Source organism: Sus scrofa, chromosome 15, assembly GCF_054392235.1.
Source record: "Sus scrofa isolate SSC_HxYL_T2T_F1_AM1 chromosome 15, Sscrofa_HxYL_maternal_Yorkshire_Landrace_v2.0, whole genome shotgun sequence".
NCBI lineage: Eukaryota > Metazoa > Chordata > Mammalia > Artiodactyla > Suidae > Sus > Sus scrofa.
This window is the reverse complement of record NC_139397.1, coordinates 136,150,243-137,303,675: the sequence shown is the minus strand read 5'-3', so window position 1 is coordinate 137,303,675 and position 1,153,433 is coordinate 136,150,243. Positions and strand designations below refer to the sequence as shown.

The following is a 1,153,433-nucleotide window of genomic DNA, read 5'->3' as shown; positions in this document are numbered from 1 at the left end:
TTCTTCTAGGAGTTTGATGGTGTCCTGTCGTATATTTAAGTCTTTCAGCCATTTGGAGTTTATTTTTGTGCATGGTGTGAGGGTGTGTTCTAGTTTCATTGCTTTGCATGCAGCTGTCCAGGTTTCCCAGCAATGCTTGCTGAATAGACTTTCTTTTTCCCATTTTATGTTCTTGCCTCCCTTGTCAAAGATTAATTGACCAGGTGTCAGGGTTTATTTCCAGGTTCTCTATTCTGTTCCATTGGTCTCTCTGTCTGTTTTGATACCAGTACCACACTGTTTTGATGACTGTGGCTTTGTAGTATTTCTTGAAGTCTGGGAGAGTGATGCCTCCTGCTTGGTTTTTGTTTCTCAGGATTGCTTTGGCGATTCTGGGTCTTTTGTGGTTCCATATAAATGTTTGGATTGTTTGTTCTAGTTCTGTGAAAAATGTCATGGGTAATTTGATAGGGTAATTTGCATTGAATCTGTAGATTGCTTTGGGTAGTATGGCCATTTTTAAAATATTGATTTTTCCAATCCATGAACATGGAATCCTTGAAACTTTTTAAACACATTTTAATTTCCTTTAAAAAACAAAGTAGGGGCCTTAGGCTCAAAGCCTAAAAACAGCATCAACCTAGTATCAGGAATCATTTCTTCATGTGTGGAATTTCATTTATTTATTTATTTATGTCTTTTTAGGGCCACATCCATAGCATATGAAAATTCCCAGGTTAAATGTCAGTCAGAGCTGCAGACAGACACAGCCACAGCCACAGCAACTTGGGATCTGAGCTGCATCTGCGACCTATACCACAGCTCACAGCAAAGCCAGATCCTTAACCCAATGAGCAAGGCCAGGGACTGAACCCGTGTCCTCATGGATACTAGTTGGGTTCGCTTACTGCTGAGCCACAATGGGAACTCCTGTGTGGAATTTATTTTTACAAGCATTTTTTATTTTTGGCAAATCATAAATGTTTTCCATTTATGCTAATGATTTAAAGCTTCTTATAAAAATGAATGTGTTTAATCTCTAAAAAGCGTATTGCAGAGTTCCCGTCGTGGCTCAGCAGTTAGCGAACTCAGCTGGTATCCATGAGAATGCAGGTTTGATCCCTGGCCTTGTTCAGTGGGTTAAAGATCTGGAGTTGCCATGAGCTGTGGTGTATGCTGCAGACACTGCTCAGATCCTATGTTGCTGTGGCTGTGGTGTGGGCCAGCAGCTGTAGGTCCAATTTGACCTGTAGCCTGGACACTTCCATAGGCCTTGGGTGTGGCCCTAAAAAAGATGAAAAAAAAAAAATAAAAATAAAAAGTAAAAAGCATATTCCTATAAAACTTAAAGTGAGGAAGCATAGAGGTGGTATTGGATAGCAGAAGGATTAAAGAAAATGATGCAATGTGGGTTTCCATCCTACCTGTAATATTCCCCAGCTAACTCCCTGGGCATGTTTCTTCACTTTGCTGAGCCTCCTGGCTCTCACCTGTAGAATGGAGACAAGTAAGGGGGGCCACTACATAATCTGGTTGTGAGAATTAAATTATTTATTTCTTGAAAAGCACTTAGAATACTGCTTAATAAATATTATTAATTATTACCTTTGTTAAGCTGTCTGAAACTTACTTTAAATCATTAGGAATTTATTTTAGAGATGGCTTAAGGTGGTAATTTTCAAAGTTGTATATGTTTAAGAATCACCCAGAGAGATAAAAAAACAGAGAGGTCCAAGCTCATGGAAATAGAACCAGGCCTTGGCATTTGCATTTTTACTAAGTTCCTTAAGGAATTCTGCTGCCCACAGAAGTCTGAGGACCACTAGGACTCCATCAGAGAAAATCTGATGGGTTTGGGGAGCTATCCTAAAATTCTTGGCTAACTACCCTGTTTTCCCAGGCTGCTGCTTGTTTTGCTGTCAGATATAGCCCTGGGAGAAAAGAAAAAAAAAGCCAATTAATATTTGTTGAATGAATAAAGGAATAAATGAACAAACATATAAGTAAATTAGTTCTAATTAGCTAGAGGATTATCAAATCTTTTCCTCAAATCAATTTTTAACTTTAATATCTTCCAACTATTATCCCAAAGGAGCTTTTTTTTTTACTTGATAATATGGTTTTGAATTTCATTGAGAGCTATAAAATTATAAAAATAATTAAAAAGCAAACTAATGCTGCAAGACTTTTACTATTAGGAAGAAAATATATTATAAAGCAACTATAAACAGTGTAGGAGTAGACCCAGAATTATAAAAGTGAATTAATAGGAAAGAATAGATACCACACAAACAAATTCATTTACATGCAAGTATTTGATATCTGATAAATATTGCATTCTGAATTCAAGGATTTTTTTTAAATACATGATGCTGGCATTGCTGTCCATGAAATATATATATGAAATAAAGAAAGAAAAATGAGAAATACTTATATCACACCAAGATGTATTCCAGCTATATTAAAAATTACATGTATTTCAAAATAAAATCATAGAACTAAAAGAAAATGTACATAAATATTGGCTAGAGAAGATCTTTCTAAATGTAAAAACAAATCTTTCATAAACAAAATAAAATAAATATATACCCCCTAAAAAACACAAGCAACATTTATACACACACACACACACACACACACACACATAAAACTAGGAAAAATATAAATTCTGGGAAAATGTTCATTATCACAGTCACTCAAAATTATGCCAATAAAAAGAAATCATTTTCAACTATCAAACTGACAAATGTTAAACCTTCAAAAATATTGGCAAAGAAATTGGAAGTCAAGAAACCTCAGTCATTACACTTCAGAGCATAAGTTTTCAGAGCACTTCTAGGAAAAAACTTGGCCAAAGTTTTGAAAAGTCTTAAAAAATGTGCAAACTCTTTCACCAGTAATTTCCTTTGTAGGACAGTAACATAAAGAAGCTACCTAAACCATATAAAGATTTTGATGACAAAATTTGTTTCTCTGGAAAAAAGAACACAGAAAAGAAAACAATTCAAAGGTCCAACGAGAAGTAATTGGCTAAGAAAATTACAACACATTTTTGAAATGAAACAATATAAAAATATATGTATTATAAACGTTGCTAGAGTATATATTGTCAAAAGAAAATATTCATAATATGTTTTTTCTGTGAAAATAAAATGCACATTTTGCAAGAAGGAACATGATACCACATTCAAAGGACATGCACTAAAATCTAAGCCGTGGTAAATTTTTGTTTTTGCCCTTATGAACAAACAATAAATCATTTTAATATAAATACTGTTAGGAGACTTTGGCTTTCATAATGCACTGAAGTTGATGTTTGTCTCTAAGGGACAGAGGCTGGCAAAACTAAACTCGCATTTACTAGTCTCTTTTCATTTAGTCTAATCAATTGGATTAAACTAATTTAAGTTTAAAAGGAAACTTTTAGATATGTTAGTTTTCTCTCCCCTGGAATAGAGGTAGAGAATGTTTATCCATCTCTACAGGATACAATACCAGATTTGATAGTGTGGTAGTTTTAGAATCAGAAGCAGCAGCCTGGAGTCCTGCCCTGGTCTAGATCAAGTCACAAAATCCCACTAAACTCTAGTTTCCTCTTGTGCAAAAATAGGGAAAATACTTGCCCTGCCTATAGGAGAGTTTTAAGTATTCAATACCCAATGAGACTGTGTATGTCCTGAAAGGGAACTTAAAGTCATTTACAGGCATCTTCCAATCAGAAGGACACTGTTTAATCCAATGAAGACATACACACTCAGATGGAAGTCTGAGCTTTGATGCCTCTACCAAAATTATCAACCAGCTTGATTCTGAAGGAAACCGACCTGTTATTAAAAGCCCTATACCATTCAACAATTAAAGCATTGTATAAAGATAAATCAAGGAGTCATGTTTCTTCTCCAAGAAACATACAATGTAAAAGGAATAATAAAACCTAATGATTTAAATCCCTATAAAATTAATGCATTGTATATGAAGAATTAGCATAAAACATACTGACATTTATGGAATTGTTTCCAAAATACATTGAAGGAATTCCTTGTTAGAGAAAACAGTGGTTTGGAATCGTTTCCTCATGTGACCCATAAAATGTCTTATACTCAGTACTTTTATTTAGTTGCTTTAACCACAATTGAGTTCATGTAAATCGGAGCTTAGCTCTCAGATATGTTTAATCTCTATTCCCACGCTGGAACCAGCTACTGAATTTGAGGGCTTTTAAAAGGATGCTTCAGTGATATGATTGGTTTGCCACCAAACGAAAACAGTAGAGAAGGTGCAGAAGATGAAGAATGGCTATCTTTTTAAACAAAATCTCTAAACTTGAAATGTGCTCGTGAACTTTTTGTAAAGAGTGCACAATTTTGCTAATGTTTTTAACCAGGTCAGTGGGATTGTTTGGGGGTTGTGTCAATTTAAGTGGCAGTTATTAGGCAGATTTGCTTATTCCTCTTAAAACAAAAAATCCTAAATTTCAATTTTCAAGACAAATGATAAATATAATTATTTCATATTTGAGGCGGAGAGACTCACTTTTTTTGCAAGTTGCCCTATAGGAATTACTATGTTTCTTTCACTTAAAAATACATACAATTTTTTTTCTTTTACTTTAAAATACACATAAAATTTACCACTTTAACAATTAAATATGTACAGTGTTTTGCAATCATCACTGGAATTGTTATCCATTTCCAGAATTTTAGTATTACCCTAAAAGAAAACCCCATTAAGAAGTCATTACCCATTATTGCATCCCCCAGCCTCTGGTAATTACTAATTTGCTTTCTTTCTCTATGCATTTGTCTATTGTAGATAGGAATTATTATCTTTTAATTAAGATATAATTGAATTATCACCTTGTATTAGTTTCAAGAGTACGACATAGTGATTCAATTTTTGTGTATATTGCAAAATGATCACAAGTCTAATTAACATCTGTACAACACATGATTACCTTTGTTTTTTTCTTGTGATGAGAACATTTAAGTTCTACTTAGCAACTTTGAAATATCTGATATGGCATTATTCACTATAACCACCATGCTATATTACATCCCAGGACTTAGCTATTAGAAACTGTTATTTTTAATCTAACTGTGCTGGATAGTCTTTGCCCTTCCAGATCCATCCTTTACGTCTCTCTGCTCAGCTCTGGACTTCAGAGAAGTGATGTCCATGGACTGCACTAATGGGCTAATGGGGAGCCCCTGCCCTCTGGCTTCTGGTTGGCTGTGGCTTTCTAGAAGCACTGCAAGAACTTCAGAGACTATGAGAGACATTTATTTCCTTAGCATCTTCCCTTCCTGAACATAAGTCAGACTCACAATGGCCATGCTCTTCTTTTCAGGGTCAAGGCTTCTGTCAGGTGCCCCTAGTCCCAGCAAAGTTCTCGCTCCAGATCCCGGTAGCCATTCTGCCCCTCCTTTCTCTCCTTAGAGATCTGCTATGTGGTAGTAGCTTCCTGGTGTTAGTTTCACCTTCCCTTTCGATGTCTTTGAACCCAGCCCACATGTTCATAAATGGGTCCTTCATTAAGAAACTATTCTTTGGTTAGCCCATTTAAGTAGGCTGTCTGTTTCCCTGTGGAACACTGACTGGTATGCCACTTTGACTGATGTACTAATTTGATTTATCACAAGCATTTTCTTTTTAATTACGAATATTGTTCACCTTTGAGAATCCATATCAAAAATACAGGGACTTAAGAAATGTATCATTTCTTCAAAGAAGGCAGATTATCAGCGAAACTGAGTGTGGGAAGACAGCAAACATAAAGAGTTTTTGTGTCAATTTATTCAAAGATGAAATCTGATTACAATTGTTTGGCTTCCTGTACTTTGTATGTTTTCTGTTTGTAGAGTATTTTTCCTTTAGTTCTTGATTTCGCTTCCAGTCCTGACTGAGCACTTTATCTTCTCACTGAGCCTGAACAATGTCCAGCACACACACATACACAATATATGCTGTATAAATATCAAAAAATAAATATATTTATATAAAACAAATTAATATAGAATATACACAATAAATATAATTGAACAAATGAAAAGGAATACATCATTGTGAGATATAAAAGCTATTGGGAACGACTATTTTGACTTATCTCAAAAGGAAAAAGCTATTTTAAAAAAGAAATAGCCACAGAAATATTTTTAAAAGATAAACATAACATTATAAATGCATTTTGGCCTGATCTATGCTTGGTCCATAGCATAGGATGTCTAAAATTGCTAGAGATATTATTAATGTTGATTATTTAGGACTCTTCCTTCAGTTTGAAGACTAGGATTTTAGAAAATTTATCTCTGAGATGAGGTCAAAACTTAGGCTGTGTCTGTAGTTATTGAAATTCCAGGCAGCATTCTGCAGTAGATAGTGTGTGGTTATTTATACTTGGACTGTATTTCAACTTGAGTAAACTCAAACTGGTGGATTTGCTCTTTCAGTGGAGAGGGACTAGGAATTATAACAGTTTTAAGAGAGTTTAGTCAACTTTAGTATTAAAAAGGGCATAGCAACTTTCATTTTGAGTATGTTATTAGTTTAGAAATGTCCTTGTGTTGCTTTATTTTGTTTTATTTTATTTTATTTTGATCTTTTTAATTTTGAAAAAAATGAGGATGCCAAATACTTTACGTATTAGCCAATGAATAGAAAAATCTTGTAAGAAAATTTTGTGTAAGGCATAACATCCTATAATCACCCCATAAAAATAAGAAATATTTACAAATGCCAGGTTTTCAGTGGTGCAATAAATATGGCAGTGACTTATATAAGTTATTCAGCATGACTGCTAGGGAAATAGACATGTAAGGATCTTAACAAGCTTTGTTATTCAACTCTGAATATTAATATGAGCTTTACAAAATTACTGAAAGAGAGAATCAACAAAACTGCATGGGCTTTCAACAGAGGTCAGTTGTAACTCATCCAGGTTTTCAGTTTAGACTCAAGAATCAGAGCAAAGCTTTACTGCCTCTCAAAGAATTTTCAATGAATTTATTTATAAGGCTGTGCTTCATAGACTTCAATATTACAAACCTGTGGAAGTGGCAGCTGTTTCTTCTCCCCAGACTGAGAGGGAAAATGTAAAGTAAAAAGAGGAATGGAATTCCCCCAATGGAAAGAGAAATTTACCACAAAGTTTGTCCAAAGAAGAACATCAGTGGATTCCGACACTAATGTGTTTCTAAACATAACTTTTACTCCATAAAACCTAACATATTGAAAAGATTAAATGAAAACTAAGTTAATGATGATGTCATTAAGCAGTTCATACTGAGGAACTATCTCAGTAGGTAAAACAAGGCTACATTAATGACTCAGTACAGAAATAAAATCAATTCTTAGGACATAAACTTGTTTTAACACCTTGAAAATTTAGGCCTAGTCCTTTTATAATTTGTTTTACACCCGTAGAAGGTAAGGGTTTATAGCTCTGAGGTCATAGTTTTACCAAGAAGTAAATTTCCTTATGATATCTAACTTGTGGATTATTAAAGCTTTGCTTGTTTTAATTTTTTAGGGCATTTGAAATAATTCATGCCACTTTGTTTCTCTATCCATGCCAAATTCCCCCAATGATGTACAAAGTATGAGCAAAATCAAAGACAAATTATGCCTTAGTTTCAAAAAACTGTATTAAGGAAAGTGTTCCATTATAATAGCAAATTAAATTATATGCATATAGCAGGTTATCTTTCATTAAACCATCAATAGAATTAGGGAAGGGAGTGAATAAAGTTTGAGATTGAGCAAATAAAAATTCTAGTCCCTAGATACATGAAGAACAAAGAGTTTGTCTCCAGCATAAACAGGCAAGGAGCAGATTATTTAAACTGTGGAATCCCCTCTGTATATGTGTGTTTTGATAAACTACAATGAATCTACCAAAAAATACATATAACATCGGTCCCTTTTCCCAGCAGTGTTCTACAATTGCAAACACAAAAAGCATGCAATGCATTGTTAAATGCTCAAGATAATAAAGTTAACTGATAGCATTTGGTGCTTCTCAGTTTATTAATTATCACTTTTATCTAAATCTTTCTTCCATGTCATGACAACTTATGCTTCTACCAGGGGACTCCTAAGAAGTTTCCATTGCAAATTGATTTCAGGTCCCATCAAGAAATCTTTCCTGAAATAAAAGGAAAAGGATGGAAGAGTATCTCTGTTTGATAACAAGAGTGAGGGAAGGAAAGGAAGAAGAGAGGGTGGAGGAGGCAAAGGAGTACAGGGGGTGGTCAAAGTGAGAGCAGGGCAAGTGGGAAATCTTTCCTGGTTAACAGAATAGAGGAGAGAAGTGAAAGGACGGACTTAAACAAATGTTTATATTTAAAATACCTTCATGCGATTGTTACTTTTTGATTAAAACAAACTGACACGCCCTACTGTACTCCACTGTTGGAACTCAATACTCAACCATGCAGGTTTTGTATTTGTACACATTTTAATTTTTAAACAGAGCTCACATCAACAACAGGAAGACTTAGATTTGGATCACTATGAAAAATAATACAGGAAACTAAAGTCACAGGTGTTTGTAACTTTTCTCACTATATAATTATATTTAGCATTCTCATAAAGATGACAAAAAATTTTAAAAAGTAAAGCCACTGTACCTTCTAACTAGATACACAAAAGTTATTTTCTTGTCAATATATAAATTTAATTTCATTGGCCTAATCTTAAGTATACAAGGCCTCCAAACAACTTGGAGGTCTTATCTAAGCTACCCTTTCCAAGAAAGAGACTCATCTTACAACCCCACTGTCTCTGCTCTAATGGCATCTTAGTCACTTCAGGTCAGTTTGGGAAGTGCTTTGTTCTGACCAAAAGTTTTTCCAAGATCTTTCCAAAGTAGAGAAGAAATAGAATTTTATGTAAAGAATGTCATTTCACATTTATTTTGCTTTAGCCTTTCTTTTAACTCAAAGTCATTGCTCCCTACACCATATCAGAAAGATTTCCTTTAAAAATACCTTTTGGAATAGGTTTCAGTTCAATAAGCAAGAAAGTCACCCTTTCTTTATGTTAAGATTCTGTGCTATATTCTCTGAAAGAGATACCAATGAAAACGATGGATTTACTGACTTGAACAGCTTATAGTCTAGAAAAAGAGGCAGAAACATACACACCAACACAACTTAAAAATGCGATGATAGTGGGGAGGAAAGATTGATTCCTATCTGATCAGCAGCATTATGAAAATTAGTTTTGAAAGTCATCGTGGATTTGGATAATTAAGTTGGCATTGATTGGCACACATTGATTAGCACAAACCTTTGGTCGTAAGCTTTGTCTTGCCAGTGTCTAAGGTCATATTTGTTATGGATCCTTACAAGTTCTGAGGCTTTCCATAACTGTTGCTATTCTTTCTTATAAAAGTTTAAAATCATCTGACCAATCCAGTGACTTAACGAGCCTGATGCACTATGTGGTTTTGGAGAATTGTGTTTAGTTGTTCAAAATGAAGAGGTTGAGTGAGCACCTCGGAATACATTTACAGGATGACTGGGTGGGATAAGTAACAATGATTAAACTGTACTTTTCAAATGCAGAGTTTGACATTTATATTGTCTGAAGTGAATAAAAACGGATCAAATTTCAAAAATATACAAAACTCATTGGAATGTTGACTTAATTTCCCTTCTGATATTTGGCTCAGTCTGGCAAAGGTGAGGATGACAAAAAAAAAAAAAAAATTCTGAGGTGCCCTTGGGGTATAAGATCAGTATTGTTTTCAGAAGGGAGCAAAAGTTCAGGCAAATGGCACTTGAAACCTGCCTGGAATGGTGTTTTCTTTACCACTCATTCATTTTGAATTGAAAAGTTTTGAAGCTCTTGAGCTAAGATGATAAACTAAAGGAATGGTTGAATTGAAATATACTGATTTTATTCATGTTTCCTAAATAAGATTCTTCCTACTTTAAGGAGTAAATATCCCTACTTTTAATACCAATCCCAAAAACTATTTGAAAATTCAATACACTGCTCCATGATAGGCTCACAAATATATAACACTAAGAATGGCAGCAACTCCACCATGGTTATAATATATTGGTGCCTTGATGATTCAAATGCGTGGTTGACCAGTAGCATCAGCATCACCTGGGGGCTTGCTAGAAATTCATCTTTCAGGCCTCAGCCCAGGCCTCTTGAATCAGTATCTGCATTTTACCAAGATCCCCAGGTGAATAGTACGCGCATTAAATTTTGAGAAGCACTGCCTAGAGTTTTGACTTAAAGGGAAAATAATAAAGAAAAATAACCCATCCTGCAGAAGTTTAGAGCTGGCATTAAAGAGAAACAGCACTACAAATGATTAAGGATCCATAGACTTTTTGCATCTGTGTTGTTTTGCCTTGGTATTCAAACGTGGCGATTTGATCAACAATCATTTCCATTAAAAGAAAAATTAAGGAGAAGAAGCACCATTTCTTTTTCCTCCACAGAGTCTTTATGGTTCTACGTCACTGTTTTTGAGAGGCCTGGGGCCTGCAGTTTGTCTCAGACAGAGACAAAGAAGAATAGCTTGCTGCTGACACAAACAAGAGAGCACAGCTCCATAATTCAACCACCACATGTCAGTTGATCCTTTTTAAACTCAACAGTGAAGATTGCACAGATCCTGATTCTCTCCCACCTGGCCCCGTGTGGACATTCAAAGGACTCAGATGAAAGTTGACGATAGGGGCAGCCAGGGCAGTGGTGAGTATCATGGCCCAGCAATTGTTAGCAGCTTCTTTCTGCTCACCATTATGGGTTCTTCCAATCCATCAAGGGTTTCCTTTGAACTTGGGCTCACAGACAAATCCCATGCCAGAGTAGTTAGTATCTCTAGATCTCGACTTTGCAGCACTTTGAGCAACGAGGTTAATGTGTGAGCTCATTCACCATGATTTGAGAGATATCAAAGCTATACACAGATGTGAGTAGGAGAAGAAGAAAGAAGCTTCCCCATAGTCTCTTTTTCCCAAACTGTCATAAGCTCCTGGGAAAGAAAATGAGATGCTGGGTCCACTTGAAGATACCCAGGGGAACTCAGCCAACGAACCAGATGTTAGGATGATATTTATTAAAGGCAGGGCCTAAGCATATGAGTTGGGGTCTTTTATCTTCTATAGCACTCATCTTACCCGTGAGTATAGCCATGTGTCTTTGTGTGTGATCGGATAAGATGTTATTAAAAAGCTCATATTTTGACAATGGCCATGACCATTCATGTGGCCTGAAGTCCATGGGTACCCAGATAAACTGCCTCTCGTGAGGAAATCTCAATCAGTCAAAATGAGGATATGGGTGGGTCACAAAGAATGAGCTCTCCTGTATAAATGTGGTGTGTAAATTAGTCTCCTTGTTGAAAGCGTGCAACAAAGGTGTTATGAAAGTTATGAAAGTGGGATTCTAAAGTTGTTCCCTCTGAGACTTGGAGCTAATATTTCATTTTTCTGGATTCCATTATTCTTAAAGTGATGAACTTCAAAGTAGGGTCTCACAGAGTACTATTCCTAGGTAATTAAGTGTTCATACCAGGAAAAGATGTGGGTGTTCACCATGTAAAAAGCTGTTCATGTTTAGCTGAGTCAGGAGCCGTGTCTTCTGGACAAAGCCAGGGGATGCTTCTGTGCAGGATCTCCAAGATTTGTGACAGGGCTGACATTTCCTGAGTCTGCGATCTTGGAGGCAGTCCATGTCCTTCCTTCACTTCTTCCTAGATAGAATTGTCCTAAAGAGCTTCAGTGTTAGGGAAGTCATTTACAAGTCTGGGGTTCTGGCCCCCTCATCTCCCCTGGCTTCCTAATGGTGTTTAGGTAAAAGCAATTAATTAGCTCACAGTAACAAGCCAACCTTGAATGTAGAATAGGTTGAAATATACATTAACCTAATGGAAAAAAGCTGCTCTTTATTATGATTCACTCCAAAATAAAATTTGTATAAAATTTACACCAGTGGCTTAAAATGGAATCAATTACTTGAAAGGGGAAAAAAGGCAAAAACAAAACAAAAAAACAACCTCTCCAGCTATTATTAGATGGTCAGTTTCATATGTTTCTGGGGTCTAACTTCTAAGAGCTTAAGTCTTGTATCCTTTTTTCTAAATAAATAATCGTGACATCCAGAAGCAGGACCTTTTTTATTGGGAAGATACTACAATTAGAAAATTGCATTCCTATGGTGTTTGCACTAAAGCGTGGTAACTGAATGTTAATATACCTTGAAAAAGTGCCAGTTCAGTATATAATGTGTCCTGCTAAAATGAATCATTGTAGTATAGTATTTTAAATTTTGAAGAATTCTGAGATCCAAAGAAGGCCAGGTTAAAAAGATAGCCGACTAAATTTCTAACATCTAGTGGCTTCTAAGAACTGAGCTAGAATTAAAAGGAAATAATAGATTTCCAATTTGGTTTTAACAGAAAATGATGCAAACATACTTTATCATTTTCAGAGTACTCTCTCAAACTGCAAACTATTGACCTTTCTCCCCTCCTTTTCAAAACTATCAGTAAACTTTTCTCTTTTTAAAATGACTCATCCAGTTGATGTCTACTTTGGGGGAAAATTGCTAAGTTATTTAACTTCAAAATGAGCTGTACCCCCACCTTTCTAAGGCGGTTCCTGGAATAAGTCTAATTTTGAGTCCTCATTCCTGGCTAGAGCTTATTATTACTAGAAGAATACGTGCTGACAGGCAGGGACAAAAAGGTCAGGGAGGAGGTCATTTTTAAACAGAAATATGATTTATATACTATAAAGCACTCTATTATTATTAGATAGGAATGGAAGTTCAGGGAAAGAATATGGGATTTGAAAAGTCTGTTATTTCTGGAAGTTCAGACAGATTTTAGGGGGAAATTGTGCCATGAATTTCTTTTTCATCAAGAATGAAGCTGCATGGTGAGCAGTGCAGACAAAATTAGAGACAGATATATAAACCAAAGTAATTTTATTACGTCTTAGGTTAAACTAGCTAAAATATTTGATTTTGCCTGGGTGGAGAGCGAGATTGCATTTATGCACACAAAAGTGACTGTTTTCTTAAATTAGTAATTATTGGTTTTGAAATGTGAAGTCTGCTGAACATGGTGTTTCAGGCAGCTAAGAGCCACTGCCTCTGCCGAGGCCAGTGTTTTGTATGTTTTCGTATTGTTTTAATTTTGTTTGTTTGGGGATGGGAAGGGGGATGGGGAAAGGGAGAGCAAGGAAACTTGACTAAAGCTTTGAGTCAACACTAGAATATGATAGATTTTTCAACAGTCAAAACCCGCTTTAGACATATATACTAAAGGCTAAAAAACAAAAGGAGGCTAATAAATTAAGATGACATCACAAACCACAAAACGGGCCCTGTTTCTTTCGTGAAGTTCAAGACATCTTATTGGCACAGGGAGGAGGGTTTTCTTGCCTGGAGCAGTGTCCCAAGTTCTTCAGTTTATCCATCTGCAACCGGTTGACTATGTTTCACGTTGGTGATGAATTATACTCCGTTTCCTCCATCTAATCCTTTTCATTTATTTATATTTTATGGAGGAAACATAAAAGGCTTCTTAGAAAAATCCAACTGTTTTTGATAAATCCTGTCATGTGCAAATAATGGAGCCTTGTCAGGGCCAAGCTTTTCTGGAAATTTATACCTTCTAATAATAATTAAAAGGGAAAAAAAGAAAATCAGAAACAAATAAGAACTATATTGAATTGGATTCAGAGCATGTTTGTGGCTTTGAATCAGTGGCAATAAAGCATTTTCTATCAAAAAATGTTTAAACATGGCAGTGTAACTAAAATCCATGTTCAGCTTGAATTTGGGATTTTTCAAATAGTGAAACCATGACTTCAATTTTGAAGCCTAAGGAAGAAAGAAAACATTTAGTTCTCAGCGAAGCATTATATGAATAGTCTGGATCTGGAACACTGGGCAGTAGGATGGCCCATAGCTTGGTGAAATAGATTGTAAAGAATCCACAGCAGGCTTTTAATTATTTCTAAAGAAGTAAAAAAATTTACATGAACAAAGACATACGTTTTAGCTATTCATGGATCATACTGATCTGGGTTTTGATTTTCTATGTATTTTTCTAAGATTTGAAAAATAAATTATATAAATATTTTTAAAATTAATAGCAATCATTAATGTCTACAAATTGAATATTCTGAGGAAAAAATGGCCAATTGTGTGTTGATTTCTTTTACTTCCTTAAATTTTTCTATTTTAAATCAATAGAAACTCTTCGGTGAGCTATGAAATTTCTGCTAACAGACTGCTTTGCTTTGAAATTCTAAGGAAATATCCCAGCTCTCTCTTCCCCATGCTCCCCAATTATATAGCGCATCTGTTTACGGTAAAAGTTCTCAATACTGAATAGTAATTAGAATTTTCTCAGAGCTTCTAAAATATTGATGTTTGACTCACCAGAAACCAGCTGAAACCAAATCTTTGGGGGTGTGGTCTTTGTCATCTCTGTTTTTAAGTCCCTCAGGGGATGCTAACCCACAACTAGGTTGAGCCCATTGCTCTGTGGAATTACCCCAGAATCCAATTAGAGTAAAATAGCACCCTGGGTCCAAAAACCTTACGCTTATTTAAATGGCCAGAATTCTACCCATTTTCCATCTTTGCAGGGAGTGGAAACAGGATAGGTGTTGGAATTCATAGAGTTCTGTGTTCAAATCCAGGCTCTGCTATTTATTTAAAATATGATCTTGATGAGTTCCCTTGTGGTGCAGTAAGTTAAGGATCCAGCATTGTCACTGTAGCAGTTCGGGTAACTGCTTTGGTTCAGGTTCAGTCCCTAGCCAGGGAACTTCTACATGCTCTGGGCATGGCCAAAAAATATGGTCTTGATTTTTCCTGTAAAGGAGTCTGCATAATATTTTTAGAGGGCTGTGGGGAGACAACTTAAGGACACTGAAGATGCTAGAGCAAAAGCCGGCTTTATCCATACTGTAAGTGGATTTGTTAGTGGAGAATCTAGCCCATGCAGGTGGTGAAAGATGTCACCTGCCTTTTTTGTTGAACTGGCCTTTGGGGGGCAAGTACAGTAGTAAAAGAGGAATTGCTTTGTGGCTGAAGAAAAAAAAATTAATTATTTGAAAAAGGAACTTATCTCTGGATATGCACATTTTATATCATAGGAGATAAGAGAGTCTTCAAGGCCACAGATATCAGGACTACAAAGGCAAATCCACATAAGCCCCGCCCTCCTCACCAGAGATCCTCTTTCCTCCTCAAGGAAACAATAGAGAAGTTTTTTGTTCGTTTGTTTTTTTCATTTTCTTATTATAGCCACACCCACAGCACATGAACATTCCTTGCTCCTCAGCTGGGGGGCGAATCCGAGCTGCAGCTGCACCACAGCCACGGCAACACCATATCTGAGATGCATCCATGCCGCAGCTTGCAGAAAAACCAGACCCTTAACCCTCTGAGCAAGGCCAGGGATCGAACCCCCATCTTCATGGAAACAATGTTGGGTCTTTAACTCACTTTACCCACTGAGCCACAATAAGAATTCCAAAAGAGAGAGATTTTAACTATCCCTCTACTTCTGTATGGGGCTATCCAAGAGATAGTCTATATTCACAACTATGATTGGAACCCTTTAGCCTCCCTGGGTAGCCGATGTCTTTTCTATGCCAAACAACTTGCAGAGGGCTGCTGTCTATAGCTGTTCCACAAACGTTGCTTCCTTCCATTCCCCAGCACTTTATCCTCCCCTTCATTATCTCAGTTTTGTAGATCAGTGTTTAGCATCTCAAGCTCTTGAAGTTTTCTTAGCATTCTTTTTACAACTCAATATGCCTTCCATGTGGTTGATTGCTCAGTGCAGTTTCATTGATTGTATTAATTCACAATTAATACATTTGCAGGGCTGCCTTACAAAGGACTGCAGACAGAGTGGCTTAAATAGCAGAAATTGATTATCTCACTGTTCTAGAGGACAGACGTCTGAGACAAAGGTGGCAGGAGGGTTGGTTCCTTGTGAGGGCGAGGAGGGAAAGGGCTGTTCAGACCCCTCTCCTTGGCTTATGGATGGACCCCTCCCTCCGTCTCTTCACACCATCTTCCCTCTATGCATGTCTGCATCCAGATTTCCTCTTATAAGGCCACCATCAGATTGGAATGAGGCCCACCCTAACAACCTCATTTTAGCATAGTTACATCTGTAAAAAGCCTGTCTCCAAATCCAGTCACATTCTGAAGAAATGGGGTTTAGGATATTTAACATAAAAATTTTGAGTCGGGTGGAAGGGGAACGCATACAGTTCAGCTCCTAACATTTACTAAATCACAGATGGAATGAATAAATGTTTGATGGGTAGAAAATGTATACAACTCCTTAAAAGGTCAGTCAAACTGGAGGCTTCTTAAAATCTCTGTACGCAAATAAATTTGTATATCCTTAAAAATTAAATTAGAACTTTTGTTTCAGAGGAAACTTATTTACTTCTGTGTTAAGAACTTCTGGAAGAATCGGAGTTCCCGTCATGGCTCAGTGGTTAACGAGTCTGACTAGGAACTGTGAGGTTTCGGTTCAATCCCTGGCCTTGCTCAGTGGGTTAACGATCCGGCGTTGCCATGAGCTGTGGTGTAGGTTGCAGACACGGCTCGGATTCCGTGTTCCTGTGGCTCTGGCGTAGGCCAGCGGCTACAACTTGGATGATTAGACCCCTAGCCGGGGAACCCTCATATGCCACGGGTGCGGCCCTAGAAAAGGCAAAAAGACAAAAAAAAAAAAAAAAAACCTTCTGAAAGTATCTCTATGAGATAAGCATATTCAGTAACCCTGAATTTTACTCATACATTTCTTTTTTTTTTTTCGAGGGCTGAACCCGCAGCAAATGGAAGTTCCCAGGCTAGGGGTTGAATCATAGGAGCTGCAACTGCCAACCTGCACCACAGCCATAGCAACACCAGATCAAAGCCGCGTCTTTGACCTACACCACAGCTCACAGCAATGCCTGATCCTTAACCCACTGAGCGAGGCCAGAGATCAAACCTGCATCTGCATAGTTTCATAACCCACTGAGCCACAACAGGAACTCCCTACACATAGAATTCTTAAAACATAAACATATCTATTTATTTTTTCCTGGAATAGTAAAGGCAAGACTAAGAGACCAAACACAAATATTGTGGATTGTTTTCCTCTTTGCTTAAATATTTTCTGACTAGGTCTTTTAGCAGCTCTGCATATTTTAAGATGAAGTTAACGATTTTGACATATTTAATCTCAGGTATTGTCTTCCTACTCTCTTTTGTAAGAATTCACTTTAAACTAGTTTTAAAAAGTTTTTGGACTCCCAATGCGAGCCCTGTAGGTCCCTGTCTTGGGGACTAGACTGTGGGTAGCATGCATCCAGAGGTGGCTAAGCTGGGAACAGTTTAAAGGTCCTGAGGTTTCCATTGTTTTGGGAAACATCACACAAACCAGAAGAGTGATAATTACAAGATAGATCAAGAATGAAAATACTAGACAACCCCATTCATTTCCAACATACCTGAGGAGATCCAGAACCTGGATTGTTCTGGTTTATGGCAAAGGCATGAGGTCTAGTCACTTATTCTTCCACTAACCATGGATAGTGAAGCCAAATAAATGAAAATAATTATGCCATATACAATACCTTTTCTCTAGAATCAGAATGACCATTGAAGACTGGCTTCATAGAATAGTGAATTTTTACAAGTGGATTATTGGGACTAATAGGTACATGGTAAGGAGGAAACACTTTTAAGTTTTATAGAGAAGATAAACAATTAGCAGAAGTATGAAACTTCTACTTGGAGTATTCACCAGGATGGACTATGCAAAATTTTAACTGTGTATGTGTGTATATATATATCAGTTTTGCATATAACCACAGTTAGCAAGACCATACAATTGTGATGAGGAGAAAAAAAAGAAAAAATTCTATTATCCATGTAGTTCATCACCTTACTTTCTAATATTTTGTCTTATTTTGTATTTTTTTCACATAATTTTTATTGGACTGTGAAATTTATAACAATGACACCTATATTGGAGTCTTCAGTGACAAAGTGCAATGAGATATTGGCACCATCAACACTGAATTTTACTAGAGCTCCATCAAAATGATCTTTTAAAATGTTAGCCATAATCATTTCAAACTAATTTTAAAGCTTAATTATAGTTTTCATTTGAGCCATATGCACAGCTCTGGATATGGAGAACCAGGAGCTGATTAGTAGTATTCCAAAAGTTATTACAAGTGAAGAACATGTTTTAAAATAATGATGACAATATCTCCAGGTTGGATATAAATCATTCTGAAGTATCTGAGTTTAGGTTAGAGTTAGCAAGGCTTGTTAGGAGGAAGGAGGGGGAAAAAATAAAATCAGCCACTATTGCTAAAATATATTTGAAAAGACACATTTTATTTTTTAATTGTATTTAATTATTTACTTTTTGGCCACACCCATGGCATGTGGAAGTTCCCAGGCCAGGGATCAAACCCATGCCACAACAGTGACCCAAGCTCCTGCACGGACTTCTGATCCTTAACTTGTTGTACCACAGGGGGACTGCAACACATTTTTAAAGGTATTCAATCTTCTGAAATTTTGGACCTCAACTTTTTAAATCTATGACATACCACTTCACTAGGAACTGTCCTTCATGTCCCTTCATCACTCAACGATGGATTCCATTATCCATTCTTCCACCTTTAATTATAAAACTGTGTTTGTCCAGCCACACTGGCTCACATGTACTCCTCTCCCATGCACCACTACCTCTACACGCTGTTTAGTCTCTAATTGATTTTGAAAGTCAGAATATTTTCAAGTTCCTTTACACTTGCTAAATTGTAATTCACATGAGGCAATTTGAAAACACATCTCAATAACTTCCAATGAAAAAGGAGACGCTGGCAGGGAATATAGGCACATGCTCTATACAAGAGGAGTTTAATAAGAGAATGTTTTTACTATTCACCTGGGGAACAATTCAAGAGGCATTCTGAGATTTGGAGACATGTATTCTACTTTAAGATTCCCTAACACTTAAAAAACGGGCAGCCTTTAGACTTGAGTTTGAGTAGCAGGCCAGGGCCTCCAGATGAGAGAATTTCCAACCAGGTAAAGTTCTCACCTTGGAAATTTGGAAATTGGGGTTCTGAACAGCAAAATAATCAAATAGATCTGCAAACCTCTCAGTGAACCCTAGCCAAGTCTTAGAGGAGTTTTCAGCAAACCTGGGCTGAGTTTGGAGAAATTCAAAGCAATTTTATGGTTGCAGATGGAAACCAGGCCCAACTCAGCAGTTTAAATGAACCTCAAACTCAAGGGCCATCTCAAGGGGTCTCAACCCAAGCAAACCAAAACAAAGTAATGATTCCCAGGGAACACTGGAAGCCCTCAGTGCATTGTCTTGGCAGAAGCCGAGCACAGGTTTATTTTGCATTATTCTAAAGTGGGAAGTGAGAAAATTAAGAAAGTTTCCCTAAATGAACTGTCAGGAAGGTATGCATGATTCAGAGGCAAAATGAGGAAACTTTCAGTCATTGTTCCCTTCCCACAAAGTTTTCAGAAAATAATTGAGAATTTTTAAGTACCACAACTCTATAAAGATGTTAACCATTAAGCATAGGCCGGAGTGGCTTTTCCTAAAGTGAATCATTATGGCCATAGCCCTTGGCATCTGGACCCAAACCTCATTTCAGGTGTTCTAGTTGACCACCAGGTTCCACAGGATATCAGGTCGATGCTTTGCATGCTTGGTGTAGCTGATCATCCTTCTTATTTTGAGAGCACCTGGAATCCAGAAAACTAGAAGAAGAATTCTTTGTCTTCTTCCTGAAGGCTTTCATAAATAACAGTGTCAGTAGTTCACAAGATAGGTCTGTGCGTGTGCGTGTGTGTGCGTGTGTGTGTGTCTGTGTCTGTGTCTGTGTCTGTGTCTGTGTCTGTGTGTCTGTCTGTCTGTCTTTCAGTAATGTCTTATGGAGCATTGAGGGACTAACTGTAGTCTGAAAAATAATTTTTATAATTGGACCGGGTTTTAATTCCCTGCAAAAGCCTACACAATTTTTATCTTGTTGACTCCTGGTTTCAAAAGTTATTAAATATCAGGAGTTTCTGTTGTGACTCAGCAGGTTCAGAACCCAATATAGTATAGTGAGGATGTGGGTTGGATCCCTGGCCTCACTCAGTGGGTTAAGAATCCTGCTTTGCTTCAAGCTGCAGTGTAGGTCACAGATGATACTCAGATCCAGTGTTGCTGTGGCTGTGGTGTAGACTGTCAGCAGCAGTTCCTATTTGACCCCTACCCCAGAAACTTCCTTGTGCTGCAGGTGCAATAGAAAAAAAAATCATTAAAGATAAAAAATATCCCAAATTGTTTATAAAAGGGAGAGAAGAAAAGTTATTATATCTCATATATACTGGAAACTGGGTATTTTCATTTGCTATCTACTTTCTAGAATTTTTGTGAGAGATGAATAAGAAGAATTCCAGTTCCACTGTACAGAGGGATCTTGCTCATTGCTAACTTTCCTCATTCTGTCCACCATCATCATCATCATCAACTTCTCCACTACTGCAATTTCTCTCCTATCAGGGCTCATTGCCATGAACACTGATGCCCTCAACTGCCTTTGGCAAAAAAGATACAGGCAGAATGCTTATTCCATGCCTCTACCTCCCAGTTTTCACTTCCAGGAGCGCTACCTGGTCTACCCACCAGGTGTTCATAAGCCTTCTCCTGTTCTTCTTACCTATTAACATTCTCCCGTATAGTCTCCATCAACCGTCCCCTTAGAGAAAATGGCTATCCAGCTTTACATATTCTGTGAAAGGTTTTTAGGAATAGAATGCATTTCACTTAAAAGATATACTAGAAAGAACATCATATTCAAATTTGTGCCATTTCATATGTTTGCCAGAGGTGAACGAACCATCCATCCACTTGCCTCAACTTTAAATTCCATAACTTTTAGTGTCTAAAATATGTATATGTGCACGAATAATGTTTTCTTTGTCTTTAAGAAGAATTTTGTATGCCTTTTTTGTTTTTCAGTATAATTATAAATGGGTTATTAAAATAATATGTGTAAATGATAATATTAATAAAATACTAATTTGTACCCCTAAAAAAATAAAATAAAATAAATACTCTGTGAAACATGATACCAACAAGTTATTTAATACAACAAGTGAAATTTGGAATTCTGAAGTTGGAACTCTAGCATTACTTTTTAAATCCTCTGTCCATGTCCCCACCCTCATGATTCTAAAATGTAGACAGGGTTAAAAAATACTGCCTCATGAAAATTAACATAACTCTATCCATACTACAAATATCTAGAGCTTCCTAATAATTGAGTATTTACACATGGATTAAAAAATGGTTTTGTCACAGTATATTTTCCTGCAGTGGGTTTTCCAACAGGGAAAGAAGGATGATATTTAACAGGCATCGCACATTTTTATGTCAAGTTCCTGTAGGCAATATTATTTGACAATCTGGTTTACTCTGAGACCTATCAAGTTGTCACCCAAGCAAGGAATTGACTCTGGATTGCCAGTGGTCCATAGATCATGGTGTGTGAGCCACTGACCTAGGAGTTTTGGTTTTATTTTTGTGCAAAGTAAACTGAACAGAAAGTTTTTCTCTCATTACCCAAATTGCTTAAAGGGCTATCTATAAGAAAATCTATCCAATAATCATTTAGTTAATTTTTCGGTAATCAAGGCACTAACACCCAGTGTCAGAAATACAGAGAGGAGTAAGCATTATTTCTTTTCTTATGTTCTTAGTAGAAAGAAAAACTCTCTCTACTAACAGGATCTCAATTTTGTTCAAATCACAATCTCTGACTTAGAAATCAGAAAGATAATTTCTGCAGAAGAGGAATATATATTCATGCAGATTATTGTGAAGCTTTCTTTCCCTGACCAGCTTCCAAGACTCCAAGACATACAGCCATATCAGCAAAGTTCAAATGGTAGCAAAATATTTAATCACTCTGTATCAACCCCCACATCATTCCAGGTCAAGCAGTTCACAAAGTGCTATTTGCCCTCTTGTCCATTTGTTTGTTTGTTTGTTTCAAGATGGTTTTATTGAATACTTACCAGGTGCCAAGCATTGCCCTGGGCTTTTCATTCATTATTTAACTCTCCTTACAACTATATGAGGCAGAAGTGACGATCACTTGCCTTTCTCAGGAGGGAAACTGAAGTACAAAGAGGACTGATCCCTTGTCAGTGGCCAAACTAGGGTCTGATCCTTGGAGTTCCTTTCTCTAGGATGTGTGTTCTCTAGAGCCTACAGCTTCTGTGCATGTTATCCTATTAGAGGTTCTAAGAAGCCCCACAGGAGAAAAAGTTGGTTAACATTGTTCAAACCTGTATTTGACCAATTTATCTTATTGTGTTTTTCTGTTAAGACAAACCTACTGACTCCCTCACCCCCACCCCACCCCACCCGAAGGGTCGTCTTCCTTACGGCAGAGTTTGGAATTACTGCTTTAATGCAGAACACTTGGTTTTCTGTTCTTTCATGTATTCATCCCTGTTGATCCCTTGTATACACTCTGGTGGTTTTAGACTGAAGATTCAAAAGCACAAGAAGACTTGTGGCAATAAACAGGATTTCTCAATTTTTAGGAAGCTGCAGCCAGAACCTGGCAGGGCCAAGTGGTAATGGAATGCATTTCCCAATGTAGGTTTGCATCTCAAGTGGACAGGGGCATGCTTGTTCCTGATGGCTATTCCAACTCTGAATCTACCTGACATCCATCCTCCTTGATGCCTTCTTTTTATATCCCAGCTGCTGTGTTCGTGCATTTGTGTGGAAAGTAACATAGCTGTAGCATGACCAGAAGTGAGTCCAAGACACCCTCCAAGCCTCCAAAAAATGCTAATAAGTTGGTTGCAACAGCATGGTCTCCAGTCAGCAAACAAAGTAGCTGAGGGTATTTGCAGGGAGAACCATTCCATACAGTGGTGATTCCACACACAATGATAAGCTAGCTCAATTTGATTCCAGCCTGAATGCTACCAAAGGATGAATTTGATCTCTGAAATCTACATCTGACATAGTTCTCATTCATGTTCCCCTCTCCGTCTTTACCACAATCTCTATCACAGTAACAACTCTGATCATTATCTGTCCATATGATTACAATAACTTCTTATTTGGTCTCCCACTTCTGGTGTCCCTCTGATCTATTTATTCTCAACAGCTCTGCAAATGGTTGTCACACTTTATTGTGCATAAAAATCATTGGAAGAATGTGTTTAAAGTGCAGATTTTGGAGTTCCCATTGTGGCTCAGCAGGTTAAGAACCCAACAGAGTGTCCATAAGGATGAGGGTTCAATCCCTGGTCTTGATTAATGGCTTAAGGACCCAGTGTTGCCCCAAGCTGCACCACAGATTGTGGATGTGGTTTGGATCCTGCATTGCAGTGGATGTGGTGCAGGCCTATACCTGCAGCTCTGATTAGACCTCTAGCCTGGGAACTTCCATATACCATAGGTGCAGCCATAAAAGGAAAAAAAAAAAAGAAAAGAAAATGCAGATTTCTAGCCCATTTTTATTTCCATTTATTTCCATTTAATCTAAACAATCTGTATTTCTTTGATTAGTCACCCCCATGTAATTTTTGTGCAGGTTTCCTTCACTCAGAAATTTTTCCAGGCCATTATCTAAAATAGAGTGGTGGGAGTTCCCATCATGGCTCAGCAGTAACAAACCCAACTAAAATCTATGAGGACATGGGTTCGACCCCTGGCATTGCTCAGCAAATTAAAGATCTGGCTTTGCTATGACTGTGGTATAGGCCAGCAGCTACAGCTCCGATTTGACCTCTACTGGGAATTCCCATATGCAGTGGGTGTGGCCCTTAAAAGACAAGAAAATTAAATTAAATTAAATACAGTGGTAATACATCATGATTTTTCTCCACAAATAAATGTATCTCTTTCTCCAAGAGGAAATAGGTATGGAGTTGGGATGAAGATGAGGAGGGACTTTAGACTCAGAAGACAAAATATAAAGGTCAAAGAGAATTTGTGGGTCTAGTGTAGATACCAGAATTTATTCTGTGTGTCTAGTGTAGAGGTCAGAACTTTTCTTAGAAAGTGGCTATGTAAACAAGTAAGATAAATTGAATTTAAAAGCTCAGGCTAAGGGTGGTGTAGAGCTCCTTGTCCAGGTGTGAAGTGAGATGAAGTAACTCTAACTTGGACAGAAACCTTTACTTTCTCCACCCTCTCTACTTAAAAAAAAAAAAAAAATATAGTACATCAAGCAATGTGATCCTGGCAGCAGTGATCAGGGAAAATATGAGATTTGGAGAAGCTACTTCTCTAAAAGAGAAAGCCACTTTTCAACAACATCAATGACAGAAACAGGGGCAGCAAGAAACAGATAGTCTCATGTTTTCCCTTCGTCTGTAGTCCTCTGTTTATATAATTGTGATTATTGTCTTTGGACTGAGTTGTATAATTCTTAGATTATTTTTAGACTACTGGGGCAAGTAGGGTAGAAGACTAGAGAAAGGAGTTGGATTCTCTGCTTATCTGAGAAATGGAGGCTTAAGTAATTACCTTGGATATTAAAAAGAGATATATAGCATTATTCACACTCCAAGCAATAAAGCAAACTATGTCCCTGATCATGCTATTTCCCTACTTAAAATCAGTGTTTCTCCTTTGCCTAGTCGGCATGGTCCTGATACCATAACGTGACATGAAAAGTTCTTCACAACTCTGTCAAAAAATAATTCCAGTTTCATCTGCCTCACTCTTAAGCTCATGAAATTTAGTCATATCCGAGGATACTATGGTTTTTGAATTGCTGAGTGTTTTCATATTTCCACATTTCTTTTCTCTTTGTTCTTCCCTTTATCTGGAAGTTACAACTATTCTTTCCCTGAAACAGATGTTTTATTAAATGGAAATTTCCTGTTCCTGAATTAATTTTCAGATGAGGAAACTTACTCAGAATGATGTGGTTTTTCTCCTATAGCCCAGAAGTTAATCAGAGATGGAGGTGTGGTTAGAAGCCTAGTTCCCTGATTCCAATCTTTTCCTTCATATGCCAGTGGCACCTTCATTCAAATTCTCATTGATGCCACTCTGATACAATTATTCATAACAATTTTTTTTACCTGTATCTTGGGTGACCTGCCAAAACTCACATCTCACCCAACTCACTGTGTGTTTGTTGTCACCGCAACTTAGGGATACTTATTCCCTTCAGCTCCTACTACCTTCCTCAGATCTTGGGCAGACCTGATTCTAAGTGTGATAAACTGACAGAATAGGTAAAACTGACCAGTTCCTTGATCACTTTATTGATAGGCTATTTATACTAAAAAGAGACTAGCCATTATTAGTATTCTGAATTTAGGATAGCTTTAATCTTTAATTATTTCCTTTACTTTGGAACAAAGAGATCATGAAGATGCTCCATTCCTGAGTAGGATAAAGTAAGAGCCCATGTCAGGACCATAGGGCACAGAAAACGTGGAAGGGAGTGGACATACCACGAACTTCACCCAAGTTTCACTCTATTTACTGAGCTACAGTTTCAATTTTAGAAAAGCCCTCTGTTGAAGTAAATTTTGTAAGAACATAAAAAACATAACTTCAGCTTGACAGGTTCATGGAGAGAAAGGAATCTGATTTTAGAATTTAGAATATGAGCATTCTAGCTTGCTGGATTGTCACTTTATTTATGCTCATGCTTAACTCTGCTATAGCTTCTGGGTATTTCTTATGTCATTAAACACCAATGGCACAGCCAGGAGAACAGAAAGTGAGACGCTGCATTGTTTACTTTTGTTGCCATTCAGCATTTCATCTAGCATCCCACAGGACACCTCTGGCTATATTCACAATTATGGCGACAGAAGTTTAAATAAATGCAGTAGGATCCCACTGGTTCACAGTGGAGTAAATCTGAAGGCATGGATGGAAAGTCTCTTGGAAGGTTCTTTTTCATAGATGTGAAAAGAAACCATTGGTATTTTTTTTCCTTTAGTTTTGTGGTAGGAACAAAGTTAGGGAGAAAAATCTACAGGCAAATATGCAAAGACTATTTCACTAAAACTTTGGCTAAGCTCCTTTCACTTTTTAATCCATCCAGTTAGAAGTTAGAAAACACAGATTCTTAAGTATAGCACAATACTAAATCTTCTATAATAAAATCCATTGGAAATTAGAGCTGTAAGGAGCCTTGTTAACTGAATCTAAGTTGTTGACTCTGTTAGTGAATCACTTGACCTAGAAAGATCTACATGTCTTTCTCAAGGTTGGTGGCATCCATAGGTCTGAAACCCAGGTATCCTCACTTGTTGCCCAGTGATTTTTGCACCATGCTTCTTGGCCTCCCCTCAACCTTATCAGTTGAATTTCTCCCTGGAGTCTGGAGAGACACAGAGCAAGGTTGGAGAGCAAGTGCAGGATAGAAAGTTTGCATGCACGACACATGTGTACAGGTAACATTTTCCTGGTTGCAGAACTGTGAGGTGAGAAGCTATTGTCTTCACAGCAGCCATGTGATCCAAGGGCCCTCCTCAGTTGGTTCAGATCTTCAGATGCAAGAAAAGACAGCCATAGCCAAGGTGCACTGCACATTGCCTCATCAAGATGAATGTTGGCCCCTGGAGATAATCAAGTCATGTACACTGCAACATAAACTACTGCAAACTGTTCTGCTTCTGGACAATAAGTGATTTGCTGGGGGAGGGGCATTGGAGTCTAAGTGAAGGGTGGTGGTCACATGGCCAGATTTACATGATCTGCCAGTCCATCTCCAAAGCCCTGGTGGCCTGTTCCCAGAAATATGTGGATGAGGCTTCCAAGATGGAAATCAAAGACATTCTCACCCAGTATGATGGATCTCTACTCGCTGATCCTCATCACTGTGATTCAAAAATATTTGTAGGTCCTGGTGCCTATGCTCATTACCAGGGATACTACTGATGATCCATCATGAGGATCAGGGGTCACTTTTATAATAAACAATCATTGTGGAATTTGAGATTTCGAAGAAAAAAATGCAAAGAGTTATCATTGTGTCCACAGTAAGGTAGATGTCTTGGATGATCCATTCAAGGAAGTTCACTTAGTCCAAGTTAATGAACCTATATGCTTCATGTACTTAGGAAACACTGGCTACGTATATTGAAGCAGTGTTTCTGGATCAGATATTCCAGTTTGAGCAAATGTGTCAAGAGCAAGAACCTTATTTGAGTTTTCTCTGATGGCTCCAATAGAGCTGCTGGTGACTCACCTTCTTTCTTGGATGCAGCAAAGCACAGCACAAAGAGATATGTACCAGTGGAATCCTCAGATATGTTATTGTATCCAGGAGAACTTTATTTGGTCTCACAAACTGGTTTTGCAGGAATATATACCCTCCTTTTAGATAAACTGAAGACTAGGTGTTGAAGTCAAGACCAGGAGCATCAGGAAAATGCAGTGGATACTGAAAGGGGGTTCATTGGTTTCTGGACTTTAATGAGAAGTGTTGAAGATGGTGGGTACATCTGGCGACTAAAGGGCAGTTACTGAGTAAAAACAAATAAATAAATAAAAGATCATAAATTGTCAACCTGAAGCCAGGCTAAGTGGGAACATCCAGACACGGAAGCCATGAGATGGGAATACAATGAGAGAGAAAGTTCAATCGTTCAAGTGTAGGTTTAAACCTACATGGATGAAAGGATGGCTGCAGCACATTTTTATCTACTCTTCCTGCCTTAGGTATGTGTGCAAAGGTACCTCCTCCACACTATAGGACTGATGCAAATGTTGAGAGATTCTAGGGGAGTTTCTATCATGGCTCACTAGAAATGAATCTGACTAGCATCCATGAGGATGCAGGTTCGATGCCTGGCCTTGTTCAGTGGGTGAAGAATCCGACATTGCTGTGAGCCATGGTGTAGGATGCAGATGCAGTCCATATCCCGAGTTACTGCAGCTGTGGTGGTTGGCCAGCAGCTACAGCTCTGACTTGACCCCTAGCCTGGGAACTTCCATATACCATATGCTGGAGGTGTGGCCCTAAAAAGACAAAAGAACAAAAAAACAAAGAGAGAGAGAGAGAGAGTCTCTCTGATTAATCTCTGATGGAATCAAATTTCTATTCCCTCCCACACTCCACACTAAACCTTATGGATTTCTCTCTTCATGATTATTTCAGCCTATTGGCCAAGTGGCATGATTGGAACTAAAGAGTGTCCATTGTTATTCATGACTTTGCAAGAATGACTATAAAAGAGAGTTGACTCAGCATTCTTAGCATTACCAAAGGAATTCATATGAAGCCAGATTATTTTTCTCTTCTTTATAATCTACTTTTCTCCTTTAAAAGGAATTTTGAAGTTTTAAATGATCTATTTTTTAAAATTTTATAGCCCCATTCAATAACATAGTTCTCCTCCCTACCTTCCCAAGAAACATAGTGAGTTAATAGTTCAAAACCTTACATACAATGAGATCTTGTCATTTTTAAGGTCACGGATTTCACACACAAATTATCAATCTAATTTTTGAGAAAATCACCCTTTAATTTCTTCCATAGGATGTTGTATATCTAGAGACCTTCCTCCAATGTTGCCTAATTTGAGTGTTGACTCACATGTTTTTAAACACAATGGGTGGACGGTTTCTGATTGGGTGTCATTTCCAGCTACAATGAGGACAGTTCAATACCCTAACTTCTCCCTTGTGTGTATCCCCTTGTATATTCAGCCACATGACCTTGGGTAGGACTAATCCATTCTTAGCTTGCATGATATGAGTACTGAGATACAGACTGAGCAGTGCAAATGAACCCAACATTTAAGGGCTTATTGACAGGAGGGCTCCTTATTCCATGTTTACTGTTCCCTGTCGAGCCATCTTGGAAGAGTGTACCATGAGTCATAAAGAGGAAAGGGCAAAGGGCAATAGTTGCACAAGTCCCAAAACTTCATTATAAGAAGAGTGATTCAAAATCCCATTGATCAGTGGTCAGCCCAATCACATTTTCAAGAAAAACTTGAAGAGTACTCTGAGTAGCTCCAATTCAATATTAATTCATTGCTTGGTGATTTTCATTTCTTGTTTATGTTCATTTTCTTCATCACTTTATAGTACTCAATTTCACCCTTTATTTCCCACATTGTTATTGTTAATGGAGTAATTGATGAAGTATGCTCTGCTCAAGTGATGTGCATTTTTTATAGCTGTCTTCTCAAGGCATGGTAAAAACCCTAAACAGCCTTGAAATTAAGTGTAATATATTTGCATCTTTATAGTTTTCATTTTAGCATCTGGAAATCATTTAGCCAGTTATTTATTTGAAAACTGTTCTTAGGGTTGTAAAATACCATGTACCAAAGCTGTGTCTGTACTGAGCTACCGAATTGAACCCAGGTTAGAAGCTATGATTGAATCCATCCAGGCTGCTGACCCAGTGGAGAAGAGCTGTTCCAGCACAAATTGGAACCTTCACTAATTCATGAAAGATAAGAATCACAATCTCTATCACCAGAATTTCAGTTTCATCATCCACCAGCATTAGCATGTAAACAGCACAGTGGTAAATGCCTTGCTGGTTTTCATTTGAATCCCAGTCATCATGAGGAGGGAATATTTTCTTCTACTTAGGGGAACACAAATATGAACAAGTTGAATTTGCTATGAGAGGGATATGTGATAGGTTTTCTACAAAAATAATCTCAAGGCACTGAGAAGGGAGTTGAGTGATATGACACAGTAATTGAAAATTTGGAGAAGATACAAGGAACACACAAGGTCAAACTTTTTGAAGACAAGAGATGCATATAAAATATATGAGAAAACCTTTGAAAAAATAATTGCTCAAATTTCAAAATAAAGTTCCAAGTCAAATGTCTTTTAGCATCCTGCCTGATAAACAAGTGTTCCATAAAACTCAGTTGCTTCCACATCACCTCTTATCCCTTCACCCACCCCTTCTTTCCTGCTTATATCATTCCTTTCTTTTTAATTTTTTTGGCAGATAGGCTTATTTTACAGTAATTTTTTGTAATTAGTGGAAAAGTTATTTGATATACAAAAATGAAGCTTATGTTCTGTTTCTCAGAAATGCCACGGCTGTATGTGCTGAGGTGTATTTTGTAGATTATAGCAACTCTTTATGGACCTCATCACACTCAAGGAAAAGTAAGTACAATGTCAGCTTTCACAATTAAAAAGGAATCTGGAAAGCTGGAAAGGTGTCAATGACAGGCTCATGGAAACCCCTGAAAAGATGAAACTAAAGAACTGGATGAGTTGTTAATCCAGACCCTGTCATCTTATAGCTGAAAAAAAACTGGGATGAAGAAAGGGGAAAACTTTTACTACAGCTGCTGTATCATCCTTCCTGATTCTGTGTTTCTAGAGTCCATACAACTTGAGAGCTAAACCTTCAAGCAAGTGAGTGTTGCACATGACAATTTCAGTTTCATACCTTGCCATGGTAGACACTCAATAAAATGTTAGCTCCCTGTAGAGGACAAACTCTTAGGTGACCCCCAATTATCTCCATTTCCTGATATTCTTGACCTAGGTAATCCTGTCCCTACTTTGGTATGTTAGACCTGCAATTACTTTTAACAACTGAGTAAAAGTGAGGAAGGTCACTTCCATTAAAAAATAAAAAGAGGAGTTCCCGTCGTGGCTCAGTGGTTAACTAATCCGACTAGGAACCATGAGGTTGCGGGTTCCGTCCCTGCCCTTGCTCAGTGGGTTAACGATCCGGCGTTGCCGTGAGCTGTGGTGTAGGTTGCAGACGCGGCTCGGATCCCACGTTGCTGTGGCTCTGGCGTAGGCCGGTGGCTACAGCTCTGATTCAACCCCTAGCCTGGGAACCTCCATATGCCGCGGGAGCAGCCCAAGAAATAGCAACAACAACAACAATAATGCCGAGGGAGCGGCCCAAGAAATAGCAACAACAACAGCAATAACAACAACAACAAAAGACAAAAAAAAATAAAAATAAAAATAAAATAAAAAGAATTCTCTGGTGGCTGGGGATTGCTACTGTTAAGGATCTGGCATTACTACTTTTATGACTCAGGTCACTGCTATGGTGTGGGTTTCATTCCTGGCCCAGGAACTTCCACCTGCTGTGGGCACACTCTGCACACCCTCCCCCCCAAAAAAATTTGTGTTAAGATTTTGGCTTGCACCTTGCTAGAAGACACTTTGCTGTCTTTGAGGAGGCAAGCTGCCATGCTTCAACTGCTTGATGGAGAGGCACACAGGACAAGGAATTGAAGGTGACCCCCAGGTGATAGCCAGCAAGAAACTGAGACCCTCAAGCCAATAACCTTCTAGGAACTGCAGCCTTCCAACAACGTAGAGTTTGTTAGTAAGTCATTATCAATTGAGCATTCAGATAAGATCCCAACCCTGAGCAACACCTTGATTACAATCTCATGAAACATGTTAAGCCAAAGGATCCCTTTGCCTTATTTCCAGCTTATTGAAATTATGAAAATGGTACATCATGTGTATTGTTTTAAGCTGGTAAATTGTATGATAATTTTTTACAGACCAATAGATAGCAGTAGATAATATACTCCATAATTTTCCCATTCTTCCCCAATCTCTGTGACCAGTTTTGCTTCTGGAGCCCTATTCTTTATCTCTTTTACTGTCTCCACCCTCTGCCATCATTTTGTTTCTGGATAACATATTCTTTGTACTTCTTAGTCCATCTTTCTTATTGTTTTGCTTCTGTCTTCTCCCTTGAATCCCAGCCACCAAGTTGAAGTCCTGGGCTCCTTTCTCCTTTCTCTTTTCTACTACTGGACCACCCTTAAGAAGATAGAATTTTCATTAACTCTATTCATTTTTTATAATGTATGGCCAACTTTGCTTGAACGGAAAGCTCAGATCTTGGACTCTACATAGAACAATATTGCTTAGTTCTCCTCTTCCCAACTTAGATTACCCTATTAATTCAGATATTTGTCTGATGATTAGTAGGTGGCTATGTTTCTCAATCTATATGCCCCACACTTTCCCTAGTTTTTCCTTCAGATGCATCCCCACTCCTGATCTGATCCACAGGGTTATATCACTGAAAGTATTTTCAACAGTGGTCTGTGTAAAACTGAAGCAAAGGCTTAGAAACAAAGCAAAGACCAGATCAGATTTTCTTACCCCTTCTTAAGTAATCTTTCTACAATATGTTTCTGCTTCCCTCAAAAGATAAAAAAGACCACAGTGCATCTGGCCCAGACAAAATAGAGATAATCAATGATGATTTTCAATGATGATTTTCACAATATACTTAGTATATTCACAATATTCACAGTATATTGCTACTTTTTTCATTTTCATTGGGGAGAGAAGAAAACATGCTTAATCTGTGTGCCACATACCAAAAATTATTTATTATGACAATATATTCTTGAGAGTGCTGTGAAAATTCCTTCAAGAGTAAATTTCCTTCTACCTAAGATATGTTCAAAGTTAGAAAATACTCCAAGTCACCTCAAGTATCCAGCATGATGCTTCTTACCCAGTAGGGATTTAACAAAGAGTTTAAAGTTAAAAGGTAAATCTAATCTTGCATTCTAAGATAAACAATCCATTAACAGAAATGGAAACTGTGCAAATAAAATTCAAGAGACAGGACAATTGGTATTTAGGTACATAATAAAATATATGAGCTGTAATGTTGGAGAATAATATTTGAAATCTTACCTTAAACTGTCTTACTTAATGGTTGGTGTTGATGTATCCACCTAACTCAAAACATAGGGCTACTTCCCCGAGTAAGTCAAACATTTGAAAACACAATATTAAAGTGCAAAAAGAACAGGGTAAAGTTATGTCTACCTCTAACTGGAAAATGATCAGTTTTGACAATCCTGCCTTGGACAAGATGACAATCATTTTATAATAAACTCACATATGTGTGAAATTTGATTTCAGCAACCATAATATGGTCACTTTAATTGTTGGGCAATCTTCATGGCCATTTCTCAAGTGATCAGTAATATTAATAGTTAATAGACTCTATGCATTTAGCAAGTATTAGATATTATGATAATTGTTTTTCATGAGTTATCTCATTTAATCCTTATAGCAACACAATTATGTAGAAATTATGGTTATACAATATAATAGATAAGAGAAACAAAATAAGAGAGTTTGCATTTCCCATTGCAGCTCAGTAGCCTAAGAACCTGACGTTGTCCCTCCATGAGAATGAAGTTTGGATCCCTGGCCTCTCTTACTAGGTTAAGATGTGGCATTGATGCAAGCTGTGGCATAGATGGCAGATGTGGCTTAGTGTTGCTGTGGCTGTGACATAGGCCAGCAGCTGCAGCTCTGATTCGACTCCTAGCCTGGGAACTTCTTTATGCACCAGGTGTGGTTGTAAAAAGAAAAAAAAATTAAAATTAAAAAAATAATAGAGTTTAAGAAATTTGCTTAAAGTCACATTGTTAATAAGGGGTGGGTTCAGGCTATAATTGAATCTGATTTGAGATTTTGTGCCCCTCACCACTGCAACATACAATCCCATGGCTAATCTGACTATAGTTCACAGGAACAAATTTCAGTCTATTGATTACCAAATCATATTAAATATGTTGAGCACTTATGATCAGGCCTTTGGAGGATAAAGTAATGAGCAAGATGTTCTCAGGAGACTTGCAGGTTACCATTCTAACTAGCTTATAGCTTCATTAGTGAAATTACAGGAGGAAATTAAAACCCCACGATTCTCTGAGAGCTGAGATTCCCTTTCAGAATCAACCGTTACATGCTTTATTTAGTGGATACCATCAGGGTCCTGCACATATCTCCTTATCACATAATGGTCCAGCACATGCCAAAAGTGTTCTACTGCAAGAACCCATGATTCTTGAGGGTTTTCTTATGGTCCTCACGTGTGCGGAGGGCAGACAGGAAATTCCAAGAAGTTCATGCTTCCTAGAGATGTGCTCAGCCAATGACTGATGGGATTGGAGGATAAGTCCTTCAGCTTCAGGTGGACTATCTCTGATGTGTAATCTACCATTATCTTCCAGAGTTCCCCAGAAAGACTAAGCCTCAGGTGCCCACAGCGACAACCTGCATAATGAAATAGATTTTACTGTTTTGCATCCTTCCCTGCCATACTTGCAGTTCTCTCCTAGCACTTCCTGGAATAAACTTCATATTACACTACTTGTAGTCAAGCCTTTAATTTAGAATCTACTTCTGGGGGAACACAACATAGGGGAATTTGTGAAGTAATATGATTTCAATAATATGGAAATTCAATGTCTTGTTCCACTTCTTCGTGCTTTCCCTGTTGAAAAACAGTGTTTTGCTCTGACTGGCATGTTTGAAAACTTCAGGTTTACATAAACTTTGTTGAATTATTTTGTGACAAAGAAAGTGAAATGCAATGGGGAATTCTTGATAGAAGAGAAGATTGAAATGTCTTTGGTGTGCTTCTCAAGCCTAATAAACCTATTCTAAGGCAGTCTCCAGCACCTGTCAGAAGTGAAGGTTCTGTGTCTTAACATATCAAGTAGAAACTGCAACCTACAGAGAAGAAATTCTTCCTCAAATATTTTCAAAAGGGATATGTCTAAGAGGAGTCAAGTAAAATGGAAACAAAATCAGGACAGTAGGTCAAAGAGTGGAGGAGGTTTTGCATAATGAAAAGGTCCCAAAAATGTAAGTTATGAAAATTGAATTCTCTCCCTCCTTTTGTCCCCCAATGCTGCATCACTCAATTCATTTTTCATCTGTTTATTTTCCTGCAAAATGATATTTGATTAGATTGATTTCCCTCTTAAAATTATTTTTGAATAAAATTATATATTAGCATATTAGTAGTTGCCTGGGGAAGGGATGAAGGGAAGTATGAATTACAATGGATAACAAGGAAACTTTTCCATTTCCTCATCTTCTTGATTATGGAGAAAGTTTCACTGGTGTATATACAACAAAACAATAAAACTGTGCATTTTAAATAACAGGAGGTGTCCAAAGAAAAGTACATGATTATTGAAAAAACTTTTAAAGAGTGTTAAGGGTAATTTCCCATTTCTCTTCATGTCCCAGTGTCCCCAAACCCGTTCCCAATAACTATTTTAAACTATTACTAAATATCTGTGTTGTTCTGAGTCTGGTTCTTGTTTTTCCTCCTTCTTTTCACATGTGGCATTATCAATTACTTTAATTTTTAATTCTATCTGACTATGAAACATATAAAGCCAGGCTAGAAATCACTTCTAAGCTCCAGACTAACAAATACCATTTCTCTCTAAGCTTTTCCGTTTGGATGTCTCATAGACAATTCTCATAGACAATTGGATGTCTGATAGACATGTAACGTCTCAAATTATTCTTAATATTTTCTTACTCACATCCTCCTACAGTCTCCTCCAGCTCTCTGTAAGTGGCACCATCCAACAATTTCTCAATTAAGAAAATTTTCTGTCATCTTTTAAAAATGTAAATCAAACATATCTCTCTCCCTGGCTAAAATCTCATAAGAGCTACTCATTCATGGTAATTGAAATAAAATCCAACTTCTCATGTTTTGTTAAGACCCATTGCTTTATGGCTACAATTCTCAAGTAATGTCTGCAGATGTTTGTAGATCCTTGGCCTTTAGGGGCAGTTTGACTCAAGCTAATTTTATGATACTGCTAAATTGTCTTTTTCTCTTTTCACTTTAACATTTGCATGGATGGTGAAAGGCAATATTAAATAAAACTGTTGTTAGTATGTATTACGACTGTGGAACCAACACATACTAGTAACCATTGCTTTTTTCTCTGTCATATGTTAGTAGTTAAAGAAAAAAAAAAGAAGGAAAAAAGCCAATTTCACATAAGAATATCCTTGATGAAGCACTTAAAATTATTCATTTTGTTTAAGTCACAGCTCTCAACCGTTTTTCAATACTGTGTAATTAGATAGGAAGTACCTATAAAACACATGTGCAATTGTTAGATTTGTGAGCTGAACTAACCACCTTTTTTCATGGGATACCATTTTTATTTGAAAAAATAACTGACAAAATATGCTTATTCAGACTTGAATGAGTTTTTCACCTACAGGAAAACAATTGACAACAGCTGCTGCCAATGTTAAATTCAATCTATGTGGTAAAAGATTCTGAGAGAGAATGGATACGTGTATATGTATGACTGGTTCACTTCATCATACAGTAGAAATTATCAGAACCTTGTGAATTGACTATACTCTAATAAAACCTAAAAAGGGTCAAAAAATAAATTCAAACTTTCAAAGAAGTATTAAAATTCTGTAAAACTTTTGTCCACCACCATGAGTTTTGATACTGAACCCAAGTTCACTCTGTTCACCGCACAACAGATTGAGACAGGTTGCTGGGGCAAGAAATAGCTACTTTAATTAGAAAGCTAGCAGACAGAGAAGATGGCAGACTAGTGTCTCAAAAAACCATCTTGCCTAAGTCATAATTCAGGCTCCTTTTATACAGAGGAAAGGGAAATGGGAGAAGCCAATGGTCACTCACTAACTGTCACTTGCTTGGAATGGCCCACTGCGATGCTGACCAGTGGCTGAGCAGGACCACTAAATGATGCTCACTAAGAGTTGCCTGCTTACAGTTTGACAGCTTCTCAATACTTAGAAAAACTTTTCTGAAGAAATGAGTGGGAATCTTAATAAAAATCATTTTATTTGTTAATATACAATGAAATGTGTCAACATCTGAAAGATCTGCATTATTCAGTGAACCAATATTTTCTAATTGCCAACTCATCATGTAAAAAATTATGCTGGGTGAAAGATCCATTCAAAGTGCAAGGAAGACTAATGCATTTAATGTAAAAGAGCATGAAAAAGTCATTGATATGATCTCAGTTAGTACACTTTGCAACTAGCCTTTTAGAAATTACCACCTGTTGAGTTTTGGTGTAGTATCAAAGAAATATAGCCACATTTTTAAAAAAATCTATTAGAGCAGTTCTCTATTTCCAACTAAATTTCTATGTGAAGCTGGATTTTCTTCATGGATTTCAACCGAAACAACATATCTCAACGGTTTGAATTTAGTAACACATATAAGAATATAACTGTCTTCTACTAGTTAGATAGTAAAGAAATTCCAAAATCTGTGATATCATTCTTCTCTTTGTTTAGTTTTAGAAAATTAGTCATTTAAAAAAAAAACTATTCTCTACATTGCCATGGATATTAGTGTTCTAGAGTGGTCCTAACAAATCAACGCAAACTTCGTAGCTTACAACAGAAATGTTTTTCTTCGAGTTCTGAAGACTGGATGACTGAAATCAAGGTGATGGCAGAGTGGGTTCCTTCTAGAGGCTCTAATGGATATTGCCTCTCTGTTAGCTTCCAGTAGCAGCCAGCAAGTCTTATTGTTCCATGGCTTACAGACCCATCACTCTGGTTTCAGCTTCTGTCTGCACATGGCCTTCTCTTCTCCTCTGTGTCTCTATGTACCTGCTTCCCCTTTTCTTCTCCTATAAGGTGGTGTCATTGGATTTAGAGCCTGTTATAATGCAAGATGACCTCATCTGGAGTTCCTTAAGTTAATTACATCTGCAAAAATTTTTTTTTCCCCAAAAAAATGCATTACATTCACAGATTCTGAAGTTGAGAGAATGGACTTACTATTTTGGGGAAGTCTCACCATTCAACTCACTATAACATGTACTGGGTTTATTATTGTTTACTGCATATGAAATAATAAGTACACATTTTTAAATGTCTCTATTTTAATAGTGTCATAAATAGCAATAGATATAACTCACATAAACAATGTGGGGATCCTCAGTGATTTTCAAGAGAGTAAGAGAGCCTCGAGACTAAAAGGACTGGAATATTCTGCTTTGTGTGGTCTTCACCCCATCTAAATGTTCTCCTCTCCCCAATACTCATATTTTCTCTGCTACTTTTTCGGGTCTTGGCACACTCCAAACCTTTTCTCCTTTGGAGCTTCCAGACTGGGATTTTGTAAACCTGTGCTCTAATCTCTGCAGTGTCGATGATATTTTTTCTCATGTTCTTCACCAGTGAATGAGAAAGATGGAGTTAAAGTACTCTGCCCGTGCTTTGGATCAAGAATTACATCGTTATTCTCCTCAGCTTTCAGTTGAAATGTCATCTTTTCTGGAAGATTTCACAAACCATCTTATATATAGTAATATCCTTTCATTCCATCTCACAGGATCTTGATTTTTTTCAAAGGTTTTATTAATACTCTATGTTTAGTCTACCTTTTTACTTTAAAAGGATTATTGTTAATATTCTTTAGTAGACTACAGCTTCATGAAAACATATACCATACCTGTCTTATTTAATATTGTATATATTCAGCTTAGCTCAGAGTAGTCAACCTGCTAGTATTATTTAAATGAATAAATAAGTGGACTGAGTTAATCTATACATAGCATAATCTATATATAGGCATATATGCATATAAAATACAGATTTTTAAAGGACAGAGTGGACCATACTATAAACTGATCAGTAATTTATCTTTTTCTTTTCCTGAGTATATGTTGGACAAGTTTTTATTTAAGTATAAATGAATTCTATTTTATCTTTTCTTAATGGCTCCACAGTTTATGGTGTGGTATACTATCTTATAAATTAACTATTCCCCAACTGATAGGCACCTAAATCTTTTTTTTTTTTGATGTTGTTCTTATAAACATCATCTTTTTACACATATCTTTGTGTGTACATGTTTGGAGGTAAGGTTTCCAAGTTAGAAGACTTTTGCATTTACATTTTTTTTATGGAAGATGCCAAATTAACTCCAGGATGGGTGAAAAAATGGACATTTTCACCAAAAAAACATATTGACTGGCTTAGATATTCTAAATTGACTAGATGTTAAGACTAGAGAAGTATCTAGACTGGTCTAACCAAGATTATTTCTCCCATTGGCCTATGATGGTGCTTAAAATGTTTATTCGATACTTGAAAGTGACTTTTATATGCATACTAACCTAAAATAATGGCAAATTACTGTGCCCTCACCAAGATAACCCATGAGTCTTTGAAAACACAAATGAGACAAATAAGTTAAAATTGAAAGAATATCAATATTGCTAATTATTAGAGAAATGCAAATCAAAATTACAATGAAGTACCACCTCATACCAGTCAGAATAGTTATCATTAACAATTCTACAAAAAATAAATACTAGAAAGGGTATATGGAAAAAGGAACCCTCCCACACTTTTGGTGAGAATGTAAATTGGTGCAGTCACTATGGAGAACAGTATGGAATTTCCTCCAAAAATAAGAGTTACCATATAATCCTGCAACCCCACTCTGGGCATGAAGCTGGGGAAAATTCAAATTTGAAAAGATATATGCTTCTCAGTATTTACAGTAGCACCATTTAGAAGAGTCAAGGCATGGAATCAACCTAAGTATCCATCAACAGAGGAATGGATAAATAAGATGTGGTACATAAACATCCAGTAACATATTTCTCAGCCATAAAAAATGAAAAAATGCTGTTTGCAGCAACATGGATGGACCTAGGGACTATCGTAGTAAATGAACAGACAGAGAAAGTAATATCATATTGATACTGTTTATACACGGAATCTAAACATATGGTACAAATGAACTTATTTACAAAACAGAAACAGACTCACACACATAGACAACAAACTTAGCTATGTGTGTGTATCTGTGTATCCCAAAGGGGATAATGGTACAGGATGAGTCATAAAAATTTATGAAGAGAAAGGAAAAAATGGTAGTCTTAAAAGGAAGGCAATTTGAATAGAACTTTAGGCTAATGTTCATCTATTTTTCAACTAGAGACAGTAGGACAACTGTGAGAAAGAGACCCTCGAGTGTCAGAAAGCCAGAATAAAGAAATATTGAAGATAAATACCTGAGGAGAAAATTCTAGCTTTGGAGTTATACAGCCATATCCCCTTCCCTGCTCAGTCTCTGACAATCTCCTGACTCTAAAAGAACAACTAATTCTTTCTGAGTCTTATCACTACTGTCAGAGCTGGATGCTCTAGCCTGCAAAGCCTTTTCTAATCCAGATCTAAATTATATATTGGGATATACATATAAGGTGGAGCAAGATGGTGGAGGAGTAAGAGTTAGCACTCACCTTCTCCCACAAACACATCAAAAAAACACATCTACATGTAAAACAACTTGAACAGAACATCAACTGAATGCTGGCAGAACTTAAACCTCCAAAAAGTCAAGAAACTCTTGACGTAACTGGGTAGAACAAAAGAGAAAGAGAGAGAGAGAAAAGTAATCAGGATGGGACTAGCATTCCTGAAAGGGAGCTGAGAAGGAGAAAAATGAACCCTCATCCTGGGAAGCCACCTAATTGATGGAAAGATCAGCTGAGTCAGAGGGACCTCAAAGTCACTGAGAAAAGCACAGCAGCTGGCCTGAGAAGAGCGAAGCAGAGTGAGAGCTGCACAGATCATCTGAACCACCAGCCTGGACACCACAGCCTGAGATGCTCAGGCAGGGGCTGGGAGCTGAGACTTAGACTCAGGAGTCAGTCCCAGGAAAGAACTGGGGCTGGTTGTGTGGGGACAGCATAGGGGGCTAAGGAGCAGTGAGCCACAGGTGGGGGAACAGTACACTATAGTCTGGGGAGTGAAACGCCAAGGCAGAGGGAACCCGGGAGAAGGTCAGGGCCCATAGGAGAGGCAAGGTGCCATTGTTGGGGAGGGGAGAGGAGGAGGGGTGGACCACCATGGCAAACTCCCTGCTCTGGAGCATGCGTGTGCACTCCCATGGGATCTCAGAGGGCAGGATGGCTCTGGTGCAGGTTCTGGGTGGAAAGAAGCCTCTTGCTCATGTAGGGAAGACGGGGCACTTCTTGAGCAGGCCATCAGTGGCCAGGCACCTCTTGTGTGGGCTAAGGGCACCAGGCAGCTAAGTGAGACGTGTGGCCTCTTGCACAATCTACAGGCAGCAGGGACAGACTGTGGCAGTCGTCTCAGAGGCCAGATGGAGGCATGGCTTGCTACCACTGGGGGCCTGTGGGCAGGCTCCACCTGCAACCCCAGTCACCTCAGGGGTTGGAAAAAAAGAAAAAAAGAGGGCACTGCAACCAAGCACCATACATTGTTGATTTCCCTGGGAACACACCCACTCTGCAGCTGCCACTGCCATACACTCTGGGTGATGCCCAGACATTTGGTCACTGTCCCTTCCCAAGACCCTACAACTAGGAGCAGCTGGTGCAGCACCACCTGTGTGGGCTAAGTGGGACAGGGTGCTTCTTGCATGGTCTGTAGGTGGTGGGGGCAAACCACCACAGTTATCTCTGACTCCAGAGTTGGGTGTGGCCCACTGCCACTGGGGATACCTGAACAAAAATCACTTGCAGCCTCAACCACCTTGTAGGGCACCACAGAGAAAGATATTGCAATGGAACACCACCTGTTGTTGCTCTCACTCCCCTAGGAGCACACCTGCCCTGCTACTTCCACTGCCAAATGCTCTGGGGCAGTGCCCAGATGCTTGGTTACTGTCCCTTCCCAGGAACCTGCTACTAGGAGCAGCTTATGAAGCACCTCCTGTGGGGGCTAAGCAGGGTGAGGTGTTTCTAGCATGGTCTACAGGAGGCAGGGGCAAACCACCACAGTTATCTTTGGCTCCAGAGGTGGGAGTGGCTCGCCACCACTAGGGGTCTGTAAACAGATACCACTTGCAGCCCCATTCACCTCAAGGACACCACAGAGGAGGGCATTGTGACCAAACACCAACTCTTGCTGTTCTCACACCCCTGGGAAGACACCCACCCTGCTGCTACCACTGCCAAATGCTCTGGGCAGTACCCACATACCTGATCTCTGTCATTTCCCAGGATCCTGCAATTAAGAGCAGCCTGTGCAGCACCTCCTATGTGGGCTAAGTGATACTGGGTGCTTCATGCAATGTCTACAAGTGGAGGGGGCAAACCACCACAGTTATCACTGACTCCAGAGGTGGTCGTGGTCTGCTACCACTAGGGGTCCCTGAACAGGCACCACCTACAGTTCCTGTAGGAGGACATTGCAATTGAACACTAGCTGTTGTTGCTCTCACTTCTCTGGGAACTCACGCACCCTGCTGCTGCTACTGCCAAATACTCTGGTCATTCTGTAGATCTGCCTGGAGCTCATTACCACATCCCATGGCCCTGCAAGTAGGAGTAGCCTGTGCCACCTTCTTGTAGGTCCTTGCTGCTGTTGAGAGCCCAACGACCAGGCACTGACTGCTGGCCCTACTCATTTCCTCCTTCTCCCTGAAAACACACTGAGCATTCTGGGAATAATAGCCTGCTTATACTGAAGAAAGAGACAGCAAATGTTCAAGCTCCCACACCAAAGATAAATAGTAATCCCCCCAAAAATACAAAGGAGTGCTCTTGCATAGAAGTAGCCTTACAAGACTACAGTTTGGTTTCCCCAAACTCACAGAAAAAGAAAAACACAAGCAAGATCAAGAAGCTAAGAAACCATTTCCAGTTAAAGAACAGGAGAATTCACCTAAAGCAGTCAACAATGAAACAGACCTCTGCAGTCTGACAGACATTGAATTCAAAAGGGAGATAGTGAAAATATTGAAGGAATTAAGGCTGAATATCAAAGAATTAAGAGAGGATATGAACAGTAATGAAGATTCCTTTAGAAAGGAAGTAGAAAATACAAGGAGGAGCCAAAAAAACTAGAAAATTCATTTGCAGAGATACAAACTGAGCTTAAGGCAATAAAGAGCAGAATGAGTAATGCAGAGGAATAAATTAATGATGTGGAGGATAGAATAATGGAAGTAACCCAATCAGAACAGCGGACAGAAAACCAAATGAAAAAACATGAAAGCATTATAAGAGATCTATGGGATAATATAAAGAGGGCCAATTTACACATAATAGGAATTCCAGGAGGAGAAGAAAAAGAAAAGGGGAATGAAAATATATTTGAAGAAATTATATCTGAAAATTTTCCAAATTTAAAGGAAACTGATATTAAATTACAGGAATAACAGAGGGCCCCAAATAAGTTGAACCCAAATAGGCCCACACCAAGAGATATTATAATAAAAATGACAAAAGCTAAAGATAAGGAGAGGATTCTAAAGGCAGCAGGAGAATAGCAACGCGTTAATTATAACGGAACCCCCATAAGGCTATGAGCTGATTTCTCTACAGAAACACTACAGGCTAGAAGGGAGTGGAAAGATACATTTAAAGTGCTGAAAGGAAAAAAAATGCAACCTATAATACTCTATCCAGCAAGAATATCATTTAAAATAGAAAGGGAAATAAAGAATTTCTCCAACAAACAAAAGCTAAAAGAGTATAGCAATACTAAACCTATTCTAAAAGAAATATTGAAAGGGCTTCTCTAAATCAAAAAAAAAAAAAAAAAAGTAAGAGGAATTAGGGTAGAGGAAACCACAATTGGAAAGCAATCACTTAAATAAGCCAGCATACAGATTTAAACATGAAGACGTTAAAAAAAATTTTTTTTAAAGATAACAAAATAATACAATATGGGGAAGGAAAGTAAGAAAATATAGATTCTTTTTTTTAATGATGTGTATCAGCTTATATGACTACCACACTAAAGCAAGCAAATATAGGAAGGGGTTAAGATACTTAAAAAACAGGGCAAACACAAATCAAAACCAAACATTACATTCATAAAAACTGAAAAGTACTCAAGCATAAAATAAATGGAAACCATCAAATGAAAAAAAGAAAAGAGAAACAGAATCAACTGGAAAACAGGGTTTAAAAAATGGCAATAAACACATATCTATCAATAACCACCTTAAATGTCAGTGGACTGAATATTCCAATCAAAAGACACAGAGTAGCAGATTGGATAAAAAAGCAAAAACCTTCAATCTGCTGTCTGTAAGAGACTCACCTTAGGCCAAAGGACATATATAGATTAAAAGTGAGGAGACGGGAAAAGATATTTCATGGCAATGGACAAGACAAGAAAGCAAGAGTTGCAATACTCGTATCAAACAAAATAGACTTTAAAATGAAGGCCATGAATGTTAATCTTATATTCTGCTACTTTGCTGAATTTGTTGATCAGTTCAGATAGCTTTTGGGTGGAGTCCTTATGGTTTTCTATATATAGTAACATGTCATCTGCATACAGTGACAGTTTTACCTCTTCTCTTCCTATTTGGGTACTTTTTATTTCTTTTGTTTTTCTGATTGCTGTGGCTAGGACTTCCAGTACTATGTTGGATAACAGTGGTGAGAGTGGACATCCTTGCCTTATTCCAGATTTTAGTTAAAAGTCTTTCAGCTTTTCTCCATTGAGTATTATATTTGCTGTGAGTTTGTCATAAATGCCTTTGATTATGTTAAGGTATGTTCCCTCTATACCCACTTTGGTAAGAGTTTTGATCATGAAGGGATGTTGGACTTTTTCAAATGCTTTCTCTGCATCTATTGAGATGATCATGTGGTTTTTGACTTTTCTTTTGTTAATGTGGTGTATGATGTTGATTAATTTGCATGTTGAACCATCCATGTGCACCTGGGATGAATCCCCCCTGGTCGTGGTGTATGATCTTTTTTATATGCTATTGGATTTGGATGGCTCAAATTTTGTTGGGAATTTTTGCATCTATATTATCAAAGATATTGGCCTATAGTTTTCTTTTTTGGTGGTATCTTTGTCTGGCTTTGGAATTAGGGTGATGGTGGCATCATAGAATGGCTTTGGGAATGTTCCTTCTTCTTCAACATTTTGGAAAAGTTTGAGGAGGATGGGGATAAGTTCCTCTTTGTATGTTTAGTAGATTTCACCTGTGAAGCCATCTGGTCCTGGACTTTAATTTGTAGGGAGTGTTTTTATGACATATTCAATTTCATTTTTAGTGATTGTTCGGTTCAGTTGGTCTATTTCTTCTTGATTGAGTTTTGGCAGGCTGTAAGCCTCTAGAAAGTTGTCCATTTCTTCTAGATTGTCAAATTTGTTAGCATGCAATTGTTCATAGTATTCTCTCTTGGTTTTTTGTATTTCTATAGTATCCGTTGTGACTTTTCCTTTTTCATTTCTGATTTTGTTTATTTGGGTTTTTTCTCTCTTCTTCTCAGTGAGTCTAGCCAGAGGTTTGTCAATTTTGTACCTTTTCAAAGAACCAGCTCTTGGTTTGAGTGATTTCTTCTATTGTTTTTTTAATCTCTATTTTATTGATTTCCTCTTTGATCGTTATGATTTCCTTCCTTCTGTTGACTTTAGGTTTTGCTTCTTCTTCTTTTTCTAATTCATTTAGGTGTTGGATTAAGTTGTTGATTTGAGATTAACATTCAGAAATCAGTCATATTTCTGTGTACTAACAATGAAATATTAGAAAAGGAATACACAAACACAATACCTTTTAAAATTGCACCCCAAAAAATCAAATACCTGGGAATACACCTGACCAAGGGGTAAAGGACTTATATGCCAAGAACTATAAAACATGAATCAAGGAAATTAAAGAAGATGTAAAGAAATGGAAAGATCTTCCATGCTCCTGGGTTAGAAAAATTAATATTGTCAAAAGGACTATACTACCCCAAGCAATCTACCGATTCAATGCAATCCCTATCAAATTACTCATGACATTTTTCACAGAACTAGAACAAACAATCCAAAAATTTCTGTGGAACCACAAAAGATCCATAATTGCCAAAGCAATTGTGAAGAACAAAAACCAACCAGGAGGCAAAACTCTCCCAGATTTCAGGCAATATTACAAAGCTGCAGTCATCAAGATGGTGTGGTATTGGTACGAAAAAAGACATATAGAGCAATGGAACAGAATAGAGAACCCAGACATAAACCCAGACACTTATGGTCAATTAATCTTTGACAAAGGAGGCAAGAACATAAAATGGGAAAAAGACAGTCTTTTCGGCAAGTATTGCTGGGAAACCTGGACAGTTGCATGCAAAGCAATGAAACTAGAACACACCCTCACACCATGCACAAAAATAAACTCAAAATGGCTGAAAGACTTAAATATAGGACAGGACACTATCAATCTCCTGGAAGATAACATAGGCAAATAGTCTCTGACATCAACCTTATGAATATTTTCTCAGGTCAGTCCCCCAAAGCAACAGAAATAAAAGCAAAAATAAACCAATGGGACCTAATTAAACTGACAGACTTTTGCACAGCAAAGGAAACCAAAAAGACAACTTACAGAATGGGAGAAAATAGTTTCAAATGATGCAACTGACAAGGGCTTTAACTCTAGAATATGCAAACAACTTATACAACTCAACAGCAAAAAAGCCAACAACCCAATTTAAAAATGGGCAAAAGACCTGAATAGACATTTTTCCAAGGTGATGTACAGATGGCCAACAAGCACATGAAAAAATGCTCAACATCACTGATTATTAGAGAAAGGTAAATCAAAACTTCCACAAGATACCACCTCACACCAGTCAGAATGGCCATAATTAATAAGGCCACAAATAACAAATGCTGGAGGGGGTGTGGAGAAAGGGAATCCTCCTGCACTGTTAGTGGGAATGTAAGCTGGTACAACCACTATGGAGAACTGTATGAAGGTACCTTATATAACTATACATAGAACTACCATATGACCCAGTTATCCCCCTCTTGGGCATATATCCAGACAAAACTTTACCTGAAAAATACACATGCACCTGCATGTTCATTGCAGCACTATTCACAATAGCCAAGACATGGAAACAATCCAAATGTCCATCGACAGATGATTGGATTTGGAAGATGTGGTATACATACACAATGGAATACTACTCAGCCATAAAAACGAACAAAATAATGCCATTTGCAGCAACATGGATGGAACTAGAGACTCTCATCCTGAGCAAAGCAAATCAAAAGAAAAAGACAAATACCGTATGATATTATTTATATCTGGAATCTTATATATGGAACAAAGGAAGCTTTCCACAGAAAAGAAAATCATGGATTTGGAGGACAGAGTTTTGGTTGCTAAGGGGGAGGGGAAGGGAGTGGGATGGATTGGGAGCTTGGGGTTAATACAAACGATTGCCTTTGGAATGGATAAGCAATGAGACCCTGCTTATCCATTCCCTGTGTAGCACTGGGAACTATGTCTAGTCACTTATGATAGGGCATGATAGTGTGAGAAAAAAGAATCTATACATGTATCTGTAATCTATACATGTATCTATACATGTATACATGCTATACAGTAGAAAACTGACAGAACACTGCAAAGCAGCTATAATGGAAAAAAAATCATTATATATATAAAATAAAGTAAAATATATACATATAAGCTGGGAATGGCAAACTACTTTTATTAGTTTCTTATTGCTGTTATAAAAATTATCAAAAATTTGTGCCTTAAAAAAACACAAAAATTTATTAATTAGCTGTTTTAGAGTTCATAAATTTGAAATCAAACTCATTGGGCTAAAATCAAGGTCTATATTTCTTCTAGAGGTTCTAGAGAGGACTTGCTTTCTTGCCTTTCCCAGCTTCTTGAAGCTACATGCCTCCTTGGCTCAGAATTATTTCTTCCATTTTCAATGCCAGCACAACAGCACCTTCAACTCTCTTTGACACTAACCCTCATGACTCCCCCTCCATTTATAAGGACTTTTGTGATTACATTGTGTGTCCAACTGAATAAACCTGTATAATCTTCCCACTTCATGATTGCTCAACTGCAGAGTCCATTTCCCATGTAAGGTAACCTTTTCCCAGGTTGCAGAGATCAGAATGTGAACATCTTTGGGAAGACAGATTATTCTACCTACTATACAACTTAAGTAAGGAATGTACTCTCTGATGGTACAGAGCTCACAGCCAGAATGTATGTTGTTTCCTCATAGCATTTTTTCAGCTATTGATTCCTGTGTAACAAATAACCCCACAGATAGCAGCGAAAATTTTCATATCTGCAAATTGAGCAGGACTTGGCCAAGACAGTTTCTCTGCTCCATTCAACATCAATCAACACTGCTCACATTATTTACTTCCAGCAATACTCACTCACATGGTATGCACATTGGTTCTGGCTGTTAGGTGGGAGTTTGATCAGAAATTGGGGCTGGGGTCCTCAGTTCCTTTCCATGTGGATTTGTCCATAGGCTGTTTTTTACTTTCTTCATGCAATGGTGGGTATGTCTCAAGGGCAAGAGGCTCAAGAAAAGCAGTCAGAAGCTATATGATATGATCTGGACTTGAGAGTCACATAACTTTACTTCTGCCATTAATTAAAAGGCCACATTCATTCAAGAGGAGGGAGTGCAGCTCCAGCTTCTTTTTAAGAGGAGTGTGAGTCCCTTCCTCTTAAAACTTGCGGGATAGGAATAATGTGGTAGTCATCTCTGGAAAATAGAATTTACAATGACAGTAGTCTAGAATCTTAATTAAACTCTTTTTGGTATAGCCATATAACAAATCCCTGAAAACTACACAACCTACAAACAATTGGAAGAGGTCTTTCTGACCTACCCTTCATTAAGTGTATTGAAAGACTATGCCTGCCTTTGGACTAAAAAAAACTCTTCTTTTGTTAGTAGATTAACAAATTCTCATACTAGTAATAAGAACCGACATTAAATATCCTCTACACAAAGGAAATCATGTTGATATTTCTTTATTTTAACTATATTGGCATTCACTCTTTTGTGCTAAATGTCTTAGTGTATAATCTATAGGGTAGAACAATGCAGGTCTTTTATGTACAACTCCAGGCTCATAACATCACTAGTTGCATCAAAACACAAGTGGACAATAAAAAAATCCAACCTGTCATCTAAATGTTTTGTCTTATCACTATACCAAACATCTGGATGATGGGATGCATTTGGTAAAGAAATGGGTTTTACTTTGCACCTAGATGATTAACCCTGGTTATGTACAGCTATGGAGTGGATTATGAAGCTGGAATAATTTCCAAATCTCAGCAAATCCATTTCCTTATTTTTAAACTTATTTGCATGGTTGCCTCTAGTTAGGTAGGTATTCATTCATAATATATCAAAATTAGCTTATTGCATCTTTTGGTCTCCCTCTACATCTGTGAAAGAAAAAGAAAAGGTTTCTCTACTCTCCTACCCATCCCATGGATGGTTGTATTGGGTGGGGCAAATGTGATTTTTTCCTAAATTATCTTAAGATATCCATTCTTCCTACCTTCCTTTTTAATGTCCCTTATTTTCTTCCTCTTACCTTTCATTGTAAGTTTTACTGAGCATTTACTAAGTGGGATGTTTACCCACACCTAACAGGATGCTGACAATGAGTAAAGATATGGCATCTGCCCTCACATTTTCTATGTTATTGTGGAGGAATGGTGGGATAGAGGCTAAGGGACAATGATCCAGAGGAATGAGGACAAAAGAGTGGTTATTTCTTTTTCCAATAGGAGATTAAGGTCAAAGAAGGCTTCACAGAGAAAGTGATATCTCAAATGTGCCTTGAGGGGATGAATGGGGATAGGCTGGATAAAGGAGACTGGATGGCATTTATTCCAGGCGGTAACTCAGGGAACAAAGGGACTCAGAAAAGGAGGGAGCAGGAAAGGTTCTTATCAGCTCAACAGAACACAGCAATGAAGATATCAGGCTTTGGGGATAAGTCAAAAAAAGGCTAAGGGGATATGTTGGGAAAAAAAAATAATTTGTGCCTGTATTCTGTCAGCAACTGGTGTCGTCACTTTGAAGCAGACAAATGACAAAGTCAACTTTGTGTTTTATGAAGTTGTTTTGGGGGCAGTGGAAAAGCTTTCTGAGAAGGGAGATTGGAAGCAGGAAGAAAGGAAACAATAAGATTTGTGAGACAATGTGACTTCTGCAGCATTTTAATTTAATTTCAAGTCAGTTACACATTGCTTTCCTTTATATAAACTGTATTAAATTTGTGTCCACAAGTCCGCAGCAGAACACTTAATTTGCCACAGAAATTTGTACATTTTGTAGTCATGTACTAGCCTGACATTTTTCGAGATGTAGCTTAAAAGGCAAGCATTTCCCATGGGTTATTTTAGTTCATATTATTTTTGCATCACATAAGCATTTGTGAAAAGAGAAAAGCTATTTAAATGTGTCCAGAGACAGTTTCATTGTAGAGATGAGCCTGTTCATTCTAATTGGAGAATATTTGTATGTTTGCCTGGTGAGGACCATTTAAACCAAATAAACTTGCAACCATGGCAATGGCAAGTGGACATTTTAAACTCACTTGAAATGGTAACAATCGGCAAATGCTTCTTGAGGTGTAACTATGTGCCAGACACCAAGAATGCAGTGGTGAAGGAAGATAGCACACATAAAGGCCCTGTGGTCAGAAAGGAGATGCCTTAGTCTCCTGTAGGCTGCTATAACTGCTCTATAGACTGGGTGGTTCTGAAGAACAGAAACATTTCTCACAGTTCTGAAGGTGAGAAGTCCAAGATCAAGGGACTGGCAGATTAGTTGTCTGATCAGAGCCTATTTCTGGGTTTTAGCTATCTGATCAGAGTCTGTTTCTGGGTTCATAGACGGCTATCTTCTGGCCATGTCCTTACATGCTGGAGAGAGAGATCTGGGCTCTTCCTCTCCCCATAAGGACACCAATCCCACAGTGAAGGCTCCTTCCTCAAGACCTCATCCAAACCTAAAAATTTCCAAAGGCCCCACTTCCAAATACCATCACACTGGAGATTAGGACCTCAATTTATGAATCTTAGGGGAACAAAAACATTCAGTGTAAAGCAGAAGACTAGCAAGGATCTGCTAAAGATTTATTTAGAAGTGAAAAGATCATGACTTAAACATCTTTTGTGATGGTTACATAGTAAATTTTCACTGAACAGCTGCTTAATTGAAAACAAGAAGAAAAATGTCCTCAGTGATAGGGAATAAAAGGCCTCAACTTTATCAGAAACAGAGAAGATAAACGGAGAAAAACCTCTCTCAAGAAGACAAAAGGGCTCTAGGGACAGAGGAATGGGAGGATTAAAAATAAAGAGTTGTTGCATTAAGATCCGGTTTGACTCAGAGGGCAATACGATGGAATGATTACTATTTAGGGTTCTCAACCGAACCCCACATGGGTTTAAATCTCGATTGAAATTTATAAGCTGAGTATTATGGCTTTAATTATACCTCCTAAATCCCCAAATTCATATTGAACCCCCATTATCTCAGAATGTGATCTTTTAGAAATAGGGTTGTTGTGTAAGTAACTAGGTGAGAGAGGGTCATACTGGAGTAGGGTGGCCTTAGCAAATCACCTTAGGCTGCCGTAACCAAGTACCACAGACTGGGTGACTTAAACAGTAGTCATTTATTTTCTCACAGTTCTGGAGGCTGGAGTTCAAGGTCAGAGTGCCAGCATGGTCAGGTTCTGGTGAGGCCTCTCTTCCTCGCTTTCAGCCAGCCACCTTCTTGCAGTGTCTTCACATGGTCTATTCTTAGTTCATAAGCATGGAGAAAGAGATATCTCTCTTCATTTTCTTATAAAGCCGCCAACACTACTGGATTGGGATCTGCCCTTATGACCTCGTTTATCCATAAGTACCTTTTAAAAGCCATGTCTCCAAATAAAATCACACTGGGGGTTTTGGCTTCAACATACAAATTTGGGGAACAAAATTCAGTGCACTGCAGCCCCTAATCTAATATGAATAATTTACTTATAAGAAGAGGACATTTGGACACAAACACATTTAGAAGGAAGACAATGTGAAGAGACATAGGGAGGAGATAACCACCTACAAGTCCCCTCAAAAAGTCCTGGACCAGCCCCTCCCCTCATAGCCCTTGGAAGGAACCGACCCTGCTGTTGCCTTGATTTCAGACTTCCTGCCTCCAGAACTGAGACACGAATTTCTGTTGTTTAAGCATTCAATTTGTGGTGTTTTGTTTACAGAAGCCCTCAAAAACCAATAAACTGAATAAACCTTAGACATTTCTATGTCTCAATTTTCTCACAAATAGGAAACCTTTTTAAGGCTGTTTTGATGATTAGATGTATTAATATATGTAAAACAGATTCATTACAGAAGCGGCTATAAAAAAGGGTCAGCTCTTATTTTAATTATACTTCCCCATAGCATAGAGACCTCTGTGTCTTAGAGTAAGCTATGTAAGAGTCTCCACCAGATGCCACTCAGTGGCTATAATCTCATTTATTCCCTCCATGCCCAAAGAAATTTACAGAATGCATTTATAGCACCAAACAAAGCAACACAGCTCAGTGGAAAACCTGCCAGATCTGGGATTGGAGAGTCATGACTGGAGTAACTTTGACTTGTTCATTTGTAGAAGGGGAATTAATTTCTTCCAGCATGTGGGCTTGTTGTGAAGACAAAATGAAGAGCACGGCACCTAGAAGATGTCTGACAACAAAAGTGATGTTGAGGAACTGACTCACAAGCCCTGATACCTTTTTGCATCATCCTCATGACCTGTCAGGCATTAATCACCTGAACCCAGGTGTCCAGCTCTCCAGACTTCCCAGGTGTGGCTTTCATGGTTACCAACACCGTAGGCTTTTGTGCAGCTGCAGCTCTTCTGCTGTTGTTGTTAGCCTCTCAGTTTTTCTCCTTGTCACCTGATGGCATTTGAGCAGCCATGAAAACAAGAGACCTGATGCTGATTTTAAGGTGTGATACTTTGTTGACTGATGGGCTTTGTTAAGTTCTTAGAGGTTCTGGATTTCTGGAATTAAATGAACTCATGCATTATTCTTCCATCTGCCTCCATGGTTCTCTCACTGGTGATGCTAACCTTTGACCTCAAGCTTCCTGGACTTCTAAGCACATTTGCTCACGTCTGAAGGACACCAGGAACTATGACTTAGGTGGCTAAACAAGGATTTTACACTTGCTGAGCAACTGCTATAATGGCCTTCTGGCTTTACACCCAATGATCATCATAGCATTTCCCCGTTCCATTCGGAAATGCAGATTTAGAAACTCACCCTTGTTCTTTTCTTTCTCTCCATTCCTAAGGTCATCTTTTATCCCTCTGTGCTCAGAGGGACAGTTATACCTTGTTTATGGGTGAGAAGGATTTATTTCCTAATCAGGTGTTATTTGAAAGGCAGACCTTCACAGAAATACAAAAGTCTACTTTCTCTATGTTTTTATTTACTGTTTTTCTTATTTATGAGGGTTTTTTTTTTTTAATTTTGGTAGTTATTGAGTTATTTTCTGCCTCACCTATCAGATGCTTTCCTTTTTTCCCAACTGTATATCAATACATCTCACATTTATTTGCAAGCACGAAGTTTTTTTATTTGATAAGTTAAAATATTTTGAAGTTTCCATAGTCTATTATTGGTGGATTACAATTTTAATAAAGGAGTTGGAAAAAGACACTGGAGCTATAATATTTGTCCATTTTCCTAGGAAGTCAATGAAAGGGTATTACTTCTTGAAAAATAATCTATGTCATTCCTGCCAGCTCTGATGGATGAAGAGTCCAACGGTGGAGTTTGCATGCCATGGACATACAGTAAATCCTAGTTGACAACTTCAGGCATGGACCTCCTTCCTCTTCAAACTTTTACAAAATGAGAGAAATGTTAATTTGGCACCTACCATTAAATAAAAACATTTCTTAAGTGAATTACCTTCTATTTTCCCCTATGTAACCCTGATTCTCCAACAAAAAATTCCCTTTGTACAAATTTTTAAAACACCTTCAATGCAATGGGTGGGGAAACCTGTGTATAGGCAAAACGTAATGTTTAAATTGGAGTAACTAATTTTATGGAAATACACATTGTGTTTAGGTCATTGACATGTTTTGGTCTCCTTTGACACTGATTTAAAATTTTCAAACTTTCAAAGTATTATAATTAACATATTTGAAAGTAAAAAAATACATTTGGGAGGAAAGGAAGTATGTAGGATAGAGGGGAGGAGAGAAGGGCATAAAACGAATAGAAAGAGAACAGCAAATTCACTCAATATAGAGTAAGAGTTATAGATACAGACGGATAGAAGACTTGAATATTCACTGTGATATTGGATTGAAATGGAAAGTATCACTATGAACACCTGCTTTTTAGTAGCTAAAGATAAAATGTAGATATATTAAAATATAGAAGCATATATATATTTTCCAGTTCTGTCTGCTGAGGATTCTAGAAGAAATGGCATAACAGAAAATGATGCTCTCCACTAAAAGAAACCAGGGGCCCTTTGAGAAAAGGCTCATTTACAGATGGAGAAAAATTAACTTGGAAATATTTTATAACCCAGAAGGAAGGAAGAGCTCAAAAATAATGGGAATATATAACCCCCCAACACACACACACATAGAAACACACACACACACATAAGAGCCAGCTTGAAGGCACAGCCAGATCTTGGACTACTTGAGCATACAAATAGATAATCATACTAAGTGTATTATAACCCATTGATTAAAATAGGAATTTATGAGTCCATAATAATGTAAAAAAATAAATTAATAAATGGATATATTAATGGAAGAGAAATGAAAGCCCTTTTTTCACAGCAGAATGTCAGTCAATTTAGAAGGGATGAGGAAGTTAGAAAACCTTTAATAGATATTAACGCTAATGTGTGAAGTTTATGGAGAAACCTGGACATCTTAAGCAAATAATCAAGCTTAATATCAGGAGCAAATCATCACTGACTTCCTTAGGATGTGATACCCCGAGTCAACAACATTTCTCTTATGTGTCCCTGCATTTTTGATGCATAGTCTGAATCTAATCAGGAAGGCAAAAGAGGCAAATTCAAATTGATGGATATTCTGCAAATGAATTAGATTTTAAAACTTTAAAATACCAACATCAAGAAGGGAGAAAAAGGCTGAGGGACTTATGAGAGAATACTTACTGAAGTATTTATGGATGAAGGGGAAGGGATATGATATCTTCAACTTATTCTCAAATGTTTTAGGAAAAAACATGTGTGTGTGTGTGTGTGTGTGTGTGTGTATGCTCACATATATGTAAATATATGTGTGTGTATATATATGAAGAGAGGGAGAATATGGTAAAACAAGGAGGTTAAATTTATCATAAATAATTGATAAACATGAGTATATAGAAATCCCTTGTAGTATTCTTACTTTTCTGTTTGAAATTATATCAAATTTTTTTTTTTTTTAGTTCTAGATTTAAAAAAAAAAAAATCACACGACATGAAGATATTTTTTCTTGAAAATGTCAGCAGGCTAGTTTGAACTCAGAAGTGATATTCCAGATGTTTCAAGCAGTAAGTTCAATGTCTGGCTGCAAAAATATTTAACTTCTCATGTGTAAGAGACCCCAACTGTAGTTTAGACAAGTTGCTATTACCAAGTATGCTGACATTCAAAACTCAAGAATTTGTATTTTTGAGACAAAGCAGCCTCATATATAATTGATTTTATTTATGAGACTTGCTCAAGTATAGGTAGTCTTTTATAGTAAGCTTTTCCTACTGGTAAACACTGGCATTGTTTAACTTCAGTCAGGGCCTTTCCGTCTCAGATCTTCCTCAAAATATTCCCCTTGGAAAAGTAATATAGTATAGGGTAAAAATTGCAGTATTCTGACACCTAACTGTAGAATAAGATGAGGAGCATCTGGTCACTGGCAAAGGTACTCGTCATTGTCAAAACATTGACACAAGACATGTGATGCATGCGCTACATTCCTGAGCCTCCACAATATCAGATTTAAGATGTAGCAATCCAAAGTAGAATTTGACACTTTCAAACATAGGTGAAAAAATTGAGAGACATATATCAAGCCAAAGGAAGGCAAAAAATGTAGTTACGCTTTTGAGTTGTGGAGATTCATAACTGTGGAATGTTGAACACATTAGCAGATTTTCATAGTTTAGAGGAATAAAAAGCAATTTGTACTGTTAGTGTCATGATACTGAGTTTATTTTAAAACCAATATATTTTTGTTTTCATCTCTCAGTATTTTTATCTCTATGCAAGTGTGTTCACTGAACTTACATAGAATATTAGAAATGAAATTTACATGGAATAAAATTCTCAGAGCATAGCAACATTCTATACTTTTTAGCATATATTCAGCAATGATAATGCTTAGTGTGTGTGGTGCTTTGCTGTTTACAATCCTTTTTCAAGTTTCAAGTGTTATTTTGTCCAAATTTGGCTAAATAATCTAGATGTGAGATTCATAGTGTTGTATGTGGTTGTGGTTTTATTTTTTTTGAATGAATTTAATACAATTTCTATAGCTATTCTGCCGTGGATAGATATTTGGGTAGTTTCCAATTTGAGGCTCTTATGCATGTCTGTTGGTGAACATATGAATGCATTTCTTAGGTTAGTATAATTGCTATGTCATTGGATATACATATTTAGTTTTTAAAAATGGTTGTACCAATTTGCACTCTGTGGCAGTGCATGAAAATCACAGTTGCTTGACCTCTTGTCAATACTTGGCCCTCTTGTCAATACTAGTCTTATCAAGCAGGAAGGAGTAGCTACAGGAAAACAAATGCTTCTATTGAGGTCAACCCAAAATCTACATAAAATAGAACATTATTTGTTTAAAGGCAACAAAGAGTAGCTGAAAAACAGGCACCATAAGAGCTAAGATTCCAGAGAGGGGAAAAGTGAGGAAATGTGAATTTATGATGTGTAACTGCTTTTGTTCCTGGGGGATCTGCAGATTCTTGGTGTGGGCAATGGGATGAGAATCCAGGATCTGTCCTGGGAAGAGAACAGGGAAATTACAAACAAGCAGAACTTTTTGTAATTTTATAAAGCTGGAAAGACAAAACTGGGAACCTTAAGGGCATCTAACACACAGGCCTTTTTTTTTTTACTTTAAAACGTTGACTGAATTCTAAGCTGTATGAGATAGGGGATGAAAAAGCTATGCTGGTCCATCCATGTTGCTGCAAAAGGCATTATTTCATTCCTTTTTATGGCTGAGTAATATTTCACTATATATATATCACATCTTTATCCATTCCTCTGTCAATGGGCATTTGGGTTGTTTCCAAGCCTTGGCTTTTGTGAATAGTGCTGCAATGATGAGTGAAGAAGTCAGCCAGAGAAAGACAAATATTTATATCACTTACATGTGGAATCCAGCACAAATGATACAAAATAACTCGTTTATAAAACAGAAACAAACTCACAGATTTCAAAACCAATTTTATGATTACTGTAGGGAAAACTGTGGCAGGGAGGGAGGAATTAGAAGGATGCTAATAATTCACACACACTACTGTATAAAGTAGATAATTAATGAGAACCTACTGTATAGCACAGGGAAATCTACTCAGTCTATGGGAAAAAAGAATGGGTGTGTGTATGTATATACACACACATACATACATATATATACACATGCATATACATGGACATAGCCTATATATATAGTATATTGCTGTGTAACTGAAAGTATTACAACATTGTAATTCAACTATACTCCAATATTTTTTTTTAAAGCTATGTTGGAAATATCTGAAAAGCAGAATGTTCCTCAATCCCATACTTTTGAGTAGACTAAGATTTGAGTGTAGACCCCACCAGGGATTGGGAATGCCTTGGGTCTCAGTCAAATTATCTGGAGGGCTATGTTCTAAGAACAGGAGCAAACCAGAGGTAGACTGAGTAATGACTTTACAAAACTAGCCTCAACTGTGTTCTTGATTGGAGAAAAATGATAAGCCCCACTTTTTTTGACTGGTAGAGAATGTATGAACCCATTCAAGAAGATGATCTCATAGGACATATCAAATATTTTTTTTCATGCAACTGCTCTGTAGAAATTCTTATTTCATCTATTTTTCCACCTTTCTCTCAATTTTCTTTAAAAATATATATATATATATATTGGGGGGGTATATTTTAGAACTGTGCCTGAGGCATATAGAAGTTCCCAGGCTAGGGGTTTAATCAGAGCTACAGTTGCTGGCCTATGCCACAGCTCATAGCAATGCTAGATCCTTAAACCACTGAGTGAGGCCAGGGATTGAACTCACAGCCTCATGGATCCTAGTTGGGTTTATTAACTGCTGAGCCCCAAAGAGAATTCCTTCTTAAAAATATTAATAGTTTTTTAAATCATCCTTGTCTGCTAATTCTAAGATCTGTATCACCTGTGCCTATATCTGTTGTCCCTTTTCCCCTTGGTCTTAGTCCTATCTCTTGGTAGGCCTGGATGTCCTTGATGGAATATTGAACATGACCCTCTGATCTCTTGAAGTTTAATTTTGTCATGCATTTTTTGAAATTATTAATTTAAACCAATTTAAGGTCTATATCTAAAAACCCTAGTATCTACTTCACTTGCAGCTCTGCTGTCTCTTGATTTGGATATGGAGGTGCTGTTCATTGTTATGTATGGTAATTTTGATTGAATGCCAGACAGTGCAAATGTTGGCTAAAGTGGATTTTTGCTGATGTTCTTCACGTAGTGATGAGTCACCCTATCCTACAGCTGAGTAGGTGGAGGTCAGCTAAATCCAATCAGGAACCGATGTAACCCAACACTGGTTGGCAGTCTTTTGCAGTTTACTTTTTTAACCCTCATTTCTTGAAGTGAAGCTTGCCAAGGGTCCCCATTGGAAAAGAGTGTTTTCTAGGACCTCTTTTCCTTGGCAGTCTGAATTCCAAATTTTGTTTACCAGGTGCTATTAAATTGCCAAAAACTTTCTTCACCTTTGCAGCTCCTTTTTACTTAGCTTCTTAACCACCGATGCTGTTCATTAGGGAACTGGCCAAAGCCTAACGGGGAGTAGAAAAACATGAGGATTACTTTTCTAGGTCTATTTATTTCTCCATGCTCTGGGTCCCTCAAAACCTTGATGCTTCATTGACCTGGACTTAAGTTTTTGTCTTCCAGCCGTATGATATTTTCAAAAGCTGCACTGGCTTTCTGCAACCAACGTTCACCTGGTTTTACAATCTCTTCCTAATATCAAAAAACTCTCCGAAAGAAAAAGAAGCATGTATAAATTGAGCTTATCTTAATGACTGTCATTTTTTCCTGGGATCTTCACCCTCAAATTCTGGCTGCCTCAGCAATTTTCCAATGCTTTCACACAGATTATGTTTATATACAGTCTATCTGACTTTGCCAGTTATTCTTTGTGCTAGACTGGTCTGCTACGAGCACATCAATCATGGTCAGAAACAGAAGTCTCCTCATGTTTGTGTTTTATTAAGACTGAGTTGTGTCATTACCTCCATTTTGCAAATGAGGTAAAAGATTGAATAAATATATTTGGTATATCCATAATTACACAGTTAGAAATGGTAAATCTTGGATCTTGGGTTCTGATTCCAACATCAGGGCTCTTTAACCCATTGCAATTCCTATTCTTTTACTAAATTAACATCTGATCAGGTGGTGAGTATATCGCCTGAGAGGTTCAAAAAGAAGAGGATACCTCTCCACTGTCACTGTAGTTTGATGTGTACTCATGAAATGCACACACTTACTTACCTCTCTCTTTCTATCTATATCTATATCTATCTACCTACCTATCTTTTTTATTGGATCATAATGCTTCTAGTTTGGCACTCTAATGGAGTAAATAATTGTATTACTAATATATGCTCTACATATTTAATACATTTAATCTTGTATCAATTAAAAACCTTCAAAAACAACCCAAACGCATTCATAACAACCCAACATTTATAAATATACATTTTTATAGATTCTTTCTAACAAATTTTAACATATGATTATAGTTTCTTTTCAAATAACATAATAAGAACTAATGTTTATTAATCACTTACTGGTTCCCCAATAATTTAGATATAATATACTTTGTATAAGATATATATTCTCATCCTCATTTTATAAAGGAGGAACCCAAATTTGAAAAATATTTTTAAAACATGCCTAAAAAGGCATATTTGTGATTTAATCAAGTCTGAGTCTGAACCACACAGTCTGAACCAGAGGTATGTCATTAAGTACCATGTAGCATTATATTCACATATACAGGGTTAAATACTCATATTTTTCCTTTGGATGTTAATTTCATCTATCAGTTTCCTGTTGCTATTAATGGAGCATGAAAGCGTTTATACAAATGAATGAATTGAGTGTGTATATATTATTGTTGCTGTGGTGGATACACCAAAGTCACAGAAACTTTCCATTTAGCTGATAAGAAAGAACATAAAGATAAGAAATAGCCCACTGCAAAATGCCATTAAGTACAGGTAAGAAATTTAGGCGTTTAGACAGAAGTAGAGCTGCCAGCCTGTTGTTGGCAATAACTACATGGAGGAGAGTGACTCTTGGAGCTCATCTTGAAGGTCAGAGCCTCAGATAAGGGAGGTAAAGGGCAAAGCATCCTGGTCAAAGGGATTGCAGAGGCATGAAGGTACCTGGTATTTCCAGGCATCCATGCTTAGGCGTCAAAATCTCTTTCTTGATTTCCTTTAAATGGGGTTAATATCTTTTAAATTTTTAACCTTTTACTATTTTAAAGAGAAAACTAAGTAGAGCTGTTCCTATAGAGCAATTTGAATAGAATAACCGCTGCAATACTTTGGCCGCAAATATCAGCCCCCCCACTGGTGTTTATCATTTCCTAACCACCCATTTATTAGCATTTTCGCATGCTCTAATAAGTACCAGTTCTCTTGAAATGCGCCTGTCTCAAGATATTGCCATAAATTAACAGATTATTTTCAGTGAACTAATATATCTCCTCCATACTTTGTCTGAGAGTATAGGATATGAAGTAGGTACAGGAAGAAAAGGAAGAAGTCACATGAGAGACATACAAACGCACAATAGCCAGACCATGTATAGCAATAAAACTCTGACCCGCAACCTTGGCAATCAACACAGAGCATCAAGGCTTGGTCACTGAATGCCAGCTTTTCTATTTTTTTGCCACTACTAGTTCAGGTCCAGTCCAAGGAAGCCAAATATGCCCCCTCCAGACTGGTCATATCCAGGTATCTACGTTCTCTAGGCTCTGCTTCCAGATACCCCATATCTGGTTGCCCCATTCCCACAACTGCCAATCAGAGCATATTAAAATTTCCCTTCTTTTTCCACTATAAAACTCTCCCACTCCCCTGAAAGCCTTTGAGTCTCTGCTCGACAGGAGCAATGACGGCTGACTCCCCTGGCTATAGCAAAATTGCCCCTGTTTGTTCTAAGTTGGGTGATCTTAGTTTATTTCCATGCAGGCTAATGGGAGGCAAACAAAATATTTAGTGGGACTTATAGGTGCTAAATACACTGTTCTGTGCTAGGTCTGGAGCAGAGTAATGAAAGAGCTAGAAATAGTTCCTATCCTCCTTACAATCAGGTAGGAGAGACAGGATTTTCTAAACACACACAAAAGGAAAGGTGAAAGATGGCAAATAAATAAAGTGATAAGATGGCACAAGATCTTGGCAAATTGGGGTAGTTAAACAAAGAAAGTATTTACATTGGGAGGGGAGAGGCTGCTTAGATAGGCTGGTCTGAAAAGATCTCTCCAAAATAAACTTTCAGCTAAGGCCAGGTGAAGAGAAATGGAGGACTAGCCTTGAATACAGCTGGTGAGGAAAAGAGGTGAGAATGACCAGGAGGAACTGTGTGTGTGTGGAGGGTTCCAGGTATGAGGGAGCATTTTGAAGCAAGTATCATTCCGTTTTACTGATGGGAAAAGTGAGACTCAGAAGAATTGACTTGTCCAGAGTTTCAAAGCTTGTGACTGATTTTCTGTCTAGGTTTTTCATCCAGTTCCTGCCCCCCAGGGCTCCTGGGGCAGTTCACCTGGGCAGAGGTTAATGAAGGGATTCTCACTGCTGAAGGGGCTTCCTAATGGCCGGAAAGTTCAAGAACATTGAACGCCAGAGGGAAGGGAAGACAAGGCAAAGGCTCTTAAAAGAGTAGAGGAAAAGTGATGAAAGATGAAGAAAGCAGCACTGTAGGCAAATGCCACAGACTTCAGGATTTTGCCTTAAGGCAGCTTTGAATGAATGAATAAGGAGAGAAAAAAATATATTAATGGAAGCCAGCGTCTGAACTTGCAGGGTAAGATTTGACTGAAGCATTTTCAGGTTTGACAAGCCTGATTCTTTTTTTTTTTTAGTGTGTTGGTGAGCATGAGGAAGTGGTAAAATGTTTTAAAAGTGGATTTAATTAAACCTGAAACCAGTATTAGATACTCCACTATTTCTGTTGTCATTACTTAATGCAAACAAGGTGATTTTCATCAAATTTGATAAATTTTATTTTTGGCTATTTTGACCAAGTTTCAGCAACTTGAGACAAAAAAAAAAAAAATCCAAAATAAAATTAATGGTTGCTCTTTTTTCGGGGGGCAAAAAGATATCCCTGTTGGTCTCAGAGGGTTGTGAGGAGCAAGCCACAGGAAGAGCCATGCCATTGTGAAAACAGAATTGCCCTACAGACACTTGCCAACTGGTCTTTTGGGGATGTTGCTGCCATTAGAGATATTTGAGGATATTAAAGTGCTGACAGGATCCATTAAGAGAGAAAACAAAAGACTCAGAGCGTTGCTAGATTCCCTGGGAGATGTAGCTTCCAAAATCCCAGCTGCAGACAGCCCTTATCCTCTATTTAGGGAGCTATTTTTAGTTTTCCTTAGTTGGTTCCTGGAACTTGAATCCATATCATTTATTTAACTTTCCTCCACTCCCCTCCCTCCACCTGAAGTTAAAAAATAACATACTCTACAATTTCTCTCTCTCTTTTTTTTACCTTGGTGTCATGCCTGTGACAAATCCATGTTCTGAGAATGTGTTTTGTTATCCGTTAAGGACCTGCTGCTGCCTCCTGGTTCCCCAAGCAGCCCTTATCATCAGTCTGATGCCAGCATCCGTTCTTTGATTCAGAAGCCCAGATCTCTGAGAATATCATGGGCTGAGAATCCAAGCCAAGACAATAATATTTAGGCAACACTAATGTGACCACAGGGTTTTCTGGAGTTGATTTTGTTGTTGTCTCTTAGTGGTATGTCCCAGGGATTCAGTGATTCACTGATCTCAGAGTTTCCTTGACTGTAACACCTCCTTCCAATTATAACTACCCAGTGGGGTCTGGTGTCTCACAAACCTGCTTAAGCACCCCTGAAAAGCAGCAGAAGGAAGAGTGACCCCATTCCTGGATAGGATAATCAGCAGCTGTCACCATGGTTTCCAGAAGTGTCCCCTGATGGACGTGAGGAGTTTTAAAGTCAAGCTTGAGGGGCCCTTCACCCCACTGATAAAGTATACACACAAGAGCAACATTTTTCCAGTGTGTTGCTGTATGGGTCTGAGTGCACTGTCAAACTCCAGGAGTGTGGGTGTGGGTGAGAGGTGGAACTTGAGGGTGAGAGAGCTCATCCTTTCCTGCCTGTGGAGAACGGTGTCTCTCTATGTGGTGGTTCTACCTTGTGTTACGTGAAGTGAAGTGGAAGTGGAATTACAACAGGATTAATTTTCATAATACCTGTGTACAAGTCCACTAAGAGCGGTTCATTTCTAGCCAATTCACACAGCATTACCTAACAATACTGTAAACTTTCTCCAAAGTTTATTATGAGGATAAAGTTTAAGAATATAAAAGTACATTGAAATATGAACTCTACAAAGTGTTAGACTGGGTATGGAATTGTGCAAATGCTTATGGGTATTCCTCAGAAAGAGTCAGGAGAAGTGGAAAAAGCTTGGTCCCCTTGAGTTGTAGAAAGTATCTAAGAGGCATACAAAGCAACTCTTGGAAGTATCAACACTCGAGCCATAAGACGTAGCTGCAAACCTGGGACTGCGAGCCTCTGCAGTCTTTTGTCTTTGAGGAATGGCAACACAATAGGAGCAGTCATTCCATTTAAGAGACCAGGAACTCTAGGTCATAAAGGTTAAGCATTTTGACCAAGTTTAAACAATTTAAAAATAGCATATCTCTATATAAGCAACAAATTGACAGAATTGGTAGCTTGATTCTTCTGAGTTGTAAATGTTTTTAGATTTCTCTGAGAACCATGGAACAAGTAGCTCTATTTGCTTCATGCTTTTCCTCGAGTATCAAAATGACCATCTTTCCTGACCTACCTTGATTTGACCACATTCCTATAGACAGAAGGTTTTAGTGACATGTATTACCTTTCTCTAGACTTCAAATCTTAGCATTGCTTTACATTCAATTACTGGATCCTATTGTGTCATGCTGGAGGGGATAAACATTGTTTCAACCAGCCCAGAATCTCTTTTTCTTTCTTTGATAACAAAAGCCCTCAGTTTTCCTTTTGGAAATTGCACCTCCACCTCCCAACGGAACTGTCAGTCATGATCTCAAGAATGACTGCTAACAGTATCCCAGGCCTAGGACACAATGGTGGGTTTGGCGTAGGTGTGTGACCTGAGTAAGGCCCACCAGAGTCTTTTGACGATCATTTTGAATGATCGAACAACGAAGATGCTCTCTCCTTCTGACTTGAGACCTTGCAGATACTTGAGTTTATTTTTGCAGCCACATGAAGGGGTTCTGCCTAGCAATAAAGCCAACTCTTAGGAGATAAAGAAAGAGAGAGGGTAGAGATAAAGAAGCTGAGGAGAAGGAGAGGGTAGAGATAAAGAAGCTGAGGAGAAGGAGAAAAGAGATGCTCTGATGATGTCATTTGCATTTTTTTTTTTTTTTGTCTTTTTAGCTATTTCTTGGGCCCCTCCCGAGGCATATGGAGGTTCCCAGGCTAGGGGTTGATTCGGAGCTGTGGGAACTCCATCATTTGCATTTCTGAAGGTAATCCTTTGAAACCTCTTTATCATCTTTCTGTCTATCTATCTATCCACCTATCTTTCTATCTAATTTTTAGGATCGTTTGAGTTGGGTCTTGTTAATGCAAACAAACACGTCTTAACTAAGATATATGCCCAACATAGCACACAATTATACATGTTAATTCTCAGAATAACACTGAATAACATATATTGAATATATATGATCTTTCAATTAATATTGCAAGATTTGTGCTACAATACTAAATAATATAACACCTAACACATACATGGCTGCTACTCATTACAGTGCATTGAATAAATGAACACAGCCTCATCAGTACAAAGATGATAGTTATAAGTTTCTTCAGAGTCTAGGAAGAGGCCATCTTCAACAATGGAAATTACTAAAAATAAGCCCATTATGTATAAAATAAAACACACCCAGAAATATGTTTTGAAAGTGTCAACTGATGAGACAAGGTCATGTACTGAATCCAGTTAAGAAGGCAGGGTTTTGTGCAAAAACCTGTTAGCGGTGAGACTGGATCGTAACATGATGACATGGTGGAGAAGGCTCCTGACTTGCTCCAACAGAAGAGAAATGAGCTAAATAAAAAAAGAGACAACAGCAGGCAGTGCTAACGTGTTTCCACATACTTTGCTAAAGTTGGAAAGAGAAATTCAACCAGTGTTCTCTGAAATAAAAGTGTATGTCCAGATTTCTCTAATTCCACACTTGCAAACAATCTTCCGCAGATACATGGGTTTAATCAGAGCCACCTTCTCGGGTTAGACCTGTACAGTTGTGCAAGATCTTCACTCTTAGGTGGGCCCTGAGCTTGGTTTAATGCTCTCCTGTAGCTGTCCTGAAATTCTTAATCATTTTGAAAAAAAGTTCCTGCACTTTCATTTTGCTCCAGGCCCCACCGATTATGTAGCTGGCCCTGTGGTTACGTTTCTTTCTCATTGAAAATGAATAAAATGAAATTTTATACTATCAATCAATCTTCACTGAATGTGCTTAATTACAGGTGGTTTTTATACCAAATATGAAAAAAATCATGTTATATTCACACCGTTTTTTTCTGAACCTTTAGGACTAAGAATCAGAATCCAGTGTGGCATCATTATATGTTCATATTATGGATTGTTACTATGTAGAAAGCTGTATGTAAAGAAGCTAAACCTTTAGTATCTATTTAGCTTCAAAGCAAAGTATAAATACATGTACTACCAGTTTATGATGAATATAGAGAGAAAAATTATCCCTTCAAAAATGCAGATCTATAGGAAATGGATATATTGTCATCCATAGCCTTATATCATTTTGTTATTTAAGGTTTTATAAATACAGCCTATTTCTTAGATCTGTGAAATATTTCCAGATTACTTTAGTCACACAAGAAGTATCCTTATAAGAACATGCTTCAGGATACCTCACATTTATAGACACCATTGTAATTTCCTTCTAAAAAATGAGCTAATAGAGAATCTATATCACAAAAGATATTTTTACCCAATACTGATTATTTTATTAAAGGCACTCTTCTTCATAGTTTTGTTATACAAAAATACAGTGAGCAAACCATCACATTTTCAGCTCAAGATGAGAACCTGACAACCAACCATAACTTCAACTATTGAAATGCATTTTTAAAGATGTTTATTCATTATTCAGTAAGCCACCTTGAATCAAACATGTAAAAGCCCAAGAAAAAATATATATAGAAGATATAACCAATATTACCACGAGATGGTAGACTTTATTTGTTATCCTAATTCCATTTTACATTTAGAAAATAAATATCAACATGAATATTTAATACATTTGCTATAACAGAGGTAAAAGGCCAATATTATTATTGTAAGAACATGAGGCTCAGAACTATTTAACTTTAATGTTGCTGTTGTTTTTATATTGCTGCACTATCTTTTTTCATTGGAATAAGCTTAAATGTTAGTAGATTGTTGCCAAAAGAGTGTGAGAAGTAACTTGATATCTCTTTTCAAATACTTTTCTTAAGGTCAATACCTTTGTTTAAAAACTAAATTCTCCATTTTTTGTGGATTTTTTTGGTCATCATGCATATTGTTCATTCCTTAGAATGGATTAGTTTGTGCATATATGAAAATAGTGCATCTTCAGCTTTTTAAAATATAGGCTAAAAATGAATATGCAACTCAAGATTTACCTCGGTTCACTTTCTAGCAATGCATTAATTCGACTGTATAATATTTAAATTATTAATGAAAATTTACTTATTCTGAAAGTGTTAAAAGGAGATATTAATATGTTCAAAGAACTCTGGAAATTTATGTTTTGTGTAAGGGAGTTCTTGTCATGGCTCAGTGGTAATGAACCTGACTAGAGTTCCTGAGGAGGCAGGTTCAATCCCTGGCCTCAATCGGTGGGTTAAGGATCTGGTGTTCCAGTGAGCTGTGGTGTAGGTTGCAGACACTGCTTGGATCTGGCATTGCTGTGGCTGTGGATTAGGTCAGCAGCTGCATCTCGGATTTGATCCCTAGCCTGGGAACTTCTGTATGCCACAGGTGTAGCCTTATAAAGTTAAAAAAGAAGAAGAAGAAGAAGAAGAAGAGGAGGCAATGAACTGATGCGCCATGTTTATTGTTTATTTGTTTGCTTGTGTTTGCATTTAAGAGGAGAGGAGTTTTACGTTTTAAGAGCTATCTTGGGGTGCCTTAAGAGAAGATGGTTTCTGTAGAGGATCAAGCAGTCTTAGCCACAGAGTCTTAGCCCATTAGACCCATGGTGAAGGAGGTGAAGAATTTTGAGACAGGGAGTTATATCAAAGAAAACTTTTAACCTGGTATAGATTTTCCAACTTGTTATATTGTTCTAATCATCGGGTTTAAAGGGACATAGATTTTTTTTTAACTTGCTTGTGGTTAAGAAAACATCATCATCCATTAATTTATGCAATATATATGTATATATACATAATCATTGAGTTCTTGTCCCACAGGATGCCAATGCTAATAGGGAGAAATAACTGCACTGCTGGCCAGAATAGTTCAATTCAAAAACCACCTTGAAGAAATATGATTTCAACAAGCTCTTGGAAATTCATGCTCACTAGCAGCATGAGTGTTCCATTGTATTCTATAGCATATCTGAGGACAAAATGGAATAAGCAGTTGTCTCATTTGTATTAAGAATATAAATACTTATTTTATAGTGTTATTACAAAAATAATAATCTAAAAAAAGCAGAATATGATAATCCATGAATTTAGCAAAATTTGTGCTTATATGTACATAGACATATATAAAGACATTTATATACATCAATCAAAAAAATATTGGGCAATCTCTGAATAGCAACATGTATTTTGGAGACCACATAATTGAAACTTATCAAAATTTCAGTCCTGCTGAGCCAATCCATGATTTTGAGAACCCAACGAATTTCATGAGAGCAAGTAGATTTCCAAAGTGAAGGGAACCAATCTTTGTTCAAATGTTACCTTAGGTCCATTCCTCAGTCTTATAAATAGAAGGAAGAATTTTTTTTTCACTTGCTAATGCCCAGAGCCTGGTGATGCCCTGCAGCACATGCAGAAAGACAGGAACCCACTTAAATTCATCACATGATAGGGACCCTAATTCAGGCTTTATGCAGAGACACATGGACCCTGAGCGAAGCCATAAAATTAGCATCTGTGCCATTCAAACAGCAGAGGAGCTGAGAAATAATTTTTATTCCCTGCTTTGTTGGGGAATAACTGATAGATAAAATTGTAAGATATTTAAAGTATGTTATATATGTGAATCATTCATATATATGTTATATATATAAATAAATACACGTATATATGTTGTGTGTATATGTGTGTTATATATATGATTCCTATATGAATTGTAAGATATTTAAAGTGTGCTATATATATAAATCATATGTATATATTACTATATATATGGATGAATCCTACCATCCCATTAACACTTCCATCACTCCATATATTTATCCCTCTTTTTTGGTGAGAACTTTCAAGTTCGACTCTCCTAACAAATTTCAGTTCTATAATATGGTGTTATCAACTGTAGTCACCATGGGAGACATCAAATCATAATAATTTATTCATCTTTCAATAGAAATTTTACATGTTTAACAAACTTTCAGTATGCCCCCCCACTCAACCTCCACTCTGGCAAACACTTTTATATTGTCCGTTTCTATGAGTTTGACTTAAAAAAAAATATTCCACAAATAAGTTATCCAATGCTTGTTTGTCTTTCTCTGCCTGGCGAATTTCATTTAGTATAATGTTCTCCATGTTTATCCATGCTCTTGAAAATGACAAGAATTTCTTCTCTTTTAAGGATAAATAATATTCCATTGTGGAATGTGTGTGTCTGTCTGTCTATCTGTGTGTGTGTGTGTGTGTGTGTGTGTGTGTGTGTGTGTGTGTGTGTGAGTGTCTGTGTCATTTTCTCTATCCTTTTATCTGTCAATGGACACCTAGGTTGGTTCCATTCCTTGGCTATAGTGCATAATGCTGCTACTAGCAAGTGAGTACAGACATCTCTTTGAGACAATTTCTTTTATTTGCACATATACCTAGAAGTATTGCTGGATCTTATGGTAGTTGTGGTTTAAAACTCTTGAGGAACCTCCATTCTATTTTCAGTTGTGGCTGTCCAGTTTAACTTCCCACCAACAGTGTACAATGTTCCCCTTCTCCATATCCTCTCCAACGTAGTTATCTCCAGCCTTTGTATTGCTTAGTTTATTTGTTTTTTAAAGTTTTATTGAAATATAATTGACTAAAATGTGATAACCTCTGCTGTACAACAGAGATTCAGTTATATATATAACAAAGGATACACATACACACTAGCTTTTTTGACAATAGCAATCTTAACAGGTGTGAAGCGCTATCTTATGGTAGTTTTGATTTGTAATTCCCTGATGATTAGATATGTAGAGCACATTTTCATGTACTTGTTGACCTATTGTATGTCTTCTTTGAAAAAATATCTGTTCATATTTTTGGCCAATATTTAATTGGATTATTTTTTCTATTAAGTTGTATTTTTTAATATACATATATGTGTATGTATATGTGTATACATACACATATATAATTTTCAAACATTTTCTACCTTTCCATAAGTTGCCTTTTCACTTTGTTAATGCTTTCTTTGGCTGTAGGAAGCTTTTCATTTGATATAGTCTCACCAGTCTGTCTTTTTTTCTGTTGCTTGTGCTTTTGTTGTCTTACCCATAAATTATTATCAAAATCAATGTCAAGAAGCTTTTCACTTATGTTTTTTTCTAGGTGTTTATTGGTTTTGGGTCTTATTTTCAAGTATTTAATTATGTTGAGTTGATACAAATGGCATAGGGGTTCAGTTTCATTCTTTTTCAAGTGGCTCTCCAGTTACCATCATTTGTTGAAGAAACTTATCCCTTCTTGGTACCTTTGTTAAAAATTATTTGGCTATATATGCATGGGTTTATTTCTGAATGATCTATTCTGCTCCACTGATATACATGTCTGTGTTTATGCCAATATCATCCTGTTTTATTATTAAACCTTGTGATATAGTTTAAAATAAGGAAGTGTGATGCCCCCAGCTTTATTCTTCTTTGTAGGATTGCTTTGGCTATTTTGGAGTCTTTTGTGGTTCCATACAAATTCTGGGATTATTTTTTCCATTCCTGTGGAAAAAGCTATTGGAATTTTGACAAAGATTGCATTAAATCTGTAGATTGTTTTGGGTAGTGTATAGATTTTAATAGTATTAATTCTTCCAATCCATGAACCCAGAATATCATTCTATTTATTTGTCTTTGGTTCAATGTCTTCCATTAGTGTATAACAGTTTTAAGTGTAAAGAATTTTACTTCCTTGGTTTAATTTATTATTAAATACATTATTCTTTTTGATGATATTCAAAGTGGGAATATTTTCAAATTTTTTTCTGATAGCTTATGGTTGGTATATAGAAACATAACTATCATAATATTTTATTTTGTATATTAAAATTTATAAATATTGAAATTATTTATTAGTTCCAGCAGGTTTATTTTTTTTTTTTTGGTGGAGTCCTTAGAGCTTTCTACATATAATATCATCTGCAAATTGAGACTATTTTACTTCTTACTTTCAGATTTGGAATTTTTTTAAATTTATTTTTGTTGATGTGGCTAGGACTTTCACTACTGCATTGAGTAACGGCTGTGAGAGCGGGCACCCTTGTCTTGTTCCTGATCTTAGAGGAAAAGTTTTTAGCATTTCACCATCAGGTACAATGTTAGCTATGGGCTTGTCATGTATGACCATTTTTAAATGTTTTATGATCCCTCTATACTCAATTTGTTGAACGTTCTTATAATAAAAAGATTATAAATTTTGTTAAATGCTTTTGCTGGATCTATTGATATAATCATACTATTTTTACACTTTATACCCATTGATGAATTTATAGATGTTGAATCATACTTTCATACTAGAAAAAAATCCCAACTGATCATGGTGTATATACTTTTGATGTATTGTTAAATTGGTTTGCTAATATATCGTTGAGGATTTTTACATCTATGCTCATCAGGGATATTGGCCTGTAATTTTCTTTCTTCCTTTCTTTCTTTCATACTGTCTTTGTCTGGCTTTGGTATTAAGATAATGCTAACTTCATAAAAGAAGCTTGGAAGTGTTCCTGACTCTTCAGTTTTTTGGAATAATTTTGAGAATGATTGGCATTAGTCTACTTTATATGTTTCTAAAATTTTCTTTGTTGGGAGGATTTTGATCAATAATTCAATACCCTTAATAGTAATTGGTTTGTTCAGATTTTCTCTTTTTTAATGATTTTTATTTTCTCCATTATAGTTGGTTGACAGTGTTCTGTCAATTTCTACTGTACAGCAAAGTGACCCGGTCACACACTCACACACACACACACATATGTATGTATATATATACATATACACACACATATATATATATATATGTATGTGTATATATATATATATATATACACACACACACACACATTCTTTTTCTCACATTATCCTTCAGCATGTTCCTTCGTAAGTGACTAGATATAGTTCCCTGTCCTACACAGCAGAATCTCATTGCTTATCAACACCAAATGCAATATTTTGCATCTATTAACCCCAGACTCCCAGTTCATCCCACCCCCTCCCCCCTTGGCAACCACAATTCTGTTCTCCAAGTCCATGATTTTCTTCTCTGTGGAAAGTTTCATTTCTGCTATATATTATATTCCAGATATGTGATATCATATGGTATTTGTCTTTCTCTTTCTGACTTACTTCACTCAGGATCAGAGTCTCTAGTTCCATCCATGTTGCTGCAAATGGCATTATTTTGTTCTTTTTAATGGCTAAGTAGTATTCCATTGTGTGTATATATACCATATCTTCCTAATCCAATCATCTGTTGATGCACATTTGGCCTGTTTCCATGTCTTGGCTATTGTGAATAGAGATGCAGTGAACATGCAGGTGCATGTGTCTTTTTTAAGGAAAGTTTTCTCCAGATATATGCCCAAGAATGGGATTGCTGGGTCATATGGCACTTCTATGTACAGATTTCTAAGGTACCTCCATACAGTTCTCCATAGTGGTTGTACCAATTTCCATTCCCACCAACAGTGTAGGAGGGTGGCCTTTTCTCCATACCCTCTCCAGCATTTGTTCTTTGTTGACTCCTAATGATGACCACTCTGACTGGTGTGAGGTGGTGCCTCATAGCAGCTTTGATTTGCATTTTTCTAATAATCAGTGATGTTAAGAATTGTTTCAAGTGCTTGTTGGTGATCTGTATATCTTCCTTGGAGAAATTTCTATTCATGTCTTTTGCCTGTTTTTCCTTTTTTTCTTTCTTTCTTTTTTTTTACTGTTGAGCTGTATAAGTTGTTTGTATTTTTCAGTGATTACCCCTTTTCAGTTGTATTGTTTGAAACTATTCTCTCCCATTCTGTAAGTTGTCTTTTTGTTTTTCTTATTTTTTGATGGTTGTTTGTTGTGCAAAAGATTGTCAGTTTGATTAGGTCCCATTGGTTTATTTTTGCTTTTATTTCTGTTGCTTTGGGGGACTGACCTGAGAAAATATTCATAAGGTTGATGTCAGAGACTATTTTGCCTATGTTCTCTTCCAGGAGTTTGATAGTGTCCTGTCCTATATTTAAGTCTTTCAGCCATTTTGAGTTTATTTTTGTGCATGGTGTGAGGGTGTGTTCTAGTTTCATTGCTTTGCATGCAACTGTCCAGGTTTCCCAGCAAAACTTGCTGAAAAGACTGTCTTTTTCCCATTTTATGTTCTTGCCTCCTTTGTCAAAGATTAATTGACCATAGGTGTCTGGGTTTATGTCTGGGTTCTCTATTCTGTTCCATTGGTCTGTATGTCTGTTTTCATACCAATACCACACCATCTTGATGACTGCAGCTTTGTAATATTGCCTGAAATCTGGGAGAGTTTTGCCTCCTGCTTGGTTTTTGTTCTTCACAATTGCTTTGGCAATTATGGATCTTTTGTGGTTCCACATAAATTTTTGGATTGTTTGTTCTAGTTCTGTGAAGAATGTCATGAGTAATTTGATAGGGATTGCATTGAATCTGTAGATTGCTTGGGGTAGTATAGCCCTTTTGACAATATTAATTTTTCCAACCTAGGAGCATGGAAGATCTTTCCATTTTTTACATCTTCTTTAATTTCCTTGATTCATGTTTTATAGTTCTTGGCATATAAGTCCTTTACCCCTTGGTCAGGTGTATTCCCAGGTATTTGATTTTTTGGGGTGCAATTTTAAAAGGTATTGTGTTTGTGCATTTCTTTTCTAATATTTCATTGTTAGTATACAGAAATGTGACTGATTTCTGAATGTTAATCTTACACCCTGCTACTTTGCTGAATTTGTTGTTCAGTTCAAGTAGCTTTTAGCTTGAGTCTTTATGGTTTTCTATATATAGTAACATGTCATCTTCATACAGTGACAGTTTAGCCTCTTCTCTTCCTATTTGGATTCTGTTTATTTCTCTTGATTATCTGATTGCTGTGGCTAGGACTTCCAGTACTATGTTGAACAACAGTGGTGAGAGTGGACATCCTTGTCTTATTCCAGAAAAACTTAAAGTCAGCAGAAGGAAGGAAATCATAATGACCAAAGAGGAAATCAATAAAATAGAGATTAAAAAAACAATAGAAGAAGTCACTCAAACCAAGAGCTGGTTCTTTGAAAAGGTACAAAATTGACAAACCTCTGGCTGGACTCACTGAGAAGAAGAGAGGAAAAAACCCAAATAAACAAAAGCAGAAATGAAAAAGGAAAAGTCACAACGGATACCATAGAAATACAAAAAGAAGGAGAGAATACTATGAACAATTGCATGCTAACAAATTTGACAATCTAGAAGAAATGGACAACTTTCTAGAGGCTTACAGCCTTCCAAAACTGAATCAAGAAGAAATAGACCAACTGAACCGATCAATCACTAAAAATGAAATTGAATATGTCATAAAAACAGTCCCTAAAAATTAAAGTCCAGGACCAGATGGCTTCACAGGTGAAATCTACCAAACATGCAAAGAGGAACTTATCCCCATCCTCCTCAAACTTTTCCAAAATGTTGAAGAAGAAGGAACATTCCCAAAGCCGTTCTATGATGCCACCATCACCCTAATTCCAAAGCCAGACAAAGATACCACCATAAAAAGAAAACTATAGGCCAATATCTTTGATAATATAGATGCAAAAATTCCCAACAAAATTTGAGCCATCCAAATCCAATAGCATATAAAAAAGATCATACACCACGACCAGGGGGGATTCATCCCAGGTGCACATGGATGGTTCAACATGCAAATCAATCAACACCATAAACCACATTAACAAAAGAAAAGTCAAAAACCACATGATCATCTCAATAGATGCAGAGAAAGCATTTGAAAAAGTCCAACATCCTTCATGATCAAAACTCTTACCAAAGTGGGTATAGAGGGAACATACCTTAACATAATCAAAGGCATTTATGACAAACCCACAGCAAATATAATACTCAGTGGAAAAAACCTGAAAGCCTTCCCACTAATATCTGTGATATGTCAATTTTGTTTATCTTTTCAAAAAATCAGCTTTGTTTCATTGATCTTTTCTATTGTCACTTTAGTCTCTATTTCATTTGTTTCTGCTCTGACCTTTGTTACTTCCTTCCTTCTGAAAACTTACTTTTTTCTTCTTTTTCTAATAACTTGAGGTGTAAATTTGCTTATTTGACTTTTTCCCTTTTTCTTAATGTAGTATTTAATATCCTTTTAGAACTGTTTTTGCTCCATCCCATAAGTTTTTGTTTATTGTGTTTCCGTTTTCATTTGTTTCAAAATATTTTCATTTCTCTTTAGATTTCTTCTTTGACCCTCTGGTTATACAGAAAGATAGTTTGTTTGTGTTTTTTGTTTGTTTGTTTGTTTTTGGGTTTTTTTTTTGTCTTTTTAAGGCTGCACTCATGGCCTATGGAGGTTCCCAGGCTAGGGGTCTCATCGGAGCTGTAGCCGCCGGACTATGCCACAGCCACAGCAATGCAGAAGCCGAGCTGTGTCTGTGACCTACACAACAACTCATGGCAATGCTAGATCCTCCCCCCATTGAGCGAGGCCAGGGACTAAACCTGCAACCTCATGGTTCCTAGTCAGATTCATTAACCACTGAGCCATGACGGGAACTCCCAGAAGCATGGTTTTTAATCTCCACATCTTTGTGAATTTTCCACTTTTCTTGTAATTGATTTCCACTGTCACATCCTCGTGGTAAGAAAAGATACTTGATATGATTTCAATATTCTTAAATGTATGAAGACGTGTTTTGACCTTTCATATAGTTTATCCTAGAGACTATTCCATGCGCTCTTGACAAGAAAGTGTATTCTGCTGCTGGGATAGAATGTTCTATAAATGTCTGTAAGGTCCATTTGATCTAATGGGTAGCTTAAGTCCAGCTTTATTGATCTTCTGTCCGATGATTTTTCCATTGTCAAAAGTGGGGTATTAAAGTCCCTCACTATTATTGTATTGCTGTCTAGTTCTCCCTTCAACTTTCTCTTATGCTCTTATGTTGAGTGCATAAATATTTATAATTGTTGTGTCCTCTTCATGAATGGCCCTTTATTTTTTATATAATGACCTTCTTTATCTCTTGTTGGCTTAAATTCTATTTTGTCTTGCCCTTAAATTTAAAGTGAACTTTTTTTTTGTAGGTGACACAAAGGTATTTTATTTGGTTGTTCTTTTGTTTGTTTGTTTTGATTTGATTTTTAATCCATTCAGCCACTCTGTCTTTTTTTTTTTTTTTTTTTTTTTTTGCTTTTTTTAGGGCCACACCCAAAACGTATGTAAGTTCCCAGGCTAGGGGTCAAAGTAGAGTTGCAGCTTCCAGCCTACACCACTACCACCGCAATGCAGGATATGAGCTGCAACCCACACCACAGATCATGGCAACACCAGATCCTTAACCCACTAAGTGAGGCCTGGGATGGAACCTACCTGATACTAGTTTGCTCTGCCACAGTGGGAACTCCCTTTCTCTCAAACTTTTGTATTGGCCAAGCTTCCTTCATTGTTTTCAATGACTCCCAAAAGCTGAGAGTGAGGTAAGACACATCAATGTCCTGAAGAGGAGTATTGCAGTCAGCATCTAGATGGAAGTTGACTAGAAACTGAATTGTAAGGCATCAACTCAGAAAATATGTAGTCAAGGCCCTTCCTGGGAGAAACTGAGAGCTGGGAAATTTTTGCCATGGTGGGGATGAGGGGATCTTATACTTGCTAAAAACTGTTTCTCTGTTTGCTTACAGTTAATGCGAGTTCCATTGGCTATTAGAACCAGACTATGTTGGGGCACATTCTTTGAATGGCTGCTACAAAAACTGAGTTGTCAGATGTGTATACAATTTCCTTCATTGAGATACTGGTGACTTGGTTTTAACATTGAAGTTGGCTAGAGGGAGGAGGCATGAGAGAGGTCCACCAGCTTCCCTGGTCATGGGAAAAACCTCATCCTGCCCAGAGATTTCTGCTAAATTTGCAGCTTTTAAAGCATACAGGTAAACCTCTTTCATGGAAATAACGGAAGGTGGGTGATTTTGCTCAGTGATTTTCTCACTGAGCTATGAGGGGAGAGCTGGTTAATAACTGCTTTGTTGCTTGCTGTAGTCTTGTGGGACTCATGAATGCAAGTGCCTTTGACTGTCAGAGTCAGGCCATCTGGGGATCAATTTCTGGAGCAGCAGCTGTAAAATCTGGGGTACAGGCTTGTGTACAAGCTCCTTCTGGGGAGATACCTGTGGCTTGAATGGATTGTAAAGAGAAGGCAGTAGGGTTCTCTGGCTTCTCTGGTCTCTCTGTAGGATCTCAGCTAGCCCCTAGTGCTTGTCATTTCAATGTGTGTGTTTTCTCATTTATCCATCGTGTAGGAGGTGCTCAGCTAGTTTCTGGATATCTTTTAGAGAAATTACTGTGTGTATATATACATTCCATGCATCCAAAGATGAAGAGAGCTCAGAAAACTCCTATGCTGTTGTCTTGGTCAACTCCTCCACTGGAATGATTCTTAAAGAGAATTAAATCATTACTGTTTAATTAACAACATCTAGTTAGATTTCCAACTCTGAGTTTCTTCTCTTCTCCGTGAAGTTTACCTTGATAAACCTAGGATGAACCAATTTTTTCCTTCAGTGAAGATAATTATGTACTTAAATTTATTTTAATTTAGACATTTGTTGAGTTCTTACCATATGCCAAGCACCACCTACAATCTATCTGCTACAATAGCTCTTCCTCATGTTCAGAGTCTATTCCTATCCATCTTTGTATTCAGTGTACCTGTTCAGTTGTTATATACCTTCTAGACTACGTAAATGTCTCTAAGTGAAGCTCAGATTTTGTATGCATTTTGTGTATATGTGTGTGTGTGTGTGTATATATATATATATATATATATATATATATATATATGCACTTTGATGTACACCTGAAACTAAGACAACGTTGTAAAGCAACTATATTTCAAAAAATTTTTTAAATAAAATAAACAAAATCAAACATGGATGTCAGGATAGTGAGCAGAATTTCTACTATTTTGGAATGAGTAGAATATAGAACTGACAGACACCAAACTTCCACATTTTTTTTTTTTTTGTCTTTTTAGGGCCACACCCTCGGCATATGGAAGTTCTCAGACTAGGAGTCCAATCGAAGCTACAGCTGCCAGCCTATGCCACAGCCACAGCCACAGCAACACCAGATCCGAGCTGCATCTGTGACCTACACCACAGCTCACAGCAACACTGGATCCTTAACCGTCTGAGTGATGTCAGGGACTGAACCCACAACCTCATGAATTCTAGTCAGATTTGTTTCCACTGTGCCACAACAGGACCTCCCAAACATCCACATTTAAAGAGAGTTGTAACTGGGAACAAGATATTCCTTTGTATAATTACTAAGAGGTTACCAAATAGGTTCTTTTGTCTACAACTATTTGATTCCTTCTCTTCCCTCACTCCTTAAAAAGGAGGAAATGGAAGGGACAAAGAAAGAGAGGGGGAAGGATCATAGAGTCACTAGTCATAAGCCAACTGACGTGTTTTTCTTCCCTTCTCTGAGGTGGAGGGGAGGCAGTTACTTCCTCATACAAAAGTCAAGTGGAAAGGACTCCTAAAGAATCACTTACACAGAGACTTTAAGAGATTACAAAAAGGGAGTGTTGACATCTCATGTCCCATTAGAGTTTTGTACATACATTTTACCTAAAGTAAACAGGAAATAGGGAGAAATGGTGGGGCCAAGAGTGTGTTCTAAGAAGAAAGACTTTGCATCTATTTTTTTTATGTGCATGGGTTTTATATGTCAAGCTGCACATACTTGTACTCAATAGAAATGATTGCCTGCTGCATGAGAATCCCAACAGCAAGATGAGATGCCTTGTACAGGGGCAGTGGACTGGAATATCTGAAATCAGAGAATTCAGGTGTCTCTGTTCCCTGTTAGTCTCCCTTTTATACCCAGAAACACACACACACACCCCTCACCAGCAATCTGTATACTTATAGCCTGCCAACTTCCAGTCAACACTGGCCAGGAAGCAGGTACATGCAAGACAGTATTAAAATGTGATCTCGATTTAATCTAAAAGATTCTATTCCTTTTTCTCAGAGCCCCAAACCAAAAGAGCTAAAAGTAGCAGGAGTAAAGCGAAGAAGCAGTCCTGACCCTATCCTCATTTCTCCATGCATCAGGTTCACTACGGCTGGGGCTTGGGACAAGCAAAAAAATAAATATAAGATAAATGTGAGATTGAAGTCTTTAATCAGACTAATCTGGCCCACCATTTCTTAATAACTGAAATTCACCAGAAATCTGTGGGACTAACTGAAAGTATCTTCAAGTTTCAGGAAAGAAGATCTAATAGATAAAATGAGGCAGCAAGAAAAATAAAGCATTTTTTATTTTAGAAACTCACTGACTTCAATTTATTCACATGAACAGGTTGCAAGCAAATCATAAATGTTTATTTGCTTCCCATTAACTAAGGTTCTGGACTACAAAGTGACAGAGGTCGTAAGGAGCTACCCTCCAAATTCAAGGAGATTAGAAGAGAGCAAAGGAGCCTAAAGAAGGTAACAAGTAAAAAGGTAAATTTAAGTAACCACTGCTCCCAAGGACTTTCATCATATGAATGACCTTCTGCTTCTTTCCTTTCAATTTCCATCTTTCAGTCCTTTTGGTCACTGTCTCACATGCACTCATCAAGGCATTCTTTTCTTTTCTTTCTTTTTTTTTTTTTTTGCCTGAAGCATATGGAAGTTCCCAGGCCAGGGATTGAACCTACACCACAGCAATGACCCAAGCCACGGAAGTGACAATACTGGATCCTTAACCTGGTGAGCCACCAGGAAACTCTATCAAGGCATTCCTAACTTCTAAAAGTATTTTACAATCAAATAATTTTTTAATCAGTAGAGATGATCTTGGGATGGAAATTAATAAGAAATGTTAATTATATTAAAAAAAAAGAAGGGCAGAGATGAAATGAAATAAGGTGGTTGGATGCATAGTTTTTCTATGAGTCTGTTGAGAAATTAAATTTTGATTGGAATTGAAATAATCAGAATGATCTTATTTTCATAGGTAAATAAATACTGGAAATTTAGCATGACTAAAATAGAACTTTTCTGTAAAACTTATTCTAAAGAAATTGGGAGTAGAGGAACTATAAAAGATAAAAACCAACTGATTTTAGTAGTTCACCATTAAATTTGGAGAAGCTGAAATGCTTTTAATCATATCAATATTTGATCAATAAGTGATCTGTTCTAAGGGAAGAGATGACACACCGGGGTATAATTTGAATGAGAACTTAATCATGCTATGAATGATTGTGTAAGAAAATAAGAAAATCCCATTGGACTCTTTCAGGGGAAAACTAACTCATTGTTTCTAAAGTAACTTTCAAGGGACACACATGTATGTTATCTCCTGGATGATACTGACTCATTGGATAATTTGGTCTCATGTCTTAATAAGACGGAATAATTCCCTTGGAGCAATAATGCACTTAAAACAGGTCAGAGATATGAATAACAGAAGAGGCAGTTACAAAACTTCAGAGTCAGCTTAGAGACTGTTTGAAAACCACTTCTGTCTCAGGAGACAGTTTTATTTTCATTAATAGCCAAATATACCTAAACAAATGAAGTCAAATGAATACTTCAATGAAGTCAGATAAATGTACGATAAACAAGGATATCAAAATCCTGCCCCCACGCTATAAAGGACATTAGCAGAACAGTACAGTGCAGTCAGAGATGTGGGCTAATGGCTGATTCATATTCTCGGTTTAAAAACAACTAATTTTTCTTCTGCATATCAATTTTGCACTTGGCATCACTCTGGGGCAACTCTTTCCACCCTGCTGATCACAGCTGGCCTCTTCATTCTTGATAATCCACCAAGACCACTATGAGTCCTATCCCCACACATGTACCCAGCATCAGCATTTATCCATGACTCTGAGAGATACTGAGAAATGGTTTTGCAGTATAGACACTGCCAAAGGAACTAAAAATAAAGATGTTTCATTTATATCTTCCTGCTCTCATTTCTACTTTCCTTCTCTCTTGCACAGACTTTATTGTATATTGACTACCTTGTGGATAGCCTATACTTCCTGTCTCTTGTTTGAAGGTATTAGGATCTGATATAGGGTCGTCTATAGGGTCTGAATTCCTCCAGATGTTCAACATAAAACTTTTAAAGCGAGGATCATGCAGACTCTTCCTGCCAGTTCTCTGACCTGATTCCCTTCTCTCTTTTCCCCTGGTTCTGAGAGTTAAAATGACCACCAGTCCTTTTTAAATTTTTTTTTTTTTTTTTGACTAGGAAGACTACAATGTAAAGGAGAAAGTTGGTAGGAAAATACAGATTCAGATAACAGGGATGTTTTTATTAGCCTTTGCATCATTTTGGGAAAACCGAAGGCCAAAGCTATAGAAACATCTATCATGAAAAGGAAGTGATTGATAAGTATGTTCTACCTTGCAGATTAAGTCTTTGAATGTTCATTGTTTCTCCCCACCACCTTCTCTTCCCCTAGTTTATAAAATAGGGTTATTGTAAACATGCCTTTGGAACTGTATATGCGACTATATGCCACAATATACAAAATTTTGACCCTGGATTTAGATAAAAATTACACTAAGTTATCTAAGGCAAGATTTACTGGTTTAAACTTATTTAGTTTAAATATAAGTGAGACAAAATTATGTCATTTGTGGCTTACCCATGTGGGCACCCTAATCTGTAATCTTGGAAGGGGGGAGCATTAGACAGACAGAGAGTTAATGGATCTTATTTAGTGCCTAGAACTGTTGTTGACCAGAGCATTTTGGTTTGAAGCGTTGTAAAAATATTAAGAATGGAGATAAGAATGTGATCTAGGTTGACCAGAACACTGAGCTGTAAAGAACCATAAACATTTATTGAGGCTAAGTTAATATCCCCTATTTTGAGTTAAAAGTTGAAGGACATCAGTAAGGATGCATTTGCAATGATTGATGTAAAAAGGGTTAGTTGATTGTGGATTTAATGTAATTCTGCGGCAATATCATTAATTCTGCAGCTGCATTAATAGATGTGGTGAATTACAAAGCATATTGAATAGGGAGGCAAAGCATCTGAATTTGAGCCCAAGCTCTGTGATCACTTGACCCTGGACAAAGCTGTGGTGCTTAGTTTTCACATCAATATAGTGAGAAAGTTGGAGTAAACATTCTCAGTTTACACTGAACCATGAATGTAGAGTTAGGGAGGCAAGATGAGCAAGAAAGGAAGAAATAAAACATTGATTCTATGGAAGGAGAGATTTGCACAGAGAAGTCAATGGGATATAAGATTACGCTGTACCTTGTTGATGTTAGCACTAAATCAGATAGGAATTAGGAAATCAAAAAATTATAAGTAGGGTAATAACATGATGCAAGTGTTGGCATGAGGGAATACGAAGCATGAATTTTGAAAGGCATTAAATAGAATAAAAGAATTAATTAAGTAGAAGTAAATTAAATAATACTCAGGAGAATTTTCCAGTAACCCAAACTTTGATATTCTCCATAATTGTAACAACAGCAATAGGAGCACACATGTACAGATTTGTCACCTTCTGGCCAGCATTGCTGTTAAGTATTTTACATGTACTATCTCATTTAAGATGCTAATGTGAGAATCTCAGTAGAAAATATTAAAACAGAAGGACTTGACAATTCAAAAGATAATGTAAAACCTAGGTGATTGTGATACAAAGTTGCGAGTATGAGTTCTGCTGCAATCATGACGCTATTAAGTTCAGCAAGCCAACCAGTTTGGGGAGAAAGATTTGGTGATAATATTTTGGCTATGCTGGATTTGAGAGAATTTCCCTAAGGAAATATAAAATACAGGAGTCACTATTTCTAAACTATGCTGTGTAGTGGTGCCCATTCACATCCTGAGAGCAGATTAAATTTCCAAAGGAGCAAAAATAGAGACAGAGAAACCTGATCAAGGGTTGGTATTTTAGGAGGAGATGATCATTGACTGGTGAAGTGGAAACAAAGAAAGATAAAAGGAAAAACAGAGGAGAATGGTCACAAACACTAAAAGAAAGAATTTCAAGAAGATTGAAGGAAATGGCTGGGGGAGAGATCAGCAGTGAAAAATGCTACAGAGGTCAAGGAGGTTTGCTTGAAGTCTAGAACAAAACAGCTGGATCTGGGTAGAAGAACTAAATTGAAATTCCTTCTTCACCATCTACCAAGATACTGACAGTAGGCACTGAACTTCACTTGTAAGTGAGTTGGGGCCACGCCATTACAGTGTTCAATAAAAAATGAATGAAATAACTCCAGAAGTTGAATGTTTTTATAGCTCAAAATCTTTCAAAATAGAAATGAAACTTATTTCCATTCAATATAATTATAAATATGGAACGGACACTGGTGACCACAAATCCAACTGCTATTCCCTACCACACCTGCCTTGTTCATGTTGGTACAGCCATGAGGTTATTAAGTTTTCCATCCTCCTCTGTTCAACCTTTGGTTTCATTAGGAAGTTGGCTCCACTGGCAGCCCCCAGGGAAATTTTCTAACACACTCATGGTGGTCCTACATTTTGGCTAATCACTGTTCCAGGCATGCATACATGAAACTGACAGATGTGGCCAGAGAGAAATAGAGAAACTGGTTAGGGGTCTTCTAGAAAAAGTTCTGCAAACTGATTAACACACACACACACACACACACACACACACACACACACACTCACACACACACACAAATCTGACTATGTCTTTCTTTCATAGATCTGGATGGGATGCCTGGCATGGCTGCAGCCATGTTATAACCATGAGGAAAGTAGCCTCTGAGAACAAATGGCTGAACAGAGAGCTGAAAGGAACCTGAGTCTTTGAGGACATTAGTGAGCCATTCATCATACTACAATGCATCTCCAGGATTTTCCTTTACTTAAGCTCTTAAGAGTTTTCTGTTCCTTGTAGTTAAATGCAATCCATTATAAAAATGCAAAGATCACTTCCTCGCATTTTCCCCTCTCACTCTTAATTTTCTATTATTATCTTTTATTCAGCTTTTTGTATTTCATTCCTGTGGAATTCTTTTTATAGAAAATATAACTGCTCTATAAAAGTCCAAATTCTAATTCCTAATTTTGTAATTATTGTGGCAATTGAATTCTTAGCTGATGAGGTTGGGTGGTGCCAGGGTGCAGGGAGGTAAAGAAAGTGTGTGAATACAGGAAAGGCCTATTATTTCCCAATTTTCCTCTCCATAGTCATGACATAGATTTAAAAGGCACTGTGTATAGCATTTTTTTTTTCAGGGGGATTACAATAAAAACCAAAATCTTTATATAAATTTCTCAAGCCTTTTGTTTGGGGCTTCTAGTTTATGGCTTTTCTCAGGCTTGGCACTTTCATTAACATGTGCAAGCAAAGCCCCTTTGTTCAAGACGGCTCTCTAATGAGAAAGAATAAGACTACGTATTGGGCATGAAAATTGTACATTTTTATGTGGTGGTTTATAGACTATTACTTCTAATTGAAATTTGAAGTTTGCCTTTGCAGTTAAGGTAAAAGTTGAAAATCACACACTAAGTCCCTCTCTGACATGTCAGACTCCAGACTGGAGGGAAAACTAGTCTTCGACAAAGGGTAGCACTTAGATATCAAAAGAAACATAGAGCTGGCGTTGTCCTCAAAGGTTAACTTTGAATGAAGTTCAGTGTCTATACAGAGGCCATCTGCTGAAGGTAAGGACACTTAGGGCTATTGGATATTTTTTGACAGTTCTGAAAATTAAAGTTGAGGGGAAAAATCTGTTAGGGAACTTGCCCATGTAATGGAGAAAATGTCTGTGTGAAGAGATCCAGTTTTCTGATTGTATTTTATTCCCAACCTCAGAACTCTGCTGTGCAATCTATAAGAATGCCACAGAACCAGCCTGGAGTGCTTATTTCAATCATTCTTAACGACACTGGATACAACTTATGGTAATTGGGCTTTATAAAGCAGTATTATATTTAAGAGTACTATGAAATCTGTTGTTTCAGTGCTACTACTTTATCTCATGCCCTCCCAGTAGGTCCCATATTGCCCACAGGAGGATGAAAATCAGTCTGGGGGGAAGGGGTGGGTAAAATCTTAGCTGTTAAATGATAAGGTATACAGTATGTCTGGGGTATTACAATCTCACAGGGGATGGAGTAATTAGGGGAAAAAACTGGAAAATGTGGGAGAATAATAATCAATTTAAAAAATCAGTACACTGAAGGGACAGTTTTCTTTACTCTGTAAAGAAAAAAGTACAACTGGTCCTTAGAATGTGGATCACAAGCTTCCAGATGTATGTCAGTGACACAGAACCCATTAAGTGCAATTTGATTTGGCAGAAACTTGTGACCATGCATCTTGTTAGAGTTTTTCAAAGTAGATTTGAGTGGAAACTTTCCCATTGTTTCCAATCGAAGTTAAGGGTTTGAGGTAACAATTACACTCTTTGTAGCTCCACAAGCCTATCCTGGGCCGGTGGGCCATGAAGATGCAGCCAGTCATCCCTTTTACAGTCATCTATTCTACAGTCCTCCGTTCATGCTACTGCCACATAATTAAATGACTCGGGGAGAGGAGGAATTCCAAGACCATTTTATGAGCGGTTGGCCCAGAAGAGAGTTCTGCAAATTTTCCCCAGATTGAAACAAGAGTTGCAGCCCTCAGGAGGACCCCTCTGGTGATGAAGCATATTCGCAGCTGAGGAAGGCTGGCATCTCACTTCCTGTACGGACTTCAGCTTGAGCCACACGCCTACTTTTTTGTCTATTTGAACAGGTAGAAAAGGAAATAAGAGAGACGAGAGGAAAAGAACAGAGAGAAAATTTGTCAGTGAAACATTCTGAATTCCCGCCTATCTTTTGCTTGAATTTTCCATTGGTCATTGAAATACTGTGGAAGATAGGCAAAAGAATTCTAAAAACGAGAGAACTGGAGTATGTCTACTGATGGAGGAAGCTAAGGGGATTTCCTAAGACATCACGACAGAACCTGTCTCCAATAGAGAACTTCAAAATAGAGATGCCTTCCAAAGGGCCTCTTAGATAATTCACTTTATGTTCCCCCAGAACAGACAGCAAGCATGTAGGTGACTGCCACCCAGAGGGACATTGTTAGCCACAGAAAGACCACAACAGCCACTTAATGAAAAAGAGTTTTGTCTTTCTAATCTTCCCCCTCATGCTTTTAACCATGAGGAGCTAAAAAAATAAGAGACAGAGAGAAGCAGAGGAAGTGCAACTACTATCTGTGCCCTCTCCAAATCCAGAGGCTGACAGGAGGTATGCCCCAAGGTGAATTCTAGCCTTAACCAGCCTCCTTAGCACCTGGACTTCACAAGCAAACTCTAAGCTCTGCCACAGAGATCATAAAGGGAGATTTGACCCGGGCACATTTGAAAACAAAAATTGAATAAAACATTAATACCTTTCCTCTTCATCTTTCTTTGCCTCTGCACCCCTGTTTAGACTGTCAAATAAACAGACCATTTAGTTCAATCTCCATAAAACTGAAAAGCAAATTTGACTCTCCACGGAAACTTTTAAATTTCAAAAAAGAAAAAATGCTTGGTTAGGATTTGGTTACTTTCCTCCATCTCTTTTGTAGTTTCTCTTTTAACACACTTGAAATCTTAGCTTATGATCAAAATCCTTTCCTGAGGATTTTTGTCCCACATGATGAGACAGAGTCAACCAATCACGAACTGCAAGGTCCTTGGTACAACCAGAAGGAGCCATTTTCATTCTTAAGTACTGATTCTCAGACTTGCCTGGCCTTCAGAATCCCATACGAACTTTGGAGGCTGTTATAAACATAGTTCCTAGAGGTGTTAGGGACTGAACAGTGTCCTGCTAAAATCCATGTGTTGAAGCCTAACCCACAATATGATTGTATTTGGACATGGGACCTGTAGGGAGGCAAGTGTGGTTAAATGCGGACATATGCTGGCAGGACTGAGGTCCATATTAGAAAAGGAAGGAGACATCAGAGATCCCTCTTTCTGCATAGGCAAAAGAGCAGGCATATGAGGACACAGCCAGGAGGCAGTCTACCTACTATTGGCCAAGAAGAAAGCCTTCTCAGAAACTGAAGGCACAGACATTTTCATCAGGAACTTCTAGCCCCCAGAACATGGGAAAGTAAATGTTGTTTAAAACACCCAGCCTGTGTTACGGCAACCTGAGCAGACCAAGACAAGGGCTCTCTTCTGAAGACACTAAATAACCAGATCTGAGATGAGTTCCAAGAATCTGTGTGTGAGGGTATGCATTGGGTGTGCGTGGGTGTGCTTTAAGCATTTGAAATGATTATTCTGATCTGATGAATTGGGAAGGCACTACATTTAAGGGATTTTTTTTCTTATGACTATTTCTGTGTGTACCTATTTCGTTTAGAGTTCTCCGTCCTTACTGTTTACGGAGATTTCTCCATTTTGACCAGTATCTATTAATCCACAACTATTCTCTGTGGAGAAAATGTAGCAGTGAATAAAAATAAAATAGAGAAGAGAGGAGTTCCCGTCATGGCTCAGTGGTTAACGAATCCAACTAGGAACCATGAGGCTGCAGGTCTGATCCCTGGCCTCACTTAGTGGGTTAAGGATCCAGCATTGCCATGAGCTCTGGGATAGGTCACAGAGGCAGCTCAGATCCCATGTTGCTTTGGCTCTGACGTAGGCTGGTGGCTACAGCTCTGATTTGACCGCTAACCTAGGAACCTCCATATGCTGTGGGTGCAGCCCTGAAAAGACAGACAGGAAGGAAGGAAGGAAGGAAGGAAGGAAGGAAGGGAAGAAAGAAAGGAAGAAATAAAGAAAGAAGAGAAGATTTCTCCTTCTAGAACCTGACATTCTAATGGAGATAAAGACAACATTGAATGACATACACTTATTACTTAATGTCTGGTAGTTGTTAAGTGAGGTAAAGAAAAAAAAACAGATCAGGAGTTACAGAATGAGGCAGGATGTAGGGAGGCTCTTTCTCTTGGAAGTCAAGTAAAGCATCTCTGAGAAATTAATAACTGGGCCAAGATGAAGTAAAAGAACCCATGGGAAAGTTCTTGAGGAATAGCATTTCAGGCAGAGGAAAAGCAAGTGCAAAATAGCTTGACATCATTTGCTATGGCTCAAGGGCTAGGATGGTGGAAGCCCAGGGACTGAGGGGGAGTTGCAGAATAAGCTTGGAAAGGAAGGCAGGGGCCAGATCTGGCTCTACCATGCCAAGGAAGGAGACTGGGGAGAGCAGAGCAGTAGAAAGTTATAATCTCATTTATTTCCCCATAGGAAGAAAGACTTTCTTGCTCTACAGGTATAAGAGAAAATTCTGGATATCCAGTTAGGAGGCTATTGTAATTAATACTGTGGCTTGATTCTTAAACACAGAATTTCAATAAAGGATGACTTTTAATTTAATTTAATTTAATTTAATTTTTTATTTTTATTTTTGTTTCCTTTTTAGGGCTGCACACACAGTTTATAGAAGTTCCTAGGCTAGGGGTCAAATTGGAGCTTCAGCTGCCAGCCTATGCCACAGTCACAGCAATGCCAGATCAGAGTTGCACCTGCAATCTACACTACAGTTCATGGCAATCCCAGATCATTAACCCACTGAGCGAGGCCAGGGATTGAACCTGAATCCTCATGGATACTAGTCAGATTCACTTCTGCTGTGCCACAATAGGAACTCCAATAATGAATTTTAATATGGCATACTCAGTAGGCATAACCAGGTCCAAAAGAATCAGGGAACCTGAGGCCTCAACGTCTAACATTACCTAGAGGATCCTTTTTTTTTTTTTTCTGTTTAGTTTAGGATTAAATTTGTAGTCTTTTTATAATTCTTCTCCTTCAGTAGAAGACCATAGATTTATGGCCATTTTTTTATGCAAGAAGGCACTTGGTTCTTCAGCCCTGCTTTCTTCTGCCATCAGAGAAACTGGCAAACAACTTTCATAACATGTTTTAGTAATAATGAGAGCAGAGGCATGAAACACATCCCCACCCAATTCGCATAAACTCCTTCAACATTTTCTAGGCACTTGTTTAGGTAGAGTGAGAAATAACTTCATTTGCATACAATGGAATTGCACTTTTAAATAATTTACCTATCTACAGGCAGAACTTACCAATGATCTCAAAAACAGAATTCCTAAATACCTGCCCTTGAAGGGTTCATATCGTTTGCACAGAACAGCATTAGTGAAGAAAGTGTTATTGTGTTTTAGACTGAGGTTTTAAAATGATTTAATTATAGCCGTAGAATGTTGGGTTTTATGTATCATATCGACAAATCCAAAACGGTACTTCTGAATTTAATGTTCTCTAAGGAGGCGTTAAGAGCATACCGCCTGCTCTTTCTTTTGGCAAAAGCTTCATGCTAGGTAAAAATGCTTCCAATGATATTTTCAAATGATTCTATTTTTGACCCTAATCCTTTCCTTTACTGTGGTTATGGCCCTGACTCCCTAAATTACAGGCTCTCCTGCCGTTTCAAAAAGCTAATTCACACCACCATGCACATTGGGAAGGTGGCGTATATAATATTCCACGAAGGGAGACCCAGTGAACATTAAACCCCGCACTAGTAACCAGTCATGAGTCAGGCTACAACTGACGCTACTCATTTTTCTTCACTGACAAGTTTTCATTATGTGGCTTTCCCAGAACAATTTAGAAATTGATCTGCAGCTGATGGAAGCCAGGATGAATTGGGCCCATAAGTGAACCCAAAGCTTCAGAGCAAAGTCAAACCAATGCCTGGCTCTGGCACCAAGTAAAAGGAAAGCAGACTCTCCACCCCTACGTTCTCACCTCTCCTCCCCCACTCCTGTACCCAGATCTTAGGCTCCTCAAAGAAGCTTGTCACTCTGGGGCTATACCCCCAGGCCTGGAGAGGCTTGTAGACTTTTCTTTCATCATCTGTTTACTTACCCTCTGCCTAAATAGGTCAGAGGTTCACACCCCTGAGAAAACAATTCCCTAGTTATGTGTCTACTGATATGAAAGAAAGGGGCTTTTGTCTTCTATAAAATTTTGTATATTGGTTTGGAAATCTAGGGCATTGATCTAAACTTGCTCTGTGTAGTTCTGGCTTACCTAACAGAGTGTGTCAGAGTGAGGTCCTACAATCCCGGGGACACTTTGGGTTCAGAGACATGTTATGGCTGCCAGGACAATTAAGGGGGATACAGGAGGCTGAAGCTAATAGACTTTAGGCAAGTAGGTGGTTGTTGGTTATGGCAGTAGTGGTACTGTGTGTGTTATGAGCTGGTCCTGAGGTAGAAAGCAAAGGAATTGTTTCGACTGAATAAACAAAAATAAACCTAAGTCTGCTGTACAAATAGGACTTTATTCAAGCTGGAATAGAGTACCCTTTTTTTCCCATTCCACTCACTTTTGTGAGTCAGTACCCACCCAATTCCCTGGAACAGGTGAAGACATCCCATTGTGTGTCTCCTCCTCTTATAACAATGATGACAGCAGCAATCATTTATTGATGAGTTATTGTGGGCGGGGAAAACAGAGGCTTTTTTGATGCAATTGTGATACTGCAACGGGTGAACTTTGGCTCAGCAAAAGGTCATACTCCTACATTGTGAGATCTATTGAAGTAATGAACGGGGAATTTCACTCTAAATTTTCTTGATATAAGAAATTCAAATTTACACACAATGGAAGTGTCTTGGAAGGGCTTCAGGGCTTCAGGGCAAACTGACAGGGTCCAGCCTTCAGAACAATCTATCCGGGCTGCCCTACCTCTCAGGCAGGTGTTCAGCCAGTGTCTACCAGCCTCTGTTGTGAGGAGCCTGGAGCCCACACACATCCAAAACCCTACCTGCCTCCAGACTCGGGAGCTTGGAAGACTGGTAGTAGCTATGAAGAAAGTAGCTCAGAACCATCTATAAATGACGCACCTTGGTGTGAGATCACCTGCTTTACACTTGTTTTGAGGCTTATGCTTGTTATATCACCATGTCCTTTTAATAAATACTTTTGTGGTTTAATCATGAACACTTAGTGTTCAGGCTCAAAAAACAGGGTCCCATGAAAAACTTCCATATCTGCCTGAAGAAGAGAGGTGGGTATGCTATAGGTGATCCTTCTGGCACTTACATTTACAGCAAGTATGTCAAGAAATTGAGGGCTAAGGAAGGATCTTTGTTTCCTTAACCAGCAGAAAATATGATAGATCAAGAAAATTAAAAATAAATTTAGGAATAAATTGCTAAAGAGTTTAATTTCAATGAGTTTTTAGTACCTTAAATACCCAACAACAGTATTTTATTTTAAACAGTAAAAGACATTTAAAGTCTAAGGACAATTTTTTTTTAAACTTCCTTCCTACCAAAAATCATGTATGTGTGGAATTCCCATCGTGGCTCAGTGGTTAATAAATCTGACTAAGAACCACGGGTTTCGGGTTCAATTCCTGGCCTTGCTCAGTGGGTTAAGGATCTGGCGTTGCCGTGAGCTGTGGTGTAGGTTGCAGACGTAGCTCGGATCCCGCGTTGCTGTGGCTCTGGTGTAGGCCAATGGTTACAGCTCCTATTAGACACCTAGCCTGGGAACCTCCATATGCCACAGGAGCAGCCCTAGAAATGGTGAAAAGACAAAAAAAAAAAAAAAAAAAATCATGTTTGTGTGATGTCCTGCATAGTAGGGCAAGATGGTTGACAATATGGTCTCACGGTGCCATTTGCAAGATCCACAGAACCTTCTCTTGGGGATGATTAAAAGGGAGGTGGAAGGTGAGCTGATCAAAGGCTCTGTAAGAGTGATGTGAACTAAAACCCACCAAGTCACTTTCATCTTCAACAAAACGTAATGTGAATGGTGCCAGTGAAATCTTTGCTTTCTTCTCAAAACTAGGGTTTTGAATATGGGCAAGTAAGATGCCTGCAGAACAGGACGGCTTTCAACCTAGCTTTAGCCTGCATGACTTGCTTGAGAAAACAGTCTTCCCTGAAGGAAACACTGCTCAGTAAAGATTTCTAAGGGGAATGAGTAAGTGAATGAATGAACCCAATGCCCTTCAAAGTAAGGTTTTATAAATGTGAAAGCTGATTTCAGTCTAAAGCAGAAGATAGCCTACAACCCTGTTATATTCATGTTTCAACCACCTCTGGTTATTGAGAATAAATATGTCCCTTAGGAGATTTGGAAGCCAAAGAGCACAATGTGTTTATTGCTCTTGAAGTCTGTTGCTAGTCATGGTGATGACAAATCTTACATAACATTCAATACTGACAATCTCCACTAGGTTGTTCTTTCAAAGCCTTTGCAACTTTCATCTAGTGAATCTTCAGGGACACTAGAAATGACCAAGAAAGACCCCAAACAAACAAGCATTTGGATGTCTTGAATCAAAACAATCAGTTTTGTTTCAAGTTTGATCAATTTCTTACCAATTCTTTCCTGGAAATGGAAAAGATTCCTTCTTGGAATATAAAATTAAGAAACTTTGGTTTAGTTGGGAAACTAATTATTACATCTCTTTATTTCTGGCTTATCTGTTTAGGCATTAATATTTGTCTTTTAATTGAAGAAGGGCATGGCTTGTTACATATATCTGAGTTAAATAACGTAACATTGTTGCTAAAGCCACTTCGGCTCCTGTCATAAATCCATATGTAGATCAAATATTTACAAACATTCGCAAAGGTAAAAACAACCAAACAGTAGAGCAAACTAAGGAAAAAAACAAAAACAAAAACAAAAAAACCTCACCATCTTGCTTTGGACATTATCTTTTCATTGCAAAGGAAAATAAGTTAGTGTGGTTGATCACATTGTCCAAATTAGTCATCAAATGAATGATCGATGTAAGAACATTTTGAAAAATACAGGAAACTTTAAAAATGAAAAATGATGTTATTAATATTAGTAGGTTTCTACTCAACTTGAGTTCCTTCGAAACTTTTAATTGTATATGATGTAAGATGTAAGACTGTATAAGATAAAAGATTTTGCTGGATTGTATTTCTAAGTGATTACCCATTTTTACTCTTAGGATGATCTGATTATGCGTGCAGAGCATCTAATGTAAACATCGAGCTCTTGGTTTTGCGTCTACAGAAGGGCAAGCAATGTTTCTTTAGAAAATGAATAGCAGAGAATGTTATGAGTGAAACCTCTAAGATGTGAGAAACATTTCTAGCATTTTTGCTCTTGATTTCTATTTCCACTTTTGTATAACAATGACAACAACAGCAAATGCTTTAATGAAAATAAATCTTTACAAGTGGTGCCTCAAAGCAAACTTTAATATTTACATCATGGCCTTTCAGCCAAATGTATTTTTTTCTAACATCATGGGTTAGAAATGTCCAACATTTAGCTCCACCTATAAAACTTAAAGATCTCTCAAACTCTCGGGTCACCCTATCTCCCTACAGTATTAATTGTGTCTTCAGTAAGTACACAGTAACAGAGGTTGGACTAGATCAGGTCAATAGTGCAATTAAAATGCATTGCTAGGAATTTATGTTCGAACAAAATTTCTTCCACTCCATTCTGGGGTCACTTCTGTTGGATTTGGTGTCAGAATTGTAAGAGCAGAAACTCCCTGCATATCTGCAGAGGCTGGGCTAGACAGCTTTTAAAGTTATACTTCAGCATTAATGGTTAAATAAAATACATTTCAGTCACCTATCCTGACCAACATACTTTCATAATGATAACATTTAGAAATATGTTTAGTGCTACTGTTTTTATATGACTGGAAGATAAAATTTTGTTTCAACTTATTTTCAATTAAAATGCTAAGAATAAAAAGTAATAATCAAAGTGTACTTTAATCAAAGTATATTAAAGATATTTTATGTACTTTACTAAGTATATTTTCACCAAAAATGTAAGATTTAAAACTAGAAAATTAGCTAATTTTATTATATTTTCCAAAATATTGTTTCCAAAAGTGTTCAAAGTATCTATAAAAATTAAGTGATAATAAATGAATTGTAATTAATTTGTACATCATGTAAAATGAGCATGTTTAAATGAAACAAATTTTAATTTTGAAACAATTAAATCTATTAAATATTTTTGTAAAAATAAAACTATTTACTCTTCTATGTCCCCCAGTTGCCAATGTAAAGAATTTATATCATGCTTTACTCATGTTTTATCTCAACCTAAATAGGTACAAACTTAAGTATAGTTGAAGTGCTTAATATTGCAAAATATTTCTTAGCCACTATGTTCAACTATCATAAATCTTGTGTGAATGCATGTGTTCTTCTGAATCCATGAGTTGGAATACAAAGAGAGGCAAGAAAATGGACACTCAGCAGCACCTGAAAAGAACAGCTCATAATGAGAGAAGCTAGTGCATTCTTGCTCTCTGAGTGGATTTGTTAAGTGAATGATTTTTTTTCTTTTATCCTACCTAAGTATTTCTACTGCTCAAATAGTCCCTGCACTCCAAGGCAGTGCCATCCTCCTGTGCCAGCAGGCATCTGGCAACCCACCTACCTCACAGCCTTTGGAAACAATAGCTAATCATCTTGCATTTTGAGGCATTTCCCTGTGGTCTAAAGAGAGTTTGTCGGAGTTCCGTCGTGGCTCAGTGATTAGCAAATCCGACTAAGAACCATGAGGTTGTGGGTTCGATCCCTGGCCTTGCTCAGTGGGTTAAGGATCTGGCGTTGCTATGAGCTGTGGTGTCGGTCTCAGACATGGCTCGGATCCCGTGTTGCTGTGGCTCTGGCATAGGCCGGTGGCTACAGCTCCTATTAGACCCCTCGCCTGGGAACCTCCATGTGCCGTGGGAGTAGCCCTAGAAAAGGCAAAAAGACAAAAATAAATAAATAAATAAATAAATAAAGAGATTTTGTCCCAAGAGTAGAAGTTTAGGTTACAGGTTGCTATGTGGCAGAGTTAAGTTCAAAACTACAAGTGACAGAAGCATCCATGGGTTTTTAACAAAGTTAAGATTTCTTGTGTTTGTGATGTTTAGATCCAAAAACGTGTGCATGCAGGACAGGATCCCAGCTTGCTTGATTCTAAGGCATGCATTAGATGTGAGCCTGGAGCTACTGAGAATCTTTGTGTGAAGCTTGCAGATAAAGCCAACTCAGCAGAAGGCAGTGAATGGATGGAAAAAAAAACCTGATTCCTGATGAAAACGTATGACACTCCAAATCCCATGGCCAGCTCTACACCTGAAATTTTCATTTGGTGAAACAGTATATAATTTTTATTTTCTGAAGCCATTTTTTTTTGGATAGGATTCTGTCATGCACAACAGTGAAGAGTCACAAGTGATAGAGCAAGAAGCCATTCTCTTTCCAGAACAGTAACCACCCACAAGTGTCACGCCAGCTCATACTTCCTTTAGTAGGATGGGAATGAATAGGTACTTGAGAGAAACCACTGGATTTAGCCTCAAATTCTGGGTCATCTCTTGTGGCAATGTTTTTCACCAACATGCCCCAGCTACCATCCTTGCTTTTGCCTTCTGGTTTCAATTGGCCTTTCTGTGGATCGCAAAGATCTCTTTGAACAACCAGAAGTGACTGACAAGAGGATTGTGAAGAGGTCTGAATATGCAAAGGAGCCTTGGAAGTGCTCTTCACAAGAGCATCATCGCTGCACCACGGACACATCCATTCATTACATGTGGAATTTGTTAAAAGAGATAAATACCTAATTCCAGAGCCCACTGTAGAAGAGAGTATTGCATTTCTGGAATCTAAACAACCACCATTAATGCTTAATTCCCATGATTTGAAAATCTTTTCTAATCTCATTTTTCTTTCCATCTCCAGGCGAGTAATTTTTTTCATGTATATTTAATCATTAACATAGCATCAATGTTGGTTGTAAGGTGATACCACAGAGAACCCTGCCTGGACGCTAATGGCTTAGTCAGAGGCTACACATTCCTAATGATTATGCATTCATTGGAAGCTTTCTTTGCACGGTAGCAAAGTCAATTTGAAATAAATCATAAACTTCACTTTAGTCAGTGTATCACATATCAAGATTTTTATAAGTACATGTTGACTTTTTGGTAAAGACCCAAGTCCCTAATCAGTCTTCCAAGAAAGAAAAAATAAAGAAAAAAAAAAAAAACTCACAAAAATACAGTGGGTGGAATCATGCCCTACACTAATAATCTATTTCAAAGAATACCTTCTTTCAGACTACACAAAAATATAGTGCTTACATTTTTACAAACCCACAGTTTATGTAGAAATTATTTTATGTTTAGATATCACTCACTAGTAACTGGTATTGAGCCAGCCTGAGAGCTACATAAACACCAGATTTTACACATTACACAGCTCACACAACATTTTGCTCTAAGCTGGTTAGTTAGTTATAAATCTACATGCAGTTTACAGTATAACTCCACCCAGATAGTTCCACTGCTCCTACCAATTTTTTTTTGTTTTATTTTTTGGCCAAGAAAAGCAGCAGAGGATATATATATATATATATCTCCAAAGAAATCAAATCATACATGTGCACTTTTGTAAACCAGGAATTCCTGTTTCTGTTACTGTAAATCACTGCCAGATGTCAAACAGCAAAATGTTCATTACTCCCCCAAATAATAGAGTTGATTAATGAGGCACATTTACATTGCAGAATCTTGGTCTCTGTCATAACCAGACAAGGTTTAAGAAGTTTTTCTAAAAAATCATGCAGATGGGGAAATAACTAACTATTATGCTTCAAAGGCAAAGTAAATATTAGGCATCTTGTGGCAGGATTTGGTCATCTAAGGGGTAATAACTTCCAAATGAAACTAGGCTTTCTTCTTAAAGAGAAGAAATGGCAGCCATGCCACAAGTCAGAAAGATAGATAGGTTTCTGGCCAGTCTAAAGGTTATAACTGCTCCGTATAGGAAATCTATTCTAGGGGAGTTTCAGGGCAAGGCACAAACTGTTAGAGGCAGTCTGATAGCCCTTCTCTAGTTACCCAAGTAATCAACTCTTGGGCTGGGGACTTGTGTGATGGTAGTATTTCTGCAGAAGTACTGTTCTAAAGAAAATTCCTTTTTCTGACGAATAGGTAGGTCATCTTCTTTGGGAAAGAAGGCATTTTTTCTTTCTTTTTTAGTGAGGTCACCCAGTTGTAAATGAAATCTGTTACCAGCTGCAGGCAACTCTCTCAAAGTGACAGTTTTCCCGTGCTAACCACCATTCTACCTTATGCGGATTCCCCTGCATGGTAATCCTTTCCAAAATGGACTAAACGGGAGTTCGCATTGTGGCTCAGTGGTAGTAAATCTAACTAGTATCCATGAGGACCTGGGTTCGATCCCTGTCCTTGTTCAGTGAGTTAAGGATCCAGTGTTGCCCTGAGCTGTGGTGAAGGTCACAGATATGGCTAGGATCTAACATTGCTTTGTCTGTGGTGTAGGCCAGCAGCTGCAGCTCCAATTTGACCCCTAGCCTGGGAACTTCCATATATGGCCCTAAAATGACAAAAAAAAAAAAAAAATGGACTGAACATATTTCTTGCCTCTTAGTTGTATTGTATTGCGTGGAGGTAAAGGGTGTGAAAAAATAACCCAGGGAGGAAACTTGACATTGGCAGCTAATCAGAAGTTTTTATTTTGTCAGTGAAGCTGAACTGGAATGACTCATTGACAGCTAGAGACTGGGCTTGTTCATAAAACCAGTTCAGAACCAGTGTAAGTCATGTTCACCCATAGGGACACTGTCACCTACATGCATCCATGCAATCCGTTCCTTCTTATTATTATTATTACAGTTGATTTACCGTGTTGTGCCAATCCATTTCTTGATCAAGCATTTTTTGATGTTACGCTAAGAAACTAAGGACACATATTTTCCAAGGCGTACATTTGTGTGTGTGTGTGTGCTTGTGTGTGTCTTCCAGTTTTTCAGTAGGCAATATGAAGTAAGCATGAAGAACGTTGACTTTGGCATCCATCACACACAAGTTGGATCCCCAAATCCATCACTCATTTGCAGTGTGGCCTTTGTCAAGTAATCTCAATTCTCTGAGTCTCAGCTTCCCTATCTGTCAAATGGAAATATTAAAGAGCACATCGGAGACTTATCTGAAGAATTAAATGCAGTATAGTAGAGGAGATCGTTAACACTGTGCTTCACACAGAGTAAGTGCCATCCCTCAATTAGCAGTAATGAGACTCATCCAACCAAAAGAGCTTCTCTTCACCAGGCACACCCAGCTGGAACTCCCTGATTTTCCACTTCATTGCTTCAGCTGGAGTTACATGGACTCCAAGGACTCCAAAGTGATTCTTGAGCTAGAATTCAGGTGCTGCCCCAGCCCCAGCCCCTGCTACCCCCTGTCCTCAGCGTGGGCTCTGCGGCTCCTCTTTGAGTTTAGGACAGGAGCCAAACACCCAACTCTTCTGAAAACACTAACCTAAGGAAACTATGACAAGCCAGCCCTGTTAGTAAAAGTCTGAAAACCAAGCACGAGAATTGTAGAGCATTGTCTAATAAGTTAGGTTATAAGATTCTGTGAGACTAAATATATAATAATGTATGTGAAAGCATATTGGAAGAAAGTTTTTCACAATAATGAGGACTAATAGTATTCATTTCTCTTTTAATCAATGCAACCTTGTGAAATTGAATCGGATAGCAATTTGCTGAGAATAACCTGATGTTAAACAGTTCCATTCTATGGTAGAAGCACATTTCCATGAAGAAGAGAAAGGGAGAAGGAAAGAGCCACGTCCCAAGAGCTCTTAACACAAAATGAATTACTATCCCCCACCTTATAAAGGGATTTCTGGTCTAAGATCTCCCAGCATCCAGAGAAAAGCAGGCTTAACATTTCTTATGAATGAAGTAACTGAAACCTAGGGTGATAAAGTGATTGTTCTAGAACATACACCAAGTCCAGGTCAAAGTTAAAACCCAAATCTAATGTTGATGGGAGAGTCTGCTCACTTACAGGGAAAAAATCATATTAGCTGCTGAATGTTAGCAACTGAAGACAATTTAGGGGAAAAAAGGAGGTTAGCTGGGCAAGGCTAAGCTTTTTTAACTCTCTAGAATACAGTTAGGACCTATAACTGAAATCCATGTTTTATCCCGTGTGGCTCACAACATGTTTTATTTTTAAAAGGAATATTTAATTGTATTTCTTCCTATAGAAACACACACCCTTTATTACCTTCTGGCTCTCAATCATTCATTCTCTCATTTTTCTAACTTTAAAAATATGCTCTATTAGAAATTCAATCTTCCATTGAACACACCCAAGAGCTCTTTTTTTCTTTTCTTTTTTCTTTTTTTTTCCTTTTTTAAATTTTTTTTTTTAATTTAATGGCTGCACCTGCAGCATACAGAAGTTCCAGGGCCAGGGACTGAATTTGAGCTGCAGCTGCAACTTCACCAGCCCTTTAACCCACTGCTCCAGGCCCAGGAACAAACCCGCATCTTCGAAGTGACTCGAGCCTCTACAGTCATATAGTTAACCCACTGTGCTGAGGTGAGAACCACCTCCTACACCAAGAGCTCATAAATAAGAGACAATGAGTTGTGCTTGAGGAACCTGATGATTTTCCCAAAGGGTCCTAGGATAAAAGTGTGCTCAAGTTTCAAGGAAGATTTCAAGGTTGCTAATGAGGAGTTCTTCCAGTTTAGACCCCCCCAAAAAAACCTAAAATCTGTGCATAGTCTAGAAATAGGCTCAAGAGACTTCCAAATTTTAGAGATTTGCATCTCTGACTCTAGAGAGGCAGCTTGGAGGCATTTGTTCAGTATGGACAATAGAAACACAGAAAGGGGACAGCAGTTCTTTAGGAGTATTGTTGATTGAAAGCCAAGGAAAAGGGCAAACTAGCATCTCTTATTGTTCTGTAGTGTTTAGGATTCCTTGGGTTCCCACCTGAGCTCATTTACTTAGTTATCCACTTAGAATTCTAACTTTCTCTTTTTGGGTCAGCTCAGGGACTCAAAGGACCCTGCTAAGATGCAACTTTGAGCATCTAAATATTGCATATGATGCAACACTGGCATTTTGCCATCCTCTCTATCTAACTATTCATCCCCCAAACTATGCTTTGCACTAATTAAGGCACTCAATTGCTAGAGGATTTTGTTTTGCTTTGTTTTTGAACAGTCATTGCTACAGTGGCATTCTGCAATGGGAGTATTAGAAGCTAGGTGCTGCCAGTTAAATGAATTATTCTATGTGTATGTGGCCAGGTCAACATGTGCAAAATGAAAAGACAAAGGGCCATCCATGCTGTCCATTTTTGCCATCTTTACAATGAATATTGATCACTACACATCAGTGCAGCTGGAGCAATTACTGGTAATCATGGAAATGGCTAAAATGAATTGACTGACTGTTGTTTCATCCTGTTTCCCAGCTGTGTAACCAGCTGCATAGCCACAGTCCAAGATAAATCCTGTTTATGGGGTCCTAAGGCTTTTTGATCATGAGAACACTTGTGAAAGGTTTTTAAGTAGGTACTTGAAGATTCCATAGCAGTTAGAGCACCTTTGAGGATGTCTAACTCCTAGAGGAAGTAACTATTCATTCACCAGGATCCCAGCCAATGACACTGCCACCACATGATAAACATAAAGGTCAAATCAGATTTAAAACAACTGGAAAATTCTCCAAATCATGTAACCATTTGAATTCTGGAAATGTTTCCCTCACCCTGTTGTCAGGTGGAATTTACAAATAAATCAATTTAAATAACAATAAAAATAATGGATTTTCTGTGCTATACAGTAGGACCTTGTCATTTATCCATTCTAAATGTAATAGTTTGAATCTAGTAAACCCAGGGAACTATATCCAATCTCCTGTGATAGTGATAGACCATGTTGGAAAATAATATTAAAAAAAAAGTGTGTGTGTATATATATATATATGTGTGTGTGTGTGTGTATGTGTGTGTGTGTGTATATATGTGTATATATATATGACTGAGTCACTTTGCTATTCAGCAGAAATTGACACAACATTGAAAATCAACTATAATCAAAATTAAATTAATGTCCTTTAAAATAATAATACATTTTAATTCATTTACTCACAGCAAATGTATACTTGTTAGTTTCTAAATTGATTGAAGGCAGAGACACACACACATATACACACACACACATATATGTATTAAGAAAAGCAGATGCCAGGAGTACCCATTGTGGCTCAGTGGAAATGAATCCAACTAGTATCCATGAGGATACGGGTTCAATACCTGGCCTTGCTTGGTGGGTTGGGGATCATGCATTGCCATGGGCTATAGTGTAGATTGCAGACGCGGCTTGGATCTTACGGTTGCTATGGCTGTGGCCTAGGCCAGCAGCTGTAGCTCCGATTTGATCCCTAGCCTGGGAATTTCCATATGACCCAGGTGCAGCCCTAAAAAGCAAAAAAACAAACAAACAAAACCCAAAAAAAAACAAAACAAAAAAAAACCAGATGTCACAATTTTTCACATCCACTGATATTGCTTATGACATGTGGGTGGCTGAACAATATTTACAGTCATGTGAATTGCTAGATGATACTCTTACCACTGACAAGTTCTGTTATTTATTAAAGAAATTTTGTTAGTTTAACATTGGTTCCACATGAACCGTAGTTTTGTATTTTCTGAGCCACCTTTTTCACTTGCATGAAAATAGGACATCCTTAGCCCAGTGGCAATGACTCTGACCTCTCTTATGTTTTCCATCTGCACTACATTCATCAAACTATAGTTTGGAATCGATGGGCTTTTTATGCAATTTAAGTAAGAGAGGGGAGGGAGGGAAGAACTAATAAGCCTCCCCTAGGGGGACCCAAAGAACTTCTAGCACCATCCCAGGGATTTGGGTCAGTGAAAGACCAAAGCTATACTGAAAACTTACCTTTGGACAAAGGCAACCTTTGGTTTGAAAATGGCTCTGCATCTGCTCTTCTTACCTCATGGAATTCTGAGTCTCTGAGGTTGTTATAGTTTGAAATGGATGCCTTCTATTCCCTCTGCACAGAGAAGAATATTCATACTGCCTCCCTCTCTGTCCTGGCAGGAAGTAGCTGGACTTTGGAAGAAACTCTGCTTGAGTAGACTGCCAAGATGGGAGAACAGGAATGATGACCTATTATCAGAACAACTTAACTAGGATCCTAGTGAATATTTTCCCTAACAGAAAATTGGGAAAATTCATGGAACACATGCCCTAATAACAGGACAGGATATTGGCAATCAGGACTGCCCTAAAAGTCAGAATTCTTCTTGAAAATCCAAAACACATGGCCCTAATAATAATAATCCAAATCAATTTCCAAATGGTGCCATGGTGGTTGCAAAATATTTGCAATTATGACACGTGGAAAACTTAGGTAAAAATAATTATTTGGGGCAAAATAATTTATATCACTATACTTAACATTGAATTTTTAAAATATATTAATGTATGAGTTCTTTTTTTAAGGACTTGACTTACCTATATGCTTTCTTTTTTTGGTGAAATATAATTGTAGTTTTCTACAATTCCTACTTTTCAAAGAATTAACATCTGCGTGCTCTGTGTTAAAAAAGATGGAAAAAATTTATTTTGACATGTGATGATCTCCCTTCAGCTAATTCCACCATTTGTCTTTGAACACTAGTGGTAATGAGGAGAAACAGTGTGAAAATAACACAACAATAGTAGGTAATTCAAAAGGCATGCATACTTGACTTGGCAATGTTTTGTTTTTATTTTTGTATATGGGTCTATCTGAAGTTATTGGCATTCTCATTATTTCAGATAGTATAATTAGATCACATTATAAAGAAGTAGCTCAGAATGAGCAATGTAATATTTCAGAACCTATTTTGTTTGCAATTTAATGCATCAGCACGAACTTTGGCATTGTTAGTACTATTCCAAGAAACACCAATAGACAAATTTTTGGAACCATCTCATTTTTCATTTTAGGTTCAATCTTCCCATTCCATCACTGTGTATCTTTCTTTTTTACTTAAGTTCTAAATCCTTGATACACTTATGGTTCACTCAACTCTCCTCTGACTTGCTAGATACACCCAACTAGCTAATAAATAGCCTACCCAGATTTACAACTTGATTTGCAAGGAGAAAGAGAACTGAAAATGAATGAAACAGTTTTTACATCCAGATCTTATACTAAAAAGAGCCAAGATTCAGTATTAGGATGCCTGAGTCAAAATCTTGGTTTTGGTGGTCGCTATTTCTGCGAGGTTGCACAAATCAACTTGATTCTTTGGATCTAAGATTTCTCATTAGTAAAATGAGTGGACTGAAAAAAGTTAGTGCTTCCCAAGGGGTCCCAGGTTTCCTCAAAATTGCCTTTGACTGCAAAACAATTCTCTATAGGAGAAGATGAGGATGTCAAGGTTAAATGGACAGAGTTTTAGTCTTTTCTTCCTGGTTTAGAAAGAGCAATCTTAACATTTATCTGTTGTTACATTAGTTGCATTGATATTCCTTGGAACGTTGTGGGGAGGGGGGCAGTGAGGGGGTGGAAAGAAGGGAGAAAGAGAATTGCCAACTAGACAAGTTTACAGTTCTGACATTGTAATCTGGTTAGTTGGGAAAGCCTGAAACCCTTGGGAGTATTTACAAAGCAGTGTAGGGTAAGTTAGACCCCTCATAACAGCTATGATCAGAGATCTTAGGGTGAATAATGTCAGATTTTATGGACAAATTAGATTTGGGAGAACTTGGTTAAACTGGAAACTTTGAAAATTTGTACAAATAAATAAATGGATAAGTGGACATGAGAGATAATTTTTATAAATCCAAATTCAAAATTTAAAATGAAGAACAGTAAGATAATATCAATGGTATTCTTTACATTTTAAATGAGTATTAAATGTAACACAATTGATTTTCATGGGTCTCTGCCTTGAGATAATGAGGCTTTCTGGCTGCTCTGGTGGCAATGTGGAGTGAAGCCAAGGGGGATGTTACAGAGAAAAGGAGGCTCCTGACCCCTCCTCTTCCAGCTCATGGGATTCTACACTGTCTTAGACATCCAAGTTTGATAATAAAATTGTATGACTATTGACCCTGTTTGAATGCTCTACTCTCTTTCAAAGGATTCTTTTTCTGTCATTTTGAAAAGCGCAGGAAACGTAAAGTGAACAGATATGTTTCGAATATCCATTTCCACCTCCTTATATATTTGCCACAAATCATTCTAGCCCTTTATAAAGGGATCCATTTTCATCGTGTTACCAGCATATTTCAAAAATAAAGACATGGCTTGAGGATTAAGAGACAGCTTCATTTTTTGGTCCTAAATCCTTCTGTTTCTCTTCATCATCCCAGAATGATCACAAGGTCTTCTGATAGAATATGAGAGCAAAAATAAAGCTGTTTGGCAATCACTTGACTCAATGTGTTTGAATAGCCCGGTAACCAAATGTTTTACAGATGCTTTGTTTAAAAACGTATATGTGTGTATGCCAGAGAAGAAGGATAAGAGAATGCAGAACAAGTCAGAGCTGTAAGAGAAGGTTCATTAGGGAATACAGGCAGACTGCTTCCTCCTCTCTCTACCTTCTTGTTCTTTTCTTTTACTGAGACTTGAGCTCTATCATTTCTTTTTGGCAATGAAACCCTTGGAGTTCTTTCTGGAAAAAAAAAAACAATGAAGGATGCTCGCCTTTCTACATAAATCTCTGGTGGAGTGAGGGGGTGCAGGTGGGATTTAAAAACAAGGTTGTGTTTTTTTCATTAAAAAGTAAACCTCATGGAAATATCTCTCTTCACTAGCTATGAATGTCTCTTCCTTTCTCTAATTTTATCCCTCTTCCATATAATCCTCTACCAAAAATAAAATTAAAAAAAGGTAGAATAAAGTGAGTTGTCCATCAGGAAAAGGAAATGGCAAAAAAAAAAATGAATGTTTTAAAGATAAAATAACTCTATTAAGTCTTCGGCTTAAATACTTGAAGACTTCCCATTGCTGTCTCAATTAAGTCTCAAGTCTATAACATTGCTTTACAAGTTCCTTTGTGTTCTGACCTCTCCTAACCTGTTCAAACCTAGCTCCTTGACAGGTCTCTTTCCAGACACTGCTTCTAGCCTTTGTTTGGAGATTTCCAATCTCTCTCTCCCTTCTTGGTCTGAATAAAAGTCATCCTCTACCTTGATCACCTGCCACCCATGTGTCCCTAGTCTTGTTTAGTTTCGACAAAGATATACCTTCCCCAAGGAAGGTTTCTCTCCTGTCTAAGAACCTCTAGCCCATCCCCCAATTAAAATTTCCATACACTCCATTATGATTATATGGGAAGTGGGTGTAATAGCATCACAATTCACACTCAGACAACAACACTCTAATTTCAAAACAGATTGCTACAACTCACTTTAATTTCTCTCTCTGTTACGAATTCTATCAAAGAACAGAAAATGCTATTTCTTCATTTCTAAGTAAAGTCAACGTGATGATTAGTTTTCTATTCAGTCTTGTAATCTCAGCCAGAGATATGTTCAGCTCAAGTCTGTGTCCACTCCCAGCCCTAAGGATTGTCTAAATTTGGAGAGGGATTTGCAGTAATAGTTCCAATTAGGACAGCTAACTCTTACCAGGCCCAAGTCAAAATCTTCTACATGTTTATTCAGCTCTTACAACAGCCTCCTGAGGTAGAATTATTATTATTTGCGTAGCTCATAGGAGGCTCAGCCTGGATTTGAATCCAGGTGCTCTGGGTCCAGAGCTCTTACAGACCCAGTTACATTATCTCCATGAAGCATGAGCTCCAAACCACCTGAACCAGAATCTCTCCTTTTAAGTAAGCATTGTAGGTGATCATTCAATATCAAATGAATAGAACAAAAGAAAAAGAAAGAAAAAAAGGGAAAAAAAATAAAGGAAGAGGATAAAGAATACAAAGAGCTAGAAACCTGCTAGGAAAAGGTTTTCTTAGCAGGTTTTCCCAAATATTTCTTATTAATCTGTCTGTCTTGTGTCTATACTCTATCTATTGGAGAAATATTCAGATTCAGTGAGGGACTGCCAATCATTACTTACATGTTAATACTTGCTGGAAAGACAGAGGGTATAAATCTATGCATGTTCAACTTCTGCATTGTTTAAGAAATTACGTTTTCTTCAAGTGCATAAATTGTCAGGTCTTGAGAGACTGGTGGAGGTGAAAAAAGCAGAAGCAGGGTTGGTTGGGTCTGACTCAGGGGACTGCCTGCTGGAGGTTTTCTGACTCCTATCTGGGAAGGTGTGAGAAGCTGTTAGGAGAGGAGACAGATATCCAGACAGCTGGAGAATTCAGGGTAGCTGTTGACTGCAGCGCACCTCAGGGAACACTGGAAAGTGAAGGAGTTGCTCCTTGCTGGCTGCTTCAACACTAACTTGCATGTGACCTTGAGCAACTTTCTGGGTGTCTTTTTTTTTTTTTTTTTTTTTTCCTCTTGTGTCCAATAGAGGCCATGTTCCAAGTAATCACTTAGGTCTTTACTAAGCTCAGTGCTCTATGCCTGTGATCTATGCCTCCTTGGGTTTCTAAGTGCCCACTCCCTTTTCAGGTTATGGCTCAGAGTTATTGCTAAATGTTTTTTTTTTCCCATTCTCTCCCAGGAAAAAAAGTCCTGCTGAGAGGATGAGGATAGGGGGTGGGGAGGGTCAACCTTCCACGTTATTTGAATTTGCTCTCCCTCAATTAGTTCTAGGCTTTCCTAATCCTCCAAAGAATAATTTCCACACATTCTATTAGCTCTTCTATATTGTTAGTTATTCACTTTAAAAGCTACTTTCAGACATGAATGCACAGTGGATAATTCCAAAATATCAAGACATGTGGCAACTCTGAGAATATTCTAGTTGTTTCTAGTGTGTTGATATTTCAATTAATAAAAGCCAACTGAACAAAGTAGGAAGTTCTTTTTTTCTCTTTTACATTGAGTTGTATTCAAGGAATTATTTCAAATGTTGAAGAAAAATGTAGTATAAAAAGAAGGTAATATTTCTCTTTTGTTTCTTGATTTTTTAAAGATACTGAATCAAATGATTCCCCATAATTAATAACTGCAAATAATTCCAATACCGGAATTTCTTCAATTCACTTTATTGAGTACCTGTGGATATTAGAGATTTTTTACTAAGCCATTATGTAAAAGATTTTTTAAAAAATAAGCAAAAATAACTAGTTAATATCGATACAGTCAATATAATGTCATTGCGGATTTTTGTTTTCAACAATAATCATTAATAAATCTGAACAAACATAGACTCTATGTCAACTGAGGTTGGAAACTAGTTATTGTCATGATAGACCTTTCAGATTCGGGATGCTAAGCCAGTTTCCTTTTATTTATTTTTTTCTTTCTTTCTTTTTTGGCTGCACCCACAGCATATGGAAGTTCCTGGGCTAGGGATTGGATCCCTGATGGAGCTGTGACCTACACTACAGCTGCAGCAATGCCAGATCCTTAACTCACTGAACAAGGCTGGGGATCTAACCAGTTACTCCACAGAGACCAGCAGATCATTAGCCCACTGTGCCACAGCAGGAACTCCCTCCCTTTATTTTTTTTTTTTTTTGCTCTTCAAATTAGAGTCAGCCATTTATGACATGCTATTACAATCTGAAAGCCAGATTTCTTCTGTTCCCACATATAAATCTATATCTGGCATTACTGTCTCAAACCCATTGAGGAGCTCTCAGATGAAATGGTAAGGTGGAGAAATAGTCAATTCTAACTCTCTTTTTGCTATGTATTCTGAACTGCTTATATCCTTTCCTTTATGGGCATGTGATTGTACTAGCTTCCCATGGAGAAGAGTATTGCGCTAGTATATAGGCAGCAATGTGATGAAGATACATTTTGGTTAAATTCTAGAGATTTCTAGTGTAAAATCTTTAAATTTCCATTTCATATTGTTGGTATTGAACTGTGGCCAAGATGGTCCATTTGCAAAGATGGCTGCAATTGTTCTTTCAAAGTCTTTCCATTTCTTGAAATTTAGATTTCCTTTATGACTTGCCTTGGCCAACAGAATGCAGCAGAAATGATATGTGGCTTTGAACCTAGACCTCCATAGACCTTGTGGCTTTCTCTTTTGCCCTCTTGGAATCCTGAAGTCAAGTTATGAAGAAGCCCAGTTACTCTCCTTCATTAAGAGAGACCACTTGGGGAGAATGCCTCAGCCAACAACCAGCCCCAATTGCCAAGCATGGCAGTGAGGCTGTCTTGGATGATCCAAGCTCATGTGTCTTTTATCCCTCCCCCTTTTGGAAAGGAGTTTTATTGTGTTTAGCCTGTCAATGTCTCACAAGATATATTGGCTGAGTGAGTGGCAGATCATTTGTCTTTTCATTTCACATGTCTTTGGATTAAGAGCAACCTCACCTCAGGGTCTGGACCCAAAGGGCCACAGAAGCAGCCAGACTTAAGGAAGTTAGCAAAATAATGAAATTCAAGCCGGGTGCTAACATTATAGGAGAGTTTTTGGGGGGACGGGGTCTTGAGAGAGGGTAGATGTGTTTTGTATGTGGAAGAAATATGAAGTGTTGTGATTTAAAAAAAGAGTGTGATAGATAATCTTATAGCCAGAAATTCTGCTCATCACCATTTTCAAACTCATTTCACTTGAGATGAAAACTTTTTCTCCACTCTTTGAAAGGTTGGCAGTAGGATGCTACAGAAGTGGTACTATAAGAATCCCAATCCTAGACCTCAAGATGCCTTGTAGTTTCTACTCTAACCTGGGTGGGATACTGACCTGACACCATCACAGACACAAGTTCTGTCTAGCCTAATGACAGATGAAAAACCATGATGAGTAGAGAAGGGCTATAGCAGCTAACACTCACTAGACAAAATAGGTGGCAGGCAAATCCAAAAAGGAAATGTGTGAGTGAATCACCTTGAATATGAAATTTAATAAATAACTTTAAACAGTCTACATATGGGTAATTGGATTTATTACAAACCTAATTCCTAATTAAAATTAACTGAATAAAGAAGAATATTTTTTGTCTCATGTACATATAAGAAGACCCTTGAGGATAATTTCCTCCTACTATTCTCACCCTGTGTAATCCTTTCTCCTTGCTTGTGAGCTAGATTTATTACATCTTTCTCAGAAAATAAATATGGCAGAAGTGATGGGAAGTAACTTCCGATAGCAGGTTATAAAAAGAAAAAAACTGTGACATTCCTGCTGGTGCATAGCAGTTAAGGATCTGGCATTGCCAATGATGCGGTGGTATAGGTTGCTGCTGCAGCTCTAATGTAACCCTTGGTCAGCTAACCTCCATATGCCATGGGTGTGGCAAAAAGCAAGGAAGGAAGGAAGGAAGGAAGGAAGGAAGGAAGGATGGAAAGAAAGAAAGAAAGAAAGAAAGAAAGAAAGAAAGAGGAAGAAAAAGAAAGAAGGAAGGAAGGAAGGATGGAAAGAAAGAAAGAAAGAAAGAAAGAAAGAAAGAAAGAAAGAAAGAAAGAAAGAAAGAAAGAAAGAAAGAAAGAAAAAGAAAGAAAGAAAGGAAGAAAGAAAGGAAGAAAGAGACAGAGAGACAGAGAGAAAGAAGGAAGGAAGGAAGGAAGGAAGGAAGGAAGAAAAGAAGGAAGGGAGGAAGGGCGGGAGGAAAGGAGAAAGAAAGAAAGAAATTGTAGCTCCTTTCTTTCTCTCTCTTTACCTCCTTCCTCCCTCCTTCCTCTCTCCCTCCCCAATACTCCCTCTCTCTGTTTCCCTCTGGGTTACTCATGGTGAGTGAAATGAGTTGTCCTACATGACACAAGGAGAATTTGAGGCCCCCAAGTCCAACCAAAGCCTTCCAATAACCACATGAGTGAGCTTGAAAACAGATTCTTCAGACTCTTTTGAGTCTTGAGATGACTGCAACCTCAGAAGACAGCTTGGTTGCAACATCACTGGGAACCTTGAAACAGAAGATTCTAACTAAGCATCAATATAGTTTTCTGACCCACATAAACTGTGAGTTAATGTTTGTTGTTTTAAGCTGCTTAATTTTGGGACAATTCATTGTGTATCAATGGATAACTAATATATACCTATTGTAATTTTTTTTTAGGGCTGCAGTTGTAGCATGCGGAAGTTCCCTGGCTACAGGTAGAATCAGAACTGCAGCTATCACCCCCTGCCACAGCCACAGCAACGCGGGGTACAAGCTGTGTCTGCAACCTATGCTGCAGCTCACAGCAATGCTGGATCCTTAACCTACTGAGCCAGGGATCCAACACACATCCTCATGGATTCTAGTCGGATTTGTTTCTGCTGAGCCACAATGGGAACTCACACGTATTGGAAGTTACATATCCATTCATTCAGCAGATCCTAATTTGAACATTTGCTGTGAGCTACTGTAAAGAGAATGATGAATATCGCTTTTCTTCATAATCTTTCTTATGGACAGAGAATAGACATTTTGGGCATGCAAAGCATCTTCATTGGATTATGTTGGAAAGTAGGAAAATTGACCTCCTCCTGGGTATACAGGGGAGGGGATTGAAGATTACAAGAACTCTCACTAATTCCTGTGTTTGATAATGCTATATGATGGCTGGTTTGATAAAGAGGAGCCTGTGGTATTACCTATAACTTTGCACTGAATGAATATTTGTGAAACTCTTGTATCTACATAAGAACATGTCAGCACAGAAAGCCAGGCTGAATGCGGCCAGGGAAACACAGTTAGAGTCTAGCAAAATAAACAAGACATATTCATAAATAACCATGAAATAAAATGCACTAGAGGAGGCTGTAGGAAAAAGGGATGCTTCTTTGAGAGGATATAAAGCTCTCAAAAAGTTTATAGAATTTTGAAAAAGAAAAGAGAGTTTAAGTGAATTTCAGAAAGCAGAAACAATTGAGTCCAAAGTCCAGTTTTTTGTTGTTTGTTGGTTTTCATTTTACTACTGCTGGTACTGGGTTGCATGTCACTCGGTGCCAAGCAGGGGGGGGGGTTGTGAAGCAGTGATATTTGACTGCACATATGTGAGATCAGCTGTGAGGAGAGGTGACTTCCATTTCCCTTCCCTTGTCACCTTCATTAGATTTTTGGCACTAGTGGCTCAAAATGCAGTCAAATTTTCATTAAAGGTGAAAATTCAATTTTTCAAATAAAACCTCTTTTTAAATCATGATATGTTATAGATGAAAATGAAAAGGCATGTATATACAGAAGGTTCCCTGCAATTAAAGACAGTAAAAATTGCCAGAACTCTTAGACAAGATCACAGAATGTTCAAAGCTAGGAGCAGTTAATATGATCTGTTCTTGAGTTTTAAAAGCTTAAAGGAGCTGAACATCTGTTAATATCTTCTGGCTGACTTTTAAGAGACCTTGTACAACTTCTAAAAGCAGATAATTCAATTGGGAACACAAAACATCTAAAACTCTAATAACAGCTTATCAAATAGATTGCAGACTGTTTATCTTAGTATTTTTTATATATTTTGAAATTATATTGTTAATTCGAAGAATGCTAAAAACGTGAAAATGGCTAGCATGGGTTAAGGAGAGAAAGTGTTATTTTGAAGCTATGCATAATGACAAAACCCAAAGTGATTCAACAAATAATATTTTGAATATGAAATATGATTAACTCAAATGTAATACAGAAGAAAACAAGTTATGCAATAATAGGCATAAATATTTATCATTATGTTAAAAAGTGGATATTTAATAGAAGATTTCTATTTGTTCCCAAAAATTATTGTTAAATTGATGATTCATTTTATAGTCGAAGACAATTAGTTTTGAATATGCATTTTTCACAAAAAATATTAAAAGGAAAATCACAGAAAATTTCCTAACCAAAATGTAAGTGGCAAAAAATATTCCAAGGATAATGATCTTTTGTCATATTATTTGCTTAGAATTGTTTCATATACATATATAATAAATATATATTAAGTAAATTATCTTTCAGTATCTGCAATGTAGTCAGTAGAGATACCTATTAGTAATCGCATCTAAGTACTTTTGATTTATTTTATGGAATGCTATTATAAAGGCAAATTATTCAAATGAGTATAATTATCTATGCTTGATTTATCCTTTGCAGGGCAGAGTTTTATTAATCTTGATTTTCTAAGTGTATTAGGCAAATTCTTAAAACTCAGATTAATAGAATTCTGGCTTCCAGAGAATCTATGAACACTCAAACACTCATTGTTAGAGCAGAAAGTATTTATAATGCCCACAAGTAGTGGTCAGCTAATGACCCTGGACTTAAGACTGAATTCAGCATCACTGAATTGAATGCAATTATAGTCTATCCTACATTACAGATGCCAATGACGAAGAGAGAGATGGATAACACAAAAACTTACACAGGTAGAGCATAGATTAGTAATGGTTAATTTTTTCCTTATCATTTCTGAGTTCCATTTTATGTAATAGTTTGTGAAATATTTGCATTAGTATCTACCAAATACCAAAGTTTGGTGGCAAAAAGACATTTTTTTTTTTTTCGTACACAGGCAGTAAGTACTCCCATTTGGAAGGAAAATAGAAACAAAACTAAAAACAAAAACACAAATAAAATTTGATTTAAGTAATATTTGATATCTACTTTACATAGTAATATATTTTCTTGTGACATGAAAATTGCAATTCTAGGAATAAAACTATATTTTGTAATGGCCTAAAATAGAGCATAATAGAATATGTTCTATTTTATGGAATAATACTTTTATTGGATTCAATTACTCATAACTTTGCTCATTTTTTCTTTTTTTTTATTAATCTTGGTCATTTTTAATGGAGAAGTAAATTGTGAATTTTGAAGTTCATTCTCACATATTTGAACAATCTCTTAGAGTGGAAAAAAATTGTATGGCACTGTAGATTGTTCTACCTAATTTTTAGAAGTGCTTCTATAAAAGTTTTTTTTTTTCCATTTCCGAAGTAATAATTTTTCTTTTGGGAGACTGACTCTACCTTACCCCCGAATAATTAAATGGGACATTTTAAAAAGATTTAATCAGTGTATCTTCATGCCCTGTCTACACATCCCTAAGCATGAGGGTCTATTAAAAAACAGTTATAAACATTATCAGAAGCCAGTCTGTTTTTCTGACATGTCAAGGGAAGCCACCATGGTCAGTGAGCTGGGACCTGCACAAGGGACAGCAGTTTAAAATGGCCTTATATAAGCACCTCTAAAGTTACTATTTTTACATAAAAGACCTGAAAGTAGGAGGCATCTGTAATATGACCTTATTCTTAGCACATGGAGGTAGCTTCATGGCAAGTTTTTGAAAGAATTACATTCCCTTCATTTCTTCAGCACCTCTTTTATCTTCTTTTAAGATGTTCTCTGCCTGACCTTCCCCACAAAGGAAAAGTCAGCCCAGGTTTCCTGGGAAATTAGGGTAAGGTCATGCAAAACCCAGCTAAAGGCTTGCTCAGAAAAAGCTCTTTTCAGAGCTGCCTACAAGCCACAGCCCATTGGTAATGGAACCAGAATAGAACCAGTCAAATCCATACTGCAAAAAAAAAAAAAAAAAAAAAGTGTTTTAGATGATTTTACCACTTCTCTTATCAATGACTACTCTGAAGATCTGGAAATTATGAATGCAGATATATCAACCATGAATGCTTTTTTCCCACACTCCACTTTTGTCTCTTCTATTTTCAGAACTTAATTCTCAAGTGTCATGTTAAATAATTAGTGAAAACACTATTATCTCAAATTCTGTGGCACCAGATCTGCAATTATCAAACAACTTCTAGTAACATACTGGTAGTAAGGCAGCAACAGAAGTCTGATAGTTTTTTCCCTTCTTTCCTAAAATATGAAGATCCTAGGACTCCAGACTCTTCTTAGTGATAAAAGCTATTATATATTATATATTCTGAATATCTGAGTGGAAAATAATTGTTTATAATACATTTCTATACACTAGCAAATTTCTCTTAAAATCAAATTTCAAAGATAAAGTTACTTTATTTGATCACATGTCTCATCAAACCACATTCTAGAAACCATAGTGTTCTAGAGAAAGGTTTCTGCCAAAGCAACTAAGTATTTGTTAGCTCAAACAATATACTCTATGTAAGAACTCATCTCCTATACTTCTCCATACAAGATGAGAATCAATTGGGGAGGGCTGCCTACATCTAGAAGCTGTGTGATTTTGGACGTGGCGTTACACCTCATGTGTGTCGGTTTTCTCATCTGTACAATGAGGATCATAATAGCATGCACCTTATGATGTTTGGGGGGGGATTAGGTCAGTTCATCTGTGTGCCCTCAATGAATGCCAGCTCTTACCTCTCCAAGTGTTTCTCATCCTACAAATGGACTTTCAGACTTCTTTTAGATCCCCCTTCCTCTGAAGTTCCTTTTTTTGGTTGGCCCACTAAACAAGTCCACTTATATCTTTCATTTATTGAAATTTAAATAATCCATAATTTGCTTAAATTATTTCTCCTTCCAGAGATATTTAAATAAGACACTTAAATTAAAAACTCCAAGTTTGGAGTTCCTGTCGTGGCTCAGTGGTTAACAAATCCAACTAGGAACCATGAGGTTGCAGGTTCGATCCCTGGCCTTGCTCAGTGGGTTAAGGATCCGGCGTTGCCGTGAGCTGTGGTGTAGGTCGCAGATGCGGCTCGGATCCCACGTTGCTGTGGCTCTGGTGTAGGCCAGCGGCTACAGCGCCGATTAGACCCCTAGCCTGGGAACCTCCATATGCTGCAGGAGCGGCCCAAGAAATGGCAAAAAAAAATACTCCAAGTTTATGTTAAAAACCTAAATTCGGGGCTTAGATTTTGCTCCTTAATCCAACTAACTGTGTGGTCCTGGGACAGTTAGTTAATTGAGTTTTTCATCTGAGCCTTAGATGTTTAATTTGTTAAAGAAGCCTAGTATTTATCTCATATTATCATGAGAAAATTAGCTGGAGCCTATCAAGTAAAGATGTATTTGTCAGTACTCTTTCAGTTGGCAGTGAGAAAACCTAGCTTCAACTGCCTTAGACAAAGAAAGGGATTTATCCATTCACTTTCGTGAAATGTCCATCGAAGAGCTGGCTTCAGAGACACCCGAACGAAGATGCTCAAATAATGTCCTCAGGGATTAGCTTCTCTGGTTTTTGTTTGTTTGTTTGTGTGTTTGTTTGTTTTGCCTTTTAGGGCTGCACCCACATCATATGGAAGTTCCCAGGCTAAGGAGTCAAAATTGGAGCTACAGCTGCCACCTGAACCTGCAGCCACAGCAACACTGTACACTGAGCCGCTTCTGTGGGCTACACCAGAGCTCACAGCAACACCATGTCCCCAACCTACTGATCGAGGCTAGGGATTGAATCCGCATCCTCATGGATACTAGTCGGATTTGTTTCCACTGTACCACAATGGGAACTCCAGCCTCTCTGATTTTTATCTCTGCTTTCCTTGAGTCAGCTCCATCCTTGGGTGGCTTCTCTTTGGAAGATGGCCCTCATCAGCTATAGGCAAGCATCCTCACAAATCCAAGTTTAATGAGGCAGCTGTCTTATCCTCCCAAGATTCTAATGAAGACTGTACTTCTACATCTTACACTTAAGTGAGGTTTGGGTCACATGTCCATCCCTGACTAAATGCCTGGAGACCAAGTAGCCAGGCTTCTGTGCACATTCTGACATGGGGTGAATGTCACTGGGAATGAGAGAACCTCATTCAATTTCATAAATAATTGGAATCACTATTCTTATTTTACAGAGGTACATATCATATATAGCACAATATATTGCATATATAATATATATTAATATACATCATATATAATGAGTATAGGTGGTATGTAGTATATGCCTCCTTTTAAAAAAATTTTTAAGAAAGATGCCACCTTTGTATATTGGTATCTGAGAGTAGTAACTGGATGGTTAAAGTGGAAGGAAAGTTTTACAGGCAAATTTTACATCTGGCACCACTGGTTTATTGGATCAAATACAAAACTCATATGAGTGTGGTTAATACTGAGTATTGCATTTGGTAATGCATTTTGTTCATTTTATGCCCTCTTTAAAGTGCATATCTGTGCATGTCACTTTCCAACTAGCACCGGGGGCTTTATAAACATTATAGCACCACTGTACAAAGCAGCTAAATGAGCATTTTGAAATTTAACTACAATACAGCTGGCCACAGATATAGAAATGGTTTAAAAAAAAAAAAAAGATAAGAGGAAGAAAAAAAGAAAAAGAAATAATAGGTCTGGTGTCTTTATTAGTGAGGCCAGGTAGAAACAGTGGTGCAGAGGAGCCGGCCTGATTATCAGTGATTGTTCGCTGAGTTTCTCCTTTTGTCAAGTACAACAGAGGATTTCTCTAGGGCATTCTGTGGAAACGTGTTTCACGTCTAAAGAAGGCCAGAAGGTTCTCATTAACAGTCATTCCTCAACTACCTAAGGAGAAAACAAAAAAGCCCCCGCCTTTCCCCACCAAGGACTCCTGATACGGCCTGAATGGCCAGCACCTCATTGGGGGTGGGGGAATTGCTAAGAATTCAACAGCCCAGGTGAGCATGAAGGGACCATTTCCTTATGAAAGCAAAGTCTGAGACAGAAACATTTGCAAGGACTCAATCTGTATGGCAATGGCTTTAAAGCCATGCTTCTTGCTATTTATACTAACATTTCTATTGCTCTTAAAAAAATACTCTTTGACCGTCTAAAATATAACAGGGAGAAGTGGTTTTGTTGTTAGAAGGCAGAGAGTTACTTGAGGGGTTTTCCTCTCTTGCTATCTCTGCTTCTCAGAAAGCAGAAAACTGCTAGCAGTTCCATTACAGTCCAGATTCAGAGAGCCTATCTTTGGCCCCACGGGCTACCACCTGAGGCCTGGTTATGAGCAGGCCAAGCATCATTTGTTCCACTATTCGCCTCGCAGCATTAGACACCCCAGAGGTCCCTGGTGGAAACCCCCCATCACACCCTCACCAACATCTTTCTCTTCTTTTGGCAGTAGCTCTGGCATGCAGACCCCTTTGATCCTCTGATGTGCTGACTCAAAGGAAAAGCTGGAGGAAAGCTCTGAGCTCATGGGGAGGGGAGCATGCCAGTCTTTTTGGAAGCAGGAGAGTGGTCCAGGCCCAACTTCAGTGAAAGCCCCTCAGACCTGGTCTGAGATGACCCCTGATAGCTGGGCAGGAAGTTCTCTACAACCCAAATTTTTTCAGAATCTTCCTTGGAGGCCAAGTAGTGGCATTAACGTACCCCCCAAACAGATAAGCTTTTCATTAGAGGGCTTCCTTGGAAAGCAAGTTTGACAAGTTCGATATTTATACTGGGACCGTGACGTTTACTGGCAAGTTCAAAGGCTTAATCCATTACTTCAAGCACCTGCAAGTGAAAAGATGTTTAGTTATATTTTCTCATGAGTGATGGAAATGCTCAAGAAGGCATGATTTTTTTTTTCTTTTTTTTCCCACCAAAAAGGCTTAGGTTAGGTAGGCAACTCTCAGGTTACCACAACTATTATACTGTGCAAAGCTGCAAAGTAGGGAAACATGTTCTTTGGTTCTCCCGCTATTTGGGGCTGTATTTCTCCCACTCTGCTGCATGTCTACTGACAGACTCAAAAACTTAAACCTATAAACATTTTATATATTCACACACACTCAACTGCGCACATGTGCACACATGTGCACCCACACACACACACTAAGAAAGTAAAGATGTTCACTCCCAAACATCCATGGTATTCTGCTTCTCCCTTTTCCTATAAAAATGTTGAAGAAGAGAATAAGACATGTCAATCATTTTAGAGTCGTGATATCACTCTCTCATATATTCATTGGGATTATTTGGATTTTAAGTCTTAAAAGAATCTGAAGAATTGACTTTCATACAGTTCATGGTGTAAAGAGGAGACTGAATAAGTGATAACAAAGGGGGGGCATTGCAGAGGGATTATAGCTAATCTGACACCAGCTATTTGTTGACTTTGAACAAATGATGTACTCCCTCTGGCCTCAGCTTCCTCATCTGCAAAATGAAGAGATTGTCATAGTGCTCCCCAGTTTTTCTAAACATATACCCTGAATGACAGAACAGAATGTTTAAGAGGCAGAGCTCCAAGAGGTCAATGCAATCAAGATTTTTCTTTAGAATCTTTTGTTGTTGTTGCAGAATCCAGCCAGGTATTTTGACCTACTCCATAAATACTTGGATACCAATAGAAAAATGTATTTTTCCTTCAAGATTTTCCAGCAAATTTGGTGCTGCAGGAAATCATGCCTTACTTAAATCCTATGGATTTATAGACCCCCCCCCCACTCGCCCCCAGGAGTTATTGGTTAGTCCTGGAGATCGCATAATCCAGTTTGGGAAGTAGTGGATTATTCTTGGATTTAGTATTCTCTGAGGTCTCACAGATCTGTGGTTTTGGGTAATGGGCAATTAAAATAGCACATGAACAGTTTTCAGATACCAGTTTCTGATAAGGGGCATGTTAGTACAGAGGGGAAGACTCTGAGGTCTTGGTCCCCCCAAGATCCCACTTTGGGCTTGAGGATACTCTGTTGGGTTTCCTCAAAGGGGCTAAGAATCCAGAGATCCCTGGACAAAGGGAATTTCCATGGGCTCTTTGGACTTGGGACTTGTTTTGGAGATGTACAGATACTGTAGCATAGCAATTCCCTTGGAACCATAATCTCTTGCCTTACAAAGTCCCAGACCACTTCATGCCTAGGTGCAGAGTCACTCCAGAACTGGATACCATTTGCAGAGAGCTCTAAAGCAGAGCTATCATGATCTTGATGCAGGTGGTTATCTGGGTATTTCAATGGGCCTGAGTTTCAGACACACTGAGTCAGGCCTGGCCTCTCTCCAGGAGATGGGGTTGGAGTTCATGCCAGTTTGTGAAGACTGACCCAGGACTCCGTTTTTGAAAGCAGGAGCTTTCACTGGAGAGACGTTGACAAGCTGCAGAACTCTCTTTGGGGCAATATGTAGCCAATACATCACGTTGACTATTGTCAATCCTTATTTTTCATGTATTGTTGCATGTTTAAGAGACAGAAAGCCTCAACCTATAAATCCACTGTCTTTATTATCATTATTGTTATTAAAAAGACTTTTTTTTAATTTTATTGGAGTATAGTGACTTAAACAATTATCCTTTTCCTTTTTTTTTTCTTTTTTTTTTTTTTTTGAAATGAGACCTTGCTGAAGCTTTGCTAATGTTCTGTTTATGTCAGTACTCTGTTTCAGAAAAAAGAAAACTTGTGTATCCTGTGGGACTTTCTCTCACGTCCCTGTTAACTCTAAATATTATGCAGCCACCTGTATAATATCCTTGGAACTCCTGACGGGCCTGTCCAACTCTATAAAGCACATAGAAATCAACTTTTGGAGACAGCCAGAAATGGTTCACCCAGTAATCAATTCTGTAGGGACATAGAAAAGTAGTAAATAAAAACCTTAAGTCAAGAGAGGCACATGATTAAGGAGATTAAGTTTCAAACATACAGGTTCTGGGCTTTCGTCTGAGTAGGGAGGAATAAACTTAAGGTGATGTATTTTCAAGATGTTGGGGCTTATATTTAACTCTGTAAGATAAATTATAAAGCAGTGAGTAGAATTGAAAAGCCTTGGTTCTTCAAATCTCCATTACACAAGACCATCAAACCTCTGTTAATATCATAAATTGAAAACTCTAGGGGCATGAAAATGGTTTGGGGGTGTTTAATATTTCATTAGTTTTATAAAGCTTGAATATTCAAATAGTCTTTGGACCCATGGAAAAAAATTGCTAGTGTGTTTTTGTTAAAATGCGTATTCTTGGACCTCAACGTTGATCGAGTGAATTTCTGGGAAGCCTAGGAACTGATACTTTTAACACATCCCCAGCTGATTTTTTAACCCTAAATTCTGAGATCCACTTCATTAGGAAATAGAAGCTTTCTGGATTTATGGAGAACGGTGATAACTGGATGACTTCTTCAGAAGAACACAAGTTAAATGTCTTCCAGGTGGGTACTAAATCAAGAATTAACCAAAAGATGGGCTTGGTAGGATAACAACAGGATGGAGGCAGACTCTATTAAACTGATTTTTGAATATGATTCAACTATGTGATTTCCTAAGCGGCCTTTGACAGAAACTTTACCCTATAAATGAACGATTGTGAAAACTGTAAAATAACCTTTAAAAATCTAAGAAACAGGATTGTGCTTCCAGCATCTGTATCCTGATTACATGTCAAATTAACCAGGTAATTGCTGTATCCTGAGTTCCTAAATAGAAAATTGCTCTTTGTACTTCAGATGGTTTAGTGCTATGTTTAATTGACCTTCTTTAATTAGGTTGGTTTGGTGATTCTTTCATTAAAAATACCAATATTGTGATTACTCCTTTTTACTCTTTTATAAGGAAACTTAACCTGGAACTGGCTACTGATAGAATTTGTTTAGAGTCAGCAAATAAAGAAATTAGAGAACCTCGTTTAGAACAAGTGTTTGTCAAACATGGAGAAGCGAAAGATCATTTTGGAAATCAAGAAGAAAATAACATCGCACAACAGAAAGTATTAGAGGCCCTAGTGCATTCCGAGCCCTGGGATTAATCTCTCTGTGGCAAGTCACATATCATTTCTGTGTGTCAATTTCTTACATAGGTCATGAAAATGACCTTATCTATGACAAGGTTGACCTATTAGTATTCAGTAACCAAAACCCCTTAGGCAACTGCAGCAGACCAGTCAGTTGAGAAGCATACTGCTGATATAAATTATTTCTCATGGTGACGAGAAGTAGTATACTGATGGCTGATCAAACATTGGTTTAAGGATGTGACACTGGTACTGAGATGAATCACTAGGAATTGAAAGAGGATCAGAGTTTAAGATATAGACCTGAGTGGGTAAGTTTTCCTGTCATAGTTACTGAGCTATTTGTACTCTAACACAGAGACCTATATCTTCAGCCCAAATCCAGTCCTTGAGCCCATTAGTCTAACTTGAAATGTTATTAAGAGTAAATTCTCTGTAACTTTATGTTGGTGATCTACAGCTTTCCCTACTAACTTTTATCATTGGGCATGCATCCATATGCTTCAGCTGTGCTTTTGTACTATTCTCAATGCCAAATAACCTTTGGTTCATGTTAGCTATTACCAGAAACGCCCCTTCCGTGTACGCATTGTGGATTTGAGACCCCAGACCGGGACCTAAGTTCAGCCCAAATGGACCTCTGACAACCCCTCGAACTACAAAAGTTCTGTTTCGGTGCCCAAAGAGTCCTGCTGCTGTGCCCCTGCCTACGTGGTCAGATTGGGTCAAGTTGACTTTACACCTTGTACAGAAAGTTGGGATCACTGTGTCTTCTCCTCAAGGGCCATTTCTACTATGAAAGCAGTTCTTAGCCCTGATCTTGCATACTCACCTATTCATTGCCAGTTTGTTATGATGCCCCAGCTGGTCTTATGGGTGAGGTTGTATTAGCCACATCACTCATACTCTAAGTATGGAGAGGAGAAAAAATCCTATCAAGATTATGAGTCATTAGTTGTCTTCTTTTCATACAGGTGGCATGTTGCACCTGGACAGTCTAGTTGCATTTACCTCTTGATGAACTGGGCCCCAAAGTTTGAATTTATTCTAGTGTGAGAGGGAGGGAATTAAAGAATTATTTCATATATTTTAGGGCCACAAGATATTAAAAAATTCTAAAAATAAATTCAAAATGTATTGATGTAAAACACTAACACATAAATGGTATCTATGCGTTTAATCTTTAGCCCAAGGAGATACAATATCTGCCCTGATAAGATTCATTTCTAGCTGGTGCCACAGACCCTTTTATTTTGATAATGGATAATGTTAATGAGTTGTTATGAGCATCTTGGGAAAAAAAGTCTCCTTGTTTATGAAAATATTTTGTACTGCTTTCACTTAAAAGCTGAAAAGCTCAATGAAAGTTTTTATTTACTAAAACAAGCTATTCTACCTACAACTATTCTACCTTAAGTTGTTAGTAATACTCACTCTTCAAGATTATTCAAATAGTGATAATTCTGGGCATGCATGACACTGTTTTTAATTCATCTATTCAGCCCAATTTCATGGGCATTTAAGGTAGTTTTCTCCTATGGTGGGGATCATGAAAAAACAGAGATGACAAAATAATCAAGAAATTTATAATCCATTTGGGAAGATCAGGCATAAAAATAAGTATTAAGTATTAATTATTAAGCATTAAGAAAGTATTAAATATTAGCATTAAGAAAGAATGAAATGAGTACCATAACAAGTTATGAGTTAATAAAAGTATGAGTTAATTGCAATGGGACTTCACAAGTAGAGCTAATTATGGGGTATTATTGAAGAACTTCTGACCTCATTGAAACTATTTTCCCTCAATGTTTAGGGTAATAGCAATGTCAGGTCTTAGCAGTTTTCCCATGGAAATATTGGACGTCACCTAGAATCTTGAAACCTGCCCTAGAATGGATATTACAAAGCCACAGTGGAAAGAACTTCTGTATGCTAAGCATTTCTTCATTCCAGCACAAACCAAAGAGCATTTTATCACAGAGATGTATGCAAACTCACAGATAAAAGAATCAAGTTCTTCAAAATGAAACAACAATTTTCCTCTTTCTTTCTTATATGAAATTTTAATTCTTTGTTTACTTATTTTTCTTTTTAGGGCTGCACCTGTGGCACATGGAATTTCCCAGGCTAAGTGTTGAATCGGAACTGCAGCAGCTGGCCTACTCCACAGCCACAGCAATGCTAGATCTGAGACACATCTGCAAGTTATGCTGCAGCTTGAGGCAACACCAGATCCTTAACCCACTGAGCAAGGCCAGAGATCAAACCTGTATCCTAACAGACACTATGTTGGGTTCAACACACTGAGCCACAACAGTTAACTCTGGAAAGTTTAAATTCTTCAGTGGATTTTGTCCTGAGGAGCACATCCATGTAGCTATAACCAATATGAGGAGGAAAAGTGAAGAATTAATTTAGAATTCCATATCCAAAATGCCCCCAAATCATTTATTGGTATATTTACAGGGGTTTCCCTAGAGTCCACTGAAAAGTACCTAGAACAAGGTGTTACCCAGCCTATCAGCGATAAATATCTTCTCTCTGAAGCTGATGATAAGGTAGGGTTACATGAGCAAAGAGCAAAGGCAAGGCTGTCCCTTCTTCAGTACTACAGAAGATGCACTGTTATGTCCTTTCAGACTGGGAGAAGGAAATGAAGTAGAGAATAGTTCTGATAAACCAGTTCTGCAAGAGTGCTATTATTATCAGAGTGCGATTTACTAAAGAGTTACCAGAGGATAGAAAATGTCCTGACTTGAAAAGTGAGGGAAAGATCACAGATAAGCTATCAGAGTCCTCCTTCAATTCATGCCTCAACTCTGGCCTTGCTAGCTGATTTACAACAAAATAGCTTATCTTGGTAAAGTCAGCCAAGGTAGCTCTATTCACTGGATCCAGCTCCTTGCTAGAGTTAATTCATTGTGTTGCTAGCTAGAAGTCCTTAAGAGGCAGTGAACTATGAACCTTAGTTGGAGGCCACTTTTTTGAATGCCTCTTCCTGGATTTTGTTCAACAAAATAAAGTGTAGAATAAAAATGTGCTGCTTATCTAGCTATAGTGTTTATATTCATCAGAGATGAAACAAGGGAATTATTGGCGAGCATGTAAGATTTCAGTATGAGACAGAAGAGTGGCTCAAACATACAGGAGGATTATACAAAATGGATTTTAAAGCCACAGGAAGTTCATTTTTTTTTTTAAAGTTAAATTTATCAAAGTTTCGCCTAGTATTTTTACCCTACTATCTTGGACATTGATACTAAAATGGGAAAGAACAAATTTATAGTGTGTATCTGAAGTGCCCAGCAACTATGCCAGATGAATTCATTTCCAAAGAAATCACAAACATAAATAAGTGGAGGGAATATATAAGATACCTCATTTCTCCACAAACACAGCCAATCGATCCAAGTCTAAATTCCCAATGAAATGTGTTTGTTAATTTTCTACGACAAAGTAGTGAAATGAATGAACAAAGTGGTGAAATCTTTGGGAGTATTTTATACTGTAGAACTTCACCTATTTTTGTTTTAATAACTCTTCAGGCAAAGAGCAATTTTTGCATGTGAGCTGGATAGGCAGGACCTTTGGCCTCCTGCTGGTATTTTCGGACTGAACCAGGCACCACAAGCAAACTCACCTTCAAGTCTGAAGGACAACCATGAACATTTCCATCATGGGCTCTTGTGCTCTGTTCTACTCCAAGCCCTGGGAAAAAATGCACACATCACAGAGGAAGACACAGAGTGCAAGTTGCACCAGAGCTGATGTAAAGCTTGGGTGTCACAGTAGTCCTACTTTAGGTTAAGAAAAAAAATCTGTGTGTGTATGTGTGTGTGTTTTGAGGGTGGTTATTCCAGTCTCAAGGCTTTTGCACTTGCTCTTCATGCTCAACATTTTTCAACAAGGAAATCCTGGCACTTTTTTTGGACCCATCTTCATTGTCTATGGCTGTCCTGTGCATTGCACAACATTGAGCTTCCTTGGTTCCGTCAGCTAATTACCAACAGGAGTGTCTCCTCCTCTGGTTTTCCCCAACCCATTCTTTGTGGCAACCAGTGTAAACATTCACACAATTGCAAATGGAACCCTGGGTAGAGGAATACAAATGCAGTTTGAGATTTGTGGTTTATGATGAACTTAGTCCAGCTTTTCACAGAATTCTGCCTTACCCCCTTCAGGTCTTTGCTCAGAAGACACCCTTCCTGTGAAGCTGTTCATGACCAGTGGTTCTCAAGTAGAGAATCTGCCTCTTTGCACTCTGCTTACCCGCACCCGACTTAATTTTTCTCCATCGTCCTTATCACCATCTAGTGTGCAATTTTTCCTTGTGTATTTTCTATCACAGTCCTATCACCATAATAGGTATTTAATAAATATTTGTAAAATTTTTTAAAATGTTAAATAGAGCAGGATAAGTTGTTTTTCCCTTGCTTCTTGAATTTCAATGTGAATCAAACTTGATAACAAATGGAGACATATGCTATTCCAAAATATCCTACTTGCTTATTAACCTGTGCCACACCACACATTGATCATCCTGGACAAGTCCATGCCCTGAGGCAGACAGCTGAGCTTCCTTTATTTCTCCTCTGCTTCATCAGGAGCTTTAGCCTCCCTCCAGGGTAGCAGGTTGAGAATGAATGACTGGCAAATATAAGGAAACAGATGGCGCACCCAAAGTACATTGATGCAAGGATATTTTCACAAAGGTATTGTTACCAGGCAGGGCAGGGAGTGGTTGCTGGGATTCCAAAGTTAAGAGTCACATGGAGGAGGCTAGTGTGAGGAAGCCTTGAACTTTGGCTAAGAATGAACCAGCCAGAGGTAACTTTTCAAGGAGGGAGCTAGTGCGAAAAATACCTTGACCTCATTATCTTCCCTCCCTCCATCTCCTGCTTTGGCTCCCCCTTGACTGTGGCATAGGCAAAGCTAGAGGGCTGGGGTGCTCGGTGATACAGTGCATGCAGAGAACAGGGTAGAAGCAGGTGGAGAAGTAAGCTTCCCTAGCAAGAGAAACTGGGGGGGGGGAAATGTGGAATGGCCGGAGAAGTTTCTAACAAACCACCTTTATGGACTCTGAAAAGAGCTGGAAATAGAATCCCAAATAAAAGACTACACTACAAAAACTTGCAGACTGAAACATGTTTACCAGTCCCCAGTAAGGTCAATTTCAGGTGGTTTGCACCACACTCTCTCTTTCAAGGTTGGTCATAGTGCTAGAATTCTATAAGTATAGATGTAAGAACTATAAAGTATTCCTTCCTTGGCACCCATGGGCAATTAGAATATGAGGGTTACTTTAAATGAAGTGAGTGAGATTCTTCTGGAAATAATTTTATTCTCCATTAAGAATGAGCCAAAAATCAATTATAAAAGTCAGGTCGATGGAACATATTTCAAAATCACTTACAGGAAAAAATATATTTTGGCCCATTAAATGGCAAGCACAATGGTCTCGCCTGTAGAGTAGCCACCAACGTGGTACTGAAAGTTGTAGAAGAGAGAGTCCCATGCCGCTTACATTAATATTATGCATGTACACACACACACACACACACACACACACACATACATATATATATATAATATACACACAGATGTACACACACATATATCATTTACATGTACATATATACATACATTAGGAAAACATTTACTTATCCTATAGCTCTGGATAGACAAGAAACTATAGCTATGTGTGCATGTTGTTGGGAGAAGAACTGATGAATTGAAAAAAAATGCTAAAATAGGCTGCTCTGCTGATTGTCAGAGAAATTGGAGTAGAATGTACACATCCACTAACAAACTAGCTAAAAATAGGTTATCAAAGACTTTAAAACACAAGGATCTCTGAGTCCTCTGTGGCCCATGGAAGCCTCTTCCCCATTTCAGCTTTGGCTGAGGGCATTCTGACTCCTCTGCTAAGTAGCTCCTGAATGTTTGGCACACCAGCTGGGTCCCAGTAGATGACTGGGTAAAGCCATGATTCTCTAGAACAGCTGGCATTGGCAACAAGCCCCTAAGGACAGAGTAGAAAGATCACTTTACCGGCCAGCACCCAATTCCTATAACCACTCTGTGACTAGGTGTTATGTCCCGTCTTTGGTATTAAGAAAGCAACTAAAAAGAAATTTATTGGTGAGATTTCTTGAGGGATGTTGAGGACCATGAGAGGCCAAGGGGAACACATGTGTAAAGATAGCATGTGGAGAGATTTCTCCCAGAGAGAACCAGAGTGGGTCTTTCCCTTTTCCCATTTGTCCACTGCTGTGTGCCAAAAAATGGCAGGAACCCAGCTGGGACTCAGCAAAGATTTCCTGGCTTCATGAGTAACCACAAAGCAGCAGATCCATTTCTTGATCAAGGGACCACTGCAGGCCTGGACAAGGAGGGTGCTGGCAGTCACTGTGATTGCTGGGGGCCAGCATGCATGTCTCTGTTGTCTGAGTATCACAAATGTAACCCATTTTCTAGTCTGAATGACTAAGGAGTCAGGTCGAGGGAATGGGCACGGGATTAGCGATCTATAAACTGACTATCCCACTTTCCTGTAAGGATGAAGGCTTATAATTACTTCATTTTATGTAAAGAAGCTAAATGAATGATATTTGTATCCCTTCTTTATAGGCTTGAAGTTCACATTAGCTAAACATAGGTCTTTTGAAAAATAACTCTTGTATTTACAAACAAGATCAAGAAAACTGTACTGCTATCTTATATTTTCATTTTCTCTCATCTCTTTAAGGGTCTGAGGATAGTTCATAAACAGACAACACTAAGAGATTAATACTAAGTGACTGGCCATTCTCCCAACAGTATTGGTTAAGAACAATTTTGGGGAAAACCCAGAGGAACTATGGGAAATGGAGTGGGGAGATGAATATTACTCCTTATTTATTAGAATAGAGATTCTGGAAAACAACCAAACACAAGAGAGAGGAGTCACGATTACACAGTATTTCTTGTTAGGCTGATTTCTTATTTTCTTTGGACCACCCTGACTTCACGCGGGCCTTGAGTGTGCCTTAGAAATAAGTACTCTCTGAAGATCCCTTCCGAGAAGGCTTTCCAGGCCTTACATTTTTCTAGAATGGGTGGGTTTGCTGCTTCACATGCTGGTTCTGTAGTTTTCATATGTGAGATCTCCATCTCAACCTAGCCTCCATTTCCTTCAGGCATGAAGGACCTAGCCCACCTGGCTCTAGGTCAAACAGTGGCATCCCCTGACACCTGAAGCCACTGTGTAGTGGATTCTACACTTTTCAACTCACCCCCCACGCCACCCACCTCAAGCTTGCCTTTCCCATCCTTCCATACCTCTGTAGAGCTGATAATTTCCAGGTGCACCTGCATTCTTCTGTCTCCTCCCATCCTCAGTCATTGATCCCTGACATTTAAAAAGTTTGCAGATCATTCTGGTGAGAAGGCTGACCTTTGGAGGGATGTCCCAGATGAAGCAATAGAAAAATTTAAAAAGGGACAGGAGAAAATGCTAACTGAAACCTAGGCAAAACAGCATCTCAAGGGAATTCTCAATTAATAAAAATTGAAATATGTACATTGATTCCAAAATCTATTGCTTTCATTCATCCTTTTGAAGACCTCAAACTGAGGTGTGTTTGTTTTTTTGTGTGTGTTCTGCTTTTTTTCATTTTCTCTGTGTCATTTTTCCTTAAGGCTATGTTTTCCTCCACCTCCTTTTCGATATGAGCTCTCAATTTCACTTCAGCTTTATTTAAACATTTTAAGGCAAATTGAGTGGATTTGTCTGTAAGTAATTCAAGTTACTTCCCCTATTGGAAGCTATGTTTCTGGCAGTGTACTGCCTGTGTTATAAGCATCCCAAGGCAAGCATACCTAGGAGCCCATTTCATTAATTGCATAGATTAAGAAGAGTTTCATTTATTCTGTCAGAGGCCAGAGCCAGTCATTAATTTATCAAGAGAATTAAATATACTCCTGGGGGAACAGTCCAAACATTATTTTTAATTCTGGCAGCAAGAATTGATAAAATGTCTATCATCCATGATGGCAACATCCTTTTTGATTTATGTATTTTATAGGGTGAAAATAAAACTGGCAAATAGTAGCACTTACTCTGAAATAGTCCACAAGAGAATATAGCAACATTAAGAACACTTCTGGAAAGGCACAGAAAATGCCATCAGTCAATCATAAGCCCCCAGAGATGGTTCAAAGGGCTTCACAACCCAATCATTTCTAAGTGAATTTGCTTACTTAAAATGGTCTTTGATGAAGGCTTATTAAAATGATGCAAATAGTTTGGATACTGGTCCTTTTTTATATTTCTATTTGGGGCAAGCCAGAAAGCCCTTTCACTAGCCAACACTGGTGCTTATCAGAATCCACACATATTAGTTTATGAATATTTCCTGTAAAGATATACTGAGGGCCTAACGAGTGTCAGGCACAGTGCTGGCTCTGAAATACAAGAGTGACAAGGCACACTCCATCACTATTCCCATGATGCCTCTGGTCCAGGGAACTAGACCACAAACAAAATGAGTTAAGATAATTATAAGTGATCCAAAGAAAATAATAGAACAGAAAGTAACTGGGAATGGTCACATCATATAGGATGGTTGGGGAGGGCATTTCTGAGAAGGCTAGACCTAATTTATAAGAAGGAGTCAGCCCTGAAACACCTTTGGAGAAACATTCCACTAAAGTGAATGATATATGTGGTGGTATTAAATTGGGAATGATTTGGGCGTATCCTATGAAAAGGAAGCAGGCCAACACGGACAGGTCATAGGTGAAAAGAGAAGAAAATGGTATGAGTCCAGGACAGAAAAGTAGAAAAGCAGAATAGACCCAAAGGAGGAGATGAGTTTCATTTCAATGAACTAGGCTGTCGCTGGAGGCTTGATCCCTCCGGCTATGACAGGCAGAATGGACTTTGACTGGATGAGAGAGAAAGCTGGGAGTCAAATTGAGAAGCAATTGCAGAATTTCAGCGAAAGATGAAAATGCTTTGGACTGAGATTTTGGTAAAGATAGAAATAGATAAATATTAGATGTAGTTTGGTAGTTGAACTGGCAGAATGCAGTAAAGGATTGGATGTGGGGAGAGTGATGGAAAGAAAGAGAGTGATGAGCTGACACTTTGGTTTTTGACTTAATACATAATCTTAAACTAGATTATGTTTCTGGTTGCTTTGGTGGCTGTTTAAACAAGGGGTATTGCAATAGAAGCAGATGTATGTTCTTTAGTAGTAAGCGACATGAAAGTGGAATATATTGACCCAAATAGTACCACGGGTTTGTTTTGTTTTGTTTTGTGTGTGTTTAATCGCCAACTTTGTAGTCATTACTAAATTGTAACTATTTACTCTAAGCTATTTTCTCAATATAGTAATACATTATTTTGACTTACACCAGTACCTGCATTCAAAATGAGGATAAACTCATCACTGGTAGGTATTATGGATTAGGCATGATTCTCCTGAAGAAAAATTTTTGAGCGATTAGAATAGAAAGCTTGACTTTTTGCCAAGGTGTGCTTGGATTTCTCTAGAATCCTTTCGTCTTTTCCAAGGTCAAGAGAAACCCATTTGGATGACATGGAACTAATGCCAAGTGCTGATTCTTATCCAAGATTAACATATCTTGTGTTCCATTCAGCAAAGTGATTTCTCCTTGAGATTTTACCTAACAAGAAAAAATTTTATTGCCTAATGAGCTAAATTAATGCCCTGCAAATGTAATGTGCCTCTGTGATATACAGAGTATTTTAGTTTTTATACACTTAGCAAAGCATTTATCCTATTATCACATAATCACCTCCAGCCTAAATAAAGAATCTGGAGCTTAATGCACAATGAATCCTATCTTTTAGCAGCTTTATTGCTATATCAGTTATTAATTTAAATTTGTGTCATTTTTAGTTAACAAGAAAGATAGCTTAAAGATTTGTTTGCATTAGATTATATTGAACATCCTGTACATTGGGGTATTTAACATTGCAAGAATAAGCTATAATATTATTATTGCAATCTAGACATTCTTATAGTGCGTTTAATCCTCCAGCATCCAAAAGTGCTTTGAAAACCATAAATACAGAGGACTCATTTAACGTTCAAGTGGTAAAGCAGTCTAGGAGATAGGTGTCTGAGTCACAGAAGTGGTGAGGCTCCCAGTAGTTAATGATCCATTAGCTTATGCTATGCTTTAGTCCATGACACCTCCGTTAAATATAGGGGAGATTAATTAGATTACACTTAGCAAGAACTTAGAGATCCATGATGAAGACCCAAAGACATACCAGGTAGGTCGAATCCTTTTTATTTTGGGTAAACCTACTTCCAGAAATGAACTGAAGAGTCCCTTTGCCAATCTCCTGCAACAGAGCATATGTTCTACAGACATCTCCTTATGAAATCTTCATGTACCTATGAATCTTCATAGGGAGAATGTTGAATTGCATTTTATAGATGAGGTGAGGGAGGCTTCCAGGGTTTCAGTATTTTCCCAGCTGATAATTTCAAAATCATTTCATATTTCTGGAGGGAGGTGGGAGGGAGCAAGCAGTACTTGGAGAATCAGAATTTTAACCCTAAGTAGGTGGCGAGTTATCTTGAGATATTACTTTCATTTTGATAGTTTATGTAATTTATTTTTCACTCTATCCTCAACCAAGAAACATACTTTCAGGCCAAAAATGGAGAGCCAATTTGTGCCAGTTTGAGGTGTCGACTCTGAATTGTACCCAAGCACATGCATAGTTTTCAATAAGTGTGGATATTGAGACGAAGTGTTGGGAAATATTTATAACAACTTGACAGAAATGTTACATGTGTCTTGACTCTGATATAATAAAGCAAATAGGTTTATATTCTTAAATTTTTGCTTTTATTTCCTTTTTGTTTATAATGGTCTCAATCCATGACAAAGCACGGGGATTGGGGAACTGATGTTTCATTATAGATAGTTTGAAAGATAGTGGGTGTGTGAGGAATGCATGAACAATGAGTGAACCCCAGCTGATGGGGACCTATCTCCGCCACTTGGGGGAACAGACGTCATAGAAGCAAACACACCCAAGGAAGAGGCTACTGCACACTAAAATGAGGTGGTTGGAAATCTAGACCAAGTGGAAAAAGTTTCTATGCACCCACAATTCGTGGAACACGGAATGTAAGCCCCCAAGCAGAGGCATAGCTGAATGAGAGAGACTCTGGCCATACAATAGTTTGTTGGAAAAGACTGAGGGTCATTCCAGCAGCCACCTACAGAATATGACTGACACCTCAGTGATCACCTGGAGTGATGACTTCAAGTCCAAATTGTGACTTCCTCTATCTTAAGCTGTTTTGTTTTGTTTTGTTTGTGAGGGTTTTGCTTTGTTTACTTTGTTTTGAGATTTGTTTTTTTGTTTGTTTGTTTGTTTTCTTCACTCCTTAAACACTAAGAATTTAGGACCAATACTTGGGGAAAAAAATCTTGGCTCAAAAAAATCTGAGTTAAGGAGTTTCCTGGTGGCCTTGCAGTTAAGATTTGATATTGTCACTGCTGTGGCTTAGGCTTGGATCCCTGGCCTAGGAACTTCCACATGCCAAGGATGTGGCCAAAAAAAAAAATCTGAGTTCATAATTTTGCTACCATGGCTTAGGAGAACTAAAAATAAAAATTAAGTTGAAATAATGTTATGTATTTCTTAGTTTGTTAGCCAGTGATATATACCCCAAACAAACATCAACTCAAAACAACCACGAAATGAGCTAAGGTATTAGTGACAGCAGGCCTAATAACTTTATGTCTCAACTTTATTTGTCCCAAGGGAATGTATCATCTTAAGAACCAAAGGCATCAGCTTTCTCCAGGGATGAAAGGAATGAGCTCCTAGACTGCCAGTGTTTTCACAGTGATTTAGACTCCATAAAGTCTAATGGTATCATTGATTCTATTTTTTAAATTAATTTATTCATTTATTTATTTTTGCTTTTTAGGGCCACACCTACAGTATATAGAGGTTCCCAGCCTAGGGGTCTAATCGGAGCTACAGCTGCCGGCCTACACCACAGCCACAGCAACATCAGATCCGAGCCACATCTGCAACCTATACCACAGCTTGTGGCAACACCAGATCCTTAACCCACTGAGTGAAGCTAGGGATGGAACCCGTAACCTCATGGTTCCTAGTCAGATTCGTTTCTGCTGTGCCTCTATGGGAACTCCTGATTCTATTTTCTTAACCCAGTCCTAATCTGTTACAGAATTCTGTCAACTTTTTATTTTATATGTTCCTAATATTTGTTCTTATTTTTATATGTCTATTTCAATCAAACTAATTAATCATTTCCTCCAACTTCAATTAGTAAAATACCTGATTTCCAAGATTCTAGTCTGTCTTATCGACTACACAACTTTTTTTTTTAGTAGCCTAAAACTAAAACATTCTTTAGATTATGACACTATACTGGTCAAAATCCATTGGTTATTTTATTTTATTTTATAAGTATGGTTTATTTACAATGTTGTGCCAATTTCTGCTGTGCGGAAAAGTGACCCAGTCACATACTTTTTCTCATATTATTTTCCATCATGTTCTATCACAAGAGATTGGATATAGTTCCCTATGCCATATAGTAGGACCTCATTGCTTATCCATTCTAAATGTAATCATTTGCAGCTACTAACCCAAACTCTCAGTCCATCCCACTCTCTCCCCTCACCCCCTTAGCAACCACAAATCCGTTTTCCATGTCTGTGAGTCTTTTTTCTATTTTGTAGATAGGTTCATTTGTGCCATATTTTAAATTCCACATACAAGTGGTATCATATGATATTTGTCCTTCTCTTTTTGATTTACTTCACTTAGTATAATTTCTAGTTGCATTCATGTTGCTGCAAATGGCATTAAATAATTATATTTTTATGGCTGAGTAGTGATCTATTGTATACACGCACCACATCTTCTTAACTCATTCATCTAACAATGGACATTTAGGCTGCTTTCATGTCTTGGCTATTGTGAATAGTGCTGCTTTGAACATTTAGGTGCTTGGGAGTGGGATTGCTAGATCATGTGGTAGTTCTATATTTAGTTTTCGGAGGTACCACCATACAGTTTTCCATAGTGGTTGTACCAATTTACATTCCCACTAACAATGTAGGAGGATTCCATTTTCTCCACACCTTCTCCAGCATTTCTTATTTGTAGACTTGTAATGATGGTCATTCTGATCAGTATGAGATGGTATCTTTTGCTAGTAAAATCAAAACTCCTGGATCTGAAAACCACCAGCCTTTACACTCCTATATCCTACTTTCCCTGCTCCCTAACCATCTCCCCCCATTAGTCAGGGCTGCCTGCTATTTTCCAAATGCATTAGGTTTAATCTTGCTTGGTTCCCTTTCTTGCCCAGCTTCCCCACTGAAACACCTTCCTCCTGCCTAGACAAATTCTCCCCCTTCTTAAACTCCAAGATTTTTACTGACTCCAAATATCTTCTGCTTTATCTGGATTTTTCCTCTTTATTCTCCACCATTATTGGTATTAATTCCTGCCTGATGCTTGACTGATTAACTCATTCCTCTTTGCCTGACGCTCTTTTGGTTTTAGAAAATTTGTCCTGGGAAACTCCTTAATCCAAGGTACTATTATTATGTTCTGGAGATCTTGTCCTCTGTTCATCATTAAACTGGAATCTCAGTAAAAGTAGGAGGTGTACCATGGTCTGGTTTTCTTGAGTTAACTTTTTTTTCCATGTGAAATGTCCTACTGTCCAGCTAGTCTGTTTGTTGAGAACTACTCTTTACATTTACCCTACACACGTATACCCAACACACCACTTATAATGAGAGGTTCAATTAAAGCCAAGAAGTTAATGAAATTTTTAATGGGAATTCCCCTTGTCTGTTCCACAAGTCTTCTACCCCTTAGTTAGACTGTGTCCGAGAAAGTTGGAGGAGGGATTTAGGGAGTTAGACAGAAATAGTCAATCCTTGCAGAAATCCTAGGGAGAAATTTTCAAATTTTCCAGTCCTAGTTGGGGGAATCCAGAATATTTTGGAAGTTCTAAAATCAACTTCAACTGGATCTTCAGGGGAAAAATTTCTGTGGCTTCTCTAGGCCAACTCCCTCTTTTCTTTGCTTTTCTTAAAAAAAAAAAAAAAAAAAAAAAGGCTACATCTGCAGTGTATGAAAGTTCCCAGGTGAAGCTAGCGGTCAAGTCAAATTGGAGCTGCAGCTGCCAGCCTATGCCACAGCCACAGCAATGTGGATCCAAGCTGCACTGGTGACCTACACCACAGCTCATAGCAATGCAGGATCCTTAACACACTCAGCAGGGCCAGGATCAAACCAGCATCCTCATGGATACTAGCTGGATTCATTTCTGCTGCACCACAATGTGAACTTCCAGAAACCCCCTCTTTTCTGCCTATTCTGTCCTTCCTAAGAGGCCAGTGGAAGACAATGGTAGTGGAAGACAACTGGGGAAAGGATATTGGAGAGGACTTGTGAGTAAGTCCTGGGAAGCATGTGTAAGCAACATAAGCTGAGATGCTCCCAGCAAGGTCTCTTTCCAGAATTAAGGAGAGTCTGATACATGCCCCACACTATCCCCATATGCCCACAGAGAACTTCTATAGCCAATGTATAAAATTCTAATATGCAAGATTTTTGAAAATATGTCTTAGTTTATAGCCAATGATCCTATTGTAATAAATGTTTCCCCTAAGCCATGGAGAAATATTTCTTGCCTTTCAAAGCTGGGCTACTTTTTATTCCTTAGATGCCTACCATCTTTAAGGGCATCAAGAGTTTTTAATTTACAAAAAAATAGTCATCTATCCCTATGTGGTCAGAATAGAAACTAGCATACATTGATCCTTGGATTAATAAAGTGTGTTGAGAGGAAAGTTTCTTGATAAGTAGGATCTTAGGGGGAAATTTAGAAATGATTCTAGATGAATAGGGCAGAGTGGGAACATTACTCAGAATTAATGTTCCCTTCAGAAATAAAACCAAAAAGATGTAAACATATATGAAAGAGACAGAGAGAGAGAGAGTTTTATTTTAAGGAATTTACTTAAATTAAGTGTGGGATCACAAGTCCAAAATCTCCAGCACAGTCTGGAAATTCAGCAAAAGTTAAAGTTACAGTCTTGAGTCCAAAGGCTGAAACTCAGATAAAATTTTTATGAGACAATATAGAAACAAACTTCTTGCACGGGATCTCTGTCTTTTAGGACTTTAACTGATTAGATGAGGCCCACTGACATTATGGAGAGTAATCTATTTAACTCAAAGGCAACAGACTAAAATATTAATCACATATAAAGGATAATTTCAAGGCAATATCTAGACTAGTGTTTGACCAAAGAACTGGCCACTATAGCCTATTAAGTTAACACATAAAATTAACCATCTCAGTGGACATATTTTTTAATGCCAAAGAATAAATTTTTATTAACTATAAGCAAAATATAAATTCAAGCATAAGTTGTATTTTATTTTATTTTATTTTTTAGGGCAAACTAATTTATATTTAAAAACCCACAGTATTGTAAGAGATGACAAAAATCCCTAAATTTCGTTAGTGCATATTATTAAAGTTGAATCATGTCTGAACGTAAAGGAGGATTAATTTAATTTTAATTTTTTAACTCTCCCCTCCAACAACAAAAGAGTCGTATGTGAGTCTAAATTTCCCCACTTTTCCTGGTCTAACACACAGACCAAAAGAGAAGGCATGATCTGCAGCGTTTGTAAAGCTAACAGAAAAATACTGCAGGGGAGGGTCTCAAAGCCACAGGGTAAGGTAAATACTAAGTTGTAATCTAATTAGCAAATGATAATAGAAGCCAATGGAAAACAGGCCACATGCTCAAGAACTACAATTCCCTTGGGAAATAAATGATTGATTGCTTGGAGGCAGGAAACAGATAGGGGAAAGCATGTTTTTGCCTTTGACCTGCAACAGAGAGCAGGGCTTCCATCCCAAGTGAAAGCATTTGTGAAAAACCAAATGCTTTACATTCCAGCAGTTTGTCATTTACAGAGAAGACAGGTAAAGTCCCCAAGCAGAACACCAAGTGATTCTTGATATTAAATTCCTAACTTGCATAAGCAATTTTGCTAGATGCAGAATTGCAATTAGTAAAGTGATTATTTTTATTAATGTGAAAATAAAAGGAATCATTTCTTAGGCCCCCGCCCATCTCACTGCCATCTGCTCATACAGAGACACACAAAACTTAAATTGTTTACCTTACTACTGCCACGTGACAGGCCAAGGACTGTTGGGGCAAGGAATGGCAACTTTATTCAGAAAGCAAGCAGAGAAGATGGTGGACTAGTGTCCTAAAGAATCATCTTCCTTGAGTTAGAATTCAGGTTTCCTTTTATACTAAAAAGGAGAGGGTGTGGTTTGGTTGTTGCTAAATTCTTGGTGTAAGAATTCTTTGTTCTTACAGCTGTCAAAGTAGGTCAGATCACAATGTCCCTGTAAACCTCCAACAAGACGCATTCTCTGTTCTGCAACTTTTTATTTCTATATACGAAAGGAAAAGTGTTATACCTTTAAAAGTCAAAGTCTTGAGGATGTCTATCCTGTATATTTCAGGCTATGGGCAACATAACTTGTAACAAATGCAGTAGAATACAAAGGTTAAATTAAAATAAACAGATACAATATGGAGCCAGCTTTATTCTTCTCTATTACAAATGTTAAGAGTAGCCATGGTTACCCATCACCCTGTCACTTTTTAGTAGCTATTTCTTAGAGGAAGCCTCCACTGTAATGTTTATGCTGTTCCAGAACCTTCACATCTCTGCCTCCAGAAGGAATGTCCTGTTCCCAGATAAGACTTCACCAGAAGGTCTCAACTCCTTTTCACAAAGAGAGAAAACAGAGGAAATTTTTTCAGACTGAACATGTGGACAACATTGCCACACAGTTTCAAGGAATTTCACTGTAAGATTATGGGATGATGGCAAAGGACAACCCTAGGAGTGTATCATTCTCAGGCCACAGTTTAGATAAAGCTATTTAATGTGAACCCACAAATATCATCTAGAAATGTCTATAAGTGAATAATATAGGAAAATTTGGACAGGCAACAAAGAGAACCTGAATAAAAGGGTAGAATTGAGGGCACAAACATGCTTAGAAAACAAATGAAAGAAGCCAGATAGTAGGGAGGGAAAAATAGAATGCTTCTCCTTTGCTCAGGCCACACGGATCTTTGCAACAAGACAATGGGACTGAGACCTAAACTTGCATTAAGGACAGGAGAAAATAAGCAAGAAGGGTTCTGAAGACTATTTCTATACCAACAGAAAGGGCTGTTTTATTTGCTATGGTCAGAAAAATAAAATTAAAAATTACACATGATTTAAAATGTGATAAAAATAAATTCTTAAAGTAGTCATTTCTAGAGTATTACTCCTTTCCTTTTAAATTTCCTTTCAATTACTTTCCATTACCCGTAGTTAACACTTCTCATAAATAAATATTCACTACATGTAGTCACAATAATCTGGAACTAGGTAAAATCTTTAGATCAGGTTTAAAAATGGGGGAGAATCATAGGTAATGAAAGCTGTAAAAATTCTCTCTGATCCACTGATTCCATGCTGGCAATTCTGTCCTAGGGAAAAAAATTAGTTAAAAATATATATACCTTTATGTTCCTTCATGTTCATCTTTCAAATACATACAAATCATATCCTTGGAAATACTCAACATATCCCCAATTAGGAAAAATTATGTTATTGTCATATAGTAAAATATTATACAGCCATTAAAATGGTATTTAGCAAGTTTTTTAAATTAAATGGGAAATAATTATAAAGATAATAATAAAGGACTGAAGAAAATAAAGCAAAATAGAGGAGTTCCCATTGTGGCTTAGTGGGTTATAAACGTGGATCACATCCATGAGGATGCAGATTTGATCCCTAGCCTAAGTGGGTAAGGATCCTGCTCGCCTGGAGATATGGTGTAGGTTGCAGATGTGGCTTCATTCTGCATTGCTGTGCCTGGGGCATAGGCCGGCAGCTGTAGCTCTGATTTGACTCCTAGCCTGGGAATTTCCATATGCCACCGGTGCAGCCCTAAAAAAAAAAAAAAAAAAGTTAAAAACTACATATTTTGATTTCAACTCTAAAAAGGCAGAAAATATCACTTATATGTGGAATCTAAAATATAGCAGAAATGAACTTATCTGCAAAACAGAAAAGGACATAGAGAACAGACTTGTGGTTGCCAAGAGGGAAGGGGGAGGGAGTGGGATGGATGGGGAGTTTGGGGTTAGTAGATGCAAACTATTACACTTAGAATGGATAAGTAATGAGACCCTTCTCTATTGCATAAGTAACTATATCCAATCTCTTGGGATAGAACATGGTGGAAGATAGTATGAGAAAAAGAATATATATGTATATATGAGACAAGAATATATATATATATACATATATATGTATGACTACATCACTATGGACTATGCTGCACATCAGAATTTGACATAACATTTTAAATCAACTATAATAAAAATAAATTAAAATAAAATAAAAAGACAGAAAAGGAAAATCGGGGTACAAGTTTCAAGAAGGTCAACAGTGAGTACATTTGGGCAACTTTCTTAGGAGTAGTATGATATTCTGAGTTATTATTATTAGAATTTTCTATATTTTTTCAAATATTCCATTTGGGAAGAAAAACACCAACAAACGAATAAAAGAAAGTAGAGGGGGGAAAAGGTAAACATGGTAATGAGAATACAGCTTTTTCCCAGGTAGGAAGAGAGACACCAAGTTACATGTAGGTAGATATCGACCCCCACATTTCATAGATTCCAAAAGTGCAAACAACTCCTATGCAGTCAAGATTGAATCACATATGGGAAAAGTCAAGGTTATCATATAGTCAGGCATCTAATACCTCTGTGACTTCATACTTTTTTTTTTTCCTCTGATGCCTCAGGTCAGATATCAATGAGGAGCCTTTCCAAGTGTAGTAGTTTGGAAAGAGAAATAACTGAAAAGCAAATCCAAGAATGAATAATGTGAAATAAACAGGCCCAGCTAATTTTTAAAACTTGCTATGTTCCTTACCCTAACTTAAGGCTCTGATAAGAAAGCTGCGGGGTCTTGACCAAGCTGTCCTTTGGAAGATATTAGCTTCACCCACATTTGGGGCAGTATTTCCATTCCTCATCATAGGGGATATGCCCCAGCATAGCCTTGAAGGAGAACTCCTCTGCTAAGATGCCAAAGCTGAACATGAATGGAAAGTGCATAGGACTGAGCCAAGGAAGGATGCCATAGGAACTTCTTTGTTCCTCAGGAGTCTTACAGAGTAAAATTATATGTGTATCAATTAAACAGATGCCAATGAACATAGCATTGGTTGTTAATCAAGGTTTCTCTTTCCTTTTCTCTCTCTTTCTACTGTACATGTGCAGTTATGTAGAGAAATGTCATTAATTTTGTGGGTGGCAGGAAACTGTTCCCATTATTATATGTGTATGCTTTGTAAGTTAACCATGTTCCTCCTGTATCATAAATGCATAATGATATCCTTCCCTAAATTTAGGAGCAATGCTATGTCTGTTGCTAATGTGTTCAATGTGTTTACTGGTATAAACAAAATGTCTCCATTTTAAAAAAGCAGAAATATTGAAACTGATTTGTCCTTGAAATGTAAAAACATGGTAGTAAAGATAAAAAGCAAAGGCAAAGAGAGAAGCAGAATTGTGTAGAATTTTGAATGAAATGGTATTAGCATCTTAACAAATCATACAATTTGGATCTGTGCTGTGCTGCAATTGAGGAAACTCCCCTTCAAAACCATAATCATATTTTTACCAAGTGAAGAGAAAACTATTTGGTTGTTCTCTCATACAGAATGAGGTATCAGTTCATTGCGAAGGTAAGAAGGTGATTAATAATTTTTAACACACTGAAGTTAAATTCAACACAGGACTCTTGTTAAATTGGGAAAGGAGAGGGCTGTAGAAAATTTTGTAGGTCATGATGAATGACACAGGTGCCTTTCAATAGATAACTTTCATTTCTTATTTGAAAAAAAAAAAAAGTTTATGCTTCGCTATAGTGTTATATAGTTCAATGGTCCCCAATCCTGGCTGAAAAATCAGAATCATCCAAGGAGTTTTCATTTTTTTAATATATGTTATTGAGGTTCCATCCCCAGAATTATGTTTTAGTAGGACCAGGGAGCTAAGGTAGGGCCAGAAAATCAACATTTTTTTCAAGTCTGATGCAGGCTGTACAGGGGCCACAGTTTGAGAAACAGGTAGAGAGTGGAGGTAGAAGATGGGCAAATATTGGGGTCACTTGGAAAAGTATTCTCCAACTACAAACTCCTAAACCTTTCTATTCTTTTCTGTTTCCTCCTTTCCTCACCCTTCTCCTCCCCCTCAGAAAGGAGAGGCTATTAAATCACCAAGATAGGAAGGGAGACAAGTCCTAAAATTACAAGAAGAGCTGGAACCAGCAGGGAAATGTCTCTGGGAAAAGTCAGAGACGGTGAACAAGAGGCATAGATGGAGAATTTGAATGGGAACTAGCTGGTGTCTCATCATCAAAACTAGAAAAGAAAATCTATTATAATATTATTGTTTGTGTAAAGTGTGTATATTTCGAAGGGGTGATGCTGGTGGAGTTGGGGGCAGTCCATGTCAAATGTCTAGTAAGAATGGGGAAATAGAGAAAAGCAAGAATTCCCTGGTGGCTTAGCAGGTTAAGGATCCAGCATTGTCAATGCTGTGGCACTGGTTACTGCTGTGGTGCAGATTTCATCCCTAGCACAGGAAATTTTGCATGCCACAGGCATGGCAAAAAAAAAAAAAAAAAAGAGAGAGAGAGAGAGAGAGAGAAACAACCTGACATCTAGCAGACAACAGTGATTTTTCAGAAATCTGGTGTAGGCCAAAAAAAAAAAAAAAAAAAAAAAAAAAACCAAAAAACAGGAGTTCCCGTCGTGGCGCAGCGGTTAACGAATCCGACTAGGAACCATGAGGTTGCAGGTTCGATCCCTGCCCCTGCTCAGTGGGTTAACGATCCGGCGTGGCCGTGAGCTGTGGTGTAGGTTGCAGACGTGGCTCAGATCCCGCGTTGCTGTGGCTCTGGCGTAGGCCAGTGGCTACAGCTCCGATTAGACCCCTAGCCTGGGAACCTCCATATGCCACGGGAGTGGCCCCAAAAAATAGCAAAAAGACAAAAAAACAAAAACAAACAAACAAACAAACAAAAAAAAAAAAACAAAAAACAGCCAGAAAATCATGAAGTAGTTTAGGCAACAAGCATACATACATTTATAATCTGTTTATTCATTCATTTATTTCATGTATTTATTGGACAGATATTTATTGAGCATCTGCTATAGCTGAGAATTCTTTGAGATACTGGGAATACTAAATAAACCACAGATGTTGTCTCTAAATTCATAACTCTTACAAGAGCATTTGTTTGAAAAGGATTTTTCCCCCAATTCTGGTAGATACATTGAGATATATAGTTTATTTATTTTTTTCTAGTTTAATTGAAATCTAATTGATATATATTGCATTGCATATGGTGTACAATGTATGGTTTGATATAAATATATATTGCAAAACAATTACCAAAATAAGTTTAGTTAACATCCATCACCTCACACACTTATAGATCTTTTTTTCTTGTGATGAGAACCTTTAAAATCCACTCTCTTAGCAACTTTCAAATATACATTATTGTTAAGTATAGCCATTATGCTGGCCTTTAAATCTGTAAGAACTCATTTATCTTATAATTGAAATTTTGTACCACTTGACCACATTAACTTTCATATAGGAGAGATTTGTATGATTGGAAGCAAGAAGAAAACACCTAGAAAGGAAAATCAAACATTGAAGATGCAAGAAAAAAAAAAAAAAAGAAAGAATGGAAGAAAAAAGTTCCTTTGAAGTGGAATGAGGTGGAATGGAGGAAAGAGGAAAAGGGAATTTAAACTTAGAGAGATAAACTGCACTTTCTCTGAGACAGAAAGTAACTGCACTTTCTCTGAGATGGAAAGCAAGGAAGAGAGAACATGCTTAAATAGAGTAGAAGTAAAGAAGAGCCATGACAGCATAGTAATTTCAAATATACACCCGTTAGACACACGGTTAGAGACATTACTGAATGTATAAGCCATATTAAAAAATAGACAATATTCAGCCACATATGTTATAGCCAAAGAACATATTGTCTAAATTTACCAATACTCAATTATTACCTGAATAATGAACAAATAAAAATTTGATTTTTTTTACTTTTGTTCATTATTAAGTAGTATTTACTTAATTCTTTGCTACCATTCTTAGTTCTCTCCCTCTGTCTCTTAAATATACATATACTATATATATACACATATATATTATTTATATTTATATGTGTGTGTGTGTATATATATATATATATATATATATATATGGCTTCCACCATTCTTACTGGTGAATTTTATATCAAAATGGAATTTGATGAACCTCCTACCATGACAAATTAGTCTTTAATTCCCCTGGTTAATTTAAAAGACTCAAACATTCATGGAATAGGCTTCAGGTTTATCACATAAGGTGCTTTTGGGGATCTATGTAGATTATATCAGTAATCCTGGGCCAAGAATCCCTGAGATGTTTTAGCTGGTTTGAGGATGGCATCTTGTGGCTCGTGGGAAGGGAAGTTCATTATCCAGGGAGTTATCTGAGTTAGATAGCCCCTCAGAACAGTCTCAGATCTGGATGCTACAATTAAAGGATCTCTCCCTCTTTCCCTACCATCCAACAAATTCTTGCTTGGTCAATCCAACCTGGTTGTCAAGGTCTCTAAAATAGTAGGTGTGTCCAAGAAATAATAAGGTCGGTGATACTCTGGTTCATTTGGTAGTTTGAAAAGAGATATTATAATGCTCTTAAAACTCATTCTATCCCCTCAGAAAAATAGCATTCATTTCAGTAGCTGCAGCTGGGCTCTGTCTTTGTAACGCTCTTTGGCATTCAGCAAGACGGCCATATTGTAGCTGCAAGCTATTATAACAACACACTGACTTCCAGATTTACAACTGTGTGCTTGTCATTTCCAGATGTAGTTTTACTAAGACAGTTGTGCAGGAAACATTGTGAGAAGCAGCAGATTTCCAGTAAAACATGCCTATAAACACTATGGTTTCTGGCAAAGGGGGGGGGTGAGGTTTATACCCAGATGCCTTAGAAAAATATAGTCTATTCTTGTTCCTACTTACCCTGAGGGTTTAAGTGTAATCTACAGGTTTTGTTTATGCTTTGCTTGTCCTTCCCTGACACTGGAACAACCTACCTAGACCCCTGTGTCCAGTAAATGTTTTGAGCATTAAGATAAATATTTTCTGTGTATATTTCCACTAACAGTTTAGGAATTTTCTAGTATAAATTCAGAATCTTAACTACAAAAGCAGTTACTGTGAGTATTTGGGATTGATCTCCATAATCTAGAAGCCTCTGAGCAGCACCTGGACAGGTTAATTGAAAAGCAGAAACCAAAACTTCCTGTGGGAAGTCATAGACCCATGAGTTCATGAATATTTCTCTACATCCCATTGAACATGCTCCCTGATTTTCCCTTAGCAGAAGACAACATGATTCAAAAGACATGTTTTGATAGGAAAAAAAAATTAGCACATATAGGTGTGGGTGGCAGTTTCTCAATGCCCCAAATGGGTCCATTCTTAATCAGCGATGGCAGTTATCTATGGAATACCAAGTTGGGGAAGAAACTGGTGTAACAGACCAATCCTTCAATAAAGCTGAGAAGCAGATAAACTTTATCTCTGATTCTATATCTATGATTCTTACTTTTCCCTTAAAAGAATCTCTTTCCTTTAGGGACCCACTGTAATTTTGCTGGCTATCAGGGCTCCCCTTAATTATGGCACTGCCATTAACTCTACTCAGTGTTGCATAATGATCTATCCTATTCTTATCTTCATCAATACTTCCTTGCCTTCAGCCATCCATCCATCCATCCATCCTCCTTCTTACTCATGCCTTTCCATATCTTCCTATTAATGAAAGGAATAACTTCTGCAGTGTTGATGGCCTAGGGATGTATTACATGGAACAATTGAGCTTGAAGAGATGCTCCTTACTTCCACAGAGTAAGCTTGGGACTCATGGAGAGTACAGATGTGCATATGCAGCAAAAAATAAAAAATAAAAATTTTTTAAAATAAACAAATTCTGGTTTACTCTACCAAAGCAGCTTCACTTCTTTGCAAAATATACTTTTGGGCTCATGTGAGATGCATAGTTACAAAGGGTTTATAAAAGAAAAAGAAAAAAGAGGACCACTACTTTAACCCAGCAAAATAAATCTATTTAAGGCGATGCCCTCTCAGTGATAAGAACAGGTTGGGATGCCTTATAAAAGTCTCTTAGTATCACATGTGTGTGACACATAGTGTTCCTGATTTTCTGTGAAAGCATTATCCTCATGGTTTAAACCTGGTTCTGAAGTACAGTCCAATCTCTATGCTTCCTTGGCAATCCAGATCTGAGCTCATGGTCCATGGAGAAAAAGACAGTGTAAAAAGCATAGAAAGCTGGTGAACAAGTGTATGCTTCCCATGGGGAAACACAGATTCAAGGCTCCACATGCAACTAGCTAGGCAACCTCCATCCCTAACTGTGCTCAGGGTAATGGAATATCCTGCTTAGACAGGTCTGTGTCACCTACCCACATTTGTACAAGAAGAATTACTATGGCATGAAGGAGAGCTTCATTATCCCCAAATGAGGGATGCTAGGAAGATATCTATACACATCCAGTATAGTAACAAAGCATGTCATTCATAGCAGATGGCGTTGACCCCTTATGCAAGCACAGAATCGGTATCCTATTCCCCAGAATCTATGAGTACAATATTTTCTCTGAGTTTAAAATAACATGGTGAAGAACAGATTTCTGTTGAGCACTGCTTCTTTCAAGAAATGGCCTCATTTCTCACTTCACGACTCCCATCTCCTTGGTCAGAAACTTCCAAGTAATGGGCCGGCAATAGAAACAAAGAATGGGCAATTGGCTATATCAAGCTTGGAACTGGAATTCTTATTTTTAAAACTTTGCTGAGGAAAGAGACTATCCATCAGGCAGAACTAATTAAATAAGAAGCATTATTATTAGAATTTTCATTTGCATTTCATAAGCCTTTAAAGTAAAATGATGCAAATATATTGACTAGAGTTGGCAGTTATTATGGAGAATTATTGCCCTGTGGATTGCAAAGTGATTGGCAATGACATATTCAACATAATAGGCTCGGAGCTGTATCATTTGTTAGTGGTGGAAACCTTTCCCCAAACCAAAGGATAGAGATATTTATTTAGCAGCCTATATGTAAACAGCTTCTTTCTCTACTTCTCTTTACTTAGAACCAGGTTTTCATTCCATGGTTATATTTTCATTAACGGACAATATTTCTTCGTAACTCATTCATTACGAAACAATGTACTCTTCCAAAAAGAAGAGGTCTTTGAGTTAATATAAATCAAAGATATGGAACTCACAATGTCAAAGCAACAACAAGAAAATAAACCTAGCCCACTCGGGTAATCTCCCTGGGGCTTTCACTAGCAAGACTGCCCCCTGAATGTAAAAGTGAATGGCTTATGAGGGGAGTCCTTGGTGGGTAGAACAAGGAGGAGGGAGAGAAGGAAAAAAAAAAAAAAAAAAAAAGAGGAAGGGGGAGAGGAGGAAACCAAAAAGGACAGTGGGCAAAAAGAAATAAAGGGTACCTGTGTTTTAAATATGTGGAGAGAGAAAACAATACAATCCGATCTGCATGCTTTATATCCATGTGTTCACGCTATTACATCACACAGGAGAGGTACAACCAAGCATGCGAGGGAGTGGTTAGGTCACCCCAATGAATACAAATAAAATATCTCTTTCTCCTAAAGAGGTGGAGCGTTTTATTAACTAGCATTTGGAGAGTGTTATTATTTTTTATGTCTAAGATTTTATGGATCCTGTTTTTCTGGAAGGCTCTGGAGGCAGTGACAAATGTTGCAAAGACTAACCTCTTATTCGTGTTTCTGAAACAAAGCAGGGAATTCACGGAAGAGATAAACAAATCCATTAACCTTCGGCTTTATCTATGAAGTTTAGATGTCAGCCTATTTTGTAAAATCCGCCACCCCTATTGTGGTTAAAAGAGTCCCAATGAACAGAAGGAAAATGTTTTATTATATGACAGTACATGGGCATCATGAATCTTTAGCATTATGGGTGCATTCATAAATCCTGGATGTTGTGAGGATAAATGAAGTAATATGCTTTTAAAATAAGCTCCTTAGATGCAGTAATAAACCGATGGAGATGGTACTATGGAAAAAGAGCTGAAAAATATCTAAAGGATTAGATTTTTAGAAAAAAATGAAAATTGATATTCTAAAAGCAATATTGAAAACATTTAATTTTGTATATAATGATGGGAGAGTATTTCACAATTTAATTAATTAGAGTACACAAAATTGCAATAGTCACTTAAAGTTTATATATAATAACATATCTAATAACTAAAGATATATAACTTGTAATATTTATATGCACATATGTATGTAAATACACACACATATAAACAATATATACATATGTAAATATTATGTACAATTTATTTTTTCTTTTTCAATCATTTCTCCTTTGTGCAAAAATACTACCAATTCATAGATGTGTGAGTGAAGGAAATTATCAATGACATTTGATATATTTGATATAAATCTTCTCAAAATTCCTTATCAAACTTTTAAATTTTCTTCTAATAGGAAAAACTCATATCACTATATACAGTCACAAAGTTCAGAATTTCTAATATATTTGTCAAAACGCTATGTAAAGAGAGACCAAGTTCATTTTCTACTAATTTTTTTTTAGAATTTTCTATTAGAAAAAAATAGAGAAAGCCTTGCTAACCTTCATCAAAGTACAGAGTCAGAAGATGGAGAGATTTCACATTGAATGAAGCTGCCCAGTGTTCCACCTTGTAAATATAACATTACATTTCATTGGTGATGGAATTATTTCAATTCGCCATGGCACTACTTTTCTGAAACTATCTATGGATCCATGTAGGTCAAGGGGAAGGAAAGTTAAGGGTCATCCTAAGTTTATACCATGTAGTGTTTTCGTTTTCTATCCAGCTAAGTACATCCAGGCTCCCTGTTGGGCAAGTCTTTTTTTCCCTTGTCTGTTATTTTCAGAAAAGAGACTGCATATGACAGTCTCAGAATCTCACCAGCCTGAACACAGATGGTAAAGATTACAGCACGCTGAGTATTGACCTTTAGAAGCTGCCTTTCTTCTCAAGGTTCTTCTTTTTGACAGTGAAACTGGCTTTTTCTCAATTAATTTCATTACCAAAACTTGTTTGGCCTTTTATTTTTCCTCTGGTGAGTGTTACCTAAAGTTATTAAAGTTCAGTGAGGTCTGATGGAGTTCTCAGGACAAACTATTATAAAGAGTTATCTTCCAGTCCTTTGGGATGCTGGCATGAAGAGCTCAGGCATAATGCAGCCATTGTTTACAGGCTGGCTTTCTTTATCAATAGGTACATAAGCTAATGAATTTCAACTGATTGCCTGAAATGAGCAATGAAATGGGGACCAGGAGAGAGGGGTCAGGGCAGCAAGCAACGGGGCCACCATAAACCACAAGAGAGGGGCATTTATGAACCGGTTGTAAATTGTCAGTATCATGCTACAAACAGAGCCTAGACTTTGATGATAAATAAAGAAGAAAGCTAAAACAATATGAACTGGGTTGCCCAAATTAAATAGAGGACACAACCTTACAGTTCGTAGATCCCCAAATGACATTCAGGTCTTAAATGGAAGAGATAAGATTGGAAAATTCGGAAGAGAGATTAGAGTACAAATATTTTCTTTATCACTGAGCTCAAGTAATAACACTATTAACCTGGCAAACTTACACATGCACTAGATTTTTACAATCATCAAAATGTAACAGTGGGTCCTATTTTACATCATAAAACCTGGGAGAGATATGAGAGTGTCTCCATTTTTCATGATGGAGAAGCTATTTGGCAGATTCTTTTCTGATAGAAAGTTTAGACCTATTAAGTTTTCAAGTTAAGAATCTGCTTCCAACTCTATTTGAAACAGTGATAAAATTGCTATAATAGTATCTTGGTACTATAAAAAATGTTGAATTGTGGCTCTTAGCCATTATCTGCATTGTTTTATTTTGCTCAAATAAAGTAAAGCTCAAACATTGATCTGAGATAAAAATTACCATTTTAATATGCACTTAAAATTTGGTATAATTTTAGAAGGCCTTACAGTTTAGACTTTTGATCTCAAATGAGCAGGTGATAAAAGTGTCATGTAAGATTTGCTTATATTTTACAATTTCATTAAAAGAGGATTAACTTTTCAGAGAAAATATGAGAAAAAAACTAATTAAAATTGAGAGCCTCCATAAATTTACCTTAGCAGTATCACATAACATTTTGTGAATGCAACAGAATGGTGGTAGCAAAGTGAATCATTCTAGGAAGTCTTAAAGAAATATAGGAAAATCCATTCTTATACAAGTCAGAGCAATTGCTCTGATTTATCAGGCATCCAGGGAAGCCATAGAAGAGAAACAAGGAGTTACTTCCATCAGTAGATGCTAAAAAAAACCAGAGGTGCCTAGGTTACCAAAGAAAAGTGAAAGCATTCCTTAATTTACTTTGACAGTTTTGCCCAAGACCATAAATCAGACCTATTCTTTTAAATGTTTCTCAAAAAATAAGGCTGACTACCAGCAGCTGAAACCATGAGCTATTTTAGAGATACAAAGCTAAGAAATTTTAGGTTTGAATGGGATCTTAGAAACAATATTATCTTGTCAAATACACTCATATTAACAATGAAAGAGACTAGTTCAACCAAGGGCACTAAACCATTCGGTAGGATTTAAATTGGAACCCAGATACATTGGTTCCTTCATGCATTCCCTGTTAGAAGTTTCTGTAGTACATGTTTGTTACCTGTCTAGCTTCAGTCCTCACTTCTCTGCCTGTTTGTTTTCATTTTAATTTTTTCCATCTGGAGACTCATGTGATTTTTAAAAGTCCAGTCCCACCCCTAGATTTGGAAGTGATCCCCAACTTGCTTAAGCCATTCCATCCATTTCATCTCACCAGCCATAGTGATGGGTTCAAGGATAGTCTCATGGCCCAATTTGGAATAGTGAAATTCAAGGAGCTGTGTGCTGGGGATTGAAGTGAAGTGTAGGAGGAACCTTCCAGACTCTTGCATGAACACAACTAGAAGGCAAGATGCCTTCCTGTTGCAAATAATAAGGAACAGCTAAGGAGATAACCTAATGGTACCTGCTGGTTGCCATTTTGCTACCATAAAGGAAGCTGTCCTGGGTTCAGAGCTGGTACAGAAAAGAAAACAGAAGTGGGAGGAATGAAGTGAAACTGACTTGGGACCCTGATGAAGCTGCAGCTAAAAATCCCCCTTACCTCTAGATTTTCCATTTTATGTAAACATATATATCTTTATACTATTTAGAACTGTTTTGAGGTGAGTTTTGTTTTCTGATCCCCAAGAATATTAACATACTAACATGTGCAGAAGTCCGTTCTTCATGTTGCCTGATTACATATTCTTGATCATACAGGCCAGCTCCTATTTGATCTGCTAGTAAAGTGTTTTAAAATGTTTGTTCTGAGTAATATTGACAGATTACAGAGATTATTAAACTTACTCTTTCAAGTGATAGGTTTTTCTCCTTTCATTAATACTAATCTAGGTCCAATTTTGTTTAGGAGAATGATGATGATGAATTCATCTAAATTTGTGCCTTTGAATAAAAGCAAAAAGGCCAATAAGCAAACACTCGTATATCTAGCGAAATCAGATTGTGACGGAATCATCTATTCTCCACTTCAAATCAGATTTAAAAAATAGATTGGGCAACTGGAATTAGTAGGAAGTGGGCCTCTGTGTCATGACAAGGAAATAAAAAACTCTTTCACATGGATCTCTGTCATTGAACACATCGTTTTTTCTTGTCTATCTCTTGACTCTCTTTCCAGGTTACATATGCTCTTATTGGTCACTCTATTGTTTGCAGCTACTGTGTTACTGCTCACCTAAATCACTTATCCTCACCCTTGACTGTCTATTAGAATCACCCAAGGAGTTTTCAACTGATGCTCAGGCCGTTATTCCAGTCCAATTAAATTGGAATCTTTGGAGGTGGGGGCCCAGATATCTGCCCAGGTGATCACTACCTATCACTAGACAAAAACAGACCTTGGACAGGGAGACCAGAGTTGTGGTTGCCAGTGGGGAGGGAGGATGAAGTGGGGTAGAGGGGTGTTTGGGGTTGGTAGATGCAAACTTTACATTTGGAATGGATAGGCAATGAGGTCCTACTTTATAGCACAGGGAACTATGCCCAGTCTCTTGGGGTAGAACATGATGGAAGATGGTATGAGAAAAAGAATGTACACACACACACACACACACACACACACACACACACACACACACATATGTATGTATGGCTGGGTCACTATTCTGTAAAATAAATTTTAAAAATTGCCAAATGCCAAAGGAAGAAAGAAGAAAGAAAGGAAAGAAGGAAGAAAAAGGAAGGGAGGAAGGAAGGAAGGAAGGAAGGAAGAAAAAGAAAAATCAATGGCTTCTCCAATTCTGGAAGAGGGAATCATGGAAAAGTCTAGGGAAAAAAAATTAGGGGAAAAGGCATGCTCTTCTTCAATTCTGAGTTAAAGGGATTTTTCTGCTCCCTTTTGTGGGTCTCATTTCACAGTATGCAGAGCCAACAAGCCAACACCCAGGTGCTGGCCTGGGTAAAAGATGCAATGGTAAGGGCCGCTTAAATCTTCCTGTGGATCAGAACTTTCAGTAAAGAGAAGAGACTTGCAGCTATGTAGATTTATTCTAGCTTCTCAGCAGTAGGAGGTACTAGAGTGATTTAAGCACAAACGCTGTCTCCTTCAGGACAATGTCCTACCTCCTTATAGATTTCTTCCTTTCTTTCTTTCTTTCTCTTTCTTTCTTTCTTTCTTTCTTTCTTTCTTTCTTTCTTTCTTTCTTTCTTTCTTTCTTTCTTTCTTTCTTTCTATTTTTGCTTTTTAGGGCCACGCTAGTAGCATGTGGAGATTCCCAGGCTAGGAGTCAAATAGGAGCTACAGTTGCCAGCCTACGCCTCAGCCACAGCAACATCAGATCCGAGCTGAGTCTGCAACCTCCACCACAGCTCACAGCAATGCCGGATCTTTAACTCACTGAGCGAGACCAGGAATCCAACCCGAAACCTCATGGTTCCTAGTCGGATTTGTTTCCACTGAACCACTATGGGAACTCCTCCTTATAGATTTCTCTGTGTATCTGCTCACCAGGGATCTAGTAGAGGAATCGGGATGGGTATATGGTCCTGCTCATCTCCATCACAACTGACCATGAGACGATTCTCATGTCCATTCTCCATGACATGCTTCCCTTGTTAGTAAGACAGATACATTCTTCCTGATACACAAGGTTGCTGTGGTTACCATGTTATTATTAGCCTTGCTCTTCTTTCTTAATCCACACCTCACCTTTCCACACCAGGACTGGTTTTCAAATACTTTGTATGCATGACCAAATTTATTTCGATAGGTAAAATATTATCATGATTACTTTTATGTCTTACTCTTCACTTTTTTTTTTCCTTTTCAGCAGTGAGATAAGGACTGTAGATTAATTTTTTATCTTCATGTTTTCTCACTTAAAATTTTTACCCATGACCTGGGTTACTTAGACCTTTGCTGATCTGCCTCATAGTTATTTTCCATAATCACTAATAAGTTCGGCATATTAAAATTGTAGACCATTCAACACTGCCATCGTGTTGAAATACATTTCTATATGTCAATATAGCCAGCTGAGTAAACATTAAAGCATAATTGAATTTTTCAGCAATGACATTTTAATTAAGAAATGTTCTTGGGCTTTGTAAGAGTTCAATATATTTCTTTGTAAGAATTTGCTCCCTCAGAATTTGCTTGAAAATTATAATGGAGCCTGCTACTGAAATAATTTGCCATTGTTTTACCCTAATCGTGTGGGTAAAACATCATTTAGGGTCGATGCAATCTGTATAATTTTGTTGGCCAAGGCTTGTTAATACAAAACAGCAAGCACAAAAATGGAGGCCACGAAGTAAGCCAATACAAGATATTTTATAAGCTTATTTTAGTTAATTTACCTGTCCATAAGTTTGACTTACATGTGTCTAACAGCAGGTGAATCTATTTTTAACCTGGAGTAAAACAACATTTTCCCTTTACTTATTGCTCTAGGGGAGGAAAAAAAAAAAAAAAAACCACTGCATGTTATTAAGACAGTTATATATGGTATTACAATAAGTAGATATTACAGTTGCATTGAGATGTTTTCAAATGAAAAAAAAACATGTTGGTACAATTCTCAGTATTTAATGGTTATGATTTCCATTTATGTTTACTTTGGAGTTCAAAGAAAGAAATCCATGAGTCTTTTTGATACCTACTAGACTTAATGCCACATTCTTTGAACTTATCCAAAACTTACTCCATAGTTATTGAAGTAAATATGGGTTGCTTGTTACACCTCAGCCTTTCTTTTTCCTCATGAATCAATGAGTGCTCAAGGAGATATCGACAGAAAGAATCAATAAATCAATTGCTACTTATCATGGACATATTTCTACATTTTCTATTTGGAGTTGTAGAAGATGCTAGGTTTATAAGATAGATTATCTTATGCCTTGGTCTTCTAGGATGAAATTCATACTGAAGGTGAGTGCCTAGAAAAATGAGTTCTTGCTCTCCTACGAATACTAGAGGAAAAAGAATTTAAGGCCTTGGTATGACAAATTGGATTTTGTTCTTAACAGCAGTAGCAATCTACAGACCTCTTTTTGTTGGAGTCAATTTTTTTCTATCCTGACTCTTTTAGGTATTTAAAAAAAAACCTTATCACACACACAGACTTATGTTCAACAGGTGTAAGCTTCCATTCTAAAAGGGACACCACTGGACCCCCAGCTACATGAAACACAACCAAGAGATTAGAGAAACACCCAAATCAAAGTCATCAGAAAGGTTCTTCTTTGTGTGTGTGTGTGTGAGTCTTTTTAGGGCCACACCTGCAGCATATGGAAGTTCCCAGGCCAGGGACTGAATCAGAGCCATAGCTGCAGGCATATGCCACAAGCATAGCAACTCCAAATCTGAGTTGCATCTGTGGCCTACACCTCAGCTCACAGCAATGCCAGATCCTTAACCCACTGAGCAAGAGCAGAGATTGAACCCGAGTCCTCAGAGATACTAGTCGTGTTCCTTACCACTGAGCTGCGACAGGAATTCCTGAAAAGGATCATTTTTGTTACTTTAATGGCTTCTTCAACTCTATGGCATGCTTTCCATAGATCCATAATTCCCAGTTTTAATGTGCTGCAGATCCTATAAGCTGGGTGTCCATTCCCAGTGGAGATCTAGTTCTGAGGCTAAAGAGTGTTAAAATGCCTCAAAATAGTTTCAGTCCAGAAGTAGACAGTTGTATATAACTTCCTTCTTAGTCCTTTGAATTAAAACCTATGATCAACATAAAAGTTTTATATTTTCTCACTTTATTTCTGTGGTTACTTATTATATTCTTTCTTTCATGTTGGTTTAATATATTAGGTAATTAAAATGATCACATAATCTTTTTGTCCTTTTCTCACCTCTCTTATTTCCTATAAACCCCTGAGCTCCATAATATCCTTTCCCAAACATTTACAGCAATTTCCAGTCTTTTCAATGGTTGGATTTGTCACCTGGCACCAGAATCCTTTAATAAGAATCTTTAGCCAGACATATAAGCCCAAATATAACACCACAGTAATAATCACATTGCCTGTTGAACTCGATAGAAAACTAAATATCATTACCCCTACATGTCTACATGTCTTATTGGACCTATGGTTAAATTACTTTCTCCTTTGACTACGTAGAAGTGATGACATAATTTAACTACTCCAAAAGTATTAGTCCTCTGTAATGAGACCAGTGAAGTACAGATGATAATTTGTACAACTCAGGTACCATAAAAAACATATTCATATCCTCAAATTTTGTGCCCATCAGAAATAAGATGCTCTCTCTTGGCCAATAGTTGGGGAAGGAAGATTCCCTGGGTTCCACCTCAGGCCCAGCTCTTCTCCTCTCTCATCCCTGTCCTCAGTTGTCCTCTCTGAGAGATGGGATTTCTTCTCTTTGCCCAAGACAGTGGAAAAGCTTGGGTATCAGAGGAGGAGGGGAGGCAGAGCCCAAAAGGAGAGAAGTAGATTGCCATGACACCCTGGATTGTTCTGAAGCAGCTCACCACAGTTTAATTTTTTTTTTTTTTCATTTTAGGGCCACACCGTGGCATATGAAGGTTCCCAGCCTGGGGGTCAAATCCAAGTTATAGCTGCCAGCTTATGCCACAGCCATAGCAACTTGGGATCCGAGCTGGGTCTGCAAACTATACCACAGCTCATGGCAACACTGCATACTTAACCCACTGAGTGAGGCCAGGAATCAAACTTGTGTCCTCATGGACAGTATATCTGGTTCTTGACCTACTGAGTCACAATGGGAACTCTTTTCTTTTTTTTTTTTTTTTTTTTTTTTTAAAGAAAAGGAGTCAGTTCGCTGAGAGAGGTAGCAGAGGGCCACCATTGTGTCAAAACAGCCTCTTGCTCTTGGAAAAATGGTGCCAGTCTCCAGCCAACAGACCAGGAAACATTGGACAAGAGAGTAGCAAGATTCAGGCAGGGAGAGCAGGCAGCATAGCCCTGCCCCCTGCCTCTCAGCAACCATGGTGCTGGTATGCGGGCTGTTGGCAAGAAGAGCAGGTGGGTACAGACATCTTTAAGGGTCTGGAGTATGGGTGCAAATCAGGTGTGACCTCCTTTTTAACCTGGAAGGTGTCACAAAATTTTCAGCTGATGTCCTCTTAGGCTACCTGAAGTTTCCTCTGTGGAGAGACCCTCCCTCCCCTGTCTTCAGAGCAGAGGGTCCCACACTCACCATGCTGGCTCTGCGATCTTCCTGAATTTTCTACAGCCTGGAGCTGAGGTCAGCAGCCCAAGTCAGGAGCAGAGCCCTGGGATGGGGCCCTGGCTGACCTGCAGGTCAAGTGATGCCCAGCCAGCATTGGTTGGAGGAGGCCTAAACAGAGGGCAGGCCTCGATCCCTTGTGTCCAGCACCTCTCTCCACTCCGGGAGTTGGCCGCATCCCTCCCACCGCTGTCTGTCTTCCAGGAGTGATTTGGGGAGTGTGGGGCAGCCCCACAAGTTTAAAAAAAAAAAGAGAAAGAAAGAATCTGGCCTTCCAGGTCACTTGCATTTTATTAAGATTTAACTAGGTTTACTTATTAAAGGAGTATGAGATACTGGATTTCACTAGTTTGTACAAAATCATATGTTGACTAGGAATTTCCAAATTAAACTACATGTTCTGCAGCTTATTCCTGACTGTGGCCCAGATGGCAAGTGAAATAGCACAATTGTTAGTGGCTTAATGGACCAGCATACATTCGTCCATTAAAAGAGTTCTAAGCAATAGCCTTGCCCTCATCCATTTATTGGCCATGTAAGGTGGAGTCTACGCAACTGCTAAAATATCTCATTTCATCTGAGAAAGCAATTCAGGAAAATTAAAACAATAAATTTATCAACTGAGATCAAAGTTCTCCTCATTATCTAAGCTCAGCCAATCTGATCCTTGGGACTAATCTTTTGGTTAGACTGGGGCCAATTACAAGCACCACAAACAAAGTTCTAAATGTTTCTTACGCTACTGTGATGTTCTTATATTTCTGGCCTCTCACTACTATCTGATTTGCAGGTGCTTCGAAATACTGCCCAGCCATTATTATGAACTGATATCCAGCTTATGACAGTCATTCAACTTATTCCTCCTGGAATCTGAGATTGACCCAAAGAGGGGTTGGATGATCATGATGGGAGAGACACTGCAGATTTAGCTTAAGGTAAATGCATCTGCCTAAGGACCGCACCAGTGCTGCACCTCAAGACACACAATTCTTAGAAAACTCATGAATATGTACCCCATAACTCTTTCAGTCTGCTTAAGGGAAGCTGTCCTCCTTGATATTTTTAGTCAGTCAGCTTACCCTAGGATAAAATTAAACAAGATTCTCTGTTTCATAGACCATATGTAGATTTTGCCTTTTTAAACTACACTTTCAGAGACAATCTATAAATGACTGAGCTTTTCATGCAAGTAAACGTCAGCGAGTTCTAGCTAAATGTGTCTATGAGCCATTCTTTGGCAACCGCAAATTGCGAATCAAGTGGTTCCTTTACTCAGTGTTATATGTGTTTGTTTGTTTGTTTGTTTTTATCTTTTTGCCTTTTCTAGGGCTGCTCCCACAGCACATGAAGGTTCCCAGGCTAGGGGTCAAATCAGAGCTATAGCCGCTGGCCTACGCCAGAGCCACAGCAACGCGGGATCCAAGCCGCATCTGCAACCTACACCACAGCTCATGGCAATGCTTGATCCTTAACCCACTGAGCAAGGCCAGGGATCAAACCCACAACCTCATGGTTCCTAGTGGGATTCGGTAACCACTGAGCCACGACAGGAACTCCCTGTTTTATGTGTTTTAAATGCATTGTCAGTTAATCCCTACAATGGCCTTTGAAACTAGATACTTTTTTTAATGGCTGTTTTCCATATGAGGAAACAGGCAGAGTACAGGTAAGTAACCTGCCCACGTTTACTCAGCTATGAGGTGAGGGAGCCATGAACACAAAGTGATTTGCCTCCTTTACTCGTTTTCACTGAGGAATAGTACAGTCGTCCCTCAGTAGCCGAGGGGACATTAGTTCCAGGACCTCCACCCCCTGCCATGTCCCACCACACCTCTGACACCAAGATCTGAGGATGCACAAGTCCCTTATATAGAATGGTGTAGTATGTGCAGTATCACCCACACAAGTCCTCTCATATTCCCATATACTTTAAATCATCTCTAGATTACTCTAATACCTAATAGGATGTAAATGCAAATGCTATGTAAATAGTTGCTGGACCATTGTAAATTCAAGTTTTGCTTTTGGGAACTTCAATTTTTTTCTTTCTTAGTATTTTCAATCTGTGCTTGATTGAATTTGTGGATGTAGAACCTATGGATAAGAAGACTGACAGTATACATGAAAAACAGACACATAACAAGTGCACAGCTTGATGATTCTTCACAAACTGAACGCGCATAAGCAAGACTCAGTTAGAGAAACATAACATTATCAGTACCCTCCGAGCAGCCCTATTGCCCCCTTTAAGTCCCTATCCATCCCCACCTATGCTTAAAAACTGATATGACTTCTGCTAGTACATTACCTTTGCTCTTTTGTAAATAGGTGGTAGTTTGAGTGTATGTGCTCTTTTCTGTTTGGGTTTTTGATTTTAGTTCAACATGCTTGTGAGATTCATTTGTATTTTGCATGTAGGTGTACATTCTTCACATTCATTGGTGTGTAACTCCGTTGAGTGAATAGATGAGAAGTTCCTCATCCATTCTACTGTTGACAGGCACATGAGAAGTTTCCCCTTTGGGTCTGGTAAACATAAGGACTCGATTTTCTTTCTCATATACATTTAAAAGTGGAATTGTTGCCTCCTAGGATCTCTGCATGTTCATCTATAGAAGATACTCTCCAACTTTTTCCAGAGAGGATGACTTCTTACATTCCCAAGAGTAGTATACCAGAGTTCCAGTTGCTTCATGGCCTTAACACTTAATATTGAATTTTTTTTTAATCTACCCTGTGATTATGTGTAGTTTTGTCATATTGTGACTTTAAGAGGTGTTTCCCTGATAATTAATAACTATAAGCAACTTTTCATATGTTCATTGGCCACTTAATAGCCTCTGTTTTTAGGAGTCTGTTCCAGTCTTTTACCTTTTTACGTATTAGGCAGCCTTTCTCTTATTAATTTGTTGAAGTGGTTTATATATTCAGGATGTGACTCATGGGCAAGTACCTGTTCTGAGAATAACGTCTACAATTTTTTGAGTTGCATTTTTACTCTCCTAATGGTATCTTTTGATAAACAAAAGTTCTTAATTAAAAAAAAAATCTTGGAGTTCCCGTCATGGCGCAGTGGTTAATGAATCTGACTAGGAACCACAAGCTTGCAGGTTCAATCCCTGGCCTTGCTCAGTGGGTTAAGGATCCAGCATTGCCGTGAGCTGTGGTGTAGGTCGCAGACGCAGCTCGGATCCTACTTTGCTGTGGCTCTGGCATAGGCCGGTGGCAACGGCTCTGATTAGACCCCTAGCCTGGGAACCTCCATGTGCCGCAGGAGTAGCCCTAAAAAAGGCAAAAAGACAAAAAAAAAAACTTTATTCTCTTTGTTTATGTTGGGTACTTTTGTGTCCTGTTTATGAAATCTTTGCCAATGCCAGGATCACAAGGATGTCCTTCTGTTTTTTTTCTAAAAACCTTGTTGTTTCTCTTTTTACATTTAGATCTGCAATCCATCTGGAATTGTGTTTTGTGTATGATTTGAAGTGAGGGCCAAGGAACACATTTTTAGCCCATATGGATAGCAAATTGACCCAGCATTGTTTATCGGAAAGCTCAGCCTTTCTTCTACACTCTAGCATCCTTTTGGTATAAATCAGATGTTGGTGTGTGTGGACTGATTTCTGGACTCTATTCTACACTATTAGTCAACTTGTCTTTCCTTGAACAAATATGGAAACGCCTTATTGATTTTACCTTGCTTATGTCTTGATCTCTCTTACTATATGTCCTCCAACTTGGTAGTTTCACAGTGCCTGGTCATCCTCAGCTCTTTTCATTTCCCTGCACATTTTTTTTTTCTTTTCTTTTTGGCTGCACCTGCAGCATGTGTAAGTTCTCTGCCCAGGGATCTAATCTGTGCTATATCAGCGACCCCAGCCATAGCAGTGACAACACCGGATCTTTAACACTATGTGCCATAAGGGAACCCCTCCAAATTCAGATTTCTATTTCTTTTAGAAGTTTTAATAAGCCTTTTAAAAAAGTCTTTTCTTAAAATTTAGTCCAAATTATTGTATTTATTGTGCTTAAAATATATTTTAATAAATTTTGGAGGGATAATTGAAATAGACCCATGAGGGTACAGATTCGATCCCTAGTACTCATAAGGACGCAGGTTCAATCCCTGACCTGCTTAGTGTGTTGGGACCAGCATTGCCTTGGGCTGTGGTGTAGGTTGCAGATAAGGCTCAGGTCCTATGTTGCTGTGCCTGTGGCATAGGCCGGCAGCTATAGCTCTGATTCAGCCCCTACCCTGGGAACTTCCATATGCTGTGGGTGCAGCCATAAAAAGCAAAAAAAAAATTATGTTAGTTTCAGGTATACTACATAATGATTTGACATTTGCACATATTATGAAATGATCACCATGGTAAGTTTAATAACCAGCCCCTATACAAAGTTATTAAAATATTATTGACCATATTCCTTATGTTATATATGTATGTATGCATATCCCCAGGCCTCATAACTTTTTGTTGTCTATACCATCTAATTCTTATACTAAAATGTTGTAATTTTTTAAATACAGCCTTTTATTTTATTGAATATTCTATGCTACATTTAAATTTTTAAAACTTTTTATATTATTGTAATTTAGTTTCTTCCACTTACTTAAAATTAATTTGCTATTTGTTTTGTAGTGCCTTGAAATGGAAGCTTAACCATTTATCTTAGTCTTCTCACCAGGTATATGCACGTTATGTGTATATTTTTTTCCTAAGCGTTCTTCGGGCTACATTCTTTTTTTTAATAATCTGCATACTTTAGTTTTATTTATCTTTTAATGATTTTTATTTTTTTCTATTATAGTCGGTTTACAGTGTTCTGTCAATTTTCTACTGTACAGCAAAGTGACCCAGTCACACACACACACACATATATATATATATATATATATACATTCTTTCCCTCAAATTATCCTCCATCATGAGCCATCACAAGTGACTAGATACAGTTCCCAGTGCTATACAGCAGGATCTCATTGATTATTTACTCCAAATGCAATAGTTTGCATCTATTAACCCCAGATTCCCATCCATCCCACTCCCTCCCCCTTCGCCTTGGCAACCACAGATCTGTTCTCCAAGTCCATGAGTTTCTTTTCTGTGGAAAGGTTCATTAGTGCTATATGTTAGATTCAAGATATGTGATATCATATGGTATTTGTCTTTCTCTTTCTGACTTTCTTCACTTAGCATGGGAGTCTCTACTTCTGTCCATCTTGCTACAAATGGCATTATTTTAAATGCCACACAATTTTAAATGTTTTCTTATTTTCACTTTTTCCTTCTTCATCTTATATTAATGTGAACATTTATTGTTTTATGTTTTATTTAATGTTCATGCATTGCAGATTTCTAATTATTTAGTTCTAGCCTACTCCCCAAATTTTCAGAAAATGTACCTTAAATAATCTCAAATTTTAAAAAATTAAAGCTTTACTTCTGACAAAGTATATGGTTAAATGTGTAAACGTTTTATGTACTCATGAAAAGAAGATGGGTTCGATCACATATGGAAGAATTAAGTCAACTTTTAAAATTTTTTGATCCTTTTTAATTATTCACATCTTCTATGTCTTTATTCATTTTACATCTTCCTGTTGTGTCAGCAAGTGAAAATGGTGTGTCATCTTCTACTTATCTTTTTCTGTAAGTTCTATGTATGTATTTAGAACCTCTGGCATTAGGTATATTCAAATTAGATTTATGAAATATTCCAAATGTCCCTTTTTACTGCTAGTAATTGCAAAATTTCTCTTCTTATCTCTGTTATTTAGTCTTGCCTTAAAATCTGCTTTTAGCTATGATGGTATAGGTGTTATAGCTCTATAACTGCAGGGATAACGTCTGATTTTGCTCAGCATCCTGTGTTCAGCCACTATTACAGTACCTGGTTCATGGATGGGTGTGCCAAATATTTGTAGGAGGAAGAAAAGTGTGAAGAAGGGAGTATATGGATCCATTGCTGTCTGTATCTGTGATCTTGTGTTAGGATTCTCTGGAGAAACAGAACCAATAGGATATAATAGTGTGTGTGTGTGTGTGTGTGTGTGATATGTGACATATGGATATACATGATTTAAAATTATTATCATAGATCTATATAAACACATTATATACATATATAAATCTGCTTGTATCTATATATAGATACATTTACATAAAGGGAGAAAGAGACCTATTGTAAGGAATTGGCTCACATGATTATAGAGGTTTTTAAGTCCAAAATCTGCTGGATAGGATGGCGCAGGGAAGATCCAGGGAAGAGTTGAAATTTGAGCCTGGGGTAGTCTGCTGATAGAATTTCCTCCTCCTCTGGGAAGCTCAGCCTTGTTTTTATTAGGGCCTTGACTGGTTGAATGAGACCCACCCAGATTTATGGAGGATTATCTGCATTTCTCAAATTCTACTGATTCAGAAGTTAATCTCATCTTAAAAATACACCAAAATATCTAGAATAATGTTTGATCAAATATCTGGCGGACATGATATAATTAACTATCACAGGTCCGCTGATAGATCTGACAGTAATTATATTCTCTTTAACGTTCTAGTCACCATGGAGGTCAAAATTTATCAGGGCTCTGGCAGAGGAAGAGGCACAGACCACAATTTGTAACTTGCCCTAATAACCACTCAGTTATGAAATTATGTTCACTCCTCATGGTCTCCCAAAAGATGAAATATTATTTCTACCAAAGTCAACATATGAAAAAGACTTAGAAAAGAAAATGTCGCCTTCTACTATATTATTTTATCAGCAGGGCATCTCCTGATTTTCACAAACTTGTCTGATTTTGCCTCCCATCTCTGTTTGCATGTACAGAAAGTCCTGCACTAGATATTCAAGAAAAGGAAGAGATCTAACATTCGGAGCTATAATTGCTTCATTTATTCAGAAATACTGTGGAAAGCAAAAATAAAAGTCATCCTCGTTGTATTTAAACCTCCATTGTTAAATGGACCGGCTTTAAAACTGTCCATTCTTTTAGATGAAGAGTAACAACATAGATTTTGCTACAAAATGATAAAAAAAAAGGGGCTTTTTAAATCAGCAGATTTACCTTAAGTAATCAACCATATTTTAGAAATCCAGGACAGGATAAACATTATTATAAAAATCCATTTAAAATGTATCAAAAGACAAATTAATTTTAAACTGTTTTCACTCGGTTGATACTAATCACTTTATTCAACTCATATCTGTTGAAAACCCTCAGGAAATTAAATTAGCAACTAACCACTTTCTGTTTTGCATTAACAAGGACTACTCAGTGACTACAATGTCCTCCTCACTGTTCTTTTCCTTTAAATCCAGATCAAAACTCACCTCTGGGCACTCCTAACTAATGACCCCCCTCCCTTCAACACATATCACGCACACTTAACTTAGATCTCATTGTGTCCTCTGAACATTAGCTTGTTTATGTGTTTCTTTTCAAGTGCATTTATGTCTTTTTCACATGTGTTGTTTCTTTTAATGCCACAGTTGTAAATTAGGTACTTGTGAAAGTACCGTTAACCTTTTAAATACCTCAAGGCTGTATTTAATATACCAAAGTAACAACAGACTGAATAGCTCCCTAGTGGTTTTAAAGAAGCCTAATTTATTATTAGGGAGTAGTTTAGGCACAGGAGAAATAGATTATATCCGAATTTTTCATGACTATAAATCAAAATTTCAAAGTGTCTTTAGTTGTTCTTGTACTCTCTCAAATGGCGTGATGATTTAATTTTAGGCTGGTACATCAAGGTTTCTCTGTAGTGGCACTGAAGACATTTTGGACATACCTTAGGTGGGAATGAACTGTTGTAGCCTTACAGGATGTCTAGCAGCACCTCTAGTTTCTACCCACTAGATGCCAGTAGCACCCCCTCCCCAGCTGCGACAACCAAAAATGTCTCCAGACATTGTCACATGTCGTCTGGGATCAGGGTGCAAAACTGACTCCTGGTGAGACCCACTGGACTAGATGGTACAGTTCTATCTTAATGAAACTCACAATTAACTATTTTACAGGAAAATTCTCATTAGAGATCAATACCATCAGCATTAATTAAGCCAAATTTCTTGGCAACTTAGAAGTTACCTGCTAAAAAGGTCTCATTCAAGGACATAGATTTGAATAATCCATGTACTTACTGGTTTAATGACATTAATACGGTCAAAGCCCCAGGTTCCAGCTAATCCAAAATCTCTCAGGCAATGCTCTGAGGCAGCCTAAATAGAGACAGCTGCTGAAGGCTTACAGCATACATAAGAGAATTGAGATAAAAGAGTTATCTATTCTTCTTGTCTTTGGGAGAGCACTCTCTGACCTCCAGGGGTAAAGACCACTCAGCCTATTGCCAAATGATGTTTCTGAGGAGGATTTTAAATGTTAATTCTACGGAAAATATTTTAAGATGCTAACTTCATCAAGAATTCCTGGAATGACCACTGTCATTAATGACTCATTCCTTGTCTATACTCGAGTCTCCATGCTGTATACCTGACAGAAGGCCATTTTTTTTCCCCTTAGAATTGTCTCTAAATGTTTGACTTATTTGACATTTGGTTTTGCTATTTAAATACTGGTTGCAACTCCCTTTATTTCTTACTTTAATTTGACAAACATTTATGGACATGGTAACTCCCACTGTCACACTAAATACATTGTCATGTGAGTACTAAGTTCATAAAGTCATACGCTTCATGGAATGCGTTTCTTTACATGCCCTGGAAACTAAGAAACTCAAAGAAAAAATATGAAAAGCATTTTCCTTTTCTGTTTTTTTGTTTGTTTGTTTGTTTTTGTTGTTGTTGTTCATTTGCTTTTTAGGGCCACACCTGAGGCATGTGGAAGTTCCTGGGCTAGGGTTTGAATGGAGCTGCAACTGCCAGCCTACCTCACAGCCACAGCAACGCAGGATCTGAGCTGCATCTGTGACCTATGCCACAGCTTGCAGCAATGAAAGATCCTTAACCAACTGAGCAAGGCCAGGGATCGAACCCTCATTCTCATGGATACTAGTCAGGTTCTTAAACTATTGAGCCACTACAGGAACTCCTGAAAAGTATTTTCTACATTTTGAAGAACTGTCCTATACAATAGGACAATGACAATGGATAGAAGTAGAGGAAAGCTATAATTCCAAATGATATTTTTGCCACAGCTGATGATAACATTTTATTGGATTATTCATGCAGTCCTTTATAGAAATGTCCTTATTTTATCAATTCAACTTTCCTGATGTTTATTAATCTTTTTCAAGAAAGTAATTTAGACAGGGTTGTCATAATACACAAAATATATTTGGCAAAGGTATTTTTGTATCCTCTTCATTATGAAGGATTCTGGGAGCAAGACCAGGAAGAATGTGAACAGCATTTCAGGAATGTTGTTTTCATAGGCTTTTAGGAAAATAGTGAGAATTCATTTTTCCACTTCCTTTGAGACTATCATTTAGCATTGTCACTCCTATTCTCCTTGACCTATTTAGGCAAGTTTCCACATGTCTCTACTTGAAAGGCCTCAGAAAAATGCTCTGTGGTGGCATTCCGCTCTAGTTTAGCTAAGCTTCCACAGTCATTGCTACCCACCTCAGTCTTGCCAAGAGCTCACCTCTTACCTGTACTTTGCTTTCTGTCTCTTCCTACCCTTTCCTTCCCACAGTTCTTAGCAGCGTATGTCCATCTACTCTGCTCTGAGCACCTCCTTTCTCAGCCATTATTTTCTTATTTTTTTTAATTCTGCTCTTCACTCTTAGGATTCTTATACATCAGGCTTATGCAGGCATGGGTCACTGGATGATTGGATCATTCATGGGTCATTGAATTGACCTTCGTCAATTCAGCTCTATTTCTCACAGCTTGTAGAGCACTCTACCTGACTGAAATCAAAAACATCATGAAGGATAGAGAGAGCTGGGATTTGCTTACTGCCTACAAAAAAAAGCCCCTCCAAACTAGAGGCTGAGGCACTGTCTGCCTTTTGGACTCAGCAGATGGAGACTTGAAGAGAGGGTTGTTCATGGCCTGCAACCCTTCCATGAGATGGGGAGATTAGAGAATCATAAAGAGAGGGAAGCCAATTTAACTCCTTACAAATCTTCTATTTCTTGGCTCATCCTAGTAAATATCATCTTATTTACATATTTCTACCTTCTGAACTAAGAGAGGTAAGTTGGACAAGCAAATTATCCTTCATCCCAGGAAGTCCCCCAAAGACTCTTGTTTTCCAAGAAAGACTGAGGAATCTTCTTTTAAACAGTCCTGGGGAGTATTATATGGCTTCCCCTTCCTGTTAGATCCATCTTCACCCATTTGAGTAGGTAACCAGATGTGCCTGTCACATATGGATGGGGACAATTTGTAACCAAGAGAGAAAAAGGGGAATAAAGCACAGAACACAGTTCTCCTATTAATTTGCACACATGCAGGTCTTGTCCAGATACCTTAAAAGTAATAGTTTCCCTTCCTGAAATCTCCAAGGCTATTGTGGTTGACCATGAGGTCAGAGGAAAGGCTAATTGCAACAGCAGCTGTCATCAACCCAAAGAGTTAGCTCAAGACTCAAGAGCAAAGAAAGGCCCACTGATTTTCCTAAACATTCCTCCAGGCACTCATAGAAATCTTGCAGTCATTGTTAAGGAAATTATGGATGGGTGAATCGCAAACATATTTAGATATGATTTTTCCTTCTTCTATTAAAAAAAATAGTCACTTAAATATGGATTTTCACATCATTTTAGATACATCTAACATTATTACTATGTACCAAAAAGTTATGCCTAAATTCAATACCTAGCACCAAAACACACCAAAGTCAGTATTATACCAGTTGACTGCCAAACCTATCTAAACTATTCGGGTTGCCAAATCAAGGGCTTGGCCTTAGTTACAGTGAGATAGCCAAGAATCTCTACCATCTCAACATGGCCTTACCAATGGACATCTATAACTATATTATAGCTGTATTTATTCTCTGCGTTATTATTTATCTGTAAATAAATACTACATACACTTTTTCTTGAATCAGGTAGGGAGATACTGTCGATTCTAAACTACTAATTACTCATTTAAATTATAATCTGAAAATTACATAGAAAATATAGGAAAAGGTCATGATGGAATGAGGACAAGAATTAGAATATATGAAAATATATGAAAATATGTATTCCCTTGGATAATGATGAAGCATTTTTTTTTAATATTTGGCATTTTAGGCTTCGGGAGTACTGATATTTTATATCTGAATTTTCTTTAATGTGATTGGTATATCACAATTTATTTTAGAAAAATTAAATGGTAACTTCCAGAAATGTGGGAGTTTGAGTTTAGCCCCACCATTTAAAGAAGATCAGGGAAAACTAACAAGGGTAATAGATTAAAAACCCTCTTTCCTGTTTCAGCTCAATTTCAAAGATGAAAAACATAAGTATCTCTAGTAAAACAGCATTTTGTAAAGGTTACATCTGGTTCTAAGTACAGCTATACTTGCCCTACTCACACCAGTGTGTGTGTGTGCAGGATAAATGGAGAGCAATGTATGAGAATTTTGCATTTTGGGCTGTTTTCTTATGTGTTCCACTGTGAATGAGGTATTGTATCTCTTAAGGCCAGTAAAATCCCTCCAGCAATGAGAAATAAGGCCCTTGAGAAGAGTGGGAGTCACGTGGCAGATGGTTATCCAATTAGCAGGTCTGGTCTGAAAGTACAGTTCTCCAAAAAGCCTGTACTTTTTACAGTGACCATTCTGATATCTATGAGACAACATTTCCAGAGGGTAGAGGGACTGGCTATTCCACAATTTGCTACCTGTAGCTCTCCCAGCATGTATGTAGAATTTTGCCCTAATAGTGTTAGCAAATGTCAATCTTCTATTAATCAGTGAATTAAAAACAGGCAACTAACTATTCTTACAACATCTGGCTTAAAGAGAATGTTATAATTGAGGCAAGATGGGGAAAAAAAAAAAACTTCAGTTGATCAGTTTATAATTACAAAAAACAATATAAATACTAATATCTGCTGTTAGCTCTCAGCTAATGCATACTTGCTTTGGGATCCCAAATTTTATTTTATTTTTCTCTGATCTCTTCACATCTATGACCCTTCAGGTTCTTTTTTTGTGTTCAGTATTCCTTTATATCTCTCCTCCAGGCCAAGTCCATTGGTCTTTTCACCCTTTTCTCCCTGAGAAAATTAAGCCCATTCTTTTTTAACATTAGAAAAGCAATTAGCATATGAGTGGCAGAGCCCCCAAACCGCAGCACTTTGTCTTGAGCCCCTGCATCACCCACTCTTACTTCTGCTTTACTCCCCTTTCACTTCCCTGCCCTAAAATATGTTTCCCTCCCCATTTTCATCTTCCAATCTCGTTCTGTGAATGTTCCATTCTTGTTCAATATAAGGACCTTTCTAATTTCTGCCTGCCCAGTGAGCTGTGGACAGAGCTCACTAGAGGACTGTGTTACAGGTGATCAGAAGATCTTGGTCCTCAGTGGTCCACTTGCCCAGGGCTTGAAAAAGACACTGGAATTTAGAGTAAACAAGAGATCACTGAGGGTTCCCTCAGGTCATTAAAAACATGTATTCCATACCATATGATACCACTTACACGTGGAATCTAAAGTATGGCACAAATGAACCTATCTACAAAACAGAAACAGACCCACAGACATAGAGAACAGACCTGTGTTTGCCAAGGGAGAGGGGGAGGGAGTGGGATGGACTGGGAGTTTGGGGTTAATAGATGCAGATTATTACATTTAGAATGGATAAGCAATGAGGTTCTACCACATGACACAGGGAACTATATCCAGCCTCTTGGGATAGAACATGATGAAAAATAATATAAGAAAGAGAAGTGTATAATATGTATGACTGGGTCACTTTCTGTACAGCAGAAATTGGAACAACACTGTAAAACAAAACTATAATAAGAAAAAAAGAGAAAAGCATTTATTTCATTTGTAATAAAACAACATTAAATATTAAATCCATAGATTACCCATGAACTTCAAGAAATCTGCAAAGAACTAGTCCTTCAAGAAACATCAAGGAGTTCCCATTATGGCTCAGTGGGTCAAGAACTTGACATATTTCTGTGAAGGTGAGGGTTCAATCTCTGGCCTTGCTCAGTGGATTATCTGGCATTGGCACAAACTTTGGTGTAGGTCTCAGATGCGGCTTGGATTCAGTAGTGGCTTAGGCCTCAGCCGCAGCTCTGATTCAACCCCTAGCCCAGGAACATCCAAATGCTGTAGATACAGTCATAAAAAGGAAAGAGAGAAAGAAAGAAAGAAAGAAAGAAAGAAAGAAAGAAAGAAAGAAAGAAAGAAAGAAAGAAAGAAAGAAAGAAAGAAAGAAAGGAAGGAAGGAAGGAAGGAAGGAAGGAAGGAAGAAAGAAAGAAAGAAAGAAAGAAAGAAAGAAAGAAAGAAAAAGCAAGCAAGCAAGCGAGGGAGGAAGGAAGAAGGGAGTGGGAGGGAGGAAGGGAGGAAGGAAGGAAGGGAAAGAGAAGAAGGAAAGCAGGAAAGAAAGAAAGGAGAAAGGAAGAGAGAAAGAGGGAGGGTGGAAGGAAGGAAGGAAGAAAGGGAGGAGGAAGCAAGGAAGAAATAAAGGATCCACATTAACATTACTGCTTGTCACCAGAGAGAGGATCAGACTGTATTTTGTATTCTGTGTACCAGGCCTTCTCCCCTCTACACTGGGGTCTCTACTTCTCACCCAGTGTCACTTTTCTGGCACTTTCTGGAAGCAGGCATTTTCATCATTCTCCATTTCATAAACAACTTATTTTATTTATTATAGAAGAAAGAAATAATCTATGTAGAACATCATCTGTCATTACTGCAGAATGAGCTGTCTACTCTCACTGGCTAGACAGAGAGTTGGACACTGGCCCATGCTGTCAAATCACAGAGCTTCTCAGGGGTCAAAAACCTGTGGTGGTTTTCTTGGCCTCAGTTGTTTTCTGGAGGCAAATTTTACAATTTGGAGAAGGGTAGGCCCTCCTATGATTGGGCTCCCCTGGAGTTTTTAACTCTCAGACTTGTATTCACCAAACCTCCAGGAAGTAGTCAATTATAGCTCAGATTTTCTTTCTCAACCCTGGTGCCCACTGCAGTTTCCTCTTCTCTTGAGTCTCTGTCCCAGGAAGGCTTGCCTCCTCTATTCCCTTTCTGCCTCTCTAATCTCAGGGGCAATGATTTCCCCCATGTTGGCTCCTCATTTATGCATCCAAGAAGAGTTGTCGATTTTTCAGTCTCTTCAACCTTTTTTTTGTTTGTTTTTTGGGGGTTTTTTTAGAGCCCCACATATGGCGTATGGAAGTTCCCAGGCTAGATCAAATTGGAGCTACAGCTGCCAGCCTACACCACAGCCACAGCAACACAGGATCTGAGCCATGCCTTTGACCTACACCACAGCTCACGACAATGCTGTATACTTCACCCACTGAGGGAAGCCAGGGACTGAACTCACGTCCTCATGGCTACTAGTCAGGTTCATTACCACAGAGCCCCAGTGGGAACTCCTGGTCTGTTCAGCTTTTTATCTGCTGTTAGGACGGATGGTGATGTCCACGCTCTTTACATTTTAAAGCTTAAACAGGAAGTTTGCAGTCGTTTTCTGTGTACTTACTCAATACTCTTCAGGTGAAGTGGACAGAGATCTCTTTCCTGCCCCTTTCTGACACCCTCTCCCCCACTGAATTAATATTTCTCTTCATTAAAATTATCTTTGAGGTAGGAGTGAACTCCATCTCTAAATATACATTCATCAATCACTGACGTTCCTTTATGTTTCTCTATTTCAGTGGGAAAACACTAGAATTTTTAGCATTTTTATCTGCCAAACTCAGCAAATCGTAAAGCATTTCATGAAGAATTCAATTAATGGGCCAATATGTTACAATAATTACTCTACAGATAACAGATAAACACTTCTCTTAAACATATATACTTCATGAGCTATTGCAGTTCATGTTGTTTAGTGTAACTTGTAACATAGTATTAACGTAGTGGGATATTTGGTGAGCATTCAACATTTGTTTTACATGTAATGACCTCAGAATTCCCAGAATGGAACCAATTCTTCACATCTTCTTTACATAATGTTATATTTACAACAGGATATCACTCATATTTAAATATTTATAGAAGACCTTAAATTGGTATTTATAACTTCAAAACACTGACATAGAAAAATTTTTTATAAACATACACAGGTACGTGATTTGGAAAAATCCTTAAAGTCCCAAACAGAATATATATATGGCTCAGTGGGTTAAGAATTGTTAATTCCGTGTAATTGTTACCTTTATTTTCACTAAAGTCATGGTTTTCCCTGAGAGAAGAGTTATTTTTTCTTCCAGGATCATTTTTTTCCCCATGGCCTTGGGGCTAAAGGAGCCTCAGTCATATAGAAACTCACACCATGTGACAAGTCACCATGGATTAGGGACCTCGGTTGTCTTCCCTATAGATTGTGGAGAATGTCTAGATTTCTATGTATTTCTTGAGTTTCAGTGGACTCTTTCCTGGATTCCTTCTGCCACAGCAGTTATATTCGTTATATTGGTGCCGCTCTTCACTTGCAGCATATTTTTGAAAGAGTTCCCTCACCTGCAACCAAGATGGAGTGCTCTTTCTTTTAAACCAGGTTGTCCTTACCTCAAATGATTAAAAACAGTAATAATGTAGTTACATATATGACATGACCCAGTAATCCCACACCTGGGTATTTACTCTCGAGAAATGAGAACTTATGTTCTCAACTTAACGTGTATGAGAATGTTGATAGTAGTTCTATTTATAATCACCAAAAATGTGGAAAAAAATATCCACCCACTGATGAATGGATAAACGAACAGGATGCCATACAATGGAAAACAACTCAACAAACTAGGAATACACACAACCACTTGGATGAATTTCAAGTTTGTTATGCTGAGTGAAAAAAGCCACTCTCAAAAGATTGCGTATCTTATGATTCCATTTAGATTAGAAGCTCTTACAAAGAGGCAATCATCGTGATGGAGAAAAGATCTGTGGTTGCCAGGGGCTTGGGATGGGGGGAGTTTGACTATAAAGGGAAAGCAGCACTGAGTTCTGGGGTCATGGAATGGTTCTGTACCCTGACTGTAGTGAGGGTTACATGAGTTTATACATGTGTTAAAATTCACAGAACCATACACCAGAAAAATCATTTTACTCTATTTTAATTTTAAAATGAAATTAAATCAAGCAAGATATACATGAATAAATAAATAATGATATTAAGATAAATTATCAGATCATGATGTATCATTGATTCGGAAATAACCTCAAGACAGGAAAATGTAATGATTAAGATTTCAGTTTCACAATCAGTCATTAGAACTTTTTCTGCTACTTAAGAGATTTGTGATGTTGGGCGAGACACCGACCTATCGGAAGGCTCATGTCCTCATGTGTTAAGTCTAGACAGTAGGACTTCTCACCTCAAAACATTGTTGTAAGGGTAAATACTAATGCAGACTACTTAACTATTATGAGTTATAATTAGACTGCGAATATTGTGGTACAAATGCTTGTATATGTCTCTCTAGTGCTTCTGATAAAGAAAATCTGTCTATTGCCCCCCAAAATAACACGCCTACACAGATATATGACCACCGGTATCAACCCCATCACCATTGTCATACACAGCACGCTCAGGCTAGGCTAGAAGCTCAGATTTCTAGAGAAAGAAAATGCTAATTACTACAAAGCAACAAATTGAGAACTTCTGTCTAAAGAATGCTACAAACAGTCCTAAGCTATTTTGGAAGCTTAAAAAAAAAAATACTGTCGGTGAAGCAGTGACTACTTAGAAATCCAGCATCTTCACTCCCACAAGAAAGACATCAGGGTCTTTGTCCTTGACTTGCCTTTCTCCCTCTGCAATCACTCCTTTAACACTCTCATCTAATCTGTCAGTCTCAGTGATTGCATCGAGGCAGCGGATGGCTCTCAAATCTATATTTACAATCTTGGGCTCTCTCCTGGGTTTCAAGATTGGATTTCTAACTCCTGTTGGAGTTAGATTATCCGAATGGTGATCTCTAAGGTATTATCTGAGCCTCAGCTCATTCATTTTCTCCTGCAAAGCTTCCTCTCTTTCTGTTTTTCCAATTCTGTTAATGGTGATACTAGTTTCTCGGGGAATTTGCCCCAAATTGCCCCTTTTGCCTTTGTCTCAATCCACGAGCAAGACTTTGCCCTGTTACCTCTATTTTTTTTTTTAAGGGGGGAGGGCTGCACCTGTAGCTTATGGAAGTTTCCAGCCCGGGAATTGAATCCGAGCCACCACAACACTGGGTCCCTGGATCTTTTAATCCACTATGCAGGGGCCTGGAATTGAACCTGCATCTCCTCAGAGAACCGAGCCTCCATAGTCAGATTCTTAACCTCCTGGGCCACAGCAGGAACTCCTCAAATTTAAACAATAGCAATGATCTATGAAGAAAGTTTTCCTCACCAATGCACCGTATACTCAACTGCCCTATTAATTCAAAATACTGTATATAGTCCCTGTATAACTTCTGTCTTTGATGTATAAAACCTTCACTAATCGCCTAAAGAAAGAATTCTGAACAACGGGGCCTGACATAAATATCACCTTGATTCCTCACTCTATCGCTTTAGCCAAGTAGGTAGTTTCATATATCCATTTCACACGTTTTTAATTCCGTGACTTTGTTAGTTTTATTTATTTTACAATATAATATATTTGTTAATATACGAGTCTTTTTGTCTGGAATGGCCAGCACCATCACATGCTCTACATTTCTTTAATTCTGGCTTAAAAGCTTTACCTCTCTCCTCATATTGGGAGTGATTTTAGACTCCTTTGAGCTGACATAGCACATTTGTTATTATACTTTTATGAAATGTATTACTTTCTGCCATTCATTAAGAGTATTTATGAGTATATATTACATCCAGAGAGAGTAAAATATATGTCTAAGTCGAAGTGCTGAAGTGGCTAGACTTACACCTTTATTATTAGGAGGTGCTCAATATGTATGTTCTACTGAAGAAAAATGAATGAGCATTATTTCACTCAGAATAACAGGGTCATGTTTCCTTAGCTCTCCTCTACCCCCTAGCCTCATAGATCTACTGTAATTTCCTACCTGGCCACCAATGGCCAGAGTGATCCAGACTGGTTTGATTGGCAGTTAAACAGCTCTTTCTGACACCTATTCTTTGGAAAGATATTCAAAGCCGTCCTAATATAGGGCTTCAGTTGAAAGCCCAATGGGGAGTTCCCGTTGTGATTCAGTAGGTTAAGAACCCAACCAGCATCCATGAGGATGCAGGTTCAATCCCTGGCCTTGCTCAGTGGGTTAAGGGTCTGGCATTTCCACAAGCTGCGACATAGGTCTCAGATGTGTCTCAGATAGGGCACTGCTGTGGTTGTGGAGTAGGCCGGCAGCTACAGCTCTGACTCCTAGACCCCTCACCTGGGAACTTCCCATATGCTGCGGGTGTGGTACTAAAAGAACAGAAAAAAAGAAAGAAAGAGAGAAAGAGAGGAAAGAAAGAGAGAGAGAAAAGAAAGAAAGAAAGAAAGAAAGATAGAAAGAAAGAAAGAAAGAAAGAAAGAAAGAAAGAAAGAAAGAAAGAAAGAAAGAAAGAAAGAAAGGAAGGAAGGAAGGAAGGAAGGAAGGAAGGAAGGAAGGAAGGAAGGAAGAAAGAAAGAAAGAAAGAAAGAAAGAAAGAAAGAAAGAAAGAAAGAAAGAGAAACCCCAATCATTAGGACTACATTTTAGTATTCCATGCTGTTCCACTTGCTTACTCAGAGCCCAGATATTCAGCACTTATGATTACAATATTTTCAGTACATAGCTGTTTCACCTACAAAAGTATATTTTTGCCCTTGGAAAGAGTGTTGTTGCTATAACGTGGAGGGAAGCCAAAGAAGAGTTAATGAATAAAGTGTCTTTAGGTTCAACCAGGATCTTTAGGGCCGATTATCATTTCTTTGGATCCTGGAATTTGGGTTTGTTCCTATGGCAGTGAGGTTTGAGATGCTCTGTTACCAGGAAGAGAAAATGTAATAATTAGCGTTTGTGCTCCTTAAATCTGAAGGTTTCCAGAATTTTGTAAGTCAATAAATTATCTTTGCTCCATTTATTTAGATAGCTAAAACAGATTTGCTAATTTTTAAGACACAATTTCATTTTCAATACTCCTTATTGACAGATCACATTCCTAGATTTTCAGGTTCCTACCTTGGCTCCTCACCCCCTCAATGGAGGCCCAGCAAATTTTAGAAAATGAAGAATCTGGGTCTATGTCTATTTGGATTCAGATTCTGGGATTATTCCTTTGCCTAGCCACAAACAGTTTAGTCATTTAGGCACACACTGCAAAGCCCTTGCATGGCTAAGCATATGCTAAGTTCAGATTTCTTCACACCAGCTGGTCACCAACCAGCAATAAAAGTGTTCAGCCACTATACTCAAATTTATGTTAAATTTGCATTGGAAAAATTATGCAGGATGACTCCCTTTCTAACAAAAACCTATCTAAGCCTCAGGGACACTCAGTTCCCCCCAAACTTTATACATGTTAGCAGCACAATGAGAGAACTGGTCTAAGGGAAATATCAGGGAGGAAGGAATAATTGCTGAGCGCTGGTGAGTAATAAAGGTGACAGACTGTGTCGAGGAGCTCAAGTAAACATCCACCCCACCCATCAAGACTCCTGCCTTGTCTCTTCCTCCATCCTCACTGGTTTCCATCAACTACACCCCAAGGCTCCACCATCCATGGGAGTCATTTCACCCTTCCTGGGGGAAGCAGATACACTTCTGAGCTATTCAATGCTGTATTTCTCTTTCTATGAATAGCACACACAGGACTCTTGAATGTACATGGTTCCAGCCATGAGTAATTAAGTCTAGTGGGAAGGAAGGCTTCGGGGAGGTGAATCCATCTGGCACAGGAACAAGGCTGTCTGGTTTCAGCAGAGCTTTCGTGGCAATGTTGTGTGGTACCCTGGAATCCAATTTCCCCGCTCTGGTCTAGGTTGTATCGTGAGCCAACTTGTTGATCTTATACACGTCACTCTTACAGTCCCAAGCCACCTCTCTGTCACCTTGCAGAATGCAGTCAATGTTTCCCACCCATTTCCCAGGGTGCTAGAAAAGTGGCCACTTGGATGAAAAGTCAACGAGGACCATGACTGAGCTGGCTTTCAAACGCTCCCCTCTTTCTTTTTAAAGTTTTGGTATAAGGTCCCTTTATTCAACACCTGGCCAAAATATGCCACACAGGGAGCACCTGAACTTGAACTTGCATCATCCCAACAGATGTTTTTCTTGGAACTGAGCCACTGATAAAACTTAATTCCTTTCAACAAGCTTTTATTGAGCAACTACAATGTGCTGAGTACCTAGTCAATCATTAAAATGTGGGCTGTCTAAAGGCAGCATTTTATTTTTCTCAGTGGGGAATTTCATAAAATCCGCAAAGTGTTTCCAACATTGAGTGAAGTGAACATAAAGGAAGCATGGCTAAGAGGTTTCTTCTCACAGCAAAATATTAAGAGAGCATGTGGATCCATGTGCCACTTTGCAGTCACTTTGGGAAGCCAAAGTGATTTCACTTACAACATAAGGAAGCACCACGGCAGCTTCAAAAATATAGTTCTTCAGGGTCACCAATATTTCACTTTCCTGTAGTAAATGGTTATATTTGAGTTTGAAACTTGAATACATTGGTGGGAATGCACCTGAATTTCAAAAATGTAGCTGGAGGGATGGGAGAGAGAAGTAACAGCAGGGATATTTTATCTTCCTGAACACAAAGCTGTTGTCCAAAATTAGGCCTTAACAACTATTGGCCAGGTAACCTAATGATGTAGGGTTTATTAAGATGGTGATTTAAAAGATTTTAGAGGGAAGTGATGGGAAAATAAGACTGTTTCTTCGGGATTATGACGATGTCTTTTCCAGGCATCTCTTGAACCACTGCTGCAGGAGAGGAAGAAAACCTCAGTCTCCCAAAGCTAAAGGGAAGTTAGCAACCACTGCTTCTGAAAAGAATGTGCTCTTTCATATGTGCAAAGACGCTATGATTAAGGATGTGGGCTTGGGAATCAGAATGCCCAGTGTAAACACCAGTGTCTACTACGTCTTGACCGTATGAATCTGTGCAAGTCACTTACTTGTCCAGGGCCTCTGTTTTCACACCCATGAAACAGGGATATCAATAATAACCACATTATAGAGTACCGAACTGATTTAAGGAAGGTAATGCAGGTAAACGTTTAAAACACTGTTTGGTATATTGATAAGTGCTTAATAAATGGTATCTATTGTCATTTTACATGCTTTAAGAAACTAGTTTCCCTTCCATCTAGCCATTTGGGATTAAGTACCATTTGCCAGTCTTCATATTACACAGTTCAAATATTTTGTAATTTACAGGTCAAATTTTAGATCTGTATTCAGTAAAACATGTTGCCTAAGGAACTACTGCAAAGTCCTCTCATTATTCCTAAATTCCCTAATGACCTTCCTTCTCTCTCTCTTTCTACCTTTTCTCCTTCACTCCCTTCCTTCCTTCCTCCCCACCTTCTTCCTTCTTTAGCTTAGTCTCTTTTTTTTAGCTCTAGATAAGACATTTTCACAAAATTGTAAAATCTGTTTGAAGATAATTCTAATCTATTAACTAAACTTGAATTAGTCACATGTTAAATATTAAAGTCTCTATGTGCAATTGCCAAAAATAGCCAAATAGTTATTTTTCTGTTTTTAATTAAAAATAAGCCCTTCCATTTATATCATATATATAAGAATGGCAACTATGAAAAACTTATGCAACCAAGTAGGAGAATCACATAGACCAAAAAAAATCTAGTTATTTAAATAATTTTACCTGACTTTCTCCAAAAAATAGCAGTTGACTTTGAAAAAGAAGGGCTTTCATTATATTTTAAAAGCATTTGCTCATTTTCCATTTATAAATGTACAAGGTAATGAATTACTACAGTTTACAGAATTACATATTTGAAAGGTTCAGAAACAGAACAAGCATTTAAATATAAAGCAATTTTTAAATATCTGTGCAGGATGCTTTTCAAAAATTTAACTTGGGGGGACTTTTTGCATATGTGTATAAACAAAAAATAACACACTTTAAACATTTTGCTTGGAAAAGATGAGCGTGAGGCACAAGGTGATACTGAAAGAAATATTGAATAACATCTTGACCCAGTGGAGTGCAGACATGATTTACAGGCTGTGAAACACAGATTGCCATTAAACCTTCTTCCTCTTTGGGCTCTGCTGAGTTAGAACAAGGATTCCAAGCTTTGCGCTGGTTCCCTGCCTCCTTACCCCCTCAATCTTTGACTTTACTAACATCCCTCCCTCCTGTTCCCTCATTTCCTTTTCTCACCCTCCTTAAAAAGATTTAGTAGAGTTTAAGGCAAGACTGTAGCTATTCAGGCTGCAAAAGTTGAGGCTAGCTCAGTCTAGGATATGGGTTGTTAACCTTTCCAGGAGATCCCAAGGTGGTTTAAGTATTTACACAGTGGCTCAGTGAGCACATATCCAGGGGAATAATTGGTGGAGTACCTTGAAAGTTTAAGGTCTGCTAACATATAATTCTATGGAGACACTTGACCATAGGCATCCTTTTGGTCAACATGTCCTCATATGTGGCAGAAATAGGAGCTAAAAGGTGAGGATTAGGAGTCCCTAAGAAAAGGAAACCTACTTCTTATAGACATTCATAGAGAATTGGGTTACTAATGGGTAAGCTAGCCTTCTGCAGAAAGTATAAAGTTTTTAGTTTTATAGATGGACTCTGCATAAAGAGTTTAAATGTTAGCCTGCTTTGATCAATGAGCATATGATAACCATTTATTCCATGAAGAGAGTGAGCTGGCCTGTAGGAAGAAGGACAGCTGAGAAAACTTAGAAATGCCTTCCAGGAGCTTGAAGAGTGTGAGAAAGACAGCTGAGCACAGGTTTCTCATCTTCGGGTCACAAGAGCAACTCACAGTGCCCAATGGAGCAGATCCGCTCTGAAAGGATTGATGGAATGAATGGATGAGTGAATAGATATGATGTTGAGATAGTGAAGAAGTAGACTTCAGTGATGGTGGAAGAGGTAATGAGGAGAGGAAGAATTCTTTATGGAATGAGAGATCATCAGAAATTATTTAATGGTGGGGGATGAACTTTAAAGAGGTGTTTCAATAAATAAAAAAGGGGGAAGGAAGATGTGATTAACCAAAGGGACAGGCATGAGTAAACGTATGGAAAATTTGAAAGGAGAAGCGTGTTGATTGAAATGAACAGAGCATAGAGCAGGTGGTGAGGAATCAGGCTAGAAGGGTAGATTAGGTCCTGATGGTAGAAGTCCTTGACGAAAGTGTTAGTAGAAATTATTCTGATTGCAATGGGAACTAATAAATGCTATTGAGGTGTGGAGCAAAGATGACCAATGGTGGGTATTGTCATAAACCAGCTTAGAACAAACAGATAAGTTCTGTTATGGAAGAGAATAAAGTAAAAAGACAATTTAGCAGAATAATGTATAGGCTCTAGCACTCTTCTAAATGCACCTGAAGTGGGTAGGCTAATCATGAGAAGAGAAAGAAATTCTTGCACAAGTTTTCCAGTATCAGTGTCTAGCAAGATTATAATAAAATATTATAGCTTTCTTATACCTAGCCTTTTTATACCTTTCCACACATGAACCATTAAAAGAAATCACTATTACTAATGTTTCCCTTATAGATGATGAATCTACTATTCTGAGAATTTTAGCAACTTCCTAAAAACATAGGTGGAGAATTTGAGAATTACATTTCAAATGTATTTGATTGAAAATCATGTGAGTTCATCCCCTGGGAAATGACGTAAGTGAGATATGAAGCCCAGGATGGGGAGAAAGTTGTGAGGAGAGCAGTTTTGTGATCAAGGTTTTACACATAGAGCTTAAGTTACACACTGTCGTTGGATTTGGAGCACTCTGGCATATAATTAGAAATTCAGTGCAGAAAATCATGAGAGACTAGGATGCATATTTTTGTGTCTTTTGCATAGAAGCATGAAAGTTGAATCTCTGAGTATTGTAAAAGTTGCTCAGAAAGAATGAGTTAAGAGAATTTGTATGGATTCTTTCAATTAAAAAAGCAATGAGGAATATTAAATTAAAGAGAATGATGGATAGTTAGAGAAGTAGGGGCTGAAGCAAGAGAGTATAAAGTCCTATATGAGAATAGTTTCAAAGAGGGACCACATGCTTAACAGTGTCAAATGCTATAGGAGGTCATGTACAAAAAAATTCAAGTGGAGCTGCTGAATATAACACTTAGTAGGTCACTGATGAGATTTGTGTGGGTTGTTTCTGTGGAATGGTGGGACAGAACTGGGTTTCAAGAGGTTAGTTAATAAGTGGAAGATGAGTAATTTAAAAAGGTAAATGAGTATGACTTTTGAAAATGAAAATTAAAAAATAATACATGAAATATGATTTTTGGAAAAATTACCATACAGATATATATAAAATAAATCTTAAAAATCCCCATTCACCAACCACTCAATCCCACTTATTCCCCATGGTTACTGGTTAATGACAGATTGTGAAACTTTCATAGCAATTTAATTCATTTTTATGTCTATGCATATATGAACTCTCACATACATGTGTGTACATATTTCAGTATATGCATATAGTGAATGCTCACCTAATATTAATGTGCTTTTCTATATTTTCCCTTCCTTTGTAGTTAGGTTGGGGTCATGTAATAAGTTTTGGCCAAGGGATTAGTTCTCTTCTAGTAGATACAATTAAGAACCACTGTAACTCCCTTAATTTTCTTAGTCCCTGCAACCTGGAGTCTTTCTTGCCTCCCAAAATTGAACTGGAGGCAGGAAGAAAGGATTAAGAACTTCCTGTCAAGAAACAGGAAACTCTGGAATAAGAGCTTCAAAATCCAAAGTCGAAAGGATCTCCAAATATGTGAGTTATTGTTAGATTTTAGTTGATGAATCTTTCTGATGATGCCGTTTGAGGCTACAAGGCAGCAGTAACCATCAAGCCAGAAGTACCTGTAGGCATCACCCCCTCACCTACAAACTTTGCTACTTTGGCGAATGTTCATGGGGAGGGGTCCCACTCCATGGCAGGATGACAGATATGAGTGATGTGGGGAGAGAGGCTTTAGAGATTCCTGAAAGTAGACAAATTCTAAAGTATTTGTTACAGGCACCACTCACTCAAGACTGATGTGTATGTCTTGTTCTTCTTTCCTGTACACTTTCTTTTCTTCAGATGATACAAGGAAAAGCCCATAGTCTTTCCATTTGAATCAACACCTTAGAAAATATGAAGTGAACTTTCTTTTTAGAGAAAGTGTGTTTTCCATACTCAGGGCAGTAGCAGAAAGAACCAAGTGCGAGTGGGAAGCACAAGGCTAAGTTGGAGCCAATGAGCTGTGGGTATGTTGAATTTTCTGATATTTTGAAACCAAAATCCAAAATCCAAAAATCTAATGGATTTTTAAAAAATCAATTGTTTACTTTTTCTTTTTTTTTTTCTTTCCCATAAAACATGTTTTCACACATGATGGTCAGCTTTTTTGCACTGGCAGAAGTAGCATCAGATCCCTGAAATCATCCCATTAAGTTTCATTCTCATAATCTAGATTTATGCCAATGAAACTGGGTCATTCTTGAGGCGACTGAAGGTATTCTTGGCCTCAGCGTTACCTAAACAGTCAGCATATGTGCAAACAGGTCACAGACATTTTTCTGACCCATTGAGTACAACCATAATAACAACAATAGTTAACAGCTACCATTTACGGAATTCTGTGAAACATGTAATTAAATTATTTGTATTGTTTCATATTCAGTAAAACTTTATAAGTTAGGAATTGTCAACATATTTTACTGTTAAGGAAACTGTAGCTTAGAGAATTCAAGAGACTCATGCCATGCCATTGTAACTAAGTACAGCAAAGGCAAGATTTAAGTCACAATTCAGATCCATCTGGCCCTGAGACTCTGTTCTTTATTCTGCACCATCAAGGCAGACACATTAAAGCTGTTCTTCCAAAAAGGAGAAGATGGAGCTCACACGGACAGAGGCAGAGTTCTCTTCCTTTTTCTCCAACATAGCTGTTGTCCAGAGATCCATATGCCCATGAGACCCAAGCATAATTGCTCTTCCTTTCCATCTCCTCACCTCTCTTCAGCAACTCATACTCCCCATGAGGACGGGTTAATAGGCTGCCATGCAGCCATCAGGGAAGAGATCTTGTAAAGAATCGTGGGAGGTACACAAGCTGTTCTGTTTTCTCTGTAGAAAAGAGGGCACTGAGCCCTGAGAAGATTAAAAGGATAAATGGAAGATTGATAAAGCAATCAGTGGTGGTGGAGAGAAGAGACTTGTAAATAAGCAGGAACTCACATGTGGTCCCAGAATTCAATTAAACATGAACAACTCCTGGAAATTTCCTTCTGCGACAGTGGGTTAAAGATCTGGCCTTACTGCAGGGCAACCCATGGGGCCAGTTTGACCCCATGGGGTTCAAACTTTCCACAAGCCTCTGTTGTGGTGGCGAAAGAAAAAAAAAAAAAAAAGCAAAAAACAAATAAACAAAAAACCATAAACAACTTCTTTGAATTGGAAGCCTGGGCCAAGATTCTCCATAGTAGAAAGCCAAGTTCATTTTAGATTTCTGGATACAAATATAACACCTAATCACTATGGTAATAAAATGTGGCTCCAAATTAAGGTTTTGGCCATTTTAGGAATTGAAGTACTGAATCTGGGTAACTGTTTTTTTTGTTTTGTTTTGTTTTGTCTTTTTAGGTCTGCACCCACAGCAGATTCTGTGGAACTGTTAATAGCTTTTTGTACTGTTCTCTTTCCTTCATTCAAAACCAAATCCTTAAAGTGAAAAAAAGAACAGTAACTGAAAATTTTCTTCAGTGAATTAGTTTATCAGATAATCCATTATGCTTCTGAGATTTTCAAGTTGTTTAATAAAATTATATTATTCTAGGATGTTTAACATATGCTTATACACAACTGACTTACGCAGTTAATGCAGGACGCGAGGTACAAAACATTTACTCTTTGTAAATCCTCTACAATGAATGAAAACTTCAGAAACAATTAGGTGTGGTTGACATTTGCATTTTAAGGATTTTTCAAAGATTAGAGACATTAAGCCTCACAAGTATATCAAAATGACAGCCTTACCCTAACTTAAACCATCTTGCCCATTTGCAATAAAATCTCCATCATCTGGGGCCTAGAAAATGTGTTGAGCTCATAGACTAAACATTCAGCAGTTGTGTGCACTCAGAGCTTTATGACTTTTTGGGTGCCTTTGTGGAATCATCCTGGAATCAATTTATCTTCATGCTTCAAAGAGTCCTAATTCAGAAGTACTCCAAATGTTTGGGACTATTTTAAGATTATTTTTCTTCTAGAAGTTGAAACATAAACTGAAATGAATGCTTTCCTGATAATTTTATACTGTTTTAACTAACTGTTAAAGTTCACCTTATGTTTAAACCACAGCTTTCAGGCTTAAATACATTTTTACTCCATGATTATTCTATTTTTGAAAACCTACCCTCATAATACTTATTCACACCTCTTTTTCCTGTATGCCACAATAGGAATGGTCAAGCAGTTAGAGAATGGGTTGAATTTTCCATTGGTTGTTATTATAAAAAAAATAGCTATTGCTTTTGTTTTGTTTCAAAGAGAAAAAAAAAGTGGACCATGCTGAAAACTTGAGGTGTGGTAGGAGTATGTTCAGTCATGATGAATTGTTTTGTTTTGTTTGATCAACTCAAACTGTTATTTGGCTTATATTTTCAAACATGTCCAGCCAATCATTCTTTATTGTGTTTTGCAGCATCTTGCCCTTCCAGAATCTTTCCTTTACCTGATATTGGCAACGTCACTGCTCACTCTGGCCCATAAGGATGTCTCCAGTGCTTTTTATACAAGTAGCTATGAGCATTTTGGTCTTCCTTTCTCATTTTTGGGGAGGCATTCCTATTATGGCATCTAACTGAGTTAGCTACCTCTCAGCAGCATCATTTATCCAATTGGGCCAGTATGGAAATCCTATTTAGAAAATTTAAATTATACAGAATGGGGAATTCTCTTTGTGGCTCAGCAGAAACAAATCTGACTAGTATCCATGAGGACACAGGTTCGATCCCAGGTCTCACTCAGTGGATTAAGGATCTGGAGTTGCTGTGGCTGTGGTATAGGCTGGCAACTACAGGTCCAATTCGACCCCCAGCCTGGGAACCTCCACATGCCACATGTATGGCCCTAAAAAGACCAAAAAAAAAAAAGAATAAATAAAATAAATTAAATTATACAGTATAAATTAGTTTTCCGCTAACACATCAGTATTTTGAAACTCCTAAAACCATTCTCATTTAAACGGAGAGATAACTATGTCTTTCTTCCTTTTTCTCCTCTCCCTTCTTTCCTTCTTTCTCTTCCTTCTCGTGAAATGTTATTTATTTTCAAGGAGTGAAGACCAACCATGAAGCACCTTGTCTTGCCTGATGAGCTGAAGTTGTTTTTCTTCTGATTAAAATATTTATGAAAAGCTATGCTGTAAGAAAGATATTGTAGAGAGTTCCCATTGCTCCTCACTGGGTTAAGAACCGAACTAGTATCCATGAGGATGCAGGTTCGATCCCTGGCCTAACTCAGTGGGTGAAGGATCTGGTGTTGCAGGAAACTGTGGTGTAGGTCACAGACATGGCTTAGATCCCATGTTTCTATAGCTGAGGCATAGGTGTCAGCTTCTATTTGAATTCAACCCTTAGCCTGGGAACTTCCATATGCCACATATGTGGTCCTAAAAAGCCAAAAAAAAAAAAAAAAGGAAGAAAGAAAGAAAGAAAGAAAGAAAGAAAGAAAGAAAGAAAGAAAGAAAGAAAGAAAATATTCTAGATAGATAAAAAGCCTGGTATTCATTTTCGATGAAAATTAAGCATTGTGAAGGTACTGGTATTTTATTTGGACATAGCTATCTGGAGCATTCAAAGGCTTGCCAAAGAAAAAATGGTAAGAACAAAAGAGAAATAAATGCACTAGAAGAGGGTGTAGCTACTGGTTTCCTAGAAGTCAAGGGGAATGGCAGCCTCCGGCTGAAACTAAACTGAGCTAAATCTTAGCTTTAATTTATTCCTTTGTCCCAGTATCATCATGGCCTCCTATTGCTATCTGAAACGAGAGTCAAAGTATTCAGTATAAGCCAGTGAGAGTGATGGGGAAAGAAAGGGAAGAGATTTATAACTTTTGTGGTTTAAGTATGACAGTAAATACTATTTTCATGCATCACTATACCCAGAATTAACTAATTATCATTACCAGTGACAGGTGCTCACATATAGATGGATATATCTATATATAGATATGGTGTATGTGTATATGTACACACATATGTATATAAATGCATATACATACACACATATAACATATACAGATTCTAAAAGGAATTGTATTAATTAATGCATATTTCAGTTTTTAACAAACAATACTATTTAAGTATGTGAAGTACTCTTTAACTTACCTTTAGTAATACATTAATATTTACAAGGACATAATTTTTAATATAGTCCATCACAAGGATATTCGTAATGTCTCTAATTCTCTTTTGTCAGCCCATTTAGTAGGTTTTGGTTATTTCCAAATATTACACAAATCTGCAGTGAGCATTGTTTTACAAAAAGGTTGTGAACTTGATCCCAATTTCCATGGATTAAATCTCTCAAAGAAGAATAACTAGATGATGTGAGTTTTTAAATTGCCAAATCACTTTCCAAAAGCTTTGGAAAATAATTTATTTCCCACGTTTCAGATTTTCTCTTACCCTTCAACTTTATCTCTCTTACATTCCAATAACTTGGAAAATATCATCTAGCCTCACTTTGGATTTGAAAAAGATCATATATTTTTCAATTTGCAGTCACGTTTTCTAGCAAAATTAAGCATTCACATTTTTCACATTTGCATTTATGTTTATCAACATTTTTGATATATTAAAGCCTTTTATATAGTAAGACCATTAACACTTTCTGATCATGTATATTGCAAATATTTTCCAGCTTTTATTTTGCATTTTAAATGTATTCAAGGTGTACCTTTCTCCAAAATGTTATGTCTTTATCATTAAATATACCAATATTTTCTTCTAAGCCTTCCATCTTTAATGTTACTTACAAAATCTTCCTGGATGGATTATTTAGAACCTAATTTTTATCACATTTAAAGAGTTTTTTATATTAGAATAAGATAAATTATTGTCAGGAAATCACTTTTCCCAAGAAAAAAGGTAATCTATATTCTATACTGATTTTCATTCACTAATAACAATTTCTGTGAAAACCAGAAGGAAACTATTCCTTTGTCTACTAAAAGGCAACATTTTGATCCAGGAAGAAACAGCCTCATTTATTTCCTTACATATAGTATATACATTTGGGAATATAAAATGTAGTAACACAAAATAGAACATTTTAGGGAAAAGTGAATTTGAAGGAGCCTGGTCACTTAGAGCAGGAAGGATTAGGAACCATGCTCAATAGCTATCTTATAAATTATATACTATCTCTCCAGAGCTGCCTGGGACCCTTTTATGTTGGAAAAAATACTATGTGTGGTGACCAAGCCACATCTGAAGGATGGTTCCAATCTTCCACAGTGGGGCTGGAAAACTAAACAACATTATTAAAGAGATCAGGTCTTTTGCAAGTAGCTCATACTGAAAATGCCCATGGCAGAGAGAGGGGAAAGGAGAACACTGGAGAGCTCAGCCACACTTTGGAAAAGTGCCCCCGCAAGTACAGACACAGACATGTTCCACTCTGTCTTACAGCTGTACAGACACTCCCCGCTTCCCCCTCCTCCCCACCTGTCTTCTTCACCTCTTCTCTCCTCTCCATTCTCCCTTTTAATGTCTAATTTAGACAGACTGTTTCAAGCTTTATGAGGCAGTTTCTTTCCAACTTATAATGTGATGTGGGACACTATTTCAAAACCTGATGCTTCATGATAAAGTGAGTGCACTAAGAGATATATAAAACAACCTGATTTTCACAGAGGAGAGATTATGAACCCAGAAGAAACCAGCTCTCAGCTTGTCTCTTTGCTCTAATTCCGTAGGCCAGCTACGAGGTCTCAGCATCCTTGACTTTGTCTTGAGCTACATGATGGGGGCAAATAGCATCAAGAAACACTAAGTAGAGTCAGAAGTCTCCTCTCTGTATATGCCCTTCAACCTCAGGCATGCTTCCCTGAAAAGATGAACACGAATGAATCAAAGGATGACTTCGTTTCTTCAGCTTATGCAGTTTAGGATCCTCTAGTAGTGACATTAAAATGAGAAAGAAAAAGCTAGGTCTGTTTATGAAAGGATTGTCTCTGTGGTGCTAACATAATGCTGGCTTCATAAAAGTCAATAGACATATTCTAAGTCTATCACATTTGATCAGATGAGTGTCTGGTGAAATTAGAGCAAGGTCTCTTTAAAATCAAACTAGCAGTCACCTTCATATGAGGCACCAATGACTTACTGGATATCAGGTGGGGTCAACTTGGCTACAACTATCAGAATCCATGATGCATTTATTAGTCAGCCCCCAAAACCAAGCCACTGGCCCAGACAACGTGTCTGCAGAGAGTGTATGGCATTTGATACCAGTGTTTCCATAAGAGGGATATTTTAACTCCCACATCCAGTTCATATGAGGCTCAAAACAGCAACCACTGCCCTTTTTATGTTATTTATTTATTTATTTAATCAAGAAAAATGTACCATTTATCCAACCTCAGTCCTTGACCCCTAGCTCTTACCATTCAACTTTGGAATGAAGCTCAGGAAAGGCTAGATTTCATGGAGGGCAAGAAGAAAGGAGAAGATAAAGATACAGGAAAGTGAAGGAAATGTAGGTATCAGGACTAAGGTGAGTGGGAAGGGTGAGATTTAGGGGTAAAGTCAAACTCAGAGATGTGGTTGAGGTCAGAGGTCAAGTGGGGCTTTGGAAGGAAGATTCCAGACATACCTATAGTTTCAGATGAGCCTCATCCAATGTCCCGCTCTGTCGTGAGTACTTGCGAATTTCATGACTTTGGAATTTTTGATCCAGGTGCCTGCATCACTAACACTGAGTTTCAATTATGTAGGCAAAGACAGGTCACCCATTTGCTAGTAAACAGGATGTCTACATGTCATAAAAATGTCATAAGGAACAGGGAATATAGTAACAGTTACCATGTCTTGGTTTTTGTTGGAGTTTTAAATTTTGCTTCTGAGCAGAATACAAATGAATAGCTAAATCCCATAGTCTCTCCTTCCACTGACTCTCTCCCTCAAAGTGCAATTAAATCTTCCCCATATGTGGTTATTACAAAAACCTAATTCATGCTATTATTTGTACTGTGTAGCACCTTCTTTCTAAGGACCTTTAATTCTTTTGTAAACTCCCTTCCCCCATTAGGAAGTGATGAAATGTTATGTAAATTTACTCGGATTTATCACAGAATGTGGCTGCCAGAGCATATAATCTTCAACTTCTCTAGTGCTGAAGGGAAATAAATCATTCTAAATATACCAATGACATTTGACTAAAGAATAAAACTCATGTTACCTAACAGACTATTTAAACTGTTGTCTCAAAAATTCTTATAGCCTGGTAACCTGAATGTCAAATTTCAGACCCCGGTATAATTTTTTAACACAAAATAGAAACCTGTGAAAAAGTAGGGGTGTGACAGATTGAAATAAAACATGTTCTTATGTTAGTACTTTTGACATTCTCTTCCCATTAATAACTTGTAGAAAACTCTTAAAATTCTCTTGTTGGAAGTTCCCGTCGTGGCACAGTGGTTAACGAATCCAACTAGGAACCATGAGGTTGCAGGTTCGATCCCTGGCCTTGCTTGGTGGGTCAAGGATCCAGCGTTGCCATGACCTCTGGTGTAGGTTGCAGATGCACCTTGGATCCCGCATTGCTGTGGCTCTGGCATAGGCCGGCGGCTACATCTCTGATTAGACCCCTAGCCTGGGAATCTCCATATGCCACGGGAGTGGCCCTAGAAAAGGCAAAAAGATAAAAAAAAAAAAAATTCTCTTGTTGAATCAATGTAAAGCTACGGAATATAATGAAATGACAAAAGCACCATATTATGGAGCAAAACTAGACAGTTTACAAACCAAAAAATATGATCATATAAGAAACAACAAATAGTAGACTTCATATTTATATTTTGTCTTCATTGTAATAGTAAGCATAAGATTTAGGTAAAGGCAGGAGTTTTACATAAAGTCTTAGTTGATGTTACACAAGAGGAAATAAAGTTATGATACTGAATTTATTTGCAAAGGTATGGTCTTTTCTCAGTAAACAGAAAGTTTTACTTTTTTTAAATTTTATGGCTGAACACACAGGCATATAAAAGTTCCCAGGCAGGGGATTGAACTCAAGCCACAGCTGCTACCTAAGCCGCAGCTGCGGCAACACTGGATCCTTCAACCCACTCTGCTGGGCTGAGAATCTAACCTGCACCTCCACAGGGACCCAAGCTGCTGCAGTCAGATTTTTAACCCACTGGCAGGAACTCCAACAGCAAACATTTTTGTGTGAATGCAATTTTGTGTTTACAAAGTACTAAAGAGATCTGAAGGATTTTGCCTTCCCTCACTTTCATTCATCCCAGAGAACATATTTTCAGTCTAACTAGTGATTTTCTTTTCACCACATAGGAGGATCATAGGAGGATCATAGGATGTAAGACTGTCGTGATGGCCCAACCCGTAAAATAAATCTTTTGATTTGACATTTCTCCATTTTCACCAATGGAAAGCAGAAAAGTGATCTCAAAGTTAAATCTGAATCATTCTTAATGTATATCAACTCAAACAAGGAAGCCAGCTTAACAATTAATTTGTACTTAAACTTTTTATGACAATAGTGGCTACAGATTTAAATATATCTTTGTAAGTACTCATGCTTTGCTGTAATAATTTCAGATGTCATTCCATAATATATCACCTTGTGGCCTGATTTATAGGCTATAAAAGTGATGGAATATATGTGATATAATGGACTCTGTTTTCCTTCAATAGACTGGGGGGGATTTAAATGTTGACTTTTATAGTTCTTCTAGTGTCAGTGTGCTCAGTGGAGAATTATTCTCATAATGGAAAGTAAAGAAGCATGTCTTATCTCAGGAAATAGTAGTAGAGAAAAAATAATATAGCTGTTGCTTCTTTTTATCACCAATTAATTCCAAAGCAGATGCCATGTGGTACATTTGCATTTCTTACAGTACTGGCAATGAAAAGTGTTTATGAAAGATATCCCTTTTATAGTTACAAAGGCCAATAGAACAGGTGCATTTGAGCCAAATTAAAAAAAAAAAAGAAGAAGAAATCGCAGTTCACATAAGGACTATAGTATTATCCAAGGGAAAGGAAATATGGCTGCTGTTAAGAAAAAACTGAAACTTAACAGTTTCAACTTGTGTTCAAACATTAAAAAAACAGCTATACACGCATATATTTAAATATTATATATGACATAGACAAGATGTTAGAGTAACCTCACAGTATAAAAGTAAAATTAAAATTAGCCTTTTTTTTAATCCTAATGCACCTAATTTTTCTCTATTTCTATGTTGTCTAACCATTATTCCAATAATTTATAAAATTTAAACCATAAATCTGATTTCTTGTTATAATCTCCTTTTATGTAGGACTGAACCAAAATCTGTACTTAGAACAATGGGTCAGTCTTGCATGTAGAACATTCCAGTTTCCAATTACCCATAGCAATGATTTAATTTATATCTGGATTTTTCCTACCACCTATTTTTTCAGGGCTGCTTCAAGTGGTCCCTAGCTAACATTCATTTGAAACACATAGATTGATCTTAATATGGACCTACATCAGAGATAATTAGAAGACAAACTTGAAATAAAAAGTACACTATATAATGCATTCCAAACCCACAGTAGAGCTCCTTAGACTAACATGACATTTAGAAGGACAAGATGTGGGTGGTAATAGCCCAGGGATTAGAGCCAAACAGAAATGCTCTCAGAACCTAAACACACAATGTATTTCGTTGTGTGTAACTTTATATATAGTATTTGTGTCTAAGCCACAGGGTAAGATAGGAATCATAATAGGTACCCATAGAATAGTCATAATAACTAAATGAAATAATGAACATAAAATATTTAGCTTAGTGATGGACAGCAAACAATAGAGGAAACCCCTATAAATAAGTATGATTTTTATTTTTTTTATCTTTTTACTAAAAGTTTTTTTCCTAGTTTTGGTTGGTGAAAGGTTAAGTATTCCCATTATGGTGGTTTTGGTCATTTCAGTATTTAACTGCAAGAGGGATTTGTGTACACTGAATAAATAAAATCGTGTATTTAATAAATATCAATATCTTTTCAAGTACATACCAATGCAACTTTAATAAAAATAAAATTTAATTTAAACATATTAGTTGAATATGTGATAGTTATACTTTTAAAACCCATTGCTGAGAACGATCTAATTCTACAACATTGCTGTGAAGTCCAAAACACTTCCCACTATTCAAAAAAAAAAAAAAAAAAAAAACCCTCCAAAGTGAAAAATTTGGAAAGCATTGGTATTAAAAGTTGACGCTGTTTTAAATATGACAAGAGTTTTGCTTTATCAAGTAAGTATTTGGCTCACAGAAAATACCATTATTTCCTCATCCTACATGTATGGCAGACATTAGTTTATCAAATGCTCCATTTAGTTCTCATGGAGTCTAGTCTGACTCAGTATCCTTCTCAAGAAAGTGCTTCAAGCAGCTACTAAATGTCATGTGCAGCTGACATAAAAGATATAACCTATTTTCTCACCATGAGGTGTCTTTCCAAGATCTTACTAATTTATACAGCAACATTTTTTAAAGTAATATCATATGGTATTTGTCTTTCTCTTTCTGACTTACTTCACTCAGTAAGAGTCCCTAGTTCCATCCATGTCACTTATATCTGGAATCTAATGTATGGCACAAATGAACCTTTCCACAGAAAAGAAAATCATGGACTAGGAGAATAGACTTGTGGTTGCCAAAGGTGAGGGGGAGGGAGTGGGGTGGATTGGGAGCTTAGGGTTAATAGGTGCAGACTATTGCATTTGGAATGGATTAGCAATGAGATCCTGCTGTGTAGCCCTGGGAACTATGTCTACTCACTTATGATGGAGCATGATAATGTGTGAAAATAGAATGTGTACATGTATATGTAACTGGGTCACCATGCTGTACAGTAGAAAAAAATTGCATTGGGGAAATAATTTTAAAAGTTAAATTAAAAAATGATAATTTATTTAAAATTTTAAGTCTTTTATTAAATCTTTAAAGGTTTAAATCTCTTTTATTATATACACCAAAGATTGTGTTTAGCTATCTTTAAAACCAAAGTTACTGCTTCTATATTGTTAAAAATGTATTGAATATTCTCCAATATACAATAATGTTACATAGCACTTTTAAGAGGTAATTAATGAAATGGAAATCTATATCTATATCTTTGTTCCCTAAAGAGGATATTTATTATATAAATTATATAAAATTTCCCATTTCCAATCTTTAACAGCAAACAAAAATCACCTGCCCAAACTTTTGAGTTATTAAAAAAATCAGAAATCAGGTTGCCTGTATCTTATAGGCATATATATTGATACATACATAAACTGTAGAGTAGATAAATATATAAATAATTTCTGTGTGTTTTGAATAACCAATTAGAAAATAAAATAGGGAAAATCCATTAACAACTTCAAATCAGACTAGACCTATATGAACGATAAAATTTAAGTATATATTAAAGAAGATATGAAGAAATGGAGAAAGGAGTCATATTCCTGAAGACAAAAAGTGGATATTATGAACATTCTAATTATTTTCAAATAATGTATAACATGAATACAATTTCAAGTGAATAGAAAGAAGACTGATAGTAGATCACATTGTAGAAACGGGCACTAGCAGAGATGAAAAATTAAACTAGTCTCAAAGTTTATTTACGTAAACATATGGGCAATTGCTATGAAATTGGGAAAGGAAAATAAAAAGGCTTTTATTAACCAGATATTTTAAAGCTATAATATTTAAACAATCTCTTACTGTGGCAAGACCAGATCAACAAATCAATGAAATAGAATAGATAGCCCAGAAAACACACACACACTCACACACACACAATTGTGAATATGAAAATTTCTCATGTGAATATGTAAAAACTGCAAGCACATGTTAGCATATAAAACCCATATATTGCCTGATGGGAGGGGGAGGGAGTGGGAGGGATCAGGAGCTTGGGCTTATCAGACACAATTACACAATAGAATACTACTCAGCCATAAAAAAGGATGACATAATGCCATTTGCAGCAACATGGATGGAACTAGAGAAGCTCATCCTGAGTGAAATGAGCCAGAAAGACAAAGGCAAATACCATATGATATCACTTATAACTGGAATCTAATATCCAGCACAAATGAACATCTCCTCAGAAAAGAAAAACATGGACTTGGAGAAGAGACTTGTGGTTGCCTGATGGGAGGGGGAGGGAGTGGGAGGGATCGGGAGCTTGGGCTTATCAGACACAACCTAGAATAGATTTACAAGGAGATCCTGCTGAATAGCATTGAGAACTATGTCTAGATACTCATGTTGCAACAGAAGAAAGGGTGGGGGAAAAAGTGTAATTGCAATGTATACATGTAAGGATAACCTGCCCCCCTTGCTGTACAGTGGGAAAAAAAAATATATATATATATATATATTAACAAAAATTTCTATCTAGTCATAAAATTTGTTTATAAATTTATAGACATTTATGTCTATTTATAAAATTTTCACATGGTTAAATAAAACCATTATATGATTTAATCAAAAAAAAAATAGATTTACAAGGAGATCTGCTGAATAGCATTGAGAACTATGTCAAGATACTCATGTTGCAACAGAACAAAGAGTGGGGGAAAAAATGTAATTGTAATGTATACATGTAAGGATAACCTGACCCCCTTGCTGTACAGTGGGGAAAAAAAAAAAAAAAAACCATATATTATATGTGCATTTAACATGTATAGCCATATTCTTAGAGATCATTTATAGAAGTGTGCATATAGATACAAATCAAGTTTTGGAGTTCCCGTCATGGTTCAGTGGTTAAAGAATCCGACTAGGAACCATGGGGTTGTGGGTTCAGTCCCTGGCCTTGCTCAGTGGGTTGAGGATCCCGCGTTGCTGTGAGCTGTGGCGTAGGTGGCAGACGCAGCTTCGATCTGGTGTTGCTGTGGCTCTGGCATAGGCCGGTGGCTACAGCTCGGATTAGACCCCTAGCCTGGGAACCTCCATATGCCGCGGGAGCGGCCCAAGAAATAGCAAAAAGACAAAAAAATAATAATAATAATAATAAATAAATAAATAAATAAAGTTTTATGGTAAATATATAACAACAACATACTAAATATTGGTTAAAATGATCTACTTAATAGATGTTATGAACATTAAGTTATATGAAAATAAAAACTGTTTAGAATTCTAACACTGTTTTCTAAAGAAAATTCTAGATAAATGCATAATTAAACCATACAAATTTTACATATAATTATGTATTTATTCATCTAGGTAAAGAAATATTGGATAAATGTAGAAGTAATTAAAATAATTCAAAAGAAAAATTAATTATATAAAATATGTCATAAACTTTTAAAAATACAAACAATAAATGTTATGTCTTTAATTTAGAGAGTTCACTACCAAGAGCTCAAAAAATAAATGGTAAAAAATCAAACAAACAAAATAAACCGGCATAGATAATTCTCAGAGGTAGGTATATAAATAACTAAAAACATATGACAAACATGAAACTCATTATTAATTTAAAAGTCAGATACTAATTTTTTTCCAGTCATATTAGCAAAGATTTGGAAAATAGTCGTTAATACTAATAAATAGTCACTGACATTGATATCTTCCTATGACAGAGATGAAAGAACTGATGCTAATTTCTAGGAATCTCCATGGCAAAATACAGCTAAGAATCTTAGATATATTTAATAGCATACTCTGAAGTATGTACCTGAGCCAGTATAACTACTTTAAGGTGTATATCCTAAAAGATGTGAACAATATTTATATATAAGGACATTTACCATATCTTTATATATATGTAAGAATTTGCAAAAAATTCTAGAAATGTTGTTATAGAAAAAATATTACAAAAACGTATTTGAAGGCTGCTAATGCTATGAAGAACCACTTAGGATAAAATGTCAATCCAAGTGAAGTTCATATAAAATTATATATAATTTACTACCGTGAAAATGGAATGTTATCCCTCTATACCTAATAAAGGAAAATGACCAGGAGTAAACTTATAAAATTGAAGAGCAATCACTACTCTTCAGCAGGGTGTTGATAGTTTTTTGTATGTTCTTTACATGTGTTCCTTTTTTCTAAAATTTCCACAGTAAAGTTTATTATGCTTTTATTTAAAAGTAGTAAAATACATACAAAAATTTCAAAAAAAAATTCATCTAGCAAACAAGATGATTCCTCATTTGAGGATCTAACAATCCAATGTGGAACCATTCACATGATGGGAGAAATGAAAGGGAGGTCACATGTCTGCACTGTTTTGAGAGGTGTGAAGACGTACGTTTCATAGGAGAGGCAAGACTTGACCTAGGTTCACTATATGGACCACAAAGAAAGGGTATTGTATGGAGGGGGAATACTCTTCACAAGGTACAGAGACACAGGCAGAGATGTTAAATTTGAATAGAGGGTAGATCGGTGCTGAGAAAATGTACAAAAAAAGAACTGGTGCATAGGACTACAGGAAACTTTATAGATAAAAGATTCAAACAGGAGGGAGTTGGAACAGGCTGCTCTAGTTTCCATCTTCTATAGAGAGTTGGCTGGTGGGTGAAAACAAAGAGAACCAATGAGACTTGAAAGGGTTGTTATGATTATTCTAAGAAATGGGGACAGAAGTCTTTCCAAGCACAGATGAAAGGAGTGCAAGAGAAGGCCAGGATTCCTGGGGGCCCCTTCTTAGCAGCTGGTGTAGCAAGCTCTGCTGACTCACCATTACTTACTACTTTGATGATTTTAAGGGAACCAGTTGATCTTTCATCACACCTGGAAGACCTGTAAGTCAATTCATATTTACCAAGCTGCTACCAAATGGCTACATTGTAACAGATGCCTTCATTCCACATCAGTTGTCATTTTTTTAATTGAGGTATAGTTGATTTACAATGTTGTATTAGTTTCAGATATACAGCAAAGTGATTCAGTTATATATATACATATATCCATTCCTTCTCAGATTAGTTTCCCATGTAGGTTATTACAGAATATTGAGTAGAATTCCTTGTGCTATACAGTAGGCCCTTGTTAATTATCTATTTTATGTGGAGCAGTATGTATCTGCTAATCCCAGACTCCTAATTTATCCCTCTTTCACTTCCCCTTTGGTAACCATTAGTTTGTTTTCTATGTCTGAGTCTGTTTGTTTTGTAAATAAGTTCATTTGTATCATTTTTAATTACACATATAAAGTATATCATGTGATATTTGTCTTCTCTGACTTACTTTACGCAGTGTGATAATCTCTAGGTCCTTCCATGTGGTTGCAAATGGCATTTCATTCTTTCTTTTTCTTAATACAGCTGAGTAGTATTTCACAGTATATGTATTTTCATCACAAATATTCAAGAATATCAACTACTGTAAAGTCCCTGTTTAGAAAACAAACATGTCTAGAAGCACGCCACATGGTCTCCAGTTCATATCGTCAATGACCACATAAACGGAAAATGCAAACACTGATTCAGAAGTCAACTTCTTATTCTCAAGATAAGAAAGTAGTTTGTGTTCTTTTCAACTTGTTATAACTTTCCTATTATGAGTCAAACCCATGATTAATTAGTTATGACAGTGGGCAGGTGGGCAGTAGCCATTAATTATCATTTCAAGTGCATTAATCTTGCTCTTGTAATTGGCACACTGTTAATGTCACACCTAGAATGTATTTCATATTCCTTTCCTATCGCTAAAAACCCTTGAAACTATGCCAGTTCTTTGGGAATCATTGCATGTCTTTCTCTACATTTCCTTAAAATCAGACTAATTGAGAGGGAAAAGGAATTAGTCCCTGTTTTAAATAATCCTTATTTCTCCTATTTTCTATTCGGGTGGAAAATTATGCATTTCAATCTGCTTGGAGAAGAGTAGAGGCACTTCTCACAGAGCAAGATGCTAAGGATCAAGAAGACGACTTTCTGCTTAAGCTATTGGTGCTGATCTAATGGACTGGAATAAAGGCCCCAGGAACTGTGAGGGTAATTAATCCCAGAGCCTTGGGCTTAAAAAAAGAAAAAGGAAAAAAATAAGAAGCTGCCCTTCAGTGAAAGAACGTTTCTCCATTCTGTAAACAATACTTGCTATTGGTTGAACACACCAGGCAGTCTCATGTCTCTGTTTCCAAGCAGGTGCTATACACATACTTTTAAATATACCTTGATGATGTAACTCAAGATCACCTGCTCTCAGAGCTCCCATAACACTTTGCACCTAAGTCCTTCATTATGTCAAATCTCATTGAGATCGGCTTGATGAGTACCTTATCAATACATACCATGTACAAGATAGTAGAGTGAAGAGGTTCAGGGGGAAGGCTCAAGGGTCAGAAACCAGGGGACATACCTGATTCTGTCACTTACCAATATTTTTTAAAACCTGTATTTCTTAGAAATGTCATTGACATTTTTCATAATGTTGGAACCATTGTAGTGGCAATCTACTGTTGGTGTCATGATGAAACTCTAATATTCAGGGAAAAAAATCACTCATGCATGTATTTTCCCAACATATTTATGTACTTGAATTTTTTTTCCTAACATTTCTTTTCTCCATTGTATTTCAACAAAAAAAGAATCAAACCAACACCTCAATGACAGGGTTATGCCAAGGGTATACAGGAGCCAAGTTAAAGAACTCCAAATGGACAAAGCTAGAATAATTTGAGAAATAAAATCAAGTTGTATTTGATAATAACTCAAGCATAAATAGATATCCATGAGTCCACATTGATATAAATTACTGCATAAACAGCTAAGAAATAATAGAGGTACCTTCCATACAAAAGAGTTTCAAATTATTTACGTAGATACTCTGCCCACCAGGAGGTAAGAGTAATACCCCATATCTTTAGTGTGGACTGCACATAGTGACAACCTTCCAAAGAGGACAGTGTGGGAAGGGAACTAAAGAAAATGACTTTAAAGTGGAGAAACCTGTCACACCTCAGCCAGACAATCAACATCAACAGCAGTAACTCTGTTACTGCTGTATATATAGCAGCAGTATATATATACTGTATATATATATATATACAGTATATATATATACAGTATATATACAGCAGTATATATTGTTAGTATATAGCCTTGACCTCATGTGACGAGAGGGACACTTGAGCTTTGTGGTGTTCCTCCTCAAAACCCATAGGAACAGCCTACTCATGATAAAAACATCAGACAAAAGCAGTTGAGGGGTAGTCTTCAAAACACCTGACAAGTACTCTTCAAAACCGACATGGTCAACAAAAACAAAGGAAATGTGAAAAACTGTCATTGCCAAGAAAAGTCTATGGAGACATGATGACTAGATAAATTCAGTGTCCTCTGTGGGATCCTGGAACAGAAAAGGGACATTAGATAAATCTAAGGAAGTCTACATAAAATGCCAACTCTAATTGATGATGTATATTCATATTAGCTCATTAATTGTGACATATTAGCTCATTAATTAGCTCATTACCATATGCAACCTGTTAATAACAGGAAAAATTGGGTCTGAGGTAGATGGGAACCCTACAATTTTTGCAATTTTTCTGTAAATATAATTCTTTAAAATAAAATGTAAAGGCCTTTATTTAGTTTTGAAAATTACATTAAAATTATCTAAATAACTAAACTTCCTTCTATCAAATTCCCAGCCCTGAGAGTTTTATTAAAATTTCTCATGAATGGTTACATGCATTCACATAGAGAATAAATCCTACTTTTTATCTTTTGACTTGAAATCAGGTTTGCTGATATTTCAACCAGTAAGTACATGTTCAAAAACAAGCAAAAATGACCAAATATTTTTGTACATTCTGACCTCAAACACCATGGTCTGGAGTCTGACCTGAGTCTATAAGTTTAATGCCTCTAGTAGGAGTTATTCTCCAGAGCACTATAAATATAGATGACTGCACAGTGAACGGAATATTTTAAAAAGCTGGTCTAACTACACATCTAAAATAGACTGTAAGATTGCAAGTATAAATGTAGCTTGACTACGGTCTCTAAGGTGCAAAAGAGGAGAGAGACACTAAAAACGATGGAATAATGAGACATATTGAGATTACATTCTTGGCTAATAACTTTTCCTTTTGTCTGATACTCTCCCTCCTGGTGTTTGAAGGGCACAGGGAGTGAAATTTAATTGAAAACAGGAATTCCTAATGTGATTTAAATTCTCAATAGATGGATGAGTTTATCAGGAAAAATGTACTAATCTTTTATGTTACTAAACATAAGAAAAAAGTAAACCCCAGGTAGACCATGTGTAAGTCTTTTATGTTCTTAGAGAGCTACAACAATGCATAACTGAAGTCGAGATGATGGAGAGGGATTTCCTCTGTTGCTCTTGGGCCAGCTTCCAGTGGACAAACTAAGACGGAGATCAGGAGTTCTCATTGTGGCTCAGCAGTAACAAAACCAAATAGAATCCATGAGGATTCAGGTTCAATGCCTGGCCTCACTCAGTGGGTTAAGGATCTGGCATCGCCGTGAGCTGTGTAGGTCACAGACAAGGCTTGAATCCCGTGTTGCTGTGGTTACAGTATAGACCAGCAGCTGCAGCTCCAATTAGACCCCTATCCTGGGAACTTCCATATGCTGGGGGTACAGCCCTAAAAAAGGCCAAAAAAAAAAAAAAAACCAGAGATTATAAACCAGCTCATTTGCCATTTATATAATAGGATAGATGATGGGTTCAGTTTAATTTATGAATACATTTTCAAGTTTTTTTTTTTTAAGTAGAGGAGAAAATTAACATGAGATTCCTATATTTCTCAAACAAATTACATATGGAAGTTCTCTGAGAAAGTTTGAACATAGAAAAGCCACTCAGTTAACCCTAGTTTAAAAGTACATTTTTCATGTACTTTCCCCAGATAGTGGTAAGGTGGAATACCAAATGATATAGATACTATGGCATAACATGTTTTGAGATAGAAGGTATCCATAAATATAAATCCCATTTAAATTTCATTTACTGGGAGTTCTAGCAGTCTAAGGCATGTCCTTCCATCCAGAAGCAAGTGGTGGCTCATAGAGAGAACGATATTCAAAGGAATATAATGGTGTTTTCATACATGCTTGAAACTTACCCACTGATTCCTTGGCAATAGTATCTGATCATAGACTTAACACTTCAAAATTAAAAAAACAGAGCACTTTAACTCTCTCCCACTCTTTTGATTGCCTGATTCCGCTTCAATTTTCAGGTCTACATTTAAAATCAATTGCTCCAGCAAGCCTTTTTTGAACTTCAAAACTATGGAGATTTACCCTTTAACTACCCCCCACACACACCAAGGCATACAGTAATGCCTTTTGAAATTCAGAAATTTCAAGTTCAATGTTTGACTCCTTAAAACCATAAATTGTAATAATTCTGCTACTTGCCATGGTGATGATACCAGACCAGCCTTCTCACTATAAACAATCACAAAATTGGACGACTTCCAAGGCAACTCTTTCCATATATTAAACAACTAGCAACATAGGATTGTGATCTTTCAGAAAAGGAAAAAAATACAAGATTTGTACCATATTTGTTTGCCCAGCTTTCTTCCAAGGAATACATTCCAAACTGCTGCACACAGAGGTGGACCCCAGACGGGGCTGAGAATGTTGGAATTGGAGCACAGTGTTGATGAAGGAGATGGAAACGGTGGAGCATGGTTATTATGGAAGAAAGAGCTAAGGAGAAGGTATAACCCATGAGCTGCATGAGAGTTTCCTTTGAATTCTTGGCTGGGTGTTGAGCTATGCCTACATAGATAGGGACTGAATCCATAAGGCCAAGGAGAGAGTGTTTTCTATAGGGCTGAGAGCTTAATGGAAATATGAAAGTTTGTGTAAGACTGGAAGACAATGGAGGTCTGGACCCACTAGTGTGTACAAGAGACTCAATATTGTTAAGGGTTAAAATATTAATTCTCACCAAATGGATCTGTAGATTTAATGCAATCCCAACCAAAAACCCAGCAGGAGTTTTTATTAAATTGGCAAGTTAATTCCAAAACTCATATGGAAGTACAAAGGACTTAGAAAAGCCGAAGCAATCTGGAAAAAGGAGGGAAAATGGAGGACTTATACCACCTAGTTACAAGATTTGCCATAAAATTACAATGGTTTTGGCATGTGGATAGGCCAATAGAACAATAGAAGAACATAGAGTTCGGAAATAGATTCACAAATATAAAAATTGATTTTCACAAGGTTTCAGGGCATTTAACACTGAAAAAAATGTTTTTAATCAAACGATATTGGAATGACTAGATAAATGAATAGAAAAGTATGAATGTCAATCTCTACTTCACATCAAACACCAATTTTTTTAAAGTTGCATCATAGACCTAGATATAAAAAAAACTTCCTGAAAAGACAAGAGACTCTCTTTAAAATCTTATGTTAAGAAAAAAAAAAGGGGGGGGGAGAGAAAAATTACTACTTATAATAAAATAAAGATTGTATGGACTTCTCCAAAATTAAACAATTCTCCACATCAAAAACAAAAGCAGTATTAGGAAAACATAAAAGGCCTCATACTGAGAGAAACACTTACAATATATATATATATATATATATCTAGCAAATGACTTGATTTTGTTTAAAAAGGAAAGAAAAGCCTTATCCTTTGCAATGGGTTTTATGGAGAGATCTGATGATTCCACTTCTTTAAGGTTTGTTTAAATGACCTCCACTTCCTAGTACCTTTGGTCCACAAGATTCTCATCCCATTGAGGATTATGAGCACCAATTTCAAAACAGACGTGCAGTAGTGATTTAACTTTCAAATTAGCATAATCTCATTAAACAGCACATAAAAGTTCATAACTAATGGCATTTATTTTGATTATTGACAAAGCAAATGGGATTCTTGAGGAATAATTAAACTGATAGGACATGTTCTGATTGGTCAAGAGGTCAACAGTTATAATAAATGAAAAATTGCAATAGTTTACAAAATGACATTCTCTGGAATCAAAAGTGATCATCCTCATTACTTTGATGAGATTTTAAATGAAAGCTTAAGCAACTGGTAATGATGAAACATTTTTATATAAATCATTTGATAATGTGAAAAAAAGAATATATATGTGTGTGCGTGTGTGTGTGTGTGACAGGGTCACTTTGCTTTAAGTAGAAAGTTGATGGAACACTGTAAACCAACTATAATGGAAAAAAGAAAACTCATTAAAAAATAAATTTAAAAAAGAAAAAAATTATATTTACATATGTTTGTCTAAAAGAACTGTTTAAAATTTGGTCTGGTTTATGTTAGTTTAGTTTTTAAGAGGCTTGATCTTCAAATATTGCATTTTTTATTAAAGTGATAATAATCTTGATGGAGTTTATTGTAAAAAAAAATCTAATAGACTATTCCATCAGTATTGAAGACCTGAACTAAATGTCAGATTTTTATTACTTTGAATATTGATGGCATGTCCTATGAATTGTTTATCATGGGGATCAAGAATACCTTAATTATTTATGCTAATTTTTAATCTTATTTTTCATGGGACCTTTACATACCCATTATGTCATAACCTTATGCATTAAATAAGAAAAGTAAGAAAAGTATGAAAATATAAATCTTATTTATGAAGAAACTGAGACACAAAGGTTATCTGAGCTATCTAAAGCTATAGAACTATTTAATGACAAAAAGCAGGAATAGGGCGTGAATTTTCACGTGCCCAGTCTTTCCACCAGATCGTGGTTTTCAGTGCTTCTAGAGTAACAACCCCATGCCAATAGTAATTTCTGTAAAATCAGTGGCTCCACAAGTGAGATTAAAGTCATTTTGGTTGAATACATTCTTTGTTTTCTTTAATTTCAAAATGACTTCAATTCTTATGTCATTTTCCAAGCATGTTTGTTGAGAGTTATTGTATTTAATTTTCTTCATCACCATAATCATCTCAGGAATAAGAAAGGCATAAAAGGTACACCATGACCCAAGTCCTTATCTAGCCTTCTAGTCTCATTTCTCGCCATTCTTTGCCCAACAAGCAAAGAGCTTGTAATACTTGGTACAAGCTCCATGTTGTTTCCAATCAGTGGGCTTAAAGGCAGGTTTTTTTCCTGTCAACGGTGCACCCCTTTATTCTACCTACCTGTCTTATGTCTTCATATGATTAACTCCTGCTCTATCTATGAGGGCACAGTCCACAAACCAAGCTATAATAAGTATGAAATACATATCACACAAATATGAGAAAGAAGTGCAGGGAATATTTAACAAAACCACAATGGTAGGAGCTATTGATATGCATCTGCATAAGAATGGTGAACCAAATAGGAAAAGAATAGTAGGATGTAGGAGTACACATTAAATAAAATTGAATAGATGCCTATCAATGGTTCATTATCTACGGGAAATTAAAAATAAGAAAAAGGAAAATTAAAAGTGCTTCATGGCAGGAATCTTGATTCTTGGCAAAGGAGGATATTAAGTTTGGTTTGGGCTTATTGTAGGCATTAGTGCTGGTTACCAAATATCTCTCACTTTCTTTATTCTGGAACATAGTTGTATTGTGCTCCCCTCTCTCTGGAAGTCAGGTGACACTTTGGCCCGTGAAATGCATTCCACTTCTGGGTGGAAACTTAATGACAAGATACATAGTTCTTGTTTCCTGGAAACAGAATCATATTAGCCTTGAATCCCTGCATGGCTTGATATGAGAGAATCAAACTCGTTACATCACTGAGATTTGAGAGTGCATTTTTTTCCCCACAAGTTATCCTGACTAGCAATGGCTTTGTAGTCATTAAAATGATGCTAGAGGCAGGATGGTTGAAAATTCAATATAAATTATTTGAAAAACAAGTAAAGGGATCTTGTTCTCCCTTAAGCTTGTTTCTGGTGTCTTTATAACCTGTGTGCACATATATCAGTTGCTCAGTGGAATGGAACAAGGCAATGCTTTGACAATCTAGAAGCATTCTTTTCATTTTTTAAATTTATTTTTTATTGTTATTTCCCCCAACACACTTTTTTTTCCCACTGTACAGCATGGGGACCCAGTTACACATACATGTAACATAATTTTTTCTCCCATTGTTGTGCTCCATTGTAAGTATCTAGAGATATTCTCAGTGCTACACAGCAGGACCTCATTGTTAATCCATTCCAAAAGCAATAGTCTGCATCCGTTAACCCCAAGCTCCCAATCCCTCCCACTCCCTCCCCCTCCCCTGGGCAACCACAAGTCTATTCTCCAAGTCTATGATTTTCTTTTCTGTGGAAAGGTTCATTTGTGCTGTATTTTAGATATCAGATATGACTGATATCCTATGGTATTTGTCTTTCTCTTTCTGATTTACCTCACTCAGTATGAGAGTCTCTAGTTTCATCTACGTTGCTGCAAATGGCATTCTTTTATTCTTTTTTATGGCTGAGTAGTAGTCCATTGTGTATATACACCACATGTTCCTAATCCAATCGTCTGTCGATGGACATTTGGAAAAAAAAAAAAAAGATGTAATTTTTAGAAGGAAGCAGTTTTGAAAGCTCTTTTATGAATGTAACTCTTCAACAAAGACCTTCTGGGTGGGAGAGTGGATGACCACAGTCTCTTCAATTCTCCTCTACCACTTCCCAAAATGGGAAGAAAATTTTGTAGTATGGGAGAGACCTGCAGAAATTTGGTCACCTTCAGTATTATGTTTGTGAGGGAGTGTGTGCAAGTGGCTCCGTAGCATTGCTTGTCTTCTCTTTTCCTTTCCTTTTCCTCCTTTTTAAACTTTACTCTACCATCTCTCCTTTCCAGAAAATGAGGAAAAGGGATAGGATTTCTTCAGTAGCAGAAAGCTTTGGACTCTGCTCCAAACACACACTTATTGCAATAATGGCTTGGTAAACCTGCAGAGAGCAAAAACCAACACTCAACACTTTCTTTTTTCTTGTCCCAGGCTAGGTAGAAATGCTCTGACCCATCTGGTTATAGCCATTATTATTCTATTCTCAGGCCATGACCTCTGGATGAGGAGAGAATTCATATCACAAGGTCAAGAGGGAAGTGTACTGGAACTTTTCACACTCTCTAGGCACTTGGTAGGTCACAGGGAGAGGTTTTTCTATCCTGTGTGTTCTGTACATAAATCTCAGAAGTTTTCCCCCATAATTTGTAGTACACTGACTTCTGCTATTGGAGAACTTATTTCCAAAATGTGTATAAATATTACCTGAATAATTGATGAAAATTGTTCTGGCCTCCCCCTAGGAAATTCATTTGTAGTTTTGAGGTGAGTCCTAGTAATCAACAATTTAATCAGTACCACTCTCTTTCCCAGAGAGACTCTGAGATAGTGATATGAAAATACCTCATTTGAAACATTCTAGGTTAGAGAATTGGGTTTATTGTTTTACATATAAATTATTTTCATTATGCTTTATCATAAAGCTCGACTTGTTCCCAGAGGAAATATATAGACATGAAGTGAACAACATGTGTACTCAACTACTTTAATTGAAAGAGTGGCATGCAAATTTCAGTGCTATTAACAAAACCAAAATGGGTTTGCTTTTCTAGATAACCGAATATGTTAAAACTTCAGTACTTTCCTTCTATGGCTTAATTCTATAAATTCTTCATCATTTTCATTTTATAGGTACTAGAATGTATTATGAATTCCTTTACAGTAAGAGGAATGACTTAATGTTTTAGTTTTAGGGTTTTTTTTTTTTTTAATTCTAGCACAAAGCATAAAAACCAGCATAAAATTGGTGAAAAATAAAAACGTGACCTATTAAACTAAATTGACATTGATCTTTTCCATAGAGGAAAGTCTTTTGTTTATTTATGGTAGTTACCTCAATATGACAAAAGCTTTTTTAAGCATGCCACATTTCAAAGATGGACCACTTTCCCTAGAATACACATATTTTTTTTTGAATGATACATATGAAACTTATTAAGGAGAAGTCAAATACCAAAGGTCAGTTGCTCTGTTTTTGCAGTTACAGTAGTTTTCAGACAGACACTTCTGCTCCTGTTCTAAAAACTGTGACTAAGAGCTGTCTGTCTGGATGATACCAGTCAATAAGAGTAATATTGATCTCTATGATACCCATCTAGATTTCCTAGCATTGTCTTTCTGTTTATCAGTTCTCTCATTAGACATGAATTTTGAATCTGCTGTATGTAAGAGATAAAAATATGGGGGAAAAGAGTCCCAAAATAAAGTTTCCCCCTAGAGATAACAGGATATAAACAAAAATAATCATTACACAAACCAGAAAGTGTAGTTCTCACTTTCAAGATGGCCTCCAATGGGCTCTACTTCTTGGTTTTTGCAACTTTCTACAGTGTTCTTCCATACTGAACAGTGGCTGTCTGTACTACCAATAAGTTAAAGAGGAGGTATCAATATGTGACTTCTGAGGCTTAGCCATAAAGGGCACTGCAGTTCTGCCTTGCTCTTGGACCACTTGCTCTGGAGGAAGCCAGTTGTATGTTGTAAAGACACTCAAACAGCCCTATATAAAGGTCATGGAGAAAGAAATTGAGGCTCCTGTCAACAGCCAGCATGGATCAGCCAGGCACATGAGGGAGCCATTGTGGAAACCAATCCTCTAGATCCAGGCAAGTCTACTCCTTAATGGCAATTTCCTGAGAGACTCCAAGACAGAACCATCTTAGGCCTCTCCTGAATCCCTGACTCATAGAGACGGTGAGATGATAAATTTTGTCATTTTAAGTTAGTAGGTTTTGAGATAATGCTTTACAGCAAATGATAACTAAGTAATTAGCATAAACTCTTCCAAGAAAAATCCAGTGTTATGGAAGTTATGAGGAAATGTTTCATGGAGGAGATAACATTTGAGTGAGAAACCTTGTAAAATGATAGAATTTAGAAATGCAGAGATGAGATAGAAAGCTATTCTAGGTAGCAGGAGGAATACATGTAAATCCTGAGAGACAGTGACATGTAAAGAGCATTAGACAAATATCAAGTGGTCCTGTTTGATTCTAACATTCATCCCTCCATGTGTCTCAATGTTGTGGGCTTTGTGGGACTGAGTCTAGAGGTAGGGCTCTTTCTTATTCGAAGCCAAGAGCATTTTGAATATGTGTAGCTGAGCGTAAAACTGAGCAGCATAAGCTTGGCAAGTCAGAAAATGTAGAACAAAATAGGTCATCAAAGCAAGAGATAAGGCAAGACTTGGAAAAGCTCAGGGACAAGGGAGCAAGGAATACAGAAGAGGGTTGATTCAGAATGAAAACGCTGTTGCATATGGATGAGTTTCTCACATAAGCATACTACATCTGACTTGACATGCATGCAGACTAATCCTATTGAAAGCATCAAGGAAGATTATAAATATAGACACAAATATCACAAACAAAAACTAAATGCAGCAGTGTATATAAAACAAATAGGCTTTATTTAAGGAATATGAGAGTAGCTTAACAACAGAAAATTTGTGAGTGCAATTCACTATAGTACTGGATAGAAGGAAAATACATTAATTGCTGCAGAAAAAAAAACTTGATAAAATTATTATGTTAAGAACCCTTAGAAAACCAGAAATAGAAATTTTTTTAACCTGAAGAATAAGTAGAGCTTCTATGCAAACTCTGGAAAATATAATTGTGAGGAGATACTAAATTTATGGAATTAGATAAGTGTATCAGCTTACACTTATTAATAGATAAATCCCAGATTATCAGAATTTTAAGAAGTGAAAGCTTATTCCTCCATTATATCACAGATTAACTGGCTGGTTAGCTGGATCCCCACTTGGCCAATAGGAGCTTTTTCCATGTCAAGATTCTTCCTATGTTTAGACTCTGCCATCCTTTAGGTCTTTAAATTTTCTCCTGTGGAAGTGGAAGGAGAATGGAAGACCACGTGTGGGAGGTTTCTATGGAGGTTCCCGGAAGTGGCATATGCCCACACTGCTTTGACTGACGGTTTCCATTGGCACACTTAACTAAAAGAAGTTGGGAAATTTAGACTTCTGGAAGAAAATAAAATACCAGAGGAAAGGGAAAAATGTGTTTTGTTAACATTTAGCACTTGCTGAGGGTTATTTAGCATTTACCAAACGTCTATTCCATTGTTCTCACACACACAATACATTTTACCATTCTCCCAAACAAAACAAACCAAAAGTCCTACCTTGTGGGAAATTCGGTTCAAAATCGGGATTCTATTCTAAGAGATAGGCATTCCTCTGCATTAGGTCATGCAGCAATTTATGAATTAAAAAGACAACTCATATGTTTCCTTCCATCCTCACCTCCCTTGTCAGTATGGAGGAATGTGAATAGAATAACTGCAATAAACAAGTCCATTCAGAAAAGGGAAAATGGGAGGCACGTACCAGTCACTTCTTCAAAACAACAATCAAATCACTCTGGGCAGGTATAAGAAGTTCCTCTGCCATACAGTGGAGTAGTTGCTTGCTTAGACTCCAGTTCTGCTCTTTGGGGGACTACGAGTGATTCTTTTTTCTTTGTCCTTAGCCCTACTAGAGATTCTTTCTTCTCCTTCATCTTCTACATTAAATCTGAAATGTTTAGCAAGTATATAACTCATGAGGACAATATAGAAATCGGTCCTGTTTCCTGCTTATGCAACTCTGAGGCTCAAAGTAAATGTTAAGTTCAAATGGTCAAAGGCATTTTTAGTCTAGTCTTGCAATTTGATTACCTCAAAAAAAAGGGGGTAGGGGAAATATTTGTCAGTGTTTTACAAAGCTGAACATGTACTTATCATAGGACCTAGTAATTGAACTCTTGAATATTACTTCAGAGAAATAAAAACATAGGTTCACTCAAAAGCCTGTAAACAAATGTTCATAACAGGTTTATTCAAAATAGCTAGTAACTGGATATGACCCAGATATACTTCAATAGGTAAATGATTAAACAAGCCGTGTGGCACCTTAACACTTTGGAAGATTATTCAGCAATAAAAAGGAACAAATATTGATACATGCACAATAAAGATGGATCTTGTATCAAATACCTATTGCTTCTATAACAAAGTACCATCAACTTAGTGACTTACAATAGTGCTAATTTATGAGTTCCAGCTATGGCCCAGTGGGTTAAGATTCTAACTACAGTGGCTCAGGTTGCTGCAGAGGTGCAGGTTGGCTCCCTGGCCCTGCGCATTGAGTTAAAGGACCTGACATTGCTGCAACTGTAACGTAGGTTGCAGCTGTGGCTCGAATTCAGTCCTTGGTCCAGAAACTTCAATGTGCCATGGGTGTGGCCATAAAAAAAGTAGAAATTTGTTATCTTACAGTTTGGGCGATCTGAAGGCTAAAACCAGAATGTTAGCTAAGTGACATTCCCTCTGGAGGTTTCAGGAAGAACCCATTTCTTTGTCTTTTTCAGCTTCTGGAAATTTCCTGCATTAGTTGGCTCATGGCCACCTCCTCTTTTCATTCCAATCACTGGCTTCCATTTTATATAGACTATTTCTCTTTGGTCCTTTTACCCCCTTTTCTAAGGACCACTGTGTGTATTTTGTCTCCCTACCTAGACTATGGATAAACCATTACCAATATAATTATTCTCATCCTTATCAGCCTTGTCATCACCATCATCATGATAGCAGCAGCAGTGGTAATAGAGGCTCTTTGTGCTTTTCTTTTACAGAGTATCTCATTTAATTCTCACAAGAAGCCTTTGGTTCATGGATTGTTGTCATCTCTACTTTACAAATAACACTCTGAAATGATAAATAACTTACTTAAAATCTTATAGAAAGTGGAGCTGGAATTTGAAATTGATCAGTCTGAATTCAGTGCTCATGTGCTGGAATGCTGGTGACACAGCCTCAAAAGAGGTCAATGTAGTATATTATTTAAATAATAAAACCATTTAAAAGTTCCCAGTATTATGCCAAGCACTTAGCAGACACTCAATGCACATTAGTTTTTTCCATGACTGTCTGTCTGTCTGTCTCTGTCTTTCTGTTTCTGTCTCTCTCAGGAATAGAAACAATTACTATTAAAACAAACAAAAACTTGCCACAGTTCCGCACTCTAGGGATATGTGAAATTCAAAGGCAGGTGCTTTGAGATGGAAAAGTTTTTCATGTGTAATTTGGATATGCAAGTACAGAGTACAGAGCCTGATTTGTGATGGGGATTCCATGTTAAATATATCTGTATAGTAAAGTAGTGGAATTTGGAATTTAGGAGCTCCAGATGGCAACCAAGGAGTGTGGGATGGGGCCCCAGTAGAATATCCCAGTAAAAGAGCTGTGTACAATTCTTAAACAATGGATGGAGGGCCATGAAAGATGCAATGACCTCTAAGGAGGAAAAAGGGCAGAGAGAAAACTCAGGTAATCAGAATAACCAAGGAGCATTTGGGGGGAGTTAATGTCTATGATTCAAGGCTGTTTTCTCCAATTCTGAAGAATCAGAATGTTTCCTTGCTGCACCCTGCCATTGGTGACACTGAAACCTTAGTGAAATTAGTCATGCTAGAAAGTCAGTGTTTTCCCCAAGTGTGAAAGAGAATGGGTAGCATTCCTGAACAGGGTAAAATGTATTGCAGAAAATAATTTCCCAGAGCTGAGTTAAAATCAGGGCCCTGGTGACAGCAAAAGATTAGGATGCTCTACAGTCTGTTCTGGAGTAGACCAAGTTCAAACTTGTACTGATTACTGCGTGACAGGTCAATAAATCAGGACACAAGTTTATTTGGAAAGCTGGCCGGCTGAGAAGATGGTGGTCTAGGGTCCTAAAAGAACCATCTTACCTGAATTGGAGTTCAGGGTTCTTATATGCTAATAAGGGAGGGGGTGTGGCTGGTTATTGCAAACTTCTTGGTGCAAGAATGCTTAGTTCTTGCAACTATCCAGGCAGGTCTGGCGTCAATGTCCTGTGAACCTCTACCAAGATAAATGTTATTCTCTGTTTTGCAAATTTTATCTCTATATGAAATGAAAAAGTGTTGTACCTTTAAAGGTCAGAGTTATAGTGTATATTTCAGGCTACAGGCAACATTTTTTCTACAAAAGGTGCCAGGCCAGCATGACTAAGCATAGATAATAGAGCACAAATGTTAAAGAAATAGATGCAATACGGAGTCAGGTTTGTTCTCTGTTACAGACACAGATGCCCTCATTTTCAATCAAACTAGAGCAAAGTGATGTTTTATATCAGAATGAAAGGGGAAGCCACTCCTGCTAGTTCTCTGGAAAAAGACTCCTAGGAGGAATTATACGAGATTACCCCCATGCTGTCCCTTCACATTGCCCACTGAGGGGCCACCATGCAAGACATGTACCAGAAAAGCTTGGAGAACTGACAGGTCTTGGTCTTTGGCAGCCTTGAAGGAAGTTGAGTGAATGATTTTTGTCAAGATAAGTCCCCCAGGAATCATGAACCTAATTCTACACTGTGTCTAAATGGCTTCTTCCCGAATGCAGTGGCAGCATTTTCTCCTCTTTCTTCATCTCATCCTTTAGGGCAGCTCGTAAGTGAGGCAGCTTATTGAGATTTAGTAGAATGGAACCATGAATATCAATAAGACCCTTGATCCTTCTCAGTGAAGGCAAGTGAGCTGGGGCTGCCTCTCAGCTCTTTGAGAGACAAGAGGCTATTATGACCATGCACTTTTTAACCTGTTCTGGAGAGACAGCAATCACACCCTGCCATAATTCCATTAGTTAATGAATACTTTAAGAATGTGTCTATCGTAAAAATACACTTAAAAATTAGTCAATCAATTATCTCTTCTGTTAATGTTTCCTCCTGTTTTTTAATCGTCTTCATTTAACTGAGACCATACGGGAAAGATGTGATTAATTCTTAGATTTAAAATCTTCAAGTGATTGTGTAGATAGATTGAGAAAGGAAAGAACAATTTATGGTTCTTTTTTTTTTTTCTTTTTATGTCCACACCTTGAAGTCCCCAGGCTAGGGGGAGAATGAGAGTTGCAGCTGCAGGCCTATGCCACAGTCACAGCAACACCAGATCTAAGCTGCATCTGCAACCTACCTCGAAACTTGTGGCAATGCAGAATCCTTAACCAACTGAGCGAGGCCGGGGATCAAATCAGCATCCTTACAGATACTATGTGGGGTTTTTAACCTTCTGAGTCACAACAGTAATTCCAACTCCTGATTCTTAACATGAGGCAAGTATGTCAGTTTTGAATACCTTTGTCCATAGCAGAACAATCATTTTTTCAGTTTTTCTTGTTGAGCTTAGACTCTGCCTCAGAATCCTACTTGACACAGGAAACCTGGGAAGCACTATAAATCAGTCAATTCTCATAGGTGGATGTCATTAGGTAACTTTCATTTAATAGAAAAAGAACCTGATTTAGGATGGGGAAACCTGACTTATAATGCCTTTCATTTCTTTCAATATCTAGCTGCAAATTTAGGCAAATTACTTAATCTTACTTGGCCTATAGTTCTTGTCTTTAAATGGAAAAACTTTGGTGGCATTATGTCATATAAACATCTGACTTCTGCAAATTCAACTGTGTATATTCTACACATAATAAGAACAATAATAATAATGTTTCTACAAGAAAAATCTCAACTGAATATACACTACTTCTAGTGCTCAACCAAAGAAATAATGACTTTTTTCAATGTAGTAGAAAAAACAAGTCAGCTTGGCTTCATGAGGAAAGTGAAATAAACACAAAATCAGCTATGCTATTTTCATGAACTTTTAAAGAGATTTTTAGAGGGCAATTTTGACTCTACACAATTTTTTTTCCTTATATGCTGATTATAGATACAATCCCATTTAAGGAATGACTGGATTCTAGTAAATGCCAGAGCTAATGAGTGGTTGTGAGGTTGGATGAAGAAGAGTGCTACCCAAATATAAAGCTACAGTATGATGATGATGGTGGTGGTGGTAATAGGAAGCCCTGTGTACTATGTGTGTCCAAAAGAACATTAACATTTTGATAATGAGAAACCGTTATCTACACACTACTAAAAACTGTTTTGTTTGGTTTTCCTTTGTGTTAATAAAATGATCTATCTCCCTATGGATTCTCTCACATTCTTATACATCCATGTCATCCTGGAGAATCTTTGCAGTAGAGTCTTACCTCAATTCAATTGGTTCAGATCATGCTGGTGGGATTTAAAGGTGACACCATGGGAGAGTGAGAAGGAATTGGAGGTGGCTATGGGCTTCCAAAGACTTGAGTGTGGTACTTGATGGTAACTGGAAGAAGATGGAGCTATCATACAAGTAAGAAGACTCAGACAGGCTAACACAAGCAGCACAAGCAGTGAGAAGAGAAGAGTAGATTAATGTAGGAGTCGTTCAACAATGTAGGAGTAGTGATCAACAATGGATGGCACTGTGTAAAATTCAGTCAATGGTAGAGCTTAAAAAAATCAGGTTCTCATTTGGACATTGCTGAAACATCAACCAGATCACATCTCCAAGATGACAGAAGAGATCTTACATTTGGTTGCCATGAGGTAGTGAGATCTAGAAAGAAAACTAGAAAGAAAACCCTAATATTGAACTAAAGGATGGAATCTTCCAAAAAGCAGTGGCACAGAAAGAATCAGAAGGCCTAGAACTGTCCCTGGGATAGAATTAGGCAATATATTGGACTGATGAAGGGCCCATCTCAGAAAGATTTAAGTTTGCTCTTCACCAGAAAGCAACGACGGACTAAGAAAGAAGTCCATTCTCACTGTCAGGGTTTCAAAACTGAGACTAACCAAAATGGACATTAATCTAACATGCCAAAAGATTGGGGGACGGAAGTCAGAAAATGGTTAGTTATTAGTCACTAACTTCTATGTTCCTACATATAGAATGAAGATTATTTACAATTGAAATGTTGGTCGTGTGGCTTTGGGTTCCTCAGGCAAACCACACATCTAGCTCTGGGATGTAGAGAAGAAATTCCTCAATAATCAAAGGTGCAAAAGACAGCGAAGGCAATGCTGACCCGATCACAAGGGTTTCCTCTGTTCTGGTGACAAAGAGAAATTGTGATTTCCAGTCATTTTCAAGCTTTCTTACTTCTAAAGCACTGACTGGCTGCCATCCAAATGCCTGTCCAAAGGGTAGAAACCAATATTAGGAAGGAGAGAAATTAAGGAGTATTAGACAAATAAATTTCTGGAATTTTAACAGAGATGCATAATGCAAGATTTGAAAATGGAAAGCTATCTCCAGTTCCCTGAAACTGCTGTCTTTTATTTGAAGATGGATACTCTATAGAAGAAAAGTATGTGTGTGTGTGTGTGTGTGTGTGTGTGTGTGTGTGTGTGTACATGTATGCTATTTTGTTTTGTTTTGTTTGGCTATGTTGTTGATTTAAAACATGGTATTCTGAGTACTTTCTTTTTAATGCAGGGCTCAAAAAAATTGATAGACGTAAACAAATCACATTTCCCAGCATTCTTTTTTATTTTCAAGCCATTTTTCAGGCTTAGTTTTTCATTATCGTATTAGAGAATTTCAAGTAGAATTGTTACTGCAAAGGAGGGTTTATAACATTTGACATTTTTACACACACACACACACACACACACACACACACACGGACACACACACACTTTCTCTCTCTTTTTCCTCCTTCTCAGCTTTTGTAATTTCCATTGCAAAAAAAAATGAGAGAGATTTGGCAGAAACCCCAACTTCATCTCGGTGGTGATCTATTAAATTTATGCCCTGATGAAAACGTGTGAAATCATTTTTTGAAATTCAAATTTTATTAGGCCATTTTTAAAGTGTATTTTTCCTTTTATCTTTCTGAAATCCAGCCTCTCTTTCCCCTCTTTCAATGATTCTCCTAATACCACCTTTGAAAATACTACTCACAGATTTCATAGAATATGTTTTCCGATTTGCATGAATACGTCTAATGCAGAAGAGCTACAGCCTATAGGGAATATCAAAAAAATTTCTCTTTGAAGACCAGTTTTAATGTATCATTTAATAATTCATTTAAAAATTGTGCTAAAAGAGAGTCAATGTTCTCCCTGTCTTCTCCTGTGCGTTTGAGATTCCTACATATACTAAGTGCTGTTTTCACGTATTCAGGAAATCTATGTATTTCATAGATTGAGTTACATATATTTCACTTAAGTAGACATGTAAAGGTGTGTAAATGGACACACAAAAGAACAGAAAAACAACCACATAGACCATGCACACGAAATCCGTTTCTTCAAATGCTTACCGTTCATTGCACTCAACATTTAGAGCTGTGATGACTTTTTTAGAAGATAATTTATTTTATTTTATTTTATTTTATTTTATTTTATATTTATCTTTTTTATTTTTGTCTTTTTAGGGCCACACGCATGGCATATGGAGGTTTCCAGGTGCTAGGGTTCAAACTGGAGCTGTAGCCAGCAGCCTACGCCACAGCCACAGCAACGTGGGATCCGAGCCTTGTCTGCAACCTACACCACAGCTCACAGCCATGCTGGATCCTTAACCACCTGAGCAAGGCCAGGGATCGAACCTGCATCCTCATGGATACTAGTCAGATTCATTTCTGCTGAGCCACGATAGGAACTGGGTGTTATCAGGTATCAGGACCATCTTCAATGATATGATAAAAGCTAAAAATGAATAACAATGATAAATCAACTTGGCCATCATTTTGTTTCTTCTAAAAATAATACTAGTAAAATAAATGATTTTCTCTACAATATCCAGAAGAGATATTTATTTATCTAATGTTTACTTCAATGATTTTTAAACCATATAAGGAGACTATTAAAAATGCACGTAATTGGGACATTATTCTGATGTAGTCTGGCCTACTTAGGGTTTAGACATCCACATTTTAACAAGTGTCCCAGGTGATCATTCAGACTATCCTTGAATAACAATTTGAGAAGCCAAGCTTCTCTTGAATGTGGCAGGAAATACACCTTCAGTAACTTTAAGTTTTGTTTTCATAGAATATTTTCTTACTTCTCAGACATAGTCCCATTACCCCACAAGGATAGAACTCCAAGGAAACTTAACCAAAAATAGATGAAAATGAAGGGTGCGGTATATAAAATATTTTTCTGAAGACTATACCCAGTTTTCTTTTGGTCTCTGCCATCTGATAGCTTTTAGATCTTGTTCTTTTTTAAGATCTCCAAATTAGCATTTTTAAAAAATAAAATATTTCAAAGCTAGTTGATTTAATGGAGTTCTCTAGGATAAAAAAAAATTTTTAAATGCTCTTATTGTTTCTAACTGTCAGAGAACATGAAAATAACCTCAATTTTACTTAAAACTTTTAACTCATTTTTAAAAAAGATTTTCTACATTCATTAGCAGGTGATTGCTATGCAAAGCTCATAAAAAAAAGGAAATATTTATGCTAATTTTTACTTATTCTGCTGCATATCAGAAAGTTTGCATGCTACATTTCTACTGTATATTTGAGCAAGTGTATGAAACAATAATAATGAAATAAAAACAAATGGTAGTCATAGTAGGGTGGTGGGGGTGGTAATTAATATTTTCATGGAACAGTTACTATGTTCAAAGCGTCGTGCTAAACACTTCATGTAACTTATCTAAAGTATTTATCACAACAGTCTCATAAAGAAGGGAAAGATTTATTGCAGCTTACTGATTAGGAAACTGAGGCTTAGGTAAACTTGCCCATGGTGGAAGAGATGGCAAAGACACCAAATGGGCAGGAACCTCAGGACTGCCTCTTCCAATGTCCATTTTTTAAACACATAGTGGCCCAGCATTAAATAATTTAGAGTCAGCACTAAAATAATTGTTGACATTTAAACTCTGTTTCTTACGATATTTACAGACATTAAAACAAATCTCTTCTGCTAATAAAAATCTACTAACAGTGGTTCGTGATTCTGAATCCACTCCATCTTTGAACCCATGTGAATATCCCCAAACCATATTATGGAAATTGTAGTTAAGCATCTTTAAAAAATATATTTTTTAAAATGTTCCTGAGAAAAGGACTTAATCAGACAGGATGGGGCAACTGTCTCCCTTGCTTATCTTCACGTCACTGGTTGACACGCCTCCCAACTGACATCACCGAGGTCCTCAGGTTGGGATGGGAAGACAACTTGAGAAACAGGTAGCCATGGGGAAAGCCTCTCACCTCCATAGCAAAGCCAAAGTCCTCTTTTCATAATGGAGCCAAATCTTAAAATGCAAACACTGCAGAATCCCAAAATATGGACTCAAGTAATTGTTAGATAACCCCTGGGAATAGGTGTCAATGGTTTAAGGGCAAGAGAATTTGACTGGGTGGAAGGAGAGAAAAAGCACATGAAAGTACATGGAAACATAGCATTTTCCTAGTTTACGAAGTAACAGAGCCCCCTTTGCTTGACCTCTGAGAGCAGTTTCTGTCATGTCATCTTCATAAAAGTATTCAAGACTTGTATGTTGCCAGCTCAGTCCCTTGGATTTTACTGGAGATTTTAAATGAAATGGATGTATATTTCTGTACACTTTGTACTTAGATCTTTTCCTCAGGATCATAGGACTCTTTTTAATCATAATATCAGTGCCTCTCTATGAGATACAACCCAGTGAATACCTGTGTTGACTAAAAGATGGACGTGTTTGTCTTTTACTTATTTTTTAATCAAATGAGAACTACAGAATGGTGAAAAACATTGTCCTTTCTGCTCATGCTTCTGGTCTCTCAGAATATTTAAAATATCTTATCCCATCTTTCCAGTGCAATTATCATTCCTCATCTAATACTTTCACTCTTATTTCTTTACCTTGACTTGTGCTAACTTACAGCTGATACCAAACCCAAGTTCGCTTTGCTCAATGCACAATAGGCCGATAAATCTGGAGATGAGTTTAATCAGAAAGCTAGCAGACTGAGATGACAGCTAGTGTCTCAAAAATCCATCTTCCCTCTGTAGGAATTCAGGCTCCTTTTACGCAGAGGAAGAGGAGGGGGAGGGGCCAATGGTCACTCTCTAACATTGGGGGAAGAGTCCACTACCTTTCTTGAGGGAAGAGCCCACTGCCGTGCTGACCAATGGCTGAGCAGAACCACTAAAGGCCACACACTAATGGTTGCTTGCTTACATAACTGCTTTTCCTAAATTATTCAATCTTTGGAAATTTGAGTGTGTAGGTGTATGTACGTGTTTATGTACATGCAAATATAATTTTCACAAAAATGCAGTTATCTGACAAGGCAAGTCCAAGCAGAAAATAAAACGATGATGTGAGACAAATGGAAAATACTTAGTCACATAGAGAAATATGTATCTAGAAGTTACCATGGAGATTTTATAGATATGTTACAATGTAATGGGCAAGACAAGATATAGGCTGGCATATAGACAGACACGTCTACCATTGGAATTCTTTCCTGTTTTTCTCCAGTGTATCGAAGGACATATGCTATTTGGTACACTTTAGGTTTTACAAATGATTGTAAGGTAATTGTATTATTTCATATTTATGTACTAAAATGAAGTGATGTTAATAATGTGAGGCCAATCTTTAAACTTTATCCTTAACCATCACTTTCTCATCACTGATTGTAATATGGGTGGCCACATATAATATAGATTATAATTTTATCAGGGTGACAATAAAGATAAAGCTTGCTCTGTGTGTCTCAAGATTTTCTTCTTTTCTCCTTTGGGGCTCATTTGTAACTTTCCTATTAAGCTGTGGCACTTTATGCCTCAGAGAAGAATGAGAATACTGATATTTGGATGGTTTCATTTTCTATCATTTCACATAAATTGAACTCATTTTCACAATCTCTGAAGAATATGCTTTTAATATGTGTGTCATACTTTTACTTGTATCACAGTTCAAGAGAGCTGCCTTTAGACCTACAGAGTAAATCTACAGTAAAGCCTTGTTTTATACTTACCTTATCACTCTGGATTGACGCATTATTGTATAGCTGGGAAAATACATAATCTAATTTTGCCCACTACAATCTAATTAATTAAGTTTAATCTTTCCAGTAATATAACATGCAAGGCTCATAATCATGTGAGTTTTTGTCTTGAAGGCCCCCTGCCCTGTCATCTCTGGAACCCCAGCTCCACTTGGAGACCCCTCCCAAGTCATAGGAGGGTCCTAGTCAAGAAGAGACTTTTCTAAAGCTGCCAGTCACGGCATCACTGTTTCAGCCCATCTCTTGCTCATGACCTTGGCTGAATTTCCTGAATTCCACTGAATTTTTCACTGCTCCATAGGATCTGTTCTCTCCTACCACCGATAAGGTGATCATTTCCTTTTTCGATTTTATTTTTATTAAACTGCAGTTGATTTATACTGCTGCGTCAATTTCTGCTGTTCAGCATGGTGACCTCAGTAACACACATGGATATATACACATTCTTTTTCTCATACTATCTTCCATCATGTTCTATCTCAAGAGATTGGATATAGTTCCCTGTGATGTAGTAGGACCTCAGACCATTCCTTGATCTACCAGTGGTGAGATTCTTTCTTCATAACTGACTTCAGCGGCTTATTTGAATGAGCCTATCAAACTCCTGAAGGTGGAAGGTATGGAGGTGAAGATGAGGAGTGGCAGAAGGGAGCACAAAACCCTTCTCTCACCAGAATTCAAATTATTCCATTCAGTTCTCCTATTAACATCAAAATCCTTCTTTCCTTTCTTGTTCTTTCATTTTGGGGAATGTATTGCTCTTCTCTCTGCCTTTATCACCAATGACCACAAGAGTCATGGAACCCACTCATGTAGCTGTATATTACCAGAGTCCCACTGGCAGGGTTTCCTTGCTGGCAGAAGGCAATTTGAGATGAAAAAAACAAACAGTGTCATTTGTAATGGTTTGTGAAGTAAGCTAAAAGGAATTAATGTATGTCGTAAAGTTCCATACATAGCTATTCAATAAGCATGAAATAAACACTCTTCATAATTAAATCATCTTTTCAACATGAAGATTTAATTCCCTTTAAAAATTTAGTTTAGGGAGTTTCCATGCGGCTCAGTGCTAACAAACCCAACTAGTATCCATGAGGATGCAGGTTCAATCCTTGGCCTTGCTCAGTGGGTTAAGGATCTGGCATTGCAGTGAGCTGCAGTGAAGGTCATAGATGAGGCTCTGATCTGGTGTTGCTGTGGCTGTGGCATAAACTGGTACCTACAGCTCCAATTTGACCCCTAACCTGGAAAGGGGTCTTATTCTGTGGGTGTGGGCCTAAAGAGACCAAAAAAAAAAATTAAAATAAAAATCTAGTTTATTCTTTCAGAAGTCAACATTTTAGAAAAGCCCGATAGACTAGAATAGGGATGTTACAGGACTTTATAAAGAAACCCTAAAGAAATGTATTGTACTTTTTCTCCCATAAGCTTCAGCATAAATTTTTGTAGCTTTTATAAGGGAAACCTTGCTGTTCACACAATTATTTTCCAACATGAGCAATATAGCATAGGGGAATCAATCTAGGATTTAGACTTAGAAGAGTTCAAATTCTACCTTTACCACATCCTAGTTGCTTTATTCTGGCAGCTACCTTAAATTTTTTGAGTCTTTGCAGAGGTGACTGTAAAACCTGTGTCACAGGATTATAGTAAAGATCAGAGGAGATGATATACATGTAAAGCCCTATAAATATTGTGTTTCATTGTTACTATCATGAACACTGTGTTGTTTTTATCATGACTGTCACCTTGATTTCTCTATCCAATTCTGAAAAGTTAGGTTGTTCTGTGAAATCTTTAAGTAAATATATATGTTTAACTCGATGGGATATAAAATCTGTTTATCATTGCAATTAGTTTTGACATCTGGGAAGAGATTATAAACTCCTTAAGAAGGAGAGGGAGAAAAAAAAAGCTGGAAAGAAAAGAAGGAAAGAAAGAGGGAATAAGGCAGAGAACCAAGAATGAAGGAATCAACTTATATTAACTGGTTAATCATATGCCAGGGCAAGTTGAGAAGACTTTTAAATATGTTCTCAATAACCTGAAAGATCAGGATTTTACCTTTTGTGACTCTTGTACTGGAGGAAAAATAATTTCCTCTTTGCCCTTCTGAGTTTTTAGCTGAATACCCTGTAATACAAGAAAGAGAAACAAGAGAACAAACACATGGGGGATGCCCAGGGCAAAATGAGCAGCTCCCCAAGAAGATGGCTTAAAATTTAGACTTAACTACCATCTCCTTAGGGAAAGGGAGGAGGAATTTAGGCTTCTGGGGGGGAGTGAGTGGTTTTAGGAAAGATAAATGGGCCCGTAGAAGAATAGATAGGAGGAGATATGACAGTTGGTGACAAAGTGTGTGTCTGGGCATTGACATCTGACTCCTCTTCTATAACACGTCAGTTCTCCCTGGTTGATGAAACTCCTGGGGAAGGGATTTACAACAGTTGCATTTCTTTTGGAGGATTTGACTGTAGGCAAGTAAGGAAAATTCAGAGAGAGCCTCTCCCTGCATTTACTGTATTTCATATGCTTAAAGCTCAAAACAATCAACACACCAATGCGACCCATTTTGCTATGGCCTATCCTGAACTCCTACCCTCATATTTTGGGGTGGTATATTCTGCTACTCTTCATGAAGCAGGAGATAGATGGGTCCCAGAACTGTAATCTGCTTTCTGTGGACAGAAAACTTCAAGATAAAGATTATGGCAGGAGCAAGGAGGAGCTGTGTCCTACTTGGATAAAAGATAGAGACCACCTATTTCTCATTCTTGAGGTCAAGGAGACCTGCAGAACCACACACTCGCAGAAAGGTTCCTTGGGGGTCAGAGAAGGGAGGGGCACCAGACCAACTTCACAGAGACCCTTGAGCTAGAATCCATGTACACACAGGGGAGAGCCCTGAGTCAGGCCAAATGTGTACTCAAGGCCAGATGAAGCAAGATGATGGGCCAAAGGAAGCCCAGAAGGACTGCCCTCATACAAGTGATTTAAAGGACCTCCAGAGCATGTGTCACTCCCTTCCTCTCTTGTTCTTTCTGTGTGTCTGGTTCTGGCTCTATCTCTCTGTCCCCTCCCCCCATGCCTGGAGCCTGCCTGTGCTTTCTCCACACCTATATTCTCTCTTCTCTCTCTTAATAAACATTTACTTGCCTCACTACCCTCAGTCTTTTTGCCTAATTCTTTCTCCAAAGGAGCAAGTTCTAGAGACCTACATCAGATGGTTAGGGTTGAGTGATATCACCCCACAGCCACCCAAGAATATTCACTGGTAAAGAAACTGAAATTAAGAAGGTCATCTGCCCAGGACAAAAGCTAGAAATCAAGCCCCACATGACTCAATCCATAAAATCTTCTGATGCCCACTCTAGTTAGTGAATTGGGTATATGGAGAAATCACACAAAGGAATGAAGAGATCTTTTAAGGAGAGCATGGATCTTGGCTTCCCTCTTTGTCCTCAAGAAACTATATGAAATATTGAGTGAAAAAACATCACCGAGTCCTCTCCTATTTTACCCTTCTGACATTTATGGGGAGACTTTCCCCCCAAGGATTTTCGATGGTAAATTTCCCATGCCATCTTCCTCTCCACCACCCTCTACCTCTTCACTGAGCAATCCACATATAACTTAGATGCTTCAAGTAATAGGTGGTGATTGCTGGGCTACTGTCCCCAGCCTTAGAAGTCCTGAATATGAACAGCTATTTTATTTCTATAGCACTTCTTTTTAGCCATTTTTGCATACTGCAGACATATTAACTTCTGAAACACTCTGAAACACATAGATCTACATTACTTATATTCAAATTGAGATACATTACATACATTTTTAAGTACAAAGATCTATACATGGGTAACGAGGTTCCAAAAAAGGATCTTATTCCATGCATCTTTGTAGGCATTCCCTGTTCATCTATGAACAAGACAGCAAATGGACGTACATTGACACTTTCAAAAATGAAGCTCAGAGGACGTTCTGGAGACATCTTTAAACTTTAAATGAAAGTGTTAAGGAGGAAAGATGGCATGTGGTAGGAGGAAAAGTGTACCGTGTCACTCTGGAGATACTGATCAGGTATCAGTGATGTGGATGAGGGAGGGACCATGTCTGCAAGGCCACCGTTGCATCCCTAGGGCCTGGCCTGGGACCAATGCCATCAGAAGTGTGTGTTCCCATTTGAATGAACCAGTGAGTGGATAATAGTCTGACCTATGCTGAGGACCAACAAAATAAATTCATTGAGGATGGAGATTTCTTCCTCTGCTTCAGGACAATAACTTTCCATGTGTTAGTGCAGCTAGGACCACAGCAAGGAAAGAGATACCAATGTCCAGAAAGCTGCAAAGGCACTGAAGGGGCTACAGAAACTTCCCAAGGATTCTCAATGTGTAGCAGGCAGAGAGCCATATGGGGGCAAAGAGGGAAATTGTAATGGCTTTCCAAGAATACCCATGAATCATCAAAGTGACTCTGCTATCATAACCGAGGGACTTGGAGCTTGGGTTCCAGAATTATAAAGGTACACCCAGAGCCAATGTCTATTCTTAATGAGAAGTATAAACACTCTATTTTGCATCTTTCAGGCTTGTGTGTCCTGGGAAGCAAGTACATACATATTTAATTCAGTTAAAAATTACTTCCCATTGGCAGATGTTGGAATATTAGCTTCAGAGCAGAGAAGAAGCATTAAAATATTCACTAAATACATCAATATGTTGAACCGTCTGTGGGTTTTAAAATTGTATTGTGTATTCCATTATGGAAATATGCATGTGGTTTGTTAGGTGAGCAAGGCAAAAACACAAAGCCATATGTACACACTGTGTTTACAACTGTGCTAAAATGTACAGTTAGAGGACTTGAGAGAGAGAGAGAATGACCACATGATCATTAATAAGGATGTAAATATTTGGTATTTTTAAGTTTACAGGACATTTTCCCTGTAAATTTCTATACGGTAAAATTCCTCGTAAAGAAAGTGGTCGTCCCATCAAAGCATCCATACCATGTGTAGCCAGATGGAGATATTCTGTGTTCCATTCCCACGATAACACAGAAGGACCATAATTTAGGTTATTCAGTCTATAATGGCTCTACCACTAAAAATAAATGATTTACCAACAGGCATACAGACCGAGGAAAAAAGCATTAATAAACTTTACAATGAGCTTCCCTAGACAAGTTTTATTGTTTTGCATTTAGGTTATACTAAGTCAGTTGTCAACTAGACACATAGGTTCAATTTAGAAAAATTATTAAGTATATTATTTCACAATAATCATTCTTGTTTTTCATTCAGACTCAGTGGATTTCACATCTTTCCCCTGATGGTCATTTCCTTTGAATAAAAGAACTGGGAAAGTTTCTGAGATTCCAGTCTGGAGAGAAGACGAAAAGGGCTGAGTAGAAACACAATTAACAGTGGTACTTTGCATATTTCATCACTTTTCAGTAAACAGATGTTCTGTTAGCTGGCCAGACTACAAGTGCCAGAATCATATGAGGAACATAATTACCGAAAGCCTTTATGATAAATAAAATCCAGCTCTCATCTGCAAAGACTCCTCCAGAAGCTTCATACATGTGTGATCTTCACCCTTTTTTTATTCTTCCCCTAACTCTTCATTCCATCACCCTGTACTATCCTCTCTCTTAGGTAGAAGATTCAGAAGAGGGAGAATAATATTAGAAGTAAAGGAACTGAGACATTAGATCAGCAGAGTGTTTTTCCTGGAAACCCTTCCAAGTTCTGTCTGGAGACATCAGGTTCTAACATACTGAGAAGGGTAGGTACTTTTGATAAATAGTTTCCATTTGGGATTTAGTGGACAAGACAATGGAGTCATTTGCAGACACCAGTCATGGGTAGATTCAACTTTACATGTGACTGTCTCACCTGCCATTTTGGACAAGGTGATCAGAGTTTGGAACAGAAGACAAGATAAGAGAAGAGGGGCCCCTTCTCCTTTGCCTATCCTCATCCTCAAAGCTGTGCCTTAGGGGAGGGGTGGTGGGCCAGGTGCTAATGGGAGAGGGGTATTAAGGAAAGAGTGGAGGTAAATAGGAATTCAAGTATATCCTTGTTCAAGGCAATCAGCAGAAATTGCCTCTTAAATCTCAATCTTTCAGTTACCATTAGTTCAGGAGATTCAAACCAAGTCACAGCTATCTCAATCACTAAGCCATATGTGTTTCTACAGCATTAGCACTAACTCCTCCCAGCAAAAGAAATCTCACCCATCTTTTTTTTTTTTTTTTTTTTTTGTCTTTTTGCCATTTCTTGGGCCGCTCCTGCGGCATATGGATGTTCCCAGGCTAGGGGTCTAATCAGAGTTGTAGCCACCGGCCTACACCAGAGCCACAGCAACACGGGATCCAAGCAGTGTCTGCAACCTACACCACAGCTCACGGCAATGCCGGATCCTTAACCCACTGAGCAAGGCCAGGGATTGAACCCGCAACTTCATGGTTCCTAGTCGGATTTGTTAGCCACTGAGCAATGACGGGAACTCCAACCTCACCCATCTTGATGTTTAAATACTCTTTCTGTTATTACAGGATCACAAAATTCTGTGGATGTATTCAAAAGTCATATCCCTACACTTTTCACTTCTTCTAAGCCTTTTTAGGGAACTCTTTCCCAAGAATGACCCTACGCATTCAATTATTTCACCCGACATGCAGTCCCCCAATCCTTTGTTCAGTTTTGCTCAGTTTGTGCCACTAAGTGGCTGTACTGCTGATGCCTGAACCACTTCCTGACAGATTACACCCAGCGCTACCACCTCTTCTCAGGTGGCAGTCTCAGAATTCCCCAGTCTGGCAGGCTTCAGACTGATCAAATTATGTGATTAATTGCAACTTTCCAGTCTGACAATTCTTTGCAGACTGTGGAGGGAGAGGTTGCTTGAGAAAATGCCTATGGGGAATCAAGCTGTTCACAAGCCATTGCTAAGGGATGATGGTTCCATAAAGAATGGCTGCAAGGAAGAAATCCCGTTGTTAGTCCAGAAGGCCAGTGTCACATCCTATTGGTTACACCAGATGCAGTTCATTCAGGCCCCTTTTGCAAGAGGCCTTGGCTAGAAGCTATGATACCTTGGAATTGATAGCAAAATTAAACCATTTGGCTCAGGAAGCCGACGCATGCCTGATAACTTAGGCTGAGTGTACTAGTGAAACTATCAAACAATCATGATCAATAATGCATATTGGATTTGTTGAACCATAAAAAGAAAATACTTTTCAATTTTGAAAGACTTTCTCAGAATAGCTTCCAACATCTACGGTTTTCCCTAAAACCTTCTTCCACCTGTAGCCATCACAGCTTTATGGCAAAGGCACTATTTACCTCTTTTGAATTCAGAGACTAAGCTACCAGGATTATCATCCAGCCTGTCTCATTGCAATTTCTCCTTGACTAGAAGGTCTAGCTAAATGCATGAAACATCCTGCATGAAACCTACCTTATTTTACAGACAATGCCCCCTCCTACCACCTTTCCTTTTTTACAGTTCTGGACTTCAGGTGTTACCTTAATGAGATGCACCTAGTGTAGGTCTTCGCATCCCCTACTGTCTCCTCAATCCCAGTCTCATAATTTCAAGAGCAAATATGAGCATATTGACAGCATATAACTTTAAACAACTCTTACAAATTGTGTTATTGCACTATAATGACCTCTAATTTGTTGTCAGAAGAGTTTCTCTTAGAGTTCCCATCATGGCCCTGTGGTAACGAAACTGACTAGTATTCGTGAGGAGGTGGGTTTGATCCCTGGCCTTGCTCAGTGGGTTAAAGATGTGTTGCCGTGAGCTATGGTGTTGGTCCCAGGTATGGCTTGGATCTAGCATGGCTGTGGCTGTGGCTGACAGTTGCAGCTCTGATTTGACCCCTAGCCTGGGAACTTCCATATGCCATGGATGTTGCCCCCCCGCCAAAAAAAGACAAAAACAAAAGAGTGGCTCTTAAAATCCACAGTCACTTTTTTAAATTGTAGTATTCTTCCCTGGATTCTAAAAGAGAATATTTTGAATTAAGACTAGAAGGCATTTCTTACTATGCTTGCTTTACATTGTTTATAAGAAATGGTATGTTGATAATAACTACCTGTATTGCTGCGGTGTGACAAATTTAGAGTTTATTCACAAACTGGGGCATAATATTTCAGGATTGATTAGTAATATATATTGTTGGCTTAAGGGAAAAACTTCAGGTAGACATGCTGTATATTTGCCATTTTTCTCTTAAATTTTTTCATAAAGAATTAATTTTAAATGTTTTATTCATTTACAAGATCAGAGGAACAGGACACCAACTACAGCTAGAGGGACAATTTCTGCCACTAACTGCTCTTGTAACTAAAGATTTATTGCTTGTAAATAAAGTTTTATTGGAACACAATCATGGTCATTTGTTTACATGTTGCCTATGGCTGCTTTTGTGCTATAGCAAACATTGGATAATTGTGACAGAGATTGCATGGCTCATAAAGCCTTCATATTCGCTATTATGACTCTTTACAGAAAATAAAAGAGTCTGCTTTCTGATCTAAAAAGAAACAATACTACCTTCTTGACTCCTATCTCCATAGACCCCAAGGCTAAGGCCATTTAATCCTTCCTGTTGGCTCAGTCTTGCCTGGTCCTTAGTGAAATACCTTTCACTGAAAAGCTTAGGTGTATCAGCATCAGGTTATCATCTTTACACTCTCAAACTGGTCCTCAAAGAGGTTCTCAGATATGACTTCAGCAGACCTTACTCCCCCAGCTATTGTAACTGGCATCTGTCCATTTTCTGTAACCAAGTTGATACTTTGTATTCTGATTCCAAACTTGTGATATTAACATCTCCCACTTTCCACTGTCTCTTTCTCCCAGTCTTCCATATACCAGCCACCTATCTGAAACCCAGGAGATAATCTACCCCAATTCTTGTGGTTACCAACTACTGCTTCATTTAGAACCACTTCAAAGCCCATGGTTTCAAATAACAATTGTTATGAGCACTCATGTATCCATCTGAGCACTGCTTTGGACTGGGCCTAGTCATGGGTCTGTAGGTCAACAAGGCACTCCGATTCAGCATGTGTTTGGATGGGAGCGGTTTAACTGGTTAGCTCTACTCCACATTTCTCCCAACCTCCTCTGAGAGTCAGCAGGCTAATCTGGGCATAGCATTGCCCTTCTAATCGCATAATCGCAGGAAAACAAGCTCACCCACACAAGTGTTTTTCAAGCCTCTCCTTGCTTATGTCTGTTACAACCCATCGCCCAAAGCAAGTCTCCAGGCCAAACCCAGAGTCAAAGAGTAGGAGCAAATCTCCACCCACATAAAACAGTCTACAATGTTACCTGGCAAAGGGCATGAATAGTGACCATTAACGTAACCTACCAAAAGGATGGTCTCAGGAGAAGAGTAAATGGCCCATCTGTCCAATATCTCCATCAACCTGATTCAGAGCTGAACAAAATCACCAGCATATCATACCATGGTACACTCCTAAGAAATAAATGCTGGGTGCCATTCCAGATCTTCTGACTCCTAATTCCAAGCCATGCATGAGAGAATTACATCTTAACCCAAATTCTACCAACAGCAATGGCATTCTTGAAATATGCACATCTTTTAGAAGGTGCTCTATTCATTGAAGTTCACCTGTGCATCCTTATCTCATAGCACATATAATTGGAATGATGACAGTAAGGCATCAGATCAGGCTGAGCTGATGATATTGAACAAATCAATATATGCTGTTAGCAACCACTATCTTCTTTATTTTTTAATTTCGAGATAATTGTGGACCCACATGCAGGTGTAAGAAATAATTCAGAAGGATACTACATACCCTTCACCCCCAGTGGTGATGTCTTTAAAATCTATAGTATAATATCACAAACAGGGTACAGACATTGATGGAATCCATCAACTTTATTCAGATTTTACCACTTTTTTTATGCACTTGTGAATATGTGTGTGTGTGGTTTTATATATTTTTATCAAGTGTAGATGTATGTAGCTATCACTGTAGTCAAGATGTCAAGATACAGAACAGTTCTATCAAGCATCTATTTTTAACTAGTCTAAGATCAGTGAATTCTGTGAAAGCGCTGAGAATCAACCTCAGCGTGGGATTTTTTTTGAACAGTCTCAACATTTGGTTCATGTCATCCAGGCATAGCCTCTGTCAGACACAGGATATTTGTCTCTTTTTTTAAACAGGTAATTGCCAGTTAAATGAGTCACATAACTACTCTCCTCTCAAGTGACCATGGAATGCTTATACAGTGTGTATCTCCTTACAAATCTAATAAGAGCTGTGTAAAATGAATTAAAAAGTGTTTCACTGAAATGCTATCTCAAGGAAACCCGGCCTCTGCCCATTAGAGTTGAAGTTGTGAAAGAATCTGAAACATATTGACGAGTAAGCCTCATTTAGGTATTTACTAAAATGATATTGCTTCAATTTTTCCTGCTGCTGATCTCATCAGAAATGATTTTTTGGCCATGCTAGTTGTCTTGGCTCCAAACTGTCAATTAATGAATTACTATAACAAATGACTTGGGTCTCTGACTCTTATAGCCATGTCATAAATGGAAGATTTGACAATGGGCTTGATGAGCATGGGATTTCATGGTACCCATTACCAGAGAAGGTGCTAGGTTTCTTTGCTCAGACTCCACATCTGACTTTTGTGAGTAAAGACTTCAGAAAAATGTGATCTTGACAGAAGCATTTGTGGATTTGTTGCTTTGTGTCCATTTAGCACACTGCGTTAGGATTTGGGGGATATACCATACCCACAACCCTATACAGTACATTTGTGTACTGAGGATAATCGCAACACAGTAAGGCCAGAAGGGCCTTCATGTAGTCAAGGAGTTTACAGTATTTTTTGAACATTAGAATTTTTTATTCAGGCATTCCTGTTGTGGCTCAGCAGAAACAAATCCAACTAGTATCCATGAGGATGCGAGTTGGATCCCTGGCCTTGGGTATCCAGCGTTGCTGCGAGCTGTGGTGTAGGTTGAAGACATGGATATCCCACGTTGCTGTGCCTGTGGTATAGGCCAGCAGCTGTAGCTCTGATTCAATCCCTAGCCTTGGAACTTCCGTATGCCACAGGTGCAGCCCTTAAAAAAAAAAAAAAAAAAAAAAAAAAAAAAAAAAAAAAGAATTTTTGTTCAAATGCATCCTTTAAAATATTTTTTAAAAGCTGTACATGGTATGAAAACTATGGAGAATACTATGGAGGTTCCTCAGAAAAATGAATACAGACCCACCATATGATCCAGCAACCCCACTCCTGGGCATGTATCTAGATAAAACTACAATTTAAAAAGATATATGCACCTGTATATTTGCAGCAGCACTATTCACAGTAGCCAAGACATGTAGACAACCCAAATGTCTATTAACATATGAGTGGATTAAGAAGATGTAGTACATATATACAGTGGAATACTTCTCAGCCATTAAAAAGAATGAACTAATGCAATTTGCAGCAACATGGAGGCAACTAGAGACTCTCATACTGAGTAAAGTAAGTCAGAAAGAGAAAAACAAATACCATAGATATCACTAATATGTGGAATCTAAAATACGGTACAAATGAACTTATCTACAAAATAGAAACAGACTCACAGGCATAGAGAACAGATTGTGGTTTCCAAAGGAGAGGCAGGAGAGAGTGAGATGGACTGAGAGTTTGGGATTAGTAAATGCAAACTATTACTTTTAGAATGGATAAGCAATGAGATCCCTAAAGTATGGCATAGGGAACTACATCCAGTCTCTTAGGATAGACCACAATGGATGAATGTATATATATGTGTGTGTGTATATATACATGTATACACACACACACACATATATGTGACTCGGTCATTTTACTGTACAGTAGAAATTGGCACAACATTGTAATCAACTACACTTTAATTTTTTTTAAAAGACATGAGAAAAGGAAAATAATGCTGTACAAGAACATAGAGTCAATAGTCCTATAAGCCTTAGTATAAAAATGGCAAGCTGACTTAGAATTAAGCTTTCTTGAGTCTGCTAAATCCCCCGTGTCCAATTTCTTTTTACTCTTACATTGTTCTTTAGTCTTTGGTCTGCATGTTTTTATGCCTTAAAAAATTCTCATTCTTGTCATTTTAAAGTTCTGGGAAGAAGCAGACAAATAATTATGTTTACTCTGCCATGATTTACCAAAAAGTCCATGTAATCTTATTTTCAGTCTCTAAATCCTGAAGACTTCCTCTGTATTAGGCACCCATTTCATCCCTTCAGAATCCCCTTGAGTCATCTCCCCCATATTTAAAGTCTCCTCGAAACATCACTTGGAACACCCACACCATAATTCAGTCTCAGCACTTTATAGATGTAGACTCGAAGTCAAGTAACTAAAGTGAATTGCCTGAGTCTGCAAACAGGGCAGTAGACAGATATGGATCCATGACCCACATCCCCTTCATTCTACACAGGTCCTCTACTTTACCGCATTGCCTTTATTTAATTCAGGAAACAGTGAAACAACTGCACACATTAGGAGAGCTTCTGTTTAAGCTATTGCTTCGTCATTTATTCTTTCATTAAACAATGGACACCTGCTCTGTATGGATATGGTGCTTGAAGCTGAAGGTAAAATAATAAATATACACGCGCATGACCTCTTCCTTCCTGGGGTCCACATTCAAGGATGCAGAGGTCATTGTCTAGCAGTTTGCCAGCCAGACTCAGGCAGAATATGTGCTTTACTTGGCCTGTTCTTTGTTTTATACATGTATACTTTTATTGTCAATATTCTAAAGTTGAGAGAATTATATTAAAGGCAAGCTGACAGCTTTGCTTCTCTTGAGGATTATCCGTCTGGAAGGACGAAGCTTTTAGACTCACCTGACTTCAGTAGACTGGAGTGAAATGTAGCAGCCCCTTTTTCTCTGAGCATATACCCTCTTTGCAGCCCAGTTCCCATCAGTCCTTTTCCCTTTTTGATATTACCTGCTCTACTGCAGCAGAAATTGGAGATTGCAACTTTTTCCCTAGTCGTTTTCAAATTCTGCCTGGAATCTTAGGCGTTCTGATGAAGATCTCAGCTGGTCAGGTCACAGGGGTTCATCAGTCAGACCCAATGAATTCTAACAGAAGACTGCTTTACTTATTAGGTACTCATCTAAGACTTCTTTTTCACTGACTCTTGGAAGAAGATGTAACTGAGTTCCACTTTCTCACAGTAACTGCTTTAGTAGATTAGCGTACACAGGAATCACTATAAAAATAGGAAAAGAATCAAACTTCAGTATTCGATGCAGGCTTCTAGGAAGGAATATGGCTGGAAATAAACCCATAAATAGGCTTGAAAGGAGACAAAAAATTGAGAATGGGGAAAAACAGCATAAATAATGATGGAGCAGAAGTAACAAGAAGCATATTTCATAAGAAAGTGTTTGATAAATATATGAAGCTACTCTGAGTATACTAATATATGTTAATAATGTATAAATAATGTCTAGGTACAAAGATATCTTTCAAAACATAATAAGAACATTAAGAAAACCTCACCAATTTTATTTCTTTGTCAGCCAGAGATGTGGTCTGTCAAACACTTCCTTGAATAACTGTTTTGGTTTGTATGGAAGTGCAATAAATGGGGACTCATTTTCTAAGGAGATTGGTGAAAGGATGCATATCGTTGGGAATATGATTTTTTTTCATTGAAATACAAACTTAGTAAAGATCTGGTGAATAATCAGTTGATTTTAACTAAGATGAATATTTGCATTAACACTAGTACATAACCACTCTTGTTAGAAGAAATGAGATACCATCTATATTTTATATTTAAAAAACAAAGGTCTTCAGATATTTTAAAGATTAAGGACTATTTGGTTGAGCGTTGCTTTGACATGTAAATATTATTTTCTGCTTTTAGACTTTTAGCATTTAAACTGTAAGGTCTCACATAGAGACAATTTCTTATCCTATTATTGGCTTGATTTTTAAATATTGAAATCTACCTGAATAGCAGTTTGTCCTTTTAATACTTCTTTTCATTATTTCCAGGGCCTTGCATAGAACTATAAAAGATTTTTAGGGAGTTCCCGTCGTGGCGCAGTGGTTAATGAATCCGACTAGGAACCATGAGGTTGCAGGTTCGATTCCTGGCCTTGCTCAGTGAGTTAAGGATCCAGCGTTGCCATGAGCTGTAGTGTGGGTTGCAGACGCGGCTTGGATCCCACGTTGGCATGGCGGTGGCGTAGGCCAGTGGCTACAGCTCTGATTAGACCTCTAGCCTAGGAATCTCCACAGGCCATGGGTGCTGCCCTAGAAAAGACAAAAAAGACTAAATAAATAAATAAAATAAAATAAAAGATTTTTTAATCATCCTCAACTCAAAAAGTCCGTAATCACAATACCTTCTTCTACCTTTCCACCCGGGGAGCTATACAGAAATACAGCTAGGGTGTATTTCATGGATTCACAGGCGTTTCTATGGTGATTTATGCTTTTAACCATTTACCAAGAAGTTCACATGGAGATAACTCATGTAATTATGAGCCTCAAAACAAACTTCCAAACAAAAGATAGTATCTCTGTTTTATTTATTTATTTGTTTTTGTTTTTTTTTGTCTTTTTAGGGCCGCACCCACGGCATATGGAGGTTCCCAGGCTAGGGGTCACATTGGAGCTGTTGCTGCCGGCCTACACCACAGCCACAGCAACCCTGTTTCTGAGCCGTGTCTGCAACTTACACCACAGCTCACAGCAATGCTGGGGATTCTTAACACACTGAGCAAGGCCAGGGATTAAACCTGCGTTCTCGTGGATACTGGTTGGATTTGTATCTGCTTAGCCATGATGAGAACTCCGGTATCTCTGTTTTATAAATGCAAAATTAAATTTCACAGGGACTAAATAACTTGTTCGAAGTCCATTTGCTGACTGAGATTAGGGGTCTTAATTTTCCTTGCTAAGTAGATGTTTAAAGTGTAACATTCCTATGAGGTTGTGAAAAGGACAAAATGAGATAACAAGTAAGGTTTAATATAGAAATTAGTACCTGGTAGGGGCTTAATAATTGCTTAGAGTAAGTCATAATTAGTACAAAGATTTGAATTTGGTTATTGAAAATATCAAATTTGATTATCTGTCCTGTTTCTTATCCTTTGATGTTACATATATGTTATAGAATCTGGGCGTGTGTTTAGATTGAGCATGACCCCAAATTGCAGTCAGCCGTGACTTGTGGTTTACCAAGTTTCCCGGAAACTGATGGTTACAAATCAGACCACAGGACACTTGATGCGCATAATTTGTTTTACCTCACCAAAGTCCTCCAAAATTTGTTCATTCCCAAAAAGACATAAAATAATAAAAAATAGACTTTCAGGCTATAAATGATCATCTAACCAAAAATCCTTTGCATGGCTGAATCCCTTCAATGCCATTTCTACCAAATGGCCATACATTTTGTGCAAGGTCATCTCAGAAAATGGGACACTCACTGTCACCTGGGACTGCCCCCCTATCATGAATGGTTCTGAGTGTAGAAAGATGTTTATTAAATTGGGTAAATATCGTTTCACCAAGCTCCCATCCATTTATGCAAGTTGGAATAAATTACACTCCTCTTCCTAATGACATTCTTTGAAGCTTGAAGCAGTTATACTGACAGTCATTCCCTCAAGCAAATTATCCTCAAGTCTTTCAGTTATTCCTCTTTAGACCTGAGAAAAAGAACCTCGACTTTCTGATCATTCTTCTCTAATGCCCTTGAATATATCCTTGTTACTTTTTATATTAAATGCCCAATTTGAGGGCAGCCCCATAAGAGCCACCTTTCTTGAGCCAAAGTCAGCTGTATACTTTGATTAAGGCAGCCTGATCATGGCTACTGCTAACCCCCATCATGCTTACCTAAGTCACCTCACACGTGTAAACTCTAATCCCCTTTCTCCATATCTTTAACACTGACAGTTCCAGGGGCCGTCTCTCTACTCTTTTACTCATATGATGAAGACTTAAAGATACAAGGCATCACAGATAATTCACTAGTCTAGAGGTTACAAAGTAGCCCAACAGGTACAATAGATTCACTCTGTGCAGACATTTAAAAGCAAGTTGAAGCCCATCTCCAGGAGTGACATGCATTGACACCTACAATAGCGCAGAAAGACAATGTATAATTCTGACTGGCTGCAGTCACCTGGAGTGAAGTCTTTGCTACGTATTTCAACAGAGGATGCTTGTTCCAGGTCCTTAACTGATTTTCGCTACCTGCTGGCTCCCTGAACGAGTAAGCAAATCGAGAGTGGTTTCAACTGTCTTCTCACTACTCCCAAGTCTTGGCTTCTAGCTTCACTTCTCTACTTAAATTTTCTTTCCAAGACCGCACCCAGTCCTGTAGCTGAAACATCATCTTGTGTTTCAATAACTAGCCACTCAAACCCCAGAACAGTCCTCTGAGTTGCTCTTTTTACTTGGCAATTTTTCGTTCTGTTCCTTTCCTGTTCCTCTTTTCTGTACAGCTCTTCCTCCTCACTCACATCTTACTCTTGTTCAACTGAAAAAAAGAAAAAAGCCCAACATAACTGTTGAGAATTATGTTTGATTCAGCATATAAACTGAGAACTTAAACCTGGAAGGTGGCCTCTCAGATATTGCACTCTGAAGGTCTACTCTGAAGAGGGCAGGGAAGAGCCAGGATATACAGAGTTTTTTTTTCAGCAAAAACTGAGAAGTCAAAACATCAAAAGATTACTGTTAATTAAAGAAAAATAGATATCTCAAGTTAGTGAATTCAGAACTTTTTGATGTATGGGGGAATGCAAGAGGCTGGGCTTCTTGAAGTCATCTCTTCAAAATGCACCTTAGCTGTCTAGGACTAGTATCCTGCTCTTGCATTTGTGTTTTCTACCTTGAATCCTCTGAGGGTACACAGCTGGCACAGCTGCAGTGGCTGATAGCTCGATGGCTGCAACATCCTTTTGTATACTGATATGGCAGGTGACATTCTCTGTCCAGACTCTGTTCATTCTCAGAACAGTCTTCTGGATCTTCATCTGCTTGTCATGTCATCTCTACTCATCCAGAACAGCCCTTTGGGATCCTCATCCGTCCTGCCATCTGTATCTGGACCTCTGCTCTGCATCTCTTATTGGCCCTCCAGAATGATGTCCCCAGTTTCACATCCGCCCTTGTCATGTCTGTGTCTGTGACTCTGCTTTACATTTCTTCCTTCCCAGGAAAGAAGTTCCAAATTTCCTCTCCTAGCTTCCTTCATATCACTCTCTTCCTCACTCAATACTAGCTTCTATTTTTGTTCTTGAACCCAGTGGCTTTCAAGGTTGGATCCCAGACCAACAGCATGAGCATCTGTTGGAAACTTGTTAGAAATGCAAATTTTTGTGCCCTGCTACAGACAAAAGGAATCCAAAACTCTGGGGGTGGGGCTCAGCCATCTGGATTTAACCAGACTCCCAGGTGATTCTGATGTGAGCTAAACTTTGAGACCCACTGTTCTCCAATCCACCTGTTCTCAGCTTTGGCTGACATTTGAATAACTGAGGAGGGTTTTTTTTTAAAAAAATATCCATGTCTGGGCATCACCCCAAGCCTATTAAACCAAGTTCTCTGGATGTGGGGCCCAATTATATGCATTTTTTAAAAAGCTCCCCTGGTAATTCTAATTACCGAGTTGACTTTAATCTGCCAAGATGTTTCCTGTTATTAGCCACTTACTTGGTCCTCTGTCTGGAAAACTTTTCCCTGTGTTTCATGTGCCTTGTACCTTTTTATTCTTTAGGTCACAATAAAATTGTAACCTTCCCAGAGATGCCTTCCCTGGCCATTCTTACTCCACGAGCATTTTCTTCTTTAATATTTTCTCAATCCTGCTAATCTCTAATTTAAACTGTTTTGTTTAATCATTCATTTGCTCATAGCCTCCACCAGACTATCAGCTCCTAGGAGAACACTGATTTATTTTCAAGGATGAATCCCCAGCTCCCTGGAACAGGGCTGGGCACCTGGTATGGCTCAGTAAATATTTACTGTGTAAAAGAACAGACAACAGAGAAACACAACATGCTGTTTATTCCAAACACTTTCCATGGTCCGGTCTCCCCTAAAATGTTGTTCTACTTTCATTACCTTTTCTCTTATGATTAGCAACATTCCCACAAAGGGCCAGAACATCTGCTTCCATTCTTTACCTCCTGCAAGCTCTCATTTTCCTGAAATCACGTAATTCCTTGGAATATTACTTCCTTATTCACTTTTTTAAAAAAAAGTACCATGAATATTTGCTTCTACTGTAAGTTCCTGAAGCACGTAGACCAAGTTTGAGGTCTCTTTGTCTTTGTTCCATGGTATGCATGGGGTTCACTGCTGGGTACACACGAGTGGAGCTTTCTGAAGTGAATTGACCTGAGGAAGGAAAAAGCTTTCAGTCAATAGTTTTAAAAGCCAAGAGACCACTGAAGAGAGAGAGAGAAAACAGAGGCAAGAACCTCTGGTTCAATATAGAGATTGAAACTTAAAAAAAAAAAAAAAAAAAAAAAAACGCATATGAGGGCTGGGGCTTCTAATGCATGTTTGTGTATTGGGAATTCTGTTTCCAGTTGCCCCCTCTTTCTAGTCCCAAATTTGGGGAGACCTAGGTCTGTACAGAAATCCCCATCTCTCCCCCAGTCAGCCCTTCCCTTTCTCTCCTAAACCGCACTGAACTCGGAGGCTAGCATTCACATCAGGGAATGCTGGGAAGCCACAGGCAGCCTTTCATGGCAAGTAAGCTGCTACAGAAACTCCCCTTTTATGATGTTACATTATCTATATGGGAGCAATCAAAGAGATCAGCTGGAAATCCCCCAACACTGAGCAGGAACTGAGGGGCTCACACACTGTTCCTTGAAATGTCTTGCTGGGAGACCAGTAGGGCTCTTCAGCATGAATTAACATGCCAATCCTAAGAGATTGATCTGTTCCTCCTGAGAAGGGAATGCCTGCTGCCTTCAGCTGGACAGAGCCTGAGAGAGGACAAAACCCTCAAATGATGATCTAATACGCTGGAATTAGGATGGCTTTCATCTTCCATTAGTCCAGGGAGAGCATCTTCTTTTGGTGTACCTTAGATTTCCTAATGAACCAGAGATAGAATTATTTAGACGTATTTACTCATAGGCATACATTTTCATGTTTGAAGATCTAGGTTGGCCCCAAGAAAATTGTTAAAGGTTTGGTAGCATTTTAACTCTTTTGACTTCCCCTTCTTTCTATAATCTGAAAACTCAGAGGGTTGCTTAGCTTTCAAAAATAATCAGTGATGTGTTTTTGCATTTCTTTCCCTTCATCTGTACTCTTTCACTAGCTCTCCCCTTCTTCCTTTAAAATTCCCTTCTCCATCCAAGAAATCAACACTCCACAGCACTGCCTACAGATTGTCAGCATTTTTTCATCATTCATGCCTGCCCTCTCCTATAATCTCCCAAACTTTAGAACTTTCTTTTCATCACCTCCCTGGGTCAGGTTCTTCAAAGCAAGGATATTTGCTAGAACTAACTTCACAAACTAATTTGCACTCTGTTGATGATCTAATGTGTTACATTTCCCAAGTAATGGATTTGCTTTTAAAAAGGTGTCAAACTATAACTCTAGGGCTAAAAAACAGGAATTTCTAGCAGTTCTGGAGATCAGGGAAACATAGGGAAGTTTCAGGCAGAGGGGAAGACAAGCCATGGGGTTGTGGTCTCAGTCACAACACTGGGGGCCACCTCACAGAATAGACCTAATTAGCATAATCCAATTTACCATGCTCCATGCACAGGACCAATGCATAATTCTTCATGCACTCCTGGAGCTGGAGTCACTGCCCAGACTGACATGCACTGTCTGAGGACTGGTCATAGTAGAATGAGAAAGGACAGATCTTTCTGGGTTCACAGAGAGAAAATTTATAAGAAAAGGAGAAAGAGAAAACTACCAGTTTGGAAACCTAAGAGATATACTTAGTCTACATTATGGATGCACTTGTTAAAAAAATCTATTGAAATAATTTATAGGGAGTGACTTCAGGCAGAGTTCAGTTCATTTGAACATATATTTATTGACTGTCAATGCAAAATTAATAATGATACTTATAAATGACTAGTCAGTAACACTGAATTAGCAGTTACTTTGTATTATGCACTCCACTAAGCATTTTACATGGATTATTTCAATTAGTTATGTCATCCATTTTTTTGTTTGGTAGGTGGTGGTATGCTAGCTCACTGGCTCTCTAGGAAGGAAAAAATGCCTTAATTTGTAGCTTTTGCTGATTGCCATTGTGGAAGTTGTCCCAAGATGGATGATTGCAAGATACCAACAGCTTGCAAAATTTCTGAATATATAACAATTGGACTACAAAATTCCTAACTATAACTTTTGGCTCTCATCATTAGTAAAAGCTGGTCCAGAACATCATGGGTGGAAGATATTTCATTTCTCTCTATGTTAGGGTGACCGATTCATCCCAGTTTGTGTTGAAGTTTCCTGATTTTACTATTGAAAGAACTGCATCTAGGAAACCTCATCAATCCCAGGCAACCTAGGATTGTTGATCACCCTATCCTCTGTATATATGAGGACTGAGACTTAGAGAATTTAGGAAATTTGTCCAAGATCACACAAGCAATAAGCAGCAGAACTGTCATCAGGACCCTGAAGTCCCAGGACAGAAAGTCTGTGAGCATCGCTGCAAAACAGGTCATGTCTTACATTCTTTAGTGGAAAAGATCAGCCACGAGTGTGTAACCCATGAGACAACACACACACAAATACACACATTTCATAGAAAATGGATAAACTAGGGTGCTCAGTGACAGAGTTAAGGTATATTTTATGTATACGAAAAAGTGAAATACAGGCTGCTTATTTTGCCTAACTCAAAGGCTGAGCTCAGATTCAGTGTACTGAGGTCCCCCAAAAGGAAATTTCCATCATCTTCTAGAACCTGCACTACCATAATTCCATACAAATCCTCCACATTACACGATGACCACTGATGCAGCCAGGCCCCATTTTTCAGCACATACCCACAGCAGTACAATCAATGCTACAACTTTTAACAGCATAGGACATTCCGCATGAGGAAATTTGCCTGTAATGATACACTGTTGAATATAAGCTTCATTAACTATAAGGCAATCCTTCAGTTTAGGAAATTATTTAAATGATTATTCTTAATGAGGATCAGGATATTTATATGAAAAGTAGGGATTTTTCCCTCCTAAATTAAAACTCATGACATTTGGTATATCCTTTAATGACAATAGCCTTCAAGAATAAGTCTCATGCATGATAGGGTTAATGTTCCATGGTTTGATAAGTAAAATAAAGTTTTGTTTGGAAACTTCAAATTTTGCTCTTTCATTTCTGATATAGGTTTTAATAGATGTCATCTGCAAAAATTCAAATGATTTGTTTATATTAGAGAGATCATCACTTTTAACGTAACAGATACTTTTCACTGGATAAAATAAATTACCTACTGCATAGAGATGAGTGACTCTGATTTTGCAAAATGCCATCCTATTCTGAAAGCATTAGTAGAGTATAAAATGACATTCATTCGCAAGCAGTGTTCCAGAGGATTTGGTTCAGTAATAATATACACGTATGAAAAATAGGGATTCTCAACACCCATCAGCTATCTTAATTATCTTAAAAGCTTTTAAGAAACTCTTCCCAAATATTATTCTTTTTAAAAAAAAATTACACACTAACCTCATTAACTTTGAAAAACAACTATATGGCAAGTGGGGCCGTGTGTGTGTGTGTGTCTGTGTGTGTGTGTGTGTGTGATAAAAAGGGAAGAAACAGGGATGTTTAAGTTGAGGGTCACAACATAGTAACCAGAGATAGATTTAAATTTTATTTCACAGAGGACTTTATGTCCCTGAGGTCTATTTCATGCTAAAATTGCATGAATCTACTAGTGCAAAGGGGATTTCGAAAAAATCTTATAAAATACTGAATCTAACCCATGGAGAAAAACATCATCGGTCCCAAATGGTTAGCAAACGAATGTAGGTGAGGGACCTGAGGGTGAGAAGAAAACCTGGGAAGAAACCCCTGTCATAAATCAACAATGAATGTTTTGCATAAAGAAGACATCTATTATTTTTGTTTGTTTGTTTGTTTGGCCTAGGGGCCCAGAATTTAAATTGATGTCACTGATCTTATACACTTGATTTCAGAAAACATGGAAAAATTGGAAAGCACAAGATATTGTCACCTTAAAAGGAAACTTCACAGTCCTATTTCTAGGATGGTTTAGAATCAGCTTTACCTGTAAGCTACAAACAACTGGATGTTCTAGAATCAGGGATGATGACCTGAGTCCTGATTTGGGAGTTAAGGTTTCTGTAGCTCCAAATTTTGTGCCATATTTTTCTGAGAAAATTATTGAACTATCTTCATAAATTTCTTATTAAAGAAATGCAAAAAACATAAGAACCTCTGGTAGAATCCGCAGCATAAGATTGTGTCATAGAAGTCAATATTTATGTATCCTAATTAAGTATTTGATTACTTAGAAGATGTACAGTGTAGTTATAATGAACCCTAGTCATATTTTCGCTATATTTTGAACTTAGGCTAAAAAAACCTTACTGATTAAAGAAGATGGAATTAAACTAAATCTGAGAAATTCCAAAATAATTATTTAAATATACTTATTATATATTGTAATGATATTCTCAAATCGCACCAATAACATGTTCTCAGAGACCATGTACTAAGTTTGTTTTTTAGAATAACAGAGTTGTCCTTTGGTCAGAAGCAATCTCTAGACAACATGATTTTAAGGAAGTTATTAAGATAACCCTGAGCCCACGAATGCCCTATTACCTTTCTGGGCTGGCAATTTTACCACTGCAGATCCATTTGTCTATCCCATCTTCCTTTGTTTCATCTAAACATACATATCCCAAGGAAAAAAAAAAATCATTGCTTTAACCTCCATCATTCGTTTACTGTAACCATAACAAAATCATGGAAGCCTCCCATGACCTCTCATATTTTGAAAGAGAAGAGGGAAGGGATTTTGAATACAAGGGCAAACAAAGGTTCCACTGAGAAGATGAAATAATTATGAAAGTAGAAGCCAGAAATGCTAAAGATGGGTCTCACATCCTTCATCAGCATTTATATGTCATTTATAATTAACAGAAAAGTACATCAAAAATAAGAGCACAGACACACATAAAAAATGATATCTTTAATATGTTGGGGCAATACAAGTGCCAGCCTAGAAATCTATATGCAGATAAAGTATCATTCAAGATAAGAAAAAATAACAAGATTTTGAGATCCAACAAGGTTAACAAAGTTACTGTTGATAGACTGATGCCATAAGATAAACTAAAATACAAATGCAAGAAGAAAGGAATGGAAGAAATAAGAAATCTAAGAAATAAGAAATCTACTAAGGCTGATAAATGTTTTTACACATAAACAATCCTTATTAAAATAAGTAAAATTCAGTAAGTGTTTTAGAATTCAGAAGGAAGAAAGAGGATATAATAAATAATGGTGCCTCAAGTAATGGATTACCATGTAAATGCAATAAATTTTTATTATAAAGAGTCATTATTATAATATAATGACAAAAACAATGGTTTTCCTGAGAATTAATAATAAAATGGAACTAAAACATAAGTCAATAATAAATGAAGGAGGGAAGGAGTATTTGGAGAAAAAAAATCTAGGGTTCTTGACTTGTTTGGAAGAAGTATAATAAAGACATACATTAACTTTGGAGTTTGCTAAATACATATGTTAAACATTTAAGAATGTTTTTCCTCTTCTTCCTCTTTTTTGGAAAAATTCCTCTCCCTTCCTTTGCTGAGCAATACAAGCCTAGAGCCATGAGATGGAATAGAGCAAGTAAATGTCTGCTCCAGAGCCAAGGCAGCCACAGTGACCTAGAGTGGAACTTGGAGCCCAAAGAGGGTGATGAGGACATTCGTGGAGGATGGTGGCCTGGCAAGGGTGGGATCTGGAGGGATATGCCTGCAGGAGGTAGCCTTGTGTGAGGTTTTGAAGAACAGCAGAGTTATAAGGGTCTCCTCATGGGGTTGGGGGTAAGAGATGACGTGGCAGTGGGTGCTGAGACCTGAGCAAGTGTCAGAGTTCAAGTGTAATGAGGACAATGTCAGTGCGGGGGAGGGGATGCTCCATTTGGGGATTGCAGCCCATGTGATTGATTGAGAGGGTGTCTGTGTGAGTGAGCAGCCTAGCATTGAGTGTTGAACCCAAGCAAGGGTGGAGGGCCTCTATCCAGCAGGAACATCACTGGATGGGGTCATGAAGCTGAAAAGGAGGGATGTCCATGCAAAGTCCCAAGAGGCTTTTCTAAACCTGGGCAGGATGAGAAGTGCACCTTCCCACTGGCGTATCCCACATCATACATACCTTTTCTACAAGCACATACACACTCACACACACACCCACTACAAATAATCACTAATTTCGGTCTTTTTTATTGGCAAGCCTCACTGAAATTTCAAGGAACACGTGATTTGCCTTATTTGAAGTGGCTCAAAAAGAAGGCTATCCATCCTTACCAAAGCATGAGTCTAGTTTATCTTTGATGCTGAAATCTGGTGCAGATTGTACAAGAAAAAAGCATAATTTAATTTTATCACACACATAGATGCAAAAAATCTAATTAGGAGGAAGTTCCCATGTGGCACAGCAGGTTAAGGATCCAGCATTGCCATAGCTGTGGCACAGGACACAACTGCGGTGCCCACTCAACCCCTAGCCCGAGAACTTCCACATGCCAGGAGTGTAGCCAAAAAGAAAATCTAATGAGGAAACCAAATTTAACAATTGCCAAAAACATATTGTGCTATGATCAACTAGTAACTATTCAAAAAACACAAAAATGACATTACATGGCATTAATGAAATTCAGTACATAAAAAACTAGAAAGCAAGAAACATACCAACATTTCAACAGTCACAGGGAAAACAATTGTTCAATACTCGCACTTCAAGTTATTCATAGAAAGACACTTACTTTTCCTGATAAATTTTATCTATGTCGAACAGTGCTTAATGGCGGAAATACAGAAGCAGTTCTTATAAAGTCAGGAATAAGATAAGGATGACTAGTGCTACCTCCACGAGTCACCGTTTTCCTGGCAGTCCTTGCCAGAATAAATATAAGGAAAAGAAAACAAGCATGAGCATTTTTATAGGCAAACAAATAACTGTCTATAAAGAAAATGCAAAAGAAATTAAAACAAAGGATTAAAATTTAATAAGATTGTTCATCAGGGTTACTTGAATTAATATGAGCATGGAAAAACTAATATCTTAGCAATCATTTAAAACTTAAAAAAATGTATACAGTTAAATAATATCAACAAAAACAATAAGCTACCTAGGAATAAATCAATAAAAGAGGAGCAAGAGTAGAGAAATGTACAAAATATAATTGGAAATCCCCAAAGAAGCACTGATTAAATAGGAAGGTGTACCATGTTTGTGGATGGTCATAAGATGTCAATTTTCCCCCATATTAGTCTACATATTTATGTAGTCTGTAAAAATATCAAACATGTTTTCAATAGAAAAACTATTATTCAAACCCATATTAAAGAGTAACAGTCTAACCACAGCCTGCTGCCAATACAATTGAAAAGTGTGAACAGGAGTTCCCGTCGTGGCGCAGTGGTTAACGAATCCGACTAGGAACCATGAGGTTGCGGGTTCGATCCCTGCCCTTGCTCAGTGGGTTAATGATCCGGCGTTGCCGTGAGCTGTGGTGTAGGTTGCAGACGCGGCTCGGATCCCGCGTTGCTGTGGCTCTGGTGTAGGCCGGTGGCTACAGCTCCGATTCAACCCCTGGCCTGGGAACCTCCATATGCCGCGGGAGCGGCCCAAGAAATAGCAACAACAACAACAAAAGATAAAAGACAAAAATACAAAAAAAAAAAAAAAAAAAAAGTGTGAACAAGGATGTGGTGTTTATTTTACCAGAGAGAAAGAACTGTTATAAAAGGGTAGTACTTGGACCCTTATGCAAATGGTTCTCTTTGGAAGGGGATGGGCAATGGAGCCCTGCCGTGCAGCACAGGGAACTATGTGTGACTGGGTTACTTTGCTGTACAACAGAACTTGAAGAAACATTGTAAATCAACTATACTTTAATAAAAAAAAAATAAAAGGATAGTACTGGGACCCTTGAAAACACAGGTTTGAAATGCACAGGTCCACTTATATGTAGCATTTTGTCACTAAATATGGTATTACACAATCTTTGGTTGGTTGGTAAAAACTGTGGATGCAGAAATGTCCACAGAAAGAACAGACTATAAAGTTATGTGCTGTTAGTCAGTGCCCTAACCTCTTGCATTGTTCAAGAGTCAACTATAATTACAGTAGCATGATATTAACACAGGACTAGATAAAGGACTTAGCACAGCAGAATTGAAAGCCCATAGAAAGACTAAATGTATAAGGGGATTTAGTATATGATAAACATCATGACACATTGTCAAAGGAGGGTATTTCGCCAGTTTTTTTTTTTACAGAAAAAAAGAAAACTTAAATTAAATTCCTAACTAATATTATATTCTCAGATTAATTCCAGGGGATAATAGACCAAAACATTAAAAAAAAAACTTTACTGTCATTAGAGAAATATTTAATTGACTTTCTTTACAAACTCTGAAAGAAGAGTATTTATTACCCAAAAACATAACTCAGATAAAAATAGGTAATTAGGACTACATTAAAATATAAACATTCTTCCCATTAAAGATACAATAAGCAAAACAGAACAACCAGCAAAAAACTGAAAGAAAGTATTCACAATGAGTAAAATGAAGCAATAGTGCCCAAATTTGAAAATAATCCTATAACCCGCAAGAAAAATACAAGCAATCATGTAGGAAAGTGGACAAGAGATTTATATAAGTAATCACAGAAAAGGCAGTTCAAAAATAATCTGCAAAAAGTGGAATAACATCACAATACATAAAAATCATGTATTGTTTTGGATTTTCGTTTCATAACTATTTGGTAATTTTTTTTAAGTATGAAAATACTGGAAGTTAATTATTATATGGAGGAACAGTCATGACTGCTGCCAGAGTAAATAGTTACTCTCTCTTTGGAGAACAATTTGGCAATACTCAGTCAGTTAAAAATGAGTTTGGTCCAGGACCCACATAACCGCACTTCTGGATAAACATTACAGGAAAATTCTTACAACCGTATATCAAGAGACTTGTCAAGAATATTCCTTGAAGCCTTGCTTATAATGGCTATCAGAATGGAAACAACTTAAATATCCATCAGTAAGAAAACCTATACATACATTGTAGAATGTAGGAGAAAAACTACACAATGGTTAAAGCGAATATGTTAGAGCTACAAGTTCCATTCACAGATCTCAAAAACATCATGTTTCGTGGGGGAAATAATGCAAGATGAAGACTGTTAAATCCAGTATATTATCATGGATATAAAACAAACACAATTAAGTAGCTATTCACACACACAATAATGAATCGGAAACATAAACAGTATTTGAAAGTGGTAGTTTCTGGGGAAGGAGAGGTGCATAGGTGCAAGTTTTGTTTTGTTTTTTTCTTTAATATATTTCCTTTAAAATATATCATAAGCAATAATGGCTATATTTTAATTTTTTTAACATGTTACTGGGACACAAGAAATTTAATGCTATTCTCATACTTTTTGGTACTTTACCAAGTTACTAATTAAAAAAAAGTTTAAATGTCATTTCTCCTTCCATTCCCTTATGTTGGTAGGTATTAAAATGATGCATATGAATAAAGAGTCATGGGTAGCTTAATGGTATATTTCTTATGGAGATTCTCTATTAATTCACAACTAAACTTCAGTTTCGAAAACATGGGATGAAATCAATAAATGGCAGTTATCCAGAGACTATATGAAGTGGTTGAGAAATTAGTGTTCCAAGAAAATGCCTCTGGTGAAAAGAAATCAATTTGCATCTTCAATTTGTAACACCTTCAAATGATCTAAATATTGTCTTTTAAGATGAGAGTCCTAAATGAAAGTCATAAATTACCGATATCAGAAAGGAGTGACATGGTCTAGGAAATATGTCAGTGGAAATAGTTACAAGGTTAAATAATTAAGCAGATTTTGCTGATTCATGTTATTTTATGTTGTGGGCAAATGGCAAACATTTGCTTTGGACAAAATGTGTATCGTTTTCTCATTTCTTTAATCTGATTCTGTAGGTGGTCAGCTCGAATTACTAAACCTGGCCCTGGTAGTTTAGTCCCTTTTAAGCCAAGTAAAACAGAAGAATAGCTAAATTGACGAAAAGTAATTGACTATAGTATGTTCACAACATTTCGCACTTTCCAAGAGTTATAATAGCTATATTGTTCATTGGAATATATTCATGTGGATCAGGCCAGAGAGAAATAAGAGATCTTTCACTGGAAGCAAGGCACTGGAAATGTATTAACATCAAAACCAGGAGCGGAAGACATTCCCCAAAAATATGTTCTTGCAGCTGGTGAGTACAACTGTTCCTGTTGGCATTCCTCATTGCTTGTAATTCCAAATACTGTTAGGATTAGAAACGGTTTAAAGGTTTGAGAGTTGGAGTTCCCGTCATAGTGCAGTAGCAACGAATCTGACTAGGGACCATGAGGTTGAGGGTTTGATCCCTGGCCTTGCTCAGCGGGTTAAGGATCTGGCATTGCTGGGAGCTATGGTGTAGGCTGCCGATGTGGCCCAGATACTGCATTGCTGTGGTTGTGGTGTAGGCCGGGTGCTGTAGCTCCGATTTGACCCCGAGCCTAGGAACCTCCATGTGCTGCGTGTGCGGCCCTAGCAAGCAAAAAAAAAATGGTTTGAGAGCCTTGGTCCTAGCAGATTTGGTGGTGAGGGAGCCTTTTTAATTTAAAATGAATAAATAAATAAAGGGAAGGAACAATAAATGATTACAAGATGAGGGAAAAAAAGGGCACCTAAAAATGGTTATTAATTTGCCGTGTTGAGTTGTGAGAGCATCTATATGTCTCCATATCTGAATGTACTGGGAAAAAGAAATGTTCCACTCAAACAACTCGTGCAAATTTGCTAAGAAGTCATTAGCAGTGGGTCCCCCCAAGAACTAATCCAGTCTTTAAGGAGCTATCTTAATGTGTTGCTCACTCTTTCAATCACTGGTAATTTTTCACCTTTTCAATGGATATTGCCAGAGTCAGAGCCAGTGGAATATTTGCTCAGAGTACTGAAGAAACAATCAGTAATTAAGGCAATGTAACAGTTAACCTCAGTTAAAAGGAATCTCCAGGACAAAGTGGGTTTTCTGATTTGCAGCAGTCAACTTCTTCTACACTTTGAGATTTTAGTCAAATTTGAATAGCCTATGTCACCGGCAGCAGACTTCATGTGGCTCAGGATTTGTTTCTGAGCCTTCCTGTCACTAATCAGTTATACAAACCTTTCTGTGCACTTCGTTCCAAGCTATGAGAAAGCTTCTCCATCTGGAAAGAAGTCTTATTTTTGGTTAATTCATTTCATTTTATTTTTTAAAATTATCCTATTATAGTCTCTAGGCTACATATATTTTCAACTCTGTGAATTATTTACTGGAGAATTTCAGCAAAAGGAGAAACAAAGAAACATGTAAAATTGTCATACCATTACTGAGAAAGTTTCCAGAAAGAAAGAAAACTATCACTCCTAAAATCCCATTAAACCTGAAAAGTCCAAATGCCACTGTAACATCACATAAGAGGAGATGGAAGTCCCTACACAACTTATGTTTCCACCAAGCCTTTTCCAAAGTCCAGAACCCTCCATCCTCTTAATCACCCCTTTGTGTTTCCATAATGCAAGGAAAGCCCTAGTGTTGTCGATATTGCTATCTGCAATGACTGTACAGTAGGACTAATAGTTGATGGTTGCATTAACAGATGGATTACCACTGGGTTTATTCAGTTATGTTAAGTCAGGCTAAAGACTTGGACCAAACATAGAGCCATGTTAATTTGCCATTTTAATGATAAAATCAGGTTAGTTTCCCAGTGACTGAAACTGATTTATGCTGCACAGAGTTATTTGCCCCTCAGCTATCATCAAAGGGGTGTAGCAAACTTTACCCTTTGCCCACCCTAACCCAAATCAACCAGTTTTATTTTAAACAGTTTATCTATATAGAGAGAGGGTGGTCTTCTCTCCAATGCTAATGAACAATTCATTCTGGCAAGAAAGACCAACACAAACAACCCTTAGGTAAAGTTACCGCTTCCTAATGAACAGCGCCCTTGGGCTCCAGGCTGCTGTGCCAAATAAATGACTCCACAAGCCCCAAAGCTCATTATTGGACTGAAATAGGCCCTGCCTCAGGCATCTGTGGCCCTATTCAGATCATTAAGAATCTTCTGTTGCTTATTGCTTTCTCCCTTTTCTATGTAAAAGGCCAGTGAGACACTGGTTTTCATCTTACCCCACACCTGCAAGTCTATTTCTTATTCCAGATTTTACCATCCCCTACTCTCTACCTTGTGTTCCCTACTTTTTTCAACCCAGAAAAAAATTAAGACATTCTCTTAGGTCAGTGACCCTACTTTTTAGGTTCACTAGTAGACCTCTACCACCTGGGGACTTAACCTTTTTATTGTCTCACAAAGCCCACCACAGAGGATTACAACCTTGTTGGGAATTTGCTCCTTTCATGTCTGGGCACCCACAAACCTGACATGAGTTTAATAAGAAAATGCAGAGTTGAGTCAAAATTGTTTTGCAGAATGTGGAAGGGTGTATTTAAAATACTTCCCATCTCTAATTCACAATATGTTACTGAGCAAGTTCCCAGGAGAGTAGCACAGAGTCCAAATTTTGGACATGGCTTATACATTAGCAAATAACTTAACTTGTAAAATATTTTATTTTTCTCTATAATGAATATGTAAGCTTTTAGAACCTGCCTTTTTTTTAATTTGGTGCTAATGAAATAATCTTTTATTTTAAGCAAGATATTAATTCTTGTTATTCCACCTATTAATATTTTTGTACATCCGCAGACATCATGACAAACAAATCTGTGTTTCCAGTTGCCAGAATTCTTGTTTCTGGAATTATGATTACTGGAACATAATTGATGCTGAAGCTTTCTCATCAAGGTGTTGCTTTCCTTACATTTGTTCTAAATATCATGACATTGCACTAAACATCTGTTAAGAAGCAATGTTGCAGTTTTCTTTAGAATATTTTTTTCTGGTAAGAAAAGTGATTATTTGAGGAAACATTTCAAAGAAATATTTGACAATAGAAAGCTGAAAGAAGGAGGTAATTAGAGGAGAAAGCATGACTCAATGCTGGCATTTTTTCATCTAACGAAGTTAAAAGGATGTTAAAGATAGAGAGGAGAAGCTAGAGAGAAAAAAAGTTGAAGAGTTCTTCTCTTTAGTAAAAACTAATTGTAGAAGAGTAAGGAAATGGAGGTACAATATTATATCTACCTTATGATAACCCTGCTAGGAACTTTCTACACTCATTCATTAAGCAAGGCTTTGCTGAACAGTTTGAGAGTAAGAAATACAATAAATGTAAAGGGAAATAAGACGTGATTCTTCTACCCTTAAAGAGCTCTTTGATCTGTTTGAAAAAGGAAATAGGTTTGCTTAGAATGAGAGAACTAGAAAGGCAAACTCAAAAGACATAGGTGAATTTTTCTAGTTATTGAGAGAAAAGCTTTGATCAAGTTGAACTTCATGCTGGCCATCAGGGAGGGATTTAGGGTAAGCTGGTAAAGGAAGAGTGTTACTGGTAAAAATACCAAAATAAATTGTATTTGTTTTGTCTTTGAAAAGCTTTCCAAACTGTCTTTAAAAACCCTTGTTGGGAGTTCCTTTTGTGGCTTAGTGGGTTAAGGACCTGATGTTGTCTCTGTAGGATGCAAGTTTGATCCCTGGCCTCGCTCCATGTGGTTAAGGATCCAGCATTGCCACAAGCTGCTAGTACTCCTACACCACAACCTGGCATCACTGTGTTTTCAGCAGGAGAGGGTCTAGTTCCTGGCAGTACCTAACTTGTCCTACCTACCCTCCAGGGAACATGCTCCCTGGTGCTAAATGGAAGGTGATGTCTCCTTGGGCTCCCTCCCCAAGCCAGCAAAGGTTATCATTTTGTCATAAGCATGTTATAATCCAAGGAGCCTCAAGCAGCCAGAAGAAGAGTGCAGGAGGTGACCATGCCCAGTGTCACCTGGAAAGAGAGGCCTGGATGAGCCTCCTGGGCAGCCCCCCTATAAGCCCTTTTGTGAGGGAATTCCCTCTGTGATTCAGTGGGTTCAGGACCCAATGTTGTCCCTGTGAGGATGCGTGTTTGATCTCTGACCTTGCTCAGTGGGTTAAGGATCAGAATTGCTGCAAGTTACAGTGTAGGTTGCAGATGCAGCTCAGATCTGGTGTGCCTGTGGCTGTAGTATATGCTGGCAGCTGCAGCTCTAATTCAACCCCCTAGCCTGGGAATTTCTGTATGTTAAAGGTGTGACCATAAAAAAAAGCCCTGACGAAAGCTCTTCTTTTTATACTGGTTAAAAGCAATATTTGAAGAGCTACCTGGGTTTTTGCCCCAGATCCACTACTTACTAACTTAATGAAATTGGGGAAGTTGCTAAATTTCTCTGTACCTCGATTTCCACATCTGTTGTATATAATCAGAAGGCTTGTTCTGAGAATTAAAATTCCCATGAAGACTTTAGAACACTACTTGACACATAATATACATTTCACAAATTTCGGTGATGATGATAAAAATGATGGTATCACTTATTTTGTCAATAAATACTCATTGGGTGCCTATGTATCTATCACAACTCAGATTTTCCAGCATTTATTATATTACTTGTATTATGTTTAATGTTACCCCTTTAAATAAAAAGATATCTACTTTAGGAGTTCCCGTCGTGGCGCAGTGGTTAACGAATCCGACTAGGAACCATGAGGTTGCGGGTTCGGTCCCTGCCCTTGCTCAGTGGGTTAACGATCCGGCGTTGCCGTGAGCTGTGGTGTAGGTTGCAGACGCGGCTCGGATCCCGCGTTGCTGTGGCTCTGGCGTAGGCCGGTGGCTACAGCTCCGATTCGACCCCTAGCCTGGGAACCTCCATATGCCGCGGGAGCGGCCCAAGAAATAGCAACAACGACAACAACAAAAAAGACAAAAGACAAAAAAAAAAAAAAAAAAAAAGATATCTACTTTATATATAACATATAGTTTTATATATATGTATAGTCTTATATATAATATATATAAATCACATATATAATACATATGAAACTATATATTATTATATTTTATATAGAAATATATATTGTTTTATATATAGTACATATACAAATTTCCTATGTATTACATATACAATAATATATACTATAACTTTACTATATATACATAGTGACATTTTAATTACATGTTCGTATAAATAAGTTTACAAAAAGAAAAAAATATGCCAGGTCATGAGATACAACTTCATAGAGTTCAGGGCTATAAATTTTGGAGTCAGAATGGCCAGTTAATAAGCTTTGGAGTCACCTTGGCCGAGGTGCTTCTTTTGCAGCTTTGAATAAGCTGTAGAATCTCTGTAACCTCAACAGTTTCCTCATCTGGAAATTGAGCTAATAATGATACATAATTCAGAGCATTATTTGTGATTAAATAATTCCTCTCATATACCTGGAGAAGGATATTCGTATTTAATAGGGATTGGGGTTATATAAATAAGAGCAATAACCTTTCCATGACAAACCCTGAATACAATACTCGTTATTTTGAAGAAGTGAATCTTTAGTTCTAAGGCTGAGAAGCAGAAATGGACTAGATCAATGGAATTGGTCAGGATATCTTGGTTTTCCCTCCCCAGAAAAATATTCAGTAGTGACGATAATGGCACATATTGTTTGATAGGCACTATTCTAAGGACTCGTATACATTGACATATTTATCTCACAGCAGTAATCAGGTGCTATTATTTTCTCCATTAGATGAGGAAATTGAAGCTCAGAGAGTTGAGATAGATGATCAAAGTCACAGAGCTGCTAGGTACTAGAGCTGAACTTTGGACGCAGTAATTCTGCTCTGGAGTTCATGCTTTTAACCACTGTGTTCTGCTGCCTTACGTCACTGGCCAGTATTTTGTTGGTGCCATTTTCAGTAGAGTAAAAAGCAAAAGGAAGAGAATTTGGCCAAGAGGTTTTTGTGGAGTCTGTCTCATTTTCCCGGGTAGTCATCTTCATCCACAAGTCAAGCCAGCTTGGATAGGATGAGCCACAAATGTATGTGCTCTTTGCTTTGCTGGAAAGATTTCCGAATAGCAGCAGAATTCCCTCAGCCCATTGACTGATAGCAAGCATGCGGGTCCACTTCTAGAACGTGGGCACAAAGGCCAGAAAACATACGCCCCATGACCACCATGCCTGATTTCAATTCACTGAATAGCCTAGTAATGTCACCTCTATGAAATCATAGCTTCCAAACAGACAGTTTCCAACAGAAACTGGAAAATATTATAACAGATGCTGATATCTACATGTTAAGAGAGGCAACATGTGTCTGAAAAATATTTACTTTTTTTGTTGGTTAATTTTGGCAACCGGTATATTTTTGCCTCTCAGTATCATGAATTTTACTATAAAAAGGATCTCCTTCAAACTTCCTGGAATTAGCTATTTACTGAGCATTGCTGGTAAATGCAGATGGGATGTAAAGATTGAGCTAGGAATTGAAACAATTCTAACTTTCCCGCAATTATGTCAAAATGCATTTGTCCACAAAAAGACGATCTGCTAAACAAAACAAAACAAAAAACACTCAATATTTTTACCTTGCTTAGCAAATGAGTCAGCTGAGAGAAGACATTTTCAGTTCCAAAACAAAAAACATAGTGCCAAAGCTGTGGATCATTTCTTTTAGTTTCCATGTGATTTTACTTGCATGCAACTCCCACTTGAATCTTAGTTAAGATTTCAGAGAGAAAATTGTATCAATTAAATATCCAACCACAAACAAAATTCTATCAAGAATAATAACATATATATACCTATTTGTCCAAATTGCTTATTTTTGTTTAATATAAATGTTTAAAAAGGAAAAAAAAAGAAGGAAAGAAAGAAAAAAGTTAGTCTTATGGTATGAGCAGAAAAATTAGGTAATTATGGAAGAGAGGAGGAAACTCTCAACTCTGATAAGGGGTTGCATTAGAAAGGTACAAAGTTCCAAACAGGACTAGATATTTTGAACTTGGCTGGCCAAGCAGGACGTAAGGAGTTAAATTACATCAGAAAGCATGGTTGATGACAGGGAGCGCTCAGAGGAAGGGGCACTCTGGCCTGAGATGAGATGGGGCGAGCTCAGCTGATGCCTTTACTGCAAGGACGTTGCTGTAAGTAGGGCAGGCGTGGAGAAGCCAGGGTTGCAAATGATTGCTAACACACTGTGTGTGCATATAAGATAGTGAAAAAGAGCAAAGGTTTTTTCAGTTAAAGACATGGTTGTACAGGTGAGTTGTTACAGGAACACACACACACATATATGTTTATTATACCTTTGTATACATTTACACATGTAAAAGATTTTCATTTCTATAATACTTGCTTCATACTGATAGGATATTCCACTGAAGCAAGTTTTGTAAATTTTAGAAGTATCGACTGGTGATCTACTCCAAGCTTATGCACCAGTTTTCCCAGTAGGCAAAGCTCAATGTTGAAAATCACACAGGAATATGCCCGGTCTTCTCCCCAGGCCCCCTTGTTGCCCTCAACGATGAGCAGCTGAAGAGGGAAGCACTACTTTCTCTCTGGTTTCTAGGAGATGGAAAGTAACAGGGCCAAGACTTCAGGAGCAAATTCCCATTTTATCTTCTGTGCCACTTTCATCCCTCTCATTTCATATTTTCCACTATGTCCTCTCTCTAATTGGTAAACATCACCTGCATTAGGTTAATATTCCTGTAACAGTTCTGTGTTTATATCTACAGTTGAAAGAAAATCATGTTCCAGAAACCTTCAGTAAAAATGCCTATCTTTTAAAGACTCAGTACCTCCAGAGACACAGATCTGAGTTGGATTATGTTTTAGAAGAACTCTACTTCCTGTAAAATCTTGGAAGTCTGTCGTTAGAGGAAATGTGGAAGAGTTCAGTTTGTTTCAAAATTGTACACAATTATTTTCCTCCCTCCCTCCCTCTAATTTGTGTTATCTGTTGTAAATAGAAACTGCTATTTTCCAAAATGTAAGCTATTTTAAGAAAAGAATATTTTTAACTTGGCTCTCTCTTCTCTAAACTTGAAGTGAGCCCAACTGTGACAACGATAGCACCCTCCATTGGCATCATCTCCCCTCTGTTGGCAAGTGTTTCCCCAGATGAAGGCTTTTCTCTCCATGGGATATGCATAGGAGTATACAGTTAATTTAATATTCAAAGGATATGCAGTTTCTATTAAGCATTATTATTTTTATAATAGAGACGCGGTCTAGATAAAACTCAGATTACACCAAAGCTTGCCAAAATTTGAAAAGGTTTTGCCTGGCAATTGGAATCTGCTATTTAAGGAAGAAGCCCATATGTGATATGGGAAAGAGTGTGAATGAGACTTAAAAGGACATGTTTGTATAATTACCCAATCATAAATACGGATTTAGTATTCTCCGTTGGGTGCTTCCATCTCCATTTCTACATCAAAGGAAGTAGTTCAAGTAGATGTTTCTGAGTATCTTATTTAGCTCTAAATGTCTATGATAAAGGGCAGGAAAAAATGTAATTTCATCCTCCTTTGAGGGATTAATATTAGAGGTATAAAAAAGCATTTTTAATGGTAGAATGTCTTTAGCATGAACAAATATTATCCAAGGATGTTTTCAAATTTCCTCCATTTCTGAAAAAATATGATGTAGGATTCTATGTTTTAGGGTTTAAATGAGTCCTTCTTGAATGCAGAGAATGAATTAGATGAATGGTTCCTAGAAATTCAGAAGCCAATATAATTTTTTTAAATGAAGGTACAAAGCATTACTTTTTTTTCTTTTGGTCAAAGATACTAAAATATAAAATCAACAATCAATAAAAATATCATGATGGAAATTCCTTTAAAGCAAGAACATTTTAGCATAAAATTTAGGAAGCACATAATTATAGGATAAAGAGGAATAATTTATGCTGAATACATTATGAAAGAACTCATTCATTTTTCTAATTTATTTCATTTGGCCATTAATTCTGAAAACATTATTATGGACCAGCACAGATCAGAGGATTGGCTTTTGAAAAACTGGTGGATTAGATGACCTCTCAATTTCTATCTCTTAATCCCATCATTTCCTTAAATCGGTTTAATTATCCTGCAAAAATAGATCCCCAGCAGTGGCTTTTGCAATTTCTTCTTGATTTGAGCATTTTTTCTGTCCTTTAGTTTCAGTTTATTCTATTTGACTGAACACTGTCATCGACTCACTGTGAAGTTAATCATTTAGATATCGTCTGTTAAATAACATCTCATGATTCATGATTGGCAAATAGGCTGTGGCTGGCAGAACCATTTGTTGCTGGCTTTTCCTTTTGCTGTAGATACTTATTTAAGTAAAATCTTTCTTTTCAGCCATGCTCATTCCTGCTGTTTACTTGTGTCCCATATTTTTCAGAATAGAGTTTATTTGGATAACAAGTATAAGCCACTTTTGCCTTTGCTCTGTCATTTCTCTAATGCTTAGGAGGAAAAAAAAAAAGACATAATCTAACAAATAAAATAATAAAATAAAAACACTGAAAATCCAAAAATTTCCTTGCTTTATTGGTGTTTCCAAATTCCATTAAAATTGTGTAATGACCGCTAACTTCTGTGAAATGATCTTTATAGAACAACAACGGGGCAGTCGGGATCTTCTTGAAGTTGAGTCCCTGTTCTCTGTTGATGAATTGGAGGGGATCATACCACATGACTGCTAAGTTTGTTAAGAGTGTCTTGCAGAGGCTATCAGGAATCTGTGTCTGTAAGGAATCCGAGACCAGTTGCATGCCATTGACAAATGCTATTTGCAGACACAGATGCAATGTGTCAGCTTTTTGGAGCCCTAAGCTTTGGGCTGAATGTTTGGGGACGGACTTAGCACACCAAATATTTCCCTCCCATCACCCCCAAAGAGAAAATACATAGAATCAAAAGGTTATATAAGAAAAGATACAAAGTCATATTTTAAGCAGGCCCTAAATGACTTTAAGTAGAGAACTATTTATTGTTCTCAGAAAATCCACCTCACAGCTGGAAGCCAGGACGGAGGGATTCAGGGGGACCAAACTTTCAACTTATAGTTCCAGAGGTTGTGCTGGTTCCAGAGGTTATCCAGAGAGTAGAGGACTGTACATATGGTTTGTTTACACAGCCAGACTTATAAATGGTGATCATCAATTCTGCCCATGTTTCATGGAACAGAACTCAGTCACTTGGCCTTACTCAAATGCGAGGAGCAAGTCTGGGACATGCAGATTCTAGTAGGACAGCCATGTCCTGACAATAGCTCTTCACTAGGAAGGGGAAATCTCCAGGGCAGCTGGCTGTGTGTACCAGAGGGAGTTTGCAGGAACACTTGCCAGCTTCAAAAATTAAAACTGGAAAAGGACCAATTAAGAAGTTTGCCAAAATATTTGACATATGGAATTGTCTAGGTTCCAAAATAAAATCTTAAGGGACCACCAAATTATATAAATGCTAACATTCATTGACCAAATATTCCAATTTCCTCACATTTTCATTGCTCACATTCATAAGAAAATAAAGTGAAAATATAAAGTATCATGCATCCAATTTCTCTAGACTTACCTTCTTAAGGGAGTGTTTTTTAATACCCAGTTGTCATAACCTCTATGTCCCTCTGTGCCTTTTAAGTTTTAACACTTTCTCCTGAATTTGTAAGGCCTCAGATATCCCTGTGCACCTTCCTATACAAGCCTGAACATACTATCCCTATACCTAGATGTCCTGTACTGATCTGGGGGCAACTGGCTGAGAACAAGGACCACACCTCTCCATCATTCATCTTAACTCTCCTTCATAGAGCCCAGGCTGCTATATTGACCTCATTTTGATCTTTCCATGCCCTAGCTCTTCAGTTAATCTTATTAGCTTCCCTATTCACATTCCGAATAACTTACTTCTAACAGACAGAGGAGTTACACTTTCACAGGTGATTCTTAATTTTAATGGGTTTAAAACTCTCCAACATAAGGAATGGAGAGTAGCTCACTAGCTCAGGTAGAATAGCAAGGCAGAGGTTCAAGAAAGACTCAGAATTACCACCCGGGGCACAGGGCTCTGGCCGCCTTGACCTTGATGACAGTGACACATGGAGCTTGCTTTTTATAGATCTTTATTTTTTACATGAATTTACATGATAAACTATGCTGCATCTCCCACTCCATATTCTTTTATTCAGAAAAGAACAGCTACATATCTGAATGCATCTTTTTATAGCTCTGAAGTGGTTTTGTCTCCCTTCTACAGGGACAAACTTCTTCCTTTTACCTCTGCCCCACTTTTGAATTTTATAACCATGTTACAATTTTGGTACCACTTTACAATTTACAAAGCACTTTTATTGTCTTGGATGCTCATAACTGATTTGTAGCTTGTGTTTATATTTTGAACCATCCTCCTTATGGTAGAGGTTTATGAAAAGTAAGGGAAGTAAAGAAAAAAAAAGAAAATAGAATGATTATTTGTGAAATAACTGCTGATCGATTAGCTACGTTTAGACCCCCCAAATCAACATAATCTGCTGTTAAATCCAATAAGGCTCATAACTTCTTACTTTCTATCTGGGACACTAGGAACTTGTTCTTGGCTGCTGTCATTAGCACCTTCCTCCTATGGAACTTCAAGCAACTTTCAGCAAAATTGCTACCTCGGTAGTGGATTGCATGTACTGGAATATGGAGACATGATGACAATTCTATTTTCTAAATGTTTAGAAGACAGACTCCATTCAGAACACATCCTCTTCTGTCACGCTCCTTCTAGTTTGAAAGCAGTTGTAAAAACAGGAGCACTGACACAGCAATGAGATCTAACTACATGCCAATTAGAATGGCCCAAATCCAGAACACTGACAATATCAAATACCGGTGAGGATATGGAACAATTGGCATTCTCATACATTGCTTGTGGGATACAAAATGATACAGCCACTTTGGAATACAGTATATCATTTCCTACAAAACTAATCATGCTCTTTTTATATGACCCAGCAATCATGCCCCTTGGTCTTTACCCCAAAAGGAATTGGAATCTTCTACCCACACAAAAACTTGCAGAAGGATGTTTATAAGCAGTTTTATTCATAATTGTCAAAATTTGGCAACAATCCTTCAGTGGGTGAATGGATAAATAAACTGTGTTACATCTAGACAATGGAATATTATCCAGCAGTAAAAATAAATGAGCTTTCAAGCCATGAAAAGACACAGAAGAAGCCTACATGCATATTACTGAATAAAAGAAGCCAATATGAAAACCCCATATATTCCAATTATGTGATATTCTAGAAAAGGTAAAACTATGGAGACAATAAAAAGATCAGTGCTTGCTAGGGGTTCAGGGTTTGGCGAGATGAACAGACAGAACACAGAGGAGTTTTGGGGCAGTGAAAACACTCTGCATGATATTATAAGGATAGATATATGCCATTATACGTCTGTCCAAACCCATAGAAGGTACAATGCGAAAAGTGAACCCAAACTGTCAACTACAGACTTTAAGTGATTATGATATGTCAATATAGGTTCATATTTGGTTAAATGTATCATTTGGTTAAGTGTATCAAAATGTATCATTTTGTTGAGTGATACTCATACTGGGGAAAGTTGTCCGTGTGTGGGCAGATAATGTATGTATTTTCCTTTTAATTTTGTTTTAAACCTAAAACTGCTCTTAAAAAAAAAAATGAAGTCTTAAAAACAAAAATGGAGACAGAAGCGCTAAGAGACAGCAAATCTATAGGGAAAAGATTCTGAAGGAGAGAACTGTCAGTGCTCCTGACCCCCACCTCCATTCAACCACTATCCCTCCCTCGATAAAAAAGAAAGATACAGGAGTTCCTGTCGTGGCTTAGTGGTTAACGAATCCGACTAGGAACCGTGAGGTTGTGGGTTCAATCCCTGGCCTTGCTCAGTGGGTTAAGGATCCAGCATTGCGGTGAGCTGTGGTGTAGGTTGCAGACATGGCTCGGATCCCATGTTGCTGTGGCTGTGGCATAGGCTTCAGTGAGACCCCTAGCCTGGGAACCTCCATATGCCATGGGTGCCTGTGCAGCCCTAGAGAAGACAAAAGACAAAAACAAAAACAAAAACAAACAAACAAAAAAAAAACAGACAGATACAGTTCTTAGAAAAAACCCTTGATAAGAGGCCTAAAGGGTTCAGGCACAAAGAGGAGGTGTGTGAGAAGGGTTACTGAGTGGGAGAGAGAGAGAACATATTTATGCTAAGATTTTAGACAATAATAAGTGATACTTTAGACTCTGTCCATTTGGCTTTTTAAGATCAACATTAAGAAAGGATCGTAAATGAGAGTTCCTGTTGTGGCTCAGTGGTGCCAAACCTGACTAGGACCCATGAGGTTGTGGGTTCAATCTCTGGCCTCACTCAGTGGGTTAAGGACCCCTTGCTGACATGAGCTATGGTTTAGGTCTCAGACGTGGCTTGGATCTCATGTGGCTGTGGCGTAGGCCAGCAGCTGCAGCTGTGATTTGACCCCAGCCTGGGAACTTCCATATGCCATGGATGGGGCCCTAAAAAGAAAAAAATAAGAAAGTGTCATAAAAGTTAAAGGTTCTCTAGGCTGGAGTTGTATTTTATTGTTTTATCTTTCTATCTGTTAAGACAATATATTGTATGCATACTAGGTACCCAGTAAATACTTGCTTAATGAAAAAATAAATTCAACCTTGTGTCCCTCACCCTACCTCCAACACAAACATCTTGAAGTAGTAGGTGCTTATGAAATATTTCAACTTTCTAATCAACCTTTTATGCATATGCCCTTCTGTACTTAAGGTCTTACTATTTGCAACAACTCAGGATTTCTGAGAATATCGATGGTGATGGTGTTTAGACTATCATGATACACAGAATAGGAAACATATTTCACTTGGTATCTATATTTCCTGGTATGAGCACCTTCTCCAACTTATTTCTGTAGCCAATACTGCAAATAGGCCTAAGGTGATTTAATAAAATCAAGACCCAGGATTATATCTGTCCTGAGAGCAGTCTATCTTGGGGTCTCTGACGATCTCTATTTAAGAATTCTGGAACTAATTTGCCTTTGTCTGTATCAAGGGGTATGGATCACTGCAAAGCTTCCATCCTGTCCTTACCTCAATGTCCTGCTGTCTTCTCCATGTTCTTCTCTTCCGATGTCCCCAGTGTAAAGAAGGAGCTCTCCCTTCTTGCAATGCTTTCTAGCTTTCTGTTTATTTGTATTCACAGTCACTATGAATTTCAAGTAAAAAAGGCTGAAGCATATTTTTGGTGTTTTGGGGTCAAGGTGAAGAGTAGAGTAAATGCAAAATGTTAATGAGATGACCTTTCAGAAAGCCTGATGGAGTGCACAATAAATTCTAGATTATTTTCACGTCGGTTGAAGATCAGTTAGCCCTTTGTTTAGTAACCTGAACAGACATAAAACTTCATTCTTGCCACCTCATGATTTTTTTAGCCATTAGCTGTGGTCTGATTATTGAACTTACTTGACATTATGCCTTGTCCTGATATTTTCATTGATTTTTTTTTTCAAATAAGTCAGAAGCTCTTTCCATATTTTCATTACAGTAGGTCTGAAGAATAAGAACATACTTTTGAGAAATATCAATATTCATAGAATGTTCTAATAGAGCAGTACTATCTTTTTTTAATTTCTATAGATTTTTTAAAAAAGGAAGTCAAAGTAATAGAGCAGTATTGAATTTAGGGAAATTTGTGTATTTTTAAAAACCAAGCTGATAATCAAATAAGAAGTAGTTTTGACCTGAGAAAGAAAATTCATGAGTGAGTAGCCTTGAGATAAATTATTTTAAAAATGTGTATCATTACCCATCACGTAAGTATATGACATAATAAAAAAATGACAAAATCCTTTTTGTTACATTGCTGATGTAGGGCAGAATAATTACCGTAATTTTGGAAAGTATTTTGGGATAAGGAAAAAAAATCACAATTTTTATACATTATGTCAAATTATAGTGAACACTAGACACTTGAAGAAGAAAATAAATTATACAACAAATACATCAAAGGAAGGAGTCCTTGGCCTTGGCAAATATTGATTGCTTAGGAACTGACTATGAATTTGAGACTCAAAAAAACAAAAAACAAAAAACAAAAACAAACAAACAAACAAAAAAAAACACAAGAAGGAGCTGTTCTGAACCAATCAGGCTGTTCCCCTGGACCCCTCCGTATAAAGCCTATACACCCTTGAAGGAGATAGAAGGAAATCTAGAACATGGGACTTGTTAGATTCTAAAGTCACTGTTGACTTTTCCTGATAGTTATGTCCAGTCTCACCCATCGATGAGCTAGTCCGTAGCATTTTAGAACTGGAGGATGACAAAACTTATTTCCTTGTGATAATTTCTTTTCCCACTCCCTCAATATTGAGTATTAATAGAAAAAAAATTCTAAAATATATTTTTTTAAAAATTAACAAATTGCCATTTTTTTCCTACCTTATAATGTATAACATTTTCCTCCAAGCCATCATCTTTTCTTGTCCCTCATCCTGCTAGCCTCTTTCTCTACTGGATTCACAATTTCTAAGAGTACCTTGATATCAGGTATAGGTCCATGGCAGCCCATAGTTCCCAACAATGTATTGGTAGAAAAACACATGCTTCTCAGATGGACCCACACTCACACAAGCGTAGTGCTTCTTCACATGTCAGCTAACATCTTTATTACAGTAAAATATATCATCTGCTTTATCCTTACTCTTCTGTCCATTAATTTCTAATACTTTTATTAAACCTTCCAAAAATGAAGATACTTATTCATGTATCTGTAGCCATGTCAGTATAATACAGAGAAAATGCAATGTTTTAAGCCTGTCTATTCTAGGCTTTTTGTCAATTCATGGATAAGCGACATGTCTTTACTCATTTGAAGTGGTCAAGACCACTATAATTTTGACCACAAATTTAAGGATAATGTTTGACAATTCAGGGTTTGTACATTCCTTAGATGGCAAATCTTGGAAATAGGAAGCAGCCAGTCTTGAAGAACCATTAGCCACTCACCTTCCTCTTGCTTACACGGACATAAAATAAGCATCTCTTGCTTAGACCAAATTAAAATGACACCACATCTTTGGATGCTATATAATTGGTGAGAGAAAAAGGACAGATGGAAAAAAAGATGTGAGGATGGAGAAAGAGGGGAAAAAAAGGTAATTGAGAGAGAAACTGAGTATCGCAATTCTACCCACAGATTGGTACCCAATAGCATGCCTTTCAATACAAAAGGGGAGAATTGGTTGGGAAGGAATAACAAAGGGAACACAAATAGCTGAAGAGAAGCTGAACACAAATAGACTTTCCAAATGTGTAAGTTACCTAACAGAATGTTACATTTTTATACTTTCTATTAAAGATCACAGATGTGTGTATGTCTGGCTGGAATAACATAGGGGATTCATTTAGTGAAATCATTTTCTCTCCCTCTTAAAAAGTCTATAGTAATTCCATACTTCATCTAAAAGCCTAGCTGCCTATTGATTTCAAGGCTTGCTTCTAGGGAAGCCCTTTGTGTGATTTGAGGGCTGATGAAGAATCCATATGTCATGACAGTTCAGATACCAGGGAAAAAAAGGCAAGAGGCTGACTGTAATTCATCCTCTACTATAATTATTGGTGAGTTTACAGTTGGCACACCAGACCAAATGATATAGTTTGTAAACACAGTGAGTTATGGTCCTGATCTCAGGCCCTGGGGCCAATCCAGTTTGTATTACAAGTTGACATTTTCAAATCCTTTAGAATTTAGCCTTTGATTGCCCCATAGAAGTTTAAAAAAAAAGAAAGAAAAAAATTATAAAACTTTTGGAACTCATTGATTAGCCACACTAAAATAAACACACAACTTTCTGAATCAGAGGAAACATTATTAAAAGCAGTTTATTATTTCCACTAAAGAAAAATGGAAAACTTTTAAAATTTAAAAGTATTTAAAAAGAACACACACTACTGAGTCTTGCTTTGACTTGCTAGGCATGAATCAGAGTCCTGGGCTTTCAGATCCTTCTCCTCCCACAGAAAGTGAGGGAAACTGCTGGGGCTCAAATGGGACATAAAGGCTTGTGCTTTTGCCCAGGATGGGACCCAATCTTCTCTATGCTGTGATTCTGTGTTATAGTTACATAGGAAAATGGAGCCCAAGCCCAGGCAAGGAAAACTTGTCCTCAAAGTGTCCTGGCTAGAACAAAGATGGGCAGTAGGGTTTCTCTAAATCTGGAAAACATATTGCTAAAATCATCAGCTTGACTACATTAATATGCACAAGTACCACCTAAGAACTTGCTGAAGTGTGTATACCCAGACTATCCCCTGAAATTCTGATTCAGTAGAATTTGGGTGGGGCCCAAGGATCCACATTTGTTTTAAGCTTTGCTAGCAATTCCTATGCTGATGATTCACGAATCAAACTTTGAAAAAAATTCTTGAAAAGACCATTTTGCTGTGTACCATTCAAAACCAAATGGTATATGGAAGCTTCTATATGGAAAATGCTATTTAATCTTTTATTTATTCATCACCAACCAGGAGCCTACCCATATGCAAATTAGCATAAAAGACTTGCGCAAATGATGGGGAATCATTATTGTCTTAAAATAATTTTTAAACGTTTTAGACTATTTTAAAATATTTAGAAACACTTAAGCTAACCAAGTATAGTTAAGAAAAATGGCTCCATTAATTTAATAAAATTACCAGTATTTTCTAGTAAAATAGGAAGTGATGTTTGCTTAGTTGTGGCTTTCTTTAGGGTATGAATCAAAGGTCATTCTTTTTTTTTAATCGTTTTGCACATGGGGAATTTTTATATTTATTTTTAAATTTCAGGTGAACAGGTCCATTTGCCTATTAGCTCATTTCTGTATATGGGCATAAGTGCATATCTGTTTTTAGGTTTGTAGCTATTGCATGACTGATCTTAATGTTTGTGAGTCTTAATACTAGGAGCAGAAGGAGGAGGAAGAGAAGGTGGGAGAGAAGGTGGTAGAGGAAGAGGAAGAACAGAAGGAAGAGGAAATGTATACCCAATTAATATCCTCCCACTTAATTAACCTTCGGCTCCATTACGACACCTAATGATCTCTGCCTCTTGATATACATGTCCCCCTGTAATTTCTTCCCTTGATGTTTAAGGATTGGCTTGGGCGACAAATAGAACATGGCAGAAGGGATGAGATGGTGCTTCTGAGGCTAAATCATAAAAGACACTGTGACTTCTGCCTTACTCCTTCTGAGAGAGATAGGAGAAGCCAGCTGCAGTGTCTTGAGGGCACTTAGGCAGCCCTATGGAGAAGACCATATGACAAGAAACAAAGAGCTCCAGACAGCTTCCATGTGAGTTAGTCTTCTAACTTGTTAGAAGGGGGCACCCAGACACTGTTAGCCAGTAACCCTAGCTAGCACATTCACTGCAACCCTAAGAGAGACCTCCCAGCCAGAACCACCCAACTAAGCTGCTTTCAGTTCCCTGAAACTTAGAATGTCTGTGGTACAATAAATGTTCCTTGCTTTAGGCTGAGTGTGGGGTAATTATTTTTGTGTAGCAATTTTCACCCATAGTTGCTATGTAACATGTCTGTGGCAGAACTCTCAAACCATCTGCCACTTGACCTTGTGATGATCTAGTGTCTAGAAAAGAAAAAAAAGAAGGAAACTCACCTTCACAAAGTTAAGCATATTCGTTTATTACTAGTGTTTAGCATTCTTTAAAGTGCTAAGAACAGAGATTTTTGGGGGGGTTTGTTTTTTGTTTTTTGTTTGTCTTTTCTACCATTTCTTGGGCCGTGCCTGTGGCATATGGAGGTTCCCAGGCTAGGGGTAGAATCAGAGCTGTAGCCGCCGGCCTACACCAGAGCCACAGCAATGCGGGATCCAAGCCGCGTCTGCAACCTACACCACAGCTCACGGCAACGCCGGATCGTTAACCCACTGAGCAAGGGCAGGGATCGAACCCGCAACCTCATGGTTCCTAGTCTGATTTGTTAATCACTGAGCCACGACGGGAACTCCACAGAGATGATTAATAAATGAATTCTCTTTTGTACCATCTTACATAGAAAAGGTCAACATTTATCAAATGAGAATACTTATTTAAAGTTGAAGGCAAAAATACCATTGATACTACTTTATTGTATTAATCACAAATCTAACCATACAAAGTCCCAGAATCAAAAAAATATGTATTTATTTGTTCCATTTTCAATCCTATCTTTGCCACATTATTGAGTAAAGAGAAAAGACAATAAACAAAAGATAGTCCTTTACATTTCAATCTTAGAATTATGCTCAAATTAATCACTTTTAATAAGCTCACTTTAAGAAACAGTTAAAATATTTACCACATCATCTTAGTCTCTACTTTGAAAATACAGAACAGATAATATCCCAAAATAACAAAAAATATTATAACCTTTTGTTTCACTTTCATAACTTCAGATATCCACATCCAAATACTCTAAATTATAAATTTAGATTGTTATCTAAATATCTCTAAATTAACATAACTATTCTTATTAATATCTCTAAATGTATTTTTGATTTACAAAAGAGATGGGAGTTTTCTATAATCTTGATTGCCTTCACTGAATCTTCAAAATTAGTTTGAGGTGTCACTAACAATAATTCAAATAAAAATATAGTTTTAATTTTGAAACAAGTAGTATGTTACTAATGTATAGCCATGAAATGTATATAAAAATGTTTTTCAATACTGATAATATTGTTAAGAAGAAATTGAACCTCATCCAGAGAGTCAAATTCATGAATGTAACTGCTACCTAAAAACTGAAATGACTCTAAGTATTGTAAAAAGGTAAGATCAGATCTGGCAAAAGTTTGAGGTAGGTTGAGTCCCTTATACATCCTTCCCCTCCTTTTATTCATATACCTGTAAGCTTATTTTTCAAAATCTCTTCCCTCAAAACATATTTTTCCTCGTATCTCAGGAGCTACTGTTCTAGTAGAAAAAGATAACCTAGTAACGTAAGTAACCTTAAGTAACCTGTGCTCTATCCTATTATCGTGCACAAATAAACTTTAAGGTGCACACTAGACACTAACTGCTCCAAATTAAGGACAATTAAGGGGGAAAAATATCCTTGTGGCCTTATCATTTATAACACATAGGCCATTTCCTATTTTATCTGAATAAGTACAGGCCTATTACAATGTGCTTGCCCAATTATGTTTTCCAATTTTATGATGTAAAATGAATATTCACTAGTCATATTGATATTTTAGCCTAACAGTGGGAGGAAGATTTCTATAAGAATGTTTTAAGGTTAACAATAGATTTTTGATGATGGGGTTATCTATGCTAGTTTCTACAACTCTTGTATACAACCCCTTATTAGGTGCTCAAGGAGAACATTGAAATAAACCAAGAAAGCCATTATGTGTGTTTGTGTGTGTGTGTGTGTGTGTGTGTGTGTGTGTGTGTATACATTTAATAATTTTGATAGGTAGTAGCAAACAACTTGTTTTAAAATTGTTGTTACTAAATAGGTTCAGTTCAATGTATAAGTAAATAAATAAAATTGTGCTTTAGCACTATTAAGTGTTGAATAGCATAGAAAATTCCACATATTCTCGTGAAATTTCAAGGGCAACATAGTCAAACTGTGGAATTATTATTAAATTATTTTATAAATCAATTTTGGCCAAGACTGAAGCACACACTCAGATGTCACTTAAAAATCATTAAGGACTTCCCATCTTATTTGTAACAAATCCAAACACCTTTCTGTGGCCTCCAAAGCTCTACATGATCTGGCCCCATCCCAATCATCTACCTCCTCCGGTACCATTTTCTCTGCTATGCATTATGGTCCAGCCACAGTATTCTTTTTTCTGTTCCTAGAACACATTCTTCCCTGAGGACATTTTACATTTGCTGGTTTTAACAAGGTGCTGTTGCTGCCTTTATTTGCGGGATTTGCAATCTCTAATTGTATGTTGCTCAGAATTCAAAATACAAATCAAGTGGAGACTATTCAAAACATATTTTAAAAAAGAACAAAACTATTGTTTCTCAACATCTATTGGCAGAAAATCAAGTTTCCATCACACTTTTACAGGAAAACACATAAGTGATCTGGAAGGCAGAGTAATGGAAATCACTCAATCAGAACAGCAATAAGAAAAATAAATTTTTAAAAATGAGAATAGTATAAGGGACTTTTGGAAAAATATCAAACATGCCAATATTCATATTATAGGCATTACAGAAAATTTTCAGGCCAGAAAGAAGTGTCATTATGTTTAAAGGGCTAAAAAGGTAAAATCTGCAACTTAGGATACTCTATCCAGCAAGATTATCATTCAAAATTGAAGAAAAGATAAGGAATTTCTCTAACAAGCAAAAACTACTTCACCAATACTAAATCTACCCCAAAAGAAATGTTGAAGAGGCTTCTATAAGTGGAAAGGAAGTAAGAATCTATAAAGTAGGGAATATCCACCTGGATTATACATACAAAATACATGGCATCTATATATATATATATATATATATATATATATATATATATATATATGTCAGCATGTTAATTAAAAGACCAAAAATTATAAAATCAAGTGCATCTATAATAATCAGTAAGGGAATAAACATGAAGATCTAAAGTACTACATCACAAGGGAGTAAAAAATTTTAATATTTTAGAATGTGTTTGAACATAAAGACTACCTGTTTAAAACAAATAGATAAAAGTAGACATATATGAACACCATGGTAAACATATATCAAAAGCCTGCAATAAAGGAATTCCCATCATGGCTCAGCATAATCTGGCTAGCATCAATGAGGATGTAGGTTTGATCCCTGGCCTTGCTCAGTGGGTTAAAGGATCCCACATTGCTGTGAGCTTTGGTGGAGGTCACAGATGTAGCTTGGATCTGGTGTTGCTGTGGCTGTGGTGTAGGCCAGCAGCTGTACATCCAATTCAACCCCTAGCCTGGGAACCTCCATATGCCATGGTTGCAGTCCTAAAAGACAAAAAAAAAAAAAAAGAAAAAGAAAAAGAAAAAGAAAAAAAAAAAGATAAACAAAACAGGAGAGAAAGAAACACAAGTAAATCACTAAAGAAAATTATCAGGTCACAAGGGAAGAAAGTAAAAGAAAAAGGAAAGGACAGGTAAGAAGTCAAAAACATCTGAAAAACAAGTAATAAAGTAGCAATAAATACATACATTTTAGCTATTACTTTAAATGTCAGTGAACTAATGCTCCAATCAAAAGACATAGAGTGGCTTGTTGGATTAAAAAATAAGATACATTTATATGCTACTTACAGGGGACTCACTTCAAAACTAAAGCACATATAGACTGAAAGTGAGGGTAAAGAAAAAGATATTTCATGCAAATAGAAATGACAAGAAAGCAGGGATAGCAATACTCTTATCAGACAAAATATACTTTGAAACCAAGTTTATAACAAAAGATGAAAAATTGCATTATAAAATGATAAAAAGATCAGTAAAATAGAGGATATTACATTTGATAACATATATATATATATATATATATATATATGTATGTGTGTGTGTGTATCCCAAATGGGAGCATCTAAATATATAAATCAAATGTAACAGATAAAAGGAGAAATTGGCAATAATACAATAATAGTAGATTTAACACCCAACTGGACATATCATTCAGACAGAAAATCAGTAAGACAAGATTGGTCTTAAATGACACAATAGATCAATTGGACTTGATAGATATCTATGGGAAATTCCACCCCAAACCAGGAGAATACACATCCTTTTAAAGTACATGTGGAGCATTCTCCAGAATACATCACATGCTAGGCTACAAAACAAGTCTCAATAAATTTTAAGGGACAGAAATTATACTAAGCAATTTTTCTGATCACGAGTGTTATGAAACTAGAAATCAGCTAGAGGAAAAAAAATGACAAGGGCACAAATATGTGGAAACTAAACAACATGCTACTAAAAAAACAATGAGTCAAAGAGGAAATCAGAAAATACCTTGAGGCAAATGAAAACGTAAACACGACTTTTCAAAATCTACGAGGTGCAATGAAAGAAGTTTGAAGAGAAAAGATAAAAGCAATTCAGGTTTACTGCAAAAAAAAAAAAAAAAAAAAAAGAAAGAAAGAAAGAAAAATCTCAAATTAACAAACTAATATTCCATCTGAAGGAATTAGGGAAAAAAATTCCAAAGTCATCAGAAAGAATGAAATAATGAAGATCAGAGAAGAAATAAATAAAATAGAGACCATAAAAAAGTAATAGAGGAGTTCCCATCGTGGCTCAGTGGTTAACGAATCCAACTAGGAACCATGAGGTTGTGGGTTCGATCCCTGGCCTTGCTCAGTGGGTTAAGGATCCAGCGTTGCCGCGAGCTGTGGTGTAGGTTGCAGACGCGGCTGGGATCCCGCATTGTTGTGGCTTTGGTGTAGGCCAGCAGCTACAGCTCTGATTGGACCCCTAGCCTGGGAACCTCCATATGCTGCAGGAGCGGCGCTAGAAAAGGCCAAAAAAAGACCAAAAAAAAAAAAAAAAAGTAATAGAAAAGATGAATGAAAGTAAGAATGGCTCTTTGAAAAGATAAATAAAACTGATAAAACTTCAGCCAGGCTCACCAAAAAGAAAAGTAATAAGGACCCAAATAAACAAAATAAGAAACGAAAGAGGAGAAGCAACCACCAATACCAGAGAGATACGAAAATCATAAGAGAGTGCTAGGAACAGTTACATGTCAGTAAATTGGACAACCTAGGATAAATGGACACATTTCTAGAAATAATCTTCTAAGACTTAATCAGGAAGAAATAGACAATCTGAACAGCATGCTCAGTCACAGTGAAATTGAATTTCTAATAAAAAACACTCTCAACAAAAAAAGTCCAGAACCAAATGGCTTTATAGGGTAATTATATCAAACATATGAAGAAGAGATAATATCTATCCTTCTCAAACTATTCCCCAAAAACAGAAGAGTATGGAACGCTCTTAGCTCACTCTTTCTATAAACTAATACTGCTCTAAAAAGGAATTCTATTAATTAAAATAAATAATTGGAAAAGAAAAAAAATATGCTCTCTCAAGGTGACTTGCTAAAAATTAGGGTAAACATATAGAATGTTAAAAGGGAGTTTGAAATTTTGTAGGAAGCTTATGTTCCCCAAAGAGGTGAATGAAATACATCTAAAACCCTTGGAGGTAAGCACAAAAGCAGAAAATTAAGTAAAATAAAATGTCTGTTTCCATATTACTCAATGTCTAAAATATGTTTTTGATGAAGCTTACACTATCTAAGCATATTTTACAGATATTACCTTAATTTATTAATATATACTTAAGGTTTTTTTTGTTTTTTTTGTTTTTTTTTTTGCCTTTTTAGGACCACACCTACAGCATATGGAGATTCCTAGGCCAGGGGTCAAATCAGAGCTGTAGCTGCTGGCTTATGCCACAGTCACGGCAAATCCAGATTCAAGCCACTTCTGCAACCTACACCACAGGTCACGGCAATGACAGATCCTTAACCCACTGAGTGAGGCCAGGAATTGAACCTGTGTCCTCATGGATGCTAGTCAGATTTGTTTCCGCTCCTACTTCAGTATTTAAATGAGTTATCTGAAGATACATTAATACTTACACTCCATAGGGCTTTCAAATAGTATTCCTAAATCCCATGTAAGGAGGTAATACCACTCCATTTTGTAAAGAAGAAAATGAATATTCGAAGATATTAAGGCATTTCCTTAAGGTCACCAGATAGTGGGTTTCAAATTTGGGTCAATCTAACTCAAAATATACATTTCTTTCTTTAAAGAATTAATGAAAATTTCAGAAGCTATGAAAGCCAGGTTGCAGAAAAATATTTTGGAGCAGATAGGGTTCCTCCAAATATACCAAATTCTGTCTTGTAGAGGTTGTGTCAGGAAGTAGGAATGAATTCCAGAGAATAAGCTAAGGCTGATTGCAGGTCGTAGAAAAATGATAGTATCATAATAGAATTAATTTCCTGCTCTAGAAAACTAAAGTCCTTTTCAAGATTTAGCTGCCTATTTGATAAGGCTGATAGTTTTCCCCTAATAGCCATTCTACCCTTCTTCCTTTTAGGAAAACAACCATCCACTCTTCCTCATGGATATGGCCCTTCTCCCAGAGGCTACATTTCCTGGACTTCTCTGTACCGCCTATTGCAATATGACAGAGGTCTGGGCAATGGATGAGTGGAATTGGTGTGTGAAACTTGTGGGTTATGTTCTTAAAAAATAAAAAAGTTTACATACTTTTTCCATCTTTCCTCTGTTCAGTGTGTGATGGATATAGACGTGGTGGGAGTAAGCCAGCTTTGACCATCCTCATGAGGACCACACACTGCAAGATGAGATGGACACCCAACACTGCAGAAGCAGCCTCAGGCCTGGTGGACTTATAAAGCAGAGATGTTGCACCTCCCTGGACCAATTTCCAACTGAGTCTGTACATGAGAAAGAAAGAAATCCTTCAGCCTACCTTCATGTAGTCTTTCTCAAAGCAGCTAAAACAATACTAAAATGAATACCTCCTAACTTCCACTTTTGTCACATTTACGTGTTTATTATACTTAAATGTTTATTCTAATCACCAATTTACTGAACTATATTAATTCCTTTTTTTTTATATGGATGAACAGGATGAATATTTGGGGCCAGAATACAGGTTAATTAGGCAATTTAGATCCCAGGACTATAGACTTCAGTTTATTTATTACTCTTCACATCATCTACTTGAAATAATGAACGTCAGTTAAAATTTAAGAGAAACTCAATACCACATTTTACACGCAGAATCTGTAGAGTGAATAGCACATCATTGTCTTGGTGTCGTTGTTGACTGTTAAGTTGAATAAGAATTAGCTGAATTTATATTTGGCCTGTTTCTACCAACCTCTAACTTACTGAAAACCATTCTACTCAATATCTCCAACCAAATCAGTGGGAAAAATAATTCTGAAATGATTGTTCAGTTCTGAAATATCCTGTGGCATATTTCCCTGTGCTTATACATTTCTAATGACATCAGTTTGAATGATAAAAAAGACCTTTCTGTCCCCCAAACTGTAAAAATTGTTAATTAAAAAAAATGCTCTGAAAGAGCCTGAGAGAGATTGGAGGTGAGAAAGAAGTAACCAGGGGGGGTTGGAATTGGTTTATTGGACCCCAGTTCATGCTGGAGTGGGAATACTCATCACAGCTGTAATTAAAGGATAACTTACTTAAAATAGTCTCATGCTAAATCTGACCAGAACAGTTATACCTTCAGACTCTCTGTTTCCTCTCAGCATAAAGGCTGAAAGTTTGCATTTAATTCAACTGTTCCCAAGTGGGACACTTGTGGAAGTTTTAAATAATGAATATGTCCTAATTTTCTTGCATGGGTAAAATAAGTATACTTAGATACATTTTGATAAATTACTTTAAATATTTTTGGAATAATGTACCAAATAAGTCAGCAAATTGGAATTCATTTTTCCTCTTGTTAATGTGCCTTTGAATGATTGGCAATGATACTCATATGTATTCAAATCAATATTAGACATTAGCTAGGAGAGACTTCCATGTCTTACTCACTTAATTTTTTTTTTCAAGATGAGAGAAGGCAGAGTCCTATGAAAAAGTTACTTGCAGTACCTTTCTTTTAGATCTCTTCTAGTTGGTTAAGTGTTTTAACTATCTGAGCAATTTAGACTCTAAGTCAATATTTCAATCTGGATTATCTCCCTTCATCTTCCCACATTCCCTATTCCCACCCAAGTTTAATCTTTTCGCCATCTAGAATCCCTAAACCTGGCTTCCTGAAAAGAATTTTTTTTATCTTTTCAATCTAACTGAAGTCTCTTCGTTTGATCTAGAACAATACCTTAACCTAGATTCCTTAACTTCAGCATCATAACTAGATGTGTTCTTTCTGGCTCCCAGATTCTACTAATCTAAAATTACTGTAGTATTTTGAGAATTGGGGAATATTGTAGAAACACCACATTTATAGCACATTTCCCTTTCTATGTTAAAGTAACTAAACTTGTACACTTTTCAATTAGAGACACACCAAAATGAAGGTGAGGTGCAGTGTTGTATAGTAGATGCTGTCACTAACACTTCTACACCCCTCTGTGCCTTAGGTTTTCTTTTTCAAAAAATAGTGTGTAGATACAAAGTAACATTTATAAATAACTGAAAGGTATGAGAATGATATAGCATCCATTTGCATACCTCTTCTCAACCTAGTGCAAGAAAAAGAAATGACCTGTGAAATCCCTATGTGCCCTACCACAATCCCTTCTTCTCCCTCCTCTAAGAAGTTAGGTTAGTCTTAATTTTGTGGTTATCATTACCGTCAGGTCTCAGGTTTGCTATTGTTATTGTTTTTTTTTTTTTAACTTGTAAAATGAATATAATACAAGTGACCACTTAATAGGGTTGTTAATACTCATGATTGAATGGATACAGATGACACACTTAGAATCTTGCTTGGCAGAGAAATCAATAAGCATAGCCATGTGGTAACATGATGATAATGATGAATAAAATTTATATTGTCTTTCACACCGACCGTTGTTTCTATCCATTATTTTGTTCAACAAAATTATAGACTATTTGTGTTTTTTGTGGTACACTGAAAATAATGTTTTGTTTTGTTTTGTTTTGGGCTGTGCCCATGGCTTGTGGAAGTTCCTGGGTCAGGGATCAAACCCCAGTGACAATGCCAAATCCTTAACCATTATGCTATTAGGGGATTTGCAGGAGGTTTTTTTTGTTTTTGTTTTTGTTTTTGTTTTAAGGTAAAAAACTACTATAGTAAATGAAAGATTCCCATAAGTATCCACATATTTCTGGGAAAGAAGTCTCAGGATTCACAGAATCTTAGGGAAAAAAATGCCTTATGAGTATCAGACTTTATGAAAAAATTGGATCCTATGGAAAGTTTTTATTCATCAGAATTTTTTAAAACATTTCAGAATTTGTGAACTATAAGTTCTTATGAATACCTGAGGTGGTATTTTAAATATGTGAAAAATATTCATGTACCTGTGGTTAAGATTTCATTGCATTTACTCTCCTTTGTGTTTACCTGGAAAACAATCATTTTCAAGGATGGGGATAAGTCTCATAAATTTGAAATTAAACACACAAATCAAAGTATTCAAAGTAATCATAATCACCTACTCATATATTAATTTGACAAAGCTAAATTAAATTATTTCAAGAGGCTATGGAATATAAAAGTATACAGAGGCAAGCACAACTGTATTCAATAATTAATCTTTTGTCGGAAAAAGTTACGCTTTTGGGCACAAGTCAGAGAATAATGATACAAGAGGCATCAAAATGTCATTTGTAATCAATTTCAACACCTCAGGATAAAAATCACATCAAGGCATCTTAGAGGATACTGACTTTAAAAAAAAAAACAAACTTAAATACCTCAGCAAAATTTACACTCAGAAAACTACACACATCATAAGTATAAAGCTCAATAAATTTTCAGAAGGTGAATACATTTAAGTTATCATTCACTCTGATCAAGAAACAGACATCCTCAGCATTGCGATGACTGCCTTTCAATATGTTTTTGATCAACTCCCTCTCCCTGAGCAAGAGGGTGAAAATCAAAATTTATGTCTATAAAGAAAGGTTTAGTCAACTAATTCCTTAGCTTACCAGCTGATACATTTAATCAATCATAACTGATTTCCTACTGAAATAAGGCTGATGGCCTTTCACTAGGTTATTACATTGACCAGTAAGTTAGATCAAATACACAGTGGTGATCAATTTTGATTGATTTCTGTTCCCAGGGAATCAGCTGGTAAGAGGTATAGCGAATCAGCTCTGTCAATGGCTTGAGGATGTGGTTTTGTATCTAGAATGAAGTCAAAATACAATTTGGTGCCTTGGCCAAAGAGCAAATATTTTGCTGCCATTTCTCAAGGAGTTTTGATTGGTTGTGTTTCTTTTTCTCTCTCTAAAATGAAGAGATTTGTTTTAATGGGCAATTACTTTTGAAAAAACAAGCTGTTCCTCTTTTTCATCAAATTTACTTTTTAAAAAGAATGCTTTGTAAAATAGTATCAACTCAAATAAAAATCTGATTATTGTGAATGTGTTTCATCTCAGATAAAACTTTAAAAAATCCATTTAAAATATTTGGATTGGAGTTCCCATTGTGGCTCAGCAGGTTAAGAACCCAACATAGTGTCTATGAAGATTCGGGTTCAATCCCTGGCTTCGCTCAGTGGGTTAAGGATCTGGCATTGCAGCAAGCTGCAGCATAGGTTGCAAATGCAGCTAGGACCTGGTATTGCCATAGCTGTAGTGTAGGCCTGCAGCTGCAGCTCTGATTAGCCCCCTAACCCAAGGAATTTCACAGGATGCCGGTGCAGCTGTAAAATGAAAAAAAAAAATTAACCTTAAATATGGCTTATGTTTTGTGTGGCATGTGAACTCTATTGAAAATCAACTTTGAGAAAATCTTTCATTAAGCCATCTTGAGTGGATGAAATATTTTGGTATTGCCTTGTAGACATTCTCTAGCACAAAAAGAACTGGTGGTGAAGGGTCTCATGTGTAAATGAAAGTTGTATTTAAACATCTTTATATTCTAGCTCTGATTTCAAAAAGTATTGGCTGTTCATTTGCCTCCGTTCAAGAGAAGAATAATAATTAGCTTATTTTGACTGAAAAAGGATTTCACATTCAGTGGTGTCCCTGGAAATAGAACTTTTTTGTGCTGGTTGAATTTTAAAGAGAGAGTAATGTAGGTTCAGGAAATCAAAAGTAATATTCTTTTTTTGAAAGTATTATAGTGGGTAGGCAGAGATAGACATAGAGATAGATGATAGATAGATAGATAGGTAGGTAGGTAGATAGATAGATAGATAGATAGATAGATAGATAGATAGATAGATAGATAGGTAGGTAGGTAGGTAGATAGAGGCACAGAGAGAGAAATATAAGACTGGTTAAAATTAATGCATTCCTTTGTTATCTCTCTCCAATCATATTAAACAGTAGACAATTCCTCTATTACCAAGCACATGACATGACCTTCATTAGTGAATAGTTTTCTTCTCATGACAGACATTTAAAAATTCAATAATCTGTACAGCATACAGATGTGTAGTGTGGGAAATTGATGCAAACTTTAAAAAAGGATTAGATTTTTTTTGTATCCTAAGTCCTTTTATTTCTTTTTTTAAATTACACAATAAGTTTTATTACATTTATAGTTGTACAATGATCATCACAACCAAGTTTTATAGCATTTCCATCCTAAACCCCCAGCGCATCCCCCCACCGCCCACCCCTCAACAGTCTCATTTGAAAACCATAATTTTTTGAAAGTCTGTGAGTCAGTATCTGTTTTGCAATGAAATTCATTGTGCCCATTTTTTAGATTCCAAGTGTAAGTTACAGGATTTGATGTTGGTGCGTCACTGTCTGGCTGACTTCACTTAGTATGATAATTTAGGTCCATCCATGTTGCTGCAAATGCCATTATTTCTTTCTTTTTAATGACTGAGTGATATTCCATTGTGTATATGTACCACATCTTCTTTATCCACTCCTCTGTTGATGGACATTTAGGTTGCTTCCATGTCTAGGCTATTGTATAAAGTACTGCAATGAACATTGGAGTATATGTATCTTTTCAAGTCATGGTTTTCTCTGGATAGATGCCCAGGAGTGGGATTGCTGGATCAAATGGTAATTCTATTTTCAGTTTTCTGAGGAATCTCTATACTGTTTTTCACAGTGGTTGCACCAATTTACAATCCCACCAACAGTGTACTAGGGTTCCTTTTTCTCCACACCCCCTCCAGCACTTATTGTTTGTAGACTTTTTGATGATGGCCATTCTGGTTGGTGTAAGGTGATATCTCATAGTGGTTTTGATTTGCATTTCTCTAATAATGAGTGAGGCTGAACATCTTTTCATGTGTTTTTTGGCCATCTGTATGTCTTCTTTGGAGAACCATCTGTTTAGATTTCTGTCCATTTATTGATGGGGTTGTTTTTTTGGTATTGAGCTACATAAGGTTTTATAACTTTTAAAGATTAATCCCTTGTCAGACAAAGATAGCACAAAAAAATAAAATTATAGGCCAATTTTCACTGATGAACATAGATGCAATAATCCTCAACAAAATACTAGCAAACCGAATCCAAGAATACATCAAAAAGATTGTACATCATGGTCAAGTGGGATTTATCCCAAGGATGCAAGAATTCTTCAATATCCACAAATCAATCAGTGTGATATACCACATTAACCAACTGAAGAATAAAAACAATATGATCCTCTCAATAGATGCATTGAAAAGCCTTTGACAAAATCCATCCCTCATTTCTAATAAAACTCCTTCAGAAAGTGGGCATATAGGGAACCTAACTCAACATAATAAAGACTGTATATGACAAACCCACAGCTAACATCATTCTCAATGGTGAAAAGCTGAAAGAATTCTCACTGAGATCAGTAACAAGATGTGGATGTCCACTCTCACCACTACTATCCTACATAGTTTTGGAAGACCTAGCCATGGCAATCAGAGAAGAAAAAGAAATAAAGGAATCCAAATTGGAAAGTAAGAAGAAAAACCATCACTATTTACAGATGACATGATACTATACCTAGAGAACCCTAAAGACTCTACCAGAAAACTGTTAGAACTCATCAATGAATTTGGCAAAGTTGCAGGATACAAAATTAATACACAGAAATGGGCTGCATTTCTATATACTAATGATGAAAGATAAGAAAGAGAAATTAGGGAAATGATTCCATTTACCAATGCATCAAAAAGAATAAAATACATAGGAATAAACGTACCTAAAGAGACAAAAGACCTATACTCTGAAAACTATAAGACACTGATGAAAGAAATCAAAGATGACACAAACAGATGGAAAGACCTATCATGCTCTTGGACTGGAAGAAACAATATTATCAAAATGACTATACAACCCAAGGCAATCTACAGATTCAATGCAACCCCTATGAAACTACCAAGGACATTTTTCATGGAACTCAAACAAAATATTTTAAAGTTTGTTTGGAAGCACAAAAGACCCAAAATATCCAAAGACATCCTGAAAAGGAAAAATGGAGCTGGAGGAATCAAGCTCCTGGATTTCAGACTATACTACAAAGCCACAGTCATCAAAACCATATGGTACTGGCACAAAGACAGAAATAAGTGGAACAGGATAGAAAGCCCAGAATTAAACCCACACACCTACAGTCAACTAATCTATAACAAAGGAGGCAAGATTATACAATGGAGAAAAGACAGCTTGTTCAATAAGTGGTGCTGGGAAAATTGGACAGCCAGATGTAAAAGAATGAAATTAGGAGAAATTGATGGGAATACAATCATAGTAGGAGACTTTAACACCCCACACACATCAATGGACAGATCCTCTAGACAGAAAATCAATAAGGCAACAGAGATCCTAAAGGACCCAACAGAAAAGTTAGACTTAATTGACATTTTCAGGACATTACATCCAAAAAAATCAGAATATACATTATTCTCAAGTGCACATGGAACATTCTCAAGAATTGATATTGGGCACAAAGCTAATCTCAACAAATTTAAGAGTATAGAAATCATTTTAAGTATCTCCTCTGACCACAATGGCATGAAACTAGAAATCAATCACAGGAAAAGAAGTTAGAAAAAACCTACAACATGGAGACTAAACAAAATGCTACTAAAAAACCAATGGGTCAATGAGGAAATCAAGAAGGAAATTAAAAAATACCTTGAGACAAATGATAATAAAGACACAACCACTCAAAATCCATGGGATACTGCAAAAGCAGTGCTCAGAGGGAAGTTCATAGCAATACCGGCCTTCCTTGAAAAAGAAGAAAAATCTCAATTCAACAACTTAAGCCACCACCTAAATGAATTAAAAAAAGAAGAATAAGCAAAACCTAAAGTCAATAGAAGGAAGGAAATCATAAAGATCAAAGAGGAAATCAATAAAACAGAGATTCAAAAAAAAAAAAAATAGACAAAATCAATCAAACCAAGAGCTGGTTCTTTGAAAAGATAAGCAGAATTGACAAACCTCTGGCTAGACTCACTGAAAAGAAGAGAGAAAAAACCCAAATAAACAAAATCAGAAATGAAAAAGGAAAAGTCACAACGGATACTACAGAAATACAAAAAACCATGAAAGACTACTATGAACAATTACATGCCAACAAATTCAACAACCTAGAAGAAACGGACAACTTTCTAGAGACTTACAGCCTGCCAAAACTGAATCAAGAAGAAATAGATCAACTGTACAGATCAATCACTAGAAATGAAATTGAATATGTCATAAAAACACTCCCTACAAATAAAAGTCCAGGACCAGATGGCTTCACAGGAGAAATCTACCAAACATACAAAAAGGAATTTATACCCATCCTCCTTAAACTTTTTCAAAAGGTAGAAAAAAAAGGAACATTCCCAAAGACATTCTATGATGCCACCATCACCCTAATTCCAAAACCAGACACAGATGCTACCAAAAAAGAAAACTACCAACCAATATCTTTGATGAATTTAGACACAAAAATTCTCAATAAAATTTTAGTCATCCAAATCCAACAACATATCAAAAAGATCATACACCACGACCTGGTGGGATTCACCAGGTTCACAAGGATGGTACAACATATATAAATCAATCAATGTCATACACCACATTAACAAAAGAAAAGTCAAAAACCACATGATCATCTCAATAGATGCATAAAAAGCATTTGACAAAGTCCAACAGCCATTTCATGATCAAAACATTTACCAAAGTGAGTATAGAGGGAACGTTCTTTAACATAATAAAAGCCATTCATGACAAACCCACAGCAAATATAATACTCAGTGGAGAAAAGCTGAGAGCCTTCCCACTAAAATCTGGAACAAGACAAGGATGTCCATTCTCACCAGTTATTCAGCATAGTTTTGGAGGTCCTAGCCACAGCAATCAGACAATCAAAAGAAATAAACGGCATCCAAATAGGAAGTGAAGAGGTAAAACTGTCACTCTATGCAGATGACATGATACTATATATAGAAAACCCTAAGGACTCAACCCAAAAACTACTTGAACTGATCAACAAATTCAGGTAGCAGTATATACAATTAGCATTCAGAAATCAGTCACATTTCTGTATACTAAAAAGAAAGTAGATGCAGAATGTTGCCTTCAGGATGGATTAGCAATGGGATCCTGCTGGGTAGCACTGGGAACTCTGTCTAGTCACTTATGATGGAACACTTAATGTGAGAAAAAAAAATATACACATGTACGTGTAACTGGGTCACCATGCTGTACAGTAGAAAAATATATATATATATATATATGTAAATGATAAAAAAAGAATGAAATTAGAACGCTTCCTAACACCATACACAAAAATAAACTGAAGATGGATTAAAGACCTAAATATAAGACCAGATACTATAAAATTCTTAGAGGAAAACATAGGCCAAACACTCTCCAACATAAACTATAGCAGTATCTTCTCAGATCTACCTCCTAGAGTAATGACAATAAAAACAAAAATAAACAAATGGGACTTAATTAAACTTAAAAGTTTCTGCACAGCAAGGGAAACCCGAAAAACAAAAGGACAACCCACAGAAATGAAGAAAATATTTGCAAAAGAAGGATTAGCTATTTTAAATATTAAAATATGGACATGTGTATATTGATACAATGTGATACATCTATTATATACTATGTAAATGTACATGGTTTGGGGAGGCCTTCATTCTTTATTTTTTTTTATTTAGAACTTACACATGGGAGTTCCCCTGTAGTGCATCAATAATGAACCCGCCTAGTGTCCACGGGGATTCAGGTTCAATCTCTGGCCTTGCTCAGTGGGTCAAGGATCCAGCATTGCCGTGAGCTATGGTGTAAGTCACAGACCAGCTTGGATTCTACATTGCTATGGCTGTGGTTTAGGCTGGCAGCTGCAGCTCTGACTTGACTCCTAGCCAGGGAACTTGCGTATACCACGGGTACAACCTTAAAAATTTTTTTTAAAAAAGAAGAACTTAATGTACTCAGTTTATCAAAATTAAACACCACCAAAATTTTGCCAATGAGCAGTGAATCCTATCCCCCCTCTAGATGTCATGCCACCTCTCAGAGAAAATAAATTTCCCATGAAATCATACCACACATACACCAAAAATCAATGTGGTGGGTATAGGTTTCAGTGCACAAGATGACATACAATAAATGTTGCCTTTCTTTATTTCCTTGGAATCCACTAAATTTCAGCTTCTAGCTTCCAGCCTGCTATGGAATTCAAATTAAATCATTCTCAAGTACTAAGAAGCCCCTCTCACTCTCATTCATACCCCTTTGCCTCTTGGAGGTGCAATGGTCTTTCAAAGAATCTCAGGCACTGAAGAGACTCCTTTGTCAGTAAGTCATTAATCTCTTCTGGTTACCTCTAAGTTAGCCATTGATAAGGCCTTTTCTTATCTGTGTCTTCCAATGTCTATTCCATACTTCAGGGTACAGGGATATTTGTTAAAGCTAACAGCATTTTCTGACAATTTTCTGCCTCCCAAAGTCACTGTTTGTGGTCAGAATATGCGTTTCCAATACTTACAGGACACATAAACTTCACTTCTTCCACAGGAGTCTTTTTTTAATGAAATGTATGCACATGTTATGACTCTTCCACCATTTTATTAATCATTTAAAATCAGACATGGCACTGAGAAAATATCCTTAACATTAGATTGTACTGTTCTCCTATTGATTTTCAACCTGCTTCCTAGATAATACATTCATGATGTTTCACTTATTTTTTTCTTTTTGAAAAACACTAACACCCATAAATCCAAATTCAATGTAAATGGAGCCATTATTTACTCATTTTCTAGAGCATCCATATATAAGTGAAATAATTCATGTTTTTTGGGGGGGTTGTTCAGCTTTTGTTTTTTGGGGGTGTTTTTGTTGTTTTCTGGAGTTTTTTTCAGTTTTGGTCTTGGATTTCTTGGTTTGGAAAATATGAGTACTCTTATCAATCAACTCTATTTCTGGCAATGCTGTGGCTATTTGTCATCATCCAGATACTGTCAGTTTGGGTGTCCTGATCCACTCTGGGGACAGCTAACGAACACTTTTGGGCATGTTGTGAGAGGCCTGGGACAAGCACCATGGTAATTCATTTCTATCTAAATTACTCCAATTTGGGCAAGAATCCTGAATTGCACTGATTTCCCATAAAACTTGTTCATTTTGATGAATACTGGTTTATCTTGATGCAAGATATTAGAGGAACAGAAAATAAACACAGATACACATGTATAAATTTCCCTAACCTTGTAGTTTGAACCAAACAGTTGCTTTTTATTCTTCTCGTTGATTCAGTTAGTAATTAATACTATGTTCCACAATAAATGTCACTTGCATAATTTTAACATTCAACAATATTAATATTCCCTTTCTTAGAAACAAAAATGAACCAAAGAACCTTTTAACAGCTGTTTGAAGCATATTCTGCAATCAGATTGGGCATTTGTGCTGTAAACAATAAAATAGAGAATTATTCTTTAAATCAGCAGCTCTGTTGGTATTCACAATCTGATAAATTATACTGGAAAAAAGTAGGTATGTTATAAACTGACCTATTGAAGAATTTATCTTAATATAAACCTCTACCAAATATTCCTTTTTCTCAATTTCTCCCCTCGTTAATTACTATTGTATTTGAAGTCTGTAATTTATTTATTTATTTTTTGTCTTTTTTTTTTTTTTTCTATTTCTTTGGGCCGCTCCCGCGGCATATGGAGGTTCCCAGGCTAGGGGTCGAATCAGAGCTGTAGTCACTGGCCTACACCAGAGCCACAGCAACACAGGATCCGAGCCGCATCTGCAACCTACACCACAGCTCACGGCAACGCCGGATCCTTAACCCACTGAGCAAGGGCAGGGACCGAACCCGCAACCTCATGGTTCCTAGTCGGATTCGTTAACCACTGCGCCACGACGGGAACTCCTGAAGTCTGTAATTTAAAATAGCTGTTTTTTTTTTTTTTAAACATTTGTCATTTGGAATAATAGAATCTTACAAGAAAAATAGCCAAATAGGCTTATTGTTTGCTAGTTATGAATGTAAATAAAAATATTAAGCTAAATTTATTCAGCACAGGAAAGTGAGGGAAATGTTTAAACATCACTTACACATTGAAAAACTGTTTAACAGGCATCTACTGAAAAAGTGCAAGATATGGTAGAGACACTGAGAGGCACAATACAAAAATTTCTTCTCACATAACTTATGCTCTAGCTTAAAAAATAAGACATAAATATCAAACAGTTATAGAATAATCTTTAACTTAAAAAAATAATGAGCTATAAATATGAAAAATGCCTAAGATAAAGATGCAGCTAAATGTCAAATAAATGACATATATAATAAATTCTAAAAATTCAGAAATGGCTCAGGAAATTAAAATAATTCATGAAAGTCTTTATTTTTCATATATTTTTCAAGAGTCATAACACTAAAGATAGAAAATGACATGCTGGAGCTCTCCAGTTCTGGCTCATATGAGCCAGTCATCAGCAACTCTTCCCAACTCTGTGCTCAGCGATGTGTTAACTGCATGAAACTGTCCACATGGGAAGTATTTACACCATAGAAATTGGCAGCCTCTACACATTAGGACTTGATTTTTCTCAGAAAAACAGTTGATAAGCATTTGCCAACACATCATGGTATGTAAGGAACATTTTCAAAATCTAATTCAGATTTTCAATTTCTATTTAAAATATTTTTTTATAGTTGAAGGGACTGAGGCCAAAGAGTTAAAATAACTAGAGTAAGTCAAATTGTAAGTAATTCTGATCTTCAGGATGACAGCTAAGTGTTCTTCCCACTTTGTAGCTCTGTTGTCATAATGACAAAATCCTTTTTTATTGATGATTTAACCCCTGTACTGGCAAGAATTGTTTGCACCTTGAATGGCCAGTGTATCAGAAGGCTAAGTCCAATGAAAAATATTAACCATGGGAAAAGCCCAGTGAAATCTGTTTTACTTATCTATTTTTTACAAGTACCCCAAGATTCGATGACTTACCATGTATTTTGCTCACAATTTTGTCTGTTGGGAATTTGGGAAGAGTGAAGCTGAGAAGTTCTCATCTGGGATTTCCCAAGGGACTGCAGTCAAATTTCAGCTTGGACTGAAACTATGGGAAGTCTTAACTTTTTGGCTGCCTGGAGATGCCTCATGGACTGCTTGCTGAGAGTCAGCTGGTGCTGTCTATTGGAGCTTCTGTATTTAGTTTCTTCAATGCAGCAGTCTCAGGCTAGTCAGACTTCTTTTTTTTTTCCCCCTTTGGCTGCCCTCAGAATATGGAGTTCCCAGACCAGGCATCAGATCTGAGCCGCAGCTGTGATCTATGCCACAGCTTCAGCAACTCCCAATCCTTAACCCACCGTGCCAGGCTGGGGATGGACCTTTGAACCAGTTTCCCAGCACTCCAGAGATGCCACCAATCCCATTGTGCTACAGCGGGAATTCTTAATCATACTTCTTACATGGCAGTTAATGTACTTCATGAACAAGTTTTAGAGTGAACAAAGTGGAAGCCTTTCCTGGCCTAGGCTTGAAAGTTACATACTGCCCTTCCTACCATGTTCACTAGTGGTTGAAGCAATTAAGAGCTCACCCAGATTCCAGGAAAAGGGACACTGATATCACTTCTCTATTGGAGATGTCTCAAATAATTTTGTGGCCAACTTTTGGAAACCTGAACCAGAAATCAAATTGATTTCTTTGCCAAGATCCTAATAAATAAAGCCTTGGTTTCTGTAATGTGTTATTCTAGTTTTTCCCCTGGCTATTGACAAAGAAAAAAGGTAACCAAGATTTCTAAATCTTAAGTACAACCCAACAAAAACTCTGCCTGGAACTTTTTTTCCTCATTCTCTCATGCTCTTTATGAAATATTTTGGCTACCATAAATAATATTTAAGGAAGGAATTCAATGAAGTATAAGATATTCTTCTTGTTAATTAAAAAAAAAAATTTGGCCATGCCCATGCATAAGTTCCCAGGCCAGGGATCGAACATGCACCCAGAGCAGTGACCCAAACCACTGCAGTGACATGGGATCCTTAACCCACTCTGCCACAAGAGAACTCCCAAGATATCATTCTTGAACTTGAGAAACAATATAGTCAGGGAGATGTAATATTCTTTCACACCTTCAATCTTTCATTTAAGAATCAGTTTTACTGAACACCTCCCAGAGTCAAGTTTAGTACCAGGCACTTGGAAAACAAAGAAAACCAGATACTGTCACTGACTTTAATAAGTGCCAAATCTGCTGGGAACACAAACCACACACACATATGTGATGCAATCAAATAATTGATAAACAGAGTTATGAAGAAATTTCTGTAGAGTCCCAAGACAGCCATGCATTCTTCATGGTAGGGAGTATTTGTAGAATTTCAAAGCTGATATTGGAAATACAAAGTATGGATATTTGAGAAATATATCCCAAAATGCCTGTCCCTGTGTTTTCATATTTTCATTTAATATGCACATACCTACAACAGAGGTGTTGACACAGCACAGAATGATCAAATATCATTTACCTTATTTAGGATAAGATATAACTTTATAGCTTCTTTATTCTATCCACTTAACCATCTTTTTCTTTATTTCTGTTTTCTAGACAGAAGAAAAGTAGAAAAGGCCTCTACAAATGTTTCTGGAATGAAGGAGTATGACTACATAGTATGAACAAAAGCAGTGTCTACAAAGGCTAAAGCCAAATTTAAGAAATTATCAAAAAGCAACTAAGAAAAAGTGGATGTCAAAAAATTGGAAAGCATGACTCTTCAAGAATGAATTACAATGTGAATAATACGTGGAGTTAAAGAAGCACTGATGCTTCCAATGTGATTACTAGGACATGAATCAAATGGATCCAAAGCTTTCTAAGCACATGCCAGATCATCTTAATCACTAAGATAAGGTTTGAAACCAAAGGAAACAGGAATTTTAATAACTGTAAGAATAACTATAATAATATGACAAGTAGTTAAAATGCAGAGCTGATAACATAAAGGTGTCATTTTAATGGGATTCATCTATGTTTGAAGCAACTATGGTTAGATTAACCAAATATCTGAGAAATTTCACAAAAGTGACTGAAGAAGCTACATACTGTGACTTGATACTTAGGAAAGTCTGGCTAGGGTGGCCCTTTTGTTCATGCAATTTGATTCTTTGTTGTTCTTACAGTTTTCCTTTACAATGGATCCTCCATATACAGAACTACCAACTTACTTGAGTTGTCAAACCTCAGAACTGATTTAGCAATCTTTACAACTCCCTTTACAGAACTGTTCATTTTCTCTAACATGTGTTCCAGGAAGCCTGGCCCCTCCTCCCATTTAGCCTTCCACATCAAGTCACTGAATCTGATTCTCTTCCCCCACTGGACCCCAGATCAATGTGTTCATTTCTAAGACTTGGGAGCATCCACAAAGTGCTAGGAAATAGAGCGCCAACCACTCAAGAGACTTGCACTTACTTGACTGCAGCGTATTGAGAAGAGGTAATGTTAGACTTAGGTGATTTTCAATCTAATATTCTCTGCTGTTAGTTCTGCATCATGCAATTCTGCTACTGTCCTATGTACTGAAGAAAGCCTTCATATCCACCAGAATAAGTTATGTGATGCTACAGTAACAAACAATTCCCAAATCCAAGTGACCTAAAACAACAGAAACATATTTCTCACTCTTGCTCCATCAGTCTCTTAGATTGGCGGCAGCATCTCTGCCTCATGTCACTCCCAGTCAGGGACTCAAGATGAGAGAAGCTCCTCATATAGGATGCCACCGTGGCATGGGGGAAAGTACATGGTTTACCTCATACAGTCTCACCAAAGCTCTGCCCAGAAGTAAACCTTTCACTCCCAGTCTCTTTCTGCATCACGTTCCAGGGGCCAAAGCACATTTCATGGTATAAGAGATGGGCAATCCCACAGGAGAAATTGAAATGCTGGTAACATCCTTAAAGATTGCCACACCTTATGTATCTACAATTCATAAATAAAGACTAACTCTAAAACAAAACATTTTCGCTAGCTTTGCATCATAAAAAAAAAAATCTACAATTAAATACAATTGTCTTGTGTCTTATGTGTTTATCTCTGATTTAGATAGCACCAATATCTACTATAAAATTGGTACCAAAAACATATTTTAAAAAATCAGGAATAGGACTATTTCATAAGTGCAGTGTGCCTAAACTGTATCTGCAGGAGAAAGCTTATCCTCATTCATTTTACAAGGTTCGATTTATCTCTGAGGCTCCCTTGATTGTTACTGAACCTGGGGTGATACCCAGCCCATCACAAACAGAGCTGGCTAGGAGCTTTCTAAAGCTAATTTCTGCCTGGGGGCTTTGCAGTTTAATCATTCCTGTTCCTGTTAGACTTCCTGGGGTATTATACTGTAGTCATTCTGAGCCTGCCTGCCCTGAGTTATTTAAATTTTTTTCTCTATCCAAGAAACTGCTGAGGAAGGTCAACCTAATCTCCACCTCTCTTCAACAGGACAGATTCTCTACAAATTGAGATTTGTAAACTTCAATGGATCATGTTCTCCATTTCCTCCCCCACTGAAACGCATTCCCTTCTCTGCTGATCAAGAAAGAGCAGAAAAGGGGTGGAAGAAAATTAGAAGCATAATTCTAGGAAGAATGCCTATGCTTCCTGACTCCAGTACACAAATATTTTCCTTTTACCTGCCCTATTTAGCCATGTTTTCTAGTTTTGTTTTTGTTTGTGTGTGTATGTGTGTGTGTGTGTGTGTGTGTTTGTTTAATCTAGTTGCTGTTTGAGTAATTAAGCCTCATTCACAAATGTGTTACATGATGGCACTGATTCCATCAAAAGGTGTCATATTCACTAATGATAGAAATACAGATTATGCACTAATTCTACATAGATGCTGTTTGTTGATGCAATTATATAACTTTAAACTATAATTTTCCTTTTTATATACTCACAATAGTTTCAGAGACATTTCTTTGAGGGAGTTTTTTTTTAATTGACAGTTTCTCTTCCAACTTAAATGTTAACTTTCTGTGACTATTACATGTGTTTTCTTAGCTAATGCTCTTTGACAGAAAAAATAGACCCTCTTATTTTTAAAACTGAGAAACTTAATCCACTTCACTCTATAATTTTACCAGTGAGAATATTAAGGTACTGAAAGGTTTTTTACACAAAGGGAAGAATTCTTGGGAAATCTTTGTAAACTAAAAACAGTCACTAGGTAAAAGAAAGGACAGTAATAATAGCATTATATATTTTTAATCACCTCCTACTTTATGTTTAAAAATTTATATCTGTACTTTCTTTATAATACAAAGAATAGCTAAAATATAGATTAACTGAATGGGTTTTAAATTAACATATACAATACGATCATTTTGTAGGTACTACCCAGGGTCTGTGTTAAGAAAGATTCTTAAGATTTACAACAGGATTCTGTGATTGATTAGTTATGTCTTCCTTAGTTCAGGGAATGAGAGAAATAGGACACATGCCATTCCTTGTTGGGGCTGATGTAACTCAAAATAAAAGCAACCAGACAAGCTTGGTAATGAATAGTATAGTTTAATTTTGATCATGACACTATGAAGAGTCACCATAACACTTGGTTAGCTCTCTACATTCCACTATCCTATGAATGTGGTGGGTGATTTGTTTCAAGGGAGTTTTTTTTTAAAGGTGTTTTTGAAAGTCAGAATAAGAGAAATAAAATAAATTAATGGCCACCATGCACTGATTAGACAAGGGAAGTATAGTGGAAGTGGTTATTATCTAATGATTTCCTGCAATCTTTGGGGACTGCCAAAGAAGGATATTGCTCAGGAACAATTTGAAAAGTGTTTCTGAGAGCAGCTAGCCAGAGTAGACCCCCATGTAATTTATTCCTGGAAGGTCTACATTTAAAGTTATATGCCAAATAAAAAGAACATTGTAATTTACAGGGGGGAAGTCCTAAGGGGTAGCCTTCGAGGACTGCTCTGAAGCATGGCTATTTTTTTCTAGTCTGTAAGTAATGAGGACAGTGGAAATTGTTGCAGAGGAAACAAAAAGAATTTACAAAGCATGTGTTTAAAATTGCCTGGATGTAGAGACAGTGAAAAGATAATGAATTTTTGGCAATCAAGGACACACAAGTTAACTAAGGAAGAACCCAGCAAAAAATAACTTAGAATTTATTGTCCACAATTGCTACCAGGAAAATTTCCTCATACCCCGAATAAGTAAAAGAAATCTAGGAATATATCATAATATCAAACATCATATTTTTGATATGATGTTTACAATTAATAAAGCTTCTACTTGTCTGAAACAAATGTCTTCATGGCATGAAGTTCAATATGGTTGTTTAGACTTGGAATATGAGTCAGGAATCCCAAATTTGAATCCTAAATTTGTCACCAACTAGCTATGTAACTTGGAACAAGTCATGTGACATCTCCTTTACTTAATTTTCATCACTTTGATGAAGGGATGTTTTTGGATTAAGTAATCTCTGAAATACATTCAGACTCTAAAACACATCATGGGGTGATATAAAGTATATGAACACCCACCTAAACATAGCACAACCGGTCAGGGACAGCACTTGGAGGGAGAGGGGACACATGAAGACAAGATTAAGACAGATGTAAATTTCCTTTTTTTTTTAGTGCCTCACCCAAGGCATATAGAAATTCTCAGGCTAGGGGTTAAAGTGGAGCTATAGCTGCCAGCCTACACCACAGCCACAGCAACACTAGATCCAAACCACATCAGCAAACTACACCACAGCTCGCAGCAATACCATGGAACAAGGCCAGGGATCACACCTGTACCCTCGTGGATACTGGTTGGGTTTGTTACTGCTAAGCCACAACTGGAACTCCCAAGGCAGATGTAAACTTGCTACTCTTTACCTTCATGGATTGGCAGTTTGGAGAAGACAGGCTGCTGGCTTATGCCTTTTCTGGGCCCCGCTTGACAGCTTTCAAGCATGCTCCTGGTAGGGATCATGGAGAAGGGAGACTTGGAGCAAGAAGGGCATGAGGAACTAGGAAAGGAGAACCACATATTCTATTTAAGGTCCTCCTGCACACAGTTGCTTCTAAGGAAGGAGAACATTTGCATTGTTCTAAAGTGAAAATAAGGCACCACTCCTCAAAGTGAAGGAGCTACTAAAGTATGGCTGCCCGTGCCTGTGGAAACATCTTAGAATCTCCTGTCAGGCTTCGGATCCTGACACTGATCTTCAGACTTCATTTCTCAATCATTGGAAAATCTGCTAAAACTTACCAGGAGGAGGGTATTACATCCGTGCAGGCTACTGGGGGCAGAAAAAATTTAAAAATCACTTCACATGGTTAGAAGACTCTTAGCCTGGATAGGAAATTGAGGATGAAAAGAAAGAAGGGATACAAGAAGATACATAAACAATAATCAATAGCATTTAGAGATGGACTCAAAAGGTACAGAACATGGAATCTCCTTTACTTAATTTTGATCAGGAAGCTGGAGGATTTTCACATAAAGACATGGAATAATATTTCCATATAAAACATGTAGAATATGAGAGTACAAAATCACCCCTTTCCAGGAAACTAATATCCTGAAATGCTCACATAGTTCACGCCCAAACCTTTTCCACCTCAATCCCCAGGTGTTTTCTAGAACAGCACTTTATATTTCCTTTATCAGAACCTATAATTGTATCCCTCACTTCTTAAAATGTGCTTAGAATCTGTGTTCTGCAATAGAATGTAGGCTCTACAAGGGCAAAGGCCTCATCTTTTTTGTTCAAACATGCCTGGTGCATAATATGGGCTCAATAAATATTTATTGGATGAACTAAAAGGTGAATTAATGTTCCATTATGGAAGAGCAACATGGTCAAAGAAAGTGAGAAATGTTGTTATACTATATAACTTCCTTGTAGTATATGAACAAATAATTTTCTTAATGATCATATTTATGTGTTTTTTATGTCTTTTTGTATGTTTTGGTGGGGTAAAGCTAGCATATATCTTAATGCTAGTGCTTATAATGAGGATATAATGCTTTATAAATTGATTATATTTTTCACAAAAATAATAATAGAAGCTTTACAGTAAAAATCCTAATGTGGGTATCATGTCTGAATTAAAGAGACTGTGTATTAGTTTCGTATTGCTGCTATAATAAATTACCACAAACTTAATAGCTTGAAACAACATACATGTATTACCCTACAGGGTTGGATATGTTAGGTTCTAAAATCAAGTTGTTGACATGGCTGTATTCCTTCTGGGGCCTCTAGAGAAGAATCCATTTCTTGCCTTTTTCATCTTCTAGAAACTGCATTTCTTGACTGTGGTTCCCTTCTGGCAATGACATTGTTCTGATTTCCCTGTCTGTCATCACAGCTCCTTCTCCGACTCTTACTCTCCTCCCACTCTCTTATAAAGACGCTTGTGACCATGTTGGGTGCATCAGGGTAATCTAGGATCATCTCCCCATCTCAAGACCTTCCATCGCATCTGCAAAGTCCCTTTGGCCATGCAAGAAGACATATTTACAGGTTCAAAAGACTTCTTTCAGGGTGGAGTGTACTCTTTTTCTGCCTACCAGAGGAAATTCTGATGAAAACTGATGAATTTAACACAAGTGATAGATTAGTTGCAAGAATGTCCTCAATTCTTTACCACTCCCTTTTCACTTTGTAGTTCAAAGCCCCTTTTCACTTTGTAGTTCCTCCTGCTAATATGCCCTTGCTACCTGTACCTGGGTTGCTCTTACAACTTATATTGGAGAATAGAATATGGTAGAAGTGATGATGCGCCATTTGGAAGCACAAGACTTGCATGCTTCCAGTTTTGCTCTTGGAAACCCCATCATCAGAACCATCCTAAGACCAAGGCTCAGAGAACATCCATAGTACCTTCATCCTCATCACTTCAGCCAACGGCCAGTCAAAATCCAGATGTAAGAATGAAACCAGCCTACACCAGCCAGACTCTAGCCAAGTCTGGAAATACATGAGTGAGCCCAGCTGGGGCCAGCTGAACCTGGCTCAGATCAGCAGAATTATTCAGTTGACTCAGGGGATATCAGAAATACTAAATATGATTTTAAGACACTGAGTTTAGAGTGTCTGGTGGTTTGCCACATAGAAATACCTAAATGATACCAATATTTGTCTCTGCTTCTTCCAAAAACCCAATACAATGAAAATAAAGAATTTTTGATGTCTTTTTTTTTCTCACTAACCCACAGGAAAAAATTAAAAGGGACAGAATAAAGACACAACATTTTGGAAGCTGAAAAACCCAAGGACAAATATCAGTGGTCTAAACCAACTTAAAACAGCAAAACAGAGAAACTAGAATAGAAAATAGAAAACAGAAATAGAAAATAGCAATAGAAAAAAATGATAATCAACACAATTTGCAGTGTAAATCTCTGAAATGATCAATAATTGACAGTATTGGGGCCCCTGGAGGGTGGGTATTTGTGAGAGAGAAAGAGAGAGCTGGTATAATGTGAAACAGGATAATTTATGGAAAGTCTCTTTGAGAAGCAGTTAGAATTGTAGACACAATCTCATCTTTTCCCACAGACCACCCAGCGAAACAGAGTGAAGTCCTATTCTATGGAGATGGTAAAAAGAGTCTCCAAAACAGGTAACACCAAGCTCAGCTGAAGAGCTTGATAAATACAGAAAAAAAATAGGGAACTAGGAGAAATTTTACACTTTGCATGTTGAGACTTCCAACTCTCTTTTTTCCATTCAGCTCTTGAAACTCTGACAGTCAGTCATTCCAAAGAGAGCACCAGAAGATTCTTCCCAGGTAAGTTTGACCAATGGAAAGGACAAAGATACTGAACCTGGGCTTCTCAAATGGGATACCCCATGCAGCCAACTCACCCTAAAGTGAAGCTCACAACTGATGAAAGGGGGGACAGACCTGCTAATCCATTTCTTCTTGCACCAACCTTGATGCAGTCAGATACCAAAGAGGTTAGATTTCCAAAGAAATTCTCTAACCCACAGGACAGAGACCAGGACAGAAAATGAGAAAAGAAAAATGACCTGGATAAGGCAGACTATGCTGGGAAGTTGTTTTTCTGTTTTGTTTGTTTGTTTGTTTTTTAGTATTTAGAATAAAAAATAAAAATAGCATATTTATGAATGTGTTTCTTTTTTCTAGAACTGATTCCCCAGAAGACCTAAAAAGAACATATAAGAACAAAAGGAAGGATTTTTTGAAAAAAAATCATGTTAATTATTAATTCCATTTTAGAGGTTGGTAAAGATGATACACTCATTTAAAAAATCAAAAGCAGGACACTTAAAAATCAGAGAATAAAGAGAATTTGAAGAATTCAAAATATGCTCAAATAAATTTAACATCTTAGTAAAATAGTTGAATGACTAAGTATTGGAAATATCCCACAAAGTAGAACTAAGAGTGAAAGATAGGGGGAAAAAAGGGGAATAAAAGATAATAAAATATAGGACAGGACAGGAGATTTGGGGAATTGGCTCAGGCGATTCAATATTCATGTAGACATCCAGAATGAAAGAATGAAAATAAGGGAAGAAATCATCAGAGAATGAATGTAAGATCATTTCTGCATGATTAAGAGGCCCAGTGAGTGGGTGCTCAGCACAATGGAAGAAAAAGGACTTACATCACTACCCAACATTATGAAGTTTCTTTGAAGATTGTATTCTAAAAGCTTCCATAAAAATCTAAAGATGTTCTATTAAATGAATGAGAAATTAGAATGCCTTCATGCTTGTCATGGCCATATGGGAAGCTAAGAGTCAGAGGTCTTCAAAATTCCTAGGGACTTATTTGCATCACTGTCCCAGCTCTCTATTGCTGCATGAGAAACCATCACAACCCGCTCCCCGCCGCCCAAGTCATGTGTTTTGCTCACACATGTGCAATTTCAATAAGGCTCAGCAGGGATGGCTTGGCTGCTCCTTGGGGTGGCTGGACGGGCCAGGAGGATCTGGTTCCAAGTGGGCTCAACTGTGTGGCTAGTGATTTGGTGCTGGTTACACATTCCCTTCCATGTGGGTATCTCCATGGGGTTTGTGTGTCCTCATAACATCCTGCCTAGGTTCCAACAGCCAAGTGTACCACAGGGAAGAAAAAACAAAGCAAAACAAACAAAAAATAACAAGTGAAGGACTCCCACTGTGGTGTAGTGGGTTGAGAATCTGACTGCAGCAGATCTGGTTGCTGCAAGGTGTAGGTTTGATCCCTGGCTTGGAGCAGTGGGTTAAAAATCTGATGTTGCCACAGCTATGGTGTAGGTCAAATGGTGTATGGTGTGATTTGTATTTAATCCCTGGCCCCAGGAACATGCATATGCCTTGGGTATAGCCATTTAAAAAAAAAAAAGTGACACCTGTATATTCTGTGTGTCCTGGCTTTACAGGTCACATAGTGTTACTTCCCCCATTGTTATAAATCTGACCAGATTCAAGGTCAGGGAACAGTGACCCCTGTGAGAAAAATGTCATAGTCACATTCTAAGAGCTTATGAGATGGGTTGTTTCTATTATTTGGGGAAATTAAACCTGACAATATCAACCTAACATTCCACGCCCAAAGAAAAAAGAGTTGAGTGAAGACAGTTTTCAGGCATTGTAGAGTCAATTTACCTCCCATGTACTCACTCTCAAGAAGCTCTAGGAAAATGTACTTTCCCATGATATGAGAGTAGGACAACCAGGACACTGACTGAAACCCAGAAAAGCAGGGATCTGACTCCATGAAGAGATGAAGAACTCTCACGATGATCGCAGAAAGGCAGCTGTGTACCTCCCAGGAAAACAAACCAGCTTAGATCAGAGCAGAGCAGAGTAGAAGGCTCCGGAAATAATGGCTCCAAAAATACAAAATCTTACAATGCAATATTTTTTATTGTATTAAGGGAAATTTAGTCAATTAGGGGAGAATTTGAAGCTAAAAAAGATGGGCATGTAGAAAACTAAGGAAATAAGACAGTCAACTTCAGGTAAAATAAAGAGTTTTGCATGAGAGGAAAAGTTGCCATGGTGTACTACATGGTTTCATTGAGAATAGTTTATAAGGTCATGAAAATGTCAACCTTAAATACTTATAGAACCAAAATTGTACTGTCATTCTATTGGGAGGAGATGTATGGTTGGAGTGTGTAGGTGTATCTGAGTAGGTACAGGGAGGGGGGATTAAAGAGAGCTAAATCACTATCCTCTGTAGCAGGAGATTAAAAAGTATTTCTAAAGTTTATAAAAATCAGAAAAAAATTTAAAAATAAAAATCAAGGAGTTCCCATCGTGGCACAGTGGTTAACGAATCCGACTAGGAGCCATGAGGTTGCGGGTTCGATCCCTGGCCTTGCTCAGTGGGTTAAGGATCTGGCATTGCCGTGAGCTGTGGTGTAGTTCACAGACGCAGCTTGGATCCTGCATTGTTGTGGCTTGATGTAGGCCAGCGGCAACAACACCTATTAGACCCCTAGTCTGGGAACCTCCATATGCTGCAGGTGCAGCCCTAGAAAAGACAAAAAAAAAAAGACAGAAAATAAAAAATTGAATTTTTTTTTTTTTTAAATCAAGAAGTTGTGAAGATCCCATTGTGGCTCAGTGGGTTAAGAACGCAAGTAGTATCCTTGAGGATGCGGGTTCAATCCCTGGCTTCACTCAGTGGGTTGATGATCCTACATTGCTACCAGCTGTGGTATAAGTCACAGGCATGCCTCTGCTCTGGCATTGCTGTGGCTGTGATGTAGATTGGCAGCTGCAGCGGCTCCAATTAGACACCTAGGCTGAGAACTTCCATATGTCACAGGAGTGGCCCTATAAAGAAAAAAAAAAAAAATCAAGAAGTTTTAAGTATGTTTTTTAGAGATATTATTGATATATAAATGTATAAAAGGACCTGGGAGTGGTTGCCTCTGGGAAAAGGGTATCCTGTTTCCAGCAGAAATAGGCATGGAGAAGGTGGACAGGGGAACAAAGAAAATACAATTTTCACAAATCTTATAAAACTATGTGACTATTAAGAACAAGGAATAGGAGTTCCCGTAGGGGTGCAGCAGAAACACATCTGACTAGGAACCATGAGGTTGAGAGTTTGATCCCTGGCCTCTTTCAGTGGGTTAAGGATCCGGCATTGCCGTGAGTTGTGGTGTAGGTTGAAGATGTGGCTCAGAACCTGCACTGCTATGGCTGTGGCGTAGGCCAGCAGCTGTAGGTCAGACTGGACCCCTAGCCTTGGAACCTCCATATGCCAAGAGTACAGCCCTAAAAAGCAAAAAAATGTGCAGTTTCCTGGTGGCTCAGCAGGTTAGGATGGGGCATTGTCACTGTTGTGGTGCATGGTTCAATCCCCGGCCTGGAAACTTCTACATGCCCTGAGCACAGCAAAAAAAAAAAAAAAAAAAAAAAAAAAAAAGAGTAGAGAAACCTACTTATCTACTTGGTTTGGACAGCAGGTGGTAGTCTCCAGTCCCTGCAACCACTGTCATGTTTGTAGCCAGCGTCTCTGTGAGGGAAGAGCATCACTCCTCCTCTCCAATCACAGAAGCCTTGGCCTCTTCCTGAAGATGCAGGGGTTCTATCCAGCTGCCTTGTGCACCCAAGGCCGGAGGAGGGAGGAGGGGCTGCCCCAAAGATACCCACATCTGCTTGTTCCTGCCTCCATGGCCCTGGAGGAGAGACTTTCCCCTTTAAACACAACCTTTGATAAATGGGGAGAAAGAACTATCACATCCAGAAAACTCATCAAGCTTCCTGGGAAATATGAATGTAAATAAAATATTGATTAAAAGCTAAAAGGATTTTAATTAGGTTACTTAGTTTAATAGTTTAATTTGGCAGAAACAGACAACTTGGACAAGGTTCTTTGTGTAAGCACATTTTAAATCACTAATTAAAATTTCAGATGGCAGTCTGAGATTAGCAAAAGGATCTTCAAAGGCAAGCAGGATGCCCATTTATTTTATTTTAAAACTCAAAGCAATGCTAAGATGTTACTTTGAGACCTTTATAGAAAATAATGTGAAATCTTGGCTATGCTGTAACCCACTTTGACCTACACACCATCTGTGATTAATTTACATTGACCAGAAAGCTTAATTTGCTAGGCCCACATCGCATATATTGTATTTCTATTGAAAAATCACCTGTGTTTATAATAGGATAAATAAAAATTGGTCTTTCAGAGAAACAGTCTTATTACCTAAGAAAAATGGACTCTTAAACATGTAAAACTCATGGTGGAGTAAAATGCTATTTTTCAGTCTGATTCAGCTAGTGCATAAACCATTTTGAAGTGAAACAGCCAAAGAAGCTCTATTTTGTGTCTCTGTTAGGTAATTATATATCAATATACTGAATGTCATGCCTCAAGGTCGAAGCTAAGTCTGTGCCTAAGGCACATAGCATATATCAGTAGAGGATAGTGACTACAAGGACAGACTCTGGAGCCACATTGCTTGGATCAAATCTTGGGTTGTCACTTAGTCACATGACCTTGAGCTACTGAGATAGAATTCCTATGCCTTAGTTATCCTATTTATGATGTAGGATTTATAACAATCATACTACTTTGCCAAGTTGCTATGAGGATGAAAAAAGAATACATTTAAGCACTTAACCGATGATGCTATGGATTGCAGTCAGGATAAATATTAATCTTATAAATGTAAAAACTCATGTAATCAGTGTGGTGAACTTGCAGAAAGTTAAACTGTATTTTTTTTGGCTTTTTAGGGCTCCACCCACGGTATATGGAGGTTCCCAGGCTAGGTGTCAAATTGGAGCTGTAGCCGCCAGCCTATGCCACAGCCACAGCAATACAGGATTCAAGCCATGTCTATGGCCTACACCACAGCTTATGGCAACGCCAGATCTTTAACCCACTGAGCGAGGCCAGGGATCAAACCTGCATCCTCATGAATACTAGTCAGATTCATTTCCGCTGAGCCACAACAGGAACTCCTACAACTGTATTTTTAATAGGAGACGACCAAAGATAACACCATGGGCTCTGCTTTAAGATAGATTCAGATTTAAATCCTAAAGCTTGCATTCACTAGCTCCGTGTACCTTGAGCAAGTTACTAAACCTCTCTGTGCTTCATTCTCCTCTTGTATAAATGAGGATAACCACACTTAACTCAGACGGTTGTTGAGGAACCCATGATATAATGATGTCAAAGGCCTATACAAAGTTTGACCCATAAGAATCGCCCAGAAAATGTTAAGTCACAGTTCCTTCTCTTCTGCAATTAAATATAACTGGAAAATCCATAGCTGGTGACTTACCATATAGCAATGTATAAAAGTGATGCCTCAGGAAGTGGTTGCTTCCATTAATTTAAATTCTCCAGGAAGAACTTCAATAGTGTACTGATTTTATAATAGCTACTCAAACACAGGAGGGCCTAAGTATGCTCTGATACAATGCAAGCCCATCACTGATCTTCTGCTGGGTAGATAGCGTTTTTTCACTCACTGGAAGATTCATCAACATATCAAAGATGCTGATATTTACATAAAAGTCACTGTGGCTTTTGTACAAGTCCTGAAACTGTGGGCATGACATTCACTTTCTTTTAGACAACTTCAGAAAAAGTGCTGAAGTTACATTTAGACTTCTTGTCTATTCATGACCTCAGTCCAGACATTTGAGTGACAACAAGTGAAGATATAAGATTGAAATTCTTCCAGGAAGTCAGCTTCCAGACAAATTTTCCAATATCCGTCTCTGATACCACAAGTGAATGGAGGTGAAAACATCAGTTCTAAGAGATTGGTTAACACACTCTCGATGACTAGTGTCGGTAAATAAGACAACCATATGTCACTATCATTAGCTATTTTTAAATGTTTCTACAGAAAGAACAACCATGTTGGTGATTAAAAATCAGGGAAAGTGAGGGGGGAAACCTGTCTGTAAATGTTTCAAAGAACTGAGATACTTAATCTGGTCCGCATTATCTTATTTATTTTTATTTATTTATTTATTTACTTTTGTCTTTTTGCCTTTTCTAGGGCCGCTCCCGAGGCATATGGAGGTTCCCAGGCTAGGGGTCTAATCGGAGCTGTAGTCACCGGCCTATGCCAGAGCCATATCTGTAACCTACATCACAGCTTACGGCAAAGCCAGATCCTTAACCTACTGAGCAAGGCCTGGGATTGAACCCTCAACCTCATGGTTCCTAGTCAGATTCATTAACCACTGTGCCACAACGGGAACTCCAGTCCACATTATCTTAATCTATAGTGTTGATAGGGATGGGATAGGCACAGGTAGTTGTAGCAGTCCCAGCAAGGGACCATAGATAAAGAGGGAAACCTAAGGGAATTCGGGAGATCATTGTAAATTAATAACTGCTCAAGAGGACCATCAGAACAAGGCAGACTTGCCAGACTAATGGAGGCATGAGCTATGCATCAGGTCATTGGGTGGGGGGTGAGTTGAGGTCTGCATTCAGGTTCAGACCAGGTTCAGGGCAGGAGTTTGAGGACTGCCTTCTTTGGATTTGAATAAGCACCTTGACAGTCTTAGGCTGATCTTATAGGGTCAAATACTCTCTTACAGATACCAAAGAGCAGCTACTACTTGAAGAAGAGGGAGAGGTGATCTTTTTCCTCCCCTACGCCTCTTGCATGGTAAAACTTTGGTCAGGGCAGAGCCTCCTTGCCTGCACACTTGCATCTCTCACAACCATCCTGTTTCTTGCCTATCACTTTTCACTGAATTACTTCTGCATGGAGGCATCATGTACCTGAACCTCAGTAAGTCCAGGCACCAGGTGAATGATTCTAAATTAAAAACAGCGGGATCAAGTCCCAGTCTGGGTTCTGGCTAGGTTCAGGCCATTAGTGCTCTCAGTTTCAGTGTCATAAGGAATTTAAATATGGTTCAGAGTACATCTATTTTGGTATAGCTAAAAGTTTCTCTTCATCATTCAAAATTATCCATTTCTCTTCGGAAGCTCTTGTCTCATCAGACTGTTGGGACAAGCCACCTTCTCAGAGTTTTATTTTCCTCATCAATTAAGTCACTTTCTATGGAAGTCACCATTTAATCCTTAGAAAACACAGCTTCTGTTGGAACCTTGTAATCTTTTCCCATGGCTTTCTGTGTCTAGAGTCTTTGCCCACTGCTCAATCAATAAACATGTATTTCTGAACCTGTGAAATGTGCCTAGTTCACTGTTAGCAACAACAGAAAGGAAGAGAAATATAAGAAAGATCCATGACCTCATGGAATAGATATTATAGTCAGGGAGGCAAGAGCAACATATTAGATATAATGAGACAAAAATATAAGGCAGTATAAATTGTTGACTTAAAAAATGCATCACCTGAAAGTTGAGAGTTGAGTTTTATTTGGGGTAACCCTGAGAAAACACTCTGAGGAGGTGAGGTGGTAGTTAGGATATATGAGTTTTTGCAACAAAGAGAAGGTAATAGGAACAAAAGATTTACAGAAAACCAGTTTCCATTGGAAGATGTAAAGATCTGGGCTTACAGGAGTCACTCCTTTGATAAGCATCCTCAGCTGTGGGCCAGTCTTCTTTATTTCTTCCCTGAGTTCCCTCAGGGCTCACTGTCCCACCCTTGGGAGTGGCTGTTCTCACAGATGACCTGACATCTTTTGTTCACTTAACTACAGCCCAGAAGGCAATATTTCAGATGGTTCTGAAATACTGTCCCCAAGAGGAAAGGAGGAATATCAAGATATATGTCCTAAAGGTGAAGGAGGAGGGGCATGTAGCCATGCACACATTTTACAGAAGTTTGCTGCTGGTCTCATGAAGGTCACTACTAGTCACAGACATCAAGTCATCATTGACAGATGTTAATGTTTTTCTAGATATGAGGAGATGCAGGAATTGGGCTCATAAAATCTTCTAAAAATATCCATTTGAAGATCTGTTCTTATAGTTTTCCTAGATCACAGACTACCTCACTCCTGGTCTCCACCCTGAGCTCTGCTCAGGTGGTGCTGTGGGTCAGCAGGTGCAATGGTTCATGTTTTACTCCATGTAGAGGCTGACAGCAAAACTTCAGTTCACGAAGTTAATGTTAACCTGTATTAATTTATATTTCCCTTCAGCATGGAATGTTCAATTGTGTAGTTTAGGTTTGTGAAGATAACCCATTAAAATAGACCTAGGAGGGGTTCAGGCTAGGGTTCATATCCTTCCTAGGATATGATTCTAGGTCCCTTCATTCTGTCCTCCACATGTATCTTGTGTGACTCTACAGTAACACAATGGAAATCGCTTGTCATACACACACATCTTTTTCATTATTGTGTAAACATGCCCATACCTCAAAATCCAGCTTCTTTTTGTGATGAAAAATATAATTACCTCTTTTTCCATAGTTTGGTAAAGTAGATCCTGTGGGGCAAAACAATTGGTGGCCAGGTTTAATGACACAAGGCAATCACTGGCCTCAAAGGCTTCTTCTCAGACAAAAGCTGTGTCCTATTAGTATTCAGTAAATCCTTGAAAAAGCCACCAGGCAGCTCTTTATCTGTCATTATCGGCTGTTCTTTGATGAAACCACTATCTTAGAAAATGCATCTGCCTTCCTTGGGAGATTGTTAAGCACTGAAGAGTGAACAAACCTGCAATTTCTGGGCTTTGTGGCTTTGCTCTGAATAGCAACCAATGTCGAAAGGTGTGTGTGCCATCTCTGTTCACCCTGATCTCCAAATAAGAAGGTTATATCACCAATGTCAAAGCCACTTTTTGTTCACTGTGTAAAAATTCACGAAATGCAATGTATGTCTTAATGGATGCTCCCCATTTTTCCCATAAAACTGCAAAAAAATTAAAAGAATAGTAAAATAATAAATAAAAATAAGCCTTTAATTCCAGCTAGACAAGATTACAATGAAATTTTAACACAGGCTTCATTTTAGATCATTTCAGATCAACTTATTGGAATATTTTAGATGGTGAAATAGTGGTTTAATGGTTCCTAGACCTGAAGTTGTTCTTCAGTGCTCTAACAGATATTCTGTAATATTATCCTTTACATCCACTCTAAATTTCTTTCTTGAGTCCCCTTTTGTTTCAGGGTCTTTGGACTACATTGTAGTAAGTGTCAATGGCTGCCCCAATGTTGTAGGTTTTTAGATTCATGTTTCCACTATGAATTTAATTATATTTATTTAAGTATAAAAATGAACAAATAGCTCTTCCCCATCTCCCCCAACTATACCTTTATTTCACTTTAACCAATTATAGGATCTGACATATAAAAAGGATCAGAAACACTACTTCAAAGTCTAGATGGGAAGGTAACTTATGTCTTGCATAACATGCATTTACATAGTAATGTCAGATCAAGGAAACAGTGTTGACTCAAACACTGCTGGGGACCGCACAAGAAAGGCATGCAGGCAGCCTTTTTATCAGGAGCCACAAGCTCAAACAATAACAGACACTCACTAAGAATTTGCTATGTGCCAGGAATTTTTCCTAGGACTCTGCATGTAGTGAATTCCATTCATCTTCATATGCATTTATGAGGTAAGTATCATTGCTACCATTATATCAAAGATGGAAAAACTAAAACAAAGAGAATATATCCCCAGGTTTGCAAAAGTAGTAAATGATGGCAGTGGGATTTGCTGCCATGTCCTTTGATTTGGAGTCAACTTTATTAACCACTACCCTGCTCTGAGATGCAAGCTCTCTATGGCTAATGTGAAGTCATAGGAATGAACTAAGTGGACACGCCATGCTTGTTGCCATGTAAGGAACAAGGACCTGGTATTGTAGCATCTTCCCAAATTGCAAAAGAAACCTGAAATTTGGATTGTTTATATGTGGTTTCTTGATTTCTAAATGTTATATACTGATTTTTTTTTAAATAAGAATTCCTGCTGTGGCTCAGCAGGTTAAAAGCCCAACATAGTGTCTGTAAGGATGTGGGTTCAATCCCTGGCCTAGCTCAGGATCTGGCATTGCAGCAAGCTGCAATATAGCTTGAAGATGCAGCTCCAATCCAGTGTTGCTGTGGCTATGGCGTAGGCTGGCAGCTACAGCTCCAATTCCATCCCTAGCCTGTGAACTTCTATATGTTGCAGGTATGGCAGTAAAAAGAAAACAAAAACAATGTTTTTGAACACTATTTTGGAAAATACAACACTCTTCTAAGGACCACAAGTTTCAATCTCTCCTTTAACACATAGTGTGGCCAATTGTAGTACAAGGCAGATGGCTTGAAAAATGTTCATTTATTTTAAGAGCAAAATTTCAGAATTGCTGAGCTAAGGCCCACGTAGCTTATCTTGGCCAATGTTCCATCCCAAGTCAGAATTTCCTGAATCTATCAGCTCATTTCATTCCATACCCACTAAAATTGTTAGAAAAATCTTTCTGCTATTATATCAAAATAGTCCTTCTGCTGTTTGATTTCAGTGATCTTCATTTTGCCCTCTGGAGATACACTGCTAAGACAAATCTTTCTTCTACAAAATACTCTTAGGTTTTTGAAGGCAGCTAACATAATTCCTTCATTTTCTGTTTCAAATTCCACAATCACACATCCTTCAATATTTTCTGTGACATGGTTTCAAAAACTTTAGTCTTTAAATAAAGGCAAACAATAACCTTTATCAAGCTTTTTCTTTTTTTCTTTTTAGGGCTGCACCCATGACATATGGAAGTTCCCAGGCTAGGGGTCGAACTGGAGTACAGCTGCTGGCCTACATCACAACCATAGCGATGCAGGATCTGAGCCATGTCTGTGACCTAGAACCACAGCTCATGGCAACACTGTATCCTTAACACACTGAGCAAGGCCAGGAATCGAACCCACATGCTCATGGATACTAGTCAGGTTTGTTACCATTGAGCCACAGCAGGAACTCTCTATAAAGCATCTATTCTATGTTGTTCTGATGGTGTCTAAACTTTTTTTTTTTGATTCACAATCCCCCACCTATCATAAAAGCATTTGGAGTTTATACTACCATGTATCTGTTACTTTATACATATGTAATGCAGATATGTAATTTATATGTATATATGTATACTTCTAACATATTTATTACTTTATAAATTTTATAGGTATAGCTATTATTTGCTAATATCTTAATAAACATTCAATTCAGAGTTTCTCAGTCTTGGCACTATGGATATTTTGGGCCAGATAATTTTTTGCTGGAGGGGGCTGTCCTGTACACGGTAGGGTGACTAGCAGCAGCATCCCTGGCCTCTACCTGCTAGATACCAATGGCATCTCCGAGTTTTGACAACCAAGAATATCTCTCAACATTCCCAATATTGCTTCAGGGCCAAAGTCAGAACTATTGATTTAAGGCAAGATTTCTCACTCACAGTTACAGATATAAATCCATATTTCAGTCTTCTTAGCAATTCTGAACTTGTCAGCCAGCTTCTTGCAGATTTATTTCGATGATGATTGCTTTCATCTTTTAAGTTAGCTAATGAGGAGTTTGTACTGAGGACAGAAGCACATGCTCTTCTGTCTTGTTTCCATTTCTTTGTCTAGCATTTCAAGTTCTTCTTATGATCTGGTGCCTCTTTCAGATAGTTTTCTCATGTTACCTCCCAAATCCACTTCCCTGAGCCCATTTTAATTGAAGAATGTCACAGCCCACTAAAAGGGTATGAGAGTGTGGTCACTGGGTAGAACTCATGCTCTAATCCCATGGATGGTACAAGGCATGTGACACATGATGACCTGATTTCTGGCCCTAGGGAGTGGGCCAGCAGCAATCTGTGGAATAAATATCACTTAAGTTAAATGAATGTCTTGCTTTACCTAAAATATAAATGTTAATAGTGGCTCTATGGTTTTACCTTGACCCCAAAGTATTATTTTGCCTCCTTGGTATGCACTGATCCCACTTTGGACACAGTTACAGAACTTCCAAGGACATTCACTTATTTAACTCAGATTGGAAATATCCCACTCAAATGAAGAGCCGATGCTAGAACACAAAGTCCTTCTAATTAGTGCCAAGATAAGAAAAGCTTTTACAGCCTCTATTTGCACTTTGACCTCCTATTTTGGTATTTGGGTGTCTCAGTGACAGGTTGGTTCATACTGTGCTTGCAGGGTGTTAGAGTTTCTTAGCTTGTTTTTTTCCATTTATAAAACACCCTTAACCTTTAAGCCAGAAATTATATCATCAGAATCCTTCTCTTTTTATTAAGATCTTTTCAAATTTGTGTTTATGGTTGCATTGGATTTCTGTTCCTTTCACCTGCCTCCTGTTTACACCCCTTCCCTCTGGTTATAGATTCTTTCTGTAACCCCTCCCCTTTCTGTTCACATGCTGGACTCCAGAGGAGCCACATAACATAGATCAGGTTGGACCAATTAGTTGTCCTTGGAACATGAGTCTTGAAGGGGCCCAAAGATGAAAACTATTGTAGGTTACACATCACTGAGCTGCATGCTGATGAGACTGTCCATTCTTTCCTGCTACAGAGAGTCCCATTTTCCCTGACCACATCCTTTCTGAGGCCCGTTATTCTGCATTCTTTTGGCTTTGTAAGCTGTGTCAAAGATAGAGTGTCTCTTGCTTAAGAACACTGGTGGACCTAGAAATTTTTGGATTAGGTGAAGTTAGTCAGACAGTGAAAGATAAATATCATATCACTTATAAGTGGAATCTTAAAAAAGGATACAAATGATTTTGTCAAAGGCTTTTTCTGCATCTATTGAGAGGCTCATGTGGTTTTTATTCTTCAGTTGGTTAATGTGGTGTATCACACTGATTGATTTGTGGATGTAGAAGAACTCTTGCATCCCTGGGATAAATCCCACTTGATCATGATGTACAATCCTTTTAATGTATTGTTGGATGCGGTTTGCTAGTATTTTGTCGAGGATTTGTGTATCTATATTCATCAGTGAAATTGGCCTGTAATTTTCTTTATCTTAGTCTGGTTTTGTTATGAGGGTGATGGGGGCCTCACATAATGAGTTTGGGAGTATCCCTTCCTCTGCAATTTTTTGAAATAGTTTCAGAAGGAGAGGGGTTAGCTCTTCTCTAAATGTTTGATAGAATTTGCCTGTGAAGCCATCTGGCCCTGGACTTTTGTTTGTTGGAAGTTTTTTAATCACAGATTCAATTTTGGTTCTTGTGATTGGTCCATTCATCTTTTCTATTTCATCTTGGTTTAATCTTGGAAGATTGTACTTTTCTAAGAATTTGTCCATTCCTTCTAGGTTTTCCATTTTGTTGGCATATAGTTGCATATAGTAGTCTCTTACGATCCTTTGTTTTCCTGATAAGTCTGGCTAAGGGTTTATCAACTTTGTTGATCTTTTCAAAGAAAGAGCTTCTACAAACAAAAGTGCTGGAGAGGGTGCGGAGAAAAAGGAACCCTATTACACTGTTGGTGGGATCGTAAATTGGTGCAACCACTGTGGAAAACAGGATGGAGATTCCTCAGAAAACTAAACATAGAACTACCATTTGATCCAGCAATCCCAGTTCTGGGCATCTATCCAGAGAAAACCGTGTCTCAAAAAGACACATGTACTCCAATGTTCATTGCAGCACTATTTGCAATAGCCAAGACATGGAAACGACCTAAATGCCCATCAACAGAGGAGTGGATCAAGAAGATGTGGTACATATACACAATGGAATATTACTCAACTATTAAAAGGAATGAAATACTGGCATTTTTAGCAACATGGATGGACCTAGAAATTATCATGCTAAGTGAACGCAGTCAGACAATGAGACACCAGCATCAAATGCTTTCACTGACATGTAGAATCTGAAAAAAAGGACAGAAGGAATTTCCTTGCAGAACAGACACTGACTCACAGTCTTTGAAAAACTTATGGTTTCCAAAGGAGACAGTTCGGGGAATGGGGGATGCACTGGGGTTGTGGGATGGAAAGCCTATAAAATTGGATTGTGATGATCATTGTACAACTGTAAATGTAATAAATTCATTGAGTAATTAAAAAAGACTATAAAAAATGAACTTATGTGCAGAATAGAAACAGACTCACCACATATATTTGGAGTTCCTGTTGTGGCTCAGTGGGTTACAAACCCAACTAGTATTCATAAGGATAAAAGTTCAATCCCTGGCCTCACTCAGTGGGATTAAGGATCCGGCCTTGCCTTTAGTTGCAATCTAGATCACAAGACAGGGCTCAGATCCCACCATTGCTATGGCTGTGTAGGTCTGCAGCTGCAGCTCTGATTAGACCCCTAGCCTGGGAATTTCTGTATGCCTCAAGTGTGGCCCTAAAAAAGCAAAAACAAACAAACAAACAAAAACCTTATGTTTATCAAAGGGAAGAGTTGGAGCAGGGGTAGTATAGTGTTGGATTAGGGGTTTGGGATTGGCATATGCACACTGTGGTATATGAAATGATTGGCCAACAGGGACCTGCTGTATAGCACAGAGACTCCACCCTTATTCTATGATAAGCTATGTGGAGAAAAAAATCTGAAAGAGAATGGATATGTGCACATGTACATCTGAATTACTTTGCTCTACAGCAGAAATTATCACATATTGTAAATCAACTATACTTCAATAAAACTTGAAACAATGAAAAAAAAAGAAAACTTGGGTACAAGCTTTAAGTAAATTAACTCTCTCTAGTTTTGTGCTCTCTCAAAACGTGATACCTATATTGCTGGATCAGGATCTGTATAACTGTATCTGATCCCTTAGATTTTTACATTCTGGCAATGAATGAAATTTCAAAACAATTATAATAGCTCACATTTATTGGGTATTTTATGTAAAGGACTATTTTATGATTCTTTGAAAATACTTTATTTTGGAATAAATTTAGATTTATAGAAAATTTGCAGGTGTTCCCGTCATGGCTCAGCAGAAACGAATCTGACTAGCATCCATGAAGATGCAGGTTCCATCCCTGGCCTTGCTCAGTGGGTTAAGGATCTGGCATTGCTGTGAGCTGTGGTGTAGGTCACAGATGCGGCTTGGATCTAGCATTGCTGTGGCTGTGGCATAGGCCAGTAGCTACAGCTCTGATTCAACCCCTAGCTTGGGAACCTCCATATGCCGCGGGTATAGCTGTAAAAAGACAAAAAGACAAAAAAAAGTTGCAAAGATAGTACAAAGTGTTTCATAATACCCTTCCTCAATTTCTTCTAATATTAACATCTTACATAACCATGTGAATTTGCAAAACTAAGAAAATAACATTACTGCATTGCTACTAAGTAGGCTAACGTCTTGATTTGGAATTTTCCAGTTTTTCCACCACCAGTGTCCTCTTTCTGTTCCCAGATACAAACCAGCTTCCAACTTGCATTTAGAATTGCTTTATTTTTGCTGACTTTTTTCATTCTTACAGTTACCTATAAGATGGGGCGCCATCATTTTCCCTATTATAAAACAAACAGTTAAATCACTCAGTATGTGTCAAAACTATGATCTGAACCCAGTAGCCTGCTACCAGAGCCTTTGTTCTTATTTAATACTTCTGCTGTGCTGCTCCTTACAAAAGAAGAAGAAGGAGAAAGAAGAGAAGGAGAAGGGGAAAAGATACATAGCATTTCTTGCTATCTTGCCCAAAATTTAGCTTTTAAATGGGTTCAGTTTGTGTGCTTTGTTCTTCGTGGACTTCTGCCAGTCGCAGGAGTTACTACAGCCCTTCAGTATGTGCATAAATCATCTCTTGAATAATTCCTTTTTCAGTTCTGCAGAGATTAGTGTCAAAACTCAGAATGCTCTAGTATACAGAATAGACATGTGTTGAAAATCAAATTATTTGCCCATCTACATTTTTCTGGAACAGAGCTTTTCAAACCTTAATGTGTAGGTGGGTCACAGGATGTCTGGTTCAACCTCAGATTCTGCAGGTCGGAGGTGAGGACTGTAAATCTGTATTTCCAAGAGGTACTCAGGTGCTGTTCAAGCTGCTGGTCTGCAGAGGACACTTCGGGTGAGGGAGCTCCAGACCTCTTCTCCTCCGCCTTTCTCCAGATTGACCATGTTTCTCTTTTCATGCCGCACCTGTCCTGGGCTCCGAAGAAGGAATAGTTTCCAGCTCTTCTGGCAGAGACTTTTTATCTAGCTCAGATACCAATTTTATTTAAATACAGTTCATTAAGTCCATAACATTTGGATTCCTTTCTACTTATAGGAGTAATTGAAGCAAAGCATCTGTTTATTACTTCTATTATTCTGTTCTCTGTCATTGGTTAGTGATCCTTCTAATCATCTTCCCCAATCTTCATTATCCAAATCCAACCAAAGGATTTTTTTTTTTTAGCTCAGATTTATTTATTTATGGCTTTAGTTTTTTCAAATTTATTCCTCTTCAGAGTTTCAGTTATGATTTTATTTTAAACTTTACTAGAGGATAGTTGATTTATAATGTGTCAGTTTCAGATGTACAGTAAAGTGATGCAGTTACATACACATATATATTATATATGTATATTCATATTATCCATTCCTTTTCAAATTCTTTTCCATATGGGTTATTACAGAATATTGAGTAGAGTAGAAGCTTGTTAATGGTTATAAGCATTTCAACAAGCCTTCATTTATGCTAAAAATTAACTTATTTGTCACCGAAATTGCTGAGTTGTAACTCATTTATTTTTAAATTTGTTTTAGGCCCCACATCTTCCTTCTATCTTATGTGTATGGTGTTTAAAAATCTGTAGGTCATCACTGTATGCAGATGACATGATACTATACATAGAAAACCCTAAGGACTCAACCCCAAAACTATTTGAACTGATTAATAAATTCAGCAAAGTAGCAGGATATAAGATGAACATTCAGAAGTCAGTTGCATTTCTGTATACCAGCAATGAAACATTAGAAAAGGAATACAAAAATATAATACCTTTTAAAATTGCACCTCACAAAATCAAATACCTCGGAATACACCTGACCAAGGAGGTAAAGGACCTATATGCCGAGAACTATAAAACTTTAATCAAAGAAATCAAAGAAGATGTAAAGAAATGGAAAGATATTCCATGTTCCTGGACTGGGAAAATCAATATTGTAAAAATGGCCATACTACCCAAAGCAATCTACAGATTCAATGCAATCCCTATCAAATTACCCATGACATTTTTCACAGAACTAGAACAAACAATCCAAACATTTATATGGAACCACAAAAGACCCAGAATCACCAAAGCAATCCTGAAAAACAAAAACCAAGCAGGAGGCATAACTCTCCCAGACTTCAAGAAATACTACAAAACCACAGTCATCAAAACAGTGTGGTACTGGTATCAAAACAGACAGACAGACCAATGGAACAGAATAGAGAATCCGGAAATAAACCCTGGAACCTATGGTCAGTTAATCTTTGACAAGGGAGGCAAGAACATAAAGTGGGAAAAGGAAAGTCTATTCAGCAAGCATTGCTGGGAAACCTGGACAGCTGCATGCAAAGCAATGAAACTAGAACACACCCTCACACCATGCACAAAAATAAACTCCAAATGGCTGAAAGACTTAAATATACGACAGGACACCATCAAACTCCTAGAAGAAAACATAGGCAAAACACTCTCTGACATCAACATCATGAATATTTTCTCAGGTCAGTCTCCCAAAGCAATAGAAATTAGAGCAAAAATAAACCCATGGGACCTCATCAAACTGAAAAGCTTTTGCACAGCAAAGGAAACCAAAAAGAAAACAAAAAGACAGCTTACAGAATGGGAGAAAATAGTTTCAAATGATGCAACCGACAAGGGCTTAATCTCTAGAATATATAAACTTATACAACTTATACAAATATATAAACTTATACAACCCAACAGCAAAAAAGCCAATCAATCAATGCAAAAATGGGCAAAAGACCTGAATAGACATTTCTCCAAAGAAGATATACAGATGGCCAACAAACACATGAAAAAATGCTCAACATCGCTGATTATAAGAGAAATGCAAATCAAAACTACCATGAGATATCACCTCACACCAGTCAGAATGGCCATCACTAAGAAGTCCACAAATAACAAGTGCTGGAGGGGCTGTGGAGAAAAGGGAACCCTCCTGCACTGTTGGTGGGAATGTCAACTGGTACAGCCACTATGGAGAACAGTTTGGAGATACCTTAGAAATCTATCCATAGAACTTCCATATGACCCCGCAATCCCACTCTTGGGCATCTATCCGGACAAAACTCTACTTAAAAGAGACACGTGCACCCGCATGTTCATTGCAGCACTATTCACAATAGCCAGGACATGGAAACAACCCAAATGTCCATCAACAGATGATTGGATTCGGAAGAAGTGGTATATATACACAATGGAATACTACTCAGCCATAAAAAAGAATGACATAATGCCATTTGCTGCAACATGGATGGAACTAGAGAATCTCATCCTGAGTGAAATGAGCCAGAAAGACAAAGACAAATACCATATGATATCACTTATAACTGGAATCTAATATCCAGCACAAATGAACATCTCCTCAGAAAAGAAAATCATGGACTTGGAGAAGAGACTTGTGGCTGCCTGATGGGAGAGGGAGGGAGTGGGAGGGATCGGGAGCTTGGGCTTATCAGACACGACTTAGAATAGATTTACAAGGAGATCCTGCTGAATAGCATTGAGAACTTTGTCTAGATACTCATATTGCAACAGAAGAAAGGGTGGGGGAAAAAATGTAATTGTAATGTATACATGTAAGGATAACCTGATCCCCTTGCTGTACAGTGGGGAAAAAAAAAAAAAATCTGTAGGTCAGGGAGTTCCCATTGTGGCACAACAGAAACAAGTATGACTAGTATCCATGAGGATGTGGATTCGATCCCAGGCCTTGCTCAGTGGGTCGGTATCCAGCGTTGCCATGAGCTGAGGTGTAGGTCCAGATGCAGTTTGGATCTTGTGTTGCTGTGGCCGTGGCTTAGGCTGGCAGCTGTAGCCCTGATTCAACCGCTAGCCTGAGAACTTCCATATGCCATGGGTGCAGCCCTAAAAAGCAAAATAAATAAATAAATAAATAAAATCTGTAGGTCAAAAGTTTTTCATGTAGCCACATTATTTTTTTTACCACCTTCCTCTCTAGGTACCTCCAGATTTCTCCATCATTGAAAACATTTGCAGTTTAGTAAAGTCGTGTCCTTTTCTCTTCCTTTGTTCCTGGTTTGTTTATTTTAAGAATTTTCATCTCCCATTACTTAAGACATTCTAACAAATTGAGGCATATATTTTATATATTTTCTTGAAACCTTTTGAAACCTGCTTTCATAAAGCCCAGGTCTGAATCTGATATATTCATTATATTATTTGATAATTAGCAACTCTAAGATGAGGTCACTTCTTTCTTCCAGGTTTCTTATTATTCAGCCCCCCAGCACCCCCAACATGTCCTTCTTTGTAGGTTAGAATTAAATCCAGACTAGCGGTTCTTGCCACTGTTTCCTTTACTTTCTGGAAGATGAAAGTGCCAGCTTTTCCTCTGGGCTAAGCATTTGCATACTTTAGATTTTTTCTTTTCCCTTTTTTTTTTTTTTTTAGTGGAAGAAATGAAAAATCTCAGGCCACGCTCTGCAGAGCTGACCTGAGCATGGATAGAGACTAGCAAATGTGCTGGAAAAGCGCTCTCGCTGCAAAGGTTGGGCTGAAGGGGAAGGTGTCACACTCAGCTCTGGGAGAGTAAGGCTCTCAGCAAATAGGCCGTCACTCTGGGACAGTCATGCTGTCAACTTTCAGAGCGGCAGAGGCTGCTGGTGTGTATTCTGTCACAGTTACACTGTTCTATTAACAGTTCTTCCGATCAAACTGCCACCAGGATTTGGGGTCCAAGGATTTGCTGTTTATAAATAATGAACCAACCCCTGAGGCTGGAGCTTTCTGGAAAGTAGTGGGTTTCAAACCAGTAGGATACTGTGAAGAGAAGTGACAGGTGCATGATTTGAGGGAACAACTGATATCAACTCATTTCCCTCCTGCTAAACATATAAACTGCCAATGGATATTGTGCAGAGGACTGTAGGTGAACAGATGCCCTGATTCCAGTAGCACCTACTGAGTTTGTTGTGTAGCTAGAGAAGAACTGTCTACCTGGAGAAGGGGCTTGGAAGGAAAATGGCACCTGGGGAGAGGACTGTCAGTCATAGGGAGACTCATGCATTGGTGATTTCTGGTTTCCTCCTGATTACTCAAGTATTGGTAATCCATGGCCGTGCTGGTGACACTGTGGTGAGGAGTAGCAACATATTGGGTCTGAGGGCTATACGGAAGTGGAGAAAGCAGTGTGTCAAAGGAAAGGAGGTGTGAGAGAGAAGCAACCCATAGATGTATTGCTCTTTGTACTGTGGACAGCTAGAAATCTTGAGCAACCCAAGCCCCACATCCTTTTAAATAGCCTCTTTCTCACATCCGCCACCCCCGCAGATAAACCAAGTCTTTTCCTCTGCCCGTTTCTGTCACTGTCCCTACCCAGCACTTTAGCCCTAAGTATTTAAATAACTTAATTTATTTCAAATGCATGCATAAACTTGTCCTAAAGCACATCCATACTTCTGCTGTCCATTTCTCCTGTGTGTGTGTATGTATCAATCTCACAGTTTTAAAAAAAAATTTACCTGCGAAAATATTGACCTAATCATGGGTCTATTATAGATTATTTACAGACTGTGTTTTGGTTATCTCATGGTGCATTAAAATTACCACAAAACATTGTGGTTTAGAGCAGAAATCATTTATTTTCTCATGAGACTGGGACTCAGGTGGACTTCAGTGAGACAATACACTTGCTTCATGTGATATCAACCAAGGTTATTCAATCATCTGCTTTCAGCTAGAGGCTAAGCCAAACTGGACAGTCCAAAACGGCTTCACTTGCATGTCTGTTTTTGTTGGTATTTCAGCACAGGGTTTCTCTTTCCCTCTCTGTGAGGCTACATGGGCTTCCTCACTGCAGGAAGATCTCAGAGTCGTTGAAATGTGTTCCAGCTTTTCATTGCTATACAAGAAGACCACCATTTATAATCACTTCTCATTGTGTAGGGTCTCTCATATGGTTGCCACCAATTATCTGATAGGGTGAGGTTATCTTGAGTTCTGACTGAGCTGAATGCCCAAAAAGCTCATGCACATGACTGGCAGCTGATACTGGCAGCTCAGCTGTAACTGTCAACTGGAGTGCCTACATATGGTCTCTCTGTGTGATGGTGGTCTCTCAGAAGGAGAATTCCAAGAGCGAGAACTCCATGGGGCACAGACAAAATGTTGTTAAGCTTCTTATGACTTAATCTCAAGGTTATACAGCATCATTGTGGCTATTTTCTATTAGTCATGAACAAGACACAGGGCCTGTCCTGCTTCTAGCAAAAGGAACTCCACAAAGACATGAATATTGGAAGGGATGGCTCATGGCATAAAAGGATAGCTTTGGTGATGGGCAACAGAGTTCTTATATGGTGGTTTGCTTTCAAGAAGCAGATATCTAAGAAGAGCGTATATATAGAAGCTACAAGAGTTTCCACTATGGCACAGTGAGTTAATGATCCAGCATTATCTCTGTAGCAGTAGGGGTTTCATTTCAGGTCCACTGTTGCTTAAGGAACCAACATTCCCACAGCTGTGGCATAGGTCGCAGCTGCATCTTGGATTCAATCCCTTGCCTGTGAACTTCTATATGCCATGGATGGGGCCAAAAAAATACACATAGAAGCTGCAGATTTCTTAAGACTTGGTCGCCAAGTTAAAGGGTATGACTTCTGCTGCATTCTACTGGATAGTTACATAGCCCACACTTAAGGGCAGTGGGGGCATAGACCTCAAACTATGCTAAAACAATTAGGTATAGGTTGAAGAAAGTCACGGAAATATTTCTGGCATTCTCATACTAATTCTTTAATTGAAATAAAAAAGGATACATTATAAAATATATAACATTTATATAAAAAATACTAATATTGACTTACACCTCTGGACTTTCCTCATTAAAGTTCTATGGTCACTAGAAATTTTCCGAATTGGGGGATTTGATCACAGTGTCATACTTTATGGATAACTATAATTTTGTTGCTTATTTAACTTTAAGAGAACTTTCCAAATTTTGATTTTGAGGGGTTTGTGGCCTATAAACCAAACATTATTTAAAAACCATTGCTAATGGACACATTATATTGATCACATGCCTCAACTCATTTTGTTAACAGTAAAAATCCTAGAAATAAAGTGAATATGGCAATGAAACTGAATAATTATGAACTGACCTCTGTCCTTAGAAATGTAAGGTGCCAGTTTTGATTATTTTTATACAAAGTTTTTTTTCCTATTCACACTCTTTAATAAGACTCTGTTTAATGCTTCTTAATTAAGTTAAAATGTTCCCTCTAATATAAAATCTCCCAGAAACTGAAAACTTGATTCTTATTAGAGATTCTTTAGAGATTTTCCTCCTTCCACACATACCCAAAATATGCTGCAAGGCATATTTTTTTAAACAAGGGTGAAATGGAGACATGGAATGAAATAAGCAGTCTTAAAGTAATATTCATTCACACAATTTATTGAATATTAACCAAGTATTGGACATTAAGTTAGAAGTTAGATATAATATCAAATATATTTCCTTCTTTATTTTATTATGATTTAATTTTTTGCATTTGATGTTTTAATACATCTGTAATATGCATTAGCATAAAGTACAAAATATGTTTCTTTCACTGCTTATTTGAAATACTACCATGGTCATGGGCTAAATGATTATAAGTACATGACGCAAAATCTGGGCTTAATGATTTTATTCCCTTAATCTTGTTCTTTCACTCTTCCAATTACCTTAGCTTTAAAATATGGTTCAGTTTGGAGTTTTCGTTGTTTTAACTTGTGGTAGAGAGAAAGGCATGATGGTGATTAAAATTTGCAGTCTGAGTTCAACCTCTCTTAGTTTGACTCTAAGCCCTATTACTTACTGTGTTACTTTAGACCAGCAACTTAACCTCTTCTAATGTTAATTTAATAATCTACAAAATAGTAATGATAATATTTGCAGCATAGGATTTAATGACAATGTGTTTGCATTAGTTAGAGAATGATAGATACTATAAAAACTAAAAACCTCCATGGCTTAAAACAGTCAAAAGTTATTTCTGGTTCCTATAAAGTCCAGTGGGTATTCTATTTGGGCTGGTAACTTTTTACAGGGCTATTCAGGCTTTTCTTTGGAAGAGAAAATAACAGAGGTGGTCTTGTGTGGGAGACAAACACTAGCTCTTACAGTGATGATTATCACTTAAATTCACCTGTCATTGGCTAGAATGTGTCCCATGGTCCCACATAACTATGCAGGAATCTAGGAAATATAGTCTACTTGAGGGCTCAGAAGGTAAAGGAAAAGGACTTGGAGAGCTACTAAATCAGTCACTGCAAAAATATGTAAATTCCCTATCAAAATATCTGACACAAAAGTACTTAATAAATACTAATCCTTATAGTTATTATGATAGACATTTGATATAGTCCATCCCTTAGTCCTAGACCATTAAATAGATGAGAGTAATAAAATGTGACAAGGGTTGTTATGTGAGAGAAAAGCCTGCTAAGGCAACCCATGGTCATGTGCAGAGGGAGTCAGAAAGGGTTGCATTTTGATGGAAGTGAAACTGAGCAGGACCCTTCAGGGTCTTTGTGGAGACAGATCTTCCCCTCACCCTGCTGTGTCCTCTGCCTCATATTTGTAGAAAAACTTTAACCTCCTGTTCCAAAAAGCAGTTTTAGTCACAGAAGTGATAAGATGCAGAAACAAAGGTAAGCAGTCAAACAACACAAAATAGTAATAGTTTAGCCATAAAAAAATCAAGGGCCTTTAGTTTCTCATCAAAGGTTATAGAGAATGCCCTGAGCCATATCCTTAAGTTGTTTTGCAGATACTAAAAACCCTGCCAGGTGGAAGGTGCTAATCACATGATGACCACGAACATGTAGTTCCTACAGATGGAAATTGAAGATTCATAACATTGACCCTTGTGACCTCACCTGGTTACCTCATCACCACGAATCAGAAAATTGTGCAAGAGCTAATCACACACCCTAGGACCCTCTCCCTCACTTTGTCTTTTAAAATCCTTCTCTAGGAGTTCCCGTCGGGGCGCAGTGGTTAACGAATCCGACTAGGAACCATGAGGTTGCGGGTTCGGTCCCTGCCCTTGCTCAGTGGGTTAACGATCCGGCATTGCCGTGAGCTGTGGTGTAGGTTGCAGACGCGGCTCGGATCTGGCGTTGCTGTGGCTCTGGCGTAGGCCGGTGGCTACAGCTCCGATTCAACCCCTAGCCTGGGAACCTCCATATGCCGCAGGAGCAGCCCAAGAAATAACAACAACAACAACAAAAGACAAAAAGACAAAAAAATTAAAAAAAAAATAAAATAAAATAAAATAAAATCCTTCTCTAAAAGCCATCAGGATTTTGGGTCTTTTGAGTATGAGCTGCCTGTTCTTCTTGCTTGGCATCCTGTGATAAATGCTGTACTTTCCTCACCACAACCTGTTGTCAACAGGTTAACTTTGATACAAGCCAGGTGAACAGATTCAAGTTTGCTTCAGTAATGGAAGTAACAATTAAACATATACTAGAAGGCCTGTTAAAAGTAAGGCCCTGTTATCAAAGATCTAGAAAGGAGAGAGAATATGATGAACTTGAAGAATTTAGGTAAGTTAGATGAGGCCCTGGTAGAGTATGGAGGCGAAAGTTTTGATAAAACACTTGTGATAAAGAGAGGACCAGTCATAAGGGTACAAGAAAACATGTAAAGTTGTTTTGACTTTATCCTGAAATCAGTGAGATGTCGTTTGAGCCTGGAGGAAAGAGGAAATTTTTGGGAATGGATGATGAGAACATGAAGTAGATTATGAGATGGAAAAATGGGTTCCATCACCAGTATTTTAAAAGTCAAAACTGACAAATTATAGGAAAACATTGTGGGTTCTTAAGCATGATAAAGTCAAAATGATAACTTTTTGACAATGGGATGTGATTATATTGACTTCAAAATGGATGAGCATGAGCAAAACTAAGCACATTAACTAAGAAGTTGTTGGAATTTGTCCAAGGGTGCTGTTTTGAAAATCTGGACTATGAAAATAGATAAAATGAGAGGCAAAAAAGACAAAAAAAATTCCAAATAATAACTACAAGACCAAATCCTTCATTAAAATTTGTTATATCAAAGTATGCATTTAAAATCTCAATTTGTAGATGTTAACTGTGTTTTTTGTTTGTTTGTTTTGTTGGGGTTTTGTTTTGTTTGTTTGTTTTTATCTTTTTTGGCTGCCCAGCAGTGTACGAAGTTTCAGGGCCAAGGATCGAATCTGAGTCAGAGCTTTGATCTGCACCTGAGCTGCATCAATGGTGGACACTTTAACCCACCTGGCCAGGCCAGGGATCAAACAAGCAACTCGAAAGACAAGCCATATCATTAATCCACTGCACTGCAGTGGAGCTCCTCAACTGTGTATTTTGATCAATTCCTTAAAACCATATTTACTCCATAATAATTTCTTCAGCATCTACTATATGCCTGGTACTGTATAGGTGCTTAAAGTTGAAAATTTAATAAAATACCAGTCATATTCTCAAAGAGTCCAAAGTCTGGTGGGGGAATCTGGTGAATACATAATTAGAATGCAAGTTTGCAAGTGCTAGAGCATACTTTTACAAGAACACTGGAGAATTTGCTTTATTCTTCAGTAACATACTGAGAAACATTTCAGAGCAGCAGGACATATGAATTGGATTTTGAATTAAGACTTAGCAAGGAAGAGGAGAGAAACGAGAGGCTATTCTGGGAAGAAGGAACAGCATGCACAAATGCTTAGAGATGAAGGACAGATTAGTCCTCAAGTATTCATGGAGTGTTTAGAAAGGACTTTGCATTTCCCTGCACCATTTGAAATTCAGCATCTCAATGTGGCTTTTTTCAGACAATGGATTATGGATGCAACTAGAGCTTCTCATACTAATTGAAGTAAGTCAGAAAAAGAAAGACAAATACCATATGACATCACTTATAGGTGGAATATAAAATATATCTGGTCACTTGTAATAGAACATGATAGAGGATAATGTTAGAAAAAGAATGTGTGTGTGTGTGTGTGTGTGTGTGTATGTGTATGAATGTATGAATGTATGACTGGGTCACTTTGCTGTACAGCTGAAATTGACAGAACACTATAAATCAACTTTAATAGAAACAAAATAAAAATCTTAAAAATAATAAAATAAAATAAAATAAGGCACAAATGAACTTATCTACAAAACAGAAACAGATTCACAGGCATAGAGAATAGACTGCTGGTTACCAATTTGGAGGGGAGAGGTAGTGGAATAAACTGGGAGTTTGAAGTTGGTAGAAGCAAACTGTTACATTTAAAATGGATAAGCATTAAGGTCCTACTGTATGGCACTAAGAACTACACACAATCTTATGGGGTAGAACATGATGGAGGGTAATACAAAATGAAAGAATATGTGTGTGTGTGTGTGTGTGTGTGTACACACACACATATGACTGGGTCACTTTGGTGTATGGCAGAAATTGACACAATGCTATAATCAACAATATTTTTTTAAATAAGTATTTTGAAAATTAAAACATTAAGAAAGTAGCTACTGTCAAATCACTTGACAATACTAATTTTCATTAAGAGAACAACTGAACTAGTGCTATAGAATTTCAAACTGGCGACAAAAAATTTATTTTTTTCTAGGGAAAATAATCCAATAATAAATGTTACAAACTTAAAAATGATAGGGACTACTTCTGGGCAGAAGACTTGAAAAGCCAATCCCTGATTCTAGATCCCTTTTCCTCTTCCCCAAGGACTGGTGATCCAGTAGATAGGGAAGGCTCCATAGCTTGGGTGTCTGGATGAGAAATATGTTTGAGCACAGTCTTCTGTAACTCTAAGATGGACATGTAGAATGTGTGAGAAATAAAATTTTAACATTTTAACCCACTGCAATTTGGGGTGTGCTTCTTCCCACAGCATGGCCCAGCCATTCTGGACTAATAGAGAAAACAGAAACTGGAAGTAAAGTCCTATGAAAACAAAACGTTGAATTATATGCCAATGGCTCCTGTTCAGGCTCTGAGTGATAAGAAAGCTGTTACTGAAGGCAAGAAGAAGACAAGGTAATGCAGGAGTAGAAACTTTAGCAAAATTGTCCCCAAAGCTGCAGTAATTTGGGCAGAAAAATTTGTATTTAACACATTCGTAGCTCTAAAGGAAGAGATTGGGAAACTGTTGGCTTGTACTGCTTACTGTTGGCTTGTACTGCTTACTGTTGGTACCATTTGGCAAGGTGTATCACAAGAGAAGGCTGATCTCCAAAAATAACTGGCAAATTTGCCATCAGATGCATTAAAAGATGTTTAGAATATAAAGCAGCCACTGGTTTTAATTTCTTAACAGTAAAAATAAAACATAAAGATCTTAGAGCAGGAAAGACCAATCAAATGTATTATTTCCACAGAGGTAAATTCGAAAATATAACCATCCTGCCAATTAATAAAATAACTGAAAGAATTAGAGTCTCAGATTAAAAATCTTACTAAGAATGTAGTGTCCAGGAGTTCCTGTTGTGGGGCAGTGGAAACAAATCTGACTAGTAACCATAAGGTTGCAGGTTCCATCCCTGGCCTTGCTCAGTGGGTTAAGGATCCAGCGTTGTGGTGAGCTGTGGTGTAGGCCACAGATGTGGCTCAGATCCTGCGTTGCTGTGGCTGTGGTGTAGGCTGGCTGCTGTAGCGCTGACTCAATCCTTAGCCTGGGAAATTCCATATGCCATGGGTGCAGCCTTAAAACCGAAAGAAAGAGAGGGAGAGAGAGAGAGAGAAAAAAAGGAAGGAAGGAAGGAAGGAAGGAAGAAAGGAAAGAAGGAAGGAAGGAAGGAGAAAAAAGAAATGTGGTGTCCATTCAATCTGTTCAAATGAACAAAATGACTCAAGGGAATAAAAAAGTTTGTGGAAGGGTGGGCCTAAAGTTAAACCACTCAGATAATTAGTACCGGTAAACATTATCAGAATAGTTACAGTGTAATAACTTTTTAAAGTCTTATTTATAAGCCTGAATATTTTATATTTGACATTTTAAAAATCCCTCACAAAGAAAAAGAATATCAAAGTAATAACACTTCAATTGCTTCTCAATAAAATAAATTAGTAAAGTTCAAAAGCCTTAAATGTGGTTAATTTGTTTAAACAGTTAAATAAATACACAAGAAAAATAGGTCAGATTAAAAGATTAAAAAATTCATATGTAATATTATATGATCTTTTTAACTCTTCAGAGATCTTGAGTAACACATTTGCTCACAATGATATAAAACATAATTTGGATTCAGCCGACAAACCAAAACATGAATTTGGCAAGATCACCCATTACAGATTTGGTGTCCTGTTGCTTTGGAAATACTCTGAATTTATGAAAGAAGGCTGTTGTGTCTAAGATTTGGCACTTACCTGTGAAAGAGGAAAGAGACTTTGTTGAGTTTGGGTAGGACATACCCTGACCCTAGAGAAGGGCTTTTTAATATGAGTGCTTTATTATGAAATCATGGGTATTGGCAGAATTCTATCCAAATGGCTTGTTTATGTTCTTTTCTATCAGACAGAAGTTCTTTCTCCATGGGAGAACTGAAAATAGGGTATTGACAAATTACGAAAATGATAATGAAGAATCCTTTACAGTTTTTTGGGTTTTTTTTTTGGAAGTGTGAGAAAACAATATCTGATTTGTTATCTGAAAAGCACAGATTTATGCTTCTTTTCATTTTCTTTGGATCATAGGCTTTCTAGGATCCTTTAGAGACTTGTCTTTATATTCCAACTTTGCTCTTTTAGGTGAAGAATGCTGAAGAATAAGTCTTATTTATGGCATTACTCAAAAGCTTCATTCTCTGGGTTATAATATCTTAGGTACATTTTTTTGTTGTATTGTGAATACACTCTTTTAAAATTTCCAATTTACCTGAAAATAGGTTGTGCTTGATTCACTGACTCGAAAGTGAGCATTAGAATGTTAACACCATGGGGTTTCTGCAGGGGAGCTCGGCAGCCTCAGCCCAGATGAAGCACCATGCAGAAAGAAATTGAAAATATGTGTGTGTCTGTGTGTGTGTGTGTCTCTGTGTGTGATTTGTGTTTAAGGGAAGGACAATGTTCCCATTTTGAGCCAAAAGAGGCATAGAGCTGATATCTACTGAGGAAACCAGGAAAGGCTCTCTGGGAAAATGCCTCATCAAGGCTGAAGCTCTGCAATGTGGAGAACTGGCTTCTCGCTTGTTCTAAGGGTGGCATGGTGCTATGTTTAAAGCTCAAATTTAAAAATCATGTAAAACATGTACACAGGCTCACCACACAGTAAGAGTTCAATAAATATGATCTGTTTACAGTAACCCCAATTCTAACACATATTTCATGTAGGTTAACACACCAAGGGATAATGGGGCTCTGAAACCTGCCTCTCACCTGATGCCATAGATACAGGTACACACCATAGATAAATTAGTATATGGAGACACTAGAATCAAATGCTTGATCAGTTAGTGAGTTCAACCTTCATGCTTTGTACATGCCACTAGAGCAGGAGGCAGTAGCTTACCAGGCGGAAAGAAGGCCGTGAGGGCTTTGATGTAGGAGAAACAATTATTGTAAGCAATTACAGATGCAAGACACTACATAGAAGAAGTCAACATGAGAAGATGACCCTACTAAAGTTGACCTCAGGTGCTAGTGACATTCAGGCTGAAGCTGGTTAGTGACAGGTGCCGGACACATGACTAGCACATGATAAAGGATGCCAGGGACTGTTCAGACTCTGCCAGGAACCCCAAAATTCTCAAGGACCGTGGAGAAGGAGAAAACTGCAATGTTGGTCTAACTTCAGGGAGATAAAGTATTGGATTCATATAAGAAAGATGTTTTCATTCCAGGGAGACAAATGGAACTAAGGTAATGCCAGAAATCTGATGGCATTCAAACTAAATGACAAGAATCTAGACAGGGATGAAGAGCCTTTCAGTCTAGGAAGAGGAATGAACTCAAATCTATCACCAGTGCTACACAGACAGCTGTAACTTATTTAGCCACAAGTGACTTTTTTTTTTTTACTTCTTTTTCCCCCCTTCAATTTCCATGACTTTCAGTGAGACAGGCTTTTAAACTTCCAGAATAAATATAGATATCATTATGTCAGGAGAAGCCAAAACCTTTCCACACCTCTCCCTAGTCTCATACAACTTCTTGCTCTGTCTCCTTCTGACTTTCCACTATGCCCTTATTTTGGCCAGTATATAACAGACAACACCTCAGATTCAAATGTGCTTACCATTCGCTTCAAATTAAGATGTCATTGAACATTTAGTGTCTTCTAAGGGGCCAAGACAGTTCATGCTAATATGTTCATGGCATAAGTCCTGGGCAGGATGCTTGTGTTTTAATAAGGATTACAGTGGGCAATGCCTCCCCCAGTGGAATAGATCCAATGGTAAATGTTAGATATTTGGGGGCATGTATTTCTTTTTATGCACCTTAAATTTCAACATGCAGCCATAAATCTACTCTACTTATGCTTAGAACTATGGCCACAGCCATAGAGATATGCCTCATGGTTTTGTCCTGGACTTCCATAAATGATCCTCCAGACTTGTTCTGGATGTTGATCTCTTCGGGGAATCTAACGGTCAGGGCTTTGTGTGGTCTCTTAGATGCTGCCATTCAGAGTAACCTTGTGTCTTTATACTCTAGTCTTGTGCTCAGACTGTTCTCCACAGCCATGCCATCAATTCTGGTGTTAAAGTAATTCTTGGGAACATAGGCACTGGAAGCGAGGCCAAGCCAAATGTTGATCTTAGCAGACAGGTGTAAAAACAGGAAAGACTCTTGCAAGTTTAAATTAGCATTTTTAACACCACGTGAGGTTTTATTTTATTGAAATAAGATCCAGATTCCTTGGCATAGCCTATATAAGGCTCTTCAAAATATTGCATACCTATTTCCCCAGCATCATTCTTAACCAGCCTCCCCTGTTCAGGTACACTCAATTCCTCATCTCTCTTTAGACATGAATATCCCTTCATAAGCTGTTCTGTGCCTTAGCCATGCTGTTCTCCATGCCTAGAGTAGATTTTATCTTACTTTCTGGAAAATTTTCATTCCTTCTGTAGATTTAAATTAATGTCTCTTTCTTTTTACAGACTTTTCTTGCTCTGTCCTCACTTACCCCATCACCTGAGCTTCCACTATCTTTTTCATAGCTTGATTACATTACTCAGAAAAATGCATTATAGGTCTTTACATGAAAGTCTATCCTGCTGCCCTTTGTGCTCCTAGTGGGAAGGAATTATGCTTTATTCAGCTTTGTGTCCTTTGCACCTAATACAGTGTTACCTGCCCTAGAAAAGGAACACTGCATTTGTGAATTGAATGACTAAAAGTAAAGTTATATATATATAACTAAAATCTTTATATATACATATATATATGTTATATATATGTAACAACTTGTTTTCTATGTAGGTGTGTGTATATACTTATATGTATATAACAATTCATTTTCTATGTATGTATATGAAATAGTTTTGATGATAGGAAACATCTGTCTTGACACGTGAGGTAAGGTACTACACAGGGCATGAGAAAGAAAAGAATAGTTCTGCCATAAAATATCCTTGTTAAAAATAGTCACAATGTATTAAAAACTGTGACAAAGTTCATTTTTAAAACTACCTTTACTACAAATTACTATTTGCCTCTGGATTAAGAGACACAATCTCTAAAAGATGATTATCAGTTATTGAGCAATCAGAATTTTTAAGTTACATTCATTCCACAAGTTGGGAGATGCCTGAGTAGGTAGAATCTGTTGAGTTCTGAATAAATTTGGCATTTCCTTATTTTCTGACATTAAGGTGCTGAAATATGCTGTCAGGCATTAACATGTTTATTGATGGTAACTTGGCTTGGCAGATAGAAACTCCAGTGTGAGTTACACTTTTATGATTACATTTTCATTACTGAACACAGATCTCTATCTAAGGCACTTTACTGCTTTGAGTTATTAGTCATATGCTGGTAAGATTCATCAGTGCTATTATCCTTGTTCAATTACAACAGTGGAAATTTACTTGCAAATCCATTTGGTAAATAGTCTAGTCCATGTCCACAATCCCAAGGTGACAAGTGAACCCATGTAAAAGAGTTACTTAAACATAATGTTGTATATAATAGAATTTAAAAGTCATTTACATATGCTACAATTTTTGAAAGGTGTTTTAAGTGTATAGTATATAGAAATATATATTAACTACAACAAATAATATAATTTATATCCAAGTAAGAAGTATTGTTTTGCTATCCTTATATGTTCAACAACATATTTCAAAATTTTAAACCATTTATAATAAAAAAATGTAGATCAAATCTGTAAATTTTGTTTGGTCATTTTGGCTAAAAGAGGATTTCTGTCATCTTGAATATAATTAATGAAAATAGTTTGATCAAAAATAAAAAGGTTTGGGGAGTTCCTGTCATGGCTCAGGGGAAACAAATCTGACTAGTAACCATGAGGATGCAGGTTCAATCCCTGTCCTCACTCAGTGGGTTAAGGATCTGGTGTTGCCACGAGCTGCAGTGTAGGTCGCAGATGTGGCTCAGATATAGTGTTGCTGTGGCTGTGGCATAGGGTCTGCATCTACAGCTCCAATTTGGCCCCTAGCCTGAGCCTCCATACGCTGCAGGTGGGGTCCTAAATAAATAATTAATTAATTTTTAAAAATAAAAAAGTTTGAAAGTGGGATCCTTACCCTCAACTCCCCCCCCAAAATTGAAAAGCAAAGTGACTCTTTAATTACACTCGCAGTGTTTAGCAAAACTGCTTCTTGTTGTTGTTGTTAGTGGACTTATAAAGACATCATAAAGATTTCTTAAAGACATAGCATCACTAACAAAGGCCTTGAAGTGGCTCATCAAGGAAAACTAAGCTCCGGCTTTCGAAATGTATTTTAATAAAAGGATACATCCATCTTTCTCTGATGTTGTCCTTACACTATTCTCTGTTTGAATGTTTAATTAGATCATAAAGTTCACTGAATTTTGACATCAGAATATTGGCATCAGAATGATTCTGATCATTGGAATGAGAGGTTTTCAATCCAGATTTTTTTCTTTTCCTCCAAACTACAAAAGGTATTTTAGCAAAGAAAGACAAGCCCAATCAAACTACTTCTAATATGGAATCTCTCCTTCCTGTTTCACAGTTCCACATGAAAAGAAACATTGTATACACTAAGATTATCTGTTCATAGCAAAGAAAAAAAATTCCTTCTCCTATGCCAAGATCGAGTTGTAACCACCAATTAGAGGCCAAGTACACAGAGCACCCCTCTGGGTCAGCTAAAGCCTCTCAACCACTGCTCATTGCAGTTGATTGTAATAATTAGTGCCGTAGCATAAATACGAAAATGAAGGGGTTGCACTAGGTGAGCTCTAAGGTCTCTTCTGGATTTAGAATCCAGAAGTTGGTTAGCCTGAAATTGCTAATGTGTTTCTGAATGTACCAAATTTATGCCTGGGGGCGATCTGTTCATTTGAAAGATGGGCACTTTTTTATTATTATTAATTTGACTGAGAAATATAAGCTTAAATCCAAACTAAATCCTGGTTAAACACTTATGATAATTGGTGATTCTACAGCATTTTGCCTTTCCTAAGAGCTGTCATATACTCCTCATTGCATTTTACTGGAAATAATATTGTGAAGTTCTATGACAGGATTTTCTCACATCTTTGGCAAATTTATAGAAAATTTTGTATCACTGTATCATTCTTAGTTTTCGTGTTTGTCAAAGATACTATGTACTCTCTGAGAGAGAGGGGAGAGGAAAGGACCTAAATTTACTTGAGTCTGGAGGCCCCCAAAGGCAAGAACTATCTCTAATTTATTTATCATTGTATCCTTCACATCTGACCCAGTGTCTTATCAAGGTTATGCTTCAGTGAAGAAAAAATGTAGATATGTAATATAAGAAAGTTAAGAAAAGTAAAGAAGATTAAGAGAGAAGTAGTAGCAGCAGGATATTCCAGAAACAGAGGAAATCCCTCAGGAGGTGCCACTTGAGAGAACAGAGTCAAAAGTGATATTGGGGAACAGTTTTCTAGATATAAAGAAAAGACAACACAGGACTCTGAAGTGAGAGTGTGTTCAGTGTGTTTGAAGGATTACAAGGACGCCTGTGGCTGAATAGAAAGAGAAAGGCATAGATGCTGAAGACATGACAGCTTTGGAGGTAGCAGTTGGAAAGACAGATGCCTCACTTAGGGTATTTATTAGGCAACACAAATCCACTTTCACATACAACTCTGAAGAAGTAAAAATGGAAAAAAAAATAAAACAAGTAAACTTGGGTATCTTGCCACTAATGTAGCTTAGAAACTCTAAATTTTATGCATTCTTATTTTCTCCTTAATGTGAACTTGAGCTGAATCCATTTCACAGTTCTCTAAGAAAATTATCTTTTCCTCAAATCCATGCTACTCACTCTGAGTTAAGATTCCAAAATCTTACCACTCAATATTTCTGTTTTTTTTAATTTTTTCTCACCAATGGCTGTGAACTTCCTTCTAAAGGTAGTATATCAAAGACCTCTCAATGTAAGCTAAAATTTTCCAAAAGATGTTTCACTGAATGCTATTTCTACCTACATCCATTTGACTATTCATGTATTCATTCTTATAGTTGAGCTAGAAGGTAGGAATGAAAAGAGGAATTAATATATAGTCCTTAGCTCAAGTTACTAGAGTCTAATGAGGAAGACAGTCACATAAAAGAGTATTTAAATTTATTATGATAAATGCAATAACAGGTATAGGCATGATTACAAAAACTTAGAGAAGAGGGTACTTAATGACAACTATTATCTAAAGAGCCAGATTCTCCTTATTTTGAAGTAATATAACCATACAAAGATCAAAAGAGTGTTCTAAAACCAAGCAACAGCAACTGGTTTCTCTACAATCATATTGGATTTTGAATTTTGTAGTTCCCATTGTGGCGCAGTGGGTTAAGAACCTGACATAGTGTCTGTGAGGATTTGGGTTCAATCCCTGGCCTTATTCAGTGGGTTAAGGATCTAGCATTGTTGCAAGCTGTGATGTAGGTTGCAAATGCAGCTCAGATCTGGTGTTGCTAGGGCCGAGGCCTAGGCCAGCAGCTGTAGCTCCAGTTGGACCCCTAGTCAGGGAACTTCCATATGCTGCAGGTACAGCCATAAAAAGAAAAAAAAACTAACCTTAGAAGAACTGTGTTTTAATACTTTTTAGAACTTTGCCTCTTATTGGTAATTCTACTCAAAATAAAAAGGAAAAATAAGGTGCCAGTGTGCCCTTCTAGAAATTCCAAGATAATATTGAAAAGCAAATTGAAATGCAATTTAGAAGAAGGAAGGAGTTCTAATCAGCACCCTACCAAGAAAAGGAAGAAACTGGGCTCAGACTCCAACCCCAGGTACCTCTCAGATTTCCCATGGAACTGGTTGGTCTCCATATTAATTCTGAGTTGGCTTGTTCTGGTATACAATACCCAGTTCTCTCAGAGACTCCTATTCTAACCATTTGTTTGAACTGCTGAATCCTTAAATAGTTGCCTTATTGATACATGCCTTAGTTGATGAAAAATACAGTGGGTTTTTTTTATTTTGTTTTTGAACATCATAAATAATGGCACCACAAAAATAGAAGTCAGAATGAGGCAAAAATTAAGTGAAGCTTTGCTAAGAAAACAGATTTTCTTTCTAATAAAAACCCAGGCCATTTTTAGTATGTGTGGGATGGGTGAATTGTCTCCTACCTTATAAAAGCATAGATCGAAAGCATTCTGCCAGAGTTTGTTCTTTCCTCGAAATATCTTGGAAGAGAGGGTTGTATCATACCACCTCTTTTCTCAGCCAATAAAAAGACATGAAGAGACTATTTTAGAGAGAAGTCGTTGAATACTAGCTATTTTCCATGTAGTCAGTGTCTCATGCCTGTGCCCTAAATCTCAGTGTACACAGACAAATGTAAGAATATTTGCCTTTTGCATCCTAGTCCAACAGGGACTATTTATTCTCTGTGACTCCCCAAAGCTTGAATATATGGATGAAAAGTTTATATGGCACTTGAAAATATTTTCAGCCAAAATCTTATAAGATAACCCAACTGCCTGCATGTTTTGGTTTTTATCTTACCCACTCATGGCGCAAGATGTAACTAAAAGTGGAAACTTTAGCACCTGTAGCCAAGGTTCGAACCATTAAATTAAAAAAAAAATTACTAGAGTAATCCTTAATAATTAAGTAAAAATTCTTTGAGAATTTTTTGTTTGACATAATAAAACAAGGTATTCAATTTATTTTCCACTTCACTTTATAGTAGACTTATAAACGGCTGGAAAAAACATAACCCAAAAAGTACATGTAATGAAATTAAAAAAGAAAATCTTTTCTTAAAAAAAAGAATATGCCAGTCCTTTAAAGCAGAATTTCTTAAACTCTGCACTTTTGTCATTTGGAGCCAGATAATTCTTTGTTCTGGGAAGCTGTCCTCTGCATTGTAAGATATTTAGCATCGTCCCTGGACTCTACCTATGAATGCCAGTAGCAACCCATTGGCTGTGACAACCAAAATGTCTCTAGACATTGTGGAATCTCCTAAAGTGGGGAAAACTATCCGGGTTAAGAACCACACTGCTTTCAAACATTGGTCAACTGTTTTAACTTGAGATGATAGATGAAGAGAGTGCAGGACGCTGTCGGTAATTCTCCTCTATAAGGGACTGGAAAGAGAGAACCTCCTTGTATGGTCTAGAGGCTGTGTGTTGCAAGCTTCCAGGGAGTGTCAGTCACAGGGATCCGATAAGAAACACTCCCTGGAGCCAAGCAAAACTCTGGCTAGGACACCACAATCCTTCTTCAAGATTGTCACTGAGGCCATGGGGAAGGGGAAAATAGAAACATTGTGCTGTTGAAAGCCAAGGGTAACATAACAAGTAGCAACAGTGTGCATCCACCTTCTGGAGCAACAGGCAAGTGGTACGTTGCTCACACCAATGGCTATTTTGGGAACATGAGGGTCCACAGAAAAGCAACACTCTCTCAAAGACAGATAACAAGATGGCTGAGAGCAGTCATGGGGTTGGTGCCCACTTGGCATAACTTCATGAAGGTTCTCATCCTCCCTGGCCAAGACTTCACCAACCTCTTGACTGATCTCTTCCATAGGCTGGCTTTTGTCCAACCTTCCTCCACACAACTGTCAGAATGTTCCTTGGCAAACACAATCCTGAAATTATCTCTGCCCTGCTTCAAAAGCTTTGATGTTGCCCTTGAGATAAAGTTCAAGCTCCTTAGAGTGGCCTGGATGCTGACTTCATCCATTGACACACTCTGTCCTATACATCAAGTCCCAAATCCAAACTGGAATGTGTTCCTTCCACTCTCTCAATCCTGGCTTATGCAGCCCTTTCCTGTTATTGTCACTTCAACATATGCATTCAGCATGTATTTTCCACTGAAAAAGGTCAGGAAAGAAGAAAACCTTTTTTCTGTGTTTCTTCTCCCTTCTCCTCCTCCTTCTCTCTCCCTTCCCCTCCTGCTCCTCTTCCTCCTCCTCCTTCCTTTACTCTTTTTCTCCCTCCTTTCCCTGTCGCTCTTTGTAAGCATTTCCTTGTATCATTACAGCTCTTATCTAACAATTCAAAGCTTATACTCTCTCTTCTGTTATCTTGCATAATCCCTCTCCCTTTCCCTCAGCTTTAGTTCTCTTCCCACACCTCTGACTACTTCTTCTTGGTCTTCTCCAATGACAAGCCTTCTCCCTCCTTAAATGTCTGCCTTCAGCAGTGTTCCACCATTGGCACTTTTCTCTTTTCACTCTCCAAACACTTGCTGGGTAATTACTCTGATGGACTAAACTGGCACTTTGGTGAGAGTGACCCACATTTGTGCTTCTGTCCTCAGCCCACCGTCTGAACACCAGATACAGTCTAGTTTCTACAAAGCAATTCCCCTGAATTCACTCATAGCCCTAATTCACCACACCCTCAGCTTACCTCATTTCCCACAGATTTTTCCCTGTCTCAGTGAAATGCCAACCGTCTTCATCAGAAACCTGGAATTTCCCCAGCCTGCTTATTTCAGCTGATAACTTAATCCAGTTGATTCTATACACTCGAGATCTCCCTTGGCTTTCTTGTTTTACTGACTATATCCAGCATCTGTTCGGTAGGATGTTTTAAGTATTTACTACCAATGTTCTGTGCTCCCAGTCTCATTCTATCCAATCTGATTTTCACCTCACTGCTGACAGTTTTGTCATGTCTCTTCTCTGTCTAAAATCCTTCAAGGGTTTCCCATTAATTGCCCACAAGAAGCTCAAGCTTCTTGACATGGTATACCAGGAAAGTGGGTACATCATTATATCTAGACTACAACAAAACAAATGTCTACCATGACAGCCACCATCAAATGGATATATCTGGGGTTGAGCAAAGGTCATGTATAAATTCAGAGGGAACAACACCAGTGCATCACAAATGGCCCCTACCTTCCTCTCCAGCTTATCAGTTGCCATGAAGCCTGTTCTTCTGTGCACCTCACAGTCCAGCTATGCAAACTCCCTGCAGACTATGGGTGCAATATGGCCTCTTGCCACCATGGCTTTTCTATCTCTAGAATATCCTTTTCTCTCTCAACCTTTCAACACTTTCGTCTTGAATACTCTTCTCTCCTCTGATCTCCTGGCAAATATGCACATTTCCTTTGATACTCTACTCAAACAGAACTTCCTTCATGAAGATTTGCCTGACTTGTTTCATCAGATACACTAGATTCCTCTCTCTTTTCATCTTGTGCACTGCACCCTGTAAAGGCAATATCATTACACTGTAATTCCTCATTTCAAATGTATTATTTCTTTTACTTCTTCATTTGCTGGATTGTTAGAGTAAGCCACTTTGAGGAAGAACTCTATCTTGTTGATTCCCAACACATGCTATTTCACCTAGACAGTAAAGACATTCCAAAATAATTTTTTAAAAAGAATGAGGAGTTCCCCATGTGGCTTAGTGGTAACAAACCCTACTAGTATCCATGAAGATGGAGGTTTGATCCCTGGCCTTTATCCTTGGATTTAGTATCCAGCATTGCCATGAGCTGTGGTGTAGGTCTCAGATGCAGCTTGGATCCTATGTTGCTATGGCTGTCGTGTAGGCCAGCAGCTGCAGCTCTGATTCAACCATTAGCCTGGGAACTTCCATGTGCCACACATGTGGCCCTAGAAAGCAAAAAATAAAAATAAAAAATAAAAATAAAATAAAAAAGAATGAGAAAGCAAATGAATGGGTGAATTATAAGAATGTACCCGACATTTTAAGGTTTATTAAAGCTCTTCATTTGCTGACTCTAAATCAATTTTCAAAGCTGCTCTCTTACTATTTGTAGATAAGGAACAAAATGCAAGTCTCTCAAGAGAGGTGATACATTGTCTTTGATTTAAAATAAGCCAAGTGAAAAATGTATAACTCCACTTTGATGCCGACAGCATCTTAAGAGCAAGTTTTGATAGGGGTAAAATACATAATGAGCATGATATCCCTGAAGGGCAAAGGGAAAAGTAGTAGAAGGAAAAGGGACTCAGTAAAGAAAAGCACTGGGATCAGGTACTTTTCAACTACTTCAAAATTTTTACCAAGGGATAAATAAACATTTTTTTTTCATTTCTCCATCACTGTAATTATAGTCAAAGAAATAAGGAACATGCACAAGTTACCCAAACTTGCTCTCTCAAATGACAGATTTAAATGGGAAAATGTCAAACAATCACTTTTCCTTAAATTATCTTATTTAATCCTTTAAAAGAATCAAAATCATAAAGTCAACAGGAAACCAAACAGAGGCTGTAGCTGCTGTAAAGACAATGCCACTAAAACATTTATAAAGTTTCTATTTATATTTCTATTCTAAGCATCACAGTGAGATTTGCTTTCATGAAAGGCTATGCATTGAATATAGGTATGAAGGTATCAATGCCTATAACTAAAATAGAACACTTAAAGCAAATCAGTGTTGTGACCTGATAACAAAAGTTTTATCGTGTCCCTAAAATTCCATCTCTACAAGTAATTGGCTTCACAGGGGCTAACCACTTGGATGACTCAAATTTTATTTAACTCAAAGATTACTTATCATGTAGACATGACCTTTAGCTAGACTTAAAGGAAAATTTTCAGATAGATCAGCAATTGGCACAAATTATCAATAAAAAGAATTTTAAAATATTCATCTTGGAAAAAAATATTTAAACCAGGATGTTGAGGTGACTTCTGCTCTGGCTTAGAAAAAGAGAATACCAGTTTGGTTTGTCCCATGCCTGGATTCTATGGTCTAGGCCATGCACACATGCCTTCATTGGCAGAGTTTGTATAACAGCATGGTGCCTGAGACAGACACGGTCCCACACAGAAGGTGGAGAAAAGATTGAGAAACAGAAGGACAAGGTCCAACTTTATTTGGGGCCAAATATTGCAAGGCTTTGGCAGAGTAACGCCTGCTTTGCTCTGCTTTTTGAGAACATGGGAGGCGAGGTCTCCCACCCCTTCTGTACCACCATCTGCCTAGACCCTGCTATGGGAGCCATACATGACAGTCGTCTCTGAAAAACTGCAGTATTTTGACTTTTGATATCTGCTATGTAATGGTATGGGGAAAATATTGCCAAAAATGTAACTGTTTGTATATTATTTTTTTAAAAAAGGCCAGCTGGGGAATGAGTTTATAATGGGAATGTCATTAGTATAAATTGCAAGATTAAAAACAAAGCACCATAATAACCCATCCATTAACTGGAAATAGATGAAATGTGTAGAGTTAAGTAGGGTGAGCAGGATATACAAGATCAACCTTATTTGTATATTGCTTAGCAGAAAACAATATGTTCCATCTAATAGTTGCTGATTGCTTCTCCTAAACATAGACCATGAGCAGAAGCTGATAAGTGATTGCTCTTTAACCACAGCTTCAAGCAAAAATTTTCATACAATGCAGTTGGCCTTTTAGGTATTTACTGCTATTGTGTTTTCAAATATACATTCTATCACTCTACTGCAATTGATTTAGCCCTTGGGCCTTTTGAGGTGACCATTGTGTCTATGGTTGAAAAGAAAAAAGCATGGCTCATATTAGTGTTCAGAACCAGGAAATCCTGACTCCAGAGTTTGGGATAATAAGAATGCTACTATTACAAGGTTAGCAAACCAAATGTTGGTAAGCTTCACAATTTGGCAGTTAGAAGAAGCACCTGTATTTCATTACCTAACCCCAGAAACCCCACAGGAAGTTTTGAAAATCAGGCACGTGAGGAAAAAAGAGAGCCATCCTGGTCTTTTTGAGAGAAATTTTACTGTCTTTGATGGAAAATACAAATAACAAGAAATCCTTGCTCAGCCCTTCAAGGCTCTATGCATTATTACTTCTGGACTCACACTATGTAATGATAAATTCGAATTCGAAGACCCAGCCTTGTAAGAATCACTGAAAGGGCATAGTTTTTTTCTGTTACTGCCTCAAGTTTCTCAGCAGTTCAAATTCTTAGGTTCCAAAGAAAGTCTGCCTTCCTCTTTTTGGACAAGTTGAATAGATACAAAAGCAGAATTTTAAAAATGTAATTAAATGTGGTTCAAGTTCTAACCCCTCTGCTTGAAGTTTATATGATCTCCACTTCTCACAATCATTGGATCCTGATCTGAAATGGAAATAATGATATCGCATGCCTCACATTGGTATTGTGAGAATTGGTGTGATGCTATAAATTAAAGGTGTTTAATTGTGAGTCCAAAAATTACCTAGCTAGCTAGCTAGCTTAGTTTAAATGCTAGTTTTCATTATCCTTACTCTACAGTTAGGATGAAATCCAGATACCAGTAGTCTTGTAATGATCAACAGAGGAATATCTTACTCTACTCTTTTAGTAAACATAAATGAATTTCACCAGCAAAATACCCACTAAGCTATGGGATAAATGGTAGAACCAGAATGGACCCAACTAGAGCATTCTCCTTCTTGCCAGCACACTCTCATAAGACATTTAATTCATGGAGCAGAAGAGGTAAGATCAGGTGATCAAGCCCACTCTCCACTGCCATCCCACTCTGTGCCCTACCCCCCAGGGAAGGAAGAGCTATATCCAATGCACCACGTTATAATGACTCTTTTGTATTCTACCAGCATCCCTTTTCCTGAAGGAGGTAGGAGGAGAGTAGAGGAAGAGAGATAGGAGAGGGAGAAAGAGCACTCAAAGAGCTTATTTTAGTCACAGATGCTCCTTATAAGAATTAGGCATAAGATGATCTTTTGAATGGCTTCCTTTAAACACTATTCAAAACGTTGGCAGAGTCTGGAACAACAGTTCTGACCTTAGTTCCTCTCCCGGAGGCCGGATACCTTTCCCAGACATTGAACCACTAATGGGAAATTAAAGGCAATAAAACAACAGCTGGAATCCCATAACTGACAAGGTTTATATTGTACTCAAAGCAATTCACACTTAAAGAATTTCCTTTCCAATCATCAGGCTTGTTTCGTTCTCTTCAGTGTTCAAGTTGATGGACCCTCTCCTGGTGAAGTGGTTTTCTCTTTGTTTAGCTGAACAAAGCTGTTATCATCATAATCTCCACGCACAGTTCTGCCTCAGAAAATCTGAAGAGCTCTGCCCTCTTCTTTACCCCTGAATGGCAGGTTTGGCCAGAGGAAGGGAAGGAATTTGAGTGCCTACTGTATGAACAATATGTATTTGAGGCTCCTGAGCAGTGCTATTTTTTCTCTTTTGCCCAATGTTGTGGGAATTATTTTTCCAATTTCATGAGTAACTGAAGTTCACAGGAGTCTCAGGGATAACAATTTCTATCTCTTCATGAAAGTACTCATGTGAAGTCAGAGTCTGGAGCAGGAAAATAAGAGTGAGTTACTATGTTCAACTGGAGGAGAAACCAATCAATTCATATCAAATGGTAGGAAAATAGTAATAACACCTAAGATTTACCAGGACCACCTCATATAGCCACTATCATACTAAATGAATTACATGAATTAGGTTATTTAATTTAAAAAAAAAAGACTCAAAAGTCCTTTTTATTATTATAATTCTTCTTTCACAGAGAAGGAAAGTGGAACTTAGAAAGGTTAAATAATTCATTTTGGGCTTTGGGCAGGAAATGAAACAACCAGGATTCAAACCTGGACAGTCTAACTCGAGTGTGAGAGTTCTGAATGACGTTTGAAATCTAAATAAAATCATATGCATGTGTGCACATATAGATCCAAGGTCATTATCTGCCACTATCACTCCTATTATAATATATTGGCACTCCTATTATAATAGCCACCTTGTTGGGAATACCGGTGGAAATGTGTTGTACTATTGAATGTCATCTGCAAAATGTGTCACATCTGAAAAAAATGTTAAGATCTCTGCCTAATGGGAAAAATGGGTGGATAAACAGATGGTCACAATACCATCTGTCTGGTAAGTACTGTGATGGTAGGAGCATGTGCAGGAGATCATGAGACAGCCAAGATAAGAGTACCCCTCAGGAAAGTTTTTTTAAAGGAGAAAGCACTTGAGCTGTATCTTAGAGGAAGAGGAAGAGCTCACCAGGCACATAATGAGCAGGAAAGCAGCAAGACAGAGAAAGGAATAAAAGACAAGGAATATGTCGAGGCAATGGGGGTGGGAAGGAAAAAGTCTGAGTAAGTAAGGTGGGCATAGAGGAAATTAAAGGTGAATGACAGTTGTCCTTTGTTTTTGTTTTTGCTCAGCTGAATGATAATAATTTTAACATACAGAGTGATTTGAAACTATTTAAGAATTTAAATCTGGGGAGAGATGTGATCCAAGTTGCATTTCTGCAAAATTACTCTGGACAAAACATGGAGGATAAATGGATAGAGGGAGAAACAGAAGACTGGACAATCAATAAAGAGGTAATGATTCTGACTGACCTGTAACAACTATTGCAGATGAGAGAGACTACTGGTCTGAGCTAAACTGCTAGGAAGGAGATAATGGGGAGGAGGTCCATTTAAAAACAAAACCACAGGGATTTCCTATTGTGGCTCAGTGGAAACAAATCTGATTAGTATCCATGAGGATGCGGGTTCAATCACTGGCCTTGCTTAGTGGATTAAGGATCCAACATTGCTGTTAGCTATGGTGTAGATCACAGACCTGGCTCAAATCCTGCATTGCTGTGGCTGTGGCATAGGCTGACAGCTGTAGCTCCAATCCAAACTGTAGCCTGGGAACTTTATATGCAATAGATGTGGCCCTAAAAAGCAAAAAAAAAGAAAGGAAGGAATAAAAATACAGAAAGAAAGGTAGAGAAAGAAAGAAAGAGAGAGAGAGAGAGAGAAAGGAAGGAAGGAAGGGAAGGAAAGGAAAGAAAGGAAAGAAAGAAAGAAAGGAAGGAAAGGAAGGAAAGAAAGAAAGAAAGAAAGAAAGAAAGAAAGAAAGAAAGAAAGAAAGAAAAGAAAGGAAGCAAGGAAGGAAGGAAGAAAGAGAAGGGAGGGAGGGAGGAAAACCTTAGAATGTGGATCTGATAGAACGAGATGGCCTTTTGGTTTGGTGGATGGAGAAGGACGAATCAAAGATGACCATGAGTTGGCTTACCTGAGCAACTACGTGGACTGTGGAGATATTTCTATAGGAAATCAGTGAGAAAGAGAAGAATTTGGACTGGGGAAAATGTTTTCATTTTAAGAAGACAATAAGATGCCCATGTAGAGAATCTGAAATATAGGCAGAAGAACATTCTAGAATCTATGAAGAAGATTCTAGAAGAAGGAAAGTACAAAACACAGAGTTTTAGGTGTCACTGATATGTAACTGATAATTTTGAGAGTAGCTAATTCTCAGACAATATAAGGATGGTAGTGGAAGAAAGTTGAAAATGACTCTGGATACATAAAATATAAAAGGGGTACTTTGAGACAAAGAAGTCAGTTAAAGAGCCTGGAACTAAGTAATTTGAGAGGTATGAAGAAAACCACCCAGGTGGTTTTACCTTAGGAAAGACCTTAGGTAAATCAAGAGAGGAAAAATTTTCAAGCTGAAAATGGTCAACTGTGTCAAAAACCCAAACTACAGACTCAAGAAAATCCCTATCAAATTATCAAAGGCACTTTTCACAGAACTTGAAATTTTTTTTTTAATTTGTATGGAAACACAAAATACTTTCAATAGCCAAAATAATCTTGAGAAAGAAAACCAGAGCGGGAGGACTCAGGCTCCCTTCAGACTATATGACAAAGCTATTGGATCAAAACAGTATGATATTAACACACAAAAAAAACACATAGATCAAAGGAACAGGATAGAAAGCCCATGTCAATTAATCTACAACAAAGGAGGCAAGAATATACAGCAGTGTAAAGACAGTTCTCAATAACCAGTGCTGGGAAAACTGGACAGTTACATGTAAAGGAATGAAATTAAACATTCTCTAACACCATATGTAAAAATAAACAAAATAGGTTAAAGACCTAAATGTAAGACCAACAAGGGATTGATTTCCAAAATTTTTTTTTTTTTTTGTCTTTTTGCTATTTCTTGGGCCGCTCCTGTGGCATATGGAGGCTCCCAGGCTAGGGGTCCAATCGGAGCTGTAGTCTCCGGCCTACGCCAGAGCCACAGCAACGTGGGATCCGAGCCGCGTCTGCAACCTACACCACAGCTCACGGCAACGCTGGATGGTTAACCCACTGAGCAAGGGCAGGGACCGAACCCGAAACCTCATGGTTCCTAGTTGGATTCGTTAACCACTGCGCCACGACGGGAACTCCTGATTTCCAAAATTTTAAACAGTTTATTCAGATCACCATAAAAAAAAAAAACTATAAATGGGCAAAAGTTCTAAATAGACTTTTTTCCAAAGAAGACATACATATGGCCAACAGGCACATGAAAAAATGCTCAATGCCACTAATTATTAGAGAAATGTAAATCAAAACTACAATGAGGTATCATCTCACATTAGTTCAAAAGGCCATCATTAAAAGACTACAAACAATAAATGCTGGAGAGGGTGTAGAGAAAAAGGAACCTTTGTACACATTTGTTGGGTATGTAAATTGGTGCAACCATTATGGAAAATAGTATGGAGGTTCCTTAAAAAACTGAAAATAGAGTCACTGTATGATCCAGCAATCACACTCCTGGGCATGTATATGGAAAAGACAAAAGCTATAATTTAAAAAGATAGATGCACCCTAATGTTCATAAGTAGCACTATTTATAATACCCATGACATGAAAGCAACCTAAATATCAATGAACATATGAATGGACAAAGAGGTGGTACATATATACGAGGGAATATCACTTGGCCAGAAAAAGGAATGAAATAATGCCATTTGCAGCATAGATAGCCCTAGAGATTATTATGGTAAGTAAAGTAAGTCAGAAAGAGAAATAAGGATACAATACATAATCACTTATATGTGGAATCTATGAAAATTGATACAAATGAATTAATTTATAAAACACAAATAGATTCATGTCACCTTAGCTTTTAAATTAGAAACATCAAAGAAATCAACTAAATGAGTGCAAGACCCAAATTCTTTAAATTCTCTCACTTTCATCAATTTCTTGATCTTTCCTTAATAGCCATTATTCTATATTTAGGATTCTATTAAAACTTCTGTGGTTCTAATTTGTTCATGAAGTGTCATTGTCACTGTGCTCCAATCTTACCTGATGCCTCTCTAGTCCTCCCACACAATTCATCTCAGCCTTGTCATCACTTCTTCCCAGAAGTTTTTGTTTGTTTTGTTTCAGCACTCTTTTCTTTTTAATGGCATTAGATATGCTAATATATTATATACAATCAGCTTATTTAGTGTAGTTAAGAAAATAATACATCTTTTAAAAAAGACCATTTTTTAAATTAAAGTAGAATTGATCCAGAGGGTTGTGTTAAAAAACAAATTATGTGTTAGGTAGAAACAAAAAGAGCATTTTATTAATGTAAATTAAAAACTTTAATCATATACAGTGTAGACTCGAAACAGGCCTATATTGGGACTACTTGGTTGCTCTTACTTGATCTGGTTACCAGCAGAGCAAGACAATGTGACTGTATATATTCGCTTCAGGTACCACTCTGTTGATTCCTTAAGATTTCATAAATTTAAGACCTTAGAACAATCAAAGCATCATTTGAAAAGAATTACTTTACACTATGGAATAAATTCTACACATACAACTAACTCATCTTAAACATAAATAAGTACCTTAGCTTACAAACAATATTCAGAAGTGATGGTGTCTTCATGCACCCGCATGTTCATTGCAGCACTATTCACAATAGCCAGGACATGGAAACAATCCAAATGTCCATCGACAGATGATTGGATTCAGAAGATGTGGTATATATACACAATGGAATACTACTCAGCCATAAAAAAGAATGACATCATGCTATTTGCAGCAACATGGATGGAACTAGAGAATCTCATACTGAGTGAAATGAGCCAGAAAGACAAAGACAAATACCATATGATATCACTTATAACTGGAATCTAACATCCAGCACAAATGAACATCTCCTCAGAAAAGAAAATCATGGACTTGGAGAAGAGACTTGTGGCTGCCTGATGGGAGGGGGACGGAGTGGGAGGGATCGGGAGCTTGGGGTTATCGGACACAACTTAGAATAGATTTACAAGGAGATCCTGCGGAATAGCATTGAGAACTCTGTCTAGATACTCATGTTGCAACAGAAGAAAGGGTGGGGGAAAAATGTAATTGTAATGTATACATGTAAGGATAACCTGACCCCCTTGCTGTACAGTGGGAAAATAAATATATATATATATAAAAGAAGTGATGGTGTCTTGATTGCATTTTTCTCCATAGTGATTTAAGGGTGATGTTAAAACCTGTAGACAGTGCTCAGGATGACATTTCAACCTGGCCCTAGATTTCCTCTTCTTTTCCTCTCCTGAAGAGTCTGATCCTCAATGTCCCAAGCCAGACCAAGCCATACTGACAGCATCTGGTATTTAACATGATATTCTTATTGTCGAGATTTCTCAGATTCTTCATATATAAGCTTTGGGGTTTAAACCTTAATACATGGGCCAATAGAAGCCATAATACCTATAAGGAAATAACTTGTTTTTCTTAATCCTTTTCCAAGTTGCTTGTTCATTAATCCACACAGAAAAGCCACGATTGCCTACTATCGTTTAAATCCTTATGAATGTCTCCTGTTCCGTGATGGGGAAAGTTTTTGTAGCTCTACGACTTTGGGTTAGAAAAAGAATGTTCTGAGCTTACCAGTGCAGAGAAGATCATTTTCCATTAATCAAAATCCTCTCCTCTGTGCCTATTTCCTGCTTCATACTTCAAAGGAATCCTACGAAAAACTAAAAAGTTTGTTCATTCATTCTTTTGACAAACACTTACTAAGCATGATTTGAGGGCACAAAGTCAAACAAGACAACTTTCACTTCTTTTAAGGAGCCTGTCTTCTAGCTGGGGAAAAAGACAAGGGGTCAATAATTGCAAGACAAATGCACATGCTACTAATCAAGATTGTACAGGTTAAAAGGCAAGCCCAAAGAGGGGTATCTACTTTAGAGAAAGGGTTCAGAGAAAGATTCTAAGAGGAGCCAGTGTTCTCCCTGATAATTGAAGGCTGGGATGGGGTTTCCTAGAAAATATGGAAGGATGGCCTCACTGAAAAAGAGGAGAGTAGGTGTAAAGTCAGAGGTTTGAACAGCATGTCATTGTGAGGAAGGCATGGAAGGAAGTAGGATTTTACATACTATGTTTTGATTAGTTTAGAATGCTTGAAACTTGCATAAGGAGACTGCATTCATAAATAAGTTGTGTAAGTATTAAAAGGAAAAATAAAATGCAGTCACACAAAGAGCAACTGCATGACACATTTGAAGAAATCTGTTATTACTGGAGAGACTAACACCTGCCAGGAAGAAGTAGGGCTGAGCCAGGAACACCAAGCTAGAGTCACCTCATGCAAGGAGGCCTTAAATGCCAACAAAGGAGTCTTTAAATAGTCTCTGAAGTTTTCAAGAAGACAGTGAAAGATTTGAAAGAGGAAGTTCCATGGTCTAATGTGACTTTTTAAAAAAAATTACTTTGAAAAAAAAAAGCATGAATAGAATAGGACAGGGCTGGTGTTTGAAACAAAAGAAACAAAAGGTGATAATCCAGGAGAATGATGTTAAGAACCTCAGTTATAATGGGAGACAGTGGAGGTAGAGGCAAGTGAGCTGATAAGAAGGATAAAGAGGTCAAGACCACAGAATTGTGATGGATTCAATATGGTGGTATGGCTAGGAGGGAAGGTAGGAGAAAGGTCCCTCTAGTTTATACAACTGACTACTGTTCGTCACCAAGAAGGGACTCAGAGCGATGGAACAATTTTGGAAAAAAGAAGAGTTTTGGAGGAATTTAATTTTATGTCCTATAGTATATCCAAGTAGATATTCTGGAGAGAAGAGTCTGGTGCTCAGTAGACAGAGCTGAATGCTTTCCTTAACCATTCATTAGCCTCACAGCTCATTAGATTATATTTCTTAGAAGTCAGAATAGAGCCCAAAATTAAGGGATATAGGAAAAGGTATCCAAATTCAATACATTTTCATTGTCCATCCTTATAAGTATTCCCCTTTTAGCTAACAGAATGTGGAAAAATTAGCTGCATTCAGATTGGGATTCCCTCTAAAACAAACAAAAACAGTCAATATTTCTACAGGAGTCAAACCAGTTGTTTTGGTATCATATAATCAAAACACTGACTGATTTAATTGTTCACTCAGGCAATACTTGTTTGGGCTCTGAGTAGATGACTGATAGCAATGCACCTACACAGAAGTTTCTAAACAAGGGTAACAACAATGGTATCCTTCTGGGGGATATGATGGCAAATTGACTAGTATCAAACCAATCCACATATTAGGTAAATATCACTAGCGTTTATAGGGATTAAGAATAACTAAATGCATTTGGTGGAAGGGAGATTAAAGCGGTCCTTGAGGACAAAGACAAGGAGAGGTAACATCTGCTCTTAATCATGAGTTGGTGGTGAGTTGTGTTCCAAAGGACACAAAATCTGGTTGAAGGACAGCTCCTCCATTTGCAGAATGTTGCATTAAGGAAACAATAACCCAGAAGACAGTAAAACTGGGCAATGTCCATATTGCATATTTCAACGAAAAGAAATGTAGGAGCCTCTGAAACAAGATTGTGTAATATGATTATTTTAATCACTTTCCCATTAGTCCCATAATGGCTTGGTTTAAGACTAAAAAGGCTTCTAGAAATGCTTATTGTTTAGAGACAGAAGATTAAGGGTGAAACAGCCAACTATTATTAACTTTCATTTGCTTATTCAACAACTGGGGGCATTTAATATGTACCAGGTGCTAAAGCTACAATACTATGTGAATCAGTTTCACTATGTCTGGTATCTTGGCAGAGAGACATCCCACTTACTAGGAGGTCTGGCCCAACTTGGCTTTCAAGACTGCGTAAGTCCAGAGTGTTACTCCAATTCTATGGAAAATAAAACTAAGAGTTGTGAAATAAATTGCCAACATTATGAAGCTAAGAGTTGTCATAGCCAGGGCTGGACTCTAAGCCCCAGGCTTTTTGCAATGCAAATGGCTTTCAGAGTCAAAGTGGTCTCATGGAACAATTTAAGGTATTAAAATGATAAAATTTTATTCAACAGGAAACAATCAACAGGATGGATTAAAATGTTTGATGCATTTTGTAGCATGGAATACTATGCATCAATGAAAATGAATGATCTATAAACGCACACAGCAACATAGAGGGGAGATGTGAAGAAGTAAATACTGTAAATTCCATTTACATAAAGTTAAATAACAGACAAAATTAATCAGTGGTGATACAAATCAAAATAGCAGCTACCTTTGGAGAGTGATATTGACTATGAAAGAACATGAGTAGCCCTCTTACACGTGATAAATGCACCTTCTCTTGATCAAGATGATAGTTACATAAATATATAAAAAATCCTTGAGTTGTGTGTTTAAGATTGATGCCCTTTTGGTATGTTATATCCCAATTTAAAAATAATAAGTATGAGCAGGAAAGAACTTGGTGAACTGGAGTGTATGTCAGGCAGTGTCTTTAAAACAGTTTCAGAAAAAAAAAAAAATAACCACAAGGTCTTGACAATTTAACTTGCATTGTTTCCTCATGCTCATTGCCCTCTCTGTGTTGTCCTAATTCATACTAGTGCAACTGCAGTCCATGTCAACTGGTCTGTTTGTGCCCCCAGGTCTACCCACACAGTGCTATTGGTTCTCCTTCCTAACTGTTGACTCTGCCATTAACTCCTTAATATGGACACCTTCAGTGGTTCTCCATTTCCTATAAAATAAAGTCCACAATCATTAGCATGGGTATGGGGCCTTTTGCAATCTGTTTCCAGCCAAGTACTCCCGTATCATTTCTTACCTATCACCCTATTCACCTTCCTTCTTTCCTTCCTTGTTTCCCTCCTTCAATACATTTTTACTGAATGCCTATTTAGGTAAGACACTGCTAGATGGTAGAGAAATGAAAATGAATGAGAAAGAATCTTATCACTGTATTACAGACCAAAGAAGCAAAGATTTCCAAATAGAATTACAACACTAATGAGAGGTATGAAGGAGAGAGATGAAAGGCATCATGGAGTCCAGAAGAGGCATGTTAGGGTCAGTCTGGAACATTTTTTGCAGAGCTGATTGAAGATGCTGAGTATTGAAAAAGGAAGAGAAATAGACTTGGTAGATGGAGATAGGTGTGTGGAGGGTTATGACATTCTAGGCAGGCTGAGGTTTTAAGGAAGATAGAGAATGAGGATATCTAGAAAATGAAAATAGTAATAATAATTTTTAAAAAGCATTTATGGTTTAACAATGGAGAACGGGTGTGGCAATGACTGCATCAGGAAATGCAGGCAGGCAACCAGCTCATCAAGGTCCTTGTTTGCCATGCTAAGGAGTTTGGATTTCATCCTAATGGAAAGTGGAGCTCCCAGACACACCCTGCACTACAGCCACGCCAAGCTCTGCAAACTTCCACAGCCACTCCAGGCACTTTCACAACTTTCTGCTATTGTTCGTTTTGTTTCCTCAGCTCCAAAGCCAGCCCCACCTGGCCAAAGTGCATCCATTGTTCTCAACTGTATACTTGACAACATGGAATTTCTTTTACTGAACTTGGCATGGACGCTATGCCATCAGCCCCCATTAAGAAATAACGTGAGACCAAACCCATGAAGCTTGTTATTCTGTTGACTACAGTGATGTGGTTCAAAAGACTTGTTTGTCATGTTTCACAAGGATTCTCTTTGTGTGAGAACCAAGGGAAGGTCTCCCAGTACCAGGGATAGTTGAGGTCCCCCATGAGCTGCTTTGCATTTGTCTTAATCACACTCATTCCTTTTAGAAGAATGAATCAAAGCCGCATCTGTGACCCTACATATAATAATGTTACTCTTTATGGACTAACATCATCAGGGCATTATTTTATTTTCTTCCTCTATTTTTTTTCAGTATCTTGATTTCCTCCCTTACCTTTTCAAAGATTGTGAGATTCACCTGAACCCATTTTTTGGAACAATTTGGAGTACAAACAACTAGATGAATAAATAAAAGAAAAAAAGTTCTTTAATATTCTTTAATGCCCCCTTTTGTAAAGCCAGCCCAGATAATTCCACACAGGCTTACTCAGTGCCTGCCTGGAAGTCCTACAACTCTTTGTTCACATCTTTATCCCAGTCCTCTCACAGTACTTTACAAGCAATCTCATACAGGTTCGTTTTTCCCACCCCTTCAGGAGCTCCTTCAGGTTGGGACAAAAAGTTTTAATTTCCTATTATTTTCCCAGAGTCTAGTGCTGTACAATGAAAGGACACATTTAATCCTTGGTGTCTGAATAAATGAATGGACAAGTATTGATAAAAGGAAAGAAACTTGAACTTAATTGCTATAAGATCAGGGGAGAGGGTAAAAGAATACTAACAGCACAGTGGACAGGAACCCTCAAGATGAATCACTTTGTAAAAATACCTAGACATCTAAATAGTCTCAAGTCCAAAGAGTGGGCCAATGATCAAAGTTATCATTTTGGATGTGGAAAAAAAGAATGCAAGAGAGAAGTCAGTTACACTTGTTTGGGCAGGAGATAAAACAGGGCTAGATGTGGGGCACCTGTCCATAGGAACAGAGTCATGCAAAAGATGTTTATCAAGTTCCTACAGAATTATTGCACTGGAGGCTGTGATTAGGTACTGTAAAAGCAGAGAAAAATAACAACCTTGAAGGGATATGAACCCTTAATCCTCTGACTAAGGGCTGCTATATGAGTTTAAAAAAAAAAAACAAAAAAAACAGGATTTGGAAACTCACTTATAAAAAATTATGAAAATATTTATTGGGTGCTTTAACTCTGCAGTCGAAGTGACTCATAGTAATAAGCATTCCATGTATTGTTCAGTGCATCATCGTTTACCCAGGGTTTTCATGGGCACGCCCCCCCCCCCCCCCCGGGGACACAAAATCATTCTTTGGGGGCAAAAGGGCAGATGGTTTCTTCGTCTGTGGTAGATTAGAGGACTGAGTCTCAGGCAGGCCAAGGTATTTGCACAAGTTCACACACATGGTTGGTGGTTAGTGCAACCAGAAGGGAGGTTTTCTGACTCACAGTCTATAGCACAATATTAGGTTTATTTTTGCTGTCTCAGCAAACTCTAGACAATGCCTGATATCAGCTTACCCAGAAGAGCGAAACTCTTCTGGGAGTTTCACTGAGTAGTAGGACTTCCTGGAGCCTCAGGGATAAAGTTCAAATTCATCAGCATGGCATTTGAGGCCTTTCCCAGTCTAACTTCACCTGCCCAGGCAACATCATTCCCTAAAACCTTCCCCAATGCACCTGTACCTGCTGTTCCCTTCTGGAAGTTTGACTTGAACTGCCAGTCCTTCTCCAGAATTATAAAATATCAGTCAGGTTCTCTCCTGACTCAAACATTTTTAAATCAACACAAACTTTATCTCCATTCCATAAAGCTATCTACATTTGGTTTATATGCAAAATGTTTGATAAACCTATACATTAATTTTTCTGATAACTTAGCCTGAGAGAAAGATTGAAACTCCAGAAAGAGGTGCCATGTGATTTATCCTCTGGCTTTGAATTTACATCAACCCCTGTGAATGAACCCTAAGTTGAGAGATAGCAATTTTATTTTAACATTCTCTACCATCTCCTCCAAGTAAGTTTAAGTCATTATATAGCCAAAGAGCAACACAGTAATATACAGAGATGAGACAGTGTCTCAATTACTTTGTTACATGTTTAATGCTCCTCATTTTGGCAAACCAAGGTTCTAATGAAAGGATGATTTTTATCTCATTCTAAGTTCAGGTCATCCCATTTGTACTATTTGGTTTCTCAGCATGTATGAACAAAACAGTCCTATAACTGCTTAGTGATATAAAAACAAAATCCACTGGCAATTTTCAAATTTAAGCATCACTTGCTACCAAGTAAATACCAATAACTGCTGATTCTAAAGAGTGTCACATAAATCTTTCTTGCTACTGAGGAAAAAAAAAATTCCAGCAGGACTAGAATAGCATTCTAGAAAATGACACCATGTGGTGTCTCAAAACTTATTTTTCTTCACATCTTTGTTCCTAGAAAATAATTTTCTCTACCTTTTTTCCCTTCTCTAAAATTGCTCTTTCAAAGTTGGTTGGGAGAAATGCATCCATTTTTTTCATCACCATTATAGCATTAAAGCATTAAACCATTACAGCAGCTGAGGTATTTAGGGGAACAGGACCGCAATTCACTCTGAAAGGCATCACAAAAATAAGATGGATTGATGTACAGATAGAGAAATATATAGAGGGATAGACATGTGATAAAGAAAATGTAATAAAATGATAAGGGTAGAATCTAGATGGAAAGTATTCAGGTGTCCACTGAAAAATTATTTCATAATTTTCTATAGTTTAAAATTTTTTCATAATAAAATGTTGGGGGAAAAGGCATTAAAAGAGTCATTTACCCACTCTCCTAGTTCATTTGACAGCACCCACCCTCTACTGTGCTACAGGATCTGTTCTCCACTGATGTGCAAATGGACGAGCCTTCATGTTGCAAGGGTGTAATTAGGGAGCCAGTTTAGAAATTTGGCAGTCAGTGTTAAAAGGAAACATTTCTACTTTGTGCTGTGCTCATCAAAAGACAAGATGAAACACACTCTTTTGTCATGATATTTTTGCATTGTAACCTGATGAAGTTTAAATTCAGCCAGCTCCAACATGCTTTTCAGGCTAAATTCTACTCACTATCAACAAAGCTCACCTTTGCAATAAAGAGAAACTAAAAAGAAGAGAAATGCATATATATATATGCATTTCTACGCTATATATATATATATATATAGCGTAGAAACACACACACACATACATATAAATCCTTGGTAATAAAAGTATAAATAGAAACAAACAAATGACAACAAATCCCATACCAATCAGAACAATCAAGAATGAAAGGAGGATATTAAGGACCAAAAGATAAAACTAAATGTGGATACTGTTTAGTCCATATAGCTTCATATAATATGAAAGGAGGTTATTGTAAACATTCATATGATATATTACAGGATACTGAATATGAAACATATTCATATAGTTTCTAGCAATGCATCATCTTCATTAAAGCTGAAATTATTCTCCTTGCCCTGAATTTCATTTATGAAAGAGCAGGTGACATCTAGTTTGATGCATAAGCCAGTGAGGGAAAGGAAATTTTTTTCTACTTTAATTCCAGGGCCAATTATTGGTAATGTAAGAACCCACTACCTATCTAGTTACCTTTCTGAAAGGGATATGCTTCCCCTGGCTATCTGAAAATGCTTATTGTTATCAAAGACAGTGTCTAGACAAGCAATTGACCTTCCCCTTATCGTGACCTACAGTTGTCATTGTCATTTCTCCATCTTTACCTTTGGCAGAAATTCTGTATATAATAAGCATATCACATTTAAAAAATTGGAAAGAGGGTAACACACCATTCCTCTTTTCTCTTTTTAGTCTTAAACATTATTTGGAATTGATGTATTTATATTCCTTAAACATAGAATAGTTTCCATTTTCCTTTTTTTTTTTTCAAATATCATTTAAAAAAAAAAAAAACTTGGACAAATGTTCTACAAATGTCCTCCAAGAAAAGAAAAATATGAAAAAACAAATCAAACTTGGCCAGCTTCATGGTCATATGTTAAAATGTCATAGATATTTTGTTTGATGTTTTGGCCTAATTTTATTTCTTTGATAAACTTTAATGATTTGTCAGTCATAGATGTCAGAATTGCTTTAGAATTTGGACTGTGTATTTTAAAAAGGAATCAAAATTTCTTAGTATCATAGAGATTTCTTTGTATCATATCATAATTTCATTGTATCATTGAAGGTGAATTTAATAAACATATTTCCCTTAGATATTCATTCTATGTATTACATTATTTATTAAATATTGATTTTAGAAGTTTACTAAATGGTCTGTTCAAGGCAATTCTCAAGTATTTATCTTCAAATTTACTAAATATCAAATATAATAATATTTCCATCTAAAATATTTTAACTTTGGTTAGCTCTGTCTTCCTCTTTATGAAATCCCTTTGTGTTTTTTTTTTTCCCCATATTAGTTTCCTTCTAAGAGCTAAATTCCAGATGGTGAATTCGTTTCTTAGGTGTTCACTTTGTCATGAACAGAACTTTCACAGGGAGTATACTTCTGATAACAACATTAATAAAATTCTGGGTTAGGTCGTTATAGTTTCTTTGGTGGTATCTCAAAGGGAAACAAAAAATGGCAAAGCATGTATTTTATTATTTGTATGACATTTTCCTGGGTCTGTCTGTCTGTCTTCCTGTCTGCTGGCTATCTCTCTCCTCTCCCCCTACCTCTTTTTCTTTCCTTCCCCACCCCCCCTTTTTTTTCAGGTAGGGGTCGAATCAGAGCTTCAGCTGCTAGCCTACACCACAGTCACAGCAACCCAGGATCTGAGGCACTTCTTTGACCTACACCACAGCTCACAGCAATGCTGGATCCTTAACCCACTGAGCAAGGCCAGGGATCAAACTTGCATCCTCATGGATATTTGCCAGGTTTGTTACTGCTGAGACACAATGGGAATTCTTCTCTCCCTTTCTTAATCTGATCCTCTCACTTTCTCTTAATAATTTTTGAACCATCTGATAAAGATTGTAGCTGAAGTATAAGCCAGAAGAGTGCTCCCATGGTGAAAAGATGTGCCAAACATTCACATTTGCCCATTCATTATGCCATTTTGCTTATGTATTTTCTCCAATTACCAGGAAAAATCACACAGAGGCTTGAATAATCTTAGAAACTGCATAAAATTCTCACTATGTTGCTAGTGTGGACAGGCAAAGAGTACAACCTACAATTTGATAGAGACCAATGCTTTAGTCTTACGTGATATGTAAATAATCAGACATTTCTTTTTTTTCTAAGATGTCGAACAATTTTTTTGGAAAGTGGGTTGCAAAGAATAGTTTCTTTGCTACTGTTTACCCTTGATTCTTAGAAAATATGCCCCTATTTTCTCAAGAATAGGTGGAAGGAGGAGGAGAATTACTATCATGAAGATCATGAAGAGTATTTGAATAACTCTTGATTATATTTTGAGGGCTTTTGAACAGAGCACTCCATGGACACTCCAAGAAATTTTTGAGACTGACATGTCATATAAAGGGGTAAAGTGATGAAGATCTGATGACTCATTCACAGCTTACATGGGGATAACAATAGCCTAGAAACATAACAGATGCTTTTACAATTGATAATTGAATTCAGATTTGGCATTATTATTGCAACCTTAAATAATTGAGAAACAGGCATTGTGATTATTTTAACACCTTTTTCATGCCACATATATAGGATATCCACTCTTTACAATATATCCTGAAGAACAATTTGAAAATGGGGTTGACATCGGTGGTAGTTACCTACCCCTCTGCATCACTGTATCCATGGCAATATGACATTGGCTGCTGAATGTATGTGTGTGAACTGTGAACAGAAAGGCTCACTGGTTCCCTCCTCTCTCCTTAATGAGCTATTAGAAGATCATGACCAAGGCCACTGGCAGACTAAACAAGGACTGAGGAACTGGCTGTAGGTGGCACCATCTGCAGCAATCTGAAACCACCCTTTAACAATCTGCTAGGCAATTACAGAGCTGGATGGGGTACACTTGCAACAGTTCAAGTCATGAAAATAGAATAAAGGAAAATAATATCTATTTTTTTAATCTGCTTGGCAGTGGTTTAAAGTAAATCTTTATTTCAAATACTTTTAGAACTAACCATCCATTTGGAATGTCTTTTTATTTTTATTTATTTATTTATTTATTTATTTATTTATTTATTTTATTTAGAGCCCAAGAAGTGATGGCATCACTTAGGCCAATTTAAGCTTATGTAAATTACGGGAAGTTCAGAAGCCTATCATCCCCATTAGTGTTTACATTTTCTTGTACCGCAAAATAAAGAGATATCAAGATATTCCCAACTTCTTGGGGGTCATTTTGGAGTTAGGGAGCCAAGACTTCTCCAGTTTTATCCTTGTTTTTCATCCTCTACCCAATTTTGACTTCCATCTTGTTGTTGGCGGGGGAAGAGGGGAATACACTGTGGTCTTAGAACCTCTCAAGAATTTGTAACTTGGAGGGTGGATCTCTAGATGTATTTTTTAAAGCCTAAGGAGGGGAAATTTTCCACATGTCTTTGACATACATTATGAATATGGGAGGGGTTTGTCATGGGTTGATATCTCTTTACACAGTATTATGAACATAGGGTGTGGTTTTTTTTAATATATTCCCTAAGTTTCAAAAAAGTTGAACTAGTGGTATGAGATCATAAGAAGAAGAGTCAGAAATTCTTCCAAGACCAGTGAAGTGATGAGTAACTGTAGCTTCGTCAGCCACATTTTCACATCTAAAAAAACAGATGCCAGCAATGGGACAAGAAGTAACAGTGCCAGATGAGCAGGGCTGGCCCCGGAGGTGCATAACCAGGCAGAGATGTGACTGGTTCCTGTTGATCACATCTCTAGTGGATGCTGCAGGGTATACAGAGCAAGAGGAATTCAGGCTGCTGCAGAAATATTCTCCTAGAGTCCATCCCACTGTGAAGAAAGAAAATAAATTTTCTCTCCCCCTCTCAACTTAGAAATCTTAACCAAGAAAGTAGAAATTCTCTCTGAGATTTTTAGCTTCTCTCTGGATATGTGAATCCAAAGTCATCAACCAAGAGGAGAAGCACCTCAAATCATGGTTAATGATGAACATCAAGGTGGGGGAGTTGACAGAGCAGCTCAAGTCTTGGCTTTTCCTTCCCATTGGAGAGTAAACTCCAGGAAGGCAAGATTGAATCTGTTTTGCTCAGTGCTTCATCCATGATATATAATGCAGTTCTTAATATGAAATGGGTTCTTAACCATATATGATGAATTAACAAAGTGAAGGGTAAATTAATGGTCCCAACACTGAATGTGTAATCTTCAGCACCTCAGCATCCCTCAGTTCCTTCATCTGATGGACAAGGATTGGGCTTCTTGGATCTCTGAAGGCTCTCACAAGGACACGTGATTCTACTTTGCTTGCCGGCAATTGTAGGCAAGAAGGGATGGAGTGAACATGGGGAAAGGGAGTGAAAGAATGAAAAGAGGAAGAGAAAAAAAGAGGAGGTTTTTCTCAGAAGACCACTGGCTCCAAGTACAAGATGTGATGATTGTATTCACAGGGAAATTCTCATATCCTCTTCTCTGCTCATCATTCCTCCAGTGTTACACTACTTACTACCAAGTTGGATCCCAGGGTTTCACTTCAACAACAAACTGTACTAGAGGGAGGACCCATGTCTCTGTCTTTAGGATGAAGTTCCATCTCCTCTATGGTTCTTTCTGGGATTGGCCCAGTTCTTTCTTATTATCTCCCCTAAGCATGTAGATGTGTCTACCCTTGCTAAACCATTCAGCATCTGCTTCCTCTTTGTCCCTGATGCCCACTGGGAGCCTCTCTAGGCACCAACACAGCCACCCTCCATCTGCTCTACTTTGGTGGATGACAAAGCTGTAAAATAAAATTCAATTAAGTAGTAGTGTTACTTAAAGGATCTCAATATTGATAGTATCAATTTTACATTTATTGGAACATTTTCCTTGGTGAGAAAAGGGGGAGGGATGATTGATTAACCACCTTGGAAGGAGTTGCACTGTGGCTGAAACCTATAAGAGTCGGAACCAGTCAGAACTTGTTTTCAAATCCAAGAACAATTTACCAGATGTGTGACCTAGGCAAGGTACTTAATCTTTGTGAACCTCAGGTTCCTCACCTGCAAATCTGGGGCAATATGAACTTCCTATATAATTGCTCTGTACAATTATGACAACGACTAGCATTAGTCTCCACGTAATGTGTACTCAATTCCTAACATCAATTCTTACCTCCTAAAAATAAAGAACAACTGTTTCAAAATCCTTCTCTTGTCCTGTGACTCTATAGGGCTCCCATAAAAGCAGAAATATTGAGAATTGGAGTGATTGCAAGAACATCCATGATGGCTATTGAACTAATAATGTGGCCAACAGATAAAAAGAGAAAAGAAATTGAGTTATTTAACCCCTTAAAATTTATAAGATTTCTTATAATGTCTCTAAGTATGATCTCCACAATCAAACCTCAAAAGAGTCCACCTACAGCATATCAAACTCTTTTATACAGTTTCTTATATTCAATTAATGGTTAGCCAGTGTAAACGTTAGATACCATGTTCGGTACTTATTGGAGTCATTTCTTTCAGGAATAACTAAAAATATTATAATTGTTGCTCCAAAGTGTTCAAAGGGAGAAACCTAAGATGACGCATGGGCAAGAGATTATGATATCATGTATTAATGGCTATAATAAAATTATGAGAAAAGTATCACTGAAGGGTAATTAATTTAACCTTTCAAATTCTCCATTTCGATGACAGTTGTAAATGTGAGTGCATTATGACAAAAATAACTTATAGAAACAACATGCAGAAATGCATTTGGAAATGATAAAATCTGAGCCAGCCTGATTAATGGCCATCTGGCTGGTCAATAATTTTGGGTCAATACTAAATAAAACAGGATGCTAGAGATCAATGAGAGTTAAGAATGTGATTATGTCTAAATCACCCTTCTTCAGAGAGCTATACCAAGATCCACTAATTAATCTTTATTATATCATGTTGATTGTAATAAGTATCATTATCCCCAAATAATGTTTTCAAATACCTGAGCTTAGGAACCTTCACAGAAGATGTCATAGACCATGAGACCTGAGTACTTCTTCAGACAAAAATTGGTGATCAGCTCTTGATATTATATTTTAGCATGCACCTTCAAGCAAGGGCATAGCCAGCAGAATTACGATGTGTCCAGGATCCCAGCTCCATTATTTAGCAACTGTGTGACTTTGGATGAGTCACTTAACTTCTCTCATCTTGAATTTCTTCATTTATTCAAAGGTGTTGATACATTTCTCCAAAAGGCTGTTTTCATGTTGGAATGAGCTAATGCTTAGGAATCCTTGGAAAATAATAAAAGCTGAATAAATAGCAGCTATCCTTGTTGTTGATGATATACTTATTTTTTGAAACACTGGTATTATCTGGGTAATTATCAAAAGATAGGACCAGAGTTCTCATCATGGCACAGCAGAAACGAATCCGACTAGGAACCATGAGGTTGCAGATTTGATCCCTCGCCTTGCTCAGTGGGTTAAGGATCTGGCATTGCCATAAGCTGTGGTGTAGGTCACAGACACAGCTCGGATCTGGTGTTGCTGTGGTTCTGGCGTAGGCCAGCAGCAACAGCTCTGATTGGACTCCTAGCCTGGGAACCTCCATATGCCTGCCACGGGTGTGGCCCTAAAAGAAGGCAAAAAAAAAAAAAGATAGGACCAGTTGGGAGAGGATCAGAGTGCATTTTGGAACAACAACAAAAAAACTAACATGACTTGAGTACTTGCCATGTGGTAGGCATCGTGCTAAGCACTGTTTCTTTGGGGTTTTAAATAGTTCTTCTATGAATTCCTCATAAGAACACTGTAGTGGAGCAACCAGAGCTAGTGTCCAAACCTGAACTCTTTCCTCTAGAATATGGCAGCATCCGCTGCACTGGGGTAGGTCCTGCTGAGAGGGTGGTCCCTACTATAGCGGTAGAAAGTACAGGAGAAGCCAGAGCAGTGGTTCTAAAAACTACATGCTGGCAGGCAGAAAGTCTAGCTCCAGGAAGTCCTTCAATGAAGAGGAGATGCCAGATATTGAGCTGGAGTTTGAAGGCGAGGCTCCAGGAGAAGAATGCAAAAGCAACAGAATAGATCCTTCATCCCAAAAGGAGAAGACTAAGAAAAAGGTGACAATAGACACACATAGAACTACATACAAATCCAGGGAAGGAGGCAATGCATCTTATGATAAACACATATATCAGAATTGAGAGCCCAGAACATTGGCCAATTAACTGTATATCATTAAAGGCCCATGAGAGCAGGATCCTGCCTTCCCTCTGACACCTTCTTACCTTCCCCCAGTTCTTGAATAGATCATATTTCCTTCTGGCTTAGCCCTCTACAATCATAAGGCTATCTCCATTGAAAACTCTCTCTGATCTTCCTGGAAGAGCCAATGCCTCCTCCCCAGTGCAGCAACCTACTTAAGGGGGCTCTCCCAAATCACTCTTATTCTAAGTGATTTATTAATATCTTTATAGAATCATCACTTACAGAAATTGTCTTGCTGATTCCCCTCCATCCTCACGCTCCATGTGAACCCCCAGCCCCAGCGCAAGAGAGTAGAGATTGTGTCTGTCCCATCCAGCATCACCAGCACAGTCCTGGTACATGGAGAGGCTCAGTAAATATTTGTCATGAATGTAGAGTTCCGATGAAAGCTTCCATGCTTAAGGCTCAGTCTTCTTTCCTCCCTCCATATCCTACCATTCTGTGGTCACTAAGGTCACCCCAGGACTCTCAGGAACTAGGAGTCCTAGAACATATGGTGAGACCTCCTTAATCTTGCTCCCCTCTTGATATCAGGATTGTTCTTTGAGGCAGGGCTTCAAAGATAGCTATCAGCTCTGGGGAGAAGAGGATGCAATGCCCAAAAACTGGTCAGCACTGCCACTTGGAAACTATCCAGGGGCCATATTGAAGGATTACAGCCTCAATTCCTGTTTCTCACAGTGGCAGACAGCCAGTTTGCAGCTATAAACAAGGGATAGCATGCGTGTGCCCTGTACTTTATTTTACTCTTTTTTTTTTTTTTTTTCCAGTGGAAGATTTTAAATTAAATGCCTCTAAACCTAAAATCGCAAGATCATAGAGCACAAAGAGACCTTGGTATGGCCTAGTGCAGCCTCCTGCTCAATTTATATTTTGGCCATCTACTTTCATGAACTATAATAATGACTTATTTCGAACAACAGAGGAGTGGAGACCTTCTCCTGCACTCTGGCCCAGAGAGAAGGAGTTGCTGATGGCTGTTCTGGGAGTGGAGGTGAAAAGGTCACTTCAATAGCAAAGCAACAAAGCAAGAGAAAATAGGAGCCGACTGTCAGGTTGTAGAAAGAGAGAGGAAGCAGGACAGACCTGTGGGCAAGCCCTGGAGGGAATGTTTAGAAAACTTGTAAAACCAGCTGCTTCCCTTGGCCACCCCCACTACCCTCCAGGCAGGCTCTGGGGTCTGAATCCAGAGGTAAAGTAAGAATAATAGAACAGTCTAGCCAGGGAGAAAAAGTCGGGTGTGGAACTAGCAGGCGTTTTTCCAGACTAAATCTATTATTATACCTGGTACCTCTTGGAAGATGCTCTTTGTGAAACTCACCTTTGCACGACCAGGAACTTGCCGATGACTCATTTCCTGCCAAAGAAAGTGCAAAGCGGTAGGTCTCAGAAGTTTGTGAATTGTCTGTCAAATAAGTCATATCTAGTAGCCAATGTTTCCTTGATGACTATAATTCTTCAGCCTGTGGATATATAATAAATTATGTTATAATCACAGATTTGACTTAAAATTAGATGATTACTTAAGGCATAATACAGAAAAGCATACTTTTGTTTTTTTCTTTTTGCTGTAGCTGGCAAGTACAGCTTTAGGCAGTTTATATGAGATGCAATACAATGTCCATAAGACTTTGAATTCCTTTGATGGTAATGACATAATTATTCCTAATTATTAGCATTGACATTAGCTCGCATTCATTGATCGCCATGCACCAGACACTGTATTTTACTCTTTACACACATAAAACCACACAAGAATTCAATAAGGGTGACAGTATAACTATCATTATTTTACAAATGAGAAAACTGAGACTTGGAGAAACTAAGTAACTGGGTCAAGGTCCCATAACTAATAGATGGAAGGACTGGAATAGAGACCCTGTTTATCACCACTTATACTGAAACCCATTCATCTCCTTGCCATAGCCATCACCCATTAGGAAACTGGAATTCTAGGCACAGTACACGTACAAGTTCAGAAGCACTTCGAAGCTCAGTACAGGAAGAAGGAATTCCATGTGATGGAAGAGTAATATGTGAAGAAGAGTCACTGGGAAGTAGAAATCTGAAGAGAAAATCATGAGCCAGGTTTTGCAGAGATGATATACAACATGAAAGATGTTTGATTTTTACCCCAAAGGCAACTGAGATACTTTGTCTTTTGTGCTTTGCACAAGGAAGTGCGATATTTTAATCTTGGAAAAGTTGCTCATTGGAAAGGAGGAAAAGTGGATGCAGGAAATAGAGTGATAAAAATGTTGAAGTGGTCCAGCAAAGAGATGGTGGGAGTCTAAATTAAGACAGTGGCTATGGGAACGGAGAAGCAGTGTACACAACGTATTTGAAGAAGGTAAATTCAACCAAGCTTCATGACTGGCTGGATATAAGAAAGTGGGAAAGAAAAGAATCAAGGCTAACTCTCAGGTTTTCTTTCACTTTAGATAAAAAGGGGAACAAGAGAGGCATTTAAAGTGAGGCGCTATTTTGCAGCAAATCGAAGTATGAAGCTGATAGGTTCTACTTGGGACGTATGAGTTTTACACGTTTTCCCTCCAGATCACTGAAGACAGAAAAAAAGTGTGATCTAAAATTAGTATAGCAAAAGTGGGGAGCCCTTTATACGAACATGAATAATTATGATATCAATAGGTATAATTTGCATTCTATTTTCAGAAAATGCCCATGTCTCTGTAAATGCCTGTAGTTTTTAAAAACCAGATGAGAAAGTAAACCTATGGAAAACAAAACACCCTTGTAATATAAGTAAACAACTTGTTCTAACTTAAATGAAAACAAGTGAAAGGTTAAAAATAATCCTGCTGTGCACCCCTCAAAGAGCCTCAGCAAGCAAAATGCATTTTGTCATAGTGGGGTGGCAGTGAAGTGTTCAAAAGCACCATAAAAGTGGAATTCTCCAAAAAGTAATGCAGGTGTCTAGGTCAAATGCAAATAAAGAAGTATGCAAATTGAGTTATACTTGACTACAAAATCAGATGCTTAAAAACATTTCAGGAAAGTGAAGTTTTAAGTCTCACAAAATTCACCCCATCGGTATTATAACACATTTCCCATTTGGGCAATTCATTCAGTGTACTAAATGCGTGATGGGGCTCCAGTTAAGTAGATTTAGAAGCTGATTATGCTGCATTAAATGTATTCACTTCAATTTTAGCAAGATTTTTTTCCTTTAAAAGGATTACTAAATGAAGAAAAGTAGAAAATAAGACGGAAACTAAAATACCCTTTGGTGATGCTATAACAAGATAAGAAAATCCAGTGACATCCTGATATAAGAAACAACCTAAATCTGATTTAAATCACCAAAGAATACATTTCAATGTTGTTAATTGCTCTCACTCTGTACTTGACACCTATTGTACACATGAGTTCACCCCCTGAGTGGGTATTTATCTTGAAATACCTATTTTTGTATGTTTTCCCCTTTTAAAATACATAATATGTTCATCGATTAAGAAAAAAATATATAACAGGAAGGATAGCTTTTGCAGGTGTTTAAGAAGCGTTGGCTCCAGGCTTAGCTCTGATATTAGGAAGGGAAGTCATCACGCTGGCTGTGCCTTCATTAATTTCCTGATTTCTAAAATGAGGATGTTGGCTTACATTATGTGATCTCTCACTCCTTTCCAGCTCCAAAATCATACGATTTTGGAAAAAGCTTGTTAGATACTATCATTTGATGGTGACTTCGATTGGCTTGTATTTAAAGTTGAAAAAAAAGATAATGTGATGATAGGCATTATGAAATATTTATATGAATTTATTCATAAATTTATCATCAGAGATGAACTATATTGTACACTAGTCAAAGTTACCTAATATTCAGTAGCTTGTAATCAAGTCAGTTCCACTTATTTCAGAATGAACCCAGAAAAGAAGCTGCAGAAGAAGATGACTGACAAGAAAAGAGAAGAATTTCAACCATATATCAATAATGTGGTTGATATATGGCATGATATATACCATTATTTTATGTGGCATGAATAGCTCAGCCAGTGAATTTTCCGAGGGCCCTTTTCATGTAGCATTTTTTTTTAAATTATGAAGTAAAACATCATGCTTCCTTCAATAGGACTCCTTTCAATCAGCTTGCATAAATGGATGATGGTTAAAAAAATTGTCAGTGGTCTATAATTTTAAAAATGAATATTAATCTCTATAGCAATGATGATATTTCAGAGTATACTATATCCTCTTTTATACCAATCCTTGAATTTAATAAAAAAAAGCAGTTATAGGGAGTGGTCTATTGGTTAGGATTCAGTGCTTTCACCACTGCAACCAGGGTTCAATCCCTGGTCTGGGAACTGAGATCCCTCATCAAGCCCACTGTATGCCACAGTCAAAAAAATTAAAATTAAAAAATTAAAAACACAAAAGTAAATAAATAAAAAGACAGTATAATATATGCAAAATGATTTCTAAACCATAGACCAAATGAGTAACTTGCCCATCTTTTACATTGTTCATAACCAGCCAAGATTCAGCTGGGTTTTTTTCCGTTCTTCAAATGTTTTCCAGGCACTTTTCCAGGCATTATGCTATTGATAGTTCCAATGTGCATTGGTCATTTCCCCTCTTTCCTTTTCTTCGTTCTTTTCTTCTAGAACCATCTAACAGCCCTTCAATGTGTCTCACCTTTTTCTCTCATATTTTATGATGCCTCATCTTTTTTGTTCTATATTTTGGAATTTTTGTTTTTTAAACATTTTCTTCCAATCTTTCTGTTGACTTCCTGCAGTTTTGGCAAGTGTACTTTAACCACCCAAGATCTCTTTCTTGTTTTCTGATAACTCCTTTTAAATAGCATTCCTATTTTATTTTGCAGACATAAAATGTCCTTGAGATTTTTGGAAATAATAATAAATATGTTTATGTTCTCCTCTGTTCCTGAATTACCTCATTTCCCTTTCGATAAATCCTTCTATTTGTGTGGATTATTTACTCAAAGACCTGATGACCTTTGATTATCTTTTCACATTTAAAAATCAATCAACAGAGGTTCTCACGTGGGTCAGTGGCGTAAGGATCCGGCATTGTGACTGCTATGGCTCAGGTCACTGTCCTGATGTCTGTTTGCTCTCTGGCCCAAGAATGAATGCCCTGGGTGTGGCCAAAAAGAAAGAAAAAAATCAAGCAGCAGGAAGTCTTTCCGAGGACTCCGTAGGCTTGGATGAACTTTATTCACTGAAAGCTTTCATGCAGCATAAGTGGGCCTTAGCTTACCCTTTTACTACAGGCACCATCCCACAGACGCTAGAATGTGGAGGTTTTTCCATAGGTGACTGGCATCCACTCTATTTCCACTATTTTCTAACAATATTTTCCAGTGCTACAGAGAAAAAAATAATTGTGTTTTACTCAATTTTTTTTTAAGGGCCATATGTGTGGCATATGGAAGTTCCCAGGCTAGGTGTCAAATTGGTGCCGCAGTTGCCAGCCACAGCAATGCAGGATCTGAGCCATGTCTGTGATCTACACAACACCTCATGGCCTACACCACAGATTACACTGGATCCTTAACCGACTGAATAAGGCCTGGGATTGAACCTCATGGATACTAGTCAGGTTCATTACCGCTGAGCCACAATGGGAACTCCCTACACATCGTTTTGACTGGGGAATAAAAACTTAACAGTCAGGTGCTTTTCAAATAGGAATAAGAAAGAAGGTGTCAACTCTTAATACACGGTCCTATAATTCATACCTCTGATTTCTGTCCTGCTTCTCACTTGCATCTGCTGGTCCAGGCTGATCGACTTCCTCTACAACCATGGCAATCTTACTGTTGACATTCAAAGTTGACGTTCTGCTCTAGTTTTCACGTTGATTTTTTTTTTTGGGGGGGGGTGCTTTTTAGGGCCACACTTGTGGCATATGGAAGTTCCCAAGCTAGGGGTTGAACTGGAGATGCAGCTGCCAGCCACAGCCATAGCTACAGCAAGGCCAGATGTTTAACCCACTGAGTGAGGCCAGGGATCGATCCCACATGCTCATGGATACTAGTTGGGTTTGTAACTTGCTGAGCCACAAGGGGAACTCTCACGAAATATTCTTAACATATGTGTTTTATCTTCTAAGCATTGGTTGAAATCTGTGGTTAGATGGTATCTGCTCTTTGCTTTTAGCACTGACCTTTTTTATAAAACTCGTATTTATTTTAATGGGCACAGGCTAGTTATTAAGACTGATTCTGTTTAAGGTAAAATTTCCTTCAATAAGCCCATACCCCACAGGTTCTATGGGGCTTCATGTAAGTGCTGCCTTTAGGAAACGGGTCCCAACACTTAAGTTTGCAATCTGCTGTGTGCAGTGAAGGGAGTGGGTTGTTTCCTGATTCAAGTCTTGTGCTTCCTATTGAAATTCCAACTAATTTCTGCTAACATTTTTAAGGTAAGCTTATTCTCAGGTTATTTGTAGTACAAAGATGATTGACACACCCTGTGATCAGTGTAAGACATCTTCTCTAAGTGATTTTCTATTCCTTCTTCAAAATGAAATCTTCTGGTATCAAAAAAAAAAAAAAAAAAAAAAAAAAAAAGAATTTCCAGAAGTCAAATGTGCAATCTTATTTAAAGCAAAACATACGTTGTACTGTGCACTTTTATTTAAGATTCGGTTTTCTTTCCTTTGTTAGGTTATTAGATAGAACTCTTTAACTTAGTGATTGCTTTTGAGTTGATAGTATATATATTTAACGTTTCACAGACTATATCCATGTGATATTATATAGCACTTCACATGTATATAAAAACCTTACAGTAGCATAATTCCATTTCTCCCTCCTGACTTGAGTTATTGCTGTCATGTATTTTACTTTCATATATGTTATCAATTGAGATAACATTATTGTTTTTGCTTAAAGCATTAATCTCTTTAAAAAAGATCTAGATAATATGAAAATAATTCTATTCTATTTTTTCCTTTGTAGTTACTCATTTTGTACTTTCCACTTCTTTGCACAGATCCATATTTTCATAGCTGGTAAAATGTTCTTTCTACTCTGTGGACTTATTTTAACATTTCTTTTACTGCAATTCTGCCGTTGATAATTATTTTTAAAAATTTATATATGAAAAATAAATTTTTATTTCAGTTTTGTATTTGAAGACATTTTCACTCAGTTTAAAATTACAGATTGACAGTATTTTTTCCCTTTAAAGATGTTCTTCTACTATTTTCTTGCTCATACTGTTTCCAATGCTAATCCTTCTGTAATTCTTATCCTTTGTTCTTTTGTACATTATGCATCTTCTTCCTCTGGGTATTAAGAAAATTTTTCTCATTATCATTAATTTTGAGTAATTTGATTGTTATATGCCTTGAGGTAGGCTTTGTTTATATATCTTGTGCTAGGAATCCACTGACCTTCTTGGATCTGTGGGCTTATCATTTTTACCAAACTTGGAAAATTCTCAGACATTATTTCTTCAAATGTATTTTCTGCCTGCTCACAACTTCATATATTCCAAATTACAAATATATCAGATGGCTGGAAGTTGCCCAGTAGCTCATTCTCACCAATGCTCTTTTTCTGTTTTCTTTTTCTTTCTTTATCTTTTTATTTTTCTGCCTCATTTGGACAGTTTCTATTACTACGGCTTCAAGTTCATTGATTTTTCTCTTATAATTTCTAATCTGCCATTAGCACTCTTCAGTATAATTTCACCTCAGATGTTATAGTTTCCAACTCCAAATGTTTTATTTGGATCTTTGTTGTATTTTCCATGTCTTATTTTTTTTGAATATATGGAATACAGATATAACAACTCTTTATGTCCTTACTGCTAATTCTAACACTTGTGTCAGTGCTGGTTGGTTTTGATTGATTGATATTCCTGCTTCTTTCATGGTCATTCATTTTTAAATGGATACTAAATATTATGAACATTACCTTGTTATAGCCAGATGATTTTGTATTATTATAAATAGTCTAGAGCTTTGTTCTAGGATGCAGTTATTTGAAAGTAGTTTGATCCTTTGTGCCTTGCATTTAAGATTTTATTATATGTTATCAGAGCTGTGCCCAGTCTAGGACTAATTTTTCCCATTGCTATAGCAAGATTCCCCTAAACACTCTGCCCAAAGCCTATGAATCTTGAGGTTTTCTGGCCTGGCTGATAGGAACAATTAATAGCCCCAGCTTTGTTTGATTGCAGAGAACTATCATTCTAATTCTTTCACATGATTCTTTTCCCACTTTTGGTATTTTCTTCACATGCATGTGCATATCCCTACTCAGTTGAATGCTAGAGAAGAACCATCTGCAACTTCGTGGTTTTCTGTCTACATAGTTCTTGGCAATACTATGTCGTGTTAACTCTAGCTACTTTAATTTCTCCAGACTCTCAAGTCTGTCTCCCTAGCTCAGGTGGTCAGACTCTGCCTGGACCCCCCTTCCATGCACTGTGAACTGGAAACTCTCTCCTGACAGTAAGTGCAGCAATCATAGGACTCACATTTCTTCCTGGTTCTAAGGGATCACTGAACTTCACTGCCTGTGGTCCAGTGTCCCACAAAGCATTGCATCATATATTGCATCCATTTGTTTGTTGTTCCAGGGAGGGTGGTAAATTGGATCTCTGCTACTCCATCCTGAGCTATTGAATTATGTCTCTCATTGTGCCTGGAGGACAAGGAAGCTGCCAGAAGGAATGGCAGTGTGGTACATAGCACAAAAGCATCAGAAGTTGGGGATATAAAGGAATAAAAAGAGCTGTGATAAAGAATGATTTTAAATTAAGCTCATATATATGTATAACAAATGATCTGAGAAGTGTCGGCAGAGGGGAGAACTTGGCAAAAATACAAGGTTTAAGGAATCCTCAAGTTCCTGGAATCCCAGAAGAATAGGCATTCACGATCTAAAATAGATTTCTTTGTGCAAAATAAGAAGACATGTTTCTTGGTGATAGCACTTTCAGAATACAAAACATGATAGATAATGATAGATAGATTAGATAGACAGATTAGATAAAACAGTTAAATTTATAGAGCACTTGGCTAGACTGCATTAAAAGTGTTTAACAAGTATTAACTCATTTTAGTCTTTTCAAAACCCTTATGATGTAGATACTAACACTACCTTTACTGTATAGATAAGAAATCTGAAGCAAAGAGATTAAAATTCTGCTTAAACCGACATGGCTATTGAACACAAACACCCAAGGTTTTGAACTCATGTAGCACAGCTCCAGAGCCTGGATTCTTATTCTTACCCCCCATCAAACACACACACACACACACATACTCACTCTAGACAGATAGAAATAAAGACATATAATTTCTATGTTTAGAAGAAGCAGTTAAATTTTTACAACACATCCTAGATATCCTGCAGTAGGATAATATTATTCTGCTTTTGGTCACTCAGCCTCTACTTTCTATCCCTTTGTGGAATCTTTACTTTTGAGAAATGGACATGTTGATAAGGTTTGAAGTGAGAAAGACTCAGAAATCTCAGAGGAGATGATTCAAAATGCAGCAGTAAGTGGACATATAAGGAGCATATTTTCTAGAAGGCAAGGTCAAGATTGACTGAAAACGTCTTTATAAAGTGTGTTCAGAAATTTTATGTCACAGTGATTTTCATTGTTTTAGAGTTCTAAGACCCTATCATTTTTATTTGACTTTTGCAAGTGCTAATTTCAGAGGACTGTGAGGCAATGAAAGTCATAAAAATATTAAAATTTTACTAAGAAATTGGGGGCAGTCAATTATTGAGATTGGGATCACTGGATTATTTATTAAGTAATTTATTGGGATAAATTATTTATTAAAATATGAACATCTTGAGGAATTGATTGCAATGCAATTTGTTGATTTAAATAATAACCCATATCTGTAGATGGAGGAATACACTTTAAATATGACTTTTATCACACTAACATACTTCTTGCTGTATGTCACTCTGGCTGTCCTTTTATAGGGTAGAGGAGGACAAGGATGAAATCAAGAAGATCCCTTGGGGGTCACTGCAATAATCTGGGCTAGACATGCTGCTGGCAGATAGATGGGGAGAAGTCATTAGATACCAGAGGATTTTATAATATATTCAAAGCAGAGTGTTAGAGAAAGAGAGAGACTGAGTGTTACTACTCAAAGTGTTTGCCTTGAGAATCTATAATGATTCAGCTCTCATTCACTGAGGTAGAGAAGATGAGAAAGAGTGGCAAGTGCCCAGAACACACAAGATTTTTAAACTTAATAATGACAGTGTTTCTCAGAGTTCTCTGGTGGTGCAACAGGTTAAGTATTTGGCACTGTCACTGCTGTGGCTTAGGTTGCAGCTGTGGTGCTGGTTTGATGTCTGGCCTGAGAACTTATGCATGCCATGGGTGCAGCAAAAAAAAAAAAAAAAAAAAAAAAAGATTTTTCTCCTTCTGAATAAGTCTGTACTAATGAGCACTAAGCATGGAATAGAGGGTGCATAGCGGTTTAGCTGTAGCAGTGACTGCTTCCCGAACTCTCTGAGTGCCCCCAGGCTGGTCTTCCAGCTTCTTCTCTTCTATTTCCATTCACTCCCTCACTCCCATGGTAATACCATGACATCTCAGAGAACTAAATGCCAAATCTGCATTGACGATTCCCAAAGTTGGTCTTCTGCTAAGACCTTTCCTTGACTCATATCAAAATGTCTTCTTAGACTTCCAATTGGATGCCCAATGAAAATCCCACCCTTGGCTCGTACAGAGCTAAATTCCTGAGCATCTGTCTAAACCCACCTTCCCTCATTTTCTCTACCTCGGTGAGAAAGCTGAATCCTTATAGATTTTCAAGACAAACCCTCTCTTTCACACTCCACATGGAATATATTTAAAAAATCTATTGCTTTTGGAATGGATTAGCAATGAGATCCTGCTGTGTAGCACTGAGAACTATGTCTAGTCACTTATGATGGAGCAGGACAATGTGAGAAAACAGAATGTATACATGTATGTGTAACTGGGTCACCATGCTATACAGTAGGAAAAAAACTGCATTGGGGAAATAACAATAAATTTTTTTTTAAAAAAATTAAAAAAATAAATAAAATAAAATAAAATAAAATAAAATAAAAATAAAATAAAATAAAATAAATCCTCTGGTATCCAGCAACATCTCTAGCCTGGATTATTTCAATGACCCTTGAGTGATCTCCTTTATTTCATCCTTACCCTCCTATAGCCTATAAAAGAACAAGCAGAGTGATCCTGTTATAAAAATGTCAGATTATAGCCATTTGCTGCTCAAAACTCCCAGTGCCTTTCCTCTTACTTAGAGCAAGTGTAAATTTCCTCAACATGGCCTACAAAGCATTAAAAAATGGACCTTCTATCCCCTTTTATATCATCTATAAAATAATGTCTCCAGTAGGATCTAAGGTGAACTACTGAAAGCCACAAGTAATTTTAAATTTTCTAGGAGCCATGTTTTTTAAAAAAATAAAATAAAAGAAACAAAATAAATTGACTTTAATAATCTATTTCATTTCACACAGTATATCCAAATTATAGTCAACACTCCATGTCTCTAGGTTCTGTATCCAAGAATTCAATCAACCACAGATTGAAAATATTCAGGGCAAAAAAAGTTCCAGAAGGTTCCAAAAAGCAAAACTTGAATTTTCAGTGGCTGGCATTTATTTACATAGCATTTACATTGTATTTACAACTATTTACATAGCATTTACATTGTATTAGCTATTATAAGTAATCTAGAGATGATTTGAAGTATATAGGAGGGTATGGATAGGTCATATGCAAATCCTATGCCATTTAATATGAGATTTGTGCATCTCAGGATTTTGGTAGCCTCTGGGATCCTAGAACCAATTCTCAATGGATAGCAAAATGACTATATTATATTTTTAACATGTAATAAATTAAAAACTACATATGACATTTTTATGTTCCTCTTGTCATACAGCCTCTGAAATCCAGTGTGTGTTTTAGGCTCACAATTCACCTCCATTCTGATTAACCACATTTTAAGTGTCTGATAGCCACATGGGGCCAAGGGCTATCCTATTAGACAGTGCAGTTCTACAACTCTTCCTCCTCATTCACTGTGCTCCCATTACACCTCACTTGCTCATGTTCCTAAAGTATTTGTTTCAATCGCTTATTTTTTATTTAGCTTTGATGACTTTAATTTTAGGAAACAAAATTTCAATGTCTGATGTTCAGGCAGGGTGGTCATGAGAAGAGCTTACAGGTAGGTTTTCCAGCCGAAGCCCAAGGGCCAAAAGCCTGATTACCCCCCTGGACTGGATGGAGAGAGGTGATGGTAAATGTAAAAGGAGGACAAGGTTTATTATTGCAAAGAGGTCTTGACCCAACCATAAGAGGAATTTGGGGAGATTCTTGGGCACTTTCAACACTGTTTACAATTCATGTTATCAGGAACGCCTCTTAATTAAAAACATGAGTGCTTCATGGTGTAAGGAAAATGGGGAGCTTGGAAGGACTGTCTGTGACAGGTCTTGAATGGAATGGAACATTGAAGAAAAGAAGTAAAATAAAACTAGGGAAAGGAAAGGGAAGCAAATAGATTCTTGCGTGACAAAGGAGTCCGGAGGACTAAGAAAACAGAAATTTGAGGAAAGAACAGAGAAGCCACTTGATCTGGGTTGGAAGTGGGGAGTAGAGAAGAATGTAGGGCAGGAGATGTTATGTCAGGACCAGGAAGATTTCCATGGAACAGATGCACTAAAATGAATACTGGGTTTACGAGGATCATTGAGTTGTTTGAGAGCTCACAATTAAATAATACAAGGGGGAGAAACAACTTTTATTACCTATTTTCTCTGTGATAGGTACTTTTGCCTATAATATCCCCTTTTATCTTCACAACAGCATTAACAAAATAAATGGTATTCATGCTATTTTCCAGATAAGGACCCAGACTCAGAAAAATTGAACTCCTTGCCCAGTGCCTTAGGCCACTGGGGCTACTATAGACTGGGTGGCTTATAAACCACAGAAATGTATTTCTCACACATCCAGAGGCTATGAAGTCCAAGATCAGGACTTCTTGTTATGGCTCAGCAGTAATGAACCTGACTAGTGTCCATGATGACACGGGTTCAATCCCTGGCCTTGCTCAGTGGGTTGAGGGATCCTGTGTTGCTATGAGCTGTGGTGTGTCACAAATGCAGCTTGGATCACACATTGCTGAGGCTGAGGTGTAGGCCATCTGCTACAGTTCTGATTTGACCCCTAACCTGGGAACTTCCGTATGTTTGGGAACTTCCATATGCCATGGGTACGGCCCTAAAAAAAGAGAGAAAGAAAAAGAAAAAAAAGAATGTCCAAGATCAAAATGCCAGCAGATTTGGTGAGGTTCTGCTTCCTAGTTCATAGACGGGCCATCTCTCAGCTGTGTCTTTACATGGAAGAAGAGGTGTGGGAGCTCTCTGGGGGGGGGGGGGTCATTTCAAACAGCAATAAGAATCACCTCTCAAAGGCTCCACCTCTGAATACCATCACCTTGGGGATTAAGTTTCAATACATGCATTCTGAGAGGATACAAACATTCAGCCTCTAGGACCCAGGATCATAGAGCAATTAAATGATAGATCCAGGAAAAGAATAAAGTATGCATCTAAACGTAGGTCCTACAAATATGCTATAGATACACCCCTTGCTCCCTGCCCTTATGGGAAGTCACTTCCTTTTCCAGATAAATCCCCTCACTACATCTGTTCCACACTGGAAATATTTCCTCAGTTCTAAAGCCTTATTTTTGCATCTTTTTTTACACTTAATATTATGCTTGAGGTAAGCAATCAATAAACATTTAGTGAATAAGTGAGAAAAGAAGAACCCCTGAGCACAGGTATATCTTCTTTGTCCAAACTGCAAGATTTGACAGCAAGAGTCTGTAAATAGAAATAATATTCATAACAAAAATCTGCATAGGAATTCAGGAATTTTGACCTCTTTAAGGCAGCGTCCCCTCGAAGGGCACTATGTGCTCATCAGCAAAGTGAAGTCTGCGGATTCTGAAAAAATTGAACATATGCATGAAAAACGTTTCTAATTTTTGTATTATTAAGATTTTATAAGATATGTAATGATTCTTTGGCGTACTTTGTTACAATGCTCATTATAAAATCTGCAAAAAAGGATTAAAATAAATCTCAGATGTCAACACAATCTCCTGGGCAATTCTTCACTAGACCAAATGATGCCATCCACGACTGCATTATCTATGAAACCGAGGATGGTTAATGAGGCCCATCTATTGTGATAGAACCTGGGCTGTGCTGAAAGACTTTTTCTCTCTTCACAGCCCAGGACTGTACCCACCCATGCCAGCAAAGAGGGTCTGGATTTATAGTTAAAGGCAACAGTAAAAAAGAGCCAGTATGGTCTGGGCTAGAAGATTTCAAGCTTAAAACTGTCCTTGGGTTGTATGGACAATCTTCATGGACCAACATCATCTTCAGGAGGGCAAGGCTCTTCCTCCTTCCTGCTCATCGATATTTTCCAGGGCAGTCCTTGGCACACATAAATGTACATAGGTAGGTATACACCTATACACAAACAATAAGCATATATATGCTAATATCATTAAAACTAAATGTTAACATTTTGTTTATGTCACCAAAAGCCATCACATGTACCCCCTGCCCCAATCATGCCCCTACCTGAGCATTATGTGTGTCTTTCTTTGGAAAACATTAAACAGTGTGATTTCTAATACCATTTCTAGCTCCTGTAGTCAGTGACTTGTTTATTCTGTTACTTTCAGCCTCCTACTATGGTTTCAGATGTCTCTAAATAGCATTCCAGTTATTTGTGTTTTTCAACTATAATTATTTTCTCAACAAGGATTTTTTTAATCCCTATGTAGTTCTTAAAGAAAAAAAAGCAACTTTGAAATGTAATTTCTCTTTCTGTGTCTAAAAAATTATTTAACAAGTAAAGGTGCAAATATGAAGGCAGAATGATTCAATCACAGCCAAAAAGAACATTAATTTTAGTTTTGCTCTTACTCCTCTGAGTGAATCTGGGAAACTTTTTGTTGCTATTGGTGAAATGTTCATTTGTTTGCCTTCCTGGTCCTCAGTTGCTCACAATTATATTTAGAAAATTGGTTCTTGGGTGAGCCCAAGGGTTTTGTTTTTGTTTTTCAAACTCTGAGTTTCTAGAATCCTAGGAATGCTATCCCAACCAGATGCATGTTGGGGTGTCTGTCTTTAAACATCATAGCTAGAGGAGTTTCCACTGTGGCTCAGCAGGTTAAAAACTCGACATAGTGTCTGTGAGGACCCTGGTTCAATCCCTGGCCCTCGCTCAGTGGGTTAAGGATCAGGTATTGCCACAAGCTGCTGCTTTGATCACAGCTGTGGCTCAGATCTGGCATTGCTATGGCTGTAGTGTAAGCCTATAGCTGCAGCTCTGATTTGACCCCTAACCCAGGAACTTCCATATACTGCAGGTATGGCTGCAAAAAGAAAAAACAGGCACAGCTAGAGACGGACAATGAATCTGACAGCCATGAATACTGGCAGAGTATGGCAGATTCCATTTCTTCCTTGATATGTGAATGTACCTATACAAGGGTGAGTAATCCTTGATTAATACATCACATGATTAGGAGTACAGATGGGTAAGTCCTGCTCTGACTATATATGATAGTTATGGGGTCTTAAAGTCACTTTATCTCTTCAATTAACCACAGAATGGAGAAATAATACCTCTTCCTGTAAGAGTGAGAGCCCTGGATAAAATATCAGTGTAAGGTGTTTGCAACCATACCTGCACACTGCAGAACCCAGTTGATAGCTTTTAATGGTGTCCTTATCAGAGAGCATCTAAAGGCAAAGGATAGAACAGAACCTGCAAGGAATCTACATCACAGGAATAGAGACCTACCAAAGAAGAGACTTGGTCCAAATTAAACAAATGGCTCCTCACGTCCTCTTCAGATTAAATTGTTGTTCAATTTGCTAAGATTTACATTATTGTTCACAAGTCTGAACCCCAACTAGTTGTTTTCATATCAGGTCAGGTGGTAGAAAAATAGAGAACTTTGAATCCAATAGATACACAGAAAACTCCACTGGTCTTTACCATTCACCTTGTCTTCTCCATAAAGCAAAGTGTCTGGGGACAAAGGGCATGCTTGGTTCCACATTAAGAAAACTACCCATATTGCAGTTTATTTCCTAAATAAAGAGCATGGTTGCTTTTGTATAGTCATAGTCTCAAAGGCAAATTCTTTGCTTGAGAGGTTGAATGGGCTATTTCCCTACATGCCTGATTACATGCTGTGCATCTCTAAGCATATTGACAACTTCATTACATTGAGTGCAGTAATACATATCAACAGCTCATCCCCATTCTGAATTATAAAATGCAGTTATTTTAGAAAGCCAGGTATAAGCAAACTTATCTGCTTCTCATTCTTCAGGGATTGGACTAGGTCCAATATTAAGCTACATGCAGAGCAGCATCTTAAATTTAAACACTTCCTAAAATTGTCTTTTCAACAATATGCATCCACCTAAAAGATTAAAACTCTCTTTTTCTTCCTAAAAGAAAAGAAAAGAAAAAAACCCAAAACACATAATTACATTCTAATTTAAAACTCTAATTGAGTGATCTCGTATTCGTAAGATGTTCCACTTTCCTTTAGGGACAATAATCCTATTAGTCACACAAGCTGTCTAATCATTTAAGGGCAAGGCTTCTTCAAGCCATATACCTTTGTTGCAAAGCAAATGAGAAAGTGCAATCCTATCTTTTTCTTCCAAGTGCATCTCAATTACGTAGTCATAAAAATGACAATCAAGTACTCAGGCTGAAAAAAAATAGCTTCTTGACTAAAGCAAGACTAAGGACAACTGAGTTAGGACTGTCTGTAATTTTTAAGGCACGGTAGTCCTCTTGATCTAAATAGAAATATTGGTAAAAACAAAAACAGAAACAAAAAATAAACATCAACAAAAGCCATGGCACTCATGATTAAAGAATACATAAACATGGTTAGGAAAGTAGAAAAGTGAATGTTTTAACATACTGGCTTTGCAATCTGGGAGACCTACATTTGATCTTTGGTAAGTAACCTAATTTATGAGCCTCACTGTCTATAAAATAAGAGTAATAATAATATCTGTGAAAAGGCTGGAGTGAGGATTAATGAAATAATACATAAGAAATACATATAAGTACTTTGACCTATTCAAAGTAATCAATAGATAATCAATATAATCATCATTGGTATGACCAGGGAATCATTTTGCAAGCATGAAATATACTACATTTGATCTTTTCTTGCTCTCCTGGCATTCTTGGGATACTTATCATGTTCCAGGCCACACAGATTATCTCAACCAGTCATCATAACATCCACTTGGGGTAGGCAGCATTATACCTGTTTCAATGATAAAGAAATTGAGGCTGAGAGAATAAGAATTATGCTGAAAGTCATCTGACCACAAAGAGATGGAGACAGCCTGAAACCAGGTCTCCAAATGCCTAGCCCATGCTTACCCTATGACAAAAAGTTAATGTGCACACAGACATACACACAGACACACACAGACAGAGACACAGACACACACACACACATCTGTTTGTGAAAGAGTTTGAAGATTTTTTGGGGGGTACTCATAGGCTTACACAAGCTTAGCATAGTAGTTTCTTCATTTAATCCTCAAAACAGTCTTGTGAAATTGTATCATTATCGCTACATCATAAATGAGAAATTCAAAGTCAGAGCATGGTAATAGGAATAGTCAAAAGCTAGTAAGTGGTGGATTCGCTATTAAAACCAAGATTTGGTTGATGCCAAAGTCTGTATTATTTCTCTACTGCAGAAGCTTCAGTGAATAGCAAAGGTTTTTTAGAAATCCTTCATTAAAATGCATAAAAACTTTACTTTTTAGCCTCCTAAGTTATATAAGATTTTACTTTCCCTTGGAAAATGAGCTGCCTCGTGGTGAAAATTTTCTTGCTGAATAAAAGTGATGAGAACTGGCTCTCTTTGAGCTGGGTGAAAAGGATGAATATGGGCATCCTGCTGGCTTATTTCTTGTGTATTAAGGCATCCAACAAAGGGGAAAGGTCCTATTTGATTTTGGCAGAATGTGGAATCCATGCTGCTCATTTGTAAGCTTCCTTCCTGTAGCAGCTCTCCTCCATACAGCGAGGTCACAGTGTCCGCGATCCAGATGCTCACGACCTTCAAGGTGAACTTTAATATACCACATATTTCAACTACGGAATTTCAGATGAAGGCTGCTCTTGGCTTTGTATTTCCAAGCAGCTCATAGATCTTTGTCTGAAAGCACTGGGTATAGCAATGAGCTTACAATGGCATCTCAATAAATGCCTGCAGAACCAAAAAGTAAGGCAGGAGCTTCTCTGGTTGACATTCTAACAGAGTGGGCAATACTGCCTAAAAGGCTACCCTTTGGAACACCTTCAAGGAACCATAACTGGACTTTTATTGCCCAAAAAAGTACAATCAAAAATATGAACTATCATCAGTTCTGAACCAGTATCTTGGTGGCTGATAGACCAAAGCCATCTTTCAGAGATTTCCACAACCCATAATGTTTTTAAAAAAACAGATTTTGTGGAGGATAAACTGAGATGGAAATATGCAGATTAGCACAAACCCATAAAACTATTATTTTTTATCAGAATAAACTATCCATTAGAGGTACAGAGAACAAAAAAAGCCAAAATGAGCTAAATATCCATGTATGAATTGCCTGTCTAAAGTTCTAGTTTCACTATATATATATATATATATATATATATATATCTCCTACTTTGCAAATATAAAGATTTTAACACTGAAAATTATCATTTTGATTTTTTAAAGCAACCTAAAGATCTTAACTAAAAGGCACTATCTTGCTTCTAAATGTAAAGAAAGCTTGTCAAAGGAAACAAAGCTAATTATGAAACAGTATGGCAAAAAAAATCCATCTTAACTAAAAATAGGTTGTTTAAATGGAAGAAATTAAAGTTTTCAAAGCTTCAATTTTCCAATTCCTAATTCACAGTAGAATTCTTAGCAGTCCTGGTAGCTTCCTCCCAAAATACCACAAAAAATTACTTGCTTAAATACATGCACAAACACACATCACATCTAGGTGTATTGAGAGAATATAAAAGTTCTGAAATGTGTAAATAAGAAACTCAGTGATAGAGAAAAATATTTAAATATATAGAAAAGCAAGGGTACCTCTGACACATAACTACTCATTCCTACTGACAATGATTTCCATTTTAACAGCCTCTGGCTCTGTTTACATGGTAGGTCACTGCCCTTGTTTGGGTGTTTATCACAGGAGTAGCCTCTGGTCTCTCTTTCCTCCAGCTGGTCCATCAGCCTACCACAAGGGATATAGTTCATAAGATGTAGCTTGTTCACAAGAGTCAAGTTGCTGATGGTGGTCTTCACTTCAAAAGCTTTCCATCAGTTTCCTTTGCTGAGAGAAGTATATCCCATCTCTATTTGTGTGATTTTTATGGACCTTTAAAAGACTAATAACAGTATATCTCAGTCTCCTCGATGTAGCCTAGAAAATGCAGACAGTGCATTCCGACGAGAAGCTGTTTTCACTATATGAAGCCCAGAGATATCCTCCAGTGGTCCTTGTTTCTGTCCAAGGGATATAAATTGTGATTAGGCTGTTGAATGTGAGAGCAGAGGCATACAATCCATGGCTGGGTGGTATTCCATCTACATTTCATTAATTTACAGGAATCATCTGTGGAGCTGTTAAAATGGGTTCTGACTCTTCTCCCGAAGGCTCTGACTTGCAGAGTCTTGAATAAGAGCCAGGAACCAGTATTTTGAAGAGTCCCCAGTCATTCTGATGCAACCAAACAGTAAATCCACCTTTGGAATCACCTAGAATTGATTCTCTTCATTTTACAGCTGTAAAAATTGAGGCCCAGAGCAGTAAACTGATTTGAAAATGACCATGCAGGAAGTTTCTACAAACCAGGGTTGGAACCCAGGTCTCCCACCTCCTAGTTTCTCCCCTTCCTGTGAGGTTGCCTACACTAGAGCAATAGAGGGTCTCATGCAGTTCCCAGTGTAGCTTCCTATAGCTCTTCACTGATTCCACCAGGAATCTGTTCCTGCAAATCCACATGTTTATGAGAAGAAGATTTCACAGAAAATCCTACCATAGGTCAATGCAAGAAAGTCATTTCACAAAAGGCATTATTTTCTGGCTCATCTAATTCATCAATGTACTCTGCCTCATTTACACTATCTGTACAGTGGGAATGGACTTAACTCTAATCAAATGGAAGATTAGCATTGTCTAAAGCATGGACCAAGATAAGAAATGCACTCTCACCACTTGAATTACTCTACGACAGACTTCCTGTAAATAACAATATATGTCTGCCTTTTTGTTATAGCATAAGCATCAAAGACCAAACGGAAAGCTCAGATCATCAGTTCATAATTTAGCATCCTCCTGAGAAAAGTTTATGCATGTCATATAAATGCCTCGCAAGTTGACATTTATGTTTTGGGCCAGCTGAGATATATTTACTCTTAACTTGAGCTGAAATGTATACTTAGAAATGAATTTGATCCACCTGTTATGAGATTCTTTCTCTCGCTAACCTTAAAAAAAAAAAAAAAAACTTGACATCTTTGATAGATTCATTAATTCATTCTGGATGAAACTACATAGTTTTATGTGCTCAAACAGAAACTTCTTAAATACTCCTCTGCTTGACTTAACTAATTTTATGTAGCTCCATTTACTTCCATGAAATAGTGTAAGTACCAAGGGAATTGGATTCATGGTCTGTTTCACAATAAGAAAATGTGCTTAGTAGGGGAAAAAGTCTTTAAAGACATTTCCAGCACTGGCTTACAAAATTATTGCTCTTCTCACAAATAGGTCAACTTATTCTAGTAAGACTTAATTATTCATTCATCCATTTGACAAATATATATTGAGTCCTTACATAGGCTAGAAACTGTTGGACTCTGGGCCATAACAATGAGGAAAAACAGATTTCCCTCATTTAATGAGTAAATAGGCACTTCCAAGGGGATGTAAACATTAATCATATAATCACAGAGAAGTCCATCATACTAGGGGAGTGCAGGTTGGGCTGGGCTCAGTGAAGCCTGGCAAAGCTTCTGAGACACAAGGACAAACCAGTTGAGACCAGAAGGGTAAGCAGTTTCGAACTAAGGGGAGAAAGGACAGAAAGTGTATGCATGACGGTAGGAACATCATGACCAAGGAATATACAGCTTAGTTTAAAAAAAAAAATTAAGAGCCCCTCACTCTACGCACAAGGTGTTTGTTTGTTTGTTTTAAGCCAGCCTTGAGTCTTGCACCAACAAGACCTAAGTCCTTGATCATGCGGTAGCCGTGGTTTATTGGGCAAAGAATTTGATGAGAAGAAGAAGACCTGGGGAAGCTGCTTTAATCTCCATGGTTCTGAGCCTTCGCATCTGCGAAGTGATGTTAATAAAGCTGACTGCCTAGGGTCATGGGAGGATTAAATCAGATCAGGTGTGTGGAGATTTATAAACTGAGAAGTAATATACAAAATGGAGGATTATAAAAGATTACAGTGACTAATTCTTGAAGTATATAAACGATTCTCTGGTAAAAATAAAACTGAGTATCATTAAGGGAACTCTGTAATCTGTTACATAGCAAGCATATTATTTTCCCATGGTGCCATAACAACTAGAATACTAGTTCTCCAAGCTTTAATCTAAAGTCTGTTGAAGACTTACTCGAGGGACGAGTCTTGCTCAAAATGAACCTTACTCCAAAACCTGGCTTCAGCACCAAGTAGCTATGTAACATCTGCCCAGCCCTAACAGTCTACCCTCTAAAGATCAGAGAGCTCTGAGAACACAGGTTTTGCCTAACACCACAGGGGAGACCAAAAAAATTTCTTGAAGCTTCTCATCCATAAGTCTGTGGAGCAACTGGCAAAATTCTGCTGTTATCCTCACACAGAATCTCTTCATTCCATGGTCTTGCCCAGGCCACAGTAGGACCCGAGGGAAATTATATTGCACAAGAATGTTTTTAACAAAGTTATGGTGTGGCTATACAATTAACATCAAGGAAATTCTTGACTAATTAATTTAATTAGGGATTGAAAATTTCAGAAAGAGTGGTAGATGGAAGGTAGAAGAAAAGAAAGTTGATACATCCAAAGAACAGCATGTGGCTTCAGGGCTTTCAGGGAAAGGCAGTGGCCAATCTGGTCAGAAATTCAATAAAGGGAAATTATCATGTTATTGTTGCAGTTATATTAGCTCAGTCTAGATAGGGTGAAAAGACCCTTTAGTGAAAATAGATGCCTAAAGTGGTACAGAGGGTTAGAAATGCTTGTTGCTGGAAAGAATGAATTTCTGTCCTTGTTTATTTTCTCTAGGAGCCCATTACTGTCCTCAGAAAGTGGGTTTTTTAGGAATCAGAGTGGTAATGCTTAACTTCTACAAAAACTTCAAAAGGAGTAGCACTGGCCTGTGTGTGCCAGACACTGTGTCACCAGGAGGAACCAGCCATTGATTAGGCAGTCTGAGCCACATTTCTCCAGGCTCCTCTGAAGTGTTCTGGGAAAGTCAGAACAGTGTACTGCCCCATGACCATTATTAAAGCATCCAAAGAAATGTGGTGGATGTTTCTTCTTTTTGTGAATGGATGGAAGAAAGAAGCATGGGGTTACCTCATCTTAGCTCAAACTTAAGTTGTATTAGCAGACACAGTTGCATCTCAATCTGATTTGAAAGCTATGATGATTCCAAGGCAAAGCCAATTCCGTGTCTTTCAGTCCTGGGTTGAAGAACATCAGGTTCTTATTTATTCAGTTTTTCTATCACCCGTGGCTTACTACGTGTGTGTGTGTGCACTTGCGTGTGTGTGTGCACTTGCATGTGCGTGTGTATAAATCTTATTGTCGGGCTTCACCATCTTTGCCAGAGAGACTGTTTCCAGGTACCTGTAATATGGTTCTTCATTATAGCACAGGTCAACTTCCCAGCTCTTCTTTAGAAAATTCTAGAATTTCTTAAGTATAGCAACAAATGTAATGAAGCTAAAACTTTTCATTTCATAGGGAAATTTAGACTATTTCAAAGAGGAAATTTTTCCTTTCTGTGAGCAGGGAAGCTTTGAGTGGCCATTCCTGACACTGTATTTGGCATTAATACTGTATACATTTCCCATTTAGCTTTCCCAGGAAAAAACTGTGTAGCCCCCTCCAAGTTACTCATGCTAGAAAATTTAATGTACTCCTTATTTCTGCATTCTTTTGATTTTTATATGCAATCAGTTTACCATCTCTATCAACTATGTATTCAAAGTGACTCCCCAGTCCACTCCTTTCTTCCAATTACTATGTCCGATTTCTTAGTATGGACTCTTTTGATCTCTTTCTGAACTCTTGCAATGGCTTTTTAACAGACTGCATGCCTCTGATCTCACTTTTCCAACCCATCCTTTACACTTTCCCCAGGTTTATCTTTTAAAGCAGAGTTTTGATCATGTTACTATTTTAAAAACTATTTGACAAGTCCAAATGTCCATGGCCATGGTACAAAGACAAAAATCCTTCAAGGCTTTCATTAATCTGACCCCAATTCAGCTTTGTAATACATCACCTCTTCCATACATCTTAGAGAACAACAGAGAAGGTTATTTGCCATTTTCCATGGATCCCACCTTTTCCCCCCACAATTCTGGTTTTTGTTCACTGTTCCTTTAGCCCAAAATGTAACTTTAAGTTCATCATTGCTCTCCATTACTACCATGAAAAATATAGTTTCATTCTCCAAATTTCAACTCAGATGGCAAAAGCTCTGTGAAACTTTTCCTATTATTCTCAGTTGTAATGAATTTCTTCTTCATCTGATTTCATTTTCCTTGTACATCTATTTTGCACTCATTTCATTACACTTTATTGTTTGAACAGGTTCTCAATTATATTAAGAGCTTCGTAATGGTCCGGAATGTCTCCCACATTTTTTCTATTCTCTAAGAAGTATCTAGATAATAGTAAATACTCAGTTATGAAGAATTAAGAAAATAGGAAAGTCTGATAATTTGATATGTCACATTAGTAGGACAGATAATTAAACAATAAAATAACCAAAAGATTTTCCAAAGATGTTGAAATTCTTAATTTTAAAAACTTTTAGAAATTAAGAATGAAAGAATGCTTTTACAGGGAATTCCCTAGTGGTGCAGTAGGTTAAGGATCCAGTATTGTCACTGCTGCTGCCATTCAATCCCTGGCCCCAGAACTCCTGCACGCTGTGTATACAGCCAAAAAAGAAAAAAAGAAAAAGTAAATAATGTTTCACATCTTAAAAGATTCTATCTTGAAACTTTTAGGTTCCCACTGTGGCAGAGTGGGTTAAGAATACGATGACAGCAGCAGCAGTTCAGGTCTCTGCAGAGGTACAGGTGTGATCCTTAGGCCAGTTCAGTGGGTTAAAGGATCCCATGTTGTTGCAGCTGCAGCACAGGTCTCAGCTGTGGCTTGAATTCAGTCCCTGGCCTGGGAACTTCCACACCATGGGTGACACCATTTAAAAAATTTTTTTAAAAAGAGTCTATCTTAAATAGGCAGTTAATAGTAACATTAATTTTTAAAAATTAACAATTAAAATGTTGGCTCAATGTGGTTTACTGTCTTACTTCCTGAGAACATATTGAAATGAAAATAATTTTATAATAAAATTCAAGCCCACAAAGAAGTTCTCCTAGAAATTCATTAATTTCTAGAGCAACGAAAGCATAGAGATGGAGAAATGGCATCTGTGAAGCAAGAAAGAGACTAGGAGTTTCTGTTTTGGCTCAGTAAGTTAAGAACCCCTCATAATGTCTGTGAGGATGTGGCTTGATCCCTGGCCTCACTCAATGAGTTAAGGATCTGGCTTTGCCACAAGTGGCAGCATACGTTGCAGATTCTGCTCAGATCTGGCATTGCTGTGGCTGTGGTGTAGGCCTGTACCTCCAGCTCCAATTCAACCCCTAGCCTGGGAACTTCCATATGCTGCAGTGGTGGCCCTAAAAAGAAAAAAATAAATTAATTAAGAACAAACAAATAAACAAATAAATAAGAAAGAAAAGGGACTAAAAGATGAAAATACTTGAATAGAAATACACAATGAGGAACTGTCATTCTACTCTTCAGAATTTCAGAAAGACCTGAGACTTAGAAATACTAGGTATGATAGAGGGAAGAACAAGAAATGAGACTGATAACAAGAGGGCATGGTTAAAAGTTTGTATACTTAATTTCACGCCTACCCTCTGTGCAAAACTCCTGGAAATCTGTCTAATGCCTCAAAATATAAAGACCAAAAAGATATGAAAGCTGGAGAAATTGAAAGGTCCTAATTTCTGACAATGCAGGATTCCACAGTTTCATGAAAACTCCCCATCCCACTCACTCTACAATAAAGTCTACCAGTCACAAAGCCCCACTCATATGCAAAAAATTGCCAAGGAGCTTTTTGCTGTCACATTCCTTAAACTTAGAGAACTAAGGATCAACCTACAATGGGAAAAATATGAAAAGGAAAGATGGCCAGGATAAACAAAGAGAAAGACTACACCTAAAAAAGAAATCAATTTTGGAGAAAAAAATGTTAACACTGTGACAAGGGGTCCCCTTAACTCTGTAATAAAATCAATACTCTCCGTTAATATCCTTCATTAATACTGATTTTTTTAAAATCCAGTCAATGCAATAAAAAATGGAAATAACACATCCATTGAGGATAAGTGAAGGGTGAAATAATTTATAGATTATAATATTTATAAATATAAGATAAAAGATTTAACAAAATAACATTCAAAAATTATAAGTATTGAGGTGCAGATACAAAATAAACAAACATATCAGCAGCATTCATTAAGCACTTCCTATGTGCTAGGCATTCTGCTACAAGTTTTATATGTATATCACACCAGAATGTTCTATTAATAAACACACTATGAGATAGAAAGCTTAATTTATAATAGCAAACAAAAATACAATATAGTAAGAAATAAATTTTTAAAATATTCACAATATTTGATGAAAAAAAAACTTTGGTGATTCATTTTACATGTCAACTTGGAGAGCATTTTGGGTGAGATTAGCATTTTAATACCATATGATATCGCTTATATTTGGAATCTAGCATACAGCACAAATGAACCTTTCCACAGAAAAGAAAATTATGGACTTGAAGAATAGACTTGTGGTTGCCAAGGGGGAGGGGGAGGGAGTGGGATTGATTGGGAGCTTGGGGTTAATAGATGCAAACTATTGCTTTTGGAATGGATTAGCAATGAGATCCTGCTGTGTAGCACTGAGACCTATGTCTAGTCACTTATGATGGAGCATGATAATGTGAGAAAAAAGAAATGTATACACATATGTGTAACTGCGTCACCATTCTGTACTGTAGAAAAAAAAAATTGTATTGGGGAAATAACAATAAAAATAATTTAAAAAATTTAATTGGTAATCTTTGAATAGAAGATTGACCTTCATTATGTAGTTAGGTCTTGTCCAATCAGTTTTGAGTAGAACAGAAAGATCAGCCTCTCTGAGAAACAAAGACTTCTCCATCAGGATGCCTTCAGGTTTCATCTACGCCATTGGCTCTCCTTGGAGTCTAGTTTGCTTTCAGATTGGAACTGGAACATGGGCTCTTCCTGGGTCTTCAGACTGGCAGCCCACACTCCATATTTAGACTTGCCAGTCTCCACAATCTCATGTGTCAATTCCTTAAAATAAATCTCTTTCAACATATTTACACATCCTATTGGTTCTGTTTCCCAGGAGAACCCTGAATAATACATTTGAGTAAGACCCTTCAATAGATAGAAATACTTACATTTACCAGAATGGAAAGACAAAATTTTACAAGTAATCACTCTTTCTAACACAATGGACTTAGTTCTCACTAATACCTTGATATGATGACTCTGACAGCAAAATTATCTTAAGTGCATATTTAAAAAATAATAGGTAAGAATATTTAGAAACATTTGAAAAAAAGATGAAGATTGTGAATGTCTTACCAAAAGCAAAAGCTGACTCTAAGACTACTGTAATTGAAAATGTGTCCTCGTGGTGCACAATTAGAATGATGGAGAAAAAGAGAATAAACTTTTTTTTGTTTGTTTTCTTTTTTGCTTTTCAGGGCCGCAGCCAAAGCATATGGAAGTTTCCAGGCTAGTGGTATGAGCTGTAGCCACCGGCCTATGCCACAGCCATAGCAATCCCTAACCAAGCTGCATCTGCAAACCATACCACAGCTCACAGCAATGCTGGATTCTTAACCCACTGATCAAGGCCAGGGATCAGACTCCCATCCTCATGGATACTAGTTGGATTTGTTTCTGCTGAGCCAAGATGGGAACTCCCTGAATAAACTTTCTAAGTAGACAAAATTTCCATTTGTCTTTTCACATAGCAAGCATTCTAGGTTTTTGTTTTGTTTTAATAATAAATGAACAGAATAGAGAGAACGAAAACCAAATTATGGCATCTATGAGATGTTAACTTACAGGAAAAGAATGAAAGGATTAATTACTCAACAAATGACCTTGGCAAAGTAGACCAAGCATTTTTTGTATGGATGTTGTTTTATTTGGTTTTTATCAAGTACATCTCAAAAATTCCACTAGACTGGAAACACTCCATCAGCCCTCCCAGTAAGCTCAGATGATTCAAAAATGTAGGATGGGACATGAACTTTGTCTACTGCACTGTGCCAAGAGAAAAAAGGATCGATATACTCAGCAAACTTATATAAAGACCTCCTATGAACCAGCATGAAAATCATTACTACTCGACTAGACTAAATAAAAACATACACAGTAAAGAAGAAATTATTGAACCCTGGCCAAAACTGTAGTCTAGATAATTACATTTACATTTGATAGACAACAGCAGAAAGAGAAGAAGATGAAATACAGATTCCTGAAGGGATGCAGTGGGTGGCAGTATACTGAGACTTGCTTCTTCATCAGAGAGGAAGGAGCCTCGGATGAGGGCCAGAGAAGCCTGAGATTTTAAGACGGTTTTGGTCCAGGCCTAGGTCCAACCAGCCCGAGGCTGGACCCTATGGAAGAAAGGGCTGTGGATTTGACTGCATTATCATGGATACAAATAAATTAACATCAGTTCTCTCCAACCCACTGCTGCGTCTCATCAAAACAGTATAGCTAGATAAGTAAAGCCATTCTCCTAACAACAAGAGAGAATTGTAAGTATGTGAAATTCAGAATCCAGTGGGATGGGTGAGTAGCTCCAAGGAGCCACAGTGGAGAGACAAGATACCCCAAGGGGTTCTTGAGTTATGGGTCTCCTGAGTGGGGCTTCTGTGTGGGGGCCACTGATGGCGTGAAGCCAAGTTTGTGCATGATGTGAGTTGAGTCAGTGTTGCTGCAGTGGGGGTGGGGGCATGAGGGAAGGCCTGAGCAGGAGTTTGCAGCTAGCTAAGGAAGAAGCCCTGTGCCCTCCTCTGTATATTACAGGGAGGAAAGGGAAAGATGAAGGACCCAGTCCTGCCATTTGAAGACAAAGGACTTCGCCTCCCATTTACTTAGTGACAATATTAGTCACTAAGTAAACACCTTTTTTTGTTGTTGTCTTTTTTTTTTTTTTTTAAGGACCTAACCCAAGGCATATGGAGCTTCCCAGGCTAGGGGTTGAATCAGAGCTGTCGCTGCTGGCCTACACCACAGCCACAGCATCGTGGGCTCCAAGCCACGCCTGCGACATACAACACAGCTCACAGCAACACCGGATCCTTAACCCACTGAGTGAGGCCAGGGAGAGAACCTGTGTCCTCATGGATACTAGTCAGATTCATTTCCACTGAGTCACAGTGGGAACTTCTAATGAAACCTTAATCAGGCTCCAGAAAAATGTTAGGACTCAGAGGGCCTTTGAGTTAAAACAAAGGCAAATAATAAATCAAGGGATGGAGGGTAAGATGAAGCAGGCACCTCCTAGAAGATTTTCCACGTGTGGAGCAAGGTAAGAACAAGAACAATTACAATTAACAAGCTTTGTTTCCTTGCTGTTGTTTCACATCCCTCAGTGAATTCAAGACTTCACTTTGTCAGGCACATACCACGTGCTTGAAGGAGGTTGGTAGATTTGTGCAGCGGACTCTTGCAAACCTGGTACCAATCTCAGAGGCGGAGCTCTAAACAGCGCAGCAGGCTACTCCATTTAAGAGCACACGAATAAAGAAAGAGTAGTTGGTTTCAGGCGCTTCAGCAGAAGAAATACTCATGTAAGTGCTGGCATTTTTAGGCTAATGTCCAAGATGGTGCTGACTCCAGAAAAGATTTTATTTCAGGTTCGTCCCAGCAGCTTCTCCGAATCCTTTCTGCCTGATCTTTTATACAAGCATGAGGGAAAGATGAAATGTAGAGGGATGTCTTCGCCAGTTTAAAACAACATTTTCTCTTCAGAGTGATAATGGAAAACAGGCCATCTTGAGAGAACACTCAAAGTGATCTATTGGCTGTTTTCTGGTTTGGTTTGTTTTTGTTTGTTTGTTTGTCTTTTAAGATTTCTTCACAAGCTATGTTTAATCAAATCCAAACTTGACAGCTAGCAAACTCACTTACTTCAGTGGATTTCCTTTTTATAATAACTTAATGAATATTTATGAAATCTATCAAAAAATACTGACCATTTCCTTCTATTACTTATCAATAGAATATGCTATTTTCAAGTTCTGTGGACAATTTATATCCATTAGTTTAAAGGGGCTATGGTGGTTTTTTTAAGTTTTTCCTTTTTTATTTTTCCTTGGGTAACAAAAGAAAAATTTCAACTCGATGTCTTTAAAGCTATTTCTATACATGTTCAGAAAGATGGATCGCTCTAAAGCTAGCCAGAATGGTTTGTAAATAGCATCTTAAGCAATCAGTCTGGATTCTGTGATCTATCTGGCAAGGCAGAAAAAGCTTTATCAAGATGAAGGGATGTGGCAGACTATGCTGTTCTGCCCTGCTGTTCAGAGACGTGTTTATTGAGCAGAAATGCATGGACTTATGGAATATAGGGCTAGACCAGGGCTTAGTTAGAGACTCTCTACCCTTCATTTTATAAAAGATAGGACCATGACCTCGAAAGGGGAAGCGATTTTTCCAGAACCCATGGAAAATTAGAGAAAAAGCCAGAACAAAAATCTGTGTCTTTGGGAGAAGTTATTTGGGACAAATATAACTGACAAAATATTTATAGCTAGGCTATATAAAGAATTACAGGAAATCAATAAGAAAATAAACAAGCTAATTAAAATAGGAACAAGTGGAGTTCCTGCTGTGACACAGTGGGTTAAGGATCCAGCATTGTCTTGGCAATAGCCCAGGTCAATGCTGAGGCAAAGGTTTGATCTCTGGGCCAGTGCAGTGGGTTAAGCATCTGGTGTTGCTGCAGCTGTGGTGTAGGTAGCAGCTGCAGCCCAGATTCAGTCCCTAGTCCTAGAACTTCCAATGAACAAGATATTTTATAGTTAGGATGGAATTCTGCTAGTTACAGAAATTTAGTGAAAAAGACTTAAGCCAATATGGGCTGGTTTTCCTTACAAAATCAAGGTCAGAAAGGAAGCCAGTTGGGTGAGCAAAGCCACCTGAGATCATCAAGGCTTCAGCTTCTTTCCTGTTGAGTAGATCTTCTCCTTACAATATCACAGACTACTTCCCTTTCTCCAGACATTGAGCATGTATTCCAGAAAAACAAACAAACAACAACAGCAACAACAACCACAAAAAAAAAAGAAGGGAACTTTGTCTGAAAGTTCCTGTGGCTTACATTTACCTCCCACTGGCCAGAGGTGGGATCATGTGACCACCTCCAGCCTTGAGAGAAAATAGGAAATAAGTTTAACTGGATATGTTGATATCTAAATAAAATAAAAATACGTTGGTAAAGAAGTGAAGAATGGATAGGAATGAGACAAGGAACAGTGCCTTCCAAAGAAAAACCAAAGCAATACACAGAATAGGGAAACTTAATGGCCAATACATTTAAGGCATTTTTCAAAATCTCACTAGTATTTAGTACAAAAAGATAAAAATAAGATAGCACTTCCTACTCAACCAGAATGATAATGTCATTTGTTCACAAAAATCACAGTAAAAAAGAACTTCCAGATGCTGAAAATCAAAGCATACCTTTATACTGTATTTTGGAACATACCCATGTACTGTAACATTGGAGAACTATTTGCAAATATCTCATAAATTTTTACTAAACTAAAAATGGCACTTCTAGGTTCATGAGTTAGAGAAGGTTTGTGTGCTCAAGGAGACGTGTATAGCTATTCTTTGTAGCATTTGTTGTACAGGAAAAATACTAGCAAGAACCCAATTTCCTCTACAAGGGTATGAATAACAACTCATTGATGTGTTCCTGCAATGAATGGGTTAGATCTACAGGGATTAGAAGGGATGGATTCTTGGGCTTATTCTCCATTGTTGTTCTGACTCTCGTTCTTGCATCACCAGCCATTATTTAGGTGCTCCCCAAGTCTATCAGTTGCCATAAAAATCTCTTTGGCCTCACCATCAATTTCCACAAAAAATTTTCTCCCACTAGAATTTTTTTTAATATATTTTTTTATTTTCCCACTGTACAGCAAGGGGGTCAGGTTATCCTTACATGTATACATTATAATTACATTTTTCCCCCACCCTTTCTTCTGTTGCAACATGAGTATCTAGACATAGTTCTCAACTGTCGTTGGAGGCCATTGGCCTACTCCCCTTTTGTATGCCCTTCTTAGCACCTCTTATTACTTTTTCACTGTCTCCAAGATTGTCCCACTTAAGTTCCAAATTATTTGTCTATACGCAGTGCTTCATCACCCTGCCATGTCCAAGTCTTAATGCACACAGACACACACAGACACACACACACACACCTTCAGAAGATTTAGTGCCTTTGAAGATCCATGTCAGTTAGATTGTTGGGCAGTAACTCTAAGTATTCAACAAAGTATTTTACCCACGAAAACAGTTCTCTTCTTCAGAAAAATAAAAAGTATTTGCCATCTCATTACCAATCGATGTTACTTATCTTAAAATTGATCCCTCCTCAACTCATAATGATTATCATTAAATTGGTGGTGCATCAAACAATCAGTGACATCTTAGTACCCAGGAAATGTTTAAAAAATGAGAAATTCAAATAATTGTTGAAAATGATAAAAATAAATGGTGACAAAAATATATGATATGTTGATAGTAAATGATAGCTATGGTATGAAGCTACCCTTATGATGGCCCATCCACTTTTGCAGGTTGGAATGATAAAATCATGGAAAAAAAGTATTTGTGACAAATGATATAACCCAGCTGGAAATGCTTGCCTTTGCTATAAAGAAGATATTTAAAACATCCAAATAGTAATGAATAACCCTCTCTCATAGTCAGAGATGTATTTACTTAAAACACATATTTTGTAAGCAGAAAGGCATATAACAACCACGTGGCTAATAATTTACACAATCTGTAAATCATAGTTAAACCTAGGCATTTACTTTGTTATAAAGAAATATGGCAATTTATGTAATGATTGAGAAGAATTATGTGTTAAAGAAAAGGGAGCTTCATGTTTTGATTATGTAGGCAAGTACTGAAATTAAAGTGGTCCACACTGATTTATGGCTAAGCATTCTATGGCTGTGTAGTCAGACCTAGGAAATGTACATTTGCTTTATTTATACCCAAGCATTTTCAAAGTGCTGTCACTAGCCCTAAAGAAGATGTACTATTGAGTTATTTATTACAAATCCATCCCCAAATCAGTAGGAACTAGAGGTACAAATGGTTTTAAATTCTAAAATGTGAATATGGCTTTTGGCCATATTTGAGCCTAAATGTCTCAAATGGCAAAAAAATATCCCATGCTATGCTACCTTGCCAAAACTGACACTACTTTTCTCTGAAGCTCTCTCTGGCACTCATTCACCTGCATGTATGTCTAATGGTGACCATGACACAGCTGGCACAGCATAGTCAGAAGAACAGAATCATTGTACCTTCATAATTTCCAGCACTACCATAATGATTCTGAGTAAAGTATGTACTTAGTCACATTTATTACAAACAGTGTAGAAAATGAGACTGGATTGTAGCGTGGCAAGGGGAAGTGAGGGCAATGGGGTCATGATAATGTAAGTGGACAGGGCCCCTACAAATGTAACAATGTAAATCTAAAAATTCTAGACATAATAAAAATTTTTAATCTATTTTGTAAGCCTTATAACCTATCTTGTCATCTCCTAAGGGCTGAGTATCAACATTATAAGAACTTATGATAGGATGATTGTACACTATGAAAGGATGGATTTAACCACATATTTGCAATTTATATACTATTTAATTTTATTTTTTTTCTATTTTAAAAGTAATGGAAGATAACATGCAATAATAAGTAACTAAATCATGTAGATAGTGGTCTTTCTTTCTTTCTTTCTTTCTTTTTCTTTCTTCTACCTTCCTTCCTCTCTTCCTTCCTTCCCCCTCCTTCCTTCCTCCTTTCTTTCTTTCTTCCTTCCTTTCTTTCTTTTGTCCTTATTTTTCTGGGCCACAGGTGTGACATATGGAAGTTCCCAAGCTAGGGGTTGAATCAGAGCTACAGCTGCTGGTCTGCACCACAGCCACAGCAACGCCAGATCTGAGCTACATCTGCAAACTTCATCACAGTTCACAGCAACACAGGATCCTTAACCCACTGAGCAGGGCCAGGTATCAAACCCGCATCCTCATGGATACTAGTTTGGTTGGTTTGGGAGAACTCCTCATGTAGGTAGTTTAACATAATATATAAAAAAGTATAGGATGCTTGGAGCTCCCGTCGTAGCTCAGCAGTAATGAACCTGACTAGTAATCATTAAGATGAGTGTTCGACCCCTTGACCGGTTGCTGGGTTAAGGATCCAGCATTGCTGTAAGCTGTGGTGTAGGCCACAGATGTGACTCAGATCACAGATGTGGCCCTAAAAAGCCAAAAAAGAAAATAAAGAAGGAAATAGTATAGGATGCTATAAATTTATAATTTGATCCATAATATAGATCGGTGTAGTTCAATAAAGCTTTCTATAATAATGGGAATATTCTATATCTGTGTTTTTCAATATGGCAGACAATAGAAACATGTAACTATTGAGCAAGTGAAATGTGGCTAGTGTGACCTAGGAAACAAATTTTTAATTTATTTAATCTTAATTAATTTAAACTTAAATAGTCATATATGGTTAATGGCTACCAAACTGGGCAATGCCAGTCTAGGCTATAAACATTTGCTATAATTGAGCATTAAATCCATGTCTGCTTCCTGTTACCTTAGGGAAAGAGTAAGGTGAATTGAGCAAAACTAGCTGGTGAAAGAAAATATCCTTGTTACTCAGGAGAAGCAGTTTCTTCTTCATTCCCAATATCTAATACAAATAGATTTCATAGACCTTATTCATACAGTGAATAATTCCTTGATGCAGTAGTTTGACTGAGGATACAGGAATGTTATACACATTGCTACTTTTCTAGAGTCCTAATCATCACAGCAGAATTAATACTAAAGCATGATTTGGTTATGATAATTTCATGGGAAATTAAAATATGTGCTTTGGAAATCTGACTTATAACAGGAATGAAATTGAAACCATCTAAAGGAATAAAAGATCATATAGAGTTAGACTTCTCTCTCTCCTACATAGACACACAGACATACACACTCGACACTGACACACAACAGCATCTCTGAAACAATGGGGAAAAAAACTATATTTCATACTATGTACTCATAGATGGGAAATACCTTATTAAAATTATGTATTTGATTAATAATGTCAAGCAAAAAAGCTCATTATGAAATTTTAAGTGAAGAAAGAAGAGCACAAAATTGTGTAAATGGTAAAATTTGTACTTCATAAAACTGAAATATACATAAAATCAATATTATATATTATGCATAAAATTAGGCTGGAAGCAAATACTTCAATATATAGAAACTAGTTTTTATTATCTTTTCAGCTATACTCATGGCATATGGAAATTCCTGGGCCAGGGATGGAATCTGAGACTGAGCTGCAAACTACACCACAGCTACAGCAAAGCCCAGTCCTTAACCCATTGCACCAAAGTGGGAACTCCTAAAAATAAGTTCTTCCTTAGTGGTAGGGTCATCATTGATAATGGTTTTTATTGTATTTTAATAATTTTATTTTTTAATTACTCAGTGAATTTACTACATTTATAGATGTACAATGATCATCACAATCCAATTTTATAGGATTTCCATCCCACACCATCAGTGCATCCCCCAACCCTCCAATCTGTCTCCTTTGGAAACCATAAGTTTTTCAAAGTCTGTGAGTCAGTATCTGTTCTTCAAAGAAGTTCATTCTGGAGTTCCCGTCGTGGCGCAGTGGTTAACGAATCCGACTAGGAACCATGAGATTGTGGGTTCGATCCCTGCCCTTGCTTAGTGGGTTAACGATCCGGCATTGCCGTGAGCTGTGGTGTAGATTGCAGACGCGGCTCGGATCTTGCGTTGCTGTGGCTCTGGCGTAGGCCGGTGGCTACAGCTCCGATTCGACCCCTAGCCTGGGAACCTCCATATGCCGTGGAAGCGGCCCAAGTAATGGCAAAAAGACAAAAAAAAAAAAAAAAGAAGTTCATTCTGTCCTTTTTTCAGATTCCACATATCAGTGATAGCATTTGATGTTGGTGTCTCATTGTATGGCTAACTTCACTTAGCATGATAATTTCTAGGTCCATCCATGTTGCTAAAAATGCCAGTATTTCATTCCTTTTAATGGCTGAGTAATATTCCATTGTATATATGTACCACATCTCCTTGATCCACTCCTCTGTCGATGGACATTTAGGTTGTTTCCATGTTTTGGCTATTGCAAATAGTGCTGCAATGATCACGGAGTACATGTGTCTTTTCAAGTCATGGTTTTCTCTGGATAGATGCCCAGGAGTGGGATTGCTGGATCAAATCAATAAAATTAGAAATGAAAAAGGAGAAGTAACAACGGATATCACAGAAGTACAAAGGATCATAAGAGACTACTACACACAACTATATGCCAATAAAATGGAAAACGTAGAAGAAATGGACAAATTCTTAGAAAAGTACAATCTTCCAAGACTAAACCAAAATGAAATAGAAAAGATGAAAGGACCAATCACAAGCACTGAAATTGAAACTGTGATTAAAAAACTTCCAACAAACAAAAGTCTGGGACCAGAAGACTTCACAGGTGAATTCTATCAAACATTTAGAGAAGAGCTAACACCTATCCTTATGAAACTATTCCAAAAAATCACAGAGGAAGGGACATTCCCAAACTCATTCTATGAGGCCACCATCACCCTCATACCAAAACCAGACAAAGATACCACAAAAAAAGAAAATTACAGGCCAATTTCACTGATGAACATCGATGCAAAAATCCTCAACAAAATAATATCAAACTGCGTCCAACAATACATTAAGAGGATTATACATCATGATGAAGTGGGATTTATGCCAGGGATGCAAGAATTCTTCAGTATCTGCAAATCAATCAGTGTGATACACCACATTAACAAACTGAAGAACAAATACCATATGATCCTCTCAATAGATGCAGAAAAAGTCTTTGACAAAAATCCAACACCTATTTCCAATAAAAACCATTCAGAAAGTGGCATGGAGGGAACCTACCTCAACATAATAAAGGCTATATATGACAAACCCACAGCCAACATCATTCTCAATATAAAAGCTGAAAGAATTCCTGCTGAGATCAGGATCAGTAGTGTCTGCTCTCACCACTACTTTTCAACATAGTTTTGGAAGTCCTAGCCACAGCAATCAGAGAAGTAAAAGAGATAAAAGGAATCCAAATTGGAAAGGAAGAAGTAAAACTATCACTATTTACAGGTGACATGTTACTATACCTAGAGAACCCTAAAGACTCTACTAGAAAACTGTTAGAGCTCATCCATGAATTTGGCAATGTCACAGGATACAAAATTAATACACAGAAATCAACAGAATTTCTATATACTAACAACAAAAGATCAGAAAGAGAAATTAGGGAAGCAATCCCATTTACCATCACATCCAAAAGAATAAAATACCTGGGAGTAAACCTACTAAAGAGACAAAAGACCTGTACTCTGAAAACTGTAAGATGCTGATGAAAGAAATCAAAGATGACACAAATAGAGGGAAAGACATACCATGCTCTTGGATTGGAAGGAACAATATTATCAAAATGACTACAAGGCAATCTACAGATTCAATGCAATCCCTATCAAATTACCAAGGACATTTTTCACAGAACTCGAACAAAATATTTTAAAGTTTGTTTGGAAGTACAGAAGACCCAGAATAGGCAAAGACATCCTGAAAAAGAAAAATGGAGCTAGAAGAATCAGGCTCCTGGACTTAAGACTATACTCCAAAGCAAAAGTCATCAAAACCATATGGCACTGGCACAAAGACAGACATATGGATCAGTGGAACAGAATAGAAAGCCCAGAATTAAACCCACACACTTACAGTCAACTAATCTATGACAAAGGAGGCAAGAATATACAATGGAGAAAGGACAGCTTGTTCAATAAGTGGTGCTGGGAAAACTGGACAGCCACAGGTAAAAGAATGAAATTAGAACACTCCCTAACACCATACACAAAAATAAACTCAGAATGGATTAAAGACCTAGATATAAGACCAGATACTGTAAAACTCTTAGAGGAAAACAACTCTTAGAGGCCAAACACTCTCCAACATAAATAACAGCAACATCTTCTCAGATCTGCCTCTTTGAGTGATGTCAGTAAAAGCAAAAATAAATAAATGGGACTTAATCAAACTTAAAAGTTTCTGCCCAGCAAAGGAAATCCTAAACAAAATGAAAAGACAACCCACAGAATGGGAGAAAATACTTGTAAATGAATCGACTGACAAGGGATTAATCTCCAAAATTTATAAACACTACTTAATACCAAAAAAAAAGAACCCCATTAAAAAATGGGCAGAAGATCTAAACAGACAATTCTCCAAAGAAGACATACGGATGGCTAAAAAAAAAAAAAAAAAACCACGAGAAAAGATGTTCAGCATCACTCATTATTAGAGAAATGCAAATCAAAACCACTATGAGATACCACCTTACACCAGCCCAAATGGCCATCATCAAAAAGTGCTAGAGAGGGTATGGAGAAAAAGGAACCATATTACACTGTTGGCAGGATTGTAAATTGGTGCAACTACTGTGGAAAACAGTACGGAGATTCCTCAGAAAACTAAAAATTGTAATATTTTAAAATGTATGTAATAAAGTATTATCAGTACAAGTAAATAAATTCAATAATAAAACAATAAATACTTGCCTATACCTGGCTACAATTTTATGCAACCAATATGAAAATTAACCATGATAATTTTTGAATTATATATGAAATCCTCTATATATGAAATCTAATACTCAAGGATGTGATTTAATAACAATGGCACATACATGGATATCCTAATTATTTAGACTTCATGAGGGGCATTATCCTTCTTCTTAAATGTAAAATTATGAGATGGAGTCCCTTTGGCTTCTTACTCTGCCAGGCTCTGTAATAGATATACTTACTTTTTTGATAAAACAGAAAAGATAAATGAGTATAATCTGTATTTCATGGGTGAGAGAGGGATTAAAAGAGATGAATTAAGAAAAGTATATAGTTGGGTGACAAGCGTATATGGAGACTCAGTAGATATTAATCGCTCTTCCCTCTCTGTTTTTCCATGTAAATTGGAAAGTTTTCCACATAAACCTGTTAAGCGTACTTATAAATACCTGATTTGCCACAGACAGCAAATATTCCTAAGAATATTATAATTACCTCTCTTTAATCATTTTAAGACAACTCTTTCATTAGGATCTATTTCTCTAAGACTTACTTAGAATAATTTTGGCTCTGGGCTCTACTGCTACCCATAAAGATAGGCCCACATCCAATTATTTAGATGTTTCTTGGAATGATCTGGCACCTTGTCCTGTAGAGCCAACTACTTCTCTCATCAAACAGAAGTACTGAAGGAATCTTCCTCCAAGAAATTCTTTCTTGGATCCCAAGCCTTGTAATAACTTTAAAAATAAGTAAACTATTTCCTAAGTTAAAAAAAAAGATAAGTAGAAAAAATTGTATTGGGGAAATAACTATTAAAAAATAATAATTACAAAACATTAAAAAAGATAGGAATATAAAGCTATCATGGGGCAAACTTTACATGCTAATTTAACACGTTTTGTTGTTGTTTTAGGTGGGTTTTTTTTGCAAAATATTAAGGGGTTGTTTTTTTTGTTTTGTTTTGTTTTCTGTTTGTTTGCTTTTCCTTTTTAGGTCCACACTCATGGCATATGGACATTCCCGGGCTAGAGCCCAGTCAGAGCTACAGCTTCTGGCTATACCACATCTGTGACCTACACCACATTGGCTCACGCCGATACCAGATTCCTGACCCACTGAGCAAGGCCAGGGATCAAACTTTATGGATAGTGTCAGATTCATTTCCAATGTGCAACAATGGGAACTCCTGCAGGAATTTTAATGAAAGTTATCTAAATCCCTTGCGTATATCCAAATTGTTTATCCAGAGTTCAATGAAGAGATAATTGGAAGTTGGGAAAAGACAGGCAGAGGGAGAAAAAGGAGAAGCAAGAGATAACAGATTAAAAGGCAACCTACAAGGTGATGTTTTTTGTGTGCATTGTGTCACATCTCCTTAATGAAAGCTTGATAGCAAGGATTGCTGACTTAATTGTGGAAGAAAGTGGGAGACGCCACACTTGTCCGAAGAGTTGGAGAAATACACTCCTTTAAAGTTGTATAGACCCTCTGTTCTCACCAACTGTGACTGGTTGCAAAATACAAATTTATTCTCCATAGCAGGAGTAATTTCATTATGGAGCCATATGTATGCAGCTGAATAACCCATTTGACTTTTCCTCATTTTATTTCAAACATATCGATGGATATGTCAGAAACAATCATATGTAAAATGGTAAAATAATTAGATGGAAAGTTACTACCAATTTTAAAGATTTAAAAATCATTTTTTTAACTAAAATAAAGCAAAATACACATGTAAGGAAACATGCTTTACTTGTAATAAGGTTCAGCTTTGTTAAAATATATTTTTTATAATACAAATGACCATTTACAAATGAAATGACTTATATTAAAAACTTAAGATGTGTTTATGCTAAGAAAATGTGCTATAAATATCATATCCTATATACCACATGAAAAAGGAGGAGGATCTGTTAAGTGGACATGTGGTTATGATTGGGGCAGTTCTGCATGTCCCACTTGTGACTATCCTTCTCCTCTTTCAAGATACTCCCTTTAAAGTCAGTCTTAAGACTTGCTTTGATGGATAAAATCTAAACAAAGCCCATGTGGGCAACTTCCAGGTAGGTGTTTTAAGAACCAATCAATGCTTTGCTACCTCCCTTCTTTCCTTGTGCCAGGATGACCAGGGTTGCTCCAGGTAAGGAAGGGTTTATAGTCTGGTTCCCAGAAAAGGAACAACATAGGATCAAGCCCATCGCTAACCCACATGATGATGTAGTATGAATGAGGACTAAATGCCCTTTTAAACCAGAGGGATGTGCAGCTTAACCTAAGTCATCCTGATTAATGCTGACAATGAAACGTTTTTAACTTTACATGCGGTTGTCTTCATACTGTGCAGAAACAACCAATATCCATTGGTCACTTTCCTGGTCAGTCATTTATTAACCAAATATTAAGCACGGCTCTGTGCTAGATCCTGGGGAGATTGCAGTAGACATGACCAATTCTCTACTTTTAGGGAATTTGCATTCGAGGAGGAAGAGGTGAACACTACACATGTAAAGGCTTTAAAAAAAATCATTTCAGATTATAAAATGTCCTATAAGGAAAATGAATGGGAGTAGAGAAGAAAATCTAGAAAGAAGATGACTGCTAGGCTCAGGTTTAAATAACCAGAAAGAGCCCACTATAGAAATAATCAAGGAAGTTATAAGCCAAGCAAAGGAAACAACATGTACAAAACCAGCAAGTTTGATCTCCTTGAGGGACAGAAAGAATACCTGTCCAGGTAGAGTTCAGTGGAGGCAGGGAGGCAGGAATTGAGGTTGGGGACCTAGACAACTTCTGGGGCCACCTCTGACATTTATGGGTCCAGGAAAAGACTGCAGCTGGAAATCTTGGGTCCCAAACAGAGCCCCCTTTTTCTTTTCTGTCTCCATTCTACAAAAGACCTTATCATATATGCGGATACCCCAGTGCACATGTCAACAGACTTCTTTCAAATTCTCTCTTTTTTTTTTTTTTTTGTTCTTTTAGGGCCATACCCATGGCATATGGAGTTTCCCAGGCTAGGGGTAGAATAGGAGCAGTCGCCATTGGCCTACACCACAGCCACAGCAACACAAGATCCAAGCCACATCTGCAACCTACACTACAGCTCCTGCAACACTGGATCCTTAACCCACTGAGCATGGCCAGGGATGGAACCCACAACCTCACGGTTCCTAATCAGATTTTCTTCCACTGTGCCACGACGGGAACTTCCTTTATTTCAAATTTTTAACACTTGACACCCCCTAGGCCTAAGAACACTCACAATGCAGGCTCAGTCTACAGAAAATGAACCTGCATAGACCTGGGGAGTGAGCTCTGTGTCATCAGGGCAAAGGTTTCTAGAAGCACAGCCTAGATTAGGAAGGATGCCTGCGCTCTGCGTAGCCACACCTCCTTGCCCAGAAGACCACTTACCCATCAGTGAAAGCTCTGGGTAGACAAAGGCTAGAGTGGGCCCTTCATGTCAGATCCAGTGGTGTTACTGACAAGGACTATATCCGGTTGAGACTATGGTAAAGTTTCAAGAGTTTGCTATATGAAAATAACAAATGACAATGTTCCAGGCTCTGAGAAGGAACTGACACAATCCTTTCTCCCAAAGCAACACACTTAATTTGCAGAAATCCCCCCCAAATGAGAAACATATATTTAATAGTTAGGCCAAACTGGAGAAAGTGGCCAGTCATTTATTCTCTCTGGTATAAAGGACCAGAACACTGAGAATCATGGGAAGGTATACCTATCAAGAGAATGGTTCAGAGAAATATCAGGCTGTCATCAGATGTGGAAATTCCCCGTCACTAAGACATCAAAGGATTATAAATTCAAATGGCTACTGGGTCTAGTAAGCAACTTGCATCAGTGAAATAAGATGTAACTGCTACTGAGTTCCAGATGCTGAAGCATGGGTATGGGTAGATATTCTAAATTTTTCAAGAGAAGCCAGGTGTCCACATGTATGTTAAGTTTCCCAAATTAAGAAATGTAGGGAGAAAAATCAAAGGAATTTTAAACTCTGGGCAGTACACATATACAGGACTATGGACTGGATTATAACTATAGGTGATAGATTTAAAACTTTGGCCAAAGATCAAAATCCAGATGAGGGAATATTCAGGCATGAGTTGAGTGGCCAAAATAGATTTTACTATTGTTTTCAAGAATGAGATTCCCAAAATTTATATTTATATGCCATATTTCTCTTTTATTTCCTAAATTTCTATTACACTTTCTGACTTCTTTCTAATAGCCAGGGCATCTATAAACCTGGGTTCTCTTTCTCAGCCATCACTCCTGGAAGCTCTAGGATATAGCCTGTCCTCGAAGTCTCTGCTGCATGGACTAAACTCATCTGTAGGCAAAATAAATTCATGTGGACTTAGAAGTTTTCCTGCCTTCAAAACCCATCACCAGATGGCAGAGGTTTATAATTAGTAATTTGGATTAAGAAATCATCTTTAAGGGAGGAAAAAATGTGGAATCAGATCCATACTAAGTCGCAAGGTCTTTGACCAAGAGCACATTGCCAGAAGGAAGTTAAACGAAAACTTAGGAAGCCTGAATGTTAATATATATAATGATCAACACCTTATGTTTCTATCATGTTTTCTCAATTTCAAAGCATGTTCACCTATTTTCTACTTTATCTCATTCCCTCAAATCTTTATCACTTAATCATGAGATTTTAGTGTCCTCTAGTTCTAGTAAGGAGAGAGCAAGAATGGATAAACAGCAAGGTCCAAGGTCCTGCGTTTAGTATAAAGAAACATATTCACTATCCTGTTACAAATCATAATGGAAAAATAATATATGTTTATATAGATATTAATATATATTATTTATAATATATTAATTTACAATGGAAATTAACACAACTTAGTAAATCAACTATACTTCAATAAAATCAATTTTTAAAAATAGCTTCGACCTTCTTTGTAAAGTTTAAGAGAAGAAACTTCATAGCTTAATGTTTTTCTTATTTAATCTGCACTCATATATGAATATACTGTAACTCAAAGATTGTTATGGACTGAATTGTGTCCCCTCCAAAAAGCATATGTAGAAGACCTAAACTCCATGTGACTACATTTGGAAACAGAGCCTTTAAGGAGGTAATTAAGGCTAGATGAGGTCATAAGTATGGGGACTTAATCCAATATAACTGGTGTCCTTATAAGAAGAGAGAGAGATGCCAGGACGTGCATGCCTAGAGGAAAGTTCTAGTAAGGAGAGAGCAAGAAGTTTGCAAGCCAAGGGAAGAAGCCTTGAGAGAAACCAAACCTGCTGACACCTTGATCTTGGGCTTCTAAGCTCCAAAACTGTGAAAAACAAAATTCTGTTACTTAAGCTACTTTAAAGTATTTTTTATGGCAGTCATAGAAGACTAATACAAGGATATTAAGTGTAAATTTGATTTCCTCGTTTTCTTGAATGCAATCTCTTTCTAGAGTATAGGTTCAATCCATGTTTATTGAGCAACCATCATTCAATGGAACTGACTACACAGTGACCCAAATTAACTGTTAGGATGGCCTGAAACACTAGAGCAGTTATTTCTCAATTCAGTTATCTATGAATTGTGATCATATCTGCACCTTATCTCCTTATTCTGAAATATGGTCACATTGCTTTAGACTCTATTAGCAATTAAATCAAAACAGATCCTGTGCTGAACCAATTAATTGTTAAGAAATCAACTAAATCTATCTCAAAATAATTATTGGATCTGTGCAGACTAAAATTAATCATATTCTATGGAACTTTACTATAAATCCTATTACAGCTTCATAAAATTAGAAATTGTAAAATATACCTTATTAAGCTATTTTTCCCTGCAAGTTTTTATCATCATAGTTCTTCTGTGAAAGCACTAAAATCATAATGAGTTCTCTGCCTCGTCTCTAATGTGCTCATCATAATAGAGTGAACAATTGAGGGCTCAAAAACCTGAGTGCATAAGACAAGGCAAGTTCATAGAGAAATTCATTGTGTAAGAGACTCATTTGTGGAAGAATTAGGGCATATATGGAAGATTTGGAATAAGAAAGAGAACAAAAAATTCACAGATGTCACTTGAAGTCAGCATAATATTGAAAGACAATCCTAAACTATACCGAAATGAATAATAGGGAAAAGATAAGAAATTTCTACATTTTACTTCTCTCACAAAACAACCTTAAAATTATCTTTTCTTTAAAAAAAAAGCATATATTGGCATATTTCTAGTTCTGGCTTTGACAAAGAATAAAATATCATATTTGACTTTCCACTATAAATAAATATAAAGTTGGGCAAAAATATGTGAAGCCATTGTTCTTATGCATTGAAAAATAGAGAATGCAGGTCTGTAATCTTTGAGAGGAAATATACACAGAAGGTGAGTAACACATTCATCTGAGCTTTCTGCCAGGGACCACATTCCAAATTGTGGTACAAGGAAATGAAGCCAAACAGGTAACAGCAGTCTTCTTACTCTGAGAAAGCCAAGACTACTGTTTTGAGGCTATTGAGGCAACTGGAATTTATGAAGCAGAATATCAGAGAGGAAAAATTAAACAGAAAGGAAGCTCCAAGTATCCAAGTATATGTGTCCCCTTCTACCTTTGGCTAATTACTAAGTTGCACATAGACTGTGTGAGTCTATGAGACCTACTAAGGGCTGTGAGCAGAAGGGACATTTTTGGCTCATATGGTACAGGGAAATCTTAGAGTTCCAACCACCCACAGATGAAGTAGTCTTATAAAGATTATAGTCATTCGGAGTTCCTGTTGTGGCTCAGCATTAACAAACCCAACTAGAATCCATGAGGACGTGGGTTCAATCCCTGTCCTTGCTCAGTGGGTTAAGGTTCCAGTGTTGCCATGAGCTGTGATGTTATGTAGGTCACAGATGCGGCTCAGATCCCACATTGCTGTGGCTGTGGCATAGGCTGGCAGCTGCAGCTCCAATTCAGCCCCTAGCCTTGGAACTTCCATAGCCACAGGTGCCGCCATAAAAAGCAAAAAAAGAAAAAAAGAAGAGATAAAAGACTATAGTCATTCACCTGAAACACTACAAAGAACAAGCTTTAGCAATAAAATCCATGCTCTGCAGTAAAGTTTCCATTACAACAGGATCAAGATGATTGTATAATAAATTGACTGACAAAATAAAGCAACACTCTCTAAAGATAACGAAGTTCAGAATTTCCATGAAATATCATCAACAATTCCTAGCATTCAATAAAAAAAAAATACCAAATACATAAAGAAGCTTGAAAATATGACCCATAACTGGAAAAAAAACATCTGGATGGTAATGTTAACATAAATGTTAATATATGTATGTATGTATCTGGTCTTTTTTATTAGTAGTCAGTTAGTCACTGTATGTGAGATTTCCATAGAGGAGAGGTTATGTGTGAGTGTGTGTGGCAACAGGGGTTATATGGTAAATTCCTGTACTTTCCATCCAATTTTGGTATGAACATAAAACTGCTCTAAAAACTATTATTTATTAATTTTAATAAAGGGGCACCATAAAAATGAATGATCAAGTCACAACCTAGGAAAATATTTATATATTTATGTGTAATATGCTATGTATGTAATGTTTGCATATACATAGACATATGTATTTTACATGCACATGACAAAGGTCTTGTGCCAATAGTATGTAAAGAACGCTACAACTGAATAATAAACAGACAAAGCCAAAAATGGTCCAGGGACTTAAACAGACACTTCATAAAGGAAGACACACAGGTGGCCAATAAGCACATGAAACACTGCCCATCATCATCACTCATATGAGAGAAAAACCTGCAATGAGACATGATTTCCATCAAACTGTCTAGAACTAAAATGATTGACAATAACAAGTATTGTCAAAAATATGAGTTGTTGGGGAGTTTCCACTGTGGTACAGCAAGTTAAGGATCCCACATTGTCTCTGTGGCAGTTCAGGTCCCTGCTGAGGCATGGGTTGGATCCACCACCAGGCACAGGGATTAAGGATTCAGTGTTGCCACAACTGTGGCATAGGTCACAGCTGCAGCTCAAATTCAGTCACGGGCCTGGGAAATTCCATGTGCTGTGGGTGCAGCCAAAAAAACAAAATATGTTGTTGGAAGTATAAAATGTTACAATATCTTTGGATAACAGTTTGGCAATATTTTTCATAAATTTATAGTTACACTTACCCTAAGACTAAATAATTCTACTCCTAGGTATTTATACAAGAGTAATAGAAACATGTTCATCCAAGATTTGTAGAAGAATCTTCACTGAAGCTGTAGTCATAATAGGGCAGAAATAGCAACAACACACACATTCACATCAAGAGTAGAAATGACCAGCAAATTGGACTATATTCATACAATGGAAAATGACCAGAGGAAGATGGAGCAGGCTCATGCTGGCTCAGAAGAGCTCACTGTGCAATTTTCAGGAATTTTTCAAAATGACTGATGACATGTTGGTAGCTTGAAATTTGCTGCTTTCAGAGTGTTTACATCAGGCTACCATTCAGAATTTCTTGTTTTGTTTGTCTTAGGGATTTTGTTTTGGGGATTTTTTGAAATCTAGCTTAAACATTTAAACATTTATCAATGCATCACTAAATACAACACAAAAATAAAGAAAGTAACAAACAACTAGAATTCTAAAAATATGGTTGAATATCAAAAGCTCTATGCTGAGTAAATAAAGCCAGACATAGAAGAGCACCAATTTTATTCATATGGTATCCATAGAAAAAGCTCCAGAACAGGAAAATTTAATCTATGGTAAAAAAAATTAGAACACTGGTTGTCTCCAGAGTCAGTTCAGGAACTCTCTGGGATAATGAAAGTGTGCCATTTATTTATTTATTTATTTATTTATTTAGGTCTCTTTAGGGCTGCATTGGCAGCATATGGAAGGTTCCAGCCTAGGGGTCAAATCGGAGCAGTAGCTGCTGGCCTATGCCACAGCCATAGCAACATGGGATCTGCGCTGTGTCTGCCACCTACACCACAGCTCATGGCAGTGCCAGATCCTTAACCCACTGGCCAGGGACTGAACCTGTGTCCTTGTGGTTACTAGTCAGATTCGTTTCCACTGAACCACTATGGAAACTCCAAATGTGTTATTCTTGATGTCAATCTTAGCTATACAGAGATATACATTTCTCAAAATTCTTTGATAACATTCCTCTCACTTTTATTGTGAACCTAAACTGCTCGAAAATAATTGTCTTTAAAAACACATTGAAGGATTGTAAATTGTTGCAACCACTGTGGAAAGCAGTACGGAGGTTCCTCAGAAAACTAAAAATAGAACTAACGTTTGATCCAGCAATCCCACTCCTGGGCATCTACCCAGAGAAAACCACGACTCGCAAAGACACATGTACTCCGTGATCACTGCAGCACTATTTGCAGTAGCCAAAACATGGAAACAACCTAAATGTCCATCGACAGAGGAGTGGATCAAGAAGATGTGGTACATATACACAATGGAATATTACTCAGCCATTAAAAAGAATGAAATACTGGCATTTTTAGCAACATGGATGGAACTAGAAACTATCATGCTAAGTGAGATCAGTCATACAATGAGAAACCAACATCAAATGCTTTCACTGACATGTGGAATCTGAAAAAAGGACAGACTGAACTTCTTTGCAGAACAGATGCTGACTCACAGACATTGAAAAACTTATGGTCTCTAAAGGAGACAGTTTGGGGGGTGGGGAGATGTGCTTGGGCTGTGGGATGGAAATCCTGTGAAATCAGTTTGCTATGATCATTATACAACTACAGATGCGATAAATTCATTTGAGTAATAAAAAAAGAAAAAAAAGAAAAACACATTGAGCCCCAAAACAACAACAAAAAAACCCCAACACATTGAAAAGATTCTTATGTGAGAAAAAGAATGTGTGTGTATATATGTATATGTATATATACATGTGTGTCTGTGTATGACTGAGTCACTTTGCTGTAAAGCCGAAATTACAGAACATTATATATCAACTATAATAGAAAAAATAAAAATCTTTAAAAAAAAGAAAAGGCACCTGTGCAGTTTGCTGTACACAAACTATATCTCAATAAAATATAATGCACAAAAGTATATGCTGGAATTCAATAAACTATAAATAAAACAGATCAACAATAAACTGAATAAAACAGCCAAGGCAGTGACTTACTTACGAAGTAGCATTCACCTACTATTTCTACTGCTGCTGCTGCTATTATCACTACTCTTGCTATGATTCCACTGTATTGGATATGATAAATCATGTCTGATGGCACAGATTTCCTCATATAAGATTTAAAAAGAAAAGTATGGACCAATAAGCCAGCTGACCTATGTGACTCTTACCAATATATTAGCATATTTTTTTGTTTTTCACAGTACCATCTTTAGTCTAAAACTTGACACATTGTGTAATATGCAGACTGCCTTTACAGGCCAAAGTCATGAAATGAGAATTTGGAACAATGAGAAAATTTTGGTCTTTTTTTTTTTTTTGCTTTTTTAAATCTAATTGTTTAGAATATATCTCACTGAAATTCATATCAAAACAATTTTTCATTTCTCCTGTCTAACAGCACACGGTTTATACCTCAATCTAGCATTCCTTTTATTTTGCTCTGTTTTATGGGCACTTTATAACCTATTTTATATCTCCATGAAATCAGTTGCACCTTCAGGGCAAGGACAATGACCCGTTCTTACTTGTGTCTCCAAGCACACATAACATACGGGTTTATACAGGATTCAGGGGCCACTCAATGCCTGATAAATTGACTTGATTTCTTTGCAGAAACATTGTCTATGACATCAGTAACATTTCTGCATAGCAGAGGCTTTAGCCATCACTTTATATGGTATCAACTAATGCAGGCTTATCAAATAGAACATAAACCTCTATTTCTTCCCAAGTATATTCTAGTAAACTTCCACCATTCTTGGATATCAAAGACAGCAACAACAAGAAATGAACAGTTCCTATTTTCAGGGGAATCAGAGAAAGGAAAGAAGAGGAGAGAAGATTTTGACTAACCTTAGTCAAGAAACTGCTATGTGCTAGACATTATGTGCATCAGCATTTTTAATTTTCACAGCAAGCCCGTTAGTAGTCTAATTTGGATGTGAGCAAAACTGAGTTTCTGATAGTCTCCTGCTCATGCTTACAAAGCTGTTAGGTCAAAGAAACCTGTTCTCTCTGTAACTTCATGTTATTTTCACTACGAAAAAGAACTTCACAAAAACATACCGATAAAAGTTTGTTACCCTGATCGCATTAATGCTACCAATGCTACAGGCTTTAGTAGAATGGCAAATGTTTAAGTTTCTAATTACAGTTATGTCAAGGTGTTTTCGAGCTTCTGTTGAAGAGGAAAAATAAAAATGAGATTTTTTTTACCATCTAATAACTATAATGCAAAACAAAAATTGTATACATATAAAAACATTAATGGAAAGGAGAAAAATCAAGCAGAGAAAAAAAGAACATTTCCTGAATAAGGTAAAATATCAGAAGAAAAATGAATAAATATCTAGATAACATATTCCTTTCTATTATATCTATGATTCTAGTTAATCACAATTGATTAGAGTTCCCTTGTGGCACTGAGCATGTTATGGATCCAGCGTTGTCACTGCAGCAGCTCAGGTCACTGCTGTGGCACAAGTTCGATTCTGACCCAGGAATTTCCACACACTGTGGACGTGGCCAAAAAAAAAAAAAATGCATATGATAAATTTAAATTGCATATTTTATCAGATTTTTGTTTCTTTTCCTAGAAAATAATTAACTATTTGCTTTTATTTTATATATGTATATACCATCTTTATTTTTGAAGAAATAGCAAACCATCTGGAAACTATTAAATGTTGAATGAATAATTATTATTAAATTACACTTGATATTATTGATGACTTCATTTATTTTGACAGTTTATCTCAGAACAGAAGAGTTTACTATATTTATAAATTTCTTGGCTAGACAATTTGTATTCTGCATATGTTCCAGACCACGAAGAAATGATGTTTATACCCTTAACTAAATGCATACACCATTAAAAATTCTCCTTATACATATCCAATGTCAGTCACTGTTTCAGAAAGGATATCTTCCTTATAGCTAAGGTAAAAACACTCTGTATCCTATTTCTTTTAGCAATTTATCACTTAAATTGAAAAGAAAAAGAAAAAAACATTGTATTTGTTTTGCCATTTAGCTCTTTTCAATTTCCTTCACCATATGTTATGCAGTATTTTGCAGCAAACACTGTGTCTGCTGCCGTATAGAGCTGCATTGCAAATGACGGAAGGCAGGAGAAATCCTAAACTCTATTATCCTCAAGTTCAAATCCTCGTTCTTGACCAGCATATCTAGTTTTACTACTTGTGTATTGAATTGCCTCCTAATAAGACATTAAAAAACTTTCCCCTTATCATCACTCTCTCTCTCTCTCTCTCTCTCTCTCTGTCTACAAGGTGACCTCATTGAGAGAAGTGAATTGTACAGACCAGGAAAAAAAAATGGTGTTTGTAATCTACACATGCTAGGCTCTGATTTTATCAGCATGCTTTGCAGCAGATATCCAGGTAGGCTTCCAACTGGTACAATTGTTACAGAGCAGGGAAAGTTGTCACGTGCAGCTGTGATGTGTCTTCCCTATTTCAGCTCTCCTTCCAAAAAAAATTCAATTCACATCTCACTTCAACATGAACCAAGGGCTTTGTTTGCCATGTTAGTCTGTGCAAAGAAAATGGTATTAGATTGGTGTATCAAGACATCTTTTTCACTTTTGGAAAAGCTTTGCTATTTTCTTATAGCATCTTCAGCTAAAAGTGTCAAAAAAGTATGACATTGGTTTACTCATTTACACCTTCAGCCTAATATTTTTTTTTTCTTGAGGAACAAATAAGGGTATTTAACAACCATAAACATTCATTTTATATTAACTTTCCCCAATGCTGATGGGACTGTGGTTTGAGAGGATGTCTATCAAAGTTTCCTTGACTATTTAAGAGATAAAGTTGAGAATGAGAAAAAATAAGCCAATTCCATAGTGCAGTACTTCTTGATCCCTTTTTCTCCTTCAGTTACTTTTATTAATAAGGTGAATATATATGTAAAAAATGAATCATAGAAGTTCCCACTGTGGTGTGGTAGGTTAAGAATCTGATCGCAGAGGCTCTGTTCGCTGCAGAGATGTGGGTTCAATCCCCAGCTGGGCCCAGCCAGTTAGAGAATCCCACATTGCTGGAGCTGTGGCTCTGATTCAATAAAGTCATAAAAAAAAATCTAATCATAAGATAAACTTATATTGATGCAAGTTCCTTCTGGAGAGGGGGGTACGTTAACTTTGAAATTTACATGTACTGGAGGGTTGCCAGAAGAAAATACAGGATGACCAGTTAATTTTGAATTTCAGATAATCAAGAAATAAATTTGAGCATATGTCTCAAATATTCCATGGAAGTACTTATATTCATTTTCACTAGAATTAAAATAGAGCTCCAGTTTTAGGAGCAGAGAGTTTGGAAGCAGGATCTAGGAGTAAAAGTTGGAAGGGTTTCTTGACCAGAGAGAACTTTTTATAGGACATCACTACAAATAAGGTTGGCAAGGAAATGGCAGCTAAGTCAACCAATGCAGTTTGGAGAAGGTCAAATCCTTGTATCAAGGTAATCCTGACCCTGTGTCTCTCTTTGGTAAAACATTGGGTACCTCACTATATTCTGAGGTTGGTCTTGAGAAATTTATTGACTTAAAATGATTTAAGTTATGATGCATGGGAAGATAAAGGGCATTTGAAAAATTCTCTGTCTCTATTCAGGTCCTTCAATAGTCAGACATATGCAAGTATGACACCAGTGAGAACCCCACTGTCACAGAGAGAGAATCCATTAGACACATGCGATAGTTAGCTACGTTATCCCAAAGTTCCCTAACTGCTGAATGTGTCTTCAGGGCCAGCTGGTTAATAGGGCAATTTAGAAGAGTAAGGTACAAAACGAGTGACATCCAGCACAGATGAGTTGGAAATATGGGGCTATGACAGTAACGTGCACCTTGAGAGACATAAAGTAACGTGCACGTCATTCCCATACACTTTTTGATCACTAAAGCAGTACATGATGCTTGGTTTCTGCTGATGCACTCGTCTGTTCCAAGATGATAATTGATTAATAAAACCTTCATTTATAAAAGATTAGTTTTAGAATAGAGTCATCCTTTCCTAAAAGAGGAACAAATTATCACTGTAGTTGAAGTGAGACACAACCAAGTTCATCAAGTTCCCCTTAGATAAAGCTAGAAATAGGACCACGAAAGCCAAATCAAGATGTCCAATGGAAGGGAGCCTGTAGTCCTTAAATAAGGGTGGTGACAAAAGCAAGGAGGGTGAAAGAAAGTAGCATTTGTGTCACTGTTTTTCCAAACACTATCTCTTTTAATCCTTGTAACCCATTTCTGCCTCATTTCAAAGTCCCTGCCCTTTCTTTGGCATCATGCCATGCATTATTCATTCACTCATTTATTCACTTAACAATGGTGTATAAGATAGTCCAATTTTCACATAGATTAAGTATTCACACACAGACACATTCACATGCACATCTTTAACCTTCTACTTTTTGATAACAACCATTTATTGAAATAGCATGCTATAGTATCATAGCAACAACTGATATTGCATTTACAGGCATGATGTATTTACCTCTGGCTTGAAAAGGTACCTTTTCTTAATGACACAGTTTGGACAGGGGCTGAGAAATATTGGCCAAGAGAGGACTTCCACTGTTTCCAGATACGCATTTCCAAAGAGCATAATTAGTTCTCTGCCTAAGTATGATTTTTCCCATGAGATGCTAACCTTGCTTAGCCTAAAGGACATTTGATGTAGAGGGTACCCAGGGTTATCAACTGCTAATTTATCCTGCCACGTGGGATCATACATTATATTGACTCCAATGAGAAAACTGAATTTGGATAAGAATAATCTATCTTAGAAACGGGTGCTATCATCATGGCCGAGGAGAAAAGAGGAGTCAGCTTCTTTCTTTCTTTCTTTCTTTTTTGCCCGCCTTCCCGGTACGGCAATGGGAAATCACTTTTGTCTTACTTATGTGTTAGTTTTCTTTGGCTTCCATGGCAAATTGCCACAAACTGGGTGGCTTAAAAACAGCAAGTTATTGTTTGGAGTTCTGGAGGCTAGAAGTCTGAGGTCAAAGTGTTAGCAGTCCTGATTTCTTCTGAGGGCTGTGGGAAAAAAGTCTGTTCCATCCTTCTCTCTTCCCTTCTGGTGGTTGGCTAGAAAACTTCTGTAATCCTTGACTTGTAGAATTCTACCTTCATCATCACATGGCATTTTCTCCATGTCCAGGACTATCTCCAAATTCTCCCTTTTTATAAGGAAACCAGTCATATTGGATTAAAGCCTGCCATAATGACCTAACTTTACCCAATGACTTTTTCTCCAAATAAAGTTATATCTGGGGTACTGAGTCTTAGGACTTCAACATAAGAAACTTGCCTAGGGTGTGGGGAGGGGACGTACAATTCAACTCATCGTACTTGTGAAGGCTGGCTGATTTGTAAGCGTGGAATAGTGTTTATAGACAGCCTCCCTGACTGTGCCTGGAATTAGCAAACCAGAGGGCAGTGCTTAATTAGAGATGCCTACCATGAAACATATTGAATTGTTTCAATATGTGTGACACCATTGCCTATCTCAGCCCTTTCAAAGGGGGTCATGAAAGTATTAACATGGTAAGTTAATCAAAGTATTAACATGGTAAGTTAATCAAATATACACTCATCTATATTTGGAAATGACTATTATTCTTTTAAATCGAAGTGTAATTGATTTACAATGTTATTTTAGTTTCAGGGGTACAACTCAGTGATTCAGGCATAAGTATACATGCTCTTTTAAGATTCATTTCCATTATAGGTTATTATAAGACACTGAATATAGTTCTCTGTGCTATGCATTAGGCCCTGTTTATCTATTTTGTATATAGTAGTGTGTATCTGTTAATCTGAAACTAGTTTATCCCTCCCTCCCACACACTATTCCTTTGGTAACCATACACCTAATTTTTTCTATGACAATTACTATTTTTTTAGTGATTTTATTTTTTCCATTATAGCTGGTTTACATGTTCTGTCAATTTTATACTGTATAGCAAAGTGACCCATGACCCAGTTGTACATACACACACATATATTTTTTTCTCACATTATCCTCCATTATAAGCGATTAGATATCATTCCCTGTCCTATATAGCAGGATCTCATAGCTTATCCACACCAAATGCAATAGTTTGCATTTATTAACCTCAGATTTCCAGACCATCCTACTCCCTCCCCCTCTCCCTTGGCAACCACAAGACTGTTCTCCAAGTCCATGAGTTTCTTTTCTGCAAAAAGTTTCATTTATGCTATATATTAGATTCCAGATATAAATGATATCATATGGTATTTGTCTTTCTCTTTCTAACTTACTTCACTTCAGGATGAGAGTCTCTAGTTCCATCTATGTTGCTGCAAATGGCATTATTTTGTTCTTTTTCATGGCCGAGTAGTATTCCATTGTGTATATATACCACATCTTCCTAATCCAATCATCTATCAGTGGACATTTGGGTTGATTCCATGTCTTGGCTATTGTGAATAGTACTGCAATGAACATGTGGGTGCATGTGGTCGTTTTTAAGTAGAGTTTTGTCCAGATATATATCCAAGAGTGGGATTGCTGGGTCATATGGTAGTTCCATATTCAGTTTTCTTAGGTACCTCCATACTGTTTTCCATAGCGGCTGTACCGATTTACATTCCCACCAAAAGTGATGGAGGGTACCCTTCTCTCCGCACCCTTTCCAGCATTTGTTACTTGTTGACTTGTTAACGATGGCCATTCTGACATGTGTGAAGTGGTACCTCATAGCAGTTTTGATTTGCATTTCTCTGATAATTAGTGATGTTGAGCATTTTTTCATGTGCCTGATGGCCATCTGTTTATCTTCTTTGGAGAAATGTCTATTTAGGTCTTTTGCCAATTTTTCCATTGGGTTATTGGGGGTTTTTTTGTTGTTGGATTGTATAAATTGTTTGTACATTTTAGAGATTAAGCCTTTGTCAGTTCCATCGTTTGAAACTATTTTCTCCCATTCCATAGGTTGTCTTTTTGTTTTGTTTTGGTTTTTTTTATGGTTTCCTTTGCTGTGCAAAAGTTTGTCAGTTTTATTAGATCCCATTGGTTTATTTTTGCTTTTGTTTCTATTTCCTTGGAATATGACAATTATTCTTAAAATGAAAGCAATGTGAGCTTGTATCCTTGATTCCAGGACTGGATGACAGAGGTATAAAACCAGGCTTACAAGGAAGAAAGGAAGATGACCTCTTGGTGTCAAGATATAAGATAGGCAGACACCCCTATGAATCCTACCTCTGCTATTTACTAGTTCTACATCTTTATAAAATTATTTTACCTCTTGGAGCCTCACTTATGAAAGGAGACCTACATGAAAACAGCTGACACAAAGACACACCCCATTTGAAGCTCTTAGCACACTAACTGCTTATGTGATGATCAATGCTTTGGAGAGCACTAAATGCTCAGTTCCCCACCCAAAAAGTACCCTTTGTTCTAACACTGTAGGTGTTACTTACTTCTCTCATTCTGTACATCATAGTTCATTACAGCTATTTTTTTTCTTGTCTGTCTCTCTGTCTCCTTCATTAGAAAATGCACACACATAACCCAATACATAACCCACAACAGGAGCTCAAAAATTATAGGTGCTAAATAAATGAGCTTGGGGAATATTTGCAATAACCATGTCGCTACCCCCTTAAAACAAGCAAACAAATGATAACAACAATACACAACAGTCTAACAAAAGAGACGCAGCTCACAGAATAAGTTGAAATAAAGTTGGTTGTTACTGTTGTTGTTGTTTTATAGTCTATTGCAATGGCCATAGTGTAGAAGCCCAAGAGGGTAGCAGGAAGTAAAAGAAAAGTCAGAAGGATAAATGATGCACAAAGAAAGAAACCGGCACTGAATAAATGAGAGTTGGCTTGATAGAGAGCAGATCTGACAAAGAACGATGACTCTGCCTGAAGGAATGATCCAAGAGGCTGTACCAAGGGAGACAAAGGCAACTAAAATGGAGGGGGTGGGGGTCGGGGAAAAGCAAGCACTTTCCACAACTGAACACACTGATTAGTATTTTCCCTGCACTTTTTCTTGAAATTGGGTAGACGCAACCTAGCTCACTTCTTACAAAAAGTACACAGAAAACTTTTAAATATGTTCTGTCTGGGAAGCTTGCTTTCCTTGTCCAAAATCAGAAAGGTAAGTGCTTTGACAGCAAAGGTGAGAGAGCAGAGAAGATTCAGCACAGCCTCGTGAACCAAGAGAATTTGGGATTGGCAGAGTCCCAGCTCTTCAATCACTCAAACCCTTTTCTTAACTGAAACCCTTGGATAATGCCACTGATTTATGATACATCCCCTCTACTGAATTTTGAGAAGAATGTGACACTTGGACGTCTGATGGTGGAGTTCACCTCCAGCATCTCCTCACCCTTTACTGATTTCCCTTGGTTTTTCTACAGGTCAGCATGAGTGACATTCTGCATGTTTAGGGCAGAGGCTTCTGCTGAAGGTCAGGTTTTTAATTTCACAGTGTTCAGCCTGATCGCTTCGCTGTGTAAACTTTGACTAAATACAGTGTACGTTGTTACTGTTGAAAATATATTGCTCATGGATGTATAATGTAGAAAATCCCCATGTAAATTTCTCTATAGCTTGAAGTGTTGAAACTGTAGCCCAGTTTATCAAAACCACAGCTGCCTTCCTTGGGGTTTCAGAAGGCTCATAACAATTTTTTTCTTTATGAACTTGTGAGAACACCCTCAGGAAAACAGCTGCGTTATTGCCAAGATGAAGAAATCTCAGATGAGTGTGAAGTATTGTAATTTAAATAAGAGCACTATTTTCAGGCCTTTTCATTTTAAGATCATTTCTTCATTATTTGATTTTTCCCTAAATAAGTTATCCAGGAAAATAAGAAAGCAATTACTCCAGGGACTGCAGGCACTATAGCAGGCAAATTAAGGGTTTTAATTGAGACTATCAAGTGTTGTAGTACATGATTAATAGAAATGTGACACCAGTATTTACATATGTTAAATATTTACCATATTCCCTTTGTTTTATTTAAATATGGAACCATAAGCAAATGAAAAATAACAGATTTTGTTGATTTTCTTTACAGCAGTCCCTTTTATTGGCAGGGAATAGCTTCCAAGAAACTCTATAGATGCCTGAAACCATGGACAGTACTAAAACCTGTTTGTACTATGTGTTTGCCTGTATTAATGGGAGGGTCCCATGTACAGAGAAGATACAGTGGACAAAGGGACAAGGGACAATCCCAGGCAGAAGGAGCAAGATGGCAGGAGATTTCATCACACAACTCAGAACAGCCCACAATTTAAAATTCATGAATTGCTTATTTCTGGAATTTTCCATTGAATATGTTTGGACCATACTTGACCACAGGTAACTGAAACCAAAGAAAGTGAAACCATGAATAAGAAGGAGATATTGCCTTTTCCTCAAATATGGTCTCTCACCCAAGCCACTCAGGCCACTCATCGTGACTATTAGTGTTTTACTTATGCTACTGTTTGCATACCAGACAAATTTTATACGCAAATATAAATATACCATTGCTCACATTTCAAGCCATACAATAATAAAGAATCCTTGTTTTATATTATATTATTTTATTTTATTTGTCTTTTTATGGCCACACGGGCAGCGTATGGAAGTTCCCAGGCTAAGGGTCAAGTCAAAGCTACAGCTGCTGGCCTACACCACAGCCACAGCCATGCAGGATCTGCAACCTACACTACAGCTCACGGCAATGCCTGAACCTTAACCTGCTGAGCAAGGCCAGGGATCAAACCCAGTTCCTAGTTACTAGTCGGGTTTGTTAACTACTGAGCCACGACAGGAACTCCAAGAAGCCTTCTTTTAAATAAGAAATTTTATCTCAAATTGAGTTGTCCACTGAATATGACTTATTCAGACCAGCCTGAAAAATTTCGTTGATCTAACTACTCATGTCTAATAAGAAGAGTGCACTGAAAAAAACATATATATTTTATGTTGCGTGTCTTTTTAATTAAAAATTTAAGTGCTAGTACTTACACCTTGAATCTTAATAAGCCCACTCATTCCATGAAACTTTTATTCAGTGAATATTGGGATATAAATGAGCAAAACCCAACTCAAATGTTCAATTCTCAAATTTTTTTTTATTTTTTTAAAAATGCATTTTTATGTAATTAAATATTTGTGCACAGATAAGGCTTGAGAAATTTAGAATCCAGTATAAAAAAATATTATCAAAGCGCTCCCTAATTCTCTCCCTCAGCCTTTCTGTCTCCCTTCCTTTTTCTTTCAGTTCTTCTAATTTTGCCTTGGACTGCTTTCTCCCCTGCAAACAAATTCTTCCAAGTGACCATGGGGGAGAAAAGCCACATGTAACCGCTGCGCACAATTGTTTAATCACAAATAAGTCAGCCTCCTCTTTCACAGTTTCTGTGTGTCTCAGGCATCTGACAAACCTCTAAATAGCTTTGCTTGGGGTGGATGCCAACTCTACACAGATCCTCCTGTCCAGAGAGCTGGGGTATCTTGCTTGGCCAGGTTTCTACATGTGTCTTATGGCCGGGAGAAGAGTGGGGAGAAAGGATTATGGCCCCCAGAACTACACAAATGGAAGAAGTTGTGATCTAGAAAAAGAAGGGAAACCAGAAAGAAAAATGCTGTTTGCTATTGTGTATCATTATGGTGATAAAGAGGTGGGGAGAAAGAATAGAATTAAAAGAAGAAAAAAAAGGAGGAGAGGAGGAAGAAGGAAGAAGAAGAGAAGGGGGTGGGGGAGGAGGAGGAGGAAAAGGAGGGACATAATATGGACAAAGAGGAATTACTGACATATCACCAAACTGTCTGATCAATGTTCAGAAGCACATCTCAGAAACAGGCCTTTATCAGAGTTCCTGATGTGGCTCAGGGGGTTAAGAACCTGATGTCCTCTCCAGGAGGCTGTGGGTTCAATCCAGGGACTCACTCAGTGGGTTGGGGATCCTGCATGGCCACAAGCTGTGGCTTGGTTTGCAAATATGGATTAGATCCGATGTTGCTGTGGCTGTGGCATAAGCCAACAACTGGAGCTCCGATTCAACCCCTAGCCTGGGAATTTACATATGCCATGAGTGCAAGCATAAAAAGAAAAAGAAAAAAGAAAAAAGACCCTTATCAATAGAAAAAAATAAAAGGATATTGAAAACTTTGTTGTAAGACCTAGCATCTAGTTGCCTGATGGGGTTATTTTTAGCTTTCTGGGAAGTCAGGAGTAAGTGCTTTACTTCAGAGGGACAAAAAGGTTTTATTCTGATTTATTTGCATCCACACAAATACAATTCTTTTTTTTTTTTTTCTCATTTTCTTAGGGCTGCACCTACAGCATATGAAGTTCCTGGGTCAGAGATTTAATTGGAGCTCCAGCTGCTGGCCATACCCATAGCCACGGCAATACCAGATCCAAGCCACATCTCTGACCTATGCCACAGTTTGTGGCAACACCAGATCCTTAACCCACTGAGTGAGGCCAGAGATTGAACCTCCATCCTCACAGCATTCTTAACCTGCTGAGCCACAATGGGAACTCCACACAAATACAATTCTATTAAAACAAATTTAAAAACACCAGGGTTTTCATGGAAAAAAAATATTCCATTGCTTAAAACGTAGGACCTTTAGAGTTTCTGCTGTGGCACAGTGGGTTAAGGATCTGGCATTGTCTTTGTGGCAGCGCAGTTCAATTCTCAGCCCAGCACAGTGGGTTAAGGATCTGGCAGTGCCACAAGCTGTGGTGTAGATTGCAGCTGTGGCTCAGATTCAATCCCTAGCCCAGGAATTTTCACATGTTGCAAGTGCAGCCAAAATATATATGTATACACACACATATATATACACACACACACCTTCATTAAACTATACTTTTCCTTTCCTCCTCCTCCATCATCATCATCACCTGTAACATTCATTGGATGTTCACCAGGTACCCAGGCACTGTGCTTAGCACAACACTTCCACCATCCCATTTAATCCTGACAATAATCCTATGTTGTAGGTAGTGTTATTCCCCATTTACGGACAAGGAAACTGACGTTTAGAAAGATTAGTTTGAACTAGATTCCCAGTTGAATGTATCACATGTGCAATTAACAAAATCATTTTCCTCAAGAAAAACAAAATAACAAACAAACCAAAAGACCAGGCAAACAAAGAAACCCCCCAGGGATAGTCTTAACATCTTTTAGATGCAATACATGAAAAAGAAATCCCTTATATCTTTAACCACATCTGTTTCTGATATTTTGGTAACTTCATGCATCTTCCTGAATGTCCTTATTCAAATTGTTTCTCTACTTCCTGTTCCCTCATATACAAAAAGCTCTCCTCTAAAACTATAGAGAAAGAAAAACTCTTGCATTCTACCATCCTAAACAGTAGCCAGGTGATAGGGAATCATACAACGGCTGTGAAAATACGGTCCAAAGCAAACATATATAAAATTTTGATAATAAAATGTAAAATTTGAATCCAAAAGAATCTACTATTAGAGATTGTGACTATGAGACTCAGAGAGATAAAGCAACATGCCAGAGATTGTATATGTGCTAAGTTGAACTGCCTGACCTGGAGCTTAGGTCTCCTGGCTCCCTATTTAGGCTCTTGCTGCCTTGTGAAGTATGCACACTTACAAAGCAGTGTGTAAAGCATTTCTGTGTATTTAAAAAAATAACAATACCATGAACCATGAACTCACCACCTCAGTTAACAAGTAAGTCCCTGTGTGTTCCCCCTTGGCCATCTTTTCTACAGTATCCCCAGAGGTAACCATTATTTTTAATTTTAGGTGATTTATTAGTACTATAGTCTATAGTAACAGCTATATGACTCTCCAAACAATACATTATCAAGCTCTGTCTGCTTTGGGAGAGCGTTTATGTAAATCTCCATGTAGGACACTGTCTGTACATTTCATTTTCTCCCTAGTCAGTGAATGTCTTTAAGAAGTGGAATTCTGGAGTTCCCATCATGGTTCAGTGGTTAACGAATCTGACCAGGAACCATGAGGTTGTGGGTTTGATCCCTGGCCTTGCTCAGTGGGTTAAGGATCCAGTGTTGCCGTGAGCTGTGCTGTAGGTTGCAGAAGAGGCTCGGATCCCACGTTGCTGTGGCTCTGGCTACAGCTCCGATTAGACTCCTAGCCTGGGAACCTCCATATGCCGTGGGAGTGGCCCAAGAAATGGCAAAAAGACAGAAAAAAAAAAAAGGTGGAATCCCATGGAGTTCTTTGGTGGTGCAGCAGTTTAAGGATCCAGTGTTGTCACTGATGTGGTGTGAGTTCACTCCCTGGCTCAGAACTTCTGCATACCATGGATGCAGCCAAAAAAAAAAAAAAAAAAAAAAAAAAACCGAATTGGAATTTCCTTTGTCCAATGTCAGCAACGGCTACCTAGAAAATAAATGCCAATATCTTTTGGAAGATCTGACCTCACTTTCTTTATTAGTCTTACCTGCCATTTCTCAGTTTCAGCTGCTTATGTCCTGTCCAAAGTGAAACTCCACACTTTGGTTTGTTCAGCTTAGGACATTCTCTCTCTTACTGCCATTTGTGCTGGTCAGGTGAAGCCCAAAAACACTGTCCCTGGGCTTTGTGACTGGATAAGGGGTAGCCAATGAGCACATCAGGGAAGAGGTGGCATTGGTATGGGAAGTAATCCTTCACCTCCTGAATTTCCTGTCCCTCGATTAGAATCTATCTTATGGAGTGTGGAAACGTCCACCTGTATTGTGGCTTACTTGGCTCTTATCTTCTCTACTAGACTAGATACATAAAAGAGTCCAAAGTATGGACACCACCTGAAAAGAGTGTTTCCAAGACACAAACTTCTGGGAAGAGGTGGGGTGGCTAGTTCACCTGGGATGAATTAAGGCTTTGAGAGGCTGGCCTCGCCTAGGTCATGTGGTATACTTGAGTCAAAATTTTCAGGTCCTATGTGCATGAAATCTATGTGAACTCTGAATTGATTTTTTCATCACTTCTGTGGCCATCAGATATTTAGCTGGGAACCTGGATGCCAGAACAAGGACTACATATCCCAGCCTCCCTTGCACAATGTGTATCATGTGACCACATTTGGAATAATGGCATGTGAGCACAAATGAAGTGTAAGACTTCTGAGCCATGAGGTTAAAATCGAGTCTCCTTTTCCTCCTTCTGATGACTAGATAAGTGCTGACCAAAGATGAGGAACATCTTGAAGGAACTTGGACTTCTGAGGACTAAGTTCTACGACAGAACTTTCACATGAGCCTGGATTTTAAGATGAATAATAAATTAATTTTTATCTTACTTAAATATTTCTTCATTTGGCCTTTCTTATAGCACCCAATCTTATATCCTAGCTAATACAGGCCCTCAGAGGCTGAGCTACAGATTACTTTTCCTCAAACAAGAGCCTGTGATTATATGCATGTGGGTACAGGTTACTCTTGGGGCCTGCATTTAATGCAGTGTCTATGATGTGGCATTGTCACCCTGGGGCCTTGAGGGATGTGGTCTCATTGTCCCCTACCAGTTACAGAAGGAATAAATGTTCTTATCATGGGTATTTGGTATTATATTACAAAAAGTCATTTAAAAAATAAACAGTGACCTTTGTGCTATAATTCCTTTGGTTTGAAACTATTAAGAATTCATTTATGATTAGAACATATCACTAACTGGGGGACAGCCACTAATGAATAGGAAGCTGAATTCACAAACTGTGAAGATTATATTTGGGTGGATAACCACAGCTGTGATATTGAGGTTTTATTTTGTAATTACATCTAAATTCTTCAAGATTAATTTCAAACTCACTCCTTTCCCTTTTTCTCATGTTGTTTTTCTCAACTTGCAGTCCTAGTTTAGTGGCTGGCACAGCCGTGATTTTAATCCATTCAGTCTTCCTGTTGAATCTGGGAGAAGTGTGGGATGCCCATCCTGAGATGAATAGAGAGAAAGAGGAAAAACCTGTTTCTGTGTCAGCCTGCAGTGACGCAAGATGGAAAGAAAACACTTCCTCTCCTCCCTGTGGCAAAACTAAATGAGAGACTGCACTGCTCTTTAAGGAAGCCAAGCAGACTTTGGATATAAACCAAGAAACTTCAGATGGTCCCCCGCGCCCATACCACCACCTGGCCACACTCAGTTTGGATGTGATGGGTTATATCTTCAGTAGAATGGGTGGTATAAAGAGAAGGGGGGTCCTCCCAGATCCCTGTAAACCAGCTTTGCCCCTCCATCTATTAAATATAGAACTTCCATTAAAGTAGGCTGGCCACTCTCATCCTTGACCCAAATATTAGCCCCACATTAACAAAGCCTTGAGCAAGTGACCCTATGCCAAGAGCATAGTGATAATAAAAGCTTATATTTGTTGAGCAGTTCCCATGTGCCAGGCAGTTCACATACATCTTTCCCACTAATCCTCAGAATGACCCTCTGAGAAGGACATTATATTCCTCATTAACAAGAACCTGAGTCTTCAAGAAGTAACTTTACATAACTTTCCCAAAGGCATGCACCGACAAGTGGCAGAGCCAAGAGTTGACCAAGACAATCTGCACGGTCTAGTGTAGCAGGTGCATTCATTTTTATCTAACCAGTGTTTATAGAGGACTTCCATGCACTGAACACTCTATCATGCAGTTTTATATCTTCACCCAGTGAATTTTATCAGTAACCCTATCATTTCCCCATTTACAGATAAGGAAACTGAGGTAGGGAGAAGTCAAGTAATTTTTCCAAGACTGGAAGTTAAGAGGACAGATTTTGAGTCAGGTTAAGACTTGAAAGACAAAGGACATATCTTAAATATGGGATATCTCTAAGCACGGCCCCAAGTGCAGTGAAGACCTACTATTAGCCACTGTTTACAGGATCTAAAAATACATGTGCACAAGGGTGGTGTGAATTCCCCAAGTGAAGAGGACAAGGGGGAAGCTGGATGGATGGGAACAGTTTCTGGTATTTGGGAAACCAAGCACTCTCGATAGACTGTGGTGGTTTTTAAGAGAATAAAATAATATTACTTGAGTACTTATTGTTTGCCAAGCACTTTGTGTCTTTCTCAAAATATTGTAAGATAGAAATTAGAATCATCTTCATTTTACAGAGCTTAGAGAGAACCAAGAATCTCTCCCAAGACCTTTCAACTCCTTGTGGTGGTGCTGGAGCTGAGAACCACATCCGTTGAAGCTGGAAGCCTTGCTTACACTACCGTGCCATAATGTCTCGTTACAATGAGAGGAGAGCTCTTTCTGGGGCATACCTGGTAACCAAAGCAATGTTACCTCCAGTTAAAATGACCTAAATTGAGTTACCTTTTTTTGAGTAAATAACATCCCCCACAAGCTATCCAGGCAATTGTCATAGACACTGGGCATCCCAATATCTTGCTTAATTCTCCTGCCCAGATCTCAGCTCAGCACCTTGTGTGTGGTGAGTCTGACATCTTCATTCTGACTCTGCTTAGACAGATCATGCATTTAACCTTCTGATTTTAGCTCACCGCCCTTCCTGAGACAGATTTTTTTTCTTTCAGCAACACCATTAAATGAAATTTTCAAGTTTGTTACTACCAAGTTAGGACTCAAAAAAAAGGTGGTTTGACAGAATGAAAAAAAGCATAGAGTAAAACTCATCAGGCTGTTCCAAAAGCCGAGAAAGAAAAAGAAAAGGCCAAGACTAGCTGAGCACACTATAAAAAAAATCACCAGATTGTAAGCAACGGCATGAACAGAGACCAATGGCAGAGATGAGCGATCGGGCCCTGGCCCAGGCCCACACATACATAGGGACTTGAAAAATGACAGGAGTTAGTTCTCTATATAGTGGCGAGAGTGGCTGGTCAAAACTTAGTCAAATCAGATACCTATATGACAAATAAAATTAGATACCTATAATATATCACACACAACAATAAAATCCAAATTGACCAAAGTCTGAAATGTAAAAAGTAAAGCTTTAAAACTTTTAGAAGAAAAAAGAAGAGGTTATCTTTATGATGAGGAAATCTGAAAAAAAAACATCTTAAGACCCCAAGTGTACAGACCCTGTAGGAGGAAATTAGAAATCTGACTACAGTTAAGTTAAAAACTTCTATTAACAAAATGAAAAGACAAAGAAAAGACAACCTGGAGAGTTATGTGCATCCCACATACATAGCAAATGATTAGTAACCAGAACATATAAATAAGGCTCATAAATCAAAATGAAAAATAAATCAATAGCCAAATGGAAATGTAGTCAATATTTATGGGTTTGGCAAGTCACAGAAAAGGAAATATGAATGGCCACTAGATGTAATAAAATAAGCTCAACTTGACTATGACCAAGGACATTAAAGTTTAAACAAAAACAAAATGCCATTTTATACTCATTAGAATGGCAAACCTAGAAAGTCTGAAAATTTGAAGTACTATAGGCATGTGCGAAGATGGGAAATTTCAAAACTGTCAATTGGGATATAAATTGAAATTGCCATTTTGAGAACAATTTACCTATATCTACTAATAGATGGATGCACATAACCAAGCTCCCTGCATACAACCATTTCCTTCTGAGACATACATCCTAATGAAATGTTTGCAATATGCTTAAGAAAAGCTCTTCTCTATAGCATTGGGTTTAATAATAGAGAAAAGTGAGAAACAACATAAATGACTATCAATAGAAGCCTGGATAAATAAACTGTACTACATTCACCAATGGAATAATACACAATAGTGGAGATAAATGAACCAAAGCTGCATCAACTGAAATTAATCTTGAAACAAAATGTGGAAATGCAAATTGTGGAATGCTACATTTCTGGGTTTTTTTAAATTAAAGACATTCAAAACTACATTAGATATTATTTTTAAGCACAGGTATACATGTAAAAATACCAAGATTTGGATGGGAATACATGTGCCAACTTCAGAAGAGGAGTTATTCTTACAGAAGGAAGAAAAAAGGGTGGGATTTGGGAAGGATTAAAAATGATGTTAATTCCATAGGTATTTATTTTATAAAAAAAAAACAAATCTATAAAATGGTAACCTTTCCCAGATCTAGGAGGCTGATGTTGACAAATTATACATATACACATAATATATAAATATACATTATGCATAACATATGTGCATATTTATAATTTATTTGTACTTGTATATGTATTTAAATAATATGTATATATGTGTGTGTATACATATGTGTATGTATAATATGTATATGTATGTGTACACACATATACATATTATATATACATGAAGTAATCTCTGGACAGGCTTTGGGCCAGCTAGTCCTGAGCAGTACGTTATGCCTACCTCTCCCTGCCTGTGTATACTAAGCCAGTTATTTCACTAGAATGACCTCAGTTTCTACTTATTAATAAACATTTCAAAGGTGGTTTTAAAGAAGAGTAAATTAATATATATACCCACAGATTAAAAATATGTATACAGCATATTAGCATTAGCAAAATACCCAGCACAGAGTAGATATCAATAAAACACTACTATTTTTATTTCTTCAACAAATATCTACATCTTGTGGATTGCCAAGCCTGTAAAACTAAACTATCTGGAGTCAAATTATAATGTCTTATCAATAGCATTAACATCAGGAGCAACAGAACTGAATGGTGTCCTTTTAACAATATATAGATATGATTCCAAAGTGGTTCTCATTTGGAAATCCCTTCAAAAAGTATTCTGGAGAGGGCAGTGGTGGCCAGTAGTACTTCTTATAATGGCGGGAGTGTTTTCTGTGTTGCCCAAACAATAGGTACTAGACATACCTGGGCTATTAAGCACTTCAAATGTGACTAACGAGTGTGAAAAAGTGAATTTTTAAATCTGATTTCACTTTAATTAATGTAAATTTAAATAGCCACTTGTGGCTGGTAAACATTGGATAGTGAAGGTCTGAAGTAATAAAATGCATTTTTCAGCCAGGACTTATTGGACATCCCCTCTATACGGAGCACCTTGTTGGACCATGTGGGAGAAACACCAGGCTGTCAGTGCCCTTCAATGTATAATCTGTGGAAGGAAAATAGACATACACGAGACATTCAAATGACAACAATAGGCAGCAGTAACTGAACTAAAATGAGTGGAAACTAAGGGGATGTGGCAAATATTTGTTGGATCACCCCGACAGCTATAATGAAAGAGGGCTCCTGGTGATGGCAGGCTGTAATCAAGATTTAAGAGATGAATACATCTTGTAGGAGTGAATACTGCTGACACCCAGTAGAGCTTAAGTAGAACCCAGGCTGCAATGACTAAACAGCTCAAGATATTCCTGGTTTTGAAGATGTGCCTCTGAATCCAGCTGGACCTCATATGAATTTCCTTGATCTTGCTCCTTGCCATTGCATGCCCCGCACCTTACTCCCAGCAACTCTGAGCTACTTTTGGTGCACCTGCCTGTTCCCACCTGCATGCATTAACGGATGGTGCCTCTTCTCAGAGTGCCCTCCTCCACGGCATCGCTTCTACTAATCCTTATGACTCAGCTCCAGAATTGTTTCTCTAAGAGGCCCCTCCTGGCCCTCCACACCAACCCCAGGCATGTTAGATGCCTCATTCATTTCCAAAAGACTCCATGTATGTTTCTGACACTGATCTCATTTTATTGTTAAGCCCATCCTCCCTAAGTGATCCAGAGTTTCTTTGAAGCAGGGACTACATCACATTCAATTTTTTTTTTTGTCTGTGGCACTGATCATATTCTGCATGAATAAAGGAATGACTTTATCATATAAGTAATGAAGATTCCCCAAAGATTTTTGAACATGGATATAGCAGCATCTTTGTGATTTTTTTGGGAAACACAATTTATTAATAATATTCAGTCTGGGTATTTTTGCCTTAAATGAAGCATCATCTTTTGGAATCGGTGATAACAAAGTAACGGGGACATTTTGAAAAAATATTAATATGCATTTCTACCTCTAATTTTTATATGACTTTCTCTATCATGACCTTCTCCCTGTTAGTCCATATGGCTTGCACTTTAGCTTCTGTCACATCTTGTTCAGATGTCACTTTTAAAGCAAAGCCCAGCACTACACCTCTAGCCCTTGCTATCATCCTTCTCTGCCTTATTCTCCTTCATACCACATATTGTCACCTTCTATATTTTATTCATTTGGTTTATAATCTGTCACTTCCCAGTAAAATGACTGCTTCTTGGAAGCAGGAAGTTCATCTATTTCCTTTGCAGTGGTATCCTTAGCATCTAGAACAGTATCAGATACATAGCTGGGGTGGGGGATGTATTTAAATCCTGATCATTGAAAGAGAAAGAAATAATTAATTTTCTGTTTCTGGCATTTAAAATAAGATTTTGCAGGAAGACAACAGACTCTGAAGCCAGACATTGTTGAGAAATATTTCTCTAAATTGAAGCATTGTTTGCAAATTAAGAACTAGACCTAGAGGACTTGGCCTTCCAAGAGAATCTTCTAGAGTATATCTAAGATGCCCCTCCCACCCATGACAACCAGGTCATAGGCTCGCTTGCCAGAATCAGAGGAATACATGCTACAGAGCAAAGACAAGCCCAACCAGCCTTTTGCAAGTCACAGGAACTGAGGCAGTAATGAGACAGAAGGTTCCAATCTCCTCTCTCCCAATTTGAACTCAGAGAAGACAATATACTTTAGGTAAATAGATTATTAAAAAGCCAAGAGCAAAGGACTCTAGAAAAGATTCTATTACAGATTATCACTGCTCCAACCTGATTAGAAGTAGTAAGGAGAGGTGGTAACATCAAAGATAATTGGTAATCCCAATATAGTAATCACAAGAATGGCCAGTGGATAATATTCTTGGGCATCTTTTGATTCTGGTGAAGGGTAGGAAGGACCTAGAATTTCCTGTCAGTTCATAAGGGATGGTGAAAAAGAGGTTGAGTTGAGAAGCTATAGTTCTTTCTGATGATGAGGGAAGTGAAGATCCCATGTCAGTACTGGATCAGGACTGGAAGGGACATGTGGCTGAGATCAAAGAAGACTACAAAGAATGAGGCAAAGCTGAAAGAAGGGCTACTGCACCCAACAGGATAACACATATTACGTTATGCCAACCAGGGATGCTGGGAGGGACCAGCTAGAGAAGAACAACACCGCTCAGAGAGCAGAGGAGCAGCGGGATTCTTCCTGGCCCTTAGAACCTCATCATTCTGCTTTCTTGAGATCACATAAGCCATCCTGAGGGCTGTTGGGGAGCAAAGTTTGGAAACTGGGAGAGATCATTTTTGCCCACAGGCTGAGAAACCTAATGGCATACTTTCAATTGCTGTATCAGACTCAGGTTACTAAATTGATCCATGTCCACAACTTGGGAGGGTTGTCATAAGGAAAAATAGATCAGTTATAGATGTAAGGAAGAAACTGCATCATTTTTGCACATCTGAGTACACTGTGAGTACCAATCTGACAAAATAATCTGTACACAGCCAGAGCTCCCTGCAGGGTAAATGCAAGCTGGCGGGCAAAAATCCAGAGAATTTCCACAAAGTCAGGTTCTTCTTGGCACCAGGCACACCTTCTAGGTATACCACCAACTTGTGTAGCAACTGTTCTGGCCCATGCTAGCAAAGCATGGAAGGATCTTGAGACAGTTTCCTTGGAGATTTTAGAATCACACACTCTAATTTACATTTCTATTCCATTATTCTGTGCACTAGTGGCTTCTCCAAATATGATTTTATTTCTTCCTTACAGAAGAGCCTGCAGCTGTCACCAACACTATATGACAGATAAAGAAACCGAGCCGTGGGCTCTAAAGTCGCAGGGCTGTGTCTGACTTCTAGACAGCACAGAATTCTCAAACCATCCCATACAGTGTAATTTACTGGCTGTTCTCATTTTAGAAATTAGGGAGTTTCTCCCAATTCCTCACAAAGAACGTCTCTCCCATTACTGATCTGGGAATCTCTCATTCCATCCTGCTGAGCCCCCTTGAATGGGCAGGTGCCCCCTCCTCAAGCAGGTGCAGTCAAATGAAAGGCAGTGTTCACTGCCACTTAATGAGTAGCCCCATGCTACAACCGATCCACACTCTGGTTTGAATTTTTAATTCCGTCTCATAAAATAGTACCATAAATCATCCTGTGCTCCATTTAGAGTTGCATTTTCCAAAACCATCTCTGATGTAATTAAGGAGAAACTACCCAGGCCTCTAAATCAGTGCTTCAAGATAGAGAGGGGCAATGAAAATTCTGCGGCTCACTTTTCCTTTCCTCTGTCTCTCACATCCATTCATCCTGGCTATGACAAACTATCATCCCCAAACTTTCATTCACAAAATATTTATGAGCCATTTGTGAACCTTAAGCCACTGAGAAACATAATGCTGCATGACAAAAATGAGTTATAGGAAAGTGTACAAAGTCTTACTTTAATATAATCCATCCGGCCCCAGGTCTGCAGATTAATAACCTGAGTCTGACTCCAATATGAGATTCAGACCAGATGAGACATTCTAAAATCCCGTGGCTGTGCCCAGAGACCTTGCAACCTAACCTAATTCGCCTGTTGCCTACATTTTCAAAATCAAATAAATACATAAATAACAAGTAAATCCAAAAAAGATTTCCTCAGCTCCAGGGAGCACTTTTACTGCACATACAAAGCAAACCAATTTGAATGTTTCCCAAACATGCAGGTGTTAAATACTCATGCTTGGCAGGAATAATTATTCGCTGTATTCCCTGGATCTTCTTATTTTGCTGAATTTAATTTGTTTTCAAGTCTTAGAGGGAGTGAAAATATAAAAAGTACACCAAAACAGTGGAAAAACTGCGACAGTAAATGAGAGATTTATCACCAGGCTTGTTATGAATATTGTTCAGGCAGCATAACATTGAAAAACAGCAAAAGGATTCGCTCCTGATTCTCTCCCTCCCTCTCTGCAGCTGGTAGAAAAATATGAACCTGAAACAATGAAGTATGGGATGAGGTTGGGAGCAGAGTTGCTGTTCATTGCTCTTGAGCCAAAGTCAATGACATTCTTGAGAAAAGAAGTGACGTGTGACTTCTTTACTGTCTCCTGTCTCCAGTAAAGTCTCTGGAATGAATGATAACAAAGGCAAGTGTGGCTGAAGAAGGCCTCACACAGCCCTGGGGACCCCAGGTTGTGGTCTGGAGGAGCCAGGTAAGGTGGCAGCAGCCGTGGTAAATTTGGAAATATTTCCTTGAGACAGCAGTTCTCAAACTAGCTGTGCATTAGAACTGCCTGTGGAATTTTAAAACCTGCTAATGCCATACACCAACCCAGGACTGACTGAATCAGAACCTCTGCAAGTGGCATGGGAGCCCCCCCTTGGTTGTAAAATGCACTTCCAATGAGCCTAATGCTTTGGCCGGGCTGGGGACCACTGTGTTGTGGTTGGCTCTATCAGTCCCTTGCAAGTGACAGCTGACTGACTGTTCCTGGACCCTTGGTGGAGATGAGAAACTGCTAACTTGAAGCCTGAGGCCCTATTTAGCACATAGTCGTGCTAAATTTGACATGTATTATGCTTAAAATCAAAATGATAGTTTTAAAAATAGGATATATGACATAAAAATTTAAATTTCTAATTTTCTCTGAAAAAAAAAAACATTCCAGACATCCCATATGGCACACTCGGCTGGACCTAAGTGGTGCTGATCCCCTTACACAGAGCTGGTCGCTTCAGTTCGCCTCAGTCTCCATCACACCCTTCTGTGTATCATCCCAGACCACCTCTCTCACTAATACTACCTGCATGGCTTCTTAGCTCTTCTTCTTTAAGACTGTCATTATAGACCCATGGAATTGTCAGGAATCACAATCCTAAGACTCAATTTTTTCTTAATAAGTAAATGGAGGTTTAGAAAATGCAAACTGCTTCTTCGTTCTATTTTTTCTTAAGCTATGTCATACTTTCTCAAATTCCCATTTACCTAAGCCAAACTTGCGGTGAAATTTGTTTTTGCAGATTGGCCTATTAATATTTAATGATGTTTCTCTTTGAATTTTAAAGTAGTAATTAAATTGAACTGTTCAGAAAGAGCATATTAATTCCAATTTTTTTTAACTATGAAAGAGAATAAATCTTGCTCAAAACCAAGGCACAGTAAAAAGGGAACATTAATTCTGTAGGATGAGCCAAGATTTTTTTATTAAATATTTATTTCAATAATGAGAAATAAATTGAGACAACAGCCACTATAGAAACATAGAATATATTTAAGAAACATATCCATTCCCTAACTTTCTTAGCATCTTGACAGGCACTTCTCAATTTCTGACTTTATTTATATGTGTTTATACTCTTCTGTTTTATGATAAATTCACCCAGGACAGAATCTTTATTTTTTTTTATCTTCTGAATGTACAATAGCATCAGAATTTTACATATAACTAGTATCCACTAAATATGGATAAGTACTAATAAACATACAAAGTGGACCCCAGAAGGTAAATGAAAGTACTATTCAGAGTAAAGAAACTAGAGATAACATGGACAAACCATGTGGGTTTGCAACCGTGTTCTCTGTATAGTTTACTAGGAACTTAACAAAAAGCAGGCTTAGAAGTCCAACAACATCAGTACCTTGGTGAGCGCAAATCTGTGACAGCATCTAGAGAGGCAAAAACAGATCCATTCTCCCCTCTGCCATGACGTCCCCGATGAAAGGAAAACTCAGACACCTTGAACTTCCACTCTATTCCAGGCACTACAAGTAAATACAGGGGTCTCATTTGGGTTGTTACAACAACCCTAACGATCACAAGAGAGGCATTTTATTCTACAAGTTGAATAACTGCCCCAAATGCATGCAACTGATTGGTACGATAGCTCAGAGCTTCTCAAGCTTCTCCTGTCACTTGGAACTCACAGCAAAATGTGGATTTTGATTCCATAGTTCTTTCTAACAGAGCCCCTGTAGAAATAAGCTGCCGCCCATTTCTACCATTTGAATGGAAGAGTGGAACCAGAATGAAAATACAAGGGCCCTGAAAGTTCATCTTCAGATGGTGGGTTCTTTGAAGTTTTCCTAGTACAATGAATTGTATCATAGTTGCTCAAAACTGCCACATAATGCAAACTCTGTCTCCCACTCTGCCTTAGAATTTGCCAGATCCTATCTCAGTAGGCAGCTTCACCACCTCCTTCCTTTTCTTTTACTTAGCATCTCTTGTGCATGTTCCCAGCCAAAAGCGAGTTGGAATTCCGGGCCCTCAGTGAACCATTGCTCATTTGCACAGTTGGGGGAAAAAAAATATTCTAGAGCATGACCTCTGCTCCAGGCATTGTGCCAGGCTCTAGAATGCAGACATAAGCCAACAAAGCTGCTCCCTAAACCAACTCAAAATTGCAATCCAGGTATAAAACATTACAGGAAGAGTTTGCTTTAGGGGTACCATCAATGAAGAGTTAATAATGACCAGAAATGGTTAGAACCCATTTCTCAAAAGGGACATCCTAGTTGAGACCTAGGGGTAAGAATTAGGTGAAGAGGAAGCTAAAATTGAGTGTGACAATTTTTATGTGCTATCTTGACTGGAACATGAGGTGCCCAGATATTTGATCAAAACTTATTCCAAGTGTGTCTTCAACAGTGTCTTCAGATGACATAAACAACTGACTGAGTAAAGTGACCACCCTCCCTATGTGGCTGCCCTCATTGATTCCACTGAAGGCTTGAATGGAAAAAAAAAAAAAAATGGCTGCCCCTGCTGCCAATGAAAGAATTTCTCTCTCTGACTGGTAGAGTTGGGTCGTCTGTCTTTCATGCTTTTGGACTTTTCCTGGATCTCAAGCCTGTAGCTTTCAGGCTGAAGCTTATGCTATTGGCCCTGAAACTTATGCTATTGTCTCCAGCTTGCCAACTGTGGATATTGGGATTTCTCAACCCCCATGAATCATGTGAGCCAATTCCTCATAATGGATCACTTTACTCACACACATGCACAGGTGCACATTCTGTTTCTCTGGAGAATACTGAGTAATACCTTGAGTAAAGGGAAAGGGGTTGGGGAGGGGAGGAAATTAGATGGAGGAATCCCAGGTACTGTCCAGTCCTGTTGCTGTCTAGAGGATGAGTAGGGAACAAACAGGCTGTGAGGACATGTAAGGAGGACAGACCAGGTAGAGTGAAACAGAGCTTGCCTCAAGGCTCTGTGTCTTATTTCACCCATATGTTCCTATTTCCCATGGGAAGAAAAAAAGAAAAAAAACACAAACAATGATAGACTAAATGTCAGAAGAAGAAGACAATGGGGAAACATCTAAATTTTCATTAATTTTATTAATTATTTATCCTGGTCAGGAACACCGTAGGTTTTGCCTTCATTCATTCAACCAATATTTATCAAGTGCCTGTTGTGGGCAAAGCATCATGCAAAGTATCTGAGAGGAGACACTAGTGAACAAAGTGCCTACCTTCAAGGACAGTCACAGGGAGAGAAATGCAGGCAATAAACACATAGGCAACACTATATGTTCTATGTGCTCATTCCCATGAGAACATTTAAAGCAGGGAATGTGGACATGGCACTGGGGTAGAATGTGAGCACCACTTCATGGAGGGTGTCAGGGAAGGGCTCAGTGAAGAGAGGAGGGGTGAGCAGTGACTTCTAGGAGGGAGCATAGCAGGTGTGTTCGAAGAGCAGCAAGGAGTCCGGTGTGGCCAGAGCAGCGTGAGGAGGGGAGAATGGAAGGAGAAAAGACCTGGAGGTGTCTGAGGTCTTACCACGAGAGCTTTGTCAGCTGGTATAAGGATTTCGACTTTTACATTGAAAGAGATGGGAAACTTAAGCAGAAAAAGGACATCCTCTGAATTATCTTGATGTTAACAAGATCACTCAGGCTGCTGGGTGAAGTATATAGTGTAAGGAAACAAGCGTATAAGCAGAAAGACCCATGAGGAGTTTACTGCAATAATCCCCTTGAGAGGCAAAGGCGGCTGGGACAGAGAAGGTATTGCTATACGTGATGAGAAGGGGTCAAATCCTGGATACTTGTATTTGTATTGTATTAAAATATATATACAACATACTATTTATCATTTTAACCATTCATCCAGTAAGCAATTGAGTGGGCATTAAATACATTCCAAAAGTTCTGTAACCATCATCACTATCTATACCCCAAACTTTTTCAGCATCCCCAGCAAAAATGCTTAAAAAATAACTCTCTCTGTGCCCCTCCTCCTGGCCCCTGGAAACCTTTCTACCTTTTGGCTCCATAAATTTGCCTTTTTGACTCCATAAATTCCATTTAATTTTATATAAGTGGAATCATACCTGTCCTCTGTGTCTGCTTTATTTCACTAAGCATAATATTTTCCAGGCCAATTCATGTTGTAGCACATATCAAAACTGGGGTCTTTTATGGCTGAATAATATTCCATTGTATGTATATCCTGCACTGTTTCTGTATTCTTTTGCTGTCGATGATCACTTGGGTTGTCTCTACCTTCTGGCTGTTGTGAATAATGATGTTATGAACATCAAAGCACAAATATCTGTTCAAGTCCCTGATTTTAATTCTTTTTGATATACACTTAATAGTAGAATTGCTACATCATATAGTCCTATGTTGACCCTTTTGAGAAACTGCCAACTATTTCTCAAAGCAGCTGCACCATTTTACATGCCCACCAATATTACACACTACTCAAAAGCATTTTCCAATAGCCAAAGACACGTTTTGAAGCACACTGGGTCACTTCAGCTAGAAAGTAAGCACCTCTTGGTGAGTGAGCACCTCTCTCTAGGCTCAACACAGCACATATTCAGCCCACTAAAAGCATGGGTAGATTGGCCATTCATCTTTCCACTGCAGTTGGCTCACTGCCACAATACCTACCAGATGAAAAATAAATGGTTTGATATTAAGGATTGTCAACTCATATATAATCCCAAAGGGTTAACTCTGCACTAAGCCTACTTGATTTAAAAAAAAAAAAAAAACTATAATCAAACCATAAAGAACAAAGAAGCATGTTCATGGAGAACTCCTGCTGACCCCAAAGGAAAGAATGCCCCAACCATTCTGCCTGCCCACAAGCAGGGAAAAGGGAGGAGGAATCATTAGAAGGAGAACAACTCTCTCCAGTGTCCTTGACTGAAGCAGAGTGACTGATGCTGTCGGCAGTTAGACTGAATGAATTGCGTGCTTGGGTACCACCCAAATCAAGGCAGGTGGAGAAGTTTCCACTGGACATTGTTCTGTGTCCTAATGAGACCACTGAGAGAGCAGCTAGGCTGGGTGGGTCAATAGACTCCATTTTGCCAATGTATTATGGGGCATTAGCGGACAGGCCCCAGGCATCTTAGGGTCATTGTTCTGGGCAAACAGCCAAAACTGGAGGGTGTTCCACTGATGCAAAGGGCTACAGAGAGTCAGCAGGCAGCCCAAGGGCAAATAAAGACGTCATGGTGTCGGGTCAGAGAGAGTGTAGAGACAAGGAGGCCATAGGGCACACACGCTATGCGGTCTGGTCCTCAAGAGGTCAACGAAGGGGTGGACGGGCAGGCCGGAGGGCAGGCAGCAGCAGCAGGAAACCAGCTCAAGAGCCCCAGGTGCGGAGGTCAATCACAAGACCCTCAAGAAATTTCGGGGTGTGATAAGGGACTGAGATTCTAGAGGAACGAGCATGTTGTAAATGGAAACACACGCCCTTGTCAAAGAAGGGACCGCTTGAACAGTTTCCTGACTCTGCTTTCTCGTCTCTTCCATACTGTGCGTGGTGTCAAATGCCAGTTCCAGATGGTCTTTCCTGAGGCCTGCAGGTGGGAGTGGGCAACTGGCAGCCAGCTGAGGTGGGTGTGCAGCTCTTCCAACCCTGCCACCCCCCTCAATGTCCACACTGGAGGGAAAGCTGAGGGCAGGGGTGGTGTGGTGCACTGCCCCCCCCATGCCTGCCTCTCCCCTCTTACTTGTCCCATTATTATTAACATCCTTTTCATCATTATTAGCTTATTGAATGCTCACTGCAATATACAATATACTTTGTTCTTTGCATCCATTGTTTTATTGCATCCATTGTAAAAACAAAGTAGATACTCTTACTATCGTTTTACAGGTGAACATCCTTGAATCAAAGAGTGTGATAAACCAGTCCAAAGTTAATACAGTTGGGAAAATGCAGAGCAGGGATTAGAGCCCATTTCAGGCAACTCGAAACCCCTTGGACGTGCAATGGGGGCAGCCGCAGAAAACACAGTTGGTTTCACATTCTGCTGTCACCATTCAAGATGCTTAATAATTTTTTAACAAAAAGCCCACATTTTTATTTTGCCTAAGGTCTCACCATGTATATACCTGGTGCTGTTCAGACCCTGTACTATTTACTGCACCTCACTGCCCTCCCACCAACACCTACTCCCATCCTTTTATAAAATTCTGTCGAGTTGTTTTTCCAAGGCGATTTAATACCATTTAACACATCATCAATTTTTTTTTTTTTTTTTGCCAGAAGGAAAACAGGGGAAGATACTGACTCGAGCCAGAAGATGACTACAGTTTTGCGTAAGTAGTTTGAAAAGTTGAAGGCACTGCATAGGTGTAAAGAATTATGAATGAAACCTTAACCAAAGATTCCTGCACTTCAGGATGTTTCCTGACATCTCTGCAAATGTTTGAAAATTACAGACTTTCAGCCAATCACCCAGATAGTTTCAAGAGGGAAGAAAATACATCTAGTAACTATCAAAATCCCTATGGTAGCCTCTCTTTTTAGTCTGCATTGGACCACCTCTGCAGGCCTCCAGTGTAAAACCCCCCAAGGTCAGAGCCAATCCTTTTCCTGGCCAGCTCTGGCCCTAAGGAGGAACATTAATTTGCTGGCCTGGGCCACCCTGTCATGCAGACATCCTCTGCCTTTCTCCCACACCACTGTTTATCAAACGGCTTAGTGGAGCACTCTCTGAGCAAGGCCACAGAACCTAAAATTAAGCATGAGTCCAGGCGGCAGGGGATGGGGGGTCACCTGAGAGCTGCGAGCGAACTTTCTGGCTTCTTTATCGAGTTGGTTAAGAGGGCTAACTTCAGCAATTCCTGCTTGAATCAAAACATTTATTGCCTGGGAAATAAGTCACCGGGTGAGGACACAGGGACAGAGCAGAATAGAGCTTCTTGGATGGATGGCTGTGGTTTCTGAGCACAGGCATCCAGGTTCGTTCTTGTTGATGCGAGTCCAAGGAAATGCCTCTCTCCCTGTCTAAACTCACTGAAAGCAGGCTGGTGCTCAGATCTCTCTCACCTACCTTCCTGTTTCCCAAAATATTAAAGGCCATTCTAATTCTTTCAACACTGCTGACCAAGAGCATTTGTCAAGTGCTGAGTCAGCACTTACAGAAAATTAGGGCTTCATCTTCAGGGCCAGTACACCCGTCTGGACGAAGCCAGGACTTGGGCGAACATGTATTAAGTCATGAAACTAATGATTAAAAAAAACCTGGCTGGCGTTGAAATATATGATTTTTATTGTAGGAAAGACTCCATATGAAGTATCTCCATTCTACTCACGTCCACATACACCTAATAAAGCTGAAGACAGAGGCGATTATGGAGTTACTTTGCGTCATAAATTTATTCCCCTGAACTATCTGTATATGGCAGGGAAAAGGGCATTTGTGGTAAGAAAGAAGTAGTATCTCTTCTACATTAGTCAGATAACCCTGATTTTTATTCCTCACTTGTTTTTATTTTTTATATATTATTACATACTTAATAGACTTTATTTTTATGGCTGTTTTAGATTTACAGAAATTAAGTTAGTTCAGAGATTTCCAATTTATCCCCACACACAGTTACCCCTATATTTACCACCTTATGTCAGTAGGGGCATTTGTTATGACTGATGAACTGATGATGGTGTGTTATTATCAGCTAAAGCCCATGCTTTATTTAGATTACCGTAGTTGTTCCTACTGTCCTAGTCCTAGTCCCAGATCTCATCCAGGACACCATGTTATGTTTCATCTTCATGTCTCCTCAGACTCCTCTTCACTAGGACAGTTTCTCAGACTTTTCCTTGTTTTTGATGACCTTGACAATTCTGGGGAGTACTGGTCAGTACATGGTAGAATTCTTCTCTGTTGGAATTTGTGGTGTTTTTCTCATGATCAGACTGGGGTTATGAGATTCCGAGTGGAAGGCTGTAGATAAAAAGTGCCATTTTCATCCTATCATATCAAGGGATACGCTATCCACATGGCTTATCACAGTGGGTGTTGACCTTGATCAATCACCTGGCTGAGGTAGTATTTGTCAGATTTCTCCACTGTAAAGTTACTCTCTTTTTCCCCTCCCTTTCCATACTCTACTCTTTAGGAGAAAATCTCTGTACACAACCCACACTTAAAGAATGATGATAAATCAAACTTATGGTTCTCAAATGGGAAACCGTGGCGGGGGAGGGATAAGTCACGAGGGTGGGGAAAACATACACACACTACCGTGTATGGAATAGACAACTAACAAGGATCTGCTGCAGGGCGCAGGGAAATCTACCCAATATTCTGTAATAACATTTATGGGAGAAAAGAATAGACGTGTATAGGCATAACGGATTCACTTTGCTGTACACCTGAAACTAATACAACATTATGAGTCAACTATACTCCAATGAAATTTTTTTGTAAAAAAAGAATGATGAGTTATGCCTCCCTACTCCTTTAGGGTATATACCTGCATAAATTCTTGTGCTCAGGACACTTGTCTCTTCTCCCCCACTTATTAATTTAGCCAATTTATTTATAATTCACGGATATGTACTTATTCTTTGAGTTATAATCTCAAAGAACTAAGGTAGTGTTAACAATGATATTTTTGGTCAGTTATTCCAGCTTCTGGCCATTGGATGTTTTAGCCTGTTCTTGCGCCCCTCTGATATACTGTGTGTGTGTGTGTGTGTGTGTGTGTGTGTGTGTGTGTGTGTGTGTGTGTGTGTGTTAGCACTTCCTTATATTCAGAATCTATAAGAAGACTTAGGCTTATCTTGTACATGTCCTGACCCAATCCTAGAATCAGTCATGAAAGTCTTGGTTCCTTATGTTAGAGAATGATGTTAGAAACAAACACCTGGATGATAGGTGTGCTCATTGACACTGGGCTATGCTTTCTTTATGCCTCCTTAGTTGACAGAGCAAAAAAAAAAATGTGCATATATTAATCTGTGTGTATATACACAGCTATAAATATTTTTATAAAGAACCATCTGTAACTACATTAGTAATTTGCTTTCTCTGTATTTATATACATGAAGAAATTTCCTCCCATCCCAAATCGAAAATTAAAACACCCTTAAAATTATACTTGGAGTGAGCACCTCCTTGTATCAGGAATGGTATGACAATATATGCCCTTCGACAGCTCCCAGTTTAATGGAAGATAGATTTATATGCACATAGTTTCCAGAAAAAGTTGCAATTTGAGAATCTCAATGAGAAACATACAGATTGCTGAAAAAGTGCACAGGGAACCAGGTCAAGTAGGAGGGTGCTATATATACATGTGCATGAGGCTAAGGAGACCAGACTTCGTTCTGTAGGTGAATGAAGATGATTGCAACATTTAGCACAAGGCTAAGACTGCACAAACCCAAGCCAAGGAGACTGTGTCCAGTTTCCTGGGGACTGAAGCATCAGGTCAGTCCCCAGGAAATGATCTAATGGAAGAGAGACATTGGGGCTAAAAATCGTGAAGTCTCCTTCCACATATACTGTTAGTGTTGATGCTGTGGGAATGCTGAGGATGATGCTGATGTGTGAAAGCAGTTGTTTAGTTAGCACTTATTATGTGTCAAGTGTTATTTAACTCTAGGAAATAGGCATTATGATGAATGCCATTTAGTAGATGAAGAACTGAGTTTCAGAAGTTAAGGTCCATTAATATATAACAAATATTAAGATTAAAATATTTATATATTATATATTTAATTACACTAATAATTATTAACATTTCATAGAATTTAATAATGTCACACAACTGGAAAGTGACTGATGCAACTTTAAAACACATCTGCCTGATTCCTCACCATAACTCACTTTAACCATCACCTGGTGTCAGGAAAGGTTGAGTTTCTGATATCCAAGTTATTTCTAAAAAAAATGCAGGATGCAGCAAGTTGCAGGGTTTTATTTTTTATTCCTAAGGGGAAAAAATTGTTGGAAGCTTGGTGGTGGCCTGCCTAGCTTAAAAGGCTTTTGTTGCACTATTCACAATATTCAAGACATGGAAGCAACCTAAGTGTCCATCAGCAGATGAATGGATGAAGAAGATGTAGTATATGTGTGTTTGTGTGTGTATATGTACACCATAGTACATCAATCAGCCATAAAAAAATAAATTTTACCATTTGCAGCAACATGGATTGACCTAGAAAATATCATACTAAGTGAAGTAAGCCAGAGAAAGACGAATATTTTATCATATTGCTTATTTGCACAATCTAAAAAATAATACAAATGAGCTTATAAAGCAGAAATAGACTCACAAACATCAAAAACAAACTTATGCAGACTATTGCCTATGGAATGGATTAGCAATGAGATCCTGCTGTGTAGCACCGGGAACTATGTCTAGTCACTCATGATGGAGCATGATAATGGGAGAAAAAAGAATGTATGCATGTATGTGTAACTGGGTCACCATGCTGTACAGTAGAAAAAAAATTAATGTATTGGGGAAATAAAAAAAATTAAAAAAAGAAAACAAACTTAAGGTTTCCAAAGGGGAAAGGGGAAGAGGGATAAATTAGGAGTATGGCATTAACAGAGATACATTATATATAAAATAGACAAACAATAAGGATGTACTATATAGTACAGGGAATTACATTCAATATCTTGCAACAACCCATAATGGAAAAGAATCTTTTAAAAATAACCATATATATATGCATACATGAATCACTTTGTTATGCACCTGAAATAACACCATTTAAATCAACTATACTTCAATTAATAAAAAGAACAATGGCTTTTGGAGAACCATAAACAAGATGAAGACAGGTGTTCTCTCAATCTGAAATAGGTTCACCATGACCAAATATTTCTATAAAATGTTTGAGCTAAACCGTTTCCGTCTTTCATAATGAGGAGAAATGGGCAGATAAATCAGCTATGAGTCTATAGCCCAGTCCTCAGAGGTGATGTGTCAACCTGGGCTCCCTCCTCTCACTGCTGGGATTTATGAGAGGCAAGCAGGTCTCACCATCCATCACATATGTCTTCAGTGGAATTCTGGGTAAGACCAAGCAAAGCCTCTGGGGGTTCAGAATTACAATCCTACCACTTTGTCTACAGAATATTAGGACCAGCTAGGGAAATACCCAGAAGAGAAGTGAAAAATCCAATAGACCTCATCAAGGCTTAGTAGTATAAGGGGGTCAAATCTTCAGAAAATACTTGCTATTTTGGTTTTTGCATTTACCTGGAAGTGTGTTGCATCCTACAGACCCACTCAGAGACTAGCATCAGTCTCCTCTTCAGCTAATCGGGTTCTTTGCTGAATTCACAAGGATAGAGTCTGAGTTCAATCACTCTGAACAGTCTTACGGACAAGCGAGAGTACAAAGCACATTTAGAATGCAGACTGTAAACCTAGGCACAAAGACTGTATATTCACTAATGAAGTCAGTTTCTTCAGGCTAAGCATGTGCCTCCTTTGTGATTAATAAAAGCAGAAATCCAACCCCTCTGTCTGCATAGCATAGAGCTCCTTATGCATAAGGAAGGCTTATGACTTGCAAACTGGCTTCATATTTATTAGTATATGTATTTAAGCCCTATCAAATACCTTGCTCCCCAGGAAAGAATGTAGGATGAATATAATGCCTGTGGTTTTGTCTGAGGCCACCACGATGAAGCAGGCCTGCTCACCACACAGGGCAGCTGTAAATAATGCATGCATTGGGTTTTGTATGCCAATCACATACAAATGTGAAGGAACTTAAACAGCCACTTATTTTAAATTAGCATGTTCTTAACCTCAGTATATTATGAGAAGGGAGGCTCTAGGGACTGTGGGAAAGTAATGTGTCTCTTGATAAGTGAGCAATGGGGTGACTGAAGAAAGTGGACTCACTGAACACAAACCAAATCAGGGAAACCCAGTAAAGTTCTCAAACCCTTCTGTGGGTCAAGTCTTTAAAAGTTTTTTTTGTTTCTGTAAAAAAAAAAATGATACAGCCATAATTGATGCAATGAACTGTAAAGTAAGTTCAGGGTCAGGAATCTGGGTAAGCAAGTTCAAGGTCACACATAAGTTATGCCACAGCTCCTAACCTGACTGGCCCTGATTTAATAAGACCTCATAGTCACATCCTCCCATGCACTTAACTTGCAATTGCCGGCTTGAAGAGACAAGGCAATTAGTGGCAGAGTTGAGTGAGAGAATTACTTCATTCCAAACACATCTGGGGAAGAGGAAAGGTCTTGCACCCCAGGATGTAGCCAGGCAGAGAGGTGCCCACCACAGGGAAGAATGAAAAATAGTCTTGATTTATAGACTTGCAGTAACCTGATTTGAAAAGTTAAGGCATGTCATTTGAAAAAGCTTTGCATTGCCTCATCTCTCAAAGTAAGTTGGGAATTTTAGGAGAGAGGTTTCTGGCACTTTCCACTGAACTAAATCATAAGGTGTTTCATAATTCTGTGTCAGTCGATTGTACGACTGAGCAGCTTTTACTTTTTCGAAACACATACAGCACATAACTCTGCCCCCTGACACGCTTATCTGCTTTGCAGCCAGCATCAAAAACTTAGTGTTCACCTGGACCCAAGATTCTCACAAATGACTGGTATTTGGACTTCTCAGAGAAGGACTTGGGCCGGGCATCTACTTCAGAGTACATGATTTCTATATTCTGATCTGGGATGTTTTTGTTCAAATTTTCTCTTTCATGTAAACATTCTGATACATCAGTGCTCTAAAGGAATGCCAGTTAGATCACTCAGATTGCATAGAATTCTACTTGGCTCCCTTACAATTCATTATTTGTTAACAAAGTTCAAGGCCATAAGGATTTACGAACAGTGCACAGTGTTGACTCATTTCCCAGGTATGAGAGGAAGAAGGACCTATTGCTCTTTTCTATTGTTTCCCAAACCATAACCCACATTTAGTTATTTTTCCCACTTGGTGCATTAGTGGGAAGATGGTCCTGCACTGGAGTTGGTCCTTAAGCATCAGAACTGGCTCAGGATCTCACATTCCTTTCCCACACTTGGAGGATGTCATTGACATTTGAGAAGAGACCCCTCCTTCCTACACAGGGTACTCTTTTCTAGTACCTACCTTCTATTTAACTAAACCTGATGGCCATTGGAGACCTTTGCTTCAGGCCAGGTAATTTGCTTTTGGTCTGCCTCTTCCAAGTTTAAGCAGAGCTACCAATTGTTCTTTCCTCCATATCCAAAGACTCTAAGCCAGCCCTTCCCTACTCATGTGTCTACCACCAGCTTCCTAACCTCTTTTAATGTAAGTTTGTTTTAAAAATGACAAGGACACCCTTCCAAAAGGTTCAAGCAGAAAGGAAAGATATTGACTAGTAGAATCCAACATTAAAACCACAACCAAAAATTTAGTGTTCAGCTGGACCCATAATCAACTATGACCTGGTATTTGAAGGCAACCTTTTTTTTTTTTTTTTTTTTTTTTTTTTTGGCTGCACTTGCAGCATGTACAATCTCCCAAGCCAGGGATTGAACCTGTGCCACAGGAGTGACACCAGATCCTTAACCCACTGAGCCACTAGGGAACACCCCTATCTACTGTTTCTGATTATCTTGGATGTAAAGTTGATTCTGTCTCACAATATTTCTCCATTTGATAGGGAATATTACAGCACATAACATCTGAGTTTTATATCATGTGGTTTCTGCAGTTAAATGGATTCATTTCAACTCCATGGAACTCAGATTTAGAAATCCTTGTGAAATAATTCTTGGATATAACCAGATTCCACACCAGCTAAGAGGTTTAGCTGTGTAGAATAGCACCTAGGATAAAAGGGAAATATTGAAAGACATATAGTAAATGTCTTTTTTCCCTAAAGCAAAGTTTAGATATTAAGTATTAGTGCTTTATTTCCAGAAAAAATATTGGGGAGCATCTGTTGCAATTAGTCAAGCTTGCATAGTTATTTGAGGAACCCTTCTAGTCTCTGGAGAAAAAGTCTTTACCTTCTAATCCTTGATTTATTTTTTAAAAAATCACCAACCTATAGCTGGAATCCTAGGGTCTTAGAAAATTGCTATAAGTTGTAAATTATTACTATAGGTAAAACTTGGATTTTTTAAATGGCATATAGAAACTTTTTTTTTTCACTTTTTAGGGCCACACCTGTGGTGCATATGGAAGTTCCCAGGCTAGGGGTTGAACTAGAGATGCAGCTGCTGCCCACAGCCACAGCCACAGCAATACCAGATCTGAGATGCATCTGTGACCTACACCACAGCTCATGGCAACGCCGGATCCCTGACACCCACTGAGTGAGGCCAGGGATGGGATCAATCCTTCATTCTCATGGATGTTAGTCAAATTCGTTTCTACTGTGCCACAAAGAAACTCTTTTTTAATCTCAGGATAATCATATATAAGGAAGAAAGCTGTGATGAATTATGTTTGTTCCAATTCTTTGGGTATAAAAAGGCAAAGCACAACTGGAAAAAAAAAAAGGATAAACAGGAAAGAGGAAATGTATTTTTAAATAACAGAGCGTATCATGAAACTCAAAACCAAGAATGAGCCTGTGTGGGGGTCTCTTTAAAACACTGCAACCATGTGGATGGGTAAGGAGAGGAAACACTGCATAGACAATATCATGAATAACCGCTAAGCCAGTTCAATTTAGCCCATGTTTATTAAACACTTTTTTACGTGCAGGACATCTCACTACTCAGCTTTTCACGCTTGTCAATATACATGTTCCATCAACACACTTAAATGAATTAACCCTTTGAAAATTAAATTTGGTGTACCACTAAAAAATAATACTGATACATATTAAGTTTGATTTGCAGCTCACTGTGCCATCATGAAACAAAATGGCAAGTAATAAAAATGTTGAATGAGCACATGTCTTCCTATCATTTTTAGTAACTGTCAGTTACGTTCAAAAAGGGAGAGGTCTATAGTTCACAAAAAATATGTATTATTCAATAATGGAGTTGTCCCCACATAGTATTAAGAAATTGATTCTAGCCCGTTAAGTCAGCTTAGACTGTATTGAGAGAAAAACCCATCCCAGGGGAATACACTTTTGAGTGTGCCCATTATAAAACATAGATAAGATTATGGATGAGATGTCCAATGAGACCAGGCTGCCACTGTTTTCCGAAATATGGTCCTGCCCTCACCTGCCTTAGGTCTTGGCTCAAATTATTAAAGTAGATTTTTTGTCTTAGTTTTTAAATTCCATTTTAAGTACAGTGTTATGTCACAGTTAAAACTGTAACTAACTTGACTTAAAGGATATGGAAATAAGACCATCTTTCTTTTTTGAGTGGGAGGGATCGGGAGCTTGGGTTTATCAGTCACAACCTAGAATAGATTTACAAGGAGATCCCGCTGAATAGCATTGAGAACTATGTCTAGATACTCATGTTGCAACAGAAGAAAGGGTGGGGGAAAAACTGTAATTGTAATGTATACATGTAAGGATAACCTGACCCCCTTGCTGTACAGTGGGAAAATAAAATTTAAAAAAAAAAAAAAGGAAAAAAAAAAAATTTTATAATACTTAAATAGTATTTTTTTCAACTTTAGATAAGTGTGAAGTATCAAGTGGCATATTTACTATATAAGAAAATATAATAGTATAAACGCTTAATCATATCTTTATGATGTGATAGAATGGATATGCATTGTTCAAGTAGGCCTTGTGCAGAAATAAAATATTAAAGAGCATTATTTGGAATAATACATTAGATCATATCAATTCTTCTAGGTCAGGATAATGATTCCTTAAGGTTGTAATTAATTTTCACTACTTTCACAATCCTTCAATTGACTAATATGTGTAGATTCAAGAAGTACAAGTGTTTTTCAGTTTTTTTTGGTTAAAGTATAGTTGATTTACAATGTTGTGCCAATTTCTGCTGTACAGTATAGTGACCCAGTCATACATGTATATATATAAAGTCTTTTTCTCATATTATCTTCTATCATTGTTCTATCCCAAGAGACTGGATGTAGTTTCCTGTGCTATACAATAGGGCCTCATTGCTTAACAATCCTACTTATAATAGTTTCCATCTACTAACTCCAAACTCCCATCGCACTCCCTCACCCCTCCCCCTCGACAACCTTAAGTCTGTTCTCTATGTCTGCGAGTCTGTTTGTGTTTTGTAGATAGGTTCATTTGTGCCATATTTTAGATTTCACATATAAGTGATATCATAAGGTATTTGTCTTTCTCTTTCTGACTTTACTTAGTATGAGACTCTCTAGTTGCATCCATGTTGCTGCAAATAGCATTATTCCCCTCTTTTTTTGGCTGAGTAGTATTCCATTGTGTATATGTACTACATCTTCTTAATCTATTCATCTGTCAGTGGGCATTTAGGTTGTTTCTATATCTGGGCTATTGCAAAGAGTGATGTTATGAATACACGGGTGGATGTATCTTTTTAAATTGTAGGTTTGTCTGGATATATGCCTGGGAGTGGGATTGCTGGATCCTATTACAGTTCTATATTTAGTTTTCTGAAGAACATCCATACAGTTTTCTTTAGTGGTGTATCAATTTATATTCCCACCAACAGTGTAGGAGGGTTCCCTTTTCTCCATAACCTCTCCAGCATTTGTTATTTGCAGACTTATTAATGATGGCCATTCTGACCAGGGTGAGATGTTACCTCATTGTAGTTTTGACTTGCATTTCCCTAATAATTAGTGATGCTGAGCATTTTTAATGTACTACTGCCTATCTGTATATCCAAGAAAGACGTCTTTATTTAAAGTGGCAGTGTCCAATATTCCCATATTAGAAGGCACTGTAGTTTGTTTTCAATGTGCAGTTGACTTCTTGGTTATTTGTTTAGGAAAATTATTTCTTCTAGGAAAAAATAGGCTGATTAAGTGTCTTTGATATTCTTTAAGCTTGATACAGCAAGTCCTAGGCTATTCCAACCACACAAGCTAATACATATAAAATAGAAGAATGAATGAACACATGAAAGGTTCTATAAAAACTTTAAATCTTACCCTCTGTTATGCGAAATTATGCATGCTTATGCTTTTTTACCCATTAGTTGAGGAAGCCCAACTCTCAGCACTACATTTAAGAATGGAAAAGTTCAAACTTGATTTCACCTTTGTCAATCATTTTATTTCCTAAATTCTCTAAGAATTTACAGTGTAGGGTATAAAAAAATAGAAAATAAATATGACACAAGATAATCTAGCTGATGTAAGAGAGGCAAAGGTGACATGTTATGATGGTTCCAAGAAGATGGAGATCATTTCAACAGTGAGAGAGGGCATGGGCAGAGAGAAAGATGGAAAAACCAGAGGAGACTTCATGGAACAAGTCAGTTTTGACACTGTCCATTAAGGATGGGTTGCATTTGGATGTGTGTCTATGTATGCTACCCAAGGAAGAGAAACAGCATGAGTAAAGGCAGGAACAGGAAGAGCAGGAATGTTGTTTCAAAGGGACTACGTGATGCATAAAAAGAAAAAGTGAGAAGCTGTTGGGATGTTAGCTTGGAAACTAATGTCATTTAGAGGAATCTGGAAAGTATCCTATCATTAATCTGGGCCCACAGAAGAGGTAGACAAAAGAGGAAGGTGCTTGTGTGTGTTGTGGGTGGGGTGAATCCGTCAACCTGTATTAGGAGTATAAGCAAAGGGAAATAAAGACTGAAGTGGAGACAGTGGCCTTACACAGACTTGACAAGTCTTGGCTGTTGGCAGGACATGTAGGGCAAAGGAGAGAAAAGTCGAGGTATCTGAGAACCAGGGGGATGGTGGTGCCATTGACTAAAGCAAAGAGCGTATGAAGATTAAACAGTAGAAGGGAGCAAAGTGGGATTCGCAGCAGTGATGTCAAATAAATATGTTTCTCTTTACATCTGCTTCCCAGTTCAGCATCTGAGAGAGTGGCACACAAAAGAGGTTAATGACTGTTTACTGAATTGACATGAATCTAGACTAGACATTCAAAGTATACGGTGACAGTGGTGGAAAGTGAAAGTCCTAGAGCCAAGACTAAAATTTGACGTCGTTATCAGGAAAGACAACTGTGCCATTTTATAGACTATCTCCTGGAGCCACGTTCAGCTATCATCATGGAAAATTCTCATCAGTTGGGAAGAGACTATCATTCACTGGGTGGCTGCCCTGAGTGAAGCATTTAGGTATTCTATAATCTATATCTCACTACATCATCCCAGTTCTGTTTCACCTAAGAGGTAATGGGGTTTGGTTATCTAAAAGCTTTCAAATAGCAGGAAACAGCAAATCCTGCCCCAGGCAATGTTTCAACACCTTTACAAATATTAAACCTTTACTTCTCATAACTCCAGTGGCAGATATTATTATCATGTCCTTTTGAGGAATGAGGAAACTCTGGCAAAGAAAGTGAAGTCATTAGAGTAAGGCCATAGAGCAAGCAGGAATCAGAGCCAGGACTTGAACCCAATCAGGCTGGTGCTTGAACCCATGAGCTGAACTGTTGCTTTACACAGTCTCTGTGGATTACAGTGGCATGGTGTGGTTGAAACTCAAGTCCACCTGCTGCCACAACTCGTGTTTTCCTTCCCCTTTTGCCCAGAAGAAACTGGAGCTTCCCTCTGAGAAGTAACGAAAAATGATCATTGAATGATTAGCCCAGGATCGAAAGGAAACTAACCACGATGTCTGTGACTCACAATTCCTAACACCCAATTTAGGTTCATATTATTCTTCAACCAAAGGGTTAACAGTTAACAGACTATAATCATTAGATAGTATTTATTTCAGAAATGTTTTTCAAAGAATGTAAGCATGTATTTTAGTTATTTATAACAAAGGAAAACATTACACTTAAAAAAAATCTTTGGAACAGAGGTGAATACTTGATAAACATAATTAGTAATTTTTCTCTGGCTTTTATAAGTCAAACTTTTATGATAAATTTCTGAAAAAAAAAGGTACCATTACTTAACCACATTCAGATTTCTAGGTACAGCATATTATCATGAATCCCCCAATCATCCTTTAGAAACACTACAATATAGGGTTTTATTGTAACTGTCTTTTGAGGTTGCAAATTGTTAACATCTGTCTCTTAGTATTTTTTTGTACAATACTCTAAATACTCTAATCTCTGGTTATCCTGCTAATAACTGTAATTTTCTAGTCAGCTGCTATCTCTCAAGGTAGTTTAAAGGTCATTTTTTTACAATACATAAAGAAGCGTGTGAAGAAAGTGGACGTGATTTATTTTTTTACCAAGTTGCACTCATGTTTGGATTTGGTTTCATATCTAAGCAGCACAGTCTCTGCCTAGCTTTTTTGCTTCAATCTTTTATTGGGTCCCAGCATGACTAATTTCAGCATCTTTCATTACATTCTACTTGTTACCTGATGTTATTCCTAATAGATAAGGGAAAACAGTATTTTCAGAAGCATAATTAAAGGATACATTTATATTGTGCTTTTTCTATTCAAAGTACTGGTTAATCCATAAGTTATCCCTGCACATTAAAAGCATGCCACTCTCTCCCCCAGAGAGGCACGTTCCTGAAAACTCATAAGCAAGGTTTGGAGATTTACATCCACTTTATTTTCTGGAACACCAGAGGTGCTCCAGAAATTATGAAAGCCAGATATATTTGCTGTAAATGCACACATTTTCATTTATTAAAAGTGTCAATCAAAATATAAGAAAAGTGAAAACATAAGCTATAGTGAACAGATGGCGAGTTACTTGGTATTTGTTTGTTTATGTGTTTTGTATCACCAGCATCCATTACTTTCTTGTAGGGAAAAAAAAAAAAAAAAAAAAAAAAAGCCTGGATTTCCTTTGAGTAAAATCCATCCTCACTCCATACTTTGCCTGCAGAGCATAACCAATTAGATTGATGTAGTGATCAGTTCAGGGACAAATCTATGACCCAGACTTGGTCAACAAGATGCAGCATCAGGGGTCTGCAAGAGCTCTTTTGGAAAGGAACATGCATCTCATTTCCAGTTGGGTTGCTCAGCAGGGAGGACATTGGTATGGACTAGTGATGTCCAAGTGGCTACCATGGGGAAAAATTCAGCCTGAAAATGCAGTCAAAGCAGGGAGAAATTAGATTCAAGAAACCAAGACAGTATCCTCACGCTGTCATGCGTGGCCCTGGATCCAGCCCCACCAGTCATTCCATGAAATGGGTTCATTTCACTTGATAATAAATGGTACTCGATTAGTGTATAAGCACCATCAAAGTTTACAGACATTAATAAGGATCTGATTTTACTATAGCAGATGGTAAGTGTAAAAGAAATTTTAATGGGATATTCTAAATGAAAATAACTGGATAGTATTAAGAAAGAAAGGCTTCAGGCAAGATATTATAAATGATGCTTTGACTAGCATCAATTATTTATAAAATAATAGCTTATATCCTGGCATACAGGAGTTTATATAAGAGTTTGTTATGAACTGGCTTATGCCCACCCCCAGAATTTATGAGTTTCCGTCCTAACCCCCACTACCTCCGAATGTGATCTTGCTTGGAAATAAGGTTGTTACAGATTTTATCTCTAAATTAAGAGGAGGTCCTGCTGGAATATGGCGGGATCCTAATCCCTTTTGACTAAAGTCCTAGAAAAAAAGGTGGAAATCTGGACACAGACAAACAAGGAAAGAATGCCAAGATGAAAGCAGAAATAGGATGATGGTTTTACAAGCCAAGGAATACAAAGATTGCCAGCAAAGCACCAATGCTAAGGGAGCCTCAGAAGAAACCAGCACTGCTCACATCTTGAGCTCAGACTTCTAGCCTCCGGAATTGTAAAATAATGAACATTTGTTATTTAAGCCCCTAATTTGTAGTACTTTGTTACAGAGGCCCCAATAATCTAATATACTGTCTAAGGGTAATAAACAGATAAAGAATAAAAAATTCTATGGATTAAAAAAAAATCCATAATGAGGAGTTCCCATCATGGCTCAGGTGGTTAACGAACCCAACTAGCATCCATGAGGAAATAGGTTCAGTCCCCGGCCTCAGTCAGTGGGTTAAGGATCCGGTGTTGTCGTGAGCTGTGGTGTAGGCCACAGACGCGGCTGAGATCCTGCGTTGCTGTGGCTCTGGCATAGGCTGGTGGCTATAGCTCCAAGTTGAGCCCTAGCCTGGGAACCTCCATATGCCGCAGGTACAGCCCTAAAAGACAAAAAAAAAAAAAAAAAAAAAAAAAAAAATCCTTAATGACATAGGAAAGGACTGATAAAAATCTGCATAATATAGCATAGTTTTATATTTTAGATCAGCAGTAGATTAAAATTTTAGTTGAAGGTAGTGGGTGAAGTTGATCAATAACTCATAATTAAATTTTTAGTTTTATTTGAAAAATAATTTTCATATCAACTTAAGAGAAAGAAAATGCCAGATCAATTTCTTACAACTACCATGATAACAACTAAAATACCTTAAAGAAAAGTCACCATTATTATTGAACAGATCCAGAATGGAAATACAAAAGGCAAAAGATAAGAGAGCTGACTAAACAGCTGTTCCAAGAGTTCATAGAAATTTTAAGGACTAGATTAGGAATATGATTGCATAGTGGAGATTAAGGAATATACATATATATATGAGAACCAGCATAAAGGAAGCAACTTGAAAATCTGCAGGAGAATGAATTACCAACATGAAGGTTTGGTTGACAAGAATTTTGTTTTTGTTTTATTGATGATTTCAAAACTATATGGTTGGAGAATTATAAATTGATAAAGACAGTGTCAGTGAGAGCTTGGGAAGAATTGCGGCATAGAGTGGCACATTCTGTGAAAGCTTACGTCATCTCATACTTTTAAAGTGTCATAATCTGGTAGACATCTCAACCAAGTGACAAAATTTAATACCCCCAAAAGTGGTATGGCAGACATTACGTGTCTCCTCATATGATACGCTGAGAAAACAAAATATTGCCTGTTTGTGTTTTTCCAAAATTATTCAACCTGCATCAAGTTGTGAGGAAACAGTCAGGCAAATATAAACTGTTGGACCTTCTATAAAGCCTGGACTTCTCAAAAATATTAATCTCATGCAAGTCAAACAAGTTGGGAATTAATCTAGATTAGAGGAGTCTAGAGAGATATGACAGTAACATAGATGTATGATCCTCCGGTAGATCCTGAATCAGAAAAAAATCAGTCCTAAAAACATTATTAGACTAACATGAATATTGACTCTGTATCAGATGAACATTAGATCAGCTTTAATTTTTTTAATATGGTTAACAGCATCATTGTTATGTTGATTATTTATTTATTTATTTATGTATTGTCTTTTTGCCATTTCTTGGGCCGTTCCCAAGGCATATGGAGGTTCCCAGGCTAGGGGTCGAATGAGAGCTGTAGCCACCAGCCTACGCCAGAGCCACAGCAACGCCGGATCCAAGCTGCGTCTGCAACCTACACCACAGCTCATGGCAACGCTGGATCCTTAACCCACTGAGCAAGGCCAGGGATAGAACCCGCAACCTCATGGTTCCTAGTCAGATTCGTTAACCACTGAGCCACAACGGGAACTCCTATGTTGATTATTTAAAAGATAAATGCTAGTATTTACAAGTGATGTGTCTGAGATACCTGCCACTTTCTTTCAAGTGATTCACCAAAGAAAAAAAATGTGTGTGTGCAGGAGGATGTGTACACAAACACAAAGACACACATACACTGGTTATGATGTTGGCATTCTGCCCAGATCCCCTTGGATGCCTTTTATCATTTCTGTGTGTCCATCCACCAACTTTCCTTTCTTTCTAACATCCCACACTGAAGGCTTTGTGATTTCAAGAAACCTGTGTATAGGGTGAGATTGAATTTGCCCTGAAATCACACTCTTACTTAGCATCTTACTGCTCCCCTAACTTTCCTTTTTCCCAGATGAGCATGTTTTTAACAAGTCCCTTTCCCAGGAATCCTCATCTCAGGGTCAGTTGCAGGGGCATCCAATCTAAGATACATAGATATAAGAGCTAGGTGAGAGAGAGAGGGGACAGAGACAGGAACAGATGATATAACATGTGATCTGTAGTGAATTTTGGTGAGTTTATTCTATTATTCTCTCAACTTTTCTGTAGGTTCGATACTAGGGAGAAAGCACTTAGAGCAGCTGGCCTGAGATCCATTTCTCCTTCCACTATTAAGAGGTACAATCCCAGAGAAAAGGTGGGTGAGCTGGTCTTCTCTCTATATAACATGGTAATAACTGGAACTCCCGGTAAATATACTACTGGAAGCAGCATCCATAGCTATGGGGTCTTCTTCGCAGGATGTGACTAATTCACGGCTATTTAATGTAAATGCACGTAGGATCTCTGGATTGATAGGACATAGATCCCTAGGAAAAGTCCCATAAGGTGACCATCTGGGCTACAAAACTGAAGTATTTCACAACCCAGATGGTCTCTGCTGTGTGAGGTAGCCTGTGTGCCTTGGTTAGACCTCATCTAATGGGGGTCAGAGTGTGTGGGTGTGGGGGAAGGAAGGACCTGGGGGGCTGCACTCAGTGTCCCCTACCTCTCATGTGGATCCCCTGTTCCTCAGGTTGCTTGTCTCAAAAATTATTAATAAAGATCCACTCTGGGAGAAGTCCTTACTTGTGAAAAATCTAATTTGACCATCTGATCCTTTGTGTCCGTTCCACTATTTTTCCAGCTAAAATATTCTCAGACAGCACAAGGTGTCAGTTTCCTAATTTTTCCATTGTAGGATCTGAACTAGATCTCTAAGTTCCTCTTCCAAGTTTGAATAACAAAGTATACAAATGCCAAAGGTTGATCTTTAAAAAAACAGATGTTATTTTTTAGAGAAGTGTTAGGTTCGTGGCAAAATTTAACCAGGAGATGCCAAGAGTTTCTATATCTCCCCTACCCCCACTCATGCATAGCCACTCCATCATCAATCTCACTCACCAGAGTGGTGCTTTGTCACAATGAGGAGCCTCCATTGACACATCATTATCACCCAGCGTCCATAGTTTACAGTAGGGTTCATTCTTGGTGGTTTATAGTTTATGGGTTTGGACAAATGTATGATGACACGTGTTCACCATTTCAGTATCACACAGAGTAGTTTCAATGCTCTGAAAAAACCTCTGTGTTCTTGCTATTCATCCCACCCTTCCCCCTCACCACTTCGGAACCACTGATCTTTTTACAGTCTCCAAACTTTTGCTTTTTTCACAGTGTCATATAACTGGAATCATACAACATGTAGCCTTTGCAGATTGACTTCTTTACTGAGTGATATACATTTTAAGATTCCTCTGGAGTTCCTGCTATGATGGTACAGTGGGTTAAGATCCAGCATTGCCACAGTTGTGGTGTAGGTCACAGCTTCGGCTTGGATTTGATCCCTGGCTCAGGAACTTCCCTATGGTGTGGGGGCAACTTAAAAAAAAAAAAAAAAAAGATTCCTCCATGTCTTTTCAAAGCCCAATAGCTCATTTCTTTTTAGAACTGAAAAAATGTTTCATTATCTGGATGTACATCAGTTTATTTGCCTGTCGCCTACTGAATGGCAACTTGGCTGGTTTGGACTTTCAATGGGTGTATCATGTTGACTCTAGATCTAAGGCTGTACTATTATTTCTGTCTGTTTTATCAAGTGAGGCCATGGAGATGTGAGTGACAAGGAACACATCCCAGTGTTGGGTCACCAGCATCTGGGCGTCCGGAGTTAAGGGTGCAGCTACAGCAGCAATGGCACAATGGCGTCTTGGTCACTGAGCTGCCTCCTCTGTAGCCACAATGATGGCCTCTGACATCCACTCCTCCCCAACAATCTTCTAAGCCCTTAATTTCCTGGTTTAAATTCTTTTCTCCTTTAATATCTAAAGTGATTTCTGGAGTTCCCGTCGTGGCTCAGTGGTTAACGAATCCGACTAGGAACCATGAGGTTGCGGGTTCGGTCCCTGCCCTTGCTCAGTGGGTTAACGATCCGGCATTGCCGTGAGCTGTGGTGTAGGTTGCAGACGAGGCTCGGATCCCACGTTGCTGTGGCTCTGGCGTAGGCCGGTGGCTGCAGTTCCGATTAGACCCCTAGCCTGGGAACCTCCATATGCCGTGGGAGCGGCCCAAGAAATAGCTAAAAAGACAAAAAAAAAAAAAAACGTGATTTCTATTCCATGTACTGAACTCTGAGTAATGTTAGATTGTTACTAACACAGCTAATTTATTTTGGTTTGGAGAGTTTTTTTTTTTTTTTTTCTCAGCTTCATGATTTGTGTGCATTGATATTTTGCCTACCTTTAATATTTTTTTAAAAATTAGAGTGAAATAATAGGCAATAATAGACACATCTCCTGGACAAGACAGAAAAAAAAAAATATGGGAGATAATCTGCCATGTTTCATAGCCTATGGGCTTTACTTAATGTACACAGCTTTTTTAGATAACTTCATGCGATTGCTGTTTTTCCCTTCCGCATGCAAGTTTAAATAATTAAATTTTTATTAAGAAATACAGCTAATGAAGTAGGGTTTTATCCCAGGGAAAAAAAAATGGTTTGAAGATTATTTGAATATTTTTTTGATCAGCAGATATCACTGCAAACTAATCCAGAATCTAAAATTGTTTAATGCCATATGTGTCATTGATTTCCATCTTGCCAATTAAATAAAGGTTACCGCCTGGGTGCTTCAAAGATTGCCTCTCTCCCTGGGCACCATCACAGTGATTCAGCTCAGCCAGGGCAGTCCTGCTGGCAGTCTGCAAATTCCCTCCACAGGCCCTGAACAGCAGAATGCCTTCTGGAAAAACTTCCCTAAGGGAGTGACAAAACTGGCATTAACTAGAATTCCTATTGGATGGCCATTCATTGCTTATTAGCAAGGCACTTGTTTTCTGTTTTCCTAAAGCACCAAGAATGAATTCAACAAAGCTTTAAAAGCATCTACAATTTGCCAGGCAGCAGGATACTAAGAAAAATAAGATATAAATCCCTGTTCCCGTCCTCCACAAGGTCTGACTTTGAACAGATGCGGCATATCAAGTTGTAGCACCTTGTGGTCAGTTCTGTGGAGTGAGTGCTGTGGGGAGGCATGGGGAGAAGAAGTGTCCAATCCCATTGTGCAAAGGGAAAGAGCTGAGTTGCCAAGTGGAGAGCAAAGTGACATCTAAATACATTCGTGAAGAATAAATAGTGCTTGTCCAGGCCAGAGTGGAGGAAGGATGGAGAGGAAGCGTAAAGGAACATCTCAGGAATAAAAAACAGTATGAGCCAAGGCAGGAAGATGAGAAGGCCAAGCTTGTTCAGTAAATCACCAAACATTAGCTGAACTGGCATGGATGGTGGTTAGGAAAACGTGATGGTTAATTTTAGGTGTCAACTTGATTGGGCTAGGAAGGCCCCAGATATTTGGTTAAATATTATTCCAAGTGTTTCTGTGATAGTAGATGTGATTACCATTTAAAGCAGATGGTTCTCTCTGACATAGGGGCCCCTCACCTACTGGGTGAAGGCCTGAGCAGAACAAAACGGTTGACCTGCCCTCAGATTGAAACATTGGTTCTTCATGGGTCTCAAGCCTGCCAGATTCCAATTCAGACTATGCCATTAGCTCTCCTGAGTCTCCAGGGCTTATCAAGTGCAGATCTGGAGACTTGTCGGACTCCATAGTCACATGAGCTGATTCCCTATAATAAATCTCTTTCCATATCTGTATCTGTATCTTTATCTATCATCTCTCTGTCATCTCTCTCTCTCTAACACACACAGACACACACACACAGACACACACACACACATTCTAGTGCTTCTGCTCTCTAGAGAACCCTGACTAATAAAAAGGGTGGCAGAAGATAAGGTTGTAACCGTAAACATGACCAGAATTTAAAGAAACTGTAGGTTGTTCTACACATATTAGAAACAGCTACTATTTCTTTTAAATATCACAGTGGTTGTTATTGACAAGCTATCATTTTTCTCTTTATTTCTTGGGGTGGCCAAGAGACTCCACAGAGTGCTTCCCAGGTCTCAGCTCATTCATTTCTGATGCCCCCTTTACAAGGGAGGCACAATCATTAATCTCAATGTTCAGAAGCTGAAATGAGGCACATAATAGGCATAAAGTCACATTAGTAAGTGACAGAGCCCTGAATGGAAGCCAGAAGATCCCACTTCCAAAGCTTTCACTCTGTCCCTGTTTCATTGATGATCTGATAATGGCTTTAATTCTATAGGTGTTATTGAGCACTAGGATATATATATATATATACACACACACACACACACATATATATACACACACACATATATATATATAAGATATATATGATATATATATATATATAAGATATATATATATATAAGATTTGCCATTTTGGAAAGATGATTATGTTGGTGGACTCAAGAGCAAATCTGGGAAGGGAGAGTTACAGACCATGGGAGAAATCTGAGATGAGCCATAGCGATAAGGATCCAGGCTAAAGGAGTAGTGCTAGGGATGGGGAGTAGGTGATGATCCAGGAAAACTGTTTCTAAAACAGCATCACCAGGATTGGGTAACCAGGCAGATGGTGGGAAAGAGGGAAAAGGAAGTAAAATCCAACTTGATTAGGAATCGGTGACTGATTACCTGAGATAGGAAGCATGCTGAGGGGAGGGAAGAAGACAAATCCCAGGGACTTGGAAACTGAATTGTATAAATTTGGAAGTTACATTAGTTTGCTATGGTTTCCCTAACAAAGTACCACAGTTGGTGGCTTATTTGTTGAGTTGTGGTAACCAAGTGCATTCCTTGGCTTGTGGTTTCATCCCTGCAACTCTATTTTTACCCTCCTTTCTATATCTGTTGATCATCTCTTATCTCTTCCTCCTTCTCCTCCTTCTTTGCCTTCTTCTTCTTTTTTTCTTTTAGAGCCACACCTTCAGCATATGGACATTCCCAGGCTAAGGATCAAATCAGAGCTGCATCTGCCATCCTGCACCACAGCCACAGCAATGCCAGACCTGAGCTGCATCTGTGACCTACACTGCAGCTTGTGGCAGCACCAGATCCTTAACCCACTGAGCGAGGCCAAGGACTGAACCTATATCCCCATAGATTGAGTGGGGTTCTTAGCCCACTAAGCCACACCAGGAACTCCCTTCCTCCATCTTTCTGATAAAGACATCTGTAAAGGCATTTACAGCCCACCGAAATAATCAAGGTTACCTCCTCCCCCATCATATTTTTACTTAATCACATCTGCAAAGACTTTTTTTTTCCCCAAATAAAGTAGCTTTAGAGTTTCCAGGGACTAGAATCTGATACATTTGTGTGGCCACTATTCAGTCTACTATAGGCATCATGAGACTATGAAAGGTCAGGAAGGAAGGAGATGCAATGCCAATAGTACATGATGGCAGAAAGGCATCTGGGTGGAGAGGCAGAAGCCCCATGAGTACAAATCCCATGTTAACACAGCTTATATGAACCTAAGTGGGCTCGGCACTGTGGAGCTCATCTCCTCATCTCTCAAATGATGGAGCTGACCACAGGTATCTTCTCTTGAGTTGAAAATGTTAAGTGTAAGAGTCATCTAATAAATGTGCAAAGTCAGTTGGAGGCTTTAGCTGTTTTCAACATATTATTTTACTTATTTTAAGCTGGAAAGATAAATCCAAGACAAAACTGTCCACGATCTTTTCATTTTACCAAATCAATGTTTTCATTTGTATGGCACTTCCCAGTCCTTGAGCAAGTGTGAACTCAATGTGTAAACACTGGCCACAGTTTTGTAGGTAGAACTTCATAATCTCTATTGTCATTTAAAATGTCCCTATGATGATTTTTCCTATTCTGCTGCAATTCTTTCTTCTAAACTTTCCCACTCCCTACCCGGCCAAGTTGCCACATTGTGCAACGAAAGGAGATGCATTCTGTGAGTGGTGCCCCCCTGGAGTTGTGCAAGGACAGCCATCAGGAGAGCAATGGGAATCTGCCTCCTAGAAGGATGCACACTTGTATTCCACTGTTCCGATTCCAACAGCATCAATACTAAAAGGTTTCACTTAAACTTCTTTTTCATTCTAAATTTAGATTCTCATTCCCATCAAGGTGAAAATGCTTAATTTCTCATAGAGATTTTATTTTATTTTATTTTTTTGGCCGTGCCCAAGGCATGTGGAAGTTCCCCAGCCAGAGATTGAAACCAAGCCACAGCAGAAATCCAAGCCACCACAGTGACAATGCTGGATCTTTAACCCACTATACCACAAGAGAACTCCCTTAAAGCTTTTAATTTAGATAAAGCTTAAAATAATGCATGAGAGAGTTAATATGTCCCATAGTGAACTTGTTTAGATTTTCACTTAGATGATACCTCAACTATTCCTGCCCTAAGGATGAAATCCTCTTCAAACATACCTCCAATAAGCCACACTGACATCATTTTCCATGGCATAGAGTAACTGCTGTGATTAAGTCCTGATGTCACTCATCTCTACTCTGCATAGAAATTCTGAGTATAATATGATCCTGTCCCACTTTTCTTTAAAAAATAGAAATCTTAATATAACTCTACAACTTCTGAGAAATTCTTGGAAATCTATTTATTCTATTTGGTCTTTGCATTTTTTTCCAAGAGGACTTTACCCTTAAATAACCTCACAGTTCATCGGCACATGCTTATACTCACGTATTTTTCATTCTCTCTCTCTCTCTCTCTCTCTCTCACACACACACACACACACACACACACACACATACACACACACTCTTCCTAAGGAAACATGGTTGAACTATCAAAGTGTACTTTAATCAATTTTCATTCAGTATGTATTAAATTTTGAAATGGTACCAAAGGGCATGAAACTAAAAGAATCAATCATCCTTTATCATGTCCCTTCAGGATGAATTTAACTTGAAATGGTCATTCTTGTTTCTTTCCTATGGTAGAAAAAAAAATAGCTCATAGGTGCTAGCTGAAATCTAGGATGTTGAATACCTGCTGTGAAGGAGTAAGGTGTTCTCTGTCAGGGGTATAAGGATATTAAAGGTTCATAATTCACACCAATGCATAGATAGTGGTGAAAATATGGTGGGTAACTTAGCACCTGTGACACTGAGCACAGATTAAACTTGTGCTTTGGTTCATGTCTACAGTTAGCTGCTATTCTGTCTCTTTGTTCACATTGGAGGAAGCTGCCTGGATGTGTGTGGCTTTAGGCAAGTTATTTAACCTCTCAGTGCCTCAGTTCCTTCCACTGTGGATGAGAATGGGGCTACCTGTGCCTTCCTTAAACAGATGTGGAGAGAATCAAATCAAAGGATGCATGTGAAATACAGGATAATGCTGATGCCTAGCAAGAGCTCAAGACATCTTAGCTACTCCCTCCAACTCTTCATTTTCTAGAATGCTTTAGTCATGCTGTTCTACCAGGGATTCCTAGAGGACAGTTTGCAGGGAATCCCCATCAGTCTGCAAGATCCCTCTCCCCTTGATCTAATTTCCAGCTCCCCTGCTCCACCGTGTAGCAGCATCGTGAAAACGCTACCGTGCCCCAGTGGGGCCAGGTTGTGACACACAAGCCTTCGGGGTTGGAAGTCCAGTTACAGCCTGGAGTCAACTGATAAAGCTGGCTTTGGCCACTTTGGTGTTAAGCACGAAACCCTGGATGACACGGAGGAACTAGTTTAGGAAAAAGTGGTAGGTACCAACCTCCCACTGAGTTGAATGAAACCAGTGCATTTGAACCTCCAGATAAGCCTGTAATCAAGAGCTGGTTGGCACCATGCTGTCTGCCAGCTTCCCAAATGACACCCTGACCTTTTTGTTTTCATTTTCTATTTATCTGTTATTATCTTTTGATGCTGTGATGCCAACACAACAGATCTCCGTGGCAGATTTTTCTTCCATTGCAAAAAGGATCAAATGACAGGAATTAAAACTGTGAAAAATGTCTTACTTTAAAATGACCTTAGTAACATTAAAAAAATGGTTTCTGTCATCATAGAACTCCATGCTGGAAAAGTCCTTAAATCTTCAAATGCATTGGTTTCTTTTCTTAAATGAGTAAACAGGTCTAGAAAAGTAAAGCGTATTTTCTCCAGGGGGACTCTTAATTACCCAACTCTGGGTAATTCTTTGAGAATTTGATTATATGACTCGCAATCTACATTGATTCAATTAGCTACAGAAGTGATCAAGTTAACTATGTAATCTACACAACTGGCCAATTTTTACCAAATTATAACCAGCTCTTACATTGCATAATGCTCTACAGTTTTCATACGTTATCTAAACTACTCTTCACAGCAGCCCTCTGATAAAGATATGCTAATACACCTCTATTATGATAGGACATTCAGACTCAGAAAGTATGGTTTATTCACAAGCGGTTCTATTAACCGGGAAGCGGCAGGACTGAAACTTGAACCCAAGCCTTCTGATTCCCCATTCCACTCTCCTCCAAAAGAAATTTCTCTGGGAGCAAAGTGTAGCTTGTCATTGGGAATTACTCTAATGATCTAAGAACTAGACCAAATGGGAATGGAACACGTGCTGGGAAAATATGATAAGAGGCAGGACACCAGGGATGGAGAAAGGCTTCAGATAGATTTAGTCAGAAAATATAAGCTTTAACTCCTTACCAATATTTTTGTGACCCAGGCTTGCTTATACATGCAAAAATTTGGTATGAAAAAGGTATTGATTGGAGTTCCCGTCGTGGCGCAGTGGTTAACGAATCCAACTAGGAACCATGAGGTTGCGGGTTCAATCCCTGACCTTGCTCAGTGGGTTAAGGATCCGGCGTTGCCATGAGCTGTGGTGTAGGTTGCAAACTCGGCTCGGATCCTGCATTGCTGTGGCCCTGGTGTAGGCCGGCGGCTATAGCTCCAATTCGACCCCTAGCCTGGGAACCTCCATATGCCTTGGTAGTGGCCCTAGAAAAGGCAAAAAGACAAAAAAAAAAAAAAAAAAAGGTATTGATTTTGTTTTCTGAGATTAATCAAACTATCCCAAACTAACTCATGCATATAAACATCTGAAGCCTGAATCAATCATAAAAACCCCTCTTTTCCCCAAAAAATATATTTTGAGGATTTCCAAGAACTTTACCTTCCCCTATCCTGAAGTATCACTAGTTTTTGCAGAAGCAAAACACGTGTCATAAACGAGGAGGATCTTTTTATGAGAAGCACTAAACACTGACAGTCATTTGCTCAAACGATACTTACCTTTTAATAACAGTGGTGCCATAAAAAGGAGATTTCACACAGGTGTTTGTTGGAGGTATTAAGTTCCAGTACAGAATTAAATTTACTATCCCTAGAAAATTGGCAGGACCCATCTGCCTTTGGTATTAACATATCTTTTTAGACATTGTTTAAAAAAAGATATATAATCATAAACAGTGGCAACTGCGAGCTACATGATATTCTTGCCTATATCACAGCACAGTTTTTCAAATCTGGAAAGATGTTTGCTCTTTTACATTTTAAATAAATTGGCTAGTTTAACTAGCTGTACTTTAAAAATGTTAATAGCCAAGGAATCTGCAGTGAAGCTGACTCCATTCTATAGTAGCAGACTATAAACAGCCTGGTCTGATGGGCTATAATTGGTCACAGGGGAACAGATGAGGAAGTGAGGATGGTGGAGGGCTCCCCACCTCCCCCGCCCAGCACACTTCTGTTAGAACAACTTCAAGTTCATACGCACAGGGCCACTCCCAGAAGCCTGTTCTTCTTCATGGATTATGCACTTCGTCCCTAGAAAAGAGTCTTGGAGTATCATCTTGATTCTTAAGGGGCAAGGAAACATGGCAAAGGACGGAAAAAAGGGAAGATGAGGGCAATAACTCCTTTATCACTCAGCTGTCTTAGTGGTGAGTGTAGAAAATAGATCCTGGTGGAAGCATTTGTGTGAATGCCTGTGCATTTGTGTGCGCGTGCATGCGCACATATGCATGTGTGTACATGTACAGTGCTCTGTTTGTGTCTGTTCATTTTCTAATTATTTCAGTTTTAAAGGAAGACCCCAACACACAAATTACCTCTTGATTCTATATTGTGTGTGTGTGTGTGTGTGTGTGTGTGTGTGTGTGAAAGAGAGGTTATTACTCTCAAAATACATTGTAGTTTGCTTGGACAGATACGTACTGGAACCCAAACCTGTAGATGGAAACGTAAAATCCTAAACTCCCTCCTGAACTGTTCTAGAACTTGGTTTTTCTCCATCAAACATGATTAGCACCCCTGACAACAGCCAGTTTCCTTACTGACAGATTTCCATTGGGGCACATGGAGATGGCTCTTAAAGAGAGAGACAAAAAATTGGTATCCGCTTTTAAACTTAAAAGGGATAGTCTCCCATAACAGGAACAATACATCACAATTGACCAAGGGTCTGTCATGTGCTGGTAGTGAGTCAGGATCTTTACATGCATTCTTCCTCATCCTTAAACCAGTCCTGCAATTCACTCATTACCCCAGTGGTTTAAGTGGTTTAGCCAGGGTCACACGGAAAGGACTGACTGAGGAATTGAATAGCCATCTCTCCAGGTCCAAAGCCCAAGCCATTTCCTCAGGAAGGGTTGCCAGCTCTTACGAACACCCTATGGGGCTACTTTTAATCTATTTTTACATGTTTTTAACTTCACAAGAAATACGTGGTACTTACAGAAAAGTTAGAAAATACAGATTAACAAAGACAAAAAGACAGAAAAAAAATTACCCCAAATCTCAATGAACTGATACTCTAGAGTTATTTCCATCTGATCTTAACTCCCACATATTCTAGATAGGTATGTATTTTTCAAGCAAAAAATGGGAAGATAAATATTTCTTGGTGGGGTTTTCTTGTTCCTCTTTCTTTTTTTTTTTTTTTCTTTTTCTTTTCCTTTCTTTCTTTCTTTTTTTTTTTTTTTTTTTGCTTAATATATATATATTTTTTTCTTTCTGCGGCCAAATAGTTGCGGTACATGGAAGTTCCCAGGCTAGGGGTCAAATCGGAGCTGCAGTGGCAGGCCTATACCATACCCACGGCAGCACCAGATCTGAGCTGCCTCCATGACCTATGCTGTAGCTTGTGGCAATGCCAGATCCTTAACCCACTGAGCAAGGCCAGGGATTGAGCACACATCCTCACAGAGACAACACCAGATCCTTAACCCTCTGAGCCACAACAGGAACTCCTTACTTAATAGATTCTGAATAGAATGTGATCCTTTGTTAGCTAGACATCACCTTTGTTATAGCAATTGGGTGAATTAGTATCAGTTTGTATTACCTTTGCATGTTATCATAAAGTACAAAGTCCTACCTATAAGGTGCTACTTGAACATTTATCAGGGCTGTACAGGATAACCTAGTTTGAATGCAATATAATATACTTCACCAATTCCCTGTTGTTGAACATTTTAAGTAGCTCAGCATTTTTTTTTACTATTTTAACAATGTTGTAATGAATATAAATATATACAGCCATGTGCATTTATAAAGTAATTTTTCAGAATAAAAATTTACCAGAGTAATTACTCAGTTAAATACTCTTCAGCATATTTTCAAGGTTTGTGGAATATATGACTTAATTGCAGTATCGTTGAAATCCAGTAATATTTTAGCAGTGAGCCCTGTTTCATTTCAATACAAATGAAACTCTTTTCAGGCTAGACAGAGTGACCTGTAGAATAATGGCACTCAGAAGCTGCATACTCGCCACCTTCATGCCTGTGCAAGAAACATTATTTGTCTTAGGTTTGGAAGTCCAGAGAAAAACAACAAGTAAATATGCTGAATTTGTATTTCTTTGACTATCAGACAAGCTAACAATTTTACATATATATAGGTATAGTCATATACACATTTTTATGTGTGCGTGAATTGCTATGACCTATTTTAAGTAAGTAAGTTCTCAAAAGTCAATTCAAAACTACATATTTGGCACTTATATGAGAACAGTACCTCTCATTAGGTCATTCAGCCAACATTCGCTGAGGGTTTATCAAGACTGAGAGTCACCCCAGCACACCAATGGTTTAAAGTCTCTGGACTGGTCACTGTCTGTGCTGAACCAGTAGTTAAATATTCTAAATATCACACCAGTGCTTACAATATGCTAAGCTCCCGTCTGACACTGGGATATAACAGCAAAGAAATCTTTATATCAAATTTTAAATCTCTGTGTTTATGGTACTTATATTGTGGTCTACAAATATATGTATAAAATATATAGTATCTATTGTGAGTATAACGAAGGTCAAAGGAGGCTTAACGCCCTTACAACTCACGTAGAGATACAGCACTCAACATATGCAACAGTTACAAGGGAAGCTTATATTCAGCTTTGGGACACATTAATCTTATTATAAAAATATGGATACCCTGATATGTCCACACCCTGCCCCAGATCTGCCACACTTTCCATGTATTCCTCCCAGTCTTTACCTGGTGGCTGAAATGCCACATTTTCCTTCCTGGGAAGCAAAAATCTTTCCTGATGAGTTTTGGGCAGCATATTATGCCACCCCCAGCCCTGCTGGCGATGGAGGAGGACAAGGCCCCTCCAATCTGCTCGTTTCTTTCAGGCACCCTAATTGGAAGTCCTGCCTAGAACACATGGCCAGAGAGAGGAGCCAAGAGAAGAACAAAGGAAGCCGCTCCCATGAGCTCCTTCCCAATCTGGTCAAGGCTTTTGGGCTCAGCGGGGAGCATCGATGGTGCAAAATGCTAACTGGTGAAGGGTTGGCTGGCGAGCCCTGCCCATGCAAGAAAGGCTGACTAATGAAAATAGAGGTTGTGAAATAAGATAAAATGGAAGAGAGAAAATTATGGGAGAAGAAAATCCCCATTCTGGGACCTCTCGCCTTCTGTTTTTCTAAAATTAAAAATGCTGCAAGAAGGTAACGTTTTCTTCCCTTAAAAAAAAAAAAGAAAGAAAGAAATACATTGAGGACACATTACACTGGCATTGTGGGAAGAACATCAAGGGAGAAATGACAAGCCATAAATTTTTAGCCAAGCTCTAACTCAAGCTTCTTGCGTGGTCTCAAGACACAAATTTACGTATGTGGTACAAATCTTACTTGATATCTTAGATATGTCACTTCTTAACTCTTCCAAGACCAGAAAAACAGGAGTCAGTGAGGCATTTGATGTGGGACTATTTTTACCTAATTATTTAAGAATAAAAGTGGTCAAAAACCTCTCCTACAGGTAATGCACAGGTAAAAAGCCTGATAGGGCAGGAGGAGAAACAGAAACCAGCTTGCAAATGTTTTATGAAGAGGCATGCTTTTCCCAAGGTAATAGATCCTCAGATGTTTTACTGCATATTGTCTTCTAGTTAGATCCCAAAACCCACGGTCCTCACAAAAGACACATTCTTCCATCATCACTATTGAAAGCACATGTGGGGAGTTCCTGACGTGGCTCAGCAGTAACGAACCTGAATAGGATCCATGAGGATGCAGGTTCGATCCCTGGCCTTGCTCAGTGGGTTGGGGATCGGGCATTGCCATGAGCTGTGGTAGAGGTCACAGATGTGGCTCGGATTCTGTGTTGCTGTGGCTGTGGCCTAGACCAGCAGCTGTAGTTCTGATTTGACCCCTAGCCTGGGACCTTCCATATGCTGCAAGTGTGGACCTAAAAAGCAAAAAAAAAAAAAAAAAAAAAAAAAAGCGCATGTAGCATATGTGCATAAGCAATGGTCCTAGTCATTAGTCATTCATATATGACAGAGAAATAGATCTGTTTTAATGTGAGGTTTGGGGAGGGGCGGAGGTTATGTTATTGTGTATCCTGTTTTCATTCTTTCATCCTTTTTCTTCCTCTGTCCTCCCCTTAACCCTCCTTATCCTCATCCTCATGCTAGTCATCCTCCTCCTTTTCCTACCCCTCCATTCCTCAGCTCTGTCATAATTTCCTTGGGATAGGCTTCCTTGCCTGTCCCTACTAGGTCAACTTGCCCTATTAAAAGTTGTCATGGTCTCATGTACATCTCCTCCATTGAAAATAGAAAATTTTTTGTGTTTTTCAAAAATTACTCCCACTAGACTCTAAGTTTTCTGAGGAAGAGACTGTGTCTTAGTTGTTGTTGTTTGTTTGTTTCCAGTAACCTACCATAATTTCTCCAGTAACTAGCCAAACTGTAAGGCATCGAGTGGGTACCAAGTAACACAAACTAAATGGATGGATGAATGGATGGGTGAAAGGGGGAGGGATTTAGTGTAGAGGCATCATTAGGGTCAAGTTGAGGTTAAAATGAAAATAAGGCTTTGTCTCCTGTTGCACAAAGTAGAAAGAGACGAGCAAATGTATTTAGGAGGGGTTCTAACACATTAATTACAGCAAGTAGCTACATCCAACATCAGAACTCAGGTTTCCAGATGTGCTCATATTAAGAATAATTTGGAAATCTTAACCTCCAGTTCAAGACAAATTAGTTTAGGAACTGTGAACAAAAAAGAAGAGGATCCAAAAATTGATCAAACCTTAAAAACAGAATTAATACAGAAAGACCCTTTTTAATCTTGGGCACATTCTTTTTCCTTTCTTTCTCTCTCTCTCTCTCTTTCTCTCTTTTTTTTTTTTTTTCCTCCACACCCATAGCATATAGAAGTTCCCAGGCCAGGGATTGAATCCAAGAGTCAGCTGCAACATATGCCACAGCTGCAGCAGCAATACTAGATCCTTAACTCACTCTGCCGTAGTGGGAACTCCTTGAAAACATTTTTAATTGTATGGAAATGGTAGGTAACTAAGTCTGAGAAGGGTTTATTTGCAAGTGATGATGGGTGAAGGTATAGCTCAAATGAATTCATTCAACAGCTCTAAAAGGTGGCCATTATTTAAAAAAAAAAAAAAAAAAGAAGAAAAATAATCTCTGCCAAAAGATTTCCTTTTCTTTCTCTCCTGAACAATATCTCAAAAATAATTAAATGCCTGCAAATATGAAAAGGAAACCAATGAACTTCTAGCTAGTAGCAGTCAAAAGTGAAAAGAAACAGAGAAGAGGAGGGGAGTATCTAAAACTCTCCAAGTATCTAAAATCTGCCAGCAACAGCAAAAATGAAAATGAAACCTTGCCTTTTTGAAGTTCCTTATTACCAATTGAAAGGTAAGAAGGCTGGTTCTATGTGCCTTAGGAAATAAAGACTTAATGTATGTCTTTATTGAAGACTCTGCTGTTCTGAAGGGAAGGAAGATGGATAGCTCTTCCTAAGCCCTTTTGTCATGTCATATCCAAGTCCTGTCACCTAAACCTGATACACAATTAAACAATTGGCTAGGGTGTTGTCTTGACAGATTATTTGCCACGCTGGAAATGAAGAGAGATTTGCTGCACCATTCACCTCTCTTGCTGGAAATGTTCCTAATGAGCAGCATTACCAGCAGGAATTAGTCTTGTGTTTGGGAACATTTCTCTAAGTGGGAAAGAGAAAGTCAAGTTTAAAGCAAAACTGCACAAATTAAAGGACTAAAAAGGTATGGTAAAATAAAAGAAGGGTACTAAAAGGGAATTAAATGGTCTTGTCCTTCATCTGGAAATCATTTCAAATTAATTAGATCACTATAAAATCCATGAGTGGATTTTTTTTTATTAATATTTGAACGTGTTTGTTCATTTAGATATTTTAAGGAATTTGACTTGGTACCCCCATTTAAACCTTTTATTCAAAGCAACCATCTCTAAAAGCTGGTACTTCTTTGATGTGATGAAGGGCTTCATCAACACACATTAATGAGGCTTGAAGCCCGGAACAAATAACATTTGCTTTCCCTATCTCCAACTTCAGCAGAGGTGATAGTGTCATAGGATAAGTTCTCCTTTGTTTTATGTCAGTGTATGTGCATGGTATGGAAGCAGTTATTATTCTCAAATGATCATTTGGGTTTTCATCCCTACAAAGAACTGCAAAACAAGATTTTTGCACAAGTAGTAGTATCTGGGGACACACCAGGGCATCCACAGCCATACCTGTTCAGAGATAGAAATACAGGATGTACTGTACACATATCAACATGCACATGCCTTTGTGAACCTAGATGGATATTATGCAAACATGAATGTATAGATGTGCGTCCACAGGTATGTAAGCGTGTGATTTTGTCTCAGCCTTTAGAATTATGTCCCGTTCAGATATTCTCTTCTCATTAGCAAAGAGGGCTATCAGAGAAAAGACTGCCTACATTCTACATGTATAGTTTTAAAACTTTATATTGTACCTAAGGTTGATCTGCAGTACTGGTTCAATGTATTGATTTCTAAGGCCCAGGATTTGGCATTGGGACAACTCCCCAGTGATCCCAGTGCCTTGTGACCTGCCATTAACTCCGGCCTAGTGACCAAGACAGGTTTAGATAAACTTGCAGTCAGGGAGTTTGCCTCTAGAAAAGAGATTAGCAAACTCCAATCTGCTGCCTGTTTTTGTTCAGCCTGAATGCTAAGAATTTTTTTTTTTTTTACATTTTTAAATGATTGAAAGAAATCAAAAGGAGGATAATATTTAGTGGCACATGAAAGTGATATGAAATTCAAGGCTCAGTGTCCATAAATAATGTTCTATCAGAAAAGAGCCATACTCTTTCTTTATGTACTGTGTATGGCTGTTTTCATGCTACCACACCAGAGCTAAGTAGTTGCAACAGAGAAACATGTGACACACAAAGCCTAAAGCATGTATTCTCTGACCTCTTATAGGAAAGATGTGCTATCTGTCCTAGAGCCCCACTCCTGCTCTGTCAGTGCCTTGATAACCATCCAAAGCACACTTCTCTACCTCTCCTGGTCTCCCCTTCTTCTTGAAAGAAGAACTGACATGCATCTCACCATCTTCAGCGGTTTACTCATTGTGAGTCTTGAATCTTCCCATGAAATTCAAGTATCATTCCCATTTAAAAAAAAAAAAGATGGTGCCACTGAAACAACAGTATGAAAGAATGGATGCTTTATGGTATAGAGCCCTCCCCATTCCCACAGTTATTTAAGGAAATTTAGGGACTTCCAAACTTTCAGAAGTTTCAGAGAACAAATTAGGATTCCTTGAAATATTAATTTCAAAGTTTATCTAAAAATTGCAATCAATGATTGATTGCCTCTATCTAATCCTCTACTCTGCTAGATATGTCAGTCTAATAGAGAACAGATTTGGGATTGCCGAAGGGGAGGGGTAGATGGAGGAGAAATGGATTGGGAGTTTATTAGCAGATGCAAATGATTATATAGAGGAAGGATAAACACCCAGGTCTTACCGTATAGCCCAGGAAACTATAGTCACCAACCTGTGATAAACCATAATGAAAAAGGATATGTGATAGATAGATAGATAGATAGATAGATAGATAGATAGATAGATAACAGATAGACAAATAGATGTATGTATGTATAACTGAATTACTTTTCTTTATAGTAGAAATTAATACAACATTGTCAATCAATTATGCTTCAATAAAATACCTTTTAAAAAAAGAGTAAGTCTAGAGAGGTATCTTCTCCTGTGGCTTCTACCCAGGAGATATACCTAAAAGCCATTTCTGGGCCCAGTCCAGAAACAATACTCATATAAAAGAAATCTGAGTGCCCTGGATCTTTCTTTTATAGTGATGACCAACAGTGGTGATGAGAGCAGTATTTGTGTGATTACTCCTTTAATGTCTACTTCTTTCCAGGATTTCTCAGTTGGGTTTCCTCATCTGGACCACAGAGCCCAGACAATTCATTACAAATTATTTTCTCAATGACACCAGGGGATATAACCTCAGGCGATTGTGGGAACTGGTTTTTCCAGTCTACATGGGGTTGTTACAGCATGTCTTAAGTCCATAGACAGGTAATCATCTGGAGAAGATGGACCTGAAGTGGGGGAAGAAAGGTTAAGACAGAAGTTACCAAACTGTCCTGCAGCTCAAATTGATCTTTCACCACTTCCAAGCCTCAAATCTTGAGGATGGGGTGTTCTGTCCTTTGAAGTCTTCAGGGGCATGTAACCTATGCAGTCACTCAGGGTCCCCTGCCCTGGAAGACCTCATACTTGGTTTAATGCTCTGCTATTGCCATCTTGAAATTCTTAACAATATTTGACTGAGAGGCTCCATATTTTCATTTTACAGTCGGGCCTCAGAAATTATGTACCCAGTTGTACCTACTAGAGGTAGGTTCCTCTCATCATGAACCTATAGCTGGAGAAACAGAAGAAGAATATCCATCAGGAGAAACTGAGGGTCCAGCTGTTGCCCTACACCAATCCGGTGAGCCAGATGGTAAATGACAAGTATGTGTGAACCGCAATGGCACTCCACGATTAACCCTGACCTCTCCAGCAAAAAGAAGTATGATCACTCCACTTCCACCATCTAAATCTCCCTCAAAGTATCTCCAATAGTCCACACTAACTCAGAACTACATAGGGAAAGGAATTGTTCAAAATGTAGTATGAGCTTAGCTCAGTTGACACATTACAAACCCACTATATATACCCACTGCATGTATGTATGTGTGTGTGTATATACACACATATGTGTGTGTATATATATGAAAATGTATGTATTTGTGAGTAAAACACATTGACATATAAGCAATGTTATGCTTATATGGTACTATGGTTTTATGCTTATATGGTGCTATGGTACTTAGTTAAGAGGACTGGGGCTTTTTATTTTAATCCCATTATGTTAACCAGGAGCAGCCCCTCTTTCAATCTCCTCTGTAATAGATTACCCCAAGTGATGGAAGAGAGTAAATGGACTCCTTCAGGGGCTTTCGGCTACAAAGAAAAAAGTTGTGTTAGGTCTTATTTTATCTTGAGAAACTGGTGTTCTGCTGTATAATAGGGTTGTATTCATTTTAATGTCAAAATGATGCTTTCAATTACTTATGAGTAAAATCAATTAACTCTTTCCCTTATCCTCAAGCACAGCTGGTGTTTCAAAAAGATGCACTCCCACACTTGGCACCTTGACAATGATGGAGATGCAGAGTAGTCAAGTCTACTAAACAATAACTATGTATCAGATGCTACACTAAACATTTTAAGTGGATTCCCTCATTTTCATGACATCTTCATTTTGTTAAATGGAAATAAGCCGACTAAGATGAAGAGATGTTAGGTTTCTCTTCTGAGGTTAAAAGACTGAGGTCACACATGACAAGGGTGATCACAAAGCTGGGGTGGCAAGAGTCTACATTTGTAGTCACTATTCAACATTGTCTCCCTCAAAGGATGCTAAGAATAAGAAGCCCAGGAAAGAGATTCAACTGAAATGGAATCTGCAATATGTGTGTGACAGAAAGCTGATCCACAAAGAATTTCTTTTAAAATATATATGCAGAAAACTTGAAACATTTGAGCTTGGTGAATGGGTAGTTACCGAAAATGGCAGGTGGGCAGGAGGGAAATGAAATGATAGCTATTCAGGTTGAGATGAAGGAACAGAGAAAAGGAGAGGTGAGAGGAATTCATTGTGCATTTTGAATGAGTGTGTTACATGTGATATGTCTGTGTGCCTTTCCTCAGTTGCAAATGAGAGGTTTGGCTAACCAGTACTTGCAGCAGAATCAAGATGTTTTGAATGTGTACCGTTAAAAGAAGAGGCAACCACTCCCGTCTTCCCAGAAAATGAAATGTACAGAAACTCTGGAAATAGTGGGGTCAAACTCTGGCTCCCCACAAAGTCAAAGCCAAGGGTAAGGTGAGAATGCAAATGAAGTGCTTTGAGCATAAGGCTCTGGACAAGTAAAGAGGCCCCCTCCACAGCAGCCCTCCCAGATCCTCGGAGCCAGAACCAAGGTATTCTGACCTTCCACTCTCTGAACACTCTTTAGCTCAGCTTCCTTCAGTGTAGTTGATATACAGTCATCCCCTTCCCACTGCACAGCAGGCCCTACAGCCTTAGAAGGTTAGGAGAGTTAGGTTCAAAGTGAAATAAATCGTTGCAACACTCATGACATCCAACACACTCCTTTGCTCACAGAAAACATTTCGAAAAATACGTGTTAATCACTGGACAGTTATGCTTCTCACCACAAACAAGGGTGGTAGGCAAAAATCACTTCCAACGAAAACCATTCTTAAAAACATTTTGAAATCAATGTGTAAAAGGTGATTAAAAGCCTTTGCATGATGAGAAAACATGTTTCTTCTGTAAAAGAAAACTTGCCAGGTTTAACTCAAAACCAGGATTAGTCATTTAAAAGCATGATCCTTTTTTTTTTCTTTTCTTCACCATTCTGATCATTCCCCAGGGGGTAGAAACTGTTCTATCATCTTCCCGTCTCTGTTCAGCATGTTTTATCACTGTGACTCACACAGAGAATGTCCTCTTAGAGACGGATTTACTTTGGTCTAAAAAGAGAAAATCTGCAAGACTGTGACGTTTCTGGCTGACTCATATGGATTTTTTTTTCCTGCTTTTTATTTTTTTAAAATTACCCAGTGATTCTAACTGTATTGTTTTAGTATATTTTTTCCTCAGTTGAATACTGACTATTATAAACTCAACAACCCTTCATGATTTTGTTCTTTGTCCTGATACCCTCCAGTCCATAGTATAATTACCAACATAGGGAGTTCCCGTCATGGTGCAGCGGAAACAAATCTAACTGGGAACCATGAGGTTGCGGATTTGACCCCTGGACTAACTGAGTGGGTTAAGGATCTGGTGTTGCTGTGGCTGTGGTGTAGGCCAGCAGCTGTAGCTCCGATTGGATCCCTAGCCTGGGAACCTCCATATGCCTTGGGTGCAGCCCTAAAAAGACAAAAGACAAATAATAATAATTATCAACATAATTTTCTTATATATCATGTTCAGCAAATATACTGTATATATAGTTTGAGCCCTGCAGTGGAAAGTAAGTATGAATAAATCTTTTAGGTAGCCTGATATGCTCCTTTGTGCTAATGTTTTTACCTAAATAAAAGAGCATCATTGCTGCATTGGTCAATTCTAGATGCTTATAGTAAACGTAGTTGGTTTCTGCAATTTGCAAATTGAGTCCCCCTCAGAAGTATTTCTTCAGTATGCACAATACATTCTTTCTTGGATTCTTATTCTGTCTCCCAATTTTCAAACTTTGTTCTTTGATTTTGTTCTCCCAATTTTCAAATTTTATTCTCACCTGATAGGGCACCAATTCTGTGACATCTTCCCAGACATCCACACGACCAGAAAGAGAAAGATGTGATGGCTACCATTGCTAATATTGTTCTTCCCCATGTGGACCTCTGATTTGACTGCCTGGGAGCAGAATTCTAAAACAGTCCAGGAACCTGGAATCTTCCCACTTCCTCCTCCTGCATGTCCACCCCTCTTGCAACATCTACCGCTACTCACGTTTGGGGCACACTCTGGCCCCACTGTGCCTCATGGGAAAGCGAAATACGAGATGCCTGGGCTTAAAACAATGGCAGATTGCCCCTTTTAATCTCCATCTGAATTTATTGCCCAGATTAGAAATTTTACCAACAGTAAGGTTTCATTAATTTCAGTTCTTTATACCTTTGTAGAGTCACCATTTTCAGTCACAGGCTAACCTAAAAAGCGATTTTTGTGAGCCGATCAAATGGACTCTAAGGAGAAAATCCGTAACACTTGGATGTCAGGTTAATAAACCTGAAGAGGATTATTTTTAAATTCCATCAAGATGCGGAGAGTTTGCTAACTAGAACCCATTTATAATTGTAGTATTTACATATTTTTCATAATTAAAATTCCATTATCAGCGTCGCTGTCTGAAATATTAACCCATGATTGTTTCACATTAGAAACACTGAATGAAGGACTTCCTGTGTGACTCAGCAGGTTAAGTATCTGGCATTGTCACTGCTGTGGCTTGGGTCTCAGCTGTAGTGCAAGTTGGATCTCTGACTTGGTAACTTCTACAGACCATAGGGGTGGCCAAAAAAAACCCCCAAAAAAACAAAAAACTGAATGAAAATGTAAGGAGACATTTTAGCTTCTTTCATTAAAAAAAAAAAATAAGGTGACATCTGGAAGTGTTCTTAATAATAAGGTTACAATGATAAAATTATATTTTATGAAACTTTTTTAAGAAATCAAATTGTTTTCGACAACAAAATGTATTTGTTTGAATAATATTCTTCTATAAAAATGAAATTTGGAAGAGGAAAAAAGGCACAGATTGATGACATAATATACTGAAGTGTGGGGGGAGGTGTTAAGGGGGAGAAGAAAGATGGGAAAAAGGAAAACAAAATAAAACACACGAGAGCATTAACTCTAAAATTCAAGCACATGGATTTCCAGCCATTTTATCTGGATTTTATTCCCCACCTTCTATGTGGCCCTCAATACAAGGCAACCACAAGATTCATTTTTTGCCATGACTCAAATAACTAGTTTACTCAAAAATATTTCTAACCAATATAATTTTCCAGGTAACTTTTTAACTTTTCTTTTACTTAAAAACCTTTGAAAAACATATTGTATAGTTTTTAATCCATGTATATCAATGCAATGTGTGGAATATATTTAAGCTTTGATTTCAGTGATTTGATTTCTTCTACTAGGTATTAAGGTCCTTGGCAATAAGGCCGTTTCATATACCTTTATGCCCTAAGAAATTGTATTGCAGTGAGTGGGTGTTTCAAATCATTCCCTGGCTTAGTTTGAGAAGCCTTAAATTGTAATCCTAGTTGATTATCAAACAATGTAAACATCTTTAAATACATAGTCATGGATAAACAAGAACAGTTACATTAGTATCTTCAATAGAAATAGGACTCCCCAAAATATCATCTGAATATTATTTTTAATTATACCTTTAATAGTAGGCTTTTTGTTATTATTTCCCCTTTCTGTTAATATCATCAAGGAAAATCTTTATTTATAGATTCTAAAGATGAGACTTTCAGGCTAAGCATTGCCATGCCTAGTATCCACAACACCTAGCATCCTTGTTCAGCTTAGGGAAGGTGTCAATAAATGTCCTTAGTTAAAAATATTTACTGCACATCATATTGTATATATATTGCCTTAGACAAAAGTAATTATATAGGATTGTAAATCTATATCATTTCTTAAACAATCTGGTGCTTTTATCTTCATCTCTAGCAAAGATCTATCTACATGACAGCAAACTTGGGTTTTTCTTTGCATACAGTTCAAAAGGCTCATTGGCAGGTGGATAAAGTATGGGGAGGGTTGGGATATGGGGAATCAACACCCTTTAAGAAAATAATACAGTGATGTATAAATTCAGATATTCTGCCAGCCAACTCAAAGTCCCTTAAATCTAACACCCAAACAGAAAAGCCTTGTTTGAACGGTCCACGGGAGGCTATGGATTCTGTTCTCTGGCACCAAGCTGTAAAGGCATTCCCCTTTACATGCTTTCAGATGGTCACCTTCAAAGAGAAAGAGGGAGGGAGACCATGGGAGGGGGAGAGTGGGAGGATGATAATATAAAGTCTTGCTTTGACAAGAAAAATTCCTTCCTGCAAACAGTGGAGGTAGAACATTCCCCCTGTATAACCAGCATGGTTACATAACATTCCTGAAACAGACGAACCATGAATTCCAATGAAAGTTTCATTCTTTCAGAATGCCATAAGTACTAGAAGTTAATTTATGGACTCGCCTGAAGTGCAGATGCTCAATCTGAGACCTCTGACAGCCTCGCAATTTGAAAAGCGAAGTTGGATCCCAGTGCTCTTGAAGATGGAGAGGCAGCTGAGAACCACCTTTTCTGATTGTCTGATCAAGATTCCACTTGAATGGAGATAACCAGCTTACTGGTTATTGTGTCTAATGAGTAAATGTGCGAGCCTCCCACTTTAAAAGAGTTGTGTGCATTTATTTTCTACAGATGAAGGGATGGGGTAGAAGATTTTCTAATTTAGCCTCATCTTTTACACATTTTTAGACAAAGCAGTGAAAAACAACTTTTACAAACTGGCTAATGGATTCTATTTTCTCTTTTCTTTTCCATTTTTGGCAGGGAGGTTGGTAGAATAGTGCAGGGGGTTCTTTGTGAGCTTTCTCTGCCCATTAACAGTTATTTAACAAAAATACTCCAATTTGCATTTGATATCTTTATGTTATTGACATCCATACTCTTCAGAGCTGTCTAGCTATTTGAGACTGGCTTTTATCTTTTCCTGGTATTTGGAGGCTAAAATGGACAATGACAGCAGTCCCAGCCTTACTGGAGCTCATCAAACTGTCTCATTCAAAGTGATGCCTGAGTTGGATTAAACCCAAGGACTCGGCTCCCGGCATTAACCCATCAGATGTTGCAGCCCCTCAGCCTCTTTCATCATTAGGGTAGGATAAATAGGCACGCTCTGTCACCGCCTCCATGCCTAGGAAATCACGCCAGGAGAACGCGGCTGCTTCAACGGGACCGAGCTTTAATCACACCAGGCAAAACATGACAGTTTGGAAATGAACTCAGGAGGATAAACTTGGAAAGGAGATTAAAATAGCCTGGGCGTTTATCAACAGATTCTACAATATTAGGCAAGCAGATTCCCCAGACTCCTAGGGAGAAGCCTCGTGGTGGGTGCCCTCCATGCACTTCCTTTAGAAATGAACAACGAAGGGTTTACACAGGCACACACAAAAAGTAACAGTGGTAAGTAGCTAATAGGGTTACAGGTAACAATCATGCACGTTTCAGGGAGAACAAACACTCCGATAAAGACAGCATTGGCAGATGCCCCAACAGAATTTAAAATACTTTCTGCTCCAAGTCTGCACATGTCCAGATAAATCATGATGCACTTGAGCTCCACTGGGCTACTTTTTTTTTTTCCTGGCTGTAATAAGCATGCTTGATTGTCAGGGCCTGCTGTTCTTAGGGCCAAATCAAAACTACGATATTAACTTCTTTCAAGGATGCAGCCACCAAAGCAATAGAAGAATGCAAATAAATCAATTCTGCATGCTTAAGCCCATCTCCCTTTCATGCAAGCCTGGTGATAGAGAGGGATTCTTTTTCACCCCAACTCTGCCTTATCATTTTGAGGTATGAAAAATAGATTGTGTCACAGTAATGAAGCACAGGAAAAGGGAGCTTGTTATAAGCTGATTACAGTTTAGATTGAAGGACTGGTTCTCATTAGCTCTTTTAGATTGGACAGCATCCTTGAGCTGGAGTAATTACTGAGAGTAATTTTTGAAAGGGAGGGTGGGGCAGCTGGTGCAAGGAGAGACTCAGACAGTTGCGTGGGGGTAGAGGGAGGACCTGCAGCCTGCCAGGGGTTGTTATTACCCCCAATGCTAGGGCTGCATGAAGCAGCTGTGCCTGGTGACTTTCTTGTTAGGCTCCCCAACAATGAGAAGAGAGCGCACTTTGCATGGAGGAATGAATACAGCATAAGCGGTAAGAGGTCTATTTAAAGTTCAAGTGGGCAGGGTGACTCCCCGGAGCTATGCCATCAACACATAGAAGCTCAGTTTTCATCCCATAATAAATGTGATGAAGGCAGGTTTCATTGCTAGTTAGAGAAGCAGACTTTAAAAGCAGATGCTGGAGTTCCCGTCGTGGCGCAGTGGTTAACGAATCCGACTAGGAACCATGAGGTTGTGGGTTCGGTCCCTGCCCTTGCTCAGTGGGTTAAGGATCCGGCGTTGCCGTGAGCTGTGATGTAGGTTGCAGACGCGGCTCGGATCCCGCGTTGCTATGGCTCTGGCGTAGGCCAGTGGCTGCGGCTCTGAGTCGACCCCTAGCCTGGGAACCTCCATATGCCGCAGGAGCGGCCCAAAGAAATAGCAAAAAGACAAAAAAAAAAAAAAAATAATAAAAGCAGATGCTAAAGGATGGGCAAGGTAAAATGACCCACTTTCTGGCTTCGTTAAGTGGGTTTGAGAGCTTGACCATTTCCCCTGGTCCAAATGGGATGAAATATGCAACTTTCCCCGTCCTGGAGGCATCTTGAGCAAATCGCTCCATGTGTTGTTCCAAATGTGAGGTTTTGATTCAGCATTTTCTTTGGTATAGAAGTTTCAGGTGGAGGAAATGGGTTGTTTGTTTCTTTGTCTGCTTTTTGACAGGGGAGACTAGGAATTTGGAGGCTTGCTTTCTAGCTCTAGATCTGCCACTAACTAGACCTGTGGCGACCTTAAATAAACTATTAGGTTTCTCCATGTGCCTGGGATATAAAAGAAGCAAGTTCAGTGTTTCCTAATGCTCCTTACATCATTGACTTCTCTGATTCCAATTATTGCCTCTTTGAGCTAATTTATGGAGAATGAGATAAAGAGTACAGAAAAGAATGAAAAGTGTCTTTTCTTCTAAATCATTGGGCACATTCTGCATGAGACCAAAATGGACATTTCATATCCTAAAAATAAGAGATCTGGGTTGCACTTTGATGGGAAAATAAAGAACATTTACTGAGACCCTAATATGAAAAGACTTTTATGCCTTGATCACTCTATATCCCTGTAATTGGCAGATGAAGTCTGAACCCCAGAAATGCTGTGTCACAAGGCTCGGAAGTGGGAGACACCCAACACAGCACAATGTATGAGGTTGCCTACAAGTCTGAGCAGTAAGACCATGGGATAGTGAACTGAGTCAGTGGAAAGCACAAGAGGAACCAATGGCCACTTTTTTTTTTTTTTTTTTTTTTTTTTTTTGTCTTTTTGCAATTTCTTGGGCCACTCCCGCGGCATATGGAGGCTCCCAGGCTAGGGGTCTAATCAGAGCTGTAGCCACTGGCCTACGCCAGAGCCACAGCAACGCTGGATCCGAGCCGAGTCTGCAACCTACACCACAGCTCATGGCAACGCCGGATTGTTAACCCACTGAGCAAGGGCAGGGACCAAACCCGCAACCTCATGGTTCCTAGTCGGATTCGTTAACCACTGCACCATGACAGGAACTCCTAATGGCCATTTTTATGGAGTGATTTGAGCAGCATGCAAAAGTCTTTCTCTAAAAACCTCTTAAACTCTCAGAATGTTGCCTTCATTCCCTCCACTAAAGCCCTTCCTTTGCATTAACAAATACCCCATATCCAGAAAGCCCTGATTAAAGTACAGACACGTTACCTTGTAGGAATACATTCATTAAGCCATTAGTAAAAATTAACAGTCTTCATAAAATTAACAGATTGAATGTACGTGATTAACCACTTGCCATTCAGTAGCAAGCAGATACCGAGGGGAAAACATAAAGTTTCTCCTTCAGAGACAAGATCCAGAAAAGTCTGGAACTCTGGACACTGCTGCAAGGGGTAAGGCCAAGTATATATGCCATTTAGGGTTCCTGGGCAGGTAGACAGCAGCAGGGGCACTGGAGACCTTAGAATGACTTGCAGGGGTGACGAGAAACAGGTCAGAAAGGGCAGATGAAGATGGATAAAGGAAGGGGTTTCTGTGGTGGGAGAGAGGGAATGGGGGAGGCACCAAATGACAAAACCACATTCTATCATTTGACTATAAGAATTAGGAGGGTTTGAATAACACACACACTACTGTATAGAGTAGATGATGAACAAGAACCTACTATATGGCACAGGAACATCTACTCACTAGTTTGTATGTGGAGTTCCCATCGTGGCTCAGTGGAAATGAATCTGAATAGCATCCATGAAGATGCAAGTTCCATCCCTGGCCTCATTCAGTGGATTAAGGATCTGGTGTTGCCATGAGCTGTGGTATAGGTCACAGACATGGCTCGGATCTGGCGTTGCTGTGGCTGTGGTGTAGGCCGGCAGCTACAGCTCTGATTCGACCCCTAGCCTGGGAACCTCCAGATGCCATGGGTATGGCTCTAAAAAAATAGTTTGTACTAAGCTATATGGGAAAAAGAATGGATATATATTACATATATGTGTACACACGCACACACAAACACATACATATACACATATATATTCACTTTGCTATACACCTGAACCTAATACAACATTGTAAGTCCACTTGACTCCAATAAAACTAATTTTTTAAAAAAAGCAATGTGAGGAACTCTCAAGGTTCAAGATTTAAATTCTAGGATAAATTAAAAACATAATTCAGTCCAGTGATTTTCAAATGGAAGTAACTGAAAACCATTCCTACATCCAAACCTTGGAAATAGATGAGGCCCACTTTTATCTGTCTTGTATGGGGTTTCTATTGAATATATTGTTTGAAGAAAGGCATCAGATGTTAAGGAGGGAAGAAAGAAATAGAAGGAAGGAAGCAGGGAGGGAAGAGGAAAATACAGGAAGGAAAGGGAGAAAAGGCAGTTTAGAAAGAAAGGATCTAATCTAGAGGTTGGCAAACTTTGTCAATGAAAGGCCAGATAGTAAACATTTGAGGATTTACAGTCCATTGGTCTCTGTGGCAACTATTCAGCACTAAATAAACAAATGGATGTGGCTATGTTCCAATCCAACTTTATCTACAAACCAGGCAGTGGCTGACCCCTGACTCTAGGCCAAGTTTCCTATGTCTTGAAAGATAAAGAAAAAGAGGCCCAACAGAGTTAAGTCATTGCCCAAAGCCACTCTGGTCTTATTCTCCAAAGTCAGTGTTTGTCCTTCGGAATCTCAATAGACCTACTTGAGTTTAAAGTATCAATTACACATTGAAAGAAAGGTGCTCACAGACACTGGAAAATGCAGATCTGAGTTCAGCCTTTCACTCCAGAGTCAGTCTCCTTGGCATTAAAATGAGGAGCCTGAAAACATCAAGAGAAGCTGTGGACCTGGACCAAGTCACTTAGGAAGAGCCAGGAGGGGTCCACACTGAAAGACATGGGGGAAGGCCTGGTGTGTGATGCCCAGGAGAAAGGGAAACTGGTTTACACACACACACACACACACACAGATACACCCACACAAACACATACTAATAGACCCACACATAGACACAAAGATACATACATATAGACACATACATGGACACATACATAGCGACATACACACGGAGAGACACACACAGGTTATGTACATTTCCTCACTGTTCAACTCTCATGGAATACTGTGAGCACCAGTGAATAGAAATGAAGAAGCTAAGGATCAGAGCTTTAAGAAATTTCTCACATGCACATGATTGGGAAGTGACAGAACTGGGGTTTGAAAGAGCTACATTTCATCTTTTGATTTTGTTGTTCCTGTAAGAAAAATGATAGAAGAGTCTATGGACAACTATAGCCACAGTTTGTCATCATACTTCTCTTTAAAGGTTGTAATATTACCATCCTGATATAAGAAGGGAGGACACAGTTTAAATAATTTTACATCTTAATTGTCACAGAATTGTATCATTATCTCCAACTTTACAACCCAACCCAAGTCCCTCAACCTTTTAACTCAGTTCGGTCTTTCACACACACACACACACACACACACACACACACACACACACACACGAGTCTTTTTTCTGTCTCTCTCTTGCTTTCTCTCTCTCCTCACACATATGGGTGTGTAGCATGTCTCATAAAAAAACCTCTCACCTAGGCAAATGCAGCTGCCTCTACTCCCAGCTCCTCTCCTTGTTGGCTTGAAAGCACAATGTTCTTGCTCAAATGCTGCCCTGCTCTCCTTTTGTCTTCAGCATAACATCAGTGCAGCCTCCAGGTCCTACCTCTTTGGTCCCTCCTTACATTCCAGGTGTCCTCTTTTCCCACCTGCCCATTCTCTCCACCCTTCAGTGACATGTACAGGGGCTTTCCATACCTCAACCCCCAACCCAAGCTTACAACAAGGTCTTTAAAGGTGTTGTTCCCTTTCCTGTAAAGCTCTTCATACTTGTAAGCTTATCCATCTCCTCTGGCCCATCTACATCCTATTCACTCTTCAGATCTCAAGACAAAAGAGGTGACATGCCCTCCTGATTCCCAGGCAAGGTCATTCCTCAATGTGACATATCACACAGCCACCAACAGCACTTCCAGGATTGAAATTACACATGCACTAACAAAATGATTTATTTCTGAGACTCCCATGAGACCGAAAGTTCCAGAAAAGCAAGACCATGTTTGTTTTTTTCTAACCCTTCATTTGATGCAGGGTCTGACATAAAGGAGGCAACCGAAAGCCATATGTTAATTAAATTAATAAAAACCCCTCTCAACCTAGAAATGCTTATCACCACTGTTAAGATCCTCTTCATCAAATTCTGAGCTATGTACAAAATACTTTTAGAAGTTCCCATTGTGGCTCAGCAGGTTATAAACCCAACAAGTATCCATGAGGATGAGTGTTCGATCCCTGGCCTCACTCAGTGGGTTAAGGTTCCCGCAACACCATGAGCTGTGGTGTAGGTTGCAGGTACGACTTGGATCTGGCATTGCTGTGGCTGTAGCATAGGCCAGCAGCTGCAGCTCTGATTGGACTCCTAGCCTGGGAACTTCCATACGTCACAGGTGCAGCCCTAAAAGCAAAAATAAATAAATAATAAATAAATAAATAAATAAATAAATAAATAAAATACTTTTAAAAATGCATCCTCCCTTAGTCTCAAGGTGGTTAATACATAAAAGTAAATAGAAATACAATAATAAACTTCAGGTAAAATTTCTGTAAAGCTTTCTCTATAATTTTTCATACAATAACAATACAAAAAGATGAAATTTAGATATTTGACATAAAAAATTCCTGAGAGAGTTAACTTTTTTCTTTTTTCTGTATGGATTCACTACATGTTTCCTAGGAGAGTTCAAACTGTTGTGCACAAAAGGAATTTGGGGGTGTACAGTCTCTCAAGTTGTACAAGGAGCCACAAATCCAAGGTCAGAGATGGATCAGAGAAACTCAAATAAGAACTTTCTCCACCAACAGCCCCTAGAGCTATGGGTCCAGTCAGACCCACTCCACCCTTTGACCCTGTGGTAAGGCAGGCCCTGGAGCTACATCTTAAATAGCTGTGCTCACTGGAACTTTCTGCAGAGACAACTGAATGGAATTACTGTTTAGCATTGTGCAAACATACAGCCTCACTTTATAAGTTTACATACACTGTCTTGAAAATGATTAATTTTAGTAACTGCCTTTCTAAACACCTACACCTGAAATTAAAAAACCAATTAAAATACTAGAGCGAAGGCATACTCAACTCATTCTCCAATGAGCAGATGGGCCCGATCGTACTCAGCCACGGACTGTATGAAGCAACAGATTGTGCATCTTTTCACAAATCCTCAAATTAGAAATTGCATAGCATCATGAATTGCAAGATGGAGTCTGTTTTCCTGGGAAGGAGATTTTGTGCTGACCAGATGCCAGCCCCTAAGTCTCCATCTTTCTGATGGGGCCCTTTGCAAAGAAAAAGTGCTTTATAATCTATTTAATTAGCGATTGCTCACAACCATTCTAGCGATTCAGATGACGGTTATTTGTATTTTATGACTGTGATTAACATGCTCAAAGCATGCCCTGAACCAAGGTCTCGGTGTCTGATTTCACACTCCCTCAAGGAGAGGCAGTGAGCAAGGGCAGGACCCTTCTGGAGAGGAGCATCCCACTTCTGCCTAGGACTACACCACCCAGCCACAGTATTAGCAGTGGGCACCTGAATTCCCATTGGCATTTGCAAAACATGGGTGCACAAGATCTCGGCTTTGACTGCCTGCTAATCCCATCAATTAATAAGCAGGAGATAGCACCTGTCCAGGTATCTCTGTTCTGGCCAAAGGAGGAGACACACCTGGTCCAGCAGAGAATAGGGAACTTGCTGAAAGAGCTGGAAAGCTCAGTTTCAGGGAGTAGCCTCTCTTGGTCCCTGACTCAGACATTCTTCTATAGGCTTCCCAAGTTGAGGGACAACTGGAAGATCTAGAATACTTGCCAATACATAAAATGTGACATTATTCAGTGCAAGGGAATTTAGAAGTTAAAAGCAATGCATTAAGTTTACATGAATTAACATGGAAAAAGCCCCGAAACAAAAGTTGAGTAAAAATACAACTTGCAAAACTATACATGATAGTATGATACCATTTGTGTAAAAAAATCATGTGCACACACATGAAAATTATATTTCCTATGTATATAAATATATATATGCAAATCATAAAAAGTGACTTTTGCACACATTAGTTTGAATTCACTCAAGAAATATTTAGAGCAATTTTAGCGGAAAAGTAGATACATACCTTAGGAAATCTATTTTTTCTGAGTAGTTTGGGAATAAGTTAACTGGCTAAATATCAGCTATTGTTTTAGGCATATATACATCCAAATATACATAAGAACATATACAATGTACATGTAAATACAATTCTATATACTATTATGTGTAGTACATTTTTATATACTGTATGTAATTATTGTAAGAGCTAAAAGGATATATGCTAAATATATCATTGTGTTTGTATATGGGGGAAGGATAGGAGCTGATTGCCAAAGAGACCATCCATATAATTAATGCTCAATGAAATTATGAAAAGAAAAAAATAGAATAGAGCAAAAATAGTAGCTAACATTCAAAATATTTTGCATGTTTTAATTCCTTTAATCATGTTACCAAGCCAAACTTGGGTCCCCTTGCCTATCTGCAGTAAAGCCGATCTACTGACTTTGGGTTGTGGAGAGGGAAAGTGCAGCATTTATTGCAGGGCTCCAAGCAAGGGGTCCTGGCAGCTAATACTCAAAAGGCCCACACTCTCCAATGACTTTCAGGGACAGGTTTTTAAAAACACAGAAACAGGGCGAGGGAGAATGCTGCAGGGTGCATGATCAGCTTCTGGCCATTCTTCTGATTGGTTGGTGGTGAGGTAATCAGCAATCAGCATCATCAACCTTCTTGTTCCAACTGGTCTAGGGTCTGTCTCCTTGTGGTCAGCCTTCTTGGCCAGGAGGGGATTTCAGTATCTGCCAAATAGCTCAAAGGCTATAACTCAGAAGAACTATACCCCTTGAGGAGGCTAAAGGTCCCTGACTTTGTTGAAAGGCTAAACTAGTATTATTTGTCTTGCTTGGCTGTTTTCCTTTATTTCAGCATTTTCTCACTTCTTGGATTAAATTTCCTTTTTGGAACTCAGGAGAAGCTTAGGAGGCTAGTTTTTCTACAAACAAGAGGCAGGTGGAGGACACAGAGAGGACCCATTGGGGCCCTGCTTGGTTAAAAATCACACAGCCTGCAGGATGCAGGTGCTACCATTATATTCATTTTGCAGAAGAGATGGTCAAGGTCAAGGGGTTACATTTCCTAAGATAGATAATACGTGGAGGATCCAAGACTAGACCCTGGTAGCCTGCTTCAAGCTCTGTGTTTAATCACTGTGATCTGAAAGTCCCCTGAGACTCTGCACCGACTCTCCGGAGGCCCTGCCAGGTCTCTTAGGAGACAGACCACCCCATCATCTGAGAGTAAAGATGTGGGAATGTTTGCATCATGGGACTTGACTCTTTTTCTGGTGAAAGTCCCAGAGATGTTTATAGATAACTGCTTTCAACCAGTTTCACTGTCACATAGGAAGTCAGAATTAAAGCACGGTTAACAAGGCCGAGAAAGGCCAGTCTTCTAACATTTGGGGGACTACCTTCTCCTAAAATAGTGCATCAAGGTTCATGAATTACTGAATGTTTTCAAGACAAAAACAAAATTAAACTAGTACTTTTTTGTTTCAATGCATTTCAAATTTGATTCTGAAGATATTGACCTGACTTATGTATTTGTTTTTTTTTTTCCCCCTCAAGGGGAAGGTTGAAATTTACAAGATGCAGAGGCATAAATTTGATCTGTAATACAAAATGTAATTTTTTTTCTAACTCAAAGATGTAAGCAAAATAAGATTTCCTCCTTTGTTTTTCATTTTTGTGGATAGGTTTTAGCTCAAAGTCAATTAGCTTCATGGCAAATATGCATGTATTTCATGCCTCTCCCCAAACTCCAAAAACTTGATATAAATAAAATTTTTTAGAAAGCAAATTAAACCTCAAAAGATGAAGAGAATAGGTAAGATGACAACGATGGATGACAGACTATATTAAAAGTTTGGAGGAACAAAAGCAGATCCAACAGAGGAATAGGTAACTGTTGCTTAGAAAATGCAGAATAAAAGCAGGTCCATTCAGCCTGCTAGGGGGTTTGGGATTTCAGCCAGGGGCTCACAGCAGGAAGATGGGTTGAAAGGCTGCACATGAGTTTGAAACTATGGCACTCCCCTCCTGGTCCACAAAGCCAGGTCCCTGCCAGATCCCAACAAGTTAATTATGGTAGAGGCTCAGGATTAGGTGCAGCAAGCACAGTGAGGGTGGGGTGGAATGGAGGGTAGGATTCAGGTCAAAACAGGAGACAAAATGAAAATCTACACTGGATGGTAGGAAGCTGTCCCCATCCCTCAGTCCAACATCTCTCAAGGAGAATTCTTCTCTGGAGAAAAGGAAGCACCCTTTGACAAACATCTCTAAGAACTGCAAGTGTGGGACAGGTGGTACCTCACTGCAAAGTCACCCTCCAGCAGTGGACAAGTTCCAAGAAGCACAGAGAGCTCTCCCTAAGCTTTTACCTTCATATTTTGATATGAATAGAAAACTAGGGGTCACCAAACATTAGTGAAATACCTTCATCCTGAGAAAGAGGGGCTAAATCAAATCAACTACTATAACCACAAAGCCAAAATGGTTAAGGAAGGTGAAGGAACTGCAAAAATAAACAAATCTCCCAGAGAGATAAGAGAAAGTACTGCACCAATGAAAGACAAATTGCCAATCAGAGGGGAAGTAACAGTTCTTGAAAGTTAAAAATAAAATAGCCAAAGGAAAAGGTTTATAGAAAAATTAGAAGCGAAGAACCTTTCCAGAAATTAGAGCAAAAGCTAGGAAACAAAATGAAAATGAGAAAGTGTATCAAATCCAAGAAATCCAATAATAGTTGTTCCAGAAACAAAGAAAAAAAGGAATAAATTTTAAGGAAGAAATTATCAAAGAACTAATACAAATTTCCCAGGCTGAAAGATACACATCTCCAAACTGTATGGATACAATCCAATGACTAAAAAGCCTTGCATTGAGGCATAGCCCATGACATTTTAGAAAGCTAGGAGCAAGAAGTTCTTGGTTTTGTTTTTGTTTTAAAGCAAATCATATATCATATAGTAAGAATGAAAATGACTTCTCAACAATAGCAGTGGGTGTTCTCGTCGTGGCGCAGTGGTTAACGAATCCGACTAGGAACCATGAGGTTGCGGGTTCAGTCCCTGCCCTTGCTTAGTGAGTTAACAATCCGGCGTTGCCGTGAGCTGTGGTGTAGGTTGCAGACTCGGCTCAGATCCAGCGTTGCTGTGGCTCTGGCGTAGGCCAGTGGCTACAGCTCTGATTCGACCCCTAGCCTGGGAACCTCCATATGCCGCGAGAGTGGCCCAAAGAAATAGCAAGAAGACAAAACAAACAAACAAACAAAAAAAAACAACAGCAGTGGAATCTGGGATCTGAAAGATAATGGGAAAAGGTTTTCAGAATTCACAAAAATGCCTATTTATTATACTATGTATACAAATGTGTATATTTATATATAATACAATATAATATAATATATATGTATATGTTTCTATAGCTACTTTTCTCTGTAAAATTTTATGATGCTAAAGTGAGTAACTATTTACAGTCTACCTAGTACATTACCTAGCACCTGCTGTGCCACTGTGTTTGTTAAGTAGGTATATGTATGGTGCACCCAGGGAGTGAAATCTCTGGTGGGAAGTGGAAGCGATATGGTTAAGAATTTTAAACTTATTTTTATGGGCAAATGACGGGTGTTGAAGGATCTGACAATCTTGACAACGATCTCTCTCCAAATCCCTTCTGCTACCCTGACATTGACTCAGATGTCCAATAGCAAAGTGAGCCTAAGGTGTCAGCCTAACTGGGGCACTGTTGAGAGTGAAAGGAAACCACTGATAACTACACCATGACAGCAGGATACACAAGGCTGTCCTAAGCCGCTAATGCGTTGTTCCCTCTTAAATTTGCTTTTTCTAAACACTTATCCCACATTGTTAGTGGAAACCTCATCCTTTAGTTAGTTCCTCGAGCCAAAAAGCATGGAGTCATTCTTCACTCTCCTCTTCCCAATGCCTCCCACATCCAATGCCTCTGCTAATCCAACCAGCTCTACCTCCAAAATACGCCCCAAGCTCCACCACTCTTCACCCTCCCCACCGTGGTCACTACTTCCTTTCAGCCCAGCCCTTCTTCCATCTACTCTCATTCCAGCAGCCAGAGAGGCTCTTCCTATGTCTGATGATCTCAGACCTTGTCACTCCCCTACTCCAAACCCTCCCCAAGGCTCCCATCTCTCAGAGTGAAAGTCAAAGTCTTTGATGGGCTCAACACTTTGGGGGCTCCATCATCTATCCCCACACACACCCCTGTCCCTCCAGCCACGTTGCCCCAGTTACTCCTGCTCACTCCCCTTCTCACTGCTCTTATTTCTAGAGCATGTAACAAGCACTTCCATCTAAGGGGCTTTGTATTTTTTGTTTTCTCTACCTGCAATCTTCACTCTCAGATGTCTGGAAGAGCCACTCCTAATTCCAGTATTTTATTGTTTTTATTTTTTAATTCAGACATTGCATTCTTATATTGCATGTTTTCACTGCAACACAATCACATCTTACACAAACTACCTGTTTATTTTGCTCATCATGTTCCTCCCCAGCGAGATGTCAGCTCTATGGGGACTGTGAATTTTGACTATTTTGTTCACTGCTGGGTACCTGCAACTAGGACTGCTTCTCATTAAAAATTCATTAAGTGAATAAAATAAGGATGTAAACATATTGTTTTAAATATGAAGTTAATAGTAGAGGACACAGCTAGAAGAGTTAAAGGTGGTTGCTAATGGGAGGGAGGATGAGGGTGAGCAGGGGTTGGCTGTTTTGATAGCAAGCATTTTTATATTAGACCCTTAAAAACCAATTCTTCATTTGCCTTTCTTTATGGTAAATTAATTTTTTCTTTTTTTCTTTTTTCTTTCTTTTTTTTTTTTTATTTTTGGCTTTTTAGGGCCGCACCTGCGTCATATGAAAGTTTCCAGACTAGGGGTCGAATTGGAGCTGCAGCTGCTGGCCTACACCACAACCACAGCAACACAGGATCCAAGCTGTGTCTATGACCTATACCTCAGCTCACAGAAACACAAAATCCTTAACCCACTGAGCAAGGCCAGGGATCAAACCCACATCCTCAGGGATACTAGTGAGCCACACTGGGAACTCCATATAGTAAATTAACTTTGTAAACAAAAGTGGATTAAGTCTTGGTAGCCTAAATGTCTGGACTTTGTGTCAGCAATGCCCAGATGTTCATTTCTTCAATTCCTCCCACTTCCCTGAACCCATAAGGCACACAGCCTTGCTCCCTGGTGCCTACAGAGGAGACACCGTGTGTATCTTCCCTCACCTGCCCACCCACCTGAGTGTTTCCATCATAAAACACCACTGTTGCTGCCCAAGAACGTCTCAGTTTGCTGGGGCTGCCATCACAAATTACCACAGATTGGATGGCTCAAACAATCCAAATGTATTTTCTTCATAGTCCCAGAGGCTGGAAGTCAGAGACCAAAGTGTCAGGAGGGTTGGTTTCTCCTGAGGCCTCTCACCTTGGCGTGAAGAAGAAGGCCACCTTCTTCCTGTGTGTTCACATGGTCTTGCCTCAGTATTCGTGTCCTAATCTCCTCTTCTTATAAAGACACTGGCTGCACTGGATTAGGGCCTGCCCATGTGGGCCCTTGTTTTACCTCAGTTACCCCTAGAAAGGCCCTATGTCCAAATACAGTCACATTCTGAGGTACCGGGGATTAGAATTTCAACATATGAATTTCAGCCCCCATAACAGAGAGCAACCCAGAGAAAGTCTCCAAGTTTCATACTGAAAAGAGATGACGAGGAGAAACAGGGGGTATAAAGCTATGATCGGGGTTTCTTTTTACCAAAATGCACCTAACCTACCTGAACCCCTTAAAGAGACAGGGAAAGAATTCATTGCATTGTTCAGGAAATGCTCCTCCAGAGACCTTGGAACATCCTTTTGCGGAGAGCTTCTGCGGAGGAGGGTTGGATTGGGAGTTTGGGATTAGCAGATGCAGACGATTTGTATAGAGAACGGATAAACAAGGTCTTAATGTCGAGCACAGAGAACTATATTCCACATCATGTGAAAAATCATAATGGAAAACAATATGAAAAAGAATAAACATATGAGAAATACATGTGAAGAATATGAAAAAGAATGTATATAATATTCAGTTATATATAACTGAATTACTTTGCGGTACAGTAGAAATTAATACATTATCAATCCAATCCAATAATTTACAATAATCTTTTTTAAAACAGAACTTCTGATCTAAAGGAGAACAAAGGAAAGGTTACTTGTTCAGGGTTTCTGACAATATGATAAACTAAAATTCTATATTAAAATGATCACTTCTCTTGACCACTGTTGATTGGTAATCGGGCAAGAACAGGTCTGAAGAGGAGGTAAGTCTGTCACCTACTGAAAAGGTGAAAGTAACTATCCTGCTGCCACCTAACTCTGCGGCTTTTTATTTTTTATTTTTTGGCAACTAACCACTGGCATAACTAATAGCAGGTCTTCAAAATACGATTTCACAGGAGCCCAGGCATTTAATTTTCTCCCTACCCCTGTGTTAGCTCTGAATCTTCCCCCCAGGCCATTTGGTGAGGTGTAGAATTAAGGACAGCCAGTGAGGAGAAATTCCCCTGGAAGAACACTGACAGACCTAGGGTTGGGGAATAATGAAAATCAAACTCGGCCCCCCAAAAAAATGGCTTTTCAGTATATTGAAAAGAGGATTGAATCCACCACGGACCAAGAAATCCCCTCATCAAATCCAATCTTGATTTTTACCTACAAACTGATTAGTCCCACCTGTCACTCAGCCGCTTTATCTCCCAGGTTCAGTGTATGCGCAATTTTGCTGGGGTTTGTCAATTTGGTGTCCGTCCACCAAGACCAGAATATCATTAGAGGTGGTGAGAATCCAAAAGAGAGCCACTTAAATGCATGTTATTAGGGCGATTAGCAGATATTTAAATCACATTTCTAAAAGCCTCAACTTCTCGAGGAAATTATAGCTCTACAGCAACAATGCAAAGACAATTATGAAGCCCTGGCTCTTAATAAAACAATTTTATTTTTATAGACTTCAAAGAAGGTAAAACTCAATATGGAAATATCAGTAACTTGAAGAGTCCAGAGCCAAAGTATTAATCTATCTTTGTATACTTGAGTATCCTGACAGTGAAACAGATTCAGAACAAGTCCTCATGAGCAGATGAATTGCACTGGAAAAAATAAAATAATATAATGGCTTTATGTTTTTCATTAGTATTGTACCTTTCAAAACATGCTTTCACATCTCACTTATGTTTTATCATAATATTTTTCTCTAGTTTGTTCTGCTGATACTGATTATCTTGATTTATGAACACAGCTAGAAAAGCAGGACGAGCCAAATGCCTTTCCATATTAAACACTATGTATGTAAAACCACTGGGTGAGGAAAATAGATTTTTCCAACCAAAGCGCTGATTATAGTCTTGGTTTCATAAAACAGTAAGGAATATAATGACCTCCCGGTTATCCTCTGTTGACAAGATATAATCAACATTTTCTTTTTTTTTGGTCTCCGGCAAAGCATTTATAAACGGTCACCCTATTTTAAATAAGTTATTATGAAAGGAGAAATATTTATAGAACATTCCATTAGGAGAGAAAGTTATACCCATAACATTAAAGCTTGTTTTTCTGCACATCACATAGGGCTACCTCCAGCCCAGTCTCTCCCTTATGTTTTGAAGATACGATGTGCACTTCATACACGGATCTCTCCATAATGCACACTTGCTGATTCCATTTTCAACGCAATAGAAAGTAGCCATCCATGAATGTTATGGATGGCACTGAAAGATGGCATTCACTAAAGATGGCACTGAGTATCCAGGCTCATATTAAGAAAAGCATATTCTATATACATGAATTTTTTTTTCTTGAAAATTCCATTCAAAGGAAGACATGTATCTTTTTATTTATTTATTTATTTATTTTGGCTACATCCATGGCATGTGGAAGTTCTTGGGACAGGGACAGGGATTAAACCCATGTCACAGTGGTGACCTGAGCCACCACAGTGATAATGCCAGATACTTAACCCACTGCACTGCACAGGAACTCCAGAGATGTATCTTATTTTTAACTTGAGGACGAGTACAATGATTCAATATCAATTACCAACATTTAAGTGGTTATGATATGCTAAGCACTGTACATTTTTTGTACAAACTGAACGTCACTATGGCCCCATTTTACTGATGAGAAACTGAGGAATGAGAAACATTTGGAATGCTTTGATTAAAAATATGAGAACACGACTAATATGGCTGACACAAATATATCCCATTTTTCTTCACATAAAAAGCAGTGAAAATATAAATCAGTCTAGAGCTGGTGCATCGTTTCAATAACATCAAGCACCTACTATCTTTATGTCTCAGCATCCCAGTGTATCGGAATATTGCTGCAGGGTTGTTTAAGAGATGGCAGTTACAGGGCTTAGAATCACATTTTCTGTTTACGTCCATCGAAGCTGTTTAGGAAAATGGAAACCTCTATAAGTACTTTAAATGGAAAAGGAATTTCAGTACAGGGAATGTGGTGCTTATGGAATTGCTGGGATGGTGTTCTACAAGAGTGGAAGTCCATGTCGACCATTGCTTGTTCAGAGTTTGCAGCTAGCTTTTTGGATTAGGAAGCTACAGGATTCACGGGAAATAACTGATCATGATTGCACTGATCAACATCAAAGCAGGTGATTCTAAAGCAAATGACCAGAAACCACTGAAAAAATCTTTCCTCTGCTAAAGTCCATGAATCTGTTCACTGCTGCCAAAGGGCCAATGAAATGGCTTCTTCTTCTCTTCTGATTTCCAGATCTCATGTAAGCACTGTACACTGATACTCTGCGGGCAGAAAATCTGAGAAAAGTAGTTTTCAGGCTCCCAGGCCCTGAAGTACACAAAGGGCATAGAGGGAGAAAATGGTATTGAGTTACCACTAGGCAACCACGCATCAGGCTTCAAGAAACAAGAAAGCAAGAAGATCACCCATGACCTCCATCTCTTTACCAGGAAAGCAAAAGCTTCTGCTTATATCCCATTTTCCAGAACTGGGTGACCTTGTGCCCTTTGGCTGCAAGGGAATCAGAAAAAAACATGCCATGTCGGTGGTCCCTTAGTTGGTATATTAAGAATATACAAATTATGGGAGTTCCCATGGTGGCTCAGCGGTAATGAACCCAACTAGTATCCATGAAGATGTAGGCTCGATCCCTAGTCTTGCTCAGTGGGTTAGAGGATCCAGTGTTGCTACTGGGTGTGGTATAGGTCACAGACATGGCTTGGATCTGGCATTGCTGCAGCTGTGGTATAGGCAGGAAGCTGCAGCTCTGTTTGGACCCCTAACCTAGGAACTGCCATATACCACAGGTGTGGCCCTAAGCAAAAAAAAAATAAATAAAATCAAAAAAAAAAAAAAGAATATACAAATTACATCCTTCTGAATAAGGAGGCACGAGCCATCCACAAAATTTGGCAAATAACTCCCTCAGTATCTGAGCTCCTACTCTGGGGGAGGTGAAAACCCCAGGGCTGTCTTGACTGAAAGCACAGTTTCAATACAGTTACACAAAATTTATTACCCACAGATCCCAAAAATGGGGGTGGGAAGGCAAGGGTGCAATGATCTTGGGGAAGGGCGGTTCTCTATCCCAAGTCAGGTGATCAGGGGAACCCGAGCAGGGTAGCAAGCATCTGTTACTTATAAATTAGTTGGGGTTGCAGTGACTTTTTCTTGAGCTCAACTCTAAGCAGTTATTTTATTATTTTATTTTATTTTATTTTATTTTGCTTGTTAGGGCCACACCCACGACATATGGAAGTTCCCAGGCTAAGGGTCGAATCAGAGCTACATCTGCCAGCTTACACCACAGCCACAGCAACTTGGGATCTGAGCTGCATGTGTGACCTACACCACAGCTCATGGCCATGCCGGGTCCTTAACCCACTGAGCAAGGCCAGGGATCCAACCCTCATCCTCATGGATACTAGTTGGATTTGTTTCTGCTAAGCCACGACGGGAACACCCTTAGCAGTTATTTTAAAAGGTATCCCAGGAAGAGCAAAACAGGAACTTGTGAAAGGAATCCAAAGCTCAAGTTCTTCACGTAAACATCCAGACTCTGGGGGCTGAGCATACTGTAAAATGCCTAGGTAGCAACTCAGAATGGCTGTTTTCTCATCACGCACACACTCAGCTTTTCTTGCTTTATAATGAAGGCAAGAAAGGACTTCACAAACAATCTTAAATGATAGGTGGCAGATTGAGATGACAGATGTATAATTTTTTTTAATTGACAAAAGAACTTTTGCAAATATAGACAAATAAAAGGCAAAAATCAGGAGTCACAATAGAAAAATGGGCAAATGCATAAAAATCAAATTACAGAAGAAGTCCATAAAAGGCACTGTAAGTCGTTAGAAAATTATAAATTTAAAACTACCATGAGATACCACCTCACACCAGTCAGAAAGGCCATCATTAATAAATCCACAAATAACAAGTGCTGGAGGGGCTGTGGAGAAAAGGGAACCCTCCTGCACTGCTGGTGGGAATGTAAACTGGTACAGCCACTATGGAGAACAGTTTGGAGATACCTTAGAAATCTATACATAGAACTTCCATATGACCCCACAATCCCACTCTTGGGCATCTATCCGGACAAAACTCTACCTAAAAGAGACACATGCACCCACATGTTCACTGCAGCACTATTCACAACCAGGACATGGAAACAACCCAAATGTCCATCAACAGATGATTGGATTCGGAAGATGTGGTACATATACACAGTGGAATACTACTCAGCCATAAAAAAGAATGACATAATGCCATTTGCAGCAACATGGATGGAACTAGAGAATCTCATCCTGAGTGAAATGAGCCAGAAAGACAAAGACAAATACCATATGATATCACTTATAACTGGAATCTAATATCCAGCACAAATGAACCTCTCCTCAGAAAAGAAAATCATGGACTTGGAGAAAAGACTTGTGGCTGCCTGATGGGAGAGGGAGGGAGTGGGAGGGATCGGGATCTTGGGCTTATGAAACACAACTTAGAATAGATTTACAAGGAGATCCTGCTGAGTCGCATTGAGAACTTTGTCTAGATACTCATGTTGTAACAGAAGAAAGGGTGGGGAAAAAATGTAATCGTAATGTATACATATAAGGATAACTTGATCCCCTTTCTGTAGAGTGGGAAAATAAAATAAATAAATAAATAAATAAATAAATAAATAAATAAAATTTAAGATCTATGATATTGTAGTGGAGATAGAGACTTGTGAAGTAATGCTATGCAGCAATCTGACACTACTTGATTGAATTAAGTGAAGATTTACTTTTTGACCCAGCAATTCTGCCTCCAACTATATATTTTAAGGATCTTATCAAGTAGGTACACAAATGATCAAGTATAAATATGCTTACTAAAGCTCTGTTAATGGTGATGGAAACTGGAAGAAATGGACTGGTAGGTGAACACCATGGTGGATCAGTTGGAAGTAACAGGGATGGCTCCAATATACAGTATAAAGTGAAAAATAAGTGAGAAACAGACTGATATCTAGAATTCAATGCCGTTTGTAAAAATTAAAAATAAATGTAAGCAAAACACAGGATATGAGATGATAACAGACTAGAATGAATGGCTATGGTGAGGTAAATGGGTAAGGGAATGGAGAGAAAAATAAATAAATAAAACAGGGACAGAGTCTTGCTTGGACCAAGGATGATAATGAACCATGAAGTGAGGGTGATGTGATGTACTTAATGCTGGGCAAATGAGGTTAACAAAAAAGTCCAAACACTTAATACAAACACCCATCCATGCCCTCATAGAGATGCGTCACCCAAGGCATTCTAATCTAACGCACAGTTTCTGAGAGTCGTCTATACACAAAGCCATCTTGGTGAATACGGCTCCTTTCAAAGATGAGCTCCATCCACAATGGCATGCTGGGAAACTCCAGAAGCCACTTGCCATCCACCAGACAATTCTCAAAGTTTCTATGGGAGACAGATCAGCACAAGAAAAGACCAATGGACCAGAAGCCAGAAGACACAGACTCTTCATGGTCGATATCTTTTTGTTGAAAATACTTAAGCGGCTCTTCTTATCAGATCATGAGTTGAGGTATTCCAAACTCCAGTGGGCAGCCATCAGTCAGAAGGATTTTTCTACAAAATCCTTTAATTTTCTAACAGTAAGTAAGAGATAATCGGATATTAACTGCATAGGTTTCTCAGCCCACTACTCATGAGGTTTCTTTCTTTTAGTTACAAAAGTGATAGCGAAGCTCTCCCTCACCCTCAATTAGGAGAAAGAGAAACCTGTCAAATTCTGTGGACCAGCCTATTCACCACTTCCCTGGGGGTCAGTGGAAACAGACTCCCTCTTTTATTGCAGGGATGACTGTCAGTGATGATATCTAAGAACAACTCTTTTCTCATTGTAGATGCTGGGAGGTGGGTGCCCTCTATTCTCAAACAGAAATATTTAATGTAGCCAGAATGCATAATTGATCACGACACAGGACAAGAGAGAAACATTTTACTGAACACACCCTGCCTTTATCCCCTCCCCTTCCTCACCCCTACTGCCCATATCTCTAGAGACCCAAAGGCCATTCCTGGCACCAAATGATCTAGTAGCAATTTATCAAGCTCCTCTTTTTCACAGATGAAGGCATGATTGCCACCTGACAAGAGGACAGCAGAAGCAGGGTTTCCCAAGGATTTCCTAGCAAATCCATAAAACTTAGTTCTCCTATGACTTTAAATGAATTCCTTAACATTCTTAAATGCCCACTGACTTAAATTTTTTTGGAAATATTTCTAAGCACAAAGAGTTGCATTGAGGAAGTTCCCGTTGTGGCTCAGTGGGTTACGAACCTGACTAGTATCCATGAGGATTCAGGTTCAATCTCTGGCTTCACTCACTGGGTTAAGGATCTGGTGTTGCCACAAGTTGCAGCATAGGTTGTGGATGCAGCTGGGATATGGTGTTGCTGTGGCTGTGGTGTAGGCTAACAGCTGCAGCTCTGATTCCACCACCCATAGCCTGGGAACTTCCATATGCTCTGAGTGCAGTCCTGAAAAGCAAAAAAAAAAAAAAAGAGGGTTGCCTTGAGAGTTCATAAAGGTACTTAATGAGAGGAGTCAAACAGACTGGAGTCTTTGTGTCACCTGAAGCCTTGCGTCTGAATTAAAGCCAGCCCTCACTTCCCCCAAGTTATACCATTCACTGGACTAGTGTGCAAAGTGCATTGGAAAAAAGAGGACATAAATCCACTAAAATGCAACTGTTACAACCTACGTATTTTTCAGCCTCCTTTCAAATACAGAAACCCATATCCAGTACCATCATCTTCATATTACACTGGAGTCACGTTATACATTAATTGTATATATGCAAATGCAGGTCTATATGTTTACTCTGTTTTTTGCACCTTAAAGATAAGCTATAATTGCATCTTACTATTGGCTTCTTCTGTTTATTAAATATTTGTGTAAGCAATACTGGGATGTTGCACATACAAACACACGGTAATTAAAATATGTGCTGTATTTTATGACCAATTTAGCAGTACTTGAGAGTAATTTTGACTATTATAAGGTCTGCCCCCTGTACTGAATTCAGAACCTAAATCCTATTTAAAACAAGTCTCTGCTAAACTTGGTAGACACGTGAGTGGGCTCTGAGTCTGATAGACTAGGTTAAGATTCTTGTTCCATGCCATACTGCACAACATTAGGCAAGTTATTTAGCCTCTCCGGGTCTCAGTTCTATCATGTATAAGAGTCATTAAAATGATTCCTGACAACCTGCAAACAATGAGTATTAGCTGTTGGGGCTGCCGCTGCAAATACTGCTACTATTATTATTCTCATTACTGCTACTTTCGTACTATTCACTGATACCTAGCAATGTTTAAATCACTCCAGACATCTTCTTGGAATCTCTAATCATGTTTCTGTATAAGCATGTGGCTTTTCTGTTCCAGTTTATCGTCCATAGCTGTTTTTTACAAGTTCTGTAAGTAGGAGGCACAGTAAAAATCAGAAGCATTGTTCTTTAAGGACTCTGTCCTGGGCATTGAATCAGAAGACATTGCTGTTACTTAAGAAGAGAATAACAAAGAGTAAAACCCTCCTCATGTCCTCATTTTCACTTTGATGTACCACAAATAAAAAATGAGCTGACACTCCGAAAATACGAAGACACCATATTGTTGTCACTCTGCATCCTGGCACATCTGATCCTCCTCATGCTGCTCGGGCTGTTGAAGCCTTTGAAGTTAGAAAATACCAGTGCCTGAACTCCCAGCACTGATAATTAAGACATAGTGTGGCAAATCAAAAGAGACTTGCCACCTAGTATCTACATTCCCTTCCCAGAGGGCGGGGGGAGAGGGAGGGGAAAAGAAGAAGAAGGAAAGCAAGCTTAGAGTTGTGATTCATAAATCAATTGGTTCTGCCTTTCGGTAGGAAAAGACTAGCCACTTCTATATTATGACTCTATCCCATCCTGCATCCCCCAAATCAATTTTTCTTTCATTTTTATGGTTTATGATCTTTGAGTTTCTTTTTCTTAAGACTAATTTTTCTTCTCAGAAAGGAGAGGAATGCTGTCTCTTAAAAAAAAAAAATCTTATCATTTGTCTTCCTGTTTGGAGAAAATGGATGCACTTTTATGTCATTCTTCTCTGTCATAAGCAATTGCTCTTGTGTCATAAATTTAAAACAGGTTGTGCTTCTGAGGCCCCATTCAAATCTGAGCAGGGGACATGTGGGATATAAAGGTTTATTAGTATAAATGGATAAATAATGAATGTTGAGTCCCAGGAACCTTGTGTTCCAGCTAGTTGGCTCCAATAACATGTCATAATATATTAAAAAAATCAAGCAGGCAATATCTTCACAAAGATAAATTGATCTAAACTCTAATTGGAAAGGCATAGAAAGCATATTGCCATGTTCATTTCTTTACAATAAATAATTTGGGTCTATGAATTCAACAGTGATTTATTTGTAAGTATATCATAATCATCAAAATGGGTGATAGACTTTTTTGGGAAAACTTGCTGTTGAATCTATTCAGAAATTAAAACCTGTTAACTCCATAGAAAATCTGTCTGCATATTAACTTAAGTGATATTTCCCTGTTGTTCTTCTGGTCTCTGACCTTTCTTGTTCTCCTCAATATCATTTAAATGGAAAGATTTGCCACAAATTGCATCATGCTGCAAAAGAGATTCAGAGTTATATTTAAAGTCAAAGAAAAATCTAACCTGACAAACAAAATTAAATCCTACCTCCTTTTTTTCCAAAGAAATTTTTCATGAAAAGTTGAAAAAGTCAAGATAAAATTTTTCAAATTTCAGATTACTAAAATTATGGGACTACCAACCAATTGACAAAATCATAAAGGAGGAGTAAATATTGAAAATATGTATTAGGGAGTTCCCATAGTGGCTCAGTGGTTAATGAACCTACTAGTATTCCTGAGGACACAGGTTGGATCCCTGGCCTTGCTCCGTGGGTTAAGGATCCAGGGTTTTGGTGAGCTATAGTGTAGGTGGAAGATCCTGCGTGGCTGTGGCTGTGGCAGAGGCCAGAAACTACAGCTCAGATTCAACCCTTAAGCCTGGGAACTTCCATATGCTGTGGGTGTGGCCCTAAAAAGACAATAAATAAATGAATAAATGAATGAATAAATAAATAAATAAATAAATAAATGAAATATGTTTAGTATTCATTGGGTAAGATCTAAAATGATGCAGTTGTTTTCATAATTTTTTGTGTGCGCCAGATCTAGGATTAGTAAAAGGGAAAGAACAACTCCAAGGAAATAAAATGTAGATTCATTCAGAGTCCTGAGATGCTTTTTTGACCAAGGAGAAGGCAGAAATGATTGGTGTGGGTGGGACGGGAGGGAGAAGAGGGAAGCCGCAGAGGAATGAGTAAGCTTCCAGGAGTCCACAGGGTCAAAAGCCGTGATTGAACATGTGGTCTTCCTAGTCTGGGTGACATGTAATACTTGAATGTGTTTAATCATGAAAGGGAGATGACTGAAGAATTCCAGGCTTGAAATGAATTCCAGACCTTCATTGTCTATATATCATCATTCTTGGTAAAGAGGGGAAGGTGATATATGGCTCTAGGGACACCTTAACCCCAAAGAGTTAGACAGTGGTGGTGGGAATGGGCTTCCTACAAAATGGAGGTTACTTGAGTGACTTGAAGACTGGGACAAGCGTGAAGCTATGTTTATAATTATTGCTATCACTACTCTTCACTGAACATTGCTGTACCCTCTCACAGCTTATAATGCTAATATATTATGTATTATAATACAATTATGTATAATATATATGTGTATATATATACTTATATAGTGTGTGTGTATATACATACACACATACACAAATGTATATAATGCTAATATATTAGTATTATATGCTAATATAATATATAATACTAATATATTATGTATTATAATATAATTGTGTATAATATATGTGTATATATATACATATATAGTGTGTGTGTGTATACATACACATACACACATGTGTATAATGCTAATATATTAGTATTATATGCTAATATAATATATAATACTAATATATTATGTATTGTAATATAATTGTGTATAATATATATGTGTATATACATATATATATAGTGTGTGTGTGTATACATACATACACACATACACACACACACATATATATATACTCATTACACCTTCCCAGAGTCTTCAAAGATGATAATACTATTATCAACCCCATCACGAATGATCTGAAGACCCAAGGTAACGATGTGCTAACAATGACACAGGCACCGGTAGCAGACTCAAGAATAGACTCCAGTCCTTCCAGTATCCAATCCCATATTTCATGACATGACAAACCACACAACCTTTGAGAAAAACATCACTCATGAGAGAAACTGTGAGAAGAAACACTTGGTTTGGTGGAAGGATGCTGGAGAAATGAGGAAGGAGAAAATGGGGGCAATTTCTTTAATGACCACTTGGTATGTTCCAGGCCGTCTGAGATACTTTACAGTACTGACTCACCCATGATCATAACAATTGTGTAAGGTAAGAGCTATTAGTAGCCCCATTCTAGAGGTACAAAAACTGAGGCCTAAGGAGGTGAGTTAACTTACCCCAGGACCTGGTAAACTGGCTAGAGTTTATGGTTTTAACCAGAGAGATCTGCTGCCTTTGTGGGTAATGACTTTGTTATTGGAAAGACTGAATGAGGGGCTATAAGCCAAATGTTTAGGACAGCCCTTGGGAACTAGTGTTTAAAAGAATGTAAGGGTATTACCAACTACACAGAGGAGACACTTGGCAGACTTAGGTTTGAGTAAAAACTCATGCTTGATGCTACACTGTAAGATGAAAGTTGAGCAATGTTTGATGAGATGTTAAAGAGCATTCCTCCAGAGTTCCCGTCATGGCTCAGTGGTAACAAACCAAACCCGCATCCATGAGGACAGGTTTGATTCCTGGCCTCACTCAGTGGGTTAAGGATCTGGCATTGCTATGAGCTGTGGTGTAGGTGGCAGACACAGCTCAGATCCAGAGTTGCTGTGGCATAGGCTGGCAGCTGCAGCCCCAATGTGACCCCTTGCCTGGGGATATCCATATGCCACATATGCATCCCTAAAAAGGAAAAGAAAAAAAAAAGCGTCCCTCACACAGAGATGCCTTCAGGTAAGGGATTGCCTTAGTTCTTTTTCCTCTTAGTTCCCAGTTCATCCTTGCTTTAATCCAAATCTAGAACGACTTTTTCCAGTGTCCTGAAATAATTTCATTGCTCAAATTTTACCAAATTGCCAGGCTCTGACCATATAAAAACCAATTGACTATAGCTTCAACCTTCAAGCAATGGCCTTTGTAGAAAATGATTACAGATACGTAAAGCTATAATAATAACCACGTCATATATACTAAGGGCAAAAATTAAAACTTACCCAAGCAAGAGAAGGGGCACATAAGAGGAATTTTTTGTTGTCTAAAAGGATGATTTTTCCCAAGGAGGTGAACTTTGTAGAGCTTAGAAGAGAAAGAGGATGGGTGAAGAAATGAGTGTAGAAGCCAGACAGCCCAAGAAAATCACACAGGCTGGCAGATATGCGGTGTGATTGGGGAAACATGCATGATTTGTTATTGCTTGAGAATCCTATTGAGGAGGAAGCATAATGAAACAGGAAGATCAAACTTAAGCAGGCATCAGAATGCATGAGAAGGCATGAGGGTGCTAGACAGGTGCCCTGTCATGAAGACTGCATATACCACGTGAAGCCTCATAGGAGAGGGATGAAGGGGGTAAGGACATCAGATCTGTATTTTAGAGCATAATCCTCCTGAAAGTGTGGTTGAAAAATCTAGGAGGAAAAATTAGATGTAAGAGTCTATCTCCAGGTGAGAAATACTGAGACTTGACCTAGGACAGTGTTAGTAGAGGATGGAGAAAACACAAGAATAGTTCAAAAGTTAAACAGGAAGACAAATTGAAAGGAATATTGGATTTGGGAGTGACTCTTACTAGATTCCTGGCATGGTGAGTTTGTTCGTAGGGTCACTGATGCAGGTAGCAAGTACAGGTAGGAGAAGAGGTTTGAGAATGGACGGAAGGGGGTTGATAATAAGACTTTAGGACAGATTGAGTTTAAAATACAGATGAGGCATCCTAGTGGGGATGTCTAGTAGACAGTAGATCATCTGAGCAGAGAACAGGTGTTCAAAATTAGTTTTTCTTGATGCATTTATCTCCCTTGAGATACCAGTTGTGTTGAATGTATTTTTCCTACTGAAATCCAAAGGACCCTGGCAATTCTTTTCTGACTATATCACATCCTACATTTCTGAGCCAGTTACTAGGCTGCTTCTGAAGGTCAAAAATTTATCACCAGTCAATGCATTGCCCTCCCAGTCATTCATCCTGTGTTTACTCTCCCCATTCCCACTCCTAGTCAGGGTCTGCTTCCCGTCTTTATATATCAGTGCCTCTCCCCAGAACAGTGGCCACAGCAGCTTCACCTGGGAACTTGTTAGAAATGGAAATTCTTAGTTCCCACCCAAATCTACTGAATCAGAAAGTCTGGGAATTGGACCAAGAAACCTGTGTTTTAATAAGCCCCTGGTGACTCTGATGCCTGCTTAAGTTTCAGAAACCCTGCCATAGATCATCTTTTCTATAACCTAATGAATTTAGATTCTTCCAGTTATGCCTGCTCAAATCAGTCATCCACTCATCTATGAAGGAGCAATTATTGTTTTAAAATGTAAATATGTTAAGTCTACTCCTGATCCATACGTAATTTCTGGATACTAAGTTGGTAAGAGCGATATTGAAACACTATTTTGTTTTTAAGCTGTTTTCAGAAGCTTCCATTCATCAATTTGAGTAAACAAACAAGGAGTAAAGACAAGAGCATGTAGGACTGAATGAGGGAAAAAAAAAGAGGAAAAAAGGGGGGATGAAAGAAGAAGGGGGAGAATAAAGAAAAAGAGGAGAGTGAGTAAAAGAAAAATGAAGAGCTCAGTGGAATGTGTAAAGGAAGAAGGAAGTGGGAAAAGACAGGAGAGAAATAAGGCACACAAGGACAATGATGCAAAATCTCCAGATTCTGCAATCTGTTGTCTCTTGTTAAGCAACTTTCAATAGGAATATAAGTGAAAAACAATTTTAGAGACAGGTTTTGTTTCATATAACCCTCATTTATAATCCTGCTATCAGCTTTCTTCACTTGGCAAGCTGGCTATCTTGCATGTCCCCTTAAGATCCACATCTTACCTTCCTCCATTCTGTGCTATGCCCTGGAAGAAGGATGCATAGACTAAGTCAACAGATCCCTCCTGGATGAATTTGGCTTCTAAATGAATTTGGCTTATGGCAGAACATTGGATGATGGAAGAAAAGCAAGACCAGATTATCAATTTCCTTGCTTATTCCCTGCTGTGTGGCATAAACTAGTATCCTTCAGCCTAATGCCACAGTTCCTATTAGATGTTTCTTCTATGGTTCTCTCTCCCTCTCTCTCTCTCTCCCATCTCAATTTCTTGCTCTCACTCTTGTTCTCTTTCTCTTCTTGTCCCTTCAGACTTAGATGTCATAACCCCAAGTCTACCCTTTGGACAACTGCATGTTTTCCTTGGGCTTTCTCAACACTCTGATCACACTGCTGCAAAAAAAAAGTCCCTTTATTAAACTCTCTTCAAATACTCTGCTTGAGCATACCACCTTTTTCTGGCCAAAAAGGACTACTAAACTTGGCTTTAGATTTCATACTCTCTTAATTTTCCCCTATTTCACCACTCACCCCATCTTACTACCCTTTGCGGGCTTCATCTCCTCTTCACAACATCTAAATCTTAGAGTGCCCTTGGACTCACATCTCAGACTTGTTCTTTTTCCTGTGTACCCTCAGTTCCTGCATGATCTCATTCTCATGACTTTAAATAACATCTACAGGGTAACCACCAAATTGATATCTCCAACTCTTACCTTTCCCGCTGAATTCCAAACTCAGCAGTCCACTTGAAATAATAATAGGTAAATCTATATTAATTTGCCCAAATTATGCCCCCCACTCCCTTCCGTTCTACCTTAGTCATTTCCATCTCTACCGTTCATAGGGTTGCTCAAGCCAAAGTCTCAGGAGTCACATTAGACTCCTTTTTGGTGCCCACCCAGCAAATCCAGACAGTACCAAGTACTGTCAACTCGACCTTCAGGATGTACCCTGACACCAAGGACTTCTCCCTCCTGCACCAGGAGTGTCCTGGATCAGCCACTTTGATCCCTCACCTCCCTACCCAGTGATCTCCAACCAGGTCTCCATCCTTCTGAAACCAGATTGAATCTCAGGCACAAATCACAGTCACTCTCCCACTCACAAGCTTTCAAAGATTTCCTAGCACAGCCAAATGCAACCCAAACATTTCTACCAAGACTCCTAAAGCTCTCTGTCTCCTGGCCTTTGTCCAACTCTCCAACTACTTGGCATTTTTCCAGTCACTCTGACTTTTTACTGTCCAGTACAGTAGCCACTAGCCATATGTTCCTCTTGAGCACTTGAAATGTGGATAAGGAAACTGAAGAACTAAATGACTTATTTTATTTAATTGCTGTTGCATTTAAATTTAAAAATAGATACTAATTAATTTTATTTTTATAAAAGTTGATTTTTTAATTGACGTATAGTTGATTTACAGTATCATTTTAGTTTCAGTTATACAAATGTATATATCTTTTTAAAATATTATTTTCCCTCATAGTTTACAAAATATTGAGTATAGTCCCCTGTACTATACAGTAGGTCCTTGTCGGTTATCTGTTGTATAAATAGTAGTGTGTATATGTTAATCCCAAACTCCTAACTTATCCCTTCTTGGCCTTTTCCCCTTTGGTAACCACACATTTATCCATGATCAGAAAACCTTAAAGTATGTCTAGACAACATATATAAATCTTCTTTATCAATTATAAATTTTATGAAATCAAAGTGCAGATCAATTATTTCCAATAATAATTTAGCTTCTAAGTTGAGATGTGCTTTATGTATAAAATGCCCACCAGTTTTGGAAATAATTATGAAAAGAAAAAAATTTTTAAATATTACATTCATAATATTTACATTGATTATATGTTTAAATGATAAAATATATAATTAAAATCAATTTCATTTGTTTGCTTTCACTTTTAATTTTATTTTTACGTTTTATTGTGCTTCCTAAAAAAATTTAAATTGCATATGTGGCTCTCATTATATTTCTAGTGGGCGGCACTGCTCTGAGACATCAAACTCAGTCTTGCTTCCAGGGTATTTATACCTCTTGTTTCCTCTATCTGGAACACTCTTCCAGACCCACATCTTTGCATGGTTCATCATCACCCATTTGTAATTTTTATTCCAGTCTCTGCTCAAATATCAGCTACTCACATAGCCTTTCTTCAACGACACTGTGTAAAACCATCCTCTCTCTCTTACCCTGCTTTAATTTTTCTATACCACTATTTCTATCCTGTTTATTCTCTGACTTCCATATGAGAAAGTAAGCCTCTTAATGGCTGGGACTACCTTTTCTTGTTCAGTGTTCTATTCTCAGGGTCTAGAAAAAAAGAATATATACGGATTCATGGGAACTGAATATTTGTTGAAGAATGAACGCATGCATGAATGAAATAAGCCACTAACATCCCACTGTGGCATAGCAGGAATAATTTGTGTGTATATACTCTATTACTCTTACCTGGTTGCAGCATTAAACATCTCTACCACGTTGGAACTTAACTGAACATGAAACAGTTCTCTCACAGGAATTCAGGAGCCTTGAGATGCCAGTACAAACATGCTACTTGATTAGGGCCAGCATGAGAAGAACGCAGGTGATGACAGGGCAGATGGGAAGGACACTGGCCATTCTCCAAATATCCTTTTACAGGTACACCCAAGAGCCACAATCCAACACTTAACTCAATGTATTGTTCCGATTGAAGAATGTTATCATTTTTCACTTATTCTCTTTCAAGGAAGAGATTTCAAAGGAGTATAAAATCTTCAAAAGGGAAAAATACTATATGAAAGAGATAAACCTGAAGCCTCCTAAAATGCCTTTTGCCTGAGATTCCTTAAAAGCACACCTGAAGTGTTGGGCAGGACAGCCATGATTCAAAGCACATGTTATTTCTTCAACTTTCAAGAGTCTGTAGCAAATAATTCTAAGAAAGGAAATTAGAGTATCATAAACATATTCTAGGCTCTCCCCAATGTAAAATATGTAGAAGGTTTATCATTTGTATGCTGCTGGGAAGGACTGTAAAATTTTTACTTAGATTTTCAACAGAAATATCCTTTCAGGTACTAAGAAATCCTCTCTCTTCAAATTTGAAGGGATATATATATATATCATGAAAGCCAAGGAATTTAAAATTTTCCTCTCAAATAGCATCAATTTTCAGCTTCTAAACAATAAAGACTAAGTTAACAATAGCATCACCACAAATGTCAAAGAACATACTTTTGCTCACAGTTTAGGAATTTCAAAATTGATGGTAGGGTAAATGCATCAACATAGCAAAGTGGAAATAAGATGCATTCTTACCTTGCCTTCCAGAAGTCGTATCACTTTCTATAATTGTAAGGTTATCATCATGGATAACTGTTAAAGAATTTTAGCAGGCTCCAACAATAAATCTTCAGTGGTGGGAGGAAAAGATGGGGAGGGGAAGGTCTTCCCCCAGAAGGTCACAAAACCGAGAATGTGTGTGAAGACAGCTGTCCACCTAGTTGATGGCCAGAGTCTAAAACCAATCCTGAATGATGATTTCCATCCTCTTTGTGGACACGTGAGTAACAGGTCCTGAGGGGGCGGGGATGGAGAATCACATCAACCATCATTTCTTGTCCCCATTACGCCAGGCCTGACGTTGCTGAGTTGTTTATTTTCCTCATCTACTTCCTACGTTATGAGTTAGTGAAGTCAGTTTAACTTATGTGTGACCAGGAAGAAATATCTTGGCAAGTTTGGGGGCATGTCGTTTCTGCATGTTTATGAATATTAAAGCCTCACATTTGTGACCTTTGTCTGAAGGTCTTAATCACATTCAGGCTCTCCACTGTATCAGGGATAAAAGTGGTGAGTTTGGTGAATTTTAGAGGGGAAGGGTTATAATTTTACCATTACCCTAATTTTTAGGCATGTAGAGTTAGAAGGATTGTAGAAGATAAGCTTCTGGAAATTAGTTTGCTGAGAGTTGCCATGGCTTTGAGCAACAACACTGATTCCAGATTCAAATCATGGTGGGCAGAGGCTGCCAGTCTGATTGTCCCTGAATTGTCTCAGACCCTCTTGAAAAGTGTACAAGGTGGGTGGGGTAGGGGTGTTTTGCTCTCTGTGGCACAAACATTCAGGCACATGAAATAAATCCAATCTCAAACCACTAATAGATACACGAGTTTTCAGGATTCTGATATACACCCCATTACAATCCCTTCTAGAGAGTCTTTAAAATCAAAAGGATGTTTATTTAGAAATGAAAAAAAAAAGGACAAAAAAAGTGTACTTTGATTCCCTTAAGATTCATTTTTTCTTAACCTGGAAATTGCTTTAACACCCATTTTTTAGGATCACCCTGCTCTTGTCCTCCAAGATTCTAGGCTGGAGTGTGTCCCTTTTACATGAACTGATGTGATAGTGGTTAAATCTGACAACACTTTCTCTCCATAAGAAAATATTCATAACTGTTTCCTATGCCAGTGATTCATTTCAATTTTAGTATCAAATAGATTTTACTTTACACCTCTGTTTGTCAAATGCATGTGCTGGTCTTCCTCTAAATGTAAAATCCAGTCAGGGGAATGAAAGAGATAACACCTCTTTTATTACAGTTTGGGAAAACAATAAAAATCATTTTGGATATTGAAATATCCTATGAAGCACTTGAGTATATTTCACTCTGTGCTTGGAAAAAGGCAGACAATATATTCAAAGAAACAGATGTCATCTAAAGACAGTTAAAGCTATGATGCCTCCGTTGTCACCAGCATGTTTGCAGATACTAAACTGAATCAGTGAACCACAGATAAATAAGCCCCGAGAAAACTAATTGCCTAGAAAAGAATTTCCACTTGCTTTGTCATTAGCTACTCGAAACTCCCTACAACTGCAGCTTATCTGAAATCTAAATTCCAGAATCAAGATCAGACAGGTAATGAAACCAAGGCCAAGGTTTGTGTCTGTCTTCTCATAGACCTCTATCAGGGCAGCCAGGACTCAGAAGAAACCTCCCAGATGCTGAGCAAATGATAATATGCAGTATGTTTCAGAGAGCTGTTCTTCCCTACAGAGAGGTCTAGTTCAAAGTTGTTCAAAATGTAACATGGTTATGAATCACCTGGGACCTTGATAAAATGCACATGCCGATTCAGCAGGTCTAGAGCTGAGCCTGAAAATCTGTATTTCTATCCACTTTCCAAATGATGCCCATGCAGCTGGTTCAGGGGCAACATATTTAATAGTGAAAATTCACTAGGCTAATCACTTCTCTTGGAAGTCAGAAAAACTTGTTACAATCCTTACTCTTCCAGTAATCCACTCTGATCTCAGGGAAATTTTCTGCTCCATCAGGGTTTCAGTTTCTCCTCTGTGCAGAAGAGGTACTAAGGTTAAAGAGAGCGTGTTGATGTGAAATCTTGAAGACAGTTACAATATGACAGTTGATATGAAACTTGTCCTGTGACCAGGTTTGGCTGAACATATTTCAGGGCATAAAAGACATCTGCAGAGTGAAGAAATGAGTCTTAAAGTCTGAGCATCAAAAGTAAACACAGAAATAAATAGGTCCTCGGAGTTCCCACTGTGGCTCAGTGGAAACGAATCCGACTAGTATCCATGAGGATGTGGGGTCTATCCCTGGCCTAGATCAGTGGGTCAGCGATCCAGCGTTGCCATCAATTGTGGTGTAGGTCGCAGACGAGACTCAGATCCAGCGTTGCTGTGACATAGGCCATCAGAAGCAGGTCCGATATGACCCTAGCCTGGGAACTTCCATATGCCCCAGGTGCAGCCCTAAAAAAAAAAAAAAAAAAAAAAAAAAAAAAAAAAAAAGAGAAAAGAGAAAGAAAAGAAATAGGAAGGCAGAACCACAAACAAGAGAATAAGAAGAAAGCATAAGTAAAAGAAAAAAAAGTTCCTGTTGTGGCTCAGCAGTAACAAACCCAACTAGTATCCATAAGGATGGATGCGGGTTCAAACCCTGGCCTAACTCAGTGGGTTAAGGATCCAACTTGACATGATCTATGGTGTAGGTTGTAGATGCTGCTCAGATCTGGCATTGTGGGGCTACGGCATAGGCCAGAAGCTGCAGCTCTGATTCAACCCCTAGTCTGGGAACTTCCATATGCCACAGGTGCAGCTCTAAAAAGAAAGGGAAAAAAAAAAGATAAGTGCCACAAACAAACAAACAACAACAACAACAAAAAAGTCAGTCAAAGAAAAGACTCAGGACAGAGGAATGAAAGATAATGTGAAGGTACCATATTCTTTAACATCTGAAGAATGGTGACCACAGCGATTTACAAGGACAGATACTTGGAGAGGTGGAGAAAAGGATGATGTAGCATATTTAGAAAAAGGAAAGATAAGGAAAGCTTTGGATGAGATACAAAAAAAAATTATTTAAAGTAGATAATAAAAATAATTGAATCACCTCTTTCTCCAAAATGCTGGATGAATTTTAATGAGACTGAGGAATATCTCCTGCCCTAACGAGGCACCTTGGATGAATTTTTAATGCCGTTTTTTCCTTGGTCTTTGGACATTGTTTTAAGAACCAGGAACACACGTACAGAACACCTTCGGGTCATCATCCCACCACATATTGCCACCAACAGGAGATGAATTAAGTTGCCAAGAATTTCCAGATGCCCTCACGGTTAGCATTGAGGCTCTATGGATTAGGTCCTTCCAAGAAAGTCTACTTTTGTATCCCCAAACCCTCCTTTGTGAATTCCTAGCAGAAATCTGGAGGCAAAAGAGACGGATAAAAAGGTTTTTTTAATTTATTTTTTTATAAGTCACTAACTAATGAACTATGATATCAGCAAAGCTGGAAAATGCTGCCCTGTGGGATTAACAGTGACTTATACTGGTAGTGTTCTTGAACTTTTCCAAGGCTACAGCTACTGATGATTCACTTCTGGGAATACCCAGGGTAACTATTTTAGACCTGTGAACTATCACACCTTCTCAATGTCAGCAGGCACCAGCATCAAATACCTTTCCAAAAGGCTGGAAGATTGCATTTTATTTTTGGAAGAGACCATTCTAGCCCCAAACAGTAACCCTCTCTCTGAGCCCGCCCAGGGCCCTGGCTTCTTCCAGATAAAGGCACTATCTGCTTAAGACTAACTTTACCTGTGAATCAGCTATTCCTGTGCCAGAGGCTGCATCTGAAATCTAACTGGCTCTTTCGACTTATCTTCAGATGGAAACAAAGGATCCCATTTACAAGATTTCCAACCCAGGGAGAGTCCGTTAGAGCCCTTGCAACACAATCAGGGTAAACAACCACGTAGGGGAGATGTAGTTTTATTCACAGACAGCAGTCACAAAAAGTAACCTGGCCCTCTAAATTTACCAAGATTCACTCAGGATTCTTCTGCAGTACCCACAGACTTTTATCTCTCTGACAACCAAACCCAAGAGGTTTGCCAGAATAGAATTCCAGTGTAAGGAGAAAGAAGCTAAAGAATTATGCATTAATAACACCCTTACCCACAGGCAGAACATATTTTCATCTGAACACATCACGAACTGGAGATCTTAGGTTATTAAAGGTGAAAGAGGCTAATAGTCTTTGGGATGGCTCTCTTGGGACACCTATTTGCATAATGAAGCTAATACATGGCAACCCAACTCAGCAGTTCTTTGGGATCAGCTCCTTGTAGTCACACATGATATTTTTAATTCACTAACTAAATTACTTTGTGAAAGGGTTGTTCATAGCTAATCTCAAAACTAAGTACAAATAATTCATGACCATATTTACCAATAAAGAAGCAGCCTAATTGGTAAAGATGTATGGTTTAATTAATCTGCCTTTTGGAAAATCCCAAATTAATGCATAAAAATCAATATTGATAAAGATTTAAACACTGCTGAGGTCATCTGAATAATCTAAACTTAGAACCCAAGCCTCTGCCTTGATGGCCAAAGCCAGGACAACCAAATCAGGGGACCAGCTTCTGCCAAGAGTTATCCTATATCAAGAGGAAAAAAAGCTAAAATGTTGGCCATTATTTTAATTTTCTATTTAGTGGTTGCAGGCCCATTTTATTTAAAATGTTTAAATTATGGAACCCAGACTGCAGGAAAAAGTTTAGCATAAAAGATAGGTAGAAGTCAATCAATGACTGTTTTAAGAGAGAGAAATGTAGTTATTTACTACATAGGAACAATTTAATATTTTGAAGTTAATTCATTGGGTAACCTTCTCCAGTGTTTTTATTGTGAAATAATATTGCTGTAAAAAACAACTTGTGTTAGAGTTTCCATCGTAGCTCAGCAGAAACAGATCTGACTAGGATCCATGAGGACGCACGTTCAATCCCTGGCCTCGCTTAGTGGGTTAAGGATCTGTCATTACTATGAGCTGTGCTGTAGGACACAGATGTGGCTTGGATCTGACATTGCTGTGGCCCTGGCGTAGGCTGGTGGCTACAGCTCTGATTCGACCCACAGCCTAGGAACCTCCATATGCCCTGGGTGTGGACCTAAAAAGACAAAAATAAATAAATAAATAAATAAATAACAACTTGTATCAAGAGAGGATTAATGGGTAGAGCACAGAGGATTTAGAGGGCAGTGAAAATCCTTTGTATGATATTATGATGGTGGATATATGTCATTGTACCTTTGTTTAAACCATAGAATACACACCAACAAGACTGAACCCTAAGGTAAATATGGGCTTTGGGTGATTATGATGGTTAATACAGGTTGACCAATGATAACAAATGCAGCACTCTGGTGGGAGGTGCTGATGATGGGGGAGGCTATGCACATGTGGGGCGGGATGTCCATGAGAAATCTTTGTACTTCCCTCATGAACCTAAACCTACTTTAAAAGTCTTCACATAAATAAACTCTTGGTTTGATCTATACCTAAAACTGCATAAATAATAACACTAATCATAATTCACATTGACTGAATATTTATTATGTGCCAGACACTCTGCTAAGTCCTTTATGTGGATTAATTCACTTATTTCTTACAACCTCTCTGTATCATAAATGCTAATAATAGATCCACTCTATGGATCAGCACAGAGAGGGTGAAACAACTTGCCCATGATCACACAGCTAGTAAGTGGCTAAGCTGGGATTTAAATCCAGACCTTGAATCACCACATCTGCTGGGAGGTCCTGCTACAATAGTGGTGCTTTGGTTCTCCTAGTGCTTTGCTTTTTTTACATGTGCTTGTTGTATAGACATTGGGATGTGTTTATATTAATCTATATTTACATATCTCTATAAACAATAAAAATGTACTGGGGATGTACTGTGTGCCTTTTAATGCGTTAGGAGAAAGATGTAAGAAGATTAACAAAGAGGGCCTCCTTCCCTAAATACCTCTTCATCCACCTGGACACTCTGGAATTCTTACCTCAAATTTTACTGGGTAACTGTCTCATCAGTTGTTAACTTGTGAAGAGGGTTATTTTAATTCTTCATCTCTTAAGTTTAAATTTAGCTTCTTTTTTCCTTCATGAATAACTTTCTAATCCAACACACCTCATAGTTCATCTCAAATTTGGGGGAACCAGGGGAAGTAAAGCAGCCATAGTATGCCATGCTAAGTTTCAGATGAAGACACTTAAAATCAGATTGATGCTGTGGAGAAGAGAGAGAGAATGTATGAAAATGGAAAAGTTTTAGGGATCCAGTCATAAGACAAGAGAAAGTGGAAAGGGTTTGGAAAAGGAGTAGGAAACTGAATAAATGTGGTTCAGTGGTGGAGCTGCTTAGAATCCAATGAGGCAACTTAAGGGGCAGAGATGAAACAGATTAAATGATTGGAGGTTATAACATTAATTCTTCCTCCCCCTGAACATGGGCTGGACTTTGTGACTCACTTCCAAGGAACAGAGCATGGAAAGGAAAAATAGTAAATCCACAGTAGAGTAACCTGGCAAGCACAAGCTTCACCAGTTGATCAGGTGATATCACCAGTGATCAAACATGTTGACAGCATGCAGGGCTTACATGCTGTGATCAGAAGCACACTTCACTTTCATGTTATCTTCCCCTAAATCCACAACCCAGTCTGATCAGACTGGGGGACATTCTACAAAGTACCTGACCAGTATTCTTCAAAACTGTCAAGGTCATGAAAAACAAGGGAAGACTTCAGAACTATCACTGATTGAAGAACACTAAGACGACATCATGACTCACGGCAATGTGGAACCATAGATTGGACTGGGGGAAAGGAAATAGGACATCGGTTTGAAAAAAATGGTGAAATCCAAATAAAGTGTGTAGTTTAGTTAACAATGACATGCTGACATTCATTTCTTAGTTTAGACAAATGTACTGTGGTTATATAAGGCGCATACCATAGAAGGAAACGGGATAAAGAATATTGGGGAACTAACCCTGCTGTTCTTGCAACTTTTATTGGTAATTTATAATTATTTCAAACTCTAAAAAGTTAATTTAAAAGTAATTGTGGGTTATAGTTTTATCTTATTAAAATGACATTAGAACATTTTTTTCAATGAATATTTTAAAGAATATATGTAATTCTCTTGGTATAAGGAAAATGGGGAAAATGAAGATCTGAGGGCTGAGCTTCAAAAGCATCTTGTGTTTAACAAGATAAGTAATTATTAGTTACATAGAGGTGGCTTGATGAATAGAAATATTGAAGCACATGGTCAGCAAGGAAAAAAAGCTATGGATAATGGTAAAGGCATTGAAAGATGATGGCTTCTATGTTAGCTATGTTCTGCTTTTCAATGGTCAATTGAGTACATGCTCTAGGCAGCCATTCCTCAGGTCAGCATCCATAAAGTAAAAATCTATGACCAAGGGAATGAAGATGGGAAGAGTAAAGTGTGGATTAGTGGACAACTCTAGGAAATAAGGAGCGAGAATAAAAATATGGAAACCAATGACCCCGACACTGGTAAGCTCCTAAGGCTATAAAGTAGCCAAAGAAACAAAAGGTGGAAGGAGACACTTTACAAAGTTGGTTCAAGGCTGTTTCCTCCAGGAGACTGGATCATGAACAAGTTTTGCCTTTAATCCTTTGTCTCCTCTCCTCCCTTCGCCAGTTTAGAGGCAGAAATGGTGGATCCTGGGTGAGGGAGATCCCAATTCTACCACTGACTGGGGTTTTGATATTAGGAAATGACCTTAATCTCTGCAGATCTCACTTTCTTCAAGTGAGAAATGAGGAAATTGTACCTTATCGTTTCAGAGGTCTACACCAGGCAGTAAACGTTTTAAGAAAGGATGATCATGGATTACTTTTTGCACACAAGCTCCCGCTTTGCAAGCCTTGATTACCATATCCGATGGCATGTAAGTCAGAATGCACAGAGTCCACACATGCAGCTGGGCTGTGTGCAAACCTCTGCCCCATCAACCCAATTAGGGTCTGCCACTTTGTTAGCAGCTGCGGAAATGAGCGTCAAGGCCACGCAGCTACTTCTGGTGTTCTGCTCACTTTGGGGCTTTAAAAGTATTTCATGAAACATATGTTCCTCTTTTTTTTTGCTTCTGTTTGGAATTAAAATCACAAAAATATGGGCCATTGCTATAGAGATAACATGAATATCCCAATGAAAATAGAGACGCAAATTCTCTAGAGGTATTAATGATCAATTCATGGGCACTAAACACTGAAATGGGAGTATGAAAGGTGAACTCTGCACCCTAGCTGCTCTCTCACGGGGAAGAAAGAAAGGAAGAGGGATAGAGAAGGGAGGGTGGCTTTAAGAAAGAGTAGGCTATAGACTAGACAGCAACAGTATATAAAATTATTTTTAAAAAATGAAATTGGCCAAAGAAAAACAGTTCATGTTGGACATGGAAATGAATGAACCATTTTAGGTTTTACAAAGGACGAGGAGGGTCATCTGAGGAGAATTTGGAGAAAGAAGAAAAGGACCTAGTCCTTCCAGTTTGCCCAGGACTTGCCCAGTTTGAGCACTGCAAGTTCTTCATGTTGGGGAAAGCATTCGTCCCAAGCAAAGGAGGATGGTGGGTCACCTCAGAAAGAGACTATAATCAAATAATAACATTGTTTTATTTTAAGATGACTCTCACATTGAGATGGTTGAATTTCCCTTCCTATATTTAGTTAGAAGCCAATTAGTTTTGCGCTACATTTATTTTAAACTGTGTAGAAACTGTGGACTCCCAAATAAGGAGCACAGAGAATGGGTATATACATATACATGAGAGAGTGTGTGTGTGTATATATAAAACAAGAATATATACGTGTGTGTGTACATATACATATATATATATATATATATATATATATATAACAAGAATATATATACATTTCTTGTTCCTAAGAAAATGCAATTATCTCTGCCTTATTCAACAGCACCTCATATTGTATTGGCCAGCAAGTAACTTAGACTTATGAGCCATCTGATTTTATGACTGGGTCTAGTTTTTAAGTTTAAAAGAAGTACAAAATGCTTGGAAACTATTTCAAAGCATCACACATGTAAGAAAATAAGCCTATGCTAACTACTGATCTGTTCACATAGAAATACCACCAGAGCTAAACCCCCCTTTTTTTTTTTTTTTGCAGTAATCCTAATTTTTGGCATGTACAGATCAGCTATGATATGGACAGTTCACTTCCTATCTGAAGGCAAAAATCTGCATTAAAACACAGATGTGGCAAAAGTGTCAGTGAATTGGGTCATTAGGATTATGTCCATAATACTAAAATGAGGAAGACTTAAATTTACAAATGGAGATACCTAACATATTATTAACGAGTAATACAAAATCACAGATACTCAACTCCTATTTAAGGTCATCTTCTGTGTCAAGCAGAATGACTTTCAAATTGAAAAAGGTAGGTACTGAGCACAAGATGCTAGAGACTCTAAAGATAGTTAAAAATAAAGATCTCTCTGCTTAGAATGCCTAAAAACTCTCCGTCCAAATAAGCTGTACCACCAAGCTAGCAAAAATAAATAAATAAATAAAACAGCAAAAACACTTCATACTTAATTTACTACAAAAGCAAGATGTTCCAGTGAATGAGATATGAGCAAATACCCCAATGTTTCAAAATAGATAAATGAAGTTATAAACTAGAAACTATATCAAGTTTAGCTTTACGTTGACCCTAGCAATTCTGGAATAAAGCTGAAAGCAAGGACCCAGCATGGACAACCAACTAGATATGCCAAAGTAATTTCCCTTTAAAAAAAGAAGAGCTCGTAGGCAAGAGGGTCAAAGAAATACTACTCAAAGCACATATTCTGATTTCGACATGTTTAAAATATTTTGTTTCTGGTTTGTTTTACAAAGTTCCTCTCTATATCTTTAGCAACAGGAACACTACACACACACACACACACACACACACACACACACACACACACACATACACACACAGGATGAGCTTCAAGTAGCATGATTGGACTCAGTGTCGAACCTAAAGTCTGTTGATCAATGGATCAAAAACAGACTCATAAGGCACAGAAGGACTCTGCAATAGACATGGTCTTGTATTTTTCTTAATTACAAGTTAAGAGATATCCTTATTGAGTTTGTGTAAGATACACATCTGGTGATGAAATTAGTTTTCAAAATAACTTGAGAAGCTAGAATTAATGGTTGTGGCGGCTTCTATGAAAGTCCTTTACTTGGGTCTCAAAAAACAGCTGCATCAGAGAAGTACAGCAGTTGCCTGATATGACCAAGAGATTGTTTATAAAAATGCTTGGGAATTTGATTTGATATCAATCTCTTTATGAACCAATGGGATGGTGTGGTTGCACAGAAAAGCTAATGATGGCCTAGCCTGCACTAGTTAGAAGAATCCTGTTCAAAACAAAGAAGCCAGTGTTTCTGCAGTGAGTCCTCAGTTAATCCTTGTCACTGCATTTTAAGAGAAAGCCTTTGATTAACCAAGATTTATCTAGAACAGTGAGACCAGAACTGTGGACTGTCTAGAAAGCAAGTTAAAGGAGTAATTATTGGAGGAAAGAAAGATATCTAGAGACAGAGTACAGTAAAGGCATGATCATTATTTTCAAATATTTGAAATTCCATTGTAAAGAAGGGGGACTGAACTTACTCCACAAAGCTCCAGAAGACAAAAGTCAGATCAACAGACTGAACATTTGAATAGGCAAAATTGAGCTCAACGCAAAAGGGAACTTTCTAGTAATTATAGCTTTTTAATAAAAAGAATGAAAGAGAAGTATTGCCAAGAGTATGAAAATATGAATATTTTTATATAATTGGAACGGGGGTGGAAATTGGATCATTCTTTCTGGAGAGACAATTTGGCAGTGTATTCAAAAAACTTAAAAGCCTATATCCTTTAATTCAGAAATTCCACTTATAGACATTTACCTGCATAATTATAAATTGCTGGGAAAAGCTTAAAGGAAAATTAATTGCAGATTTTTGTAGTAGTGTACATTTTGAGATAACCTAAATAGCCATTATATGCATGTGTGTGTGTATATACATATATACACACACACTCCACACATATGTACATATAGAATATATATTATACACACACATATAAGGGAATGCTAAGTTGCTATTTTAAAAGCACACAGCAAAAAAAATTTGTAGAACCAGAAATATTTATAATATTAGTTACAAAATAGATTTCAAACTTTTAAACCCAGAAACATAAAGAGAAAAAATTAAATGAAAGATGTTGAAATAACATTGCTACTTGTAAGATAAACTTTTTTCCTATGTTTTACTGTTTTTTTCCAATCTGTATAAAACAAAAGTACCATGTATATTTTGCAACAGAAACAAACAAACAAACAAACAAAAAGCAATGAAGGCACAGAACATGCATTCTTAGATCCCCAGTACCTGATTCACAGTAAGAAAGCTACACATCTTTTGTGGAATAAATGAATAAATTAATTCAATGTTATAAATATTTTATGGCATGAATTCTCTAAAAGAGTTAATAGCTTCCCATTAATGGAAATATTTAAGCAGAGTCTGAATGACTCTCAACATATTTGGAAGGCACTCTTATTTTGATTTAGATTAGTGGTTCCCAAAAAGAGGCAACTTAGAAAATGAAAGTGTTCCCCCATTTTTACAGAATACAAATTTCCAGTCCCCACCTCAGACTTACTAGATCAAAATCTGCAGGAGTTGCTAAAATTTGCCTCAGTTTAGCGGGTGGACTTTGGAGATTATGTTCATTCATCAGGAAAGCCAACCTGTGATCCTGAGCTGATGGCTATAAGGCAGGATCCTGTAGAGGTTACCCAGGGCCTTCGTGCTGGCTGTTCCCTGGCCTGAAACACTCTTCCCCCGATTTGCAGAGCTCAAGTTCCTCTGCATCTCTATTCATACATTGCCTCCCAACACAGGCTCCCACATGTGGCAGATTTTCCAAGGGTTCCCATCCATATACACCTGCTCTATTTTTTTGCCTCAGCACATAGCACTTTCTACATTATAATTCACTTAATTATTATTTTTTTTTAAATTTATGGTCTATCGCTCCCCACTAGAAACTAAACTCCATGAAGAAAAGAATTTTTGTCGTTTCAGTCACTTAAGGACCCCAGAAGAGTGCCTGGCACATACTAGGTGTCCAATGAATATTTGTAAATGAACAAAAAAATGAATGGATGGATGGCTAGGGTTCTAATCATAGGTGCTTGGCTGCTGCTTTGTGAACAGGTGATATTTCATACGAGTCAGTCCCAGGAGTTTGTAAACTGTTTTTAGAAAGGGCCAGAAAGATGTATCTTGGGCTTTGTGGGTCACGTGGTCTCTGTCACACCTGTGCAACTTGGCCATTGTAGCACAAAGGCAGCCAAAGATAATAAGTAAATAAGAGTAGGGATGTGTTCCAATTAATCTCTGTTTAAGACAGATTTTATCCATGGGTTATAGTTTGCTGACCCCCATTCTAACCACATTCCTGGAAACCTCATTAAGTCAAAATTCTCTAAGGGAGCTGATTATCTGGCTCTGCTCACTCTAGGCGCAAAGATCTTGGTGCTACAGGGCAGGGATCTTGGTGAAAGTATATGTTTTTACTCACACTGGAAGGTGTTCTTTAACTTGGTCTTTATGAAAACATCAGAAGTTTCTATAGATGATGACAAAATCCACATCCCATGGGGAAATTGATGAAATTTCACATCATTAAAAAGTATACAGTGGATTTTGATAGGAATCTCTGATTCTTCCTCGCTAGTTTTATCGGTGATCATCCCGAGCTATTCTTCTCTGATCCTGTCTGCTCTCCAGAGTCCCTGTTTTTGCCTCGTGCCCTGGGCTGCTTCTTCCTTTGGGAAGTCTATTACTTTGAGGTCACAGTGTCTCCAACAAATATTTGAAAAATGATTTTCCCTCAGTGGGTTCCTGCAGAGACCCTTAATTCCTTTCACTATGCCCTGCTCACTACAGGTGTGTGAGGCTGCAGCATTCTGTCAAATCATTGCAAGGATTTCATCATGCGTCGTGGAGGTCAAGGGCATGGGAAGTGTTCAGCATCCCCTTACACAGAGTGGAAGGCTGGGAAGAGAGAGCACTTGGCAGCGGATGGACTTTAAACCCCCAAAGCATGAAGAGCCTCTGTCTGCATCATCAGATCTTAAAACATCCCCCTGCCCCCAATTCAGCAGACACATCATGCTGCCTGGCAATCCCTATATATTTCAGGCAACAGACTCCTCATAGAGAGAAGCCCAGAACACAGCCATTTAATAACATTGCACCCAATATCAGTATGACAACCAGATATTTGGATGAAAAATGAAAGGATTCAGAAGCTTGTGGATATTGTCCTTATAGAACCACACTAATCGCTTGTTGTAAAAGAGCACAGCATTTTATACTGTGCTAAGTTTGTGTCAATTAAGACTTTCAGGAAAGATGGCCCTTCCATTTCTAATAACAGGGCAACAATTCTCTGCATTAACCTGTGGCACCAGATAACTAGAGGTAAGAGCTGAGCAAGGGCAGTGTCCTGGTTCAGCTGCTGCAGGTCACGTTTACGGCCTGTGGGGGGGAGGTCAAACAAATTGAGATATTTAGGCCAGCCCAAAATATTTTTTTTTTTTTTTTTTTTTTTTTTTAGGGCCGCACTGCGGTATATGGAAGTTTCCAGCCTAGGAATTGAATTGGAGCCGCAGCTGCCAGCCTATGCAGTCACAGCAACACCAGATACTTAACCCACTGAGTGGGACCAGGGAAAGAAAGCCTCATCCTCATGGATACTAGTCGGGTTTCTTACCAGTGAGCCACAGTGGGAACTCCCAGCCCTCATTTTCAACATCATCTCACTATCAGAATGAATCTATTAATTTTGTGGCAGAAAAGATTGTCCTTCTCATCTTGGAACCAAAATGGAGGAGACCAGAGAAACACATATTCATATTACCCCCCCAAATGCCATCCTCCAATCTCTCTTAAAGACTTTGACCTTGGAGTTCCTGCCGTGGTGCAGCGGAAACAAATCTGACTAGGAACCATGAGGTTCCGGGTTCTAACCTTGGCCTTGCTCAGGAGTTAAGGAGCTGGCGTTGCTGTGAGCTGTGGTGTAGGTCGCAGATGTGACTTGAATCTGGCATTGCAGCATATGGAGGTTCCCAGGTTAGGGGTGAAATTGGAGCCACAGCCATAGCAATGCCAGATCCGAGCCGCTTCTGCGACCTACGCCACAGCTCACGGCAACGCCAGATCCTTAACCCACTGAGTGAGGCCAGGAATTGAACTTGTATTGTCACGGATGCTAGTCAGATTCGTTTCTGCTGAGCCATGATGGGAATTCCAGGAACATTTTCTTGACTGTTTCTGTCTCTTCTAGAGTGCTCATCCTTGGAACCTGGGAGTAGTAGAGGGAACTCTTCCATCCTTCCTCCACCCAGCATCAGGCACCTGTCTCTGGGTCTCCACCCTGCTTTTTCTTTCCGAAGGGAGAAGTAGCTGATCTTACTGACTTTGTCTTGACCACTGATGAGCCACCTCACTGGTATTCAAAGTCACTGCTCCACACGGGCTCCGATCCTGTGCTTTCTGTCCACCCATTATAAGCCTGAGGACCCAGGGCCAGTGTGGGATTGTGAAATACACACATTATCACCATCCCCTGTCCTGGCACAGAGCTCCCCACATCTTTTAACTTTCTTAGGTGATAAGAAGCATCATGGTGTCTTGTTATGTGACGGAGGTGACTTTTGGACCCCACCTAAAGATGGGGCTGGTCGCCAAAGGAACCTACATGTGATTGGAGGCTTGCAAATTTTAGTCCCATCTCCTGAGGTCTGGGGAAAGAAGGGCTAGAAATTGAGTTATCGCCAATAGCCAATGATATAATAAATTGGACCAATCAATGTAATGAAGCCTTCATTAAAACCAAACCAAATAAAACAAAACAAAAGCTGGCTTTTGAGGGCTTCTAGGCTGGGGGACCAGAAGGCATCCATGTACAACTGTGTTCGGTCCCAAACTCCACAGGGACAGGAACTCTTTTGTTTAGGACCTCACCCTAAGTATCTTTTTTTTCTGGGGGTTGATTTGTATCTTTTGTAATAAACAGGTGATCTAGTGAGTAAACTGGTTTCCTGAGTCTGTGAGTCACTCTAGAAAATTAATCAAACCCAAGGAGGGGATTGGGGTACTCTTTAACTTATAGCTAGTTGCTCAAAACATAGATAACAACCTGGATTTGTGATTGGCATCTGAAGCAGAGGGCAGTCTTGTGAGACTAAGCTCTTAACCTGTGATCTGATGATGTCTCTGGGTAGAGAGAGTCAGAATTGTGTTTAATTGTAGGCCACCTCTAGACAGTGTCCAAGAATTCCTTAGTGGTGCCAGGAAAAAACCCACAAGTCAGGATTGGGGTACAGAATCCTTAGCCAGCCTCCCAACTCGTCTGCTGTTCCAGCATCTCTGCTGGTGACTAGGTGGCTGAGTGAGGAGAAGCTATCAGTGCAGGACCAGTTCCCAAACTACAGGGCAGGGAGTGAGTGGGCTCCCTTGCCTATCATTCTTTGTTTGGAATCCTAAATAAGAAGCAGGCTCCCAGCCTCCAGCACCTACACAACGTTACTTAGTAAATGAAGGTTTTACTTGCCTGAATTCCTCCCTCTTATTGTGTTTCCTAACAGTTATTCATAACAAAATACTGCACAGATTCCAAGCCGGCAGGGTACCACTGTGGACTATCATGTCGACACAATCAAATCTGTTCTCTCATCTTAAGTGTGTTCCTTTACTTACTCTTATAAAGACTCATTCATTAATTAATGTCAGAATACACATCATTCTATTATTATTCTAAGGGATATATCCATATGTTTACTTGTCCCCTAAGTGTGTTGTCTCAAAAGCATAGATTAATTTTGCAACTACTATACATATTTCTATGGTGATTAATTAGAATATATTCATCCAAACCATTTCTCATCCAGTTTTCTGTAGGTAAGATTGATATGTGAAAACAAACAGCCTTTTGTTCCAATTAGGTAGCAGCATTTTATATCCATTTATAGATGAACTAAAAATAATACTCGCAATTGCAAGCAAAAGGCACCCTCTTGGTTCATATTTCCAACACACACACTTTCAAAAAAATAGCAGGCACTCATGATGGAAGAGATGTGAATGCTACTGCTGACACCAAAGCCTCCAGTTACCCCAGGATTTGAGTGCTGACTGGTTCCTGATTTATTTTAGGCAAATTAGGCAGCATAATGAGTAAAACAAATACTTTGAGGATCAGATTTAAATGAACAAATCTAAAGGCATTCAGGTATACGTCTGATTTCCATGGTGATTTCTTCAATTGTGGTAAAGTCTTGGCAGCTGCAAGCATCAGTTAATGATATGGAGTTCCAACAATAACAGAGTCCTGCTCAGAATGGATTTACAGAAAATTTGGCCAGTCTGATCCAAAGCTACCAAATTGGCAAATTTACTCAAAGTCGATGGTGTCGATTACACTTCACAAGACAATGATGAGAAAAAAATCTGGTGTATAGAAACATATTGTCTTTGGGGGTTTAAGAAAGAAAAATTAATTTCTTGGCCATTACTTGTCCAACTGGATATAAGGACCCACATGTCCATCGTGTTAACAGTTTAAAATATGTTTTCACAAACATCATCTCATAAAATTGTCACAACAACCCTGTGAAGCAGGAGACGCTGACTTTAACAGACAAAGAAACGGAAGTACTAAACAATTAAATAACTTCCCTAAAGTCACACAGAAATGATCCAAACAACTGTAAAAACAGCTGAAGCTATAAAATAAATAAATTTAAATGACTATTCATCAAAGTCGGTCAGATTGTGGTACAAGCTCTTTCTTTATGACCCTAATAGACAACTCATTCACTAGCAGAGTTTCCCTCGTGGGAGGTGACCAGTCGGTGGCCTGTGGGATATGGCAAACCACCAGGTGATGGAGGGCACGCTAAGGACCAGACACTCCTGGATGACAAATGCTGACATCTTCTTCCTCATAGCCGGCTGGGCATGAATTCATCTGGAGCCACTCCTGAAACACATATATTTTCTTTCTCGGGTTTCCAGGGATTCAAAGATGTGCTTTCAACAAAACAACTTGGACGTTCCTTTGGGTGCAAAGGTTTAAAGATTCCGCATTGCCACAGCCATGGCACAGGCTGCAAATGTGGCGTGTGTTCGATCCCTGACCTGGGAACTTCCCTTGCCAAGGACATAGCTAAAAAAAGAGAAAAGGAGGAAAGATTTCAAAACAAAACAGGCAGTTCCCGTATAGCTCAGGAGAAACGAATCTGACTAGCATCCATGAGGATGCAGGTTCAATTCCTGGCCTCGCTCAGTGGGTTAAGGATCCAGCATTGCCATGAGCTGTGGTGCAGGTCACAGACACAGCTTGGATCTCACGTTGCTGTGGCTGAGGTGTAGGCCAGCGACTACAGCTCTCATTCCACCCCTAGCCTGGGAACCTCCATATGCCATGGGTGCAGCCCTAAAAACAAAACAACCTTACACAAAAATGTTCAGCATTGTTAAATTCTATATCTTGCATTCTCTCTCACCTCTCTCTCTTTCTAAACACATTTGTCAAGGCACAGGAACAAAAGCCATTCCGAAAAGTACCTGAACAATATTTTACAATTAAAAAATGAATTTTGAATTTGAAGACAAGGATCCAAGGTATCACTTGTCCTAAGAATGCCAAGGCACCTAAAGACAGAAAAGCCAGTTTCCTACTGATCCAAAGGGTGACTTTTGGAACCACAGAAGCTCAGGCTGGAAGAGGTTCTAGACCCTCTAATCCAAACCTCTCATTTTCCCAAGGAGGAAGTCCCAGTGATAAGAAGGTCACGCAATGAATTAGCACCTGACCACAATGTAAAAACAAACACCTCCTGACCTCTGTCTAGGGCTTCTCTGCTATAATTTCATAGTGAAAAGGTGCCTGGTCACCTAAGCAACAATTCTTAGAATCAGTCAGCTCCAAGCTACCTGGATGTTTTCCCCTCCCTATGAACAGGGACCAAGAAATATCTTCTCACTTCCTGCCTCTGAACTTTTTCAGAGGAAAATAAACTGGTCAAAGCAAAGGAGAGGAAGAAGCTATGTGCCTATTTCGCCAGCTCCATCTCGGGCATTAAAATTGTATTATCTTGAGGTCAAGACATCTTTTTTTTTTTCTTTTTTAAAAATATTTTTTATTAAAGTATAGTTCATTTACAATGTTCTGTCAATTTCTGTTGTACAGCAAAGTGACCAGTCACACATACATATACATTTTTTTTCTCATATTATTTTCTACCTTGTTCTAGAAAATATGATATAAGTGAATGGATATAGTTCCCTGTGCTATACAGCAGGACCTCAAGACACCTTAAATCTAACCCTGGCACTAGAATCTTCAAACATTTGACATAAGGTCATGACTTCCCAATTAGCTTCTGTAAGATATTGAAGGCCAAATAAAACTAGTGAAGGTTAAGGGATTAGTTTAAGCAGAAAGTAGACCAGGGTAAAGGTAGTCTTTTTTTTTTTTTTTCTGTCTTTTTGCCTTTTCTAGGGCTGCTCCTGCAACATATGGAGGTTCCCAGTCTAGCGGTCGAATCGGAGCTGCAGCTGCCGGCCTACGCCAGAGCCACAGCAATGCAGGATCCAAGCCGCATCTGCAACCTACTCCACAGCTCACACCAACACCAGGTCCTTAACCCACTGAGGAAGGCCAGGGATTGAACCTGTAACCTCATAGTTCCTAGTCAGATTCGTTAACCACTGCGTCACGAAGGGAACTCCAAGGTAGTCTCATTTTAAAAGTTTGCATAAAGGCACATGTCTTCAACAGATACCATTTATTCCTGGGCTGTGGCATCCCTCCGAATAGTTTGAAAGATCTTAGAGAAAACAGGATTTATTCATTTCTTTTCTAACACATCAGTGTGAGACCTCAGCGTAGGTGCTCAATAATTTCCTTTTGAATGAAGGTGAAAAAAAAATAATATATTCTCCTTTCAGCCTTTAGGAAGTAGCCCTCTTTTAAATGGCAAATAATTTAAGAAACATGGGCTGCCTAAATCACTGAAGAGAGAAGCAAAACTTTTTTGTACAATAATAGCTATAGTCAATCTTCAGAATTATTAAATCGAATCTTCTTGTATCATATGAAAGGAGACAAAGTCCAGTGAGGTGAACCTCTGTGCTGCATTTGTACACACCCCAAGACAGAACCATGTGAACCATCAACTTCCAAGAAGTCTCAAGAATCCCAGTTCTGTGAGCCATTGCATCACGGAGGGAGGTCTTGGTCACTGGACCAGTTGTCTAGGCACAGAGAAGAGACCATCAAGACCAACATGCTATGCCTCACTCTCCCATCCCCTTGATTGCCGATCTCCTTCTTTATCCTGGTCTGTACAATGAATTGGACCATCCTCATCGCCTTTCCCCTCTCTTTCAAACCTTTCAAATTTCCCTTGGAATACTCCTCTCTACTCTCCATCTTTTCTTACAATGTTCTCTTCACTCGTCTTACTAAAACCTCTAAGCCCTCTAAGTACTGCTCGGAAGACTGCTCGCATGGAGGCTTTTACTTTTCTTGCTCATGCATCAGAGCATCCTTCCTCACGCTCATTGCCACTTCTAGTCCAACACTCTCATCTACTTCCTCCCAAAACTACTGCTCTCTTAAAACTTGTATCCTGCAACTACGTCACCCTTGCAGTGTAATTGTTGTGGTCACCAACCACCTCGTCACTCTCCTCATTTGTAGACAACTTTAGCCCCTAGCTCTGTCTTCCTCTGCACCCCACTACAGTCATTATTGCTATGACTCATCATGAACGTGAAGGAACCTTGACTTCCTGACTCTCAGATCCTAGATCTCCTCCTACCCAAGGATATGTCATCAGACCTCAAAGAACACAAACTTCAGCACAGGAAACAACAAGCTCTCCTAGCTCCCTAGTTATGATATGGTGAGTATTATCATGGAAGGAACATAAAGTACTAAAGAAACAATGCTAGGAGTTTCATTAATTTCTTCTCAGGGAGTTGAGGAAGTGTGTATGAGAATAGCTAACATGTGATAGACCTTGAAAGATGAATATCAGTGACAAGATGGACAATGGCAGAGGGAACAGCACAAGCAAAGCCATCAAACAATCTCAAGTTCAGAAAACAGCAAATAGCCCGATATGGCGAAGAAATCAAGTTGTATTGGGAAGAGTGGAAAAAGATGGTAAAGGTTCCAGACAAGGCCAGATTAAGAAGTGTAATAAATAACAAACCAAGAAATGTTAAAGGAAGTGTTTTAAATACCCAGCCAAGAAATACTGAAGGAAGGGTATTAAATACCAAGCCAAGAAATATTGAAGGTTTGAAGAGGAATTATATGGGCAGATCTGTGATTCTGAGCTAATGAATGCAGACTGTAATGAGTAGTTCATAAGTCGTAGAAACAAAGTACATTTGGATTACGGACAAGGGAGAGGTTAATTCCAATTCAGCATCTAATTCTTGGCAGAAGCTGAAGTCCAAAATGCAATTTAAAAAAAAAAAAAAAAAGCTGCTCTTATTGCTAGTAATAACATTTTAATTTGGTCAGCTTTCAGTGCTAACAGTGGAAGCCAGGTTGGTGAGGTTCAGAATGATGAAAACCAAACATTGGGCCTTTCCAAGGGTACTTCCCAGTAGCATTTGGCTGTAGGTGCCCATGGCTCTCACCCAGGCACCAGAAGTCCCCTGGACATGGGAAGGCTCAAATCCAGAACAGACTGGGAATTCCCTAAGGACCACGGAAAACCTTTGAAAGTTTTTAAGACCTGAATCTGAACCAACTGACTTCACTTGTTTCTCACCATAGTGGGAGGCCTGTACCCTCTCTCAAGACCCAAATAAGTCCTCAGAGACAATATCAAGATACCAAATAATCTGTCAGCTGAGGGGTTTGGGCAGAATGAGTATTTGCTGCTCTCCAATTATTGATCTGTGATGAATTTATGAGTCTCCATTTTGTGACCAAGGGGACTTGCATGCCCCACTGAAATCAAAGTCAAAGACTTGGCACAATTTTGTCCTTACCTTTTGTACCTGAACTCCTAAAAACAAAATACAATTCGATATTTTTATGGTTTGCAAATGAAAACATAAGCCTCAGAAACTGATAATTCTGACTGAACTGGGATTCAGTTCAAATATTTATTTTTATTTCACTGAAATGTTCAGTCTGACTAATAAATGGGATAAATACCTTGATTAAGCAGGATCCATCCTTGTCTTTAATGTTTTGAGTGGTGGATTCAGTGATAACCCTTCAGTGACTCAAAAGGAATGATGAGTAATTTTGTTGCAACTCGTTTTTATGACAGGATTGAATTTCTGGTGTCAGTTTTTCCTTGAAAGAAGTCTGTGCTCTTATGGCCTCAGATGTTAATACTTATTTCCCTGTTAGGAAAGTGTATCATGATGCCCACAGCGATCTCTCACATTTCCCTGAGATGGCCTCAAGAATCATTGGGAACTAATTTGAAACTAGATCATACAAATACATCTAACTCCTTTTGGGAGTTCTCACTGTGGCTCAGTGGGTTAAGAACACAATATAGTGTCTGAAAAGATGCAGATTCAATCCTTGACGTCGTTCAGTGGGTTAAGGATTTGGCACTGGGGCAAGCTGCAATGTAGGTCACAGATGTGGCTTGGATCCTGTATTGCTGTGACGGTGGCGTAGACCTCAGCTGCAGCTCTGATTCAATCCCTAGCCTGGGAACTTCCATGTACTGCAGGTGCAACTTTAAAAAGAAAAAAAAAGAAAAAAAACAAAACAAAACACTTTGTCTTATAAGTCCAAATATGAACAAGAACTTTTTTATAGAAATTACAAAATGGCTACTGAAGTAATATTTCTACTCAGTGAATAATACCACTAATAACTTAGTATTAATCTGATAAATAAATTACTATGTATATTTCTACAGGTGTTAGTAGTACACTTTGCTTTGGATTAGCAATCACTACAGTCTATATGCTTGTAGATTTATTTAAATCAACTCTGTTTCAATGAAACCTGTAAAGGAATGTGCACATTTTCTCATTTTGAAGCTCTCAAAAAATAATCTCTTCTGGGATGAGATGCAATTATGTATATCTTGAATTACAGTTAATTGAGACCTGGCATTAGATTATAAGGGAAGATACAACACAAGCGAACTGAATTTCCATAGGGACTTGGTGTTTGCTTACAGACTTCCAGTCTGTCAGTCTGAAAATTCAGACACTTCAGATTCAAAGCCTTTTGGACCCTTACAGTATTTGCCTTTGGACAAAATTTAGCACATTTCCATGCATACTGGTCTGTGGGAAATCCGGAAGTGAGTTCTCCCATCAGGCCATGGGGCTGCTCTGCAGCTGTCACAACGTGGCATGTCTGACAGTCATTGTTGGCCAGAAATGCCAGCTCATGTCGGCTTTATCTCCAATCCACCTCAGTATAAATGGATGTTTGCAAGGCCTCGAGACCATACGAGTCACCTCAGGCGGAATAATAATTGTTCTTGTAGCAGCAGCTAAGCTATTTCATGGACATATTGGGTTTGCAGAAAAGTGAATCAATTTTAAAAAGTGTGTGTAGCATTAGATAAAGCCCAAGTCCCCATGATCTAATCTGATGGTTTAGTTTGTTTTTCAAAAATGAGGTACCCAGAGATATTGGTGCTCTATTTTAAGCAGACGGAGAGTTTAATAGGAAGGTGCTGACAAGCAGCTGAAAGGTCATCAGTAGACACTACTGTGCATCTAACTGAATTGAAAGTTTGTATCATGCCACTGCATCTGCTGTAAATAGGTTTTTGTTGTTGTTGTTTGTTCCAGAGGATTTTGGGACAAAACTCCAGCTCTGCTTCCCTGAAGTTAAGCACCTGTTATAATCAAGGGGCTGTAGTTATCTAATTTTTTCTTGTTATGTATTTCCTCTTTGGAGTATAAATATCGCACTTACCCTTGGAACTGAGCACTAAACTAAGAATACATAGCACAAACTGGAAGAAAGAAGGGACAGTGATTCTCTGAAGCAGTATTATGGTAACTGTCAGCAGCTACGGGAGTCAAGGGTTATAAATAAAACAGAAAAGATATGATCTGTTTTGTTTCTGGAAACATTCCTGGGGGCAAAGGGAACCAAATAGGCCTTGTCAGATAGAGAAAGATTAAAAAGTCCAAGGAGCTTCCCGTCAAGGATTATCGATGGAAGTTGCATGGAAAACTTATTCCTGTTATGTAAAAAGAAACTGAATCAGGGGAAATAGAAACAGAAAAAAAAAAAAAAAAAAAAAAAAAAAGAATGGTGGAACTTCATCTCTAATTGGTCTCTCTGCTCCAATTCCTCCTCTTTAGTATTTCCAGAGTTGGCTTCCTGAAGCACAGAGCTGAACATATTACCATTCTGTTTAAAAATATTTAGTGACTCTCCATTGTCTATAAAATTCCATAATTTGGGATTCAAAACCCTCCACTACCCGTCTCCAATCTATTATACCAACCTCATCTCTCACCCTGCCCCCAGTAGTCTTTCCAACTCTCTCTTAAACATCCCTATTCCCTGCCCACATCCTCCCTCTCTCAAAAGCCCCCTCTGCATCCGCTCCAGATGGTGAGATTCAAGACGGCAGAGAACGTGTCTTCAGTCTGGACCATGACTAAAAGCCTTACCAGGTGCAAAGCACTGTGCTAAAAGACACGCTTTCATTTTCTTGTTTAATACTGATAGAAACCCTGTGAGGCAGCCCATTCGATACAGTAAGACTGCAGTAGAGAGAGTTTAATGAACTTATCCAAGGTCACACAGATGGAGCGAGGCCAGCTTATCTTAGTTCAAGAGCCTGTGTTCAGAATCTCTTCAATGAACTCATGTTACATCTATTCTTATAATCAGCTCTCCTACATCAGGCACAATTTTTAGGCACAACAGAGCAAACAATGGTCAACAAAATGTGGTTAAACCAAAGGCTCCCTAGGTAATATAAAGAAAAGAATAAAATTAAAGAGAGAAAAAATGCAATGTTGACTTCAGAGAAAGGACATGTAGTAAAAAGGGAAATATGATCTCAGCAAATCCAGGTTTTTTAACAGGAGATATACAAGCGGCTCTCTTGCCTCTTGCCCCTTTACTGTTTGTTCATCTATGTTTTTCTCATAACTTAATCATAAAAATGATCACTAGGTAACATTTAACCTAACTCCTGATTTTTGCTTACTACATGTAAACGATGCCTTGCCTAACCTACTTATTCCTTTCTTGGATTAGAATTATGAATGACAAATTAAGTAAAGAATGCAGGATTAAGTAGTTAAAGAATAACTACTCTCTGCCCCTAGCTTCCCCTTGGTAAATTTGCAAGTGGACCACGCAGGCAAGAGAGCATCCAAAGGAGGATCATGAGAAATCAACAGGTCTACATGCAATGGAAAAATGAAGGACCTGAACTCCTAATTTAATGATTGAGATTTTTTTCCGTTTTAAAATTGCCACGGATGGGAGTTCCCACCCATGTGGTGCAGTGGATTAAGAATCCAACTGCAAAGGCCTGGGTCACTGTGGAGGCACAGGTGCAATCCCCAGCCTGGAACAATGGGTTAAAGATCCAGCATTGCTGCAACTGCAATTTTGGTCACAGTTATGGCTTGGATTCTATCCCTGGCCTGGGAACTTCCATTGCCATGGATGCAGCCATTAAAAAAGAAAAAATTGTCATGGCTGAGCAGAATCTTCAGAGTTGGTATTGGGACATGAGTCCACCCTCTCCCAAGATTTCTGCTTTTTTGATTAAAGCAACTTTCCTTTCTACCAACATTTGCTTCTCAATTATAGGCTTTTGAGCGATGAGCAGCTGAACCTGAGTTTAGTAACAGATACTATCCTGTGGGTTAGGAAGGACATCACATCAGAAGGAGAGATAACTTGCTATAACTAGACTAAAGACTAAGAACACTGGCTCTGGAAGAAGTTGAGGAGCATTATGAGTGAGGCTTCAAACTCAACTGCAGGGGAAATCAACTTTCAATGCAAGGCTTCAACTATTTACTGAATCTGCACTCAATTAGGTCTTGAGGGGAGCACAATAAACCTAAAGACTAGTGAGTGAAGGGTTGTGAAGCTGAAGACTTACTATGTAAAATAAAATCAAAGAGGACAAGTTGAGTGTGACAAGAATCCTTCAAGACTGTGGTGATACCAAGACAAAAAGTCCAGTGACAATACAATGCAAGTGACCTGGGCCAGCTAAATTGATAGAAAGGAGCTGGGTGCTGGCTAGGGAGGGGAGGGCTGGATCTTGGAGTGAGGACAGGAGCTGAGCAGAACAGAACACAGAGAATTTGCGTAGGTAAAGAGAAGTGAGAGGAACTTCATCAAATGTTAAAGACCATGAGTCAGGATCTCCTGGGGGTAGGTCTGTCACAACACTTCCTAAACCGTATGCCAGAAAACATGAATCCAGCCAGATGTTCAATGGAGAAAAGAGTCAGTGGCTTAAGTAAAGTCTTGGACAGGCTGAACTCTACAGGCTTCTTCCACAAACTCAGGGTATTTATCAGCATGTCGACAGCTCAGCAAAGCCCCACAGTAGCAGCCATACTAGTACTAGTAATACTAGTAGTAGTAGCAGCAGCAGCAGCTTCATTTATTGAGTTCTTACTAAGCACCAGCCACTGTGCTAAGACTATACTCAGGCCCTCTACATGTACCATTCCATCTTGATATGTGCTTCACCACCCCAATTTAACAATTAAGGGAACTAAGGTTTGAATAATAGACTACTCACCCAGCATCGTACAGCTAGATAAGTAGTAGGACTTAGACTCTAAATCAAGCACTTTGACCCCAGAATACACGTCATTAAATGCCACATTATGACTGCATCCCACTCAGCATTTCTATTTAAATTTTTAATGCAATCTTTTGAACTGTTACATATCTGCCTACTATCTTGTTTCCTGTAACTTTTCTTTGACCTAATAAACCTCCCATTCAAGTCAGTATTTGCATGAAAGCTGTACAGTGAGAGGTGTCCTGTCTGGGTGTTATGTTTGGTTATAATTTTGGTCTAGTTCTTTTCTTAGATAAAAACAAACAAAAAGCCATCCTGATTTACTTACTGAGCAACATCTTACAAATTTGAGACATAACGTGCTTCAGAAGACCTGATTTTCACTTACAGAGCAAATCAGCCGAGTCAAATGATATGTCCCCTGGTTTGCTTTCCACCAACTTTCTGCCTTTACTGACGAAAACCAAATGCAAAATAGCCCATGGTTGGTAGATCTGTTACTACTCTATTTCATCTTCCTGCCAGAAAGCATCCTAAATTAACTAAGAAAATATCTATGGCATTGCCTTAGCAACATTTTTTTTTGTTTGTCTTTTTAGGGCAGCACCTGCAGCATATGGAGGTTCCCAGGCTAGGGATCAAGTCAGAGCTACAGCTGCCAGCCTACGCCACAGTCATGGCAACGCCAAATCCTTAACCCACTGAGCAAGGCCAGGAATCGAACCTTCATCTTCATGGATGCTAGTCAGATTTGTTTCCACTGAGCCATGATGGGAACTCTGCAATATTTTTGTAGGTGTGTTATGTTTCACCATTAAACTGTTTAAAAATATGTCAACAGATCAAAAATAACCCTTTGTGCTGACCAAGGGGGTATTCTTTCAAAAAATCCTTTCCAGGAGGACACTGCCTCTTAGGCAACTGGTCACCAAGCAGATCATATTGAGGGCTTACAGAGCTCTCTCCTTGTGAATTCCAAGGCAGATGAAAAATGTTTAATGACATCACGACCAATGGTGGAGTATGCATTTTTGAATTTGAATTGCACATCTGAAATTAATAGTGATTCAGAAAAGGTTTTTTTTTTCCTAGGACAAGCTAGAATTTCCAAAGGAGGACAAGGGAAGGAAGGAAGTAGATTTCTGTCATGGCTTTGCCCGTGACCCCGCCAGGTAACCTGCAACAGAAAACTCAATAGCAGCCACTGCAAGATGAATGTCTTCAAGGAGGCAGGTCAGGAGGGGACAGCTGGGTGGTCTGCAGTCAGGGAGGGGAGAACCCAGTGTTCCCAGCTCTTCTTGCCTGCTCTGAACTTCTCTTCCCCTTATTCCCACACCAGGTGCTCTTTAGCTAAGACCTCAAGGTGTCTGCCATTCCCCAAGTCTTCATCTAGTTGGATAATTTAAAATACAGCACCTCCATCAGCTTCATAATTGATTCCTGATTGATGGAAAGCACTGCCTTTCTGCATTTGCCCAACACGTCACTAAAAAAATCAAGCAGCCAATTTTCCAGGGCCTGCCAAAAGAATGATTAACTTAGTGAACCCCCTGAGTTTCTCTTTCCTGTTGACAGCTGGTTTTCTTAACAAGTTAGTACCTGCTGAGGTGGGTTGGATTTTCTCTGATCCACCAGAGCTGATTTCTTTCAAAGCACACCCAACGGCCCCACACTTTGATTATTTGTAAACCACCACCATGTAGTTAAATAGGCGCTCAATGAGTAAATAGAGGAAGGAATTGCAGCTCTGCACAGGGAGCATGAAATACAACTTGCTAAGTTGCAGTCTCTTTTTCCCAGGCAAGACACACGGTGTAATTTTTTTTTTCCTTTTGATTACATGATGTCAGCACATACTCCATCGCCTCCTGTACAAACTGACACTTGACAGGCCTTTTCCAATGTATTCCAAGCCTGCACCCAGCACAGTTATTGTTTCCAAGCTTCGAGGAGCAGTCATAAGAATGGGAGTGACTCTGGTTTGATTACCAGGCTGGAAAGCTTTGAGGGAGCCCAGAGCTGCTCTCTTTATAGAAGCCTTCAAGTCAAAAGCCGCTACTTAATTGTCTTTAGAAATGTCCCACCTTTGGGGAGCAGTAACCACATGGTTCTTAATGGTTTCAAAAAAAAAAAAAAAAAAAAAAAGGAATATGTATTCAATCACTGTGGATCCAGAGCCTAACAGATAATGCTGGTCTCAACCAATCACGTTTTTATTTATTTTTATTTTATTTTATTTTTTTTTTTAATTTTCCCACTGTACAGCAAGGGGATCAAGTTATCCTTACATGTATACATTACAATTACGTTTTTTCCCCCACCCTTTCTTCTGTTGCAACATGAGTATCTAGACAAAGTTCTCAATGCTATTCAGCAGGATCTCCTTGTAAATCTATTCTAAGTTGTGTCTGATAATCCCAAGCTCCCGATCCCTCCCACTCCCTCCCCCTCTCCCTCCCATCAGGCAGCCACAAGTCTCTTCTCCAAGTCCATGATTTTCTTTTCTGAGGAGATGTTCATTTGTGCTGGATATTAGATTCCAGTTATAAGTGATATCATATGGTATTTGTCTTTGTCTTTCTGGCTCACGTTTTTAAATATGACATTGGTTGAGGTTAATCTGTGAGCAAGAGAGCTTCCTTCCTGCCCAAGGGTTTGAGGAAGCTTTAGAGAAACTCAAGTATCCAATGCTACTGGACCCTAGTTACCTTTTTTATTACTACTTATGAGGAGTGTGTGTGTGTGTGTGTGTGAGTGAAACAGTAGGAAGGGTTGCAGAATAGCAGAGAAGAGAAAGGCACAGTGTCTGCAGAGGAGAATTTATGAAAGAGCCCTGTTCTAAGTTAGAATATTCTGTCCCACTTCTTAGCAATCCTTCTCCTACTCCCCAGAAATTTTTTTTTCTGCTTTTTAGGACTGCACCTGTGGTGGCATATGGAAGTTCCCAGACTAGGGGTCCAATCGGAGCTACAGCTGCCAACCTATACCACAGCCATAGCAATGCCAGATCTGAGCCGCATCTGCAACCTACACCACAGCTCATGGCAACACTGGATCCTTAACCCACTGAGCAGGGCCAGGGATCGAACCCACATCCTCGTGGATACTAGTCAGTTTCGTTACTACTGAGCCACAATGGGAACTCCATCCAAGGCAATTCTCATAACTGGTGAGGCCCAGGACTAATCTTTATTACTCAGAGAATCTGGCCTGTTTGAAAATCCACAAAATGGACACTTTATAAGCAGCATCTAAATGAGGGTATACCCTAGCATATACCACCAAGAAACACATCCCAGCAAGAAAGTGATGGTAACTACTTCGTGGTTATTTACTACTTCTCGGAATGCAAACTTATTTCTTAAGTTGACATCTTTCCAGGTCAGGACTCAGCCAAGCTCAAAGCAGAGGAAATGTTTTAATTCTGGTGACCAGCTGTCACACCAGAAGGGAAGGCACAACTGTCCATGATGCAAGAGTGTCTGGGTCATCTTCCCAAGAGGTGGGGGTCGCTTTGTCAGTGACATCACACAGAGAGCTCAAGCCACCTACGGAAACTCCCCAAGGCTGCAGTGCCTCAGCATGAAGGGATAGGTCAGCATGGACTTTAGGGCTGGGCACAGCCAAGCTTAACTCCATATTCCCTCATTGACTCTGTGATGTCAATCAGGCCCACACCTACAAAATGAGTTTGAAAATGCTTGGGCAGGGAGTTCCCATCATAGCTCAATGATTAACAAGCCCAACTAGTATCTATAAGGATGGGGGTTCAATCCCTGGCCCCACTCAGTGGGTTAAGGATCTGGCGTTGCCATGAACTGTGGTGTAGGTTACGGATGCAGCTTGGATCCAGCATTGCTGTGGCTGTGGCTGTGGCACAGGCCAGCAGCTGTAGCTCCAATTCAAACTGGAGACTTCCATATGCCCTGGGTATGGCCTTAAAAAGACAAAAAAAAAAAAAAAAGAAAGAAAGAAAGAAAATGCTTGTTAGAATGAATGATCTAGACTACGACAGTCTAAAACATGAGAATTCAAACATGCAATTGTCTCCACCTAGGAAACAGGCACCTGAGAGTAATCATGTTTACAAAACAGAGGTTGCCTTATCAGTGGAGACTCAGGAGGGGACAACATCCTAATTCCTGTTGACAAGATTCAGTCGTCAGGGAACAGCAATTCCCCTGCTCCAGAGAAGTTCTAGAGAAGACTTTACCACCTGCCACTGAAATGCCAGCTCAAATGCCAGCTCTTTATGGAAGATCAGGGCAACCATGAGAGTTCCTTCAGTTGCAACCAGAGATAGATTTACTATGAAATTAATAAAGCTTAAGCTTCAGGGCCCTTTAACAGTCATGGCCCATTTCAATGCCTTATACCCAACTGAGAACTTATTTATATTCTTTTTCTTTTTTATCCTGATTTATTTTTAAATTTTTATTTATTTATTTTTTGTCTTATTTGGGCCGCACCCATGGCATATGGAAGTTCCCAGGCTAGATCTAATCAGAGCTGTAGCTGCCGGCCTACGCCAGGGCCACAGCAACTTGGGATCCAAGCCTTGTCTATGACCTACACCACAGCTCACAGCAACGCTAGATCCTTAACCCGCTGAGCGAGGCCAGGGATTGAACGCACAACCTCATTGTTCCTAGTCGGATTTGTTAACCACTACACCACGAGGGAAACTCCTGAATTTTTTTAAAATTATAGTTGATTTATGTGTCAATTTCTGCTGTATAGCCTAGTGATCCAGACAAACATATATCTATGTTCTTTTTCTCATACTATCTTCCATCATATTCTATCCCAAGAGATTGGATATAGTTCTCTGTGCTGTACAGTAGAACCTCATTGCTTATCCATTCTAAATGTAATAGTTTGCATCTACAAACCCCAAACTCCCCCTCCAGCCCACTTCCTTTCCCCTCCCTTGGCTAACAAGTCTGTTCTCTATGTCTGTGAGTCTGTAGAGGGCCTCCCAAATTGTATAGGTTGTGGACCTTCAAAACTATGGATCTATTCCTGGACTCACCCTAAGGATAGTGTCTTCATTATTTTACAGCTAAAGAAACTGAATACCTGTGGTGGTCAGGAATAAGACCTGACCATCTTAATCCAGCCACAAGCTTCAGCTTCTACTTCAGCTGCATATCTTATACTTGCCTGATCTCCAACCTGCATCACAGCTCCCACCTCTGGCCACACTCCAGACTGTGCAACCTAATTAGCAAACAGCAAAGTGGGGTCATATCCATGGTCATTTCCCACATCTTACCAATAGCTCCAAGCAGAAACTCATATTTTCATCAGTTTAAAGAGTAAGTAATTTTCATTTAATATAAAAATGTTTCCCAGACTAAAGCAAACCCTGATGACTATACAGTTATAAATTATCATATTAATAAAAAAAAAGAGTCTGAATTATCTCCTCCCAAGATTTAATGAATTCAGCTGCTTAATGACTACCCCAATGCATGGCCTTCCCCCATTCCACGTTCCCATTGTAACAGTGGAATCAAATCGTGTGGCTGTTGGAAGAGTGAGTCTCATGTCATCTTTCCAGGATGGTATTTATTTGCCAAAAAGAAGATTTAAAAAAAGAGAGAGAGACTAAGTTGTCTTTGATCAGTGAGAATTAGTTGCAAATGCTCAATAAAAATAAAAGCTGGATTTGACTCTTAGTATGTTTAGGACTTAATGATGCAATTGCACAAATTTAGAATTTATAAGGTTGCTTTGTTCAGTTCCTTCAGCTCAGTTCCCATGTAAATGTTTGCTCTCAGGGCAAAAACATGAAGCATCTGGATGGAATCTATTCTGGCTTCAGGAAGACACACTGCCAACCCTATAGAAAAACTGTCCATCTTTAAATTAAATTCAAATCCGAGCAGCTTGCACCCCAACCAAAGTCTGTTTCTCTATCTCTTTATAAATGGCATGATTTAAATCATCTGTGTGCGGCGATTCTTTTTCTTCCCCACTCTTCTTTCCAGTCTTTTGGAGTAAATGTGGTACTCGCCAACGTAAGGAATTGATAGTTTGTTGTCATTTTACATGGGCTTGGCATTCTGGATCAGTAATGGCAGACACAAGGAAACATATTTGATAACTGTTCTTAAGGAATAAAGACAGAATATTAAAACAGGATTCAAAAGAGGTGATCTTACCCCAAATCTAATAACTCTGAAGCTTGATATTTTTGAGTAACTAGCTGTCATGTCATCCAACCTCCTTCTGAATATTTAGGAAGGCTTCTTCTCATCCATGCTTGCCCTCATTCCACACACAATTCCATACTATTCAGGGAGCAGGGACGAATTAGTTCACTAATGTCCATTAATTCCATTGGGCACTTGGAAATGCTAGCCATCCAGTCCTGGGCAAAATCGTAACACGAAGCGTGGACTACATGCCACCATCTTCCTTTTTCTTTATGGCATTTGTCTTTCACTTCTTCACTAGTAAAAATGCCCAGGTCTCCCTTTGCCAAATGATTACACAGAGTGGCCTAGCATAGCTGCAGAATCAGTTGCATTAGGCAGTGTCTTCTGTCTAAGCTGTTTCCTCGTGCTTTCCTCCCCGTCAACATCTCTCTGTACAGTGGCTGATTTCACAAGGTCATCACCTAAAAAGGGCCTCTCACTTACATTCAGTTTTGCTAGTGGGATGGGTTTATCCCAGTTCTGTTATCATCACCATTCCACATTTAATGACGGATTCCAATGGAATATGCTGATACTTTTAAATAAAGTTTTGTTTTGATTTCTAACAGGGGCCCATGATAGTAATAGTGCCTTAGCCCAAATAAGTGATTCCAGGATGGAAATGCCAAATAGTGATGGGAAGAAGGATGCCTAGTAGGGTCCCAAAAGACTGAAAATCACTGGCATTTCTCAAATCACACCTCCCAGCGGACTCCCGCTGTCTAAACTCTTCACATAATGGAACTATTAGGACTACAGGCATATGATGTTATTATTTAATTAGAGCTGAAATTTCCAGACAGTTTTCCAGGGTATCTGTGGTTCCGCAGCGCTCAAGAATCTTGAGCAGCAGTGTCAGAAACAACCTGGGAAGAAGATGGGGAGTTGCAGTGTGGGGCTCTGAGCACCCCTACTCCAGCATCACGCTAGAAGGTCTGCTTCTGCTTTATAATTTGAAGTTTATCACACGTCATCTATACAGAAGTATCCTGATAAACCGCAGAGATTACCCTACTTAACTAGGCTAATGAAATTCATGAAGAATAAGAGGAAAGAAGAATTCCTCTCTCTCTCTCCAGTCAGTATAGTCCCTCTGTTTTGCACTGGTTCTAGGAGTGATCTTATGCTAGAGAGACAGTCTACTTTCTCAAAGGTAATAGGACAGAGCTTTTAGAAACCCTTTATCTACAAGGCATTCCTGTTACCCTCTGGAAAGCCACAGGGGATGTGCTTTCATCTATAGGTATATAGAACTATACTTTTTAGCTGAAGATAGAAAAATCAGACACTTAGACCAATTAGAGCATCTAATGTCAAAATTTAATCATGAGAGACATAGAACAATCCTGCTCATTACAGGATATACATGACCCTCAAGAAGGTACGAACAGAAACATCATTTTAAGATCAATTTTTAAAAATAATCTTGGATTTAAAAAATAAAAAAAAAGGAGTTCCCATCATGGCTCAGAGGTTAACCAAAGTGACTAGCATCCATGAGAATGCAGGTTCAACCCTGGCCTTGCTCAGTGGGTTAAGGATCTGGCGTTGCCGTTGCCGGGAGCTATGGTGTAGGTCAGCCAAGGCTCAGATCTGGAGATGCTATGGCTCTGGCGTAGGCCAGTAGCTACAGCTCCGATTAGACCCCCAGCCTGGGAACCTCCATATGCCACAGGTGCGGCCCTAAAAAGACAAACAAAAAAAAAATTGTTTTTTAAAATTGTCTTGGTAGAGGTCCTGTGAAATTGCTGTTGCCCCCATGAGATCCAGACTATATCTCTGACACTTACACAAAGTGGAGTCAATGCCAAGTCACCCAAATGGTAAATATGGTTATTTACCATATTTACCCCCAGCTTATGTACAATGGATGCTAAGTATAAACACCAATGAAGGAGGGAAGTCATTTGACCATTTGACAATATTGCTGTCTAAGGTCTCTGGACCAATGTCATCACTGAATTTAAAAATAACCTGGTTTGACAGGATCCATGTTAAAGAGACAACACATCTTATTTTCTCAGTTGTGGAACTTGGAAGCACGGAGGTGGAGAGGCTCAGGATAAAACTGTGCAAGCTGCTTCTGTGGTAGAGAGCGTTGATTCCCCTCCCATTTGTGTGGGTGCAACATACTCTGGAACATGTTTTTTAGCACATTCCGCCTACTCCCCATCCTTGCCTCCTTCTTTAGGAAATAGACTCTTCTAGTGGTCCCGAACGGGTTGAAAATGCAGGCTCGGGTATGGGCATTATTTCCTAGCATGAGAGAACAAATGAAGAAAAATGCAAAAAAAAAAAAATGTTTTAAAGACGCTGTAGCATCTCCAAACAGAAAAGAAAATAACAGTAAATTACCGTTTAGCCGGCTTGCAAACAATGAGAGACACCAAAAGCATTTTGCACGTTTTGCATTCTTTTTTAAGAAAGAGACAAACGACAAATAAACAAGCTGTCATCAGTGATGTATTTCAATATCCATAGCGCCTAAGGCGCTATGGCAATTGGGTCCCATCTTCTGAGTTTTCCAGGTTCTTGATTATCCTGGGATGAGTCAGTGTTCAGAGTCTTGGACCTCAGGTTCCTATAGCCCTCAGATTCAATCTATGCAGAACAATTTCCAGGTTTCTTTTATTAGTCTTTGAAATCTGGAAGTCCCCATAGATAAGTATGGATAATGATAACCTTCTGATATGTACGTTGCTCACTCCCATGGATTTTACCGATCATACCATCAACCAAATATCTAAGGGCTGTTCTTTCCTCTCCTGCAGACCAGTCTACCACCTGACGCTAGGAGCATTGGGTAGTAGGTGCTGAGAATCTCTTCTTCCTAGAACACCCAATGGAAGAGGAGTAATTCCTCACAGAGAAATCTAGGTGTTAGGGGGAGGGGAGAGCCGCTGACTAAGCTCTGGGCACCTTGGAACCACACTTATACCTTCACAGCCCTTGGTATCTCCCCCTTTAGAGTTCACTCCTGGAGAGTAGGGTTCTGTAATAGTTATCCGATTTTTATTATTGAAGGGGAGAGCTGGTTTTCCATTCTTAAATTTGACATTCTTCTATCTTTATGATCAACTGAAGGTATTTTCCTGAAAGTAACCTATCATTTGAAATGTATTTAGAATTACACTTCATGTTACAGTTTTTCCTTGACTTCATCCAGTTTTTCCTTTAACTGGATGGGATTCATCACTCGCACTCACTTAGAATAGAGGTAACTAACATGTGTATACTTCCAAAGTCTTCTTTCAAATACATTTAAGAGTTCCTTTTATGAGCCATTATAGGCTGGGCTCTAGACTCTGAGATTTGTACACTGAAGGTTTATTGGGAAACACACTCACCAGTAACACTGGTGAGGGGAGAGGAAAGCAGAACTCAGCAGAGGGAAAAAGTTGAAATGGGATCTAGTTACAGGAGCCACTTCAGCCAATCTTATCATATGAGCAGTCTTATGAGTAGCTCTGGTGGAGGAATGGCCCTTCAGATTTTGTTCCACCTAAGGCAGAGGTCCTGGTTTTTTACCCTTCTCATTCATTCTATGAGTGTTGGCTGCCTCCATAGAGGGAGGGTAACCCTGGACAAAGTGACTTCCCTCAAATGGAGAACAATTTCTGAAGAGAGATTCAGCTACAGGCTGGCTGTCACTGGCCAACCTTCCCACCAGCTGGGGAATAAACCCTCAGTCCTAAAGGGACATCTGGGGGGCATAACACAGCAACCACGATATTCTATTCCTTGTGCACCATTCGCCTCTTACAGAGAGCTCATCCTGGGTGAAATGACTCTTCCAGATTGGACCGGTCTCTTTTCCTAAAGAAACTTACAAGGTGAAGGTTAAGGGGACAAAGCATAGCCCCCACCACTGCAGCTGGTTTTTAATCTGCAGCTGATATCTCATTTCCCTCCTTTGCCTCTTTCGCTCTTGGTAACTTAGTTGGGGGACCAAGACTCTCATCTTTGAGGGGTCTGAGCTCCTATTAACATGCCCTTCTCATGCATGCCATCAAGATGGTTAAAGGTGTGCCAACTCATGCCCCAGTGGATCATCCAGTGCCAAAGGAAATCTTCCATGCTGTCACTATGTAACAGTAGTCTTGCCTCTCTAAATAATCAGGGTCAGTTATCCTCACTGGCCTGGTGATTCTGTGTCTTGTCTGCTGGTCTTTCAGCACAAAGATCGTAAAAGTGATGGATTCACAGCCATAGAGTTTAATGGGACACTCATTGTCCCCCAGTGGAAATGCTTCCCCTCTCTGATTCAGGAATTTTAAGACCCACAGAGCCTAGAGTTACGGGAGCAACAAATTCACCAAGGGATCATTGATTATGATGATAGCAGGGCCACTCCTACTTCTACTCCTGTTTCCTGGACCAAGTGTTCCTTTGTTTGGGACATAGCACTATATATTTGATATTTTAAAGTGTATACAGTTGGGAATTCCTGTTGTGGCGCAGCAGAAATGAATCTGACTAGTGTCCATGAGGATGTGGGTACAATCCCCTGGCTTCACTCAGTGGGCTGGGGATCCAACATTGGCGTGAACTATGGGTCGCAGATAATTGCCAGCTATCTGATTAGTATCTACCTTGTTTTCGTCTATTGTATATGAGCAACAAGCAATGCCCTTGTTGGCTGACAACTTACCCTGCCCCAGGGAACACCAAGTTTTCTTTACCATATCCATAGCTCTTTTAATGTCTGGGCCCTGGTTCCACTTGGACCTTGTTCCTCATTATATGTACTGCACCCACTTTATTTCTGCCAGTTAAGCACCATCAGCTGGCTCCTATTTTTACAGAATCATATCATCTACATTGCTATCAGGGAGCCCAATTGCATGACGGCAACTCTCTAAATTAGTGCCAACCTACAAAGGACAGCCCCCTCTGTACTTCTGAAGAATGTTGGTGCCTTCTCATTAGCCCAGCTCATTGTTGTGGTAAATGAAGTATCCTCAGACCCTCCCACTGAACATGGTCAATTAGTGGGGTTTCTGGCCATATGTAGTAAATTCATTACAGCAGGCTCAATTCCCTAAGACTTTTGATCTCTTCCTCTACACAAAAGTGCTGGCATTTCTACTTCATTTAATTTGATCCAACACTTTTCCATGTTTTCCAGGGTTGACCCAGTGTTAGATTAACAACATCCTCTGGGATCTTGCCAATATTAAATCCTGTTTCACAGGAGAGTGTTCCCATCGTAATAAACTCTCTTTCATCTAATTTTAAATGATTCCTTTATTGAGCTATCACCCTAAAAATCCAGTCCTATATATGCTCTTCCAAGCAATGGGTTCATATCCTCCCTGGGCATCTTAGCTTGGGCTGCTGTCACAAAATTCCATAGATGGGGAGGCTTAAACAACAGAGATCTCTTTTCTGACAGTTCTGGAGAATAGTAAGTTCAAGACCAGGCACCATAAAATTCTGTTCCTGTCTTGCAGATGTTTGCTTCTCTGTGTGTCCTCATGTGGTCAAGATGGGGGACACTGGTGTCTTTCTCTCTTACAAGGTCAGCATCTTTATCAGAGTAGGACCTCATCCTTATGACTTCATTTAATTTCTATCACCACTTCATGGGCTGGATCTCCAAGTACAGTCACATTGAGGGTTAGGGCCTCAACATATGGATTTCAAGGGGCCAAAAACACTCAGTTCACAACCATAGGTTCTTGCCCAAGGATTAAATATTGCATTTGAGAAAGTGCTACCATATTGTGTAAATGTTATTCAAATATTTGTTCTGTTCTGCTATGGTATAATAAGAAAAACTTTTGATCTCTGTCCCTGGTTCTGGCTCCTAAAATCCTTGTAATTTCTTGAGTGATGGATTATTTTTCAATATTCATAAGAAACACTTTTTGAGCACACCTGAATTTATGTCAGTGTGGTGATGGCTTAGGGTCAGGCCCTAGATAGCATCAAGATGGGGCTATTTACTAGAAAGAGCAAATAGTTAGATTGGAGCTTTCAACCCTACACACCAGTTTCTGAGAAGAGGAAAGATTATGGGAGCTGGAGATGAAGCTCAATTAAAACCTCTTGAACAATGAGATTTAATGAGCTTCTGGGTTGATAAACACATCCGGGTGCTGAGAGGGTGTGCCCAGAGAGTTCATGAAAGATCCAAGCCTCCTACACTGTTGATGAGAATGTAAATCAGTGCAACCATTAAAGAAAACAGTATGGAGATTCCTCAGAAAACTAAAAATAGAATTACCATATGATACAGTAATCCCACCTAAGGGACTATATCCAGACAAAATTATAATTCAAAAAGATGCATGTACCCCTACCCTATGTTCACTGCAGCACCATTCACAATAGCCAAGACATAGAAACAACCTAAATGTCCATGGACAGATGAATGGATTAAGAAGATAATGGTACCTATATACAACAGAAAACCACTCGGCCATAAAAAAAAATAATGAAATAATGCCATTTGTGGCAACATGGATGCAACTAGAGATTATCATATTAAGTGAAATAAGTCAGAAAGAGAAAGACAAATACCATATGATATCAGTTATATGTGGAATCTAAAGCATGGCACAAATGAACCTGTTAAACAGAAACAGACTAATAGACATAGAGAACAAATTTGTGGTTGTGGGGTGTGGGGAAGGAGAGGGATGGACTGGGAGTTTGGGGTTAGTAGATGGAAACTATTATAATTAGAATGGATAAAAAATAAGGTCCTACTATATAGCACAGAGAACTATAACCAGTCTCCTGGGATAGACCATATTGTAAAATAGTATAAAAATAATTTAAACAATATAATGTAAAAGAATATATATATTCTTTTTTATATCACACATCTATCAGATATGTATATGTGTGTGTATATATATATGTCTGTGCATATATATATATATATATGATTTTGCTGTATAGCAGAAATTGGCACAACATTGGAAATCAACTGCATTTTTTTTTTTTTTTGACTTTTGTCTTTTTTGTTGTTGTTGTTGTTGTTGTTGTTGTTGTTGCTATTTCTTGGGCCGCTCCCGCGGCATATGGAGGTTCCCAGGCTAGGGGTTGAATCGGAGCTGTAGCCACCGGCCTACGCCAGAGCCACAGCAACGCGGGATCCGAGCCGCGTCTGCAACCTACACCACAGCTCACGGCAACACCGGATCGTTAACCCAGTGAGCAAGGGCAGGGACCGAACCCGCAACCTCATGGTTCCTAGTCGGATTCGTTAACCACTGCGCCACAACGGGAACTCCTCCTGTATTTTTTTATTATAAATAAATAAATAAGCTCCAAGTACCCCCTTCAACCAATACCTTGCCCTATATACCTCTTCTATCTGGCTGTTCCTAAAGTTCCACTCTTTTATAATAAATTGGTAAATGGAAGTAAATGTTTCTCTGAGATCTATGAGCCATTCTAGAAAATTACTGAACCCAAGGAAGGCATGGTCGTACCTCTGAAACTAGCTGGTAGGTGAAAAGTGCAGGAGACAACCAGGGCTTGTGATTAGCATATGAATCAGAGACAGTCTTGTGGGATTCAGCCCTTAACCTGTGGGGTCTGCACTAATTCGAGGTAGTTAGTGTCAGAATTGAGATAAATTTGTAGGATACCCAGTCAGTGTCCACTGAGAACTGGAGAACTGCTTGACATGGGAAAAACCCCATACATCTCTTTGGGGGCAACCTGCCTGTCATTGTTGGTCAATACGGGTGTACAAAGTGGGAGTCAGAAGTATTGAGAATAGAGGAGGAGTAGAGCAGAGGAGTAGAGGAGAAAAACAGAATTTCCATTATACCTTTCTTCTCCTCCAATCCAGTTCCACACATTGTCTTCTGGTCCTGCTAGTATATGTTGAATAGTTCTTACAGATTTTTAGGTTATAGACCCTTTCTCCTTTGGCAGGCGCAGCACATTCCCAGCTGGCTTATGTAGTTATTTGGACCAATAGCCAGAAGAGGAGGTGAAAGTAGAGGGAGGGGTTGCTTGTTGTCTTGCAGGCCAAATCCTCTGTAACATATTCAAGTGGGAAGAATCGGCCTTTACCAAGGAGAAACAGTCCACTCCTACAGGCCCACAGTGATTTTATCAACTAGATATATTCACTCCAGAGCCCTGATGCTGACACAGAAGGCCAGTCATAGCTGAGAACCCAACATTCTTTGGAGCCTTGCTACTCTTACAATTAAGTTCTCGGCTAAACTTAAGTTCTTTATTCCCTTGGCTATAGATGCGATGAGAATCCCTTTATGTGTTGCCAAGGAGAGGATTATGGACTGCACTGCATCCTCTCAAAATTCATGTGATGCAATCCTCACCCCTAGTACCTCAGAATGTGGCTGTATTAGGAGACAGAATCTTGAAAGAGATTAAAATGATAACAATTAGAGTGGACCCTAATTCAAAATGACTGTTGTCCTTATAAGAAGTGTGGACACAGACATGCACCAAGGGAAAATGGCATGTGAGTATGGAGAAGACCTTCTACATGTCAAGCAGAGAGACCTGGAATAGGTTCTTTGCTTGCAGAAGGAACCAACCCTGCTGAAACCTTGGTTTTTGACCTCTAGCCTCTCAGAAATTAAATTGATCTTGTTTAAGCCACCCAGTCTGTGGTGCTTTGTTATAGCAGACATAGAAAACTAATACACAGGCCCTCTGGTTTTCACACTCCACTTTCTGTTTGCAATGAATCATTCTTAGCCTTTGAGCATCCTTCTCTACTGCATCAGTAGCCCCCAGCAATAGTCATCCAATATCAGAGTCCCTATAATTACTACTTTCCTTAGACCTCACAAATGCAATTGCTCCTGCTGATAGGTAATCAAACTCCAAAATCCCATTTCACAGTCTTTCTAGGACCACTTCTGTTGTCAACTGTCATAGATCAGGTTCAACAGGGAAAAGGTTATGAAACCCTAAGATTTGCCTGCAGGGTGTTTACTGCGGCGTATACTTGGGAACCACACCTATGAGGAATGAGGAAAGAAATGAGGCAGAGGAGGAAGTTAAACCATGATGCAGTTACAATAGGAGCTTCTAGAACTGAAGATTTGCAGAACTGTGTTGAAGAATTGAGACAAAGGAGCCAGACCTTTGTACACCCACATTGACTAAGAGTGAAAGCAGGCTGCCCCCAAGGAGCAGTACCACCTTGAGAGAAACAGCTTTGTTTATTCAGAGTAATTTCTGGAGAGCGAATCAACTGTGGTCAGTCAGCAGCTTTGGTCTTGGGGTGGGAATGAAGATCCTGGCTGGTGCCTTAGTGGTATATCACTGTTTCTGCTAGTGTACTTTACGGGCTAATCCACGTTTCTTACCCCATTTTCCAAAGAAAAGTGTCCATTTCACTGTGCTTTCCTATAATGGAGCCTTATGCCTCATAGGAAATACCCATCAATTATAGGAATTAGGATCACGAAGGCCTCTGCATTCTTCTAGAAAAAGGAAAATAAATGACTTCTACTCTTCCTTAAGGAGACACACTTCCAGCTCCAGATCTCAAAGATGGTCATAGGAATCTTGATACAGAAGGAAGAGGGAGAGGGAGAGGACCTATTTTCTATGGGTCTCACTGCTACCTCTTTATAAATTTTCATGAGGAAATATGGAACCATATTTCTGATTTTCTTACAATAACGTAGTACGACTAGGAGATTGGGACCTTTAGCAGCTGCCTTGCTTACCCATTCTAACCTAGATCTGGACCCTCACCACACAGTGGGGTTATTTTGCTATGTGTTTGGTTTCTGATGCCTTATATTACTCACATCTAGTCATGCTTACTCTTTTCCTTCCATAATACTCAAAAAAATAACTAGGGCAAGTGAGAAATATCAAAACTTGTCCATGTTTAGGAATTAAGAGATATCAGAGTTTCTTTGAAGCACTGAACATTTTTCTTCATTCCCAAGATAGGGCACAGCTCCCTTAATACTTCCTAGAATTATCAGACCCCCCTCAAACAAAAACAACAAAACATTCTCCAAAGTTGTTTCAGGATACAGTCACTCATTTCTTACAAGGCTTGACAATATCTTAAATTGTCCACATTCCACACTTTCCTTGGACATGAGAGAACACGTAATGATGAAAATCCAGTCATGGTCCTGCAATCCCAAATTCCTCTACCCCTTGACCCAGTTCCATTATTTTTGACTCATTCAGTTCCACCATAGGAAGCAGAATATTCAGTTTGTCTCACTATCTCAATTATTCTGAAGAATTATAATTTATTTTATTGTGGATATTTCACTGGGAAAAATATGTGGTACAAACAATTAAGTAAATTGTTAGACCCTAAAAGTAGGGTCAGTTTTTATAACTTAGGGAAGAACAATAAGAATTACATGATTTCATTTTAATATGCTTAAATGGTAATCAATTATAATATCTAATAAAATAAAATTATTTCACTATTGTTTTGTGCTCTTAATAGGCTACACTTAATAGAAAAATGCTTCATTCCAGCTCCTTTGGAGTCTGTGGCAAAGTACAAAATGTTTCTTACAAGTATTTGTGAAATCATTTGATCTACAAATTGTCAGGGAAAATATCTTATCATATCTATTGCTGCTGGAAGCAAAGTTTTTTTTTAAAGTTATTGAAAATGTGTTTCTTCTTGAGAAACAGTACAAATATAAAAATGAAATAAAACTGCACTGTGTGCACAGAATACACAGAATTACTTGTTCATTTATCAAACATTTCATAAAATACAACACTGCACCAGGCATGAGTGAACCAAAAACATAAAAAGATGCCAGTGACTCATTTGCTGACTTCTAGAAGCTCACCATCTGGTGCAGGGAGAAGGTACATTGATTATAACAGGGGCTGCTGTTTTAGTTATAAACCTCTTGACGAGGAGTAGAAAAAGCGAATAGCATTACTCTATCTTAGAAACTCTCTCATTTTAGTTTCCATCCGATCCCCAATACAACCCCCAGAAATAGGCATTAATATTGGTATTATATTTACCTGACACCATGTAGCCAGTAAATGGCTTAAATCTATTTCTCCAAAGTCTTTGCTCGTTGTGTAATACTAGAAGTTGGCAAACTCTCGCTCCTAGGTCAAAAATGGTCTGCTGCCTGGTTTTATAAATAAAGTTTTATTGGAACACAGCTGTGTCCATTTACACATTATCTGTGGTTACTATCACTCTATAACAGCAAAGTTAGGGAGCCATGACAGAAACAATGTCACCTACCAAGCTGAAAATATTTACTAACTGGCCCTTCCTAGAAAGTATTTGCCTACTTCTATACTATGTCATTCCACTGTGGTTCTCAATCAGGGGTAATTTTGCCCCCAGGAGATATATGGCAACATCTGGAGGCATTTTAGCTGTTTTGACATGGGGGTGCTACTGGCATCTTAGTAGATTGAGGCCACAGATGCTGCTAAACATCCTACAATGTGCAAAACAATCCTCCATAGCAAAGAATTAATTATTCAGCTCAAAATGTCAGTAGTGCCGGGATTGAGAAACATTCCCATCACAAATCCGCTATGTAATGAAATTTTCATGGTCCCATTACATAACTACATGAAATATACAATTTTAATGGCATTTTTAATACATGCTATTATAGCAATGAGTGGAACATTGACTAGAATTTTCAAAATATTAGTTTCCTCCAAAAAATAAATTTGCAGGCTCTAAGTTTGATCTTATTGCATTATGGAAATAAAATCCACAAAATAGACTATCTAAAGATTTCCTTGTAAAGATGGCTGATTGAACACAATCACCTATTTTAACATCCTCTCAAAAGTCAAGTGAAATGACAGTAAAATATCTTTATGCAGTTGTAACCCTACAAGAATGGGAAGGATATAAGAGGAGATCTTGGCAAGACTTTGAAGCTGAGGAGCAAATGAAACAGTGGTAAATGACAGCAGACCTAGGAAATGGAATCCTAAAATGGCAGTGGGAAAGCTGAGAACCCGGTAACTTGGCAACCATGTGCAGCTTGACTAAATCTGTTGCAACAATGAGAGGAAAGAGAAAAATAATCCATCCTCTTTTCTTCAATTATATAAAAGCAGTAAACAGTCATTTGAAAGACTTTTGTTTCTACTGTGATTGGCCCTCATACAGTCTTCATGAGCTAATAGATAACCAGATGTTTCCCTAGCAATAGGTAAGGATTACAGGAGATATTTCTACTATCTGTAATATTCCAACAAGCATTGGTTGAGCAAATACCGTGAGTCAAACACCCTACTAGGTACTGGAGAGGTTAAAATGAAAAAAGAAAAATGTACCTCCCTCCTTTTAGGAGCTGCCTCCCCAGGAGAAATGATTGACAGGTAAGCAATTACCATGGAAGGTTATGAGCTATAATAGATATAGGGTTAATTTATATATGGAAGTGTCTACTCTGGCCAGAAGTGGTCATTAAAATGGACCTTAAAGGATAAGTAGGACTTGGCAGGGGAAGAAAAGGTTGCGAGGGAAAGGGCAATTCAGGAAGCAAAAAAAAGCACATGCAAAAGTCTAAAATTCAACTGAGAACTTTGGGGTATTACCAAATATGTATGAGGAGTGTGAAAATGGAGTGAATAATGCTAGGAAAGCAAGTTAGAACCAAAGAGCAAAAATCTTTTTTGGTCATAAAAAGAATTTGGGGCTTATGTTAAGGGGCCGCACAGTGACCCTTACAGCATTTTTCTTTAGTGCAATACAAAAGACAAAACCTAAAGTCCAGCTCTCAATTTCTACATCCTAATGTTACAATTTCTTTATAACTGTCCTAAAATAGAAGATTCTAGAGTGAAATATTTAGTTCCTCTCTAATAACTGCTTTAATAGCCAAAATGATGTAAATTTTGAGAATGCAAATGAAATTATCTGTGGTTTTATTTCTGGTAATCATGTTACAGTTGAACTATTAGAAAAAATTCCCATGAAAGAACATAAAATTGGTGGCCACTTATATATCTTACATTTTTGAACTTATATATTTGACCACGCTGAGCTTCACATGTAAGTCTTTAACAAAACTTTGTGCTCTTCCATGTACTCAAAAATATAACACAGGTTTTTAAAGCAGACCAACAGGAACAAGTATGGATAGAAAACAGTCTGCAAGTTTTCCCCAGAGCTCTCAAAACCAGGAACTTTTTCTATTGATGAGGTATCGTTATTCAGCTATGATACTAGAAAACAGATGACCTCTAGTCAAAATTTCAAATTTTTTTGCTTTGCAAAAGGCACCATTAAGATAATTAAAAGGCAAGCTATAGACTGTGAGAATATATTTGCAATATATTAGCAAAAGGCATATCTGATAAAGGACTATTTTCTAAAACATACAAATAAATATAAAACTAAACAGTAAGAAAATGAATACCTCAACTTAAAAATGGTGCAAAAGATCTAAACAGACACCTCACCCACAGATGACAAACAAGCACATTAAAAGGTGTACAACATTATTTGCCACTCAGGAACTGCAAATTAAAACAACAATGAGATACCACTACACATCAGTTAGAATGGTCAAAATCTAAAAAAACTGACAGTTTCAGCTGCTGACAAGGATGTGGAGCAACAGGAACTCTCTTTTATTGCCAATGGGAATGCAGCATGTTATAGCTGGTTTGGAAGAAAGGAGGCAGTTTATTACAAAACCAAAATAGACTCATATGATCCAGCAGATTCCTAGATATTTACCCGATTTAGTTGAAAAATCTATGTCCACAGAGAAACTTACATAAGAATGATTACAGTAGCTTTATTCATAATTACCCCAAACTGGAGGCAACCAAGACATCCTTCAGTAAATAAATGGATAAACAAACTGTGGTACATCCTTATGATGGAATATTATTCAGCAATAAAAAAGAAATGAGCTATTATACCATTAAGAAACATGGAAGAATCCTAAATGCATACTATAAGTGAATGAAATCAGTCTGTAAAGGCTACATATTGTGTGATTCTAACCATATGACATTACAGAAACAGTATTATGGTAAAACTATGGATAGAGTAAAAAGATGAGTGGTTGTCATGGATTTTGGTGGGAGGCAGGAAAAGGAGGGATGAAAAGGTGGAATACAGGATTTTATGGTGATGAAACTACTGTCTATGATACTTTAATGGTGAATATAAATGTTATGCTTTAGTTAATATATACTTAATAACATATCAGTGTTGACTCATTAATTATAACATATGCACCACATCAATGCAAGATGTTAACAACAGAGGAAATGGGGCAGGGTGGGGTAGTGTTTACAGGATTATTCCACACTATCTGCTCAAGCCTTCTGTAGATCTGAAAATATTCTTTAAAAAAAATTCTATTAGTTTTTGAAAAATGTAAAAGGAACTGAAAGAATAATCTGGTTAAGGAATAATTATTTTTAGCTTTAATACAACTCCAAGCTGACTGCTTACTGAAAAGTGTGATTTGTCCTAAAAATAGTTTGAACCACCTCATGCAAGACCACCTCAAAGTCTCCAGCAAAGGTCTTAGACTGATGGACCATTGCCAAATGTGAGCCCCATCTATGTTCTGGTAACCGTACTATATCAGTTTTCTATGACTGTGTAACAAATTAGAACAAATTTAGTGACTGAAAACTACACACATTTATTAGGTTATAGTTTTTGTGGATCAGGAATCCAGCATGGCTTAGATGAGTCCTCTGCTCAGGATCTCACAAGCTACAATCAAGATGTTGACTGGGCTGCTTTTCATCCGGAGGCTTGACAGGGGAAGAATCTTCTTCCAAGTTTGTTCAGATTGTTGGCAGAGTTTATGTGACTGAGGGCCCTGGATGTCTGCTGGCTATTTGTGGAGGCTGCCCTCAGATCCTAAAAGGAGGGCCACACCTCCCTGCCATGTGCCTTCTTCAACATCTGCTTACTCCATCAAGACACCCAGAACTCTTCAGTCTGCTAAGAAGGAGTCACGTAGCACAATGAAATCAGAGGGGTGATATTCCATCCCGTTTGCCATATTGTGTTGGTTAGAAACAAGTCACAGATCCCACACACACTAAGGAAAAGGAACTGCACAAAAGCCTGGATACTAGAAGGCAGGAGTTCACTGGAAGTCCCTTAGGGTCTGTCTGCCACACATGTCTACTGGAGGGCAGCAAGAATAACAAAACACACTGGAACTCAGCCTTGTGGAGATGTTTCCCATCGGTGAAAAATAGTGCTCTGCCCATTGGATAAAATTTCGACTGAATGGATGGGATTATCTGTGAATTTGTACCTTCAGGCTTTACTGAAACATAACTGATATGCAAAATATGCAGGTATTTGCACTTCTAAGCTGCACTGCAGGCTTGTTATGTTTATTTTTTTCTTTGAAGGATAATAATAACATCAAACACGTATATACCATGTCTTATGTGTCAGATACTGTTCTATGGCTCAATTAATCATTGCTTAAAAAAATTTACAGAAATGAATGAAAGCACAGAGCAGCTTCAGGGCTAGTAAGCCACAGAGCCACGATACAAACCAGGGACGCCACCCTATCTCTTCATTATTTATAGGTGATATAAAAGAGTGAAGCAAAGGGTGGAAGAAACTCTCCGCAAGGTCATAATATTTGAAAAGAAAAAAACAAGTTATTGGAAAAATTATTGTTCTATCACATCTAAAGCCCACTCTCCCCAGGACAACTCTTTACCATCTGGTTCATTCACAGATTTTAATGAATGCTACTAGATCAAATTTTAGAGTGCTATAGTCCATCTGCTATAACTGAGGCTGTGGAAATAATAACTTTTACATTCTGCTAGTCAATAACCAAGACTTATTGCTTAATTGCTATCTCTAATCTACAAGCCGTAATCATTGATGTCTCCATGACAACAAACCTAATTTTAAAAAGTGAGATATTGGCCATACATATACGGATATGGATATAGCCAATTTCCGACATGTGAATTTACTAAGTGTGTAGTTCTATAAGGTTTGGTACTAAATGTATATGCAATGGAAGGAATAAAAATGAACATGGATTCTTTCTGCCCCCAAGGAGTTTATAATCCAGTTGGAGAGGCAGGCCTTTAATGAACACAATAAAAGACAGAAGGAAATAAGCACTACTAATAGAGGAATAAGCAATCTGGTATGGGAGCACGAAAGAAGCAGGGATGGGTGTTTCAGAGTAAGTCAGATGTCAAACTTGCTCCCAAGGCTTACCTCACCACAACCTTCTCGGTGATCTAAAAACGTCAACTTTTAAAAGTCCCATTGTTAATTTAGAGAATGAAGAAGAAAACACTCAAGAGGCCATGAAAACCATGGGCAACTGCTGGAGCCAGAGGAAGAAGGATCAGACACTGCATAAGCCTCCCACTGGATTTGCTTGTTATTCATCTGTAAGGAAGGTTCTTTGAAAGACTGAGACTTCCTTCTTCATGTTGAAAACTGAAGAGAAAGGAGAGGAGACCAGAATTTCAAGGGGAAAGAAAATGAGCCAGAGTTTGCAAAGTCTTGAATTTAGCATAATAACCATTAACAGGTTCAGACCTCCAGGATAAATTTTATGCTGTGTTCCCACAGTAAGATCTCTGAATTTATCTAAATTCAAGGAAATAATCAATTTCCAAATACTCTTGGTAACTGAAAATTGCAGCAGGCATTTAGGGCAATGCTCAAGGTGTACTGGAGACACATGGAAATCCTGTAGGAATGCAGATTCTGATTCAACAAATCTGGGGTTAGGAGATAATGAATTTTGAATAAGCTCCCAGGACATACTGCTGATTCATGGGCTACACATTGAATAGCAAAGATTTAAAAAAACAAAAAACAAACCAACCCCCCCCCCCAAACTTTCTGTATATTCTAAGCACACAGCCTGTTGACTGCAAATGCGCAGTTGTAACCCAGGTCTCTTGCAGACCTTAGAATGGACAGAATGGACTGGTGAGAAGAGAAGAATTTTGAAAGTGGATTTCAACTAGTGACTTACCCTGAAGAAAACTATATTCTACTCCTCTGCTGACACAAAATATTCTTATTTGACATGAAATATTCTTCAAGAAATATGTATACATTTGTAGTAAGTTTTTCAGCCTATTTCAAATATTTAGTTTTTTGGTTTGATTGTGTTTTTGTTTTTTTTGTCTTTTTAGGGCCACCCCTGTGGCATATGGAGGTTCCCAGGCTAGGGGTGGAATCAGGAGCTGTAGCCGCTGCCTACATCACAGCCACAGCAACGCCAGATCCGAGCTGTGTCTGTTACCTACTCCACAGCTCACGGCAATGCTAGATCCTTAACCCACTGAGCGAGGCCAGGGATCGAACCTACGTCCTAATGGATACTAGTCGGATTCGTTTCCACTGAGCCACAACGGGAACTCCTCAAGAATTTAGTTTTAATTCTATCTTTGTTCATGTGAATCTTTACCATCAATCTCTTAATAAAAAAGACCTTGTTCTTGATTTTAATTAGAATAGATCTAGATTTTGGGAAATGTTAACCTTACGAAAAATTTGAGAAACACTTTAAGAAAAAGAATATTAAATTTTAAATACAGAAGTTTCCATCATGGCACAGCGGAAACGAATCCAACTAGGAATTATGAGGTTGCAGGTTTGATCCCTGGCCTCGCTCAGTGGGGTTAAGGATCCGGCGTTGCTGTGAGCTGTGGTGTAAGCCAGCAGCTAAAGCTCTGATTTGACCCCTATCCTGGGAACCTCCATGTGCAGCAGGTATGGCCCTAAAAAGAAAAAAGAAAAAAAAAAACGGAAAATAAAATATGTAACTATTTTAAAAAGAAAAATAGAAAAATGGTACTTTTCCAAAAATATACAGAGAAATGCAAAGAAAATATATCCAAAAAATCATACGCATTGTCTTTTTTAAAGGTATTAGTTTGCTGGTCATAGGCAGCCTCTGATTTAGAAATGGTCTCTGGAAAGGCAGGTGTTTAGAACTCAGAACAGTACATCTGCTACATATTTAGTTTCTCAGGGCAGCCCTCAAGAAGTCTGTTTCTTTCTCAATACATATTCCATAATCTTCCAAAATGCAAAATCTGTATTAACAACTTTCTAACATCACAATACATGGAATTCCTCTGCTCTAAAATGTCTAGAACATTTCTAACAAGACCTGGGTATTCCAGATCCCCAGAGACCTCCCAGGCCCCCACCTTCACCGCACAGAGGGTGTGTGCAACCCCTCCAGCCCCAAGTCAAGAGCAGCAGCAATTCTAGACTCGGCTCAGGAAGAAAACAGGATAAAGGGTAGGGGAGCGAATGAGGACTTTCCACACCTCGCGTCCCTCAGACGAGTAGCCTCAGTTCCAAGCTAAAGTCTCCAGGAGTCCTCTTCTTCCCGAAGAAAGCCCCAGAAGGCAGTCTGTCTCTTTCTCCTCTTGTCAGCCTGGCCCCCTCTCCTTCCATGGCCAGTGGGAGGCATAACATCACCTTCCAGTTATTCCAGCCTCTTTCTTTTCGTCACATCTGCTGTGTAACAGCGGTCTGGGCAGTTTTTAAACATAGCTGTCATGGTACTTGCAAGGAAAAGGATTGGAATGGAAAGGTTCTTTTTTATGCACAGAGGTCCTGGGTAGGGTGTATTAAAGAGAAGAGTGAGGTTTTTCTCTTGTATAGATAAATATATACGCAGCCTCAGACATAGCTCTTCTAGGTATAGAATCATAGAACTCAAAGCCAGATGCTAGGAGGGGTGTGGATAGGGGTGGAGAATATAGGGATGAACTGATGGGTTGGGCCTGGGGAAGCTCCCGAGGGTATAAGCATAAGGGCAGGGTAGCAATTATATAGGAGAGGCGGGGTGGGGGTTCTCCTTACTCCTCACCTCCAACCTGTACTACCCACCAGATATTTCCCTTGACCCTGTGGACCAGCCTGGGGAAGAAGCATAGGGAGGAATGCAGAACAAGAACAGGGTTGCAGGCAGGCCTGCAGGGGGTCAGCAATAGAGATTAGAAACTGAGATCAGCCAAAGCAGCAGCAGTAAAAAGAACGGGGTTTGTGCAATGACTTGATTAAGGAGGCTCTTACCAGGGGCTGGACCAACATCAGGAATGAAAACAGCAGGTGTATAGAAGGTCACATCAGGCAGGGTTGCAAGTGAGAAAGTTTTGGGATTTGACTCCTGCTCCTTGAGGTTCAGAAGACCCTGTAAAGATTTCCTCTCCCCAGTGAAGTATGTTACCTTTGAAATCTTTCCTTCTTGCCTGACTCTATCCCCCTGTGCTTGAAACACAAACATCCCAGAGTTCCATGAACACGTTACCTAGCTAAAGTTCTTGAATCTGGACCAGCCGCAAATCTGCAGACAATTTCGCCAAGAGGGGGAGCATTCAAACAACTCTGTCTATCTTTGTTTGTTTTTGAAAAGAGCCCCAAGGTGGAAGCCCCCAGGGAAAAAGCAATCCTGACAGGGCTCTAGAATTCACACTTCCAACCCTAGGATCCAACACTTTTGTTTCATTTCCTATGCACCCTCTCTCCACTCACTTTAATTAAGGGAAAGCAATTTCTCAACTCTTATCCAAAGAATAACTTGATGTATTTCCCAGCACTATAGTTGTGTCGATTAAATTCTCATTTATTACAGGCTCCTTCCTTGTGTAGCCCCTAAGTCCCACAATCTAGGACCTGTGATAGAAACTCCCAGGGGCCTCCAGGGAGCCCCCAGAATCCAGACATTCACAAATCAGCCATGGGAGGCCCAGAATCCACAGACATTCACAAATCAGCCACAACCTCTTTGCAAAGAACAACAGCGACTCACAGCATTTTCCATGTCCACTGTCACCTTCTTTGGTGACCACCGTGTTTCCCATGCACCACACGTGGGCACGGAACACAGCGCAAGTTTCCGAGACCAAGTTTCTTTGGGCTTCACAGAAGAAACCATTAGTGTGTGTGTGCGTGTGTGTGTGTGTGTGGTGGCCTTTCCACCTCCCCACACAGACCCTACACCACTGTGTAAATTGATAGCCGGGCTTGTTATCCCCAGGCCATCTGTCTGAACATAATCGAGTGTAGTCTTTATATCCTCGGGCCACACCAGCCTGGGTGTAAAAATGAGGTTAGTATTTATCTAACTCTACCCTGACCTATTAAAACAGGCCCTCCAGTCTCTTCATACCTCCAAACTCTTCTGAGAGTACTCATAAGGTCTATTATTGTGATATTAAACACAGCCCCCTCTGCTAGAATATGGAATCTATCCCTTTCCTCCTCTCGTTCCATCTTCCTGCACTAATATCCACCAACAAAGTCTTCAGACCTGTAATGGATGATGCAAGTGCCTCCCTATGCTTGGATTACTGGGAAGGATCACAGTGCCAAAGCCATGTCCTAGTGTCACCTGCACCTGCACCAGTGATGTACTGACACCACTTTTCAGGAAGCATGGGATTTAATCTGATAGGCTGGGGACATTCCTAAGAGGGTGACATTGTTGCCCTTGCTTCTGGTATCGGCACTGTCCCCCTGGTGTCAAAGTTACCAGTACTATTGTTATCACTGTTTAACTGTAGTATTGGTGAGGCTGGCTGTGCCCCCTAACCTCTTTTGCCACGTTGCAATCACCCATGGTTAGATCAAAGAACTCCAACTAGCACTCTCCCCAGCTCCCAGGCCTGCTTTCCCCACATATCTGTCTTTGCAGGCCCCCAGCACAGATTCATGGCAAGAAGCCCCCTAAAGGCAATTTGAACTAGAGACACAATGATAAATTAGGAGTATGAGATTAACAGATACAAACTACTGTACATAAAATAGATAAGCAACAAGGACTTACTGTATAACAGGAGGAACATTTTTCAATATCTTATAATGACCTATAATGGCAAATAATCTGGAAAAAAATTATATAACTGAATCACTTTTCTGTACACCTGAAACTAACACAATTTTGTAAGTTAACTCTAATTCAATTAAAAAAAATTTAAGTCACAAAGCTTTAACCATTCATTCATTTATTCATCTGACACTTATCAAGAGCCTATTGTCTGCCTGGACCAGTTCCAGGGCTGGATTCAGAGTGATGCAGTGTAAACCCCTGCATCCAGAGCTTGTAATCTGGGGGCAAGTCAGGTAAACAATGAAGGCAGTGGGAAGAGGGTTAGGATGAGAGAGGACCAGATTCATGGGAGAGCCCAGTACAGTGGCTCAGGGCAGGGTTCTGCAAGCAGACTCTGTAAGAGCTAATTCTGGTCCCATCACTCACTTGCTATGTGATCCAGGTAATTTACTTTATCTTACTATACCTTGCTGTCCTCATCTGAAAAATTCTATCAACAACTGGGGGCTGCCGGAAGTACTGAGTAGGGCACACCTGCATAGGAATTAACACTAAGCTTTTAACTTTGTTGAGTGACCTAAACTAATCCCTCTCACTTAGAAATGCATAGTTTTCATGGCCATTTTAAACATATTAACAATTAGTATTAGTGTGTAATCTGCAACATTTGTATGATTATCTATAGTTTTGAAGACAAAGTATTAAAAATGAGCATAAAAATCATGACCCAATTTGGGAGGTGATTATAAATTCAGAAAAGTTATTGCCTTAAAAAATGATACCTGTCATTTAAGAAAGCTTCAGTACAAAGAGAATCCAATATCATCCCTCTGTTTTTTCAACATGATAAAAAGGGACCTGATAGGTTTTAGATGGTTGGTGAAGAAGAATTCAATCTGATCTTTTCTGTGTGTGTATATCAACAAAATTGTTTTGTTGTCTGCTTTGGGGGCTGTCCAGACAGCTGTGATGTTATTGAGCAGACATAGAGTTCCATGATGACAAAGTAATTACAGCCCCTATGACCGTAGAAATCCATGTTTTACAGCAACTCATTTACTCCATACTCATGATTTATTGCATGTGTGTGCGTCTGTATGTGTGCACATATAAGTTGGCCATGACACGATGATGCTTGGTAATTAATTTGCCAACATAGTTTTATGTAATGTAATCCAGCCGTACTAAATACACCACATTCAATAAAAAGAAAGTGCTTAAACAGAACTCCGTTCTGAAAAGCCATTTGGTGTGATGGTGAAACATCAGGAAACCAAAGCAGAAATGTGAAGCAGGAAGCCGAAATCTAAAACAGTGCTACAAATCCCAAAGAGGCAGCCTGTTTGAGCTGTGAAGACTTCCCACCCCAAACTGCAGTATTCTTGCACTACATAAAACTGAACGGTCTTCCGGGAACCTGAAGAGAAAGAAATGGACGAAATTTCTTATTCTTTCAGATGGCCTGCAAATTCATGCATGAAATATTAGAGGAGATCGCTTGGGCTGGAGACATTTGAAGTTCTGGGAGTGTTTCTATTTTGAGCCTCACTTCTCAGAAGTGACATCATTGCTGGTATAACCCACCTTAACGTGGGGAGCTGGCAGTTAGCATCTCAGCTCATGAGTGAAATTGTTTTTGTTTAGTTTGTATGAAAGAGAAATTGATCCGCTTTTTGTCTTTCAAAATAATACCAGTGCTGTGCTTTCTTGAGTGGAACATCGCAGAACAGACCATTTTTCTCCTTTTAATTAATTGCTGCTGAATTTTTTATTACTTAGATAAGTTCTTTTTTTTAATGACATTTGAGATTGAAAATAATCAAAGCACTGTCTGTACATGGAGCAAACAGTTGCAGTTCTGGCAGTCTACACAACTGCTGCCTGAAAAATCTTCCGGTGATGAAAAGATCTCCAGATAAAGACAGACAAATTCACCCCTCTTTTTCCCACACCTGCCCACCAGTGTCCCCACATACCTCAGCCCACCCTCTGCACACCTGTCCTCCTACAGGAAATAGCAACAATTGTGGAAGATGATCTGTTCTCCCTTCCACTATTTAGTTCTTAGTTTACAAAGGTTGTCCAGAGGATAGTATGCAAAAAAATCTAAAGCAACAGATCCCACCTCCCTGTTGATGTCATTGCGAATCTCCTAGAGAATTTTTTTCACGATTTCTCCCCCCTGACCTTATTGATTTCTTGTCTTCTGCTGACTTGCATTCCTTCATACATTGATCTGAAACTATTTTTCTGTGTCCATTGCCTTCAAATCACTCTGCACACGCTTTAGACCACATGTCCAATATCTTCTCTCTATATACATTTATATACATAACGCCAACCAAGATACATCAATACTCCCACTATATCATGCCACTATTGCAGAAATTTAAAATCCAGAAAGTATACAGATAATTACATCAATCCCTTCAAAATCACTTTGGTAATCAGAAAACAATAAATAATAGGTAAACATGTTTACTTCAGGAAATTTGAAGCTTACCAGTATTAAAAGAATTTCATTTTTAATAGATGGTATATTTCCTTCCAGGCTTTTTTCTGAAAGAGGTGAATAGACAAATCATTTTGTCAAGTTCTTACACCAAATATAGCCCCATGCAATGAACAGGGGTTGCAACAATTCTACAATTATGTCTGGAAGAATTTTGTATACTTAAAATATTCAGTCTTTCCCCTTAGAAATATGTCTAGATTTTTTTTAATTCTAAGCATTTAAAAATGTTTTCTATTCTGATTGGAATTTTTTCCATTTTTTTAGACTAGTTATGTCTGGTGCATTGGAAAGCTTTTATGTTTTATGTACTATTAATTTAGTACTAAACTCTACAGTCCTAATAGCTTTCAGTCAAGCCCACATTCTTGCAAGATGAGAAAAAGAATCTTTCATGGAGATTTAAAAAATGCAAGAGAAGACAGAGGCAAAGAAAACATAATGTCAGAGGTGGTTGGTTGGAGAGCTTCCTTAGTCTGTGTGTATATAGATGGAGAAAAAGAAAAGTCAAATAACATTTCTGACCCTCTGTCTTTGCATGTCTTCCAATGTTTATTTACACTGTGTGAGTGGGTCACATAAAAAGTTCTCAATGAATGTTTGTTAAAGTAGTAAATAAAACTACAATGTAGAGTTTGAATAAAGGAGAAGAAAGTTTCCATACTGTAGACATGAAAGTACTGGTTTCATATTTACATGAAAGAGTAATAGGAGTTCCCATTGTGGCTCAGCAGAAACGAATCTGACTAGCATCCATGAGGACACAGGTTCAATCCCTGGCCTCTGTCAGTGGGTTAAGGATACGGTATTGCTGTGAGCTGTAGCGTAGGTTACAGACACGGCTCAGATCTGGTGTTGCTGTGGCTGTGGTGTAGACCAGCGGCTATAGCCCCATTCAACCCCTAGCTTGGGAACCTCCATATGCCATGTGTGCAGCACTAAAAATATTTTTAAAAAGAAAAAAGAAAGAGTGATAAAGGGGAAGAGAGCCTCATAAAAGGCAAAGGCATGCTCAATTCATCAAATGAGGGCATTAAAACATCAATTCCATCTGGTGTAATCGACAGAATTTGGATTTTAGATGTTGACATACATCAATTCAGGACACGAAGATAAGATAAATTCACATTTTGAATTAAGAAGTTCAACTCAAACAAACCTGCCGAAACTGCGGGTTCTGGGGCTAGAGGTTACTAGGAAAGAGGGTGAAGCTCTCTGACGTGACCACGTCAAATTCCTAACTCAGGTTTATTTAGACTGTTCAGTGGTGGGGAGTGTGTGTGCGTGTGTGTTTCACAAGCTTAAAGAAAAGTCCCCAGGAACCTCTTTCAAATTAATTTGTGCATTAACCTGTGTAGGAAGCTTTCTTTATTTGATAAAAGAAAGGAGGCAAAAGAGACATCATATCAACTTGTGAAGTTTTGACAAATTTCTAACTGTGCCTGAGGAATTTCCACTATCTCTTCCAATCCGCAAAGGATTTGTGATCCTTTTCAGTGTGCCTGAGATTATACAGACAAATTACTTAAGAGCCCAGGGAGATTATCTCTAATTGGCATAAAAAGGATATGGCATTAAAAACAAAACTCCCTGAAACTCTGACAGTGTTTAGTGCCCAAAGGGTGAGGCAGTTCCCAGTGTAGGAACACTGTGGAAAAAAACACACTGGCTGTGACAGAAGATGGCCTTTTGAGGTCTGATTTAGACTAGAGGAGCTTTACTTCCCTTGCACTGTGTCCCAGAGCTGTCATACACGCTGAATGAGGGCAAATGATAGACTCACCTTGGCAGCCCCACATCCTAATACTTGCCTTTATTACAGCTAATTAATCCTTACTGTTTATGAAATATAAATACCAACGCCCACTAAAAATCAACATGAAATATTTGCTGTTTGGGTTAATGCAGAGATTAGAGATTGAAGACATCTGGGGAGCAGAGGAGGTACAGGGAGATGAGGTTCACACTTATCAGATAGGTAGGACTGGGGAGCAGTAAATTTCACTAGGTATTTAGTGAATGCTTATAACCCCAAGGCACTGGGTTGATGGACAGGTGTCGAATTCTCTGCTCTCAATGGGTTTTCAATCCTATGGCCAAAATCATACAGATTTATCATAAAACTGCATAAAAATGACATGGAAAAGGAAATAAAAAATCCTAGGACACGAAGTTCCCATCACGTCTCAGCAGTTAACAAACCCTTCTAGCATCCATGAGGATGCAGGTTCGGTCCCTGGCCTCGCTCAGTGGATTAAGGATCTGGTATTGTCTTGAGCTGTGGTGTAGGTCGCAGACACGGCTCAGATCCCACATTGCTGTGGCTGTGGTGTAGGTCAGCGGCTACAGCTCTGATTGGACCCCTAGTCTGGGAACCTCCATATGCCATGGGTGAGGCCCCCCCCCCAAAAAAAAATCACAGGATGGGAGTTCCCATTGTGGCTCATCAGGTTAACAACCTGAAATAGGATGCTGTTTCGATCCCTGGCCTCGCTCAGTGGGTTAAGGATCCTGCATTGCCATGCGCTGCATTGCCATGAGTGTAGGTCACAGATGTGTGGCTGGGATCTGGTGTTACTGTGGCTGTGGTGGAGGCTGGCAGCTGCAGCTGTGATTCAACCCCTAGCCTGGGAATTTCCACATGCCACAGGTGTGCTCCCCCTCCAAAAAAGAAAAAGAAAAATCCTAGGGAAAAAAATCAACAAGGTCAGGTAAGGGATTAAAAATCATCCAAACCAAACCTTTTATTTTGTAGTTGAGGAAATTAAGGCCAAGAGAGATTAAGCATCTTACCTGTGGCCACACAGAAGGCCAGATAATCTGGCCCAGAACTCAGATCCTATGTTCTTACCAGTATACCAGACTGCTTTACAGGATATATTAGCAAAAAACAAAGAAAAAAATCAATTTAGCAGTACAGGAGAAAGAGAAATGATTCTGTAACACAGTAGGGTTAAAAAGTTTTACTGAATAAATAAGTTTAAAACAAACAAAAAAGCAAGCAAGTAAACAACAATGACAAGAACTAAGACTTGAAAGAGAGGTTAAAATTTCAAAGGTAAAAAGGAAGGAAAGTGGCTGGGGAAGAGCATGAGCACAGACTTAAATGGGGAGACAGAACCACGCTCCAGACCCAGTGGAGCCGGAGAGGATCTCATATAAGGGAGTGGGAGTAGACAAATGCAGCATTTTCCCTCTCAAGTCCCCCAGAACAAACTTTGGTTTCAGAATTCTTTTCCAGGTTTAAGACCAACAATATCTGATCAATCCAATCCCTGTGTTATTCTCCAAACACTCGTGTTCCTTCCTAAATCCTTGTCTTTACTTGTGCTGATCTTTCCAAGACACATTCTACCTGACTTTCAAGGTGAGATGGAAAGTCCACTTCCTCTAGAATGTCCTCAATCCTTGGGCTCATGTACAGCTCTGGTTTCTGAACTCTGTAAAGTACTGGCTGAAATACTCATGCAATTGTGTAGATTGTAAGCTTTAAGCAGAGAGATATCATATGGGCATGCTCACAAAAACAGTAGGAATGTCATAAGCCCTTAATAATGCCTTATTGGCCAAATAACAAATGGAAGTCATTTTCCAATAGACTTTGCCCCTGTCATTAAGTCCTTGTCCCTTATCCGCAGATCTTCACCTGCACTGCAAAATGATAATGGTGATGATGATGGTGATAATTATGATGATGATAATGACGATGAGGAACATGGTGGTTATGGTGGTGACAATGATGATGATAACGGTGATGATGAGGATGATGGTGGTGGTGATGATGATGTGAAGTCATGATAATGATGATGGTAATGGTGATGAGAATGACAATAATGATGGTAATGGTGAGGGTGAGGATGAGGATGGTGATGGTGGTGATGATGATGGTTATGAGGATGACAATGATCATGAGGGTGATGGTGGTGATGACAATGATGACAATGGTGATGATGAGGATAATGGTGGTGGGAATGGTGATGATGGTGGTGATGATATGAGGGTCATGATGATGATGATGGTGATAGTTATGATGATAATGATAATGAGGGTTATGGTGGTGACAGTGATGATGGTGATGGTGGTGGTGGTGGTGATGATGGTAATGGTGATGAGAATGACAATGATGGTAATGGTGAGGATGAGGATGGTTATGGTTATGAGGATGACAATGATCATGAGGGTGATGGTGGTGATGACAATGATGACAATGGTGATGATGAGGATAATGGTGATGGTGATGGTGGTGATGATGATGATGTGAGGGTCATGATGATGATGATGGTAATGGTGATGAGAATGACAATAATGATGGTAATGGAACGATGAGGATGGTGTTGGTGATGGTGGTGGTTATGAGGATGACAATGATCATGAGGGTGATGGTGGTGATGACAATGATGATAATGGTGATGATGAGGATAATGGTGATGGGAATGGTGGTGATGACGATGATGTGAGGGTCATGATGATGATGATGGTGATAGTTATGATGATAATGATAATGAGGGTTATGGTGGTGACAGTGATGATGGTGATGGTGGTGGTGGTGGTGATGGTAATGGTGAGGATGAGGATGGTGATGGTGATGGTTATGAGGATGACAATGATCATGAGGGTGATGGTGGTGATGACAATGATGACAATGGTGATGAGGATAATGGTGGTGGGAATGGTGATGATGGTGGTGATGATGATGATGACATTAATGACAATAGCAGCTAACATTTCTTGAGTATTTTTCCAGATGTCATACACTCTTCAAAGCACCAATGCGTATTACTTGTTTAACACTAAATCCTATGAGCTATGCACTGGTATATCACCATTTTATAGTAGAAGACAATTAGCACCAAACACTGATCATCAAAGCCAAAAAAAATCTATGCAGAAAATTTCCTTTCATGGCTGTCACACATAGACTGATTTGTATTTTAAATAGATTCAGATTTTCACAGGATAATTGGGGTTAAATACCCCTTTCTTATTTAAACAATTACTTCATACTTAACTTTGTTCCTTTCACATGAAAGTAGGCGGGATACTTAAAAAATTTAACAACCCACAAGGTAAGGATATCAGCTTTTTGTCAGCCTCTAGATGCCTGACTCTCCTTTATGTGTGGCAGCGGTTCCATCAGATTATCATTCCGTCTCATGACTCACCACCTACCCTGCTCCCCAGTAATTGGATCTGAGCATGTGTTGCCTTCTCTTCCTTTTCATAGCCCTAGTGCCTGCAAGCTGTGCACATTTTGCTCAGCTCCTCCAGCACCTCCGTATAATGGAGGTCCCAGCCAATGAGCTGGGGAATTGCCTACAACAGGAGCACGCCTGGTTAGGGAAAACCTGTCAAATTTTGAAGTTCATTATGAAATAACATATTGCTGCCACACACCTCAACCAAGATCGCAACAGCTCTGCTGGAAAGGAAACTGACACTTTGCTTGCCATGAACCTACCTCCTCGCCTAACTCTCCAGGATTCAGAAATCATGGCAGACTCGGACTTTCCACAGTGGCACTATGGGTCGGTGGCATCTCTGCAGTACCAGGATAAAGGTTCAATTCCTGGCCCAGCACAGTGGATTAAAGGATCAGGCATTGCCACACCTGTGATGTCGGTCACAACTGTGACAAAGATCTGATTCCTGGCTGGGAACTTCCATATTCCAAAAGTGTGGCCTTAAAAAAAAAAAAAAAAAAAAAAAAGCAAATTGATACCAAAGTTCAAAGTTTTAATTCTTTGTTTAACAGAGTCTTTTCTAAGCAATATTTTATTTAATCATTGCATCCCAGGAATGGGATTGGCATGGATTCTATTACATCAGATGCTTTTGTAAAAATTTTATCATTGAGGAAATAGTTTGGACTCTTTGGCATCACATCCACACCTGTTTGCATCACTGCTCTCTTTTCTTGGAAAATGTGTATCCTGATAAGAAGATGAAACAAAGCAAATGCTTTGTGGCAATGTGAAATGACAAAACCTGGCACCAAAAAAGAAAGACCCCTTTTCCCTCTCATGAGGAAACAATGCCATTCTTAAATGTTTCTGTATTAAGATTCTATTAGATTCTTAGCTTCTAAATTAGAATCTATTATAATATTAGAGAATATAATATTACACTATGTCAACCATACCTGTATCTCCACATTTGGGGGGGGGAATTTATTTTATATTTTTATGAAGAATGATAATCTCTATTTCTTTCATTTAAGAGAGACATTAGCAAAATGTAACAATGTTATGTTTGGGAATTCTTTTAACATTTTAAGCCCCAGACTGGCAAGAACAAAGAATCACTTTGCTAACTAATGTATTAAATATGTTGTCTATTTATATAGTAATTGTTTGATGGAAAATTCATCTCTTTTGTTCCTTCCTATCTTTTCTTTCCTCTTGTCCATGCAGTGTATTTATGAATTATGCATGTGAACATAATTAAAAGTAACAATTGGTGAATTGTACTCCATGGACATTGTTCCGTGTTTCAAGTCTTATTTAGACTGAACCAAATTTATGCAAAGAGAGGAGCTTATAATTAAATTCATAGCCATCCTTCCTGGGAAGGTTTCCTTTCTGTAAAACGCTGCTTGCTAGAGGCTGTTTTTCTGACCAAAAGCTTTGCATACCATTTTTTAAGAAATCAGTAGACAATTTAGCAGCAGCCCCTAACCCCTTCCTAAAAATGAAGATTTCCTCCAATTGGTTATCCATCTTCCTTTATCCCTAACAGCTTGGTGAGTCTGCAGACCATGTAGAAATGTTATGAATCAGCTTCTACAGTGGTTCTGTTATTTGGCAACCAGGAACAGATACAATATGGCAAATGGTGGAAAGAAATCAATTCCTCAAATGTTCTCCTTTGATAATTCTCAGGAGCTCTCACAGCAATTTTTCATCTTTTGTTTGCTTGTTTTTCTGTTTTAAATACAAGAATCCTGGAAAAGGACAAAGACAGTTGAGGTACTTAGAAAGATATTGCTCTAGTCACAGGAATATTTATTCTTTAAAGGGGAAAAAAAGATTACCATAAACCTTAGTCCAACTCCAAACATCCTTCTTCCCCATTCACTCAAAGTAATTCCTTCTTTAGGAAAATACCTTTTATTCAGTGACTCTGTTTTTTTTTTTTTCTTTTGGGGGCTGCACCTGTGGCATATGGAAATTCCCAGGCGAAGGGCTGAATTGGAGCTGCAGCTGAGGCCTATGCCACAGCCCCAGCAACAATGGATCTGAGCCACATCTGCAACGTAAGCCACAGCTTGCAGCAACTCTGGATCCTTCACACACTGAGTGAGGCCAGGGATCGAACTTGATCTTCTAGGAGATGACAGCAGGTCCTTAAACCACTGAGCCATAATGGGAATTCTATTTTTAAGTTAGGGTCAAAACCCCTATATGTGTCATGTGTAACCTCCTAGAGAATCATCGGCACTCCATCATCTGTTACAGCTAGAATATTCTGTTTGGAACCTGTCCCCATATTTTACTAGCACATACCTGGGACACTCCTAGCAATCTCTTTTTCTGCACTTATTTCCCTGAAACAAAAAGCTCTTCTGTAAAGACACTCCAAGATGATTTTGTAGAAAGGAATGGCCTACTTCTCTTCATTGTTAATAGACATTTCTGATTCTAAGTCGATCTTTCTGCAATGTGACAACAGCATGGGATAGACAGGCTGGAAGCAACTTTGGATTTGCTCTTTGACTCATGGGAGAACGTGATGTACAATCACTGCAGCCAGCCTGCTTTTAAAAAAATGTGGTTTGATACGCTCTCCTCTTCCTCCTCTGGCTCTTCTCTTCTCCTGTGATTTGAAAAATGTCATGTTTAAAAGCTTTAGCTGGCCCATAGTGTCACCAGCTTGATCCATCATCATCTTCTCAGCTCATCTTTCTCTCTATTAAAAATAAGATATTTATATTTCTGGAAGAAATGGGGGAAACCCAGGCCTGATAAATGACTTCCTGTTGTCATTATTGCCGGGTAGTATATTATTGGATGGAGTTCAGCTGTGATCTAGTGTTATTGCCTTCTGTTAGGCTGACTGGAAACAATCATTCATAACCACGTACTGCAAAGTTTATTTTTAAGAACTGAACTGTTAATTAAAGAGAAGAATAATGAAGACAGGAAGCAGGCATAGGAAGGTGGTGACAGATGTCACTGGATGCAGGTGTTAAAATCTATTGAGAAGATACATGGATTCTCTTCAGTTAACCCACATCTCTGAATAGTTGAGTGAAGTCAATTATTATAGATCTTAGAGGAGAGAAGTAGTTGTTTGGAATAAGCACTGCCTCTATTTACTACAGAAAACCCTTGGTGATGGGAAAGTGGCCCCTTTACAAACCTGCCAAAGAATTTCCCACCAGAGCATGGAGTGTGGCCATGTTGTGGACCTTTGAAATGTCCAACAGTTCAGGAGATGACCTCAGGAGATACCCTGAATCACACAGTAAGCATTATTTTTATTTTTAGTCTTTCTTCCTTTATCTAAGGGTTTGGGTTTGGTGTGGCTGGCTTAAGTTTTCTTTCTTTCTCTTTCCTTCCTTCCTTGCTTCCTTCCTTCCTTGTCTTTTGTCTTTTTTTAGGCCCGCACCCATGGCATATGGATGTTCCCAGGCTAGGGGTTGAATCAGCCAGACTACACCACAACATCAGCAACTTGGGATCTGAGCCGTGTCTGCAACCCATACAACAGCTCACAGCAACACTGGATCCTTAACCCACTGAGCAAGGCAAGGGATGGAACCCACATCCTCATGGATTCTGGTCGGGTTTGTTAACCACTGAGCCATGACGGAAACTCCTTGAGTATTTCTTTAACACTACCCATCATGTACTCATCTTCTCTTTTAATCAGGAAAGAGAACACTCTGAACCTTCTATCAGTACTTGCAGAGAATTTAGGAGGATCAGTTTACATGACTGGAAGCAAAACTGGTGTTTCGTGTATGGTGGTCATATGAAGTTTCATTTTTAAGATAAACCAGCTTTGGTTTTTAAAAAAAATGTCAATTTAATCAAACTATCAGGTAAGTAGTAGCAGACAGATAATCGAAGAAGAAAAGTTGTAGCATGAGTATTTGGAAAGAATCGTTATGGTTTTGCACAAGTGACCGAGGTTTGGGAAATGCTGGTTTAGCAAGGATTTGTGTCAAAAAAATCACAGAAAAGGCTGAAATAAGTCCTTAGTGTAGTGATAAAGGTATCAGAAAAAAAAGAGATACGTACATAAAATCAGCATTAAGCCCTCAAAAAAACTTGTCTGATGTTTTGAGGGCTATTTTTAGGCCATCTTTCAATATTTGTTATCAACTAAACATATTAGATTCTCTTATCCTAGAAAAAATAGTGTCCAGCAAAATTAAGTAAAAAAGGAGTTAACAATATCTGACTCCTTGCCTTGCATGCATTCCATTCAAAGTGACTCATGCTGAAACTTACAAAAATAAGCGTATTTTGGCTGGAAACGAAGGTCAGAAGTCAGAGATTTATTTTAAGCTTACTGGACAAGAGAACTACAGCCTGATAGATGTCTGTTCTTTTGCTTTGAAAGGCCCTGATTTGATAATAGGATTTCTTCTTTCCTTACAGAGCCATCCCCTCACTAGACTCTCTAGCCTCTGAGACCTCAGAGGTCATATTCGCTGCCATAGCTCCAGAGACTAATCCAGTGTCTTGCCCATAGCAGGCACTCAGAAGTACTGAATGAGCAAATGAATGAATGAATGAATGAACAGAAAAATGCACTTAATGTCTTCATAGAGAAACTAGCCAGTGAGAGATCTCAGAGAAAAGAAAAGAGTGTCTCCTCTTCCAGGAAACAGTCACCGAACTACTTAAGTCAAGTTTGTTTTTGTTCCCCCCATGGTTACCCTTAAAAGTGAAGGTCACAGTCGATGCAGTTCAGCCCTCTGCTTTATAGGCAAGGCACGAGTTTTGTTCATCTCTCTGTGAAGCTGAAAAGATTATAATGAAAATGCCTAAAGAAAGAAAGGGAGGGACCATGGTAAATAGTTTTCTCTGACAACTGGTATCAGCATTTTCTCATAGCCTTGCATTTATTCCGACTAAAATGACAAATGTATTACAATGAATAGATGAGATCTTTCTGTCTGGATATGGCATAAAAATAAAACAATACTGTACTGATTTTTCTGTCTGAGTATTGTCCTCCTTGCACAATTGCTGAACACTGGCAGAGCTGTTAACACCATTGACGGGAAACAAAAGCAAAACTTGGGAGAGATTCGACAGCCTGGAGCTTATGAATGTCTGGGATTTACAGCGCAGCTTGGTGCCACTGACTGACTCTCCTGGCTTCAGTATCCTGCCAGCTACCATGGGAGCTTTCTTCTTTGCATGAAAGTGCACCTTTTCCTCAAGGTCACACATTTATAGTTTCTTAAAGAGATTCCTACCAGTCATGGGACTTCTTTCAGTTCGAGGAGCCTCCTGGGTGTTTTGAAGCATAGCTTCTTGAAAGCTGACCTGGACTCTGCGCCCCAACCCCCACCCCAGAATAGAGAGACATGGACTCTTTGGAACTGAAGGACCCCCAACCCAGCCTCCCACCACAGAGTCCCTTCTACCTTCCTTCCAGAGCCCAATGGTGTGCCACTGAAAAGCTGTCACCAGCTTTCAGAAAACATCAACCCTTATCAAGCATGTTTAAACACATTCTGAGCAGGCATGAGGCTAGTGAAATCACATCTCTATCTTCCAGCACTCTGGAGAGACAGCAAGTTTAAAATATGCCCTGGCCTGTGCCCTCATTTGAGTTTTTTTAATATGAGCACAGTAACGTCTCCCATTCTGGAAGTGATCAGAAAGTTTCCAATCATCCCTCACTGCTCCACGAACCACTGGCAGGCGGGAGCGTCATCTCCTGATGAATCATTCAAGTCGAACCTGGAGAGCCCTCCTGGCCAAATAAGCCAAGGCCAAGTTCTCTCTGAATACTCTGTGTCTGTAATCAGTCATATCACGGAAGAGGAAGTGATGCCTTCGTTCTGTAGATGATTTGAGAATGTGCCTCAGTCATCCTTCTCCTGGGTTTCCTCAGTCTCCAGTTTATATCCTTTGGCCCCAGTGCAAGGAGATCATAACTGAAGATCTGTGATGCTTTTTCAAAGGAGCCCACGTAAGAAAGAGGAAACTCACAGGCATAGTGGACTAAAGGTGAACTGGCTGAACTACCCATGCAAGACGACCCAACAAAGCAAGGATCCCGATTCAAGAGAGCATAGTGTCCTGAAAAGAGCGCAGACATTGGTGTCAAACAGATTTGGATTTGAGTCCAAGATTTCCCACCTTACCGAAACAACATAATTTGGCTGAACCTCCCTCTACTTTCTCACCTGCAGGTAGGAGGAAGGGATATGTTTCAGGAGAAAGAGACACGATGCGCCCGAGTTATCTTGTCCATAAACACCAACTATGAGCAAGGTGCTGTATGAGTTTTTAATCTGCGAGAAAGAGTATTTACTTGAAGAGGTTTATTTTGTTTGACTCTGTTTTCATATTTTGTTCTGCTTGATTCTGCCTTTAGGACTGAAGGTTCTAGCTCTTCAATTAATTCCACTAGAATTAAATTTCATTTTAACTGCTATGTTACCAGCTACTAGAACATTTCTTAATGTGTGGCAGTAGCTCAATAAATAGGTGTTGGTATATCCATTTAATCCTCAACATTTTGAGCGCATTAAGAACACAAACACTCTTCTTTCTTCTAGAATCAGCTCTTTAATTAAACTCTCTCAGAGTGCCTCGTCTCTTTAAGGTTCTGTCCAGGATCCCCATGAGATTGTAATCCGTTGACAGCAAGAATGTCTCATGTTTCCTTAGACACCGCCTAGCTCAGCACATAACACATAGGCAGTAGATGTTAATATTGACCCTGGCAAATGCTTCTTGTGAGAAACCTCTATGGATTTGATAGAAACCTCCTCCCAGTCTTATTTTTGCCACAGCACTTGGTTATTCTTACCTGCCATTAATCCCAGCCCATACATTTTCATTCAAATCTCTCTACTTATTGGCTGCTATAATTTATGAAATTTCCAATTTGGTTGATAAACACACGCCCTCATAAAACTAAATAGGACTTTAAAAAGTCTTAATGAAAATTAGGATTCCTTTACAAAGGCAAATAGTAAGCTACTTTTGGTACAAAGTACCTCTCTCTTTAGGTTTTTAGAATGACTATCAGTATTTTTATTTTTTGCAAGGTGGATCAATTATCCTCAACACTCTGGAAGAAATAACAGTGCCTCTGAAAACTTAATTTTGCCCCTTCTGATTTGGTTGGGAAGCCAACGGAATGGCTATTTAAAGTGTACATTCTCCCATAATTTATCTTTCTCTTAATGTTGCAGGATAAAGCTGTGATGATCAATCACTTAGGGATGAATCCACCTTTTTCGCTCTGACTGAATATGAGGAAATAGCAATGAGCATGCATCAAATATTGACTAGAGAGATAAGAACTGTGTTCTGTGGAAAAAAAAAACACTTTCAATATTAAGCTCATGACATATTTAGGACATCTATTTTATCATTATTTGGCTGTACAAATCCCTTTCTAAACGATGCTTAGAATATCAGGAAATCATTTGGTGTATTTATCACAAAAGTATACTGGGATAACCTATTCATGCACTTTTTCGCACAGTTCTTGAGACAGTCTCTCATGTGGAGAAGACAGCATTTCCAACCTCTTTCGTCCCACAGAGATGAATATAAATCCAGATGAATCTTGTCAGAATCTCCTCAGCTTTCTTCCCCGCATTTTGCATCCTAGCCTAGGCCCTCTCAACTCTGCTTCAGGGGAAGCCCTGGCACTCCTCAAGGACATGTGGGCAACACACATGAAGGGCAGCGCCTGGGAGGGAAAACTCTGTTGGATGGAGGGGAGGCGTAATTGTTCTCATCTTACTTAAGAAGTCTTCTGTTTCCTCTCCTAGGGCTGAAATAGAAGAAGAGCTCTGCTGCGTTTCACTTCAGCGTAGGATAAACTCAACGCAAAAGCCAAGTGGGACCAGGTCAGGATAGGAAGTAGGGTCCTAGGGGTCAATATCAGGCAACTGGCAAACTCTTTCCGAGAGTTAAAAACTCAGAGTTAGTGGTGGTTACATTCAAATAAAAGTCTATAGAGAACTTCTGCTTCTAGACAAAATGGAATAACAAGGATTAAATTTATCTCCCCCCCCTCCAAAAAAAACAACCAAGAATGCTGGACCAAAAAACATGAAACAACATTTTTCAAGACACTGGGTATTAATTTACAAAGGATAGTGATCCCCTAGTGACAGGATACAGATGAGATGAGCCCCCTGAAAGACTTTCCAGGCTGTATTATAGAGAAGAATGTTGGTGGAGTCCAGCAGACTCTCTGCATTGAGGAAACAGAGCAGAGAGTTTGGGGAACTAAGGCAGCCAGAAGTCACACGTGGAATACTGGAGAGGAGTTGCAGAGAGAAAACTCAGGAGATCTGAAGAGGATTCTCCTTAAGTAATCAGAAAAGTAATGAGCAGTCATGCATGTGATAAGCTACCCAGTATCAGAAGAAGAACTGCTGAAATAATCAGAAGTAACAGGATCTTGTGTGCTCACAAAGGACAGGAAGAGAGTCTCATCCTGTCATCTAGACTCTAAACCTTGTAACTCACATATCATTAGTAAGAGCACCCAGAAGTTTGTTGCCTCAATGGTGGGAAAATTAGCTGTAGACTAAGTAATACACTGGTAACACCTAACAAGTTTAAAAAGAAAGATTTGAAAAAAATCAGCCTGTTACCAACTAACTTAATAGTGTCCCATAACAAAGTTCAAAAATAATTATAATTACACAAAAATATCCACACCCAACAGAGTGAAATTCATAATACCATCATCCAATACAAAAGAAAAAAAAGAAAAAAATACCAGGCATGCAAAGAAGTAGGAAAATAAAACCCATGATAGGAGAAAAATCATTCAATCAAAACAAACCCAAAGTTGATGTGGATGTTAGATTAGCAAACAAGGACATTAAAACTATTAAAGTTACTATAACAATAAGCCTCATGTTTCAAAAGGTAAGTCAAAAAAGAAAGGTATTTTTTAAAAAACTCAAATTCAACTTCTACAGATGAAAGTTACAATATCTGAGGTGAAAAACATACCTAATGAGACTGATGGCAGATTAAACACTGCAGAAGAAGAGATTAATGAATTTGAAGACTTAACAATAGGGAAAATGTTTAAATAAAACAATTTTAAAAATACACACAGATTCAGAGAACTTGGGACAATTTCAGGCCATCTAATATATGTAAAACTGGATTCACTGAGAGAGAAAAGAGAAACATGGGAACAGATTAAACATCTGAATGAGTGACAGGCCAAAATGTCCCCAAACTTCCCACAAACCCACAGATGCAAGCTCAATGAACTCTATGAAAAAAATTTGAATATAACCATACCAAGGCAAATCATATTTAAATTACTCAAAATGAGAGATAAAGAAATCTTAAAAGCAGGTAGGGAATGAGAGTAGATTTCTTATCAAACATAATGTGAGAGGACAGGAGAGCAATATCTTCAAAGTTGTGAAGAAAAAAATTGTCACCCTAAATTTCTATATCCAACAATACCATTTTTCAAAAATGAAGATGAAATGAAAGCATTTCTAGACATACAGAAGCTGAAAGACTTCATCTGTAGCAGATCCTCAATACAAGAAATATTAAAGGAAGTCCTCCAGGAAGAAGGAAAAATCATATCTAATGGAAATATGAATCGACACAAATATAGAGCAATGGAAATGGTAAACATATGGATAAATATACAAGAAATATTTCCTTATGCTTTAAATCTCTTCAGACTATTTAACCAAAAATTATAAAAATGTAGTGTAACACACAAATGAAACATATGACAACAAAGGCATAAAGACCAAGAAAAGAAAAATGCAAGTATTTTAATGTAATGTTCTTATACTGTATGTGAAATGGTGTAATGTTACTTGAAGGTAGACTGTGATAAAATGTATATCATAAACTCTAAAGAAACGACTAAAGTGATGAAACACTAATTATATATAATAATTACAGCTAAAATGAAATGGAATCATAGAAATCTCAATAATTCAAAAGAAAGCAGAAAAAGAGGGAAAGAGAAACAAAGAATAGAACTTGCAAATGAAAAACAAGACAAATAGACAATACTTGCCGTATCAAAAATCACGCTGCATGTAAATTATCTAAATGCACCAATTAAAAGGAAGAGATTGTCCGACTGCATAGAAAAGCAAGACCCAACTAAACACTGCCTACTAAACAGGACCCTACTAAAAACAGGAAACACACATAAAATATAAAGTGGCAAACAAAAGCAAAAGAATGGAAACAGATGTACCATATTTACATGAATCGAAGGAAAGTTGAGGTATCTATGTTAGTGGCAGACAAAGGAAATTTCACAATAAAGTATATAACCATGAATAAAGATGGTCATTTGATCCTGATAATGATATCAATTCATCATGAGGACATAAAAACTTCAAAATTTTATGAAGCTAATGATGAAGTTCCAAAATACATGAAAGAAAAACTGAGAAATCTGAAATAATAGCCAAATATGTAAGTATAATAGAAGATTTCAATACTCTTTTTTTTTTTTTTTTTTTTTTGGCTTTTTGTCTTTTTAGGGCCACACCCGTGGCATATGGAAGTTCCCAGGCTCGGGGTCTAATTGGAGCTGTAGCTGCTGGCCTACACCAGGGCCACAGCAATGTCAGATCCAAGCTGCATCTATGACCTACACCACAGCTCACGGCTCCTTAACCCACTAAGCAAGGTCAGGGAGCGAACCCACAATGGTCTTGGTTCCTAGTCGGATTTGTTTCTGCTGTGCCATGATGGGAACTCCCCTCAATACTCTTCTTTTAATAACAAGTACATAAAAATCAGAAAAGTTATAGAAGACCTGAGCAAAACTATCAGCTTGACTTAATTGACATTTATAGAATACTTTAACCCAACAAGAGCATAATACATTCTTTTCAAGTATGCATGGAACATTTACCAAGATAGACCATATTCTGGCTCATAATACAAGGCTTAATAAGTTTAAAAGTAGTCAAGTCATACAAAAACATGTGTTTTTTCCTATGATAAAATTAAACTTAGAAATTAATGACAGAAAGCTATCTGGAAAATCCCTCAAATATTTAGAGATAGAGTAACACACTTCTAATAACCCATGGGTCAAAGAGAAAATCCAATGGGAAGTTAGAAAATATTTCGATGTGAATAAAATAAAAATATACCATCAAAATATGTGGGATCTGAGTCCCATGGTGGCTTAGTAGGTTAAGAATCTGGCTTTGTCAGGGCCATGGCTCTGTTTATTGCTGTGACATGGGTTTGATCCCTGGCCTCGGACCTTCCACATGCCACAGGCATGGCCAGAAAGATAATTGTGGGATTATGCTAAAGCAGTACATGGAGGAAATTCTACAGAACCAAATACCTATGTTATATATAAAAAAAGAAATGTCTCAAATGCCAGTTTACCATAAGACACTAGGAAAAAAAGAGCAAATTGAAACCAAAGTAAGCAAAAGAGAAAAAGTAATAAAGATCAGAAAGGTAATCAATGAAATAGAAAAAAGAAAAAAGAAAAAATCAAAAAGTACCTAAAGCTGGTACTTTTGGAAGATCAACAAATTGATAAACTTCTAGATAAACAATCATGAAAAAAATCAGGAATAAGAAAAGCGACCATTATTATAGATTCTATTGATATTGAGAGGATAAAAAGGAATGTCATGACTAACTCTATGATAATAAATGTGACACTTAGATACAATGGACACATCCCTTAAACAATACAAATTACCAAATCTCAAACAAGAAGAAATAGCATGAGTAGCCTTATATTGCTTTTGTAAATGAAACAGGTAATGAAAAACCTTTCCACATAGAAAACATCAGGTTCAGATGGCTTCACTAGTGAGTTATACCAAACCTTTAATGAAGAGATAACACCAATTCTATGCACTCTTCCATACAACCACAGCAAAGGAAATTCTCCCCAACTCATTCTATGAACATTATCCTGATGTTAAAACTAGACAAAGACATTAAAGAAAATATAACTATAGACTGGTAGCTCTAGTAAACACAGACAAAAACATTCTAAATAAGCAAGATTGTAGGAAATTTATGCCCATAGTCTTAAAAGGATAACACATTATGATCAAGTGAAACTTCCCCAAGAATGAAAGGTTGTTTTAACATTTAAAAATTAGTTAATGTAATCTGCCAGATTAATAAACTAAAACAAATTAAACAAAAGTATATTATCTCTATAGATGCAGAAAGATCATTTAAAAATTCAGTATTTATACTTAATGGTGAAATACTGAATGTTTTCTCCTTACAAACAGGAATAAGGCAAGGATATTTGCTTCCATCACTTCTTTGCAGCATTGTAGTGGGAGCTTTAGCCAACCCAATCAGGCAAGAAAAAGAAATGAACAGTATCTAGATTGAAAAGGCATAAGTAAAATGATATTTATTTACAGGAGACGATCATCTATACGACAATCTGATGTAAGCCGCAAAAAAAGCTACTAGAACTAGTAACTGAGTTTTACAAGATGACAAGTTAGTTAATAAGTATAGAAAGTCAATAGTATTCCTTTATGGAACAACAAAAAATCAGAAATTAAAATAAACATAAATGCCATTTACAATATCTTCAAAAATATTAAGTATTTAGGAACAAATTTGACAAAAATTGTGCAAGATCTGTGTACTGAAAACTATAAGACATTGTTAAGCCAAAGTAAAGAAAACGTAAGTAAATGGGAAAATATCCCATCTCCATGGGTCAAAAGAGTCAGTATAAGATCCCCTCAGTTTGATCTATTGATTCAATGCAATCCCAATCAACATTTCAGCAGGATCTATGCAGATCTTGACATTTGGATTCTAAAATCCAAATGGAGGAGTTCCCTAGTAGCCTAGCAGTTTAGGATCTGGCTTTGTCACTGCTATAGCTAAGGTCACTGCTCTGACATAGGTTTGATCCCTGGCTTGGGAAATTTTGCATGCCATAGGTCCAACCAAAAAATAAATAAATAAATAAAAAGTAGGGGGAGAAAACAAGAAACAAGAGCCGGAAAAGAGGTGAAAGAGGTGGCCTTAAAATACCAGGTCACAGTTGACTGTGGGTCCAAATATATCTTTGTCTTTCCATTGGTTGGGGTTCTAACATTTAAGGGCTGGCACTTCCTAATTTTAAAACTTATTTCAGTGTTACAGTAATCAAGACAATTCAGCATTCGCATAAAGATAGAGAAGTAACAGAATACAAAGAAGAGAAACAACAGACATTTAAAAAAATAGATCCACCTGTACAGACATAATTAATTTTCAACAAAGGTGCAATGACAATTCAGTGGAGACTGGATAGTCTTTTCAACAAATAGTGCTGAAACAAGGGGATAAACATATGCAAAAAAATGAACCATAATCAGTACCACACACCATATATTAAAATCAAACTCAAAACGAATTCTAAACTAAATGTGAAGCCTAAAACTCTAAACCTTCTAGAAGAAAACATGGTAGAAAATCTTCGTAATCTTGGGTTAAGCAAAGATTCCTTAGATCCAACACCAAGACCATGATCCATGAAAAAATATTGATAAATCAGACTTCATCAAAATTAAAAACTTCTGCACTTCAAAAGACATTATTAGAAAACAAATACATAAGCCGCAAAATAAGAAAAACATCTGAAAATCTTACACTTGATAAATAAAGGACTTCTATTAAGAAAAAAAAACCCAAAACTTAATAATAAGAGAACAAACCAACCCTTAGCCCCCCTTAAAAGAAATAAAAGCAGGCCAAAATTTTGGATAGTTTCTTTACCAAGAAAATAAACAGATGGCAAATAAACACATAAAAAGATGTTCTACATCATATGTTATCAGGGAAATGTAAATTAAAACAGCAATGAGATACCATGACACACTACTGAAATGGCCAAAATCTGGAATACTAGCACCAAATGCTGATTGACAATGTGGAGCAACAGGACCTCTTATTCTTTGCTGGTGGAAAAGCAAAATGATACAGCCACTCTGGGGGACATTTTGGCAATTTCTTACAAAAATAAACATACCCTTACCACATGATCCAGCAATCACACTCCCTGGTACCAACCCAAAGAAGTTGAAAATCTGTAAGTGAACAGACTAATGATATTCAGACAATGGAATCTTTCTTAGCATTTAAAAAGAAATGTACTATCAAGCCATGGAAAGATCTGGAAGAAACTTAAATGTGCATTACTAAAGAAACAATCTGAAAGGGAATCATATTGTATAATTTCAACTATAGAACATTCTGGAAAAGATAACAATGGAGACAATAAAAAGGTCAGTAGTTGCCAAGGATTAGGGATGGTGGAGAGGGATAAAGTTGGAGCACAGAGGATTTTTAAGGCGGTGAAATTATTCTGTATGATACTATAATGGTGGATATATTTCATAATCCATTTGTCAAAACCCACGGAATATATTACATGAAGAGTAAACCCTAATGTAAATTATGGACTTCTGCAATACTGACATGCCCATGTAGATTTCGTTGATTATAACAAGTGTACCGCTCTGGTGTGGAATACTGTTTTATAGGTTTTATAAACATATAGCAATTGCCATATAGCTATGCATGTGTAAGGGAAGAGGGTATGTGGAAACTCTGTTTTTTCCACTTGGTTTTTCTATGAATCTAAAACTGCTCTAAAAAATATATGTGCTTTAAAAGAGAATCACATTTTCATTAAGCAAGTGGGAGATAGCATGAGTCAGAATAAGGAATCCTTTCTGTACCACTTAAGGGTCCTCTACAGAAATATAACCAATAGGATGGAGATACACACACACACACACACACACACACACACACACACACACACACACACACACACACACACACACACACACATATACTTTATTATATGGAATTGATTATGGGTCTGAAAACTCCCAATATCTGCATTCAGCAAGCTGAAGACCCAGGACATCTGATATATAGCTCCAGACCAAGTTAAAAGACCTGAGAACCAGGTGAGCCAGCAGTATAAATTGTAGTCCAAAAGCTTACAGGCCTGACACTAAAAAAGATCCAGTGTTTCAGCTCAAATCTGAACACTAGAAAAGACCAATGTCCCAGCTCATAGAGTCAGGCTGGAGGAGCTCGTTTCTAATCAGTCTTTCTATTGAACTTAGGTCTTCAGTTGACTGGATGAAGCCCACCCTTATTAGGGAGGGCAATCTGTTTTAACCAGTCAACTGATTCAGATATTAATCCCACCCAGAAACATCCTCACAGACAGACACAGGATAATATTTGTCCAAATGTCTGGGCACCATGTGGCCCAATCGAATTGACACAAGAAGTTAACCATCATACTGTATTTCAATAAATAATCTCCCCTTCTCATGTGAAGGCCCTAAGAGATCCACATTTTCATTAATGTACACTCTTTATGACATGGTGGTTTTGGTTGAGCTCTAAACCCAATGCTGAGAACAGAATAAGGAGAATCCTTCAGCCTGGGCTGGAGGCCAGCCTAGGACCAAGGAGTCAACTGGATCTCTGCTTCTTCCCCTTTCTTAGTAATGTCAGTAAACTTTAAGCAACTTAGACAGTTTCTCATCTCATTACACCCACCCCACAGTAGCACTCATCTCCTTTAATTTGTCCTGTTTTTATAGGTTTTATAAACATATAGCAATTGCCAACTGTAATGTCCATCATTAATCAATGGAAACTCATTGATACTATTAAATTTACTATAAGGTCAAAACAAAAAGAGTCCATTACAAATACATAATGATATACTCTAGGAGCTATAAATTTGAAGAAAGTATGGTCAGGATAGAGCCCACTAAATGTTATTTTAGGGTCCACTCATCTCTCTGCCTAATTTCTGCTGTTTGCTAATGTTTTCTCTCTGAAAGTTGCCCTCTTCTTCTTATCTCCAAAGTCCTAGATGTGCAGGGATAACAAAGGTGCACCAAGACCCTTTGCAACCAGTGTCTCCCCAGTGAACATCTTGGCTTTGCCTGCAAATTACTCACTCTACACTCCATGCTGCAGAAACCACAGAAAAAGCCATTCATGTGTTTAAAGACATTAAGTAAGGGCAATTATGGGAAGAATGAGGTATAAGGAACATTCTGGAACGATTACCACCATGGGGGTTATATCTCATCGTTGGTACAAATTGTTTATTAACCACATTTCTGATTCTCAGATCCAATGGAGTATGGCCAACTCGAGATTCTTAATGTGCAATCCTTGGTCTCCCTGCCGGGGCTTGCTTTGTCTTGCGCACTAGCCAGTTCTGGCCAATTCTTCTTCCCATGAGAGCAAGACGCCTAGGCAGGTATGTAGTTCTAACACAGAGATTCCTGGGTGCCTGTGCAAACAAGATAATGGCCTCCCTGGTGTGTAGCTTCATCCTTGGTTACTTATAGGAGACTGCCCCTCTTTCTTGTCCTTAGCCTGACAGGCCACCTCATCTTCCCTCAGAAACTAATGATTGTACTAGTAAGCATAACTTTCTCATTTCATTGCCTGGTTTTCACCTCTTAGCTTAATTGGTACTAATCACCTCTGGTTCATTTACCAAAGAATGTTCTAATGTGTCCAGCGACTTTCTGTTACTTCTTTTAAATGTTAATGCGCACTATACCTGTACAATCACTCTGGAAATCTATTTGGCAGTATATACAAAGCTAAATTTTTGCATGCTCTAGGCTTAGCCTTTCGATTCCTAGGTATATACCCATCACAAATGCTCATACATGTTTCAGCAAAAGAAATAAAAAATAATGTTCATAGCTACACTCTTGGTAGTTTCCAAAAAAAGCAAAACAAAACAAAACAAAACAACAACAACAAAACAGGAAACAAACCAAATGTTCCCCTGCAATGGAAGAGATAAATTATGGTATGCTCATAAAATGGAATTATTATATACAAAGAGAAAGAACAAACTAAAATTATACACAACAGGCATAAATCTCACAAACAATACTGAGTGAAAGAAGCCTGACATAAAAGACTATATGGAGTTCAACTCCATTTTATTATGTGTAAAAAAGGCAGTCCTAAGGCATGATGTTAGAAGCCATGGTAGCTGTTACGTTGAGAAGAGGGATTTTCTAGTGACTAGAAAGGGTATGGAGGCACCTCCAGGATGCTGATGAGCTCTATTCTTAGTCTCAGTGCTTGTTCCATAGGTGTGTTTATTTAGTGAATTGTCATTGAACTATGTCTTTATGATGTATGCACTTTTCACTATTATTTTATACATCAGTGAATTACTTGAATACCAATACAAATTAATGATATGCTTACATAAATTTTTACCAGTGCACTATATCAGATATATTGATATCAAAACACACATAATTCTCATCAAGGAAAGAGGGTTAAGGGTCACAGGGGATGAGGCACCTTTTCCAAAATGTCATCTATTAATTTTGTTTTACAGAAGAAAACTCCGGAATCCAGACCCTGGAGAGAATAAAAACTGGCTTTTTCAAGGTTAACAATCTATGCAGTAGTAAAGTTGACTAGAAACTAGATAACCATGACTCAGTCTGGCTTTCTTTGGCCACACAACATTCCTTTGGATAAAAAAAGTGTTGACGTTTCAGCTCATTTTATTATTCTTCCACTAGCTATATAAAAATTCAAAGAAATTTGCACAATGAAAAAAACTCCTGGTTGTGACACTTCCAGATTGTGAGTATTTCAGTGCCCTGGGCAGGTGTCTGGGCCACCTATAAAGATTAAGTGTTCAATCCTGGTTGAAAAATCCAAGATTCCTATTTGGACACTGCTCCTTACACGTACAACATCTTTCTCATTCTCTACTATATACAATACCTGCATCAATCACCTGAACTTAAAGACACTGGGTACAATTAACATCAGTCATCGTTAATTCAGGGGTCATTGGATACAATTTATATCAGGCTATTAGGTACCCAGCAACATTTCCATTGTTTAGCCCTAATAATTGTATTAGACTTGCCCCAAACTACCCAGACTCTCTTATTAAGCTTCCTAATAACCACAAGATAATTTATTTACAAGACTGCTGACTGGAATCACTGAAATTATCAGCCTTGCTTCTTATCCCAAGAGCTCATCTATTCAACAGATAAACCTATGTCACTCCACATACAGGCTCAGAGCCAGACATATTCTGAATGGGGTGGGAATAGAGAGGTGGAACAAAGATGAATAGTCCTAAAATCCAGCATTCGACACTTGATGTGCCATAATGGTCCTACTGACCTCTTTCTGAAATCATATTTCCTATTTTTTTAGCCAAAATCTTGAACAAATTCCTTAATATCTCTAAGCCTCAATTATTTTTCAGCTGGAAAATGGGAATAACAACTTTACCCCATTTGACTCTTAAAGAAATCCATGAAAAAAACCCCTATATAAAGCAATTAGAGGAGTTCCCGCTGTGGCACTATGGGTTAAGAATCTTACTGCCGAGGCTCAGATCACTGCAAAGGTGAGGGTTTGATCCATGGCCTGGCACAGTGGGTTAAAGGATCAGGTGTTGCAGCGTCTGTGGTGTGTGTTGCAGCTGTGGCTCAGATTCAGTCCCTTGCTCAGGAGCTATCTATGTCATGGGTACAGCCATAAAATGGAAAAAAAAAATTAGAACAATGCCTGGAAAAGAGTAAGAATCAGTCAAGTTTAGCTATAATTATCAGGATAATTATTATGCTTGTTCTAATATCCCTGTTGTCTTGGCTATGGGTTTATTAGCTGTCTTAGGGCAGGTTCTCCCAGAAACAGAATCTGACGTAAGGTTTCAAATGCAAGAGCCTTATTAAAGGACGGTTCCTTAGGAGAAACCAAGCAGGAATTAGTTGGGGTGGGATGAGACAGGGGAAAAAGTCAAAGAAGAAGGAGTCCAGCTTCAGTCTGATCTCAGACGGAGCCATGGAGTGCAAAGTGTACCTCAGAGTTTGTCGCATCTCAAGGCAAAGTCACTGGGCTTTCCGTACTCCACACCTGTTGTCACTGGTTAAAGTACAAGAGGGGATTTGTACCTGTCCCTGGGAGGTACAGCTTCTGAGAACTTGAGGCTTTCCAGTGGGATGAAGCAACTCCAGGAGCCTAAAGGCAATCCTCAGAAGGTTTTAGCAGAAAAGCATGGGCTCACAAAACTGGTAAAAGAGATTTAAGGGGCTTTGGCAGGTGACAATAGTGTCTGCTACACCTTCCTCCGACTGAATTAGTGCAACTTGTCACTGACCGTTTCATGCTTGGTGTCTGCCCATCCGAACCTACCAATCTGACCACCTGGTGCCTAGTCCATCCCTGTTTATCTTGAGAGCCAGGTGTTCAGACCCAGGCCTCTACGTGCCAGTCCCCATGAGAATGAATCCCAGGCCACTTTCCATTTTGAAAATTCCTGCATCTCCCTAATCTTGATAATCTACCTGGCTTACCTCAGCCAAGTTCCAGCCTGACCTCTCTTCCAGCAGGAAGGAAATTGGCATCACACCTCTCTTAAGTTTCAAGTCCAGAATTCTAAGAATTACCCAGAATTTTTCTCAGAGTTGATCTATTTACTTTCATCGATACATGTGTAGATAGCTTTTTTTTTTTAATTTGTGAACTCTAAAGGCGGCCAAGTTCGAGGACACGAGCAGTCACAAAAATAAAAGAATTGAAAACTAAATATCATTATTTGTAGAACCAGGGAAATAACTTGTAAACTACATAAATACACTGGGAGAAAATGTACGATATCAAACTTGGCACATGCAAACAATGAAAAATGAATCAAACCTATACAAAAAAATCAATTCTCCTCCCCATAATTTATGTCAGTATTTTACATATAATAAAATCCTGCCTAAGCAAATAACTGATAAAGCAATAAAGCTGTCAGATGCAATAAACGGACCGTTTGCCTGGACTATCTAGAAACACTCCCATTCAGAAGCAAATACCCTGTTATATGAAGCTACGTGAAGAAAACATTTATCTATTGTGTGATAAACCTGACAAGTGCCTAAATCAGCTGCCTAAGAAGACTCTCTGGAAATGCACCTCCACCAAGGCTGATATTTAATTATATCACCCTGAGTGTGAGATATAATTGCACCTATTATGTGATAGGAGCAGAAAAGGGGGAGTAGAAATTAACTTCCATTGAACAACAAAGTAATTACCCATTATTGAAGATAAGGCAGGGCATCTCCATTGTATTTTAAGACTGAATTCATTCGTCAGTGTTTCTGTTGCTCTCTCTACATCAATGACCTAAAAAGAAGGTCAACCCAGCAAGCATAATAACCACAGCAGAAACTTTCTGATATCTGGAAACATACACTAGCCAGAGCACCAAAGATATCAGCCTCGAGTTGTTATGGTTCTCCTTGTCCTGGACATTCCTCTTGTGTTTACCACCTGAACCCAAACAGTTGCCCATTTGGAATGCTTAGAATTATTCTTGACTAGTCTCTCATCTCTTATATCCACAAGTATATCTTGAAGATACTGCAGGTTCAGTTTCAGGCCACCACAATAAAGCAAATATTGTAATAAAACCAGTCACACGATGTTTTTGGTTTCCCAGTACCTATAAAAGTTATGTTTACACTATACCATAGTCTAAGTGCCCAATAACATTATGTCTAAAAAACCAATGTGCATACCTTAATTAAAAGGCACTATATTGCTGAAAAAAATGCCAGCTATCATCGGAGCCTTCAGTGAGTCATAATCTTTTTGCCGTAGTCACTGGTCACACATCACCATAACAAATAATATCATGAGAATTTCCAAAATGGGGCACAGAAATACAAAGTCAATGCTTCTGGAAGAAAATGGTGTCAGTAGATTTGCTCATTTGTGGCAGGGCTGCCACAATCCTTCAGTTTGTAAAAAGTATAGTATCTGCAAAGCACAATAAAACAAGGGGTGCCTATACTTGGATGTTACTTCTTTTTTTTTTTTTTCCCCTTAGAGCTGCACTTGCAGCATATGAAAGATCCCAGGATAGGGGTCAAATGGAAGCTACAGCCACTGGCCTTCGCCAGAGCCACAGCAACACCATATCTGAGCCTTGTCTTCAACCTACACACCATAGCTCACGGCAACCTCAGGTTGTTAACCCACTTAGCAGGGCCAGGGATCAAACCTGCAACCTCATGGTTAACTGGTTTCCATTGTGTCACAACAGGAATTCCCTGGATGTTACTTCTTAACAATTCTATGTCACAAACTCCTATCTCCCCCATTCTGTTTCCACTGTCTTATTTCAGGTTCTGGCCATTTCTTGCCAGGCCTGTTGTATTTGCCTCTTGCTGGATCTTGCCATTCCCCAGGCTGTCAGTTTTCCATGCTACTGGCAGAACACTGATGTCAATGCAAACGTCTAAAATGAAGAGCTAATTCTGGCACTTTCCTGCTTTAAAGATGGCCTAAATTCAACAACAGAGGATTCAGAAGAAGCAGCCAGACAAGAAAGGACATTCTCGAGCATCCCACATACAGAAAGTTAAAGAACACGTAGGTAGTGTCTAGGGGGGTGCACTCAGGTGGTATATTAGTGTCCTATTGCTGCAGAAACAAATGACCAGAAACTTAGTGGCTTATAATTTTGCATATAATATATAAACACAAGTTTATCATCTTATAATTCTGGAAGTCAGAAATCTGAAATCGATCTTTTTTTTCTCCCTTTTTAGGGCCATGCCCATGGCATAAGGAAATTCCCAGGCTAAGGGGTGGAAGAGAAGCTGCAGCTGCCAGCCTATGCCACAGCCACAGCCACACCAGATCTGAGCCCCACCTACAATCTATGCCAAAGCTTGTAGCAACTCTGGATCCTTAAGCCACTGAGTGAGGCCAGGGATCAAACCGGCGTCCTCAAGGAGACTCTGTTGGATTCTTAACTTGCTGAGCCACAATGCGAACTCCTGAAATCCATCTCTAGGGGTTAAAATTAAGGTGTCAGCAGAGCCATGTTTCTTCTGAAGACTCAAGGGAAGAACCCCTTCTTTGTTTTTCCAGTCTTTTGAGACGCCCTCTATTCCTTTGATCACAGATCACATCAACATCTGCTTCTGTCATCACATCTCAACCTCTGGCTCTTCTGTGCCCCCCTTCACCTGTAAGGACACTTGTAAGTAGGTTGGACCCTCCCTAGATAATCCAGGATAATCTCTGCATCTAAAGATCTTTGCCTTAATTACATCTGCAAAACCTCTTTTACCTTGTAAGGCAGAAGGGGTTCACAGGTTCTGGAAATTAGGATGCAGGCATCCCAATTGGTGAGGGGGTGGGAGAGGGGCATGGGGAAGGAAGGGAGCATTATCTGCAGGTGGTAAGATCACAAAGAAGCTCAATAAATGATGGCTGTTAAAGTCAAAACAGAGTTTACCTTTATAGGGGTAAAAGGGTTGTCGTTAGAAAGAAGCATGCAGAGCAGTTCCCATCGTGGCTCAGCAGTTAACAAACCCAATTAGCATCCATGAGGACTCGAGTTTGATCCCTGGCCTTGCTCAGTGGGTTAAGGATCTGGTGTTGCCGTGAACTGTGGTGTAGGTCACAGATGTGGCTTGGATCCCAAGTTTCTGTGGCTGTAGCATAGTCTGGCAGCTACAACTCCAATTGGACCCCTAGCCTGGGAACCTCCATATGCCAAGGTTGAGGCCCTAGAAAGACAAAAAAAGAAAAAAAAGAAGCATGCAGAAACAAGTCTTCTGGGGCTGGAAGTTTTCATTCTCCTGAACCAGGTGGTAGTTATGCAAATATTCACTTTAAAAGAATATTTTAAGCCTGTACATTTACATTTTATACATGTTAAATAGATTTTTTTCATATTTTAAAAAAATGTTAAAGAAAAACCTGCCTAGAAATCCCTATTGTATTATTCTGGATATTTGGTCCTCACAATACGGCCCCAGATTCTCTTTCCAGCCTCATCTAGAGATGAGGCACCTAGAGACACTTCTTGCCCCACTTCCAACTCTTGTCCCCTCCCCCACCTCACATTCTACCTTCCAGCCTCAGTGACTACAGGATGTTGTTTTATACCTTTGTGTCTTTGCACATGCAATTCTCTCTGCTTCATCTGTTCTTGTTTTTTTTTTTTTTTTCCCCCAACCATTTTTGGCTTGCTGAATATTATCGCATTCATCAAAGCTTGGGCCAAATGCCACACCCCATGTTAAGCCCTCCCTGGCTCCTCTGCTCCCCACCCTTCCAGAGATTCAGCTGGTTCATTCGCTGTGCTGCTACCAAATTTTGTCCATAATCCATCATAGCACTTGCCATGTGTTATTGTGAATTGATATTTATGTCTCCATCTTCTCAGCAAATCTCCAAGCAACTTTAGGGCATCTATTTCTTAGCAAAGTGCTTGGTATACATTCTGTACTTAATAAATAGGCTTTTTGAAAAAATACGATCTGGTCTACTGTATGAAAAAGGCTAAAAGAAGATGGGGTGGGGCAGATGGAGGTTGAGAAAATGGAGAGAAGCCAGGTTCACAAAGTCATATTCTAAGTCACCAAGTTAAAGGTAGGGAACTGTAGTTTTAAAAATAGGCTTATATCCAAAGTGTACAGACACTTCATATACAGGTGATTATTTGCAGTAGTTAAGTTTTCAAAGTCACCAGGAATACTGAACCATTGCTGTAACCAAGAGAAACAGGGGCCATATTGCAAGGATCAGGTATTCAGAATAATATAATAGAGAACTTTAATCAGATTTAAAATTTTTTAATGTGAAGTAAACATTATATTAAAAATGCATAAAAGAGTACTGAACCATTGCTTCTAGGGGAAATGCAACTTCTGGTAGCATTATTTTCATCCACTAGTCAATACCTAGCCTTGCTGTAGGTATGTTTCTGCTTAAAGATACCTTGTTTAATGTATATTGTTGGCCAACAGCTCTATAACTCATTCCTGACCAAAGTTTACCTAATATGCCTATTTTCTTCATTAGATACATCACAGCCTGCATGTGCTTGATTTGAAAATTAATAAAACAGAAAACTCACTTGAAATGGAGTTAGGTGGCCAGAAGGCAGAGCTCTCATGCCCTATCACTGGATGCCAATTAAAGACCCAACAGGAAGAGAAACACCTTTGCATCTCCAACAGGAAGAAGGTTACTACTTTACTGCCCAGCAGTCGGAAAGAATTTCTCTTTGCCTGGCAATGGCCCAACCAATAAGAGACTGTCACAACTCAGCCGATGAAAAGCCACTACACTTCAAACTCCCAGTTTCCTCCAGTGGACACTTTCTTTATATCAGCCCTTCTCAACCCCCTCTTCACCACATGAGAGCATTCCTCTCCTTTGTCCTGCAGACTTGCCTGTGATCTTCCATAGACTGCACATGCCCAGTTGCAATTCATTGCTGTTTCCAAATACACCCATTTTGCTGGCAAAATAACTGGCTGTTTTATTGTTTTAGGTCAAGCTTAGGAACACTTAGCACTTCAGCACTATGTTTGGAACTATTTTCAAAAGCAAAATCATTAATAAAAAGCACAAAAGTGAAGAAAACATGGCACTACACATATGCCCCCAAAGGATTCTTGTTGACAGTAAAACTAAAAGAAGGCAGAGTGTCTCCGCACCTCACTCAGTATCAGCTGGGAATAAGCAGGTCTGGAGACTGAAATATGCTGCCCCTCTGCCACTGCTCACCTCCACAAATGACCACCGTTGTGCTACTGAGTATTGGTGTGGGGATTACAAATACATTTTACCAAGATGAATAAAGAAACTACAAATAGTGAGAGTCAACCATTATCTTATTTCAATTTCACTATCATCCTCACTCTCCAGGAGTGAAAACTAAGATTTCAGAGTATGGACTCGCCTAAGGTCCCATGGCTGATACACATAAGCAACAGGGTTTAAATCTCTGCAGCTCTTCCTGGGGCCAAGGCTTGTGCTGCGCCCCTAGAGGCCAGCTGTAGTCCTGCAAAGTGGCTTTTGAAGTGTGAGTCTTTTAGGGACTACAGGCTTGAGGGCAGTGTTTTCTATGGTATCTGTTGTTCAGTTGTTATCTGATCTCCTAAGTATTTAGTTTGTCTTGCTTCTTGAAGGAAATCTACTGGAACATTGTCATTGCAGTTACCTTCCTTTGCCAATTTTTAGTTTGCTTTCATGTCATTAATAGATTACTAAAAGAAATGACTCTCTTACTTATCATAAGATGTTCTGAAAAGATAAATTTTAAAATATTCAAGAACCGGACACCTGAGAGTTTATTAATCATTCTTCATTATTAATTAATAGAAACTCAGTTAAGATTTACTGTTCCCCCTCAGTACCGTCTATTGACTTTATTGACCTTGGATCTTTAAAAATCATACGAGTTTTTTTTTCTTCAAGTTCTCATACTTCTAGGGATATGGAACTCACAAAAAGGGAGCATGCTGATCCATAGAAAACATTCTGTGTGAATTGCCAGCCCTGGAATATGAAAGGCTTCAAGATCCTTCTGTATGCATATCTCCAGCTCTGGCCCACTTTCCATTTAGCCAGAAATCAATGGGAATTAAGCAATTTCATTATTGATTTATGATGCAAAAAATGCATAATATATATTTCGGTATAAGTGTTCATCACAAGATACTCATTTTATGAAACATAACAGTCTTAAGCCAAGATGACCACGGATCGTAACTCCTGCCTAAGTAACCATTTGACCAGAAATTCTGGTTTGGACTTAATTTCCAATAAAAACTATGCTGTCAACCTCCCTTTACTAATGTTCTCTTTAATGTGATCATGATTATGATATTCATACAATCAAATTCTAGAATTACACATAATGGCAACCGAATAATTCTGTAATGACTAGTAAGAATATGGCTGTTCCAAGATGTTGAAATAAAGTTGAATGTTGGTCAAGTGAATCCATCTTCAAACCCCTCCCATGTTAAATCTTAGTCCCTGCTTTCACTTCTTAAGGAAAGGATCTAAGAAGGGAAAATATATTTAGCAGCTAGTTACTGTGCTTAAACCTTTCACACTTTTTAAAGTAAATGTTTCCTTATATTACTATTAAACCATATTCATCAATAGCTACTCATCTTAGGTAGCCCTCAAAAATCACCAATGAGACAAGAGATGATTTTATTTCATCCTTGTTCTTATAAAAACCAAATGGCTTCATTTTCTTACCAACTGAAATTCTCCCTGCCCTCCCCAATTGACTCAAGAATTCCAAAGCCATCTTAAATTGCTCTGATGAGTCAGTACCTGAGTTTTCATAATTTGATTACAAACTTGCTTTTACTCTGGATGCTATCGTAGTTTAAGAAAATATTTAAAATGTTTATATAATCAGCAATGAACACAGAGAATACAAGAAGTCATTAATGACAAGTTATTTTATGTGAGGGATTGCAGGAGGGTAGATTCAGAGCTTAAGAAAAAGTATGTTCCTGTAACTTTCCTCTAAATGAGCACATTAAAGTCAGAGAAAGAACAATGCTTTCACCATAATTCATAGTTTTCTGAAAGCTAAATGACCTTTTAAAAAATTCTTGGCCTCAAGATGTGATAAAAATGGAAGGGCTATGAATACCTACAATGCAGTAATGAATTGTAAATGGCTTAGTAATCCACCTCCAGTGCGCACAGATCCTGTCCAAAAAAGCATCTGTTCATACATCCGAACCATCCAACAAGAGCTCCTTCTACTGGTATCTGAATTCCATATCAAATTGAAAAACTATTCTGGCTATTTTTTTTTAAAAAAAAAGCCTTTCCTAGAATGACCTTCCTACATTTCTTTGTTGTTTCCTGTAGCTAATTTAAAATTCATTCTAACATATCCAACAGTATGTTGTAGATCAAAATAAATACATTATATTAGTCAGGCTCCTCCATTAACTTTACATTTTAAGAAAAAATATCGAACGCTGAAGTCTTTTTGCTCTTTCTGAGCAGGAGTGTCTGATGCTCTCAGACTGTGCTTTGAATGGAGAATCCAGACCCTTCCAGCCCATTACGTACCTTGTGTGTCACTCCTGTTTTGGTACCTGCCTCCACAACAGACACATTCAGGTGGTCAAGTCCATACTGGAGAGGTAGAACTCAGTGGCATTCTGGCGCATGAACTCCAAGCCTCAATGCAAAAAAAAAAAAAAAAAAAAAAAAGGAGTGAGACATATGAGAATAAGAGTCCTTCAGACAGGAGCCTTGGTTTTCCACTTCAAGGTTTGGAAGGCTTCAGTTCTTCATCCCTGCCCCTCTCCAGTTATTGTGATGATTACATGAAATCACCTTGAGATGTTTTCACATGCGAAGCCAGGGCCTGGGTAACAGCATTATTTTAAGCTCCCCAGGTGATCCAGGATGGAGGAGCAGTGAGTTAAAATGTCTCTCCTGTTGGCATTTGATCTACAAATACACAGCCACGGCACATCATGTATTTAGACAGAAATTTTTCTTTAACCTCAGTCACTCAGACACAGGACATGTGCTTCAGGAACAGAGGAGGAGCCTGTGAAGGGAAACCTGTTGACCTCACATATGGGTAGGCAGAATTGGCAGGGGCTCATTTGCCCTGCAAATATCCCTGTGACCCAGGCAAGATGCTGGCCCTGGAGGGGCAGCCTTGCAATTATGAACAAGACAGGTTCCAATCAGTGACTCCACCAAGTACCAAATGAAGCAAGGTTGGGGAAAAACAGTGTTCCACCAGTGGACGGATCACATATTCTGATCCTTTCTCAACGTGTCATCTGGGAGTGGATATGGCTCCTTTTGAACTAAGCAAACCACCTGGTGCTTGGTCAACTAAGGGGCTGACACTGAGATGAGGAGAGGAAGTTAAAGACGCAAGAGAGATATTGGATTTATGAGAATTTAACACTTGTAATTCATTACTTATTACATGTTTTATAATCTGAAAATTATCATGTATAGTAGTATAATCTACAACCTGAAAAATAAGTTATTGAAATGACTCTAGGAGTTTGCGTCGTGGTGCAGTGGTTAACAAATCCAACTAGGAACCATGAGGTTGCAGGTTCAATCCCTGGCCTTGCTCAGTGGGTTAAGGATCCCGCGTTGCCGTGAGCTGTGGTGTAGGTTGCAGACGCGGCTTGGATCCCACATTGCTGTGGCTCTGGTGTGGGCTGGTGGCTACAGCTCCGATTAGACCCCTAGCCTGGGAACTCCATGTGCCATGGGAGCGGCCCTAGGAAAAAGCAAAAAGACAAAAAAAAAAAAAAAAAAAAAGAAAAGAAAAGAAATGACTCTAGATGCTTCTATCACCAAAATATATACAGAACATATCTGAAGATCTTCATCCATTTAGCAATACATATTGTGGGGCCTTCTGGCTATGTATAAAAAAGCCCCAAGCATCAGCTGAATGCTAAATGGGTGAGACTCAAAGAAAGAAGTCAGTCTGTATTGTGTTCCTCCTTGGGATTGTGTTAAGATTTATTTGTTCCCTAATAATGGGCATGTTGTTTGTTTCCAGTTTTTTGCTGTTACAAATAGATATATAATATTTTACATATTTTAAATATAAATATACTTATATATATTATAATTTATATGCATATATATGTATAAATATATATGTATGCATATTTATGCATATGTGCTAGTGTTTCTAGCAAGTGAGATTTCAGTGTTGTAGGATGGTGCGTCTTAATTTTAATGCACAGGTATACAAATCACTAGGGATCTTGTTAAAACACAGATTCTGATTCAATAGGTCCAAAATGTGACCTGAAAATCTGCATTTCTACAAAGTTCTCAGGATGCCAATGCTGCTGGTTATGGACAACGCTTTGAGTAACAAGTTTATAGGATACACTTTCCTTGATTTTGACAGTTATTAAAATGAGGAACAGAGGTAAAGATTAATAGGGAAAAGTTGAAGACAGAAGAAGAATTATATTAACTTCATACACTATGTATTGTTGGCATTTGTAATGCACATATTACTTCAATAATTAAAAATAGAAATTTAACCCAGTAAGCAACAATTTCAATAATTAGAGAATGAAAATATTTTTTTCCTCCTTCCAGTAGAATAGCCAGTATAGGTTACTTCCATTCTCTCAAATATAAATGAGTTTTCCAGTATTATTGTAAAATTTCTAGAGAGATGCTCATTTTTACTTTTTTCTGTTTCTCCTTTTTTTTTTTTTTTTTTTTTTAAGGGCTGCACCTGCAGCATATGGAAGTTCCCAGGCTAGGGGTCAAATCAGAGCTGCAGCTGTTGGCCTATGCTATAGCCACACAAAGCAATGCAGGATCGGATACACGTCTGCCAGCTACGCCACAGTTCATGGCAACGCCAGATCCCTAATCCACTGCACCACACCAAGAACTCCTCTGCCTCTACTTTAAACTGACCTCTTTGGATTTTTTTTTTCCAACCTTCTGTCTTAGTGGCCCCACCCTGCCTGCAGCCAATTATTGCCTCATAAAGACTCCTTATAAATGGTTTCCAATTCTTTGTAAAATGCAAAAAACTCAGAAGCCTGTGGGCGCCTCCCTGTTGTGGAGTAACTAATAGAATTTCCTGCCTGAGAAGTGCAACTACTTTCAGGACATCTGAGAGTCAGGTATGCCATGAAATAACCTCTGGATGGTCAACTCCATTTCTCTGCAAAATCGTTCCATGACCTAGCCTGCAGAAAGTTGGTCCCAGCAAATTCCAGATGTTACATTCATCTTAATCGACGGACTAAACTTTATTCCATGTTTCCATGTGTTCTTTTTTTATTTTTTGAAATCTGTATTTACGAGTTTTTCATTGTAGTGTTTGGAAACCAGAGAAGTTTCAGATAGGTGGGAAAAGTCTCAGTGGATAGGTAGGTGAAAAGTACTATCTGGTTTTTAGAAAGAAAAATCTATAAGAAACGTAAGAACCTAAAAAGGAATTTTAAATCATTTTGGTATTATAGGCAATGTAGACTAATGTTAATGACTGTACCAACAGAAATAAATATTGGGATCATCAACTAATTTGAAAATCGAGTTAATACCCTGACTGGTATTAGATAATCTAGAGAGTATAATTCCAACTAGTTTTCTGTTTTGTTTTAGGTTAGTCATAATTTTTCTGCAAACTTGGAAACCCGCCACTCAAAATAGTCTTTGGCTACTTATACGTAAGTCAAATCCAAATGGATGATATAAATGCTCCCCCGCTTCCTAGTCTCCAGCAAGCAAAAAGGGAGATGAAGTTGTCAAACGTCAGCAGTGTAAAACTCTGAGATTAGCTGTTTTATTTCAAGATCAGTTGGCATTTTTTCGGTTGAAACTTGGAAGACTCCAAGGAGAGTTAACATTTTATGGTTTATAAACTATAAACTAGAACATAGGGATTTATTGGAACCATAGATCTCACTTTTGATCTTTTGCAAAGACAGCATCCCAGCGTTTCTTTGGGCCGAGGATCAGAATCAGTTTCCTGGTTACAAAGACCCACTTACTGAGGCAAAAAGCAGGGCATGTTTGCCATTATAAGCTGAGAAGATGGCAAATACTAAGGGGGGTGTGTGTGTGTGTGTGTGTGTGTGTGTGTTATAAGAAGTTTAAATATAACTTGCAGGTGTTTTAAACCTAAAATAATCCAGGAGGAGGGTACCTATTATTTCTCCTAAGGCTTTCTGCTTGGTAGTGTGTAACATGCTGATATCAGAACCCAGAGGGAGATACCCAGCACCAGTCAGGAAGGTGCCATTATGATACATATCACTGATAGATTGAGGCTGACTTGTGATCCAGTGGGCTTGGTTTGACAGTCTTAAGTAGTCATATGCTATTTGCTACCCTGTTTTACTCTTATTTTTACCCTCTCATCACAGATTGTACTCATTCTGGCAATGTGATAACAGTTGACCAATTATTCCCTAAGAGTATATACACAGCAACCTTTGCAGATTCACTGGAAGACTGAAATTGGGTTTCAACCTAAGGTATTGTATGCTGGAGTAGCTGAAATAAACTGAAACCATTAGGGCTATTTGCAAACTAAGTGGATGTGTCTTTGTTAAAATCTGATGTTTATTTTTAATATGGTTGCCTGCCCTTCTCTATTTGAACAGCTCATTACACCTTAAATATAAACCACATGCGCACTATAGCATTTATGTAATTTTCTGGGGCAAAGAATTTGGGCTGTGATCCAACACTAAAATATATTACTTTAATATTTATTTGCATCTGTTTGGTATTGTCATGATCCATACAAGACTGAATCATTTGCTTTCCTTTAAAAAAATAAAAAGGGAAGAAAACTCTCTGTTCATAGACTACTTCTAGTCAAGTGGATTTGAAAAGCTTCATTTAAGATTCAGTTCCTTTTTTGCAGATATTATATCATAAGCATTGATGAAGAATAATGTAATGAATGATGAGCTTTGAACAATACTATGGCTGATTTGGTAAAGCTATGTTTTTGGCTTAAACAATAGGATGTTTGATCAAATCAACCACAGAGAAGGAAATGGTATTGCAAAAGATGAGTTGCTAATTGAGACAGACAATGAACTGTGCATTAGAAACAGCTGCAGGGAAATGGATCCTATTGCATTTTTACATGTTAATATGCTGAATTTCCACATTAGACAGCCACAATTGTGAGTCCCAGCACATCCAGGTGTCTTTACATCTGTGCAGTATATTTAGAAAGGAAGAAAAATCAGATGGAAAATATGTTATATTCATAGTATTCCTTATTTTAGGTTTTTCTCTTAATAATTTTATTATCATTATATGGCAGGCAGATGAGGGCAGCTTTTTGGTGATGAAATTATTTAAAAGTTTGGATGTCATGGTTCACTCCTTTGTTCCATGCAAAAGGATGTGCGCCCTGCTTCTATGGTAAAAATTCACATTTAACTTTAGACAGTATGTTGAAAGAAGCCAGTCAATAAGCATTATTTCTCTGTAGAAGTTACTTGTATCATGCAAGGTAATGCTGAGTAACAAATTGACCCCAAATCTCAATGACTCCAAACCTATACAGATTTATATGGTGCTGCTATAAATATCTGTGCTCTCCCAAATCCATATATTGAAGCCCTAATCCCCAGTGTCATTTGAGGTCTTTGGGAGAAAATTAGGTCATGGGGGTGGAGCTTTCACGAATGGCATCACTACCCTGACAAGAAGAGACACAGGAGAGGTGATCTCCCTTTCAACCAGGTAAGGATAGAGAAAGCAGATGGGTCACCTGTGAACCGAGAATAAGTTCCTCACCAGACACGAAAGCCGCTGGCACCTGCATCTTAAACTTGCCAGCCACCAGAACTGTGAGACATAAACATTTGTTATTCAGGCCACCCAGTCTGTGTATTTGCTACTGCCGCTCAAGCTGCCTAATGCGGTTGCTCACACTCTGCACGTAACATAGGTCAGCAGGAGGCGTTTTTTCGTGATCACTGAGGGTGATGATTTGATAACATTTCACCATCTCATAACATCACCATGTCAACACCAGACATTCAGGATTGCCACATCAGGGGAAGGGAGCAGAGCAAACTCACAGCCACCCTCAGTCCCTTCAATTAGCCAGGATCACTTTTATTCACAGGTCATTGACCAGAATTGGTCATATGATGCCATGCCAACTACAAGAGAGGCTAGGAATGAGAGGGAGCCATCAGCATTTGGTGACTACTATATATTTGGTGATTCTTGTCACTACGAGAGAACATTTTTCATCAGTGACTAGAGGGCTAACAAGCCCAAATCCAGGATCTCCTTCAACAGGATATATTGTGTTGGAAGTCAATGGCAACTCTTTAAACATTGCCAAATACTGTTTATCTATTAAATCCAGTTTTTAATTTGCTATGAAACTGTTACTATTTATGACAAACCCTGATGTGAATTTACACATTGTTCACGAAAATTATTTTCAAATGGATACTTCTCTTGGATTTTGTGGTTTATATTTTTTCAAATTCCTTTTAAATATATATTTAGTGAGCTTTTTGGTGCCGAGAGAAACAAACCATAAAACTAGTGAAAACATTGATAATTCCCATGAATGGTCTCCAAAGATGGAGGACTTATTACAAACTATTTTCATAAGAGGAAACTATGCATGCATTGATATCAATGCTCACTTTGGAAATAACTAATTGAACTCATTCTCTTTATATAAAGCTGAAAGCAAGTTATAAAGCCTCATTTATCAGTGGGCTTGGTGGGAAAGGCTCAACAAATCCCAAAGGCCAGTTTACTATACCTTGATCCAACGAAGGGCTTGAGCTCCAGGGGAGACTTGAGGAATTCTAGGCTGAAATGGAGTAAAGTGAAGGGGGGAAAGCATGTGACTGTCTGAAATGAGCCTATGAAAGCACATGGGATCGACATAACTCAAGGCATTAGCCTAGGCTCAAAAGTTCCTTAATCAGCAAAAATGAAACGAGATTAATCGGAGAACTTATGTTAAAACAAAAGGAAGAGTTCTTGTCCTGGTGCAGCAGAAGTGAATCCGACTAGGAACAATGAGGTTGCAGGTTGGATCCCTGGCCTCGCTCATTGGGTTAAGGATCTGGCATTGCCATGAGCTGTGGTGTAGGTCACAGACATGGCTCGGATCTGGTGTCACTGTGGCCCTGGTGTAGGCTGGTGGCTACAGCTCCGACTGGACCCCTAGTCTGGGAACCTCCATATGCCACAGGTGCGACCCTAAAAAGACAAAAGACAAAAAAAAAAAAAAAAAAGAAGAAGAAGAAGAAAGAAAAGAGATGTCAAACTGTAGGACAAAGATATGCATGTCACAGCTTAAGTGTAAATGTCCACCCTCATGTTTACACAGGGAAGATGAGTTTAGAATAAGGATTTTGTTTTCATGTCACTTCTTTAGGCAAATGACTAGTTATTTTAAGGGAAAAGAACTCCTCGCCTTCAAAAATGTTTTAGTGCCATGGAGAAAATGTAAATTGTGTTTGAATTTCCATAACCTCTATATTTTATGGCAAGGACCCAGATCCTATTAACAGTTTTCTCTTTCAACACCTGTTATCAAATCACAACATTTTAGTTAAACTGGCAAAAGATTCTGTTTCACCATGAGAGTGTAAATGAACTTTGATTTAGAATTATTTGGCTAATTATTATCCCATACTGTGGGCATTAATAGATGCTTAGTTTTCTGGTGTGACCCAAACACATGGATCATATCTTTAAGCAATATATTAAAGTAAGTTGTATACATTTCTATTATTATTATTTTCCTTTTTCAGCTGTATTTGAGGCATATGGAAGTTCCTGGGAAGTTCCACAGCTGTGGCAATGCCGGACAATTAACCCACTGCTCAGGACGTGGGATCAAACCCACTCTGCCTCAGAGACAATGCCAGACCCACTTTTTTTTTTATTAGAAGTATAGCTGATTTACAATGTTGTGCCAGCATTGTATAGTGAAGTGACCCAGTCATACAAGTACATAAATCCCTTCCATCATAGTCTGCTCCAAGAGACTGAATATAGTTCCTTGTGCTACAGAGTAGGACCACATTGCTTATCCATTCTAAATGTAATGATTTGTATCTACTAACCCCAAACTCCCAGTCCATCCCACGCCCTCCTCCCTCCCCCTTGGTAACCACAAGTCTGTTCTCTACGTCTGTGAATCTGTTTCTTTTTGTAGACAACATGAGATTCTTAACCTGCTGCACCACAGCAGGAACTCCAGGTTGTGTACATTTCTATCTCTACCACTGGAACATAAATGTTTCCAGGACAAGGTTAAATATGTGTACCTTGAATAAAGGTTGTCCTCAGTGAATGCTTATCGAATACACTGTATACATAGTCCAAAGGTAAATAAGAAATTGTTTGATTGATGCACCAAGCCTAAGTTTTGGTTCAGAATCTCTTGGTGGTAGAGGACTTTCAACCATCTGTAGTTGGAAGGAAAATGAATACCTCAAGCCAGAGACCATTAAGCAAATTTCTGAATTTTGGAGGGAAATAGTCCTTAGAGAGTTTTCAGTAAAATGAGGACAGAACATCTACCTGCCCAGATAAACATGAACATTAAATACTAATTTAACAATTTAGAACTCAGTGTTTGATTCTCTACATGTTCTTCATGATGGAAAATAATGTCCAGGAGTTCCTATCACGGCTCAGTAGAAACAAATTTAACTAGTATCCATAAGGACCGTAAGTTCAAACCCTGCCCTTGGTCAGTGGGTTAAGGATCTGGCATTGCCGTGAGCTGTGGTGTAAGTAGCAGAAGCAGCTCAGATCTGGCATTGCTGTGGCTGCCATGTAGGCCGGCAGTTACAGCTCTGATTCAACCCCTAGCCTGGGAACTTCCATATGCCCATAGGCTGCGGATGCAGCCCTAAAAAGACAAAGAAAAAAAAAAAAAGAAAATAGTGTCTAGTAACTAGGGTGTATGTTTTCCTTACCAGAAAGTATAAAAGTCACAAATTAAGAAATATGGCCAAAAAAAAAAAAAAAAAAAGATGCCCAATAAGAAATGATTACCAAAGAAAAATCCTGTGACAGTTCTGGTATCTAAATTTCAACAATTCTAAATCATCTAAACCAAATTAATACCAGAGACAGCCGTGTCATATGCTAAGAGACTTCGATAGAAATTAGGAGACCAGTTAGGAAACTTTCCAATGATCCAGACCAGAGGTGATGCTGTCTGGGCCACAGTGGTCACAGTGCCCACGGTGAGAAGGAGGTGGACTCAAGGAACTCCAGTGAAGGTAAACCCAAGCGTAGTTTCTGATGACTGGAATGTGGGACTGAAGAGAAAGCAGGGAGGTGAGGCTTTTGACTTGGTGAAGTCAGATGGGAAGACTACAAGAGAAGCAGATTTGCAGAGTACCTCCGGAATTCAGCTGAAATATGTTAAACCTAAGAGTTGAGCTGCCTAGTAGAGAGGTTCTTCTAAGGAGAGATGTATACCAGGCACGTGGATACACTTCACAAAATAATCACTGTAATCACAGTAACCCTAAAAGAGAACCTGAGTTTTCAGGTGAACAGAAGTTCAGAGGAATAAGACAACCTGTCCAAAGACAATACAGCCAGAAAGTGTCCGATATCATATACACATAATGTGCAACCACTTTTTTTTTCTTTCTAGGGCCACACCGGTGGGATATGGAGGTTCCCAGGCTAGGGGTCGAATCAGAGCTACAGCTGCTGGCCTATACTACAGCCACAGCAATGGCCAGATGCAAACTGCATCTGCAACCTACACCACAGCTCAGGGCAATGCAGATCCTTAACCCACTGAGTGAGGCTTGGAGTCAAACCCACAACCTCATGGTTCCTAGTCGGATCTATTTCTGCTGCACCATGATGGGAACTCCCACAACTACATTTTATCTATGTGAGCTATACATTTCATTTGAGATTCATTTATAGTTTGATGATTTCACACATGTATGTCTCACATATGCAACTAGATGGCAAGGCCCTCAAAAATAGGGACAGCTCCTTATTCTATTCCATATCCCAACGATGGCTAATATACCACCTTCTCAGCTGCAAATCCCCCGTAACAACTGATTTTACTCTGAGTAACTACACACTGTAGAAAGACAAATTTGAAGGCTGGAGGAAAACAGAAATCCTGTCCTCTACCCCTGACCTAGGTAGAATTTTCTTGTCACTAGCCAAACACACATGTATCCTAGAAGAAGAAAAGGAGAAAATGTGACCTTAACTCTGTTATGAAACCTCTCTGTTAGGGCTCCCTTCTGGGTCCAGGTGTTATCCATCAGCTCTCTGCTGTCACCTGTAAATAGCTACTTATTAAACTGTCCTCCAATCACCCCGTTTGAGAGTACTTAGTGTTTCCTGCAGGGCTCTGCCTGAAACAGGGAGGATTCCAAGGAGAGGGCCAACCTACAGGAGTCAGGTCTGCAGAGGGCCCCAGAGAGGGAACTGGGGAAACATACGCCCCATGATAATGCTCCTCCCTTCAACCCCAATTCTGTCACTGTTCTCCATAAACACAACCAGAATCTATAGGGCAAGGGAGTCCATTGATGGAGAAAGGTAGAGAGAGTACCAGGAGGGCCAAGGGGACATACCTTTCTGCCTGTAGTCGTCCTCATGTAGAAACAGAAAAGCATCCATTTCCCCCTCTCTCCACCCCCCGGCCCATGCACCTTCCTTCCCACGCCCCAGCTGAAGGGGTGGGTACTACAGGCTAAAACATTAACAGGGAGTCAGAACATGAGGCCCTGATCTCCTCACTAACTGAACACAGTCATGTAACTCCCTTGTCTGTATGAAAAAACCTGGACCTCCCTGTTCCCATCTGGGGTTCTGTGAAATCTGTCCTTTGAGGCTCCCCTGTAGAGCTGTGCTGCCCAAAGCAGCTCCGGAACACCCAAAATGTGACTGTAGCAACAGCAGAACTAAAAATTTCATCTTAAAAATGTTCATGAATGTACGTCTTCTGGTGAAAATGTTTATCTTTTACACTTTTAATTCGTTTAAATTACATGGTCATCTGAAGCTTGTGGCTTCCATACCTGACGGATACACAACATTTCCATCAATGCAGAAATTTCCACTGGAAGTGCTGCTCCAGAGACAACATAGTCAAAATAGAGATTACCTCCTGACCAGCTGATGCTATACTTTTTAAGGGAATGGCATTCTCTATGCTCCTTTATTCTACACCCCATCATCCTGCACTTGAAAATATTGGGAGAAACCTTTTTTATTTTTATTATTTTAATTTTTTATCTTTTTAGGGCTGTACCCACAGCATATGGAAGTTCCCAGGTTAGGGGTCAAATTGGAGCTGTAGCTGCAGGGCCTACACCACAGCCACAGCAACGCTAGATCCGAGCTGTGTCTGTGACCTACACCACAGCTCACGGCAATGCTGGATGTTCAACCACTGAGCGAGGCCAGGGATCGAACCTACCTCCTCAAAGATACGAGTTGGGTTTCTTACTGCTGAGCCATGATGAGAACTCCAGCAACTTCTTTTTTAAAAAACACTTGGAGTTCCCGTCATGGCTCAGCAGGTTAAGAACCTGACATAGTGTCTATGAGGATGCGGGTTTGATCCCTGGCCTTGCTCAGTGGGTTGAGGATTCGGCATTGCCACAAGCCATGGTGCAGTTTGCAGATGTGCCTCAGATCTGGCATCGCTGCAGTTGGCAGCTGCACTTCTGATTTGATCCCTAGCCTGGGAACTTCCTATGCCACAGGTGTGGCCCTAAAAAGCCAAAAAAAAAAAAAAAAGTAAATAATAATAATAATAAATATGTAAAATAAAAACTCTTAAGTCCCTATCAGCCAGCTTAAATTAAATGCACATGAATAATCGAACCCCTAGGAACCCTTCTCCAGCCACATCCTTCTCCCTCCTTCCCAAGGAGTAACCACCATCTTGGCTTGGTGTTTATCATTTCCAGTCATGCTTTTAACTTTTACTATATGTGTACCCATAAACAAAGACAGAATTCTTCGAGTGGGCCAAAACCCATAATGTGCCCTTCAGATGACTGGATTCCTAACGGGGAGAGAGTTTACATCCTTATAAAACATGGATGTTTCCCCAAACCAGATGATTTCTGAGACATGTTTCTAAGTAGCCTACCAGGCTCAGATTGTAAAGTCTGTCTCTGGAGGAAACAGCAAGCTTGCATTTATTTAAACTCACATATGAAAATCATTCTGAGGGATTGCAGAGGCATAGAAGGGCATAGTTCCAAGCAAGGAATACCACAACTGTCTTCACAAGCAAAATAAATCTGAAGAACTGAGGAAACCATCTGATAAGTTCGATAAAGGTTGTCCAGAGGCAAACATGTGAAGTCACTCCCTGTTTTCTTTGGACACCCAGATTCTCTAATGAATTGCCACTGTCCCATCCTGTTCCCCTCCCCGACCTCATAGATTCTGTCTTAGGCACCACAACTGCCCTCAGTTTTCTTCCTCGTCTGAAAAGCTCTAGTAAATCAGCCACGTATTCTACTGGGTTCCCCAGAAGCCGATGCTGCGATAAAGACATTGGTGCGCATGCTCTATTAAGGAGGTACTCCCCCCGAGAAGCCACTGAAAGAGTGAGGAAGCAGGCTGTGGGCAAGGAGGACGTCTGATTCCTCGGAGGAATTCTGGAGAATAAGTTACTCCTCAGAATTGCCTCCATCCTCTTTGAAGCTGGGCGTTGGCTTTTAAATTCAGACCCCCGGACGTCCTTGGCTAAAGGCCACCTGGCAGTAGGGTGGGAGGAGGCCTTCACGGCCCTGCAGTTCCGGCTCTCTGCAGGGTTGGGCCATTGCAACAAAGACACATCAAAGTCAGGGGAGGAAAGAACACAAAGGGTTAAAGTGACCATAGGCAGTCGGGCTCAGCTCTAGCCATGTCCACCACACCACAACACCTGGCAGGGTTGATGCATCATTGTGTTTCAGTGGTGATCTAATCCTTGAGCTAATGGGATGACTTTAGAATTTCAGAAGTTACCATTTACAGTTGAGAGATCTTTTAATACTTGTACTTCCCCAAAGCTCCCCACTTCAGCTATGAAAATGGACTTTAAACAGTCACTGGATGCCATTGCGAGCTAAAGAGCTTAAGTAAGAATTGTTTGGCTTGGCTCTTTTTTGCCTATAACTGCATGGGATTTGATTTCATGTATGAAGCCAGTATTTGTCCAATTATATCCTGAACTAATCTTAGTGTGACACTTGGCTTTGGACTTTAGGGCTATTTCCCAGTGACGGAACAGTACAAAGCCCCCTCTCTCTGCCTCCATGGGCACTCTCAGGACAAGGGGGCAGCTCAGGTCAGACTGGCTTCAGTATTCTTCACATGTTATCCTAAACATCTTGTGGCATCAGGAGCCCAGTGACCCAGTAAAATGCAAACTCAATCTGTAAAGGATAAACCCTCCGTACGAAACCCAATGTTTCAACCCTATGTTTCAACCGTATGTCCCCTAGGAAAGGGACCTCAGATAAGAAAAAGAAATTGGTAGAATGAGATCCTCACTAGGGAGCATCCCTACCTACATGGGATGGGTAGCCTGGCAGCTTTTAGCGATTGCAAAATAGGGTGAGGCCAAGTGGGAGGATCACAGCAAGAAAGTTGCAACCAAATCCTTCTGGGAAATGTCTATGCAAATTCACAAGCTGGATTACACTGCATGGGCGCTTCCAACATTCGTAAATGGACTGATGGCCTGCTGTGACCAGGTGCCATCTTATGAAATGGGTACACATCTGCCCTCTAAGAAATATTTTGTCACAGACCCAATAAACACTTCTCGGTATGGCAGAGAAAAATGCCTCCAGGGACTTGAAGCAGAACCTCTGAGTCATAATTCTGCCGATAGTCAGCCCCAAATACTCTCAGCCTCATTAAAGCATTGTGTCCTGAACTGAACTGGGAAGAGTCTAGGAACAAGTGCCTATAAGGAGTATAAATAATACTATAGCAGGGTGGAGGGTGAAAGAGGGAGAGGGTTTGAAAACCAGAAGTTTGAAAAACAAGCCTAGCTCCAGCTCTACTGCCCTATACTTTATTCTGTATTCTCTGAAATATTTTTTAGCCTTCATTGGTTTTAATTTATAACTTCAAGTCTTTTCAAACATTGAAAGTGGATAGAACATTAAGTTACCAATACCTAGGCACCCACCATCACTACTAAATCTGTGTCTCTGTTCCTTATTTATGGTGTCATTCATTAGAAATATTGGTTAGAATGTAATCTTTTTTCCCTATGGTTTATGTTTTTTGAATCTTAAGAAATCCTTCCCTATCATAATATTATAAAAATACTTTCCCATATTTCCTCCTAAATGCTTAACAGTTTTTCTTCTCACATTTTGGTGTTGAATCCATCTGGAATTTATTTCTGTATGTTAGAAAGGGATCTAACTTTATTTTTTCTAGATGGGTGGTATTTTTTTTTTTTTTGAATAGTCTATCCTTCTCCACTGATCTTTAATGCCACCTGCATTGTATACTTTATTCCATGTATAAGTAAGTCTGTTACCAGGTCTTCTATTTCTGTTCCTGGTCAATTTGTCTATTTCAATGTGTCATTACCACATTTCTTATGTTTCTAGACTTGCATATAAGTTTTACGTCAAAGTCAAAAATTTCCCTCCTTTTCTTCTTAAGATTCTGATGGCCATTTTGGCTCTTTGCTTTTCCAAAGAAACATTTTATGATGAATTTGTGAAATCCTATGGTCAGTTTGGTTGGAGTTTCATTGTAATTATATATCAATGTGGTAGAGAACAGCTATCCTTACTGTACTGATTCTATCTCTAAAGAAATAAGGTATACTTTTCTCCATTTGTTTAGTTTCTCTCTTATTTTTTTGACCATATTAAGACTTTAGGTTCAGAATATTCACCACCCTTTGTTAGATTTATTCATAAGCACGTTTTTGTTGGTGTTGTTGCTGTTGCTAATGGCACCTTCTTTTTAATTTACATTTTCTACGTATTTGTTGTTCATGCAGAGAATACTATTGCTTTTTGCATATTAATCATGTAACCAGCAACCTTATTGAACTCTTTTGCCAACTCAAGTAGTGTACAGAAATATTGGGTCTCCTATATGATAATATTGAAGATAATACTGTTTATTCCTTTCCAATATTTATGCTTTATTTTTCATATCTTACCACATTACCTAGGACCATTGACCTAGGTCAATGCAAAGTAAAAATAATGATAATAATCACAGCTTTCTTCTCTTGACTTTATTAGGATACAACCAAAAGTTCACCATGAAGAAAGATATTTGCTAAAGATTTTTGATACGTGCCCTTTATCAATTTCAGAAATCTCATGCCTCAGGTTTCCACTACAGATGCAAGAAGAAGGCATCCTCGCGCTTTCTGTCTGTCTGAATGTGGCAGCCCAGATTGAATGGAGGAATACAGAGGGAAATAAGAAATTAAAAAAAAAAAAATTTTGCCTACTCATATTATACTAAGAGGATTTTCTAATAAACACAGCTTTAATTTTATCAAATGCTTTTTATATTAATTCATTGGAATAATCATAACATTTTTCTCCTTTAGAGTGTTATTGTGTTGTATTATAATGATAGATTTGTTGAGGTTAAAACTTTCCTGTATTTATGGGCTACAGTCTTCTTTGTCATGATGATTAATTTTGCACATGCACTGCTGATTTTAATTCACCAGATTTTGTTATTTTTGTATTTATATTTTAAGTAAGATTTGACCTACATTTTTTTCTTTATTGCTCTTGACTGATTTTGTGATAAAGTAATATTGCCTCTTAAAATAGTTGTGGAGTTTTGCCTCTTTTTCTGAAAGAGTTTGTGTAATTATTACTTTTCTTGAGATTTTGGTAAAAATTACCAGAAAACCACCTAGGCCTAAGGAAATTTGGGCCTAGAAGTTTTTTGATATCTTTAATACCTACAGATTTATTTAAACTCCCCATTTCTTCTTTAGTTAATTACGGAAAATTATATTTTCCTGAGAAATTCCCAATTTGGTCTACATTTTATAATTTATTATAATAAAGTCATTCTACATTATTATGTTATATTTCTTTAATCTCCAATTATATTTTAATTTTCATTATTAATATTATTTATTAATGTAATATAATATGTGGTTCTACTTCCATATTGGTTTTATTTATTGTTATTCTTATCTATTGTTAGTCTTTCAAAGAACCAACTTTTGGTTTTATTGATTGTCTTTTACATGCTTTTGTTCAAATGTATTATTTCCTATTCTTAAAGTTTCCTTCATTCTACTTACTTTGTGTTTATTCTGGTTTTGTTTTTCTTCAAACTCTTTTATATGGAATTAGATCGTGAGTTTTTTGTCTTTCCTATATAATATGGGCATTTAATGCTGAACATTTACCTCTGAGTGCTGCTTTAGCTGCATCTCACTAACTCTTATGTGAATATTTTCACTCCCATTCGGGTCTCAATATTTTCACATTTTCTGATGTCTAATTTCATTTTTTACTTACAAATTACTTAAAACTGCTGTTTTTCCTTTGTTTCCAAATATAGAGGAAAAAGGGTTGATTTTATTTCTCTTTAATTCTATTTTTATTTCATGTGACCAGAGTAAATATCTATAAAATGATGTTTTGATATTTGTGGCCTAATACATGATCAATTTTCATAAAATTTCCATGCATACCTCTAACGACTGTAGATTCTTAAATATAGAATTTTAAGTTCTACATATAGTCCCCATTACTTCAAGCTTGTTAATTGCATTGTTTGAAAATTCTACATTTTTCCTAATAAGTATTTGCTAAACATATTAGTCCTGATTTTTTTAAAAAAGTATTAAAATCTCATGTGTTAATGTATTTGCCAAACCATACCTGTAATTCTGCTGACTTTCAGTCTATATACCAACTTCAAGCATCAAAATCGGTTCACATCATTTATTAGTGCTTTCAAGTACACGAACGTTGCCCTTTCTTTCTTGTGAACTCAACTACACACGTGTAATATTTAAAAAGATTTTATCTAACTTTACCAAGTGGTTTTACCAAAAGGTTTTTCAAGATTTGTTTGTTTATTTGTTTTGCTAACTTGCCATACATTCAGAAGCAGAATGTAACTGAAGCGAAGGAGACAAGAAGAGAAGGGACAAAGGAAGGAAGGAAGGAAAGAAGGAAGGAAGGAAGAAGGGACGGGGAAGGGAGGGAAAGGACAGAAGGGGGAAAGAGAGAGGGAGGAAGGAAGGAAAAGAAAAAAGACATTCTAAAGATTTTTTTTCTGTATATTCCTCTAGGTTATCTATTGTCTAGGTATTTTAAAAATTCCATTGTCAGCCTACAGTGAGGAAATGTATGTGGGAGTAGGCTTTCCAGTTCCTTTTTATCAGTTTTCTTCTCTCTGTGCTGGAACAGAGAACCACTCCCCATCGCAATGCTGGGGGAACAATTTCAATCACACAATAAAAGCACATGTTGGGGACCATCTCCTGTGCCTTCTAACCTAATTAGTTCATATTTGAGGCTTTCAATGAAAAAAAAAAAAAACCACTTAGGAAGCTTCTGCTGAGTTTTTCTTCTCATGTATACTAATTATTATAGCAACAATCACATAATCAACCTCTTGGGCTGTGAGAAAAAACAAAGGTGTGAGTGGCTAATTGCAAATGCAAGTGGTCTGTTGCTTGTGCAATCAGCAGATCTCCAGCATATTAAATTTGGTGCCCAGCCATAGCATAAACATTACAAGTGGCAGAGGTTGTCCTTCTAAAACTGACCTCACAAAGCACTTGCAATTTTCCCCAACTCTTCAACCTTTTGCAGCTCTTTTTAAAAATATACAATAGTTCAATATAAAAAAATTAATAACTCAATCAAAAAATGGGTAGAAGATCTAAATAGACATTTCTCCAAAGACATACAGATGGCCAAAAAGCACATGAAAAGGTGCTCAATTATTAGAGAAATGCAAATCAAAACTACAATGAGGTATCACCTCATGTCAGCTGCAATGGCCATCATCAAAAATTTTACAAACAATAAATGCTGGAGACAGTGTGGAGAAAATTGAACCCTATTTCACCATTGGTGGGAATGTAAATTGGTACAACCACTGTGGAGAACAGCAGGAGATTCCTCAGAAAACTAAATATAGAATTACCATACGAACCAGCAATCCCACTCCTAGGGCATCTATCCAGAGAAAACCATAATTTGAAAAGATACATGCACTTGAAGTTTCATTTCAGCAATATTTACAATAGCCACGACATGGAAGCAACCTAAACATCCATCAACAGAGGAATGGATAAAGAAAATGTGGTACATATATACAATGGAATGTAATGCCTTTTGCAGCAACATGGATGGATGTAGAGATTATCATAGTAAGTGAAGTAAGACAGAGAAACACAAATGTCATGATATCACTTATATGTGGAATTTTAAAAAATGATACAAATGAACCTATTTACAAAACAGAAAAAGATTCACAGACTTAGGAAATTTATGGTCGCCAAAAGGGAAAGTTGAGGGGGATGGGTAAATTAGGAGTTTGGGATTAACATATACTCACTACTATATATAAAATAGATAATTAACAAGGACCTACTACATAGCACAGGAACTTTATTCAACATTTTGTAATAACCTATATGGGAAAAGAATTGAAAAGGAATGGATACATGTATCTATATAGCTGAACCACTTTGCTGTACACCTGAAACTAATGTGTACAGCAAAGCGATTCAGCTATACAGATAACACAACATTGTAAATCAAGTATACTTCAATATAAAATAAAAATTAAATTGGTAAAAAATAAAAATAAAAAGCACAAATGAACAACAACAAAAATCACTGTCTTTGGCACATTTAATGATTTCATTCCATCTACTTTCCAAGCTGTGCCCATTGGGTCCTCCAAATCAGAAGTTTTAAAATGAAAATGAATTGGTAATAAATAAGGTTTGTATCTAGTGGTAACATTTTAATGCTATAATGCAAGTCAATTATATCTTTCAAGAAAGTAAGAGCTGTTTTCAGTGTCATCTGCTATATTTATTGCACAGAATCTAAAATGGAAAACAGTAGTTAGCTGTAAACACTGAGCTAATGGTCTTCTTTCTATTCTAGATCTAATGAGGCTCAAAACCTGCACAATGGGAAATAATTTAACAACAGTATTTATATAGATGATAAGTCTGGTTCTCTGACCCATATGGTGATGTACAGCAATGTTGCAAAGTAGATATCTTCCAGATGGACATTAAAACCTCAGCCCCATTCATTCCAGTTTCTCCACTGGGAGCTGACAAATGGAGAGGGCAAGGCTGGTTTATTTTTTAAACTGACCCGAAGAGTCCTTAGATTAGTTAATCGGTTTTGACCTCCTCTAAAAGAACCTTTGGAAGTTACCTCTAGGATACAATTTTCAAAAAGGCGACATATCGTGACAATGTTTAACTGGGTTCTAAAAATTACTGTGGTACTCTAGGATTGGTGATCAGAACATTTGCATATAAGCCCGGGCTCTCCTGTATGACTGTGAAAAAGGACTAAGCTTCATGAAGCCTCAGTTTCTACATCTGTAAAATAATGAGAGTAATCCATAGCTTACTCCCCTGAAAGGATGAGTGCTTTGTAAATTCTAAAGTTCCTAAAATAATCTGCTGCTATTTTTATCATTTATGGGGATGATTTAGCTCTGAAACAAATCATGGATTGCTGAGCCCATGCCTCAGTGAATTCTGCCATCATGTGTTTACAATGAACTTTTGGCCTGTGACATGCTTTGACTCCTTGGCTAATGACTCCAACAGCCACATGTGAAGGGTCCTCTTTTGAGTGCTATGTGGGTGTGTTTTCCTCATATTTTCTGCAGATGTTTCAGCTGAGTGTCAAAGTCAGGCCTCTTGGAGCCAGCCATGGGGGAAGAGCTGTCATTTTCCATGACCCAGGATCTCCTAAGTCAAGCCCCTTTCTTTTCCTACCCAACTTCAACTTCCAGTAAAGTTCAGAGTTTCATAGAGAGAGAAGTGTCTTGCCCAAAGGCAAAATGGTATTAAATAGCCCACTAAGGACCTTGCTCATCAGTCCTGTTTTTTGTGGGGCCCATCTTTTGTTTTGAGCTCGAAGGCATCTTTGATTTCATATTGTCTCCAGCAGTTTCACGAGATCAAATTCATCAAACGCATCCCGGATGATTGGGGCTGACAGTTTAAATGTCAGTTTTAAGAATCGACATCCAAAACGACTTCATATTAAGATAAAATTGCAATCTATTCATTCAATTATCTGCCCTTTTCATCTTTACTACCACACACACAAAACCATTAGGTCCTCATATTAGAAACAAAAGTCTCTTAAGAAACCAAGTAAGAAACAATGCCTTTTCAGGGTGGTCAACACTTAACGCCAAAGGGATGAATCATTAATACAATTCAGGTATCACTAGAAGTATTTAATGTTCCTAATTACTGCCCCTGGAATCACACCAGGTAGGACAGGAACTGGGCCCAAGACAAATCCACCAGCACATTAAATGTTTCCTCTATCGAAAACGCATGTCATGGGTTGAGATGACTTTTAGGAAGTCATATAATAGGATACAAAGACAATATGATGAATTAATTTTCATATTTTCATCCCTATAGTCTACTTTCCACCCACAAACAGCTTGTAAACATCTTGGCATAATACCAGTCTGGTTTTGTACTTTTTATAAAGTAATGTATCAAATAAATAATCCTGTTCCAGCTCCCTGCAAAAATCCATGCCCTGATATACTCAGAAGAGTTTATGGCTGTTAATCCCGTGTCTCTGTTTGCCCTTGGATATTTCCACGGCGATTCTCCTTCTACTTATGGGGAAATAACCCATTTTATTGTGCTTACTGCCACATGATCAATTTACAGAATCAGTTACTGACCAAGTACATCACATTTTAGTTATTTCCTTCAAATCTCACTTCCTTTCAATGGAATAGGATGGTCCCTAAGGAGAAAATTCCTTTTTTTTTTCTTCCCATGTCACAAAGCAAAAATAGCATAGAAATAAAGAGAAATTTACCTTACTGCTTTATGTAAGAGGATGGCTGATATTAACGCATGTTTTTTTCTTTTTAGAGCTGCACCTGCAGTATATGTAAGTTGAATTGGAGCTTCAGCTGCCAGCCTATGCCACAGCCATAGCAATGCCAAATCTGATCTGTGTCTGTGACCAACACCACAGCTCATGGCAACACTGGATCCTAAACCCACTGAGCGAAGCCAGGGATCAAACCCATATCCTCATGGAAACTAGTTGGGTTCTCAACTCATTGAGCCACAATGGAAACTCCAGATGTTGTTAATGCTTTGAAATGTTTCTAAGAGGTGGCAAACACACGTCTCACACCTGTGCCCAAGTACCCACAGACTCAGTGAATACTGATCTGGGGTTAGAGATGGATCAGACAGAATACAGGAAATGTAGGGCAGAAGAGATAGTTCCTCTGCTTAGGCAGAGACCAGTTTAAAGGCACACGGTTAAGGTGAAGCTCAACACAGACCCACATTAGTAAGCAAGTCCTCTCTGAAGGTATTTGGGAAGAAGACAGTCTCAGCTGCAGGCAGAGGTATCAAGCAAGGTGAGTTCGAAACCTAGTTGTAAGCCAGAGGTGCCATGCAGAGGGTCAAAAGAAATTTCTAGAGTCAAAATCCAGGGCAGATGGGACACAAATGAGAGAAAACTGGGATCCCAGTCTCTGAGATGGAAGTTTTTAGAAAAAAAAAACAAAAAATTATATCCCATCCCCTTCAGCAGTATCCATGCTGTCCAGAAGGCATGGGAGGGCTTATTAATCTTGGGAACAGGTAAACTGGGGTTTGCTTTAAGTATGGCTCCTTTGGAAAGATAGATAAGAGAGCTGCATTAAAGTTTTCAAAAACGTTCTTTGAATTATCCCTCACTTTCTCCCAAATCTCTTCTTTCGGCAGCTGTCCCTATTACCTTTCTCCCCAGACTTGCCCAGCTTGCCTTTACTATCTCCTTTTCTCTATGTACTGTCTTTACTCTTCTTCCCCCCATAAAGATTCTCCTAGTGCATCTCCTCCATCACCCGTTTTTTCTAGAAAAGTGAGCTTAACTCAATTAACCCTCTTCACTCACTCCATTTTCCTTCTCAGAAAAACAAAGGCTTGTGCGACCTTGACAAAATGAAATACCAACTAGTTAGCCAAAAACCACTGTCTCTCAATTATATTTTTAGGGACAATTTATTCCATCAAGGTACATCTTTTTCAAGAAGCTTTCTTTCATTTCTTCATCCACTCCCTGACTTCCTTGCTCACTCTCTCAAAAATTCATTTGACAAATATTAAGGTTTTGTTTGCAGAGGAACTGTGTTAGATGGTGAAAAAGTAAAACGACTAAGACACAGTGCCCATCTTCAGAAAGTCACAGTCCTTTGGGGAAGGGGGACATCTAAATAAATTCCAGCTGAGTGTACTCTAAATAAGTACAGAGTCATATGGAAGCATAAAAGAAAAAGCCATGATTTGCCTGAACAATAGGGAAGGTTTCAAAGCAAAAATATATTTGGGATGGTCCTTGGGGAGATGATTAGAAATTCTTCAAACAAACAAAAATGCCAAATAGCAACCATCAAGCTTGTTTGCTCCAGAAGTTGTGTTGAGCCCTTTCCATGGATCAATGTGGATCATCTCATTTAATCCACATGATAGTCCCAATGAGACTGATATTTTTTTTCTTTATCTAACAGATCATGAAATGGGCAAAGAAGAGTCAGTTGCCCAAAGGAGATGTCAGACAGAGAAACATGCATGCAAGGCACTGTCTGTGAAAAACCAGAAATTACTTGGGGAATGATCAGTCATTTCATGTGCTTAGGATGCAATAGGAAAGAAATTCTATGAGAAAAAAGTTAAATAAATGAGACCAGGACCATATCTGGAAAAGTCTTACTAGAGTTTGAAGTAATGCATTAGGCAGCATGGAATACTTAATAATTTCCCCTTTCTTTCCCCATAATGTTTATGGTATAGAGAAGAGATGTATGCCCCTACCGAGGTCCTCTCTTGCTCTCTCCTTGCTCTGCTAATTAACTGCCATTGTGGGATGTGTGGACTGAACATAGATGCCCTGCCTCTTTGGGGTAGATGTGCTTGACTTCAGCTACAATAGTTATTACTTGGGTAACTCAAGGTTTCTCATGGCTGAAATAGAATAAGATTCTGACAATGATGAAGAATTACAGTCCAAGGGATGGCTTTAGCCATAGGAAAACTTCCTCACTCCCTACATCCTGTTCAGAAAGAAGTTCTGTTGAATGGGGATTACGGTAAAGTTCTGGTTCTAAGGAATGCCTTCCCCTAAAATCATTTGGGACATCCCCAAGAGAGGAGAAGCCACTCAATATCCAGAAGCCTCGCTCAGCCCTTTTCCCCATGCATGCTGGACCTTCCAATGCCATCACCCAAGTGCTGAGCAGAAGGAGCACCTCATCTTCCTGGTGGGCTTTGACCTTGACTTACAAAAGGCTTTCAGTTGGCTCTTGCTGGAGTACACATATTGAACTGCTCAAATCCTTCAACACAAGAAATTTAGGTATGCCAAGCAAAGACCATGACTTCTTCGTTGTCTATGATAATACTTAAAAAGATGTCAACAGAAACAATTTTAGTTAAATTGAGCCTTCCGAAGGTTCTCCTCCAAAGCAGTGATGGGACTGATGTGAATGCCTATGATTCGGGTAGGATGAGGCAGAGAAGTCTGAGGTTAAAAAAGAATAAAACACAAGGAAACAACTGCAGCACCAGGTAGAAGGTGCCACGTGACAAAGGAGAACTCAGAGGAGAGAGCACCTCTCTTTGCTGAACATTTTCCCTCATAATTGTGTAATAAATAGAAAACTGAGCTCTGTTTGATATCATTTCTGCTTCATCTTCACAAATAGAAAATATAAAGGTAAAGCAAAGTAAATGAATAATCCACAAATTGAAAAGCCTTGACCTGACTATATTCTTGCTTCCCAGTGTAGGTGGACAAATACAGATGCTGTCACATTCACATCATGATAGCTCTGTACTGATGAACAATTTGTATTTTCCTCGTTCTTTTCTCATCGGCTAAAATAGAGCCCGGCCCAAAGCAGAGAAGCCTGACAATAAACATTTCTGGGAATTCTCATGGGTTGGCAAATATATGCGGTTTTTTGGTTTGGTTGGGTTTTTTTGTTTTTTGTTTTTTTGTTTTTTTGTTTTTTTTTTTTTTGGCTTTTTGGCTGTTTGCTATTTCTTTGAGCCGCCCCTGCAGCATATGGAGGTTCCCAGGCTAGGGGTCGAATCGGAGCTGTAGCCGCCAGCCTACACCAGAGCCACAGCCACGCGGGATCCGAGCCGCGTCTGCAACCTACACCACAGCTCAGGGCAACACCGGATCCTTAACCCACTGAGCGAGGCCAGGGACCAAACCCGCAACCTCATGGTTCCTACTCGGATTCGTTAACCACTGTGCCATGATGGGAACTCCATTATGTGTGTTTTTTAAAATCCCTGTCAATCATTTTATGCTGGCCATTTTTTTCCTCTTCTGCTCTACTTCCTCCCCTTGAGTCCCTGCTAAAAATCATACAGCTAATAAGTGGTAAAGCCAAACCATGACTCAAATCCAATTCTGTCTGTCTTTGTATCTAATACTCCTAATCAGACTGGATTCTCATTATCTACTCCCAAGAAAGAATGGATCTTGGTCAAATTAATGAGTAATGACCCAAAGACATTAACCATATCCTTATGAATTTGGGGGCCCTAAATTGAATATGCTACTATTCAACTAGGAAAAGAAAGGGAAAGGCAGTTTGCAACCAAAACACCATTTCATTCACTTATGCCTGCATTTCATTTATGTATTTATTCAATTGATTTTATTCATATATATATATATATATTCATATATATAAATACATATAAGTAATATATATACATATATATAAGCAATATATATACATATATATACATATATATATACATATATATACATATAAGCAATATATATATATATTTATTTTACATCTGTGAGCCAGATATTGCTTGAAGCTGCTCACATGCTGGGGAATGGGGCAGCCTAGCCCCACCTCCCATATTCTTGGAGCCTACAATGGAATAGAAATTAGTATCTTCCAGAAAGCTTCCTTTCCCTAATCCATCCTGCAGATCACCAGACTAACGTTTCCCCTTGGCTCCAAAATCATCAGTGATTTGACAAAAGCAGCGCAATTCTTTTCCTTATCTTTCAAGGGCCCTGGTATGATCCTAATCTAACTAGCTATCTCTAAGGCTATTACTGAAATAATCATGCCACTTTAAACATGATGCAGTAGAAAGCCCACTAGACAAGGAGAAAGGAGAAATGTAGATTTGAATCTCATCTCTGCCACTATTAACTCTGGAAACTTAAACGAATAAGTTAATTTCTTTGAGCCCCAGGTACTGCATGTCTTAAATTAGAAGAGGGAATAGATTCAGATTCAACAGAGTTAAGGACTATTCATTGAACACCTAATATGTATCTGAATTTCACAAGGTATTTCCCCATATTACAATATTTACTTTATTTAAACCTCAGTTTAATAATGAGCAAAATGTAGACAAAAGATATTGACTTGAGGAAAGTTACATATCTCCTAATTCCATAGGTTTGGTTTGAACAAAGCTGTCTTGATTCCACTTTAAGACTGGAATGATGACCAGTCAGATGACTACAAGGGACTTTTCCAGCTCAAAATTTTGACCAGTCAGATGACCAATGACCAAAATTTTGACCAATGATGAGTAATCAGATGACTACAAGGGACTTTTCCAGCTCAAAATTTTGTTCCTGTCACCTTTGACATTTTATCTCTACTTCTCATCTACTCAGCACCAATCCTTTAGCCAAAGTTGATTTCTCACTGTTTCGAAAACATACTTTCCAGTGCTTATGGAATCCCCTTTTCCTCCTATCACCCTTTACATGTCTATGTAATTGAGCAAGATGACTTTTTCCCTTATTCCTTACAATCAGTAGATATATACTCATATACATTATTCATGAGATCTAAGATATTTCATGTTTAAGCACACCTAAGTATCATGGGTATAAATTAACCATTACATATCAAAATACCCTAGGTGTTTTATATCATGCAATGTGTTTCAAGTCCCATTATAAGCAAACATAACAAAAGTCCAAGAGTCTATAAAAGGGGCAATTTTTTTTCTTTTCTTTTTTTTTTTTTTTTCTCTCTCCAGGGCTGCACCCATGGCATATGGAGGTTCCCAGGCTAGGCGTCGAATCAGAGCTACAGCTGCTGGCCTATGCCACAGCCACAGCAATGCTGGATCCTCAACCTTCTGAGCGAGGCCAGGGATGGAACCTACAACTTCATGGTTACTAGTCGGATTCATTTCCTCTATGCCACAATGGGAACTCCAGGGGTAAATTGTAAATAAGGGAATTTTTCAGATAAACCTGACAAAAACAGATATTCCAGAGATTAAAACAGAATGGTATTTATACCTGTCCCCATCTCTGGCATCAGAAGTCAGAACATCGAGGATATAAAAATTCTGTGCATGCCAGATGGTTGGGCCATGGAAAGGAGGATTCTTTGTTTCCCAGATGCATATGCTGAGACCTAATTGATTGTTCAACAGATGAGGGAAATAAGACAAGAATCTCAAATTAGCCAAGAAGAGCTCGATTTCATTGCAGCTTATCTCTGATTTTAGTGGAACTCACACCTGAAAAGTTCCAAACCCCTAAGGAATATTGGGAAGACAGGGAAAGAACAGGTGAAAGGGAAAGTTCCTCTTATGGCTGCTATTGACCATAAAAGTAGAATTGTTTTAAAAGCCCACTTGTCATAAATGCATCATTTAAGTAAATCCACACAGTTTGAGAAGGAAAGTAGAAACCAGAGATGGTGCTAAGAATTCCAAGTCTTCTCCTTCTGTAGTTAGATTTAGTCAAGACCTTTCTAGAACAAGAAGCATAAAAAATCTCTGTTATTTTGTCAAGATTCATCTTAAACACTAACTGCTCTGTGAAATGTGTGTTGATTACTCAACCTTAAATGGCTCTGATCATTCTTATCATTCCTTTCTTTCACCACCACCCTTTCCCTGATGTATTATGGCTATCTTTATCTTTAGTCCTAAAATTCTTTGCTACTTTTATGCCTGGGTTTTCAAGGACTAGTAAGTCCAGATCCTTTGTCCAAAGAGCTCCTCAAGACATTGGCTTCTTCTGTCTTGAATTCCATACATGCTCTGTCATGATCTTTTAAGATGTATGCCCATCTATAAAATCTAAATCACCTTGAAACTCACCCAGGAGTTCTTTGAAGAGATTCCTTCCATTCTTGAACCTGTGTGCTACTCACATGAATTCAGATTTAGTCTCTCCCTTACTCTGGAATTCAGAATGGGATTCAAAATAGCCAACATGGTATTATTTTTCTGGCTTGGCATTAACAGTTTTAAGTTAGAACCACACCAGAGCATCATAGCATGCATGGAACGAACTCAATTGTCTTGTCCTTTAAATGTGGATGGAATTGCTCTGCCCATCAATGACTAAGAGGCTAGCAGAGAGTCTCTCTGCTCTATAACTGCATGTCTGTCTTAGTTTTGTCCCCACTGCCAGACCATGCAAGGGCCCAAGGTGGGCACTTTCTAGCACTCATCTGGAGAAGTAGAAGTGACTCACACATGTAACTCTCCCTATGAAAATAGCCTCTTGCCTGTGGACAAAACAAAACAAACAAAAAAAATGTCTGTCATTCACCAAGGTCAAAGTACCATGTGCCTATCCTAAAGCCCCTCATCCAGGTCATAGTAGTTCAATGCCAGCTATACAACTAAAAAAACTCACCTGGGCTAATACAAACCTCAAATCACCAATGCTAAAAGACTCTGCCCTCACACTAAGTCTATGTCCAAAATCCATATATCCTGGCCCACCAAAAGCCTTGCTACAAGTATAATTTGCTCCCCCCAATTTCGCTCTTTGATATTAATTTCTTGGTTCCACTTACCAATGAAAAAATTATTGGAGGATTTTGAAATTATTACCTGAAAACTCCAGCCTCATTTCTCCTGCCCGCCACTTAGTAGCAAAAGCCCCATGCAGCACAATGCAACCCAAAGTGAATGCTTTATGCAGGGACCTCCCTGGGTTTCTAGGAAGAAGGGCTGAATCATGCCAGTTATTCTTTCCAAATTCACTAATCCATAAGTCCCCCATATTCACTGATGGGGAGTGGATTATGAGGTAAAGAGAAGCCAGGAGACATAGCTGATGGAAGAAAACATCACAAGTAGAGGCAAACCATCCCTCCCTTCACAGTATGCAGCAGTGACACAGTATTACCTCACTAGCAACACCTTAAAAAAAATCTCATTTAATGGATGTTCCGAATACATGTAGTTATTGGCATGAAACTGAAGTGGAAAGAAACCTGGGTGTTTTTCCTTTGCTCTTTTACGGCCACCCTAAGAGAAAACCTTTATATGTGTGAAATTTGCAAACCCTCCTGAAATATACATTAATTCCTAACACCCCCCCACACACACCCACCCAGCACACAGGCTTAGTCAAGGGATGAGATATTTTATTGATTCTAAGAGGTTTAATTAGGGAGTTCTTTCAAATTAAGTTCACAATCAGTCATTTCTCACTCTGGCTCAGGACATGTTTCCGACCAGCTGTTTCAACTGCTTTTTCCCACGTGGACTAGTAGGAAATACCAAAAGAGGTTTTTGTCCTGGAAACATCACGGTACTGATTTTCCAGGTGGCTGTCCCAAGGCTTAGCCAAGGCCAGGCTTCCCCCATATCTGCATAATTGCAAAATGTTAAATTGGAAAGGATAACACAAACCATCTAGGATAATGCTGTCATTTTTGCTCAGTTTAAAAAACAAATCTGCTGAAAACAAGTGATTATTTTCAGGCTCCTTCAATAGCTGCAATGGTACAATCCAGGCTGGAATGCACACCATGTGAGCCCGGGAAGAGGAATCTCTTTGCTTTGATGTCTTCTTCATAGCTCTTGGACCAAGCAAGGGCCACCATTTTGATTGCTCTGTTCTAGTGGCTGCAATGTCATACACTAAGAAAAATAGGAACATGAGCTAAAACAATTATGGTTCCACCCAAAGCGCCGTGCATATTTTTGTTAGGGCCAGAGATGGTGAGGTGCAGACATTCTTCATCCAAAGTTGTTTGACCTCTGCGTGATTGAAAGTAACATCTGGTCTCCAGGCTTCCAGCGGTGTTTCCCCTATCAAGAGGTAGCCAATTGCAGACAGATGTGACATTTCCTCAACACGCTGTGTTGACATCACTGACATACACCATATTTGAACAACAGGCAGCCAAGCTTCTCAACACCTTTAAATCCAGAGCAAATTCAGTCTAAGATGGCGGCAGAGCTATCCCCTGTGTGGACTTTTCCAGAGAGGAAGAATGAGTCCAGATCCCATGCTGACCACTCTCCACATTTTTTCTGCTCCACATCCTGTCACTTAAGACCCAATGCATTCTTTTTTTTATACAATCAATGTGAATCACAGAACACAGTACTAAAGTTGTGAACAAGTATCTGGCCTACAAAAAAACAAAGGATACATTTTCAATTTCAGCCACCCACAAAAGCCCTCAAATGAACACTCTCTTCTACAGCTGTCATGTCCTGACTTTATTCTTTTTTTTTTTTTTTGTCTTTTTGTCTCTTTAGGACTGCACCCACAGCATATGGAGGTTCCCAGGCTAGGGGTTGAATCGGAGCTGTAGCTGCTGGCCTACACCAGAGCCACAGCAATGCCAGATCTGAGCCGCATCTTTGACCTACACCACAGCTCATGGCAACACCAGATCCTTAACCCACTGTGTGAGGCCGGAGATCGAACCCACATCCTCATGGATGCTAGTAGGGTTCGTTAACTGCTGAGCCACAATGAGAACTCAGTGACTACATTCTTACTCTACACCCCTAGCCTCTCCATATTTCATTCTCTCCTACCTACCACTCTGTAGCCTGGCTATTCTATCCTTGATGAGGTTGGCAGGCATAGACTATTACCTCCAACTGCCCTAAGAAGAAACTTTCATCCAGAAAGGGAATGTAACTGGCCAGACGTCACCTAAGTAGTTTGTGGTAAACTAGGATTAGAACTTGGGACCTAATTCTAATTTCTGTTCATTCCAAGAGATCGAAGAGAAAAGTCATACAAACACTCAAGAGTAACTAACATACCATGAAAATGTGGCTATTATTATTATTTATATTGTCAGTGTTATTATTAATGACAGCAGCTAGGATTATCTTCTCAATCATCTTTTCACAGAAAAGTGGCTGAAGTGGCTCCTTACTTTATGAATCACGTGACATCAAGGGCATTGCTTAGATTTTCTTCTAGAACATTTCTCCATCTTGACTTTCCTCACTTCCCCACTTTTACCTATAAATGGTATTTATTGAGAGCTTATAATGTTCTAGGTACTATTTAAAGTGAGTTAACTCATTTGATCATTATAGGAGGTAGAAATTGGTATTCTACTTATTTATAGGTGAGGAAAATCATGCACAACTAGTTAGAAATACAGACAGGATTTATACCCAGACAGGTGCCCCGGCCTATGCTAGGAATCCCTGTACTGTGCTCCCTCAAGTCATACACTCGTCATACACTCAGATCTAAAGGGTCAGGTTCAATAGTTGCTAAATTAATTGAAAAAGTTAAGACATATTACAGAATGGGAGAAAATAGTGGCAAATGATGCAACAGACAAGGGCTTAATCTCTAAAATATACAAGTAACTTATACAACTTAACAGCAAATAGCTAACAACCCAACTGAAAAATGAGCAAAAGACCTAAATAGACATTTCTCCAGAGAAGATATACGGACGGCCAACAAGCACATGAGAAAATGCTCAATATCACTGATTATTAGGGAAATGCAAATCAAAACTACTATGAGGCACCACCTCACACCAGTCAGAATGGTCATCATTAAGAAGTCCACAAATAGCAAATGCTGTAGAGGGTGTGGAGAAAAGGGAACCCTCCTACACTGTTGGTGGGAATGTCAGCTGATACAACCACTATGGAGAACAGTATAGAGGTACCTTAGAAATCTATACACAGAACTACCATATGACCCAGCAATCCCACTCTTGGGCATATATCTGGACAAAACTTTCCTTGAAAAAGACACATGCACACACACACATGTTCATTGCAGCACTATTCACAATAGCCAAGATATGGAATCAACCTAAATGTCCATTGACAGATGATTGCATCAGGAAGATGTGGTATGTGTGTATATGCGTGTGTGTGTATACACACACACACACACACACACACACACACACACACACACACGCAATGGAATACTACTCAGTCATAAAAAAGAACAAAATAATGCCATTGCAGCAACATGGATGGAACTAGAGACTCTCTTACTAAGTGAAGTCAGAAAGAGAAAGACAAATACCATATAATGTCATTTATATCTAGAATCTAAAATACTACACAAATGAACCTTTCCACAGAAAAGAAAATCATGAACTTGGAGAATAGACTTGTGGTTGCCAAGGGGGAGGGGGAAGTAGTGGGATGGACTGGGAGTTAATAGATGCAGACTGTTGCCTTTGGAACTGATGGGCAATGAGATCCTGATGTATAGCACTGGGAACTATGTCTAATCACTTCTGATAAATCTATACATGTATGTGTAACCAATTCAATACACTGTATAGAAGAAAATTGACAGAACATTGTAAACCAGTTATAATAAAAAAAAAATAGGCAAAGCAGGAAGTCATTAAAAATAAATACATACCTACAGTTACTCTATGAATTTATTTAAAGTTAAAACAGCCTTTTTTATTTTTCTTTTTTGCTTTTCAGGGCCACACCTGTGGCATATGGAGGTTCCCAGGCTAGGGGTCAAATCAGAGCTGTAGCTGCTGGCCTACACCACAGCCACAGCAACACGGGATCTGAGCCATGTCTGCAGTCTACACCACAGCTCACGGCAATGCTGGATCCTTAACACATTTAGTGAGGCCAGGGATTGAACTCTCACCCTCAGGGATACTAGCCCAGTTCTTTGCTGCTAAGCCACAACAGGAACTTCAAAACAACATTTTTTAGCAACTAATACTTTCAAATCTTTCAAAACCATTGAACTTAGCTTTCCAAAAACCAAGTAAATTTTTTTTGTTGTTGGAGGCTCATACCTCTTTGGTCCACATAATTATAACTGTAAGTTTTAAGGGGCATAAACAGGCTTTTCAAAGAAACACAATTGGCTCTCGGAAAATATGGAAATAAACACTGAACACTCAGCTGACCACAGGTATCACTGCAAACGTTTGCAAGAAGGAACAGAAACCATTAGTTAGCCTAGTAGGTTGAGTCAATGGGGCTTAGTTAATGTAGCTTCTGCTGTATCTAATGCTAATATGCTATTATGCTATTAGATATGCTATTATGTGGCATATCTAAGTGGCATACGATATCTAAATCCTGCTATTTCTAAATGAAAATTAATAAAAACAAGGGCTCATGTAAGTATCCTAACTATTGGTTTAAATAGAAAATGTTACATTAATTTAACAAAGAAGTAGATCAAAGGAAGAACATAAGAAGCTTAGGAACTGTCTAATTATAGGAAGAAGAGAAGAGAGGAGGCAGAAGCAATTCTGAGGGTTTGTGTTTGGTGTCTAGAAGAATAAACCCTAGTATGAGGTGGAGAACATTTGGTGGAGATGGGATGGGACTGTCAGAATTTGAAATGAACAGAGCAGCAATGAGAAAATATCAGGACACTTGGACTGAGTGTTCAATCTTGGAACCAAAGTCAAGGTTGGAGAGCCTAGCTGAGGCTATAGATTTGGGTAAGTTCTCTAAGGAAAAGAAAGGGGGAAAGGGAGAACAGATTTTTGAAGTAATACAGAATCATTACAAAGTGTTGACAGCTATGAATTTGGTCTCAACAGCTATGAATTAGGGGTCCAGGGAAAGCAGTAGAGGAGTGGTCCACAGCTTCCTGCCTTGGCAGCTGGCACTCCTTCAAGAACCTAGAGCACAAAATGAAGCCACTTTCTTTCAACAGTTCTAATGGCAAGTGACTCTAGAAATGCCCTTGTTCCTTTTTCTAGCATCTTCTTTGTGTGATGACTCCGAGACCTTGAGGAATGTAAATTCAATCCAAGGGATCAGTTGTGGATATTAGCGTTTGGGGACGTGAGTGTAAAAATATACATATAAATAAAATTCAATGAGATCCTGCTATATATAGCACAGGGAGCTACATCTAGTCACCTGCGATGGAACATGATGGAGGATAATGTGAGAAAAAGAACATATATATATAAACACACATATATATGTACAACTGGGTCACTTTGCTGTACAGTAGAAATTGACAGAACGCTGTAAATCAACTATAATAAAAATAATAAAAATCTTTAAAAAAAAAAACCCATGAAACTCAAAATAACAACAATTGCTTAGCCATCAAAGAAGCCCAATTTTCATTGAACTTCCAAAGGACAGAGTTACTAAAAGGTTCACGTATGAAAATTAAGCCAATTGTCCTGACAATGAAGGAACCAGGCAGGTTAAACTGATATAGGTGGGATTAGAATGAGACTCTTGCCACACAAGGGAGATGGGTCACTTTTTACAGTGCTGCCATTGAACATGGCAGTGCCTCCACGTGCTGAGGAACTGGGTATGTTTATGCATTGTCAGTAAAACCTTCTAGCTAACCAGCAAGCTAGTCTTTTCTCCTCTAGAAAAGAGATGTGTTTATAGTTCAAGGACCACTGTCACAGTCCTTCAATAGTGTTCTCTTCACCCTTGGAGGTGGGGGAGGGAAGCAGTCTCACCTCCCTGCAGAATTACACTCCACTGTCAAAGTTACCATCTTCCCCTGTGCCCAGTATTTCTGGTGTTACTGCCTTTTAATAATATTATCACACTCATAGCTAGGTCTTTCAGCTACACTATATGCCTTAAAAAAAAAATCTCTCCAACCTCCTCATCCCAGCCCTAGAGAAGAGTGAGTTCCTGCATCTCAGTCTCCAAGGCAACTTCCATTATAGTCTGAAAATGAGGGATACTCTTTCGGGCAAAAGACTCATTCTCTGTTTTGGTATTTCCATGGCTCTCCATGCTTCTGGCTAGAGAAAACAGATCCAGTTCCTTTCTGGGAATACGTTGAATCCTTCTCACTAAAACATTACTGTGGTTTAGTTGCATGCATCAGAACTTTGGCTAGATCAGAAGAAGCAACCAAACAAATTAATATTTCATGGTTAAATTGTACACTTTTCTTTCTTCATAGATATTTCCACAGCAAACCTCAAAGCCCTCTACTTAACTGATCATCTGCTGTTTACTCCAGCCCTTTTCATTCTTACTTTGCACTTTTCAATTTTTGCACTTCTACTAAGTAAGAAGCCTAACAGGGAATTTCAGCACTGGAGGAAAGAAATGACCCACATTCCCCAGAGAGTGGAGATTTGGCAGGACTCAGCGACCATCCATAAATTCACTGACAGCGTTCCTAAGATATCTGCTCAGGGTCACACGTACTGGTACCACTGTTAAATCCGACATCATGTTTGCAGGTTTTAAAGTTTAGTGACATTTCTCTTTAGACGTACTAATTTCCTTGCTAGATAGCAACTTAAAGAAAAAAAGTCAACGCTTAAAGTAACATTATTTACACTACCCATTTTGGAAAATGAGAAAGTGATTTAGGAGTTCCCGTTGTGGTTCACTGGTTAACGAATCCGACTAGGAACCATGAGGTTGCAGGTTTGATCCCTGGCCTTGCTCAGTGGGTTAAGGATCCGGCATTGCCATGAGCTGTGGTATAGGTCGCAGACGTGGCTCAGATCCTGCGTTGCTGTGGCTCTGGTGTACACCAGTGGCTACAGCTCCTATTAGACCCCTAGCCTGGGAACCTCCATATGCAGCAGGTGCAGCCCTAGAAAAGACAAAAAAAAAAAAAGGAAAAAAAGAAAGTGATTTAAGGGAGGTATAGCACTCAGGGGTAGAGCATTTGACTGCAGAAAGTGATTTTTAAAAATTAAAATCATCCACAGTCTTTTTCCTTCCTGATGTAGTTGTCATCAACATCTGGTTACATTCGCTTGTCTTTTTCCTCCTATTTTATATATTTGGCTCTTTTTGCACAAACTTGTGATATTCCTGTGTTTTCAGTCATATATATGAATTACTTGATGAATGTGTTACGGAGAACATTTCCCATCCTAATAAAAGTTATCGACATTATTTTGGTAGCTACGTGATATTCCAATGCAAATATTTGTCATTTGTTTAACCCCTCCCTATTACATGACACTCAGGTTACTTTCATTCCTCATATATACACACCACTGTAATTACCAGCTTGAGGATAAATAACTCATCACACACATCCATCAGCTGCTTGATCTCAGACAAGTTACTTAAACAATCTGTAAGTCGTCTATTCCTTCCTCTCTACAATGGGAATAATAATAACCTTTCATTCCTAGGATGGCCTAGGGAATTAAGTTCATATTTGCAAAGTTCTAATAATAGTCCCTGGAACCTAGTAAGGAACACAGAAATTTTTATGAATAAATAAGTAAATTTTCAATTCTTATTGTTGGTACAAGCCAACCAAATACCAACTCAGTGAACCCCTACCCTGTGCAGGGGGTTATGAGAAAGAAAAGAAAAGAAGGTGATTTTCTCTAAAAGACAGTAAGAAGGTCATGTTATCTTTCTCCCTTTAGTGAAGCATTTGAGGACCTGACATAGAACACAGAGCAGATGCTCTTTCTACATCAACACAAAATAAATATGACTTGATCTTCTCGGAAGAAATATTCTTTCTACAAATCAATAGCTAAATAAGTGTATGATTAGTATCTATCATGAGACCATGAAATTTTACCTTAGTTAAATTAGATCACTGTAGAAAAATTCTTGTCTGTTCTCAAAAGAAGAACAGGATTTTACAAGCTTTCATTATTTTATTGCATGTACGTTTGAAATTCATATTATGATGTATCTTTGTCGACAGAATAAGTGCAGGCAGGAAGAACAACCATCTAAAATCTAATTAGGTGTAAACACAAATATCATTTTTGTGACTATCTTTCAGTGTCTATTCAGACAGATTTTCCTTTTGTACTTAACAAACATAGCTTATATTCAGCACTACACATATTATTGCTGCAACAACAAACACTACACAGCATTTTAACTTAACATAATATAAATATCTTTCCATATTGATAAATGTACAGTTATGTAATTTTGTGGAAATTCATGTAATGAATGCACCATAACTGGCTTAAATGAACCCCTGCTTTGCACAGTTATAAACTTCTCACTGTTGTAAACAAGGCTATAATAAAACATCTTGTGGTAGATATGTTTGTACACCTGCCCAATTCTTTCCCTTAGGATAAATGCCTCAAAACAAACTTGCTTATCCAATCACAAGTGTATTTCAAGACATTTGCCAATTTCCCTCAGAGTATAAACTCCCACCTGCAGAGCAGGAGAGTATCTGTTTTTGCTGCATCTTTGTCAGTGCTACGTTTCACTCTTATAATTTTCTACAGTATGATAACTAAAATGTGGTCTCTCATATATACATGTATTTACATTTCATTGATTATTAATAAAGTTTAACCTTTTAAAACAGTAGATGCAAACTATAGCATTTGGAGTGGATAAGCAATGAGATCCTGCTGTATAGCACAGGGAACTATATCTAATCACTGGTGATGGAACAGGATGGAGGATAATGTGAGAAAAAGAATGTCTATATATAAGTATGACTGGGTCATTTTGCCGTACAGCAGAAATTGACAGAACACTGTAAATCAACTATAATAGAAAAAAATCTTAAAAAAGAATGTATATATAGATATAGATATATGTATAACTGGGTACTGCTATAGAGTAGAAATTGACAAAATATTATAAATCAACTATAATAACAAATTTAAAAAATAAAATATAGTTTATATTTAAAAGGTATAGAGAGTCTAAGAGTAAGGGGCTGAAGACTGAAGACATTTGTAATGTAGTATTTCCTAAAGTTATTTGGGTTGTGAACCCCTCTGGATTTGATGAAAACCACTGGATGGGGCACAGACATTCACAAAATGTTACATACCATTTCCTAAATCTCCTATAGTTCACCTACCAGCTTAATGATGTCCACAGAGGTGTCTGCCTTAAATCAGCCTTCGATGAGAAATCACAGATTCAGCATGCTCCACCCTACTTCACTGGAATGCATCCAGTCGGTTTCTGTTTTCCAGTAGCAGTGCATAGAATTACAACTAATTCTACCAGCAACTTCTCCAGTCATGCTATTATTTAAACAAAGTCTCGACACGAGGAAGGTAAGCCAACTGGAAGGCTCCAGCTTTGGTAATGGATGCTGTGGGTAGATGAGCTATTTTTCTTCGAGGCATTTGAGGCTGTGAGGTCTAAGAGGGGAGCCCAGGACACGGCAAAAGAGCGCTGAGGTGGAATCATTAATCCTCAGATAAGTCACATGCAGCTCCAAGAGCTATTAGGCCTTACAGATTATATAAAGCTTATGGGGAGAAAATGAATACAGGAGGTCTCCTCTGAGAAAATCTGCTGTAAAAGAGCCAATCTCAAAGAAATACATTAGGGGATAATTATTAACTTTTCTTAACAGATTTTTCATTTGACAATGGGTTTTTATTATAGGTCTCCTCTAAACAGTACCTAAGAGCATTTAAAAATAATTCCATTTTCAGAAATGTGATTTACCACCCACTTATTGTGTAAAATGTCTTGTTCTCCTGAGACTAAAGATGTTCTATGCCAATAAACTATTTTAATACATCATCTGGGGCTCCTTGGGAGACCACAAGGCTTGATAGATAGCAGGAGTAATCCACTGTGTTATTACAGAGGCTGTGCTCAGAAGGATAATCAATAGATCGGTGTCAACCTGAGGAGCAGAGAGGGACCATCACCAGTGAATTTCTTCTTGACTTTGACTTGAGAGTATCGGTATTCCATGTTTCTGCCAGTGATCTGCATGATGGAATAGTTAGTATAACAGTAAGCTTTCCAGGTGACATATATCTAGTGTGGCTGGCATTTTGCATTGGAAGATTAAATGCCCTTGTGTATTTGAAGAGTGTTCAGAAATAGAGAGAACTGAACATGAAAAGGAGAAATCAAGGACAGTGTCGCTGGGGAGAAACAACGTAAGCCTCTGACTGAAGAAACAGAAAGGACAGAAGACCTACCCGTGTTAAAAAAAAAAACACAGCACCCAAAGGTGCTGAAGAATCAGACTGAAGATTGGATGGCCTGGGTCCAAAAACTGTGCTTCAATTTTAAGAAGAAACTTCATTTATTAATTAAATAATACCTATTGAGCACGTACATGAGCCAGCCCCTATGATGCTGAGATATGTAAATACAGGCATCATTATCCTATCTTTCCAACAGATCATTTTTTGATAATGGAAGCTATTTTACTACAGGCTAAAATCCAGTAAGTTTTTTCTCAGTTGTGGAGGAAGCATGAAGATTTTGGAAAACTGTTAAGGTAGAGGCACAGAACAAAGGGGGTTAAAACATAAGACTTCCATTGAAATATAACGTAACGGGGGTGTTTCAGCCTTAAGAGTAATCTAATGGAGGTAACCAGCTTTTTCCCATTTATTCAGGGTGAAAATTCTTTTCAGCGGGTCTAAACACTGCACGATGGTGTAAGTAAAGACAATGCTTGGGACAGTCAAAGATAAAAGGGGATTTTAGTGGATAATATGGGAAATCTCCTTTGTAAAACTCTGAAAATTCAATAATCCCTTTTGGCTAGGGCCTCTGTGAAACAGAAGGATATGGTTCGTGGCCTCCCATATCCCTTCTAATTGATTCTGTCTTGAAGAGCTCTACTTCACGAATGCTTTTCAGATCCTCAAATTGAAAACGAACCCATCATCTGGACAAGAATAAACATTTTTTGGACTTGTTCAACTCTTAGGCATTTATCTCCTTATTGAATTACAGTTTATCTCAACCGCTGTCTACGTGGTCCTAAAACTCTAGCTGATATATGAGAAGGAGGGCTCTAAACTGAAGTAATACAACTATTACATTTGAGAGTTGGTGGATATTTCTCATTCTATAAACACAACTTCATTCCATAGATGCTCTTCTTAACCTTTCCAAGTGTTTCTTTCTAGTGGCTGTTTTCTAATTTAAAAGGTAATATGTATTCACTAAGGGTTTAGAAATTTTATTTAGAGAATTTAGAAAACTCAGGTAAATAAAAGCCTAAAATATGAATTGCCTCAAATCCAATACTCAAAGATAGTCAGTATTCACATTTTTAATTCATGGAGCCCATGATTTCAGCATTTATGTGTTGCTTCTGTGAAACACACTTTCATATGCAGGGCATTCCCATGGGCTGACGCAGATTTGGATAACTGAGCGGCCGCATGCAAAAAAAATAGCCTTTGGTTTATTCATATTCCCATAGTAATTGCATCAATTTCTCAAATTTGAGGCAGGCCAACAAAGTTAAATGTGGGTAGAAATGTGGCATGGCGGTTACGAGTCCAGGTTAGACTCCCTGAGTTCAAATCTACCCTGTCACGCACTGGTGATCTCAACCAAGAGAGTTAACATTTAAGTTTGTTTCCTCATCATTAAAACAGCTAATAAGATTGCCTGTCTTGGAGTTCCTGCTGTGGGACATTGGGTTAAGAATCAAACTGCAGTGGCGCAGGTTGCTGCAGAAGGGTAGGTTCGATCCCCAGCCCAGCAGAGTGGGTTAAAGGATTTGGCGTACTGTGGTGTACTGTGGAGTAGGTCTCAGCTGTGGCTCAGATTCAGTCCCTGGCCCAGGAACTTCCATGTGCAGCAGCTGTAGCCATACAATTTTTAAAAATTAAAAATTAAAATAAAAAGATTGCCACTCATGGCTCAGTGGATAATGAACCTGACTAGGAGCCACGGGGATGGGGGTTTGATCCCTGGCCTCACTCAGTAGGTCAAGGATCCGTTATTGCTGTGAGCTGTGGTGTAAGTTGCAGACTTGGTTCTGGCGTTGCTACGGCTATGGGGTAGGCCAGCAGCTGTAGCTCTGATTGGACCCCTAGCCTGGGAACCTCCATATGCTATGGGTGCAGCCCTAAAAAAAGAAATAAATAAAAATTAAAATTAAAAAAAGATTGCCTTTCTCATGAGCTTGTTATGAGAATTAAATGAATATTCATAAAACATGCCCAGTACAATGACTGCCACACAGAAGGGGCTCAATAAATATTAGGTTTTTCTATTATTATCATTATTATTATTATTATCCTCCTCCAAGTGAGACCCACTGCTCTGTGTGTAGCCTGCTTTTGCAGATGTTAAATATAGTGATCATATGTCCATATTAATGAAGGTTATTCTAAAATATAACTTTTAAATGTCTGCATAATATTCCATCATTTGCATTTATTACCGGTTCTTTCACAATTCCCTCTATAAGATATTTAGGCTGTTTATAACTTTCCACTTGTCTAAACAGTCATGTAGAATTCAAGGATCATGGAGCTGGCAAGAGTTCAAAGCTCTGAGATGTGCGGCTGAACTGCCCTCCAGAAAACCTGGTCATCTTCCAGCCTCACCAGTAGTGTATAGAAGTCCCAGGTCAGTTTGGGGGTCATGCCTTTCATTCCCCAAAGCCCCGTCTACCTTCACTTAAACCTCAGGATGGTAATGCAAAATTCAGTTATTTCTCTGGTTATTGAGATCCACCTGTCTGGTATTTCAAACTCAAGCTTCAAGAAACTGAGATTAACTCCTTCTGACTTCCTGCCTCTCAAGATCAACAATGCCATCAGCAGTATATGCTTGAAATTCACCTGGTCGTTTATTCTTTTTACTCTCCTACCTTCTGTGTCAAACAAAACCCAAAGTCCTGTGGGGTTTTTTTCTTGAGTATATTTTTTTTGTCCTGCTTTTCCTTCCACATCCATGGCCAGTGATCTGATGGCTGGCCTCTCTCTCTCTCTAGCTAATACCATTTCAATAATGACCCAGAAAATCTCTTTCCTTCCCATCTCTCTCTCTGCAGCTGCTTCCACCTTGTTGCCATGTAAATCTGCTCATACCAGTCTGCAATAAAATTTCTCCAGAGGCTTCACACTCACTACGGAATAAAGCCCACACCTCCCAGTATGACACTAACATCATTTAGGGTCTGTCCACATTCTGCTCTGGTCCCTCTGCTCTCTCAGGAAAATTTTGTCCCCAACTGCACTCTGCATGAGCCACCTACATGTATTAGCATCTATGGCTTCCTTTACCTATACGATCCCTTGGGAATCATTTTCCTTCCATCTGTTTTTTCAAGATTCAGCACATCATCTCTTCCATGAACCTTTCCCTGGTTCCTGGTTCCAAACACCTTTCTTTTCTCTAAATTCTTGGAGTTTCTGTCATGGTACAGCAGTTAACGAACCCGATTATTATGAGGACATGGGTTCGACCCCTGGCCCTGCGGGTTAAGGATCCGGCGTTGCTGTGAGCTGTGGTGTAGGTTGCAGACATGGCTCAGATCCCACATTGCTGTGGCTGTGGTGTAGGCTGGCAGCTCCAGCTCCAACTGGACCCCTAGCCTGGGAACCTCCATATGCCACAGGTGCAGCCCTAAAAAGACAAAAATGAAAATAAAAAATTAAAAATAAAAAAATTCTCATATCTCCTCATTTATTTGGGATGGTGCGGTAGGCAGAATAATGCTCCCCCCATAAAGATGGGCACATTCTAATCCCTATAATTTAGGAATATGTTATGTTATATAGCAAAGGGGAATTAAGGTTGCAGGTAAAATTATAGGTTGCTACTCAGCTGACCTAAGATAAGGAGATGATCCTGAATTAGCTGGAGGGCCCAGTATAATCACCAGAGTCTTTAAATGTGGAAGAGGAAGGAAGAAAAGTCAGTGTCAGAGCAATACAATATAAGAAAAATCTGATCAGCCGTTGCTGGCTTTGAAGTTGGAAGGAGGACACTAGCCAAGGGCTGCAGGCAGCTTCTGGAAGGTAGAAAAGGCAAGAAAACAGGTTCTCCCCTGCAGCCTCCAGAAAGGAACACAGCTTTGCTGATACCTTGATTTTAACCCAGTGAGACACATTTTTGGACTTCTGACCTTCAGAAATATAAAATAATAAATTTGTAGGAGATTAAGGAGTACAAACTACTATGTTTAAAATACATAAGCTACAGAGTTCCCGCCGTGCCACAGAATCTGACTGTAGCAGCTTGGGTTGCTGCAGAGGTGCAGGTTCAATCCCCGGCCTGGTGCCATGGGTTAAAGGATCTGGCATTGCTGTAGCTGTGGCATAGGTCGCAGCTATAGCCAGCTTGGATGCAATCCCTGGCCTGGGAACTTCTGTATGCCCCAGATGTGGCAGTTAAAAAAAAAAAAAAAAAAAAAAAAAAAAAAAAAAAAAAAGCTACAAGGATATAATGTACAGCAGGCAGAATATAGCTGATATTTTATAATAAATGGAGTATAACCTTTAAAAGTTATGAATTACAATGCTGTGGACCTGAAACATATAATATTATAAATCAACTGCACCTGAATAAAAAAGACAATAGGAGTTCCCGTCGTGACTCAGTGGTTAACGAATCCGACTAGGAAACATGAAGTTGCAGTTTCGATCCCTGGCCTCACTTAGCTGGTTAAGGATCCAGCAGTTGCCATGAGCTGTGGTGTAGGTTGCAGACTTGGCTCTTATCTGGAATTGCTATGGCTCTGGCGTAGGCCATCGGCTACAGCTCTGATTAGACCCCTGGCCTGGGAACCTCCATATGCTGCAGGCGCGGCCCTGAAAAGACAAAAAAAAAAATAAATAAAATAAAATAAAATAAAATAAAAAAAAAAGACAATATACATGTGTTGTTCTTCGACATTAAGTGTGTGGTGATTTGTTACAGCAGCAATAGGAAACTAATACAAGAGGCATTATATTTTGATAGAAAGAGTATATTTGGGGTAAATGCACCTGGAATTAGACCCCAGGTCTGGTACTGACTAATAATGTGATACTGGACATGTTTTTTGTGTTGGTTTTGGTTTTGGTTTTAACATCTTTGTACCTTAGTTTTCTTATCTATAAAACCTAGGGAAAGATGTTTACATCATAGGGCTACTGCAAGGATTAAATTACAATTCTTTATGTATTTAATGACTAAGATAATGTGCCTGGCACATAAAAGCACTCACTAAATCTTTAAAAATGAGTCCCTCTATACTCTCACTATTGCCTTTAACACATTCATTCCTTAATAGATTGGGAATTTGTCTTCTCTTTGCCAATATATTAAGAGTAATTAATGTGAAAAAATTTTAACTTTTTTATATCAAGTCCTAAGCACACAGTAAGCCAGGTGAATGGAAGTAAAGAAGGAATGAATGAAGGAAGGGAGAGGATGGGTGGAAGGATAGAGTGAAATTTGAATAAATTTATCAATTTTTCCAGTAATATTTTCTACTATATCACTCCAAAGTATGCCGCCAATCTGAGTATAAAAGAAAAATTGTCTTATGAAATTCTTCCTAAGATAAGAGAAATAAAAGTAAATACGTTTTGCTGTATCATATAATTAAATTTTAGCTCTTTGTGAATGTTCTCCATCAATGATACATTTTTGAATTGTAAATAGCTTATGATAGTCAAAATAAACAGCAAAAATAAGTCACAAATTGATACAAATAATTTTCTATTTTCTAAGGTGTTGACTGAGCAAAATGGAACCTCACTGAGATCCAATGAAGACGAACTCCCTAGGAAGCCATAAATGACCCAAGGCATCTTGTGGGTTTACAAAAAGAACTCACAGAGCAAAAAAAGACGCTGTTGTTTCACTGCCGTGTTTCTTCAAAGTATTGTTTCAAAACATCATCTCAGAAACCAGTTACATGTTAACACAGAAGTTTTACAATATGGTTAATGGCAAAAAGGAAAGAAGGGGAAATGAAAATAAAAGAAGACTACCATTTCATTTGCTCTGCTCTATCCCAAGACCGTGCGGGGTGCTTTCATGCACATCTCATGTAATTAAGGAAATCTGAAGTTTCTCTTCGTGGACTCTAAAGTAATCCACTGGGTTGTGAGTGAAGGATATCAGACTGTGCTGACAATGAACTGGTCTCAATGCTGGAATACAGACTTAAGCCCCAAGTTTAAGGAATTCAGCTCTTGTTGAATTAATGACATATTTTTAGCCCAGCAGGATTTGTTTTTTAATTTTTTATTCTGGAATGAATCAAACTCAATTTCCTGAGGTGTAACCTTCCAGTTTAACCTGCAAGGAATAAAAGTTAAAAAAAAAAAAAAAAAAAGTAGCTCCTTCTTTTGAAAAGGAAACAGACCAGCCCTGATCAACCATGACACAGTGCATTTTGAAAGTAGCAGATGGGGCTCCTCTCTCACCACTGATTTCTCACAAGCAAAGGAACAACTTGTCTACCACCATCACAGAGCATCTAGTAGGCATCTAATGGAATGGAGAATTATGCAAAAAGAATTCCACAGACACAATCCCCTGTCTTCTTCACTTTCTTAACTCATGTAAAATCAGCTCCCTTTGACTACAGATTTCCAGAGGAGTCTGCTGGTGCCTGATACACACAGTTTATGACTGAAAAATCTGTGTTCAGCCACAAATCCTAAGAGCAGACTATCAGGTTGCCAAAACTCGTCACTCTAGGCTTTACTGTCATTGTTGCTGTTGTTGCCACTGCTGCTGTTGTTAAGCATTCTGCTTGCTCGATCGAGAATTATATTCTTGAATGTGAATTTAATACAACTAACTACCAAGACCATCTTTATCTCATTTCATTTTTCATCAATATCTCAGTACAAAAGTAAGCAAATTTAATGCACTCACTAGAAATAGTCTTTCAAGAAGAGTTATCACTTATGTCCCCACAACTTCATAAAAGTACCAAAGTAAAGATTCCGATATTATTTATTTAGCTCCGACTATTCAGTCCTAGCCACCATGCCATATAACATCTCATTTAGCATGCACAATAATCCTATCAAGTAATTATAATTATTGCCTTCGTAGATAAAGACACTGAGACTTAAGGAGGCTATAAAACATGCCCAGGTATGTGTGAGTAAATAGTAGTCATGACTGGAATCTAGCTCTGATTTAAGTGTTTTGCTCTACTATTACTTAATGCTCACTTATATTCCCCCAACACACACCCCCTATAACAAATTCAAAGCTACAATTATTCTCCTCATCGCCATTTCAACTGCTCTCTGCTATGCTTTAAACATCTATTTTATCTACAGATAAAATGCGCTAGTTGTATGACTGAAACCCACTGGACTGACACAGAGTTACTTTTAACAGAATGAGAGCAAGCTTATTTCCAAAACATTCACTGGGCAGATTGAAAATTTCAAAGAAGACAGACCCATTTATGTAAAAGTTACTAATGTGTCACATACCCACAGGGAGACATGTGCTAATGATTGCCTTTTTTTTTGTTCAAGTCACTCAAAAACAGAACAAGGCTCAAGCAGTATAAGGAAACCAACCACTAACCCAAAAGTGCTATATATGTGCATTTCCGTAGTGATTGTACATTGGGCAGAGAAATTACCAATTACATCCGCACTGGGGAGCAGTGTGCCATGCTGGTTAAGAACATCATAGGCTTTGGAAATTCTGACTCCTGCATTTATTAGCTGTGAGAGTTAGGTGAGTCACAGGATCTCAGTTCCCTCATCTCTCAAATGTTAATAATAAGAGTAGTAATAAGAGTTAATAATAGTAAAACTCATATAGTCATTTGAGGCGTGAATGAAACATTATATAAGCTTAGCACAGTGAAGGAGAAATGGGAAGCACTAAATACATAGACACATAAAAACAGTATTTTCTTGTTTATTTTTGTCTCCAGAAAGTGAATAAAAGATACTAAACTTGGTCTCCTATCAAGTGAACTATCTAATCCATTGAAGCATTGTTCCCTGATTCCGCCAAGCCATTTTTAAGACTTCGAGTAATTCACAGGCAAAGAAATACCACCAACAAAAATGATGATAGATACTAAACATTCCCCCTGTGCTTTCAAGAAATCTTATAGGGTAAAGGACCACAACGGTTGCATGTTTTCCTAGAGGTCATCATCAACCATTTTTATGGAAGGTCAGAAACGGAAAAAATTTTGTGTGTGTTTTCCACCCCCAAGGAAAAAAAGACAAAATGAATTTCCATAGAAATGATTTTTCTAGTATGTCTATTGTAATATGAGAAAATTATATCTGATGTTTTTATTATATTCTAAACTAGGAAATCCCATGATAAATGGAATTTTTATTGAGTCCCTATTGCACAACACTAGCCACTGTGACATGTGGTATCTCATTTAGACTCTCAATAATGTTCCCATCGCTTCAGCACCACAAAAAATAAAGGAGAAACTCAAACACTGCAGCACCCACCTTTGTCATGTCTACTTTAAGGTCTGTGAGCAGACATCTAGGAAAAATGAAAAATGCCAAATTCAGGGTTTAAAAGATCATGATTTCTGGGTTCTAACTCAATACTTTCCTTCCCTCAAAGTAGCATTTTCTTACTGCTATAGCATGAGAAAATCTGGTTCAAACAGCTTACTCACAAAGGCAGAGGGTGTGTAAGCCATGTATGCAGACTCATATGGCTTCACCACAGACCTAAAAAAGAAACACACCTACAGTCAAAAGATCTCAGTCCAAGAAGGGTTTTCCAAAGTTCCTATGGGAATCCAGAGGAAGTTTCTTTACAAAACTCATATTATTTTCTCTAAATCCAGGGGCATTTGGCATGTCATCTGATAGGGATTGACGGTAAGCTACCTAGCACCATGTATGTTAAAATGCTTTAATTTCCTGGAGGAATGAGTTTCAAGTTCATGATTCTAGGAGCCCCACTTTGTGGAATTTCTCTGCTTCTTGTAAAAGAGTCAATCACCAGACCACAACCAAAGAGCGAATATTTTGATGATGCCTCAGATCCTCAGAACCACCATCTTTTGTGGGACTCTCTACTGGGAAGCGTATTTTGTAGTAAGAACACCTATCAGCAGACCAGGAAGAAAAGAGAGTGAACTTATCTTCATTTATAACACATTACATCAGCACAAAAGGTATTTCATTAACCAACTTCCCTTTGCTGTTCCTTTTAAGGTTCTCTAAATCCAGACAGTCTGTTTCTTTCATTCTTGAAGCTTTAGCTAATAATTTCTTATCCAAAGTGCTCTAGATGGTAAAAAATGCATTTTCATATGATCAGTTTGGGAGTGAGTCACATTAGCTAAGTGTTTATTAATCTGGACCAGAAAAAAACATATTTGGCCCAGAAAACCCATACTTTCAGAAAATAAGTAAACATCTACCTCAGTAATAAAGTTCCTACAATGCTTTCATATCTTGGTTGGCAAAATAATTACTATTTCTATATTGAAATCCCAAAGTAAAATGAGAAAGAATGAGAGAGGGAGAAGAAGGAGGAGGATGGGGAGAAGGAGAAGAAAAAGAAAAAGAAGAAGGAGAAGAAGAAGTGGGGAGGGGGATGAGGAATAAAAAGGGTGGAAGGGGTGCAGGGGGAGGAGAGGGAGAAGGGAGAGGAAGAGGAGAAAAGGAAGGAAGGAAGGGAAGGAGTTTAATGTTTAAATAGTGTAAACCACACGCTGTGGTCACTCAATATATATATAATTAGTTTTAGATTGTTATCAGAAATATTACTAATAGTAACAGTAATAGCACTAATAGTTATTAGTAGTATGACCATTATTAGTACTAATGCTTTTTTTTAGTACATGCATTAGCCAGGCACTACTCCAAGCACTTTATAAGTATTAATTCATTTAATCTCAGAATAACCATAGGATGGTGGGTTCTATTTTCATCTCCTTTTACAAACAAGAAAACTTTAAATAACTTGCCCAAGACTACCTAACTAGTAAGGTACCGAGCCAGGATTTGGACCCAAGCAGTATGGTTCCAGAATCCATGCTATAATGACTATATTTTCTGAAAACTTAACTCCAACTGGCTTAAACAATAAAGAAAAGCATTGGAAATCCAGAGGTAGAATAGGTTCCAAAGGTGATCAATATTTTTATTTCAAATGGACCCAAGTTCTTTTGATCTATCCATTCTGCCATATGCATTGTTGGTGTCATCTTAAGACAGGTTCCTCTGTGGTTAAAAGTTGCCCCTGTTTGTTAGAAAAAGAGAACAGAGAAGGTACTTGGCACTCAACATTCATTGTAATATAAACCCCCATTGCAGATAACTGGGCCAACTCAGGACTCACACCCAACTCTACACCAAAAAAACCACTAAAGTGAATAGTGACATAAACTGAGAGTCATCTGAGATGGAATGATATTTTAAAAGTTAATCAAAGACTCCACTATAATATTTTGGCTTAGGAATGCTATAGGTGAAGCCTCCAGAGAGACCAATTTTTATATTCTGTCTTCAGAATAATCTAAGCCATAACGATTTCATCATAAACTTTATGAATTAGAACATCTCTAGGTTAACCTCCAGTTCTGGCATTCTATGGTCTTATGAATTCATTCAATTTCTATTAACATTTCTCAGAGGGAAAATGTTCCTAGAGAAATATTTTCATATATCAGAAGTTTTCTCATAAAGCATAATTAAGTTTGCATCAGTTGCCATCTTGGTGACTTAGATGGGAAAATATGATGGAAGAAAGGGAGACCTGAAGCCCCAACTATGCTATTTTTCACTATCTTAGGAAAAGACATTTTTCATCATACCCCAATGCTCTAGTTAGGTTTGTCCACATGTTAAGTGCAAGATAAACCTGAGGCAGACCTGATGTCTGGGCCTGTAAGAGATGCTACACCTGAGAAACTGATCTTTGATTCAGCTGGTCTGACAGAGTACACTCAGGAAGGTTCCCAGGTTGCTTTTGTACCATCAGTTGCCACCCAGGCAGACCGAGTCTCCATACCATCAGCAAAGTGCTTGAGGATACGATGCACCCCAGTAATGGAAAAGGGGCAGTCCTCACCAATGCAAGAACGCTAACTCTATGCAGGTGGTATTGGCAGCTGCCATACCTTCCTATGGATACTTAGAGACCTGGAAAGCCTTCATCTGGGAGCACACCTTATTGTCTCCTGCTTTTGTATCAATCTTCAGTTTCCATACCCTTTGTCACTAAGGAAACATTACATTCTATAACTGTGTCCACTGGCCTCTTATCATCAATCAGAACACTGTCCCATGGAGACACTCTTGCAGTTACACAGGAAATTGAACAAGAGCAGTTTGAGAGTCATTAACTGTCTTTAAAGTCTCCATGTACTGAACCTAGAAATGGCTGAAAGGCAATTTTTCTGAGGTGTCCTATGTGGTTGTGCTGGCATCTGGGAACACCCTGAAATGATTGAAGAGATACACTTATATTAAGCATCCAAAGCATTGATGAGAATACATCTGCCTTGGCAGTCAAAGTAATTCTCTACTGAGTTGAGTTTCTTAGAACGTTGCTGCTCAAAAGAATGGTCCATGTACTAGCAGCATCCGCCAAAATCTAGTATCTGTGTTCCTGCCCCAGACCTACTGATTAAGAATCTAAATTTTAGCAAGATCTGCAAGTGTTTCCTACACGCACTAAAGTTTGGGTAGCTACCACTGCTTTAAAGGACTGCCTTCTTTGGCTCATGACAATTTACTCCCTTCCATTTCTTCATTGAATAGGAAATTCATGTTGGGTCATTCAAATACCACTTGCAAACACCCATCCTTTGGGCCATATCTTCAGAATAACATACTAAAGGAGACAGACATACACAAATAATCCACTCCCATAAGAACATGTGGTACCTCTAAGATTCTAGATATTCTCACCTTACAAACCACTGATTTATATAATTTTTTGTCTTTTTTTTTTTTTTTTAAGGGCTGCACCCACAGCATATGGAGGTTCCCAGCCTACGGGTCTAATCTGAGCTGTAGCTGCTGGCCTGCACCACAGCCATAGCAACACCAGATCTGAGCCACTTCTGCAACCCTGCACCACAGCTCACAGCAACACCGGATCCTTAACCCACTGAGCGAGGCCAGGGATCAAACCCACAACCTCATGGGTCCTAGTTGGATTCGTTTCCACTGTGCCACAATGGGAACTGCCTATATAATTATTATATAAATAATATATATTACCAGAATTAAGTCTCAAATGTTCTCTTTAAAAACTATATGAAAGGAGTTCCCATCGTGGCTCAGGGATTAACGAATCTGACTAGCATCCATGAAAACGCAGGTTCGATCCCTGGCCTTGCTCCGTGGTTTAAGGATCCGGCGTTGCCATGAGCTGCTGTGTAGGTCACAGATGTGGCTCGGATCCTGTGCTGCTGTGGCTGTGGCATAGGCCAGCGGCTATAGCTCCAATTCAACCCCTAGCCTGGGAACCTCGGTATGCTGCGAGTGTGACCCTAAAAAGCAAAATAAACAAACAAACAAACAAAAAAACTATGTGAAACATAAAGCTATCTAATTTAACTAAATGGAACTATTTACCCTGAAGAGACTTGAGAAGCAAACAGGTGAGACTAGTCAAAGGAGAGGGGACTAACTCTCTAGAGAAAACAAAAGACAGAAACAGTGTTAAAGGGAAGATGTGATGAGGAGGCAGATTAGATTTCAACTTCATTTAAGGCAGAAGTCCTTGACAGAACTATCCATGGTATTGAAGACGCAGCTCTGAAAAGTATTATCAAAACCACATTGAGAATGAAATTCATTTTTCGACCATGGCCTAGATGATATCTGGCTTCTGCATCTCTGCCTCTTCTCCTCCTTGTTCACCACATCCTCCTCCCATCACCCCAGCTCTGCTCTTTCTCTGACACACGTATCAAGGTCATTCCACCAAGGGATTTCACACCTGCTGCCATCTCAATGTGAATGATCAACCCCAGCCATTTCCCTGAGTGGCTTCTCACCCCAGGCAGGTCCCTGCTCAAATGCCCCTTCTTCTATGAGGGTACTGCCGAACATTCTATCTAGAATAATCCCCCTCTTTCATCTCTTTCTCCATCAATTGGTCATGCCGAGGTAATGCAAATCTCAAATTCTCAGTTCTTACAAAAACCAATGATTTCTCTTGCTCATATTGTATATGGATTCCTAGTTGTCTGAAGGCTGGCTGTGCCTCTGCTCAGGTCTGTGGCTCTGGTCCACAGGCTTGTTCACACTACAGAGTAGAAGAACAAGAGTCTTAGCTAAACCACATGATCACTGTAAAGGTTTCTGCCCTAAATTAGGGAAATCTGAGTAAGGGGGCTGGATTTTATCAATGTCAATGTCTTGGTTGTGCATTATACGATATTTTGCAAGATGTTACCATTGGGGAAAGCTGGATAAAAGGTCCATAGGATCATATGGTATTATTTCTTACAACTTCATGTGAAACTACACCCATCTCAAAATTAAAAGTGTAGTTTTTAAAAAGTATCTGCCTTATCAGATATGGCACATATCACATCTAATCACATTTCACTGGCCAAAACAAAGCATATGGACAGGCAGCAAAATATGCCTGCCCACAAGGAGGTCCAGGAAACTTCACAGCTATGAATGAGGATGTTATAGTTTATGTAACATTCAGCATCCCATGTGGAAAACAGAAACCACATTAGGTTTCTCAGAAAAGACAACCTAATATAATGAATTGTGATGTTAAAATAATTCTTGAAAACTAAAAAAAGTAGAAGGAGAAAACTGAGGCAACAAGAACTAGTAACTGCAATAAGCAGCTACAACACTTAGGTTGGGGAACAACGGGAGGAAGAAGTTGATTAGAAGAAATAACAAGCTCGGAAGGGTAGAGGCTCCCTCGGAAAAGACAGGGCAGGAGTTCCAGTCATGGTGCAATGGAAAAGAATCTGACTAGGAACCATGAGGTTGTGGGTTCGATCCCTTGCCTCACTCAGCGGGTTAAGGATCCAGGGTTGCCGTGAGCTGTGGTGTAGGTCACAGACACAGCGTGGATCTGCTGTTGCTGTGGCTGTGGTGCAGGCCAGCAGCTGCAGCTCTGATTAGACCCCTAGCCTGGGAACTTCCATATACCATGGGTGTGGCCCTAAAAAAAGACAAAAAAAGGGAAAAGAAAGAAAGAGAGAGAGAGAAAGAGAGAGAGAAAGGAAGGAAGGAAGGAAGGAAAGAAGGAAAGAATGAACGAACGAGCGAGCAGGGCAATGCCCAGATGACACATCTACCCCAAGAATTTGGAAGATGTGCTACAGCCTCATTTCTATAACTGGTCACAAGGTTTTAGTTGGTATTTACTATTTCCTTCTTTTATTACCCCTTCCCTGTTCCTTTTCCGTCAGCCAGAATCTCAAGGGTTTGGGATTTTTTTCTTGGTATGGTGACCCAGGTTTCATTAAGGGCCTGATTCTACCTTGGTATTGGTTGCTATGGTTTTCCTTTCACTTTTACTGGAGAACATGGAAGGACCAAGAGGTGCCCCAGATAATCCTATAGGATCCAGTCTGTTGCTCCCTGCTTCCTTAGGTCTTATAGCAGCAACACAATGTCCCTTGATAACTGGGATGGATTACCCCAGCCAACAGGATATACCATTCTTGGCCAAAATAGCTAGTCTCAACTTCCAATTCAATAAAACGGACGCTATATTCCCTTGCAGAAGCACGCCTCCCTTGAGAACAAAGGCCACCACAGAGCTCAACATTCTGGGGATTGAAAGTAAAAATGCTGTAAAAAGTTTATCAACAATAATGGAGGAACCATTCTTGCTTCTCCCCTTGATTCTGGGACCCATATACTTTGGTGTGGGGAAGAACAGTACCATATACTCATCACCGATTTACCCTCTGAGGTGTTTTCCCCACTGGAGAATTAACTCAGTCTTCTGTTGGTCATTATACCATGCTTGCAGGCCAGGCTGCTTCTGAGGGGTGGAGTATGTGATAAGTCTTTGATGGTGGAGTTAATAACCCCAACCTCCCTCCCTACCACAGTGGACCTTACTTCTAGGTCACTGGGCCCATGTGACTGCACGTCTCTATTCCAATTATATTTTAGGCAACTGGAGAAAAAAAAAAAACATGGGAGGTTTCATTGACCCACTTGGCCAAATTGTGAGGAAAGACTTGGGCCAAAACCTCATTTATTGCTTGATACTGCAAGCCCTTAGTTGAGTGGCAGATCATAGAATTCTTTGGGGTCCCCAAGGAATTAGCAGCAATTTAGAGACAGTATCTATTAATCTCCTATTTTATGAGTATTTCCCTTTCTCCAATATTTCCCTCCTCCCATCTCCTTTCCCATAGTCACTCTGGCAAACAAAGGGTTAGGTGAGTGTTTGAAAATAATAACACAAGGAGTTCCTGTGGTGGCTCAGCATGTTAATGACATGACATTGTCTCTGTGAGGATGCTGGTTTGAGCCCTGGTCTCACTCAGTGGGTTAAGGATCCAGCATTGCTGCAAGCTACTGCTTAGATCACAGATGCAGCTCAGATCCAGTGTTCCCATGGTTATGGTCTAAACTGCAGTTGCAACTCTGATTGACCTCTAGCCCGGGAACTTCCATATGCCACAGGTGCAGCCATTTAGAAAGAAAGAAAGAAAGAAAGAAAGAAAGAAAGAAAGAAAGAAAGAAAGAAAGAAAGAAAGAAAGAAAGAGAGAAAGAAAAAGTAATACCACAAACTTTACCAAACTCTCTAGTCTTCTTTATTTTTCTGGATAGCACTCATCACTACCTGAAATTAATCCTATATTAATTTGTTTATTTTGTGTATCACTGGGAGCTGTGTCTAGTCACTTATGAGAGAGCATGATAATGTAAGAAAAAAATATACATGTATGTGTAACTGGGTCACCATGCTGTACGGTGGAAAAAATAATTGTATTGGGGAAATAAAAATTTTTTTAAATTAGCAAAAAAAAAAAAAAAGAAATGTGTAAAGCCTATGGTCTAGAAATTTAACCTCTAGAAATGTGTTCATAAAAATACTTTGATTTGAATAAAAAAAATTTTTTTTGTCTTTTACTTTTAGGGTCTCACCACGGCATATGGAGGTTCCCAGGCTAGGGATCTAAATGGAGCTACAACTGCCAGTGGCCTATGCCACGGCCACAGCAACGCAGAATCCAAGCCGTGTCTGCGACCTACACCACAGCTCAAGGTAATACTGGATCCTTAACCCACTGAGCGAAGCCAGGGATGGAACCCGAGCGCTAGTTGGATTTGTTAACCACTGAGCCATGACAGGAACTTCAGATGTGAGTAAAAGTAGTATTTACAGAACTATTTATTTAGAGCACATAATTTGGAAAAATAAAGTAACCTAAACATGCAATTGATGTTATTTATCCATTCAACAAAAGTGAGTGCCCATGAGGTACCAGAATAGGACTAGGTACAAGAAACACTATCCTCAACCAAACCCATATGATCTCTCAAGATGTCAAGAGACAATTTTCCTTTTTAATTTTGTAATGGTGCAGCAAATATCCTAATGTTAGCTTATAGATACTTCACTAATAATAGCAATAATAATGAGGGTACTTTACATTTGCATATAGCACTTCTAACTTTTCAAAGTAATTCTCCAGCTATTATATTTCTTAAAATTGGGTCATATTAAACTGCACTTGAACTTCATTATTAGATATTTTCTGAGAAGAGAGTTGAGAGATTGTTGGCCCTTTTACATTAATTATGGACATACAAGATGAATTAATCAAATTCTGCTGTATTTGCTATTAGGGTCAATTGGGTGGGGGGGGGGGAAGCCACTCTGCAGGGTTTAGAGTAGGATGCAACAGAGAAGATTATGCAAAAACAAAAGTTCTTTAAATGGTTTAAGTTTTAAATAAATCCTAAACCCATTGTCTTTATGAGGCATCATTAATAGTCTAAGAAAACACCACTATTTTGCAAAATCGAGTCCATTAGCAGAAGGAGATTTACAGTGAAGCTCAGGGCCCCTCACGTGCATGCGCCCCCTCAAGGCATTGGGAGGGGACTCAACATGGTATTCAATGGCCATATGTTTTTTTAAAATTGATAAAAAATAGTTTAGTGCGATCCATTTAGACTGTCACTACTTTCCATCAAACTTGCCCGCTTTCACAGTTTTCTTTCATTAGGTTGTGCAGCAACGGACACAGGCAAGGCTATCTATGGTACATGCAGGGTCCCAGCAAAATATTTTCATTGGGCCTTTGTCTATATAAGGAATTTTGTTAAAAATAGATTATAAAAAGCAAGGGCCTATGTGAGATAGAACAGTTAGAACAAGATCTACAAAGAGCCAATCCATAGACCTACCTCCACAGCTCAAAGCCTATGGGTTAACAGTGGACCCTCAGTAGCTCAGAACTCCAAACTCATCTTATGTCAAATGTGACTGAGAGTCACCCCAAATCAGTCTGCTAGCACTATTCTGGTGGCCCGATAGCACAAGATGCCATGAAATAAATGCTGCACTGGCTAATGAGTATAATTCACTCACCAAGATGCTCTAAATCCGAGTCCCACAGCTCTGTGGGACATCTTGTCAATCCCATGAAACAGAAGGTTAGAGAGCAACCCAGTGGTTGAAAGGAGGTTCAGGGTCCATGTGCGCCCAGGTCCAGTGTTAAGGTGTCCCAACCAATCTTGGAGAAACTGGACAACACTGAGGAAGGCACTTCAAAGTGCATGCCTCCCACTCCACGATAGCCAATGCCTGACTCCCTGGAGTCTAAGGGTAATACTAACCACAGCGTTTTCAAGATATACTCCAAGGGGTGTTGACTTACAGGATACCTTTAGTTAGGGTTTATTGACATATATTTATTTGGTTTGCAATTATTCCACACATATTAAAATTATTGCTAGCCATGCCAATGCAGAAATGGCTTCCAGAAATACTCCTACCACCTGCTGTGCCAACTCATCCTGTGTCACGACACAAAGATGTAGGGCCAGAGGTCATGTCATGCTATGACACTGGCACCAGAAGGATGTGGGTAGTGGGTAGTGGCAAGAAACAAAAGTCAAAAGTAGGGAGCCAGAAGTTAGTCTACGGAGAAATTTTTTTTTCAAATTGTTAACAGCTCACGGGTGAAAGGAATATTGATAGAGACATTTTCCCAAATTTAATAAGTTTAAGTCATTTGCATAAAATTACCAATAAAAAGTATGAGCTTCTAAACCATTAGTACTAAATTAGCTAAAGAAGAGACTGAGTTACCTTTTTGTTTTTTATACAGAAAATATTACAAACTCATTATCAAAAAACAAGATGACCAAAGAGTTTGCCACCAAAAATATAAGAAAAAGTACTAGAGAAGTATGTTTAGCAAGTCTACTAAGAAACCTATGTTTCTGGACTTTGTGATTTTTATGGCAGTCAACTTTAAAAATTTGTAACTTACTGTGATTTCATCTCTCAATCTAAATTTACTTTCATATCTAACTTTGTATTCATTTTTTAAAGAAAGTCTTAAAATTATGTAAACTTCCAGGCTTACAAAACCTAAATCTATCCCTATTTATAGGGTCACCTCTTAACATATTTCAAAATAGCCTAATTGTCAATTGAAATTTGCCATTGGCTATTAAAAAAAAGACTTGGATTTATGATTCCTCTGGGAATGAACTACAGTATTTACTTCCCAAAAGGAGCCATTCACACTTAGACTCAAATACATACATATATTCTTATCAAATGAGACTTTCACCAGATGCAAACACGCAAGCAAATATTGTCTAACCCTCTTCATGCTGACTGTTAGGAGACTGAGTCCCATCATGCTTGTTGAAGTTCCTAGTTCAGAAAATTCATTTAATTCCTAAGCACAGTTGCCATTAATTTCATCTTTCTTTTCTGACCAGCTCCTACGTTCATGAAATCCTCTTGGGAGGAGTTCCTCAAGTACTGAAGACTGTTTCGGCCAGCTGTGCAGGGCTGGGCTGAGGGCCAATGGGTGTAAATATGAGGAGCAAGGTCACTAGGTCAGCAGATCTGGCTGGGTTCTGCTCAGGCTGCATCCTCTGAGGGGTGGTTCTACACTCCATGGCTGGGGAAACGGATTCCCACAGCCACATATGCTTCCATATGACCCCAAACATACCCCAGTGGAATAGGAGCATTTCAGTTTAGGATGGCCACTTTCAATTCAGCAGAAGGAGAGACACGCAGGAGACCAGGGGAGATATTCTCATACCTCCCCTGGTCTCTCTAAAGCTGAAACGTTTTAAAGCTGATCTTACATAATCCGATTTTAACGCAGTTTCCGTGGGATAAGGCAGGAGCAACACAAGGTGCTTCCTGTTAGAGTCAATATGGAAAGAATGAGTTACGACCAGTAACTTACTCTAGACTCAGCTTCCACAAGTAAAACATGCTCTTACTCCCCAGATTCCTGCTAGCCTGGGCAGTTACCGTGAGATGGGCTAACAAAAACAAAATCAAAATCTCAGTGACCTAGCAAAATAAAAATAATGGTCTAACCTGGACAAAGTCCTGTCTGAATGCTTGTGTGACCTGAGTCCAAATGCGGACTCAGGAACCCAGGTTGCTTCAATGACAGGGCTCTGCATTCTTGTTGCCCTGGGAGCAAACCCCTGGCAGATGCGAGGGTTGAGAAAAGGAGGACCATGTAGGACTTTCTGTACATACCGGGACTGCAGGTGGAGTTTATGCCCACGCTGGACTGGCCAGAAATCAATCCGGTGGTTTCATTTAACTGCAGTAGAGACAGGGCAATCTCACTTAACTGTGCAAAGAAATGAAAGGAGATAGGTTTGGTGTCACTGGTAGTGTCAAAATAAACCAGCTAAACCTTGAATTTCAAGGTCAGTTCTCCATACAACAACAACAACAAAAAAAAAAAAAAAAAAAAATTGCATGCTGAGAAAATTTTAAACAGCATCTCCACTTGTTGCTGGCAATCATTTATTTGATGTTATGCTTTAATTAATATAGACATGTTAGAATCTGATTTCTATGACTCTTGTGTTTAAGTCAATTGATTGAACATCTCTTTTCTCTTATTTGGTTTTAGGCTGATATGTGCTACATGGATTGAAGCTAGTAAGAGTCAATATTTAAAATTCGGAAACATGGCCTCTTTTATCAATCCATCATCTCTTCCTTGCCTTCTGGTTAGATCACTGATAGCCTCCGTGATGGCCCCTGTGATAATTTTTTTTTTCATTTTTTAAAGTTTTATTGAAGTATAGTTGATTGACAAGGTTCTGATAAGTTCTGCTGTATAGCTAAGTGATTCAGTTATACATGTACACATATCCATTCTTTCAGATTCTTTCCCCACATAGACTGTCACAGAATATTGGGTAGAGTTCCTTGTGCTGTATAGCAGGTCCCCATTGGACAATCATTCCATGTGCCTCAGCGTGCATATGCCAGGCTCAAACCCCCAAACCCTCCCTACCCACCGCCCAGCCCCCTTTGGTAACCATAATTTTTTTTTTAAAGTCTGTGAGTCTGTTTCCGTTTGGCAAGTTGGTTCATTTACATCCTCTTTTTTAGATTCCACACATAAGTGATATCATGATGTTTGCCTTTCATTGTCTAACTTCCCTGTGATATTTTATTTCAGTCCAATCTCTTTGCCACAGGAGTTTTACAAAGCACTTGCAGTTAATACGATAAACTAATTTAAACTAAGGAGTTAAGTCGGTGCTTAATGGCTTCAAATATTATCACGATCCTGTTCTGATTTGCCTTTTCGCCAGCTTTTTGCTTTTTGCTTTTTTGTCTTTTTAGGGCCGCACCCACAGCCTATGGACGTTCCCAGGCTAGGGGTCGCATCACAGCTGTAGCTGCCCACCTACGCCACAGCGACGGCAATGCCAGATCCGAGCCACGTCTTCGACCTACACCACAGCTCTCAGCAACGCCAGATCCTTAACCCACTGAATGCGGCCAGGGATCAAACCCACAATCTCATGGTTCCTAGTCAGAGTCACTTCTGCTCTGCCACGACAGGAACTCCTAGCCAGCTTTTTTAATGCTTTCATCCAAGCTTTTATTTCCTTTTGAGGTCAGCCTCCTAAGATGTAGGGAGCTAAATGGGTAAAATCCTCTTCTCACCAAGGTTAGGCCTCTTTATATAGCTAACTCTACAGTTCTTCTTAGAGATTCATAATGTACAAAATCCTATTTCAGGTCGAGGGAAATCTTTCAATAAAGACATCAATTTTTCTTTTGTTCATTCCAGTTTTCCCAAACTATTCTGACCACAGGAGTTTTTCTTCACATTATTTTTTGTTTGGGTTTTTCTGTTTCTTTTTCTTTTTGCATAACTTGGACACAACTCATGAAATATTTCTAATGGAGGAAATATAAAGCCAACAAAGGCCCGATAAGGGCAATAGTTGAGGCAGGGGATTTGCACTTGGCCTTGTAAGCCATCCTCACTCTCTTGGTGATCACTGGCTTCAGCTTCTCATCCTCTCATGGCCCAGTCCCACGTGTGTTTGCTGAGCTCCTAATTCTGTGTTTTATCCATCAAAATCAGCATATCCCCAGTGACAGATAAAAAATAAATAAATATGAATCTCAACAATCAGCCCCCTCATGGGAATTCCAATCTCTTCCCCATTGAAATTAGAGAAAATTCACAGCATCACTGTTTTTCTTTAGTCTCTTTCACATCAAAAAAATTTAAATCAAATTTCAAATTTTCCCACTTTGGGCTTTGCACTTAAAAAGAAAAGGAGAACTTTGTCCTCTCAGAGGGAAGGACTTTAAGAAAAAAATAAACCAAATAAATCCAATAAGCACCCCACCAGCTGACCCCCTTCTTGTCTAGTATTTACCCACTGGGGGAAAAAAAAATAAACTCTCCATTTGACTCTCCCTTGCTGACAGTCTCTTCTAACTGTATCACAAATTGAACTTGAAGATAAATAAATGAATCACACCAGCTGCTACAAGATAGGAAATGCAAAGATGTATGAGTAGGACATTTCTGAGAGGAAACGTCAGCATCAACTGATCTGAAAATACCAAAGTCAGTGTTTTTGATGTGGTCCTACTATAAATGGGGAAATAAGAGGGTTTTCAGCAATGGTGAGTGATGGCCACATCAAAATGAAAACCTGAAACTGTGAAGCTGTTGGTTAAAACCATACAGCAAAAAGAAATGTAGGATAACCTTGACCAACTCTGTCCCATGTCCATCTCCTAGGAAGAATCCACAAAAATCAACAATCTGGAGAGAAAAACACAGTACCAACCCAGTTGCTGGAGTTACTGAAATGACCAGAAAGGTCACCTGTGTGCTGATGAGTGGTGGTTTCTCACCTCTAGGTATTTCCCATTGATGGGACAGGATGCCTACAGCCAGATGAGGTTTGAGCAGGATGCTGAACGCTGGTCCCCCCGCCTCTCTGCTTACTCAAGGTGTACATATATATCTCACCTCTCCCAGGGGACTCTAAACTCATCAGCAGCTGGGAGTATTTTTAGATTCCTTTATATTCCTCACAACATTTGGGAGACTGCTTTAAACTTGGCAGACATTCAAAGAGGGCAAGGTACAGATCATGGGTCGGAAGCCATGACTTTCTGGTCCTTGTCATATTATTAGTAACCATGTAACCCTAGGCAAGTCACAACTTCGAGCATCAGTCTCTTCATCTGTATAACTGATAGAATTTTTAAAAGTAGCCCTTCCATCATAGAGTTGTTAAAAGAATGGGGTGCAGAGCCAGATGGGCAGTAAAGAGCAGGCATGTAGGACTTCAGAACTCGCTCCTAGTTTCAACTCCAGAAATTCTGCTTTTACTAGTTATATTGGAATTTCACGGAAAATTATGTTTAAAGAAAAAATGGTGATGCTTAGAAATATTTGAAAAACATTATTGTGTGAGAATATGCTTGATAAATGGACAAGCATTATAACTTATCTTTAAAGTATTGTATTGAAATATAATTTGCATAAAGGACATGCATACCTCAAGTGTATACTAACAATTTCTATATATGTCTACACACATCATGTATAGACCACCAAGAAAAAGATAGTAAATATTTTCTTCATCTGGAAAGTTTCTTCACCCTTTCTCCATTGAATAGTCTCCCTTCCAGTACACAGACCCACCCCAGACAACCAATTATCTAATTTCTATCACCATTCATCACTATTACCTATACTAGAGCCTCATATGAATGGAATCATATATTATGTACCTTTCTGTATCTGGCTTCTTTCTCTCAACGTAGTATCTAAGAGATGCATCCATGTTGTTACATATAATTGAAGTTAATTTTTTTCATTGCTGCATGGGTTTTCATGTGGCTATGTCACTATTCCTTTATCCATTCCATGTAGAGAATCTATCTGTGTAACTGTCTCCAGTTTGGAGCTACTATGAATAAAGCTGTTATCAGTATCAGTGTTCAAGCTCCTTTGTGGTCCTCTCTTTTATCTTCTGTTGGATAAATACTTATGAATAGAATTGCTAGGTGTAAGTGCACATCTAACTTTACAAGACACTGTCAATAAATTTCCCCAAGTGGCTTCACTCTTTTAAATTCCCACCAGCTAAATATGAGTGTGTCAGCTTTTCACTAGCACTTGGTGATGTCAGTATGTATTTTAAATACTAACAATAGGTTCAAAATAGTATCAAAATTAAAAAAATACCTTATGGTCTTAATTTCCACTTCCTTGATGTTAAACACCTTTTCATATACATATTTGTCATTCTAATATCTTTTCTGGGGTTTTTAAGTTTTTGACCTTTTTTAAAAAAAATTGGGTTGTCTTTTTATCACTGGTTCCTAAAGGTTCTTTACATATTCTGAATAAGCACTTTTTGCTAGCTAAATGTATTATGAATATTCTCTCCCTGTGTGTGGCTTTTCATTTTTTTAATTGTGTCTTTGAAGTGCAGAAAGTTCTTAAATTTTATGAAGTCTCATTTAAAAAAATACTTGCCTATATAAGCGCTTAAAGACATTCTCTTTCTTCCAGAAGCACTACAAATTTACCTTGCACACATAGGGCTGTCCCAAAAAAGGTATATTTTCATTTATTAATCCCTTATTTGATCTTAATGTAATTGAGATTGAGGAATACCACTTGGACAACTTGATTTAAGACTTAGAATCTTAGGTATCAATAAAGAAGATCTAAGTTGAATCTCATATCATTTGTCCACCTAGTAATTTGTAAAAGAATTTGAAATAGGATACTTTTGACATGAAAAGGGCCAAGAGCCAATAATAATGCCAAGACAAGAGGCAACCACCAAGACTGTCTCTGGCAAATTCAGATGCACAGTCACTCTAGATCCAGGTCTCCTGACTCCAGGGTAAGAATCTGTGGATACTGTCCATTAATAGTGACTCAGTTAACAAGTTCTCCTTCTGCAGCAAGCCTGTGTTTACTGCAACCACTAAAACACTACTGAGGTGTCAAAAACAAGTGAAGACTGAATTCATCTGTCTTCTCTCTCGGGTCAGGAACAAGGGGCATCAGATGTGATTTAAAAACCAAGACTTGCAACTTTTGCATTCTTCAAGACTGACCTTTGAGACTGAACAAAGAATGTTCAACCCTGGGGTTCTATAACTCCTTTGGGGAGCTCTTCTAAAAAGATATATTGTTACCACACTAGTTTGCATCACCATTTGGTTTAATTATTATTCGTAATTGAGAAATAATTAGATAAAACGATGATGTAAGCCCCACTGGAAAATAGACATCTCTTAAGAACTCTAATGTTTTCTGTCACTTAAAAGGAAGGGGATATGACTTAGTGGAGGAAAAAACTAATTAGAAAAGCAGACACATCTCCCTCTCCTCATATTTCAGGCAAGCTGGCAAGTGCTCAAAAATGATCAGAGAGTGGCCTATTTCTCAAGGCCCCCAGGAGAGCATGATAATTTAAATCATCATCTCAGGAAAGCGCCTTGAGCACTTGTCCTGGCCTTTGTATGATCTTTGGTCGGCGAGAGAGTTTGGCTGTCCAGACTGGCATGGCCACGGAAAATATTGGCTAGAGGAAAACCAGGGTCACACCCACACCAAAGTGAATCCAGCCAGGTTAGGATTCCTGCCAAGAGAAACACATTTGAGCAAAATGAGGAGACAGAAATGTTTAAAACACTGCTGCCCCTCTCCCCACCCCCCCAGCAATATGAAAACAAGACTCTCCAGGTTCACAAATCGGCTTTCAGGGAAGTTTGACAACACAAGGAGATGAGAGAGGGAAGTGATAAGATGTTCAGATGTGGGCCTAGCAACTTCAAAACCCTATGCAAATCTCTCTAATACCCTCTGTCCAGAATTAGATCATTTTATTTTAAAAGCTGGAGTAACCATAACAAGAAAAAAATAATCAACTAACTTCTCAAGAAAAAAATAAATGAACAAAACCCACAATTTTATAAAGATGACATCTCAATGAAAGTTTTATTTAAATATCCCCACTTGGAAAATGTAAATGTTTATTAATAAATCATAACGTGGTCATAGGAAGATGAAAAATGGGAGGGCTTGGAATAAAGAACTAGGATTGCAAATATGCTAAGATGCTCTTAACGCATTCTCCCAGATGGTCCTATTAGCCTTCCATCCCTTGACAATTAGACAAAAAGTAAATTAAGCTCTCCAAGATTCAGTTCTTGGCTACAAACCAGAAAATGTGTTAATGATCTTAGACCAGCATTTTTACAGCAGAAAACTCTAAGGTCAACTAATCTAAGCACAAATATTAATCCCAAGTTTACGAGTTCTAAGAACTTCAAGTACAACCTGATCCTGAATCGTCATCCTTTCTTCTTCACTTTCCCCCTCATCCTTTCACTTATGAAAATACTAACTCCCCAGACTTGTTCCAAGGTTAATGGCAACACTTGGCTATAGGATGTGGGGTGCACTTTTCAAACTTTTCAAAAATATCTACTGAATTACCACAAAATAAAGATCCCCTGTGCTTGGAGGTATGACAGGTAAAGAATGGTGTGGAAAAGGCGAGCTATTGTGGGGAAAGGTTTTTTTGTGATTCTAGGTGAGCTGGAGGATTAGACAGGGGGCAAAGAAGAGGAAGAGCTCTTTTGGCAGAAGCACTGAGATATGCACACAGCCAACAAACACAAGAGAGTGAGAGGGAAGTGGGATGGAGAATTGGGAGCAGGCATGCACAGAGAACCTGAAGGTCCAGACCGTGAGGTGTCTTATACATCATACGGTGCCTGAGCTTTCACTAGATGGTGAGGACTCCTTGGAAAATCACCAGGACTGTCAGGTCACCATGAGCACAGGTCCCATCCTACAAAAGTGCCTGAGTAGAGCATCCGTTTCATTTGGCTTTTTGAAGGGAAGATGAATGGGCCTCTACTGGGGGAGAAGGGGACACTTCACATGATTGTTGGAAGTTTTTATGTGAATGGTAAAGAGGCAGACCAGAAGCACTGGACCAGATTTTCCAAATTTATTCAAGCTTTGTATTGTAGATCAGACCAGGGGTCATTTTTAACAAGGTGAATAAGTGTAAATCTTTGCCTTGTTTGACATGATCTAATTAATCTCTATAGTGGTCACTATTTTGATTGCTGTGACTTTCAAATCACCATCCATTTCTCCTCCCATGCTGAATAACCACTCCACCCCCGCAAAAAAATGCTCTGATTGGTAGTGTTGCCAATTTCCATGGTGTAAATACTCCTACCACAGGTGATTTCAAGCTTCCAAAAGGGAAGTCACCAAAAGTAGAGTTAAAAAGAGATGCAATTGTAGTGTATACTTGTAAGGATAACTTGATCCCCTTGCTGTACAGTGGGGAAAAAAAAAAAAAGAGATGCACAAGTAGTTACAGTTGTGGCGCGGCAGAACTGAATCTGACTAGTATCCATGAGAATGCAGCCCTGGCCTCACTCAGTGGGTGAAGGATCTGGCGCTGCCGTGAGCTGTGGTGTAGATCACAGATGTGGCTCGGATCCAGAGTTGCTGGGGCTGTGGTGTAGGCTGGCAGCTACAGTTCCAATTAGACCCCTAGCCTGGGAACCTCCATATGCCGCAGGTGAGGCCTTAAAAAGACAAAAAAAAAAAAAAAAAGCACCAAAATTTACCCTTGTGAAATCTTCTCTAAAATCCAACTCTAGCTCACCATTGCACCAGCTCCTAATTTTTCCATCTCTGAAATGTATCTCTTACATCCCATCTTAGGTTCAGTCTCCTTGAGCAGCTCAATCAACTGGCCTGAGTTTCTCCTTCTCCCAGGAAGCATCTGGAAACAAGAAGAGCACACTAACCTATTTACTTTCTCATTTCACACCTCTACTGGTCACAAGAAGGTTGGGAAATAAAACTATCAATCCATTTAAATCCACCTCCTCCTTCTAAAGTAACAAGTAAAACCCCTTGTCTAGCTAAGGATGGGTTAACATTATTAGGTTCAAAACAGAAAACAGTATGTTGTCTTTTCTGTAATACACCAGATGTGAAAATTTTACTCAAAAAGTCTTTTGGACATTTTTGAAATCCTTTTATTCGTAAAAATTCTGTTTACAGTTTTAAATGTTTATGCTCCTCAGTATAGAGTGTTTGGAAACAGTATGGTATTTTTTTTTCTCTTCAGTAATTTTTTTGTAATTAGTGTCATAGATTCTTTGAAAATCAAGAGAAACATATTTTAAGAGTGTTTTTGTTCTTTCTTTGTTGAAACACGGTTGACTGTTTATTATCATAATTTTGATTGCTATTGAACCACCTCATGTGATGTATTTTTTACTGCGTGAGCTATTATTCGGCTTACACGCGTGATTTGTGCATTAATACCATTCAAGTTTATGCAATAACAATCAGAAATTATGATAATAAACATTGAACCACATTTCAACAAAATACGATAAACTCGTGAGGTTTTTTAATCTTTTCATTAACAAAGCATCTTATGCTTCAGTGACACTTTAATTACCATGAAATTACCCAAGAAAATATGTAATTATTTCTAGTAATTGACAGTGACTCTATATGTAACACTTCTTTATGTTAAAATAATTGCTAAAAACGTGACCTTTTCTCCCAGACACACGGCTTAATTGATTGCATTCTGTTTTTCAAATAAAAAATTAATAAAAATACTGTCACTAAAGCACCTAAGTGATTCCAGTTTAACTGAGGTCTGTTTTAGGGATCTCTAAAACAATTTTTGATAATGCCAGTATTAATGAACTTATCTTAATAAATTTAGGATAATTATTTCAATTTCTCAGTGTACCCAATATAGTCTTACATTTTCTTTCCCAGAAAGGCTTTGCCAGTCATTTCAAAACCTCATGTATATTGCAAAGAAGAACATTCCCTAAGCGGATATTCAAAAGATCAAAAAATCCTTTGCTTATATATGAACATTCATTTAAAGAAAAAGGAAAAGCTCCTCTCTCAATAACTAAAGCCACTCTTGGGATAAAATCATTTTGATCCCTTCTAGCTTTAAAATTTCAATACTTTATGAGTCTATAAAATCTCTTCCTAACTTAGACACATCCTTTAAACCAAAAAACCAACAGTTCAAATGTGTCCATCTCTCTGCTTCCTGTTTTCCTCCTCACAGTTTGGTCTAGTGAGAGTCTTAACTTAAGAACCAGATATTACACAATTCCTTCTACAAACCTCCGCTTTTTTTTTTTTTTTTTTTCCTTTCTTCCTACTGCTCCTTCCCTTCTCCAAATCAGGACAGAACACCTACCAAATAGGCCTTTGTCATCACACACTGTCCCTTTTGAAACTGACCAACGTGGGAGATTTTTTTTTTTTTAACCAACAACAAGATATAACCATGACCCACACAAGAGCAGAGTCTCAATGTAGTTTAATTTGAACAGAAATCAAGAGAGATTTCCACAGAAGAGTGAGGGACAGGTTTTTCTTTTTAAACGGGTCACTGCAGAACACAGCCATCCTCTCATATGTTTCTATCCTCTTTGTAAAATCACCTTCAGGGTCATTCTCCTACTGAAATTTGAGAACATGCACCAATCTAAAACCACAGTAATAAACGCCTGACCCTGCTGCTATATGATCTCTAGAAGGATTAGCATGGAAGGCTATTTTGGGAACTATGGAGAGAGACCTAAAGATTTGGTGAAGCCACTTAAAGGGAAAATGGGAAGGAGCAGAGGATAAGGCCAGCAATGGTCCTCGGCTCCTTGGCTGTTATTCAACCAGAGTTGCTCTGAATTCATCTGTTGTACACATTGGGTTTTCTGGTGGGTTATAATTTGAAGAAAGCCTTCATTCTCCCTCCGTTTATAGATTAGAAAGCGGCATTTTTGTGACTACAACTGACTTACCCTGAGTCTAACACCTGCTGAATGGCAGTGCCAGGTCTAGAGTACAGCACAAATGACTCTCAGTCCAGTGCTCCTTTTTCTAAAAGACATCTCTATCCTGAGACAGAAAAGTGCCCCAGTGTTCTGATTAACAGTCTCTGGACTGCTCTTCAGAGCTTGAAAATCACCACCTTTCCTCAGGGAGATAAACTCCACCAGGGAGAGATCTAAGGCAAGAAGCATCACTGAACAAAAATATTGGCCCTGAAGCAGGATTCATTCCGCTTAACATAATATGCCGAGGCATGTAATATAATCCTTCCTCTCTTCAGCCAGGCTCCAGACAATTAGCCAGCCATGCCCTTGGGAGACTGTTACTCTGCACATGCGATGTCTAGGTACAGAGTAGGGCTGACTGCTCATTATGCAGACACTCGCTGTTTCATTGGCTGAACGCTTCAGCACCATGTCTTCAACACAGTGGGTTTAATAGGACAACAGCAATTGCTTGCATCTCCAGTTTACCTTCTGGTTTAATCCTCTCCTAGAAATGCTAGGTGGCTCCTTTCTTCCTATCCCATTCTCTGGAGAATTCATCTTCCCCTGCCCCTTGCTGATGGAGGTTTTTATTCCGTGGAATGGGAAGCCTGAAAGCATAATGCTTTCAGCATAATTTTTCCTGTGTTTGTTTTCCACTTGTCTCAATAAATTTCAAGTTTGACCGCAAGAAAGGCCTTTTTATTTTTCTATGAGCTCAAGAGGGTCTCATCACTCAACGAATCCCGTGAGCTTTTACATTCTCAGCACTGTGTCCTTCTTTTGACCCTAAACTTTCTCACTGCCAGGAAAGAAAGCCTTTCATGAGAACTGACAAAGCGCTACAAGCTGAGCTGGACAGCGAGACAAGCAATGAACAAGGCAGATGACAACTGGAGGAAACTGCGACTTCCTCATCAAAAATCATTTGTTTAATATCAAACCTAGGAGTCTACCGCAAGTTAACAGACTTGCTCCCTTACCTCCAGGAGATATATAGTTTCTTAGGACCCCAGAACAAGAGCGGCACTTACAGAACTCAAGATGACTTTATTTCTCTTAGCATTAGTCACGCCCTCCTCCCACCCCACCCTGTACCTGGCAAGGAAGGATCCTTAGCTACTTTCAGCCCAACATCAGGAAAAGCCTATTAGGTGGAGTAAAAACACTTCTGCCCTTCTGCTACTTTTTCTAGTTGGACTTCCACATAAGAGACCCTTAGAGGAGCAAAAAAGGAAGGAGGTGGGGACCAAAGGCAAAAAGGAGAAAACCAACCTGCTCTGAGCACCCAGTGGCTGGCAAGCATCTCTCAATCACTGATTGAGTATAGGGTACCATCCACTGACAACTCACCAAGTGACCAAGGAAAGATGCTTAACCTGCTGAGCTGAGCACCACTTCCTCATCTTTAAAACTGGATCAAAAACAGCCCCTCCCTGCATGGCATTATTGTTGACATTTAAGCAAGATAAGGAATGTCAAATGATTGACCCAGTGCTGATCCAAGTTTTCCATTTGGTAAAGGTCAGCCAATTAATATTTTGTGTCTCTTAATTCTTTAATAACTTGGGAAGAGAGAGTTAGTCCCATTTCATAGGGGAGCAAAATATGGCAGAGACTCTAAAGGAGCTTGTACAAAACCACAGAAGCTTTGCTATATATGGCACCCTATCTCCATTGTAGGTAGCAGCCTCCCCAAAGAATTTCAGACTCATGATATTTTTAGCAGAAAAGGGATGTAGTTATATCTAAATCTACCCTTGGGTTGTGAGGTCTAACAGGTCATGAGCTCTAACTCTCCCCTTGGCAAGAGGAGACAGCTCAGCCTGGACATCCAAGAAACACAGGAGAAGACCAAGTCTTTTCTCATCCAAGGACCTTCCCATCCAAGGACTTGGTGGAGCAAAGTCCTGTCAGTACCTGTGAAATTCCAAACTCCCCGTAAAGGGAGCCAACAAGTTGCAATTATATCTCCTTCAATTTTCCACCTAGCATGAACACAGACAAGGTCCAGGCCAGCAGACTTCAAATAATACCTAAGTTATTGTTTCAGATATTGTGGTTTAGTTATTTTGGTCAAGCAAAGATAAGCTGCAATATGTACATCCCCAGTTCATTGTAAACAAAGAAAATCCATCAAAAATGGAATTATCTCAAGAGAAATCCTCTCCAGGCTTTCATTACTGACTACACAGGATAAAAATCTTTCAGCTTGCTGATGGCCGGGTATCCCCATACACAGTTACAGCGAGGCGACAGTTTTGTTCAGGTGAAGGTTTATAGAGCTCTGAAGCACGCCCATCGAAATAGTGGTTGTTAAATATGTGTGTGGGTCTCTGAAGCCCTTCAGTGTCACCCAGCTTAGCGTCCAGCCCCAGTGTGGTGCTGGAGAGAGAAAATGTTTTTAAAACATCACTCCCAGACAGATACTTGAGCTCTTGACAACTGAATGGACATTTATCAGGCAACTGCTTCCATTTTTAAAGCCCTGAGTTAGAAAGCGAGAAACCTGGCTTCTGTCTAGCCTTACATACCCAGTATGGGGCCTTGGGATAAAGACCTAACCTCTCGGTGACTCTCTAGACATCTGTAAAGTAGGAATAGTGGCTGTCCTTCTTATCACTCAGGGTTTATATTTGTAAGGGTTCTCCAGGAAAAATAAAACTAGTAGGTTAAGGAGATCTATCTATCTATCTATCTATCTATCTATCTGTCTGTCTGTCTGTCTATCATCTAACGATCAGTCATCTATCTACAGAAGGAGAGAAAGATTAAGGAATTGGTTCATACAAGTGTGGGGATCAGCAAGTTCAGAATCTGTAGGCAGGTGAGCAGTCTAGAAAGTTGGATGACTGTTGATGTCTCAGTTTTGAGTCCAAATCCCATAGCGCAACAGGCTAGAAACTCAGACTGAATTTCTACATCGCAGTCTTAAGGCAGAATTACTTCTCTGAAAAACCTCAGGCCAATGTGCTCTTGAGACCTGCCAACTGATGATATGAGACCCACCCTGGTTATGGAGAGAGTAATCTGCTTTACTTAAAGTTAACAGATTATAAATTTCACCATATCCACAAATACCTTCACTGCAACATCTAGATTAGGGTTTGACCAAAAACTGGGCACCATAACCTAGCCAATTTAATACATACAATTAATCATCACAAGGTTACTTTAAAGTTCACATCCAATGAGGTGATAGAGAGGAAAGGAATTTCAAAGATGTGAAGAGCTGCAAAAACCATTAGGCTTTTATTTGAATAAGCATTTAACTTCTGGGTCACCTAAGGCTTTCAGGAATGTGGAGATGAGTAAGTCAGAGACCTCCCTCAAACTGCTTACCATCGAAACGAGATGCCAAGGTTAATGCAGGGGAAGTAAAAGGCTACTGAGATGCCCAAGGAAGTACTGAAGGAACAGAGTGAAAACAGAGAAGCCTGTGGTCAGAGTGGTTTTGAAGGGCCAAACGATCCCACAGAGCCTCTTTAAAACAACCTCCTTCCCCTGAAAGGACTTTCCAGTCACGCACCTCATCCATATCCAAACTAGGTCCCTTTGCTCTCTTTTTTAGTTTGTGACATACTGCAATACATGATTATTCATTTACTTTCATGTCTTACCATGTAACAGTGTTCTCACCCAAAGTGAAATTCATTGAGAGCAAGGAGGTCCTATTTGTTGTTGTTACCATGATCTCCCAACATTTAATACAGTGCTTAACACATGATGGATGTGCAAACCGAAATACACAAAGAATAAAAAAACTGTACCATAAACAACTATCTATGCACTATTTTCTTTTTTTTGTTTTTTTTTAAATTGTTATTTCCCCAATATATTTTTTTTCTATTGTATAGCACGGTGACCCAGTTACACATACATCTACACATTCTATTTTCGTACATTATCATGCTCCATCATAAGTGACTAGACATAGTTCCCAGTGGTATACAGCAGGATCTCATTGCTAATCCATTCCAAAGGCAATAGTTTGCATCTGTTAACCCTAAGCTCCCAATTCACCCCACTCCCCACCCCCGCCACCCCTTGGCAACCACAGTTCTATTCTTAAAATTCATGATTTTCTCTTCTGTGGAAAGGTTCGTTTGTGCCATATATTAGATTCCAGATGAAAGTGTTATCATATGGTATTTGTCTTTCTCTTTCTGATTTACTTCACTCAGGATGAGAGTCTCTAGTTCCATACATGTTGCTGCAAATAGCATTATTTCATTCTTTTTATGGCTGAGTAGTATTCCATTGTGTATATATACCACATCTTCCGAATCCAATCATCTGTCATGGACATTTGCATTGTTTCCATGTCTTGGCTATTGTGAATAGTACTGCAATAAACATGCAGGTGCATGTGTCTTTTTTAAGGGAAGTTTTATCTGGATATATGCCCAAGAGTGGGGTTGCTGGGTCATATGGTAGTTCTATGTATAGATTTCCAAGGTACCTCCATACTGTTCTCCATAGTGGTTGTACCAGCTTACATTCCCACCAACAGTGTAGCAGGGTTCCCTTTTCTCCACACTCCCTCCAGCAATTTTATTTGTGGATTTCTTAATGATGGCCATTCTAACTGGTGTGAGGTGGTATCTCTTGGTAGTTTTGATTTGCATTTCTCTAATAATCAGTGATGTTGAGCATTGTTTCAAGTGCTTGTTGGCCATCTGTTTATCTTCCTCAGAGAAATGTCTCTTCAGGTCCTTTGCCCATTTTTCAATTGGGTCGTTGGCTTGTTTGCTGTTGAGTCGTATAAATTGTATGTTTTAGAGATTAGGCCCTTGTCAGTTGCATCATTTGAAACTATTTTCTCCCATTCTGTAAGTTGTCTTTTTGTTTTCTTTTTGGTGTCCTTTGCTGTACAAAAAGCCTGTCAGTTTGATTAGGTACCATTGGTTTATTTCTGCTTTTATTTCTGTTGCTTTGGGAAACTGACCTGAAAAATATTCATAGGGTTGATGTCAGAGAATGTTTTGCCTATGTTGTCTTCCAAGAGTTTGATAGTGTCTTGTCTTATATTTAAATCTTTCAGCCATTCTGATTTTATTTTCATGCATGGTGTGAGGGTGTGTTCTAGTCTCACTGATTTGTGTGCAGTTGTCCAGGTTTCCCAGCAATACTTGCTGAAAAGACTGTCTTTTTCCATTTTATGTTCTTGCCTCCTTTGTCAAAGATTAATTTACCATAGTTGTCTGGGTTTATTTCTGGGTTCTCTATTCTGTTCCATTGGTCTGTCTGTCTGTTTTGGTACCAGTACCACACTGTCTTGATGACTGTGTATGTACTACTTTGTTAATGCTTTGCTATTTTTTGCAAGATCCCTTTCTTTCTCTCATTTCTTTATCTCTCCTGTTTTATTGCTAAATTATTTGCAGCTAAGTGGTTGATGTCATAATACTTTATTGCTTAAATATTTTAGCATACATCTCCTAAAAATAGGTATATGTCCTATATAACCTCAGTGCCAGTAGCCAGCTGAAGAAAACCAGCAATAATTCTCTACTCTCCTTCAATATCCAGTCAAGTTTCCCTAACTGACATTTAAAGCTCTTTTATTTTTACTAACCAGTATCTGATTAAGATCCTGGAAACAGTTCCCAAATCACATAGACATGCACACACCTTAACAACAAAAAAATTTTTTTCTGCATTAAGAGCTTAAAAAGACAATTCAGTTGGCTTGCAGAATGTTCACTATTCTGGACTTGTCTGCTTGTTTCCTTATGCTGTCCTTTAACTTGTTCCTCCAGCTCTTGTATCTCCTGGAAACTAAAAGTTAGGCCTAAAAGTGTGGTTAGATTAAGGTTAAACATGTTTTCTGAAGGATGATAGAAGAAAGGGATATGAACGACTGGGTCACTGTGCTGTACAGCAGAAACTGGCACAACATTGCAAATCAACTAGACCTTTAAAAACTTTTTTTATTAAAGTATAATTGATTTACTATGTTCCTTCAATTTCTGCAGTATAGCAAGTGACCCAGTCATGCATAGATATAGATACATGTATGTATGTGTGTATATACACATATATGCACATATATATACAAACACACATTCTTCTTTTTTCATACCATCTTCAATCATGTTCTAACTCAAGAACATGTTCCCTGTGCTGTACAGTAGAACCCCACTGCTAAATGTATTAACTAACCCCAAACTCCCCATCCATCCTATCCCCTCCCCCCTGCCCCTGGAAACCACAAGTCTGCTCACCATGTCTGTGATCTGTACTTTAATAATTGTTTTTAAGAGTTCCCGTCGTGGCGCAGTGGTTAACGAATCTGACTAGGAACCATGAGGTTGCGGGTTCGGTCCCTGCCCTTGCTCAGTGGGTTAAGGATCCGGCGTTGCCGTGAGCTGTGGTGTAGGTTGCAGACGCGGCTCGGATCCCGCGTTGCTGTGGCTCTGGCGTAGGCCGGTGGCTACAGCTCTGATTCAACCCCTAGCCTGGGAACTTCCATATGCCGCAGGAGCGGCCCAAGAAATAGCAACAACAACAACAACAAAAAGACAAAAGGCAAAAAAAAAAATAATAATAATAATAATAATTGTTTTTAATTTTAAAAAAACATGTATTCCGAGAACAATTGATAAGCAATGCTTCTTACTTCATGTTGCATCCTATCAGGAGACACACGTGTCAGTACCTCCACCATCTGGAATGCCACGATTCATCACATGATCAAGACTGACCCCCTGATCTGTCTGTTATACACTGCTGCATTTCCCCCTGTGTATGAGAGGAACTCGATTCAAGCCAATTTTTGAAAATTTATTTATAATTGAAATCCAAGTTAAATTCCTTTCCCTGGGACTTAACACTATTCAAAAAGCTAGTTTATTTGTAGAGCTTCTTTATTCCTTTCCTTTTGGAGGTGGGATGGCTGCACTGGGGGAGCAGGAGAAGGGGTGTCTTCAATTACCTTTGCAGAAAATGTTGCTTAGCTTAAATTCAAGTCTTCATGAATTTTAAAATAAAAGCACCCCCCTCCATATATTTTAAAAGACAGCCTTTTGTACAAACCTTTGACTGTAGCATTTTTCACTCAGCATTAATTACATATATCAACTTTTCATCCTGCCTGTAAACTGATATTATTTATTAAACTCACAAGAAAAGACACGATTAATCTTTATGATTCATTGTTTCTCCTGCAAAGAACTAAAGCATACAGAGAGTTGAAATTTCTTTCCCCCTATTGGGGCTATATAATTGGGTTAAATCAGTGCTGCTCAAATCAGGGTACTGCTGGGGGTATGTGGCACTGTGCTGGGGGTGCTCAATCAACACAGAACCTCTTTCTGAAGCATCATTTTTCCTTAATGGTGACTAATTTAAAACATCTTGATATACCAAAATAAACTCTTATATGTTATAGAATAAAATACAAGATTCACATGAATTTATAGAACATAAGACCACTTCAAGTAAGCCACCAGTCGGTACCCTCTACGCTTCCTACGACTCCCCACGGACAGTTTGCCCACACACTCCCAGATCACGGATGAACACAGCCCTCTGGTCTTTGAAATTAATTTTAGGTTAATTAAAGCACACAGCCAAACTGCCAGCAAACATTTATTTTTTTTAAATGTTTTTTATGTTTTCCATTGTAGTTGGTTTACAGCGTCGGGTCAATATTCTACTCTACAGCAAAGTGACCCAGTCACACATAGCATATATACATTCTTTTTCTCACATTATCCTTCCACCAAGCTCCATCAGAAGTAACTAGATATAGTTCCCAGGGCTATACAGCAGGATCTTTTTGCTTATCCATTCCAAAAGCACTAGTTTGCATCTATTCACCCCAGATTCCCAGTCCATCCCACTCCCTCCCCCTCCCCTAGGCAACCACAAGTCCGTTCTTCAAGTCCAGCAAACATTTAAATAAATGAAAGTGAACTTCTTCTGAAAAGATTTAATCTCAACAGCCACTCCCTCCAACCCCACCCTCTGTCAGATTAACCAAGTTCATTGGTTTAGGGGAGCCCACTCATGTTTAATGATTACAGCTCAGTAAACTCACCTTCCTGTGCACCCATGCCTGCCCAGGCAAGACACCACTGGTGCTCAGGTCCATGTCTTCCTTTCTCCTACACCCTGTCCTCTCCTTAAACATTTATAAAGGACTTACAGTGAGCCCCCCGTCACCTTTCCAAGCACTTAACGAGTGATGACCCTCTTCTCCTCAACCCTAACAAAGTGGGTACTGACATCATCACCCACATTTCTGATGAGGAGCGTGAAGCACAAAAGAGGTGACTTGCCCAACACAGCTAGGGATCACTGGGGTCGGGGTCTTACATCAGGTGGCCTGGCATTTTAACAAGAGTACCCAGACCAGAGCATTGCCCTTAAGATTTCAAATGATGTGTCTGATGATTCTGTTGATATGACAAGAAAATGTGGGATCATCTTCCATCCCTCCTCCAGTCTTAAATTCAAGCGATCAGTAATATCACTAATACCTCCTTTCCATTCCCCCTGCTCCTGGTCCAGGTCAGGACTTTATTTGGACACTGCCAGAGCTTCTTCATAGGCATTTCTGTCTTCTCTTCCTCCTCCAATCTGTCCTTCACACGCTTGTCCTCCAAGGCACAGCTCTGATCATGCCATTCTCAACCACCCTAACCTCCTACAGCTCCTCTTTGCAGTGATTATTTGCAAAATAAAATCTACATTCTGTTAGCGTCATTCAAGACCCTAACCTGGCTTTCCAGCTTTACGTCCCCCCTATGCTACGTACCTTACCCTAAACTCAGACTAGACCAGTGACTCTCAAACATTTTAGTCTCAGGACCCCTTTATGCATGTAAAGACTCTTGAAGACCCCCCAGATTATTGCTTTCCTTTACAAAAAACACCATTCTCAATATTGTTGACAGTGCTGTTTTGAGAAATAGCCAGTACACCCTCTCAGAGAAAGTGGTTAAGTGGATTGTATCTATCAGTATTTACCACACTACAAATTAAACAGAAAATTTTAAAACATTTTAGCACAAAGCTTTAAATAAAAATGAATGTACTACATGCTAAAATAAATAACATGTATTTAGAAAAAACTATACTAAATATTAAAGACTATTTTATGAAATAAAATTAGATTAAGTGAAAAGAGCAGTGTTGTCTTACACCTTTACAAATCTCCCTATTAGGTGGTTTAATAGTGGACAGATAGGTTCTCATATCTGCTTCTGCATGCAATCTCTTGAAATGTCACACAACATATAACTTCTAGAAAACTCCATTGTATGTTCACAAGAGAATAAAAGTGAAATAGGCAAATAGCATTTTAGTATTAGCATGAAAATACTGTGGGTACCCCCCAGGGTCCTTGGACCACACATTTATCCACTGCTTTGGATAAATTTCATCTTGCTTTGATATCAGTTCATCCTATGTTTGTGACATGTCTTCTCTGTAGCATGCTCTTCCCCCTTAATTTCTTCTTACTAAAACTCAACCCATCCATCAATGTTCAAAGTGTCACTTTTTGATGACCTTTAGTAGTACTTTGATTATACCTTGACTTGCACTTAAAATCCTCGATCACTTGGGCAGCAATTGATGAGTACCTACAATGTTCTAAATGAGATGTAGACAGTGTCCACCCTTTCTGGATCACATTTTCCCTCCCTAACCCACTCCCCCTACATTAAGATTTACCTTCAGCCCTGCCCTCCTCAAGCTGACAACCAAAGCAATACCTGTGGTAGAATCTGAGGCACACCAGTATAGCAAGAAGGAGATTGTTTTTTCAGACTCAGAAGAGCTCTCCATAGCTCTCAAATTACACCACATAAACCATTTGATTCTGCCATTACTTAAGATCTGTCCTATACTTAAACCACACTAAAATAGGTCCAGTTCTCTTTAGTAAGCAGAAAATTAAAATCAATTTATCTGATAAATGTTCATAAGCATAAATTGAACTGCTCTAGCCCTTGTCCAAATACACCATGAATATTCAATTTGACAAATAAGTATTACATCAATTGTTGAAGAGTTTGAATCCCAGAGGAGCAGGATGACCTTCCAGTCCCACAAGTCTTCAATGTTCCATGTTTCAAATGAGCATTAAGTATCTGAGGAAGGAGACCCAAGTCAAGTACCGATCTCTGTAGTAGTGATGTAACCGTAGTCATGACCCTGGACTTTTCTGGAACTCAGTTTCTTCCATTAGACTCGAAGCCTCTTGAAACCAGAAACCATGCCTTTTTAATCTCTGCACATCACAGTGCAGCACACACTGCAGCACATCGCAAGTGATCTCCGATTTTTGTTAAACAAATGGCTCCACAGGGAAGAGTTATGTTAGGTGAAAACCAAAGTCCTCCTCAGTTAGAAGCACACCTTGCATGGGGCCTGCGTGTCACAACCCTCATTACATATTTGCTGTGCACATGAATAAACAATTGAACAGTATATAAACTCGATTCTACTATGACAAAGACGTTGCTCCAGGCACCATAGCGCCCCAGTAATGACTAAGATATGCTTCCAGTCCTCACAGAACTCAAAATTTAACCCTATATTAGTTAAGATAAAAAGCCATGGAGCAAACAGAGTCACTAAATTTCATGATTCCTTATCGGACTTGAAACACGAGGATTTTTGAAATTCCACCTCTGACTGGCAAAATCACCTTTATTTCTGCTCTTAATAGACACATAACTAAAGGCAGGAGCTAAGGGGACATCAAAGCAGTGTCATCACAGCCCCTTAATTGATTTGAAGGTGCTTGTGTAACTGTTCAAGGCAAAATGATGCTCTCACTGATGGGAGATATAGAATGTACAATTTGCATCTCATCAGGAAAAAAAAACTCCTTGGTTTCCTCTACAAAACACTAATGTTCTCAAGATTGCTGACTGTGCTATTTTGAGAAATAGCCAGCATGCCCTCCGCACAGTTAGAGAGTAAGAGGAAATATTGCCTCCCCAGGTGTCAAATTTCCTTTCTGTAATGGAAGGATGTGTGGGACAGCATTTCAAACACAGTCACAAAGGAAAAAGGAGGCTGACAAGTAAGATGGATGAATGAGAGGGAAAACATGTGTTGAGAAGGAAACTGTCAAGAGTAGATCCCGCTTGTGCATCACAAGTGTCCTAATTAAAAATGCCCATCATAAGAGCCTTTGGGGAAGAGAGAAAAAAAAGGAAGCCCATTTTTCTGCAACACAAGAGATCTCAGAGAAAAAGCAGGCCTCTGGAGCTCAAATGAACTGCAGTATTCACATTGGTGGCTATATCCTGGCACCTAGGATATTAACTGCTTCTACAATTCAACCTGGGAAATTTGCATCTTCATCAAGGATGCCTTTGCTTTGAAAGTATCACCAATTCAGATGGAATATAGCAGTTGGAGACATCGGGGTATCACTATGCAATTTGGGGCTCAGTTTTTCCAACTCCTCATCAATAATGATTTCTTTTTTGCCCATAATTGGCATCCTAAGCCTTCTAATGCTTACAGTGACATTAGTCAATTCCCTAGATGCACTAGCCCAAATTAAATAAAGGACTGCAGGGAAATTTATCTATAGAACATGAATCTTTAATGAGCCTTCATCCCTATAACTCTTACCGTAGATAGAGACTTGCAGAAACAGAATCTAGTCACCCATGAAGTCGGGGTGGACTTGAATGGATAAATGAGCATTCCTGATCCTCTTTTGCTTTTTGTATTCCATAAAGTGACTGGATTAGGTAAAAATCATTGAGGTCTTTTCTGCTCTGACCTTCAGACTTTCTCACTTTTCTCAAGTGTCCATCCTCTTTCCTAGGAAGAGGTTAGGGGCCACTGTGAATATGTAGTGGGTTTGTGGCTCAGCGGTAATGAACCCAACTAGGATCCATGAAGATGCAGGTTAGATCCCTGGCTTCACTCAGTGGGTTAAGGATCCAGCATTGCCATGAGCTGTGCAGTATGTAGGTAGCAGACACAGCCTAGATCCTGAGTTGTTGTGGCTGTGGTGTAGGCCAGCAGCCACAGCTGCAATTTGACCCCTAGCCTGGGAATTTCCATGTGCTGCATGTGAGGCCCTACAAAGCAAAAAAAATCAGCAGGTTTGTGATGAGAGGAATGATGGAACGATGGTAGTGAAGAGCACAGCTCTCCTTTAGATGGCCCACATTTAATCTCACCTCTACCACTTACTAGCTGCGTGACTTTGGCCAAGTTATCTAAGCTTTCTGTTTCTCAGTTTCTTCATTGCTTATAGAGGGATAATAATAGTGCCTGTATTTCATGGTTGCTAAGGTTAAATGAAATGATCAACACAAAATGCTTGTTGTAATACCTACTACAGAGGGAGCATGGACAAACAGTTGCTGATGTGATGTGTATTATGCATCTAGTGGTGGGAGAGGATAATTTCTCTGCAGAACCTACAATCTGTGGTTAGAGGCAGACCTTCCACAGTTGAGTGATTTCTGAAGGTATGAAGGAGAAGAGAACTTCTTCCTATAAAACAAGTAAATATTACTTGCTAACGTCAAATTTTCTTTTATAGTATAAAAAAAGGAGGGCAATAATACTCAAGTCTGCATTCATGGTCATGTAAATGACTTTTAGCTATTTATCAAATTATTGAAAACAGACTTAACTGAATAGGAGTACTTGATGGAGGGAGGGAGGGAGAACAAAAAGATAAAGGACAGAGCAAGGGAAAGACAGATGAATAAAAGACCATCTTCTGTTACTTGTACTACTGCTTGATTTCAATCTCACTTCCGTGTCCACTGTTCACATTTAATTTGTATCTAGATAGTAAGTACCTTCTTCAATATGGTTCAGGAGGAATGCAAATGGAGACTCAATGAGGGGAAGCTAAATGTGGCTCATATATATACTTGATTTGGTCATGTTTAAAATTTCAGTTTCATTAAAAGAAGTCCCAGAGTTCCAGCTATGGTTCAGCGGAAATGAACGTGACTCGTATCCATGAGGATGTGGGTTCAATCCCTGGCTCCTCTCAATGGGCTCAAGATCCAGCATTGCTGTGAGCTGTGGTATAGGTCACAGACAGGCTCAGAGCCCATGTTGCTGTGGTTGTAGTGTAGGCCGGCAGCTGTAGCTCTGATTCGATTCCTAGCCTAGGAACTTCCACATACCACACATGCAGCCCTAAAAAAAAAAAAAATAAAAAAAAATAATAATAATAATAAAGAAAGAAAGAAAAAGAAAAGGAAAGAAAAGAGAGAGAGAGAAGTACCATCCTAGATCCCAAGAAAAATGTTTCCATTGGCAACAGTCACACTTGGAATTTTCCCCATATTCTAAGAAATTCCTAGTATTAAATGCAGCTGAGTCATTCACAGAGTATCCCTGAAGGTCTGACTCCGCCAGCAGCCCTTGCTTTAACCCTAAGAACATTAGGCCAAAGCCAAAGTCTCAAGAAAGACCTTAAAACTGACCAGAATGCTCTATCCAACAACGTCTTCAGAATTTGACAGTGTCACCCCACACTCAGATTTCAGCCCAACTCAAGCCAGACTATATTCAACAGCCTAGTGAGTTATATCGTCACCTGACTGCCAGTTCACCTTTGCAAATATCTTGATAAACTATACCTGACAGGCATGAAGTTCTGATGAGAAAGGCCAGATACAGATCATAATCTCATTAAATAAAAAGCATATCTGCATTAGTATTTTTTCAATTAGCAAAATTAACTCATCAGTCCTACTGAACTATAATACTATAAATACTATAGTATTTATTTATAGTATTTATTTATGTATTTTACTGACGCAGAAACATCCTAACACACAACCTAGAATTATATAGCAAACCAGATAAAAACAAGGGAAGAAGAAAGGAAGGGAGAGAGATGGAAGATGTAGGGGCAGAAGTCTAGTTCTAAAATTAATCCAAACAAAAAGAAAGCAACCCAAGAAATAGCAAAACCTGGCTATAGTCTGGGTGAGATTGCATGAGCCTTTGTGTGTCAGATTCATTCAGATGTCATCACTTGACTTTTCTGTTGTCTTATTGACTAAATTAGGCCAAGTACACAACCAATCTTTGTAAAATAAGCTGATGACCCCTTTTAGGGATAAAGACGCTTCATCCTGGAAAACAAGTTTCAGTTATGCTGTGCAATACAGTATATTCTACAAAGTGGTCATTCAGTGATAATCTCCTGATTGGTTTAGCTACTCGAAATGTGGGAAAAAATTGTACTGATAAATAGTCCAATTATTACTTCTTAAATCAAAGCTACATGTGAAATCTGCCACCTAAATGAATGTAAGCATTATTGAAAATGTTTATGTTTCAGAATACATAAAAAAGGAAGAGCTAATCACTTCTAAGAAAAAAAAATTGTGGCTCTTCTTTCAGTTGATACTCCATACAAAGACAAAAACATTAAATATAACTAAATATAACGGCTTTCAAAGGGAATGCCTTTGTAAGTTCTATTAAATGATGTACACGAATGATGGAAAGAAGAGACCTACATTCCCTCATGTTATCTATTGAAGAGCCTGCACTGTTAAACTGGGCATTTTTAATCAGTGTTTAATCATCATTAATCATCAGAACGTATATATTCTTCTGTTAATATTAAATTAACAGAAATTTTCTATATCCTGGGGTAGAGAGAAAGGAATCACTGGCCTCTTTCATCAAATATATATTTAAGACTTTTGCTGAAATTTAATAGATACAACATGAAAAACAGAGGTATTTGTATACGAATAAACTCTAAGTGCAAGAAGTAGCAAAGCCAAGCATTTCAGGTGCTTTTTACACCCTTTAAAAGAGTCACATTGTACCAGTAGACGCTAATATGCAATAGCTACCAAAAACAAAATAAAAACTCAATAAGTTTTCAGGAAAATTCCTTCAAATGTACAAGTAATCCTGCTAAACAGAAAAAGAAGGTGGAGAGCAATCAATGAGAAAATAAGAAAAATGAAGCAAAATGAAATGGAAAAAAAGAACGTAGGAATTATTAAAGTGGAATTAAACATAAAAATGATGAGGAGTACCCTAGTTGGTCAGTGGGTTAAGGATCTGGTGTTGCCACTGCTGTGGCACAGGGTTCAATCCCTAGCCCAGAAACTTCCACATGTTGTAGGCAAGGCAAAAAAAAAAAAAAAAATTTACTCTGGAAGACTGGCAAAGATACAACATATATATAATTAATGTTTGAAGAGATTAGAAAATCTGAAACTGAAACTTTTTAATGGTCTAAGAGAAGAAAATATTCCTGAAATAAAATAGAACCAAATGTATAGACTACATGATATTCAAAAAGGGATGACAGTAAATTAACAATGCAGACTTGCCCTGATTAAGTTACCAGACTCCTCTGGGGATATTGTCAAGAACATCAAATCAACTATGAACATAAAAAAAAAAAATTACCAGGTTGATCTCCGGTTTTCCTGCAGTCATGCTCAGTACTAGAAGACAGTGGTAAAGTGTCTACAAAGATCTGAGAGAAAGGAAGTGCGATCCAATAATTTCATACTTGGCTAAGGTACCATGAAACTAGAAAGGTCAAAGATATACATCCTCATATATCCCAAAATTCAGGGAGTTCCCGTCGTGGCGCAGTGGTTAACGAATCCGACTAGGAACCATGAGGTTGCGGGTTCGGTCCCTGCCCTTGCTCAGTGGGTTAACGATCCGGCGTTGCCGTGAGCTGTGGTGTAGGTTGCAGATGCGGCTCGGATCCTGCATTGCTGTGGCTCTGGCGTAGGCTGGTGGCTACAGCTCCGATTAGATCCCTAGCCTGGGAACCTCCATATGCCGCGGGAGCGGCCCAAGAAATAGCAACAACAACAACAACAACAAAAGACAAAAGACAAAAAGACAAAAAAAAAAAAAAAAAATTCATGTAATACAGGATCCATGGATGCTGCTTGGAGAAAATAATGATTTGAAGGTGAGTCTCAGCTAATTTAGACATGAATGAAGAAACCACAGTAAGAAGACTGATTCTGAGCACTGAATAATTAACTATATAATCAAAACTAAATAACTTTGAGCAGAGAATATAAAAGTTATAAACAATGGCAGTGTAGAAATATTTTTCCTTAAAAAATTGAGAGTTAGGAGTTCCATTCATGTCTCAGCAGAAATGAATCTGACTAGTATCCATGAGGATGCAGGTTCGATCCTTGGCCTCATTCAGTGGGTTAAGGATCTGGTATTGCATGAGCTGTGTTGTAGGTCACAGACACAGCTCTGATCCTGTGTTGCTATGGCTGTGGTGTAGGCCGGAGGCAACAGCTCCAATTGGACCCCTAGCCTGGGAATATCCACATGCTGTGGGTAAGGCCCTAAAAAGACAAAAAAAAAAAAAAAAAAATTGAGAGATAGATAAAAAGAAAGGAGGAGGCAGACCCAGAAATAAACCCAGACGCCTATGGTCAATTAATCTTTGACAAAGGAGTCAAGAACATAAAATGGGAAAAGACAATCTTTTCAGAAAGTGGTGCTGGGAAAACTGAACAGCCACATGTAAATCAATGAAACTGGAACACACCCTCATACCATGTACAAAAATAAACTCGAAATGGCTTAAAGACTTAAACATAAGAGAAGACACCATCAAATTCAGAGATGAGAACATAGGCAAAACATTCTCTGACATCAACCTTACAAATGTTTTCTCAGGTTAGTCTCCCAAGGCAACAAAAATAAAGCAAAAATAAACCAGTGGGACCTAATCAAACTGACAAGCTTTTGCACAGCAAAGGAAACCATTAAAAAATAAAAAGACAACTTATGCAATGGGAGAAAATAGTTTCAAATGATGCAAATGACAAGGGCTTAATCTCTAAAATATACAAACAGCTTATATAACTCAACAGCAAAAAAACCAACAACCCAATTTAAAACTGGGCAAAAAACCTAAACAGACATTTCTCCAAAGAAGATATACAGATGGTCAACAAGCACATGAAAAAATGCTCCACATCACTGACTATTAGAGAAATGCAAATCAAAACTACCATGAGATACCACCTCACAACAGTTAGAATGGCCATCATTAGTAAGTCCACAAATAAATAATGATGGAGTGGGGGATATAAATTGGTACAAAAACTATGTAAAACTCTATGGGGATATAAATTGGTACAAAAACTATGGTACCTCATAAAACTAAATATAAAACTACCATATGACCCAGCATATATAAGCATGTATGTCTGGGAACATATCCAGACAAAACTTTCCTTGAGAAAGACATATGCACCCATATGTTCATAGCAGCACTATTCTCCACAGCCAAGACATGGAATCAACCCAATGTCCACTGACAGATGAATGGATTAAGAAGATGTGGTATATATACACAATGGAATACTACTCAGCCACAAAAAAGAACAAAATAATGCCATTTGCAGCAACATGGATAGAATTAGAGATTCTCATACTAAGTGAAATAAGTCAGAAAGACAAATACCATATGATATCACTTATATCTGTAATCTAATATATGGCACAAATGAACCTTTCCACAGAAAAGAAAATCATGGACATGGAGAAGAAACTTATGGTTGCCAAGGGGGAGGGGAAGAGGGAGGGAGTGGGATGGACTGGGAGTCTGGGGTTTATAGATGCAAACCATTGCACTTGGAGTGGATAAATGATGAGATCTTCCTGTATAGCACTGGCAAATATCTAGTCACTTGTGATAGAGCATGATAATATCAGAAAAAGGAATGTATATGTGTATGTGTGACTGAGTCACTTGGCTCGACAGTAGAAAAAAAATTTTTTTAAATCAGCAGGCAAAACTAGAAAAAAAAAAAGGAAGAGGCAGGAAAACAGTTTAAACATGCTGATCTGCTTTCAGATTTGGAGGTTAGAAGATGCTGTTCAAAACAGAACAAATACAGGCTGAAGTATAATATTTTAAAGTACAAAATAACCTCCAGAGAAAATAAGAATAATTATATAAACAACACAAATTGGGTGGTGGAAGAGAAGGAAGAAAGATTGGAAAAATTATTAACATTAATTTCTTCATCTATTATAGATAAATAATATTTAAAGATAAGTAAATAAGTTATAAAATATTTTAAGTCAGAAGAAAATCAACATTAAGAATTTAAAAATGAGCAAAAAACCTGCTTTTAAGACTAGCAATAAAAATATGTACGACCAATTATAAAAAATATGAAAACAGTACAGGCCAACCAATAAGAGATGTAAAATAAATCAGCAAATGAGCATTAAAAATAAAAATACCCCAAGCATAGTTCATAATAGCAAAGGACAAAAAATAAATGGCTATCAAAAGGGAATTGGTTAAATTAACTTTTGAAATATCCACATAAAGGAATAGTACACAATTATTTGAAGACACCTCACTTCTGTGGAAAAAACTTCCAAGGTCTGTGGTAAAGGAAAGAAAAAGCAAGGTGTCAATAGTGTGCATGGGATTTTTCCACTTAAGTAAATAAAAAAAGATGTTCAGTGTACACACAACACACTCTCCACACATACGTCAATACTTTTTTAGGTAGGGAAAGTTTTGCAGAAGCAAGTGTTCATAGTGATATTTCATTCTCGGGTGGAAGACTGGTGGTCTAGAGTTGAAGACGTCTAACTTTTTATTTCTTTTAGTACATTCATCACCACTTTGACAAAAATAAAAGAAAACTAGTTCAAGAAAATGCATATGGGAGTTCCCATTGTGGCTCAGTGGTTAACGAATCCGACTAGGAACCATGAGGTTGCGGGTTCCATCCCTGGCCTCGCTCAGTGGGTTAAGGATCTGGCGTTGCCGTGAGCTGTGGTGTGGGTCGCAGACGCAGCTCGGATCCCACGTTGCTGTGGCTCTGGTGTAGGCCGGTGGCTACAGCTCTGATTAGACCCCTAGCCTGGGAACCTCCATATGCCACAGGGGCGGCCCAAGAAATGGCAAAAAAAGAAAAAAAAAAAAAACATATGTGTACATATATTCATATAATTATATATATATATATGTATATATATGTAAACACATACTTCTTAATGGAGTCTAAAAGACTCCTGAGTGTTTAATTAAGGAAGCATCGCAAACTAAAGGAACAAATAATAAATTAGCCAATGAATTTTGCCAAAAAAAAAAAAAAAAAATCAGGTTAAATATCTCACCTCATGGAAAAATTCCAGATGGACAAAAGATAAATATAAAAATTAAAACAAAACTAGAAGAAAAATTTAAGGAATTTTTTTAACACCTATCCAGTGGGGAATGATTTTCCAAATATTATAAAAGGCAAGAAAAATGTAAAGAAACATCTGCAAGAATATGACAGTCAAATGGGTTCATATGCATAATACTTTAAAAACCCTTATAAACTTGTGGGAAACAATATATTTATCTCAAAGAAAAATGGTCAGTAGAATAAAAATTGATACATCTATATATTTTTATTGAGTACCAATTGTGGGAATTTAAAGGTGAGCTAACAGCTCTCATGGGAGTTTACAGTCTAGTGAATGAAGAACATTCTAGAAATAGATGGATGCTCATCTCATAATTAATTGGTCAAAATTGACTGACCTGATAATTATAAAAGGATACACAACTGCTTACTTTTATTAGCATTCTAAGCATTTTTAAGCCAGCTGCTACTCAGTACCACTGAGAATATTGTTTATAATATCAACGGATATACATTATCAATGCACCCTCAGTCTGTGCTATGTGCTGAGCCACAGAAGTGCATCATCTCATTTTGTCCTCTCAGCTCCAGGATGTTGTTGCCATTAGTATTCCTCCCATTTTGCAAATGGGAAGACTGAGGGGCTTAAGAATTTATGCAATTTATCCAAACTCACCCATTTGGTAAAGGCTAAGGCTTGATGTAAGGCCCCTCTAACCTCAAAATTCATGCAACAAAGTGGTAACATTTACAAGGAGCAAAGTTGCTCAGAGACATCTACATGCTCCATAGACACAAGCTAGCTCTCTATAAAACAAGAATGTCTGCTTTAGCAGCATAGATAGGATTAATGTACAATTTTTTTTACTTTCTATGGTATATCTTCACTTAAAATATACAAATATTTATGTCCGCGTGTGTTTTCATCTTTGTTGGTTTCATTTTGCCTCTCTTAAGTCATTATTGCTGCAGTTTGATTAAATGAAATGATTGCCCTTGAACTCTCTCTATATTCCAAGGCAGTGGAGCAGGAAGAAACATATGGCACCAGTGCCAGGGCAGCACAATTTTAGGCCTCCTCAGGAATTATGTGGCCGTGGTGGTGATTGCTATCAACAGCTTTGTGACTCCTAATTTAGAGTAGCGGATTCATGGCCTTAAAATGCAAACCTGTGGGTCAGCCAGGCAATCTTTCCTGTATTCAGAGTCCAGCTTTCCAGCACACAGCATCTGCATTTCCCTTTCCCATGACCACTGCACTCAGGAGAATTTGGACCAACTCAGCATGCAAGGACAATAGGACAGGCATTTGCTCTGTAAATAGCAGGCAGCAGGATTACTAGAACAACTGACTGTGTATAAAAAGAAAGGAAAAAGAGAGGGTATATATGCATGTGCACATGTTCTTTCCATACACAAAACAGGAAACTATTCATTTCATGATCATTTACAAGAGCTTGCATCCAGTGCATGACTAAATGATGACATTTTGCAGTTGCAAATGTATGAGTTTGAAAAACAGAATTTCACCTCCACATCAAAATACTTACATTGGAATTTTGCCTCCATTAAAATATAAAGTGCCCACAAAAATTCTCATGCCTGTGGATCTGACATCTCCTTCCAGTTTGTTGAATTTATTTTTTCTGGACAGCTTTTCTGCAGACACTTACATTGTGTGAGGCTCATCTACATTCTAGCAAACTTGTAGCTGATTATCCTAAGCTCATGCAGAACCAGTTTCCAGAAATGGTTTGTGTGACCTTGTGGAAATAAGGGTAGGACAATGATTTTTCTAAACCTTTTATTATACTGATATGGAAAAAAACAAAAAACAAACCTCATTTAGGGATTAAAAACTATGCCCTCTCCTAGAAAAAATACAAAGTCCTATTTTAGATAATGCTATTAAACGTATCAATGGTTATCTCTTTTCTTGGACATGCTATACTCTGTAAGCCTTGAATCCTGATAGAAAGTGTTACTACACTTATTTTTCATTATATATACATGACTTTTTTTTGTTGCTCTTTTTAGGGATGCACTCGAGGCATATAGAATTTCCCAGGCCAGGGATCAAATCAAAGCTGTAGCTGCAAGGCCTACACCACAGCCACAGCAACACCAGATCGGAGCCGTGTCTTGCAGCCTCTCCCACAGCTTACGCAACCCCAGATCCTTAACCCACTGAGCGAGTCCAGGGATCGAACCTGAGTCTTCATGGATACTAGTTGGGTTCATTACCACTGAGCCACGACAGGAACTCCTGCATGACTTTTTTCCCTTTTTTCTTAAGGCCACACCCATAGCCCATGGGAGTTCCAAGTCCAGGGATCCAATCCAAACTGCAGCTGAATTTCATTGTGCTGTACACAATGGGCACCCTGCTTTTATGAGAAGGCAGGAATTGCCAGTCAGGATGGCATCACCACATCCAAGCTTCCTCCTTCCTCACCCTGCCCTGTAACTGCTCAACTCACTCTCCCAGATCAGAATATTGCATTAGAAATAAGTGTTTTCCCACGGTCACGTTCTCATGGGCTGTGGCCAGAAAGCACAAGAAGAAGGTGACACACCACCTGACTTTGAGTAAAGAAGGGAGGGAGTGTCAGTATGGATGCTGTGTGGACATCAGAGAACATGAGGAAGGACAGACTGTTGAAGACCACAGTCAGGAAGGTCCAAACACTGTCCCTCACCAACTCCAACTCCGTAACCCTTGAACCCTAGGTCAGTCTCATGTTACCCCTGTTTCAAATCTCTCAGAGGATCCCTCACCCTCAGAATAAGTGCCAAGGGCCTTCATATAGCACAGGTGGGCATCCGTGCCCCTGGCTCAGCCCTATGTTTCTTGTCCCTCCTTGACGCTTTGTGCAATACAGAGAAAATAAGCTCTTTGGGGACCCCACATACCCCAAGTAGTTTTCACTCCTGAACCTTTGGGCAGGTGCTTCTACCTGCCTCGACTCTCCTTCCCCACATTTCCCAGGTGAACATCTAATCCTTTAGTACCCTCCCAGAAGGCTTCCTCCCCTTCTCTTCACCTCCGAAATACTTCGCATATGGGTCTCTCATTCTAGTTGGGTTAATTTATTATCTTTTCCTGTTTATTCATGTGTTTCCCTGAAGCACTGTGAGGTCCTCGAACTCTGAGACTGAGTCTTATTCCCCCACCAAATCTACCTGTCCTGAAGCCTTGCATTGCCTCTGGCACATACTAGGAGCTTAATTAATATGGGCTAAATAAGTGAATTCTCTTGAAAGGCTGATCTTGAAAGAGAAAAACTGAAACATATAAAATTAATCTAATTATGTCTTTATTTTGTTACCTTGAGCAAGTGACTTTTCCATCAAAGTCCCAAGTTCCTCACCTTCACAATGAGAGTGAGACATGATTATTGAATGAGTTAGTGCCTAGAAAGTGGCTTAGCCAAGTTTCTAAACAAGAATTCAGTGAATGTTAGGTGTTATTATTAACTCAATAATTAAAGTGAAGTCAATCCTCTGACGTCTAATATTTCTATTTTTTAAGAGTTAAATTTGCAGAATTATTTGGTGTTTGCTCTGGGTGGAGAATTTTTCTGGCTTCCTTGGGAGGGTTGGGTTGTGTTACTCTTTGATCTGAATTATGCTGATCCTCTCCTCAATTTTTCTCCTCTCTGTGTGAAAAGAAATAGCCAGTAATTCAGGTACCCAGTAATTCAGGGCTGGGTGACTCACACACATGTAGAGTCAGCAGGGACTCCAATTTAGAACCATATCAGCAGACCTCATCCTCTGTAAATATTTCACAAATTGACGGACGTGGCTGTTTCCACTATTCCAAATTACCATGTGTGTCCATCACTCAAATCTGTTGCCATTCACAAATAAGCTTCATGACGTTCTCCTTGCAAAAAAGGAGCCGTGAATCCAAATGTCTCCATGCAGCAGTTTCAGTCGTTCTCACGCCCATCAAGGCTCGGTGAGGGAAGGAAGGGTTTATCATTTGGTGGCAGGAGTAAATTCTGCCTAATCCCAGAGGTCAGCAATGCCTTAAAGCACACTCAAAACTCAAGGTTGAATCTCCAAACGTCAAAAGTTAGTTTCCAAGGGCAGAAATCTGATTTCATTTCTTATAAGACCGCAAACACGCTTATTTCCCTAAAGGTCTTGGAGATTTGCTTGTACTGTGAGTGGAGCTGGAAATAAAGTTAAGTTTAACACCCTGCTAATTCTAGACCACCCTGGTGCTCAAGGCAGGGTGGCCCCCTCCTGACACCACAAATATGCCATGCTCATTTCCATCTTCTTGCTTTGACTCACACTTCCTCCTTCCTCTGTAACAACCAACTAACTGGTCTCATGGTTCAAATCCTGGCTCTGCTGTTCATGAGCTCAGAAACCTTGGAAAATGTACTTAACTTTCCCTAAACCTCAACTTCTTCATCTATAAAATGGGGATAAAAATAGTATCCATCTCAGAGAGTTGTTATAATAAACTAGATAATGGTTTAATTTTTAGCCCAGTTCCTAGCATTCCATGGCACATACTGCATGACGAATAGACATTAATGCTGTTATTCTGCCTCTCTCACCCATCAAAAACCACGCAGTTCACTCTATATCTTTCCTAGAGAGTTCCTCTGTTCACTGTCCTCTCTCTTGTGTGGGTTTCACTTTTCACGTGATTATACTATGGTAAGTACTCTTTATACCATAGTTCATGATGACATATAATATATATAGCACATGATTGTGTATATAAAATATAACATGTATAATACACATAACATACATAATGCATATGTACCACAGTGTGTTTCTATATGGATTCTAACAAATATTAAAATCATAAAATAAATGGAATATTAATAAGCTGTAATATATAACATAAAATGATATAAATAAACACATATAAATTAGGAGATATATGTGTATGTATATATATATATATACATACACATAACATATACATAATATCACACACACATATACATAAAATCACACATTTAGCACTCTTCGCACTATGGTACCTGTCATACCCAGTTCTCTTTCTAGGCACAGAGTAGAATCACACATTCCCACCCCCCGATGCTCTGGATGAGGGGAGCCCATGGGGAGTAGTTCCTGCCCATGAGTTGTGAATAGACACAATATATCACACTTTCAGGCCACGGCATTTAATTGCTGATAAGAGACCCTCTAGAGCTCTTTTCCTCGGCCCGAGTCATTGGTCCTGGAAGCATTTGTTGAAACAAGGCCCCACCAACCGAGAGCTGAATGACTGCAATGAGCAGAATCCCCTGATTTCTACGCTGTGTCTGTAGTTTAATGAGAAAACTTATTTTAAGTTTCTGAGACTGGAAGGGAGGTGATTTGCTACTGCAGCTCAGATATAGATGTAGATAGAAATAGAGATCTATGATGGGTTCATCATCTTAACTAGTTAGGAAAACTCTTTTAAGGAAAAGGAGCAAAGACTTACCCTTCTCTGTACCCTACAGCACCAATCACAGACTGGGACTCAGTCAGTACCTTCTATTTGACTTGGGCCAACCCAGTAGTTTCAATATTACAGCTAGGATCCGAAAGAAGAATGCTCCCTGACACTAATCTCTAGGCATGACAATAAAAATGTGTTGAACTAGTCATTTAAAAAAACCCTTTAGTAAGACCCTGAAGTCAATACTCAGTTATCAGACCTTAAGAATAGCTGATAAACAAACCCCAGAAACCAAGTTTAACAGCTGGAAATAAGACTGACGGAGGTCATGTGACTCAGGGAAGCATAGTCTTAAGATGGTATTATTAGGTAAGAAGACATGATATTCCCCATTTAGGAGTGGTTTTAAGGACAAGACTGTTCAGACATCATTTTGTGAAATCAGTTGGTCATGAGGACATCTGCCCACGAAAATGACAATTTGCTTATTCGTCCAATGATATTCCTGACGCCAGTCAGATTCCTACAAAATAATTTTGTTTGGCTCAAAGAGATCATGGCTCTCCTGGAAGAAAACCACATGACGATTTGCAGAGAAAGTAGAGGGTTTTACATAACCCAGAGAACAATTCACTTTGTTTAGATGAATTGGGTGCTATTGTAAGCCTGGAAATGTCCAAACTTATCAATAGCCAATTTTAAATTGGGAGGAGAAGCCACGTAACAAGCCTTAGTGAATGGATAGCAGACATCTGCAAACACTATAAGAGAAGGAAGACAGCCAGATGATTGAGGAGCATTCAAGTGTATTTCAAATGAAAAAAACCACATACATAAGGTTCTTCTCTAAAGATTCTCACATTTTGCTGATAATCCAAATCAACAAGCATATTTTTAAGAATACAGATTTCCAGGCAGCATCTCCGACTTACTTATTTAGAATCTCCTAGGATAAAGTGGAGATTGAGAATATGTATTATTAATAATATTGCCAAGTTGAGTTTGGTGATTAATTGGATCTGGAGACCTCAACTCTACTCAGTTTTCCTAGAAAAGAACCATTCCTTCTGCAGCTGAGGATGTTCTGAGTCCCAGAGAGAAAATCAAGGTGCTGCCCATCCTAAATAGAAAGGCACCTGGAAACCTGGGACAATGACAGGAGACCAGCAGGAACCATTCCAACTTTCCCTCCTGCCATTTGAGACTCAAGAACCAAGAGGAAGTTGGAGCTCCAAGGAAATCCGGGTGGTCCCCAGCATAGTTTTAATTACATAATTCAGTTTCCAGGTGTTTTCCTGAGAGACAGAGCCTCTGTGTGGTTACTGACAAACCTGAGAGTCTTTCGGCCTTCTGTCTTGTCATTTTACCTGCATAAAAAGAAACTTCAAGGAAATGTAAATAATGAATATCTTTTCTTAAAAATCAGTGTAAATATTTCATAGACTGTAGAGTAAATAATAAATACATTTGGAAAAAAACAATATAAATATTTGATTATTTGTAGAGCAACTGTTAAGCCCTAGAATTACGTACAAATGTTCCAAAAATCCAATAAACCCTAGTTACACAAAATGACCCCAACATCATCCTGGGCACAGTTTTCGTCAATTCCTGTGTTTGTTTCTTAGCCAGACAAGTGTTAAATCAAGATGTCACAGTCTGTAACAGCCTGCCTGTGAATCATCTGAAATTCTGGTAACTCCCCAGCTCTTGTGCCTTCTGATGCTACTTGGTATGCATCTTGAAATAATAAAGTGTCCTCTTGCCTATGAAAGAAATGCAGGAATACCAGGCCATGCAGCGGCTGCTTTTAAGGCAGAGTTTCTAATCCTGCAATGGTTGCTTGCACAGAAACGCTGGACAATAAACATTCAATGCCTCTTGCAAAACAAGCAGGTAAAATTTTCTGACACCCAACAGTGCATCAAATCTCTGCACAGGAAGCTTCAACCAGGTGAACTTTCTTCCGATTAACAGGGATGTGTTTTATATTCATAAAATAAACAATCCATCCTACTTAGGACTCCTGGTCTTTAATACACAGGTTTGTCTGTATTCTTCTCCACCTCTATTATTTCCTGTCATACATGCTCAGCCGCAGCTCTCTTGGGAAATTGTTCTCACGGAACCCTGCACATGCCTGTATTGCATCTGTCCCAGGAAAGAAAAATACTTGTTTCTATTATTTATTTGCCTCTGTATCCCAGAATCTAGAAGGTGCCAGCACATAGCCAACTCTAAAGATATTTGTTGAAATAATGAATTCATGTCTATCTGTCTCCCCTAAGGACCAGATACACTATTTTTATTCACTGTGTCCTCAAAGACAAGATAGAGTCCCTCACACAGAGTAAGTAGTTAGTAAAGAGATGCTGGGTGGCTAAATAGACTCTATGCGGTAATGTGTCTGTATGCGGTGAAGGCAAATGCAGTATGTGAGAGCAAGAAGAGAGGAGAAATAGGGCATGTGAGAAACTACAGCTTCACTTTTCTTATTGAAGCATATCCTTGGGGAAGGTTAATAAGTACACGCTTTAACGAAGGTTTATGAGGGGGATAAAAAGTATATTTTCTTCAAAAACAAATCCCCATAAGATTTTTTAAAAAAATGCTTCTGGTTACACTCATATCGTATTATAGGGCACATACCTCTAAGAAACTCAAAGCATAACCAAAGTTAGCACATTAAAGTTTGCATCAAACTACCCTTGTATGGTTGATGGAGGCCATTTATTCACCCCATTTTCCCCTCAGAGGAAGCAAAGGCAAATTAAAGGAAAACATCTAATGATTTGCCCAGAGGCACACAAAGATGCAGCCGTGGATCCAGTTTCCTCTCCATGGCTCTTGAGAGGACATGGCTCAAGAGGTTTAAGTGGGCAAGTCTGGCATTAAGAACTACCAGCTCTCTATAATCCACCAAGCAATAAAAGTTCATGAAGTTTGAGCACCATCTAGGACTTGACAGCGAGACATATGCAAAGGAAAAATAAGAGAGGGTTCCTGTCCTCGTGGAAGAATCTAGTTGAGGACATGAGATAAACACCCAGGAAACACTTAAATCCCAACACGTAGCATTGAATGGCAGGTGTAATTGAGTGGAAGAAATAATCTATCATTTAGGGTTCTTTTGTTGCCTGCAACAGTGACTGAAGCAGAAAAGACAAATAATGCAGGTGGAGGGAGAGCCAGAGGACAGGAATAGGGTGGGAGGAGCAGGAAGCCTCAAAGTGCCTCATGAAAGGAGCTTCCTGAAAGCCTAGTCTGGCCACCACTGCTAGAATGAATGAACAACTGCCAACCATTCCTTTCTTTCTATAATCCTGTTCATGATCCAAAGTCCCAGTAGAGACAGCCCCACTGGCTGAGTATAGAATAATACTGTCCCCTTGGCTATATCTAATCTTGTCCCCCTTGGCCGTATCGGGAAAACAATAATAAGCATAGGGTGGAAGAAGCCCTTGAGCACCTCTTAGCCTCTCGTGCAGGAGGGCAAAGGCCTTTGACTTATCATTCTGTGACTTCACCCAAACAACAATCTCCCCAAAAGGCATGGAGGTGCTATCTGGAGGGACGATGGGTCCCCAGTAGATGGAAATTCTCTTTATCAACAATTCCTGTGAAAGGAATTCAATAAATGGGGAAATCCCTGGACATGACTCAGCAAAAAATCATGAAAAAAGTGGGACTTGAGATTGGTCTAAAAGCACTTATTTAAATGGTGACCATGTAAAAAGCAAGATGAAACCCATGACTAATGCCCCAAGAGGTGAGGATGGGAAGGGGGAAATATCACCATCAAAAAAGTTTAGGAGTTCCCATGGTGGCGCAGTGGTTAACGAACCCGACTAGGAACCATGAGGTTGCAGGTTCGATCCCTGGCCTTGCTCAGTGGTTAAGGATCCAGTGTTGCCGTGAGCTGTGGTGTAGGTTGCAGACGAGGCTCGGATCCCACGTTGCTGTGGCTCTGGCGTAGGCCGGTGGCTACAGCTCCAATTAGACCCCTACCCTGGGAATCTCCATATGCTGCGGGAGCGGCCCTAGAAAAGGTAAAAAGACAAACAAACAAACAAAAAAAAAGTTTAAAAAGTCCACTGAAATTAAGTGAAAATAATAATAAACTATACAATTTAAAAAAAGCAATCCTACTTCAATACAGGCAGGAGAATACCCACTAATGAAGAAATCTACCAAATTAGTAGAGAGGTTAAAAGTCAGGTGGCTTTAAGCTCTAGCAAGGATATTAACAGCGGTAATACTAAAGGGACCCTCTGGGCAGCGTTGAATGAGTCTACAGATCTGTGCTGTGGACAGGATTGTTCAAACATGACCTACCACTTATGGGTGAAGACAGTTTTCAGATAGGTTCAAGAAGGAGTAGCATAATGGAGTTCCTCAGGTTCATGGGTTTGGTTTTTTTGTTTGGTTGGTTTTTAAGGTCTTTTTAGAGCCACGCTCATGGCATATGGAAGTTCCCAGGCTAGGTGTCAAATGGAGCGGCAGCTGCAGGCCTACACCACAGCCACAGCAACACTGGATCTGAGCCACATCTGTGACCTACACCATAGCTTGGGGCAATTCTGGATCCTTAACCAACTGAGTGAGACCAGGGATCGAACCTGCATCCTCACGGATATTACTCAGGTATTTAACTTGCTAATCTACAATGGGAACTCCAGGTTCATGGTTTTTTTGGTTTTTTTTTTTTTTCCCAACAGTTTTAGGTAGTTGTAATCAAGTAATGCATTCTATTTTGATATCTCTTAAGCAAGTAGTAAATTTTCCTTTTAGAGCAACTGACTACAGTTGAAGTCCCATGTTGTAGTAATAATGCTATAATTTATATGTGCATAATATTTTATTTCCCTATTTTTCACAAATGTTGTCAATTGAGCCTGTCCAAACTTCTAAGGCATACTTACAATCTCTGCCTCTCTTCTCATCTTATGGAAAAGAAAAGCTCAGAGAGGTAAGAGACTTATCCCAGATAAAACTGTCAAGGTCATCTGGCTGACTTTGTACATTTTTTTTTCCAAGTCACATTTAATAAAGAGACAGCAAAACATCGCACCCATGAAAAACATGAGTAACCCATGTTCTTTTTCTTAACATTTATGCTAAGTCAAATAACCTAATAAACATATATTTTTAAGGATAATGATCATGTTTCTCTGACTATGATAATAATAACAATATTAATAATAATAGAAGCTCTTTTATTAGGAGAAAGAGCCATGGAATCTTTCATTAGTTAACAAATATTTTACCCAGTATTTTGCAAACTCTCCTCCAAGACAAGCCAGGGCCCATGGAGCTAGACGAAGCCATCAGTGTTGGACTGGATCAAGAAATGGGGAAGACGCAGGGCTGGCCTGTGACAACAGCTTTAGCAGAAAGACACCCAAAGGAATCCGGAGCAAGGCTGGACACTAGAAGTGAGGAGGCTTTGGAACCAAAGTTTCAGGCTGAAGAAACAGAAAAGGTAGGAAAAAACCAGCAAGTATGAGGACAGAAGCAGAGGCTCCAACAGAAGGAAGGAGAAGGAAAGCCAGAGGATGAAGCATTTCCCCAGGGCTTATGCTAAAGCACCCAGAGCCTCACCCCAGGATAAGAGACAGATGTTAAGTAAAGGGGTTAAGCTGACTCCCAGATCTGCAAGAAAGGAGGACAAAGAAAGCCCAAGAAATGATCCCCCTCCAAGAGCTCCTGATTAAGCTGGAAGGACAAAACATCAACATTCGAAGGTACAGTTAATGTCATAGGACAGGAATCCAATACCAAACAAAAGTTACTATGAGAACAGGAGTTTGGGGAAGAAAGAGAACACTCTAAGTGAGGGCAGCCTCTGAAAATATCACCAAGGAAGGACACAGATCTTGAGAAAAGTGCTTGCAGCTCATATGTCTTGCCAATTTGCTTTGAAACTTAATGCAGATTTTTTTTTTTTTTTTTTTTTGTCTTTTTTAGGGCTGCTTCCACAGCATATGGAGGTTCCCAGGCTAGGGGTCTAAGCGGAGCCACGTCTGCAACCCACACCACAGCTCACAGCAATGCCGGATCCTTTAACCCACTGAGCAAGGCCAGGGATCAAACCACAACCTCATGGTTCCTAGTCAGATTTGTTAACCACTGTGCCACGATGGGAACTTCTTCAATGCAGATTTAAATTTTACTTCTCAGTTTATCGCTCTTAGGGAGTGTAACCCTTGCTCTTTTTATTTATTTTTTCTCTTCCTACATTGAATGATTTCTCTGAAAGTCTTTCAAAATACCAGATTGGGATGCCTTTGTTTTATCTAATCTCAACAGACTTATGTTGGGTGGGCTCTGCCCTGTGTTTGGCATTAGACAAAGTGCTGGACTTGAGTGAATAAGGACAAAAATTAATAAGACACAGAATCCTATCCTCAAGAAACTCAGTAATTCAGGAAATTCAGACACACACACTCTAAACTCTCAGAAAGCATGATGGGTAAAGGCTACAAAAGGAATCAATGTAAAAGCTAAGAGCAATGAATTGTAGCATTAGGAGGAAGGATTTTTTTAATATGTTTATTATATGTTTATTCAACAACTATTCTGAGTGCTGCCCAAGTGCTGAACACCGTGAGGAATACTGGGAATCTTAAGAGGCCGTAGCTCATTCTTAGGAGTGATTTATATTTGAAGTTGGGAAAGAAGTCCATCTGAGTGAGAACCAGAGGGAAACATTTTGGTCATCCTAAGACTACATCAAAAGGATAACAGGTTGCTGCAGAATAGATCTAATTTGGTATCATAGTGATGGAGGAAAAGGGGATTCATCTACATCTCAATCTATGAACTGTTCCCACTATCCCTCTCAAACCACATATGATTCCTTTTCAAACTCAAGAATCTCCTGAAGCAAAAGGAGCAATCCTAAATATCTGTCCTGTAGACAAGAATCCCTATATTATTCATCAAAAGGGACACTTGCTATAGCAGGAAGAGTCTCCACAGGGAGAAGATGAGACCCAGTCCGAAGGGTCTTCCTTGCACCACCCATATTATGTTTTGGGGCAGGCAAGCTCAGAGGCAATGCCCTGATGGGAGCCAAGGTGGATGCCCTACCTTGCTATAGACTATTCCACATTTTTAGCCTGCATCAGACTTAGAGTTTCTGAAGAACAAAAAAATCTGCCACTCAAATCATGTCTGGCCACTGACTATAATGTGCCTGTCTTAGTTCATTCAGCTGTAACAAAATGCCACAGTCTAGTAAACAGTAGATACTTATTTCTCAGTTCTGGGAGGCTAGGAAGTCCAAGATCAAGGCGTGAACATAGGTTTGTTCTAGTGAAGTCCCTCCTCTTGGTTCATAGCAAAGGTTTTCTCACTCCGTCCTCACAAGGTGGAAGGATGTGAGAGTTCTATGCATCTCTTTTGCAGGGGCACTAATCTCTTTCATGAGCAGTCCATCCTTATGACCTAATCACCCCAATGCCCACACCTACTAATACTATCCCCTCTGGGATTAGGATTTCAATACGCAAATTTAGGAGATGGCACAAATATTCTGACCAGAGCACTACCCCATAAAGTTACTGGGAAGATGCATGCGTTAATAAGTTAGGGGATTGAGAACTACCTGCTACATAGGTAGCATTGTGTAAATCATAGCAGTAATGGTAGTATCAGTAGTTTCCCCAAATATTTCATGCAACTGATTTTCAAATTACTAGCAAGCCAGGCGAGAATAGGAAAATCGATTAAATGATTGGACTTGGAACATGGAGAATGTGTAATTGACTGAAAAATACCAATTTTTAAAAACTCAGAACCAACCATGTTCATCTCCCTGGTGATAAAAACAATGCAGTCATGCCCTCCTAGTCTTATAGAATGGCCTATGCCATGTGTATATGTATGTGTGCACATGTGTGTGTGAGAGAGTTCAACTAGTCAAAACAAGCTTATACCAATAATCCTTGGTAAACATAGATGCAAAAATACTTGCAAATTATTAGCAAACCAAAGTCAACAATACATTAGAAGGATCACATGATCAAGTGGGATTTTTTTCCCAGGTACCCAAGGATAGTTTAACATCCACAAATCAATAAATGTTATTGCCACATTAACAAAATGAAGAATAAAAATCATATGATTATCTCAGTAGTTGCTGGAAAAGTATCTGACAAAATTCAACATCCCTTTACAATAAAAATGCTCAACAAAATGGGTATAGAGAGGAAATATCTCAACATAATAAAGGCCATATATGACAATCCCAGTGCTAACATCACACTCAGTGGTAAAAAGCTAAAAGCTTTTCCTCTAAGAGCAAGAGAACAAGAGAAGGGTATCCATTCTTAGCACTTATATTCAAAATAATATCAGAAGACCTGGCCAGAGTAATTAGGCAAGAGAAAGAAATAAAAGGCACTCAAATTGGAAAGGAAGAAGTACAATTTTCACTGTTTGCAAAGGACAAGATATTATATAGAGAGAACCCTAAAGTCTACACACACACATATACACAACTGTAAGAAAAAATAAATTCAGCAAACTTGCAAGATAAAAAAATTAATATACAAAAACCCATTGTGTTTTTACACACTAATAATAAACTATCAGAAATATAAATTAAGAGGAGTTCCCATTGTGGCTCAGCAGAAATGAACTTGACTAGTATCCATGAGAATGCAAGTTCAATCCCTAGCCTCGCTCAGTAGGTTAAGGATCAGGCATTGCCGTTAGCTGTGGTGTAGGTTGCAGATGTGGCTCAGATCTGGTGTTGCTGTGGCTGTGGCATAGGCCAGCAACTGCAGCTCTGATTTGACCCCTAGCCTGGAAACTTCCAGGTACTGCAGGTGCTGCCCTAAAAAGAGAAAGGAAAAAAATGAAAGAAAGAGAAAAAAACGCAACAAAGGAGCCACGAATATACAATGGGGAAAGGACAGTCTCTTCAATAAATAGTACTGGGGAAACTGGACAGCTACATGCAAAAGAATGAAACGAGATCATTATATTACACCATAAACAAGAAGTAACTCAAAGTGGATTAAAGACTTGAATGTGAGATCTGAAATCATGAAACTCCTAGGAAAAAACATGGGCAATAAGATCCTTGACATTGGTCCCAGAGATGATTTTTAGATTTGATACTAAAGGCAAAAAGCAAAAAACAAAAAGCAAAAAACAAACAAAAAAACAAAAAACAAAAAAAAGGAAAGAAAAGAAAAAATAAACAAATAAAAACAAACAAGTGAGATTATGTCAAACTAAAAGCTTCTGGACAGCAAATGAAATCAACAAAATGAAAAGGCAACCTACTGAAAAGGAGAAAATACTTGCAAATCACATAACTAATAAAAGGTTAATACGAAAAATATAAATTATTCACACAACTTAATAGTAAAAAACAAACAATCCAAATTAAAAATGAGCAGAAGATCTGAACACTCATTTTTTCCAAAGACATACAGATGGCCAACAGACACATGAAAAGATGTTCAACATCACTCATCATCAGGGAAGTACAAATCAAAACCACACAAAACATCACCTCACACCTGTCAGAATGACCATTATAAAAAGAAATGTTGGAGAGGATGTGGAGAAAAGGGAACCCTTGTGCATTGCTTGTGGGAATGTAAACCGATGCGGCCACTATGGAAAAATATGTGGAGGCTCTTCAAAAAGTTAAAAATGGAACTACCATATGATCCCGCAATGCCACTTGTGGTATTTATGAGAAGAAAATGAAAACACTAACTCATAAGGATATAGTCACCATTTTTGTTACAGCATTATTTACAATAGCCTAGCCCTGGAAACAACCTAAGTGAATGGATAAAAAAATGTGATATAGAAATACAATGAAGTGGAGTTCCCGTCGTGGCGCAGTGGTTAACGAATCCGACTAGGAACCATGAGGTTGCGGGTTCGGTCCCTGCCCTTGCTCAGTGGGTTGACGATCTGGCGTTGCCATGAGCTGTGGTGTAGGTTGCAGACGCGGCTCGGATCTGGTGTTGCTGTGGCTCTGGTGTAGGCCGGTGGCTACAGCTCCGATTAGACCCCTAGCCTGGGAACCTCCATATGCCGCAGGAGCGGCCCAAGAAATAGCAAAAAGACAAAAAAAAAAAAAAAAGAAAAAAAAAGAAATACAATGAAGTACTATTCAGTCACAACAAAGAATGAAATCTCTCCATTTACAATTACATAGATGGGCCATAAGGCCATTACGCTAAGGGAGGTAAGTCAGAGAGAAAGACAAATGCCATTGATCTCTCTCATATGTGGAATTTAAGACAAAAACTAAGGCAACAGAGACAGAGAGAAGATGAGTGTTGCCAGAGTCAGGGGGATAAGGAGTGGTCAAAATGGGTGAAGAGGGTCAAAAGGCACAAGCTTCTAGTTATAAAATATATAAATCATGGGGTGTAAGGTACAGCATGATGACGATAGTAAACTATAGTCAGCAATACTGTATTGCATGTTTGAAAGTTGCTGAAAGAGAAGATCTTAAAAGTTGGAGAAAAAATTGCAACTGTGTATGGTGATGGATGTTAACTAGACTTCTTGTGATGATGACTTTGCAAAGCATACAAATATTGAATCGTGTTGTAAGCTGAAACAAATATAATGTCCATTACACCTCAGGTAAACAAACAAACCAACAAACAGGTCCTACGGGCACCTATAAAAGCAGCCTTAAGTGTCTTTTTAAAAATTATAGTCAGTTGTATGTTTTCTCCAAAATGTGCATCATGCAATTCATCTCTTCATTTATCCCACCATTCTAATGTTTACCTAAGTCTCGGAGTTGCCTTCTTATTCTGAAATTCTAAAGTCAGGATGATATTTTGAGCATGTCTTCTGATATATTTGCCTTGTAAATAATCAATTCCACTCTCCTTACAATGATCTCATTGTTATTGCTTAAAGAAAGAGGAAGGCATAAACCCCCAGCTAAAGCAAAGACTGTAATACAGGGGCAGCTCTTGCCAAATGAAAAGGGAAACTACGAAGCCCTCTCATCACTGGGGAGAAGATCCTGAGAGGAGAGAGAGAAGGGAGAGACAAAAGATCAGATGCAGGCGAGGAGCTTTGCTCTTCCTCCCACCTTGGGGTGGCTGTAAGTAGTGGAAGCTCCCAGACTGGGTTGGGTGATCCTTAGGGAGAGGTCCTGCCCCCTGTTTCACTCCTATAGAAAGACTAGCTTCTTGAAGAAGATAAGATATGGGCATAAAGCCAGACGAGTGAGGTGGGTATCCATGCAGTTGTCTGTGGCTATGCGTGGCATCTGGGAGCCCAAATATCTCAGCAAACTCTGGTGGGGAGGGATTCTATTGGGGACTCCTGGACCAACACAGGATGAATGAGAGGGTCCATAAGCCATGGCATGAGCGTGGTCTTCAGCAACAGGCACCAACATGACACCCCAAAACCAGATGAGTCCCGTCATATGCAATAGGCACTAGAACAGAATGCCAGTGATCAGAGGGAATGAAGGACCTCTCGGAGGTGTGCCCCACCAGGAATAAGGAGAGGAAGAGACCCCTTATGAGGGAGAAAGACGCCTCTGCCTGGGAGTTTGAACCTCCAGAGAGCTATTGGAAAGAAAGGATTAGAATTGCCATAGATTAGATCATCTTTTTTTTTAAATTTTATTGGAGTATAGTTCACTTACAAAGTTGTGTTAATTTCACGTGTACATACAGCAAAGTAAATCAATTAAATATGTACATATATCCATGAGTGATGAAATTAAGTTCCCCATTCTGCCATCAACAAAGTAAGAATGAGGCTAACTGTGAAAAAATATTTTTCAACATATCTGTTGAAACAGGCCATGTACAGTCCAAAGTTACACTGACAGGGTATCTAGATTTTTCTGAGGCAGACAATATACTTATACATAGTCTTCCATTGTCCACATAGTCTTTTTTTTAATTATTATTATTATTTGTCTTTTTAGGGCTGCACCCACGGCTTATGGAGGTTCCCAGGCTAGGGGTCAAATCGGAGCGATAGCCACCAGCCTACGCCACAGCCACAGCAACACCAGGTCTGAGCTGCATCTGCGACCTACACCACAGCTCATGGCAACGCAGGATCCTTAACCCACTGTTCGAGGCCAGGGATCAAACCTGCATCCTCATGGATGCTAGTCAGATTTGTTTCTGCTGAGCCACGACAGGAACTCCTGTCTACACAGTCATGATTTTCATTTGGAAAATTAAGAGTATTATCCATATCCAGAGGATATTGCCATTTCAGAAATGCTTAATTTTTTTAAGAAAATAATCATTATGTTCTTCTCAACTAAAAGGAAATATTGCTAAATATGTAGAAAGCATAATGTAGGCTTCTCACAGTTAAGAGAAACTTCTTCTCCAACAAAAAGTTACACCTACTTGCTTTGGAGAAAGACAGTTTTTCTTTTGGTCTTCATTCAAATAAAATCTTCATTATTGCACAGACACTATTCCTGACCTACAAAGGGAAGGCAAGGGCCCGATATAAATATTATACCCAAAAGAAAACGAGGAAGAAAGAAAATTATTTTAGGATCAAAAATTAAAATGCCCACAAAAGCAAGGAGAACAGAATAGGACTTAAAATCAAAATTTGGGGAGTTACCCATCATGGCTCAGTGGTTAACGAACCCAGCTAATAACCATGAGATTGCAGGTACGATCCCTGGCCTCGCTCAGTGGGTTCAGGATCCTGTGTTGCGTGAGCTGTGGTGTAGCTCGCAGACGCGGCTTGGATCCTGTGTTGCTATGGCTGTGGCATAGGCCGGCAGCTAAGCTCCGATTGGACCCCTAGCCTAGGAACTTCCATATGCCACGGGTGGCGCCCTAAAAAAAAAAAAAAAAAAAAAAAAAAGACAAAAATGACAATTTGGGGCACAAAAAAGTATATTCGAGGGCCCCACTCCTTTTCTAGACAAATATTACACAATCTCTGCTGCACACTCTGCAAATTTTCCCCAAATTCCAGAGAAGTCTCGCTTTTATCCAGCCTGGGTATAAGTCTACTAACTATATTACACACTTATCAAATTGGAACGAAAAATAAATAACCTATTTACCTTAGGTCAGCATGAAAACCTGAAAGTATCATTGTAAACACATGACTAATTATCACAGTAAACACATGACAAATAATTCCCCCTAGTAATGGAAAATACACAAAATAAAGTAAAACAGAGGTGATACTTCACAGTTCGGATTGTTATGATCATTATACCAAAAAAAAAAAAAATCAAAGGGCAATTTGCAGCAATGTGTATGGACCTAGAGATATCAAACTAAGTAAATCAGACAGAGAAAGACATATATCATATGTTATCACTTATACATGGAATCTAAAAAATGATACAAATGGACTTATTTACAAAACAAAAATAGACTCACAGACTTTGAAAAAAGTTACCACAGGGGAAGGCAGGGGGAAAGGATGGATTAAGGATTTTGGACTGGCATATACACACTATTGTACATGGAATGAATGGTTAACAGGGACCTGCTGTATAGCACAGGAAACTCTACTCAATATTCTGTGATAATGTACATGGGAAAAGAATCTGAAAAAGAATGGATATGTGATTGTATAACTGAATCACTGTTGTACGGCAGATATTATCACAACATTGCAAATCAAGGATGCTTCAATAAAACTTTAAAAATGAAAAACACCAAGGGGCAAATATTTTTGATGATAATACGCAATTCTGATGAGGTTTCAGTGATGCTAGTACCCTCTCTGCTGAGAGCCTACAGCCTTTTGGTAAGCAATATGGTAACATATAACCAGAGCCACAGAGACGTCCCCAGTCTTTGAACTGCAACACTACCAACCAAGTTCTGAGCATTAACCTAAAAAAGGAATTCAGGAAAAGCAAATAGCTACATGCACAAAAATATTTACTGCAGTCTGGTCTATACTACCAAAGCAACCAACAAAAAACTCAAAAATTGGAAACAACTAAATGTCCAAAATAGGCTTATGATCCACTAACATAATATTCCACTTCTTTGAAATTACATATAATGCAAACCATCTGCAAATATGGGGCTAAGTTTACTATGTAATGTTAAATGGAAAAATAGGATATCAATTTTTAGTACCTACCCACTGTCACAAATATGCTGGAAACATTTGCCCACAATATGAAAATAATAAAACTAGTTTTATTCTGATAGTAGGTTTCCTTTTTTTTTTCTTGCTTAAAAACTCCTTGATTTTATTTTTGTGCACATAATAAACAAATGAGCTATTCTCTCTCTTCAAACATGTATTTTTTAAGAAAGTCCTTTCAAAAGTCAATGTGGCTCTGATGTAAATCCAGATGGTAATATTACAATACATTTAAAGAATCCTTTCTTTGCAGACATTTTAGAGATTAAAAAATAAAAGGAAATAAAAAGGCTAAAGTGAGGAATAGCTTCTGAAAGAAGTCTGTCTCACCAATAACCATTTCTTCAACAAAGAGAACAACACAGGAATCCAGGTGAGAGAATTTTATTTTATTTTTTAATTAATTTATTTATTATTATTATTATTATTTTGTATTTTTACCATTTCTTGGGCCGTTCCCGTGGCATATGGACGTTCTCAGGCTAGGGGTCTAATAGGAGCTGTAGCCGCTGGCCTATACCAGAGCCACAGCAAAGTGGGATCCTTAACTCACTGAGCAAGGCCAGGGATCGAACTTGCAACCTCATAGTTCCTAGTCGGATTCGTTAACCACTGAGCCACGACGGGAACTCCCAAGGTGCGAGAATTTTAAAATTTTGTTTCGTTTTTTTCCTGCCTGAACGTTTTTCTCTTTTAACTATGAAGGCGAGAGAGAAAACAAAATAAAACAAAAAGCAAACAAACAAACAAACAAAAAATCCAACCTCTGGCTACCTGTTCTATGGAGCCAACTGCCAAATATTAGCAGAAAAGAAAACAGCAGCTTTGACAAGAATTAGCAATTAAATAAGCTTCTCACACCTACGAAATTAATGCCCTCACCAAAAATACCCATAGGAGCTTTCAAAGTTAAAGCTCAAAGTGACTTGCGGGCAGCCATGCATGGGACAGTGCCCAGATTTGAAGGTTAAAGGGTTTTCTAAGGAGAGAATGGAAACCAAACTCAATTAAGTAGAGATGGATAGCAAATTGAATTTAGTGCTCAAAGGTGCATTATACTTGGGAGTTGTATTTCTTTAAACAGTCAGCATGGTGGAGCACGCAAGGCACTCAACAGGCACGAGAAAACTGGGCACTAATTGTGGCTCTGCCCTTAACTACGCGATGGCTTTAGAGAGGAAAAATCACAGCTTGGCTTCTCCTTCTTCTTGTTTTTCCTTTTTTAATCTGAAAATTGATGGAATTACATTAGATTGCCCAGGTCTGCTTATAGGACAGCGCCGTCCTGGGATTGTAGATCATGCCCAAAAGAGTTGTCATCGAATGAATATTTCATGGAGAATGAATATTTCACGGTCCATTGCCGACACCCTCCAGCCCCAAAGCACCAGCATTACGCCTCTATTCAAGAGTCAGGTTTACTGGCTCATTGCAATGAGGGAGATGCCACCCTAAGGAGAACCATGGGGCAGGCATCTCAATGAAAGGATTTTAGGATGAGCTTGTAGGACAATTAGAATTTATCAGTAATGTTAATAAGAAAGGCTTAAAGAAACAGGGTATTGTTTCAAATTGGGTGCAATCCAAGAACAGAAGCAATTCTATCATTGGGTAATATCTTCATAACTGTTTTCTAGGAGACAGGAGGAACTGAGTGAGACTAAAGCTATAATTGGTAAAGCAGCAGCCGTCACTTGCGTCAGTCCAAAAAGAGGAATGTTGGCCATTTTGGTTTGAACAGGGCTCTGGTTTTTGACGGTGTTCAGACAAGTTTACACAGTGGTTTTGTTTTTGTCTTGCTCCATCCAGGATCAGAGAGTGGTATTGTCTGATACTGATATTCTGTGAAATTGTTTATGTCCAACAGAACTCCATGGTCTAGCTGTTAGAGCCAGACAGCTTCAAGCTGACAGCAGTCAGGGGCTGCACTTTTCTTTCTCACCATGAAGAAAATAATTAACTCCAGGGATAAGTAATTAGCTCAGAAGCAAGAAAAGGAGGCCCCAGGCTGGAAGCTATCGAAAAGCAGAGAGTCAATCCATAAAGCTAAAGATCTAGGAAAATGAGCCAGAAAACAAGTAAAAGGTATTGACTTGGAAAAAAAAAAAAAAAAGACAGACTTATGAGCAGGTGACACAGGATAGCTGTGCAAACTCACTCCTAGAATGCAAAGCCTCCACAGCCGCTCCTTTTCTTCCCTTCAGAGTTCACTGCTAGGACAGATGCTTAAAGAAACTAAGCTGGGTTAGACATCATAATATCTCAAGTATTTCCTAGCTCTGTAGTTTTATGAAAGTTGGCTCCGAATAGTATTTTTTCTTAAAAACAAAATTCATTCATGTTTAAAAATAACAACTGTTGGACTTTTTCATAGTTAATTTTATTAAAAATGGAATTAAGCCATCAGATGATGTGTTTTGTTCAGTTTCTCAGTAATCTCGGGGTTAATGGATGCAAACTATTGCTTTGGGAATGGATTAGCAATGAGATCCTACTGTGTAGCACTGAGAACTATGTCTAGTTACTTATGACGGAGCGTGATAATGGGAGAAAAAAGAATGTATACATGTATGTGTAACTGGGTCACCGTGCTCTACAGTAGAAAAAAAATTGTACTGGGGAAATAACAATAAAAAAAATCTATGCATGGTTTGGGGAACTATCATTTATATGTTGAAAACTATAAAAACATAGAAATAATATTTAGGAGGAAACAGGTTTATACAGGTGGAAAGAATACATATCTCAGATTATATGGAACCTTTCTGGTTTCAGAGAGTGAGTTTCAATTTTCAAATAGTATATAGGCTCATACCAGACCATGGATTTTGTTTCTTGTTTTGTTTTGTTCGTTTTCTTTTTTTGCTGCCCCATGGCATATGGAGTTTCTGGGCCCAGGATTATATCCAAGCCACAGTTGCAACCTATGCTGCCGTTGCGGTAACACTGGATCCTGCAGGGCTGGGGATCGAACCTGTGTCCTGGCACTGGAGAGATGCCATTGATCCCATTGTGCCACAGTGGGAACCCCAGTTGTTGTTGTCTTTTAAATATCCTTCTATTGAAAAAACTTGTCTCGACAATGCAGATCTATTTAGTGATGCTAAAATCTTCTGTCCATAATGGTTAATTGGTTACACATTCTGGTAGGCATCTCTAAGATAGAAGTTTGGGTCATACTGAAGTGTTTAAACAGCACATGTGAGGCACACAGCCTCTCGGTCCTCCATCTCTGGATTTCCTGGGGTATACACTCAGAACAGGATGGATATTAGATTTCCAGGGGCTACCAGTATCCAAGGAGGCCCCCAAACGATTTTTGGAAGTTGCAGCAGAATTCGTGGGCTTCAGAATGATAAAATAGTGATGCTGGTGTTAGTTCCAGTAATTGACTTTGCAGTATCAGAGGCAGGGCACCCCCTGCAGAAGGCATCAATAACTTGGTTCCTCTAGGGGAAGTCTTGCCGGTGCCTGGGTGGATCCGTGACCTTGGGCAGATGGAGCACTATTTGAATATACCCAATCAGGAAAATAAAAACAATAAAAGAAAGGCAATTTGCTAAATGAAATCAACATGAACTGAACTTACTGCAACAGTTCATCAGAACCTATGAGGATCACACAGGCAGTTATTAACCATCTCCACAACTCTCAAAGATACTGCAACCCTCTCTTAAAAAAAAAAAAAGAAAAAGAAAAAGAAAAAAAAATTGCTTCTCAAAACTATGTACTAGAACAAGTAAACAGAAATGTAGTTGGCCCCCATTAATTTCAGCATTTCAAGTCTTTGCTCCTGGTCTCTGCTTTAGGGGGTGTGTGTGTGTGTGTGTGTGTGTGTGTGTGTGTGTGTGTGTGTGTGTGTGTGTGTGTACATATATGTTTATAATCTTACACCTATTGTAATATTCATCTGTTAATGAAAAGCAAAAGAATATTTTCTCCTCTCAGGAAAAACTTCTTTCTGTAAGACCTTTACTGAACAGAGTTCTAGTGGAAAGAACAAATCATGCAATTATGGACCAGTTAGATTTTCTTAGGATTCAGGTTCCATTACTATTATTTGTACCTCAAAAGGAACCCCAAGATTCATCCTGTCTCCCCAGTTCCCAGTGATGGGGACACCGAACTTTATGAAAATTGCCAAAGTTGGAAGGCAGTCAGAGGGCTGATGTGAGGCTCTCAGAAGAGGCCTGCCTACACTGCAGGCCCTATACCCAAGGGTGTATTCCCTTTTAAACTGGGATGTGAGGCCAGAGTCACCTCCACTGAGAAGCTCACATAGGTCACTGTTTCAGGCAGTGGTTCTCACACTTTGCCACATGTTAGAACCACCAGAAAGCTGGGAAAAAATCCAGATGCCAGACCCCACATCAAAGCCTTTAAATTAAAATCTCTGCTAGTGGGCCCAAGCCACCATACTTTTTCAAGACCCCTCATGTGCCAACAAGCTTGAGAACCACTGGTTGAGGGTAAAGGACAAAACAAACAAACAAAAAATAAAGGTCAGTAAACATTTCATTGCTGTGACGTGGCCAGAATGGAGCCAAACTAATCCCCAATGACTCCTTAGAGTCAGTCACTCCCAAGAACGAGGGAGAAGATAAAAGGACCCTCTGCAGTTTGAATAGAGGCCCACTTGCTGCTCTAAGTTTGTGCAGGATGCCATATTCATCCATGTGGGTGGAGCAGGGTTGGGGTGAATCCTCCTCACCAAGCTTAAAAAAGAACACACCGCATGGAAGTGGAGGGCGAGGGGCGGGTGGCGATCCCTCTAGGTCTCTCCGCACCTGAGCAGAAATGATTTCAACCTCTTACAACCACAGCTGATCAAGATCCATAAAACCTCCTTTGGGGACAGAGACAGAGGCCACGATTAGGACACTCTTTGTCAGTTGTTCTGGGTCCTCCCAAGCATTCACCAGCCTTTGCTGATACGGTTTGCCTGCTCTCCTTGGGTACCAGACACCTGGGAGCAGAGTCCCAGTGACAAATGGTCTTTGACTTCAGAGAACCAGGTGTGTGGATGCAGCCAGGATGCAGAAATGGGTGGCTGCTATTTTCTCTGACATCCCAAGAAAAGGTTTACCAGGCATTCCAGCCAGCTGGTAAAATTCAATTAAGAGTTGGGTATTCTGCTCAGTGTTAAACTTATGCACATTATGAAAGGAAAGTTGCTAACCAATTTGCTTTAATACCTTGCTGTGCAGTGACAATCCCAAAGTCTATAGAATCTTATACCATATGACCCTAGCCAATAGGGTTCATATCTACATGTCAGTTTTTGAGGCTCCCACTCTTCCTGTTTGGATGATATAAACAAAAAATGGATTTTACAAACCCATTCCTCCAGTGATGGAGATGCAGATTGCTTCCGACTCTCACTGATACAGCTAGCAAACAGGAAGCATCCTTATGTTTATCTCTTGTGAGTATTTGCAAGAGTATCTGGGGTGTGCTCTCAGGAGTGAAACTTCTCAGGTGCACAGTGATCACAGGGTTAAGTTTACTAATCATTAGCAGTTTACTCTGCAAGACTGCTTGCTAGACCAGTTTATATTCCTCCCAATTGTGCATGAGTAAGAACAGGGCTGTACATGCTCTGTGACCAAGCAAAAATGAATAACTAAAAATAATTTAGAGTCTCTTATTTTTTAATTGCCATGGTTCTACCTAAACCCCTTTTAGCTCAAGCCAACTTTCTTAAGAATTGTTGCAATTATTTTTATTCCTACTAAAAATAGATTGATTATGTATTACCCTGGCTAGTTAATACCACATTCCAAATCCCAGTTATGATTTTAAATATGACTTCATTCTGTATATAATTCATCAGGTATAAAAGCTACCATGTGTATTTTTGTTTTCTATATCACAATAACTCAAAATTAATATGAAAGTTAAAACATACCTATTCCCTACCACATATGAACAAATAAATACATCACTTGGCAAGTGGTCTGTTCAAGAACCACCTTAAGAAATGTCAGTTCCACTAAAAAGCACGTTGGAGTTTAAAAGGGGGCAGGGGCGGGAGAGAAGAATATAGAATAGAAAGAAACTATACCCAACATTCAAACCACCAAGAATGTGCTGGCCAGATTCAGACTGTTGGCAGGAAAAGATTTTTATAATTTCTTTTCCATAATTTAGCCTAGCTGGATAATTACATTTAGAAAAATACGAGAGTAACCACAGATGTATATGTAATGGACTAAAAAAAAAAAATGTAGATCTATCTCTCATGGAAATAAAAGGAGCAATAGAGGCTCTCATTATCAACTTTAGAACTGAAGTTGTCTTCACTCCAACCAAAAGAACAATTAAAATCAGCCAGGCAGGCACAGACTGCCAGTCTTATACACTTGTCACTTCAAGCTAGCTTGACAGTTGTGCACCCACTCTCGTTGACAATTAAATACATTTCTAAGGAACAGATCAACCTCGACAGGTGTGGGTTGCAAAGTTTTTCTCTCCAAACCAGTTTCACCCAACCCAGAGTTCGGATCTTTGTTCCAAGCAGCAGCTTTGGCTAAAACCATCCATGGTTCTCCATAAATAGTTAAAACAGTCCGGGAAGGCAGTATGCTGAAAATAAAAAGAACACAGGCTTCGAGGCCATCTGGGTGACAGTTGCACTAGTTATAGGATCCTGGGAAAGTTACTTAACGTCTTCTCCTGGAGGCTCCAAAGGAGACTCTGTTTCCTTGCCTTTTCCAGCTTCTAAAGGCAACCACTATATTCCTTGGCCTGTGTAATGATATCACCCTCACCTCTGCTACTGTCATCTTATCTCCTTCTCTTACCCTCTTGGCCCCCTTTTACTTATAAGGACCTTTGTGATTACTTTAGGCCCACTCAGATAATCCAGAACAATCTCCCCATCTCAAGATTCTTAATCTAACCATTTCTGCTAAATGCTCTTGCCCTATATTCACAAGTTCCAGCGATTAGGACCTGGCTTTTTGGGGGCCACTATTCTGCCAGTCACATTAGTTATATGACATTTGGCAAGATGTGATTTTTTTTTTCTTCACTTTCTAGGGCTGCACTGGCGGCACATGGAGGTTCCCAGGCTAGGGGTCTAATTGGAGCTACAGCTGCTGGCCTATGCCACAGCCACAGCAACGAAGGATCTGAGCCATGGCTTTGACCTACACCACAGCTCATGACAACTCCAGATCCCCAACCCACTGAGTGAGGCCAGGGATTGAACCCACAACCTCATGGTTCCTAGTCGGAGTCGCCTACACTGCACCATGACAGGAATTCCGCGAGGTATGATCTTGATGGACCTCAGTTTTCTTATCTGTCAAATGGGAATGTTCAATTATTTTAAGGATTAAATCAAATAATGGCTGAGGAGTACTCAGCCAGAAGCCCGCTCACAGAGCATGTGTTCCATAACTGCAACCCATAATAACACTAAGAACAAAAACAAAACAACAGCAGCAAGAATGAAGCAAGGGGCCCACGAGTTTTATAATTCAAATTGTTTTAATGTTTTCCATTTCCTATGCTTGAAAGACATCTTTATGATCATATTGAAACAATATGCCACTTGATTTTTTTAAAGCTATGATCAGAACAGGAGTTTATGTCATAAGACAGAAGGATTACTTGGAACATTTGTTAACTGGTTAAAAAGAGAGCATAACAGAGCAGATTGCGTGAAACATACCTTTCAAAAGAAAGATAAAAATTATGTAATTGACAATAGATATCAAAAGCCTTAAAGCTGTGCATTTCCAATGGCGCAGAGAGCAAACATCCAGGAATACATCCAAAGGATATGGACCAACAGCCAGCCACACGGGTGCTCCCAGAGGCATTGTTTACAACAGGAGAAAAAGAAGTGTGAAAAGCAAAAAAAAAAACAAACAAACAAAAAAAAAAACTCTTTCAATACATCAAACCTATATTTGCTTTTAAAAGGAAGAAAAAGAAAAGAGAGCAGAAACATACCAAAATATTAAAAGTGTTGAATAATGGTAAATTATGAGTCATTTTTATTTTTTTCTCCATTTACTCCGCTTTATAGTCTAAATTTTCTTCAGTTTTCTACTTTGCCTTAGGCCAAATCCAACCTCACTCATTTGTCTGTAGAGTTTGTTGGTTTTACATTGCAACCTGAAATGAGCAAGTTCATTTAGGGGTTCTGCTTGGCCAGGCCTGCCCATAGATGAGCCAGCTGGTCCTCGAACCTGAAGAGTCAGGCAAGAGGTAGAGTTTTCCCAGTTCTCAGGGGTCCATGAGCTACTTTCAAGCCAGATATAAGCAAGCAGAAGCCAGAGAAAGGCTGAGAGGTTCCAGCTCATCAAAAAGGTGAAAAAAAAATTGTTTTAATTCTGAGTTGGGTATAGATAGAACTTGAGTGGTTAATTAGAGGCCTCTAAAATAAAGGATCTCTCAATAAAAGCCTGACTATTTAGTCTACATCAAATTATTGATATGAGCATTCATTCTCCACACCTACATTTACACATGGAGCCCATACCTTCTGCTGTGTCAAAAACATTGACCTGAGATTATATCAGGGACATGGTAAGTGGGGGCGCAAAGGATAAAGGGGAAATATTTTTCCTGATGTTATAGTCCAACAAAAGCCCTGCAAATAATATGATCTTCATGCAGCACCTCAAGTAAGTACACCTGTGCCCTAGACTTGCTCTGCCATTAATTAACTATGTGACCTTGAGCAGATCAATTATCCTCTCAGAATTTATTTTTGGAGAAGATCAAACTAGAATTAATGGTTTTCTAACTATTATTCTGGGAAACAGCAGGGGGATGAAACAAGGGATAAATGGAAAAATCCTCACTCTTTCCCGTCTTGCTTAAAACCAGAGCAATTAGATTTTTTATCTCTTTTATTCATCTACACTTCCTCATAAGATCTCATTTAAAGAAAGTGTTCCACTGTCTTTATAAAGCAATTTGAAAATTCCTTGATTAGATGATTTCTAACCCATTTCCAAATTATAACTATCTACCTAGAAAGACCTCAGGTAGTGGCCAAAATTTGGGAAACAAAGGATTCAGGGACCAGATGCCTGAAGCTTGAGGACAAAGATGTCAGCCATGTAACACAGGACAAATGCAGGCAAACACCCACTGGGAAGCTAGGGAGCCAGTGAATCTGGTTCTACAGCCCATCTTTCTACGTTTCCAGGTAAACTCCTACTACCCATGTTTCTTAAGTGCTGGGTTTGCTTCATTGTTGTTCAATAGGCCAGATCAAATGGGGCAAATGCTAAATTATAATTATACTCTACCCCCAAAGCTTGAAATGGACAGAGAAAGACTGGACCACATACATATGTCCATCCCGCTGTCATTTCTCACTTTGTTCATTACAAAGAGTATGGGGAAGAAAGTGCCAAAAAAGGGCAGGGAAGCATCTTTATCTGTTCAGATATATTGATGAGAATAAAAGCCAGCACTCATCCTTATTACCCTTCTTTTCCACTCTCTGAAAGCCTGTAAACCTACCCCGCTCCCCATCAAGTTAACAATAATGGCTTCCATTTCTTCAGCGCCACCTAAGGGCCAGGTGCAGTACTAAATGCTCTCCATACATAAAATTTCACTTGACTCTCGCCATGTTTACTAGGTATTATTAACTAGTTTCAAAGACTCAAGAAATGTAACTAACTTGCTCAGACCTAGACACAGAAGAATTCAAAATTCAAACCTTGACATTCTTGGCTGCAAAGCCTGTTTTCTTAATGTGGACAGACCTTAGAGTTTACTGCAGAAGCCGCTAGCGGGATAAGACTAGGGAATCCACATAGCAGACAAATATCTATTAATTTGCCCCTACGAGCTAATCATTCTTTGTAACAAACACATTTTGAGTAATAACAGAATACATAATTTCTTTCTTCAAAATGTCTTCTGAAGGTCATGACTTTTAGCAGAAGTAACTATTTGCTATTTAGGTCTGGTTTTAATTTGGATAATAGTCTGATGGAGCATAGATATTTATGACATTTATTAAAAGCTTTTATTACTAATTTTGCCCAGAAAAAAATTCTAATGGAGATATATTGGAGAATTTCCATAAAATTAATGTCCAGACTTAATGGATGTCTAAGGTATCATTATTAACGGGAATGTTCCATATACTAGGATCCTTTGATTAGAGATTAGATACAGTTAGACCAGAACTTATTTAAAACTGGACACATGCCAAAGTATCCAGAAATTCAATTTAAACACATTCTAGAGGCTAATGTTCTATTTAGGTTGTGTCTTTACGATGCCAAATGAAAAGCTGCAGTTACAAAAAAATCAATTGATTTGGTCAGCTGCTGGATGATCAAAAGACCATATCATGCTCAGTTAGACTCCTGCTGATGCCTACATGAAGCCAGTCCTTTGAATCAACATGAATTTTCCATCTGGAGAAACTGACCGCTACCCATCCAGAAGGACATTCTTACTGGAATAGCAGCCCAGGTCACACAACTCTTGATTGGCCCAGTCTACACTGAAGGACTCAGTGAGATTTTCTGTCTTTCCCAAGACCTCCAACCCACACGGTGAGAGGAAATCCCCTCAGTGAGGGGAAATCCAAGGGCTCCTGCTTCCATCCTGCAAGAGTCACATCAAAAGCCTTGGCGGGCAGAGACATCGTGCTACACCTTCCACCAACACTGAAATTCTGAGAGGTCATCCACCTTCACAGATTGAGATTCCTCCAATTAGCACTGGCTTTAAAGGCCATGAACATGGTCACATGGCTGTTTTTTGCTTTAGTTTCCTCAGCCCTGCTCAACATTCTTTAGCAACTAAAAACATCTTGACTATAGCTGGAAATATCAGACACAGGGAGAAGCTCAGTGTTTCTGACCCAATTAGCAGAATTCCGTTTCAGTGCTCTGACTAATCTGCGGTAATGTTCTGGGTTGGCAGGCATCTCTATAAAGCTTTATAAGCAAAGCAGAGGGCAAGCCACTATATCCCAGGGTCAGGAAGTGATGCTGCCTTTGTTAAAACTTGCCCTGAAGACTCTCATCTTGCAGAGCCTAGTTTCTTCTTATCTTCCTAACCCAGGAGCAACAAACCAGGGGTCCATAAGCCTATTTGGTTTGCTTCACAAAGCAGTGGTCCAGACAATCTTTAGAACAAATTAACAATGAGAAAATGCACTAGTTGCTAGTTTTCAAAAATTAGGAGAATTTATAGAATCTACGGATTCCAGGCTTCTCAAAAATTCAGGATAGTCCTTCGAAGCATATTCCTCAAGGCTGCAAAAGTGCTCAGTTTACCATCTCCATCCCTCAACATCATCTCCAGATGCTCTGAGGTTGGATCAGATAGACTTAACTCACCTGGTTTGTTACTAATTAGCTGCTGTGCCCAGTGAGCATTTGGTTTTGCAACTCAAGAAACTGGATGCAGGAGTTCCTGTTGTGGCTCAGCAAGTGAACAACCTGACATGGTGTCCGTCATGAGGATACAGGTTTGATCCCCAGCCTTGCTCAGTGGGTTAAGGATCTGATATTGCCACAAACTGTGGCATAGGTCACAGATGTGGTTTGGATCTGGTGTTGCTTGACTGTGGCATAGGCCTCAGCTCCAGCTCCGATTCAATCCCTAGCCCAGGAATTTCCATACGCCGCACGTGCAGCCCTAAAAAGAAAAAAGAAGAAAAAAAAAAAAAATAAGTGGATGCAATATCAGAGACCATCTTCTCCAAATACCTTCTTCTATAAATGAGAATTGGAGATCCAGAGAAGGGAACTGACTTGTCCCAAACTACACATCTTACTCGTAGCAGAACTGGGAGTAGATTCCAGATCTTCCCTTAATCCATCAATTTCACCTCCAAATAAATATCAACCATAGGAGTTCCCGTCGTGGCGCAGTGGTTAACAAATCCGACTAGGAACCATGAGGTTGCGGGTTCGGTCCCTGCCCTTGCTCAGTGGGTTAACGATCTGGCGTTGCGGTGAGCTGTGATATAGCTTGCAGATGCGGCTCGGATCCTGCGTTGCTGTGGCTCTGGTGTAGGCCGGCGGCTACAGCTCCGATTAGACCCCTAGCCTGGGAACCTCCATATGCCGTGGAAGCGGCCCAAAGAAATAGCAAAAAAAGACAAATAAATAAATAAATAAAATTAAAAAATAAATAAATAAATAAAAATCAACTGTAACTGATGCTCTAGCCAGTAACATGCAAAACAGCTAAGGCATATTGAGCCCTTACCTTAAAACTGGCTGACACTATGCTAGTCTCCTTTTATATGTGATCTCATTGTATTCTCACAACGGTGCCATGCATTAGATGTTCATGTTAACCTTGTTTTACAGATAAGGAGTCTATGGCTTGGAGAGATTAAGAAACCACCCAATGTCACACAGTAAGGGGCAGACCCATGAGCGAATATCCCACACCCAGCCTCTTAGAACTAGCACGTAACACAACCTCACATTCCTCTATGCTCTGATTCACTTGCTCATTTGACAAACTGGCGATCCCTTACGATGAGCTCTGCACTATTCTAGGAGCTGGGGCTACAGCAGTGAAAATCCCAAGTGGCTACCCTCATGGAATTTGACGTTCATGACAGTTGTCTGACTGCAGATATCAAGATCAATCATTTCAATTTATGCCATCTCACAGTGCCATATATTTTTTTAATTTCTTGTTGTTTGTTGTCATTGTTGTTTCTTTTTATAACACAAGGTAGTTTTGCAACTTGGAGCAGGTTGCTCACAGAAGTTAGGTTTCTACCCATGGAAATCGAGTTTGGAATATCATCTACTTTGTGGATTATGTTTCAAAGACATTGTTCACAGATCCTTGACAAAGACATGCCCAGGTTATAAAAGCAAGAGGGTGTTCAAAGATTTACATGTCAAAGGGGTAGAGAGAGGATGTATAACTGCAAGTTTTCTAAAGCACAGACTGTAAGAACAGGATGATTAGGGTCCTAGAGTCAAGAAGAAACCTGTCACTGAGGGAAAGGTTAAGGTAGCCTTGGTCAAACACAGAGTGGGGATGTTTGAGCTGAAAGTTATAGGGATGGAAAATTTTTCCATTCTTCCCTTCTAAGTTCTTTGGCTGGTCTTGTAGTGGGGAGGGAGAAGGGCCCTCCCAGAACAAAGGGAAGGCAACATGCAACATTGGCACCTCCCTGAGTGTGCAGTTCTGTAACAATGTAACAAAACAATGTAACAACCTGTGCATGTGCAGTTCTGTAATAATGTAAACCTGAACCCATGGGCGCAAGCTCATCTATAACTGTCTACTCAGAAATCACAGAATGTATGTTACCTTATAAGGGGAACAAAGGGACCAAAGCGTAAAAGAAAAAATAGCGGAGGGTATATAAGACAGCACTCCGCTGCATTTGGGGGCTCAGCCTTTGGATGTGAATCTGCTGAGCCAGTGCTGGCACAAATAAATGCTGCTTCCCAGCAAAAAGGCCTTGGTGTCCTGTCTCCCTGTGCATAAGTCCTGCAACAGTCTAATAATTCAGTGGACATAATCTCAATGCCATATAGTTTCATAGGTGTAAAATTTTTCTGCCTGTAAGTTCCACTAGGTTCGTGCATTTTTCTTCTCTTAATCTGCCTACAACATCATCCAGCTCAGGAACTGGCCTCTTTAGGTGTTGTTTAAATTAAATTGATCTGAATACAAGTGGACACGTAACAGAAAAGCCAATAGAGGAAGGGGCTGAGTTTCCATTCCCCCAGGGATTTGGATGGAAGGCCAGGAGGCACACCTCTAGTTCCTGTCTGCTCCTCCGTAAACAAGAATTTGCCTAACTGGCCCACAGTACTTGCTCTGAAACCTACATATTCACAGGCCTCCCTCCCTATTTCTCTAGCCAGCCTTCCCCTTTGCTGCAGAATCTTATAATCTGGTCTGTGAAATGAAAATGTGAATTGTTCTATGCCTCTTAGAAGCCAATTCTGCTTTCTTCAACAGGAAATTCAGACCCCTTCCCCTTGGGCCTACATCCAGTCAATGTGCAGATGGATGCAATGATACCAGCTCAGAGTAACTAGGAGCAGCCATGCACAATTTGATTAGAAGAGGGTGCCTGATTACATCCTAACCAGAAGAGAGCTCTTTGCCCAGGAAGTAGACGGACTTCCAACACCCTCGCTGTGATGAGACCATCTGATCCCTCGTGGAGAAACACCTCCTGGGCCCTCAGCTGACAGCTGCTGTCAGCCCCCAAAGCAATCGCTGAGCCTGCAGACTGCCCTGCCCTGGCCATGAGCACTCTTGGTATGGGAGCCAAAGCCAGACACATGGAAGGAAGGAGAAAAATGTTTCTTTAGTCAAGTTACAGGCTACACAAACCATGAATTTCCTAACCCAACTAAAACATATCTGCAGTACCAATTGAGCAAACATGCAAAAGGCATCAGAAAAAGAAGCCACCTGATTAGTTATCCAACTCAAAAAAGACTCCGAACAACAGCTTATCTTCTAAATCACTGATTCATTAATTAATTCATCAATCATCCATTCAAAAGCAAACAAGCACACAAGGAGTGAGTACCTAGTGTGCTCCGGGCACGTGTCTATCCTCTTAACACCCCAAGGTCTTTAATAAATCTGTTATCCTTTAAGTTAATATTTTTAAACATTCTAAAAAGTGTTTACCTGGGTAGAAAGAGTTTAGGCTTGGGATTATATAGACTTAAATTTTATTCAATCTGACTGTTGGGTTTTTATTTTCAATCATTCTCCAGACCCACAACGTTTATTCTCTGCCAGTCTCTGTAAGATTCAGAATTATAACTTTACATCTTTGCATTGTCCTGAGATTAAGTTAGAGCTTATGTAAAAAGCCTGCACAGTGCTTCCTACCCAGGAAAGAACTCAATCAGTGGAGGGTTTGATTTTTAATCTATTACATTACTAGACATCATTTTTTAAATTGTTCCCCCACCCCCACGAAGGAAGAATCGGCCGTATTTTTTAAATGTGTATGTTAACAAAGTGTTGGTATCCACCTGTTTCACTGAAGGCAGAATATTCAACAGAAGCTATAAACAAGGCATGCAGAGGAGAAGTGTTTGATTCTACTTTTTATTTTATGATTGTTAATAATTATATATTAGAGAAAATAATGCAATGTAACATAAAATGCACTTGACATTGAGAAAAAATACTTAAAACCAAGAATACTTAAAAGCAAGAATAATTTAAAGATTTCAAGAGGATATTATTGAAAATATGGAACTAATGAAGAATATACATACACATATTTTCATGCACAATGTATAGGAATTAAAAGGTGCAACAGGAGTTTCCATTTTGAGGATGCAGGTTCAATCCCTGGCCTCACTCAATGGGTTCGTTGCAGATGCAGCTTGGATCCCACATTGCCATGGCTATGACACAGGCCAGCAGCTGAAGCTCTGATTCAACCCCCAGCCCAGGAACTTCCATATGCCACAGGTGTATCAGTAAAAAGAAAAAAGTGCAATAAAGATTCATCAAATCTAGGAGAATTTCAGCATAAAGAAAACAAGATATAGATACCATCAAGAACCAAATGAGCAAAATATAACGACTATGAAAATCAGGGCTTTTTAATTTTCACTACTAGAAAAACCAAAAAAGAAAGAAGTAAAAAAAAAAAAAACCACCAAAATGTCAGAAGTAAAAATCTAATCTAAACGGCATAGGTTGAGTTCTATCAAGAAACTAAATTTTCAAGAAAAAAAAATACTTTTAAAATAAGTTTCTTAAAAGAAACAACAAATCATACACTAATTTCAGATTTGATTTGATGGCATAATTGTGCATGAGATGATATGAGATTCTTCTAACCCTCCATTTCTACCGGCTTTTAAATTCCTGTGCAAAATTAAATTCAGTTATCGATTCTGCTACTTGTTCAGCTTCTTGTGGGATGGCTGGTATACATGTGTAAAATGCAAATGCAAATAAATTCAGTGTCTTTAAATTATTCAGACACGGATGTATTTTCCATTATTCAAAGCAATTTCCTGTTGCCTTTTCTATAACATGTAGATTTAAATGTGGTATTCAGAGTTGTCTTCAGTTTGAATTAAAAGCCAGTATCTGCCTTTTTTCCATACAAAAAGCAGGTGCTGATATGAAAACATATCTGATAAGGAGTGTCACAGCATAAAGTCCCTGAGGTAGCCTCTGGCAGTTTGAAACATGATAGATTTTCCATAAAGACTTTATTACTTGATATTTTTGCTTTTCTTTTAAGGTTATGTTGGTTGCAAGTAACAGAAAGTGAATGCTTTTCAAAGACGAAGCAATATCTCAGGAATTTCAAGGAAGAGTTGAACAAGCAAGACTAAGAAAAGTCAGGAAATAGCAATATTTCGGGGACCATCTAGAAAAGTTCAGGAATTTTCTCTCTAAAAATTATATTCTCAGTGTGGATGATGTTGCTTTCAAAGTGTACCCATTCAGAAAGGAGATGGAAATTGAGAAAGAAAAGTGAGGACTTATTTAAGAGAGAAATACACATCTCGTCTTGAGAGGTGAGCAGAGAGGGGAGCAGCTGCTCTGCATTTTTCTGCCATAGTGCTTATAAGGGGCATCCAGTTGCAAGGGCATAATATTCACTGGGAAGGTGGAGTTTGAGGGTCTTATTCCTTAATTTTCATTCCGGCTCCACCTTCCCAAAGGAAGGAGGGATTTTTGTCCTTATTTAGATTTTATCTTAAGTGTCATGGCATCGGTGCATGATGGGTACTTCTTATCTGCGTAGCTAATTTTATTATAATTTTATTATAATGAGGGCATAATGAGCAATGGGTTTTTTCTGATGCTAGAGATTCCCGCCCTTTTGCACCTTTCTTTGTCTGCTTCCAGGGCACTTACCACCCCCAAATGTGTGTTTTCCTGTCAGTCTGGAGGTTCCTGCTTTTCTTTGTCCGCCCATGGACCTCACATTTGCATGATGCATGGCTTCCTTCCATATTATCCCATGCTCCCCTTTTCTGCTTATACCTCATTATTTGCTTGCTCTAAAAAGGGGGGGGGGTGAAAATTGATTCCCAGGGAAGGGAGCAAAAAAAAAATCTTGCTCTTTTATATACAAAGCACAATTATACAAAAAAAAACATACACAGATATACAATTAATCTATGGTATGAAATTTCATGGGGGTGGGAGTCATTAGGGGGAAATGTCTACAAATTTTCCTTAAAAGGTGGAGAAACATTGCTCAAGTACACCCATCAGCATGGAGATCAGCACAAGCATTTTCCATTTCTGTGATTCTCAGGTTTCCACTCCAAGTCTTCAAGGCCCAGAGTGGGTTAATAAGTCAAGGACAGAGGGTTAAGACCATGTATTACAGACATCATCATTGGGAACCCATTTGTGTTCCAAAGGCAATGTGAAAAGAAAACAGAACTGAGCAGGCACCTGAAAAGGTGTCTAATAGCAAATCGTGGTCCCCCATACTCCTCTTCCCTGCATCTTTCTCTTTGATGCTACCTCTAAAGGCCATGTCCTCTCCTTGATGCTCTTAACTAAGGCTTCCCTGAGTTTGAGACTGAATGTTTGTGTCCCACCAAAAGTCCTAAGTGAAATCTAATCCCCAATGTGTTGGCATGTGGAGGCGGACCCTTTGGGAGGTGATTAGGTCATAAGGGTGGAGCCCCCATGAATGGAATGAGTGCCTTTGTAAGGGGCTAGAGAAACCTGAGTTTTCCCCTTCCACCATATAAGGACACAGGGAGAAGTTGGCCATGAATGAACCAGGGAGCAGGAACTCATCAGATACTAAATCTGCAGGCATCTTGATCTTGGAGCTTCCAGCCTCTGGAACTGTGAGACATACATTTGTTGTTTATAGCCACCCAGTATATAGTATTTTTGGTTATAGCAGCCTAAACTAGGACAGAAATTGGTACTGAGAAGTGGAGTACTGCTGTAATAAATACCTGGAAATGTGGAAGTGATTTTGAAACAGGTCATGGGTAGAGGCTGCAAGAGTTCTGAGGTACATCTGAGAAAGAGCTGGCCTTGCTATGAATGGACTGAGGTCCCTGGCCAAGGTGCCTCTCTTTTATGAAGTCTTCTCCAGCCCTACAGGGAACTTCTCTCAAATTCTCTGAGACTCATCACTGGGGTCACATACTTGTCTGTTGGAGTACATAAGCTTTGACTATCATTTACTTTTGCAAATGATATGACCCCCCTAAATGAACAGTGGTGAAACTGTGTTAGAAACCTCATCCAGAAAGAGTCCCCCCATGTTGAGATCCTTTAGTCTAGAGTTTTGATTCCCATAAGAGATTCTAACAGTCACTGTATACTTTGTATCTTCATGTGAAGAATCAGATTCTTTCTCTAGCTAATTCAGTTATGGACACACAGCACATCCAAATAGCATTTTAACTCAGGACTTTGGAGGGGGGGAAGCATACTTTTAGGAGTTTTTCAATTTCATCAGTATATGCAAAGAACCAACTTTTGGTTGGTTGATTCTCTTGTAGTTCATTAATTTCGGATCTAATCCTTATTATTTCCTTCCTTCTACTGTCTTTCCTTTTAATTTGCTTGTCATTTTTAAGCTCTCTGAGATGTAAGATAAAACTTTAGATTATCAGCCTTTCCTCTTTTCAGACATGTTCAATTAAGGCCATATATTTTCCTCAAAGCACTTCTTTAATTTTATCCCACAAGTTTTATTATGTTGTATTTTCATTAGTACTCAGTGAAGGAAACATTTTTAATTTTTATTGTGATTTCTTCTTTGACCCATGGGTTATTTAGAAATGCACTGCTTAATTTCCAAATATTTGAGGGTTTTCTAGTTATCTTTTAGCATTTATTTCTAGCTCGTTTCCACTATGGTTGGAAAATATACTGCACATGGTTTCAATCTTTTGAAATTTTTGAGGCTTGCTTTATGACCTGGTATATGGGTCAATACTGATATACAAATATTCGGTGTATATTTGAAAGGAATTTGTGTTATATAGTTATTGAGTGCAGAGTTTTATAAATTTCGATGCAGTCAAACTGGTAGATAACACTGGTCAACTCTTCTATATCCTCACATTTTTTTATCTGCAGGTCTAACTGCTGTGTTAGTATAAACTGTATTAGATTAACTGCTTATTCTAACAGAACTGGCTGTCTATTACAAGAAATCCAACTAACTGTAGATCTGTCAATATCTCCTTTTACTTCAGCAATATTTTGCTTTATATCTTTTCAAGCTTATGTTATTAGGTTATTATTATATGCTGTTGAATTATTCTCTTAAACAGGATTAAATGTTCCCATTTATCTCTGGTAATATTTCCTACTTTAACATCTATTTTGTCTGATTTTATATAGAAATACCAGCTTACATTTGGTTAATGCTGGTGTAGAACACCTTCTTCCAACATTTTACTTTCAGACTTTCAGTGTCCTTCTACTAGTTTAAGTATGACTCTTGTGAACAGCATGTAATACGGCCTGGTAGGATAGGTGCCAGGAGTTAAAATTAAGTCAATTTAAAGAAAAAAATTTAAAGAGGTACATTTCCTGCACACCTGAGTGTATGAAATAATATCCATACTCACTGTACCTACATGTAGATATGTGTGGGGGGCGAGTACCTGGCCCAGGAACAAGGAACTTGGGACTAATTATAAGAGCAAAGTGGTTAAGAGCACAGACTCCTTCCTGATTCTTCTAGCTTCTTGCCAGGACACCTGCTTCATAACCTATTTGCTAAAACGAGAGAAAGTTGTAGCCCTGAGTGCTAGGGGATGGGGGAAGCAGAGATGGTTGTATCCCAAACTAGAGAAACCTATTTGCCTAAAGTAATGTGCACACAGGAGTAAAGAAATTTATAAAAGGAGCAAGTGGCCCTGATACCAGTTTCTTAGTAGAAAACAGTGGTTATAATCCAGGCCCATGGAAGTTTTATTTATAAACCTCCTACCAGACACTTGCGTGAGATTTTAAACTCAAGGGGATTCCATTTACAGTTATTACAATGTGAATAGTGCAGCCTGGAATTAAACTCTGAGCTTTTCTTACATTTTCCACACCAATCACTAGGGTGACCAAACCTCCTGAAATAAATGGTACAACAAACTTCAGAAAATCCTTTATCCTCAAGAAATGATTTGGTGTAGAAACCACCAGAAAGTGAAAATTGTTCCGTCACATCCTACTTAGTTCAAATGACCTAGAGAGACCACGGAGCTAAGCAGTGGCAGGCCACATTCTCTTTTTTTTTTTTTATGATAACAACAACAACAAAAAAAATAGACCGATCCATATAAGGACTTGATTTGTCAAAATATTATACCAAGAAATATTTGAATGCAATAAGTATGTCAATGCAGCTGCATGATTAAATGTTATAACCTCTGAAGTCAAGAAATTCAAATTTATAGTTGCCACATTAAGCATAGATGTTAAAGCATTAAAGTTAACACCATATACAGTCATATAAAATATTGCATGTGCAAAGGGTCTGAGTTACGTTCATACTGGGAACCATAATTTAGAATTTCCTGACTTCTGAACATGTAACACATCACAGTAATTGATCTAGCTCCTTGGAGCTAATATAAAATATCTTGTTAACATGTTTTCTATCCAATTCTTTCATCATTTACCTTTTTGGCTCTTGGAGAAACAATCCATCATGCTCAAATCTTTTCACACACCTGCACTAAGCTAATATAGCAATAGAAAAGCCAGTGCAACCTGGAGTGAGTGAAAAGATTTGTAAATCATGTAGGAATGCTTTCAATGTGGACACTTAGTCTGGATAACGCAAGATGATACTTTGCCTTGGGGTTTAGAGTTTCATATACTATGTCTTGTCACAGAAGTAACCTCACATTCTGCTGGATACATGGGGTACAGGATATCAAGGTAGCTTATGCATGCAGAATATCTATAGACTGTTAGCTCATAAAGCTGATGTAGAAGAGAAAGGTAGGAGGGCCTACTCCGTGATGGAACATGAATCTTAATTTCCTGGCTCAGCAAGAGAATCACACAACAATGCACTGAATGTTCTCATCCCCCTGAAATTCAAATGTTGGAATCCTAACCCCCTAATGTAATGATATTAAAAATGAAGATTTTGCTGGAGTTTCCATTGTGGCTCAGTGGTAATGAACCTGACTAGTATCCATGAGGATGTGGGTTTGATTCCTGGCCTCACTCAGTGGGTTAACAATCCGGCATTGCTGTGAGCTGTGAAATAAATAGGTTGCAGACGAGTCTGGGATCCTGCATTGTGGCTGTGATGTAGGCCAGCAGCCTGAGTCCTGATTCAACCCCTAAGCCTGGGAATGTCCATATGCCACAGGTGAGGCCCTAAAAAGAAAAAAAAAAAGTGAAGACTTTGGGAGGTAATTAGGTCATGAGGGAAGAGCCCTCACAAATGAGATTAGTGCCCTTACAAAAGGGACCCTAGATAGCGCTCTACCTCTCTTTCTGAAAAGACAGCTTTCTAACCCTCTCTGCATGTAGGGACACAGAGGGAAGTCGGAGGTCTGAACCTGGAAGAGGTTCCCTCCCTGATCCTGCTGGCACCCTGACCTCAGACCTCCAGCCTCTAGAACTGTGAGAAAAAAATAAAAATCTATCGTTCATACCAGCCTATGGTACTTTGTTACAGCAGCCTAAACTGACTACGACACACAATGTCTAAGGCAGTTCGCTACCCAGTGCTGGGGCTCTGGCTATTTCTCCTCAACTGAACCCCTGACCTATATTTGTTTGACTGCATTTCAAACTCCCTATGTACTAACCCACTTTTCAGTGCTTAGCTCCTGCTGCCTAGCTCCAAGGCAGACTAAGAAAACCAACAGCCAACCAAAGCCATCATCATGTTGCAGGTGCTGCTTCAAACACCTTAGAAATATTGACTCACTGAACTCAGAACAGCAGACATTGGCAAACCATGGCCCATGGGCAAAATGTGGCCAGTCACCTCTTTTGGTAAATAAACACATTCATTGACATGTTGTCTATGGCCACCTTCATGGGCCGACAGCAAAGTTGAGTAGTTGCAGCATTTATGGCCGGCAAAGCCGACAGTATGTACCATCTAGAAAGTCTGTTCACCTTGAAGTAGAGAATTCCCCACAGTGTGGTCAAAAAACCTGATTCTCTGAGTCACATGTGGATAAAGTTAGAATTGTTGTTGACAGAATTCTTGGTTTGGGGAGAAAGTTTAAATAAGGGCTCAATTTACATTTATGCATTTATTTACTATTTACACATTAGGATGTGCCTTTTATCACCATAGAGCTGGTATTGGGATTCCTTTTCAGTACAAGTCCTAGTCGCTGACTTTCATCTTTTGATATTCATTTGCTCACTCATTTGACCTTGTCCAGAATTTCCTTCATGCAGTTTTCAACCACAAATTCAGTAGTGGCTACCAGCAAACCGAACGGAGGAGGACAACAGTGGCATGCCAGCAGGTAGGCTTGTTTACTGCAGTCTGCTTGTAACTAAAGGGAGGATGCACTGGATGCATCTCGTAAATCTCCATGGACAAAACGCTCACATATGGAATTCCAGTACCCTCTTCCCAAAAACGAACATGTGCTTCCCTGGCATGGAACAGAAGGGAGATTCCTCTGGCCCCTCCCAGCGTTTCCCCTTCTGTCCAGAAGCTACTCCCCAGGAGAGCCACGGGGGTCATCCCACAAGCACATATTGGCCACATCTTCACGTGGCCAAAACATCTGGAAGGAAAAATGCACTTAATCATTCAGATTATTTTCCCCTGAAGCAACGCCAAACATCTGTCTAACTAGCAACAGCTGTGTATTCATTGTGGGGGCTGCCATAACAAATACTATTGGCTGGGTGGCTTAAACAACCAAAACTTATTGTTGCATAGTTCTGGTGGTGGAAGCCCTAGATCAGGGCGCCAGCATGCCAGCATGGCTGGGTTCTGGTACAAATCATCTTCCTGGCTGGCAGATGGCCGCCCTTTCGCTGTATCATCACATGGCGGGGAGAGAGAGAAAGAGAGAAGGAGGGAGGGGGCTCTTTAATATCTCTACTTACAAAAGCACTGATCCTATTATGAGGATCAGCCCCTCATGACCTCATCTAAACCTGATTACCTTCCGAAGGCTCCAGCTCCAAATCCCAACATATGGGGGAGGAGGGATTCAACAGATGAATTTTGACAGAACATGAGTCAGGCCATACCAAGCTTTATCTCCAGCATTAAATAGGCCAGACCTTTGTTGCCCCAAAGGGGTACCCTGGGCAAAGGCTCAATGAATCACAACCAGAGACTCCATCCCCTGGCTCCTTCCTAGTCCTCATGGGTGCTAACCACATCCTCCTAGGAGCTCCCTCTGAGGCAACCATACCAGGGCAATGCCCCTGTTGGTGCCACAGGCTTTGTGCATTTGAGAGCTCGTGCTGGGCTCAGTGTAAATCTAGATTGGCTGAGCCAGGATGAAAGTGTTCCAGATACTTCCTGGCATTCTGGTGGCAGAGGCTTGGGAAACAAGCAGCTTGGAATTCCAGCGTAAAGGCAGGATCACATGACTAGATACCATTCTAGTTGATGTTATTGCTATTGTAGAGTAACAATCTGCCCCAAAACTCACTGGCTTACCACTAAGCATTTATCATTGCCCAGCTGGGCAATTTAGGCGACTTGGGGCAGAGGTGGTTGATTTCTTCTGGCCTTGTTCATATGTCTGCAACCAGGTGGCAGGTGCAGAGTGTGGGAGAGGCGGAGATGGGACGGCCACTCCTGGAGAGCCTCAGCCACAGGTCTGACAGTTGCCCCGTTGTCATTTGGGATGATGGGCCATGTAGTTTCCATCTTCCGCCCCTAACCCAGACCAATTTTCAAGGTGATTCCAAGAAAGAAAAGAAGCACATACATCTTTGGAGGCTTCAGTTCAGTACTGGCTCAATGAGAAGCAGGCCACCTCTATTAGGCAAAGCCGGTCACAGGACCCAACCAAATTCAAGTGTGGAAAGGAACTCTACCTCTTACTAGGAGAAGCTGCAAGTGGCATAGCAAACAGTATGGATACAAGAAGCGAAGAGGCAGCATGGCCATTTCTACAATCTACCCATGGAGTGCGATCTGGGAAAGACTGGCTACTCAATCATGAATGAGCTCCAGATAGTCATTCACTTCCTTTCCTCCATTCACTTTTCCTCACTAAGAAATGAGCACGGAATACTGAACAGTGGAGGAAAAATAGGAGCCGAGGAGAGCAAGAGCTGGAAGAACAGCATTTTCCTTGTTACCCTGACATCCAGGAACTGTGTCACTTTGAGCCAATCACTTTCCTCCTTTGAGTCACTGATGATTTTTCATCCTGAAAAGAAGTATGTTATTTAATCTTAAAGTACCTTATCAATTGGTGATCCTATATGCAAATCAAATCCTCCCCTGCAGACTTTTCCAATTAGTCACCTACCTATTGTGTGGCTGGTACAGAGATGTTACTTCCCTAGCACCTTCATTGAGAAGAGCCCTGAAAAGTAATTGATTAACTTATCTTAGGTCCACCTCTACCACTGAAATTATGTGATCGAAACAATTAGACTTCTTTTTCTTTCTTTTTTTTTTTTTTTGCTTTCTAGGGCTGCACGCCTGGCATAGCAAAGTTCCCAGGCTACGGGTCTAATCAGAGCTACAGCTGCAGGCCCACACCATAGCAACAAAAGATCTGAGCCACGTCTGAAACCTACATCACAGCTCTTGGCAACACCGGATTGTTAACCCACTGAGTGAGGCCAGGGATTGAACCTGCCTCCTCATGGATCCTAGTCGGGTTCGTTACTGCTGAGCCACAATGGGAACTCTCTAAACAATTAGATTTCTAAAAGACAACCCTGAGAGATTTGATGGATAGGATTTTCTTCTGTATCTCTTCCACCTGCATCCACGCCAGCAGGAAATGAGTTTCTTCACTTTTTCAGCCCAGAGGATGAAGGATGGGGTCTTGGGAAGGGGTAGCACATTGTGTTCCACCCTCTTCTCAGGAGCTGAAGCCTGCCCCTCTGTGTCCTCATTTTCTCTCCTCTGACTTGTGAAAAACATCTTGGAAGAAATATGACATATTGTCCAGGGTGTAATTATTACCTTAAATTTGAAAATTAAATAGGTGTGTGAGAAATACAATCTCCTCCCCTGAAAGTATGAGCATTTGCTATAAGACATTTTCCCAAACAGACATAAGCATCCTTATCTTACCTTTCATTAAAGCATAAACTTCTTCAGATTGACTCCAGAACTTCCTAAAGCCTTGCATTCTCTAATCCCTACTACTGTACCTGGCATGTAGTACATGCTCATTAAATACTTTATGAATTTAAGTCTATTGGGGAGATGGGGGGGGAATTTACTTACTATATTAAGATTGTGTTTGCATGTTGCCAAAACATTTCTTTGAAAATGAAAACTCCAATCGTTTCAATGCCAAATTATGCCACACAGTCACACATCTGGGAAACATTTGGAGCATTTTTCTTTCCCCCTGAATGTTTTGGTGTCCTATAGAGGCAAGCCTCAGGAAATAGCTGTGGGTGTCTGTGGTGAGGGGAGTGTACAATGTGGGAGGTAGTATTTTCAAAGTGGGTCTGGGAGAGTTTGCTGGTAGACTCAAATTGGAAATTGGTTCACTTCTGTATGCTGACTGCCACGTAAATGTGTGCTAACTTTTTATTTTATCACATAAGGCAATTAACAGCAAAAGTCGCCATGATGCTCATTCCCCTTAGTTAATCATTCACCCGATAATTCAACAGGATTTAAAGTTTAAGAAAATCATCTGACAGTCATGCAATGGAATAGTACTCATCTATTCAAAATAAAACAAGAGAGCTTTGAAGCCATGTGGAAAAAAAAATATTTATAATGAGTGCTTAAACTAGGAGAAAAAAAAAAAAAACCCAGAAGATAAAATATCCTATACATCAACAATACAAATAGCTAAAATACAGATGAGTAATGGGTGGCCTCTTATAGAATATACCCGGTCCAGTTCTACCCTGCATGACTAACAGGTACTGACCTCTTTCCACCAGCACTGTAACTTCATATGGGGGTGGTTTCATATGGTTCACGTGTATCTCCTGCAAATCTAAGTAGTTTATTAATACATTTATTCAATACAATTGTGAGCTTGCTCCAAGCCAGGCACTAGTTCGTGGTGTCTGTCACTGAAGGGCTCTCATAACCTAATGACGTAGGGAGACAAGCCAATAAAATAATTCCTAAATATAAATTTAGTATTTTTATCTATTATTTTTGGATTTTTTTTTTAATTAAAAAAAAATGTTATGGGTCTTTTCAGCAGTCTTAGGTGCCCTAGCTCCAATGCCCCTAGGGCAGAAGGCAAGACAGAGGAGAACATTTGAAATGAGAAGGCAGCAAAGGACTATAGAGACAGGAGTCCTTGTTTCCTAAGGGACAGTCAGTACTTTTGGTTACACACTTTCTGAATATGATTCCTTGCCACTCACAACCATTAAAGTAAGATTCCCCCCAAACCATGCATCTCTGGAGATTCCCCCTACACCATGTATCTCTGTAATATATATATATTACATATATAAATAATGTAAATATACATTATTTATATATGTAATATAAAAAAATTACAAATCAAACAGCTAATTCCTAAAACCATATATGAATCCTTTGGACTTCTTTATCATCCTATCCCAATCAAATAATTCTTTTTTTTTTTTCAGCATACAGAGGAAAACTGGATTGGTGTACTTGTTCCTTTTTCGAATTAAATAGTATGTATTTTCTAAATTAAATTTTGTAATACAAAATCAGTGGTACACACTGACCCACCCAGGGGGGCAGGCTTGGCGTCTATCGTCCTATTGTTCTCCACCAATTGAAAGTTATAGAGGACTCAGAGACCCCAGATTTATACTTAGGGAGCCTGTAGCCTACCACATCTGGAGATTGCAAGGTCCCCATGGCTGGAGATGGTGGGGGATTCATGAGAATTGACTCTACAAGGGGCTGTCAGGTCTATAAACTGGGCATGGACATGAGATTCACATCTTCCACCAGCTCCCCAGACGTCACTGATGACCAAGCTCATTCCTCAAAGTGGGAGAGTCATGGCCAACAGATTCAGGGGGTTCAGATTCAAGGAAAATCCCCCAGTGAGGAAACTCATCTCCCTCACCTTATTTTTTTAAATAATTTTATATAAGCTAGGGCTACTTAAATTGATTTCAAAGGCCCCCAGAAGGGATTAGCTTGACGAGTGTGTGGAAGAAGGCTGGAGCTGTAGTACAGAGTAGGAATAGTCTTATGTGATTGAATTTACCCATGATCTCTAATATTACTTACTACTGATTGTCCTGTGCTAACTCCTTCTTCTTCCCTGTAGTTGCCCGGCTAAGTCACTGCACAGGGCCACCCCCCAAAAAAAACAGGACCCAAAATCTCTTTGTCACATCCCAAGTTGACCTGGATAGTCCCATTTTAGGCCATGATAAAAAAAAAAAAAAACATGCGAAAATAATATAGCCATTTGAGGAATGGAAAAGTCATTCAAGGACAAAAAAGAGGTAAAAAGAACTTATGAGGAATCACTATATCATGGGTAAGAAAACAACTGGCACACTTCAAAATGGAAAACAAAATAGTATTGAAGAAAACTCAAATTTTCCATAACTTCAATGGCGCTTCATTTTCCAAATGTGTGCTCCTTTAAATGATTAAGGTTTTTAACAATCCAGAATAAAAGGAGCAAAGAGTAAAAGAAAATAAATCTTTCCATATTCGAAATTTGCAATGTTGAAACTAGCCAACAAAAACATGGGATCACTTGGAACCAGTTCTTGGCCATAATTAAATTAGAATGTGTTTAAATTCTTAACAGCATGGCATTTTACACTGAGTTTGAAATATACACCTAAACACTCTAGCCATCATGAGTTATTAATATAAAGTACCCAATAACTGGAGAAATATTGCAGCATATTACCACTCCTCCCTGGCTAATGAAACCAATCATCCTCTCGCGTTTTAGCCACACAAACCAGAATCACACTCCTTGTAGCTTGAAAGGTTTCAGAAAGCACTGAAGCAGCTAAAGGGCAGCCTTTTGCCTGACAAAACAATCCTGAAATAAACTGTGGGGTTGATTTTACTGAAGTGTGTGTGTTTTCTTTTTAAGCTATCTACCTGTCCACTTCTTCGTACAGAATAAAAATGAGATCCCATGAGGCATGAACAGCATGACCACAGTCTACTCGTTGTTACAGGGGAGCCTCTGGAGGAGAGGAAGGTCACACTTTAGAAAGCTAAACCTGCCTGTTTAGCTATTGAGCTTATTTTGATAACAACTGGCTGGACTGCATATATTCCATAGTCCTTAGCAATAGGTTATAGAAGTCTGCTGAATTCTGGTAAGAAAGAGTATAGGCCATCAAGCAACAGTACGACCAAACTTTTAATTAAAATTAGGGCTGGCTAAACCCTTTAACTAGCAGGATTCATGGGCCAGCAGTGGGACTCAAGGTTTTGGCAAGAACCATGGTCTCTCCTCACTAGACATTTTGGCACAGACCCAGAGCAGCTCTGCCAAATGTGCTTCAATGTGCCCTACCCATTGGACTAATGAGCCTCCTAACCATTAGGCCAGGCCCTATAAAGCAACCTTCATAAAAATAGGGGCCGGAGAGTGACAGCGTCAAAATGGACAAAATAGTGCCAATACGATAAGAATAGGAGATTATTGACGGTTTTTCCACCATAGAGAAAATGTTAATTAATCTTGGCATCCTCTTACAAGCCAAGTAAACTAGTAGAGAAGAAGAGACACCATATATGGAGTAGATTTTAGGATCCAGGATGGAATTTCATGCCAAATACACATTTGAGATAATAAATAAGAAGGCAATTTGATTGACCAAAGACTTCCTAATGACCAAACCCAGATCATGGTACATTTTGGCCAAGGCCCCCTTGGGAATCCCAGAGTCCAAGAGAAGCCAGGGAACAGCAGAAACTTGGTGGGGGTGAGGGGGGCAGTAGCACAGAAGAGGAAGAAGATGGGGTGAGCTGCATTCAGAGTGTGTCCAAGTTAGAACAGCAGGATCTGTGGGCCACCAGGTCTCAGGAATGAGCACAGAGCTGGGTGACCAAGGCCAAACTGAGAAATCAGAATCCAGAAGACAAGGTCCAGAGCAGACATGGGGGAGCAAAATGGAAGATGGAAATGAGCCCATGGCAACTGCTGACACTGGAGCTATAGGTTAAAGGCTCGTTTTTATTGGGTGTCAGGAGCTCAGGCTGGGTTAAGTTGACCTCCTTTGAAGATATAGGGATAGTGACAGATTTAGGTTAAGTTTTGAAGGGTTCTTGTAATTACAAAATAATAAAAATAGCAACCATTACTACCACTTATTGAGCATTACTCTATACTAGATAACAACTTAGGGGCTTTTACTTACACTATAGTAGAATCAATATTAATAAACAACATCAACAGTAATAACCATTAATTGAGCACTTATATATGTCTAGAACTGTGCTAAGTACTCTAAAAATATTCTTTTTACTAAATCCAATACTGCTGTAATATTGTCCTTTAGTTATTATTTTTACTTTACAAATGAAAAAAACTGAGGCTCAGAGAATTTTAGGAATTTGTCCAAGTTCACACAGCTTGTAGGAGCAGAGCCAGCGTTTGAACAGACTTTTTGTGTGAATACAAAGACCAAACTATTTCCAAAGGTTTAGTGACAGTATAGACCAAAGGTTAAGTGACAGTGAAGTCTATAGACAGTATAGACAGGATAGACCAAGCCTGACTGGTAACACAAGGAATGTGTCAAGGGAAACCCATTAAGCTCAACAGTTTGGAGGTCATGAAAGCAATCACCCTCATAACCATTCACTTGTTCCAAGTGACCCAGTAACAGAATACCTACTTGGGCATGAATGACTGCAAATGATGATCATGATCAAGAAGAACAAAGTAGAGGAAAGGATGATGCTGCTGATGATGGTGACTTGATGATGAATGTTGTGATGCTGGTGACAGCAACACCCACCTTGGCCTTGCTCATCCCCACGTTGAGGCAGAGCTATATGGTCAGGCTTGGAGAATACTTCGGGTGATATTAACCAGTGCCTTGCCACCTACGTCCACCTAATAATATTTAAAACCCCTTTAAGAGTGCCATGAGTGAACCCTAAAAAGCAAAAAAAAAAAAAAAAAAAAAAAAAAAAAAAAAAAAAAAAAAGTTCATAGAACTTTCAATGGTTAAAGACAAAGCTTAAGGATATAGCCTTAAGACAGGTAAGAGTGTTCTAAATTTACTTAAGGTATATTAAAATATATTTAAAAAAAAATCTCTAGGAAGTGCTTTACATAAAGACATGAAGATAAAGAGGATAAGGAAGTGGGACAGAAGTAAGCTGACCTGGAGTTCCTGTTGTGGCACAGCAGAAATGAATCTGACTAGTATCCATGAGGATGTGGGTTCGACTCCTGGCCTTGCTCAGTGGGTCAGGGATCTGGTGTTGCTGTGGCTGTGGTGAAGGCAGGCAGCTGTAGCTGTGGCCCTAAAAAGAGAGAGGGAGAGAGAGAGAAAGAAAGGAAGGAAAGGAAAGGAAAGGAAGGGAAAGGAAAGGAAAGGAAAGGAAGGAAAAGAAGGAAGGAAGAAAGAAAAAAAAAGAAGGAAGGAAGGAAAGAAGGAAGAAAAGAAAAGCTCAAGCTACTACCTATACAACCTATGAGTGAACATGTCGCCAGGGGGCCAGAGCGCTCACAGGAAGACTACTGAGCTTTCCCCTTCCTGCACCAGCCTGAGCCACTTCTCATGTTGACCACCTCTTCCCTGCAACCTCATCCTTTCATGAGCTTAAGCTGTGTCCAGGGACAGCAGTGCTAATCCCTTTCAAACAATTTGTGGCTTCGTCCCTGCTTGCTTCAGCCAAGGAAGTGGTGCCTCCAACTAGCACAGCTACAAGTGCACATGGAAACTGATTCACACTTAGCTATCACAGAAAAAAAGTGGGGAAAGCAACAAAATTGCCAAGTGCAGGGTATCAACAACAGTTCGTGTTTGTTTGCAGGGCGGGTTTTTCTCAAAATGTACCTAGGTGAAGAGCAGTTAAAATATTACTCTTAAAGAAAGAACACCAGTCCCATGAATACAAACAAGAGGTACCTCGATGGCCTAACTAAGGCTTAGTGAATGTGCTCAACAACCCTTTGAGGAGGTATTTAAATAAGTCGTTGCAGTTGGCACTAATTATAAAAGGAAATCATGTCTTTTTCTTTAAGACTCAGGAGAAATGCAACCATTTCAGCACATGCCAGAAATAAGCAAACTAGAACGGGATTTTCATAACCATGCCTGATCCGCCAAACACAGATTTCATCTGAGAATCTGTTACAGGCTCAAACTTTATATGTTCAAGTCCCAATCGCCAGGAACTCAGAACATGACTGAGTTTGGATCTAGAGGTAAATAAAAATGAGGTCCTTAGAGTGGACATAATCCTATATGACAGGTCTTCCTATAACAGGAGATTTGGATACAGACACAAATAAGACCATGAGAAGACACAGGGAGAAGGTGGCCATCTCTAAGCCAAGGAAGGAGGCCTCTGCTGAAAGCTACCCTGCTGACATTTTGCTCTCAGACTTCTAGCCTCCAGAATTTTAAGAAAAGAAATTTCTGTTATTTAAGCCATCGAGTCTATGGTACTTTGCTACGGTAGCCCTAGAAAACTGATACAGCATCCAAAAGCTGTAGCTGTTCAATATGGGTAAATTTAAGGCAGTTCAGCTGAAATAAATATGCAGGACAATCACTTGCTGGCCATGATCATTTCCATTCAACTCCAAAAGCCACTGGAATAAACAGCTCTGCTGTCCTAGATCTGGGTAAAATCACATCTCCTCCTCTGCACCCCTCTGATGGACAAGATGAAGTTAGCTAGGTGCAAAGCTCATGTATCTGCTCTAGTCTAACAAATCCCATTGGGCATAATTCAATAAAGATTTTTTCCCCCTAATTAATCCAACAGCCTCCTTAGTGTTTTCCCCACCTCCGTTCTTACTCGCTCCAAGCCCTTCTCCATAAAATTATCTTCTCAACATTTGGAAATTCTCTGGTTTAAAAGCCTCCAGTGGCTTTGCACTGCACTTAGAATAAAATCCAAACTCCTTCATGGGGCCCAGAGAGCCCTCTGGAATCGAGCCCCATGCTCTCCTGAGCTTACTCTCTGTCTGGAGGACACATTTCCCCAGCCTGTTTTAATCTTTGAAAGTGCTAAACTCTTTCCTGCTCCAGACCTCTTAGCATGCCTTGCCTGTGACTGCCTCCAAGAGATGTTCTCCAACGATTTCTCAAACAAGTGGCATTCCCACACTGTATCTGTCATTCTCCATCCTACTCTATGCTCAATTCCTCCATGGCAAGTATTACAACTTGTACATATTTCATTTATCCTTCTATGTATTTGTTTTTTTTCTATAACCATGAGGTCAAGGACTCCATTCTCCAGTTCCATGACTGAATGAATGAATGGATAAGTAACATGATGAGAGAAACCATTTTGTAAACTCTAAGATATTATATAAATGTGAAGTATAATTACTAGATTGGAAAGCTAATTAAAGCAGAACCCATGCCTCCTTTTCCTCCTATGCCTCATTTCCTCAGCAAAAGGTACCTGAATTGGTTAATGTGTTCATTAATGGACGATGATCTTATGAATGAATGACGATATTGAATAACATAGGACTTATAGCAACATATGAGTTTTAAAACAATTTCATATATCCTACCTCATGCTAATCATCACAATTACCCTGTGAATAGATATTCTTATTCCCATTTTACAGGGGTAGGGAAACTGAGGCTGAGGAGTTAAGTAAACTGTTCAAATCTATACAGATACTGAGTGGTAGAGCCAAGGCTTTTTCCATTATCCCACTGCTGCCGCTTCAGATTGCTTAGCAATTATGCCCCCCTGGGTCCATGGTAACAAATGACAGGTAAGGGTGGAAGGATTCATGCCTATATAAGAGAAGACTGTCCTGCAGGTTAGCCTGGCAGCAGGGAAGAAGAAAATGGGGCTTTTCTGAGCCACTAAGGGAGGATTTTCCTTTGTATTCTATTTTTTCCCCTTACACATTAATTCAAGAGGCTAAGCATATTTGGCTAATACCATCTAAAAGAGTTCTGTCTTCATTCTGTTTGGAGGTGTATTTATCCCAAAATTATTTTGCTGTTTATAATGTAGTCCTATACTTTTGGCAGATGAAAAATTATATTGTTAGGTCTTCTAGGGTGAGTAATCCTATATAATGAATTAGGTATCTGTTCCAGGGGATAATTTAGTTCTGTGACTATTATTTCACACATTAAGCATATTTCTTTAATACTGTTATTATCAGACTAACGTTCATAACAGATTATATTCTCTCTTGAGATGACATTTACAAAATAATTTTGCTAGGAAAATGGATTCTGTGGTCAAAGTTGAAAGACAAATGACAGAATATGTAAAAAGTATTTGTAATACATATAATAATCAGGGTTAACATCTCCATACAAAAAAATCTCCTGCAAAGGAGTAATAAAAAAACACTCAATACAAAAATGCGCAAAAAAAATATGAACAAGAATTCACAGAACACATGAAATTGTATAGCTAATAAATAAAAACAGGACATAACTTCATTAACAAACTAATGCACTATAAAAGCAGTATTTGCCAAAACTGTTGGTAGAAACATTAAAAACTGAAGACACCTATAGAAGCAAAAACATTTTGAGATATAAATTATTAAAATCATTTTACAATATCCAGTTAATTTTAAAATGTGTGCTTATGACTTCCATTTCTAGGACTACATTGTCTTGAAATACTAGCATAATTGTATGTTAGCACAAGAGACTATTATGTTTAAATACTTTTACTGTCAACTCCACAAGTAAATGTCATTAGCATCCATGTATTTGATTGACATTAGGTAGCTGCCCATACTGAATGTAAGTTTTCATTTGGAAAATTTACCCACTAAGAATTGAGTAGAGGCTCAGTAATTAACTCATTGAATGGGACCGAAAAAATAATTCACCTGACAAAACCACGAGAACCATAAAAAGCCATTACCATGTTCTCCATGCTATCCTCTCCTTTATAAAAGGTATAATGGGAAAAAAAAAAAAAAGAAGAAGAAGAAGAAGTCAGCTTGCAGTCCATCATATGTCTGTTCTCATTCTTGTTCTGATGCTTGCTAGCTATGTGGCTTTATCTTTCTTAACTTCAGTTTCCATATCCACAAAATGCATGTAAAAACTGATGTCTTTTTTAAAAAAAAAAAAAAACCTATGATTTCAGTTGACTGTTGGTTGGAATAAATAAGTAACAGCTCTATATATCACCCAGCAAAATTCACGGCCCAAGCTATGTACTCTACCAACACTATTTCCCTCTGCATGTGTGTAGGTCAAGGAGCTGTGCACGAGGAAGCGAAAGATGGGAACAAACAATTTGTGTTGCTCTAGGATTCATTCATTTTTCATTTTCTTACACTTGCTTAAAACCTGTTGTGAAACATATGGGGCTTGGTTCTATGTTGCACATATCCTGTCATTCAAACTGGGACAAAGGAATTTCTTACAAACACCTATAGAGAAAACAAATGGCTCTCTTTTTAGCAAAGATAGTAACTGGAGCTAGCTTCATTAATAAGAATAACAATGCGAAGAGTTTAACATGTGCCAGACACAGCTCTGTTCACCCTTATGCTGATGATCCCATTTAAGTCCTTCCATCCTGGGATGCAGGTTTTAACACTACGGGTTTTAATGGTCCATGAGAAAGAAACTTGCCATTTCAGGGCACCAAACGGACCCAAAGTTTTAGATGTGGCTGACAAGGACCAGGCCCCAGTTCAGAGCAAACAGAAAAACTAAAAGCAGAATACTAAAATGTATTCACCAGATTCCTTAAAGATAAGATACAAATCAGTGTAATTGAAGAAAAATGTTTCATCAAGAATTAAACCTACCTCCCTGGTCAAAGCCCATAATTTGGAAGTTCCCATTGTGGCTCAGTGAACTAGTGAACCCGACTAGTATCCATGAGGACGGGAGTTCGAATCCCTGGTCCCGCTCAGCAGGTTAAGGATCCGGCGTTGGTATGAGCTGCCATGTTAAGTCATAGATGTGGCTAGCACCTGGCATTACTGTGGCTGTGGTGTAGGCCAGCTGCTACAGCTCCAATTCAACCCCTAGCATGGGAAGGTACAGCCCTAAAAAAAAATAAATAAAGACCAAAAAAGCCCATAATTTGAGCAGGTCACCAAGCCTCATGAGCTAATTAATACCCTGGTCCAGAATCCATCATCTGTTCATTTAACAAATCTTTGTGAGCCACCCACTACGTACTGTTCAGGACACTGAGATTATAGCAGTGAACAAAATAAGCAAAAAATGTCTACATGGATGTAGGGAGAAACAAACGAATAAGTACAAATGCATATAAACAAATGAATAAGTACAACCTACATATCAGTTGATGAAAAGTGCTATGTGGGAAAATAAAGCAGGGACAGGGAATTAGAAGCTCTGATTAAGGGAGGGAACAGGGGAGCAAAAAGTGTCAACCTCTGTCTGTAACCTCAATAGGTCAGGTAAGGTCACTGTGAACCTCCAGGTGAGTAAATGCACCAAATCATTCTACCAGGGAAAAAAATAACAGAATAAGAATATAGATGATGAAAAACCAAATAGGTATAGCACCATTTTTTTTTTTTGGCTTTTTTTTTTTTTTTAGGGCCACACCCACAGCACATGGAGGTTCCTGGGCTAGGGGTCAAATTGGAGATACAGCTGCTGGCCTACACCACAGCCACAGCAATGCAGGATCCAAACCCCGTGAGACCTACACCACAGCTCATGGCAACGCCAGATCCTTAACCCACTGAGTGAGGCCAGGGATTGAACCTGAAACTTCATGGTTCCTAGTTGGATTCATTTCCGCTGCACCACAACGGGAACTCCATAGCACAATTTTTATACCCAGTTTTAGTGTGAGGGTCCTGATCAGCACTGCAAACATGTTAATATTGTATGAATGGTGTCTGTCTTCTAAAGTGTTTAAAACATTTATAGGCATATGATAAATTAGACTTACAATTTGAATTAAAGATTTAGAGACCTCAGATTTAACGAGTAATCACTGTGTACATGTTTTTAAAAATATCATCGGTTAAACTCAGGAATTTTTATGTATTCCTTATATAAAGAGTACATAAAGAGAGAAATGTAAGCTTCTATATATTTTAAATACTCCGTTGATCAATAAATTCATAAGATTAATAAATAGGGCTCTAAAAAAAGTGTAAAAAGAACTGAGTGGTTCTCTCCATGATCAAAAGTCCCCCAAATATATCATAACAGGAGAAAACCAAGGCCCAGAGATGTCAAGTAACTTACCCTGTTCCAAGTCCCATGGCCGGTAAGTGGCAAAGCCACCAAGGGTCTGAATACAACCTGTACAGTGATATTAAATGTTTAAAGTGTGTCTCTGGCACAGAGTTAGCACTTGGTATTTCTCCCGTCCTGACCCCAGCCTAAATCAAACTTCAGGGGTAATCAGAGTAATCCAAAATACAGTCCAAACACACAGACACACACACCCGTTCAAACTGGGAGGAATTCCTAACAAAGAGCCTCCATCTGCTCCCTTCCCCCCTAGCTCTTACCAGCTCAAAATCTGCAGAATACACTCATCATTTCACCCATTAAAGCATCTGAGCAGGCAGACGCATCCACAGCTTGGTGATGGTGGCAGGCAATCCACAAAGACAGCCCCTAGTAAACCACACCTCCTTCTACTCAGGGCTTTGGGTAATCACCTCCCATTGAACTTGGCTGCCCCATGACTCATTCACAACTCATTAGAATGAGGCCGAATGGACCCCTGCAGGACTTTGAAAGCTAAATTAGGAAAAAGCCTTGCAAGCACTGCTTTGGTCTATTGGAGTGCTTGCTCTGTGGGAGAGAACTGACTGACAAGTAAGAAGTCTGACTATCCTGAGACCACTACACTGGGTAGAAGCTTGACCTGGCCAGGTGTTGAGGATGCTGTCGAGCAAGATGCCCAACCAGCCCTCAGGTGCTCCAGCCTGAGAGGCGGTCACGTGAGCAATCATGCCTTCAGGTGCCCCCAGCTTCAGCCTCCATCTGACGGCAACCACATGAAGGACCCCAACAAGCAAAAATGGCCCTGCAGAGCCCATCACCCCCCAGACCTGTGAGAGACCAGGACAAATCACTGTTGAAACCACCACACTTTGGTCTGCGTTTCACGCTGCAATGGATAAACAGTGATCACGCGAGCCATGTACTCCATTTGGCTTTTTCTCAATGTGTCTTTTAGTTAATAAACACTGGGATGCCCTAGATAGTAACTATCCATTCCTAAATGTGCAATCAGCCTGCTCTTTTTTTCCCTTCTATCCATACTGAGAATAGTAATAACATATACTTTATCTAATGTTTCAAAATTACCACCTATCATGATAGCCAGACAAAGAATATTTTCTTTCTCCTTTTTCAGGAAATGGTTGAAAACGAACTTAATAATGAACATTTTCCAAGCAACATTCTACTCCAGAACTCATGGGAGTTATAAAATCACCCCAAAGTAAGAAGGTGAAGTGGCTCACCCTTTAAATTCTTTCTATCTTGAAGTCTTTGATTTAAATCATTATTTTAAAAGAAAAAATCAAATCACACAGTGCTCTTAATAAAGCATTATTATTTCAGGGAAAAGGATAAAACTTTCCAAATGCAAATGTTTAGCTGGAGTAGAATTTTAAAAGATTCCAAGACATTAGTCAGGAGATGGATTGCTTTGCTATTGCAAGTCTGGGTTACAATATCACTGGAACCAAATTCCCGTCAGATTAGTCTTTACTCAAAATGAATGTTTGTAATTACGAAATGAAATAAGTTTTAATTTGAATTGCCTAAAAAGGGGAAACCAAATATTGTGTAATTACAGGAGAAGAAATTTGAGATGGAAAACAAGATAGTGTTATTTACAAGTAAAAAGGCTTTTATGGGATTAGGGGGCTTTAATGTGCATATTTGTAGGATTTGGGGTGGCAGAATTTGGAACTAAAATATTTTTCATCAGCGTTTATTTACAGTGTGCACGCAAGAAATGGAATCCCAGACACATCTGATATTGGACTTATTTAAACCTTTTATATCCCTCCTAAATCTGAAAAGACTCAAATGTTAGCCACACATAATGGAAGTAATCATGGAGTGTGATAAAATAAGTATTTGAAAACCACATGCAACTTTTAGGCTCAAATCCAGAACTATAAAATCCACTAGAGACATAATGAGCCTGACTTGCCTTCTTGGAGGAAGAAAAGCAGTGGGGGGAGGGGGGCAACGGAGGTGGGGAGGCATGGCTGGAATAGGTCCTTACTCTCCCTCCACAGCCCTTGGCACCTGAGTGGAGCCCCCAAATGCCCTGTCAGTGCTTTACAGCAAAAGGTGCCTACAAGCACCACGTTGGTATAGGGCAGCCATGTTTGAGCCTCCACAAAGCTGTGACTTTAGAGCCTTCTTACCTGTCTTACGCTTCCCCCATCCTCTCACTTCTCAAACACAAAGTCCAGGACCCTAGGAACACAGGACTGTCCCAGTCATCTTTTCCACAGCATGCACCCCTCAGCTGTCTAGCTCTGAAACTTCCTCCTGGATCTTTTCTGGGATAAAGCCTTCCTACTGCGGTGAGGACATTCCACTGGTGGGAACAATTTTGCTTACACTAAACTGCCTTTCCCAGAGATATGGGGTCCTGACAAAGTCTGGCAAACATGGTCCACAGTTCACCAAAAGCTTGTTCCTCTTCCTGATTGCACAGTTGTCAGGGGCAAGTGGTTGACCAGCCAGACACTCCGTTTCCCAGGTTCCCAGACACACATTGGTCAGGTGTGGTCATGTGACTGAGTTCTGGCCAATGAAAGACAGAATTGCTAAGTGCTACCTTACGTCTGACCCATCAACACCTCCCAAACAGCTCTTCTCCACAAACTTTTCTCACTCTGACTAGAAGGGAGCCATTCCCAGGGTGATGTGACAAACCCCCATTAACCCAGGTTCCTGAATGACCTCATGGAAAAGGGCCACACCATGTACATATACATACACTCTCCCAAGGCAGTTAAATGCACACGTTTGGGTCTGTCGCTCTCTCTCTTTTTTAAACTGCAGTCATACTACCCTAAATACTACTTAATCCAAAGGCATCATTCCTTCATGAAAGATTTTGGAAAGTGGAAGAAACTTCCCAATTCCCCACAAATCACCTAGTTTAGAAGTTCCACAAAGAACCACTTTGACAGACCGCCAGACAGCAAGGCTTTGCCATCAGTCACTCACTTGTATAGAAGTGCCCATGTGGGCCAATTAGAGACGCTGCCTTCCTGCCAAAGACCTACCTTTCTTTCTTTCTTTCTTTCTTTCTTTCTTTCTTTCTTTCTTTCTTTCTTTCTTTCTTTCTTTCTTTCCTTCTTTCTTTCTTTATTGTCTTTTTAGGACTGCACTGGTGGCATATGGAAGTTCCCAGGTTAGGGGTCAAATCAGAGCTGCAGCTGCCAGCATATGCCATAGCCACAGAAACGCCAGATCCAAGCTGCGTCTGTGACCTACACCACAGCTCACAGCAACACTGGATCCCTAATGAAATGAGCGGGGCCAGGGATGGAACCAGCATCCTCACAGAGACTAGTCAGGTTCTAAACCCACTGAGCCATGATGGGAACTCTGCCAAGGACCTTCATCAACCTATTTCATTGACTACTCTCAGTAGTCACTTCTGAGACTCTGATTTTTTTTTTCAATGAGCTTTCCCAGCATTTCAATTTAGAAATTCACTAATCAATAAAAATCTCCTGTACAAATGAATTTATCTATGAAACAGACGCATAAACATAGCGAACAGACTAGTTGCCAAGGGGAAGAAAGGCTAAGGGAGGGGTGGATTGGGAGTCTGGGATTAACAGATACAAACTGTTTATATATAGAATGGATATTGATACAGAATGGATACACAACAAGGTCCTGCTGTCTAGCACAGGGAACTAAAGTCAATATCCTTTGATAAACCATAATGGAAAAAATATAACTGAATCACCTTGATGTACAGCAGAAATTAACATGTCATTGTAAATCAACTAAACTTCAATAAAACAAATTTTTTAAAAATAATAAAATAAATGATCTTCTGTGTCATGATCTCATCATTTCTTCACTTGTCATTTATTCATTCAAACAGCACTGTGCTAGGTAGGTATTAACTGAACATACACAGCTACAATCCATTAATGCCAGTAAGAAAAGGAACAGTTATGAGAAGAAATAAAAATTACAAAATGATTATCAAGGTAACAGTATAATAATTATCATCATAGTGGACTTTATTCAGTCCATGCCAGACCAGCTCTTTGCTCAGAACATGGAACTCATTTAATCACCCCAGCACCCTATCCTCATATTACAGATGGAGAAATCAAGGCTTAGAGACATTAAGTTCCATGCTGAAACCACACAAATAACTACTCTCGGAGTTGAGGTCTAAACTAAATTCTGTGTGATTCCAAAGTCATTTATTAACCAGGTGCCTTTGGGCACTTAAGCTCAATGCCATAACTCTCCATTTCCAGTCTGCAATACCATCTCAGTCACACAGAAGTATTTCTTCAAAGCTAAATGGCAGCACAAAGATGTTCCCACTCTCACTGCCCATAGTATACTTTATGAAAACTATGTGGGGAAGTCTGGACTTTTAAACAATTTCCTTGCTTCTGAAATGGCACTTGAGGCTGGAGGAAGCTTAAATAAATATTTAGAATAGTCCTATTATGAAAGAATTTTCCAGATCATGCATCTTGAAATGCTAATTGCCTTCAAACCAACCAAGACCCCCGGTGAAGGCATCTCAGACTTCATTTTTGCAACTTAAAGCAGTTATGATGAGGTGATCAGCAATTATCACATGACACCAGAGACTCCTGGTCCAGGTGCCTACTTTGGCGTGACGGTGGGGTCTGGCCTCCCGCCTAAGTTTCTGGGCTGTGAAAGGTACCGTGTCAGGAGCCGACATGGAGCCTGGCTTTGCTGTTAAACACACACTCGATCAAATCCCTGCACAACCAGCAGCTTATTCAGGCTCGTCTGCTGATAGCCGAGCATCCCCTGGAGAAATACACATTGGAAAAGACTTGGAGACTGGACGTTCAAAGGAGCACAAAGAAAGGCTGCCAAGTAATCACAAAACAAAGGTGATCAGTATCTCTGATTAAGGCCTAGGGCATGCTTGGGTCTTCATTTCCCAAAGGACAGCCCCAGGTGGATGGAGTCAGCTTCAGCTCCCAGAGTTGCTATGACAGAGTGGAGACAGAAGTGTAACCAAAACAACGTTGGTCAAATGAACCTACAACACCCACTGCTCTCCAAGCAATGTGCAGTCTGTCCATGAAAAAGAATTTTTTTTTTTAGCCTAGTTAGGTTGTAAAGTTGTTAAGGTGGAGACTTCAGGAGTTGGACACTTAACATTTAAATTTTTTCCCTTTACTACTTTTTTGGCTTTGTGATGCTCAGCAAGTTTCTTTTATTATTGTTATTATTTTATTTTATTTATTTAATTTTTTAGGGCCGTACCCACAGCATATGGAAGTTCCCAAGCTAGGGGTCAAACCAGAGCTGCAGCCACTGGCCTATGCCACGGCCACACCAAAGCTGAATGGAGCCTCATCTTCGACCAACACCATAGCTCATGGCAATGCTGGACCCTTAACCCATTAAGTAAGGCCAGGGATCGAATCCGAGTCTTCATGGATACTAGTTGGCTTCGTTAACCGCTGAGCCATGACAGGAACTTATAGCTCAGCAAGTTTCTAATCCTCTCTAAACCTCAGTTTCCTTGACTGTAAGTGTGACTAAGAATTACACCTACCTCCCAGGGTTAACAGTAATCAACCCCCATGTAAAATACTTTACAAAGAGCCTGGAATTTGGTCAATGTCTAAGTGATTTCGCATATTTGTAGAGCAGATTTGAGATAGGAATCAAAGAGATGAGTTGCTCTGATACAGCAATTCTCAAAAGTTTTGGTCCCAAGACCCCAATGTAATCTTAAAAATTATTGAGAATCTCGAAGAGCCTTTGTTTTTGTAGATTATATCTGTCAACATTTGCCATAGGTGAGATAAATGAAAAACACTCTTAAATATTTATAAACTCACTTAAAAATAATAAGTCCAGTGTATGTTTTATAGCATATTTTTATGAAAAATAACTATTTTTTCCAAACATAATTTAGTGAGAAGAGTGACACTGTTTTCCATTTTCACCAAGCTCTTTATTATCTGCCTTAATAGAATCAGCTGGATTCTCAAAGCCGCTCCTACATTTGATCGGTTATGTTATAGCGTTTTCATTAACATATCTTAAGAGAATCTAGCCTCACGCAAATGTAGAGGTGGAAAAGAGAGAGAATGTTATTAGTCTTTTCAGATAATTGTGAACAGTCTTCTCTGATGCAGCACCAGAGCCGTACAAGTGGAAGTTTTTAAAGGCCAGTTGCAACGAAGAATCTAAAATTATATAAATAAACTTACTTCTTAAAGTCTTTTGCACATTGAATGGTCCTTTCATTTGGGCATGATTTTGTAACATCATGTGTTGGTCATTTGGAAAATATTGGTTCAAATGAATGTTGACACATTTCATTACAGAATGTCATCATACATCATGTAACTCTGGGGAGACTCCACTTCCACTTGGGAGATAAAGAGAGTGAAAAAAGCAAGTAGTCACTTAGTGTTATTGTGGTCTGACCTCACAGACCCTACGAAGGGATCTTAGGGTGTCACCGAGACCACACTTTGAAAATGCTACTTCAAAACAACAAAAGAAAAATACTGTTTGAGTAAGAAATCTGGGATAGTAAAAACTAACAGAATCTGGGGGAAAGTCCTAAGAGAAAACATATTCACCCACAGCTACCCCCAGCAAGTGGAAGAAAGGCTGAGGGAGTCTAGGGAAGAGATATATCTAGTTGACATTTTAAGAGTTTTTTGGTGTGATTTGTTATATAAACCATTGCTCTGTCTGCTCTGAGAAAGCTCTAGAAACAAATATTATAGAAGCGAATTCTTTGGCAGGAAATCAAAAAAGATGCTAACTTTTGTGACCTGGTCTGTGAAGCCTGGGGAAAGCCCTCTTGGTCATTGGACCCCAGAGCAAAGATGAAGCATCTGAGGATTTGCAGAAATGTGGGAAGGGGTGAGGAGTGGACATTTGTGGAAAGAGGAAGACTCCCCCTACCCTGTTCAGAAAAGTAGGAGTTTGAGGGGATCCTATCCTATTATCAAAATCTGAGTGCTCCCAATGGACAACTGGGGGAGTGGACAGTAAGATTGAGCCCGTCTATCAACCAAGGAGAGCCTGCTCAGTCCTCAGTCAGCCACTCTGACACAGGAGAAAACACCCTTCTCTTATTCCAGGGGAATAACCATAGCAGGGAAATTGAGGCCCAGGTAGATTTTGTCCAAAGCAAGGTGGGGGCAGAGAAAGCGAATTTCCCTGGGGAGCACAGAACACAGTAAGCCCTTAATCCCAGGGACCTGGGTCCAGTCTGACCCTGACCAAAAAAGAATGGAATCAGCAGATCTTAGGAAGATCTAAGCCATGCCTTCTCAACCGGGACCAATTTTGCCGCCAGCCATGTCTAGAGACATTCTTGGTGGCTACAACCTGATGGAGAGGAATACTATTGGCTTCTAGCAAGTAGAGGCCAAGGATGATGGTAAACATCCCATAAGGCAAAGGACAGGTCCACATCAAAAATTATCCATCCCCAAATGCCAACAGCCCCTAAGCTGAGAAACTCCGGCCTATGCCAATCACTCCTCAGAAATTGTCATCAGCCTTTTGGAGTTGAATGGGCTGACAGGATCAAAGACTGGATGTGCGGTTACCCCATGTGAGGGACCACACTGAAAGAATTAGGGAGGACAAGATCAAGAACAGATAGCACCAAAGGTGCTAAGGGAGCTTGGCTTTGGGCAAACCACGCTCTGTAGCCTCGAACCCCTTCCCCCTTTGATAGCTACCCCTTTCCCTATCACCCTGATATCCCAGGTTCCTAAAGCCTTGTGGTCTTTCTTCCTTGAAAACTTGTTCCTGGGAAATGATCTAATGTTAGTTCCTCCAAATGTAGGATAGAAATAAATTATCATGTTTCCCCTTTCAGGGACATTGGCATTTTAAGCCACATTGTCAACTGTGCAATGTGAATCTTTTTGGGGGGGTGGGGGAGGGGACGGGCCAGAGTGAACTTACATAATAGCATATGAGCCAATGGCGAGTAGGTAGGAGAAGGTCTAGGGTTTGGGGCTAGAATGTAGCAGAACACAGAAGACAGCAGACAGTTCGTTATCAGTAGCCTTGCTATCACGCCATGGAAGGCAACACAATAATGAGGATGACGACAGCCGCCTATTCTTACTACACGTGTTATAGTCACACACTGTTACTGTTTTACATGTATCTGCTCATTGAATCTTTGCAACAGCCCACTGAGGTAGTTACTATCATTAGCCTCATTTTATTAAACAATGAAACTAAGACACAGAGACACTAAAAAACTCACTCAAAGCCCGCTAGTAACTGAAGAAGTAGGAGTTAAACCCAAACAGCCTGACTGCAGAGAGGAGCCTGGGCTCTCAGCCTCCTCTCCCTCGCTGCTTCTCTTGCTATAAAAAGAACTCCTGCTGGGAGGAATGGGGCCCCGCACTGCACTAGAAGTGTGTTAGGGCAAGCCAAACACCACTAGGGATCATAGTTTCCTTCTTTACGAAGTGGTAAGATTGGATCAAGCCATCCCAAGGTTCCCTGCAGTCACTAATATTTAGTGATTCTTATGTTCCAGATGTAAAATTTCAAAATAAGTAGACTTCATCTTATCTTTGGTGCCATTTCTCTGGAGCAACACGGTTGGGTCTGGGTCATACACAGCCTTCTGGTAAGGAATTCTAACTATAAGAACCCCACCCAACAGGAATCCTCACTGCCTTCCCCAAGAATTATCCCTTTGCTCTAGAATTGGCCTGGCCACCAGAACAAAATCCTTATTCCCTTATTTGATGGCTCTCCTTGGTGTAAGAGAAAAGAAAGCAGAGGAAACCACTTCGCATCAAGGTGTGAATGGATGGTGAATTGCAGAAACATTTCTTGTTCTTGTTCTATAACATCAAGTAAAAAATGGTTAAAGCAAGGGGGAGAAAAAAGATATTTGGGGGTATGACAAACTTTGGTAATACCCCTAAAATCAGCAGCTCTCTTTCCTCTCCAAGACTGAAATGGGTTCCATGGAACTAGTCTCATATTTCTTTTGCTATGTCATTATATTCAGCAGAGAGCTAGACTCAAATCAGTGCTCCAAAAAGTACTTTTTGGTTGACTAAGAAAATAATGGCTCTGTGTGCCTCAAGATTTTTCATTAGGTTAATCTCTGTTGGAATAAGGTTGGAATTTATTTAGCTCAAGTCAGAGATTTACAGGAATGTTCCTACATGCTCTGACCTGACATTCTCCTGGAGAGAACGAATGACACATACCCAATATTTTGCTTCTCAAAGTATCAAGGGGTTTATTAGGAATGAGAATCTCTGGCCTCACCCCAGACCTTCTGAAAGAGAATCTACATTTTGACAAGACCCCCGAGATGATTTGTTTGCATGTTAAAGTTTGAGAATCATGAGAGGGGGAAGAGATGGAGAATCTGCCCCTTGAAACTTAAGGCTACCTGAAGAACTTTCTGGCTAAATCTTAAAGATCACTTTGTATTTTGGGAGTCAATCTGGGCCTAGAGGTAAGAATTAAACACACACACACACACACACACACACACACACACACACACACACAGGTATTATCTCTTCCCTGCAAGACTTTGCCATCTAGTTAAGGCCATATATGTTTGAAAAAAAAAAAAAGCAATCACCATCTATTGTGATGGTACAACAATGGTGACAGACTCAGGTGTGAGAGAAGGATAGAAAAAAATTATTGGGTTTACCTGGGAAATTCAGAGAAAGTTTGGCAATGGAGGTAGAATAGTTAAAATTCTTTCATTTTTTCAGTTTCAAGGCAGAAAGCTAGTTCAAAGAGTAAGAAGCAAGTGACATCTATTGTGTGTTACCAGTAGCACAAGTCCAAACACTTCTGTCCCTTGCATCTTGGTATTAAAATCAACAGAAAAACACAACTCAGTGAGGTTCTGGATAGGACAATGCATTACTCACACAAGGGGAAATAGCAGGATCAGCTCCAAGGGTGGGCATCAGCACCCCCCCCCCCAGTCTAGCAGGTCCCTCTCAGCAGCAGTTGCAGGGTGACTGGCCTGCAGGCATCCCTCTCGTGCTGCAATGAAAGGACTCAGTCCCTTCTCCGAAGAGGAGAGATATCGTAGTAGGGCTGGCAAGGTGCCACCATGCACACACTTGAGCAGAACAAAAGAACACATGTTGAAACCTAAACAGGGAAAGATAGTCCCACACAAAGTGATAAGCCCCACACAAGCTATGAGGACTCTATCTCTTGGCAAGGAAATGTTCCAAGCACACAGCCTGTTCTTATAGAGCCAAGTGGGAGTCGAAAGACTGCCTGATTGAGCGCATGAGACTACCTTCCCCAACAAAGACGCATAAACCAAAAAAAAGGAATAGTTTCACGTAACTGAACAATTCAAGGGTGGTTGGCTTCAGGCATAGCTATATCCAGGTGCTGAAATCCTGTCTTCAGAGATCCAGTGTTCTCCATGTCTTGTATCTTCCTCTGCTTTAGCTTCATTCTTAGACAAGTTCCTTTTAGGAGTTTATCACAGAATGTTAAGGCTTACATTAACTTTTCAGGATTCTGGGAATCCTACAATTAGCCTGGCTTGAGTCATGTGAGCACCTCTGAATCAATCACTATAGTTGACAGTTCTAGATTGAATCCCCACTCTACTGTTCCAAGCTGGCTTTACTGAGACGAGCCTCTGTGTTGTCTGTAACATGGCAGATAGTAATAGTTTGCATTAGCAAGGTCACTGGATGCTTACTAGTGGGTAATTATGGTTATCATCATTGTGGATCTATAATCCAAAAGGGACTGACATAGCTGTTCAATATGGGGAACTTCTATTTGTGTTTTCTAAGCAATCTGCCTTGGCTTATATACATAAAGTGAAATCCAACACTATAAGTACCCGTATCTGCTCAACATAAGTCCTGGAAAGGAAGGGCTGCTACATACCAGCTGCCTGGTGACACCAAGCAAGGCAGATGAGATTTTAGACAGACTTTAGATAATGACTTTTTAAAGAGAAGAAAAATCTGAAACCCTCAAGGCCACAAAGATGTAAAACACCACTTGCGTGTGACTTCTGTACATGCTTCTGATTCTGATCTGAAGCCCGACCCTACCCCATGGGAGAAGGTTTGCAGAGCATTTTTTCTGTACTGAGGTTAGGATCTTGATTTCTGACACCCCTTCCATCTCTGTCACTCCTTCCACTGTTTTCATTTGTCCGGGTGGAACCTGGTCACTGCACAGCCTGACGCCACATCCACGTGGAGCTTTCACTGGATGAGCATCCCCAAAAGACCCTCCCTGGGCTCTATGGAATGAGGCCCGGGTAGAAGAGAGACTATAAAATGATGTGCCTTCCTTTGTCAGCGGGAGGAACCGAAAGGTGGACACAGCCTTACAAACATAAATAAGTTCAACACCTCCCATAGGACAAGTGTCCAGGGGCATGACTGTCCTTAGGTCCATATCTACCCAGATAGCCCAGGGTTCAAGCCAGGGCCTTCACACACAAAGAATCTGATGGTAAATCATGTCATCATACTTCTACTGCCGACATTAATTATTCACACGAATTTAACCTCCTCCCCCTATTGCCCTCAGAAACAGCTGTCACTGGATGACGTGTTTGAAGTTAACACATCATTTCTGAGCAGTTGGTAGAGTCTCAACTAATATTTCCAGGGTCAGATCAAGGAAAAATGTCTTACTTATGCTAACAAAAGGGGATCCACAGAATACAGATAAGTACTGTGTTAAGAAAACAGAAAAGTGAGATGATAAATACAGCCAGCCTGCTGGAGATAGATATCCAGTCTCAGAAAATCCCTAAGAGAAAAGGGAGGGAGGGGTGGAGAAAGAGGGAGGGGCAGAGACTGCTCCCATCTGCAGCATCACTATTGTTTGAAGCATCTCGGAACCTCTTCCTCCTCCCCTGGTTCCATCTTTCCACTTTAAAGGAAAGTGCTTGCTATAGGATTAGGCTAACTTTCCTGTTAAACAGAAGAGAAAAGGAAAAACAAAGGAGAAACACCAAATGCATAACAATGATGACCTTCAAACTGAGCTTAGAGCTCTGGCCTTTGCTCTGTGCTTGTAGCAATCTCTCAATAACTGATTAAAGGATTAACCACCCAATTTGTTCAAAAGAACACAAGATTTATATACTTATAAGGTCTGGGAAGATACACACCTGAATTAGCATAACAATAACCCACACCAGAGGAGTCAGACAGAAAAGTAATTCACATTTATCGTTTGAATGTTAAAAGTAACTATAAAGTAGAAAATAGAGTCTACCTTGGCACTAGCTCCCACAGCAATAAGGAGCGTGTGTTGGTTTCTATCTGTACTTTAACCAACAGGTCTAATGAGAGGTGAAAATCCTGTATCAATGGCATGCAGGTTAATGACGGACAGATCTACACATGTTCTATCTGGGGACCTTAGGAGATTCCATCTGATTCTAACTGGCATGAAAGGCAGTGAATTCCCAGCTACAACAGAGCAGAGACGATGTCAGGCATTATCCAGGGTTACGAAGGAGGTGGCCCAGACTGGACTAGAAGGGTGTCATTAAGAGCTGTGAGCTCACCCAGGGAGGCAGGTGCTAGAGAAACAACCTAATCCCAGGCTTTGAGTTTTCATCTGTCCCCACCCTTTACTGTGCAGAACTGTTTACTCAGAAGGACAAGAATCACATTCCCTGTGACAGGACAAGGGAAACACGCCCTCTCAGGGAGGCTCGGATGACCGGGTTCAGGTTTGGGAAATGGTGTGTTGGCCTCAGAGGAATCTTCTGTAACAAGTCACTGCAGGCAGCCAGCCTTGGGCTCATCTGCCTGCTGAAGTCTGAGAGTCCTCACATGGAGATGAAAGGGCTGGGGAGAACCCACAGCCATGACTCTTGACCTGTTGCTAATTCCACCTTTCCAGGACAGACCTCTGGCTGCAGGTTCTAATCCCTACGCAAGGTTTACTAACAAGGAAGTGAGGAAAGAAAAGAGGAATTAGGATTTTAGTTTGAGAGTATGACTGTTTGCTAAAAAAGTATCCCCAGAAGTGAACGAAGGGAAAGTACGAACGTGAATCCAGTTTATCACTTGTCTGGCTTTCCTCTGGGCTAGGAGATATTTTACCCATCCTCCCTTCTCCTCCTCCATCTTTCCATCCAAGAGAGTAATTTAACCACTCCTTGACTTGATCTTTAATGCTGGCTCTTTAAGAGTTTCTTTAAGACAACTCCTTCAGGAGCTCCCGTTGTGGCTCAGTGGAAATGAATCTGACTAGTATCCACGAGGATGCGGTTCCATCCCTAGCCTCACTCAGTGGGTTAAGGATCCGGCATTGCCATGAGCTGTGGTGTAGTTTTGCAAGATGCGGTTCAAAACCCCAGTTGCTGTGGCTGTGGCGTAGGCCGGTGGCTACAGCTCCAATTGGACCCCTAGCCTGGGAACCTCCATATGCCACAGGTGCGACCCTTAAAAAAAAAAAAAGAATGTCTCTTCCAGTTCCCCCCTGTGGTGCAGCAGGGTAAGGATATGGAGTTGTCTCTGTGGCAGCAAGGGTTCTATTCCCCCGGCCCAGCCCAGTGGGTTAAGGATCTAGCATTGGCACAGCAATGGCATAGGTCACAGATTTAAAAAAAAAAAAAAAAAAGTCTTCTTCACAGGATTTCATCCTCCTCCTCTGCCCTTCCAAACCTTCCCTGAATGTCCTCACCTCCTTCAGAAAGCAAGTTCCCATTCTCCACCTAGCTACTCCAAAGCTTTAGAATAACTAATAACTATGCTCTATGTTGCCATCAGGGAAGGTAGCATTTAAGGGGCCGTGGGAGCAAGGGCCATGGGTATAAGTCTAGCACTCATAATTCCTCGGGTAGGGAGATATAAAACTGTGTGCTTCTGTTTCCCAAAGCTCTCACCCAGATACTGACCCTAGACTAAATGAAGTTTATTACTGGAAAGTTTCTCAGTCACTGGGAAAGACATCCCTCTGCTTAGTGGAGTAGCGCAGTGAGGTGGAGTAGCTCCTGTTGATCCTGCCTGGACTTCCGGTTCTTTCCCCAAACCCACCCCCATGGCTCTGCCATGCAGCCTTCTTCCAAAGCCAGCTTCAAGTTCACCTCTGCAGAGAAGGCTTTCCAGAAGTTTCTATCAGACTCTACGACAGTAACTTTACCCAGCTCCCCTGAGTGGCTGCCCATCCATTTGACACTCTTTACTGTGCTCTGAACTTCCTCAGCCCCCAGCACTGAGCACTGCAGTGCTCTATCCCTAAATAGCACCTGCTGGTCTGTCTGGGTCTAGGCAGAAAAATCAGGGACACCCAGAGACAAGCTAATCCAGTTAATATCAAGCTCAGCACAATCAAGATCATCATCTAATTTCAGCCATCAATCCACACTTACAGAGTGAACTCAGCTGACTGAGTTTCTGCTGTTAGTGTTCTTGGTTTGGTTCTGATGGGGATATGGAAACCACACTGCTATACCACACCACTTCTTGACCTTTTTTTAACTCCACTAGAATCTTCCCTCTGTGCTATTGTTACCAAAACTGGGGTCCAGCTGTTCATCACTCTAAAGCCAACACAGAGGTAAGGCTGGGAGAAAGAAAGCGTTGCTTTATCTTGGAGGCCAGCAACTAGGGGGGAGGGTGGACTCCTGTCCAAAGGCCAACTCCTCCACAGACAATCAATGGGCAAGAGCTTTTTTAGGCAGAGGGAGGAGGCAACATGCAGAAATAGTCAGCTCTGACAGCCATCTTTTTTTGTTTGTTTTTTGTTTTTTTTATCTTTTCTAGGGCCGCTCCCGCAGCATGAGGAGGTTCCCAGGCTAGGGGTCTAATGGGAGCTGTAGCCATTGGCCTACACCACAGCCACAGCAATGCGGGATCTAAGACACATTGTCGACCTACACCACAGCAACACCGGATCCTTAACCCACTGAGCAAGGGCAGGGATCGAACCTGCAACCTCATAGTTCCTAGTCAGATTCATTAACCACTGCGCCACAATAGGACCTCCTCTGACAGTCATCTTAAAATTGGTCATGCACTGGTCTGACCCACATCATTTTGATTGGTTTTAAGTGTAGTTCATGTTCAGTAGCAGGGTCGGTTTGTTCCCATTTCTTCGAGACTAGTTCTCAAAATTGGGGCAGCTTATGTCATGGCTATCATCCAGTCATCATGCAGTTAACTTCTTCCACCTGATGAAGGTTGCAGTATCTGTACAATAGCTCACAGGATGTGGCTCAAAATATTATCTGCAGCCCTTGAAGAAGAACTAAAAGTCCTTAACTCTGCTTATTGACTATTATTATTTAGTCATTTTGACTATTTTCTTTTGCTTCCGCATTTTCTCACTTTTCTCATTCCACTTATCCTTTGACTAGTTCTTCTGCAGACAAAAGGCGGGCGGAGGACATGGAGGAAGGACCATAGGGTTCTGTTTCTTTTCACTAACTAGATATAAGCCTATAATCACAGGAAACCCAGTGTCTCAAATCAGAATACAGTGGCAGGGTCTAATAGGGGAATTTTTCCTCTTTGACAGGAGAAGTATCCCAATGATGTAAAGGTAAACCCTCCTTATTTTTACGTTAAGCAAATTGTCGCTCATCTTTCTAGGCAAGAATAAAACATATTAATTTGAGAATTTAGGAAAATCAAGAGCATGTGATCGCCACAGGTAGAGCAAAGAAATCCTGTTTAATTCCAAGAATTCTTTCTGTGCTAGGAGGCACAGTCATCTCGAAAACACACCCAGTGAATGGGAAATTGGTCTCTGAGATTAGCAAACGGGGCACTCATAGATTTGTTTATTCTGAGTCTCTGACCCAACCCCTTTGCCACAGAAGAAAAACATGAAAGTCTGTGAGTCTTTTGGAATGAATTCTTGGCACGCCATCAAAACTAACCCAAACGCCAAGGAGGCTTGAGACTGTCTGACTGAGAGTGGACCAGCGCCAGCTAAGGGGACAACTAGGAACAAGTTCAGAGCTTCACTGAATGGGAAACAAGAAAAGGGGGGAGGTGTTGGAATCAAGGGCAAAAAGACATCAAGGACAACTCCAACAGCGGTTGGGCCCAGCTAGCAGCTCCCATCCTCACAGGTGCCAGAATACAACTGGGTTGGGGGAGGGCTTTACCTTATAAGAAAAGCCAAAGCGGGTCCTTTTCTTGTGCAGATCAATGTAATTTCCCAACAGGACTGCTCTGATGGTAAGTGAAAAAGGCTCTCAAACCCACCTCTTCTTTATGCTCCCCAGCCTCTTAATAACACGTTACCAAATGTGTGACTCACCCAACCACCTCCATCGCAAGAGTTAACTTTTTGGAAGTCTTCGTTTTTAACATTTGTCTCAGACACGAATGGATTTAGACCATTTGGTTTTTATAAGGCAGTGTAGGAGGAGTTCTAAGGAAGTATATTTATGATTTATAATATAAAAACATTTTCCTGATCATTTTCCACTAAAGGGAGGAAAGAGATTAATTGGCATGAGGCAATTGCCAAGGTCAGCTCTGTGACTTTTCACTGATGGGCAAACCATATTCTTGGCATCAGAGAATTTTAAAGCTACACGAGACATTGGCGAGTATCTTAGCAACTTCCACATTTTCCAGATGAGGAACCAAAATCAGAGATGATCGGCAATGTTCACAAGGTAACATAATGTTATTGGCCAAGCCAAAATTAAAATAAAGGTCTCCAGACTGAACACATATATTCAGCTATATTCAGTTACCTTCTTACTATTGGCTGAGGAAGTCATCTTTAGGGAAAAACCATTGGCTACTGTCTTGAAGAACACAGGCTGGCTGAAAGCTACCTCAGTCTTACAAAAGTCCCAACAACCTCAATACTCCCAGTTAGATGATAGTTTTGCTCATGAAGTCACAGGTATCCTTAATATCTGAGGTTGAAATTCCTGTCATGGCTCAGCAGTAACAAATCTGACTAGTATCCATGAGGATGCGGGTTCAATCCCTGGCCTCGCTCAGTGGGTTAAGGATCCAGCATTGCCGTGAGCTGTGGTGTAGGTCGCAGACATGTCTCTGATCCCATGTTGCTGTGGCTGTGGTATAAGCTGGCAGCTACAGCTCCAAATCACCCGCTAGCCTGGGAACTTCCATATGCCACAGATGCGGCCCTAAAAAGATGACCAAAAAAATCTGAATTTATTCATTTCTGCCATAAACATAAACAGATTCATTATTTTCCAAACACTAATATTATGAAGGAACCCCCACCTATGGACCTCCTCCCGCCACCGAGAAAACCCTCGCAAACTTCTAGAAAGCCATCAGCTTAGAACAAGTGTCTTCAGGACAAAGAAGCTACCTAGAGAATCCATGCATACTAAATTAAGAATTCAAAATCAATTTTTTACAAATATTGATCAACTCAGACAAAACACATCTTCAAAATCATCTGATGGTTTATGACCCTGGGTGCAGCATTTCTAAGATAAATTTTCAACGTTCAGGTAATTCAGTCTGTTATGAAAGGACAATTTCATTATTTAAGTAAAGGAAAGGAACTCAAAAGAACCATAGCTGTAAGGCATTCAGACTCTTTAGTTTCTGGAATGTTCCAGTTTTTCTGTGCTCACCGGTGCTGCCCTGACCCTCACACACATTTCCTGAGCCTGGACAAGGAACAGCTGCCACTTAACCTGGCATTGGTGGTAAATGCTAAAATTCCACGGCTCTCTCCTTCATGTTGTTATTTGAACAAAAAGACAGCTGCTCACTGTTACACTCGAGACACCCATCATCCATGGCTCCACGTGGTTCCCTCCAGCGTGCACAAGCATTCGGCCTGCGATGGAGAGCAAGAGCTAAAACTCCACTCCATGTACCATGTTCATGCAGGTCAACGGCCTGTCCTTTTCACACTTTTCCATGGTCTCTGGTTTCCCTCTCCCAGTCCCATGTCCCTGTAGCCCCAATTCCTTTGTTTTTGTTTATTGAGAAAGGAGTGATGAAAGGGAAGTTATGAAGGGCAATAGAGGCACATGGGTACAGAGGGCACGGCAGTTCAAGCCCTCTCTAATCCTCATTAGACGGGGTCTGTGTTGCCTGGATCATTTAAATGCACTGGTGTGCGTGTGCGTGTGCGTGTGTGTGTGTGTGTGTGTTGGACATTCTTTGACTGTCTCAAAGACCTGGCACATAGAATGTACAGGGTAAAGATTTATTAAACGGCATGAAATGCAGTGGGATTTCCATTCATTTAGTTTGGGCTAAAGGGATCAAATACATCATTTCCAGGTTATATTAATACTTCTCTGGACTTTTTAGTGACTATCCCAGGAAGTTACTTCCCAGTTGCTCACATGCTTCAAAATCCAGATTGTAAGACAGAAGGAGAAGAAAGAAGAAAATTCAAGAAAAGGAATAGAGATAGAGAAAATAAAATGGGAAAGAAATAAGATATGTAATAGGAAAAGAATGGATCAGAATTGTTCTTGTTTTTAATAGAAGATTCAACTAACTCTTTGAGACTCAATCGCCTTATCTTTAGAAATGGAGAATATGGTATCTGACTAATAATGCTGGTGGGAGGGGACAGATGGTATAGTTTATACAAAAGGGCTTAAATACCATAAAACTCTAACAGATGTAAGGAATAACTGTTATAGTGGTCAAAAAATTAAGAACATGGCCAAATTGCCTGCATCCATCTAATTCTAGCTTTGCTTCCTATTTATTGGCTGTACGTCTTTGGACAAATATGTTAAGCCATCGGAATCTGAGTACCCTCGTCCATAAAATTGGAATAAGTATAGTGGCTACTTCTCATAGGGTTTTTTAAGAACAAAACGAGGAGTTCCCACTATGGCCGAGTGGGTTGAGAATCTGACTGCAACAGTGGCTCTGGCCGCTGTGAAGGTGCAGGTTCAATCCCCAGCCCAGCGCAGGGGTTAAAGGATCCAGCATTGCTGCAGTTACAGCATAGGTCACAGCTGTGGCTTGGACTCAGTCCCTGGCCTAGGAACTTCCATATGCTGTGGGCACAGCCAAAAAGGAAAAGAGAGAAATAATCCATGCCATAAACCTAATGCACTGCTTAGAAATACTTAAAACCATTCAAAACTTTTAGCTACTTTTTATCATTGCTATTACTGTAATGGCTTAATAATAATACCCTGGCTCTAGACTCTGTGTGTGTGTGTGTGTGTGTGTATGTACCATACCATATATACATATATACATATACATACATATATGCATACACATTTACATAAATATACATATATGTGTGTGTGTATATATACATATATATATACACACACACATACTTAATGGCAGAAAAAGATGATAATTGTCTCTTAGGCGTTGTCATGGCACAGAGGTCTCCCAATCCTAGAAGTACTAGTCCTAGCTCAGTCTTCTCATGCTGATTCATGTCTTCAGGTGAGACATGTGTTTCCCTATCACAAACTTGACATTCTGGCCTACATCTATCAAAATCATGTTCCTTTCTGTCCAGGGAGAAGATAAGGACTAGGGGAGGAGGTGTTGCTTTGGAAGCTTTCTACACCTTCCCCAGGTAATAACCACTACCAATTCTGCAATGTTTTCTAACACCAACAACTAATTCTCTGATTCTCCAGACCTCAACCGGGTGTCCTACGATTTACCTGAACTCCGACACTATCTTCCTGGAGTTAACTTCAGCTCCCACAAAAGTTAAAGGGGCTTAGTTCCCAGGACAAGCCCTGGACCACCTGCAGTTCAGACCAATTGCTATAAACCAAAGGTTCCCACAACCTCCCCTTTGGATTTGATAATTTGTTGGAATAGATTAGAAAACTCAGGAAAATACATGTGTTTGCTGGCATATTATAAAGGGTACAAGTCAGGAATAGTCAAATGGAAGAGCTGAATGGAGCAAGGTATGGGAGTAGGGGGTGGTGTAGACTTCTACGCCCTTTGCAGGTGCCCCACCCTCCCAGCACCTTGATGTGTTTGTTCACCAACTCAGAAGCTAAAGTGATGACCAAGCATACCACCCAGTACCAAGAGAAGAGACTGAGCACCATTACCCAAAATGTGTTCCCACAAAATAACATCCTGTAGGAAGTTCCCCAAAACAAGATCTTCTGTGGAACTGAGAAATACTGCACCCCGTATTGACCTCACAGATACTCACATTAACTTATTAAAGGCTCTGAGAAGTAAAGAAATTTATATAACTTACCCCAAAATTTCCCAGTCTCAATTGACCATGGAACCCTTATTTCTGCATTAATGTCTCTCGAGAGAACACAGACTGAGAAGTGTTAAACCAGAGACATCTCTGCCCTTGAAGGTAACACACCTTTTTCTGAGAGTCTTTATGTACATTGTTGAACAACAAAGAGTCAAACTGATGCTATTTCCGGACCAGACTGAAATGAAGTAGTCACAGTAGCCAAGTAGAGAAACTATCTCAGGAGCATACAGCCTTGCAGAAACTTAACACCATGAGGTGGTCATGATGGTTGTTCACCAAATAGTTCAGGCACATAGTAGGACTTCACCTCTCTGTTTTCTTAATGTCAGCTTTAGTCTTATGACTTGCTCTGGCCAATTAAATATGAATGGAGGGAGTTCCTGTCATGGCTCAGTGGTAACAAAACCAACTAGTATCCATGAGGATGCAGGCTCAACCCCTGGCCTCACTCAGAAGGTTAAGGATTCAGCGTTGCCCTGAGCTGTAGTGTAGGTCTCAGACATGGCTTAGATCTGGGCATTGCTGTGGCTGTGGCACAGGCTGGTGGCTATAGCTCTGATTGGACCCCTAGCCTGGGAACTTCCATATGCCATGGGTGTGGCCCTAAAAAAACAACAAAAAGAAAAAAAGAAAAAAAAAAAAAAAAAAAAGAATGGAAGTACCATGTGGCTCTTCCAGAAGTAAGTTTTAAAAGCTAGTTTTCCCATTAGTGAGGCAGTTGTGGAAGCCTGGGTTGAGATATAGCCTCCTCCAGCCTGGTCCTTATGGACTATCACGAGTAGAATCCCTTTCATGATCTATGATAGACATGCAGCCAGAAGAGAAGTGAATCTTGGTTATGGTCAGCCAGGTAGGTTTAGGTATCATTTGTTGTCACAGCTTAACCTATTCTAATACATGCCATCCAACTGACTACCTTCTCTACTCCATTTCCACCTGGCCCTCACCCCCTGCGTCTTTCCCTCCATTCCCTCTCTTCACCTGTGATACCATCACTACCCACGGACTGAGTTCATCCTAAACAAAACTACTTTTTTAGAAGAATGTTCACAGAGAATCTCTCAATACTCAGAAACTCCTCACTCTCCATTCAAAGCTTCTCCCACTGTGTAGAGAGAATCAGTCTCAACAGTTGAGAAAGACTCATGCCTAATTTTATTGAAAAGGGAAATCAGTACATTCCCTTTGTAGATGGTGACTGAATAATTCATTGAAAGCTTCATTATCTATAATTGTGATAGCACACACTTTCAAATAAAGTATTGCACATATCAAATATCCCTGATACATTTCTGAGCAAATATGTGCACATATGTAATCAGCTGTGGTAATCAACTGCACATCAACAAAGAATCGGAGTGTTTTAGGGGCGTAAAGATGCTGTTACAGTGAACAATCATTCGGCAGTGTGGCTTATTTTAATAGACACATCACTTTAAAATAAGTCTTCACCATCTGCTGCAGCCTCTAATTACAAATGCAACAAGAACATAATTCACAATTGCATCATTAAAAAGTAAGACATAAGGGATTTAATGCACGCCTATGTCCTTTTTTAATGCAGCAGACGTCTGTTCATCTTTTCTTGTGTTTTAGGAGCAAAACACTTTTCTCTGTGCTGAAATATCCCAAGAGTAGTGTTTCATGAGACCAGAGGAAATCCATATAAGGGTGCTTAGTTGCCAAAAATATTCATAGGCCATAATCCTAGATTGATTTGTTAACACCGTTTTTCATATGCAAAAAAAACCCCTTATATTCAAATGATTTACAGGTGATGATAAGAAAAAAGTCTATTCAGCATGAAGTACAGATAAGGCAATATAATCTGACCAGTATAAGCACCTTGAAAATTCACCTCTACTTTAGATGTCCATAATAAACTAAACTTTAACAGCCCACTTTCCACATGTGCAAAACTAGCTTGATATTCCAGGTCTCTGCTAAATATGTAATTCCAAGTATAGATAGTACTAAAGCATCTTGTTTATGGTCAATTCTCTATTTTACCTCTAGTTCAATCACTATTTATTCAAAGACTACCGAAGAAAAGAGGTGCCATGCCATAATTTGTCAATTTAAAAGTTTGGATTTGCAGTGCTGATACTTTGCCTAAAATAAAGTATCTCCACCAGACAGATATGGCCATGGTTATGACCCTGAGGCTTAAACAGAATTTTTATCAAATTAAAAGCCTAATCTGGGAGTTTCCACTGTAGCTCAGCAGGTTACAAAGGCAACTAGTATCCATGAGGATGGGGGTTCGATCCCTGGCCTCTTTCAGTGGGTTAAGGATCTGGCATTGCCATGAGCTGTGGCGTAGGTCACAGATGTGGCTCAGATCCTGCATTGCTGTGGCTGTGGTGTAGGCCAGCAGCTGCAGCTCCAATTCAACCCCTAACCTGAGAACTTCCATATGCTGCATGTGTGGCCCTAAAAAACAAAGCAAAACAACAACAGAAAAGCCAATGTATTAAATTTTGCCCCTAAAAATGAAATCATCTTTATCACCATTTTTTGTTCCCCTAACTTTTTAGGACAAACCCACAGCATATGGAAGTTCCCAAGCCAGGGAACTACGGCTACAGCTGCTGGCCTACATCACAGCCATAGCAATGTCAGATCCGAGCCACATCTGCCACCTACACCACAGTTCACAGCAACTCTGGATCTCCAATCCACTGAGCAAGGCCAGGGATCAAATCCATCCTCATGCGCCACAATGGGAACTCCCTATTATCACCATTTTTTATTTTTAGAAGCAGAAAAATAAATACTCATTTTCATTACTAAATATTATATAAAACTCAATACAACCACATGGAAACACCATGTGCATATATATATATATATATATATATATATATATATGCATATGTGGGATATATAATAAATATATGCATTTATATACATGTTATGTAAATATATTTTTATATATCCCACATATGCATACATATATACATATATGTATATATGTATGCATATGTTATATATATAATTTTTTTTGTTTCCATATGGTTGTGTATATAGATAGATAGATAAATGCCATATATATACATATCCAATCCTGGTACATTTTCTTATCTACCAGTATCATCACCACAATGGTTGCTATTTTTTAAAATAAGATATGTGAGTATTTCTAAGCTAAGCAAAGAGAAAAACATTCATTACTTACTGGTAGGGTACCACAACATGTGCAAAATTTCATGATTTCCCCAAGTATTCTGTTTCATAGTATATTAATAGTTGGCATATATTCCATTCTCTTGCATTCCTTGTATTTGAAATACAAGATACATACTCTTACCACAAAGTTAGTAAAGAAAAAAGTTACATTATCTGTACCTAACATTAGGCCAAGAGATGATCAACAGTAGCATAGAATTTCTGGTACTTCAGTAGGAAAAGTCCATTAACATCACCCACAACCATGATGGTTTATTGTTACTTTTCTGAGAGGTTTGCTTAGGGTGCGCTTGCTGCTGTATTCAATCTCCTAGCATTTCCCAGGATATCAATGAACTCAATGACTTCGAAACAGTGCAGAATTCCCTTTCAAGTTCTCTTTAATCAACATCCTCCTTCCACTTGCTACGTATGTTTGGTTCTTCCTTCTTGGAGAACACAGTCCCTTCCTTACAGTTACTGCATGTCCCAGGATGCACACCCTAGCAGCAGAGAAGTCAGAGGAGCTCTCCCATCCATCAAGGAGGGCAATCTCAACCTATTGTTGACAGCTGCCATCTTTTATCCCTTCACACTAATGACTTTTCTGTCCCAATGAGAGCCACTTCCGGTCCTCCTGAGTGCTCCAGGGGAACTTCCTTCCCACTCAGTCTCCCCCTGCACCTTTATGCTGCAACACTTTATTACAGACTTGTAGCCCTAGCAATCAGTATGACAAGAAGTCATGTAATATTCATCTCTCTTTTACTATGAATAAGACTCTCAGCAAAGATTCTTTGCCATCATGGCCTGTATATTTTCTCTCATAAAACCAACAGTTACATTTTTTGCTATCACAATGGATCATTTTTACTTCCTTGATCCTTAGATTCTTTCCCCTTTGGAGTGAAACTTCTGTTATTCCAAATTTAAACCAATGATCCTTCATCACATCACAATGACCATTTTATTCATAGAATTCCACATACATAAAACTAATTCCTGAAAGCTAGTACAGCTGAAAAACCTAGGCCACCAGAACGATTTTAAAAACATTTAAATAAGGAGTTCCCGTCGTGGCGCAGTGGTTAACGAATCCGACTAGGAACCATGAGGTTGCGGGTTCGGTCCCTGCCCTTGCTCAGTGGGTTAACAATCCGGCCTTGCCGTGAGCTGTGGTGTAGGTCGCAGACGCGGCTCGGATCCCGCGTTGCTGTGGCTCTGGCATAGGCCAGTGGCTCCAGCTCCGACTGGACCCCTAGCCTGGGAACCTCCATATGCCGCGGGAGCGGCCCAAAGAAATAGCAAAAAGACAAAAAAAAAAAAAAACCAAACATTTAAGTAAGACTAAAAGTTTTAATGCTGAGATATAAAGTGACTTCTCAATAAGGCCTTGTCATTCCATTTCTCAAGTAGCATGATTTCACTTTCTCACCAAATAGCAATGCAGAATTTTTAAAAGCCATAGAATCATAGAAATATGGGCCTAAAGGAATATTCCAGAGAGAAAAAACTCCTAATTCATCTTCATGTCTTTAGTCAGAAAGGAATGTACTTAAACCACCTCAGAATGTTTAGCTCTACACTTTCTTCCAGAAACTTCGGAGAGGGTTCCACAGCAACACCCCCAACACCCCCAACACACACACACACGCACACGCACATGCACACGCACACGCACCTGCACTCTATCCCAACCCCTCTACCTCAGCACTCTGCCCTTCTGATAATACATTCCAGGGCCTTCCAGCCCACTTTGAACAGGAAGTTTTTTCCAAACTCCCTACTGCATTCTCAGACCTTTCTTTTATATCAGTGGAAAAGGAGAACAGCTGCCCATTCTTTGGTGCAATAAATCACCTTTCCTGTACTTGAAGACTTATTGAGTTGCCCCAGCTGTATCTTCCCCTGATTAAATAATGTAAATGCTTTTATCTTGTCATTGTTTTTATGTTACTGATATGATTGGGTCAGCATCAATCCTTTTCCTTAGAAATTTCGTAAAAATACTTTTAAATTAGTTTTTTTAAAAAAGCCATATCCAATTTCAAAAGTTACAGCTTCTGCCATTTTGAGTTTTCTGTATTCCCATGAAGTTCAATTTCCCCAGATCAAATTTTGCACATCTAAATTTTGTCAAGAAGATTTAATTTTGCCATCAATTTTTTAGCCAAGAACAAATTCCGCCATGAGCTATTTTTGTCATTCTCAGTTCTGTTTTTTTGCCATCAATTCTACTAGTAGTAGCCATTATAAATTTGATAAAAGCAAGATAGCTTGTGTTTATTTCTCAGCTAACCCATGAGATAATGTTTGAGAGACAGAAATAAAAGCAAAAAGCAAGCTATAAAAAAGAGGGAGACAGAGACAAGAGGAGAGATGTTCAAGGAGTCAGAAACAAAGATCCACAGGTAGTGAAACCAAGAGAGAAGCTACAGGACTTTTATTGCATTATCAGCTCGGCTCCCAAATGAGCATTGATGTCAAAATGGTTTTTGTCCAGAGTGGTGGAATCTATATACACAGCTTTGTTACCATTTTTCAGCTCCTGTCCAGTCTCCCAAAATTGTATTTTAAATTATTATAAGAACCAAACATGAATATCATACTCTCCTAATGGCTTGAGCAGTGCTCTGTGAAAAGGAAATGTTTAGCCGTGGTTTGTTCAGTCATCCATTTCTTCACTCATTCATTCACTAAAGAAACATGAGCTGTTCAGCCCATGATGTATCAGCAGTGGCGCTAAATACTAAAGACACAGATGTTGGCAAGGCGACCCAGCCTCCACCTGGGATCTCATAAGCAAGATGCCCATATACAGTGTGACAAACAAATCCATAAGGTGCATGCCACCTGTGATGAATGCTTTGAAGGGACAGAGTGGCAAGGCAGAGTTAATGGGAGGGAAAGCCTCTGAGAGGAAGTGAAACTGGAGTTGAAACCTGAAGGGTAAGACACACAGAGTTCAGAATGAGCGCCACAGACAGGTGCAGCAGAGAGAGCAAGCATCCTGCAGCAGAGAGGGGCACAAAGTCTTGAGCAACAGGAAGGAGGTGGACATACTTGGAGATTAGCAAGCAAGTAACATATTCCAAAATAAGATCTCGTCCTCTGACAAGTGTAAACTGGCAAACAACCAAAACGTTTATTATTATTATTATTATTATTATTGCCACATTCAAGGCATATGGAATTTCCCAGGCCAGGGACTGAATCCAAGCCACAGCTGCAACCTACGCCATAGCTGTAACCTACGCCATAGCTGTGGCAGCATCAGGTACTTTAACCCACTGTGCCCAGGCCAGGGATCAAACCTGCACTTCCGTGGCAACCAGAGCCACTGCGTCAGATTCTTAACCCAATGCACCACAGTGGGAACTCCCAAAATATTTATTTTAAATGAAATTAAAATCTAAATGTTTGAGGTAGATTATTAGAGTACTGAAGTCAGAAACATTAATTCCACTACTTAGTTTTTCACCAAACTGGTTTTCAATTCACCTGAAGTACTCAAAAACAATATATACATATATGTCATAATATTTCATATTAACAAATCTAAGATTACATTTTTTAATCTGCTTGAGGAATAATTGGAGGTCTGCTCTTGCTCGGAGTTCCTGAAATGTAATTTTCCCTATTGGTTTAACCCAGTATGCAAAGCCCTGAGGAATATTTCAGCAACAAAGGCCTTCCTCCATCAAACACAGGAAGAAAACTAACTTCATTTCCTCCTGTTCCTTCCTGCCACAAATCTACCTTCATATCAGAAGATAAACTGACCCCCAAACACAGGTGTAATTCAATATTCTATTTCAAATGCCATCTGATTTGGAACCCAAGTAATTAACAGCTCACTAGGGACCCTATTGAAATAAAACCAACTTTGATCCTATTCCCAAACCCCTTGCCAAATGGATGGGCAGCTCAAACCCCTCTGCTTTTGCATTAATTGAAATGAATAACTATATCAGAAGAATGCTGTATGCAGGAAAGCGGGCTACAAGGAGGACATGTTTTTCAGCTTGATGATTAGAGGATCTAATTGGAGTACTGGGATGGGATAAGTATTGCCATGCACAATTATTCTCCATCCTGAACGAAGCCAGCATCTTGGCTCTCTGACATCTTGGAGGACAGAGGCCTATGGGATGGCATGCAGCTTAACTTCAAGGAACAAAACGCTAGTTCTCTTATTATACCCCAGAGAAAGCCCATATTTTATTTCTAACATTTTAATATACACATAATGGCCTAGTGGGCGACTATATACAAACCAAGCGTATGCAATAGGATAGTTTTCAGTAATTTGTTCTCTTGTTCCAATGCTTTGATTATCGATAGTGGTTTACATAATGTAATGCAAACAACAGAACAGCCTTTTTTACTGAAGTCGCTTGGAGGAGACGGATGGATCATTTTCTAATAGATAAACCTGGAGACACAATTACTGGTCATGAGGACCTATAACATAATAGTGGCCACTTGCTGAACTCCTACCAGGAACTGTGCTATGAACACCAGGCTGTTTTCCTCCCAGCTCTTCTCTCACCACTGTTTTAAGAGACCCACCCCCAGGGCCAGCACTAGGATGAGAGTCAGGAACCTAGTTTTCAGTTCAAGTGCTGCCGCATTCTAGTCTGTGACCTTGCATAAGTCACAGTGCTCTCTCTGAGCCTTCCTTTCTGCTGCTACAAATGAAGACTATAAAATTTACTTCAAAAAACCCTTGTGAGGGTGAATTACGATTTTTTTATTAAAGTATAGTTGATGTACATGTTGTGCCAATTTCTGCTGGACAGCAAAGTGACCCAGCCCTACACATATACACACTCCCTTTCTTATATCATCTTCCATCATGGTCTATCCCAAGAGGCTGGATATAGTTTCCTGTGCAATACAGTAGGACCTCATTGCACAAATTTTTTAAACAGTAAAGTCCTACATGAGTATAGTATATAATTATTATTGATTGCTGTTTATTAAATACCTACACATTACCAAGCAGTGAGACAGCTCCTTTACAAACATTTTTCTCCAATCCCCGCACAACCTGAAGAGTAAGTAGTATCCCCACGTTCCAAAGAAAGAAATGGATGTGTAACGAGAAGAACTATCTTTCCTGAGATTTGATGGGAATAAAAATCCCTGTCCGTGATGGCAACATATTCTGAGAGGATACCAGCAAAAGAAAATTTTGGTTAGAAAGACCTATTGTCTTCCACATTTTTTTAAAGCTCCTGGAAATAATCTACAGATGTAACATATATGCGTGACCACAGTGGATATATACAAAGTAAATACACATCTGTAGCAAATACACTAAGCTGCCACTCACACATAAACAAAGTAAAACTGGTGCAGAGGGAGTGAAAAGCCAATAAGTAACATCTTGCTGGACCCGCATACCTCGTTTTATGGTGCTTCACCCATAGTCTGTTTTTTACAAATTGAAAGTTGCAGCAACTCTGCTCTTGATGAGTCCATCATTTTTCCAGCACATTTGCTCACTTTACATCACTGTGTTGCATTTGGTAATCCTCACACTATTTCAAATTTATTCACTATTATATTTGTTAGTGTGATCTGTGATCAGTGATTTTTGATGTGACTATTGCAAAAAAAATTACAACTCACTGAAAACTCAGCTGATGGTTAGCTTTTTTTTCAGCAATCAAGTCTTTTAATTAAGGTATGTACATGGATTTTTTGTACATTAAAAAGTATTGCACACCTAATAGGCTGTAGAGTCAAATATAAACATAATTTTACATGCACTAGGAAACCAAAAAATTCATGTAACCCGCTTTATTATGATATTCACTGTATTGCAATGATCTGGTACCAAACCTGAAACATCTCCAAATATGCCTGTATTCCTTAAAGCCTATAGAGCCCAATTAAGTAAAATCAGCATGAATGGGGGGTGGAGACAGTGAACCACTGGGAATGTAAATTTCCCTAAGGTGTCAAAAGGACATTTCCTGGATGAGATACGGTATCTTCCCATCTGTTGGGGACATTCATTACTTTCCAAATGGCTTTAGTTCTTGCTAGGGTACGGAAAGCACAATTGAATTGGGTGATAACTTTCGCCCAATTGTTTCCATGTCCCCCATAGAGTTTAAACAACTTGTTACACTTTCTCCTTCAGAATTCTTAAGGTCTAAGTGAGGTTATATCAAGAAAGAAAATGGAGAGTTCCCGTCGTGGCGCAGTGGTTAACGAATCCGACTAGGAACCATGAGGTTGCGGGTTTGATCCCTGCCCTTGCTCAGTGGGTTAACGATCCAGCATTGCCGTGAGCTGTGGTGTAGGTTGCAGATGCGGCTTGGATCCCACGCTGCTGTGGCTCTGGCGTAGGCTGGCAGCTACAGCTCCGATTCGACCCCTAGCCTGGGAACCTCCATATGCCTCGGGAGCGGCCCAAGAAATGGCAAAAAGACAAAAAAAAAAAAGAAAAGAAAGAAAGAAAATGGGAGGTGCAAATAAATTGTATCATACAATTTATGATACAGAAGATGTACCTGTGGTATCTAGACTCTAGATGCAATTCCATGAATTACTGGCCATCTGTCTTTGTCAAGAATGGATTAGCCCGGAGTTCCTGTCTTGGCTAAGTGGTTAACGAAACCAACTAGTGTCCATGAGGACTCGGGTTCGATCCCTCGCCTCACTCAGTCAGTTAAGGATCAAGCGTTGATGTGAGCTGTGGTGTAGGTCGCAGATGCGGCTCAGATCCCTGTTGCTGTGGCTACAGTGTAGGCCAGCGGCGACAACTCTAACTTGACCCATAACCTGGGAAGTTCCATATGCCACCAGCGTGGTGCTAAAGAGACAAAAAAAAAAAAAAAAAATGATTAGCCTGTGTTGGGAAAACAAATGAACCCTACAGTCCCAATGGCTGAATACAGTGAGAGTTTGTTTCCTACTTATGCAAAGCTCTCTTCTCGTTAGAGAAGCTCTCTAGAGCAGCTGTCCTGTTTTCTCCTTGTGGCTCTGCCATCTCAACATGAAGCCGCCATAGTCAACGAAGCAAAGAAAAAAAGTCAAGACCTTTCATTGCCTCCCCCTAGAAGGGTCCCATGTCACTCTTGTTCATTTCATTGGCAAGACCTAGTCACATGGCCCTGCCTACCTGCAAACCGCAGAAAAGTCTCATGGTGAGTTACCCAAGGAGGAAGAGGAGCCAGAAGGAGCACTGCCCATAACATCTATATTCAAAGGCATTGTTTTGGGTGCTGGGATTAAAGGATAAATTAGACCCAGCTCCTGCCTATGAAAGGCTCACATCTCTATAGAGGAGACAGGAATGACAGCGTTTGCCACAGAGCAAAGTACAGTGTGATTTGTATTCTAATCTAGCAATAAATATGAGGCTTTAGGAGTGCAGATAAAGGAACAATTAATTACAACAGAGGATGTAAGAGAAGATTTAATAGAACAAGTAGCATTTGAATGGAAATGAAACTAATTTTTACATGCCACTCAACAAAAGCATAATAGGGTGATATCTGAAAGAACAAAGGCAGCATGAGGTGCTCTAGAGCTCCCCAAACTCTTTCCCGGAATGATACCCAGCAGCAGGGGGATCAAGGCACTGGAAGAAAATCCAGAAGCCGCGTGCCTCTATCTCACTCTTGCAGTGAATTCATGTTCATAGCACAAATGTATGTATCCAACATAGCTCTTTGTTTTAACACAAATAATACCCTTTCGTCCATAATCTCCAAGTAAAAATAGCACCAAGTTATCACCATATTGCCACGATTTACCCTTAGCATAACCTGGTGTGCTTCCTGCAGGCTCGCAGATTCCTGTGTACAAAGCAATGAATTGGAGATAACCTAGAAACAAGAGGCTGGCATTATTGCCCTGACTTTGCTGGAAATGAGCTGCATAGCTTTTAGAGGAATCTCTTTCCTTCTATGCACCTCAGTTTGTCCACCTGTAAAATAAAATGTTGAGGTATATATCTTTGTCAAAGTCTCTTTCTGTAATATACGTCTCTGTAATAATAGACTGAAAATTTATGCAGCAGATGATAAAAGCCCATCAACTGTTGAGTGGATGCTGTGAACTCATTCCCTAGACCTCTATGCACCATCCTTACAGAAAGAGAGGATAAGAGTTGCAAACTATGTTTCCAGACTCTCCTGCGGTGAGGGTTCTACAAGAAGCCTAGAGGCATTCCCATAAGGTCTCGAAGGCAGGAGGGAGGTGGTGACCACCCCCCTGCTCCTTTTGGCTGTTTTCCTCCTTGCAAGCATGGCCCAAGATATTGAGACTTTCCTAAAACAGAGTTCCACCTTCTAGCTTCCTGGGCATCATCAGGATGCAGTTACAAAGTGGCAGCAGGGATGGCAGCTTCTTGATCCCAGTTTCCCAATTCCAGGATCAGGTTGAGGATGTTCTCTCAAATACCAACAGAGCTGAGGCCTCCCTCCTGGTTCAGTTCCCTATTTTTCTGGGAGTCATCCCTGAGAATCCAACCTAGTAGTGTCTGCTCAGGGAACTTTGTAAGCACCTTCATCCTTCTATTAAATACCTTCCTGTTTAAAAGACCTGCAGTGGTCTCCATTTAATCTACTTATTAAGCCATCTCACTCCTACTGACCTTTCTTGGCCTTGAATTTCCCAGTCCAAGGAAGACAGTAAACTTGAAATGGAATTGACTCTTGGGATGTATCTAGGACACCTCAGGAGCCAGCTTCAGGTTTCAGCAATCTGCTCGTATTTTATCAGTGGTTATTAAGAATTGAGAAGAAGGAAGTGAGGAGAAGGAGTCCCCAAGACATAGTTCCAGACAAACCACCCACTCAAAATGAAAGGGAACAGTATACACCTAAGCAGGCAGATACTGTACACAGTGGAGCAAGTCCCAGATGTCCCATCGCAGTTTTTAGTCTGTTCATGGATAGTTAATGGGAATTGTTAGGAAGTATCTTTCTCATGTTCTGGAACTTCAGCTGCATAGTAACACATCCTGGAATAAGAAAACCCACAAAGAAGCAGGAGGACTTTTCGTTTCTGGGAACAATGGCTAATTTTATTTTATTTTTTTCCTCAAGAAAAAAGCTAATGCGGGGGGGGGGGGAAGCGGGATAGACTAGGAGATTGAGGTTGGTAGATGCAAACTATTACACTTAGAATGGATAAGCATGAGGTCCCACTGTACACAAGGAACTGCTCAGGGTACTATATACAGTGTCTTGGGATAGAACATGATGGAAGACAGGATGAGGGAAAGAATGTACATATACGTATGACTGGGTCACTAACTGTATAGAGGAAATTGACACAACACTGTAAATCAACTGTACTTCAGTAAAAATAAAATTTTTAAAAAGAAAATACATTAAAAATATATAAAAGCAGAGAAAAGGAACCCAAAAAAAGGAGTACAAGATATTTAGCATTAGTTACCTCTTGGGAAGGAAGAGAACCTGGGAAGAAATGTGTCTAAGTATTCTATATCCTTTGAATATTTTATACTCAATTTCTGTAGTACTTGTATAATGAAAGGACAGAGAATCTGGTCCTGATACTAAGACATAACTTTTTAAATATACCAGAGTCATTAAAGGATATGTAAGTTTAAAAAAAGATAATAAAGCTAAGACTAAAGGGAATGGCAGAAGTGCTAGCAAATGGCCAGTTATCTCCAAGAACTAGCATTTGCCAAGGAGGGAGCAATACAGACTTCATAACTACGATGGAAGCACTCAGGTAGAATACTGGTAAAGGGCCCAGTTGTGGTCCTGAGACCACAGGAGATGCCATGGGTCCAAACTCTATAGTCCGTAAAGACAGAACTGCCAGCCAGTGTCTATGGACCAGTGTCCTCAGTGAGACTGAGATGGCTGGTAGCAAGTATCCATTCCCCTGCAGAGCCCGACAGGAGAAAGGGAAGGAGAACACATCAGGAAGAGGCAGCAGGAGACTAAGACAGACCCCAGTCCCCATGCTAGTGACAGTGAGTGATCTGGGGTGCTATCCAAAAGAGTGCACGTCTAGTCTCCAGATATAATGTTATGATGGTTTCCCTAAAGTAACTTCTTTCTCTGTCTCTGATTTCCCAGGATGTTTTAAATGAGATTGATGGAGTTCATTCTTCCTCACCCAACTAAAATCACAGTTCTGCCTCTGAAACAAAGCATACTGGCCAGGCCAGGCTGAGAAGGCATCATGGCTCTTTGTCTGATTGGCAGTCACACTGTTGCTGCCTGTGGTCCTTGAACAGTTTCAGAAACTTTGTGCATGTTGGAGATCCTGCAGACGAAGGCTCAAAAGGCCTCCTTCCACCTATTCCTATAAGTTTGAAGACCGTGGGGGCTCAAGTTCCTCCAGGCTTAATTTCTAGCCTTTCATTAGGCTCCTTTCCAGCTTTCCCATTTCTTCATAGAACATCCTTCCAGATTCCTAGTGACTGTTTCTTGACGGAACATCCCTTCAGATTCCTATATGACTTTCAGAAACCTTCCCATTCACACAGGCACAAAACCAGCCGCTTAGTTCTGCGGTCCCTCCAGGCTGTCTAGAGCTCCCCTTGAAGCCACCTTCCTATGGACATCACCAATGACTTCAACACCTGCCTTGCAGTTCGACCTTAAGTCTTTGGGTTCATGTAGAAGTTGGCTCAACTCATTTTCCTAATCCCTTAGAAACTTCTTGTTCACAGTGTGTCCTCTCAGAAAACACTAAGTGGTTCAAAATGGGCAACCCATTTGAGACCCATCCTGAAACCATGACGGTGCAGAGATGGGGTACAAGGTAAGCATCCCAGGTGCCAAGTCTCAGGTACTTGAGCATCACTGTGGAGCAGGCAATGGGAATGCTTGGCAGAGAGTCAGGAGAACTGTGCAAAGTCTGGGCTTGGGCAGGTCATTTATCCCTTTGCAGGTAGGCAGGGCCATGTGACTAGGTCTTGCCAATGAAATAAACAAGAGTGACATGGGTCCCTTCTAGGCTGAGGCAATGAAAGGTCTTGACTTTTCTTCTCTGCTTTGTTGACCATGGCAGCTTCATGTTGAGATGGCAGAGCCACAAGGAGAAAACAGGACAGCTGCTCTAGAGAGCTTCTCTAACGAGAAGAGAGCTTTGCATAAGCAGGAAATAAACTTTCTCTGTATTCAGGCACTGAGACGTTAGGGTTTGTTTTCCCAACACAGGTTAATCATTCTTGACTAAGACAGATGACCAGTAATTCATGGGATTACATGAAGAGTCTAGATATCTACAGATGCATCTTCTAGTATGACACATTTCCACTGTGCTTTACAGCAAGAAGATCCTCATGAGAAAAATTGGCAATTTCCTTCTACTTTAGATTTCTGCTGGGCTCCAACCTATAATCTGGAGCTCTGGTTGTTCTTGCTCACAAAAAATGTCCCAAAGGGACTCATCCCGGACAGACGCAACTCAACATGAAAAACATGAAACCCTGCCCCTCAGGGCCTCCTCATCTTCATCATTACAAAGGGAGGGTTCTCCCTGAGCAAAAGCTTCCTGATGGGTGCCAGGTAGGTATGGGGGGGAAGTTTACATGTTCCCACCTGAGACCTGGGCTTCCCTTGGGAACTTAAGAAGGAGATGGATACTTTGGGAGGAAATAGGCTACACCCATTGGGACATCAAATTCCCAACAATCCCAGACCCAAAAAAAGTTTTGCACTTTATTAGGGGTGAAACACAGATTCCCTGGGGTCCTTCTCCTGTGGAGCCCCATTTCCTCAGTTAGGCTCCTGTACTCATCCTAGTCCCTCGGCTACCGCCCTAATTCCCCTTCACCTTTTCCCCTTTTCTTCTTTCTCCCTCTCCTTCTCCTGAATTTTTCTCAATGTCTTCTTCCTGTTTCTCCTTCCTCCCTCCTTCCATTTTCTCCTCCAAGAAGCTGATAAGCTTGCATTTTGAGTCTAGGTGACATTAATCAGAATTCAGTGCTTAGAAAACACAATCACTTGCAACAGGAGCATTTGCCTTTCATGGAATTCTCTTGTTTATTGCTCCTTAACCAGATTCAGCTACTGGGCTGCGCATTCGTTTTGCTGTTTTCCTTCCTTGGAGAAGCACCTAAAGGATCGCATGATGCCATGCACATTTAATTATTTGTTGTTGCCTACCTTGTATTCTCCTGCTTATCTCTGCCAAACAATTCCACCGAATTCTCAGGAACTGGCTAGTTAAAATTCTTCTGTATTAATAAACATGCAGACCTTCCTATGTTGATAGAGTCATCCTTTACACATGTGAAAAAACCAATGAACTCAATTTTTTAATGCCTTTTGACCTCCCCTTATAACCTGTTCTCAGACATGATCTCTTAGCTTTTGGCTTATCTGGAAAGGGAGGTGATTAAAAAGGATTATTATTTTTGTTTCTGGAATTCTTCTGGCATGAAGAATTTTTTGGAAGTTAACTGTTCTGGGGCTGTCTTTTAAAATCATCCATGACAAAAGCAGAGAATCCTAGGGAATAGAAAGACTGGAGCTCAACTTCTCTCCTAAAAACAACAAAATTCACAACTAAAGGCTGAGCAATCTCCACCCAAATGGACCGGAAACCTTAAAAAAGATACCCTACTCTAGAAGAAAAAGAGAGGCCACATCAAGAGGTAGGAGGGGTGATTTTGTGATATAAACAACCCCATACCTCAGGGGTGGGAAGCTCCACAGACTGAAAACTAACTGGTTCACAGAGACTCATCTACAGGAGTGAGAGTTCTGAGCCCCACATCAAACCCTCACGTGTGGGGATCTGGCACTGGGAGAAAGAGCCCCTGGAGCATCTGGCTTTGAAGGCCAGCGGGGCTTGTGCGCAGGAGCTCCACAGGACTGGGGGAAACGGAGACCCCATTCTTAAAAGGCACACGCGGACTTTCACGGACACTGGGTCCCAGGGCAAAGCAAAGTCTCCAAGGGAATCTGGGTCAAACCTGACTCAGTTCTTGGTGGACATCCTGGGAAAACAGGGGTGAAAGTGGCTTGTTGTGAGGGAAGGACAGTGAAAGCAAAACTCTGGGGAATATTCAGCAGCAGTGCCTTTCTCTGGAGGGGGCCATTTTGGGAAAATCTGGCCCCATCAGTCAGTCAGCCTGAGAAACCCCAGGGCAAACAACAACCCAGGTGGAATCACAGCCCCGCCCCTCAGTAAACAGGCTGCCTAAAGACCCCTCAGGCACACAGCTGCCTCTAATCCCATCCAGAGACTAAGCCCCACCCACCAGAGGGATTAGAATCAGCTCCACCCACCAGTGGGCAGGCATCAGCCCCTCCTATCAGGAAGCCTACAGCAAGCCCCCCATACCAACTCAGCCACAGGGGGGCAGACACCAGAAGTAAGAGAGGCTACAATTCTATTATCTATAAAAAGGTCACCACACCAAAAACCTATAAAAATGAAAAGACAAAGAACTATAACTGAGATGAGGGAGAAAGGAAAAACCCCAGAAAAATAGCTAAGCCATGAGGAGATTCTCAGCCTCCAGGAAAAAGACTTTAAATTGTTGATGCTGAAGATGATGCAAGACATTGGAAAGAAACTGGAGGCAAAGATGGATATCTTACAGGCAACACTGACCAAAGAGATACAAGATATAAAACTTAAACAAGAAGAGATGCAAAATACAATAACTGAAATAAAAAACTCATTAGAAGCAGCTAACAGCAGAATACAGGAGGCAGAAGAACGAATACGCGAAGTGGAGGACAGATTAGTGGAAATTATGGATGCAGAACAGAAAAGAGAAAAAAGATTGAAAACAACTGAAGAGAGTCTCAGGGAACTGTGGGACAACATTAAACGCACCAACATCCATATTATAGGGGTGCCAGAAGGAGAAGAGAGAGAGAAGGGACAGAAAAAATATTCCAAGAGACAATAGCCAAAAACTTCCCTCACATGGGAAAGGAACCACTCACTCAAATCCAGGAAGCACAACGAGTACCACATAAAATAAAGAAAAAAGCAGAGAATCCCACTGTTATCACCTTGGTCATTTCATCATTTGATACCTGAGCAGTTTCATGATAGGTCAGCAGCACGTCTGTCACATGAAGTTTTGAGACTGAACATTACAATGCTTTCCTTGTCTCATCATCCCTGGGGGTTTGGACATGACTAGTTATAACACTCTTGACAGGCAACATCATCTGACCTAATGACCAAGGACAATGGCAATTTTCACAGTCCAGGAAAAGTCAACCTCCAGGGTATGCAAATTCTGAGATGATTATAATGACTCTAATTCAGGAACTTCAATACCCCAGTCCTTTGTTGTGTGTGCACGAGTGCACAAAGGTCCACACACCAAGAAAACTGATATCCTAATTTCTCGCGAGAGAAAACTTAGCACTGGCCACTCTAACCAATAGAACTGCAAGGATCTACATGTCAACACTGAGTTTTCTGAAATTATGATGCAATAATTCAGAATACACAAAACTAGTGCATACATATTGACAAATTTGAAGTGATTACTCCTCACCATGAAGGGGCGTGTTAGCTCAATCTATAGTTGTCACCTGTCCCACTGATATAGACATAGTTTTGCATTTTAAAACTATGCAAAGATTTTGAATGCAGCATTTTCTAACTCTTCAAACTGCTGTTTCCTAGTAAAATGTATTTTCCCAAACAAACAAATTCCACTAAGCAGAGTTGATTTTGATTTTGTGTTGCACTCCCAGAAGGTGCTATTTCTTAAGGTACAGCATCTTACTAAAGAGAAGGCCTTTGTCTTGGAGCCACTCACTTCCATCCACAGACTTTCAGATTTAACTCATCTTTATTTCAACTCACACAATAACTCCATGAAGCAGGCACTGCCATCTCCTTTATTACAAAAAGGCTTAATCCGTGAGTTGGAAAATGGAAGGAACATGCCCAGGGCCTCAGAGTTAATTAGAGCAAAGCTGATGCTCCATCCCAGTCTCTCTGACTTGGGGTCCAACTCTCCTTCCCTCCTCACCAATCCCCTCCCGAGCAAACGTTATGATGAAACTGTACCTCTGGTGACAACGGTGATAAGTGGGAGACCTCAAGCTTCAAATCACCTTGAAGGGCTCTCTCCTCTGCAATCCTTCTCACCAGCTATCAAAAATGGCCACAGAACCAGGAAATGAACCACCACACAACACAGCAGGACCTTGAACCATCTGAAAGATGATTATAGAGTTTTTAGAGATGAGCAGAAGAGACTCCATCCTCCTCCTCACCTCCTAGCCATGATTCACATTTCCAAGGCCACATTGCAAGGTCAGACCTGGAGTCTTCTGTAGAGAAGGCAGCTAATCTTCCCAAAGCAGAGTCATAAAATCTGTAGAAGGCAGAGATCAGGGCCAAAATCAAAGATTTCCATCACTAACTTATCAAAGAATCATGGGCTGACTAGCTCCTCACATTCCTGGAGAGTTAGGGGAAATATATTTTCCCCTGCTTTTCAGCCGCTGTCTCAAAAGGAATCATCTCCATGGCTTGATCATAATGATCACTCATGCATACATCTCTCAAAATAGGGGACACAGAAATAAGGGACATGAGCCAGAAAACAAAAAAAGCAACTGTTGGCAGCTGTACATGGAAAAGAAAAAGAAATAAAAAACAGAATTGAGAGAAAGAAAAGCCATGTCCTAAAAGATCTCGGGGGATGACAGAAGAATATCAAGGCATCAGCTGAGATGACAAGTCACTTGTATCTAAGGTTGAGATGTAAATACAACTTCCTGCCAACTTCTCCTCACTGTCTGCTTCAGAGCTGCCTGGAATTCTCCACAGGGTCATTCTATGTTCTCCTGAGCCCTGGCTCTCCTAAGCATCTGAGACGTTATAGCAAACAAGGCAGCGATTGGTGCTTAATATTGGATGTTACCTATTCGTCTGAATCTATCTGGTGGCAACTGACAGAAAACTAACTTGAAGCCAGATGAAATGTGATGGGCACACATAACAAGGAGAGTCCAGAGGAGGAGCTGGCTTCAAGGAATAATGGAATATGAGCACTTAGACATTTTCATTAGCTCACTCTCATGTTTGACTCTGTTTCTGTCTCTCTTTCTGTGTTCTCTGTCTGGCTCTTCTCTGTCTCTCTCTCCCCCATCCCACCTCTTCTCGTCATGTGTTGCCCTAAATCTCTGCTTACGGTACATCCTCTCCACAAGTGAGGATAGGCTGAGAGAATGCTCAGGTAGAAAATGCCGGGCTTACTCCATCTCACCTGAGATGCAACCTGAGAGGGAATAGAGTGTGTCCATGCAGAAATTTCCGTGGAAAAATTGTTATTGACTTGGTTTGCATCTCAAACTCATCCCTGGGCCAAGCCCCATAACCCGGGGGGCGGGGTAGTACAAGTAATCAGATCTAGGTCACCTGACTACCTCTACGCCCCAGGGGTGAGGCCACTGGTCTCCCCAGCCAGAGTCAGACAAAATGGTGTAAAGGGAACTCCCTCTGCCCTCCCTCTAAAAGAGGAAACTAACGATACCAGAATTAGGGTTGGATGAAGGAATTCCGAGGAAAACAATAAGGGTCCTCCACAAGACTCAGTTAAAACATGGGTCATCCAGATTTTCCAATTCACACTTGCCAGTGGAAGAATCAAGGATCGAAAAACTCATACGGCTTGAGCCTGCACCACATTCCAAATGATCCAATTTTTTTTTTCACTGCCCAAGTAGGACATTCCAAGATATCGTCCAGCTAGGTTTCCATTGAGAACTAAGAGTCATTTATCAAATTCTAATAAATCTATGTAAATCAGATTATTCTTTAGTCTACCAATCCATGTAAATATCATATGTGGATGTATTAGGGAAAGCTAAATGCTGAATCTACTATTTATTTATTTATTTATTTATTTATTTAAGGCCACACCTGCAGCATATGGAAGTTCCCAGGCTAGGAGCTGAATCAGAGCTGCAGCTGAGGCCGACGCCACAGCCACAGCAACGCTGGATCCGAGCCCCATCTGTGACCTACACTGCAGCTCCGGGCAGCGCTGGATCCTTAACCCACTGAGCAGGGCCAGGTTTCAAACCTGCATCTTCTCAGACACTCTGTGGGGTTCTTAACACACTCAACCACAATGGGAACTCCTAAATCTACCAGTTATGATATGTCTTTCTGTTTAGAAAATGTAGGTGAGCACTTACAATCAAGGAAGTGTTATCATTCCTTAATGCAGTACAAGCAAAGCGAGCCAGAAGTAAAGCCAGGGACTTAGAGAGACAGAGAGCAAGGGAAAAGCGGTTGCTTCCCCGATCACATTTTTCCCAAGCTGCTCTTTGAAACAATTTTAAAGGTAATGAATGCATTGTAAGACCATAAGAAAAAAATTAAGTCAAAGAGTTAAAGCAAGACTCTAAGTCACAGAAAGAAGGGAATCCAAGCATGCCGACTTAGTACACTGGTTCTCCAGGGAACTCACAGCTCAGGCCTCCTGTCCCAGGCCTGGCCCCAAACCTCGCCCCCTGTCTTTCTAAGAAGACATTTATTTCCTCTGAACCGAGCCTAATTTGGTGCCAGAAAAGTGAAATGGAGCATTAAGCCCGTTATCTGGATATGGGAGGGAGAACACATAAAGAAAATCAAGGAAAAGTTCTATTCATGTGAATTAATTGAGATGAGCATTTATTTTTTGTTTAAATTGACCTTGTAATTGTTCCTGCTTTTTTTCCCCCATGAGGGATGTAGAAACATAGCCTCCAGGGCTGGTCCACTTACAGCAGGAAAGAACTCAGTGCGGCTCAGACGCCCTGTATCATTCACCCATGCAGGTCATACAATTGATTCTCTCACAGACACGGCCATATGGATTGATTTAGCAGCATTTCACTGGCTGCCTAGAGACACGGCTTGAGTCATCCTGCATAAATGACTTAACTCTCCATCACAAAAAGGAAAAAAAAGTTTTCTTGCACAGCAGTAGCAATTAATGTTCAACATGTTTATGGAGTTTAATAATATACAGCCCAGCACCAATCTCCATATGCAATACCATTATCTTGAGAGAGGGACTTAGGTGGTATCATCAACGTACAAGACACGGATGATTGATTCATCAATAACTGAGCCTGGCCTTATTACAGCAAACAAATTAGACACCATGGAATATATTGCCATATAGACAGGACTTCCTCCTTTTCAAATATATGTCATAATTGAGAGTGCTGACCTTTTGGCAACACTGAGAAACAGCTTGCAGTGAGCAGGCTCTCTCTCCTTGGAGTGTCTGCACACACAAGTGCTTGTTTTGAGGTTTGGCCCAGCTCAGTGGAGTAGAGCAAGGTCTAGACAATACCTTTCCAGGAAGGTGTTTGCCAATAAGGTCAATCTCTTCCTCTTTCTCATATTTTATTCCAGAGTAAGGCAAAGAGGAATGTGGTGGGTCACCAACAAATATTTAGCGAGCCACTGCGGTGTGCCAGGCACTGTTCCAGGCGATGGGTTAGAGCAAAGAACGAGACAGAAAGAACCCCCCGCCCCCATCCCCCAACCACCACCACTGTGAGTGTAGAACGACAACAAGCAAGTGAGCAAATAAATAAATCCTTTTATATGTTCTGATGTGTAGCATGCTGGAAATAAAATAGAGCAGTCTTGAATCTATGCATTTTTAAATGGAAAATGGGAGATATTTTATGTGTTCAACAACCACGTGATTAAAGAATCACCAACGTAAGCAAGATTCTCTTTACTTTTGCACTTTCATACTTCTTCTAATCTAAAGTTTAAAAATATAATGCCGATCCCGGAGAAGGAGAGGTATTGTACATCATTTGATTATTTTAAAAGATTTAACTCCTGGAGTTCCCACTGTGGTACAGCTGGTTAAGGATCCAGTATTGCTACAGCTGTGGGACAGGTCGCAGCTGTGGTTCGGATTCAGTCTCTGGCCCAGGAACTTCCATACGCTGCAGGTGTGGCCATTAAAAAAAAATTTTAAGGAGTTCCCGTCATGGCGCAGTGGTTAACGAATCCGACTAGGAACCATGAGGTTGCGAGTTCGGTCCCTGCCCTTGCTCAGTGGGTTAACGATCCGGCATTGCCGTGAACTGTGGTGTAGGTTGCAGACACAGCTCGGATCCAGCATTGCTGTGGCTCTGGCATAGGCCAGTGGCTACAGCTCCGATTCGACCCCTAGCCTGGGAACCTCCATATGCCGCGGGCGCGGCCCAAAGAAATAGCAAAAAAAGACAAAAAAAAAAAAATTTAAGTCCTTTAAAATAATGATTGTGGAGCTCCAAAACAGCCCAGATTAATAAAAAATAAAAAAAAAAACAGTGATCATACTATATATTTAAAAAAAATAGTTGTAATGTGAAAAGAATATTGTGAAGACACATCAGGATTTCAGGACTAACATATTATATGTATGTTGAACCATTCATGGAAAGTAAGGTCTGCATACATTTTGTTCTCTTGAAATGTTTTATCTCTGTAGTGCAGTGTAGATGTCGTCCACACAAAAAAGTTGAAGCTCAAATTTAAAACATGAATTCTCTAGAATCCTCCTTCACTTTCTCATTCTACTTGTAGACATCAGTGGCTTCATTTATACAGGAAGCAAAAATATGCAAGCCATGCCTTGTGGTTCTCAATCCCTTCATGGCAGGAAACTGGGACAGTTGGGTTGGTTATGAAATGTCTCCCTGTCATAGCTAATTTACCTGCAGTGATTCATTCTTTTCTATCTCCCCTAACACTGCCACTCTCACTTCTGTGACTCCAAATGTCCTTCCTGAATCATGGGAAAGGAGAAGAGGTGTGCACTGGCAAGGGCTAATAACCCTGGGCACATCCATGACATTCATGGGGGCATGACCTGCAAGTCACCATCATCTGTGCGTCACAGCTGAAAAACAGTCATGAGCAAGTGCACTAAGTCAACACTGTTCAAAGAGAGGATTGCATATATGGTTAGTTTTTCTTTCTACATCTCACTTCTTCCCAGAGTGAGCTGGTCCCACAGGCCTGTTCACCCTCAGGTCCTTTCATCACCCTTCCCTGGGTTGCATCACTAGGCTGACTTCCACCTGGATGCAGCCAATGAAAGCAAGTGGCAGGAGAACATAGGGCAGAGGGCAGGGGAAAAGCATGGGGCTTCTCTCCCTGTCTCTGCTTTGGGCATCATCTTTGGCAGTAGAGGTTCCAGCTCTCTCTAAGTAGACTCTCCTCAGTTCCAGGTTGTACCTGGAGGCCCCAACCCTATAGTCCTGGCAACCCCAGCCCCCCCCTAGAGAGGTAACAACTTCTTCTGTGTCTACTCTTTGATTTGCCTCATTGTTTCCTGTTCTACTTGTCAGCCTTTCTATCACCTGTACAAAGAATTCCCTGTATAAGCCAAGACATGGAAACTATGTCCACTGACAGATGAATGGATTAATAAGATGTGGTATACACATAGTGGAATACTGCTCAGCCATAAAAAGGACAAAAGAATGCCATTTGCAGCAACATGGATGGAACTAAAGATTCTCAGACAAAGTGAAGTCAGAGAGATAAAGACAAATACCATACAATACCACTTATTTGTTGTGGAATCTAAAATATGGCACAAATGAACCAATCTACAAAGCAGGCAGATCAGGGCCACAGAGCTCAGACTTGTGGTAGCCAAGGAAGGAAGGAGTAGGGAGTGGGAAGGGTGGGGAGTCGGGGCTTGGTGTATGCAAACTGTTACATTTGAAATGGATGGGCAAGGGTGTCCTACTGTACAGCACAGGAAACTGTGTGCCTGGGTCACATGGCTATACAACAGAAATTTAAAAAACACTGTAAATCAACTATACTTTAATAAAAAGATACTGCAGATGGATTAATGAATAATAATCAGAGTGATTTCTGCCGCTTTGGATTGTGTACTAATTGATTCAGAGAGTTTTCAAGAATTCAGTTCAATTTGTATTGAGCACCTCCTGTCCCAAGCATTGTGCTACACATCAAGGAGACTATGATACAGAAAAGACAGCATGTCTGTCTCCAAGGAGGTCTGATTATAGTGAGCAGATCATTTCAAGATTACGTGGCAAGCATTACAACAGGGCTGAGGCCCTGGGGTGCTGGAAACACTGAGTCTGACTCCTCAGTTGGAGCTGGGGGTTGGGGAAGACTTCCCAGAGGAGCCGATGGTTGAGCTATACCTTGAAGGCTGAGAGTTAGCCTCAATGTTGGAAGGAGCTTCCAGACAGAGAGAATAGAATGAGTAACTGCACCCGAGCATTAAATTGAATGCCCTGTGCTTCTGGGGGTGGAGTCAGGGTGGGGAAAGGGGAGCCAGGTATGGATTGGAAGTAGGATGGTATCACCAGAGTTTAGGGATGAGGCCAGAGGACAGGAAAGGAAGCTAGGGGGCTTGGACTCTGGTCCATGAGCAATTGGGAGTAACTGATGATTTTTAAACCATCATCATCAGCTTGGTCACATTTACAATTTACAATTGAGATCAATCACTTGAGCCATATTGTTGTAGTAAATGGTAGCTCTACAAACGATAAGAAAGGGGAAAGAAACAGAAAACAAGACATGAGCCAGATCATTCCAGTAATTCAATTCAACTTACCAGCATCAAGGCGCTGGGTGGCAGCCACTGCTCAGGGAGCAGAGGACGTGTGAACTTGTGAGGACCCATCGTGACATGATCCCTTATATTTGTGTGGCCCTTCCAAGTCTACCAAGTAATTTTAAACACGTCTCATGATCCTCATAAAAATTCCATGAGTTGGGTATTAGAATTCCCATTTCCCAAATGAGAAAACTGATCCTTAGAAGGCAACAGTATATATCCAAGGCCACATAATGAGTATGAGTTGAATCCCTCAGTTTAATGACTGCTGAACCCAATAATTTTATGTTCCTCATTATGATAGGATAAATTGATTTTATCAGAAAGTAGAGTTTTTCACTAGCTAACAACACAATGTAAGAACTCCCATATACACATACATTGGACAATTTTCTAATTAATGCATATACACACAGGCCTATACAGGCATGGGATTGTAGATTTTGGTGGCTTTTTTAAAATCACTCCTCTCAAGGCAGATGCTATTACCTTAGCGAGTTGTGAATAATCATAGGTAATTGACTCAAGTTCTCTGGATTGGAACTAAGACTGGCCAAAGACAACAGGTTGTAGCCAACAGATTTTCAAGCAATATTTGAATCAGAGTTCCCACCGTGGCACAGTGGTTAACGAATCCGACTAGGAACCATGAGGTTGCAGGTTCGATCCCTGGCCTTGCTCAGTGAGTTAAGGATCCGGTTTTCCCATGAGCTGTGGTGTAGGTTGCAGACACAGCTCGGATCCCGCTTTGCTGTGGCTCTGGTGTAGGCCGGTGGCTACAGCTCCGATTTGACCCCTAGCCTGGGAACCTCCATATGCCGCGGGAGTGGCCCAAGAAATAAAAAAAAAAAAAAAAAAAAAAAAAGGAAATATTTGAATCCACCCTTCCATCCTTCCCCCAACATAACAGGAGTGATAAGACAGAGGATGTTATATCCTACAGAAAGGAATGGTACCAGTAGTTGATGAAGACTATACATGGAGTCCAGAGGATGGCAGAAAGTAATTACTTTCTCTACTGAGTGACCTTTCAGTCCCTCCACCAGAGACGGCTATCGGTCAAGATCATGGAATCTCAGTCTGGGCTCCATCCCTGGGAAGGGGATGATGGGATTTTTCCTCCTACTACTAACTTTGCCTTTCAAAGGAGCACATGAGATCTTTCCAATTTTCTGATCATAAGCCTCCCCCACTCTCGTTAATACTGATTCCTCCTCATGACAAATACTAATAATGCATTGTGATTCTGACTCTCTATTTCCAGGAGGAGTTAAAAGAGAAAGAAATAATGGGACTGAAAGGAGACAAACATCCCAAACCGTCACAACTATAATTCTCTTTGGAAAACCTGCCTCTGGACTCGTTCCCTTTCTTAGCACAGCCACTCCCAACCCAGGAACAAAGGTCTTGGCACACTCAGCACCTCCTGAGGTTGGAGCCAGTGATTGACAGACTTATCCCCACCCCTAATGGCTCCCATCAGTACAGGTGATTCATTCAGGCAGCCACGATTCTGCCCACATTTGAGAATCACTTTTTGACTTTTAAATATATATGCATACAAGCTGTATGTCTTTGGCATAAATAAACTCCCTATCCTCACAGAAGAATTGGAAACTGGACAGTTCTGAACAGTATCTCTTGCCTCTGGACCTCCTATGCCATGAGGATGTTTGTGCAAATAACACTCCAATATAAGCTCTGCCAAGTACAGAGTTCTTTTCTGTCCTGTCTACTATTGCATCCCCAGAATCTACAACATTCTCTGCACATTCTATTACATAGAATTATTACTCAGTAAACGACCATAGCTAATACTTATCAAGCATGTACTACGTGCCAAGGAACTGTGCTAAGCATTTCACACACACACATTCATTTTATCCTCAAAGCAACCCTTTGAGTTAGGTAGTACTGCCCTGCATCATAAGATATAGAACCTATAGCACAGAATGTATGTTATGTAATTTGTCTTAAAATGGGCAGATCATAAGCAAGGAACTTGGGACTTAAACAAGGCAGTCAAGTCAGAGTTAGCATTCATGACCATGACACTACAATGTTACCACTGATGAAGTGACTCAGTATCCAGAACTTTAGGGGAGACCATGCTTTCTTTCTTCCCTCTTGCCTACCTCACAGAAGTTACATGCTGCATTCCATCCAGGTGATAGTCCATCTTCAAAGGATTTTTACTCTCATACTTTGCTTTGGGAGTAAAAAGACTCCAGGAGCCCAGGCAGCTTCACTTTCTCTTGCATGAACCTACAGTTTGCTCTGCCTTTCTAGGTCCCCTGACTATACACAGTGCTCATAAGTTTTCAGAAATAAAACAAGGATGCTGGGTGGCAATTTGTCACTTTCAGCAAAACCAGCACCTTCTTTCAGGGAGGCCATGCATTTCACAAGTCTCTTGGTGATGATGCTCAAGCTGGATTCTGATGGAAAGAAAATCACTTTGGATTTGAAATTCACCCCCCTTCTTCAAGTATCTGGTCTTATTTCTCATCATGAAAACCAGCGGGGAAGGGAAATAAATGTTCCCAGCTTAGGCTGAATTTACACTGAAAGCTTCATATCTCAGTCGCACCGTGGTCTTTAAATGGGCTGTCTCTTTTATAATGGTTACCCAGGTGATTTTAGTCTCTCCAGAACATTCACCTTCTGATCCAGTTTTAAAAGAGACGACACCACTAAAAAGCTGCTTTAAACTTGAAAGCAGACCCTCGACACTCAGAGGAAATGCTTATGAGCAAGAAAGATGATTTTGACCTATATAGGAACATTGTGGACTGAAATGGCTTTTCTCTTCAAGAGTCCTTCAAACAGCCAACTTTTCCAGAATTGAAGAGAAAATTCAGAGACATTCTTAACTGAATCGTGGACACTTCCCTTTGTTCTCTAGCAAAGTCGATACTACATCATCAATCATCAGGCAGATAACTATAGTTTGGTCTCCGAAGATGCCCGTGCCATGAGCCAGCCATCTAGACACCAAATGGCCCATGTGCATATGCTCACAGACCACTCACTTGTAGAATGATGGATGTACAGAACAGGGCCACGCATGGAGATCCACACCTGCTCCGCCTCTAAGATTTCTCCCTCCCCCACTATCCCTCTCCACTCCACCAGCAAGTCTTAACAGCTCTTCTACCAAAACATAGAGGTCCCAAATCTATTCACTTCTCTCCATCTCCATAACTGCCCCCCAATCCAAGTCATCGTCACCTCACTCCTGGACTATTATAGAAACTTCTAACTATGGTTTCTCTGGTTCTATTCTTGTCCTTTTTAACAGCTTTGTTGAGATTTCATTTACATTCCATAAACTCCACAAAGTATAAAAACTCAGTGGTATTTAGTATGTTCACAGAGTTCTGAAACCACGACCACGATCTAATTTGTGGAACAGTTTCCTCACCGTAAAAGGAACCCTCTACTCATTAGAAGTCACTTCCCCATTTTACTTCCACCTTCCCAGCCCCAGGTAACCCCTAATAGACATTCAGCTTTTGCCTACATGTGGCTTTGTACCATGCGTGCTATTTTGTGACTGGGTTCTCACACAGAGCGTGATGTTTTTGAGGTTCATCCAGGTTCAGTTTGCATCACTATTTCGTTCCTTTTTACTGTCCAGTGGCATTTGATTACATAGATTGTCACATTTTCTTTTTCAATTCAGAAGGGGATGGACATTTGGGTTGTGTCCACTTTGGGGCTACTGTGAGTAATGCTGCCACAAACATCTGAATGAGAGTTTTTGTGTAGACATATGCTTCCATTTATGGGGGAGACACCTAGAGGCCGAGTTGCTAGGTCACATGGCAACTCTGTGTTTAACCTTTTGAGGAAGTGCCACGCTTTTTCCGAAGTGGCTGCAACATTTTGCATCCCCCATCAGCCATGTGTGTGTGAAGGTTCCAATTTCTCCATATTCTCACTGACACGTGTCATACTCTGTCATTTTGATTACACTCAAATGCGAAGTGATAGTGAGAAGTGGTATCTGTGATTCTGATGTGCATTTTCCTTATGGCTAGTGATGTTGAGCATCTTTTCATGTGTTTATTGGTTATTTGTATTCCTTCTTTGGAGAAATATCTACTCAAATCCTTTGCCTACCTTTTAATTGGGTTCTTTGTCCCTTTCGATTCTGAGTTCTAAGAGTTCTTCCTATATATGGAGGGAGGCTGATAACTTATCAGATATACAATTGGTAAATATCTTCTATTCTGCAGGTTACCATTTTCTTGATGGCATCATTCATGGCATAAAAGTTTTTAATTTTGATGAAGTCTATGTTATTTATTATTTTCTTTTGTCACTTGTACTTTTGATGTCATATCAAAGAAATCATTGCCTAAGTAAAAGTCATGAAGCTTTTATTCCTACACTTCCTTCTAGAAGTTTTAGAGCTGTAGCTCTTCTGTTTAGGTCTAGGATCCATCTCCAATGTATCGTGTGAGGAAGGGGGTCACCTTTTTTTAACACATGGCTATGCAGTTGTCCCAGTATCATTTATTAAAGTGGCTATTCTTTCCACATTGGATTATTTTGGCACCCTTGTTGAAAAGCAGTTGACAATGAATACAAGGGTTTATTTCTATACTGTAAATTCTATTCATTATTCTGTATGTCTCTCCTTGTTCCAAAACCACATTGTCTTCATTAGGGTAGCCTTGTCCTAAATTCTGAAATTATGAAGTGTGAATCTTACAACTTTGTTCTATTTTCAGCTTCTCTTCTTGCTACACCGTAGCAATTATTACCTCTACCCTAGATCTTGTTATTTAATGTTTTAAAAACATACATGTACTTTTACATAACAATTTTAAGAGAATGGTATTTTCATATGTTTATCTTTTATAATTCCACTTATACCTAGAATTTTATGGGATTTTTTGCACTTGAAAACACCTTTCCTCAAAAAAAAGAAAAAAAAAAAAACCTTTCTACTCTACACCCTTAATCATATCACTCCTTGTTGAACAATTCTAATTGCTTCCAATCACACAGAGTAAAATCCACACCCCTTCTCTGAGCCTGTTTATTTCCTCAACCCCATCTACATCCACTTTTCCATGCCCTCTGTTTCAGCCTCCCTGGCTTCTTTCTGATCTTAAAAATTCCTGGGTCTTTTCCCACCCCGGTCTTTTGCTTCAACTCCTCCCCTAGCCTGGAATCTCCTTGCTCCTGATCTTTGAGCAGTTGATTGGCTTATCAGCCAGATCTCAGCTCCAGTCCACACTCTTCACTTTGTGACATCAATCTCTTTGGCACTTTAGTAAAGTCTATGGATACCTTTTCAGAAGAAAATTTTTAAATACCTAAAATAAAATACAAGAAAAACTAATGTCAAGATGCAATTATAAAAATAGTAAACATACAGGTGATATAACAATACATAAACTTCTTTATTACTACATAAAGTAACAAGATCTAGTTATTTATCTTGTAACTATCCTGCTTTTGAAGTATCCATAAACATTGTAATGTGATATGAAAACATCTATGATTTCCGCTGCTAAGTCGCAGGTGTTGCTAATACTATTGTGGTTTGGTGTCCATCATTACAAACAAATAAAATGCTAATAGCATTACAGGAAATGAAGTTTTTTTTTTTTAATCATCAAGTTAAAAGGTACCCAGAATTCTTTCTCAGCTTAAAATTTCAGTGAGTATGAGGTGGAACTGGGAATCAGCTTTTGTAATAAGCTCCCAATTGATTCTACCTTTTAATACTATGGGCAACACTGAGAGAAACAGTGATTTATGGGTGTTGTACAGGCATATTAAGAAGCCGTTTTCCTTGTGCTAAATTCCTCCTCATCCCATCAAGGGGCCTGCGATTTGTCATGGACTTGGTTGGGTTCAGGGACTTTTCAAGAAAGTCACATTAAAAAGCAGCTCTCTCTGGGCATCTTCTGCTAAAACCTGGGAGGAGAAGCTGAGTCACTGAAAGTCAGAGAGAGGCATTGACCATCCATCCAGAAACCCTACAGACCTCAGAGACAACACCATCAGTCTGTTCACTGAGGAGGTACCATCTCCTGAGTCAACAAAGACACATGCTTTGGGCCTAAGAGAATGTCAAGGGCAAATCAAAGACTTGGGGTGCTAAAGAAAATAAATGCATTGGCTCTAAAAAGAAAGCTCTGAAATCTAAAATTAATACATGGTTCAGGTTCAGTTAAAATTCTACAAACACGCTCTTCCCGTCATGGCTCAGCAATAATAAACCTGACTAGTATCCATGAGGATACAGGTTCCCCAAACTCAAGACCTCAGAAAGATCTAGGAAGCCACACTCCTCCCCCTACTCCTGTGTCAGTGCACTCTGCCTCCCTCATCCCTTGGGACACAGTCCAGGCTCCTACTCTGGCTAAAGTGCCAATTTGTGCCTAGCCAGAGATCACAACATCAAAATATCTACGGAAAGCTGGAGGACCCTTTGATTCCTGAAGCAATTCAGGCAGTGTCTTAAGCCGATGCACTTTTAAAGGGCCTATGATAATATCTGAAAGTTTAAGGGGTGCATATTATTTATTTATATTGTATATTATATGCATACACATATTTTACATATATGTAGGAATTATTTAGGTATGCATACCTATCTGTATTATATATTTTATTATCTATATCTAAAAAGAGACACACACTCCAAAATGTAAGGATGGAAAAATTTGAAATTATTTTCAAAGGAGAAACTATGAGAGCCTTACCCAATTCTTTTTGGCACCCTCCCCCAAAAATCTCTATTTAATGTGGCATATGGATTAAATATATTTAATATGATGTGAAATGGGACCTCTAAAAGTAAGAATGCTCAAAGCCCATGAAATTAAAATCCTTAGAAGCAGGTAAGAAGTAAAATGAATGAATGGAAACACGTACAGAACGATGACCAGTAGCTGATGCCTAGACCTCATGTTGGCTAAGGAGCTGTGGGAAGCACATGCCCACTCTGAAAGGGGAACTTATGACCTAGTCCCAGCTAAGGGGTATCTCTTGGAAAAGGCAGTTAAGCACTGCCAGACTGTCCAATCCCTAGCAAAAGTCAGGAATGCTGATTCTTATGTCAAATCTCCAATTTCCAGATGTTAATGACTAATTCAAGGTTTGAATAAACACTCTTTGGCCCACAAGCAAAACTGGCCACTCTGGATTTGGAAACACAAATTCAGAATGCTAACTCAAAACATAAAAAATTTTTTTCAAAACCAGAGAAACTTCCTTCCCAGGTGTTCAGGGCATGCGTGATCTACAACATGGGGTGGGAAGGGAGGGGGCGCATACAGGACAGCACATTATTAATGACTTCAGCCTATATTTATAGGTCCAGAATGAGGTTCCGCATGAATATTACAAAATTATTTGAAGAATAATTAGTTCGATAATGAGTCTGCAGGTGAGAGGCAGCTGTTTTGCTCCTGGGCTCGGGGTCACTGTCTCTACTGTGTGAAGAGTCAGCAGTAATTAGAAGAACCTGCGGTGCCAAACTAAATTAAAAATTTTTCAAACCGTTACTCACTGTATGATATAATTTTGTTTCATGTTCCCAGGATGAGGAAACTCAAATTAAGTCTCTATTCATTACAAAAATAGGCTAACTAATTTAAGGCTAGGAACTATCTGTCGATGGCATTGAGTGGTTTCCATCCACTCTAACAGATCATTCTGCACTAGAATAAATGGCAGTTGATTATATGCCAATGGTTTATTTAACAGCACTCAATTGTACAGAACTCCGAAAATGTAATGGGTCTCAGTGGACCCTCCTGCCTGCTATTTTTCTGAAAATAAAATATTGATGTAATTGGATTTCCCACCCACACTGATCCTCAAACACACAGACGGATCAGTTTAAGCAAAAATTGGGAAATGAAGAAATTGTGATAACCACTGAATAAAGTTATTTCTTTCAGGACACTAGGGGTGCATTTAATTAAGCTGCCCTAAAATCCACGGAAAACTTTGGATAGTGTTCTCAGAAAGCATAGGGATCATTGTAAAACTTCAGGAAGAAAAAAAAAAATCTGCAAATGAACATTTAAAAGGAAAGAGAATAAATCTCCCAGAAGACTTCATGGACCATTTCCCTGTGACACCAGACCAAGTGGTTGGTTTTCTGTCAGTCAGGTTAATGAAGAAAATCCTACAAAACCAGTTGTTCGGCATCTTTCAGGAAAAAGAAAAAAAAGTTTGTTAATTGAGTCTCTCACTTTTCAACTCCACTTTTCAACTCAGTATTTTGCTATTGTTACAGACATAGCTTTAATCACAAGCTGCAAGCAGCCAATTTCACTGATGTGACTGGAAGACCACAAGGTTGAGCTTTTAATAAGATGGGCTTAGTCTAATGAAAGTTCTTTGGGTCTTTCCTTTTCGGTTCTCTCTGTTTTCTTTAGTCATCAACCTCTGAACTAATCTTGTTAATAGAATGATTTTGCCTGATTTTTTAGATGTCTTCTCTGATCCAATCCAACTTGAGCAATCAAAATGCTTTCTTTCATCAACGTTCAAAAGGTACCATTAGTAAGAGCAACAATAAAAGACTCAAATCCCGACTGAATTTTCCCATCATTCCTAAAACAAGATAAACAACTCTTGGAGAACTGAAGTTCTCAGCATCTGAACAATGAAATACGTTACATCTTGAAGGTTGACCACACCCTCACCAGAAGGGGATTGGTCAAAGGGCGCCACTCAAAGGTTATTTAGAGATCTGACAGGGTTTTGTTTTGTTTTTATTTGCCATTAAAGAAAGTGGCTTCCCTTCCCATCCTCAGCCCTCTTGGATGAACAGATATTTGGCTGGAAGTTGTTGCTCCTAAAGTAATATGAACAGCAGCTTGTACACTAGATCAGATTTTACATACACTGGAGATCTCGATAATTCCAAGAACTTTGTTGTGAATCTCAAAGTGAATTTTCTATGAATTTGGATTAGGTTTTCTTTAAATAAAACACACATTAGAAAGCATGCTTTTGGGATTCCCTGGGGGCTTAGTGGGTTAAGGATCTGGCGTTGTCACTGCCGTGGCTCAGGTCACTGCTGTGGTTCAGATTTGATCCCTGGCCCCAGAATTTCTACATGCTGCAGAGGTGTCCCCCTCCCCGCCAAAAAGCATGTTTTACCTCCCTCAACAGAGGAAATGTAATCAAGAGGAAGGCCCATAGTCAGGAGAGCTGGGTCTTGGGTGGGTTCTTTTGCTGACATGCCAGGTAACCAGAGAAACCTTGCTGAACCTCTGTGGACCTCAGTTTCCTCATGAATGAAGGGAGGCAGGTGGTCATGTCTACTTTCCAGTCTTCAAGGAATTAAATAAGATTCTTTTAAGAGGGAAGAGTGTTTTGTAGACTATTATAGACAATTCATGCTATATGACATAGTTATTATTAATTATAATCATGATCAGGGTGTGAAAGAGAATAGCGTTGGGTAGTCAGCAAAGCAGCGCTAGGGGGACTTACTTTGCCAGCCTGAACCTTCAAACCCCACTGGGAATGGGATTCCCAGTTTGAAGAGATCTGTGCGGGTCACTCTCCTGACCCCGGTATTCCCCTAAAATGTCTTATCAAAACCCAGATACGCCCTCTGAAAATGCAGTGAGTCTTTGGATATGCGCATAGACACAGACCCCTGGCAAATTATTAAATTAGCACACAAAGGAGTCCCTTGGGTTTCCTGGGGCAGATGAAGGAAAATCTAGCTTCACGTTTATAACACTTTAGGCATGCATTTCTTTGTCTCTGGGGATTCCTATGAACATTTTCTACAGTAAAATGGTAATTGGTAAATTTTTAGGATTTTATTTTTCCCTCTTGATCAATAGAGACATGTGAGTGTGGCGGGCAGGTAGGCATCCAAATAGCAATGCAAACAAGATGAGGGAGTTTATACAAAAGAGCATGCCAAGAGTCTAATATGAGTATTAACAGGCAAGCCAAATTTATTCCTCCAATTGTACTCTTTAAAAAAAATGCACCAACACCTTATAAATGTCTGAATCGAGCCTGTGTAAGGGTATTTTTTGAAGCCACTTAACTGGAGAACAATGGCTAGTAAAAGAGGTCTAAAATTAGTTGCTTATACCAGGCCTCCCCAAGAAGCGGTAAAATTTGAGCACACGGGAGGTCTCACCCAGCTCTCTCCTCCACATCTCTGACATGGTATGTATGTAACCTGTGGGGAAGTATTTAACCTCTGTTTATCTCTTTTCTCTATCGTCAAAAAGAGGGATTGAGCTTAAGTTCCCAAGCTTTAAAAAAAATGAAAAAGATGTGTCGCATTTTTCCATCCAAAATTAGGCTATAGGAAAAGACATTAGATCATAGGATGAAGATGATCACAGACTCAAAGGTTCTTATTAGCATCCTTAATGCAGGGGGGTGAAGCTGTGGGGGTGGAGAGGGGAGGCATCTGAGTAAAACCATTGGTGGTCTGGTTACATCAGTCTCTTTAGAATTTGAGTTTCATGGGTCAATCTTCCAGGGCCTGATCATTCTGAACTCAATGACAAAACTCGATCTGAAGACTTCCAAAGCTGAGGACTCCACACGTCCAAATATGAGAGAGGATTCAACCTCAGCAAGGTCCTGTTACCAGTGGAGACCCTGCTCTCATAGCCACATTCATGCGGTACCACCCACCCCCAACCATTCCTCCTATGGTGGCTTTTACGCTTAACCACAAGAAACAAACCCCGGATGTGCAAAGCCTTTGATAGTTTAAAGGGTACCTACATACAAATTATCACACAGGGCAGGGATTTTTCATAATTTTCAGAGGAAGAAATCATTGCTAAGGAGTCAAGGAACAGCCTCACAGTTTCCATGACAAGTAAGTGGTAGAACCTAGTCTAGAGAGGGATTCCAAGAACCAGTTAGACCATAAGGTCTTTTAGGTCTCTGAAATTCGGGGATTCTATTACTTCTATAGAGTACCCCAAAATGTGTCCCACATAATGCCTACCATTGTCTGGGGCAAATCAAACATATTCAGTTAATACTCTCTGAATTATGTGGACTATTCCCCAGAGCCTCCACACACTCTAAAAGTAAACCCTTTCACCCCATCCTCCTTTATCGCTGTGATGTGATGATTCAGGCCCTAGCTTGGTAGAGACCTAAGACTTCCCTTATAAACAGCCCTATTTAGTGACTGAACCAGCAGCTTCCCCACCCAAGACTAAGGTGGCAGACGCCTTACTTAGAAGACAAGACATATGGCTATGTCGAATTCATCCAGCCCCTTTACCAACCCCATCACACCCCCAGCTCTGTTTTGCTCTGCAGAACAAAGCCTCATATTCTGCCCTGGCCTTTGGCTTTGCCAACGCAGTCTGCTTATTCACTGATTTTGGTTCCTACCCTTATCGCTGTTTCCAGCGATAAGGCCTCAGCATCCTATGAGGCTAGAAGGAGATATAGAAAGAATAGAGCTCTCTCTGCTGCCATCAACCACAGTAGCAATTGTGTTCTTATTTCAAGAGCCTTGTCTACAGACCTCCCAAATCTAAAGGACAAATTCCAGCTGCCCCCAAAATGGATGCTACCAGAAAGCCTGCTGTGGGAGTTCCTGTCATGGCAAAATGGTTAACAAATCCGACTAGGAACCATGAGGTTGCGGGTTCAATCCCTGGCCTTGCTCAGTGGGTTAAGGATCTGGCGCTGCCATGAGCTGTGGTGTAGGTCACAGATGCGGCTTGGATCCCGTGATGCTGTGGCTCTGGTGTAGGCCAGCATCTACAGCTCCAGTTGGACCCCTAGCCTGGGAACCTCCACATGCTGCCAGAAGCCACCCTAGAAAAGGCAAAAAGACAAAAAACAAAACAAAACAAAACAAAAAGGCTGCTATGGGTTTAAGAGTTGAGCCAGGAGCTGGCAATTTGTTAGATACTTAAGTAGTGATGGGCTCATGAGCGTACAACCCACATCTAGCACCTACAGCCTTTGAGTCAGGCTTGGTACCCTAGAGCCTAAAGAACTGGGAGGGCAGAAGTTGCCACAGCCTTAGTTCATAAAGTTCTCCCTAAAATTATGGATTCCCAAATAAATTTCAGTTGGATTTGTAAGTACCCGGAACTCTATCCTCCCACATCTTTCCATGCCTGGCTTCACATTGCTCTGGTCTCCAGTCAAATGTCAATTCCTCAAAGAGGAATCATCCACCCACACTGAATAACCACCTCTACCTCCATCATTCTCTACCCAATCGCCATGACTATTTGCTTCTTACCAATCACTGAATTTTTGGTTTCCCTCTTTGACTTTCTACCTCTCTTGACTAGAATGAGAGCTCGGTTCAGGTAAAACACTTGTCTATCTCATCCATAGCCACTAGAAGAGCTCCTGGCACAGAGAAGGCTTTCAATAGATGTTCGTTTTAATAAATGAATGAAAGGATGGATGGATGGATGGATGGATGGATGGATGGATGGATGGATGAATGGATGGATGGATGGATGGATGGCTGGCTATGAATGAATGAATCTACCACTATTAGTACTCTTACATGTGCCAAGCATTATACTGAGCACTTTTCATACACTAACTCACTGATTTTAAAAAATCTCATTTTTTTGTTCAGGCAAAACCTAACAGGGAACCCTATATGTGACCCATACAACAAAACATAAACAAAGAAGCCAAAACAAACAGTGAGAGGTACCCAGCCACTCCTTCCTCTTCAGAGTCTTATATCTCACTTAATTATCTTACCAGTGCTGCTGGATATTAAGGATCATCAGTCCCACTTTATAGATTAGAAAACTAAGGCTCAGGAAAATTAAGCCCATGTCATCTGTCCAAGGTTATACAAGCTAATAAGTCATAGGACAAGGTTATAAACCAATTCTGTATGGCACTAATGATGTCCAACTTTCTAAACCATGATTCTAAAGAACCTACACATTCTCTGAAATCCCAGAGAACTCTTTCCAGAATAAATGAACAGTGAGTTGGTATTTTTTAAGCTTATTCGAATAAGATTGGAATAGCTTATTAGAGTGTTTAATAATTAATCGCTGTAGGTATATGAAGACTGACTTTTTCTTAACGAAAAATTTCAGGATGATATTATAATGTTAATATCCTCAGAAAGTACTCTCATATGACACAGACCTCACTGTTAATGGGAGAAAGTGTATTCACATTTTTTCAACAGATAATTCTTGAAAGCCAAAGTATTTAAGAATCTTCATTGCAGTAAGGTTCTATTACACAAGAAGTAGCGGCTTGGCAGTTTCTAAGAATTTAATAAATCTCTCCAGGAAAATGCTACTTTCAAAAGGAAATTTCAAAAGGGACTCAAGAATACGCTCTGTTTTCTTGTATTTGCATTACCACTAAAGAACCTTTGGGCTGGGACTGAGAAGCCAGAGAAAACAAAAATGTTTGTTTTGCATTATTTGGTGAGTGGTATTGTGTTACCATTTTTTTTTCTTTTAATATGAGAAGCCCACAGGTTTCCTGGTGCAGATCCATAGCTACAGAACACTTGTTAAGAGGTCTGTGGAATATCATTTTCACCAAGACACACTGTGTCTGTTTTTCAGATGACTTCAGTGAGAAAGGATAGCAGCCAAACCCAGTCCAAGAATAGCTGCCTTGCAGGACTTTGCACTCTCCTGCCCTTTCCTTTTACTTTAGGGGATATGATCCACATTTTGTGTGTGTATACACGTGTTAAAATATATATAACATAAAATTTACCATTTAAAGCATTTTAGGTATACAGAGGCATTAACTACATTCACATCATTGTACATCCATCACCACTACCCATCTCTAGAACTTCTTCATCATCCCAAACTAAAATCTATACCCATGAAAAATAACTCCCCATAAACCCCTCCCCACCAGTCCCTGATAACCACTGTTCCACTTTTTGTCTCTATAAATTTAACTACTAAAATAATTTCTTGACTACTCCAGTGTCTCATAGAAGTGAAATCACACAGTATTTGTCCCTTCATCATCCCACATTCTCCTTCAAAATAAGGGATAGTCTCCAGGGTTCCCAAAGGTTGTAGTTCTGCAGCATGACTCACAGGTGACACTTTGAAATGGTCATTGTTTATTTTTTTTTAATCACCAGACTCAGTAGTAATGGTGCTAATGAATCTGCAAAATCCATCAAACAATTTTATCAAGATATCATTTGGTATTTCCTCCTTCATTCAAGAAAAAGTGAGGAGGGGATTAATAAACTCTATAATCTTCTTTTTTTTTTTGGCCATGGGAGTTCCTGGGCCAGGGATCAAACCTACACCACAGTAGCGACCCAAGCCACTGCAGTGACAACACTGCATCCTTAATCCACTGCACCCATGGGTCAACTCCAATAAACTTCAGGCTTAAGGATGGAAAGTTAACAATTGGCCCAAGTCATCTTATAGAACCACCCATAAAGTCAGGAATTGCAGTCACAAAATCACTGTGGGAAAGGACCAGAAGGAATAAGAATTCTTAATCCTATAGCTTTTTGTGAGCCTTTAGGACTTGGTTTATGAGTTTTACTTTTATAGCTTTGTCTTCCCCCAGTGACAAAAAAAAAAAAAAAAAAAATAGAGAGAGAAAGAAATTTCCTGCATGAAGGGTGGAGGGAAGACTTGAAGGGAAAGCTCAGGAAGCAGCCAGGAAGGAATGAGCCTGGTGTGTCCATTCCTCTCTGCAGCTGGTCTGGAAAAATGGTAAATAAGAAGGCCTAGGACAAGTTGGCAGCTCTGGAGAAGAGAGGCAAGCAGGTGGCATCCAGGTTCCTGAGGAGGAAGAAGGTACCCAGGAGGATATGGCCAGGACTGAAGGCACAGCCCCTTGGAGTAGACTGAAGATACCTCTGCAAGGCCATGGTCAGAGCTGTGGGGACAGCTCTGGTGCTCTGGTCCACACAGCCATGGGATTAGAGCCTTTGGGAAGAGTCAGAGCACCAGGGCTTCCCCCAGTGCTTCAATGGACACATGGTAAGGAACCAAGAGATAACCTTGGTCCAGAGTCCTTCCAGAATATCAGTATCAGGACACTGATGGTCTCACGGAGGTTAGCTTCAGGTATAGGTGTATGGGGGAGATAAAGGAGGAGAAATGGGAGGACGAAGTAGCATTTAAACAGAAAGATCCTACTTGAATTCTTTCGGATTTACCACTGCCCTCAATACTTCGAGCCAACTGGTGCCCAGTCAGCTTCGATGCCTGCTTTTGCTTCCTCAACCAGACTTCAAGGTTTGTGTATGTGGATTTTTCTGGTGACACATGGACCCTTTCTGGTCTTGGCGTTGAGTTCTAGGAACATTGTATTGTGTTTCTGGTCTCCAGTACTGAGCTCTCTGCCTCTCTCCTTTGCCATATGGATAACATAGGTGATAAGGGCAGGAACGTAATGAGAGGAAGATAGAGCCGACTTAGACAAGCACTTACTACACTGTACTGCTCCTGTTCATACTTTGAGAACAGGAGTGCTCTGCTCACCCAAGATTCATGACACAGGCAGAAGAAAAATGTATCAATCCTCAAGTTTTACTCAGTTAATGTAGATACTCAGTTAATGTAGAACTGCCTTGCTCCTCAACCTTCTCCCCATTTCCCATTCTGTCAGGGGTGCCAGCTTGCTTCCCTCTGGGGAACTGGACTTAGTTTAAGAAATGTACAAGATTTGCATTAGTTTTCTTGGGCTGCCATAATGAAGTAACAGAAGTTGGTTGGCTTAAAACAACAGAGATTACTGGTACAACCACCATGGAAAACAGTATGGAGTTTCCTCAGAAAACTAAATACAGAACTACCATAGGATTCAGCAATTCCACTCCTGGCATACAGCCAGACAGAACTTTCATTTAAAAAGATACATGCACCTGTATGCTCATTACAGCACTATTCACAATAGCCAAGACATGGAAACAATGTAAATGTCCATTGACAGATGAATGGATTAAGAAGATAGGGTACATATATACAATGGAATACTACTCAGCCATTTGCAGCAACATGGACAGAGCCAGAGATTCTCATACTAAGTGAAGTCAGAAAGAGAAAGACAAATGCCATATGATATCACTTACATGTGGAATCTAAAATATGGCACAAATGAACCTATCTATAAAACAGAAACAGACTCAGACATAGAGAACAGACTTGTGATTGCCAAAGAGGAGGGGAAGAAAGTAGGAAGGGGAGGGAGTGGGAGAAGGAGGGAGTTTGGGGTTAGTAGATACAAACTATTACATTTATAATGGATAAAAAATGAGGTCCTGCTATATAGCACAGGGAACTATATCCAATCACTTGTGATAGACTATGATAGAAGATAATATGATAAAAACTATATATATATATATATATATATATATGTATATACACACACGTATAACTGGGTCACTTTGCTATATAGCAGAAATTGACAGAACATTGAATCTGGGGTTAATAGATGCAAACTATTGCATTTGGAGTGAATAAGCAATGAAATCCTGCTGTATAGCACTGGGAATTAAATCTAGTTAGTTGTGATGGAGTATGATGGAGGATAATGTGGGAAAAAGAATGTATATATGTATGTGTGACTGGGCCACTTTGCTATATAGTAGAAAATTGACAGAACACTGTAAACCACGTATAATGGAAAAAATAAAAATCATTTTAAAAAATGTAAATCAACTGTAATAAAAAAATTAAAAAAAAACAAATTTATTGTTTCATAGATCTAGGAGCTAGACATCCAAAATCAAATCAGGGAGCCAAGTTCCCTCTAGGACTCTGGGTAGACCCTCCCATTCTTCCTCCTAGGTTCCTGTGGTGGCCATCTAAGGTTGTTATCCTTTGACTTGCAGCTGTATCATTCTAACATCTACCTTTGTGATCACATGGACTTTCTCCGTGTGTCTCCCTCTTCACATGGCATTTCCTTCTTCTTATAAGGACATCATGTAAGATTAGGGTGCACCCTAATGATCTCATCTTAACTTGATTACAAACACTCCATTTCCAAATAAGGTCACATTCATAGGTTCTGGGGGTTAGGATTTCAACATATATTGGTGGACACATTTCAGCCCATGACAAGACTTTAACCGCAAACTCTTCCTTCATCGAGGACTCAGTCTCCTTGCCTTGATTTTGACTCGCTGGTTCCCGAACCCTTCCTCAAGACTGTAACGCTCTGTTACCAATTCCTCCTTTCTGTGTTGCTGGTTTTGACTGACAAATCTCACTTCTATTTACTGTCCTCCAGTTGATTAACTTATTGATCCTGTGGCTTCTGCCTGACTAGACAGACTTTGAAGCTAAAGTTGGTAGTTTCAGGGAATAACACAGACCTCTTCCCAGGACCAGGTCCCTAGCTCTGTGATACACACTGTGTCTAAGCCCACCCCCAGTTCGGCCCCTCCCTGATTCATCAATTCCAGAGGCCTCCTTAGATTCCGCTTTACTAGATCCAAAACTTCTAGGCCTGGAACAACCCAACCAGAGCATTCCTTTTCCAAAAGCAAAATTTTCTAGTTTGCTTTCTACACATTTCAAATTAAGATTATGTTCCTGATGTTAAAAATGATACCTCTCTGCCTCATGCAATTCTCATACAACTTTAGGCATCCATATATCCTTACTATAGGTTCTCATATTCATTATGAGAAGCAGGAAAAATTAACTAATTTAGGACAGTAAATAAAATAATTTAGACCAGTTGGGAATCCATTTATGAGAAAAAAATACGTAATTTCTTTAAGATCAAGTAATTAAATTAGTTCATGTTTACATTAACAAAAACATAAACGAAATGCTGCAGCAATTTTTTTTCAACTTTTGGATGTTAAAATAAGTCTTAGCCACAAATTATTTGAAGGCAATTTTTTAAACTTTAATTATTGGATTAACTGTATTAATTTTCCATTTACCATGTTGGTATAACCCTGATCTAAAACCAGATCTACATACAGGAGAAAACACAGCTAGTCCATTTGCTCACCACCCTCTTTCTAAACAATAGTGCCTTGTTAGTTTAGAGAGATCTGACTATCTCTCAAGTCCAGAAAAACTCAGGCACTTTCTAAAGAGCCACAATTTCCATTTCTTCAACACAGAGAGATGGCCAATGATAGAATTAAACACGGAAGTTCCCAAGAGCCATGTCATCTTCTAGCTGTAAAAAAAATCGCATTGCTCACAGTCTATAAAAAGATTACCAGCTTGGCCATGCTCATGGTCCACAAACATAAACTGAAGGACATCATTTGAATCTTCCAATTGACTACATACATGAACTCAAAGAAAGTCACCAACAATCTTGCCACTACTAGTCATTCTGGCAATTGATATGTGTGCGTGCATTTCTCTAGGCGGCCTGGTCCATCCCTGTGAAGTTTTAAAATAAATCATCCTCATTTGGTGGAAAGGAACTCAGAAAGGACAACTGACCAGCTCATTTTGTTGCCATCCAATCCAGCCAATTCTCCAGCCACTCCTTCTTCTCATGGGGCCACCAAAGGCTAAATGAAACATTTCCATCCTCTGCCAAGAACACGTGCCAGTATTTACTAGTACTTATGCAAAATAATTTTCCAGAATTATTTCTCAAAAGGTGAAGGCTCAGTTGCCTTATAAAATTCCACAATGGAATAATAAGAAAGAAACACACAGTCCCAGAGGCACAGGTTATCAATTTTATGCACAGGGTGAGTATGTCTTACATATTTCAACTAAGCTGGAATTACAATAACCCCATGTCTCTCAAGAGAAATGGTGGCTGCTGCCAAAATGAAGATGTGCTCTGTTTTACTTTCACAACAGGAAGTATTCCCGGTTGGATTAAAATGACTGGCATGAAGGCTTGAAGATGCTGCCTCACCACCTGATTTGTCACCATGTCCACGTGATCTTGGAGGGCTGAATGATATAAAGTGATCTTGGTATTCATTCATTCACTTAGTCATTCATTCAGCCAGCATGTAGTGAGCACTTACCATATGCAAAGCATTGACCGAGGACCTCTGAATTCAAAGATGAAGAAGAAAATGTTCCTTCTTGCATGGGATTCATAATCTAATAAAGACATTTCTCTAATCTCATATGTATTGCCTTTGTATCAATCAGGGTTTTTGAGCTGTAAGCAATAGAACCTTCTCCAGTTTGCTTACAAATATAGAAATCTTAGGAAGGCTGAGGGACAGCTCCCCTAATCTTGGATCAAGGCAAGAAACAGGCCTCAAAAAGGATCCTTCACAAGTTTCTAGAATGTAAGAAAAAATATAGCAAGCTTTCAGGATCCTTCACTCTAAGTGAATGTTCTCTGTTTTCAGTCTTTGTCACATCACGCTGGATTTTAATTAGTTTATATTGTGTCACATATCCACTCCCTTACCAGGAATAGATTGAATGACAGACTCACCAAGATTGTCTCCAATAGAGAAGAAGCAGTTTTCCCAAAGCAAACCCAGGTGCTCTTTCTAGAACAGAGAATGGATTCTAGGCAAGCAGAACAGCCCTGCTCTAATCTTTATTCCTCTCCTTCTCCATGGCTAAAGCCACTTATCCCTTACCTGAAAGCTAACCTTACCCTCGGTTTGGAAGGGGCCCAGTCAAACAGCTCAGAAAGTCAGTATTAATTCAGCCTTAGCTCAAGTCCCACTCAGCACTTGTACCTGACTCTGATCACCAGGTCTGCTGAAGACCTGAGTTTTGGGTACCAAGCATCCATCACATTGGCATCCATCATCTTTGCACCCATCATATTGGCATCCATCATCTTTGCATCTATGGTACCTGGCACAGGACCTGCTGCAGAGGTGCTTAGGAACTGCCGCTGGTTGATGCATTTTTAGCAGAGTCCTGTCTTCTTTGCGTTGCCACTGCTGCCTGAATAAACTGTCCAAATATTCTAACACTTAACCAAGCTAGGGCCCTCCCTCCTTATTTCCACCTAAAACTGGACTTCTTCCCTTGAATCTGGGCAGCAAAACTGCATAAATGAGAAACAATACTTTTGAATCAGAAAAGGCCGGGTTAAACCCAGATTCTTTCACTTACTATGTGATCTGGAATAAACTGTACCGTGCTAAACCAGAGCTCCTTAACATGGGTACAATAACATTTTTTTTTTCTCTTACAGCCTCACAGACACTATGTCAGGTTCTTAGCCGGCTGAGCCACAATGGGAACTCCACAAACGGGTACAATAATATTTACCTCATTAGGTTGTTACAGGGCTTAAATGAGATTAGGGTATTTAAACATTACTTAGTACAGCATCTGGCAGATAGTAAAATGTTTAATAAATCATCCTTGATCCCCCAATCAAACATTTCAGAATTATGTGTATTAGTGTCAACTTGTTGCTATTTGACGCTCTGGATTTCAAATCCCTGCTTATATTCACCTCCAAGTCTTGACTGCTCCCACGTTTCAGCTTTCCACTTCCCATGCTATGGACTGGCCTCGGCCAGTGATGCATCCTGATCTTTCATTGCTGGCTGCATCCACTCTGCCAGCACTGAATCCCTGGAGCCAGGCTCAGTGCCCTTCCCCCCAAGTTGCAGACTCAGGCTCAAACCTCTCTCAGCCTTCTCCCCCCTCGTACCCTGACAGGCATGACCTAGGGACGTGGCCCTTCAGATTCACTCATCCTCATTACAACTGTTGTGACAACAGTTGGTTCTGCCTCCACAGAAGCAACTCTCCTGGGGCTGTCCCACACTCACTAGATTGCTCAGCACTTTCTGATTTTTTTGTTTGCTATAATTATCTGGATAAACCTTTAGTTCCTTAAATTTAGGGAAGGCTTTTTGCCCTCATTAGCGAATAGCTTATCTAAAACACATCCATCAATTTCTATATGCCAAGCACTGGAAGTAGAGATGCACGAGACACAACAGCTGTTTCTATGAAGCCAAGAAGAATCACAGGGAGGCCATTGCTCCTCATCCCCTTCTGTTTTAACCAGCAAGCAATGATGACACTGATAACCTAAAAAAATCCATCCCAAACAGTGGGTAATAAAGATACCACTTAGGTTGGGTTTTAGAGTGCTCTTTGGCAATGGCATTTGTAGAGATCTACAACAATCACAAGAGCAGCATTCAATGAATGTTCATATCCAACACCGAGATCAAGACATGGAACACTGGAGTTCCCATCATGGCTCAGCGGAAACGAATCTGACTAGTATCCATGAGGATGCAGGTTTGATCCCTGGCCTTGCCCAGTGGGTTAAGGATCTGGCATTGCTGTGAGTGGGGGGGGTGTAGGTCACAGACACGGCTTGGATCTGGCGTTGCTGTGGCTGTGGTGTAGGCTGGCGGCTACAGCTCTGATTCGACCCGTAGCCTGGGAACTTTCATATGCCATGGGTGTGGTCCTAAAAAGACAAAAAAAAAGGCATGGAATGTTGTCAGAATACCAGTGGCCCTCCCCTGCTCCCTCTCAACCACTCTCCATCACTGAGAATCACTGACCTGACTTTGGATGGATTCATACAGAAGGCACTCTTGACTGGTTTCTTTCATTCATCCCTGAAGTTGTGATGTTCTTCAGCGTGACAATTTGTTCATTCTCCTTTTCTGAATAGTACTGCTTTAGATGAATATTTTACACTTTATTTATCTGTTCTCCCTACATGAACATCTCTTTTGTTTCTAGTTTGCAATATAACGAATAATGTTGCTTTAAATATTCTAGCACACTCCTTTGGGTTCACCTCTGTACTATTCTCTGTTCAGTTTATACCCAGGAGTGAGATGACTAAGTCATGACATTCATATATATATATATTTTTTCTTTTTAGGGCCACAACCACAGTCTATGGAAGTTCCGAGGCTAGGAGTCGAATCAGAGCTGCAGCTGTTGGCCTGAACTACAACCACAGCAACATGGGACCCAAGGGGCATCCGTGACCTACCAACACACTGGATCATTAACCCACTGAGTGAGGCCAGGAATGTCAAACCCACATCCTCATGGATATTAGCCAGATTCTTAATCCACTGAGCTATGATGGGAACTCCTATTCAATTTTAACAGATATTTCTACATTTTTTTTTCTTTTGCACGTATTGTTAAAGATGCTGCTATTCCAGAGAAACAGTAGTTCATGTGTGGAAGCCTGACTCTATGAGATCTAAGAAGCTGATTCTAGGACCTGTACGCACAGCTTCTTGCTCTGTGTTTTCTCTTTGTGCTCAGAGGAGACCATTTTTATTACCTGCTGGGCAGGTGCACAAAGGCACCATCAAATCAAGAGCCATGCCGTCCCCTGGAAAGCTGGTAGGAGTCCTCAGAGCTGACAGTATAGTTTACCTTGGGCTTCAGGAGCCTCCTGGAGACAAAGAAGGATCTGATCAGAGAAAAAGAATGGGAGGGGTAGGACAGGTCAGAACACCAGCACACAAAATCCAAAAACAGGTCTTCAAGGTAAAGGAGGTACCGGGGCAGGTACTGCAGAACAAATGGAGAGCAAGAGGGAATTACAGAATGACTAGTAGGGAGGCACCTAGGCAAATACCTGAGTGTAGGGCAGTCACCCACCAATACCTGCCTCACTTCCGTTTTCTGCAGTGTAGCAGTGGGTAGCCAAGCAGCCAATAAGGAGAGGGAAGAAGCAGACAGTGTGCTAATTTCCTGGCTCACTACCTTCTCAAGGTAATTGCTTCAAAGACCAGACCTAGTGGCCGAACTGCCAAAACTCTCCTCCACACTTTCAAACCTTTGAAACAGCCACATCTACTGGTGCCATCCATTGGGAAAGCAATAAGCAACAGATAATGATCCATAAGACACTTTCATTCCTTAATGCATAAACGAACTTCTGAGAATTTATTGTAAGGTTACCATACAATACAGAAAAAAGAAAATAAAATATATTGACTTGTACATGGTAAGTATACCTATATTGCTTTAAAAAAAAAAAAGATGAGGACAACCTAAATGTCCATTAGTAGTAGACAGCATATCAATTTAATTGACACTTATAAAATCATTAAAACTAATTAAAATTAAGCTTCTGTGCAAACTTGTTTAAATTAAAGTCTCAGGAGATAAGACTGTACAGACATTAAGACTGCAGTGAAACTGGAGTTCCTGCTGTGGTTCAGTGGGTCAAGAACCCAACATAGTCTCAGTGAGGATGCGGGTTTGATCCCTGGCCTCGCTCAGTGGATTAAGGATCCAGCGTTGCCACAAGCTGCAGTGTAGGTCACAGATGCTGCTCATATCCAGTGTTGCTGTGGCAGTGGAATAGGCTTGCAGCTGCAGCTCTGATTCGACCCCTAGCCTGGAAACTTCCATATGCCATGGATGCAGCCACGAAACAGAAAAAAAAAAAATTTACAGTGAAATAAATATGCATCTGGAAGTCAACAAAACTTAAAAGGAAAGAAAAGAGCTAATACTACTTGCTCATTGCACACTAGTGCTGTTCTGAGTGTTTTACACAAATTAACACATCCTCACAACAATCTTATGAAGTAAGGAGTATCACTAACTCCATTTTACAGATGAGGAAACCAAGCCAAAAACTGCTAAAGTAAACAGCTCAGAATACTTGAGCTCTGTCTCAAGTGACAGAGCTCAAGTATTCTGACCTCCAAGCCCTTAATACTTAAGCCATTACTATGACACTATGAGTCATAAGTGGAAGTGGGACTATTAGATTGTCCCATATTTGTATGGGAAATATTTTAGTATCTTTATAACTAAATCAGGTATGATGAACATTTGATATGACATCCATTATGTCTCTGGTACAGAGCTAAATTCTTTCACAGGCATCATTTCACTAAATGTTTGTGAGATTTATGTCATGGGGACTACTAATATTTCTTTTAGAGATTACAAAATAACAGTTACGTCAGCTAATTCATTATAAAATCCTCAACTACAAACAAAAGAAAGCAAACCCTACAACCTTCTCTAAATCCACACGGGACATAGAAACCCCACAGAGAAAAATCATCTCGAATAAGAGCAACGTCAAGGACCTCCTCCTGGGAGAAAACCAACCCACAGGAAGTAGAGAGTTGACAAAATGACAAAAAAATGTCGGCTTTCTGCTAGAATTGGACCAAATTGTAGGAAAAAAGCTTAGAGCATAAAACTAAGTAATATTAGTTAATTATCGAGAGGCTATAAAATGGCCATTGAGAAGGAAAGAGCAACAAATGATCAGTTGGGAATTTGGGCATTTTCTTGTAGTCACTATGAATCAGTTTATCAAATGTTCATGAATCACTGAAAATGGGTGCTCCCTGAGGGCAGGAACTATGGAAAGATTCTTTGAGGATATAGGTGACAAAAAACCTTTGGCCTTGAAATCAGTCTGAGATTGGAAAGACTGCCTTAGTGCTGGGGCAACAAGATTTTTCCAGGCCTGGAATCTGGGCATTATGAATTAGGCCTGGATGACATGCTTCACTGAGTGTCAAATTATTGCTGTATATTTACACACATACACATGTGTACCTGTGTACACTGCTGACCCTTGAACAATATGAGTTTGAACTGTGAGGGTCCACTTATACGGATTTTTCAACCCACCAGCGGTGGGTTGAGTCAGCAGATGGAAAACCATCGATATGGGGAATCAAGGACACGAGACAGAGAGGCAGATATAAGTTACATATGGATTTTTGACTGCATGGAGGGTCAGCACCCTGAATCCGCCTAGTTCAGGGTCAACTCTTTGCATTTACAAGTATATACATACAGATAGATATAGATACAGATATAGATAAAGAGTTGGTGAAAGTTAAAGTAGTTGGGAGTTACGGAGTTCCCGTCGTGGTTCGGCAGTAACAAGCCCAACTCGTATCCATGAGGACTCAGGTTCAATCCCTGGCCTCACTCAGTGGGTTAAGGATCAGGCATTGCCCTGAGCTGTGGTGTAGGTCACAGACGCGGCTGGGATCCCAGCATTCCTGTGGCTGTGGCATAGGCCTGTAGCTACAACTCTAATTTGACCCCTAGCCTGGGAACTTCCATATGCCACGGGTGTGGCCCTAAAAAGACCAAAAAATAAATAAAGTAGGTGGAGTTACAAAACACAAAGAGCACCTGCTCTACATAGATCGCCAAGACCACGGCTGTTCGGACTTGTCTCTATTATTATAGATATTCACATTAACATTAGAAGCCTGGGGAGCATCATGACCAACTTCCATATTTGTTTCATTTATATCTCCTATTCTAAAGGGTTATGTTAAACTAGGTCTAAGGCAAAGTTTCACCCATTCTTGAAATCGAACTTGCCTCCAGTTTCTGCCTTGACACAGGGCTGCATCTTTTCCAGTCGTCATCTTGTCCCCAGCACATAGCACAGTGCCCGGCCCATGGTAGGCACTCCAGGTTGAATAAACTACTGTTAGGTGAAAATCAGACAGGAGGCCATGGTCCCACCTGCAAGGAGCTCACGGGCACTTCAGGAAGTAAGGACTGAAGTTAAAGAAGGAGACAGATGTGCAAAAGTGCAGGGGGTAGACACCTTGTTAACAGGGGGTCTGGCAGAGGGAAGGATTTGTGGAGAAGGGGGCTCTGGATTGGAGGCAGGGTGAGAGGGTGGGGGGGATCTGGGCTGTAAAGGTGCAGGGGGCACCCCCATGCTGCTTCCAGCCAACTCTTGGCAAGTCTCCTTACTTTCCTGAAACGCTCAACTGGCATCACCAGGTCAGGGCAGAGACTGGAGGACACTTACCATTGAAGCGTGTTAGAGCTGGAAAAGAGATTTTCTCATCTAACTCTCTCGTGTTACAATAAGGAAACTGGGACAATGGGAGTGAAAGTGCTTCTCCCCAGGTCACAGGCTATTCCTCAGGGAGCCAGATCCTGGAATGCTTTCCCTGGAGGACAGTGGGCATTTTTACATGTCCGTGATAGGAGGGGCACCACGTGTGTCAGAGAAAGACGTCAAGTCACAGCAGAGCCAATGCAACTGACTTGCTAAAGATGAAAAAAAGGCAATCAGTCTGGTTACCCAGTGTCGACTTAGCCTAGGGGCAGTGAGAGTATAAAATCCTATGGGCAGATCTGGAACGTATAAATCAGAATGATTGGGTATAATAATTCAGCTATCAACCATTAGCCCAAGAGAAAGACATTTCCCTGGGAGGAGGGAAATAGAAAGAAAGCTTTGTTAGACCTTGCACTCAAACCTGGTGAAAACATCAAAATAATCTCATTAAAGGGTAACGTACTTACTCAAGACAGGCAAAAGGAGTTCACAGCAGTCTTAAAAATCTGTTTAAGGAATTCCACTTAATTCTCCCCTCAGTATTCTGGGTTTGTTTCTTGTTTCTTTTCAAATCTGCCTGTAGGTTAATACTTGGATCATTATATTTAGAGTAAGGGCCTATCCCTACAAACACTTTTTAAAATAAATGTTCCTTCCACAACCTAAGGACCAGTTGGTACTAAATCATTCCTTTCTAGTTCCTCTATTAACACATTTTCCTGAAAATCTCTTAAGGCAGAGAGGTGACCTGTCTTCCCATTTTTTTCATAGGCAGTAGTTTCTTTTAGACCAGGAGATGATAAACAAGGTCATTCTAAACACCAAAGAAATATTTCCAGAAACCAACAGCATCCATGGTATGCAATTTTATTTTATTTTTATTTTTGGCTGCCCTGTGGCATATGGAGTTCCTGGGCCAGGGATCAGATCTGAGCCACAGTTTCAACCTAAGCCACAGCTGCAGCAATGCCAGATCCTTAACCCACTGGGGATTGAACCTGCATCCCAGTGCCCCCAAGATGCCACGGATACCACTGTGACACAAGGGGAACTCTCCCAGGGGATGCAATTTTTAAAAATGAATGGTTAACAATCCTGCCAAATTACAGGCACCCCTTCCCTCTTACTACATGGCAAGGGATAGAGTTTTCCATGGTTGACTCTCTTTTTTAATTGGGTGAATTAAGTGAAGGTAAGAATGAAAGCATAAAATTACAGCATAAAGATAAAGACAATATATGGGAGATTGGAGGATACAGGTGTTCAGTGAAAGAGTAGGAAAATGCACTTGTTTGCTTTTTTAAAATGTTTGTATCTCCTTTTTATTTAACATTGTACATGTATATGTGTGTGTTATCTGTGTGTGTGTGTGTGTGTGAGTTGCATATAAAAGCAGGTGTAATTCAGGCCCTGGAATCACATTTCTTTTGCCTATGTCCTTGTTCTGTACCCTTTATATTTATTCCTTAATATACTTCCAAGAAAAAAAATGAACTTCGGTTTGTGAATTTGTCCACTAGCCTTGGTGCGTTGCATTTTTTAAATTAACCCAGTTCTTTCCTCCTTGCACCCTTGATTCATGTTTAGCCACGTGACATGTTGGTAACAGACTGACGTAGATGTGGTTGTTGTGCCAGTTCCAAGCCTAAGCCTTAAGATGTCTTGCAAGCCTCTGCTTGCCCTCTTGCACCTACGCTGCCACCATGCAAAGACTTGCCCAGCCTAGCCTGCTCATTCAAGAGAAGGATGAGGATTACATACAGCAAAATAAATCTGGCCAAGCCCATTCAAAGCAACCAAGAGAGCCAGTCACTGTCAGTAGAGCCACCCAGCCAAGGAGCACTGACCCATAGCTGATCTATAAGGCTTTGAATAACAATAATACTACAGGAATAATAACTATTATACTTATAGTCGAGGTATAATAATAACATAATAATAGTTTTGGGTTTTTATCCCCTGAGTTTTAGGATGGCTTATTATGCAGCTAGAGCCAGAAAGTGTACTAGATTTGCTTAGACGTTCAACAAGCAACAGGTGTCATCCTAACACATTTTGAGCGATAGGGAAGACATTTTTCTGCCCATGTAAATGAAAGCTAGTACCAGCCTTTACCTTTTTCCTGGCATTACAAGGATTCAATGCCTACAAATTTCTTACTCTAGAAAACTCACACAGATGAACACAAAGAATTATGCTATGATACAGTGAAAGAGAAAAAAAAGAGAGAGATGAAGAAAAAGGAAGGAAGGAAGGAAAGAAGGGAGGGAGGAAGGGGGAAGGGGAGGGGAAGAGGAGGGAAAGGGAGGGGAAGAGGGGGGGAAGGGAAGGAAAGAAAATACTCCTCTCCAGAGATCACTGCTTGGCTTAAAAGGATACACATTAAAGCAATGACTAAATATACACACCCAGACAGATAACTAAGGCATTTGTTGGAGATGATAAATTTCAAATAATCCAGACAACTGATTTGCATTAGAAGAGATAGGTGAAAGACATATCAGAACATCCAAAGGACATGGTACCCCAGTGACATCTGCTAGATGAAACCCAATGTAGTCTTTCCTTCCAGGCTTTCATGGAAGTCTGATGAAAGGAACGCCAGCTGAGAAACCTCCCAGAGGATTCTTCTCCCAGAATTTGAGTAACAGCCCTGGCCTGCAGTCCAGTGAATCACAGAGGCTGTGGCACCCTCCTGGCTCAGCTGTGACAGGCAAGCCATGGACTCCTCACACTTGACATCATATAAGTGCAGTTGGGCTGAATGGGTGACTAATTACTAACGTGCCCTGCCCTCCACCTAAGGCCTTACCACCCAAATTGCCAAGGAGATAACTGTTGGCCAGGTCCACACTACTAAGAGAAATCATACTTTAGCTCAGCAGCCGTCACCTGAACATTTAATGAGAGCTCCATCAGGAAGAGTTGTGTGTGCCCCATTTGACAAATACAAGCGCAGACAGAGACAAGGTCAGACACATCCCTATCAATCAGAAATTGGCACCAAGACAGCAAAGCAGTCACTGGGAAAGATAAGAAGTTTGGAGGTGGGTGTGGCAAGGAGCACCCTGGCCAGGCTGCAAAGCTATCTTCTCATATTCTGCAAAGCCTGGAACTGATAAAGACCAAGCAGGCTCCACCTTCAGTCAGACCCTCATCCGCATGCCCATGGAGCTAGGGCACCAGATCAATTTCACGCTGTCAACACCTTTTCCCCTGTCCTATCGGGCATGGCCCATGCAACAATCCAGCAACTAAGAGCACTTAGTTGTCGCTAATAGCATCCAGATTCCCAAGCCCTAATCCTGGGATGTTTACCTAGTCTGGGTTGATGGAAATGCATCCCACTTTGGAGCTGAAGGGACAGGCAGCATGCTGCTGACACTGCTGGAGAGAGGGCCTCTTGTTCCCCAGGGATTCTTGTGTCATTAGTGGAAGGAGGCTGGCTCCTTCCTGGGCAACATCACTATTGCTCTTGGATCTGTAGGATTCATTCCTTTCACCTCACTCTTCTCTTACAAGGAAAATCCTCTATCTTCTTTGGAGAGCAGATAGCGCGTAGCAGTTATTCACAACTGAATTTGAGTTTAGCTAGATGGTCTCTGTCCAAAAGAGAAGAGTTGATGATGAAAGAAAGGCCATTCAGTTGGGTTGGTAAAAAAGTCAGTTTGGAGTTCTAGCCAATACCAGAGGTGGGAGAGGCCTCCCAAGTATAGACTCCAGACTTTCAGAGGCATCTGCGAGGATGAACCGGTATGGACCTATCCACTGACAGTGGGAGGGACTCGACTGGGATGGGAGGGGACAACAAAATCTGAGAGGGGACCGTGGAAAGGGCGGCTCCAGGGATGAGCCATTCACAATGCCTCCACAGTGGGTCATGGAACCCCGCTTTCTCCCCAAAAGCTAAGTGCTGGAGCAGTCACAGGTGTGCTCAGCTGTCCAGGTGAGCTGAAGCAGCCAGAGCCCTTGCAGCTGCCTCCATATAACCTACATTTACCATCCAAATATTGTTATTTTCTATGAGTGCCATGAAGTGAAAAAGGCCATCTAGGAAGCTCCTACATCAGCTTAATGGCTTAACAGAGCAAGGGGTCTTTTGGAAAACCTCTGCTTTTACGAGCGTGAACCACTTACAGATGTTTCCTGAAGCCAGACAATCTGATTCGTCATCCCAGGTCTCTCCGGGTCCATCTGTACCCCCATATTCTCATCTACAAGACCAGGGGACCGAGCCTGACGATCTTCAAAGTTTCTTCCAGCTCAAAATCGCCACTGACTTCCTGACCTTTACACTCTGCCACTTCCGCCCCCCTCCAGCCACCTGATCTATCTGAGGTCTCAGCTGAAATGCCACACTCAGACCCGCAGACGTGGACTGGTTTGAACCCCTCTGCTGTACTGTACTTCCCCTTTGAAAAGTTCCCTCATACTTGCAATTCCTTCCTCCCTTCCTTCCTTCTTGCAGTATTTCTGGAGGGAGGAGTGACCCTGATGAGAGCAGGGGTTTAGAAGTTGGACTGATGCATTTAAGTCTCTGTGTGACCTTGAGAAAATCACTTAGCCTCCCTCTACCTCACCTCAGGGATCAAAATGGAATCAATAACCATCTCCACATCTCAGGCTGCTGTGTGGGTTAAGGTTGGCAAAGCACAGCACCTGGCATAAGGTAAGCACTCCGTAGGTCAGCAGTGACAATCTTCACGATGCCTTCTTTACGCTGGACCAGGCCTCTATCCAACATCATTCTCCTCTTAGGCTATAATTCACAAGTGCGCCTTTAATAGCTGAATCTCCAGGGCCTTGCACAAAGCCCAGCATATCATCACAGGACCAGGGTTCAAAATATTGTTGGACTATTGCCTTTGGAATGGATAAGCAATGAGATCCTGCTGTATAGCGCTGGGAACTATGGCTCGTCACTTATGATGGAGCATGATAATGCGAGAAAAAAGAAGCTATACATGTACGTGTAACTGGGTCACCATGCTGTACAGCAGAAAACTGACAGAACGCTGCAAACCAGCTATAATGAAAAAAAATTAAAATCACTATATAAAAAAATATATACCTTTGTTTGAGTGAATTAATGAACACAAGTAGCTTGCTTTGTTTTCAGACCCATCCATTTCTCTCGGTGCTAATTTTCACAGCTAAAATGTTCTGCCCCTTCAGCTTCAACCAAAGCTTGCTTTGTCCTCAATCTTCGTGGATAGCAAGAACCAATGTACGTTTCGCTGCTCACCAGAGAAATCGTACCGTTTGGGGAAGTCACATGAATACCTTTCTCTAAACGTCTTCCTCCCAGCTCCCCAGTCTAATTGCCATTTACGGAATAACCGTTCGGGTAGCCAAGTTATCATTCTCAATGGAAAGGGGAAAACTCAAAAATGTATGTATTAGATTTCCAGATGTAGCCAACCCTTGTTTTTTTGCCTAAGTGGTGTTGACAATTGTTGGAAAATCATTTGATAATGATCCAACTATCTAGAACCTCTTTATTTTATGCCTGTTAAAAGAAAAGAAAGTTATTACCCAGGAAAATTTCCAGACTGCCATAAAAAGAAAAGTGTCTGCTGCCAAGAACCATCTGCCATAAAACCTCCCCTATCAGCTTCTTACCTTTATGTATCTGCAAAGCACCCTTTTTAAAATGAGGAAAGACCATCAATCATTTCTTTGAAGGTGAATTGCAAATGTTTAATGCAGAAATTAAGTATCACGAAATAGGAAATAAAGTGTGGCGTTCTAAAATTAAACGTGGGCATCTCCCAGAGAGGAGTACAAGCATGGAGACTATAGAATCAGTGGTGTCACTTCTGGTGACCTGGCCCCTCAGTATCCATGTCAGCTACAGAGGGTGAGAGTGGCAGTGCCACTGGCTTTAAAGGGTTTTTATGGGAATCCAATGCAACAAGAGCAGTGAGAGCACTTTGAAAAACTAGATGTGGAATGAAAATGAAAGATATAATCTTTCTTAATGAGAGAAAAAGAACAAAACAAAAACCTGGATGAGCAGTTCCACGTTGGTGTGGTTCAAAGCTGTTGCAATGAAGATGCAATTACATAAAGAGATTGGGAAGTTCCCATTGTGGCACAGTGGAAATGAATCAGACTAGTATCCATGAGGCTGCGGGTTTGATCCCTGGCCTCGATCAATGGGTGGGGGATCTGGTATTGCCGTGATCTATCGTGTAGGTCGCAGAGGCAGCTTGGATCCCACGTTGCTGTGGCTGTGGTGTTTGTTTGTTTGTTTGTTTGTTTTCCATTTCTTGAGCTGCTCCCGAGGCATATGGAGGTTCCCAGGCTAGGTGCCTAATTGGAACTGTAGCCACCGGCCTACGCCACAGTCACAACAACTCAGGATCTGAGCCCCATCTTCGACCTACACCACAGCTCACGGCAACGCCAGAACCTTAACCCACTGAGGAAGACCGGGGATCAAAGCCGTAACCTCATGGTTCCTAGTCGGATTCGTTAACCACTGAGCCACACGACGGGAGCTCCTGTAGCTCCAATTTGACCCCGAGCCTGGGAACCTCCATAGCCGTGGGTCCGGCCCTAAAAAGCAAAACAATAAAACAAATTTGAAAAGGGATTCAAAGTCAGTGGTTCCCAAAGTTGGCTGAGAATCCAAACCCCTGTGAATCCCTGCTCAATAAAACTGAAGTCTAAAGCCCACCACAGACCTACTGAATCAGAATTTCCATAGATCTACAGAGTTAGAATCTGTGCCCTGGACCTGGAAATCTGTATTTACACACACTCTCCAGGAGAGGCTGATGGGGAGATTGGGGAAGCACTGGACAGGACGACGTCCAAGCACCTCTGTAGCAGGGAAAAAAGAAAACTTGTCATCTTCATTAATGTCTGCCACCAGAACTAATGATTCCCACGTTAAATTCTACTGTGTGTTGCCCTGCCTGACCCCAACCAATGCCCATCAATCAGAGGGACAGATAACAGCCTGCCACTGGCACCAGCATCCACCCACAGCAGGTGTTAAAGGGAAGGTACCAGAGGAGGCAGGGGAAGATGCCCCTCCCCCTCTGCACCCAAGGAGTGGCCAAAGCTGGTTCCAACCTGGCTACCAGTACCCCAGAGATGGGCCACTTTGTGTTATATTCACTATTTCGAAGATCCAAATGGAAACTGGACCTTTATCCAGAATAACTAAGTTCTGAGGTATCCCTCCATCCCTCCTTTCTTCCTTTAAAGCTTATCTATGAGGTACCCACTGTGTGCCTGGCCCTGTGCTAAATACTAGGGGGGCCATGCCAACATGCAGCTCACGGTCAGGGAAGATCCAATACCATGATTCCCCCCTCCCTGAAATGATGTCACAAAGGAAGTGAACTTGGCTACAGAGCCCATAACAGAGGAATCTGACCCTGTCTGGAAAACTGACCCATGTGATATAAAGATCAGGCAGAGGAAACAGCTTATACAGAGGTCCTACTGGACCAAGGCCAAGGTGGCCATCCCAGAGGATGAAGGAAGATGGGGTGACATGAGGTGATGCTGAAGAGGCAGATCAATGCTTGTGGGTCGTCCATTTAACACTTTTGGACTTGATCACATGAGCAATGGGAAGGCATGAAAGGGCTGTTAGCCATGCAGAGAAGGGGCCTGACAAGGGCATTCTATTTGCAGCATGGGAGCAAGTTGAGACCAGGAGGTAATTAAGAGGCTATTGAGGGAGCCTGGTAGCTCCGCCATGGCGCTGGCCATGGAGATGGGGAGAAATGGACATTTCAGTGGATAACATCAACAAGGGTTGAATTAGATTTTTCCTGGGAAACAGAAAATATTATAATCTACTTTGCTGCAGGAGATACATTCCAAGAACCTCAGTGGATGCCTAAAACTTTGGATAGTACTGACCCCTGATATGTTCTTCCTACACATACATGCCCATGATAAAGTCAACTTATTAACTAGGCACAGTAAGATATTAACAAAAAATAACAGATCATGAAACAGAACAAGTGTAGCAATCTACTGCAATAAAAGTTATGTGAATGGGGGGATCTCCCGCTCTCTCAAAATGTCATATAGTACAAATTTAATGCCTTTTCTGTCTTAACTAAGCACTTATCCTGCACTATGGCCGTTACTTTTGCAGTGTGAAGTGCAACAGCCAAACTAGCACAAATTTCTTTTTCCTTCTTCACAATTTCATGGATAGACAATTCATTCTTACTGTAGGTCTTGGCAACCTCAGCATAGGGTTTTTTTTCTTTCCTTATTAAGTTGAGAACTTGCACCTTTTCACTAAAGAGAAGCATTTTACGGCTTCTCTTGGGCAGATCCGAATTGTCAGCATCATTAACTATGCTTGTGCTTGGAGGCATTGGTGAGTAAAATAAGGGTGACTTGAACACAAGCACTGTGGTACCAGTCGATCTGATAACGGAGATGAACCAGCAGGCAGAATACACAGGACAAAAGGGTGATTCACATCCTGGGAGGTACAAGGAGGGAAAGCATGGGATTTCATCATGCTACTCAGAATGGCGCACACTTTCAAACATGAGTTGTTTATTTCTGGAACTTTCCATATAATATTTTTGGACTGCAATTGACTGCAAGTAACTGAACCCACAGAAAGCGAAACCATGGATAAGGGGGAGCTGCTGTATTCAGTTTGGCCAGAGAGTAGGGCAAAGGGTGAGAGGAATAATCAGAGGTGTCTCTGCAGTAAAAAGTTTTAGAAATTGTGATCCAGCCAACTTCTTATACAGATGAGGAAGCCCTGCACCTAGAGCTGTTAAGCAACTTGTTTAGGGTCATATTTTGGTTCAATGACAGAGAGAGGGCTAGAATATTCGCTGCCCCAGGATCGGTATGGATGATAAAATGAAGGGATTAAACCAGCTGAGGCCAGATTCACCATTAAGCCAATATCAAGCTCTGCAAAGCTGTTGGAAAGAAAGGAAATGTGTTTGGTGGCCCGCAGGCTCTGGCTGGCCTGGACCTGATAAAGCTTCGTGCTCCAGCTCATCACTAGGAGAACAAAGAGGATGCAAAGAAGAAAACCAAAGGTGCTATCTCAGGATATTAGCACTACATCTACTAACCCCAAATGAGGTCCTACTAGGAACTATATCCAGTCTCTTGGAATAGAACATGATGGAAGGTAATACGAGAAAAAGAGTGTACATATATGTACAACTGGGTCACTTTGCTCTATAGCAGGAATTAGCACAACATTGTAAATCAACTGTATTTTAATTTAAAAAAAAAAAAGATATTAGTACTACCAATCTCCTTCCCTCCAGCCAAGAGCCAAGCATGTTCAGGACAAATGCAAGTCAACTAAACCTCACTCCCACTCACGCAGAACACACCCTGCACCTCTGCCCTCCCTAGTCACTCATGTGGGCCCCTCACACCTAGAGATGTGTTAGCTGGGCTGCTAGAGCACAGCTGGATGCTCCAAGGCCCCACCAGTCACAGGTCTCAGGGATTTTGCGGACAATTACACAAATGGAAGCAGGAGGCTTCCCCTGGTGTGCATTACACATCCCTCAGCCAGAAGAGATGAGCACAGCCAAAGAAGTTAGGGGCTCCCCGTGATGGCTGAAACAACCTGCCCCTCGTATGGATTGATACAGCGGCTGCTACAAGATTAATTATATTTTTCCTGGAACAAAGCTGGAAATCACTCAAAGGGCAATAAATGCTGAAATCTGTCTATGCTCTGCCAAAATTTCAGACAAAAAGCCAATAAGGCAATTTTTACCTTACGTGCTTGAATGGATTTTTAAAAAACAGATCTGGGTTGAATGCAATGAACTAGATCAGCCCAGGGGCTCAAAGGAGAAGGCTAACTCTGGGGAGCTGAGTGAATTCCCCTGGGACAGCTGTACTTCGGAGCACACCCTGGACATGCCACCCAAAGGAGTCCATCACCTGCTTCTCTTTGTTAAAGAGAAGAAGGGGCTGCCAAGTGCATGGACCAAACTGAGCAGTTCCTAAGCTCACTTCTTCTTGGAGTAGAGAAGCCGTGAATGGGAAGTTTATGGTGGCAAAGCAAAGGAACCTGTTAGCCACAGCTCCTTTGGGGCTTTCAAAACATTTCAAAGATTAATATTGCAAAACCTCAGCCTGGAACCAGACCAAAGCCCTTCAGGGTTCCCTGAGGGTTAAATAGGTGGCGATAATAACCTGTGTCTTACATGTGTAAAGCAATTTATAGGTGATAGAGAATTTTCATACATTATCACATTTATCCTCTCAACAACCCTGAGTTGGGTATTACTACTATTAATCACACTTTATAAGTAAAGAAACTAAGGATTAGAAATTTTAAAACAGCTTGTAGAAAGAATGATCAGACATGTACATAAAGACTGCTGTGAGGTACCATTGTGTTCACAACACAGAAAAATGTTATATCAGTCAGGATTCTATAGCAGGGATTAGAAAACTCAAAACAGGAGTTCCCGTCGTGGCACAGCAGAAACAAATCCGACTAGGAACCATGAGGTTGCAGGTTCGATCCCTGGCCTCGCTCATTAGGTTAAGGATCCAGCATTGCCATGAGCTGCAGTGTAGATCAAAGACGAGGCTCAGATCTGGTGTTGCTGTGGCTGTGGAGGTTCCCTAGCCTGGGAACCTCCATATGCCGCAGGTGCGGCCCTAAAAAAAAAAAAAAGAAAGAAAGAAAAGAAAAGAAAACTCAAAACAGAATAATTTTAAGATTAACAAGGGACTATTTATAAAAGTGAGACAAAACAGAAACAGACCCACAGATATACAAAACAAACTTAGGGTTACCAAAGGGGTAAGGGGGGACAAGATAAATTAGGAATTTAGGAATAACAGGTACATACTACTATATATAAGATAGATAACCAACAAGGACCCACTGTACAGAACAGGGGGTTATACTCAATACTTTGTAATAACCTATAATGGAAAAGAATCTGAAAAGAGATATTATATGTAGGTATGACTGAATCATTTTGCTAAACACCTGAGAAGAGCACAACATTGTAAATCAACTATACTTAAGTGAGAGACAGGTGTGGCAGGTACTCAGAGGACAGGCTGGCACCACAGAGGGGCTGTTACATTCCTAGACTGGAGGGGATTGGAGAGGAGGCAGAACCTGGAGAGAATCCAGTTTGAGAGGTCCTGTGACCTACAGCCCAAGCAGGTAGTGAGTAAGGGAAACAGATAATCCAACTGCCTGGATCCCATATTGGCCCAAACCAACCAGAAATGAGAGGGCAAAAGGAGAGGGGAATAACCATACATCTGAGCCTCCTAGAGAAGAAAGCAGGTTGGGAAAGGTAACGAGAGGGTCAAATGGAAGGTATCTTCAAAGTGGTATGTGTAATTAAAAACCAGTCTACAGGCTCAGCATATCAACAATAGCTAAATGTATACAGTTCCTACAAACAATGGAATATTAGTACAGCATCAAAAACCACTTCCACTCTCAAAGAATGACAGCAGCGTTTTATGCTTGTGATGTCATAGAAACTCAAAGAAGCCAGACTATAAAAAAAAGAAAAGAAGAAGCAGAACTACACAGATAGTATGATTCCAAACATGCCTGAAAGAAAGAAAAGCTGGAAGGAAAGAGGCAGAAATGTCAGCATCTCTATTATTCCCAGATTGTACAATTAGTTCATCGTTGTTTCCATTTCCTTCACTACCTGTTTCTCTGTTTTTCCAAAAGTTCTATAAAGAACACATATTGTAACCTGGAAATACATTACCTTAAATCCTTAGAAATTTGGAAGAACAAAATGTTAGGAATCCTTGGCTCTAGCTAACACTCAATATAAAAAAAACAAGAAGAAAAAAAAATCATCCATTTCTGTATTGATACTCAGATCAGACACTGAGTATTTTCAGGACAGCGCAAAGTCAGGTTTGTTTGTCTTAAATGTATCTCCCTAACAATCCTGTGACAAAAGAGTCTGTACTTCCTTCTCTAGTGAGATATAGACCTAGACTCACAAGGTCACACTGCCGCAAAGTGAGAGAACCGAGATTTGAACCAGACAGTCTGATTCCAAAGTCAACGCTGTTCCAAGAAGCTGGGCCATGGTGCTTAATAGGGGCTGGTGCACTCCCAGGAGCCCTGTCCTACACAAAAGTCTCTCCTTGGCCATCACACTTCTAAGGAACAATTTCTGCAGACGTCTCAAGCATATCTTGTGCCTCCTGAGCCGACAATAAAGACTGAGAAATTCCATGGAGCATGAAAGAACAAGTCCTGGTCTGACATTCTGTTCATCAAATGCTCAGCTACAGAGTGAGGAGTTTATGGATCTTCCCGACCACTAGAAAGTTCCCCATTATAAGCAATAACTTTTTTTTTTTTTTTTTTTGCTTTTTTTAGTGCCAAATCTGCAGCACATGGAAATTTCCAGGCTAGGGGTCAAATCAGAGCTGGAGCTGCCGGCCTACACCGCAGCTCATAGCAATGCCCGCTCTTCAACCCACTGAGCGAGGCCAGGGATGGAACCTGCATCCTCATGGATACTAGCTGAGTTCGTAACCTGCTGAGCCACAGCAGGAACTCCCAAACAATAATGATTATGCAGAAAAAGAGTCACTGAGCACTAACTACATGCCAAGCCCCAAGCAGCATGTTTTATACTCATTCTATCCTTACAACAAATTTATGTCTTATACAGGAAGACACTGAGTCCCAATGACTTTAAGTAACTTGTCCAAGATCAAATGGCTCAGGAAGTGGCAGACTGGGATGTGAACACAGATTTGTCTCTGAGAGCTTATGAAGCAGATGGGGTCATAGGTCAGGCTGATTTGAGAAAGTCACAGAATCATAAAGCATCAGTGCTTAGAGTCTTTAATAATAATATCTGCCCCTCTGGGCTTTTATGCCTCTCAAAAATCCTGCCACACCAATATCACCCTATTGTGTAGCTCTAGTCCATGGTGTGAGATGCTTCTTTTCAATGCCTGTGTGTCCACGAAGAGGAGGACACAGATATCAGGGAGCCTTAGCCACAGACAAGAAAGTGCCTCTTCCTCTGAGTCCTCAGTCCCAGAGCTGATCCCTGGATGGCAGAAGGAGCAGGAAGAATGGTCCAGCGATGGGCCAGTTGTAGCCTCCACTTACCTCCTCGACTCTGTTCCCAGCACCATTACAACCTAGCCCCACAAAGATACTGTCTGCAGTTGCCCATGGACCACATATGACAAGACATTCAAATGTCTCGAGCCCTAACAGCAAAATTCTCCCTGTTTTGACTCTCCCTGTTTCAGGAGTTCCTGAGAATCATTAGATAGATCCTGGCAATAACCTCACAGTGTCTGCATCCAGGGCAACAGCAACAAGGCCCACTCAGCCCAGCACAGTTTCTGCTTCTCATGCCCTGCCCCCAACTATGACTCCACGGCTAGAGTTTCCTTCCTTCCCCAGGATGGCCTCTGTACATTAAGATTCCATTTCACAGTGGGGAGAAGGAATAAGATGGATTTTAATTTACCCAGTGTTCTGTCTACCCGGCTTATTGGGATTTTCAGCCTGCTGAGAAGGAACAGCACCCAGCTTAACGATCAGCTCAGCACTTAACCTGTTGCTGACACTTGGATGTGTTCTCCCCCTGGTTAAAATTCAGAGACAGCACTGAGGCCAGCAGTCTGGGCGTACGAGACACTCTCTGGCCCTCTGTCATGACGGAATTTTCTGCCCAGCAAAGTCAAGAAAATAGAAGCTGTAATGCGATTAAGTCTGAACTTAGAAAATGTCATTCCTTGAATCCCAACTGCTGGTTTTAATGCTTTTTGGCATGGGTGAGGCCCCATATTTCTAGTCTGCCACCCAAGCTCTGTGGTTCCTACAGATTCCAAGGGCCAGTTGGTTCTCTGCTGCCTACTTTCTACAAATTATTAGAAATTAATTTGATTTGGTTCAGCATTATCTGACAATTGCACTGATCGCCCCGCCCCATGAACCTCTCTGGCTAATTTACATCCCCGCCATGTGGCTTAATGTCTCCAATGCCGGTGCACGTTATTTTAAGCTCATGCTAATTATAATTTTTTAATACAGTCTGAAAATCATGCCGTTACTTAGCAACAAAGGTCACTCTAATAAATAATAATATTTTGGGAGCCTATTGATACCTTCAATTCTTTCTCACAGCACTGAGGTAGCAGTAAGACGGAGTCACGATGGATGGGTGTCCACCACCTGTAGCTCCTCCGCTAGACCCGGCCCCCTGCACTGGGTCCTCTTTATCCTCACTCTGGCCCCTTTTTGACAGTGATAGGGCGGGCTGGCTGAGCTCCGCTCTACACATCCCTACTTCCCATACCTGGAGCCCAAGCGGGAAAACCATACATACACAGCTAAAGGGCAGCTAGATGCAGAAACATCTAGCTAAAGTCCTAGGAACCTGTTATGTCAGAAGACATGGCAGGGTTTCCATTGTGGCTCAATGGGTTACAGACCTATCTAGGATCCATGAGGATGCAGATATAATCCCTGGCCTTGCTCAGTGGGTTAAGGATCCAGCATTGTCGTGAGCTGTGGTTTAGGTTGCAGTCATGGCTCAGATCCCACCTTGCTGTGGCTGTGGTATAGGCTGGCAGCTGCAGCTCTGATTCAACCCTTAGCCTGGGAACCTCCATATGCCGCAAGTGCAGCCCTAAGAAGAAAGAAGAAGCCAGGGGTTGAATATCACCACTAGCATGGAAGACCTTGTTTTTTTTCTCTGTGGACTTCTTTCTCCATTTTTCCTGGGAAATGACCTTAGCTGCAGGCAGAATGCATGGGCAGATCATAGGTGGACAGCCCCTGTGATAATTTAGGAATTCCATGGCATGGCTGGACCCCAGACCTAAGCCCCAAGGGCATTCCCCACCCCCTAGTATATCCTAGAGCACTTTCTGCCATCCTGTTTCTGTTGGGGTGAAGGCCCCCTTTCTTCATGGGCAAGAAACATGACTTTGAGAAGCTCATCACACAAGGCTGTTTAAAAGCTATAAAGCCCTGTATATATGAGGAAAGCTTTGTCATGGGCACTCAAAAAAGATCAAGCACACTACCCCCCAGGCCTAGCAGACTCTCTAGAGAAGGAAAAGTTCTTCCACTCCCTCTGCCCCCTCCCCACTCCCAAATGCAAACTGCCCAACAAATGCCAACCTAGACATCAAACTCAGACAAAAGACCACTGACTCTTGGCTTATTCAGCCCCACCAGGAGCCAGACTAGGATTTTCTTCTTAGAGTTTGAACCATTGGAGGCCTCAGAGGTGCTACAAAAAACGTGGACTCACCCCTCTCCCAAAAATAATATAAAATAATTTTTTAAAAAATTTAAAGGAGTTCCCTGGTGGCTCAGCGGTTTAAGGATCTGGCATTGTCACTGCTGTGGCTTGGGTCACTGCTGCTGTGGCATGGGTTTGATCCCTGACCCCAGAACTCCTGCATGCCATGGGTATAGCCAATATAAGGGGATCTCACCCTACCAGTGCACATTTTATGTTCCACCGAAAGCAAGCAGTAAGCCCAGTTTTATTAGTTAACATTTATTCATCACCCCATATTCTGCCAAACCCTTCACATATGTTAACTATTTATCCCAAATACTCTCCCTTTGGCCAAACTTGAGCCAGGCTCCTCTCGGCCCTCTTTTCGCCAGGAGTCAACCTTGGGCTCCCATGTCCAGCTTTGCCAGGTCCGGTTTTAGCAAGACTCTCGCTAAGTCAGTTTAGAGAAGATTGTGCAGTGGTGGTATCTGATCACCCTTGATATCTGATCAAATTCCTCATCTCCCATCCTGGATATCTGATCCCCATGGCTTGCCTTCAACAAGAATTCTGTTCAGTTGCTATAGCAAAAAATCCCCCTACCCTTGGTGTTAGTAGCATTCCATTCACTGAGCACCTCACCCTGCTCTTTGGCTATAAACCCCCAGCTATCTCTGCTGCATTCAGAGTTGAGCCCCATCTTTCTCTTTGATAACAATACCCTTCTTGAAATAATTCTGAATAGGAGTTTCCTTGTGGTGCAGCAGGTGAAGGATACAACACTGTCACTGCAGTGGCTGCAGGCCAAAAAGAAAAAAAAAGAAAGACCCCTGAACAGATGTTACCATTTTAACAACAGTCACAGCAACTTTTTTCTTGAACAACAGGTACCACTATTACTCCCATGTAACAAACAAGGAACAGAGGCTCAGTAAAGAAGTCTACATTATTTGGCCAGCATGTATCAGAGACAAGATTTGAAGGCAGGGAATCTGACTCCAGAAAATCCATGCACTTAACCATTTCCATTAACCGCCCATTTGCTACAAAGCCACTCTCATCCCCTTTCTAGTGACAACACTTATTTTAAGAGCCACCAAATCAAGCCAGACTGGAAAATCTTGGGAGGTCCCATTTTCCACAGACAAGCTATAAAACAAAATTGTATAAGAGATCCTGCCCTGTTAGTCTTGTTATCCTAGATGGATCCCATCAAACTGGACCAGTTGAATTCCTCACTCCTTGGCCAGTTATGTAGTGGGAACAATCCAGCTTTAGCAGCAAAATGCACTGAATGCTGCCCATTTGCAACGTGGTGTACTAGGCACCAGAAGAAATACAGACATAGAATGCAGTCTGGTTATATCTAAACCTCTGTGCCATGATAATGAAGCATTCTAGCAGGGTAAAGAATCTAACTGCGCAGGATATTAGCATCATTTAACTTTATCTTCCCTATAATTATCCCTTCACTTCTTTCCTAGCGCCTGGAGGAAAAATGCAACTATCATGCAAGCTGGTTTCTCTTCAGACTAGCACTTGTCATATATCCAGAGAAGGGGTCAGTGGCATACAGAGAAAGGACCCAGGTTGTATCATTTCAACCAGCCATAGCAGGCCCTTCTGCTCACCCTCAGCCCCAAGCCACCAGGTTCGAGTTGTCTGATAACCCAGGTGTGTGCGGAGATCTAAAGGCATTGATGCCAGGCCAGAATGTTCCATTGTGTTGGGGAATTTTCCTCCATCATTTCGTTTGAATTAAAAATCATTTGAGATTCTGTTTCTAAGCCAGTGTAGCCCGGGGCCTCTAAAAGGACAGCTGTAAGAACCTGTTCACCCTCCTAGAGCTTCTGTGGCACATCACTCGGAATGAGGGTACAGCCCCGCAGGCCTCCAGCTCACCCTCTGGCAGGAAATTGCTTCCCACAGTCATCTACGGGACAAAAGCCAGCCACACCATCAGGAACCATAAAGAGGCCAAAAGGCAAGCAGCCATCCTCTCAGATCAATTTCACTTCAGTATCTCTGCTTCCCAGTGTTGCTCTCTCTCCCTTCCCTGTTACATTCCTAAGTCTTATTTTCCTTGATTTTTGAAATGTGTTTGTTTCTTCATGCCTTCATGTTGACTTGTCTTCTTAACTGTTAGCTTATCCTTGGCCACTGGGGTGTGAGAGCCGTCTTTAAAACATGTTCTCCAGGGAGTTTCTGCTATGGCTCAGCAGTAATGAACCTGACTAGTACCCATGAGTTGCAGATTCGATCCCTGGCCCCGCTCAGCAGATTAAGGATCCCGCAATGCCACGAGCTGTGGTGTAGGTCAGAGACACGGCTCAGATCCCATGTTGCTGTGGCTGTGACACAGGCCAGCAGCTGAAGCTCCAATTTGACCCCTAGCCTGGGAACATCCATACGCTGTGGGTGCGACCCTAAAAAAACAAAAACTAAACCAAAAAAATACTCAACAAAAAACCATGGTCTCCATATTCTCGACTTATCCATCCATTCGTTCATCTACCAAATATTTATTGGGAGCTATTCGGTGTCAGACTATGAGATGCTATGAAGATATCGATGAATAAGATGCCATCCTTGTACTTGAGGAAGTCAGAGTCCAGTAAGGTGACAGACAGGTAAATCAATCACTGTAATGTATGCAATGAGTTTTTTCAAAGCTCAGATGTCAAGGAGAAAGGTGAAACTGGGAGGAACAGAGAGGCGGAGAAGGGTGAGTGTGCTCGATCCTAAGGACCAGAAAGGAGGGCGCAGAGACTCCAGAAAGAGGGACTGGTGCTAGCAAAGCCAAAGGGATGCAGAAACCAGCTGGGTTCAGGAAAGCAAAGTCAGTTCTCCACTGTCAAAGTGTGGCATGTGAGCTGTAGAGCACAAAGGAAGGTGAGGGCAAGCAAGCTGCAGGGGCCAGATTTTGGAAGGCCCTCTGTCACCCACTGGGGACTTTACTTAGCAATATTAAGTATGGCTGTTAATTAACAGTATTGACAGCCCACAATATCTAAGGTTTACAATGGGCTAGGCCCTGCACAATGAACTACACTGCCTTACTTTATCTGATCCCTATCAGATCCTTGGGAGGTAGGTATTACGTTGAACATAAAAAAAAAAAAAATTATCAATAAGCTACCACTTTGACCCAAAGAATGGAAATCTCACAGTTCAATCTAGTACTGCTATTGTTATCACCATTTAAGAAGTGGAGAAATCAGAGCATCTTACTTCACTGCTGAGGGTTCCTCCTTCACTGCTGAGGGTCCCTCAGCTACTAAGCAGAGGGGCAAAGATTCAAAGTGACTTTCTGATAAGTGAGGTCAGAGGAGGGGCAAAGTTTTAGATAAGGTATTTGAAGACCTCAAGCCATGTGGTCACCTAGGGCAGAGTCCTGGAAGAGGGTACAGTAAGTACAAATCCCCTGGAGCAAAAGTGTACCTGGTATGTTCTAGAAATCAAGAAGGCCAGTGTAGCTGGAGTGAAGAGGATGTTAAGAAGGAGGGAAGTGGGAGATGATTTTCAAAAGGTCACTTGGAGCAAGATCACGTCAAACGTAGAGTCCAATAAGGACTTTGGCTTTTACTTTGAATGAGATAGAAAAACCATGTAATATGTTTGGCTTTTACTTTGAATGAGATGGAAAAACACATGACAGAGGATCGTTCTGGCTGCTGGGCTGAGACTAGACTGCAGAGGGAAAGGTCAGGTAGGAGTCAAAAGATGACAGTGGTGTGGATCAAGGTGGTGGCAATTGAAGGGAAGGACCCATCAGAATGCGTTGATGGTCTGGATGAAAGATGGGTGAGAAAGGGTCGAGGATAGTGCCAAGATTTTAGAAGAATGAGCCTGCCTGAACCAAGAGGAGGAAGTGGCCCATAGAGCAGGACCCTGGACGCTCTTGTAGAAATGTCAAGTTTGAGATGCTCATTGGACCACGTGGAGTTATCAAGTGCCTACCTGGCTATGTGGGCATGTAGGTCAGGAGAGGGGTCCAAGCTGGAGGATATGTTTGGATGCCATCTGAAGCCTGAGGGAATTAAAGTCATGTGACTGGTAAGTTCATCTAGGGAGTGAATGTGGATGGAAAAGGGAGATGGTTCAGGAAGGATCCCTGGGGCCCTCCACTATTTAAGGGTCAGAAACCTGAGAAGGAATCAATGAAAGAGATGGAGAAGGAGTGACCAGAAAAGTGACAACCAGGGGTGAGTGTTGATTTCAACAACGGAGAGACCAGGAGAAAGAGGTGGGCTGCTCTCACTTCCCAAAACACTACCTGTTCTCAAGGACCCAGGTGCCCATATGCCCGGCACTGCCAGTCAAGGCCCAGCCTCAGTACAGCTATAAACCGTCTGACCCCAGGACAGTTCATTACCAGTGGTCACTGAATTATTCCACTATCAGATGCTTTTCTTGAATTAATAGAAAAGCTTTAGTACCTGAATTACATAAGTGCACACTCTCTGGAAACAGCGTTCTCTAAGAGTAGGTATCACTTTATTTTCCACATCAGGGTACCATGAAATTTGTGAAAATTCTGATACTATTTTATGCCATTTCCTAAAATTATCCATGGAGAATCAGCCACAAGAGGACTCTACTTTCTTTTCTTCTGGGAGCAATAGAGGAACGGGTATGTGTTCCTTCCTAAACCCAACTCACCCTCTTTGATGACATCTACAAGCCAATGAATTAACAAGGATGGCCATTCCCAAGCACACCCAAAACTCCCCACTTCAACGCTGATATGAAAGTGAACATTCATCAGCAAGACTTGAAATGGCAGCCCAAATCCAAAGAATGTCATATAATCAGTGGCAAAATCCCCATATCTAAAATGTGCTCCTTGCCTTCTGGTTTTTATGCAAAGTTTTCTATCCCACACAAAAATTGCTTCCCTGCTGCACAGGTCACTTTCGTGATCCTCCCTTCACTCACACACAGTTTCATTTCCTTTCCCATTTATAACGTTCTGCCCTAAGCAGCATTTTCTCTTCCAAATCTGATGTAAAAGAAATCATGACATTTCACTGAACACAGTCAGACATCTCTATGCACACAGAGCTACGTGTAATACAAGTATGAATGAGTCCCATATGTTTTGCAGAAAAATAAGGTTCTACTGGAGCAAGAGGTCACCCAACATTAATCATACACACATGACTCTTACTTAATAGTCTTGCTGGTGGCTTTGATTTCTGAAAAAATTAACATTCTAGTCTATGTAAATAAGCCTTGCCTTTGAAGGAAACCAAAGGGAAAATGATGTTTTTCCTTTCCTACAATGGAACTTCCTCCTTCTGGTTTGTGTGCATCAGCTGAGGTCAAGGGAAAATCTCCTGCTTTCCAATACTCACCTCCCTTGACCTTGATTCATACGTGGAAAAGCTGACACTCCGTGCTTTGGCCGTCCAAGGCTTCCCCCATCCTTAAAGGCAATCAGGGAGCGTGCCTTCCACATTCACTCTAAGCAGATACACGGTAAAAACTTCCACAAAGTGGTTCTCCCCCTGCCAAGCTCCAGAAAACACACATAGGCTGAGCTTTTATTTGATCTTCCAGAAGCTTTAATGCACACTTACGCGATTGCCTTGCCTCTTACACGTGTTAACATATGTGTTACACTTTCCAACATGAGCACTTTGCCAAATCTACCCCCACCCCCCAAGACAGGGGGGAATAAAAAGGACTTTGATGAGTCTCTGGAACTTCCTTAATGTGACATGATCATCCCACTGTGATCTTCAGAAGGGCGGAAAGCCCGAGGAATTCAGCTTTGTTGTCACCCTTTTAACCTAGGAAACAGACGCCGGAACAGGATCAAAATCACTTCCTTCTGAGAAATCATGGATGCTTGTAATACATCATTTCAGGAAGAAAAACTTTTGAGGTTTTTTTTTTTTTTCTTTTTTCTCTTCCTGATAAAACTACATCTATGTCTCTGGCAGCTATTTGGTTAGAAGCCTTTTGATGTGTGATCTTGACACCAATCAGTATCGCCAGACGGATCACTTCTGCCAACTAGGGTTCCTCGTGGAGCCCACAGAGGGGCTCCAGCCACAGCCTTTCTCAGCCACACGGCAGCAGTGGGGAAATGCAAAGTGGGAGAATCCTGACACCCGGCTCTGAATTGTTCCACCAGATCAGGTGTGTGACCGATGAAAGTCACCACTTTCCTCACCACTTTTGATAACCTCAAAAAGGGGTTATCAGTGCAGGTAAGGGAACCCCAACTCTCAAAAGCAGGGGAAAGATGAAGCGAGCCATGGCACTTCCAATACAGAGATAAAGAATGAGAGACACCATTGGTGTTGACGTGGAAAGAAATTCCAAGACACATAAACATACCATAAAAGAAAAAGAGCATATCACAGAGCCAAAACCTACAAGATATTCCCGTCTTAGAGGAAAAGCATATTATTCTGTGTGGAAAAGTGAACTATAAACTCATCACACGTGTATATGTAAATATACAAACGTGTGTTGGTATATATACATGTCTATGCATACATCTAAATAGATGCAAATATATAAACACATGTGTCCTGACATATACACATATCTATACACACAGATACATGTGTGACACACATCTCCATGCTTAGAGATGTATCTAAAAGGATGCTCATCATACTGAGAGCATATTTATCTCCAGGGAGGGGAGAGTGGTTGTGATGGATTAAAGAGGGAAATTTTCTCTTTATCTTATATTCTTTGACCCTCTGGATTATGTCTTTAACAATAAGAATGCATTTACATATTAGTTACACAAGTTAAAAGTAAATAAGCGTAAGGTCTTTCACTCATGTGTTGATTTAATTATTCACCCAAGATTCAACAAGTGCTTTGGTAGAAAGTCAGTTGCTTCTCTTCTCTCCAACTCTCATTTCCTCCTTGCTAACAAGACCCTGGTTTTCAGAGATGTCATGTTCCAAGCTGAATATTTGCTTTCCCCATGTTTTTTTTTATTTTTTATTTTTTCCCCAGCTCCAAATACAAATAGCCAGTGGATACATTCTGGCCAATGAGACAGGATCGGAAGTACTGTTGGGGGGTGGGGAGAACGTGGTACCTCTTCTCTCTGCCTTGAAGGAACAGGATGTCCGGAACTTCGGCAGCCAGCTTGTCAACGTGAGGTGTCAAGGATGAGAGGACAGGTCAGATGTTGTTGCGTCACTAACCGACAACACAGCAGCTGCCTACCTTCAAAATTTTTGTTTTGTTAAGAAATAGAATCCCTATCAGTTTAAGCCGCTGTAAGCTGAGTTTTTCGTTGCTAACAACTAAGTGCATTCCTAGTCAACATAAGTGTCTATGAGGGAACAGAGTCGAGCTAGTGAAGTTGATTTTACAAGAGAGAGGGGGAATTAGCAGCAGCATAAAATGCCTGAGCTTTTGAGGATGAGATCCAAAGCATAAATAATAAGAAAAGGGATAAAACAGGAGTGTCCCAATTTCTTCATGGGGTTTGAGTCAATTAGATAAGACTCCACGTATGAAAGTAGTTTGCAAATGGGGTAGACATGCACAAATGTAAGTGCTGATTTTTTTTTTTCATATGTAGTTGAGGTGTGCTATGAACAGTAGCCAAAACTGCACACTCTGAAGTCCAACCATAGGCTTTGAAATCCTGGCTCACAACAAATACAAGCTTGAGAGTCAGAAGAATTATTTCATTTCTCTGCACCTCAATTTCCTAATAGGTAAAACTGGAATCATAACAATAATTGCCCTCATAGGACTATTATAAGGATTAAATAAAATAATGAATTAGAGGCTTAGCACAGAGCCTGGCATGGGTGGCCCTCCGGATGAGGCAACCATTGTTATTACAGGATGACTTAAAGGGCATCCAAAGGTCCCCAGGTGCCAAAACATACCCTCCATGGACCTCCCCACTCGTCAGAGAGAGTCTTGCAATAGTTACTACCTAGCTTAAGGCCTCAGTGATCACTGTTATAAAACAAATGTAGAGCTCACCTGAGGGAGGCTAAACCTTGATATCCAGAAATATTTATAGGGCAGCTATGACAAGCAAGCAAGGCACTGGGAAAGATAAAAAAAAGAATGCCAAAGATATGCTCCGTGCTCTGAGGGAATCTGAAGAGATAAGACAAATGCAAGGAAAGTAAAAGAATATACAAGAGATAAATAACAGCTCAATGCTGTACAAGAAATGTCACAAGCCAGTGTGTGATTAATTGCCAAAGAGTGATGCAGAGAAAGATCAGAGCCATCCAAAGGCCAGAGAGATGGTTGTGGGGGGAATGATCCAGAATTGCTTCAAGGAGACACGGGATTCTGCACCAAAGATGTGATTGCTTTTGACAAACACGGGGGAGCAGAGAGGCACACCAGGAAGAGAGTGGAACTTGATCTGCATCACAGCAATAAGAAACCCCTGAGCATGTCTGGGTTTGAGTGCAAAAGTGAGTTTGACCAAAGCCAAGGGGCTAAGGGAGAGCATGGCCACTCATGAGAGAGGAAAGCAAGGGTAGCTGGGAATCTGAATATGAAAGACTGAAGGAAGTGGAAAAGTCTGAAATGCAGCCTGTAAACAGTGGAGGACCATGGAGATTCCAGATGAGTTACCAGAACCTTCTGTTGACATACATCAGGAAGCAAGGAGTAGGATTCCAGGGCCAAGAGACTGAGCCAAAGGAGACAACCCACTGGAACCTTCTGTAGTGACACGGATGGGAGATCACGGTATAAGAGCCTGAACTGGGATGGGCCAGTGGAAAAACACTCAGCCAGAGTTTCTGTCGTGGCTCAGTGATTAACAGACCCAACTAGTATCCAGGAGGATGTGGGTTCGATCCCTGGCTTTGCTCAGTAGGTTGATGATCTGGCATTGCCATGAGCTATGGTGTAGGTTGCAGACAAAGCTCAGATCCCGCATTGCTGTGGCTGTGGTGTAGGCCAGCAGCTCCAGCTCCAATTCAACTCCTAGCCCTAAAAAAAAGACATTCACAGAGCCAGCCACGCAGCCAATTAGCAGTCAATGATTCCTCCAATGGTAAGTGGATCCCTCCAGATGGTAAATCCTTTCTGGTTCTGTTTCTATTGATGTTCACCTCTACTCACACTAGTTTATAAGACTAGTTCCTGGGTGGAGTGAGTCCAGGAGAGGGAAAAGCCCAGGACAGGTAAGTCTGAGGGAAGCAAAGGAGAAAGGAAAGCTTAGGAGCCAGGCTCACTGCCACAGAAGGCGGGCAGAGAATGTATGCAATGCAAGGTACACATGGAGGGCCAGCTCCTGGGGAGATAGAGGGGAGATGGAAGAGGGAAGAAGAGGCAAAGATCTGTTAAGAGAGACTTAACCCACCTTGGCCTATGGATAGTCTGAGCTTCAACTGAACTCAAGCGATATAGCTTCCCAGAGGCTGAGACAGCTCCTCCTGTGTGCAGAGCCTCTACTGCTTGGTGAGGCCCGTCGGCTAGCAGGTCTAGGACTGTGCTCGGATGTCTGCAATGCACAGCCCAGAGATCACTGCCATAGAGAAGAACCAACTGCCTTATGAGCTCTGCCAAAGCAAAGGCTCCCCTGGATGGGCTGGAGAAGGGGGCTTACATCAGGTGGGGTGAGATGGACGAGGGAGATTTGGGAAGGTCTTTGGAACTGAATGGGTCTTGGAGAAGGGAGAAGAACTCTAGAGAAAAAGCTTCACAAACCCAGTCTCAGTTGCAGCAAAGACTTGGGCTTGCTTGAAAACACATATTCTATCGGTCAAAGCATTGACATCTTCAGTAAAAGGAGGGAAGGAAATGATCCAGTTATCTTGTAGATAAGCCACCACACAGCCCCTGCATGGGAGGTGATGAATTTAGGCTGGGAGGTCAATGTCAGGCTTACTGCTGCATACCTCACTGCCTGCTACGCTTTATGACACACATGACGTGTGCAATAAATATGTGTTAAATTAATTAATAAAATAAAATACATGCTGTTGCCAATGACTTCACACCTGTCCTGACTGGGTTTCTACTCCACTCCCTGTCTTTGATGCCCAGCTGAGATGGACAGGGTGGTACAGGAACCTCAGGGTTCCCATCATCCTCTTACCCTTCAGGTCTAGTCAGACCCAGCCCTAAGCATTTCTAGGTGTCTCCTTATACCTGGATTTACTCAGCCCACAAGGGCCAAAGGTGCCTCTCAAGTAGAAGACCCAGGACCCCATCCAGCCATTATGAATAAAGAGCACACACTTCCTGCTTCAGAAAGGAGTCAAGGAAAAGCAAACTTCCAGCATCCCACCAGCGATTCCCCCTCTGTCTTTGTAGTATAACCTTCCCCAGGCCTGGAGGTTGGAAGATGGTCTGACTTGTCCGGCTGTATCTTTGGCAATTAGATGGTGCCATTAATGCCTGTCAAAATCGCTTTCAATGGAGTTCCCGCCGTGGTGCAGTGGTTAACGAATCCGACTAGGAACCATGAGGTTGCAGGTTCGATCCCTGGCCTTGCTCAGTGGGTTAAAGATCCAGCGTTGCTGTGAGCTGTGGTGTAGGTTGCAGACGCAACTTGGATCCCGTGTTGCTGTGGCTCTGGCGTAGGCCACAGCTACACCTCCGATTAGACCCCTAGCCTGGGAACCTCCATATGCTGCGGGAGGAGCTCTAGAAAAGGCAAAAAGACCAAAAAAAAAAAAAAAAAATCGCTTTCAAAATAAAAAAAGCCAATATTCATTGAGGACTTAAAATGGGTTGAACACTGTGGAAATCTCTGTACGTAAATGATCTTCTTGTTCCCACTTTACAGATGGAAAAATTGAGGTTTAAAGCAATTAAGAAAAGAAGTTCCCACTGTGGCTCAGCAGGTTAAGGGCCTGAAGTAGTCTCTGTGAGGATGGGGGTTTTGATCCCTGGCCTCGTTCAGTGGGTTAAGGATCCATCATTGCTGCAAAGCTATGGCATAGGTCACAGTGGTGGCTGTGACATAGGCTTCAGCTGCAGCTCAATTCAACCCCTAGCCCAGGAATTTCCATATGCTGCAGGTGAAGAGGGAAAAAAAAAGAAAAGAAATGAAATGAAGGAAGCTGCTCAACTCATCGAGCTGGGTGGCAACAGAGGGAATGTTCAAACACAAGCAACTTGAATTCAGAGTGTGTCTTCTTCAATCACAGGATACTGCCCCTTTCTCCTCCCTGAGCAGGTGAGGACTGAGCTGGTTGATGGCTGAGACCATTCACAATAAACAGAGGACCAACGGGGCACTTGCATTTGGGCTAATATTCAGGATGCAGGGCTAACCACGAATCAAGCTGCTTGGCCCATGAGACCCCGCAGAGGGCCCTGAGCTTCTCCAGCTCTCCCTGTGGTCTGGCTAACTCCCTCTGACGTGGTGCCACTAACACTCCAACCCTTGATTTAACTGAGCAGATACACAATGGTGTTCCCTGCAGCTCCCGGGCCGAGGCATGTCCTCCATGAAAGATGACCTCTACATGAGAAGGGAAAATTCAGCTCCCTGCCAAAAAGTCTGCCCTGCCTTCTTCTTCCTCACTGTATTTTCACAAATCCACCATAGGCTCTTTCTTTCTACCTTGTCAGGAAGCCAAGAGTGGCATTTCAAAGGACACGTTTACCCCCCAGCAATTGCTCTCTTCCACCACCATGTGCTTTCTTCTCATAAAATCAGACCAGACAATGAAGCTGTAAACCCAGCTGCTAAGATTGATGTCCTGTTTCTCCAACCTCCCTCTGGCAGGTATGGCTCAGGAGCCGTGCGCTGTGAACAATAGACATGAAAATGCTTCGAGAGGGAGACGATCATAATGGAATGACGACGACGACAAAAAGTCAAAGGCTTTAATGGATAGAGCAGAGGGGTGAATTTGAACGAACATATGGCACACAAATAATGAACCGGACAAAACTGCAGGGAAAAATCTCAACCTCGGGATTCTGGAAAGCTCTACCTTATTGCTCACCAACATCTGGAGCACATACACCAGGAATGGACTGTCCCTGCGAAATGTAACCAAACAAATCAGCGGCTCTGTGCCTTATTTCAAACACTTTCGTTTTTTACAACGAATTGGGAATCTCTGGCAATCAGTGTTATGCCATTTACGATTAAAAAATCAGCAGGTAGACAGATTATAGAAAATAAAACAGAGGTTCGTATATTCTGCAATCTCATCGTCTCGACCAAAAATGAGCTGCTAAAATAAGTCCCAGAAGGCTTATATTTTTGTCTGCCACCTTTTGTTTTCTTACCCCTATTTTTGACAGAGGGGTAGAGGTTCACTGGGACCTAACACAAGCTAACGTCACCAGACTTGAGATACGGTAATTTTATGAGAAATTAAAAGCCATTTGTGGGTTTCTAAGTCCCTCTGTTTTCTGTGACATTTGGCAAGATGGACTTTTCTACCCCCTAAATTCTGAAAGTGAAAAATACAAAGTAGATACATGTGTTAATCATCAAAATAAAATACAAAAAGTGTAGGGAGGTCCAGTCATGGTTCAGTGGTTAATGAGTCAGTGGTTCCTAGCATCCATGAGGACGTGGGTTCGATCCCTGACCTCGCTCCGTGGGTTAAGGATCCAGCACTGCCATGAGCTGTTTTGTAGGTGGCAGATGCGGCTCATATCTGGTGTCGCTGTGGCTGTGGTGTAGGCTGTATGCTACAGGTCCGATTGGACCCCTAGCCTGGAAACCTCCATGTGCCATGGTTGTGGCCCTAAAAAGACATAGACAAAAACAAAACAAAACAAAAAACCCAAAAAGTGTAGCACATCTAGTGATGGGAGCCGCTTTCTAACTAGAAAAGGATCTATTGATGGCTTAAAATGAAAAACAAATACCCCCATTTTTATTGTTTTCCTTCAATTTCCCCAAAGAACTTATATACAATATCTCTGCTCTCAGACAATGAGTTTCATTTTCCTCATCCATAAAATCTAAGTGTTGGATTAGGTGGTCTCCCAGCTGCCTGACCTATGCAAACAAATTCTACGATTTTTCAATACACACATATTTATATGATATATATTTAAAATGCATTTGTGTCTATACGTATATACGTATGTATTTATAAGCTATGCTAACATGTCAAGATAATTTAAAAACAAAAATACATTTTCCCTTTCATCTAACATGCATTTAGCCTCTCTCTGCTTCAGTCTCTGACTCTGGAAAAAAAAAAAGAAAAAAGTAAAGACTTGGAATCATGGGTGGAAAATGCGTTTCAACTTGCTTGCCAAATCTTATCCTTTGCCAGGATCATTATGCTGAAAAGCATCGGTGAAGCTGTGCCTGGGCTCAGCATAAAAGAGTGCTTATATTTATAATGAGTATTTATAATGAGTATTTATACATAGTGGAGCATTTATAATGAGTAATTATAATAAGTTATAACATGAGGCAGATCATACATGATATTTCTATGGCTCTCAATAAGCCTATTAAAGTCTAAAACCTATTCCCTTTGTGGGAGAGTCATTGTGAGGACAAAAGAGAAGTTTGGAGTCTACCCATTGGGATTTCACAGCCAAAGAAACAGAGGTCCAAAGAGATGAAATTACGTGCCTGTGGTCAAAAGCTGAACCCCAGTATTCTGAGTCCAGATCCATTATAATACCTCCCACCACCTTCCTTAAACTCTAGCAAGTGCTATGCAAGGGAGTGTCAACCTGTGGTCAGTCAGTCATTCAGGATCCAGCCATGAAGCAGGAACCTCTCCTCTCTAGGTATTTTATACAGAGTAAATTTAATCAGGGAATTAGTTACACAGATAACTAGAGAGCTAAGAAGCAAAGCAGATGAAGCAACCCAAGGATTAATAACAACAGAAAGCTGCTAACATCCTTGACCTGAAAGAACACAGGGAGGAGGTTATGTTCCCAGAACCATTTCTGAGGCCACCTGGCAAGAGCTGGAACTACACGGGAAATAGTGAGGAGCTACAACCATAGAAAAGATGCAACCACTGATGACACGGGAAGGCACAGAGAGGGAGAAACACCCTGGCTCCTCCTCCATCTCCCCCCCTCTAGTTTTCTGCAAGTCCTCCAATGACCAAACCTCCTCAGAATACAGTCAGCAAGAGACCCTAGGAAACTGAGGGGAAGAGCTGTAAGCAATGACAAGCACAGACCAAAAAATATATAGATATATGAGATAAACACAGACATGATTTCAGGACAATGAGGGAAAAAACTAGAAGACTACACCTGTATCCCAAGGATATGCCCAATTTTTCCTTCTTAATCCATTAACTTATTCCTACTGATATACAAAAATACCTCCCTTCTCCCAAATGGAGCACAAAAAGATCTTTTCTCAACTATAGACTCAATGGTCAAAGGGCAGAGATGAGAATACAAAAGCCTTGATGGAAATTTGCACTGAAGCCAAACTAGAAACAATCTCCTAACTGGATCACTCCACCTCATATGTAAAGGTTTAAGACCTGGAGAGGAAAAGGAAATTACGAGGGAAGGAGGCCCAGGAAAATTAGCTCTCCTCAGAGACCCATAAAAGTTAAATGAAGATGATTTTAGAGCTGTAGACTAGAGAAAGTTCTTTAGCTACAGGATCCCTGACCTCAGAGACTAAGACAATAAATCCCAAACCATGGTCCTGGCTTTCCACCTCAGAACTGCTCTGAGACTCTTGTTGGAGAGCAAAACTCAAGACCCATAGAAGTAAGAAATCTAGAGATAGAACTTGAACACAGTATTTTGGGTAAAGTCTCCAAGATATTGGAGGAATAAGAGTTCCTGGGCAAGGAAATCCTTGGCATCAATAAGAAATTCATGATGCGGCCATCAGCATTCCTTCTCAGGTGGGCCAGTGATAGCTTTTAATGAAACAAGTCATCTACAGCTGCCAAGGGAGTATATCACTCCATCTGATAATACACAAGAAAGCCTATCCACTGCCCAGACCTGTTCCTTGGGATCTATTCCATATCTGGACCATTCTTTTCTCTTTCCCCCTTCCTTGGGGAAACGCTTGCTTCCCTTCTCCACTGCAATCCTCGCCAATTCTCTCTCATTTGGACCTCACACTGAACTCCCCTGGAGAACCCGTCTCCTGAAGCTGGGGGGCCCCCAAGCTACCAGCTCCTCTTATTTCCCATGTCATTCTGAAAAGGAAGAACAAGTGGCAGTCCTAGATACAGCTGTCCCAACTGTGGGTCTGGGAGACCTGCCCATCACAGTTGCTAGGGGCTCTGTCCCCTCTGGGGTTGACTGTGGCTGAAGGGCCCTGAGGGTGGGTGCCATGTTGCACCTGCTCCTGGGAATGAGTATTCTCCCACGTCCCCCTGACAGGTAATAAAGCCTGCAGGCTCCCACACCACAGATATACAGTCTCCCTTTCTTCCCCTCCACAGAGGAGGGGTCTGGGTGCAACACTGTTATTTGCGCCTGGTATAACAGTGCTTCTTTTCCTTTAAACAATCTACGTGGGCCACCTTCCCAGAGATGAAAGATGAAAAGATGGTGAGATTACCTGCCAGGACCATTTAGGCTTTAATGATCTTCACATGAGCGCTCCCAGAGACACCATACAGCAACCAAGTCATAGGATGCTGTTCTAATAAAATTAAAATTACTAAAATAAACTGCCGGGCGTCTGGAAAGCACTGCGAACACAACATATTATGTAAACTGACATCCAAAAATTGTACACCTACGTGGCCCTGGAGTAACAACAAAGGCATGATACATGCTAAAGCCCTATTTTTTAAATTTTAATTTCCTTATAAGTGGATTTTAATCACTAGGTAGCCAAATCACATTCAATACCAATTTCCTTTATGTTGTCCAGTGGTTTACTGTTTCTTTGTGTCGAATTCACAAATTCACATTTACATACATTCCAGAGCTGCAAATACAAAACAAGAACTATTCAGATGAAAAGTAAAAGACCTGACAAATACCCAAATCACAGATTCCCCTCCTTCTTTCTACCTCCAGCTCTGTTGGAGTCCATTAAAAACAGACTTAAGGTAGGATTAAAGGAAGACTTTGTGACTTGATGAAAATCAAGCTCTGTATATCACTCTTTAAGAAAAGAATATGAAACACCAAATGACATTCAATTTGATCATGAATATTGATATTAATATTTATTTTAAATATAATGTATTCATCAGTACTCAACCAAAAGTAAAATTAAACTCATCAGGATCAGAATAACTGTTTGGTTTTGCAAAAGTCAAGGACCCTCGTTGGGTGGCTTAATGACTTCTTGTTTGTGTTCTGTTTGCATAAATTATCCATCAAGTGCAGCCATTACACCGGATGCAGCATGGCACTCGCCGAGGGATGAGAGCCGCGTCAGGACCCTCATTAAAGGGAAATGTGATTGGAATGGAGGCATCATTCTGTGCCTGGCAAGGCTCTGCTGTCTCCACTCACCATCCCTCTGCACCAGTTCCATGTGAAGTCAGAACTGGGCTTGCAAACCTGGATTTTTTTTAAAGGCAACGGATGCAATCAAACAATAGATGGAGTCAATGACAGCCACCGCGCCCGTAGCCAAATGTGATAAAGAAAGGGGAAAAAAAAAACAGTATAATGAGTTGCAAAGCAATCAGATGCATCTCTGAGAATGCAGGTGCTGAGTATCGCTCTCTCCATTCATCCAGCAGTTTATGTACCAGAAAAAAATTCCTCTTCTCAATATCCACTGACATTCTTTCCACCTCATGGTGTTACTCTCCAATAAACCGGGTATGGATAGGACTCAAGTCATGCTGTGTGTAATACTAATTAAGTAAGACAGGCAAAATAATGGCAGCCCCGTTGCATGCAGCACAATCACCCTGTCCCAGTCTGGACACATCCTGCAGCTATTTCAATGTAATTGTATTACTTAACGCAGGAAAAATCTCTGAGAATGTTGTTTTCTAGCAAGAGACGATGCAAAATGAAGTTGTACTCTGCACCAGAGACGCCACATAATAGGAAGAGAGCAACTTCCCGACAGAGTGATAAGATGTTGTGCTTCTGCGATGTGCAGAGCTGAGCATATGTTGAATTGGAATAAAAAATGCAGGTGAATCCAGGGGAAATGAGAAACACAACCACTTCTTAGTGCAATCGGAAATAAAACTGCCTGTGTACCAAGTGGCAGTTCTGGCTCGGTTCACAGATACTCAGCTCTGAAATAAGAAATGGGAGGACGTTATCAAAGGATGATCATGACCATAAACCAGCCATGGCTAAACCCGCCCTCAAGGTGGGGACACTATTACCAACAGCTTAAGCTTGTCACAAATGTTACATGCGAGACAGCATCACCGTGCAAGAGCCGCACAGCTGGGGCTCAGAGTCAGCCCATAACTGGCTGAGACCAGACTTTAAACTGATGCCAAAAACGGCTGAGATGTGATGGGCTTAGTTATAAAGTACATCCTCAGGCCCGGTAATACCTCATAATACGGCCTTACAGCAGATAGGTTCAAGTACATGAAAGGACACTGGACACACAGGTGACAGGAAACAGCTGCGCTCCCTTCACACAGAGGACAGGAAAAGAGGGAGTGAAGTTTAAATTACAACCGGCCAGTGTGACAGGTACAGAAAGACAGAAATGAGGACGACGAAATTATTAACGAAGGGAAACACAGTAGGTGGTGCAAGAGAATGCAAAAGAAATGGACATTACAATGTCCAATGGCAACACACACACCTACGTGGAACAGCGGACATGCTGTTTCGAGCAATCAGGCTGGACATCAACATTTTTTCGGAAAACATTATCTCAAACAATATGAAACTGTCATTTCAGTAGACCACGAATGGTCAAATACCAGCAACTTCAAATGGTTCAACCTAATACTTTGTCAGAAGCTTGAACAGCACCAAATGCATGCCAGGCAATCCACAACATTCATAGGGTGGGTGAATGAATGAATGAATTTTCAAATATTTGAAGTGAGAATGAATGAGAGTTTTCTGGTTTGATTTGCAAGAGGATCTTTTGTGTAAGTTTCGTTCTCTCATCAAAGTCAATGACTTTTCCTTTTAGTCCATCACAGAAGTCATGCTCACCAATGTCAGGGACCTGGAGCATTTGCAGACACTGTTAATAACCAACTTTTCTACTCTTTTTTTAGATTACCGATAATGAGAGTTAAAAATAACCAAACATCAAATTAATATCTAAACTTTTTGGATATTAATTTAAAAAAGAGATACCAGAGAATCCAAAAACCATCATTTGCTTTTGAGGCTTTGTGCTGGTTTAAAATGCTAAAGGAGAAGTTCCTGTCATGGCTCAATGGTTAACGAGTCTGACTGATATCCATGAGGATGCAGGTTCGATCCCTGGCCTTTCTCAGTGAGTTAAGGATCCAGCATTGCCGTGAGATGTGATATAAGTCGCAGACACGGCTCAGATCTGGCGTTGCTGTGGCTGTGGTGTAGGCCGGCAGCTGCAGCTCTGATTCGACCCCTAGCCTGGGAACCTTCATATGCTGTGGGTGCAGCCCTAAAAAGACAAAAGATGAAAAAAAAAATGCTAAAGAAAAAGTATTCTTCCTTTGAACTCCACTGAAGGAGCGTGGATCAGCTTTGGGCAACAAGCTTGTCAAGATACATGTCAATTCCTTAACACTGTCATGTCAGGCAACTCCTCAAGCCAAAGCCCTTGCAGTGATTCTTAATTTTGGTTTTCATTTCGCTCACAACCCCTAGCCAATCTCTCAGCAAACCTTGAAGCACTACCTGAAAAATATATCCAGAAAGCAGCCACTCCTCACCACTAGTCACCCTCCCACTCACCCCCAGCCCCTCTGAGACGAAGCCCGGATCCTCTCTCATTCAGATCGTTGCAAGAGCTTCTAACCGTCCTCCCAGTGTCTGTTTTGGCCCCTCCACACCCTGTTCTCCATAGAACAGTAAGCGCATCACCCTCAAAACCTTCCATTAATGCCTCATTTCACTCCAAGTGAAAGCCAAAATCTTAACATTGTCTAAAACCCCTCCCCCATCTGCCCAACCCCCCCTTATCCCCCTGGCTTTGCCTCCTGCTACCCCCCCCCACCGCATACTCTGCTCCAACCCCCTCACACACCTCCTCCAAACATTTACTCAAGTCCCACCTTCTTGGTGAGCCCTTCAAAAGTCATCCTACCTAAAATGACAATTCCCCTCCACCAGTACTCCGTATCCCTTCTTGGCTTAATTTTTTTTTTTTCCTTAGCCATTATGGTGGTCTTAAAATAGATCCACAAATTCTTTGATATTCCTCCCTTCATAAGATGGAGCCTAATTCCTCTCCTTTACTTGGTGACACTTTTGACAAACAGAATGTGGTGGAAGTGACAGGATGGTCCCAGGACTAGGTCATAAAAAGGCACTGTTGCTGTCTCCTTGCACACCCTCTTGCTCTCAGTTCACCTGCCCTGGGTTTGGAAGTCGGCTTCCATGCTGTGAGGACACTCAAGCAATTCCATGGAGAGGCCCACACGGAGAGGAACTAAGGCCTCCTGCCAACAGCCTTAGGACTGAACCATCACAGAAAGTGATTCTTCCAGCCCCAGTCAAGCCTCCACAGCCCTGGCCACTATCTTGACTGCAATATTATGAAAGATCTTTAGCCAGAGACATGCCGCGAAACTGTTCCTAGCTTCCTGACCTACAAAAACTGTGAGAAAGTAAATTTTGTGATTTTAAGCCTCTAAGGTTTTGGGATAATTTGTTACACAGCAACAGATAGCTAATACAGCACTTATAATCACCCAGCCACTTTATGATCCTGTTTATTGACTGTCTCATCCAAGGAATGTAATTGCTATGAGAGCAGAGGTATTGGTCTATGTGAAATAAATTAATATCTTATTTTTTAATAATGAAAGAGTTGGGTATCCAAGACTCCTATACATTTAGTGAATCTGCAGAAATGCAACACTCAGACACATACTTACAGAGGTAGAAAGAGTTTATATCACTTGGGTAAAGGATGATTACACTTGGTCATAAAGCAGACACCTGCCACAGATGTGTTGCAGGAATAATGATTACAGAGAGGCTCCTATTTTCCTACTGAAAACTAAAGATGTGTTCTCACAGAAAAACAAATCACCCAGTCAATACTTTGTGAGTTCTTTGTTCTTTAGCCAGACAACAAAGTCATCAGCAGCTCTTCCTTTAACAACAAATGTCCAGACTCCACATCCCAAGATTCTGATCCATGAGGTCTGGAAGGAGGCCTTGGCATCTGCTAAAGGCTGAATGTCTGCAGCCCCAACAATTCCTATGTTGAAACCTAATCCCCAGTGTGAGGGTATTTGGTCTTTTTGGAGGTAATTAGGTCATGAAGATGGGGCTTTCATCAATGGGATCAGTGCCCTTATAAAAGAGACCCCAGAGAGAGAACTTATCCATCCCCTCCACCATGTGAGAATACAGTGAAAACAGAGCCATCTATGAACAGAGGGAGAGGTTCTCACCAGACCCTGGTTCTGCCAGCACCTTGATCCTGGACTTCTCAGCCTCCGATACCATAAGAAATAAATTTCCTCTGTTTATAAGTCACTCAGTCTATGGTATTTTTGTTATAGCAGCTCAAATAGGCTAAGACAGTCTCTTCAGCTGAAAAAAAAAAAAAAATCTCCAGATTATTCAGCTATATAACCAAGACAGAGAACTCCTTTTCACTGGGTGGTAAATAATTAGAGAAGGTAAGCACATTTCTAGTCTACTAGTCCTGGAAGCTCTTCCCACCAATTCAGCAACTCTGAATACTCTTTCCACATTCACTCATTCATTTCTTAAACATGTATGAGGTTGCTGGGGTCTGTGCTAGACTCTGAGGAAATGAAGAATCTGGTGGAGCTCAGGGTCTTGTGAGAGAGCTCAGACCTCATCTAAGGAGACATCCAACCCAGGAAGCCCCATCCCTGCCCTTCCCTACATTCTCATCTTTCCCAACAGTGCCTGGGCTTGCCTCCCCCAACACACACACACACACACAACCTTGGGCTGGAGATAGACTGATCTTGCACCATCAAAAAGACATGGACTGGGGGCAACTGACTGTAGGGGAGAGCTGAAATCCTCTGCAGTGAAAATGTAAAGTACAAATGAGAGGATGTCCAAATTAACCCAAACTTAAGGACTACCAGAAGGAGAAGAGCCTCTAAAAGAAACTAGAGAGGAGTTCCCGTCGTGGCACTGTGGTTAACGAATCCGACTAGGAACCATGAGGTTGCGGGTTCGGTCCCTGCCCTTGCTCAGTGGGTTAACGATCTGGCGTTGCCGTGAGCTGTGGTGTAGGTTGCAGACGCGGCTCGGATCCTGCGTTGCTGTGGCTCTGGCGTAGGCCAGTGGCTACAGCTCCGATTCGACCCCTAGCCTGGGAACCTCCATATGCCGTGGAAGCAGCCCAAAGAAATAGCAAAAAGACAAAAAATAAAAATAATAAAAAAAAAATAAAAGAAACTAGAGAGCAGATTCCCTAAAGCTAAAAGGAAAGGCAGAGAGTCTCAGGTCCCTAAGTCAAAGACATGACATCCTCCAGCAAGAGGGGCAGCCAAGCCTTACATCTCTTGTGATGTGAAGGGCTCTTAGATGGCTCAGATCTGTAAACGCAACTCTGCAAAATGTGTTTCACCCAAAAGAAGAAGTAACTTCTTTCCTAGTAACTCTTTTAGCCTTTTCATCTTCAACTAGTGGCGATAGTGCACAGCTAAGAATGTGCTAAACCATGGTTCCTGTCCTGGTCTGCTACTAAGTTAGAAAGTCTCTGAAAATAATTTACACTGGAAAGGTCGCTGTTTCCTCATGTGTCAAGTAATAATGTAAGAATAGGTAATTTTAAAGCTGTTTCTTTTTTCAGCCATGTTTTATTAAAAATGATGCATGTGTATATCCAGAGAAAACTCTACTTAAAAGAGACACATGCACCCGCATGTTCATTGCAGCACTATTCACAATAGCCAGGACATGGAAACAACCCAAATGTCCATCAACAGATGATTGGATTCGGAAGAGGTGGTATATATACACAATGGAATACTACTCAGCCATAAAAAAGAATGACATCATGCCATTTGCAGCAACATGGATGGAACTAGAGAATCTCATACTGAGTGAAATGAGCCAGAAAGACAAAGACAAATACCATATGATATCACTTATAACTGGAATCTAATATACAGCACAAATGAACATCTCCACAGAAAAGAAAATCACGGACTTGGAAAATAGACGTGTGGCTGCCTGATGGGAGAGGGAGGGAGTGGGAGGGATCGGGAGCTTGGGCTTATCAGACACAACTTAGAATAGATTTACAAGGAGATCCTGCTGAGTCGCATTAAGAACTTTGTCTAGATACTCATGTTGCAACAGAACAAAGGGTGGGGGGAAAAATGTATACATGTAAGGATAACTTGATCCCCTTGCTGTGCAGTGGGAAAATTTAAAAAAATTTAATTAAATTTAATTTAAAAAAAAGTAAACCCATTCTAGAAGAAGAAAACATCAAAAAAAAGATGCATGTGAATATATGTGTGTATATGTAACAATCCATTACCCAATACTGTTCTCCAAGAAATGGAAAGAGATTATAACTTGACTTTATTGGTAAGGGAAGTAAATAGTGGCTGACTTGTGCTAATTTCCAGAGTAGTAGCTGACAGTGTTATCCTTCATTTGGAAAGTATTTCAATACCAATTGGATGAGTTAGAACAAATATCCCCAGGCATTCCAGCCACACCAGAAACCTATCAGAGGCCCAGATTAAGCCTCGGAGCTCATCTGCATTATGCAATGCCCTGAGCTTCTAGACCACAGAAAACACAGAGCGTTTACCCTCCCAGTTCGTGGAGGGCAGATGAAGACTGCAAACCCACACCAACAGTCCAACATGATAGCACCTCACCTTAGAGCTTGGTGTAGGCAGCAACATGATTGATGCTGCAGCAGATGGTGACCTGGAGGTGTGGGAGGTTGTAACTCCTGGTTCTCCCTGCCAAAGAATTCCCAATCCTTTTGAAAAAAAGAGTTCCAGCCCTCACCCCATTCCTTCTGGGTGAAAGGAATTAGAGATACAGAAAAACGAAGGCAAAATAGAGACTAGGGACAGTCATTCCCACCCTGTTCTAAGGCAAACTTGCTCAACCTTGGCTCCACTGACACTGATGGCTCGATAATGCTCTGCTGTGGGGCTGCCTTATGCACTGTGGGATGTTTAGCAACAACCCTGGCCTCCACCCACAGGATGCCAGTGACACCCCCTCCACTGGTGTGACCACCAAAAAAAAAAAGTGCTTCCAGACATTCTCAAATGTCCCAAAATTTCCCCAGCTTAAAATCACTTAAAGAATTATCTGCCCACAAAAAGTCCCAGACAAACCAAGCTGGTTGAAGGGAACATTGGTCATTATCCACAGTGATGCTTCAGTCAACTCTCCCGCCATGAATCATGCTGTTTCAGCAATTGAAAAACTAACAGAACCTCTACAGACAACTCCACCCTGCTCCTTTCAGAAACTGTGCATCTAGGAAGCTTCAGCTGATAGCCTATCCTTGGGTAAACCCATAGTACAAAAATCAACCTGACATCCCCAGCCTCTGCTCCTCACTGCAGCCACTCCAGCTGTAACCTCTCAGGTGGATCCCAAGAGCAGGCTGTATGTGGAAGCCAATCCTTGTAAAATAGGGGGGAAAAAAAGAAGTAGAAGAAGAGGCTGGCTATCAGAATACCCAGCTTAGAGCTCCACCTACATTATTTACTAGCTGTGTGACCTGGAGAGCATCTTAAGCTTTCTGAGGCTGTTTTTTCAAGTGCTAAATGAGAGAAATGCTATCTCTCTTGCCATTCTCCATGCATCCTTGTGAAGTTCAAATACAAGGCACGTGGCATCTACAAAGCACTGTAGTAAAATGGTTAGGCACCAAATGCGTACTGTTACCTGGGAATGTCGTTGTCATTACTAAAGCGTCCCATCTCCATGTTAACACATCCAGGGCAAGAGTCTGAGGAGGTGCCCAAAGGCCAGCCTTCTTTCTTCTCAGGGCTGACTTGACTGGAAGTTCTCTCTGCTTAATTTCACCAAAAATGTGAGACATCTCCAAGCAAGTTCCTTGCAAAAGATTGCCTATCGATTCCAACAAATGGCAACAAATATTTATTGAAACCTACTAGATACCTTTGGGATGCCTCCATGAACAAAACAGACCAGGATCCATGCCTTCAAAAGGCCTATGTTGTAAATGGGGTGGGTGGGGAAGGGTATAAACTATAAACAAAGAGAAAACATAGTAAAAAATAAATTGCACAAAATATTAGAAAAGCTGACACATGCTGTGGAAGAGAAAGCAAATAAACTAAAGAACATTGTATCAATGTCAGTGGAGGGGAGAGGTCAATTTGCGGTTCCCAAGGACTGGGGCAGCCTGGTTGAAAAGTGAGTCGTGGGCAGAGGTGAAGGGGTCAGCTGCACAGCTATGAGGGAAGAGCATTCCAGGCACGAGGAATAGACAATGCAGAGGTCCTGCAGGCTGGACTGTGCATGCAAACATCAACGAGCATAGGGACTGAAGCAGGGTGAGCAAGTGGAAAAGTAGGAAATAGGAAATGGGGTCCAAGGATGAGAGGGTAGAGCTCTACTCCATGCCAGCCTCCGCGCTAGGCACAGGGGATCCACAGCCAGCAACTTGTCCCTGCCACCAGGAGCTACCTGCCAGGGGGCTGGGCTGCCAGAGGAAGGGACACAAGGGCTCTGAGAGAGCCTGACAAACTCTCGGCCTCATTAAGGACTAGATGGAAGGAATGAGGGGCAACGGTCCATGACCAAGTTCTTCTTTCACATACAGATTGCGTGGGCATCAGTCTCTGTGCCAACGCCCCCCCACCACCAGAAATTGGTGAATCCTTCTGCACATGGGACCTCTAGTGACCCACTAAGAAGAGGGGATGCTCACCTCAGGTCCTCTCCCCTGTTCTTTGGTAGATGCTCAGCCTGGTACAACCCAAATGCCAAAGGGTCTGGCTCAGGGAGAACAAGAGGCCATCACACCAAGTTCACCTGCACGATGCCAGTCTGCCCACTCCTGCCCATCCCCCAGGCAGGATCTGAAGGGCCTGTGCTTCTCACTAATGGGGTTCCGGAAGCTCACACCCTGGCCCCCTCATCTCTCCCCACTCTCCCAGACCCCCAGGAGCAAGCCAAGGGTCCTGAACTGTCCCTTCCATGCTGGATGCAGCCAATATCAACCCTGCCTCTTCTTTCCCAAGTTATTTGCAAAAGAGGCGGCTGCAGGAGCACACAGTTGGCTTTGTGCCCAAAGGGGAGGCAGTCTACAGCAGCAGGGGATGTGCCTTTCCCAATAAAAATTAATGGAACAAAAGCCCCCTGTGTGCTGCATGAGCTTCCTCTCCCAGGGAGCTTTCATCTGCACAGTTCTCTCCCCAAGCCCTCCTTTTGGGCTCTCCTTCCCTGGGGTGTCTTTGGCACAGGTCTAGGGCCCATCAGTAAAGAGAAAGGTGCCAGGAGTAAGTCTGACAGGGGTTCACATGCACCCAGCACACACACTGCCTAGGTACCCCTGCACACACATGCCCACTCATACATGTGCACATACAAATATCGTGCCTGTACAGGCACCTATTTGGTTTCTCTTTTTAACAAGTTAAATCACTGGCGATCTCATGGCAGGGGGATGTCACACCATGAGGGCAGCTGAAAGGAACGATACAAAAAGACATAAGGAAGCCCCTTCAGGGTTATAGGAGTTAGGATTCTCTGGTTTCCTTTCCACTTGTTTGTTTGTTTGGCTTTGTTTTCATACACAAGCACTCCGTGTTTACAGCATTTTTTTTTTTTTAAGGCTGTGCCTGCATCATATAGAAGTTCCCAGGCTAGGGGTCGAATCGGAGCTGAAGCTTCCAGCCTACAGCACAGCCACAGCCACATCGGATCTGAGCCACATCTATGACCCCAGATGCAGCAACACCATATCCTTAACCCACTGAGTGAGGCCAGGGATGGAATCTGCATCCTCATGGACCTTACGTCAGGTTCTTAACCCGCTGAGCCACAAGGGGAACTCCCCTTGTGCACATTTTTTATAGTGAAGGATTCAGGACAGCATGTTCTGAACAGGGCACAGCATCCACTTAACCTCTGATCCTCTAGCTCCCGCCAATCCCCTTCCCTGTATGGCTCTGGGTAGGAGTCAGCCAAAGTGAAGTTGCATGAGGTATTGGGGGCAGAAGTGCAGCAGCAGCCACTACATTCTGAAGGTTGTGTTGGTCCAAGGTGAGGAGAGACGGAGCAGAGGCGCTGGCTAGGTCCCGCTGCTCCCTGCTCCATCTCCAGCTCACCTTCCAACTGCCAGCCTGCGGAGCAGCAGCAGCTCCCCGTAACCTCCAGACACTTCACTGCAGACTCAGAGACAGCGGCTCACACACTCAGCACCCTGCCACCTGCCCCTTCAGCTACCCTACTCCTGCAGCTGGATGCGCTGGCTTCCAGCCCCTTCCCCTCCGCTTTACAGACCCTTTCCTACTCAGCTCCTCCCACAGCTGTGTCAGGACTAATCCCTACAATAAAGTCCTTATTCCAAGATTCTTCCTGTTTCTGCTTTCCTGATTAACTGGCTGATACAGCTGTCAACAGTGCACTAGGCAGCAGTCTTTTTTCTACACGAAGGTACCTACCCACACAGCTCTGCCTTTTTTCCTCCACTTTCCTTAAATGTAATCATCTCGGTGATTACACATAAGCCTATCTCCTTCTTTTTTGTGGCTGCATATTATTCTATCATATCGTGATTTAGTTAAACATTCTCATATTGGTGAACATTTTTAAGTTGTATCTAGTTTTCTGCCCTGCCAAAAATGCCACAGTGGCATTTTTAGATATATCCTTTTTTTTTTTTTTTTGGTCTTTTTGCCATTTCTTGGGCCGCTCCCACAGCATATGGAGGTTCCCAGGCCAGGGGTCAAATCGGAGCCATAGCCACCGGCCTACTCCAGAGTCACAGCAACGCAGGATCCAAGCCACATCTGTGACCTACACCACAGCTCACGGCAACACCAGATCCTTAACCCAATGAGCAAGGCCAGGGATCGAACCCACAACCTCATGGTTCCTAGTCGGATTCGTTAACCACTGAGCCACGGCGGGAACTCCTAGATATATCTCTTTATACACAGTATGTAAATCTTCTTCAGGGCAGATTCTAGAGCTAGAATAACCAGGTGAATATATTTCTAATTTCTTTTTTCAGCCACACTCTCAGCATATGGAAGTTCCTGTGGCCGGGGATAAAATCTGAGCCACAGCTATGACCTATACCATGGCTACAGCAACACTGGATCCTTAAGCCACTATGCCAGGCCAGAAATCAAATCGGCACCTCCACAGAGACAAGCCAGATCATTAAGCCACTGCACCACAGTGGGAACTCCATAATTTCTATAGTTATTACCAAGTTACCTTCCAAAAGGGTCCTTTCTCTAACGTGTGCCCTGCCAGCAGCTTTGTCCTTGTTTGCTCAGCAGGGCTCTGTACTCTGGGTGCCACAGTCTCCCTCCCCCTCAAGTTTTCCTCTTGCCCTAGTGTACAGGGGCCTGCCCAGTGAAAGGTGACTCCAGGCTGTAAAATAATTTAATCCCCATATAATCAGATGATTTCAGAGACCAATGACCTTGGGATAAGGATGCAGGGAAGGAACACAGGGAACATGGGTTATGAGGTGCACGCTCAGGGTCAGGGCAGGTTGTGGGACTGTTAGGGAGACTAGTGCTAGAAAAGTGACAACGTGGAAGAAAGGCTTTATGGGAAGGACAAAGGACGTAGGCAGAAGTCTCAGCAAAAGGCAGCACACCCATGCAAACCCAACAAAGGATGGCGTATTATGCTGGAGCAGAGTCAAGGTTCCGGTGACACAGAAGCCCACACAACCCCTGAGAATCATGGGTCCATAGGGGCCCAGGTCCCAAACACAGACTGTGTGACAATCCCTTAGGAAGGCCGCCCTTGCTGCTCAGCCTGAAAAATGCATCATTTCAGCAGGGTCTCAAAACTCCTGGAAGTCCTGCCCATCTCCAGATAAAAAGGAAAGATATCTCTGGGAATCAGTGATGATGGGAAAAGAAGGAAACAAAAGGAAAACAAGGCCAAGGTGACACGACCTGCTTGCCTGGAAGGATCCAGCAGGAGCGCGTGTGCTGGGGGTGGGGGCCAGAGAGGGTGGGCTCGGCTGTGCACTTTTAGGGTGTTGATGAAGGTGGCCAGGAGCCACCCTGTTGCTGTCCACCCCAGGGCCCAGCAGAGGCCTGGCGAGGATGTGCTGAAGGGCCCCTCATCCCTGCAGAGCTGGTAAGTGCTGAGAGAGGAGCCACTCCAGCCACAGCCAAACCCAGAGCCAAAGGCGGCGATGGAGGCCAGACCCAACGGAACCGAGGACCTCAGGACAGTGCTGTGTGTTATACTGAAAACTTGAAAGCCATTGCAAAGCCATGTACACCCAAGTAATGGTACAGCACAGGACAGACTGCTAGACATTGCATGATAGTTGTGAAGACTAAGTAGCCCTGTGGAAAGTTCTCATAACATGCAACATCCCTGGAGCTCACAAGCGTGCCCTTTGTTCAAGATGGACAAGATCTCAAAATAGCAGCCTGAAGGGGGTGTGGGATTAGGAGTGACATTCCCTCTACTTTCCACATATTTTCTATCAGTTGATAGACTGGTTTTACAATGACGTAGAAAAGCGTGGAAGGAAAGTCATCTGGCTGTGACCTGAGATGCCTGTGATGAACCTGGATGACTACGCAGTGTCTAAAGTTAGTGTGAGAACCAGACCCCCCCACACACACACCCCATACCACCACATACATATGCCCTACACACAATATACACTACACAATACACACACACTATGCACACACAAAACACGCAATGCACAGACAACACATACATACTATGCACACCACAAACACCATGCACATACCTACACCATACACCTACAACAATACCTACATACTACAATACACACACACACCATGAACACCCACATACACCATGCATATAGCATACGCCATACACACAACGTAGACATACTATACATACAACACACACACACCTCTTACACCATACACGCACACACACACACACACACCAACAACATACACACAACACACACAGAGGCCCACTCATGGGCTATTTCCACGTGCATTTCACATGGTATCAGTTGTCAAAAGAGCTGGTTCTTGGGATCCCAGTCGGCCAGAGAGCAGGGGTAGCTCTCTTCTGCCCCAAAGCAAACCAAAGTTGTCTCTCCAAGCAGAACCCCCCCAAAGCCATAGAATGTGGAAGAATCCTGACGGACACCTCCAGAAAAGCCTCCCCCCTCTGTTTGGGAAAGCCAGCCCCCACCCACGCCGTGCAGGAGAACGCTCCCTCCAGCTTCCCTTGACGGACTGGCTCCCACAGCTCTACTGGCTGCGGGAAGGTGTGCTGACACACGGGACGCCAGCCCATCCCCGTAGCCTCTCATTTACGATGCCCGTATCTGCCTCGCTGGAGTCTTCCAGCATTCGGCATTAGGCATGGTACACTGCATGGATATAAATCAAATTAGCATACACTGTCACTGCCCGGTTGAGCAGCTGTATTCTTTGTGTTAAATTTCATAGTTAAAATGAAACACTTTTCCATTACTAAACTCAGCTCCACTGGGTGACTGCAAGGGTTACCTGCCAGCGTAAAGCCTGGTGATGCCAGCCTCGTCGCAAAATGGCAAATGCAAACTGGATCTCCAAGGGACTGAAGAGCTGCAAATTGCCACCAAAAGAAAACACTGATGTCGATTCATATCTCAGAACCAAAAGGTTGTTATCCACCCAGCCCAGCATCCCTGGCAAGCCTGCGCCTGGCTCAGATGGTCAGAGCCGAGTGCTGTAAAGGCCAAGGGTAATGTCCAACGTGTGGCCTAATTAATTCGCTCAGTTCATGGTCAAGGAGCCTCCACCCCCTGCCAGGCTGACACCCGCTGAACACCTACCACATTCCATGTACTTCACAGGCATTCAACACATCAGTTTCCATGACGATGTTAAGAGCCCCAGGACCTGTATGAGACCAGACTCCGAAAACCTGGGACCGCGTGACACTACTAATAAGTGACATGGCCAGGACTCAAACCAGGATCTGAATGAATGCCAGTCTCTGTTCCTGCACCTTCCTTCGTCAAGTGAGTGTGGGCTGGCCCCGTGGAACCCGCAACTGCTGGAAAAAGCCACCCCGGCTCCGAGCACATGCTTTGCTGGCAATGGATGAACTGTGGTATCTCCCTACAGAAAACATACACCACGGAGAGTCTGCCCGTAGGACCCTAGATGTCCTTCTCCCTGTCTCACAGGGTACAGACAGTCCAGGTTCAAGGCCCAAGGTTACAAAGAGGCAAAGCTTCCACCCCACGGCCCCACCAGGCCCAAACGTTTGGAACATCCATCAACTTCCACGAGCTGATACTTTAGAGTCAGCACCCACCTGCAATGTCCCCTCCAGTTCACAGTGGACTTTAGGTGGACTCCCAGGCCCATGTAAACAGCCTCTACCCACCCTGCCCATACTAGTCAGAACTGGCTTTTGTCTCTGTTCTCTAACTGACATGTGTTCTGTCTCTCAACTGGGTTCACCTGCTACACCCATAGGATTTCACAGCTCCCTGAATCTGCCTGAGACCCGAGCCCCCATGCTGGGGGCAACTGCATACAGAATTCCATGCTGTCAGGAGTGTTGACACGGTGAAAGAAAGGCAAGGCAATTAGAAGGACGACGAGCCTGTAGAGCACAGAACTGAATCCTTCTGAGGGCCACAGGCTTAGCTTCCAGGGCCAAGGATCATCAATCTCTCGACAGGCACGCGGGCTGAGCACAGCTAGGAAGAACCACGGTGGCCTGGGATGCCTCAGATTGGACGGCCCTAGCCAGAACCATCACCCAAATATTTCAGTAGGCAACAGAGTAAAAGAATTATGAGTTTGGGCCTGGAGATTCTTTTCTCTGCCAAGCAGGCATTTTCCTTCTGCAGGATGGTAGCACATACTCTTCACTCAGATAGATGGATGTTGCAATTAGGACTTTTGGCTACATGGCCTATTTTAAGGCCTCTACACCTTGTGGGGGAGGCAGGTATTGTGTAGGAAGGCTTGGGGTCTGACCCTGAGTTCAGAGGGTGATCCAGCTCTGAAGGCTGACTCCACGTGTCCACACGTGGCTCTTTGTGAAATCTGACTGATAAGCTCAATGGAAGTTCCATCTCAGCACAAGAAGCCCAAGTTTGGGAAACAGAGGAGACAAGGCTAAGCCACTTGAGGGTTGTGCCACTTTGGGCAGGACACTTCATTGGAGCCGTTCACACGCATAGGTTCTAGGCAGTGTGAGTGGCAGCAAAGACCCTGGAGCCCAAGCAGGCCCTAATCCCAGATCTGCCATTACTACTCCTCTGACCTCAGGAAGCTCCACAGCCTCTCTTTGCCTGAGTTTCTTCATCTGTAAAATGGATTTGAAAACTCTGCCCATGTTTCCTTTTAAGGTGATTTAAAACTAGATAGAGAGGATGGTTCCACAGCTTTGCGAATATACTAAATGTCATTCGATTGTTCACTTTAAAATGATCAGTCTTGGAGTTCCTGCTGTGGCGCAATGGGATAGGGACACAGGTTCGATCCTCACCCTGGCACAGTGGGTTAAGGATCCCACATTGCCCCGGCTGCTGTGTAGGTCACAACTGCAGCTTGAATCTGTGAACTGAAGGTTGGCATTTGCCATCAGCCTCTACATGGGGTAAAACATGAGCCACTGCAGCTGCCAACCTGCAGCACCCGCTGAGCAGAGCTCAGGGTGGAGACCAGGAGGGAGGCACTCTGCGCTCTGGGAAAACTGGAAGAGCAGGTCTTCAGCTAGTTAGATATTTTTAGAAGGAGATTTCATGAGCCCAATTCTTGCATCTCCTCCTATCTAGAAAAACACTAAAATCCGTCACAACGACTCACATCTGTGACTAGCAGGGACCTTCACGAGACCAGCAGCAAACCCCTGTGAAATGAGTGCGTGGCTACATGCCCCCCCCCCCCGCCCCTGCCCTTCCCCTTTATCACTTATATCTTTTTTTTTTTTCTTTTTTGTCTTTTTGCCTTTTCTAGGGCCACTCCTACGGCATACGGAGGTTCCCAGGCTAGGGGTCTAATCGGAGCTGCAGCCGCTGGCCTACACCACAGCCACAGCAATGCCAGATCCAAGCCACGTCTGCGACCTACACCACAGCTCACGGCAACGCCAGATCCTTAACCCACTGAGCAAGGCCAGGGATCGAACCCGCAACCTCATGGTTCCTAGTCGGATTCGTTAACCACTGAGCCATCACGGGAACTCCTTATCACTTCTATCTTGATAGTTCCCCCTTCCTCTCAATATTCCTCCTTCTCTCAAATAAAACTTAACTCTCAACTTTCAGGCTATATTTCAGACAGTTCTGAAATACTGCCTCCTGGGCTATAGTTAAGTGGACAAAACAAAAGATGTCAGGTCGTCTGTGAGAACTGCCACTCCCAAGGGTGGGCCAGTGAGCCCTGCGGGAACCCAGGAAAGAAACAAAGACGAGACGGGCACACAGCTGAGATGCCTATCAAAGGAGTGGCAGCGGTGAGCCCAGATCTTTACATCTGCCTGTGGAAACTGCTTTTCTGTCCACCTGGTTTTCTGTGCATCTTTTGTTCCTACTACCTTCCCTTTGCAGCAAAAACTCACATATCCCAGCTTCCCCCCTCGCCTCCTTGGGCGGTTTCTTGGGGCTACCTGAGACGCTTTCTCTTGTGCTTAAGGCCTAATTTCAACCCAAATAAAACTTAAGTCTCAACTTTCAGGCTGTATTTTTTTTTTTTCTCAATTGACAGATCTGATCCCTGGCCCAGGAACTCCCTAAGCTGTGGGGCAGCCAAAAAAGAAAGAAAGAAAGAAAGAAAGAAAGAAAGAAAGAAAGAAAGAAAGAAAGAAAGAAAGAAAGAAAGAAAGAAAGAAAGAAAGAAAAAAGATCAGTTATATACACTAAGTTTATTTCACCTTAATAAAGTAAATTTTCTTTTAAAGTTGTAAAAATATGTAATAATATTGCCCAGGACAGTGCCTGTCCTGCAGTAAGTACCACGTGAGCACTGGCTATTATTATCTTCCAGGAAGTACACTGAGAAGTTCACAGCCCTTCAGGCCTCACAACCACCCACAAGACAGGTATTGCTATTACCCCCTTCTTGCAGATGAGGAAACCAACATTTGGAGGGTTAAAGGGCAACTCTAATTACTGTGGCTGTGGAGCAAATTACCCAAACTTGTGATGGAAAGAAGCCATTTTTCAGCCGGTGGATTCTGTAGCTCAGAGGTTCTGACAGTACCCAGCAAGGACTGTGTGTCTCTGCCCCACGAGGTCTGGCGCCTCCACTGGAAGACTCAGAGGCTGGGGGCTGGAATGGTCGGAGGCCGACTGTGAGCTGGGAACCCTCGGAGTTCCCCTGAGGGCCTCCCCACAGCATGGTGGCTGGGTTCTCTGGCCGAAGGTCCCCAACAGGCCCGGAGGGAAGCTGGGTCCTCTTCACAGCTCACTCCCAGAAGTCCTGCAGCATCTCTCCCACCACAGTGAAGTCACAGAGGCAGTCCTAAACTCTTACCCAGCTTCAAGAAGGGTAAACAGACTCCACCCCCTTGACAGGCAATGACAATATTCTAGAATAACATGTGGAATCGGAAAATATTGTTGTGGTTATTACTGGGCAATGCAATCTTCCACAGCACCTTCCTAAAGCCACCCAGGCCATCAGAGATGGAGCCGTGGATTCCAGCTTTTGACTCCAGAGCCCAGTTCTTATCCACCGTGGGCTGAGTTGCAGTGTTTTCAGCTCTCAAATAGAGATGACAAAATCTACTCCAGAAGGCTGTAAAGATGAGGTAGGTAACCTATTGGGGCCTTATTTTCCTGATCTTTCTTTTTTTTTTTTTTTTCATTTTATTTTATTTTATTTTATTTTGTCTTTTTGTCTTTTGGCGGCCGCAGCCACGGCATATGGAGGGTCCCAGGCTAGGGGTCTAATCGGAGCTGTAGCCTCCAGCCTATGCCAGAGCTACAGCATTGCCAAATCCAAGCCGCGTCTGTGACCTACACCACAGCTCATGGCAATGCCGGATCCTTAACCCACTGAGCGAGGCCAGGGATCGAACCTGCAACCTCGTGGTTCCTAGTCAGATTCGTTTCTACCGCACCATGATGGGAACTCCTCCTGATCTTTAAAATGAGGTTTATTAACATTCCCACCTCACTGGGTTGTTATGAGGATGCCTACTGTTAGTATGTAAGAGTGCTAAACAGTCTGGAATATTCATGTCAACTGACATATTCAGTACAATCTCTTCCCAACAGAAAAGTCTACCTGGGAACCCAAATTAAGATCAGAAGCTTCTCTGCTTAGGATTATCTGTAAGGGCCTCACCTACTCATCCAGATTTACTTTTTCTTTTTTTTCTTTTTGGGGCTACACCTGTGACATATATATAAATTCCCAGGCTAGGGGTCAAATCATAAGCCTGTTTACACCATGGCCACAGCAACACCAGATCCAAGCTGCGTCTAAGACCTACACCACAGCTTGCTGCAATGCTGGATCCTTAACCCACTGAGTGAGGCCAGGGATCCAACTCACATCCTCATGGACACTGTGTCGGGTTCTTAAGCCACTGAGTCACAACTCCCTCACCTGGATTTAAACCCATCAAGAGGAACAGAACTTTCATCTTTGCCTCGTAGAGGACATTGACAAATGTATACGCTCTCCAGCCCTTCTTATCTTTCAACCATGTTGTTGCAACATTGCCTCATGTGGCCATTAATTAGATAACTGCTCATCTTAAATTAATTATTGTGTCACGGTATCTCCCAATGAGGTTTTCAGAAATACCCTCGTTGGCAGCAAATTTTAAAAACTTCTCTTAGGGAAGATTCATTTCGAGGAAGATTTTTCACACACAGTTAACCTCTCCCATTTTAGGTTAACTCTTGTTAGTTTCCCTTCCAGCCAGGAATGCTTCCGAGCTTGCGTCTTAATTCTGGAGGTTGTTTTTCATTTGGGTCCTGTGGCTCCTACACAGGCGACATTCCACTTGAGTCAGATCACTAAATGAAGCAATTGAGTCAATGCCACCCGCAGTAATAACACATTCTGACAAAAACATGAAAGATAGCCTATCTCTGCCTTAACTCATGTGGGTATCAGTAGAGGGGAAGAAAGTAAATTCTTTTAAAATACAGACAGAATCTTTTATCAATGAAAAACTGTCATCCGGTCTTTCTTATCGCTTTGTGCAATGACAGCAGGATTTATCTTTCTTAGGAGCAAGCCTCCAAATGAATATCACGCCTGTTTTGCCAAGGTGAGTAGTTTGTCATTGTTGGGCAAGCAGACTCGTTTTACACAGATGTTGTGGCACACATGCCGTTTGCCATCAACCCCCACGCCCTCCAAGGTGTCCTGAAGCCCTAGGCATTAGTTAGCTGCTGCTTCCCCGTAAACAAGAGGGTCTCACGTGCCCAAAGCCCATTTGGCGGACACCCAGGTGAGCAAAAATCCCAGGGTGCAATCTCTGCATCCAGCCATATTAGCTCCACTGCAACTGTTTTCCTAAGAGCCGAGGAGAAGTTTGGCTAAAAACGTCTCCTCTGCTGGATGGGACAGTCCAGACTGGAGTCGGTGTTAGGAAAAATCCTTCCTCTGGCAAAGAGGACTCTGCCATTAGGACATCTCTGCAGGCATTAGCAAGGAGCAGTTCCTTTTTTTTTTCTGTAAACCCGGCTTTGGGGTATTTTTCCCCCATGAATTTACTGCTTTAATTTTATTTTATTTGCTTATTTATTTATTTATTTTGGTTTTTTAGAGCCACACCTGTGGCATATGGAAGTTCTCGGGCTAGGGGTCGAATCAGAGCTGCAGCTGCCAGCCTATGCCACAGCCACAGAAACTCAGGATTCAAGCCACATCTTCATCATATACCACAGTTCATGAAAACACCAGATCCTTAACCCGTAAGCGAGGCCAGGGATCGAACCCACATCCTCACAGATACTAGTCAGGTTCATTACCACTAAGCCACAATGGGAACTCCTGGATTTACTGCTTTGCTAATAAGAGAAGAATAATCAATATCAGGATGATAACAATACTAGTTACCTTTACCTCGTTCCAAATGCCATTCTGAGCACATTATGTGTCTTAACTCATGGAATCTTTGTTAAGTACTACAGGTGCACCATTTTACAGATGGAGAAACTGAGACACAATGGCCTCAGAGGTCACAGAGCTAGTAAGCAACAGAGCCAGCGTGTGAAGCCAGGTAAACAGGTTCTAGAACCCAAGGTTTCAACCGACTCTTTGTCCTGTTGGCTCAGAAGCTCCAAGATGGCCGATACATCATTCCGTGACTCTTCTAAACTCCCAGAAATGTTCCACCCTGATACCAAGGACTCCCCCCGAGACTGCACTATGTCTCCTCTCTCCTGCTCAAAGTGGGAGGCATCATTCCTCTTAAGCCCAAAGTGAGACCAAATCCAGAGTCATGGGGAAAATTTCTCCCACACAGGCCAAGTCACAAGGTTCCCAGAGTAGAGTTTTTCTAGATGACAAATCTTGGAAGTTCTATCAGTTGAGATTTGGAGCTAACCTAAGCCAACCAGGACATCTGTTAGAAGGATACAGAGCAAATCAATAGTACTATGAAGTACCACCTCATACCAGTCAGAATGGCCATCATTAATAAGTCTGCAAATAGTAAATGCCAGAGAGAGTGTAGAGAAAAGGGAACCCTCATACACTGTTGGTAGGAATGTAAATTGGTACAACCACTGTGGAGAACAGGATGGAGGTACCTCAGAAAACTAAATATAGAACTACCACATGACCTGGCAATCCCACTCTTGGGCATGTACCCAGACAAAACTTGCCTTAAAAAAGACACATGCACCCATATGTTCATTGCAGCACTATTCACAACAGACAAGACATGGAAGCAACCTAAATGCCCACTGACAGATGAATGGATTAAGCAGATGTGGTATACATACACAATGGAATAATACTCAGCCATAAAAAAGAACAAAAGAATGCCATTTGCAGCAACATGGATAGAACTAGAGACTCTCATCCTGAGTGAAGTAAGTCAGAAAGAGAAAGACAAAATACCATATGATATCAGTTATATCTGGAATCTAATATATGGCACAAGTGAACCTTTCCACAGAAAAGAAACTCATGGACCCATATGGAGAACAGACCTGTGGTTGCCAAGGGGGAGGGGGAGGGAGTGGGATGGACTGGGAGTCTGGGGTTTATAGATGCAAACTGCTGCACTTGGAGTGGATAAGCCGTGAGATTCTGCTGTACAGCACTGGGAACTCTATCTAGTCACTTGCCATCAAACAGGATGGAGGATAACGTGAGTGTGTGACTGGGTCACTTTGCTGAACAGTAGAAAATTGACAGAACACTGTAAACCAACTATAATGGAAAAAATAAAACTCATTAAAAAAATAAAATAAAAAGAAGGATACAGAGAGATGAACAGAACTGAAGGAAGTTGGAGCCACAGGTCACTGGTGGGAACGGGAGCTCAGACGGTCTTTTGAGGGCAGATCCATGGGGACACTAGGCCTCCAACCGCAGTCTACCTTCACGTGGCTTGTGAACCAGTGTTCTGAACTCCAGGAAAAGGCATCTTGTAGGCTTACCCTGAGTTATGTGTCCAAGATTAGGGTCTGTTAGAGGAGCCTCATGGTGAATTCTGACTCAGGGGACGGGGGGGGGGGGCCCACACTTTGAAATGAAAGACACTGCAGCTCACATTGCCACCTTTAAATGTATTTTTTAAATTATGAAACAATTCTGTACAGAGGCGAGCTGCCGCTGGAAGCTGCCAAGGATCCTGGAAGGGATGCAGGACAAGCCTCATTTTCCTTTCTACAGATCAAGACTCTAAAACAGGAAGGGCAAAGTAATGCCCAGGGGACACTCTAGCTAGAGTGGCCTCTCAAGTCTTCTGACTCCTGAACGCTGCTTTTCCACCCCATGTTGTCTCCTGCAGAGCTAAGTGCGGACCCAGGGTAGGTTTTTTGTTTGTTTGTTTGTTTGTTTCCCTCTGTCTCTGGTCCAACATCGTGAGTCTTTATTTCTCCTTCCTGCTCTCCCCTCCCGACAGACTCAGACACACTGGCAAACACACTCATTGCCTAGCCCACATTGTGCCAGGGAAAGGGCCAAACTATGCAGTGCAAAGAGCCCCCCCCTCCCCAACTCCGAAGTGAAAAGAGAAGAGGACGGACCCTCGCACAAGGCTGCTGGAGCTTTGCCCACAGGGACAGACCCCAGGCTGCAGGACCTGCACTCTCTCGGCAGAGATGCCAGGGAACACGGTCACCAGCATCTTCTGCTCCCCCAGTTCACAGCCCTGTCTGTTTTCCTAGAGTGGGACTGGGGGAGGGAGAGGTTTTATTGGATGCAGCAGGGAGCATGACTCAAGAAACACTCGAGTGGTTCTCAGTCAGGCATGAACTAGTGTGCAGCTGAAGGTTCTGGGGTGGTGGCAAGGAGGGAGGGAGGCAGGGCTCTCTCCCTTTCACATCTGGGAGCACACCTGGCTGCACCCTCCAAAAGGCGATGCCGAAGGGAGAATCAGCGCTGATTAGGACCCCATCAGACTTAACAAAGTAACATTCACTTATGCTAATGGGCATCAAGGGTTATTTCATCACTGCTAGTGGAGCCGATTGGCTTGAGACAAGCCGAAGTCATAAAACACTCCTAAAATCTCTCCGTCTCGAAATAGGCAAGGGAGGAGAATTTATTATTATTGTTCCTCAGTCACACCAAAAAAAGAGAGAGTAGAAATGAATGAAGGTCACCGTTCCCTTTACAGCTGATCGACTTACCTTTCTCTTTGTTCTTTGCCTCCTTAGTAAATTGCAGTTGGAAACAAGAGGAGCATACTAGATGATTCTCTCTTGTGACTTTCATTGTCCCCAAGAGGAGAAGGGACAGTCCATTTAAAACAACTAAGCTGTTATATCACAGTGCCTCTTGTTTAAAATCCACATGTCGCTGGAAACATCCTCCAGCAGAACTAAATATAACACGGGGTATGAGAACCACATTATTTCAAAAATAAGAATCCTGACTACACATGCAGTTCAGTACTTTTCCAAAATTTATATATATATATATATATATATATATAAAAGATTTTAACATATATACATCCATATTATGTATCTATATAAGTATATATATATATGTATTTTGCAATATACTAAATAATACCCATGTATACTATTTATGATACACTATATGTATACTGACTGTCACATAAACTTTGGGGGCAGATGGATGAAACTGAGATTCAGTTCAAGTGACTTGCCCCAAGACATATAGCTGGAAATGTCAGAGCCATTAAACTTGGTTTTCTGACTTCATGACCAGTGCTCTTTCCTCCGTGATTCTTCATTTTTTCAGGTACTAACTCAAGACACACCCAAAGGTCTCAGAAACATACGTTGCGGCTCATCTCTATGAGGCATGGTACCTAAGTGCATGAGGAGCACTTGTTCCATGGTGTCACTGGACAGCCCACAACAAAGCGTCTACAAGGAAACCACACACAAACAAACTCCACATGCAAACACTGGTTTAGATTCTGCACCCTCCCCCCATTTCAGGGAGCTGCAAGTTCAGGATCGCTAGCTCTGGAAACAGGATAAATCTTTAAAACAACAAAGGAATGTTCCCTGTGGGAAGGTGCTTGATTAGCATCTAGAGCGGCCAGAAGCTGCAGGAGCAGAAGCGTAGGGATAGAGATGCACCCCATCCCAGGAGGAACCTTGGAAAGTGATCTGAGAGGAGCTGGGGGGGGGGCGTCTTCCTCTGCGCTCCTCACCCCTCCTAGGTCTTCCCCCTGACTGGGTCTAGCCTTCATTCTAAAGAAGCCCTGTTCCTCCGGCCCCCCTCTAATGGAGGTGCAGTGCAAATGTCACCCCATCAGTACTGAGGTCCAATGAATAGAGCTCTGAGCCTACACCTGTTCTCACAGCACCACAGGCTCCCCACCTTAGAACCCCCCTTGGTTAGTTCAGGGATGTGGGGGTGTCCCCCATGCTGCTGGACAGGTCTGTGGAGTCTCTTTGCTCCAACCCCTCAGCAGGGTTCAGACTTCAGTGAAGTCCTGCTGGGCTGAGCTGGTCCCCCCCCCAGGAGCCCACCTGGTGTCCACTTAGGGACCCTCAGCAGCACCTACATGGAGACATGTGACGAGTTGGGAGAAAGGAGCCGTGTCCCCAGTTCTGTGTGTTTCTGCCACCTGGGCCCTAAAGTACCCCTGTGTGTACCCAGAGTCTTACAAAGTTTCAGGAACTTAGCTCTTCCAGCTAGAAATGTAGGCCAGGTAGAGAGACAGCCACTCTCCTACCCGTTCAGAGAACTCGCTCCTGATGAGAAAATCCATCCCTCCCTTTTCAGCCCAATGTCCCCTGTCATCCCAATGATAACTCATGTATATATACAATATATACACATTCAGACATAGACATAAACATAGATATAGATGCTCCTGGTACAGCACAGGGTAATCTACTCAATACTGTGTAATGACCTATATGGGAAAAGAGCAGATATACGTAAATGTATAATTGATTGACTTTCCCGTTACACCTCAAACTAATCAACTTTCTACGTCAACTATACTCCAATAAAACTTATTAAAAAAAAAAAATAGAGCACTCAGGTCCAAGAATCACTGGATCCTGATTTGCTCACGGGAGATCAATGAAACCCAAACGTGCTTATTTGGGTTTTTCACATCAATTACTATACAACCAATAAAACATAAACAGTGAAAGGGCTCCAAACATAAACAATGAAAGAGGCCAACTCACGTGTCAGAGGACAGAACCATCTCATCCAATGCAGAAGAAAAACAAAACAGAACAGAACTCAACCATCAGACCCTTCCAACAAAACTTAACTATCAGACCCCTGCCATACGTCAGCGTCTCCCCCCTGCCCAGGGTATTTTCTTCCTCTAAATACAAGTAATTTCTCCTCATATATGTTGAACCCATTTTCTGACTCGGCAAGGCCTCTCCTCTCTGAAAGCACCAAAGAAAACACTCAGATAAAATACATTCTCATCCCCCTTATGGTTCCCCGTGTCCCTGCTTTTACTCCAACTTTGAGAGGCAGCGTCGAGGTGGAGGCCAGAAGCTTTGCAATAGAAAACTCTTGAAAAGCCTAACCTTTGGAGGGACGAATTTCTGCCCCCAATTCCTCCAACAACCGGCCTATCAGCTGATTGTGCATTAGCCATCCAGGGAGATCAGAGATAAGGCAGAATCCTCGAGTTTTACCTGCAACGTGGATCCACCCTCCGAACACAGAGGTCTCTGAACAGGCCCGATTCCTGGGCCCCCAAACCCCCGTTCTTCCATGTTAAAGCTTCCACTGACTTTAATGTGAGTTCCATGCATGTAAGGCCTGCAGAATTGGACCCTGTGGGAGTGTAAAGTGACAGCATAATAGAGAAAAATCACTTTAGCAGGCAACAGTGACAGCTGGGCAGGCATTAGAAAAAAGGGAAAAGGCCTCGGTTTAGACAAATTACTGAATGAAATGATCACATGAAAAGCCCTTTTTACGGCTGCCACTAAGAAATTCAGAAAATATAAAACATGTGAAAAAGTAAATAAAGGAATTTCTGAACCTTTTTTCTCCCCCGTTAGAGGTGTGGCACATGGTTAAAAGGTTCGAAAAAGAGCTTCGGTGTTCTGAGTCATGGGCCCAAATGGAAAAACGTGCTTATTTGGGTTTTTCACATCAATTACTATACAACCAATAAAACGTAAACAATGAAAGGGCTCCAAACACCCTGGAAAATTCCAAAGCCTATTTCAGAGTCTCTACAGCTACACTCAGATCCTCTTAGTTCCATGACTTCTGACATCTCATTACCCTGCATTATACTTTCACAGACTCATTTTCCAGCACATATAAAAATGACTTAATGCATCCTCAGAACCATCTCAATGATCTAATTGATGAGTTCTTTCAGGCACTTAAAAATAAAACAGATATTTCCTTCATAAAAATCCTTGAGGTGGAGGGGGTGGGGCATAGGGGATGGAAAGAAGCCCAGGTTGGCCAAAAAAAAAAAAAAAAAAAAAAATTTAAATATAAGAGGCAGCATGATATAGCGGGGTGGAGACAACCCAGGGAGAGGTAAAGAGATCCGGTTTCTGGTATTAATTCTGCCGCTAATTTGCTGTGTGATTTGGGACCTTGGCTGCCAGATCTCTAAAATGAAGGGGTTTGAAGGGATGCTCTCAGGGCCCCTGCATGCACTGACAGGCTATGATTCTGAACGCTGCCTCGGGGGAGACCCTTCTAGAACATGCACTCATGACCCAGTCATTTTCAAATTTTGAAACAAAAACAGTTTTAACTTCTCCCCTTTTCTTTGTCTCACTACCCAGTTATAGAACTGAGAAGGGTTCAAAAGAGGGCCACGTAATATAGTGATAGTCTCCAGGGCAGAACCCAATTTTATATAGTAACTCCCAGGACCATCTCATATTAAGTCCAAGGATATTTTCAGAGAACTTCCAAGTGCACCGGCAGAGGATGTCCAACTTCCTTAGTTTGCAAGAGGAAGGCCCCTAAATCCAAAGGTCCCATCAGTATCTGATCAGTTTCCAAGAGCCAGGCTAGTGCCAGCTGAGAAGTGTCCCAATCAGCCTTGGTCTAGTAGCCCAAAACATATGTTTTCAGAAAAGAAAAATTTATAACAAGTTATTAACATACGCATATTTAGACTACGCTAAAACAGATAGACAGGAAATACATGACACAACAGTGGGGGCATTTTTAAAGTTCTGTTAGGCAATTCCTGAGTCTGGAGAGATGGAGGAGGAAGAGGGAGAGGACAAGACATGATCAAGTACAGACATTTTCAGTTCATTCATCTTGCTTTCCCTGGGGCCTAGGCCAGCAACCCTCAACTTGAGCTGCTCCTTGGAACTGCACTGGGAGCTTTAAAAAAATACCAAGGTCTGGATCCCATCCTTGGAGATCTTGGTGTAATTGTTATGGAGTGCCAGCTGAGCACTGGAAATCCTAAAAGCCAGCCCCCATAGACATAATTCAGCTGAGCAGAAAACTTTGAGAATCAGTGCTGTAGTCCCTCTGATGCAGTGGTCCTTAAACTTGGCCATGCGTCAGAACCATCTGGAGGAGACTTGGGAGAACATGACTACTGGATCTCACCCTCAGAGTTTCTAACTAAAGAGCTATGGAATGAGGCCCCAGGCTGCATTTCTAAGTTCCCAGGTGATGCCAGTGCTGATAGTCAGAGTCCCACACTTTAAGAACTACTGTTCTAATTTGGTTGGTTGGTTCATAATCATTTGAGAACTTCTCATACAAATCATCTGCTTCTCCCAAACTGCTCAAATTGTGGCCACGGCAGGCCTATTGCTATGGGCAACTTTCAGGACGCAAGACCCAGCTGTGTCTAGGGATCAGCAGAGAATCTTTGGGTTGAGCTCTGATGACTGCCTTCCCCACTTTGGGGTGAGCCAAAGGAAAGAGCTTTGCCTCCAGAGAACATCATACTCAGTGAACATTGCACAATGCTACAAATAGGTAAAATCAGAACTCTAGTTTGTAGAGTCAGAAGTTACCTCTGGTGGGCCTGCTCAGCTCCAAACACTAAGTCAGAGACATTTGAGAAAGGGTCTAGTCAACCTATGCCCCAACAAAGGACATAATTAGGAAGAAAGGAAACAGTAACACTCCATAAGCACATTGGATATTCTTTAAGGAGTTAATAAAATAATAAAAGGACAAAGGGAATCAATATCTCCACCTGACCTTGCCAGGTTCAATGTCAGTCCTGAAGGTCTTCAAACTGAGCCAATGAGCAGGATGGATTCTAGAGTTCTTATGATTGAAAGTAATGCCCTGCAAGGCAGGTGATGGCATGAGAAGAAATCCTAGTGCTGGAGGCATGGCCCTTAGGCAGTGGATGAGGAGGCCTTGGTTGGTTAGAGAGCTGGGACCTCTTACTTGTGAAATCTTCACCTGCTTGGCCATTTTTATATCTGTCTTATCACCACCACTAGAGATTACTAGCCCTGTCTTGTTCTGTGGCTGATGTTAACCTCTTCACTAATAGCTAAAAAAGGTCCAGCCATTGGACCTATGCCTTCTTCCTAATCACTTGAAATATAGCACACCCCATTTTTCTGATTCTTTCTCCTAGAGTGGACTGAACATCTGCCCCATCTAAGCCGGGGTTTAGTATCCTCCTAGGTCAGAGCAAGTTCAGTGATACCTGGGGAAGCCTTTGGCTTCAACAGGCACCTCAAAAGCAGCCCTGGAGACGGGTTAGGGCTTCAGAGCTGATAGTTCCATTCTTCTCCCCACTGCCCCATTTCCATCTTCATCCATTTGGCCACCAGACCCAGAGAAGGCAGCCACCACCAGCAGAGAAGTGTGCCCTGAGACAATGTATCTGCCAGTGAGAATGTCATACTCATTGAATAAGTCTTCATCTAAAGGAGCTGGACTGGGAAGAGGATTCCAAGTAAAAATTGGTAGGATGGACCAGGTTTGGAGAAGATGATGGAGATGATGGGAGGCCAGAATTCAAGTCCTTCTCTGAACTAATAAGGGTGACCACCCCTGGGTGCTGATCCTCAGGTGGACAGAGTTGTTAAGAGATACAATCTGGTATAGACAGGAGTTGGACTTCTCCTGAGAGTTGTTGACCAAGATTGGATCTTAACTCTTGCACAAGTGGCTTCATATGCTTCTTTACTTCTGCTTTGAACTTTTGAGAAATTTCCTCTCAAGCAGATATACTCAGCTGGCAGTCAAGAACCCAGGATAGGAAAGTGAAAAGCAAACATAGTTTGGATGATAGTGGAGGGCATAAGGATTTTCTGTCTTACCACTACCACTAGAGATTGGAAGTGGTGGGGTTGAGGACACTCAGGACAAAGAAGCCAGGAGGGAGTAAGAGAGTATAAAGTGAAAGTGGTAGAAGGTGGTAAGGTGTATCAAGAATCTCAGCTCTGTGATACAAGGGCAGGCCCTGTATCTGAGGATCAAAGATACTCAGGGCACCAAGATCCTAGCCAGAGGAAGGAGGGAAGGGAGAAGAGAAGACTTATGAAAATAAAATATATACCAGAAAACCCCAATTTTTCACATTCAGATGCATCTATTGAGGGAAAATCTACTATAGTGTAGTTTTCATATTCAGATGCATTTATTGAGGGAAAATCTACTATAGTGTAATAGGACAACTGCACAGTGAGAACAAACATCAAAACCATCAACTAGACTTTTAAATAGCCTGCTTGAGGTACAGGTCAAAGCCCAACAGACTCTCCATGTCCTACACTCACCACTGACTCTGGCCATAAGCTAAGTACATGGACATGATTATTGTGCAGTAAGGGCTATGGTAGGAGCAATATTTCAGCCTGACGGAATGGCTTTGTCCACAGAGACATGGAAAGCTCTGCTTCTTGCTCAGTTCCTCTGTACACATCATGACGGCACATTCGCAGACACAGCCAAGCCTAGGACACGGCATCTGGGTGAGACACACTGAGTCCTGATGTTCTTTCCACCCTCACCTCTAGTAACTCACCCACAGGATGGATAACCCCCTTAGTTCTGGTGCCAACCTGGTTCCCTACCCCTCACAAAGAGTCCGAGATATAAGGTCTCATTCTGGTAGTTGCATTTTAGAAGTGATATCCAGGGAACAGGAGAAAGGAATTGAATAGTGAAACCAGGAAGGAAGGAAGGGAGGAGGAAGGGAGGGAGGGTAGAAGGAAGGAGGGAGGGAGAGAAGAGAGGGAGGGAGAGAGAGAGGAGGAGGGAAGGAACAAAGGAAAGGAACGTGGAGAGAAAATACCAGGGCATATTCTTGAGTTGGGCACCACTGTGGAAACTGGGGTTTACTCTGTATAGAACCCCAAGGAGTTGTCAAGCTGACGGACCAAAGAGGACAGGGCTTACCCACAAGCTCCTATCCCTACTGGCAAGGATCTACCCATCTGACAGTCTTAGTCTGTTCAGGATGCTATAACAGAAAGTTGACTGGATGGCTCATAAACAACAGAAATTTCTCATAGTTCTGGAGGCTAGAACGTCCAAGATCAAGGTTCCAGCAAACACAGTGTTTGGTAGGGATCAGCTTTCTGGTTCATGGACAACTTACCTTTTTACTGTGTCCTCATTTGGCCAAAGAGGCAAGGGAGTTCCCTGGGGTCTCGTTAACAAGGGTACTAATCCCATTCACGAGTCTCCACCTCATGACCTCATCGCAGGCCCACCTCCTAATACCATCACCTGGGGGGTAGGATTTTAATATATGAATTGGGAGGGACACAAGCATTCAGACCACAGAGGACAATAACTTGCTAGCACTTCCAGGCAGTATGTGCCTGAGCGCTGCATGGGCTCTTTCAGGGCCCCACATTTTCAGAGAGGCAAGTGAGGAATGCATAGCATAGCCAGGCAAGGTCCTATCAAGGCACAGCTGCATGAAGCTGGTGCCACAGCAGTATAAGGTAGACAGACAGAATGAATGCCTGGGAGGCCAATACTGTTTTGCACACCTCAGTGGATATGTAAGCCAGCTGTGTTACTTACTGAGGTCAACATATCCATCGGTAATCAGGTCTTAAATGTATTCAGCAAGTAATGCAGACCTCTCAGAGTCCCCAACATCAAGTTGCCCCTATTCTACCCTTGGGTTTAGATTTGATGTCAATTTATCATCAAGAGTCTGGAGTCACCAAGCTTAAGAGATAGAGTCCCAAGAAGTACCCAGTCAGGGGCGAGATGACATCAGAATCTCACATGGGATGGCACTAGCTTATACCATACACATGTGAGGAGATGAAGCCTCTAAGTCAAGCCCCATGGTAACGTTTGTCTTTAAGCCCACTGAGATAATGAATATGAGAGAAGAAGCATTGCTGATCTTGAAATTCTCGTAGCTGCAACAGGAAATACAGAGTTTCATTTCAAATCAGGAGCAAAGGTCACTACCCTCAGGTGGGTCATGGTTTTCTCTGGTGCCAACTTAAGCTCCATGCTCCTCACTTGTGACCTTGGCTTTGGAGAGCCAGCGGTCACAGGCTCATCCCAGCAAGAGCTCTAAAGCAGTCCAAGGACATGATCACTAATAAAATAGTTTAAGGTATGTCAAACATCTTACAGAGTCAATATTGAATACAGCCTGATAATCAGGACAAACTTTGTCAGATCTTGCCTTCCATTCCTATTGACATTTCTGCTGATTCCTATCAGCTCACATTCCATTTATCCCAGTCATCTTCAAACTGGTCTCTCCAGCTATACTCTCTTCCAAATCAGCCCAGCCACCACAGGCTAATTAGTCTTCCAAAGCGCCTTTTGGATTATGTCATTTCCAAGTTCAAGTAACACTTGGCATTGCCTACTGCAGACAAAGCAATAAAAATGCCTTCATTTGGCATTCAAGATCTTAACATGACTTTCCAGACTTATTTCCCTCAACCCCCCTACACAAACCTACAGTTCAGCCTACAAGAACTAACAGACTCATACGTACAACTGACCACTCAGAGCCCAGTCCAGCCCCAGTCACCACCACGCTCCTCAGCCCAGAGCCCACCTCAGGTCTTCACCCCTGAGATGAGTGTGAGGAGCCCTCTTCCTAGAACCCTTACTTCCTGTCCCAGCCTCATGGCTCCAAATATTCATCTAGGTAAATACCTGTTGGCCATCTCGGCTGTGCCAAGTCCTAGGGACAGTGAGCAAGACACAGTTCCTGACTTCGAGGAGCTTAGCATTCACTGGGAAAAATGTGAACAAATCATTACAAAATAACATGGTATCACATTATAGACAAGGGACAGACGACTCCCAGGAGCAGAAGGAGAATGATCAGGGCAGAGAGAACTCCTGATCCTGACAGAGGAGGAGGAATTTCTACGTAGACAAGCAGAGGAGCAAATGAGGGAAGAGATGAAGGCTTGATGCTGCGAGGTGCATTTGGGGAACTCCAGAAGAGAAGCAGGAGGGGTGCACTCAAAGGGAAGGGGAGGGGGGCGGGAGGGGAAGCCATGTGAGCCTTCAGCTTCTGGTTAGCAATCCGATCTTTGTTCTGCAAGTCGTGGCACCACGGCTGAGTTACAGGGGAGGGCTGCAAACAGATCTGCATGCTAGGAATCTCATCCTTGCCATCTGGATGAGGAACATGGGGCAGGAAAAGCAGACCAGTGGGAAGGTGCTGGGATGATTCAGGGGAGAGACTGAACCAGAACAACAGCTGTGGGAACCAAGTGGCGAGAATGCCTTTGACAAGTGCTGGAGAGATTTTTATAGGACAACTAGACAACTTGGTCAACCTCTCATGCATATTACGATTAACCAGTGTTTTGCAGTGAGGGTTAGAGACCTAACTCCACAATCAACCTGTGTCCATAGTAAAGCACACAGCCCTCTAAACAACTCCCTTACAAATGAAGGGTTGGACCCAGCCCATTCACTGAGAAGGTGCCGCATGCATATATCAGCTAACTGTCCTCGACGCCCACAAAACACAAACACATTTCTTCCAACAAGCACTTTTGTTTGTTGGCATCATGATTAGCACATCTTAATGTTGTGAAACACAGCTGGACTTTCCATTTTGTTTTTTAATAAATACAATTTTATTAATTGATTTCTTTCTGGCTGTTCTAGTTAAAAAAAATTTTTTTAAAAACTAAATAAAATCCTTTCTAATCACCATTGACAGACCAAAAACCATGAGAAGTGACCAGAAAAGGAGAAAGTAGTGGCAAGGAAGATCTTCCCTGATGGGAAGCAAAGAGAAGGGGTCAAGGGGTCAGCCATTTCTCCATGACTGCAAACTCCCATGAACTTTTTGGAGAGGAGAGGGAGAAAGTAGGGCATCCTAAGACGTAACACAAAGAGGAAAGGTTTCGAGCCTAAGCTCTGTGAGTGAACCACACTTACCAGTGTACCTTCCAGGGCTTAGCACATTGTAGATACTCAACAAATGTTTGCTGTGGGGAGAAAAGGAGGGAGGGAACAGGGGAGGGGAAGGAAGAAGGAAGAATTCACTGGTGTCAAGGAAGGGCACTTGGGCACCCACTGACTCTGTCCCATGGCAGAGGGCCTCTGTCCACGCATCCCCCTGCCCTGGATCAGGGAGAAGAATGAGGCACAGAAAGGGAGACAAAGGACTGAGGAAGCTGAAAGTGTGTCCAAGCATCCTTACTCCTCTTAAGGGTTCACCAGTCACTTGATGGGTTATGTCATTCTGCTTCTGAACAGCTAAGTCTTGCAAGCATCACACTGCTGTCCCCTCTGCCTGGAATGATCTCCCCCCAGGTCACAACTCAAAGTTGACCCCTCAGAATGACTTTGACCAACCCACCAAGTACAGCAGACGTCCAGGCACCACCATTTCTCACTATTTTATTCTTTTTAGAGCCCTGATCACTCCCCCAAATTATCTTCTTTATTTATGTTTACTTGTTTCTTGTCTATTGCCTCCCAATAGAATGTAGGTTCCCAGAGAGCTAAGGTCTTGTTTGCAGCCCTCATTCACCATACCTTCCAGCCAACAACCACTCTCAGCACATAATACAGTCTCAATGAATATTCTGCTGAATGAATAGCAAATTAAACAGATGAGGATGCACAGCAATAAGGATGGATCTGAAAAGTATGTTTGGTGAAAAAAAAAAGTGCAAGAAACAGAATGAGATCGATAACAAAATTCTGTTAACACGGATTCAAAATACAGACATGCAAGGCACTAATGCATTTTGCCCACCATTAAAATCATTGACTATGTTCAGGAAGGTGGGGATTGAGGTGCTGGAATAAAAGGAACTACTTTCATACATGTCATACAAGCAAGCAAACAAGAAAGAAGCCTCCTCGGATCAATTATAATCAAAGTCATGAACTGAAATACAGGGGACAAAAGAAGGGAAATTAGAGGTACCTAATACCAGACCCACACTGGCTTGTTACTTTTTTGTTGTGTTTAATTTCTCTTTCCTTTTTATGGTCACATCTGCAGCAGAGGGAAGTTCCCAGGCTAGGAGTTGAATCAGAGCTGCAGCTGCAGGCCTACGCTACAGCTAGGGGAATACTGGATCAGAGCTGCATCTGTGACCTACACTGAAGCTTGTGGCAATGCCAGATCCTTAACCCACTGAGCAAAGCCAGGGATTGAACTCTCAATCTCACAGAGACAATGTCAGGTCCTTAACCCACTGAGTCACAATGTGAACTCCTGGCTTAGTATTTTTCATTGATAGATATAAATATAAAGAAAAATAGCAAATAAATAATAAAACTAAAAACAGATCATATAACTGTCTAGTAAGTTGCGTAATGCCTGCCATGGATTCAGTTCTGGGGCACTGTGTAAAGGAGAGAGGTACAAAGTGCTTGGGCCAGTTGGGTGCTGAAGTTAAGATTCTATCATGCAATTGGATTAGGAAGATGTGGTATATATACACAATGGAATACTACTCAGCAATAAAAAAGAATAAAATAATGCCATATGCAGCAACATGGATGGAACTAGAGACTCTCATACTGAGTGAAGTAAGTCAGAAAGAGAAAGACAAATACCATATGATATCACTTATATCTGGAATCTAATATACAGCACAAATGAACCTTTCCACAGAAAACAAAATCACGGACTTGGAGAATAGGCTTGTGGTTGCTAAGGGGGAGGGCGTGGGGTGGTTGGGGAGCTTGGGGTTAATAGATGCAAACTATTGCCTTTGGAATGGATTAGCAATAAGAGTCTGCTGTATAGCACTGGGAACTATGTCTAGTCATTCATGATGAAGCATGATAATGTGAGAAAATAGAATGTGTACATGTATGTGTAACTGAGTCACCATGCCGTACAGTAGAAAAAAAATTGTATTGGGGAAATAACAATTAAAACATAAATAAATTTTAAAAAAAAAGATTCCATCAGGGCTCATTGGTAACAACCCTGACTGGTATCCATGAGGACGAGGATTCCATGAGGACAAGGGTTCCATCCCTGGCCTCGCTCAGTGGGTTAAGGATCAGGCGATGCCATGGATATGGTGTAGGCTGGCAGCTACAGCTCTGATTTGACCCCTAGCCTGGGAACTTCCATACGCCATGGGTGCGGACCTAAAAAAGACAAAAAAAAAAGAAAGAAAGAAAAAGAAAAAGAAAAAAAGATTCGGTGACCAGGAAAGCCGCCCTCCTTCTGGATGAGCAGAGCCCTTCTGGTATGGTTAGTGGTTACACACCCTTGGCTCCGAGCCTCAGGAACTTTCTCAAACATCCTCTTCTTTACTTAGTAAACTCTTTCAACCAGCACACTACACAATTCCCAAGCCCAGCATTTTAGAAGCATGAAACAAAAATGTGGCTACAGGGCTCCCCACCACAAGTATGAGGGAGAAGATGAGAGCGGATGATTAGACCGGATGGACACGTCCCCAGGAGCCACACACAGCTGGCTGCACAAGTGCAGACACAAATAACCTCCAACACCCAAAGAAGGTCAGCACCAGATGCAACTTGCAGCAGTCCGAGGCAGACCCCGCTCCCCCTGCTGGGCAGGACTGTCCTGGAGAGCCTTGTGTAAATGACAGAGCATCAGTTGGATTCCCTTTCTGGGGCTTGTTGCAGGGCCTGGGGTCAGCACTTTGTCTCTGCTCTGTCCAACTGAACATGTGCAGGAGAAGGACCAGCTCATCGAGACGTGGAACCAGGTTTGCCTCAGCTGCCAATGCCCCCTCCACTCACTCCGCCAAAAAAAAAACTGGAAGGCACATGCTGTACCTTTGAAAGGTATTCGTTTATTTCACTCTAAACCTCCTGAGCTTTTCACCTAATCTCTAAAGTTCTGAACGTGCAATCTTCTTACTAGTAATAGACACTGGCTTATGTCCAATGGCTTTCAAAGCATATTTCTTGGTTCTGTGCTTTTATTCTGACAGCATTGACAACAGGTAAATACATAGAAGTTCATATAAACGCATTCACATTTGCACATGTATAAACATTGCAATCAGGACTGCTTTTTATAGTAATCATTGCCCCATGCTCTCAGCCATCCTCATTACTTCTCATGCAGAAGAGAAAAGGGGGGAAAAAAACGGAAACACTCTGCTCTTAAGATAACTTACTGGTGACCCCTGGTAAATGACAGCCAAGCAAAACTTCAAGGAACTTGTTACTTAGAGCTTGAATTTCAAGCAAACATCTCCTGCATTTCTAATGAAAAACGGATCTTTCCCCCTGCTTTTGAAGTGCTCTTTGGGAATTGTTGGAGTGTTCTCTGCAATCTTTTATACCCAGCCTAAGGACTCTGACAAACTCTCTCTTTCCCTTCAAAGGCTGGTTAACTATGTGATGAATACACCTGTCACTTCCAATTCTAACCTGACTTTCTGTTGTGATGGCTGTAGAGTTTGGTATCTATGGTAACTTTTCAGTGGCTCAACATCGATTAAAAAAAAATGATTGGCTTATCAGGGTTGCTTGGCTGATTGATGGAAATAATCAGTTGCTCAAAATAATCATGACAGATAGTCTCTTAATTAGCTAGTATTTGCAAGATTCAGAAATGTTAGATTTCATTATTTTTTATTATTATTATTTCCATGCGAAAAGTACCTGAAACTTAATTCTACTGAAAGAGTTCCAAGTTAATTTGGACTGACTTGATGAAGGAAACTTGATTCAATCCACATCTCTTATTTAGAAGCCAAATGGCACATTTTGTCTAGTTTAGAAAATCCACTCCCAAGGTCAGAGACTAATTTAGGTTTTTTTTTAAATCCAGTTCAGTACTAAGAAACTTTTTAGAGCATTTGCAAATTAATTATACAGCTTTCCATTCTAATGCTTCTGCAAGGATGTAAAAGCAGGAAAAACAATATTGTTGGAGAGACTCGTTGGCTGGATAGAGCCCGACCTTCCCACTGAAATGTACATGCCTTCTATTTTAATAAAACGTTTTAAATTGATGTCTTCAGAAGTGTGGTAATGTCCCAGAGACCATATACAAGATAATTTTAGGTAGCCCACAAACTGTTTTCAATAGCCAGCTATTTCTTTAATGTGAAATTGCTGTTATTCAACCATTCTGTATCTAAGAAATACAAAGGTGGCAATTTCATATGGTAAATAAGCTATTATCCTTTAAAAAAAATAATAATTGTATTCACTTCCTCAGACTGCCAAAGCAAAATATCACAAACTGGCTGGCTTAAAATAACACAAACGTATTGTCTCACAGGTCTGGATGCTAGAAATTCGAAATTGCATCAGCAGAGTCACGATCCCCCTGAAGCCCTGAGGGAAAGCCTTTCTTCATCCTAGCTTCTGGTGTTTGCTGGCAATCTCCAGCATTCCTTGGCTTGAAACTGCCTTTGACATCACATGGTGTTCCCCTGCTGTTTCTGTCTTCACACGGCGATCTTCTTATAAGGACACCCGTCATGCTGGATTAATGGCACATCCCATCTCATCTTAGCATAACTCATTACATCTACAATGACCCTATTTCCCAATATGGCTACATTCTGAGGGATGGGGGGTTAGGACTTTACTATGGGAATTTGGGAGGGACACAATGCAACCCATGACAATAACCCACACATTCAATCTGTGATTTCAAGGATCAGACTGCTTAACAGAAGGCTAAAATAGGTATTTTGTTCAAGCTGAAGTTGACATCAAGAAAATTAACGAGGATGTCATGCCAGCACAGCACAGGTGTAGGCACTGTACAGGGAAAGGCTGAAACTGGAAGGGAGGTGGACTGCAAAACTGGCCACAGGCCCTCCCTCCCTGTTGCCACATCCTTATGTAGAATGTTGTCCCTACATAGTATGTTCTTACTCCCATCAAGAGATAGAAACTCTTGCTCTCCCCCTTGATTCTGGCTGGCCTTAGGATTTGCTCTGACCAATGGAATAGTAGCCAATGTGGTTTAAGAAGAAGCTTGAGCAGTGCGTGCTCACAGGGGCTGGTCCTCTCACCGGGTCTACCTTGCTGAAAGGTGAGAGCCCAACCACGGGAAATAGAACAAGACAGCTGGCTGATGACTGGTCAGTCCCTAAGCTGACCAGCCGCCAACAGCAGGCATGTGACTTGAGCCCCAGACCAGGCTAGCCAATCCCCCAGCCTATATCCACAGGACCACCCAGACAAGCCCAGCCCAAATTGCCAACATGCAGCACGGTGAGCTAGGGAAAAAAGAAAAAGAAAAAGAAAAAAAAAAAAGATTGCTGTTTAAACATACCACTTAAATGTCCTCATCAATTTTCTGTTTATTTTAACTGGTGATTACAACAGTTTTCCAAATTGTCTGTTTTTTTGGGGGGGTTGTTTTTGATTTTTTTATTGTTTTGTTTTGTTTTGTTTTTTGGGTTTTTTTCCCCATCAAAATTGCTCTTAGTTGGTTCAGGACTAAAACAAACACTGAGATAATTTGGAAGAGGATAGGTAGGCTGGGTGGGAAAAGTAACTTGTAACATTCCAATTTCAAGTTCATTTACTTTCAGCCTCTTCTCTCACTGTCCTGTGAATTCAACCCAAAAAAGCCTTAGTGGTAGAGAAAAAGGACCCAGACCTAAGGGGAGCACAGCAACGAATCAGGTCCTATTTTCCCGCAGGACATCTTCCGCTCAGCTGGTTTCAGAGAGTCAAAGGAGAGACTTCTATAAACGGAAACCGCCATTCCTGGGGACCTAACTGTGGGGCTTATGATCATTCTTTCCAGAATCCTCCCTGGATGGAATGCTACTTGAGACCACCTTGAACAGCATCGTGGAAAGAGAATTACATTCTTAAATCACAACTGCTGGGATTCCCCCCCCCCTCCCCCGCAAAGGAATCCACATCAACTTGTATTTCTCCCCATTCATTTGTTTCACTGCAGTCAGAGGAATCTTTACAAAACACAAAACGGACGCCTGTTTTTAAAATGTACACAGCTTTTCATTGCTTTTCTGCTCATAACCAGATTCCTTAATATGGCCTCTATGATAATATTAGTCTGCTTGGGTTGCCGTAAGAAAATACTACAGATTGGGTGGCATAAACAAAAGAAATTTATTTTCGCACAGTGTTGGAGGCTGGACGTTCAAGATCAAGGTGCCAGCAAGGTTCATTTCTCCTTGGCTTGCAGATGGCTGACTTCTCCACATGTCCTCACATGGCCTTTCCTCTGTGACATGCATCCCTGGTGTGTCTCTCTTCTTATAAAGATGCCAGTCCTACTGGATTAGGCCCCACCTGTATGATCTCATGTAATCTTAGTAATATCCCTAAAGGCCTTATCTGCAAACTCGGTGAGGTTGGGGGTTAGGGTTTTCAATGCAGGTTTGAGAGAGCCCAAGTGAAGTCCATAACAATGGCCTTCCTTGGCCTGTTCTCTGCTCCCCTCTCCAGACCCTTCACACGCCACTAACTCATTAGCTCCACCGTCCAGCCACTCTGGCTTTCTCCCTTATTGGACTGCACCCATCTTTCAGCAATTGAGGTTTTATTTTTATCCAGGTCTCCTAAGGATATAAGCTCCAAGAGAGCAGGGAATTATTGTGCCTCATTCTCATCACTGCTTGGCATAAGCTAGGCACTCAGTAAATTTGCAAACTGAATGAAAAGTTTAGCGATGGCCCTAAGATTTATTGCAACCACACAGGTCAGTGTGACTTGCAGATATGGAAATGATTCCTACCTATGCATGTATTCATGCAATAAACACGCATTCAGCACCTACTGCATGTGAGATCCTGAGGATGCAGAGATAAATAAGATAGCAGGTGTCAAGCCAGTCCCTTTGCAGGCAGAGTTCTCTAATTGAACCACATTCCCTTTTCCCATTATATTCAATCTGCAGTCTACTCTGGCCCGGGTATAAACAGCCAGTGAGATTTTTCCAACTATGTGATACTTACTTAGCACCGCTATTTACATTCATTGCACATACATTATTTGAACATCATAATGTTAGAAATAAAAATCATCCTACATCATTAAAAGTTTAAAAGGGGATAGTCATGCTTTCAGAGATGTATCCTGATTATGGCGCCAGGAAAATGACTCAATAAATTCTTCATGGTTTTATGGGTAGCTAAAGAAAGAAATTTCAGGTAAGGATTTTAAGATATATAAATAATTGAAAGATACGTACTAATTTTAAAAATCATTCTCGGGACTAATATGACTACTAGATGAATCGCACATTTTTTCATAATGTCGTGATAGAAACTGAAGTAAGAGGAAGTAGAAATAAAGCATATATATATATATATATATATATATATATATACACACACACACACCAATGCTTCTAAAAGTCTGGGAAAATTAAATAAATTCAATATGGGCAGAACTTAGGAGATCTTACCGGCCCAAAAACTTGATTCTGTAAATTCCTTCCAATCTGAAAATTGTAGCTACCATTTGATGTTTGCCTGTGATCTGCCAGCTTCTTGGTTAGGTGCTTGATAAACCCTCCCAATCATCACACGAAGTAGATATCATCCTTCCCATTTCACAGAAGGGACCATTTTAGGTCAGGAAGCTGAAAACACAATGAATAAGCAGCAAAGCTGGGGCTCCACGTCCAGCCCGTCTGACCCTTGCATTCTCCCCTGCTGCCTCAAAGCTGTCAAGAATAGTTCTGGCTGACTCCCTTTGTGGAAAATCTGAGATAAAAATAAGTAAATGAAATGAATTAAAGTAGGTTTGGGACTCTATTTTGAGACTGGGAATATGATTCCTAAATGCCTTCTGGAGCTCAGGAGAGAGAAAAGAAAAGTCCTAAGGCTTTTCATCCATCTTCAGGAAGCAATTGAATTTCCCCTGCAAGGGCGTGTTTAGCTTGGTCAGGGAGTGATACAAAGAGAGCCATGTGCAAGACCAGACTTTTTCACCCAGGAGAGATGGGACTGAGCCCTCTCTGATGTGACATCAGGACAGGGGAGGATCCTTCCCCAGCCTGAAATCTCCACCAGAGGAGAGCCATCTCTTATGGTCGAGCTATTTCCCCCAGCAAACAGGGGGGAAGCTCTTTCCCCCTAAACCACTGGTAATGGGGGGGAGAATTGGGAGGGTGGGAATCACATACACCCACTACTGTATAAAACAGATGATGAACAAGAACCTACTGCACAGCACAGGAAAATCCACTCAATAGTTTGGAATGACCCATATGGGAAAAAAGAATAGATACATTTATATGTATGACTGATTCACTTTGCTGAACACCTGAAACTAACACAACATTTGAAATCAACAATACTCCAATAAAATTAAATTTAAAAGAAAAATTGCAGGAGTTTCATTGTGGCTCAGTGGAAACGAATCTGACTAGTAACCATGAGGATGAAGGTTCAACCCCTGGCCTCGCTCAATGGGTTAAGGATCGGCATTGCTCTGAGCAGTGGTGTAGGTCACAGACGCAGTTCAGATCTGGCGTTGTTGTGGCTGTGGTACAGGCCAGCGGCTACAGCTCTGATTTGACCCCTAGCCTGGGAACGTCCCTATGCCATGGGTGAGGCCCTAAAACGACAAAAAAAAAAAAAAAAAAAAATGCAGAGGAGCCTAGTAGGATAATTAGATCATTAATACCTTGGCTTATTTGGTTTAGTCAAGTGCAGTTAGGCAATCACTTCCCAGTCTTTAAAGGAAGTAAACCCAGGTAAACAAGTTCAGGGTGTGGAACCCCTTCCCAGAGAAGGGAGCAGAAGAGGAACTGGCCTCACTTTCCTTATTTCACCAAGTTATGGGGACCAACCCTACCTACGATTCAAGTAAACTGGCCTCACTTCACTCCCAGGAAGAGGGACATGTCTTCGTGTGCCTGTCTGTAAATGGAGATAAAGATGATAAGTAGGATGGCTTGAAGGTGAGATGATTCAAACAAGCACAAGACACTGTTCTGCACACTAAGTAGAGTGCTGAAGACCTTGACTGGCACACAGGGATGGTTCAAGGTGTGTGAGTGTTTCAACCTCCACAGACCTCAGTCTTCTCATTTATGAATTAAAAGCAGCAATGCTCTCCACTGCCAGGGCCACAAATATTTACTGAGCACCTGCTCTGTACCAGGACACAATGGTGACTATGATGTACTCGTTTCCAGCCGTCACTGAGCGTATACTAGAGAGAGAGAGAAACTTTATCAACAGTTCTCAACCATCAGTGGCCAGGGTCACACCAACATGCAACTACAATTGTTGTGGGTGCTTAGGAGGAAAAGGACTCAACTGGTGGGATCTCAGGAAGGTCTTTCTGAGGAAGCGATGTTTAAATTGACTTAGAGATGAGACACTTGGGGCCGATGAGCTGGGGAAAGAGTGCTCCAGGCAGAGGGGGGCCTGTGGGTAAAGCAGATTCGAGATAAGTCTCAGGACAGCTACAGCACTGCTGTTTCTGAGACCATGCACGTGTTGGCCTCTGCCGTGGACAGAGACAACTGTGGCAACCTCATGGGGGGTGTGAGGAGGGCAGAAAGTCTTGGGTCACTCCCTGGCCATGCAGCCTGAGGCCACATGGCTCGTGGATGCAGCAGAAGTGCATGTCTTCAAGAACATCTTCTTTTTTTTTTTTTTTTTTTTTTTTTTTCTTTTTAGGGACGCACCTGCAGCATATAGAAATTCCCAGGCCAGGGGTCGAATCAGAACTATAGCCACCAGCTCATGCCACAGCCAGAGCGATGCCAGATTCTTAAGCCACTGAGCGAGGCCAGGGATCGAACCTGCATCCTCATGGATAGTAGTCAAATTCATGTCCACTGAGCCACGACGAGAACTCCCAGGAACATCTGTTCTTAATGGCTTTAGTCCAGCCCCAGCACTTTCCTCAAAAGAGTACCAGCATCTCCAGAACAAATCCCCTCATCTTCCCTTCCCTCCTTCTACTCTGACCCTCTGCTCTCTCCTAATCCTTCTTTGGTTCTTCTCTGACTATAAAAGATCAATGTGAATAGCAAATTTTAAGATTTTTCTTTTGTAAGATGAGCAGAAGTTTAAAATATTAATACCATCAAATGCTGGAGGGGGTGCCAGGAGATGCAACACCACCACTTGGATAGGGAATTCATAACTTAGTGAACCTTTTTTTTAAACAATTTGGCAGCATCTATAAACATTTTAAGCGCCCATGCCTTCGAATGAGCAATTCCACTTCTAGGAATCATGCTTTTAAAAAATACTTGCTCATACGCACAAAAGGAGGATATTAAAAGTTGCATATAGCTATTTGTCATGGATGATAGTGAAAAACTGGGAACAACTTAAATGTCCATCAGTTGGGGAGCAATTATGATAGAGCCATATTCTGGAATACTATGAAGCCAATAAAAAGAAATAATTAAAGTCTAATGATTTCTAAGACATATTGTTACATGGGAAGAGCAAGATGCAGAACAGTTAAAATACTGTGTATCTATTAATTTTTTTTTTTTGTCTTTTTGCCATTTCTTGGGCTGCTCCAGCGGCATATGAAGGTTCCCAGGCTAGGGGTCTAATCGGAGCTGTAGCTGCCAGCCTACGCCAGAGCCACAGCAACACAGGATCCAAGCCACATCTGCGACCTACACCACAGCTCACGGCAATGCTGGATTGTTAACCCACTGAGCAAGGGCAGGGATCGAATCTGCAACCTCATGGTTCCTAGTCAGATTCGTTAACCACTGCGCCACGACGGGAACTCCTCTATTGATATTTTTAAAGACACATGTACATGGAGGTGTGTAAGCATGTAAATACAGAGGAAGGAAACAGAAGGAAGCATCACACAACCAGCAGAGGATATCTCTAGGGAGAGAAGTGGTGATTATGTGGGGGTCAGAGGCAAGAGTTCATGGTCTCCTAAAAGAGTCATGGTCAAGTTCATGGTCTCCTTCTATGAAGCCCCTTGAGAATTAAATTCATAGAGACAGAAAGCAGATAGTGGTTACCAAGGCCTGCAGGGAGGAGGGAATGGGGAGTTAATGTTTAATGGGTACACAGTTTCTGTCTGGGAGGATGAAAACCTTCTAGAGACGGATGACGGTGGTGGTTGCAGAACAATGAGAATGTACTTAATGCCACAGATTTGAATACTCAAAAATGGTTGAAACGGCAAATTGTATGCTGCATATATTTTGCCTCACTTTTTTAAAAAAAAACATCACTTACAAATAATTCCATGGGGATTCACTTCCAGTGTGGGGCAGCTGAGGACCAGGGAAGGCTCGTGTTTGTAGGAATGGCAGTGGATGCCAGGAGGTCACCAAAGGAGGACCATATCGACCTCCCACCCATCAGACTCCAGAACAGGAATTTGAACCAGGTATTTACAGGCTGAGCGTCAGTCCAAGCTCCCAACCTCGAGCGCCTTTGCAATGACCTTCCTACATGACCCAATCTTCTCAATTCCTGACATCAAATGGTGTGACTGAGGGACAGACTCATAACTGTCACTTAAGGGAAGAAACAAAAAACAAAGGAAAGAAAGGCCACAATGGTTTAGCTCAGCTCTTAAAGGCTCCTGCTCAGAACCTGTAGTTAAGTGAGTCCTCCAGCCTTTTTATAGTGTGTGTTCACATTTACAGCCTGCTGAGCAGCGGCTGGTTTTCTACCTGAGCTGGCTTCTTGGAGACAAAGCCCCCAGTGACATCAAATCATGAGGAGCAAATAAGACTAGGGCCGGGCCCCCTTGTGCCCAAACAAGTGACATCTGGCATCTGCATATCATTACTGGAAGCCCACTGAATAAAACAGAAGGGCCACGTTGATTGCATCCAGCCAGACCTCCATTTGATGCAGGAACCAAATAAACACAAACCAACCCAAGGCTCGTAACATTTCCCCGCGCTCCTACAGGCATCTGTCCGAATAAAAGAGAGGAGATGTTTATGCTGGCAGAGGAAGTCCAGGTCAAAGGTGGAGTGAGAAAGGCTCCAGGACTTAAGAAGAACCCAGGGCAGGAAGGCAAATGTCACTGACAGAAAGTCCATCGTGGTCACAGGTAACCAAATAGTCTCAGCCTTTGATTTTTACAGGGGGGTGATTTATGAATCGTGGCAAAACAGAAGGGACATACCTCGAGTTAATGCCCATTTAGACGAGAGGATAAAACCCTGGTGTTTACTCTCAGCGCTGTTAATATCTCAGACGAATACTAATCAGAGGTGTTTACTGAAAACGAGAATGAGGCCATTTTCCCGCGGCAGCCCAGGTCATCTGAACGACCTTGCCCTTGAGAACTGCAAGGCAGGAATTTGTTCAGTCTCCAGGAAATTGTGAAGGTCTAAATGAGCAAATTCGAGCTATCCCAGCGTCCCTTGAAAAATATACACCGAATCACAGAGGAAGAAGCATAAACTCATATTTGGCCGGAAAAGGAGACACAAGCTAAACTCTCTTAAAAGTCTGATATTACTTCCCAATACAAAAAAAGCAGAATGAAAACTGCATTTTCCAGTGAAAACAGAGGTTGACATTGACCATGGGGCCGACCTTCCCTTAGCACCAGTCAAAAGAGATGGCAAAATCATAGTACTTAAGAGTTGGCAGGGCCTTGGTGTGTCACCTCCCTGCCTCCCTGTCACTGCAGGGATGCCTTCCCAGCCTGCCAGAGGCTCAGAGCTCACTCTCTCACATCAAGGGCCCCCACCCCTGAGAGCTGAGATGAAATCGCTCTCCTTAGAGATGCTACCTGGCCCCCAGTCCTGCGTGCACCGCAGTGAACCAGGACAGCTCTCCCTGTTCCTTCTCAAACTTTCCTCCAGGCAACACATCATCAGGTCCTTGGGTGAAGTGACTTTTCTAAGCACTAGACCCCTTGCCCCTGAAATCCTGGTCAATATTTCCACCCTTCTTAGCCCAAGAGTTTCTTTGAAGCACAAACTTGAAAAAGCAAGTGCCTCCCCTCCCCACCCACCCCTTAATGCCACTCTAAGCTGTTAATGATCAGTTACGCTTGGTATGCAGGGGAGCAGAGCCCCTACAGCCGACGTGGCAGAGAAAGGTTAAAGCAGAGAGGGAGAGAAGAATAAGGCATTATTGGGCCAGTGGGGAGAAGCGGTGAGAGCAAATACAAAGAAAAGAAGAAGGAGGAATGACAAGAACTATCTTAGCTTCCATCACAATTTTACCCAAGGTGGATGTGGCGCACAAGCACGTGCGCACACACACACACACACACACACACAGACCACGCACTCATTAAGTAGCCCAGACAAGCAGTCAAACAGCTGAGTGCACCACCTGATGTCACTCTTCTGACCATTAATGGATCCTGCATTTTCTTCCATTCTAACAACTTAATCACTTACCCATCATCTTCTCTCCATATGGACTTAGAGACAGTGTTTGGTTAAAGAGCTTCAATCTCTTTACAAGCCACCCCATAAAGATAAGTGGAGGTATCAAAATTCTCCATGAACTAAGACCTCAGACTGCAGAGATTCCTCACACAGAATACTTTCGGATGGCCACTGGGAGTCAGAGGGAATGACCTAATAAAAGTGAAAACCAGGGGCAGGCAGAGCGATAATGCATATGGTCAAGAGAGCTGTTTTGATATGGAAATTTCCTTTGCAGAACTGAATGGGTTCTCTCGGCATTTTCCCCAGCTTGACTCTCTCTAGTTGAGTTTTCAATTCCAACTCTCCATTATCACCCCGTTCCTTAACCCCCCATCTGTCCTATAACCCATGAAATCAGGTAAATTTTTTCCAATCTTTTGTACAAAGTTTATTAAAAAAGAGTAAACCCTCTTCAGATTGCAGGTGTCAAAATTCCATCATTTATTTACCTTTGTCTAGAAGAATTAAAATAGAAACTTTTTTTTTTCCCTTGCATGCTGATGAGTCCTCTAAAGATCCAACCATTTCAACTAGTTTTCTTACACGGCACAGAGGAGCACAATGCCCCCTCCTCAAGCAAGGGGAGATAAGGAAAATGAAAGGGGGAGTGGAAGGAAGTGAGGTATCATTTATTCTGTTGTCTCCTTTGGTTAAAAAAAAAAAAAAAATCACAGCCATGTTTTGCCTGCCTGTCAGCTTTACAAAGCACTTTCACTCAATGGCCTTGAGCCTCACACACGCTGCAGGGCAAGCAGAGGAGCTGTCATGGTCCCCATTTAGCACACAGGAAAACTGAGAATCACAAAAGGCCAAGAATTTGTCCCACGCCCCAGTGACTCACATACCCAAACACATAGTCCAGCCTGCGTTTGAGTCCCACCTGTCAGTCTTCTGCAAAGCTACTAGAAGATCTGTTCGGCCCTGGCTTTTCCACAGCACTGGAGATTCTGAGCAGTTCTCCTGACTGTGCCCTTCTCCTGCCTCTGGATCCCCTTCCTAGCCAATGTCAGCACCAACACCATCCATACCTATCAAAAGTATCTGATTATGTCCTCTCACCCACCGCTTCAGCCAGCCCTCATGTGGGCAAGTAAACTGATAAAGCAACTCCCGCTAAAGCATTCTCAGTGGAGCTTTAGTACCTTGTCAAAGTCCACAGTTAGTTAGTGGATTAGGATCTGAACCCCAAACAGGGTACAATTCCAGGTCATATCATAGGCACCGTGCAGTAAACATTCCCAGAATCCCCTGATGACACCTCTTGGAAAGTTATAGTCTCTGTATATATCACACAAGCAGTAAAAAGACTATGAACTTTATAATTATGCCAAGCATGGGTGGCAGGAGGCAAGCCTTTAAAGATTCCCCAGACAGAAGCAGTTTTGCACTTGGAGTGGCCCCTGTGACAGGTGATAAGGACATCCTTTCCGATTGCCACCACCAGGTTCCACAGACACCTCCAGGTTCTGTCTTTGCCCAGAACGGGTCTCAGAACCTCAGTGTAAACCCAGTGACTGATCACACCTACTATTCTGCCGCTCAGATGATGGACTGAACCCGAAGCCTGTTCACTGCCAACAGGGACATCCTGGCATGCTCCTGGACCCTGTTTCTGCCCAAGTGCTTCAAAAACATGCATCTAAGGGAAATTCGACTTCACCTGATACTTAGGACCACACCCTCCACAAAGCAGAGAATATTCTAGACTATTCTGTGAAAGCCTTTGATTCAGGTTCACATTTTGTTGAGAACAGATACAGGCCAAGCCCTGGGGCGGGGCTACAACTGACAAGGACGACACTGATCGCCACTTCCAGGCTTTGACCCCAAGACACACGCTGCTGCGGCAAATCCCCCAATTAACATTATCTTAGTTACCCTTCATGAACCCGGAGGTACCCATTATTATTATTCCAGAGCAGATGAGAAAACCAGGGCCTCAGAAATTTGCCCAGAGTTAAATAAAGGTCCAGCCAGGATTCAGTCCCTGCTCGCCTGATGAAAAGTCCTAGACTCTTAACTACAGTATTATTAAAACAGGCCCAGGCAATGAGAACACGACTCCAATGCTTGAGATTGGCTGGAACAAAACCCAACTATGCAAGTGCTTATTTCAAACTCCCAAACCTACACAATGATGTTAGGTCCTGGCAAACAAACAGACACTGCAAACAGGCTCCTTCTCAACATACTAGTTTCTGTTCTGGGGCCAACTCTAAATACCATATAACCAGACGTTCTCTGTGTATTTTTGGAACTTTCTCAGGCATAACAGGAATGAAAACACTCATCCACCGTCGGGGGAAATGGAGATGATGTGTGGAAGAAACTCTCAGCAAGCAGTGCTGGTGTGGAAAAGGGGAAAGACGGAGCTGGCTCCCTCCTCCTCTGTTCTGGGTGGAATGAAACCCATGCTGTCCAACCTGGCCATTCCCCCGGGGTCCTCCCCTTCCTTTTTGGCCCAGTCTTTCTTAGTCCCTCTCTGTCTGTCTTCTTCCCCTGCCCTCTGTTCCCTCTGGCCACCAGAATCAATGGACTGGAAGGGGACACACATAGGGAAGGTACCCAGAGCAGGGATGATAAAATGCACAAATCAGGTTCCACTGCATCTCCTTCCTTTGCTCCTCCATTGAAAGACTCTACTGATCAAGTATCAGGGCAGTGGGAAGGGTCAGAAAATCCACTGGCCTAAGAACTAGTAGCTCTGGCTTCTCATCCTGACCCATAAGAGTGTGAGCCTGAGCCTCACTTTCTTGGACTGTAACATGGGAGACAACAGAACCGTCTTTCAAATTCCTTCTCATTTTTTGTTCTTTTCTTTTTAGGGCCACAACCTGTGGCATATAGAAGTTCCCGGGCAAGGGGCCACATCGGAACTGCAGCTGCACCAATGCCAGATCCAAGCCACATCTGCAACCTGCGCCATAGCTTGCAGCAATGCCAGACCCTCAACTCGGTGAGCGAGGCCAGGGGTAGAACCCGCATCCTCGTGGATACTAATTGGGTTCCTCACCCACTGAGCTACAACAGAAACTCCCCTCATTTTTGAACCCAAGAATTTCTGTAGCTGGAAATAGTATTACAAAATAATTGGTATTATAAAAAAAATAACAATAATAATACTATAACAAAATAATTGGCAGGTGGCTCCTAGGTGAGACCCAAAGACTCTTCCTACCCTCCTCCATTGAATTACTGATCTGGTTACTGATTAATAACTGATCACTGTCAAATCAGTCTAGATCATCTAGACCTGCCAAAGTGGCTGTTCTTTTTCTCTGTGTGGCCCACTTATCAAATGAATCTAGCAAACGCCTGAGGATGGTGCTGTCTAATTTGTGAAGGGTTTCTGAGAAACAAGTATGAGTAATCTTCTCCATCCAGGGTGTTTGGCTTTACATTATTTCCATACCACTGTTGACGTTGTCAGGCTGCTCAGGCAGAGACCCGTGAAGACAAATAAGAATAAAGTTTAAATGCTGGACATTTATTTTCTTTTCAATCCATCTTCAAGGTAAACCTGCCTCTTCACACGGAAGACAGGTCCTTGGGATTTTAGGAGCTTATCTCTGGTCCCCGGGCAAAGTTACAACCTGTTAACAAAGGACTATTGTAATCAAAGGAATCTAACAGAAAGGTTTCTATTGCCGCTTGCCTGGGAAAGAAAGTTTTTCTTTCCCTAACTAGTTATTAAAGTACTTACATTTAAATTGGGGATATTTCAGTGACATCAGAATACAGACCAACCCTGAGCCTTTGTGCAAATGTAAATTACTGCTTGAAAATGTTCTGTTAACATTCAATCTACTTGGATTTTCCTTTATTTTTTTCATACCTTGCTACATTCTCTTAGTGGCTTGTCTTGATTCAGTTAGCCAAAGGAGGGGTTGTGTGTGTGTGTGTGTATGTGTGTGTGTGTTAAGAAGGAACAGAAGAACAATGACATTCTTTGAACTTAGTTGAAGGTAGCTATTTAGAATTTGCTAAATTAGATGGACTGAGCATTTTAGTTCTGTCAGGCACACGCATCTGATAAGTCTTTGATGCATATCTCTATCGGCTTGTGGTAAGAGCAAAAATTAAAGGCAGGTGGGGAAAGCCAGCAGAGCGCCTAAGAGGCAAATCTAGAACATGCTATAACATTGTTATTATTGGCTGGGGTCAGGGCTCTGCATCTTTCCCCTGCATCAGGAGTCGGGGTTGGTTTGGCGACACAGAGGGAGGCCCCTGATTGGATTCATATTGGGCTGACAGTGGGAGGGGGGAAAAAAAAAAAAAAGGCAAAACAAAACACTGGAGCAGCTGCAAGGCAAGTAAAGAGTGGATCCTGGTGGCCAGACAGAGAGCAGCAAGGGGCGGGGGCGTGGCTTGGGGCTTCCGTGGGTGGAGACTTTCTGGCGTATCTGCCAGGTATTCACAATTTAGACCTTCAGCAAAAGTCACTATCCTTGGTGTTTAAATTAAGACCCACTTTGGAAATGAGAATAACTGTTTTCCTTACTATTGGGGAGATATTCGTGAAGGTGGATTCCAAAACTGGAAGGTGACTTTAGAAATTCCAAATGTGACTTTAAAAAAATCAGAGATTTATACCAAAATGACAACTCCTCGCTGTCCTCCTGTGTTTGTTCTCTTCTTTTTTGTCCTTTCCTGGAACTGAGTGGTTGGCGAAAAGAAAAGAAAAAGAAGATGCAGAGAAAGGGATCGTACGCAGGTTTAGAGAGCCAGCTTCCTCCTCTCCATCACCAACGCGGCAGCAATCGCAGCAGGACTGGCTACCTTGAATATTCTATCCTCTGTGTATGAAATTCCCCTCAGTTTATCCATATTTCCTTTTCAACAGATTTTCTGCTCAAACAAAGCACTGTAAGAGTTTAACTGGGCTCAATCCTGGCTCTGAGACTCAGACACACCTTGGGAAGAAAGGTTTGCATTTTCAGCCAAAGGCATAGTACTTTCGCATATGGGAAAAGGATAAGGGGAATTTGTTTCACACCCCTTGTGCCTGCACTATTTGTGTGCAGGCTTTTGATAAGCACCTGAAAAAAAAAATTAAAAACAGAATGTGTGCTGGCATCCTGAGCAAGTGCCCAGCCAGCTTTCTGGGGGCAAATACCTCTTATCTGCTGAGTCATTCCTATAAAGCCATTCCTAGGAGATGTGAGCCAACGCCCCCAGAATACTAGAGGCTGCCCAGGGGGTGATGTATAGAGAACAGCTCAGGACACAGTCATGTAGAGTCAGGCTTGGCTGTGAGCTCCATGATGTCGCTGAGCACCCTCTAGTTCCATGACGTCGCTGAGAGTCCTCTAGTTCCACGACGTCACTGAGTCCTCTAGTTCCACGACGTCACTGAGAGTCCTCTAGTTCCACGACGTCACTGAGCGCCCTCTAGTTCCACGACGTCGCTGAGCACCCTCTATCCACAATGTACCCTCTAATGCCCGGAAACTTGACACAGCATCATCTCTGTGGTGTGAATGCCAAGCCACTCTGTGGAATCTTGGGGACAACTCTTACTCTCTCCTGCACTTTGGGCTCCACCTTCACGTTACACTTGGTTACCGCTGCCTCTCAGGGCACCAGAGAGACAGAGTGCTCACCTGGGAGGTGCTCCACATGCACAGCCCATACTAGAAGGAACTCCACCTTTCTCCCTGGTCATATGCTACCCTTGGGATCCAAGCTCCACTGTCATAACACCTCCCACATCCTGCCTTTCTGGCCTCTTCTCTCTGCTTTTTCTCCCAACTCCTGCCATACTGAGAACAGCTCACCTTCATTGAATGCTTACCTCGTACCAGGGGCTTTACATGGGTTAACTCAATTAACCCTGTTGTGATTCCCACTTAAATGAGTAGGAAATTAAGACTGGAGGGTTAGCAAGCTGCCCAAGATCACAAAGCTAGAAAATAAGGATTTGAAGGCAGACTTTGAATTGCCTGAACTTACGCCCTTCTACCATTACATTATCCTTCCCCTGTTGTTGAGATATTGATCACATCAAAGTTGCCCTTGATATTCATTTAAAGGCTGCAGTAAAAATGAAGGAGGCGGGGGGAGTGTAGGTTCACAACATGGTGCTATGGAGATGGCTGCATACATTGTCTTTCCTTCGCACAAAGCTTCTGGATGGGTGGTCTGTGGACCATCAGCAGCAAAATCATCGGGGAGACTTGTGAAAGGTTTTTGCTCCTGAGCCCTAACCCATGCCTGCTCCGTCAGATTGCTGAGGCTGGAGCCCAGAGCCCTGCAGGTTCAGTAAGCTCCCTGAGTAAGTCTTACATATGCTAATATTTAAGAACCATAAACTTAAAGGAAATGCAAAACTGCTTTCAAATGATCTATGGAACAGTATCTGTTGGCACACAATGATGGGGGGGTCGATAGTGAGGGGGAACTGGAGGGATCTTTTTCCATAACCGTCCAATATAGTGGGGAAAAAAAAAATTTGAAATAGGATTCATCATCTGTTACCTGAGAAAACATTTTTAGGAAAAGACAAGAAACACACTCATCCCTCCAAAAATTGAAAATGGAGGGAAATTCAGTCATTAATTATAAGCCTACTTGGTTTGTTTTCTTTTTTTTCTTTTTCTTTGCTTTTTAAGACCAAACCTGCAGCATATGGAAGTTCCTAGGCTAGGGGTCAAATCAGAGCCGCAGCTTCCAGCCTACTCCACAGCTCATGGCAAGGCCAGATCCCCAACCCACTGAGGGAGGCCAGGGATCGAACCCATGTCCTCATGGATATTAGTCAGATTAATTTCCACTGCACCACAACGGGAACTCCCTGGCTTGTTTTCATTCTTTTGTTTTCTTTTGTTTGTTTTAGATTTGGTTCTTTTCCTCTTGAAAGATTGTGATGTTTTAGCTGGCAACACCTGTGTTTCTTAAAATGTTCTTGCCCTGCAATTTCCAAGGAAATCTGGAGCTGGTCATCTCACAGGAATGAGGCCAGGGTTCACGCCAGGGAGCTGCCCCCCCCTCCCCCGCCCCAGCTCTCAGCACCAGCAGGACACAGACTAGGGCCATGGCCACTGGTGGATCACCAGGCCTGATCGCTCTCCTGGGGAGTGGACTGTCATGGAAAGACAGAGGTGCAGAACTGGAAAGAACTTGAAAGATTTCCCAGTGGAGTCCTCAACAGTTACAGGCTCGAGACATGAGGAGACCAGCCCTCTCTACAAACCGGATTGGGGCTTTCTCCAACCAGCCCAGGTTCTGAAATGAACCTCCCAGTATTTCCTGGAGGTCATTGATTTGTATAATTTTTCACAACTTCATTTCCTTTCTGCCTCCCCTTTCCACCTATACATTTTTTTTTTTTTTTCACTTTTTTTGGCCACCCCACAGCCATATGGAGTTCCCAGGCCAAGGATCAGACCCGAACTGCAGTTGAGACTTAGGCCACAGGTGTGGCAATATTGAGTCTTTAATCCACTGTGCTGGGCCGGGGATAGAACCTGCATCCAGTGCTCCCAATATACTGCCGATCCCAGTGAGTCACAGCGGGAACTCCTGTAGTGCTATTGTTAACATTTCTCCTTAAATCAACTCATGTTTTTACTCAAATGTATTCAAGAAGCAAACTTTAGGAGTTCCCTGGTGACCTAGCACTTAAGGATCCTATGCTGTCACTGAAGCGGCTCAGGTCGCTGCCATGGCACAGGTTTGATCCCCAACCTGGAAACTTCTGCATGCCATGGGTGTGGCAAAAAAAAAAAAAAAAAAAAAAAAAAAAGAAGAAGCAAACTTTGAATCAGTACTGTAAGTGCCCAACCCTCCTTGTCTGAACTCACTGAAACTAAGGGACCCGGTGGATTTAGATAAGGAGGGATGATTTTCTACATTCTAGCTGGAGAGCTCACTTCAGAAGAACATATACTAAAACTGGAATGCTACAGAGAAGATTAGCACAGCCCCTGTGCAAGGATGACACGCAAGTTTGTGAAGCATTCACATTACAACCTCCTGTGTATCTATTGAAAATACAGTTTCCAGAATGCCATCCCCAGAGACCACGTTTCCATGGGTAGGAGGTGTGACCCAAGAGCAGTGGTTCTCTTGGCTGCACACTGGAATCGCTTTAGTTTTGTTGTTGTTGTTGTTTAATGGCCACACCTGAGGCATATGGAGGTTCCCAGGCTAGGGGTCAAATGGGAGCTACAGCTGCTGGCCTACACCACACCCATAGCAATGTGGAATCCAAGCCACATCCACAACCTACACCAGAGCTCGAGGCAATGCCAGATCCTTAACTCACTGAGTGAGGCCAGGGATCGAACCCCCCATCTTCATGGATCCTAGTTGGGTTCATTACCACTGAACCGTGATAGGAACACCTGGCTTGAGTTTTTAAAACAAGTGATGCTTTGGTTTCACCTTCAGAGGTTCTGATTCACTGGGTCTTGGGTGCACCAGGCTTTGGGAGTTTTCAAAGTTCTAAAGGGCAGCAAGGCTGAGCGCCACGATCTCAAGTTGGTGCTGGAGTCCTAGAGGGCTGGCTAGAGACGCCATCAGGATGGAAAGACTCTAAATCCTTCCTAATTCGCAAGGACTTTGATTCTGTGAAAAGAATGTTGAGATCGGGCAGTAGAGGGCCTTAAATGCTGGACAAAAGGATTTGTGCTTTGTTTTATTTATGGGTAGCAGGAGACATATTAGATGTTCCAGCGGAGGGATGATTCGAGACCTCTCGCCTGTGTACATTTCATTGCTTTGGTGCATGATGGCCCCCCTCAGGGAAAGAAAGGAGAAGAGCAATCTGCCTCTACATTCATGCTTTTAGCTGGGACGGGGCCACCACTGCCACATCCATTGTGGCAGAGTCTGGCATCTCTGCATAGCACCAATAGACACAGCCACAGGGGGAGAAGGGGCAAGAGTGAGAACACAGCCTGGGGCAGCAGGCAGTGGAGCACAGCCTTAACCAAAGTGAAGGCATCCTGCACCAAAGAACGGCCCCACTGGTGGGTCAGAGACAGCAGGAGGTAGGGTGGATTTTAAATTATACTTTAAATTACAACCCCCTTCAGTTCTCCTTTCAAACTTCACTTGAATCAAGTTGAGTCTCAGTTGAACAGTGTATTTTTAATATGCAAGAAAGAATGTATGTGTGTATACATATATGTATGCATATATGTATGTATACACACATATATGTATGAATGAGTCACTTTGCTATACAGCAGAAATTGACAGACCATTGTAAATCAACTATACTTTTAAGTTTAATTATATATTATATACATATAATATATGTATGTATACACACATAGATGTATGAATGGGTCACTTTGCTATACAGCAGAAATTGACAGAACATTGTAAATCAACTATACTTTTAAGTTTAAAAAAATAGGAGTTCCTGCTGTGACACAACAGGAAGAGCAGGCGTCTTGGGAGCGCTGGGACGCAGGTTCCATCCCTGGCCCAGTACCGTGAGTTAAAGATTCAGCATTGCCGCAGCTGCGGTATAGGTCAAGACTGTGACTCGGATCTGATCCCCGGCCCAGGAACTCCATATGTTGCAGGGTGGCCAAAAAATAAAAAAATTAAATAAAATAAAAATAAGAAAAATTCTAGCCAGAGACATCACCTGCCTGGGGCTCCAAGCTAGGGGCCTTCTCTCTCTTTGCCAAAAGGAGAGCTTGGCAGGGGTCAGAGAACTGCCTCCCCCTGGAAAAGCCACACCATTTCTTCCCGTTTAACTAAATCCTGGCTTGGCTTCCTTCTAGGCTGTTTCCACTTCCCGCCTAAGTTTTCTCAGCCTCTGCTCCAACACATGCCACCTCCCCTTCCTCTCCACTCCTGCAGCACTTACGGTCACAGTTTAGCATTGAGTTATTCTTTAATAACACAGGATACAAACTCTCAGAGGGCAGAGACTATAGCTTATGGGCTTATGTTCTTCTCATACCCGCCCAGGGCACTCAGAGTTAAGCACTCAACAAATGCTCTTCCATTCCCAGATTGTAAGCCTCAAGACTCATCCACATATATACCTTGTTGAAAATCATCTTTGGAGCCCCTTTCAAAAATCTGTTGCAAGGGGAAGGGAAAAAAAGAATTACTTTCCATATTTATCTTTTTTTTCTACTTCATTTAAAAAAAAAAATAGCCTTGAGGTTTATGTCACTTATAATCAAGTGGCAGTGAACTTGATGCCCAGAGTATGCACACAACTTTTCAAGAGACCAGCATGATATATGCATAGATATTAAGCATGTCTCCTTTTGTGTGCTGTCTTTCAGCAAATATCAATGGTTTTTCAGAATAACGGACAATGCTGTGCTATTACAGCACATGCACCTGTATTGCTAGAAACCACTCAGTCTTAGAAATAAACAGAAAATCCCCCTAATGCCTCAGGGAATAAAGGGAAATACAAATATGGCAGTTCTCATCATTTACCTCTTCAGCACTTGGCTCAATTGATGTCTTCAAATCAAAAAGCACTGGAAGCATCCAAACCCAGAGTTCAGCTTTAATTCTCTAGTTTCTAATTGGCTTTATTAGCGCTTTACTGAGTTGTATGTACATTTTTTAGGGCAAATAAGTGACTAAGGTATAAATTCTTGTTAGTGGTTAACACTGAAGGTGTTATGCTGGTAGAAATGTAAAATGGTGGATCACTTTGGAAAATGGTCTAGCAGTTCCTCAAAAGGTTAACCATAGGGTTGCCCTATGATCCAGCAGTTCCCCTCCTAGCTATGCCGTATGCCAACACAAAAACCTGCATAGCAGCATTATTCACAACAGTCAAAATATGGAAACAACCCAAATGTCCACCAATTCATGAATCAAAAAATAAAATATGGTATATCCATACAACAGAATATTATTCGGCCATGAAAAGGAATGAAGTACTGACACATATTACCACATGGGTGAACCTGAAAACATTAATGCTACCTGAAAGAAGCCGGCCAAAAAGACTTCACAATATATAATCCCATTTATGAAAATTTATAAAGGCAAATTTATAAAGACAGAAAGTTGATGAGAAGTTGCCTAGGGCTGAGAGAGAGGAAGGGGTTGGGGAGAAACAGGATATAAGGTTTCTATGTTGAGAGATAAAAATATTCTACAATCAGTTATAGTGACAGTTACACAAATGAATAAACTAAAACCACTGAATTGTACACTTCGAATGAGTGAGATACAAGGTATGTGAATTATATCGTTTTTTTTTTTTTTTTTTTTTTGTCTTTTTGTTGTTGTTGTTGTTGTTGCTATTTCTTGGGCCGCTCCCGCGGCATATGAAGGTTCCCAGGCTAGGGGTTGAATCGGAGCTGTAGCCACTGGCCTACGCCAGAGCCACAGCAACGCGGGATCCGAGCCGCGTCTGCAACCTACACCACAGCTCACGGCAACGCCGGATCGTTAACCCACTGAGCAAGGGCAAGGACCGAACCCGCAACCTCATGGTTCCTAGTCGGATTCGTTAACCACTGCACCACAACGGGAACTCCGTGAATTATATCTTAATAAAGCTGTTACTTTTTTTAAAGTTTAAAAAGAGAAGGCCAAGGGCTCCAATCCCTCTGTATACCTCTTACTAGCTGTGTGGTCTTGAGCAACTTGTTTAACCTAAGCCTCAGTTTTCTCATCTGTAAAATGGATCTGCATTGTTGTAAGGATTAAATAAAATAATCTACATGGAGAGTTTAAACCCATAGTAAGCTCTCAATAAGTGTTATTTAGCTATGTGCATTGTCATTTCCTAACTCCTAGAGGAAGAGTGTAAATCTGGGAGCCTCCTGCCATAAACCCAACTGAATTTTATGTAAGTGGCAGAAATAACATCAGAGAAAGGACTCAGAAATGAGAAGAATTCTTCTGGGGAAAATTTACACTTCAGCCAGACCCTGCTCTCTCCTTGCCTCCCCCCGCCACCATTGACATGAAACAGGATTTAAAGATATTTCACATCAACAAAGTGAAAAGACAACCTATGGAACTGAAAAAAAATATTTGCAAGCCCTATATCTAGTAAGGGGTTCATAGCCAAAATATACAAAGAACTCACACAACGCAGTAGCAAAACAAGAAGCAACCTAATTTAAAAATGGGCTAAGGGGAGTTCCCGTCATGGTGCAGTGGTTAAGGAATCCGACTAGGAACCATGAGGTTGCAGGTTTGGTCCCTGCCCTTGCTCAGTGGGTTAACGATCCGGCGTTGCCGTGAGCTGTGGTGTAGATTGCAGACGCGGCTCGGATCCCGAGTTGCTATGGCTCTGGCGTAGGCCGGTGGCTACAGCTCCGATTCCACCTCTAGCCTGGGAACCTCCATGTGCCGCTGGAGCGGCCCAAGAAATAGCAAAAAAAAAAGACAAAAAAATAAATTAATTAATTAATAAATAAAAATGGGCTAAGGCAAAAAAAAAAAAAAAAAAGAACACAATAAAAGCAGTGTGGTTTCTTGAGGAGGCGCTCTTAGTCCCTGAGACCTTGAGTCCCCAGGTTCCCACCTTTACTTAAAAAAAAAAAAAACAACAAATGGGCTAAGGCAAGGAGGAGGGGGAGGGAGTGGGGTGGATTAGGAGCTTGGAGTTAACAAAGGCAAACTATTGCCTTTGAAATGGATTAGCAATGAGATCCTGCTGTGTAGCACTGGGAACTCTGTCTAGTCACTTATGATGGAGCAGAATAATGTGAGAAAATAGAATGTGTACATATACGTGTAACTGGGTCACCATGCCGTAAAGTAAAAAAAAAAAAAAAAAAAAAAAAATGTGTTGGGGAAATAACAATTTAAAAAAATAAATAAATTGTTACTTTCGAAGTCAAAAAAAAAGATTTACTGAAAATAAAAATTATCCATAATTTCCTTCAGAAAAAAAAATGTTTAAATAAATAAATAAAAATGGGCTAAGGACCAGAATAGCGATGTCTTCAAAGAAAATATATGAAAGGCTAACAAGCACAAGAAAAAAAAATGCTTGACGTCATTAATTATCAGGAAAGTACAAATTAAAACCAAATGAGGTATCATCTCACGTCTGTTGGAATGGCCATCACCAAAAAGACAGGGATAACAACTGCTGGCATGGACATGAAGAAAAAGGAGACTTTGTACACTGTTGGTAGAAGTGTAAAGTGGTACAACCACTAAGGAAAAATGTATGGAAGGTGCTCAAAAAACTAAAACTACAACTACCATGTGACCCAGGAATTGCACTTCTGGGAATATGTCCAAAGGAAAAGAAAACACAAACTCAAAATTATATCATGAACTTCCATGTTTACAGCAGTATTATTTACAATATCCAAGACACAGAAACAATTTAAGTGTCCATAGATGGATGAATAGGTAAAGAAATTGTGGTGTGTGTATGTAAATATTCACAATGGAATATTATTTAGCCATAAAAGCAAAGAAATCCCACTATTTGCAACAATATGGATGGACCCTGAAGGTATTGTGTTAAGTGAAATAAGTCAGACAGAGAAAGACAAATACATATGATCTCACTGATACGTGGAATTTAAAACAAAGAACAAATCAAACTCAGAGAAAAAGAAGTCAGACTTGTAGTTAGCAAAGTCAGGTAGTGGGGGAAGGGGAATTGGAGAAAGGTGATTAAAAAGGTCCAAACTTCCAGTCACAAGACAAATAAATACTAGGGGTGCAATGCAAAACAGGATGATTACTGCTAATACTGCTGTATGATACATAAGCAAGTCAAGAGAGTCCATCCTCACTAAGTGAATTAAGTCAGAAAGGGAAAGACAAATACCATATGATATCACTTATATCTGGAATCTAATGCACAGCACAAACGAAACTTCCCACAGAAAAGAAAATAAACTCATGGACTTGGAGAAGAGACTTGTGGTTGCCGAGGGGGAGGGGGAGGGAGTGGGATGGACTGGAAATCTGGGGTTAATAGGCGCAAACTATTGTCTTTGGAATGGATAAGCAATGACATCCTGCTGTATAGCACAGGGAACTCTATCTAGTCACTTGTGATGGAGCCTGATGGAGGACAATGTGAGAAAAAGAATGTGTGTGTGTGTGTGTGTGTGTGTGTGTGTGTGTGTGTGTGTGTGTGTGATTGTGTCACTTTGCTGTACAGTAGAAAATTGACAGAACTATAATGGAAAAAATAAAAATTATTTTAAAGAAAGAGAGAGTTCATCCTAAGAGTTCTAATCACAAGGAAAAAATATTTTCCTTTTTTCTTTCTTTTTTTCTTCTTGCATCTATATGGGAAGATGAAAGTTGGCTGGATCTATTGTGGTAATCATTTCACAACACATGTAAAGCAAGTCATCATGCTGTATGCCTTTAACTTACACAGTGATGTATGTTCATTATTGCTGAGTAAAACTGGGTGGGAGATGGGAGACAGGATCCCCCTCTGCTTAATTTCAGCCACTGCAGTGATGTTCCAGAACTTCTGGAGGCTCCAAAGAGCTACCCAAGAGAAGAACAGTGTATTTTAATTAAAACCATGGGTGGAAGGCAAATGGAAGAATGTTCACCTGCCAGGCACACCTCACACATCTTCACAGGCTCAGAAAAATTCCATTCTGAAGGGCACTGAAGCTATTACTATCTAAAGCAGCCAGCCAGTGAAGAATTATGCTCTGAGTTTCAGCTCAGCCAGCTTTCATTACTGTTGAGAAATATCACCATATAATTCAACCCAGCTCAAGCCTTACCTCCTCACTCAAGACTTTTCTGACCATCCCAGTCCCCAGTGATTACACCTACCATTGAATTCCTGTAGGATTAACGCGATAACCTACAAAATCACCCAGGACTGAGGCCAGCACATCTGCCACTGCTCAAAAGCCATCTCCCAGCTATCCAATGGCATGTATTATTGGCACTGGTCCTGTGGCTCTGTGGTCATTTATCTTTTTATATAGCCAGTTTCCATCTCCCCAACTCATCTATAAGCCCAAGGAGGATGGGACCCCAGAGTGTATTTCCCCATTTCCCAGCATCTCGAGTTCCTCTGTCACCAGGTACTCAATAAACATGTGTTTATGAGCATAATCCCCATCCCCTCTTCTTTTGCAGAATAATGTCTGTGAATATGGGGGGAAAGTCATAGTGTAAATAGTATTCCATGCCAAGGCCTTTTTGCCATTTAGACTTCCAATCAAAGCTGCATGAATAGGTGGGAAAATTGATTTTTTTTTTTTTTTTTTTTTGTCTTTTTGCCATTTCTTTGGGCCGCTCCCGCGGCATATGGAGGTTCCCAGGCTAGAGGTGGAATCGGAGCTGTAGCCACTGGCCTACGCCAGAGCCACAGCAACGCGGGATCCGAGCCGCGTCTGCAACCTACACCACAGCTCACGGCAACGCCAGATTGTTAACCCACTGAGCAAGGGCAGGGACCGAACCCGCAACCTCATGGTTCCTAGTCGGATTTGTTAACCACTGCGCCACGACGGGAACTCCGGAAAATTGATTTTTAAAACAGCAGGAATAGACCAAAGTCATGCCTAATAGAGGGCAAAATGTACTCAAGGAAGGTTCACGGTAAATTAGTTGATTCAACCCTCCCCCCGGCCTCCATCAGGCTGCCGTTTCGAATCCAGGGCTGAGTCCCTAAAGGGGGCAGGCTAGGAAGTATTCTAGGTGTGTATCCAGAGACAGGCTGTAGAGTCTGGAAAAAGGATTCTGCATCACAGTTCTACCTCGCTCTAGCTGGACATGTTAACGGAACAGCTCTGAGCCTCAATTACCTGGCCTGGCACCTGTGGGGTGATAAAATCTGCATCTTAGTATCCTCGTGAAGAGGAAGCTCAATGAATGGCAATTCTAAGTACTGTAATGCTTCGGTCAGGAATTTGTGGAGGTATCAAGATTCCCTGCACCCCCAAATCCTTTCTCAGTCACTTACTAGCTGAGTTCTCTGGATAAGTTAAAGCTTCCTCACCTAAAAATGGGAATAATCATTTCTACCACTTGGTGCCTGTGACAAAGATCACAGCTAGTCCTCCAATGTTCCGTTTTCTCTACTCCCCAGGCGCTCAGCTAAGCTACACGTACCAGCCAGTCTGGAAGTAAAGGATGTCCTGAGACTCGGTCTTGGTCAATGAAATGGGTACATGAATGATAACACATAACTTCTAGGCCAGATGCAGAAAAAAATAACCCACACCCTTCTTCCTGCTCTGTTCACGTCCTCCCTCTGGAATGGATGTTGGCAGTAGGGGAGAACTAGGAAGCCCTATGTGGTAAAAGGCGGGCTTCCATCAGCCTGGGTCCCGAGTCTCTGCCTGGAGCAGAGGTCTCACCCCTTTCACTCCTTCCCATCTTTAATACCATTGTCCTGGAACCAAACTGGACTGTTCTTGCAAGGGAAAAATAATCTATTGTGTTAAGCCACTTAAATTTGGGGGTTATTTGCTATAGCAGTTTAGCACTAATCCTAATATTTGTTCATATACATAGACTTTTGATAAAGATGACACAAAATAATATACATAAAACTCCTGAGTCATAATAGCTCAATAATGATTGACTCCTCCCCATTCATGGGTCTGCTACACACCTGCAAGAATTTTCCAGGAATGTTTAAATGTACAAACTCGGGCGAACCCGGAAGCTGATTATCACATAACATTTGGGGGAGAGTTCTGATCATTTACATCTTTAAATCACTCTGATCTAGGACGTGACACTTGCTTTGAGACCTAATTTGAAGCTGAGAGGTGGACGTCTGGAACAGAGACACCCATGTCACTCAGTGGATCACAGGCCCTTTCACATTTTCCAAAGCAGGTCGAACAGACCTGGAATTACTAGGGGTCCTATAATCACACACAGTCCATCTTTTTGTTCTTACTGTGAGCAATTTCAGACTATTTCTAAATTTCTTTTTTTTTTTTTTTCCTTTTTAGGGCTGCACCCGTGACATCTGGAAGTTCCCGGGCTAGGGGTCCAATCAGAGCTACAGCTTGCTGTCCTACGCCACAGCCATAGGAACCCAGGATCCAAGCTGCATCTGAGACCTACACCGCAGCTCACGGCAACGCCATATCCCCAACCCACTAAGCAAGGCCAGGGATCGACCCTACATCCTCATGGATACTAATCAAATTCATTTTCGCTGTGCCACAACAGGAATTCCTCTAAATTTCTTTTACAATGGAAATATTTGTTTATTGTTTATATAAAATTCCATAGAGTTCAACAGCCATAGAGATAAAAATTTACAACTCACACTTTTACTTTAGCAACTTCTTATCAAAGTCTGGGTAGGATTCTTTTAAAACGCAACCCTGATTAAAGTCTGTCAGCCAAGCTCCATTCCACAGCTGAGCTCATCCTCGGCACAAGCGGGGCATCGGTGGAAGCTGGTGATGCAGGGCAGTGTGGGTGCTGCGAGGAGGGAGAGATTGGGAGGGCTGGGCTGGAGGATGGAAGGATGGAGGTACGAGAGACAGGTGAGAGAAGCTGGGGTGAGGCAAGGATCGTGAACATAGGACATAGAACAGCTGGAAATGATGGCCAGTTATTATAGGCAGAAACAACGAAACAGATTTGGGAAAATAATGGTATCAGCCATTGCTATCTAATGGGGAAATAATTTTAAAAGACTGGATTGACATTTCTGGGAGGTGGGGGCTAGGACCAAGAGTCCAGGTTGGAAGTTCCCTGGTAGCTCAGTGGGTTAAGGTCCTGGTGCTGTCGCTGCTATGACATGGGTTCAATCCCTGGCCTGGGAACTTTCACGTGCTGCAGGTGCAGCCAAAAAAAAAAAAAGAGTGCTTCCCTGCCACGTCTCCTCTCCAGACACACTTGGGCTGCTGGGCCAAGACAGGCAGTGGTCAGAGAGCAAGTGGCCAGAGTGGTACCCGGACATGTGGGCTCAACAGGCAGCCCACAGTCTGCAGCCACCTCAAACTGACAGTCTTGAAGTTTAGCATCTAGTTTGTGGAGATAGAGGAAGCACTGGAAAGAGATATTTTATTTCCCCAAGTTCCATTTGGGGGCGCTGTCTACTTCTCCAGTTCCTTGTGATGACCTGAATTAATTGGGATCCTATTTCCCATTTTTCCAGCAATGCCTTTTTTTTTTTTTTTTTTTTTTTTTGGTGTCTTTTTTAGGGCTGCACCTGCGGCATATGGAAGTTCCCAGGTGAGGGGTTAAATAGGAGCTGTAGCTGCCAGCCTATGCCACAGCCACAGCAACACCAGATCCCAGCCGCATCTGCAACCTACACCACAGCTCACAGCAACACCAGGTCCTTAACCCACTGAGCAAGGCCAGGGAATGAACCCGCATCCTCATGGATGCTAGTGGGGTTCGTTAACTGCTGAGCCACGATGGGAACTCCTCTAGTAATGTCGTAACACTTCGAGCAATCGCGGGCCTGCCCCTTCGCTGGGCTCTTCTGGAACATACTCTCTTCTGAGGTAATGCCAGGGAGCAAACTGGAGCCAGGCACACCCCCTCATGTCACCCCCTCCCTCCTCTTCCCCACCTGGAAATGCATCTCCTTTCAGGATGAAGAGCTCTTCAAGACTGACTTCAACCAAGTGTGGACACCCCACGTTTCTAATGACTCGCTTTGGGAAAAGGGGGACGCTGAGGCAGAGAGAGAGGAAGTGTGCACGATGGGGGGGACAAATATTTCCAACCGAAAGTGTCTATTAAATCAGTCAGTACACAAGCTCATGAGAACAGTGGAGCCATTCAATACCGAACTGAGGAAATGACAAGAAAGCGTCTCACTGATGAGGCGAGCTGCCTCGGGGAGCTTTCTTCAGCTTGCCTGTTTTTGTTCTGCTTCTACTCTTCCGCCTTCCTGCCAGAGTTTTCTCTTTCCGATACGATACCACCGTGCATGTGCATGTGTGTGTACACGTGGGCGGGACAGCGCGTTTGTAGTTTGCAAAACTGAACCTCCACAGGGCTATATTCATTTTCTTGGACTGTGCAAATCATAAATTCATGAGACAGGGTTTCCAAATTATGCGAAGAGAACCAAAAAAAAAAAAAACCACTATTTTTAGGTGTTTACATCTGATCAGAAATAGTGAAATTGTACAAAATCATTGTAGAGAAAAAGCATTTTTTGTGACAGAACACAAAGACCCAGGACATAGAGAGAAAAAAACTTGAATTCAAAAAACGCATAATGTCTACATCTCTTCTGTAATTTATAATAATTTGAGTCTCTATGCACTTCTTCAGTATTGCGAATGGGACTGAAAATTATACATATAATTAATAAAATTTAATTCTTTACCCTTCCTCTCCCTCAAGAAAATAAATTACTTGACCCTCAAAACATGTCTGTGTCTAACCTCGTTAAGGGTCGTTTTTGTGTTTTCTTTTGGTAGAAGACTGATGGTTTAGTCCAAGCTGTCACTTGAATTCTACGGGTTAAAAGGTCTCCATTTATTTATCTTGGGTGCTCATATTAACTAGTTAAATGGTTGAATAGCAGTCAATGACTGAGAAAAGCAGATATTTGAGAAGTAAAACATTTGGTCCCTGAAAAATTACAGAAGTTCTTTGGTGGAGTTTATTATTCAGTAATTATTGACCAAGCATAAGAAGTTGTATATTTTCCTAGCTTTGAAAATAATCAATCATTCGGAGCTCCACACATCACTCTAAATGGCTGGGAGAACTTGCTCTGCAGACCCATCTGAAACAGAGGCTTCGAGGAGCTTATGATGTGAAACTCTGACACATCACCCACCCACACCCACACACCCACACACACCCACACACACACACACACCCACACACACACACACACACGATTTAATAGTAAAGCCACATGTAAAATTGGCCTTGATGGTATTAAGTCATGGTGACTCTAGAGGCGCTTTCCACAACTGAATGAAGCCAGGATCCACTTTTTATTTTTATGCATGTATGTATTTTAGGGCCACAGGTGAGGCCTATGGTTGTTCCCAAGCCAGGGGACAGCTGTGGACCTACACCACAGCTCACGGCAATGCCAGATCCCCAACCCACTGAGTGAGGCCAGCGATCGAACTGAATCCTCATGGATGTTAGTTGGGTTCGTTTCCGCTGTGCCACAGTGGGAACTCCCAGGATCCACTTTCTAAAAGCAAATTCACCAGCTGCCTTCCCAGTATGGGTTACCTTCCCAGCTTCTTCACATCTGTCAGTCACATCACTGGTCTCTCAAAAAAGAAATCAGTCATCGCCAGGCCCCCCCTGGCCTTTAGTCCCCATCTGTGGTCTGTGACCAAGCCTGGTCGTCTCCACTCAGAGCTTCTCATCCACCCCTTCTCTTTCACAGGGAAGAATGTGTTAAGTCTCAATAACTACAAGACAATGCTATTGTCAGGACACCTTGCCCCAAATCAGCGCCCCAGCTCCAGCCTTCGCTACCTCCAACAAGCTTCTGTTCCACCCTTGAGGACACAGCCTGTTGTACAGGATCTGCTCTGGGGGCAAGTGGGAGGGAGCGCAGCGTGTGCTGACAACCTTGATTTTTGACTTCTGGCCTCCGGAATAGAGAGAATAAATTTCTGTTGTTCTAAGCCACTCAGTTGGTGGTGTTTTGTTACAGCAGCCACAAGAAACTAATACACGAGCTGGGTAACTGAAGCCACATTTACCCTGAAAGCCTAAATGATCTCCATCTTTACCTTGGTTTCCTCCTTTACTTTCAATCCATCTAGGGATATGTAATAGCCCTTGTGCAATTAATGATAATGAAGATCAGTATTTTTATCACCTTATCCACCATGTATTAGGTGCCAAGCTCTGGTTACATCCACAGGTTGTCTCATTCTGTTTCCTATCAGGCAAACCTGTTTCCATCATTATCAACCCATCTTTTTTTTTTTTTTTTTTGTCTTCTTAGGGCCCCACCAGCAGCATATGGAGGTTCCCAGGCTAGGGGTTGAATCGGAGCTAGAGCTGCCGGCCTACACCACAACCACAGAAACAGGGGGCCCGAGCCACATCTGTGACCTACACCACAGCTCATAGCAATGCCAGATCTTTAACCCACTGAGCAAGGTCAGGGATCGAACCTGCGTCTTCATGGATACTAGTCAGACTCATTTCTGCTGAGCCACAATGGGAACTCCTATCAACCCATCTTTTGACATCAGCTCATAACAAAAGTAGCCTGAAAATAAATTCAGTTTATTCTTCTAGACATTTGCATAGCCCTTCTCACTGGAGGCACCCCGACCTATACAGATTCTACATTTCTGTCCATGTATTTGTCTCCCCAGTGCAACTGCGGTTCCAGTAGGTCTCTGAACCTGCATTTTTCTATTGGTGTTTCTGCTCTTGCCTTTGGTCCCAGGGAGGAAACACGGGCCTCCGCTCCAAGGACAGCCCAGCCCCAGAGGCATATGGTATTTGGGCTCCTGCAATCACCTCCTTTCCTACCAACCCTCTGCAAAAACCATCAGAGGAGGCATCTGATGAAGAAAGCCCATAACCATCTTTGTTTGCTCCCTGGCCATTTCTGCAAAGGGCACTGTTGTGACAGGAAATTTCAAACAGATGCCCCTCGACCCGCAGTGCCCCCAAGGTGACTGATCACAGGTCAGCACGTGGCCTCTCCATATGGACAGAGCCAAAGCCCAGGCTCTTTCATGGGTGGTGCTGGCTGTTACAGCTGCAATCGATTAGGGACAAATTCTTTTCAAAGAAAGGTTTTCTTTTGTTATTGTTTTTGTTGCTCTTACAGTGCCTGGAGATGGGCAGGAGGGGAAATGCAAATTTCTTTAAAGCATCAGGTAAGCCAAAAATATTTGTTTTATGATCAACTGATAATAAGCGTTTGCATTGATATCTAGGAAAAATGAGAAACCAAGGTAGGAATCTCGGCTCCATCATAAACCTTTGCTTGAATCTTTAATGCCTGACTTCAAACCCAAGTTTCTGGAGTTCCTGTTGTGGCTAAGTGGGTTAAGAGTCTCCCATAGTGTCTGTGAGGATACAGGTTCGATCCCTGGCCTCACTCAGTGGGTTAAGAGTCCAACCTTACCACAAGCTGTGATGTAGGTCACAGATGCAACTCAGATCTTGCATTGCCATGGCTGTGGCATAGGCTGGCAGCTGTAGCTCAGATTTGACCCCTAGCCTGGGAACGTCCATGTGCCACAGGTGTGCCCCTAAAAAGAAAAAACAAAAACCAAGTTTATCCCCCACTTTTCCCTCCCAACTTTCACTAAAAGCACTACCAGGCAGTTAGCACTACACTTTTTTTTTTCTATTTCATGTTTCTTCTTGGGTGAGAAAGACACCTGTATTCGGAATAAGACAAATCTGTAATCAATCAGGCCTGGTTTATAACAAACATACCAGAACTGCTACAACCAAAGGAGTCTGCTGTCTTCCAAGATGTTGGGGGATGAAACACTTCTTCCATCACTGCCAAAACTTTATTCCAATTATTTTGGCACTTCTTTTTGGAGAATGCCTTCAAAGTCAGTTTCTTTTTTCTTTTCTTTTCTTTCTTTCTTTTTTTTTTTTTTTTAACAGCTGCATCCGTGGTATGGCAGTTCCCAGGCTAGGCATCGAATCAGAGCTTCAGCTGCCAGCCTGCACCCCAGCCACAGCAATGCCAGACCCCAGCCACATCTTCGACCTACACCTCAGCTTGTGGCAAGGCTGGATCCTTAACCCAGTGAGTGAGGTCAGGGATTGAACCTGCATCCTCACAGACACTATGTCAGGTTCCTAACCCACTGAGCCACATTGGGAACTCTAGTTTCTGAACCAACTACACAAAAAGCAGGGACAGTGTTTCACACTCAACCTCAATTTGGGGCCTCAAATGGCACTGTCACCTTGGTCATTCTCAACCGGAGTTGATTCTGACCTGCTATGGACATTAGCCAGTGTTTGGAGACATATTTGATTGTACTATTGAGTGAAGGGAGGTGCCACTGGCATCCTGCGGGCAGAAGCCAGGGATGCCGCAAACACCCTACAATGCACAGGGCTGCCCCCCTAATAAAGAATAATCCAGCCAAAAACGTCAATGGTGCCAACACTGAGAAACCCTGCACCTGGCTAAGCTCCACATGACTTCGGGATGCCTAAGGCTCCTTTGGAAGATTGAGGTGTTATTCAGAAGAATATCCTGAGCCTTCTGAGAGTAATTTTAAGAGTTAACAGCATTTTGAATAGCAGCAACATCATCAGAACAAGATTCGGCACCCCCAAAGAGGAACCATCCATTTGATCTCTCTGCTCACTCTCTTGGTTCCCAAAAAGTCACACCTGTCAGAGAGGTCCTTCCGCGATGTTTCAATTACTGCCTCCCAGGCTGGAGGTTTGCAGCTTCCTTTCTTTTTGAAGCTGCTAAATCTTTGCTCAAATTAAACTGTGGTTATGTGGAACCCAGTGTAAAAGAAATTGCAGAGCTACACCACTTGCAGAAAGGATAGAAAGGAGGGATTGGGAACTTCCTGGTACAGAGCCAGTCTCTACCACCACTGCCTCTCCCCCGCCCTCCCTCTCCGTCCCCAGGATTCTACATGTGTTACCTGGAAAACCACTGTCCAGTAGCTGAGCTGTGAAAAGTGTAGGACTGCACAGACCAGGAGACCTTGCATGTTCGTATACTCACTGCATGACAAGACACTCTGACCCTTTAACCCCAAAAGAGAGTCCCTTGAAAACGTGTCTGTCATGTCAGTTTATCTACTAAGGTCTGAGAACAACAGCATTGACTATCTTTTCTTGGTGACTTCTAGCCTAACTAATTAGAAACGCACTTATGTGAATAATACATACGTATAATTTATAAGTGGTGGAAGTAACCACGAAGCAGGTGATTTCATAAAAAGGGAAAAAAAAAAAAGAAAAAAAAAAAAAAACATCATTTCAGCATGCCTTAGGCACTTCTCTGCCCTCCTGACACCCACCTTCAATGTGCTGAAAATAATGTGATGCTTATAAAGCAAAATTTAGAAACTTTTATTTTAATTTGCCATTTGGAGCCTAGGAAATACGATGGCTTAAGGCCAAGATTGCATTCCACACTCCTAATTGTAATGGGAGGCTCATCTTTCTTCCAAATAGTCAAAAGCTACATCAGCTGAAATGATGTATCTAAAATCGTAAAAAGTGTTTGGATTAAAATTCCAAAGCATCAATAAAGAAACTCATAGAGAAAATCATTCCCAAATACACCAGAGGCCATCTGGATGGAGCCCCATCCAGCTTGGAAGTTCTCAAAAATGCTATTTTCCCATTACAGACAAAAAAGCCCCAATTCTGCCTGTGGCAGGCAGTCAGCCTCCAAGATGGCTCCCAATGCTCCCCCACTCCCTGGCATTCATACCTTTATGTAGCCGCCTCCCACGTTCTACCAGGACAGGGTCCGTATCACCAATAGCACAAGGCAGAGGTGATGCTTTGTCCCATCTGTGGATGCTAACTACAATGTTATGAGCTGCCCTGTGGAGAACGTCGCGTGGCAAGAGACTAAGGAGTTCCCCAGCCCACAGCCAGTGGGGAAATGAGAACCTCGGCCTAGGAGTCGGCAGGAACTGAGGCTTTGCAGAGTTCCTATAGTGGTTCAGTGGAAGTGAATCTAACTAGTATCCATGAGGACACAGGTTCGATCCCTGGCCTGGCTCAGTGGATTAAGGATCTGGCATTGCCATAAGCTGTAGGTCACAGACATGGCTCAGATCTGGTATTGCTGTGGCTGTAGCATAGGCCAGCAGCTGCAGCTCTGATTCAACCCTGGTCTGGGAACTTCCATGTGCCAAGGGTGCAGCCCTAAAAAGACACACACAAAAAAAAAGAACTGAGGCTTTGCAACAATCATGTGAATGAGCTCCAAGAGGTCTCTCCCCCAGTCAAGCTTTTAGCTGAGACCACAGCCCAGCCAGTAGCTTGACAGCTCAAAAGATACACTGAGCCAAAACCACACAACTAAGCCATGTTTGGATTCATAACCCTCAGAAACTATATGAGATAACAAATGTTTGTTATTTCTAGCTGCTAAGTTCAGGGTTGGTTTGCTATGCACCGTAGATTGCCTCAACCATACCCTCAGGTCCAAGAGGCTCAATCATAAGAAAGAGGGTTCATAAGATAGCTGAAGATGAAGTCAAAGGAATTAAAAGGATTGGGGAGCTCCAAGCCTGAGCATAAACCAGAGGGCAAAAGCATAGCTGAGATTCCAGTTATCATCACAGGAAAGGATGGAGAGGGTAGCAGGAGGAAGCCACTTAGAACTCCGTAAGCTTCTAGAATCCGCTTGTTATTTTTGTTACTGTCTATTTCCATGAAGTGATCAACACATGAACCAAAAAGGGGCTGTGGACTTTTCACTGCAACAAACAAAAAAGGACTGAATTGAGAATATGGACTTCTTCACCTTAGCCAAGTTTTCAAGGGTGGAAGAACCCCAAGACAGGGAAGCAGGCTGAGACTCTGAGACCTCACATGTGGAAGAAAAGGAGAAAATACAGACATAATTTAAGTCAGAAGTAAGTCCTGAGAGCTTAACTCATTGAATCATTTATTTATAAAAACATTAAATGAGCACTTACTATACTCTAGAAAGTGTGCTAGAGATGGAAATAACTGTAGAATAACATGGAAAATAGTCAGATACGGGCATGCACTGGATGCCACAGGAACCTACAAAGGAACATTTAAATTGTAATGGAGGCGAGAGATCAGAAAAGGCTTTTCAGGAGTTCCCTGTTGGCCAAGTGGCTAAAGACTTGGTGTGGTCACTGGTGTGGTGTAAGTTTGATGCTGCCCTGAGAATTTCTGCATGCCATGGGCATAGCAAAAAAAAAAAAAAAAGGAAAGAAAGAAAGATAAAGAAGAGGATTTCCAGAGTAATTGGGATATGATGTGAGTTTTGATGAATCAGTTAACTACCAGAACACTAGAAGAATAACAAGTACGAAGGTACAGAAATGTCAAACACTGAGATCTCTTTAGAGAACTGAAGAGATTATAGGATACCTGGAGGGAAGAATATACGCAGAAGGGTTGTAAAAAAGGGTGACAAAACCATGAAGGAATTCATGAATTTAAGTATTTAGTTTTAATCTGGAAACTAAAATCTATGCTTAACCACTGAAAAGTTTTAAACATGCATGCTTTCATTCATTCAACAAACATTAATGGAGCATTGCTCCTGGGCAAGGCCCTGTGCTTGGATAAAGCTGGGGACTCACCATTGGACAAGACTAATGTGGTCCCTGCCCTTGGTGCACGTTTGATCAGAAGAAAAGAATGCATTAACAAATTAGTGCTTTAGGTAGATCCCTTCAGCAATTGTGTGGGGAATGGATAGGCCTGGGAGGGGGAAGGAAGATGAAGATTTTCCCAGATGCCTTCGCAAAGACATCCTTCTATTCCTTGCTCCCCACTGCTCTCACCCTGCCTTCCTATTTGCCAAACGCACTTATAAAAATTCCATTTCTAGGATAACAGTTGTGAATGCCCCAAGCAAGGATTTTCTAAACCTATCCTCTTAAGCTCCTTTTTAGAGAAAAGGCAAGAAGGACTTACTCAATGTCAGAACTGAGAAAGACCCCGAAGGTCATTTACTCCAATCAAGGTGAGCTACAAACATGGAAATTGAGGCCCAGGTGCAAAAAGGAGCCCCTCCAAGATCTCCAGGCTGGATGGACATGGCCAAAGCAGCTAGACTCTGGGTCTCCCAGGTTCTAGTCCAGTGCTTTTCACTAATGCCATTGTCCTTTGAACACTCTGCTTCAACAGCCTGCAAGATCAACATGCAAAAAAAAAAAAAAAAAAAAAAAAAAAGCCCAGAGTGTGACAGAGATTTTAGCCTCACTGAAATGGCAATGGCTTCATTCGGCAGCTGTCCAGGCCCCTGCGAAGGCTGTTTTCCTCGGCTCAATTAGACAGAGCACTGGGAGGAAGATCAGCTTGAGAAATTCTCTGGGGTCCCATCTGTTAATTGAAGCCCCTGTCAGATTTTCCACAGTATGACGAATGATCAAAGATTTCTTCTCCCTTTCTTTATCACCCTCTTACTTCAAGGCAACATTAGGCCACATTACAAGCAAGAAGTGGTACGATCTATTTTAAAATGGAAATAAAACAGTCAAAAGAGAACACAGGGGCCTAATCACTTAGAAAGTTTCAAAGTTGGATGCCAAGGAGCATCCATTTTTCAAAGGGGAAGAATATCTCATTTGGGATAATTCTCATATTGTGCGTGCTGGGTTGGCCTCGTCCCTTTCAGCCATGTTTCAGTCACCTGCTGTGTAACGGATGTGCAGGGGCTGAGGTCCTCTGAGCACCGGATGCATCAGTGGCCAGCAAATTAACGGCCTGTGTCTATATTGACGTTCACGTTCTCAACTTAATGGTTCATTTATTTAATGAACAGCTTCTCTCCTCATTAAGAGGGTCAAAAGTGTACTGGACAGGGCACTATGATAAATAGGTGGTTGGGTCTTATTCCTCATCCCCAGGGTTAATTGTTTGCATTTCAGTCATTTCATAAACATTGTTTTTTCAGTACCTGAGTGCCTGGTGTAAGGTCACTGGCGGAAAGGTGCTCCCTCTACCCCCAAAATGATTAAGCTCAGTTGGGTAAGTCATACACACCAGCTCACAGTTACTCATCAGTGAGACGAGTGCCCTGGGACTCGGAGCTGCATCTTTATATTCAGTTCATTGAATCAAGGGATGGCCATGATGCTGAAGATAGAAGATCAACCCACACACATATCTATGAATTTGCTGACTGTTGAGACACATTAGCTCCAAATAGTAGAGGCAAAAAACAAAGTCTATCCAACAAGGAAAGAACCAAGTCTTGCTCGTTCCAAATAAGAGGGGCAACGAAAGTTCTATTTAACACAGAACAAGCCATTCTCTCTAGGTGAGATTTTCCAAACACCAAAATCAGGACAAGTTGCTTCCCCTTGTGCTTCCTCCTGTACCGACAGAGTAGTCTCTCAACCTCTTATAGCTCTAGTGGCTTGCTGCCTTTCACCGAAGCTATCTGCAGCTATGTCTACCTCCCTTATTCCATAGTAAGTTCTGGAGAATTCTGAGTCCCTGATGCCTAAACCACTGACTGGCTACATCGACTTCTCAGTTACTGACAGTTGAATGGAAGTAAAATTCCAAAACAGGGGATGTGTTTCTTGTTATGGACTCTCCTCCCCCCTCAGTTAAGACTATAAATGTATAGAGAAGTGGTTAAAAGTACAGATCCTGGAGCCTGGCTGTCTGTGTTTGGACCCTGGCTGACACATACCAACTACGTAACCTTGGGACAAGTTACTAATCCAGGCTGTGCATCGGTATTCTCATCTATAAAGTGAGAACAGAAATAATACTTCGTAGCATTATTGTCAGGTCTAAATGTATTCCGATCCAGAAAAGAGTTTAAAAGCACACTGAGAGTGGGGGAATTCTGCCAAATGTGTCCTCCCCGGCGGCAAAAATATCCCAGGAAAACTGCTTCCTATTATAAGTGGATTTATCATTTCCAAAAGGGCTGCCCACTTTGGGGTCTGAGCAGCAAGGTGGCCGAGTCTCCGTCTCGCACTTTGAAAGTTTTTCCCTTAACTTTTCTGTATTAAAGAAAAAGTCTAACAAAAGACAAAGCAGTTGTTGGATAGCTCAGTGATCCATACTTTTAAAAAATAGGAATTAAAGGTAAAGTGGAAGTTTCAATAAATATTTAAAGTCTCTCATCAGACTATTTTCTACACATTTTAAAAAGTCTTGCATGGAAGACACTGTGGAAGTAAAAACCATATCTTTTTTATCTTTGACGTCACATCACCTAATATAGTATCAGACACATAGTAGGTGCTCAATAAATGTTTTGTTAATGAATAGCTCAGTTAATTTGGCTCATTTTTGAGAGAGTTCCTTGATATAAATGAAGCTATGGATTACACTGATGCAGATATATACCTATGTATGTGCATATGCAATTACTTTCCGTTTATAGAAGTCTGCAGAGAAAGAAAACTACTCAAAAGGGAGCATAATTGAGGTTGTGAGATATAGGCCCAAATCTATGTGGAAAAAGGAAGCAACTTTCCAGGAGATATTTTTGCCCCTGGGTAGGACAAAGAGTTACACTTATATTTTTATAATTTCCTGCAGTAATTTCAGAACCCAAACTTATGAACTGTGCGCCTAATATTTATACTATTTCCAGTCTAAGTGACATGGTAATTCCCAATAAAATTTATCAGAGAGCAAATGCCCCAGTCTCATGTACAATGATGTAACATTCACAGGACAGAGATCAAGTGCCACCATTATATGCCAGACTCACCTTCCCTTAGGACCAAGACAATTCTGGTTTCTTCTCGACTTTGCTTGGAGACATAGAAAGTTCCTTTCTCATTCTCTCCTGTAGCCCCTGTTGATAAAAAAGAGGAAATCATCTGAGATTGTTAAACTAGTCCAAATATTGTTCCACTTTGTTCCAAATATTGTTCCAAATATTGTTTCCTTTTTTCTTCTGGATGTTGCCTTGGTAAGCCTGGTACTAAACAAAGCTGTTAATGAAGTTAAAAAAAAATTATCATATGCATATTAGGTCAAGTAGTTTCCCAAGCTGTGTTAACTTGAGAGAGACATTTTGGAAAGAATTCTAAGTGGCAAAATACCATATGTAGTTTAACCTGTGATTAACACAATATGTTAATAGACTAAAGAGCTAAGATTTACATTTTCTCCCCTCTTCCTAAATCTGTAGGAATAAGAGAGGATTTTTAACAAGAAGCTAAAGAGAAAAGTTTAATTTTAGGTCCTTTGAGTTGACCAGAAAGACTACCCTTTTGTCGAGATTAGGAGAGAGAGAACTACCTTCTTTGAAAAAGCAGTTAAAGAAAAAGCATATTCTTAGTAGTGATTTTATGAGAAATAGAAAATGGGAAATAAAGCCTTTTGCAGGTTTAATATCAAGGCCATGCTTTAGCTTGGTCATGCTAAAGAACATGAAAAATGTATATGAGATTTCTGTTTGTATTTTCTATGAAGTAACTTTCTTCAGTTTGTGCTGCATTTTTTAAATAAATAGATCATATTTGGTCCAGTGTTTTTGCTCAAGAATTCATGCTGATGTCATCAGTGAAAGTCCTGTTATACTAGGCAGCTCAGAACACATATAACTCTACTGCCACCTGATGCCAACACATGGAAATTGCAGGGGCAGACCTTTCAACCAAGAATTCCTCTAAGAGTAAGATTCTTGAATTTACATGACAAAGAGTTTTGTGATTTTACAGAGACTACAGCTTTGACTGATACTCATGCAAATGAGAAAATGTAATTACTAAAAGAATTAAAACAAGAATAAAGGGAACAAAATTTTCCTGTCGATAAAATTACCAAGAAAACATTTCTGCACAAGTACACTTTATTGCCATACTGCTAAACAGTGTAAAATTTCGTGCTTTTTTTTTTTTTTTTTTTCTCCTTTGGCACAGATATTCCAGAGATTTGAATAACTCCATAAATCATGGTTTAGATAACTACACTGGTCAAGTTACTGGTACAAATGTTATAAGAAAGAGACCCAAAATAATAATGACTCATACAAAATAGACTGGTGGTTTGGGGGTGGGGAGGGTCTTAAATTTTTTAGAAAAGTGAAGAGAGTGGGGTAATCATCTAGATAGCCAAGGGCTGGTACGGTTGCTTCACAACCATAAGGTTGTTGATGAGCCTCATGGTGCAAAAAAGCAGCCCTGATCTCACCATCACATCTTTAGCCCATACTGCAAAAATATATAAGTAAAGAAGACACATTCTTTCCCTTTAAAGGCTTGATCCAGAAGTTGTACACATTACTCCACTCACCTCCTATTGCCCAAGGTTTTGGTCACAGGGTCACAACTAGACACCTGTCTGGAAAATGTAGTCTTTAAGTGGGTAATCATATATCCAGCTAAAAATGACTCTGTAACCATTGCAACAATTAAAGGAAAATTGGTAGACTCCACCTTATTTTGATTCTCTCCTTTAATCTACTGTCTTTTAAATATGTATTGCTTTGAAGAACAAATAGGAAATAGTTGCAAAATACAGGGAGATAAGGAGACATGACAACTGAAGGCAACACATGATTTGGGGTTTTATTCTGCTTATAAAGGGCAGTAGGACAACTGGCAAAATCTGAGTGAGGTTCATTGCTCAAATCATGGTATTGTATTCATTTTTTTTTCAGCTGCACCTGCAGTATATGGATGTTCCTGGGCTAGGGGTTGAATTGGAGCTGCAGCTGCAGGCCTATGCCACAGCCAGAGCAACTCAGGATCTGAGCCACATCGAAGACTATGCTGCATCTTGAAGCAACACCAGATTCTTAACCCACTAATACCAGGGATCAAACCCACATCCTCGAGGATGCTACGTCAGGTTCTTAACCCACTGAGCCACAATGGAACTCTGGTATTGTGTTAATTTTAATCTTCTGATTTTAATAACGGCAGTCTTGTTATGTAAGGGAATTTCTTTATTTTTAAGAAACACACACTGAAGAGTTTATAGACAGAGGCATCATGTCTGCAACTTTTTTTTTTTTTTTTTTGGTCTTTTTGTCTTTTTGCCCTTTCTAGGGCTGCTCCTGCAGCATATGTAGGCTCCCAGGCTGGGGGTCTAAACAGAGCTGTAGCCACCGGCCTACACCACAGTCACAGCAATGCCAGATCTGAGCCTCATCTGTGACTTACACCACAGATCACGGCAACACTGGATCCTTAACCCACTGAGCTAGGCCAGGGATCGAACCTGCAACCTCATGATTCCTAGTCGGATTCATTAACCACTGAGCCATGACAGGAACTCCTGCAACTTTTTCTTAAATAGACAAAACCGAGAGAGTCAGAGAGATTAAAGAAAAATGATAAAGTGTTAATATCTGGGGAATCTAGATGAAAGGTATCTGCAAAGACTGTACTATTCTTGCAATTTTGCTCTAAGTCTGAAATTAAAAAGTTAAAAACAGTACTAGTACTACTTTAGTTCTGCCTCAAATTAATTCATTAGGCTTTTTTCTTTTAATATGGTTCATATACAATTTAGCCATTATATAACACTTTGGTCAAATTCATACTCCAGAAAATTTAGTACACTTAATTTCTGTATTTGGCTTAATTTAAGCTTCCCCCTGACCCCTCGCACGCACATACAAACACACACACACAGAGACACACTGTAAACAGAACTAAAATGGAGAAATTATTTGCAGCATTACAAAAGGCGGTAGGGGCCACATCCATGAACAGCTATAGTTTTCCGTATCATGTAACCAGGAATCCAGAAGAGGCAGCAAGGCTTCCCGGCCCAGGAGGAGGTACAGAAACTCTGCCCCAGCTTCTTGCTCTGCCAGTTGGGAGAGAACATGAATTCCTGCCTATTTACAGTCATGCTTTCAACACCATGACACCACCAATCTGTGAGCTTCCCTTTGGAAAATGTCTAGGAACCTCACGCACTCCCAGACCTTAAACCAAACGCAGTGTCAGCCAAAGCATTATGCCTTCTCCTTGTCAGAGCAGACAAAGCCTTCTTGGTGCCCAGCTGTCCCTGAACAAGACTGCAGCATCCAGTGTTACAGAAAGCCAACCTCTCCACAAAGTTACCCTCCAAAGAGCAACAGCCCCAAGACATTCTCTTCCACAACCTCCTGGAGGCACGTCCCTGGCATTGGATGGATCACAAGCCAAGCAGTCTACCCTCTAGTGGAGACACCCACCTTTAGGCGGGGGCAGAGAACTTTATTCAAAGAGAAACACCTCTAACCCTGGAGTCCCAACAGTTACCAAGGATGACTGGCCCTTGTCCACCACATCCAGTTACGCTTCCACTTCTTTTTAAGCACCGAGGGGCCACACAGATACTTAGATTGTCACATGGCCCTACACGCCCCCACCCTCACCGCAGTGGCTGTAACAGCTCTTATTAGCACTTTCCAAAGGGGACACTTCAAAGGAAGAGCCAGAGGCTACGACTGAGCAGAGACCCAGCCCCGCACGTGAGCCACCATCCAGCTGTGCTGTAGCCCTGCTGACTTGAAAGCAGCAGAGCAAACCTCCTCCCCAGCAGCCCATTAGGCTTTGGCAGCCAGGAGCACCTCCTTTGCTGAAATTACTCATGAACAGCACCCCGGGGGCAGCCCCTCCCTGCTTGATGCCTAGCTGTACTCAAAGGGGAATGTAAACGTATGTATTGTTTTTTCATATTTACAGCTAATAACAATGCCCTGGATTTGCCAGATAATATTCACACCTTCTCCTCCCTTTGGACAAGAAAAACAAGGATAGCCAGTCCTCTTTCCACGGGCCCCCGCATCCTCAGATTCCACCAACCTGAGGTCAGAAATACTCAGGGTGAAATACATCCAGACATTTCCAAAAAACAAAACTTGAATTTGTGAGCAAAGTTACACAGCATTTACACCGTAGTTATAGCCATTTATATAGAACTGACATTAGATTGGGTATTATAAGTCCTCTAGAGCTGATTTAAAGTATATGGGAGGATATCCTTGGCTTAGAGGCTAATTAACACTATGCCATTTTATATAAGGGGCCTGGCCTCTGCAGATATGGGGATCCACCAGGTACGGGGGAGATCCTACAACCAATTCCCCCCCAGATACTGAGGGACAATTTATTTCCAAACACATGCTCCCACAATTGGGATTTTGCCAATAGAAAGGTTCAGATTCTTTAAATGTCGGGTTATTGGTTGGTTGCCTGCTTGATTTCATTTTTAATCGGGAAATGCTTCACAAAAGGGATGAATAAAAGAATACTTCCTCCTCAGTTGTCTCCTAAACGAGCCAGGCAGCCAGAGAGGTTCAAGCAACACTCACCTGCGTCAGAGACCTGTAATCTATAATATGGCAGATCATCCTGGAAGAACAAAGGAAATCCTGCCTATCCTCACCCTGAAAGTAGATCATTTCTGCTGATTTAAAACCCTACGATTCTGCCTTAGCTGAATTCGTGAATCCTCTGACGGCTGATAACTGCGGCAGCAGAAGCAATGGCATAGATTCTACTTGACCTTCCTCAAGCCAGGCACTCCAAATGCAGGCCCCCGTTTTAATTCAACAGAGTATTTCAAGCTGCTCTGATCATGAGCTTTAACACACGGGAGGATGCAGCTACTTCCTCTTGCTATACTTGCCTCTGGACATATCAATGGCCCTTTTCCCCGCATGACCGCTAATCTGATGAGAAAAAAATTGCCTTGGCAGAAAGCATGTGTTCCATTTCCTGACCTTGGCAGCACTAGGCTCTGCAGGACTCTCCTGGAGCCACCGTTGAGCAAATCTCTTTCCTCCACTGTGAATCTGCTGAAAAGGAGAAGGAAAGTTGCCGAAACACTTGCAGGTAAACAACCTCTGAAATCAATGAAGACAGAGAATGGCTCTTGTTCCTAATCCCTTTTTCCTCCCTCCCAGCAAGCTGCCAATAACCCTGACCTGATTCTCACACCTTTCGTGACTAATTCTCCCTCTGCCTTTGAAAGGGCATAGTACTGTATAGCCCCCCGGAATCTAGCAGTGAAGGAGGGTCTGAAAATGCCACACCCGCACTTTTCTGCACGTTTCCTTTGAGATTGGCATATTCTGATTCGCTCGGAGAACTACTCACTGGTGAGGCTTGGTCTGCACACCCTTCAGCTAAATGGTTTTCACAGTCGTGCAGGAAACTGACATACGGGGTGTGGAGTGGCCAGTCTGCACACGGTCATCCTCTGTGGCTGTCTTTGCACTTGGGCACAAAGTTTGTACCTCAAGCAAATGGTACCCCTAGCAAGCGATGATGGCATTGGAGTGGCCGAGTGATCGATCCTTTCTGGCATCATTTACTATTTACTCAACATTCACTTGTATAGCCTGGGAAGTAATCCCAAGAACTTTGGGCATTTGTTTTGTTTTCTGTTTGTTCGTTTGTTTTCCAGCAACATGGAGAAGTTTCATGGCCAGGAATCCAATCAATAAAGGTTATCTTCATCATAATAAGCAAATCTTAATACCTATTAGCTGTTTTTATTCATTCTGGCCATGTCCATCAGGATCAGGAAAAACCTAAATGAAGGTTCACTCATTTTGGCTACTACCCTGGGCCATCCCAAATGGATCAGGAAATAGATCAATAAACACCAGGGGGAAAAGGTAATTCTAAGTGCCAACTTGGAGCCTCTGACACCAGTTACCTCCCATCCCTAGACTCCATGAGCCCTGAAGGCATTGGCTGGTGGCACAACATCCATCCCCACCATTTTTTTTTTCTTTTCTTTTCTTTTTATCCTTTGTAAGGCTGCACCTGCAGCATATGGAGGTTCCCAGGCTAGGGGTAGAATCAGAGCTGCAGCTCCCAGCCTACACCACAGCCACAGCAATGCGGGATTCCAGCCAAGTCTGTGACCTACACCACAGCTGCTAGCAATGCCAGATCCTTAACCCACTGAGTGAGGCCAGAGATTGAACCCTTGTCCTCATGGATACCATTTTGGTTCATTACTGATGAGCCACAACAGAAACTCCCACACATCCCCGCCGTGGGGTCCTCTTCTTTTACCTCTGTGTCCTAGGTCACCTGCTTCATTTTTTTTTATTACTTAATGAATTTTATTACATTTATAGGTGTACAGCAATCATTACCACCAAATGATTCATTCTTATTTTTCTAAATTCTTACCTTTATTTGCACCCTTCTTTTAATACCTATTCAGGCCATGAGCTTCTTGTGGCATTGTCCATTATCACAAAGCTGAGATTTCAGATCCATGAACAATGCATGAAACAGTTCTTATAGAGTGGTGCTGTTCACAACTCAAGTGTGAGCCTGGTTTTCCTCGCTCCTGCACAGACTGTGTAAGGTCAGTGCAAAATACACCAAAGGGAAATTCTGATGTGATGAATTGATATTTTGAAGAAATGTTTACAAGGTAAATTTAAAGCAGCTTTTGGGTTTTGGGAATGAATCCTTATTATCTCACCTCATATCTTCCTGTAAAATGGAGCAAGGCCAGAGTAATTAGCCAGCACTGGAAAGACTGGCTTCTAGAAGAACTGCTAACTCTTACTCATCAGGTGACCTTGACCAAGAAAATTTCAGGATTCTCTTCTAGTTAAAATACAGACAAAACAGGTTGAGTCTCTCTTCATGGGTGTTATTAGGGTCCAGTGAGATGACATATGTGAAAGTGTTTTAAAAATTGCAAAATGCTTTACCAACATAAAATAATAGCCTATTAGACATACCTTATGATGAGTCCTAGAAAGCTTAGAGCAGAGAAAGCATTTAACAAGGAGTCAAAGGCTGGAATTCTAGTTCCAAATCTGCTGCAAACTGCCCTACCAGTATGGACAAATAAGTTCCTCCCTCTGGTCCTTAGCTTTGGTTATCGTCTATAAAATGAGACAGTTGGATGAGATGCCCTCTAGGGTCCCTCCCAGGTCAACTGTCTCTGAGTCCAAGCAAAACAAAGAGAAGAAAACTGTTGTAAAATGGATATGTGTCAAAAAATTTTTAGACTAAATTATAAAATAATAATTATAAAGACAGTGTAAAAAATCAGTAGTGACTATAAAGAGCTGACCATGGAGGACAGAGTTTATGGATCATGACACTTCTTCCCTGAACCCAGACACGCCCTCATAGCCGGTTTGCCAGTAACAACAAATAGCTTTTGCAATGCACAATGCATATATTGCAAGATTTTAAGACAAATTGCTTACAGACAAAGAATTCTCATTGCAAACAGATTAATTATAGAATTTTGCCGAGTCTCACCTCTGCACGTGTGTATGGGCAAGCATGCGTGCAAGCACGCGCGCGCGCACACACACACACTCCAGCAAAGCTTAGGTCAACTTTTGAAAATAGCTTTGGTTGCTTTGGTGTGTGGAAGTCAACGCCTCTACAAATATTCATTTCCATAGATTTTTAAAACCACTTTTGATAGACAAGAAAATTGAGATACTAAGAAGGTAAAATGAACTGTCAAGAGTCAATGGCTATTTCGTGACCAAGAAGGCAAATCACCTGCTTTGGTGATAGCTTTTGTTCTATGTTGATACTTTCTTGACCTTGACATTAGAATCTATCATGAGATCCCAATATCTTATCCACTGATGTTCTTCCAAACTGGGGTATTTTTCTCAGTTTTGCTTTTCTTTTCTTTTTTCTTTTTTTTTTTTTTTTAGGGCCACACCCATGGCCTATGGAGATTCCGAGGCTAGGGGTCAAATCTGAACTGTAGCTGCCGGCTTAAGCCACAGCCACAGCAACGCGGGATCCAAGCCAAATCTGCAACCTACACACATAGTTCACAGCAATGCCATATCCTTAACCCACTGAGCGGGGGCCAGGGATTGAACCCGCATCCTCATGGATACTAGTCAGGTTCATTACCGCTGAGCCATAATGGGAACTCCCCAGTCTTGCTTTTCTTAAAAGATATCTAAGATCACACTGTACAAAGTCTCTTTGTGTCAAAATCTTTCTTGTACCACACTTACTGATGAGGTCGGTAGTGGTTAATGTTTACATATAAACACACATTCTTTGTCTGCTACATACCAGCCACTTGCTCACAATTCTATGGTTAAGCCTCTTTTTAATTGAACTATGCACGTAAATTCAATCCTCAGCTTATTATTTTAATAGTAATTGTAACAATTAACCTGTAACTGTTTTTCATTGCTAACATAATTATTAAATAGTAACTTCTGTGCTCATTAACATAATAAGTCTCATTAATTGTGTGCCATCTTAAATGAAATTAACCGATAAAGATCAGGCAGAAAACATAGGATGTAACAGAATCAGAGAATCTCTCTGAAGCTGCCTGAGCAAATTTGCAAAAAAAATTAGACTTCAAAAGGTGGAGGCAGAGATTTAGGCGCCGGGGACCTGCAGTGTCATAATTGTAACATCAATTAGAGCCATGAATGTACAAAAAAAGGTTCATGAGAGACTTTGAAAAATAAGGAATGTTAGAGAAATAATACTGACAAAGGAGTTCAAGAATGATCATAAAATCAAGGCTTAGATCTTCAGAATGAAGAGAATGAATGAGAAGAAACTGTCTCCTCCAGCCACTTAAGTTCCCAGATCCATGGGAAACTCACTGGTGCTGATACATCCTTAGGTTCAGTCAGCAACCACTTAGCTTCCTTTGGTTACTCAACCAGTTCCCTCCCACCTTCGTCTTCAACCATTATTAACTGGCCTCCCTATTCACCCTGCCAAAATCCCCATTAACCCACAAAACTCTAAAACTCTACTTTCTTAGCCCATTGTGTCTCTCTCTTAGGTTCTTACTCTTCCTTGTCCTGCCTCTCCATGGCCATGCTTGCATACATCAAATCAATGCTCTGTCCCTTTGCTGATAGGCCAGATTTGCTGCTCACCCCTCATGACTCTTTATTTTCACTCTGAAACTTAAATGCAATATTTAAGGTTCCTGAGTCTCTTAAGACGAGTCATATCTGTGTGCTCTGAAAGATGGCAGGCTCGGGGTTAAATATAACGGGACTGTGAATCCCCCCATGACCACCCCAACTCCTACTCAAAAAATGCCAGTGGTTCCTCACAGCACAGAGAATAAATTCCAAACTCTTCAGCCAGTCTTTCAGAGCTCTCTGCAGTTCATTCCAAAACTATCTTATCTCCACCTACACCACCCATCTTGGGTGGTCAGCTGTTCTCCTAAAAAATGGGATAGTGGATTAAATTGACATTGTATACTATCGTAATTACTGTATCTTGGTTTTGGGGGGTTTTGTTTGTTTGTTTTTGTATTTCTAGAAGCTTTACTTCATTCTTTTCCCAATCTGTTGGTCATTTTGAGTGGTCTGTTGCTCCTTACTTACTTTTCATTTACTCTTTTATTCATTTAAACTTTTTTTAAGTGGCTATTTTACATTCCGTATCCAATACTTCCTTTATCTGAAGTCTTTCTGGAAAGGTTTCTGCTCCTTATTGTTTGCTCTGGCTCTCACTCATAGTGCCTTAGTCCCTCATGCATTTTGTTAATTGTATACCTATTGTTGCATGAGTTCACGTCCTTTGGAACTTTATATGTGCAGCTATATGAGACACGTGTTGAGTGTTTCTTCTTTCAGAGAGGATACAGATTTGCTGCTGCCAGATTTCTGGAGCACTACCAACTTGAAACTACTTGAAACTAAATTCTTAGAGTCCTCATACATTGCATATTCTGTGAATCCAGGCCCCAGATCTGCATGGGGGCTATATGTGTGTTATGAATCCTCAGAGAAGAATTTTTTTCCTTACCCTGAACCACAGATAGTGAGAGTAAGTTTCTTTCTTGCTTCCCTGTGTGTGCCTTCTTTTTCTAGATCACTCTCTCAGTAAGGAGGTTGTTTTCAAGAGAATCAGTGTTGTGGAGGGTGAGGGGAGTGAGGAGCAATACGAGTCAACTATCTGCTCTGTGCCGGCCCAAGGCTCTGTGTCCTGTACCCACAAATGGTCTCCAGAGATCAGAAGATTCCCTTAGGGCAGCTGCCAGCTTCAGTGCACTCTCAGCTACCTGGGCTTGTTTTTCTTCTTTGTTTGCTGTATCTGAAAATTATCCTTACTTTCTTTCCAGTTCAGCCATGCACTGAAAGAATGGTTTATTTCTATTCCGTGCTGTAATTTTGGCTATTGGCTATTTTATAGTAGGGTTTCAGGATGTCTAATTCACCTTATTGCCATAAATGGAAGATCCACAGTTTATAATCTCTTTCAGCACTGTTTCTTGCCTTTAAAACTTTGATATAACTATAGTAATTCTGCTTCTGAAATGGACAACTAAGCATTCTGAGAGAGTACTGTAGTAATGCCCTAGAACCAAGAAACTCTGAGTCTCATTTCAGTACTCTAGGCCAGGACTCCCAAACTTCCTGTAACATGCCAGAAGGCAAATATTTCTGGCTTAATGGGCCTTGCATTCTGTCAAACCGCTCAACTCTGCCACTGTAGTGGGAAAACAGCCATAGACAATATATAAACCAGTGAACATGGGTGGATTCCAATAAAACTTCATTTTTGGACCCTGGAATTTGAATCTCATATTATTTTCACATGCCATGAAATATTATTCTTTATTTTTTCTTTCGCCTGCCCGGAGGCCTATGGAGTTCCTGAACGAGGGATCAGATCCAAGCCACAGTTGCAACCTACACTGCAGCTGTGGTAACTTTGACCCACTGTGTCGGGTCAGGTATCAAAACTACAGATTAAACCTGAATCCTGGCACTGCAGAGATGCCTCTGATCCTGGTGCACCACAATGGGAACTCCAATTCTTTTTTAAAAAAAAATTTTAAGAGTTCCTGCTGTGGTGCAGTGGGTTAAGAATCCAAGTGCAGTGGATCAAGTCACTGTGGAGGCACAGGTTCAATCCCTGGCCCAGCACAGTGGGTCAAAGGATCTGGCATTGCTGCAGCTGTAGTGTAGTTTGTAGCTATGGCTTGGATTCAATCCCTGGCCCATGAACTTCCATATGCCACAGTGCATCCATTTAAAAAAAAAAAAAAAAATTCAACCATTTAAAAATGTAAATGGGGAGTTCCCGTTGTGGCTCAGCAGATAACGAACCTGACTAGTATCCATGAGGACTCGGGTTTGATCCCTGGCCTCAATCAGTGGGTTAAGGATCCAGCATTGCCATGAGCTGTGCTGCAGGCCAGCAGCTACAGCTCCAATTTGACCCCTAGCCTGGGAACTTCCACATGCCGCAGTGTGGCCCTAAAAAGACAAAAATAAAAAAGAAAAATAAATAAAAATGTAAATGGTTGGCTCATGGGCCATACAGAAACAGGTGGCAGGCTAGATGTGGCATGTGGTCCACAGTTTACTGACCCCTGCTCTAGACCATGTTTCTCAGTCAGGGTACAAATCAGAATCCTCTGAGCAACGTTTTAAAAACAGAGATGCTCAGGCATCTCTTCAAATCTAAAGAATGAAAATTTCTGGTGGTGGAATCTAAGATTATAATTTTTTTAAGTTCCCTAGATGATTCTGGTAAGCATTCAGGGTGTATAGATTTTGCTCCTTTTAGACTCCCCACATACTTCAGACTGTTTTCCACAATTACCCAATTTCTTTTACTCCAAAGCAAGTCACATAATTTTCTAGTCAAAATAACCTTGTACAATGCAAAAATAAATACATAAATAAAAGTAACTAAACCCAATGGCTTTTAGTATATTTTTTACAAAAAATATCTTAAACCTGCAATTTAAAGTTTTTGATATATGGTGTTCCCATCATGGCTCAGCGGAAGCGAATCTGACTAGCATCCCTTAGGATGCAGGTTTGATCGATCCCTGGCCTCGCTCAGTGGGTTAAAGATCCGGCAGTGCTGTGAGCTGTGGTATAGGTGGCATAGGTGGCACGGATCTGGCGTTGCTGTGGCTGTGGTGTAGGCCAGCAGCTGTAGCTCTGATTCAACCCCTATGCAGCCCTAAAAAAAAATAAAAATAAAAATAAAAAAATAAAAAATAATGAAATTCTTGATATATAATAAAGAAGACATCACAAATCAGAAGAGGCATTCAGTCAACAAAATAGATTCACAGTTTGAAAACAAGAACAATTCATATCCATTTCTCACACCACACACCCAAACACAGGGCAGGTACGCTAAAGAGTAAATATAAAAGGATTTCAGCCATAGAAGGAAACCAAAAGGCAATCAAACTGAATGTCAAACTTCTACAGTGAAGAAGAATTTCTAAGCTTGAAAGCTTAGAAAATGACACAAAGGGAAACCACGTAGATGTAACTGCATACAAATTTTATGCTTCTGTACATAGCACAATAAAATAACAAAATAAAGAGGTAAACTGAGAAATAAATTTGCATAATGAGGGAAGTACAACTAGTTGACAAAATATGGGGAACCATAAAGAGTCGGGGTAGTAATCAAAAGAAATCCAAGTTAATTCAAAATCCCATTTGTGATCTATCAAACTAGTCAAGGCTTTTCAAATAAAGCAGCAAGACTCCTGGTGGCCGCGATGTATGGAACACACACATAAGCTGCCTATCTGCAGTCTGGAAAGGAGAAAAACACAAATTTAGATCAGAGTTCCAAGCCAGATTGCTCCTCTGGCTAGCTGGGTAACAACCTCTTCCAAAAACTGGAAACAACCCATAGGTCTTGAAGAGGACTTGGTTCAGCAAACTATCCTACATTCACTTAATAACAGATTATGAGGCCATTAAACATTATGTTTACAAATACCATAAAATAACAGGGATAAAGGTCACAATATATAAGGTGAAAGAGGCAGGATGTAAAATTGCCTAAATACTGTAGTTACAATGACATAAATCTTAAATAAACTGATTTATAACAGGGAAAAGGTTAAAAGAAATCCACAAGGACTGGAACAATGTTTGTGTGCGGGGTATATGTGGGTGATTTTTTTTTTTTTTCAGATTCTATTTAATAAGATTGTATTCTATTTACAGTGAGAAATAACCTTTTAAAAAGAGAAACTGTTGTTTGAACACCGCCGTGTGGCAGACCGGTCAGCAGGAAATGGTAAAGTTTCAGAACCATATTCTGAAATTTTACAATAAAACCCCCGATTAATGTGAATAGTTCACGTGGCAAAATCCCAGAGCACAAAGCCGAGAATTAAGTTTTAACTCTGCCTGTGTTTTCTTTACACTTGTTTCATCATTAAGACTATAAAGTAAATAGCTAGCGTTCTCACTGATAACTAAGTGAAGCCTAATTGTGTGGTTTTAGTCTCAATTAAAATTGCTGAAAAAAACGTGAAAGCCTTTCCAACAGCCTCACAGATAAATGACACTTTAAACGCACAACCTTCGACTGGGAATGCTTTAAGACTTCCTTGGCTTTCTGGAAATCTCCACCCAGAGATCTCCGCTTTAGATACTTCTGTGACATTTCAATGTACCCTTCTGCTTTATCTGACCTTGATACAACTTATTTGTTAAAGGACATTTGAATCTCAAGACAATACGCAGTTCTTTAAGTGACAATGGCACACAAGTTAAGCCTCCAACCCCTGTTGGCTACAGGCCTTTTGTCTTCAATCAAATTCCAAAGAGCGTGTTCATACGCACGGTGATGTCTAGGAGAAACCAGCAAATCACACACATCATCTCCCCCAAAATGCTCCAGGGGACCCCCTTGTCCTCCCCACCCTTACTTTCTTCAGTGCTTTTGAGCCTGTTTGCTGGACTGCGGGGGAAGCACCTGCCCATAAGCAGCATTTTCAATAGGAACGTGCACTTGGTCTGCTGGCTCCCCTTGTTTTCCCACTGCCAACGACACCGGAACACGCCCTCCTCCTCCTAACGCCTGCCTTCGAGAAGCTTCCTTTTCTCCAGGAGGCCAAGATGGAAACTGCCTTCAGAGCAGACAGATGATGCAGTGTGAGGTATCTCATCTTCAGTCACAGCCAGTTCTTCCTGGAGACCCTGTTTTAGGGTTTTGCCAAGTGAAGGACCATCCATTACAGCTGGGCATTCATGCCTTCAAAATGCTCATTTCTTCTTATGAGACAATAAAATACTTCCTGCAGCAACAGCAGGTGAGCACAGAAAGCATCTTAAATATCTGACCTCAAGTGCTAAAGATGCTTAATAATCTTTAAAGTTACCAACAAGATTGTTTCCTCCCGTTACCAGGATGTTGTAAAATGTCCTAATTAGTCTTTATGATAATGCCGACACCTCCACAGCACATAAAAAGGACTTTTAATTTTTAAAAGGACAACTCTGGTTGGTTTGATTTTTATCTCTAATTGGCCTATAATGTCTATTCCTCTGGCACTCCAGACAGGCAAACATTAATTTAACAAGCAACTCATACACCATGGGAGACCAGAGAATTGAGTGTGGAAAAGAAGGTTCCAGTATTCTGATCGCGTAATTGGCTTCATTCTCTTTTACCTCCTAGAAGGTGCTAAACAAGCATGTCTGCTGTTCAAGGTGGGGGGGGCAGTGGCAGGGGGGGGCAGGGGGGCAGTTCTCCTCTAAGGCAGCTGCTTCAAGAGGACCCCTTGCCCTCAGTCAGTCCCTGCCTACCAGGACTCCACAAATCCCCATGACCCATCCCAGCCAGAACTCCAGGGGAAGCCCCACAGGAGCCCCAGAAGGAATGGTAGGGCAGGCCAGCCAAGAAGCTGAGGCCAGGAGGGCAGAGGCCAGTCCCCAGTTCTGCACCCAAGGCTCTGTGGTCTTAGACTGTCACTCATCTCCTTGGCCGGCTTCCCTGACTATAAAATGACATGAGGGCTCTCCTAAGTCCTTTCTGGCTTCCCCATCCCAAGATTCACTGGTGGGCACAGCTCTGCCAATACCACGGATAATGATTCCAGATCCCCCTGCCAGCTGGTAATGCAGAGACTGGCTCAGCCCACTGGGAGCCTTCCTGCAACATCCACTTCGAGGCCAAACCCTCAGTCCCAGCCCAGTTTCTGACCACATGGACCAGGACACTCCAGCCCATGTGGAGCAGAAGCTAAGTGGAGGTGGACTGTACTACAGGATGGAGTCTGTTCCTCCCAGCCAGTGCCTAAAGAAATCTACTTTAGGGAGTTCCCATGGTGGCTCAGTGGTTAACAAATCTGACTAGGAACCAAGAGGTTGCAGGTTCGATCCCTGGCCTCACTCAGTGGGTTAAGGGCCTGGCATTGCCACGAGCTGTGGTGTAGGTCGCAGATGTGGCTTGGATCCCGAGTTGCTGTGGCTCTGGCATAGGCCGGCAGCTACAGCTCTGATTAGACCCCTAGCCTGGTAACCTTCATATGCAAAGGGTGCGGCCCTAGAAGAGACCAAAAAAGAAATCTATTTTAGATTTCAAGAGATTTCACCAAATGAGTCTGATGATCTCATTTACAACAGGGGATGCTAGCCCATTGGATCCTCCTGAACCAAAGAAACATCACCTTTGCACTAGAGAAAAGAAAAGGCTTTCTCTGTGCACTGAAAACTGGCTTTTCAAGTCATTCCTCTGGATATAGCTGAGGGTCCGATGTGAGTTTTTTGTTTTGTTTTGTTGTCTTTTGTCTTTTCAGGGCCATACCCATGGCATATGGAGATTCCAAGGCTAGGGGTCTAATTGGAGCTACCGCTGCTGGCCTACACCAGAGCCACAGCAACACCAGATCCAAGCTGTGTCTGCGACCTACACTACAGCTCATGGCAACGCCAGATCCTTAACCCACTGAGCAAGGCCAGGGATCAAGCCCACAACCTCATGGTTCCTAGTTGGATTCATTTCTGCTGCACCACGAGAGGAACACCCGATGTGAGTTTTGGGGCCTCAAGTACTCCTTTCGCAGTGGAGACATGGTGGGGGAGACACCACATATTGACCCCAGATGGTTCCAGCTGCTGACTAATGAGACTCCACTGGCAGCCCCACTCCCACCCCACCCTCTTTCGCATCCCGTTCTCCTCTAGGAGCTGCTTGCAAAGAAAGCAGGAGCTGAATGGAATAACATTGCTGTTGAAAAGCTTTTTTCTTCCCAAACCAAGAAAGCCATGACAACCTCTGATGTATATTTCCAATTCTTCACTTTAGAGTAATATGGGCAATGGCATTGCCAGTTTCCCAGGCACCGTCTCTGGCAATGGTGCCATGGCCAGGCATCAGGCACAGCTCATCAGCAACACTGGGGAGGCAGAAGCCAGGCCACAGAAGCCCTTGTTCTACTCACATCCTGGCTTCTAGGAATGAAACACACTCCTCAAGTCTGACGGTCTGCTCTTGAGAGAGGGGGGTCCCCTGGTTGTCTCATTGAGTCTCTGCTGAATCAATCACGCTGTTAAACACATTAACATCACACACACACATACTTTTTAATTCCAGGACCATGAAGTCTGAAACAAAACACAAATAATGTAAAGAAACTTCGAGCCAAATTTTCACTCAAACCTCAACAGGCATTCACTCAACTTTTCATCTGCTCTCTCCGTTGATACCTCGCCTCTCATTCTCTTGGCCCAAACCCTAATTAATTACAGGGCAGGAGGAACAGAGAAATCTTCATGAGAGCAGTGGTCAAGGCTGAAATTTTGGTTTGTACCACTTTGGATGACACTCAAGCTTAACTTTCTCCTGCTGAAAACTACTCCCCTCCCCCCTTTTCAGGCCATATGGTACCCATCAATCCTAACTCTAAGTTCACTTCCTTTTGTTCTATACAGGGTTGATTTAATCACTACGTTAAAATAGAATTTAGAATGTGGTGATTTGCCTGCCCCTCCGCCACAAGACTTAGAAGTAATATTCCTCATGCAGAAATGCTGATGTCTTAAAGTGCCAGAATCAGAATAGTTTTCCATGAAAAGAAATCAACTGATGAACCATTTGTGGCGTTATATGGGAATCCTATGTAGGATTTACATAATCATCATCTGCTACCCTTTAGGTCACCTTGGAGGGGGGTTGCAAACACTCAAAGGCTCATTTTCCCTTGTGGTTCAGGAGGGATGGCATGGGGCACTGGTAGATGGGGGCTTTCGGAGATCACAGATCTGGGTGCGCTGCACGCCCACACCAGTCACTGTGTGACCTAGCCATGTCTCTAAGCCTTCATTTCCTCCTCATAAAATGGGAATAATAATACCTTGCAGGGTTTTTGTGGGGTTTAATAAGACGTGGGTAGATGTGGGTATCTAAAGTACACGTCACACAAAAAGATGTGGTAGACGTGGGTATCTAAAGCACACACACACACAGAGAAAATAGAAGAACATCAATAAATGGTACTGTTGCTATTATTATCAAAAGTAAAATAAGACTCATCTAAAAGGGTAATGATGTTTAGAGCTGGTGGTACAAATAACCTCCGTAAGAAAAACTCACATTAAACAGATGTGAAATCTGCCCAACAGAGCAATCGCTGAGGCTAAGAAGTGAACTAAGGTACAAATCCCTATATCATCATTAGGATTCAGACAAAACACGGGCATCCTCCACTGGTATGCCACTCAAAAGACCTAAAGAGCCAATGTCTAAATAACCAGACAAGACACAGTCACTACCAGCAAAACTTAAAACCAGGAAATTCCTCTTTAGTGCCACCTTATCATAACTCATGGGGCTCCTCCACTCCCTTGTGCGGGGCATCTGCAACTGGCTGGCCCAGGCTGGGTGATGGATCTCCACAATGATGCCCTGAACTTTGACCCTCTCCCCAGCACTCTCCACTCCATAGCCTGTAACATCAAACAGGACACTTTAGTCAACAAGAGGTTAGGAATAGGACTCTGTGTCTTAGAATACAAGTATGCCTATCTAAAAATTTCACTGGGACCCTCTAGAAACTGCTAGAGTTTATCTGCAGTCATTCCTGCAGCACTAAAATCTGAGAATCACCTAATAGTTCTTGGGACATAAAGTCCTATGGGGACCCTCAGAACATGCCATACAAAAGGCCAACTCCTCTGCCAGCCCATGGTTGAGTCTGACTGTCCCATTTGTTTCTGGAGAAGTTTTGTGAGCAAAGTCTGATGACAAAGTGTGACAAGACTAGTTCAACAACAACAGGTCCTGGAAAGAAGTCCATCTTACAGATGGAAACAACACGAGGTTAAGCAGGCAAACACACTTGCCTAGAATGACACAGGCTAGGTAGAAGGAGGATTCCAGGGCCTTTCCCAAGGTTAATGAATGGACAATTTAGGGAGTAACTGATTGGAGGTAAGAAGAAATGCTTTAAAGTTCCATTGACATCATCTTCAGTGAAGCAGGTGAGCCATGAGCAGACAGAAATCAAGCCAGGGGCAGGGAGTATTGGTGGGGAGGTGACCTTTCTTAGGCAGAAGCAGATAACCTATGCTGTAAGAGACCCAAGTTAAGAGACAGGAACACCAAGAGAAACTGAGAAGCCTGCACTGTCATCCAACCCCAATGATGCCTGCTTCACTTCCCAGTTGTAGAACTGTGATAGCTGGACCAGACAGAAGGTGATTTATCTCTCAGATGCTATTGCAATTGGGATCCTTCCACCAAACTTTTTGAAAACTGTAACATTAATTCTCCACCTAAACAATAGTAACCAATAAACTCAATGAGTTTTATGAATCAAGCTTTTATATAAGCCACATTTAAGTACATATCAAAAGAGTAAATAACATGGATTTGATCAATCTTCACTTTTTAAAAATCTAGCCTTATTCTTGGAATTTGTTTAGAATTCTTCCCCAAATACCTCAGATTTAGAATTATCCTGAGCCAAAGCCTCCTTGGGATTGATTTGGACCAGGCCAACTTAGAATCAGAAACTTCTACTGCTTTTCCCAACTGCCAGATGTGGCTGTTTCAGCGTAGGAAATTGTCATGTTCCTCTTTTACAACTTAGTATTGAAATAACCTCTCACAACTTTCAGTCATGTTTTCTCAGAGTTCTATTTTTCTTCTGTGTAGTTTAAATGAAAAGGAAACCAGAAAGTTATGTCCTGTGTCTCTAGCAAGCTTTCTATTTCTTCTGCTATTTCTGCCACATTTGCAATTACTTCTTCCACTGAAAAGGAGGGATCCTGAACCCCTCAAAGTCATCCAAGAGAGTGAGAATCAACTTCTTCCAAACTCCTGATAATGTTTATATTTTTAACCTTTTCCCATGAATCACAAATGTTCTTAATGGCATCTAGAAGGGTGAATTCTTTCCAGAAGGTTTTCAATTGGCTTTGCACAATGGAAAAGCCATCTATTGTACATCAGAGGAATCACTGTCTATGGCAGCTATCTATAGCCTTACAAAATGTGCTTCTTAAATAATAAGACTTGAAAGTCAAAATTTCTCCTTGATCCTGGAGCTACAGAATGGATGTTGTATTAGCAGCCATGGAAACAACATGAATCTCATTGTCCATCTCCATCAGAGCTCTTGGAGGACCAGGTATATTGTCAATGAACAGTAATATTTTGAAAGGAATCTTTTTCTCTGAACAGTAGCTCTCAACAGTGGGCTAAAAACATTCAGTAAACCATGCTGTAAACAGATGTGCTATCAGGCTGGCTTTGTTGTTCCACTGATAGAGCCCAGGCAGGGTAGATTTAGCATTATTCTTAAGGGCCCTAGGATTTTTATAATGGGAAATGAGCATTGAATTCAACTTAAAGTCACCAGCTGCATTAACCTCTAACAAGAGAATCAGCCTCTCCTTGGAAGCTCTGAAGCCAAGCATTGACTTCTCCTCTCTTGCTATGGCATCTTCTTCCAACATCAGGCTGTTTTTGTCAACACTGAAACTCCACTGTAGTCATCACCTTCATTAGTCACCTTAGGCAGAGCTTCTGGATAACTTGCTGTGCTTCTGTATCAGCACTTGCTGTTTCCTCCTGCACTTTTTTGTCATGGAGACAGATTCTTTCATTTCAGCCTTCCTAAATTGAAGAAAGTGAGGGTCTCCCTTGGGATTAGGCTTTGGCTTAGGGATAGAAAGGTTTGCTCTTCCATCCAGACCACTACAACATTCTCCATGTCAGCAAGAAGGCTGCTTCGCTGAAATAGCACTTTTCATTTCCTCTTGTCCTCTGCATTCACAGCCTGGCTATTTCACACAAGAGGCCTAGCTTCTGGCCTGTCTTGACTTTCAACGTGCCTTCCTCACTAAGCTCCGTCATTTCCAGTTCTCGATTCAAAGTGAGAGATGTGTGACTCTTCCTTTCACTTGAACACTTAGGGACCACTGTAGGGTTATTAATTGGCCTAATTTCAACATTGTTGTGTATCAAGAAAGAGAGGCCCAAGGGAGGGAGGAGATAGGGAAAGGCCTATAGGTGGAGCAATCAGAGAACACCCCATTTATTAATTAAGCTCATCCTTTCATATGGGCACAGTTCATGGCACCCCAAAGCCATTGCAACAGTACCATCAAAGACCACTGAACACAGATCACCATAACAAATACAATAATAATGAAGAAGCTTGAAATATTGCGAGAATGACCAAAATGTGACCCAGAGACACGAAGTGAGCAAATCTATTGGGAAAGTGGCACTGATGGAACTTGCTCAATGCCGGGCTTCCAGAAACCTTCAATTTTTAAAAAATGCAACATCTGTGAAACACAATAAAGTGAAGTACAATAAAACAAGATCTGTCTGAAGACTCAACCTTTGATGGCTTCAATAGACCATTCTGTGTAGCTGGCCTGCTGTAGAATAAGGGGTGAACCTTATTTTTTTTTTTTTTAAAGCAAAATTGGCATGGCTTGAAGTCCCAGAGGCTGACAAAGCCCTAAGAGATAAACCTAGAAGCTACAGTAATGATTTCCAGGGGAAGTAGACCATGGAACAGAAGTCTTTCTTGTTCAGTGTCAGCGGGTTAGAGGTGAATAACTACATAATAATCATGGCATGTAGAAGAAAAAGAATGTCACTTTGTTGGGATACATAGGATGCTTGGAAAAACACTCAATGGATTTTGATTCCATGTCAGCCATGTTTCCTCGAGTTATATATCTTTCTGTTTGTGACTCATATCTGATGCTTTCCATAGAGCCACCTGCATCCTACCCAGCTCGGGCACCACATCCATGCACATTCCCACTAATAAGAATCAGCATCTGTGTAGAATTTATGGTTCTCTAGCCATGTTCACTTTCACAGTCTCTCTTGATCTCCCCCCCCCCCACCCATATCCCTATAAGGTAAAAATTATTAGTCTAATTTTATTGATGCGTAAACAGAGATGTTAAGTAAGTTGCCCAAGGTCATATACTAGTTAAAGGAGAAGCAGAGGCCAAAAGGGCTTCTAACTTGCTCAACATTTCCATTTGGCTCTGGCCCTCCCCTCCTCCCCACTCCTGTCGGCTGTAACAAATTTGAAGTTATGCTACTGATCAGCAGCAATTGGTTTGAAATAAGAAATCTTTGTATTTAAATCTAAACATGAATATTTGAAAATTGCTAATGGGGGCCAAATGTTGGGCTTCAAATGATTGCCAACCTCTATTGTGTGCTCCAACTCCCTTAAACCATTTGTTCTCATGTAACATTTAGCTTAAGATGTAATACACAATACACATATAGTGTTTCCCCATGTACAATGTTTTCCAGCTTCTAATTCACTTTAGGCCATCAAAAGAGCACATAAAATAACCCCAGAGCTCTAGACATTTGCAATTACCTTGTGGAGAGGGAAAGGGAAGAGTGGGAAGAGTTTTTACAACAGAAAAAAAGCCAGATTTCTTGTTAGTCATGGTCTAAAAATGACAACCCCCTGCCTATCCAGCCAGCCTCCCTCTACCCACCCCCTAGCCCCCAGGCTGCAGCTGGCAGACCCTGCTGCAGACCACGTTTTTCTGCCTGGCAATCCATCCACAGAGCTGAGCAGAGAGCCCATTTTTGCACAACCTGGAGTGGTCCTCACGGCCTAGGGGCAGAGTACCACCCAGGAGGGCTGGAATGAAGCACACACGAGAGGACCCAGCTGCAGTTCCAGCCCCAAGCCATACATCTGGGCCCCGCAGCCCCTCGAGAAGTGGAGCCAACACCCAGGTCCCTCCTCACACACTAGCCTCCTCCCCCTACCAAGAGCTAGCAAGGGAGCTGAATAAGGTTGCCCTGAAGACGCCCCCATGCTTCCCACCTCCAGAGGCCTTTGTTTATCCAACTTGACCAGAGTGAGGAGAGTCCCGTGAATGAGGTGAGAAAGGTTACCCTCCCATCAAGGCGGGTAGAAAGCAGAGTAGTCATACCTTATAGCTCAGAAGGAAAGTGGGTTATGACACTCAGGAAGGGGTCCCTGCCCCCAGATGTAGTTCTCCAACAATTGTTCAGCTCCCTGAATATATAGGGCAAAACTTCTGTTAAAGATAAAACTGGGAGGGAGTTCCCATCGTGGCTCAGCAGTTAACATACCCTACTAGGATCCATGAGGATGCGGGTTCGATCCCCAGCCTTGCTCTGTGGGTTAAGGATCCGGCCAGGAGCTATGGTGTAGGTTGCAGACGAGGCTCAGATCTGACGTTGCTATGGATGTGGTGTAGGCTTCAGCTCTAATTGGACCCCTAGCCTGGGAACCTCCATATGCCTTGGACGTGGCCCTAAAAAAGCAAAAAAAAAAAAAAAAAAAAAAAAAAAAGACAAAACTGGAAGTTCTCATCGTGGCTCAGCAGAAACGAATCTAACTTGCATCCATGAGGACACAAGGTTGATCCCTGGCCTCACTCAGTGGGTTAAGGATCTGACATTGCCGTGAGCTATGGCGTACGTCGCAGATGAAGCTCGGATCCCAAGTTGCTGTGGCTGTGGTGTAGGCTGGCAGCTGCAGCTCTGATTTGAGCCCTAGCCTGGGAACGTCTATATGGTGTGGGTGTGGCCCTAGAAAGAGAAAAAAATATTTTTAAATATAAAAAATAAAACTGAAAATAAAGGCAGGACAAGTTATCTTTGGCAGGAAACCCCTCTTCCTCGTCCTCCAGCTCTTTCACCCAAGTTCTTTATACCACGGTCCCCATGACACTAACTGCACATACCTCCCTTTACAAGAGGCTCAGTTCAAGTTCTCATTGCATTCCCCAGCTCTCCCTCCCCTGCTCCCCAATCCAACACATTGTCCCTTAGGCATATAATTATGATTGCTCACGAATGTAAACCCCCCCAACAGAGGCCTGTGCTCCAGATGCAAATAGCTCAGAGCAAAATGGTTAAAAACTTTTTATGCCCTTTTCCCAGGAGGACAGATACATTCCACCCAATCATGGTTCTAGGCCTTGGCTCCATGTACAGGCATCAAAGAACTGGTTTGCGTTTATGTTTCCACTTCGGATGGTGTCTTAACTTGAGATCTTTGGAAACAGACTGTGAGATGGAAAGCTGCCTGCTGACAGTTTACTAGGGAGCACTCTCAGGCTATAGGGAAGAGAAGAAAGCAGGATCAGGCAGAGGGAGAAACTAATCAAAGATGCAGTTACAATAAAGATTTCAGGCCATACAACGAGGTGCTCTAAAACTTGGGGTGCTCTAAAACTGGGAGGGCCTGTAGCAGTTGTCCTCAATTGAGAGGAGAAGCCAGGCCTTTTTAACCCCTTATCAGCCAGTTATTGGCCTTAGTTGTCCCCCACAAGGGGATGCAATATCTTAAGTGAAGCAGGGCTCTGGGGCCAAGAGCAATTCCCATTAAGTGGCAAAGCTGTGAGCCTACGGGAGCTGACAACAGATGCATCAGTTCTCAAGAGGAATCTGGAAGGAGCACTATAGCCCATGACAGGCCACCCCTTCTGTGCTTGTTTTTGATAGTAAGTCCACCCCATCAAAGGAACTGTTTTTTCATGATTGGTTGACCTTGCTTCCAGGAAATAAGACAAAGACCTGAGGAAACAATAATTCTTGCTGCTACAGTTGATCTCAAGGCTGAAAGTGATCATTTGTCTCTCCTACCTCGCTTATTCTAGATTCCATTCGCTCTTGGCTAGAGCCTTAGCTGGTCGAAACAGCATGTCTGGTGGCACAACCCAGATGTTCATTTCTGAGGGCTCTGAGTGTCTGGGTCCCATGTCAGTTTCAGGCAGCGGCTGTAGTGCTTTTCTATTTTCTATTAAAACTGGGTAAGGTGTCCCAGTGGACCACCTAGAAGTCAAACATCTTCTTCCCTGCTCTCTTTGGGCAGCAGTAGGGCTTTGTGTAGAGTAGTCCTCTTCCTAATAATGAGGGTCAATTACTCATAACAACATGTAACTCCTGGAGTTCCCTTTGTGGTGCAGTGGTTAATGAATCCGACTAGGAACCATGAGGATGCAGGTTCGATCCCTGGCCTCGCTCAGTGGGTTAAGGATCTGGTGTGGCCGTGAGCTGTGGTGTAGGTCATAGACACAGCTCAGATCCCAGCGTTGCTCTGGCTGTGCCTGTGGTGTAGGCCGGCAGCTGTAGCTCCAATTCAACCCCTAGCCTGGGAACTTCCACATGCAGTGGGTATGGCCCTTAAAAAAAAAAAAAAAAAATTGTAACTCCTCTCCTAGACTGCTGCTCTCTTGACACAAGACACCCAAAGTGACCCAGGTGGCAGCCACCATTCAATGGGGTACTTATTGTGTTCCCTTGTGGAAGCATCATTTTTCTCTGGGAAGCAGGATCTTTTTTTTTTAATTTATTTTATTGAAGTATAGTTGATTTACAATGTATTAAGTTCTACTGTACAGCAACATTATATATATATTCTTTTTCATATTCTTTTCCATTATGGTTTATCACAGGATATTGAATATAGTTCCCTGTGCTATATAGTAGGATCTTGTTGATTCATTCTATATGTAATAGTTTACATCTTCTAATCCCAAACTCCCAATCCATCCCTCCCCCACATTGCCTTCCCTTTGGCAACCACAAGTCTGTTCTGTGTCTGTGAGTCTATTTCTGTTTCATAGATAAGTTCATTTGTGTCATATTTTAGATTCCACATATAAGTGATATCATATGCTATTTATCTTTCTAACTTCCCTTAATATGATAATCTCTAGGTCCATTCATGTTGCCACAAATGTATTATTCCATTCTTTTTATGGCTGAGTAATATTCCATTTTATATATGTCCCACATCTTCTTTACCCATTCCTCTCTTGCTGGATGTTTAGGTTGTTTCCATGTCTTGACTATTGTGAACAGTGCTGCTATGAACCCTGGGGTGCATGTATCTCTTCAAATTATACTTTACTCTGGATAGATGCCCAGGAGCAGGATTGCAGAATCATACAGCAACTCTATTTTCAGTTTTTTGAGGAAGATCCATACCGCATTTTCCATAATGGCTGCACCACTTTACATTCCCACCAACAGTGCAGGAGCGGAACCAGCATCTTCAGATTTACAGAACGCAGAGTTATGGGAAAGGGAAGTAGCAACTCCCTTGGGAATGACAGTAGGAGCTACTCCCACTTCTTACTCCCTTAGTTTCCAGACCCGTGTATTCTACCTATTAATGAATGCTACAGAATGGTCATTAATTTAACACACACGTGTTAAATGGAGGAGATATACCATCTTTGCAGCATGTCATCTTCAAGCTGGTGTTTAACTTCTTTAATAGAGCATTCCACCACTCTTCTATTCTTGCGGCTTCTGGGCAGTGCCATAAATGGTGAGACCAAAGGATCCCATGGTCATGTGCCTATTGCCACATGTCCTTTTGCTTTAAAGTGGATCCCTTGGTCCAAAGCAATGCTATATAGGGTCTCATGTCAGTAGATTAAATGCTCTGTGGGATGAGGCAGTAGTGCTTGCTGAGGGCCTGCTACAAAATAAAGCAAATGCATAACTGGAGCATGTGTCAGCTCCAGCTAAGATGAATTTATGCCTGTTTCAAGGTAGCAGGTGCACAATGCAGTCAACGTGCCACCAAAGAGCTGGTTAGTCTCCTCAATGGATGGTGCCGTATTAAAAGCTCAGTGTTGGTCTGTTTCTGGCCAGTTGGACATTTGACAATGGATGTAGATAGATCAGCCTTAGTGAATTGCCCTGATCCGGACACCACGGCTATTCTTTTCTTTTATTCATTGTGCCAGCACCAAGATGGTCCATGTCAGACAGACTGAGTCATTTCACAACTTTGTTGTTTTGTGCCTCTTTTGTGATTGGTACCCTCTTGTGATCATTTACATGCAATACAAAATTCATGCCCATTTCCATAGATCCACCAAGATCTTCTTGTCCCTGATCTTCCAATCTTGGTCTACTTTCTGACCAGCAGCAAGGTCGTGAGTCTACATATGTCCCAACAGAGGGAACCACCCACTGGTTGACGACCCAGCGCACCACTGGAATTCTCCCCACTGGATGGATTTCCCTCACTTGATCCTTCAGGGTTACCCAAGTGAGCCTAGAGTGCAGCTACTCTCTGTCTTTGGCCTGTATCCACATACCAAGCTGATCAAGCCATAAACCTAACTCAAGCATTTTCCTTCTGTCAGCTGGTTGGTTATGCCAGACCACTGATTGGCCACTGATGTGAGTCCAGGAGCAAGGCTGGTATAGCAATGGCAGGTGTGATGGAGTCTGCAGCATCTGCTCCTACAGCTTACTTGTACCCTCTGGTCCTGTGGAAGCCCCATCATGACTATACCACTCACATTTTATAATGAAGCACCAGTGGGTCCACTGTGCCTTATGACTTGGAGGATGTGATACAGTCTGCTTACGATGGGCAGGTCTGGCTTCATGGCAACTTGGCGTCCCACGATTAGATGCTCAATCTCTATCAGGGTCCCTAGGTGTGCCTGATGCTGCTTTTTGAATGACATATACTTCTCTTCTGTAGATGGATGCCCCAGCTCTAGAAACCTAGGAGTCCACATCGAAATTTTCCTATTACTGCTTCCTACAAATACCATACGGTGCTTTTTTCTACTACCAATACCTTTAGAGCCACAGGGGTTGCCAGGTTACCTGACCCAAACAGCAGAGCTGTTTTCATCACAACCTGGGCTTGCCACAGGGCCTCTTTCTTCTCTGGTTCCACCTCAAAGCAAACAGGCTTCCATGATCCCCTGTTAATGGGTAGAAATAGCATCCCAAACCATGAGGTTGCAGGTTTGATCCCTGGCCTCATTCAGTGGGTTAAGGATCCAGTGTTGCTGTGAGCTATGATGTAGGTTGCAGATGCGGCTCAGATTTGGCATTGCTATAGTTGTAGTGTAGGCTGGCAGCTGTAGCTCTGATTCGACCACTAGCCTGGGAACCTCCATATGCCATGAGTTCATCTCTAAAAAGAAAAAAAAAAAAAAAAAAAGAGAAAGGCAATGGGATTCCAAAGTACAAGACATGCTGTCTCCTGAACCTGAAGCATTGTGCTTCCTTCTTGGCAATGGGAGATGAAAATTGCAATGAGTATTCCTTTACTTAGAGATCTCCCACCATGGTCCATGGTCCATGGTCCATGGACTCTAAAATACTTCATTAATATGACAGGCTCCTAAATCTTCATAGGGTTTAATTCCTACCATCTGGAGCATATGTGCCTTACCAAGACCCCCATCATACCTGCCATTTCTTGTTAACCTGGTCTGATTAACACAGCATCATCAATACAGTGGACTATGGCAATGTTCTAAGGAATGTCCAGATGGCTCTTGTCACTTTGGAGTAGAATATGATACAGGGGAAAGAGCACAGTATGGCCGTGGGACAAAGAGAAAAATGGTTATTCTTCTCTGTTACATTGAATGCAAACTGTTTCTGACCATCCACCCCATCTAATAAAGATGGAAAATAATCTATTTGCAAGATTAATGACCAGATACCATAGCCCAGGGCTGTTTTCATCTGCTCCAGCAAAGAAGCTCACCTCTGGCTCGCAGCTACAAGCGGGGTAGCTAAGAGTCAACTTTCTAGGACCACACCCAGTACTAACTATATTAGGCTGAGATGCCTAAAAATAATCTCTACAATGGAGAGTTGAATGCTGAATGTTGATTGAGTTGTACCTACAGGAAATAAGCCTGTAAAAAGGGTACGGAATATGGGGTTGGACAGAGACCTCAACTAATCCAAGAGGGAGCTGAAAGGGCCTTTGAAACACTGTTGTCCCAAATTGACTAAAGGAAGCCAAACTTCTGAATTCTCACATCAGCCAGGCCTACTGGCCCCTCCCCATCTGTCACATCTCAGTTAAAATGTCATCTCCCCTTATGCCTTCCTGAGCATGCTGCCTAAAATAGGCTGGCTTTCACACCCACTATTATTCTTTTTGATAGCACCTGTATACTGCCTTCTTAGCACTTATTACAATCTGTAAATCTTTGGTATGTTTGCTTATTTATATAGTTATTGCCTTGTGTCTCTATCCAGAACATAAGCTCTGTTAGACCAATAACCACATCTGTCTATTCATTACAGTTTCTTTAGTTCCTGGAACATAGTAGGTAGAAGCTCAATAAAAAATTTGTTCAATGAATGAACTGGAGGAGAGAAACAATGAAGAAAAATTGCAACAAGCAACAGGGTGAAATAAAGCAGTCCTCAGGTTGTTGAAACTCCCTGGGTGTAAGCTGGACTGTCTAAAGGGAGCAGAGTATGACTGGCAGAGTTTGAGCTGGTGCCTTTGCTTCATATTCCTAGTCATCATTTACACCTTGTAAACTCAGAGTCCCAGCTTGCTTCTCTCTATGCCAGGGAGAACTAGAAGCCAAAACCACAGAGATCCTAATGTAACGGGGATTTTATTTGTACCCACTGGCTAGTGAGACCAGGGCAAATCCAGGGTGCTCTGGCACAAATGTGAGCCAATACCTTTCCCAAGGGTATTTTTATTTTCAGCCTAAGGTCTAATTACAAACAAAAGGAGTTTCTTCTTCATCAACATAAAACTTCAAATACCTGGATAGACAGAGGAGAAATAATTTCTAAATCACAGAGCATTTTTTTAGAGCCCATTGGATCATATCCATATAGACTTTGACCAAAACCAGCAGAAAAGCATCAAGAGGCCTGCTGGTCACCATCAGCCATTAACTAGTCATTTGACCTTTTTGCTAAGTCACTTAACCTCTTCAAGGTTCAAACTCTGCGTGTGTAAAATGAGAAGTCATGTGGAGGTGGCAGAAAGAACTTTGGACTGAGGCTATGCATGATGCCAGCTCTGCCAAATTCCTACATGATCTTACACAAGAGCTTCACCCTTGTGGGCCTCAATTCACAATCTATAAAGGAAAGACTAGATAGGACAGCCTCTTGGGTTCCTTCCAGTTCAGATAGTCACTATTCTTTGTATGTGTCCCCAGCCCTAAAGCAGATGGGCTCAACCCTTTCCAAGAAATGGAGTCAATTTTTTTTTCTTGTCTTTTCAGTACCACATGTGCGGCACATGGAGGTTCCCAGGCTAGGGGTCTAATCGGAGCTGTAGCCGCCGGCCTACGCCAGAGCCACAGCAACACAAGATCCCAGTGGTGACCTACACCATAGCTCACGGCAATGCTGGATCCTTAACCCACTGAGCAAGGCCAGGGGTGGAGTCAATTTTTATGCCAACTTTCTTACAGAAAGTTTCAGGTGTAAAGAGAATCAGCTTGTAAAACAGATGACTGAGCATTTCTCAAAATAAACATTTGCCAGAGCGAAGTGAGACTGGGAATTGCCTGGAGTTATGAGCTTCAAATGCAGCATTAAAACTCTTAATAGACTTGGAGATTCATTTGGAGATTTAGTATTTATTAATATCCCCACTGATTCTATTTTCTACTCCAAATTCAATGCAAAAGCTATTTTTATCAGCATCTTTATTACATTCATTGAATGGCATGAAAGCATCTTGTAGAATTACACACAGAAATGTCCCGAAGTTGCTTTTAGAAACTGCTATTTTTATTCTGTAGAGTTAATTGAACCTGCTGCTATATATCTCATTTATGTAAAGTACAAAGACAGCAAGTTGTTAAACAAAAGTGTATTTGGTGCATAATATTAGGAATCACTCCCTTTAATGTTATGGAATATAGGCTATCAAAATGATCTTTCTCTCCTAAATGTAACAGCTGAACTTTATTTATGGTTGCATATTATATGTATTAAGAGCTATGTAATCCAATAAATACGGTGGAATGCAACAATTTTCTCTACTAGTATTGGCAGATAAAGTTGCCTAAGTCAATATTTTGGTAATTTAAGCATTGATAAGAGGCTTTTGAATATATTAATGATGATCCATCTCACTACACATCATGATCTGGATCAATTTGTCTATTCCCTCTTTATATAGATCTTACCGGCCCCATTCCCATTCACAGAAGTAAAGTACCATCAGTACACACTGCTTTTAGTACTGCTTCCCTCAAATATTGATTTTTAATTTTTTTGTCAAACAGAACGTGTGCTCTCGTTTTGTAATACAGGATACACACACACATACACGCACATGCACGGACCTTAGCTGATAGCCGTCACACTGTATGTAATTTCCCTAATAATGCAGAAGCTCTTATGCAAGAACATCAATAATGTTTAAGTTATTTTTGTTTCAAGAAACAGAAGCTGACTTCGACCTGCTTAAATGAGGAGAGAAAAGGCATTTCCTGGAAGGATCCCAGGTTATCAGCTAGAATCAAAAGAGGAACTGAAAAACCAGACTCAGAAAGCAAAGGAGCTAGACATTTCCTGGCCCTCAGCAGGAGATAAGCAACTGATAATATGCTGGATATTAACTGTGTGTCTGGCACTGTTCTATGTATTTCTTTTTACATTTTTTTCATTATATGTCATTTACAGTGTTCTATCAATTTTTTACTGGACAGCAAAGTGACCCAGTCACACATACATATAGATATTCTTTTTTGCACATTATCCTCCATCAGGCTCCATCACAAGTGACTAGATATGGTTCCCAGTGCTATACAGCAGGATCTCATTGATTATCCATTCCAAATGCAATAGTTTGCATCTATTAACCCCAGATTCCCAGTCCATCCAACGCCTTCCCCCTCTCCCTCTCCCTCCGCCTTGGCAATAGCAAGTATGTTCTCCAAGTCCATGAGTTTTTTTTTTCTGAGTATTTGAAAGGTATTTTCTCATTTAGTCCTCAAAACACATGTCATGAGGTAGGTACCACTATCTCCATTTTAAAGATAGGAAGCTAGGGAAAGAGAAGTTAAATGACTTGCCTAAAGTCACAGAGCTAATGAGTAATGGAGTCAAGACTCCATGCTACTCCCACAGGAAGCCTTCTTTCTAGAGCATGGCCTCCTAGAGATCCAGCACCATCAACCACTGTCCTCCGTGTATCACTGTTTCAGATCCCACATTCACGGCAGACTCTCCCACCCACCCCCCAGGCCAGAGAGACAGGACCAGTTTACACAACCATGGCCCATGAGGGCAATGCCCACGTATCCCAAGCTGGCCCCAGGGAAAGAGAAACTCTTTTTGTTTTGTTTTGTTTGTTTTATGGCCACACCTGTGACCTGTAGAAGGTCCCGGCCCAGGTATCAAACTCATGCCGTAAATTCACGCTACAGCAGTAACCCAAGCCACTGCAATGACAATGCCGATCTTTAATCTGTGAAGTCTCAAAGGAACTCCAAGAAAGGGAAATTCTTGTAAGCCTGGAAGCCCAACCCAAGAGCACCTATTACATTGTTGCAGTGGGAAAACCGAGTCTGGTCTCAGCAGACTTGACTTCTAGTCCATGCTCTGGTGCTAACTCTATGAACTTGACAAAGTTTAATCAGTTGGGGCTCCGGTTACTCCATTTACAAAATTAAGCAACTGGATTACTCTTTCCCTGATCTTTCCACCCCTAAGTTTCCTTTAATAAAACACCAGTCATCCTCTTAGGTGGCTCCTCCATCAGCTGCTATGTGCTTGAAAAACTCTCAGCTACAGAGCTCCTCTCCTCCAAAGCAGGCCTCCAAAAATCTTTATGGAATCAGTCACAAGAGTCTCTCATCCTTGGGGACATTCCCATGCCTTCTTCATTCAGACATCACTGAGGCCATGTTGCCGAAATCTGGTCTCCATGCACCGAGGCTAAACTGAATCTTGGAGACAGAGTTTTGGGTGCAGCAAAAAAAGAATAGCATCAGTGCTTTGCCAGGCAAAGGGGCACACAGAGGGCACGTGCCTTCAAAAACTGGTGTCACAGAGTTCCGACTGTGGCTCAGCAGTAATGAACCCGACTAGAATCCATGAGGATTCAGGTTTGATTCCCTGGCCTTGCTCAGTGGGTTAAGGATCCAGCAGTGCAGTGAGCTGTGGTGTAGGTTGCAGAGGAGGCTCAGACCCTGCATTGCTGTGTCTGTGATATAGGCTGGCAGCTACAGCTCTGATTCGACACCTAGCCTGGGAACTTCCACATGGGTGCAACCCTAAAAAAAAACATAAAACATGTGCAACCCTAAAAAAAAACATAAAATAAGATAGAAAATAAAAATAAAACAAACAAAAAAACCTGTGCCTCCTATCTGGGAGGATGTGATGAGAAATTTTATAGCAAGAGTTCAAGGGTGTGATTGCTGATGAGGATCAGCGTGTGTGTGTGTGTGTGTGTGTGTCTGTGTGTGTGTGTGTCTGTGTGTGTGTGTGTAGGGCCTGTCAGGAGGTTTCCTAAAGAGCTTCTGTGGTTCTCAAGGTTATCTTGCGACCTCAGGAGTTCTCTTGTGTTTCAGCAGGTTAAGGATCTGGCGTTGTCACTGCAGCTCGTGGGTTGCTGCTGTGGCACAGGTTCGATCCCTGGCCCCAAGAACTTCCACATGCCAAGGGCTGGGGAAAAAAAAAAAAAATCAAACTGTGACCTTCTCCCTGGAATGAAGAATGCTTCATCAAACAGTTAACATCTTCCCTTTGCTGGGGGTTTTGGTTCTGCAAAAGAGCTCAAAGATACTGTTATGCGTATCCCTTGAGAGGGAATCAGGACCCTGCCCACAGGCCACACTATTGTCCTTTGACTGCTCCTCCCTAGTCTCTGCATCCACTCGCTTCCCTGATGCTGATGAGCAACCGTTTAAACCTGACCTTTGAAACTCAGGGAAGGTCACAGAGGCTGAAGCCTATTCCCTACAAACAAGAAATGGGGGGCACAGAAAGGCTTTCACGCCCAGGAGCTCCATAGGGTCCTGCAAGGTTTCAGCCAGAAGAGTGGTACCTGGTTTCTGCAGCGCTAGGGGCTCCTCTTAGAAAGTCACTGTGTACTTTTAATCCCCAGGGTGTCACTTGGCCTCCTCCTCAGAGGTGAGCTAACCAAGCAGGACTCTGGCTTGACAATAATAAAATACATATTTTATTGTCTCTTTGTCTCCCTGATGGCCCCAGGAACTATCTTTTTTTTTTTCCCTATCTTTTGTCCTCTTTTCAGGGCCACACTCATGGCACATGGAGGTTCCCAGGCTAGGGGTCTAATCGGAGCTGTAGCCGCCGCCCTACGCCACAGCCACAGCAACACCAGACCCTTAACCCACTGAGCAAGGCCAAGGATCGAACCCACAACCTCATGCATGGTTCCTACTTGGATTCGTTTCCACTGAGCCACAACGGGAACTCCCCCCAAGGGAACTACCTTGAAATTAACCTCTCACTACTCTTTTTTCTCCATCTTTTCAGAAAGGGAATGTCGAAGTTGGAGGGGGCAGGGACTTAAAGGCAGCTGGGCATGTGGGGTGGGGGTTATTGACCTGTGCAGGTGCTATGGGCTGAATGTTTGTGTCCCTTAAAATTTCATGTTGAAACCCTAATCTCCAATATGATGCTTTTAGGAGGTGGGGCCTTTGGGAGCTCTTTAGGTTTAGATGAGGTCATGAGGGAGGAGCCCCCATGATGGGATTAGTGCCCTTATAAGAAGGGGAAGAGGCTAGAGCTCCTTCTCCTACTGGCCCCCACCAGGTAGGGACACAACAAGAAGGTGGCTGTCTGCAAATCAGCAGCAGGGCTCACACCAGGAAGCCAATCAGCTGGCATGTTGTTTTGTTTTTGTTTTTTAAACTGCTGCACCTGTGGCATATGGAGGTTCCCAGGCCAGGGGTTGAATCAGAGTTACAGCTGCAGGCCTGCGCCACAGCCACAGCAACACAGGATCCAAGCCACATCTGCAACCTATGCTGCAGCTTGGGGCAACGCCAGATCCTTAACCCACTGAGTGATGCCAGGGATTGAACCCACATCCTCATGGACATTATGTTGAGTTCTTAACCTGCTGAGCCACAATGAGAACTCCTCAGCTGGCATCTTGATCTTGGACTTTCCAGCCTCCAGAATGGTGAGAAATTCATTTCTGTTGTTTAAGTCACCCCACCTATGGTGTTTTGCTATAGCAGGCTGAGCTGCCCAAGACAGGAGGCGAGCTGTTAAAGGATGTGAGTTTTGGACTTGAACATCTCAATGCAAGGGTAAGCCCTAACTCCCATTCATTCTACTCCCACATAATTAAATAACAAGTTACTCCAAATATACACAGCAATCCAAAATTGCAAAAAAAAAAAAAAGAAAGATTTTTTTAAAATTCTTAATCACCATGAATATATACATTAGTATGAGTTGTGGTTGTATAGGCAGAGTATTGGCCCCCAAAGATGCCACATTCTAATCTCTAAAAAGTGTAAATGTTACATGAAATGGTGAAGATTTTGCAGATATGATTAAGGATCATAAATGGTGGTGGCTATTGGGGCTAAGTGGGCCTTAAATGCCCTCACAAGTATTCACATAAAAGTAAAGCATTTGACACATAGGCAGAGGAGAAGGCAAAGTGATGAGGGACCAGAGAGAGATTTGAAGATGCTGACCTTGATGGCTATTGCAATGATATGGCCACAAGCCAAGGAAGCGCAGCAGCCATCAGAAGCTCAAAGAGTCAAGGGGCAGGTTCTCCTTTAGAGCCTCTGGTGTGAGCACAGCCCCATCAGGACCTATCAGTGATACCGATTTTGAACTTCTGGCTTCCATAACTGTGAGAGTATAAATTTCTGGTGTTTTAAGCCACCAAGTTTATGGTCATTTATGACCACAGCCACAGGAAACTAACTCAGCCTCTATTCATTTCCTCCCCTTCATTTCATTGAGAAGGTCACATGGCACTGCCCACTGATGCACAGCTTGGCCATGAGGCTGCCTGGCACCTCACAGTGAATGGAAAGAGCATTTCTACTCCTTGATGTTGGAGTCAAGCACGTGACTTGCTTTGACCAATGGCATGTTACTGGATACGATGCAAGCAGAGGCTTAAGATGTGCCTGCACGGTTGGGTTTGTCCTCTTATGATTCTAACATTGCCAGGGAAGAACATGCCCCAGGCAGCCTGCTGGTCTCAGAAGAATGAGCCCCAGGCACCCAGCTGAACAGAGCCTGCAGCCTGGAGCTCAGCCCAGAGAGCTGGGACCAGCTGAGCTCAACCCCAGGCAGTCTGCACATGCTGGGGTGAGAAGTACATGCTCCTTGTTTATCTCACTGAGATTTTATGTCTGCTTGTTATACGGGCAGATGGTTGAAATCATCAGCTCTAGTAATAATACATAATTTATTAATTTAGTTATGAACATATACTTAAGAGACAGATAATACATGAACACATTGCTTTTTTCTGTTCTCACACTTCCTGAAACCATCATATTAAATGTTCACAGATAACTTGGACAGCAGCTTCTTGGTATTATACAGTTCTCCAGAGCTCAGCATCTTCATTTCCATCCAAGTTATGGAACTGTCTGTCCAATTTTGCGCCAAAAATTTCATCCCGATACACAGGTACCCACTCATAGCACGACAAGTTTGGAGTTTTGTTTTGTTTTGTCTTGTTTTTTCATTCATGGGAGTTCCTATAATGTCATGCCTATTGCTTCTTTCACGGACTTTAAAAGGCTGGCTTAAAATGACATCCACCACTTGTAATTACGAAGCCCAAAACTCAGGATTAATTACTAAGTTGTATGACACACTTTGCCTCCTTTTGGTATTTTACCTGTTGAGTGAGCTGATTAGCTAGCATTAATCAAAGTCATTTCAAGAGAATGTGTCTTTCTCTGGCTGTTCTCTACCACACAGTGACCTGATCTTTCTCCAGTTACCTAGTGGGTTTACCGAAAAGCTGGGTTGAAGATTCCAAGAAATGTTTCCTACGATCAATCATTTTTGGAAAATGTGCAAAAGTAAAGGCATTTTAAATGCAATGTGTCAAGGCCATGATGCCTATCTGTCCTATTTTACTCTCCACTAAGCTTTCCCCTTTGCCCAGGTGTTTTGGAGACATCACAGGTATAGAGGGGGCCAGGTGCGCTGGGGTGCACCAAGTTTAAATTCAGTGGAATGAATTTCAGTGGCTCACAGTCACTTCTCTGCACAGTGAAGTCAGTGTTAGCTGTCGTGGGGTAGGAACAGCTCTTAGCAACACACCTACAGTGCACTGTGCCAACTCCTCTCACACCAGGACCAGGGCCAGAGGTCATACGGGGATGCTCACTGGTCCTGTGGCACCCAGCAGGGAAGTACATGGGGAGTGGATGAGAAATACAATTTGAAATGTGTGGAACCAGAAGCCAGCCTGTGGAAAATTCTTCCAGTCATCAGAGGTTCAAGATTGTAAGAAGATTTGGTTCTCATTAATGCCTAATAAGAACAGAAGTTCTTTCTTATTGAGGAAGTATACTCCATAACGCAGCATATACAATTATAAATGCACCATTGATTTTTTTTTCTTTTTGATGGGAAACATGTGAAATAAATTTATCAGAATTCCTGGATCTACTGGGGGAAATCCACAGCGGTACCGCAAACTGACTACATAGTCTGTAACAGCTCAATTACAAATGAAACTCACTCGAGGTTTTCTCCAATCTGACAGTCAACCTGAATGTAAATGACATTACCAAGAACAAATTACAAACTTCAAAGGAACTCTACTAAACTATATATATTTTTTAAATGCCAACAAGCTGAATTATCTTTATATTCGCGGTATGAAAAATGAGTTTATAAAATCATTGTCACACGAAGACATACATGATTTTTTTGGCAGTTTACCGTGCTTGTGGTATTTATCAGTTTTTTAAAAATAGATGATTTCTTCTCCCATTCCAGATAACTCGTCAGCTTTGAGCAAATTTGGTATTTTCTTTCTTAAAGCGAGTCCCTGACAATTGACTTCTAAAAGGTTTGTTAGTCGCAGAGTGATCGTAGTGGGGTTTGAGTATGATTTAGTGAAGGGAGATCTCTGTACCAACCAATCCTTGATGCTCCTGATAGGACCACACAATGCTGCCTGAATCACAGACAGCCCCAACCCCCAGCTCTCTGCTGTATTTTTGTTACTCATCAACATCACAGACCCAGTGTTCTTACCGTGGGCCTGTCTTAAAGAGAGACAGAAAAGGAGGAAGGGAGAATTTCGTAAGCTGCTACTGCCAGGGTTCAAATCCTGGCTTCTCGATTTTCTAGACCTGTCATCTTGGGTAAATTACCTAACCTCTGGGAAAAAGTATAGCCCCTCTCTCATGAAGTCACTGTGTTAAATGGGTTAATTCACATGGAATATTTAGCTCAACACCTAATACATGGTGGTAAACTCTGCATGAAGTTTGGTTCTTATTGTTGTAGCTGTGATGCCCACCTGCCAAGCTGTGTTGATTGCTGGCTCCTCGTTGAGGTCTCATAACCAGCCTTATCATTCTCACATTGCCTAAGGACAAACAGGTTTAATAGAGCCTCTAAATTTGCTCAAAATCTTATCACATCGCTGGTATGAATGACAGAGGGAAAATTCAAATCCATGAACATCTGACCCCACTCTACTTCTCTTCATTATACGATGAACCTCAAAAATCGATTTTCTTCTCACTTCACACAAATGAAAAAGATGGATTATAGCACAATGCTTTAAAAAAAAAAAGAGAGAGAGAGAGAGAGTTCCCATCGTGGCGCAGCGGAAACAAATCTGACTAGTATCCATGAGGATGCATGTTCGATCCCTGGCCTCACTCAGTGGGTTAAGGATCTGGCGTTGCCATGAGCTGTGATGTAGGTTGCAAATGCAGCTCAGATCCTACATTGCTGTGGCTGTGGTGTAGGCCAGCAGCTGTAGCTCTAATTCAACCCCAGCCTGGGAACCTCCATATGCCAAGGGTGTGGGCCCTAAAAAAAAACCAAAAAAAAAATTTTTTTAAAGGCTGCAGTGAGCAAATTGCCATGGGTAAAATAATAATTGATGGCTGGGTTGTGAAGGGGTTATTTGCTTGTTTATATGTTTGCTTCAAGGAAACAAAGTCAAAACTGTTGAAGAAATTTTCAATATATGCAATACTTATGTCATACTCTTTACAAATCTAGAATTATTTGATTTAGAAAAATGAGAGCATGATTTTAGGAATGGGTTTGCTCTTGAAATTAGTCTGTTATATTAAATTAAAAGCATTTTTATTCAGACAATCTTGACAAATTTTCCAATTGTGCTGCTTTTGAGTTGTTTTTCACTTTTGTTGCAAATGGAGCTACAAGCTGCTGAACTATAAGGAATCCAGCATCGCTTCATCTTTTTGGCCAATTTGTAAGGAGGCAAACCATTAAGAACAGAAGTACACAACCACACTAATAAAACAAAGAGCTATTATGCTGTCTGCAGTTGGTTTTCTTTACAGTGAGGGGTAGAGACAAAAAGTGCTCATTTTCAGAAAAGGAATTAAAAGAAAGGAAAAGCCCTCCATTCTTCTCCCAGGCTCCCCAATGGACCGAACACAATGTCTGCCACATAGAACACAACCATCTGGTAAGTCTCTAGGAATTTGTGCTTTTTGTGATTATTACAAGAAATTTTTATTCATCCACGCAGAATTCCAAAATTCATCCTAGTTCTTTAAATCCTGACTATTATTCCATCTTGACCATATTATCATCACAGTCACATACTGCTCCCCCTGGGACAGAGCTTTGTCAACGTGCAAGCCTGGACCAGAGGCTGTCCCATAGGCAGCATCCTGTCTCCAGGTAGATTTTCTTTGGCCCACACAAGGTGTTAAAAATGTCTTGAATGTACTGCCAATATTAAAATTGAGAGATCTCACATTGAGGTGTGGAATTCTGACTTTTCTTTAAAAACCAGATCATCTGGCAGTTCTGGACCTGCCTTTTCCTCATAGCATCCATCAGCAGGCGCTGAGGGACAGCTCCCCCCACTAGATAGAGCAGACAGTCTGCAGGCTGCCACAGGCTCCACTCTTCCCAAAAGCAAAGCCAAGCTTTCGCTATTACTTAGCACCATTCTTAAGCTCTCGCAGTTCATACAGAAGAACAGTGGCTCTTGAATATTTAGTCTTGGGATCTTTCTATACCCTTAAAATTCATAAAGCACTCTAAGAGTTTCTGTTTGCACTGTGTTAGATCTATAAATAGTTACTATATTAAAAATTACAACTGAGACAGTGTTAAAATATAAAGATAGTTCCTATTAACATCAATAACATATTTTTATGAAAAAAGTATTTCTCCAAAACAAAGATTATAAGAAGAATGATATTGTTTTTATGTTTTTGAAAAATCTCTTTAAAATCTGGCTTAAGAGAATCAGATGGCTCCTCCTACCTATTTATGCATTTAATCTCCTGTGCTATGTTGTTTCAGTTAAAGCACATGAAGAAAACTGGCCCCACTCCATTGTGTCAGTAGTTGGGAAATGGACACATGTTTTCACAGCCTCTTCAAATACTTGGGAATATGATTCTTTGATAGGACACTAAAACTCACCAAGTGGTAACTTCTTAAAGGCAAGCTGCGATGTGGACTCTAACCATACCAAGAAACTTAACACTTGTTACATTAAGATCCATTAGTCTTAAACTTTGAAAGTAACTTCCACCTATGCAAGATTTTATAATACTATGCACTGGTCATTTGGAAAATACTGATTCAATGAATTGTGCAGATCTTCCAAATGTTGATATATTCCAATGTATAACATTTTTTAAAAAATCACATTTTTGTTTTCAATGTTATCTTGTCAGAAAAAAAAAAAAGTCTTTAAAGCAAACTGTCAAGCTCCTAGTCGTGGACACAAGCTTTCCCAAACATTAATTAATGTTGTTTGAAACTCCAACTTCACCACTGGCAACAAATTCTGATAGCTGTTTTCTTTGAAGCGACAAGCTAGGTTCATTCATTTTCGAACACATGCCAGATGCCCAAGTTTGAATAACTCTAGCTTGAAAAATGGTGTGCCATGAAAGAAAAGGGGCTAGTTCAGCTTGACACTCAAACATGAGTGTTTTCCTTGAGATAGTCACCATACTTTATCGTGCATAACTGCTTTATGTATATTTCCAGTATTGTCACTAATATAAAAATAAAGATGTGCACTCAAGAAGGGTTGAGATTTAATAAAATTAATTATTTTTACTATTTCATGGACATTTTTAAGTGAAACTTGCATTTTTTTTAAATGTGGGTGCATGGCAATGAAGAATACAATAACCACCAGAATCATCTGGTGCCACTGTCTTGATTTCTGTTCAATTACTATTGCTTTTGCACCATCAGTGCAAATATCAATACAGTATAAAAGGCAAGTCATATCTTTTGGACCTCACAGACCTCCTGAAATTATCTCAGGCACCCCGAAGTTCAACAGATCACATTTGAGGACTTCTGTAGCAGGGAACTATTTCTCCATGTTCATTTCTAAGTCGAAATCAGGAAAATAAAAGATGATCTCAGAGGATGACATGTTTTAAGAAACTGGAAGTGAGTATCCAGCCTGCATCATTGGTTTGAGTTTCCTGTGTGGTCCCCGTAGCCACCAGAGTTTGCACTAATGGCCTAAACACATGTTACAATGACCACTGCCACCCCATCCACTCTACTTCCCCATCCCAGAGTGACCACACTTCAAGTTGTCAACAGCCCTTCACACCTGGTGTGTATGAACAATGGGAGTTACACTCTGAGGACCCCAAGGAGACATAGTTTGGAAAATAAAAGAGAGTTTCTGGGGGCACCGAACAGAGACTTAGCCTCATTTCTGTATTTGGCCTAGAAGAGAATAAGAAGGAGTATGACTGCTTATTTTTATTAAGACTCCATCTACCTATCTATCGATCCAATCAATCTATTTACTTATAGGCACTACTATGTACTTAATCCTCCCAACTACCCTGTAAGTTAATTTGTACTCCATTTCACTTAGCCTTTAAGAGTTTACACACTGACAGCTAATGAAAGGAAGAGGCATTTAAGCTCAGGGCTCAGTGACTCCCAAATCCCTCAGCTTCACACAGTCTGAATATCCTGAGATTTGTAACTGGGATTCTAAATGGCAATGTATTTTTTTTAATGATGTATAAGTAGTTTCTAGGGATGACAGTAATATAAAAGGGAGAAGCCGAAGACAACAGTAAACGGTGGTGATAATAAAGAGTAATATCTCAGTTACCACAGGTGCCGTGATAAAAATAATAATGATGATACTTATTTTCATTTATTTTTTCAACAATATTTATGTATCAGACATAATCCTAACATTCTCCATGTGCCAGTCATGAGTCTAAGGGTTTTTGTTGTTTTGTCTTTTTAGGGCCACACCCACAGCACATGAACGTTCCCAGGCTAGGGGTTGAATTAGAGATGTAGCTGCCAGCCTACACCACAGCCACAGGAAGGTGGGATCCAAGCTGCGTCTGCGACCTACACCACAGCTCAGGGCTACAGTGGATCCTTAACCCGCTGAGCGAGGCCAGGGATCGAACCCTCATCCTCATGGATCCTAGTTGGGTTTGTTACAGGGAGCCATGACGGGAACTCCTGGGGTTTTTTGTTTGTTTGTTTTTTTACATCTTCATGTAGTTCACTTCAACAACCATGTAAAGTAGGTATTATTATCACTTTAATTATTATGAAGAAATGAAAGCTCAGAGAAGTTAATTCTTTTGCCCAAGATCATATCACTTAGTAGGACAGGAGTCAGAATTCAATCACAGATCTGTCTACCTCCAAAATTGCCTAGTTATGTGTCAATTCAAGCTCTTTTTCAACTGAACATCAAAATTACGTCCATTGAGGCCCTGTGATGCAAAATTTCCTGCTCTGTAGATGAGAGTGCATGAGTACTGTTAGACTCTGCTGGGCTCAAAGCAAGTCTGAAGTCTATGTTTTACTATTTGGAGGACTAATCAATTGTGGCAGAGGTGATCAGATACTGATCAAAGGTGAAGAAATAAGTTATGTCCAAAATAAGGGTATTAAGGGAGAATGTACAGAAGGTCCTGGCTCCAGAATCTTCTCTCTGGAGTGTCAGTTCAACTGGTAAATTCTTGGTTTTGTTTGTTGGTTGGTTGGTTGGTTGGTTTTTTTGCTTTTTAGGGCCACACCCATATCATAAGGAAGTTCCCAGACTAGGGTCAAATCAGAGCTGCAGCTTCCAGCCTATGCCACAGCCACAGCCACAGCCACTCCAGATCTAAGCCATGTCTGCGACCTACACCACAGCTCATGGCAGTGCCAGATCCTTAACCCACTGAGCAAGGTCAGGGATCAAACCCACATCCTCATGGATCCTAACCAGGTTCATTAAAACTGCTGAGCCATGAAGGGAACTCCAGTAAGTTCTTGTTTCTTTCTTTCTTTTTTTTTTTTTTTTATCCTTTTGCCATTTCTTGGGCTGCTCCTGCGGCATATGGAGGTTCCCAGGCTAGGGGTCGAATCGGAGCTGTAGCCACCGGCCTACGCCAGAGCCACAGCAACGCAGGATCCGAGCCGCGTCTGCAATCTATACCACAGCTCACGGCAACGCCGGATCGTTAACCCACTGAGCAAGGGCAGGGAGCGAACCCGCAAGCTCATGGTTCCTAGTCGGATTCATTAACCACTGCGCCATGACGAGAACTCCAAGTTCTTGTTTCTAACACAAATTCTCCTGGGGTGTTAAACCTTAGGAGAATTCTCTTTTTTGTGAGTATCAGATCACAGCAATGACTAGCTCAAATAGCTATACCAGAGAAATGCGACTGCTCTGATCAGGGTAAGAAAAAAGGGAGGGAAGACAATCAAGAAGGAAAACAACACCACTATCTATCCAACACCGTATTGTAAGTCCTAGCCACAGCAATCAGATAAGAAAAAGAAATAAAAAGGATTCAAATTGGTAGGAAAGAGGCAAAACTGTCATTATATGCAAATGACATGATACTATATATGTATGTATATATATATATATATATATACATTACCCTAAAGACTCCACATAAAACCCTAGAACTAATAAATGAATTCAACAAGGTAATAAGATACAAAATTAACATACAGAAATCAGTTGCATTTCTTTACACCAACAATGAAGTATCAGAAAGGGAATGTAAATAGAAAAGGATAGCAATGCTAGGTGTTTTCATATCCTACCATATTTAACCTTCTCAGCATACAGTGAGGTAGGTTTCATTAGCCCCCTTTTACAGCTGAGGATGCTGAAAATGAGAAAGAATAAGTGACATCCCCCACACACAACCAAGCCTATGAATTACAAAATCCATCATCCTCTCTCCTCTAGATTAGGGGCTGGCAAACTACTGGGCCACACCTTGCCCACTACCAGCTTTTGTAAATAAAGTATTATTGGAACACAGCCACTCCTTGATTTACTGTCTGTGGCTTCTTCCAAGCTGTAACAGCCTTGCCAAGAGACTACAACAGAGACCATGGAGTCTGCAAAGTGGAAAACACATAATATCTGGCCCTTTGCAGAAAAAGTTTACCACCCTCCATTCCAGAGTAGCTTTTTTCAGCAGCTGTACGGTTTCCTCTAATTAAATCTTATCAGGATGCCCAACATACATATAAAACAGATAAAAAGAGAAATGCTGTTAGGACTGCATTTTATAAATTCAAGTGTACATTAACATTTACTTCTTGGAAATTCAATCACGAAGATTTCTGAAAGTTAGTTTTGAGTAACCCAAAATTTTAAAGTGAGATGTTTTTAAGAGCTTCATTGCAGTCTCATACCAGCATTAGCGTATGATTTATACTTCTATTTAGCTTTTTTCCAGGATATCTTAAACTCACCTAGAAGCTGGAAAAGGAGCACTAGGAACCATTTCCTTTCCAAGTTAAATCTCCAACAATATCATTCTTTCTACCCACAGCCATAAAACTCAGACACACAGTGAACAAGCAACAAATATTTATTAAACAAACAGATGAAAGAATTTCCACAATGTGACATACGCATGTTTCCAGTTATTAACAACACAATTTTTTTTTTTTTTTTTTTTTTTTTTTGCCTTTTTAGGGCTGCACCCACAGCATAAGGAAGATCCCAGGCTAGAGGTTGAATTGGAACCACAGCTGCCTGCCTACACCACAGCCACAGCAACCCCGGATACACCAAGTCTGTGATCTACACCACAGCTCACAGCAATGCTCGATCCTTAACCCACTGAGCAAGGCCAGGGATCAAACGAGTCCTCATGCATACTATAGTCAGGTTCATCACTGCTCAACCATAACAGGGAACTCTCTTTTTTTTTTAACACAATACAATTTTATTTCAATAAGTATCACTGCTTACCTCACAACGTGCTTGGTTCTGGCTGGGCCCTGTGCATACTCTGTGAATAAGATTTACAAACCCCTGTCTTCAGAGAGTTTATAATTCAGTAAGAGATATGAAACCCCTGTGGGGTCCCCTTGGATACAAATCCTTTCTTGTCCCTCATTTCTTGTTTGTAGGAAATAGGCTTCATTCAGCCTCCATGACCCTCCCTAAGTTTCAAAGGGCAGATTCAAACAGTTGCTTATCAGAGAACAGAGGGAAAGCAGAAACAAGGGAGAAGCAGTCAAGAATCAATAGTGCAGTAATTAAAGCAGGATCCTGGTGCCTTCTCAGAAAATACAGATAACAGTACCTTTGAGTTTTTCTGCAGGAAAACTTCCCAGGTGGCGGCTGAACCCATGATTCCTAGAACAATATCATGGGTTCAGCCGCCATGAACAAATCAAACAACAAATCAAAAGACAGCCTGCACGCAGTGAAAGATAACAAAGACTTTGACCCCCACCCCAAATGATTCTCCCTTTAACTTTCAAGTTTGAGCGAAATCTTCAGAGTCAAGTTTTGGACGTGAGTCCACCTTCTCCCCAAGTTGCCGGCCTCCTGAATAAAGCAATATTTCCAGTCCTACCAGCAATCTCTGAAGTATTGGCTTTTAAGCAGCAAGCAGCCAAACTTGAGTTCAGTAACAGATGCAGACATGCCTGGATCTGTTGCTTGCCTGGATCTAACTGAGCAAGAGCACACATGCTACAATCACGTACTTGCTTCTGCAACTTTATATAAACAAAAATGTAAACCTGGATGCTCACTAGATGGGAGCAAGAAAGAGCTAGAGAAATGAGGAAAAGGAGTTCTCATCGTGGCACAGCTGAAACGAATCCAACTAGGAACCATGAGGTTGAGGGTTCGATCCCTGGCCTTGCTCAGTGGGTTGAGGATCCAGCATTGCCATGAGCTGTGGTGTAGGTTGCAGAGGTGGCTCGGATCTGTTGTTGCTGTGGCTATGGTATAGGCCAGCAGCCATAGCTCTGATTAGACCCCTAACCTGGGAACCTCCATATGCCATGGGTGCAACCTTAAAAAGACAAATAAGAAAAAAGAAAGAAATGAGGAATGAAAGGATGCTAAAGATGAGAAAGAAGAGAGATGGGAAAACACCAAAGACATGCTTTCCATTTACCTTTTTTTTCTTTTTTTTTTTTTTTTTTTGTCTTTTTCGGGCTACACCCACAGCATATGGAAGTTCCCAGGCTAGGGGTCGAATCGGAGCTACAGCTGCCAACCTACACCACAGTCACAGCAACTTGGGATCTGAGCCAGGTCTGCGACCTACACCACAGCTCATGGCAACGCCAGATCCCTGGGCAAGGCCAGGGATTGAATCCACATCTCATGGATACTAGTCGGGTTCATTAACCACTGAGCCACAATGGGAACTCCTTCTTTTTTTGACTTAAAGAGAAATGGAAAGGATACCAACAGCAAATGCCAACTCTGTAGCACACTGTTCTAGATTATTCTTAATGCAACATCTCATTTAATCCTCATAACAACCCTCTGAAGCAGGAATTGGTTTCACCATTTTAAAAACGAGAAAACTGAAAGGTCACTAATATATTGAGGGGCTAGAATTCAAAACTTTGTTTGTTTGTTTTTTACTCAACAACCTAGATTTTCTCCATTACCATATATGGTGTAGCTGCCAGGGTTTTGGACGCATGCACTTAAGTTAGATAATAGAAGCAGTATGTAAAGTTACATACCTCAACCTGAATTAACTTAGATAAGTCACAAACATGAATCTAGTCACACCCAGTTCAGTCCTGGCTCTCCAGTAAACTAGGGTCAACTTATCCCTCTCTGCCCTACAGGGGAATAAAGGAGAAAATGAAGATGAAGAGAAATGCAAATCAAAACCACTATGAGGTACCACCTTACACCAGCCAGAATGGCCATCATCCAAAAGTCCACAAACAATAAATTCTGGAGAGGATGTAGAGAAAAGGGAACCCTATTACAAGGTTGGTGGGAATATAAATTGGTGCAACCACTGTGGAAAACAGTATGGAGATTCCTCAGAAAACTAAAAATAGAATTACCATTTGATGGAGCAATCCCACTCTTGGGCCTCTACCCAGAGAAAACCATGACTCGAAAAGACACATGTACTCCAATTTCATTGCAGCACTATATACAATATCCAAGACATGGAAACAGCCTAAATGTCCATTGACAGAGGAGTGGATAAGGAAGATGTGGTACATATACACAATGGAATATTACTCAGCCATTAAAAGGAACGAATAGCGGCATTTGCAGCAACGTGGATGGGCCTAGAAATTATCATGCTAAGTGAGGTCAGTCAGACAGACACCAACATCAAATGCTATCACTTACATGTGGAATCTAAAAAAAGGACACAATGAACTTCTTTTCAGAACAGATACTGACCCAGACTTTGAAAAACTTAAGGTTTCCAAATGAGACAGGTTGGGGGTGGGGGGATGCACCGAGAGTTTGGGAAGGAAATGCTGTAAAATTTGGTTGTGACAATTGTTGTACAACTATAAGTGTAATAAAATTCATTGAGTAATTTAAAAAATAAAAGAAAACGAGCACTTGCCCAGATGGAACAGGCATGGGTAATCATGGCAATATTTTAACATCTGCAATGGGCTTTTCTTTTCTCTCTCTCTTAGGACACTCTTTTTCCTGCACTTGCCCAGATGGAACAGGCATGGGTAATCATGGCAATATTTTAACATCTGCAATGGGCTTTTCTTTTCTCTCTCTCTTAGGACACTCTTTTTGCTCTGGTCCACCTTTGCTCCCATCTGCAAGAAGAGAGATTAGAATTTGTCCACAAAAGAATACAAAGACACGTGCAAAATAATTTACAACTTCCGCCACTGAAACATAATATTATGCAGCAAGCTAATATCTTAAATGACACATCTCGTTCTTCCTCTAACATAGCAAGGGTTAATTCTGGAGGACCCAATGCACTGAGTTCTCTCACAGTACAGAGTCACCGCTTTTGGTTTTGTGTGTGTGAGACACCTGACTGAGTGGCCTTTGCCTCATGGATCTTGTAGCTTCATTTATCTCATATAATACATCCATTAGCCATCAAGTGTCTTATTACGGCGTAGTCATACTATGGTCACTTCCTGGCAGATGGGAAATAAAGTATCTTCACAGAGGAACACCCTTTTCTAATTTTCACAATGGAGCTGTATGGACTCATTGCAAAAATTTCCTTTCTTTCTATGCTTCTTGAGCTTTGTGTTAGTTAGGTACAGTTGCAAAGATGCCATGTAACAAGCAATTCCCAAACTTTCAGTAATTAACATGAGCGAGATTGTTATTGTCAATTACAGAGGAAAAGGAAAAAAGAAAAAGAAACATTTATTAATGTTTTACAGGTCTGCAGGGTTTGCTGGGTTCTGCTAGACTCAGCTGAATTTGGACGAGGTTACCATACAGACTGCAAGTTGGGTTTAGTTCTGCTCTATGTGCCACTCATTCTGAGACCCAGGCAAAATCAGCTATGGCTCTCTGGAGCATGTTTTTTTTTTTTTTTTTTTTAATGGCAGAACAGCTTGGGCTCAAGAAATTGAGCCAAACGACACAAGTGCATTTAAAACTTCTGACCATGAAAGACAAGGCATTTCCCATATACCACTAGTTTCTGTACCCTGGGTTTTGCACACTGTTTTAAAAGAGATCGTTTCTGCTTATCTTTCAGCTTTTTTTGTAGATTAGTATAACAGATTATGGCCAAGCAAACCAAACACTGTCTAAAAAGGATCTAAGAGTTAATCTTTTTTGGCTTTGCAGCCTATATGTGTTCTTTTTTACAATTACTCAACTCTGCAAAAGCCACCATAGGCAATACTTAGACGAATAGAGCTATGTTCCAATAAAAATTTATTTACAAAAATAGGCAGGGGGCCAGATTTGGTCCATGAGTCACAATCTGCTAACTTCTGTAATAAATAAAACTATAAAGGATGTATCTCTTGTTTTGGTTAGCTACAGCTGTACAACACACCGCCCCAAATCTTAGTGGCTTAAAACAGCAAATGTTTTATTATCTCTAAAAGTTCTGTGCACTAATTGGGCTAGGATGGGTGATTCTTCTGCTCCATGTGATGCTGGCTACATCTGTAGGCATCTGGGATATCAAAGGGGATATCAACATTAAACTCATCTGTCTGGCACCTTGGCAAGGTTGACCAGAAAACTGGACTCAGCTGGAATCCACAAAGGTCTAAATCCCAGCTGCTATGCCTCTCCTATTACAAGGCAACTCAGGACTCCCCAAAGCACACAGGGAAACAACCTTGCCTTTATAAAGCTCAGGCCTAGCACTGTCATTTCTGCCACATTCTACTGGTAAAGCATGTCATCCGTCATCTGTCATCTACGACCATGTCATCTGTGTCCCATGTTGGCCTGTGTTAGAATGTCAACTTTCTCACTTCTGGACCTTCAGATGAGATGGAATTATTGTTAATGCTAGTCATTCAAACCACTAAGCAGATTTCTACAAGGCAACAGTAAAACATCCAGCTCCAAAAACTTCTGTGCCCAGAAACTGGTGCCTCCGTTCAGCCTCAGGTGGAATCAATTAAGGTAATTTAGTGTGAAAAGCAGAGGTTGCTTATGTCCAATAATGTCTGGCGTGGCTTGAGGCATTCTGGGCATCCCCTTAATAGACTGAGTGTTAAGTGGTTCTCTTCTACCAAAGACCCAGCTCTATCCAAACACCTGGCTTCATACACCACACGGAAGCCTGGACTCACTCTAAGTCATGCAACTGGCCATGATGACTTTTGCCCCAGGGAATTGGCAAAGGGTGGGAAGCGTGAGCAGAAGCAGAGAAGTCCCCGAGATCCATGCACAGTATGCAATCCCACACTATCCTCCCCAGTAGAGCACCTCTGAGGGATAAGCTCCCTCACTCTCGGTCCTGAAAACTCCTTGAAAAATCATCATTTTTAGATTTGCAATGAAGCTACCACTCTCCTAAGGCCACAAGGTGATTCTGAAACAATAATAGGTACATTCACTAATAATAACAATAATAGGTACTTCTACACTGGACCTCTGTCGGCTTCTGTTAGTCCACCCATCTCTACATCTCTTTCTTTCCCATCTCTGCCCTTCCCCCCATTTCACAGGTACTTCTTAAGTCATGCAAGTGACCACACTGACCCTTGCCCCAGGCTATACAATCTCTGCACCTTCACCACCTGCTAGCCTGTCCTGTCTGCACCTGCCTTTTCCCCACACTTCCTCACCTTGGCTTCCAGCCCAAGACAGGAAGCCAGAGAAGGCAACCAGAGAAACACAAGATTATCACAGACACCTTTTCCAGCTCTAACAGCTAGAACCATGTGAAGGAGATAATCCAGAGGAGAAGTTAAAGTAATCAGGCCTTCAGTGTCAACATCCCAAAATATCCTTCTTCCATCCCATATTGCACGGAAGGCCTGAGGGATGGTGGATGATGGACAGACCCCATCCAGATCCTGTACCTCTAATCCAGCCAGAAACATACACACAACTGTGTACCTTCAGGACCATAAATCTAAGCTGTCAACATCCCAAAAACAGCTCATCCTGGAACCGACTCACCCTAATCCCCCTCTAACCTGCTGTTTGTCTGGTTACCGACTCTTGGTTCTATCTCCCATTTATAGTCCCGTTAGTTTGACAGATGCATTATTCTCCTGGCCTCCCAACTCCCCGTCAAAGGCACTGGGTAGGCCTCACTCATCAGCTTTCACGTCTTCTACTTTCAGTATGACATCTCCCAAAGTGCCTAGAAGGACCTCACCCAGCTCAGTCACTGGGCCTTGATAGGCTGGGGTCAGGGATTCACAAAGGTCAGGCTTTTTTTTGGCCTCAGTGTGTGGTCGATATCAGGAACTCATGAATGATTGCTGAGCGACTGGGTGACACATATAGACCCAACTATAGTCCTAAGTGACTGTCCCATCAAACCCAGACAACTGGCCCACATGAGCTATTTCTGAATGAATCTGTGTAAAAGTGCCAGCGAAAAGTGATACCCAGTGGAAGACTAGCCAGACTGAACTACTTAAGGAAACAAAGCATCTTTGAGAAATGAAATTAATTAACTGCTTCCGAAGGGAGCATAAAGCAGAAGAATGGGAGGGATGGGAAATTTTACGTAAATTTCCAAGGGACAAGGGACTTGAAAGTAAACTAAGGGAATTTCCAGCTCTAATTTTAAAGACACTTTCCAACATCATGGCGGAGGGGTGTACAATAGGCACTCAAAATTAGAATTTGCTTATGTACAAAGGAAAGCTCTGAAAGAGAAAAACAACAGATTAAATGCATAAATCGAGAGGATTGGGGCATTTTAGAAGTTACTGCACAATATCCTCTGAGGGTGATTTTAGACTAGACCTTGAGAGGGTGAGACTGAATATACAAGTGAGCTTTTGTCAATCAGAAGGCACTTCTGCAGGAATAAGTTTCCAGAGGATAACCAAAGGGAATTTCAAAGATCTAGTTTACATTCTCTGTGTCTTCGGGCCCATTTCCTTGGGATTTAAGAAACCATAAGGATTCTGAGATCTTGAAACAGCCATAAAAAAACACTGCTTAGAATGAGTCTCACGGTATTTGGTGCCTCCAGTCACAGACATTTTATGTCAGTCTGTTCTCCTACCAAATTTCATTGCCCACCAGCCCCCATCCCACCAGTCCTTGCAAAGTTTGCCACCTTCCCAAAGAGAAGCAGATAACACCTATATTTTGTCTGTTTGCTATCAATCTCAAAAGCTCAACAGATGAGAGTAGGGAGTATGTCAGTGGATGAGGAAGAAATCTCTTCAAACCAAGATGCTCACACCCCTGGAAGGAAAAAAATCCATGAAGTCCCATAAACATGGTCCTCCAGCCAGCAAAGGGGTTTCTTCTGCCCAAAGCTGGGTTAAAAGAACATTCTATTAAAATTAGTAACATCTCTGCATCAACCACACTGTGAAGAAATTTAGATACCTGCTCTTAATTCTGCCATTTGGAGCATGAAGATACTTCAACCCCACTGCTTGATTCTAAGGGAATTCTGATCCTGCCAGATCCAAAAATTTGGCAGTCAACACACCAGAACAGCTGCTGTCTCCTTGGTTGGGGGGGGTGGGGGGTGGAGTCCGAGTGTGTGAGTGTGGGTGTACCTGAATATTTGTTCTATGTTGCTCTGTCTTCTTGCCTGTGTGGGAGGGTTTTCTTTCTGTGTTTCTCTGTCTCTCTCTGTGTGCGACTGCCTCTGTAAAACCCCCAATTCCTTTAGGTCTACATCTTTGTCTCTGGGTTTGTGTTTTTGTGTCAACACACTTGTGTAGATATTTCTCTCTTTCTCTGCTTCCTTCTCTCTGCTTTCCACTCTGTCTTCCATTTTTCATCCCCCTTTCCTTTCCCTCTTTTCTGTGTTTCTCTGTGACTCTGATCCAAATGAAAATAATTGCATTAAAAGTAGAAATATATCCAGAAGTATTTACTGTGCCAGCTAGACTATCAATTAAGAAATTAAACTCAACTAATGGGACTGCTTAAGAAAATTACCTTTTCAACAAAAAACAATTAATATCGATAGGAGTCTATTAAAAGTCTCATATTCATAATGTCCTTGGAATAAAATGGCAAGGTTAAAATATTCTGGAACCTGGGAGTTCCCTTCGTGGCACAGCAGAAACGAATCCAACTAGGAACCATGAGGTTGTGGGTTCCATCCCTGACCTTGTTCAGTGGGTTAAGGATCTGGCATTGCTGTGAGCTGTGGTGTAGGTCACAGACGAGGTTTGGATCTGGCGTTGCTCTGGCTGTGGTGTCGGCCAGCAGCAAGAGCTGTGATTAGACCCCTAGCAAGAGCGCTCCATATGCTGCAGGTGTGGCCCTAAAAAAGCAAAAAAATTCTGGAACCCATAAACCACAAGGTCATAGGCAGCTTCAGCCTACTTGGTCCATTCTAGCAGCTCCCTGGACTGTGAGTGGCCCCCAGACATGGTGAAAGAAGACTTCTGGGAGAACAAGGTCACTGCAGAAAACCAAGCATTGGAGTTCCCATCGTGGCTTAGCGGTAAAGAACCTGACTAGTATCCATGAGGTTGTGGGTTCGATCCCTGCCCTTGCTCAGTGGGTTAAGGATTGGGCGTTGCCATGAGCTGTGGTATAAGCCAGCAGCTGCAGCTCCGATGTGACCCCTGGCCTGGTAACTGCCATATACCCCGAGTGTGGCCCTAAAAAGACAAAAAAGAAAAAGAACAGCAAGCACTGAGAGTCAACCCCACATGCCCCTTCAGCACCAGCCTCAGGAGATAGCAAGCCCTAAAACTCTTCACTCTGCTGAAAGCAAAGCTCACAACTCTGGATGGCGATGCCCAGGCAAGAACAGCAACCCAACAGGCAGTTGGTTGCTTTTTAACTCCTTCTTGTGTTGAAAGCAACAAAGAAAAAGAATCTCTCTTGAGAACACCTGGATCCCACTTAGCCCTTCCTGGCATGCTTGCTGCCCTCCTCTTCCTCTGTTCCATTTCTTCAGGCTCTCTTTTCCCAGGAACCCAATTCCATACTCACTTGTGCACACGAATGCATGCACGCACACATACACACAGAGGCATACGCTCAGACACACACACGAGACTGGGTTTCCTCCCCCTTTCTATCTTTCCTATGGTGAATAATGACTGTGAACCTTTATAAAAGCTCACTACGGGAAGGAGATGAATTGTGGGGGGAGGGAGATGAATTGTGGGGCAACGGAGATGAATCCGACTGTTATCCATGAGGATGTGAGTTCAATCCCTGGCCTCACTCAGTGGGTTGGGGATCCAGTGTTGCCATCAGCTGTGGTGGAGGTTGCAGACTCATCTCAGATCAGGCATTGCTGCAGCTGTGGCTGTAGCTGGCAGCTACAGCTCCGATTCAACCCCTAGCCTGGGAACTTCCATATGGCACGGGTGCGGCCCTTAAATTCAAAAAAGAAAAGAAAAAAAAAAGGAAGAAAAAAAGCCACCTATGGGAGTTCCTGCTGTGGCCCAATGGGATCAGTGGCATCTTGGGAGCACTGGGACCCAGGTTCCATCTCTGGCCTGCACAGTGGGTTAGGGATCTGGCATTGCTGCAGCTGTGGCTTAGGTTGCAATTGCAGCTCAGATCTAATCCCTGGCCTGGGAACTCCATATGCCTCAGGGCAGCCAAAAAAGAAAAAAGAAAAAAGCTAACTACATGCCAAGCACGATTTTGAGCATCCCCATGTTTTGCTTCATTTGCTTCCTACAATGTCTTACAGGAGAGCTAATATTAAGTGCAATGGCCCACCCCCAGATGAGGAAACGCAGGAGCAAATTCAGTAACTTGCCCAGTGAGCAAGGGGAAGAGCCGAGATTTAAACCCCAGAGCCTATGCTGTCAACCCCCACACCACACTGCCTGAACCTGAGCATTGATCACGAACAGATACTAGAAAAGAAAGCGATCAGCCCTCTTTACTCTCTAATGAGCTCCCAGGTGCCAATATATAACAAGCTTCTCTTAAAGATAAAACAGCTTTAGGAGGCTGAGCACAGAAATTTGGGGGTCATTTTGAAGGGGACTAAGTTCTTTGCGTACTGGGGAAAAAAAAAAAAAAAAGAATCCCATTTCCCCTGGCTTTTTATTGAGAGAATAATCAAGAAAAGGTTTCCCCTTTCTCTCCCACTGAATACCATTTATCTTTATCAAACCAGAAAAGAATGTCGCTCCAGCTGGAAGTTTCTCACAAAGCCTTGGGAGATGAAAGGTACAGTAATAGATACACAAAGCAGTTGCTTTTTATCTGTGAAGAGCTGGTTTCATATGATCCTTTCATAAAAGTGAAAAATAAGACATTGTGTTTATGTGGAGCATACATGTGTCTGCGTCACAAAAAAAAAAAAAGAAAAAAAAAAAGAAAAAGTATATGACCGTCTATTGGGACGGCCTAAATCCTCACTGTTTGCATTTGGTCTGCAAGAGTGGAAAACCTGCCTTTTAAACACCTAAAGTACAGACCAAGCGGCCAATTTAGGCTCAAAGCAACTGCATTTGTTATCTGTCCTAAACAGGAGCCCAATCCATACTTTCTCCTCCGCTAAAGAAAGGGAACACTGAAAATGTAGTAAACAGGACAATTGATGGTACCTGGCTTTGTGTCAAGCAAAAGCCAGCCCCTGCACTGAAGAGTCCTGACCTTGAGAAGCTAGTTAAAATGGATGCTGCGTGGGCTGCTGGCTGAAGAGGCAGCCGGGAAGTAGGTCAGCGAAGTTAGAGGCTGGCTTCTGTCACTCCCAGCCAGAGCCTGTGCAGCTCCAGAGGAAAAAAAAAAGAAAAGAAAATGTGCTCAGACAGAATCAGACACCATGTGTGGTTCCTGGCTGCATGTGGTATTGACAAAACCATCGCCACCGAATCAAGCCAAGGAGGGGAAGGTTTCTGCCCCTGCCACTTCAGGGGAGGCTATTTTCTGCTCGTTTAAGTGATTAAGGGTTGTTTTGTTTCGGGTTTATTCATTCCAACCACAGAAAGAAACTTTGTCATCCACCTTTCCCAGGACTTCACCCCACTGTCACCTCTTACAGGCTGCCCGCCGGGGAGCACTTGACCGCCCTGGCTGAGCCGACAGGCAAGAGGGATTAAAGAAAGGCCAGATCTCCAAGGAATTTGGGGCAGCGAGCAGGAGATGCCCCTGGGATTGAAGTCAAGCTCTAGACCTTTCCCTCATCTACCCACCCACCTCCCCTGCTTGAAGAGGCGCTACACTGCATTGCTCAAGGGCACACTGGTTTGAAATCCCCTGGGCTCGCTTACTAGCTGTGTGACCTTGGCCGTATAGCCTAACCTTTTTGTTTCTCCATTTCCTCATCTGTAAGATGGGGGAATAAGTGTACATACCCCACAGGGCTGTTGTGCTGACCCATCAGAAGCCCAGGAGGAAACAGTGCCTTCAAACTGGGATGATCCAGGGTGGGGCTTTTTTTTTGGTTTTTGGTTTTTTATTTTTGTGTGTTTTAGGGCCGCACCCTTGGCATATGGAAATTCCCAGGCTAGGGGTCGAATCAGAGTTACAGCTGTGGGCTTATGCCACAGCCACTGCTACTGGGGATCTGAGCCACATCGGCAAACCTACGCTGCAGCTCATGGCAATGCCAGATCCCCAATGTCAGATTCATTTCCAATGCGCCACAACAGGAATTCCAATGAGGGTTTAATAAAGACCAGTTTACACAGGCATGTGAAAAACGTAGCAAAATCACAAAAGAGGGTGCAGTGCCCCAAGGCTAGCAACAGTGGGGTGCCATCATCACGCCTGGGTCTGAAGGGGCACCAGGACAAACGTGGGTGTCTGTCCTCAAAGAACATGAGATTTCAGTAAAGAGGGTGCCTGATATAAGCTATGACCTTCCTTGCAGGGATGTGCTGGCTGGTAGCAACCCCACTGCGAAGGAGCGGCCTGAATAAATGCCTTGACCTCACTCTCTTTCTGACATTCCTCCCACTGGCTGAAACCAAAAGAAACCAGAGGGCAAAGAAACCTTCTACACACAGCACTGAGCAGGGAGAAGGAGAAGCTGCAGGAGCCAATGGAAACCACTGAGCTTCAGGAAGTCCATGAGCCAGGATTCCTGTTGTGGCTCAGCAGGTTAAGAACCCGATATGGTGTCTGTAAGGATTTGAGTTTGATCCCTGGCCTTTCTCAAGGGGTTAAGGATCCAGCATTGCCACAAGCTGCAGCATAGGTCGCAGACAAGGCTCGGATCTGGCATTGCTGTGGCTATGGTGTAGGGTGGCAGCTGCAGCTCCAATTAGACCTCTAGCCTGGAAACTTCCATACGCCACAGGTGCAGCCCTAAAAAGAAAAAAAATAAAATAAGAATTCCATGGGGCAGCGTAGCACAGCATGTAGAGCACATGTTCAGTGTATATTAATAGCTTACTACGAGTTACCAGTTGTTTGTTTGGATACAACATGAAATACATGACTTGGACGAGTGACGCGAATCACAGGTAAATAAGGTTCAAGGCCCAGGTAAATAAGGTTCAAGCCACCTGCCCCTTTCTCATCCTATCCCAGGGAAGCCACCTGCCCCTTTCTCATCCTATCCCAAAGATTCTCGCAGGTTCCTATGGGGAACATCCATTATGCTCCAAGTCGGAAGAGGTTGGCCTGAGCTCCTCCAGTGCTCCACAGCCTTCGGTGACCCCATCCACTCTCAACAACCACCCAACCAGTACCAAAAAAAAAAAAAAAAAAAAAAAAAAAAAAATTTGCCAAAGGATACTTTTAATAAACTTGTCACATATTTGCAGCATATAGGATGGCTAAGAGGATGGTGCTGGCTTCAGCAGGGTCAAACCCACAGGGCTGGCCTCTTAGCCTGTACACTATACAGCAGCAGAAGCCCCTCCGTGGAAGCCAGGGGCTCTGGAGGTCACTGTTTGAAGACCCCTGCCTGCAGCATCCCGCAGATGTTCCTCACGATGCTCTCTGTCCCTCTCCTGGGTCCCCCCTTCCTGGGTGCTAAACCAGAGGCTCTCGACTAGTCCATTACAAGGAGAATCTACAAGGAGATTCTGGAACCTTGGCACTAGCAACAGACCCTAACTGCTGTAGAGTGCTTAACTTTTTTTTTTTTTCTGTCTTTTTGTCCTTTTTAGGGCCACACCCACAGCATATGGAGGTTCCCATGCTAGGGGTTGAATCAGAGCTGTAGCCACAGCCACAGCAACATGGGATCCGAGCTGCGTCTGCGACCCACACCACAGCTCATGGCAATGCTGGATCCTTAACCCACTGAGCGAGGCCAGGGATTGAACCCGAAACCTCATGGTACTTAGTCAGATTCGTTAACCATGGAGCCACGACAGGAACTCCAACTTCTTTTGAAGCTCTTTCGCACACGTGGTTTTATTCCATCCCCAGAACTGGCTGGTGAGTCCCCAAGTTAACACCAACCTGCACAGCCAAGCCTGGAACTCTTTTTTTTTTTTTTTTAACTCCAAGACCACAATCCCCACACCAACAGCTACCCAGAGACCACAAGCTTGAGGCCTGCAGATTGAGCTGGGTTGTCCTAAATGATTTTTTTTTAATGATTATTTTTATCAGTTGCCAATCTCTTCTTTTCTTCCAACCACCATCTAAAAATCATTGTCTCTGCTGGCTTGTGCAAGGTCTCCCTCCTCCCCCAGAAGGCCGGGCCAGTTCCCCAAGAGGAAGGCCCATTTCTGCCCCCTGCATGGCCTACCCCCATGCTAAGCCCACCATCTGACACTCAAAATGTGCACAGTGCTTCTTGGCCACATGAAAGAAGCAATCTCCCAGTCCATTCTTTTAGGTCATTTACCTTAACTAGGTCTTAAGACTCCCAACACTAAAAATAATCAGGTTTTGACTCAGCAGCTGGCAGGTGTCCAGGTTCACTTTGAGCATCCGTGGTCAGGGAGGAAAAGTGGGCCGGATCTGGACGGAACAAATGGCCGGACGGTGACTCCTTGCTCAGCCCACGGGAAAGACCCACATGTAACAAATACTGATGAAGGCTGGCTCCATTTTTCATTCTCCCAGGAGTCCCGAGCCTTAACAGCCTACCGTTTCTAGAAGTTGATGATTTCTTCCCAGGAGACCATGAGTTCTTAAGGTACAAGGCCTTACTCATCTTTGTCTCCCGAGGAATTAAAAGTGCGCCCGGATCAGGCAAAGCCCCAACTAACGGTTGGAGGATTGTTTGTGATTGATGAGCGATGCCAGCCTGAGCCTCCAAGGGTGGGATCGAAGACTCTTACAACTAGAAGGGGTTTCCCTGACCATCTAAAACTGCTCCATCCAATATGTCAGCCCCTAGCTAGGTGTGGCAATTTAAATTAGTTGACATTAAATAAAATTGAAATGGGTTTTCTTCAGTCACACCAGCACCATCTCTAGGGCTCCACAGCACGTGTCTGGCAGCTCCCACATTGGATGGCGTGGGATAGAGAACATTTGCATTATCGCAGAAAGTCCTGTTGGACGGCGCCAAAAAGGGTCTGGTTTTATAGCCAGAGAACTGAGTCTCAAAGAAAGTAATTTCCCCCGAGTTACTCAGTGAGTGAGACACAGAAACAGGACCTAAGTCTCCCGGCTTCTACTCTGTGTTGTTTCAACCATGACACTGGATTCACACACACACACTGCACAAGAGCCACAAAATGTCCTCCTCTTTCAAATCAGCCTGGTTTTGGAGAGCTGGGCAGAAACCCGACGTGCACATGGTGGGGAATAAATGCTAGACCCAGCAAGCAAACGATGGGAAACCACAGCTTCCCACAGAAAGCTGGGGGCCAAAAGATCTGAAGGATGCCCAAATGTGGGTTGCCTTTTGTTTTAAAGCTTTTCAAAACTGTTTTCATTTCAACGTTGGAGGTTAATACCCAAGATGGACACTCTTTTTGAAGAGTTTCTTTTGATTTTAATTTCTTAAAGTCCTCATTTCAACTCTGCTTTCTGTTTACATTATACCCATCCCACAATTTTTCTTTCTTTCCAGGTAACTTGATCCTTGAAAATGTACAGAATCCATCCATGCCCACTGCTTCTAATTAAACATCAACTCATCCTTTCAACTGGGTCATTAAGGATTTTAGGTTGCCTTTTTCTACATGTATGCATTGGAGGGGGGGGAGCTAAAATTACATGAAGTTAAGTTCTCAAAAATGTACTTCTTTAAATAGCTAGGAATGAATTTTGGCAAAATTTCAAGAAACCCTATATAAGGGAAGAAGTCCACTCTGTACCCATTTCTCTCTCAAGTAGGAGCCGGGCACACTCTATAGACAGGGTCTGCTTGTACAGACCCGACCTCAGGCCGCTTATGACCCAAATGAGGCCCATAAACCCCAGGGTGGGTACAGATTCTATGTGCAGAAGAAGTCCACACATCTTGTCACAGAAAGAGTGCATTTGTCCCTCTGTTTTTATGAAAGCAACACTATGCAAGAGGCAAAGCAATAAACATTTGCTATGGAAGACCTGGGCTTCTGGTGGAAACATTTGCCACGAGCAGACGCAGCAGCCCACGAGGGCAGCTCAGGCCCAGGAGGCCAACAGTGGACCCGGGGTGGGGTGGGGGGGCAGGGCAGGCGTGGGGGAGCGGGAGGAGACTCGAGCTCTCAAAGTCTCAAGCTTCCAACCATCCAATTAGGGTGTAGAAAACCTCAGAATCTGCAGAGGAGACCCTCCCGGCGGACAAATGGGATAGGGAGAGAGAGTGTTTAGGAAAATTCCTCGGATGAATCCTGTTTTTCTTTCTTTTTTTTTTTTTTCTTTTTCGCTGGTATGTCTCCTAGGGTTTCTAAAGATTTCATTATCCTCATAAGTGAAATTCTTCAAATTACTGAAAGAAGGTGCTTATTGAAACCTATAGCTCTCCATTCCTTGGCAGGCTTTGATTTGAAACATTCAAAACACATACAACAGCCTCTTCTTCCCTGAAGACAGGGGCTTTAATGTCTTAAAAAAAAAAAAGAAAAGAAAAAAGAAAAAGAAAGAAAGAAAAAAGAAAAGAAAAATAAGTTCCCTTACACTAGTCAGCTCCCTCCTCTTAAAGAAAAATGTTACCCAAACATTAAGGTATTGGAGCCAAAAAAATAGTAGCAACCTTTAAAATCTGAGCCCTGCTCTTTGTTCCTAATGAACAAAGAAGCACAATTCCCATAACCGGGAGCCATGTGTGCACACGATTTCAGAACAGGGACTGGAGTTGTAATCTAGGCCAACCTCTTTATACTACAAAGGAGGAAACTGAGGCCCAGAGAGGTTAAAGAATTTTAACAGCCAGCAGGTGGGCTGAGCCACCACGTGGGCCAGATGTCCAGGGTCCCAATCATTTTTGCACAAAAGAAAAAAAAAATCCCTCTATTACTTAGAGGAGGATGAGGACCGTTCAAAGGTAGGGAAATAATACAAAGCTCCCTGGTTCAGCTGTGGATATGTACAGTCAGGGCCAGCTCTAGACAGAAATACAAACTAATTGGAGAAGCAGCACATAGACACATGCTGGAAAGAGCATCAACCCTTTAGATTTCGTGACGGATGGAAATAAAAGCCCCCGCCACCTGTTAGAGCATGAAAACACAATCCTGCGCGTGAAAGCGCTGAAACTGCGTGGTGCTGTGTAAAGAGAAGTGATCACCATCCATGCGGATTTTGCACAAGGGCTGGGAGCCAGCCGCCTCTCCCAAGGAGAGCCCTGTAACGGTGGCACCCAGAGGCAGTGTTCCTGCCCCTTCCGACCTTATTCACCCATCAGGGACAACTGCAGTGGGGGTCAGGATGGGACTGACCACAGGGAACTCAAACACCTTCCTCCCACTTCCCCAGGGAGGAAAGATTAAAGACCCCGATACTCAGCACAACGCCTTTGTGGCGGGTTTGGTCTTTCTGACTTGCCTCGCATGATAGTGTTTGTGTTTTATGACTTCTGTGAGCCCCAGTCTGAGCACATCCCATCCCCTCCCTGAGGTTCATCTTCAGAGGACTATGCTCAGGCCTCGGGGGTGCTCCCTGCACACACAGCCGGGAGTGCCTGGAAAGCCCTTGACCAACAGCAGGTGAGGTGTGCAAAGCTCAGCTCCCGTAGGCCACTCCCAGGATAACTTACACCCCAGAACGTCCCTAGCACAAAGGGCGAAGCCACCTCTCATGGTCTTCTGCTGGACACTGCACCCTTTCTTGCCTCCATCCCCTTCTGCGACCTGGGAGCACTTCCTTTAAAAGTCTCTTACAGGCAAATCCTTCTGCGACCTGGGAGCACTTCCTTTAAAAGTCTCTTACAGGCAAATCCTTCTTTCAGCATCTCCTTCTAAGAACCAGATCTAGAACTTCCACCTCCCTTATCCACAGCTGGGCTGGTAAGAGAGGCCTGGGGTAGCCTTTCGTTTGGGAGGAGGTGCTGCCCTGGCTAGGACTGAAGAGAGCAGCTCCTCTCCAGAAACCTGAGCATACACCAGGCCGCTTGTGCTTCCTTGGAGTGCTTTTTCACCCAGGCTTATCAGAAAAGTGCTGTGATCGATTACTAATGTCTGCCTGGGGTGTAGGAAGGACGGGCTGAGGAGCAAAAGCCTCTAAACAAACTGGTGTCAGGAGCCTAGAAACAGAGGCCAAGTCCTGGAAGTCAGAGACCTGGGATGTTACTCGAATGGCCCTGGAGGCTTTGAGCCCTTTTTTTCCCCTCCTTCAGTTTCACTGCGGTATAATAAACGCGCAGTAAAGTGCACAAACCATAAGGGAATGAATTATTTTCACACATGTAACATTCCCATCACCCCAGAAGGCTTCCTCATGCCCTTTGCTCGTCCATCTCCCCTTCCCAAAAGTCACCGGAATTCTGATTTCTATCACCAGAGGCTAACTCTGCTGTTCTTGAACTTCACATGAATGGAATCCTACAGCATAGACTCCTGTGTGTTTTCTTTGGCGGCACATTACCTTAGTGAGACTGAGCCATGTTGTTGCATATAAGTAGTCTATTCTTCTTGGCTGCCATGCACTATTCCACTGTATGAACACATCCAACTTACTTACCCATTTGGGTATTTGCCAATATTTGAATGAAGCTGCTGAGGGCATTCTTGTACACGAACTTTGGTGGGCACGTGCCCTGAGTTCCCTTGGTTAAAGACCTGAGGGTGGAATGGCTAGGTCACAGGAGAGACATATATTTACCTCTAGAAGGTTTGCCAAGCGATTTTTTTTCTTTTTAGGGCAACACTTGCAGCATATGGAAGTTCCCAGGCTAGGGGTTGAATAGGAGCTGCAGCTGGAGCCTTTGCCACAGCCACGGCAATGCCAGATCTGTGAACTGCGCCACAGCCTGTGACAATGCCAGATCCTTAACCCACTGAGCAAGGCTAGGGTTCAAACCCACATCCTCACAGAAACAACATCAGGTCCTTAACCTGCCAAGTCACAACGGGAACTCCCACCAAATGATTTTTTGATGTGATTGTACCAGTTCTCACTCCTATTAGCAATGCACAAGAGTTCTGTTCAACCCACAACCTTGTCAACTCTTGGCATTATCAGTCTTGTTAAGTTCAGCCATCCTGGTGGGTGGACAGTAGACTTTGATTGTGGTTTTAATGTGCATTTCTCACCTAGGACTGTTGCCTATCTAGGACTACTCTAGATGCCCAAAGATGGTCATCTCTCCACGGCGTCTCCACTTTGCCCCTGACACACAGAGTCACTTTGACCCCACAGGCTACCCTCTGGGCATTGACACAGATGGCCCTAGGTAGGACAGAGAGATGAGGACTGCAGTAAGCAGATCTTTACAGTGGAACCGTAAGTGAACTGATGGCTGAAGGACTCCAACACATCACTGACTCAGCAAACACTCTCTGCCCCAGAGCCTCTCCCATGAGATGGAACTTCCAGATGTTTCTCCAGATCAAACTTCAGCCAAGCCCTCATCTCATCCAGCAAAGATGAGGAAGCCAAAATACCAACTGAGCTTGGAGAAGGGATGCTATGAAGATGGAATGAAACAGAAAACAATGCCCAGAGCGGCATACAGTATGCAGATCTATGTAAATCAAATATAAAAGCCAGAATGCAAACCTTCAAGTGATAATGCCCTCCAGCTGTCATGCAAGACTATCTCCATCGCAGAGACTGCTGGGGTGCTGGGAACCAGCAGGCAGCATCGTTCAGCAAGAAGGGTAGGGTTTTCCTCTTTCCTTTAATCTGGGAGCATGAGTTCACAGAGTCCCTAAGGATCCACAAAATATGGACGTCTGTTCTTTTTTAAATGGTTGTCCATTTTTATTCAAGTAAATGAGGCCCAGCTTCTTCTGGTTGGCGTTTAGCTTCAGAATCAGATGGAAGGAGGATGTCAGTCCATGGCATTTGCTGCAAACACAGGCAGTCTTTGGGAAGGGCAGCAGTGGCTGTCCTGAGACTCTGTCTGGAGTGGCAAAGCAAGTATCTGACTCAGAATCAGTAGCCTGACTTGAAGCCTCATTTGCACTTGACTGAGGATCTTGAGCAAGTAACTTCCTCTCTGTGAGCCTCAATTTTCCCATCCACAGCACGAGCAGACAGGGCAAGGATCACCACTAAGGTGTCTTTCAAGGCAAGAGTTCTCTGAGCCCGTGAGTCTAGGCAAGGTCCCTTTGATCTAAACGTCAATCAGAGTGAGTCACGCGGCCAAGACACCAATGACTCCGTGTAGAGCAATTAGAGCCAAGCCATTCCTGCCTAGATGACAGAAAGCCCAACCCAGACTCCGTGCTGTATAATTGAGCATCAAGACACAACAAGGGCTCTGTTTCGGGATAATAATGCATGCCTGGCTGATTTATTAAGCATCCAACTTAGAAGTGCATTGTTCCATAATGCCTCGTAGTTTAGGCAGCGCTCCATGAAAAACACTTGTGGTGCAAGCAACTGTGTTCAGATCCTGTTCCATCCCCCAACTCCCAACATCTCCGACCTTCCGCTGCAGCCTTTACCTCCCTTTCCATCCAGCACAGAAGCTCAGCTGCCTCTGTCTTGATCACACGCTGCACAGCCGATTCTACAACAGTCTGGGGCGCCCCCTATTGGCTCCAGGATTTTGTCAGACACGCCAGTTTGGCAACAGGCTCTTCAGCAGAGCAAAGGGAGATCAGGTCACTGCAGCAGTAACTTGGGAAACCTCAGAAAGGATGCCAGGCAGCAAACACAGACAGAAGCAGAGAGGCAAGCCTCCACAACCCATCCCTTGGCCCAGCCTAATTTCCTCCATAGCACTTATCTCTACCTGCCACATGTATATTTATTTTTACTACTTTTATTGTCTGTCTTTCCCAGCGGGACTTCGAGTTCAGTGATAGGAAGGCCTTTGTGTGTTTTGTTCTTGATGGAATTCCGGCACCTAGAGGGTTGCCTGGCATTCAGGAGGCAATAACTGCTGAAGAAATGGTTTAATCATTCAATAAAGACAGAAAGAAAGATGCCAGCTGGTGGCAAGGGTTATCAAGGAAAATAAAGCAGAGGAAAGAGAATGGGGTGCTCAGAAAATGAGAAGGGTTGCTGTTGCAGAGGAGTGATCAGGAGGGGCTCCCTGGTAATGACGTTTAGGCAGAAACCTGAAGGAAGTGAAAAAACAAGACAGTCGCACATATCGGGGAAGAATGTTCTGGATAGAACAGCCACTGTAAGGGCCCAAGCAAAGGCTTAGGGTGTTTGCAGAGCTCAGTGGAGCTGAAGGAGGGGATAATAAGGACCAAAAGGTCCCAGAAGCCTAACCAGCTGGAGCAGAGCTCAGCAGACCAGAGCTCACAGGCCATATCCAACCTCCTTGCCCATTTTGGTAAATAAAGTTGTGTTGGGGCAGAGCCATGCCCATTCATTTACACATTGTCCCTTTGCCTTTCCTGCTAGGGAAAGAGTTGAGGGGCTGCCACAGAGACAGTGGCCCAGGAAAGCCAAGAATATTTACTATCTGGCCCTTTCCAGAGAGAGCATGCTGGCGCCTGCTCTCAGTCACAGAGGCTACTGTGATCGAGGATTGGCTTTTCTCGGAGGAACACGAGAAGCTATTAGGGGACTTGGAGCAGAGGAGTGACATGACCAGACTCACAATTTAGAAGGATCAGGGCAGCTGCTGAGTAAAGAATAAATCGCAGGAGTGGAAGCATGGAAATCAATTAGGAGGTGAGACATGAAGCTGGTCTGGACTGGAAATGTAATCAGATTAGAAGATGCCCAGAGTCCAGTGGTTCTCATAGCAAAGGGCAAGGGGTTTGTTTGGCTCTGATAGATTTTGGCCCTCAGCATCTGGGTTTATGTGTGAGAGAGGTGAGGAGTAGCCAGGAAAAAAATAGGCCATTTTCCCCCAAGGCAGGAGAAAAACCACAGCCAAGATGCTGAAGGTTGCCATGAGCCAACACCCTTTCCCCGTGTTCTCCTCTTGCTGCATCTTCTGGGCTTGGGCTGGGGTCCAGCAAGACTCTGAATCGCTTTCTGGTGGTAGAAGCCATCTGTGCTGTTGCTATTCTTTTATTGGGTGTCGCTGGCTTACTTGCTAAGGTGGACCTCACAAGGTTTGGGGCTGGGGACAGAGATCAGAGGGGCTGAGACAGAGGAGAGCCAGTCCTTAGAGTGATGGTAGCTGATCAGAGACTCAGGAAGTCAAAGGCTCAAAGAAGAGGCGGTGCCAAAAAGGAGATGCTCAGAGAGAGGTTGTAAGGGTCTTCCAACCTGCCCACCAACAGCCAAGACTGGGGATTGGCTTTCATTTCCCACCATCTGTCTCCCTCAACACACCACACACGCAGGCAGCCCCCCTTTCGTGAGATGTGTTTTCCCCATCACCTCTTTCTTGATGTTCTTCAATTAGCCTCTGCCACACACAGGTGTTTGAGAAGGGCCCCGCCAGATCACGGGGAAGTTCAATCGGTCTTTCCGCAAGAAAGAAAATCAAAGAGTGTGGGAGACGAGGAGCCTCAAACTTGAACCTCATAACTAACTTACTTGCTGCGTAGGCTAGAGCAAGTGACTTGACCTCTCTGGGCCTCAATACCGTCATCTGGCAAATAAAGGGGATAAAAGGCAAAGTACTTATGAGGATAGCTACCCATCATGCAACTAACGGATAAGAAATCCCTGACCCACATCAGCAGCTATTATTGACAAGACAAGAATTATGCAATGGAAAGAGTAAGCTTTGTTCACCAGCTGTGTAATCCTGAGAAAGATAAAATAACCTTTCTGAGCTTCACGGTGTCCTGGCCTGTAAAATGAAGAGACCACCACCTCTATCCAGGAGGAGGGATTAAATTCACTCTGAGCAAACAGCAGCTAGAAAGCGGCTTGACATAGAGGGCACAGTTCAGATGGCCCAGATACCTTTATTATTTGCAAAAAGTCCTGAGGTTCTCAAGTCAAGACCATCAATGAGAGGGTAGTGGGGAGGCAAAGCAACTAAGAGATCTCAGGTCCAGAGCAGCCCAAGGACAAAGGCAACCAAAGGCCAAGGGGCCAGGACTGGCAGAGATATAAGGGTGCCCACCCAGCACAGAGCGGCCATGCCTATTGAATCCAACTCCACCCAGGTCATGAATGGCTCCAGTGGGCTCAGGTCCTGAACTGGATCTTCCTTCCCCAGCAAAATCCAGGGTTGTGGGGGTGGTAAAGGGCCAAAGAAGTTGAGCTAGACCATCAGGATTCCCTGGGAAAGAGAAGAAAAGATTCCCACTCCTTGTCTGCCCTTCCACCTCACGCCTCTTCACACCACTCTCAAGTGAGCGCTGGCAAGCTCGGGGCGCTGCGAGGAACACCCATGGTGTGTGTCTGTGAACTGAAATGCCCTGTGGAATCTGAAGACTAGAAAGGATCTGCGGGGTCAGCTGGGATTCTAGCGGAACAGTGGACGAGCCACCTACCCTCCCTGAGCCTGTTTCTTTCATCGGCAAAATGCGGACAAATAGTCCTTATTGACCCTTAAATTGCCGTGAGATTTAACTAAGGTTTGAGAATAAAGAGTAATTCATCAAGACCATCGCTGTCCCATGTACCACAAACCCCATTCCAGAGACAGAAAAATGGAAAGGAAGTGGGAAGGGGTACGGTTAGATAGCCTCCCAAGCTCCCAGTTGGCCCCAGAATCAGGGTGGCAACCCAGACTCTCAATCCCCAACTCTAGGCATCAGACCTTGCTCCCTGTTGTCCCAGGTGCTTATTAGAGTGACAGGCTCTTTGCATCTCCAAGCAGGCCACTGTGTGGTCCTGAGGAACAGGAGATGTCTGGGACCCCTCTGGGACCCTGAACTGCACCAACATGTCCTGAAGAAGTGGTTTAGTTGGAGGTAGAGCATGCTTTAAGGAGATGTGGAGGGGGAAGAAGATTGTATATGGCGCACGAAGGACACACATTGATGAATGATGCAGGAGTGAGGAGCAAGCTCAGGCTTCATGGCTCTAAGTCTCTCCCCCAGTCCCCTGCCAATCTCTGAACCCCAGATGGGTCTGGAACTACCAGAGTCTGCTGAGCCCTCCACTCCTTACAAGATGTATCTAAGACACACCACAGTGCTTGTAGAGCACATAATGAGAGCTCCGTGAATGTTTACTTGATGAATGAATGAATGAAGAAATAAATGCTGAAGTTCTGAATCTTTATGGTTGATTCCTATACACCTTGACTAGTACTCTTGTCATGAAAACGGTGCTTTGTTATCCAATCTCTAGTCTAAAGCCCAAGGGGACTTTGGGTTCAACCCAACCTGCACTCTTCTCCCTCAAATGACAGGGGCAATGGCTTCTCAGTCTACCTCTCAGGATAACTGAGAGGCTCAAATGAGAATGGGCATGAACACGCTTTAAATGCAACAAGGGATTCAAAAGTTAAGTGCTCAACAACTTCGAGTTTTCAAAAGCTTCCAAGGGCCTGTCTGAGGTCAACGGGGAGAACTCTGCTTGGTGGAGAGAGGAAATGATGCTTTGATTCTCATGCCTGGAAGGTCTTCAACCACGCATTCCTCTCCAGAGCCCCCATCTCTCCACACTGGGGACAGGAGCAGTTACCAGACATAGTGGTAACAATGGCAGCAACAGAGAGAGACATTAACATTTAATGAGTACTTGCTGTGTACGTAGCTCCCTGCCAAATGCTTCTCACTGACAGAAGGATGGTGACAGACCCTGCACCCCTCAAATGTGGCTACTGACCTTGGAGACCTGCTGAAGACATGGGTACATCCCAGCACAAGCACCCTCTCCCGGATGCTCAAGTTGGGCTGCAAGAAACACTGGCCTGCGGAAAACAGCTGCCTGCATAGATTCACCACCTACATTAACTGCCATGGGACTCAACCCCCCACCCCACCCCTCCCCTAACCTTCCCCTCCTTCTTCATTGTTCCTGCCACAAGTTCCCACCATAAACTCCTGCCACAGATCCTTTATAAGCCCAACATCTCCTATCAGTCAGTGCTGGTGCCATCTTGAACTCAGCCCATACACTTCAGATGCCTTAATAAATGTCTCTTGCTTTATCAACTTGGCCTTGTGCTTTCCTCCCTCTGATAACCTGACACTCACCACCATCTCACTAAGTCTCCAAACATCTGCTTAAGCTGGGGGTTGTAACTAGCATAGTATTCAATAAATATTCACTCCCCACCTCCCTTTACAGCAGGAATAAACTTCCCACTCCAGAGATGTGGATCCAGCCATGTGACTTACCAACCAAATGACCACAGAAGTGACAGTGCCTGAGTTGTAAGCCTAAGGAAGATCACGCATGCCTGCTCACCAATCTGGAAGCTTTGGAACTCTCCCATAAGAACCGCAGGCTTCTGACGGTCCCCGTTCCCCATCTGGGCCCCAGAATAACCCACGTGGGGGGGTCTCACATCTGGGTCCGAGGCTTTCTCCTCAGCAATCTGAGCAAGCCCTGTCCCAGGTTAACAGCCTTATGTAAGACAGAAAGAAATGCTTCCTGTTGACTACCAATGAGATTTTATTTATCATGCAGTAATAACGCATGAATAATGAAGTGTACAGATGGGGAAACCAAGGCTCAGAGAGGCTAAGTAACTTATCCGAGGTCGGCCAGCAGACATATGGCAGAAATAGGGCAGAACCCAGATCTTTCAGATAAATCAAGACCAGGTTCTTAATCATTAGACTGTCCTGCCTCCTATTTGCTGTCTAAGGAGGGGCATTCTGTCCAGAGCGGTGTTCCTTACTCTCTTCATGAGGAGGCTGTGCCCTCTGCATCCCAGGGGCCCACTCACACTAGCTGTGTTTCTCTAAGTCTGGGCCCGAGGCCATGAGAGGATTCCAGAGAGGGGCCCCCCAAAGTCAGGGGCAAGCACAGAGCTCCCAACCATGCAGTAGTACACATGGCCCCCCTCACCGGCACTCTGACCCCTTATCTACACAGGAGTATTTCACGAGGCCATGGTGGATCCCAATCTTCAGACTGCAGTGGGATGTAATAACTCCAACATTATGAAACAGACTTTTTAAAAGTATGTCAGGAAAAGAGATCATCCTGTCCAGCTACATCTCTGGTTTGTGTGAATGTTTGTTCTCACTAAGATCTGATTCATTGTGTATAAAATGGCATTTTCAATTCACAATGTATCTTTCCCCCTCCCCCATTCACTCCAAAATACACAGTTCTCTCCTAATAGGCTCTAAGATATCATTATCACAGTCAGAACTTCCCTTTTCTCTCAAGAAATGAAAAATTAGTGAGGAAATTGTTCAACAAATGCAATTCCCCAAAAGGGCACAGAGCTCTGACAAGTTATCCAGAACACCGGTAAAGCTCTAAGCCATGGAGGAATATAAGAAGAGGCTCACTCCCCCCCCCCCACACACTCTCTCTCACACACACACACACACACACACACACACACACACACACACACACACACACACACACACACGACGGGGCTCTTTGCTGTGTTGTGTTTCTCTCCCTGCCCTGGCTCACATTTCCTTCCAGTTCCAGATAACTCTTTAGCCTAAGGCACTATATCTCCCCAGGATTAAATTGGCTGCACATAAAAAGCCCACTTCACAGAGATGTGGATGAATAGGGCTTATTTTCCCTCATGAAAGAAATCCAGAGGTAGAAGTTTCCTGAGTTTGGTGGCTAAGTGCATCAGAGAGAACTTTTTGCAGTTCTGTGGCTCTTCCCCTTACGATGACAACATGGCTGCTCCAGCTCCAGACTTTTCATAAGCATTCCAGGTGGGTGGGGGAAAGACGGGACTAGAAGACAGGAGAAACAATGCCTATATTAAGAAAGCAAAACATTTTCCCAGAAACACTCAGCAGATGGCTACTGACATGGCATTCGTTACAAGTGTGCCACATGGCCACAGAGCTGCAGGGAAGCTGGGAAATGCGGTTTTGTAGATGAGCACACTGGTGGCCCCCAAAAATGAGCACTTTAGGAAGGAAGGAAGTGTTATGCCAGAGCAGCAGGGAGTCACTGACAAGTTCACCAACCACACTTTCAGGGTTGGCCTCATATTTGGTTGTGCCATCCAGATGCAGCCCGAGGACAGCTTGAAATTCATCCAAACCTCAAAGTTAATCATGACCTCCTTTCTTCTGTCTGAGGCATTATTTCCCAAATACTAAAGAGGTACCGGTGAAGAGAAGACAATTAATGCAAAGCAGCACTCCTAATTTGAACATTCAGAATGATGCTGCTGATGTGGAGATCGGAAGGGAAGGCAGCCTTGGGATCTTCTTTGTGAGATGACATTTGTTTTTAACAGCAAATGACTTTCATGTCCAGAGTAAACCACTAACAGAATTAACCAAAGGAAAGCAACAAAAATAAAGGTCTAAGGATATGACCCCAGCATCTGTTGGAAAAGGTAATCAGACAAATTGGGGCCCCCGTAATGACAGATTTTTCTGGATTATCTCGAGGAGGTTTTCAGAAGCCAAGCAAATTGCCTTGGTGGAGCTGCCCAGCATCCCCCATTAATACTCTGAGGCGGCGGGATGAGGATTTCAAAATGTAAATGACTGTAAATGGATAATGACTAACACGACCGAGAAAAGGAAGGGCTGCTTTGACTGCTGAAAGGGCAGAAGGTGGTAATTCGCCAGCATCGCCCACCTCTGCGTGGGGAAAACCAGCCTCTGGATAATGAGGAGGAAGAAGGGAGGGGATCTCAAGTCTGAGTGTATCTCTCTGTGCTCCTGGAAGATGGTTTCACTGACACAGACAGAGCTGGTCATCACGCCCCCAATACAATGAACTTACAGAGACTATTTTGGTGAATATTAACTACCCGCAAAGAATTGAATGTTTACAAATTTTATGAACTCTGGGAAAAATCCTGCCTGAGAGACTTGCTCTGCTGCACGAGGGTCTGGGCTCTGTCTCAGTCAACTTTCACTGAATTAAAAAAACCACTCTGACCTGTTGTGGTGGCACGTCAATCGCTTATTTGTGCTCTCACATCTAAGGGTCTCCTGGTTCTACTGCCCTGGGCCAGGCTCAGCTGATCTTGGCTGAGCTCACTTTGCATTTAGTCAGCAGACTGACGAAGGCTAGCATGTCACATGTCTGTGTCACTGGTTGGCTGTTAGCTGGCTGACGGGGTGAATGGGACATAAGACTCTCATCATCCAGCAGGCTAGCCTGGGCTTCACGTGCTGGTCAGGAGTACCAAGAACAGCAACAGAGGGCAAGCCGCAAGGTGCAAGCACTTTTCAAGTCACTGCTAGCATGACATTTGCTACTGTCCAACGGCCAAAGCAAATCACACGGCCAAAATCAGGATCATTGTGGGAGGGGAATACCCGAGGGTATAAGAAATACAAAGAGGCATAAAGGAATTCAAATTCCATAATCCATCACAATAATCTATCACAGGCTTATTGTGTCTTAAACATCTATCCAGCACCTGCTAATTCTCCTTGTGAGCAAACAGAAACTAGAACTCAGGTTCAGACAATCAGCATCGTTAGAATTTAATAACATTATTTTATGGTTATCTTATATTCATGTCAAAAGGATTTTCATTTCTAGTAGTGATACAGAGTCTCCTTTTATATAAATTTATGATTTTTCCAAAGGAGTTATTTTTAAGAAAATATATAACACAGTTGGCTTATATACAGTGCAAAATCATGGCACCTAATGACCAAAATTTAGGAAACAAGGGACCATGTGAAATCCAAGGTCCCTGAACCTGTTCCCTGTTCATGAAAGAGACAGGAAAAAAAGGCCATGTCTCCAGAAACATGGCAGAATTCTGAAATCAACATGTCACCAGTCATTAAAACAGCCTTACTGGTATTGAAGGACCTGGCTCTTCACAGAGCTTCCAACAATGAATTAAATAATAAAGATCAGCATTGAGACTGACTCTAATCAGGTGTATAGTTGGCCATGAAGCACATCTACCGTCCCACACAAAGTCATGTTGGTACTGACACGCTAGAAGGACTCAGCCATGGAGCTAAACATAAGAGGATAGAAGGCAAAAAAGCACAAAGGTCAGTCATCACTGGACCTTAGACTCTGAACACACCCCCATAAAAGGACTTACAGGAAAGTCTGGGTCATAATATTGATAATAATTTGAGGACTGACCTAGAGATTCCCAAGGTGATTATTTGAAGATTTGTTTGTTTAGATCATTTCCAGAGTTGAATGAAAACAAATCCAGCTCATTGCTATGTCCATGCACAAATATATGCAACAAATCAGACCTACAAGTTCACCCATACATACGCCCACACGTACATTCTACCCCCAAAGGAGTATCTTCTACTTCCAAAATATTCTGGTGAGAAGTCCATCTAAGAGATAAGGTGCTTGACCCCAACTCAGGGAAGTGAAAGAGAAATCTCTTCCTAGAGGCTGAATTCTAATTCTCAGAGTGCAAAGCCCCATCTGTCAAGTGGTCCAGGTAGATATGTGCATCCTAGGAGTGCACACACAGCACAGGTAGCCACCATGAAGCATTTTAAAGATACCTTTAAAATACACATCCTGGAAGTTCCCATTGTGGCTCAGTGGGTTAAGAACCTGACCAGTATCCACGAAGACGTGGGTTCGATCCCTGGCCTCACTCAGTGGATTAAGGATCCAGCGTAGGTCGCAGAGGCGACTTGGATCTGGCATTGCCATGGCTGTGGCCTGGACCCACAGCTGCAGCTCAGATTCAACCCCTAGCCTGGGAACTTTGATATGCCACAGGTGCGAATCTGAAAAATTAACATAATAAAATAAAGTAAAATAAAATAAAATAAAAAAACATACTGCATGCATGCAATTAGTTCATAAACCCCATATACAAGCTCAGCCCCAATATGCAGTTTCCTTAATCATCATTAGGTTCTCCCTTCCATGTGTAATCAAGAGTTTCACTTGGAGACTGTGATCTCAATTCAATAGTACCAAAAATTTTCCCTTTCTAAATATAAAAGAAAACAATAAAACTCTAAGCCACATACCAGCTGCTGTAGCTGAGACCCATGACAATAAAATAGAAAGGAGCATTTTAACATGCACTCCTAAGCAAATAAAAAAAGGAAAACAAAGCATGAAATGCCTTCTATACAAAGTCAACAAACTGCCCAGATAACCCCTAATTCACAGGTATAAACCCAGCAAATCAAATTAAAGTAACTGTCAAGTCTGGAATTTTATTTTTACCTTGTAGACAAGCAAATAAGTTAGCAGGGTACTGTTTCGTGGGTGCTGGCAGAAGACATAGGACTTCTATATTAGAGACAGAAGGCTTTGTTACTCATGGCCCAGCAACAAGCTTGAGCATCAGCACACGTGTCTGTTCCCCTTGCTCTCAAGTCCCACTGGAGTAACGCTGGGGGCCCGATGCCTGCTATGCACACAGGAGAAATCTATGCAACAGAAGAGGGCCCCTGAACTTAGGGACCATGCTGCTCTAAGTAAGCAGGAAGCAGACCTGTTCTTTATCCCAAACAGAGACATCACTGTGCCCCTTGAGTGCACACACAGTAAACACAACCCTGAGAAATGATCCAGGTAGAACATGGTCAGAGATGTGCATATTCAGCAAAAACTACAGGAACATTTAGAGCCCAGGGCAGACTGCCTCTCCCAACGATGCATATTTCTTGACTGTTGAGTGAGCTATTTGCAGTTAAGAACAAGTCCGTAGCAAGGACAGTCATCTTGAGACATAATGTACCATCTACCTACTTTAACAAAGACTCTAAACCCAGGAGAACACATGCGTGTGTGTATTCATACTTTTCTCAGCTGTGTTTCTGAAAAACCATACTTTTAAATCAAGTCACATTTCGAATGCCCTGGAAGAGAACCTCAGAAGTGAATCCTTTTACAGTGGAAATGCCCACCCCCCGAAATCACCTGTTTATAAATTCACGGGGTTATAAACACTGGATTTTCTCAAAGCAAGACATACACATACTGGTGCAACCCTGCCATGTGCAATAAGTTGTGGGGAATGATAAAAACCAAAGCATTCGAGTGTGTCTGATTTGGTCACACCCATAAATGGTCATTGGCAAAATCAATCCCATCCCATTTCAAAACTACATCTGTTTTCTGCTTAAAAACTTCCTCATAACTATTTCATATGTCTTAGTGCCTGGGCCAAGCCTGACACTGCCGCTTTGGGTGAATGACCTTATTTGCTGGGACTCACAGCTGGGTTACTAAAGCAGTCTCCTTACATACAATCCTTCTAATACTCTACTCAGGCACAAATAAGCAGGGTTGTAATGAAAGACCTCCAGGACTGGTATTCCATGTTCGGTCTCTTTTCTTACTTTTTCTTTTGTCTTTTTAGGGCCGCACCCTCGGCATATGGAAGTTTCCAAGCTAGGGTCGAATCGTAGCTGCAGCTGCTGGCCTACACCACAGTCACAGCAATGCCAGACCTGAGCCGAGTGTTCAACCTACACCACAGCTCCAGCAACACTGGATCCTTAACCCACCGAGCGAGATCAGGGATCGAACCTGCATCCTCATGGATACTAGTCAGATTCGTTTCCACTGAGCCACAACGGGAACTCCTTTTTTCTTACATGTTTTTGACCAAGGTTTCTTCCCTCCCTCTCATCCCTGTCCTCCCACCAAGAATACTCTGTTCCCTCACTGATAGGAATTTGGAAATCCCACCACCATTCCTTTTTTTTTTTTTTTTGTCTTTTTGCCATTTCTTGGGCCGCTCCCACAGCATATGTAGTAGGTTCCCAGGCTAGGGGTCGAATTGGAGCTGTAGCTGTTGGCCTATGCCAGAGCCACAGCAACGCGGGATCCGAGCCACATCTGCAACCTACACCACAGCTCACGGCAATGCCAGATCCTTAACCCACTGAGCAAGGCCAGGGATCGAACCCTCAACCTCATGGTTCCTAGTTGGATTCGTTAACTGCTGCGCCACGACAGGAACTCCCCACCACCATTTCTTGGAGCAATGTGGCAAACCTATGAGACTTTGCAGGAAGAAAAAAATGTCTGCTTCCTCCCTCTACTAGATTACATTTCATAAACTACTGTTGGCAATAGTGAAGTCGGGTCAAAGTGACATAAAATATGATTTCTCTGCCATGCAAGGAAAACAAAAATGCTAATAATAGAAAACAGAATTTGTAGTACCTGCCAATGTTTCTTAATGGTCCTCTAGGAGGAATCCATGGAACAGAGCTAAGAACACAGAAAGTATAAAATAAATTTTGTTGAAAATAAGAACACATTCTATTTGGTATAATCTAATGCCAAGTCTTATAGTGATTAAAACATTGTCTGACATAAGAGAGTTCACATGCACACTTTCATTAGATTATCACTACAACCCTACAACGAAGGGTAGGCGAAACACTTGGGTCAAAAAATAAGTCAAAAAACTGACTTTCAGAGTTCCCGTCATGGCTGAGTGGTAACAAACCCAACTAGTATCCATGAGGATGCAGGCTGGATCTCTGGCCTCGCTCAGTGGGTTAAGGATTGGCATTGCCATGAGCTATGGTGTAGGTCACAGACAAGGCTTGGATCCCACGTTGCTGTGGCTATGGTGTAGGCCGGCAGCCACAGCTCCGATTCAACCCCTGGCTCAGGAACCTCCATATGCCTTGGGTTTGGCCCTAAAAAGCCAAAAAAAACAAAACAGACTTTCTTTCCTGGTACTTGAACTGACCCTTACTCCTTTGTCCTTTCTGGCTCCATACTTGAGCACAGGGAGGTGGCCGGCATTTGATGCTACCACCTATGCCTGGAGAAGAACCAAAACAACCAATAAATAGTTCCTGCCCTCTCTACACTTGATACACAGACAGTGGGTCACTCAAGGATCTCACACCAAAAAGTGATCTAAGAAAGTCAAAACTGTTGGCACCCCTCTGCCTTACAGGACTCAAGGCACAAAGGCAAAAATGAATCTGCCCCATGGCTCAGCGCCTCACCCAGTACAGCCTGGGGGCCACCATGCCTACAGTTCTAAGCTAATATTTCCTCTCAACATCGTCATTTGTTAGCACTCAGGACTTTTTGATAACAAAATTCTGAAGTGTCTTCCCAAACCCTACTAGATGCCTGGAAATTGTAAATTCTATAAACAGGTACAGATTCCTTTTTTTTTTTTCTTTTTGGGGTTACACCCAAGACATACAGAGGTTCCCAGGCTAGGGGTCAAACTGGAGCTGCAGCTGCAAGCCTATGCCACAGCCACAGCAACTCAGGATCTGAGCCATGTCTGTGATCTACACCATAGCTCACAGCAACACTGGAATCCTTAACCCACTAAATGAGGCCAGGGATCAAACCTGCATCCTCGAGGGCACGAAGTCAGGTTCTTAACCCACTGAGCCCCAGTGGGAATTCCACAGGTACAGATGTTGAGCAATGGAGAGAAGAGGTCACAAGAGCTTTGGGCTGATGGGAGGAAGTGGGAGGAGTGGGGCAAGACAAGGTGATTCTGGTAGCAGCATGGGATACTGTCAAAAGAGACTGGGTTGAGGCAGAAAACAGACTTGCCTGACTAATTATGGGTAGTTATTTAGCATCTCTGAGGCTCATTTCATCATCTGAAAAATTGATTAGTAATATTCACTTCAAATGACTTGAATGTTAATAGTGATTGAATGCATTTGATAGACAACACAGTTTCTTGTTGACTGTGGCATGTGCATGTAGAGTCCTTGAGGAGACAAACCATATCTTAGTCACCTATGGATGTCCGACATTCCTGATAGCACATGGAACAGGATAAGCTCTCCACACAGCGAGCAGGCCTCATAGGAAAGATAGGGTTTGAGTCAGAGAAGCCTTAAGTAAGAGCACGGTTTGGAGTTCCCATCGTGGCTCAGTGGTTAATGAATCCAACTAGGAACCATGAGGTTGAGGGTTCGATCCCTGGCCTTGCTCAGTGGGTTAAGGATCTGGCGTTGCCGTGAGCTGTGGTGTAGGTCGCAGACGCAGCTTGGATCCCATGTTGCTGTGGCTCTGGCGTAGGCTGGTGGCTACAGCTCCGATTGGACTCCTAGCCTGGGAACTTCCATATGCTGCGGGATCGGCCCTAGAAAAGACAACAACAACAACAAAAAAAAAAAAAACAAACAGAGCACGATTTGCCCAAGGAACTGGCTGGGCAATGTGGGATGAGGGAAAACTCAGTCTCATGAAGGATCCAGAAAAACATTAGGACCTGCAGCTCAAGGCAGATGTCCTAGGTCTAGGACAGAGATCAGCAAACCTTTCCTGCAAAAGGCCAGATAATACATATTTTAAGCTTCACGGGCCATTCGGTCTCTGTCACAACTACTCAACTCAGCCACTGCAGAGCGAAACCAGCCAGAGACAACACGTCCATGAATGAGCGTGGCTGTGTTCCAGCAAGACTCTGTTTCTACACACTGAATTTTGAATTTGCCAAAATAAATAAACAAATAAAAGAATATATAATGAGTTCCTGTCCTGGCTCAGCAGTAATGAATCTGACTGGTATCCATGAGGACATGGGTTCAATCCCTGGCCTCACTCAGTGGGTTAAGGATCCAGCATTGCCATGAGCCGTGGTGTAGGTCGCAGATGTGGCTCAGATCTGATGTGGCTGTGGCATAGGCTGGCGGCTCCAGCTCCAATTTGACCCCTAGCCTGGGAACTTCCATATGCTGTGGGTGCAGCCCTAAAAAAGAGACCCCCCCAAAAAATGAATTTAATACCATATTCATGTTACCAAAATATCATTTTTCTTTCACTTTTGTTCAACCATTAAAAAATATAAAAAATGATTCTTAGCTCAGGGCTGTACAAGAACAAGTTGCTGGCTAGATTGGACCCCTGGGCCAGAGTTTTTTTCTGACTCCTGTGCTAGTGAACTGATCTAAGAACACTGGATCTTAGATCATGCTCACCCTCCCTAGAGCTGAATCCTCAAAAAGCCCCACCCTCACTCCCTGTAACAGTGTCCCATGGCTGCTGTAACACATTACCGCAAACTCTGTGGTTTAAAACAGCACAAAGGCATCCTCTTACAGGTCCGGTGGTCACAAGTGGAACATGACTCACTGGGCTAAAATCAAAGTGTCAGCAGATATGGTTCCTTTCGAAAGGTCCAAGGGAGAATCCTCTTCTTGTCTCTCCTGACTTCCGGAGGCTGCGGTGTGGCTCCAATTTCTTTCCCATTGTCACACCTTCTCTGGCTCTGCCCCTTCTACGTCTGTCCTGTAAAGACCTTTGTGATGACATTTCATCCCCCTGGATAATCCAAGATAATGTCTCCACCGCAAAAGCCTTCATCACACCTGCAAAGTCCCTTTGATGCCGTAAAGTGACAGACTCACAGGTTCTTGGGATTAGGATGCAGACGTTTGGGGGCAGAGGGCTCTTATTCAGGCTCCCACACTCCTAGGCATTCACAGGGTCAGTGTATCCAAAGAGAGGGTGACTAATCTAATACTACGTCATGGAGAAAATGCCAAGCTAATGCAGCTGTGAAAAGAGACTGTCCTGAAAACACACGCTTTGCAGTATCTCTTCACCTCCTGGTACAGCCTCCTCTCTGTCTCTCAAGAGTCAATAATTAGTTTCCTCACCATTATCCACCACAGTTTAAACACCTAGGAGTTCCCGTCGTGGTGCAGTGGAAACGAATCCGACTAGGAACCATGAGGTTGCGGGTTCGATCCCTGGCCTGGCTCAGAGGGTTAAGGAGCCAGCGTTGCCGAGAACTGTGGTGTAGGTTGCAGACGCGGCTCAGATCTGGCGTTGCTGTGGTTGGGGTGTAGGCCTGCAGCTATAGCTCCGATTCGATCCCTAGCCTGGGAACCTCCATATGCTGCAAGTGTGGCCCTAAAAAGACAAATAAAATAAAATAAAATAAACTTCTAGAGCATCGTCACGGTACAAAAGTAAGCATGTACTTGTATCGTGTGTATATACATAAACACACGCTTATGAACATAGAGAAAAGTGAAAACATGCAAATATAGATAGATTAGTTTTGGTTAATTCAGAAAGATGAGACTGGAGAATGGTGGGGATAAATGACCAAATTTTTTCTTTACGTGTTGTTTTTTGGTGGTGTTTTTGTTTGCTTGTTTGCTTGCTTGCTTGCTTTTTAGGGCCTCATCCAAGGCATATGGAGGTTCCCAGGCTAGGGGCTGAATCAGAGCTGCAGCTGCCAGCCTACACCACAGCCACAGCAATGCCAGATCCGAGCCACGTCTGCGACCTACACCGCAGCTCACGGCAACACCAGATCCTTAATCCACTGAGCGAAGCCAGGTTTCGAACCTGGAAGCTGCACCCTCGTGGGTACTAGTCAGGCTCACTACCACTGAGCCGCAACAGGAACTTCCTACTGCACGTTTATTGTTATATCTAGCTGTTTTGCTCTTACAGTTTAAAAATTTAGTAAATTTCAAAAATAAAAGTTAAAAACTAAAAAAAAAAAAAAAAAGAGGAGTTCCCGTCGTGGCGCAGTGGTTAACGAATCCGACTAGGAACCATGAGGTTGCGGGTTCGGTCCCTGCCCTTGCTCAGTGGGTTAACGATCCGGCGTTGCCGTGAGCTGTGGTGTAGGTTGCAGACGCGGCTCGGATCCCGCGTTGCTGTGGCTCTGGCGTAGGCCGGAGGCTACAGCTCTGATTCGACCCCTAGCCTGGGAACCTCCATATGCCGCGGGAGCGGCCCAAGAAATAGCAACAACAACAATAACAACAACAACAAAAAGGCAAAAAAAAAAAAAAAAAGAGAGAGAGAGAGAGGGTGCCACCACTTAACATGTGGACCTGGGTCCACACGAGTATGACTTCCTTTCCTCTCCTGCGCCGACAGACCAAGGAAAAGGCTGAGGTCAGTATCTTCCCATTTGCACCTCTCCAGTCTTATCCTATGAATCATGACCACTAAAATTAGACTCTGCTCCAGGAAGTAATGCAAATGAAAATAACTCCTAAACCTTAGGAAACCCTCTCAATAGTGGCCCCGTTTTCCCCTGAGTCATTTTTAAAATTACTCAAATTCCACTCAAAGGCATACTAAAAATTTGCTTTCAGCTTCTTATCTATGTGGCGCACAGAGGACTGCATTATACCTAAGAGAATTAATGTGATTTAATTATATTATATTTGATGGTAGTTTAATATCAAACTTCTTTTTGTATAAGAAATTATTTCTTGGTGAAGTTAAGCTCACTTATTATGCTCATTCTTTATTCATTAAACTCATTAAGATCAGTGGGAATTGCTTATAAATAACTATACTATTGACTCGAAACATAGAAGATAAGTGAGGTATTCTGAGAGTATGAAAGCATAGTGCTTCTTAGTCATTTTCTTGGGAATTCACATATTGGTAATCTACGTGCAATGTACTTTACCAAGAATAGATGACACACCTTATAAAAGCTCTCTCTTCTCTTGTGAAGTAAGCTGGATGAGAAACAGCCTATTGTCTTTCTCAGGAATCTGTTAAAAGGAGCTAAAGCCAGGGCCACCACACATACAGGTGTTCAGGTTGTTCACTGCACAAACGTATACACCAAAGAGAAGTGGGGCTGAAATCTGGCCCATGGTTTGCTACCAAACTATATATCCTGGAATAGGGCTACCAAAAGGATGGGGAATCTTTTCTATTCTATTCTTTTCCTGTTTGGGGGGGCCACACCCTCAGCATGCAGAAGTTTCCAGGAGAGGGATCACACCCACACTACAGGAGCGACCCAGGCCACTGGCGTGACAATGCCAGATCCTCAACCTGTTGTGCCACAAGAGAACTCCAAATCTTTTCTTAATTCACATAAAGTGACTGTATGCCCACAAACTCACACAGCCCCACTTAAGAGGAGATATCTTTTTCTACCCAACAAAGGCACCCTTTGGACCAGCAGAGGCCTTGACTGAAATCCCCTTGTGCTAACCTAAGCAAAGAATGGACAGACTTGAGGTTGCCAAGGGAAAGGGGGTGGGAGTGGGATGGACTGGGAATTTGGGGTTACTAGAAACAAACTATTGCCTTCGGAATGGATAAGCAATGAAATCCTGCTGTATAGCACTGGGAACTATATCTAGTCCCTTACAATGCAGCAGGATAATGTGAGATAAAAGAATATATGTACGTATGTGTGACTGGGTCACCTTGCTATACAGTAGAACACTGACAGAACACTGTAAACCAGCTATAATGGGAAAAAATAAAAATCATTAAAAAAAAAAAGAATGGAAATTCGTTGCAAGGTTACAGTTTTCTTTCTTGGGGTTCAAGAGCGAGAGGTACAGTAGATATCATGTGGGATTAGAACCACAAATATAAAGCTGTCAGGAGGAGGAGGTAATAACTAAATAAATCAATATTTACCAGCACATGTAGTCCTGACAACAACCTTGCCAGATCAGAATAACTCACTTCATTCCACAGACATAGTCTCTTGCCAGAGGTCACCCAGCTGGTCAGTGACAGAATTTTCAAATGCAAGCACATGTCTGCAATCCTTGGGCTGTTCACCGCTCTCCACAGCCTCTCTCATCCTCAACAGGCGTTTGGTGTTCTGAGAGCCACACACTGACATTGCCTGTTCTCCTTCCAGACACGTGGGGGGGGGGGGGGTGTACTTCACCTCGGAGGTCAGCACCCACGTGTGATTTGCTTTGGCCGATAAAATAGAAGAAATATCATGTGTTCCTTCCATCGGAAGTCTGTAAGAGCCAGTGTGTGAGGTGCCCTCCCTCTCCCACCAAGAAGGCCAGAGACATCCTAGGTGGTGGTGTCTCTGGTGCCTCTGTTGGTCTGCATCCCTGAGAAAGGGTAATTCGGAACAGAGACCTCAGCCAATCTGCAATGGATTTATACCTGGAGAGAAAAGTAAGGTTTCGCTAATTAAGCCACTAAGAATCAGGCATATGTGTTACCGCAGCATCAATCCTGGCTGGCACAGCTCTCAAGGGCCTTCTAGCAGCTGGTAAATCTTGCCCAGTACGTCGCACAAGTTCTTCCCTTTTCCTACTTTTCCAAAACTCTTGCCATGTTTCACAGGCCAGCTAAAATCCCACCTGCCCAAAAAGCTTTCCTCAACTCCCCCCCCACCCCCGAGCTGGCCTTAATTCTCTTTGTCATCACAATCACGCTATGAACATCACATAAATTAAAATCTAATTATAGTGCACATAACACATTATATCTCATTGTATGCTGTTCCAACTTGCTTCTTTGAGACATGTCTTAAATCTCCAACTAAATGATCAGTCCTGGAAGTTCCCATGGTGGCTCAGTGGAAACGAACCCAACTAGTATCGGTGAGGATGTGGGCTCTATCCCTGGCCCCACTCATTGGGTTAAGAATTGGGCATTGCCATGAGCTGTGCTGTAGGTCACAGGCGTGGTTCGGATTCCACATTGCTGTGGCTGTGGCATAGGCTGGCAGATGCAGCTCCAATTCGACCCCTAGCCTGGGAACTTCCATGTGCTGTAAGTGTAGCCCTAAAAAGACAAAATAAAATAAATAAATAAATAACCAGTCCTTTGTGGGCAGCAATCACGTCACACGTTTCTGCAGACTTCCTGCAGCAAGGCCAGAATATTGGCGTAGAGACCCAGTAAACAGTTATGACATCAAACTGTCCCAGAAGAAGCACACTGAGAAGGAAGAGGAAGGACAAGACAAAGGATCTGATCGTTTCTTCCTCTGTGTACCCTGACATGTTTGAACAGTTGAACGCTCCTCCAGATGGAGGAAGGAAAGAGTTAAATTTTAGTAGACTATATCCCGAGACAGCTAACATCATTGGAAGTTATAGGCCTCATTAATATAAAGAGTTAATTATACATCTTGGAAATTCTATTCATGTCAGATCTGCTTTTAGGGTTAAGTCATGCATGATCCATTTATATTCAGGCATTCGCCCTGACACTGTCTGGTTCTGCAGGGCCATCGTATGTCCCTGCCCTAAGGATCCACAGGGCCTCTAGGAGCTGTTCTCATAGTGGAATATTTTTCTGCAAAGATGACCTACACTGCAAAATGCTCTCTATAACCAAAGGCAGAGCATAAATATTTGATAGCATGAAGTCCATGAAAACACATCTTCATTTCTGTAATGTGCTATCTCAGAACATATCACTGAGGGGACAGGACTTGCCTGAAAGATTCAACAGCTCCAATTTGCCAGAGCTCATTAGCATGCCCTAGAGAACAAGCACAGTGAATAATTCTGGATCCCCGCTGCTCGTGGGCTAGTTAGTGTGGACTGACCACACATGGCAAACCCTTTCCACCTTGTGGAAGAGCCACCTTGTGTGTCCAAAGAGCACTTAACAAGGAATCAGACAATGTCAGCTGGAAGCAGCCTTCAAGATAGCCTTTTTTTTTTTTAATTTAATTTTCTTTAGAGCAGAGCTGATTTACAGTGTTGTGCCAATTTCTGCTATATGGCATGGTGACACAGTCATAGGTATACACACATTCTACTTATACCTATATTCTACTGCATATAGGTAGTATGTACACTATGTACATAGGTATACATACTATCTTCCACCATGTTCCATCCCAGGAGATTGGATATAGCTCCCTGTGTCACACACTATGACCTCATTGCTTATCCATTCTCAATGTAATAGTTTGCATCTACCGACTCATTCTGTCCCGCCTCCCCCTTAACCCAGCTCTGTTCTTTTTGCCCATGAGATGAATGGATTAAGAAGATGTGGTACGTATATACAATGGAATACTACTCAGCCATTAAAAAAAAACCAAAATAATGCCATTTGCAGCAAAATGGATGCAACTCAAGATTCTCATCCTAAGTGAAGTCGGAAAGAGAAAGGCAAATACCACAGGGTATCACTTCTATGTGGAGTCTAAAACACGGCACAAATGAACCTATCTACAGAACAGAAACAGGCTCATTGGCATAGAGACAGCCTTTCTCTACAGGTGAGGAGAAAAGTTCAGAGAGATGACATGAGCTGCAGTTGGACTCAAACTTAATCCTTTGCTATTTCCATCATAACCACAAAATAAAAACCCATGAGTAAAGTAAAAACAGAGAGCAATCCACTGATTAGATGTACGTTGCCAACATCGAAATAAAGTATCATGTCATCTTTTGGGCTTTTCAATAAATGGTATTGTGTATACTTATTTGCGAATAACTTCAAATTTCTCATTAATGATGTATGTTTCCACAAATACCAAGCTTCGCTAGTATTCTTCTTTTGGCATTTGTATGTTAACATTAATTCTCAATAAGAAAATTATTTGCTAGCAAGTGCTCTGTCTGAGGAAGTAAAGGCTGCAGCTTAAGCACAGCTTTTTTTTTCTCCTTCACTGATCTCCTACCTTGTTCAAAACTGGTTATACCCACCCAGGTCTCTTGAGTCGAGATGTCACTGCTCTGTGTAATTAAATTCTAAAATAAATAGCAAGGCCTCAATGCAAAACTGACCTTTCTGATTCAGAGAGCCCTTCAAAACTTCAGCAGGACAAATAGGAAATTCTTAGCTTTGAGTTGCCTGTGGTCCAACAATAGCTTTCTAATCCCTTTGTCAAGCCAAAGCATACAAGGAAAGGATTCACTTTTTTACTTACTGTCAGAGGTTTCTTTTATGCTTTCTCACCAAAGACTGTAGATTTGACAAAATCACGATGTAACCCTGTTTTTAAATGTTCTTTTCAAATGTGGTTTGAATCGTTCAGAGAGACGAGAAAGGGGTGGCCCCTTTAGTGGCAAGCCATGGTGGTACCCCATTAAAAGGAAAACTGAAACCATGGAGTATCTCAGCACTAACACGGCTGGTGTTGGAAGGAGGAGCGATCAAGTGATAAACAAGAAGCTGCCTGAGAAATCCTGATTTAGAAAAAATAAATCAAGCATTTTGCTGAAAATACTATTGAGCTAGGAATCACCCACCCAATTCAGCCTCTCCTAACTCCCAACTAAAAGACTATAATGGCACTGGGAAACATCAAAATTCACAAGAGAAAAAAAAAATGTAGAGGTCAATCTAATTCCAGAATTCCAAAAGAAGCTCCACTACATATGAAGCGAGACTAAACTAGATACCCGAGGAATTCCTATTGTGGCTCAGCAGGTTAAGGACCCGACATATTGTCCATGGGGATGCAGGTTTGATCCTTGGCCTCACTCGGTGGGTTAAGGATCTGGCGTTGCCACAAGTTGCAACCGCAGATACAGCTCTAATTCAACCCCTATCCTGCAGGATTCACTTAAGATGCTTTGTCAGAATGCAATGGAACACAGGGGAAAACAATGAGCATTAATATAAAAGAAAAAGTGAAAGAGGAAAAATAAAGAATGAAGCATAAAAATAAAGGTAGTGTTTCTGCAGAAAATACCAGAATAAGTAACACAAAAGCAATAAGATCTTTTTCCTAACATAAAAGATACAGGAAACTACCTTAGGCTGACGAAATCCAGATATGCTCTATTCATTTGAAAGGATTCATCATGAACTAGGAAAAAAAATCAATGAAAAGGGATCTTTCACTTAGATTAATTTTTGCAATTTTTAAGAAGTATATGAATGAAGAAAACGTCCTTCAAACATTTAAGTAGGAAACAATAGGTTGCCTATAAGAGAAAAAATAATTCAATCAGCCTCAGACGTCCCATCTATAACACTAATTGCCAAAAATACGTGAATAGGATCTACAAAGTTCTAAGGAGGAAAGACCACTTGTCTTTTTTGTATGTAAATACAATATAAAATTATTCTCATATGCAAACACATACACACAATATATATATTACTCATCTACCTTTCCTTTAAAGAAAGTTACTTCTTGTAATTCAATCAACCAAGTGATTAAACAATGAAGACTTTAAGAATGAAGATGTCAAGATACAAAAGAATCAGTGATACACACTGAAATAAGTTGACCACAGAGATAAAACTAAATAGCTGTAAATCTACTTATAAGCCAAATACAAATGTCAGAATTTATTCCCGAATGCAAAACTATATAATGTAAAAACAATGGATTACAAATATTGGGATTTAAAACTCAGATAACACAAACCAAGTTGGAGAAGAGAAAGAGAAGTAAAACTGCTAAATTTTGAATCTTATTTAGGAGTTATTCCAAGATACTGGTGTGCTGTATTTTCATAATTAAAGAAATACAGTTTAAAGAATGTTTTTTAAGAATTTAAAATTACTAATAAAATGTCAAAGAGGATATATGTATGGAAAAGATAGAACAGTGAAAACTTAGCATTCAGCGATTATGTAAGCAATCCAAATACCTATCCACAGGATGTTGATTAAATGAATTACTACTGGAGTTCCCGTCGTGGCGTAGTGGTTAACGAATCCGACTAGGAACCATGATGTTGAGGGTTCCATCCCTGGCCTTGCTCAGTGGGTTAAGGATCCGGTGTTGCCATGAACTGTGGTGTAGATCACAGATGCGGCTCGGATCCCACATTGCTGTGGCTGTGGTGTAGGCTGGTGGCTATAGCTCTGATTAGACCCCTAGCCTGGGCATCTCCATATGCCTCAGGAGCAGCCCTAGAAAAGGCAAAAAGACAAAAAATAAATAAATAAATAAATAAATTACTATTACAGAACCATATAAAAGAATAAAAATACACCCACTTAAAAAAATCACATTATAATAAGCAATGAGGTCCTACTGCACAGCACAAGGATTTATATCCAATTTCTTGGGGTAGAACATGATGGAAGACAATATGAGAAAAGGAGTGTGTGTGTGTGTACACACACACACACACATATACATATAACTGTATATATGGGTTGCTTCAGTGTACAGCAGAAATTAGCATAACATTGTAAATTAACTATAATTTAATAAAAAATAAAGTATAAAAAAACACTATAGAATATTTTGTCTTAAGAAAGAAAATGCAGAGAATATTGGAAGTAGAGGAAAATTTTCAGAGTTTGTTCTCTGTTACTTCCAAATTTGAAAACCGTTAACATTTTACACATTACTTATTTTAGAGCATTAAAAAACACATGCAGGAGTTCCCATTGTGGCTCAGTGGTAACAAACCTGACTAGTATCCAGGAGGATGAGGGTTTGATCCCTGGCCTCACTCAGTGGGTTAAGGATCCGGCATCGCCATGAGCTGTTATGCAGGTCACAGATGTAACGAGGCTCAGATCCCAAGTTGCTGTGGCTGTGGCGTAGGCCGGCAGCTGTAGCTCCAATTTGACCACTAGCCTGGGAACTTCCAGATGCCGAGAGTGAGGCCCTAAAAGGCAAAAAAAAAAAAAAAAAAAAAAAAAACCAAAAGACCAAAAGGGTTATACGCCATCAGGTTAACAGTAATTATCTCTGGGTTGAAAATGAGAATTTTATTTTCTTCCACTTGCTTTTCAGTACACAGGTAGAGTTTATGCCAAAAAGGCACTTAAAACAAATATAAACACCAAAGTATAAATCAATCTCATGCAATACATCCGAAGCCAGTCACTCTTTAGAGGGCCAACTAGGAAATATGTTAGGCTTTGCAGGTCATACTGTCACTGTCACACCTCGATTCTGATACCATATTGCAAAAGCAGCCAAATAATATCAAACATGTGAGCACAGCTGTGTCCCAATAAAACTTTACTTACAAAAACAAGCTGGATATGGGGCCATTGTTTTCCAATCCATATTATATACTAATATCTGACATTGAAGTTTTAGAAATTGGATACCATTTTTTTGTTGCTGCTGTTCCCTGTAGTTTTTTCAGACAAATGACATGTGTCTAGGTCATGGGCACATGGACACATGCGTAGACACTGGACAACTTCTACTGCCCAGTGGACGTTTCCATGATAATGGAAATATTCCGTCTGTGCCATCTCAGAGAGGAGCCTCTAGCCACATGTGGTGCCTAAGCACTTGGAATGCGGTTGGTGCAACTGAGGAACTCAATTTTTTTTTTTTTTTTTGGAAGTACAGTTAATTAACAATGTTCTGTTAGTTTCACAGCACAAAGGGATTCAGATACACACACACACACACACACATTCTTTTTCACATTCTTCTCCATTATAGGTTATTACTACAGATAGTGAGCATAGCTCCCCTGTGCTAAACAGTAGGTCCTTGTTATTTACCTACTTTATATATCGTACTGCGTATCTGCTCATTCCAAACTCCTAGTTTCTCTCTCCTCAACTCCCCCATCTCCTTTAGGAACCACAAGTTTGTTTTCTATGTCTGTGAGTCTATTTGAGCCTATGTCGTGTCGGTAAATGAGTTCGTTTGCATCATTTTTTTTTTTAGGTTCCACAGATAAGTGATCTTACAGAATTCAATTTTTCAGTTTTGCTTTGCGTTAAACAGTAGTCACATGGGAACTATATCAGACAGTGCCAGTCAAAGGCACGCGCTCCTGTCTCTGCTCTCCATCATCCACGTTTAGGAAGAGTACACTTATTTATTTTATCATGCTCATTTCCTGCCAGAAAACAGAATCTCAGTTTCAGACTCATTGCTTCTCAATTCTTACCAAATCTTCCTTGGAAGGATGAGCATCAAGAAGACTGCCTGAAGGGCACTACTTTTTCTATGGACTGACTCGTATATTCAAGAGGATTCACACAGCTCCTACTCGGCAGACACCAGGCCAGACTCTGGGAAAACAGTGGTGGACAAAACAGAAAGGTCCCTACCACAAATAATTTACAGATGCTGAAATATACACAATAATACAAGGGAATAAAAATGAGGAAGACATCCAAATACGTACTGCTTCTAGAGGAAACAATTTAAATAAAAGAGTAGGAGTTCCCATCATGGCTCAGCGGAAACGAAGCTGACTAGTATCCATGAGGGTGCAGGTTCGATTCCTGCCCTCACTCAGTGGATTAAGGATTCAGTGTTGCCGTGAACCGTGGTGTAGGTTGCAGATGGGGCTCAGATCTGGTGTTGCTGTGGCTGTGGTGTAGGCCAGCAGCTGTAGCTCTGATTCGACCCCTAGCCCGGGAACCTCCATATGCCACAGGTGTGGCCCTAAAAAGACAAAAAAAATAAAATAAAAATAAATAAATCAAAGAGTAGTAAGAGGCTGAAAGTAAAGGAAGGAAAAAGGGGCCCAGTGAAGACCTCAGGGAATGGTGGGATCTATGGAACTGGAGAATGTTGCCAGGCAAGGGCTAGTCAAAGTCAGGTACAGATTTTTAACACTTTGTAGGCCAAGCAGAACCTCTCTGCTGGCAAGAGTCAGCCCATCAGCAGCCACATAGTAAGCACCTGTCGCCTTATTTAGAACCCAGAGAAGAAACTTCTATCCTGAAAAGCTGAGTTTCAACTGAATGAGAAAGAGAAATCTCTATCTTATGGAAACTGCAAAGCTTTCCTTAAATCTAAATTTACATTATAACTGAAAATTAAGTATAAAACAAATGCAAAGATTTAAAGGGTGTAGTTTGATGAGTTTTACAGAGGGATATACCCATGTAACCACCATACCGACTGGGATTTAGAGCAGGAGTTGGCAGACTAGAGCCAGTGGGCCAAATATGGCTTGCTGCCTGTTTTTGCATACAAGCTAACAATGGTTTTTATATTTTCACATGGTTGACAAGAAAATTTTTAAGAATAATATTTCTTGACATGTGAAACACATATGAAATTCAGATTTCAACATCCACAAATACAATTTTACTGGAACGAAGCCATGCTCGTTCATTTACATATTGTCTATGGCTGCCTTTGTGCTCCAATGGCCAAGTAGAGTAGTTGTAACCCAGACCATATGATGGGAAAAGCCTAAAATATTTACTAGCTGATCCCTGGACGAAAAAAGTTTGCTGCTCCTTGGTTTAAACATTACCACTGCACAAGAAAATTACCTCATGCCCCTTTACGACAGTAAATTCTCCACATTCTACATCCATTCCAGGGAACCACTGACCTGATTTCTATTATTAGAGATTAAATTTACCTGTTCTAGAACTGCATATAAGCGAAATTATATTTTATACAAACATATGTATGTGATATCCTATATATATGACCACATACATATTTATATACACATATATCCCAAGGGTTAGAGAGATCTGTATCTTTTGTCTGGCTTTCTATCTCTCACTATAATGTCCACAAAACATATCATGTTGTGGCAGGCATTAGCAATTAGCTTTTTTTTTTTTTTTTTGTCTTTTCTAGAGCCGCTCTCACGGCATATGGAGGTTCCCAGGCTAGGGGTCCAATCGGAGCTGTAGCTGCAGGCCAATTCCACAGCCACAGCAATGTGGGATCCGAGCCACGTCTTCAACCTACACCACAGCTGACGGCAATGCCAGATCCTTAACCCACTGAGCAAGGCCAGGGATTGAACCTGCAACCTCATGGTTCCTAGTCGGACACGTTAACCTCTGAGCCACGGCAGGAACTCCAATTAGCTCACTTTTATTACTGAGTAAGTAGTTCACTGTATACCATCACTTGTTTATCCATTCACCCACCGACGATTAAATTGTTTCCAGTTCTTACCTATTATCAATAAAGTTGCTGCTACCATTCGTGTCTAAGCCTTTTGTGTACACATCAGGTACAGGTTCAGCCAAATATGTAGTGGGGTTGTTGGGTCCTAAGACAGTGAAGGCCTAACTTCATGAGAAACTGCCCGAAGTTTTGAAAGAGATAGACTAGAGTTCTAGTTTTCCTACATTCTTGCAAGTACTCGGTATCATCAGTCTTCTTCATTTAAATCAATCTAGTGAGGGGATGGGAAAGATAAATTAGGAGTTTATCTATCTGGGATTAGGAGATACAAACTATTATATGTAAAATAGATAAATAAGTCCCTGCTGTACAGCACAAGGAGTGATATTCAATATCTCGTAATAATGGAAAAGAACTGAATCCCATTGCTGGATGCCAGAAACTAACACAGCATTGTAAACCAGCTGCACTTCAACTAAAATATGAAATAAGTCCATCTAGTGGGTACGATGTGATATCTTGTGGTTTCGATCTGCATTTCCCTGATGGCAAATGATGGCGAGCATCTTCCAGTGTGCTTATCAGCCATTCATACATTTTCTTTTGTGAAACCTCTAAAGCTGTGAACATGAATAACTACCCCTAGTTTCCTATTTGCTCTGGCTATTTGGAAGCCTCGAGTTCAATGCAACAGCTTAGCTTAGAGGGTGAAATAGAACAAGCCTACAGAACCTCCTTGCCTTTGAGGGCTCCAATCTAAATATTGGTTTCATCGTCTGTCCTTCCCCTTAGTTCCTTCCCCTCCCAATTTCTTCATCTACCCAATCTCTATCCTGTGTGCTCAATTTCTTTGGCATGACTCAAACCCTAGTTTGGAACGAGGCAGGTAACAACCCAAGGGGAAAAGAATGAAACTGGCTGGCCTGCCTCTTATGAGACAGGAACCATGCTCCCCACAGGGATACAGAAATGAGCTTGTCCCCATCTTTCAGAAACTCATAGGGAAAAGCTGCCAGGAATTAGAAGTCAAGGCCATAGGTACAGTGAGCACGCGCTGCCCTGAAGGACAGAAGGGACCATGGGCGGTCGGGAGTAGGGGACTTCCTGGAGAAGATGATTCTTGATTGAGTGTTGGCTGAAGAATGAGTCCATCTTGCCCAGAAAGAGAAGCCCTAGGGCTGTGGTAGGGTATGTGTACAAGACAGAATATTTTAGAACTTGGGACTATTTAAAGCAAGAGCACACGATGCATTCTGGGAATTCGGAGACGTCAGCCCAGCTGGAATTGAGATGGGTAAGGTCACGAAAGCAGAGGGCAGTCACATGACCTTCCAACCTCTCAACGACCAAAGCAGTCACGTGCCCAAACCCAGAGTCAAAGTCAGGGCAGCATCACTCCTCTGTAGTGGCAGGAACTGCCAAGTCACATCATAAAGGATGTGGCTATTGAGAGGGTGAAGAATCGGGGCCACTCATGCAATTGACCCCAAGAGCATTCCGTGGAAGACAGGACAAGAGCCTCAAACAAAAGGGTTTCTGAACTCCATGTGGCAGCCCAGGTGCCATGGATTCACACCTCTGAGGTAGCTCGGGCAAACAGGAGAACAGCACAGAATAGCTGGACTCAGAAAAATTCATCTTTAAATGGCTACAACTCAGGTACCACCAACCATAGGGCCTGGAGCCTCATCTAACAAACTGAAATCTACCAAATGATGGCAGGTATCACACTGTTCTCTAGACTGGATTTCTGAGTTTAGAACTAAAACAGAGAATCTGCCTCAAAAATTCCTGTCAGCAGTCACTCCACTTGTCCAATTATCATTTACCAGGGTGATTATAACCACTGGACAATTAAACTATAACTGGCACTAATGCAATCGTGTTGCTAAAAAATATTCCTCAGCACCACACTTATCCAGGACTAGTTAACTGTTATGCTAATGTCTGGGCACATGTGACTAATAATGAAATGAGTTATAACTGTGTGTTTGGATCACATTACATTGCTTCAAGTGTATCATAATATTTTATAGCTTAATGGAGAATCTGGCTTATAGCAATACAGGAAAAATAAATCTCGGCCAATCATCATCCATTTAAAAAAAAAAGTCTACGTTCAGCAGCCGACAAGATTTTAACCATCAATAACAATTACCCTGAAACCTTTCTGACACAATAGGTAGATATTTAATATCAATAACATAAAATACACCCTCACTAATGGAGATATATTAAGATATTGATTAGTTATGCAAGAAAGTTTATGCTTATTCCATTCCCACCAGTAATTATGAGCAGGCTATTGACTACTCCTTGAACCGCATCTTTTAGTCCGTTTCCCTTTCTCCACCCAAGAGTACACTTGGCTGGCAGATCATCAGAACAAACAGACATTCCTGGAAAATGTGAACCATATGTGCAACCCCATGCAGCAAGCGCTTACTGAATGCCTACTAGACGCCCTCCACTGGGTGTGCGGGTGCCAAGACCACATAGCTAAAAGGCACAGCCACTTGGCTCAAGATGCTTCCAATCTAGTGGGGGAGACAACAGGACCACAGAACACACTGGGGAAAGCTGGGGTTGGGGGCATGCTGAGAGGCAGCTGAGCCAGAGGGTGGGGAATGGGACGGCCGCTAATGACTGTAACATAAGTCGGAGGAAGCAGAAGCAGGGCTGGGAGGAAGCAGGGGAGCTGGAGCACTGCCTCCAAGAATGATGCCTTTTCAACATTTTTCTGAAGTTAATAGGTAAGACGTGACAGCTGCTGGGACTCCAAAGGGGGACAAAAATGAAAAGGGTGTAATGGGAAAGCAAGACCTGGAAATGTGTCCAGAGACAGAGAAAAGGCTGGAGGCTGCCCATCGGGTTCACCAACCTGACTGCAGGGCGTCCTCTGCCCCAGCCCAGTCCACCGCAAGGACCCTCGGGCCTGGCTGCTCCTTGCAAGGTGGAGGTCGGTTCCACAAAGGAAGTGCAAGTGTTCTAGGGCCTGGAGAGTGAAGGGTCTTCCAAGAGAGTTGGGAGGGTGGCGGGGGCGGGAGAGTGGGGGTAGGGAGGTGGTCCTGAGCAGTAGCAGGAAATCAGAAGATGCTCAGTGGAATGGCATTCGGGAACTAAATAACTTTAACATGATGCAAGAAACAAAAGTCTTTCTTGGATATTTCAAATCAAGATAGGTGATTTCAAATTGTGTTTTTGTGAGGAGATCCTGCTGTTGCGCAGCGGAAACAGATCCAACTAATATCCATGAGGACGCAGAATCGATCCCTGGCCTCACTCAGTGGGTTAAGGATCCAGTGTTGCCATGAGCTGTGGTGTAAGTCACAGATGTGGCTCAGATCTGGCATTGATGTGGCTGTGGTGTAGGCTGGCAGCTGCAGCTCCGATTCGACCGCTAGCCTGGGAATGTAGGTATGCCTTGAGTGTGGGCCTAAAAAGCAAAAGAAAAAAAATTGTTTTGTGTCTCTCTTTCTTTCTCGCTCTCTCTCTGATGGAAACTTGCCAGCCTTTGCATTTCCATGCCGCCACCTAGAGGGGGTGGTTCCTGTCCCTACACTAGTGCTAGATCCTCGTTCCCTGACTTGCGGTGTGCAGAGCCGTCTTGAAAGGTGGCAGGTGACCAATGCTATCACTTTCTGGCCCCAAGCAACCTATTGAGCAGCCATTCTGAACTCCGTGAATTGCCATATCCCTTTGGGGGTGCAGGCAGGAAACCAGCAGTGAAGGTACCACCCCACTCTGCTAAGGTCTTCCAAGAATGAAGCTCATTTGTAATGCAAAGCAATGTGAAGAGAACATTCTTTTAATATTGTAGACATGTTCCAATTCCCCAGGCAATGGGAAATGGCAAAGACTGATGTTTTGATGTTTTTTTGTTAAGGCGTTTTTTAGAAAATAGGAGAGTCCCATTTTTTTTCCCCACATTCTCTTGAGTGGCACAGAGGTAAATGGAGTGAAAGAAAGAAGACCCTTTTTGAATATGATCTGTTTTCTCGTGTGCAGACTGTTTAGAATGCCAGTGCCTGCGGGCTATCAGGGAATTCGGGTGAGAGAATTTCCTCCGTTCCAAATTAAAAAACAAGAGAATGAGACCTCAAGGCCATTTCTGCCTTGAAACTCTTCCTGAACATGGTGTTTCACAATTACAATACAACGATTAACAAAGACTGATTTTCTTTCAACTCAGAGGAGAAATGAAACACAGACACCCCGCCGGTCACTCTTGGTGGCAAAATTGCTGCAACGCGAGTAACAAAGCACTGGGGGCTGATTCTGCCTTTCCTATCAGTGCCAGCCAACGAGAAGTTTATATATAACAGTTTGTACAAAACCATATTTTCTACCCTGATGCCCCGGGAAGGGAGGCTCTGCCTTACTACAGGGGTTAGGAGAAAATCACCTACACACAGAAGGGGATGCCAATTAGAAAAAGGTAACCAAAGCCCCCAAAACACATCAGAGCGCCGTAACTGCCTCTACTTAAAATTAAAAAGCGAGGCAAATTTTTTGTTTGTTTATTTGCTTTTGTCTTTTTAGGTCTGCACTCTCGGCGTATGGAGGTTCCCAGGCTAGGGATCGAATCTGAGCTGTAGCTGCTGGCCTATGCCACAGCCACAGCCAACGCTAGATCTGAGCTGCACCTGCGACCTACACCACAGCTCACAGCAACAGTGGATCCTTAACCCATTGAGTGAGGCCGGGGATCGATCCTGTGTCCTTGTGGATACTAGTCAGATTCGTTCCCACTGAGCCACGTAGGCAACTCTGAGGCAAATGTTAATGCACCTTTGAGCTGCTGGTCCCCTGATGCTCCCCACCTGATGCTCCCCACCTTCAGGTTCATGGAGCCCACTCCTATTGATGCAGCCTTGGGGCATCTGTCCTCTTTAACCAGCTAGTGATTTCCTAAGAGCTGGGCATGTCCTATTCACCTCTCTATTCTCACCCGCTATGACAGAACCCACCAACTGGTAGGCAATGAATATGTGTTTATGAAATAAAAGGTGTAGAACTTGACACCCAGGGAGTTTGTAATTTGCCTAAGACCACACAGCTAATTAGTAACAGAATCAAGTCAAGCCTCCCAGTTTCCAGCCCCCTGCATTTCCTTCCAATGCCCTTAAAAGGAGTTCAAGATGATTAATAATGACTTCCATCAGTTGAGGACTTGTCATGCGCCATGTTCCCTGGTCCAGTCCTATGCATACACTGCTAATTTCATCTTCATTACAACCCTGGAAGTTAGATAGTTCCCATTCTGTAAATGCCAAACCAAAGGCATTTTGTCCAAAGCCACAGAGCAAGGAAAAAGCCGAGCTGTCCAGTGGACCCAGACCAGCCTGGCCCCATATGCCATGCTGCCTGCCCTCCAAAATCACCTCCTCCCTGATCAAGAGAATCCAGATATGTTTGCCAGCATGAAACCTGACTGGCATAAGATCCTGACATGATTGATAAGTTGTTGATACATTTTTTTGAAGATTTGAAAATCCGGTTTCCTTTCGATAAGAATTTTATGAAACAATCAGAATTGACTTAAGTAGGACGGAGAGAAAAAGAGGAGTCTGGAGACATCATATACCTGTTTAAATAGAATTAAGGCAGAAGCTGAAGTCCTTTAGGGATGCAAACAAACAGGGAGGGATGAATGCTGTCCGTGAGTTGGCAGGTCCCAAAGAATTCTGGGAGCAGCTGTCTGCTCTGTGCCTCAGTCCTGTGAGATGAGTCATTTAAGAGCCTCGTAAAAATGAGTAAACAAACTTTCAAGACCTACCTCTTCCTCTAAAAAGCCAACAAGGAGCCCCTGCTAAGAGACTGTCACAAACATACAAAAGACTCGTGTTACTACCACAGGAGTCTTTTACCTACAGCTTGGAAATGTGATATTTTCTGTTCAAATGTGGTTGAAATTTGCTGGGACTGGAAAATAGATTATTCTTTCCTTAAAAGGGCAAACCAACGGCTTTGTGGCCAGCGCAAAGAGGTTTTATCTTAGCTGATGTCAACTCTACTTGTGTTGGTTTGGACCCAAACAAGGGTCTGCTCTGATTCCCCCTATCTTATCTAGACAGCCAGATCGCGTGGGCTTTTGTGATCTGAGCACCAGGATGCAGAATGCTTCTAAGTTCAAGATCTGCAAGCAAGAAGTAGAACCACACTCAAATTGGAATCCTACTGACTCGCAGCAGCACAGACTGTTCGAGCAAAACAGAACCAGGGATGACTCAGCCCAATGTCCTCATTTTGGAGACACAGATAGAGAAGCCCAGAGAGAAGTGACTTGTGGCATCACAAACCATCCCCCAAAAGGGGGTTGCACTGCATCAGCATTTTGAGCCCACAAGGTACCAAGCTAGTAGAAGCTCTCTGTTTGTTGTTGCTGTTTCAAAGAAGAATTGGTTGCAAACGTCTTAAAATTAGAAGGTTCAGTACAGCAGTTCCTAAAGACAGATTTACCACATGGTTCATAAATTCCACTTCTGGGCATATACCTGTGAAATAGAACATATATATTGGTGCCTGTCCCTGGCTCCTGGTGCAGAGCTCCTAAAACTCTCATAATTTCCTAAATGATAAGAGCACTCGGCACTTTTTTTTTTTTTTTTTTTTAGGGCCACACCAGTGGCATATGGAGGTCGACTGTCAGCCTACACCACAGCTCACAGCAACGCCAGAGCCTTAACCCACTGAGTGAGGCCAGGGATTGAACTTGCATCTTCCAGGATGCTAGTCAGATTTGTTTTCGCTGAGCCATGATGGGAACTCCGGCACATTCTTTGTTCTAGTACCTAGTCTTTGGTCCCAGTTCCTGATGCAGAGCTCCTAAATCCCTTAGAATTTTCCGAGTGACAGGAGGGTCTTTGGGACAAATGAGGCAACATTTGGCGGGGGGGGGGGGGGGGGCGGGCTTCTCCATAGCTTCAGGGTGGGGACTGGTCACTAGAAAGACTAAGCCATGATTAGAAACTTGGCACTTTCCACTTCATCCCTTGTCCTCTGGGAAGAACTGAATTAATGATTATTCCTGTTCACATGATAAAGCCTCCAAAAATCCCAGAGATACAGGGTTGAAAGAGCTTCCGGGGGATGAAGACCTTCACGTGCCAAGAGGGTGGTACAGCCCAACTCATGGGGACAGAAGCTCTGGTGCTCAGACCCCTTCTGGACCTTATGTTTTCTTCATCTGTATCTTTTTTCATCTAAAAAAAACCAGTCAACGTGTAAGTAAGTGTTTCCCTGAGTTCTGTGAGCTGTTCAAACAGATAATCAGATCCAAAGAAGGGTTCATAGGAACCTCTGATTTATACCTGGTCCATCAAAAGTACAGCTGACAATGTGGGACTTACGATGGTGTTTGAGGTGGGGGGGGGGGGGGGGGCAGGATAGTCTCGTGAGCCCTTAACCTGTGGGTTCTGCACCAACTCCAGGTAGTGTCAGAAGTGAAATGAATTGTAGGACCTCCGCTGGTGTCACGGAGAATTGCTGGGTGTGGGGAGAACAAAAACGGACACAACTGTCGTCAGAAGTGAGGTATGTGTGGTCAGAGTGTGAGAGCAAAGCAAAGAAGTGGTGCCTTTCTTCTAGAAGATACCCCAGAGAACTGAATACAGGCTACACAGGTATTTGCACACCTATCGTCACAGGACCATTGCTCACAACAGCCAAAAGGCAGAAGCAACTCAAGTGTTCCTCAGCAGGCAAGTGGATAATCAAAATGTGCTAAATACAGGAGTTCCTGCCGTGGCTCAGCGGTAATGAACCCAACTAGTATCTATGAGGATGGGGGTTCGATCCCTGGCCTTGCTCAGTGGGTTAAGGATACAGGTTGCCGTGAGCTGTGGGGTAGGTTGCAGACATGGCTCAGATCCCATGTTGCTGTGGCTGTGGTGTAGGCTTGCAGCTACAGCCCTGATTTGACCCCTAGCCTGGGAACCTCCATATGCCACAGACATGGCCCTAAAAACCCAAAAAAAAAAAAAAAAAGTGCTATATACATACAGTGGTATTATTCAGCCTTAAAAAGGAAGGAAATTCTGACACATGCTACAACACGGATAAAACATGAAGACATTATACTAAGGGAAATAGTCAGAACAGAACAAATATTGCATGATTCCACTTACATGAGGTCCCTGGAGTAGTCAAGACAGAGAGTAGAACAGTGGTTATGAGGGGCTGGGAGCGAGGGAAATGCGGAGTTATCATTTAATGGGTACAGTCTCCACTTGGGAAGATGAAAAAGGTTCTGTGGGTGGACAGAGGTGCTGACTGCACAACAATGTGCATGTCCTGAATGCCACTGAACCACACACTGAAAATGGTTAAAACGATAAATGTTTGTTATGAATATTCAATAAGAGAAAGTCAGAAGTGTCCACATAAATATTCAGACTTCCAGCATCTTTTGCAAAACAGAAGAGCTGGTGACACTGGGCCCACGGTCCTGCAGGGATGGGCAGAGCCGCTGTCCCCTCCCCACAGGGCAGACACTCTCCCGCTCTGCGTGGCCACCTCCTTTCCACCCCACCCACCTCCTGGACCAGCTGGGCTCTGGGGGCAGCTGGTTCCCCAACGTGGCTGCACTTTAGAACCAACTGCAGGGCTTTCAAAAAAATACCCTCAACTCAGGCGCCACCTCAGATCACTGAGCCAGAATCTCTGAGGGGTCGGGCCCAGGCCTTGGTCATTTTTAAGAGCTCCAGGGTGACCCTAATGTGCATCCAGTCCTGGGGTCTACTAGCCCAGGGGTCGGGTTCTCAGGCTTCACTGCACATCAGAATCACCTAGAGGGTTGGGGGAGGAGGCTTAAAAATGGCTGATGTCTCTTGCCACAGGTTCTGACCGAATTGATATGGGCAGTGGTTCACATTGAAACCGAGCAGGGTCTGGGGGGGGCTCCTAAGCACACAAGCCTTTCTGTGTCCCCCCATTTCTTGTTTTTGGGGAATAAGCCTCAGCCTCCATGACCTTCCCTGAGCCCCAAAGGGCAGGATCAAACAGGTGCTCATCAGGGAAGGGAGGGGATGCAGAGACCAGGGAGGAGCTGTCAAGAGACAACAGTGTGGCTCTGGGGGCAGGTCCTGGTCCCTCTTCAAGGGATACAGAGAACAGTATCTTTGAGCTCTTCTGCAGAACTAAACCCCCAACAAATGGAAGATGTTAATGAAGCATTTTTATTCTGGAAAGAAGACCACCAGACCACTGAACACCAGCTTTGAAAACAATGCCAGCTTGCCTCTACCCTGATCCTTATCTGCGGCCCTATTTTTCACTCCCCCAAACTATAAAACCACCTCCCAATCTCTCCTAAGGGGGGCACTGTCTTTGAGGCATTAGCCCACTGTAACCCTCCTTTGCCTGGCAAAGCAATAAAGCTATTTTTCCTCCTTTGCCCAAAACTCCGTCTCCGCGTTTCTATGCAGCACCAGTGAACAGAGGCCGAGTTCTGGCAACAATATCAGGAGAGCTTTTCTGTTTGTTTCATTTTGTTTTATTAAATTTTATTGGAGTAGAGCTGATTTACAATGTTGTGTTAACTTCTACTATACAGCTAAGTGATTCAGTTATACACATATCCACTCCTTTTCAGATTCTTTTTCCATATAGATTACGGCATATTGAGAAGAGTTACTGGTGCCATACAGTAAGTCCTTGTCAGTTAGCTATTTTACAGAGAGTAGTGTGTATATACTATCAGGAGTTGTTACAGGTCACCAGGTGACTGAATATCTAAGAAGAGCCACTTCTGCAGGCATTAGCGTTTACACCCCAGCTACAGAAATGCAGCCCTTATTTCTCCTTACCCCTCCACCCTGCCAAATTAAATACCTAAATAACATATATTGCTCCCATGTGCTACCTATGTTACATGTATGGGTATACACGCATATACACACATATATATACATACAAGTTCCGTAAGATCAGTAATTTAAGGGGCTCATAAATACAAACAAATCAGCGCACAGAGACACACACTCCATCAGCCATCATACTCTCCACGATGAATTCCAAAGTCACCCCACAGACCAAAGATAAACCATCACTGAGGCTTAGAGAACAGCATTCGCAATGAAGTTTAGTGATGAATATTGAACTAAATGTCACCTCTTTGGACCTGGGGACCCAAAACTATTATTTTTGAGGACTTCCTGCACCAGTGCACTTCTCTTAGTTATCGCATTTAATCCTCCTTGCTGTGGTCTCCGCACGCAAGGTGGAAAAAGAATTTTCCGGGTTCAAAGCAAGGTGTAGAAAAGACAAGTTTATGGAGGCAAGAAACACTGTTCACACAGCAATCCAACTCCCCGATCATCAGGGAGAGCCGACCCTGGGCGCAGGGTCATGTCTGTTTTTTTTTTTTTTTTTTTTTTTTTTTTTTTTTTTTTTTTTTTTTTTTTTTCCCACTGTACAGCAAGGGGGTCAGGTTATCCTTACATGTATACATTGCAATTACAGTTTTTTCCCCCACCCTTTCTTCTGTTGCAACATGAGTATCTAGACAAAGTTCTCAATGCTATTCAGCAGGATCTCCTTGTAAATCTATTCTAAGTTGTGTCTGATAAGCCCAAGCTCCCGATCCCTCCCACTCCCTCCCCCTCCCAAAGACAAAGGAGGGCAAGGAGTGGTCTTGCTGTATACCTGTTGACCTACTGGTTGGTTGGGGAAGGATGGGGTCTTTGGATGCACTTGTTGGTTGGTTGGGGGAGTATGTGGCCCCTATAGGGATGGGGTAAGGAGTGGGGCCACATACCTTTCCTAGCAGGAGGCAGGAAGGAGTAGGCCAAGTTGCTGGGGTAGGGAGGTCCTTAGAAACAGTGTTGCAATTACAGTGAGACAGGTGGGATGATAACGGTCTGGCAGTTCTTATCTGGGCTGCAGGCTTTTGAGTTTTATCTCCTTGGAGACGCCTTCAAGTCCCACACTCCTGGCAACACCCTGAGTAAGATACGGTCTTCTCAGTTTCAGATGCGGCAAGTGTACAGACCTGCCCTGTGCGGACTTTGGAAGGGACACTATGCCTCTGAGTTATGTGCAAGTTCCAGAATTTTTCTTAAAATCAGTCATAAGCTTTTACAATTACACCTTGTATGTTCCCCAAAATGTTCTGTTCAATAGGATTTTTGTAACGTGACTCTCTTCTCAAAGACACTCAGAGAATTTGGTATTTTTAGGGAACACTTCAGAGAAGCTTTTTGTAAAACAAACAGCCCATCAGCACTGTGAACACTAAGCTCTTAATGTAGCTGTTTTGTGAGTCACGCATGGCAGCTGCAGAGCTGGTTTTCTTACTTCCAACACGAATCCCAAAGAGCAGGACGAGTCGCGTATGTCCGAGAAGATTTAAGCAGACAAATGTTCTGAATAGGAGTCATAAGCTTCCAAGAGCTGCCCTCTGACATCATAATAATAACGATAAAGAAGTTTTAAGTTTCTTTCTTCTCCCAATTTTCCAGTGGCAAAATTTGAGTCATTCCTTCCTCTCCAAGGAAAGTCAGAATCTAATAGAATTTAAGCCCACATTTCTCCATCCTTCCTAAATGGCCCTTCTATAATCAATTTTCCATCATTGTGGCAGATGGGCTGACTGTCTGCTGAGAGGCTAGGGTGATTGGGTTGGCTAAAATAACAGCATGGACCAACCTGAACTCAACTGATTGTTCTGTGCTCCTCTGTGAGTAACGCGAGAAAAACCTAATTGAGCTGAAAATGGTCTCATTGGTTGTACCACAGATGGAAAAATGGATAGAGGCACAGAACTTTAGAACAGAATGTTCCTTCAAAAAGGTATCTAAAAAGGAATTTATTCTGCAAGTTAGCAACCAACTACAGCTGTTATGGCCTCAGGGCCTAACAGAGGTGGACCTCTCAGGAGCAACTTGCACAAGAAGGGGATGGAATCTAGAATAAATTCCAGCCACTACGCTAAAACTCAGGAGCGGTTGCTTTTTTGTTGTTGTTGTTGTCTCTTTAGGGCCGCACCTGCTGGCATATGGAGGTTCCCAGGCTTGGGGTCCAATCAGAGCTACAGCTGCCAGCTTACACTGCCAGCCACAGCCACAGCGACACCAGATCCCAGGGGTGTCTGTGACCTACCCCACAGCTCAGGGCAACGTGGGATCCTTAACCCACTGAGCGAGGCCAGGGATGGAACCTGCATCCTCATGGATACTGGTCGGGTTCATTAACCACTGAGACACAATGACAACTCCAGAAGCTGCATTTTAAAGTACAGGCAGTCCTGGGACTTCATGCTGTGGCACAGTGGGTTAATGATCCAGTGTTGCCGCAGCTGTGGCCTAGGTTGCAGCTGCAGCTGAGATTCGATCCCTGACCCAGGAACTTCCACATGCCACAGGTGTGGCCAAAAGAGCAAAAATAAATAGAAAGTAGAGTGTGGGCAGTCTTCACTCAGAGGCTGACTTCTAAATGTTCAGAACTCAGTTTCACAGGTGATGGTTACATTCCCTAAACAGCCTAGAAGCATTTATTTAATCCTAACAAGTCTTGAAGAGTAGCAGAGATACTAGCTCTGCTCATGTCTGGGCCCTGGATGAGGGAGAGGGTATGTGATACTGAAACAGGGAAAGAAGGAAGGGAAGAAGGCAGAGGGAGGAGGGGGAGGGGGTGGGAGAGAGATGTTGGCCGAAAATGAAATTTTGAAAAATTAAGCTTTTTTTTTTTTTGTCTTTTTAAGACTGCACCCACAGCATATAGAAGTTCCCCGGCTAGGGGTCAAATTGGAGCTACAGCTGAGGCCTATGCCACAGGCACAGCAACGACAGATCCAAGCCACATTTGAGACCTACACCAGAGTTCAGGACAAGGCGCAGTGGTTAACGAATCTGACTAGGAACCACGAGGTTGCGGGTTCGATCCCTGGCCTTGCTCAGTGGGTTAAGGATCTGGCGTTGCCGTGAGCTGTGGTGTAGGTCAAAGACAAGGCTTAGATCCCGAGTTGCTGAGCTTCTGGCGTATGTCGGTGGCTACAGCTCCGGTTCAACCCTGGCCTGGGAACCTCCATATGCTGCGGGAGCGGCCCAAGAAAAGGCAAAACGACAAAAACAAAACAAAACAAAAAGAACCACTGCATCCTTAACCCATTGAGTGAGGCCAGGGATCGAACCTGTGTCCTCATGGATACAAGTCAGGTTCATTATTCCTGAACCACAACGGGAACTCCCTGAAAAATTAATCATTTATGTTGGACATTTCCCTAAGTCATTTTCTGAACTGCATTCTCAATACTTTCCAAGTTAACACTCAGGCCTAAGCCCCTCTCCACCCAGGACTAAAAACTCACCCATATCTGCTTAAATCTGAGCTCCACTGGGAAGAGGGCTGACGATCCTATCAGACTAACTCTTCCATAGCTGACAACTATAGATGCTTCACAAAACATAAAAATTAACCTGAAGGCCTTGGAAAGCAACCAGAGCAATAAGAAAATGAAGGACGGAGGGGGGGTCTCACTTAGAAAAGCCCTGAGTGCTGAGAGCTTTCTGCTGTGGGACCCAGGCAGTGCTCAGCCAGGCAGCTAAAACTGGGAGAGAAGCTCAGCAGTCTACTCACTTGAGGAATGGACAGACAAGGTTTGGGGTGACCACAGCAGCTGGCCAGTGACAGGGGTAGTCCTAGAAAGGAGGGAGCCCCGAATTTTTGCATGTTCTGTCCAATATCTATCTCACCCCCTGAACTGAATTGCATGAGCCTGGCTAAGGCTGAAAGAACTGAACAGATGTTTCAGTTCCTGCCAACCTCAGGGGAGAAAGAGTGTGGAGTTTGAATTCAGCTAACGCTAACACACACACACACACACACACAAAATCAATACTCTTCAGAGGAACACACCAGAATTCAGAGTCTCTACAACACATTACTTACAGTGTGCTCTGAACACAATCTGAAATTAGTAGTCATGTCATGATATAGAAAAATGTGACCTACCCTCAAAAGAAATGACATGTTGTGACTGTCCCCAAGAGGACCCATTCTGGATGCGAGAATTAGTAAATAAGGATGCTAAAGTAGTTCCTATGACTATGCCCATAGATAGAAAGGAAAGATGGTTTTAACTGAATGAACAAATAGGTCATTTTAGTTAGAGAAACAGAAACTATTTAAAAAATTGGAATTCTAGTACTGAAAAACACAACACCTGAAATTTTAAAATTCACTAGATGGGTTTAATAGAAGGCTGGCGATAACAGGATAAAAGAGCCAGTGAACCTGAGGATAAATCAATAGAAATAATCCAATTTGAAAAACAGGAGAAAAAAATGACTGGGAAAAGCGGTCAATATCAAAAGGTCTAACATACATGTAATTGGAGTTCTAGAAGAAAAGGAGAGAGGAAATGGGGTAGAAAAAAAACATTTGAAACCGTAATGACCAAACATTTCACAAACACAGAGAAAGATATATATTTGCAGATTGTAGAATCTCAGTGAACTCAAGAAAAACACACCCAGGCACATTAGAGTCAAACTGCTGAAACCAAAAAGAAAGAAAAATTCTTGGATGCAGCCAGGGAAAAACAAAACACTACATACAGGGAAACAATAATATCAATTACCATTACTTCTGTTAGGGGAAAAAAAAGATGACAAAAGACAGTGTTACGGCTTTGTAAAGAAAGAAAAAGTGCAGAAAGAGGAAACCGTCTATTCAGAATTAGTATAACAAAAATATCCTGCAAAAAATGAAAGGAAAATGAAGACATTTTCAGATGGAAAAAACTGAAAGAATCCATCATCATCAAATCTGCACTACAAGAACTTGTTAAAGGAAATTATTCACACTGAAAGGAAGTGACACCAAAAGGAAAACTTGAATCTTCAGCAAGGAATTAGCAATACTATACGGGTAAAAATTATTTCCTTCTTTACTTAATATACATGTGACTAAAGCAAAAATCAAAGTATTTTATGTATTTTGGGATTTATAACATATAGAAACAATACATAAGACAACAATAGCATAATGAACGGAGGGTAAGGGTAAACGGGCTAAAAATCTGCAAGGTTCTTATATTTTCTGCAAAAGAGTACCTCTTTAATGCCATATAAATAGGTTGTGAAAAGTTGAAGACATATATTATAATCCCTCAAACAGCCACACACACACACCCCTCAAAAAAACAGAATTCCTATTCAAAAAATAAAATAAAATAAGCATAATTTCACAGAGAGAATCCTATGAAAATGTTTGTAGCAGCTTTATTCATAATATCCCAAAACTGGACAGAGCCCAAGTGTACATTAATTAAAGCGCAATGGCTGAGCAACCAGTGGTCTATTCAGACACTGGATACACACAATACCACCCAACAACAAAAGGAAAGAACTACGAGCCAGTGCAACATGAATGAACCTCAGAAACATTATCTGAGCAAAGTCTCTAGAAGAGACTAAATTTATCTCTAGTGAAAATAAAAAGAAACACTGGGATAGGACAAGGTTCGACTGAGGAAGGAAATGAGGGAACGTTCTGGGGAGATAGTTATGTTATGTATCCTAACAGAAGTTTGTATGTACTTGTCAAAACTCCCTGACGGCATTCTTAAAAACTGTGCGTTTCACTATTTACCATAAACAAAAAATAAGTTGTAGCATAAACAAAAACAGCAGGGAGAGTACTGCTGTTTTCAACTTATTATTTTTATTTTATTTTGTTGTTGTTGTTTTAGGGTGGCACCTGTGGCATATGGAGGTTCCCAGGCCAGGAGTGGAATCGGAGCTGTAGCTGCCGGCCTATGCCACGGCCACAGCAATGCCAGATCCGAGCCAAATCTGCAACCTACACCACACCTCAGGGCAGCACCAGATCCTTAACCCACTGAGGAAGGCCAGGGATCGAACCTGCATCCTCGTGGATACTAGTTAGATTCGTTTCCACTGAGCCACGATGGGAACTCCATGTTTTCAACTTATTTTTAAATACAACTCCAAAGAGAGAGAGAGGTATGAACTGATGGATGGTTAGAAAAATGAATAGATGGGTAGATGCATGATAAAGCAAAAGGCTAATTTTAGAATCCAGGTGGTAATTTATGCAGGCTGAATGATGCTTCCCTTCCCTTCCAACCACCCACCCCTCTCCCCTCCGCAAAAAAAAAAAAAAAAAAAAAAAAATCCACATCCCACTCCCAGAAACTTGTGAATATGTTCTGCTATGTGGCAAAAGGGATTTTGCAGGTGTGATTAAGAATCTTAACATGGGAGAATTATCCTGGACTATTCAGGTGGGTCCTATGTAATCACAGAGTCCTTAAAGAGGGGGCCAGGAAGGCCAGAGGTAGAAAAGATGATGTGGTCACAGACGCAGAGGCCAGAGCAACGCAGCCACAAACCAACTAAGAAGTACATCCTCTAGAAGGTGGAAAAAGCAAGGAATAGATCCTCCCCTAGAACTTTCAGAAGGAACAGAACCTTGATTTGAGTCTCAAAAGACTCACTTCAAACCTCTGACCACAGGAACTTACATTACATTTGTGTTCTATTTTTTTTTTTTTTTTTAGGGCCGCACCCGTGGCATATGGAAGTTCCCAGGCTAGGGGTCCAATCAGAACTGCAGCTGCCAGCCTATGCCACAGGCACAGCAACACCAGAGCCAAGCCGAGTCTGCAACCTACACCACAGCCCACAGCAATGCCAGATCCTTAACCCACTGAGCAAAGCCAGGGATCAAACTCAGATCCTCATGGATATTAGCTGGGTTTGTTTCCACTGAGCCCCAACAGGAACTTCCCACTTGTGTTCTTTTAAGCTGCTAAATTTATCATCATTTGTTACAGCAGCAGTAAGAAGCTCATGCATAGATACATGTCTATGCACAATTCTTTCATCTTTTCTGTATATTTGGAAATATTCATGACAATCTGTTGAACTTAAAAACCTCCCATTGGCTAAGGGTAGGAATTAGGTAAAAGGTGAACTAACTGAACTATCCAACACAAGTATCTGATTGGCTAACAACCTCCCAACTCTTCCAAACTTATTTAAAAGTTTTAAGTAGAACCCTGATTAGACATTAGAATTCATAATTGTCATGATCGCTAAAATTACAATCAGTAGAGAGGGGAAGTGAAGTAAATTGGACATTGCAGAAGAAAGCAATGTTTTTATTTAAAGAACCCACCCCATGGAGAGGTCAGCCTGGTAGCTCTCCTGGATCCTGTTCCCCAACATGGTAAACATTTATTTCTTCCTCTGCTTGTAAACCCATAGGTTCTCCAGAATACTTAAGTTCTGTTGTTATGGTTGATTGTTTTTCTCCTTCCAAAGAATCCAGGAATGGAAGGAAGATTGTAGGATGGATAGACAGCAGCCATTCAAATGACTGGCTCAGTAATTTACATACACAGGGTATTTGTTTTAATTAAGTGCTTATGAATCAAGAATCCACTGTGTTAGAGAAAAACAGGCTCTTCTTTACACAGATAATAAAAGGTTTGGGTCTTGTTTTGGGTTGTTTGGTTTTTTTTGTTTTTTGTTTTTTGTTTTTTTTTTGAGGTTTTTGATTACCCAGATCTGGAAGTTAGTCTTCATTGCATCATCTTAAAAGCGCAAATTGCCTTTGAAAAGAACAGTAAAAATGCATATCAAAGCGAAAACAAAAAGCAGGCAAAGCTTAAAGCTGATTTCTAAATGTATGGGGTTGCAAAATGGCAAACAAAAACTGAACAAAAATTTTAAACCAAGTTTATAGCCCAAGCCATGAATAAAAATAGAAATGAGAGTCGTGCATGGAAGAAACTCATACCCAGCCTCTACCGAGCTGTGTTCTCAGGAAGGGAGAGATCTGATTTCTCAAAATCTGTTTTTCAAGCAAAATGAATAAAATATCTCAAATATTTTATTATAAGTGCCAAACATGGCAGATGGCATTTGCATGGAGATTATATAATCACATTGAAAACTAACCATAAAGTTCTAAGAATATCCACAGAGTGAAAATACCTCCACCTCATCCTCTCTGCTCATCAGAATGGCTCTCCTACAGGGAGGGCCCACCGTCTCTGAAGCCCAGAGAGAAATGCAATCAGGGGAGGATTCCATTTCTCTGGCTCCAGACTCAAATTTGAATCAAGAGTTCAGTAAGTGCCAGTGTCTTCTCATTATCACCAACACCCAAAACCAACTGGTTTTAACCCAACATAGCCACTGAATTAAAAAAGGGTATACGCACTTTGTAGAAACTTGCATGCTCTTCTCATGAAACACCCAAATTTGCATTTCAAGTCAATATTTTTTTCGAGCACCAATTATATTTTCAGCAACCACTTTATGTTTTGGTTAGAGCTAGGCCTGAGTAGCATTTCAGTACATGTTTTAGGATAAATAAATTTATGAATGAATGAAGTTATGTTTTAAGACATGGTCTTATTCTCTAATGAAACATGAGGGCAAGTCTCTTCCCCTCAATAAGATGACAAGCTTCTTCTTTTCTAACAAAGACCCAACCTTCATTCCACTGCACCTAACAAAAGTGGCACACTGAGCCATTTTTCATTAAATCAGCTTTATAGAGCTGTAATTGACATCAAACAAAATTCACCGATTTTAAGAGTACAAGTAGATGAATTTAATGTTTACAATCATTGCTATAACCAAGATCCAGAAAACTGCCATCAAAAGCTTTTTTTCCTGCTCATTGCTGTTAACTTTATCTCCTACTCCCTGCTCCCAAGAAACCATGGTCTATCACTATTGTTTTATCTTTTCTAGAATTTCATAGAAACTGAATCATACGGTAGGTAGTCTTTTGTGTCTGGCGTCTTTCCCTTATCATAATGTATTTGAGATTTATCCATGTTGTCATGTGTATCAGCAGTTCATTTATTTTGATTCTGAGTAGCAGTCCATTGTATGGGGGTACCACAACTGATGGCTATTTGGACTGTTTTCAGTTTTGAAGAGTATGAATAAAGCCGCTATGACCCACAACTCTTTGCATGGACATGTTTTTTGTTCTCTTAGGAGTAGTTTCTGGGTCAAATGGCAAGTGTGTATTTGACTTTATAATAAGTCACCAAACTCTTTTCCAAAGAAGCTGTAATGTCCTGCATTACCACCAGCGGTGTTTGACAGTTCCAGGTGTTGTGCATCCTCCTCAATACTCAGTATGATCAGTCTTTTTAATTTTAGACACTCTGGTGGGTACCGAGCGGGCTCTCACTTTGCATATTTCTCTAGTGACTAATGCCATTGAATACCTCTTTGCGTGCTTGACAGGTCAATTCTGATATCTAGGTGTGGGGTGGTATATTCTTAATGATAGAATCAGAAGGCTCAAAGATGCGCTCCCTGGACATAGTCACTTGTAAATCCAGAGCTAGGCAGATTCTGGAATGACTGTCTCGAGATCAGACCACACCAAGAAAAGATACACACATTAAAAAGATCCACACTTTATAGAAAAATCTTCCAAAACTCAAGTTGAATTGTTAAAGGCCAGATTAATTATCTGCCTTTCCTTCTTTAGGGGGAGAGGGGAGGAAAAAAAGAAAAACACTCCTCTCACAAATAGAAAGAGCTGGAAATGATACAGCAGTCCCTTCTCCAGCAGACACCCCCACATAATATATCACTAGCTATCAGATGGCCGTCTGAGATCTGAAGGCTTCAGAACATGAAATTTGCCTCTCAAAAGAACCAAATGTTAAACTCTGCTACACATGCCATTAGTCTCTTACAGCATTCAATTTTCTCTTCATCTTATTATTTTTAGGTAGGATTCAAAACACCCACCAGGGATATATTTTTTTTATGAGCTAGAATGTTGTTTTGGTAGAAAATGTGTTCAACTCCTAATCATTTGTCAAGGATTTTTTTTTTTTCATATGAGATGTAGCTTTCCATCTACTTAAAGTACAGTAAATTACTCATATTCAGGACATCAAAAAATGTCACCCCTTTACTTAGGAAAAGAATAAAATCAGTCTCCACAATTATCCTCTCCATCACTAACAGTCCTGGAAAAAGTCTTAGAAAACTTCTCTCTAACCCTTCCAAATCGTCTACTAGAAACTGGCGTAAACCTTGAAAATGTCTCCTCCCAATTTTCCATCTTTGTTCCAACTGTATACTCAGACATCTGCTTTCCAGCCTTTAAGGTGGATTTTTTTTCCCAAAAGCCCAAAGTTTCTTCAGAAGCAACTTATATAATAATCTACTTTTTCATCAAAGAAGAAGAGCAAGAGAAAAAAAGACATGAAGCAAAATCCTATTTATAGCTGAGATCCATTAATTTGCATCATTCTTCTGTAACCCTAAACTGTATCTGGTTGGAGATTAGGAATTTAGTTGGCCGGCCTATATTTTGACTGTGCAGGTGTATAAATATGACCATGATGAAATGAAAATCTTTCTTCCAGGGACACTGGGTGGACCCACACTTTTTGTAAACTATGGGTGATGGGTGATGGGTGATGGTCATTGCATTGGCAACAAACTGGATTTTAGTTTCTTCTTTGGGATAAGGAGACTATTCCATTTCCATAGCTATATAATACATGATTTATTTCTTCAACAAGCATATTTTCCAATGCAAGATCTGCCACATTAAATCCAAATATAAATTTAAATGCCTGAGATTTAGCCAAGAAACAGATTGGGTATCAAATGAGAACATCATGGTATTTCACACACTTAGGTGTTAATTACTCTAACTAGGACTGATTCCCAAAGGCACTTTGCTTGACATCCATCAATTAGTCCTTTTGTGGAAATCTAAGTCATCTAATCAGTTGCAAAATTCAGGAAGATTGATAAACACAATTATGGCTGCTCTCTCTATTTCCTCACGGAAATTCTTTGCCATCATCTACCTCTAGAGTCAGCCCCAAGATCTTTTAACTCAGAAAGAACTACCTCCACTGCCACCCCCAATATACTCCAAGGCCCCCAAACCCACACCATCCCTAAGCCAACCTTTGCACCCTTCATCTCTTTGGTCAGAGGAAGAAGAAAAACACAGGCCAATCCATTTCTGTAGGGGTGCTTGTTGTGACTCAAAGTCTTGGTCTGCTTGAAGGCAAATCCACACCACAATGAGCAACAGAGGGAATCTGCGAAGAACATCTCTCATCTCAGAGCCACCATTTGAATAAGCAGAGGCACTGGTTTTGCCTTTTCCTAAAAAATTCACTATACACGGTAATTATATAAACCACGTCATTAGTAACGTTTTCCCGAAATCATTTTTAATAGGTCTAAAGCATGGTTCTCCTCTTTAACAATAGGCCCACCTGTGGGTATACGATGAAGGAAGGTGAGAACAACTTCCCTCCCCCCTTGTCTACACACTGAGGCTCATGCCACCCTAGAGCTGAAGACGCAGAAGCCTAGAAGGGCCACTGCCTGGGCACTCTGAGGGCAGGCCAGCGCCTTGGGGAGTCTTTCCCCGACAAGTGCCAATAGCTGCCTTCCCTCTCACCTCCTCCCACCACCGACAGGGCAGAGCTATGACCATGTCACTCTGGACCAGTTCTTCTATCACGTTGCTGCCAATAAATACTTACTGATGGGCCCAGCAAAGCCCTCTGAACCCCGGAGGCTCACAAAGCCTGTGCCTCCTCCTACTTAGCCAGACTTTGCTCGCCATGGAACCCAAGGACGAAGATTTCCGGGGTCACCCACCTTCACAATCCCTGACTGCCAAATGCAATTATCAAAGAGAGATCACTGAAGGGAGAGAAAGAAACACAGCTCAGAATATGACATGTCCAGTAAAATGGCACCATGGCGGTCCCCCAGCATTCACTGCTGACCATTCACGAGTCCTTCCCTCCACTCAGCTCCTTCTAAGCACTCGTGATTCTCACAAGCTTAGAAATGAAACGAGGAGTTCCCACTGTGGCTCAGTGGGTTAAGAACCTGACATACTGTCCGTTAGAATGCAGGTTCAATCCCTGGACTCGCTCAGTGGATTAAGAATCTAGCATTGCCGCAAGCTGCAGGTGCAGCTAGGATCCTGCATTGCTGTGGCTGTGGCATAGGCAGGCAGCTGCAGCTCCAATTTGACCCCTAGCCTGGGAACTTCTATATGCTGCAGGTACAGCCCTAAGGAAGGAAGGAAGGAAGAGAAAGAAATGAAATGAGAAAGCAAAAAGGAAGCCACAGAATGTGTAACACCGAGTCTCCGATTCTAAGAGCCCGGTGACCCAAAAGGTCCTCTAATCCAACAATGCTGTTTTACAGATGAAAACACTATGGCCAAGAGAGGGTAGGTGAGGCTTACCCAAGATTATTCTGACAGCCTAGAACTGATTTCGTGTACCTTCTTTCCTCTATCTTCCAAAATAAATAGCTCTAAATTACCATATCGGTAATAATAATAAACCACCATATTTGTTGTGTGGTTATTATTGCCAGACACGGTGCTAACTACCTTTCATAGATTATTTCATTTAAACCTCACAACCATCCTATGAAGCCCGTACTCTCATTATTCCCAAGTGGGAGATGAAGAAACTGCACCATGTTTAAGCCACTGGCTGGAGGTCAAAGAGCAAGTGGGTAGAAGAGCCTATGCCTTTAGCTGAATGTTCTACGCACACGACCAATCAACACTCCTGTCGTGACCCTAGGCACATCCTGAATCATCACTATATAAACTACTTCCAGGATCCTTGCAGATCTTGTGTGGTTATAGAGAACCAAGACAACCCAATTCCTCCACATATCAAAAAACAGATTGCAACTGCCTGCCCATGAGTAGCATCTGACGGACTGTTTCTGTCCTCGAAGGTCCAAGCAAGCTGGACTGTCTACAGAAAGGCCAAGTCCACATGACATAACCTTGAAAAAACAAACCTTTGTTTGGTATTTAAAGGACTCCTCAGTATCTTCTGCTTGCATTAATACTGCCCCCAAAATGTTTTTTACCCTACCACCTCCAGCAGGTACGGGCATCTAACTCTGCCTCTGAAAGCCTAACACGAACACAATCGCCTAGCGGACAGCATCCCAGAGCTGGGTCCACATTCACCAGCAACCCCCAGGGTCCATGGAGGATCCAGAGCAGACTTTCCACTCAACTTTCACATCAACTCCACCCCGTGAAGTTACAGAAAGAAGGCACAGAGACTTCCTGTTGAAGAAGTCTGATCTAGGATATTCATTTGTTTGTTTTGGTTTGATGTGGTTTGGTTTGGTGGAGCCCACAGCATGTGGAAGTTCCAGGGCCAGTTACTGAACCCATGCCACAGGAGCAACCTGAGCCATAGCTGTGACAATGCTGCATCTTTAACCTGCTGAGCCACCAGGGAACTCCTGGGCTGGGATATTCTGAAATGTATAAAGGGCTGGCAGAGAAAATCTGAGCTGAGTTCCTCATATCAGCAATATTCCCCATCTGGGGACATGGAAATGGCTGGACGGAAAGACACAGAGGCAGTCTAGGGCAGGGGTTGGGTTCAAGAGAGTGGGCAATATAGTCAGAGTAAATCTTTTCCAAGCTTGGAGACCTTGGGCAAGTTGTGAACCTCTCTGAGCCTCAGTTTCCCCATCTGTAAAAGAGGAAGAACAATACTCCCTCAGAGAACCAGTCGGATGATTAAATGAGATAATATATTGTGTCTAGCACAGTGCCTAGAACACAGTAATATAATTATCATTCCTTACGTTTTTGTTGAATTAATTCCATCTCTTTTCAGTGGAGAGAGAACTTCTCATCTTCATTGCAGAAGAGGAAAGAAGGACAAGATGAGGGGAGGGAGGTAGAAAGTTAGGTGGAAAATTTTAATGCCAGTGAATCCTGAAGCCAACAGAGTCTAAGGAACAATGCTAAGTCTGGGTGCAAAAAGAGAATCCAGCCAATTATACCTAGCTTCCAGTACTTTTCAAGTACATATTTATAGCATATGTTTAGGTGTTTATGCTGTATATATAATTAGCCATTTTTCTTTAGTGTATCCAGTAATTATTTTATCAAATGCACATCTGTTTTAATTAGGCATGTACACACTTTACTATACTGTAAAATGTCAAACACACTGTAAAACAGCTCAGAGTACATTAACACATAAAAACAAAAATTCATTTGACATATCACAAACAGCTGCAAGACGCTCACAGACCCAACCAGCTGCTCCTCAACAACTCAGAGCCAATGGCTGTTCCACTGGGTCCTTGAGAGACTGTGCCCAGGATGGAGCTGCACCGTCTGCTTTCTGTTCTCCTGCCTCAACTCAACAGATATGGTGCCTAGGGAAGCACATGGGGCTTGGCTGGTGCCACACATTCTGGCCTGTCTTCAGCTTGCCGAGTTGGAGAGTCTCAGTGCAGCTAATAATACCAAATACTCAACCCTAGAGGAGGCCTCAGCTGCCAACTGTAGATGCCCTCATTAGACAGAGAGGGATCCTGAGAACCAGGGGGAGGAACTGAGTTAGTGAATGGACTGAGGTCATCATCCCTGGGCCGTTCCATGCCCAATCCAGTGCTCCTTCTATTCCAGTGGTTTCTAAGCCTGACTGCATCAGAATCATCTGGAGCACTGGCATAAAAATGCCAGTCCCCAGGGCCCCACCCTGACTGAGAACTTTTACGGGAAGTTGCAGGTACAGCCCAGGAACATATATTTTAACAAATATTGCTAGTAATCCCAAAGCTACTTTGTATGAAGTATATATAAAGAATTCCTACAACTCAAAACTAAAAAGATACACATCTGGAAAACTTGAATAAACATTCTATAAAGAAGATGTAAAGATGGCCAATGAGCATATGAACAGTGCTCAATTTCATCAATCCTCAGGGAAATGCAAATGAAAAACCACAACGAGGTATCACTTCATATCCATTCAGAGAGCTGGGATTAAAAACACTAACACCACAAAACGTTGGCGAGAATGTGGAGCAACTGGAACTTACACCCATTGCTGGCAGGAGTAGAATATGGCACAGTCATTTTGAAAAGCTATTTGTCAGTTTCTCATAAAGTAAAACATACATCTGTCCTGTGTTCCATCCCTAGCCATTTCCTCAAGACAAATAAAGACATATGTCCAAGAGTGTTCACAGCAGCTTTATTCATATTCTTCAGGAAACAACTTAAATACCCATCAACAGAACGATGGTAGGATAAACAAATTGTAGTATATGCATATGAAGGAATACTACTCAGCAATCTAAAGGAACTATTGATACATGCAAGCTAATGGATGACTCTCACTGGCATTATGCTGAGTGAAAGAAGTCGGACACAAAATTGTACACTCTTTATGCTTTTCCATTTATATGCGATACCGTTTATATAAACTTGTAGAATGGCTGAAGCTAGTCAATGGGGATAGTCAGAATATGGAGAAGGATGGGTTTGATTGGGGAGGGATTTTCTAGGGTAATAGCAATGTTCTATGCTTTAACAGGGGTGTGAGTTCCATAGACGTACACATTTATAAAAATGTATCAAACTGTACACAGAAGATCCACAGTTTTCCCTGTATGTATATAATACCTATATATGCATAGATATACATATTTATGTGTATATTTAAAAGAGAGGATTTACGTAGATAGATAAATAGATAAATAGCAAGTTCTATAGGAACCTATTTTTATGAACCTATTGCTATCTACCCTCTCGATTCATATATTCCCTCCTTTACCAGTATTTCTGATACCTCCCAAATAACCTACTTGTATTCAAATCCTTGTCTCAGGCTCTGCTTCTGGAAAATTCAATCTAAGACAGTCACATTGCCAGTGAGTTAGGATCTGAGATTTGAAAACAAGTCTTCCTGATTTCGAATCCTTAGCACATCATGCTGCCTCTGACACACACAGTGGAAGACTTTATCGCACCATTATCAATCTATGACAGATCAAGTAATCAAAACACAACAACAACAAAAGGAATTTTTGTGGGATATAAGGTTAATTTATAAGGTTAAGTTAGCATGTATTAGAATACATATCCTATACCTTACAGAGAGCACACCTTCTTTTTAAGTATTTTACTGAAAAATTCTTAATACATTCTAAAAATTAGAAGTTATTTAGGCCACAGTCTCTTAAAAAGGTACAATAAAACCAGAAGTTAATAACTAATGTTTAAATAAATACATCCAAAAAGAAAACTTTCTAAATCCCTGGGAATTAAAAAGAAAAACATCTTTCCTACATGATATGGTCAAGGGAGAAATAAAAAGTGCAACAGGAGCTAAAACGTACACATACATATATGTACATTTATAGGATACAAGTACAGGCTAAAGCTGTAATTTTTAATAACAAGCAGCTTCAAATATTCTGGAGTATTTTTAAAAGAAAGATAATAAAGTTTTTTCAACTCAAGAAGCTAAGGGGAAAAATGACAAAATGTAACTCAGGCAAGGAAAGAAGATAATGAAGATAAATAAATACATAAATGAATTTAAAAACAGAAAAGCAAAATTGATAGATGATACCAAGAGCTGGTTCTTTGAAAATTCAATAAAACAAACAAAATCTCTGGATAAGCTAATCAATAAAAACAGAAAGTAAAATCATACATAAATACATTTAGTAATGAAAGATGATAGAGGAATAGATGCACAGAAGATTTTAAAATTATAAGTGAAAAATTCACCAGGTATGTAAATACATTAGCAAATCTCAATGAAATGGGTAATTCCAGCCGGGGTAGGACTGCATAAGGGATAACAAACTGACTCAGGAAGGAGTAAGTTAATCTTTAATTATCCCCCATAAAAATTCTGGATCCATGTAGTTTTATAGGTAAGCTCTTATAAATCTTCAATGAGGAGAAAACCCCCTACCATATAAGCCATTCTAGTATACAAAAAAAAAAAAAAAAGAAATTGCCCAATTTATTTCACAAAGTTATCTTAACCATATACCAAGCTCTGACAAAACGGTACAGGCACACACAAATATAACAGGTCTGCAGAGAAACATTAACACAGCAAGCCCAAGGCTGCTAGCTTTTTTTAAAAAGCCTACTACAAGAATGGTCCTTGGGTGGCATCCAGGAACTTGGAATTCTGGAAGTTCCCATCCCCCTGATTGATAAGGGGGGCTGACTGTGTCCAAACTGTTTATGCAAACAATATGCCTGACACTGAACACCAGCTTTCCATCTGGCAGTCTGGAATTTCAGTACAGGCCTAACCGAGGCTGCCTTCCTGATCAGCGTCCAGTGAAAACCCTAGACACTGAATCAAATGCGCTTCCCTGCTAGACATCATTTCACATGCACTGACACTTGTGGCTGGAGGAATTAAGTGCGTCCCATGTGACTCCACCGGGAGAGGACTCGTGAAAGCTCACGTCTGGTTTCCCCCTGATTTTGCCCCATATGCGGTTCCCTTTGCTGGTTTTACCCTGTATTTGTTCACTGCAAAAATCAAAGTATAAGTGTGACTATCCACATGCTGAGTCTTATGCGTTCTCCTCACAAATGAACAAACCTGAGGATGGTCCACACAAAAGGCCACAGCCCTTATGTATAGATGCTAAAATTTCTTTCTTTCTTTTTTTTTTTTTTTTTTGCTTTTTAGGGTCGCACCCAAGGCATATAAAGGTTCCCAGGCTAGAATGCCGCATCCTTAACCCACTGAATGAGGCCAGGGATCAAACCCACGTGCTCATGGATTCTAGTCAGGTTCAGTAAGCACTGAGCCACAACGGGAACTCCAAAATTTCTAACTAAAACACTAGTGAATACTAAAATAATAATTGTCTAAAGCCAAGTTTTAGTTTGCAATATGAGTATTAAAAATCTAGTCATAGGAAGAGTCTTATAACAGAGCAGCTCATAGCAGCGCATTAAGTTTTAAAGCATATGATGTTATCAGAAGACATTCAGTAATAAAAGTTAACATTAAATCCAAACAAATATCTTAACCAAAAAATAAAAAAGGATATTTCGTTGTTTCCTTTATCCTGAATATAATGAAGAACATCCTCAAACATTCACCATCAAAATACAAAAGAGTAAAATATAGCTCCTAAAGCCATTCTCATTTAAAACTGAGACCAAAATACAAATTCCTACTGTAACCACTAAACACTGTCTAGAAACTCTTCACGGTGCAATAAAATCTGAAATAAAAATAAGAAGTATTTACATTTTTAAAAGGAAGAAAAACTTACATGTCTAGAAAATTCAAGACTTTGGCAAGTTATCTGAATATCGGAAAAATATTTTAAGAAGTAATTAGCTTTACTTTATGCCATTTATCAGTACTTAAAAAACACAGAACTCTGAAATAGACCATGCTCAAAAGCCGCTTCACAATATCTAGAAATAATAGCAACATGAGTGACCCATAGGAAGTAAATTGAAAATTCTCTTGACTATACTGGGAGTTCCCGGCATGGCTCAGAGATAACGAACCCAACCAGTATCCATGAGGATGTGGGTTCGATCCCTTGCCTCGCTCAGTGGGTTAAGGATCTGGGGGTGTCATGAGCTGTGGTGTAGGCTAAAGACATAGCTCAGAGCTGGTGTTGCTGTGGCTGTGGTGTAGGCCGGCAGCTGTAGCTCCAATTCGATCCCTAGCCTGGGAACTTCCATATGCTATGGGTGCAGCCCTTAAAAAAAAAAAGACCAAAAAAAGACCAAAAAAAATTCTCTTGAGTATATTAAAAACTTGAGATATTTCTTGGATGAGAATATTAAGTATTAAACTACCAATTCTAGAGTTAATTAATAGCTTGAATATAATGAGAGACTGAATATACAAATGGGCAATGGCCAGACCTGTGTAAAAACAGAACTCTGACTCATAATCTATAGCAAACTTGCCTAGGAAACCCACCCCCTTATCTAAATAAGTAGCCTAGGAAGCCAGCCTGCTCTAAGTCAGACTTACAGGAAATCAGACTATTATCTCTAGAAACAATCCAAAAAGTTAAATAATAACTTCTATAATAAATAATAACTTCTATAACAATCAGCCCAAAATGGCCAGGACTTGATTAATAACTGACAGCATCCCTACTTACAACGTAGGACCAACAGAGAAAGCCAAATATGTACCCCTAACCAATCACACAGATGCCCCACTTTGAGCTCATCCATCTCTAGCTTCTCCATGCCAACAGCCTTCAATCAGGGCACACCTGAGGCCTCTCTCTTTTTTTTCCACTATAAAGCTTCCGTGCTCCTCTCCCTGCCTTTGAGTGTCTGCCAAAATACAAGGGATGACGGCTGATTCCCATGCTATAAAAAACCCTGAATAAATAGCTTTGTTTGTTCTCATTTGGTCTGTCTTTTTATTTCTAAAATAATATCAAACAAATTCCAGTAAGACTTTTTTTTTACCTTGGCAAAATAATTCTAAAGTTCATCTTTTAAAGATAAACATCTGAGAATAATCAAGAATGCTTTTTAAAAACAAAAGCAATGAGAGGACACTAGCTCTACTGTGTTTTAAAACAATGAATAAAGCAATACACATATTTAGCCTTGAGCCAAACACTAATATGTGTAAATTTTTAGTACCTAATAAAAGAGTTATCACAAATCAGTAGAGAAATGAGGTCTGTTCAGTCCTTAATGCTGTGAAAATCTCCCCATTTAGGGGAGAAAGTTCATTTGAAAACATTATCTCAGAAATATTTCAAAGTCAATTTTAGACATATCAAAAAGGTAAATATAAGAAGTTAAATGATTAAAATAAACTATAAGATCATATAGGTGAATAGTATCTAATCTCTAAATGTCTAAAAAGAAAGAAAAAAGGGGAAACAATCAATCAATGTATAATTTATGCATTTAAAATAAGGCAAAAATGTTTATAAAATACCATACAAAAATTATGAAATATATATACATATGGCACTGGTGAATATATGAACAGAAAAATGGACAGAGTACATGGAAAAGTCACAAACAAAAATAGAATAGCAAGTCACTACAGAAAAACAGGCAACAATTCAAGTAATAAGCTGCAGCTTTCTGGCTCTCAAATTAGTCATTTTCTTAAAAATAGGATTACCCAGTGCTGATGAGGTAGAGTGAAAAGGAAACTCACTGCTGGCTGGGTGGATTGTAAGTGGTATAATCTTTTTGAAAAGTGTTTTGGCAATGCGTATGAAGAGCTTGAAAAATATTCCTATCAGTCAAGTCATCCAGCCTAAAAACAGGAGAAAAGCATCATGCACACAGAGATGCTGAATTCAGTACGATTTATAAGAACAAAGAGGATGGAAACAACTGAAATGCTTCAGAATGGGAGACTGGATAAGTAAATTACGGTGCATTCCAAAGAAAATGTTACTCGCTTATCTTAAATGTTTTTATAAAGAGCTTTTGGTAATATGGGGAAATGCTTATGTCAATTATTAAGCCAAAAAGCAAAAAAGTTTTCATATGTTCAGTCCCATATGATCTCAATTATGCAGTTTAACAAATACACATTTATACATGCATATACATATATGTATATGTGTACGTATGCCAAAACGGAGCTTGATTGTCTCAGAGGGTAGAATTATGGGAGACTTTTTGATTCTTCCTACTTTTCACCACTTTTTTCAATTTTCTAATTGAAAAAAGACGCAGGGGTGGAGACTTTGTTTAAAAAGATGGAAAGCTAGTTTGTCCAGGTTTCTTGTACCAATATTAGAAGAGTTCTTTTGTGGGTTTTTTGGGGGGTTTTTTGCAGGGGTTTTTTTTGGGGGGAGGGGTTGTTTTTAAGAAAAGGGACTTAGAAAATGATACACTATGCATTGGTGACTGGGGTAAAGGGTTACCTGATTAAATAACTGCTGAAGAGGAAGGCCTTTAGAGATCGATATAACCCCTCATTCAGACCCAGTTGACATAATAACCTTGGAAGTGTCCCTACAACCTTCCAGAAACTGCCAGCTCTTCCGATGTGCAGCCAAAGGTGAGCTATTAATCCTAGGAGCACTGAAATCTAAACCAGTTGTGAGAAGTTCTCAAGTTCTCTCTCTCTCTCTCTTTTTTTTTTTCCTTCTCTGATGTTTTGAAACCAGTTGTTTGGGCTTCCATCCATGATTTGCAATTATAAAGCCTTTTTAAACCCTCTGGTTTTGCCCACATGCTGTAGAAATCAGTATGAAAGTGAGAGTCTGTAATACGACTTCACCAGGGAAAAAGCCCAAGCAAATGCCACGTAACTCAGAACAAGGGATGTTTCCAATCAATAACCTTGGCATCTTCCTAAATCTTTTCACAGTTGTTCTTGTCTTGCCTTGGAATACACACTTGGTTCACCATCCGTGGGAGGTGTGCAGCCTGTTTAATCCTAATACTACTGATCAGAACTGCTCTACAAATAGCATGTGCTGTTGTTTTTCTAACCAATCCCTCAATTCCCCATGTGCTTATTAGCGGGGAGTCTCTCTCCTGAGACTCCTCCTACCCTCTGATAATCCAAACTGGCTGAGAACATTCCTCCAAGATGGCGACTCCTGTGGCAGTGACCACAGCTCTTTCCAGGAGCTTCACCCAGTTCCTCAGGGCTCAGCTACTCAGACGAAGCATGCACGTTGGGGCCCGAGGTTTAGCTCTCAATGCTTTGCCTCACTAACATGGCCACATCCAGCTACCACTTGGGTCCAGAGAGCAGAGTCCCAGGGTCCCTTTCCTCCAGAGGTCTGGACTTTGCCTTCCGGACCCTAAAAGTACAAAGAGCCTAACTAGACAGCGTCTCCCCCAAACAAAAATGCTGCTCACCCTATCTTCTACAGTGGTTTCCTCTTATAGTTTCCTCTCTTCTTGTCCAAGCCCTTCCCCTCATTTCTTCTATCTCTTCTCTCCTAGTCATCCTCCTCTTCTCTATCTTTTTATTCATTGAGAACAAATATTGATCCAATATGGTACTAGGACATAAGTGATAACGGAGTAAGACATTTATTCATGCTCTCCAAAAGTCTGTAACCTAGTCATAGAGAGAAGACTGGCAAAAGACAGGAACAATCAGATGCTAATTTTATTTCTACTTCTCATCTTTCTCTCATTATTTATATACATCATACAAAAAGGCTGAAATACAGCTTCAGCTTACAGAACAATAATAAACTTTGATGGACTTTCCATTCTATTTCAGTAATACATTCCCAGTCCATGGTGACCTCTTAGTACATGAGATAATTTATTTCTGTGGGTGTTTCAGAATGAGACAAACTTTGCAGAACTGAGCATTCTTCCAATTAGTGATGAGGTGAAAACAAAACAAAACCAAAGCAATGCAAACATATGCTTTCTTGGGATAGAACATAATGGAAGACTATGAGAAAACAAATGTGTCTGTACGTAGGAATGACTGGGTCACTATGCTGTACAGAAGAAATGGCACAATGCTGTAAATCCCTATACTTTAATAATAAAAAAAAATAAGCGTATCAAGTCAGCCAGGAGCCCTGAAAATGCAAGATTATTCCTACAATGTATGTCCAAGCATTTCTTCATCTAATGGGCCCTCCAGGCAGCCCTGGGAAGACAAGTGCATGGTTTTATAGGCAATATTCTCAAAGGGCTTATTCTGATGATAGTGTGAAAAGAGCCAACCCCAAAGAAAGGCTGGACCCCTGGGGTTGAGACCATTCCCCTGCACAAAGGTAAACTAGAGAACTGAGGCAATGATCTGAATAATTCCATCTCACCTCTCCTCCTTCATCTTATCTCAAGAAAGGCTTCGGAGAGCTCAGACAAAACTCGGTGTCCTGCCTTTGCCTTTGTTTTCCATATTCGCTTAATTATCCAGATAAATACAGTATCCGCCTCTTTACTGGGGGGCAGGGAAAACGGTCAAAAAAACTTCACATCTTTATCAGCTACTGGGGAAAAAATAATCTGTAGCCCTGCACCCAGGCAATGTGACACATTTTTTTGTCAGTTTTCTTTTTCCCAGTGGGTGAAATTTAACCACTACTTTGTTAGTGAAGGTCTAGTCATTCCCCAGAGGAAAATTATAGGCATGAAGATATAACCTCTGCCATGCCACAGATGAGCTTAAAAGGATAGATTTCTAGGTCTAGCCACCGTTTTGAAATTAGGTTTTAAAGGATTCGGTTTGTTGCTATGAATTTAAGGGGCAGAAGGGGCCAACAACCACTTACAGTTCTCAAAAATAACACCGAGCAAGAATATTTCCATCCTATTACAGCTCTGAAGAAGGATAAAAAAAATAAAAGCTCCCTGTTGGACAAAAGTGAATTAACGATGGCCACAAATACCAACGTTAACTCTGCATTATTGAGATTCACACACTCACTTCATTACCAAAGCATCCTCCAGATTAAAACAGACATAACTAGTAGCTTGAAACTAAGAGTAAAGAGCTGCCTGGCCATCACTCTGTCAATTTCATCTCACGACTCTTTCCCCTGACAGCTTCTTCCAGGATATTTCAACCAGCTGTAAAATCTGCCTTCCCCTTCTTTTCTCCCTTTAAAGGAAAAGCCTGCCAGAGGATTTGGGTGCATTAGGACAGACTTTATTAAACAACTTAATCCATCTCTGCCTGCCTAGCAGGGCCTGGGGAGTCCTAATTAATCAATAAGCATTTATTGAGTGTTCCAATGTGCATAACAGTCCTGAGTCAGATGCCGTGAAGCCTTCAAGACCTAGTTAGGAAAATAGAGCACATTGCCTCCTAAAGGCTTTCCTGACAGTGAGTTAGTACAGGGGGAAAAAGGATAGAGTATTTGTTGGAGGCCTCCTGGGTAACAAATGCTGCACGAGATGTCCTATATACAATATGATTTTCCTTAATCTGTATGTTTGCTAAGGCAGCCATAACAAAGTGCCCCCGGACTAGGGGGCTCAAACAACGGAACTTTATTTCCTTGTACTTCTGCGGGCTAGAAGTGTCAGCTGTTGGTTTTCTTCTGAGACCTCCCTCCTTGGCTTGTAGGTGGAAAACAGAGGGAAAACACCTCCCTCTGTTTTCACATGGCCCTTCCTCTGTGCACACTCATACCTGTGTCCCAATGTCCCCTTTTTATAAGGACACCAGTCCTATTGGATTAGCCCCCCACCCCCACCCTGCAGAGACCTAATTTTAACTTAATTACCCCTCTAAAAACATTATCTTATATATTGGAGGGTTAGGACTTCAATGTATGAATTGTGGGGTGTAGGGCACAATTTAGTCTATAATTCTACAACAGAGGTGAAAGGATTAAGTCCAGTAGTGAATAATTAAAAAAAAAAAGAAAAAGTAGCTTAAAGGTAACAGAAGTTTATTTCTCACTTTCAAAAAGATAAGAAATGGTCCAAAACTGAAATAATGATCCATGGTGGGAGAGACCCAGGTATCTTTCATAGCTTCCATTTCCAAGGTCACCTCATGGTCCAATATGGCTGCTGAAATTCCAACCATTAAGTCTATATTCCACTTTGGTGATTCTGTTCTCAGAAAGGCTCTCCCTCCACAGTTGTAAGATAGCTGCAGCATCCTCAGGATCTACCTTCCCTAAGCTTCTAATCCAGTGGGAAAGAGCAAGAGCCTCTTTTCTAGAAGTACCAGCAAAGTTATACTTGTGACCCACTGATCCTGATTAGGTCACATGCTTATTGTGGTGGTCAGGGGAAGGGGACATACTGATCACCTTGGGTCTAGACACCTACCTAGCCTTGGGGTAAGAGTGTGACCATCAGGAATTCCTGAGGGAACTTTCATTTAATGTTTTACTAGAAGGACAAATGGATGCTGTGCAGGACAAACCACAATGTCCACAGCACGTTAGCCACATTTTTCAGATGAGTGCATGAGACCCAGAGAAGCAAAGTTACCTGCCCAGGGACCCACTCAAGTGCCAGAGCTAGGATTCAAACCCTACTGTCTGATGGCAAAATCCTTCCCCTTCTTACCCTGTTACCTTCCTAGATTCAAAGCCAGAGGACATGACAACCATGGGAGGGGGCAAGACAGGAAGACTTCCTGGAGGAGGTGAAGTAATGAATGATAGAAAAGAAACTGGATACCAAGGAAACCAAAGAAAAAACACCACCAGCAAGGAGACATTCTCTGTGTGACTCAGTACCCGAAGTCGACCTGTGTCATGGTTGTCCTGGCATAATAAATACCAGGGCACCAGGGCCATGGCCACTGAGGGTCAGTCTGCAAACTCCTCAGATCATTAGCAAGACTTCTGGGGGGGAAATGGCCTTCAGAGCCAAAAGATCTGGGGGAAACCTGTCCTTTATCCTCTTGTTGCATTACAGGAAACCAAAAATACGGTTCTAAGAAGTCCTGCGTTATCTCATTTGGCTGGACCAGAATTTCCCAGACAACAATTTTCCTCATAGATTTTGTTTGCTGGTGACTTGGTTGTGATCACCTACTAACATCTTTCATATTCAAGACAACACAGTTCTTTGAAATGCACATCAGGAAACAGGAATTGCTGATTTAATCCAAAGCTTGATTTTCGAGAAGAGGGAACCATGGTTCAGGGACGGTAAGAGATAATGGCTGATGTTGTCTAACAGGTGAGTGACGGCTCCAAGGCCAGCACCCAGGCACCTTCACTCCCAACGCCTCTGTACACGCAGGTGGGTGGTAGTTTTCAAAGTACTTTTACATGAAATTATCTTCTTATTTGAGTATGACAAAACTAAGCTGAACATTGTTCTCATTTAACATTTCAGTTTTTATCTAAATGAAACGCAAGATCCTGGGTTCTTGCGTTTCCAAGAACTGAGGTGGGAGGGGAGTGGGGCTCACGGGCTCTTGCAGGCGCCCAGCAAGGCACTCAGGGTTCAGTTAACTTGCCTACGGCTATTTAGTCGACACAGGGCTAGGAACTGTTTCTGTGTCCTCCCGTTCCTCAATAGGTTTTGAGTAGATACATGAATCAATCCATCAAGAAATGTTTATTAAGTGTTTACTGTGTTCTCGGAACTGTTCTAGACCCTGTGGGGCACACAAAATAACTGTAAATCAATCCAGCGATTATATATTGAATATTTACTATGTGAGAAGCCCTGTACTAAATATTATGGGAGTTACAAAGTTAAACAAGCTGTCGACCCTTTCCCAAGAAGTTTATTATCTAATGAAGGATATGAGATGAGTGCACCGATAAATACAATGAAAGGCAACATACGAACATAGAAAGAAAGCTTGTTGGTGCGCCTGTTTGTTTGTTTGCTTAGCGAGGAAGAGGCGTGTGAGCTGGAGTTAGAAGCATCTGATCCAGCCGCACTGGCTCCTCTCTGCAGGTGAGAAAGGTGAAGTTATAAAAGCTGTTGGACCCCGGAGTTTGCAGCTGAATGCAGGAAAGCCTCTAAGAGAGGTTCTTAACCCGGACTGCAAATTGGAATCACCTGGGGAGATTTTAAAACACAGATGTCTGAGGTTCCATCCCTGACTCACTGAATCAACATCTCCTGGCCTAGGGCGTTAGGACTGTATTTTCTTTTTAAAGCTTCTCCAGGTGACTTTGGTGTGGTCAGGGTTGAAAGCTGCTGGCCTCCAGCTTTGAGGCAGGCCAGACTGGGGGGCAGGGGGGGTGGCGGGTAGGCAAGCTGGGTGGATAGAAACAGGGAGAAATAGCCAGACCTGACGACCACGCCAGAGGAAGGATCAGGGAGGGTCCTGCTGGGAGGGTGGATACTCAAAGAAGACAGCATCAAAGATGACTTCAAGGAGTTCTCTGTGGCGCAGCCGAAATGAATCCGACTAGGAACCATGAGGTTGCGGGTTCAATCCCTGGCCTCACTCAGTGGGTTAAGGACCCAGCGTTGCCTTGAGCTGTGGTGTAGGTTGCAGTCACAGCTCAGATTCCATGTTGCTGTGGCTGTAGTGTAGGCCAGCAGCTACAGCTCCGATTAGACCCCTAGCCTGGGAACCTACCTATGGGTGCGGCCCTAAAAAGACAAAAAAAAAAAAAAAAAAAAAAAAGGTGACTTCAAGACACAAGCAATAAAGCCTAGACCTGCCATTGTGGAAAGTGTGCTGAGCAAAAAAGTAACAGTTCACAAGAGTTGAACACCATAGGTCAGGTCTGCCTGGAGTCTTTCTCCCCCACCGTTTTAGGAGCAGCTTATCCAGAGCATTTGTCCTGATCCCCTAGCTATTTTTGTTTTGGTTTGGTTTGGTTTGGGGGTTTAGTTATTTTTTATTGTTTTGTCTTTTTTGTTTTGTTTTTTGTCTTTTTCAGGCCAAACCCTAGACAGGGAGGTTCCCAGGCTAGGGGTCAAATCGGAGCTGTAGCTGCAGGGCTACACCACAGCCACAGCAACTCAGGATCCTAAACCCACTGAGCAAGGCCAGGGATCGAACCTGCATCCTCATGGATGCTAGTCAGGATGGTTTCTGCTGAGCCACAATGGGAACTCCCTGGTTTGATTTAGTTTTAAGGCCGCACCTGAGGCATATGGAAGTTCCCAGGCTAGGGGTTGACTCAGAGCTGCAGCTGAGGCCTTTGCCACAGCCATGGCAAGGCCGGATCCAAGCCACATCTGCAACCTACGCTGCAGCTTGAGGCAACTCAACATCCTTAACCCACTGAGCAAGACTCACAGAGACTATGCTGCATTCTCAGGCCACCTGTTGGGCACAACGGGGGCTCCTGATCCCCAGTTAGCTTTTAAAGCACTAGACAGGCTGTAATTGTGTCGGATTCCACAACCACTGCTCGGCAGCCTCTCCTGCAGAAGGTAACCTTGGTCTATAACATTCTATGTTTCGGGTACATACTATTAAAATCCAACTTCTGTATATACGACTTCTGCATACACCCCAAGCAGGCCCGGGGGGTCTTAAAAATCATTGCACAAAGGGCTAAGAGCCAGAGAGTGTTTACTGTGCGCCAGGGCTGCACAAACACTTGGGCTACGTTATCTCATCTGATCCGCCCCCAAATCCCACCAAACAAGCCCAGCTGTTCTCTCCCCTTCACAGATGAGGAAACCGAGGCACAGAAAGTTAAGGAACTCCGTGGAGTTTGCACATCTTGTGAGGAGGACTAAAATGTTATGAATGGATCCAATGTCTTAGTCTCCTTATTTTCCTCTGTGAAAACCTGTCATCTGTAGAGTCATCACACACTTTTTGTCAACTGAATTGCTGACTCTCTCTGATCGCCGAGCCCTGAGCTCCTGAGCAGGATCCAAAAATGTTCGGAGCTGACAAGATGCCAGCAAGGAACCCTGGAGGATTTGGAACAGGGAAACAAATATCATTTGATTTCATTTTCACAAGTCTTAGGTTCAGAAAAGACTCCTGCTCAAGCGCCACTGGGAAAGAGGTAAAGTCAGGAATTTGAACCTAGGTTTATCTGAATCTGAAAATACACACTTTTCTATCTTAACCCCGTATTGCCCCCATGTATCTAGAACTCACCTAGGAGTCTGACCTCGATGGGCAACTGAGGATGAACAATCCCCTGATGTGTTTCTCTACCTCTTATCCCCTCCCCCAAGCTCTGGCCTCTCTCACCTGCCCCACCCTAGAGGGGTGGGAACCCTGTTTCTGGCTCCAGCTGCAGGACAATCCCCCCGCCTTTCTAAAAAGGCCAGTAAGCGACTTCAGGTGGCAACTGGGACCAACAGCTTCTCCAGGCCACTGGAAAATGTAGTTGGGACCAAAAACTAGAGAGCATTCCTCAGCCACGCTGGCAGCCAGAAGGCATTTCACGTTAGTGCAAAAGGATTAGCCTCTGCAACATCCACACACCCAGGGGTCACTGACTGGTTTTGCTGTCTGAGGCAGGAAGCGAGGAGGTCAGCCACCCTCCAGCTGCTCCACCAATCCCAGGTTTCAGCTGTATTCAGGCTGACTCGAGGCCAGCCAGGGATGTCTGGCCTGCCACCAGCTGCTCCGCCAAACCACCTGGCTGCCAGAAGAAGAGTTTGGCCAGAAGCCATAAGAAGAGGGCAAATGCCTATCTCATCTCACCCGCACCCTACAACAGATGCAGAGTTAGGCTAAGTTCCCGCTGTGGCACAATGGGATTGGCAGTGTCTCTGCAACACCAGAGCACAGGTTCGATCCCTGGCCTGGCACAGTGAATTAAAGGATCGGGCGTTGCCACAGCTGTGGTATATGTTGCAACGGAGACTCAGATCTGATCCTTGCTCAGGAATTCCATACGCCGAGGGGCAGCCAAAAAAAAAAAAAAAAAGGAAAAGAGGAAGAAAAGAAAAGAAACAAGCACAGGACCCTCTACCAAGGGGTATGGTGAAGAGGGGTGCCCAGGAAAGTGACAGTCCCTGGTGTGCTTACAATGGCATTTGGAAAACAGCTCATTGATCAGATCACACCACCAGGCAGTGTCAGAAAATCACCTGGCCCCCTGCTCTTCCAGGTGTGGGCCCCAGTGCAGCAGCTTCACCTGGGAGCTTGTTAGAAACGTAGACTCTTGGAGTTCCCGTCGTGGCTCGGCAATTAACATGGACTAACATCCGTGAGGACGAGGGTTCTATCCCTGGCCCTGCTCAGCAGGTGAAGGATCCGGCGTTGCCATGGGCTGTGGTGTAGGTCACAGATGTGGACTGGATCCCAAGTTGCTGTGACTGTGGTGTAGGCCGGCAGCCACAGCTCCAATTCCACCCCTAGCCTGGGAACTTCCACAGGCCATGGGTGCAGCCCTAGAAAAAGACAAAAAAAAAAAAAAGAAAGAAAAAAGAAAAAAAATGCAGAATCTCAGCCCCCCCCCCCAGACCTACTGAATCAGAACCTGCATTTTAGGAGTTCCCATAGTGGCTCAGTGGTTAATGAATCAACTAAGAACCATGAGGTTGTGGGTTCGATCCCTGGCCCTGCTCAGTGGGTTAAGGATCTGGCATTGTCGTGAGCTGTGGTGTAGGTTGCAGATGTGGCTCAGATCCCGCATTGCTATGGCTCTGGTGTAGGCCGGCGGCTACAGCTCCAATTAGACCCCTAGCCTGGGAACCTCCATATGCTGCCGGAGCAGCCCAAGAAATGGCAAAAAGACAAAAAAAAAAAAAAAGAATCTGCATTTTACCAAAGTCCCCAGGTGATTGTATACACATTGAACTTTGAGAAGTTCTGATGGAGAGAAAGCACCCGGCTTCTTTGACAGATGAGGCAACAGGGCTAAAGAGGTCAAAGTGCTTTCCCCAAGGCCCCAGGGCTAAGCCGTGACAGACCTCAGATGGACAATAACTCCCATAGGTACTATGCTTTCCCACATGTTCAATCACTTCATCCTCATCAGCTGCATGAAGTGGGCAGGGCAGAAAGAGAAGCCTCATTTTAGTTATGAGGAAACTGAAGAACAGAGATATTAAGTAACTTGCCCAAGGACACACAGGAGTTGGCAGAGCCAGGACGCAAACCAGAGAGTCTTACCTCATTTTGCTCCTGGCGGGAAGGGTCCACAGACTTTCTACAGAGGGCCAGGGAGCACATGTGTTAAGCTCTGTGGACCAAACAGTCTCCATCACGACTATTCAATTCTGCCATTGTGGCAGGAAAGCCATCACAGACAAGAAATGAATGGGCGTGACTGTGTTCTCATAAAACTTTATTTCTAAAAACAGGCAGAGGGTCAGATTTGACTCCCCCCCCCCCCCAGGGGGTGGGTTAATTTGGTAAGCCGTCCATTATATCACTTAATCCATGAGAATGTAATCTCTATGTCAGCCTTCCTGTTCTATTCCTGAGTCACTGAAGGCAGGAAGGAGTACGTGGAGCTATGTCCCCCCAGGGAAAGTCCCTTCCAGCATCTCAAGACAGCAGAAGGTCCTTCTCTGGGGGCAGGGAGGCTCTTACCCTGGTCCAAAGGGGTGTTGAGGAAAACCAGGTAGACTGCACCCGGGATGGTGCATGTGGCTATGCAGAATACACCCGGAAAGAGCTGGAGGGGGCCTGAAATCCCTCTCCTTCTCTGCTCACTGAGCCAAGCCCCTGGCTTAGGCTGCACCTGCTGGAGAGAAGCAAAGCCTTTGCTAATGGCTCTGCCCAGAGGGGGTGCCTTTCTGCAAACCCTCCCAGAGGGGGTGCCTTTTCTACGCTGCGTGAAGGAACTCGGTGCTCGCAGCAACCCTGGTACCTGCACATCCCGCCACAAGCTGAGCTTTCCTCCCCAAAAACCTTCCTGCAGCGAAGGCCTGCTGCAGCTGCATGCTGAACACACTTGCCCTGCAGAAGAGGGCCGAGAGACAAAAGGCACGAGACCCCAGTAAGCAACGTCTGACTCAGGAAACAAAGCTGGGGACCATCCTTTAATGTGCACATTCATTAATGTTCCCGTCAATTTTAAACACTGGGGTAGAGTTTCCAGACTTTGCAGATCATTTAAGAGCTTAAGGGATTATCAAACCAGTCATTTAAAATGACATTTTCACTGCGCAAATATTATTCTATTAAAGTGCACGCATGGCACAGGCCGAGATCAGCTCTGGCAGGGGGACCGGGCCTTCCTCCACTGCAAACCCCACTGCTTCCTCATAAAGCTGTCAAGCCCCCGCTTAATGAAACATATATAAACGCAATGATGTTAGCCATGTCACAGCAAGTTAATTCATTCTGGCTTGTTCCCGTCGCGCTACCCTATTAAGGCTTTTATCAATGCATCCTCTTAGGATCACCCCCAGCGGGTCTGCCATTGGCCCGAGGAGACGAAATTCAAGAAAGTGTTTAATTTCCAAACAGGCCAAACATCTTAAATAAATAAATAACCTACAGACCCGGTTTGAATGTAATGGTACCATGCACCAGGCCAATAGTTAGGGTTTTATTGGGAAAGAGATACTGCAGGATGAACAAATAAACCTGCTCTCTTCCCGAGGTCCCCTGACCTGATAGAGCTGCTGGTTGCCGCTCCTGGGGGGCAGGGGAGGTTCTCTTCTTTAACTGCTAAATCACTAAAAGAGACTTTCCTTGGCCTGGGCAGATCTTGGGAAACACCTCATTTCAAGCTCTGTCTCCAGTTGTTTTTCCCAACATGTATCTGCCATAGTTTTTCTGGCTCTACCTTTGCCAGCATTCCTAGGGCTTGTCCTTGTAGCCTGAGAGGAACAGAGAGGCCTTTTAGTGTGGGTTGTTCCCCCAGTCCAGGGAGACAAAAATACAGAAGCCTTCACAGACCCCGAAACCTCCAGGGTTCAGAGCCCTTCAGACAGCCACGCGAGAGGCCTGACAAAATGACCGACCCCTGGGAAGCCACAGGTCCAGGGAGCGTTATCCATCCACTGTGTCAGACAGAGGGGCCTGCGATGGAGCCATCCTGAAAGGTCCAAGGTCCTTTTTAAGGGAAAATAAGAGGACATCACTTCTCGGGAAAACAACCATTTCCAGAGACATTCTTCTGGCCATAAAATTACTTCCCTGAACACATGTCCCTGAGGAAAATGCACAAATTGGCCCAAATGTCTGGATGGCACTATTTTCAGCCACAGAAATCTGCTTACGTCAATGACAAGCTATAAATACCCAGCCACTTGGGAACAGCTTTTACAACAATTCCACTTACGACTAGTCCGTGGCAGTTGAGGCCTAGGAAGAAAGGGTTCTTGAGGAAATCCGCGAGCCTGGGTGTTCCTTAGGGGAGAGGACAGATTCTCATCAATTCTCCATTTTCTCTCTCTACCGTCCCCATTCCGGCCACCAGCCCCGACAGACATGCATACACACACACACACACCCATGCCACGTGCTGTGTATGACACCTGACTAGGGCCTCTTCTCCATGGATAGTCTGGCATCCTAGCAGAAATACTATGGACCATGGGGGAAATGCCACATAACCTGTTTCTTGCGGGGGGCCACTCCTGCCCTTTTAGAGAAAGCTGTATTTCCCAGAATGCATCAGTGCAACAGTGGGTCAGATCATTTGGGGAGTAAAAAAATCTATCCCTTTCTAGGTGATTCAAAGCAAATTTGCATCTTTAAGGCTCTGTAAAGTCCTGCAGGCAAAGATACTTGTTAAATTTTGTTTGACCCAGCACTTGGCCATCTTATTTGACAACTGTAAGTTTTATCCAAGGAACACGCCCCACTGAGACACAAGGTCTTAGAAACACTAATAGAGCACTGATTAAACACCTACAACCACAAAGAAAGAAGCTCTGATGACATCAAGTCTATGCTCCTCAAATGGAATATTTTCAAGTCAGCATAGAAGCTTCTAGAAAAAGAGGCAACTTACCTGTTTTTAACAATTCTGATTTTTCAAAAGCCAACAACCTACCCTCCTTCTGCTGAACTGTTAGCTAAAGCAAGTACCATACGGTATGTGCAGCTGTGGACAACCGACACCAAGGCATGTGTGTCCAGATGCTCCAGGCCATCAAGGAGAGAGGGAAATTTGTTGCTGAGAAAGCACCTAAGTACCCAATGCCAACACCAATCATCTTCCTCCATAACAGACTCGGTGCCCATGCCAAAACCCACTCTCGGTTCCCTTTTTAATTCTGCCACCCTTTATCCCCCAAGAGTGGGGGGAAATTATTTTGATTGGAATCAACCAGCCACCTGCAACTCGATCTTTAGCTGCTATTCGTATCCCGCTTAAGCCCTTTCACAACAAGCTCACTGGAAAGGACAGTGGGCTTTTGAAGTTGCCCAGTGCTATCCCTGGTGATGTGCTCAAGTTAACAGCCTCAGTACCAGCCAGTTGTGCTGGCTGGGGAAGGTGATAATCTTCTCCCCAGGGCCATGGTCAGGAATTAAAGGGTCTGGGATAAATTACGGAAGGGATCTCTGCCAAGAACGCTCTTCTCCTTGATCTCGCCCCATGCTTCCTCACTGTATTCTTTTATTTGAACCCAATCTTCAGGTGCCTTTCCACCCTCCCTTTCCTAAATTCCTCCCATCATTCGGGCCTTGATGTCTTTCCCAAGCATCATACCCACTCAGCGTTGGCCTCGCTGGTGAGCAATCTGGAGCAACAACACCTCTCCACATTGCTTAACTTACAAATGAAATTCCTCTTCAGCCGCCTAACACGTCTTGCTAATGGAGCACCCAAACACTTCCTCTTGATTTTCAAATCCCCAACACGCCAATCCCCACCCACCACACTTGTCGTAATAAGCTTTTATATTTGTTTATTCATTTACAGCTTCTAGAGAGGCTTTCTGTACAAATTCCGCATTTGCCCGGCACCGTCACTGTGACTTGGAAAGAAGCCTTTCAGATGTTTATTATCCAGCCACGGAAAAGGGCTGATTTTGGTTCCATTCCCTGGATTGGTAGCTGAAGGAACTCAAACAAGTCGGGGCTGGTCTCCACGAGGAATGACAAAGAGAGAAAACTCAAAGCTTTCTCCAGGGCCCCAGGCAAAGACCACAGAGCCACACAAAGTCCTGAGACTCAGTAAAGCCTCTGAATTCCTTGAAATGCTTAGGATGAAATTCAACAGGTGGCCACAGAGAACCATCTCTGCTCCCTCCAACTTTGTTCTCACTTTACCGCCTCACAAACATCCATGTCACGCTGTTTTCCAGGGGGGACAGAGCTTCCTGAAAGGTGGGTTTCTGTTTCCTTGTTTCTGTTTAAGTTCCTCTAATCAGTGGGTACCCAGTCTCTATTGTTAACACTTCTTTTCACGGGTAAAACTAGAATGTAGTATCAGAAGAGTTAAAACAGTGAAAAACTTCTAAAAATAGAAGTAAATCCACGAAGATTCAAATCCTAGCTTCACCACCTACGGGCTGGGTTACCTTGAGCAAGTTTCTTAACATCTCTGAGCCTGGAAGTCCTTGTCCCTAAAGCAGAGATAGTAACAGCATAGCATCCTTAGGAGGGTCAAAGCAGTGAATAGAAGGTTTCTAGCACCTAAGAAGTACTAGGTGGTATTTTACTACTATTCTGTCCAAATCACTAGAAAAATAAACACATAATAAATGAGCAATTTAGTCTCAGTACAATGAGCACCCAGCAAGCTTAAGGGCTGTTGACCAGGTCCTAGAGCCCTCCTTTATCATGAAAACTCCCTTCTTTCTCCTACAGAAGCTCCAGTTATTAGAAATCCCGAAGTTCCCATCGTGACTCAGCAGCAACTAGGAACCACAAGGTTGCGGGTTAGATCCCTGGCCTTGCTCAGTGGGTTAAGGATCCGGCGTTGCCGTGAGCTGTGGTGTAGATCGCAGACGCAGCTCAGATCCCACACTGCTGTGGCTGTGGTGTAGGCCAGTGGCTACAGCTCTGATTAGACCCCTAGCCTGGGCATCTCCATATGCCACGGGAGTGGCCCTAAAAAGGCAAAAAGACAAAAAATAAAAAAAAGAAAGAAAGAAAGGACAAGACAAGAGGCAGTCAGAGCTTAACAAAGGAAGAGTCAGGTAGGCAGGCGGCCTTGATGAAGGGTGATGTGTGCTCTACGGCCACGCTGAGAAGAGCAGCTAAAGACCCAGCCAGGAGTTCCCTTGTGGCGCATCAGATTAAGGAGCCGGCATTGTCACTACAGTGACTCAGGGTGCTGCTATAGTATAGGTTCAATCCCTGGCCAGGGAACTTCTGCATGCTGAGATGGCACTTGCTAAGGCATTCAAGGCAGGAGAACGCACTGCACGCCTCTGAAGGGCCTCTCTAATCTTTAGTACAACCACAGGAGGATGGCCCTGTCATCACCCCCATCTGGCAATGACACAGACAGTTTCGAAGATTCAACAGCCCATAAGTAATGGGAGAGGGACTGAAACCCAAATCTCACTGACTCCAAAATCCACCCCTTCTACCAGACCCAACTACCAGAGAGAGGGAGGTAAGCGAAGAAAATGGTTGCTCTTTTATCAATTGCTGAGAAAAAGCAATTCTCTGGTAACCCCAGAGATGGAGCTTTTGATATTGTTTTACAGCCAAAATAAAAATAAGTAAATATGGGGGGTGGGGGGATGTGCTTGGGCCGTGGGATGGAAATCCTGTGAAATCAGATTGTTATGATCATTATACAACTACAGATGTGGTAAATTCATTTGAGTAATAAAAAAAAATGAAAAAAAAAGTAAATAAATAAAATAAAAGACCCAGCCCAGTAGCTGAGTGCCTTCCTGAAGAAAGCTGTGTGCTATGGCACATCAAGCACTACGATGGCACTCCCACCCCACCCCCCAGGATCTGTCATATCCTCATTTGACAGATCAGAAAACTAAGGCTCAGGGAGTTCCCATCATGGCTCAGTGGTAATGAATCCAACTGGTATCCATGAGGATGTAGGCTGGATCCCTGGCCTCGCTCGGTGGGTTAAGGATCCGGCATTGCCGTGAGCTGTGGTGTAGGTCAAAGACGCAGCTTGAATCTCGAGTTGCTGTGACTGTGGTGTAGGCTGGCAGCTACAGCTCTGATTGGACCCCTAGCCTGGGACCCTCCATATGCCACAAGTGTGGCCCTAAAAAGTGAAGGAGGGAGGGGAGGGGAGGGGAGGGGAGGGGAGGGGAGGGGAGGGGAGGGGAGGGGAGGGGAGGGAAGGGGAGGGGAGGGAAGGGGAGGGGAGGGAAGGGAAGGGAAGGGAAGGGAAGGAAACCAAGGCCCAGAGATTGTACTCTGTTGCTGGAGTTATACAGCCGTCGTGGCAGAACCACCTGACCCAGTGCATGTGCTGCACTAACCACGAGGCTACAACCCCCCTTACATGAAGCGCACCATCCATCTCATGCATCTTCCTGTCTCCTGATCCTCTTACCAACCCTGAGAGGCTTGGAGAGTAGGAGCGATTACCTGACTTGGACAGATAAGCCCCTGAGTCAGGCTCAGTATCAGAGCAGGTGTGCCAGGGCTAGTCCCTGTGCTGTACAGCGGGACCTCACTGCTTATCCATTCCAAACGTCAGAGTTTGCATCTACCGACCCCAGACCCCCCATCCATGCCGGAACTTAAATGGAGCCCCCTCTGAGGGCCTTCCACACGGCTCCCCGCCCGATGACAGGACCACTGTTGTTTCTGCTATAAATCTCTTTGCAATGTCTCCCTCCATATCTTCTGTCCCAAAGTATGTCTCAGACGCTGCCCCGTGGCGGGGAGTAAGGGAGGAACCCAGACAACTCCCAGCATTGCTTTGCCTCCTCTCTCCCGGGACCCAGAATCTGGCGTGGATTTATAGTGCAGGTGCCCGTGGTAATCAGACGCACTGGGCCTTGCCACATAAGGGCCTGGCACTGTTTTAGTTCTGTTTCAAATTAACCTAAGCATTTTTCAAGGCACACCTTACCTTAAACTGAAAAATAAAAATCCAAAGGTATCTACCTTATAGCTAATGAAATGTGAGACTCCCTCTTCGAAAGTCAGCCTATTTCTGCACCCGATTTTATTGTGTAATGGACACGGCATCTTAATAGGGCTGACAAAAGGGATGTGACCTGCTTCCCTATGAAGTCCTGAGAGCAATAAGGGCGAGAGGAAAGACACATCATCGTTTCCCCCTTCAGAGCACGGCAGCCTCGCTTAGAGCACTGCTGTTCTCTGGTGGCTGGAATGTGAGCTGGATTTCTAGCCGGGAAAACAGACCCCAACTCCCAACAACAGCTTGGCCCTTGGCAGCCTGTTTCCCCCTGTCCACCTGGCACAGATGCCGGATGCAGAGCCCTGGGGTCCTGCTACAAGGCTCACCCACAGTGGCATGCGGGATGACCAGAAAGTAAGCGCTGTCCCCAAAGAACTGAAGGTCACGGTACAGGAGGCGAGATTTATAGAGTGTTTCCAACAGCTCCATCGGCTCCCATACAGGAAAGGATGCCTGTGTCCCAGTGGCAAATTCTAGTTGTTTTTCCTTGTGAAGAGATGGATGAGATGGCGAGCAATCGCTGGACGCGGTGCCAGGACCAGGAACGACAAATAATCCCTGCTTCTACTGCCTACAGTTTCTCAGACTTTAACTGTTCATTGCCCTGTTCAGAGAGCAACTGGCTCCAAATGGATCATTTGGGTTCAGCATTCCCACACGAAGACTGAACACCTAACTTAATTACAGCTTCAATCTCTCCCAGGAATAGAACCTCAAACCAGCCAATCTGGAATTCCCTGATCTGCCTCATTAGACCCCTGCCATCCCTCCCCTAAAGGAAGGCCATATTGCCACTCCTTTCTAATAACCTCCTTGCCCCACCCACTTCTGTCTATAAAAGTCATTCATTCATTTCTACAGCTACTCTGAGCCCCTGCTTTTTTTGGCCCTGCCCATGGCATGTGGAAGTTCCAGGGCCAGGAATCGAACCCGCACCACAGCAGAGACCCAAGCTGCTACAGTGACAATGCCAGGTCCTTAATCCACTTTGCCACAAGACAACTCCCGGAGCCCCTTTCTACTTGCTGGATGGCATGCTACCCAGTGCATGAATCGGGGAATGGAGCCAATAAGAGCTTTAATTTTTTACTCAGTTGGATTTTTTTTTTTTTTGACAGCCTTAGATTTTATTTTTATGCTCATGACACTCCAACCCTAGCAAGGTAATTTTGTGCAGAATCATATTTTAAGGAGTCTATCTAAATGCTCTCTGGGTTTCCACATATTTCTCGATCACTTTTATCGCTGGTAGATGGGACCAGCATGTGAGCAATCATCCTTCTTCATTAGCAACCTGAAATTCAGACAAGTCGAACAGAACAAATGAGGATGAAATAGTAGCTATAAAACAAAGCCCTGTGTTTCATCCACACGCCTAGGCTGATCTTTGAAAAAAGGCAGCATCTGACTCTGGGTACCCACTCACCCCCTTTCTCACACACACCGAGGATGTCCCCACCCCTGGTGCCTGTATCTCAGAAAGCTGGCTTAATGGGAAGAATCCTGCATTTGAAGTCACAACATCAGTGACCATGACCTTGGGCCCATCCTTGTATTCATTTAGCCATGAGAATTTGACCAAATTAAAAACAACCCAAAGTAGTAGAATCCATCAGAGGTCTCCCAAGTTATGCCTCGTTAATTTGTCCACCTGACTGGTTTCTATACGGAAGACTGTAAAAAGCTTAGAAGCGATGGGAGCCAGAAAACCATGTCTTTTCTCCCCAAGGCCAACACAGAGTCTAAAACACATGCAAAGGAAACCCTTCAGCCAAGAAGACTCTGGGCTACTTTGCTTAGGTCAGGGAGCGACTGACTGAGAGGGCACTCACATTTCCCGAGGGTATAGCAACCTCTGGGCACCTCAGATGGACTTTCTCACCAGAAACCCTGTCAAGTTGGTGCCACTACCACCCCTCCTTGTTTGCAAATGAGGAGACAGAGGTTTAGCTGGGCTGAGCCACTGTGAAGGTCACTCAACTAGAGGTGGAAGGGTTTAAGGTCTGCCTGATCGTAAAGGAGATGGGGCCACGTGATTCCGAACACAGTGCCAATCACACATTACAGGGCTCTGTCAGGAGTTCCCATTGTGACGCAACAAAAACGAATCCAACTAGTACTCATGAGGATGCAGGCCCAATCCCCGGCCTCGCTCAGTGGGTCTGGGATCTGGCGTAGTGAGCTGTGGTGTAGGTCGCAGACTCAGCTCGAATCTCGGGTTGCTGTGGCTGTGGTGTAGGCTGGTAACTACAGCTCTCATTTGACCCCTAGCCTGGGAACTTCCATATGCTGCAGGTGTGGCCTTAAAAAGGGAGGGGGGGGCGGGGGCGGGGGAGCTCTGTCAACCAAGAAAGGCAATGCAAATATAAGGGATGCAGTCTGGGAGAGTTGGGTTTTGTTGTGCACTAGCTATTATTTCAGTAGGACAACTGACTCAACTTCAGAGCTTCCCTTTGGATGACCCTCTTTCTATAGAGAGTTGTGTTGCTCAAAGCAGGTACTGGCTAAACGACATGAGAAGTCAAGCGTGTCTTCAGTAGCAGCTCCATGTTCATAAGCTGGAAAAAAAAGTGGTTCAAGAGCACTGCCTGGTAGAGCCTTGAGCTTATGGTGAACTTGGCTGGGGGAAGGAGGACACACAACCTGGATTCTAGTCTCAACATCAGGTGGAATGGACTAGCAGACCGAACTTCTTGAGAGCAGGGACCCTACCTAAACTATCCACAGGTCTCAGGGCCCAGCAGAGTGGCGGGCACCTGGTGGAGCCTCGATGCATATTTGCTTGCTGAATGAATGGATGGATGAATGAATGAACAAAGAACAAACAGAGATTCTTATTGAACTTCAAGGCCTCTTCAAGAAGATAGAACTCAAAGCCTCTGGCCAAGGCAAGAATCACCAGACCCTTATCATCGCCCCACTAGTTTTACTGTAATGCCTCCTCCTCCACTTTGAGCAAAGTGACCTACTCCTTCTTGCCCCCTATTAGGAAAGGTATGTAGCCCACTCCTCACCCCACCCCTAGGGCCTTATGTGTCCCCAACTAACCAGAAAGTGTATCCTAAGACCCCTCTTTCCCCAACCAATCAGCAGGTCAACAGGTGTATTGTAAGACCTCTCCTCTCTCTGGGCAATAAAAACAGACATGACCACACGCTCAGTGTCAGCTCTCCCTGAACATCAGGAAGCTGTCCCACTGTGCTGGCAGCACCTCTCACCTCAATGAACTTTTCTTTCCTTTCGCCTGGCTATGCTGGAAAATTCTTTTTCTGACCCATGTGCACAGACCATGACAATTCTGACGATATAGGAGGCATTTATGTGGAATAGGAACACTGGACAAGGGATCTTGAAGACTCATGTTCAAGTTCTGGTTCTGACATGAAGCAGCTAAGAAGCGTCTCCATGAGTCAACGAACTTTCTCTGAGTCTATGTTCTCATCTATAAAAACACCTCAGCTTTATCCATCCGGGAATGTTACATCAAATGAAGCAATACTGACAGATGAACTAGTTTCAATCCACTGCAATACAAGTTATACCAGTGTATGATAAAACTACTACTGAGTGTGTGTGTCACAGTCAAAGTCATTGCCTTACAGATGGGAAAACTGCAGCTTAAAGAGAAGAAGGATAAGAACGCAGGCCTTGGGATTAAGATGGCAGAATAGAAGGACTGGAGTTCAACTTCTCTCATAAAAACAACAAAATTACAACCAAATAGACTGGAAATTTTGTCTTTTTTTTTTTTTTTTGTCTTTTTTTGCCCTTTCTAGGGCCGCTCCCATGGCATCTGGAGGTTCCCAGGCTAGAGGTCTCATCAGAGCTATAGCCACTGGCCTATGCCACAGCTACAGCAACACAGGATCTGAGCCTCATCTGCGACCTACACCACAACTCACAGCAATGCAGGACCCTTAACCCACTCATCAAGTCCCAGGATCAAACCCAGAACTTCAGGGTTGCTAGTCGGATTCGTTAACTACTGAGCCACGATGGGAACTTCAGGACTGGAAACTTGCAGAAAGATATCCTACTCCAGAAGGCAAAGAGGAGGCCACATTAAGAGGTAGGAGGGGCGATTACGTGATATAAGCAACCCCATACCTCCTGGGTGGAAAGCCCCACAGACTGGAAAGTAACTGTGTCACAGAGACTCACCTACAGGAGTGAGAGTTCTGGGCACCATGACAAATCCCCGTGCCTGGGGATCTGGCACTGGGAGAAAGAGCCCCCAGAGCATCTGGCATTGAAGGTCAGCGGGGCTTGTGTGCAGGAGCTCTACCAGACTGGGGGAAATGGAGACACCATTCTTGAAAGGCGCACACAGACTTTCACGCGCACTGGCTCCCAGGGCAAACCAAGGAGTCTACAGGAATCTGGGTCAGACCTGACTGCAATTCTTGGTGGATCTCCTGGGAAAACAAGGGATGAATGTGGCTTGTTGTGGGGGAAGGGCATTGGAGGCACAGCTCTTGGGAATATTCATCAGAGTGCTTATCAGTGGAAGTGGCCATTTTGGAAAAATCTGGCCCCATCCATCAGCACTGAGAAGCCCCAGGCCAAACAACAACCCAGGTGGGATCACAGCCCCACCCATCAATAAATAGGCTGCTTAAAGACCCCCCAGGTACAGAGCCACCTCTAATCTCACCCAGAGAAAAAGCCCTACATGAGAGATAGGAATCAGCTCCACCTACCGGTAGGCAGGCATCAGTCCCTCCCATCAGGAAGCCTACAGCAAGCCCCCATAACAACTTCAGCCACAAGGGGGGCAGACGACAGAAGAGAGGATACAACTCTATTGTCTGCAAAAAGGTCACCACACCAAAAACCTACAAAAATGAAAAGACAGAGAACTATAACTCAGATAAGGGAGAAAGAAAAAAAAACCCAGAAAAACAGTTAAGTGATCAGGAGATTCTCAGTCTCCAGGGAAAAGACTTTAGATTGTTGATGCTGAAGATAATGCAAGACATTGGAAATAAACTGGAGGCAAAGATTGATAATTTACAGGAAACACTGAGCAAAGAAATACAAGATATAAAAGTTAAGCAAGAAGAGATGCAAAATACAATAACCAAAATAAAAAATTCATTAGATGCTGCCAACAGCAGAACACAGGAGGCAGAATATAGGAGGCAGAATAAGCGAGGTGGAGGACAGACTAGTGGAAATCACTGATATGGAACAGAAAAGAGAAAAAAGATTGAAAAGAAATGAAGAGAGTCTCAGAGAAGCCTGGGACAATGTTAAACGCACCAATGCAGGTTCAATCCCTGGCCTCGCTCAGTGGGTTAAGGATCTGGTGATGCCGTGAGCTGTGGTATAGGTCGCAGATGCGGCTCAGATCCCACATTGCTGTGGCTACGGCCGGTAGCCATAGCTCCGATTGGACCCCTAGCCTGGGAACCTCCATATGCCGCAGGTGTAGCCCTAGAAAGAGGCAAAAAGACAAAAAAAAAAAAAAAAAAAAAAAAAGGCAGCTAGACAGAGAAGAATAGATAAGACCTAAAGTTAGTAGAAGGAAAGAAATCATAAAGATCAGAGCAGAAATCAATGAAATAGAAACAAGAAAAACCATAAAAAAGATCAATGAAACAAAAAGCTAGTTCTTTGAAAAGATCAACAAAATTGATAAACCCTTAGCCAGACTTATCAAGAAAAAAAGAGAGGACTCAAATCAATGAAATTAGAAATGAAAAAGGAGAACAATGGACATCACAGAAATACAAAGGATCATAAGAGACTACTATATGCAACTGTACCAATAAAACGGAAAAGCTAGACAAAATGGACAAATACTTAGAAAAGTACAATCTTCTAAGACTAAACCAAAACGAAATAGAAAAGATGAACAGATCAGTCACAAGTACTGAAACTGAAACTGTGATTTAAAAACTTCCAACAAACAAAAGTCCAGGACCAGGCCTCATAGACATATTCTATCAAACATTTAGAGAAGAGCTAACACCTGTCCTTCTGAAACTATTCCAAAAAACTGCAGAGGAAGGGACACTCCCAAACTCATTCTATGAAGCCACCATCACCCTGATACCAAAACCAGACAAAGATACCAAAAAAAAGAGAAAATTACAGGCCAATTTCACTGATAAACATCAATGCAAAAATCCTCAACAAAATACTAGCAAACCGAATCCAAGGATACATTAAAAGGGTTGTACATCATGATCAAGTGCAATTTGTCCCAGAGATGCAAGGATTGTTCAATATCTGCAACTCAAACAGTGTGATACACCACATTAACAAACAGAAGAACAAATACCATATGATCCTCTCAATAGATGCAGAAAAAGCCTTTGACAAAATCCAACACCCATTTCTGATAAAAACCCCTCCGAAAGTGGGCATAGAGGGAACCTACCTCAACATAATAAAGGCCATATATGACAAATCCACAGCCAACATCATTCTCAATGGTGAAAAGCAGAAAGAATTTCCGCTGAGATCAGGAACTAGGCAAGGATGTCTGCTCTCGCCACAGCTATTCAACATAATTTTGGAAGTCCTAGCCACAGCAATCAGAGAAGTAAAAGAAATAAAAGGAATCCAAACTGGAAAGGAAGAAGTGAAACTATCACTATTTGCAGATGACACAAAACATACCTAGAGAATCCTAAAGACTCTACCAGAAAACTGTTAAAGCTCATCAATGAATTTGGCAAAGTCACAGGACACAAAATGAATACACAGAAATCAACAGCATTTCTATACACTAACAATGAATGATCAGAAAGAGAAATTAGAGAAGCAATCCCATTTACCATCACATCCAAAAGAATAAATACCTAGGAGTAAACCTACCTAAAGAGACAAAAAACCTGTACTCTGAAACCTATAAGACACTGATGAAAGAAATCAGAGATGACACAAACAGATGGGAAGACATACCATGCTCTTGGATTGGAAGAGTCAATGTTATCCAAATGACTATGCTACCAAGACAATCTACAGATTCAATGCAATCCCTATCAAATTACCAAGGGCATTTTTCACAGAACTCAAACAAAATATTTTAAAGTTTGTTTGGAAGCACAAAAGACCCAGAATAGCCAAAGACATCCTGAAAAAGAAAAACAGAGCTGGAGGAATCAGGCTCCCTGACTTCAAACTATACTACAGAGCTATAGTCATCAAAACTGTATGGTACTGGCACAGAGACAGAAATATAGATCAGTGGAACAGGATAGAAAGCCCAGAATTAAACCCACACACCTACAGTCTACTAATCTGAGACAAAGGCGGCAAGAATATACAATGGAGAAAAGACAGCCTGTTCAATAAGTGGTGCTGGGAAAACTGGATGACCACATGTAAAAGAATGAAACTTCCTAAACACGATACACAAAAATAAACTCAAAATGGATTAAAGACCTAGATATAAGACCAGACACTATAAAATTCTTAGAGGAAAACATAGGCAAAACACTCTCTGACATAAACAACAGCAACATCTTCTCAGATCCACCTCTTAAAGTAATGACAGTAAAAACAAAAATAAACAAATGGGACCTAATTAAACTTAAAAGTTTCTGCACAGCAAAGGAAACCCTAAACAAAACAAAAAGAAACCCACAGAATGGGAGAAAATATTTTTAAATGAATCAACTGATAAGGGATTAATCTCCAAAACTTATAAACACCTCCTACTGCTCAATACCAACAAAACAAACAACCCCATCAAAAAATGGGCACAAGATCTAAACAGACAATTCTCCAAAAAAGACATACGGATGGCCAAAAACACATGAAAAGATGTCAACATCACTCATTATTAGAGAAATGCACATCAAAACTACTATGTGGTACCACCTTACACCAGCCAGAATGGCCATCATCAAAAAATCTACAAACAACAAGTGCTGGAAAGGGTGTGGAGAAAAAAGAACCCCATTACACTGTTGGTGGGAATGTAAATTGGTGCAACCACTGTGGCAGTATGGAGATTCCTCAGAAAACTAAAAATAGAACATCCATTTGATCCAGCAATCCCACTCCTGGGCATCTATCCAGAGAAAACCATGACTCAAAAAGACATATGTACTCCAATGTTCATTGCAGCACTATTTGCAATAGCCAAGACATGGAAACAACCTAAATGTCCATCAACAGAGGAGTAGATAAGGAAGATGTGGTACATATACACAATGGAATATTACTCAGCCATTAAAAGGAACGAAATAACGGCATTTGCAGCAACATGGATGGACCTAGAAATTATCATGCTAAGTGAAGTCAGTCAGACAATGAGACACCAACATCAAATGCTATCACTTACATGTGGAACCTAAAAAAATGACACAGCGACCTTCTTTTCAGAACAGATACTGACTCAGACTTTGAAACTTAAGGTTTCCAAATGAGACAGGTTGGGGGTGGGGGATGCACCCAGAGTTTGGGATGGAAATGCTGTAAAATTTGGTTGTGATAATTGTTGTAAACCTATAAATGTAATTAAATTCATTAAGTAATTTTAAAGAAAAAGAACGCAGGCCTTGGAGTTCCCATCATGGCACAGAGGTAACAAAACTGACTAGGATCCATGAGGATGTGGGTTTTCATCCCTGGCCTTACTCAGTGGGTTAAGGATCCAGCGTCCCGTGAGCTATGGTGTAGGTCCCAGATTCAGCTGGGATCCTGTACTGCTGTGGCTGTGGTGCAGGCCAGCAGCTACAGCTCCAATTGGACCCCTAGCCTGGGATCCTCCATATACCACAGGTGTGGCCCGAAAAAGAAAAAGGCAAAAACAAATAAATACATACATACATACATACATACATACATACATACAAAAAAAAAACACCAGGCCTTTGGCTTGCTGCTTCCCTTGCTGATGACATACTGGCTAAGTTCATACATGGTACCCTGCAGATCTTCAGGGTAACTTCACAGCACCCATTTCACTGGGTATAACATAGCTTTTCTCAAATAGGATGCACTCCAGAAGCAGATTAGGGTATAAGATCCCTCCTACATGCCTGCCTATGTCTTCTGACCTATTTGGGACAGTTGAGCAAAGGTCTCCGAAATACGAAAATATGGTCCAAGCCCAGCCATCAGTTCTACTGTAATCCTTGGGGAGCTCCACAACCTGGCCCCACTTTACCTCTCTAATCTCAATCTCCATCACTCCCCAGGGGACTCCTCTGTTCCTTCCGGCCTGGTCACATGCCAACTTCTGTGATCCAGCAACATCATTCTTCCCTGTTCCCTTGCCACCTGCCTTGGAGCCCAGGCCTCCAATCAGATACCATACATCCTGGAGAGAAAGTTCAAGTCCCACCATTGCCAAGATGTCATCCATGACTCTGCCCCAACCCACAGTCTCTCTCTCCCTCCTCCAGCCATCCACATGCAGGTATCTGCCATGAGAGGAATGGTACCAACTAGAAAGTTATGCTGAAGCCCTAACCCCTGATACCTGTGATGTGGTCTTATCTGGGAGTGAGGTCTCTGCAGATATCATCAAATTCAGATGAGGTCATATTGGATTAGGGTGAGCCTTAAATCCAACGGCAGGTGTCCTTATACAGAGGGAGACACAGAGGAGATATGGGGAAGAAGGCCAAGTAAGGACAAAGTTACCCTGTCACAAGCTGAGGAACACAGAAGATGGCCAGCAACTACTGGAGTTGGAAAAGGAAAGGAAGGATTCGTCCCAAGCAGCTTCTGCAGGAGCACAAGCCCTGCCAACAACTTGATTTTGGAGTTCTAGCCTCCAGAACTGTGAGAGCATAAATGTATGTGGTTTTAAGCCACCCAGTTGGTGGTACTGTGTTATACCAACCCTAGGAAACCAAGGCAACATCTCAGGCCATTTCCTGGGCTTGTTCCTACCTGGGTCACCGTGTACTACTGAAAGGATAAGAACTGCCTCGCCAGCACCCGCATAGTCCCCCCAGGGCCTGACGCCTAGAGACTTGGTAGATTTAACCTCAAGTATGGTAACTCTCAATGTTGCATCAGGAACAGGTGCTGCATGAGAAAGAACGCTTGCTTTCTACTCGGATTCAGCAAGTTGGAGCAACGTGGCAAAGCAGAATCTGGGTGACCATCTATCAGAGAACACAATCCTGCTTTCCAACTGCAATTCAACAGCTCCAACTGATCGAAACAAGCTTACTGCAATCCTCTCCTTCCACTTGCTCTCACCAAACCCCAGAGCAAATGCGATCCAACCCCTGCCCCTGGCTCCCTGTCCCTGCCAGCCTAGCCTAGCCCTACCCTTACCTTCCATCATCCCCAGCCACACACACACACACACACACACACATTCACATTCACCTATGGTATCATTAAATTGGACTTGACTCTGTGCAGTGGTCTGTCTCAATCTCTAGAGTCAACTCCTATGGAGTTAATCTTTGAAATGCAATGGCCCAGTCCCAGCATAACTAGACAGAGACATGACCACAAGTTCAACAGCGTGGACCACATCGCCAGGTATCCCACTCTGTACATTTGGCCATGAGATCGGACAGGAGAACCTGAACTTCCCTTGGTCAAGTCTCCATTAGAAAAGGCTTCTGAGGGTTCGAGTATCTTATCCTGTGGAACCTGCATCTAGTGTGTAAAGATCAGCATGTTCTAGGCCATGTGGACCTGAGGACAAGCCACCTCCCACAGTTGTGCTGGACCTAAGAAGCAATTATAAGAGAAAATGTGGTTAAGTGATTTCCACGTAACCCCTGAGTGGCGTGTGACTGATGCTGTTTCCCTTTTCTCTCCCCTGCTCGTCCTCTCCCTCACCTGGATCCTCCCCGGCTGGCCTCTCTGTGAATCTAAATCCTCCCCAACCTTCATGTTCAAGTCAAATTTCATCTCCTCCAATAAGCTTTCTTTCATGTCAAGTAATCACACAGTCTCTTCGCTCCCATCGAAACCTCTCTTTCGGCAGATGATTAAAATCACCTTATTCATAGGTATTTGGATATATTTTTTATCTACTAGTTAGCCCCATACTTACATTCTAAGATCATATCTTAGAATGTCTCCCTTTCAGCTCTGGGAATTAAGTAAGAAGATGCAATTCAAGGGCCTCTGTGATGCCTGGCACACAGTATGTGCTCAATAAATGTCAATCTAGGGAGTTCCTATCGTCGCTCAGCAGATTAAGAACCCAACACTAAGTCCATGAGGATGCAGGTTTGATCCCTGGCGTCACTCAGTGGATTAAGGACCTGGCATTGTTGCAAGATGCCGTGTAGGTCACAGAGGCAACTCAGATCCTGCATTGCTGTGGCTCTGGTGTAGGCTGACGGCTGTACCTCCTATTCATTCCCTAGCCCAGGAACTTCCATATGCCACAAGTGTGGCTGTAAAAAGACCAAAACAAAAAAAAATTGTCAATCCATCTTCATACCCCACAAAGCAAGAGCATCTTGCTATTCCCTTGACTCTTGCAGTTGTCTAATAAAAGTTTTTTGAACACAAAAATCAATGCATACAAATGGGTGGTCTTTCAACTAAGATCACTGAGGACAATTTGAATATTTTCATTTTCCTCCCTCACCTCCTGAACTTGTGGACCCAATAGAGATATTTCTGATATACACCTCTTGGGCCGAACACGATACCGGGATGCAGGAAGCACAATGTGGAAGGACAAGGTCACCTGGTAGTCAGTCATCTAAGTAATCATCTAAGATCTCTGTCATAACCTTAGACCTCGAGAGCAGGCTGGACAAAATCAGGCAGTGCCCCAGCCAACTGCTAGGCCAGTTAACTAATTCAGTCCTTGTAAAGAAACACTGCGCAATCCATTCTTATTTTTGCACTCATCTCATGCTGCTGATATCCCTTTGTTAATTTCTAATGTTCGTAAAACAGACACTGCACGTATCTGTTAATTTGATATGTTCCTATCACCACTTTCCTTATAGACTTTAAATCCACAGTGGCTGAATCCAATGAACACAACAGGAAGCGTGCACAGAGCTGGCATCTCTCGATCTCGAAGCTCTAAGTTACGAGGAGCTGAATGAATGCTGGCAGTTTCTGAGAAAAAGCAGCAAAGGACAGGTATGAGAAGACTCCTCCTTCATCCCTACTGTGACACTACTTCCTTTCTCTCAAAACGGAGCCTGAAGACTCCCAAAACTCTACAGATGGCTGGCCCACTCCAGAGCCTTTCAGTTAAACCTTTGGATGGAGCAGGCTTGCCCTCAGCATTGAGTTACCCCCCTGTTTACATTAACAGAAAGAAAAGCCAGCCCAGAGCACAGGACCCCCCTGGCAGAGCCCTGATTTCATACACATTTTCCCCAGATTCCTATTGGCTTGGCTGGAAACCACATATTAAAACCCACCAATCTTTCCACTTGAGCCTGATGAAAGCTTCAACAGAAACAGCTGCACTTCACATGTGGTTTAAGTTAATATCTTATCCTGAGAGTTTAACTCTAGCTGGCTGGGCTGCTTTTTTAATATTCACAATCCTCTTTTGTTTCCCATTAAGAATATGTCTTTCATTGCTCGCCAGAGCAGAGGCACACAATGAGGCTGGTAGCACTTCATTTCTGAAATGTCTGAAATAATTGTTTGTATTTTGTGTTCCTTGAGCAACACCCCCACGTTAGGGATCTCAGAAGCAGGCAAAAGTGTTAAGCAACCCTAATGCGAGCGCGGCCGGACCTGTGTGGAACATTTTCCTGTTAAAAAATAAAGCCGCAAACAAATGGCTCAGATTCAGTTTCTAAATCCCAGGGCTCGTGGAGTCAAGCAACATGATAAGTTCATTGTTTTCTTTCCCCGATGGCTCTCAAAACCACCCATCCCTTCAGCACATAGCAAAGTTTAATCACTATGTGGCTAATTTCACACACAGGAGTACCACACACAGATGCACACACAGGCTTCATATCTATACTGGGGACAATTAACTTGCAAGTTCAGAGCAACCATGCCACTCTGGTTTCCCTGGCGAAACACACATCATGTTCTGAGGTTTTGCTATGGCCGCGCCTCTTTGCAGAATGTGCTGTAACCAGAGGCTTCTCTACCGCATGGTGTCATTGGTGATGCAACGGTGCCCTTGAAGGGCTAGGGATATCTTGCAGGTTCCTCTTTGTCCTACCAGCTGTCTAAAAAAGGGCAAAATTGGAAAAAACTTCAGCAAGTCTTTTTTGTACCCACTAGGCATTAGAGATAATGCTGCATTTGGGGACAGCTCTTGAATTTCTCCCATGTTTTATTTGTCTCATCCCTGATTTTGAAATAAGAAGAAAGAATAAGCAGAAGAAGAAAAAGAACTGCTAACCATGAATGAATATTTTAGTATGTGCAGGCACTGTTCTATACTCAATCTTATTTAAGCCTCATGATGTCCTTACGAATGAGTTACTATTATTCCTATTTAAAGAGCTTTCAATAAGCAAGATGATTCGTAAGTTACTAAGGCAGAGGCCACTCGTTAACCTCTACATCTTTTTTCTCATTCTTCTCTGATCATAGGAACAAAGCAATCAAAATTATACTGATTATACCCACGCTGCTAAGGGAACATGAAATAAACTTCCACCTTGCTTGTTGAAGGCTCTCTTATTTTTCGTGTCTGTGTTATAGGAACTGAAGCCACACCCCACTCATCAGGGGCAGAGCTTAAACTGAATCCAGGCATCTGAACCCAGAGCCCATCCCCTTAGCCCCCTGCACTACACTGCCTCCCTGGCAATACGTGGCAGCAGAGCAGAACTGGAATCAACACTGTTAGAGCTAAATGGGGTGGTACTGGTTTTACCACTAGTTGCTCTGACTGTTTTGAATGTTTTGCCTGGGGAGTCAGACTAGTTAAGCAGACAAGGAAGAGGCACCCAGTTCCCCTTGGGTGCAGTGGGGATTGATTGCAAAGCAACAAGGGAAAACGGGATGTCACAGGAAGGTGCCTCGCTGACTTTGCCTCCCCATTCCGAGACACAGAGCAGCCTCACGGAGACTCAGCTCCAACCCAACAGCTCTGGGTGGCATGAAACTCAAGGGGCCTGCTGGGTTTCTTAGCATTCACTTTGAAGAGACACAATTTGATGTGGTCACATCTCCACGAGTCCACTAAGCACTCTGATGAAAGAGAGTCTCCACCAGGCACCTCGGAGCCCTTCAGCATCCACTGCATCCAAGGCAGACACGGCTGCCCAGGGCTTCAGTACTTCTGTCCATCCAACCAGCTGCAGCCAGAATAAAAGCTGTTTCCCTCAGACCCATGACCCAAGCCACACGTGAGATGCAGGAAAGACGTGGCCTGAGGTCTGTTATCTGGTGGAGGTGACATGCGCTCAGGTCGGCCACTCCAGCTGAGACATGGCTGTTCTCCATTTCAGGGCGGAAGACCCCAGAAAAAGGAAGAGATTTGCCTAAAAAAAGGAGCCAGTTACTTTCCTGCTAACCAGGACAGAGCCGGGTCGGCAGGCCCCTACCCAGGCAGAATTTCGACCTTATGGTATCTCCAGCAAGCACCCTGTCTCCTGTTCATCCGTGACAGCCATTTCCAGATTCTTGTCACCGTGCAGAACAACATTTCAGAACTCAACAGACACACTGCATCATACAAAAGGAAGAACGGAGGCAATTAACAGGTTTTTAAAATCCCTCCTGACCTGAATAGCTAAATAACTCATCAAGTCTCAGTTTGCTTTTTCAGGGCGGCATGTGGAAGTTCCTAGGCTAGGGGTCGAATCAGAGGTACAGCTGCCGGCATACACCACAGCCGCAGCAACACGGGATCCAAGCCACGTCTGTGACCTACACCACAGCTAAGGGCAATGCCGGATCCTTAACCCGCTGAATGAGGCCAGGGATCAACCCCACATCCTCATGGATACTAGTCGGGGTCATCACCATTGAGCCACAACAGGAACTTCTACATGTGTTCTTCTGATGTAAATTTGACCCTGTTGTATTTACTTTTCAATAAAGTCCAAAATTCTAAACAACCCAAAAGAGAAACCTCTCCTGATAGTTTACAGCCTCAGTAATGAAGCTTCTTATTGGATCTGACTTAAATCTCTCTGGAGCTAGCATAAGTGCCATCCTCTGGAAATACAGAAGAGCCTGTGTGTGTGTGTGTGTGTGTGTGTGTGTGTCCCTGCATGTGTACTTGCACATGTGCTGGGAAATTAGAGGGAAATATTACAGTGAAATAGGTACACAGATCTTGATATTGAAGTTTTCTGTTTCTCCAGACTGTCCAGGTGCATGCTTTTTAAAATTGCATGTGGCTTATAGCCCTATTCTTGTAGTTTAAGAAAACAAATAAATGTGTAAAGGGAAACCAGCAGCATTTTAAAAGATTTCACTTCTATTTGATGCTTGGATCCATTTGGTGGGAGCCAGGAGGAGGTATTAGATGATACAGGGACTTTGGAAACACTCACAGTTCAGAAAGACCTGCTACCTCAATCCGAGCTTCTAGACAGAGCAGCGAGGGTGTAAAAGCAAAAAGCGGACCTGATTTTCTTCTGCATCACATCGGGGTAAATGGTTTGCTCCTCCGGGTCCAGCCTTCCCCAGCCTCTATGCCTGGGAGGCTGCCCCATCTACACAGCATCAAGAGGTTCCCACCCTCTCTGGCTTCTGATTGAGACTTCCCCAGTGGGCAGTGTGGTAGCTAATTTTACACATCAACTTGCTTGGCCATGATACTTAGATATTTGGTTGAATAGTTCTAGATGTTTCTGTGAAGGTGAGGGGGTTTTAGGGGGGAGGGCTGAGATGAACATGTAAATCGGTGGTCTTGGAGTAAAGACGTTTACCCTACCTAATGTGGGTGGGCCTCGTCCAATCAGTTGAAGGTTTGAATAAGACAAAGACTCACCTCCCCACAGCAGGATGGAAATCTCTCATCAGACTCTTTTTGGACTCAAACTGCAATTCTTCCCTGGGTCTCCAGCCTGCTGGCCTACCTCATCACATTTTGAACTTGCCAAGTTCCTACAATCCGGTGAGCCGGTTCCCTAAAATAATCAATCAATAAAGTTGTGTGTGTGTGTGTGTGTGTGTGTGTGTGTGTGTGTGTACATCCTGTTGGCTCCATTTCTCTGGAGAGCCTTGGCAAAACAGGCAGCAATGTTGGGAAATCAGAGAGGAGGAGAAGCAGGTATTTATTCCCATCCCTTCCCTGCAGGGGTCACTACAAAGGTCTTCCCTCCAGACAGGCACAGGGAGGATGTGGCCAGGGCCACCTCTGGGTAAGGTAGCCCCACTCTCCCCTCCCTTCACACTGTCAGACCTGCATACGATCACCAAGCTCTCTCTTGCTGAACTAAACCTTAATGGTTCCTCTACACGCTGTGCACCCCTTCATAAATAACCCCCCCCCTTTTTTTTTGTCTTTTTGCCATTTCTTGGGCTGCTCCCGCGGCATATGGAGGTTCCCAGGCTAGTGGTCTAATCGGAGCTGTAGCCACCGGCCTACGCCAGAGCCGCAGCAACACAGGATCTGAGCCATGTCTGGGACCTACACCACAGCTCAAGGCAATGCCGGGTCCTTAACCCACTGAGCAAGGCCAGGGATCGAACCCTCAACCTCATGGTTCCTAGTCGGATTCGTTAATCACTGCGCCACAACAGGAACTCCCACAAATAACCCTTTTATTAAACTCTCCAAACACTCATATGAGCGTGCTGAGATGCCAATTGACTCCAGTGTCACCAGAATGTGGGCACCACTGCAAAGCTGGTGTGGCATCAGAGCCTTGCTTTGTTTGACCCCAACCCCCTTCTTCAGGGTCATTTTCCCCCATGTCCCCTCACTCCAAGACTCCAAAACACCCAGCACTTCCACCACACCGCCTACAGGCTGGGCCGCAACTCCTTCACACCAGAGCCTCCGCTTCCTCTCTCTGGACGTCAGCAACTCACACTGGCCCAGTCATGGGACTTCACAAGAACAGAAGGGCAGCTTGAAAGCACATAAAAGCTGGGCACCATGGTGCCCCATTTTACCATATTTCATCATATCCCGCAACTTCCATTCTAGAATCTTCTTTCTTTCATCTCATTAACCAGTCAAGTGGTTTAAGTTTGTTTATCATTGTTGTTTTGTAATCCAAGACTCCCAAGTCCCCCCACCCCCACCCCGCAACTGTCATCTTTGCAGCCAAGTAGCTTGGTATCTGGGAAGGTGTGAAGATCCATTGGAGCAACTGCTTTGCTTTGTTTCCCATCATTTACTCAAGAATATTTGGGCAGGTGCAGTGTTTTATATTGTGTTTTGTTACGTTTTGTTTCCAGAATTTTTAAGACTCTCCCAAGGCTTTGTTTAAAAAAAAAAAAAAACACACACACACAGGGAAAGTAAAGAATAATGTAGATTTCGGTAAAATAATGCTCCTTCTAAATTTTCCTAGATTGTGTTAAGAACAGTAATACATGTCTTTTCAGCCTGCCGCTGTGTCTGCCACAGAAATACTCAAAAGCAACGAAAAACGGAAATGAGCAACACAACAAAATCAGTTCCCCTGAGGTTTCAGCTGAAAAGAGAAAAATGGAACAAACAGAACCAAGGCTGGAGCAGTGCCTACAATTGGCATAGTCAGCATCAATGAGGTGTCAAAATATTGGAATTAATGAGCCCAAGCCAGTCACCCAGGGAGGGCCACACAGTCTAAGGACACAGAAAGGGACGCAGAGAGGGGGGGCCTGTGGTCAGACAATACATTCTGAAATTCTAAAGGGGGCCGACACAAAGCAAGGTAACGAACCAGCCAAAAGGCAAACTGCACATTTAGGGATTCAGATAGTTAATACCAGGAGTTCCTGTCATGGCTCAGCAATAACAAACCTGACTAGTATCCATGAGGATGCAGTTCGATCCCTGGCCTCGCTCAGTGGGTTGGGGATCCAGCATTGCTGTGAGCTGTGGTGTAGGTCATAGATGCGGCTTGGATCCCAAGTGGCTGTGCCTGTGGCATGGAGGGTGCAGCCCTAAAAAGAGAAAGAAAGAAAGAAAGAAAGAAAGAAAGAAAGAAAGAAAGAAAGAAAGAAAGAAAGAAAGAAAGAAAGAAAGGAAGGAAGGAAGGAAGGAAGGAAGGAAGGAAGGAAGGAAGGAAGGAAGGAAGGAAGGAAGGAAGGAAGGAAGGAAGGGGAAGGAAAGGAAAGGAAAGGAAAGGAAAGAGAAAGTTAATACCAGGTAATGGGGTTTTTGAAAACCAACACGTGTTCCTGGTCTGGACGAGCCTGAAGAAGGCCAGTGAAATCTGCCACAGGTGACGAAAGAAAGAAGGAAGAAGGATCACTGTCTCCCCTCCTGGCACTTAGGCAACTAACTCCCATTTTGACACCCCCACCACCAGCATGGTCTGTGGAAGGTTCCACACAAAGCCCTGCTCTCAGCAGAGGACTAATTTAAAATGCAATCGCTCCTAATGACATAAGCCTAAAAATGCCACCCCTCACCAGAGGAGGCCGACCCTGATCCTGGTCCTGGATCTTAAGCCCTCACACACATTTTGTGTGCCATCACATACTATGCCATCACATACTATACGTGGGTGAATTTTCATATGAAAAGAAGACTGTGTGCTTCTTAGCAGGTAAAAGGCAATCTTTTCTGGGGCAGGTTCTGTGCATCATGTGCATCCCCTGGGCTTCTCCGTCCCTGCTGACAGCACTGCCTGTGGCGATGGGGAGGCACAGATTTACAATATCCACCCTTCCCAAGGTTGCTGTATTCCAGAAGAAGTCTCTTAAAGTTGGAAAAACTGGGAAGAGTCAAAGGAATGCATCTCTAATGGTAGAAAGAACATTGGCTGAGCTGATACTTTGGAGAGGTTTCTGCTGCCCACTCTTCTCTACCTCCCACAATGACGTGGCCTCTGGGGCAACCCTGGTCCTAGACTCTCTTCCTAAAACTGAGCATCTATTTCCCTCTTTCAAGCTTAAGAGAGGTAAGCAGTGAGTTGTCCCTCTTCAGGCAGGGAAAGTGGGGAGCCCTTCTCTAGACCATCTTCCGACCTTCTCTGAGCATCTCTGTGGCCTGGTACCAAGATGGGAGCTGGCACAAACGGCCTCAAGGTCATTTCCTCATGACATGAACATCAGCAACTGTCTCCTCTGTTTTGATTTGAGACTGTCAGCCTTATGCCTCAAAATGACCAAAACACATAATCAAAAAAAGGAGTTAGGGCCTGGGAATGTTCACAGCCACACAGCACCTGGCTGGCAGAAGGTGATCAGTAAATATTCCTCCATTCAACATCCCTTGGTTGGAAATCAGGTCCTCATTCTTTCTGAGCCGAGGTACCGACGAGCAAGTTCTTTTTCCATCAGTTCGCTCCAACACCCTCAATCCTAAATGGCTGTTTCTCCTTCTTAGCGAAAAACTGTTCTCACTCACCACCCCCTCCTCATCCCCTAATCCATACACATCACTACATCCTCCCACCTGCCCATGTGAGGTCTTCTCCACTGACGCTGCAAAGATACCAGGGAAAAATGGCTATTTTGTGATTGTGCCAGAGGACAAGAAATGTGAAAAGCCCACGAGGCAGAACACACCCCACACCGAAGTAGGGAACCCTTTGCAGATGAAGGTAAAGTCACAGACTACCCTTTATCCCTAAAGAAGAAGGGTTGCCTACCAACCCACAAGCCTTGTCAATTTGCCCGGCGTGACAGAGCTTGTCTTCCCTCCTCCCATCAGGAAGTGAAGTCGAAACCTCTGCTCACTTCAGTCTGGGCAGCTCTGACCAACTGAATACGGTACAGGTGACACCATATCGGTTCCGGGCATAGCCTTTAAAAGGACTGCCAGTTTCTGCTTTCTCCCCCCTAGAAGCCCTGCGCCCCTCTGTAAGAGGACTAGGTTATGCTGCTGGAGACAAGAGACCATGTGGCCTCAGTAATGTACCAGATCTGGGAGTCAGTAATCTGTCTTGGATTAGATCCCAAAGGAGCCTCAAACAGCCAGGAGCAGAGACAAGGTGTTCCCCCTGTGCCCTGTCCAGATTTCTGCCACACACACACACACACACACACACACACACACACACACACGGAAACGGTTGTTGTAAATCACTAAGTTTTGCAGTGGTTTGTTATGCAGCATTAGGTAATCCGATGCCAAGAAAGGATCCGTGTCAACTGAAAGTTTTCAATTTCTGAGTTAGGGATTGCATTTGTATGCAAATAGCAAACACTGAGAAACAGTGGTTTAAACATACTAGGGTTTTACTTTCACATAACAAGAGGCAAGGCCCCCAGCACTACTCTGGCAGCTCAGAGCCCAGGTCTCTGCAAATCTCTTGGTCTTTCCCTCTTGCGACCAGGATGTTAGGTTCTAGCTCCAGCTACCTGCATTCTGTAGACATCAGGAAGGAAGAAGAGATGTGCCTTTACCAGAAAAGCAAAACTTTACTGGAATTCCCCAGCAAGGAGCTCTGTTTATATCACATTCACTAGAACCACATTGCATGGCAACACCATACAAGGGAAATTGGGAAGGTTATTAAATTTTTAACTCGCAATGGCCACCCTGAAAAAAACCAGTGTTTGGCTAGTGAGGAATGAGGAAAGGATGACATTGAAGAAGCAACTAGAAGTTTCTGCCACCATCAATAAGGAAATCAATTACATCAACCAAAGTCCAGAAGCAGAGCGGGCTTCTGGGTTGACCCTATGATGTCATCCAAGACCCAGAAATTTCCCATCTCTCCACTCTATTATTCATCAGCTTCAGCCTAAGGTCAGCTCGCCTCTACTTGGCGAGATGGGGACCAGCATAGTCGGGCTACATGCCTTTGTTCCAGAAAGAGATTCTGGCTTCCTGTCCATCTCTCTTAGGAGCAAGGAAGCAAGGAGCCGCTTTTAAGCAGAGACACTAAGCTACACTGGATACTCACTGAGCGCCTTTCCCCAGCCCAGAGCCAACAGGAACCTCACTGCCAACAAGGGCTTTCATTCAGGTTCTAGGCTGGCCTAGGAGTCTGAGGGCTCTGTACTCAGTCGGCCTGGATTTATATCCATCCTCTCACTTTTCCAGCTGTGTATCCTCAAGCAAGTTACTCAGACTCTGAGCCTATCTCCTCGTGTGTAGAAAAGGCTAAACTAATATCTATATCTACTGATATAGGTACTATTTAATGCAAGGAATAAATACGAAAATACATGCAGGCGTTCCCATCGTGGCTCAACAGTAACGAATGTGATTAACATTCATGAGGACACAGATTCGATCCCCAGCCTCGCTTGGTGGATTAAAGATCCGGTATCGCCATGAGCTGTGGTGTAGGGGGCAAATGCGGTTCGGACCTGGCATTGCTGTGGCTGGGGTGTAGGCTCCTAGCCTGGGAACCTCCATATGCCATAGGTGCAGCCCTAAAAGACAAAAAAAAAAAAAAAAAAAAAAAAAAAGAAAGAAAGAAAATACATGCAAAGTCCTGAGTGTGGTGCCTAGAAACCAGCAAGCATTAAATAGATGTTGCCGAGGAAGATTAGGCCGAACAGTTTCGCACAGGCCCTGTGTGAATGCTGCAAACACAGAAATAAATGTAAATCAGTGAGGCGCAACCCCTCCCTTCTCCTTTCTTTGCAGTTTCAATATCAACTTCCATGCCCTGGAAGACGCAAAATATTTGTTCTTACAACTCCCTCTTCAGAAATGACCTGTTCCACCCCTCATGCTTCAGCAGGTAAACTTGAAATTCAAGCCATTCATCTAACATGTGGACTCATCTGAAAAGCTATCTGCAAATCTACTACTAAACAATCCATTGAAGGACCCCGTAATTAATCCAATTCAGTCATTATCACATCCCTACCAAACATATCATTAAACAGCTGAAACAGTGCTTTCACTTTTTTTTCTTTACAATACATTTCAACAAGAATCTAAACACCTAACAGCCAAATTAGATTATCTATGTAGTAATCTCATCAACTGTACCATAATCAGCACTTATTATTACCCCCACCACCGAAATAAATCTACAGTATTTTTTCAACTCGACTAAACAATATAGGCAGACTATAAAACATATTCTATAATAAAAACCAACTGCTCATCATTATTAATACCAGTTAGTATTACTTAATTTACTAGCTCCAGGCACCATGCTAAATGCTAACATTACAGAGTTACGACTATTATCTGTTTGACAGATGAGGAAAGTGAGGATCAAAGAAATTAAGTGACTTAATTGTGATCATAATTCCTGGAGTTCCCATTGTGGCTCAGTGGGTTAAGGACCTAATGTAGTCTCCGTGAGGATACAGGTTTAATCCCTGGCCTCACTCAGTGAGTTAAGGATCCAGCATTGCTGTGAGCTGTGGTGTAGGTCACAGACATGACTCGAATCTGGCATTGCTGTGGCTGTGGCATAGGCCAGTGGCTACAGCTCTGATTTGACCCCTAGCCTGGGAACTTCCATATGCTGAGGGTGTGGCCCTAAAAAGACAAAAAAAAAAAAAAGAAAGAAAGAAAGAAAGAAAAAGAAAAAGAGAAGAATTCCTAAGTACCAGAAGCAGAATTCAAAAATCCAGGTATGTTCTGACTCCAAAGCACAAGCCCTCCAAAAGCAAGCACACTGGTTACATGACACCACCTCTTTAGAGAAATTTTTGGAAGATCCTGAAATTTTATATCTGGCTAGAAAGCACAGTAGGTGCAGAAATCACAGGTTTTGGAGTCAAACTTGAATTTGGATTGACTCTGTCATTTAGTCTTTGTTAGGTGCATGACCTTGATCAACTTAGGTCAAATTCCTGAGCCTAGGTTTCCCCATCACAAAGGCTGCGTTGAGAACAGAGCAAGTGCAAATGCGCTAGAAATGGTCTAACAACCACCACAGCAACACTGGTCCTCAAAAAGCACTGGCTTCCCTTTCCCCTGTTTCCTTTCCTCTTCCTGCCTAAGCCTCATACTCTCCTTCGAGGCAAATCAATAATTAAAGTAAGAGTTATGGCTCGGATCTGGTGTTGCTGGGGTGTAGCCCTCAGCTGCAGCTCCCATTCAAGCCCTAACCCAAGAACTTCCACATTCCAAGAATGCAGCCCATTCAAAATGTGGTTGAATTAATGAATGTTGATAAACAGTACATGTTTATACGAATCAATCCATTTCTTCTTAGAAATACCTCATTAAGAGTTTTCATCTGGGGAGTTTTCTCAGCAGGTTAAAGATCCGGAGTTGTCGCTGCTGTGGTTCTGGTCACTGCTCTGGTGCAAGTTTGATCCCTGGCCCTGGAACTTGCCCATGTCACAGGCACAGCCAAAAAAGAACTCTCATTTGAATCATTCAATAATTAACTCCAGCATCAGCCTTCTTTCCTCTCCAGTATCCATGGTGCCTCCCCTGAGGGTGGCACTGGTCACAAAGCCAGGCTCAGTGTCCTCCTGGTCATGCACCTGCGGTAGCAGAACTAGAAAGGAGCTCTCCTAGGGGGTCAGTGGCCCTAGAGGTGCTGGGAATAAGAATGGAAGATGTAATCACTCAACTCAGGAACAAGCCAATCAGAGAGCACACTTCGTCACTCTGTGAACCATCCAGCACCTCTCAACACCTCTTCTGTATCTGAGGAACTCCCCACCCCATGCATTCTCACCTCCCACTGTAGAAGTCAGGTGCTTCCTGAGTCAGGTTGTTAGCAAAAGACAAATTCCTCCATTTGGAGTAAATAAGCAATGAGATCCTGCCATATAGCACAGGGAACTATATCTAATCACTTGTGATGGAACATGATGGAGGATAATGTGAGAAAAAAAAAAGTATATATATATGTATATGTATATGTATAACTGGGTCACTTTGCTATACAGCAGAAATTGACAGAACATTATAAATTAACTATAGGAGTTCTCGCCGTAGCTCAGTGGAAACGAATCTGACTAGCATCCATGAGGATGCAGGTTCGATCTCTGCCTTGCTCAGTGGGTTAAGGATCTGGCATTGCTGTGATCTGTGGTGGAGGTCACAGACATGGCTCAGATCTGACGTTGCTGTGGCTGTGGTGTAGGCCTAGCAGCTACAGCTCCAATTTGACCCCTAGACTGGGAACCCTCCATATGCCTCGAGTGCCGCCCTAAAAAATAAAAATAAAGACATAAAAAATAAATCAACTATAATAATTTTTTTTTTTTAAAGGCCACAGTGATGGTCTCCACCCCGCTGATCTTCGTTCACAATGTGACTTTGCTGCTCTTCTCATCAGGAATGGGAATCTATTTCTCAACCCCTTGAGTCTGGGCAATGGTGGTGTTTTGATGCTTTGGAGCAGATGCCCCAAGAGGCATTGTGACGTCACAATCACCCTCTTGAAATTCGTGCTGCTCTGAGAGGAACCCTAGGTTAGTCTCCCTGAGGATGAACAACCAGGCACGCAAAAGAAAAAAAAGCCGAGCCGACAAGACCAACCAACAGTCACGGCCATAAAGCCATTGTAGACCATCTAGGCTAAGCTGAGTAGCCAGATGGCACAGTCACATGAGAGATGGCAATGCAAGAACCATTAAAAAAAACACAGTCCAGCTCAGCCCAGCCCAATCTGTTACTTATACAATCAGGTGTAGATAAAATAGTTGTTTTAAGCCACTGAGTGTTTGAGGCAGTTTCTTACACACAGTATATAACTGAAATACCTACCCTCCAACATTCCTCACAGCTGGAGAGAAAACGCGGGCTCCAGGGCGCACCAATGAGACACGCACAGTCATTCTAGGCGTTGATCACAAGGTAGTTTCCCATTGTGGCTCAGCGGGTTAAGAACCCAACTAATAGCCATGAGGATGTGGGTTCGATCCGGGACCTTCTCAGTGGGTTATGGATCGATCCAGGGAGGCGGCAAACTGTGGCACAGGCCGGCAGCTGCAACTCTAATTCAACCTCTAACCTGGGAACTTTCATATACCACAGGTAAAGTCCTAAAAAATGAAATAAAATAACATAACATAAAAAATAAAAATTAAAAAAAGGTAGTAAAGAAGCATTCAGTAAAAAGCAGGGACAACTATGTCTGGTTTCCAAGGGGCGGTGGCAGAGTATCTACCAATGATGTCCACTGTCAAGGATCAGCACTGACAATGGTCTGTGGTCCAATATGAAGCATCATTTCTGCTTATGTGGCCTCCAAGTCTGTTTCCAACCCTCCTAGGGACTTTCTGAGCTACGTGTCTTCATTTGAGTTCCTGAAAAAGCAGATCCTTTGGCAACAACAGGGGTGCAAGTAGATATTGGGAAATGACCCCAGGAATCAGGAGTGAAGGGGAGGGGAGAATAAGACACAGGAAGGAAAGTCAGTAAGCATGAGTGACCGGGGCTCCATTCTCCAGGGGACCCACAGAGGAATCATGCAGATGGCAATGCAGAACTAGCCATCTCTCCAAAGGAGGAGTGTCTGAGGCATCCAGCATCCATCTTCTGGCTTTCAGCCCCCATTGGTTGAAGTTGGCATCTGCAAGCACTGACTCCCCCATGCTACCAGGCTGTCCTATGACTAAGAGCAAGTGAACTTCCGTGGCTTCAGGAGAAGCCTCAAATCAAGAAAAGACTATAAAAACAGAAGAGAACACTTGTGGTGGGATGCAATCTGTGTGCAGTGGCACCAACCACCACAGCCCTAGCTGGAATCAAAATGGTCCAAGAGAGTGAGGCATGAGCACAGAAAGCACCTGCTATGCTACCTAACATCCAGCCAGGTGCTGCTCAGTATTTAACAACCGGCTCCCCGAGGGAAAGATGGGGCAGGAGCTCTGAACTGTACTGTTTGCCAACTTCTGTGGTATAAGTACTCCAGCCGTGTCTGATATCAAGCTACCAATGTGATATCAGCCAGCTCACCAAGTTCCTGAAAATGTATCAAGAACCGGTAGGAGCTGGCTCCAACTCACTCGTTATTACGATCTTTTAAGAAAGTCCTTTTCAGGAGTTCCCGTTGTGGCTCAGCAAGTTAAGAACCCTGACTAGCATCCATGAGGACACAGATTTGATCCCTGGCCTTGAGTAGTGGCTTAAGGATCTGGCATTGCCACAAGCTGCGGTGTAGGTCACAGACAAGGCTCAGATCTGGCGTGGCTGTGGTGTAGGCCGGCAGCTGCAGCTCCAATTCAACCCCTAGCCTAGGAACCTCCATATGTCGCAGGCATGGCCATAAAAAGAAAGAAGGAAAAAAAAAAGTCCTTTTCTGCTCAAACCAAATGTTTTCAACGAAAACCCTAAGCAATGAACATCGATGGCAAGAGGGAGGATGATACAGGTTGGGAATCAGGAATTGGGCAGAGAGCCAAGTCTGGCATCACAAATGTGACTTCTGGGTTCTTGTCGGACCACAATGACACTGTGCCTTCCCCTACATCTCAGAGCATAAGTCCTCATTGCCCAAGAATGTCACTGCAGTCTAGATGAGAAATTCAAGGTAAAGGACTAGGCAGACATTAACAGAAACACTTCCAGTAATAACTATGGTCAATGTCAGGAAATTCTGCTTTCCCTGAAAATCAAATCCCCCATGCAGCAGCTGAAATGTTTTTCCACCAGTTTTATTCTTAGTGGAGACACAGCAATTATCCACAACTTTCTGGAAAGTAACCTTTCATGTATGTGAAGCCTTTTCTTCTCCAGAGGAAATAGTCCAAGCTGGGTTGGCCTTTTGTCAGAAATTCAATTTTCTGAGGCTTTAACCTTCTCTGGGGCTTTCTTTCTAACCTGGTCCAAGTTCTACAGGTCCTTATGAGCTGTAGAGCCCAGACCTGGCTCTAGGTTTCTTGCCGAGTTTTGACTGTGAAAAAAAAATGGGGAGGAAAAGGGGTCTCTTAAGATCTATGCGCCCCATGGTTATTTATAAATTTCACTGTTACAGCCTCTCTTTCCAATTCGGCCAACTGCCAATACGGGGCAAGGGACCAATTGCAGGGACAGAAGCGGTCCCCTTTCTGATTGGGAAGGGCTCTCCTTGACCAATGGAGCAGAAGGCCTCCTGACCGCAAGTGACAGCTTGGTCATTTCTTGGGACGCCCCTACAGAAGTTCTTGCTTTCATAGACGGCCCTACTACCACTAGGGGACACCCCAAATCCTAAGTGCACACTGGAACAAAAGCCACACCCAAGCCAGGGGATTTAGTAAATCTTCAAAGAGATACGACATTCAAGGACAGGTCACAAAAACCAAAGGCATTTTTACCCATCTCCCTCGCACTAATTCCTGGGTGCCCAAGTTCAGACCCAAACGATGGCCTAAAACAGCACTGTCCAACAGAAATGTAATACAAGTCACAAACCTGAGTCTACGTTTTTCAGTAGCCATAGTTTTTAAATAGGGGGAGAAGAGGTGAAGTTAATTTTAATAACAATTGATTTAACCCAATATACGCAAAATATTATCATTCTGACATGTAATCAATATTTTTAAATTACTAACGACATGTGAACATTCTTTCTTCATACAATGTCTTGAAAATCTAGTGTGTATTTACACATAAAACATGTCTCAGTTCAGACATGCCGCTGCTCAGACTCCAGGGGCCACCGTATTAAATAAGTTCAGGTTCATGCACCACCACCGACTTGTCAGAAATGCACATTTTCAGGCCCCTCCCCACCCACTCAGACACTCAGGATACGGAGCTCCCATTGTGGCTCAGCAGGTTAAGAACCCAACATAGTGTCGGTGAGGATGTGGGTTCAATTTCTGGCTTCATGCAGTGGGTTAAGGATCTGGTGTTGCCACAAGCTACAGCATAGGTCACCGATACGGCTTGGATCCACTCTTTCTATGATATAGTCCTGCTGCAGCTGTGGTTCAACCCCTCACCTGGGAACTTCGATGTGCCACAGGTGCAGCCATAAAAAGAAAGAAAGAAAGAGAGAGAGAGAGAGAGAGAGAGAGAGAGAGAGAGAGAGAGAGAAACTCAGGATGCAGCCAGTGATTCACTTTTTAGAAAGCCCTTCAGGTAAGCCTGATGCACGCTTGAGTTTGAGAACCACTGGTCTACACGCTGCCAAATCAGAAATGCTTAATCTGCTTTTAATTCACGCAACCACGAGTGTCTAATGGGGGACATGAATCTTTAAAAAAAAATGAACTCTCTCTGTTTTCCTGTTGCTAAGGAGCCTAAAATAGCAAATTTGGCTCCCAGGAGATACGTTTTTTATTTTTATATTTGTGCCAATTAAATGAGTCTTCCACTGGCAAAAGCTCCTTTTTTCAAATGATGCATTTTATCCTCCTTTCTCCCTTGTCTTCGGATTTGAATCTTTCATCTTCTTGGTTTTTCACAGGAACCACAACCACACTTACCTTTTCGCAGATGTCCAGGGTTGCCAGATTTAAACATAAAAATACAGGATGCCCCCAGTTAAATTTGAATTTCAGATCAATGAACTATTTCCCAGAAACTGCAAGGGATGTAGCGGTACCAGAAAGTATTTGCTGTTTATTTGGAATTCAAATTTAACTGGGCCTCTTGGATTTTATCTGGCCAATCTGTTCACATCCCCTACATCCTTCTGACTCCTAATTCCTCTGGTGACCAGACTGTGAAGTCCCCTGGGTCAGCTAGAGTGGGTACCACAGAGGCACAGCACCAACTCGGAACTGCAGCCCTGTGGTCTCACCCTCCCCAACAGGAAAGAATTCTGGATCAAACCAGCTGCCCCGCTGTATTCTTTGGCTTTCCAAAGATGGGTACTCCGGCTTCCAGTGAATGCCAGCTGCCTCTTAGGATCACGCTCTCATTTAAAAAAAAAAAAAAAAAAATCAAATCACACAAAGAGCGCACTGTCAGTCAATCAGAGCAGCACAAATGCACCCACTTAGCTCACCGCTCAAATGGGGCCTCCAGATTGGTGCTATTGAAAAGGAAATTGGCCTCACTTGCTTCAAAACAGCCCCAAAGTGGAGAAATTAATACAGAAAACGCCAGGTCATAATGAAATCTGGCAACGGTAGTGGGCTGCGTGGCATCATCCAATTACAGCAAACACAGACACTGCCCAGGGGGAGAAGCCAGCCTGGACACCAAGCAAAATTAGGCCCCTACATAGCAATTACCAGCGGGGAGAGGAAATCTGTTAGGATGTTACAGATGAATGCAGACATCCCAACAAATGCCCGGGATCGCTACTCCGAGTGGCTCGGAAGTCCACGTTCCCAGTGCATTTCAGTCTCTGAGCTCCTCTCGTGACAAAGCGCTTTGAAAGCCAGATCTTGGCTTTCCTCCCACCTCTTTCCTGAGTCCACTGCAACCCATCTAGAAACCCTCATGGTTCGGGAATGAAGGCACGCCTGGAGGAAGGAGGCTCTCTGGCCCTTTCACTGACTTGGTTCTTTCTCCTCCTCCATCCAGGAGACTCTAGAGAGCCACGGCCACCAGGATGGAGCCAGACGCAACAATCCCAAAGACCTTAACCTTGCCTGGCAAACCAGGATGGCATCAAGATCCTGGGGTGGGAGAGAATTGGGGGGTGGGCAGGAGGGAAGCAGGGAGGAAAGGCAGGGAGACCAGAGAGAGAAGACTCCAGATGCTCAGCCAAGATAAACCCATAGGAACCAAAAATCCAAGTGATGGAAAAAGCAAAGAGATGTTGTGCCCCATGTTCTCGACCCCATGTGGGTTCATAATCAGATAAGAGTGTTCTATTTCTCCCACAACCTCTTCCACACATGGGGGAACATAATATAGGACTACAAACAGAAGGGGGGGCTATAACCATGTTTCAATTCATAGTTTCATCTTGGAGTCATCATAGTTGCATCTTGAAGGTGAATGGTGTGAATTTCAACCTAATATTAAGAGAAAAGTGATTTTTATGTTTGTTTATTTTTTTATGGCCACACCCACAGCATACGCAGTTTCGGGGCCAGGGACTGAATCAGAGCCATAGCTGCAACCTATACAGCTAAGGCAATGCCAGATTCTTAACCCACTGCACCAGGCCAGGAATCAAACACAACTCCTCAGCGACCTGAGCTGCTGCAGTTGGATTCCTAACCCACTGCACCACAGTGGGAGCTCCAATTTTTGCTCTTTTATATGCTTATCTTGTTAAAGGTAGAAGAGTTCACTGGATTTTTAAAAGTAAAACACAATAATGCACAAATGTGGTTAAATACCATTTGATTAAAAATGAGTTTTTACCATCCAGTCACCTGATTTCCAGAGGCCAAGAGAAAATAAAATGTAGCATGGATATGGATCTCATACAGATGATGTAACAGGACAGAAAAAAACTGGTACTTTTATAAGCAGAGTGCATCTTGAGCCAGTAAACTGAGAAGGAAGACAGGATTTCTCTTAAAAAACTTTTCTTTTGGTTAGAAAAAATATATTAAAATTTTGATTATGGAAGATGGGAGCCCTGGAAAGGTTTAGACAAAGAGAAGATAAATTGTTTTGGTCAGGTAAGGAACAGGAATTGGGGTTTTATCAGTGGCTGCTTACTGGCAACTGACAGAGGAGACCTGGGGAACACGAAAAGGAGAAAAAAGTTAAGCGAGGGTGCCACTGAATGAGGGAGTCTGGAGAAGTAAGAAGGAAGGTTAGAAAGAAATCCCCATGACGGAAAGGGCCAAGAAACTTTGGGATGGAGACGTGTAACACGCAATAAAACAGCTAGTTCTGCAACGTAATCCCAAACTTTTGGTAGCATCTGCTGTATGCAAGAGCCTGGGGTGGGAGGAACTTTGCGAAAAAGAACAAGGCTTCATGCTACAATCAAGATGATACAGAGCAGGAAAAAAAGAGATTCAGCAAGCAAGAGTTTCAGCGGGAACAGGAAATCAGAGTGCGAGGCAACCATAAGAACATAAACCCTTTGGGATTCTGCACAAAAAAAAAAAAAAAATCCTGGGTAGAGCTCCAGATTTCCAGCAGGACCTAGGATGAAGGCTTGAAACAATGGTTTGGGTTTTTTCTATTTTAGATAGAGCTAACCACCAAAACTAGAAATATCTGACTTAAACCTCCAGATTTGAAATTACTAAATATCATAACAAAAGAAAGAAGGAAGAGAGAAAAGGAAGGGGGAAAACAAAAGAAAAAGAACAAGAGAGAAATCTGACAACTAAAACTTTTGTCTGGCATCAGTTTAGTGCTGAAGGATATACATAATTTAGCTGTCATAGACAGGACAAGCAATATTGGTATTGATAAAAAGGAGAAAGTAAAATGTAAAATAAAGCAGGTGAAATCAACACAAATGTTGCTAATTACAGTGTACAGATGCCGTATGCTTTTTTTTTTTTTTTTTTTTTTTTTTTCCTTTTTTTAGGGCATATGGAGGTTCCCAGACTAGGGCTCAACTTGGAATTGCAGCTGCCAGCTGCTGTGATCCCAGCTGTGTCTCTGACCTACACCACAGCTCATAGCAACACCGGATCTTTAACCTACTGATCGAGGCCAGGAATCAAACCTGTGTCCTCATGACTACTAGTCATGTTCATTAACCACTGAGCCACGACAGGAACTCGAGAAGCAATATGTTTTAAACAGGCTAAGAAGTGGCTCTTAATCAGATTACCCAGGTTCAATCCCAGCCCCACCACATCCTAATCAAGTGATCATGGCAATTTACCTAAGCCTCTCTGAGCACCATCCTCACCTGTAAGATTACTGATCATACAGAAGTCCCATTTTTGGAAAGTTCACTTTACAGCACTTTGCTTTTACAAAAGACCTATCTTAGTACCTGTTGTCACTAATTCAAAGAAATTCGAAGAGGATTTTTGATTTTACAAATAAAGGCAAAAAGCTAAAACTGAGTTCAGCATTTATTTTTTGCAGGAATGCACACTCGGGGCCCTGAAAGTGGTGCCGCCAAGCTCCTTCCCCAGGAACCACACTCAGCAGCTCAGCAACAAGCCATCAGAGCTTTGAACTGTGTCTGTGAGCATCCGCGCTCTATCTTGATTTATTTTGTGCATCCGTTTGCAAGATGTGTCCGAAGGTAATTACTTCTTTGCTTTACGCCACTTCTGCTTATGAAAAGTTTCCGAGAAACGCTCTTCGTTCAGATGGCAGGACTACCTACACCACTTTCCTTACAGAGTTGGAGGGAACAGCTGAGATAATCACGCATGCCTGTGAGATGTCCATTTCTGGCAATGACAAACTGGCTTGTTTCAGACCAACATACCCCAGAGGCTAATGAGAAAAACTAAGCAATTCCTTTTACAACAGGAAAAAGACCCGGTGGATTTTCAGGTCTCCTGCTGGCCCCAGACCCATGTCTCCTCTGGGGAAGAGGAGCTTGCCTGAGGCCAGCCAGCCGAAAAGGGAGAAAACCTCAACTGAAGTTCCCTCAACCTAGTCCTCCACGAAGGTCGGGCACTGCCCACTGCACAGCTTTAATCTCCAAAACCCCCCACTCTTTTCTATAATTCCACTAGAGGAGAAATATGTGTGCAGTTTCTACAATATCATGGGGGTGTTCTCACTTTTTTTTTTCTTTTACAAGAACTCTATTTGATTTGTAATCTGTTCATTTATACCAGAGAGTATTATTTGATAATAAGGAGCATGGCAAGTATTGCTTACTTAATGCATAATGTAATGTGTTTTACTGAAAAAAAAAGTCAAAGTAAGGAAAAAGCATAAAAATAGGTGGAGGGCTAGGAGAGGTGGAGGGAGAAAGATGAAATGGAAAAAAGGAGGCAAGACTTAAAGAGTAAAGTAAGGAAAAAGAGAGCAAAAGCAGGAGAAAGAGAACAAAGAAAGAAAATGAACCCCCTGGGCAGCAGCCTGAGAGCTGGTACCAATCACCCCATCTCTCCCCCTGCCCCCATCCCCAAAAGAAAGGACGCAGCTCATCAAGGATGAGGGACAGAAGATACAAGGTTTATCAACATGACTTTGTTCTTTGGTCTGAATTCTTGTGAACATCCAGAACCTCAGACAGATTCATACTTACATGCAAATACAACAAATGCGTACGGAGGATTTAGTATTAACAATGCCACTCAAAGGGAAAACCCACGGTTTTCCAGAATCTATTTTTGCATTCAGCATTTTTTTTTTTTACCAAGGATATAAAACAGAAGTTCTGACAGATTTTGTTCACCCTCACAATGACTCCAGAAGAAATTCTAGATTTTTATAATTGTTCACATTTTCTGCTCTCACACTGGAACGCATATGGAAAGTAAGAGGCCTTGTCCAATAAACATGACCCCCAAACGTAGAGTGTATCACTTTAACCACAAGATAACCTGATTATCATAGTGTGGTTAGAGGAAAAACTGGGGTGTCTGTGTGTTTAAAATGCTGAACAATTTTACATAAACCTTTTAACGGCTCCATAAGATTTCTCCAGAGCTCTAAGCAACACAGTTCTGCTGTGGTCTGTGCACAGGTTGGAAAAAGAATTTCCAGACTCATAGCCAGGTGAAGAAAAAGAAGAGTTTAATGAGATGAGAAAGGCTGTAGCACAGCAGGGACAATATCCAGATAATCAGGGAGACCCAGAGCTCCCTGTCCCAGCCCCACCCCACCCTGCCCTGCCCCCAAGAGCGCATGGTCATGTCTATTTTTGTAGCCCAGGGAGAGAGGAGAGGTCTTATGATACCCTGCTGGCCTGCTGATTGGTTGGGGAAAGAGGGGTCTCCAATACACTTGCTAGTTAGCTGGGGCATATAATGCCCCTATAGGGGTAGGGTGAGGAGTGGGCCATATACCTCTCCTAGTAGGGGCAGGAAGGAGGGAGCCAGGTTGCTCAAGGAGGAGATGGGGCTCGAGAACTCTGTAACCACTACAATGAGACCAGTGGGGTGATAAGGGTCTGGTAATTCTTATCTTCACCAGAGGCTTTTTGAGTTTTACCTCCTTGAAAAGGCCTTGAAGTCCCACAGGTGCTTTACTGGACAAATAACTTCCTGATCTTACACCTAAAATCATCTGGATTAGTCCAGGAAAAAGTAGAAGTTCTGCTCTAACCCTGAAACCTGGGGGCCCAGAGTTTAGCAAGTGGCTTCAGTGGGTGAAGTCAAGGTAATGTGGTAAAGAAGGGAACAGTGGTTCCTTCAAGGTGAAGATCAGGTGCCAATGTCTATTCCCAACGCCACTCTTTTCAACAAGCAGGACCTAATTAAGGAGACTTTCCAACTCCTCATCTGTTTTTCCAAGACTTTTGGGCCTACTGCTATTCACTTTTGCTGAAACCTGTGGGCTAGCATCAGACTTTACTGTTCTTTATTAAAAGAGAATTTGCACTACAGAAAACATGAGTCTGAACACCAAGGGGTGCGGGGTACCTTGCTAGAGTATAAGCTCCTTGTGGGAAGAAATATACCCATGGTCTAGGTGACCACTTAGGAGCACCTGATGATGAGTTGTGTTCCCGCTCTTTGCGAGAACCTGCCCTCAGCAGGAAGCCCCCCTTTTTTTGCCACTTTAACAAAACTTTTAAAAACCAGGCACCCCCATGCTCAATTCATCTCCAACCCAAGGATACACCTTTTTTTTTTCTTTTTTCTTTTTCTTTTTTCTTTTTTTTAACAGTAACACCTGCAGCATATATTAGTTCCCAGGCTAGGCGTCAAATCAGAGCTGCAGCTGCCCAACCTACCTCGCAGCTGTTGGCAACGCTGGATCCATAACCCACTAAGCAAAGCCAGGGATCAAACCTGCAACCTCAAATACACTACGTCAAGTTCTTAACCCACTGAGCCACAAGAGGAACTCCCCAAAGACACCTTTCAGATTTTTTAATGGCACAATACCTTGCCTGATTTGTCAGTTCTTTCAATAGATCGAAGTAGAATTGAAGTAATTGACAGATGACCAGATCTCTTCCCTAGCTTCCCTTTTAGTAATCTTCCAAGCAAACTGTGTAATCAAATTGGGTGAACAGGATAACATCTAGGGGAAGATCATGAGATGTCAACAAGCTTGTAGGCAGTGGAGGATGGTGACCATTCAGAGCCTCTACGTCAGTGATTAGCTGAGCTCACTTCCTTCCTTCCCTTTAAAACTTTCATGGCCAAGCAAAATCTTCATTTGGTTTTTTTGTTTTGTTTTTGCTTTTATTTTTTGCTTTTTTAATTTTTAGGGCTGCACCCATGGCATATGGAAGTTCCCAGGCTAGGGGTCCAATTGGAGCTACAGCTGCCAGCCTAAGCCATAGCCACAGCAACCCAGGATCCAAGCTGTGTCTGCGACCTCCACCACAGCTCATGGCAATGCCGGATCCTTACCCCACTGAGTGAGGCCAGGGATAGAACCCATGTCCTCGTGGAGACCAGTCAGGTTCGTTACTGGTGAGCCACAGCGGAAACTCTCAAGCAGAATCTTCAGAGGAGGGTTGGTCTGGGGGTGTTGCTGAGTCCACCATCTCCCCAGACTGCCAGCATTCTGATGAAAGGCACCTTTCCTTTCTGCCATTTGTGAGTACTGATTATGTAAGCCGCCAGCAGCGAGTAGCACCACCCACCCCATACACACCCCATTCATTCAGTAACAAATCTCTGGAAAGAAACATGATGAGTATTTGTTGGGAGGCACTTTTCTGGACACCTTGGCAGGCTATAAAACATATGACACGGTTTCCCTCCTCAAGGCCTTAGAGTCAAGTTGAGAAGGTAAGAAATAAAGATGTGAAGAGTTAATTAAATAACAACACAGGTTAATTAATAAGACAATAACAAAGGACAAGTCATGAAATGATGCATTTTTAATTTCCATATGAATTGCACAGCTAATAAATACCTCAAGAGTACACAGAGATTACTTCAAGCTGTGGTGGAAATGAAAACGTTCATGAAGGGGGTAGGATTCAAGCTGGGCCTTAAAAATTTGCATCAGATTTGGATAATAATCAAAGCTCACTAGGTGCAGCATGCTATGTGATTCAATATCTCATTTAATGGTCCTAAAAGCTGTGATAGGGTTGCTATTATTGCCTCTCATTTGCAGCAATGGAAACTAAGGCTCATTCAGGTTATACAACACTTCCCAGGGTCAGAATTCAAACCCAGGTCTAGCTCTGAAACCCACGCCCCCATCACACATTGCATGGCTATCTGATACTTTGTAAATGCACAGTGGCAGGGGTGCACTGAATATACTGTTCCCAGCAAAGGTGGGAGATCAGGAGGAGCCCTCAAGATCCAAATTTCTGGAAAATCACATGATACACCTGAATAGGTGGATGGCATGAGGTTTACCTATATTTACCAAATTATCATGGAAGCAAACTATGAGGGATTTAACTGTTTAATTAAAATGTTTCTACTACATGCTCTCCATGTGATTCTGCAGTACCGAATTCCTACCTAGGAAAAATGCCAGACCTCCAGAAGTCTTCATTCTGAACCCAGGATAATCTACTTAGGGTTTTGCATACATCTGCATATCCAGTTCAGCAATGCCTCCTCCCCTCGGCTATCTGATGTTAATTAATTGGCTGATGTGACCTCTAGTAGTTCCCCACTCCCTTGCCTCCTCTGCTCGCTGCCCACCAAGGTGCAGGTGTTTCACTTGGGGAGAGTCAGAGGCCATTCTGGCAGAAAGCAGTTGGTGTGGCTGCTTATCAGCCCAGGCTCTGAGGCTTTGGAGGAGAAAACCTGCCCCACCTTGTCGTGAAGAATGACAGTGAGCTCTTGCCCCCGTGATCCCTGCCTGCCCTCTGCGCAGCTCGGAAGCGGAAAGGAGCTGTCCAGAAGCCCTTGGACTTTAAATAACAACTTGGGAGAGGAAGAGGTTGGGGGAGAGAAGCCAGCCTTGGCTTACTTGCAGAAAATGAAAAAGAGCTAACGATTAAAAAAAGAAAGAAAGAAAGAAAATCACAGCCAGACCAGGCCTTGTCCTTCTCCTTTGTCTTCAGGCAGTGGAAAATGATGGGACCACAAGCCCCACTCTGCCACGGTAAATGGGTAACACCCCTTACTTGGAAGAGGACCACAAGCTCCCCTTCCTTCCAGGAAAAGAGCAGACACCAAGGCCTGCAAGACCCCCGCAGACGATGGATGCCCTGGCAGAAGCCTCTCTTACAGGCTATCAGATAGCACCACCCAACTCCCCTCCCCTTACCTGCCCAAGAGCTTGATCAGACCACCTACACAAACCAGTGCGACGGTTGGCTCCTTTCACGCTTATTTTCCAGAACCATCAAAGCCTAGATTTCCCGTTCCTAGAAAGCCAAGCAGGACTGTCCCTCTAAACCCTTTTAGCACCTTAAACACCTTCTCACTCAGCTTTTCCTTGGAGATGTGTGAATGGCTTCAAAGTGTTTTCTCTCCCTGAGCTAAGAAAATGGAATGTTCAGAACCCTGAGGTCATTTTAGTAGACGGTGAATTTTTGCAAATAGGGGGTGGCGATGCAGGGGACAAAGGGACCTTTTTTTTGTCCCCCAAATCACATTATGTTTGTGGGTCACAAGGCTGATCTTGAAGGCAAACCAGCTTTAATTATTTTAAGATATTTGGGGAAGAAAGAAAATACATTTGCTCAAGAATCTATAGCCCTGAGTCATAAAGGATTAGCAGAAGAATTATTGGAACCAATGTTTCTAAGGAATGAGATTGAAGTATTGGTTTTCTGAAAAGTCTCTCTCCAATGAGAATTAAACTATATCCATCGTGTCAGATAAAGAGTCAACAGAATGGCCATTATTTTTATTTAAAAACACCAAAGAATTCACAAAGCCAGAAGAGAACCATAAAAGCAGTTTTTTCCTTAAAAATAAATAATAAGCACTATCATTTGCATAAACCATTACCATTTATTGCCTAATTAATATACAACAAAACAATAATCATGCATATTACCAGATTAACTTTCAACATTTATTTATTACAACCCTGAAATGTTTATGTAAATGTATTCTTGGTCTTTCTCTTCGCCCTACCATGAAAGCGTATTTTAACTTCCCTCAGTGTCTCCACCCCCACCCCCTTTTGAGGAAGACACCGCCATTCTCAAGTTTGTTCAATGGTGCTGAATTGGGGGGTAGGGGGCATAGCAAGGGACAGAGAGAACAAAGACACCACCAGAGCTAGGCCTCAAGGGAGTGAGTTTTCAGAAAGTTTAAAGGAGAGTCACTCTGGATAATCAAGAGAATGTAAAAGAATTAATCAAATAAAGAAGGCAAATGTTTAGAATTTGTTGACTTAGTATCCAACTCATCATGTTTAAAAATTATAAGAATTAAATTACCAATGTTACAAAATTGTATTTTGGCTCCTGGGCTATTTTTTTGGCTACAACTTTAAGACTGGACCACATGTGGCCACAGCTTCAGTAGGGTTGCATGTGCTAATCCTTCTTGGTTTATACTTAAAACTTAAAAAGCACCTGGAGGGGAGTTCCTGTCATGGCTCAGCACAAACAACTCTGACTAGCAACCATGAGGACACAGGTTTGATCCCTGGCCTTGTTCAGTAGGTTAAGGATCCAGCGTTGCTATGCCTGCGATGTAGGCCAGCAGCTACAGGTCCCATTGGACCCCTAGCGGGGCAACTGGAGAAGAAATTGCTCTATAGCTGTGAACTCTGCCCTTTACCCCCACATCCATCAACCAAGATCCTTGGAATGTGAGTACGTTCTTCCCTATACAGACATTGGGTTGAGCATTACACTTGCATATATAACTAATTAAGTCATTTCATGTGCACAAACTATAAGTTAATGACAACAAATCAATGCCCCAGGGGTGATTTGGGTTTTCAGCTTCCCTCCCAAAACAGTTATGAACATTAAGTGAAATAATAAAAAGTGCTGATAAATTGCAAAGAACTATTACGTGCAATCTCTGGCTACTGATCTTGGACAGCAAGCTCTGCAGAAAGATGCAGAGATCTGAAGCAACAACCATAATTGCTGAATTGATCATTTAGACTTCTATCAAAACTTCAAAAAAAGGAAACAAATATATTCTGTCTTGGTAAACCTCCGGGGTCCCAGTTCCTTTAAATCTGGGAGGAAACTGACTTCAGCCCCACTCCATGTATTGAAGGATTTGGGGTTGATGCCCAGGAGGTCTTACGTGGTCACCATATATCCTGTTTCTGATGGTCTCTCAAACTGCCACATCTCCCCTTCTGTGGTCACTCTCTTTGCTATCCTGTGCCCACCTGAACCTGAGGAGCCTCCCTTTTCCTATTAAAGCAAACAGACTTTTTTGTTAAAGGTTGGGAGTTCCAGAAGCACCACAAACATCTTAAAAGTAGAGTTCCTGGGTCCTTTCCACCCCAGGGTCTCCCTCACTGGACAGGTATCTTCCTCAGCATCTCACTCCCTCACCAAGTGGCACTGAGACAGGAAGGAAGGGGGTGGGGTACAGCTATTAAAAGAGTGACCCGGAGTTCCCATTGTGGCTCAGTGGGTTAAGAACCCAACTAGTATCCATGAGGATGCAGGTTCAATTCCTGACCTCACTCAGTGGGTCAAAGGATGCAGCATTGCCGCAAGCTTCAATGTAGGTCGCAGATGTGGCTCAGATCCAGCGTTGTCATGGCTGTGGCGCAAGCCAGCAGCTGCAGCTCCAATTTGACCCCTAGCCCAGGAACTTCCATATTTCGCAGGTGTGGATGTAAGCGGGGGTGTGTGTGTGTGTGTGTGTGTGTGTGTGTGTGTGTGTGTGTGTCTCAACCATTAAGAACAGGATATCACAAAAGCTGTTCAGATCTTACAAGGCCCAAGATGGCATAAGATTCAACATCCAGATCTTGAGCCACATTATACGCTCATTATATACATTAGCTAAATGACACACCCATGAGTGCCATGCCAGTTCCAAGGCTGATCAAAAAAGGCCCCAAAGTGGAAGGTCCCCCAATTTCTGAAATCCTCGCCCCTTCTCCAAGATAGTAGGATATTCGTTCTCCTCATTAGCCTAGGAAGTTACCCAGCCCATAAAACCTAACCACCCTCACACCTCAGGGTTGCTCTCGCTTCCCAGTGTGAAAAGTAACATACTATCTTTTCTATCAAAGGAAATTTTGATTACTCCATTTTGATCTGGTTTCGGTGGAAACACTCCTGCGACCCCCTTCCTCTTTACCTCTTTTCCCAGCAACGATTTGTTTCAAATGAGCCAACCAGGAAGAATGTGCGCCCTGACCTGACCCATGGGAAGGGGACAGGTAAATCACCTGCGTTAGGGATCAATAGGGGAGGGTCCTTTGTTGGGCGTGCCCACTTTTTGGAGTGCCCGCGCCCTTCTGCAGAAGTAAAGAGCCTTGTCAAGATCTCTCCTTGTCCACGTGTCTCATTTTCCGACACTGACGACCCGAGCCAGCGTTATCTTAAGTTCCAACACCAAGACACTCTGTCTATGGAGCATCTCTCTATAAATAAACCTGTTTCCGCTTTACTCTGGCTCACTCTTGACTTCCTTCCGGCGAGAAGCCAAGGACCCTCGCTTGGCAGCCTGTCCCAGGGACTCCCCTGAGACCTGGGATATGACCATGCTCTCATCTCTGTTTCTCCTGCCACATCTTCACTCCTCCCTTTCACTTTTCTGTGTTCCCTCATCTCAATCAGGCAGAGCACTTCTGACCTCCCTTTGTCTCACCCCCTTTTCACATCACCCTGTGGGGGAGGCTGGTTGAGGAGAAGGGCTTTATCTTTCACACCAAAGATGCCAAGAGGGTAGTTTCTAGACCAGGAGCCATCTCCCCTAACGTGAAATATGCCACTGGCCTGGTCTGTTGGACCCGCTACAGCCGGGCCTGGTATTCAGTAGGGATGTCCCTTCTTCCTGCCCTCTGTGCATGTGCTGGGGAAGGAGAGGGAAGGCTTGAGTAGATTTTCTTGAATTACCTAGACGATTCCCTCCACTTGGTGCCTGATTTTACATCGTGGGAGAAAGCCTGGGTATGCTGCAGCTTCCCCGCTGTCTTCCGTGTCTGTGGAAGAAGGGGACTGCTGCTAATTCCTGTTTTAAAAAAAATTTTTTAAATCCAGCAAAATAGCTGATAGCTTCAATGTGCAAATTAAATAAAGCTATTACACTGGCCCAACTTGACCCAATGGCCACTGAAGGCATATGCCAGACGCGTTAGGATCACTCAGCTGAGAAAACAACTGGGAGGGAGTAAACGTGGATCAGCCGTGAGGATCCAGCTGAACCTGTTTCAGGGCAGGAAGAATTAGGACACATGGTCTTTGGGTTGTGTTTTTAAGTGATTACAGAGAATCCAATCTGAGGTCAAATGTGCCCAACTGCCTCTTGCTAGCCCTGAGACTCTGGACACTTCGTATGGAAACTACCTGAAATCCTTTCTGGAACAAGATAGAAGATGGATGGCTGGATGGCTGGATAGGTATTCATCTGTAGAAGGGAGATAATAATGCCCACACAGCCTATTCTCAAGGTTTATTGAACATCTGAAAGAGCTTGCTATTATGGACTATTTTTTTTTTTTTTCTGGACTGTATTTTTTCGTCCCAAGAGAAACTAATGCTAAATTTTTCTGGAAATACTGATATCCATGCATTTCTAAAGGGCCATTAGCAAAGGAAGTTCTGGCACTGCAGTGACCGCCTCTTCAGAACAAGGCAGTAAACAAGATCCCTCCCCACCTTCTCTGCTAGTTCCCACCTCTTCACGTCCGCCCTCCCTTATCCCACATTTGCCATCTATCCTTTCCCACCCTGGCCCTTTTTCATCCTAAAGCTGTACTTGTTAAAGGCCCTGTGACCACTCCAGCGATTTCCTTTGAGGATGATCACGCTGCAGCCGAAGCGTCATTATTATGCTAATGGAGCTGGGTCTGAGCTGCTTTCCTAACAGCCACATTAAAGCTCCCAGGAAGGAGAGGCCTCCAGAGCCATTTGCATGGCACTGGGTGAATATCAATACAGGATGAGTCCAGAGGAGTGATTTCTGAAGCCCCAGCCATCAGGTAAAGGGGCCCAGCCTTCACTGCCACACATAAACAAATAACATCCACACACACACGGGCAGATAGTAAAACACAAAAGTGAGAGAGCAAAACTGCAGAGAAAAGGAAAGGAGACTCTTTCACAGTACGAATGCCTTCCACTGTGTCCCGTGCATTGCTCTTTCAAGGCAGGCATGATGGCTGCATCTTAGAGACCAAGAACCCGGCCTCTTAACTGTCAGTAGACTTATTCAGGGCCTTACAGTGGGTTAGAGTTAGGACAGGACAGCTGCAGGCAGGACAGCTGGCAACAAAGCCAGGCAGACGGTTAAGGAAGAAACTAGAAGGTGATGGACCTGAGACGGTGGAGTCAAGCAGGATGCCTTCAAGAACTGAGCCCCAGGAAGGACACAGCTGTCTTACATCGTGATGAAAAAGTATTATCATCAACCCCCCTGCTTGCCCTGACAACTTTTTTTTAATTTGGTATATAGTTGATTTATAATATTGTGTTAGTTTCAGGTGTACGGCCAAGTAATTTTTTTCAGATTATTTTCCACTATAGGTTATCACAAGATGAGTATTTTTTCCTGTGTTACACAGTAAATCCTTGTTGCTTATCTACTTTATGTACAGTAGTTTGTATCTGTTAATCCCATACTCTTTAATTTATCTCCCCCTTCCCCTTTGGTAACCATATGTTTGTTTTCTATGTCTGTGATTCTGTTTTTTCAACAGATCATTTGTATTATTTGTACATTCCATAGATAAATGATATCACATAATATCTGACTTTTTCTTACTTAATATGATAATCTTTAGGTCCACCCATGTTGCTGCAAATGGCATTATTTCATTGTTTTTTACGGCTGAGTAGGATTCCATTGTGCATATGTACCACATCTTCTTAATCCACCCATCTCTTGATGCACATTTAGGTTGCTTCCATGTCTTGGTTATTGTGAATAGTGCTGCTGTGAACATTGGGGTGCATGTATCTTTATGAATTAAGAGTTTTCGTCTTTTTCCAGATGTATGTTGCCTTATCTACTTTTCAGTGATGGCTTATGGAAAAGTGAAGGAGAAGGAACCTTTAGGTCCCAGAGGCATTTGGGACAATTGGGAAGGGATGGGAGAAGAAAGACCCCTGTCCTGGCAACACCAGGATGTGGGAATGGAATCTCTGACTGTAAATCAGGGAGCAGGGTGACTGGAGGAGGTCTGTGCCACTACCAGTCCCCACATGGCAGGGTTCCACCAGAGTTCCTCTAGTGAGCAGCCATCTCAATAATGCTCATGTGCCCAAAGGGGTCCCACGCCTCTCTGCTCCTAGCCCCAAGAAGAAGAAACCCTGGAGACAGCATTGCTAGTTGCTGCTCCCAAGAGGTATCATACTAAGTACACAGTTATTTCTTCCAACCAGAGAAATAAAGACTCTCATGGGTGGTGGACTACACAAAGGTCTTCCCAACCTCCTCTGTCCTTGCTGGCAGATACCCACATAGTCTCCAGATGTTTGCAGCAACCCTCTCTTTCTCCCAGGGTCTTCAGCCAAAGCCACTCCCCTTCCATCTTGGATCAAGGTTGAATAATGGTTGGTCTAAGCCAATCCTGCTGCTCTTGTTCCTATGCCAGTGACAGATTTAGGTCCAGGCATAGGATGTAACCCTGGCTTATAAGATATAAGGATAAGACTGTTGTAGGTCATTGGAAGAGTTTTCAGCATTCTAAAAAAGGGACACAAGCCAGGGACTTTGCCCTCTTCCTGTATTTGACTAAGGACAGTGTTCTGACCTGTGGCAGCCATAGCAAAAGCAAACATCCTGATAAAGCCAGGAGAATTATGGAGGGGCCAGCATCCCTGAGCTGCTCAGTTCACCAACTCTGGAACCACCTAATGCTGATTTTCCTGTTATATATCATTAACTTTTTGTTATTGCTTAGGCCATGTTTATTTAGATGCCCTGACACTTGTAAACAAACACTGTCTTAAAATACCCTTTTGTTCCTTTGGAACAGAATCCCACATTGATCAAATGATTAGCTAAACTAATGATGGTCACATTTTCTTACCAGGGATTGGTTTAGGGTACACATATGACCCCAAATCTGCCAATCAAATGGAAGGAGAAGCCTTCTAGAAGCTTCCAGAAAAAGCTTCTTGCTTTAGGAAAACAAGACATGGAGTTCCTGCTGTGGTGCAGTGGGATCAGTGGCATCTCTGCAGCACCAGGACACAGGTTCAATCCCTGGCCCAGCACAGTGGATTAAAGGATCCGGCCTTGCTACAACTGCAGCTCAGATCCGACCCCTGGCCCAGGAATTCTACATGCCATAGGGTGGCCAAAAAAAAAAAAGACACAGGAAAGAGAGTTTGCTTCCCCTGCTGGATATCCTCTCCTCATACTTGGGTATCCCCTGCATGGTGCTATAGCAGCCATCTTGCAACCATGAAGGACACTGGTCTGAGAACCAAGTTAATGTACTGCCATTGGTAAATCCTTAGTGCCAAAGAAATGTCAAGTTGGGTTCTCTATTATGTGGCCATGTAGTGATGGGCTTTCACTTTACAGTTTAAGGATGGATTACTTGTAGTCATCTATCCAGTATTTACCTTCCAAATGCTCTCCAGAGTAAAGAGGAAGGGAAGGTATAACAGCCAGATAAAAGGAATTTGCAGACACGCATATCCTGTGCTATCTAAGCCACAGGAGTAATGACTGCCAGTTAGGGATGCACCATTAACACTTGTGGCCGTTACAAAGTACCATGGTACTTGTGTGTTTTAATTTTATTATGACTTCCATTTTCCCTTTAATTTAATCATTGCTATATTTTTTTAGGAGGAAGAAGGAAGGCAAGGATAGATTAAGAAAGCCTCTAAAATACATTCATCTTTAAAAGATGGATTTTATTACTCACATGCTTGTAAAATGATTTCACGAATATCAAGTTCCCCCTCACACCCTTTCCCCCCAAAAAAAGAGAGAAAGAACGAAGGTGAGAAAAGGGAAATGGTTGTGGTGCTACTTGCTTCATTTTCCTTCAAAATGGTTTGGATTTTGTGAAAACCTGGGTGGATTCATTGGCATTTACTGGGTTTATGACCGTGGTCGAGGGTATGTGTCGGGGCTGAAGGTGACAGAGGGCCACTGCCCTGCTCTGTGGTCAAGCTACCATTCTGACCTTGGATGCCACTCATTGGGTTCTACCAAATGCTTCTAGGTCATGCAGTCAAAGACAGAGTTGGGGAAATTAGCACTTTAATTTACAAAAGCTTGAATGGCTGCCACTGAATATCAATCAATATAACCATGCCAGATAGATACAATCAGCTCAGCAAAAAATTTATTTACTGATCCTTTATCTTTTCCAAACCGAGAGAAACATCATCTGCATAAACCAGTGTGATTATCATTTTGACAAACTGATTTGGGCTAGTAGAAGCCTGCAGTCATTTGCCAAGTCATTTTATTTTGGGGCTCTAAGGCAGGAAAAAAAAAAAATACACACACACACACACACACACACACACACACACACACACACTATAAAATAATATGTAATAAAACTGATGCTTTAGAGGCCAAAATTATATTCTTTTTTTGTTTTTTTCCTTTCAGGGCCACAACTGCGGTATATGGAAATTCCCAGTCCAGGGGTCAAATCGGAGCTGCAGCTGCCAGCCTACGCCACAGCCATGGCAACACTGCTTCCGAGCCACATCTGCAACCTACAACACAGGCTGTGGCACTGCCGTATCCTTAACCCAATGAGCAAGGCCAGGGATCGAACCCATACCCTCACAGAGTCTGTGTTGGGTTCTTAACCCGCTGAGCCACAATGGGAACTCCCAAAAGTATATTCTTTTATACTTTTATATTTTGTAGACAACAGTAGAGTGAAAAAAGCTTTTGTATGGGACCAAAACAGTAGAGTGAAAAAAGCTTTTGTCTGGGACCAAAAGGTCTGAGTTGTAGTTCTGATTTCATCAATAAATAGCTATATGTCTTTGGCAAGTTACTGTGCCTCTCTGGATCTCACTGCCCAGTCTGTGACCCACCAAGTCCTAAGCCCTGTTACCTGTGAATGTGACCTTATTTGAAAACAAGGTCTTCCCAGATGTAAGATGCTCAGGATGAGATCATTCTGGATTTGGGATGGACTCTAAGTCCAGTGGCGGGTGTCCTTCTAAGAGAAAAGAGGAGGTTTGAGAGATGGACACAAAGGCTCAGAGAGAAGAAAGCCAGGTGAAAAGAGGCAGAGACTGGAGCGAGACACGTAGAAGTCAAGGAACACCAACGTGGCCAGCAGCCTCCAGAAGCCAGGAGGGAGGCGTGGGACAGATTTCCCTGGTGCCCCCAGAAGGAACCAACACACTGACACCTCTAGCCTCTAGCCTCTGTGCAAGAATACATCCCTGTTGTTTTAAGCCACCCAGGCCATGGTACTTGGTTACGACAGCCCTAAGAAGCTAATACAGATTTTCCAGTTGGGAGATTACACCTGAAAGCATCGGTTTGTTTCAAGTCAGCTCTCTCCATTCTGTGATCTGGGGTGGAGCTGCAGCAAGATTAAATTTACATTAAAAAAAAAAAAAAATGAAGACATCTGAATCCATTGTTCTGAGGTTTGAGTGAGGAACCGTGCTCAAAATTTCAAAGCCTTTTCCTTTTTTCATCTAGATAAGGTACTAAGACACTTATGACAGGGCTCTTTGAAAAATATTCTCAGCCTGGCAAAAATAAAAACAATCTCAATCTACGTAAAAGATCTATAATCCAACCAGGACAATCAGGACCCTGCATTTACAGTGTGATGAGATTCAAGTAAAACAGTCTTGTTGGGACACGGAGAATAAAGAAAATAAAAGGGATGCTTACTTCAGCAAGATTGTCCTATCTTAAATGTCTCTCGTAAAACTTGAAGTTTCTAACTCAAGAATGAATCTCCATGATGGACAGCTGGAGACAATTATGCCGCTTCATTCATCCATCCATTCACTAACTCATTCAACAAGTATGTACTGAGCCTTCATCTTGTACCAAAAGCTGAACTTGGCTCAGGATACAGGGGACATCAAAGGGAACAAAACCTTGGCCTGATGGAGGATCACGAGGAGACAGGGTGAGATGGGGAAAGCAAGGGGAGATAGAAAATAAGCAAGTGAACAAATAGACAATTACACACTGATCGGTTCTACCAAGTAAATAGTGCGGGTCAGACAATGGTAACAGGGAATCTGAGATACAGGAGGGCCTCGCCATGGCGGAGGTTCTTATGCCTGCAATATTTAGAGTCTGAGGTTAGGAAGAGAGCCTCGCCAGGCAAAGAGCAAGGCAGGGGCAGCATTCCAAGGCAGAGGGAACCACATGCAAAAGCCCAGGTAGGAGAAAGAAGCCAGCACATCCACGGAACAGAAAGTGGGGAAGGTACAGATGGAGTGTAGGCTTGGCGAGTGGGAGAAGAGAGGGACACGATGACCCTGGAGAAGGAAGCACATCTGGATTTTATCACATGTGGGATGGAAGCTGCCGAAACACTGTTACCAATGTGTGTTTACAGCGGCAGGAATGACTGTCGGGAGATCATTAGGCGGCTCTGGCTGTCATCCTGGAGAGAAAGGACCCGGCTTGGACAAGGTGGAGGGAAGAGGATGGACTGAGAAGCATCCCCACCAAGAAGCAGTGAGGAGCCTCAATCCCTCTGGCATTCAGCCGTGGGACTGTCCTCTGGGCAAAGTCACAAAAGAGTTGGCCCTGACATGCTTTTCCTCCAAAGAGCCAGGAGGGAAAGGAAACAATCACACAAGCCAACACTTGGAAGAGGAACTTGAACCCATGTGGGAATCTCACGAGTAACCCAAATGATTGCCTATGTCTGTTGAGATCACTGTCCTGTCTCAGTGACCTGGAGCTACCGAAGACACCAAGAGACACTGGATCAGCATTCGGGGAACAAGGATGGTGACACTGTCCTGCCAGAACGTTCCAAGAAGAACCATCAGATATGAGGGTGTGGGAAGCAGGACATACAGAAGAAACAGCAGCAGAAATGGGGTGCTAATGAGATGCTGGGGTGTGGGGGTGGAGACTTCAAGAATTCTCCCAAATAGGAATCCAGCTGTTCTATGCTGCTGCCAAGCACCCAGCTGGGGCCAGGGTTAGAAGCTGCAAAAGGCAACCAAATGGAAAGGAACTATGGACCCACCAGAGCAGCCGCAGTGTGCTGGGCTACCTTGCGGTGGGGAGTGAGGTGTTCAGGCAGACAGAGGAAGGTTGCCTACCAGGAATTCTGTAGAAGGATGCTTAGATCTGATCTGGAATGGGCTGCATGGTCCCTATGGGCACCTTAATCTTTGTGTGTTTGATCACAGGCTGGAAGAAGATCTGTCCCTCTGAAACATTCTCCCGCCTTTTGAAAGAAGGCCACCCAAGACCAAATTCTTTCTTTCCTCTCTCGAGCACTGCACCAGCTGATGCTACAGACCCTGTGATACACAAAGTCTCTGCCAAAGATCTTGGCTGTGTTTTGTTCTCTCCATCATTCCTTTCTCCCCGCTTCCACCGCCCAGAACCTGGGGCCCTCACCAGGGTGCCCAAAGCTGCCTCGCTAACCTTGCCGTGCGAGGAACCACATCAGAAACTTGCCACAGGACAGTACCTCTCCCCAAATGACGCTGAGCTGGGCCGTGCTCCTGGAGAACATGGGTGGCATCATTAAATATCATGACAGGATGTGGGTGAAACATCAGGACCCTTCGGGGATCAAAGAAGGGCAACACCGTTGAAAAGCAGCTTTTTAATGGGGGGTGGGAGAGGAAGTGGCCCTGTGTTAAACAGCAGTCCTGATGGCTTCTGACTGCTTTCCTCATAAAGGCTGACTAATTATGTCACATCTGTCTGCATCTCACATTCAAGGCCCCTTCGGTGTTTGGGTCCCCTACTGTCAACCCTGCAGCCCTGGAGGTCATAAAAGCCAGAGGAGTCTGAGGCTGGAGAGCTGGTTGGGGAGCTGGTTTTTCTGGCTTTGGATGTACAAACAAACTCTCCTTATACTTTCCCGGTGCAACAGGGAGTGAAAAGGAACAGTCCTTCCGCCGATGAATCCCGGCTTGTTTCATCTTTTCTCAGTCCTGCAGGCCCATCACACTGGTATTTAAGATAAAAAGTGGCATCTCATTTTCAAACAGAGAGCTACGGAGACCCAAACTGGATCTCAGCAGTGGGTAGACGATACATCCAATTTTTCGGCTCAGCCTGTATCAAGACTGGAACTAACTGGATTCCTGGCAGCCTCGCGGGTTCCGCAATGGTCCCTGAAGGCAACCAATATGGCCAGACCGGCCACACCGCATCCTCAAAGGCTGCCTTCTTCTAGGCCCCTGGCAAACACCCAGTATCTGGACCACCCATTTTGATACTTAATTGGACACCTCATTGCCCTGTGGTTTGTCTATTCTTGCGTGAATCTCTCTCTCCCCAACATGACTGAAAGCCACTTATGAGGGTTTGGTTTGCTTTGCTTTGGTCTGGGCACAACTCTATAGGCTACAAAAGGGGTTATGCAAATAGAAGGTGAGGGATGGAAGGGTGGATGGATGCATGGATGGATGGATACATGAAAATACACTGCCACTTTCCAAATCATTAATTACCGTTTTAAGTTGTGAATCCATGTCCTCCCAAGTAGGTTGTGTGACCGCCTTGATCTCATCTGCTGCATCTGAACCTTAATTCAGAAGAGCCCTTGCCTTAAGGTTAATTTCTGTCACAGGGAACTTTTCTCTCTAGCACCACACACTGCGGCAACTCATGAATATTCCAACATCATAAATTTGAACTCTGGCCTTTGGAAAAGACACATGAAAAAACTCCCTGGTAGAATGTTTTTTAACTCTTACATAACCTATTTGTTCAGGCCCCCTTGTGACCCACTGTCACCTATCATAACTGCCCCTCAACAGCTGCCCAGTGGCTTTGGGGGCAGTGCTCTAGGAGGGGCAGCAGGGCAGGGTAGCATGATAGATAGAAGTTGCCCCTTTGGAGTTCCCGTCGTGGCGCAGTGGTTCACGAATCCGACTAGGAACCATGAGGTTGCGGGTTCGGTCCCTGCCCTTGCTCAGTGGGTTCACGATCCGGCGTTGCCGTGAGCTGTGGTGTAGGTTGCAGACGCGGCTCGGATCCTGCGTTGCTGTGGCTCTGGCGTAGGCTGGTGGCTGCAGTTCCGATTGGACCCCTAGCCTGGGAACCTCCATATGCCGCGGGAGCGGCCCAAGAAATAGCAAAAAGACAAAAAAAGAAGTTGCCCCTTTGGAATCAGACAGTTCTGGGAGAGGAGTTCCCGTTTTGGTGGAGCAGAAGTGAATCTGACTAGTATCCATGAGTTCGATCCCTGGCCTCACTCAGAGAGTTAAGGATCTGGCATTGCTGTGGCTGTGGCATAGGCCAGCAGCTACAGCTCCAATTCAACCCCTAGCCTGGGAACTTCCATATACTGTGGGTATGGATGAAAAAGAAAAAGAAAAAAATCTTTCTGACTGCCACTTTCTAGTTGCAGAGCTTCGGATGGAAAACGTGACCTCTCTGAGCCTCAGTTTCCTCCTCTATTAATCTTCCTCACTCTGCTGCTGGAAGGTTCAAGATGACACGCATCCAATAACATGCATGCCATCTACTCCCTAAGCCGTCACTATGATAACTCTTCCTTGGAGGAAGAGTTGGTTCTTCGGGATTCAGTGACTCAGGTGGCTGCCTACCTACAAAAGTCACAGTCTAAGTGCAAATACCTCATGCTGAGTCATACAAACACATGCAAACATTTACACACACGTTAACACCAACCAGCGAGCAAGCATCAGGGTTTTGTGAAAAATACTGAAGAAACAACAGGATGCAAAATCCCATCAGGATCTGGTCCTCTTGATTGTCCCCAAATGGTGCTGATTTATAGCAGCTTCATCAGAAAAACAAATCACAGTGTTGGATGCTGCCACTTAAAAGGTAAGCAAGCCACACTACACTCCTCCCCATTAAGAAGGCAACTTCCTATACTCTAGGAAGGGAAGATTCAGCCCGACACTGGAGGTTGGTATTGCTCTTTTAACTGCTCTGCCTCAGTTTTCTCATCTGTGAAATGGGACCACAGATACCACGCGGGCTGTTGTGTAGGTCAGACCTCGCACAGTTGCTGGCACACAAAAGCAGCCATTCATCTAACGTTTGTGGAACTGCTGCTGATCCCAGGTGGCTGAAGGTATACTTGCTGGTATTATAGACAGTTTTCAGTCTTGGGCTTGTTTCCACATGTGAAAAGACATTAAACTCTAGTTTCTTGGAGTATCTGTCATGGCTCAGTGGTTAATGAATCTGACTAGGAACCATAAGGATGTGGGTTCGATCCCTGGCCTCGCTGAGTGGGTTAAGGATTCAACGTTGACAAGAGTGTGGTATTGGTCGCAGACACAGCTCGGATCTGACGTGGCTGTGGCTGTGGCCGGCGGCTACAGCTCTGATTAGACCCCTAGCCTGAGAACCTCCACACGCCACAGGTGTGGCCCTTGAAAAGACAAAAAAAAAAAAAAAAAAAAAAAAAACCCTCTAATTTCTTTACGATAGAGCTGTAGGTAGATTGCCTGGGTCGGGGCTGCAAAAATGAAGAGGCAAGAGTATAAAAACATCTGATGTTCAAAATCGCCCCGAGAAGAAATCCTTTTAGGATTTTGCTTGTTGTGTTTGACAGGTTACTGTTGTTAGGGCAATCACAAAGGCTCCCCAGTATGTGGTCCATTTGGGAACAATAAAAGGACTATGAGGGCCAGAACCGGCTCCAAGAGGAACATTTTTAGTTTCTCCTTTGAAGCCAACATTAGATTGTTGGCACCAGAACTGAAGACTGTCTCACTCTGGCGCTATGTTTTATCTTGAGATGCAAAATTCGTCATGCAAACACGCTTACAGCTCTTTCCCGTTGGTGCAGCTCCATGCTGCCCTTCCAGTGCTGCATCCTGACAGGGTCTGCAAACACCAGTAAGGAGGAGAGAGGAGTCTCCTGCTGGAGCCCTACCTGCCTCCTCAGCTACGGATGGGGAAGTTCGGGGCAGGGGGCCGGGGGTGGGTCCTCCGCGCCTTGGGAAGTGCGGTCAAATTCTGGTCTCCAGGTAGGCTGCTATCATCGAGTCAGCATTGAATTCTGCAAGCATTAAATCCAATTTCTTTCCCAATGTAAGAAATGTTTTCACTGTCACTCCAACGGACAGTCCTATCGTCTGTAAATAAACTCCTTCATTGACAGGGAGCTCACTCCTTTGCAACCAAAACCAGTCTATCGAGCAGCTCCGACTGGAGAATTATTTTTACGGCGAGCTGAAATCTGCCACCATATAATTCCCACTTCCTGACTTGGTTCCACGCATGGGAATACTAAGAATAAAATAAATTAATACTGAGTTTCCCACAAACCCAAGTTTTATTCATTTTGAATATAGGAACCAAGTTCCAAAACGCCTAGGCCTCTCCTTATCCCTCCTCTCCCTCTTCCGCTTCCTTCTTTAAAAAAATACTTATTAACTTCCTTCCTTCTTTCCTCTCTCCCTATTCCCCTCCCTCCTACCCTTCCATCTTCATTTTTCCTTTCCCTCATCCAAATAGTATCAAACAGGCCTGAATGAGATGGGAGGCCTGGGGGAGACAGGCCCAAGCTGGGGTCAGAATTCACACACAAGACAGCAGAGGTCGGAGGGTCCCCAGACTGACTGCCTGAAGGGGAATGAGATGCACTGAACCAGGCTTCTAACAATCAAAAAGGAGGTACAGGAGTTCCTGTCATGGCTCAGCGGAAACAAATCTGACTACCATGAGGATGCGGGTTCGATCCCTGGCCTCGCTCAGTGGGTTAAGGATCTGGTGTTGCCGTGAGCTGTGGTATAGGTCTCAGATGTGGCCCAGATCCCGCGTTGCTGTGGTTGTGGTGTAGGCCAGCAGATACAACTCCGATTAAACCCCTAGCCTGGGAACCTCCATGTGCCGCAGATGCAGCCCTAAAAAGACACACACACACACACACACACACATACACAAGGAGGTACAAATATGGAAAGGGAGAAACATAAAATATACTTTGTGACATTGTACTGGAATTGGAAGCGTCAATGTGAACTCATGGTTTTCAATCTATATAAATGTAAGTTTGTGCACGTTACATCATGTGTCATGTCCTAGCTCTGTCCGTCATAAAGCCAGAGCAGTGACATCCCACTAGCAATGAGCACATCTACTGCCCAAATCTTGGTTTTGAAATACTATCTCCACTAAAAGGAACCAGAGCTTCTTGGAGAAATGGTTGATTCTAGGACTCGGGCAGGGAAAGCAGTGATGCAGTGTCTAGAACTTGTGCTGCCAGAAAGTAAGGAAACACTCAAAGAATGATGGAGACGTGTCCAAGGGATGCCGGAGCCAGTTTGAATGGGTTCCCACTGGCCCAGTCTGGGAAAATTAGAATATCAAAATGAATGATGATGGTCATAAATTATAGGCATTGAGTAAAAATAAGAACGCATAAATGGATACACAGAAAGTTTTAAATGAATAAATAAATGGGGAGAAGGAAAGCTTTCCTTGTGGTAGAAAGGCAACTACTCAATGTAGGCAGCAGGGTATGAGAAATTCACCATTTGGCAACCACCATAGAAACAATGAATTCAGGCGCAAAACAGCAAAGGAGATGCTACAACAGGGTGGCACATGAGGAACGTGACTTGACACCGTGTCAAAGGACCTCCCCACAAAACACTTATTAAATACAAAGAGGGTGAACATATCAGTGTAAGTGAAGAAACCTGCAGACGCCAAGGATCCAAGGTTAACGAGTCACAGGACAAACCAGACATCACGCACCTACCACCCAAGGGGTTTCCATGAAAAGGACACAGCATTTATGATACTTGTTGGGCTAAAAATACATAACGTTGGTCTAATGGCACACAAACAACGGGCAAACACAAATTGAGAAACGTCCCACAAAATAACTGGCCCACACAACTTTTTTCAAAGCCATGAAAAGCAAAGAAAAAGGAGGAACTATTCCCGATTGAAAGTGCCTTCAACAGGACAAGCAAGTGCTCCGTGCTATCCCGGGCTGGACCCAGTGCTCTAAGGGATGTCACTGGCACTAGCAAAACGCAGCAGGGCCACTGCGAAAGGTATACAGGAGCTCTTTGTCCTATTTTCACAAATTTCTCTAAGTGTGAAACAATTTTAACATTTTTTTTTTTCACTGCGAAAGGTATACAGGAGCTCTTTGTCCTATTTTCACAAATTTCTCTAAGTGTGAAACAATTTTAACATTTTTTTTTTCACTGCGAAAGGTATACAGGAGCTCTTTGTCCTATTTTCACAAATTTCTCTAAGTGTGAAACAATTTTAACATATTTTTTTTTCTTTTTACGGCTGCACTTGCGGCATATGGAAGTTCCCGGGCTAGGGGTCCAATCAGAGCTGCAGGTGCCAGCCTACACCACAGCCACAGCAATACTGGATCCGAGCTGCATCTGAGGCCTACGCCACAGCTTGCAGCAATGCTGGATCCTTAACCCACTAAGCGAGGCCAGGGATTGAACCTGCATCCTCACAGGCACTATGTCAGGTTCTTAACCTGCTGAGCCACAATGGGAACTCCTAAAATATTTTTAAAATTCATGTAAGACAGTAATCTAGTGCTTTTTGAAATTTCCCCCTTAAGAAACTCTCTCCAGCTAATGATACCTAAAATTCCACCAATATGGTTCCCACTCACTCCCACCTTCTGCTTTCTGAGACTTAAAAAACTCTGAACTTTGTTAAAATGCAAGTGTCCCTGGGAGAGGAGATACTTTACGCCAACACGCATTTTCAGTAGTGTTTCCCAAAATGGTTTTGCATTATATTAGATCTATGAGATTTTGTTAATTGGTGTTAAGGAAAAGGGGGTTTTTTTATTTGTTTGTTTGTTAAAGAAATTGGGAAAACACTGAGTCACATAAAGTTTCTTTAACTGCAGGACTTTTCAGGGCCTTTTGGAAGTTGATGGGTATTTCAAATCAGCCTGAGGGGAAACTGCACTTGGAGTTATTTGATCATTCATTGTACCTTAGGTTCCAAAAAAACTTATTTTGGAAAATGCTGGCTGACAGATTCTGATCAGCAGGCAATAAAGCACTGAGAGTTTGGGTTCTGATGTAAGATGACCCAGTTCAAATCCTGGCCATCCTACTTAGTAACTAAGTGGCCTTGGGCAAGTCAATTTAATTCTCTGCACCTCTGTTTCCTCATCTATAAAACTGCAATAAGAAGAGTTCCCACTTTGGTATTGTGGGGATAATCAGACATGACAACAAAGATAAAAACTGAAGCATGGTGCCTGGCACATGTAAGGACCCAATGTGTGTTTTCCCTGCATTACTGTTATTCCTGTTATTATTCTTTCTCAGGAGCCTGTCTGGATTGGAACAGAGCCTAAGGGAGTGGGGGTTTTAGAGAATGCCACCAAGGTCAGGAGAGGAAGAACAAGCAGTAAGAACTAAGAAGCTGGGAGTTCCCATCATGGCGCAGTGGTTAACGAACCCAATTAGGAACCAAGAGGTTGCGGGTTCAATCCCTGGCCTTGCTCGGTGGGTTAAGGATCTGGCGTTGCCATGAGCTGTGGTGTTGCTCACAGACGTGGCTCGGATCTGGTGTTGGTGTTGCTGTGGCTGTGGCTGTGGCTGCGGCTGGCAACTGTAGCTCCGATTAGACCCCTAGCCTGGGAACTTCCATATGCCGCAGGAACGGCCCTAGAAAAGGCAGAAAGACAAAAAAAAAGAACTAAGAAGCTGAAGGTCCTCAAGACAAACTCCCCCAACACCCCAACTTGGAGAGTATTGTTGCTAAAACCTCCTCCTACACATCCATCAGGACTCCCCCCCAAAGTCCCAGTGATCTACGGAGACAAAGACCCAGAGAAGGCCACCCCACTCCATCCTACACCCAAACCAGGCCACCCATCTTCCCCAGGGAAGCATGAGCTACAAAAAAAAATCCCCCCTCCCTTACAAATAACTGTTGCTGCTTTTCTCTCTGTAAATACCTTCAACTGGTCCACTGAGTGAGCCCCTCGCCGGCTGCCCCCACCCCTTCACCATTCTCTCCTGTGTCACAGGAGGGAGAAGGAAGAGGGGTGTGGAGATCACGGCCGTCTGCCAGGCAGGGTGTCCCCAGCCACAGCCCCATGCCCCAGAGTCACCATTGAGAGGCTGACCCCATGGGGTTGTCAGCTCGCCCCAGACAGGTTTCACCAGCACTTCAGAAAATGAAAAGCTTTATTCAACTTTCAAGTCCAGAACAGATGTGTCCAGACATAAATATTCAAGAGATCCCATCTGTTAGGTGCATCGTCTTTCGATGTAGTCACAGAGGGACTGTACGCTGGTTGAGACCCCGTGGCTTGGAGTGTCAGAAACCCTGCAAGCAGATGCTCCTGGAATCCAAATAAAAGAAGCCTGAGTCACAAAGAAAACTCAAGACAGGGCTGCGGTGGCGGGGAATTTCACTGCCGCACAGGTCAGGGACTCTGCTGCGTCAGGAGCCCCAAGAGAGAAGAGGCCCATGCTGAAGTCCCCAAAGAGGCCAAGGACAGGGAAGGTCAAGCAGAAATAACCGAATCCACACACACACACACCCGCATTCTGGTTGGAGACGCACAGGCTGTCCTGCCACCACGGAGATGCTCATTCTCCCCCAGTGAGTCCAATTAACCACACGGGGAGGAGGGGGTTCCTCATGTGGAAAGCCACACCTCTGAGCACTCATTTTATGCCAGAGTCTACACTGAGTGTTATGAAATGGGATGAATAACAATTTAAAAAATAATAAAGAGCTTATCCTTCCCTAGCCCTACTCTGTGCAGGCACGAATCTCCAAACTATACATTCACGGACTTGTTACATCTTCCTAGCCACCACCCCCTGAGGTACATACTACTATGATTCCCATTCAAAAGCCCAGGAAACTGAGGTGCAAAGAGAAGGAGGGCTTTGCCTAAGGGGGCATGGATGGCAAGTGCTGGGCCAGGGTTCAAGCCCAGGCGGACTGAGTGTAACCGCCGCACTAAAAGGTACCCAACGAGGAAGCAGGACCCCCTCCTGCCAGAAGGAGCTCCCGTTCTAATGCAGAAAAAGGGAAAGGCACATGGGAAGCTGGAAGAAAACAGACATGCAAGCTTAAAAAGCCTGCTCCATGGAGTAAACCCACACTGCTGGGGAGGGAGGAGCCAACCCCACCTTGCAGGGCTGGAGCCCAAAATCCCAGGGGTCAGCTCCCAGACCAGTCTGTCTGCCCTGTGTCCTCTCTCCCGGAGGGCAGCAGCCAAGTGATCTGTGCTCTTTGTTCTGAGTACACCTTGCCCTGCCCACCATCACGACGGTAGCCCCTGCCTACAGCACCATCCCTTCCTCCCTGCCAGCCCTGGTCTCCCCAACAGGTTCAGGCCCTGACCTTTCCCAAGCCCTCATCACGTGCAGCACCCCCACCAAGCCCCCTCCCTCCTCTGAAGTCCTCCAACCCCTCTCACGTGCCCCGTTCTTTTGACACATTTTCAGGCTTGTGCAGTCAGATATCCAAGCACCTAACGTGGCCTCTACTCCCCACATACACCCCCCACCCCACGTGCGCGAGCTCCTCCACCCTCCTTGGGCAGCTCAGCATCATTATCATCACAATTTCTGTTTGGATCAAAGAGGACTTTTCATCATAAAATACAGAATTCCAACCAAAACCGGTTTAAGTCCAAAAAAAAGAAAGAAAGAAAGGAAGGAAGAAAGAAAAAGGAATGCATTGGCTCCAGTAACCAAGATGTCCAGGCGTGCTGAAAAGCCTTGGATAAACAGGCGCAGCTGGATCCAAACGCCTGAACAGGCTCCATCACTTCCCTGCCAATCCTGCTCCCAGACAGGTGCTCAGGACACCACAGCCAGATGCCCACCTGCTGCTTCAAGCTCACATCCCACCCAGGCAGCAGCTCCCACCTTGAGAGGGGTCCTCTTTATAGTCCAGCAGGCTGGGGCCAGGCGCCCCCTCTGAGCCAGTCATTCCTCCAGGGGATATAATGGCCTCACTGGCCAAGCCTGGGCCGCACTCCTGCCCCTGGGCACCAATACAAACTGACCTTGGCAGAGGCACTTCCTCAAAAGGAATTCTGAGTGCTATTACCAGGAAAAGGGAAAAACACTGAGCAGGCAGACACAGTGACAACAACAATTCCCAAAGCTAGAGTGCCTGCTGTGGTTCGGCAGGTTAAGAACCAGACACTGTCTCCATAAGGATGCAGGTTTGATCCCTGGCTTCCCTCAGTGGGTTAAGGATCCGGTGTTGCTGTAAGCTGCGGTGTAGGTCACAGACGTGGCTTGGATCCTGCATTGCTGTGGCTGTGGTTGTGGTGTAGGCCAGCAGCTGGAGCACCAATTCAACCCCTGGCCTGGGAACTCCCATATGCTGCAGGTGCGGCCCTAAAAAGAAAAAGAAAAAACTACCAAAGCTGATGACCCCTGAACACATACGTTTGTTGAGTATTTACTTTGTGCCCAGCACTGGATGAACAAGACGACAACTAAAGAATAAATAATGCATTTTGAGCACTTTGCCCAGGCTGGGCACACAGTCAGGGATTAGCAAGTTATGGGAACGGGGGACTGGGTAGGTTCTATTATTATCTCCATTTCACAAAAGGGGAAACTTGGCTAAAAGAGAGGACATCATTGGTCTCAGGCCACACAGCTGGAAAGGCCAAGGACACACGTGTTCAAAGCCTCCTGACTGCTACCTCCCTCCCCAATCTACCTGGGAAACTAATCAAGACCCAGCTCAGATGGAGTCAGCAGCATCCTCCCATCCTTCCGTCCTTCCGTGGCATTTTGTCCGTCCCTCCACTACAATATCTAAAGCCCATGTTGCAATATTTTATTTCCCCATTCTAAAATGCCTATTTTTTTCACATTTCAAAGTTTCTGAGAGTCAAGTTCAGGATATATTGGGTATCATTAAAGTGGTAGCGTTTCTTTTCTCCCCCAAAGCTGCTTTTAAATTACCACTGCATCTCACAATCAGTCTGACATATAATCAAGGAGACGTGGCTTTCACCTATAGGTCTAGACTAGACTGTGAGCTGCTTCTTCCTCATTTTGTGTCCTAAACACTTAGCATCTAGTCTTTTACGTGCTTGCTGATTAACCCAAACAATGTTATTCAAGAAGGGACGTCTTTAACATTCATTCATTCAACAAACACTTATTGAGCACCTACTATGTGACAGGCACGGCAGAGGAGGTAGGGATACAGTGTCAAACAAGCCTGGTGAGGCCCTGCTCCACACCTTCACTGTGTCTTAATTGGGAAAGACAGGAATCGGAGCGGCCAAGGCAGAGCCATGCCCCAAAGCCACAGACTTAAGTGGGCTGTGTCAGGTCAGAGCCAAGAGGAGAAGCCAGGGGGTGGCAGAAGATGAAGGCCGTTAAATGTGAGTTTGCAAAGGTCTAAAAACACATGCTGGGGTGTTTAGATTAAAGGTGGGAGGCAAATGGGAGCTCCTGCCGACTTCTGGATGGACGAGTGACAAAATCAAAATAGCACATGGAGAAAATGAGCCTAGCTGTGGAGCAGAGAATGGACCGAGGGGCAAGGCTGCGGGTGGAAAGGTCAGCTAGGAAGGAGGCTGCAGCAAAATCAGCAGGTGCGGCGCTCAAAGCCTGGACGACGAGGGGGCTCGGCTGTGCCAATGGCTGGAGAAGGTCAGATGCCAGAGATAGAAACTGCCAGCGCACTCTGAGAGGGACAGGCCAAAAGAGGAAGCAGTCAGAGGGGATGCCAAGGCTGAGAGCACGGGAGAGGGCACGATGCTTAGGCAGCCAAGTATTCAGTTCCTTGGGAGGCCCAGTCAGACAGAGGGTGAAGGTCAGAGCTGGAAGGAAAGAGAGAACATGAACCACATGCTCTAAGCTGTGTGGGTGCCAGGGATGGGCATCCTTGTCCCAGAAACCAGAGAGAAACCCTTCTCCCTCCTGGACCTGGGGAAAATACAGCTCCATCTCCCCTTCCTGAGAGAATCAGAGTAAACTCACCACTTACAATTTTGTCTGAAGTTGAGCCGACAATTAAGCAGGAGGCCCAGGCTAGGAAAGGGCTAATTGACATAACCTTGAGTCACAGCAGAAGCAGGATAATCAGTGAAGATTCATTAAGCAGCAAAATAAAAGGCACGGAGCCTAGGGTCAGATGGAGCCCAGGGTCAGACGGAGCCCAGGCTCAGCCTCCAGATCTTCATTCAAGTTTATTGTCCCCCTATTGTCACATTCTCAGAAACTCTCATTAAGGCCTTTAGCGCTCATTCCAAGGTTTGGTCACGCTCTGCTGCACTTTGTGCGGGTGGGGGCTAGGCTACAATGGTAGTTTTTAATTTGGTGACTTTTAGGACATAAGCCTTCCAATGCTAAAGAGGACTAATAAGCAAGTGAACATAAAGCCCCTATAAAATGCCTGGCACACAGTGAGTGCTCAATAAATGCTGGCTCCTGAAGAGGCCTTTGGCTCTTAGGGCCTGGAAGAAATAAGAGAAGCAGGAACGCTGCTGCCTACCCTGAAAGAGACTTGTGAAATCCACAAGCCAGTGCCTTCAATTGCTTCAGAACCTCCCTCCACCCTGATTTTTAAAACAAAGACCACATCTCCACGCTTCTGCCTCGGTCACGGTGACTGGATCTTCTAGTTAAATGCTTAGTTCAGTTCAGCTACTGATCAGAACTGCCGGCTTCCCGGGCTATTTTAACTTCCAGCTTCCCGGCATCTGGGAGTCCAGGTACCTTTCTTCTCTCTCCTGATGATCCCGGCCGGGTGGAGCACGAAAGCACATCTTTTGCTTCCTCTGTGTGCTGGGAGACGACAAAGAAGCGCCTCAAGAAAGGGAGAGCCACTGGACCCGCGTGCACTGCAGGTGGAAATGCAAAACAGTGCAGCCATCGTGGAAAACAGTATGGCAGGTCCTCACAAAATTAAACTCAGAATTCACATGATCTGGCCATTCTGGTCCTAAGTATAAGCTCCAAAGATTGAAACTGGGACTCAAGCAGATTATCTGTCCCTCCCTGTTCCCAACAGTGTTATTCTTGATAGCCAAAAGGGAGAAACCACCCCAAGTCTATCATTTGGGAGGAAGAAGGCATAAACAAAATATGCGATCGACATACAATACTACTCTTTAGTAGTACAGAATAGTAGTCTTTTTTTTTTTTTTTTTTTTTTTTTTGGTTTTTGCTGTTTAGGGCCACACTTGCAGCATATGGAAGTTCCCAGGCTAGTGGTCAAATTGGAGCTACAGCTACCGGCCTACACTACAGCCACAGCAACTCTGAATCTGAGCCACATGGGCGACCTACACCACAGTTCATGGCAACACCGGATCCCCAACCCACTGGGAGAGGCCAGGGATTAAACCTGAATCTTCGTGGATACTAGTCAGGTTTGTAACCCGCGGAGCCACAACGGGAGCTGCAAGTCTTAAAAAGGAATGAGGTGTTCCTGTCGTGGCTCAGCAGGTTAATGAACCTGACTGGTATCCATGAGGATGTGGATTTGATCCCTGGCCTCGATCAGTGGATTAAGGATTCACCGTTGCCGTGAGCTGTGGTGTAGGTCACAGATGCAACTCGGATCCTGGGTTGCTGTGGCTGTGGTGTAGGCCGGCAGCTACAGCTCCAATTCCACCCATAGCCTGGGAACCTCCATATGGCACGGATGCAGCCCTAAAAGACAAAAAACAAAAAACAAAAAACAAAAAAAAAAAAAACAGGAATGAAATTCTGACATGACACATGCTACACCATGGATGCATCTTGAAGACACAGTGAAATAAGCCAGTCACCCAAGGACACACATTGTAGGATGTCACTTACAGAGGGTACCCCAAGTAGTCCAGTCCATAGGGACGGAAAGCAGAACAGTGGTTGCCAGGGGCCGGGGAGAGGGAAGAAATAGGCAAACTTGTACAACGGGTGTGGCGTTTCGGTTCCGCAAGACAAAGCTATGGAGATGGATGATGGTGAGAGCTGCAAAGCAGCGTGAAGATACCTAAGGCCACCGAGCTGTACACTTAAAAGTGGTTAAAATGGCCAATTTTATGTTATGTGTATGTCACCACCAGAAAAAAAAAAAAAGGGGTTAAAAATAAAAACGAAGAAAGAAAAGGGGCATTTAACACTGCCCTCTCTCCTGCACATCCCCTTTCTGCGAAGCAATTCCAGCATCACGGCAAAACTTCCGGTCCTCAACTCCGACCTCTGCCAAGTTCATCGGTCACCTTGGTGTACATTCTTCCCCACCAGGGCCACCCCGCCCCTGCTTGAACACTGCCTGAGGCAGGAGGCTCACTCCATCACTAGGCCGCCTCCTCAGCTTTCAAAGGGCCCGGCTCTCCCGGTGACAGATATGGACGGCGGGTCCTTCTCTTTCCCACGCTGCTCAATTCCCTCCCTCAGATCCCCCAGTCCCCCTCTGCTATTTTCCCACCGAAAAAAAAAAAAAAAAAAAAAAGTAGAGACGCCAACCATTTTATAGGGGATGTGACGAGACCAGCGGGCACCTGTTTTTCTTTACACTGTCTTAAAATGGGGAAGCAGAAGGAGCTTATGTTTTCGCCAGACTGCAAAAGCTGTCAGAAGGCTAGGTGTAGGATTTAGCCTCTGGCTGGCGGATCTGTGGCAAGGTGGATTCCAGTCTGGGGAACAGCCTTGACTCTGCACTTAGATGGCTTTTAGAGAAGACCCACAGGGTGAGCAGAAAATGCTCCTGCAACACAAGCCAGCCCACGGCCACCAAGAATGACAACACCAGGAGCCTGGCCAAGAGAGAACCGAAAACATTTGGCCATGGAAAGGCTGTGCACTTCTCAAGCTGCCTTGATCGGGGCCCCTAAAAAGAAAAACAACAAAGCCTGTGCCTGTAGGGAGGGCAGAGGTCCCCCACCAGGCACCCATGCCCATGGCCCCAGGCAGGAACACAAGCCAGCTCGCCTGTCCTTCTGCAGCCGACATCAGCAGGCTGGGCTCCCAACCCTCACCCGTTAGGATGGACCCAAGCCCTCCCAGATACACAGCTGAGGTCAGAACAGTCAGGCTGCTATCATGCAGCTTGAACTTGAAAGGTCAGGACACTTTGCAGAACCGTTTGTTTGGGGACAGGGGAGACGATCTGGCTTTACCATAGGTGAAAACACAGCATCCACTTGGGTTCCTACTCTGGACCTCAGGAGCAAAAGATCTGAGCAGTCAGGAGACTGGCACAGGCCAGAAGAGGAAGAGACCTCCTACATCGGCTACGCCCACTCACCTCATTTTGTAAGTGAGGCCCAAGGAGGGGGTACCCCACGTGGGTCAGTAAGAGGCAGCGTGTGGGGAGCTCGAGGCCCGCCTGGGCGGATTACCCACCCTGGAGCTGCATAATTCATCCACAAACACCCCAACAGCTCATAAAGTCACTCACATCTGTTAGTTCTTTAAGGATAAAGGCTGAGAATTAACCTTGTTCCCTATGCCCCAGAGTGTCCGGCCCAGGGCAGAAGGTGTGGTCAGAGCTCAAGGAAATTCCTTCCAAATGAGACAATTCCTGGGATGAGCCCAGAAAGGATATGAGGCAAGGATTATGGTTCCCACTTAACAGAGGAGGGCAAAGCCCACGGAAGATGCCCCAGAGTCACCAGGGACATGAGGGGTCGGTGGAGTTTGGAGTCCCCCTCGATGACATTAGAGCAGATAATGGCACATCCCATGTTCCTATCAATCAGCCTCATGGAGGACCAGAGCCAGGCTAAGGTCACTTACGACGTCACATTTCATGGCTCAATGATACCCTAACCTCCCTGTCCACACACAGCCTCTCCCCATGGCCAACACCGCATCTCAGGTATAACAGCTTTCTTGGCTGGTATTATCTGCCCTTCTCCACTTACAGCATGAAGCAAGGCAGAATTCCTCAACTCTCCCTAACACCTCTCCCTCTTCCCATCTTCCCAGATACTGCTGGGGCCTCTAAAATGATACGCAGTAGTGTCTGTGGCAACAGTAAAGAAGCAAGTTGATTTATCTGGAAAAAAAAGGGGGGGTGGAGTTCTCGTTGTGGCTCAGTGGAAACGAATCCAACTAGGAACCGTGAGGTTGCAGGTTCGATCCCTGGCCTCGTTCAGTGGGTTAAGGATCCAGCATTGCTGTGAGCTATGGTGTAGGTTGCAGACACGGCTCAGATCCACCGTTGCTGTGGCTCTGCCGTAGGCCAGCAGCTGTAGCTCCGATTAGACTCCTAGTCTGGGAACCTCCATAGGCCGCAGGTGTGGCCCTAAAAAAAAAAAAAAAAAAAAAAAAGAGAGAGAGAGAGAGAAGCAGTAAGTTGGTTTATCTGTAGTTGTCCAGATAGCCATATACTGTTGGCTACAACAACACGGAACCACCTTTCTCAGCAACAACAGATTCCCCAAAAGGATCAGCCAGAAAAATAGCCAGCCTGGGGGCTACCGGTGGCCCCAACACAGAAGCAAACCCATGAGTCTAAGTCTTCGAAAAGCTGGGTTTGAACAAGGCAGATTTTTCCATTTCATTTTAATTACACTTTTCTTTCAAAACAAATCTCCGCTGTGCTGACCCCTTTCCTCTCCAAAGGTCTATGGAGAAGACAAGACCTGCTTCCCTTCTCCTGTCTGCCTGGCATCCCCGGACCCTGATTCGTCTTTTTTTTTTTTTTTTTTTTTTTTCTGTCTTTTTTGCCTTTTCTAGGGCCGCTTCCTGTGGCATATGGAGGTTCCCAGGCTAGGGGTCGAATCGGAGCTGTAGCCACTGGCCTACACCAGAGCCACAGCAACTCGGGATCCGAGCCACGTCTGCAACCTACACCACAGCTCACGGCAATGCCGGATCCTTAACCCACTGAGCAAGGCCAGGGACTGAACCCACAACCTCATGGTTCCTAGTCGGATTCGTTAACCACTGCACCACGACGGGAACTCCTGATTCGTCTTTAACACTCTCCCTGGTCCCGATAATCGGGTGAAACCTGTTTACTCTCAAGATCCACCAGCCCACGGAGGAGCTCAAGGACCACACGTCACAGCCACGTTCGGCCGACTTTATTTGCTTGGCTTGTTTTGGAGAAAAGAGAAATTTTTCAATCTGCTTGGTCCTTAAATTCAGAATAGAGAATGTGAAACTCTATTTTCAGTAAATAAATAAAGCCCACCTCTAAAAAAACATGTAAGACACGGCAGCCTCCATTTCCTTTGCTAATTTGACCGAATTTCTTTTTACGGTCTCCCTTTCAATTTCCACAGCTGCTTCTATAATCCTGTAGCATGTACCTGAGTGAGATATCTCCAATCATTTCTTTTAAGTCAGGATGTAGAAAATACATACATAAATTTGAGTCATGTCACAAATAATAGGAAAAGACTGCATTTTTATAATATATGTTTACATAGGGCTAGAGAGGAAAAGGAAAGGAGAGGAGGAAAAATAAAAAGTGAGTCAGAAAAAAAAAAAAAAAAGGAGTTCCCGTCGTGGCACAGTGGTTAACGAATCCGACTAGGAACCATGAGGTTGCAGGTTCGGTCCCTGCCCTTGCTCAGTGGGTTAACGATCCGGCGTTGCCGTGAGCTGTGGTGTAGGTTGCAGACACGGCTCGGATCCCGCGTTGCTGTGGCTCTGGTGTAGGCCGGTGGCTACAGCTCCGATTCAACCCCTAGCCTGGGAACCTCCATATGCCACGGGAGCGGCCCAAGAAATAGCAACAACAACAACAACAACAAAAAAAAAAAAAGACAAAAGACAAAAAAAAAAAAAAAGTGAGTCAGAGAGCAAAGGGAGAAGGAAAAGCAGAGACGGTCAGGATGGTGGGAACCAGGGCTTATTAGCCTGCGCCTGCATGGCAGCAAGACAGGAATGCATTTCACACATGCATGTGTGTGCATGCTCTTGCACCCCCCCCCCACACACACACAATGCCCTCCCTATCTGGTTCTCTGGACCTAACAATACGAGTTGCTACTGCGTGGAGTTCCCGTCGTGGCTCAGCACAAACAAATCTGACTAGCATCCATGAGGACGCAGGTTTGATCCCTGGCCTCACTCAGTGGGTTAAGGACCGGCATTGCCATGAACTGTGGTGTAGGTCGCAGAGGCAGCTTGGATCTGCGTTGCTGTGGCTGTGGTGCAGACCAGCAGCTGCAGCTCCAATGCAACCCCTAGCCTGGGAACCTCCATATGCTGTGGGAGGGGCCTTAAAAAAACAACAAAAGAATTGCTACTGGTTAGTAAAGGCCTGCTCTGTGATAGGTGCTGTGCCTTTATTATTTACAGTCTTCACAACAGCTCCAGCAAGTAGGAACTTCAACACTTGAAGAAACTGGGTGCAGAGAAATAGGTTGGAATGTAGGAGACGGAAGCAGTTTTCACCCCTCCAGCATCCATACCCTCTTCTTTGGTAACCAAGTCTCACTTTCCCTTTGGGAAAACCCTCTCCTGGCCAGTGCGTGTCCTCTATTCCCCAGGCCACCGAGACCAATGCAGGGGCCAACACATGATCCTCTCCAGGGCAATGAGACTCAACGCTGAGAAATCAGTTCAAAAGATTCAGAAAGAGGCATTATTTCTACTAGAAAATGAACTAAGAGAGAAAAAGGAGGAGCCAAAGGTGGAAAAACAGAGAAGGACTAAACACCAAGTCTTCACAGGTCCCTTGAGCCCATGCTGAGCTGGGGCTGCACTTCTAGTTTCAGAAGTTGCTAAGTCCACTGACCACCACACCCTTTTCATTTTTTTCAAGCCAGTATGAATCCTGCCTCTTGCAACCCAAGGAGTCCTGACTAACATTCCTTGTAAGTGAGCAGCTGATTCAGACCAAGCCCATCTGACCGACCCCAAAGTGTGTGCCCCTCCTCCCCCACAGCCCTGCTTCCCTAGAACGTGATGGGTTTGATGCCCCCGGCCACCCTCACCTGGAAGAGCCACGCTCCTGGCTGCTGCCTCCCACTAATCCAGCATCTGCCACGCCCACTTGGTCCCTGGAAAATTCTGTCTCAGAGCAAAATGAAGAGTCATTAAGCAAGGACCTGGCAGAGCCAGGCTGTGGAGCTGACACAATTGTGGAAAATCCGAGACATCCGAGTGTACACATAATTGTGCTCACTGACCGTGGCAGGGAAGGTCAAGATGCTAAAAAGATAATTTAGACACCTGTCTCAAAGAAATTAAAGCCAAGATAAGGAGTTCCCGCTGCGGTGCAGTGGGTTAATGATCCAGCTTGTCTCTGTGGCACTGCTGGTTCAATCCCCCGCTCAGCAGAGGAGGTTAAGAATTGGCACTGCCGCAGCTGCAGCTCACATTAGATCCCTGGCCCAGGAACTTCCAAGGGCCAAGGGTGCAGTTTGGAAAAAAAGAAAAAGATAAGAGTTAGATCAAGCTCAGGGTTCAAGGCTCCTTGTCTGTGGCATAGAGATTTATAAAGAGGGGAAAAGCCAAGAGGACTTAACCCTAATTCTACAGCAGAATTTAGAGGACACAGATCTAAACCGAGAATTTGAGACATGCCGAGAGCTTAGACCTCATCGGACCCGACATGACCCAGAACCAGAACCTCTTCCCGACGTGCTCAGCACTGACCATCCTGTCTTTGTCTGAATTATCCCTGTGGCAAGAAAACCATTACCTAACGAAGCAGTCTCTTCCACTGCTGAACAGCGCTATGAGCAAATTCTTTTTCCGATGATGAAAATAAAAATGATTAATCTGTGCGTGTTCCCCCCGCCTTTGCCCTTTTGAAGGAGAAGTCTTTGTCAGCTCAGTTTCTGTGCAAAAGGGAGAAGGACAGAAATGGAAATGCAAAACTGGAATGAGAAGTTTGCATCACAACAAGAAAGGCTGAAGGAAAGGGGAAAAGAAGAAAATAAAGCATTCACGAAGGCTGGTTGCGGGGGGGCGGGGGGGATTTTGGTTTCTAATGAGAATAAAGGAGGGAGGAGTTTGGTGGGGCAGGAGGGGAAGACAGAGAGCATGAGACTGGGAAAAGTGTAACACACCTTGCTATACATTAAAAATATATTTACTTCCCTTGACATTATTCCCGGAGTTACTAGTAAAGTTTTAAATTCATTTAACTGCTTTGGGTTGCTGGACTGTATTCCTCTGAGTGCAATTCTCTATAAGCCTAGACCACAGGCGGTCCAGTTTGGGGTTGAGTTACAATTATATTAACTTCAAATCTACTTCCTTGTAAATCCCACCCAGGTCGTAAGGGAAGAGATGCAGGGATGATGACATAGAACCGATTATGGACCTGGGATATAGGATGGAGACCTGATCATAAAAGAGATAAAAATGAAGTGACTAGAAGTAGAGCTTGTGGTCAGGATGGGAGCAGCTGGAAGAATGATGGCGAATCACTTCGAGCTGAGTAAATTTCCTAAGGACACCCTCAGTCAGGTTGAGTCAAGTGTGGAGAGAGGCAAGCCGTGGACATGGGGACCCAAGCCGGTAATGACAGCAGGAGTCCGCTGGGGTCCTTCCTGCTTCTTCTAAGCAGAAAGGAATGCAGGGCCATCAGCTCCCCAAGGAATGAAATCTGACCAAGGAAAAACTGAGAGAAACTCTCCACCTTTCATCTCTTGTGTGGATACCTCTGAGGCGTGACTTCTCTTTTGAGTGTGATCTCTCTGTCCAGCCCTTCCTAGTGTCCCACGTGCTAAGCAAACACCCCCGTTGGGTTCCACTGAGGCTCACAGGGAAGCACGACCAGTGTCATCATGCATCACAGCCCAGTGTTTCATGCCTCTCCTTGCCTTGCTTCCTCTTTTTCCTCAGCCTTACTGCCCTAAGCTTGTCTCCCACATAAAATGTCAACCCTTTAACCCTTGCCTTAAGCTCTCCTTTCTAGAAAACTCTAGAGAACTTTAAGCTAAGACAGCCATTATCTCGGCTCCCAGCTTTATTGCTTTTTCTACCACCTTCCAACATTAAATGGTGCCTTTCTTCCCCTTAGAAAGCTATCTGTGTATGCATCTGTTTCTCCCTGACCCTGAAACCCAATTCTTTTTTTTTTTTTTTTTCTGTCTTTTTTGCCTTTTCTAGGGCCGCTTCCTGTGGCATATGGAGGTTCCCAGGCTAGGGGTCTAATCAGAGCTGTAGCCGCTGGCCTACGCAAGAGCCACAGCAACGCAGGATCTGAGCCGCATCTGCAACCTACAGCACAGCTCACGGCAATGCCAGATCCTTAACCCACTGAGCAAGGCCAGGGATCGAACCCACTGCCTCATGGCTCCTAGTCGGATTCATTAACCACTGTGCCACAGCGGGAACTCCATGAAACCCAATTCTTTAGCCCAGCTCATGACTGCCTCCCGGGAGAACTGAGAGAATTCAGCTTCTCCTACAGAAGCCACATTAGGAAATGCTAAGTGGGAATTATGAAGTCTTCCTTCCTGACTTGTCTGACGTTATGATTCCCTGGCCCCAGACTCTAGGATGTCAACAATAAGATACTCCTAACTCCAAGCCCTACTCAGCCTCTCTCTCCTTTCTTCTCATTCCTCACCTTCTCCTTTCACTCATCCTCACTCCCTTAATTAAGGAATTTCCCCATAAGGGACTCAAAGCCTTCTCCAATGCTCTTTTCTTTCCCTTAGCCTTCTAAGCCTCTCTTTCCAGCTTTTCAAACATCTCTTGAAACTCCAGCCTTCAAAAATATAGTCCTTAAAAGCCCTAAGCATGGAAGTTCCCACTGTGGCTCAGGGGTAAGAAGCCTGACTATTACCCCATGAGGATGTGGCTTTGATCCCCGGCCTCACTCAGTCAGTTAAGGATGCAGCACTGCCATGAGCTGTGGTGTAGGTTGCAGATGCAAGCTCGGGGTGGATCCTGTGTGGCTGTGGCTGTGGCATAGGCTGGCAGCTGCAGCTCCGATTCGACCCTTAGCCAGGGAACTTCCATATGCCTCGAGTGCAGCCCTAAAAAGCAAGAGTGAAAAAAAAAAAAAAAAAAAGGCATACGCAGTGTCTGGTTACCTCCACCACTCAATTTCAGAGTTAATAGGGTATAATGCTCCAAACCCTGAACATATATCCCTTACCTGGTAGGCCTGGTGCTCCCACAGCTCCGCAGACACACCTGCGTTGGAGCACTTTTCCCTGAGAGCTGTACCTGTTTACATGTCTGTCTTCCCAAGTAAACTGTGGGCACCTTGAGTATAAGGAGCACAGCATGTATTTTTGTATTTCTAACATGTGACACATAGTAACACTTCTTTAGTGTTTTGTTGAGTAAATGAATAGATAGAAACACATATTTATATGGATCGACCGCTGTTGCAATGAGTTCCAAAAATAATCATTTGGCTTGGTTGGTCCTCTGGAGTAGTTCTATATCAAATACTGCTTGAAAGAGGTAAGATACCAGTTAGGAAAGAAAAAATGATTATAACCCAATAGAAAAATGGGAAAAGAGGAGTTCCCGTTGTGGCACAGGGGAAATGAATCCAACTAGTATCCATAAGGATGCAGGTTCGATCCCTGGCCTCACTCAGTGGGTTAAGAATCCAGTGTAGCCGTGAGCTGTGATATAGGTCACAGACATGGCTTGGATCTGGCGTTGCAGCTGGCAGCTGCAGCTCCAATTCAACCCCATGAAAAGACCGAGCATGAAAAGATGCTCAACCTCACTAATAACCACAGAAGTATAAATTAAAATCATAAATATCATTGGCAGGGTATAAACTGGCATTGACTTTTGAAAAGGCTATTGAACAGTATTGATTAATATTTATTCATTTTGACAGGACAATTTTAAGTCTCAGGACCTATTCTGCTGAAAGGCCAGCAGAGGTATATGCACAAGGGTGATTATTATAGCACTATTTGTGATGATGAAAAACATGGACTATTTTAAAATGTTTGTTAGACAGAGGAATAGTTGATGAATTATGGATATTTATGTTATAAAATATTAAAGAAGAGTTTTAAAGGATAAGGGAGAGCTAGATATCCCTACAAAGCCTGCTAAGACATGTTGCTAAGACAGAGAGAGAAAGATAGAATCACAGAACAATAGGTATAGCAGGACCTCATTTACGTGTGGCGACGACCACATGTGTATATATGTAAAGGCAGAGCAACAGGAAGGATCCAAGTGCTGAGAGTAGTTATTTGGAAGAAAGGGAGGAGGGAACAGGGCCATAAGGGGAAACGGTCGAGAGGGAACACTTGCTTTTAATTCTCTATGCTTCCATGTTGTTTGAATTGCTTATATCATGCATGTGTTCACATACTACGTTTGCAATTTGCAAAGATGACTGCATGATGTAAGCAGACATCACCCCTGCGTCAATGCCTGGACCACTGCGCGTGAGAGCTGCAAGGACCCTTAGCATCGTCTACGCTGGGAGTTTGTAAATTGGTTTCCTGACAGTTCCACAGGCACAGCCAAAGGAGGCAGAAGCCACACGTCAGCCCTCTGCATGTTAACTTGTACTTCATACGGGTCTCACACCAAAGCTTCTTTGTTCAAAACTCTTCTGAGACTGCAAGATAACACTATCGAAAAGAATTACCATTTGCAACTACTTATGTATATGAAACAGGATTTTCTCATTGATGTACATCCAAAAAACATGCAGACTTAAATTTGATACTTAAGCCTGGATGGCAAATGTTAGCCATAACCCTGATTTCAAATGTTTATATCCATCAGAATAGCTCCATTATTCTCCGTAACCGAGTAAATTCATGCTAATAAAATACTATTTCTTTATCTTATGCTGAAGTCCAAATACGATTTTATTTTTTAGATTTCCAGGAGAAAAACAAAAAGGTTGGAAAACCTCTAATCCAACATGCTCATGTTTCTGATGAGGAGATTGAGCAAAAGTAAAGGCCAGTGACTGTGAGGTTCACTGGTCAGATCCAAGCCTCCCAGCCAGCCCTGAGCCAGAGCTGGGACAGTAAGTACAGACAGGACCTTCCTATACCTGAGTGTGCTGGGTTCCTTTCACACATTATCTAATTTAAGCTCACAGAAATCCAGTGGAGGGGGGGTTGTGATTTTGTCAGTGAGACAAATGAGGCTCCGACATGTCAAGTAACTTGTCCTAAATCACACAGCTAACATGTGGAGTGGCTCAGGCTCCAGAGAGAGACCTCTTCCCAGTGAGGGGGTCAGCTCACTACCGGGAGTGGGGAGGTGGGGGGCTCATCTCTAGTCCAGATTAGAAACTCCTTGATGGCAGGTACTACCTCTAACATTGCCACTTCCGCAAAGCTGCTAAGAGAACATAGGGTCTTATGAGAAAAGAGGCTTATTAATTAGCTCTCCAACCCATAAGGATCCATCAGCTGCTTTGTGTCTAGTCTGTACTAGACACAAAAGCAATGGGCAGATTTAAAAAGATGGTACCATCACCACTATAAAAATGCACTTGAGTGTTGTCCTGGTCAGGGTTTCTGGTTGCTTAAAATATAAATGAATTTAATTTAATGTCTAAATAGAAAAAGAATCATTGGAAGAAAACCAGATTGAAGGCATTACTACAAAGACTAGAGAGGGCATCTTTGAAAACAGGGAGAAACCAATAGAAGCCAGGCAGGCAGAATAGCATCCAAAATCATGCCATGGCAAAAATCAGGCTACAGGCACCACGTGCCACCCAAGCATGGCCAACTCATCCTTCAGTGCAGCCCACCAAGCTGGCCAAGTCCAAGGTACTGAAGCATTCTGCTTATTCTTGATGTTGCCAACAAAACAGACCATTTGCTGCTGCTACTACAGGAATTAGCTCTGCTTGATTATGATTCTCTTCAGACCCAAGGTGTAGGTTGCAAACCTAGGCAGGAGCACCCAATTGGCTCAGTGGAGGTCACACACTAAGCAAAACTTCCTAGAAACTGGGAGAAGAAATGTCTACCTTCCCCTGGCTTCCACTGTGGGAAGTAGGACACATCTCCCTTTGTGTACTAGTTAGCTACTTCTGTATAACAAATAATCCCCAAATTCAGCAGCTTTAAAAATAAGCATGTATTATCTTACACAGCTTCTGAGAGTCAGGAATCTGGGTGGTTCTGGCTCGGAGTCTCTCATGGGGATGCAGATAACATCTTGGCCAGAAAGTGTGACGGAGACTGAAGGACACACTCCAAGATGACTTACTCACATGGCCAGCTAGTTACCGATAGGAGGTCTCTCCCCATAGACTTCAATCAAGCTGTTTGAGGGTGCTCAGAACACAGCAGCTGCCTTCCCCCAGAGCAAGAGATCCAAAGGAGAGCAAAGCAGAAGCTGTAATGTGTTTTATGCCCAGCTTCATAATCACATACCATCACTTCCACCATATCCTATCCATCACACAGACCAATGCTACTACAGTGTTGGAGGGGGCTACAGAAGGGCATGAAGACAGGCAACAGGGACCATTAGTGGCTCTCCTGGAGGTTGGCAAATACACTTGGGTTTCCCCCAAACAAGGGAAGGTGCTAAGAGACAGGCAGACCCGTAACAGCTAATGGCCATTGTGAGTACCATCTAGGTACAGAGCCTGCCTTCTAGGCTGTCGGCACTTTGAGAGAAGAAAATATTAATAACACATAAAATAAGGTGTAATATGAATAAATATCAAATTATATCTTCTCTGAGTGACATCATTCACGACTGGGAGTTAGCTTATGAGTAAGAAGTCACTGAATACCATCTTGCCATTCTACTTAAATTTAACCCCAGAGAGAACCACTTGCACATACAGAGCTGAGATTCAACAGGAAAATAAATGTTTCCATCCTGAGTGTGTTCCGGGGTGTTCTTTGTCCCCTTGGCAGCAATAATTCCAGTAATGGGGGGAAATCCACAACCTGACCGAGGGGGTTCCAAATCTTCAGAATCAAGCTCATTGGAGTTCTGCTTTCATGATCCACTTTTCTCTATCTGGTTGCAAATGAAAGGAAGCAAATATCTTGAAGGCTGGCCAGGCCCAGGGCACAGAAGCAAAAAGCGTGTTCGCCTTCCTTTCTCCACGTGGCATGAAAACGCTCAACCATCCCTTCCTGGACTCAGTTCCGTGTGCATCCGCTCTCAAGTTCGCAGCCCAGGACTTTCTTTCCACTCCCTTGATTCAAGATGGGATTGTCTCTACATTTTCCCAGAGAAGAAAATAAATAGGGGAGGGCATGGGGCAGGGATTTCTTACCTGTTTTCTTTTCCCATCCTAGACAACCAATGTCATTTTCATAATTTGGAGCCAAGTGTCTAAGAGGGAATGGAGTGAGTCTTAAAAATTGGGCCATCTGGGGTCCCTGATGAACCAGAGTCTACAACACTCCCAGCCTACTCTAAGCAAGAAACAAAACACATCCTTAAGGTTCTCAGCAAACGAATGTGCATGTGACAAGAGCTGTAATCAATAAGTAACTTGATAAAGTGGATAAAAATTGACCCAGGAGAGGAGTGTACCATCCTATTAAGCAAATTCAGTCCAGGCTGCTTTCAATCAGCCATACCAAGCTGCACGACTCAGAGACCGAAGTCTCTGTGGGAGAAGCTGGATCAATATTTTAAGCCCAAACTCCTTAACTTTGTACTAACAACAAACCAGAAGGAAAAAAAAAAAAAAAATAGCGATGCCCTCTAAATTTAAAAACAGAAAAAAAAAAAAAGGATGGGGGAAGCAGGGGAGGGGCAAGAAGTATGTAGGTTGTAAGTTACACACAAATTCCCAAGGAATAAATCTGTCTTTCCTGAACTAGACAAATGCTTAAATCCACCAGCCCAGCCACAAATGCTCCTTCATGAATACTGAAAGAGGAGAAGGAAATATTCAGGTCACAAAAGTATCTGATTGAAAGTCAGGAACTAAGTGAAGCCTGCAGAAGTTTGATTTCCTTTTCATTAATACTGGGGGAAGAAAGAAAATGCTCCAGGATGCCAGGGTACAGAGACAAGGGAGGCATGGCGGGCTGCAATTTTTTTTTTTCAAATTGCATGAATATCATCATATAAATATTTTCATTTGTGAGGGAAGTGTGATTCTGTGTAAAAGAATGCTCATGAATAGCTACCAAGCAGCCAAAGCAGACTGCCATTGGAATTCCAGAAGCATCTCTGCTGCCCTACCTGAGCACCCGCCTCATCTCACCTAGCCACAATAGCCAATCAAGAAAGCAATTCTCAAAATGACAGTCTGCCGAGAGAAACAGCAAAGGGCTGGGTTCTGCGGCACTTTGATTGGATTCTAACTTATGGGGGCCATCAAATGTCTACTCACATAACGTCCAAACAAAGAGATGAAAAGTGAGAAACAATGCCAGGATGATAGCCAGGGTAAATTATTTCACAGCCGTTCCTCCTCCACCCTGGCCCCGCTTGAAAAGAAATTACCTAATCATGGAATTCCCATGGTAGCTCAGGGCTAACGAATCCAACTAGTATCCCCAGGGACGCGGGTTCGAACCCTGGTCTTGCTCAGTGGGTTAAGGATCCGGGTGCCATGAGCTGTGGTGTAGGTCCCAGACATGGCTCGGATCTGGTGTTGCTATGGCTATGATGTAGGCCGGCAGCTGTGGCAGCTGTAGCTCCGTTTGGACCCCTAGCCTATGAATTTCTATATGCTGTGGGTGTGGCCCTAAAAAAACAAAAGAAAAAAGAAATTACCTTATCAATACTACCTCCCATTGCTCTGTTTGCAATTCAACTTATTGTGGATTTCTGAGTACCTACTAGGTTTAGCAAATGCCAAAGACAAGCCCCTCTCTTGGGCTGCTACAAGCTGTCCAGAGGTGGGGTGAAGGAGGGGCAACTGGTAACCCCCTTGCAGGTGGGGAGTGGGGAGCCTGCAAGCAAGGGGAGGTAGCCAACCCCACTATGGGTGTTTGTAAATGTAGCTGAGTGGAAATGGCAAAGATTTACAGCCAAAAAAACAAGGGTCCAAGTTTTGGCTTTGAGCCAGGAATATAACTGATCTGAGCCTCAGTTTCCCCATCTGTAAAATGGGGAGAGAAATACGTACCCCACGTGGTTTCTCAGAAGATTGAATGAGATCTCACATAACCTGTGAGGAACTGCTGACACCAGGTAGGTACAGATCAACGTCGGCTACCTCCCCTTCTCTTCACCGTGAAATTCTTTGGCAGGGGCTCGACTCTGGCACAGAGCAAACATGGACTCTCTCCTCCACACCCTCTTGTCCAAGAGGAAGGCCTGGACACAGCAAGGAAGTCAAACTCCCCAGCCCACTCTGGCCCTGGGAGTTCACCTGCTCACTGCTGCAGAGCAGAGCTGGGGAGAAGAATCGCCCGGGACAGGGAGAAATTAGATCCAAGGCTGGGAAAGATGATTGCGGCCTTCCAGAAACTGAAAAGGTCATGTGAACAGACAGTTTGCAAAGCCATCCCTCCTCCCTTGTAACTGACCTAGGCAGCCCACTGATCCTCCGAGGAGGGGAGGGTCTCTAGGAGGAGCTCCTCACCCACTCAGACTCACAGAGCAAAGAATTGGGCTGGACACTTGGGTCAACAAAGAGACAGCCAAGAAAGATATGGTCTTGGGCCCCAAGGCGCCTACAAGGAAGTAAGGCAAACAAGACAGAAATGGGAGTTCCCCTGTGGCAAGCAGGTTAAGGGTCTGGTGTTGTCACCACAGCAGCTTGGGTCACTGCTGTGCTGCGAGTTCCATCCCTGACCCAGGAACTTCCATATGCCACAGGCACGGCCAAAAATAAAGGCGAAATTGGATGAAAAGGTCTGTATCAATCCCAGCATCTGCCATGGCCACTCCCCACCTAGAGGGAGCCCCCCAACCCGGCCCCCCACACTGCACTCTGCACCATAGGACTCTGTCCACCCTTAGTCACAGGAAATGGAACCAAGAGTATTTGAACAAACGAGCCGATTTAAATGTTTCAAAGGCATGGATGATGGGGACCAAGCAGAAGAACAGGCTCTGAGCCCATCTGATATTTGCTCAGAAATATTGACCGAGGCCCTTTGCAGTAGGAGCTAAAGATGAAAAGTTTTAACGCAGAGGAACAGTGCTATGATGGACCACGTTCAAGCTAAAGTTGGGAAGATGTAAAAAATATGAGTAAGGAGTTCCCGTCGTGGTGCAGTGGTTAACGAATCCGACTAGGAACCAAGAGGTTGCGGGTTCAGTCCCTGCCCTTGCTCAGTGGGTTGACGATCCGGCGTTGCCGTGAGCTGTGGTGTAGGTTGCAGACGCGGCTCGGATCTCACGTTGCTGTAGCTCTGGCGTAGGCCGGAGGCTACAGCTCCGATCTGACCCCTAATCTGGGAATCTCCATATGCCGCGGGAGCGGCCCAAGAAATAGCAAAAAGACAAAAATATATATATATATGAGTAAGAAGGCAGAAAAAAAAATCGGGCTGAGCAAGTCATATCCAGGAAAAGGACTCTGTGCTCAAACTGAGTACTTTGAGAAAGACTCGATAAAGCGATTATGTTCAAAGCCTGGGGCGGGGGGAGGGGGGTGTTAGGAAAATTAACAAAGGATGCTGTGGTACCCGAGAGCTGGCAGCAGTGAGACTGTCGCCACCCTTAGGCCTGATGTCATCGGAGCTGGGAGAGGAGAGCTGAATGAAGGGGCTACCTTGGGCAGAGGTGGCAGCAAGCCCCCAGCTCCCAGCAGGAAGGGAGCTGGGGGAGTAAGTCCTCAACTCCACCTGCCCCCCCCCCAACTCCCCACCCGCTGTTCTCCAGCCCCGCCTCCATTAGCCAAACCCAACCAGAGCCAGTGGGTGATCCATGCGGGGCAGGCAGGGGACTCTGCCCCCACAGACACCAACACGGAATGTATGCAGTGTCACAGCTGGTTCCGACCAGCTAAAATTGCCCACCGACCACGAACTCTGAATGACAAGAGTCCAGGTCCTTACCAGACCCTGACTGCAGGCCCCTTCCTCACCAATGAACAGTGGGACTTGTTTCAACTGATCAGGCTCCTACCTATTGAGAGAGCTAGTTTTTGATCCTTAATAGACATTACCACCCTGCAACCCTCTGAGTCTTAAAAAAAAAAAAAAAAAAAAAAAAAAAACTAAAAACAAAAAACAAAACTAACTTTTCTTCCCCCTGGATTTACTCACAGGTGTGTTGTGCATGTGCCTGGCAAATTAAAAAAAAACTCAGTTTCACATTTCAATGGTCTTTGTGCCTCGAGGGGCACAGAGCAGGGTAGGGCGCAGGGTGGGGGAATAGATGGATCTGGGGGAGGGGGGTAAACAGAGCTATTCAGAGTGGGTGCTTGGGGGTGGGTGAAGGTCAGTAGAGAAAGCAAAGAAGGAGCAGACAAGCAGAGAGCAGAGGCCTTGAAACAAGTGATGGGACACAGGGCCAAGTTCACAGACCCGTGTGTTCACCAAAGCCATCTCTGGGGCTCTGGGCCCAACCTCCAATCCTGCCCTTCTTGAGGCTGGCTCTTTGGCTGTGCCTGGATACCCAGGCAGTTGTTCCCTTAGGTACAAGGTGTCCCTGACACATAAGACACCCGGAAGACTTCTCTTGAGCTTCCCACTGAGAAGCTCTCCTCCCACCTGAGTCTTTCTCCAGCTCCTCCCAAGGACTCAGGGGACATCACTGGATGGCTTGAATGTAGGTCATTCCACAGGTAGGATGGCCCTTCCCCACTGAAGTCACTAAAGAGATGGAGCAGGGCAGCCCCCTACCCCTTAATACTCTGTCCATTCAGTCTCCTAAAATCTTCTACACAGGCTGCGCTGGTAGTTAGCAAGTTCTTAATTGAAGATTGGGACAAATGCATCAGAGAATGACAGGAAAGGAGAAGGCCAGTTGAAATTCTTATTAACCTAATCTTTCCCCAGCCTGATCCCCCCCCAGCCTGATTTCCCCCCCAGCCGACCTCCAAAATGCAGCATGGTTTCTTCTCAGCTTCATCTTGGGAGCCAAATTCAAGAGGAAAGGAGACTTGTCTTTTAATGCTGCCCCGTGGCTCCTGGGATGGATCAGGCTAGGAAGGTCAAGATTAAATCGTGTTGTTCTCCTGCCAGAGTAGGGGATGTGGAATGAAGAGGGTGGAGTCAGCTTCCTCTAGTGACATGTGTAAGAAGACCCCAAAGGTGTGTGTGGCCCGAGGGAAGTTGGACCCTTACACCCAAAAGGTCCAACCCCAGGTCTCAAGGAGGGAGAGAACCCCTTGGGCCAGTGGGGTCCAGCCTAAGGCCCAGCTACACACGGCCTCCCGCATCAGCATCAGAATCCAGGCCAGTAACACGGCACAGTCGACTCAGGACTGAGGGCAAGCAGGAGTTAATGGGAGTAGACACATGTGGTATTTAACCTGCAATTGGAGAATCTACAGCCAAAACATGTGGAAAGCAGCTCTGAGAGCAATATTTTACAGAGTTTTCATCAAAGAAGCTCTGCTGCCTGCCTCTCTTGGGCCATTTCCCAGGTGAGAAGACAGAAAAAGCATGGAGGGATGCCCTCTGTGGCCTTGACTCGTGTGTGTGTGTGTGTGTGTGTGTGTGTGTGTGTGTGGGTGTGTGGGGGTGTGTGGGGGTGTGGGTGTGAGAGTCTGTGTGTAGAGTGGGAATATGTGCGTGCAGAGTGTGAATATGTGAGTGTGAGAGTCTGTGTGGGGAGTGTTGTAGAGTGTGAGTGTGTGTGAAGAGTGTGAATGTGTGTGTAAAGAATATGTATGGTGTAAAGAGTGTAAATGTGTGTGAGTATGACAGTCTGTGTGTGTGTAGAGTGAGAATATGTGTGTAGAGTGGGAATGTATGTGAGTGTGAGAGTCTGTGTATGGAGTGTGTGTAGAGTGTGTGTGCAAAGAGTGTGAATGTGTGAGTGTGGCAGTCTGAGTGTGCGTAGAGTGGGAATATGTTGTAGAGTGTGAATGCGTGTTAGTGTGAGTCTGTGTATGGAGTGTGTGTAGAGTGTGAGTGTGTAAGAGTATGAATTGCGTGTGTAAAGTGTGGGGTAAAGAGTGTGAATGTGTGTATGAGAGTCTGTATGTGTAAAAAGTGGGAATGTGTGTGTGTGTGTGTGTGTGTTTGGGGATGTACAGAAGAATGAGAATCACTCCGAAGACAACAGCCCCAAGAGAAGATGCTTCCAAACCCTGCTGGAGAATAAAGAGTGACAGGAAGTGGTGTTGGCAGCGGGGTGGGCTATGCCGCCTGCTCCCTGGGCACCCTCTGAAGGCTAGACGAACCCCGTTATCAGCAGTGACATCACCTACCCAAGGCCAACACAACCATGGCCAAGGGCGGCTCTCCCACATGGGCTAAAAAGGGAGTTCTCTAGAGGCCTAAAAGGGGGCCCAGCTGCTCCCCTGAGTTTTACCTCCCGCATGGACTTCACAGTTTCCTCCAATTCCCACCAAGAAATTCACCTCTGACCCCAGATGACCTTCTTTGCTCCGAAGCAAATATGGCTCCTAAAAGTCTGCATGGGCGCTGCTCCTCTGAAGGGCTTGCAAAATCAGGGTAGATCTGGGGCGGGGCCCAAGAATGTACATTTCTGCAAGTTCCCAGGCGATGCTGCTGCTGCTGGGCCAGGAACACTTGTCGAGAACCACGGACCTCCATGGAGAGCCACTGCTGGTTTCAGGGACCCTGGCATCTGTCATTTGGCACAGAGCAGCTACTGAAGGGGCAGGACACGGTCGCTGTGAATTTTGATAGCGGAAGCAGCAAAGGGAGCCTGGGGGGCTACCCAGCAGTGAGGGAATGGCACTGGAGGACCAGCCTGCACCAGCGAGTCCTGGGGGCTGGAAGAACTCCGTGGGGAATGAGTGGAAAGCGAGGGGGCCTTAGCTCCCTTCCTTCAGAAGGGCACCCTGCTAGCCCCACTTGAGCAGCGGCACCCCCCCAGACCCCCACCAGAAGGGCAGTTGCTGTCCTGAAGCCTCAGAGGGCAGGGGGAGCTGCCCCATGGTGGGGCTCCAGGGCCACCGCTTCCTTCCCCTTGCTGTTAACTGTTCACGTCCAAAGCTGCTTCTGCAGACTCAGCCCCCAATACCCAAACGCTGCAAATGAAGGGCCAGCCATGTAACTTTGAGACATCTGTTTTCCCTTTGCATGTTTCTCATTCTGATTCCTCTCTCCCCCTTGTCTTTCTCTATCACAATGCAGTTTCCCAGAAACAGAATTCCGACAAAGCTCCAGGAAAATCCGAAGGGTCCACTCAGTTTAAACTACAATGGCAAATCTTCCTGCTTGATTCACCCACTTTGAAATGGAGAGCATGTGTTCTCCGTACTGGAGACAAAAGGGCCGCCCCTCCCCCTGCACCAGCCACCCAGCTCTGCAGGCTTGTTTCAGGACTGCAATTAGAAAGGCGTCTTTAGATTTTAAAAATGGATTTCTAAATAACACATATGCGATTTTTTTTGAGAGAGAGAGAAGAGCTTTCAAAGGTCCAGTTAGCTACTCCTTTGCATATTAAGGAATTCCTTTTATCTATCAAAAGGATTCTATGGGTTAGGCCAGGAGTAAGGATAGAATCTTAAAAGATGAGGAATAATCAGTTGACCAGTGGAAGATACTAATCCCTCCTTGATCCCTAGACAAAGAAGGCAGCCTCGCTCCAGGTACTCATGCTGAAATGCAAAACGCAAACAAGATGCTGTCCTCATTGAGCAGTGGAATGGGCTGGAACAGAGATGGCCAAAGATAAACTTGCTTCAGTTGTGGCTTTGTGGCCCCAGTTTTGGTCTGGGCAGCTCTTGAAGGAGAACACTAAAGCTACAAGCCCATACTCCCCAGCCCCTCCACACCAAGCCCCTCGGTGACCAAATGGTAGCTTGTCCCCGCTTAAGAATTTCCCTTGATAGGAGTTCCCATTGTGGCGCAGTGGTTAAAGAATCCAACTAGGAACCATGAGGTTGCGGGTTCACTCCCTGGCCTTGCTCAGTGGGTTAAGGATCCAGCATTGCCGTGAGCTGTGGTGTAGGTCGAAGACTCGGCTCAGATCCCGAGTTGCTGTGGCTCTGGCGTAGACCGGTGGCATTAGCCTGGGAACCTCCATATGCTGCGGGAGCGGCCCTAGAAAAGGCAAAAAGACAAAAAAAAAAAAAAAAAGAATTTCCCTTGGCACCCTTCTCCCCACCCACCAAGTCAGTCTTGCTTCCAGTTCAGTGTGAGCTAAGCTAATGTGCATGCACACGCACGCACACGCATGCATGCACACACAGAGGCTATCTTTATCCTCCCAAAGCTGCAGTCACCGTGAGATGTGTTCAAATATCAAAATCACTGTTTGGTGTATTTCTTGGCATTTACAGCAACACCTTGTCAGGTTTCCCCAAACCCATAAATACGCTGTCACGAAGGTCCCCCTTTACAGCCCAACGTGGAGGAGCTCGGCCATCTGCTTTCAGGTTTCAACCGTTTTCACTTATCTTCCACTTTGTTTTATGGGACGGGATTAGGCCTGGATTTCCGCAGGTGCCCGGGTTTCATTCTACCGCCTGTCAGTTTTTCCATCTCGGGCCACATGTGCAGGCTGATAAGCAGAGTTCAGCCACTCATCCTGCCTGACGAATGGTCCTTGTCAATGAACTTTAACCTCCTTGGTGTTGCCCATTATGAAGCCCATCTTTCACTCTCTTGGACCTAAGCTAAAAAAATGAAAAAACAAAAACAAACAAAAAAAAAAACAACTCTGCTCTGGAATGATGCAGCCAATTCAGCAAAGCACAATGAGTGTGGAATCCTTCAGCATGACAGGACACTTCATCTGGAGATGGTTCTTAGGTGAACAGAACAGCTTCAGAGGCTTTTGGAGGAACAAAGAGATACTGCCTCATACGGCCATCATGTCCTCGAGTGAGGATGAGACGAATCCCAATCTCCCCCCAGGTGTGCCTATGGATGAAGGGAGAGCCCTACAATAGCTCACAGCAGTGGTTCTCCAAGCATGGTACCCAGGCCAGAAGCATCAGCATCCCCTGGATTGAATAAGGCCTCCGGTGACTGGGAGACACGTCCAGGTTGGAGGAGCACCAGCTCAGCAGTCTGAGTGGGATGCTGACTCTTGGCCTTATGTAGCTGGGAGCCTGTGTGGCTCAGTGGGGAGGAAGCCACAACAGTTTGGGATGCCCTAGATTTACAGTCCTGGTTTTGTACCAGCTGGCAATCTGACTCGGTCACTTCACTTTTGGGGACAGCTATGGAAGAACCTTAGTTTTCCAACTTGACTGCCCATTGGAATTGCCTGGAAATCTTTTAAAACTAAGGATGCCCAGATCCTACCCCCAGAGACTCAATTTGTTGTTGTTGTTGTTGTTTGTTTGTTTGTTTTTTGGTCTTTTTAAAACCTCACAAGAAGCATACAGAAGTTCCCAGGCTAGGGGTCAAATCAGAGTTGAAGCCACTGCCCTACTCCTCAGCCACAGCCATGCCAGATCCAAGCCACATCTTCGACCTACACCACAGCCAACAGCAACACCAGATCCTTAACCCACTGAGCCAGGCCAAGGACAGAACCTGCGTCCTCACGGATACTAGTCAGATTCGTTTCTGCTGAGCCACAACAGGAACTCCCATAGACTCAAACTTAATTGGTACAGGGTACAGCTTGGACATCATGATTTTAAAAGCTCCCTGGGTTGCTGTAATGTGCAGCTCAGGTTGAAAACCCAAGCACAGGATGGCCTTTAAGGTCTTATTAGCTCTAAGAGTCAAGTGTTTGGTCAATTCTATGGTTCTAGATAAGTATTAGAGGTAAAAACAATTTTCAAGCTTAAAGCTAGGACACTCTCAAGGACTCGGTGTGTTTTACTATATCCCTGATTTATGCAGGTTTAAGAATAACAACAATTGAAAGCTCTGATTAATTAGGTTCCAGTTAATTGTGAAGTCTTACTCTTAATATGTTTCTTTTCGTGGGTTTCATATTTCACATGGCGAGTTTCACAGAATGGACGCTACTCCTCATCAGAATCTCCACTCTTAAACTTCATTTAAGCAAGCTGACGACTTGCCTGGTTTTTTTTTCTTTTTTTTTTTTTTCTTTTGAAGTCAAGTTATAAATGTATAGCGAGTTCTGTCCTCTAACAGTGACTTAAGGTCTTTTTCAAATCCACGTGTCCACCAGAGTTAGAGGAAGATATTTAAAAATAAAAAGGAGCTCTTTTCAATCTCTCTTCTGAACAACCGCATTGCATTTCATCCCTTCCTCTGTGGATTTCTTGCTGTTGTATTTGGGAAAAGGCACTGAGGTTTTGGTTTCCAGTGACTGACCTACTTAGCATCCCCACTTTGGATCGGTTTGGCTAGGGGAATCAGTTTATAGGGCCCCTTCTGAGTTGTCACTCTTAGGGACAAGCAGAAAGTTGAAACTGCAAGCCATTAGCCATGAAGACGGTACATGAGATTTTAAGAGTTTTCTTTAAAAAAGAAAGAAAGCGGTCAGATTAGTTCTTTTTTAAAAATGCCCTCTGTGTATACACATGATGTATTTTCAATAAATTTAATAGGAATGAATGTATCTCAGCCTTACGTGAAAGTGAATCACTGCAGAACCACCGGGAATCTGCAGCTCCCTCCCAGTGTCTGCCTCAGGCCACACAGGGTTCGGGAGTGGCTTTCCCAGAACACCTGCTTCATCCTTCTATGTCCCACGCCCCGTTTTCCCTGATTCCCCACACTCATGACAGAGGAGTGTGCCCACCGCTTTTGAGTTTGTAACACTCAAGTTCAAGCAAATAGGCCCCAATTAAGATGACTCTCTTAGTCACGGCTCCGAATACCCCAGGCAAAAGGATGTGCGGGCCCAACATAGGTCAGGTGCCCCCACTTGTTTCTCTGTGTGGCCACCGATGGGTAGGACATCAGGTACAAACGTGCCTGCCATCATCTGCCATGTGGGAGAATACGAAGTAAAGCTCAGGGAAAGGGGAGCATCAGAAACCGGGCAGATTCTCAAAAAAGCGGTTTCCAACCATCACTTCTTTATGTGAATAACTGAGAAGCAGGTTCTCTGAGATCCACAATAGTTCCTCCAAGTCGGGCTTTGGTCATGGGTGTCAGAAATATCCCCACCGGAGACCACCTGAGCCCTCCCATGCCTCAGTGAGCAGCGATGGGGCCACAGATAATCCTGTGTTCTCCACCATCTCAAGCACAACTCACACGACAAAGACAGACAGTTATCAATATCTACTTCTTCCTCTCCTACAAAACTAGAACCTGTGGTTAGAAGCCCAGAATAAAGGTAACATTTCTTTCTGCATCTAGGCATGGCTACATTCTGGCCAACAAGATAGGAGCAGAATGGATAGGTGCAACTTCGCAGCCATGCTCACAAAGGGAAGGGGTTCTCCCCCTCCTCCTCTTCCTTCCTTCATTTTGCTGCTTAGGACATGGACATGGACGTGGTGGCCAGGCACCCCCCCATGGTGAAGACGTGGGACCAGTCTAAGGTTGGCAGAGCAACAACACAGAAGATGCCTGGGCCCCTGATGATCTCAGAAGGCAGAGCCACCCTATCAGCTTAATCTTTTATGTAAGAAAGACATACAGGGCTTCCCTGTTCAAACCACTGTTATCTTTTTCACTTCTGTCACACACAGCAGAAACTGTGTCCTAACTGGAGTTCCCTTTGTGGCTCAGCAGTTAACGAACCCGACTAGGATCCATGAGGATACGGGTTCGAGCCCTGGCCTCGCTCAGTGGGTTAAGGATCTGGCGTTGTCGTGAGCTGTGGCGTAGGTCATAGACAAGGCTCAGATCCTGCATTGCTGTGGCTGTGACACAGGCTGGCAGCTGTAGCTCTGATTTGACCCCTAGCCTGGGAGTTTCCATATGCCATAGGGGCAGCCCTAAAAAAAGCAAGAAAGCAAGAAGGAAGGAAGGAAGGGGAAAGAAAGAAAGAAGAGAGAGAGAGAGAGAGAGAGAGAGAGAGGGAGGGAGGGAGGGAGGGAGGGAGGGAAGGAGGGAAGGAAGGAAGTCCTAATATTGCCTGTACAATCATAAAGTTCCAGGACTTTAGTCTTACAATGAATTTAGAAATTATCCCGTCCAGCCCTTCATAGTACAAATGAGGACTTGGGGACCAAGCAGAGAGCATGAGTGCCTCCTCATGTATTTGTATCTGGACTTGGTCTTCTGACCCCTGCCTCCCACTCCATTCCCAGCCTCAGAGCTTTTTCTCTCTTACTGCAGTGATCTCCACTGAGTAGGGAATGGATATTTAGCCACGTATTTGGCTTTAAAACTTTTCCTCACATACAACATGATGTGTATGTGAAACATTTTTTTTTTTTGGTCTTTTTTTGTCTTTTCTAGGGCAGCATATGGAGGTTCCCAGACCAGGGATCCAATCGGAGCTGTAGCCGCCAGCCTACAGCACAGCCACAGCAACACCAGATCTGAGCTGCATCTGTGACCTACCCCACAGCTCACGGCAACGCTGGATCCTTAACCCACTGTGCAAGGCCAGAGATCGAACCCGCAACCTCACGGCTCCTAGTCAGATTCATTAAACACTGAGCCACATCGGGAACTCCCTATGTGAAACAACTGCAAACCCTTCCTTAGAAAAGAAGCAGAGTTCTGGGTCTGGGTCTGCCTACTTTTATTTCTCTGCAGCCCACGCCTAGGATGCGCACTGCATCCCCACTCCTTCAAAGCCAGATCTGGCACAAGGCAGGCACTGTGGGGCATGCAGGACAATGCTGACTCTCCCCAGGGCCTCTGTTCCTCCTTGGAGACATGGAATTGGACAAATCCATGTGGCTCTGAAATTCTAAAGGTCTGTTACGGTTGCCGGCTCTCCCATCTGACCCTGACAAAAGTGTGACTTCTTTTGAAGCCATTTCCCATTTTCAAAGAACAAAACTAAGCTTTTGAACATAAAGGCTGTGAGTGCCATGGACCCCGTGCCCCCAACTGCCCAGGCCTCAGACAGGCCCTCCTGGGTGCCAAGGAGTGAGATCTGGTGGGCGGAGGGACGGGAACCAATCACTCGCATCAGCTCTTGTTCTGCTCATCTGTCATTTGCCCTTTTGCTTAAGTTTGGTGCTGTGTGGATTAGGATGGAGACAGCTGTGATTCACTGTGCCCTGAGCATGTCTTAGAAAGTGGACCCTTGAGAGTGCAGGTGGAAAGGAAAGGACAACAAGGACACTGCTTTTGGTCTTTCTCTTTGTTTGTCCTTCTTGGCAGAGTTTACGTGAATAGAACCTGATTTGGGGACTCTCATTTGCACCCATTTTATGGAGAAGGAAAGGCACGTGTATAACTTCTAAACACAATCAGTACCCCACCCCAGACTCACTGCTTGCTTTTGGAAAGAAGAAACTAAATGCATGGGTAAATGAAGTCAGAAAAAAAAAAAACCGGAAAGGACCAAAAAAGTTGTTTGCCTCTTCTTACTAATAGGAGTGAAGAACAAAGGGCACAGAAGGAAAATCAACCCAGAACTCAACAGTATATACAGAATCATCTACTCCCTCCTTCACAAATAATGTAGGCGTTGCCACTGTGGCTCAACGGGTTAAGAACCCAACTAGTCTCCCTGAGGATGCAGGTTCAATCCCTGACCTTGCTCACTGGGTTAGGGATATGGCGTTGACATGAGCTGTGCTGTAGGTCACAGATGCAGCTCGGAGCTGGCGTTGCTGTGGTGTGTAGGCCGGCAGCTTCAGCTCTGATTCAACCCCTGGCCTGGGAACCTCCATATGCACAGGTGTGGCCATAAAAAGAAAAAAAAGAGAAAAGAGAAAATTAAAATTATTTAAAATTAAGCCTTTCGATATTTGACTCTTGGTTACTTCTTTGCTGCTCACACTTTAATTCCCAGCTGTACTGTCACATCACTCACTACAAAGCAAGATGCAGCCTCCAGGTGTTCCCGATGTAGCGGATCTGACTAATATCCATGAGGATGTGGGTTCAATCTCTGGCCTTGCTCAGTGGGTTAAGGATCTAGCATTGCCATGAGCTGTGGTGTGGTGTAGGTCACAGATGCGGCTTGGATCTGGCATTGCTGTGGCCGTGGCGTAGGCTGGCAGCTGCAGCTCCAATTCACCCCCTAGCCTGGGAACTTCCATATGCCAAGGGTGTGGCCCTAAAGACAAAAAAAAAAAAAAAAGCAGCAGCCTCAGGACCCTCTTCTGGGGGTGGCCGGGGTGGGGGGGGGGTGCAGTGTTAATGCTAAAGCACCAGCAGGCTGGGAGAGATGACCACACCTCCCCCAGGGAGAGCTGATGATGCTTTTTAAGGGGCTCCTAATCCCTCAAGCAGAACTGGGGCAACTAGAGGCACCGCTCAGTAAGCGGTAGAAGAATGGTCCGTCTGGCTCTGGGGCAGAAGCAGCACCTGGGTTAAGCCACATTCCCCTCCTACTTAGAGGGCCACCCAGGATCTCAGCCATCTCCCAGGCACTTCTGGCCTCAGAACGGTTCACCTTCCCAGGTGTCCCCTAGGCCCTGGGGAAACAGGAAGTTTTGACTGTGGACACAGAAGAGGAGCCTGAGTGCCAGCTCCATCCATAAAGCCCAAGGGTTTCCTCAGAGTCACAAGATGCCCGGCTCTGCCAAAGGGAAGACAGAGGAGCCTTTCCAGGACAAGCATCTCTGAGTTAAAGCTGTGGGTCTCTGAGGCAGGCTGACTTGGCCTACCACTCTCTCCTTTTTTTTTTTTTTTTTTTTTTTTTTTTTTTTTTTTTTGTCTTTTTGCCATTTCTTGGGCCGCTCCTGCTGCATATGAAGGTTCCCAGGCTAGGGGTCAAATTGGAGCTGTAGCCACCAGCCTACACCAGAGCCACAGCAACGCGGGATCTGAGCCACATCTGCAACCTACACCACAGCTCACAGCAACACCAGATCCTTAACCCACTGAGCAAGGCCAGGGAGCGAACCCGCAACCTCATGGTTCCTAGTCGGATTCGTTAACCACTGTGCCACGATGGGAACTCCATCCCTCTTCTCTTTCTAAATGAGAGGCTGATGGTTGTGCTCCAGTGGCTGAACCTAGAAGGGAACCAAGGACTACCACCTGGGGCACTGAACACACATGGTCTCAGTTCATCCTGACAACCCCTTGAGACCAATGCATGACTGTCATCCCCATTTTACCGACTGAGAGTCAAGAGACTGAACAACTTGTCCTGACCCTGAAGCCAGGATTCCAGCCCAGATCTGAGCTCTTCACTAAAGCATAAGACCGGCCAGAGCACAGGAGATCAGTGACGTAGCTCCTTGGGGCCCAGGCTCAAGTGTATGTCATTGACCTCTGCTTCCTGAAAGAAGGCCTCTGAGCACATCTCCTAAGAGGCTCTGGACAACGGGGACAGCCTGTTTCCACTTCAGAGTTACTTTCCTTGCAACATTTTGGCTATGCTGCGGTTCACACTGGCGAAATCCAGTATCAGGCTAATGAATTTTTTTTTCTAGGTTCCTGTGTTTGAATATGCTCCATTTCAAAGAACACCGGTTCCTGTTCTAGGAACTTTTGATTATTTCTATCACTGGGTTTCTCTACACTTTCTGAAAAGCTTTTTAAAAAAAACAAAAGTTGAATGTATGACAGTCTTTTTCTTTTTTTCTCTTTTTTTTTTTTTTTTTTTTTTTTTTTTTTGCTTTTACATGCACCTTGTGGCATACATAAATTCCCAGGCTACAGCTGCTGGCCTACACCAAAGCCATGGCACCGCTAGATCCTTAACCCACTGAGCAGGGCCAGGGATCAAACCTGCATCCTCATAGATATTAGTCAGGTTCATTTCTGCGGAACCACAACAGAAATTCCTATGACAATCTTTTTCTGTTGCTACACAGAATCTCTAAAATGATCTGGATCTCTGCACCTCACAGCTAACTCAACCTTGCCCTTAAAAACATAAATGCAAGACCTCCTTTACAAAGGGCAGCTCAAGTTTCAAAAAATACACCAGGAAGGTTTTTATGTTCACACACTGGATCAAGACTTTGGTTTAATGAGTTAGCCCAACCCTGCATTTGCACGGGGAGGCAGGGGTCTCGGGGGTGGGGAGGGGAGGTGTTAGTGCAGCGCCCACCCTCTCAGCTTCTGCTCCAACCCCTGGGCCCTGATCCACCTGCCGATACCAATTGCAAATTAACTGTGAATTATAATCTTTCCCATGTAAGAAACGGTCTTTAAGAAAAAAGATTATGTTTTATCCACTTGAGATAGATGCTTCAAATTTCAAAGCTAATGGGTTAAAGAACACGAAGGAGGCAAAAACAATCACTCGGCAATGTTAATGAAACCAGAATCGAATTGCTAATTAAGAATGGACCCAGGAAAACAAAACTTTCTTCAGCCAGACTGAAATCTCTATGTGAGCTACAAGTTGAACTCATGGCTCTTAGCTCTTCAGCTGCCAGGCCGAACAATTTTGGGAAGGTGGCTGCTGACGACAAGCCACTCCCAGGATGGCATGTGCTGTAGCCAAATTCTGACATCTCTATCAGGGGCAACCATTTTAACTGCGTGAGTAACGTATTAAAATAGTCTCCATGTCCATAAATCCAACCTTGCCAGTATTTGCGAACACTGAGTTCTGAAAATCAAGCCGTAAATAAAAATTTTACAAGCCGCCCTCTCCTCTTGAAGCTGAGCGGTGGACCATAAAAAAATTATGAAGCTACATCTCCAAAATGTGCAGAGTCTCTGGGGCCCAGGGGGGCTTTGGAGATGAAAGAGGAAGGTGTGTGGTCCCTGGAGGCCTGGGCAGCCTTGCCACGCAGCCCAGAGGGGCCACCCCATCTTGTAAACTCCCATGGCTTCGCTCTTAAAATGAAACTTAGAAGCTGACAGATACCAACAGGTACTCAGACTCAGAGAGAAGTGAGGTGGAATAACCATCATGGCCAGCTCCTAGTGCTCAGCCATGACCTTGAAGACATCAATCCTTTTCCAGCTGTCCCCCAGGAGGCAGTGACTTGGTGGCTCAGGGGAGGGGATGGGGGCGCCTGGTGTGACTGGCTCAGTAAGGATGCTGTAAACTGGATGGCATTCATTCCTGTAGCACTGATGTATCAATCTCTATACTTTTTCTGGTCTATACAATACTGCATTTAGCATAAGGACTTCTGCGTAGCACAAAGATGCAAACTGGCTCTTGGTCTTCAGCTCTTAGAAAAATGTGTGCTAAGAACAGAGCAGGTGGGGAGCAGCCCAGTTACTCTTTGCTCCCCCACTTGGGGCCGTGTCTTCCTCCTTCTCCCTCCCTCCCTTCAATGACTCAAATTCTTTTTCTCTCTGCCCCCATCGAATCTGCTGGAAAGACGGTACCTGACGACAGTCATTTACACCTCAGTATAAAGTGTCTGACTGTCGCTGTTCATAAGAACAGCTTCCATACTGTTCATCCTTACTCTGGGTCAGCTCGCCTATACTGGGAACTCTCCACACACTGGCTCATTTCATCCCCACCACCATCTGTGTAGGGGGTGCTGCTTAGAATAGCAGCAGCTGCAGAGGGTCATAGGCCTCCTTCATAAAAGCTCCATTCAGGAGTTCCCGTTGTGACTCAGCGGGTTAAGAACCTGACTAGTATCCATGAGGATGCGGGTTCGATCCCTGGCCTCACTCAGTGGGGTAAAGACCTGGCCTTGCCGTGAGCTGTGGTGTAGGTCCCAGCTGTGGCTTGGATCCCACGTTGCTGTGGCCGTGGTATAGGCCAGCAGCTACAGCTCCAACTGGACTCCTAGTCTGGGAACTTCCATTTGGGTTCAGCCCTAAAAAAAAAAGTTCTGTTCAGCGGCGATCACCAGCTTCCCACCTCACTCAGAGGCAAAGCCCACACTCTCAACGGTGGGTTCTCGAGGCTGCGCCCACTGACCCCATGGCTGACGCCCCCCGACCTCATCTCCCTGCCTTACTCCACAGCACATGTCTGCTTCGGAGCCACTGCACTGGCTGTCCCCTCTGTACGCTCTTTCCCAGATCCCAGCCGGGTCACTCTCTCATCTCCTCCAAGGTTTTACACAAATGTCACCTTCTTAGTGAGACTTCCTGATCACCCCACTTAACACTGCAACCCTCTAACGCCCCCCATTGCCCCCCCAACATTCCCCATCTCCCTCATTTTTCTCCATAGCAATTATCACCACCTCAAATGTATGATTTAGTGATTTTTTTTTGTTTTTTTCCTGTCTTTTTAGGGCCTGCACCTGCAGCGCAGCATATGGAGGTTCCCAGGCTAGGGGTCGAATCAGAGCTGTAGCTGCCAGCCTACGCCACAGCCATAGCAACACAGGATTCCTAACCCACTGAGCAAGGTCAGGGATCGAACCCACGTCCTCATAGATATTAGATTTATTTCTGCTGAGCCATGACGGGAACTCCTGATTTAGTGATTTTCTCTGCTCTACTCCCAGCTCTAAGCTCCCAAAGCCAGGGCTATTTGCCCATTTTCTTCACTGCTGTTAACTCCAGTACTTAGAAAGTAGGCACCAATAAACATTATTGAATGAATAACCACATGAAGAACTTGTTTAAACTACGTTCCCTTCATTCCTCTATGGCCTCTTAGGGCATTTTTTTGGGGGGGGGGGGGTCGTTTCAGGGCTGCACTTACAGCATAGGGAATTTCCCAGGCTAGGGATCAAATCAGAGCTATAGCTGCCAGCCACAGCCACAGCCATAGCAACACCAGATCCAAGGTGTGTCTGTGACCTACACTACAGCTCAGGGCAGCACCAGATCCTTAACCCACTGAGCAGACCAGGGATTGAATCCAAGTCCTCACGGATCTAGTTGGGTTTACTACCTCTGAATCACAAAGGGAACTCCTTAGGGCACTTCTGATGAAAGATAACATGGATGGATGTTCGTGAAGCAGAAAGACCAGATTAGAAGACCAGTTTCTCCTTTCAAATCTTTTCATTGCCCCGTTTTCCTTTACGTGAATTAAAAAGGGTCTACATGGAGGCAAGAGAATGTAGGGTGCCGGGAAATTGCTGTGAGCCCTTTGCAGAAGCCACCCACAACATCACGTGATTTTTTTTTTTTTTTCTTTTTCAGCTGCCCTGCGGCATATGAAGTTCCCGGGTCCGAGCTGCAGGTGCAACCTACACCAGATCCTTAACCCAATGTGCTGGGTCAGGGATCAAAGCCATGTCCCAGCAGTCCAGAGACCCCCACCAATCCCCCATTGCGCCACAGCAAGAACTCAACATCATGTGATTTAAGGGACAAAAGGGACCACTGCCACCAAAAGCAAATCTCTTTGCTCTCTTGGACCCTTTATAATGGGGTGAAGTCAGTTCCTGGAGACATTAGGGACTCAATGCTGTCTACTTTTCTTTCTATGGTGTGAGGTGGACATCATGTCAGCTTATCAATCCTGGAGGAAAGAAAGGCCTTTCCTGCCTGGGATCCACATAAAGCCCAGACAGGCACTGTGATTGGCCCAGCGTGTTAAAACATCAGAACTGACCAGCCTGGATGCTGTGTCCACAGGTACGGCCAAGAATAGAGGCAGCGTCCCTAGATCCACGTGATACCAGGTCCCCTTTGGGAGGTGGGACATTGCAAAGAGGAGAGAGGAAAAGGAGAGAGGATGAGGAGGGATAAAACTGAGGGAAACCAGAATATATCCCTCCAAATATGCCTCTTTGACATAAACATTATTTTGACCTAAAGGCACTGAAGAGCAGGTACGAAAAGGACTCTCTGACCTTCATCCTTTGGTTCCTGAAAGCAGGAAACAAAGCCCCCCGTAGAAGACGTCCTCCCTAAACCCAAAGGAAAGTAACGCTACCATCATTCATCAGCAAGGACAGGATGCTGTGGCTGAGAGGATTCTGTACCAACAGGTTTGGTTAATAGAATTCTGTTTTTTCCTTTAGCCGCCTCATGTAGCTGAGTTACTGTTAACCACGCCTGCCTCTCTTTGTTCCACCTGGCACAAAAGCATTTTTAGGCTGCCTTTGGGTCCTCCTCTCCTTCTGGGGGCTCCCGTGGCACGTAAAGCTTACATCAAATAAATGGGTATGCCTTTCTCCTGTTAATCTCTCTTAGGTCAATTAAATTGAGGCACCGGCAAAAAATCCTAAGAAGGTAAAAGGGAAACTTTTGCCTCTGCAACAAAATCAACAGGCAGCCAATAGGGAATGGAGGTGCCCCATCCAGCCTCATTGTCATAACAAGGAGGGTCCCCCACATTAAAGAGGAATGGTCCCCACAGTTTTGAAGGCAACCCAAGACTTTCACTGCTCCCTTCCCTCCTCTTCCCAAAGATGCTGCTTGAAGTCCCAACTTCTAAGTGATCTGAGAACTCTGATGATACCATATAACACGTGTGTATCTCTTTACTATTACCCCATATAACAATATGCTGAGATTTAATGACCTCGGTGGATTCCTCAAACCAGGTGTGTAACATGGAAACAAGCTAATCAAAAAGATTCACTTCCCCAGATGGCAATCAGCAGAAGCAGAGCCCACACTTCACTCTGAGGCTGTGCTCTTTGCACAGAATTACACTTTGCTCTCATCACGGCAACCTCAAAATTATGTGTACTTCATTAAGGACGAGAGCTGAAGCATTATACCTATTTTAATATATATTCAGTGTTATAGGCATATGTCAAAGATAAAGCTTCTTGCTCTCTCAGAATATGACAAGTCAAGGCCTAGATCCTCAAACCAAGAAAACATGAAAATATGCTATTTTCAAGTTGACAGGAAAAGCTTTCTTTATCCGCACTTGAATGAGCGTCAATCCATTCCATTTAGAGACCTCCAATCCTCTCCTTGCTGTGTTCATTCTAGAAATTAGCACGCCATTCCTGAAGACCTCTTACACATCTCTTTACAAGTTGCTATGAATTCAAATCAGACGGCAATCTTAGGATCCAGCTGTTGCTTCTCCAGCTCTCAAAAATCTCCACAAGCCCCCCCAGCGCGCTAAATTACTACCTCAGTCCTCTTCGCTTAACCTCAAACTGGGTCACCCTCTAATCAAGAAAAATTAATGACTAGCAACATATTTTTCTCTTCCTCTTAATTAGAGTAATCCCACCCTGGCAGTAACTCTCAGACTGAAACTATGCTAATGACGAAGTCCTGAGTCAAAGAAAAGCGACAAGCAGTCAGAAGTAACTAGCCCGTGCTATTCCTGGGTAACTGCCAGTCAAGCCATCAGGCCAGGGGTGATTTAACATGAAACTAATGAGACTTCAACTTCAAGGTTCCTCACGTGGCTTGCCTCTTTCCAAGGCCCCAAGGAGTCAGTCCACAGGGTCGTACACGGTTTTGTAAATTCTTCTGAAGACACCTGAACCACAACTGTTTAAGATCCATCTCTCTTTCCATTCTTACTCGTCTTCCGCCATCCTTGCCCTCAGATTGGGTAGCACTGGAATGGCTCCTGGCATTTGAGCCATCTGAAATGCACTGACTTTGGGTGCTACATTATGTAGTTTGTGGTCCTTTCCATGTATAGGTACGTTAGTGCTGGCCGTCCTGGTACAGAAAGGGCTTTCATGAATACTCCTACCACCCATGGGCCCTCTCAGCCAGACCACAGAGAGAAGGGGCCAGAGGCACATGGCACTAGGTTCCCCGTATTGGACAAAGTACATCCACCCCCTCAGCCTCAATGTCTCATCTTGAAAATGAGGATAGTAATGTCACCCATTTCGAAGACTGATAAGACTTGTTAAAATGGATTATTATTATTATTATTAACATGAAAATTCCTGACTCTGAAGCCAAGCATGATGTTAACTTGAGGCACATACGTTATCTCAACCCCAGGCTTGGAAAAACGTGGTAGGTCACACAGCTGACAGATTGAGACAACACACTATGACCAGTCTTTGAATCATTATGCTACAAGTAGGCTCAACAACCCAGACTCTCAAGATTATCATTAATGGCTAACATTTACATGAAGCTGGGCCAAGCCAGGACCAGGTACTCACTGGAGATGAGATGACGACAATTACGGTTGGGGGAGGGGGGGGCATTAGGACAGTCAGAAGGTCTAGACTGTCGTCCAAGGATCAGGAAAGGTATTATAAGCTGCAAGAGAAACACTAGCAAAAACCACCAGCATGTGTCAAGCACCATGCTAGGCGTATTACATATCTTTGATGAAATCCTTTTATAGGTATTAAATCAGCAAAAGAAGTTTGAAAATCAAATAATACTATTCAATGCTGGCAATATTTTGCCAAGCTGCTGCCCTCATTTATTCATGTCAGGTATGTAAATTGCCACACTCCTGGAAAGCAATTTGACAACATATATCGAGATCCATGAAGATATTCATAGCCTTTGACACATTAATCCCACGGCTGAGAATGTATCCTAAAGAAATCTTTGAAAGGGAGCAAAAGATCTATTTACACGAAGATACTCACTACAAGGTTATTTGTGCTACTGAAACTCTGGAAGCCTCTGAAATGACCAAAGAGGAAGCTGATCGGTAAATGACCGCACATCCCCTTGGTGGAAGAGCGTGGGCTCATTCAAATAAATCGCGGGGTCCATGTGAGACATGGACAAACGCATCATCTGTGGAAAAGGACTCAATGGCCAATTACATTATTTGTGCAACTATGGATCCGTACGGATAACAGCAGGAAACAACACCAAACAGCTGTCTTAGGGTGAGATGCTGTGGGAGATCGCATTCTCCTCACACCTTGGAGTGTTCTGACTATAGCCACGAAAGAGAGTTGGGAAAAACAATACAAGCAAAGGCCAGCACAGGTGAGAACAGCAGCCAGAGGGAAAAAGGGCAGAGCTGATCAAGGACAATGGACAATTTCAGCGAACAGTTCAGCATTGGTCTACCAGCCACACCAGGACTCTGGCCTCTCCACCCTCCCAACCAGCATCCCTCTGGACAGAGCAGCACTGAACTGCTCTGAATCTCAGTTTCCTGAATGGTACCACCTTACGGGGTACTGGGAGAACCATTCAGATAATGCCGTTTCATTTCATTTAACATTTTCCTGGTATCAATCCAAAGACATTTTGCAGAGTCAACAGTGCTATCCTTTCATTCCAGATGCTGGGGTAGAACAGGTTTGGCGGCTGGCACCTAAAAGTCTCCCCTCTAAGTGTTCAAATGTAATGGTCCGGTTGCCTCACATGCATCTGGAAATCACAGGCCCAAGTTAAGTCACTTTTTCTGGGTGGTCCCTCTTCTTGTTCTCTCCAGCATACTTTTCCTGACATGCTGGCCACCCGCCCTGTTCAGGGCCAAGAGAATGACATATTCCTCAATCCTCCCTTTAGAGCTGCCATCAAAAGGAGAAAATGTCCTTCTTCTGCCCAGCTACCCCTGATTTGCCCCACAGTGGATGCAGGAACCGTCTGAAGCCACCCAGGAACACCACCACTGAGCTGACCACCCCTAAACCTGGAGTCTCATTTCAGTTTGGCCCCCTCCAGGGCCCCCTAAGCTAGTGATGGAGTAAAGCCTCTGAGCAGAATGTCCCTCCGTGGTTGCTGCCTAGCACAAGCCAGTCATCTTTAAGGACCAACTCAAACATCACCCTATAAGAGTGTTTCTCAACCTTGACACTCCTGACATTTGGGGCCAGGTCACTCTTTCTTGGAGCTGGCTGTCCTGTGCATTGAAGGATGCTTAGCAACATCCCTGGCCTCTACCTACTAGATGCCAGTAGCTCCTTCTCACCCAATCCTAATAATCAAAAATGTCTCCAGACCAGTAGCTCCTTCTCACCCAATCCTAACAATCAAAAATGTCTCCAGAAAGTGCCCCTAAGGGACAAATCACCCTGCTGCCTCCTCTATCCCACAGCAGAAGGATTTCCTCTTCCATTTTTACATTCCCATTACATATATATACATATATATGCCTATATATAATATAAACCTATGTCTAATATATATTATATTCCTATAGTATACATATATATGGTATATATATATAAATATCCCCCTTTTGCCCTGTCATTTCATTCCATGGTTAATTCTCTACCTGTCTTTTCCCCCAGGCAGATCCCAGTTTTCCCAAGGTAGAGGCTGTGTCCTGTGCAGCATTATGTCTCCAGCATATAACACAGAATATGGCACACAGTAGGTGCTCCTCAAGTCCCGTGGAGTTCAGTGATGGCTTAATGGATCCCAGGACCTTAGAGAGACAAGCAGCCAAGATCCCAACCTAGGCTTGCAACACTTTACTCTCTCCTAAATTGGGGTGGGAAGAACTCGATGGTTGTGCATTTATCAGTGCGGGGGGAAAAAACTAGCCTTTATTCTTTTTGCTGACAAAGATGTTCAAGAAAGTTTGGAGTTGTGTTGAGGATTACTTTCAATACGTTTCTAGTTGGAGCTCTTGCTAAACCATACCCGTGGGTATTAAACTGCATAATTTCAAGAGAAAAAGAAGAAGAAGAAGAAGGAATATTCCCAAAGCTTCAGGGCATTGATTTACAGTTGGTAAAACTTTCCCTAAATCTCCTTGGACACTTCCTGAGTTCCCAATGGATACACCAACAAGTAAAACCGTGCTTACCCTGAACGCGAGGGCTTAGGATGAGCCATTGGTTAGAAGCCACTGTTATCAGGGACACGAGGCACCAGAGCTCAGAGTCCGATTCCAAAAAGATAGATGCTGAGTTGTCTCAAACGCTCCTAAGAAAAAAGCACGAGAAACATGGATTTACTTTCTGTTGGGTAAGCAATACCCTTCCCTCCAGCAAAATCTATGTAAATAACCTTGATAGAGAACACCTCTGAAAGAAATTGACCTTCTAAGAGATAAATGGAGCCTTTGAGGAATTTTCTTAAGATTTTAAATGAGCTTGGAGACTCGGGGAAGGCTCTCTGCCCCAGCCTCGCCGGACTCAGGAGCGCGCATGCGTGCGTGCACACGCACGCGGACCACACCCCTTTCTGGGTGGTTCATTGGGTTGCCCCGCCTTTGCAAAGAGACCTCCTGAAAGACTGGTGGCTGAATTCCGAGGGCCCAGAGCCAGCGGTGGGGATAAACACCCCCGCTTCCCCCCACCCCCTGTGCATTCGGCACATTTGGAGTCCACCCTACATCAGGCTGAGACGGCTGAAGCCCCCGCTCCTGTGGCCTGGCAAAACAGCAGACCTCTGAGCCCCAAAGCTTCTTGGCTCCTTTCCCATGTGAAGCCAAGAGGGGAAAGGCTGAAAACAGCCTTTAAGTGGAGTGTGAGAATAAAAGGGAGTGGAATCTGGGTTACCGCTAAAAACTCCGGGGAGACCCTAAGTTCAACTTGCCTGTAATGATAGGAGCACGTGTGATGCTCGAGGACCCTCAGCCCCTAATTAAATACCTTCCCTCAGCCCCCTGAGTCTGGAGCTCCCCCGTGAGAGCTAAGGCTCCAACAGTCAATACACCAGAGAGATGTAATTAATCACCCTCAAAACAACCGCTGTAAAGTACAAACCATGCCTCTCTGGGGTCACCTACCCCTCTTTCCCCCCCCCACCTCTCTTTCTCAGCACCATTTTATCCTTCAGGCTGGAGTTAAATGTCACTTCTTAGGACTTCCCTTCCTATTCTATTCTAAGTAAGTCCCTCAGGCTAATGCGGTAGTGGCTCTAAGAGCCTGTCCTTCCTGACCCCCATGCCCCGCCCCCAGCTCTGTGCTGGGATCCAGTGAGTATGTTTCACCGCGACTCCACTCCAAGCCCCTTGAGGAAAGAGATGGTGCCATCTTGTTCATCTGACCTGAGTCTTGCTCAAGCCCCTGGGGCATAACTGGCTCTTCCTGAATATTGTTAAATTCATTCATTCATTCATTCACCTAGAGATTCTCCTCCTGTTGACCACTTCTTCTGTTGGCCACGGGGTAGAAGGAGCAAGGACAGTGTGGTACGTTAATGCCAGTCACGCCAGGGTCCATCCTCCTGGCTTCATGCCCCAGCAGGTGATGAACGTGCCTAGAGACCAAACATGTGATTCTCATTTGTGATGTATCACAATGTGGCTAATGCAGGAATATGGCAATCTAAGCATGGTATGACTTTGTACCCAGAGTCATAATAAATCCCAGGTAACATGGTTTGCTAAAGGCAGTTGTTCCAATGAAATAACGAAGCCAGGATTTCAGGGGAAATTCTTTTTTGTTGTGTTCTGGTGTTTTGGTTTTTGGGGGGTTGTTTTGGGGGGGGCTTTTTTTTTTTTTTTTTGCTTTTCGGGGCTGCACCTATGGCAAATGGAAGTTCCCAGGCTAGGGGTTGAATCTGAGCTGTAGCTGCAGCCTACGTCATAGCCGCAGTAGCACGGGATCCAAGCCGGGTCTGTGACCTACACCACAGCTCACAGCAACGCTGGATCCCCAACCCACTGAGCAAGGCCAGGGATCGAACCCGAATCCTCATGGGTACTAGTCGTATTCGTTTCCACTGTGCCAAAACAGGAACTCTTGAAATTTTTTAAATTCTATAGAATATGAATGGAAGCCCAGGAATTTGGGAAGGTCTGGTTTGTAGAATCTCCACCAGGACAGGCTGGTACCCAACATTGCTATCCATTGCCTCTTTCATGTTGGAGCCCAACTGATATCAGCTTGTATCTTCTGCTGAGACCTCTGTCCTCTAAGTGCAAGGCTGTAAAGTGTAGTTGGCACCAGACATATCTAAGCGTCCAAGCGTCAAGCCAGACCTCCATTAGACTAACCCAGAGGGAAGGGAAGAAAACGTGAAAGACCAAAGGAAAAATAGCACCAATAGGCTCTTGAAAAGGTTAGAAGACAAACTTGGATGAATTTGCCTATTGCCTCAGATGGGGCCTGTGCCTCCTGCTGCCCTGGGGAGCTAAGGAACAGAAATAACTGGAATTCTCCATCCCATCCCATTTCACTGCATGGCTCCATTTTCCTGTGTCCTGCTTTTGTCCCCCACTTGGATTAATAAGCAGGAAGACTGGTGTTCTGAAACACGTGTAAAACTATAGTGTAACCTGGAAATTAAAGAACAGGGCTCAATAAATCACTCTGAGACAACCCCTAAATCCTGACTCTTGCACCTAACAAGTCCAAATCCTCAATCTGCAGTGGCCCTTCCCCCTCAGAGGACATGTTTAATCAGCCAAATATGAACAGGCTATTTAATTTAGCAGGCAGTTAGAACACAGTAATAACCATGCCTCCAAAGTGAGAACTATTCCAGATAAATCATCAAGCACATGAAGTTTGGGCCTATTGAATATTAAAGCTGAACAGGTTTCCTTAATTTCCTGAAGTCTACTTGTTTATACAAACTGAACATAAATTCTGTTTGGGTGATAATCTCTTTGAATCCCCAAATCCCACTTTTGGTTTTCAATCTCCAACCAACAAAGGAAACATACTAAATTATCCAACTTCCGTCCCAAAACATCTTGGTAACTTTGGTTTAACTGAAAGTTTCAGGTGGGATTTTCATTTGTCCTCCCCCAAAGCCCCAAGTTCCATGGATGGTTTCTGGATGATCACCTAAATATGGAACAAAGTCCCTAGAGCACTACTCAGTGGAGTCCTGGTCTTTTAAAACAAGCAACATCAAGGAGGTCCCTTTGTGGCTCAGCGGTTAATGAACCTGACGAGGATCCATGTGGGTGCAGGTTCAA

The 1,153,433-nt window shown here is 40.6% G+C and overlaps 1 long non-coding RNA gene, 1 other non-coding gene and 1 pseudogene across 7 annotated transcripts; 2 read left to right on the top strand and 1 right to left on the bottom strand.

Moving 5' to 3' along the window:
- Positions 1-271,338: 271,338 nt before the first annotated feature.
- On the bottom strand, positions 271,339-1,150,709 carry LOC110256949 (uncharacterized). 6 transcript variants are annotated; one of them, XR_014830185.1, is made up of 10 exons: positions 1,150,600-1,150,709; positions 1,150,365-1,150,483; positions 913,868-913,954; positions 803,399-803,530; positions 774,652-774,800; positions 771,768-771,864; positions 651,523-651,619; positions 594,266-594,377; positions 573,511-573,618; positions 570,698-573,403 (listed from the first exon to the last, which is right to left on the bottom strand). It is a non-coding gene; the product is annotated as an uncharacterized LOC110256949 (long non-coding RNA). The 6 variants fall into 6 exon arrangements; XR_014830183.1 differs by lacking the exons at positions 570,698-573,403; positions 573,511-573,618; positions 771,768-771,864; positions 774,652-774,800; positions 803,399-803,530 and adding exons at positions 271,339-272,466; positions 358,154-358,295; positions 898,930-899,049; XR_014830184.1 differs by lacking the exons at positions 570,698-573,403; positions 573,511-573,618; positions 771,768-771,864; ... (2 more) ...; positions 1,150,365-1,150,483; positions 1,150,600-1,150,709 and adding exons at positions 350,364-351,289; positions 356,089-357,164; positions 358,154-358,295; positions 977,161-978,071.
- LOC146396152 (small nucleolar RNA SNORA31) lies at positions 609,021-609,139 on the top strand (annotated as a pseudogene).
- On the top strand, positions 892,491-892,595 carry LOC146396151 (U6 spliceosomal RNA). Its single transcript, XR_014830668.1, has one exon. It is a non-coding gene; the product is annotated as a U6 spliceosomal RNA (small nuclear RNA).
- Positions 1,150,710-1,153,433: the final 2,724 nt, after the last annotated feature.